Source organism: Mirounga angustirostris, unplaced genomic scaffold (genome assembly GCF_029215605.1).
Source record: "Mirounga angustirostris isolate CCGP_5_RB_7025 unplaced genomic scaffold, mMirAng1.0.hap1 SCAF_5, whole genome shotgun sequence".
Lineage (NCBI taxonomy): Eukaryota > Metazoa > Chordata > Mammalia > Carnivora > Phocidae > Mirounga > Mirounga angustirostris.
The window spans coordinates 7,788,961-8,942,393 of NW_026991713.1; the positions used below are offsets into that span (position 1 = coordinate 7,788,961).

Sequence of the window (1,153,433 nt, forward strand, 5' to 3'; positions counted from 1 at the left end):
TCTGACGTCAGAACCAGGTCCTCACCTGCCAAGTCTCCTCGAGTCTGGCAGGAACAGCGGAGCGGGGCCAGCCCGAGGCAACCGGGGCGGAGACTGCCAAAAATTAGGCAGGGCGTGCCTTCTCCGTTAGGATCCCTCGTTCCATCGCCACCCCACCGTTGCCCCCAAACCGGTGGCAACAATGGGCCAGTGTGGTTGGGTTTCCTGGTCAGGGAACTAAATGTTACAGAACCTGGGCTGGATCGCCCGATGGAAGAATCAAGCAGCACCTCGGAGATCTTGGAGGATAGGGTTTATTTAACGCCGGTGGGCTCAGAGGAGAGTGGTCTCCAAAGGCCTGAGCCCTGAGCACAAAGGGGGAAATTTATACGCTTCTACTTCCGCATACTTGGCACTTTTGGCGCGTGCGCGAAGCAGGGCAGGGAGAAGAACCCAGATTGGTGCGCGCGGAAAGCAGAGCAGGGAGAAGAACCTGGAAGAGCCCCGGAGCAAGGACTAGGACTCTCCCGCTGGCTGGGTCGGCCATTTTAGGACACAGATTTTCCTTATCAATATTACTATTATATCATTTTACAGATGAGGCTCTGCCTAAGACCAAGCAGCTACTAAACAGTAGAGCTGAATTTCAACCCAGGGAGTGTGAGTTCCAGAGGCTGTGACCTTAACCCCCTACACAACATTGCCCCTTAAATGTCAAGGACCAAAACATATAGAATGTAGGTAAAGCAGTGCTCAGAGTGAAATTTATAACTATAAATGCCTATTTAAAAAAAAAGAGATCTCAATCAACAACCTAAACTTCCACCTTAAGAAACTAGGAAAAAAAAAACACACTAAACCCAAAGCAAGAAGCAGGAAGGAAATAATAAAGACTAGAGCGGAAATAAATGAACTATAGAAAAAAAAAAGAAAATCAACAAAACCCAAAGTTGGTTTTTTGAAAAATTCAACAGAAGTCATAAACTTTTAGTTAGACTGACCCAGAAAAAGGAGAGGAGATTAAAATTATAAAAATCAGAAATAAATGAGGGAACATAGCCACAAAACTTAGAGAAATAAAGATTATAAGAGGAGAGTATATAGGGAAATGCTGCTCAAAGGGCACAAGCTTTCAGTTATAAGAGGAATAAACTCTGGGGATCTAATGTATAGCATGGTGACTACAGTTAATAATACCGTGTTATGTACTTGAAATTTGTTAACAGTATAGACTGTAAGTGTCTACATACAAAAAGGGTAACTCTCTGAGTTGATGGATGTGTTAATTACCTGATGGTGATAATCAATTCACAAGGTATACATATGTCAAATCATCATGCTATACACCTTAAATATATACAGTTTTATTTGTTAATTATACCTCAATAAAGCTGAATAAAAAAGGGAAAAAAAGGATATTATGAACAACTTTACTCCAACAAATTAGATAATTTAAATGAAATGGATAAATTCTAGGAAAACGCAAACACTCAAAATGACTCAAGAAGAAACTGAAAATATAAATAGGCCTATAGCCAGTAAAGACATCAAATTAATAATTAGAAACGTCCCACAAAGAAAAGCCCAGTCCCAGATAGCTTCATTGGTGAATTGTACCAAACATTCAAAGAATTATACCAATTGTGGTAGGTTGAATAATGGCTCTCCAAAGATATCCATGTCTTAATCTAAAGAACCTATGAGGGCACCTGGGTGGCTCAGTTGGTTGGGCGACTGCCTTCGGCTCAGGTCATGATCCTGGAGTCCTGGGATCGAGTCCCTCATCAGGCTCCTTGCTCAGCAGGGGGTCTGCTTCTCCCTCTGACCCTCCCCCCTCTCATGCTCTCTCTATCTCATTCTCTCTCTCAAATAAATAAAATCTTAAAAAAAAAAAAAAAAAGGAACACCACATGGGGAAGGAAGCAGAGGGAAGCAGAGCCCAAAAGAGAACCGACTACTCAGATGGCATTGAGGATGGAGGAAAGAGCAATAAGCAGCTTCTAGAAACTGGAATAGGAAAGGAATAGATTTTCTCCTGGAGCATCCAGAAGGAACCAGCCCTGCTACACTTTGATTTTAGCTCTTTAGATTCATTTTGGATTTTCAATTTCCAGAAATGTAAAAGAATAAGTTTGTGTTATTTTAAGCCACTAAGTTTGTAGTAATTTTACAGTAGCAATAGGAAACTCATACACCAGTCTTCCACAAACCCTCCAAGAAACAGAAGAGGAAGGAACACTTCCCAATCATTGTATGAGGCCAGTATTAATCAGATACCAAAACCAAACAAGGGCATCACAAGAAAAGAAAACTACAGAGTAATATCTTTTATGAATTTAGATGCAAAAATCCTGAACAAAATACTGGGAAACTGAATCCAACAATATATAAAAAGGATTATACATCATGATCAAGTGGGATCTATCCCAGGAGTACAAGGTTGGTTTAATGTCTTCTGTAGAAGAAAGTTAACATGTTGAGCTTGAGACTGCCCTCCTTAGAAATGCCTGATTATGAGGTTGACCCTTAGCTGGCATCTGGGAACATGGATTTCAGGACTGGTAAGAGTTGTTCACTGTGACTACACTGTTTGTACAAACAGTGTGGTCTATGCTAAATACCTGCTTTCCTTCTGGAGTCAGAATTTTGGCACATGCTAAGCAGAGGGTGCCTACATGGCCAGCCCCTATTAAAAATCTTGGGCATTGGGGCACCTGGTGGCTCAGGCGATTAAGCATCTGCCTTCAGCTCAGGTCATGATCCCAGGGTCCTGGGATCAAGCCCTACATCGGGCTCCCTGCTCAGCAGGAAGTCTGCTTCTCCTTCTCCCACTCCCTCTGCTTGTGTTCCCTCTCTCACTGTGTCTCCCTCTGTCAAATAAATAAATAAAATCTTTAAAAAATCTTGGGCATTGAAGTTATCGAATGAACTTCCCTGGCAGACAACATTTCACTATGTTGTCATGACTTTTTGGAGGAACTAGGCATTTACTATATTGACTCTATTGGGAGAGTACTCTGGAAGCCTGTGCCTGACCTGATTTCCTCTGGACTTTGCCCCATGCGCTGTTTCCCTTTGCTGATTTTGCTCTGTATCCTTTCACTATAATAAAACTTAGCTGTGAGTATGACTATATGCTGAGTCCTGTGAGTCCTCCTTGTGATTCATCAATCCTGAAGGTGGTCTTGGGGACCCTTAACACACATTCAAAATCACTTAATGTACTATAACACATTAATAGAATAAAAGACAAAAAAAAAACAACAACCCATATCTCAGTAGATTTAGAAGAAAGCATTTGATAAAACGAACAGCCTTTCATGACAAAAATGCTAAACAAACTAAGAATAGAAGGGAACTTCCACACCTGAATAAGGGAATCTATGAAAAACCCCTAGCTAACATCAAACTTAATGGTGAAAGACTGAATGACGTCCCCCTAAGATCAAGAAGAAGACAAAATGTCCGATGTCACCACTTCTCTTTAACCTTGTTTTGGAGGTTCTAGCTAGGGTAATTAGGCAAGAAAAAGAAATAAAATGTATCCAGATTAGAATGAAATAAGTAAAACTATCTCTTTTTACAGATGAGATGATCTTGTACATAGAAAATCCTAAGGAATCTTTGAAAAAACTATTAGAACTAATAAATGAGTTTAACAACGTTGCAGGCTACAAGATCACTATATGAAAAGTAATTGTATTTCCATATGCCAGCAAGGAACATTCCAAAAATGAAATTAAGAAAATAATCCCGGGCACCTGGGTGGCTCAGTTGGTTAAGCATCTGCCTTCAGCTCGGGTCATGAGCCCGGAGTCCCAGGATCGAGCCCCATGTTGGGCTCCCTGCTCAGTGGGGTGTCTGCTTCTCCCTCTCCTGCTGCCCCTCCCCCTGCTTGTGCTCTGTCTCTCTCTATATATATCAAATAAATAAACAAAATCTTAAAAAAAAAAAAAGGAAATGGTGCTAGGACAACTGGATAGGCACATGCAAAATATTGAAGTTGGACCCTTACCTCATACCGTACAGAACAATTAACTCAGAATGGGTCATACACCTAAATGTAAGGGCCAAAACTATAAAAACTCTCAGAAGAAAATACAGGAGTACATCTTCATGACCTCAGGTTAGGAAACAGTTTCTTAGATATGACACTAAGAGCACAAGAATCAAAGAAAAGCATATAAAGTGGACTTCATCAAAAATTTAAAACTTGTGTTCCAAAGGACACTATCAAGAAAGTGAAAAGATATCCCACCAAATGGAAAAAAGAAATTGCATATTTTGTATCCAGAATATACAAAGAACATTTACAGCTCAATAATAAGACAGATAATTTAATTTTAAAATGAGCAAAGGATAGGGCGCCTGGGTGGCTCAGTCGTGAAGCGTCTGCCTTCGGCTCAAGTCATGATCCCAGGGTCCCGGGATCGAGCCCCGCTTCGGGCTCCCTGCTCCGTGGGAAGCCTGCTTCTCCCTCTCCCACTCCCCCTGCTTGTGTTCCTTCTCTCGCTGTGTCTCTCTCTGTCAAATAAATAAAATCTTTAAAAGTAAAATAAAATAAAACGAGCAAAGGATTTGAGTAGATATTTCTCTAAAGAAGATGTACAAATTGACAATGAGCACATGAAAACATTCTCAACATCATTAGCCAATAGGGAAATGCCAATCAAAACCACAATGAGATACCACTTCACACCCACTAGGATGGCTATAATCAGACAAAACAAGTGTTGGTAGGATGTGGAGAAATTGGAACCTTCATGGGCTGATAGTAGAAATGTAAAATGGTGCAGCACTGTGGAAAATAGTGGTTCTTTGAGAAGTTAAACGTAAGAGTTCCTGAGGCACCTGGCTGGCTGTCGGTAGAGGTTGTCACTCTTGATCTCGGGGTTGTGAGTTCAAGCCCCACATTAGATGTAGAGGTAACTTAAAAAAACAAAAATAAAATAAAATATACCCCCAAATTAAAAAAAAATATTTATATATTTAAAAAAAACCCATAGACTTGCCATATGACCCAGCAATTCCACTTCTAGGTATATATTCAAGAGAAATGAAAATATCAGTCCTCACAAAAATTTATACATGCATATTCATAGCAGCATTATTCATAATAGTTAAAAAGTGGAAACAATATGAATGTCCATCAATAGATGAATTGATAGGGGCGCCTGGGTGGCTCAGTGGGTTAAGCGTCCGACTCTTGGTTTCAGCTCAGGTCATGATCTCAGGGTCATGAGATCAAGTCCCTTGTTGGGCTCTGTGCTAGGCGTGGAGCCGGGTTAAGATTTCTTTATCTCCCTCTGACCCTCACCACCCCCCTAAAAAAAATACAGTTGAATGGATAAACACAATGTTGCATACCCACACAGTGGAATATATTTGGCTATTAAAAGGAATGAAGAGAAATAAGTTGTAAGTTATGGAGCTGTGGATGGGGGGCAGTGAGCTTTCACTGGAAAGATGCGTAGAGGGATAAGAGAATTTGGGATGGAGTCCTGAGCCCCTTCCTCATTGGAGGGAGAGGGAGGGGGATTCAGGAAACTAGGCTAAATAGGAACAGCCAATGGGGTAGAAGAAACCCATGTAGTGTGGACCAGCTGAGGCCAAGAGAGGAGAGTGTTTTGAGAAAGGAGGATCAAGCTTGTCAAAGGCAGTGAAGTGGGCAGGAATGTGCAGGCAGACTGTCCCGCACTTTGGCCAGAAAGTCATCAGTGGGCTCTGATGAAGCCTCCCTGAAGCAGCAGGGAGGTGTAGTTAGGTGGAAGGAGTGGGGAAAAGAGCATGGAGTTTGGTGTCCAGCACACCGGGGACAATCTTGGCTCTGCCGCTCATTGCCTAAGTGACCTTAGTAAAGACACGGAGGCTGCTTCCTCCACTCCCAAGTGAGGAGAGTACTGCTGGCCTTTTAGGGTGGATGAGGCGATCGAATATTAGCCTGTGCAAACTGCCTGACGGTGGTGGGCACTTTAGTTGTCAGAAGCTCTGGCTCAGTCTAGAGAGCACAGCACGCAAGTCTTGATCTCAGGGTCATGAGTTCAAGCCCCACGTGGAGCACTGAGTTTACTTAAAAAATCAATCAATAAAATGCTGAATAATAATAATAAATTATCATTTAAAAAGAGAGAGGGGGGGGCGCCTGAGTGGCTCAGTCGTTAAACGTCTGCCTTTGGCTCAGGTCATGATCCCGGGGTCCTGGGATCGAGCCCCGCATCAGGCTTCCTGCTCCACGGGGAGCCTGCTTCTCCCTCTCCCACTCCCCCTGCTTGTGTCCCCTCCCTCGCTGTGTCTCTGTCAAATAAATAAATAAATAAATAAATAAATAAATAAATAAATAAATAAATAAATAAAAAAGAGAGAGAGAAGCTTGAGTTCCAGAGACAGGCATTCAGCTGTGTGATCTCAATCAGTTTCCTTAACCTTTCTGAACCTCGGTTTTCCGGAGGTTCAGGGAAATATTAGAAAAATCAACCTCATTGGCTTGTTGTGAGTTAGGTCAGAACATGCAAGTAAAGCGTTCGGCATGGGGCCTGGGCACAGTCAGGGCTCTAGGAAGAGCTGGAGGTCCCCTTTGGCTCTCAGCCCTTGCCCTGATGGATGCCCGTGTTCGGTGAAAATCAGGTGGCAGCTCGGGGAATGGGGAGCAGCTCCCACAAACCATGTTCCCGCAGGGCTGGGCCAGGACTCCTAAACATCCGCTCGCTTCAGACAGCCCTGAATCAATGAATCAACGGGCCACCAGGAGGGTTCAGACCGAGAGCAGAGCTTTGGGCCTCAGCTGTATCGGGGTGAGTGTGGTTGGGGGCGGGGAGCCTGCAGCCTTCCCTTAGCTTGTACTGGCTCCCAGCCTGGCAACATGATCGCCCCCTTGACCCCGGGAGGGAACAACTGCACCAGGGCCATCCCATGACTGCTATCCCGCACATAAGTCCCGCTTAACCTTGAGCAGCTGCTCCAGCCACCGCAACAGCTGGGCCCCGCTGGTCATAAATCAGTGATGACACCAGACGGCAGCTCCTGGCAGTGGGGGTGGGGTGGGGGAGCTGGCAGGGGCTCAGAGACACACCCCCCTGCCCCCCAAATCCCACCCATTCCATTCAAGTCCAAGGTGGCAGCTTTGTGTCCTTCCAGGCAAACTTTTCTTAAATATCCATAGGCTTTTGGACACTATGCAACGGAAGTGATGTGGACATACAGTCCGAGGCTACAATGTGGAAGCCAAGTTGGAAACTGGGAAGTCTGACGTGAAAGTCACTCATTCACACACGCTGTGGGGGCAGCCAGGAGGGCAGGCCCACTCTCTGGCCCAGGGCTCCGCGTCGCTCATGCCTCCCCCCTCACCGCAAAAGCTGGAGTGCGCAGGAAGCCAGCTAACCAACAGGTTCCACGGAACACAGGGCCAGGGAGCCAGGGACCAGGACACACGCCCCAGGCTATGGGAGTGCAGACACCAGAAGACAGCCTGGATTTTTCCCTTATCTGATGAGAGTGAATTCCAGGCAGTTCATCCACGTGTTTACTTTGCTCCCGTGTGATTTGTCTAGAAACGTCTGAAATGGCATTTTTCCTTTAACATCGTAATGGGCAGCAGAAAGGAAAACAGTATTAATAGTTACTTGCCATGAGATTTGAAATGGCAAAGAATTGGCAGGGGGTGGAAGCAAACAGGGGTGTCAACTAGATTTTGGCAACCTTCCGCAGGGATTCACATCTTGAAAAGACTGGAAAGAAAAGTGCAAATGTGAAAAAGTTGTTGCAGGGTGCTGAGATGATTTGCTTGTAATTGTTCCTTGGCCACACTAACCTATGGGGTCAAGATAATGGTGGCCTTGGGGTGTGGGAGTGGCCGGGGAGGAGTGATGTCCTACCATCCACCAGGGTGCTGGTCGTTACACGGGCATGTTCATTTTATTTGCTAAGCTTTACACTTACGGTTCATGCACTTTTACTTCAGTAAAACATTTACTTTATGTTTGAGCATGATATCTTTTCTTCTGTAAACTATAAAATATTTTCAAAGGTACTCACAGGGCGAAAGGCCCTCTAAGGATTACCTCATCCAACTCCACTGATGAGAAAGGGAGGCTCACAAAGAAACCGATCACTGTGGCCCACCAAGTCAGAGGCATGATCAAAACTGAGACCTCAAAACCTTCCCGCTTCCATCCCACGGACCCAGGTGACTTCTGCAAGCCTGAATTAAGAAACCTTGGGGTGCCTGGGTGGCTCAGTCATTAAGCGTCTGCCTTCGGCTCGGGTCATGATCCCAGGGTCCTGGGATCGAGCCTCACATCAGGCTCCTTGCTCTGCGGGAAGCCTGAGTCTCCCTCTCCCACTCCCCCTGCTTGTGTTCCCTCTCTTGCTGTGTCTCTCTCTGTCAAATAAATAAACAAAATCTTAAAAAAAAAAAGAAAAGAAAGAAAGAAACCTTGTAGAGGGCTATGATTTTTTTCAAAAAGATTTATTTATTTGAGAAAGAGGGAAGAGAGAGAAAGCGAGCAGGGCGAGGGGCAGAGGGAGAGGGAGAGAGAATCCTCAAGCTGACTCCCAGCTGAGTGTGGAGCCCGAGTCGGGGGATCCCAGGACCCGGAGATCATGACCTGAGCCGGAACCTAGAGCTGGATGCTCAGTCAACTAAGCCACCCAGGCGCCCCCAGAGGGCTATAATTTTATTGAGTTCTAAAAGAATAGTGATAACATTCTTGCATCTTTTTAAGTTAAAAAGATGTTATTTATTTAGTTAGTATTTGGTTATGTGTACAAAGCTGCAAAATTCAAGAGGTATAAAAAGGGTTTAAATGGGGGCGCCTGGGTGGCTCAGTTGGTTAGGCGACTGCCTTCGGCTCAGGTCATGATCCTGAGTCCCGGGATCGAGTCCCGCACTGGGCTCCCTGCTCGGCAGGGAGTCTGCTTCTCCCTCTGACCCTCCTCCCTCTCGTGCTCTCTGCCTCTCACTCTCTCTGTCTCAAATAAATAAATAAAATCTTTAAAAAAAAAAAAAAGACACTGTATGTACTATTATGTAATTAGCCATTCTCCAATTGTTAACTTTTGGTTGCTTCTATTGCCTTATAATTTCTGATTAGTAAACCCTTCACATCTATGTTAAAAATTAAATTCTTACATTGAGGGGCGCCTGGGTGGCTCAGTCGGTAGGTGTCTGCCTTCAGCTCAGGTCATGATCCTGGGGTCCTGGGATTGAGCCCCGCGATGGGCTCCCTGCTCGGTGGGGAGTCTGCTTCTCCTTCTCCCTCTGCCCTTCCCCCTGTTCGTGCTCTCTCTCTCTCTCTCTCAAATAAGTAAATAAATAAAAAATAAATTCTTACATTGACATTGTCAATTGCATCTTACTTTAATGTCAAACATCCTTAAAATATTTATAAATATTCAATCATTGTAAGTAGAATGTTTGCCTTCTGAAATAGCAGGTAATGAAATGGCAAAAGTAACTAGTGGTTATAAATGGCACACCCAAACACACAGACCCATGTATGTGCACACACACAGCCTTAGACACACACCATCTACAGCAGCTGCTTCTCCATTTGGTGGAAACTCTCCCCCAAGATTTAAAACTATGGATGGAAAATTATATCACTCTACTTGCTGCAGAAAGATTTCATTTAATACAACTCTATTTGCAAACACTTTAAGAACTAAATCAAGGTACACACATTTTATTTTATTTTATTTTATTTTTTTATTTTATTTTATTTTTTTAAAGATTTTATTTATTTATTTGAGACAGAGAGAATGAGAGAGCAGAGAGCACATGAGAAGGGGGAGGGTCAGAGGGAGAAGCAGGCTCCCTGCCGAGCAGGGAGCCCGAAGCGGGACTCGATCCAGGGACTCCAGCATCATGACCTGAGCCGAAGGCAGTCGCTTAACCAACTGAGCCACCCAGGTGCCCAAGGTACACACATTTTAGTGTGACTTGCTCCTCAATATCAATATTGAAAGGAAGTGCGATTTCCCTTCACTATCATAAAACTGTAATAAAAATAATTACTTTTGGGGCGCCTGGGTGGCTCAGATGGTTGGGTGTCTCCCTTCGGCTCAGGTCATGATGCCAGGGTCCTGGGATCGAGCCCCAAGTCGGACTCCTTGCTCAGCAGGGAGCCTGCTTCTCCCTCTCCTTCTCGGGGCTTGATTCCAGGACCCAGGATCATGACCTGAGCCGAAGGCAGACGCTTAACGACTGAGCCACCCAGGCGCCCCAATAAATAAAATCTTTAAAAAAAAAAAAAAAATTGCTTCTTTTTTTAAATTTTATTATTATTTTTTTAAATAAAATTGCTTCTGTTAAAAAAAATTACTTTTGCCCTATATTGCCTTTAAAAGGGTGGTAGTGAAACAATGGATCTTGGATCACCACATCAAAAACTAATGTGGGGCGCCTGGGTGGCTCAGTTGGTTAGGCGACTGCCTTCGGCTCAGGTCATGGTCCTGGAGACCCTGGATCGAGTCCCGCATCGGGCTCCCTGCCTGGCGGGGAGTCTGCTTCTCCCTCTGACCCTCCCCCCTCTCATGTGCTCTCTCTCTCATTCTCTCAAAAAAAAAAAAAAACAAAAAAACTAATGATGTATTGGGCACCTGGGTGGCTCAGTCGGTTAAGCGACTGCCTTCGGCTCAGGTCATGATCCCAGGGTCCTGGGATCGAGCCCCACATCGGGCTCCCTGCTCGGCGGGAAGCCTGCTTCTCCCTCTCCCACTCCCCCTGCTTGTGTTCCCTCTCTTGCTGTGTCTCTCTCTGTCAAATAAATAAATAAAATCTTTAAAAAAAAAACCCAAAAAACCCCTAATGATGTATTGTATGGTGACTAACATAACATAATAAAGTTAAAAAAAAAAAAGTGTGGTAGTGAACCCGAAGTGGCCATCGTTACACGTGTTTATGTATGTAAAGGCTTGTTTCACAAAAAGGGTTACTTTCTTTTATTTTTCTAAGTAAAATGCTTTTATGTAACGTCAAGTGCAAAAACAGTATAAAATTACACATACAATATGATTGCAATCATATTTAAAAAAATAAAATACCTGGGCGCGTGGGTGGTGCTATCAGTTTAAGCTTCCAACTCTTGATTTTGGCTCAGGTCATGATCTCAGGGTCGTTAGCTTGAGCCCCCCCACTGTTGGGCTCTGCGCTCAGCGGGGAGTCTGCTTAGGATTCTCTCTCCCTCTCCCTCTGAGGCTCCTATTCTGCCCCACCCCCACATGCATGCACCCTCTCTCTCGCTCTCTCTCAAATAAATGAATCTTAAGAAAATATATACCTAATAAAGGGGAAGAAAGTCTCTAAGGAAATACAAAAAAGTTTACAGCCGTGTTACCAAATTTTGCAACATAATATTAGCTTTACAATGAAAACTAAGACATAAAAAAAAAATTTTTTTAGGGAAAGAAATCCTAGCTGCTGCTATAACAATCTGACTTAGGGGCCAGAACATTTGGGGAAGAATTTCTGGGGTCCACCCGTATAGTGGGCTTATCCCAAACTACATAGCAGCACCTCAGTTGATTGCCTTGACCTACTCACAGCCAATGTCAGAATTCAGCCTAGGCAGGATCTTTTTCCCTTGTAATAACACAGAACAGAATTGACATCAGCTGTGGGCAGGGAAGATCTGAAAGAAGCTTCCCATGTTAGAGGTTAATGTTCATCTGCTTCCTGGACAGACATCGAAATTACAGGGACAATGTTACCCAGCACCACACACACAAAAAATCATTGTATTAAGCAGTTGTGATTATAAATGATTCCCCACTTCCATGTTATAGAGCATTTTTTAAAAAGATTATTTATTGGGCGCCTGGGTGGCTCAGTCGTTAAGCGTCTGCCTTCGGCTCAGGTCATGATCTCAGGGTCCTGGGATCGAGCCCCGCATCGGGCTCCCTGCTCCGCGGGAAGCCTGCTTCTCCCTCTCCCACTCCCCCTGCTTGTGTTTCTGCTCTCGCTGTCTCTCTCTCTCTCTCTCAAATAAATAAATAAAATCTTTAAAAAAATAAAAAGATTATTTATTTATTTATCTGAGAGAGAGAACACACAAGCAGGTGGGAAGGTGAAGGAAGGAGAAGGAAGGAGAAGGAGGGAGAGGGAGAAGCAGACCCCCCGCTGAGCAGGGAGCCTGATGAGGGGCTTGATCCCAGCACCCTGGGATCATGACCTGAGCCCAAGGCAGACACTTCACTGACTGAGCCACCCAGGTGCCCCTATAGAGAATTTTTTTATTTAAAAGTGGGCAGGTGAGGAGAGCTGTGGGGGGATGAAGAGTCCCAGAGCGTGAAACGGAAGAGAGCAGAATTCTGAAGAAGAAAACAGGGAACAGACAAACACCCAAAGGGTAAAGATTGTTCTGGTCATTGTGACCCAGCAAGCCCACGAGGGCATACCACTTGATTCTAGCGCAGAAAGTCCCCAACTCTTGCCTGCACCCCTGAAGGGGTCAGCCCAGAACAGACAAAACCCTGCAGTCCCCAATACTCCAGACTGAGGTGCTCTGCCCCTCTGAGCGGGGGCCCATGCAGTCATATGGGTTATCTCTTTGCTGAACTGGTGAATGGATGCTCTCAGCACCCCCAGGTCTTCTTATCAAAGGGAATCACCTAGCTCCTTCCCAGAGAGCCCCTCCTCACCCGGGATTTTGCTTGACTAGATAAATCCGGGAACATGTTGTAGATTGTAGCTTTCCCTCCGTTGTGGCTCTGAGGTTTTAACACTAACAAATTTGGTTGCCAAGGCAACCATGCAGCAGTTTAGTCTCCTGACACCGATCCACCTAGTCTGGCTTAAGTGATAGGAGTTTGAGGTTGTATCTGGTGTTTTGTGAACTCTTACCATGAAATCCCCTCCCCCTTGGGACGCTTGGGTGGCTCAGTTGGTTAAGCGGCTGCCTTCGGCCCGGGTCATGATCCCAGGGTCCTGGGATCAAGTCCCACATCGGGCTCCTTGCTTAGCAGGGAGCCTGCTTCTCCCTCTCTCTCCCTCTGCTTGTGCTCTGTCAAATAAAAAAAAAAAAAAGAAAAAAGAAATCCCCTCCCCCTCAAAAAACCCTCACGGAAATGACCACTCAGTGGCTGTCAAGGGTCATGCTTTCCCTTTCTATGTCTAGTTCTTTCTCTTTTGTCTTCCTCCCTGCTTAGCGGGCAAATGCAGAGACCATCAGAGGGAAGAGTCAGAATTGGAAGGAGGGGCATGGTGTGTCCACGGAGAGGTTCAGCCATGAGCCCAGTGGTGATCTTTCACCCTTGCGTTGCTCTTCACAGCTTGCTTGCTGATGGCTGATCCATTGCCTTTTTCACTGTGCTGAGCTGGGGAAGCTGGGGAATCCCAGAGGAGGCAGGCCTCCAGGGAGCATGGGAGCAGCATGGGATGCTGCTCGGCTGCATTGCTCTAGGTGTCAGGCCATGCCAGCCAGCCAGGCTTCTTCCAACCCCAGCGACAAATGACAGGTCCCTGAGGCCCAAACCCACAGAACCCAGTACCTGCCACACTGTGTTGAAATATTCCATCAGTTGTATGCCTCTCTATACTGGAGGGCTGGTTTTGTTTTCCTAATGCCTCTCTTTCCACTGCGGACCTGACTCCAGCTCATCCCATGGTGGGATGCTCACTCACAGGGCCTTGACCACCACCTACCTGTGGAATTGGGCCCTGTAGTCAAGGTTTGGACAACAATGGTGTCCCATCTCTTGTCCAGAGTGACTGGTCAAATGGACGTGTACCCCAAACAGTTTTTTCCAGTCCATCTTGCTGTAGGGACACTAGGAGGGACAGGGTTCTTCTTTTAGGTTGTGATCTTCAATAGTGGAGGCTGCCTTTCCCACCAGGTAGAGATGGTCTGGCTGTGGCCAGAGGGAATGAGAAAAACATGCAAAGAGGAAGGAAGGACAAGCAGAGTCAAGAAATGGAGAGCCGTGTGCACTCTGTGCCACGTGCCCATGCCTGCAGCCCATACCCACTCTGGGTGTCGCTGTCACCTGGATCAATACATTATCACCTGATTTCTGCACTAGTTCCTGCTTCCAATTCAAGATGAAGCTAGGTATATCTCTTCTAGCTGGGTTCCAGAGTTACCAAGTTTTGGAATTATCAGTTACCAATTATTCTTTGGACAAGCAAAATGACCTAACATCAATGAATAAGTAGATATTACTTAAGAGTATACTCTTAATACTTAAGAGTATGGTTCTCAAGCCAGATTACATGGGTTTGTAAATTTGCCGGCAGTATAAGTTTGGCTGTATTACTTAACTTTCCCTAAGCTTCATTTTTCTTACCTATAAAATGAAGATCATAGACACAATAATACATACGCAGTAAAAAGTCAATAAATGCACATTATTAGTATCCCATGGTTATCATAGTTTCAGCAGACTGTAACAGCATCCAACACCTGCAGTGAACTTTGACTTCGGTAACTATACCATACTATTTTTATATCGTTAATATTATTATACGTATTTATTATTTTTGTTGTTGGCTACTATCATTTGCTACAATTAACATTTTTATTATTTATTTTTTTTGAGAGGGGGAAGGGGCAAAGGGAGAGGGAGAGAGACTCTTAAGCAGGCTCCACACACAGTGTGGAGCCCAACGTGGGGATCGATCTCACGACCCTGAGATCATGACCTGAGCTGAAATCAAGAGTTGGACACTTAGGGGCGCCTGGGTGGCTCGGTCGTTAAGCGTCTGCCTTCGGCTCAGGTCATGATCCCAGGGTCCTGGGATCGAGCCCCGCATCGGGCTCCCTGCTCGGCGGGAAGCCTGCTTCTCCCTCTCCCACTCCCCCTGCTTGTGTTCCCTCTCTCACTGTGTCTTTCTCTGTCAAATAAATAAATAACATCTTAAAAAAAAAAAAAGAGTTGGACGCTTAACCAACTGAGCCACCCAGGTGCCCTACAATTAACATTTTTAAGATTTTACTATTTTTCGGTCTTTTTTTGTTTTTAAGATGTTATTTATTTATTTGACAGAGAGAGACACAGCGAGAGAGGGAACACAAGCAGGGGGAGTGGCAGAGGGAGAAGCAGGCTTCCCGCGGAGCAGGGAGCCCGATGCGGGGCTCGATCCCAGGACCCTGGGATCATGACCTGAGCCGAAGGCAGGCGCCTAACGACTGAGCCACCCAGGCACCCCATTTTTCAGTCTCCTCTACACCCAACATGAGGCCCGAACTCACAACCCCAAGATCAAGAGTCACACGCTCTACCGACTGAGCCAGCTAGATGCCCTTGAAGTTAACATTTTTGAAGGCTCCCCACATGCCAGGCACTGTGCTAAACCCTCTGTGTGGGTGCTGTCCCAGCAGGTGTGTGGTGGCCAGAAGTGTTTCCAAGCCCCTACTCACATGGCTGCCTCCACCATAAAGGAGGGCGCTTCCATCCAAACGCCCACCTTTCTTTCTCTCCCTTCCTTGCTCTCCCTGATGGGAAGAGGAGCTAACCTAAGAGTTAGAGCTTTATTAGGTGGTGTCACTTTAAAATGATCGGCAGGTGCCCATTCCCTCTCTGTTCCCCCCATGATGGGTGAGGGTGAGGGTGTGGGAGATAGCTGGTCTCACTCTCTTGCAGCTTGCCTACCTATACCCGGTGGGACGCCCTCGGGGCCCAGCTGTCTTCATTTCCGGCAGGGAGAGTAGGAAGGCTGGACTGAGGCCCAGGCCTAGGCCAAGTTCTCAGCACAACTAACCAAAAGCCCTGGGTTATAGTTTTGGTATTTTCTGGTTTGCCCAGGTTCATAAGAGTACTCTTAACGTATGCTAAAGTAAACTATGAGGATTCTGGTATATGGGCTTGGCAGATACAGACAAGGGAGACCAAGTGAGAAACAATGATTTAAATAATGGAGGTGATCCCACCCACCATTCATCTGAATCTCCGGCCCAGAGTGTGGGGAGAGAAGACCCAAATCAGCAGGTTCTCTGTTCTACTCAGATCCCATATGCTCCTAGGAGTGTGGGCATCTCCCTACTAGAAGTGACTCTAATGCCTAAGGACGGGGATTTTTCAAAAAAGATTAGCCTTCAGATGTAGCTAATGGCTTCCTCTGGTGTTCCCCAGTGGGTTTCTTTTTAAAACAGGAGGGGACACTGGTTGTCTTGGACTCACTGTGGGACAGGATGATCCCCGACCTGGCACCTTCCCAGGCCATTTGAGGAGCAGTTCAAACCAGGAGCATGAGTACCTGCTGTCCATTTCTGAGGTAGCCCTTTGTGTCTGCCCTGTGGGTCAGAGCCCTGTGGGGAGAAGAGGTGAGGAAGCATTCCAAGGCCCTAGACGCTAAGTTACTTGTGCTCAGAGAGGGTGAAGCATCCTGCCCACTTTTGCACAGCGAAGTGGCAGAGCCCAGATTCAAAGCCAGGTCTGCCTGGAGGCACAGGCCCTGCTCCCAACCTCCTGAGTGCCTCTGTGGCCTGGTTTAGCAGTTTGCTCAATCTTGCTCCACAGAAGCACAAAGCATGGAAGCTGGAGGCAACAGGTAACCACCCAGCACTGCCTGTCACCCAGGAAAGCTCTCCTCTTTCCAGCATCTTCAGTGGCCCGTCAGCTCATCTCTGTTCAGATACCCTGAGGGACGGTGAGCTCATTACCTCCCTCCAGGCCTCCCAACTCATGGTTAGAGATGCCTCCTTCTGCTAAATAGAGCTCTCACTGTAAGGTCCTAACTCTGCCTTCTGTACCCTACCTATCTGTCTGCCAAATCCACATGACCGTGTTCCCCCAGAGGCTTCACTTATGCACACGTATTGTTCTTTTATGCGCCAAACACACAGCACTGTTACTGCCTTCAGAGTGCTCACAGACTAGAGGGGGAGCTGGCTGTGGACACAGAAACCAGGAGGTCAGGGAGGAAAGAAAAGAGCTAGGGAGGCACTGAACCCAGCAGGTGCGCAGCGGGAGCTGCATAGAGACTCCTTCGCCCATGCATCCCTAGCACCAAACGCAGCTCAGGACACACAGCTGGGGGGGGGGGGGTGTTTTTCAGTCTTTTTTTTTTTTAAGATGTTATTTATTTATTTGACAGAGAGAGACACAGCGAGAGAGGGAACACAAGCAGGGGGAGTGGGGGAGGGAGAAGCAGGCTCCCCGTTGAGCAGCCAAGCCAGTGATGCTAGGGAAGTGCTTCCTGGGAAGGTGTTCTCCGGGCTGGGTCTTGGAGGAAAGATCTGGATCAGGCCGGACGAAGACTGAGCTGGAAAACTCCTGGCTTTGTAAAAATTTCGATTTATGGGGCGCCTGGGTGGCTCAGTCGGTTAAGCGACTGCCTTCGGCTCAGGTCATGATCCCAGGGTCCTGGGATCGAGCCCCACATCGGGCTCCCTGCTCGGCGGGAAGCCTGCTTCTCCCTCTCCCACTCCCCCTGCTTGTGTTCCTGCTCTTGCAATCTCTCTCTGTCAAATAAATAAATGGAGTCTTGAAAGTTTAAAAAAAAAAAATCTCGATTTACTTTCCAATACTGAAAAATCGGGAGATTTCACAATAAAAGCTGGCCTGGTGGCCTCTCCTGAAAACATCAAAGATCTCGCAACACAGGGCTGACACATCCTCTGGGTGACCACCTCTTTGTGCTGAGTACCCGTGGCTCCAGACATGAGCCATGGTCTCGTCCAGCCCACTTCTCTCACTCACACTGTCCTGCCCGGTCCCTGCGGATGCTTGTGTAGAAGCTGCCCCATTCAGTTTCCTTGTTACTCTCATTTAGAAAACTTTTAATGCAGTGATTCTCAACGTGAAGGAGGAAGGAAAGATAGCCTCCTAGGGATTTTTCAAACAACACGTGTATCCGGGAAAGACTCCCATTGTCCCTTCTCTCCCCACCCACCGTCAGAAGCCCAGCCTCACCCCTGCCACACCAGCAGGGCTAAGTGTGGTCCTTCTGCCCATGAAGTCTCCCCGATCCAGCAGGAAGATGTGTCGACGCTTACTCTCATCTCACACGACAGCGGTCACGCCCCCTTCTCGCTAATCATCACTAGAGTCTGTCACCTAGCAACATAGCATCCAGAGGGATAGCAACCGCTCACCAGTTCATTCATCCCTCCAGCAGACATTGACTGAGCTGCTCCCACGCCTGGGATAGTCAGGGACTCAAAAAAGATTCATTGCATGAATGAATGAAGATACAGGGATGAATGAGGCCCCAAAGGAGGTCTTACTCTGGGCAGGAGAAAAACAGATTAAAAAAAGAAAAAAAGAGTTGTAATACAAGCTATAATAAACGTGTGTATACATATGTAAATTCCACAGATGAAGCCACAGTCCTGCATAGGGAAGTCAGGGAAACAAGAGGGGATAGTTCAGTTAGGTCTTGAGGAGGAGTGGGAGTTCATTATGACAGGAAGAAGGAACAGGAGAAACCATGTACCAGGGCACAGGAACATCACAGACATCACAGGCAAAGGTCCTGAGGTATGGTACTGCATGTCACATCTGAGGACACAGGGAAGTTCAATATCAACAGAGGGTGGGGCGTCTGGGTGGCTCAGTCATTAGGCGTCTGCCTTCAGCTCAGGTCATGATCCCAGGGTCCTGGGATCGAGCCCCGCATCAGGCTCCCTGCTCCGCGGGAAGCCTGCTTCTCTCTCTCCCACTCCCCCTGCTTGTGTTCCCTCTCTCGCTATGTCTCTCTCTGTCAAATAAATAAATAAAATCTTAAAAAAAAAAAAAATCAACAGAGGGTATACCAAGATTCCCAAAATTCACATCCACAAGTTTCAAGCCTTGTTCATGGCAAGATCAGATAGTTCTTTTGAGACAGAGGTCAGGCATGCATCCCTGCATGGCCTACTCAGGGCACAGGAACTGGACAGCCCTGGTCAGTAGAATGCTTGTAGAATAAAGTCAAAGATAGAACGGAGACAAGAAGGGAAAACAGGAACCATTCATAGGCCATGCACGGCCAAGATGTTGTCTGAGTGGTTCCCAAATACTTTCTCCCTTACTCCCCTCAAGGTTGTTGCATGGCATGATCTGGCCCTGCCTACTATCTCTGTGTTACTCAGTGTTCCTCTCCTGCCTTTCCAGTCTTCTAGTATCTGTTTAATTAATTAAAATCACCAGTTTAGGGATGCCTGGGTGGCTCAGTCGGTTAAGCGGCTGCCTTTGGCCCAGGTCATGATCCCAGGGTCCTGGGATCGAGTCCCACATCGGGCTCCTTGCTCAGCAGGGAACCTGCTTCTCCCTCTCTCTCCCTCTGCTTGTGCTCTCTCTGTCAAATAAATGAAATCTTTAAAAAAAAAAAAATCACCGGTTTGGTTTCTGTTTTCCTGCCTAGAAATGAATAAAGGAATTCATGAACAGAGAAACAGACCAGCATGAGTGAAAAGGAGAGCACACAAAATGAGGACGGAGGGGTAAGCAAGGCCAGATCATGCAGGGCCTGTGGACTGTGTGACAACCTGGAGGAGGGGCCCGGGGGCCTGGAACCTAGACTTCAGCACTGTCAGAACCTCATCAGATCCTCGAAGTACTCGTTCTTGTGCACCCCAAGGCTTCCCAGGGCAAGCACCCAAGACTCTTGGCCCGAAGCACTTTCCCTGATCACAGGGAACATGCCCAGCCTGAATGTGGGCCCTACTCAAGTGCCAGGAAATGAACACTCCCAAGAGCAGTCCTCAAATGGTGGGAAGTGGAAATGAGTGGATAAATACCAAGCTTCCTTACTCCTAGAGTGAAAGAGTCCAGAGGAGAGCTCTGTGCCCCTCCTAAAGGGAGTCTAGAGACAGGGTCCTGTTGCTCAGGTGGTAATGGCGCGTTCACGTATCCATACATCAACCACACCCTGTATGCTAGCTTCCGAACCTCTCCTGTCTCACTTTCCCGTGACTCTACGGGGGCTTCCTGGGATCATTTTCAAAGAAACTATCTGCCCTCAAACCCTTGCCTAAGGATCTGCATTTGATGGAATCTAAAACAAGATGCTACCGGAAGTGGTTCCACGAAGTAAGCTCTCCGAATGGGATTTTGGAACCAGATGGTGTGCCCGCCAGGTATGGACAAGGACACTGTTACTGATGTTACGTGCAGTGGGGAGCACCCCATTACCAGGACTCTAGCTTTGGGTAGACTGGAATGGGGTACAGGTAGAAGATTCGCTGGTGCCTGCGACAACTCTATCACTTGAAAAATAGGAGGGTAGGGGCGCCTGGGTGGCTCAGATGGTTAAGTGTCTGCCTTCGGCTCAGGTCACGATCCCAGGGTCCTGGGATAGAGCCCCACGTCGGGCTCCCTGCTCAGCGGGAAGCCTGCTTCTTCCTCTCCCTCTGCCTCTCCCACTGCTCATGCTCTCTCTCTCTCTCTGTATCTCTGTCTCTCAAATGAATAAATAAAATCTTAAAAAAAAATAGGAGGGTAATGGTTATTATAAGGATTATGAAGCTGGTTGTCTATCTTAATGGCCATTAAAGCCCAGAAGGAAGAAAATAATAGGCTCAAGTCAGTCCACTATCAACTCAAAGCACGATACGAAAACCAGAAATCTGGGCAACCCCCTCGGGTCCCCTCCCTCCTTGGGCGCTTTGTACCACAACTTTGCTATTGCTCAATAAACCTTGCTTTGCTGCCCACCAAAAAAGGAAGGAAGGAAGGAAGGAAGGAAGGAAGGAAGGAAGGAAGGAAGGAAGGAAGGAAGGAAGGAAGGAAGGGAGGAAGGAAGGAAGGAAGGAAGGAAGGAAGGAAGGAAGGAAGCCAGAAATCTCTGTGGTGGTATCAAAAGAGACCCTCAGCTCCTGTAGCCAGAGGACAGACAATGCTGAAAATCAGGCCCAAGATTTTATTTACAAGTGACAGGCTGAATTCACAGCTCTGGCAAGTCTCCTCTGCTAGGGACTGGAGAGGGAGGGAGTGAAACTCTAAGACCTGGATGTGACATTGGAGCATATTCAGCTGAGAATCTTAAATACCCAGATTCACCATGTAGGACAGCAGAACTGGCCCCCTCCCTTTCATGAGGGGAACACAGCCTCCATTCCCTGGACACCTCATAAAGGCCTCACCAGAGACAAGTGTCTTGTATGAGGATACCTGCCCTCTTTGAGATCTGCCCTTTCCTGTCCTCAAGGTTTCTAGACCAAAAACTAGGGTCAAGTCTTACAAAAGAGCTTCAGAACCTGGCTAATCTGTTCCAGCAGGAACAAGGCCATGCCTGGGAATGTGTCCTGAGAGCAATGGATCAGGGAGGGTTGATTATAAGGCTGGAGGGAGAGACTTCATTGATTTGGGAAACTGTCTCACGATTTAGGATTTAGTATTCTAGCAAGGACTCCCGGAACTCCAGTTCTAATAGTCTCCAGAGAGGCCCCTCAAAGCTTGGAAACAAAGACATCCTACAGTAAATTAGGTGGAAATGCTGGACTTGCCTGGGCAGAGTGGAGAGAAGACTCAAAAAGCTGAGGGAGGTTAGCACGTTAGAATGGGTTTATTATGTAAAACCAGAGAACCTGCCAGCTGACCACCATCTCTGGAAGACACTGGCTTCACTAAAGCAGTTTGGAGTAAGAGGTCAGCATTGTTGAAGAACAGTGGTAACCATCCCGTGGGCCTGGGCAGCTACGGACCTGGGCTCCTCAGCGCCAATATGGATGACAGGAGTCTGAGCAGCAGAGGCCAGGTGGTAGCATTTAGTCATCAGAGGCAAGACAGACACAATGACTCTAATGGGGAAGAAAATGGGAACGGCAATCAGATGGCCTCTAGCACAGAGGTCCGTGGTGATGGACGGCTTTGGCAGATGGCTGATGTCAGCCATTAAATTGGAAAATCTACGTTTCTCACCTATTGGGCAGACAGGAACTGGTTCTTACGCCAGAACCCAACAAATGAAGAGGAGGTCGGGGTTCCTCTAGGAAGGACCCTGCAGGGTCACAACAAGCATATACAATAGAGGTTCCCCAGCTTCTCCAAAATGACTTTTAGTCACTTACCAGGATAAATGTTCACTACAGAACAGAGGAATACCCAAATCTTTTGAGGGCTCTTAGAGGTCTGAGTTGACACTGATACAAGGAGACCCAAGTGCCATCACGGCCCTCTTGGTAGAATGGGGGCATTCGGGAGCTGGCGATAAATGGAGTTAATGGTCCTCTAGCCATTTCCAAAATCTTTGAGTGATCAGAGTGGATTTACTTATCGGCCAGCCGAACCCATACATTTATCCCTTGACTTGGAGAGTAAGAACCACCGTGTTTGCAAAGACCAGGCAGAAGTCCCTGAAACAGTCCTTCCTTTGGCCAACACAGCAAATCAGAAGCACTCCTACAGCCTAGGTAGGAATGGAAGAGATTAGGATCATGTTTAATTCACCGGACTAGCCCTTGCAAAAGCCAGACGGATCCTGGGAAATGACAGTGGACTACAAGAACTTGACCAAACGGTAGTTCTAATCGCAGCTGCTGAACGCGACACAGCATTTTTACCGTAATAGAGCAACGCAGCCCCTGGTACTCGGTATGCAGCTATTAATCTGGCAAATGCACTGTTTTCAATGGCGACCGAAAAGCAGATTGCATTCATCTGTGATGAACAGCAGGCCACATTCCCTGTGTTACCCTAGGGCTACGTTAACTCTCCTGCTTTCTATCACAACACAGTCCTAAAGAATCTCGATCACTTCGACACTGACGCTACCCCATACCACCTCTTGAGCTGCTGGTCCGATAGAACAGTAGAATGATCTCTAAAAGACACAGCTGTGGCGGGTAGCTGCCACAGTCTTCTGTATCAGGTCTGGAGGGGCTCACAAGGTGGTGGTGAATATTTATTAATTCCTTCTTGCACTACCCACTCTGTGTCTTTTGCCCTCAGCCAGAACTGCAACAGGTTAGCATTCTTTACCTGGCAGAGTGCCTCAAAACTTCATTTTTAAAGGATCTGAATTCTCAGGGGTCCTGCGTTATCAGGGTTACTTTGATTTTCCATTAATTTTTAATTCTGGACATGCAAGTAATAAGAGGTGCCACGTGGAATCCTCTGGGTTCCAGACATAGTTTTGGTGCATGCATTGTAACCAGGAGTTTGATTTGGCAACTGGGGTGAGTCATCTGGGCTAGCAGAGTAAGCTCTTTCTTCACCAGTTGAGAAACACACAATGTCCAGACTCCAATTCAGTGGAAACCCTAGCTGTGTCCCCTAATGTTAGATATCTTCCCTTGGGAACTAAGACCTCCCATCCAGCTGCAAGTTGTGGGAGGAGGAATGAGAAGGAGATGTAATAATGAGAAGAGCTACTCCTGTTCCAGAACTTTGAACAGCACCATAGATTGATCGCAGGTCCAAAGCATTGTGTAAGACAGACACCATCCTCTCAGGGAGTTTTTCAACTGATGCCAGAATAGAATCTTCAGTAGGGCATTCCGCCATTCTTTCAGGCCAGCTTCTTCAGGGTAGTGGGGTACTCAGTAATATTAGGGAATTCTGGGGGGCCCTGGTTGGCTCAGTGGGTTAAGCATCTGACTCTTGATTTTGGCTCAGGTCATGATCTCAGGGTCGTGGGATTGAGCCCCTCGACAGACTCCGTGCTCATGGGGAGTCTGCTTGTCCCTCTCCCTCTGCTCCCTGCCCCCACTCACCCTTTCTCTCTCTCTCAAATAAATAAATAAATAAATAAATAAATAAATAAATAAAATCTTAAAAAAAAATTTAGTGCATTCTATGCACACCTGCTCACAGCTGCAATTCTTCTGCTAGGAAATTATCCCCTTGATCAGAAGCATTGTTGTGTGGAATACCATGAGCGTGCATAAGGCATTCCAGAAGCCCATGGATGGTGGCGCGGGCAGAAACGCTGCAGACAGGGAAGGCAAACCCTCTCTGGAATGCGTATTTCTTCTAGTGAGGGCAAACTGCTGTCCCCTTCATTATGTAAGGAGTCCAACAGGTGGTTGGTTGGTCCTCTGTACCGGGGCGGGGTGGGGGGGCAGGGAACGTCAGTGTTGGTCTCTGCTGTTGCAAGGTGAAACACTCAGGAATGCCGTAGCCAGGGGCGCCTGGGTGGCTCAGTTGGTTAAGCGACTGCCTTCGGCTCAGGTCATGATGCTGGAGTCCCTGGATCGAGTCCCGCATCGGGCTCCCTGCTCAGCAGGGAGTCTGCTTCTCCCTCTGACCCTCCCCCCTCTCATGTGCTCTCTCTCTCCTCTCATCCTCTCTCTCAAATAAATAAATAAAATCTTAAAAAAAAAAAAGGAATGCTGTAGCCAGGTCAGTTTGAGGAGCGGATGTCCTGGCTATTTGTTTAGTTCATTTCCCCCATCACTGCCACGCAGACCCACTGGAGAAGCAGCAGGGTAGCTGGGGAAAGAGGCTGACTAACATCCACAGAATGTGTCATTTTGGGGACGCCTGGGTGGCTCAGTCGGTTAAGCGGCTGCCTTCGGCCTGGGTCATGACCCCAGTGTCCTGGGATTGAGTCCCACATCGGGCTCCTTGCTCAGCAGGGAGCCTGCTTCTCTCTCTCTCTCCCTCTGCTTATGCTCTCTGTCAAATAAATAAAATCTTTTTTTTTTTTAAGATTTTATTTATTTGCGAGAGAGAGAATGAGAGACAGAGAGCATGAGAGGGGGAGGGCCAGAGGGAGAAGCAGACTCCCCGCCGAGCAGGGAGCCCGATGCAGGACTCGATCCTGGGACTCCAGGATCATGACCTGAGCCGAAGGCAGTCGCTTAACCGACTGAGCCACCCAGGCGCCCAAATAAATAAAATCTTTAAAAAAAAAAAAAAAAGTGTCATTTTGTCCACCTGATTACTGAGAGCCTCCTCTGCAGCAGATGTCCTTTGGAGAGCATTCACATGCTCAGGGACACAGATATGGCCACACAGTGCCCATGCTGAGGAGTGTCCATTCCCACACCCCATCCCCAGATTTCCCGTTACCCATCTTCCAGGCCTATGCTTACAGGAGTCCAATTTCAGGTTATTTCTAAGTCTAGAACATGTAAACAATGAACTATTCTCCAAGTTCTGCCCCTCAGGAGGATTTCTCTTCACCACTGATTGGGGTTGTAATGCTGAGGGGGTGACAGGTGAAAGGCTGGTGGGGAACTTCATACTCGCAGGATCTGGCTGAAGACACCAGAGCAGTCACACAGAGAGACAACCAGACTTGATGTGACACCATGTTCATGGCACCATCATAAGGATGCCATCAGCAAAACCCAGGATATGGGAAATTCTAAAAGACAAATGATTTGGTTTCTTTCCTTTTTTTAAGATTTTATTTATTTATTTGAGAGAGAGCGAGAGCTCGTGGGCATGAGCAGGGAGGAGGGGCAGAGGGAGAGGAAGAAGCAGACTCCCCACTGAGCAGGGAGCCAGACATGGGATTCGATCCCAGGACCCTGAGATCATGACCTGAGCCCAAGGCAGACAGATGCTTAACTGACTGAGCCACCCAGGTGCCCCTGATTTGGTTTCTTTAACAAAATAAAAGGAGGAGGGGGTCAGGGTGGGGATGGGGAATGTTAGAGATTAAAAGAAGCTAAAGAGACATACTCAATAAATGCAATATATGGACTTATTTGGATCCTGATTGTAACAAACCAAGTATAAAAAGAAATCATGTATGGGATAGTCAGGAAAATGTGAACACTTGTGACCACATAGTAAATGATATTAAGGAATTACTGCTAATTATTTTTAGGTGTGATAATTATTCTACAGTTATGTTAAAAACACAAAATCTTAAAAAAAACAACGAAAGTCTTTGACTATTAAAGACTGAATCCGGGCGCCTGGGTGGCTCAGACGGTTGAGCGTCTGCCTTTGGCTCGGGTCATGATCCCAGGGTCCTGGGATCAAGTCCCGCATCGGGCTCCCTGCTCCTTGGGAGCCTGCTTCTCCCTCTGCTTCTCCCTTTCTCTGTCTCTCATGAATAAATAAATAAAATCTTAAAAAAAAAAAAAAAAAGACTGAATCCTTATCTATTAGAGATACATAAGGAAGTCTATGAGTGAACTAGAATGAGTTCTGAGATTTGCTTTAAAATAACTAGGCGGGCGTAGATCAAACAAAATTGGCAGTCGGCTGATAATCACTGGAGCTAGATGATGGGAATGGGCTCATTATATTATTCTTTATACTTTTGTGTAAGCTTTACATTTTCTGTATTTTTAAAAGCTTGCTTGGGGTTTGACTTGTTTTAAGCAGGCTCCACACCCAGCCTGGAGCCCAAGGTGGGGCTTGAACTCACAAGCCTGAAATCGAGACCTGAGCTGAGATCGAGTCAGACACTCAAATCGACTGAGCCACCCAGGCGCCCCTGTTTTTCTTTGAAATGTACCTTGTCCCCATGCCTTCTTCGGCCTCCTATCTCTAGCTTTTCTTCACATCAAAATGTCTTCAAAGATTAACTTATCACTCTCTCCCTCCTGTTCTCTCAAGTCTCTCTTGCGTTGGCTTTCAGCTCTGTCACTCCTTTGAAACTCTTCTCACCAGGTCACCAAGGGCATCCATGTTACTAAATCCCATGGTCAATTTCTTGTCCTCCCCTTCCTTGACCTCTTAGTGGCATTTCACACTGTTGACCCCTCCCTCTTTCACGGAACACTTTCTTCCCTTGACTCCTGAGGGCACACTCTGCTGCTTTCCCTCTAACTTCCCTGGACACTAGCCACACCAAGTCCAGTCCTAGGATTCTGAATACACTACATGCTCTCAACTCCCGGATTTATATCTCTAGTCCTGCTCTCCTCTCTGAGAATTCTCTCGAAACACCTCCATTGTGGCATGACCACTCCAATACCTAAGTGGCAACTCAGAGGTAACATGGCCGAACCCTATTTTGATTTCCCTCCCTCTCCCATATCTGGTCCCCACTGTAGTTAATAAAGGCACCGCCAGCCACCTAGTTGCCCATTCTTGAAGACTCGTTCCCTCAAGCTCCCTGTCCAATCCATCAGCAAAGCTGGTCACTCTGACTTTCCATTAGTGCCCTGCATCACCCCTTTTCTCACCAGCTCGCTTGCTCCTCTTCTCAAGCTCTTGCCTGGTTGACCCGATGTCCCAGAAAGCACCGCTAGGGCTTTCCTCCACCTTTTGTCCTTCCACGCCTCCCACCCACCACCGTGTTTATCTCCATCTCAGCTCCAATCAGCGCCTTTATCTCCCCTCCTTAATGTTTTAATCTACTCAGTTTTTAAAGTTTTCTAAACAAACTAGACTTTTCCTCAAAACCCACTGGGATTGTCAGGGGGTGAGGGGCACAACTGGACACGACTTGATGCTACGGATTCGCTCCACGATGACGGGGCGGGGCTGTGGGCAGTGGGTACGGAGCGAGGGACAGACAGAGCCAGCCTGTCACGAGCTGATACTTGTATTTGGGTGATGAGCACCTGGGGGCTCATTGTACAGTCATGACTTTCGTCTGTGTTGAAAGTTCCCCATAAAAAAATCAAGTAGAGGGCGCCTGGGTGGCTCAGTTGGTTGGGCGGCTGCCTTCGGCTCAGGTCATGATCCTGGAGTCCCGGGATCGAGTCCCACATCGGGCTCCCTGCTCAGCAGGGGGTCTGCTTCTCCCTCTGACCCTCCTCCCTCTCATGCTCTCTGTCTCTCATTCTCTCTCTCGCAAATAAATAAAATCTTTAAAAAAAAAATCAAGTAGAAAACCCGAGGTTACCACCTCCTGTGTACTGCCTTTATGGACAGGAACTCTTGTATGGGGCTCTTGAGGTCAGACCTAGTTCCCGAGATCCGCAACACGGAGTTCAGAGAGGGCTGGCTGCTGGCTGCTGCTGAGCGCCACCCGGGCAGGGGCGGCGGGCCCGCCGACCGGCCTCGCCGCCGCACCTCCCGCACCCGCCCGGCGCCCGGGGCACCCTGGTGCGGGCGGGCTGAGGACGCAGCAGCCCGGCCGGAGCTCCGCCCCCGGCGAGGCCCTGCACGTGCCGCGCGTGGACCCCGGGCGCCTCCCTCCCCCCGCGGGCACGTGACCGCCGCCCCGGGTCGGCGCAGGGCTGCGACCCCCCCACCCCGCGACGGCGAGGGGAGCCGCGAAGGCTGGGGGTCCCCGTCCCGGCAGAGGGCTGGGGCTGGCGGCCGGGCCGCGGGGGTCTCGAGTTTCCCCTCTCACAAAGGTTCGCACGAGAAGCGCCCGAGGGGAGGTGACCGACGCCGCCCCGGGTCCGCCGGCGAGCGCCCCCGCGACCTGGACCGTCGGCCCCCGGGCCGCGAGCGCGGCGGGGCCAGGTGCCCGGGTGTGGCCGCCCGCCGCCGCTGCTCCTCCGCGGAAGCCCCCGGGCGCCGGCGGCCCGGCCGGGGAGGGTCGGGGGCGAGCCGCCGACTGGAGCGCCGCCTCCCCGCGCCCCCATCAACCCCGCGCCGACCCTTTGTGTCTCCGGGGCTGGGGCAAGGAAACCGCTGGGGTTTTGTCTTCCCGTTCGAGTTCCCTTTTCAAGCGCGCCCTCCCGGCGCCTCCGGCCGGACCTCTGCGCGGGCAGACGCCCTCGGAGTGCGGAGACGAGACTTGATCGCTGAAAAACAAACGCGTCCCGACCGGGCTGCGGGAGAGCCCCTGTCCGCGCCGCCTCCGGCAATGGCGCCGGGGCCCCGACTCGGGCCGGTCCCGCTCGGGAGGCAGGTGTGACCGCGGGGGCCTGAGGGCACAGCAAAGGGGGTGGGAGTGTGTGCGTGTGGGTGGGGGGAGCCCGCGGCCCGAGCCGCCTGCATTTCAGAGCTGCGAGCGGGGCCCAGCGAGGGAGGGCGGGGGACGCAGGCAGGGGCCGGGGGGCCGCAGCGAGGAAACCCCGCCAAGTAGAAGGTCGGTGCTGCGACCCGGGCTGGACGGTGGACACATTCGCTCCTTTTAACCACAGAATTGAGGAGCCTAACGCTCCTTTCTCCTCCTCCCACTCGTTATTCGGGCGGGGGCGGGGGGAGTGGTAAAAGGCACAGGGACAGAGGAAGCAGGACACTGCTGTAGGGGCAGGCACAGGATCCATGCGACCTCAGCGAGTCGCTTCTCTGTGCCTTGGATTCCTGGTCTGTGCAATGGGAGCATTTGTGGGACGCCTGGGTGGCTCAGTCAGGACTGCCTTCGGCTCAGGTCATGATACCAGAGTCCTGGGATCCTCCCGCAGAGTCCCGCCTGGGGCTCCCTGCTCTGCGGGGAGTCTGCTTCTCCCTCTCTCTGCCCTTCTTCCCCTCCCCCTGGCTCGTGCTTGTTCGCGCGCTCTCTCGCCCTCTCAAACAAATAAAATCTGGGTGGCTCAGTCCTTAAGCGCCTTAGGCTCAGGTCCTGCTCCGCGGGGAGCCTGCTTCTCCCTCTCCCACTCCCCCTGCTTGTGTTTCCTCTCTCGCTGTGTCTCTCTCTGTCAAAGAAAAAAAGAAAAAAAAAATCTTAATAAAATAGCATTTGTGCTTCGCACCCACCATGCACATCAAGACACCCTCTGCCTCCCTGCTCCTGAAGAAAATGCTGGGCACAAACCTGGCAATCGTGCCATGAAACACTTCCGTTTGGGACAGACCCAGTCGCTCGGGTTTTCTTTCCTTCCTCCCATTAAATATTCTGAGGCTTCTGGCACCAGGCCTGTGCTGGGCGGAGGCTGCATGATGAAGGCAGCAGGCTGGGCCTGGAGAAGCCAATAAAACAGCCACCTCTTTCCCTGGGGCCAGGAAGTGGGCCCTGGAAGATGCCGGAAGCCAGCCTGCCCTCGGCCTTTCTGTGTGTCAGGGCCCAGGAGCCCCAGGTAATGCCTTGCACTTGGAATATTGGCTCCCTGGCCTGTTTTTAGAAAGGCCACATGGCCTGAACACTGTTGGTGTTCCTCCCAAATGATGGTGAGCCTCATTGTAGACTCTGAGAAAGAAGCCAGAGCTTGGCCCCTCAACAGGCTGAAAGATTTTGCATTGTGAAGAGCTCTGAAGGAAACACCTTTTCTCCCCAAGTCTTGTGGTGTTTATTGCGTGATGTCTCTGTCCTTCATTCAGTTTCAGCACTAGGCTCATGATCATGTCCAAGGTCTGTCCCCAGGGTGTTTAGTGGGTGCGTGCTGAGGGAACAGAGGCTATCTTTTGTGCTCCCCACGGTCGTAACAAATTCATAATCCCAGGTACTGTTTACTAAGTGTCCATGCTGTGCCAGGTTCATGCTGTCCTGTAGGAGGGGACACAGACAGCTCATTCAGGTTGTTCAGCCAAACCCAGGCTGCACTCTGGTGTTGGATGGACTCTGGAGGCAATGAGCTTCCCACCATGCCTTGCCATCTTGCACAACTCCCATGGCGGCTGAGTGGCCTGGTATTCTCAGTGCAGGGACCAGAGTCAGCACAGGGGCCTGTCATTCTGGGAGCTTGCAGGGCCATCACCTCAGCCAGGGGCCAGGTCCCACTGATGTTACCCCTAAATGTCCCTCAGATCCAGGTCTCACCATTTGTCCCAGCTCACCACACAGAGCACCATTCCCCTTCCCTCCTCTGCCACCCCCAACTGCCAGTTCTCCCTTTTCAATCCATCCCTACCCTGCATCTTCAGAAAAAGCAAAGTCCATCCTTAAAACCTGCAAAGCTCTGGGCCACATTTTAGCCCATTGCCCAGCCATCCCACTGCAGGCTTTAAGGTGTAGCAAAACCGAAGTCCTCACTTCCCTGCCTTGCCACAGCTGGGCCTTCTACCCGGGGTGCCCCTTGTCCACACCTGCCTCCCCAGGCCGAGCCAAATGGCCCAGGTGCTGCCAGATCAGTCACCTATTTGCTCTCTTGGTTCCTCTGCAAGGGCTGTGAGCTCCTTGAGGACATGTCTCATTACACATGGGCTCCCTAGTGTCCAGCACAGCATATGTTGAGTCGAATGAATGAAAGAATAGAAGAATGAAGGAGCTCCAGTGAGTGTCCAAGATATGCCTTCAGCGAATACTCATCATGTAGTTGCACGCCCGCCGAGCATCAATGGGGAAGGCCAACGGCAGGTGTGGGGGGAAGCTGGGCCGGCAGCACGCCGGTCCAGGAAGCTCTTGGCCTTGCCACAGGGAGCTGCTAAAGCCACAAAGGCAGGCCCACCTTACCCTTCCTCATCTCAGGCCTGCTCTTTTGACTGTCCTAGAAGACCATCCTGCACCTCACTGTGGCTTTGCTGTGTAAAGATGCCTGGGGGTTCCTGTCAAACTTCTGCAGAGCACTTGGGGTGGGGGTAGGGGTGGGGGGCGCTGAGGGATTTCATATTAGCTAAGCATTACCACATACCAGGTTTGTGCTAAAGGCTTTTCATGTAGAATCTCATTTAACCCTCACACTCCCATTTTACTCTTGAGGAAAACGCAGCACAGAGAAGTTCAGTAACTTAAGGACAGAAAGTGTCAGAGCCAGGATTTGAACACAGGTCATCTTCCTCCACTAGGACTCGAAGTGAGGATGAACACGTGGGCCTTTCCTTCACTCAATGGCTTGCAGGGGCCATGGGCCACCTGGTGGCAAACTGGCCTTCCTTCCCTCCTAGTGTGGTTCAGAAGCCAAGTCTGAGGGAACCTGCCTAAGCGACCCTGTTACCATGGCAACAGCCAGGTCGCTGCAACTGCGATTTTGCAGGCAGAGCATCAGTCATACGTGCACACGCATGAGCCTGAGAGATTCGGGCACCTCCAAAGTGGCCACACCTGTTGGGATTCTGGGGCAGGTGGGTGGGACCAGCCAAGGTGGGCTGAGGGGTGAGCCCACCAGTCTTCCCTCCAGACCAGGTTCAAGCCTCTATTACCTTCAGACTGAAGCAACTTCCAAAATGCAAAACGTGCAGAACAATGTGCATCACGGAGCAACTGCTCTTCTACTCAGGAACCTTCAGTGGCTTAAATAATCTGCCCCACTGATGAGTTACTCCTCTAGGACAAATAGAGTGTGGATTGGCCATTGTGTATTTTTTCCTCATTAAAAACAACCCTCAAAAAAAAAAACAAAAAACAAAACCCCCTCAATTCTATCTTTTCAAATCCTCTTTCCCATCTGGGTTCATCTCTCTTCCCCACCCACGCCCACCTCCACTGCCCACCGCTGACCCAGCACAGACCTACCTTAATTCTCACCTTGACCACTGTAATAACTCTCCACTATTTTCTCACTACAAGCATCCATTTGCTCAGCAAGCATTTCTTCAATCTCATGCTCTTAGCTGGAGGCTGTGCTAGGAGCTGGGGACTCTAGGAGCAAAGCGGAGCCTGCCCCTGCCTCCTGGAGCTGGTAGTCCAGCAGGAAATGCAGAGGAACCGAGCCATTGTCAAGTCCAGTACTGCTGAGTGTAAAGATGCGGGAGCTCCAGGGCCCAGAAGGAGGAAGTGAGCTGTGGGAGGAATCAGGTGGGGGGAGGGAGAGAAGAGGCTTGAGGGCTGGGCAGGGCTGGAGCCTGGAGGGCACCTTATACCTGAGCCTGCTGGCAATGAATGCAGGGCCCACTGAGGGCAGCAGAGAAAGGCAAAAAAGTCCCCTAAGTTCTAACCTGGCCACAGCACTCCAGGCTGACGGGGAGATCCCTGTGACCGGATCGCACACTCCATCCCTAGTCTTCTGTGGGAAAAGGAGGACTGGGTGAAGTAGTCGTTAAGCCTTTGAACAATTTTAAACCTTAGAGAAAGGCCAGATTTGCAACACAGAAAGTTTTCTCAGGCTGGAGAAAGGCCACCCCAGGCTTCCCTCCCTTGCTGCTTCTCCCTAATCCATCCTAGAGTAACTGGGGTTACTGTAAATGTTCCCCAGCTCCTCCCCATTAACTTAGAAAGTTGGACTTTATATTTTTTTCAATGTCAATTGGAAGATTAATATACAGCGGAATAGAGCTTTACAAAAGTCACTAAAAACACGGGATAATATAATAGGAGGTAAAGAGAAAAATAAAAATCTGGTCCTTCAGAGGAACAGTACATCCAAGGGAAAATGGGCACACTATATATACCAACCAGAAGCGACCTCTAAAACATAATTGAATAAGAGAAGTTTTGGGGATAGCCTGTGGAGTATGATCCCACATATTAAGAGTTTCATGTTTTTTTCATCTGTAAAATGAAGATTAAAAACTAGTGCAACCTCACAAGGTAGCCATAAGCTTTACATGAGTTTATGCTCCTTAAAGTTTTCAGAATCAGGCCCCTCACATAGTAACAGCTCAGTAACTATTAGGCATTATTACTGTTCTCATGTAAAATTATTTTGGAAACAAATGGAAGTATATACTCCACAATTTTAACAGTGGTCGGTGGCCCAGACATTATAAACAAGTAAACACTCACACAAATGTATAAGTATAAATTATGATAAATGCAAAGAAGAAAAATGGACCCAAAGGACAAACGTGGGAGTCAGCAAGTAAAGGGGAGGCTGCAAATTTGGGGGCCTCCTACCCATGCCATGGTTATTCAGTTCTTAGGATTTAGGGGAAACAGTTATTAAGAAAAAGTTGAAAGGTACCTGGGTGGCTCAATTGGTTATGTGCCTGACTTCAGGTCAGGTCATGATCTCAGGGTCCTGGGATCCACCCTGCATTGAGCCCCAGGAGGGGCTCTGCCCTCGGCAGGGAGTCTGCTGGTCCCCCTTCCTCTGCCCCTCCCCCTACTCGTTTTCTCTCTCTCTCTCAAATAAATAAAAAAATATATTAGAAAAGAAAAGGGCGCCTGGGTGGCTCAGTCCTTACACGTCTGCCTTTGGCTCAGGTCATGGTTCCGGGGTCCTGGGATCGAGCCCCGCGTCGGGCGGGAAGCCTGCTTACCTCTCCCACTCCCCCTGCTTGTGTTCCCGCTCTCGCTGTTTTCTCTCTGTCAAATAAATAAATACAATTTAAAAAGAAAAGAAAAGGGACGCCTGGGTGGCTCAGTCAGTTAAGCGTCTGCCTTTAGCTCAGGTCATGATTTCAGGGTCCTGGGATGGAGCCCCACATCCAGCTCTCCGCTTAGCAGGGAGCCTGCTTCTCCCTCTCCCTCTGCCTGCCACTCCCCCTGCTTGTGCTCTCTCTCTGTCAAATAAATAAATAAAAACCTTAAAAAGAAAAGAAAAGAAAAGAATTAAAATGAAAAAAGAAGAGATAAAAGAAGCTGAAAAACGAGGCATTGTTGAGTGGAGTCCCTGCTTCTTCAGAAAAGAGCAGATGGACGCTCCCCTAGAATTCAAGTCACGTGGTGTCATATCTAGGTTTCAAACCCCTCAGTGGCTCTCTGACCTGGGGATAGAGACCAAATTCCATGCCCTCCAGCAAAAACTGGCTCCACATCCCTCCTCCATGTCTCTGAAGTCTTGTTTTTGATGCCTAGCTTTTCCCACCAAGGGCAGGTACAGGAGTATTCTTCCGCCCGAGAGCTAGTCCTTGGGCCACGCCCCCCTCTTGCTCCGCCCCCTTAGACGTGACCTTTCTGGTACCATTCTCTGTTCCTGCCCCGCACTTACTCTCAGTGGAATTAAATATTCACTCACTTACCCTGTTCACTATCTCCCTGGTGACTCCAGGGGCTGTGTGGTTTGGTTTGCCACTCTCCCATTCCCTCTGAGTGTCTCTTAGCTGAGTGTCCGGGCACACACGAGCCCCTGGACGGACCCTGGCTGGAGTGCTGAGGTGACTCCCTGTCCCGGCCATTCACAATCCCCCTTGAGTGACCTGCTCTGACTCCCCTGCTTCCTAAAAGACTTTCTCTCTCCCTGACATGCCTTCATTCATCCACTAACACCTAAATGACCTTTAGCTCTGGATCTAGAGGCTACCTGTTCTGGGGAGCACCCCCCCCCCCGGCCACCCGTTTGGGTCTTCACATTGGGCCATCATTGTCCCCCTCCCACTGTCACACTCTAGTACCTCTGCATTTCCCAGAGTGTAGATTCCAGTGGAAAGAGACAGAAGATGAAAAAAGAAATAGGAAAAAAATGTATAGTGGTATGAGGGGAAGGAAGGAGCAGTGTGAGGAGACACAGCAGTTTGGGGTAGGGTGGTCGTGGATGTTCTTCTGTGAAGGCTGACCTTCAAGACCTGAAGGAGAAGGACTGGGGAGCACTGGCCATCCTACGGGGGGAGCAGTCCAGGCCAGTGCAAAGACCCTGCCCCAACTGAATGTAGCCGATGTGACTGGAGTCAAGTGAACCAAGGGCAGAGAGAAGAAGGCAGGGAGGGTGGAGGGCTGGCTCAGAGTACGGAGACCCTGAAACCACTGCAAGGCCTTCGCCTTTTACTGAATGAGATGGGGAAACTTCGCAGGGCTGTAGGCTTAAGAGGGGCAGGATCTGACTTAAAGAAACCAGCATTCAGTGTGCCTGTCCTGGCCAGGCTGAGTCCTCAGGACAGAGAGGTGCCAATCAGACACTGAACCAGCCCCCCAAAGCCTCAGGCAGTGGGGTGTTCCCGACAGAATCAGGTTTCCATTGTAGAAAAGTCACTGCCACCAGTTCATGGATGGCCTGGAACACTTTGCCTGATCTGTATAGTGTGTTCTGATCAAGATTTGTTAAATGAAACAAGTTCTACTTCCAATTTCTTCTCCTCTTTCCCCTGCTTGCTTTCCTTTCACCCTGAAACATTTATTCAAAGCCTATTATCCTAACAGCAGTACTGGCTTACAACCCACAGAGTATAATATCCTCAAATGCATACTGCTATAAAGGAATAATTGAATAAATAAATAAATGGGGAGAGAGGAGAGGAAGGGACAGCTCTTCCTTGCAGTAGGAGTCCAGTTAATAAATGCAGAAAGGAATAAGGGAAACAGAAACTCACCATTGGAACACCACAATAATAATCTTTGCAGGCAAGATCCACTGATGGATGTGAAAATTAGTGGGCAAATTTTGAGGAAAAGCAGAATATTTGCATGGTCTGAAATATTTCCCCCAAGATATATTATTTTTATTTTTATTTATTTATTTTAAAAAGATTTTATTTATTTGAGAGAGAGGGAATACAAAAGAAGTGGGAGGAGCAGAGGGAGAAGCAGACTCCATGCTCAGCAGGGATCCTGATGTGGGGCTCGATCCCAGCACCCCGAGATCAGGACCTGAGCTGAAGGCAGACACTTAACCGACTGAGCCACCTAGGTGCACTGAGATTTTTTTTTTTTAAAGATTTTATTTATTTATCTGAGAGAGAATGAGATAGAGAGAGAGAGCATGAGAAGGGGGAGGGTCAGAGGGAGAAGCAGACTCCCTGCTGAGCAAGAAGCCCGATGCGGGACTCGATCCTGGGACTCCAGGATCATGACCTGAGCCGAAGGCAGTCTCTTAACCAACTGAGCCACACAGGCGCCCCGAGATTTTTTTTTTTAAGATGTATTGATTTATTTGAGAGAGAGAGTGTGCAAGTGGGGAGGGGCAGAGGTAGAAGGAGAGAGAAGCAGACTCCCTGCTGAGTGTGGAGCCCTTGATCCCACAACCCTGAGATCATGACCTGAGCTGAAATCAACAGTCGGACCCTCAACCAACTGAGTTACCCAGGCACCCCTGCCCCAAGATATTTGTTAACTACAAAGGGAAAATACTAACTGGACAATGGAGAGAGCGGTGGACTCCATCTTAACCAAGTGATTAACTTAACATCCCAGGAATAAGACGTATCCACACCATATATCCCCTGGAGCCCTGAAAAGAGGGTCGTGCCTGTGTTATTCTTCCCTACAAGGTATAACCTCCATCTAGTCATGAGAAAACGCAAGACAAACCCAAAGTGCAGGACATTCTACAAAACACCTGACCAGTACTCTTCAAGTGTCAAGGTCATGAAAGGTGAGGGAAGATGGAGGAACTGTCACAGATTAGAGGAGAGTAAGGAGACATGACAGGTTTGATGTGGACTGGGTTTTAGAACAGAAAAAAAAAAAAGGCATTAATGGAAAAATGGACATTAATGAAATCTGAATAAAGTCTGTAGTTTAGTTAGTAGTATAGTGCCAATGTTATTTTTGGGGGTTTGATAATTTTACTATGGTTATGTAAGAAGTTAACCTGAGAGGAAGCTGGGTAAGAGGATATATGGAAACTCTGTGCTATTTTTGCAACTTTTCTGTAAGCCTAAAATTATTTCAAAATAAAAAGTAAAAAAAGAAAAAAATTTTAGAAGAAGGCAGGGAGGATGGAGGGCTAGGACACCCCTAGAACCCAGCTTGTGATCTCTAAATACCATTTCCCTCAAAAGGAACCAGGGCTCCGTAGAGAATGGCTGATTGCTGGTCAGAACGCAAGGAGCAGAACACAAGAGGAGTTTGGAACATCGTTGAAACATCATCTGGCAAAGAAGCTGTCGAGACTCACCAGATGTCCAAAGGACCCCAGAGCCAAGTTGAAGAGATTTCCACAGACCAAAGATGGGATGATTTGAACATCAATAAGAATAATAACTGTGGGGCGCCTGAGGGCTCAGTCATTGAGCGTCTGCCTTCAGCTCAGGTTGTGATCCCAGGGTCCTGGGATCAAGCCCCCCCATCGGGCTCCCTGCTCAGCGGGGAGCCTGCTTCTCCCTCTCCCACTCCCCCTGCTTGTGTTCTTTCTCTTGCTATGTATCTCTCTGTCAAATAAATAAAAATCTTTAAAAAAAAAATAAGAATAATAACTGTAACAGACTAAAACACATCAAATATTTAAATCCATGAGTTCATAGTGATACTAAAAATAATAATTTAAAAAAATTAAGTTGTCATCCTTTGTGGGTGCTGAAGATCCAACTCATTATTCTGAAGACCAGTAAATAAAGGGCAAGAATGAAGCATTTATCCTGCCCTTCCTTTATGATTTGTACCTCAGAGGAACCAAATAGGGATGAGCAGAAGTTTCTCTTCATGGAAGTATTCCAGCTAATAGTAGAAGAGAAAATGCCCAAATTGGATGACTTCATCTTGCCACTCCTCATGAATTAAGGGATGTAAGCATTGAACAGCAATGGCCACTTACGTCACACAACGAGACAGCCAGACATGATTTACCTCCTAATGAAATCACACAACACCTCCTATGAATTAGTCTTGCCAGAAAACGCTAATCTGAATTTCATCAAGCTCTAGCTTAGACCATCAATTTATCAGAAATACAAAGGACAGAGAAGCTTGTTGAATTATACCACAGGGAGGCAATCGGCAAAATCCAAAGTGTGGGATGGGGTAGGACAAGTGAGGTGTTTGCAAAGCAAATAAAAGGGCATGGAGGGGAAAGCATGTATAAAAGAGACCTAAGTGACATCTCAACTAACTGCACAGTGCAGTTTTAATTTTTATCCCAATTAAAAAAAAACCACTGTAATATGGAAACATCTCTGCCATTTATGAGGCTACTGGAAATTTGAACACTGCCTGGCCATTTGATAATAGTAAGGAATAATTGTGCATCTTTTTAGTTGCAATGGTATTGTGGTTTTGAATATATATCTATATATATAGTATATATATAGATATATACTATATACTATATATATACTATATATATATATATACTATATATATAGTATATATATAGATATATACTATATACTATATATATACTATATATATATATATACTATATATATATATATATATATACTCTATATATAGTAATACAGTAAAAGGTCTTATTTTGAGAGATACGCATTGAAATGTTTGGAGAAGGAATGGCATGATGTGTGGATTTACTTCCATGGAATATGTCATAGACCTATGGATGGGTGTGGTCAGGGATGATCTGATGGTTATTGGGCTGAAAAAGTTTCATTATCTTATTCTCTTTTTTAGTGTATGTCCAATATCCTACATAATAAAGTCTTTTACAAACATCTGCAATCTACAACTTAGAGATAATAACTATTAATATTTTGTAGTCTACCAGTGTCAGTCTTAAAAAATTGATGTATATGTGCCTATGTATTTTATAAAGTTGGGTCATACAACATACACCTTTTTAGCAACCTATTTCTGTATTACCATACCAATAAATATCCTACTACCAGATAATTTTAAAAAGCCTTTCATTCCTCAGTGCTGCAGATGCAGTGTTAAGCTCAATATCCTATCTCCAAGGCACCTGTGATCTAGGGGAGTGAGCGCCCACCTCTGTGACTCAGTTGGCTCCTCTCGATAATGGGAGTACCCTTTCTAATTTGCAGTGGTACAATTTCAAGGACAGGATATTCACTTTGCTGCCCATGCCTCCTTTCCAAGGGAGGCCTGGCTTTGATTCTAGACAGTACCCTCCACACCTCTGAATGATAGTGTCCCGCACACAGTAGGCACTTAATAATTACAGCAGTGAGTTCCACTTCTGAGCCTGGAGCTTCATTTGATTATCATAACATTACTGTCATTCACATCTTCCTCTGGGCAGAATCCCTGCCTTCCAGGCTGCATAGGGAATTCTCTGAGTCCCAGAGCCCCCAGCTTTTCCCATGGCTACACTGTGGTTTATGGTTGCCTTTTTAGCTTCTCCAGCAGACCCTGAGTTCCTCGGGCCCCCAGCGCCTGGCCGAGGGTCTGGCACAGAGGAAGCTCTCCTAAATGTGTTTCATTTCAGTAAATGAAACATGAGAAAGCCACCCAGAGTGCATGACCAAGAGTGTGTGTGTTTACTCAAACCCCAAGCCAAATTCAAACTCCTTAGTGACGTTTTATAAAATGAAGCACCAAGACAGTTGACAATTAGTTGGCCAAATGGTCTCCCCCTTTCCTTTGGCGGTGGTGGAGGAAGGCTAAAGGGGGTGAGACAGTGGGGCAGCCAGTGGGGGGTGGGCACCGAGTGTGGAGTTATGGGCACGAGAGGAAAGGGAGCAGGAAGATGGGCCCCTTGGCCCCCACCGCTCAGCTGTGTTAGGTGAGTCCTGGGGCTTGAGAAAAGGGAGAGGAAGCCCCAGGAAGGCATCTGGGGCTGGCGTCTTTCCCATTTGGCAATCGTGATTGCTCCAGACGGAGCCCTCCCCCTGCCCACTTCCTCTTAAGATTCCCACCTCGAAGCCTGCGCTCTGGTCTGGTTGGCCCTGGGCCTGTACCCACACCCACGGCCTCCCTCCTTTGGGCTTGTTTACCTGGTGAGGTGCAGGATGCTTGGGGTGTGCACTTTTGGCCTCACTCGGGCTGGGGGGGGTCAGAGGATATAGCATGGGAAGCGGTTTTGTTACTGCTCTAAATGAGGGACATCAATTCAAATGGACTCCTGGGGGTGCCTGGGTGGCATCTGCCTTTGGCTCAGGTCATGGTCCCAGGATCCTGGGATTGAGCCCCGCATCGGGCTCCCTGCTCAGCGGGAAGCCTGCTTCTCCCTCTCCCTCTACCTGCTACTCTGCTTGCTGTGCGCTCTATGTCAAGTAAATAAATAAATCTTAACAAAAAAATAAAAAAAGAAGGTGGCGTTTGAGCCTTTGCTGGAGGGGAGGGAGATAGACGTGCCAGCATCTTAAGCCAGAGTCACCCAGGCCCATGGAGAGCCGGGGTGGAGGGCTGGGGCCTGCAGAGGCTGTAGAGGAGTGAGCAGGGAAATGAAGTCAGGGGTAGGGTGGCCAGATGGCACGGGGCATTGCCGGCCCCGGTGAACTTAGAGTTTACTCGGAGTAAGAGGAGCTCTTGAGTCTTTAGCAGAAGAATGACCGGATCCGACTTGCACAGGAGAAGGATAATGCGCTGCCGGGTTGAGCCTGGACCGAAGGGGCAGGGGAAGGGTGAGAAGAGCAGACAGAAGCCCGGTGCTGGTGTTGGTGGTGAGGGGGAGTCAGATTCTGGGTGTATTTGAAGAGCCAGTTTGGTTTCTCGAGGGGTGGATGTGGAGTGTGAGAGGGAGAGGGAGAGAGGAAGGAGTCCAGGATGCCTGTGGGGTTAGACTCAACAGGCGGGAGGAATCAGTTGTCACCTGATGGTGAAGGCTGCAGGCGAGGCAGGTTTGGGGAGGAGACCAAGGGGTTGGTTTGGGATGTTTTAAGATGTAGAGGTCAGTTAGCTACACAAAGATATTTAACGGGCTGCTGACGTAAATTTGGGAGTTGTTAGTACGACTACAACTATTTTTCCTCTATTCTCACCCTTGATCCTCACACCAGCCAGTGAAGAAGGCAGAGATTATTCTCCAGCATGACAGAATGGCAATCCTACCAAGAGCATATACACTTCCAAATAACTGAAAACAGGTATTCAAACAAATACTTATCCATGAATGTTCATAGCAGCCCTAGTCACCATAGTCAAAGGTGGAAACAACCCAGATGCCCGCCAACAGATGAGTGGATGTATAAAACGTGGGATGCCCATACACTGGAATGTTGTTCAGCCATAAAAAGGAAACCTCCAAAACATATTAAGTGAAAGAAGCCAGTCGCAAAAAGGCCACCTAGTGTATGATTCCCTTCATACAAAATATCCAGAATAGGTAAATTTAAATCAATAGAGACAGAAAGCAGATTAGTGGTTGCCAAGGGTTGGGGGGAGAGGGAAGCAGGGAGTGGTGAGTTAATGGGCACGGGATCTCCTGGGACAGTGATGAAAGTGTTTTGGAACGAGATGTTTCAATGCACAACATTGAAAATACACAAAATGCCACCGAATGACACACTTTATTTATTTATTTACTTACTTATTTACTTATTTATTTAAAGGAGGCTCTGTGCCCGATGCAGGGCTTGAACTCATAACCCTGAGATTGAGAGTAGCATGCTCTAAGGACTGAGCCAGCCAGGCGCCCCCAAAGGATACGCTTTAAAATGGTTAACTGTATGTTATGTGAATCTTACCTCAATAAAACCAACCAACAAACGAAACCCATGAAGCAGCTAATGCCGGGCTCTGTAGCTCCCTGCCCGGTGTGCTGACCCCCATTTCTGTTCTCCACTCGACCTAGCAGTCTTGGTTCCCCCTGGGAGCAGAGGACCCAAGAGAAGCAAAGGGATGTGTCCCCTGCAAGATCAGTTTAGAGCAACTGGATTGCCCAAAGCCCAAACCAGGAAATCTGGTCTGACAAGCATGGGATTCACATCTGAAATCAGCCCTGCCCTGGAAAACCTGCGGCCGGGTGGGGGGTGGGGGTGGGGGTGGGGGGTTGCTGGCATCAGAGGGAACCTGCACTTCCGGGTAGGTCGGGTTAGTTCTGCTCGGGAAGGAAGGAGCAGGGAGCAGCCCAACTTCCATATTTAACCTTTCAGGATCCAAGGCTCCCAGAGCCAGAAGGGACTTTAGAAATCATCTAAGCCGGAAGGGACTAAAAAATCATCCGAGAGGAAATGGAATCTCCAAGCAGATAAATACCTTCTCCCAAGTCACAGAGCCTATAAATGGCCGGACTGGGACAGGGAGGAAGGGACTGGGACATTTATACAGCGCAGACACCAGGTCCAGCAGCCTCCCAGAACTTATCTCAGCCACCTGCCAAGCAGATGTTAATAGCTCCATTTTGCAGAGGAAGTTCAGGGAGGCTCCGTGACCAGGCCGACAGAGGACAGACAGACGTCACACTATTAAGAGGCAGGGCTGGCAGTTGAATATAGGTCTACCTGACTCTTACAACCTGTTGGTCTTGCTAGGCTTTTGTCTGTCTTGTTCACATGGGTATCCCCAATGCCAGGAGAATGAATGAATGGGTCACACCAACCTCTTTCCATTCTTCCCTACCTCCTTCCAGACTTACCCTGTTCAAAGTTAACAGCTCTCTCTGGGGCTCGCTCACACCGTTGCCATGGTAACTGAACTCTCAGAACTTAGAAACAACAGCTCCGGGCAATCCAGGACAAAAGCAGTGAACCCTTCTCTTGCTAAACTAGTTAAGGCTTTTCTGTCCAAGGTGACAAGGATTAACACAAACGAGCAAAGAGGGAGAAGAAGGTATTTCCTAACACACCTTTATTGTTACTGACCATGGTCATTGACCAAGGACCCTTTGTGACCCATCACTGTCACTTTCACAGCAGATCCCTGGTTTAAAAAGTGGTATCTACTGAGGACATCTGCCTTTAAGTGGTAACTAAATTATAACCCTGATCGGGCACCTGGGTGGCTCAGTTGGTTAAGCGACTGCCTTCCGCTCAGGTCATGATCGTGGAGTCCCTGGATCGAGTCCCCGGATCAAGTCCCGCATCGGGCTCCCTGCTCGGCAGGGAGCCTGCTTCTCCCTCTGACCCTCCCCCCTCTCATGTGCTCTCTCTCAAATAAATAAATAAAATCTTAAAAAAAAAATTATAACCCTGATCTACCACTGGTGCTTGGGATTATCGGGAGATAACCACTATTACCTCAACGGGTTGATAGCATTTTAGCCCAAAGCAGGAGACTTGCTAGTTTTGCTAAGTAGTACAACCTATAGCATTTGGACTTTTTGAAGTATTGAAGATAGTTTCTTGGGGCACCTGAGTGGCTCAGTCAGTTAAGCATCCAACTCTTGATCTCAGCAGCTCAGGTCTTAAGCTCAGTTCAAATCCCGCACTGGGCTCCACGCTGGGTGTGGAGCCTACTTAAAAAAAAGAGAGAAAGACAGAAAGGAAGAAAGGAAGAAAGGAAAGAAGGAAGGGAGAAAGGAAGGAAGGAAGGAAAGAAGGAAGGAAGGAACATCTTAAGACAATTCCAAACAAAATAAGAAATGAAAATGAGGAAATAGTTATAGCCCCCGCCCCCCCAAAACCAACCAAACAAAAAAACCTTCAAAGAATTGGTTACTATGCAAATAAATGAGAAAGCCTGAATTAAATGGATGGTTTGCTAGGAAACCATAAATTACCAAAATTGATCCTAGAAGACAATTACATTTGAAACAGACCAAATATCACATACAAAAAATGAAAATGTTATCAGGGAGTGGTTTTCCCACCCACAAAGGAAAAAAGAAAAGCACCAGGATCAAACAAATCCTTGGGTGAATTCAACCAACACTTTAAGGAGCGATGACTAAAAATGCCATTCAAATGCTTCAAGTTCCTAGAAGAAAAAAAAAATCCCTACTTTTATTGAGTCCCTAGTGGCAGGGGCAATTCTATTGTATTCATTCAATTCTCAAGATAATCCTGTGAAGAAGATAAATTATTGTCCCCATTTTAGAGATGAAAAAGCTCAGGCAAAAGGAGTTAAATGGGGCGCCTGGGTGGCTCAGTCGGTTAAGCGTCTGCCTTTGGCTCAGGTCATGATCTCAGGGTCCTGGGATCAAGCCCCACATAGGGCCCCTGCTCAGCAGGGGAACCTGCTTCTCCCTCTCCCTCTGCCTGCCACTCTCCCTGCTTGTGTGTGGGCGAGCTCTCTCTCTCTCTGTCAAATAGGTAAATAAAATCCTAAAAAAAAAAGAGTGAAATCACTTGTCCAGGCTACATAATTGTAAGTGGCAGATCCAAATTTAAACCTGGTTCCAGAATTTACTCTCTTAACCACTATGTCAGGTCAACTCTTCCAAATGCCTTTTATGAATATTACATATCAATACCCCAATCTGTCAAAGATAGTACAAGGGAGGAGCACTATAGACTAGTCTCATTTATGAATATAACAGCAAAAATTGTAAGCCAAATTTTAGCAAATAAAATCTAGCAACACATAAAACATATATATACCACAACTGAGTTTGGGCATACCAAGAATATAGGATGGTTCAAGAATAAGAATATTGTTTTTGTTTTTGTTTAAGATTTTATTTATTTATTTGACAGAGATAGACACAGCGAGAGAGGGAACACAAGCAGGGGGCGTGGGAGAGGGAGAAGCAGGCTTCCTGCCGAGCAGGGAGCCCGATGCGGGGCTCGAACCCAGGACCCCGAGATCATGACCTGAGCCGGAGGCAGACGCTTAACGACTGAGCCACCCAGGCGCCCCAAGAATATTGTTGATATTATTCACTATATTGATAAATCATTTGAGAAAAATTGCATGATTATTACATAATGTTGCAAAGGTATTTGGTAAAAGTCAAAATCCATGCCTAATTTAAAATGAAAACAAAATTTTTAAAGCTTTTATTTTATTTATTTGTTAGAGAGGGAGAGAGCGACAAGCAGGGGTAGCATTATGCTGAGGGAGAACAGGCTCCCTGCCGAGCAGGGAGCCCTAAAATGAAAATTTCTAAACAATGGGAAGGGAAGGATGTGTTCTTAAAATACAATTACACACACCCACCCACACACCCTTAAAGCCAAAAAGCCAATTTGTAAGGATAAAATACTAGAATACTAAAAGCATTTTCATTAAAGTCAGGACAAAACAAAGATACTCACTATATCACTTTTATTTAAAATTGTTCCAGAGGCACTTACCAATATAATAAACAAACGGACAAACAAAACAGAGATATAGTGATTAAAAAAGAGGAGATATTATTTACAGACATTTGATACAATTATATCTTAGAAAATGTAAGAAATTGAACTAAAAATCTGTAGCACAGAAAGAATTCAGTAAGTGTCTAAGCACAAATTTAGTAAGCAAAAATCAATAGGCTTGGGGTGCCTGGCTAGTTGGTGGAGCATACAAGTCTTGATCTTGGAGTTCAAGCCCCACACTGGGTATAGAGATTACTTAAAAATTAAAAAAAAAAAATTAATAGCTTTAGGGAAGGCTGGGTGTCTCAGTCAGTTAAGCATCCAACTCTTGATTTTGGCTCAGGTCATGATCTCATGGTGTGAGATCAAGCCCTGTGTTGGGCTCCTCGCTGGGCATGGAGCCTGCTTAAGATTCTCTCTCCGCCTTTCTCTCTGCTTCTCCTCCCCACTCCTCTCCCTCTCTAAAAATAAAGAAACAAACAAACAAATAAATAATAAATAATCAGTAGCCTTATTATAGATAAAAAGATTAGTTTGAAAATATAATGGAAGATTTACATTTTGACCCAGAAATTCCAGTTCTGGGAATTTATCTTATCAATATGTTTGTATGTTCATTCATTCCTTTAGCAATTATTACTGAGTGCTTATTCATTCTGCATCAGATACTCTTTTTTTTTTTTTAAGATTTTATTTACTTATTCATGAGAGAGAGAGAGAGAGGCAGAGGGAGAAGCAGACTTCCCGCAGAGCGGGGAGCCCGATGCGGGACTCGATCCCAGGACTCCGGAATCATGACCTGAGCCGAAGGCAGACGCTTAACCATCTGAGCCACCCAGGCGCCCCTGCATTAGATACTCTTTTGTATGCCAAGAATACAAAATGAGTAAACAAATTGGACAAAATGAAACCAAAACCAAAACCCTTCCAATCTGGTGGTAGGAAGCAGATAGTAAATGTAATTGTAAAACTAAATGCTATAACATGTTAGAAGGTGATGATTGCTAACAGAAAAAAAGTCGAGCAGAATAGGGAGCTTGGGAGTGCCAGGTGGCCGAGCTGAGCTTCTTGGAGAAGAAAGGAGGTGAGGAGGTGAGCCATGTGAATATGGGGTGGGAGGAAAGGAGCACAAAGTCCCTGGGGTGGAGTGGTGTATGTGCACACAAAATGAATTGTGTCTGTAATAGCAAAAGATGCAAAGGGTAAGTATTCATCTATAGAGGACCAGTCAACACACTAAGGTACATCTACCAGTGGAATGCTATGCAGCTGTACAAAAGAATAAGGAAATATTCTATGAAGTGAGATGGAAAGATCTCCAGGATATATTGTTGAGTGAAAAAAAGGAAGGAGCAGAATAGATTACATGGCATGGTAGCTTTGTGTCAGAAAAGGAGGGAAATCAATATTAGAAAGGTATCAATTCTCGGGGCGCCTGGGTGGCTCAGTTGTTAAGCGTCTGCCTTCAGCTCAGGTCATGATTCCAGGGTCCTGGGATCGAGCCCCGCGTCGGGCTCCCTGCTCCGCGGGAAGCCTGCTTCTCCCTCACCCACTCCCCCTGCTTGTGTTCTCTCTCTCGCTGTCTCTCTCAGTCAAATAAATAAATACAATCTTTAAAAAAAAAAAGATATCAATTCTCTCTCAATTAATTTATAAATTTAATGTGGGCTCCCCAAAAGAAACAGAAAAGCTGGTTTTTAAGAGTTAATAAAATTCTTTTTTTTTTTTTTAAGTAATCTCTATACCCAGTGTTGGGCTTGAACCCACAACCCAGAGGCCAAGAGCCTCACGCTCCACCGACTGAGCCAGCCAGATGCCCCTAAGAAAATTCTTTTTTTTTTTTTAAAGATTTTATTTATTTATTTGACAGGGAGAGAGATAGTGAGAGAGGGAACACAAGCAGGGGGAGTGGGAGAGGGAGAAGCAGGCTTCCCGCGGAGCAGGGAGCCCGATGCGGGGCTTAATCCCAGGACCCTGGGACCATGACCTGAGCCGAAGGCAAACGCTTAACGACTGAGCCACCCAGGCGCCCCATAAATAAATAAATCTTAAAAGAAACTACTGTAAAACTACTGTAATTAAAAATCCTTTTTTGGGGGAACATGAATAGACAGGTCAATAGAATAGGATAGAAAGTCCAGAAACAGACCCCAATACACACAGGAAATAGTAGAGTATAAATAGTTCTGGGAATATTGAGTAGTCATCTGGAAACAAATGCATTTGTATCCTTCCTGCATTACTTACATTAAAATAAACTTCAAACAGTTCAAAGATATATATCTAAAATATGAAATCATAAAAGTATCAGATTAAAAAAAATTTATAATCCTGCAGTGGGGTGGGTTTACTTAAGCATGACTCAAAACTCAGAAGTCATCAACTTTGACCACAGTAAAAATTTTTAAATTTTCCATGGAGAAAATAACAAAATCAAAAGACAATAACAGAACAAGACTATAGGCAGCACATATGCGGACAAATTTCCGCAGCATAAAAAGAAAGCATAAAAGAAAGCCTATAAAAGTGCAAGACCAAAATCCTCTAGAAAAGCAGTCATGGGATGTGAACAAAGAGTTCACAGGAAAGGAAATTAACGTGGCTCTTAAATATATTAAAAGATGTTTAACCTCTTAAATTGGAACCACAGCAAGATACCATTTAGACTCCATGTTTGGCAAAGATAAAAATAGTTCGATAACATATGTGGCTCATGGGGCGCCTGGGTGGCTCAGTCGTTGGGCATCTGCCCTCGGCTCAGGTCATGATCCCGGGGTCCTGGGATGGAGCCCCGCATCGGGCTGCCTGCTCAGCAGGAAGCCTGCTTCTCCCTCCCCCACTCCCCTTGCTTGGGTTCCCTCTCTCCCTGTGTCTCTCTCTGTCAAATAAATAAATAAAATCTTTAAAAAAAACCCTAAAATCTTTTTTAAGAAGTGATTTTTAGGGGCGCCTGGGTGGCTCAGTCGTTAAGCGTCTGCCTTCGGCTCAGGTCATGATCCCAGGGTCCTGGGATCGAGCCCCGCATCGGGCTCCCTTCTTCTCGGGAAGCCTGCTTCTCCCTCCCCCACTCCCCTTGCTTGGGTTCCCTCTCTCCCTGTGTCTCTCTCTGTCAAATAAATAAATAAAATCTTAAAAAAAAAAAAAACCCATATGTGGCTCATAACTCTCTTTAGTGGACAGTACTGGTCGAGATTGAGACAAATTCTCCCTGGAGTTGCTAAGGCACTGGGCTGAGGGCCTGGAGGCCTGGTTCTTCCCTATCTGCCAGGACCACCGCAGCAGGGGCCCGGCCTCAGCCCTTGCCGCGAGGATGCTCAGCCCGCCATACCTCTTATTCTCCGTCACTGCCCCAAAGATCGGCAACTCTGGTCATCTCCCTTTCTCCACACTGCTCTGTCATTCCTATCTTGGTTTACCAAACCCCTGTTCTCCACCCTCCCAAACCTTCTCGCTTGGTCCTTTTGAAAGCTGGTTCTTGGTCAACAGAATCCCCCACTCTTGCTGCTCTTCTAGGGTTTAACTCTGGGGTCTGGCAGGTAAGGAAAATGCATGAAGTGTGAAGGACTCATGGCGGGGTGTAAATGCCCATGTGCCCACTGTGTGTGGTGACGAGTGACAAGCTGGAGAGCCCATGTGTCCTGATCCAGCTTCACGTGCAGAATGTGGACTCGGTCCTGTCAGGTCTTCGGTTGTTTCTCAAGAGAGGCAAGAACCCCTCCCACCCTGCTGGTGGGAACGTGAAATGGCGCAGTAATGTTGAAACCATTGACCGGTCCTCAGAAGGTTAAACCTAGAGTCACCATGTGACCCAGCAATCCACTCCTAGGTATATAAGGGAGAGAATCCCAGACAGTTGACACAACTTGTACGTGAATGTTCACAGCAGCAATGTTCATAATGTCCAACAGTGGACACAACCCGAAAGTCCATCAAGGAATGACTATACGGACACCGTGCGGTATGTCCATCCAATGGAATATGATGCAGCCATAGACTGGAATGAAGTACTGAAACATGCCACAACATGGATGAGCCTTGGGAACATTGTGTTCAGTGAAAGAAGCCAGACACAAAAGGCCATTTATTATATTCCGTTCATATGAAACATTCACAACAGGTAAATCCACACAGAGAGATGATTGATTGGTTGCTGGGGCTCAGGCTGGAGTGGGGAATGATTGCCAGTGCGAACCAGCGTTCTTTGGAGGTTGATAGAAGTGTTCTAGAATTAGGTAACGATGACAGTTGTACAACTTTGCAAATGTACTAGAAGCCAGTGAGTTGTACACATTAAAATGGAGAATTTTATGGTATGGGAATTCTACCTCAGAAAAAAACAAACAGAAAGACACCTGCCATCTGAAGAACCTTCATGAGAAACCTCCTGATAGTTTTCATATTGACTTCATTTTCTGAGCAAGCAAAGCATGGGGGTGGGGGTTTGGCCTGTAGGCCAGCAGTTTGGAGCTTCTGTTTGAACAGAAGTCAGGCTGTTCTGTGAGGTCACCACCTCCCCACCCCCCCGCCGCCCCCCCAGTGTTCCTTTGCCCTCGTTCCTTGCCCCTGGTGCACCTGCCCGAGGCTCCCTCCAGGCCATTATCCTTTAGTGTCTGGTCAAAACCCTGTCTCCTCTGAAGTTCTTGCCTCACCCCTTCACAGCAAGTTTGGGCCCAGACTTGCTTTCTCTTTCCTCTCTTCCCCAGGCCCTCCTTTGTTCTGCTGTCTGGGTGCCCACGTGTGGGGCCATTCAACACATGGCCTGTGTGCTCAGCTCCCAGCCTTCCCTCTCGCCTCATCATTCCACCTTCCTCCTTCCACTGCGCCAAACTGTGGACCTCGTGACCTCACCCCGCGTTGTGACAGCCCAGGAGCCCTTTCTCTCACTGTGGTCCCTCCCCTCCAGCTGTTGGTTCATTGCTGAGCTCACACTTCCTGTTCTTTACCTTAAGATGGTCTTTGGCTCCACTCCTCCTGTCTTCACTTCCTTCCTGCTCCTGCGGGGGTGCCGCAATTCCCCACCCTGACCACCCTCTCGACAACCCCCTGACTTCTCTTGAGCTATCTCTCTGTTGCACCTGCTTGGGAGCCCCAACTCGGGGCAGTCTGATCGTTCTTCCTCTCCCTGGGAACACCGGGGCCCTCAGCTCTGCTGGAGAAAACCATGTCACCGCAGAGTCTAGTGCCTGTTAATTCGTGGATGTCAACTCTAACAAGGCGTCCGAGACTACACACCGGTCGGCTCACCCTGCCCGCTCCAGTCTCCCCAAACCTCCGACCTCCCCTTCTATTACACACAGAAGCTGGAAGCCTTCGGACAGGGACGCTCCCATCGTCCTGCCATCCAGGTGCCCTCCGCTGACTGCACCCACTTATTGCCTCTAAGGGGAAGACATGTCCTTTTTCCATCTGCTATGGGCTGAATGTTTGTATCCCACAAATGTCATAATGTTAAACCCTCATGCCCAATGTGATGGTATTAGGAGGTGAAGTCTTCCGGAGGTGATTAGGTCATGGGGCCAAGCCCTCATGAATGGGATTAGTGTCCTTATATAAGAGGCCCCAGAGGGATCTCTTGTCCTTCCACCATGCGAGGCAGTGTGCAACCTGGACTCCCAGCCTCCAGGACCATGAGAAATACGTGTTTGTTGTTTGCAAATCACCCAGTCTATGGTATGCTGTCATAGCAGCCTGAGCTGACTAAGGCACCGCCTAAGGCCATCCTCCCCACTGTGCGCAGGATCCCAAACCAGATTCCACCTTCGGCTCCTTGATGTTCTCTCCGGCTTCTCTGATGTCTCCCTACTGATTTCTTGCCAAGAACAAACAAGAGTCCTCACGTGTCTACCTCTCTCCCTCCCTCCACCTTGGGTCCTTTTCCAGCAACTAGCCTCTTCTCCTCCTAAGCCAAAGTAGATAACTTGTTGGAAGAGTTATCTACACCGGCTACCTCAGTTTCCTGATACCCCACTTCCTCCCCAAAGCAACCTGGCTTCTGCTCCCAATTCTACTGAAATTTTTCTTGCAGGTCATCACCAATCTCCTAGCTGCCCAATCTAACTGACACTTCTAAGTCATGAGCTTATTTGGCTTCTCTGCAGCCGCTAACCTCCCGTAGACCTGCCCTGTGGCAGGTAGTGTGATAGAGGGGTTTTCGGGAACTCACCGGAGAGACATTTAATCAGCCCTGGGGAAAGTCAGAGTGGGCTCCCTGGAGGAGGTGACACCAGGGCAGAGCCTGAAAGTACACATATAAGTTGGCCGAGCAGAGAAGGGGAGCAAGGGCATTTTAAAAAGTGGGAAGGGGGCACCTGGGTGGCTCAGTTGGTTAAGTGACTGCCTTCAGCTCAGGTCATGATCCCAGGGTCCTGGGATCGAGTCCCGCATCGGGCTCCCTGCTCAGCGGGAAGCCTGCTTCTCCCTCTCCCACTCCCCCTGCTTGTGTTCCCTCTCTCGCTGTGTCTCTCTCTGTCAAATAAATAAATAAAATCTTAAAAAAAAAAAAAAGTGGGAAGAATCCCAGAATCTAGAATCTGCTAGAAGTTTTAACATTCCTGAAGTTGAACTGGGAGACGGGTTATGAAGGACTCTGAAGGTCATGTTAAAGAGTTTGCGGTTTGGGTTTTAATCTGGAGGCAATGGGAATAAGTATGTGACCTAAGGGAGAGGTTGGCAAGCTTTTTATGTAATGGGCAACATAGTAGATGTTTTAGACTGTTGCAACTTTTCACCTCTGCTGATGTAGCAGGAGAGAAGCCATAGATCATACAGAAAAAAACGAGTGTAACTGTGTTCCAATAAAGTTTTATTTATGCACACTGACATTCAAATTTCATATAATTTTTAAAGCAATATATTTTTATTTTATTTAACTAATTTTTTTTTTTTTTTTAGAGAGAGAACACGTGTGCACATGCGTGAGCAGGGTTGGGAGAAGCGGAGGGAAGGGGCAGAGGGAGAGGGAGAGAGAGAATCTTAAGCAGGCTCCACACCCAGTGCAGAGCCTGACCTGGGGCTCAATCTCAGGACCCTGAGATCATGATCTGAGCTGAAATCAAGAGTCAGACACTTAACTGACTGAGCCACCCAAGCCCCCCCTGAATTTCGTATAACTTTTATATGTCATGGAATACCATTCTGCTTTGGAGTTTTTCCCAACCACTTAAAAATGTAAAAACCAGTCTTAGCTCAGGGGTTATAGAAAAACAGGCGGCAGGCTGGCTTCGGCCCACAGGCTGAAGTTTGCCAACCCTGATGGGAAACCAGGAAGTGATGTAATCAGAACTGGGCTTCAGATGATGGATCGGGTGAGGGTGATTCCGCCAGCCAGAGGGACTGGTGAGCAAGCCAGGGCAGCAATCTGGGAGAGAGGACACACACTAGGGAAGTGGCGGTGAGGATGGAGCTAAGCGGGTGGATTCGGGAAACCCTGTGCACAGAGAGGGCTTAGAAGCCTCCCCTACTACACCCCACTTGGGGAAAGAATTAGATAGCATTGGTGTCTTTCCCCAAAAGAGCAAGGCCCTGAAATGCTAGGATATTGGAAGTAGGTATCACCACTGTCTCCACAAAAGGGAATCATCCCAGGCTAGTTCTGGATAGGGGCTTTCCAATACCATGAGCCCCACCCCCTCTCCAGATGTCCAGAGACCCTCCCTGTCCGCGGAGTGCTTACACAGGTCATGCGCTATTGACAAGGTCATTGTTCACATGGAATACTTTCGATGCCCTGAGTGAGGCCTCCAGACAGAAAAACATCGTTAGCTGGGCAGCCAGTGGGTAATGTGCAGGCAGCTGGTCTTGAGAGACCCTCCTCTGAGGGCAAGATGGCACACAGTATTTCCTTGACGCAGGTGAAAAGTGGTGGTGTCTCATGGTTCCAGGAGTTGCTTTAGCTCTCTTGCGGAGGCCAGGCACCCAGGGAGGATTCCAACTCCTTTGGACCACCAAACTCATCCCAACTCTCTTTTTCCATCTGTACTCCCAGATATAACCTCCTCTTCCCAACTCAGGTGAAGCCTAACACTTTGTCTCTTCTCTTTCCAAGCTACTGTTGATGAATAGATACCGTGTCCTCCCCTTTCAGGAGCCCCTCTAGTGTCATCGCCCAGCTTGTGCAAATCAAAAGCTCTAGCTCTCTGCCTCAGCACTTCCCACCGCAGGATGGGTAGACAGCCCTCAGATCTCTTTGCCCCCTGACAACCTTCATCCAGACAAAATGTCTATGTAACCAGTGCAAGAAGGAGCCGGTATTTATGACTGATTACTTCTCTATCTCCGAGAGAGGTGGGAGAAAAAAACATGGATCAGCATTTTGGGTGGGTGTTGGATTTCTGAGCAGTACTGTTCTCATTTTGACTTCATTACACATAGGACCTACTTGATATTCGTGTGATGAAGTCAAAATGAGAACATTCAGCATTGGTTGAGCCACATTCAGCTGCTCAGCAAGGAATGGATTAAAATGATGGACCACAAATCTAATCTAGGAGATGATGACCAGTTAAAAGATGGAGGTCCAGTGGCTCAGGGATCCCAAACGTGAGGAAGAATTGTCATATCAGGAGACTAAAAGGAAGGAGCTAGAAATACAGGTGGAGGTGGAGGTCCAAGACTGGGATGTTAGACATGGAAGTTCTGTAAGCTGTACTATACTTCCTGACGACAGGGTCCAGTGTATGACAAGGACAATAGACGTGAGACTGGGGCAAATTAGGGGATGTTCAGAACCAGATGAAGTTGGGGTTCTCGATGATGAGAGGTGACCTGGGAGATGTGGGTTTTGGGCAGCATGGAGCATGATGGGCTCCCGTCCTTTACATGTTCTTTGGATTCCTTCTCTTCTCTATTGAAACTCATCCCATAGATGATCTAACCCAATCCCACACCTTAGAATACTCTCTGCCAGTGAGTCCCCATTCACTCAAGTCTGTCCCCAGCTTGCAGCTTTGCCTGCAGTGCTCATTCTTCACTATCTTCAGGGCTCTGCTCCAATGCCACTTTCTTAGAGAGGCCCTCCCTGACCCTCCTGCCAAAATAGCTCCTCCCTCCTCTCTGTCCCATATTCTGCTTTATGTTTCTTAATACACATCAATATACTTCATATAAATCAGTAGTATACTTACTTGTTTATTCATTTTTTATTTTTTGAGAGAGAGAGAGAGCATGCGAGGTCGGAGGGGGGGGCAGAAGGAGAGGGAGAGAGAATCCCAAGCAGACTCCATGCCCAGCACAGAGCCCGACGTGGGGCTCGATCTCACAACCCTGAGGTCAAGTGTCAGATGCTCAGCTGACTGAGCCACTAGGCGGCTGAACTGGTGGAGCTTGGTGATAAGTCAGATATAGAGGATGAGGGAGAAGGAAGATCAAAGAAGGTGCCATGCTTCTGGCTGGAGCAGAAATGGACATGGTGCTATTTATGAGGTTGGGAAAGTGTGAAGGGAAGGGAGGGAGGAGGAAGGACAGATGCAGAGCCAGGGAAGCAGGAGGGAAGGAGGGAAACGTGGGGAGTTTTGTGTCACAGACGTCAAGGCAGACACCAAAACCAAAGTGGAAGCACATGTGACGAGCTGAGAGCAAATCTTTGCCACACATATAACAGGTTCATCGTGAAAAAGATCAATGATACTGAAAGAAATAGGGAAATGACACACAGCCCAATAGAAGACTGGGCGGCCAATATGGAAAGGATCCAAATTTCTAGTAAATGTAGGGAGAGAAGTTCAATGTCCCTAGGAATTAAAGGAAGGTAAATGTCATGGGCTGAATTGTGTCCCCCTTCCCCCAAATATCTGGAAATCCTAACCCCCTGTACCTCAGAATGTGACTTATCTGGAAACAGGGTTGTCACAGAGGTGATGAGTTAAGATGAGGTCATACTGGAGTAGGGTGGGCCCATAATCCCATATGACTATCGTCCTCCTTAGAGGAAGAGGGCCATGTAGCACCAGAGACACAGGGAGAATGCCATGTGAGGACACACAATCAGCGATACACCAAAGGTGGACAACCACCACCAGAAGCTAAGAAGAGGCAAGGAAGGATGGTCCCCTACAGGTTTCAGAGGGAAATGGCCCTGCTGGCATCTCCATTTCAGACTTCTAGTCTCCAGAACTGTGAGACAATAAGTTTCTGGGCTTTTTATTTTTGTTTTGAGAGACAGAGAGAGAGCACACATGTGCAAGTAGGGGGGGAAGGGCAGAAGGAGAGGGAGAATCTTCAGCAGGCTCTATGCTCAGTGTGGAGCCCGACCCTGAGACCACGACCTGAGCTGAAATCAAGAGTTGGATGCTTAACCAACTGAGCTACCCGTTTCTGGGTTTTGTAAAGCCAGCCAGTATGTGGTATTTGGTTACAGCGGCCTTAGAAATTGATACAGTAAATTAAAATAACATTGAAATGCCTTTTATTTTTCCCATTAGCTTGGCCAAAAAACCCAAAAAAGATGGTAATACCCAGTGCTGGCAAGGATGTGTGAGAATTCCCACCACAATGACTGGTTGGAGTGGGATTTGGTGACACCTATTTGGAGGGCAATGTAGCCCTCCTTGAAATAAAACCTGAAAATAAAAATGAAATGGTCCGTGACCCAGCAGTTGGCAATTCCTATCGTGGAGAAATGCACGTGTTCACAAAAGAGTTGCATGTACGAATGTTCTTTGTAGTGTTTTGGTAATGGCAAAAAAACTGACAAATGCATCATGTGCCTTGATAGAGAATGGTTCCATAAACTAGCTTGTCTCTTCTCGGGGATGATTCATGGAGTTAATGAAGCTTAAGCTTCATGGCCCCTCACTTGCATCAGCTCCTTTGAACGCCCAGAAGGGTTTCTAGCAATTGCTCTATGTAACTCTGTCTTATTTTTCTTAAAGACGTTCCCTCCAAATGCATCAGCTTCAGGCCCCATCAAACTCGAATCTGCCCCTGTCATAATATATAACATTCGGCCTCAGTTAAAAGAGAAACGAAGCAGGTAACTGGAGAGTGGAGGGTTTCACCAAGTGCAGAGAAGGACTGAAAGCGACAAGTGGGGTTGTCACCTGAAAGTTCCTGGTAACCTCGGTGGGCAGTTCCAGTGGAGTGGTGGGAAGAAATGGCGGGCTGCTGGGAGGGTCGGTGACAAAGTGGCCCATGAGTATGGACAGTCCTTTTAAGACATCTGGCTACAGAGGGAGATGAGTTGCAGGAGGAAGTCTCGGGAGAGACAAAGTTTTAAGAAGGAAGAGGCTTGAGCCACGGTGTCAAGAAAGAAGAACCAGGTAGTGTCCAGCTTTGAGGTAGAATAACAATAGTCCTGAGAATATTCATCCCTTTGGCTGCCCAGCCTCCAAACACTTCCGATTTGGGGCATTATCTCAAGCCCCCAACTCCCATCCCAGAAGCAGAAATGAATCAAACATCACCACCCCCTTCCACCCTCCTGGGCGGCCAGCACGGCCATGGGACCCAGGCTCCGGAGCTGCAGGTGGAGCCGGGGGCCAGCAGTGGGCGGGAGGCACCCCAGACTGCCAGGCCAGTAAGGCGTCCAGGGCCAGTCCTGTGGTTTGCTCTTGGCTGACAAAGGTCCCTCTTGGTTCCAGCTTAAGCTGCTTGCCTAGCCTTCCCACCATTTTGTGCGCCATCCCACGTTCTCCCCATAAACCCTTTCTGGCATGAGCTAGCCAGTTGGCTTCTGCTGTTTGCCACCAGGACCATGACTGGTTAAGCAGCTTTCCCCAGTTCTCAGGGATATTGAAGGGAACGAACAGAATCCTTCTCAATCCCATGCTTCTCTCCCACAATTTTTTTTCTGAAATCTTTGGTGTTTGCTACCACTTGCTCCAACTAGAATTTCATAAAAAGTGATAGTTGAGGGGCGCCTGGGTGGCTCAGTCGTTAAGCAGCTGCCTTCGGCTCAGGTCATGATCCCAGGATCCTGGGATCGAGCCCCGCGTCGGGCTCCCTGCTCCGCGGGAAGCCTGCTTCTCTCTCTCTCCCACTCCCCCTGCCTGTGTTCCCTCTCTCGCTGTGTCTCTCTCTGTCAAATAAAGAAATAAAATCTAAAAAAAAAAAAAAAAAAAAGGGCAAGGAACCTGAATGAACAGTTCATCAAAGATATACAAATAGCCAAGATGCACATGAAAATATGCTCTATGTCATTGGTCATTAGGAAAATATAAATCAAAACTATGAGATACCACTTCACTGCCTAAGACTTTTTTTTTTTATTAAAGGAGAATAATAAGTATTGACAAGGATGTTGCTATAATTGAATTGTGTCCCACCTCCCCAATTCATATGTTGAAGTCCTAGCCCCCAGTGTGACTATTTGGATATAGGCTTTTTAGGAGATAATTGAGGTTAAATGAGGTCACAAGTGTGGGGCCCTAATCCGATAGGATTGGTGTCCTTATACAGAGAAGAAGAGAGATCAGCTCTCTCTCTCTCTCTCTCTCACTTTTTCTCCCCAAGTGCACATACTGAGGAAAGGCCATGTAAGGACATAGCCAGAAATGACTGTCTACAAGCCAGGGAGAGGGCTTTCACCAGAAATTGAATTTGCTAGGGGCACCTGGCTGGCTCAGTTGGAGGAGCATGTGATTCTTGATCTTGGGGTCATGAGTTTGAGCCTCACACTGGGTGTAGAGATTACTTAAAATAAATAAAAAAACTTATAAAAATTTGAATTTGCTAGGACTTTGATCTTGGACTTCCCACCCTCCAGAACCATGAGAAATAAATTTCTGTTATATAAGTTACCCAGTTTGTGGTATTTTGTTATAGCAGCATGAATTTACCATATGATCCCACAATTCCATTTCTAGGTATATACCCAAAGGAATTGAAAGCAAGGTCTCAGGGAGATATTTGTACACATCATGTTCATTGCGGCAGTATTCATGATAGCCAAAATGTGGGGAAAAAACCAAGTATCCATCGACAGATGAATGCACAAACAAAATGTGGTCTATACATACAATGAAATATCATTCAGCCTAAAAAGGAAGGAAATTCTGACACATGCTACAATATGGATAAACCTATAAGACATTGTGCTAAGTAAAGTAGGTCAGACACAAAAGGACAAACATTATATGGTTCCACTTATGTGGGGTCCCTAGAACAGGCAAACTCATGGAGACCGAAAGTAGAACAGAAGTTACCAGGGGCTAGGGAGAGAGAGGAATGGGGAATCATTGCTTAATGGGTACAGAGTTTCTGTTTGGGATGATGAGAAAGTTCTGGAAATAGTTGGTGATAGCTGTACAACATTTTGAATGTACTAAATGCCACTACATTTTACACTTAAAATGGTAAGTCTCATGCTATGTATATATTTTACTACAATTTTTAAAAATTTGTAAAAAATAAATACAAAAAACAACAACAACAACAAAAATGAGAGACTTAAAACTTGGGAAACAGCCCAAATGTCCTTCGACAGGTGAATGAGTAAGCAAATCGTGGTGCATCCATACCATGGAAGGGATAAAATGGAACACACTATTCATACACACGAAAACTCGGATTAATCACAAAGAAGTGATGTTGAGGGAAAGAAGCTAGTCTCAAAAGGTGACATACACTCCATTGTATGACATTCTCAAAAAGACGACACTATAAGGATGGAGAACGAATCAGTGGTCCCTGGGGGATAGAGGTAGGGATGATGGCCCTGCAGGGAGGCCAGGCCTCTGTAAGGGATGGGGTAAGGTAGAATCATCATCACCAAAGACTAAGAGAGGGTGGGCTGAATACTCCGGGTGGGGAAGGGAAGAGGTGGGTGTCAGCTGTGAGACTAGGGAGGAGCACACCAGCTTTGGAGTCAGATGAACCCCAATTCAAATTTTGCCTCAGCCGTCCCTGACGATGAGAACTTACACAGTCACTTAGACTTTCTGAGTCTCAGTTTCCTGATCTGCAACATGGGGCAGTAACAGCACCAACCTCCTAGATTCTATTTTTGTGATGATTGTTTGGTAAAGTTCCCATCCGTGCCTGGCACATCGTTGTATAGTAAGTAATAACAGTAATAAACATTAGCAATAATTACGTTAGACTCAGGAGGCTCTTAGACTCATAGACAAAAAGATTACACAAAAATAATTCCACAGTGAACCACAACTATTCCAGGGATGAGAAAAAATATTCACATCGATACCATCAGTTTAATACTCTTTCGCAGTGGCCCCCCCAATCCTGATCCGACAGTTGGCTTGGTAGGCGTAAACAAAATAAAAGCGAGGGCAGTTGATTTGTTCATTCCTTTGTTTATTTATTCAACCAATGAAAGCACCATGGTAGGTTGTGGAGATTCAGGGGCGAACAGGACAGACTAAGGAGCTCTCCTGGAGCTTCCGAACCAGGAGGGAAGACAGACTGTAAACAAGTAATCACGTAAGTGGCCGAGACAATTTCGATAGCTCTAAGTGCTATGTAGCCAACAAAGTGGGTTGATGTAATAAGAGTGAACTGGGTGGCCATTTCTACAGGGTGGCAGGGAAGTCCTCCCTGGGAAGGTGATAGTTCAAGTGAGTTCTAAGACTTGAAGAAGCCAGCCAGGCAGAGATGTGGCAGGGGAGTCCCAGGCCAAGGCCGTGGGGCAGGGGCTGACTACCTCCTAGGTGGCTGGAACTCTGTGAACACCAAAGGGGATGACAATTTTTTTTTTTTAATCTCTTTTTAATGTTTGACTTAATAGAAGACAGCTGGAATCTCATACTTTCATCTACATTTAATCTGTAACAATATGCTGGTTTTTAAAATTTTTATTTATTTGAGAGAGAAAGAGATAGAATGTGCATGAGCAGGGGGGAGGGGCAGAGGGAGAGGGAGAAGTTGACTTCCTGCTGAGCAGGGAGTCCAACACGGGGCTCAATCCCAGGACCCCAGGATCATGACCCGAGCCGAAGGCAGATGCTTAACTGAGCCACCCAGGCGTCCCAGGAACGATATTCTTAAATGAGGTCAGGAAGGAGGGCAGGGGCCAGGTCACCTGGAGATGAGTAGGCCTGGGTAAGAAGTTTCAATTTTTCCTTAAGTACAGTGGAAAGCCAGGGGCAGGTTCTTGAAAGTTAGATGATGCAAATACTTAAAGTTATCAGGTGAAGATCTCCAAAACTGAGGTTAGCTTTGCCAATGGGCTGTGAATAGTTAAAAATCTATTGGCCAAGGCTGCTGCCTCTGCAGAGAAGCATTGCCTACTTTTGCCTCAGTGAAGCCCCACTTTGGGGTTTCTATGATTAATCCCCTTTAGAAATCAACATATTATTTATTTGGATATATTAATGCCCTCGATCCCTTTACGGTCCATTCTTGGGCCCATTCAGTGGGCCATCTAATTTTCTTTATTTCTCATTTTTTCACAGTATCCTTAGTTATATACCTTTTTCTCCTTATCCCTATTTTATTTTTTTTATAATTTTTAAAAAGATTTTATTTATTTATTTGAGAGAGAGAAAAAGAGCATGAGCAGGGAGAGGAGCAGAGGGAGAGGGAGAATCTCAAGCAGACTCTGTGCTAAGAGTGGAGCCTGATGCAGGGCTTGATCCCATGACCCTGAGATGATGACCAGAGCTGAAATCAAGAGTTGGATGCTTAACCAGCTGAGCCACCCTGGTGCCGCTATTATCCCTATTTTAAAGGTAAGGAACCCAGGCTCAGAGGCTTGTTCAGAGTCACTTCATGTGCTGGTAGCAGAGCCAGGATTTTAACCTAAGTTCATGTGACCTCTCCCTATAGGAGGACACTGGGAATCAAGAAGGCCTCAGGTCAAAATCTGAATAGGAGTGTAAAAATACAGGTAATGCCGGATCCTCAGGAGGACAGGGATATAAGGAAGCAAGAGGTGCTTGGGCACTCGGATAAAACAAGGAGAGAGAGAAAGTCTCCAGAGCCTTCCAGCTTCTGCCATCTTTATTGCAATACACAGTGGGTGGGTAATGAACAGGGTGAGATTGACCAGGTGGTGCAAGCAGCTAAGTATAGTCTCAGATGTCTCCGAGATGAGCTGGGGTGGGAGTGGAGACAAGGAGTCCCACAACTGACTTTGTTCAAAAGCAAAGATCTGATGGAGGAGCAATTCGGCTCCTCGTGTATATAAGAGCACTTATGGAAGTGGTAACTTGTGAGGATAAGGCTTCAACAGGTTGCATCACTCATGTTGGTGAATGGAGCCTTTTGAAAACTAGACAGTTTAGCTGCTTAGGGGGATTGTTTTTTCCCGATTTTAAATGCAAGAGAGAGCGTAACAGGAATAAATGAAAACAGTTAAAAAATGCCCCATCATTTAATCTGCCTAACTGCAATCTCATTTTTGCATGTTGTCTATTTTTATAGATTGCTGCCGTCACGATGCCCGTGATGATTCTATTTCCTCTGGGCACCGTAGAGTTAAATACTTTTCAGTGTTTTTAGTTTTTACAGTTTTGAAAAATAACATTCCACCCTATTGAAGTCCCATCGTCTGATTATTATAACATTTTATTAGTGTTAGTTTGTTTCTATGTCTTTATACCTTTGAGTCAATTGTATTTTCGGGAAGTTCTGAAACTCAGGGCGCCTGGGTGGCCCAGTCATTAAGCGTCTGCCTTCGGCTCAGGTCATGATCCCAGAGTCCTGGGATCGAGCCCTGCATCGGGCTCCCTGCTCTGCGGGGAGCCTGCTTCTCCCTCTCCCACTCCCCCTGCTTGTGTTCCCTCTCTCGCTGTGTCTCTCTCTGTCAAATAAGTAAATAAAATCTTTAAAAAAAAAAAAAAAGGAAGTTCTGAAACTCAGTGAGATCTAACCATAAGTGGGATAAAAAGAGAAATAGTTGGCAGGTGTAACTTTCTTCTTCCACTGTCTTTGCCATGTTCTCCAACAGCTGTGGAAGAATGGAGACCCTTTCTGAAGACTCTGGAGAATATAGTTTAGAAGACCCACAGAACATGAGCTTGTTGAAAAGGCAGAATCTTCAGAGTCTACAGAATTGGGCCCTGGGATTATTCTTTATGATACTTTCTATTATCGGGGCTCCTGATTCTTATAGGTGAGGGGATAAATGAACCCATTTCAATGACCCACGTGATGCTAACGGCCTACACAGTGGGGGAAGAGGGAAGAGAGTGGATTTAAGTGATGTAAAATTGATCTTGGATAGATAGGACATGGCGGCTGCCCAGATATTGGGGATGAGGGTGAAGCTGTCATTAAAGAAGACTCTAAGGTTTCTCACCTGTTTGACTGGATGGCAGATAGAGGCAATCCATTATGAGAAGAGGAGTTTGGCAGAAAATAGAATATTTAATTATCAAGGCATCTGAAAAAAGTTTAGTTCTCCTGTAAGTATAGGATGATAGGTTCAACTTTGGTGTAATGGATACTTTCATGTCTCAGAATCCAAAATGTAGACACAATTAGTTTGAAAAATTGATACTTAAGGCTCCTCTGACTAAAGGGGAAGGAAGGGGACACTTTGGCGAAAGTCACCGTGCTGTTTCAGAATTCATCATAGCTAGAAATATGCCCTCACTGTGGAGGGAGATCTCAAAAAGTTCAGAGAAAAGAGGAAGCCTCCATGCTGGGGGCCTTACGGGGAGGCAGGGGCCCAGTGTGTATTTAGAGGCGCCTGGAGGAGCACCTGCCTTGCAGGGCCAGCTCTGAGGCAAGGGACTAGGGAGCTTGACTGGATGGGGTGGGAGATATTCTTGGAAAGAGCACAGAGGGTCAAGCCAGACCAGCTGAAGCTACTTGTACAAGGCCGGAAGGAGACGCGCAGAACTCTACACACACAGGCTGTGTGAGGTGCTTTGTACCATGGGGTGAAGGCCCAGTTTAGGGGGATGGACAGCGGGCTCAGTGGAGGCAAGAGGCCCCCAAAAGGTGTTCTACGGTAGGTCAAAAATTGATTCAAATAGAAAGGAAAGAAGGGGCATCTAACGAAAATAATGTCCTTACACAGGGAATCGAGTCTTTAGTGAATTCTGATTTGAAAAGAGCCTGATTGGGGTGCTTGGGTGGCTCAGTCCGTTAAGCATCTGACTCTTGATTTCGGCTCAGGTCATGATCTCAGGGTCATGAGATCAAGCCCGGGCTCACAGTGGGCGTGGAGCCTGCTGATGATTCTCCCTCCCTGCCCCTCTCCCACCTCTTCCTCTCCGTCTCTCCCTCTCTAAAAAAAAAAAAAGGAAAGAAAGAAAGAAAAAAGAAAAGAGCCTAATCAAAACATGGGACAAACAAGGAATGGAAAAGATAGACAATTAGAAGAGTGATCTGTTGGCTGAGGAGATGAGTGAAAAATATCAGAGGACAGTATAATGAAATGATAGGTTTTTTTAGGAATGCTTTAAGAGTGAATAAGGAAGGGGCGCCTGGGTGGCTCAGTCGTTAAGCATCTGCCTTTGGCTCAGGTCATGATCCCAGAATCCTGGGATCGAGCCCCTCATTGAGCCCCTCATTGGGCTCCCTGCTCCGCGGAAAGGCTGCTCCTCCCTCTCCCACTCCCCCTCCTTGTGTTCCCTCTCTCACTGTGTCTCTGTCAAATAAATAAATAAACTTTAAAAAAAAGGAGTGAATAAGGAAAAGGTGTGGGCCCACTGGTAGGGACAGGAGGGGATAATAACGAGAGCTGAGAAGAAAATTGCTGGCTGATTTTTCTAGCAGAGGGGACACTGAAAAGATGTTGGAGGGGAGCCTAGCTGGTTCAGTTGGCTAAGTGTCAGACTCTTGGTTTGGGCTCAGGTCATGATCTCAGGGTCGTGGGATAGAGCCCCACTTTGGGCTCCGCGCTCAGTGCAGAGTCAGCTTGTCTGCTTGAGATTCCCTCTGCCCCTCCCCCCTTTCAAATAAATAAATAAATAAAATCTTAAGGGGAAAAAAAAAAGGAAAGCGTGTTGGAGAGTTCACAGCAGCACCAGGAATGATGGGGAATCGGGCTCAGCAAACAGGCAGCCGCTGGGACCCCAGCCAACACTATGCCGCAAAACCAGTTTGGGGAGGTGCTGGCTGTTGAGACTGTTGAACACTGGATGTCATAACCCATTCTGCCACCTGCACTGGGCCCTGGGTGCTGCCGGGCCTGCTGCCCACGGCCGCAGTGGGCGGCAGGGTGAGTGTCTCCGGGGGAGGTTAGGTAACCTCCCTGGTTCCAGCTGCGAGGAGGCTGGAGGAGCCAGGATTAGGCATGTTCAAAGTCTGATGGGAAACGAACTCGGCTTCCTTCAAGATGGGGAATTTGTCAATCAGTGGGAGGGGCATCAGACAAAATTAAAGACTCACCTCAGGTTGCAGCCAAGAGACCAATGACAGTGTGACCAGTCAGAGGGAACGGCAGTTATTTTCGAGAAAAATGCAGAGGCCTGAGCTCCATCCGTGGCAGCGGGAATGGAGGAGAGGGTACAGATTTTAGTGAGAGCACAATGGTAGAGTGAAGAGCATTTCATGATTACATGCAGGGGCGAAGGAGGGGAGAGTATCTAAAATGCCTTTTGAATGCCTGGGCTTCAGGAATTGGATGAGTCGCCATGCTATTAACCAGGCTAGGTCATCCAGGAGGAGGGGGACGTTTGGGAAAATGATAGGTCAGTCATAGTCGACATCCTGAGCTTGCAGCGTCTACAAGACACACAGCCGGGGATAGACAACAGACACATTTGGATACCATTATCTTAAAGCCGGCTAACTATGCAGTAGCGTGCTGGTAACAACAGGCTCTCCAGGGAAAGGAAGCTCTGATTTGCAGCATTTCCCAATTTCTGTGGTGTGAAATACACCCACCTTGGCCAATTTCAAACTACCAAAGTGAGGTTACTGAAAGGGAATTTGGGGACGCTTGAGTGGCTCAGTCGATTAAGCGTCTGCCTTCGGCTCAGGTCATGATCCCAGAGTCCTGGGATCCCTGCTCGGCGGGGAGTCTGCTTCTCGCTCTCCCTCTGCCGTTCCCCTCTGCTTGTGCTCTCTCTGACAAGTAAATAAATAACATCTTAAAAAAAAATAAAAACATTGGGCTCCCTGCTCGGCAGGGAGTCTGCTTCTCCTTCTGACCCTCCCCCCTCTCATGTGCTCTCTCTTTCTCATTCCCTCTCTCAAATAAATAAAATCTTTAAAAAAAAATAAAAAATAAAAAATAAATAAAAAAAATAAAAATAAACAGAAGTGGATTTGGGAAGAGAAGTGCACAATCAGCTCCCAGACGCGACTGGGACTAGGGGTGAGGATGCCGTCTCCCAGACAGAGCGGAACCCTGGGGACAGAATCTTCAGGGTGGACTGAAGAAGAGGAGCCCCTACAAGGCACGGGAGTTGACAGAAGGAAAACCAAGAGAGAATGGGCACTTCAAGATCAAGCCCAGATCCGAGCCCTGTCAAGCTCTCCAGAATGAACTTCCATATTCATTCCTTTTCTCAGCAGTCTCCTACTAGTCCTGTGAGCTCTTTGAGGGAAGAGATTTTGTCTGACTCAGCTGTGTCCTCTAGGTTAGCGTACAGCAGGCACTCAGCAAATAATCTCACTAATATCTCAGGGAAGATTCACGTCCACCAGTTTCATGAGGCACCACAAGAATAACTGGATATATATGTTACAAGATGTTTTTGCTCAATGTTGGAAAAAACTCCCTAGCATGTCTCCAAGTAGACCCATCTTGTGTTGTCTGTCCCACATCCCTCCCATTCTTCTGGGAACTGTTACCCTCCATGCCAACGGAGTTCTCAGGCAGTCACTATGTTCCACAGGAATCTACCGACTAGTCCTGCTATGGGCACCTGACGCAGCTGGGATTTGGGGAATCAGAACTTGGTCCCTCTTGCATAGCACCTGTGGGAGAAGAGGTGGCAGCATCATTTTTCTGCCTTATGAGGCTAGTGAGAGTAGCGGGGAATCCCAGCAGCGTTTCCCTGGTTCCATTCATTCTTCTGTCCAAATGTAACCCTATAGGGCCCTTTCTCTGACTACATGGCCCCATACCCGCCAATAAAAGTCCCTTACCTCAGCAGAAGCTGGATTTCTGCACTCTGCAAGCGACAGTACTAGTACTCAAGCAGAACTCACCAAATACTTAGTCATCTATGTGAAAAGTTGTGTGTTCGCTACCCTAAGTATTCACGCCGTCTGAATGACCACTTGAAACGGGTTTAAATTGGCTATTGTCAAGGGTGGTAGCCCTAAATTAACAGCAACAGCAGCAGCTACCTCCCTTGCTGTATGCCTAGCTGTTAGCGGAGGAAAAAAATCTTTTTAAAAAGATTTATTTATTTCTTTATTTTGGAGAGCATGAGCGTCAGGAGGGGCAGAGGGAGAGGATCTCAAGCACTGCGCTGAGTGTAGAGCCCAGGGTTCGATCTCATGACTCCGAGATCATTACCTGAGTGAAATCAAGAGTTGGACACTTAACAGACTGAGTCACCTAGGTGCCCCAGGAAGGTGGGTTTGATCCAGGTTTATTAAGACTTCAGTTCTTTTTTTTTTTTTAAGATTTTATTTATTTGACAGAGAGAGACACAGCTAGAGAGGGAGCACACGCAGGGGGAGTGGGAGAGGGAGAAGCAGGCTTCCTGCGGAGCAGGGAGCCCGATGCAGGGCTCGATCCCAGGACCCTGGGATCATGACCTGAGCCGAAGGCAGCCGCTTAACGACTGAGCCACGCAGGCATCCCAAGACTTAGAAGTTCTTAATCACTAAGGTAGAGATTCTTAAATTTTCTACTCTCAGGATCCCTTTATGATCTTAAAAACTAAAGACCTCAAAGAATTTTTGTCTTTGTGGGTGAACACCTACAGATACATCTATCTCTCTCTATATACACACATCTATATATATAAAATGGAAATCAAAACCAAGAAATTTAAAAGACTTAAAAAGAACAAAACCCATCATGTTAACACAAATATTTTTATTAAAAGCCACTATTTTTCAAAACAAAAAAATCAGAGAGTGGCACTGTTTTACATTTTTGCAAATCTCTTTTGTATCTAATAGAAGACAGCTGGATCCTCCCGCCTGCTTCTTCATTCAGTGCGTTGCTTTGACTGGAGGATATAAGGAAAAGCTGGCCTCATGCCGCCATGTAGTGGAACAGGAACTTCATGAACCTCCTGAAAGGGTTCCAGGAGCCCCCCAGGAGTCCTCAGACCATAGTTTGAGAACAAATACAGTAAACTAGACTGTTTCTCAGTTAAAGACTGCATCACCACTGAGTTAGTTTTAGAACTGGCAATTCCTTCCATGACCAAGACTTTTTTTTTTTTAAAGTAATCTCTATACCCAACATGAGGCTTGAACTCGTGACCCCAAGATCAAGAGTCGCATGCTCTACCGACCAAGCCAGCCAGGCATCCCCATGGCCAAGACATTTTAAACAAACTGCAAAAGATGGTGGTGGTAGAGGCAACTTGAATTCTTTTTAATTCCATTTTAAGTGACATCAATTTTCAACTTGAGTTCATAAATTCTTCTTTTGCCAGACAAAATTACAGATTAGATTTTTTCACGTTTATTTTTCTAAACTAAGAAGAGAAAGCAACAGGTCACATACATGGTCAAGGTTAACATTCGTACAGTCGTTTTACAGTTTACAAATCTTTGTGTGCACATTTGATGCCATTTAGTTCTTAGGAGCCATTCTATAGGGGAAAGGGGGAGCAGAGAGTCGACTTGCCCAAGACTGCCATCGATGATCAGGCTGTGGACCAGGATTCCTTGTGACCAAGCGATGTGCTCACAGGACAACTCTGCTCTAATGAAGAAACATCTCACTTTTGAAAGGAAACCTTCTAACCTAGGAAGAGGGGACCCTTTATTTACGTTCACTTTTTCACATACACAAGAGACAGCATCTGTTCTAGAATCCAACTGGATTTTATTTGACACAGAATACAATACGGCTGCAGGAACAGCAAACTGAAAAGACAAAGCAGAAAAGACACAGTTCTATCTAATTTATAATTAAGTAACAGGAGGGCAAGTCATTAAATGAATAACAGAACAGTTGAGCTCGATGGAAGAATTCTCTTTCTAGTGCCCATACCTGAAAGACAAAGTAAATTATTTTATTAATTCCTTAGTAATTTCCTCCTGAGACTACAAAACCTGCTAAAACATAGGAGCAGATGTAATGAAAACTTTTAAAAGATGTGAATACAAGTGTACTCCAAGATTGGGCTGACACAAGTCTCTGCCCCTTTTATTTTATCCTGCATAACATTTTACCTACTACCCTCTTCTTAGTGACAGTCTCTCCACGGGCCTCAACTATACCTAGCTGATCCTCCTTCCAGTTACCAGACAGATGTGGGCAGTATTAGGGAGGGAAGGGGAAAAGTCAGAACCGGTGGCTGTGACAGGGAGCTGCTCTGGTGGCGCCAGTCAGTGGCTCAGACACCCTTTGAGCACTCGGCCTCCCCTTCCCACTGCGGCTTATTTTCACTTCAAATCTGCTACTCAGGCAAATATGGAGAATAGTCACTGAACAGCCTTCAATTTCAAAATCTATCACCAGGTCCAATTTCCGCCCTGATTACGTTCAGCACTGCAGAAAGAGAACTGTAGAGAAATGAGGTATGGATTTCAGGTGATTTCTGATTTCCCCAAAAGCCAAAATTTGGCTCTAACAAGATTATATAAAAACAAACAAGGCCGGGAAATTTCTTCCACATATAAACGGACTGCTTGAACAAAAATCCTTCATTATTATCTTACTCAATCTTTTGTCCAGTTCTTTATGGACAGTTAGCCTCTGATTAAAATACTTATAACAGGGCGCCTGGGTGGTTCGGTCGTTAAGTGTCTGCCTTCGGCTCAGGTCATGGTCCCAGGGTCCTGGGATCGAGCCCCGCATTGGGCTCCCTGCTCTGCGGGAAGCCTGCTTCCCCCTCTCCCACTCCGCCTGCTTGTGTTCCCTTTCTCCTGTCTCTCTGTCAAATAAATAAAATCTTTAAAAAAATAAAAATAAATAAAATACCTATAACAAAGTCTAACATATAATAACCAGGGCACTCGAACTCTGGGTCATGGCTTCGATCAGCCTGAAGGACTACTAGATGTTTTAAGCACTTCTCGTATGAAATCTATGTGAATGTTGTCTAGAAAAAAGTTGTCGTGCCAAATTCCACACAGGGTAGAGCTCCAGTGTTTGTTAGTGGACTGGAGGGAAACCCAGTCCATCACATTAAAGGATGCCATCATTTGCTCCTTAGGAATCTGTTTTCACAAAGCACTGCTGAGCATGGCCTTGTGACAAGGCTGCTGGCTGGACACAGTGGTGGTGTCAAAGCCCGACACAAGAAGTCTTCAAACCCCCCACTGCCTCGGCTCAGTCCAGGGAATATTTAATGGGCAACAGGGGGAAGTCTGGGTCCAAAACAGAACTTGGAGCCTGCTCCATGGCAGAGCCAATTACCAATCTCTTGAGAATGTAGAAAAGTGCTTTTGCCCTGATATGTGTGACTTCATGGTTCTACTCAGAACTCGAGCTCCCGAGGATGTTCGGGAAGGACTGTCTCACACGTTTTCGTATCTTACACATAAGGTAGCATACACGTTGCTGAACGAAGGATAACGGTATGAGCTAAACACCGAGTATTTGGCAGGTTTCTTAAAAAATGAACGTGCAGGGGTGCCTGGGTGGCTCAGTCGTTAAGCGTCTGCCTTCAGCTAAGGTCATGGTCCCAGAGTCCTGGGATCGAGCCCCGCATTGGGCTCCCTGCTCCACGGGAAGCCTGCTTCTCCCTCTCCCACTCCCCCTGCTTGTGTTCCCTCTTTCGCTGTGTCTCTCTGTCAAATAAATAAATAAAATCTTAAAAAAAAAAAAAAAAAAGAAGGTGCATTCGATAAGACTTCCAAAAATTCGTTACCAAAATAAATAACCAAGTGTAAAAGCAAAATAACGGTACCAATAAGGGATTTCTAAACATTTAACAAGCTCAAGAACCCCATTTTTTGTTTTTTAAACTTAATGATATCCTATTAATCAAAACTCATATTTCTTTCTTTTTTTTTTTTTTAAGATTTTATTTATTTATTCATGAGAGACAGAGAGAGAGAGAGAGAGAGGCAGAGGGAGAAGCAGGCTCCCAAGGAGCAGGAAGCCCGATGCGGGACTCGATCCCAGAACCCTGAGATCATGACCTGAGCCGAAGGCAGACGCTTAACCATCTGAGCCACCCAGGCGCCCCAAAACTCATATTTATTTCTTTAATTTATTTATTTTTAAGATTTTGTTTATTTGACAGAGACACAGCGAGAAAGGGAACACAAGCAGGGGGAGGTGGAGAGGGAGAAGCAGGCTTCCCGATGAGCAGGGAGCCCGATGCAGGGGCTCGATCCCAGGACCCTGGGATCATGACCTGAGCCGAAGGCAGATGCTTTACGACTGAGGCGCCCCAAAACTCATATTTAAATAAAAATCCCCCTTCTCATAAAAAATTTGATAAAGCAAATGATCAATAATTCAACAGCAACAAAAAAGGGCATTTCACATAAAGAGAGGCATAAAAACATATGAAAAGTAGCCAATCTCACTCAAAATTCAAAAAATGCAACTGAACACTAGTTTTCAACTATCAGAGTAGCTAAGATGGAAAAGTTTGATAATAGAGCCTCAGCAGGAAATGGAGAAAGGGGCATTCTGCTGCATTGTTTAGAGGGAGTGTAAATTACAACATATTCTTGGGAAAGGAAAATCTGACTTTATCAAAAATAAAAATGTACAGTTTTACTCAGAAATTCCTTTTAGGAATTACTGCTACAAATATACCTGCACATATTCACAAAGATTCATGTATAAGGATGGTCAACCCTACACACTATTTTCAAGTGAAAAATTTGAAACCTAAACATCTATCAATAGGGACTGATTAAATAAATTACGGTACATCAACATAAAAAATACTTTGCAACCATCAGAAGGGAGGTAGTCTGATATATATGGGTATGGAAAAACTCCAAAATGTATGAAATGAAAAAGCAAAGTGAATTACTATGTAGGATGCTCATATTTATGTTAAAATTATATACGTATATCCACCCACATACATGAAAGCACATGTGCGGAGATAGGAGGTACTAGGAAGCTGATGGTCACCTCCGGGAGTTAAGATTAGGAGACTAAGGTGGGAAATTAATTTTTCTGGTATGCCCTCTTGACTATCTGAATTTTAAAAAATTTACCATGTCATGTTTTATTTGTGTAATACTAATAATTTAATTCAGATAGCCATAAATACCATATCAGAGTTAATCAGCATGAGATAAACCAATGAAGCAGGATAGGTGGATGTGATTCTAGTCCAAAGCAAAGATACCTGACATTGGTTAGCCCAGGGAGCCTTATTATGGAGGTGATTCTGGAAATACTTAATAGTTTGCAGATTCTCGTATTTTCTACTTTCACAGACCCTGGGAGTTGGGAAACTCCAGGCTGCAAACTTAATGTCGGCCACACCTTTGTGCCTTTTCCTCATAGACGAGTCCTTGTTTAACCAAAAGTTCGTTTGTAGAACAAGGTATGTTCCCTGTCTCCATCTTCTCAGACTGTGCACCCTCCAGCTTGAGGTGACTCAAGGATGGCACGGACCACAGAACCCAGTCTTACAACACCAAAACAGCCAGAGACACCTACTTTTGGAATTCCCACTCTCTGTTGTCCAACGGACACACCTGCCGTGTTTTGAGCCAGCGAGAGATGCAGTGGAAGTGAAAAGCATGCTGGAAGAGAAGACACATTTTATTAAAAATCATTCTGTGCAGGCTCAGCCATCTACTGATAGTATGTCTCAAGGGCAGCGGCCTGGTGACACACGGGGGGCCAGCAAACAACGGGAGACAACAAACAATGAGAGGCAAAAGGTCAACAACTGCTTACACCTTGGTCAGGTACAGGACATTCCCACTGGAACATCTGTTAGAAATGTCGTAACCACTACAAAAAGAAATTATTTGGCAAGGGCGCCTCTCTCCCCTTCTCTAAAGGGAAGATGGAATGTGGCTTCCTGGTCCTTTTCAGCCTGTAAGGGGAGGCTTCTACTTTCCTTGGACACATGCCAGGAGGCCCTTGATCACAGGCAGATTTCAAACTTCCCCATTCTTTGTCCCCAACTGCCCCTCCCCCACCTTGGAGAATGGGAACCCCAGGAGCAGCGACGTCTCCTGCCGCTGCCGCCCACCCAGAGCCAAGATGGGCACGTCCCCAATCTCTCCACACCCAGCTCAGCTCTGTTCAAAAGACCTTCTTTCCAGATTTGTTCAAAGATGTACTGATATTAAAACAGCTCAGTACTTGGTAAGCCTTTAAGGGGTGAGGCACTTTCTCTTAAAAAAAAGAATGAGATAAAAAAAAATTAGGGTAAAAGGAAGCCTTATGATGGACAAACTGCACACAAGCAGCTGAAAGATCATCAAACGACTTATTTCATGATCAAGGCCAGAAATAAAATGGCCAGAGTACCAAGAAAACTGGTTACTGACAGGGAACTAGGAGGTGACTTTCAGATTTGGGCAAAAGGAAAATCTGTGTGAGTTTTTTGGTGTGAGTGAATGACAGGCAGATGTTACTCATAATACCTCACTGGAGCAGAGTATTAAGACAGCAGCAGCAAGTGCTCCCCCTCATCTCATCTGTGATGAGCTGGCTCAGGTGGGGACAGGGGAGAAATGCTGACACCCCAACAGAATGAAAGCTTCTGCAAGCTTGATTTAGTAACAGCCTCGAAATCTGGTCAGCAGGCCCCACCACAACATGCGTGGACCTTCGAGAAGAGTCACTGAGTGGACTGCCATCATGGCCATTGTCTTTTAATAAAGACAAAAGCAGAATTTGGTAATTAAGAGTGGAATCCACAGCTAGTACACTATGGGCGCTCAACAGGACAAATACTCTCCCAGGGCGAGAGCTTTAGGAGATCCCTTTCATGCAACTCGTTGACTTTCATACAACTCACTGTGAAAAAGAAAAAAACAAAACTTCTAGAAAGCAGAAAGCTGAGGCATTTTTTTCTCAGTCACCAGGTAGTAGGGACAGGTTCACCTAGGGGTATTCAAGAGGCCTTTCTCCACCGGCCCCCCCCGCTCCCTGCCCCCATGAGGCACCTTGCAGCAGTACAGGATCCTTATACCCTCAACTACCTCGGAAGATGGAGGGAATGAGGGGCTGCAAATAAGGCTACAGAGCAGGTGACCGCATCGCTGAACCACTCTGGTCCCAACTTTCTTCCTGTTAATAACCTACGGTCTGTTGATGGGTACATTTAGCAGTCTCAAGGTACACTGCCTAGTGCTTTACAGTTCACAGAAGATGCTAACATGTATTACCTAATTGGAGCCTCACAGCAACCCTAGCACGCAATCATGACAGGTAATATTACTTTCATTCTGCAGACAGGAAACTGAAACTCAGACAAATCAAGTGACTCGCCTAATTCATGGAGCCGGTGAGAAGACCCAGAACTAGAAGCCAGCACTGGTCCAAAGGTCTCTGACACACCACGCCAGCTCTTCTCTGTGGCCAGCTCCCCGGGCTAGTCTCGCCTTCGCCAAATTTAAGGGAAGTTCACTTCCTTTTCCTTCCACCAAAAAATAACGTGGCCCTTGGTGTATGCCTGAAATGTCAGGCAGCGCAAAGAGCCCAATATATTTTCTTTCTTTATCCCCATAAACAACAAATCTAATTGGGCCAATACTGGCTACTGTGGAACTGCTCAAAGGGCCTCGGCAGAATGAAGAAGGTGCAGCACATGCTCGGGTAGGGCAGAGCCTCAGCCTGCTGGGCCGAAGTACTGATAGTTACTATCTGCTCAGTAACCAGCCCCCTCCCCCAAAGGTGACACTTATGTCTCCTATGTGGCAGGATAAAATCATTTCATCCTGATTATAGGATGAGGGAACCCAGGCTTGGGGATGTCAAATACCTTGATGTCTGAAGTCACTTAGCAAGTAAGTCAAGGACAGGGAATGGTGGTCTGACTCCAGAGCCCCTTAGGCCTGTGCCATGCTGGGAGCTGTGGATCCTTTTTCCCCTTGGCACAGGACAGGACAATTTTAGCTCATGTGAGTGGGACTATATGGCTATACAGATGACTTTTTAACACATGCTAGAAATAACATATTTGATGTTATCCTTCACAGCTGTCACACCGTGGAAGGCTGTACATTCAGTCCAATGATGCTGGACAAAACATTTCTGGCATGAGCCACGTTAAAAAAAAAAAAAAAAAATTCCTAACCTAGTACATTTGCCACACTTTAAAACACACACACACGGGCCCTTGAACACACAATTTATTCGCCAAACTTAGTTCCACAAGGCATACAACCCTAAAAAAAGATGTTAAGAAGGTAAAGATATCCACCAACGGGAGAATATTCCAAAGACTGCCACAGGCTTTGCAGGCAATTCCCAAAGATGAATCCCCAAAATGTTGCTAACAAAAGTGGGTCCACTTTATGATTAAGACAAAATGGTGCCCCTGCAATAACTAATAATTTTTAACCTATAACAGGTGAATACTACAAAGATTTAAAATCTTTTTTACTATTTGTATACCTTTTGGGAGAAAGGTGGGCTAGGCATTTTTTTTCCTAGTTATTTTCAAGACTGGCAAAGCAGGAAAAGTGGTAATATGTTTACAAGCCATGCTGATAGGGAAAGATGTTTCCTTACGTTACAGACTCCCCATGCAACAGTGCACTCTTCAGAAGTAGCAGACGCCTGGTTAGCTTGACATTCTATGCCTGTGGGAACAAGAGCAACAAGATCACTGGACCTCCTGAGCAACAACCTTTCAATCTATAGCAGCCCTACCTGCATAGTAACACAAGGACAGGATTTGGGCAGAGGCAGGGGTGAGGGTGGTGCAAACCTGGACAAAATCAAGCGGTTCATTAGTCATCATTGTTTTTTAATGAGTGTAAAAAGGGGTGAAGCATAGAAGGCAGACATGTGGCTTAACAGTTTGCTTTGCAACGATTTCCTATCCTTGTTCACAGAGTGATGAAGGAAAAGACACTTTTTAGTTCTGAACATAACCTGACCTGTCCAAATGAAAGGGATTTCTCCTAGTTTGGTCAATTTAGTAAATTCCTAAAGCTACCTTGTAACTCTTACTGTTCCGAGAACTGGCATCTTCTCCCCCTGTTCTTGGCAAATGCTGCCTCTTAGGCCCTTACAACAGGATGGCCTAGTTGGGTAACAAGCTCCAGTCTCTAAAGAGGAACCGGGACAGAAGCAAAATAAAAGAGGGGAAAGAGGCCTGCGGCAAACTGTAGCATATGCTGTGTGAAAGCACCAAAACTCAAATGTCTTTAAAACACTGTCAAACAAAGCAAATCTGTTAGGCCAATGGGTTAGAGATTTGGGGCCCAGCACTTGTTGATGCTTACCACCCCTGAGGTGATTCTGTCTGGTGAACAGAGCACATTATGGCAAATACATCCAAATAACAATTTCACAGAGGGGAGGAGAGAGGAATTTAAATAGAATACAAATCTGACTGAGATCAAGAACTGATGAGTAAAGCTCTACTGGGGATAAATATTCAAGGAACAAGAATTAATAATGTCTAATTTGCTTTCTCTGAAGGTGGTAACTAAATGGAGTCTCCCATTTGAAGAATAAGTTTCAGGAAAGACTAATAGGAGACAATTACCTCAAACTTCCATAGGTGAGAAACGGTAAAACTGTAAGCAAATAGTGCTGAGACTTGAATGGGTCTATTTGGTCTTGGGGGAAATTATATGCCATAAGGGATTTTTTCCATTCTTCAAAAATATGAAAGGCAAGGGGTCTGAAATCACAGAACTTCCTTTTGCTACCAGATTCACACTACAAAGAGAAGGGTTTTCCTTCTGATAGGAATGGACAGTCTAGGGTCTATGCAGTATATTCAAGGATTTACTGGGGCTGTGACTACACTACCATATTCAAAAGTAGAGAAAATAAAATCTGATGTCCTTCAAGTTGGATCCTCTTGATGAGTGCAGTGTATTATGAAATTAGCTAAATAAGAGGCATAATTATTACTAAAATAACTATTTCAAGGTACGTTATCATGTTTAAAATTTTCTAGGTCAAAGTATTTTTAAGGGACTCTGTCTTTCTATGCCAAGTGCAAAGTAGGCTCTCGGTACTTGAATAAGCAAACAAAACCACTTCTCCAGGGTGCCTGGGTGGCTCAGTTGGTTAAGCAACTGCCTTCAGCTCAGGTCATGATCCTGGAGTCCCGGGATCGAGTCCTGCATTGGGCTCCCTGCTCGGCGGGGAGCCTGCTTCTCCCTCTGACCCTATCCCCTCTCATGCTGTTTCTCACTCTCTCTCTCAAATAAATAAATAAATAAAATCTTAAAAAAAAAAAAAAAAAACACTTCTACAAACAGAGACAACGGGGGCCAAATATATATGCATTCTTTACCTGGTAATTCCTAACAAAGAACAGAAATATATAGGAGGAATAGGATTGCAATCTAGAATGCTACATAAGAAAGGATGTGGCAAGGAAAATTACTAAATACGAGTGTAAAATGTTTTCAAACAGAAAATGTTCTTGAGCTTGAAATGTTCTTGAGCTCTTGATCTCAGGAGCACAGGAGTTGAGTCGTTCATTTAAACAGGGAAAGTAACTGTCCACTGTCAACCTACAGCAGCCAAAACAAGCAGCACATACGGGTTCCTGTCATACCCCTGCAAAGGCAGAAGCTTAGTGCATGTGATACATAAAGCTTGGAGACTTTTAAACTTCAATACAAGAGCGTTACCACCAAAGGACTGCTAAGGAAGCAATGGTTTCATCTTGGAAGCAGACAGATTTCACACTTTCAAAACAGGGATAGCCCTGTGGTTTAGGAGGAGGCTAACTTCTCACCGGCAAAGGCTGGGTCTACACTCTTCTGGATGCCCTCTTCCATCTGGAACAAGATTACCTGAGGTAATGGAGAAAACCTAGGAGATTGTGTTTTTCAGCAACTCTTTAGAACAAAGAAATGGGGCAATATACAATAAATACAAAGCTAGAATAGGGCATGTAGTGTCAATTTTGACTCAAAAGAGGATGTCTTCAGACCAAGAAAGCTTTATAGAAGAGTCCAATTTGGGCACAGCCATAATCACTTATTTATTTAGGGCTATGTATATAATTATTCATTTAATGCCAGGCCAGAATTTATTAGAAAATGGCCATTGCTAAATCAAGATTCTAATTTTCAGCTTTAAAAAAGGTCTTTTTACAAGAATCATAATCCATTTATTTATTTATTTTCAAAAAGATTTTATTTATTTATTTGACAGAGAGCGCAAGTAGGCAGAGCGGCAGGCAGAGGGAGAGGGAGAGGGAGAAGCAGACTCCCTCTGAGCAGGGAGCCCGATGCGGGGCTCGATCCCAGGACTCTGGGATCACGACCTGAGTCGAAGGCAAATGCTTAACTGACTGAGCCACCCAGGCGCCCGAATCCATTTATTTTTTTAAAGGAAGGCAAGCCCAGTTATGGCAATCAGACTTCTCTTTAGTGTCTGTGATAAACAAGAGGGTATGTTTCTTAAGGGTAAAAAGCTGGATCTCAGTCACTGTTTTATCCTGGTGCCTAGCAAAATGTCCAGGATGTGCGTATTCATTGAATGAATAAAAGACAAGACTTGAGAACAGACTCTTAATTATAGAGAACAATCTGATGGTTACCAGAGGGGAGGACGGTGAGGGGACAGGTTAAGTAGGTGATGGGGATTGAGTGCACTTGTCATGATGAGCACCGGGTGATGTATGGAAGTGTTAGTCACCATACTGTACACCTGAAACTAATATAACGCTGTCGGTTAACTAACTGGAATTAAAATAAAACCTTAAGAAATAAAAAAAAAAACCTTCTCAATTAAAATTTTAAAAATACATGACTTGAAAATACTTCATAATTTTTTGTTATAAGAGTTCAATATTCTGGGGTGCCTGGCTGGCTCAGTCGGTAGAGCACAGGGCTCTTGATCTCAGGGTTTTGAGTTCAAGCCCCACGTTGGGGCCTACTTAAAAAAAAAAGGGGGTGCCTGGGTGGCTCAGTCATTAAGCATCTGCCTTCGGCTCAGGTCATGACCCAGGGTCCTGGGATCGAGCCCCGCATCGGGCTCCCTGCGTGGCAGGAAGCCTGCTTCTCCCTCTCCCGCTCCCCCTGCTTGTGTTCCCTCTCTCACTATGTCTCCCTCTGTCAAATAAATAAATAAAATCTTAAAAAAAAAAGTTCAATATTCTACTACTTCATCTAACATTTAAAATATATCATAGGGGTGCCTGGGTGGCTCAGTCGGTTAAGCAGCTGCCTTCGGTCCAGGTCATGATCCCAGAGTCCTGGGATCGAGCCCCACGTCAGGCTCCCTGCTGAGCGGGAGCCTGCTTCTCCCTCTCCCTCTACCTGCCGCTCCCCCTGCTTATACTCTCTCTCTAATAAAAAAAATTAAAAAAAAAATAAATAAATAAAAAATAAAATATATCATAGAGTAGGTAGGTGTCTAACTGAAGACCTATATTGATCCCTTAAATGTTCAACTCTAAGACAGAGTATTAATGGCCTTTGTCTGTTGTGGTCCTCCCAAGAAGTACATTCTCTTGCATCGAGAGAGACACAAAATGACTTAAATATAGAAGTGGGGAAGTGGGGGACAGGGTTATTTGGAATCATTAACTATTTACAGAAGAGAGACCCAAGAAAATAAAATTTGTTTTGGGCACAACTCCTTATGAAAATGCACAGCAACAAAATTGGCAAGCATGTAATCAAAGACCCCACCCAAACACATTTAAAACTGTGCATATGTTTTTCTGTGATGGGTTCCTTCTATCTGTATTAAACATCATGGTAGCTGCTGTCTGCTTTGACTGTTGTGTGAAAGGTAAACAGGGTCAAAACTCAAAGAAACCAAGGGCAACAAACTACCAACACATGGTATTTGATTGGTGCTTTCCAAGCTGCAATGATCACAGACTATTCCTCTATTTTGTATTTTTATTATTCATTGAGCAAGTATTTAGTGAGAACCTATTATGTACTGGACACTATGCTAGATGCTGGGAATAGAGCAGTAAATAACATAGACATGATAGAGAACCAACTAAATTAAATACTACAAAGGAAACTATAGGAGGTCTTGGGAATATTTAACAACTGTCACAGCCTGTGTGTATCTAAGTATGGTCAGGGAACACATCTCTGAGCTAGATCAAGGTGAGATCCAAAGACCAACTATGGCTTAACTCTGCATTGCCTAAAAAAGTCACCACTAGCCTCATATGGCTATTGGGCACTTGAAATGTGCCCAGTCTGAATTGAGATGTGCTGTAAGTGTAAAATACACTCCAAAGACTTAGTACCAAAAACAGAATGTAGAATATTTCACTTTAAAATATTATTTACATGTTGAAATGAAATTTTTTGGGATATAGTAGGATAAATAAAATGCAAATCATCTGTATCTTTTTATTTTAATATGGGTACCAGAAAATTTTAAATCACGTATGTATTTGCATTTGTGGCTCATATTTAGATTGGACAGTACTGGGCTAGGCAAAGGTAGTGGAGAGAAGAGGGAGAATATTCCACACCGAGAGAAGAGGATATGTAAGGGACACTAAAAAAGAGCATGGACACTTCAAGAATGGAAAGAAAGCCAAAGAAACTACCAGAGTGAGTGGGAGAGTGGTGCAAGATGAAGCTGGAGAGGCAGGTGAGTGATTTACAAACTAAGTGCCTGTAAATTCAACTCTAGAAAGCTGAAATTTCTTTACCTCATACCTGATCTCCGTAACAAACCATTTTAGTACCTGGATGAAAAAGTCACCTCAACTGTTCCTGGTGTAATCAACATACTTGCCCCTATTACTATAAGGATCCTGAGTCCATCAACAGCTATGATCAAATTCACCATGTGCTGGTTACTATACATGATGGAAGATGTAGGAGATTTAAATGAACTTTCTTTACTGCAATTAGTTGTCTATTTAGATGTTGGCAGTGATGTCCTCTTAACTTTGGGGCTAACATTGCAATTCCTTACTTATTTGGCTTCTTTCTTTATAAATCTTGCCAAGCAAAAACTAGCTTTGGTAGAATATTTTAGCTCAAAGTTTATTTTTTTCCTTTCACTATTTTTGCCTTTGAGTCTGGGTATGAGATGGGAGATATAGAGGAATAATCAACAGTGCCTCTGTGTCCACAACTCATTCTAAATGTGTGCTTGCCATCTTTAGATTGAGTATATTTATTCTGAGAGATGAGTGTGCCTCCAGGATATCATTAAATCTACTCTATTTCAAATATACCAACGGACTAGAGGCAGAAGACACCAAGTGTTCTGACTATGCTTTATATCTCCTTGGGAAGAAGAAATTTGGTCACATCAGGATAGCCACAATCTCTGTAACTTCTCAACTTCCTCCCCTTCTCCTCCAGTTACTTACAAAGATCCATAATGTGGTTCCTGCAGATGGCACAGTTATCAACCACAATATCCCAGGCCCAGAGGGCTACTGCATTCCACTGCAAAGAGAAAAAGGGGGAACAATGCACTCTCCTTGTAACACAGGCACACACACACTCTAGGATTTCATGCTGCACCTGCAGTTATCACCTCTTTGGCCACAAGAGTTTGGGGATATTACATTACTCTTATTTATTTTATCAGAGGGCAACAGCAGGCTACATGTGTGCTCACCCGTTCTTCCAACAGTTGAGTATACGAACACAGATTAATCATCTTTATTCTCTCCTACAGCTTACAATAATTTAGTCAACCATATCAATGTAAGAAAATCAGGAATAATTTTTAAGTGCCTGTTTTAGGTTTAATAAACACAAACTTGAATTTCTGTACAGATTCCCCTGAAGAACTCAATTTCTGCACAGATAAATATCTGCTCTTCAAGGCAGCTTTGAAAGAATGAGTGGGGAGGTGAAAGCTAGGAACAGAATGGACTAAGATGATGATTGGATCATAAAATGGGTAATCATGGGATAAGCTGGATAACTAATTACCCAGTGTCAGTACACAGAGCAAGGTCACCACTTAAATCTTACAAGATTATTTCACAACAAACTCTAGAATTCACTAGAATTTTGGTTAGTTATTATTATCAAATAAATTGATGTTCTCAACTTTCACATGCCCAGACTCATATTTAGTTAAGGTAATTCCAATTAAGAGCTCATCTGAAAGCGGCATTTAAGTAATTCAATCTTCTGGCTTCTGCAATTACAAATATTCCCAAACTCCCTTTTCATCCACTAATTTGGTGCCACTTCCAAAACCTTCATCTCTTTCAAACCCAATTCTCAGTGTCTAGTTCAACTTCTTCAGCACTTTTCACCCGACAGCTTCAACTTGAAGGGAAAAAAAACCCCTATTTCTATTCTTCAATATGGCTGCTGGCTGTTACTGAGCATGCAGTGCCCACAATGAAACACCAAAAAAGCACTAAGACGGGGAATATTGTCAGTGTTTAGCCAGATGTTCCAAGAATAACATTTTCCCTATCCCAGAGTCTTCATTTTGAACAGATTTATTTGAAATTATGTGGGAATCGGCACTTTTCTCCCAAACTGTTGGCAAACCACTGTAAGGCATTTCATGCAAAAAGACACGTTCCACATTTTTGCTTTCCCACTTGCACCAGGTCGTTCGCCACTAGTAGTCAACCCTTCCTAAACGACACAAGGTTTGGGCTCGCGTTTTCTTTTTAACAAATTCCACCATGGGTTTTTTTTTTTTTTTGGACAGAGGGAATCGATTCTGGATATGACCACAGGACTGTGGCGTCTGCGTGACAAACCAACAGACCTCTCAGAAGAGTCAAGAGTTGTTACACTGGAGACACTTCAACTCGGCGGGGACGAGGACTAAGAGAGAGGGCTAAGGGAGGCCTTGATTAGGCGAGGACCGGGCTGGGGTCCCTGGACCCCGGGCTTCGGGAAGAGGCGGGGCAAGGAAATCACCAGCGGGGCTCCTCAGAGGCCTCCAATGCAGTAGGAACTCAGGTCCCGGCTTTCGCCGCACTGCCCCCATCCTCCACCCACCGCATCGCTCCGACTCCCCCTTCCATCCACCCCACCCACTCCTCCCCACCCCTCCACCACTCCAGTGACAGCTCAGGCGCTTGGCTCTCTCAGCCAAGTCGCAACCCCGCGTATCGCAATAAGCGCCTCCGTGATTGGCCCCTCAGACTCCTAGCGAAACCAATACTGCCATTGGCAGTGGGCCCCACTCACGCCGATCAATTCTAAGACCCGCCCCCCAGCTTCCTTTCCTGGTACCCGGCCCCAGGAACGCCCTGAAATGAAGCCCTTTCCTCCGCGCCTCGGTCATCCTCGGGCCTGCCAGCCAGATCCGCGCCTCTCTACCTTCCCTGAGGAAGGCGCTGGCGAGACCCAACCTTTTTCACTTCAAAGCGCTTCTTGCCCGCGCCGCTGTTGGTGCCGCTCGGGGTATCCACATCCATCGCTGCCGCCATTTTGGAAACACAAGGTCCGTCGTCCGGCCACTGCGCCTGCGCACCAGCGCACGCCTCGCTCCCCTCCCGCCCCGGCACCTCCTCCCGTACCCCGCCCCTTGCTGGCGCGGGAAGGGCAGGCGGGGGCGGAGCGCGTGGCCACGCCTCTTAAAGGCGCTGGTACAGGTCCCTCCTTCCCCCTTCCGGCCCCCGCGTCGGCTGTGGAAGAGGCGGTGGCCGGGGCGGGGCCGGGCGGGGCCGGGCGGGGCCGAGCCGACGTGATCGAGCCGGGTGGAAATGCTCGAAAGACTCCCCCTCGCCTGCTCCCGCGGGAAGCCCCCGTCCACGCTCCTTCAGCTGGGGCGGCGGCTGCTTCCTCCGCCTCGGCCGCGACCTGCCGCCCCGGCCCCGCCCCGCCTCCCCCCGCCGCCGCCGCCGCCGCCGACGCACAGCTCCAGTGCCGGCGGGTCTAACGCTGCATTTCCCCGGGGAAGCGGCGAGGGCGGGCGCCCCGCCTCCTGCTGCCGAAACCGGAGACCCCACAATTTCGCGGGTCCCGACCCGCTTCTGAGCCAGGCCCGACGTGCAGCCTCCCTGGGAGAGCCGGGTCCGGGCACCGTTTGGGTCCTGATTCCGATTCGCGAAATGCTCAGGATTCGACGGGGAGACGGGAGCTCCCCCAGTGTCCTCTCCGGGGCCCAACTGTGTAGGCATTTTCCACTCCTGCCTTAACCTGCCCACCTGAAATAAGCGGAGGAGAACTGGGAGCCGGGGAGATGCCATCTCCAGCCCGCCCGAAATACCAGTCCGTGCTAGAATGCCCTTTGGTTAAGGTACACGGCTTCAACTTCACATACTTGAGCACACATTTCCTGTTCCTCAGTTGGTCATCAGACAATGGGGTCCTTTCTCCCTAATTTCCGTCCTCTTTTCGCTCCTTGCTTTGTAGTCACATCTGCAGTCGCTGTACGTCTTAAATTGGTGTGAGGCATTTGGCCCTTGATTCTTACTGGTCGTTCCTTCCTAGCCAAAGCATCTGTACTTTGTCACCCTCCCATTTCTAGATCCGGCCCCCCTTGTGAATCTCTAGCCTTGCAGAGAAATGACTCGACTAGATCACTCTTGAATCTTGTATTGGCTTATTTGAAATCTCGTATTTTCTCTTAAAAGAAAATTGGAGCGTATTGACTCCATTGCCAAACCGGAAGAACTGCGAATTGTTTCCTTATCTTGGTCATAACCAGGAACAACAAATCCATGAAAACACCACCATAGCTTTAACCAGACTTGGAAACAGAAAAATTGTGTGAGACCTTAAAACATTATAGGAACCCTACACAGTTTTTCTTAGCCCAAGTTTTGTTAGAGTAATAATTCCATGTTGAGAATTTCTATCATCTAATTTATTGTGTTCCCAAATGCCCTTACAGGATATTAAAAACCCATGGTAAATTAAGGTATTAAGGGCATATTTATCCTTCATTAAAGAAATTCATTATGTACAAGGTCCTGTTATAAATAGGAGAGACGTGGTGATGAAGGAGTTAAATTCCTTGTAGGGAAATAATACACAAGCAAATACATTGGGGGAAAAAACACCCTCAGGTATGAGTAAATGCTATTAAGACAAAACGAGGGGCACCTGGGTGGCCCAGTTGATTAAGTGTCTGCCTTGGGCTCAGGTCATGATCCTGGGGTCCTGGGATGGAGTCCTGTGTTGGGCCACCTGCTGGGCGGAGAGCCTGCTTCTCCCTCTCCTTCCTGCTCGTGCTGTCTCTCATTATCTCTGTCTCTCTCTCTCAAATAAAACCAAAAAGAAAAAAAAAGACAAAACGAGGTCATGAAATTGAGGGGAGAATTAGGGGATTAGGCAAGGCCTCTATGAGTAGTGACATTGCAGCTGAAGTCCTTCACAAGGGCCTAAAAGATCCTGCATGATCTGTTACCCAGGCATTTAATGTATTTTCTTCCTTTTTGAAAAATGGTATGCATATTTTCTAACAGGTTTTTCATTTACTTATTTATTAGATTTATTTGTGTGTGTGTGTGTGTGTGTCCTCACCAAGAGGGGAGTTTTTGTTGTTTTGTTTATTGGTAACAATGCAGTGCCTGGTACATTGCAGGGCTCAGTATGTGTTGAATAAATTTGAAGCTTATTGAGCAAGGAGAGTGTGGTAAGAGATATCAGACAGACAGGCAGAGGCCAGATCAGAGCAGGTAGGGATTTGCAGATGTTATGGGAAAGTACTAGAGGGTTTAAATTAGGGGAAGGGACTAACTGACAAAATCTTAAAAGTTTTTAAGCTTTGTGAAGAAGGGATTGTAGGGCTATAAGAGAGGAAGCGGCAACAATTTGCAAGTTGTTTGCTTTATATAGAGCTACAGTAGGGAGATGTATGATCTTAGGGGCAGTTGCATTAAGCTATGAAAACCTCATGTACTGATCTCTCCTTTGGAGATTTGCCTTGCTGTGGTGATTGGCCATGACATTCTGTACCCTAGACTCTACTGCATAAACCTAAGAAAACTTTTCATAGATTTCATACAGATTCCTGTCTGTCTTCACAGTTTCACTATTTACAATGCAACAGTTATAATTTTAATTTAGTTCCATTCCTTTCATCCATCTATTCATTCAACAGTTTCTAAAATATCTACAGAACCTGCTGTCTGTCAACTACACCATGCTAATCTAAATAAAAAGGCATCTGATATTTCAAGTATTTACAAAAGGCCCCTTTCATCGTTGCTCTTATGGTATAGTAGCAGAGAGGCAAGTCAGTTATTGATAATTCCAATGAATTTTAGGAAAGGGGAAGTTTGGGGTACTTTCAAACAGAAAGCAGGTCTGTTGCGGGGGTTGCTGGTAGTGGGGAAGTCTTCTTAGAAGAAATGGTTTGCGATTGAAGGATGAGCCAGACAAAAAGCAGCAGATGCGGGGCGCCTGGGTGGCTCAGTTGGTTAAGCAACTGCCTTCGGCTCAGGTCATGATCCTGGAGTCCCTGGATCGAGTCCCCGGATCAAGTCCCGCATCGGGCTCCCTGCTCGGCAGGGAGCCTGCTTCTCCCTCTGACCCTCCCCCCTCTCATGTGCTCTCTGTCTCTCTCTGTCTCAAATAAATAAATAAATAAAATCTTTAAAAAAAAAAAAAAGCAGATGCAGAGGGATGCTGGTAAATGTTTAAAAACCAGCTCTAAAAAAACAAGACAAGAAAGCTCTGATCTGTAGTGTGAACAGCCAGATTGCAAAATTCCTGAAAATTGCTCTTGTAACCTGATGTAAGCTGGCTCTATCACACACACACTGAGTGATATGGAAGAAGGTGGCATTCCAGGTAGAGGGAACAGTGTGCAGAAGGGACTCAAAGCTGGAAAATGCACAATGCATCCATAAAGATGTCTGGAATGACTGGAGTATAAAGAAAGAATGATATAAATGAGTGCAATGATTGTGCAAGAGTCAATTGTTTGCATCTCTTCTCATTTCTGTATTTAGCAGTCATGTTGGTAACTTGAAATTGGCCATAATAGTAGTATTTACACCATGGGAATTGGCAAACACTGCATATCAGGGTTTTCCACTCCCCAACTTGTTTATTAAATATTTACCACTGGTAGGGGGCCAGGTCATGCAGAATTATTCAATGGACACATGCAAAGGGTTTTGGTCCTTATCCTTAGTGATGGGAAGCCACTGAAGGATTTTAACCAGTGACATACATGGTCAGATGTGCACTTTTAAAAAGTGCTAGAACGTGGCCCTAAAGTAAAGAAATTGGATCCCAAAGATTACAGGTGGGGAATTTTTGAAGTATGTCCATATCCAAGTGGAGATCAAAGGAGCCCAACTAAAAGAACCCTGAACTGACAGTGACAACTGTGGATTGAACAGAAGTTCTTTTTAAAAGGGCTATTTTGAAGATTATGATTCTGACTTTAGAAGAACTGTGGTGATTAGCAGTGGATCATGTAAAATTCCTTAAATAAAAATTTACTGGCTTTAAATTAAAAAAAGAAAAGTGTTAGGCAGAGCTTCCACTTCTGGGAAGGTGGAGTAGACATACTTTTCCCTATTCTTCTCTCTTACCACTGAAATCCCTGAACAGGATATATTTTAAAAAATAATAAGACTGAGAGACAGAAGAGGCAGACCAGTTGGGACATTGGGACCTGAGGAATGACATGGTAGTGAGTTCCGTGGGTTTTCTTTTTAATTCCTATGTCCCAGACTTGGAGCTGAGGAAGCTGGTAGCCAGGAATGCCATTGAGTACAGACAGAAAAGGAAGAAATAAATAGAAAAGAAAAAACAACAACAAAAAAGGTTGCTTACTTTAGCAAACAGAGAACTTTAGACAATATCTGCTCTACTCCAAACAACAGACAAAAAATGTGGCCCCACTTGCATCCATGCCAGCAAAGCTGAATGAGGAGCCTAGTCTGTACAGCTTGCAAGTCTTTAACCAGGTGTCCGAACACCCATGCTAGCGTGGGGCAGGCCAATTAAGGAATTGGAACTCTCATCCCTTCTGGTTGATGAGTTCCCCTAACCCTGCTGTGTAAGAGGGGACCATGACAAGGTCTGGACATCCACTCCAACCCAGCAGTAATGAGGCAACCCTTCCTCTCCCTGCTGGGGTAGTGTTGGAGGAGGCTAGTGGAGAGTGAGGACTTTCACCATCACTCAGCATTAATGAGGATGCCCCCCTACAGTGTCGGTGGAGACCATGTAGGGAGTTGGAACACCTACCCTCCACCCCTCGGTGTTAATGGAAACTAAGTGAGGAACCTGGACTTCTACTTCCACACTCCCCTGCTGCAATGATGTAAAAAAAAAGTCAATTAAATTAAATGGAAGGTTTAAATAAAATCCAGAGTCTCGGGCGCCTGGGTGGCTCAGTTGGTTAAGCGACTGCCTTCGGCTCAGGTCATGATCCTGGAGTCCCGGGATCGAGTCCCGCATCGGGCTCCCTGCTCAGTGGGGAGCCTGCTTCTCCCTCTGACCCTCCCCCCTCTCATGTGCTCTATGTCTCTCTCATTCTCTCTGTCTCAAATAAATAAATAAAATCTTTAAAAAAAAAATAAAATCCAGAGTCTCATAACATAATATAAAGATGTCTAGTTTCAGTTGAAAAATCACTCAACTTACCAAGAACTGTGAGATCTCGAAAGTGAATGAAAAGACTATCAAATAGATGCCAACACCAAGATGACAGGGTTGTTAGAATTATCTGACAAAGACTTAAAGCCAACAATGATAAACATTTTTCAGCAAGCAGCTGCACACAAGCTTGAAACAGGTGAGAAAATAGACTTAACAACAACAACAAAATAATAAAAATAAAAGAAGACCCAAATAGAAATTTTAGAACAGAAAAATGTAATAACTGAAATAAATATCTCAGTGGATGTGCTCAACAACAGAATGGAAGTGACAGGGGAAAACAATGACTGAACTGGAAGATAGAACAATAGAAATTACCTAATCTAAACAAGAGAGAGAAAATAGTCTGAAAATCCAAACAAAATAAAACCGAAACAAAGAACCACCACCAACAAAAAAAAAGAGAACAAACAGAAAACAAAACATAAAACAGACTTAATCCTAGACATAGCAATAACTACATTAAAAGTAAATGGTCTAAGAATATCAATTAAGAGTCAGAGGTTGGCAGAGTGGATTTAAAAACACGGCCTAGTATATGCTGTCTATGAGAAGCTCACTTCAAATATGATATAGGCAATGTGCAAGTAAAAGGATGCAAAAAGATATGCAAACATTAATCAAAGGAAAGCAGGCTATATTAATATCAGATAAAATAGACTTTGGAGTAAAGAAAATTACCAGAGAGGAGAATATTATATAATGCTAAAAATGTCAATTCTCCAAGAAGACACAGCAATCCCAAATGTATATACACCAAAAATGATCTTCAAAACAAGTGAAGCAAAAGCCGCTAGACCTGAAAATAGAAATAGACAAATCTATCAGAGTTTGTGCTTTCAACACTTCTCTTGCAACAATGGATAGAACTACTAGACAGAAAATCAGCAAGAATATAGAAGAATTTAACATTGTCAACCAACAGGATCTAATCAACATTTTATTTTTTATTTTTATTTTTTTAAAGATTTTATTTATTTATTTGACACAGAGAGAGAGAGAGAGCATAAGCTGGGGGAGCAGCAGGCAGGCAGAGAGGGAGAAGCAGGCTCTCTGCTGAGCAAGGAGCCTGATGCAGGACTCTATCCCAGGACCCTGGGATCATGACCTGAGCCAAAGGCAGCCACTTAACTGACTGAGCCACCCAGGCGCCCCTCTAATCCACATTTTAGAAACATTCCATCCAGGGGCACCTGGCTGGCTCACTCGGTGGAACATGTGACTCTTGATCTCAGGGTCATGAGTTCAAGCCTCACATTGGGTGTGAACCTACTTAAAAAAATTTTTTTAAATAAATAAAAACATTCCATTCCATAACAGCAGCATATATATTCTTTTAAAAGTGACATGGAACAGGGGATCTCCCCTCTACGTTCTAGATGGGATGATGCTCATTTGTTTAATAAAGCCAGTTAGAACTTCAAATTAAAAAAAAAGTGCCATGGAACATAAACCAAGGTATACCTTACCCTGGGCCATAAAATGGATCTTTAAAATTTTTAAAAAATTTGAAATCCTACAATGTTTTCTCCAACAACAATGAAATCAAACTAGAAGTCAATAACAGAAAGATGATAGGAAAAACAACTAGAAACTAAACAACACATTTTTTCTTTCTTCTTTTTTTTTTTTTAAGATTTTTTATTTATTTATTTGATAGAGAGAATGAGAGAGCAAGAGAATATGAGAAGGGGGAGGGTCAGAGGGAGAAGCAGACTCTCACTGAGCAGGGAGCCCGATGTGGGACTCGATCCCGGGACTCCAGGATCATGACCTGAGCCGAAGGCAGTCGCTTAACCGACTGAGCCACCCAGGTGCCCTAAACAACACATTTTTTAAAAATTTTTTATTTATTTATTTATTATTTTAAAGAGAAAGAGCGTGAATGGAAGGAGAAGCAGAGGGGGAGGGACAAGGCAGGGGGAAAAGTATTTCAAGCAGACCCCCCCACCCCAGCACAAGAGCCTGATGCAGGGCTAGATCTCACCACCCTGAGATCATGACCTGAGCCAAAACCAAGAGTCGGTCACTTAACTGACTGAGCCACCCATGTACCCCTAATCAACACACTTCTCAATAATCTATAGGTGAAAGATGAAGTCTTAAGGGAAATAAAAAATAAGGTTGAAATGAATGAAATAAAAACAACATATCAAAGTCTGTGGGACACTACTAAAACAGTGCTAGAAGAGAAATTTTTAGCACTAAATGTACACATTGGATAAGAGGAAAAGAATGATCTAAGTTCCCACTTCAAGAATGTGGAAGAAAAAGAGCAAAATCAACCCAAAGCAAGCAGAATGAAAGAAATAATAAAGATAAGAATAGAAATTGAAAACAGAAAAACAAAGAAAATCAATGAAACAAAAATGGATTTTTAAAAAAGATTTTATTTATTTATTTGGGAGAGAGAGAGAGCATCAGCCGGGGGGGCGGGGGGGCAGAGGGAGAAGCAGACTCCCCTGCTAAGCAGGGAACCAGACACAGGTCTCGATCTCAGGCCCCTGGGATCATGACCTGAGCCGAAGGCAGACGCTTAACTGACTGAGCCACCCAGGTGCCCCCAAAAATGGATTCTTAAGAAGATCATTAAAACTGACATGCTTCCAGCAAGACTGACAAAGAGAAAAGGGAGAAGATACAAATTACCAATATCAGGAATGAAACAGGTGATATCACTTCCAACCTTGCATATAAAAGGATCATAGGACAATATCACAGACTCTATACACATAAATTCAACAACTTAGACCACTTCCTCAAGAAACACAAATTACCTCAACTCATTCAATGTGAAATAGATAATTTGAATATCCCTATAACTATTAAGGCAAATGAATTTATAATTTTAAAGCTTCCAAAAGAGAAATCCAGGCTCAGATAGTTTCACTGAAGAATTCTACCAAATGGGTAAAGAATTAAAGCCAATTCTACAGTCTTCTCCAGAAAATAGGAGAACACTTTTCAATTCATTTTATGAAGCCAGTTTTATCCTGATAACAAAACCAGACAAAGACAATATAAAAAAAGAAAACTGTGACCAGTATCTCTCATTAATACAGACATAAACATCCTTAACAAAGTATTAGCAAATAGAATCTAGCAATATATAAAAAGAATTATTCACCATGACCAAGTGGGGTTTATTCCAGGGATACAACGCTGGTTCAGTATTTAAAAACCAATCAATGGATTCTGCCATATTAACAGTTTCAAGAAGAAAAATCACACAATCATATCAATAGATACAGGAAAAACATTTGACAAAATTCAACATCTATTCATGTTAAAGACTCTCAGAAAAGTAGGAACAGAGGAGAACTTCCTGAACTTGATAAAAAGCATCTACAAAAAGCCTACAGTCAACATTATACTTAATGGTGAAATACTGAATGCTTTCCCCTTAAAATTGGGAACAGGGCAAGGATGACCTCTCAGCACTCTTACTCAGTATAATACTGGAACTTGTAGCCAGTGCAATAAGGTGAAAAAAAAAAGGAAGTAAAAGGCATACAGATCGGAAACAAAGAAATAAGACCATCCCATTTTTAGATGAGATATAGTTTATTTAGAAAATCTCAAATAATCATTAAAAATAAACAAAAAACCACAACCAAACTCTTAGAACTACTCTGTAAGATCAGCAAGGTCACAGGATACAAGATAAACATACAAAAAGTAATTATTTTATATCTACTAGCTATAAACATGTGGCCATAGAAATTTAGAATTTTATGCTATTTATAATCATCAAAAAAATTAAATAATTAGGTATAAATCTAACAAAACCTGTATAGGACTTGTATGCTTAAAATGACACAACACTGATGAGAGAAGTTTTAAAAAGGTTTTTTTTTTTTAAGTTTTTTAAATAAATGGAGAGACATACCATGTTCATGTATTAGAAAATTCAACATAGTCAAGATGTCAATTTTCATCAAATTGTTATACATTTTAACACAATTCCTGTAAAAATCCTAGCAAGTTTTTTGCAGTTACAGACAAAATTATTCTAAAATTTATATGGAAAGGCAACAGAACTAGAATAGCTAAAACAATTTTGAAAAGGAAAAGTGAAGGGGCGCCTGGGTGGCTCAGTCGTTAAGCGTCTGCCTTCAGTTTAGGTCATGATCCCAGGGTCCTAAGATCAAGCCCCGCATTGGGCTCCCTGCTCAGCTCCCTCTCCCACTCCCCCTGCTTGTGGTCCCCCTCTCACTGTGTCTCTCTATATAAAATAAATAAATAAAATCTTAAAAAAAAAAAGGAAAAGTGAAGTGAGAGCAATCACTTTTCCTGCTTTCGAGACTTATACAGCTACAGTAATCAAGGCTGTATGGTAGTGGTGGAGAAATAGACATATAGATTAATGGACTGAACAGAGAACCTGGGAAAAGATCCACCCAAATAGGGCGCCTGGGTGGCTCAGTTGGTTAAGCGACTGCCTTGGGCTCAGGTCATGATCCCGGAGTCCTGGGATCGAGTCCCACATCGGGTTCCCGGCTCGGCGAAGAGCCTGCTTCTCCCTCTGACCCTATCCCCTCTCATGCTGTTTCTCTCTCTCTCTCAAGTAAATAAATAAATAAAATCTTAAAAAAAAAAAAAAAAAAGATCCACCCAAATATGCCCAACTAAATTTTGACAAGAGTGCAAAAGCAATTCAATGGAGGAAAGAGCATTTTCAATAAATAGTGCTGGAGCAAATGGACGTTCATAAACAAACAAAACCTTTGACCTATTCTCACACTTTATACAAAAATTAACTCAACATGTATCATGAACTTAAATGTAAAACATAAAACCATACAACTTTTAGGGACACCAGGGCTCAGTCAGTTGAGTGTCTGACACTGGGTTTTGGCTCAGGTCATGATCTCATGGGTCCAGCTCTGAGCTCAGTGGGGAGTCTGCTTGAAGATTCTCTCCCTCTGTATATGCTCTCTTGCTCTTAAATGAATGAATCAATCAATAAATCTAAAAAAAAAAAAAAACCACACATACAACTTCTAGAATAAAACATAGGAGAAAATGCTCATGATTTAGGGCCTGAGTTCTTAGATTTGACACCAAAACATGATCCATAAAAGAAAGAATTGATAAATTGGACTTCATCAGAATTAAAAACTTTTGCTTTGTAAAAGATTCTGTTAAGAGGATGAAAAGAGAGGCACCTGGGTGGCTCAGATGGTTAAGCGTCTGCCTTCGGCTCAGGTCATGATCCCAGGGGTCCTGGGATCGAGCCCCGCATCGGACTCCCTGCTTGGCGGGGAACCTGCTTCTCCCTCTCCCTCTACTGTTCCCCCTGCTTGTGCTCTCTCGCTCTCTCTATCAAATAAATAAATAAAATCTTTTAAAAAAAAGTTCTTAAAAAAAGAGGATGAAAAGACAAGCTACAGAGTGGGAAAAAGTATCTGCAAACTATTAAAACTCAACAATTAAGAACCAAACAATCCAATTAGAAAATAGTCAAAAGACACAAGGAGATATTTCATCAAAAAGGATGTACAGACAGCAAATAAGCACATGAAGAGATATTCAACATCTAGATAATGCATTAGATGAATGCAGATTAAATTCACAATGAGAGCACCTGGGTGGCTCAGTTGGTTAAGCGACTGCCTTCGGCTCAGGTCATGATCCTGGAATCCCTCGATGGAGTCTCACATCTGGCTCCCTGCTCAGCGGGGAGTCTGCTTCTCCCTCTGACCCTCTCTCCTCTCATGCTCTCTCTCAATCTCTCTCTCTCTCAAATAAATAAATAAAATCTTAAAAAAAAAATAAATTCACAATGAGTCAAGGTGCCTGGCTGGCTCAGTCAGTGGAGCATGTGACTCTTGATCTTGGGGTTGTGAGTTCAAGCCCCACGTTGGGTATAGAGGTTACTTAAAAACAAAAACAAAAACACCACAATGAGTTATTACAATACACCTATCAGAACGGCTAAAATTAAAAACTGTGACAACACCAAATGCTGGCAAGAATGCAGAGAAACTGGATCACCCATACAGAGCAGGTGGGAATGCAAAATGGTATTGCCACCCTGGAAAACAGTTTGGCAGTTTAAAATGTACACATGAAACTACCATACAACCCAGTGGTTGCATTCCTGGGCACTTATCCAAGAGAAATGAAGACTGCTGTTCACATAAAATCCATGAACAGGTCTTAGCAGCTTTATTTATATTAGGTCCAAACTGAAAACATGCAGATGTCCTCCAACGGGGTGAATGGTTAAATGGTGGTATATCTATACCATTCAGTAATAAAAAGGAACAGACTATCAATATACCCAAGTGGCTGAATTTCCAGATAATTATGCTGAGTGAAAAAAAAACCAATCCCACAAAAGTTACATACTGTATGATTCTATTTATTTAATATTCTTAAAATGACAAAATTATAGAAATGGACAACAGATTAGTGCTTGCCAGGAGTTGAGGAAACGGAGGTGGGAGGGAAGTGGGTGTAGCTATAAAAGGGCAACCCAAGGGATCCTTGTGGTGCTGCAAATGTTGGGTATCTGGACCATATCAATGTCAATATCCTGGTTGTGATATTGTACTACACTTTTGCAGGATGTTAGCATTGGAGAAAACTGAGTTAAGGGTACACAGGATCTCTTTGTGTTACTTCTTACAGCTGCAAGTGGAATTTACAATCATTTCAAAATCATCAGATTGATTAAAAGAAAATGCCAGCACCATTTTAAACTACAGACAGCACTGAACAAGGCAGGTATTATCTCTGCCTTCAAGGAGCTCACGGTCTATCTAATGATGAACTGGGCACATAGCTGCATTTCTCAAGACATACATGGTGTTCACTGTTTTGGACTTTCCAGCATCCCCTGACCTTGTTTTGATAGAAATGTTGCCTCGTGTTCCCCTTTCTCCTCCCTCATCACCCATTCTGTGTGACTAGGACCAGTTGTATAATTTGTAGTGCCCTGTGCAAAATAAAAATGAAGGGGTCTTTGTTAAAAGAAATTATTAAGAATTTCAAGACAGTTGGGGCGCCTGGGTGGCTCAGTCGTTAAGCGTCTGCCTTCGGCTCAGGTCATGATCCCAGGGTCCTGGGATGGAGCCCGCATCGGGCTCCCTGCACAGCGGGAAGCCTGCTTCTCCCTCTCCCACTCCCCCTGCTTGTGTTCCCTCTCTCGCTATCTCTCCCTCTGTCAAATAGATAAATAAAATCTTAAAAAAAAAAAAAAAGGAATTTCAAGACAGTAACAGCAGAGCTTTAACCCACATGCAGGGAGGGCCCTTCTGAGCTCAGAGTCCAGGTCACACTATGATGATGCTGGCCCTACCTGTGATTCTGGTAGGTGCCAGTCAGCATCTCACCTCTCTTGGCAGGAGATGGTCCTGAATTACCCAAGAGTGGTCATTCATAATATCTCATTGCCCCGTTACTTCTATGAGAACTCTTCCAGGGAAGTCCTATTTAATGAAGGTGGGGGGAAAGCTCTCTTTCTCCCCTGGGATGAATTATTTATTGAACAAATATTTATTTATTTATTTTTATTTTTTAAAGATTTTATTTATTAATTTGACAGAGAGAGACACAGTGAGAGAGGGAACATAAGCAGGGGGAGTGGGAGAGGGAGAAGCAGGCCTCCCGCGGAGCAGGGAGCCCGATGCAGGGCTTGATCCCAGGACCCTGGGATCATGACCTGAGCCTAAGGCAGACACTCAACGACTGAGCCACCCAGGCGCCCCATTGAACAAGTATTTATTGAGTATCCACCATGTGCCAGGCTCTGTGCTACATGTTGGAGTTACAACGGTAAGCAAACGTGTATAAGCAGTCGTAGCCCTCATGTAGCTTATATTCTACAGGTAGAGGCAGATGTCAGCAATTAATTACAAACTGGGTTAAGTGCAAAATAAAAGAATAAGTAAAGATGCTGTGAGCAAAAATAATTGGGGTGGCCAGATATATACAATTCCTATTCTATAGATGAAGAAAGTGAAGGTAAGAAAAGGTTAAGTAAATTGATTTAAGATCAGAAAGCTGGTAAATGACCGATGACAGATTCTAGCCCAGGTGTGTCTGACACCCACTACACGGAGCCCGTCTGGATAATTGAAAACTGAAGTACTTACTTGCACAAGGATGGGAAGTCGCATCATGTAGTAGAGTTGTTAAGGGCTCAGGTTCTGAATCCTAACTAAATTCAAATCCTGACTTGGACAAGTTACTTTAACTTCTGTACATCTTGGTTTTCTCATTTGTAAAATGAAGAGTGTTAAGAATTATTGCTGCAGAGATTAAATGAAATAATGCCCATAGACTGCTCAGGTCAGCACATCACACCCAGTAAATGCTCAGTGTTACGTTTACGAATCATAGTCTCATATCCTCTGGGAGCCTATTTTCCACATCTGTAAAATGAAGAGAATGACGTACCTCATGGGGTCATCCTAAGCATAAATGAGCTATTAATGTGAGTGAAAGTTCTATCCAAATATGGCAGTTTTATTATGAAACTCATGGAGTCTCTTCTCTGACCAGTGGTCCTGACTCCCTTCTCAAATGCAGTTCATCCGTTCCTCCCTTGTGCTGCCTCTGTAACTCTATTATGATGTTATACTGCATTATAATGTTTTCCATGCAGTGTCTCGTAGACTAAGGACTCTTTGAGGGCAGGGACTGTGTGTTCCCTCTTCGGTCAAAGCTCAGTGAAGTTGAATGAGTGATGACGAGTATGGGCCCAGCCCCTGGGTGTTTGCCACGTAGGGCACTGGGCTGGAGAACACCTCACCTGGCAGTTCATGCGTCTGCCCAGTCAGCCCTGAGCTGCCCTCACGGATTTCACCCCCAGCAAAATTTCAATCGCAGGCAGGCTTCCTTCTGTTGACTAGCAGTATACATCTGCACTCCCTCTCTCTTTGGACAGTTGTTTGTGTTATTAAAAAAAAAAAAATCTATAGAGTTCTATGTTGACTCTTCCTATGCTGTTCCCTTTCGCACTGAGATGCTTATTTATTTAGCATAATTTTGGTATAAATTATTGCATCTGGTAGTTATGTTGTGCTTATGTGTGTTGCTGTGAGATTCTCAGAGCTAAGATATATCGCAAAGAGAAATGGACACTTCTTCACTGTCTGGAAAAAAGAGGGAGGACTTCAGACCCTCAGTCGACTGCATGTTCTCACTTTCCCTGAGGAGCTGTCTCTTGCATTCGGATCTGGGGTTGCCCACATTGGCTCTTGACTTCTGCTCTGTCCTCACCTTTTGCCTAATTCACGCTGGTCAAGGGCTACACGTGGGTAGTCATCTTTGGGGAAATACCAAGAACATCTGCATAGTCTCCTCTCAAGTCCAGAATCAACATTTTAAAATTAAGAATGAATGTGTCATTCAAAGAGTTTGGGGACAGTTTTTATAAGTAATGTATTGGAAAGTCTGGGAGTAGCTGTCTGGGAATGCAGCTAGACTTTTTATATTAATTCCTATAAAAATAATTCCCCTCTTTGATATAATGTGCAGTTTTCCTGGAGTATAATCTTGACATAAAATGATATCATCCCATAAAAAATTCCAAAGTAAAAAATAAGTGAATTGGGGGTGCCTGGGTGGCTCAGTCGTTAAGCGTCTGCCTTTGGCTCAGGTCATGGTCCTAGGGTCCTGGGATCAAGCCCCATATCAGCTCCCTGCTCAGCAGGAAGCCTGCTTCTCCCTCTCTCACTCCCCCTGCTTGTGTTCCCTCTCTCGCTGTGTCTCTCTCTGTCAAATAAATAAATAAAATCTTTAAAAAAAAAAAAGTGAATTGGGAATTGCTTTCTCTTGAGGATTACATATGTCACTAATCCTCTTCATGTATATTTTTATACATAAATAATTGAAATGACTGAGAAGATGCCTTTTTGGCTGTGTATTATCAGAGAGTGTTTGGTTGTCCATAAGTGATTTAGGTGAATATGGTCAAATTGGTTGCTGAGGACCTGAATTAGATCTAAGATGGATTCTAAATGGTCTCAGAACAAAAAGGGGGGAAGAGACAGAAGGAACTCAATCAAGAGCTTATTTGTAAGTTACCAAGATGGTGACTTAGGAAGACCCTGAACTCACCTCCTCCAGGAACACACCAAATCTATACCTATTTATAGAGAAATTCCTCCTGAAGAAGAACTGAGGGCTGACTGAACAGCTTCTGCCCAGCAAAATAAAGAGAGATCACACTGAGAAGGGCAAGAGAGATAGACACACAGTAACAAAGGGAACCCCCACCCCCAGCACTGAGAACTGCAGTGGGGAGGGCTAGTACAGAGAGACTAGGAGCAGATTCATCTGCCCTGGGTGGGGTTGGGGGGGGAGGGCACAGGAAAAAAACCATGGTTTATTTATTTTTTTATTTTTTTAAAAGATTTTATTTATTTATTTGACAGAAAGAGACACAGGGAGAGAGGGAACACAAGCAGAGGGAGTGGGAGAGGGAGAAGCAGGCTCCCCTCGCGGAGCAGGGAACCCAATGCGGGGCTCCATCCCAGGACTCTGGGATCATGACCTGAGCCGAAGGCAGATGCTTAACGACTGAACCACCTAGGCGCCCCTCTAGTTTCTCTTTTAAACCATGGCTTTTGGGGTGCCTGGGTGGCTCAGTCGTTAAGCATCTGCCTTTGCCTCAGGTCATGATCCCAGAGTCCTGGGATCGAGCCCTGCATCCGGCTCCCTGCTCAGCGGGGAGCCTGCTTCTCCCTCTCCCACTCCCCCTGCTTGTGTTCCCTCTCTCGCTGTGTCTCTCTCTGTCACTTAAATAAAAAAAAAAATCTTAAAAAAAAAAAAAAGAGAAACTAGAATATAAAGGATTCAGCCCTAGAACTGTGCCAAACCCTGGGGAGCTGCTGAAACTCTCCAGGCCGGAGGTGGGGGGTGAGGGGAGCTGGGGAGTGCCATGGTTTACACTCTCCCTGCATCCTGAGACAGGAGCTGGGCTCTGGCTACCACAGCTGGCCTGTGGCCTTAGTGAGCCCAGGACACCCAGAGGCACAGAAAAAAAAAAGTCATGGTTTAAAACAGCAACTAGAGGGCTGTCTGACTGGCTTAGTCGGTAGAGCATGGGGCTCTTGATCTCAGAGTCCTGAGTTCAAGCTCCACCATATTGGGCATGGAGCCTACTTTAAATCAATCAATCAATCAGCAACTAGGATATAAAAGATCCAGCCCAAGAGCCCTACCAACTAGCGGGGGAGCTGCTGGAAGTCTTTCTGGGCCAGAGGGGCTGGCAAGTGCTATGGTTTACATTCTCCTCCACCTTGACATTGTGGATGAGAGCAGGGTCCTGGCACCCTAGCCAGCCTACTGCCTCAGGGAGCCCTGGGCCCCTAGCCCACACCAGCGCCAGACATTCAACCAAGGTGGCCCCAGTTCAGTGCACACCAGGACACCCCTGGTCAGTGCTCACTATAGCTCCAGTCATCTTGCCAAGGTGACAAAGGTGCATAGCACCCTGGAACACTCCAAGCCTGCACCATTTCAGCTCCAGATGACTCGCCTGGGCACTGCTGGAGCAGAGTACCCTGGGACACCCTGGCCCATGCCTGCCTCCATCCCAGCCTCCCTGCTAGGGTGCTCGTGCATGGAGTGTCCTGGGACACTCCAGCTTGCACCCACTTCAGCTGCAGCTGTCCTGCCAGTGTGTCCACAGTGCAGAGAGCCCCAGAACAGCCCCAGCCTGTGCCCACTTTAGCTGTAGCTGTCCTGCCAGTGTGCCCTCTGTGCCCAAAGCCCTGGGACTACCAGGGCCCACACCTATGTCAGCTCTGGCCACCCCACCAGGGCAGCCTCAGCACAGAGTGCCCTGAGACCCCCAGCCCACACCAGCCACAGCTCTAGCCAGCCCTTTAAAGTCACCAGGCACTTAAAGTCTAAACAGAGGTGACCCGGCGCCTGGGTGGCTCAGTCAGTTAAGCATCTGCCTTTGGCTCAGGTCATGATCCCAGGGTCCTGGGATTGAGCCCCACATCGGGCTCCCTGCTCGGCGGTAAGCCTGCTTCTCCCTCTCCCACTCCCCCTGCTTGTGTTCCCTTTCTTGCTGTGTCTCTCTCTGTCTAATAAATAAATAAAATCTTAAAAAAAAAAAAAAAAGTAAACAGAGGATGACCCTACACAAGATAATTCCGTTAAGTTTAGGAGAAGTAGGTGTTCCATGTGCTTCATAAAAACAAACACAGAAAGTCAAGCAAAATGAGGAGACAGAGGAATATGCTCCAAATGAAAAAATAAGACAAAACCTCAGAAAAAGAACTAAATGAAATGGAGATAAACAATCTACCTGATAAAGAGTTCAAAGTAAAAATCATAAAGATGCTCACGAGACTGGAGAGGAGTGGAAGAGCTTAGTGAGAACTTCACGAAGAGATAGAAAATATAAAAAAGAATGCATCAGAGCTGAAGAACACAATAACTGGAATGAAAGTCACACTAGAGGGAATTAACAGTAGATCAGAAAATGCAGAGGAATGGATCAGCAACTTGGAAGACAGGGTGATGGAAAGCATCCAAGCTGAAGAACAAAAAGAAAAAAGAATGAAAAAAGATGAGACTAGGTTAAGGGATATCTTGGGCAACATCAGGCAAATAAATACTCACATTATAGGGGTCCCAGAAGGAGAAGGGAGAGAGAAGGGGGCAGAAAACTTATTTGAAGAAATAACCTGGGGTAGGAAATAGACATTCAGGTTCAGGATGCACAGAGAATTCCAACAAAATGAACCCAAGGAGGTCCACATCACAACACATAATTATAATGCCAAAGATGAAAGATAAAAATGCTGATTCCTCACCTAGAACTATGAACTTAAAAGTTCTGAGAGTAGGCATGAAAATCTGCATTAAATAACAAGCCCTCCATGTGAGCTTATGCTTACTAAAGTTTTAAAGAGCTACTTGATATTAGAATGATAGATTTTACAGTCTTTAAGGTTTCTTAATGCCTATACCAATTTTTAATGAAGTGTGCGTGTGTGTGTGTGTGTGTGTGTGGTGGGGTAGGGAGTGATGGATGGGGTAGGAAGAACACTAAAGCTTGATAGACTTGATAGTTTGGGAATTGATGGTTATGGAAATGAGAATTTTCTTGAGGGTGGTGATCAGATAGGGTGACAGAGAGGAGGTATGTGAACAGGTACTAGTGACAGATGTCTTATTTATGGGTGCCTGATAGCTCTGCTTCACCACATAAGTACCTTTGTGAAATAAACCCTGTTAGGGTGATAGTTTTCAAAAACTATCATGAGAGGGGCACCTGGGTGGTACAGTCGGTAAGCATCAGACTCTTGGTCTTGGCTCTGGTCATGATCTCAGGATTCTGGGCCCAGCCCTGTGTTGGGCTCTGCACTCAGCACGGAGTCTGCTTGAGATTCTCTCTCCCTCACCCTTTGCCCCTCCTGATCATGCTCTCTTAAAAAAAAAACTATTATGAAAAATAAGCTAGACCAACATATAATGTAGAATATGTATTTACATTTGACTGGTTCCTAAAAGATAAAAACTGGTATTTTTAGGAGTATGGTATTCTTTTAAAGCCTAAATAGCTTGTGACTCATTATTTTGGATAATTTTTATCACCATCAGTCACTCTCAAACCAATAGATAACTAACTTAACAAGTTGTAACCACCAGGTGAAACAACTTGAATAAACTAGCAGTTTTTCCAATTTCTTAAATTTCTCATTTTCGGTGCACATTAGTCTCAGAACTTCTCTCTTCAGAAAGAGAAATAGACTTTAAATATAGATGATACAGAGTGAAGGCTTTCTACTCCATTAAAATTTGCCACCAAGGTTAAGCTTATCTATTAAAGAGAATGTTTGTGAGGGGGAAAAAAAAAGATAACAAACATGTGCATCACCCTCAAAAACTTCTTCATGCCCTTTGGGATTCCCTCCCTCTCATCCCTCTTCACCCTCCACTTGGTTCCAGATGACCACGAAAATCTGCTTTGGTCATTGTAGATTAGCTTGCATTTTCCAGGATTTATATAAATAGAATCATACAGTATGTATGTACTCTTGCTTTGGTCTGACTTCTTTCAGGCGGCATAATTATCTTTTTAAAAAAAATTATATATATATATATTTTAAAGATTTTATTTATTTATTTGAGAAAGAGCATGAGTGGGAGAGGGGGGGGGCAGAGGGATAGGGAGAAGCAGACACCACTGAGCAGGGAGCCCGATACGGGGCTTGATCCCAGGACCCTGGGATCATGACCTGAGCTGAAGGCAGATGCTTAACCGACTGAGCCACCCAGGTGCCCAGGCAGCATAATTATCTTGAGATTTACCTGTGCTGTGTGTTCATCAATAGCTCATACACTTTTACCACTGAGTTGCATTCCTTCGTATGGCCATATGTTCACATGTTAGTCCATTCACCTGTCTATGGACATTCTGATGGACTGTTTTCAGTTTTGGGCTATTACAAATAAAGCTGCTATGAATATTCCTGAAAGAAGAAAAAAAAAAAACTTACTTCGTTTTCAGGATGACCTTTTGCAAGTTACCCTTTATAAGGTGTGTTGCATCAATTAGCAACTTGATGTAAAACAATAAAATGGCAGAAAAGCTGTCAATTATTACAAGTTGAATTTTAGTTAGAATGGTATCAAACTTTGTTATCTTCTTCCGTATCAGGAGATCTTCAGATTTATACTCTGGTCTCCCCTGTTTAAAGAAAGAAAAAAAAAAAAGACATGTGGATTTTGTTGGAAGAGGGTTTATACACTGTGTAACTTTATTATTTGTGCACTCATAAAATGACAGAATCCGTTGGCCTTCAGGTATGTTCCTCGCCCTTTCCCTGCTCTGTCTCCTGTCTTGGGTTGGGGGCAAGGCTCACCTGGAAGTCACTGTCAGCTGGATTGTGGTTCAGCCAGTGGGAGGCAGTGGTGGGAGGTGAGGGGAAGAAGGGGGAAGGGGAGGGGTAGAAGGAAGGGGAGGGGAAGGGGAGGAGTAGAAGGGAGGGGAGGGGAAGGAAGCAGAAGGGAGAGGAGGGGTGGGGAGGGGGGAGAGAGGGGGGAGGGAAGGGAGAGAAAGGGTGGAGGGGTAAGGGATGGGGAGAAGGTTGGGGAGGAGGAAGGGAGGGGGAGGGAGAGAAGAGACGGGGAGGAGGAAGGGAAGGGGAAGGGAGAGGAGGGGAAGGGGAGTGGAGGGAGGGGGGAGGGGAGAAGACGGGGAGAAAGTTGCGGGGAGGTGCGGAGGAGGGCAGAGGGGCAGGGGAGGGGCGTCCGCGCATCTCCTTCCTCTTCCTTTGGCGCCCAGCGCGGGCTGTGCCGTCGCCTCCGCCGGCGGACCGGCCGTGGGTGGCGCAGCGGGCGAGCTGGCCGGAGCCCGGGGACGTGAGAGGGGCTGCCCGAGGCCTCGCCGCCGCTGCGGGCGTTGGGGACGCCTCAGGCCCGCGCTCCTGCTCTTGCAGCTCGGGCGAGACCGGTTCCCGATCCTGCACGTTCTGTTCCGAGCGTTTGGAGCGCCTTCTGTTTCCCTGCCGGGCTCCTGACGGACAAACACGCCCCTGGGCTTGCGAGGCTCCGTAGGGTCACGTCTTCCGTCGCCGCGGACGCGCGCGGGGCGGCAGCCACTGGCCCCGTCGCGCGAATCCTCCGACTGACTCCCGACGTGCGGCGACGGGGGGGGACGGGCGAGCGCAGCCTGCGGAGGTCGAGGGAGACGGGGGGGCGCCTCCGTCTGTGCGGAGGGGGCGGGAGCCCGGTCGCGGCCCGGGGTCACGGAGGCGGCGGGGGGCGGGGGTGAAGGAGGGAGCGCGCCGCGCGGTGATGCTTCCCCGGAGAATGGAGGGGAGCACGGTGAGCCAGTTCGGAGGAGGTGAAGGTGCTGACACGGTTTGGGATGCGCTGGGGGAATCAGCTCGCCGCCCGAGAAGCGCCGGCGCCTGGCGCGGGGATCCCCCCTCCTTGGAAACCTGGCCGCCCTCACGGGCTGTGTGGTCCAAGGCAGGTGGCGCCATCTGTAAGGGGCTTGGACGAAGTCACTGACGGCCTTTTCACCTCTAAAATCCCGCTTCCAGGGCGCCTGGGTGGCTCGGTCGGTTAAGCGACTGCCTTCGGCTCGGGTCATGATCCCGGAGTCCCGGGATCGAGTCCCGCATCGGGCTCCCTGCTCGGCGGGGAGTCTGCTTCTCCCTCTGACCCTCCCCCTGCTCATGCTCGCTCTCTCTCTCTCAAATAAATAAATGAAATCTTGTAAATAAATAAAAAATAGGGCGCCTGGGTGGCTCAGTCGGTTAAGCGACTGCCTTCGGCTCAGGTCATGATCCTGGAGTCCCGGGATCGAGTCCCGCGTCGGGCTCCCTGCTCGGCAGGGAGTCTGCTTCTCCCTCTGACCCTCCTCCCTCTCGTGCTCTCTGTCTCTTAATTCTCTCTCTCTCAAATAAATAAATAAAATCTTTAAAAAAAAAAATAATAAAATCCCGCTTCCAGCCACCAGTTCTGGTTCCGAGTAATGGAGCAGCATAAAACATGTTCTACAGGACGGCTTTTAAATGGGAGGAGCTAGCCAGCCTGTCCCCCTTACCTTCCTCTTCTCCACGGAAGAGCCCTGCTCTTTCAACCACTATTTATGACACGCTTCCCTGGTAACTGTCACCTGGGTGTGTGTTTTTAAAAATAGGTACCTCAATACACATGACACCTCACACTAGTCTGATGATGGCACAGACCAAGAGATTACAAACTCCTGTTATTGGGTGATACTGATTTAGCATTTTATTAATTCTTATTTTAATTACTTAGATACTGCTGCTCGTTTCAGCAGCACATATACTAAAATTGGAACGATACAGAGAAGATTGGCATGGCCCCTGCGCAAGGATGACACACAAGTTCGTGGAGCATTTCATTACTTAAATACTCAGTCTGCCTTTAGTTCTCGTCTTCCCCTTGCCCACGTGCTAATGTAGTTCTTTTTCTCGTCAAAATTTCATTGTGCTAAATGTACGGTTTACCATTTTAAACATCTTTAAAATATATACAGTTCAATGACTTTAAGTGTATTCTATCTCCAGAACTTTGTCATCTTCCCGTACCAGATTCTGTCCCCATTAGACAATAACTTCCCATTTCTCCTTCCCCCAAGACCCTGGCAACCATCATTCTGTCTCTATGAATTTGACTACTCTAGGGTACTGCATATAAGTGGAATTAATATAGGTCCTTTTTTTTTTTAAGATTTTATTTTTTTAAAGTAATCTTACACCCAATGTGTTCCACCGACTGAGCCAGCCAGGCGCCACAATATTGGTCCTTTTAAAATCTGGCTTATTTCACTTAGCACAATGTTTTACAGGTTCACTCATATTGTAGCATGTATCAGTTACATTTTTTAAAGGTTGAATAGCATTCCATTGTATGTATATATCACATTTTGTTTATTCATTCATCTACTGACGGACATTTGGGTTGTTTCCATCATTTGGCTATTGTGAATAATGCTATGAACGTGATAACAAATATTGTTTGAGTTCCTGCTTTCAATTCTTTCTTTCTTTCTTTCTTCCTTCCTTCCTTCCTCCCTTCCCCCCTTCCACAGACAGAGACAGGGAGAGAGGGAACAGAAGCAGGGGGAGTGGGAGAGGGAGAAGCAGGCTTCCCGCGGAGCAGGGAGCCGGATGCGGGCTCGATGCGTGGCTCGATCCCAGGACCCTGGGATCATGACCTGAGCCGAAGGCAGACGCTTAACGACTGAGCCACCCAGGCGCCCCTGCTTTCAATTATTTTTAGTACATACTCAGAAGTGGAATTGCTGGAACAAATAGTAACTCTGTTTAATTTTTTGAGGATCCACCATATTCTTACATTTTTGTCAAGAGCATACTCTTTCAGGCTTCTGCAGGTGGACTCTATGCCTGTTGTGTTTTATGCAATGTCAAGTACAATTTACTCTGCATAGTGATCCCTATTGTAAAGTAGAATCATTCACACATAATGTAAAGTCCACTGCCCAGAGTATAATTAGTGCAGGGGTTGGCTATAGTTTATTAGAGATTTATTTTTTATTTTTATTTATTTTAAGTAAACTGTATATCCAATGTGGGGCTCAAACTCACCATTCTGAGATCAAGAGTCACAAGCTCTACTGACTGAGCCAGCCAGGTGCCCCTTTTAGAGACTTTAATCTGTGTACATGTAGATGGCATAGCCAAATACTAAGCAGCAAAATACTGAATAACATTTTCAAGATGATTATTTTATTTCTTTATTTATTAATTAAAGATTTTATTTATTTGACAGAGAGAGACACAGCGAGAGAGGGAACACTAGCAGGGGGAGTGGGAGAGGGGGAAGCAGGCTTCCCGCAGAGCAGGGAGCCCGCTGCGGGTCTCGATCCCAGGACCCTGGGATCATGACTTGAGCTGAAGGCAGATGCTTAACAACTGAGCCACCCAGGCACCCCTCAAGATGATTATTTTAAAAACATTTTTGATGTATCACTGCAGGCTTCCCAGTCTCAACTTTCCTAGGAAAAGAAAGACAGCATTTAGTGACAAGTATCCAGAACAACTAGGCTTTACAAACTGGTGGAAATCTGGATCAATATTTACATAGGGCCACAAATTCTTATGTCCAAGGTAAGCTCCGGGTCAGTATAATTCTAGATTTTACAATTAAATACCCTGAGTGATGTGCCTTGAAATCAGTGTGTGGGGAGATACTGATCCCCACTGTCTTCGGGCTGGCCAGGTGGATGGAACTTGGAGCGGCCAGAGCTCCCTTATCTGTCACTTACCACCAGGAGTCCTGGACTCCCTGAAATATGGCCAAGGAAGGGCACTACCACCTGGTCACCCACTGGCAGCAGCTGCTGAGTGTCTGTTGCTCATCAAAGACAAGGAGCCATGGCGTTGCTGGAGCATCTGGTGTTTCAGGGACCTGAAAGTGATATATATATAATTATATATATCACTTGAGGGGTGCCTGGGGGGCTCAGTCGTTAAGCGTCTGCCTTCAGCTCAGGTCATGATCCCAGGGTCCTGGGATCGAGCCCCACATGGGGCTCCCTGATCCACAGGAAGCCTGCTTCTCTGGACACATCTATCATGACCTGAACTAGCCATGTGTGTCATGGGGCCTGAAGAGTGGTCCAGGGCTCCTGGCAGGTGTAGCTCCAGACAGCCTGGCTTTCTGCTTCACGTATGAGGAATACCTCTGACCTTTGTGGTCAAAGCTAGGGGCAGGGTGACTGTTCTAAAAATGCTGTTCACATTCTGTGTGAATATTCTGTTCTTCATCATCTTGAAATATTTGATGTGATTTTAGTTTGATTAAAAATCCACATCATAAGAAATTTCACATTTGTCAATGAGAGGAGTTAGATTCTTTAAATTTAATTTCAGTCGTAAATTGTTGAGATTTAATCCAAAGACCATAGATTCCCTTTAAGGGTATACAACTCAGGGTTTTTTAGTAGGTTCACAGTTGTGCAGCCGCCACCACCTTCTCTCTGGAATATTTTCATCGCCTAAAAACGAAACTCCGTTAGTAGTCACTCTCCACTTCCTTCCTACCCTCAAGCCCTGGCAACTACTATCTACTTTCTCTCTCCATGGATTTGCCTGTTCTGGACGTTTTATATAAACGGAGTCCTGTATTATGTGTCTTTGAGTCTGGCTGCTTTCATTTAGCACACTTTTTAAGATTCATCTATGTTGGGCGCCTGGGTGGCTCAGTTGGTTAAGCGACTGCCTTCGGCTCAGCTCGTGATCCTGGAGTCCCAGGATCGAGTCCCACATCGGGCTCCCTGCTCGGCGGGGAGTCTGCTTCTCCCTCTGACCCTCTTCCCTCTCGTGCTCTCTGTCTCTCATTTTCTCTCTCAAATTAATAAATAAAATAAAAAAAAAATTCATCTATGTTGCAGCAGGTGTCAGTGCTCCATTCCTTTTTATGGCTGCCTAGTATTTCACATATGAATGTATTACATCTTTTTTATCCATTCATCAGTTGAATCATAAAATTCTAAATGATTATAAAAATGGTTTCAAGTTTTTTGTCACCTATTTGTACAAATAAATTTCTTGCAGAGGGTGATTACGAAGAATGTGAAGATGTTACCGCTGAAAAGTCTGCATCAGGAATTGTGTATAGGGTTTCAGCCTATTATGAAAAAAAAGGTCATGTTCCCACAAGTAGGCTGTCTTTTGACATTCTGAAAATCATTTCTTGGAAGTGTTATACAAATTTAAAAGTTTCTGTAGAACTTAGTACATGTTATTTTTCTTATCACAATTATATAAAGGATATGGAATGAATTTTTTTCTCTAAGTCTTATGTATACATTCCTAAGTCCTCTCAAATTTATTCCATTGTGCCATACAAAAAATATCTTTTTATGTGTGCCAGGATGTGAAGAATGTTGGAAGGCACACCTTAGAGAAAGCCTCAGATTTTACTTAAAGATTTTAATTTTAGGGGCGCTTGGATGGCTCAGCTGAAGTGTCTGCCTTCAGCTCAGGTCATGATCTCGGGGTCCTGGGATGGAGCCCTGTGTCAGGCTCCCTGCTCAGTGGGCAGTCTGCTGCTCCTTCTCCCTCTGCCCCTCCCCTCTGCTTGTGCTCTGTCTCTCAAATAAATAACATCTTAAAAAAAGATTTTAATTTTATTATTTAATTTTTAAAAGATTTAGTTTTTTTTAAAACATTTTATTTATTTGACAGAGAGAGATACAGTGAGAGAGGGAACACAAGCAGGGGGAGTGGGAGAGGGAGAAGCAGGCTTCCCACGGAGCAGGGGGCCCGATGCGGGGCTCGATTCCAGGACCCCGTGATCATGACCTGAGCCGAAGGCAGAAGCTTAATGACTGCGCCACCCAGGTGCCACAAAAGATTTAATTTTTAAGTAATCTCAACACCCAACATGGGGCTCGAACTTATAACCCTGAGATCAAGAGTCACATGCTCTACCAACTGAGCCAGCCAGGTGCCCCAGAAAGCCTGATTTTAACGAGGATTCCTACTAGGAAGAAATGGCCAACACTCATGGCTGTGTATATGGCTCACTGAGAAAGTTCACAAATTTGTAATTTTGCAAAGTGATCCTACTTCCCTACAAAATTCATCCTTCATAAAATGTTCATGGCCGAAGTTCACAGTCTTGAGTGGTACAGGGGCTGTCTGGAGACCTGTGGGTCAGTTTTGTGGAGTCAACCTTCTCCCCCTAGCTTGCTTGCTTGCTTTTTTTAAAGATTTTATTTATTTTATTTATTTATTATTTAGGAGAGAGAACACGAGCGGAGGAAAGGGCAGACGAAGAGGGACAAGCAGACTTCCCGCTCAGCCAGGAGCCCCATGTGGGGCTCAATCCCAGGACTCAGATCATGACCTGAGCCGAAGTCAGACACTTAACCGAAGTAGACAGTTAACCGATTGAGCCATCCAGGTGCCCCTCCCCCTAGCTTTCTTGAGGTGTAATTAACCAAAATGTAAGATACTTAAAATGTATATCATGATGATTTGATATACAGATACATTGTGAAAGGGTGTCCCACCTTCTATTTAATTAACACCTCTATCAACTCACATATTTATCTCCCCCCTGCTTTTTTTTGGTGAGAACATTTAAGTTCTACTCTCTTAGCAAATTTCTATCATACAACAGAGTATTATCAACTATAGTCACCATGTTATACATTAGACCCTTGAGCCAATCTTTTATTTTTTTATTTTTATTTTTATTTTATTTTATTTTTTTTTAAGATTTTATTTATTTATTTATTTATTTGAGAGAGAGAATGAGATAGAGAGAGCATGAGAGGGGGGAGGGTCAGAGGGAGAAGCAGACTCCCTGCTGAGCAGGGAGCCCGATGCGGGACTCGATCCCGGGACTCCAGGATCGTGACCTGAGCCAAAGGCAGTAGCTTAACCAACTGAGCCACCCAGGCGCCCTATTTATATTTTTTTAAAAGATTTTATTTATTTGACAGAGACATAGTGAGAGAGGGAACACAAGCAGGGGGAGTGGGAGAGGGAGAAGCAGGCTTCTCGCTGAGCAGGGAGCCCGATGCGGGGCTCGATCCCAGGACCCTGGGATCATGACCTGAGCCGAAGGCAGATGCTTAACGACTGAGCCACCCAGGTGCCCCTGAGCCAATCTTTTAATGGGCCAGATCTAATTCATTCATTTTTTCCCCCTCTATGACTGATAAGATCATCTTAAGTTTGAATCATGATTTTGTGACAGCAGTTAATACTCTGTATAAAATATACATATATTTTATTTTTTTAAAGATTTCATTTATTTATTTGATAGAGAGAGAGGGAGAGCATAGATGGAGAGTGAGAAGGAGAAGCAGACTCCCCGCTGAGCAGAGAGCCCAATGTAGGACTCGATTCCCAGGACCTTAGATTATGAGCTGACCCCAAGGCAGACGCTTAACCGAATCATCCAGGTGCGCCTAAAATATATATATATATTTTTAATTTTTTATTTTTTTAAAGATTTTATTATTTATTTGACAGAGAGACACAGCGAGAGAGGGAACACAAGCAGGGGGAGTGGGAGAGGGAGAAGCAGTCTCCCCGCAGAGCAGGGAGCCCAATGCTTGGCCCGATCCCAGGACCCTGGGATCATGACCTGAGCCGAAGGCAGACGCTTAACCGAGTCACCCAGGTGCTCCTAAAATATATATTTTTAAAATACATATTTTTAAAGGGCGCCTAGGTGGCTCAGTTGGTTAAGCGGCTGCCTTCGGCTCAGGTCATGCTCCTGGAGTCCCTGACCCTCCTCCCTCTCATGCTCTCTGTCTCTCATATAAATAAATAAATAAATAAATAAATAAATAAATAAATAAATAAATAAATAAATAAATAAATAAATCTTTAAAAAAATAAAATACATATTTTTAAATATTTATTTATTGAAGTAATCTCTACCCCTATGGGGCTCAAATTCACAACCCCGAGACCAAGGGTCACATGGCAGGCGCCCCTCTATAAAAAATATTTTGTAGAACAAAATGTTCTCACATTTAAAGCTATAAAGTCTAGATTTGAAAATAACACACACACACACCACATACTTTTCTATTGTTTTATAGTTTATTTATTTTTAAAATTATAGTAATAAATGCTTTTCCCTTGTTGGGGAATGACATACCTATTTTCAGTGGCTAGAGCCTTAAAAAGTAACAGCATTTTGTCCAAACTGAACTTATATAATTGCACAAAAGTCATACAAAGCATTAATAAATGCTAACAAAGATTGCAGTTCTCTCAGATCCTCATGAAGCATACCCCAGGAGGCCTTGATTTCAGTGGGGATCTGAGCCCCAAGTTCCTCAGTGACACACAGGCAGAAGTAAGAAGAGCAGCCAGGAAGACCCATGTACTTTGTGACAATGGGCTTCTGCTCTAATTAAATGTTAGCATTTAATGATGTATCACCTTCTCATTATATTAGGAACATTAAACACTTCGGCTTAAATTATATTTTCCCAGGATTAAAACTTAATACTATCAGGTTAAGTTTTAGGTTACAGATCCCACCTCGGGAAACTAAAATTTAAAAAAATTAACCACACCATAAAAATCTCTTGCAAGCAGGGTCCTTTATGCTGCCCCCATCCTGGGCCCTCACGTGGTTTCTAACACACATTCACACACAAATGAGCTCTATTATTGCTCATATGCCAGCTGAGGGATGGCGGACGGGGTCTAACTCAAATCCCGATTTTGTCTTATTGGTAGCAGTTAATGGAAACACAGTGTTACAAAGGACTCTGAGGTCACAGCTGGCCTGGCAGGGCAGTCCCTGTGCTGTCCTTGTGATCTCTGACACAGACACAGGAGGAGGCTGCACTCCTGCATCAGATCTGTAATCTTTCTATTATTAAGAAAGCTAAAGAGGATGTTGGTTATGTCAGCTTTGAAAAATATAACACAGTCCAATTTTTCTATTTTAATGAGTTACAATGTCTTCATGGGATTTTCTTAAACTTCATGGGATTAAACTTCATGGGATTTTCTTATTTTATGGATCTTATTCTCAAATTAAGATATAATGTCTATGGTAGGAGTTTTCCCTTTCTGGCCTTACAAAGATAGTGAAAAAATAAGGTGTTTTGAAAGAAGACCCAGAGAGAACTTTCATTCACCATGAGAAGTACCTTCCTGGCTTGGATATTATGGCTGTGGGAAGAGAGGGGTTTCTACTCCAGCAATTGCTACTACTGCATTTCAAATAAAAAACACAATAGTCTGTTTCCTGATTATGAGGAAAAACACAAATTTCTGAGATAAACACACAAAAGTAAGCAGCAGAGGCTATCGAGCTATGCTTCCTTCATTTACATGGCATCATTAATGACCTAACCATCTCTCTCCACCTGAGGGAGAAAAATCCCAGTGTAACATTTGAAGGACTTCTGAAGATTAAGGTTTCCATTAGGAGAGCCTGGTGCATATATAAAGTATTATACTTAGACATGGAGGAAATGCGGGGCTTGTCTGTGGTATGGCTAAGAACGAATGAGATTTCTGCCCTGTGCACCGCTATCTGCTCAACAAATCCTGAATATGTCAGACAGCCCTGAAACACTATGCCATCCATCTCTTGATGGTTCTGATAGTCTGAGGCAACGCTTAGCTACTGAGGTTAATCCGGGACTCAAAGGACAATGTACTTGGCTCGGGGATTAAAAGTCACTAGAAGAATTCTGCCACAGCCATTCTAAGCAGGACTCTTATCTGCAGAACTTGACGAGAATCTAAGCAGAAGTCTGTTTTGTGTCCAGGTGGCTGCTATACATAAAAGCCACCTAGACTTTTAGCTAGAAAGTTGAAGACCACAGAAAATGATTTATAGGAAGAAAAGGAAATCCTTTTCCAGGATTGTAGATGAACTAAGGACACTCAATCCAAGGAAAGGGTTGTTGGGACCACAGGAGCCCAGAGGGTGAGAAGCTAGAGTTATGTATTTATTTTCAGTCTCCTTATTTTAGAAAGTAGCATGGGACTGAGAAGTTGGAGGGAGGTGGGGAGGACAGGCCCAGGGACAAGACTCCAGCTGTGTGGCCACCCATTCCCACAGCTGCTGAGCAAAGCCAGAACACTCAAGGGTGAGTACTGGCAGGACAGCGTGTGTATCACTCTGCTCTATACCATTATCTTTGTCTCCTGATGAAGCTGCTGCTTGTCTGCTTTTGGCTCTGTACCTTGGGTTTTCCTGATAAGATGGGCAAACCTCTAGCACTGCAGGGAGTGTTAATCCCCTAGCTCGTTTCTTTCTTAAAACCCCTCGGATTTATGCTCTAACAAGCAGCATGTTTTGTACATCTTGGGCCCATATCCAGGTTTACAGGAGGCGAGCACAGTAGTTCTATGACAGAAGCTCCTGAATAAACCATCTGCAATAATCTAGCCCCGTTCACTCTGCAAAGTGAGTTCTTGTATGAATGCAGCCAATGCTGTGTTGAGGGGAAATATGACTCCTTACTACTGCCCTTCCAGTGCTAATATCAGAGAAATAAAAGGATCATAGGATGTTTACAGGTACTGGATGAGTTCCATATATTGCACTAGACACACTGTAGAATGATAACAGGAGCATCTCTCTGAAACCTGGGTGCCGTCCCTCTGACGTCAGCAGGGTAAGGAGAGGATCTACCCTTGGCCAGGGCAGCAGCTTCAAGGGTGTACTCTGTGGGTCAGTGCACTAAGAATCTACAAAGAAAGCATGGATACCTGGAAAAGGAATCTTCTTCAGATTGAGAACAGATGGACAGAGGTGTAGATATGTAGCAGATACATATATGCTTTTCTTTCTCTTCCATTTCTTCCTTCATCAAGTGCTAAACACTTTGCAGGCCACAAGCAACCAAATAGCAAGAAAAACTCAAAACTGTTTTGTTTAGGCGGGAGGGGAAGAATGAAGTGGGGGAAATCGGAGGGGTAGACGAACCATGAGAGACTGTGGACTCTGAAAAACAAACTGAGGGTTCTAGAGGGGAGGGGGGGTGGGAGGATGGGTTAGCCTGGTGATGGGTATTGAGGAGGACACATTCTGCATGGAGCACTGGGTGTTATGCACAAACAATGAATCATGGAACACTTCATCTAAAACTAATGATGTAATGTATGGGGATTAACGTAAGAATAAAAAAAAAAAAAACTGTTTTGTTTAGTAGTTAGTGTTGCTAGAATCTGGATTGGAGCTGAATGGTGGGATTGCAGGACCCCAGTGCCCACAAGGGCTCATATGGTTCCAGTAGATATATAGGATCTGGAAGAGATGGATAGGAGTTATGGAAGATATATATGTATTGGCCACCCACAATCACTGACAGGTGGCTTTTAGTATAGGCAGAAACATTGGTGGTTAGCTCAAAATATAAGCATCATGAACAGCTTATGATATTAGGTAGATCTCAGCAAAAGTGTAGAAAGGGAAAAAGTTGGAGAGAAGGAGAATATTTTCTGTATGTTTCATTGTGTTAACTGGAATGCATGGACACATATAATCAAGATTTTTCTGTACATTTAAAAATTAAACCTGCCTTGGTCATTAATTGTACAGAGTTAATGTTACTAAAGTTGTAGTAACATACTGTTCAAAAATTCAATTTTCCAGATTTTTAGCTACTTAAATATCACATACGCAATTTCATACATTCTATACAGTTGCCACACTCCCAAATGGAACATGTGTAGAAACATACACGCAGAGACGCTCAGTCGGCAAACATGCACAGATGCAGACGTATACCGCCTCTAAACCTGAGAGGCACGTGGGCTGCAAAGAGGGTCAAGAGGCCCTGTTGCATATCTGTTCGATGTCATTCATCTCTTTGGGGCAATCTGCAGAAAGGATGAGGGGTAAATCCTGAGTCACCACTACATCATCTTCAATTCGTACACCAAGACCACGAAACTTCTCTGGGGCATCTCTGTCATCCTCTGGAATATAAATGCCTAAAAAGTAGAAAAAAGAATGTGCTGTTCCTAAGTGGCAGTAACTGGATGATTTGGGACAAGCAAGCTAACCTCTCTGTGCTACAACTGATCTGTAAAACTGTGATCCTGAGAGTATCTACCTAGAACTGTGGATATTAAATGGGATAGTACATATACGTAAAAGTGTGTGACATAATGGTCAATAAATGTTGGCTGCTAGAACTATTGCTGTAGTTGTTTTGTATACCAGACTACAGGCTCTATCATGATTCTGTCATATTCTGGTGGTTTAAACAGGCCACTAAAGTTACTTATGAGTACGTCAACATATGCTGGGAACCAGTAGATTATATAAATGCATTCTTTCTCTGCCTAATCATCCCTTGGGAAAAGGGAACTGCTAAAATAGGGATATAAAGCATTTTAAAATATATTGAAAAAAACCCACTTAGCCTGAACAACAAGCTGCAGAGATACTCAAAGAAGCCATAAATGTAACTGATGCATACGATGCAGAATAAGAAATAGGAAGACTTTAAGGAACATTTGGAAAATTCTAAGAGCCCAAGGTACCCTTTCTAATCACAAAGTCAGACAAGAACATGTCTTTTCATATTTAAGAAACTGGAAACGTCCTCCATTATACTCACAGATGCTACCCTGTGATAAAAAGAAAAAGATCAGTGAAGGAATATGTAGCCAAAGCCTAAGGAAGCACCCATGCACCAACCAGATTGGAATGAATAGTACATAAGGCCACAGATAGCAATGCAGGACTGGGTAGTATAACAAAGTCAGGTCCCAGCTATAATTTCTATAATTTAGAGAGGAAAACACTTGAAATCTACAGCTGAAATCCATTTTCGTAACAAAAACAGAGTATTTAAAAATTATTCTTTTAACATCAATCCTTACACTCCACTGTGACCACCACTTCTCTGCTGAATTCTGCCCACTGCCCAGCATCATCAAGCTGGGCAGCCATTAGATCACCACCTTTCTCTGAAGCTCAGGAAAAAGGACTTAGATCCGAAGGAGAGTAATGTGGACAGTTCAGTGCAGTTTGCAGAGTGAAACATGGTGAGTTTGAGTAGCTTTCTGCAGGGAAGCACCTGGGCCTCAGAGGTGTGAGCAGCCCACCACTGCACAGGACACTAGTATAAATTGGCCCTGGCAAAGGCAGGGTATAAAAAAAGATTTATTTCTTAATATCTACTTATAAAAAGTATTCCCCATCTGTTTTTTATTGGAGAAGTCAGATTAAACAAATTGTGTGATGTTAGATAAGAAAGCTCAAGAAAAAAATCTAAAAGTTCCCATCTACACTGAAGAAATCCATTTTCCTGTCTCTCCTAATTTAACTATGTTGGTTCAGGTAAAAATAAACAACATTTACCTTCTATCTGCTACTATTATGTGTCCCAAGGGATCAGAGGCTGCTAGCACCTGCCCTTACCTGGCTCCACCGTGATTACCATACCAGGCTGTAGAGGGAGGGAACGGGGCATGTCTGGAGTGTCATGGACATCCATCCCGAGGTAATGGCCAACATGATGAGGGCAGTATTTTCGAGCAGCCTGGAAAAGGTAATCACCACAGTGTTATTAGCGCAATGACGCCTTAAGGGGAAAGCTAAACATGAGTAAGTCAGTGAGATATGTGTTAATACTTCCCGCACGTTTCTGCCATTTTGCGGTTTAACCTACCCTCGGGCTAATGCTCAAGAGACTTGATAAACTGCTACCTCTTGAATGCAATTCTACTGATGGCCTTTGAACTAATCCACATTTCCTTTCCCATTACTTAATATACTACACACATGCTGACTTGGGTAACCCCAGTAATGTCTACGGCAAATGAAAACCTCTTTTCTTGGGGGAGGGAGGATGATTATGTTAGAACAGTTCTCTTTTCAGTGTTCATAAGTCCTTGTCAGAAAGCCGGCTCTGGAGACCCTGAGGAACTCATGGCAACTTGTGGAGTAGGCACAGAACATCAAATTAACACAGTAATTATTAGGCATTTACCGGGTTGATATTCCTATCCGTTAATTAGATTTGTTGGCTTCAGCAGGAGGAATTTATAATGTCTTTCCTACTGATAAAAGAAAACCTGGCAGCCTAAACTTGGAGATGAGATGCCTTAATGGTCTGTTTGGTGAGGCCACCTGGCATCTTAATTTAAAGGTAAGGTTTTACATTCTAACTGAACATCATTACATTTTGGATGCAGATGAAATTCACTAAAGACATGGCCCTTGGGGATACTGTTCATCTCACCAATGTCACTGAAGCAACAAACACCCTCCCCCACGACTTCTATCTTTTCAAAATCGCCACAAAGGGATTGAGAGTTAACCTCTTCTCCTTTTTTTGTGTCCATTTCCACCCTGTCGGCACCAGACTTCATTTTCTGCAGATTGAGCTACTCATACAGGATGCAACGAACTAGAATGTGCTGCCATCTTCTGGGAGAAGTAAGTACTGACTCCTTTTGTTTTAATCCATGTTCACTCTATATCCCTCTTATAGATGAAGATCACAAAGACCATTTCTAAATCTAATTAGTTTTCCACAGGATAAAAACCCAGCAGCACATCAGGTGTTTTTGAGAGCCGGGGTCAAAAGAGGGGCAGTACCTTGAAGGCATTATTTCCCTTAATGTTCTTCACGATCCCCAACTCCTTTAGCTTCTGTGCGATCAGTGTGAGCATCAAGCTGTAGATGTTCTCCAAGCTTGTCCCAGGGGAGCAGAGGGTCAGACAGTCTCTCTGTATCTCTAGAACAGCTTCATAGAGTTCTGCCTGAGGTGCTGTGAACCTGGGGACAGGAAAACCAAATAACTCACATCTGGAATAATCTGATATTGCAGGAAGTTTGCTTCTAAATTTGATTAGGAAAACTCCAAGGTGCTGATGATGGGGCACTGTTGATTACTACATCAGTACCAGTATATCAGTACTGACAGGACCTTAACTGTGCCCTCAACACTCAACAAGAAGAGCAGTAACTCTTCAAGCTGGGGCAGCAATAGTCTATCTCTCAAATGATCAGCAGCTATACATAAGGTGAGGCTAGCAGACACACTCAACCCAGCCATGAGTGCAATGGGAGGGCCAGATCAAGCTCACCCTTGGTCCATTCCATTTTTTTTTTTTTTACCATAAACAAACAAACAACAAACCAAAACAAAGGCATCCACTTCCTGTAGGTAAAGCAGATGTCATGAGATAAACTAGTAGATACTTTGGCTACTAGTAACATGTAGTTTCTAGGTGTCCTTAGAATAATAATTTCTTTAGCAGTCATGGGGAAAAATGAGAAAATATTAAGCTGGCATAGTATATGATATGGATTTTCTACACTGTTGATGGCCGTGCAAATTAGTATAGCCAATTAAATGAAGGGCCTTAATAATGATACTCATAAAATTTGAGCTTATAATTCTGCTCTAAGATTCCATCCTAAGAAAATACTTGAAATAAAAAAAAGCTGAATATATAAAAACATTCAGTTTTTTTTTTATAATTATGACACACTCTAAATGTCCCCTAATAAGAATGGTTAAAATAACAATATAATTGAATAATGAACACCTTCATATCCATCTCCAGGTTCAGCCATTAGCAACACTGTTATATTTGTGTCATCTATAAATGTACCTATATTCCAACCCACCACAGTATTACTAAAGAGTTAAGTTTTTTTTTCATGTAAATTTTATATATACTGAAGTACAGAAATCTGAGCTTTACAATTTTGACAAATGGATGTACTGATCTCAATAAAGCTGGGAACATTGAGCCCTAAATTTGGTTGCGTCTTTGCCAGTCGAAGCAGCCCTTCTACCCCCCAGCTAAGGAGATTCACTCTATTTTGACTGAGAACCTACAGGAACCTCCCATGAGGTAGCTGCCTTAGCAGATGGTTCTAGACCTATGATCAGATTCTACTCTCAGCAGGCCCTAAAAGGTTAGGTATAAAGTGTGACCCACCAGGAGGTGCACTATAATCCAAACAAACAAAACAAAACAAAACAAAAACCGATGTGATTTTTCCTATTTACACAGACAAAAATCTAGGAATATGTGTGGGAATGTATATGAACACTGCAGGATAATGATGGAAGGAACATAAAGTTGGATAAGGCTGAATGTATTGATATAAGTCCATTAAGCAGAGATTCTGGATTCAGTGTTGCAGCTCCAGGGTCAAATAAGGCTCTAACAGTCTATTTGGTTGGTTGGCTGAAACACACATTAAAAGGTAGCCTACACTAAATGAATTCAAATGCCAGAACTGTCTTGCTATACTAGAGAAGGAATTCCCACATCTGCAACATCTATTTTTTGCTTGAGTTTCTAGCCTGCTGGCCTACCTCACAAAATGCAGACATGCCAGTCCCAACTGCATTCGCAATTCCTTAAAAAGCAATCAACCAACCTACCTACACATATACCCACATACATAATATATCCTAATGGTTCTGTTTCTCTGGAGAACTCTGACTGATCCAGATCCATATTCCCATCATGACACAGAAAGTTTCCTCACTGTTATTCTAATCAGTATTCCCACACCCAGAGGCAAAGGCTGTTCTGATTATTTTATATTTTTATTTTTTTAAAAGATTTATTCGAGGGGCACCTGGGTGGCTCAGTCGTTAAGCGTCTGCCTTCAGCTCAGGTCATGATCCCAGAGTCCTGGGATCGAGCCCCGCATTGGGCTCCCTGCTCGGCAGGAAGCCTGCTTCTCCCTCTCCCACTCCCCCTGCTTGTGTTCCCTCTCTCGCTGTGTCTCTCTCTATCAAATAAATAAAATCTTAAAAAAAAAAAAAGATTTGAGAGAGAGAGAATTGAGAGACAGCATGAGAGGAGTTCTGATTATTTTCACCTTAGTTTTCTATCATATAAATGGAATCATATGTATAAATGGAATCATACAATATATACTCTTTTGTGTTAAGCTTTCTTCACCGAGTACTATGTCTGTATGATCCATCATGGTGTTGGTTCAATCAGTAGTTTGTTGCTTTTTATTGCTAAGTGATATTCTACTGTATGAATAAACCACAACTTGTGTATTCAGTCTCCTGTTGATGGACATTTAGGTTGTTTCCAATTTTGGGCTACTATGAATAAAGCTGTTCTGAGTATTCTTGTACAAGTGTTTTTGTGGACACATTTTCATTTCTCTTTGATCAATACCCAGAAGTGGGTTTGTTAGGCCAAGGAATCAGTGTTTGTTTCTAATAAGAAACTAGCAAATTTTTTCCCAAAGTACTGTAGCATTTTATGTCACCACGAGCAATGTCTGAGAGTTCCAGTTGCACTGCATCATTGTCAACACTTGATATGCTTAGTCTTTCTAAGTTTAGCCATTCTAGTGCATATGCAGAGGCTTAATTTGCATTTGCTCTGTGACTAACAATAAGGACTACCCATAGTTGTTCACATTACATTATCCTTTATTTATTTTTTAAGTAGGTTCCAAGCCTAGCGTGGAGTCCAAGATGGAGCTTGAACTCACAACCCTGAGATCAAGACCTGAGCTGAGATCAAGAGTTGGATGCTTAACCAACTGAGCCACCCAGGCACCCCTACCTTATTATCCTTTTGATCTCTGTAAGACTTATAGTGATATACCCTCTTTCATTCCTGATTATGGTAATTTGTCTTCTCTTTTTTTTATCTTGCAAGGGAGTTTATCAATTTTATTAATCTATTTAGGGAACAACCATTTGGCTTTGTTAATTTTCTCTACTCACTATCTTTTTCCTATTTCATTGATATTTTGGTCTTATCTTGTTTCTTTCCTCCTGCTTACTCTGGTTTTAATTTGCTCATCTTTTTTTTTTTTTTTTTTAAAGATTTTATTTATTTATTTGAGACAGAGAGAATGAGAGAGAGAGAGCACATGAGAGGGGGGAGGGTCAGAGGGAGAAGCAGGCTCCCCGCCGAGCAGGGAGCCCGATGCGGGACTCGATCCAGGGACTCCAGGATCGTGACCTGAGCCGAAAGCAGTCGCTTAACCAACTGAGCCACCCAGGCGCCCAATTTGCTCATCTTTTTAATAGCTTTCTAAGGTGGAAGTTTACATTATTGATTTCAAACCTTTCTTTTAATGTAAGCATTTAAAGCTACATATAAATTTCTGCTGTAGTTCTATGTGACACATTTTGATATATAGTATTTTTATTATCACTGATTTGAAGTACTTTGTGGTTTCTTCCCTTTCCCTTGTGGTTTCTTCTTTGACCCACTGGTTATTTAAAATATATTCACTTGGGTGCCTGGGTGGCTCAGTTGGTTAAAGCGACTGCCTTCGGCTCAGGTCATGATCCTGGAGTCCCTGGGTGGAGTCCCGCATAGGGCTCCCTGCTCAGCGGGGAGTCTGCTTCTCCCTCTGACCCTCCCCCCTCTCATGTGCTCTCTCTCATTCTCTCTCTCTCAAATAAATAAATAAAATCTTTAAAAATAAATAAATAAAATAAAATATATTCACTAATTTCCAAATATTTGGAGATTTAAAAATATCGTATTATTATGACATTCTAATTTAATTCCATTGTAGTCAGAGAACACATTTTATAAGACTTCAGTCTTCTGAAACTCATTAAGACTCATTTTATGGTCCAGCAAATGGTTTTGGTGATGTTCCATAAGTATTTGAAAAGAGTATGTGTTCTGCAGTTGTTGGGAATAGTGTTCTACAAATGTCAATGTAATTAAGGTGGTTAATAATGTCATTCACAGGGGCGCCTGGGTGGCTCTGTCGTTAAGCGTCTGCCTTCGGCTCAGGTCATGATCCCAGGATCCTGGGATCGAGCCCCGCATCGGACTCCCTGCTCAGCGGGAAGCCTGCTTCTCGCTCTCCCACTCCCCCTGCTTGTGTTCCCGCTCTCGCTGTGTCTCTCTGTGTCAAATAAATAAAATCTTTAAAAAAAAAAAAAAACCAATGTCATTCACATCTAAAGTTGATGTCTTTCACCACACTTGGGAAGTTTTGGGCCATTATTTCTTCAAAGGTTTTTTCTGCTCTGTTCTCTGTTCAATTTCTGAGTCTCCAATTAGATGTATGTTAATTTGCTTGAAAATGTCTCAGAAGTCTCTGAGGTTCTCTTCATTCTTCTACAATATATTTCTGTTCTTCAGACATAATTTCTTTTTTTTTTTTAAGATTTTATTTATTTATTTGACAGAGAGAGACACAGCGAGAGAGGGAACACAAGCAGGAGGAGTGGGAGAGAGAGAAGCAGGCTTCCCACGGAGCGGGAGCCTGATGTGGGACTCGATCCCAGGACCCTGGGATCATGACCGGAGCTGAAGGCAGACACTCAACGACCGAGCCACCCAGGTGCCCCCAGACTAGATAATTTCTATTTTTCTTCTAGTTCACTTGCCTTCTGCCTCCAATCTGCTGTAAGGTCCATCTAGTGAATTCTCCATTTCAGTTATTATACTTTTCAACTTTACAGATACAGAAAGCCACACAAATATATACCTTAAGAAATTAGTGTAAGGTTGACTAGTCAGATAAAAGATGGAACTTGGCCAATTATCACAGAAGTCCCTTCTATGTGCTTCATAACTATTACAATTCTCTCAGTATGTACCATTATCCTAACTTTCACAGCTATCATTTCCTTGTGGTTTTTTATATTTACTTATTTATTTTTAAAAGATCTTGGGGCGCCTGGGTGGCTCAGTCGTTGAGCATCTGCCTTCGGCTCAGGTCATGATTCCAGGGTCCTGGGTTCGAGCCCCGCATCGGGCTCCCTGCTCTGCGGGAAGCCTGCTTCTCCCTCTCCTGCTTCTCCCTCTCCCACTCCCCCTGCTTGTGTTCCCTCTCTCACTGTGTCTCTCTCTGTCAAATAAATAAATAAAAATCTTTTTTAAAAAAGCACAAACCTATGTCCAGTAATCAATGTTTAAAAAAAAATAATAAAAGATCTTATTTTTAAGTAATCTCTACAACCAATGTGGGGCTTGAACTCATGACCCCGAGATAAGAATTGGATGCTCTTCTGACTGAGCCAACCAGGTGCCCCACCTTGTGATTTTTTATTTCTATGTACTTGTTTCTCATTTTTATTGATATAATTTGTATATCATAAAATTCACCCATTTTAAAAAGTGTACAGTTCAATGGTTTTATATTTTCACAAATATGCTTATGCAACCATCATCACTATCTAATTCCAGAATATTTTCATGCAACCCTCCTCACTCCCATATCCATTAGCAGTCACTCCCCATTTCTTGTATAAAAAAATGCTTTATAACCCAAATATGCATCCCAGGACAATTTTCTTCCTGCTTATTTTAAACAAATTTGATATGCCTTTTAAGTCTCTTTTAGTCGACAGGTTCCTTTTTCTATCCTTTTTCATTTCCTTGTATGTATTAAAGAATCCAGACTGTTTGACAAACAGGGTTTATCACAGTCTAGATTTTGCTAATTGCATTACGGAATGGAAGTCTGTGTCTCCCCAAAATTCATATGTTGAAGTCCTAACCACTAGTGTGGCTGTATTTAGAGATGAGGCCTCTAAAGGAAGTAACTAAGGTTATATGAGATCATAAGGGTGGGGCCCTGCTCTGATAGAATTAGTGTCCTTATAAGGCACCACAGAGCTTGCTTTCTCTCCCTCTGTCTCTTCGTGTAGAAGAGGTCATGTGAGCACACAGCAAGATGGCAGCTGCTTACAGGCCAAGAGAAGGGGCGCCAGGAGGAAACCTACCTTGCCAGCACCCTGATCTTGAACTTCCCAGCCTTCAGAACTGTTGTTTAAAACACCCAGTCTGTTGTATTTTGTTATGGCAACCTGAGCTGACGAATACACACCCCCTTGGTGTAGTTCAACATATTCCATTGTCTTTCTTATTTCTCACAAATTGGCAGCTGGATCCCAAGAATGAGTCGGACTCAGGTTCAATCCCTTTGGCAAGGCTGGCTATATGTAGTACTTGGCAAAATTATAGGAGGCACATAATATCTGATTGCCTCTTTTTGTGATCTTAGCAGCCACGGATCCTTAAGTGCTTACATCTATACATTAATGGGTGTTGCAAAATGGTAATAATTTTAATTCTATAATTTCCTTTTCATTCATTTCATGGAATATTTTTAAAGAGATATTTCCTCTAATCTATTTGGTTATCTAGTGACAGAGTTTATACATAAAAGGTAGGACGAATACTTGATTCTTTTATTTACCACTTTAAAAAAAACATTTTTTTTTAAGATTTTATTCATCCATTTGTCAGAGAGAAAGCTCAGGGGGAGCGGCAGGCAGAGGGAGAAGCAGGCTCCCCACTGAGCAAGGAAGGAGCCTGATGTGGGACTCGATCTTGGGACCCTGGGATCATGACCTGAGCTGAAGGCAGATGCCCAACCGACTGAGCCATCCAGGCACCCCTATTTACCACTTTTCAAAATAATGAATTGATTCCCATCATCCTCTGAAGATGAACAATTTTTTTAAAATTACTATTATAAGAAAGTTACATTATGAATTCATGAATTTGAGTTTATTTGATGGATTTAAGTTATTACCATTATCAAAGCTCAAAGTTTCCTATCTTTGATCTGTGGGACCTCTTCAAGTTGGTTCCTGAGTCTTTTTGACAGGACGCTACTGGTTTTTGCTCATTTCCTTGCTACCTGGTATTCTTTTTTTTTTTTTTAAAGATTTTATTTGTTTGACAGAGAGAGACACAGTGAGAGAGGGAACACAAGCAGGGGGAGTGGGAGAGGGAGAAGCAGGCTTCCCGCGGAGCAGGGAGCCCGATGCGGGGCTCGATCCCAGGACCCTGGAATCACGACCCGAGCTGAAGGCAGATGCCCAATGACTGAGCCACCCAGCCGCCCCTGCTATCTGGTATTCTAAGATGTTCCAGGCTTCATCTTATAAATTTCCTGATCCAGACCTGGAGTCAGCCAACTCTCCAAGAAGCTCTCATTTATTTTAGGGAAAAATTGTATTTCAAGATCATAATCAGGGCACTGGTGATACTCATTGCTACTAAGTTGGTCATAGTTTCTAGCCTTCTCGGTGGACAGAAAAGGGAAGGGGAAAAATCATATAAAGAAAAAAAAATCGGGGCGCCTGGGTGGCTCAGTCGTTGAGCGTCTGCCTTCGGCTCAGGTCATGATCCCAGGGTCCTGGGATCGAGCCCCGCGTCGGGCTCCCTGCTCCGCGGGAAGCCTGCTTCTCCCTCTCCCACTCCCCCTGCTTGTGTTCCCTCTCTCGCTGCGTCTCTCTCTGTCAAATAAATAAAATCTTAAAAAAAAAAAAAGAAAAAAAATCATTTGAGTTCACACTGATACTTCAATTAAAATTTGAGATGATAGAGCTTTTATGTAACCTCTATATTTCATTTACTTTTTTCCTTCCATACCATGCATCCTGGTTTTCAAGGGCACAAGGAAGAAGAATTAAAATTATCTCTTACTCTTTTGTTTGTATTTATTTATTTATTTTCATTGCTTGTTTATTTAAGTAATCTCAACACCCAGCATGGGCTTGAACTCATGACTCTGAGATCACGAGTTGTATGCTCTTCTGACTGAGCCAGCCAGGTGCCCCTCTTAATTTCAGAATAACAATACAGATATTATAACAAATATAACTGCTGGAAATACTGAGGGTTTTTTTTTTTCATATGCTCCTCCCATTCTCCATTTAAAAAAATGTTGTACTACTCTACATGATCAGAGCATACAGCTATTACTACAACGCTCTCTTCCTCTTAGATTCACTTAGTCTTAGTTCTACAGTGAACTGTTTCTCATGTTCACCAGCAATCCTTATGTCAGTGTCTCTAGTCACTTTGGTCAACTGAAGCTCATGCTCTAGCGCAGTACTGACCAATAAACCTTCCTGTGCTGATGTGTTTTCCTGTGTATCTGTTGTCCAATATGGTACCCACTAGCAACATGTGCTAAATGTGGCCAGTTCAAGTAAAAAACTAGTGTAAATTTGATTTGATATTAATTTAAATGTAAGTAGTCCTATGGGACTGGTGACTAGGTGTCATACTGGATCACATAGCTCTAGCTCTAGCAGATTCCTCATGGGAGGAAGCCTTAAGTTTCTACATAACAATCTGTGCCCTTTACAGCTGAAAGTTGCTTTTGCTGCATATAAAGTCTTTGGCTTACACTTTTGTTCTTTGAGTATCTCTAATATGTTACTCTATTTTCTACTTGTATAAAGCATTGCTTTTGAAAGTCTGATAATCTGATTTCCTTTCCTTTATAAATCACATGTTCTTTTTTTCTGGATCCCAAAGGAATTTTTCTTGTAGGTTCAGAATTTTACTAGAATATGTCTTGGTGTTGCTTTTTCTGGGCTGATATTCTCAGGTACATGATGTGCTCTTTCAAAAGTAGTTTCAAAATTTTTTTCATTTCAGGAAAATTTTATTGAATTATAGTTTTTAGGATATGTTCTGTTTCCATGCTTTCGTTTTCTTCTTCAGAGCTTCCTTTATGTGTATGCTCTAACTTCTTTGCTTATTTTAAATATTTGTCATTTTCCCTGTAATCTTTTTTCTCTTTATTTCATTTTGATTTTTAAATTTTTCTTCCCTTTCATCCTTCCTATTTGTTGTTAAGGCTTTATTGTGCTTCATTGTTAGTGTGTACCTTTCAACCCAGTCTTTTTTCTGGTATGATTTTTTATTTTATTTCTAGTTCTTTCCTGAGTATTGTCACCTTGTTTCTGAAATTTCCAGTTTTGATTTGTGTTGTTCTTTCATGTCTTGAATGATGTGCTTAAAAAATTCTAGCTTGCTTTAACATAGTAGGTCACTGTTTTGATCTCTTTTGTAGCCATGTCTTTCCAGTATGTTTCCATTATCAGTAGGGATGTTGATGTTATATGCTCCTTAATTCCTTTTTTTGCTTTTGATTAACTTTGTATGAGATTAACCAAGACACTTTTTTGTTGCTTATTTTATGTAAAATTAATTTTCCTAAACTTTTAGAATGAGGCAGGCTTTAGTAAAGATTTTTTAACATCACAGAGCTTACTCTCCTATTGTTTTGGTGTAGTGGTAAACAATATGGCAGCTTGCTTTCAATTCCTCTCCCCCTCTCTGATTTGGGTATTTCAATTCCTTCTTCTCTCTTGTCCTTAACTTGCTTACTTTCGATTCTACTTCCAGCAGTTTCTTCTTAGAAGGGAGCATAGCACCCTCAAACTTCCTCAGGCCTCTAGAGTGACAAATCTTTCCCATTTTCAGTTTCTGTTTTCAAATTGGCTCACCATTCTTTCCAGTGAATATCTGTTGGTTATCTGTGAGTTCCTTTGTTCGCAGGTACGTCAGATAGCTTCCTCTACTACCGTTGCCTCCTTCTTTCTTCCACACAGATACTGATACCATCCAGGCCTTGTAGTTGTGCAGTATATTCATAACTGTTTGCATTTTACAGTTTAAGTGATATCCTATCACCCAGTGTTTGGTTTTGTTACTTAGTAGCTCTATTATTATTTGCCAATTTGGAGAGAGCAAAAAACTATGCTTTTGCTACCATCTCCCCAGAATCTCTGGTTATTTCTTACTGAGACTCTCCATTGGTTCACTCATTGTACTTATATATGTTCCTTTAACTCTGTGAACATATCTATAATAGCTGCTTTAAAGTCCTTGTCTACTAACTGAAATCTTAGGGTTATTCAGGATCTGCTTTTATTGACTATTTTTCTTGATTATGGGTCATTTTCTGATTCTTTTCCTGATTCTTCCATGTCTAGTGATTTTTTTTTAACTGAAAACTGGATTACTTTTGTAATCAGAAAATAAAAACTCCAAATTATTTTATTTATTTATTTTTAAAGATTTTATTTTTAAGTAATCTCTACACCTAACATGGGGCCTGAACCCCAAGCTCGAGATCAAGAGTCACATGCTCCACTGACTGAGCCAGCCAGGCACCCCTCAAATTTACTTTTTTAAATGTGAATGTGTGTGTGTTAACTAGGTGTGTCTAGAAGACTGATCCTATGATTTGGTGAATAAAACAGTCTTAGAAAGTAATCAGGAGTTTTGCAAAGGCAATTAACCTGAGCTAGAGGGGACCTGTATATTTTTCAGTCATTTATTCCTAATATACCCATATTCCAACTCATACTCCTAAGAAGCAATGGGATCTGTAAAAGTCCTACCTGCCATTGACAGGCCAGGTACGGGTTATGTCACTCACATAGCAAGAAGACTCACAACCTCCATCCAGCAGCACCATTTCCCCATCCTGCAACAAAAGTATGATATGTCAAAGTAGGTGACCTTATGACTGTCAGTTGTTTTTTCTAATTTAAACTCTTGGTGTCTTTCATTTTATATATATATTTAAAAAGTTAACTTAAAGGAGACTGATCTTCTCTGGTTCCTTCTTATAAGAAACAGCATCTCAATTTTTCAAATGAATTCACATGACTCAAGAAAGTGTCTGTTGCACAGTAATGCATAGGCCCACACTGGAACCACACTGCTTAGGTCTGAATTACTAGGTGTAAATAGCACATCATAAATGGTATCATTATCACCATTATGTTTAAAATTCCTATATAAGTTGGTATCCAGGGCCTTATTCAAATATGATTACCCTTAACCATTTAACTTTAGAATATCATTTCCCCTTTTGCTCCCCATCACAATACATATGGGGAAAGAAAAAAACTTTAGGTTTATCTCTCTCTTATTACTTGTCATATTATATTGAAACTACCTATTTATGTCCTTGAAGACAGGGTACATCTTATTTATGTATAAATAAACACACAACTTGGCATGTAGTAGAATAATGGTTCAATGGGTATATATATTTAATAATGGCGACTTTGACGAATGGATGTGGGTTTTGTTTCTGGCAAAATGACAGAGTACATTTCTTGTTAGAAAACAACTAGATCCTGGATACAGATATATTTTATGAAAGGTTGACATTACATAATGTAAGAGAGGTCTTAAGGACTTTTTCTCTCTTGAAAAAAGATACCCCAGAACTGAAACTAGAGCTGAGAGTAGTGATAAGGTAAGTGGTACAGTATACATATAAAAGGAGATGTTGCCCTGAGGTCCTGCAGCAAAAAGTGGGGATAATGAGCCAGCGATTCTCACATTAATCCAGGATTCCCATAGGGGATACAAGAGTCCCAGGTCATTAGGACCACTTATCTTTTGGCAAAAGCACATTCAAACAAGTTCTGGAGGAAATTTCCCTCAAATTTGGGCTGGCATGATTTCCAAAAAATAACATCAAGTAAATAAATGTGAGCTCACAACCAAAGGTCGTCAAGCACACAAGGTAGGTCATTGTACGTGAGAGTCAGCAGGAACAACATATACCAAATTTAGATCTTCCAGGACTTCAGGTAAGGGAATGACTAGATACAAAATAGCTATCATGAGATGTTTAAAGGGATAAGGAACAGAACCACAAAGATGAATTGAAAATTCAATTGAAAAGAACTATGCTGTGGTCTCACAAGAATTTTTCACAATACACTAAGAGAGTCACAACCTAAATAAGGGAGGAATGGCCATAGTTGGGGATATAAAATTTATAATCTTTTCTCTTTCTTCCTAAAAATCTTGTAGCATAGGGATAATTTGCAGTACTTGTATATTTTCAATTGTTCTTGGAATATCAGTATTCAGTAATAGTAAAAAGACTTTTTTACAACCAAAAAAAAAAAAAAGAAGAAGAAAAGAACTATGCTGATTTGAAAGGAACCAGAAAGAAAGAAAAAACAACTTCTGAAGTCAATCTCTCAGTGGATGGCTGAAGAAGCAGATTAGATAACCAAAGGGAAACTGGCTTCCTGGAAGACAGACATACCCAAGTCCCCTAGAATATGACAGAGAGACAAGGCAAATGTAAACACGAAAGTTAGCTTGCTGGAAACAGAAAAAGGTCTAACACACATCTACCTGAAGTTGCTGAAGGAGTGAACAGAATGTAGGAGAGACGTATCTACACCAGTGTCTGAGAATTTCCTAGAACTGATGAAGACATGAATGCAGATTCGAGAGGGGGAAGGTATCATAACGACTGTATGTAAAAATAAATCTACTCTTAGACACAATAAAACTGAAAAATACCAAAGGAAAAGAAAACTTAAAAAAAAATTATTATTTATTTATTTATTCGGTTTTTAGAGAGAGCACATATATGCGCAAGTGGTGGGGGAAGGGGCAGAGGGAGAGAGAGAATCTTAAGCAGACTCCACATTGAGCACTGAGCCCACGATGGGGCTACATCTCAGGACTCTGAGGTCATGACCTGAGCTTTTCGAAATCAAGAGTTGGATGCCACCCAGGCGCCCTCCCCAAAGGAAAAGAAATCTTAAAGTAGTCAAAGCAAAGAGATTTCCCATAAGGAATGATAATTAATATTTTTGTTTGTTTTTATTTTGTTTTAAAGATTTTTTTTATTTATTTGAGAGTGAGCGGGGCGGGAGAGCCCATGAGCACAAGCACAAGCAGGGGGAGGGGCAGAGGGAGAAGCAGATTCCCCACTGAGTAGGGAGCGTGATGCCAGGCTGGATCCCAGGACTCTGGGATCATGACTTGAGCCGAAGGGAGATGCTTAACTGACTGAGCCACCCAGAAGCCCCTCGTTTGTTTGGTTTTAATCTGCAACACTGAAAGTCAGAAGAAACGGGAATGATATACTAAAGATGATGATTGAAAAGAATCTAGGATAGTTTCCTTGGCATAGCCATCATCAAGAATTGAGAATGAAATAAAGATATTTTGACTAAAGAAAAATAGAAAATTTTATCAGCCACAGACCTTCATCTAAAGGGTTTTCTTCAGGTTGAAGAAAGCTGATCCCCGGAGGGCCATCTAAGATGTAAGAGGGAAAGGTGAACATGCATGTAAATCTAAACAAACTGTCAGAAGGGCTCTGTCTTGGCCTCTTGCTGAGAGTGCCATATAGCTGTGGTTAGAGGCAGAAGCACAGGGCAGCCTGTTCTGACGACATTTCTATCAGATGCCTACTACTGAGTCCACACTAGAGCTCTCCCAGATGCCCCAACGGTACCCTGCATTTCTCACAGCTTGTTGAGGACCTTGCCCACAGACTTCACCAGAAAAAGCCCTTGTAAGCTTTCGGATAACCAAAGCAAGACTATGACCTAGAAGTTCTCAACTTACATCCTCTCGGGCCAATTTATCTAATAATGGGAATACTTTTCTCTCCTTGGATGGCTACACTGGAGCTTATTCTCCAGTTTTTTAAGAACGGGCAATATATTATTTAAGAATAGACACACTGATGGTAAAATTATGAAGAAAAACAACAAAAATGATTAAAACAAAAGATGGTAGGAGACAGAAAGGGGAATGTGCTTGAGCTTGCCCAGGGGACTACTAATGTTCTTCTCATCCTAGATGATAGATATATGGTTATTCATTCAATTGTTTTTAAACAGTACATTATATTTATTGTTTTTAATATATGATACATTTAACAACTTAGGAAAACCTTGGAGAATATAATCAAAGTGAGAAATTTATCCTTAGACACTTAAGAGTAAAAAAAGAAGAAAGGATGAAAATTAATGAGTTTAGCATCTAATTTAAGAAGCCAGAAAAAGAACAAGAGAATAAGCACAAAAAGTAGAAGGGTGAAATTAATAAAGGCAAGGACCCAATGTAATAAAATAATAAACAAAGATAAAATAATATTAATGATGTGAAAAGTTGGGTTTTACAAGAATAATAAAACCCAGTGAATCTCTGGTGAGATTTCTTTTTTTGGCCAAAGTTTTTGAGATTTAATGTATGCACAGTAAATGCACAGATCTTAAGTATACACAGTTAAGTCAGTTTTGTCAAATGCCCTCAGGCCCCTTCCCAGTCAATATCCCCATGAGAAGCAACCAATGATCTGATTTCTATCATCATAGATTAGTTTTGCCCATTTTAGAACTTGATATAGATGGAATCATATAGTTTATAGTTTTTTGTGTCTGGTTTATTCACTCAGCATAATGCTTTGAGATCATTCACTGGTAGTACAGTGGTTTGTTCCATTTTATTTGAAGAATACACCACATGGCAATTTCCTTATCTAATATCCTGGTGATGGACACTTGGTCTATTGGTAGTGAACTTGCTATGAACATTCTTGTACAAGGCAATTTGTGAATCTATGTTTTGATTTTTCTTGAAAAATACCTATAAATAGAATTGCTGGTGCACAGGGTAAATGTATGTTTACTTTTTAAAAAAAGAGAAAAGGCATCAGCTTCAGGCTATCCTTTTCCCTGCAGCCTCTGCTCTGGCGGGAGTACCCTGGCCAAGCTCCAGAAATGTGTGGAGGGGACGGCCATGGGCTTTGGACAGAGGAAGCCCCAGGATGACTTGAAAGTAGGGCATCCTGAAGAGAGAAAATTAGTGGCTGGTGAGCAGTCTGTATGGCATTCTCAGATGCCTTGACCTGAGTGAGAAATCTTCCTCCATCAGGACCTCAGATGTCTGACAGCCCTATGTGACACCAGGATGGGATATTCCTGTAAATATACTGCAGGTCACGTGGCATTCTGCAACACTGACATTTACTGCATGTTGATGATGTGCCGAAATTGGTAAACTCATTCTACATATCTTAATCCTCCCAACAGGCCTACAAGGTACTGTTGTTATTTGCCCAAGGTCACACGGTAGGTCCAGGAACTACCATGGTGTTCAATTAATCTAGCTCCAAAGCTAATGCTTGATTTGGAACTTTTAAGTATGGTGCCCCCAGGTCTTTCCAACTAATTCTAATGACTAATTGCTTGCCTTCTTCAATCAAAAAAAAGAAAGAAAGAAAGAAAAAAGGCAAAAATATATCAAGAATGTAAAAAGGTACATAAATTATAATTATAAAAAATTAAAAGGTAGACGATGCTGAGTAATTTTTTTTTTTTAAAAGATTACTTATTTATTTGGCAGAGAGAGACACAGCGAGAGAGGGAACACAAGCAGGGGGAGTGGGAGAGGGAGAAGCAGGCTTCCCGCCGAGCAGGGAGCCCGATGCGGGGCTCGATCCCAGGGCCCTGGGATCATGACCTGAGCCGAAGGCAGACGCTTAACGACTGAGCCACCCAGGTGCCCTGATGCTGAGTAATTTTTAAAATTTAGACAAAATAGGGGTGCCTGGGTGGCTCAGATGGTTAAGCGTCTGCCTTCGGCTCAGGTCATGATCCCAGGGCCCTGGGATCGAGTCCCACATCGGGCTCCCTGCTCCTTGGGAGCCTGCTTCTCCCTCTGCCTCTCTCTCTCTCTCTCTGTCTCTCATGAATAAATAAATAAAATCTTTAAAAAAATAAATAAATAAAATTTAGACAAAATGGTAGAAAAATATAACCTACCAAACTGTCTCAGGAAAAGTGAAGTATAAATTGATATAATCACTTTGGAAATGTTTGGTATTTTCTACTAAAGTGCAAATATGCATACCTATGGCCCATCAATTCTATTCTTATGTGTCCCTTAGACAAATTTGATAATATGTATACTAGGAATAACATATAAGAATGTTCACAGAACATTGTTTATAATGGTAAAAACTTAGAAACTATATAAATGGCCACCTATGGGTATTTATTTATCACACTAATAAATTAAAACTGAGAAAGCTTTGCAGTATTTGCTGATTTGTTTAAAAATAACAATAATTACATATTAAGATAAATAACATTTTTAATGAAAAGTAACTATTTTTCTAAATAAAAATATGCAGTTAGAAATGTGGCACTGTTACATAGTTTTACAAATCTCTTTGTCTAGCATAACAGAAAACGGAATCTCATATCTACTTCTCCCCCTTCAATCTGGTGTGATATTGCAGGTCATAAAGCTGCTGGGTTACTTCCTTGTACACTTGAGAGAATGAGAGTGGAAAAGACAAATAATGTCTGGGTAGTCTTATAAAAATGTATTTAACCTCACAGACCACACTTTAATTGCTGTTCTATACTACAACAATTAAAATGAACACACTGCCGTGGTATGCAACAACATACTGTTATTTGAAAAAGACACAGACCTAGTATTTCAAATATATAAAGCTCAAACATGACCAAAGCCAAACTATGTTAAACCATATTGTTTATTAGTAGTAAAATAAAATGAAAAGCAAAGAAATGATGACCATCAAAATCAGGAGAGTGGTTATCTCACTAGGGAGAGAAGTTATCATTGGGAAGAACCACATGGTGGAAAAGCTTCTTAGGGGTGGAGGGATAGTAATGTCCTGTTTCAGGCATTCACAATTTTTTTCTGTAAAGGGCTAGATAGTACATATTTTTTACTTTCTGGACCATACTGTCTCTGGTGCAACTACTCAACTCTGCCATTGTGGGAAGAAAGCAGGAACAGCTGTATTCCAATAAAACTTTATTCACAAAACAAAATGGCAGGCTGGATTTGGTGCAGAGAGCTGTAGCTTGCCAATACTTGTTTTATTTGACATGGTAATGGTTACATGGGTGTCCACTTTATAATTATTAAACTGTTCCTTTATGTTTTAAGTACTTTACCAGTAGTTCCATTTTAAAATAAGAAATGTCAAAAAGGAAAAAAAAAGAAACAGAGAACTTTAGTATATTAAAGAAATTGAATCAGTAGTTAAAAAAAGTTTACAAAGGAAAATATCAGGCCCCAAAAGTTCTATAGGTATATTCCGCCCAATTTTCAAAAAAACATTAACTCAAATCATTTCACAATATTAAAAAAAGAAACTACTCATTCTATAAGCGTAGTTTGGACTTGATATGAAAATCAGAAAAAGATAGTATGAGAAAAATAAGCCAATCTCACTCATGAACACAAATCAGAATATCCTAAACAACACATTAGCAAGTTGAAACTAGTAGTGCTAAAGATAAAAAAGATGCTTAATTTCACTGGTAATTAAGGTAACAGAAATTAAGACCACAATGAGATACTGCTTTATACCAATTAGAATAGCAGAAATTAAGAAGTCTGATAACATCAAGGGATAGAGAGGATGTGGTCAATAGAATTACACACCACTGGTAGGAGTATAAACAGATACAAATACTTGGGGAAAAAATTTTGTATTATCTTATCATACTTGTGAATAAAAAAAATTTCCAAAAAACTATATATAGCAGTATAATTTTTAGGTAGTTCACAAACAAGCAGAACTAATTTTTTTCTTTTTACAAGCAGAACTAATTAATATTGTTTGGGGAATCATGTATACATGATACAACTACTTAAAATCAAGGGAAGACAAACAAAAATTTGGGATAACCAGTTAGTTACCTCTGGGAGGGAGGCAACAGGATAGCCAAGCATAAAGACATGTGAGTAGATGCAAAGAACTGGTGATGTTCTAGCTCTTGAGCTGAGTGATCAGTTCATGAGTATTCATTTAAAAAATATGCTGTGTAATTTACATATATGCTAAATTTATTTTTCTGAAATTACTGAAAATTAAAACAGATAATTAAAAGTGGACTTTGGATGCCTGGGTGGCTCAGTTGGTTAAGTGTCTGACTCTTGATCTCAGCTCAGGTCTTGATCTTAGGGTCATGAGTTTAAGTGCTGCACTGGGCTCCATGCTGAGCATCGAGCCTACTTAAAACAAAACAAAAACCCCTTTCCCTACCTTTAAAAAAAAAAAGTGGACTTAATAAAGGCATATACAATTCTCTACTTGTATAGTCACTTAGGGAGAAAATCATAAAAGATACTCCCTCACAGCTAATAAGGTACTATTAAAATCTGTCTGCTCCCAAAATATGCATGGCCCACTGTGGCCCAAGTCCTTTGAGAAGGAGTGTTATTAAAAAATATGAGCAGGGAAAAAAATGAGCAGAGGCTTTAGAGTAGAATTCTCAGCTCTGCCCTAATGAGTTGCCTAATTTTTATTTTCCTCATCTGTTGAACAGGCATGTTAATAATTGCTCCTATCTCACAGTGCTAACGCGAGAATCAAATGAGATAATGTCTGTAAAATCATTTTATAAACAATAAAGTGCTCTAGAAGTGGCACCACAGGAAGTGGCACTGAAGGGTATTTCACGTACCTTGATGAGCTGATTATTCTTCACATAGTGCAAAGTGTTTGACCGATTACCTCCAGCGACCACGGGCGGGTAGGCTAAGATGTCTGCACCCCGGGCCCGGCATTCAAATTCAAACTGAAAAACAACACAGAAGACAGGATTTCCTCAGGGCTGTGCCAGCCCAGGCTCTCTCCAACAAACAGCCCATCCCTCCATTCACGTACTTCTTTTCTGTCATTACTGGAAAACAAGTTATCAAATCTAACCAAACTTCTCATGCTGCAATTCCAGTCCATTTTTTATTCCCCCCACCATCCTGTTATTTGACCCTATTCTTACGTCTGTTCTGTTCCTGAGTGCTCCAAATTTCCTATGATTTTCAAATTAAGTCCAGAAGAGAACACAGAAAACCTACGATCAAGGCTGAGTACAGAGATACAGTCGAGTAAAGTTCCTGTGTTTTATTCTTATTTAGATAAACACTAGAATACAGCTTGCAGTTTTAACAACAGCTCTGAATCACTAAATTTCAACTTTTCAAATAGCTACCAGCCTCAATGTGCTGGAAAAGTGAAAAAGGATGCTAGGCAGATGGTAAATTCTACTAATTTCACTTTGTCCAAGGATGGAGCTGGAGACTGGTGAGCAGCTGCTGCTCTTTCCAGTACTACTCTGATTCTCCTCCTTTACGTTTACTTAAACAGTATTCTCGCTCACATTTGACTAAGTCTTTGCTTCTTCATCTGTTCTGCTTTGCAGTTTTCATTTAACTGTAGCTCTGTGTATTTTAGACACATCTAACAAATTATCAGTGACATTTAAGAACCCAATCCTCTCCACTGATATCCTGGTCACTTACACGAAAGCCCACTGGATGCCATCTGCAAATCAATGGAATTACTTTACTTATTACTATTTTTGCCTCCAAAAAAACCTTTCCAATCTTTTAAAGCTCACCTTAGCATAAAGGAAGCCTTCCTCCATGGGAGCTTTACTGGCAAACATGGTCTCTATGAAAGCCTGTAAACAGAATGGAGGATGAACAGTCTCATTTTAAATACGTTGCTTACTCAAACATTCAAAATACTGGAGCTCAAATGAAAAGCACCCTTCTCCCCAATTTTGCTGACCTGAAGTTGTGACTTTGTGACCTGATAATATAGATTTCTGAAGAGGAAACTATTGCTTTCAGGGCTATTTGACTGATAACAGATTTAGTGGAAGGGTGACTCAACAATCACACTCAGAATATACATTGGTATGCCAGAGTAAGCTACATGGGAACACATTTGTCATTTATGTAACAAAGTAGCCCAGAAATGTATGAAATTATGGATCGAATGGTCCAGTCTACTGTAAGGTTTCCCAACCTTAGCATTGTCGACATTTTGGACTATATACTCTTTTTAGGGTGCCAGCAGCACTTCCCAACTGAGAATCAGATACTGCCAGATATCCCCTAAAGGACAAAACTGGGGCGCCTGGGTGGCTCAGTCGTTTAGTGTCTGCCTTCGGCTCGGGTCATGATCCCAGGGTCCTGGGATCAAGCCCCGCATTGGGCTCCCTGATCGGCAGGAAGCCTGCTTCTCCCTCTCCCACTCCCCCTGCTTGTGTCCCCTCTCTCGCTGTCTCTGTCAAAAAATAAATTTAAAAAATCTTTAAAGGACAAAACTGCCCCAAGTTCAGAATCAATGACCTAGAGAAGAAATACTTTATTTCTCCACGTGTTTCCTTTTTTTAATGAACGTACAATGTTTATAATTCACCACTGTACTTTATTCCAAAAAGATTTTGACTAGTTTACATGAATACACAAAATACAACAAGGTGGCACAAATTCATGGCAGAATTAAAGAGCAAGCCTTAAGCGGAATGGAGCTCAAAAAACTAAGAATGCATACCATAATGACCTTCACGATTACTATGGCAACTATGGATGGGCCACAAAATTTTTTTTTAAAGATTTTATTTATTTATTTATTTATTTGAGAGAGAGAGAGAGAGAGAGAAACAGCATGAGAGGGGAGAGGGTCAGAGGGAGAAGCAGGCTCCCCGCTGAGCCAGGAGCCCGATGTGGGACTCGATCCCAGGACTCCGGGACCATGACCTGAGCTGAAGGCAGTCGCTTAACCAACTGAGCCACCCAGGCGAGGATGGGCCACAAATTTATCTGAGTTTTCTAGTAGCCAGTGTGAAAAGGGAAACTGTCAGTTATATTTCCCATGTCTGTGGGATAAAAACAAATCAGCTGCACAGGGATAGGATTATATGATTCTACCACTAGAAAGGAATTTCTCTCGAGTTAGGTTCTAAGAGTGAAGGCAATATGGGAAGGAATGTTTTTAATAACATTTTTCCAAATATAAGGCAATGACATCATCGTAAAGCCCAACAGAGGGAAAGCAAGCGGGCTGGCCATGAAATAGCTGTGTGGCTTGCCCCTGTTCTCATTCTGATCCTTCCTCAAATGTTTCATCCTCAGAGAGGCCTTTCTGACCACCCTACCTCACTCAGCACTTCTACCACACTTCATTCCCTTCCACTGCTTCCTTTTTCTTTTTCTTCACAGCATTTAATTCCAGCTGACTATACAGCATGTTTGTTTACTGTCTCTCCTCAACTAGAATGTACACTGAGGACACGGACATTGATTTGCATTTCCTTGATGATGGGTGATGATAAGCATCTCTTCATGTGGTATCTAAACCTACTCTGTTGAGGGTTTTCTTTTTTTTTTTTTAACTGGGTGGGTAACTTAAATTTTTTTTTTTTTTTAAGATTTTATTTATTTATTTGACAGAGAGAGACAGCGAGAGAGGGAACACAAGCAGGGGGAGTGGGAGAGGGAGAAGCAGGCTTCCTGCTTGAGCAGAGAGCCCGATGCGGGGCTCAATTCCAGGACCCTGGGATCATGACCTGAGCTGAAGGCAGACGCTCAACGACTGAGCCACCCAGGTGCCCCTGTTGAGGGTTTTATCATGGATCAATGTTGTACTTTGTCAAATGCTTTTTCTGTGTCTACTGAAATGATCCTATGGTTCTTATCCTTTCTTTTTTTTTTTTTTAAAGATTTTATTTATTTATTTGACAGAGAAAGACACAGCGAGAGAGGGAACACAAGCAGGGGAGTGGGGGAGGGAGAAGCAGGCTTCCCACTGAGCAGGGAGCCTGATGGGGGGCTCGATCCTAGGACCCTGGAACCATGACCTGAGCCAAAGGCAGACGCTTAACAACTGAGCCACCCAGGCGCCCCTGGTTCTTATCCTTTCCTTTATTGATGTGATGTACCATGTTGATTGATTGGCAAATATTGACCCACCCTTGCAACCCAGGAAAAAAATCTCACTTGATTGTGGTGAATGATTTTATGTATTGCTGTATTCAGTTTGCTAGTACTTTGTTGAGGATATCTGCATCTATGTTCATCAGAGATCTGGCCTGTGGTTCTCTTTTATTGTGGGGTCTTTATCTGGTTTTGGTTTCAGGGTAATGCTGGCCTCATAAAATGAATTTGGAAGTTTTCCTTCCTTTTCTATTTTCTATTTTTTGAGAAGAACAGGCATTAACTCTTTTTAAATGTCTGGTAGAATTCACCTGTGAAACCGTCTGGCCCTGAACTTTTTGTTGGGAGTTTTTTGAGTACTGATTCAATTTCTTTGCTGGTAATGGGACTGTTCAAATTTTCTATTTCTTCCTGTTTTAGTTTTGGTAAGTTATGTTTCTAAGAATTTATCCATTTCTTCTATTGTCCAACTTGCTGGCAAATAGTTTTTCATAATATTCTCTTACAATTGTTTGTATTTCTGTGGTGTTTGTTATTTTTCCTCTTTCATTTGTGATTTCATATGTCTGGGTCCTTTCTCTTTTTTTCTTGAGGAGTCTGGCTAGGGGTTTATCAATTTTATTGATTTTTTTTCAAAGAACCAGCTCCTGATTTTATTGATCTGTTCTACTGTTTTTTTAGTTTCTATATCATTTGTTTCTGCTCTAATCTTTATTATTTCCTTCTTTCTGCTAGTTTTAGGCTTTGTTTGTTTTTCTAGCTCCTTTAGGAGTAAGGATAGGTTGTTTGAGATTTTTCTTGCTTCTTGAGGTAGGCTTGTATTTTTTTTTTTTTTTAAAGATTTTATTTATTTGACAGAGAGAGAGAGAGACAATGAGAGAGAGAACACAAGCAGGGGGAGTGAGAGAGGGAGAAGCAGGCCTCCTGCCAAGCAGGGAGCCCGATGCGGGGCTCGATCCCAGGACCCTGGGATCATGACCTGAGCCGAAGGCAGACACTTAACAACTGAGCCACCCAGGCACCCCGAGGTAGGCTTGTATTGCTATAAACTTCCCTCTTAGGACTGCTTTTGCTGCATCCCAAAGGTTTTGAAATGTTGTGTTTTCATTTTCATTTGTTTCCATGTACTTTTTTATTTCTTCTTTTATTTCCTGGTTGACCCATTCATTGTTTAGTAGCATGTTATTTAACCTCTGTGTATTCGTGGTCTTTCCAGATTTTTTATGGTTGACTTCTGGTTTCGTAGCATTATGGTCAGAAAATATGCATGGTATAACTTCGCTCTTTTGGAATTTGTTGAGGTTTGTTTTGCAACCTAATATGTGATCTATTCTGGAGAACATTCCATCTGCACTTGAAAAGAGTGTGTATTCTTCTTAGAATGGAATGTTCTTAATATATTTGTTAAATCCATCTGGTCCAGTATGTCATTCAAAGCCATTGTTTCCTTGATTTTCTGTTTAGATGATCTGTCCATTGATGTAAGCGGGGTGTTGAAGTCCCCTACTCTTATTGTATTATTATTGATTAGTTCTTTTATGTTTGTTATTAACTGTTTTATGTATTTGGGTGCTCCCATAAATATTTAAAATTGTTATATCTTCTTGCTGGATTGTCCCCTTCATTATTTTAGTGTCCTTCTTTGTCTCTTGTTATAGTCTTTTTTTTAAAGTCTGTTTTGTCTAAGTATTGCTACTCTAGCTTTCTTTCTTTCTTTTTTAAAGATTTTATTTATTTATTTGAGAAAGAGAGAGAGAGAAGCAGACTCCCAGCTGAGCAGGACTCAATCCCCAGACCCTGGGATCATGACCTAAGCCAAAGGCAGATGCTTAACGACTGAGCCACCCAAGTGCCCCTACTCCAGCTTTCTTTTTACATCCATTTGCATGATAAATATTTCTCCATCCCCTCACTTCCAATATGCAGGTGTCTTTAGGTCTAAAATTAGTCTTTGTAGGGGCACCTGGGTGGCTCAATCATTAGGCATCTGCGTTCGGCTCAGGTCATGGTCCCAGGGTCCTGGGATTGAGCCCTGCATTGGGCTCTCTGCTCAACGGGAAGCCTGCTTCTCCCTCTCCCATTTCCCCCTGCTTGTCTTCCCTCTCTCGCTATATCGCTCTCTGTCAAATAAATAAATAAAATCTTAAAAAAAAAAAATGAGTCTTTGTAGTCTACAGATGGTCTCCCGTAGACTATAGATATAGATGGGTCTTGTTTTTTTACCCATTTTATCATCCTTTGTCTTTTGATTGGAGTGTTTAATTCATTTACATTCAAAGTAATTATTGGTAGATTAATTGCCATTTTATTACTTGTTTTGTAGTTGTTTCTGCCTTGTCTTTCTCTCTTTCATGATTTGCTGGTTTTCCTTAGTGATATATTTGGATTTCTTTCTCTTTATTCTCTGCAATTTATTGGTGGTTATCATGAGGTTTGTATATATGATGGTTGTTTAAGTTTGAACCCATTCTTTACTCCTCTCCTCCGCAAATTTTAGGTATATGGTGTCATATTTGACATCTTTTTATTTTGTGAGTTCCTTGGCTGATTTTTATTTATTTATTTATTTAAGATTTTATTTATTTGACAGATAGAGAGCACAAGTAGGCAGAGTGACAGGCAGAGGGAGAGGGAGAAGCAGGCTCTCTGCTGAGCCGGGAGCTAGACACGGGGCTCAATCCCGGGACCCCAGGATCATGACCTGAGCTGAAAGCAGCTGCTTAACTGACTGAGCCACCCAGGTGCCCCCCTTGGCTGATTTTTAACAGAAATACTCATTTTTACCACTTTTGTGTTTCCTACCTTTATATTGTCATTTTTGGTCTTTCCTTTCCACTCAGAGTCCCCTTTAATATGTCTTGCACGGCTGGTTTAGTGGTCATGAAATCCTTTAGTTTTTGTTTGTCTGGGAAACTCTTTTATCTTTCCTTCTATTCTGAAGATAGCCTCACTGGATAGAATATTCTTGGCTGCAGGTTCTTCCTATTCAGCACTTTGAATATATCATGCCACTCCTTTCTGGCTTGGAAAGCTTTTGCTGAAAAATCTGATAGACTTATGGGGTTCCTTTATATGTAACTATCTTCTTTTGTCTTACTGCTTTTAGTATTTTTTCTTTGTCACTGTATTTTGCCATTTATTTATTATTTAAAAGAGCAATCTCTACACCCAGTGTTGGGCTCTAACTCATGATCCTGAGATCAAGAGCTGCATGCTCTACCAACTGAGCTAGCCAGGTGCCCCTGTATTTTGCCATTTTAATTACAATATGTCTTGGTGTGGATCTACTTTTGTTGGTTTTGTTGGGGGTTTTCTGTGCCTCCTGGATCTGGATAGGTTTCCTCTCCCAGATCAGTGAAGTCTTCAACTATTATTTCTTCAAAAAATTCTCTGTCCCTTTTTCTCTCTCTTCTTCTTCTGGGACTCCTATAATATGTATGTTATTATGTTTGATGGAGTCACTGAGTTCCCTAAGTCTATCCTCATTTTGCATAATTTTTTTCTCCCTTTTGTTTATCTTGATTACCTTCCATTACTCTTCTAGGTCATTAATTTGTTTCTCTGCTTCTGCCAGTCTGCTGTTATTCCATCAAGCATGTTTCTCATTTTGTTTATTGAGCCCTTTATCTCTGCTATGTTATTCCTTATCTCTGTGTTAATGGTCTCACTGTCAAGTCCAGTGAGTAACCTGATGATCATTGCTTTAAATTCTCCATCAGGCACGTTACTTACATCTGTTTTGTTTGTAGCTCTCTGGCCATGGCCTTGTCCTGTTCTTTCATTTGGGTCAAATTCCTCTGTCATTTCATTTTTTTTTTTTTTAAAGATTTTATTTATTTATTTGACAGAGAGATAGCGAGAGCAGGAACACAAGCAGGGGGAGTGGGAGAGCGAGAAGCAGGCTTCCTGCCGAGCAGGGAGCCCGATGTGGGACTCAATCCCAGGACCCTGGGATCATGACCTGAGCCGAAGGCAGACGCTTAACGACTGAGCCACCCAGGCGCCCTGTCATTTCATTTTTGTCTAAGTCTCTGTGCCTGTTTCTGTATGTTAGGAGAGTCAGGTACGTCTTCTCTTCTTGAGGGTATTGCTTTTATGAAGAGGTCCTGTAATGCCCTGCAATGTAGTGTCCCCTGTTCCCCAGGGCTTGGTGCTTTTGGGAGTATCTCCAATGTGTGTACTTGCACCCTGCTGTTGTGTCCTGGCTGCTTTACCCTTCAGGCCAGTTGTCTTCAGGGGCTCTCTGCCTGTTGTAAGCAGTGTCTGGTCCCTGGCCTGAATGTGGTACCTTTCAACTAGGTGTGCTCTGGTTTGCTTGTGAAATGAGATCTGTTACTGATGCCACTGGAACCAAGGCCTTATAAAACTCCCGGGCCAGGAAACATGGTGTTGGCAAGGGTTTGGGCCAGTCTTCTGGGGTAGGGGGCCTAATGAGCTAGGACTGAGGGGAGTGTGAGTGAGAAGGGCAGTTCCACCAGAGCACTGGGGGTGGGGCTTGGTGTAAGCAAGTTAGGTAGCAAGTGCTGACACTGTGCTGATTCTCACAGGTGGCCCTGTGCTTATGCTGAAAGGTGGGAGAGAGAAATGGAGCTTGCCAGTTCCTTTATTCCCAGAGGGATCTCTCCGTGATTGCTGCCTCTCTGGGACATGTTCTGAGATGAGCAACAAGCCCCCGACCCCCAGTGTGTGCCCTTCAGATAGCTCTTTAGATAGCTGTTTCTATGCGGTATGTCCACAGGCTGTTTGCCCTGCCTTTTCTCCAAGAACAGCCCCATTGTCCTCTGAGCTCTCCCAGAGCCAAGCATGCTAACCTTTTGAACTCCAGGCTTTAAGCCCTTCTGGTTGCAAGAACTCACAAAATTTGGGCCCTCCTGCTTTCCAAGCCAATTGCTATGGGGATTGTTTTCCCCATGTGCTCCCTTGTGTGCTAGTTTGTCTCTTGCCCTTCACTGGGACTGTGGCTCCTTCCCCACCACAGCAGCCACAATCCGATTATCTCCCAAGATGTGTCTCTGCACTTCCTACCTTTTCGATGTGGCTTATTCCCTACCTTTAGTTGTAGAGTTTGTCCTGCCAGTTTTCACATCAATTTCTGGGGTACTTAGGATGATTTGATAGTTATCTAGTTGTATTTGTGGGATGAAATGAGCCTAGGGTTCTCCTATTCCACCGACATCTTCCCCTCCTGTGTATTTTGTTTTTAAATTATAGTCATCTTACTGGGTATGAAGTCGTATCCCATTTTGGTTTTGATTTACATTTTCCTAACAGCTAATGATATTAAGTATCTCTTCATGTGCTTATTGGTCATTTGTATATCTTCTTTGGGGAAATGCCCATTTAAGTCCTCTGCCCATTTTTAAAAAAATATTATTTGAGAGAGCGAGAGAGCGAGAGAGGAGCACGACTGGTGGGGAGAGGCAGAAGCAGGCTCCCTTCTCAGCAGGGAGCCCAACTTGGGGCTCAATCCCAGGACCCCGGGATCATGACCTGAGCCGAAGGTAGATGCTTAACTGACTGAGCCACCCAGGCTCCTCCTCTATCCATTTTTAAACTGGGTTGTCTTTTTGTTTTTGAGTTGCAGGAGTCCTTTACATATTCTGGATACTATACCTTTATTGTATAAATGGCTTGCAAATATTTCCTCCTATTCTTTAGGTTGTCTTTTCACTTTTTTGATAGTGTTGTTTGATTGATGCACAGAAGTTTTTAATTTTGATGAAGTCCAATTTAACTGTTTTTCTTGTGTTGCTTATTTTGGTGTCATACCTAAGAATCCACTGCCAAATTCAAGGTCATGAAGATCTACCCCTATGTTTCTGCTAAGAATTTTATAGTTTTAGCTCTTAAGTTTAGGTCTTTGATCCATTTTGAGTGAATTTTTTGTATATGGTGTGAGGTAGGGATCCAACATCATTCTTTTGCATGTGGATATCCAGTTGTTCTAGCATATCTGAATTATTCTTAATTAAATATATAGTTAAAGCATTATTTTGAAAGAAAAAGAATGATTCTGATAAAGAGGATGAAAGTGCTACTATGAGCTTGGGTGACGGCCAAGCCATCCTTGGTTTGAATTGGCACTGGCTTTGAAATCAGTGGTATCAGGAAATAATAAAACCTGAACTTCAGCAGCTAGCAAAATAGATTGGAAGGAAGTTGCAAATCAATGACAGTTCTGTTTAAAAACCCAGTGGTGTTGGGCGCCTGGGTGGCTCAGATGGTTAAGCGTCTGCCTTCAGCTCAGGTCATGATCCCAGGGTCCTGGGATCGAGTCCCGCATCGGGCTTCCCGCTCCTTGGGAGCCTGCTTCTCCCTCTGTTTCTCTCGGTCTCTCATGAATAAATAAATAAAATCTTAAAAAAAAACAAAAAACAAAAAAACCCAGTGGTGTTGTTTGCTCTTTGCTGAAAGCAAGAGGACTCTCCACAAGAGTTTCACCTTTGTGGCCGGCAGGTGGAGCTCCAACCAACGGAACCCAGGCACCTTTAATTTTTGATAAATCAGCTGTGAGACACACTACAACTAATTCAAGTAGGGTAAACTGATGATGGAGGACAAAAGATCATGAAGGGATTATTCAGTGAAGGAAATGAGCCATTTTGCAGATTCAGATACAACAACCTGATGAATTCTTTTTAAAAATGGCTCCTGAGAATTTTAGATCAAGGAACAGTATCTCTGGTTTTAAATACTGCTGAGGGTAGGGAAATGTTAGTGCTCACTGTGGTTCACATGACAATGCCTAGTTTACTAGAATGGATTAAGGGAGGGGTCCAACACAGAAGGACTATTGCCCTGCCTCTCCCTTGTTATATAAATTGTCACTGCGTCCTAAAGCTGCATCAATGCTGTGGATGCAGATACTACTGCACTGCTATCTGATGAAGAGAATGAACACCCTTATGGGATCCTCCTTACTCAGGTTATGACTGACACTGTAATAAAGGATTTCATATATGACTTTGTTGTTGGACCCCAGCAGGATATAAAAAGATAGTTTCAGATCTTTAATCTCAACTTCCTCCTATGGATAATAAAAAGATAATAATGAGTTTAGGACTTCACAGGAGAAATAAAATCCAATAAGAAAGAGGACATGTAAAAGAATAAAATCGGACCCTTGTCTTTTTGTTGTTGAGTTGTAGGAGTTCTTTATATATTCTGGATATTAGATTGTTATCAAATATAGATTTGCAAATATTTCTCTTGTTCATAAGTTATCTTTTTACTCCCTTGATAATGTCTTTTGATGCACAAAAGCTTTTAATTTTGATGAAGTTCAATTTATCTATTTTTTATTGTTGTTGTTACTACTGCTTTTGGTGTCATATCTAAGAATCCATTGCCACATCCAAGGTCATGAAGATTTACCCATATGTTTCTGCTGAGAAACACATACAAAAATTAACTAAAAAAAATGGATCAAAAGACCAAAACATAAGAGCTAAAACTATAGGGCGCCTGGGTGGCTCAGATGGTTAAGCATCTGCCTTCGGCTCGGGTCATGATCCCAGGGTCCTGGGATCGAGTTCCACATCGGGCTCCCGGCTCAGCGGGGAGCCTGCTTCTCCCTCTGACCCTCACCCCTCTCATGCTGTTTCTCTCTCGCTCGCTGTCTAAAAAATAAATAAAATCTTTAAAAAAAAAAAAAAGAGCTAAAACTATAAAACTCTTAGAGGAAAACATAGGGGAAAAGCTTCATGTGCTTGGATTTGGCAATAATTTTTTGATATGACACCAAAAGCATATAGGCAACACAAGAAAAAAACAGATAAATGTTGTATGATTCTAGTAGGCAAGTTCAAAGTAGGTTTGAGGTTACCAGGGGCTGGAGGGAGGGGAAATGGGAGTTATTGTCCAATGGTTACAGAGTTTCTATTTGGGATGATGAAAAAGTTCTGGAAATAGATAATGGTGCTGGTTGTACAACAATGTGAATGTACCTAATGCCACTGAATTGTATACCTAAAAATGGTTAAAATAGTAAGTTTTATGTTATATAAATTTTACAACAAAAAAATAGCAAATGGAAAGAAAATAAGGGAGTAACAATTCAGATCCTTAAACAATTTTTTGTTTTTTTAAGATTTTATTTATTTATTTGACAGAGAGACAGACAGCAAGAGAGGGAATACAAGCAGGGGGAGTGGGAGAGGAAGAAGCAGGCTTCCTGCTGAGCCGGGAGCCCGATGCGGGGCTCGATCCCAGGACCCTGGGATCATGACCTGAGCCGAAGGCAGACGCTTAACAACTGAGCCACCCAAATGCCCAACAAATTCAGTTTTTTATGTTTAATTAAAAATGAAATAAAAAGGCAGAAATTGAAGAGTGCCAAGTTTTGATAATTTTACAGTAAGGCAGAGAACTGGCAACTGCCTGTCTTCAAACTTCTCAGGGTATAAAAATCCCAAGGCAGATATACTCAATTTATCTGAGTTTAGAGGACTTTTAGAAAGAAAAAGATTCTAATGAGCCACTATCATCAGATGTCAAAATACAGGCTTTTAATATAAAGATAATAATGGAAAAAGAAGATTGCTATGCTTCATATCATGCCAGGTCATCTCTGGCAGGGAACTCAAGACATTTTAACAAATGTGTGAGTGAATGGCTGGATGCAGAGAAGAAACTCTTTTAGATCTACTGAATACAGGAACACTATGCAGCACTGCCTAGGACTGCAAATGAACCCCTTAGGGATGACAGAATTAATTCAAGGGAATGTGGGGATGCTACTGTGGAAAGAATAAAAATTAAAGTCTATTTAGAAGTTAGAATGTATAATAAAAAAAAGGATACTGTGATGTCTCCCTGACTGTATAACTGATATGAATATAATGTTTGAATAAAAATTCCTCTGCCTACTGGGTCATAAGAAAAAAGGAATAACTTGGATCCTCTCTTCATCTAGTACTCATTGGACGTGCAACATGGGAGCCTTTAGAATTAACCTAAGCCAATTAAATTAGTAAATCTGAAACATTATTGGATACCTAGAAGGCAATAAGAAATTACTATCCTAAATAAAGAAATGTCAGATATAAGTATATTAGTGTCCATAAACTCACTGAAATAAGCCAGTGTGGCCAATGAGGAAGACTGTTGAATCAGGTCTTAAACAGTAGACTACAAGGGGGCTCAATAAAACCATACCCTGAGGAGCCTCAGCTGCGTCCAGTACAGTCCAGACTATTCAATTCATACAAGCTAAAGGTGACTGGTATTCTCTACTATCTGGCTAATGCAGTTTTCTCATTATTAATCACCAATGAGAGCCTACAACAATTTGCATTCTTGTGGATTGGCTTACAATATACAGTATTACCTCAAAAATATTAAAACTCTTCTGAATATTGTCACAATCTGATGAGGCACGACTGAGATCTAATATAGCAGGACAATACAATATATTGATGGTATTATTTTCTTTTTATTTCCCCTTTATTTAATTTTTTAAAGTAGGCTCCATGCCAAGTGTGGAGCCCAATGTGGGGCTTGAATTCACAACCAGGAGATCAAGACCTGAGCTGAGATCAAAAGTCAGATGCTTAACCGAATGAGCCACCCAGGTGCCTGGGTATTATTATTTTCTTTTTTTTTTTAATTTTTATTTGCAAGAGAGAGAATGAAAGAGAGCACGAGAGGGAGGAGGGGGAAGCAGACTCCCTGCTGAGCAGGGAGCCTGATGCGGGACTCAATCCCGGGACTCCAGGATCATGACCTGAGCCGAAGGCAGTCGTTTAACCAACTGAGCCACCCAGGCGCCCTGGGTATTATTATTTTCATCTGAAACTGCGGATCGAGTTAAAAGCGACTTTACTAAGGTCATAAATCATATGACTGACTGGGGATGACTGATTAACCTTGCTAGAAATCCAGGGCTCCACAGAGACTATGGAATTTTGGGAGATTACATAGGTTGGAGCAATCTGTGACATATCACAAACCACTAGGAATACACTGTTATCAGTCCCTGACCCTCCGATTGAAGAGGTTCAACAACACTACTGCACATATTTGGTTTTTAGAGAAACCATACTTCACTTAGGGATGTTCTTGGCCCCAATTCATAAAGTCACAATGAAAAAGGCCTTATTTGATTAGGGGCCTTAACAAAAAAAGTCTTCTTAGACTGCAGAAGGCTATGACTTAAGCTATTATGTTAGAACCATATGATCCTAACACTGAAATGATATTAGAAAGTGTCAGCCCCTGCACTCATACCAACTGGTTTCCACCAAAAGCCATAATCACTACTCCAAGATGACCTCTGGCTTGGGTGTTAAGACATTATTAGATGTTGCTTTCCACTCTATGTCTTTTGAAAGACAGTTGCTGATTTATTTTGGGGCATTTGCTGAGATCGCCCCAATAACTAAAAGACTTACAAGAGCAAATTAGGACCTGAAATACCTATCATATCATTGCTAGTGTCAGAAGAACATTCCAGTAGGAAGAGCGATGCCCAAAAAAGTTGCATCATGAAATGGAAATGCACTATATAGAGCATGCGACCAGGGGATGGGACAGACTTGTATTTATGAGCCTTTTTTCCTTGGGTCTCTTCTTTCAACCAACTGCCCAAGGATGCCAGGTAATTGGTCTGGTTCACAGATGGCAGTTTCAGAATTGAGAGTAATTCTGTATGGAAAGGAGGTGCTCTGAGTCCAGCAGAAGGTAAAATCCTCATGGAAGAAGGTAATAACAGACTGATCCACTGAGCTGAATTATATGCTGTGTTCTTACCTGTGATAGAACTAGATACAAATAAAAGTCTTGCTATTTGGGTAAATACTGATCCCAGGCTGTTGCCAATTGCCCTGCAATTGGTCTAACAAGTTGGCCATAAATAACTGGATAGTAAAAGATCCCCACATGTGGGGCACTGTTCTTTGGAAATCTCTATGGAAATTCTGAGGGCAAATCAAAGCAGGCCATAATGATGCTTACCAAAGAAACCCAAAGCCAGGGTTTGTAGGTAACTGCAATCAATAAATTGATGGCCTAATTCGTTCTCTTGAAATGGCAATGAAGGTCCATGAAATGAATGGACATGGAGGAACTCAAGCCAGGCAGCAATGTAAAAAACAATGACATAGACCACTGGCCCCCACTGAAGCTCAAAAAAAACTGCTTTGGTTGCCAATGGTACAGTCCCATTTTTCTGTACTTATCCAATCTGTCCCCCTATTATTGGAGATGGACTAACCAGAAAATTCTACTTCAGGGGGAAAGGTGTGGGTTAAAATTAGTGTTGAAAGAAGGAAGAAAGGCCAGATTGTTGCTGAGGGGAAGGGAACCAATAAATGAATGCCACAAAAGGGAAAATCTAACATAATTTTGGTGCCTAAAGAGATGCTTAAAACAAGAGAATAATATTTTCTCTCAGCTTTGATTCAGAAGCCTGTCGGGGCAAAGGACTCTGATGGAGTGTCCTTTCCTGAAGAGCCAAAGAGAGCTGAACAATAGCTAACCTAACAAATACATTTCCCAGAGTGACGTATGTCCTCAAAATGGATGAAGAAATAAATGGGAGCTCTGTCAACAATGCAAATGTTTTTTGATTCTCATTTCACAGGATACATCTATTATAGAGGAGCTGTGCTGGGAAGCAACCTGTGGAAAATGTTTAGCGGGCTGAATCTGAAAAACATTGACTAATAATCTCAAAGAACATTATGTGCCATTAATCATGATGATGGCTTTAAAAAGGTACCAGAGGGGCACGTGGGCGGCTCAGTTGGTTATGCCTCTGCCTTTCGCTCGGGTCATGATCTCAGGGTCCTGAGATCGAGCCCCAAGTGGAGCTTCTTACTCAGCCGGGAGTCTGCTTCTCCCTCTCCCACACCCCCACCCCCATGCTCTCTCTAATAAATAAAATCTTTTTAAAAATATATAGATTTTATTTATTTATTTGACAGAGAGAGAGATAGCGAGAGCAGGAACACAAGCAGGGGGCGTGGGAGAGGGAGAAGCAGGCTTACCGCCGAGCAGGGAGCCTGATGTGTGACTCAATCCCAGGACCCTGGGATCATGACCTGAGCCGAAGGCAGACGCTTAACGACTGAGCCACTCAGGCACCCTAAATAAATAAAATCTTAAAATAAAAACGTACCAGAATATGGTGGTAGAATGTTATCTACTGCATATCCCTTTTGTCAAAATAATATTATGTGTTGGGTGCCTGGGTGGCTCAGTCGTTAAGCGTCTGCCTTCGGCTCAGGTCATGATCCCAGGGTCCTGGGATCAAGTCCCACATTGGGCTCCCTGCTCGGCAGGAAGCCTGCTTCTCGCTCTCCCACTCCCCCTGCTTGTGTTCCTGCTCTCGCTGTCTCTCTCTGTGTCAAATAAATAAATAAAATCTTTAAAAAAAATAATAATAATATTATGTGTAAAAATAGCTATTTGCCCTGTTATTGTGAGTAAATAGGCACAAGAAGGAGGAACAATTGGGACACTTGGATCACGGATAAAGGACAAGCACTAGGTATAACTCGGTGGGTCCACATTCCTGAGAATTCTGAAATCTGGTTATGGGAAGTGCTATGAAACACTCAAACCAAAGTCTATTAGGAGTGACTACTACTCATGTGATCTAAGCCTGGGGGAATTAACATTTTTGAAGTACCAAATGTATTTCCTAATTGTACAAAGGCAGTTAGTACTCAATGACATGTCTGCTGTTGGCCCATTTGAAATAAGAGAGCTTTAGTGGAATTAGGAGCTGCTTAGGAGTATTTGGTCAGGCAGATTTGTTGTTGTTGTTTTTTTTAAAGATTTATTTATTTTGAGAGAGAGAGCGCAGGAGTGCACAGGGCAGGGGGGAAGCGGCAGCAGAAGGAGAGAATCCCTCAAGCAGACTCCCCATGGAGCACAGAGCTTGATCCAACGACCCATGAGATCAGGACCCTAGCTGAAACCAAGAGTCAGATGCTCAAAGGACTGCGCCACCCAGCCATATGTTTTTTATTTATTTATTTATTAATTTAAAGATTTTATTTATTTATTTGAGAGAGAGAATGAGAGAGAGAGAGCATGAGAGGGGGAGGGTCAGAGGGAGAAGCAGACTCCCTGCCAAGCAGAGAGCCCAACGCGGGACTTGATCCCGGGACTCCAGGATCATGACCTGAGCCGAAGGCAGTCGCTTAACCAACTGAGCCACCCAGGCGCCCTGTTTTTGTTTTTTTTTAAAGATTTTATTTATTTATTTGAGAGAGTGAGCGTGAGTGGGGAGAGGGGCAGAGAGAGAGGGAGAAGCAGGCTCTCCACTGAGTAGGGAGCCCGATGCTGGGCTGGATCCCAGGACCCCGGGATCGTGACCTGAGCTGGAGGCAGAGGCTTAACCAACTGAGCCACCCGGGTGCCCTGGCATATTTGTTTTTAATGAGGAAAGACATACTGCTGAAAAAGACCTACTAAGGGGCACTGGGGTGGCTCAGTTGGTTAAGTTAAGCATCCAAGTCTTGATTTCAGCTCAGCTCATGTTATCAGGGTTGTGAGATCACGCCCTAGTACTGGACAGATAATACTGATGTTAATGATCAAATATAGAGTGCTTCCTGTAGTGGATTAATGGGTTCTGCTGCAGGTTTCTTCTTACTGGAAACCAGTATCTGTCAAACTATGTAACTTGGTTATGTTCTCAAGATGTTTTGAATCCTAAAAAAACAGAGATATGGCCTCTGATCTATATTCGTATGAGAAATAATATATTGTATTGTAATATATTGATAGATTGTAGGGGCGTCTGCCTGGCTTAGTCAGCGGAGCCTGCAGCTCTTGGTCTCAGGGTTTTGAGCTCGAGTCCCACGTTGGGTGTAGATATTACTTGAAAAGAAAAGAAAAGAAAAGGTAGATTGTGTTGGAGAGGACAAAATAATTACACCATGATGGGGCATGGTAAGCTGATGGTGGCTCAGTAACCTGAGCATTTGACTTCAGATCAGGTCGTGATCTCGGGGTCCTGGGATTGAGCCCAGCATTTGGCTCTGTTCAGCGGGGGTCTGCTTCTCCCCCTCTCTCTGTCCCCCCATCCAGCTCATGCTCTCTCTCTCAAATAAATAAAGAAAATCTTAAAAAAAAATTACATGAAGATTTTTTTTTGAAAGAGTGTGTGTGTGCATTCACACAAGAGGGGGAGAGAAGGGGCAGAGGACAGAGAGAAAACCTTAAGCGCACCTCAATCTCACGACCCTAAGATCATGACCTGAGCTGAAACGAAGTGTCAGATGCTTAACCGACTAAGCCACCCAGGTGCCCCTATACCAAAATTTTCTGATTTATACTGTAACTACAATGGTATTGCTATATATGGTATAACATAGGAGGCATAAAGAAATTAATATTGTAGATACTAATACTGAAATTAACGATCAAATATAGTGGGAGACGGAATTAAAGCTATCTCAGGACATTATCCCTATGGAGGAGAACTGGTCTGAGAAATATTTAGAGTTGATTAATGATAGATTAATAATTCAGCAGATGTATACCATAAGGAGCAGACACTTACAGATCCAAGAAGCGAAAGAACTGTATAGTTACAAAAACATGGGAAAGTATAAATGGATGTTTAGCTATCTGTTTAAATCCATACCAACCCCACACTGGATACTGTAAAATGTTTGGATTCTGCATGTACATTTTTATTTTCTTATATGATTATGAGATATTGCAAGGCAAGTAAATGATATCACACTAAGGATTACCGTTTTATTAGAAATAAGACTTGACAATGGGTTATGGGGGTGGACTGCTCTGTGTGGGTTAATTCCTGAAATTAGCTTGAGCTGTTTGGCTAAATTCCTGTATGGCACTGACTTTGGTAAAGGCATAGCATGAAACATACTCATTAAAAGTGTTGTGAGGGCAATGAACACATGAAAAGATGCTCAACATCACTAACCATTAGGAAAATGCAAATTAAAACCACAGTCAGAATCTCTTTCATACACTAGAATGGCTATTATCCAAAAACAGAAAACAAGTTGGCCTGGATATGGAAAAATTGGAACCCTTGTCCATTGCCAGTGGGAATGTAAAATGGTACAAGTCCTATGAAAAACAGTATGGTGGTTCCTCACAATATTGAACATAGAATTACCATTTGATCTACTAGTTCTACTTCTGGGTATATATCCAAAAGAAATGAAAGTAGGGGTTTGAAAAGCAGAATGTGCATAGCAGAATTATTCACAATACCTACAGACAGAAACAACCCAAATGTAGATCAAAATAAGAACAGATAAATAAAATGTAGCATATAATAAAATGGCATATTATTCAGCCTTAAAAAGAAGGGAAATTCTGATATATATACCACAGCATGGATAAATCCTGGAGACATTTTGCTTGATGAAATAAGTCAGAAATAGGGGCGCCTGGGTGGCTCAGTTGTTAAGCGTCTGCCTTTGACTCAGGTCATGATCCCAGGGTCCTGGGATCGAGCCCCGCATTGGGCTCCCTGCTCAGCGGGAAGCCTGCTTCTCCCTCTCCCGCTCCCCCTGCTTGTGTTCCCTCTCTCTCTGTCTCTCTCTCTCTCTGTCAAAAAAAAAAAAAAGAGAAGTCAGAAATAAAGTAACAAATATTGTATGACTCCACTTATATGAGGTGCCTAAAAAGTAGTCACATTATAGACTCAGAAAATAAAAATGGTGGTCAGCAGAGGCTAGAGGGAAGGAGAAATGGGAAGTTATTGTCTAACGGGTATACAGTTTCAACATGGGATCATAAAGAAGTTCTGGAGATATGTAGTAGGGGTGGTTGCACAACAGTGGGAATGTATTTAATGCCACTGAACTGTACACTTAAAAATGGCTAACGTTTAAATTTTATGTTATATATATTTCACCACAATTAATGAAAAGTGTTACAAAGAATTTTGGGGCAGTTTGTACCAGGTTCTGAATACTGATAGCAGTGAGACTAATGGTTTATATTTGGTCTCTCTGTGAGCTCTCTGAAGGGCTTTGCTGTTGTACAGCAGGAATAAGCCAATATGACCAAAACCGCAAAAATCTCTAGCTGAGATTCCATTTTGGGTCCCCTGTTTCCAACGTGTTCTGTGTGTCCATCTGTGGTTCCTTATCCACGAGAGGAAAGAGCATCCTGCCCGGCCCTTACTGAGGGAGGACAATGACAGCCTGCACCTGGCTTCTCTGAACCCTTCTGTGAGACAGCCATGGACTGTGACAGGTGTTCTTACTTTAATGCTGTTGCTGTACTATACCCCTTTCCTATAATAAATTACAGCTTTGTAAGCATTGTCATTTTGGGTCCCGAGTCTTCCTTAGCAATTAAACTGTGTTTAACTGCCACTATTGTTGTGGTTATTATTAGGAAAGGAAATACAATGAATGAATTTATGTTGCTCCGAGGAGAAACAACTAAGATCATGGGTGAAAGATACAAGAAGGCAGATTTATCTTGCCTTGTAAGGTATTGAGCAAGTCTCTAGACATGTTCACTAAACATTAAAGTAGAAGGTAGATGCTCATCTACTGTAAGATTACTGCATTGGGTACCTCAAGGTACCCACCGAACCCTAAGAACTTAGATTTTTTAATTTGGAAAAACTTTTTCAATAGGAACCATACCTGTGATGTTAGCTTCCCAGCAGTCTGCATTCGCTCAATTTCTGCAGGAGATTTGATCAGCCGGAGGCGCTGTACCAGCTGCTGGACAGCCCGAACTTTATTCTTGCTCCTGGCTTTGACCTCAGTCAGATGCTGCATGTAGTCTGAGTGAAGCTGTGCGTGAGAGGGCCTCATCCAGTCATACCAGACCATATTTGTCTCATCTTAAAATGAGCAGCAAAAAATAAATAAATAAATAAAAATTAACAAGAAATACCAACTGTTATAATGACTTGAACAAGAGTGAAAACTGTAAAACCCGTGACATATAACTCTCTCAGGACTGAAGCAACTGAAGGGTTATGTATCACTGGAAAGGCTATTCCCTGCAAATGGCAAGATATTCTGACACCGAATATACAGCTTTTCTGCCCCCAAACTTCAGGGTTCCTTATAAAGATGGTAGATGGGACTAAAGCTTTTTCTCCAGCTTTGATTTCATTATTTATTAAAGAACTCCACACCACAACTGAGCTAGAGGCACTGTTGAATAACTAAACATAAGAGGAGTGAAAAAAAATACTCAGATCTTGACCTCCTGGTTAAAAGTATTCTCTTCCTTTCCAATCTCAGTGTTAGTGAAAGGAGGTTCTTATCTCATTTAGGAGCAATTCTTCATGGCTATGGAAACACTCTAGTGGATAATGTGTGCTAACCCATCTGCCATATATTCTCATTAGACAACCACGTTCTCCTTTTAACTCTAGAGACCCAAGGAACTGGTCTCTATGTGCCTGAGATATAAGATGTGAAGGCCCATAATGAAAATGTTCCCACTTACACCATGTCTCCATTCGTCCCTTTCTTTTTTCCTGACGTGGCCTAAGAGCAGCATTCCCAACAACTGAAGTCTGAAGGTTGTACGTTTTATACAAAGTATTTGGGAAAGAAGAGGGGAAAAAATCCTACAAATTTTGATTGGTTATATATTAGTGATACAACCTCCTAAATATTTTCATTTTAAAATAAAAATGGTTTTAAGTATATTATATGTCAAACGCTAATCTTATTTTTAATAGAAATTTAATTGTACTTTTAAAACAGTAAAACCACTTCTACTACCTGTTCTTAGGGTATGAAATCATAGCCCAACTTTTTTTGGTTTTTAAACTTTTAAATAAGTATGATTTCACGAATCTTTTCCTTTGCCTACTACTTTTATCTAGTAAACTACTAACATTAAGAATGGTGAATGAAAAGTACTTTTGAGAAATACATTTGGTGTAAGGCTTTATTTAACAGTACTAGGTTGATGAAATTTACACTGTTGAATAGGACAGCTAGCGACTAATTAAAAAAATAAAAAAGCTAAAAAAAAAAATTCTGACTTTGTGAAGATATAAAAAAGTTCCACTAATTTAGCTAAGTAATTACCTCTGTAATATAGAGAATACTTGCATAAAGCAATGAAAACAATTCAAACATATTAGAACTTGCATATTCAAATGAGTATTTTCTTTCAAAGGAGTCTTTGCAGGAAACAAGTCCAATAAATTCCATGATCACTGGAAACAATTTTGGAATTTTTTTTAGAAACTGACTTCAGAGATGATTTATAAACCATACAAGAAAATCAGACTATAATTTTACAACCATACATATTTTGTCTAAAATTAGTACTTTCCAACTTGATCAGCTATCTTATTTACCAAATTTGGCTCTAAGCGACTTTTGGACACTTCAAAAAATAAAATGCTTCCCAGAGCTGTAGATTTACAAGAATCACTAAAGATAGTTTATAATGTAGTGTAGGTTCTGAAAAGTTCCAGAAAAGGAATCCTAAAACATTATGAGTGATTATAATTTTACCAGAATAAACGTAGAGAAAAACGACCTTTTTGAGGGGCATGGACTCAACTGTGTACTATATGAATCACCTGAGAATCCTGTTTATAGTCAGATTCTGATCTAGTAGGTATGGAGTGGGGGCCTAAGATTTTACATTTTCAATTATCTATTATGTATTTGTAATTCTAATATGTGTCACCAGGTTATTCTGATGCTGGTGATGCACTGATCATCCTTTGAGAATACTGCTTCTTTCTGAAGAGTTGGCAGAAGTAATAAGCAGTGATCAGAGGCCAATAGACTGGTCAGTGATCTGGAAGAATGACCTATGCTCATTCTGCACTTTAAGTCTTGTGGAAAAGATTTATGATCCTTTCATGGTGCTCAAGGAAATGCCGCTATGATAATCATTTTAGAAAATTAAGAACTTTGTCTAAATAGGCAAGGAAGGTCTTAATCCAAAATCTGGCCTGTGATTTGATTTGACTTCTGCTCCCATTTGTTACCTTTCAGTTTTGGTACTAGATGTTGAAATTCTTCCAGTGTATAGGCTTCGTCCACTCCCGTTAAAGCTATTGCTCCATCAGTGCCAGATCGTGGGCCATCCCAAAGTTCTCGACTAGGGTCTCTCCGAGGCACAAAAAGCATGGCCTTATGCGCTGGTAACTGCTTGCCAGGGAGGCTTTGAAGGACCAGAATGCTATCGGGCTCTTGGAATCCACACAGGTACAGGAAATTGTTGTCTTGGTGGAAAGTATAGGGGATATCATTGCTCATGTAGTATGTAGGGTTGGACAGGAGAACCACTGTCTGGTCTGTCCCACTCTGCCCTTCTGTTTCCTTGTGGATCAGAGACATTAGTTTGTGCCTGCGAAGTGCATATTCCACTTGAGATAGTCCTGGCGTCACCTCTCCTAGAAATGACAAATAACAGTGATGCTTTGCATTTACATAGTGCCAAACTACTTTTAAGGTAGCTTAATATTAGATGAAGACACCCAAGATCATTTCTTCAATTTATGCCAAATCTCCTCATAGCACATGGGGAATTAAGGAGATGACCCAGGTTTCAAATTTTCTATTCCACTGCAAAAAGGTTGGAAGAAATGATAGTTAAATGTGTTCCTGCCAGAAAACTGGAATCATGACCCCATAAGAGCTCTTTCATTCTTTTACTCATTCAATCAAATCTTTACTGAACAAATCTTTATTATGTGGAAGGCATTGTTAGGCATATAATTAAGGTTGACCTGAAGTGTCAATATAAAAGGTGAGAAGGATGACATTATCCGTGTATGACTTTCCTGAAAGAATGTAAGCTCCATGAGGACATAGATTTTTGTCTGTTTAATGTTATATTCCCAGAGCCTAGAATAACAACTGGAATGTAGTGGGCATTTGATAAATATTTGTAAAATGATGTATAGTTTTTAACATAATAGAGTTTAAGGCCAAAGAGCTTTCCCCCAATTTCAAGAGTTAAAAATAAATTTTTCCTTCTGAATTTCTAGTTCCAATTTTATTTCCTTTCTAATAGGACTTTTCACTCTCTACTTTGTATTAACAGTAGAGCTGGGTACACATAACTTCCTTGAAGTTTCCCTCCCTGAGGGAAAATCTTTGTATTTTCCAAGTGGGACCATCTTTGTACTTTCCAAAAACTCTTAACAATATTATCTACCTCTTGGGGCTGTCATGAGAAGCAACCTTGATAAAGCATGTGGTTCTTAAGCAATGAAGACTCCCCAAAGAATCTTTAGAAGCTATGGATTCAGGGGCACCTGGGGGGCTCAGGTGGTTAAGCTTCTGACTCTTGATTTTGGCTCAGGACATGATCTCAGGGTTGTGAGATGGAGCCCTAGATGGGGTTCCATGCTCAGCAGGTAGTCTGCTTCTCTCCCTCTCCCTCTGCCCCTCCCCTTGCTTGGGCACGTGCACCCTCTCTCTCAAATAAATAAATCTTAAAAAATAAATAAATAAAAGCTATAGATTCATTGTTTACTAAACTGCACGCAGGCACACACAAACTTTTTTGACATATATTTCAAGAGTTGTCTGATTCACCTAAGCCCACTCACAAACTCTTATTAGGAACCTGTGTTATGAAGTGTTACATATTAGTTCTCAATATTAGTACCCAGCACACTGCCTGGTTGCTAGCCCAGTGGTGACTGGGTGAGTGTTTCCCTTCTTTTTTTTTTTTTTAAAGATTTTATTTATTTATTTGAGAGAGCGAATGAGAGAGAGAGCATGAGAGGGGGGAGGGTCAGAGGGAGAAGCAGACTCCCCGCCGAGCAGGGAGCCCGATGCGGACTCGATCCCGGGACTCCAGGATCATTGACCTGAGCCGAAGGCAGTCGCTTAACCGACTGAGCCACCCAGGCGCCCGAGTGTTTCCCTTCTGTATTGGAAATTATGTGTGCTTTCACTTGAGGTTGCAAAATAAAAGAACTACTAAAACAATCACTCATGAAAGCTGTATCCCTCAGCCGACACCTAGCAATAATAATAGTAAAACACCACCTAATGCTTACTGAATACTTCTTTTTTTTTTTTTTTTTTTTTTTAAGATTTTGTTATTTGACAGAGAGAGAGAGAGCGAGAGAGGGAACACAAGCAGGGGGAGTGGGAGAGGGAGAAGCAGGCTTCCTGCTGAGCGGGGAGCCCAATGCGGGGCTTGATCCCAGGACCCTGGGATCATGACCTGAGCCGAAGGCAGATGCTTAATGACTGAGCCACCCAGGCGCCCCTTACTGAATGCTTCTTATGTGTCTGGTACTATTCTAATTACTTATAGGTATCAGCTCATTTAATCTTTACATTGACTTCGTGATGTGGATTACTATTATTTCCTGTAGTAGCCAGTCTCCACATCCAAGCATGGAAAGATAGCCATGAAATACTGCTGTATGAAAAAATTACAGTACAAGATGGATAATATGATCCCAATTATTAAAATAAAACAAAACACAAAAACAAAGAGCAAAAAAATAATTAGAAAAAAAAACCAAAAACAATGTCTGGGGCACCTGGGTGGCTCAGTTGGTTAACTGTCTGCCGTTGGCTCAGGTCATGATCCTGGGGTCCTGGGATCGAGCCCTGCATCGGGCTCCTTGCTCAGTGAGGAGTCTGCTTCTCCCTCTCCCTCTGCCCCTTCCCCTGCTCATGCATGCATGTTCTCTCTCAAATAAATAAAATCTTTTTTAAAAACGGAAAGAACCCCAAATTTTATAGTGGTAATCTATGGGGATTGAGTTAAGACTGAGATTTTCTTTTTAACATGCTGTATTTATTTAGAGAGAACATGTGCCAGTGGGAGGCAGAGGGCAAAGGGAGAGGGAGACAGAGAATCTTAAGCGGGCTCCACGCCCAGTGCTCGATTTCACATAGAGCTCGATTTCACAACCCTGAGATCATGACCTGAGCTGAAATCAAGTTGGTCACTTAACTGACTGAGCCACCCAGGTGTCCCTTTCTAACATCTTTTTAATATTATTTGAATTTTGTTTCAATGAGTATATACTCTCAAAATTAAAATCCCAAATAAAGAGAAAAAGAGAGCTCATGGGCAGTCCATGTCATACTCATAACCTACAATGGTTCTTTGTTGTCCATTAGATCAAATTCAAACTCTTAAGTAGATTTTAATGCTCTCTACCAGGTGATTCCAATTTATCTGGTCAACTTTTAAAAAACAGCTTGAGATATTATTTACATAGCATACAATCCACCCACTTAAATGTACTATTTAATGGTTTTTGGTATAGTCACAGAATTGTACAAACATTACAAAAATCAACTTTAGAGTATTTCATCACTCCCAAAATAAACCCCTGCCCATTTCCTCCCAATCTGCCCAAGCCCTTGGCAACCACTAATCTATTTTCTGTCTCTATGGATTTGTCTATTGCAGAAATTTCATATAATGAAATCACATAATATATGGTCTTCAGTGATTTGGCCAACTTTTTTTAATCATTTCTCCAATTATTCTGAAATTAATTCCTTCTTATGTCTTACATAGGTCCAATCTGTTCTTTCCCTATTACCCTGCTTACAATGTGTCCCTTTTCCAAAATCTCTTCTCCCTCCACAGCAATTCCATTCCCAAGATTTCAGGCTCAACGCATGTTTGTTTTTAGACTCCTCTTATTCAAAGGGCTTTCCTGATGAGCCCAGGTCACGTTAATTTGTCCCTCTTATTTTTTTTAAGTTAATTGTTTCATTTTCTTACATATACATCCTATAGTTGTGTATAAAGGTAATCACATCATACTGAACTCTTTCAATAAATATTTTCCCCCTTTTCCTTTGCTGTTTGATTCGTCACTTCCCTTTCCTCCTTCTACCCACATGAATACCTCACCCACACTGGTAATCTAGCATGTATCCTTTCCTATTTTTCTCAATAATCATATACTTGCATTTAGGGTTTTTTGGTTACTAGTGTTTTACAAACATGGGATACTACACATTCTTCTGTATCCTGCTTTTCTATCACAGTGACACCTCATAGAAATCCCTCCCACCAAGTCATCTTGCATAGCTTCTATTCATTCCGCTTGATGTCTCCATATATTTCTTGGGGTGATGTATCATAACTTACTGGTCCATTTCTATACTGGTGGGCATGTATATTATTTTCAGCTTTTTGCTGTAATAATAAAGATCTTTGTACTTATCCTGGTACCTTTATGCCTTATGTACTGGTGCTTTCTATGGGATAGTCCCAGGACAGACATTGCTGGGTCAAAGACCTTTGAATTTTCTTAGTACTCATGTTCAGTACATGAAACTCAGTTGTTTATGATTGCCTTGGAAGAGTCTAGTTGTTTTACCTATGTATAGTTTATCTCTCCAGCAAACTCTATAGCTTGCATTTCATTAATAAAATAAATTAACTTTTATTTATGTATAAGAGAAAAAAAAATCCACATTTTTATTGATGAAGTTGGTAAGAAATAAAAGGTAAGTAAGCCAACAGAGTCAGTCCTGGAAGAGCTCACATTGCATTCCCCACCCCCCCACCCCGGGACTGAAGTGGCTAAGAGTCCTCTAGGGTTCTTGGGCAGAATACTGAACTTTGTACCAGAGCCCAGGAAAAGCTTAACTATTTATCTCTGATAATTATTCATGTTAAGTCTGCCACTGTTACCCAACATTGGACATTTCCCAATGTACCCAAGCAGTAAATACCCTCTTATAAAAGCAGAGGCTGGTTGTAACTGGTGGATCATCCAACCTTTCCTTTTTGTCTTCTCTTTTCTCCCTTTCCTGTGCTTTGCTTTGGTTTCCTCACAGCTATAGTCCATGTAATAAAACTAAATTAGAAATCAGTTCATTCTGTGTTTGTTTTTAATTTTGGGAAATAAGAAAATTCACAATTTTAATGACCTTAATATATGTGTTCTCTCCTGTTCTCATTAATAACAAGGCATATACAGAGATATATTGTAAAGAAACTTCTGAAAAAAGATACAACTATTTGGAAATCAAAACAGGATTGGAAAACTATCTTTTACTCCCTTCAAGATACTCCTCTACCTCCTCAATCCAATTTCATACAAATGACTACATGAGAAACATTTAAAACACTGGCTACCTTTTCCTAAACTTACAAATCATCAACGCTATAGAGTGGACCATTAACTAAATGCTTCCAAACTTCTGAAATCTCAAAGTAACAAAGAACTCTTTGGTCATGACAAAAAATTATCCAAGGAAAAAAAGACATCTTTTCTTATCATTTGAAGGAGGAAATAAAAAAGGTGTTATAAAGTAATGAACTTTAACCCTAGAGATAAACCTGGCAGTTGTTATGGCCTTTGATCATAAAACTAACCATTGTAATGGTCAATCTGGCCTGAATTTCTTCCAATAAAACCGTATCTGAATAGACATCCTGGTAACTTTGTCACACTGTAATGTAGTAAGGAACAAAGTTAGTATTTTATCGTGTGGAATCAGTTAAGGATAGAGGGGCTATTCTAACAAGCTTCTTTACCAATCAAATGCCAACATGTCACAATCTGGACTCTGCAAATAGCAAAGTCTCACAATCAATTCTGAGACTCTACAGCTAAGAGGAAGAGCTCTTTTAGGACATTCAGGACTGCTCTTCTCAAGAGAATAAGAAAAATGTTCTTCATATTTAATCAGCCAAGCAGAAAACCCAAGAGGAAAGTTTTACAAAGACTGAAAATGGACAGAAAGATGCAAATCTTTGCTACAATCTAGGTATGTATTTTAATTATTTCCCCAAAATAATTAGATTAGGATTTTAATATGGTCTGATTTTGAACCAGCGTTCTTAAAATCTATTGTGTTTAATACTAGGTAGTTTTTATTGTCTACAAGAAAGTAGTTTATAAATTGATCTATTACTATGTAGCTGGAGAATGGGGGTAAAAAAAGTTAATAAATGTTTCCTTTATAAAGTAAAATACAGACCTCTCTGAAAAAAATGAAATGACCAAATAAACAATTAAAGAAGTACTCTAAATAGATTTTATTTGCATACATTGAGCAAAACAAGCCTGACAGAAACGGTACATACTGTATGATTCCAAGAAGAGGCAAAACAATCCATGTTGATAGAAACTGGAGCAATGGTTAAAGATGGAGAGGGGGTACTGACTGGAGGGGAGAAGACTTTCCGGGGTGATGAAAACGTTCTATATCTTGACTGAGGTGTGCGGGTTATATTGGCATCTACCTTTGTCAAAACTTACTGAATTGCAATTCATGATATGTAAATTTAAGATCCGTGCAATTCATGATATGTAAATTTCATGACATTTAAAAAAGTATACTACTCTCTAAACTTGAAATACCTTTTACACTAAGACTTCCCTCAGGTGAATTTCTTATTAAAAACCTATGACAAAAATAGACTTTTCAGAAGTTCCAGATAGTATTCTTTGGCACAAGTCTTTTGTATTGTTTTGTGGTTAAGTATGGACTCACAGTCAGACTTCCGTTGAGTTGGAATCCTGGCTCAACAACTTACTGAGTGACTTGGGGAGAGCTACCAAACTGCTTTACGACTCAGTTTTCTCATCTGTCAAACGGAGATAGTAATAGCAATTACTTCTCAAAGTTGTCAGGAGGATTAAATAAGTTAAAATACTTAGAACAGTAAGCACTATATAAATAGTAGATACAATTATTACCACCATGAAGAATTACACTTAAAGGGGTACCCTGGGTGGCTCAGTAGTTAAGTGTCTGCCTTTGGCTCAGGTCATGATTCCAGGGTCCCCGGATCGAGCCCCACATTGGGCTCCCTGCTCAGCGGGAAGCCTGCTTCTCCCTCTCCAACTCCCCCTGCTTGTGTTCCCTCTCTCGCTGAGTGTCTTTCTGTCAAATTAATAAATAAAATCTTAAAAAAAAAAAAGAATTATACTTAAAGATGTCATTCTGGTAATCCAAAGCCAGGAAGGACACTGAAAGAGTAAACTTTACATGGACAACCACTATCCCTATCAAAGTAATATTTACATAGAAACTCTGAAAGTCTTTGGCTTTCTCCCACAATAAGGAGTCTCATGTGATTCAGAAGCTTTTTATTATTCAGTTCTTTATAAGATTCCTGATTCTTGTCTAGAGCAGATTCTTGCTAATCTTTACTTCAGAGATTTCTCAATATGAATGAGAAATATGCACAAAGGTTAAAGAGAAATAGAAAAGTCATTTATTTTTAATGTATCAGTATTTAAACCACAGGATGGGGCGACTGGGTGGCTCAGTTGGTTAAGCGACTGCCTTCGGCTCAGGTCATGATCCTGGAGTCCCGGGATCGAGTCCCGCATCGGGCTCCCTGCTCGGCGGGGAGTCTGCTTCTCCCTCTGATCCTCCCCCTCTCATGCTCTCTGTCTCCCATTCTCTCTCTCAGATAAATAAATAAAATCTTTAAAAAAAAAAAAACACAGGAAAATTATTGTATCTCCAATTTTCTTTTCTCCCAGCATTAAAAAAGAGAGAAATACTCCATAATTCTGCACTAGATGGCAGTTTATGGAATTTCTATAAACTAATTATCAGTATAATGGTAACTTGAAATGAGTAATCAACAAACACCATACATATAGGTTATATATATAGGTTTAGTCACCTGTAAATTTATATATGTAACCACTCCAGTCTTTATTCTGCATTAAAATCTATTTCAGAAAATGAAGACAAGAGGAAAATGCACAATCAATACAAATAATGTGGTCATTTAAAAAATTCCATAGGTACAAAGGAAGTGAGAAAAGAAAATATATTACTTTATTAAAAAATAGGTAGGGGCGCCTGGGTGGCTCAGTCAGTTAAGCCTCTGACTCTTGGTTTCAGCTCAGGTCATGATCTCATAGGTTGTGAGATCGAGCACCTGTCCCCCTCGGGCTCTGCGCTCAGTGGGGAGTCTGCTTGAAGATTCTCTCCCTCTGCCCTCCCCCCCCCCAGCTCATATGTGTGCTCTCTCTCAAATAAATAAATCTTTAAAAAAAAAAATACAGGTAGACTTCATGGTGAAATATTTATTAAAAAAATTAGACCCTGAACTTAAATTTAAAATCTCTAGAATGCAAAAAAAAATTTTTTTTAAAGATTTTATTTATTTACTTGACAGAGAGAGAGAAAGATCAAGAACACAAGCAGGGGGAGCAGCAGGCAGAGGGAGAAGCAAACTCCCTGCAGAGCAGGGACCTCGATGTAGGGCTCCATCCCAGGACCCCAGGATCATGACCTGAGATGAAGGCAGAGGCTTAACCAACTGAGTCACCCAGGCATCCCAAAACTTTTTTTTAAAGATTTTATTTCTTTATTTGAGAGAGAAAAAGAGAGAGCGAGGGAACACGAGCAGGGGTAGGGGCAGAGGCAGACGGAGAAGCACACTCCACACCGAGAAGGGAGCCCAACGTGGGGCTCAATCCCAGGACGCTGGGATCACGACCTGAGCTGAAGGCAGATGCTTAACCAATTGAGCCACCCAGGTACCCCTCTAGAATACAAAACATTTTTATACTACTATTCTGCTCATCAGGTGTAACCTATAAAAACTGTTTTGAAATGGCTACATAAATGTAAATTCATCATTCTGTAAACTCTGTGATGGTGGTGATGATAAAGCTATGAATGAGTTTAAGAACTGAGTGTTTGGGGATGAGGATGTAAGAGAGGTATGGGGAAGGCACACTCTGCTTCAAAATGTGACCTGTGGCCAAAGATCTGGTTTTAGGCATCTCATGCACCACCTGAATGAGTACCCATTAGGTAAGTGGTGTTCATCAGAAACACCCAGGGAGCTCTTCAAAACATATGGCCTAAGCCCTATCCTTGAGATTCTGATTCAGTAAGTCTATAGGATCATGGCATGTATGTATATTTTTAAAAAGCTCACCCAGTGGTCTAGGCAGATTCAGACCACCTGGAATTTCTGTCATTTCTTGGACATATATTTTAATCTTTTAAATAGTATAAAAATCTTACCCCACCAAAATAAATCTTGATTTTTTAGATATTGAAGTCAACCATTTTAATAAAACTTAAAAAAAAAAATACACCCCTTGCTCAAGGCAGAACCACAACTAAACTATGACTGAAAGATGGAGACCTAATTGTCTAAGGGAAGAAGATTCAGGAATTATTATCTAGCACCCACTCTAGAACCAACCTTTTCATCACTTTAAATATTATACTTCACAGTAACTGTATAGCCTCAGCCATTATATTTGATGATAAGGGACAAACAGGTAAATGGTAAAAGCATTCCCTCAAATTGTGGGGTCACACAGCTATAATCTGAATACCTCCCAATGAATCTCTTCAATACTGTAGTTGAAAGAAAAACAAGTGGTTCTGGGTATGTCAGACAAGTCATTCTGACAAGCCCAACTCTCTTTCTTAAAGCGCTATAATCTACATCACATATTCCAAAATTAAATGTGCCCAGGAATGTAACAATGTTAGAAATATAAGTTCTTGGAAATAATGCTTCATTAGGCAGTAGTTCTTCCTATTCTCTGGTAAGTTGCAGTGTTTATGTGAGTTGAACACCTTGCTGTTCTGTTAATGACAGCATTACTCCTGTGTCAATGTCCAGGAACTATGTAAGTATCTATCTGCACAGATATTATAAAAAGTAGATTCATGGGGCACCTGGGTGTTTCAGTTGTTAAGCGTCTGCCTTCAGCTTGGGTCGTGATCCCAGGATCCTGGGATCGAGCCCCGCATCAGGCTCCCTGCTTGGTGGAAAGCCTGTTTCTCTCCCATTCCCCCTACTTGTGTTCCTGTTCTCCCTATCTCTCTCTGTCAAATAAATAAATAAAATCTTAAAAAAAAAAAAAAAGTAGATTCACACTGAATAGCTTAGAATGCCACGTGCCTTCCCGCATGGAATCACTTTTTCCTGCTTGGGTGATAAGTGGTGGGCATATTAGTGTGATCAAGGAGGATGAACTGACATTTTCTGTCTCTACAGACACAGTCCTTAGCACCGGGATGGCAATGTTAAAAAGAAGAAATGGGGGGTGCCTTGCTAGCTCAGGCAGTACAGCATGCGACTCTTGACCTTGGGGTTGCGAGTTCAAGCCCTATGTTGGGCCTAGAGATTACTTAAAAATAAATACATACATACTTTAAGGAAATAAATTTTAGAAATCACTAGGACACCTTGGGGGGAGTCAGTCTGATTTTTTATTTCCATCTCAAGCAGTAGTAGCACAGTTAGAATTCCTTTATCTCTGAGCCATTCTGCTCAGTATTTTCCAGGTTACTCTTGCTTCAGGAAACTTGGGTGGATATGGCCAGGAAAAATCGAGAGGAAATAGCTCCCCAGAATTCAGAAAGAGCTGACGCAGTAATTTCATTTCTAAGAATTTATTTTTAGGGAATAACTGATTGGTATACAAAGTATACACATGTGTATACACACATACACACAGACACACATACTTCTATATAAAAAATAAGCCTAGAAAGATACATATACCAAAATCTCAACAGTGGTTTTCTATGAGCAGTGGAATTATGAGTAATTTTTTTTAAAAATATTTTTACTTGTATTCTCTAATATTTCTATAATATATATGGATCTCGTGTAATAGAGAAAAGATTGAGCTATTTCCCAAAAGTTTTAAGTACTTACAAGTACTGGGAAAATAGCTATGCCAAACATGAAACTTTCTGAAGAAAACCAAGTAACAGATGATATAATTTCATACTCCAAACTAACCAACTGACTGCCTCTGTAAAAGAAACTTATTTTTAAAAAAATGACATGCCTTTTATTTTTTTCTCAATAATTTACTCTTTCTCCACTCCATAATCATTTTAACACTTCCATGTCTACCTAGAGAAAGACAATTGATTAATACTTTGGATACTTACATAAGGCAAAAACTGTATACCTGCTTTCTTTAATACTGATGATTCTGTTTTAAAATTCCATCTACTTCTAACCCCTCTTACCCCAATGTCTAAAACCCTATGTCCAGAAGAGTAAAAATTAAGACAGACATCTCTTTCCCCCCCATAGCTGATATGAGCATAATACCTTTATGAATATGTATCATGTATATTTATTTACAAGCATTTTTTATACAGTTATGCACATAACACACATAGAAAACAGTTTAGATAGAGGCTATCATCTTGACAATATGGTTACTAGTTTCAAGGCCTAGAAAATGCAGCTCATCATGTAAAAATATCTCACCACGAGAAATCAATAATTTTCAAAGCTGGTAAAATTCAATGTCAATTCAACTTTTTTTTTTTTTTAATGAGGTTATAGGTAGGTTGATAGGTTAGAGAAATACTTAAATTAATACTAACTGGAATGCTAGTAAGCTTACCTTACAGCTTTGAAAAACTCTGATTTCTTGTGTATTTCAGTGGTGAGCTGCATTTCCTGAGTCTCAGCCGATTTCCCAGCAGGAATTCCAGTCTGATGAAGAATCAGCAAAAGGAAGCCCTCACTGAGAGACATACTGGTATCATTCACTGAGTGGAGATAGTGAAAGAGTAACATATTTCTAAAGGCAATTTAGATTATTAGTCTATATACTTACATAATAAATACAGATTTAACTTCCCATGGCAGAAGCAACAATTAATTTCCCTTGAAAATCTGACTGCTTTTTCTATAAAGCATTTGGTTTTGCCCTATCTACCTGTTTGGAATGGTATTCATTTACCACAGTTCACCCCTTAACTGCTCTTTATCATTGTTATCACCTCTCAAAGTTGTGAAAATCAAATCTGGAAATCTAATGTAATCTACCTAGCAATATTTTTGTTAAATGAAGTGAGCATTTAGTACTCTCAAGAAAAACATGTTTCTTTTTTTTAAGTAGGCTCCATGCCCAACACGGGGCTTGAACTCACAACCCTGACATCATGAGTCTAATGCTCCACTGACTGAGCCAGCTGGGTGCCCCAAGAAAAACATGTTTTCTAAAATGTCTTTAACATAGCAGTTTACAGGGATTCAATCGTTTGACTGACCTAGCAACTATGTCTTAGAAAGTAATGTAACTTTTCTTTTAAAATATCCTGAAATACATACTTTTCATTGATAATTCTGAATTGTAAGGCTTATTGTATTTATTGCTCTAGATAGTGCCATCAACACAGTACCATTAGCCACATGTACCTTTTTAAGTTTAAAATTCAGTTACCTAAAAAAATAAAATAAAATAAAACATTAAGTTCTTCAGTTGTACTAGCAACATTGTAAGTATGCAATAATCACTTGTGGCTGGTGGCTACTGTATTGGGCAGCACAGATCTAGAACACTTACATCATCAAAAAAATTCTATTGGATAGCACAGTTCTAAGTAAAGCATCTAAAGAGAGAGAGAGTTATTATAGTTAAAAGGGCTTACCTGGTCTGAGGAGGTGTGGGTGTGTAAAGGGGCTGGGCTGGCCTAAGTATCGGTTTGGAATTCTCCTCTCTGGGATGGGCTGGAGGGAGTACCTTCGCTGAGAACATGACAAGCATCCTGAAGGAAAAATAAAGTGAAATGGAACAATTATGCAGAAAGTCCTCACAGTATGTATACATTGATCTATCTCCAGCAGACAGATGCTCTAGAAAAATGCAAGTTAGGATCTCCTTCAATATTTTTATGGCCCTTCCTCTGTGCCAGTCAGGGCCTGTGTTGGGCCCTAGGAATACAAAAATGAGATAATTTTTACCCTTAGCAACCTCAGTCTACTGCAGTATAACAGAGGTACATACACATAGAGTATGACTACGGTATGAATAAGGAGCTATGGGAACAGAAGGAAGGCAACAAACAAAAGCAAGGAAGGAGTGAGGGTATTTCACAGAGGTAGTGTGAAGCTGTGTCCTATAATTCAGAAAAAGAGGGGCACCTGGGTGGCTCAGTCGTTGGGCGTCTGCCTTCGGCTCAGGTCATGGTCCCAGGGTCCTGGGATCGAGCCCCGCATCAGGCTCCCTGCTCGGCAGGAAGCCTGCTTCTCCCTCTCCCACTGCCCCTGCTTGTGTTTCCTCTCTTGCTGTCTCTCTCTGTGTCAAATAAATAAGTAAAATCTTTAAAAAAATAAAAATAAAAAATAAAAAAAATAAAATTCAGAAAAAGAGAATTAACATTCTTATTGAGAATATGTGAAGTATGAGAAAATATGCACATGCTATCTCATTTAACCTTGGAAATGTTAGAGCTAGATTAAATCATGTCTGAAAAATGCTTAATCATGGTATACAACAAACACTGTTATTAGCATTCATTCAACAAGATTTAAACATGCGACTGGAACACATGCTAGAAAAAGACATAAGGAGGTCTTTGCTGTGGTCTTTAAAGAATATACAGTCTACTGGAGGTAAAACAAAACGACACTATAACACTACATGGTGAACACCATGGTGGATTCATTCACAAGGTTTTTTTGAGAGCATAGAGACTAATACAATGTTGCGGGATGGGTACAAAGACAAAGATAGGCACACAGTGCTCTGGGGAACACAGAGAAGCACACAAAAGGTGTTGGTGTGGGACTGTAGAAGCAGGGGATGCCTACTCTGAGTAAGAATTACTCAAGTGAAGGGCATCTGGCTGGCTTAGTTGGGAGAGCATGCGACTTGATCTCTGGGTTTTAAGTAAGAGCCCCATGTTGGGTGTAGAGATTACTTAAAGATAAAATCTTTTTTAAAAAATCAGTCAATTGAAAGAGAAATGGGTCTGGAAGGTGTTATGAATGAGATTATGAAAGGGAAGGCATAGAAGGCACTGTGTGTGTGTGGGGGGGGGAAGAGTTTCAGGTCAGTGTTGCTGGAGGAAGATGAAAAGATTAGAAAGGTAAGGATCAGACAGTGAAAGGCTTTGTTTGTATACCAAATTACAGAATTAGGATTTTAACTGCCATCATCATGGCTTTTTTACAAACAAGGAACTGGATTCAAAGAAGTAATTTGTGCCATGTTACACATTACTGGGGAAGCTGGAATTCAAACCTAGGGTTTTTTTGGTTGTTTTTATTTTATTTTATTTTATTTAAAAAAAAAATTTTTTTTTTAATTTTATTTATTCATTAGAGACAGAGAGAGAGAGGCAGAGGGAGAAGCAGGCTCCCAAGGAGCAGAGAGCCCGATGCGGGACTCGATCCCAGGACCCTGAGATCATGACCTGAGCCGAAGGCAGACGTTAAACCATCTGAGCCACCCAGGTGCCCTGGTTGTTTTTATTTTAGATTTTATTTATTTGAGAGAGGGACAGAGTGCGCACCAGCAGTGGGAGGGGCTGAGGAGAAGCAGACTCCCCACTGAGCAGGGAGCCCTATGCGGGGCTTGATCCCAGGACCCGGGGAACATGACCTGAGCTGAAGGCAGATGCTTAACTGACTGAGCCACCCAGGCCCCCCCAAAACCTAGGTTTATTAAACTCCAAAATCTTTGCTCTTATCCCTCCACCCTGTTGCTCAGTAGGTGTTCTCTGTTGATCCCAACAATACAGTCAGTACTATACAATCTCCTCATGAACATACAATCGCTACAACAGGAGGATGTGATGTCTGGATCAAGTTAAAGGTTTTTGTAGGGACTATGTAGTATGAATGAGGTGTATACACTTGGTGAGTTAGGAGTCTTAAATGTTAACTCTGAATTAAATTTACAGAGGATTACTGAAAAAAATTATAGCTTCTTGGATGATTAGAAAGACAAAATGGTAAAGGTTTCTGGGCAGTATGAAAATAGTTAAGTCGAGTCCCACATCAGGCTCCCGGCTCAGCGGGGGATCTGCTTCTCCCTCTGACCCTCTTCCCTCTCGTGCTCTCATTCTCTCTCTCTCTCAAATAAATAAATAAAATCTTAAAGAAAAAAAAAAAGAAAATAGTTAAGAACAGTGAAAAATGAGAAAAAGGAAAAACAAGTATTTCCTGGAATCTAGCTTTAGAAAATGTACAGAATACGTATTAGGAAATATGCCCAGTCTATATACATTGAAAGCTTAACAAAGATGAGGCAAGTGATTTACAGAAATACAGAGGATGGAGGAACTAGCTAGAGGACAACATAGGAACACAATCAACAAAGTCCTAACGTGGGAACACTACAGGACAAACAACTCTGTTTCTTCCACATAAATTTTATGGCAGGTAGGGGTGGTAAGAGATGGAAGGAGGAATCTGTAGATTAAAAAAAAAATCTTGGGCGCCTGGGTGGCTCAGTTGGTTAAGCGACTGCCTTCGGCTCGGGTCATGATCCTGGAGTCCCAGGATAGAGTCCCGCATCGGGCTCCCTGCTCGGCGGGGAGCCTGCTTCTCCCTCTGACCCTCCCCCCTCTCATGTGCTCTCTCTCTCATTCCCTCTGTCTCAAATAAATAAATAAAATCTTTAAAAAAAAAAAATCTTAAAAATTATTATCAATTATGTGAACCTTATATGGATCCAGATTCAAGCAACAAATTGTAAAACAAGTATCCACTCATACTGTTTATTACATTTATGAAAAAATTGGAAATCTGGATAATAATTGCATATTTGATGGTATTTGGGAAGTAATGTTTACTTCTTTAAGGTGTGATAATAGTGTTGTGGTTATGTTATTTTTAAAAATTATTTGTGAGTGGGGGGGCGCATACAAGCAGGGGGAGCTGCAGAGAGGGAGAAACAGGCTCCCCACTGAACAGAAAGCCCCATGTGGGGCTCGATCCCAGGACCCCAGGATCATGACCTGAGCCAAAGGCAGATGCTTAACCGACTGAGCCACCGAGGCGCCCCTGTGGTTATGTTAAAAAGGAAGAACCTTACCTTTTAGAGATATAAACTGAAATATTTACTGATGAAGTGATACAATATGGGATTTGTCTCAAAATAACACAGGAGTGGGGTGGATTGGGGAGAGGATGAAAAGGGTTTTGGATGAAAGACTGGCCATGAGTTGGTAACTGTTGAAGCTGGGTGATGGGTACATGGGAGTCCATTATATATTTTGATATTTGGATATTTTCATAATAAGTAAAAAAAGATGAGTTTAGAGACAAATGAAGGAAATAAGTATGCACTCTGAAAGGCAATCTAAGACAAAGAGTTAAAGCTAGCAATGGTATAGTAGAAAAAAGTGCCAATTCTATGATCTATGTGATCTTGACATGTTACATAATTCCTTTACACTATTTCTTTACCTGTGAAATAATGCAGTTATAGTAGATAGTGGATTTCAACCTTTTAAAACCAAGATCCACAGTAAGAAATATATTTTACATGGTAACCTAGTATACACAGACATATAAATATGATATATATAAAAATTTCACTAGGGGCGCCTGGGTGGCTCAGTCAGCTGAGTGTCTGACTCTTGATTTCAGCTCAGGTCGTGATCTTGGGGTCATGGGATAGAGCCCTGCGTCGAGCTCCATGCTTGGCGCGGAGTCTGTTTGTCCCTCTCCCTCTGTTTCTCCCCGCACTCTCTCTCTCTCTCAAATACATACATAAAATCTTTAAGAAAAATTTCACTAAATATTATTCTTTCTATGACTGATATTTGTCTGCCCTATTCCATTAAAAAGTTTCTCAGTACACTACAATGATTTTATTACTGCAATTTCTTGAATGGTGGCCCCCAAAAGATATGTCCACGTCTTAATCCCCAGAACCTGTTAATTTACTTGGAAAAGGTACCTTTGCAGATGTAATTAAGGATTTTGAAATGAGGAGATCATTCTTTACCACCTGGGTAGGTCCTCAATTCAATGACAAGTGCTCTTATAAGAGAAATGTAGAGAGAGATTTCAGACAGACGAGAAAACAGAAGAGGAGGAAGTAATGGGACCATGGAGGCAGAGATTAGAGTGATGCGGCCACAAGCCAAAGAACACCTACAGCCACCAGAAGCTGAAGAGGTAAAGAACAGATTCTTTCCTAGAGCCTTTGGAAGGAATACAGCCCTGCTGACACCTGATTTCAGAACTCTGGCCTCCAGAGCTATGAGAGAATTCTATTATTTTAAGCCACCATGTTTGTGGTGATTTGTTATGGCAACCTCAGGAAACTAATACCATGACCTACTAAGATTACAACTTGCCACTGGAAAACACTGCACTAAAATGCTCTCTCTGTACTGAGGGAAGCTCTAGTTCGGAGGAGGAGGGAATGTGAGGATGCTCAATAATTTTTAAGAGCATAATGGGATCCTGAGAACAACCCCTGCCTCAACCAAACATCAGATTCCCTACGGTATTACTTGCAAACACCTGCAGAAATGACCTTCCCCAACGCATAGTAGCTTTTGGCCCACTTTGGTTTTTAGTTATTTGATCCTTGATATTTCTGTTTCTTGAAAGTACAGAAGGCACAAGGAGATGATAATGGGTTGGGTTGTCCATGTACAAGACTGTGCTGGTGGAGTGACTGGGCTGGAGTGTTATGAAGAAAAGGAATACAAAAAGAACTATGTGAGCTTTCTTCACCTGTAAGCAAACTTTTTAAAAAAAGATTTTATTTATTTGAGAGAGAGAGGGAGTGCACACACCAGCAGGCGGAGGGGCAGAGGGAGAGGGAGAAGCAGACTCCCCTGCTAAGCAGGGAACCAGACGCAGGTCTCGATCTCAGGCCCCTGGGATCATGATCTGAGCCGAAGGCAGACGCTTAACTGACTGAGCCACCCAGGCACCCCCACAAACTCTTGTCCTAATCAAAGCTCACAGAATATAGCATAAAGCTCCATTTTTCCTTATTACAACAAATAGTAGAGGCACAGTGTATTTAATACTTCCAAATCCCAGCATCATTGATAATAATGATCATGGTAACAGCTAATATTTACTGTTTATTATATTGCAGAAAGTATTCTAAGTACTCTACACGTATTAACTTATTTAATCTTTTTTTTTAAGATTTTATTGATTTATTTGAAAGAGAGAGAATGAGAGAGAGAGAGAGAGAGAGAGCACATGAGAGGGGGGAGGGTCAGAAGGAGAAGCAGACTCCCCGCCGAGCAGGGAGCCCGATGCGGGACTCGATCCCGGGACTCCAGGATCATGACCTGAGCCGAAGGCAGTCGCTTAACCAACTGAGCCACCCAGGCGCCCCAACTTATTTAATCTTTATAGCTGTGTGAAGTAAGTACAATTCTAAATTTTTAACTAATTTTTGAACTGGTAACATGTTCATATGGATCAACATTCAAAAGATATAGAAGAGGGGCGCCTGGGTGGCTCAGTCGTTAAGCGTCTGCCTTCGGCTCAGGTCATGATCTGGGGGTCCTGGGTTCGAGCCCCGCATCGGGCTCCCCGCTCAGCAGGAAGCCTGCTTCTCCCTCTCTAACTCCCCCTGCTTGTGTTCCCTCTCTCGCTGTGTCTCTCTCTGTCAAATAAATAAATAAAATCTTAAAAAAAAAAAAAAAGATATAGAAGAGATTTACAGGGAAAAGCCTTCCTCCCACACCTTTCCCCAAGTTACCCTGTACCCCTTCCTTGAGACAACCACTATTAGCACTTTTTTGTTGAAACCACATCTATTTATTGGTATCCCCTTCTTTAAACAAATAGTACCATGTATGTTTGAGGTAGATGTTACTATAATACTGCCCATTTAAAGATGAGAAAAAAAGATACACAGGAAGGTTAAGAAACTTGCCCAAGATGAAGAATTACTGAGACAGAACTAGGATTTGAACAATCTATTTATAGAGCCCATAACCATTGGACTATATTGTCTACACTATTGTTTGGCAGTAAAATAACTGAATGTAAAAAGTTAACCAATTCTCTCTCTTTTTATGTTTAAATGAACTAATACTAGAAAACCCAATCCTTCTATTTTGGACCACTTCTAGCACAGTAAGCTTAAGTCTAAAAGATGTAAATAAACAATACTTTTACCTACATTTAAGTAAACAGGATTTTTTGCCCAAACGTCACATAATTAGTTGGTAGCAAAACTGGTAATGTTGAGTCCTATTTCTAAAATCCAATTCGATTCAAAGTAGGGCCATTTCCTTAGTATAGACCCTCCTCAATTCACCTGGACTACTATGTCTCCAAACTGGTGTGCCTTTCTTGGATCTTTTATTTATTTATTTATTTATTTGAGAGAGAGAATGAGAAAGAGAGCACATGAGAGGGGGAGGGTCTGAGGGAGAAGCAGACACCCTGCCGAGCAGGGAGCCCCATGTGGGACTCGATCCCGGGACTCCAGGATCATGACCTGAGCCGAAGGCAGTCGCTTAACCAACTGAGCCACCCAGGCGCCCACCTTTCTTGGATCTTGTCCTTCTTCTTTAATTCATCCTCTATAGCTATACTATTTCCAAAGTATCCCTCTAGTCCTTTGCCTCAATGTCCTCAAAGATACTGTCAGCCAACTCAGGTTTAAATTCAGGATCTATCCTTAACTTTCCAGCTTCTCAAACAAACACTGTATATCTAGAATTTTCTATCTTTCAGAATGAACTTTAAACCCTAGCTTAGCACCCTTCATCATCTGGCTCCTATCCATTCCTCTGCCTAATAATCCTCAAAAAAACAATACTGCAGCCACACTTGAAGAGCCCCAGCTAATTAGTCTGTACTGTAACAGTATTTACCTTTGAAAATAGTTTTCTTGTCTAAAATGGCTTTTGCCTGCTTCTGTGAGCTCAAACATCACTTACTCTAGGATGCCTTCTCTTATAATTCCCCATCCTTGCTGATTCTGATGCAAATGCCCCTCCTCAATGCTCTCATGCTTAATTCTGTTTTAATACTTATGACACTGCACATAATTCCTAATTAGTTTGCCAGTCTATTATAAACTTTTGGAAGGCAGGGATTATTTGTTATTTGACTTTATTTCCCAGTGATTAGATTGGGATATATTTTTAAGGTCAAAAGTCAACCAGTCTGCCTTTTGATTAGATGCAGAGTAAAGAAGAAAGAAATTAAGATGATTCTCAGGTTTTTTGGCTTGTCTCAGGTTTTTTGGCTTGAACGATTGGCTTTCAATGATTACACCATTAAATGAAATGGCAAAGACTGAGATACTTATTGGATATTCCAAAAGAGTACAAATAGTCAATCTGAAGTTCAGGGGGTAAAATAACAGGCTAGATATATAAATTAAGATTTCATAAGCACATAGGTGGTATCTAAAGCCGTGGGACTGGATATTACCTACCAAGACTGTGTAGATCAAGTTTAGTTACATTTTAGTGTGAGAATAAAATTTAGGAAGTTAAACAAGTGTCTTAATAGAGGGAAGTGCTCACCCGTGTCAAGTGCTGCTAAATACAAGGAGGCCAAAAGGAAATCTACTGGATTTGGCAACATAGAAGTCACTGGAGACCTGGACAAGAACAGTTTTAGTAGAATATAAAAGATAGAAGCCAAAATGGGTAAAGGTGGTCAAAAGGTACAAACTTCCAGTTATAAAGTTCTGGGGGATGTAATGTACAACATAGTGACCATAGCTAACGAGTCTTCATTGCATATTTGAAAATTGCTAAAAAACGAAGATCTTCAAAGTTCTCATCACAAGAAAAATGGGGTACCTGGCTGGCTCCATCAGTAGAGCATGAGACTCTTGATCTCAGGGTCGTGAGTTCAAGCCCCACGTTTTGGGCACAGAGTTTACTTGAAAAAAAAGTTCTTATCACAAGAAAAAAAAATGTAACTGTGTGAAGTAATGGATGATAACTAAACTTTTTTTGGTAATCATTTTACAATGTATACATATATCAAATCATTATATTGTACACCTTAAACATATATGTCAATTACATCTCCGTTAAGACTGAGTAGTCTTAGAAGCCAGATTGGAGTGTGCCAACAAAATAGGATGGAAGAAAGCAGAAACATCAAGCAGAGACAATAATTTTGAGAAGTTCAATTGCCAAGAGATCAGAGATAATGGCACAGCAGCTAGAACGGGTGAGAAATCAAGGGAGGGAGAATAATTAGAAGCAAATCCTTGTGTAATATCTTAACACTCTATTGAAGTTAGTTTTTCAGTGTTTCTTATATAAATTCCTCGAGAGCGGAATTTTCTGTTTTCTAACTCCTATCTGTATTACGGGTTCTTAATACATATTTGTAGAATGTCTAAAACCTGAACTCTTAAATCCTGGTCCAGGAAGTGCAATATAGAATTTAGAATCAGATAGATTCAAGTTCAAATATCAGATTTTTCACTAATAAGCTAGGTAGCCTTAGACAAATTTATCTTTAAGAACCTCAGGTTTCTTATGGGCACAAAATATTTATTTTCCTGGAATGCTATTAACAATTACACGAGATACTGTGTGTAAGTCACTTGGTATAGTATTTGACCTAAAGATGGTGCTCAAATAATGTTCAATATTATCATTATTATTATTTTCAGTGGCATCATGTGTATGCCATTCATACATACATGTAGACAGGTATACTGTAGAGAACTGAAAACCAATCTGAAGTAGCTCTCTGCCCCAATCACACTACCGTTTTTTGTTTTTTTTTTTGAGGGGGAGCACATATCACATTATTTTGTTTTCTTTTTTATTATTTATATTCCGTTATAATGTAAACCATGAAAATCAGAATTTCTTGTTTAATACTATTAACATCAGTGGTTAAAACTGTCTCACACAAAGTAGGCACTCAATAATTATATACTGAACAAGTAAGCATATAAGTTTCAAAATCTTTAACTACATGTTTTATTTTTTTTTAAAGATTTTATTTATTTATTTATTTGAGAAAGAGAGAATGAGAGAGAGAAAGCACATGAGAGGGGGGAGGGTCAGAGGGAGAAGCAGGCTCCCCGCCGAGCAGGGAGCCCGATGAGGGACTCGATCCCGGGACTCCAGGATTATGACCTGAGCCGAAGGCAGTGGCTTAACCAACTGAGCCACCCAGGTGCCCCTAACTACATGTTTTAAAGTAGTAAACTTGGAAGTGGGTAGACACTGTCATCTCAAATCATTCAATACTGGCATGCAGAAAGCTTGTGTATTATGCTACTTCAGGAAGCCTTCCCTGAAACACCCCAAGTCTGCGCTAGGTGTCTCTCATGATTGCTTAACATCCAGGGCTTCCCCCATCAGTCCTTATTATACTGTAATCGAGTTGTATTTCCTATTGAATTGCCTCTTGTCGCAAATAAACAAAAATGTCATCTACTTGAATACTTTTCCATGTAGTTCACGATTTCATTTTTCAAAACGAGACACCGAACTGGGAAATAAGTTATTAAGGCTCAGTAGCCTAGAGGTCATATTATGCAAGGGGCATGCTGTGGACATCAACAACAGGTCCCACTAGTTTATGAGGCATTGTTTGAAGCTTCCAGGAGAATATAGGAGAAACAGTCCAGAGGATGGTCTGGTATGACTCTAGACTAGCTCTATTTGGAAGGTCTAGTCCCTATCCCAACCCCAGAATGACACCATAATGCAAACCTCTCTGACATAAGCTTGTAACTCTACTTGCCACATAATCAGTGTCCTAATGTCTCCTAGCAGTGTCTAACATTGTCTTCAATGTAAAAATGTGCCTATTTGCGGTTACTGCCTCTACCACCACCGCCAGGAGAGCTTGAGCTGAGAGGAAACTACGGTTCTCACTACTCAGACCCATAAAACCCCTTTTCAACAATCTGTTAAAACATGGTGGATTACTATGAAGTTCTAGGAGTGCAGAGATATGCTTCACCTGAGGATATTAAAAAGGCTTATCATAAAGTGGCACTTAAATGGCACCCTGATAAAAATCCAGAAAATAAAGAAGAAGCTGAGAGAAAATTCAAAGAAGTAGCTGAGGCATATGAGGTATTATCAAATAATGAAAAACGGGACATTTATGATAAATATGGCCAAGAAGGATTAAATGGTAGAGGCAGCAGTCATTTTGATGATTCTTTTGAATATGGCTTCACATTCCGTAAGCCAGATGATGTCTTTAGAGAAATTTTTGGTGAAAGGGACCCATTTTCATTTCATTTCTTTGAAGACTCACTTGAGGACCTTTTAAATAGTCCAAAAAGCTCCCATGGAAGCAGAGGTACAAGATCCTTTTTTGGAACCTCCAGTAAATACCCGGTTTTTGAAAGATTCTCTTCATATGATACAGGATATACACCATATGGTTCACTGGGCCACGAGGGCCTTAATTCATCCTCCTCCCTGGCATTTGATGATAGTGGGATGAACAACTACATATCTGTTACAGCTTTAGGTAAGATTGGTAATAGCAGAAATACAAATACACAGAGAATTACTGAGAATGATCAAGAAAGAGAAGAAGTTGACGATGATGATGAGTTGAAGTCCTTCCTTATAAATGGTTTGGCAGATGAAGAGGGCTTTGCAGAAGAATGCAGTTGGAGAAGAAAGTTATTCAGCAATTATTCACCAAAGTCCTACAGCCCCAAACATGTAACTCAATATACTTTTGTGGATAATGATGAGCAAGATATACCTTGGGTCACCAGCAACTGGAATCCCTCTATTTTCTCAGCAGGATTCAAAGAAGGTGGTAAGAGAAAAAAAAAGAAGCGTAAAGAGGTGCAGAAGAAGTCAACCAAAAGGAATCATTAAATTGACTCTTCAGACACATTATGTTCATATAACAATTGAACATGACTCTTTGTGTGTTTTGGTTAATCAGAGTTCTGTAGATAACATTTGTTTAATACTATACTAAGATTATGTTTTAACACGTTTAGCAGCATTGTGGACATTTGGTCAAAGGTTGTTTGGATTAGGTATGTCAGAAAAAGATGAGTTTGTGGCGACAGTGATGTTAAGAATTTGGAAAACAGCAAATACCATTTTACTTTTTTTTGAGCTAAACATTTACAAATCATAGAGTTTTTCTTTAGCAGAGCTTATGATCTATTTCATTCCTTTTATCTATTTGAAACTACTGTGCAAACTTCTGAAATGTGTATAGCATTAAGAGCTAAAAACTTATTAAGATACACAGGTTTAGACTATATGATTATTCATGAAATGAAATTTTTCCAATAGAGGCAGAGCATTTGACACATAAATACATTATAAATAAAAATTAAAGCATAAAATATTTTAAGTTAAAAATAGCCAGAATTATATTTGCACCCCCATGTTTACAGAACTTATTCACAATAGCCAAGAGGTAGAAGCAACCCAAATACCAATCAATGGATGAATAAACATACATATGGTGAAATATTATCAGCCTTAAAAAGGAAATCCTGTTACATGCTACATGGGTAAACTCTGAAACATTATGATAAATGAAATAAGCCAGTCATAAAGACGAATCCTTATGATTCTACTCACATGAGATAAGAAATTGATAAAAACAAAATAGAATTGTGGTTACCAGGACAAGGGAGGGAGAGGTGTTAATGGGTCTACTTTTAGATTCCAAAATGAAGAAGTTCTAGAAATCTGTTTCACAAAGTATATTTAAAAATGATTAACATGGTAAATTTTATGTTATGTGTATTTTACCACAATTAAAAAAGAAAACTAGACTTATCCTGGATTTCTCAGAGCAATGTGGCTATTTCATGTATGGTATGCCTACAGTGAATCACTCCAGACAGGAAATTTTCTATTTTCTTTTTTACTATATTCTATGTACACAGGATCTACAAAGACATTACTCTAAAACACCAACTTTAGCCAATATAATTTAGGGTTATGATGGAAGAAAAATTAGTTACAGATACATCAGACATTGAGCAAATGGTCTTAGCTAAATGCAGACATTTGCTTATTTTAAATGAATTTAATTTCAACATAATTACTTCTTAGCTTCTTCTAATTATTTTATTTTCAAAATATATTACTTTTCAGCCTATGATTTTTATTCATTCATTCATTCAATGGTATTTTTTGAGTACCTACTATTTGTCAGGTACTTGGGATACAGTAATGAACGAACACCAAAAATCTTAGCTGTCACAGAGCTTACAAACTGGGCAAAGACAATAAACAAATACTAAGTAAAATATAATGTTAGTCATGGGTGCTAAAGAAAACAAAATAAAAGGGGACAGAAGTTTTGGAATACAAGGGTTGAAATTGTAGTTAAGGTAGCCAGAGAAAAATGATGGTTAACATCTGAGTAAAGATGTAAAGAAAGTAAAGGAGTTAACCATGTGGATATGAGGTGAAAGAGTATTCCAGAAGGAACAGCAAGTGAAATGTCTCTAAGGCTAGATGTGTAAGGTGTGTCCGAGGCTCACAGAGGAGTTCATTGTGAACAATTAAGAGAACAAGCAGATGAAGTTAGAAACGTAACAGGAGGTCAGATTATGCAGGGACTGCGAGATCACAGTATGGACTCTGTTATTATAGGTGGGACAGGAAGCCACTGAGGCTCTGAGCAGAAGAGTGTCATAATCTGATAATATTCAAACAGGCCCACTCTGGCTGTTATCGTTTTTTGTTTGTTTGTTTTAAATGATTTATTTTAGTAGGGTGGGCAGAGGGAGAGGGAGTCTCAAGCTGACTCCCTGCCAAGTGAAGAGTCTGACATAGGACTCTATCTCACGACCTTGACATCATGACCTGAGCCAAGATCAAGAATTGGATACTCAACCCACTGAGCCATGCAGGCCCCCCTGGCTGTTGTCATTAAGAAAAGACTCAAAGTAAGCAGGTGTAGAAGCAGGGAAATCAGGCTGCTGCTAGAATCCAGACAAGACACTGTAATAGCTTGGTCCAGAGTGGTAGAAGTAGGGGTGGTGAAGAGTGATCACATTCTGGATATAGTCTAAAGGCAGGGCCAAGCAGAATTTACTGACAGGCTGCATACTGGGTATGATAGGAGTCAAGGTTTTTCGCTTTAGCAACTGAGAGAAGGGATATGCCATTATCTGAAATAGGAATGTAGGTGTTAAGTTTTGGATGTGCTACATTTGAGATTCCTGAATTTATCGACTGAAAAGAATTTCTTGGATTGACTTGCATTCTGCATATTCCTCGCCATTAAATTTTTTTTTTTAGAATAATATGATCAATAGATCGCTAATCTGTTATCTCTTAGAAATGTAATGACTGCACATTTTAATGTGACTAAAAGATGAGAGCAAATAATCTAGCAAAACTAAAACCCAATCACCTTTGGCAAGATACAGTTCAGTGGCATATAGCAATGTAACAAATCTGGAAACCACAAAAGATAGTAACAACTACTCTTTAAATGACTGCTATAGTAAAATGTGAGCTTTTGCTTAATTTTGTTTGATTTTTAGTTGGTCGGTGGAGTCTATAGGAGGGACTGCTAACGATTTGCATTAACTTATTTTCAGGGGGCACCTGGGTAGCTCAGTCAGTTAAGCGTCTGCCTTCGGCTCAGGTCATGATCTCCCGCTCCCTTCTCAGCGGGGAGTGTGCTACTCCGTCTCCCCCTGCTCAAGCTCTCTCTCTCAAATAAATGAATAAAAATCTTAAAAAAAGACCCTGGGATCATGACCTGAGCTGAAGGCAGATGCTTAACCAACTGAGCCACCCAGGTGCCCCAGCTTAGAATATTTTAAATGCTACTTTTATAAAATGTGTTTTAGTAAAGTTTATCTGTCATGTATCTGGGACTACTCAGAGTTGAAAAAAAACCCCAATTTTCCAACAACAAAACCAAAACCCAGTGTCTCTGAAAATTTAAGAATGCAACAACATGCCCTCCAGTCCATTTTTCCACTCTTAACAGATAACTAAAAATTCAGATTTAATCTTACCCAATAGCTTAAAATTATCCAATGCTTTCCCACTGCCTAGAGGAATGGGAACGTACAAGACCTTTAATGAGCCAGCCACCAGCTTTTCTTCTTGTTTTTCTTTTCTTTTCTTTTTTTTTTAATTTTATTTATTTGACAGAGACACAGCAAGAGAGGGAAGACAAGCAGGAGGAGTGTGAGAGGGAGAAGCAGGCTTCTCGTGGAGCAGGGAGCCCGATGAGGGGCTCAATCCTAGGACCCTGCGATCATGACTTGAGCCGAAGGCAGACGCTTAATGACTGAGCCACCCAGGCGCCCCCTAACTTGGTTTTTTAATCACCTCTTCCTACACCTTATGCTTGAGCCCAAATTTTTCCAAAATGTGTTCCAAGGGATACCAGTTCACCACAGAAAAAGGGCCTCATGGTCAAATACAGTTTGCAAATTACTGCCAAATACCTTTTTTTTTGGAGACTTAGAATTAGTCTATTATGGACATGATGAAATGCAGCACTCCCCAAACTTATCTGACCACAGAACCATTTTGGTGTAACACCTACTACATGCCTACAAACATATTTCTAAAAAGCTCCTCCAGGCTTACTGAGGATTGAAAAGCTTTGTTCCATGCCTTTGCATATGCTCCCTTTGGCAGAATGACTCTGTTACTCTAGTCTGCTTGATAAAAGCCTTTTTCAAGTCTCAAATGTCTCCTAATGTTTAAGGGCATGCCCACATTTCCTCTCGGCCTCTCCCTGCTGCCAGGAAACATCTATCACTTTTTCTTTTTCCCCATCACTGTTACTAAATTTAGTATGCTATATTACAATTACTTGCTTCTTTGTCTACCACGATGGTAGAAACCATGCTCCATGCTCACATGTGGTGCTCAATGTTTGTTGAATGAATTAACTGCAAACAGGCTTTTAAAAAATTACTTATTCTTTAGTCAATGTTTTCACTTTAGGATTGCATAACTCTCACAGATGAGAAAGTTTCCTATTGTACTCAATACTCTGTACTACAGAGCCTTTCTAAAGAATGGCAACCAAGAGCACCACAGACATGCAAAGTTCTATTTATGAGCATATCAAGAGAATAAAATTTTCAAACTCTGAAACTTAGTAAAATCCCCAAATGACATTTTTTACAACCCATTACTGCCTTTTTTTTTTTTAAATATTTTATTTATTTATTTGACAGAGAGACACAGCAAGAGGGAACACAAGCAGGGGGAGTGGGAGAGGGAGAAGCAGGCTTCCCGCCGAGCAGGGAGCCCGATGCGGGGCTCGATCCCAGGACCCTGGGATCATGACCTGAGCCGAAGGCAGACGCTTAACGACTGAGCCACCCAGGCGCCCCCATTACTGCCTTTCTTGAGCCCCTATGCCACTTGAGTCAAGACTCTTAGAATCTATTGCTATACTGTCATTTATCTATTGCTTGTCTATCACCCTGACATGACAGTGAGCAACTCCAGGGAAGTGGAGATTCATCCACAGTGACTACTAAAGTTATTGAATGAAGAGAATATTCTTTTTGGCTCAATAAAAAGTTCCAAAAGGACTCTAATAAGCCAGAGTTAAGACCTATTGGTGGTATAACAGAAAAAGCAGTAGACAGCAATTATACAACTAAAACTGCTGACTTGCAACTTGTGATCCTGTGTTGGTTTCAGTTCAGTAAAATGAGGGTAACTGCCCTAACTTATTGGACTTGTGAAGATCCAAGGAGATCATCCATTCAAAACACCAATATATATATCATGGTGTTAATGTTAGGAAATGGTTAAATTTACTTATTGCTTTAAGGCAAAATGAAGCATAACAAATATATTTTTCAAAGATCTTGGCATGTATAATCCAATGTCTAGTGTTAACCTTCCATGGGGCGCCTGGGCGGCTCAGGTCATGATCGCAGGGTCCTGGGATTGAGCCCCATATTGGGCTCCATGCACAGCAGGTAGCATGCTTCTCCATCTCCCTCTGCTGCTCCCCCTGCTTTGCTCTCTCTAATAAATAAAATCTTAAAAAAAACCACACACACACTTTCATTAATAAGGTTTTACACAAAGCCTCAGTTAAAAAAAAAAAGAGTCACAAGCAAAAGATGGTTCCGGCTCTAAATCATAGGTTGTGGCTTCTGTGATTAAGACTACGTATCTAGGGGCGCCTGGGTGGCTCAGTTGGTTAAGCGACTGCCTTCGGCTCAGGTCATGATCCTGGAGTCCCTGGATCGAGTCCCGCATCGGGCTCCCTGCTCGGCAGGGAGCCTGCTTCTCCCTCTGACCCTCCCCCCTCTCATGTGCTCTCTCTCTCATTCTCTCTCCATCAAATAAATAAATAAAATCTTTAAAAAAAAAAAAAAAAAAAGACTACGTATCTATTCATCTACTCCTATGGAGAAGAACTTTCTGCAACTTAACTATTAGAATCAAAGAGCAAATTCTGTGCACTGGACAGTGGTTTTTATTTTTTTAAGGAAAAAAATCTTATAATTACCATCCCACTTTCATTAAAGTAGATCAATGTAAGAAATACACGCCAAGGGGCGCCTGGGTGGCTCAGTCCTTAAGCGTCTGTCTCCGGCTCAAGTCATGATCCCAGGGTCCTGGGATCGAGCCCAGCGTCGGGCTCCCTGCTCCGTGGGAAGCCTGCTTCTCCCTCTCCCACTCTCCCTGCCTGTGTTCCCTCTCTCGCTGTGTCTCTCTCTGTCAAATAAGTAAAATCTTTATAAAAAAAGAAAGAAATACACGCCAAGCATGTGCTCTGGTTCACACATCGTTCACCTACTGGCCAAAACCCCTGAAATATGATTCAATGGCAGATCCGCCCGCAAAGTAGTTGATTCAGCTTTCACTGATCGAGGTTTATGTTCATCAGATTAACTGTTCGCGATAAGTACACCCTATAAGAGCGGTCATTATTCCTGGATTCCTTCATCTTGCCTTTACGAACAAGGCTTTCAGACATTAAAAAGCCCCGGGAGTATTTCCAACCATTCCGAGAGGAACCGCTCAAAGGATTTGTGTTACTAAACATGTTTCTTGTACATGCTGGAGCCAGCTGTCAAGTCAACTCTTTGAAAACACGAAAACGGGATTTTATGGCAACCTAACAGAAACACGAGCTACTTGATTTGAGACACTTCGTTATTTACGCAAGTGAAAACTGACACAACTTCTAGGAGTCCGAGGAACTTTGAAGACAGCCCCTCTGGGAGATGACACACACTTTTCTCTCTGCAGTCATTCCGGCTTCCCAGAATACCTCAACGGTAGGGAGAACACAGGGCCCACCCTTTTCCAGAAGCAGCAGGTAAAGAAGAAAAATCCGAGGAGCGCACAAAGGATTTGGGAGTGGAGGCCCCAGCAGGAGAAGGGTCCGCCGAACCAGAGATCGCCTGAGACCAACTTGGATCCCTCTGGGGCGCCTCAGGTTTCTCAGAGAGCAAGCCCCGGAGGGGACACCGTGGGAGATGAATCTAACCTGAGAGGCAGCGGGCGCTTGCTACGGCGGGAACCAGCTTAGTTGCTGAGAGTAACCAAAGCATGACGGCCTCGCTCACGCGGCAGAACGGAAAAGAGAAAAGCAGCCGGAGAACTGGCCGTCCGCAGAATTGCGTCGCCAGGAAACCAGGCCAAGCGCCCCTCCCCTTCCGGCCAGCGCCGCTCGGCGGGCTTTCCTTCCATCGCGGCGCTGAACGCTGACGTCACGCCCAGAGCTGTGACTGACGTCCTTGCGGGAGCGCCCGTTTGCTGTCCTGCCGTCGTGCTCCACTTAATGCCCCCACGAAGAGAATGTCTGAAACTAAATGATTCCCTGCAGGGGCTGATATTTCCCGTCTCCTTGAAAGCACCATGTGGGGGGATTGATTCAGAGAACTTGCTCGGATTTAGAATACAAGAATGCATGCGTAGAGAGGCAGGCAACAGCGTGAACAGCCACACTTCTAGAAGGTTCTAGGAAGTGCGCAGGGGCAGAGGCGGAGGGAGTAGGCATGAACGGGCGTAGGACCCGGGGTCACGAGACCGTTGGGTAGGAGGAGCCAGCAGCCGGGGAGGTTCTAGTCTGTTCTGCCTCGCGGCAGCCGCCCCCTTCCACACGATCACGCTGAGCTAGTACCCGGGCTTGGAATCGGGCCGCAACCTCAGCCGCGCCTGCCGCCTTTCACCGCCTCTGGACCATGGACCCCCGCAAAGTGAGCGAGCTTCGGGCCTTCGTGAAAATGTGTAAGCAGGATCCGAGCGTTCTGCACACCGAGGAAATGCGCTTCCTGCGGGAGTGGGTGGAGAGGTGAGACCGGGGCCGAGGACCGTTGGGGGTGGGAAGAGGGACGGCCGAAGGGGAAGCTGGGCGGGAGCTGGCGTGGGGCGGACGAGCGCGGAGCTCCGCCACGAGGGCCGCCGAGTCGCCGCCTGTTTGTGGCTCTCCCTGGCCAGGAACCGGAGGCGACTTCGGGGTCTAATGGAGGATTGGGAAGCTTAGATAGTACAGAGGTGGGGAAGGAGGAGGCACAGCTGGGCTCGCTCACCTTGAGGTTGTTAGGGGTGTGTCTTGGGCGAAATGTAAAAGCAGAGATTGCATGGACTTGGGCACTGTAGACGTGGGGGGGTGGGGGCTGCAAGATTTCGCTTTCGCGTGGAGTTGTTCTCTTGGTATCTGGTGTCCTGCTTAGGTCGCAGTGGCATATGGCTCTTTTACGCACTGTCTTTAAAAATAGTGTTTTCGTAACGATAATTTGTTACGTAATGAGTTATAATAAAATGGTAATTATTAGATTACTTTTAAATTTACGGCGATTCTAACTGCGTAGAATTATTTTGGGAATCACTTATTGGTACCTCCGTAATATCGGTGCCATTACACTAAACATTTGAAGAAAAATGATTTTTCAAGGACCAGCATGTTACCATGATCTGTTCTTGTTATCCTTAAATCTAGAGTACTTCGGTACGTGCACAGAATTAATTGAATAGGCATTGTGCCAGATGCTAGGAAACCGTGTAAGTGCAGTTTATTTAGTGATACAGATGAATAAATACAGAAATCTGTTTTGATATTTACTGTCTAATAGAGATTAATATTCTTCATATTGAAGGAGAACTTAAGGGAGAAAGGGAAATCTTCCCCGAGACGGTTTTTAAAAAATCACTTCTGGTGAGGAATTTAAATGACACACAAATCGCACCTCGTGGTGATAATAGCGACAGTGCAAAGCAATGTGACTCTTTAGAGGTACTACCCTAAACATCGATCTATTTTAGTGATACTTTTATAGGGGAAGATGAACCCATAATTATCATACACTTTAAAGAATATTTCTTTCAACAAACTCTTCTAAGGAAGAAACTTGTTAAAATCTACTAACGCTGTATGTAGTGGTAACAATATTTTCCCTCTAAGAAGTTTCTCAGTTTTTCTCCTCCACTAGTTTTCTAGCTATGGTAAGATTTTGCTCATGTTATAAATGTAAAATTCTGAAATCACTTACAGTTATTGCAGTAATTTAAGAATTTGTTGATAATAGTTAACAAGAATACTGTTTTGTAAGGGGAAGACCTACACGATGCTAATTTCAGGACTAGGAGTTTAGGCCTAGATTTTAGTAGTTTTTTTTTTCTCTTGAATAAGTTGATAATCCAAATCCTTCACTTGAGATATTTGTATGTTTTTAATCTCTTGTATTTACTTATGAGAGGAAAGATCCTGCAATTAAATTGTTTATAGAATTCCAGGTAAAGCTGACGTGTATACCACAGGAAGAAGTGGTTGATGCCAAGACTGAACATTATACTGAGTATATACAATGTTTTGTTCCACTGCTGAGAGGAAAAAGCTAAAACAAATCTAAGAATAATGTAACTTGTGTTGGAGTGATTATGGCTACGTAGAGAATTCCAGTTTAATGTCTGGAAAATATTGTCAGACATTATTTCCAGAAAATACTTACGTATCTTTTTTTTTTTTTTTTTTAACGTTTCACATAGGTAATTCTATTTTTTTAGTCGTCCAGCTATATTTTTCTTGTGGCATCCTAAATTTTTGGTTTAAGTATAGGATGAAGCATCTTGGCACATGTAGGGGCCCTGTTCTGAAGTTTTCGTTATCTCTTTATTTTAATCTAAGCTAAAATTTTTGTAGTCTTTGAGGCTTTTGCTTGAAGCGCATCAATTTCTCTCTGCCTTTATGTCAGCCTTCTTAAGTGCAGGATTATAGGAGATTGGGCTGAATGTGGAGACTTGTGGGCCCAGAAATATTCCCAGGCCTAATCCTACCATAAGGGCTCCTCAAGTTGAAAGCATATCAGAGTTCTTCTCTGTTCATACCAGATTAGTCGTAGGTGTCCAGGCTTAGACATTGAAGAACAGTTTATTTAATCTATTTGTGAGAATTTTTACTGTTGTTTATAGTTTAAAATTTTATTTGGTGTTAAGAATTTATTTAACAACCTTTTAAATTGGGCAGAGAGAAATAAAGAATTTTTTTTGGCTCGGTGAGGATCCAGGGAGACAATGATCTTTTCAACAAATAAGTTTTGGGGTATTTTTGTTTTTCTTTAGGAAGAAGCATTTTTTGACACTATTATTTCATTTTATGGTAATTTAAGATCAAAGGGAGTATCTTTGTGTTATAATCTCCAGCACAGTGCACGGCACATGGCTTTTCAGTAAATATTTTAAATGAAGTGAACAGGATGCACGTCTCTTCTCAATGAATTCAGAACATAGCACCCAGTTTTTTGTACAGGTGCTTAATAACTATTGCTCAAAGCAATTTGAGCAATTAAAGAGAATTATGAATGGGGTTTTGGAGATTCCATATGAGGAAGGTCTCTGTACTAGCCCTACTTGGCAACATAAAAGCCTATACTGACAAAGTCCAGTTTGTAGTGTTGGGCAGGGAATTAGCGTGTTTTAAATCTTGGAAGCATTAAATTAAATTTTTGTACCTATAAATTGCTGTTAACCTTCCAGTAGTGAACTAGAATTTGGAAAGTGAGAAACTAAATGTAGCTTACGAATAACCTTCTTGTGTTCCTTCCCTCCCTGTTTTAAAATTTAAAAGAAATTTTGAAACTTGCAGGAAAATTGCAAGTACAGTACATTTTTCCTGAAATGATTTCCAATGTTGTGCCTCAGCACCATTGTGTATTTTCTACAAGGACAGTCTCTTCAATACAACCACCAAATTCAGGAAACTAAGAATGATACATTAATGCTATCTAGTTCTCAGAATTATATGTTGCACTTTATTGTTGAGACTTCTAATCTGTTTTCAAAGGATTTTTCGATCTTTCCTTGACTTTCATGGCCTTGGTAGTTTCACGTATTACCGGCCAGTTATTTTGGATAATTTCCCTCAATATGTGTTTGTCTTATCTTTCCTAAGGATTAGATTTAGCTTAATACATTTTTTTTTTAAAGATTTATTTATTTTAGTGAGAGAGCGAGAGCATGAGCTCTTGCGAGCAAGTGGGGTGAGGGGTAGAGGGAGAGGGAAAGAGAATCTCAAGCAGACTCCAAGCTCAGCGGAGAGCCGGGGGTTTGATCCCACAACCGCGAGATCACGACCTGAGCTGAAATACTGGATGCTTAACCGACTAAGCCACCCAGGCACCCCTACCATAATACATTTCTTGGTAAGACTGTCCCTTCCCAAAGTTTTAACATAAGTTAGACTGTTAGGGCTGTGTCCTGATAGTTGCATTTTGAAACTTAAGAAAAACACAGCTTAAGAAGCCCTGTGTTTTCATTAAAATTTAACTGCAAAGAACTATTGTTTGATTACTTTTTTTTTTAAGATTTTATTTATTTGACAGAAAGAGACACAGTGAGAGAGGGAACACAAGCAGGGGAGTGGGAGAAGGAGAATCAGGCTTCCCGCTGAGCTGGGATCATGATCTGAGCCAAAGACAGACATTTAACGACTGAGCCACCCAGGCACCCCTGATGTTTGATTACTCTTTTGAAAAGTAGTTTTTCTGTAGATTAGAATTTTAAAGAATTTTGTTTATATGCCTGTTTCTTATTAAATCATTTTACTTTGCTGAATTACAAACTAAGAATTAAAATTCTTTTTCATGTGGGAACTATTTTTCTTTATTAAAAGTCCTGAGTAAGTAAAGATTTTTCTGTAACTGTCACATTAAACTGAATGGGGAAAGTGTGCACATTTTTCTTGATTGGTGCTTAACAAGAAATTCCAAACTTTGTCTGTTATTGCATTTGCTGTTTTAGATTTATAGTTTTGCTTCATGTTGGCTTCATTTTGTAAGTGAAAAGGCAAGCCACGGGGTGGGAGAAGATCTTTGCAACACATAAAACTGACAGAAGGCTTGTATGCAGAGTATACAAAGAATACCTACAGATAAGTATTACAGATAATCTAACAGAAAGCTGGATGAGAGTTGAACTTTACACAAAAGGCTATTCAGAGGGCCAATAAATAAATGAGAAGGGACTAAACTACCATGAGATACTACTATACATCTATCAAAATGGCTAAATATTTAAAAGATGGACAATAGCTAAATGTTGGCCGAGGTGTGGACCAACTGGATTTTTAAAAAAATTATTGGAATTCTTATGCACCACTAATACAAGCGTAAATTGGTAAAAGAACCTTGAAGAACCAAATCCATTTCCTATTTGGAAACCAGTATCCATTTAAATCCAACATACACATACTTTGTGTCCAGAAATTCCGTCTACCTGAAAGGAATGTAAACGTGGATATAACTCTGGTTACAAAGAATCAATACCTAAGGGTGTTTTGAAGTAGATTCCTTTGTTTTCTAAGTGAATATCTCTTTTTTACATAAAAGTTAATGCCTTTTTTTTTCTTTTTCTTTTTTTAAGGCAAATTTTAGTTAAGTCCTTGTGACTTCCAGTTTTCACTATCGTGGAGGAGTGCCCTTAATCCATTGAACATTTTAGTCGCTGGACTGCTGCTGCATGGGGCCCATATACTTCAGGGTCTGGCCCAAATGGAGCATATAGCACTAATTCTTCATAGTCTTTTTTACTCCTTATTTTTTAGTTATTTGTTTTTAATTCATGGTATCGTCATGGAATGTTTGGGAAAGGACTTACAAGGCCAAGGGGAAGTATTAATGGGTGGATTGTAGAAGGGATAAGGAGAAAATATATATTGTGAGGGGCATATGAAATATAAACTGAAAGAGTCTTTGTAGGTCCTAGTCAGAGGAAACAAACATTTTGAATTATTATACTATGACTTCATAATTATTTCATAAACTGATTATTTTAATTTAAGTGAGCGCTTACTAAAGTTGAGGTTTTGGATTCAGTATACGTACTGAATTCTAACTTGTACAAATGATTTTGTTATTGCATGTTTTTCTGCCTCTTCCTTTGGGAATGGGCACAAAGAAGCTACATAATTAATGTTTATTAGGCTTATTGAGGCAAGGAAAGGGTTAGATTTTCATTAACCAGTAAAAAAAAATAATTTTAAGCTGAAAAAACCTAATACTGAAGCATTCAAATTAATTGAGTTTACTCTTAAAGGTTTGAGAAAGTAACCATCTAAATATCTTTTTTTTCCAGTGTAAGTAAATGTTGCTTTGCTCAATGAATTTTAATTTTCTAAACAAATATCTTTTTTCTCATCTTCCTCAAGCATGGGGGGTAAAATACCACCTGCTACTCATAAAACTAAATCAGAAGACAATATCAAGGTAAGTTATGAATTTCATGTGTATGTTTAGTGATAAAGTACTGTAAGGTTTTTAAAGTGCTGTCCTCAAATTGCCATTCCTGATTTCCCCAGGATCACTTGGAAATAAGATCTTTGTAAAATTTCTGTTTGGACATAGAGTTTCTGGAATCTCATTTAACACTGAGAATTTGGGGTTGAATGTTCACTGTGTTTGAGAACAAAAGCTTGTGTGTGTTACATGCATGACCTGTGGGTGGTAAGCTCTGTGACTGTGTGCGTTACGTAGTCTTCATCATCATTGCATCTTTAGCACCTAGCACAGCGTTTTATGCATGGTAGGTACTCGATTAAAATTTGCGAAGTAAATGAAAAATAGTCCAAATCAAAGTTTCTCTACCATATCACCTGAGGGTTATTTCAGAGTATGAGTCAGCATATTTGCCCAAAAAAAAGATGCCAAAAGATTAGGAGGAGCTTACCAGTAGCTGAAGTTTAGAGATGGGGGTGGGTGTACCCTTAAGAATGCTTCCTTCAAGAGAAGAGCAGGGTGGAGGGAACAAAAAAAACCTTGGGTGGTTCGTGAGAAAGAAAGCAGAAAAGAGCCCACTACACTCCTTTAAAGTGGGCAGGAGGGGCTGGGTGGCTCAGTCACTAAGCGTCTGCCTTCGCCTCAGGTCATGATCCCAGGGTCCTGGGATCGAGCCCCGCATTGGGTTCCCTGCTCGGCGGGAAGCCTGCTTCTCCCTCTCCCACTCCCCCTGCTTGTGTTCCCTTTCTCACTGTGTCTGTCTCTGTCAATGAAATAAATAAAATCTTTAAAAAAAAAATAAAGTGGGCAGGAAACCAGCCCTAACAATGGACAGAGGTGGGGGTTAATGCCAAGCCAAGCTTCCTAGCTCTCCCAGCACTCATTTTAATTTCATTTTTATTTTAATTTCCGATCCTCCTCCAAAAACCCTTCCCATTCTTTTTTCTTTCCTCTTTTTTCCTTTCTTCCTTTCCTTCTTCCCTTCCTCCCTTCTTCCCTCCCTTCCTTCCTTCAAAAAAAATGCTTCCTTCAGAATTCTTATTTCTCCTATTTTGTGTTTTCATGCCTAAAATATTTTTCCCCAAGTTTACTTCTTTCCTTCCTTTCTTTTTTTAGAGAGAGAACACGAGGGGTGGGGGAACAGAGAGAGAGAGAATCTTAAGCAGACTCCGAGCTGAGCATAGAGCCCTACATGGGGCTGAATCTCCCAACCCTGCAATCATGACCTGAGCCAACCATGCGCTTCTCCCTAAGTTTTCTGGTTAGCGGTCTTAAATTGATAAGAAAATTTACTGTTTTATTTTTTAGAACCTTAAACAAGGTTTATCTATCTGGATATGAAATCAGAAGTTCTATCTTTGAACAAGTGAAGTGAGAGAAGTTAAACAAAAGCCCCCAAAGTAGTTATCTTAGAGGAGTCGTTCGTCAGTTACTAGTTCCTAATAGGATACTTTGATAGGATACCTAGACAGGATATTTTGCTATATGGTAAACATGTATGAAGACAAAATTATATTTAATCTATATCTCTGCTAAAATATTTTTGTAAGAAAACATTCTGATTTGGAATTACATGCTAAAGCATCTGACACCTTGCACATGGTAGGGTCTCAACATATATTTTGTAATGAGGTAGGGTTTTGAACCTAATTTTTAAGAATTACAAAAAGTAGCGACCTAATTCACTGGTTATATAATATATACTAATACAGTTAAATGAATAGATGGGGGTGTGCTGGTTGTGATATATTCTTTATGAAACACAGCATTGTGAAATGGAAAGGTCAAAGTGCAGAATTGTCTTATCTATGCGTTGAGAATATCTAATGGGATATACCAGAAACCACACTGGTTACTTATAGGATGGGAAGGAAATTTGGTTTTCATCATGTGTACCTTGAAATTCTTTGAATTCTCATCATTTATGTATTATAGTTCCATTGTTTCATATTTGAAATTCCAAACTCAAAACCCTTGAAAATGTAAATTTTTTTTAAAATTAATTAATTAATTTATTTGAGAGAGAGAGAATGAGAGACAGAGAGCATGAGAGGGAGGAGGGTCAGAGGGAGAAGCAGACTCCCTGCCAAGCAGGGAGCCCGATGCGGGACTCGATCCCAGGACTCCAGGATCATGACCTGAGCCGAAGGCAGTCGCTTAACCAACTGAGCCACCCAGGCGCCCCGAAAATGTAAAGATTTTTTAGTGTATTTGTTTGGCAGTAAAGCATAATCTGAACAGATGTGAGGCTATTTATAGTTTGTATCCCACTAAGAATGCTCAGACTTTATTTTGCAGAAATAGTATTTGTTGATTATGGAGAGTTGTGGACCACAGTGCCTGTTGAGGGTGCAACATAAGTATGGATTATGCATTTGTATTAGGTTCCTACAATCCAGCATTTTTTAAATTCTAAAACTTGTTTAAAAGGTTTGGAGGAGGGATTTTACCTATTCTTACTTTAAAAAGAGAAATGAAAACAAAACTAAAACAAGTTTACCAAAACAGTGTAAGAAAGGAGGGTATATTAACTGAAATACAATGTATGTGAACAGTTTATATATGTTTTTATAAATTAGTATGTATATTGGGCGTGTTACTAAATACTGAAAGCATTGTTTGCCTTCCCTTTGCTAGGAAGAAAAAACAGATAGTAAGAAGGCGGAGGAAAACATAAAGACAGACGAACCATCAAGTGAGGAAAGTGATCTAGGTGAGGAGATTGTGTAGTTAGTTTGTATTTGATAATCTCATGATGAGATCCTGTGCCGATTTTTACTAAATTGACTAAATCAAGGCTAATAGAAATGTAATGTAGCTGAGCTACATATGAAACTTAAAATTTTCTGGTAGCCACGTTTAAGAAATTTAAAAATTAAACAGATGAAATTAACTTAACATATCTAAACTATCTAAAATACATTTCAATGTGTAATCAATATGGAAAAATTATTAGTGAGATCTTTTCCTTTTATTCATACGAAGTCTTCAAAATCCAGAGTGTATTTTATACTTACAGCACATTTTAATACAGATGTTAGATGTTATATTTTTGTGGAAATATTTGCTGTATATGCAGACTTAATGAAATTTGTAGTTGGGTAACATACCCAAGTTGTTGTAAATATATGTAAAAGTTTTCCAATAACTGAATAAAGTACCAGAAAGTTATTCTGTTACTACTTGCACCCACATTGATTAAACTTGTTCATTTTAGAAGAAATGATACGCCATGAGTTTTGTTTTTTTTGTTTGGGAGTTTTTTTAGGCTGCAAACTGACAAAAATCTTTTCCTAAATTTGAAAGTCCTTTGAGACTATAAATATATATCCCAGTTATTAAATGGGCAGTCTCTTAATTCATAGACTCTGTCTAAAAGCTAAAGAAATGTAATTTTTCGAATTTTGAATCAATTGATCTTTGATACTGTTAGAAAGGACTTCTTGTTTGCGGGCTTAATTGATGATCTTTCATTTTTTGTAAAATACCTTTTTCAGTCTTACTATTTTCCAACAATTTCCATAACTATGATAATGACTTACCATCTTTTCATCCAAAAGCATTTTCTTTTTTGTATATGAATTAAGCTGTTTTATAGTTAGACAAAGGTACAAATTCAGTTCCTAGTAAAAGTTGATGAAAATTTTTTTGTTCGACGACAATTTGAATTTCAGGTAGCTAATTTCAGTTTCATTCTTTTTTTTTTAAGTTTATTTATTTAATCTCCATACCCAATGTGGGTCTTGAACTCACAACCCTGAGATCAAGAGTCACATGCTCTTCTGACTGAGCCAGCCAGCTGCCCCTCATTTTCATTTTTTTTGGCTGTCAGCGTTAAACATTAAATTCACTGTTTGCTAAAAATGTCTCTTAATATTATCTATTATTTTGAAAAGTTTTTTATATTGAACAGTTATTATGTTTTCCTTTACTGTAGCAAATTACAGTTGTCATGAAATTTATGACTCTATCTCTTTCTAGTTTCTTTCTTTGCTGTTTTGGTTATAGTGCTAGCTTTTGATTTAGAGTCTGCCTCAGCATTGTGCTTTATCCTAAAATTTATCTGTAAAAAAAAAAAATTTTTATTACGATTTACATCATCACTCTAACTTGTGCTATCTGCATAAAATATTTTTGAAAACATTACATTGATGTGTAGAATAAAATATTTGAATCATTTTGCTGACACTGACTAAATCAGTGGTGTCTCTGTGTAGTACTAGAAACTGCACTTGCCAACATTCCCACTACAAAACAGTGATAAATATCCTAGATGATGCAACCGTTGAAATATAATCTTTACAAAAGAATAAAGTAGTATTTAATGGGGAAATATTTTACAGTGCATCAGTTTAAATAAATTAACAAAGTAGAATACTTAGGTTATCAGTTGGAGTGGCCATAGTTCATTAGTTTTTAAGAGTCTTATGCAACTAGTGGCTGCTGTATGGGACAGCACAGGTCTTACGGTCATTTTCTTAATTTTGGCAGAAATTGACAATGAAGGTGTGATTGAACCAGATACTGATGCCCCTCAAGAAATGGGAGATGAAAATGTAGAGGTAAGTTCAGTGGCTTATTTTCTGCTTGTTGTAAGGAATGTGAAGGTCCCACCTATTGCAATGATTTTATGACATAATTCTGCCAGGAAAAGACCATACTAAATCTTTCTCTGACTTAAGGTATTTAGGAAAGCAATTTTATTTTACTGCTTAAAATATTTGTGAAAATACCCGTTATTTTCTTTTTTCTTTTTTTTAAAGATTTTATTTCTTTATTTGACAGAGAGAGAGAGACAGTGAGAAAGGGAACACAAGCAGGGGGAATGGGAGAGGGAGAAGCAGGCTTCCCGCGGAGCAGGGAGCCCGATACAGGGCTCCATCCCAGGACCCTGGGATCATGACCTGAGCCGAAGGCAGACGCTTAACAACTGAGCCACCCAGGCACCCTAATACCCGTTATTTTCAATCATACTCTAATTGTTACTTTCTGTTTACCTGCTTTTTCAATTTGTATCTGTTTTGACTACTCTTTGGACTACAGAGTTCACCTAACATTTATATTTAGAAATGAAATTGCTTATTAATGGGATATCTAGTATCCCATTGTTTTCCAAAATGGTTTTGTCACATTGGGTACAGTTTTACCCTTAAGGTAGTAAGAATTGGTTCTTGGGAGAGGGCTTGCAAAAAAACTTAGATATTACAGTGGTTAGTGGTCTTCCAGAGGTTCATAACATATATGCAATGTATCTGTGTGGTATTAAAATGGAATGGGGGAGTATTAAAAAATGTCTCAAATGGCTCTTTGGGGGTGGATAGTGAACAAAGGCTTGAGAAACACTGACAGTGTAGTTGTGGTTTAGAAGCTTGGTCCGTGTCCTCACCAACACTTGATACTATCAGATTTCATCTTTGCCAGGCTTATTGTGTGAAATGGTACGCCCTTCTGGCTTTTAATTTGCGTTTTTCCAATTTCCAATAAAGTTGAGCATATTCTGATGTTTATTGGTCCTTCACAGGTATTTGTGAAGTCCTATTGTGACTTTTCCCATTTTTCTTCTGGGTCGTCTTTTTTCTCACTGATTTATAGTTCATTTTATGTTCTAGAGACTAACAATTTGTCATTTATCTGTACTTCACATATTTTCTGCTAAGTTTGTGGCTTGTCTTCACTTTATGTTGTCTTAATAAACAGTCTTTTAGTACAGTTAAATAGATTATTCTTTTATATATTACGCTTTGTTATTTCAAGGTTATAAGTGCTGTAATAAATCATTTTTTCATTCTGAAAATTTTATGTGTTAACCTTTTCACCTTTAATCTACCTGGCAGCACTATTAAAGAATTCCTTTCCTCACCAATGCCAAAATACACTGTTTCCATATATGTGTGGGTCAGTTCTGGTGTTGTGTTCTCCTTGTCTAATTTTTTTCCATGTGCTTATAACACATTGTCTTACTTGGCTTTATATTAAGTCTTGTTATCTGGTAGGGGGACTCCCAACAATTTAGGAGTATTTTGGCTGCTTTGTTGGCCTTTGTTTTTCCATATAAATTCTAGAATAGTATCAATTCTCTCCGCCCTCAGTTAGAAGTGCATTAAATTTAAAACCAAGTTAGGGAGAGGATACAGCTCACTGTTGTGATTAACTACCCATGAATATACATATCTGTCTAATTTTTAGGTCTTTTCTGATGTTTTTAGATAATTTATTAGCATTTTCTCCATAAAGGTCATGTGCATCTTTAAGAACAAATATAGGTACTTTTTCTCACTGTTTGTGAAAGGAATTTTTAAAAATTATGTATTGATGATGCTGTATCACTTTGACTTGTCTAGGCTTATAACACTGTATTTGTGCTACTTGGGATATATTGGGCATTTTAAATTCTAGGGTTAACTTTCTTTACCTCTGGAACATTTTTCATCTAGTATCTTTCAAATATTTCCTCTTCCCCATTCTCTCTACTGTCATTCTGGAGTCCTGGTTAGATATGTATTAGATTTTTTTCACTATTAAATTCTGTTTCTTCTTATTTTTTTTAAAGATTTTATTTATTTAATTGACAGACAGTGAGAGAGGGAACACAAGCAGGGGGAGTGGGAGAGGGAGAAGCAGGCTCCCCACAGAGCAGAGAGCCCGATGCGGGGTTCCATCCTAGGATCCTGGGATCATGACCTGAGCTGAAGGCAGACACTTAACTGAGTCACCCAGGTGCCCCTTAAATTCTTTTTCTTTGTCACTGCCGAATTTTGTATGCTTTCAGTCATTTGGCTGTTAACGTTTGAATTTGAATGCTTATGTTTTTCATCTTTATGTCTTGGCTTTGATTCATTTTAAAGTATACTTGGTTATTTATAAGTCTCTTTTTCAGAACTTGCCTTTATTCTCTTAAACATATTATAAACTTTGTCGAACTCTTCCTGGTTTTATTCTTTTATTTTTCCTGACTCTTGCTCATTGAGGGAGGTACCTTGTTTACTTGTGGATGGTATGTCTATGTGTGTCTGTGTGTATTTTGACTGCGTGCATGTATATGTGTGTGTGTGTTGGAATTTTGACCATGAGTTCTTTGATATTTCACCTGGAAAAGTTTTTGAGGCCTGAGTAGAAGGTGTATTCCTCCAAAGAGGAAAGTGTTCGCTTACATCGAGACTCTTGAGTTGGAGCTACCAAGTCAAGGACCACTTTAAATCTCAGCTTGGTTTTTTTTGTTGTTTGTGTAACTATACAAGTAATGGGAATTCCACTGGAAAGCCTGGCTTATCATTATGAGTTTACAGGAGAATTTTTTTTTCCTTCTTTTTGCTACTTGGCTATACCTTTCTTTGGGACAGGTTTATTTTTGGTTTGCTATTATGCTTGCAGGTATAGGCATTGGGGATTCCAGATTTATTGGAGGGTGTCGATTAGACAACATGCATTCCCTTCTAGACTTTCTTTCATGTGTCCTGCACTACATTTGAAAACAATTGCGAGGTCACCAGGTTTGACACCTGCTGAAAGGGTGAAAGCAGATGGAGCATTCGGCTCCCATACTGGATTTCAAGTCTTCTTTTAATCTTGTTCTTTGAGGATTTTTCAACATTCTTAGGTCAAAGATGGCTTTTACACTTACTCAGGGCATCATGTGTAACATATTGCCACAAACTGAAGTTGTCTTTTTTTTTTTTTCTCCCAATTTGGCTTTGTTACGATGTCTTACTATCTGGTAAAGTGTGTCTTTGTTGTTTTCTTCTTTTTGTTTTCAAAAGATTTTAAAATTTTTGTTGGAATTACTTCAAATTTATTGAGTAACTTGGGGTTAGGTTGAAGTATTCAAAAAAACTTTCCATGAACATAGTATACATCTTGTGTTCTTTTGTAGAATTTTACTTTTGTTCCCCCTTTGAAAGTCTTTTTTTTTTTGTAAGATTTTATTTATTTATTTGACAGAGACAGCGAGAGAGGGAACACAAGCAGGGGGAGTGGGAGAGGGAGAAGCAGGCTTCCCACCGAGCAGAGAGCCCGACGAGGGGCTCAATCCCAGAACCCTGGGATCATGACCCCAGCCGAAGGCAGATGCTTAACGACTGAGCCACTCAGGCGCGCCCCCGCCCCCCCCCGAAAGTCTTACATGTTCTTAGAATGGTATCTTGTTCTGTCCTATTTTGTAACTGATATTTGCTGATGTGGAGGAACTCTGGATTTTTATGTTGTTTCTGTGTTTCTGAGGACTATTGAATTGTTTTGGTAGCTCTAATAGCCTGTGATGTCTTGAGTTTTCTAGGTAAACTTGAAGACAGCTTGGTATTTCCTTTCAATTCTTAAACGTGTCAAGTCACTTTCTTAATGAATTAGCCAGCACCAGTAATATTTTACACAGTGGTTGGTGATAGAGTAGATCTTTTTGCCTTTTGTTAAACTATCTTAACTTTCTGTTTAGGTGGGATGTTCGCTGTAAGTTTTTGTTACTAATCTTTGTACTGTCAGCATCTTGTACAGTGTTCTGTACAGTATAGGTACTCAGTAGTATGTTTGTTGGAACAAAAGAATGAGACATTTCACTTAAAATTTAAGTCTAACAGGAACTAGCTTTAGTTACATCTTTACGAGGAGATTGAGTTTTAGTATTTGTGAAAAACTAGAAAGGAGTTGGTGGGACAGGAGCAGGAACATCCTGCTAAGATTGGTTGGGATGGAGGGAAATAATGGTCATGTCTAAAGTAAAGGGTAGGGAGTGAAATTTATTGTTTATATTGTTTATATGAAAGATTAAAGCTCATCCTGTGTAATTTCTTACTAATCACTTACCATAGTTATCCTCTTGCTCCCTGGAGACTAGAGAAGAATGAATGAAAATGGGGGTTGTGTCTACCCCATCCCTAAGAAAGCCCAAGCTGCTTCCTTCTCTTTGCTTTCTCTGTTACTTCTAAGTTGACCTACAATTTCCCCCTAGATAACCGAGGAAATGATGGATCAGGCAAATGATAAAAAAGTGGCTGCCATTGATGCCCTAAATGATGGTGAGTGATTTTTTTTTTCCCTCTTTGCTATATTTCTGTGGTAGTCTGAATATTCTCTTTTTCCCTGCAGCAACTGTTAAATAGTGGGAAAGTGGAAGGGAACTTATATTTATTAAGTATCTTAAGCTGGAGAAGAAATCATCTTGTTCTCTACCCACCCATTCCCCCCTTGAAAAAGAGGCTGAAATCACTCAGGTATTAATTACCTTGCCTCAGGGCACGGACACATCCTGATGTGACTGAAAGACTCCTTTCCTGACTAATCCTGGTGTTTGTCCACTGAGGAGAGGCTTTAAGATGTGAATGTTTTTCAAAAAAAGTAGTAGTATTAGAACAGTGGCTCTTAACCTTGTATATAGCAACACCCTTGACAAATGATGGCCGTTGGCATAATGTTCTTGTGTAATCTTTATGTGTTAGACCCTCTTCAAAAGATCCTTTCAAAGTGGGAGAATGCTGGTAATATAGTAAGCATAATATTTAATCAGTTAAAATTTGTGAGAACAAATCATTTCTTAGCTTGGGTAGTATGCAGACCCCTTCATAGCTTCGTGGTAGTGTGTCACACAATGCCATTGTGGGAGAGCTGCTGCTCTCTAATGCTGATATGCATTTGCACTTCATCCATAGACTTAGAAGATGACTAAAGTTCTAGAAAGTTCAGTATTGATTGCTGTTCCAAGTTGGCAAATAATACTTGCTTTCTTTTTTTGTAATCTTACCACCTTCTTAGTTTAGGTCATTATCACATGTTTATGCCATTGCATTGGCCTTAATAGTTTGCCTATCTGAAATGTCTATTTCTTTTATTGCTTTCTATTCACTGCCTCTAGATTATTCGTTCTTAGAACCGCTTTTTATTTTCACACATTCCCTTGCTTGTAACTCTGACTAGCTTTTTGCATACTTTTTGAAGATGTTCATCGTAGCATTAGACCTGCTAGAGTCTGATCCCATGTATTGCCTTCCCAGCCTTGTTCTCTTCTTTTGAATATTAACCTTCCATTACAGCCAGACCTCGCTGTTCTATAATTTTCCTATACTTTTGTGCTCTGCTGCTTCTTTCTAAAGCTCTTCTTTACCTATTCAGCTTTTAATTCATACCCATCAATTGATCCCAGCTACTTCTCTTCCTGGCCATTCCTTTCCCACACTTATCTTTTAATTTTACTACCACCTAAGATTTCTGTTTATCCAGCATTTATTTTGTGGCTACTACCTACCTGACAGTTTTATTATATGTGCATTATTTTATTAAAATCTCATACTACTCCCATTTCACAGGTTAATGAATAATTTGAGGGATCAGAAGGGTTTTGACTTGTGCAGGATCTCACTGTGCCATAATATCAACTAATTGTTTTTGTCACTTATTTTGGCATATTCTTATATTTTTTAAATTTGTTTTGTTTATTGCCTAGCAATTTTTAAGGAAAATGAAGCTGTTGCTGCCATCTAAAAAGTCACGTTCTTGTTTTTTCCACATTTCTTTCTAAGCTGTGTTCATGTATAAATTTAACCCCGTTCTAATTTTATTTTATTAAAGGTTGGTTAACTTACTTGAGAGAGAGACATTTACTGATTAACTTATTTGAGAGAAACAGCACGAGTAGGAGGGGCACAGGGAGAGAGAAGCTCAAGTGAACTCCACGCTGAGCATGGAGCCTGACTCTGGCCTTGATCCTAGGACCCTGAGATCATGAGCTGAACCAAAATCAAGAGTTGACACTTAATTGACTGTGCCACCCAGGCACCCCTAACCTAGTTCTAATTTTAGAATAAGTGCAATTTTATAGTATATCCTAGAGGGATAAAACATTAGTATTCTAAGCCAGGGATTGTAGATTCAGGCCCTACCTGGGGTTGGAGGGGCAGAAATATAATTAAATACTGAACTTTGGAAGCCAAAGTGCCTGGGTTTGAATCCCAGCTCTGGCAGTTACCAGCTAGATAAACGTAGAGAAGTTATTCTTTGTCTCTGCTTCTGTTTCCTCCTCCTTTTTTTAAATGATTTTTTTTAAAAGATTTTTATTATTACTTATTTGAGAGAGAGTGTGTGAGCAGGGGGAGGGGCAGAGAGGGAGAGAGAGAGAGAATCTCAAGCGGACTCCATGCTGAGTGAGGAGCTTGATCTCATGACCCTGAGATCATGAGCTGAGCCAAAACCAAGAGTTGGATGCTTAACTGAATGAGCCACCCAGGCACCCCTGTTTCCTCCTTTGTAAGATAAGGATAATGTACCTACCTAGTATATTGAGTCATGAGGGATAAATGAATAAGTATGTGTAATGTGCCTAGAATAGTATCTGCCATCGTTATTACTAAGGTCCTGGTATTACCAAAATGTCAATAGTCATAATTTAAGTAAGACCTTAGTAAGTATTTTTAGCTGTCACGTTATTAGTAACATTATTATGCTTTTTTCAGTTTAGTATATTTATTTAGAACTCTAGGCAGTGTTTAGATGCTGGATATACAGTGAGAAAAACAAAACAGACCAAGTTCTTTACCTCATGGACCTCATATATTACTGGGGAACAAAACCAAATTCATAATTTAATATTAGGTGGTAATAAGTGCCTGAAGAAAAACAGAGCTGAGTAAAAGAATAGTCAGTGATGGAAGCTCTGTTTTGCAAAGGGTGGTCAGAAAAGCATATGATGAAGTGAAATGTGCAAGCCATGTGAGGGAAGAGCCTTTGAGACAGAGGGAAGAACAAGTACAGAGGCTAACTGGGGGAGCATATGAGATGAATACATATTCAGGGAATAGCAGAAAGGCCTTGTAGCTGGAGTGTGGTGAGTGAAGGGGTAAGAGTGGTAGAATTGAGGTCAGAGAAACTCTTCAGAGTAGGAGATATGTGGTGGGAAGGTGGTGAGAAGGATAGATCACTAAAGATCTGTAGTAGATGTACAAGATCACTTGTAGACCATACTAAGGACTGAAAATTTTGACCTTAAGGATGATGGGAAGCCACTGAGGTGGTGGTGTTGTGGGGTGTTTTTTGTTCTGTTTTTGTATAGGAAAGCTTCATCATGAGATGCATTTACTTTTGAAAAGGATTATTTTTACTATTTTCTGTAGATCAAATTCTAAGGGCAAATAAGGGTATGTTCATTACAGAAGCAGCCAAAACATGAGTTGATGTGCTAGAGATATACTTAAGAAAATGCCTGAAAGGAAAAATAGGGGAGCAGGGAGAGCCAGAGGAGTCTGGAAGTCATTTAGACAGTCATGTAGGTCTTTACCCCCTGTATAGGAAAAGTCTTCAACTATTGGTGTGTTTCTAAAAAGTCAAAACAAGCCGAGTTGCCCGCTAGAGGATTTAACATGTCTCACGATAATGGACCAGTTTTGGTATCCTTGCTGTACTTAGTCATTAACTGGGAGCAGCTTATGAAGTGTAGCCTTGAGCACAGAACGTGGGTTTCCCAGTCAGTTAGGTTCTACCCCAGGAGATCTAGGGTGCATTTTCATGATCCTACAGAAGGAATGCAAGAAATTGAGTCCAGGTGGCTAACAATCATGGCCTGGATTAGGGCAAAGGTTCCCAGACTTTTCTGTTTATAGTGCTTTTACTGTCTTGATTTTTTTTTTTTAACAGAACTTTTAAGCCAAAAGAAAGGCATAAGGGTTTCATTGATAATGTAGTTAGGTCCAAACAATTTAATAAGTGTGTTGTAACAAGTTAGTGATTGGAAAATAATACACACAATTGAAAGAATATATTTAATCTTATTCTTAAATAACCATATTTACTTTCTAATAAGACGTGTATATATGTTGGGCACTAAACAACTTCTCAGATCTTGGCGTCATATTGGACACTGCCGCCCTCGTTTCCTGTTCCACAATCTGTTTTTCTGCAGTTCTTGATTTTTTTTTTATCATAACAACCAGTAGAAACAGTTTTTCAAAGATACCATCAAAAGGAATGTAGTGGTGCAGTGTTGAAGCTGTGAACTGTATCAAGTGAGTAGTTCATGCAGTGCTAACAAACTGTCCTTGGTGTGGAAACGTCAGGACTGGGTTGAGGAGTGGCTAGATTCTTTTTTTTTTTTAATATAGATTGATTTATTTGGGGGGGCGCACGAGGGAGAGGGGGAGAAAGAATCTCAAGCAGATTCCCCGCTGAGCGTGGAGCTCAGCCATGGGGCTCGACCTTACGACCCTGAGATCATGACCTGACCCGAATCAAGAGTCGGATGCTTAACCAACTGAGCCACCCAGGCGCCCCAGGAGTGGTTAGATTCTAGGTATATTTTGAAAGTAGAGAGAAAAGGATTTAGGTTTTAGATTGGGGAGTTGAGAATGACTCCAAGATTTGGGCATTGAGGTAGATCAGGAGTTAGCCAAATTACAGCTTCCTGTTTTTGTAAAAATGTAATGGAACGTAGTTACACCCATTTGTTCATGTGTTGTCTGTGACTTCCCCACTACAGTAGTAGAGTTGAATGGTTATGATTGGTATGGTCTGCAAAGCCTAAAATAATTCTTATGTGGCCCTTTCCAGAAAAGTTTACTGACCTCTAAACTAGATTGAATGGAAGAGCCATTTATTTGGTAATATAAGGATGAGAAATAGATTTTAGAGATGGGATTGGAATTAAGAGTTCAGTTTTGAACATGGTAGGTGTGAACTGCTTATTAGACATCCAAGTGCAATAATTTGTAACATCTGTAGTAGTACTTAATAAGACTCAACATTCTTCTGCATTGTTTTATGAGTTCTGTTAAGGTCCTTTACAGATTTATAGCTGGGTAAATGTATTTTCCAAAGTGAACTGTGACATTTACTTTAAAATTCTGCTTGTCTTGTTGTCCTTCCCCTTCTCCCACCGTGTTTCCTGTGTCCAGGAGTTAGATTTCGTGCAAAGAACTTTTTTTTTTTTTTTTTTAAGATTTTATTTATTTATTTTGACAGAGACACAGCGAGAGAAGGGAACACAAACGGGAGTGGGGGAGGGAGAAGCAGGCTCCCCACTGAGCAGGGAGCCTGATGCGGGGCTCGATCCCAGGACCCTGGGATCATGACCTGAGCTGAAGGCAGACACTTAACAACTGAGCCACCCAGGCGCCCCTTTGCAAAGAACTATTCTAATTGTATAGTATGCTTAATTTGTTCAGTGACTTCACTGAAGGCACTAATACACAAAGAAGCTAACTGTGAGAATAGAATACAATGAATGAATTTAAAATGGGGGTTATGGGCTTCTTATGAATTCTAGTTTTTCTTGAATCTTATACCATTCCTGTGAATTCAAATAGTAATTTTTTTAATCAACCCTGTAAATTTAGTATGAGTATTTTTTCCTTTATAAGTTTAATTTTATCCTTTTAACTTAATGGATAAAAGAGAATCAATGGACTAAAATTGATTATCCTTTACTTTATCCTTTTGTTTTTTCTTAACTAAAAAAATCTTGAGTTCTAAGAATGTGGTATTCTACTGTTAGGGAATTATGTATCCAAAAATTGTCTCTATCTTGAGTGATTTATCGTATAGGTGTGGTAAGACTTGCTTTAAAGAGCCGTTTTTGTTTTTTGGTTTTTTTAAGATTTATTTATTTAGGGAGTGAGTGGGGGGAGGGGCTGAGGGAGAGGGAGAGAGAGGATCTCAGATAGACTCTGCTAAGTGTGGAGCCTGGCGGAGGGCTCGATCTCACAACCCAGAGACCATGACCTGAGCCGAAATCAAGAGTCAGATGCTTAACCGACTGAGCCAACCAGGCGTCCCTGAAGAGCCGTTTTTGTATATTAATTTAGAAATTAGTCTTTTTTTTATTGGACTAAAAGAAGAATGTGGAAGATTAATAGGATAAAGGATCAACAATTTTGTTAATATTTTTTATTTTTTATTCTTTATTTTTCAACTTGTTTTACTTCAGGTGAACTACAGAAAGCCATTGACTTGTTCACAGATGCCATCAAACTGAATCCTCGCTTGGCCATTCTGTATGCCAAGAGAGCCAGGTGAGAACTGTAAACAAAAAAGAATCCCCTAGTGAAGAATTTCTGCTCATTTATTTAAATAGAATTGCTTCTGTGGTGATCCCAAAGGTGTTATTGTTTGAAATGAATACTTTTTAATATCACACTTATTTTTTTAGTGTCTTCATCAAATTACAGAAGCCAAATGCTGCCATTCGAGACTGTGACAGAGCTATTGAAATAAATCCTGATTCAGCTCAGCCTTATAAGTGGCGAGGGAAAGCACACAGGTAAACAATAGAATTTCATTATTTTCAGAACTTCTGAATTTTAAATCTGATGTTTTAATATGCTTTGAAAAAAATGAAATTGCTTAAGGATTTAATTTCAAAGTAATACGTGCTTAATATGAAGAATTGAGAGAGTATAAGGAACAAGTAAGAAAATACAAATAAGAAAATAAAAATTCTTTTTATTCCTTCAAAGAAAACCACTATTTAACAGCTTTTGACTACATATAGCCAAATTTAAGGTAAGGATCAAAATTATTTCTAAAAAGAGCATAACCTTACAAATTTTCTCTTAGTTTTAGATTTATTTTTGTGTAACCTACCATTAAACTAGTATAGTACAGAAGAAGGAATTCTTTATTTTCAAACTACTTGAGTTGCTGCTAAGTCACCTGAAAAATCAGAAAAAGGAGACAATAAAGAGGTGAATATATCTTAGGTTAGTCATCATTCCTGGAAGTCAAACTTAATGTTACAAGTGGGTGTTGGTAACTTGAGGATGAGCTGTCCAATGACACTCACGTGTTACATGGATTGGAAAGGTGTACTCCAAGTACGGGTGGAAATGAAGATGGATATGCTTGGGATAACTGTATTAGGTTACTCAAAAGAAGGAGCTCTAGTGATTATGAAGTCACAAGTCAAAGATAGAGGTGACAGATTAGCATAAGATATACTAATGCTCTGGGGGTCATAAAGCTCATGAGCATTGATGTGTGACCCCAGTAGTCTTTGAGCATTTCTTCTGTTGTTGTTTTTTTAATTAATTAATTAGCCTTCTGGTAAAAGATAGCATGAGCTCATCTTGTGTTTTGATTGTCCCAGACTCAGAATTAACCATTTCTCAAACCAGGGTTCATTTTTGTGAGCATTATATTTACAGAAACTAAAGTTTGACCATTAAATGTGTTCATTGCCTGTGGAATATCATTACTTCTGTCATTTCAATGAACAGAGTTAGAAAAGACATTTTTTATTTTTTTTAAAGATTTTATTGAGAGAGAAAGTGAGCAAGCAGGGGCTGTAGGGCAGAGGGAGAGGGAGAAGCAGACTCCCCGCTGAGCGGGGAGCCTGACGTAGGGCTCCATCTTAGGACCCCAGGATCATGACCTGAGCCAAAGGCAGACCTTAACTGACTGAGCCACCCAGGTGCCTCAGAAAAAAACATTTTTTAAATAATTATTTTAAGGGGAAAAGTTACGGAATCTTGAGCTTATACTGATATTTTCAAAAAATTCAATATTAACATTTTCCCTTTTGTTTTGCATTTTTAACACTATTCTCCTAGACTCAAAATCTTTATGCATTTTTTTTTTTTTAAGATTTTAGTTATAATTTATTTGACAGAGAGAGAGACAGCGAGAGAGGGAAACAAGCAGGGGGAGTGGGAGAGGTAGAAGCAGGCTTCCCGCTGAGCAGGGAGCTTGACGCGATGCTCGATCTCAGGACCCTGTGATCACGACCCAAGCCGAAGGCAGATGCTTAACCAACTGAGCCACCCAGGCTCCCTATCCATAATATATTTACTTGTGTTATTCTGTGATAACATAAAATTGTTTTACAATCCTATCACAATAATATTCTAAGTAAAGTTGAATGTTTTTATGTTTGTTGCGGCTTTTATCCTTAGAATATATCCCACTTAAGATACACAGTCAAAATACTGTTCTAAAAGTTATGTGACTTTTGGGGGTGCCTGGGTGGCTCAGTCAGTTAAACGTCCCAAGTCTTTATTTCTTTTTCTTTTTCTTTTTTTTTAAGATTTTTCTTTATTTGTCAGAGAGAACAGGCTAGGAGAAGCGGCAGGCAGAGGGAGAAGCAGACTCCCCACTGAGCAGGGAGCTCGATGTGGGGCTCAGTCCCAGGACCCTGGGATCATGACCCGAGCTGAAGGCAGACGCTCAACTGACTGAGCCACGCAGGCGTTCCACGTGTTCCCAAGTCTTGATTTTGGCTCGGTCATGATTTCACAGTCGTGGGATTGAGCCCCGTGGAGTCTGCTTGGGATTCTCTCTCTCGCCCTCTGCCCTTCCCCCTGCTCTCCCACGTGCACTCTCTCTCAATAAATAGGTAAGTCTATATATGTATGTATATGTATAGGTTACCTTTTTTTCTATATGCTGTGTGCTCAGTGTGGTAAACAGCGTTTTTTGTCCTTCCTTTTTTTCCTGTTTGTATTCAAGTTTAGGGATTGCTTTATTTCTGTCTTTTCTGGTTTAATTTTCTTCTTTACGTATGTAGAACGTTTGCATGTTTAGAGAGTCAAAACTGAGTTGACACGTATACCCAGAGAAGTCTAATTTCCATTGCTATCCCTTCTACTCCATTCTTACCTTCTTCCACCAACCTTTAGTTTCTGATTTATCGTTTCTCTTCTTTCAATAAAATGTGCACACATGTATTGTTTTCTCTTCCACCTTATAGCATGCTAAGTGTACATTATGTTAATCCTGTTTTTAAGGAGTTGAAATTGTTGAATGAGCTTGAAAATTGTATGTAGTTCTACATAATTTTTAGAAATTTTATATTTTGAATTAAAAAAGTAATTTTTTAAAGTTTTTAAACAGGTTTTAGAAAACACCTTTATAGTTGCCAAGGAGGAAATTAAACTCCCATGTTTTTATAGAGTAGAACGTACTTAATTGAATTGGTTCATGAAAATTTATAGTTCAGATATTTAACTTTAAACCTCTTCTGTAACACTCCCTTTTTTTAATAAGAAAGACACCACCACATTAGTGGGTATGTATAAAAGGCCCCTAAAATGAATTTAATCTGTTTCAGACTTCTGGGCCATTGGGAAGAAGCAGCACATGATCTTGCCCTTGCTTGTAAACTGGATTACGATGAAGATGCTAGCGCAATGCTGAAAGAAGTTCAACCGAGGGTATGTTCAAGTAGGGAGAGGGAATGTCATCACTGTGATGCTCTTTGGCTCTAGTACTTAGCCCCTGGCAGTAATTTACCTGGAAAACAGATACAAAGAAAGAAACGTTTGGATATTCCCATCTGTAATTACTGATGTTGGTGTTCAAGTCAGGAAATGTCAGTAGTTTGTCATGCCTTTATTTCTCATGCTGCATTACAGCAAGCTCTGTTACTTTGTTGTTCGTAAGCCAACAGTAGAGTTGTAACCAGAAAGTTAGAAATGGAAAAGGGGGTATCAAGTTCACAGCAAGGAAAGAAATAGAAAATCTATAAAATGTGACCCGAGGTTGTGCCTGGTCTGTCCTTGTTTATCGTAGGTATATGCAGCCACTGTATAAAGCATGAGGGCCTTGTGGAAGTTAGCAAGTTTCATCCTTTTAAAAATGATAATACTGACTCCAAAAGCCAGAATATTTTTTAAGGTAATTGTTAAAATAATTTTAATGCATTATTTACATGGTAAATTCCTCAGCTTTGTGGGATGTTACGTTACCAAGAATTTATTCCCAAAGGTTATAAGGAAATTTTATTGAATTTAACTTATCTATAGTCAGAGACTTTTTGATTTTTTTCGCTCATAACAGGGCTAACTCCAAGGTTATGGTGAGAGAGTCTAGAACATGAGATTCTTAAAAAATAATGATAAACAAGCTGAAGTAACAATTGAGTATCACTCTCTTACATTTACTCTATTTTCTGAATAATAGATTCCAAATATTTGGCTCAGGCTATGTGCTAGTGCCTGAAACATATATTTTCTCTTAATGTTTATAGCATTCTATAAGACTTAAGTATTTCTCTTCCCCGCCCCCCTCATTTTATGGATGAGAAAACTTCAGTGTGGTTAGGCTGTGGCAAATAACTGGTGTGTGCGTTCCCAATCTCTCCCTTCCCTTGGCCAGTATCAGGCAAGAGTTGTGCAATTTGAAAACTTGTCATCCTTGTACTAGTTACTTTTTTGAAATTTGTAACACTTCTAACTTCACTTCTCAGCCTCTTTCCTTTATTTCACAGTGGACTTGTTAAAGTGTGAGTTATGTAAGGTCTTTTTCTATGAGGTAAATCTGTCATTCAGAACTGTTTGTTGAATTTAACACCTCTCCACACAAAAAAATGATTCTTTAACAAAACTGGTGATTTGGGTTGCCCTTATTCAGCTTTTAAAGAAAACATTTTTTCTGTGGCTTTTTTTCCCCTAGGCCCAGAAAATTGCTGAACATCGGAGAAAGTATGAGCGAAAACGTGAAGAGCGAGAGATCAAAGAAAGAATAGAAAGGGTTAAGAAGGCTCGGGAAGAACATGAGAGAGCCCAGAGGGTAAAGTTTCTGTAGCTAAACCATTAAAGGGAAATAAAGTAGATTAGAGCTTGAGGATATCATTCTAATTCCTGGCTCTTACTTAATGCTGGCCTTGTTCTGTAGGGTAATGATACTGCTTAAAAGAGTTTCTTTCCCTTCATTATCTCCAATTTGTAGGGATTTTTTTTTCTTAAATTCCTAAGCGAGCTTATATATCACCTGTTTATATTCTTGTGTGTGTCCTCCTAAAATTGGGAGGTTGTTTTGGTCAGGTAATTAGAACTTGTCAGTATTACTTGTTTCCTTGTGGATGCTTGCCCTGATTTGTTGTTTTATGATTCCTCTTGTTCGAATAGTGGATTCATAGCTATTTAAAGTAGACTAGCTATTTTTTATTTTTAGTCACAAAGTCATAAAATTTAGAAAGTTATTCATAATTCATCTACAATATTGTTGCTGTTCCTAAGATTTCTCGTTTTTTCCTATATTCGCTTTTTGCATTTTGATGCTATCAGTTTTCGTTTAGTTATTTCCAATATTGTTGAAGTAAAAGGACATAAAGCTATATTATAATTGTATAGCATTACTTCGTAACTTTGTCATTTAATATTAAATATTAATACTTAACAAAATTAATAAAACTATAATTATGTCGAATGAATTTAGTAAGATTTAATAAAGTTAATATTAAATGCTTTTAAAGCATCATGCTTGGTTTTTAGGATTATAGTTACTGTATTCAAAAGTGATTTTTACATTTATATATCCTTGATGACTTTATAACTGGTTATGAGGGAAATTTATTTTCTTTTACTTTCTTTGCTGAATAACCAATTGGTAAACCCCGGTTGTATTTGTTAAGTTATGTAGAGAAAGTATGGAAAAGATGAACTTGGGAAACAGAAGTTATTGGCAGTCTTCGTAATCTAACCATGTGCTTTCATTTTGGAGTTTTAACATCGTTAAGAATTTATACTTTGCGCGGCGCCTGGGTGGCTCGGTTGGGCAACTGCTTTTGCCTCAGGTCATGATCCTGGGATTGAGTCCCATGTTGGGCTCCCAGCTCGGCACGGGGAGCCTGCTTCGCCCTCTGACCCTCTCCCCTCTCATGCTGTTTCTCTCTCTCTCAAATAAATAAAATAAAATAAAATTTATACTTTGCATAAGCATAGACAGACATCAGTACTGTATATTGCTTTCCATGTGTTGTTTTTTTTCCTGCCCCAAGTAGAAGTAAAACACTACTTGACATCATTACCAAAAGTAATGCTCATTGACAACCTAGCTGGAAAATTTTGAAAGGGGATTTGGGGTGTGTGTGTTTTAGTTCAGTATTGCCATTTGAAACTCGTCATTCTCTTAAGTCCTCTGACCTAGCTGATTTTACAGTTTTTTTCATGGTTTTGCATGGGTAGGGTACGGGTGGACAGTAGACTCCCCACCAGCACCACCACTATATGATTTATTTCTTTGTATTAAAGGAAGAAGAAGCCAGACGACAATCAGGAGCTCAGTATGGCTCTTTCCCAGGTATTTTTAAAGAAAATTTAAAACTATTAGGATTGTAAATAATTGGAGAATATTCTGATTTGGGGGCTCAAATATGTCTATTATATTTAGTACTATTAGTCCCTGGAAATATCGAAAAGCCTTTAGAATGTAAGCCTCTAGAAATTTTCATTCTCCTTTAAAAATTGTATGTTAGTAGAAATATAGTATATTATTTTCCTCACACTTTGAGCAATATACTTTTTTATAATAGCTAACATTTAGTGAGGTCTGAGCATTGTACTTTTCTAAGAGACTGTGAATTGATTATGATGTATTTTAAGTGTTTCTAAATTAGAACTTTAAATTGAAACAAATAATGTTAGAGAATGAGAAAATATGACCAAGATGATTTATTAGACTTTTTAATTTTGTAATTCTAAGGGATTGTTAGCTTTCTCTTTAAGGGTAAGGTTAGTTTTCTTTTTTTAACAGTTTTATTATTAGGAAAAAATAAATGCAGAATGTAGCAAAGTTGATTTACAGCCTTATTTTTTAAGAAAAAATTTGAAGATAAAATTATGTCCTGTTACATCCTGTTAGAATGTTTAGATTGCTTTGTGTTTAATAGCCCCCTTGTTCTTTGCATATGCACGTGTGAGTGTGTGTGTGATTTTCATCAGAAGGAAATAGTCTACTATCAGACTACTTGAGAATATGGTTGGTGTCTAAGCAGTTATTTCATTTATTCTTGCAGGTGGCTTTCCTGGGGGAATGCCTGGTAATTTTCCTGGAGGAATGCCTGGAATGGCAGGGGGGATGCCTGGAATGGCAGGAATGCCTGGGCTCAATGAAATTCTTAGTGATCCAGAGGTTCTCGCAGCCATGCAGGTAAGTCTTGGAAGAACAAAGTTGGGCTTTGTATCACTAAGGCATTTCTTTCATTAATTCTTTGTAGAGACAAAGGTTACTTTGTTAGCTATGTTTTACTTATCTGAATTACCAAATAGCTAATGATGCAGTTAGACCATTTTTTTTTCAGAATGAGTAGCTTAAGTTATTAAAAATTGGTTTATAGGAAATACTCTGTAATAGTTTGATTATATCCAGTTGTCCTTTTCTTCTTTTATGTTCCAAGTTTTTATTTAAATTCTAGTTAGTTAACATATAGTGTAATATTAGTTTCAGGAGTAGAATTTTGTGATTCAGTTGTCCTTTTTATCAAAATTGTGTATGCTTTTTTTCATTATCTAGTTAAAGTGACATAATTGGCATTTGACTTTGAAGTGCACGTTAGTAATATTTATACCTCAGGGACTTGTCCAGACCCCATTTAACTTGGCTGTGACAAAATCATCAGTCTAAATAAACACCTAGGATTTCGACTCATAAACTTGTTAAACCACAGAACTCTTTTTTAAATACTAAAAAAACCCCACCACCTTTCTTTGCAGGATCCAGAAGTTATGGTGGCCTTCCAGGATGTGGCCCAGAACCCAGCGAATATGTCAAAATATCAGAGCAATCCAAAGGTTATGAATCTCATCAGTAAATTGTCATCCAAATTTGGAGGTCAAGCATAATAATGCCCTTCTGACAAATAAAGCCCTTGCTGAAGGAAAAGCAACGATCACCTAATGGATGTCGCAATAATACAAACCAGTGTACCTCTGACCTTCTCATGAAGAAAGCTGGGGTGCTGTGAAGAGAATCCCTACCCCTCTGCCCCACATGCAACTGAAACATTCTATAGTGGTTTGCCATTAGGGTAGTCATTCAGATAATGTTTTCCTACTAGGAATTACAAACTTTAAACACTTTTAAACCTTAAAAATATTTAAAAACATATTAAAAGGGTGTGTTAGTCCCTACATTTTTCTTTACTAATCATTTCATTTTTTTTCCTTTGGATTAATTGGGCAAGAAAGATACTTCAGTGTGGAAGATTTATTGCTCAGTTTGAGTGAAATAAAGGTTTATTAGTGGGAGGCAAATATAACATTTAAATAGATGAAGTTTGAGTTGGAGATATGGTTTCTGAGGCATTTTGACTTGTCTTCTTAAATGCTTTATTTTTTAAACACAGTTTATTTGGATAAAACCATTGGGACCACCAGTATTGCAGTAGGACCTGGGTAGGGACCGGAAGTGCTTGGCAGGGCAGCAGCAACCTTACTCCTTTTATATAGTGTGCACCCTTGTGCAGATGCATTTAAATCTTACACTGTGGTGAAGGGATGATTTTTATAATGCTGCAGTAGAATTGGATTACTTAGCTGTGTTCTTGTCTGATATAGAAAATAAATGTTTGCATTATTTCCACATAGGGGAATTAAGGGAATACTTTTCTTTTTATATTTCTGTGTTTAGAGTGACCTTCCTGGTCAGAAAATACCCATCTCTTTGTGTGCTTTCTACTTGTTTTCACTTGCCCCCCCCCCCCTTCTTGGGCTAAAGATAGTCCTTTTTCACTGGCTTCATCACTACTGTATCATTCACAGCATAATTGTGCAAGTATATGTCATGCTGGGTTTAATATGTAATATAGTGATTATGTAAGGTAATACCCATAACAGCTGTAGTTTCTTACTTGGCCAAGCGATTTCATATTTAAATTATAGGTTTCTACTTTGGTGAAATCTTACCATGTCAAAAGATGTTGGAAGGAGGGATTCCCTTTGGTGTTCAGTTTTCTACTTGGGAAATACTGTTGCAGTTGGAGTTTATCTTACATTATTCATCTTCGTAGTTTGGAGAGTATGAGGTTTGAATTCATTGATATACATAGAGGGGAACCAAACTTCTTGATCCAACGTGAATTATAAAATTGATGAGATCCATGGTTCTTCATTTCGGGGTTGATGAGTTGTGCTCCTGTTTAGTTCCTAAATACTGCACCATATCCCCCACCTCTCCTTTTTCTCCCTCCTTCTCCTCCAAGGATAAAGAAATGATAGATTTTCTGTTGTACATTCAACTCTTAACATTAATAATTAAGACTAAGTCCAGGCACTGTAACAGGAATTGCTAGGGTTCTGCCTGTCTTTCAATTTAAAGTGCTGGTGTTTAAAAACAGTTTCAAGGGTAGGGATGAGACCCTCTGTACTTTGCTTATTTTGAAGAATCAGTGGTAGGAGCAGTGAAAAAAATTCCATGGAATACATTTTTGAAGTAGCACATTTCTGAAGTCATAAGTTGATTCAGGTTCTAACCCTTTGCTTACACAAGCAGATAGAAATGCATCTGTTTTATGAGTGAGAAGAGGCTGTATGCTAACTCAGCATGCTTTTTAAACCCTTTAAAAATACTCAGCATATAAACTTGCGTTTGAGCTTGCCAGTGGTTTTTTTTGTTGTTGTTAATGTGTGTTCTCTCTCAGATTTTCTAATGTGTGCTGTGAATAACTCAAGAAGACCAGTTCCTTTTGGGTTCCTTATTTGATTTACTTAATTATATATTAAGTACATTCTAACATTGCAAATATTACCATAAGTGGGTAAAAGTAAAATTGGTCTTCTGAAAATGTGTCCTGTGCTTTTAAGTTCCACAAATACAAAGTACATTCATTTTCATAGAAACTCAGTATCATTTCTAAACCAGAAGTGGTTTTTCTTGTGCTAACAATGATATAAGAAGGAAAAGTAAAGGAGTTTTTTTCTGCTTAAAAATATATAGTTATTTGATTTCTAGCTACATTAAAAATAAAGTATGGTTTCAAACTGGATATTGATCCCCCCACTTTTTTTTCCCCAGCACATGTTCTGTTTCTTTTAGGTCTTTAGCACTCAAGTTATTTCCTGGACATAGTAGTCTTCAGTTTTATAAAGTGCTGTTAACAGTGACTTCTAAGAATACTTAAACTGTTAAACAGAGCTTTACTTTTCTTTCAGGTAGCAGTCCAGAGGTAAGCCATTCTGCCATCCGTTTCTGAGTCCAAAAGTGCTTGCTCTCATGCTCATCTTGTAGCTTGAGGAGAGGGCGCAAGGGAAGCACGTACTGAGATACTGATGCTGATACCTATAGTTAACATTTCATTACTTCTCATAGCCCACTGGTCTTTTTTTTTCTTTTTTCTTTTTTTTTTTTTTTTTTTTTAACTCTTGAGACCATATTTAGCTGCAAGGAGTAGTCCACTGCTGTATGGTCATGTGCCCAGTAAAAGATTACACTACAAAAGAAAGGGAGAAAAGACATACGGTAACAACTAGCAGGCTGCCACTTTAGGAAATACTGGCCTAATGGGATAAGGGAGAAACAAATCGTATTTTAGAGATTTGTAATATCTAACATTAATGCACCCAAGTAGCCACTTAGGTAAGTAGTACTTATTCTGTGCCAAGCACTCTGTAAATCAGTTTGAAAGCATTGACTCCATTCTGATAATGACCATAACGGTAAGCGCTCTTCCCCTTTTATATAGATGAGGAAACTGAAGCACTTAATTGCCCAAGTTAACACCCCTGATTATTTGTAAAGCTGGTATTCTCACTAGGCTTGTTTGGTCTTCCTCTTTTATGTTCTGCTGCCCTCTCTGTACAAGGTTGCTTCTTGCAGAATTGTTCATGACTTCAAGAAATTGGAAACAAAATACATTCGAAGAGGATTGATTAAGGAATATCACACATCATTGGGTGTACTGATGTGCACACCCAGCGGATTAATAGTAAGGGATGTAGCATAATTGAAGTGCTTAGAACACTTGTGACAGGTCCAATAATGAGGACAAGAAAAATCAGTTTTTTAAAATTTTGGTGCAATAATTTTAAAGTTTAGTATTTACAACCTATAGCATACCTGTTAAGAGTGCATAGTTTGGGGAGGAAAATACCCTGAAGTAAATAGGCAACAGATATTAAAATAGCTGTTAAGCTTTTGATAAGAGTAAATTTAAACTATGGCATATCAAATTGGTGGTTTTAAATATCTTGGCAATTCTGTGAGACCTTTAGTGTTGGTAGGAGTATAACAATTTTCTATAAAGTTGTCTATAAGAATTTTGACATTCTTTTTTGGTGGAATCCTAATGTTAAACTTAATTCTAAGTATTAGGAAAAGCCAGGGTAGAAAGGAGGTAAATAGAGCTAGTGTAAAACACATGTATGCGACTCTGAAAATCTTGGTATCTGGCACATAATCAAGAGATCTCTAAGTAGTTCACTCTCCCCCAGATCACTAGGACATTGTCAGGTTGCAGTTAAGTAACCTGACCATAAATCTGCCAGTGTAGAAGCATCATATATGAAATGTTAAGTTCTGGATAGGTTCCTTTTAACTCACTTTGTGTTCGATGGCATGGGTGTAAAAGAACACGCAAAATTTTTTATATACTATTTTATAGAGGGGGACTTGATGCCTCTAACTCAGGGAGCCCTCTTTAAGGAAAATATGTAATTATGAATACTAAAGTAGATGTAAAAGTGAATGGTTAGAACAAAGGAAGCAAAAATTGCAGGTTTTAAAAATTGGAAATCTCTCAAAATCACAACTACAGAGAGTTTTTACTATTTTTTAAGGATTTTAATTGTTACAGCACACAAGCAGGGGGACTGGCAGGCAGAGGGAGAAACGGGCTTCCCTGCTGAGCAAGGAGCCTGATGTGGGGCTCGATCCCAGGATCCTGGGATCATGACCTGAGCCGAAGGCAGACACTTAACGACTGAGCCACCCAGCGCCCCTAAATAAAATCTTAAAAAAAAAACCTGGGGGCACCTGGGTGGCTCAGTTGGTTAAGCATCTGCCTTTGGCTCAGGTCATGATTTCAGGGTCCTGGAACTGAGCCCCGCATCAGGCTCTGCTCAGCAGTCAGTCTGCTTCTCCCTCTCCCTCTGTGATCTCTCTCACTTTAAAAGAAAAAAAAAAGTCTTTTGCTTAAATTGTATAACTGACCTCTGTTTCAGTGCCAGCAAACTATTTTCATTTGATGTTTGGACCTCCGCTTTTCTGTCATGGTCCTAGGGATTGGTGAGAGTATTCCTGGAAGCCATTTCTACAGCAGGTCTAGCAGTAACAACCATACGTATAAGTAGATACCACTAAATCTGGTGTTCCCAACTCACCTTTCATTTAACTTATGGTCACTGTAGCACCACCCTAAATGAAGGGGAATTTAAGTGGAAAGATCTTTTAAGATATTTTACGCAAATTTTGTGAAAAGACCAGGTAAACATTGTTAGGGCCCTCTCTTGAGCAGTAAATATAATGGGCATAATAAAGCACGGAGCCAGGCATGTAGTAAGCACTCAGGGATTATCACAGGTTGTATTTTAAGTGGAAACTGGAAGGGACCTATGGCAATGGCACTCCAGTAGAGTGAAGTTGGGAGTCCTGAGACCTTGTGTCTCACAGTATGATCTAGGCTAGAGGTTGAAAGTGGTTTCTCCAGTTCTTTGTAGTTGGTTCTTCACTTTAGAACATGTGAAGATTTTTTTTTTTAAACAAAGTACGTCCACATAAATTAGCTTTTGTAATCCTTACAGCAGTGGAATTGTATTAACACTGTCACTTAACAAAACCTGGGCGCCTGGGTGGCACAGTAGGTTGGGCGACCAACTTTTAGTGTAGGGTGGTGAGATGGAGCCCCAGCCCCAGGGGGCTCTGTGCTCAGCAGAGTTGGCTTGAGATTCTCCCTCTCCCTCTGCACCTCCCGCTCGTGCTCTCTCTCTCAAATAAGTAAACCTTAAAAGGGGGTGGGGGGGAGAAAAACCAAAGGGGTTAAATTACTTTCCTAGTTGCTAACAAGTATACTGCGGGGTGTGGGACTTCTGTGGGTCCAGTCCCGGGATATGGCTGCATTGGATCACTTTGATCTCAAGTTCCATTTTGTTTTTCTACCACACGCGGGGGTTTTCAAGACGGGAGACACTTGCCCAATCGACGTTTCCTTTCGGATAAAATGTGACTTTAAAAATACTGTCCAGAGAAAATAGGAGTTAACTTGCAAGGAAATAGGAAGATTTGAGTCCCCATCTTGCCGGTTACCAGCCTGTCTTACGGAGGGAAGGTGGCCGTCTAGGCCTTCCCAAACGCCAATGTTAAAGCACAACCCGCCAGGTCCCCGAACTCGAGAGGGTACTCCGGTCAGACCCAGGGGCGGCTACGTGCTTTCTGTCAGGCTATTCCGCGTGGTTGGGCCAGCGCTTCTCTGCCCCGCCCACGCATGCCCCGAGGGCCAATCAGAGCCAAGGGACTTTCCCAGGCCCGCCTTTCTCCTCTTCCAGCCCCTGCGGCCTCTACCTGGGGGACCGGGTGCCGAACGACCCGGAAGTGGTTGTTCTGGAGGAGGCGGGCCTGGGAAGGTGGGGTCTGTGACGCTCACGCCCCGGGCTCTGGCGCTTCTTTCCGCCAGCTGCGACCTGAGGGAAAAGTGTTGCTAGGTCTGTGGGGAGCCGCAGCGATGGCCTCCGTGCTGTCCTACGAAAGCCTGGTGCACGCTGTGGCCGGAGCCGTGGTGAGGCGGGGTCTTCACGCCCGGGGCCACTGCGGGGTGTGGGGCTTCTGTGGGTCCAGTCCCGGGATATGGCTGGGGGATGGGGATGAGAGGGAGACGGTGGGTTGGTATCTGCAGTCGTGACTGTGGGACAGGGAGGAATGAGACGTAGGCGAGAAGGTGCTGGAACAATTTGGGGTGAGGGCCAGCACACCCTTCGCCCCTGTTTTGAGCTCTTAGAAAATATCTGGGATACAGACAGCGACGATCCCACATACCCACAGAGAGCCTGGAAGAAAATAATTGCCGTTTTCTTTGCCTTCCGAAATTTAAAGACCAATCACCTCCCTTAAAGGCCACCACAGACACAAACTTTGTTTCACTGGGCCGGAGGAAAACGTAGGTGAGAAGCTGTGTTACTTAGTCACGCGCTTCCCTATAGCCAATTTTCATACTCTTGCTGCAGACAAGCGGCGGTACTTAGGGTATCTCTGGCCAGTATTGGCAGAAGATACATCTTTTTTTTTTTTTTTTAATCAAGATGAGAGTTGCTGTCTACCACAGGTATGGTTTACTGTGAGGTATGTGCGTGGGTCTTGGGTTAGTGGATGTCTCAGTTCCATTTGACACCACTCCCTTTTCCTGGACATTTTCCACTCTTGGCTTGGGTCACTTCCTCCTCTGGTTGTCCCCTTAACTCTGACTGCCCTTTCTCATACCCTCTCCAGCTGTCAAGATGCACCTTTAGCAGTTGGAATCACTGTGACTTCAGAGGCATATCAGAGTCATCTCCTTTTAGCCAGCAAAACTTCACTGAGAGCTCTTCTGTGCTCGCTAATCAGGGATGAACCCCAACTCTATCATTTGTTAGATAGATGGCCTGTAAAGTCCATTTCCTAACCTATAAAGTAGGAATGTTGAAACCTACTTCACAGACTTGTTTTTAGAGTTAATTGACAAAGTACTTCATGGAAGTGCCTGATTGAGGAGTCTTGGTTCATTTAGTTAAACCAGAACAGCCTTTCGGCCAGTACGAAGGTGGTGAAATGGAAGCTTGCTTGACATGATCTAGGATGGTCATGGGAGCCTATGTGTCTGGAGTGGAGGGAATAAAGAGGCAGAAAGGCTTCAGGGGACCAAACTATATCAGACTTTAATTCTGAGTAGGAAAGAAGGCTAGCTAACTTTTGGAGGTCTTGAGCATCCAGCAACTTGCTGATTTTTACATTTTAAACATGATCACCCTGGCTGCTCTGATGAGCGTAAACTGTAAGGGAGTAAAGGTGGAAGCAGGGAAATTGTCAGGGGGCTGTTAACGTCATCTCAGGCAAGAGATGATGGTGGCTTGGACTAGGATAGTAGTGTGGAGGTGGTTAGAAATGATCATTAACCTGGAATATAGTTATAAGATAGAGTCGCCAGGATTTGATGGTGGGCTGGATATGGGGTATAATAGATTGAGGGTTGGTTGACTCCCCAAGAGTTTTTGGCTTGAGCAACTGGAGACATTTACATTTACTGAGATAATGAAGACTATAACTGAGCAGGTCTGGGAGAGAGATTAGTTTTGGATTAGTTCAGTTTGAAATGCCTAAGAGTAGTCATGAGACTAGGTAAGCGTGGACTGAGAAAAGTCTGGAAGAGTGAGTGAGCATGCCAACATTAAGAGATTTCAGAAGTGAGATAGCACCTGCAAAGGAGACTAAGGAAGGCCTATTGGGTAGGAGGAAAACTAAGAGAATGTGGTGTTCTGAAAGTCGCATGGAGAAGGGTAAAGATCAACTGGGTCAAATAAGGTAAGAAGTGAGAATTAGCCATTGGATTTATTAACTTGTTTCTCAATATGATAAATCCATTGGTTAATTGACAAGTCACATTTTGGTAAATGGTGGAGTGAATAGTTGAAGTGCATCTTAGGAAGAATGGGAAGATGGGAAGTGTTTGTTTTCCTTTCTTTCTATCAATAAATGCCATTCATTCAGCACCTGTAGAGTGCTTTCTATGTGCCATGTAGTGTTCTAGATGCTAGAAATATATTGGAAAACAAAGTCGTTTTATTCATGAAGAGTGCATTCAATGGGGAAGTCAGACAGTAATTGATTAAAAAAACAATTTTAGATAGTATTAAGTGCTATAAAAGAAAAGCGTCTGCAGACTTTTTCTGTAAGAAGGTAGATGGTAAATATTTTAGATTTTGTGTACAGTCTCTGGTGCAGCTACTCAGCACGGCCATGATAGTGTGAAAGTGTGACAATAAGTAAATGAATGAGTGGAGCTGAGTTCCAAAAACATCCTGTTTACAAAACCAGACAGTGGATTGGATTTGGCTCTTTGGCCATAGTTTTCTGAGCCTTACTACAGAGAGTGATTGCAGGTAGAGGTAATATATTTCCATGTAACCTACAAAGACATTTCTATATTTTTCTCTCCTTGTTGCCTATTTTTCTCTTGTTAAATTTTTTTTTTTTTTTTTTTTTTTAAGATTCTGGTTATTTGAGAGAGACAGAGAGAATGAGCGGTGAGGAGGGGCAGAGGGGGGGAAGGAGAGAGAGAGAAGCAGACTCCCTGCTGAGCAGGAAGCCTGGTGTGGGCCAAATCACAGGACCTAGAGATCATGACCTGAGCTGAAGGCAGATGCTTAACCAGCTGAGCCACCTAGGCGCCCTATCTCTTGTTAAAGTTATGCTTGAAATTATGCGCCCTGAATTTGCTATGGTTTTTCTTTCTTCCATAAGCTGTGTTAGATTATCTAATAGGTACGCTTTTTAAGAATTTTTTTTCTCGGGGCGCCTGGGTGGCTCAGTCGTTAAGGGTCTGCTTTTGGCTCAGGTCATGATCTCAGGGTCCTGGGATCGAGCCCTGATCCGGCTCCCTGCTCAGCGGGAAGCCTGCTTCTCCCTCTCTCACTCCCCTTGCTTGTGTTCCTTCTCTCGCTATGTCTCTCTCTGTCAAATAAAGTCTTAAAAAAAAAAAAAGAATTTTTTTTTTCTCATGCTTCCCCTCAGGGCAGTAATGTTCCTAGCACATATCTGAGAAGTTGCACTGTGTTTTTGTTTTTTTTGAACTATTATGCTGAAGAATGTTCTCAAACTTTTTTTTGCAAACCTTTATGTTAAACCATGTAATGTAGGCCTTTCTTCTGGTTGGTACCAAAGGAAAAAAATTTCACCACAAAAATGTCACTACAGTTGATAAGAAAAATGGCATTGCTTTGAATGGTATAGTATTGTCATGGCTCATGTTTAATTAAATGTCCTGAGCACAGTGTTCAACCAAAGCTTTGAGATGATCAAGGAGTCGGCTTAGCATAGTGGTAAGAGTACTTGAGTGCCTGAGTGCCTGACTTGAGCTAGGCAGTCTGGGTGAGAATCCTGGCTCTGCCTCTCAATAGCTGCATGACTTCCGTATAAACTCCAAGCAAGGCTGCCTAGAGTAGTTGTTTCTCCCCAAAGGATTGTTGGATCATTGCTTAAGATGTTGATTTACAACCTTTTTGAGTTGACATGTTTCATGTTTGCTTATTTGCTTCCAAGTTCTACATTTTCACATCAAGTGTGGTATTATGCACATACACACATTTAAAAATTAAAATAAACTGATTTTGAGTGTTTTGTGGCACACCTTGGAGTAACTGCAGATAATCTCAAGTATTTGAAAATTAGAATTGTACTATTTCAGGAGAATGCTGTAGCTCTAATGGGTGATTATTATATGATATAATTAATGGCCTCATTCATAAACATTTCTCAAAATTTTGAGTAAATTAGGTTTATAATTTTATATTTTGAGTTCTCATTAGATTAGTTTTGAAAGGTAGATTCTATTTGTAGAAATGTACATTTGTAATTAAAAGAAATTTTATTAATCTACAATTTGAAAAGTGTAATTGGTTAGAATTGCCTAAGTGGGGTTTAGACACTGAAACAGATTTTGGAATTGTAATGCTAATAATCAGGGAACTTCTTTTCTCTTTATAGTTAATTTTAATTTTGTTTTGTTTTTTAATTGCATAATTTATGTTTAGAGTAGGAGTTTGCTAGGCAAAATGAAACAGGAGGGTAATAAGAGACTTTTGGACACAAAAAGCATGGCCAGAGGTCCTCATATGTAAATCAGCATGTGGAGAACTTCAAGTTAGTTCTGACATAGCTGGTATAAAAGATGAGAGACGAGTAGAAGCCTATGTAGTTGGGGAATCTCATACTATGCAAAGAAGTTTGGGTTAAATTTTATCAGAAACAGTGTTTCTCAGAATTAGTTGTGTCTTCCTCATTGTGTTTTCTCTGTTTATATACAAATAAGCATTTACAAATAAATTTTTTGTTTATATAACTGGTATTATAGAGTTTCATATCCTGGGGTTTTTGGTGTGTTTGTTTCAGAATGTAAAGCATTTCCCCGTGTATATCAATTAGGGTTCTCTGGTTGCAAGCTGGAGAAACAGACTTTGGGTGATTTAACAAAACAAAAGTTTATTGGCAGGCTCTTTGGGAGCTCCCAGGACAGGATCAGTGAGGAGGCTGATGACTTGAAGTAGGAAAGAACCAACATATTCCACTGGAGTTTTTCTCACCTCATATGGCCCGTTTTAGATTCACAGCAAAATTGAGAGTGTTGGGCACCACTAATGGAATCAGTGGATTTTGTCCCTCTACAGGATTCTGCTCAAGATTTAAAGTCATAGGAGAGTCCCTGTTAGATGTGCTCAAGGTTATGTGCCCAGTCCTTGACTGTATCAGGTGGGAATAGTGTCTCTCAAAAGAAGCCTTCCAGAACTCTTCAGCTAGTGTAGTGGAGGGTGGGCACCTCAATTTACCATCCTGCCAAAATTGTACACAGTGGGAAGAAGTAAAGATCAGGCTGCCCTTAGGAAGAGGGAATGATGCCATGTGGCTCAAAACATCAGAAATCCACTATATCATGTCATTAAAAAGATTTCAAAAAGTATTGTTTTTTAATACAAAATATTCTATCATATGAGTATTCCATAATTTATTTATGGACATATACATCATTTCTAACTTTTCTCACCGGTAAACATTTAGTGCAATGTAAATGTTAATGTGGCCTCCCACACTCCGTTATGAAGATCTATGGACTTGCTTAGTTAAGTGATTTCCCTAATGTCATTCATTAGAAACAAAAACCTCGGGGCACCTGGGTGGTTCAGTAGTTAAGCGTCTGCCTTCAGCTTGGCTTAAGTCATGATCCCAGGGTCCTGGGATCAAGCCCCACATCATTGGGCTTCCTGCTCAGTGGGAAGCCTGCTTCTCCCTCTCCCACTCCCCCTGCTTGTGTTCCCTCTCTTCACTGTGTATCTTTGTGTCAAATAAATAAATAAAATCTTTAAAAAAAGAAACAAAAACCTCTATTTCCAGATTCAGTTTAGTTAACTCAGATTTTAATTTGTAAAATGTCTATAACCTCACAGGGTTTTGTGAATATTAATTAAATAATATAAGTAAAACAGCTTTTATGCTATCTGACACATAAAAGGGGCTCAATAAATGGAAGCTATTAATCATTTTGTGCACAATTACATTTTCTAATTTTCTGTGCATCCTAACATGATTTAGTGAATTTGATGTTATATTTAATAATAGTATTTAGTACTTAGAATTCCCTACCTTTTTTTTTAAAGATTTTATTTTTTTAAATAATCTCTACACCAAATGTGGGGCGCGAACTCACAACCCTGAGATCAAGAGTCGCGTACTCTACCGACTGAGCCAGCCAGGCACCCCTAGAATTACCTTACCTCTTAACCCCCTCTCACATCTGTTCACAACTCTGACCACTCAAGTGGTTAAAAGTGTGGGCTCTGAAACCAGACTGCCTGAGCTCCAACTCTGCCATTTACCATCTGTGTGACTTTGGGCATGTTTCTCAACCTCTCTTTGCCTCGGTTTCTTCATCTGTAAAAAGGGGAAAATAGTAATACCCACTTCAAGGTTGTTTCTGAGGCTTTTGGACAAGTATCTTTATTCTCACACAGAGACAGGGAAGTGGAAACAGGGATGTTAAATGACTTCCAGGGTTACCAGTGAGTTGGTTATAGGCACAGAATCCAGGTCTCCCCTCTCTGCTACTCTGTCTTCTCTCTGCTGTGCCTAGGTGCCTTCTCTTCCACGCTTCTTGTCCCATTCCTTTGTGCATTTCAAAACCAAACTCTGAATATCCTTAGATTATCAGAAAACAAGTGACAAATATTAAGTATACGCGTGTATAAACAAACTAGAGGCACTTGGACACTGTTTATTGGGAGTATTTTAAACTACAGTTCTAGCAATTTATATGTTCAGTTCTCTTTGAAAGGGTTTTCCTTTCCACAGCTGATTCATCCAGACCCAGAGTTTAAATCTAGTTGCTCAGATTCCTCATAGAATTAACTTAGGTTGGTGTACATCTGAGGGCATTATGTTACTTTGGTTTAAACATCTCAAAAAGTGGTGATTGGAGTAAGTCTTTGTTGTATTATCTTTACTTCCTAGCCTGCTGTTTTATTTCATTTAGGCTTCTGCTAAATTATGATTGAATTATTATGTAGCTTTTAGTTTTTAAGACTTCATTGCCTCACTACCTCCCATCCAAAATATATCTTTATTTCTTAGTAAACCTTTTTTTTTTAAGACTTAATTTTTTGAGCAGTTTTAGATTCACAGCAAAATTGAGAGGACGGTACAGAGATTTCACTTATACCCCTAGTCCCCACACATGCACATCCCCCACCAGAGTGGTGCATTTGTTACAATTGATGAACCTGCATTGACCTATCATAATCGTCCAAAGTCAATAGTGTATAAATTTTTTTTTTTTAAAGATTTTATTTATTTATTTGACAGAGAGAGACACAGCGAGAGAGGGAACACAAGCAGGGGGAGTGGGAGAGGGAGAAGCAGGCTTCCTGCCGAGCAGGGAGCCCGATGCGGGGCTCGATCCCAGGACCCTGGGATCATGACCTGAGCTGAAGGCAGATGCTTAACGACTGAGCTACCCAGGCGCCCCATCCATAGTGTATATTAGTGTATATTCACTCTTGATTTTGTACGTTGTATGGGTTTGACAATGTATAATGACATGAAACCAGCATGATAGTATCATGTGGAGTACTTTCACTGCCCTAAAAATCCTGTGTGCTCTCCCTGTTTATCCCTCCTGACCTCTTTAATAAACTTTTTTGCTAATGGGATCACTTCATTTCAGTTCTTCTAATCTTAAAGGTTCTTATGCAGTCTTCATTGGGATTATTTTTCTAACTTTACTTGGCTTCTTTATGCTCGAGTCAGAAAAAGGTTAAAGAAAATTGTATTGCCATACATACAATGGTCTATAACTTTATTTTTAAAATAAATATGGTTTAATAGCTGCAAAGAAGTTTTGGAGTAAAACTTAATTATCCATGTCATCTTGGGTCATTTATGTTTTCTTCTGAACCTGAGTTTTCTGAGCTATAAAATGGGGACAGTAACACTTCACTTACTGGGGTCTCCTGGTAACACTTGTGGAGCACCTAGTGCAGTGCCTGGAAAAGTGTAATAAGGCCATAATTTTTTTTTTTTTTAGATATATCCTTGCAAATATAGTATTTGTACTCAGTTTCAGAAATTCAAAAGAACTGAAATTTTTTCTCACCTCATATGGCCACCTCTACCCATTCACTTGTAGCAAATGATCTCACCTTTTATTCTCTAGATAAAATGGGGGCTACTGGGATGAGCTTTCTCACTTTTCCATTTTTTCTGATTACAGAGTCCATTGCAGTTGTACCCATATTTCCTATATTCTGCTGGCCTCAGGAAAAACAGATGCATCTAGTCTCTGCTATCTTTGATTTTGATCCTCCCCCCTCACCCCATCCCCAAATATCTTTTAGGACTTTGTTCCATTAATTTTCACCTCTTTCCTATAGCTTTAACTTTTCTCCAGTGTTTGCTTCTCTTCAGCCCTCAAACATGCTTAGCCCTGTCCTTTCATACCAGTCTGGTCTGGAGACTGCCTTTTTCTTAGCTGCTGCTGGTTCTCCTAAGTTTACTTAAAGGATATTCTCTACCTATTGAATTTGCTTAACTATTGTATCTCTCGGTGTCTAAGTGTGAGAGTTAGCTTGATGGCTTTATCAAGGGAAAGACTTACATTAACTCTGATTAGGTGAATAACATTTTTGAGTATCAATGCCTCGGTAAGTAGCTTTCAATCTTTGGAATTTCACTTGCTCAAGATCTACCGCTGGAAATGTATTTTAGTTATTTTTCTTTCTTCCTTTTTAAAATAACCCTTCTATCTGGTAATGCCATGTATTCCATCAGGAGAAACCATAAACTGATTTCAGTGGTGCTGTGACTCAGCCACCATTTCTAGACTCCTCTCTGGAAATTGACTTTGGAACTGGCATTGCATTTTTTTACTGTGTTTCACCCTTCAGTGGTGAATTAACATTTTGGAAATGGTTGACTTTGGTGACTTGGTTGGTAAGCTAACCGAAACATCATTGTACTTAAAGGCATGATAATCTGCTTCTGTATTTATGCATGTCTTTTAATGAGATACCAGTGTAGAAAGGATCTAAATTCAGATTTCTGGCTTTTTTCCTTCTTTGATTTTGTCATTTTCCTAATTTTCATTTCCAGGGTAAAATGGTAGCTATTTTATGTCTGTTTTGATTTTCTTTAGTTTACTAAATTTTATAAATTTTTCAGAGGCAAGGTATTAAGTTAGAATTTCACTTGTTAAATATCCAGGGAACATAAGTGAGTGGTGTTAGACACTTTGAAGTAATAGATTTGAAATGTGAAGTAATAGAATTTGAAATGTGAACCTGCCCTTATACAATCACCCAGTAAGCCTGGAATCCCAAAGGAATACGCTGTAGAGGTGAATGGAAATGATCTTACTCCTCCCCAGGAATATCAGCTATCTCCAGCCTTGGCACTGAGAAATCACCACTGAGATTATGAAGCCACAAACCCTCTCTTAGATTGTAGCCTGAATTCTCACTACTTGGATCATTTGAAAACCTGAAGTGAATAATTTAACTTGGAATGATTCCAGGTTGGTGGGACCCCAGAATGTCTGGCAGAAATACTTTCCAGAAGTACTTATCTTTAGAAGGTTTAAAAGAATGCCCAAAAATAAAATTCTAAGGGAAATAAGCAGTTCAGTCCAAACTAACTAAACTCACAGAGAAACAAGGCATTGTGAACAAGAACAGTGGCATACGACAGCAACAATCAGAAAATGGAATTTTCAGTTACAATCTTAAAAAGCTATGTAGTATGTATAAGGAAATAAAAGAAAGACTAGAAAATATGTGTGAGGAACAAGAAACTTAAGATTGGCTGAGCATATTTGAAATTTAACCGAATAGAGTATCTAGAAATGAAAAGTAAAATAACTGAAATTTGAAAGTGGATGCATGATAGTCATGGGAATACTGAAAACTTATTTAAACAAAAATCATAGCTCTTAGGAAGATAGGACAAGAAGGCAGAGGGGAATATAACAGAGCTAAATTCTCACCCTCCATAATTTAAAACAAATAATGTCTAAAATTGATAAATCAGAAGATAACAGGATATTTTTTAATTATATAGAGATGGGTAAATATCAAAAGAAACAGCTAAAAGAAGCTATAATAATTGCCTCTGGGAGGAAGGCTGGGTAAAATGGAGAGGAGTGGGCAGGAACTACTGTATTTTGCCATTTAATATTACATGACTTTTTTAAACTATGTGTGCATCTTTTGTTTTGATAAAATAAAAATTTAAAGCTAAAATAATTAGTGCATAGCTGTAAATTAATAATTGAAGCCGAGTGATGGATTCAAATTCAAAACATGTTTTCAATATATTAGACACAACTGAAGATGGAATTAGTGAGCGAAAGGATAGCTGACACCTAATTATCATTTGCAATGATTGTAGTCAGAAAATTGTGTTTTCTTCATTTTGCTGAGAGAAAAGAACATCTTCCTAGAATGCTATACCCAGTGAAAATCTTTAACACATACATGAAATAGAGACATTTTTAGACCATCAAAAACAGTTTGCCACTAGCAAGATCCTCATGAGAAATTCTGAAGGATGTTCTTCATACAGAAAGCAAGTGATGCTAGATGGAAAGTATGAGATGGAAGAAAGGATGAAGAGTAGAAAAAGTGGTAAACATTGCATTTGTCTAAATCTAAATAACTTTAACTATCAAATAATAAATTAACTGTGTTTTGTGGGCATTGAAAAAGAAGCAAAAGAAGTTAAAATTAAAGTAGGTAACAGTAGCATGAAAGTGAGTGGGAGTGAATGGAATTAAATTTCTGTTCGGGAGGAGGATAAACTTACTGAATGTTTTTAGCATTGGTAAGTTAGGAATGTATGTTGTAATTACTAGGTAGTTTGTAAAATTTTATCATGAAATAACAAAATTGAATAAACAGCAGAAGTAAGAAATTAATTAAAAAACAAAACCTCTAGTTGAAGAAAGCGGAAAAGCGCAGAGAAAGCAACATAGAGTATGTATGACACATAGCCCAAAATAAGATGGCAGCTTTAAATCCAAATACATGTTAATGAACTAAATGCTTTGGTTAAAAGAGAATGCATAGATTGTTGTTTTTTTTTTTTAAAGATTTTATTTATTTATTTGAGAGAGAGAGAATGAGAGAGAGCACATGAGACGGGGGAGGGGAAGAGAATGAGAGAGAACACATGAGACAGAGGGAGAAGCAGACTCCCTGCCGAGCAGGGAGCCCGATGTGGGACTCGATCCAGGGACTCCAGGATCATGACCTGAGCCGAAGGCAGTCGCTTAACCAACTGAGCCACCCAGGCGCCCTAGATTGGTTTTTAAAAGGGAGAAATGCTATTTATAAAAGATGTGTCTAAAAGAAAAGGATACAGAAAGTTCAAAAATAAAAATGTGAGAAAAGACCTATCAGACAAATACTAACCAAAATAGAGCTATCAACATTAGACAAAACAGACTTTATAGTAATGGCGTCATAGAGAAAAAAGGCTCAATATGTCAGGAAAATAAAGCAGTTTTAAGTTTGTGTTCATCTAATAACAATCTCAAAAGATTTACTTTTTTATTTTTTATTTAAGATTTTATTTATTTTTTAGAGAGCGAGCGAGAGAGAAACAGCATGAGAGGGGCGAGGGTCAGAGGGAGAAGCAGGCTCCCCGCTGAGCCGGGAGCCCGATGTGGGACTCGATCCCAGGACCCTGGGATCATGACCTGAGCTGAAGGCAGACGCTTAACCATCTGAGCCACCCAGGCGCCCAAGATTTACTTTTTTAAAGATTTTATTTATTTGAGAGAGAGAGAGAGCATGAGAGGGGGGAGGGTCAGAGGGAGAAGCAGACTCCCTGCCGAGTAATTGATAGAACAAGTTGTGAGGGGAGCTATGAAAATAAAGAATTGAATAATATATTTAACAAACTTGACCTAATAGACAGACATATACAGAACATTGTACCAAACAACCACAGAATACACATTCTTTTCAAGCCAAACATGGAAACGTTATCAAAAGTGACCATTTACTTGACTGTACAGCAAAACTTAAATTTTGAAAAAGTTTTCATTCTATGAAACAAAATGAATTCTTTTTTTTTTAAGGAGATCCCTGAGCCAAAGGCAGACGCTTAATGACTGAGCCACCCAGGCGCCCCCACAAAATGAATTCTTAAACCACAGTGCAGGGCGCCTGGGTGGCTCAGTCGTTAAGCGTCTGCCTTCAGCTCAGGTCATGATCCCGGGGTCCTGGGATCGAGCCCCGCGTCGGGCTCCCTGCTCAGCGGGAAGCCTGCTTCTCCCTCTCACACTCCCCCTGCTTGTGTTCCCTCTCTCTCTGTCTCTCTGTCAAATAAATAAATAAAATCTTAAAAGAAAAAAACCACAGTGCAATTAAGTAGCAATCAATAGCAAAAAGGTAATTAAAAAAAAGTGTGTTTGGAAATTAAATACATTTCTGAAACATCTGTGGGTTAATGAAGAAATCATAATGGAAATCAGAAAATATTTAGAATTGAGTGATAGTGAATATTAAAACTTTTAGGTACACTGAAAAATACAAATTATCATTGAAAAAATGAAAAACTTACATGGAAAGATCCCATCTTCATTGATTGGAAGACAATTATTAAGATAGCAATAGTCCCCAAAAGAATCTACAGATTTGGTGCAATCCCTATCAAAATTCCAGTTTGCTTTTTTGCAGAAATTGATAAGCTGATCCTAAAATTCATATGCAAATGAATAACCAGAATAGCCAAAACAATCTTGAAAAAACAAAGTTGACGGATTCATATTTCCCAGTTTCAAAACTTAGTACAGAGCTACATTAATCAAGAGAGTGTGGTACTGGCATAAGGATAGATAGATCAGTGGAATAAAATTGGGAGTCCAACAAATAAATCGTCAATTTTTGTTCAGTTGAGTTTTGGCAAGAATGTTAAGATATATCAATGAGGAAAGAATAGTCCTTTTAATAAATATTGCAAGAACAACTGGATAGCCACATGCAAAAGAATGAAGTTGGACCCCTACTTCACACCATACACAAAAATTAAAATGATCCACAGACCTTATGTAAGAGCTAAAACTACAAAACTCTTAGATGAAAACATAGGTATAAATCTTCATGACCTTGGATTATGCAGTGGTTTCTTAGATATGACACCAAGTAATAAAAAAGAAAAAATATGTAAATTGGATTTCATTCAAATTCAAAACTTTTCATGCTTCAAAGACCCCATCAAGAAAGTGATGACAACAGAATGGGAGGACATATTTATAAATCCTCTATCTGTTAAGGGTCTAGTATCCAGAACATATAAAGATTGCCTACAGCTCAATAATAGGCAAATAACCCAATTAAAAAATATACAAAGGATTTGAATAGCCATTTCTCCAATGAAGATATACAAGTGGCCAATAAATATGCGAAAAGGTGCTTAACAGCATTAATTACCAGGGAAATGCAAATCAAAACCACAATGAGATACCACTTCGCATCCACCAGGGTGACCTTAGTCAAAAGGACAGATAATAACAAGTGTTGCAAGTTTATAGGGAAGTTGGAAACTTCATAATTTGCTGGTGGGAATATAAAACTGTGCAGCCACAGTAGAAAACAGTTTGGTAGTTCCTCAAATTGTTAAACAGTTACCATATGACCCAGCAATTCCACTCCTAGAGAACTGAAAATATATTCATACAAAAATTTGTACACAAATGTTCATAGCAACTCATAAAGCAGAAAAGTGGAAACAACCCAAATCCATCAACTGATGAATGGATAAACAAAATGTGATGTGTCCATACAACAGAATATTACTCAACCATGATACAGAATGGAGTTCTGATTCTACAACATGGATGAGTCTTGAAAGGAGCCAGTCACAAAAGATCATGTATTATTTGATTCCATTTATATGAAATATCAGAATAGGCAAATAGAGACAGAAAATTGATAAGTGGTTGCCAGGATGTGGGAGGAGGTGAGAATGGAGAGTAGCTGCTAATGGGTAGAGGTTTCTTTCTGGGGTAATAAAAATGGAGTTAGATAGTGGTGATGGTTGCACAACTATGAATATATCAAAAACTACTGAGTTGTAAAGAAAAGAACCTGTCAGACACAGGTAAAATACTTAGAAATTAGTAGCCTTTAAATCAAGTTTGGAAAAGAAGAAAGACAACGAGCTATGCATCCATCTCAAGACGTGAGATAAAAGTATCAAAATTAGCCCAAAGAAAGGAAAAGGAAGGTAATAAAACAGAAAAAAATTACTGAAATCTTTTCAGTAATTATTTGTTGAGAGTGAAGATTTGATTATAAAAACAAAACAGTATGTAATCCTATATTTTTGGTAAAATAATGATCCCACCCACCCCTGGATGGTACAATTATTGTTGCCTCAAAGGTGAGGAAATATTCTATATTTCAGTGACTCCCAAATCTACATTTCTATCCCAGAATCTCTGTATCTTCAGACTAGTATCTGGCTACCTGCTGGACATCTTCAAGTAGAAGTCCTCGAGGCACTTAAAATTCAGCTAATTGAAAGCCAAAATCATCTGACCCAGAATTGCTCTTCCTGCAGTGTTTACCTACAGTTATGACCGTACTGTATCCCTGGTTCTTTAAGTCAGAAAGCTGGGTGCCCTGCTTGAAGTTCCTCTTCTTCCTCTCCCCACATCTGTCTAATCAGTCACTAGAATATTCCTTATTATACTTAGCAAAAAAGCCTTTGATTTGATCCCTGCTTACCCCTAAAGACATTCATTCCACTCTTGATTTTGCTGTCTGTATTCTGACAATAACAGCTTTTGAATTTCCAGAATGTTCAGCTCCCTTCCAGATTTACACTTGCTTCCCCTTTCAGCATCCTGTCATATGTTCTTTATGAGTTATCTAGTATCCCTGTCATTAAAAAAACAAGTATCTAATAAATGATTAGCTCTGAGGTGTTACTTATAGGCTACATTTGTTCTTCTTAGAGTTATTCGCTTTTTAAAGAATTTCCTGGAGAGGATAGTGGCCAGCCCAAAGGTAGTTGATGTTTTCAGTTTGCTTATGTCACTCTGGTATAATGCTAGTTGAAAAGGATATTAAGGGCGCCTGGGTGGCTCAGTTGGTTGAGCGACTGCCTTCGGCTCAGGTCATGATCCTGGAGTCCCGGGATCGAGTCCCGCATCGGGCTCCCTGCTCAGCAGGGAGTCTGCTTCTCCCTCTGACCCTCCCCCCTCTCATATGCTCGCTCTCTCTCATTCTCTCTGTCTCAAATAAATAAATAAAATCTTTAAAAAAAAAAAAGAAAGAAAGGGATATTAAGTGAATGTGTAAATAGTTGTTTGTGTTTTTTTAAGATTTTATTTATTTGAGAGAGAGAGAGAGAGCACGAGCAGGGAGGAGAGGGAGAAGTGGGCTCCCCGCTGATCAGGGAGCCCAGCAGGGGGCTTGATCCTAGAACCCTGGGATCATGGCCTGAGCCTAAGGCAGAGGCTTAACCAGCTGAGCCACCCAGGCACCCCAATAATATTTTGTTAACGATGTATGGTTTTCAAACTTAATGGCATGTTTATAACAGCAGTTCTCAAACTTTTTGGTCTCAGGATTTCTTTATACTCTTAAAAATTATCACAGACTCTGAAGAGCTTTTGTTTATGTGGTTATAACTATCAGTATTTAATAGAAATTAAAATTGAGAAATCATTAACAGTTCTTTATTGTTTACAATATTAAACCTGTTACATGTTAACATATGTAACATTTAAAAAAAAATTTCCCCAAAATAATAAGAGTGACATTGTTTTATATTTTTGCAAACCTTTCTCATGTTTGACTTAAGATAGCTGGATCCTTGTATCTGCTTTTGCATCAGTCTGTTACAGTATCACATATCATGTACCCTCTGGAAAACTTCATTACACTGCTGTGAGAAAATGAGAATGAAAAAGGCAAAAGCTGTGATAGTATTCTTACGAAAATAGTTTTTTTAAATTTATTTATTTTTTTTTTAAGATTTTATTTATTTATTTGAGAGAGAGAGAATGAGAGAGAGCGAGTACATGAGAGGGGGGAGGGTCAGAGGGAGAAGCAGACTCCCTGCCGAGCAGGGAGCCTGATGCGGGACTCGATCCCGGGACTCCAGGATCATGACCTGAGCCGAAGGCAGTCGCTTAACCAACTGAGCCACCCAGGCGCCCACGAAAATAGTTTTAATCCTGCAGACCCCTGCAAAGGGTTTGGGGACTTTCAAGGAGACCCACACAATACTTTGAGAATCTCTTCGCTATATGCTCTTGTATTCTGATGTCTTTAAAAAGTATATTTGCTTTTTCCCCACTTCAAAACTAAAACTAACACATGCTTGTTGTTAAAAAAAAAAAAAAAAGGTAATTATATGGAGAGTCATAACAAGGGAAATAGGGCCACCTTTAATTCCTTTCCTCTCCTTGCCTATTCACTGTTAAGGTTTTTGTGTGTGATTTTCCCAGATTTGAGTGTGTGTGTTTTGTACTGTGTACACTTTGTAAGTGGAAGAGAAGAGTCAAGTTAAAACACTGTAACAAGGTTGAGAACAGGTAGAACAGTGAACAGTAGAACTAGGAGTCTGAGAGCTCTGGGTTCTAACTCCACCTCTGCCCCTCAGGCTTTGGTCAGACCTCTTCACTACCCTGGCTCAGACTCCTTAGTTCTCAGGTAAAGGGAGTCCACTGCAAGATAATTTCTTTTTTCTTTCTTTCTTTTTTTTTAAGATTTTATTTATTTATTTGACAGAGAGAGACACAGCAAGAGAGGGAACACAAGCAGCGGGAGTGGGAGAGGGAGAAGCAGGCTTCCCGCTGAGCAGGGAGCCCGATGTGGGGTTCGATCCCAGGACCCTGGGATCATGACCTGAGCCGAAGGCAGACGCTTGACGACTGAGCCACCCAGGCGCTCCTGCAAGATGATTTCTAAAGGCTTTTCTAGCTCCAGGTGCCAGTGCAGTGTAGCAATTAATTCGTTTCCCAAGACCTAATGTTTAAATGCCAGAGGGGGACGGTAGAAAGTTGTGACTAAAAATGTTTGTTTTTGGTGAGACACCAGAAGGTTGTTTCTCTGGAAATGGATTCTTTTAAATTGTAATTAATGTCAGCAGTAGAACTCCCACTCAGATGGTTAGAATTCTGTGGGACTCAAAATAATGGATTTATTTTTATGTCTCCCTGGCACAACAATATTGTACATTGTGGTTATCTTCTCGGTATTTTGTGCCTTCTAATTTTATATAAGTGAACAGACGGTCCTGGAGGAAAAAAAAAACACTGAGTATTTATGAAAGAGGAATTTAATTCAAATTCTAAAAAGTCATGTGCTTCTATAGCTTGGCATAAGACTCGCATATATAATAAATATTTTCCTTCAGGTAACAGCTGCTTATGAAAAGGAAAGCAGTCATCTGTGTGTTTGCTTGGTGAGGAGACAAATATAGCAAGTTCCCAATGTACAGAACAGCTATGTTCCAAATTTATCTTTAGAATTTTGAATACATTTTTTCATGGATATTAAGTTTATTTGTAGGTGCATACGGTCATACATTAACTAACAAGTTTAGGGCTTAGACTATGCCAGGCTGTATGCTGAGTTTCCAGACTAGTACACAAAAAACTATTTGACACATAAACTAGGTCCCATATTAGTACCTTTTTTTATTTTTCAGTAATTTTTAGTACTATATTAGTAAATTCTCTTTAAAGTTTTAATTACGGGCGCCTGCGTGGCTCAGTCACTAAGCGTCTGCCTTCAGCTCCGGTCATGATCCCATGGTCCTGGGATCGAGCCCGTGTCGGGCTCCCTGCTCAGCGGGGAGCCTGCTTCTCCCTCTCCCACTCCGCCTGCTTGTGTTCCCTCTCTCACTGTCTCTCTCTGTGTCAAAAAATAAATAAAATCTTTTTAAAAAAATAAAGAAAATTAAAAAATAAAGTTTTAATTACAACAGTGATTAAGAGTGTGGTCTCTGGAGCCAAGCTGCCAGTGTTCAAATACTAATTCTGCCACTTGCAAAGTGTAACTTTAGTAAAGTTACAAAACCTCTTAGTATCTTTCCTCATGTGTAAAATGGAGAAAATACCAGTACTTACCTCATCAGGTTGTTGTGAGGATTAAATGTTTGGGGTTTTTTTAATTGTGTAATTCACATAACATAAAATTAAACATTTTGAAGCGTATAGTTCAGGGACACCTGGCTGGCTCAATCCAAATGAGTTTGAGCCCCATGTTGGGTGTAGAGCTTACTAAAAAACAAAAACAAGCAAACAAACCCACAAAACTTTAAAGTGTACAGTTCAGCAGTACTTGGTACATTCATAATGTCTCATTCCAAAACATTTTGAGTGGATAAACAAAACGTAGTATATACACACAATCGAATATCACTCAGCCATAAAAAGGAATGAAGTACTGATATATGCTCTAAGGTGGATAAACCTTGAAAGCATTATGCTAAGTGAAAGAAGCCAGAAGCCACACACAAGAGGTCACATTTTGCATGATTGTTTTTATATGAAATTTCAGAATAGATACATCCATAGAGACAGAAAGCAGATTAGTGGTTGTTAGGGCTGAGTGGAGGGAAAGTGGAACGTGCCTGCTTTTCTTTTGAGGTGGTGAAAACATGTTGGAATTTGATAGAGGTTGTGGTTGCACAACATTGTGAATATGTCAAATGTCACCGAATGGTATACTTTTAAATGGTTAATTTATGTTTTGTGAATTCCACTTCAATTTAAAAATAATAATAATAAAGCCACTTGATCACTTAGATTGGCAAAAAAATTCTTAGGCAACCAAAGCCAGAGTCTGCTTAATCCTATGGGTTCCTGCTCTTTCTGGCTCCAGTGCATTTCCCTTACTTTCCTGTGAGCTCAGCTAAGCACTTAAAAGGTGTTTGTTATATATTATTTAGTATTTTATGTAACAGTACTAGGTATTTTGAAGCATGTTGTCTAGGACCCTATATTGCTGGAAATGGAAACCCTCATTTCACCCTTAAATTTTTTTTTTTTTAAGATTTTATTTATTTACGGGGCGCCTAGGTGGCTCAGTCATTAAGTGGCTGCCTTCAGCTCAGGTCATGATCCCAGGGTCCTGGGATCGAGCCCCGCATCGGGCTCCCTGCTCCGCGGGAAGCCTGCTTCTCCCTCTCCCACTCCCCCTGCTTGTGTTCCTGCTCTTGCTATCTCTCTCTCTATCAAATAAATAAAATATTTTAAAAAAATATTTATTTAGAGAGAGAGCAAGAACATGAGCAGGGAGAGGAGTGGACGGGGAGGAAGCAAGAGGGGGACAGAATCTCAAGCGGACTCTACCCTGAATGTGGAGCCTGACAGGGCTCAATCTGAGGACCCTGAAATCATGAAACCTGATCTGACCTGAGCCCAAACCAAGAGTCAGATGCATAACTGACTGAGCCACCCAGGTGCCCCTACACAATACTTCTACATATAAACCTTTAATTTCATTAATAGTGATTGGAATGGGGAGGAGGCAATGCTGGGTTTTAAGTTTACCATCTTGATCCAGTCTTTCCAGTACTAATAAATTTTAAAAAGTTATTTAGTTTTACTGATTTGAACTTTATGCTAGTCCTTGAGGAGGTAATAGACCATCGCACTCTTTGTATTGACTATTCTTTTTACCTTGGCATACTATGTACTTCACTTGAAGATTTCAATGTAGGTAGGCAGTTTTTTCTACCTTAGGAAACTTCGGGTGTATGTTTAAAGGTGGCAAGGAAGAGGGATGGAAATGGCCCATTTGTTTGAAAAAGTAGTTTTCAGATAGGACTTTTCTGCCTGGAGATGCCCTATATATGCAATACCCCACATGGACATGTAGTACAAATGATGGGGAAAAAAATGCCACAGCCTTCATAACCCAATAAGCATTCTCCAGCTTTCCAGTCCCCTTTTTTCTTGGAAATTGCCTGTAACATAAGCAAGGATGTGGAAGCATAGATCTGTAGACTATAAGACTTTGTGGGTCCAGTGTTTCTTGAGACATCAAATATTACCTAGTCCTTAGAAAAGAACATTTATGTTGGAGTTATCAAAAAAGCATAAATAGGGCGCCTGGGTGGCTCAGTTGGTTGAGCGACTGCCTTCGGCTCAGGTCATGATCCTGGAGTCCCGGGATCGAGTCCCACATTGGGCTCCCTGCTCGGCGGGGAGTCTGCTTCTCCCTCTGACCCTCCTCCCTCTCGTGCTCTCTGTCTCTCATTCTCTCTCTCGCAAAATAAAATAAAATCTTTAAAAAAAAAAAAAGCATAAATAACTGAAGGGTTAACTTGAATAAACATTTCATTAAGAATCTATGTTATGCAGGGGCGCCTGGGTGGCTCAGTTGGTTGGGCGACTGCCTTCGGCTCAGGTCATGATCCTGGAGTCCCGGGATCGAGTCCCATATAGGGCTTCTTGCTCAGCAGGGGGTCTGCTTCTCCCTCTGACCCTCCCCCCTCTCATGTGCTCTCTCTCATTCTCTCTCTCAAATAAATAAATAAAATCTTAAAAAAAAAAAGAATCTATGTTATGCAAAGAGACAGTAAATATTCTTGCTGGTAGAGGAGACATAAGCAAGTGCTGTGGGAACACAGAGGAATGAACAACATAGAGGAATGTACCCCGATGGGCAGGGGATGGTAACATTCCATCTGAGTTTTGACGAATACTAATAGGACAACACAGTGTTCTCCCTTGTCAAGCAGGCTGACCTATTTTTTTAAAAAATATTTTATTTATTTATTTGAGAGAAAGAGAGGGAGACAGAGAAACAGCATGAGAGGGGAGAGGGTCAGAGGGAGAAGCAGGCTCCCCGCTGAGCAGAGAGCCCGATGCGGGACTCGATCCCAGGAGTCCGGGATCATGACCTGAGCCGAAGGCAGTTGCTTAACCAACTGAGCCACCCAGGTGCCCCAGGCTGACCTATTTAAATAAATAAGAGACCTGGCAAATGTTTCTTATCTATAAGGTTGACCTAATTTCCAGTTGTTATCATGATTAAAATATTATATGTAACTATTATTAGATTATTAGCCTAAAACTTGATCTTACGCCTGAGAATATACACCAGTAGGTCTCCATCTGGGTTGAGAACCGTAAACCCACTGGAAGATTTCATCCCAAACTAGATGCTTGTGGTTTTTATCTGTCATAGGATTTTTTTAAAAGATTTTATTTATTTATTTATTTATTTATTTATTTATTTATTTATTTATTTATTTAAGAGAGTGGGGAAGCAGGCTCCCCACTGAGCAGGGACCTTGCCCCCACCCCTCAATGTGGGGTTCCATCCCAGGACCCTGGGATCATGACCTGAGCCAAAGGCAGATGCTTAACCAACCGAGCCCCCCAGGCGCCCCTATCTGTCATAGGATTTTATGAATGGAAAGACTAGTGTTGGCTTCCGTCCCCAATATTTTTTGTCATTGTGTTACCCTGGATGAATTTATAGAATATTGAGCCCAGATTGTCCCTATTTTACTTAAAACACAAGCAAACAAAACTATTTCAATGAATAATATGATTTTTACACTTCTTTTACTTTGTGGTAAATATATTGATTAAGCAAAGAGAGTAGAAGTATATACCTGTTTGATTACTGGATATTTTGGTTTGTGGGGTTATCAGAGAGAGCATAGGAGCAGCAACTGACCTATAAAAGGCTAAAACATCCGTTTATCTGCTATCTTTTACATTTGTCCTGGGTTGCAAACCCCTAAGTTTGTCCTCTCCAGGGACCCACTTCATTTTCTTTTTCAGTATGAGAAAAAGATTTCTTCTGGAAAATCAAATACTTCTGTTTAAGTATATAACTATAGAACTTGAGCAATAATAATCCCAATATTGTATATGTCTGTTCACTGAAAATCTGATTTGACCCCTTGTTAATAATAAACTTTTGTTCACTTAAAAGTTGTGGCTTTTTGTTTTTGTGAAACTGTAATTGCTAAAGGCTTTTCAAACTTTTCAGGGAAGTGTGACAGCAATGACAGTATTTTTTCCCTTGGATACAGCTCGACTCCGACTTCAAGGTGAGTACCTTTTGTAGGCATCATATTCTCTTCATTTGGTGTCAGGAAGCAAACATATTTTTCTCATAAGTTCTAAGTTAACATAAGGATATCTGTTTTGTTAGCGATCTACCCTTGTCTGTTTCCACTGACTTTAAATACTGGTCATCATTGCTGTTTCCTAATTAACAGAGAGGCATTCATGGATGAGTTATAGTCTCAGCCACTCTCTGAGAGAACCTGAGTGGGTTTGCATTAATAATTTTGAATCATTACAATTCTTTCTAATAAACAATATAACTTTTTTTTTTTTTTTTTTTTTTTTTTTTAAAGATTTTATTTATTTATTTGAGAGAGAGAATGAGACAGAGAGACATGAGAGGGGGAAGGGTCAGAGGGAGAAGCAGACTCCCTGCCGAGCAGGGAGCCCGACGCGGGACTCGATCCAGGGACTCCAGGATCATGACCTGAGCCGAAGGCAGTCGCCCAACCAACTGAGCCACCCAGGCGCCCCTAAACAATATAACTTTTTAAAAAAGATTTTATTTATTTATTTGACAGAGAGAGAGAAAGATCAAGCACAGCAGGAGGAGAGGCAGAGGGAGAGGGAGAAGCAGACGCCCGATGCAGGGCTGATCCCAGGACTCTGGGATCACGACCCGAGCCCAAGGCAGACACTTAACCGACTGAGCCACTCAGGCTCCCTGATTTTTTTTTTTTTTTAAAGTAATCTCTACATACAATGTGGGGCTTGAATTTACAAACCCGAGATCAAGAGTTGCGTGCTCTACCAACTAAGCCAGCCAGGTGCCCTCACAACATGACTTTTTTAAGGCACAGTGGGGAGAGTTTTTGCTGGGGATAGATCTTCTCAAAAGAGAACAAAGAATAGGAGACACGGTGGAGCCAAACACCCACAGTCACTGCTAAATTGGGCATGTAGTCCTAGTTTGCCTCTTTTGCATTATAGGACTAGGCAACTCTCTATAATTCCTGCCTGTTTTTTCCCCAGTATTTTTCAACTTAAAATTATAAACCTGTGCCAGAACTTCCGTGAAGAGATAAGAATAGATTAGCTTTGAATAAACTAATTCCTATGTTAAAACCCTTCATGGCTATTATTATAAATTAATTTTAGAGTTTTGTGATAGGTTTTTTCATATGACTCAAAACCAAAAATATATAAAACAATGCACAGTACAGTGGAAAATCTTACTCTTATCTGCCCCTTTTCCCCTTTTCTGTCCTCTGTAGATAACATCTTTATTATTCCCTCAAATAGTCTTGCAGGGTTTCATTATGGAATAACAAGCAAATAAGAATATAGAAGTTTTCTCCCATCCTTCCACAAAAAGCATATTTGTCACACTGTTCTGTAGCTTACATTTTTCACTTAACAGCATATTTTGGATGCCTTCCAAATCAGTGCTTTGGGAGCTTCTTCATCCTTCTAGCTGTAGAATTGTTCCATACTGTAGGTGCACCAGAACCTGTTTCCCCTTCCCCTATTGTAGATTCTTGGGTGGTTTCTTCTCTCTCTCTCTCTTTTTTTTTTTTTAATTTTATTTATTACTTGAGAGAGAGACAGAGAGTGTGATCAGGGGGAGGAGCAGAGGGAGAGGGACAAGCGAACTCCACGCTGAGCGTGGATCCCCATGCAGGGCCTGATCCCACCACTCTAAGATCACAACCTGAGCCAAAACCAAGAGCTGGATGACCAACTGACTGAACCACCCAGGCACCCCTCTTCTCTTTTGTAGAATAGACTTGTTCATATGCTGCTTAGTTTCTGTAAGTTCTATGGGATAAATTCCCAGAAGTGAGATTGCTGGATCAAAGGGTAAGCCTGTTTGTAATTTTGATAGCTATGGCCAGATTGCCTTCTGTAGGAGTTTCCTGTTCACCATCCCGAAAACCGTATAGATAACAATTTTAATTCTTAGAAAATTGTTCCATTTCTACATTTTTATGTTTTCAAAATATTCTCCAAATGTGGGTAGGAAATGTGAGGTTAATTGAGGTTTTGTGATTTTCAGTGAGAATGCCAAGAAAAGCAGAGTTCTCATCCTTTTTTTAGTTTTAAGTAAGTTCTAGGCCCAAGGTGGGTCTCAAACTCATGATCTTGAGATCAGGAGTCACGTATTCTACCAACTGAACCAGCCAGGCACCCCAGTTCTCATCCTTTTGAGACCTTTTATTTTTTAGATTAGGAAATAGAGCACAAGCCTAAAACTTTGAAACCTTGAGTTTTAATCCTGGCTCTGCTGCCAACTACATGTGTCCTTCACAGCTTTTGGTCTGGCCTCTCCACTAATAAGGAGATGGTAATTCATTTCCTCTTTACTTTATAAGATGTTAAGATAAAAATGAGAATATGTAACTTTGAAAAAAAAAAACAAAACAAAGCCTTATGAAATATAAGATTCCTGTCACATCTTTTGCTTTGGGAATTAGGTGTTGAATTAAAATGCTTAAAGGTTCATGAATAAGAGATGAGACCCAAGGAATCCTCAGTTGGGAATTTAGCACACAGGAACAAGGAGGATTGGTTGAGTTCTGAGGCAAGTTAGGGAGCTCAAAGAACGGGGTGGGAGATTGCTCAGGTGAGGTAAATGGCATTTCAGTGAAACTTGTTGATGCTAAAGATAATAGTTCTCAAAGGATTTAGTTTAAACGTTTATTCTTTTATCTTACAGTTGATGAGAAAAGAAAGTCCAAAACTACACACATGGTGCTCCTCGAGATCATTAAGGAAGAAGGCCTGTGAGTACCACCTTGCCCATTTTGTTAGACAAAGCAGCCCGTTAGGAGATTGCTGGGCCTCTAGCACACCTGCACTCACTCTCTTTCCATTCTCGTAGACTTACAGTAGTTGTGAGTCTGTAATTGCCCGACTTGTAAGTACATAATTGTTTTCATCTCTTAAAGTTTTGTAGTTGGCCATTTTGATTCTTGATCATAGAGTCTTCCATGAAACCAATGCTTTGTTTTATGTTTTATGGTTTTTTTACAGTGAGCTGAAGAAGCTGTTGTTTAGTTCATTCCTATCAAATGCATTCAGATTATGTGGGGTTTTTTTGACTTTTTATTTGGAAATAATTTCAAGTTCACAAAAAGTTGCAAAACTGAAAGCAGTACAAAGAATATCAGTATATGCTTTACCCAGATTCACCTATTATTAACACTTTTTTCCCATTTATTTTCCCAGTTGTTCTTATGTTCTCTCCCCGCTTTCTCTCTCCTTTCCCCTTCTGTCTTTATTACACACACACCACACAGACTTTTTTCAGAATTATTTAAGAATAACTTATACACCATACATCAAAGCCTTTTACCCCTATGATGTTGACATTTTTAAAGAATATAGCTCCCCTCCCCCCCTTTTTCCCCTCCCCCCCTTTTTAAAATAAAATGTTTCTCATTTTAAGTTTGCCTCATGTTTCTTTATGATTAGACTGAGGCTATGCATTCTTGACCAGAATAATGCATAGGTGATATTTTGTCCTTAGGATATGACATCTGGAGTCACGTATTGTCCCCCTGCCCTTCATTGGTTAATTATGATTTCTCAGATTCAGGTTAGCCACTGAATAATTTTTCCTCTCTCGCAACTATCAGCAGTCTATGAAGAAAAACTTTATTTAGTAGCAGTATAGACTCAGAAATTCCTGGTTTTTCAGTGGTTTACAATTGATTACTATACTATATTATTTTGGTGTTGAAACTGTCACAGGTGGGAGCCCCTTCAGCCTGGTTCCTGTGCCCTAATAACATGCCACCATCACTTCTTTTTTTTTTTTTCACACTTATTATGTCTATATTTACTTCATTTTCGAGTGTTGTTACCCTATAATAAAATGTGAATGATGCTATATTAACTAACAGCCATGAAGAAATTGTCTCTAATTTTACATAGTAATTTGCAGAAGGAAACCAAGGGGAGGAAACTAGTAAAATCAGTCATTGCAAGTGTGTTGTTTCTTTGGCATCATTAATGGTAGGAAAGATTTCTTGGTTTGGACAGCCTTTAGAATGTGAGATATATGTACAGTTTGGAGTATGTCGTAGTGTAGGAGTGAACTTTGAGAATATGTGAATGATGGTCAGCCTTTCCTAGGACTTTGCCCATTTCCACTAGCTTTTGTCCAGCATCTTTACATTGCTTATTGTGTTTTTCCTCTAGCCTGGCACCATATCGAGGGTGGTTTCCAGTTATCTCCAGTCTCTGCTGCTCCAATTTTGTCTATTTCTACACTTTTAATAGTCTCAAAGCAGTCTGGGTCAAAGGTCAGCGTTCTACTACTGGAAAAGATCTAGTAGTTGGATTTGTTGCAGGTAACAAAGTTTTCTGAGTATAAAATTTTTTATATTTTAATATTTATCTTACGGTTCATATATTCCCTAAGAGGTTGTTTTAGCACAAAGTAATGCTACAAAGAATATAATTAATTTTCTGACTTGGCTCTCTGTGTGTATGTGTGTGTTTGGTAAAAACATATAACATATAATTTACCATTTTAACAATTTTTAAGTGTATGCTTTAATAGTAAGTTTATTTACATTATTGTGAAACAGATCTCCAGAACATTTTCATCTTATAAATGTGAAACTCTATAACCATTAGACAGCAACTCCCCCTTACCCCCTTCTCCGACCCCATTCTTTATGTTTCTATAAATCTGACTACTTTAGATGCCTTATATAACTGGAATCATACAGCATTTTTCTTTTTGTGACTGGCTCATTTCATTTAGCATAATGTTCTCAAGGTTCATTCATGTTCTAGGATGTAACAGGGTTTCTATTTTTTTTAAGGCTAAATAATATTTACTTGTATGTATATACCACATTTTGTTTATCCATTCATCTATTGATGGACATTTAGGTTGTTTCTAACTCTTGGATACTGTGAATAGTTGCTGTTATAAACATGGGTTGTGCAAATATCTCTTCAAGTCCCTGCTTTCAGTTCTTTTGGATATATACCCAGAAGTGAGATTGCAGGATCATATGTTAGGGGTTTTTTTGTGTGTGCGTGTGTGTGTTTTGTTTTTTGTCTTTTTTTATTTCATGAGGAACCACCATACTGTTTTCCACAGCAGTTATGCCATTTTATAATCCCACCAGCAGGGGTTTTAAATTCTCCACATCCTTACCAGCTCTTGTTACTTTCTGGGTGTTTTTTGTTTGTTTGTTTTTTGAAAAGGAATTCTATTTATTCACATATAATGTATTACTTGTTTCAGAGGCACAGGTCTGTGATTCATCAGTCTTACACAATTCACAGCTCTTACCATAGCACATGCCCTCCCCAATGTCCATCACCCAGCCACCCCATCCCTCCCACCCCCCCCACCCCCCCCACTCCAGCAACCCTCAGTTTGTTTCCTGAGATTAAGAGTGTCTTACAGTTTGTCTCCCTCTCTGGTTTTGTCTTGTTTCATTTTTCCCTCCCTTCCCTATGATCCTCTGCTTTGTTTCTCAAATTCTGCATATCAGTGAGATCATATGATAATTGTCTTTCTCTGATTGACTTATTTCACTTAGCATAATACCCTGTAGTTCCATCCACGTTGTTGCAATGGCAAGATTTCATTTTTTGATGGCTGCATAATATTCCATTGTATATATATACCACATCTTCTTTATCCATTCATCTGTTAATGGACATCTAGGCTCTTTCCAAAGTTTGGCTATTGTGGACATTGCTGCTATAAACATTGGGGTGCATGTGCCCCTTGGGATCACTACATTTGTATCTTTGGGGTAAATACCCAGTAGTGCAATTGCTGGGTCATAGGGTAGCTCTATTTTCAACTTTTTGAGGAACCGCCTTACTGTTTTCCAGAGGGGCTGTGCCAGCTTGCATTAGGGTTCCTTTCTGGGTGTTTTTGCTTTGATAATAGCCATCCCAATCATAGTGTGAGGTGATATTTCACTGTGGTTTGATTTGCATTCCTCTGATGAGTAGTGATGTTGAGCATCTTTTCATATGCTTTATTGGCCATTTGTATATCATCTTTGGAGAAATGTCTGTTCAAGTCCTTTTCCCATTTTTTAATAGAGTTATTTGATATTTGATTGTTGAGCTGTAGGTATTTTTTATATATTCTGGATATTATTAGCCCCTTATGAGATATATGATTTGCAAGTATGTTCTCCCATTCTCTGTTGCCTTTTACTCTGTTGATTATGTTCTTTGTTGCTCAAAAATTTTAAGTTTGATATTTGTCCCATTTGTCTGTTTTTGCTTTTCTGTCTATGCTTTTGGTGTCACATCCAAGAAGTCATTGCTATGTCTAATGTCATGAAAACATTTTCTGCTTTGTTTTCTTCTAGGAGTTTTATACTTTTAGGTCTTACATTTGGGTCTTTAATCCATTTAGAATAATTTTTTTAATCTTTAATTTAGAATAAATTTTTGTATGTGGTGTAAGATACAGGTCCAACTTCATTCTTTTTTGTGTGTGGATATCCAGTTTTCCTAATACCATTTGATGAGATTGTCCTTTCCCCATTGAGTGGTCCTGATACCCTTGTGGAAGATCATTGACCATATACACAAAAAAGTTTATTTCTGAGCTGACTTGGCTTCTTGTCTTTTTAATCCAGAGAAGATAGTTTTATCCCTGTTTAGCAGTGTTCCAGAATTTATGGAAATTGAAGTCTCTCTCTTTTTTTAAAAAAAGATTTTATTTATTTATTTACAGAGAGAGAGAGCGTGCAATCAGGGGGTGGGGAGGGGCAGAGGGAGAGAGAGAATCTCAAGCAGACTCCATGCTGAGCGGGGAGCCTGACACAGGGCTTGATCTCACGACCTGAGATCATGACCTGAGCCAAAATCAAGAGTCAGACACTTAACCAACCGAGCCACCCAGGTGCCCCAAGTCTCTTTAAAAAGAAAAAGATTACAATACCTTCCCTGCTTGCTTTCCATGATTTTTATTTTACTCTTTTTTTTAATTGAGTAAACTCTACCCCCAACGTGGGGCTCAAACTCATGACCCCAAGATCAAGAGTCACATGCTCTACTGACTGAACCAGTCAGATGCCCCCCATCATTTATTTTTTGACTGAGGTCTACATGAGATGTTTAACATGAATGGGACTGACTACATAATTTGCAAGGTTTAGTACAAAATGAAAATGCAGGACTCCTTGTTCACAATTTATTAGCATTTCAAGACAGTTGGCAATGAGATTAAACCAGGCACAAGTTGGGTTGCACACCCATGAAGCCCACCATGAGTGTGAAAGCAAATATGACAAAGATATTTTAGCACACAGCCCAGTGTAGTTAGTATCATAATGGTTAACGCTTTAGAGGTTCATAGGAAGAAGAGAGATCACTTTTAGCTGGGAGGGATCTGCTTATAGAAAGCCGTGGCTCTTGAACTGGGCAGGATTAGTAACTTCTGTAGATGAGTGGTGACAGTTTTCTGATGGAGAGAATGGTAGGGAATTGAGGAAATACAGGACCATGTTTAGAACAGTGAGCTCTCTAATTTAGTTAGTAAGTGAAGTGAGCACAAGAACATGAGCAATAAGGTTGGAGAAGTAAACAGGAGCCAGATTTTAGAAGACTTTGGATCCTTGTCATCTGAGATTTTAAAAGCTCTAGGGAGCCATTAACCTGATATTATGAATATTTAGTTACTGTCTGTGTCTCCTTAGTGGAATGTGAGCTCCATAAGAGCAAGTATCTTAAATATATGTATGTTTAATATATATATTTATATAATATATATTTATATGTATATTTAAGATAATATGTAGATATATAGATAATATGTAGATAAAAAATATATATGGGTATTTTATATATATGGCTATATATACACACACATACACACAGATACAGAACAGATATATATGTTACAATTAAATGTATTTTTATATGTAGTGTATCTTATATGTAATTATATATAAGATTACATATATACATATATGTGTTAATGCATACATATATATATGTCATACCTCTTCTTTTTTTTTTTTAAAGATTTTATTTATTTATTTGAGAGAGAGAATGAGAGAGAGAGAGAGCGCACATGAGAGGGGGGAGGATCAGAGGGAGTAGCAGACTCCCTGCTGAGTAGGGAGCCCGATGTGGGACTTGATCCCGGGACTCCAGGATCATGACCTGAGCCGAAGGCAGTTGCTCAACCAACTGAGCCACCCAGGCGCCCTATCATACCTCTTCTTAGGGAGTATATATACATGTTTCCTCCTACTACTATGACTATATTCCCAGTAAGAACAATTCCTAACATGTGCTCAATAAATATTTGCTGGGTGAACAAAATATTTGTTCAATTAGTCAGAGTTTTACTAAAGAGATGGAAAGAAAGTAGATAGATTTCCTATTTTTTTTGTGTGTATCCATTTTAGTCTATAACTAAATTAATTTTTTTATTTTTTTATTTTTTTAGATTTTATTTATTTATTAATGAGAGACAGGGAGAGAGAGAGAGAGAGAGAGAGGCAGAAGCGGGCTCCCTGCTAAGCAGGGAGCCCGATGCGGGACTCGATTCCAGGACCCTGGGATCATGACCTGAGCCGAAAGCAGACGCTTAACCATCTGAGCCATCAGGCACCCTAATTTATTTATTTTTAAAGATTTTATCTATCTATTTGAGAGAGAGAGACAGAGCCAGAGAGCACAAGCTTGGGGAATGGCAGGGGGAGAGGAAGAAGCTAAGCAGGGAGCCCAACTCGGAGCGTGATCCCAGGCCCCCAGGATCATGACCTGAGCCAAAGGCAGATGCTTAACTGACTGAGCCACACAGGCACCCCTAAATTAATTGATTTAACTGTTGTACTTTTAGTGTTCTATTTTGTGGAATCACTTTTTGGTATATTTGAAAAATTAGTACTTTGGGAGCCACACAATTGAATAAATGTCCATTTGAAATTTAAATGAGTTAATTGAAAAGTAGTTACCAGTCCAAGAGTATTCATGCCCCACAAGTTTTCCTCTTTACCAGTATGAGGCCACTGATGTGTTTTGGCTTGGTCTCTGAGCTTTTCTTCTGCTTAATACTCTCATTTTGGTCTTAGGTTGATTTAGATCTAATTAACTTTCACCTGTACCAACCTTTTTATTTTATTTTTTTAAAAAGATTTTTATTTACTTGACAGAGACACGGCAAGAGAGGGAACACAAGCAGGGGGAGTGGAGAGGGAGAAGCAGGCTTTCCGCAGAGCAGGGAGCCTGATTTGGGGCTCGATCCCGGGACCCTGGGATCATGACTTGAGCCGAAGGCAGACACTTAACGACTGAGCCACCCAGGCGCCCCCGCCAACCATTTTTTTAATGGAGTTATAATTGACGTATAACATTATATTAGTTTCAGGTGTACAACATAATGATTTGATATTTGTATATATTGCACAATGATAGTTAACATCCATCACCACACAGTTAAATTTTTTTTTCCTTGTGGTGAGAACTTTTTTTTTTTAAGATTTTATTTTTAAGTGATCTCTACCCCCAGTATGGGGCTCGAACCCACAACCCTGGAGATCAAGAGTCACATGCTCCGCCAACTGAACCAGCCAGGCACTCCTGTGGTGAGAACTTTTAAGATCTACTCTCTTAGCAACTTTCAAATACATAGTACAATATTATTAACTATAGTCACCATGCTGTTCATTATATCCCCATGACTTATTTATTTTATAAGTGAAAGTGTGTACGTTTTGACTACCCACCAGGCCAACTTTTACATAGAGTATAACACACAGGATTTTATTCTCTGAGGAAATGAATAAAGATTTGTAAGTAACTCAGGATAGAAATCCAGGAGTCATCATAGCGAGTGCTCTCACCCACCACAATCGTTTGGTCATCAAGAACCATCAGTCTCAGGGATGCCTGACTGGCTCAGTCAGTAGAGCATGTGACATTTAGTCTCGGGGTTGAGTGTTTGAGTCCTATGTTGGGCATAGAGATTACTTAAAATAAAAAAAAGAACCATCATCAGTCTGTCTCCTAAATATCTCTAGAATCCATTCCTTCTTTTCCATATCCATAGCCATTTCTGTTGTTGCCTCTGAAGTCTTCCTTATTTTTTTTTTTTAAGATTTTATTTATTTATGTTGACAGAGAGAGACACAGCGAGAGAGGCAACACAAGCAGGGGGAGTGGGAGAGGGAGAAGCAGGCTCCCCGCTGAGTAGGGAGCCCGATGCGGGGCTCTATCCCAGGCCCCTGAGATCATGACCTGAGCCGAAGGCAGCTGCTTAACGACTGAGCCACCCAGGCGCCCCTGAAGTCTTCCTTACTTACCTACTTTGCATAATCCTGCCTAGCTAACCTTTCTGGAAGAATAGTTTTCTAACAGTGTCATAACTCAAAGAATTCAAGTTTGAGATTTGTTCACTTGGGAAAAAAATCAGAATAGATTCAAGGATATCCTGTACAGAAGGAACCTTCTTTTTTACATAATTGCAACAAATGGCTATCTAGTATTATGTTTAATACCTGAGACCAAGTATTTGTAAAATTTTAATTTTAATATATTTTAGATTACTATAGTTTTATGTATTGACATTTAAAAGTTTATCACTCACTGTCAAGGACTAACTCAATAACTTTCCATGAAACTACTAATTCATGAAATATATGACAAAATCTTTTTAAATTTTATTTATTTATTTATTTTTATTAACATATAATGTATTATTTGTTTCAGGGGTACAGGTCTGTGATTCATCAGTCTTACACAACGCACAGCGCTCACCATAACACATACCCTCCCCAATGTCCATCCCCCAGCCACCCCATCCCTCCACCCACCTCCCCTCTAGCAACCCTCAGTACGAAATCTTTTTTAATTGTTCAAAGCTGTTTATTTGCTGACATCTGACATCCCATTCTCCACCAGGTACACAACACCCTTGTTATTCTTTCTCTCATTGTGCTCTGCTTTTTTCCTTTCTAACTCTTACACATCTATAATCACAGTAGATTCCCCTATACATAACACAGCTAGACTGGTATGGTAGGGCAGTTAGTTTTTAAAAGTCAGTTGACATAGGGAGTATCATAAATAGCCTACTTACCTTGTATTTTATTTTAACTTAAGATGTATAAATATATACTTTTTCATTTTCTTCAATACATGGTGAAGGCTTATTGGTTTACTGATAGGAGTTTTATGCCTTTTCTTGTACATACCCCATACCTATAAAGTTTTGCCTACCATAACAGATTCAAAACTGACATAAGCAGGTTTGAGAAAAGACATATCATTCTCATTCACTTACACTCTGAAGTGTTTTCTGGAGTATGTGAAAGAAAGGTGCAATGGGTCTGTGTCAGTTATGAGCCTCATCTGTTATATGTCTTATCAGAGAGATGGTGGGGAACTGCTGTTCTGAAACCCAAATCTAATAATGTTATTTCCAGCTTCAAACCCCTTGATGTCTGCCACTTGCATGTAGGATAAAGTCATGGTACCTACAGCATAAAAGGCCCCCACCGTATACAGGATAAGAGCCCAACATACAAGATCTGCTGTGATACTGCTTACCTCTAGCTTGATCTCTACTGTTCCCATCCTCTCCTGGAAAACTGTGATTCCTTGAATGTACCAAGCCATTTAATGACTCCATCCTTCTACAGCTACTGTTGTCTGTCTGATACACAGTAACGACCCCACCTGCTGCCCCAAAGGATTATCCAGCTTACAATCAAAATGTGGATTGTATAACAGTTGAGAGACCCTTGGTCAAATGTATTTTATAGTCCTTTATAATTCTGAGATTCTCTGATTATAGGGTCTCTTTTTCTGAAAGTAAGGAATTCTTTGGGAATTACTTTTGTGAGTTTTAAATTTCTCCTCATAACATGTTTTCATATCTTAATACCTATGCATTCTTAGAATTAGAACCACTTTTTCTTTTCCTGCTGTGAGCCTTGTCATGTATTAAAATCACTGTAGAAATGAGTTTCATTGTCTCCAAGGAGAACTAGGAACAGTATAATTGTTATTCAAATTCTGCTTGAAACTTAGAAACTTATTACTTACTGTATTTTCATAGGAAAAAAGCTCATATAGCTTGATACCTTGGGAAGGGATTTGGGAACAGAACCTCACAGAAAATTTAAATGAAGAAGATACTTGCCATTTTATGAAATTGGGATTTTTACCCATAACTGTTTTTGAATGCCAGTGGTGTTATTGTTGACAGTTCATATTCCTTTCCTGCCCTCCAGTCTTAAATCTGGTAAGGCAGGTTTGTTCCTGTTGTGTATCAAGTTGCATTCCTTCATAGGGAGCCAAGTGGTTAGATTTATGACCTTGATCTGCCCTTTTCTTGTATCAGTGGTCATTGCACTTATTTCCCAGAAGTGCATACACAATTAGCATACTTCTTTTTTGTTTTCTCTCCTTAACAGACTCACTGCTAATAAAACTATTTTGTTTTCAAGATTTCAGAAGTAAACAGCTGTGTTCCAATTATTCCTTGAATCAGTGAATAATTTCAGTGTGTGTGTTCAGTTATTGTTCATCTCTTAATTTTGCTTTTGTTTTCTTGTAAATGATTTTTTACAAAGAAAAATGAAAGTGGAATCATTTGCATTGAAAGAAAAACAATTTCTTGTCATTAAGTAGGTAAAATATTAGTATTCCCATCTTAGAAGTGAAGTAACAACCACAGCTTAGAACTGAACAAACTTTCTACATGGGCTTATAAATAAGCAGACAACTTTATCCTTCAGCCATATCCATCAGGCATTAGTGAAGTTGGAATCTCTCATCATGACTGTTTGTAGCTTGTTTTTCTTCCGTGGAATGCTGTCCTTTACTTCAGTAAAGTTTTGGATCCTCAAATATTTTGAGTGTCTTTTCCCAGAACTCATAAAATTATAGTGATTAAAAAATACCTCTCCATCTATTTTGGCTTAGAGGATGAACAAAGTACTTGAACTTGTCAGATAAAAAGCTTCAAAATACAAATGTTTTCACAAGGACTTTATATTCTCTTCTTTAAATGATATAGTGCATTTTTATACTGGAGATTGTCCTAAGAATCCTCTCAGTCTTTCAGCTCAAAACAAAGATATATATGAAAGCAGAATTTTATTTTTTTTTAAATTTTTTTAAAGGACTCTCTCTCTTTTTTTTTTTTTTTTTTTTTTAGATTTTATTTATTTATTAGAGAGAGAGAGATAGGGAGAGCAGGAACACAAGCAGGGGGAGTGGGAGAGGGAGAAGCGGGCTTCCCGCCGAGCAGGGAGCCCGATGTCAGGCTGGATCCCAGGACCCTGGGATCATGACCTGAGCCGAAGGCAGACGCTTAAAAACTGAGCCACTCAGGCGCCCCAAAAGCAGAATTTTAAATGATGGTTAAATCTTAAATCTAGGCTAGATTGCCTCCGATGTGTTTTGTGGGTAATTACCTCTTGAATAGAGCATGAAAGGAATTTTGATTTCTGAAGAGTTTGTTTAATAGACAACACATTTCATTTGTTTAAAAAGGTTTTTACACTTTGCCTATCTACATTATCTACAGAAGCCTGTGATCTCTGTTTCTGAGCTCTCCTGTCTTCATCTGGAAAAAAAAAAAAAATGCAATAGACTGCTCAGTAGTACTTTCTAGTCTCATTTTTCTTGCTGTTGGTTTTTCCGTCAAGTGATGTGTGCATTGCATTCAATAGGAACACATTACAAAGTCTGGGCAAGTAGGCATGTGTTGATATTCTTCTATCTTGACCTCTTGAGCACTGGCACTTTTTTAAAAATGAGACTAGCAAGAATCTCTAGGTAAGGCTTTTTCAGATTATGATCAATGCCTTAAGTGACAATGCATGAGTATAGTGAGTCATAACTAAAGATGACTCCTTGTGTGTTATGTGACTCTAAAAATATAATGAATACAGCTCATAAAATTTTTGATAATGTCTTATTTTGAGGAAAGTGTTCTCATAATGCTCTTAAGAAAGAGATAACAAATTATCTTACTTTAGCAACTCTATACAACAGATGAAAAAATAGGATTTTAATCTCTTGGCTGTTTCATCGAGCTTGTCTTTGGTTGGACTTGTGTTTTCTGAATGGTGTGTTTTGAGAGTCCTTAAATCAAAACATTGTTTCTCCTGTTGTGTGACTTTTAGTAAAAGATTTCTCTTCCTTAGGATTGTGCCTCTTGGTTCTTCAGAGCCTGGCTAGAGCTAGATAGCTTGGAATGTGTGGTTGTTTACTGAGTTTGCTCATTGGTTTATTCAATATTTATTTAACAAATATTTATAGAGTATATACTATGTGTCAGGCACTTTGTTACAATTCTTTCTGGTATTTTTTTTTTAATCATTCCAGGACTGATGAGGAATATTTTAATATCTCAAGATGGTGTTAACTTGGGATCATGTGTTTTCAAAACAGAAGCACCTGGCTCATTGTATTGTTCCACTCTGAGGCAACATTGGGGGACCAACATCCCCATCCTTAAGCTTGTAAGGATCATGATGCTTGCGAAGCTGTTTCAGGTGTTTTGTGATGGTTCATAACTACTGCTTGCTGCCTGCCTCTCCTAATTCCCTAAGTGATGAGGAACTCTTCTGTGAGCCTCTAGTTCCTGGTGAAGCTCTTTCAAATGTCACCACTTTCTCCCACTTGTCACCCATTGTACCAAATCCATGCTCACTTAAAACCATGTAAGCTACTTACGTGAGAGTTGCAAATTATGTGTTTTATTAGATATTGTCATGGACTTAGCATGTGATCAGTAAACCTTATTTAAAACTGTCATTTTAAGAATGTACTTAGAATTAAATCAAAATTGCTACTTTGGATGCTATATAAATTGACAAACAGATCATTTCCTGTTATGTAAGTGTGGAAAGGTACTGCTGCCAGCCATTTTGCTCTCAGCAAGGCTTCTGAATTGCTTCTAACAGTGGTGGCTTGTGTTGTACCCTGTCACAGAGACACCTTCCCTCAGGTCTCCCAGGAGGTCAGTGGCAGAAGCATAAATGAAACATTGGTATGTAGCTCTAACGTAAGACAGCAAAGCTTGCAAGGTTACATTTTGCTTTCCCCTTGTCTCTTCTTTCTTTTTAAAGGAGTGGTGAATGTGTTGCTAACAACTCCACTCTGGGTGGTAAACACCAGACTGAAGCTGCAAGGGGCAAAATTTAGGAATGAAGACATTGTACCAACCAACTACAAAGGTATTATTGGTAAGTGTTTGTTGAGTGAGTTCCTATTTAAGGAGTTTCTTTTCTCTCTGTGTCTGGAATTTATTGCCACGATAATGCTTCATCTCAGATAACCTCAAATCTCCACAGGTAACGGTAAGCCTTTGTTTAGCTCATGTGTCTATGGATTGACAGGGATTTGACTCATCTAGGCTGGGATCAGCCTACACATATTCTTCTCTTGATGATGGCAACAGCACAAGAAGACACATCCAATTGTAAAAGCCCCTGTTCGCATCTTGTTTGCTAATGTCCCCTTGGCCAAACCCAATGTCAGGACGTAGAGAAGTATGCTGTAGTGTTGGTGGGAGGGGTCAATATTTCTAAAGAATAATCTACACTGTTTCTTTTAGTGTTGTCTTTGGATATAGTTATCATTAATATCTGATGACTTTGAGTTTAATAATACTACGTTACCTGGTTCTCCTTTCCCATGTATCCGTCTTTATAATGAAAATAGTGATTTTCTTTTAAGTCATATCCTAAATAATGGATCCCAGGGTACTGTCTGTTGTCCTGGACTTTGCTGTGAAACACGTGGGCTATAAGTTCACAATTCTCTGTAAGACAGAGTTCTCAGTCGTGGTGGTGGTGATTACTTAGGAAAACCTGACGTTCTAATACCAGATTGTCAGGAAGAGTTGCCTGTGATTTAAGTTGGTCTGTCAATAACATGGTGACTGTCCGTGTCTGATGATTATCAAAAAGTAGTTAACTGATGAACTTGCCCCTAGACTATCATTGCAAGAAGGAAATTTTAATAGAACCAGTATGATTTGTGTTCTGGGTACATTTGAACAAAATTCACATTGTGTTCTCCGGTTAGGGGACTGTAATCAAAAGTCCTTGATTTCTTGCTTAGATGCTTTTCACCAGATCATTCGAGATGAAGGAATCTTGGCTTTATGGAATGGCACATTTCCTTCCTTGCTGTTGGTCTTCAATCCTGCCATCCAGTTCATGTTCTACGAAGGTTTAAAAAGGCAGCTTCTAAAGAAAGGAGCGAAGGTAATCCCTGATTCTGAAAGCAGCAAATAATAATCTCTGACACTCTCTTTTTTGGATTGATGCGGTTTGCTGTTTCTTTGCTTTCCAGCTTTCTTCTTTGGATGTGTTCATCATTGGTGCAATATCCAAAGCGATTGCTACCACCGTCACCTATCCTATGCAGACGATACAGTCAATTCTGAGGGTGAGTGCTGGGGTTCTCCCTCCATTTAGTCAAACAACATTCTGAAGTACGTGGTTTCTCTGTTTAAAGCAATGTTAATAAAGCAATAAAGTTGTCAGTTGGTAGGCTATACCACTTTTCCATTTGTTTGATAATTGCTAAGCAGGCTGGCTATCAGCTGGTTTCCTATTTGGTGTGGAACAAAGTTTACATTTGTAATTTCTTAGGTAACATAGTGTCTCAGAAAACCCAAATGTGGGAGGAGGTTCTTTAATGACTTTAGGAATGTATAAGCTTGTTTCCTTCTCATTTAAGTAGACTTGCTTAGGTTAATCATACAAAATCAGAAGTTGATTTGTTTAGTTCATTCAGGAGGAATTAATGATTTAGTTTTTCTGAAGTACTTTCAAATTTCTGGGTTTTTGCATTCAGTTATTTATTCATTCATCAAAATATTTATTAAGCACCCACTCTGTGTGGGGAGTGGGTATACATGGTGGGTAAAAATAATAATCCCTGTCCTGGGGCACCTGGGTGGCTCAGTTGGTTAAGCGACTGCCTTCGGCTCAGGTCATGATCCTGGAGTCCCGGGATCGAGTCCCACGTCGGGCTCCCTGCTCGGCGGGGAGTCTGCTTCTCCCTCTGACCCTCTCATGCTCTATCTCATTCTCTGTCTCAAATAAATTAAAAAATAATAATAATAATAATAATAATAATAATAATCCCTGTCCTCATGGAGGTAACAGGAAAGAATAAAACGGTAAATAAGCAAAATAAATAGTTAATTATAAGTTGAGAAAAGAGCTATCAAGGAGGTGAACTGCATTCTGTGATTTGGTAGAGAGGGGCATGTTACGGATCTTCTTAGACAGGGTGATTAAGGATTGGGCTCCTCTGAGGAGACATATATAAATATCAAGACTTAAAGGAAGATAAGGACCCAACTGTCAAAGAGCATTCTAGGTAGAGGGAACATGATGTGCTAAGAGCTTGGTGATGACTGAGAACTGAACAGAGGCCACTCTGGCTGGAGAGTGGCTCAAGATGAGATTGGAAAAGTAGCAAGGAAGGCTATAGATGAGGATTCTAGATTTTATTCTCACTTGAGTGGGAAGCCTTTGAAGGGCTTTAAACTGGGAGCAATGTGATCTGATTTACAATTCGAGAAGATTCCTGTGGCTGTTGTGTGGCGAATTGGTCCTAGGGTTAAGAGATAAGGGTGGGAGGGCAATCAGGTAGGAGGCCATTTCCATAGTACAGGTGAGAGGTGATGGTGCCCTACACTAAGGTGGTAGCAATGGAGAGGAGAGATAAGACATGGACAGATTCATGATCTACTTTGCAGAAAAAATTCAAAGTATTTATTGATAGATAAAATGGCGGTGATGGTGAAAAGAAAATTTTTTTTAAGATTTTATTTATTTATTTGTCAGAGAGTGAGCGAGCACAAGCAGGGGGAGTGGCAGGCAGAGGGAGAAGCAGGCTCTCCGCTGAGCAGGGAGCCCAACGTGGTGGGGCTCGATCCCCGGGCCCTGGATCATGACCTGAGCTGAATGCAGACACTTAACCCGCTGAACCACCCAGGCGTCCCAAAAATATTTCAGTTCAAAAAATGTATTACCTTCTGTTAAAAGTGTTTCTACTGATGTGCTATTTTTAAATTGGTACTTAATATAAGGGAATTCAGCATCTAAATAAGTGTATTTTGATACTTTTATAATGTAAACATATAATGTGAAGAGCTTAGATTGTAGTGGTTCTAACTGATTAGTTTATAAGAACTTTCTAAAGGACTAGAGGGTAAGCCATACCATCAATATCTAAATCTTCATTGTGGGCATGTTTGTTTTCTGTTGAGGGAGTATTTTCCCCATAATTCTCTGAAGTAAAAATTCATGCTTCGTTGAAAAATATTTATTTATTTATTTTATTTATTTATTTGAGAAGAGAGAGCAGAGAGAATGGCAGAGGGGGAGAGATAGGGAGAGAGACTCTGAAGCAGAACTCTACGCTGAGCACAGAGCCTGACGTGGGGCTCGATCCCATGACCTGAACTGAAACCAAGAGTCGAACACCCAACCAACTGAGCCACCCAGGCGCCCCGAAAAATATTTCTTATTTTCATTTATTTCAGTGAAAAAGAGAAAATTCATGAAATCTGCATACTCGGATATTTTTATTACTGTATACTATAAGACATTACTCCAACATAATTTCCTCCGCAGGTAGAAATTGATCTGTTTTTCTTCTTCCCCAGTTTGGACGTCATAGACTAAACCCAGAAAACAGAACACTGGGGAGTCTTCGGAATGTTCTCTATCTTCTTCACCAACGAGTAAAGTGAGCTCTGTAGATGCCTCACATTCTGTCCTGTCTTTCAGCAGCCATCTCTGCCAGAGTGGCTGGATCTGCTTAACTTGTACTACTGCCTTGGCAGCAGCAGCCTCGAAACCGCTCCTTGCACACTGTGCTCAGACATTTCTCATTTTAGGGCCTTAGTGCAATATGGCAGCATTTGGGGAAGTTACGGAAAAACTCCAGGTCTTCATTCTTTGTGACTTAGAAATATCCAGAACTCCTTTAGAGAGGGAAGCCTGCTATCACCTAATGTAGAGACTGTTCTGCCTTTAGCAGTGCTGCCGTCAGTGGCTTCGCCTGCGACCTCTCTCAGAGATAGAAATAAACAGCTGTTGGAGCGCAGTAGTCATAGTGAGAAAGGGAGGGGGCAGTAGGAAGAGTAACAATAATTATTGTAATGATGACAGCAGTGCTGATGAGTGCTTTGTGCTAGACACTGAGCTCCGTACCTCAAACGGGTAACCTCGCTTAATCCTGACAGTGGCCCTAAGAAGCAGGTCCTTTTATCGTTTCCCTGTATCATTCCATTTAGAGAATCTCAGCAGCCTCAAATCAGTCAGGGGCCTCCTTTGAAGCAAACGCTGCCATAATTTTATAACTGTTCCTAGATATAAGATATTTTGAAAGTAAATAAATTTACTATAAAAACAATATGCTTGGGATAAAAAAAATCAAAGATAAAGAACTGGTATAAAGTTAAAACTAGATGCTCACCATACCAAGTATTGGCAAGAATGTGGAGCAACCAGAACTTTCCTGTGCTGCTGGTGGGAAAATAAAGTGGTCCTACCATTTTGGAAAGTTTGGTATTTTCTTTAAAAGTTAAACATACAACTATCATAGGACCTCACGTTTCCTCTCAAGTTATGTACTCAAGAGAAATGAAATATGTCTGTGCAAAAACTTGTACGCAGATATTAATAGCAGTTTTATTTGTAAGAGTCAAAAACCGGAAACAACACAAATGTCCCATCATTGAGTGAGTAGACACACAGGTTACTATCTATCTACACAGTGGAATACTGCTCATTAGAAAGGACTTACTAATACATACAACCACATGGGTGGATTTCAAAATAATTATGCCATGTGAAAGAAGTCAGACAAAAAAGAATTCATACCATATGATTCCACTTATATAAAATTTAGAAAATGCAAATACGGTATTCCCCCCTCATCCACAGTGTCCCTTCCCATGGTTTCAGGGATCCACAGTCAACCACGGTCTGGAAGCAGATGATCCTCCTTCTCACTTACCGTCAGAAGGTCAATAGGACCTAACGCCAAGTCACAATATCTGCATCATTCACCTCACTGCATCTCAATACATAGATATAAGAGAGAGAGGGAGAGACCACATTCCTGTAACTTTTATTACAGTATATTGTTATTCTATTTTATTATTAGCTATTGTTGTTAATCTCTTACTGTGCCTAATTTGTAAGTTAGACTTTATGATAGGTGTGTGTGTATAGGAAAAAAATAGGGGGTTCAGTACTAACCTCAGTTTCAGGCATCCACGGAGGGTCTTGGAACATCTTCCCTCGGGGATAAGTGGTAGCTATGATAGCCTGCTTCTTTGATCCAGGAGCTGACTTTTATGAAGAAAACCTTTTATTTTTTTTTCAAACCTCTTTTCTTTTAGGCGTTTTGGAATCATGGGACTCTACAAAGGCCTTGAAGCCAAACTGCTACAGACAGTCCTCACTGCTGCGCTCATGTTCCTGGTTTATGAGAAACTGACGGCTGCTACCTTCACAGTTATGGGGCTGAAGAGTGCCCGCAAGCACTGAGACACCTCACACTGCAAAGTGCAGAAAGATGCTCAAGATGGGGGGTTCCTTCTATGTGAAGGGAAGTGATTCTCTTTTTATTCTTGCTGTGTGCACCATGAATTTTACCCTCATTAGCTGGAAAAGCGTCTAAGGGTAAACATGGAATATAGCCAGCTAGACCTGTCCACAACTTAATTTTTATGATGGTTGGTTGTGAATTTTGTGGGGGAGGTTAGTCTAATGGTCGTACAAAAAAAAACCATTATTGAAAACCTGAAGATGGAAGTTTGTGGGTGTTTATTGTTTTTCTTAAGGTGAATGGACTATTGCTCACATGTGTAATCTTTTCCAGTTAAAATCTTCCTTAAATTTACCAGCTGTTCTTTTCCTCTGATTCTGGGGACACATTTAATACCATATAATTCTCCTCGTATACTTTTGTATGTTTTAATCTTGGTATTTTCCTCACTAAAAATATTATGATTGTTCCACAGGCATGACTTGAACTTCTTTCCTCCTGCTTAAGGAAAGGTGTCTCCTTTAGTACATGAGCTATTTATTTTGTGGGAGAAATGAAAATGATTAATCCCAAATGATTCTCTTATAAACTATTTGTGAACATCACTTATTCATTAGTATTTGACATAATTAAAAATATTTATTTTGAATCAGCCCTTTCATTACAAAAGGCTTGAAGTTTTTATGTTCATCCATACAAGCCCCATCAAGTTGAGTCCCAATAAACTGTCAACACAGAAGACATTTTAAAAAGATGCCTTTATTCAGGTACCACATTGGGTTTACAACTAGCTCGTAAAAATCATAGAAAAGCGGGCGCCTGGGTGGCTCAGTTGGTTAAGCGACTGCCTTCGGCTCAGGTCAAGATCCTGGAGTCCCAGGATCGAGTCCCGCATCGGGCTCCCTGCTCGGCAGGGAGTCTGCTTCTCCCTCTGACCCTCCTCCCTCTCACGCTGTCTCTCATTGTCTCTCTCTCAAATAAATAAATAAAATCTTAAAAAAAAAAAATCCTAGAAAAGGGACAAGGAGCAGGTACCCTGTTTAGGCTCTGGAATATTCTCTCCCTTTACAAAGTCCTGGTGGAGGCTATCTCTTTTGAGTATAAACATCTGATTGAGGTTATTTCTATTTGGAAACATTTCTTATAGTCCTACTATTCAAAGTGTATGCATCAGTCAGCAGCATTGACATCACCTGGGAGCTTGTTGGGCACGCGGTCCCAGACCTTCTGAATCATAGTCTGAAATTTAACAAGATCCCCGGGTGATTCATACTCACATTAAAGTCTGAGAGACCTTAGAGCCCCTGACTCAACAGAAGCTATGATTGGTTTCAATTATAGAAACCAAGACAAAGATTTTTCTCAAAGGAAAGTTGGACTAATGGATTAAATAAAAAACCCCTGAGTGCCCCACATCATCCTTTACTTTCGCCTCATAGCACGTTTGAAGGTGGTTGGACTTTTATTATGCAGCTAGGGGTGAATTTAGGCCTCTCAAGCCACCCGAGAAGCAAACTCCGAGAGGACATTTGAGAATAGCCCTTTGGGTTCCTGTGACTTAGTTTTTGTCCCTATAACAAAATGACAGGCTTTTCATTTATAAGTCTAATTCAGTTGGAGTCAGAGAGAGGAACAATGAAGTATCTATGGACTCCAGTATTTAGTTCAATTTTGAAAGTGGAAATTTATTTCTCTTATTTCCTCTCTGGTCCCTGTGGTAATTTAAAAATAGGTGATTATCAAGCTCCTGATAATTGGAAGACGGTTGTGTTGTTCTAGAAAGCAAGATTTAGGAGGGGCTCATAATCTGGGAACTAGACTGAACACTCATCCCCTATTGAAGACAGAGAATTGGCCTCATTACTACCTTCTATTTTACTTTAAGGTTTGTGTGTGTCTGTGGTAAGGCTTGGGTGGGAAGCACAAAACTTACTTTGATTTTTATGCAGGAGAAGAATGATCATAAAAGTGTAATGTGTGTGATTTTGTTGTTTTAATTATGCAGTGCACTTTGGAAACTGAATTTTGAGCTCAGGTTGGTATGTTAGAATAATTTCCAAGTCAAATTATATAGTTAAATGAAGTGTTTATGATGTGAAAATCTATTTGATGCTTCTTTTTTCTGATTTTATGAGCGAACAACTTAATACTGAGGTTTTATGCTCCCTATGAAAGGAAGCTTACAGACTCACTAGTTGAAACTAGGTAATGACTCACCCAGTTTTGTAAAACCTTTGATTAATAATAAGTTATTTGAGAAGACTAAGGAGCCGAAGTGTATACTGCAGAAATGGAAATTTTTATTTTTGATTCCTCATGCAGTTTCTCTAGAATGTGAGGATAAGAGCCTTGGGGTTATATTAGTGTCACTGCAGTAGAAAATTTAATTTCTGTAAGTATTTAATCTGTGTTTTGAAGTGGACACTGATATTTCTACCCTCCTCTATTTTACAATTAAGTTTGAAATGCAGAAACAGGATTGACAGTAAGAACATAAGCAGTGGGAGCTAGAATCTGGGGTTTTATTCCCAGCTCAACCACCGACTGACTAGCACATTACGTCATCTCCTTATGCTTCAGCTTTCTGATGAGTGAAGATAATACTCACTACCCACTTGAGAGGATGTTTAAGAGCTAATGATGTCAACTAAATCCCTTTATGATCGCCAGAGAGGGAAAATCTGAGTGAAACTTTTGACTGTGCCTAGATTTATATAGCAGTTTTTCTTAAAGCTTCAGCACTTTCTTATCTTACAACCCCCATATCTCTGGGAAGGACAAGGAACAGTGTCCCATTTAAGGAACAAGGAAATCGAGACAGAACTATCAATTGACTTGCCTCATTGGAATCAGGACAAGAGTTGAGTTTCCTGCAGTCAAGTGTAAGGATGAAAAGAATGGATTCTGGAATTAGACCTAGGTTCAACTCTGGCCCCACTCCTTACCAGCTGTGAGAACCAAGTGATTACTGAACTTGTATAAAACTCAGTTTCCTCAACTGTGAAATGGAGGTCTTGATAAACCTACCTGTGATTGTGAGGATTAAAGAGATCATATATATAAATTGCTTAGCACAGTGCTTGCCACGTGAGAAGAGCTAGATAAATGTTAGCAATGACTTTTATCATTATGTGATTATTACTGTCGAGGGGGCCGGCTGTTTGAATAGATCACACCAGTGAGTGGAAATCACTCTGGGTTTTGAGCCAGACCTGGCTTCGGATTTTCATTCTGTTGCTTAATAGCATCCTGGCCACAGACAAGTTGCGTGCTCACCTTTCTGAATCTGTGTCTTCATCTGTCCGATGGAAATGATTCCCTCACAAGGCTGTAATACATGTACAGATATCTATATAGAGATATATATATCTTCTTTAATCCTCAGAACAGACTTGCAAGGTAATCCTTTCTATTGGACAGATGGAGAGATATATATGTGCGTCTGGCACAGTACATGAAATATATATATATGCTTAATGCTGGTTTTTTATATTGAGAGATATATAACATTATATTAGTTTTAGGTATACAATATAATGATTCGATATATGTTTATATTGCAAAACAACCACCACAATAAGTCTAGTTAACATCTGTCACCAAAATATCCATCAGATAAATGCTGTTTGAACCAAGAAAATCAGCTAGGTTTTACTTTGGGGCAATCTTTCCTCTTTCCATTGGTTTGAATTTTGGCCATTTCTTTTCTGGGAGCCTTATCGATGTATCTCCTCAAAAGAGAAGTCAAAACCAGTAATTTCATGTTTTGTTCAATATTCAAATTAAGCCCCCCAAATATTGATCTGTTAATCAGTAAAATACAAACTGGTTCAACAGCAGAAAGTCACTGGCTGAGATAGTATTCATCTTGACTCTCTGGAAAAACTAGGAAGAGTGCCTTTGTGGAGCCCAATACCACACATCTAAGGAGAGCCCTTCCTCTGGGCAGCTGAATTACTTACCTGGCAATGTTAAATGTCAGCAGGATACCAAATATATACAAAGGCTCAGTTACAGGATATTTACATATGCAGTAAATACAACTGTGACTTGCAGGGTTTTTACCACCATTGGAGTGAAAGGGCCTTGGGTTATACTGGTAGCCCCTAAAAAAAGCATGTTCAGTGGGACATAATGGACAAGAAAAAAAATTTTCCACGGACTGGGCAAGAGAAGGAAAGAAAGTTACTATTTAAAGACAGAAACTGAGGGGCCCCTGGGTGGCTCAGTCAGTTAAGTGTCTGCCTTCAGCTCAGGTCATGACCCAGGAGTCCTGGGATCAAGCCCTACATCAGGCTCCCTGCTCAGTGGGGACTCTGCTTCTCCCTCTCTCTCTGCTGCTCCCCCTGCTTGTGCTCTCGCTCTCTCTCTCTCTCTCAAATAAATCTTAAAAAAAAAAAAAGAAAGTGAAAAGGAAATTAGAAGATGGAAATGGGAGTAGGAGCTCCCTACTGAACCTAGAGACACTCTACTACTTGAAAGATCATTTCCTGTCCTGAAAGAACTTATATCTAGGGGAAGACATGTCTTGGATTTTGAATTACAGTAGTCCATCTGTATCTCTGTCTTTCCCTAGATATAAGTTTTTTATTTTTAAAAAAATAAAAGATTGTACATGTTTTTAGAATTCTTGCACTCTGGTGTTTTCTTGGTTGTTGATTTTCAGTTTTTCAGATTTCCTTAATTAGTTCACACTTTTTTTTTTAAGATTTTTTATTTGACAGACAGAGACACAGTGAGAGAGCGAACACAAGCAGGGGGAGTGGGAGAGGGAGAAGCAGGCTTCCTGGCGAGCCCAGGACCCTGGGATCATGACCTGAGCCGAAGGCAGACGCTTGATGACTGAGCCACCCAGGCACCCCAGTTCACACTTTATTGAGTATACTTTATTTTGCTAGTCAATTGACTCCTTTATCCTTCATTATTTCTTTGCTTTAATTGGAGTCATCAAAATTATCTACCTTGTGGTACACCAAATTCTTTCATGTGTGCTTTATTCTTGTTTTGCTTTAGTTTCTATAGAACCCATTAGCAGAGTAGATGGCCAGCCAAGTAGGTGATTCCCTATGGAGGAACTTTTATTAAATTGCAGATTCCTATTCTAGGAATAACATTTTATCCATTTATTCAAGAAATATTACCTATCATATCCAAGCACTATGCCAATTGCTGGGATAATCCAGTCTCTGTCTTCATATAGCTCATTGTGCAATATGGGAGACAGACAAAAAACAACTTGGAATTTTTTTTTTTTAAAGATTTTTTATTTATTTGAGAGAGAGAGAATGAGAGAGAGCACATGAGAGGGGGGAGGGTCAGAGGGAGAAGCAGACTCCCTGCCGAGGAGGGAGCCCGATGTGGGACTCGATCCAGGGACTCCAGGATCATGACCTGAGCCGAAGGCAGTCGCTTAACCAACTGAGCCACCCAGGCGCCCAAACAACTTGGAATTTTACCACTGATGAGTTCTGATGAGAAATATAAGTGTTCACAGTTGCTTCGGGAGCGTGGGGAGGCTGGGGCTGACTGTCTTCATCTATGTGATCAGAAGGCAACCTATGAATTAGCAACATACCAAGAAGTAGGTAAAGGACCTTCTTGACAGAAGAAATAAATAGCATTTGCAAAGTAGAAACAGGATGATGCTTTGTACCTTGTACATTGAATTAGATCCAGACACTTCTCAACCTAGATCTTGGAGTTGAACACATATTGGAATTGGGAAGGGGTGGAGCATCTTCAGGTCACTGAGAGCCTGCAACAAGGGAAAAGAAGTGTTCATGACCCTCAATTTTTGACAGTTTTGACTACAGTTACACTTGGATCTAAAGAAGGAAGATACAGTCCTATACTCTATGAATTTAAAATCTAATTTTACACATATTTTGAAAATTAGACATAACACGTATCATTTAGTTCCACCTCTGTGAAGATAGGCCAGCAGGAGCGGTTCAGGCTTACTGAGAACTGCTGTTACCATATAGACTTACACCTTATCTTGATCAATATGGAAATGTTTACTTGGTAAACAGTTTGGAGCCTAGTTGAGGCTAAGATCCTGAATACTTTCTCATGTATTTGTTAGTGTGTTAAAAATTTTAAAAGTAGGGCTCCTGGCTGGCTTAGTTGGTGGAGCAAGCGACTCTTGATCTTGGGATTATGAGTTCTAGTCCCATGTTGGGTGTAGAGATTACTAAAAAAAAAAAAAAATATATATATATATAAAAGCAGTGAAGACTTAAGGGGAATTTAAAAATTGAGGAAGTCTTTTGTTTTTTAATTTGCAAGTAGGTGTGACATTTACAGATTTTTTTCCTAACACATTCATTCTCATTTTATTCTCTATTGTGAGATTTATTTAAATTACTTATTTACTGTATAGATGGGGAAATTGAGACACGGATCTGGCTTAGGTCACATAGCAAAGGATTGGATGTCAGAAATAGGAATTCAGACCTCCTGATATTCTATCCAGCGATCTTTCACTAGCTTGTACTGCTTGGAGATAGCTATTTTCTATTTTGGTTTAAATTTTTTCATTTAGCTTTTGTTTTTTCTTATAAAAATAATACATAGTCATCATAAAAATTTCAGAAAATATAGAAAAGAATGAAGAGAATAAAGTTATATTCCTATATATGTGTGTATACATACCTATATTCCCAATGTCTAGAAATCACTGCTAAAATTTTAGTATATCTATTTTCAGACTTGTTTAAATATGTACATGTATATATATGTACACACAGATACGTTTAAATAGGGGTTTTTTTTTAAGATTTTATTTATTTGAGAGAAAGAGCACACATGAGTAGGGGGAGGAACAGAGGGAGAGGGACAAGCAGACTCCATGCTGAGCACAGAGCCCATTTGGGGCTCAATCCTACAACCCCAAGATCACAACCCAAGCTGAAATCAAGAGTCAGATGCTTAACCGACTGAGCCGCTCAGGTGTCCCTAGATAGGTTTTGGCTTTTTTTAATGAAATCATAGGTATATTGTAGGTAGGGGGTTTTTTAAATAAAATCAAACTGGGGCTCAGTCGTTAAGCATCTGCCTTCGGCTCAGGTCATGATCCCAGAGTCCTGGGATTGAGCCCCACATCGGGCTCCCTGCTTTGCGGGAAGCCTGTTTCTCCCTCTCCCTCTCCCTCTGCTTGTGATCCTGCTCTCACTCTGTCTCTCTGTCAAATATATAAATAAAATCTTTAAAAAAAATAAAAATAAAAAAATAAAATCAAACTGCCTAATTTTGTAAAATTTCATCTCAAATGTAATTTAATGTCAAATATCTGCATCGTAATTTTAGTTCTTCATAGAATTGTACTGTGTGGTTGTATCCTTATTTAGTTAGTCTCCTATTGATGGACTTTTAGATTGTTTCCAATTTTTTGCTATTATAAATAATGTGATAAGATTCTTAATATATGCATCTTTTTGCCCTTTTCTGATTATTTTGTTAAGAAAAATGTTCAGGAATCCGGTTATTGGGTCAAAAGTTATGCCTACTGTGACATTATGTTATTAAATTAAAACTTCACCTATCCCTTTATGTTCATTGTCACTTTGGACTAGGTAAACACTTTATTTCTCCCTTCACCTCTACTTTGCCAAGCTGCAGGAGAAATTCCATTTGGAGTATGACAGGGAAGAAGTGCTATATGCCACGGGGGTGGGCTTTAGATGCTTTTCCTTTTAATTCTTCTGAAATACAGAATTAAATGAGGTGTATCAAAAGTTCTAGAGGAGTTTAGAGCTGAAAATTAGATTTCTTCCAGCAGGTGGCTGAGATCACTTAAATATCACATACTAAAGTACAATAATAAAAGCTACCATTTATTGAGCATCTACTATACACCAGATGCCATAGTAGATGCTTTGCATATATTATCTTATTTAATCCCACAAAGATTCCAAAGCCCATGTACTTTATTTTTATTTTATTTTATTTATTTATTTGTGAGAGAGGGAGAGACAGAGCATAAGTAGGGAGAGGGGCGGAGGGAGAGGGAGAAGCAGACTCCCCACTGAGCAGGGAGCCTGACATGGGGCTCAATCCCAGGACCCTGGGATCATGACCTGAGCTGAAGGCAGATGCTTAACCAGTTGAGCCACCCAGGTGTGCCAAGCCCAAGTACTTTCTATAGTTCTCCCCTTCGACCTTTGTTTCTACGTCTGCATCCTAGTCCCTGTGCCTTTGTTAGATGGCAAATTCCAGAGGGCAGGGACTTGCTGTTCATCATTTTGTGAATTGCCATAAACATGGGGTTACATGGGGAGCCTGGGTGGTTCAGTCGGTTAAGCGTCTACCTTCGGCTCAGGTTATGATCCCAGAGTCCTGGGATCAAGTCCCACATCAGGCTCCCTGCTCGGCGGGAAGCCTGCTTCTCCCTCTCCCACTCCCCCTGCTTGTGTTCCCTCTCTCGCTGTGTCTGTCTCTGTCAAATAAATAAATAAAATCTTTAAAAAAAAAAAAAAACATGGGGTTACATTGGGCTGGGGTCTCTATAGAAATGTTTATGATTATGAAGCTTTTGAAATTTAAAAAAAATCAAGGACGACTTTTCCAAGTTATCTGTGTTGACTTAATGTTTCTAGTTTTTATTTAAATGCTAGTTAGTTAATATATAGGGTAATATTGGTTTCAGGAGTAGAATTTAGTGGTTCATTACTTACATAACATCACCCGGTGCTCGTCTTAACAAGTGCCCTCCTTTATCCACATCACACATTTAGCCCATCCCCCACCCGTCTCCCTCCATCAACCCTCAGTGTGTTCTCTATAGTTAAGAGTCCGTTTGGGTGCCTGCATGGCTCAGTCAGTTAAGCATCTACCTTCAGCTCAGGTTATGATCCCAGAGTCCTGGGATCAAGTCCTGCATCGGGCTCCTGCTCAGCAGGGAGCCTGCTTCTTCCTCTGCCTGCGGCTCCCCCTCCTTGTTCTCTCTCTCTCTCTGACAAATAAATAAATAAATAAAATCTTAAAAAAAAAAAGAATCTGTTTTATGGTTTGCCTCCCTTTTCTCTCCCCCATGTTCATCTGTTTTGTTTCTTAAATTCCCAATATGAGTGAAATCATATGGTATTTGTCTTTCTCTGACTGACTTATTTCACTTAGCATAATACACTCTAGCTCCATCTGCTTTGTTGACTTTTTAATTTATAAATAAGCTCCTATTTGATAGAAAATGGCTGGGCTTTCTTTTCATTTTGCAATTGCAGACACGGAAAAATCTTCAGGCCACCAGAGGGCCTTGCAGTCAACCTCCTATATCATCCTCATTGTAAATCACTGCTGTCAGAGATGCTTAGTGAAATTTGGTCTCAATTAAACCAAAAAAAAAGAACATTCTTAGACCCACTTAGCAATCTAAATAGGAACTGTGGCTTGAACTTGATGGAGCTCTACCTAGAAACACCTTTTTTTTATCTATAAAAGCAAGGGATGGAGTAGGAGGTATTTTGCTGGAATTATATTCTTTTACTTTTTCCTTCCCCCAAGCATAAGCCTACCCTTTTAATTTGTCATCCATAATTTATAGTCTTCTCTTGGCCAGATAATAAAACCAGTAGCTCTCAATATCAATAGAAATCAAAGTCAAGGAAACAAAGGACAGTTTTTGGCCAGTAGCATCCACCGCTTTCTCAGGTATAACCAACTAGAGCTCTCATTGATCTGTGATATTAATTTATTTCACAAACATTTACGGAGTACATTCGTACCAGGCACCTGCTAAGCACTGGCCTACAGATATGATCATCGTCCTTATATATTGCTTTGTAGTTTGTAAAAACAATCTGGCACCGATTGTCTTACTTGGTACTCACTTCATACGTCTGAGATGAATTAGGCAGATGATCTCTCTATTTTCTAAGGGTGGAGACAGGTTCAGAATGGTTAAATGACTCACAGATATACAACCAGTGACAGAGTAGGATGTGAACAGAAAGAGGTCTTCTGACTCCAAATCCCACCGTTTCCCACAGCACCATGCTGTCTTCCTGGAAGAAGTGAGCCTGTTATTCTCCAGGGAGGACTTGAGGGGTATAATATGCCAAAGGACTCAAGGTTGAAAATGGATATGTTTTAGCTACTTGATGGTTTTGATTGTTTAGTAAAATAAGCTACTTAGAAAATAAGTTCAAAAGCCTTCCAGTACTGTTTCTCTTCTTTCCAAAAATGGAAGGGTAGGTTCAGTATGCATGCAGGCAATGGAGGAAAGGGCGGATTTTTTTTTTTTTTTTTTTACTACTTGATTGACATATCTGCTGAAAATTTAACTCTTTCAAGTCTCTGAGTACCCGAATCTTTCCCTGAGGTATGGTTTACGCAGTAGTGCCCATGTTAAAAAAAACAGGGCCATCATTTGAGTATCAAGCTGGGGTAGGGCTGTCCCTCACACAAAGTGCCTTTTATTTCTTTAGTCATTTTTGGAACATAATACCCTGCATAGAGCTCTATCCAGTACCTTCTGCACTAAGTTGTATTTCTCTCTTTACGTACCTACCTCCCTCAATGGATTAAGAGCTCCGAATCCTCATCACCATCCCAGGCTTTATGAGTACTCTGTGACTAACGGTCCAATGAAATTATATATTGAGGGAGATGGGGCATAGTATTGAATTTGGGTTTTTCTAAACCAGAGCACCTAGAGTTGCAATCCCTATGATAATATATATTTTGACCAATAAGTAAGACATAGCTTCCCTAATATTTAAGTACCTTAGCAATTTCACCATATTAAATACAATATGGTACATGCACGCTTACCTTAGTCTGAACTGCATAAAGTGTGGGATGTGTCCAGGCAGAAGGGAGCTGAGAGGTAAATTCATAAGCTTAAGAACAGAAAAAATTCAATGTAATTAAAGCAAGAATGCTGACATTATCCTTTATCACATTATGTTATTTGTTCGTCTAGTGCTCCTGTTCCTGGAGTGCAGGTTTCATTCTTGTGTCTCCAGTATCTAACAGTGAGACTTAATAATGGTGCTTAAGAAGTAGTGTTGCTTATACCAAGGATACTCTGTTAATTGAGAAGTCAACAAATAATTTTTGAGCATCTGCCATGTGCCAGCCACATTGCTAAGCAGCAGGAATATACTGGGAAGAAGACAGATGATGATGTCCCTACTCTTGTGGGACTTCAATTGCAATGGAGAGAGACAGACAATGAGCATATAAACCAGTAAGGTGATTTTTGGTACAGTGCTGTGAAGGGTATAATGCAGGGAGCATACTCACCTAACATACTTTAACAGATATTTTAGTTACCAGTGTCCATGTGAGAGAGAGAGTATTCATACAAAGTGGGCACAATTTTTTGTATATTGATCTCATCCCTTGCCACCTTGCTGAACTTACTTACTAATTCTAACAGTTTTTTAGTGGATTCCTATATACAAGAGTGTGTCATCTGAGCATATAGGACTTTTTAGTTCTTCCTTTCCAATCTGAATGCCTTTTATTTATTTTTCTTGTCTAATTGCTCAGCCAGAACTTCCAGTACAATGTCAAGTAGATATGGTGAAAGCAGACATCCTTGTCTTGTTCCTGATATTGGACAGAAAGCATTCAGCCTTTCACCACTGAGAATGATGTTAGCTGTGGGTTTTTTCTAGATTCCCTATACAATCAGTCCATTTTAGCCATTCTCAGCAACGTGTGATAATATGCTAATACAGTATTTCTATCATCATTTGCAATGCTACTTCTTTATGCACTAAACTGTTTTCATTTATTGCTTTGTTTTGTCTTAACCATTTGTATAGAAATCTTTCTAAAGTGGTAAATATTCCTGGCCACGTCAAGTGTAATAGAATACATATAATACATACATATTACATGTTTATAATAAATATTATATACATATAATATATCATATATTATATAATAAATACGTATAATTCAACTGTTGCTTTAAAACTTGGACATAATTGTGATATATTACCATGCTAGCTAGTAATGTGGGCCTGCCTTTGGGAGATTATTGGATAGTTTGGCCCTTCAAAGAGTCCTTCCAAACTGCTGTACATTTTGAGTATCTGTGTCTGCTTTTTACAATACAGATTGTCCTGTCCCTGGTTGTTAATTGGCATTTTTTCTGACCTTAATATGCCTGCCTCTGAGAACATTCTCTTCTAATAGGTGATATCTAATCTCCTGAGGACCAGGCTGCCAGAGAACCAAAATATTTAGAAGATTTTGTAAAATAAGGGTAAATAAACTGAGGAATAAATTCTCCTGTGAATTAAGTGCATGAACTTTCCAATACCTTGTTTAGTTAAATGCCTTTCATTTCCTAGGTGCTCAGTTCTGTTCTGAATGAATCACTGTTGGGTGTGAGGTATTACTATATCATAAATAAAATTCTTTTTTAGAGGCTTGTAGTAGTTCTCCCCACCTCATCCCCATTCCTAGTCAGTTTTCATGAGTTGAACTCCCCCTATTTCTCTTACTGCTCCAGTATATGAATGTTCATAGCAGCCTTATTCATAATCACCACAAAATCAAAACAACCTAATGTCAAATAAATAATTGTCATATTAATTTGAACAATAGAATATTTTGTAGCAATTAAAGTGAACAAATTAGAGCTATATTCAGCAACATGGGTGAATCACACAATATTGTATAAAAGAGACCAGACATAAAATTTTACTTAATATATGATTACATTTATATAAATCTCAAAAACAGTGTTAGAAGTCAAGAGAGCTGTTACATTTAAGGAGGAAGAAAGGGGCAGTAAGACATGACTAAAATAAGGCAGAAAGGTAGAAAGTAAAAAGGTGAAAATAGATATACCAAGCAAATACTAAACCAATGGAAAGCTGGTTGATGTTAAAGGAAAAAGTATTTTGCAGGTTAGGAAAGGTCATGAGGTAATGGTAAAATGGATAAATCACCAGGAAGAGGTCAAAGTCCTAAACCTAGATGCACCTAATAACATAGACTCTAATGCATAAGATGGTCAGAATTACAAAAAGAAACTGACAGATCCCACAAGCACATGGAGATCTTAACATATCTCCATTCTGAAAATTAGGTAGGCTAAAGACTTTTTGAGCCATATCTGATAATTATTCACCCCCAAATTAGAAAATACATTTTCAAGCACACTTAGAACACTTACAGCAGTTCACTATCACATATTGAGCTGAAACCTGTCTCACTGAGATTTTTATCTTCTGGTCCTAGTTCTGTCCATTGGAACCATAAAGACATGTTACTCTTTCAGAGACAACCCTTCTGATTTTTAAAGACGGCTGCCATGTGTCCAGTGAGTCACATATCTGGTTTGATCAAACAGGGGTGATTGAAGAATGACCACCTCATCCGGGTGGATGGTGGTGCCATTTATTGGAATAGAAAGCATTGGTGAGCCTGGCAGAACAGGCAACAGAGATCTCCCCTTGGATGTCTAGTGGTCTTCTAAAGCTTTACATGTCCAAAATTGGTCTCTATTCTTACATAAAAATCTGCTGTTCTCCCAATGTTCCTTACCTACACGAGCAGCATCACCATTCACTCAACTGTTCAGGCCAAAAATCTTGGAATCATTCTTTCTCCTCCTTGCTCCACTATAACAAATCCTTCCAGAATATATTGCTATCCTACCATTTCTCCCCTTTATCTCTACCACTGAATCCAAGCCTCTATTGCTCTTGTCTAGACCACAACAATAGCTTCTTCTTTCTTTTTCTTCATCCAACAAGAAGCCATAACTTTGTTAGTGATAGAGACAGTACAAATTTCAAACCAAGTTGCAGTTATTCTTTGAAACACCAAAAAAAGTCCTCGTTTTCAGATGGTTACATTACCCGCTGAGCAGAAAGCCTGCTTCTCCCTCTCCCACTCCCCCTGCTTGTGTTCCCTCTCTCACTGTCTCTCTCTCTGTGTCAATTAAGTAAATAAAAACTTAAAAAAAAAAAAAAGGAAGCCTGGGGGAGGGGGCATCTTCTTTTTTTTTTTTTAATTAGAGAGAGAGGGTGCCTATGCATGTGAGCAAGGGGGGAGCATAGGGAGAGGGATCGAATCTCAAGCAGACTCCCCACTGAGTGTGGGGCCTGATCTCACAAGCCTGAGAGCATGACCTGAGCCAAAACCAAGAGTCTGAGTCCCAACTGACTGAGTCACCCAGGCACCCCAAGACCATAAAATAGCTTCTTAACTGATCTCCCTGCTTCTACAGTACCCCCCCCCCCCGCATTTTCTTCTCCATATTGGAACCAGAAAGATCCTTTTATATAAGTTGGATTATCTTATAGAAGTTGGACTCTGTTTTTCCTCTTTCTCTCATCCCTACAGTGACTTCCAACAAACTTAGAATAGAGTGCAGGGTCCTTTGCATGTCCCCCAAGGCCCTTCATGATCTCACCCCTGGCTACCTTTCTAACTTCATTCGTTCACCAGACTCAAGCAACTTACTGACTTGGGGTCTTTGTACTTTCCATTCCTTCTGTCACTTTCTTACATTGTCACTTCACTCAGTACTGCTCAGGTGTCATCTTCAGAGGCCTTTCCTGGCCACTCTGACTCTTGATTTCAGCTCAGGTTGTGATCTCAGGGTCCTAGGATCGAACCCTGTGTTGGGCTCCCTGCTCAGCAGGGTGTCTACTTATCTCCTCCCCTGTCCCTCTCTCTCTGCCCCTCCCCACACACGCATGCTCTCTCTCTCTGAAATAAATAAATAAATCTTTTTAAAAAATAAAATAAAATAGCACCAACTACTTCTTATTCCCTTAGCTTGCTTTATTTTTCTGCATAGCACTTATCACCACTTAATATTGTATCATTTATTTATTTGTTTATCTGGTCATGGTCTATTTCCTCTAGTTTTAGCTTCTTGAGGGCAGGACTTTGTTTAGTTCACCACTGTATCTATAGTGCCCAAAACAGTTCCTGGCTCACAGAAACCACTTTATAGGTGTTTAAGTGACTGGGTATTATTTCACTATTTAAAGCCTGGAGCAAGGTTTCTCAGCAGTGGTACTGTTGACATGTTGGGGAGACTGTCCAGTGCATTGTAGGGTGTTTAGCAGTACCTCTAGCTTCTACATGCTACATGTCAGTAATACCCACCCTTAGTGGCCATCAAACATGTATCCATGTGTTGCCAAATGCCCCTGAAGTGTACAAACCAACCAATTGCGAACCACTGGCCTAGAGCAAGTCAATCTAAACCAGATTCACCTGGAAAGCTTAAAGAAAAAGCAAATCCCAAGATTTATCAGAGGCCAGTAGATTCAGAATCTCATAGGCTTAGGTTGAAGTTGGCTGGTCAACAGGTACAAGGGGCTTGCTGGCTTGATTATCATCTAGTCCCTCCCTGCCTCTCTAAGCATTGCTTCTTTATGTCAACTAACCCTCCAGCTACACCGTGCTACCCGTGACTCCCTTTCTCTGCATGTGTTTTCCTCCCTGGAGCACAGATTGCTCAGTTGCTTACTAAGAGCATTTCCTCTTTATCATTAGCAATAGAACTCTTGTATTGTTGAATCATGACCATGCACCCAGTTAAATAACACATTTTCTGACCTTCCTTACCAATGATAGCACCCTCCCCTCTTCCCCATCCTCCTCTTTCCTCTTCTCCCTTCTCTTTATTGGCAGAAGTTATACATGAATATGTTCTGGATGTACAGGCTTCAAATAATATAAATGTACGCCTTTCACCTGCCTTCCACCCAAAAATAACTCCCAATAGGTTACTATATGACCCAACAATTCCCTTCTATGAATTTAAATCTACTTATTTTCTCCATAGTCATTCAATGGTTTTGACTCTTTGTTTCTTAAATAATGTTCATCTAGCCTTTTTATTGAGGAATTTCAAGGCACATTTAAAAAAAATAATCCCTTTCTAAGGAAAAGAAATCCTAATATTTTAAGTTAGAAGAGACTTCTGGAAGGCACTGCCCTTTTAACTTCAATCAGGACTCGCCTGACGTTGAGTCCTTGTTTCCCAAAGAGTGATAAAAATCTGCTTTTCTCCCCTCGTCCGCGAGTAGCCAGGTCATCTGGATTTTGTCATCTTCGGAGAGAAAGCACCTCACCCTCCTTAGGATAGAGGCACCTGCCGGCTATATATTCAGGTGTGAGGTGTAATTTCTAGTCCAAAATATTTATGAAATAGAGAGCCTTACTGTATTCAAGGCACTCTGGAGACACCGCAGGGTGTGTGAAGCAACACAAAACAATCCCAGCCCCCTAGAAGCTTACAGTCATTGTGGAAGACAACCAGCAACACAAGGTTGTTTACTTTCATGTACTTTAAAATTAGGATCTACAAATCTTCCTGTATTGCCATTTCTTCATGCAGCTGAACTGTAAGCTCCAGGAGAACAGAGACTGTACCTTGTGTTTCGTTGCATGTTCCAACGCAGAAGCTCTCCATTGGATTAAGATGATACTGAGTTGTACAGAAGATAACGTTCCTGAGTTTAAGCTTGTCTCTCCAATGGACAGTTGAGCTTATCTGAAAAAGAGATAGAGCATCAGTTGCCAGAGATTTGATGGGAGGACTTTTGTGCGCTACCAAGGAGGTGTTACTAACAGAACGGAACGGGGCCAGTTGCAGAACATAGATACTTTCTTCCTCTTCCCTTCCCTCTGGCTGCAGCCAAATAGGCAGGAAGGTGACAAGGAATACTTAGATTCAGCTGTGAGCTTCAGAGATGTGCCCTCTTGGTGCCTCTGAAACCACCCTGTCTCAGCATGTGTAACCGAGCAGCAGAAAAGAAGACTGAGTTCTCTGGCTCAGGTGGGGTTGTGGTGACACCTGGCAACACCCCCCAGTGTAGTACCTGTGTGGTCCGCTGAATGACAAGCAGGGATGTGTTCAACCTCCGTATCCCTTTATTATGCTTTCTTCCCAGGCTAGCCCACCATCTAATGCCAAGTTCAAGAACCAATCCTGTCATGGCAACCTGAACTTTGAAACTGTTTCTTTTCTTTTCTTTTTTAAGATTTTATTTATTTATTTGTCAGAGAAAGAGAGAGAGAGCACAAGCAGGGGGAGTGGCAGGCAGAGGGAGAAGCAGGCTCCCTGCTGAGCAAGGAGCCCAATGCGGGACTTGATCCCAGGACCCTGAGATCATGACCTGAGCCAAAGGCAGATGCTTAACCGACTGAGCCACCCAGGTGTCCCTGAAACTGTTTCTAGTCAACACTCCTTACTCCCAGGCGAGTTTTGCCTATATTACTCCCAGTTGTGACATGATTTAAAATTTTACACCTTCATCATACAGGTTTCCTCACTGAAGAAAACTTGGGCCAATTAGATCAATGGATAAAGTAAAAAACAAAAACAAAAAACCACCCAGGCTTCTACCTCCCTCACAAAACAACCGATGTTCATATTTAGTCTATTTCTCATTTGTCTTCGTATCTGTGTGTGTGTGTGTAAAACTAAGATTGAGAATTATATGAGTACAGTTTTAAATCAGAGTGTAATGGGCAGTTTTGCATCCTGTGTTTGCTACTCCACATCAGGTTATTCCTGTTTCCCGTGTTATGACATGGGTCAGTAAGTATAATTTTTAATGGTCCGCTGCATTGTTAATGTAGCCCAGTGAGTGCTGGGGATCTCCACAGCTCACAAATTAGGAACCAGTGACTGGGTGGGGAGAAAACCCAGAAGTTTTCTGTCCAGACTGCTCCCCTCAGGAAGAAGACTCAAATACATCTCAGACTCGGTCTCAAGGTTAAGACCTGGACTGACCCCGGGACGGCTCAGGCTCCAATCTCAGCTCCACTGCAGACTGGCTCTGTGACCTCAGGCAAGCTTCTTCACCTTAGTTTTCCCATCCACAAAGTCAAGATGGTAACAGTTCCTTCGTTCTAGGGCTCTAGGGAGGATTAAATGAGTTAATATATGTAAAGTGCCGAGAACAGGGCCTGGTATATGCTAAGTGTTATGTATTGTTGGCTATTTTTCTTAGCTATGGCCAGAGGTCCTACAGGGAAGTTAGGGGACTGTGATATTTTTGTTTTGTATGCCTCTGCTCTGATTTAACAATTTTTTATGCCTTTAGGCGGTTCTTTATTTTACTCAGGAACAAATGTGTTGCTTCAGTGTGAATATTAGAATTTAATTCAGAAGGAAAGGAAATAGATTCAGGGAAGAAAATCCTTTCACAAACTTAGCTATGATTAATTTTTTCCTTCAAAAATGCCAGAAGACTCGTGGGGGGGTGGGGTGGGAGGGATGGGGTGGCTGGGTGATAGACACTGGGGAGGGTATGTGCTATGGTGAGCGCTGTGAATTGTGCAAGACTGTTGAATCTCAGATCTGTACCTCTGAAACAAATAATGCAATATATGTTAAGAAAAAAAGAAGAAGAAGAAGAAGGTAGCGGGAGGGGAAGAATGAAGCGGGGGAAATTGGAGGGGTAAATGAACCATGAGAGACGATGGACTCTGAAAAACAAACTGAGGGTTCTAGAGGGGAGGGGGGTGGGAGGATGGGTTAGCCTGGTGGTGGGTATTGAGGAGGGCACATTCTGCATGGAGCACTGGGTGTTATGCACAAACAATGAATCATGGAACACTTCATCTAAAACTAATGATGTAATGTATGGGGATTAACATAAGAATAAAAAATAAATAAATAAATAACAAAAAATGCCAGAAGACTGATTCCTCTTGATAAATCCACCACAGAGCTCTGAGACGCCAGTTTGTAAAAGCCTCTCATGTGGCCTCTCTGTGAGTTCTGTGATCACATCCAAGATATTTGCTTCTAGAAAATCATCTCATCGAAGTTGTTTCTCCAAGGATTCAGATAGGAAAGGAAGTTATTTTTTGAATCATCCCTGGATGCAGGAGCAAGCTCGCTGGATGGAGGGTCGGGAGCTTCCTCAGTCCCTGCACTAATCCTCTGGGTGGTGTTGGGCAAACTACATAACATCTTTGAAGCTTGGGTTTAAAGGGACATCTGCTGTGAATGGGAGTGGGTGTTGTACTTAACAGCCCCAGAAGAATGTTACAGGATTACATTAAATTCAATTGCGCAAGAAAGTGTTGTATGGGACACCTGCGTGGCTCAGTTGGTTAAGCATCTGCCTTGGGCTCAGGTCATGATCCCAGAGTCCTGGGATCGAGTTCTACATCGGGCTCCCTGCTCGGTGGGGAGCCTGCTTCTCCTTCTCCCTCTGCCACTCCCCCTGCTTGTGCTCTCTGGCTCTCTCTCTCTGTCAAATAAATAAATAAAATCTTATTTTAAAATTTTGTAGAAATTAAAAGGCATTGTATAGATATGTCATTCTTGTTTATTAGATGGAGTACCATAACTTGCTCTGATTCCCCATCTGAAAGGGTTTTTTTTTTTTTTTATTCCCCCAACGTGTCTTCTGCATGTGCCTTCCAGAAGCATGCCACGTCCAACAGCCGAAGATGTTTCACAATGAACAAATAATTATAGGGTCCAGCGTTTTGTTTCCTCTCAGCTCTCATAATGGACTAGCCTGTTTATTTCCATCTGAGGGAAGCAGACCCATTATTTTTACTGTATCTTGTTCTGTCACGTGCACACCATTGAGTGTCACTTCATTAATTATAAGTTCCAAGAGAAAATATCTCTATTTAGGCGGAGATCTACAGCTCATATGACCAGCATGGCCTTTTTAGGGAGCCTACCGCGTGGTGTGTTGCGCTCCCTAAGAGACAGGCTTGTAGCTATAGTAACTGAATCTCCTCCAGGCCCGTGGCGTGGAGAAGGCAGGGGCAGTGCTGACTGTTGGCTTCTCTCTTCTTCACTGTGGCTCCGAATCCCCTGGGACATTGGTGAGATTATTGAGAGCCGGTTCCCCTGATCCCCAACAGTGTCTTTTGTCCTTTTAAGGCATTAGATGTAAAACTAAAGAAGACAGCACGGAGAGAGCTGCATGTTTTAATACCTTGGTGCCAAAATGATCTATGGCACCGAGCATGGCACCTACACTTTGCAGCCATTGGGATACGTTTATTTATTTGTTCAAAAAACACTTACTGAATGGATGGCTTTCAGATGAGTATGAACACATTTTTTTTAAAAAAATTATTTAAGTTTATCTTTTGGGGATGCCTGGGTGGCTCAGTCAGTTGAGCGTCTGACTCTTGGTCTCAGCTCAGGTCTTGATCTCAGGGTCATGAGTTCAAGTTCCACATTGGGTTCCATGCTGGATGTGGAGACTGCTTTAAAAAAAAAAAGTTTCTTTTTTTTAGTAATCTCTATACCCAACGTGGGGCTCAAACCCACGACCCCAAGATCAAGAGTCACATGCTCTTCCGACTGAGCCAGCCAGGAGCAGCCCCCCCACTTTTTTTTTTTTTTAAGATTTTATTTATTTATTTGACAGAGAGAGACACAGCGAGAGAGGGAACACAAGCAGGGGGAGTGGGAGAGGGAGAAGCAGGCTCCCCGCAGAGCAGGGAGCCCGATGTGGGACTCGACCCGGGACTCCAGGATCATGACCTGAGCCGAAGGCAGTCGCTTAACCGACTGAGCCACCCAGGCGCCCTCCCCCCGACTTTTTTTTAAAGTTTGTTGAGTGTGAACACATTTATAACATCCACCTTTGCAAAAACTGTTTTCAGGTTCTGTTTCTTACTGGTATTATGTTTGCACCAACAGTAGAACATACACTTTGTTTTTCATGGTTAAGAGGGAGTAGCTGTGGTGAACGGTCTCCCTCTCTCTCTTTCTCTCTCTCTCTCTCTCTCTCTGTCTCTCAATCTCGTCCTCTTTGTGGACTGCAAGGACCTGCCAAAAGTCTGGCAGGGGTTAGAAGTGCACCCACTCTATGACCAAATCTGAATTTGAACCCAATGTCCTTTGATCAGCATTTATTAGGTATCCTAACTACATGCCGGGCATATTCCCAGCTAAGTGCTGGGAATACAGAAATAAATGACCTCAGTCTGTGTGCTAGTGATTCAGTGAGGGAGACAGACATGGAGCAAATGACTAAGAAAGGGTTGGTCAGGGATATGCTAGAATGCTGTGGGAACATAGAGCCATGGTGTAGGTGGCCAGGCATGTACTCCACGCCCCTTCTTTCCCACCAGCTGGTGCCCTGCAGGAGATGCCTTTCCAAACCTTTGCCACTTGGATAACGCCTCATCTGACCTTCCGAATTCAGTTCAAAGGTCACCTTCTCTAGAGAACTTTCTTGATATTCTGCCCACCCCCAAACCTGTTGCCTCAGAACCCTCTATTAAATTGTTGGTTTGCAAGACACCTGGGTGGCTCAGTCAGGTAAGCATCTGCCTTTGGCTCAGGTCATGATCTCGGGGTCCTGGGATCGAGCCTTGTGTGGGGCTCTTTGCCTCAGTGGGGAGTCTGCTTCTCCCTCTTCCTCTGTGCTCTCTCTCAAATAAATAAATGAAATCTTTAAAAAAAAAAAAGTTGCTTTGCTTGCCCAGTTCCATATTTTTGACTACATACTATATATTTAGCAATATGCTTTTTTTTTTTTTAAAGATTTTATTTATTTATTTGACAGAGAGAGACACAGCGAGAGAGGGAACACAAGCAGGGGGAGTGGGAGAGGGAGAAGCAGGCTCCCCGCAGAGCAGGGAGCCCGATGCGGGACTTGATCCCAGGACCCCGGGATCATGACCCGAGCCGAAGGCAGTCGCTTAACCGACTGAGCCACCCAGGCGCCCTATATTTAGCAATATGCTTAACACAAAATTAATTTGGCCCTTTTGAGGATTGGCTCATTTGAGCCACAAACCAAACTCACAAGAGAATATTATGTTAACCAGAGAGTCATTTTCCTCATTTCCTGGGAGCATGGGGGATTCAAGGGGGAGAGAAGAGGAGAAGACTACACATTTCCAAGGCCCCTCATCTGGGGTCCTGCGGTCCAATGCACACCTCCGTTCAGTGGCAGGAGCCTGTGGGAGCCTTCTCCCAGCTGGACTGGGAGATCCTGAAGGACAAGGACAGGGTCTTCATGAGGATGGAAAGAAGAGGACAAAGATTCTACCTGAAGGCTGTATTGGTGTAGTGGTTAATCTTACGTCAACGTGGCTAGGCAAGGTTGCCCAGCTGTTTGGTCAAATACCAGTCGAGATGTTGTTGTGAAGATATTTTTCTTAGATGTGTTTAGCATTTCAGTCATTAGACTTTGAATAAAGCAGATGACCCTCATCCAGTCAGTTGAAAGCCTTAAGAGCAGACTGAGGTCCCCAGAAGAGGAAGGAATTCTGCCTCCGGACTGTCTTAGGACTCAAGATGCAACATCAACTCCTGTCAGAATTTCCAGTCTGCCGACCTTACCTGTAGATCTCCAACTTTTTTTTTTTTTTTAAGATTTTATTTATTTATTTGAGAGAGAGAATGAGATAGAGAGAGCGAGAGCCTGAGAGGGGTGAGGGTCAGAGGGAGAAGCAGACTCCCTGCTGAGCAGGGAGCCCGATGTGGGACTCGATCCCGGGACTCCAGGATCATGACCTGAGCCGAAGGCAGTCGCTTAACCAACTGAGCCACCCAGGCGCCCTGTAGATCTCCAACTTGCCAACCCCCATAATTGCATGAACCAATTGCTATTGGTTCTGTTTCTCTGGATTGGTACCACATGGGGATTTATACCACAAGACCACAAGAATTAGTGCTCTTAAAGTTTTGGACTTTTAGTCAAAGCCATCAAATCTTAAATTTTTAGATTTGGAAGTACTCTAAAACGTTATCAAAGTTAAAATTACAGCTTCATGTTAGGGGCTCCTGGCTGGCTCAGTCAGTGGAGCATATGACTCTTGATCTTGGGGTCATGAGTTCAAGCCCCACGTTGGGCCTAGAGTTTGCTTTTAAAAAAAATTACAGGGGTGCCTTGGTGGCTCAGTGGATTAAGCATCCGACTCTGGATTTCGGCTCAGGTCATGATCTCAGCGTCGTGAGATGGAGCCAGCCGCATGTGGGTCTCCACGCTGGGCATGGAGTCTGCTTAAGATTCTCTCTCCTTCTCCCTCTGCCCCTCCCTCTACCCTCCCTTTTTCTCTCTAAATTAATTAGTTAGTTAATTAATTAATTAGTTAATTAAAATTTTTAAAATTGCAGCTTCATTTTATCGAGAAAACTAAGGCTCACAGAGGTCAAGTTTCCTATCCAAGGTACCCAGCAGGAAAGTAATTATAATGGGTGAGGCTGGTACCTGGTCTTCTGACTTATACCACTTTTTATATATCAAAAAAACATCAGTGAGATGATAAAATATATAATGTCTTTACACTGTGCCTTGATTTTATGATGGTGTAAGTAATTACACCATAAGTAATTATCTTTTCAGGATCTGACTTACATGTAAGAGTCACTCTGGTTCAAATATGAAGAATAAATAGAATGTGTGGGGGAATTGTAGGAGCTGGGATATAGGTTAAGAAGCAGGTTCATAGGGGCGACTGGGTGGCTCAGTCGTTAGGCGTCTGCCTTCGGCTCGGGTCATGATCCCAGGGTCCTGGGGTCAAGCCCCGCGTCAGGCTCCCTGCTCGGCGGGAGGCCTGCTTCTCCCTCTCCCACTCCCCCTGCTTGTGTTCCCTCTCTCGCCGTTTCTCTCTCTGTCAAATAAATAAATAAAAATCTTAAAAAAAAAAAGAAGCAGGTTCATAAAAGGAAATCGATTGTAAACTCCATTTGTTACCTGGTGATACCTGCTTAAGGAAATACTAAAACTCCCATAGAGGGTGAGTTTGTTTCCCCAACTAATTCTAAGAGAAGCACCTTCCTACTCCAATTACTAAAACTGGGGAAGGTCTTGAGGTTCCAGATCCCAGTGACCCCTCTGCTGTTTAACACTTGCCTGCCAGGCAGGTTATACACTTAGGCATGGTTGGTGACAGCCTGTGGATTTTAAAGGACACCAGGTAGACGTCTCCTATCAGTTATTCTTGTTACTGTCTGAAAGTCACCCACCGGAACCTGAATCATCTGTGTTAAGTAAGTATCATCCTGTCACAGCACCTACTGTGCACCTGGCCCTATGCTAGTTATTGGGAACAAAGAGATGAATAGATGAGTAAGACATGGTCCTTCACGTCAAGGAGCTCACAATGTATAACAAAGAATTATAGTACCATGTAGTGAGTTCAAGTGTGGAGATATACACGGGATGAGCTCCCAAGCCAGCCTGGGGTGGAAAGTGAAGGTGAGGGAAGGAGACAAAGAATGTTCCCTGAAGAAGGTAACACCTACACTGAGCCTGGAAGAGAGGCAGGAGAAGGCATTAGCCAGGCAAGGTGAAAGGGGGTGGTGCTGGCAGGAGGTATGGTGTAGAGAAAAGCTACAAGCAGTTCTGGGCTGCCCATGTAACAGGGAGGACAGGGAACAGCAGATGAGACTGAATGGAGGACAAGAGCAGGCAGTGGGGAGAGCCACTGAAGGTTTTTTTGTTTATTTATTTATTTATTTATTTATTATTCTTAAATTTTTATTATTTTTAAAAATTTTTAAAAAGATTTTATTTGTTTATTTGTCAGAGAAGAGAGAGAGAGAGCTAGCATGCACAAGCAGGGGGTGTGACAGGCAGAGGGAGAAGCAGGCTTCCTGCTGAGCAAGGAGGGAGGGAGAACCAAGGGATCAGGACCTGAGCCAAAGGCAGACGCTTAACCAACTAAGCCACCCAGGCCTCCCAATTTTATTTTTATTTATTTATTTGTTTGTTTGTTTGTTTGTTTGTTTTAGAGAGGGAGAGAGTGTGTGCACGCTCACGAGTGGGGGGAGGGGCAGAGGGAGAGACTGCGAAAGCCTATTTCTCACTGAGTGCAGAGCCCCAAAGAGCGCAAAGGTGGGGGCTCCATCTCACGACCCATGAGATCATGACCTTAGCCAAAACCAAGAGTCCACACTCAACCAACTGAGCCACCCAGGTACCCCCGTGGAAGGTTTTAAGGAGGAGAGTGGAATGGTCATTTTTAGATAGATGGATCTAGTTGCTAAGGGAGGAGGGATCAAGGGGTTTGAGATTAGAAGCAGGCAACCCAGTTAGAAGGAGCTTCAAGTAGAAATGGAAAGATGAATCTGAGGAATATTTAGAACGCTAAAATGCACAGGACTTAATAACTAACTGGATGTAGGCATCCCTCACCCCCACCCGCACCCCCTGCCCAGGTTACTTTCAAGCAAATCTCAGATCTTCACATCATTTCATCTGCAAATATTTCAGCATATCTATCTAAAAGATAAGGATTTTTTTTAGAAAAATAACCACAATACTATTTTCACCCCTCTCAATGGACAGTCATGCTTTAATATTATCAAGTATCTAGTCAGTGTTCAATTTTCATCAATGTTAGCTCCTAAATTAAAAAAAAAAACAAAACTATTTGAATCAGACTCAATAAGACCCATACACTGATAGGTTGACGTGTCTGACTCTCTCTCTGTTATTTAAGAAACAGGCTCATCAGTCCCATAGCATTTCCCAGGGTACAGATTGTGCTGATCGCACCCTGTGGTGGTACTTGAATGTATTCTTCTGTCCCCTTTATTTGCTGTAAAATGTTACTTGGCTATAGAGGCCTGATCACATTCGGGTTTGATTCTTTTGTCAAGATTAGATGGTGCTATTCTTCTATCCGGCTTGATTATCTCTCTCTTTGTGATGTTAGCAACCATGATGGTAATTGCCTAGACTTACTAATTTGTTCGGCTTTGCAAAATGACCATGCCTCTCTTTAAGAGGCTGTAACACACCATCTATCACTGAAGTACGAATAAGTTTGTCACACCTTCTTCCTGAAGGGGGCAGAGATGGCAACATGACACCTGTGTTGGCCAGGGTTTGAGTTAGGGAGAATGGGGAGAAAGGTGGCAGAGAAACCATCCTTGGCCTCACACACACTTTCCCCCCTGCTAGCTCCTTTTAGGGGCATTCATTTCCTCTTGGGGTGGGAGCACCTGGGATCTGAAAGATCCAGTTTCCCAGGGAGGATTTAAACTAGTGAAAGCGGGCACCTGGGTGGCTCAGTTGGTTGAGCGACTGCCTTCGGCTCAGGTCATGATCCTGGAGTCCCGGGATCGAGTCCCGCATCGGGCTCCCTGCTCAGCAGGGGGTCTGCTTCTCCCTCTGACCCTCCTCCCTCTCATGCTCTCTGTCTCTCATTCTCTCTCTCGCAAATAAATAAAATCTTAAAAAAAAAAAATTTAAACTAGTGAAAGCATTACCTAATAGGATGAGATTAGACCCACTCCTTCAGGGAAGGTGTGTCTTCTAAACCAAAGCAGAACTTTGCTGGAATTAATCACAGCTATTGGAGTGTCGTCTCGGTCAGACTAAACAATGTAAAAAAAAGCAAGCTAGGGTCTAATAAATGACACTGATGAGCTGAGGAAGGACTGTGTGCCTAGAAGTAACTTCTCTACTTGCACTGTAGGAAAAGGACAGCAAAAAGCCAAGGGAGGGGAGATGCCGATCTGTGGTCGCTATAACAGTACATTCTGCCTTGGGGCAGGGATATTCATTCATGCATTTATTCAGCAAACACATACTGATTGCTTACTGGGGACCAAGCCCAAGGAGTTGAAGGTAGGCTCTGCCCTCTCCTTTCCCATTCTGGGGGGGAGACAGAGCAATATACAGATGAATGGAACTCACGAAGCTAAGTGCCTGGTGCAGGGAGCTATAGCCCCCCAAAAGCATGTGATTGTGAGCTCACCCAGCCCTCCGGGTAACTTGACATTGGAAAAGGGACCTGCCAACGTGGGGCCTCCACTGCTACATCCACCTCTCCATTTTTTGCTTTTTAGGTAATTGTGTCTTCTGCAATCCAGGATAATAGAATAAGACAGACACTTGTTTTGGTTCAAACACTCTTAACAGATCCTATGACATCCATTTTGTTGTGCTATAGGCAACAAGGGATGATCTAGTCCAGGCTTGGCCCAGAAAGAAAACTCACACACAAAAATATTTTCTGGGTTTTTTTATTGTGGTAAAATCCGCATAACAACTTGCCATTTTCACCATTTTTAAGTGTACCGTTCAGTGATCCTATGTACATTCATAGTGTCATGGCCTGAAGTAAAGGGGATCCCTATATTAGTTAAAGGGATGAACTGGAAAACCTTTTTTTTTTTTAATTTTATTTATTTATTTGAGAGAGCGAGCACACGCAGGGGGAGCAGCAGAGGGAGAGGGAGAAGCAGAACCCCCCCTCCCGCCCCCCGGAGCAGGGAGCCCAATGCAGGGCTTGATCCCAAGACCCTGGGATCATGACCTGAGCTGAAGGCAGACGCTTAACGACTGAGCCACCCAGGCGCCCCCAAACTGGAAAACCTTTCAAGCTCCTTCTATAGTAATAAGTCTTATAAAACACAACTCCGTGGCGCTGGCAAACCCACCCTCCGCAGGACTGGATGCTGCAGTCACTTCTCTCGCCCGGTGGTACCAGAATGGTTGGCCTGCCTCTGTGAAAGGACAAACGACCAGGGAGCCAGGCTCGGGGAGTCCTGAAGAGAATTTTCTCACTGATACAATGGGGAAAGCAGAAACGAATATACTGAATATCGCCTTTTTTTTTTTTTTTTTTTTACCCAGGACATTTACTGTGCGACTAATCCCTGAAATCCTTAAGATGAACTGCACGTGGATCAGGGAAATCCAAATCAAAACCTCAATGAGATACCACCTCACACCAGTCAGAATGGCTAAAATTAACAAGTCAGGAAACGACAGATGTTGGCGGGAATGCGGAGAAAGGGGAACCCTCCTACACTGTTGGTGGGAATGCAAACTGGTGCAGCCACTCTGGAAAACTGTATGGAGGTTCCTCAAAAAGTTGAAAATAGAGCTACCATATGATCCAGCAATTGCACTACTGGGTATTTACCCCAAAGATACAAAAGTAGGGATCCGAAGGGGTACGTGCACCCTGATGTTTATAGCAGCAATGTCCACAATAGCCAAACTGTGGAAAGAGCCAAGATGTCCATTGACAGATGAATGGATAAAGAAGATGTGGTATATATATACAATGGAATATTATGCAGCCATCAAAAGGAATGAGATCTTGCCATTTGCAACGACGTGGATGGAACTGGAGGGTATTATGCTGAGCGAAATAAGTCAAACAGAGAAAGACATGTATCATATGATCTCACTGATATGAGGAATTCTTAATTGCAGGAAACAAACTGAGGGTTGCTGGAGTGGGGGGTGGGGTGGGAGGGATGGGGGGACTGGGTGATAGACACTGGGGAGGGTATGTGCTCTGGTAAGCGCTGTGAATTGTGCGAGACTGTTGAATCTCAGATCTGTACCTCTGAAACAAATAATGCAATATATGTTAAGAAAAAAAAAGAAGAAGAAGAAGGTAGCGGGAGGGGAAGAATGAAGCGGGGGAAATCGGAGGGGTAGACGAACCATGAGAGACGATGGACTCTGAAAAACAAACAGGGTTCTAGAGGGGAGGGGGGGTGGGAGGATGGGTTAGCCTGGTGATGGGTATTGAGGAGGGCACATTCTGCTGGAGCACTGGGTGTTATGCACAAACAATGAGTCATGGAACACTACATCTAAAACTAATGATGTAATGTATGGGGATTAACATAAGAATAAAAAAAAAAAAAGATGAACTGCACGTGGGGCGCCTGGGTGGCTCAGTCGTTAAGCGTCTGCCTTCGGCTCAGGTCATGATCCCGGGGTCCTGGGGTCGAGCCCCGCATCGGGCTCCCTGCTCCATGGGAAGCCTGCTTCTCCCTCTCCCACTCCCCCTGCTTGTGTTCCCTCTCTCGCTGTCTCTCTCTCTCTCTCAAATAAATAAAATAAAATAATCTTAAAAAAAAAAAAAGATGAACTGCACGCGGCGCGCTGCCGCGCGGAGATGGGAGCTCCTCCCCCACAGAGGCCACGCGCGCATGCGCCGCACACGGCCTTTCGGGCCCCATTTTGGCGCCGGTGGTGCCTCGTCCGTTGGGCTTGGCGCTCCCGCTGTACTTTCTCTTCCGCTCGCCAGGGTCGCCACCTCTGCCACAGGCCGACTCCCGACGGTGGCAGAGCCAGCGCGGCGGCGCAACCTGTGGGTCTTCCTGCCCCGCCGTCCACCCGGCGACGCCTCCTTCGTCCTCTGGCTTCCGCAGCCGAGGCCAGAGAGGCCGGAGACAAGGTGCCGGAGCTCCCTGAGCGTGGCTCTTGGGCGCGGGTCGCCACGACGCCGGGACACTCCCACAGTTCGGGACACGAAGCGACAAGGGGCCGTCAAGCGAAGTGAAAGGTGAGGCGGGGTTTGATTTTTGTGCTGTGGTTCTCGTTTCCTCGCCCAGGAGGGCTGTGTGGTGGTTGTGATTCCCCTTGACATTTGTTTTAATTTTCATTTTCGGTCCTGGTTCTGCCCCTCTGCTCAGTGCGTGACTTTGACCAAGTTAGCCCCTCTTTCTGAACTTCCATTTCCGCGTTTGTAAAATGGAAGAAGCCACACCCACCTGAGAAAGTCGACCGAGGGCCCAGAGCGGACATTTGTTGGTCACCTCCTAACAGTGCCTTGATTTTAAGTTGGGGACTCTCCTGCTGGCAGCCACACATCCTGAGTGGGGGACCCCATGTGTGCCTCCAGGCGCGGCTCCTGGTTGTCTTAGGGCCGCCGACATACCCGCCCCCCAACCCTAGTCACAGGGGTAGGTCTGCTGATGGGCACACCACTTAGGCAGAGCTGATGGGAGGCACGGGAACAGGGGCGGGGGTTTCTGGGAGGGAGAAGCTTCTCTCATCCGTGTGGACTTAAACAGGGAATATGTGACCCCAGAAGCCACTGACAGCCCTGTCAGACGGTAAGGGAAGAGCCTGCCTGAGGACGGAGCCAGTCCTGCACACCTTACCTGAAGCTTGACCTCCCCTGGACCATTCAGCCAAACGAGCCAAGAGATCTGCTTTGTTGTTTCAGCCAGGTTGCGGTGAGTTTTCGATTTCTTACAACACCGTGAAGTCGTCGTTGGCTGTAGTGGGTTAAACAGTGGTCACCAAAACGATATGTTCACATCTTAACCTCTAGAACCTGTGAATGTGGCTTTATTTGGATGAAGGGATCTTTGCAGATGTTACTAAGTTAAAGATCTTGAGGTGAGATCATCCTGGATTATCCAGGTGGGCCCTACACCAGTGACAGGTGTCCTTATAAGAGACACACACAGGGGAGAGACACAGGCCCTGCAGAGGTGGAGACAGAGATTGGAGTTGGGCTGCCACAAGCGAAGGCACGCCGGGAGCCGCCACAAGCTGGGAGAGAGGCAAGGAAGTGTCCTCCCTTAGCGCCACCAGGAGGAGTATGGTCCTGCTGACACCTTGATCTTGGACTCTGGCCTCCAAAACCGTAAGGGAAGAAATGTCCATTGTTTTAAACTTAGTCTCTGGTTATTTGATACACTGATTAGTGTGCATTTAGAAATATTAATGTCCCTTTCTCTATGTACATTTAATGTCTTTCCATGACTTTCCCACTTCCTTTCCTTGAAAGGGCAGAGGCAGTCCAGGCTCAAGTCCAGCCTCAAACCAGGCTGCCTTGGTGACATACCAGCTTGCCCACTCCTAGCTGTGTGACTTTAAGCAAATTACTTAGCCTCTCTGTAAAATGTTTTTAGTAGGACTAAATGAGTGAATACATGCAAGTGCTTACAACAGTGCCTGGCATGTAGTAAACAGTACACGTACATGGTAGTCATAATGGATTCTCCCCTGTTCCTGGGTCATTTCCTTTCTTTGTCAGAATGCTACTTCTTCATGGTAATGAGTCCAGTTGTGTTCCTGACTAGATTTTTTAAATTATTATCACTTGTGATTCATTCACCTCATTATGCTTTTAGGCCATTAAGCTGGGGGAAATATCACTCAAAAAAGTATGAACAAACCAAGTCCAGTGGGATCTCCCTCGATAGCCAAAGTTAATGATTAGGAAAGTCAAAAGTCCACACCATTAGCAAAACAGAAAGACAAAGAGCCTGATTTAACCAATAAGCTGTTCAGTACCATGGCTTATAATTGACTTTTTCTAGGTTTCCCTTTGAAATGCTTATTTCAAAGGGTATAAATAATTTAGTTGATTTTCAGAATAACTGACCTGTCTTTGGAAGGTGTTTCTTTTTTTTTTAAGATTTTATTTATTTATTTATTTGACAGAGAGAGCACAAGCAGGCGGAGGGGCAGGTAGAAGGAGAGGGAGAAGCAGACTCCCCGCTGAGCAGGGAGCCCCACGTGGGGCTAGATCCCAGGACCCCAAGATCACAACCCAAGCCGAAGGCAGACGCTTAACTGACTGAGCCACCCAGGCACCCCTTGGCAGGTGTTTCTGTGCTGCTTTGCTTTGTGGTAGAGGTAGATCCAGGGAGAAGGAAGGGTTACTAGATTTAAGGACCCCATTGACTATGCTACTTTCCACATTTTAAGTAGGCTCTACACACAGCGTGGAGCCCAACACAGGGCTTAAACTCACGACCCTGAGATCAAGACCTGAGCTGAGATCAGGAATTGGATGATTAACCGACTGAGCCACCCAGGTGCCCCCCTACTTTCCAAATTTTAAAGACAACATTTGTTTTTAAAATAATCATTGTTTCCCTTTCTTCAAAGGAATTTAAAAGTAGGCCTTTGCTTAGAAATCACTTAGTTCAGAATGGCACAGCAGCTTTTATGACTGTTTCTAATCCAGACACTGGCAGTTTCCAGAAGTGTTTAATTTACTAGTACAGCTGGATCTCCAGAGTGCTCCTTCCATGTTCCATTAGTAGCTGAAAGTCCCTAACTCTCTGCTCATCTATGGGGCCTGCTCATCTTAACACTGGACTATGTTCTCTTCTTTTCACTGTCCTTCCTTCATATAAATGGGAAAGGAGAGAAGAACAGATACATCTGCTTCCCAAGCAGATTCCTTTGCCATATTTGCAAAATCAAGAGTCTTTCATGGTATACATTGGTATGGCTAGAAGCCTTGATTTATGCAACGTCAGATTTCCTAAAAGAGAGAGACCTCACCTAATACCTTCATGGGCAATTCTTGGAGCAAGTGAGAATAAAATGATTGCTACTGTTGCAGGAAGGAAGGAAGGAAGGAAGGAATAGAGAGAAAGAAAAAGAGAAAGAAAGAAACAGAAGAAGAAAAAAGAGAGGGATAGGGAAAGAAAAAGACTGGTACCATCATTTCAATGCCATATTTGAAAATGAAGACTTCATTGTTTGCACTGTGATACTATGACATCTGGAGGCTCTTATTCAGTATGGTAGGTGAATTACTCATTTTGAAAAAGGTATTTGCATGGCTCTGTGCCTGGGGTAAGTTCTGACTCCTCTCCTTGAGCCGGTCAGGTGGCCACCACTGGGTAAACTCCAAGATACAGCAGTGAGAGGCTTTGAGATGTTTCCTTGCCCTAATCTCACCAGAAGCCTCAGAGCCAGAGGCCAGCCATGCCTTCACCTGGGCTGAGCAGCATCCAGATGGTGGGGTTCAGGGACGGAAGAGGGAAAGGCAAGGGGGAAAAAGAGAATGAAAACACGAGGTGGGAGGAAGAAGGAAAAAATGAACATATCAGATATTAGGGAGAAGGAAGCGCAGCCCTTTACCATATCCCAGCATCATATCTCAGTCGGCACTTTGTGGTTTGGGCGCTGTTCGAGGAACAGAAGGAGTCCAGGATGGCAAGGGAACATTTTCCTAAAAGAATATCATTCTAAAAAAAGGTTTATGGTGGTAGAGAAAAAGCTCCTGTTTAAAATGGTTTTCTCACTATTCTTGGTTTTTCTCTGGGCTGAAAATGGTGTCATGGAACAAGAAACAGTGACTGTTTCTTAAAAGGCTGAATCCTAAAGTGAACACAGATATTTACTGATCTGTAACTTTCTACCTCTCCCTGGCCTGGGGACTGTCTGCTGCTGTGGGGGCAGATGGAAGGCAGGGGGAGTTGTGTTTAGTAGAAACCTAATCATGGTGGCTTTAAGGATGGAGTTATTGTCCTTATACACCAAATCTGGAAGTAGTTGATCCACAAAGAGCATTTGGGCTTCTTGTCTTCTATTTGACCATCCTTAGCATAAGCTTCCCTGCACGTGGTCACAAGATAGCTGCCGAGGCTCCGAGCATTGCCTTCACGTTCCAAGCAGGATGGTGAAGGGCAAAAGGTAAAAGACACAGGTCAACTGAGTTTATTTCTTTTCCCTAAGCTTTTTATCTCATTGTCCAGAACTGAGTCACATGGCCATCCCAAGGAACAAGGTAGCTGCTACCCCAAATAAACTTGGGGTCATTAATAGGAGAAGAGGAGAAAGAATGTGAATAGGCAATTAGCAGTGCCTGTTACACAGGGGTCCTTAACCTAGATAGGCTCCATGGATATCCAGAGAGTATCCATGGAAACATTTGCACAAATGTGTTTATGTGCATTTTTCTGTAAATTCTCAGCTTTTATCTCTCCAAATATCTCCTCTCCTCCATTCTTTTCCATCTTTCCTTTTTGGACTCCAAGTAGACATATACTAGACTTTCACTTTGGGAGGTTACTATTCTCTTTGATATTTCCATCTTGTTGTCTCTGTGTTGTACACTGTGTGATAGCCTCGGGTCCGACTTACTAATTTTCTCTTCAGATTATCTAGGGGCACCTAGGTGGCATAGTCGGTTACGCATTCAGCCCAGGTCATGATCTCAGGGTCGTGGGGTCCAGCCCAGCGTCGGGCTCCGTGCTCAGCAGGGCGTCTGCTTGAGATTCTCCCTCTTCCTCTGCCTGTCCCACTTGTGCTCTCTCTCTCTCTAAAAAGAAATATATCTTTAAAAAAATTATCTATAATCTTCTGCTTAACCCATCCACAAGTGTTTTTATTTTACAAAGTTCTAGTTGGGGAGCCTGGCTGGCTCAGTCAGTAGAACATGTGACTCTTGATCTCAGGGTCATGAGTTCAGGCCCCACGTTGGGCATGGAGCCTACTTAAAAAAAAGTTCTAGTTAGTTCTTTTTTTAAAAATTGCCTTCTTTCTTTTTCAGTAGTCTCTTATTTTCATTCTGTCTCTTTTTAAAAATTTATGTATGGTTATTTTACATTCTGATTCTCATATTCTAGTATCTGACTGCCTGGATTTGAATCCTAGCCCTGCCATTTATTAGGTGTATACCCTTGGTCAGATTATTTAATCTCCCTGTATCATATTATCCTCAACTCTAAAATGGGAATAATAATGGTCCCTATCTCTTATTGTTATGAGAAGTAATGAGTCCATATCAATGTAGCATTTAGAATGATGCCTGGCAGATAGTAAGACTATATACGCTTTAACAATTATTATTATTATACTTTACTTACTTATTTTGTTTATTGCCTGCCTTACCCTCCTAGAATGAAAGTCTTGGAAACAGGGATATTTATCTATTTTGCAACTGCTCTCTCCCCTTTACCTATAACAGTGCCTGGTACAAAGCAAACACTCAGTAATTTGTTGAGCACATGAATGAAAATGCAGAACTCTGTACCAAAATTGGAGAATATGCATTCTTTCAAATACACATGGAACATCCTCAAAAGTTAACTATATACAAGACTGTAAGTCTCAGCAAATTTCAGTGAATCAGTGTTATTCAGACCATATTCTCTGTCCATCATTCAAATAAGTTAGAAGTGAGAGATAAATTTTAAAAACGCATATTTGAAACTTTACACCTCACTCAATAACTCATGGGTCAAAGAGGAAGTCTTAATGGATATTTAAATTATTTAGCATCGAATGATAATGAGTATGCCTCATATTAAAACTTGGGAGATGCCATAGAAGCCATACTTCCAGTCAAACTGATGGCCTTAAATGCTTCTATTCGAAGAGAAGAAAGGATAAAAGTCATGAGATCTATGTCCACCCCAATAAACTCAAGGACAGGAGAAGGAAGGTAATGGTAGAAATAAAAGCAGTAACTAAACCATGGATCTGAGTAGAGGCCTGGATCATCCACCAGAGACCACTGTTTTGTACCATGTGATGGGGGTCCTGGACACTGTGTGTCCGGTCAGAGGCTGCTGCCCTGGGGGCCTGGGGCTCCCTGCGATAAACCAGCAGGCCAGGCTACACTGATTCCTGGCCAAGAGACCCAGTTGCTGCCACCCACCAGGGACTTCTATGCTGCCCCCTGCTTCTTTTCCCACCTGTCTCCAACTGAAAGCCAATGTCACAGATGCTCCTCGTTGGAGCCCTGTTCAGTGGTGAACCATCCCCTTCCTCATCTTTCCCCTGCACATCCTGTTCTCTCCTGGCTCTTCTCCAAGGTCACCACCCCCTGGTAGCCAGCTAGGAAGCTTACTTCTCATTCCCCAACACCTGTCAGACCTAGAGGTCTGGGGATGGGGTTTGCATCCTCCTTCTCCATCACCCTCCATAGCCAGGTCCATGCCTACAACCCTTCCCTTTCTCTCCAGCCCCCCACCCCCTGCTACCTCTGTCCTACCTCAGACCTCATCGTGCTTGTCCTGATTATTGCAAGAGCCTCCTTCCCCATGGCCTCTCTGTCTTCAGTCTGGCTCCTCTTCATTCTCCCCACAGCAAGTCATTACCAGAGCAACCTTTCTAGAAGCACAGATCATGTGGCAACTCTTCATTCTGGATTACATTTCCTTGGAAGTCTCCATTAACTCCCCAGTCAGTTAGGAGCTCTGTCCCTCCTACTCATCTAGCACCCAGAGCAAACCTTGGTCATATCACCTGTCATGTCCCTGGCATATCTATGGACCTTTGCGGCGAGGGACCACACACGTGGGTGTCACTGTTCTGAGTGTCGTCTGTGGACTAGCACCTTGGGCATCACATGGGGGCTCCTTAGGAATACAGAATCTCATGCCTCACCCAGATCTACAGAATCTTAATTTGCATTTATTTATTTATTTATTTAAGATTTTATTTATTTATTTGAGAGAGAGAGAGAATGAGAGACAGAGAGCATGAGAGGGAGGAGGGTCAGAGGGAGAAGCAGACTCCCTGCCGAGCAGGGAGCCCGATGTGGGACTCGATCCCAGGACTCCAGGATCACGACCTAAGCCGAAGGCAGCCGCTTAACCAACTGAGCCACCCAGGCGCCCCTTAATTTGCATTTAGTAAGATCCCAGGTGATTCATTTGCACCTTAAAATTTGAGAAGCACTAATGACTAATGAGAAAAGCTTCTGCAAGGGGAGAGAGCAAAAGAATCTGAAGTTCAATATGGCCTTTTCATTTCCTTTGCTATTTGGTGAGCTTGGGGTGGGGGTGAGGGTAGAGACAGCCTATTAAAATGACCTACACGCATCCTAGACTGAATAAAATCAATGCACACTTTGAGACTCAGATCCAGAAGAGAACTGATTATTCTGGAACCAGCTGACAATGTCAGGTTAATGCCGTGCTGCCCTGAATGAGACAGGCAGATGCCAGGATATGTCAGCAAAAGGACTTGTCATAGCATCAATTAAGAGAAATGCTGAACACTCACCCCTTTGTTGGAGCCCAGCATGAAGGGGAGTGCAGCAGGAGGGTGAGGAGAAAGCAGACAACCCTGTCCTGGCAACAGGAAATTGCCTTAGAAAGATTGATTTGCACGTAGTGCGGAGTCATTGTTAGACAGAAAGGACTATGTGCTGAGCCTTTCTTGCGCGTTCCACTCACCCAGGTTGTCCCACCCAATATATTCTTAGCTCTCCTGCTGCTCATCCTGCAATCACAGGAGTGGCACTTAAATAATGGGCCCTGAAGCCTCACTTCCTGAAAGGCTCCAATAATCTTTCATTGAGACACAGTAGATCTCCAGGGCGGATCTGAACTTTCCTATGTGGAAGCTGCTTGGTGAGGTCTGGGGGAGGGCAGGGGCTGTAACAATTAGCCTTTGGGTAGTCAAGAGAGCCCCGCTGAAGAGAGCATCACCATTTGTTAAAGATCTACCTCCGTGGGGCGCTGCGGTGGCTCAGTCGGTTAAGCATCTGCCTTCAGCTCAGGTCAAGATCTCAGGGTCCTGGGATCGAGCCCCGTGTCAGGCTCCCTGCTCGGCGGGGAGTCTGCTTCTCCCCCTCCCTCTGCTCCTCCCCCGCTCATGTTCTCTCTCTCTCTTGCTCACTCTCAAATAAATAATCTTAAAAAAAAAAAAAAAAAAAAAAGATCAACCTCCATACACCAGGCACCATGGTGGCAAATGGACATACATGACCACAGTCATTCCTCTCTCTGGCCGTATCACCGTGGTATTCTCATTCCTACAGCTGAAGAAGCTGAAGCCAAGCCAAGAGACATTAGCTGACTGGTGGCATCCCACAGATAACAAATGGCGTTGGTATTTGAGTTGGTATTGGTATTAGAGTTGGTATTGTGGGTTGAATTATGACCCTCCCCAAAAAGATACGTTGAAGTCCTAACCCTTGATATTCCAGAATGTGAGCTTATTTGGAAATAGGTTCATTGCAGAGGTAATTAGTTAAAAATGACGTGATAGGGGCTCTTGGGTGGCTCAGTCGGTTAATCATCTGCCCTCGGCTCAGGTCATGATCCCAAGGTCCTGGGATCGAGCCCCGCATTGGGCTCCCCTGCTCAGCGGGGAGTCTGCTTCTCCCTCTCCCACTCCCCCAGTTGTGTTTCCTCTCTCGCTGTCTCTCTGTCAAATAAATAAATAAAATCTTTTAAAAAAATGACGTGATAACTGTAAGAGGGTGGGCTCTAAATCAAATATGACTGGTGTCCTTATGAGAAGAGACACAGGAGGGAAAAGGCAGGTGTGACAGCAGGAGGCAGAGATCAGACTGATGTCGCTACCAACCAAGGAACACCAGCACTGCTGGAAGACATGAGAAGCTAGATGTGGCAAGGAAGCATTCTTCCCTACAGGTCTCAGAGGGAGCATGCGCCTGGTATCAGATACCTTGATTTTGGACTCTAGCCTCCACAACTATGAGGCAATAAAGTTCTGTTGTTTTAAGGCCCTGCTGTGGTTCTTCGTTGCGGTAGCCCTGGGAAGCCAATGCACCTGGGAGCATGGTTTTGCCATTGACATTGCCCCGCAGACAGGATCTCAAGGGAGCCATTTGGGGTGCTCAGATCAATAGCATCCACACATGCCCACTCCAGAGCCTTCCTGAGCACATGTGAGATGGTCATCATGGTGGAGAAGGTCAACTCTGCTTGGAAGGCTTGCTTCCAAGGCGAGCTGACAGCTAAAAAGCAGAAAGCGCCAAAATCCTGCTTGGAGAGACTCTTGAAAGCCCACCATTTTGTAAGAAAGAAAGCAGATGAGAGTGTCATCAGCCCCAGGAGAAGCAGAACCTGAGACTGTGATCCTTGCAAATCCTCTTAAGGGGTTTATTGAGGGAGAGTTCTCAAGAGAAAGAAGATGCTGAGGAAAGCTGAGGTTTCAGGAGAAGACCAGACTCAGCCTGACCCTGTGGGGAGCTTGGAGCATCAGTGCCCCACAGAGGTGGTTCCCCCCCACAAGGCAAGGGGTGTTTTCGCAAAGGAATCCTGGCTCCACGCACTGGCCCGGCTGAGGGTGTTGCGTGTGTGTGCACAGTGTGTGTTCACGTAGTGATGGGAGGAACTGAGGTGGTGGGGGTGGGACAAAGGAACTCACTAGAAGTTAATTAACATCTCTTCTGGAGGAGTGAGGGGCGGCATGGGAGGAAAAGATGCTGTTGGCAGAATTTCTCATTGTTGAATGATCAGTGTTCCAAAAACAACACTGCCTTGACTTCTTCCTCCTCTGAAACTCGTTATTTAAATAGAAGTTTGACTAAAAATCAAAATACCTTTTAAAAAAAGATTTGGATCCATTAAGGAGCGCAGGTTTTCTTAATAAGTCACAAGGACCCAGGGGTGCTTTAAGCACATCCTCGGCTCTCTGAAATGATGGGATGCTCTGCTCCTTTTCCCTCCTTATGCCTCAAAAATAAAACCAAACAAAGCAAGGCCTTCCTTGGTTCTGGCATCAAGGTTAAAGTCGAGGGCTGAAGACGTTCCTCTACTGGAATCCAGCAAAGCAAGGTGCAGTGGGAGAATGGGAGAGGAGAGATGCTCTGTCCATAGCACAGGACAGTCCTTGGGGAGACTGATTGTGGGGACTGTGCAGAATCCCTCTGTGGCGCTCCTCAGGGCTGGCCTGGGGCTCTTTGTCCCCACTTACTCATCAGGTTCTCACCTACTTTATCTGCTGCCTCCATGATCTGGGGAGCCAGCCATTTGCTGTTCTTAATCTCATGGGAAATGGAAGTAAGGATGGGGCTGGCCAGAGGCCAACCATGAAAGGCTGGTACAGTCCCCCAGCTCTCCCTCACGGTGCCACCCGCCCACACATCCCTCCAGATGTCCCTCTGTGCTCTCCCTCTCTGCTAACCCTGCAGAGTTTTGTGCCTTCTCCCTGCTTACCCAACCCCATGCCTTTACCTCCGATCACCTGATTACTTGATTGGTAACCAGCCCGAACTAGGAGTCATGCCCTTCTCCATGCTCACCTGTCTTCCTCACACTTGTTCATACTAAGGTGCACAGGGCTAATAGAAGTCTCGCTCTCCCTCAGGCTGGGGGGGAGGGGGTGTCATTTGTTTACATCCATCAGGGTACTAAGCTGATGCAGCTCCCCGGGGAAGAACTGCAGTCGGGCAGTGAGCAGCAGAGATGGAAAGTGGGAGTAGGGAGGAGCAGGCTTTCCTGGAGTTTAAGACGTACTACATATCGATTACTCATTCATTTCACAATATTTATTGAGCCAGGGCAGTTGGGGGGGGGATGTATAAACAGAGAATCGGCAAATTTTTATGTTCTAAATGGATCTGACAGGAGCTCTCCTATTCTCAATCTACATCAGGCTGGGCCTGAATTAGACCACTCCTGGTGGTGGTGGTGGTGGTGGTGTGTGTGTGTGTGTGTACGTGGGATATGTAGGATATGTGTGTATGTGACGGTGAGAGTGCAGTATGTGTGTGTGAGGCATGTGATGCAGGGTATGTGTGTGTATGTGTGAGATATGTGTGGGATGTGTGTTGTGTGTGTGATATGTGTGATGTATGGGTGGGATGTGTGGTGTCTATGATGTATGTATTATATGCACAGTGTGTGTGGTGTGGGATGCATGTTGTGTTTATATGTGCATGATGTGTGTGTGTGTAAAGGAGAACCTTCCATGGCACTCTGGCTGGCATAGGATATTCAAATTTTGTTTATACCCCAGGTACCCGGTATAGCTCCATCTCTACCTTCCGAAGCAGTAGTTGGGAGAACAGGGACAATAGGGGACACTCAGTCAGTCTCTCGGCACATATTTATTGAATCTCTACCTCAAATCAAAGATGTCCACTCTGCATTAATTTTCATGTATGGCGTTCGGTCGGGGTCCAACGTCATTCTTTTGCATGTGGACACCCAGTTGTCCCAACACCCCATGTTGGAAAGAGTGTTATTTCCCCATTGAATCGTTTTGGCCCCCATGTTGAAAATCATTTGACATATATTCAAAGGTTTATTTTGGGGCTCTCTTTTCTATTCCATCGGTCTATATATTTGTCTTTATGCCAGGATCACATTATCTTGTACGTTTTAAAATCAGGAAGTGTGTGGGGCACCTGGGTGCCTCAGTCATTAAGCATCTGCCTTCGCCTCAGGTCATGATCCGAGATCGAGCCCAGCATCGGGCTCCCCGCTCAGCGGGAAGCCTGCTTCTCCCTCTCCCACTCCCCCTGCTTGTGTTCCTGCTCTCACTATCTCTCTGTCAAATAAATAAAATCTTGTTTAAAAAATTTTTAAAAAATCAAGAAGTGCGAGTCCTCCAGTTTTGTTCTCTTTCGGGATTTTTTTTTTTTTTTTTTTTTTTTTTGGCAGTTCAGGGTCCCTTGAGGTTCCATACGAATTTTAAAATGGATTTTTTTCAATTTTTACAGAAAACGTTGGGATTTTAATAGGGATTGGTTTGAATCTGTAGATCACTCTGGGTGGTATTGACATCTTAATCCATGAACAAAAAGTGGCTTTCCTGGGGCACCTGGGGGGCTCAGTCAGCTAAGCATCTGCCTTCCGCTCAGGTCATGATCTCTGGTCCTGGGATTTCGAGCCCTCTGCGGGGAGCCTGCTTCTTCCCCTCCCCTCCCCCTGCTTGTGAGTTCTCTCTCTCAAATAAATATAATCTTAAAAAAAAAAAAAAGAAGTGGCTTTCCAGGTATGAGTGTCTTCTTTAACATCTCTCAGCAACATTTTGCAGGGTTTTTTAAAATTTTTTTATTTTTTTGCAGGTTTTTTTTTAAAGTTTTTTTTTATTTATGAGAGAGTGCGCATGAGCAGGGGGAGGGGCAGAGAGAGAAGGAGAAGCAGACTCCCCGCTGAGAGGAGGGAGCCTGATTTCAGGTTCGATCCCAGGACCCTGGGATCGTGACCTGAGCCAAAGGCAGATGCTTCACCGACTGAACCACCCATGTGCCCCCCTCTTGAAGGTTTCATCATATAAATTTTTCACCTCCTTGGTTAAAGTATTTTATTCCTTTGTATTCTTTTGATGCTGTTGTAAATTGTCTTAACTTCTTTTTAAGGTTGTTCATTATAGAAACACAGCCAATTTTTGTGTTGATTTTCCATCCTGCAACTTTGCTAAGTGTATTAGTTCTAACAGGATTTTTTTTTTTTTTTTTGGTGGAAAGGGAAAGTTTTTTAATTTTCCAGTTGAAGAGGAAAGCGATGGATCTTAAACAGCAATGTAAATCTTCTACCCACCGGAGTCTCGGCAGGAACACGCTGGGTAAATGACTTTCGTGGAGAACTGAGCTGAAGGATGCCTAGGTTTTCCATTCTCCTGGGTAATCTATATGTTGTCCTTAAGCCTGATCATAAAGGAGGGTCTCTGTATAGAGCCCCTCGTGTGTAGCCACTCTATTTTTTTAAAGATTTTATTTATGTATTTATTTGACAGAGACACAGCGAGAGAGGGAACACAAGCAGGGGGAGTGGGAGAGGGAGAAGCAGGCTTCCCGTCAAGCAGGGAGCCCGGTGTTGGGCTCGATCCTAGGACCTTGGGATCATGACCTGAGCCGAAGGCAGGTGCTTAACGACTGAGCCACCCAGGAGCCCCTCTTGGATTATTTTTGCTTACATGTTTATAATGCATTATTTACTTAGGTTGAACATGCAGTACACTCCTGTGGTACAAAATACAGAAGGTACAAAAGGCTATATAATGAAAGGCAGTCTCTTACTTTTATCACCCTCCACCCGGTTCCCATCCCCAGAATCAGTGGCTTCTTGAGATTCCTCCCACCAGAAATGACCTAGGGTGTATACAAGCATTTAAGTGTAGACACTCTTTTTTTTTTCTTTTCTTTTTTTTTTTCCACTTATAGGCATTATTCTACCACTTGCTTTTTTCCACTTCCCAATATATCTTGGTGATTATTTTGTATGAGTACCTAAATTGCTCCTCTTTCTTTTTCCTTTTTAAAAATTTTATTTATTTGTGTGAGAGAAAGAGAGAGAGAGAGAGCACAAGGAGGCGGAGCAGCAAGCAGAGGGAGAGGGAGAAGCAGGCTCCCTGCTGAACAGAGAGCCAGACGTGGGGCTCGATCCCAGGACCCTAAGATTGTGACCTGAGCTGAAGGCAGACGTCTAACTGACTGAGCCACCCAAGTGCCCCGCTCCTCTTCCTTTTTAATAGCTGTGTAGTATTCCATCACATGTCTGTACCTTAATGTGTTTGATGGACATTGAGGTTGTCTCCAATTTCTGATATTACAGAACAATTATTAGGATTACTCATGAATGGCATTTCAGTGCCATAGTTCATCCTAAGGAACATTCTGAGAAATGGCTGTTACTGTCTCTGTGGTCGAGGTGCCCTTGAGAGCATCCATTGCCTTCTTCGTCTGGGGTCATCTTTAGGTGGACAGTGGAGGAATTCCTCCCAAGTTTCTGTACCAGGATTAAGGTGATGCTTCTGAGTTCTGGGTTTTTTCCGTCTTGTACACTCTGGTTCATGTACTGGATTGTTGGTACCTCTTAGCTTTGGCCGCTAAGGTTCTCAGAACCGAGTGTCTGGGCCTTGTTAGCAACTAACTGTACAGAACTACTCATTATCCATTCGTGGATACTAATCTTACTCCTACTTCCATTATTTTCCCTCCCTTTACTTTCCTTTCACTTCAGTTCCCAAAGCTATTTGTTTTATTCCTTGACATTGCACACATTTTTGCAAACCATCTCAAGTTCTTTATGTAACAAAGTGGTATAAATAAACATAAACCTAAATATATTCATCATACATAAATACGAATTTGGGTCGAGCACCTAGAAGCAGCCTTGACTTCTCTTCAGCCACCCAGGCTAGTGTGGTCTGCAGACCTCCCCTCCCCTCCCCGAGCCTCTGTAGGTAGGGTCCCCCAGCTGTCCTGCTTCGACCAGTTCCCATGGCCCAGGAGCCCTACTCCAGCAGTTACACTAGTCCATCAGAATGCTCCCAGGCCCTGTTGTCTCGGGCAAAGGCTGAAGAGAAAACCTGACTCTCACACTCCATAAACTCTTTCCTGGAGCAGGGAAGGAGGAGAAAATTCCCGGTGGCTGCACCCTGCCTCGCGTCAGGGGCTGCTCTGGGGTCCTGCTACGCAGGCGTTCCTCTTCCCCACGAGTCTCTCAGCTGCCTGCCCACATCACACCACCCACCAGCGTTCTCTTGCCTCAATGTGAGAAAGCAATTTGCATCCAACCAGCAGGATTAAATAAGATAGATGGAGGTAGCCTGCTTTCTCATCTCAGAAACCCCTTTCATCTTGCAAAGGCCTCCGTGCAGATAGAGCGGTTTTGTTTTAATGTGGCCCCTGCAGGCTGAGTTTCAGGTTTGGGGTTGATCGGCCTTAGAGAGGCCGGGTGAGTGACCAGCTTGGGAACACTGCAGTCTATGGAGAAACACGCTTGGGCTCCTCCTGAGTGGTCTCTAGCTCCTGCACAGGACTGCTGTTCTAAGTCAGAGGAAGGGAGGGAGGACCAGGTCTGTTTGCAATACCTGGGGTGGGCATGGGACACCTGAGCAGCGCTATGGGAAATGGGATTCAGGGGTTCAGGACTCAGAGAGACATCCAGGGTGCTGCTCTCCCAGCGCTTCTCTGCTTGGGCCTTTTCCAGAGCTGAGTTTGATCTTTGTAATCATCAGCATCTTTACCTACACAATGGGCTTTTAATATGACTGGGCTCACAGAGTGGTTGAGGATAAGTCATAATAGCTCTTATTACATACCACCCGTCATTGTAAGTGCTTTACATACAAGTAACTCCTTTAGTCCTTATAGCACTCTTGGTTATTATTATCCCCATTTATCAGGGGAGGAAACTGACGCTCTGAGAGCTTAAGTAATTTGCCCAAGTTCACATAGCTCGTGAGTGACAGAGCAGAGATGTGAACCGGGGTAATCTGGCCCCAGAGTCTGTGCCCTTAAGCACTAGGACTCTGAGACTTGTCTGCAAAGGTCCTGGGGCAGTTCCTGGCATGGTGGGGGAATGGTGTCCAAGCCTCTCAGCCAGTTTCCTGGCTGACCTGGGAGGTGAGTTCTAGCAGAGGTGATCTAGGTGATTCTCTGGCAGCCCTACATACCCCTTCCCCAGGTTGGCCGCCCTTCTGGCACATCTGGGGTGTAACTCCATCTATGTACTTAGCACCTTGGGCTTGGGTTAAGATTCTCTGTAGCTCTGTCTTCCCTCTCCTCTGCCAGCAACTCTTCCCTCACATATCCCAGCACTTAACACAGTTCTTGATAGATAATAGGTGTTTAAGGTTTACTTAAAGATTGTTTCTTCTTTGTTTTGCACTGGGCCCCTGAGAGTTCCCTGGGAGGTGACCTTGTCCTCCCGGAGGCCTGGGTCAGAGACGTCCCTTTCTAATCTATCCTTCTGCTTTGTCTGCTCGTGTCTCAAGCAGGCGGTGTCAGGGGCCCTTTAAAAATATCTTTATAATTGTTATTGTTTTGCAGCACAAGAGCAAATTATGCCTTTAAAAAAGGAAGGTGAACATTACAGGAATTTTGAAAATGAAAGTCCTCCCTAGTCTTGCTATTCCAAGTGTGGTTCCCGGCTTGGCCTCACCTGCAGGGTCTCAGACCACTCCCACCCTGACCTGCTGAATCAGATCCTGCATTTAACAGGATCCCACGGACTCAAGCCACCTGGAAGTATGAAGAGCTGGCAGCAACCCTCCTTCGCCCTGACCCCAGCCAAGACAACAAGTGTCACCAGGTTTGTGTGCATGAGAGCCTTTTAAAAAGCACACTCTTCTAACCTCTCAGCAATTATCTGCAATTTTCTAACCTCATCTAAAGCCAAAATGCTCGTCAAAGTCATCCAGCAGGAAGCTAATAAAGACCTCATTATCTAGTCTGTCTGCTTCCACTCCTGCCCCCTCTCCGACCCATTCCCCCACCCCCAGCAACCATGGTGATCTTTTTAAAACATAAATTAGATCATGTCACTCTTTGGCTTAGAATCCCGTGGTGCCTTTCCATTGCCCTAGGAACTGGGAACGCACCCCAGCCTCCTCGCTGCCAGTCCCCCCCACACACACTCTCCTTTCCACCCTCAGTCCTGACACACTGGCCTTCCCTCTCGTCTGGCTCCAGGTCTTTGCAGCCTCTGCTCCTGTGCCCAGGTGCCCTTTCTCCCTCCCCTGGCTGGCTCCTGTTCAAGCTTCAGGTCTCAGCTTACATGTCACCTTCTCAGAGATGTGAGCGGAGATGGGGTAAGCAGCTCCTGCCTGCCAGTACTCTCCGTGATGTCCCCAGCTGTGGTCGGGACAGCCTCCCATAGGAGTGTGAACCCCAGGAGGACAGGGACCGTGCTTGTGCTGGCTCTCCCTCAGACTTCACACAGCGCCGGTAGGTAGGACGTTAACCCTCAATAAACAGCTGTTGACTTGCAGTAGCTTCCTGGAGATCAGGTATATTAACATCATCGCAACTGGATCGCCACTGGTTTACAGGTTTGTTGAAGTCACAGAAATAATAGATGCTAATTATATAGGTTTTAAAACTAGAGGGAGGAAAAAAATGAAAACTAACATCCTTTTTTTCCTCGATTTCCTTCCCACCACAAAAGTAACCACTGGTAACAGTTGGTTTTGTCTCCTTCCCAAATTGCATTGCCCCCCCCCCCCCCCACACACACAAGATTGTGATAACAGTATTGATTCTATTCTGCAACTTGGTTTTCTTTATATTGTGGTAAAATACAGAGGCACCTGGGTGGCTCAGTCCGTGGAGCATCCAACTCTTGATTTTGGCTCAGGTCATGATTTCAGGGTCATGAGATAGAACCCTGAGTTGGGCTCCCCACTCAGCGCCGAGTCTGCTTGAGGTTCTCTCCCTCTCCCCCTCCCCCTGCTCGTGTGCGTGCTCTAAATAAATAAGTAAATAGAATCTTTTTAAAAATATTGTAAAATATGCAAACATGAAATTTACTGTCTTAACTGGGTTTGTTGTTTTTTTTTTTAGATTTTATTTATTTAAGAGAGAGCAAGCATGAGCAGGGTGAGGGTCAGAGGGAGAAGCAGACTCCCCTCTGAGCAGGGAGCTCAGTGCGGGACTCGATCCCAGGACCCCGGGATCATGACCTGAGCCCAAGGCAGACGCTTAACCAACTGAGCCACCCACCTGTCTTAACCATTCTTAAGTTTACGGTTCAGTAGTGCTTATGTATGTGGCTTATAACTGATCTCCAGAACTTTTTCATCTTACAAAACTGAAGCTATACATCTATTTTCTTTTAGATTTTTTTTAAAGATTTTATTTATTTATTGGACAGACACAGCGAGAGAGGGAACACAAGCAGGGGGAGTGGGAGAGGGAGAAGCAGGCCTCCTGAGGATCAGGAAGCCCGATGTGGCGTTCGATCCCAGGACCCTGGGATCATGACCTGAGCCGAAGACAGATGATCAATGACTGAGCCACCCAGGGACCCCTTTTAGATTTTATTTTTAAGTAATCTCTACACCCCGTGTGGGGCTCGAACTCACGACAACGAGATCAAGAGTGGCTCGCTCCACCAACTGAGCCAGCCAGGTACCCCTGAAGCCAGACACCTATTAAAACAATTCCCCATTTCCCCCTCCCCCAGTTTCTGGCAACCGCCACTATTCTACTTTCTGTTTCCTTGAGTTTGAACAACTTGCTTTTTGAACTGAATCTGTCTTCCCATGTGGGCTGGTGGGATCTAGCCCATTACTTCTACAGCTGCCCAGTATTCCACAGGAGCTGCAGCTCATATTTAACCAGCCCCCTCTCAGTGAGATGGAGGTGGTTTCCAATTTTCTGCTATTACAGAAAAGCTACAGTGCCATGGTGAAGTCCCGGGACAGCGAGGTCAGAGAGGATGTACTTCCATTTTGCCAAACTGCTGCCCAAAGAAGTTGTACCAGTTACCCTCCCACCCACAGAAGATGAGAGGGCTGCTCTCCGCTTCTTCCCAGTGTCAACCAAGTAAATCCTATGGTCCCATCCCAGGGACTGGAGGGGCCGGCTTTGGAAGGAGGCTCAGTGGCTCCCTTCCGTGGTGGTTTCCCTGGGGAGAAGCCTGGTGCGTTTGGCTGGTGGCGAGATGGGAATCCAGCTGCTAGAGGTAGACACAGGAGGAAGTCTAATTCAAAAGCCATATCATGAGTGGACTTGGGAAGGAGCTCGTTGCTGTGGCAACCTGATTCCCCTGCTGCCAAAAGCGGGTTTTCTTCTTTCTTCTGCACCTGGCAGGAGCTCCTTTCCTCTCAAGATTTCTTGAGAAAGAAAGAGTTTGACATTCTTTTATTGAGGTTAGTGCACATTTGCAGACTGGGACCACCCTGTCACTGACAAAGTGTGATTCTCCGGTGTCCCCTGGAGGCAAGGAACTGGCTGAGCCCCATTCTCGTGGTGCATGGATGCACCTGGGTCTCTTGCCTCAAACACCGAAGTGAGTGATGGACCCCACCAACCTGCACTGTGTTTACTGATACTCCCCAGGGTGGCAGGTGGGCCGAGCTCCCAAGGAGACTGCTATGTTCCCTTCACAAGAAAAGGTTTTCTAGATTTTGGTGGGGTTTTTTTTAAGTGTGCCAAAGGTCAAGGTCAGGGAAGCCTGCTTGAGCAGGCCTCTTAAACCAGTCCCTGGTTTAAATCACTTTGCTCTGCTTTCTCAGGGCATTTAACTTTGAAAACGCTGATTGGAACAGAGCAGAATTAAACTGTTTTGAACTGTTTCCCCCATATCAGCCTCTGTGCTAGGCACACTGTGAGCATGCCCTCGTCTAATCCTTTAACTCTCAGTAAGGTGGGAATTATTATCCCCATTGTTCTAAGAATGAAATTTGAGGCTCCAGAGCTTAAGTTATTTGCCCAAGATCTCAATGCAGAAATTAGGAATCCGGCCCTACCTGGGTCTCAAGGTCACGTTCCCCACCCCCACCAGTAGATAACTTGAAGCCGGCAAAGAGGTCTGTGGGGACTTGATCCACCAGCTTCACCTGCTCCCCTCACCTGATGGTCCCCACTTCCCTCCCTAATCAGGCAGTGAGCTGTGGTGGGGAAAACATGGGGGTGTGGAGGTTTGAGTCCATACTAGGTTTGAATCCATACTAGCTGTGGATCCTGACCTTGTCTGAACCCCAGCCTCAAAACAGAAATATGGGAAACCGGCCCTCTGGGTTTTGTCTGTCTGTTTTTTATAAGAACACTTAGCGCTGTGGGGAGGATTCAGTGAACCGAGAAGGAAGGATCCCGTGACATGACTCTTCTGTTAAACTCAAAATAGCCCAGATCTGCCCCCAGCGGCTTGGGAGCCATTTCTACTTTCTCTTACACAGTCTCTCCTGTGGGAAGGTGCTTCCCTAGCCTCCAGGGTATATGACAGTATTGATTTGTACCCTTGAATTTGATTTTTCTACATCCTATCCCAGCAGCAACCATCCCTGGAGCCATTCCCAGGAGAATCTTGTCTCACTCATACACACAGTCTCCACCTTCCAGGCCGGCAAGCCACCCTTTCCCCATAAGCACACCACACCCCCTCCAGCAGGCCTCTGAAATGTTGCCCTGGGCGTGCTGTGCTTCCCAGCCTTGGGAGCACGGTCTGGGTGACCGGTGGCCTGGGTAGCAGGGGCACACATTCAAGGAAAAATGCAAAGACAATGTTGCTTTTCTGGTTCCTGTAATTTATCTGATGAGCCCTGCCCCCCCACCCCCACCACTTCGGGAAAGGAGAAAGGAAACCTCATTTGCCAGTGCATGGTGCTACAGTGAACAGAAAAACTTAAGAGAAATGTATTCTGTCACCAAGGCCAGAAAACTGAAATCCAGAAATCCATGTCTCTCTTCTAGCTTCTGGTGTTCCTGGGCTCGCGGACACCTTACTCCAGCCTCTGCCTCAGTCTTCACAGATCTTTCCCTCTGTGTCCCTGTGTCCCTCTCCTTTGCTAAACATCCAAGGACATAGGTCATTGGATTTACAGCCCACCCTACATCAAGAATCTTATCTTGAGACCCTTAACTTAATTACATCTGCAAAGACCGAATTTCCAAATAAGGTCATTTGGAAGTGTTGGGGATGAAGACTTGGTCAGATCTTTTTGGAGGACACTATCCAAACTCATGACACGCCCTTTTCGGTTCTCAACCTTTTTGCAACATTTGACACTCGTGATCACTTTCTCTTGTAAACTGTCTTTTCCATCTTTTCCTGGAGCCAACCCTACTTTCCTGGCTGGTCCTCCACAAGCTCCTCTATGGCTCCTCTTCTTCCCAGCCCTGAAAGGCTAGCATCCCTAAGATTCTGTCCTGTCCTTGAGTCTTTCTCTTTCAGTCTCCCTCAGGCAATCACAGTCATTCCCAGGGTCTTCGACAAGACACAACAGGATCATCCTGGGATGTATGAGTCCATGGTATTGCAGATTTTAGGACTAGAATGGATCTTTGCCTTTACCATCAGGCAATGGGAAAGGAATATTATAGGGTCAGAGGAGCGGCAAAAAGGAACACAATATTTTGAAATTTCCCTGGTATTGGTGTTCGGATGTATTGGATTGGAGAAGGAGATTAGAAAACTGGGGACCTTTGGGAAGTTTCTGCTGTAATCCAAGTATGTAATGAGGAGGGCTTAGATTAGGATGCGACCGAGAGAGAAGGCAGAAGAGAACTTGTGTTCATCTACTGTGTGCCATTTTATATATGTTTCAAGTCTCACAACAACCCTGCAAGGAATATATTCTTACCTCCATTTTAGAGATTAAAAAGCTCAGAGAGGTTAAGTGATTTATTCAGGGTCACACAGCAAGTTAATGGCCATGCTGGGGTATAAATCCATGTGTCTCTGAGTCTAGAAGTTAGATGGAAGGAATGAATCTGTGAAATAATATAAGGCATACTGGGACTTCATGATGGAACAGATATAGCGGATGAAAAAGAACAAAGGACATAATGCCCTGGAGAAAAATCGGGGGTGGGGGGAGGATTCTGGAGAGTGAGTGAGTGGTGATGGTAAGTAGCAGGAGGGTAATAAAAATGTGGCTTCCATCATATTGAGTCTGGGATGATAGAGATGCATGTGGACAGATGGGAATCTTGGACTGGGGGTCAGGAAGGGAGACAGGGATTTAAGGCATCAGTAAAAAGGGGCAAGTAATCAACTGGTTAAGGAGATGGAGATGAGGCCGTGACTGGTGACTTGTGGGAGTGCTTTACCTGCTTTCTCTAAAGGGTGTTCCCTCCCCCATTTCCTTCAGGAAGATAGTTGCTTAATTTCTGATTTCTTCCTCTTAACTCCCATTTCCCAAGGAAGGAAGGAGAGTTGGGGAGGCCACCAGAAATAAGCTCCCCAGAAAAGCTCGTGTTGTGTGCAGCCAGGTGAGGCTAGGCAGAAGCCAGCAGTGAGCTGCAGCCGCTCACCTGGCTCCAGGGGAGAGCACTGTTGCTGCTCTTGGATGACTAGTAGCAGGTGGGGAAGCTGACCTAGGGAGCACCAACCAGTGGGGTGGTGGCAGGGTGGTTTGTGCTCAAGATCCACTTGTCTGACAAGCCAGAGCTTTGCCAAGTGTTGGTGGTAATGGAGCTAGCATTTGGGATTTCAGCCTTTTTTTTTTCCCTAGTAAGATCCAGGAGAGACCAGGATGGAAAGATAGCAGAACCTCTATGAACCAAATTCTCTTGTTTTTCCCTTTTGCAATGAATAGTTTGCCCCCAGACTGCTGTTACAACCACAGTTACAACCGGATTTCTTTCTTGTTACGCACTGTAAAGTAGACCCCAGGAGGACCTGAGAACACAGTATGTATCCAGCTGAGATATCCCATGGGTTCATCACATCAGGGCATCCATCAGCCTTCCCTTCAACTCCTTCCAAATCCCTTTATCCCTCAGAATTCCTTCTAATTCCCTTTATCAGGAAGGCCCCCTCCCCTCCTTAGCCTTTACAGCTTGGTGGGTGAAGTGTCACTTCTTCAGCTCTATCCTTGTCCCATGGCACTTACTCTCTCCCATACCTCTCCGCTGTAGAGTCCCAATTATAATTCTTACATTTATTTGTGGGATTATCTGATTAATGTTTCTTTCTGCACTGGGGCTGGAAGCTCCTCCAGGGCCGGGACCCTGCCCACTTTTCCTTTGCCTATTTGAGTTTCCATGCCCTCCTTTCTTTTGAGACCCTACATGGTGGGGTATCAGTTTTTGTCTTCCTGTCATCTTTCTTTCTACTTAAGGTCATATAAACGCTCTTTTTCTTTTTTTCTCTTAAAAGAAATGTAGGCTCCTGCCTGCACACACTCAGTGGGGTTTCCAATGAAATGGGCCCACTCAGGTGAACATGTGACCTGTGGTAGTCAATAGGAGTGTCCCATTTGCCTAGTTCTCACGCTTGGTTGGGTAGAAATGGGAAGGTCTGTAAAGAGGGGCCCATCAGAGGCTTTTTTCAGTTTTTGAAACAGATGTTGGCGGTCAAGGTGGTAGGGGGTGGTGGGCAGGGAGTTGATGCCTGTGAAGACAATGAAAGCCCACACACCAGCTGGCGGCCATCTTTGCTACCACACTGGGGATATCCCTTGAGAATAAAGTTGGCAGAAAGCAAAAATGAGCAAAGCGATGGAGAGAGAGGGGGATGTGAGGAAGAAAAAAAGGGAGAGTGTGCCTTAATAGCAGAGCTTGAGCCCTTGGATCCTGTCATGACTTAAAGCCTTAGGTGGCCCTGAACTTTTTACTTGAGAGGCCAATACATTCCCCTTTTTTGCTCAAATCAGTTGGAGTTGGAGCTCTATTGTTTACAACCAAAAAATTTTTACCAATTGTCTCAGTCAACTCAAGCTGCTATAACAAAATACTATACACTGACTGACTCAAACAACGGACATTGTTTTCCTGCAGTTCTGGAAGCTAGAAGTCTAAGATAAAAGTGCCACATCCCTGAATGAACCACTGTGGCCAGGGAGATGGGATATGGTGGTTGGGTAAGGCCAGCTGGAGCCCATCCCTGGAGCTGGGGGATGGGGTCAGTCCTTTCTAAACCACAAGGTTAGAAGTTCAGGATATTGGGGAGGGTATGTGTTGTGGTGAGCGCTGGGTGTTGTGTAAGACTGAGGAATCACAGACCTGTACCCCTGAAACAAATAATACATTATATGTTAATTAAAAAAAAAAGTTCAGGATATTATCAGGAGGGTTAACAGAACAGTTATTAAACAAATAGGGATTTATTTTTCTTGCACAACAAGAAGTCTGGAGGATGGTGTTGGTTCAGCAAGTCAGTGATGCCCTCAGGAACCCTTGTTCTTTCTGTCTTTCTGTCCCACCAACCTCAGTGCATTGGTTTGCATTCTTATACTTGTCACCATATGATCCCAAGATAGTGGCTGCAGCTCCAGACAATGCATCTGCATTCAAGGCAGGGAGAAAGGAGGAAGAGCCCAGAAGGTATGAAGCTCATCTGTTTACTTTAAACAGGAAAGCAAGACTTTTCCCAGCAGATGTCTGCTTAGGTGCTGTTGGCCAAAACTGGATCACATGTGTGCCCTTAGCTGCAAGGGATGCTGGGAAAGCAGGAGACGGTGTTGTCCAATGGCCTTAGACTAATCATGATCCATCACCTGGGGATTCTGTTACTGAGGAAGAAGAGGGCATGGATACTGAGGAGAGTCACTGATAATGTTAGGTAAAGCCCTCTAAATACACCCAAACTTTGTCAAGTCTACATATTTGCTCAAGTTTTTTCCACCCACCTGAAACTTGCTCTTCTCCATCTTTGCTTGTCAAAGTCCTATCCGCCCTTCAAAATCTTTTTCAAATGCCCGAACCCCCAGTGAGATGTGAAGACTTCTTCAGCCTCCCCTAGCACCTTCTACCTTTATTCTGGGACTTCGTTCTGTCTGTCCTGTGGATGGTCATATGCATGAGGCAGTATCCCACTGTGGCACAGCCTTAAGGTTAGAACTTTTCACGTATGCCTTTGATAGGTGACCTAACCTCTCCAGGGCTTGAATTTCCTCATCTATAAAATGGGAGTAATAACAGAACCTGCCTCACAGAGTTGCTGTGAGGATTAAATAGGATTATTTATTTGTTAAATATTTCACCAGGGTCTATCCCATAGCTAGCACTGATAACTGCTAGCCATTATTATTACTACTACTACTACTACTACTACTACTACTGTCCTGTTCTCCCTGTTACCTCCCTTGGTCTCCACCGTCCTCACCTTTGCATACTCCGCCACTCTTCTTAATATTGAGATACAATTCACATACCATAAAATGTACCCTTTTGCAGTGTGTAATTCAGTGGTTTTTAGTACATTCACGAGGCTGTGCAATGGCAACCACAAATCTGCTCTCTGTCTCTCTGGATTTGCCAATTCTCGGATACTTCATGTAAATGGAATCATACAACACGTGGTCTTTGTGACGAGCCTCTTTCATTTAGTGTCATGTTTTCAGATTGATCTGTGATGTAGCATGTGTCAGTACTTTATTTTTTTTGTGGCTTCATATTATTCTGTTGCATGGATTTACCACATTTTGTTTATCCAATAATCAGTTAATGGACATTTGGGTTATTTTTACCTTTGGCTATTCTGAAGAATGCTGCTACGAACATCTACGCACAGGTTTTTGTGTAGACATACATTTTTATCTCTCTTGGGTATACACCTAGGAGTGGAATTGCTGGGTCACGCAGTAACTTTGTGTTTAAACTTTTTTTTTTTTTAAAGATTTTATTTATTTATTTTTTGACACAGAGAGACACAGCAAGAGAGGGAACACAAGCAGGGGGAGTGGGAGAGGGAGAACCAGGCTTCCCGCTGAGCAGGGAGCCCGACGCAGTGTTCGATCTAAGGACCCTGGGATCATGACCTGAGCCGAAGGCAGACGCTTAACAACTGAGCCACCCAGGCGCCCTGTGTTTCGAAGAACTGCCACACTGTTTTTCCACAGTGGCTGCACCATTTTACATTCCCACGAGTAGTGTTGGAGGTTCTGATTTCTCCACATCCTCGCCCAAACCTGTTACTGCCAGTCTTACTCTGTCCCAGTGACCGTACATGGTAGATGTTCAACCTGTTGAATTGAAGCTCTCTGGGGCTTTCACTCCTCCAGAGTTCGGTGAGGCTGGCATAGGAGGCATGGTTTATCCACTGGTGGCATTAGCTGTGACTCCGGGGTCTGGGGAAGAACTGCTATTTCTGCCTTCACTCTGTGCTTACTTTGTGTCAGGCCCAGTGCTGGACCCTGGAGTCCATGTTGGAAGGGAGCCCAGAGTCGTCGGAGGCACAGATATGTCGGCAGACTATGGAATTGTGATGTCATGAATACAGTCCTGGAGGGCAGCCCAGGGCACGGTGGTGAGATGACATCAGTTCCCCCATCTGGGAGGGAGGAGGCTGTTCAAGGAGGGCTTCCTGAAAGAGGCACCGCCTGACCTTTGTTTGAAATGTGAAGTAGGAGTTACTTGGGCAAAAAAGGGCAGTGGGGGGATAGTGTTCCCAGGCAGAGATTGGCACAATTAAATTGTGGTGCTAGGAAACACCTGGATTGTGCTGTGGAGGTGGCGGGGTTGGGGGGGAGAGTAAAGTGGAGATTCAGTGGTGAGGGAACAGCAGAGAGCTCTGAGGATGAGAAGTCCAGCTTCCACACAGGAGAAACGGAACATATGGGAGGTCTGCCTCAGTCTCCTCATCTGTAAAATAGAGATAATGATAATATTCTCTACCTTGTAGGGATCTTGTATGGATTTAATGAAACTGAACAAAAAGTTTGTACGGCATTTGAAAGCGTCTCTGACCCATGCTAGATAAATGTTGGTCATAACCGTTAGTCTCTGACAGGAACTTGAGGAGACGTCTTTGTATGTTCCTGTGTGGGGCTCAGAGAGAAATGAATGGACAGGTTGGGGGAGTGGGGTCAAGGCAGCAGGTGTTCACAATAAAGACATAATGTTTCCATTGTCACCATGAGGATGGAGGGGGGAGGTAGAGGGACAGTAGACGTTTTCCAGAAAAGGAAGATGGACTTGGCAGACAAAGCAATAGGTGTCCGCCTCAAGGAAGGAGCGGTTAAGTTATCAATCAACCATTATGTATCAACCTACTGTGTGCAAGGCATTGTGTAAAAATTGCTGGGATGTAAAGAAATATGCCTCCCTAACCAAGTTTACAATTAAGTTGGAGAGACAAGGCGATAATTCAAGTAAATAGCCATCCAAGGGCTCCTGGGTGGCTCAGTTGGTTGAGCAACTGCCTTCAGCTCAGGTCATGATCCTGGAGTCCCGGGATCGAGTCCTGCATCAGGCTCCCTGCTCAGCGGGGAGTCTGCTGCTCCCTCTGACCCTCCCCCCTCTCATGTGCTCTCTCTCTCCTCTCATCCTCTCTCAAATAAATAAATAAAATCTTAAAAAAAAAAAATAGCCATCCAAGTCACATGATAGAGCAAGATTAATCATTTAATAAGTGGCATAGCTAGGAAATTTTATCAGAGTCCAGAGAATGATTAACTCATTGGAGGCTAGTGAGGGCTGGAAAGCCTTCATGGAGAAGCGGGAAACTGAGCTGGAGCAGAAGGGTGGGTAGGATTCAAGTAGGCACAGGGGAGGAGAGGTCAAATCTGATGGAGGAAACCACAGGGCAGGGGCAGTACTTTTAAGTTATTTGCAATCAACCAGAGAAAAAGAGAGCGAGTCTGGAGCATCCTGTGGAGGTTAATGGAGAACAGGACAGGAAAAAGTGATATAATTAACAATGAACATTTATTAAGTGCTAGGCAGAGTGTTAAGTGCTTTTTTGTGTTAGGAGAAAGAAATATTACCGTTTTAAAATTATGCTGCAAGGTAGTACTTATTGCTCCAGGAAAAGGGTCAGATGTATAAATGCTTCCAGGACCTAGACAAAAATGTGACTCAGGCCAAGTGTTAGATGGGATGGGAGGGAGTAGTGGGGATTGTTGCAAACTCGGGAGCACTCACTTCCTCTAAAAGGGGCCATCAGGCAGCCCCAGTGAGCTGTGGTCTTCAGTGACCACCATGATCTTAAATCCAATGGACTGTTTCCTGCCTCACTGACCTGACCTCCTAGGCAGCCCACCACTCCTCCTTAAACTATTCTCTTTTCTTGCTTCTATGATGCCACACTTACTTTCCCTTCTACCTCTCTGGCCGTTCCTTTATAGATTCCTTTGGTGGCTTGTCTATTCCTCCTCTGTTCAACCTCTGCATGGGAAGTTCCCAGGACTGAGGCCGAAGCCTCTTCTTATCTGACTCTGCACTGATTCCCCCTTGGGGCCATCCCATCGATCTGTAGGCCAATGGCCCTCAACTTTATATTTCCAGCCTGGCTCTTCTGAAATCAGTGGGATACTTGAGCATCTCACATATAAACAAAGCCTATATTGGACTTATGATGTCCTCCCATAAATCTGCACCCCCTTCAGGTCCCCCGATTCAATAAATGGAACCCCCATCCCCCAGTTATACATACCATCCTCAATCTCCATCCTCCACAGCCAGCTCATCCCAGGCCCTGTGGCTTCTGCTCCACAAATGTATCTTGCATGTGTCTACCTTTCTCCATTTCCACTGCTACCACCCCAATGCAGGCCATTACCATGGCTCGCCCAAATAACTACTGTAGACAGTCCCTTTGCTTTTATTCTCTACCCCATTCTAATCCATTCTCTACACAGAACCCAGGATGATGACTTTCAGATACAAATGTAAGCATCATCCACATGTTTAAAGCCTTTTGATGGTTTCTCTTAGATTGGGTGTAAAGTCCAAAGTCATTGGGCACCTGGCTGTCTCAGTCAGTGGAGCATGTGACTCTTGATCTCAAGGTCATGAATCCAAGCCCCAAGTTGGGCAAAGAGCCTACAAACAAACAAATTAAAATTAAAAAACAAAGTCATTGGTATGGTTCACAATGCCCTACGTGAGCTGGGCCCGAGGTTATAAAATCAAATGTCTATAGGGTACAGGCGAGTGACTTAAATAAATGAAACTAGCTGAGTCAGGAAAACAATAAGGGCGGGGACTGTGGCAAACTGTAGAGTGCATGCTTATGGAAGAGGATCATCGCTTGAATCCAGCAGATTGTTGGCCTGTGGGAAGGTAGAACCTGTGGCAGGATCTTTTGATATTTCAAGAGAAGCTGGGTCATTCAGATTTTTAAGTAAACCTAGGAATTTAAAAGTTGGCAACTGGTTCGCAAACTTTTATCTTAACGAAAAACAGAAAATCACATCCATGGGTCAGATGCAGCTCCTCAAGCAGCCAGATGTTGACTTGTGCTCCAAGGATCATGGACAGAGAACTCTTCTTAGAAGAATTACTCATGGTTTAGTTTGAGAAGCACGTTATGGGGTTAGGAGGTGGGGCTTGCAAAGATAAAGTGTCTCTTCTTCCCCTTGCTGCAATGAGATAGATTGAGACACAGAGAAATATATTGCTCTGCATAATATAGTAAAAGACTATCTTCTTTGGCCGGAACAGTTTTATGTTTGACATTGGATTGTGGGTTTTCTTTAGACTGGCCAGGGGAGAGGAGATTTGGAGGCCCCAAAAGAAGGAGGAAGAAGGAGATGGGGAAAGGGCTCGGATCCAATGTCCATGGCTCAGAAACAGGGCAGCAGGCCAAGCCTGTGAGGAGCGAGCAGAAGGGCTTCCCCATGACACGGTGTGACAGATGGACTGCAGGAATCCTGAGGTCTGCCAGTCAACTCAGTCCTTTCCAGTGCGGGCCCTCCCCTCCTGGCCTTCCCTGCTTTGACAATCTCTGAGCCCCATTATCACAGGTTTGAGCTAGCCCTGGCTGCCTTGGGGTGAAGCCATCTGCAGAGAGCCAGGCAGTGGTGATCTGAGCCAGAGACAGCTGGGGGCACACAGGAAGGACCTGCCCATAACCACCCACAGAGACATTTGAGGGGGTGCCTGCCTGCCTGAGATATTAAGTTGGTTTATATGGATATTTTAGGTCAAGGCGACCCTGAGAATCCCTCAGGTTGCATATGTGACCTCTCGTTTAATCATCCCGACAGCCCATGGCCCACGTGTTGTTCTCCCCATTTTACAGATGAGGAGAAACAGGCCCAGGAGAGAAAGGCACTTGTCAAGGCCACAGGGCTACTAAGTGCTAGAGCCAGCAAGTCGAGGGATTTACCCGCACCGTTCTTGCAGGGATAGAGGGAGGCACAGTATTTCTGGAGAGAGAGATCTGAAAGGAGGCCACTGGGAGTCGAAATGGCAGGGGGATGAAAACTTGAGTTGCTTTGACGGATTCATGAGTCCGTGCAGACTTTGGGCCTTCTCCAGAGCCTCCTGGACAAGTCGGTTCATGTTGGGCTGGACTAGAAGACCCCTGCTGGCCTCCCAACCCTGTGATTCTATGACATTTGATGGGGATGATGATCTACTTGAGCTTTTATGCTTGATATTGGTGGGGGTCCTGTGAGAGAGACTGAGAAATGCAGACATCCCTACCTGGGCAGCTCACTCAGTGGAGGAGGCAAAAGCACTAAGAGCCCTTTGGCAAGGTGGTAAGGGAGGGGCTTATACAGAGCTCTAGGAATCTAAAAGAGGGAGCAATTAATCCTCAGGGGGAGGCCCATGTCCTCCCAGATGAGAACACAGTAGAGGTGAGCCTTGGGGGGGTATATTAGTCTCCATACATAACAAAGTACCACAAACTGGGTGGCTTAAAACAACAGAATTTTATGGTCTCACAGTTCTGGAGACTGGAGATGTGAAATCAAGGGGTGGGCAGGACCATGCTCTCTCTGAAGATGCCAGGGGTCTGTTGCATGACTCCCTTCCAGCTGCTAGCGGCCTCAGGCATTCCTTGGCTTGTAGATGGAACACTCCAATCTGCCATCTCCCCATGGCGTGCTCTCTGTGTCTTCACATTATCTTCCGTGAGTGTGAGTTTGTTCATGTCCAAATTCCCTTTTTTAATAAGGATACCAGTCATATTGGCTTAGAACCCACACTGATGACCTCATCTGGACTTGGGTAAATCCTTAAAACTCTATTTCCATATAAGGTCCTATTCAGAGGCATTGGGTTTAAGACTTCAACATACCTCCTTTTGTGGGATGCAATTCAACTTATAACAGAGGGCAAGCAAGAATCCCACCTGGGAGAGGAGAAGGGGTTCTTCAGGCCAGGGATGTACAAAGGCAAAGAGGTATGAGGTTCAGGGTGCAATTATTGGGGGGGGGGCGATGAGGCTGGGGCCAATTGGAGGAAAAGCATGTGATTTGAGGTGAGATAATACATTATGTGGACTTTTGAATCAAACATACCTGAAATAGCTCTGTGATCTTGGGCAAATCATTTAGCCTAAGTCACAACTGACCCATCTCTGAAATGGGATAAAGGTCTGTCTACCATAAAATGCTGGTGGGGAGATTAAATAAGTGACTAAACCAATATAGTACTGAACATCATGCTTAGCAAAGAATGACCTTTAAAAAAATAGAAGCTTTTTTTTTTTTTTTAACAAAGGATGTTGCCCTTCTGTGTAGCCTGAGATCACTACTATTCATCACTCATCAAGGAGATAGCTTTGCAGATAATTAAGTGAATGACTTTTCCATCCCATCTCTGACCTAGAAAGTTCTTCTCCTGGTTGTCCTCTGAGATTTAGACATGAAGTTGGGGCACTCAGGGTAGGTTGCCCATCACTGTTCAAACAGAAACCCCACCTCAAAGAGGAATCCCCTCCCCTCCTCCATCACCATGACCCCCCCCCCCCATTTCTACTATCTCAGAATTTAGGTATAATTAGTAAGTCACTGCTAATTGTAAAATTAAGTTTTAGCCTGGTCTCACTAACCATCCTCCAAGATGGGATGCTGCTTGCTTTTTCTGACCACCTCAACTCAAGCTGCTGGATCAGTTTGACTTACTGCAAATCATAGGGCTAGGAGAAGTAAGAGGTTTTGGGGGATTTGTGGCTTTCCATCCAAATGCTCAATGGAAAAAAAAAGCCAAGTATCTCATTGAATAGCAGGGAGAAAAAGCCTAGCTAAAAAAATGGGGTTTTTTCTTAGTAATAAGGCATAAAGAATCAATTATTATTAATTTGAGTTGAGTAAAATATTGCTAATAATAAAAAAAAAAACCAATTTTAAAAATGGGCAAAAGGTTTGAACAGACATTTCTCCAAAGAAGGTATACAAATGGCCAGGGCGCCTGGGTGGCTCAGTCGTTAAGCATCTGCCTTCGGCTCAGGTCATGATCCCAGGGTCCTGGGATCGAGCCCCGCGTCAGGCTCCCTGCTCGGCGGGAAGCCTGCTTCTCCCTCTCCCACTCCCCCTGCTTGTGTTCCCTCTCTCGCTGTATCTCTCTCTTGTCAAATAAATAAATAAAATCTTAAAAAAAAAAAAGATATACAGATGGCCAATAAGCACATGAAAAATATTCAACATCACTTATCATTGAGGAAATGCAATTGAAAACCAAAATAAGACCACTTTACACTCATTAGGATGGCTATTATTGAAGGAAGGAAGGAAGGAAGGAAAGAAGAAAAGAAGGAAAAAAGGAAGGAAAAGAAAAAAAGAAAGGAAGAGAAAACTATTGTTGGGAAGGATGTGGAGAAATTGGAGAACCCCTGTGCATTGCCAGAGGGAAGGTAAAATGGTGCAGCCACTGTGGAAAACAGTATGGCATTCCTCAAAAAGTTAAACACAGGATTGCCATATGATTCAGCAATTTCACTTTTGGCTATAAACACAAAAGAACTGAAAGCAGGATCTCAAACAGATATTTGTATACGCATGTTCCTCGCAGCATTATACACAATAGCCAAACGGTAGAAACAGCCTAAATGTCCACTGACAGATGAATGGATAAACAACAGGTGGTATATACATAAAATGGAATATTACTCAACTTTGAAAAGGAGATTTTGACATATGCTATCACATGGAGAACCTTTAAGGCATTATAATAATTGAAATAAGTGAGACACGGACAAATACTGTATAATTCTACTTATATGAGGTACGTAGAGTAGTCCAAATCATAGAGACAAAAATAGAATGGTGGTTGCCAGGAGCTGTGGGGAAGGAGAATGGGTAGTTGGCTTAATGGATGTAGAGTTTCAGTATGGGAAGACCAAGAAATTCTGGAGATGGGTAGTGGTGATAGTTGCACAATGATATTATTATGCACAATAAATTACTTAATGCCACTGAACTGTACACTTGAAAATAGTTAAAATGGTTATATCTATATATCTTCTGTTGTGTTAAAATACATGTAATTAAAATCTACCATCCTGACTATTTCTAAGTGTATAATTCAATTATGTGTATTTTACCACAATAAAAAACAAAATAAAAACTGATGGGGCACCTGGGTGGCTCAGTCGGTTAAGCATCCGACTCTTGATCTCAGCTCAAGTCTTGATCTCAGGGTCATGAGTTCAAGCCCCAAGTTGGGCTCCACGCTGGGAGTGGAACCTACTTAAAAAAAACAAAACAAAACTGATAATGTAGGAAATAACAAAAATGGCTAGTCCCTTTATTTGGTGTTCTTATAGGTATTTCTTTAGTGAATATCAATATGCAGGAGAGTTTGCCTGCAGTCACTTGCAACTTTGGTTTGCCTAACCTGTGAGGTCTCCCTGCTCTGGATTCCTTTCACTGTTGAGGACTTTAGGGACTTAGTCCTCACAGTTGGAGAGGAAATTTTTTCTGGGGAATAGATGGAAGGAGCAGTGTAGGAAGCACTCACTGGGTTTGGGGAGATGGTGCGATGGGGCCCAAGGAGAGAGACCGTATTTATTAGGTATGGAAAGGGGAAAAGGAGCAAAGAGATCAATTTCGTGCTCTTCACCCACTTCTTGGATTCTCTCTGTACCTCTCAGTGGCCCCCGCAGTTCCCTGAAGTTGGGACTATTCATAGCCCCAGGTTGAATGAGGAGGAAAGGAAAATTCCACTCATTCCTCAGACCTGCGACCAGCCCACCATTCCCACCAGTGATGTCATGATGATGGTCCTGCCAGCAACCCACCTCTTCCCTCTGCACATGCTTGTGCTTATTCTTATCTAGTGGCACCTGCATGGCTGGGCTGGGGAAGGATTTGTTGGCACAGTTCCCCACCCCCGTTCTATTCTCCCTGCCTCCCTTCCTTCTGCATCCCCCCAGGTTCCTCCTGACTTCAGCTCTCCCCCAATCATCTCCCCTCCCTTCTGTTTACATTTCCACCCACTCACTTTCTGTCTCAACCTACTTTGCTTCAATGTCAGTTTTCAACTGGGGTTGAGAGCTGAAGGAAGGAGTGTTGCTGGGCCCTCCTTAGCCCATCACCTGCATTTCCGGGGAGAGGCCACCTGGCCTATTTCATCTCCCAGACTCCTCCTTGCAGGGGAGAGGGGTGGACAGAAGCCTTTCACAGGCAAACCACATGCAGGAAAACCTCCTTTTCTGGAACCAGTGGGTAGGAGTTGCCTCAAGGCTTCCCTAATAATCTTTTTTCTTTTGTTGAATGTGCATCTGAAATAGGTTGGGAACTTACGTGTGGCAGCTAGAGACGCCACTGTTAGGGAAAACTGTCAGCAGCTTGGCTCCCCCACCCCACTACAGAGGTGGAGGGGAACACAAGCCCCAAAATACTACAGCTAATGATTATGATGAAAAGAGCTGTCCAGGGGTGCCTGAGTGGCACAGTCCATTGGGCTACTGACTCTTGGTTTCAGCTCAGGTCGTGATCTCCAGGTCATGGGCTCGAACCCCGAGTCAGGCTCCGCGCTCAGTGCAGAATCTACTTAAGACTCTTTCTCCCTCTCGGGCGCCTGGGTGGCTCAGTCGTTGAGTGTCTGCCTTCGGCTCAGGTCATGATCCCCGGGACCTGGGATCGAGTCCCGCGTCGGGCTCCCTGCTCGGCAGGGAGTCTGCTTCTCCCTCTGACCCTCCCCCTGCTTATGTTCCTGCTCCCGCTCTCTCTCTGTCAAATAAATAAAATCTTTAAAATAAAAAAAAAAGACTCTTTCTCCCTCTTGCTCTGCCCCTCCCACCTCTCTCTCTCAAATAAATAAAATCTTGAAAAAAAAAACAAAAAAAGCTGGTCGGGACCTGAAGTTTGCTAAGCCGGCTATCTGCTGCAACTCTGCAATGAAAAATAATCAGCAAGAAAAGGCTGGGCTGATGCACCTGCTTTACGGATGCCTCTGAACAGGTTGGGAGCTCACGATTTGTTGCCACTGTCTCAACGTCTGCTGAGCGGTTTGCCCTGGACTCCTGGTTCCCCCCGCTCCTCTCCGTGAAGAAGGTTGAGAAGTGGCAGCCTTGGCTGCCGCCCAGCGGCCCATCTGTAATCTTCCTGCTCAACACCAGATCTTGGCAGCAGCAGGAGGCAGGCTCAGGCTGCCCCAGAAGCCAGGAGTGTGACTGGTGTGACTCAGCGGGGGAGGTGGTGGGTGGGATTTGGGGCCTGAGGGGCCAGCACCGATGACAACCAAGTGCTTTTGAGCAGAAGACAGGAAGTTGAGTCCTGAGCACAAGGCCAGCAGCAGAACTGCAATCTAAGGAATCCACAGTAATTCTGTTTGTGGGGCTGAATCCTTCCTGTGGGTTTAGATCCCCTGCTTCTTACTTCCTAAGATGCAGCTTGACCAAGGTCTAGATTCCACAGCCAAGTGATCCCTCTTTCCCTTTTCCGCCACCCACCCCCACCCCCAAGCCCAAGCAATTCTGCAGGAGCATCCAAAGAGATGTGGGTAGAGATTTTCCTTTATTCATTTTTATTTTGGAGAGGAAGGGCTGGAGCGAAAAGATGATGCCAACACACTAGGCATCACAATGACTCTTGCACATGCAGGGCACTGACGGGCACCCACTCTGGATCTGGTGATTAACAAATGTGCCTAATGACGACAATGTCCCCACAGCTGCAAAAGCCCCCTTGCTCCTCCCCATTTTTCTTAATTTCAAGACTTCTACCCATACCCACTCAGGTAGCCTTGTCATTCTCAATAAGTGGATCTCCTACAAATTGGGTTTTTACTCCTGTGGGCTCAGAACCCTGACTCCCCCCCCCCAAAAATAAGCATGCATCCCCTAGAGATACAGGCAGATTGACAGGATGCTGGAACACGGAGAGATGGCATGCTTCATTTCTCATCATCCTCCAGCTTGGGAGAAAGGCTGCCCTCCATCTCGCCAATGAGAGATGGGAAAGAGCGTTGAGGACATACCGCTTTCCCATCTCCCCAGGACCCTGTAGTAGGGCCCCGCCATTCACACCCTGAAGTAGGACCTTCCCAGATTTCAAATAAACCGGCAGTTGAGAAAAAGACATGTGGGAGCTAAGAGATGTAGGGCTCAAGTGAACATTTAAACCAAAATTTTCTTCTTGCCCAGTTTCTGTTCAATCCAAAGGTCTCTTCCTACTCTCCCAAGGGGATTTCTGATGCTTGAAGCCCCCAAATCTGGCTCCCAGCCTCCCCAGCAATTTGTGGACCCTGTGGAGTATTTTTAGTTGCCACAACCCCTCACCACCCAGCCTCCCTGCGTTCTCCCAGAGGGGTCTTTGGTTCTTCTCAGTGTCTCTCCCCACTGGTCTGCTGTACTGTCCTGACTTGGAGGTGCCCGGGGTGGCAGGGGAAGGGTCAGGTGCCCTTGCTTTCTGTCCTCTCCTCGTCAGCTGTGTGGGCATTGCTGACGGTTCGAAGCTGCCCCTGGGCGGCAGGCTTCACCGACAGGACCAGGCGTTTGCGGAATGTCTCGCAGAGCACGATGTACACAAAGGGGTTGAGACAGCTGTTTGCGTAGCCCAAGCTGATGGCTGCGTTGTACAGGTAAACAAAGGTGAGTGTTGGGCGGCTGATGGACAGCTGGGTCAGCTGGAGCACATAGTAGGGAGCCCAGCACACAAAGAAGACCAGGCAGATGGCGATGGCCGTGCGAGTCACCCTCTTTGTCCGCAGCCGGATGCTGCGTTGAGAGGCCGGAGCTACCGAGGACATCATGCGCTGCAGGATCCTCACATACGCGGCTGTGATGACTACGAAGGGCAGGGCAAAGGCCAGGAAGAACTGGTACAGGGTGAACCAGTAAAGGTCAGTGTCTGGGTTGGGCAGGCGGATGCCGCAGCCCACCGTGCCCCCTGGGAAGGGGATAAGCCTAGCGTAGAGCCACACGGGGGTGATGCTGATGAAGGAGAGGGCCCACAGGAGGCAGATCACCAGGGTGGCCACAGAGGGCTTCCGGAACTTGGTGGAGGAGATGGGGTGGACAGTGGCCAGATAGCGGTCAATGGCCATGGCGGTCAGGATGTAGGTGCTGGTGAACTGACTGTTGGCGTCCATGGCCGTGATAAGTGTGCACATGGTCTCCCCAAAGTGCCAGACACCATTGCCCATGAGCTGGTGGATCATGAAGGGCATGCCCAGGAGGAAGAGGAGGTCCACCACCGAGAGGTTGATGATGAAGATGTCGGGGACATTGCTGCACCAGTGCAGTTTGGACTTCTTCACCACCGCGAAGATGACTGTGGAGTTCCCAATGATGCCCAGGAGGCAGATGGTGCCGAACACAGAAGGCATGATGATGTTGATGTAGGAGACACTCCCTGTGCGAGGAGGTGGCCCTGGGGACAAAAGGAGCAAATGTTGACCATTTGACATGGACTCCTCTCCAAGGGCTGACATCCTCCCGGCGTCCTCAGCCTCCAGTGATGATGTGCTTGCCTACCTCTTTATCTTCTTTCCATTTCAGCTCAGGGTTCACCATTCATCTGGAACCCTTTCCTACCATTCTCCCTCCCACACTGTTGCTAATCCTGTCCCCTTGCCCTCCTCCACCAGTTCCCTGGCTAATCCTACCAGATTTCTCCCACACCACCTGTTAGTTGAAGGACCCAGTCCTTTACTTCCTGCATTTTCTCAGAAGGCACAGAATCAAGAACCACAGCTATCTGCAGGGAATTATTCTGTGGGCCCGTAGGCTTTAGCAGGAAACCTCGTCAACATAGCCAGAAGGACATGAAAGTGTGTGTGTGTGTGTGTGTGTGTGTGCACGCATTCGGGTGAGCAAGCGCATGTATGGATGGGTGCATTCATGTGTTTTCTGTTTGCAGCCCTGATCATCTCATTTTAGAAATCGCTAGTTGGAAGCTGTGCACTGATTCCTAGGCATATCTGTGGGCTACTGTCTTGTGAAGGGAGGCTTTTGCCCATCAGGCCCGCAGCCCTCCCTTCTCCTGGGTTCCTATCAGGGAATTCCTTGGTCTGTATCTTCTGAGCCTGGGCTTCCCAAGTGAGCAGAGACTGAAGCTGTGTTGCAGCCTAGCTGCCTGAGAATTTTCTGCACACAAGCCTTTCCTCTTTTTCCTTCACCTCCTTCAGAGCTAGAATTTCGGGGCATTTCAGCTCTGGAAATGTCAGGAAGCTTCATTCACCAGGAAAGTTAATCCCCTCATGGCTCTGTGAGTTAGCCCTTCCCAGGGGTTGGGAAGGATGTTTCAGATCCCATTACTGCAGTTTCAGTAAAAAGACAAGGGGATCCGTGAATGAGTGAGCTTCCAGCTGTCTCCTCACATACCATCCTCTGGCTTCTCTTGCTTGCTTTTCCAGCCTGGAATTTTTTTCTGCAGAGCATTTGGAACTCATGGGTGAGTCTTCCCCTGTCTCCCTCACCCGCGGGCCACTTCTGAACGTGCCCTTGCCCTCTTCTCTGCCCCTGCCCGTGCTGCCCCTGCCTGCCGCGCCCCCTTCTCCCCTTCCCCTCCCGGCAAAGCCGACCGCAGGTCTCAAGCCCAAGAACTGTACTAAAGTTTCCGGAGCAGTTTGGCTCAGAGGTGAAACCTTCCATTTCCCAGCCCCAGCGCAGAGGAGGGAGGACTCCCCTCCAGCACTACTCACCGGCCGCGGTGAGGTTATCGGGGCCATCGGAGGTGTTGCTGGCATTGGGGCCAGTGGGCAGCGGCGAGGCTTCCAGGTCCATCCTGCCGCTGCCCGTCGCCGGCTCGCCCGTCCACCCACGCAGGCTGCGGCAGCGCCGCCCGCCCGTCCCAGAGCACGAGCCCCCCAGTCCGGAAGGGGGTCTTCCTGGCGGTCTGGCAGCGTCTGCCGCCTCCAAGCCCCGCTCCTCTCCCCACTCCCTCCTTCCCCGGCTCCCACTGACATCACCTAGACACATTAACATTCGGAAGCAGATGCACATTAACCTCTTCAGTCCCGAGCAGCAGCTCCCCGCTTCTGACTGCCTGCGGAGCCTCGGGGCCTTGCTCAGGCAACCCCATCAGGGAGGGGGCTTCCTTTCCTTCCCACGTTCTCGTCCGGCCGTGTCTCCTGTGCTTGCAGGAGCTTGCATGTGAGGACCCAGGTCCCTGTGAGGACAAATGAGAGAATTCTCCTTCTCCGGAGGACAGAATGAGCCTGGCCTAGTCCCTAACCCCAGATGAGGGTGGCTGGGCCAAGTGGCAGGGGCCAGAGGGGACTCTTCACAGATCTTAGAGATGGCAAGCTCAGACCTACAGCACCAGGCCACCCTCAGCTCTTTCCCAGTGCCCTGCTGGATTCCAGCCAGCTTCCTGGCTAGACCACCAGCGTCCACCAGAAGCCGCGTTGTTGGCAGCTGAGCTGCTGACCAGCACTCAGAGATGACGCAGGTCACTCTATGCTGGTGATGGCCAGGGTCTTAGGGACCAGCAGGGGACAAACTACCCTCTGCACAGAATTGAGGACCAAGCTTACAGAGATTTTATTTTTCTAAATGCTCTGAGGTCTTCCAGGTTTTACCTGGGACTTCTTGAGACAAATTTCAGAGCATAGCACCCCCCCGCCCCACCCCCCAAAAAAGGTTGTCAACCAGGAACAGCGTTAGAGGGCAAAACCTTAAGTGAATTCTTGGCCAAGGTGTCCGGCCGCCAGCCTCCAGTGTCCTCACAGCCAAGAGCTGCCACCACACCTACTGCCAGACTCCAGAGCAGGGGCTTCAGGGTCACCACAGTCTGATCCCTACATGCTTCTTCAGTCTTACTTATGAATGAGTTTCTTTCTTTTTTTTTTTTAAGATTATTTTATTTTATTTATTTGACAGAGAGAGACATAGCAAGAGCAGGAACACAAGCAGGGGGAGTGGGAGAGGGAGAAGCAGGCTTCCCGCGGAGCAGGGAGCCCGATGTGGGACTCGATCCCAGGACCCTGGGATCATGACCTGAGCCGAAGGCAGACACTTAATGACTGAGCCACCCAGGCGCCCTTATGAATGAGTTTCATCCAACAAATATTTATTGAGTACTTACCACTTGCCAAGCACTGTTCTAGGTTCTGTAGTGAAAAAAAACCAATAGGGGCCCCTGGATGGCTCAGTGGGGTTAAGCGTCTGACTCTTGATCTCAACTCAGTTCTTGATCTCAGGATTGTGAGTTCAAGCCCCACACTGGGCATGGAACCTACTTAAAAATAGTTAAATGAACGGTGGCACCTGGGTGGCTCAGTCGTTGAGCGTCTGCCTTTGGCTCAGGTCATGATCCCAGGGTCCTGGGATCGAGCCCCGCATTGGGCTTCCTGCTCTGCAGGAGGCCTGCTTCTCCCTCTCCCAATCCCCCTGCTTGTGTTCTCTCTCTCGCTGTGTATCTCGCTCTGTCAAATAAATAAAATCTTAAAAAAAAAAAAATAGATAAATGAATAAAAAATAAAGTCCCCAAGTCCCTGTTCTCATGGAGATTACATTCAAGTTGGGGTGAGGTGGGGGGATAGAAAATATACAAAAAATTAAAAAGACAAATTCTGAGGTTGGTGATCAGTGCTATGAGAAACGAAGCAGGGTGAGGGGGCCAGGGAATGCTAGGGGAGGTGGAGGTTGCTATTTTACATAGGAAGGCCTCTCTGGGAAGTGTTTTAAGAAGAGTCCTGAAGGAAGTAAAGAAGCATGCTTGGAAATAGCTGAAAGAAGAACTTTTCAGGTAGTAAGACTAGCCAGTGCAAAGGCCCTGCGGCAGGAGTGTGCTGAGTGTCTTTGAAGAACTATAGTAGAGCAAAGAATGATAATACTGGCTATGGTAGAGCAAAGGAAGATTAGCAGATGACCTCAGAGAGGAAACAATAGGAAGGGCAGATCCTGTTAGGCCTTGTCAGCCATTGTAAGGACTTCGGCTTTTCTTTTAGGTGAAATGGGGTCACCAGAGAGTTTTCTGCTCAGGAGGGACATGAGCAGACATGTTTTAAAAGGATCAGTCTAGGGACACCTGGATGGCACAGTTGGTTGAGCGTCCAACTCTTGGTTTCGGCTCAGGTCATGATCTCAGGGTCACGAGATCAAACCCCTCATTGTGCTCTGCACTCAGTGTGGAGGCTGTTTGAGATTTTCTCTCCCTCTCCCTCCGCCCCTCCCACTCCTGCTTTCTCTAAAATATATAAGTAAATTAAAAAGATAATAAAAGGATCAGTCTGCTGCTGGATAGCAATTGAAAAGTTATTTTAGCTTGGGTTCTCTTGAAAGCAGAGACTGAGAAAAGGACTTATGTGCACATGAGCTTTTCTGAGAGATGACCCAAGAAGCAGGCATGAGGGCGTGGGATAATGAGACGGGAAAGGAGAAAAAGCCAACCTAAGGGTATATTAGTAATGTCACTGCTGCGGGCAGGAGCTTGAGTTTACCAGGATCCTTGAAAAGTGCACAGTTTCCCAGAATTATCGGCCTGAAGTATGGGAAGCAGGAACATTTATCCAGTTACCCTGTCCCCCACTGGTTGAAGGTTGCCCCTGGGGTGTTAACTCTGCACTTTGGGGTGCATGGATAAAGCAGGCTCCTATAGCATCAAGTGTTGATGGGGCAGAGAGCAAAGAGATGTGCAGCTCACACTCGAGGCAAGAAGCAAGTAAATCTTGTGCTGGAACCAAAAGGACTCCGACAGCATTGAAATCCAGGGCAGAAGGCAAACAGGTATGAGGTGTGCACTGGAGGCAAGACGTTATATGCACTGGATCAGCTGAGCTCATATATGACTGTCCACTGCAGTTGGAGGTGAAGTCAGAGGTGACTGGGGGATATGTCATGTGAGTTACCAGAAGCATCCAATATAAAAGGCTTCTGCAATAATCCAGTTGGAAGAGGATGGTGTCCTAGATCAGGAAGGTGGAGGTGGGGGAGAAATGGTGGGCTTCTATATATTATGTAGAGCCCAGAGGATTTGCTGAAGAATTGGATGAGACATGTGTGAGAGAAAGAGGCATTGGGGTGATGCCCAGCTTTGGGGCCCAAACAACTGGAAGAATGCAGCTGTCATTTACTGAGATAAGGAAGTCTGTGAGAAGAGATTTGGAGGAGAAATTAAGAGTTCTGTTTTGGATCCATTATTCAAAATGCTTATTAACATCTGAATGGAAAATTTGGGTGGTAGTCAGATTGGAGTCAGAAGTTCAAGGGAGAGGTCATGCCTGGAGATAATAACGTTAGACTGATGACTCTGGATGAGCTCACCCAGGGAGTGCAGGTGAGTACAGAAGAGTTGTGAGGACTTGGCCGTGGGGCATTCCAAAGCTTACTGGGTGGAGAAAATGAGCATCGTGACCCACTATTTCCTCTTCTTCCACATGGCATGGTCTTCCCACCTTCATCCATCTATCCATCCACCCATCCATCCATCTATCCATCCATCCAACAAATCATTCCACCCAACAAATCATTCTTGAGCTCCTGTTACGTAGCAGGCACTGTCCATACAGTAAGGAAAAACAAACAAGTGCCTGGTATCAATGAGCTTCAACTTAAGTGGGGAGAGGCAGATAATAACGAGCAAGCTAATGAGTAAACAAGATGTCCTTTTCATGGTTGAGATCCAGATGAGTCCAGGTAACTTCATCATGAAGGGATTTAAGTGTTTGTAAAAAGGCATGGCTCCCTTTTTGCCATCCCTTCCACCATCTGCACTAGCAAAATGACTCTGCCTGAGTGGAGGAATTTAAACCATGACCAAGGAGCAAGGGCAGGTTTTTATCTTTCCAGCTTTCCCATGCTGGGGTGGGGGGTGTGTGTGAACACTGAGCCGGTCAATCCACAGTGGCACCTACACAGGCTGATTACTCATTGTGGTGGGTGTCACCAAGGGAATGAATGGGGTGCTGGGAGTGATGGGTTCTTTAGTGACTAGGGTCCTTTAGAGAGGAGAGGTAAGGGTGATTTCTTTGTGGAGGCATTTGGGTGGAATCCTGAGCATCCATTCATCACAAATGATTAACTTAAACCAGTCACAGCAATCTCATTCCCCTTGCCAGTGACCATTTTAGGAATGAGCATGTCTACTGGTTGCCCATGTGCACCTCTTCAAAGCCTCTTGGCCACACTTAGTTTATATTCCAGCCATTGCTTCAGTGACCCACTTTGTATGGTCCCTGACCATCTTCACGTACAGGTAACAGGTACAGGTGTGACTTGAAGGTGCTGAATCTCAGGCCTGCACTGTGTGCCTTTTACCCTCTGTCCTGGATCCTCTGTGTTGCTTTCATAACTTAGAATGTGGGGACCCATGAAAGTGCCTGTGCATGAGCAACCCGGAAGTGTAGGGAGAGGTAACACTCCTTAGGGTGACCCTTTAACCAATGGAGGGGGGGGGGGGTGGAAGCCATAGAAAGATGCTTTTCTCCTTTCCTCCCAGGACGTATGGTCCTGAGACACACTTCCTGTGGCTTCTCAGCAGTCCCATGGGATAGGGCAACTGGTCACTTGTGGTGGTGGCCAACTCGACATCCTTACACGGTGCTCCCTGCTCCCCTGCTGTGCTCCTCTGTCCTCACTTCCGATTCCTAGAATCACACTTACCAGTCAAAACCCAAACTCATACTTTGGCTCTGGCTCTGTTTTCTGGGAACCCAAGGCTAAGGCGTGTGGCCCATTCCTACCAACAGTCAAGGCGAGGAGTGTAGAGGTGGGAGGCACTTGGCGAAGAGTTTCTTCTTCTTACAAAGAGGACACAGGAAGAGAGGATCCACTGTGTCTCCTCTGACCTTTGCTGTGCATGGACATGACACCTGGAGCACTTGCAGCCATTTCTAGAACTTGCAGCCGTTAAAGTATCCTCATTGATTGAATCAATGAGGGTATAGGGAAAATCCAGAACAAACTCACATAGGGAAGTCGAGGAGCATTTAATAAAGGGACTGTTTACCAAGGTTAAGGGAAATGAGAAGGATGGTGGAGGAGTGCCCCAGGGAAGCAGTAGCAGGAAACCATGACCGCCCTTCAGCCCGGAGGCCAAGGGGCAGGGGGCAGTTGTCAGTGAGAGCTGTCTCAAGGGCTGTGGCCTTCAGTTAAGGAGGCCACCGACCCACAGCAACTCGGCAAAGAAGGAGCCAGAGGAAGAAATAACCTGACCTCACTGATCCCTGCCTGTGGATGCCCAGGGTAGGGTGGATAAGGGTGGAGAGTAGCTTTGAAGGGGCAAATAGAAAGTCAGGCCACTGCCCCAGAGAGAGGCATTGGAGCTGAGACAAGGTATTTAATATACATCGTTTTGTTATCAATCCTTGAAACAAGTAGGTATTTAATTCTCCTCCTTGGTTAGCTGAAGAAGTGGAGTTCCACAGGTCAGGTCATTGGGGAGCAGACTCCGGGATGGAGATGGGGTGTCAAATGTTTACTGTGAGATGACCCCTGGGAAGGGAGAAAGGGATGTGCATTGGGAAGGGGAGACAAGATTGTGAGGCAGGCCCGACAAGGGCTTGACAGCCCTATGGGAAGCTCCAGGTACAGCAGTCCCATGTTGGGTAGAAACGGCAGGGCCCTTGTCCAGCACCCTGCCCAGTTGAGTGGCCAGGACCCACTCAAAGAAGAATGTGAACCCCGCTGGAAAGCTGAGGCTGACCCCTAAGGGGCCAAGCACCATCAGCTGAACCACACTCCTCTCATCCCCCTGCTCATTTGGGCTTGGTGCAAGTGAGAGAGTTGAGGCTGATTCCAAAGGCCACAGCTTACCCCAAAGCCAGGTGCTGGGATTCAGAGCTTTCCAGTCAGTATCACCTAAACCCCCAGACAAGGACACGCTGAACAGATTTTTCGACCTACTCTCCTCTCAGCCGTCTGGCTTTGAGCTGTTGCTCAGCCCTGCCCAGGCGTAGTCATGAAGAAGATCAAGTCTACATACAAGAATAAATCCTTCTTTCTCTCATCCACGTGTCCCCACTCACCATGCCTTACCCGGGACACCCCAGGGGTTTGGTGTACCTCCCTGACTCCCCCAGTGCCGATATCCCCTGTCCTGTACTTTTCAGGGCGTGGCTGCCATCTGCATGTTTTGAGGGTTTACTGGGGTCACCCCAGGTCCCCTCACTCCTGCCTTGCCTCTTCCTCTAACCTCTCCACCAAATAGCAGTATTCTTGTTCTCATGTAAATTTCATCACCCTTCTCCACTGTTGAAAACACCTTAGTGGCTCCCAATTGCTTTCAAAATAAAGTTAACCCCCTAACAGAAAGTAATGGACGTGACATTTTGGGGGGTTACCTAGAAGTTGATTGCCAGAAAACCCAGGCCTTGAGAAATGCTTTGGAAGGAGAAGTAGCAGCACCTCTACACAGCTGCTGGTGAGAAAAGTAGCAGGTGAGGTGGGCTTCCTTATTTCAGTGGGGATGCAGACCCTGGGGCTATAGACACCAAGTAGCAGCACTTAATTTCCAGAGGAAAGTGAGCAGGGTTACTATAATGGACAGAGCCAGTGGAGTTATCAGGATGTCTGAACTGCAGAGACTGACATGGCAAAACAATCCTGGAGTCTCTAACACCAAAACATATGAGCAGCTTACCCACTAAGCTTCTATTTGATTTGTGTTTCTGACGAAAACTTCTGGTTCACTAGACAGAAGTCTGACTTCAGTCACTAGGATTGACAGCGCAGTCTCTGACCCAATTCCCTAGCCTGAGTCAGTCACTGACCCAGACCCTTGGAAGGAGTGGAAGCTGGAATGGATATTCCCAGGAAGGGATGTTGCAGTAACATGACAAGTAACATGACAAGTATATGCTGTGGGTCTGCCTCCAGCCTTCCCAGAGGGATCTGAAGCCATCCACCAGTCAGTAGACTGCACACAATGAAAAAATTAATACTCAGACCTTCTGGTGATAACCAGGCTCTGAGCTCATATTAATTCTTGGGGACCCAGAACTCCATTAGGCTCTACTGGCCAGAGTGGAAGTTGAGCTGGGTCAAGTAATAGGTAGAGTTTGACTAGAAAGACTTCACAATAGGCCATGTGGATCTCCCTGCCCTTGATTATATAGCTGGAATAGAATATCTCCATCCATTTGGCAGAATTACGGTATTGGCTCTTGGATTGGCAGAGGATGGGATTTGGTGATGAGAAAAATCAAATGGAAATCCCTCCTTACCAAGTTATAAGCCCCAAAAGCAATAGGTGCACCACTTGGGGAATTGAGGAGATTAATAATATCATCAAGGCCTTTAAAGGTGCAGCGGTGGTGATTTTATCACACTCCCACTTGACTCTCAGTTTGGCCAGTGAAGAAGCAGATGGGCCTTGGAGAATGACAGTGGATTACCATAAACTTAATTACAGGGTGACTCCGATTGCAGCTGCTATTTCAGATGTGGTATCATTGCTGGAGAAAATAAAGACAGTCCTGACACCTGGTGTGCAGTGATTGATCTGGCAAATGCTTTTTCCTCTATTCCAAAAGACAGAAATGATCAGAATCCTGCTTTTATTTGACAGGCTCATCAGTGAACCTTCACCATCCTGCCTCAGGACCTCATTGTCTGTCTCTGTCTCTGTCTCTTTTTTTAAGATTTTACTTTTTTGTTTGTTTGTTTGTTTTTAAAGATTTTATTTATTTATCTGAGAGAGAGATATTGAGAGGAAGCATGAGGAGGGAGGAGAAGGAGAAGCAGGCTGCCCGCTGAGCAGGGAGCCCGATGTGGGGTTCCATCCCAGGACCCTGAGATCATGACCTGAGCAGAAGGCAGAAACTTAACCGACTGAGCCACCCAGGTGCCTCTGCTTGTTGTTGTTGTTGTTGTTTTTAAAGATTTTATTTATTTGAGAGAGAGAGAGAGCACAAATGGGGGGAGGGGCAGAGGGAGAGGGAGAAGCCGACTTCCCGCTGAGTGGGAAACTGGACATGGGGCTCAATCCCAGGACCCTGGGATCATGACCTCAGCCAAAGTCAGATGCTTAACTGAGTGAGTCACCCAGGCGCCCCTAAGATTTTAGTCTTAAGTAATCTCTACACCCAATGTGGGGCTTGAACTTACAACCCCGAGATCAAGAGTCACATGCTCTACTGACTGAGCCAGCCAGGTGCCCCTTCGGTGTCTCTTTTGTCCAATTCTCAGACTTTGAACACTTCATCATTACACAGGACATTATGCTATTCCAATATGTTGATGACACACTGCTCCTGGGGCCTAGAGAGCAGAAAGGATCAGATGCCCCAGGTGATATAAATCCCATGACAAGACAAAGGCCTGACATCTCAGTAAAAGTTTGGGGGTCCGGTGTTCTGAACATGTCATGATTTTCCCTCCAAAGTAAAGAACAGTTTGCCTGACATCCATTACCATAAAAGAGGGGCCCCCAGAGACACACAGTTGGAAAAGGGACAGTGATTCCCCAGAGGGGAGGGAGCAGAGTGGTCCTAGGATCACAAAACCAAGGGGTTGGACCTCTCGGTTGGACCCCTGTTGGACCTGGTGTGCCTCGAGCACAGGGACTGTGATTCTTACTCTAGTGTCAGACACAGTGGCCATGTCAGTCAATGGATTCTGGGTACGCCCCAGGCCTCCCACTCCAGGCTGATGCCCCCCGTTTAGACATTTACATTATACCCTCCACTTTTCCTTCATTGCACTCACCACAATTGTAGTCATACATTTATTTATTTGCATAGTTAATTATTGAAATGTCTTCCACTCACTAGATTATAAATTCCATGAAGGCAGAGCCCAGGTCTGTCTTATTCCTCCCTGTATCTCCTGTGCCTAGTACAATGCCAGGCACATAATAGATTTTCCAAAAATGTTGGATGACTAAATGGCTAATAGAGCAATATATGGGGGAATCCCTGAGAACGGAGGTGGGCAGAGGGGAGGCGAGCACAAGCACTGTTGGCCATGCTCCCCTTCCCCAAGGCCCCATTCAGCCCCAGCGCTTCCTGGCCAACATGGCAGCCAACATGACAAGTAACATGACAAGTATAGGCAGGGCTGCCTCCTGTGAGCAGGCAGCGGGCATCTCTCTGCTGTGAGGTAACCCAGAGGCCATAGTCAGCCTCTTTCTGATTGTGAGAAAGACGAAGGAGATCACCTTCAGGGATAGAGAGATTCATCCTAAGGATCCATGGGAATTGCAAGGAAGCAAGAGAAAGGAGCTGAAGTAAAAATACTTGCATGAAACTCTGACATGTTTACATCATGGATGAACCTTGAAGACATTATCCTAAGCAAAATAACCAGACACAAAGGACAAATAATGTATAATCCCACTTCTGTGAGGTACCCAGGGTAGTCAAATTCATAGAGACAGAAAGTAGAATGGAATTTACCAGGGGCTGGGAGAGTGGAGAATGGGGAGTTGTTATTCAATGGGGACAGAGCTTTAGTTTGGGATAATGAAAAAAATCCTGTAGATGGAGGTGGTGATGGTTGCATAACCATGTAACTGTATTTAATGCCACTGAACGTTTAAAAACAGTTAAAGTAAAATTTACATTGTGTATATTTTACCACAATTAAAAAATATGTTAAACAGTTAAAAGAAAAAAAGGGTGTTACAGGCAGTAAATCGGCTTAAGAGTTTTTATAGGATTTAAAAAGCTTACTATAAATCAGTCTTGTTAAGTTGCAGCTCTGTTGCATATTCAGTTACATATTTTTTCTTTTTTTTAAAGATTAATTTATGTATTTGAGAGACCGAGAGCACAACAAGCTGGAGGGGGCAGAGGAAGAGGGAGAGAGAATCTCAAGCAGATTCCCTGCTGAGCGGGGAACCTGACGCTGGGCTCGATCTCATGACCCCGAGATCACGACCTGAAGCGAAATCAAGAGTCAGACGCTTAATCGACTGTGCCACCCAGGTTCTCCTAAATATTTTTTTTTTTAATAAACCATGGGAAAGCTAAAAACAACACCACTACTTTGGGCCCCAGAGATTCCAAGACATCAGGCCACATGGAGGCCTGGGGGCAGCAATGTAACATCTTTGGAAGAACAGATCTTGTGGGCACCCAGCCCTTGTGCTATCCAAGAGAGAATCTAATTTTTTTTTCTTCTATCAAGTATTAAGACACCAAATCACCTCAGAACACCGGCACTGATCTGAGACGCCTGTGAGCAGGGGCAAGGAAGCTGGCTTCATCTGCCAGTCATTTAAGAGTTGCACAAGTACGTTACAAAGGACTGTTTAAGGCCTACTTTCCTTAAAAAGGGGCTGTGTGATATTTGACATGGGTACCAAGACAATTCAGTGAGGGACAAGGTAGCCTTTTCAATAAATGACACTGGGACAACTGGATATCCACACACACACACAAAATGAAGCTGGACGCCTACCATATACAAAAATTAACTCAAAATGGACCATAGACCTAATAGAAAGAACTGAAACTATAAAGCTCTTAGACGAAAATATAGGGGTAGATCTTCATGACCTTGGGTTAGACAAAGCCTTCTTAGACATGACACCAAAAGCAAAGCAGAAGGAAAAATAGATAAATTAGACTTCACCAGAATTTGAAACTTCAGTGCTTCAAAGGATGTCGTCAAGAATGTGAAAAGGCAAACCACAGAATGGGAGGAAAATTTGCAAATCATCTATCTGATAGGAGAACTGAATTTAGATTATAAGAACTCCTACAACTCGGGGCGCCTGGGGGGCTCAGTCGGTTAAGCGGCTGCCTTCGGCTCAGGTCATGATGCTGGAGTCCCGGGATCGAGTCCCGCATCGGGCTCCCTGCTCGGCGGGGGGTCTGCTTCTCCCTCTGACCCTCCCCCCTCTCATGCTTTCTCTCATGCTCTCTCTCAAATAAATAAATAAAATCTTAAAAAAAAAAAAAAAAGAACTCCTACAACTCAGTAATAAAAAGACAAATAATCCAACTGAAAAATGAGCAGGAATCTGAATATACGTTTCTCCAGATAAACAGTCAATAAGCACATGAAAAGATGCTCAACACCATTAGCCATTAGAGAAATACAAATTAAAACCACAATGAGGAATGTATTTAATGGCACTGATGTGTATACTTACAAATAGTTAAAATGATAAATATTATGTTATATATATATAACCACAATTAAAAAAAACGCAATGAGATACCACTTCACACCCACTAGGATAGTTATAATAGAAATGACAGATAAGGGGTGTCTGGGTGGCTCAGTTAGTTAAGTGACCGACTCTTGGTTTCGGCTCGGATCCTGATCTCAGGGTCATGAGCTTGAGCCCCCACATCAGCTCGGTGCTTGGTGGAGAGTCCGCTTGGGACTCTCTCCCTCTTCCCCTACCCCTTGTGCACGTTCTCTCTCAAATAAAGAAATAGGAAATGAGAGATAATAGTGTTGGCAAGGATGTGGAGAAATTGAAATCCTCATATGTTGTTGGTAGAAATATAAAATAGCACAGGGCGCCTGGGTGGCTCAGTTGGTTAAGCGACTGCCTTCGGCTCAGGTCATGATCCTGGAGTCCCGGGATCGAGCCCCGCATCGGGCTCCCTGCTCGGCAGGGAGCCTGCTTCTCCCTCTGACCCTTCCCCCTCTCATGCTCTCTATCTCATTCTCTCTCTCAAATAAATAAATAAAATCTTAAAAAAAAAAGCCAGACCAACAACTAAAAGTAAATAGCAAGCCCTTCCTGCGAATACCCACAGCTTCTCCTTTCATTCTTTTGTCCAGAGACAGTGGGTTTTCATTTGATTTCACTTAGACCTTAAAAGTCACAGAATAGAGGGGCGCCTGGGTGGCTCAGTTGTTAAGTGTCTGCCTTCGGCTTGGGTCATATTCCCAAGGTCCTGGGATCGAGCCCCGCGTCGGGCTCCCTGCTCGGCAGGGAGTCTGCTTCTCCCTCTGACCCTCCCCCCTCTCATGCTCTCTCTCTCTCTCATTCTCTCTCTCAAATAAATAAATAAAATCTTTAAAAAATAAAAAAATTTAAAAAAATAAAAATAAAATAAATAAAATAGCACAGCCACCTTGGAAAACAGTTCAGCGTTTCTTTAAAATGTTAAACATAGAGTTACCATGTGACCCAGCAATTCCACTCCTGGGTCTATACCCAAGAGAAGTGAAAACATGTTCATACAAAAAGCCGTACTCGAATGTTCATGACAACGTTATTCATAATAGCCAATAACTGGAAACAACTGAAATGTCCATAAACTGATTGGATAAATAAAATGTGGTATATCCCTACAATCGGTTATTTTCAGCCATAAAAAAGAATGAAGTAATGGGGCACCTGGGTGGCTCACTTGGTTAGGGGTCCCACTCTTGATTTCCGCTCAGGTTGTGGTCTCAGGGTTGTGGTCTCAGGGTCGTGAGATAGAGCCCCGCATCAGGCTCCGTGTTCAGTGAGGAGCCTGCTTGTCCTTCTGTCTCCCCCTACTGGCGCACTTGCTCTCCAATAAACAAACAAACAAACAAACAAACAAACAAATAAATAAATAAATAAAATCTTAAAAAAAAAGAATGAAGTACTGATTTATGCTACAACATGAATAAACTTCGAAATTGTTATGCAAAATGAAAGAAGCCAATCAAAAAGACTACACATCTTATGACTGCGTGAAATGCCCAGAATAGGCAAATCTATAGAGATACAAAGTAGATTAGTGATTGCCTAGGGGGAGGAGGAAGATAGGAGTGGGGGGAAAGGAGTGACCATTAATGGGTAGGAGTCCTTTTGTGAAGTGATGAAAATATTCTAAAATTAGTTGTGGTGCTATTTACACCACTGAATATTCTAAAAATTATTGGGGGGCACCTGGCTGGCTCAGCTGGTACAGCATGTGACACTTGATCTCAGGGTCATGAGTTCAGGCCCCACACTGGGCATAGAGCTTACTTTAAAAAATAACTAACTGGGCGGGGCGCCTGGGTGGCTCAGTCGTTAAGCGTCTGCCTTTGGCTCAGGTTATGATCCCGGGGTCCTGGGATCGAGCCCCACATCGGGCTCCCTGCTCAAGGGAAGCCTGCTTCTCCCTCTCCCACTCCCCCTGCTTGTGTTCCTGCTCTCGCTATCTCTCTGTCAAATAAATAAATAAAATCTTTAAAAAAATAAAATAAAATAAATAAATAACTGGGCGCCTGGGTGGCTCAGTCGGTTAAGCGTCAAATAAATAAATAAATAAATAAAAAGGGGAAGCCTGGGTGATTCAGTCAATTAAGCATCCAACTCTTGATCCCTGCTCTGGTCTTGGTCTCGGGGTCGTGAGTTCAGGCCCGTGTTGGGCTCCACGTTGGGCGTGTAGCCTACTAAACAAAAAAAAATTTTTTTAATTTAAAAAACCTAACTACATATTGAACTGTACCCTTGAAAAGGATGTATTTTATGGGATGTGAATTGTATCTCAATAAATCTGTGTTTAAAAGGGTGGGGGTTCGGGTGCAGGAAGCCCTGAGAAATACAGTGCCCTAGTCCTCAGGAAAAGTGTCTGCTCCTTGTCTTCCTCCGTGCCCTGCCTCCCGGGAACCTCATCCGGCCACACCTTGCCAACCATGTAGAGGGGAACCGCGGGCAACCGCGCACGCGCTCTGTGCCCAAAGGGACTTTCTGGACAGGCCTCTGACATGGGAACTGCGGTGTGAAGCTGGGTCACGGCCGGTTCTGCTGACGCCGCTGGAGTCGGTGACTTGGGTGCGTTTTCACTTTGGCTCTGCGGCGGACGTGCTGTGTCATCCAGTAAGTCCCCGACCCGCCCGGTGCCAAATGCTAACTGGGGTAAAATGCGCCTGCCTCGGGATTCTCCTTGCTGGGGGTTGTATCGATATATTTTTTGAGGCAAAAATTAGAGTAATTAACATTAAACAGCTTTTTTTTAAAGATTTTATTTTTTTATTTGACAGAGAGAGAGCGAGAGAGGGAACACAGGCAGGGGGAGGGGCAGAGGCAGAGGCAGGCTTCCCGCGGAGCAGGGAGCCCGATGTGGGGCTCGATCCCAGGACCCTGGGATCATGACCTGAGCCTAAGGCAGACGCTTAATGACTGAGCCACCCAGGCGCCCACCCCCTCCTTTTTTTTTTTTTTTTTTTTTTTTTTTTATAACACGCGTGCCTTCTCTTTGCTAACCCAGTGGAACAGATGTGGAAACAGAGGCTCAGAGAGCTGGGTGACTTTCCCAGGCCTTCCAGCTGGCACAGTGGAGCTGGGCCCCAAGCCTAGGCCCTTTGCGTTTCTGCCTCCAAATTCTCCACTCCTTCCTCCATGGCACTCCCTGGTGATGACACATTCATTCTACTTCCAGAAGGCCGTTGAGAAAACAACTTTGCTTTCATTTGGCCTCAACCCCTTGGAGGTGCTTCCTCCCTGGCCATCCTCCCCACCATCTCGGTCCTGATTTCACGCAACTGAACGGGGCTGGGCTGACGAGCCCGGGCTGACGAGCCCCGTGACAGCGAGGAAGTGTTCGCAGAAAGGACAGAGGTGGGGTGGAATGAGAATCCATTTCTTTTTCTTTTTTTTTTTAAGATTTTATTTATTTATTTGACAGAGAGAGCACAAGTAGGCAGAGCGGCAGGCAGAGGGAGAAGGAAAAGCAGGTGCCTTGCTGAGGAGGGAGCCTGACTCAGGGCCTGATCCCAGGACCCTGAGATCATGAACTGAGCCAAAGGCAGACGCCCAACCGACTGAGCCACCCAGCCGCCCCTAGAATCCATTTCTTTTTAAAAGAACTTTAATCCTTAATCTTTTCTTATGGCCCACAGGACGCTTCATGATCTGGCCTCTGCCCACTTATCAGGCCTCATCTCCCACCACCTCCTATTTCCACTCTATGCCCAGTGTCTTACTCAAGGATCTTAGTGTTTCCAGAAAGCACTGCGTGCTCCTACAACTTTTACACACACTGACCCCTTGGGTCTTTCTCTGGGCACTTCCCTCCCTTCTGCTCCCTACCCTGTCCTCCACCCAACATCCAGCCGGGCACACACTGCAGCAAATGCTGGTGGTGCCCTCCCGGGTCGCTCTTCAGGCTGGTGCACCCACCCCCCAGCTGCTATGAGTGTTGGCTCCAAGGACTCACAGCTACCCCAGCTGTCCCCTTGGGTGGACAATTGCTCTTGGCTGACAGGAGCCTCCTTGCCAAGGAGGTTACGACCGCCATACGCCGGCAGACAAAGCCTGGAGCAGGAAAGGGAAGGGGGCCACTGCACCCCGCAGCTGTGTCCAGAGCCCACCCCCAGCCCTCAGGCCAAGGCTGGAGTGACCTGAGACTCCCCGCTTGGCAGCTCCTCCCTCAAGGATATTTTCCTTCCACAAACTCCTGCCCTCACATCCACTGTAACTAAGGAGTTTCTCATTGTCTCCCAGACTAGACTCTGCACTTCCTGAAGGCAGGGGTAACGTCCCATTTATTTTTGTGTCCACACCACCTGCTGGGGGACCGGGCAGAGAGCAGGTGCTCCGGGTTGAACTCCACCCAGCTTCGGAGAGGTTGTAAATAGCACACCATGAGATTCTGCACTGTCCCTGCCTTCTTGCCTCTCCCTCTCTCCTCATTTCCCCACCCCCGGGGTCCCCTCCTAACCAGCTCTCCCCGCTTGATTCCTCCTGTATCCCCCACGTGACAAAGAGATAGACTCCCCCTGTCCTGCTTCTTGCAACTTGGGTTTAAAACAGAGAGACGGACAGAACTGGAGGGGAGCCTGAACGAAACGGCCGTGCCGGCCACCAGGCCACCCTCCCTGGTGGAAGTGATGGCAGTGAGGGCCGGTGGCAGCTCTGAGCTCACCCGCCGGGGCACTGGGCAGTGAGAAACCCATCGCAGAAAGCACCTACAGCCTCGCTGGGCGGCCTTTTCTGATCGCTGCTCTTGACTTTTCCCTCACGCTTTCTTAACTTCATAAATGCTCTGGGAACCACAGTGTTCCCACTCTTTCTCATTCATTCCCACCCACTCATGGCACCAGCCCACGTCACTGGAGGAACGTCTTGCCTCACAGGCTTATTAACTTTCCAGGCAGCATCCAGCTCACGTAGGAGCTGAGTCAGTGCATGTCAGGCTGGCGCGGGAGGGAGTCTGCGCAAGGCTGATTCAGATGCAGCCGGTGGGTCCTAGCAGAGGCCCTCTCCAGCCACACACAGCAGCCAGAGGGGCAGGCCCCATTGCTCTGGGGAGAGGCTCACCCTGGGCCAGGCACTGGGCTAATGCTCACGGCTAATCTCACCTAATTTCCTGCAGCCCACCTAGAAATCACATCTACTGTTTTGGCTGCCCCATGTCCATTCTCCTTGTTCCTCTCCCTTCTGGAGACCCATCAGCCCCCCGGCTCTCGACGAGGCACCTCAGAGCAGGTGCATAGTAACCGACCTGGTAACCATGCCCATTGTTCCAGGGCTGGGCATGTGACCTGTCAGAGCCAATGAGAGGCATTGAGACTCAGGTCAAAAAGCCTGGGATGGAGGGACAACTGGCTGATTCAGTTCCAGAGCATGGGACTCTTGATCTTGGGGTGGTGAGTTCAAGCCTCAGTTGGATGTAGAGCTTACTTTTTAAAAAATGGGGAAAAAATTCTGGGATGAAGACACTCATTCCTTTTTGCTGAACTCTAAACCAGAGAGGATGTGGGGGTTAGAGCTGCTGGCTCCGGCTTGATACCATGTGAAACCTGAGGCCAAAGCCATGCTTGTAGAAGAGAGAGAAATGGTGAGGAAACTGAGTCCTGATGATCTCCTGGAGTCCTGGATCCAGCCATACCTGAAGCTGGAATAATGGACTTTTGAACTTCTGTGGATCAGTATACCCCTTTGCTCAAGTCAGTCTGGGTTGAGTTTTTTGCCACTTGCCACTAATCAATACTAATATTTATTACCATATCTAACTACTTCTAAGACATACTCCCCCCCCACACACACACATTTTAACATCTCTGATGTTAGGAGTGTATCTTACAATCAGTGGTAACATTCTGATGGAGCCATCATTGTTCGCAAATTTGAGATATTGAGCACAGCTGTTCATAGTGTTTTCACCCCAACTGAGTTAAATGTACTGTTGGTACTGCATGTACTGAATTTAGTGCTGTTTCAGATGTCTTCAGAAAGAATCATGTTGTGATTTAGCATTCAGATGAAAGGGGATTATGTGAAGCAAAAGGCAGGGATATGGGAGCAACAGGGGGTGAAACTGATATTAGTGAAACCTAGTTTTCTCTTTGGAGGAATGACTGCTCTCTTCTTCTTTTTTTTTTTTTTTTTTTAATTTTATTTATTTATTTGAGAGAGAGAATGAGAGAGAGAGAGCATGAGAGGGGGAGGGTCAGAGGGAGAAGCAGACTCCCTGCCCAGCAGGGAGCCCAATGTGGGACTCGATCCCGGGACTCCAGGATCATGACCTGAGCCGAAGGCAGTCGCTTAACCAACTGAGCCACCCAGGTGCCCCGACTGCTCTCTTCTTACAAAGCAACAGCAAGTGCTTTGCAGAACCTGAGACAGGAAGGCAAACCAGGAGCAGACGTTGTGTTACATTTTGTTCCTAAGATATGGGTGAAAAGATTGGCTCAGTCTTTTGCTTTGCATTGCATCAAGCAATGCAACTGAAGGCAGGCGAAGTTGTGAATCTCACCGAAGCAATGAGAGGAATTTCGAAGCAATGAGTTGCTGTGACTGGTTAATGGTTTGTCCCAAGACTATTGGTCAGAGGTGTTGTCATAACGCAGTTGGTGTGTTTTCTTTCTTGGTGCATCTTATAACCACTGGAAGACAGTTTCACTCCCTGGCTGCAAAAGTTCTGTTAAAGTCACTGGCTCGAGGTCACATGCTCATTACCATCAGATTTAGACAACAGCTTTAAGTCTTTATTGTAATTCTCCATATTCTCTGTAGTGTGGGGAAATAGACACAAGGTGAGAAAGAGAAACACCTCTGGCCTGGGGCCTCTGGGAAGGAGGCAACATGTGTTGAGGGGGCCAGGCCCAAGAGTCCAGGTCCTGACTCGCACCAGAGCACAGGGTGGCCCCCAACAGAGCTGGGAGTGAGGGGACACTTGAGAGAGAACTTCTACCCTCTCTTGGTGTCCAAGAAAGCTGAGCCTCATAGCAGGGCTGGGGCCGAAGATTAGGTACAAAAGGAATGTTATGCCTAATTTGCTCATGACAAGATCGAAACTCAGGGACACCCAGTAAATTACCTAAGGTCACCCGGCTAGCATGGCAGGGCCAGGCTTTGAAACCAGGCCTGTCCTTCCGCCAGGTTGCCCTGCCTCTCTCTACTGCGAGTTTCTTGTGAAGTGCCCGTTTTATTACTGCTATCATGAGGTTCATGTTCACCCGTAGGGAGCTGCATCATCAGTGGACTGTAATCACTTAGCCTGACTCTGATCATTGTCTTTGCCGCTGCTGGTTTTTACCACACTCTTCTTTTCTAAGACTTATGGGCCGTGGGGCATTGAGTACCCCTGTCCTTTCAGGCAAGAAAAAAAATAACCAACTTAAGAATGAGTCGGTTGGGGCGCCTGGGTGGCTCAGTGGGTTAAGCATCCGACTCTTTTTTTTTTTTTTTTTTAAGATTTTATTTATTTATTTGACAGAGAGAGAGGGAACACAAGCAGGGAGAGTGGAGAGGGAGAAGCAGGCTTTCTGCAGAGCAGGGAGCCCGATGCGGGGCGCGATCCCAGGATCCCGGGATCATGACCTGAGCCGAAGGCAGTCGCTTAACGACTGAGCCACCCAGGCGCCCCAAGCATCCGACTCTTGATCTCAGCTCCAGTCTTGATCTCAGGGTCATGAGTTCAAGACCCGCAGCATGGAGCCTACTTAAAAAAAAAAGAGTCCATAGGACGGCAGCACATACAGGCCTGTGAAAAATTACTTCAGAGCACTGTTCTAGCGAGCTGGACTTCAGTAGGGAGAGAACCAGTATAGCCTGTTCTGCTCACAGAGAACACAAATAGAACTCCCGCTGAGTGCTGGAGTCCTTATCTCTCCCCACTTCGTGATTTGCCTCCAAATGCTGAGGACTTCAAGCTCCATACAGAGGCGTGAATGCTGGCCTGAAGATCCTGCTTCTGTCTTTCTTCTCCACCTTTTGCTCCTGCTTGTCATTCCTGGGCTTTCTCCCCAAGTTTTCTCTTGCCACCTGACAGCAAGATGCCCCTGGCAGCGCCACACCTGCATCGTCTTCAGAGCTTATGAAGTTAGAGGAGAAGAGAGAGCATCTTTCCCCAGTGACTACAGCAAAAGTCCCAGGGAGCCCTCCACTTGGCCTGCTTGGGTAGTATCTCTATCCCAGGGGGATGGAGTACTTTGGTCAGAGTTTGATTGTGTGGCCTCCTTGCAGGAGGGAGGAGTGCACAGACCCACTGAAATCACACGGACTGAGAAGGATTTCTGAGGAATAGGTGTGGATTATTTTCCAGAAGGTTTACTGGGCTGACAAAATACACCCACCTGACATTATGTGTGCCACCTCCTGGCAACGGGGACACTGGTGATCGATCTGTTTCAGGTAGACGGAAACATGGTCAGTCTCTTTCTTACACACAAGAAAACCTTTCCCTACCCCATCCCACCCCACCTCACCCCACCCAGCGGAGCTCTATTGTGTCTCATTGACCAGGATTGGGTAAGTGCCCCATTCCTAAACCAGCACCTGCCAGGAGACCCGGGACAGGACTGTGATGGGCTTAGAACAAACACCTCAGGGAGGGAATTGAGGGCTGGGAGCCAACCATGAAGGCCACTCTACCCTCCTCCCTGGAGGGAGAACATGTAGATTAAGAGAGTTAAGCATCAATAACCTAAAATGCAAGGAGAAGAGAAATAAAAGTATAAAATTTCTGTATGCTATCAAAGTACATTGCTATCGGCTTAAAATAGGATGTTATAGCTATAAAATATTTATGTAAGCCTCATGGTAACTACAAAAGAAAAACCTGTAGTAGACACATAAAAGATTATTATAAAAGAGTCAAAGCATATTGCCACCCGAAGTCATCAAATCACAAAGGAAGTTAGCAAAAGGGAAAGCAAGGAACAAAGGATCTATGGAACAGTCAGAAATAAGTAATAAAATGGCACTCATAAGTCCACACACTTATCGATAATTACCAGTAATTTAAAAATTGTTATAATTAGGGGCACCTGGGTGGCTCAGTCGTTAAGCGTCTGCCTTCAGCTCAGGTCATGGTCCCAGGGTCCTGGGATCGAGCCCCGCATCGGGCTCCCTGCTCTGCGGGAAGCCTGCTTCTCCCTCTCCCAATCCCTCTGCTTGTGTTCCCTCTCTCGCTGTCTCTGTCAAATAAATAAATAAAATCTTTTAAAAAAAATTGTTAAAATTATAAAAATGCTATAATTCTATAATTATATATTCTACATATAATTCTATAGTTATATAGATTATTATATTTATATAGATATATAGGTATCTATATATTATAGTATATATCATATCTATGTAGATATTATACATATCTAGAATTATAATTCTATAAATATTAAAATCATATTTTTAAATGTAAGTGGATTAAATTCTCCAAAAGACATAGAATGGCTGAACAGATTAAAAAAAAAAAAACAAGATCCAAAATTAATTACAGGAAACCCCTGGTGGAGTGCGGAGGTTTTGGTAGGGGGAGTTCTCAAGCACTACCACTCTGTAGTCAATTGCAGATGGACTTGACCTTGCATGGACTTGACCTTGCATGTAGTTACTACTTTACTATCCCAGCTGGAGAAAGAAACAATTTCCTTGTTCCCGCCTCCCAACACTCCCCCCACACAACAGCTCAGCCAATGAGAAGCCACTACACTTTGAACTCCCAGTTTATTCCAATGGACTTTTGGTTTATAACAGTTCCCAATTTATCTCTTTTCCCCATAAAAAGCATAACCTCTCCTTTTGTTCTCCAGACTTGCCTGGAGTTTTGCCACAGCTTGTTGGTCCCTGATTGCAATTCTCTTTTATTCCCGCCCCCCAAAAATATTTTTTGCTGGTAAAATGTCAGTTTTTATTTTATTTTAAGGTTAACACAATGATATGCTGCAAGAGACTTACTTCAGGTTTAAAGATGCATAGGGTCACCTGGGTAGATCAGTTAAGCATCCAACTCATGATCTCAGGTCTTGATCTCAGGTTGTGAGTTCAAGCCCTGTGTTAGGCCCCATGCTGGGTGTGGAACCTGCTTAAAAAAAAAAAAAGGATGCAAGTAAAGTGAGAGTGAAGAGATGAGAAAAGACATTTCCAAGCAAATGATAACCAGAAGAAAGCAGGGGTAGCTAAATTTATGTCAGACAAAATAGACTTTAAGCTAAAATGATCACAAGAGACAAAGAATGTCAGTATAATAATAAAGGGATCAAATCATCAAGAAGATATAACAGTTGTAAATATTTATGCACCCAACATCAGAGAACCTAAATATATAAAGCAAAGACTAATAGAACAAAAAGAAGAAATAAGCAGCAATACATTAATAGTTGGGGACTTTAATCCCCCCACTCTCAACAATGGATAGACCATCCAGAGAGAGAATCAATAAGGAAACAGCGGATTTGAACAATGCTATGACCAAATGGACCTAACAAAGATACACAGTCATTCTATCCAACAAGAGCAGAATACACATTCTTCTCAAGTACATATGGAACATTTTCTGGGATAGTTCACATATTAGGTCACAAAACAAATCTCAATGAAGTCAAGAAGATAGAAATTTATTAAGCATCTTTTTTTTAAGTAAGCTTTACACCCAATGTGGGGCTTGAACTTAACAACCCCGAGATCAAGAGTCACATGCTCCACTGACTGAGCCAGCCAGGCACCCCCTAAGTATCTTTTTCTGACCGCAGTCGTATGAAACAGGAAATCCGTAACAGGAGGAAAGCTGGAAAATTCACAAATAAAGCAGAAATTAAAATAAAACAGAAATTAAACAGCATGCCCCTGATTTCAAAAAAGAAATCAAAAGAGAAATTAAAAGACCTCTTAAGACTAGGAGAAATGAAAGCACAACATACCACAACTTATGGGATGCAGTAAAAGCAGCCTTAAGAGAGAAGTAAGTGTCTGTGAGGATGTGGAAGAAAGGGGACCCTGGTGCACTGTTGGGAATATAAATTGGTCCAAGCACAATGGAAAACAATATAGAAGTCCCTCAAAAAAAAAAAAAAAATCGACCTACCACCTGTTCCAGCAATCCCACTTCTGGGTATATATTCAAGAGAAATAAAATCACTGTCTCAAAGAAGTCCTTGCACCCGCATGTTTATTGCAGCATTATTTACAATAGCCGAGACAGAGAAACAACCAAAGTGTCTGTCCGCAGATGAATGGATGAAGAAAATGTAGGAAATAAAGAAATGGGATCGTACACAGCGGAATGTTATTCAGCCATAAAAAAGAAGGGAATCCTGGTTTTTGACAACATGGTTGAAACGTGAGGGCATTATGCTGAGGGAAAGAAGTCAGATGGAGAATGACAAATACCATATGCTCTCACTTCCATGTGGAATCTAAAAAAATTTGAACTCATAGAAACAAAGCACATTGGAGGTTTCTGAGGACGGCGGGGGTCGGGGGGAGGTGCAGGGAAGAGATGAAAGTGGTCAAAGGGTATAAACTTCCAGGTATAAGGTGAATAAATTCTGGGGGCGCCTGGCTGGCTCAGGCAGATCAGTGGAGCGTGTGACTCTTGGTATTGGGGTCATGAGTTCAAGCCCCATGTTGGGTGTAGAGCTTACTTAAAAAAAATTTTTTTTAAAGAAATGAATAAATTCTGGGGGTAATATGGTGACTGTAATTAACAATTTGGTATTGTATACTTGAAAATTGCTGAGAGAGTAGATCTTTTTTTTTTTTTTTAAGATTTTATTTATTTGCGAGAGAGAGAATGAGAGACAGAGAGCATGAGAGAGAGGAGGGTCAGAGGGAGAAGCAGACTCCCTGCTGAGCAGGGAGCCCGATGCGGGACTCGATCCCAGGACTCCGGGATCATGACCTGAGCCGAAGGCAGTCGCTTAACCAACTGAGCCACCCAGGCGCCCCGAGAGAGTAGATCTTAAAAGTTCTCATCATCCACCCCCCCACACACAAAAAGGTAACTGTGGGTTGATAGATGGATGTGTTAACTAACCTTACTGTGGTAATCATTTCACAATATATACATATATCCAATCATCACATCGTACAGCATGAACTTACACAGTGTTACATGTCCCTGATATCTTGATAAAGCTAATTTTTATAAAAATAAGATTTAAGGGGCACCTGGGTGGCTCAGTCATTAAGCGTCTGCCTTCGGCTCAGGTCGTGATCTCAGGGTCCTGGGATCAAGGCCCTCGTTGGGCTCTCTCTCGGCAGGAAGCCTGCTTCTCCCTCTCCCACTCCCCCTGCTTGTGTTCTCTCTCTCGCTGTGTCTCTCTCTGTTAAATAAACTTAAAAAAAAAAAAAAAGATTTAAAAGACACACTTTAAAAAATGAACAAGATGAAACTCTAGTGTTTAATATACACATCTGAGTGATAAAACTATAAAGAAAGAGAAGGAAGTGATTTTTATTTAAAGGAAGTGGTTTTGATAAAAGTGAGGCTAGTGGTGCCCTTGGAGGGAGTGAGGGAACTGTGCTTGGAAGAGGGCACATGGAAGGGCCACTGAGGAGCCTGACAAAGCACCATTTCTTGACCCAGAAGGTGGTTTCTCGGGTATTTGTCTTATAATAGTTCATTTTGCTCAATGTTTATTGTGTGTGGTTTTCTGTATCTGCCTTTTATTTTATAATCAAAAAAGGTTACAAAAAAAAAAAAAGTAAACACTGTACATCTGGTCAGGTTACCCACTCTACTTAAAATCCTTCAGTGCCAGGGCGCCTGGGTGGCTCAGTCATTAAGTGTCTGCCTTTGGCTCAGGTCATGATGTCAGGGTCCTGGGATCGAGCCCCGCATCGGGCTCACTGCTCAGCGGGAAGCCTGCTTCTCCCTCTCACACTCACCCTGCTTGTGTTCCCTCTCTCACTGTGTCTCTCTGTCAAATAAATAAAATCTTTAAAAAAAAAAAAAAATCCTTCAGTGCCTCCCCATTGCCCCACAAGGCAAAGTCCAAGTTCTTAATCAAGGCTCACAAGGCTCTGCCAGATCCAGCCTGCCCTGAGTGGAGAGGGGAAGAGAATGCAGAAAACAGGTCATGCTAGCAAAGCAGGGGCTGCCAGAAGTGAGATGGGGCCCAGGGAAGCCAAAGGAGAGGCCGGACACTCAGAAGGCCAGGAGGGAGTTGCATGAAGATTAGCAGCAGGGAAAGGTTCCTCTCTGCCTCCTGGTGCTGTCGTGTCAGTGAGAGAAACAGGGGCAACTTTTTCCAAGGCACAACCACCACTCTGTAACCCTCAGCATTCAGCGTATCCTTCTTAGAATAGCTCTCTGGCTCTATATTTTCCCTGATCTTTCTTTTTTGTCATCTGGTCATATCTTTCCATTATATTGTATTGAGTCGTGTAAGAAGCTTACAGTCCTCTAGAACAAGAGTAGGTAAAAAGTATACATAAATTACCTAATTTTAAAATAATGGCTTTGTTTTTCTCATTAAAAGTAACTCTGGGGGCCCCTGGGTGGCAGAGTCAGTTGAGCGACTGACTCTTGGTTTCTGCTCAGGTCATGGTCTCGGGGTCATGAGATCAAGCCCTGAGTCAGGGAGTCTGCTGGAGTTTCTCTCTCCCTCTACTCCTCCCCCAGACTGCACACATGTTCTCTCTCTCTCAAATACATAAATAGATCTTTAAAAAAATAAAAAACAAAAATGAAAGTAACTCTGCATAGCTATCATATGTGCATTCTTCTCTAGTATACTATACTTCAATGAAAAAATTTTAACACAATCTTACAGTTTATTATAGTAACTTCAGAAACTATAGAACATAAATGCAATTTAAAAATCATTCTTTTTCAAGAGAATAAAGTCTTTAGAACCAAACACAGAAGAACATCTTTATGACCTTGGAATAGGCAGATCTTTCACAAACAGGAAACAAAAATGAAATCATAAGTGAAAACAATTTATTAAATGAATTACATTAAAACTAAGAACCTCTGTTTATCAAAAGACACCATTAAGGGAGTAAAAAGACAACCCACAAGATGGGGTAAGACATCCTCAATACACATATTTGATAAAGGTCTCAAATTCAGAATTTAAAAAGAACTTGTATACATCAATTAATAAAAGATAGAAAACCCAACAGAAAAATGGGCAAGGGACTTGAACAGACACTTAACCAAAGAAGCTCTCCAAATGCCAAATAAACATATGGAAAAACTTTTAAGTTCATTACTCATCAGGAAAATGCAAATAAACTACAACATGATATCCTTCCAACTTGACTGGATAAAATAAGAAAGATAAAAAATATCAAGTTTAGAGGAAGATGTGAAGCAACAGGAACTTTCACTGAATGTAAATAGCTACAATTACTTTAGAAAGCTGGCAGTAGGGACGCCTGGGTGGTTCAGTTAGTTAAGCGTCTGCCTTCGGCTCAGGTCATGATCCCAGGGTCCTGGGATCGAGTCCCGCATCGGGCTCCCTGCTCCGTGGGGAGCCTGCTTCTCCCTCTGCCTCTGTCTCTCTCTCTGTCTCTCATGAATAAATAAATAAAATCTTAAAAAAAAAAAAAAAAAAAGAAAGCTGGCAGTACACAGTAAAGCTGAACATATGCCTCCCCTATGACCCAGCAAATGTACTCCCAACAGAAACGTATGCATGTATGTGAACCAAAAGACATGCATAAGAATATTTATACCAGTACTATGTGTAATAGTCCACACTGAAAACAACCACATCAGTAGAATGGATACGTTTAACATGATAGACTCATACAGTGCAATGAGAACAAGCAAGCTATAATCACACACAAATATATGACCTAATCTTAGAGGATTTTGAACAAAATAAGCCAAACTCCAGATTCTTTTTTTTAAAGATTTTATTTATTTATCTGACAGACAGAGACATAGCAAGAGAGGGAACACAAGCAGAGGGAGTGGGAGAGGGAGAAGCATGCTTCCCGCGGAGCAGGGAGCCTGATGCAGGGCTCGATCCCAGGACCCTGGGATAATGACCTGAGCCGAAGGCAGATGCTTAGACTGAGCCACCCAGGCGCCCCAAGTATTTTATTTTTAATATATGTATTTTTATTTTTAGGTAATCTCTACACCCAATATGGGACTCGAACCCACAACCCTGAGATCAAGAGTCCCACACTCCACCCACTGAGCTAGCCAGGCCCCTCAAATACTTTAGATCCTATCATTCCATTTATAGAAAGAACAAAAATAGGCAAACCAATCTATGCTGTGAGACATCAAGGGGAGGTACCTCAGGGTGCTAGTGGATGGAAGGGGGCATGAGAGGGCCCTTTGGGGTCCTGCTAATGTTCTCTTTTTTGATCTGTGTTCTGTTTGTGAAAATCCTTCAAGTCCTACAGTTATGACATGTGCACTTTTCTGTACACTTCTGAAGTATATATACCTCAGTGACAGAACAAAACCGAAAAATGGATATATTATGAAGTCAAATTCAAAATATGCCTAAACAAGAGCCTTAAAGATGCAGGCCTTCCGGATAGGCTAATAGGGGATGTTCTTCCTTCTATGAAGGTTGTTGGGTGAAACAAACACCATGTCTGGTTCCCCTGGGTGAGGTTTTGAGGTGCCACCGCCACCAGGGAGCTCTGCGATAGGCCGAGGTTTCAGGCTCCCGTGCCCACGCGATTAGGTTCAAGGTGTGGCGAGTGAGGCTCGGGAGGGCAAGCACGGGGTCAGCTCCCGTCTGTTCTATATTTTAAATTTTGGTATTTTGTTCATCAGGGGGTCTGGAGGGCATTCATTTTTATTTTTTGGAAATACTGCATTGAAATATTATCTTATTGAGTTTGGTTTTGGGTCTTCTTAAATTTGTGTCTTCAGAGTCCTTACCCTAGATTATGACAGCGTGACTGGTTTTCATTTAAGAAAAAAGACTGCTAGCTTTTTACATATACCGTTATTTTTTTAAGATCTTATTTATTTATTTGAGAGAGAGAGAGAGCACAAGTAGGGGGGCAGCAGAGAGAGAGGGAGAAGCAGGCTCCCCGCTGAGCAGGAAGTGTGATGTGAGGCTCCATCCCAGGACCCTGAGATCATGACCTGAGCTGAAGGCAGACGCTTAACCGACTGAGTCACCCAGGTGCCCCAAGGCTCTGCTAGTTTTTATTCTAAAAACAAAATCTTTATTTTGTTTTTAGAATAAAACAAGCAAGCACTAAGAACTTGGCATTGGGTTCCACGCTAACCGGTTACCAGCCTCGTGGGTTCTCTAGTCGAGGGAGTAAAGAGGGGTTCCAGCCCTCAAGCACTGGAGGGCGCCAAAGAATGGCTTATAAAGCTGAATTCTTCTATAAGGTCGTCCTCCAGCAAAGACATTGCCCAGCCTGGATTCCTTTTCTCTGACAAAAACCCATCCATTTTGTGATTCCCTGCCTCTCTATAGCTCCAGTCCCAAGTAGGCCCCAAACACATGAGCCAAATTCAATATAAGAATAGGCTTGGATTCTATCTCAAAATACCCAAATAAGATATTTATGTGGACAGCAAGGATCAGAAAGCCAAAGTAAAAATCCTATGGTGGTTTGAGTTCAGCTTTGTGTTTAAACCCTGCCTTGTGTGATGTGGAACAAGGTATCCTGGTGGGATGACAGACCTTCTTGATTTGCCTGGGGCTGTCCTGGTTTTAGTACTAAAAGTCCTGCAGCTCAACTTTTCCATCTCTGCAAACTGGGATGGTTGGTCACCCTCAGTTTTCCTGATCTGTAAAATGGAAAAAATGTCAGTACAACGGGGAGAATTGAATAAGATGATGATCTTATGTGCATATAGGTGCTTATGATGTGCATAATAGGTGCTAAAAAAAAAAATTAGCTTAGTTTTGTTATCAAGTAGTCCTGGAGATGGTTGCAGGCATGGCCTGAGTTCCTATAAAACCATTTAAACAGAGCCTGAACATTTTGATCATCCTGCTCATGCATTTGATTCAAATCCAAAAATATTTGCTGAGTGCTTATTATGTATCAAGAGATTGTTAGCAGTTTAGTGGTTCTGGGCACATTTTTAAAAAAATGATTGACACTTCTCAAGGATGGTATGATCTTTAGAGGACAAAGAGAGACAGAAGTGTTTACAGAATATAGGGGGAAAAAAGTAATCCAAGCCTGCTGCATTTATCCTCATAGGTCCTAATTTCCTCCAGGCTGGAAAACTGTGGTAGTCTCCTAACTTACTTCCCCAACCCCATTTCAGTCTCCTTCCAATCTAATCAGTTGACTACCAGGTAAATCTTAAAATATATTTTGGATCCTTTTTTCAGAAGCCCAGTATCTACCTTGTCTTGGCATTCTTTACTTTTTTACAATAGGGCCTCAACCAACTTTCAAGCCTTATCTCTTGAACAAACCAGACAACTCCCTTGCTTAAACATGTCCCATGTTTTCCTCCCTCCATTCTATTACTCAATGTTCCTTAAGTTGGAATGCCCCACCTCATTGCTTCCTGTCAAACATACACTCCTTCATGTGAATTTACTGGGTTTTCTGCAAGACATGAACTCTCGCTTACTTCATTTTTACTAACTTTATTTATTTAGTTTTTTTTTTTTTTTTTAAGATTTTATTTGACAGAGCACAAGCAGAGGGAGAGAGAGGGAGAAGCAGGCTCCCTGCTGAGCAAGGAGCCCGATGTGGGACTCGATCCCAGGACGCTGGGATCATGACCTGAGCCAAAGGCAGCCGCTTAACTGACTGAGCCACCCAGGCGTCCCTTATTTAGTTATTTTTAAGATTTTATTTCTTAATTTGACAGAGAGACACAGCGAGACAGGGAACACAAGCAGGCGGAGTGGGAGAGGGAGAAGCAGGCTTCCCACCGAGCAGAGAGCCCAATGTGGGGCTTGATCCCAGGATCCTGGGATCATGACCTGAGCCGAAGGCAGACGCCTAACGACTGAGCCACCCAGGCGCCCCTCATTTTTACTAACTTTAGAGCATTGTTCATATTGGTGTTTTTATGAACCCTGTTCTTTTTTTTTTTTAAAGATTTTTTTTATTTATCTGAGACAGAGAGAATGAGAGACAGAGAGCACATGAAAGGGGGGGAGGGTCAGAGGGAGAAGCAGGCTCCCCGCCGAGCAGGGAGCCCGATGCGGGACTCGATCCAGGGACTCCAGGATCATGACCTGAGCCGAAGGCAGTCGCTTAACCAACTGAGCCACCCAGGTGCCCATTTATGAACCCTGTTCTTGATTGTGGGCAAGGATTGTCTATTTCACTTTTTTATATTTCCTCCAGTTCCTTGTGTGTAGCCGACAAATGTTTATGGTATTATACCCAAAATTCTAATATTCTAATATTCTAATTTTGGTATCTGTACCATGGTTCTGCTAGTTTGTAGCTGTGTGGCTGTGTGATATGTGTGTATTTTTTAAGTAGGCTCTATGCCCGGGTGCCTGGTGGCTCAGGTGGTTGACTGTCCACCTTGGGTTGGGTCATGATCTCAGGGTCCTGGGATCGAGCCCCGTGTCTGGCTGCCTGCTCAGTGGGGAGCCTGCTTCTCTCTCTCTCTCTCTGGAGCTCCCCCAGCTTGTGCTCTCTTGCTCTCTCTCTCTCAAATAAATAAATAAAATCTTTAAAAGAAAAAAAAGTAGGCTCTACGCCCAACGTGGGGCTTGAACTCATGACCCAGAGACTGAGTCACATGTTCTACCAACTGAGCCAACCAGGCACCCCTGTGCAGTATTTTCCCAATTAACCTCCTTAAGTTTGTTTCCTTATCAAAAAATGAGGATTGTAAGAGCACCCACCTCAGGGTCACAACAAGGATGAAATAAGACAACGCATATAGGATGCTTAGTGTTGTGCTTGGCACAGCAGAGCTATGGATTGTCAGAGAAAGAAAAGATCCATTTAGGCTGGAGGAATAGTGGAGGCCTTCCTGGGGGATGTGAGCCAAGAGGGATGTGAGTGAAGATTTGATTAGATAAAGCGAAAAGGGAAGACGTTTAGGCAGAGGGGCCAACCTGAATAAAGACTTAAGAAGAAACAGAAATGAGCAGGATGTGCTGTGGATGGGGCTAGTCAAGTCTTGCGAAACACCTTTGGAGAGATTCTCCAGGAAGAGAGAGAAGAGACAAGTAGAGAAAATTTTCTAAGAGTATAAATTAGCAGGTAGGAAGGAGGGGAAAATGTCTCTAGAAGTTTGCTGAAGGTTTCTGTCATTGAGTTTGCCCTTTCAGCAATAGCAACAGAATTAGAAGTGGTAGCCAGTTTGAGGAGTGACAGAGTTGAATCAGCATGTGTTTATAGCAAAGTGCAGCAAAGGATGAAAATGGACAAAATGATGACTAACTGCTCATTATTAGCAGGGTTAAGCTTGAAATCCTGTGTTTGTGGCCAAGAATTAACTATAGAAGTACAAGAAAGGGTGAATTTTGCTTAGTATCAGTTTGTGGGGAAAAAAGCTCTAAAGGAAAAAGGGTAGTAGGAAATGGTTATAAAGTCAATTTGAGGCAAAGGGCCAGGGCAGTCTCTAAATTTGCTGAGACGACATTCTAGTGTGCTCATGGTTGTAGGGAGTCAGATTAAGGAAGGCTAAAGTCTCACTCTACTTTGGTGATCAGATCCCACCTGAGTATTTTAAGTGGTCCCATTTTGGTTGCAGGGAACAGAAACCCAACAGGGAAGAGAACATACTGGTCTACAGAGGAGGCATAAATGGTGCCCCATGTAGATCTCTTTAACAGGCCAGTGCACCCATCCCCCAGCTGCTGTGAGTGTTGGCAGCTAAGGGTTCCCAGATGCCCGAAATTCCAGAGAATTGCCTTCAGCTGAAAGGAGCAGCTTTGGAGACCTTAACTCCTTGATGGCTTACCGCCAGTGCCTGATGATATTTGGGTATACAAAGCTGCCCAGTGTCTCATGGGGTGATCACTCCTTGGTGTGGTTTTATGTTAGAGCTCTCCGTTGTGGATCAGGCCAAGACAAAATCAAGCTGATTCTTGCTTTGCTCTTTCTTTTTCCCTGTCTTGCTCAACTCCCTCCCTTACGGGTTATCCGCCCCCCCCCCCCCCCCCCCCCCCCGCCAATAAATCCCATTCCCAGATCTCCCTTGTGGGCTCTGTTTCTAAAGATCCTGATCAGAGACACCTACAAAAGCAAAAAGCCAGAAAACAGCTGGGGCCAGGTTCTCAGAATCATCACCTGTTGTAACTTTTATCTGTACCTCAGCTCTGATAGTTTGTTTCCCTATTGGTTTTATGTATTCTCGAGCAAGTTCTTTCATGATCCTCCTGGTCAACTCCAGGGGATGAGCCAGATAGTTTAGCCGCCTCCGTGTAAAGGAAACTTTTCCATATGGGTAGTGCCCACAAAGTTCCCAGGACTCCTTCTGATTGGACTGCCTTGAGCCACATGCATTTCCCTAAATCACTCATTGCAAATGGTGGTGGGGGGGGCAGAGGGAGGAGGGAAGCAGTGCTCTGATTGGTCAGGACTGGCAGGGTGCTGCCCCTGGAGAGATGAGTAATGAATCAGCCCCATGGCAGCCATATGGACAGACAGTGGGGAGGACTGGTTCCCTAGAGGAAATGAGGCTCCCCTTACCAGAAGAAAGAGAATGTTTGCTGGAAGGACAAAAATAACACATGTTCCCAATAGATCTTGACAAACTGAAAGATGTCTACATGAAGTCATCAGGATGGAAACCATAATCTGGCAAAATAAAAAAGCAACTTTATCCCTATTGTTTTGGGGATGGGCAGAAGGTATGGAAGGTATATTTGTCATCTTCAAATATTTGGAATGTTGTCATGATGAAGAGGTATTAGACATGTTTCTGTGAAGCTTTAGGAGATAAATAGGACCTAGGCTGGGAGATTAGAGGGATGTAGATTATCCACAAAACATGTATGTGTAAATAAATAAACAAGTAATTTATACATGCATATGGATACAAAATAATTACAATTTAAGTTGTCCAGAGAAGGAACAGGTCTATTTGAGAGGTGGTAAGCTTGCCATGCCTGGGAAGACAGGAATAGGCTTATCACTCTTACCATGACTAATAAAATATGCTTGTGCTTCCTTCTTGCTTTGGCTTTTTCATAAAGGCTGGGTCTAGGTAGACACTATCTGGAATGCCCCACCCCAGTCTTGTCTTGGGGAAATCTGCCCCACCCCAACAATTTCAAACCAGAGTACTTTCTCCTCTGAGGTGCACCTCTGTGTCCTCTTGTTAATCATGACCCTGGGGATATGCTGCCTGGCGTTGTAATCACCTCATCATCTGCCTTAACTCCCCCCAGTTTGGTGAAAGCACCCCCTCAGTGTCTTACTCCAGAAATATTTGCTGAATAAATAATTTTATCTGGTCTTTTGTGGAAGGATTCTTGCCTTGGGGGGTAGGTGTGTGACCAAGAGGACACAAGGATCCTGCTGAAATCTAAGATTCTGTGATGAGCACATGGGCACTGAACTTGAAGCTGACTTACAGATGAATAATTGGGAATACCCAGGGCCCACTTTGGCTTTTGCAGCTATTGGAGGAGAGAAAAGGAAGCATTCTCTCTTGCCCTTCCTCTGACAGTTACACCAATAGGCAGTCATGGGAGAACTCTGGGGGAGATCAGGGGATCGTAGTAAGAATTTACTCTGGAACATATAAAGTGAGTTGCCCCTCTCGGTCTTTGTGCCTTGGCACTGCTCCTCCCCAAACCTGGAAGGATGTCCTAGCTCCTTTCTTCCCCTAGCTACTGTTACTCCTTCCTCCCACCCTGCCCGGCAACACCATCCCCAGGAAAGCACTTCCCCCTGTTTTCCACCCGCCAAGTTGGAGTTATTTCTCCTTTTCTGGACTCCCTCCCATTGCGGGAGGAGGGGGAGCAAATGGCCTGCCTGCACCAAGGCACTTCCCACAGCAGACCTCGCTTTACGGGTTTCTCCTCTCTCTCCCTTTAAGTTTGCTTTCTCCTGTTTGAAGTCTTGCACCAGGTCCATGTGTGGCCTCTGCGCCTAAGGCAGGAGACCCGCGCGAGCACACACACACACACACACACACACCCCTTTGCTACAAGAGTGGATGCCAGAAAGAGTAGGACATCAGCATTTTAGAATTTTACAATTGCAAGAGTCGTCGGGAGTCACCTAGTGAAACCGTCCCTTTTACAAATGCTCTTCCTGGAGTCTCCGGAGAGAAGCTTTTGGGTTCATTCAGCCCCTTCTCTTCTCGAGGCCCCAAGCACTTTGCTATTAATGATCTCAACATTCTAGGCAGGTAGGGAGGGGCAGGTAGGTGTTAGTAGCCTCCCTTTTCCCCTAGGGGAAACTGACTCAGAGAAAGGGGGAGACGGGCCTCGGTGGGGCGGGGGCTGTAACGGGAATTCAGGGCTCCGGGCCAATGTGGAATTTATTGTGCCTCCTTTTGGGAAGCGTGAAAGTGAAGTAATCAATTTACGAGGCCCGGGCGAGGACCCTTTAGCCCCCTTGGAAGATCGGGTTGGGTCAGGAGGATTAATGCAGTTAAGGGCCCGCGGCATTGACCCCTCGGCAACTTGTCGAGGGCCAGTCGGGTCCGCCACCGCCCTTCCCTCGGCAGGGTGACCAATGGGCTTCCGCCTCTTTAAGGCCCCCCCCCAGCGCCCCGCCTCCGGCACGTCGCCGACCTCCTCCCACCTCCTAGCCGCAGCTCCGCCAGTTCCAGACTTCCTTTGACGATGAGGTCATCTTCTCGTTGCTCGTTGGCCGCGCCCGGCCGTCAGTCACAGGAAGTCCCGCCGCCGTCCTCGCCTCCTTCGCACCCCTCCCTTCCCGCCCCCCTTCAGTCCTCCGGGCCCAGCCTCCACAAGGCCTCTGATTGGTCAGTGCCGCCGTCACTCTTCCAGGGGGCAGTGTGGGAGGTGGGAGGCGGGTGTGGTGGGAGGGGCCGCAGCTTCCGTGGCTGAGAGGAGCCGGCGGCGGCCGTGTCTGTGGTGTCTGAGGCGGCGGCAAGAGCGACCGTTCCATCCTCCCCACCCCCTCGGCTCCGCTCGCCACACGCCCTCCGCTTGCGCAGACTTCTCCCCAGCTCCGTGCGCCCTGGCCAGACGTTGAGCCTCGGAAGGGGAGGCGCGCGGTGAGAGCCGGAGGGGGACCGCCGCGGAGCCCGGGCTGGGAGGAGCGCGAGGCGGTGAGTGAGAGTCCGGACAGAGGACCCCTCCCCCACCGCGGCCCCGCCCCGAGCATCCTTTCTCCTCGCGACCCCGCGGCGCGCCCTCAGGGTCGGGCTGCGGGCCGCCGCCGCTCGCCTCGCCTCGCCCGTCCCTTCCCTCCCGGCCGGGGTCGCCCAGCCGGGGCGGGCGGCCCGGGGCGCGGCCGTACACCTGTGAGCCGCCTGGCCTGGCAGCGCCGGTGGGGGGATGCGGGGAGGGGGCGTCCCGCACCCGTTGCGCCCGGGTGTGTTTTGATTGCGGGTACCCGGTATGGGCGCTTTCCCCGGCACAGATTTACCTTGTGCAGACCCTCAGGATCCATGTGCAGTCCTAGGATTCCCAGGCAAGGGAGCCTCACCTGGACTTGCTGATGCCACTGTTTGCATCCCGAATGCCGCCAGGTGTAAGGGCTCTGGCAGGTTGGAAACTTGACAGCCAAGAACTTGATCCTCCAAGAAAGTGTCTGTCAGGATACTTTGATTACACCTCCCACCCTGGCCGGCACCGCAGGAAAGCACTGACACTCTGTAGTAGCTAGGGCTGGAGCTTTCAGGTCAAACTCTCCAACCTGCCGTTCGCTAGCTGTGTCATCTTGGGCTTCAGTTTCCTTCTCAGGAAAATGGGCGTAATACCTACTACACGGGGTCATTGTGAGCTGAGAACGACGGGTAGATCAGTTTGTGTTTAAGCACCAGCCCAACTTGGCTTTGTCAGGATCTCAGTTTTCTCACTAGTATGTGGATAGCATAAATGAAAGGCAGTTTGGTGGACACTTGACTACTTACCAGCTGTACTTGGCATGAGGTATGCGTATAGGGGGATGTGAAAGATGTCACTTAAATGTAATAATGAAATTATACCTAGCTTCATGTGTCTTTACGTACTTTGAAGTCCATAAGAAGTCTGAAATGCCCCCAGGTTGCCAGCTTTTGAGATTTTTTTCAAGATCTTTTCTACTTGAAGCCAAAAGCCTGTAACATACTCATTATTTTCAGTAAAAAGTGAAATTCACGTGTTTTATGTTAGAGGACCCCCCAAAATGCCACAGATTTCACTTAAGCAGTTTTACTGTTGAAAAGCAGCCACTTCCCAGGAGTGAGGTGGTACAGCCAGCTGGCACACAGCCCCGGGACAGTAGGGTGGGGAACCCTTGGCTGAAAATTATTAAATTAAGTTTTGCCTAATGTCATTTGCATTTTCATAGTGAATCAAAGGGCTTTATGATAGCTTCTTAGTGAAATGATTTAATTACTGCTTTTTTCAAAAACACATGCAAAGAAAAACTGACTGTAGTCCGTTCTAGCATTGGCTTCAGTTCTTTGCCAGTAACTGTTAAGAAGAGAACCCTGTTTAGAAAGGCTTTCACAAGTCACATTTCTTTGGTTAAGTTTTTATTTAGAGTAAAATCGTGAGATGGAAGAGTAAGATGTATCCCATAATCCAAAAGTATTTATTGCAGACTTTCCACATCCTTAGTCCTCTACTGAGTGCTATGAGGAAGGGATTCAAAAGAAGTATGAAACAGCATCTCAGCCCATAAAGAGCAAAACCATAAGATTTAGGTCATTCAGTACTAGCTTTGGGTACTACTTAAGTAATGACTTTGTTCATTCATTCATTCATTCATTCAATAAACTTGTTCCTTGCCAAAACGTGCCAAGTGGTTTGTTTTTGTTTTTCTAAAGATTTTATTTGAGAGTGAGAGAGCACAGAAGGAGAGGTAGAGGGAGAAGCAGACTCTCCGCTGAGCAGCCCAACTCGGGGCTCGATCCCAGGACCCTGAGATCATGACCTGAGCCCATGGCAGATGCTTAACTGACTGAGCCATCCAGGTGCCTTGCCAGGTGTTTTTTCTAAAAGCCAAGGTTATCTGGTAAGTGCGATATGGTCCCTGCTCATAGGAGGTCAAGTCTAGTGTGAGGCAGAAAGTGACAGATAATTTTAACACATTGAAATAAACTCCAGAACTGTATGGGAGGGTCAAGGGAGCTTTTCCTTTGCACTTCAGAGAGAAGGTGGCCTTTGAGTTGAATCTTAACTCATTAGATGAAGGAGGAAGATCATTCCAAACAGAAGTAACTGAGCTTGCTGATAGATCTTCTGACCGCAGATAAAAGCCCTAGGAAGGGGGAAGGAAACCGACATTTCTTGATGCCCACTATGTAATAGGCATTAAGCTGGGCTTTTAATGTTACTACTTAATTAGTCCTCTGAGGTAGATTTTACCTCCACTTTAGGACAGGAGAACTGAGGCTCAGCATAGTTAAATAATTTGTCTCAGGTTATACAGTTAGTGACAGAGCCAGGACTTGAATTTCTGACTTAAAAGTATGTATGCTCTTTTCCTTCTAACACTGTAGAAATAAATATAAATGAGGGACGCCTGGGTGGCTCAGTTGGTTGGGCGGCTGCCTTCGGCTCAGGTCATGATCCCAGGGTTCTGGGATCAAGTCCCACATCGGGCTCCTTACTCAGTGGGGAGCCTGCTTCTCCCTCTGCCTGCTGCTTCCCCTGCTTGTGCACTCTCTCTGACAAATAAATCTTTAAAAAAAAAAAAGCAGTTTGGGACATAGTAGATGCTCAGTAAATATTTGTTGAATAAAAGATGAATGTGAATATATACAGTGAATGGTGTGTTTATGTAAATGCTAGGGTTGATAGTTAGAATTGACATAGGAGCATTTTCATCTGAAAAAAAAACTTTGATCAGGAGGTTTATTTCAGAAGGTCTTTGAAAGAAAAGCGGGAGGACATTGACAGATCACGGATGAAGTGGCACAGGCATTTACCATATAGGTAGTTTATAAATGGTTATACTTTGGAAGAAAAGGAACATTGAACAAAGGGAAGGGCCCACTGACACCATTCAAATATAGGCACAGTTTATTAAAGGCCTTAATGAGTTTTGAGAATCAAGGAAACAGTCTCTGCTCTTAAGGAACTTACAGTTTTAGAGACTAGGTGTTAGCTAGTATTGCATAACGTGTTACCCCAAAAGTTAGTGTTTAAGATAACAGTAAACATTTATTATCCCTCACAGTTTCTGTGAGTCAGAAATTTGGGAGCAGCTTGAGCAGTGGTTCAGTCTCAGGGTCTCTCAAGAGATTGCAGAAATATGTCATCTGGAGTTGCAGTCTCTGAAGACAGGCTGGTGGATCCTCTTCTAAGGTGGCTACTCAGATTGTTGACAAGTTGGTGTAGGCTGTTGGTGGGAGGTCTCCATTCTCCATGTGGGCCTCTCCATAGAAGTACTTGAATGCCCTCATGGCATGGCAGCTGGCTTCCCCCAGAGCAAGTAATCCAAGAGACCAAGTTGCATTGTCTTTTACGACCTAGCTTCAGAAGTCACATACCATCATTTCTCCAGTATTCTATTGGTCACGTATTGTGGGAAGGGATTACATAGGGGTGTGAATACTAGGAGGTGAGAATCTTTAGGGGCCATCTTGGAGGCTGGCTACCACAGTGGGTAGCATAGAACAGAAAAAGTGTTAGAAGAAGGTACAAAGTGCTGGGGGAAGGGAGGGAAGGATTCAGAGGAGGGAAAGGTTACCTTTGGGAAAATGAGGGAATTGGGAAAGATTTAATTCTTTTAACAGATATTCACAGGTATTTATTGGGTGCTTACTCTGTGCCCTCAAAATGGTAGGCTAATATGTGGAAGTGAATTGGGGCTGTATGAAATGTTGTAAGTAGCCTAGGCCAGCATTGGTACTAAGGACAAACACTTAATCTCTGTGTGTAAGGTGAGGGTGGAGTAATTTTTCTGATATTAAGGAGAACAGTAACTTGTCAGAGTGATAGAAAGGCAGTTAAAAGCGTAAATACTAGAGCCAGACTTCCTGGGTTGGAATCCTACTTCTACCACATGCTAGCTGTGTGACCTTGGATGTGACTGTGACACTCTTAACCACATCTTGGTAACTCACTATAAAATGGGGATAATAATGGTGGCTACTTTATATTGCTGCTATAAAGATTAAATAAGTTAAAAATATGCCAAGTCCTTGGAACAGGTTCACATGCATTATCATTATCATTCTTCATTTTGGGCAATATCATAGAACTGACCATGGATGAATGAGGTTCCAGTCAGAGATGAATGAATGTGAATGATGTGAGTATTCAGAGGCTTTTAAATGTCAATCATTTAAATGTAATCATTTAAATGTAGTCATTTGCTCCTTCAGCATCAGTTTTTCCAGTTTGACTACTTACGTTTAGATAGTTTTTATTTCATCAATAGAGTGAACCAGTGATTTTATTTAGCTGAACTCCCCAGTTATGACAATACCTCAGGGGGCACAGTTGCCTGTGAAGGGTATCTTGTGTTCTCTTGTCGTCTCTCTAAATTACTGGGCCCTCTATCTGCAGAATGGGTTTAACCAAAAGCAGTTAAAGGTGCATCTTCAGAAGAGCTTAGTGGTGGAACCAGGACCCATAGTAAAAATACCAGAGTGAGCACTTTTGTGACTGAGTCACAAAAGAATCCTCAGAGATTGATTCTTAACACTAAGTCTGTCACTTCTGTGAAGAGGGAAGATCTTTGAACTCCATGTCTCTGCAGGTGTTAGAGCAGGAATTGGGTGCTTTGCCAGGGTGCATTGGGTGGAGCAAATTGCCTAAGTTGCCTTCAGTCCTGCGGTTCAGGGACTCCAGTCCAACTCTTCACTGTTTAGTTGAACAGAGGCACTGAGAAATTCAGTGGTTTGAGGTTCCACAACAGTCTAGTGGCTGAGCCTGGGCCAGTTCTTCACCCTTTGTTTGAGGCTGGCTCACATAGTGGTGATGAAGATCTGCAGAATCTTTGGAAGATTGAGCATTGTGAAAATGTCTTTTCTTCAGATACCATATTTTTACTTTTGTGGTATATCTGATTTGTTTGCTTCCCTAGTCACTTTTATTCAAATGCTTTTAGAAATCATTCCCTGTTTATGAGTCCTGGTAACAATTTGCATAGCTCAATTTGAAATTTGGAATGTATACTCTGTTACTGAATTTGAAGATAGGTGGGCTACTTACAGGTCTTTGACCTCTAAAATTATAAGTGGGAATTATGGGTGATTTTTATTTCTTTTCTTTTCTTTTTTTAAAGATTTTATTTATTTATTTGACAGAGAGAGAGATAGCGAGAGCAGGAACACAAGCAGGGGGAGTGGGAGAGCGATAAGCAGGCTTCCTGCCAAGCAGGAAGCCCGATGTGGGACTCGATCCCAGGACCCTGGGATCATGACCTGTGCTGAAGGCAGACGCTTAACGACTGAGCCACCCACGCGCCCAGTGATTTTTATTTCTTGAAAAACTTTTGTCTGGTATCAAAATTTAACATATAATGGGTGTAACTTGAAAAAAATTATAAACTTCGTAGTATGAGAGAGTAAAATAACTAGTGAAGTAACATGTCAAGTTTAAGGGCATGAGCAGAGCTAGGTACTGACAATTATCAGCTGTGTAACCATAGGCTCACCACTTAACCTTCTTGTGACTAGTTTTTTCTTCTATAAAATGGGGTTAATGATTCTTACAACATGAGGTTGTTATAAGGATCATGGAGTCACAGTCAACTCATTGTTATGCTACCTCATTAATTTTCACACCAGCTCTGTGAAGTAAGTATTAGTTCCATTTTGTAGATGAGGAAAGAAGCTTGGAGAGATTCACTAATTTAGAAAGATTGCAATCAGGGTTTGAACCAAGTTCTCTCTCTCTCTCTTTTTTTTTTAAGTAGGCTCCACGCCCCATGTGGGGCTTGAACTCTCAACCCTGAGATCAAGAGTCACATGCTCCACCAACTGAGCCAGCCAGGTGTCCCCTCAGGTCTGTTTTTGAATTAAAAGATACTGACTCCCAACCATAAGAGACTCTTAATCTCAGGAAACAAACTGAGGGTTGCTGGAGTGGAGGGGGGTTAGAGGGGTGGGGTGGCTGGGTAATGGACATTGGGGAGGGCATGTGCTATGGTGAGCGCTGTGAATTGTGTAAGACTGATGAATCACAGACCTGTACCCCTGAAACAAATAATACATTATATGTTAATTTAAAAAAAAAGATACTGACTCTCTATGATAATGTGTATGAAGTGCCTAACTTTGCCTTCGGTAAATGTTCCTGTTCACTTTTACACAGTTTGTGAAAATGTTAGTATGTTGAGAATTCTTTATGGTAGTAATCAAGGTGTTGTAGCTTTCAAAATATTCTTTGCAGTATTCCTTATATGTATCTTATTGCCATTCCTGAAAGCTGTAGTAGTGATTTCACATCCTAAATTGCTCAATAAATACTAAATAAGGACATACTATAGTGTCCAAATTTTAAACATATTTTGTCAGTGTTTCAGTTATCTTTGTAACTGTAAATGGCATAAGTGATGCCAAAGTCTCCTAATCGTGGTTAATTTGTACATATTTTCACTACCACAAAATTTACAGGAACTTGGAAAGTTGTCCTCTCCTCATATTTTAGGACACACCATATTGCATTTTGGTATGAGAGTGGTGTTACACGATTTCATGGTGAAACTGGCTTTATTGTTGACTTTATATTTTGTTATATGATGGATGTACTTTTTTTTTGGTAAGATTATTTTTATTTATTTCATTAAGTAAGCTCTATACACACCCAAAATGGGGTTTGAAATCATGACCCAGAGATCAAGAGTCATATGTTCTACTGACCGAGCCAGCCAGGTGCCTCTATATGATGGGATGTATTTAAAGTAGTCTTTTTAAATTTGCCTTGTATTGTCTTGCCTTTCAAAACAATTTAGAAATGAAAGGTAAGGACCATTTTCTTTCTTATGTCTGTTACTTGGGATAATCACTTTTTATGGAAAATCACTTGCACGCTTCCATTCAGGAGCTTTTCACTCTTTAAATCTAATATTCCAGGTTAATGCCCTAAGGTGGCATGGAAGGCAAAGATGTGGTGGTATTTTAAATTCTCTGTTTTGTAGATTCAGTAGATCATTTCACATTATGGTTGACATTTCCTTTCTGTTCAGATTTTTTTTTTTTTTGCAAGGGAGGATGGCGGAGACCTGGAATGGTGGGAATAGGAAACCAAGAATACAATGAAGATCATAGATTAGTGATTTGACTTGAAATTAAATAACTTGAAGTTTTCCTTTATGCAGTAGAACATCTTAGGTGGTGTGGCTCATTTGTGTAATATCTGTCATGAATCTTTGTATACATTGAGTAAAATAATTATTTAGTCATTTTCTTAAATCACTCTGTAGCATGATTGACCTTTTTTTTTTTTAACCCCTTTCACTTTTACCTGAAGCTGATTCTGAAGGTGAGCCTGGCAGAAACAATTTGTATGAAAACTGGGCATGACCTGTACAATTTGGACAAGGTATTCATGACATTTTATTTTCAACATGTTTAATAACCTGTTGGGTGCCTAAATAAAACTGAGTTAATTATAGTGTAACCTTTTGTTCTATTTGGAGAGTGTTAAGCGATTTTTGAACACCCTCCAAAATTCACCTTCATCAAGTGAGAGCTTAGAAAGCTCTTTCTAGAGCAAGGATCTTCAAAACTTTACCTGTATGACTCTCTACCTCTTCTGGCCACTTCTTTGTTTTCTTTTGAAAAGACACAGTAGATTTTCCTACTGTTCGGAGATAGTAGTGATGAGTTTGGAGTTGAATGCACCTGTTTTCAATCTGGCTCTACGGCTCACTGGCTTGTGATCTTGAGCAAGGGAATTAATCTTGTCAAACCTCTATTTCCTCATAGTTTAGTTGTGAGAGGTAAATAAGCTACATATAAAGCATTTAGCACATAATAGGCATTCTGTTCATGTTAATTTTCATAACACCCAGAATTTTTTTTTGTAGCAGTAGCTACAATTACAGCTAAATAATTATATAATTATTTATGTTTTTCTTATAAACTTCATGAGGCCAGGGACCATGTCTGTCTCTTCATTGCTATTTTGTCAGCATTTAACATCATGCTTGTCATGGGATATAATAGATGCTCAATAAATCCTGGTTGTGGGCGCCTGGGTGGCTCAGTTGGTTAAGCGACTGCCTTCGGCTCAGGTCATGATCCCGGAGTCCCGGGATCGAGTCCCACATCTGGCTCCCGGCTCAGCGGGGAGCCTGCTTCTCCCTCTGACCCTATCCCCTCTCCTGCTGTTTTTCTCTCTCTGTCAAATAAATAAAAATAAACAAAATCTTAAAAAAAAAAAAAATCCTGGTTGAATGAATGAAAGTCACCCACCCCTTCCTGTTCACCTGTCCTCCGTTGCCTTAAAGGACAGTGTCCTGAACTTAGTTCCTTTGGCCCACTTGAGAATTAATCAACTTTTTACTTGATATTTGGTCCATTAACGACTGGAGCTAGGTAAAGGGAAAGGTAATGAACAGATGAATAACAACCAGAAAGCATAATAATATTCAAAGTAAATTATAATACTATAAAATCCTAGTACTCTGGATTTTCTGTCTGTAATCTGATGTCCAGCCCCAAATTCTACCAAAACAGTTTTCAGTGAGGCCACCACTGACTTGTGTGTTGGTGAGCTAGTGGGTTGTCCCTAGCTTAGTAAAATGGTTAGTCTTATAGTTATTCAGGCAAGAACCTTGGCATCATCTTCTCTTCCTTTCCCATTTCATATCCAATCCATCAGTGAATCCTGCTAGTTCTGTCTGCTAAATATATCTGTATCTGATCACTTCTCACCACCTCCATTGTAATCATCCTTGTCCAAGCCATCAGATTAGTTTCCCATGGCTGGCTACTATAATAAATCACCACAGACTTAGTGGCTTAAAACAGCCTAAATTTATTCTCTTAGAGTTCTGAAGGCCCGTTGTCTGAAATCAGTTTCACTGGGCCAAAATTAGGGTGTCAGCACAGAGCTGCATTCCTTCTGGAGGCTTTAGGGGAGCCATCCTCACCTCTTCCAGTTTCTGGTGGCTGCCAGCATTCCTTGGTTTGTGGCAGTGTCACCTCAATGTGCAAGGGCAGCATCTTCAGATCTCTGTGTACATCTCTTTCACCTCTGTGTTTGTCAAATCTGTCTCCCTTTTATAAAGATAAGTGATTGCATTTAGGGCTCACCCAGATAATTCAGGATAATCTCCCCATATCAAGATACTTAATCACTTCTGCAAAGATTCCCCCCCCCTTGGTTTTTTGTTTTTTTGGCTATTTAAGGTAACATTCACGAATTCCAGCGTCTAGGATGTGGAAAATGTGGGTATGTCTAGGGTGCCATTTTTCAGTCTTACTACGGTCTAACCTTTGGCCCCCAAAGATTCACATTTGTCCCATATGCCAAGTACATTCATCCCATTCCAACATTCCCCAAAATCCTAACCCATTGCAACATCAACTCAAGCTCAGGATCTCATCTACATGTCATCAGCTCAAAAGTGCAAAATCTCATATAAATTCTCCAGATTAGGTATATGTGAGACTCTGGGTATGATCCATCTTGGGGAATAATCCTTTCCATCTGTGGACCTGTGAAACTAGAAAACAAGTTATATGTTCCCAGAATACAGTGGTGGGACAGGTAAAGACTCCTGTTCCAAAAAGGAAAAAATGCAAGGAATAAGTGTGTCACTGGTCCCAAGCAGTTTCAAGATCCAGCAGGGAAAATCTCATTACATTTCAAAGCCTGGGAGTAATCTGGTGTGGCTTTAGACTCCATGCTCTGAGCCCATGGCTGTGGCTTCTGGGCTCAAGGCTCAGCTCTAATTTTCTTCTCTTTTCCTTCCTTCCTTTCTTTCTTTCTTAAATTGAATTATAATTGAAATATAACATTATTAGTTTCAGGTGTACTTTGTAATGATTTGATATTTGTTTATTGCAAAAGGATCACAATAAGTCTGTCACCATACATAAGTATAATTTTTTTCTTTTAAGATTTGCTCTCTTAGCAACTTTCTGATATGCAATACAATATTATTAACTATAGTTGCTATGCTGTACATTACATCCCCATGTCTTATTTATTTTTATAACTGGAAATTTGTACCTTTTGCCGCCCTTCACTTTTTTATGGCTGAATAATTATATATACCACATTTTCTTTATCCGTTCATCCCTTAGTGGATACTTAGGTTGTTTTCATCTCTAGCTGTTGTATATGATGCTGCAGTGAACATGGGGGTGCATTCATCTTTTCAAATTTTCTTTGGATGAGTACCTAGAAATGGTAGATTGTATGGTAGTGCTATTTTTAATTTTTTGAGGAACCTCCTCCATACTGTTTTCCATCCTGGTTGTGTAAATTTACATTCCCACCAATAGTGCAAAAATGTTCCTTTTTCTCCATATCCTCACCAACACTTGTTATTTTTTGTCTTTTTGATAATAGCCATTCTGACAGATGTGAGGTGTCTCATTGTGGTTTTGATTTGCATTTCCCTGATGATGAGTGATGATGAGCATCTTTTCATATACCTATTGCCCATCTGTATGTCTTCTGTGGAAAAAGGTCTGTTGAGATCCTCTGCCCATTTTTTAATCAGATTGTTTTTTTGCTCTTGAGTTGTGGAGTTTTTAAAAAATGTATTTTGGATATTAGCTCCATATCAGATACATGATTTGCAAATATTTTCCCCCAGTCAGTAGGTTGCCTTTTCATTTTCTTGATAGGTTCCTTTGTTGTGCAGAAGCTTTTTAGTTTGATGTAGTTTCACTCATTTATTTTTACTTTTGTTGCCTTTGCATTTGGTGTCTATCCTAACTTTTCTCGAAGGATAGTATGTGTTTGCAACTGAGTAGTTTTATTAGCCTATTTCTTGCCTGTAGAATTTTGGTAGTTCAGTAGCCTTTTATTTCATTCTCTTTCTTTCTCTGTTAGGCCAAGTTGGCAGTGTTTCTGCTGACATAACATTTTCAGAAGCCTTGTGGGTCTCCTTTGTATGTGTTGGGGATTCTTATCATTAGACAAGACGGTCCTCCATAGATATTTCCTGGATATCTCATTTTATTCCTAGCTTCTCTTTAGATGGTTGGTCGAGGAGATCCCCTAGTTATATGTGTAGTATCTTCAGCGCTAGGAAAAGGTTGTCCAGCCACATCCTTGGCTTTCTTTCCACAGCAGTGCTTTTTTAATAATGCATTTCTTTAGTGTTTTATGTGGTCTGGATAAGCTGAGGATTTCCTAAATCATCAGGTCCTGGTTTCTTTTGTTTAACATTTCACCAATCAATTTATCTTTCCTCTTGCATTTTACTGTACACAGCAAGAAGAAACTAGGCTGCACCTTCAACATGTTGCTTGGAAATTGCCTAAGCTAAATATTCAAGTTCATCACTTATAAATTCTGCTTTTCACACAACCATAGGACACAATTCAGCCAAGTTTTATTGCCACTATATAAAAAGGATTGTCCCAGTTTCCAGTAATGTTCCTCATTTCTTTGAGTCCTTACCAGAAGCATCTTTAATGTTCACATTTTCACCAGCATTCTGTTTATGATGACATATGTATTCTCTAAAACAATATAGGCTTTCCCTACTGTGCTTCTTACTTCCTTTTTTTTTTTTTTTTTTTGCTTCTTACTTCCTTCTGAGCTCTCACCAGGAGTGCCTTTAATGTCCATATTTCTACCAACAGTCTGTTGAAGGCAACCTAGGCTTTTCTTTTTTTTTTTTTTTTTTAAGATTTTATTTTTACTTATTTGACAGAGAGAGTTAGCGAGAGCAGGAACACAAGCGGGGGAGTGGGAGAGGGGGAAAGCAGGCTTCCCGCTGAGCAGGGAGCCCGACGCGGGGCTCGATCCCAGCACCCTGGGATCATGACCTGAGCCGAAGGCAGATGCTTAACGACTGAGCCACCCAGGCGCCCCAACCTAGGCTTTTCTATTATGCTTCTCAAAATTCTTCAACCTCTACCCATTACCCAGTTTCAAAGACACTTCCACATTTTTTTGTTTTTTAAAGATGTTTTATTTATTTATTTGACAGAGAGAGACACAGCGAAAGAGGGAACGCAAGCTGGGGGAGTAGGAGAGGGAGAAGCAGGCTCTCCGCGGAGCAGGGAGCCCAATGCTTGGCCCGATCCCAGGACCCTGGGATCATGACCTGAGCCAAAGGCAGACGCCTAACGACTGAGCCACCCAGGCGCCCCGACACTTCCACATTTTTGAATTGTTAAACAGAACACTTCCAGATACCAAAATCTGTATCAGTGTTCATCTGGAGAAGCAGAAGCAGTAGAAGATACACATTAAGAGATTATTGTAAGGATTTATTCCTTACATGATGTAGGGGCTGGCTAAGCAGATATGATATCCATAGGCTAGGCTGTCTTGAGCTGAAGTTGCTATCCACAGGTAGAATTTTTTTTTTTTTTTTTAAGATTTTATTTATTTGAGAGAGAGAATGAGTGAGAGAGAGTGCACATGAGAGATGGGAGGGTCAGAGGGAGAAGCAGACTCCCTGCTGAGCAGGGAGCCCGATGCGGGACTCGATCCCGGGACTCCAGGATCATGACCTGAGCCACCCAGGCGTCCCCACAGGTAGAATTTCTTCCGGGAAACGTCAGTTCTGCTCCAAAGTCTTTTTAACTCATTGAATCAGGCCCACCTAGATTATCTAGGACACTGTCCTTTACTTAAAGTCAACTGATTATGAATATTAATCACATCCACAAAATATCTTTACAGCAACACTTAGTGTTTGAATAACTGGGGACGATAGTGTAATCAAGTGACCCATATAACTGACCATCACATAATCATTATTATTTCTTGCTTGGATTACTGCAGTAGCTTCCTCTGAACTGAATTCCCTGTTTCTGTTCTGATTTTTTGTGATCTGCTCTCCACATAGATTATAGATCTTAGGATCTGTTTTCTAGAGTCAGTTTCATGATCTGCCACTCTCCCCCTTGCTTACTCTGCTACAATCCCACTGGATTCCGTGCTGTTCCTGGGTCATACCAGGTCTTTGTGCTTGCTCTTTTCTCTGCCTGAAGTACTCTTTCCCTAAATCTCCGCATGGTTTACTTCCTCACTTTTTTCAGATCTTTGCTCAGATGTCTCCTTATTAGAGAGACCACCACATATAAAAAAGCCACCTTACTCCTTAATCTGAGGCAGTCCTTATTTCCCTTATCCTACGTCACTTTCTCCACAGGACTTGACGTGTATTTTTTTTTTCTCCTAAGATTTTGGGAGAGAGAAATCACGAGTGGGAGGGAAGGGCAGAGTAAAAGGGAGAGGGACAAGCAGACTCACTGCTGAGCACAGAGCCTGCTGTGGAGCTTGATCCTAGGACCCTGAGATCATGACCTGAGCTGAAGGCAGATGCCCAACCAACTGAGCCACCCAGGTGCCCCAACATGTATTTGGTTTTTGTTTGTCTCCTCCCACTAGATCATAGTCTCTACAGGGGCAAGGATTTTGTTTATTGCTGTATCCTCAACACCAACAATACTTAGCATATTGTAGGTGCTTAATAAATATTTTTGAACAGATTAATGGATGAAGGGACAGCCACTTTCATTCTTATTTTACCTCTCATGTGCTATTTAACATAGTTGATCATCTTTTTAAAAGCCATTTTATATTCTTGGTATGACATTATTCTAGTTTTTCATCTAATACTTTGTTCATTCCTTCTACCTTCCTGCTATACTTTCTGTCTCTTTTGCTAGCTCTTCTTTATGTTGGCCTCTGAGTATGGGACTTTCTCATGACTTAGCTTCAAACCCTCTAATTATCTATCTCTAGGAGATCTCATTTAGTCCCTAGCTTTAAAAACTACTCGTCTGGTAATGATTCCCAAATGTGTATTCCCATAATTTTTTGAACAGAAGTAATTTTGCCACCTCCACCTGGAGGTCTCGTGGACATCTCAGGTTTATATTCTCAGTTGAGTTCTTAGCCTTCTTTTCCGACTGCCGAAGTTGTTCCTGCTCCAGTGTTCCCCATTTCTGTAAATGGCACTTCTGTCCACCTGGTTACACAAGCCAGAAATCTGACAGGTCATCTTTGACATCTGCCTCTCTCTGCTCACATCCATTCCATCATCAATTCTGGTTGGTAATCACTATAGAAATACTGACAAATCTTATTTGTCAACTTCCTATTTCTCCCGAAGTCACTGTAGCTAGTTCAAGTCATGATCTCTCCAAGACCACATCAGTAAATACTTACCTAGTTTTACTGCTTCCGTTCTTTCTGACCCTAACTAATCAATTCTCCACACTGAAGTCAGAGTTTAAAAATGCAAATATAATTATATTATACTCATACCTCTTCCCCTAAGTGTTTCACTGGATATAGGCTCCAAGCAGGTAACTTAAATGAATGGAAATGGGTAGATCAGGGATTTTTAATGAGGAGTGGTAAGACTGTGGCAAATGGGAGAGGACATGCCCTGTCTAAAGAGGGTTGCCACTTTTTGATTCTAGGATATTGTGACATGTGGGAGTGTAGGCCCACGATTGCTGATCTTCTGGGAAGCCAGAAATCTGGATTTTTAAAAATTGTAAATTTTCTCTATTTTACAATATTAGCAACCAATTTAAAATTTAAGTTTCTTGGGGTGCCTGGGTGGTGTAGTCGGTTAAGCATATGTCTCTTGGTTTTGGCTCACGTTGTGATCTCGGGTCATGAGATTGGGCCCTGCATCGTCAGCACAGAGCCCTGCATCATGCTCAGCAGGGCACACCACAGAGCCCTGCATCGTGCTCAGCACAGAGCCTGCTTGAGATTCTCTTTCCCCTCTGCCCCTCCCACTTGTTCTCTCTCTCTTTCTAAAATCGATAAATAAATCTTTAAAAAAGGTTTTTTAGGAACAAATTTAGTTAACTATAAGATCTTTAGACTGAAAATCGCAAAACATTGCTGAGAGAAATTAAAGAAGACTTAAATATGTGGAGATATATCACATTCATGGTTTGAAAGACCCAGTAATGTAAAGTTGTCTGGTCTTCCCAAAACAATCTATAAAGATTCAGTGTGTTCACAATCAAAATCTCAGCAGAATTTTTTGTAGAAATTGACACTCTGAATCTAAAATTCAAATGGAAATGTAGAGGATCTGGAATAACCAAAATAATTTAGAAGTGGAAGAACAAACTTGGAGGAATTAAGTTACCTGATTTCAAGACATTATAAAGCTAGAGTAATCAAGACAGTGTGGTATTAGTGTAAAAATGGATATGTGGAACATTGGAACACAGTAGGGAATGCTGAAATAGACACACGTATGGTCAGTTGATTTTTTAACAAAAGGTTAAACATAATTCAGTAGAGGAAAGGGTAGTCTTTTCAACAAATATTGCTGGAACAATTGGATATTTGTATGTAAAGAAATGAATCTCAGTACCTATCTCACACTATACACACAAATTAATTTGAAAAGGCTCATAGACCTAAACATACAAACTAAAACCATAAAACTTATAGAACAAATTATGAGAAAATGCTTGTGACCTTGGGGTAGGCAAAGATTTTTTAGGAAATAAAAATACTAACTATGGAAGGAAAAATTGGTAAGTCAGACCTATCAAAAGTAAAACCTTCTGTTCTTTAGAAGACACTGTAAGAAAATGAAAAGATAAGCCACAGACTGGGAGGAAATATTTATACACACATACACACATATATGTAATTTCATATATATGTAGATATCTGTAGATACATTTATCAAAGAATTTATATTTAGGATATGTAAAAAAAATTTAAAACTCAAAATATGACAAATGATCCAATTAAAAATGAGCAAAAGATTTGAATAGACATTTCATAGAAGAAAGTATATTTGAATGTCCAAAAGCATGTGAAAAGATGCTCAACATCATTAGTCGTCAGGGAAATACAAATTAAAACTATATGACATGCCATTTCATACCCACTAGAATAGATAAACCCACTAGAACAGATAAACCCACTAGAACAGATAAACCCACTAGAATAGATAAAATTAAAAAATATGGACAATTCCAAGTATTGGTGAGGATGTGAAACAACTGGAATTCATGTATGTTGTTGGTGGGAGTGTGAAATAGTACAACAACTGGTCAGTTTTTTGTAAAGTTAAATACATATTCACCATGCAACCTTGCAGTCCTGCACCTTGGTGTTTATTACCCAAGAGAAATGAAAACATATATTCCCAGAAAGATCATGTGACTGTACATAGTAGTCTGTTTTTTTTTTTTTAAGATTTTATTTATTCATTTGACAGATAGAGAGGGAACACAAGCGGGGGAATGGGAGAGGGAGAAGCAGACTCCCTGCTGAGCAGGGAGCCTGACCCGGGACTCGATCCAAGGACCCTGGGATCATGACCTGAGCTGAAGGCAGACGCCTAACGACTGAGCCACCCAGGCGCCCCTGTACATAGCAGTTTCATTCATAATGGCCCCAAACTGGAAACCACCCAAATACTATGAACAGGTGAATAGGTAGGCAAACTGGATTAAACAGTGAATTACAGATACAGCAATGTGAATGAATCTCAAAAAGTATGTTGAGTGAGAGAAGTGAGAAACACTGATTTATATATTTCTTTTTTTAAATAAATTTTTAAAATATTTATTTATCTATTAGAGCACGAGCAGAAGGAGCAGAGGGAGAGGGAGAGAGAATCCCAAGCAGACTCCATGCTGAGCGTGGAACCCGAAGTGGGGCTTGATCCCATGACCCCGAGATCATGCCCCAGGCAGAAACCAAGAGTCGAATGCTCAACCGACTATGCCTCAGGCGCTCCATATTGGTTTCATTTATTTATTTGTTTGTTTGTTTGTTTGTTTAACATTTTATTTATTTATTTTAAGATTTTATTTATTTTGAGAGAGAGAGAGAATGAGAGAGAACACGTGAGAGGGGATAGGGTCAGAGGGCAAAGCAGACTCCCTGCCGAGCAGGGAGCCCAATGCGGGACTCGATCCAGGGACTCCAGGATCATGACCTGAGCCGAAGGCAGTCGCTTAACCAACTGAGCCACCCAGGCGCCCAACATTTTATTTATTTAGACAGAGAGAGACACAGCGAGAGAGGGAACACAAGCAGGGGGAGTGAGAGAGGGAGAAGCAGGCTTCCCGCCGAGCAGGGAGCCCGATGCAGGGCTCGATCCCAGGACCCTGGGATCATGACCTGAGCCGAAGGCAGACACTAAATGACTGAGCCACCCAGGCACCCCATATATTGGTTTCATTTACATTGAGGTTCTAGAATAGGCAAAACTAATATATAGTAATAGAAATTAGATCAGTGGTTGCTTATGACTGGAGTGGAGTGGGTGGGGGGGAGATTGACTACAAAAAGACATGAGTGATAGGAATGTTTTTTTCTTGATTGGGAGTGGTGATTACACAAGAATGTGCATTTGTCAGAACTCATTGAACTCATTGAACTGTACACTTAAAATGGGTGCATTTTATTGTAAGTAGAGTATACATCAAAGTTGATTTTAAAAAAATACTGTTGGTCAACATTCTGTGGACTAAACACAAGGTGTTTGTATGCCAAATTTGGCTGAGGTCAGCCAGTATCTAACAGCTGATCTATGTACCCCCCAACACATGTGCACAGTACAAAAATGCCTGGCCCATAATAGGTCTTCAGATTTCTGTTGAATGAGTGGGTGGACGAATAATTGCAGCACCATTGTAAGAAAATACCCCATTCTTCATCCTCCTGCGGTTTTTCAGCTTCAGTCATTTTATAGAGTTAATTTGGCTTCTCCTGGCAGTAGTACCTTGAGTACAAATGAGGTTATTCACTCATTCAAATAGTTACTGAGCATCTACCACATGTAAAACCCTGCCTAAATAAAGTAATTGCTAACTCTGAAGAATTACACAAATGTCCCTTGATTATATATGTGAAATTAACATTCAGTTTAAAAAACAAAGGCTGGATAAGCTCTTCTTGCTTAGAATCTGTTTCAGCTACCGTTTCTTTGTCTGGTACATTTACACTGCTATCTGTGGAAAATAGCATGGGCTTAATAATAGACTCTGTTCATTATAACTTTTCAAATGAGAGGAAGGAAAACATTTCAGAATATCATTCTGGTATAGCTATAGAAATGGCAGATTTCTTCCTTTCTGATTTAGAGTCTGTGAGGGATGAGTGACCTAACTTAATTTGGTTGCTAGAACCACATTGTTTCTTGGTCTTCAGTTAGTCTGTCGTTGTATGCTGTCTTCATCAAACTTGATTATGTAGACTTTTACAGGTCACCAAGCAGAATTATTACATGTTTTTTCAATCAGAACTTTAAAAACACTGGTCATAATTCTGTCCTGATAATTATTACGTTCTTGACTGTGATCAGGCTGCCCTGAATTCTCTGAACAGCTTTCTTCCTCCTAATTCTCCGAACTGTGTCCTTGCACATTTTTTTTTTTAATGGTGTTTGGAATTTTTTTTTTTTAAGTTTATTTAAGTAATCTCTGCACCCAGTGTGGACCTCAAACTCACAACCCTGAGATGAAGAGTTGTGTGCTCTTCAACTGAGCCAGCCAGGAGCCCCCCATCTTTGCCCATTTTTTAAAGTTAGCCTCAGGCTTACCTCCTTTACAAAACAACTCTTCTTGATTAATATAATGTCATCTGATCTCGAACTTGTTTTCAGATTTTCCTCTCCCTATAGTGCTCTTTTCCAATTTTTCTTTTTTCATTGTCACATTTCTTTTTTTTAAGACCTTTTCTTCCTGTTAATATCATAGTTCATTGAGGGATAGTATCTGCTCCTAACTGATAACTTTTTTTTCCTCCATGTATCTATTGTAAGAGTTGTACCAAGTGAGTTGAGTAAATAAAGATTGATGGTAAATTCTAGCATGAAGCTGAATAACATGCAGTACAGAGTCTGTAATGGATGAAAGTATAGTACTTTAGATAACCGTGGACCGAGGTCTTTTCTCCTTCATTTTTCCTTGGCACATTCCCCTGAAAAGGAAGCCAGGGAGATTAAGAGTTGCTTCTATCTGATAATAGCCCAGGAACTTAAGAGGAGGCAGTTCCCATAGAAGCAATCTGAGTCCAGTAAGAGAGCTTAATGAACTGCCTTTACCTGTGCAGTAGTCCGAGGATGTCTCTGTGCTGAGACGTCAGAGGGACTGAGAGAAATTTAACAAGAACGTAGGAATGGGGAAAAAAGTGGATATTGGAATTGCATATGTGTGTGATCTTGGTAGTTTATTTTAATTCGAAAGAATCTATTGTCCTCATTGACAGATTTCTCTGATTTCTCTGTCAGAACTGTTTCTTTTTAAGCCCAACCTAGAATTAATATCAAACTAAAGAAGGACATTCGTTTATCTGCCATTCAGAGAGTATCCTGTTTCAAATACCTCTTATCTTCAGTGAGTTCAGAATCTTCTTTAGTCATTTTCACTATCCCAGGATTAAATGTACTTTCATTTTACATTCCTGTCAGCAGTGCACAAAGGTTCCAACTTCTCCACATCCTTACCAATCCTGGTTATTTTGTGTATGGGTGTTTTTTGTTGTTGTTGTTGTTGTTGTTTGATAGTAGACATCATAATGGGTGTGAAGTGGTAGTCTTGTACATGTTTAGTGATTTCATGTATGATGGGTAGCATAGTGTTGTCTTTGTTGATATTATCACATGACTGTTTTTCCCCACACCAATTATCAGTCATGCCTGAACGGCTTATTATTATGATTATTTTTACTTGTTACTATAAACTCCATAATGGCAAGGACCTTGTCCAGTTTCATCACTAGTACCCCTTGGGCTGAGATAATATCTGACATGTTACACTTCCTTAGTATTTGATGAATGAATGAATGAGAGTGAATGAATGGAATGTAGACATAGTGTAATGGTTAAAACCAAAGACTTGGCATCAGACAGACTTGGATTTGAATTCTGATTTTCTCGTGTATAAAATAGGCTTGATAATGCCTTCCTCATAGGATTGTGGTGAGATTAAATGAGATCACACATGTAAAACCCTTAGTATAGCACCTGGCACATTGTTATTATCTGATGAGTGGTAGCTAATATTATTAGAGAGAGGTCAGCTGGCCAGCAGAGCATCAGTGGGCTTGGGGTTTAAAGATCCTCATTCTGTCACTAATAAGTTATATAATATTGGAACAAGTTGTCTAATCTCTCTGGCCTGAGTTTTTTTTCTCTGTAAAATAAGAGCATTACGTTAGATGACCCTTAAGGGCCCTGCCGTAATTTTCATTTGATCCTTACTGTTGTGACTGTATTCACTCCAGCAATCACTACCACTTTATAGTATCTCAACCTTAATTACAGTAGATCGTTAATCCCAGAGTCTGAATCTCAGAAGTGTCTAAATGATAGAATTAACTTAAAATAACTTAAAAAAAAATTTTTTTAGAGGGGGGAAGGGGCAGAGGGAGAGGCAGAGAATCCTAAGCAGGCTCCATGCCCCGTGCAGAGCCCAAAGTGGGACTCGATCTCATGACCCTGCTGTGATCATGACCTGAGCTACAATCAAGAGTCAGACGCTTAACTGACTGAGCCACCCAGGCAACCGTAAAATAATTTTTTTTTTTAAAGATTTTATTTATTTATTTGACAGAGAGAGAGAGAGAGAGAGCGAGAGAGGGAATACAAGCAGGGGGAGAGGGAGAGGGAGAAGCAGGCTTCCCACCAAGCAGAGAGCCCGATGTGGGGCTCAGTCCCAGGACTCTGGGATCATGACCTGAGCCGAAGGCAGCTGCTTAACAACTGAGCCACCAGGCGCCCCTAAAATAATTTTTTTTTAAAGAAAAGATCATTTCATTTCAAAAATTTAATCATTGAAATAGTTGAAAAATAAGTTGCTTTAGTGAAAGAATAGTTGTTTTAGTGAAAGGTGTTTAGTAATGATTTAATATGCCAGGTTGTGTATGACCACTCAGTGGGCATAGAAGTGGAGAAATGCAGATTCTAATGTAGATTGCAAAGGTAGTTTGGTGGTTTTGCTGAGTTGTGTTGTACTCACTTGTTGGAGAGACTTTGAAGATACCTTTCTGTCCGTTTGCTGTGCTGCTGATTGATGGAGGAAATAAAATAATCGGTAAGACTTCCGACTTCTGAGATTTTGCTGGTTGTGTCTCTGCTCTTAGCAAATGTGGGACCAGATAGGCAAACTCTGTCTGGGTTTGAGAGAAAGAACATTTCACCAGTTTGCCCAGCTAGGTAAGATGTTATGGCTCCATCCAGCATAGTTAGTATTATTATTTTTTATACAAATAACTTAGAGCAGAGAGTGAGAAGAAATTAGTTTTTATTAAGTATCTGTTTGCTAGCCACTGTTAGGTGCTTTCATTTATGCTGTCTTTGGTTTTGTTGATAGAATGGTTGTTTTTGTATGTACATGTTACTCATTGTCACCAACCCTAAATCACTTACAGACTTTCCTGGACTTGGGAATGGTCCTTGTGCATGAGTCTCCCTATAGCTTTTGTTAGGGACTCATTGCAGTCACTGCAGCCCTAAGAAAGTATATGCTGCCTTTAAGAAGGAGCTCCTTTGGCTTAATTAAGAGCAAATAACTTGGGGCGCCTGGCTGACTTGGTTGGAAGAGCATGTGACTTTTGATCTCAGGGTTGTGAGTTTGAGCCCCATGTTGGGCGTAGAGATTACTTAAAAATAAAATCTTGGGGTGCCTGGGTGGCTCAATTGTTAAGCGGCTGCCTTTGGCTTAGGTCATGATCTCAGGGTCCTGGGATCCAGCCGCACCGGGCTCCCTGCTCAGTGGGGAGCCTCCTTCTCCCTCTGTCCCTCCTCCTGCTTGTGCTTGCTCTCTTCCTGTCAAATAAATCAATAAATACCTTAAAAAAAAAAGAGATTACTTAAAAATAAAATTGAAAAAAAAATAGCAAATAACTGTGATAGCTTGCCACAAACTCCCGTTCTCTTCAGAGGTGTTTTCTAGTGGTCTGTCTCCAAGTAGGAATCCTACATGCTTTCCCCACTGAAAGATATTACAGTTGATGATAGGCCTCCAAATGAAACACATACACATACGTATATAAACTTATTTTATCTATTAGTACATTGGTCATGTTTCTATAATTTAGATCTTTATTTAAACATTTGTTTAATGGAGAGAGTATGGACCATTGGAAGCCACTTAACATTGGGTGACGTGGTGCTACTGTCGACTTCTCTGGGCCTCTGTCCTCATCAACAAAATGGGGATATACTTACCTTGTAGGGATGTTATCAAGATCGAGTGAAATCATGTGAAGAAATCTTGTGGGTATTCTACAGATGTTGGTACTGGCTCTCACTTCTTCCATTCTGACGTTTAAATAACTGAATAAAATATCTTGGTGCGGGCACCTGGGTGGCTCAGTCGTTAAGCAGCTGCCTTCGGCTCAGGTCATGATCCCAGGGTCCTGGGATCGAGCCCCACATTGGGCTCCCTGCTTGGCGGGAAGCCTGCTTCTCCCTCTTCCTCTCCCCCTGCTTGTGTTCCCTCTCTCGCTGTGTCTCTCTCTGTCAAATAAATAAATAAAATCTTAAAAAAAAAATCTTGGCGCATCACTCAGTTTGTTAGTGCTTTTATTAAGATTGTTAGTCACATGCCCCAGGAAATGACAATGGAATTTATTTTTCTTTCCTTATCAATTGCAAATGCTATTAGCAATGTATTCTTGTTCAGACTTTGGAATGAGAAAACTTTTTTTTTAAAGCAGAATTAAGTGGATTTGCTTCAGGTGGATTTCTAAGATCTAGCAAATTTGGATAGGAAAATTAGAATTGTTTTCATAGTGGAGTTCATCCTACCTGGAACATAGTTGGCAGTGAGAAGAAAGGTTGTGCAATTACATACATTCCTTATCAGATGTTTGGTAAAGCTTATTTTTGCCTGAAACACTGGAGGAAGTCCCTATTCCCTTTCAGTCAAGAAGCTGATTGTGGAATTGGAGATGAGTAAATGAAAATTAATCTGACTCTGGCAATTGGAGAATGAGAAGAATGCTAACCCCCAGGCATCTGGGCTTGTTTCTGTTTTCCAGAGATCTCAGAAGTCATGACCCATTAGTTGTAAGCATTAAAAAAAACCAAAACAAAACAAAAAAAACCCCAAACCTGTAGGTGAAGCTTGGACTGAATAGCAATCTAAAAGATTTTAGGTTGGTATTGGAATTGCAGAGATAATTTCCACTGGCCAAAATTTTGGTGTTTTGGTTTTACTCATCTACAGTTCTTGGTAAAAATTATTATTCTTTTTCAATCCCTTCTCCTCAAAGTGGCAGGAATGATCTTAAAAACATAAGGTGAGGGCACCTGGGTGGCTCAGTTGGTTAAGCGGCTGCCTTTGGCTCGGGTCATGATCCAGGGGTCCTGGGATCGAATCCTTCGTTGGACTCCCTGCTCAGTGGGGAGTCTGCTTCTCTCTCTACCCCTCCCCCTTGCTCGTGATCTCTTTCTCTCACTCTCTCTCTCAGATCTTTTTTTTTTTTTAAGATTTTATTTATTTATTTGAGAGAGAATGAGATAGAGAGAGAGCATGAGAGGGGGGAGAGTCAGAGGGAGAAGCAGACTCCCTGCTGAGCAGGGAGCCCGATGCGGGACTCGATCCCAGGACCCTGGGATCATGACCTGAGCCGAAGGCAGTCGCTTAACCAACTGAGCCACCCAGGCGCCCTCTCTCTCAAATCTTTAAAGCAAAACAAAATAAAACAAAAACAAGCTGAATCACATCACTTCTCTGCCTAGAACCCTTCCCTCCATGGTTTCCTATTGCATTTAGAATGAAATCCAGATTTCTTCCCATGACCTACATTGTATGCCTGCTTTATCTATACTGCTCTCATCACTTTTTTGATATCCCTTTTCCCTTCAGTCAGTTCCATTATCATCAGCTGGTTTTACTTTAGTTCTTTCAACTTTCTTTACCACCGTATCTAAAAAATACTTTCTGCCCACAAAGCCCCTCCTTTGTTTCCTTTTTAACTTAGAGAAATTTATAATTACAGTTGACCCTTGAACAACCGGTGGCTTAGTGGCACTGAGTCCTGTGCAGTTGTAATCCGTATGTAAGTTTTAACTCTCCCCAAACTTAATAGCCTGTTGACCAGAAACCTTACTGATAGCATATAGCCTTACCAGTAACATATACTTTATGTGTGTTTTAACTGCTGTACTTATACAATAAAGTAAACTAGAGAGAAGAAAATGTTATTAAGAAAATCATAAGAGAAAATATGTTTACAGTACTGTATTTATTTAAAAAAGTCTGAACAAGGGACCTGTGCAGTTCAAACCCATATTGTTCAGGGTCCAACTGTAGTTTTCTGTTTGATGGCTTGTTTTTGTCTTCCTATGCTCCAAGATTATAAACCTTATGAGGTTAGAGACCATGTTTTATCCTTTTTATTTAGCACATGCTGACACATGCTGGGTATTTAATAAATATTTGTTGAGTGAATTACTTATTTGATAACTTCTGCTTTATAGAGAAATTCTTTAGTTCATAAAGGAACAGGCATTTACTTGTTGATCTGACAGTCTATAAAATGATAAAGGTCAACATGGGCAAAAAAAATGATTTGGTTGTGTGTGTGTGGTTCTTTTTTTTTTTTTTAAGTAATGTCTACACCCAGCGCAGGGCTTGAACTCACAACACCAAGATCGTGCTCCACTGACTGAGCCAGCCAGGTGCCCCAAATAGTTTGTTTCTTCGGGTTGTATCTTTCAGAATTAACTTAGATGGTGCCTGGGAAGCTTTTCATGATTGGCTAGGGTTGGATTAGGTCTCCCTGTTGTTTGGTCTATGACACCATGTGCTTGCTTGCCTTTTATAACAGTAGACTCCCTACTAGATTCCCTGAGGGAGAGAGAATTTAGTTTATCATTGTATCCTCAGCCCTCAGATTGGTGTCTGGCACATAGTAGTAGTGCTCAGTAAATATTGGTTCAGTGAGAAATAAGTATTAAAATTGAAGTGTTTCTTGGGCGCCTGGGTGGCTCAGATGGTTAAGCGTCTGCCTTCGGCTCAGGTCATGATCCCAGGGTCCTGGGATCGAGTCCCACATCAGGCTCCCTGCTCCTTGGGAGCCTGCTTCTCCCTCTGCCTCTCTCTCTCTCTCTCTGTCTCTCATGAATAAATAAATAAATAAAATCTTAAAAAAAAATAAAATAAATAAAATTGAAGTGTTTCTTAAGAAAAGAACAGTTTTTACACTGGTACGTTATGGAGCTCATTGGTCCCAAGAATTACTTTGTTCTTTGTTTTTCAAGTTAAGTATCATGACATAAGTTTTTATTTTTATTTTATTTTTTAAAGATTTTATTTATTTGACAGAGAGAGACACAGCGAGAGAGGGAACACAAGCAGGGGGAGGGGAGAGGAAGAAACAGGCTTCCGGCAGAGCAGGGAGCCCGATGCGGGGCTCGATCCCAGGACCCTGGGATCATGACCCGAGCCAAAGGCAGACGCTTAACGACTGAGCCGCCCAGGCGCCCCGACATAAATTTTTAAAAGATCTTTATTTTGGAAAATTTCAAACACATATAAAGAGAATAATAAAATGAACCACCACCGTGTCCGTATCACCCAGCTCCAACAGTTATCAACATATGACCATTCTTGGGGCGCCTGGGCGGCTCAGTTGTTAAGCGTCTGCCTTCAGCTCAGGTCATGATCCCAGGGTCCTGGGATCAAGCAAAGCCCCACATCGGGCTCCCTGCTCAGCAAGAAGCCTGCTTTTCTCTCTCCCACTCCCCCTGCTTGTGTTCCCTCTCTTGCTGTGTCTCTGTCAAATAAATAAAATCTTAAAAAACAAAACAACACAGCATGTGACCATTCTTGTTTAACCTTGCTCCCCCTGCCTCCTCAATATTTTAAAACAAATCCCAGACATGATATCATTTCATCTGTAAATACTTCAGAAGGGTATAATCAATTTAAGAACTAGTTAACTCTTGGAAAAACCTGTTAAAAAAATTCCATTTGTCTCCTTGAATCTAATTGTAGATGCCAGCTGGTGAATTTCCATGTGTTAAACCACTCCCAAGGCTTGACTCACTATTGAAAGCATACACTCCATTGTAATTGCTGAGATAGCAGCAGTTTGTTAGAATATGTTATCATGGTTGTTTCTATTTAGGTAGAGAGAGGTTACCAATAAGTAAAGCTCCTATGTCAGAGATAATTTTGGAGATGTATAAAGACAGATGATACTTTCTGACATCGTGCATTACAGGCCTTTGAGATTTTGTCTGGAAAATGAAAATGAAATATGGTTTGTGGATTAATAGGATAAATTCCTGTAGTTCTTTGTGAGTGAATTCCTGAGAGTCACAATTAGCAGTAAAATGAAAAGTAAGAGTGTCAGAAGACTCAGAGCTAGAAAGACTCCTAAGCCTTGGAAGGTTGAGGGTTTAGAACTTGGGCCAGAGGAAAAGTTACATTAGAAGTGGTTATGGTTAGTTTTATTCTAGAAGTTAAAATTGTGGCCTAGACCTCTGTAAATAGCCTAGGTTAAAAGACATTTCCTTTGGGAAGGGAAGAGAGGCACTCTTTTCTTTTAGCAAATATTTTAAAGGATTAAATACTATCTTGTGAAATTTGAAGATTGGCACTGAGTGAATGGTTGGACTAGAACAGTGTTTTCTCATGATCCCAGTTTTTTGTGGATAAGAAATGAAGCAGGGATGGAAAAGATCATAAGCACCTTTAATATTTTCTTTAACCAGTCATGTAAGAGAACAAGACTGATTCTAAGAGGCTGCGAGTCCCAGCCCTGTTAGGGCTGCAGCCTTGCTTCCTCCTTAGCTTCAATCACCACGTGAGTCTTTCGGTAGGAGATGGTGGATTTGGTGATCATCCCAAGTTAATTCTTGGCAATTTATTTTGAAAATCCACTCTTTTACTCCTGCCTTTATACTCCCATAACCGTTAGTTAATTCCTTTATTAAAGTACTTAGTACACAGTGCCTTGAATAGGGATTTTGCCCTAATCTGTGTATCCTTAGCATCTAGCACATGGTCACTTGGAAAATATTTGTTGACACATCATGATCCCTTTCCATCCTTGAGTTGGTATGATTTTGTGATTTCTCCAATGGCCTGGACCAGAAGAATATGGGAATGGTGCTGTTCTGATGTAGGCTCCTCTCTGAATTGTTTTTCTTCCTAAATGGTGTTTGTTCTCAGACTCTTAACCATTTTCTTCTTTTGGGACCTTCCAGAGAACAGAGGGAGAGAAAAATTTGTGTTTAGAATAAGAGGACTATGTCATACTGTAGTTGATATGTTAGGATCACTGGAATCTTCCAATTGCAGTCAGGATGAAGAATTCAGTGTTGATAACAGATGCTAGGAGCTCATTCTCTTTTGTTATTCTTCCTCATTTACTGAGATTTGACCCCATATCTATGACTGTGAGGTGGAGTGGATTTCAGTCTTGATCTTCAAGCTTTAAAGGATGTGGTCAGTCATTGGGAATTAATCAGCACCATACTATTTCTTTTTTCATGTATGTGGTAACTGTTGAAATTAATTTGTTGTAAAACTGTAGAATCTACACTAAATTAAACCTGTGGTTTATTATCTAATACAGGATAGTAAAAGAGAAATGTTAAAAACCATTATTTCATCAACCTGACTATATTTATTTGTTAAAAAGTTGGAAGCTGTCTCAAACTCAACATATACAAAACATTTAAATTCATTTTCCTCCTCTAAGCTTTTTTCCCACCAGCAGCTTTCCCTGTCTTATTTTATGGCACCTCTACTCTTTTTTCTGGTCAAAACTTTGGACCTTATATTTCTCTTATACCCCATATGCAGTCTGCCAGGAAAACTTACAGGACCTGTGTTCAAAATGTATCCAAATCAATGACTTCTCACCGTCACTCTTGCTACCACTGTGGTCTAAGCCACTGTCCTCTCTTGCCCGGATTATTGTAGCATTTCCTAACTGATTTCCCATCTTCGTAACTCTTTCCTTTATTTTCAGCACAGCAGCCTGAATCATTCTCATTATACCTGCGTGAGATCATGTCACTCCTCTGTTCAGGGCGTCACTCCTCTGTTCAGAAGCCCTGCAGTGGCTCTCCATTCCACTCTTGAGGAATTAACCATAAGGCCTTATCTTATCTGGTCTTCTATTAACCTTTCTGACCTTACCTACCGAATCCCCCTTGTTCACTCTGCTGCAGCCACATTCTTGCTGTTCCTTGAACGGGACAGTCCTGCTTCTGCCTTAGGGCCTTTGTATTGGCTGTTCCGAGTGCTCTTCCTCTAGATATCTGAATGGCTAACTCTCATCACTGTCAAATCTTGCTTCGGTCACTTTCTCATGAGGCCTACCCTAATCATCTTACGTAAACATTTAACTCCTTTGCCTCAAACACTTCTGATTCCCTTTATTGTGATCTACCTTTTTTCACCTAAACGTTCATTATATTTTAAGATCTGTATGCTTCCTTTTTTATTCCTTGAGAGTGAGTTTAATGTATTCATTTTATTTATCTATAAGCTCTGCTTAAATGCAGGTAGACTTAGACAAAACTTTGGTTATCTATAGACCTGTCTGTCATTTTCAAGCATCCAAAAGAGTGCTGAACCCAAAACCAAGGAAAAGAAAAGCAAGTGCCTTAGATAGTCAAGAAAGAATTTTTGAGCATTGTTGACAATTCCTGAGAAGACTTGAAGTGCCAAAAGTGCTGGGAGTAGTTGATTCTTCCAGAAGTTGAAGGAGTGTGTTGATGAAACTGGCAGTGTCTGGTTATAAATAGATCAACATTTTTTGAGAAGCATAGGTGAAAGGATATGCAAGGAAAGCAGAGAAAGCAGAGTAGAGTATAGTGGTAGTCATAGTGGACAAGATTTGAAGTGACTAGTGCAGTGAATGAGTGGTAGGCTCTTGAGAACCATGATGGAGAGCCAGAAGATAAGACACATCTTTGGGGAGTGGAGATGGGCTAGTGCCATAGGAACACCTTCAGATAGAAAATGCTTTAAAGCCATAAGCAGAAGGACGCTTTCCTTTGGTACCACTTGACACTTGTTAGGATAGCTATTATCAAAAAAACTATGAGGAGAAACTGGAACTCTTGTGTATCACTGGTGAGATTATGCAATGGTACAGCCACTGTGGAAAGCAATTTTGTGGTTCCTCAAAAAGTTAAACATAAAATTGCCATAGGATCCAGCAATTCTACTCCTAAGTAATGCCCAAAATAATTGAAAGAGGGGACTTAAACAGGTCCTTGTACACTAGTGTTCACAGCAGCATTATTCACAATAGCCAAAAGGTGGAAACAACCTAAATGGCCCTCCACTGATGAATGGATAACGAAATGTGGTAATGTACATACAGTAGAATTTATTTAGCCTTAAAAAGGACATTCTTTTTTTTTTTTTTAAAGATTTTATTTATTTATTTGTCAGAGAGTGAGAGAGAACGTGCACAAGCAGGAGGAGTGGCAGGCAGAGGAGAAGCAGGCTCCCCACTGAGCCTCTCTTGACTCTCTCCTAGGTCCACCCAGTACCAAGACTCTGAGGGGTTACATGGGCTGACCTTTCTGACTCCTCCACTTTCTCCAGGAGGCCTAGTACACTTACTGCTCTTTGGAAGTGGAAGAAAGAGTAAGTAGGGGGATCAGACAGAATGAGATTAAGGTTTTTCTCATAGGTGTTCAGTTCGAGGAGGTAGGAGGTATGTGACCACACCTTGTTAAGGCTGACTGCTTAAAAACTGCAGGTCATTCATTTAATTAGGAATTGTTTTTTCTCTTCCGGTTTTGATCTCAGAATCAAACCTTTGTATTGATTGTCTTTCCTCTTTCCTCCTTTTCCTTTTTTTCCCTTTCATACCATTTTTTAATTACTTTCCTTTTATTCTTTGCATCTTTTTCTCCCCAAATGAGACAGTAGCATTCTTTCAGATGAACTGCTTGTTTGAAAGAAGACCCTGAATTCTGTGCAATTGCTTATTTTTGTGTGTGTGAAGTTTATATTTTAGAAGATGAGGACAATGTCATCTTACTTAGATTGTAAAAATTATTCTCATTTCCTTTGGAATGTAAGGGAAACTTTTAAAAGCTGCGCTTCCAGTAGATTCTCTGTGAGCATGTTTTGAGTCATAAGCCTTGAAAATAACTGTTAGAATTTTTAAATGCCTACATTTTTAAGGAACAGCCTTCCCAAAACTTTAGGGCGCACACATCTAATTTTTAAATTCTTTTCCAAAGTTAGGGAAAGAGTGTAGGTATTTAAATTTTTCTTCTGTTGTTATTTCCAAAACATTTCTGTTTTAATAAAGCAGTATGTTCTGTAGTATGTAGTAGGATAAATACACTGCACTAGTAATCAGATTCTGGCCCAAGTGTTTCTGTTACCAAGTCACTGAACGTCTTCTACTCTGGTTTCTCAACTGAGAATGAAGGGATTGGATGTGTAAACTTCCAAGGTTTAGTTATAAAGTTTTAGTCATTCTAGGTTTTATTGGCATTTCTCTAAAGCCAGTAATATAAAAGATTAGAAGAACTTTGCTTACAATACTGTTCACATAAAAATATAACTCATTTCAATGTAACATAAGACTTGGATTCTAAAGGGGCTTGGTCAGTGGATGACTAAAACAACCTTTTTATAAGATGGTCTTGTGTAGAAATCAGTTTCAAAATACATTCTCTGACAACATTGAACTAAAAATCCTGGATCTCGGGCACCTGGGTGGCTCAGTTGGTTAAGCGACTGCCTTCAGCTCAGGTCATGATCCTGGAGTCCCAGGATCGAGTCCCGCATCGGGCTCCCTGCTCGGCAGGGAGTCTGCTTCTCCCTCTGGCCCTCTCTCATGCTCTCTGTCTCTCATTCTCTCTCTCTCAAAATATATAAAAAAAATCTTTAAAAAAAATAAAAAAAATAAAATAAAATAAAAAAATCTTGGATCTCATTTTGATATTAATAATTGTTAAGTAATTTGTCATTATCTTTTATCTTCTTTCTATTTATTTACTTTTAAAAGATAACTCATCACTCTGTAGGAGTTGGCTTTTTCTGGTATGGCTTCCCTTGAAATACTACTGCTTTAGTCTTTCTCCCCTAAGTGCCTTTTCCTGAGAATAAAGGATTGAGTTCATACCTTTGCATAATGATTTAGAGAGTATTTTAAGCTTGGCATGTTAAAACCTGGCTGACTCCATTAATATGTGGACAAACTAGCACATCAGAGCATTTTTAAAGTTCCAAGCCACAAGTTGTGCTTTAAATGAACATGGGCATGTATAAAATTAATATTTAAGCCTTAAATAGCACATTCAAAATGCCCGTTGCCCTGGGTGACTGATTTTCAGTAAGGCTCTTGCTTGCCCTGCACATTTCTTCCTTTGCTTTAAACAGTGCCAAGAGCAGAGTCAGGAGAGGGTTTATTCCTTTGGCGCTCTGCTACCCTCTGCTTTCAGCAGGCAAAAACGCTGCTGTTTTACTTCTTAAACTCCTACCATATGGAAAGTTTCTATAAATAAATCTTGGATTTATGATTGGACTTCTAAATTTGTAACCTCTACGATCCATGACTAAAGCCAATATAAATACCTATTTAAACATACAGACAGCATACGAAGCTGTGGCACTATTTCAGTGAGTATGGTCTCCAGCCACAATATCTAAATTATCAATTCAGTTAATTTCTTCTGTCTCATTTGGCATGAATGAGGACTTCATTTTGTTGTCAAGCAAAAACTAGTGAGCTTGGTAGTTTTTAGTGAATCCGCTTTGACTTTTTGTACCTGAATTGTTGGCATAATTATGTGGCAGATGTATTCATGAAAATGTAAAAGTGCATTAGATTTTGACAAACTAAATCACTTAAATGTACTAAAGGAACTGACTTTTAGAGGAATCCTTTTATAATTTATTTTGTAAATTTGAGTCAATTGGTATTTCAGTCAACAAGAATATAATGGGCACCTGTTATGTGCCAGACACGGTGTTAGGTCTTGGGGCACATTGAGTTGTATGAAAGATGGTTTCTGTTCAGAAAAGTAAGAGAAAAAGAAAAAGTGAAACCTGGGGACAATAAAATGTTTTATCGCTCTAATGGAAAAATGGACAAATGCCATGTGAGTGTGGTGGGGAGGCAAGTAGATTAACTCTGGGGAATTGGAAGGCTTTAGAAAAATATTTCAATTAGATCTTTAATAATAAAAATTATTTCTAACTGGCTATATTGTACTGAGTGCCTACTGTATACTAAAATTAGTTCATGTTACCTACCCGGAAAAAAGGAAGAGCATTTTATGCAGTAGGAAAACAGTGGAACTATCAAAGACTGTGTATCCCAGAAGTAAGAAGTATGGTACAGCTAATGGGGAAGGGAAGGGAGATCAGTGGCTGGGTGGGATCAGATTATGAAGGACCTCACATACATAGTGCCTGTACCTGCCACCATGTTTTTGTTCTCATTTCCTTGCCTGAAAAGCCTTTCTCCTCTCTTTGCTGATGTACCTATTTTTAAAGGTCCAGCTTTTATGTGAAGCTTTCATCCCCTTTTCTCAAAGTTTATTATTTTTACTGAATGATTGTGCAAAAGAGTGTACCTCGTAAAAGGGCACACCATTTCTTGTAGTCTAGCCTGATCTCCCCAGCTAGTTTATTCTGAAGGACAGAGGATGAATCCTCTTTAGCACCTGGTATAGTGCTCAGCACATTGTGGGAACTCAAGAGACACATAATGAATGGATGAATATGGAACATTTGTAGATATATCAACCATCGAAACAGCCCAGCTACAGTGGTTGAGATCACCTACATTTATTTAAAAGCCATTTCTTAACACCAGTAAGAGCAATTTTCAGAGCTACAGGTCAGTTGTGATTTAGACTTAAAATGACTTAATAAGAATAATTATCTCAGGGTTGTTGAGGATTAAATTAGTACATTTTAAGCACTAAGAACAGTGCCTGGCATATATAATAAGTGCTCAGTGAAGTGTTAGCTATTATTTAACTCTATTTGGGTCTTTTTGCCAGGGACAGAGCTCACCCCCTGTTGTAGGCATGAAGAAGATAGAAAGGAGATAAACAGCTTCATGCCTTTGAAACCAGATGCCCTTTAGGAACTGGAAGCACTGCTTATATTGCATGAACTTTTATTTTTCTGTTTGTGTTTTAGTGATCGAGGGGTATGATTGGCATGGAATTGAATTTCATCTGTCTGTGGGAGTTGTAAACAAGGTAGGTCCCAGGTTTATTTACTTTTTCCTGCTCCTTTCCTAAGCTGTTTTGTTAGTATTTTAAGTTCTGAACTAGAATAGATCAGATTGGATTATTGTTTAGGGAAGCACTCTCATAGCCCCATGATGGTTTGTCATCATTGATTATCTAATGTTGTGGACTATGTCTAGTATCTTGTTAGAATTTATTGAATGCCAAGAAACAGCACAAGCAGTTAAAAATTTTGGTGGTTATAGAACAGAACCATGAATTCACACACATGCTTATACAAACCATGATCCAGTCTTTGGAGGGCAGAAGTTCTTGTATTAGAGCCATTATGTAAACCAACTTGGGGTAATGGCTGACAGGCTAACTAATTCTTCTGGTCACTCTGACACTCAGTAGCTTATGTGAATGGTAGACTAAACCAACAAGGGGCCTGTTTTGACAGTAGCCAGGCCATCATGGCAATTATAAAATTTTGTTACTGATGACAGAATCTGTCTATCTGCAACCACTAGTTTGATTTGACACAGCATGCTTGTGTTCCTGTCTTAAGCTCTGGGCTAAACACAAATATACCAGATACGGCTTGGGTTCCTGTATCTGTCTTGTGTCAGATGCCCACAAAAAGCTATAGATGGCAGCTTCACACAGCTTTGCAAACCTATTTCTGTCAGAACATTTCCTGTCAAAGTAAGGTAGTGCTAGTTCACGTGTAGTTATAGTTTTCTGTGGTCTTAGGTTTGTGGAGATCCCATTGCTCATTGGTGCAGGAAACTTGGATCACTCAGAGAGTGAACTTGATAGCCAAAAAAAAAATAATGACACTACTCCCTACAATCCCCCTAACCAGGAATCTTATAAACTTGTGTATAGGGTTCTGTGGGTTGATGACAGCCTTGGACTCTTGTTGCACCTGCACATAGAACAGCAAAAGTTTTTGAGACAGCTTGTCTCTCAGTCAGAAAGAACAGTAATCATAAATACATTGCTACAAGGAAAAACAGTTGAGTTACCTTTTTTTTTTAAATAAGCTTTATGTCCAATGTCAGGCTTGAACTCGCGACCCTGAGATCAAGAGTTGCATGCTCTACCAACTAAGCCAGCCAGGTCCCCCTTGAGCTACTTTCTGTAGCAAAGGGAACCATGGTCCTTGGAATTGACACTACTGCCTAGGAAGTGAGGTAGGGAGGGTTGATGAAAATTTAACTTCTGCTTGGGGTGCCTGGGTGGCTCAGATGGTTAAGCGTCTGCCTTCGACTCAGGTCATGATCCCAGGATCCTGGGATCGAGCCCTGCCTCTGGCTCCTGGCTTGGCTGGGAGCCTGCTTCTCCCTCTCCTTTGCCTCTCCCCCTGCTCATGCTCTCTCTCTCTCTCTCTGTCTCAAATGAATAAAATCTTGAAAAGAAAAAAAAAAAAGTTTAACTTCTGCAGATGAATCCCCTTCATTATTATTATTATTATTTTTTTTTTTAAAGATTTTATTTATTTATTTGACAGAGAGAGACACAGCGAGAGAGGGAACACAAGCAGGGGGAGTGGGAGAGGGAGAAGCAGGCTCCCTGCTGAGCCGGGAGCCCGATGCGGGGCTCGATCCCAGGACCCTGGGATCGTGACCTGAGCCGAAGGCAGACGCTCAACGACTGAGCCACCCAGGCGCCCCGAATCCCCTTCATTATTATCTAGAGGCCTGAATGTTGGGGTCTGGTCTGGGTGGTCAGTCAGAAAATTCCCTTCTTTCTGTTTTCCTGCTTTTTATTGGGGTAGTAATAAACAGGAACTATTTCATGGAAATACTGTAAGAATTAATGGAAAGGAAAGCAACTAAAATTTACTGAATGCTACTAAGGATTAGGCATGCTACTGTAAATGCTATTAGGCATGCTGTTTTCACACTGTGTTCTTTTATTGAAATATATAAAGTTCATCGATATACTTTTTCAAGTCTGAGTGTATAACATCATGGATATTACTGCTTTGAGCTCTTTTGACCTTTATTGTAGCCATTTAGAGGAAGGAGAATTAGATACTGATACATGTTACTCCATTTATGTCTGCTGGAACCTTCTTTTATGAAGAAAAAAAGAAAATACCTACATGAGTTAGTGGAATTTTTTGTTCTTGTTTTTATCTAGAAAATAAAAACAGACTTGGCTACTAATTTAGCCAAAGGCAGAAAGGAGACTAGCAGGTCTGAAATTAGAGACACCTGCGCTGTTTTGGGAAGTTGAGACTCTTGACCCAGGCTTTGCTGAAGTTGATGCAGGGGAGGTCAGAGTAGGTTAATATTTTCATAGCTCAAAGCAGATGTGAATTGTGGTTGTTTATAGGTGCAGTTTCGCTTGATCTCTGTAGTTGCACACGGGTAAGTAAAATGCAGTGCTGCTGTCTCGGACAGCTTCTGCAAAAGGCCCTCAACCAGTGCAAATTAATCTTCTCCAAAAATAACAAAAACCCCCCTATTTGGATGTTTGCTGGCTGAGGGAATTGACTGTTGTCATCTTGCTGGTAAGAAATTGTCATACATTCTTTTAAGATGATTCTGGATTTGATTTTCTGCTTTTAAATTTCCTCTTGAAATTCTTCTCTGATAGGAGGTACCATCTCTACATCTCAGGCATATGCAATAATGTGGGATCAGAATAAATTGTTACTTCTCTCCTAGGTGATAGGAAATTAAGTTGGAGTATTCCTTCCCCTGATTCCACATTCTCTAAATCTGTTGTCTTTTTACTCTTAAGATGGTAAGCTTTTGTGGTCTAAGCAAGGTTTATAGAGAGTAACCCAGTGACATTTTTATTTTCCTGTCTGTAGAATGAATTATTGTACTTTTTCTCTTTGCTGCTTCCTTTCTTCAGTCAGAGAAATTCTAATAATGAAATTCTCCCTTCTTGCTTCAGCAAACAAATACCACTTTTTAAGAAACAGCTTTATTGGTGTGTAATTTATATACTGCTAAATTTGCCTATTTGAAGTGTATAAGTCAGTGATTTTTAGTAAACTTGTAGAGTTGTGCAACCGTTACTACACTCCAGTGTTACAGTCCCAGCTCCCCCAAAAGATCCCTTGTAAGACTCTTAATCGTAGGAGGGGCGCCTGGGTGGCTCAGTCGTTAAGCGTCTGCCTTCAGCTCAGGTCATGATCCCAGGGTCCTGGGATCGAGCCCGTGTCAGGCTCCCTGCTCAGCGGGGAGCCTGCTTCTCCCTCTCCCACTCCCCCTGCTTGTGTTCCCTCTCTCGCTGTGTCTCTCTCTGTCAAATAAATAAAATCTTAATAAAAATAAAATAAAATTAAATTAAAAAAAAGACTCTTAATCGTAGGAAACAAATTGAGGGTTGCTGGAGGGAAAGGGGATGAGAGGATGGAGTAACTGGGTGATGGACATTAAGGAGGGCACAGGATGTAATGGGTACTGGGTATTATATAAGACTGAGGAATTACTGACCTCTAGCTCTGAAACTAATAATACACTATGTGTTAATTAATTAGATTAAAAAAAGAGATCCCTTGAAACACTACTTTCTAGCTTTATGTCCTCTACAAATTTTGCTAAGTTCTGCATCAGGTTTAATCTTCTTCCTACAAAGCTTTCTCATTGCTTATTCCCCCCCCCCCTTATTTTTATATTAGTTGCTTATTGCAGGTCAAACATTTACCCTTTTGTCACTTTTTTTCCATTTTCTTACCACTTTTTAGAAGTGTAACCTTGAAGAGTGCCTTTAGCTTTTATTTGAAGTGTTCTTTTTTTTCCTTGAAAGACTTTATAATGGTTCAGGTCTTTTTTTTTTTTTAAAGATTATTTGACAGAGAGAGACACAGTGAGAGAGGGAACACAAGCAGGGGGAGTGGGAGAAGGAGAAGCAGGCTTCCTGCGGAGCAGGGAGCCCGATGTGGGGCTCGATCCCAGGACGCTGGGATCATGACCTGAGCCGAAGGCAGATGCTTAACAACTGAGCCACCCAGGCGCCCCGGTTCAGGTCTTTCAATAAAAAGTCTTGTATTGGGGCGCCTTGGTGGTTCATTCAGTTAAGTGTCTGCTTTCGGCTCAGGTTGTGATCTCAGGGTCCTGGGATTGAACCCCACATCGGGCTCCTTGCTCAGCGGGGAGTTTGCTTCTCCCTCTCCACCGCTTGTGCTCTCTCTTGCATGTGCTCTCTCTCTCAATCTTTCAAATAAATCTTAAAAAAAATGTAAAATGCTAGAATATTGCCTGGCATTTATGTATTAAACAACCCAATAGACACTAGCTACTTTTTTGTGTTACTCTTAGGCCTAGAGAGATTAAGTCTAATAGATATGGTTCCTTCTCTCAGGGTTCTGCAGTCTACCTGAAGAAACAAACAAGAATCAATGTCCAGAGAACAGCATGAGAAGTATTATGGTATTATAAGAGCACAGAGAAGGAGTATTTAAATTAAATAAAGGGGGGCACCTGGGTGGCTCAGTTGGTTAAGTGTCTACGTTCGGCTCAGGTCAAGATCCCAGGGTCCTCGGATCTAGCTCCTAGCCCTGCATTGGGCTCCCTGCGGGGAGTCTGCTTCTGCTTCTCCGTCTCCCTCTGCCCCTCTCCCCTGCTTGTGTACTCTCTCTCTCTGTTTCAAATAAATAAATAAAATCTTAAAATTAATCAATTAAAGGTAATAAAGTTTATCATAAATGGGACCAGAGCTGATTTCTAAAGAATAAGTAGTTATTTCCCATTCAAAGTGATAAACCATTGAGACAATGGTAGAAGCATGAAAACCTTAATGGACGAAAGCATGACATCAGTTGAGGTTAAGGGAATAAGAATGAAAAGTGTGGCAGGAAAAACTTAAAGGAAAGTGGGAGCCAGATCATAAATGGCCTGTGTGATAAGCTGAGTTTGGACTTTTCCTGAAAGCTACAAGGAGCCACTGAAAACACAGAAACAGAGATAAGATGTGATGAAATATCAAAAAAAAAAAAGATGTGATTAAATCTCCATGTTTGAAAGATCACTTGGATAGCAAAGTGAAAGGCAAATTAAAGAGGTGACAAGTCCAGTTAGAATTCTACTGAAGTCATACAGAGGGATAAAACTATACAGACTTCAACCCGTAGGTGTATACCTAAGAAATACGAAAACATGCATCCACACAAAAACTTGTACACAAATGGTCATAGCAGCATTATTCAGAAGAGCCAAAGAGTAGAAACAACTCAGATGTCCATTAACTGACTACATGGATTTTTAAAATGTGGTATATCCATACAGTGAAATATTATTCATCCTTAAGAAGGAATGAAGTTCTGACACCTGCTACAACATAGATGAGCTTTGAAAACATGATGCTGAATGAAAGAAGCCACTCACAAAAGGGCACATCTTGTATGATTCCATTTATATGAAAAGTCTAGAACAGGCAAATTCATAGACAGAAAGCTCTAGAGAGAAGCCAGCTGCTATGTCATGACAACACTCAAGCAATCCTATGTAGAAGTACATCTGGTAATGAACTGAGGCCTCCAGCAATAGCCAGTGAGAAATCGTGACCTGCTGCCAGCAACCATGTGAGTAAGCTTAGAAATGGATTCTCCAGCCCCAGTCAAGCCTTCAGATAATGAGAGCCCCAGCAAACATGAGTGCAGCCTCATAGCCAGAATCACTGTTAAGCTGCTCCCATATTCCTGAGCCACAGAAACTATAGGAGATAATGTTTATTACTGTTTTAAGCTGCTGAGTTTTAGAATAGTTTACTATGCTGAAATAGAGAACTAATCCTCCAACAAAACTTTTAAAAGTTCGGGGCGGCTGGCTGACTCAATCAGTAGAGCATTCCACTCTTGATCTCAGGGTTATAAGTTCAAGCCCCACACTGGTTGTAGAGATTACTTAAAATCTTTAAAAAAAAAAACTTTTAAAAGTTCAGGTGTACTAGAATATTCATTTACCTTACTTACCAAGCATCTGAACATTCATGTACAGAGCAGAATTCTCCAATTAACAAATACCTATATATACAAAGAAATAACCAGGTAAATGATTCCCTTTAAAAACAAGTAACAAATAAACAGGAAACCAATAATAATATAAGAGCTTTTTTTTTAATTTTTATTTTTTTAAGATTTTATTAGAGAGCACAAGCTCGGGAGAGAGACCGAAGGAGAGGGAGAAGCAGACTCCCCACTGAGCCAGCTGAGCCACCCAGATGCCTGGCATTTTTACATTTGTTATGTCATCTAATCTTCATAAAAACCCTTTAAATTAGGTACTGTTATTATCTTCCCTTTAAAAATGAAGATATCAAAGCACAGAGAGATTGAGTAGTTTGCTGAAAGGTACACAAATAGCAAATGGTAGAGCTCGGATTTGGTAATGCTCGGATTTGAACTTACACACTCTGAGTCCAGAGTCTGTGTTCTTACTTGTACTGCTATGCTGCTGCCATGGAGTCTGACACATAGATATTTAATAAATATTGATGGGTGAGTGAATACTCACTGTTTCTGCACACAGAACGTTGCTTACTTGGTTCTTGCCAATAGGATGTTTGTCCTTGGGGTTATAAGGACAGGAAGATAGAGGTTTGAGTCACAGTGGTCTGAATCCCTATTCTGCTCCATGACTTCTGTTTCTTGACTCCTTTCTTTTCTTTTCTTTCTTTTACCAAAGAGAATGATTCTTTTTTTTTTTTAGGATTTATTTATTTATTTTAGAGGAGAGGGAGAGCACGAGTGCAGGGCAGAGGGGCAGAGGGAGAGGAAGAGAGAGAGAATCTGAAGCCGACTCCCTGCTGAGCACGGAGCCCAACGCACCATCACTTGAACCTAAAGACTTGGTGAATTGGTAGAGACAGTTTTATTTTATCTCAGTTATTAAAAAAAGATTATTGCTTAAGACAGGAAGTTTTCTGAAGAAATATTTCAGAGCTGTAGTATATACTATGTATTCTTCAAGGAGAATTAGGCCATATTTTCTCATTTGGGAGAGTAAGGTATTTTCCTGAAAATTCAGAAAGTAAGTATACATTGATGGTGCTTAACCCCTAAAATTAGGAGTAGTTGAATCGTTAAAATTGTGTGGTGGTTAAAGAAAATTGGTGTTGTATTTCTTTAGTAATCTGTGTATCTCCATGATTGGTAGAAATAACATAATTTATGCCCGGCATTCCAGTGATACTTGAATATTGCTTGTACTGCTCTTTTTTTTTTCCTCCAAAGACCAAGTAATGTATTTTTTTGGCAGATCAATAAGATTATATTAGGAATGTAATTAAACTTGTTGTAGCTTGTTTCACTTGAGCCTAATGAAGGACTTTGACAAAGATTTTAGGGAAGATAAGTATCCACAGCTTCTAGGCATGGTTTCTCAAGCGTTTTTGGCTATGACTCATAATTAGAGACGTATTTTATATTGGCACCCAATTGTATGCATAAGTATATAGATACCTGAGACAAAAGTTTTATGAAATAATACCCTTACTACATGTGGTACAATCTGATAGTTTTTATTTTATTTAATTGCAAAATGTTGATCTTGGTCTATTAAATTGATTATGTGACCAGTGTATTACAAATTGCAATTTGAAAAATACTGCCTTAGGATATATGTTCTTGAGATTCTAACCCAAGCTTTAAAATATATCCCAATTGTGACTTTTTGTTTTCTTTTTTAAAATTTATTTTATTATAAGAACACTTAAGATGAGATCTGCCCTCTTAATAGATTTTTAAGTGTACAACACAGTAATGTTATCTATATGTACAATGTTATACAGCACATCTCTAGAACTTATTTATCTTGCTTAACTGAAATTTTATACACATTGATTAGCAGCTTCCTCTTTAATCTTCTCCCTAGCCCCTGGCAACCACTATTTTACTCTTTTCTTCTATGAATTTGACAGTTTTTTTTTTTTAAAGTTTATTTATGGGGTGCCTGGGTGGCTCAGTCAGTTAAGCGTCTGCCTTTGGCTCAGGTCATGATCCCAGAGTCCTGGGGATCGAGTCCCGCGTCAGGCTGTCTGCTCTGCAGAGTCTGCTTCTCCGTCTCCCTCTAACCCTACCCCCTCTTGTGCTCTCTCTTTCTTTCACTCTCTTTCTCCAAAAAAAAAAAAAAACTTAAAAAAAGCTATTTTTTTTAGTAACCTCTACACCCAGTGTGGGGCTTGAATTTATGACCCCCAGATCAAGAGGCACATGCTCTTCCAGCTGAGCCAGTCAGGAACCCAAGTTTGACAATTTTAGGTATCTCGTATAAGTGAAACCATGGTATTTGTGGTGGTATTTGTCCTTCTGTGACTGACTGGCTTATTTTCCTTAGCATAAAGTCTTCAAGGTTCATCTGTGTTATTGCATATTACAGGATTTCCTTCTTTTTTAAGGCTGAATAATATTCCATTGTATGTCTATACTTCATTTTTTTGAATCCATTAATCTATTAGGTTGTTTCTACATCTTGCCTATTGTGAAGAGTGCTGCACTGACATAATAGTTCTACTACCTCTTCAAAATCCTGACTTCAGTTATTTTGGAAAAATACCCAGAAGTGGGATTGCTGGATCATATAGAAGTTTTATTTTTTATTTTTTTTGAATAAATTCCATGCTGTTATCATGATGGCTACCATTTTGCATCCCACAGCAGTGTACAAGTGTTCCAGTTTCTCTACATCCTTGTCAACATTTGTTGTTTTTTGTTTTCTTGATAATAGACATCCTTATAGGCATGAGGTGATAACTCATTGTGGTTTTGTGCTATTCTTTGGAGAACTATCTATTCAAGTCCTTTGCCTATTTTTAAATTGAGTTATTAGTTTTTTTGCTATTGAGTTGTAGGAGTTCCTAATATATTTTGGAGACTAACCCCTTATCAGATATGTGGTTTACAGATACTTTATTCTCATTCTGTAGCTTGCCTTTTTCCTCTGCTAATTGTTTCCTTTGCTGTGTAGAAGCTTTTTAGTTTGGTATAGTTCCATTGGTCTGTTTTTGCTTTTGTTACCTGTGCTTTGGTATCCTATCTGTGAAGTCATTGCCATGACAAATGTCATGAAGCTTTCCCCCTATGTTTTCTTCTAGGAGTTTCACAGTTTCAGGTCTTACATTTAAGTCTTTAATCCATTTTGATTTGATTTGATGTATGGTGTAAGATGAGGGTCCAAATTCTTTTTTTTTTTTTAAAGGTGATCTTGTTTTGTTTTAAGATTTTATTTATTTATTTGAGAGAGAGAAAGCATGCCAGTGGGGAGTCCAATGCAGGGCTCTATCCCAGGACCCTGGGATCGCGACCTGAGCGCAAGGTAGACACTTAACCAACTGAGACACCCAGACGTCCCCAGATTCATTCTTTTGCATGTTGATACCTAGTTTTCTTGAAATCAGGAAATGTAATGCCTCCAGCTTTGTTCTTTTTCAAGATTGTTTTGGCTATATGGAGTTTTTTGTTGTTTTATATGGATTTTAGACTTTTTTTTTCTGTTTCTGTGAGAAATACTATTGGGATTTTGATAGAAATTTCGTCGACTCTGTTAATCGCTTTGGGTAGTATGGACATTTTATTTTATTTTATTTTATTTTTTAAAAAGATTTTATTTATTTATTTGACAGAGAGACATAGCGAGAGAGGGAACACAAGCAGGGGGAGTGGGAGAGGAAGAAGCAGGCTTCCTGGCTGAGCAGGGAGCCTGATGCGGGGCTCGATCCCAGGACCCTGGGATCATGACCTGAGCCAAAGGCAGATGCTTAACGACTGAGCCATCCAGGCGCCCCTGGACATTTTAATAATAATAATTCTTCCAGTCCACAAACATGGGATGACTTTCCATTCATTTGTGTCTTTAATTTCTTTCATCAAGGTTTTATAGTTTTCAGCAAATAAGTCTTTTACTTCCTTAAATTTATTCCTTAGTATTTTATTCTTTCTGATGCTGTTGTAAATGGAATTCTTAATAATTTCCTTTTTAGGTAGTTCATTTATTAGTATATGCTGATTTTGTATCCTGCAACTTTACTGAATTCGCTTACTGGTTCTAACAGTATTTTTTGTAGAGTCTTTGGGATTTTCTGTGTATAAGATCATGTTGTGTCTGCAAACAGGGATGATTTTGCTTCTTCCTTTGTGATTTGGATGCCATCCATCTATCTATCTATCTATCTATCTATCTATCTATTTATTATTTTCCTTTGCTGAATTGCTCTGGTTAGGACTTCCAGTATGTTAAGTAGAAGTGGTGAAAGTAGGCATCATTAACTTGTTCTTGATCTTAGTAGAAGAACTTCAGTATTTTACCACAGAGTATGATGGGCTTTTTGTGATGGCATTTATTATGTTGAGGTCATTTCCTTTTATTCTTAGTTTGTTGAGAATTTTTATCATGAAAGAGTGTTGGATTTCATCAGATACGTTTTCTGCATCTATTGCGGTGATCATGTGTTGTTTTTTTTTTTAAAGATTTATTTATTTATTTTTAGAGAAAGAGCCTTTATGTGAACAGGGGGAGGGGCAGAGGGAAAGGGAAAAAGCAGGTTCCCTGCTGACTGGGGAGCCTGACATAGGACTGGATCCCAGGACCCTGGGATTATGACTTGAGCCAAAATCAAGAGTCGGATGCTTTAACTGACTGAGCCACCCAGGCACCCTGAGATGATCATGTGGTTTTTACCCTTCGTTCTGTTAATGTAGTCCATCATATTAAATAGTTTGCATATGTTGAACCATCTTTGCAAAGCAGGGATAACCAAATCTATTTCTGACTGTCTGCTCCACTATTGCCCTTGGCTAAGCCACCCTCACCTCTCTCTTGGACTTCTTCAATAGCATCCTAATTGTACTCCTGATTTCTTCTCATGCTTTGTTCCCATCCAGCTCTGTCCTCCTTTCTGCTGTCTAAATGATGGTTTAGGGGCACCTGGGTGGCTCATTTGTTAAACATCTGCCTTCGGCTCAGGTCATGGTCCCGGGGTCCTGGGATCGAGCCCCGCATCGGGCTCCCTGCTCGGCTGGAAGCCTGCTTCTCCCTCTCCCACTCCTCCTGCTTGTGTTCCTTCCCTTGCTTTGTATCTCTTTGTCAAATAAATAAATAAAATCTTTAAAAAACAATAATAAAAAATAAATGATGGTTTAAAAGGCTCTTGTTTTTTGTTACAAATTTAGCCTATGTGATTAAAAAATTTATCGTTTAATAAAAATTTAAAAATCAAAAGTTAAAGTAGTAATCATTGACTTCAGTTATCTAGAACAAGTTATACCATGGAACTCTCTTGCTCAGTAGTATTGAGGCCTAAACAGAATCTCTCCTCTCTGTTTCATTTGCTATTTGTATAATCCCTCTATATTCGTTCATTGTAATTCCAGTGCATTGCCTGGCCTGTTTTATTGAACTGCTCTTCCTTCCAGATTGGCAAAAATGATAACAGGTCTGGATTTTGTTGTAATTTTTTTTTTTTTTTTTTTTTGGTAAGCCAATATGATGAAAGATTTGGCATTTTAAAAGACTGGGGCTCCTGGCTGGCTCAGTTGGAAGAACATGCAACTCTTGATCTTGGGGTCATGAGTTCCAGCCCCATGTGGGTGTAGAGATTCTTAAATAAATAAAACTTAAGGGAAAAAAAAAACAAACCAAAAGACAAGATAGTGTGCTGAACCAAACAGCCCAGAATCTTCCTCACCTATTTTATTATTTATTTACAGAAAAGAATATGCTAGTGTGGAAATACTGAATTGGAAATCAGGAGGCCAGGGTTCTCCTCTTGCCTTTGCCACTAATTTGCTGACATTGAGGAAATTGCTTATAACTCTTCTGAACTTTTACTTTCTTCATCATCTGAAATCATTGGATACTCTAGGTTTCCTCAAACCCTAAAATTCAGCAATTCTGCCATCTTTTTGACAGGGTTTTGAGACAAAGGAAGTCTTCTTTTTTTGCCATGCTGATTTTCTCCCATCTGTTGTAATATGAATACCTAGAAAAAGGAAAATAAATTTGAATCTGTCATACTCTGTTATTGTGATAAGTAATTCCACAATTGTGATTATAAGAATAGTCTGGGCATATAATAAAGTACTATGCAGATGACAAGTGATTATGTACCACCACGGGGGTGAAAAATGTAGATAAGCAGTCCCTTCCTGTGTACTGCTCTGTGAACTGCTCTGTGGTCACGATTGTATGATCCGCTTTAGAGAGCTTTTGGGGCTGTGCTTTACTATGCTTTCCTTGAGTTGCAAGACTAGTTTCTTGCAGTATTCTCTTTGTATTATGTTTTGTGCCTTGAGTGTGTGTAATTCTACCAGAGGTAGTAAAGCTGAGGAATTCATTGCTTTGAGGGTTGGAAACTTTCCTCTTTCATCCCAAGGCAGTTTTGCAGGAAAATTAAGCACCAGAAAAGATACGGTTACCAACCTTATGGCTGCCTTGTTCCTGAGCCGGGCCCCCTGGTGTCATGGAGGGAGCTGTTGTTTCCTTATTACACATTTTGTTCTTCCCTAGACATTGTAGCTCTTTTTCTGAGATCTGGTGAGCTTTCTTGTGACTATATTTCCTTTCAGGTTATTGGGACCTCTGGTAGACATCTGTTAAAGTCCTGTGAAAATAGGGAAAACAAGGCTCTGCTGTTTTAATCAGGTAGAGTTGTTCAGTGGCCCTTAGACTCCTCAGGCTCTTTTGCAGCACTATTTGTTAAAGGCATTTTTAAAAACTCATTTGGTGGGCGCCTGGGTGGCTCAGTCGTTAAGCGTCTGCCTTTGGCTCAGGTCATGATCCCAGGGTCCTGGGATCGAGTCCCACATCGGGCTCTCTGCTCTGCGGGAAGCCTGCTTCTCCCTCTCCCACTCCCCCTGCTTGTGTTCCTGCTCTCGCTATGTCTCTCTCTGTCAAATAAATAAACAAAATCTTTAAAATAAAATAAAATAAAACTCATTTGGTAAGAGAGGTAGAACATGTGCCCTAAACTGTGATCTGCTTCAGTCCAGTGAGGCACTTGGCATTGCAGTGCATTGTGTTCTAGGGCATTGTTCAGCTCATGCCTTTGTACTCATGGCCCGATTACCATCAGCCCTTTTCAAAAGAAAGAATAGTGATGTGCATACTGTGTGGCTATATAACTAATGAACTGAGTTTTGGGCAAGTATAATTGTAACATCAAAGGAGCTAATGGTATTCATATGTTGTTAGGTAGGTTTTACCCCTGATTTGTGAACAAATTGTGCCTTTTCCTAAGGGAGCCTGAGTTATTGGACTGCCTTCCATAGTAAAGACAGGTGTGCGTGAGTGTGTGTGTGTGTGTGTAACAGTGAAAAGTTTTATTCAGTGGCTAATTGAAGGAAATGACCCAAAGAAGTTTTTTAGACTATGAATGAGAATATATTGATGAATTTCTCTACAGAAAGTAGATGAGTGGTTGCTGGGGCAGGAAGGGGGATAATGGAGAGTGACTACTAACAGATGGAGTTTCTTTTTAGGGTGATGAAAATGTTCTGGAATTAGATAGTGTAGAACTTTGTGAATATACCAAAACCCACTGAATTGTACACTTTAAAAGGTTGAATTAATGGTATGTGATTTATATTTCCCCAAAACTGTTATTTAAAAAAGAAAGGACCAGATTATTTGTCTGGGTAAGATACTTACTTCCTTTGTTGAGTAGAACAATATGAAATTTTTTAAAAAAAGATTCTAATTTTTAAGTAATCTCTACACCTAACATGGGGCTTGAACTTACAACCCCGAGATCAAGAATTGCATGCTCTACCAACTAAACAAGCCAGGGGCCCCAGAACAGTATGAAAATCTGAAATGTGGGATGTCTTTTTTATTTTTATTTTTTAAAGATTATTTATTTATTTGAGAGATAGAGAGGGAGCAGGCAAGTGAGAGAGAGCGAGCACAGGCAGGGGGAGGGGCAGAGGGGAAGGGTTAAGCAGACTCTCCACTGACCAGGTTGCTACACTCAAAAGGAGGCTTGATCCATGACCTGAGCTGAAGGCAGATGCTTAACTGACTGAGCCACCCAGGCGTCCCCAGGATGCCTTTATTAAAGATACTCTATATAATTTTCCTAAAGGCTTATGGCAACTTGAAAATCACAATTAAAGAAAAATTTTTGTTTTGTTGAAAGATTGAATGTGAAGTTTAAAATTCTGTAGTATATGACTTTATGGGTGAACACAAGAAAGGTATAAGTTGTATATTGCATATCTAATAATTTAGAAATAGAAATATTACAAAGAGAAAGCCCATTTATCTAATAAAACTACAAAAATTGGGTCATTCCTAAATAACAAGATACTATTTCAGGCGCCTGGGTGGCTCAGTTGGTTAAGCGACTGCCTTCGGCTCAGGTCATGATCCTGGAGACCCGGGATCGAGTCCCGCATCGGGCTCCCTGCTCGGCAGGGAGTCTGCTTCTCCCTCTGACCCTCCTCCCTCTCATGCTCTCTGTATCTCATTCTCTCTGTCTCAAATAAATAGATAAAATCTTTAAAAAAAAAAAAAAAGATACTATTTCAAACACTTCAATTTGTGCAAATTTCATAAAGTCTAATGGTACCAGTTAAGACAGTGGGGAAGGATGTGTAATTTTTGGCAAGATTTTGTGCGGTATATATACCCTACAGAGGAGCCTTGGATTTTTTTTTAAAGATTTTATTTATTTATTTGAGAGAGAGAGGCAGAGATACCGAGAGAGAGCACAAGTGAGGAGGAGAGGGAGAAGCAGGCTCCCCCCTGAGCAGGGAGCCCGATGTGGGACTCGATCCCAGGACACTGGGATCATGACCTGAGCCAAAGGCAGACATTTAACCAACTGAGCCACCCAGGTTCCCCGTGCCTTGGATTTATACAACAGGAAACATGTACTAGCATTTTTATTTCAGTTATATTTGTAATAGGAAAAATTTGGAAACTATCCAACTGTAGAGGACTGGATAAGCAAGCAGTAGTATTTTAATGCAATTTATTACTATAACACAGAATGGACAAACCAGGTTTGTGTGTGTCTACACAGATAAATCCTGGAACATTACGTTGAAAAAAAAGCAAGTTAAAAAATTTGAATGTGATACCACTTATGAATGTTAAAAACAAAACAGTGCAGTGTTGTCTATGGATCCATATATGTATGCTGCAAAATAATTATTTTTAAAGATATATTTATTTATTTGAGTGAGTGGAAGGGGCTTGAGGGAGAGGGAGAGAGAATTCCAAGTAGACCCAGTGCTGAGCACAGAGCCTGACGTGGGGGCCTGATCACAGGACCCTGAGATTGCGATCTGAGCCGAAACCTGGAGTTGGATGCTCACTGTGCCACCTAGGCGCCCCTGCAAAATTATTTTTAAAAACCCATGGATTAGAAAAAGACACATTAATTTCAGTAGGATTTTTACTTCTGAAAGGGGAGAGAGGACAGTGGAATGAGCAGGGAAAACAACTAACTTGCAATTTTCTGTTTCATAAAAAAAAAAAACTGAAGCAAAAATGGCAGTGTGTTATGATTGTTATATTTGGGTTATCATTTCACTTTTCTGAATTTTAAATTCTTCCATAACTAAAAATGAAAAAAAAAGTGAAAACATCATATGGCATTGGTTTTTATTTATTTATTTATTTATTTTTCAAGATTTTTATTTATTTATTTGAGACAGAGAGAATGAGAGACAGAGAGCATGAGAGGGAGGAGGGTCAGAGGGAGAAGCAGACTCCCTGCCGAGCAGGGAGCCCAATGCGGGACTCGATCCTGGGACTCCAGGATCATGACCTGAGCCGAAGGCAGTCGCTCAACCAACTGAGCTACCCAGGCACCCAGGTTTACTTTTGACACACGATTCATTCATTATAGTCTGTGTGCTATTTAAGTGGATTTACAGATTGCATTACCTAGGGTTTTTTTTGTTGTTTTTTTAAAGATTTTATTTATTTATTTGAGAGAGAGAGCATGAGAGAGGGGAGGGTCAGAGGGAGAAAGCAGACTCCCTGCTAGGCAGGGAGCCCAATGCAGGACTCGATCCTGGGACTCCAGGATCATGACCTGAGCCGAAGGCAGTCGCTTAACCAACTGAGCCACCCAGGCGCCCTGGTATTGGTTTTTAAAAAACCAATCAGCTTATACATTTTTCCTCAGATATTTCGTATTTACTGTCATAGAGATAATTCATCCTGAAGGTCGTGAACATTAGGTTTTGAAGAAGTGCAATGTAAGTGCTGTGGATTATATCATATTTTTATTTTAAAATCCTCACATCCATATTTTTTCTTGAGAAAAATGCTTTATCAGGGCAAGAACACATTATTGTGTTATTGGCATTATTGAGTTCTTATTAAACATACACAGGTTTTTATGTTTTATAGTTAGGACTTGGCTTTTCCTCTGTGCAAGCACATGTGTCTTTTGGTGGGGGTGTGAGAATGTTGTTAGCAGGTGTGTCCTTAGATTCTTTCGCACACTTTGATTCTAAAGAAGGCTGTAGACTAGTATGGTGTTGGCAGGCACTTAAAAATTGTTTGATGACTTAAAAGTTTATTGCTGTTAATATTTCTAATAAGCATTTATTGTTTATAATAAGAAAGTGTAAATTACCATATGGAAGTGTGCTTTTTGAAGAGCTTCTTGGAGTAGAACTTTTTAGAACTGAACAATGGAATGAGGGATGATGATACTTATTTTAGCTACTCATCTTAAACAAATCTTAGATAGCACAAGATATGCATGTCTTTATAAGACTTGGGGATTCCTTAGTATTTATCTTTCAAAGAGCAGACTTGGCTCTGAATATTCTCCCGAATACTATCAGTTTCCTTTCTGTCATTCTTAGAGGAAAGGATGTTACTAGGATCTCTTCTGTTTACTATGGAAAATGTTCCCTTCCTAGTTTCCCTTTTTCCCAAGAAATGATTGAGTTTTTATATTTTAGATTGAGTTTTAGACTTTCCTCTAGAGCAGTGTTGTTTTTTTTTTAACTGAGGTATAATTGGCATTAGTATTACATTAGGTTCAGGTGCACAGCATAATGAGTTGATAATTTGCATATGTTTTAAAATGACCATTACAGTAAATCTAGATAACATCCATGACCATACATAGTTATAGTACTTTTTCTTGTGATGAGAACTTAAGATTTACTCTTAGTAACTTTCAAGTATGTAATACAGTATTATTAGCTGTAGTTACCCATGCTGTACATTACATCCCATGACTTATTTTATAACTGGAAGTTTGTGCTTTTTGACCCCCTTAGCTCATTTGGCCCACCACCCACCTCTGGCAGCCACCAATTTCTTCTCTGTATCTATGAGCTCCTTAAAAAAAAAAAAAATTTTAGATTCTCTCTCTCAATAAATAAATAAAATCTTTAAAAAATAAACTTAAAAATTTTTTTTAGATTCTACCTATAAGTGAGATCATATGATATTTGTCTTTGTCTTATTTCACTTAGCATAATGCTCTCAAGGTCCATCTGTGTTGTTGCAAATGACAAGATTTCATTCTTCTTTATGGCTGAATAATATTTGTGTGTGTGTGTGTGTGTGTATGTATCACATGTTCTTTATTTATCCATTGGTAGACACTTAGGTGTTTCTGTGTCTTGGCTATTGCAGATAATGCTGCACTGAACACGGACATGCATATATCTTTTTGAGTTAGTGTTTTCATTTTCTTTGGATAAATACCCAGAAGTAGAATTGTTGGATCATATGATAGTTCTATTTTTAATTTTTTAAGGACCCTCCATACTGTTTTCCCTAGTGACTGCACCAGTTTACATTTGCACTAACAGTGCCCAAGCATTCCCTCTTCTCCACATCCTTGCCAACACTTGTTTTTTCTTGTCTTTTTGATAATAGCCATCCTAACAGTGTGAAGTTATATCTCATTGTGGTTTTGATGTGCATTTTCCTGATAACTGATAATTGAGCATTTTTTTTTTTTTAATGTACCTGTTGGCCCTCTATATGTCGTCTTTGGAAAAATGTCTATTCAGATTCTCTGCCCATTTTTAAAAAAATACTCATTTGCGAGAGAGAGAGTGGAGTGTGAGCGGGAGGGAGAGGGAATCTGAAGCAGACTCTGCACTGAGTGCAGAGCCTGATGTGGGTCTCGGTCCACAGCAGTGAGATCATGACCTGAGCCGAGACTAAGACCTGAGCCAAAACCAAGAGTTGGACGCTCAACCAACTGCGCCACCCAGGCTCCCCCTCTCTGCCCATTTTTTAGTTCAATTTTTTTTTTGAGCTGATTGAGTTCTTTATATTTTTGGAGATTAACCTCTTGTAAAATACATGATTTGCAATGATTTTTCTCCCTTTCAGTAGGTTGCCTTTTCATTTTATTGATGGTTTCCTTTGTTGTGCAGAAGCTTTTTCACTTGATGTAATTCCACGTGTTTGTTTTTGCTCTTATCGCCTTTGCTTTTGCTGTCAAATCCAAAAAATCATTATCAAGACCAATGTCAAGGAGTTTACCGATATCAAGGAGTTTACTGCTTATGTTTTCTTCTAGGAGTTTTATGGTTTCAGGTCTTAATTCAAGTGTTGATTCCATTTTTTTTTTAAGTTTTTTTTTATTTATTCATTCGAGATACAGAGATAGAATATGAGCAGGGGGAGAAGCAGGGAAGGAGAGAAGCACAGGCCCCCCGCTGAGCAGGGAGCCTGATGCGGGGCTCGATCCCAGGACCCTGGGATCATGACCTCAGCCGAAGGCAAATGCTTAACCATCTGAACCACCCAGGTGCCCCATGTGTTGATTCCATTTTGAGTGAATTTGTATATATGGTGTAAAATAGTGGTCCAATTTCATTCGTTTGCATGTGGCTGTCCAGTTTTCCCAGTACCATTTATTGAAGAGACTTTTCTTTCCTTGCTGTATATTGTTGGCTCCTTTAGAGCAGTGTTTTTGGGCTAGGGTATGTGGGTGGGGGTAAGTGGTGCTATTGAAAAGATCATGAACTCTGAGGAGTTTTTCAGGGCTATAACTTAAAAGAAATGAGTTTTAGGTTGAACAGGGATTTTCTGTCCCTGCTGTTTCCTCTTCTATCTAGCTTTTGAAGGCAAGTCAGAAATGGGTAGTACCCTGGAGATGCTAGAAGTGTTTCCATAAACATGCCATGTTGGGGCCAAGGTGGTATTTTATTTATGTATTTATTTTGCTGCATATAGTCATTATCAACTAAAATGGCTAATGTCTACTATGTACATAACATTCTTTAAAGATGTTCTCTTTCCCACTCCAAATCAGATCCTTCAAGTTGGAAGCATACTCGTGTCAGGAATGTTTAGGCTTCTCAGCTGTAGTCTTCTGTTCTGTTTCATTATGATTTTAATGGTGACAGAAAACAAACTACTTTAGTTGACTGTTACATTGGAGTTTCTTTTTTCCTAGTAGACAATTTTGTATTTTTAAAGATACACTTGACACATTGAAGGTAGGATCTGTTGGTGTGCATGGAAAATTTATGTAATCTCCTCAAACCCCATTTTTGGAATAATTTGAAGTTGAAGTCAAAGCCTGATTTGAGAACATAGTTCTCTTTTTAAAGGAGTAATCTAAGGGATTCTAGATTAATACCATCATTTAGATGGATTGTTGGATTGTTGGGTTCTTGGATTGTTCCACCGAAAGGCAGGGAAAGTAAGTTTATGGTATAGTTGGAAAACTTTTATACCATAAAAGGTTTATCAGAATTCACCCAAAAGTTACTGAGATCCATAACTTATCAAAGAGTACCTTATTTTTTTAAAGATTTTATTTATTTTAGAAAGAGAGAGAGCGTGAATGGGGAGAGGGGCAGAGGGAGAGGAAGAGGGAGAATCCCAAGCAGAATCTGCACTGAGCGTGGAGCCTGATATGGGGCTTGATGCCAGGAGTCAAGATCATGACCTGAGCTGAAATCAAAGAGTCAGATGCTTAACCAACTGAGCTGCCCAGGCGCCCCTTTTTTCTTTTTTTTAAATTACATCTATATGTGTTGCCAGGATGCTATATAAGAATTATACAAAAGAATACCACTGGATTATAACATACTTAAATTAGAAAAAATTGCTTAAAAATAATATTTGTTGAGTTCTTCTTACTCTGTGTCAGCATTGTTATGAGTACTTCTAATGTATTATCTCATCTAATCCTCACTGTAACTGTGAGAGTTATTCTCCCCATGAGAACTAGTAATTAAACTAAGGTCACATAGTCTGGTAAGTAGTAGTGTAGGCATGTAAAACCAGGCTCTTTGACTACAAAGTCCTTATGCTCTTTTTCACCATAGTGGCTTAATAAAGTTACCATAGATTGTTTATATCACCTGGAAAACAATTAATTTTAAAAATTGGACTAATGTTAAAGAGGAATACTTTTTCAGTTTACCGTAAGGTGAATATAATATTTTTGTGAAAAATATCTGATATCTCAAAGTATCTAAATCAAGCATTTAAATTTCGTCTTAGAACTTTGACTTATATAGATCTGTAACTAATTAAATCCTACCAAAATTGGGCGCCTGGGTGGCTCAGATGGTTAGGCGTCTGCCTTCGGCTCAGGTCATGATCCCAGGGTTCTGGGATCGAGTCCTGCATCGGGCTCCCTGCTCCTTGGGAGCCTACTTCTCCCTCTGCTTCTCTCTCTCTCTCTCTGTCTCTCATGAATACATAAATAAAATCTTTAAAAAAAAAATTCTACCAATATTTACTGAGCAACTGAGCATCTTCTATGTACAAGGAACTGTACTAGCTGGTTGGGAACAAGATGGAGAAGGGAACTAACATTTATTGAACACCTGTTATATTTCGGATGGTCTTAGATTACTCTGTCTTCATCTCATTAATCCATACAATAATTCTGCTAGATAGGTATTCTCATTTTATAGCATAGGAAACTTAGGCATAGAGAATTTAAGCTCTCGTAACCCAAATGGCAGTTGTAGAATTTGAACCCAAGTCTGCCTGACAAAAAGACCTATGCTCCTTTTCTGACTCATCTGTACTTCCTTGTGTGTAAATTTAAGATGTGTTCCCTCTTTCTAGGAGTGTATAATCTAGTCCAGGGGTTCACAAAGTGGATTCTGCAGATGGACTGGTGGAAGAAGTCCCTGATTCACTTTTAGAAAGTCACAAATTCAAAATGATTTTTATAATAATAGTAAGATGTTATTACTCATTTTACTATGTTCATATATGCACTGATGATGCAAAAGCAATGGTGGGAAAGATTGCTGCCACCTTAACATGAATTGAGGGAGTGACACCAAACTGCATTCAAGAATCATTGCATTTTTTTTACCGCCATGCACTTGCAGTGTGAGAAAAAAGTAGTTTCACTTACAGGTGTCCTTGATGCATCAGTGAAAACTTTTATTTTATGAAATTTGGACCCTTCAGTGTACATGTTTTTTTAAAAATTGAGATATAAATTATACATACACATAAATCACACATTGTACACTCTTTTTTTTAAGATTTTATTTTTAAGTAATCTCTATACCCAACGTGGGGCTTGAACTCACAGCCCAATAATCAGGAGTCACATGCTTTACCAACTGGGCCAGCCAGGTGCCCTGGTACATTTTTCAAAGCATACAATTCAGTGGTTTTTATCATATTACGAGATTGTGCAGCTGATACTACTATCCAGTTCCAGAACATTTTCTTGTTTTCTTTTTTTTAAATTTTAAGATTTTATTTATTTGAGAGACACAGAGTGAGAGAGAAAGAGAGAGCACGAGCAGGGGAGAGGGGTAGAGAGAGGGAGAAGCAGACTCCCCACTGAGCAGGGAGCCGGATGCGGGACTTGATCCCAGGACCCTGGGATCATGACCTGGGCAGATGTTAACTGACTGAGCCACCCAGGTGCCCTGGTTCCAGAACATTTTCATCACCCCAGAAAGAAACCCCATACTTATTGGCAGTTATTACCCATCTCCCCCCTCCCCCCCGGCCCCAGCACCAGGTAACCACTAATCTACTTTATGTCTCTGTGGATTTTCCTATTCTGCATTATTCCAGATAAGTGAGTACATTCTCTTGAATAAATATTTCTTTATTTGCCATGCCTTTAGGGACATCCAGAGATGTAGTTTTTTCGTTTTTTGTTTGTTTGTTTGTTTTGAGAGAGAGAGTGAGTGCAAGCAGAGTGTGGAGGGTGGGACAGAGGGGGGAGGGAGGGAGTGAATCTTAAGCAGGCTCCATGCTGAGCTCAGAGCCTAACTTGGGGCTCTATATCACAACCCTGAGTTCATGACATGAGCCAAAATCAAGAGTCAGATGCTTAACCTACTGAGCCACCCAAGTGCTCCAAGATTTAGAAATTAAAAAAAAAAAAAGTTTCACCATTTAAGGGTACTGGCTCAGTCAGTGGAGCATGCAACTCTTGATCTTGGGGTTGTAAGTTCGAGCCCCACATTGGGTATAGAGATTACTTAAAAAAAATCTTTAAAAGTTTCACCATTTAAATGGGATAATACAACATGTAGTCTTTTGTGTCTGGCTTCTTTCACTTAGAATAGTGTTTTCAAGGTTCATCTATGTTGTAGCAGCTACTTTATTCATTTAAAAAAACCCAGCTTTGTTGAGATATATAATTCAAGTGCCACACAGGTCACCCATTTTAAATGTACAGTTCAGTGGTTTTTGGTATATTCACAGATATGTACAACCATTACCACTTTAGTACCATTTTAGAACATTTCCATCACCTCAAAAGAAACCTGTACCATTTAGTTACCATGATCTCCCAGTCCTTTCCTTACCTCCCCTTTTCCAAATAAAGAACCACTAATTTACTTTTGATAGATTTCCTTATTCTGCACTTTCATATGAGTGGAATCATATAATATGATTTCATACATTTTCAGTTTCTCCACATCCTTATAATCTTTTTGGTTCTAGCTCTCCTAGTGGGTGTGAAGTGGTATTTCATGGTGGTTTTATTTTGTATTCCCTAATGACTAATGATGTTGAACATCTTTTTATGTTCTTATTGGCTATTTATATACTTACTATGGAGAAGTGTATAATCAAATTGTTTGCCCATTTTTAAATTGGGTTGTCTTTTATTATTGTTATAAGAGTTCTTTATATATTCAGGGTATTAATACCTTATCAGATATATACTTGGTAAAAATTTTCTCCTATTGTAGGTTTTCATTTTCATTTCTTTTTCTTTTTTTTTTTTTTTAAAGATTTTATTTATGTATTTGACAGTGAGAGACACAGCGAGAGAGGGAACACAAGCAGGGGGAGTGGGAGAGGGAGAAGCAGGCCCCCTGCCAAGCAGAGAGCCCGACGGGGGGCTCAATCCCAGGACTCTGGTATCATGACCTGAGCCGAAGGCAGATGGTAACGATTGAGCTGCCCAGGTGCCCCTCATTTTCATTTCTTGATGGTATCACTTGATACACAAAATTTTTAAATTTTGATGGTTCAGTTTATAATAAGTTCTTTTCCTTTGGTTTTGCTTTAGGTATAGTTAAACTGTTGTCTAATTGAAGGTCATGAAGATTTACACCTGTTTTCTTGTAAGAGTTTTTTTTTTTAAGATTTTATTTATTTATTTGAGAGAGAATGAGAGAGAGAGCATGAGAGGGGGGAGGGTCAGAGGGAGAAGCAGACTCCCCGCCGAGCAGGGAGCCCGATGTGGGACTCGATCCCGGGTCTCCAGGATCATGACCTGAGCCGAAGGCAGTCGCCCAACCAACTGAGCCACCCAGGTGCCCCGAGTTTTTTATTTTTAACTCTTAGATTTAAACCTTTGATCCATTTTGAGTTAATGTTTTATATGGTGTGAGATGGGGGTTCAACTTCATTTTTTCCATGTGGATATCTGATTGTCAGCACCATTTGTTGAAAAGATTATTCTTTCTCCTGTTGAATTGTTTGACATGAATTGTTCATCAGTCTGATCTAGTTGGGCTGGAGTAATTTTTTAGGCCAAAGGTTTGTTCTGACCCCAGAAGAGGCTCTTAGCTGTCTCTTTCCCTGGTTCTTACTAGTGAGCTACCTGGCCTGCAGTTTAGCTTGTTGTTTCTGATTAAGAGGAGCTATTTTTTGAGAACTCCTTTAGGCCTGAATTTCTTCACAGTCTGTCTCAAAGTCAGTTCTTCTGTGGAGAGCATTGGAACTTTCTTTTCCTTTTCTTTTTCCTTTTCCTTTCCTTCTAGATTTTATTTATTTATTTATTTATTTATTTATTTATTTATTTATTTATTTATAAATATTTTATTTATTTGACAGAGAGAGCAGAGGCAGGGGGAGCAGGAGAGGGAGAAGCAGGCTTCCCGCTGATGCGGGGCTTGATCCCAGGACCCTGGGATCATGACCTGAGCCAAAGGCAGACACTTAACTGACTGAGCCACCCAGGCGCCCCTAGATTTTATTTTTAAGTAATCTCTACACCCAATATAGGGCTCAGTCTCACAACCTCAAGATCAAGAGTCTACCGACTGAGCCAGCCAGGCACCCCAGGAACTTTCTTTTCTTATGGATTCTCTCTCCCCTGGACAAAACCTCTGAGTTATTAGTCTGGCTCTTGGCCAGGGTGGTAGCTTTTGGTCTTCTTGGCTTGTTTCTTCTGGCATGGAACCTTTGTCTTATGAGCTGGGGAGGATATGATCAAGGCCCCAGTATTCTGTGACTGCTGCATCTTGGATAGAGTCTCTGTTCCATGGATGGAGACTAGGTGGAGGAGGAGCCCATGATCTTCTGGTCCCACTTAGCATGAATTTAGCCTCTTCACCTTGGGTTGTAGGAGATGAGAAATGCTGGTAGCCTGCTTCTTCTGGTTATTGATTGGGAGCTGAGGAGAGAAGGAATGCTTTCTTAGCCACACCTACCTGGAGTGAAGCTTACATGAAGCTGTGGAGTAGATCATGGCTTAAATGCCACAGATGTTCAGTGTTACTGAGTTTTAGTAGACTCTCTTGATTCTACTTCTTTTTTTGCTGTATGATTTTAGGGCCATTTCCAGAGACTTAAATTTTTTTTTTTTTTAAGATTTTATTTATTTGACAGAGAGAGACACAGCGAGAGAGGGAACCCAATCAGGGGGAGTGGGAGAGGGAGAAGCAGGCTTCCTGCTGAGCAGAGAGCCCGATGCAGGGCTCAATCCCAGGACCCTAGGATCATGACCTGAGCCAAAGCCAGATGCCCAACGTCTGCGCCACCCAGGTACCCCTCCAGAGACTTAAATTAAAAAAAAAAAAGTTTTTAGCAGCTTTTCTTGTTTTCCAGGGGGATTGTGTCCAGGGAGTCCCTTATGCTAAGATCCCAGAAGTGGAACTCTATTATTTACATAGTGTAACACTCTGGTTGGGATTAATACCAACTTAATTTCAGTAGTATACAACAACAACTTTGCTCCTGTATAGCTCTGTTCTCCTTCGTTTTGCTGTTATTGACATGGATTATATCTTTATACATTATGTGCTAATCAACCCAGATTTATAATTCTTTATGCAGTTGTCTTTTCAGACAGGGGAAAGAAAAAAATAATTTATATTGTCTTTTCTGTTTATGTAGTTGCCTTTATCAGTGCTCTTTATTTCTTCATGTGTATTTGAGTTACTCTTTAGTGTCTTAAACACTTCTAGTATTTATTGTAAGGTAGGTCTGCAAGCTACAAATTGTCTCAATTTTTTCTTTCTTTTTTTTTTTAAAGATTTTATTTATTTATTTGACAGAGAGAGACACAGCGAGAGAGGGAGCACAAGCAGGGGGAGTGGGAGAGGGAGAAGCAGGCTTTCCACGGAGCAAGGAGCCTGATGCGGGGCTCGATCCCAGGACTCTGGGATCATGACCTGAACCGAAGGCAGACACTTAATGACTGAGCCACCCAGGCGCCCCTCAATTTTGTTTTTCTCAGAACGTCTTCATTTTTCCTTCCATTTTTGAAGGATAGTTTTGCTTGATATAGAATCCTTGATTGACAGGCTGTTTTTGTTTCAAGACTTTAAATATGTCATCCCACTGCCTTCTGGCTTCTCTGGTTTCTGATGAGAAATAGGCTGTTAAATGTATTTAGAATCCTTTGTACATTGATGATTCACTTTTTTCTTGTTGCTTTCAAGATTTCATTCTTGTCTTTCTATAGTTTGATTATGATGTGTCTGTGTGATCTCTTTTAGTTTACCCCACATGGAATTTATTCACCTTTTTGAATGTGTAATGTTTTTCATTAAAGAAGTTTTGAGAAGTTTTCAGCTGTTATTTTTTCAAATGTTATTTTTGCCCTTTCTTTTCCCCTCTTCCTCTGGGACTCCCATTATGCATATGTTGGTATGCTGGGTGGTGTTCCATAGATCTCTGAGGAACACTATCATTTTTCTTCAGTCTTTTCTTGCATTTCCTCAGATTGGGTAACCTCAATTGATTGATTTTCAAGTTCACTGCTGTTGTTTTTTTTAAATATGTGTGCTCAAATCTGCTTGAACCCCTCTAGTGAGTATTTCATTTCAGTTATTCTACTTTTTCAGAATTTCTGTTTGGTTCCTTTTTTCAAAAAAATAATTTCTATATTTTTATTGGTATTCTCTATTTGATGAGACATCATTCCTTTCCTTTAGTTCTTTTAGCGATGGTTTTCTTTAGCTCTTTGAACATATTTGAAATGATTAAGATCTTTGTAATAGTTGTAAATCCAAAGTTTGGGCTCCCTCAGGGATAATTTCTTTTGCTATCATCAGCATGCATTTTTTTTCCAACATGCATTTTCTACCTTATAATCTGAAATGCCACTCAAGCTCCAGCCATATAGTCTCTATTCCAGGTAGCATGAAGGAAAAAGGGCTGCAGACATGCTTACTCCTTTTAGCTATACTTCCTAGAGGTTGTATATGATACTTTTCCTTATAGCCCATTGGCCAGAATGTTATCTTATGATTACTCCTCGTTTCAAGGGAGTCTAGGAATTGTGGGTTGCCTTTTGCCTGAGTTTTTTATTAATAAGAAAGAAAAGAAGAATGGGTTTGGGGATATAATTAGCATTTTATTTTTTTACTGTAGTCTACCCCTTTGGTTGTTCTAATATACATGCCTGCCCTTGTTTATACACACATGACACATTCACCTCATCTGAAGAGAGACTACTCCAGTATTTCAATTAGTTACTGCATTCATCTCAAAGCCCAGGATGTCTGAGTAATGTGCAGTCTTCTGACAAGATAACTATTCCCAAAGCAATTAGTGTACAATAGGTGTAATAGAAATAGAATAATAGCAATAAAAAACTATGCAGAAAAGGAGAGAATTAATAATATATAAAAGTCCATAGCAATTATTAAATGTTACTGTATATGAAATTTGAAGACTTTCTGTCCTGGCAGAGGAATAAATTTCTGAATTAAGCATTGTTTTTAAGCCTGATGACTCTGGTATTTATTTACCTCCATGCCTCACTCATTTCTACCTCACTTTAGCTTAATGGCAATTACAGTGAGACTATCTGAAACAGTGGCTTTTGTGAGAAGGCCACCCTAAGGAACCCCCTCCCCCCACACTTTTGTTTTGGTGATTAGGTTCATAGCCTTTATTTCATCTTTTTTCTTTTTTTTCCCTATCACGTGTATCACCCATTCCCCCCATCCATATGTGGCATTGCTTAATAAAATGGTAAGGGGTGAGCACTCAGAATTGAAGGCTGAAAAGCTACTGATCATTGTTATGCAGTGGCAAAACACCTGGTTAAACCATTGCCTGATTATACTGGAATGCTACTATTTTAAGGGAAACAGTAGGAAAAATTCAGAATGTTGTATGTGTTGTCTGCTTCTAGTAACTTTTACAACAAAATTATACTAGAGAGGTAAAACTCAGACTAGAGCTAATCAGTCAGTAAGCAGAGATATAAAGGAATACATCTTTGTTAATACATCTCTTTCTTGTGGCCTGCAACCTAAGTTGACTAAAAGCTTCTTCCTTCGAAGCCTTATAGAGTAGAAAAAGTGAACCCCTGCACTCCCAAGTGCAGTGGCTGCCAAATGGAAATGAGACTGGAGCTCTGCCATTTAAAAGGCTGTGAACCTACTTGATGATGGTGTATGATTTTTTTTAATGTATTATTGGATTCCATTTGCTAATATTTTGGTGAAGATTTTTGCATCTATATTCATGAGAGGTATTGGCCTGTAGTTCTCCTTTTCTGTGGAGGCTTTATCTGGTTATGGTATCAGGGTGATAACTGGCCTCATGAATTTGGGTGTTTTCCTTCCTCTTCTATTTTTTGGAATAGTTTGAGAACAGGTATTAACTCTTCTTTAAATATTTGGTAGAATATACCTGGGAAGCCATCTGGTCCTGGACTTTCGGTTTTGGGGAGTTTTTGAGTATTGATTCAGTTTCATTGCTGGTAATCGGTCTGTTCACATTTTCTATTTCTTCCTGGTTTAGTTTTGGTAGTTGATAATATTTATAGGAATTTATCCATTTCTTCTAAGTTGTCCAGTTTGTTGGCATATAGGTTTTCATAATAATTCTGTTTTGATGGTTTGTGTTTCTGTGGTGTTGGCTGTTACTTCTCCTCTCTAATTAGTAATTTTCTTTATTTGGGTCCTTTTTTTTTTTTTTTTTTTTGATGAATCTAGCTAGATGTTTATTGATTTTGTTGATCTTTTCAAAGAACTAGCTCCTGGTTTCATTGATCTGTTCTATTGTTTTTTTAGTTTCTATATCAGTTATTTCTGCTCTGATTTTTATTATTTCCTTCCTTTTGCTAGGTTTGGGTTTTGTTTGTTCTTTTTCTAGCTCCTTTAGGTGTAAGGTTAAGTTGTTGATATGAGTTTAGCTCTAGTCTGAGTTTTACCTCTCTGGTATAAATTTTTTTTTTTAAAGCAGTTCTTTTTCTTTCTTTTTTTTTTTTAAGATTTTATTTATTTGGGGCGCCTGGGTGGCTCAGTCGTTAAGCACCTGCCTTCGGCTCAGGTCATGATCCCAGCGTCCTGGGATCGAGCCCCGCATTGGGCTCCCTGCTTGGCGGGAGGCCTGCTTCTCCCTCTTCCACTCCCCCTGCTTGTGTTCCTCTCTCACTGTGTCTCTCTCTGTCAAATAAATAAATAAAATCTTAAAAAAAAAAGAAAGATTTTATTTATTTTTTAGAGAGAGAGAGAGAGCACAAGCAGGGGGAGCCTCAGAGGGAGAGGGAGAAGCAGGCTCCCTGCTGAACAGGGAGCCCAATGTGGGGCTCCATCCCAGGACCCTGGGATCATGATCTGAGCTGAAGGCAGCTGTTTAACCAACTGAGCCACCCAGGTGCCCCATCTCCGGTATAATTTTCTTGAAAGTTACTAGAAGCAGGCAACACAGAGGACATTCTGAATTTTTCCTACTGTTTCCCTTAAAATAGTAGCATCCCAGTATAATCGGGCAATGGTTTAACCAGGTGTTTTGCTTTTGCATAACAATGATCACTAGCTTTTCAGTCTTCAGTTGTGAGTGCTCACCACTTAACTGTTTTATTAAGCAGTGCCACATATGTTACATTGTTTCTTATGAAGCATCTTACTCATAGCACCAAATTCTGTATTAGGATTATATCCAACCATTTGTGACCCCCCAAAAGTAAAATAATAGTGGTTTTAAACATGGTACAAGTTTATTTTTTTTCTTGTAAAAGGGGTCCAGAGGTGGGTAGCCCAGGGCTGGTGCGGTGCTCTATAATGTCAGGGAACCATTTTCTTTCTGTTTTTGTTGCCTTGCCATTCTCAACATGTGGCTTCTTTCTCGTAATCTAACGTGGCTGGTTGCACTCCAGCACCTCATCCATGTTCCAGCCAGCAGGAAGGATGAGGGTCCAGAGAATAATGTACACAGTTTCTTTAAGGACATTTCCTGGAACTCAGACTTAATACTTTTACTATTATTGTCCAGTTTGCTTAAACTCAGTCACATGGCCGAGCTGCAGGAGAGGCTGGGAAATGCAGTCTTTATTCTGGCATGCACTTAGCTAAAGCTCAGGTGTTCTGTTACTGGGAAGAAGGGGAAAGTGGATATTGGGTCACAACCTCCAGTACCTGCCACAATCATCCAGGTGAGATTCTTTTACTTCCTGCTCGTTGGCAGTCTCTGATATTTAAAAACACTCATAATTCTCTTCCCATTGTATTCTTTTTTTCATATGCCATCTAAGATTTCTGAGTTACTGTGTTCAGATGGCTTTCTTCTCTTTGAGATGTAGATCACCAGTGTGCTTTCTTTCTCCTTGATTGATTTAGAACCTTGCTATTTTAAATATGCCACCAACAAGATATTTGAAGGTTTTCATGCTGGTGTGCATTTACCTTTTCTTTTTTTGCTACCCACATTGTGCATGTTACCTGTACAGATGCCTTCAAAATGTGCTGCACTCACTGCTGCTGTTATATGTCTCAGCATTTTATAAATTCTCCAATAATTGCTTTTTCCCTGTAGTTGTAATGTGGAAACTCCTGCAGTGCTTTGAAGAAAACTTTTGTTATTATTTGCTTTGTTTGGGAAATGAATCTCTTTGTGGCTACTCTCTCTCCTTTATTTTAAAGCTTTAAATATAATTGTACTGAAGTTAAAATTGTATTTAGTTATGTTTTGCATTTTACTCCATCGGAAATTCTCAGCACCTTTTTAGAAATAATTGGCTGAGAGTAATATACTTTGAAGCCAGAGGCTATTGGAAGGGAAGATTAATGACCTATGACTTAGGAGCTGTTTTTTTTTTTTTTTAATTTTAAGTTTTTATTTATTTGAGAGAGAGGGAGAGAGAATCTGAAGCCGACTCTGCACTGAGCACAGAGCCCAAGGCGGGGCTCGATCTGGCAGCCTCGAGATCATGACCTGAGCCAAAACCAAGAGCCAGACACACTGAGCCACCCAGGCTCACCTTAAGAGCTGTTTTTATTTAAGTTTTGCTGAGATTCATTATATTTCCAGAGATTTTACCTTGATTGAAATCTTTTAATGACTGTGAGAATCTAAAAATGCATTTTTATTTTTATTTTTTTTAAGTAGGCTCCACACCCATCGTGGAGCCCAGTGCAGGGCTTGAGCTCATGACCCTGAGATAAAGACCTGAGTTGAGATCAAGAGTCGGACACTTAACTGACTAAGCCACCCAGGTGCCCCTAAAAAGTCATTTTTAAACACATTCTCTGCACCATATACCATGAATGTAACGTAATGAGGCAGTGCTTTTATATGGTAATGGATCTAGCCAGAGTAGATTCATTTAATTAATAAGGTTGCTTTTATAATTATTCAGAAAAATAATTGATGGGGCGCCTGGGTGGCTCAGTCATTGGGCGTCTGCCTTCGGCTCAGGTCATGATCCCAGGGTCCTGGGATCGAGCCCCACATCGGGCTCCCTGCTCAGCGGGGAGTCCGCTTCTCCCTCTCCTGCTCCCCCCTGCTTGTGCTCTCTCTCTCGCTGTATCTCTCTCTGTCAAATAAATAAATAAAATCTTAAAAAAAAAAATTGATGAGTATGCTGGTGATATACCTCGGTATTTGAGTTCTAAGCTGCTTTCATAGGTATATGCATTGTCCTAAGGGTCCCTCATTGTGTCACCAGTATGTGCCTAGGAGCTGTAGCCTGGCCTTTTCTGCTTGACCCATGACATGCTAGTCTTAAGTATACATTTTCTCAGAGTGAGGGTTGCTGTGTTTGGATTTTCTTGGTTGCAACAGTTTCTGGATTTTTTTCTTTTCTGTGGCAAGATATTTTAATTCCAGTGTTAAAAAATATTTGGAGGTGCCTGGATGGCTCAGTCGGTGTAGCATCCCACTCTTGGTTTCAGCTCAGGTCATGACCTTAGGGTTGTGAGATCGAGCCCCGTTTTGGGCTCTGCGCCCAGCTCAGGGTCTGCTCTCTCCTCCTCCTTCTTCCCCTCCCCCCACTTGCACGCTCACTCTCGCACTCTCAGTAAACAAATAAATAAATAAAATCTTTTTAAAATATTTGATAAAGAGTTCAGGAAAATATTCATGGCTCCTTTTATAAAGAAGGGAGCATATTGATACATAGGGGGAGAGCGCATTGGGAAACCTAAAGATATGAGGCTCTGGCACTGGAAAATAGGGCTTCTCTTCAAACACTCTATTGTAGTGTGGAAACAAAGCACAATACTGTAAATGTCTTCCCTTTCCCCCAACTGCTGCGTGTCTTCATCCTAGGTGAGGTTTGTCTCAACAAGTTTTTCATTCCAAAGTTAGTATGTTCAGAAATAACTATAGTTGACCCTTGAACAGCACAGATTTGAACTGTGCAAGTCCACTTACATGTGGATTTTTTTTGATAAATACAGTACAGTATTGTAAGTGTATTTTCCTCATTCATAATAATATTTTCTATAACTTATATTATTGTAAGAATACAGTATATAAAATATAGTATATAAAATATGTGTTAATCAACTGCTTATGTTATCAGGAAGGCTTCTGATTAACAGGAGGCTGTTTAATAGTTGAGTTTTTGGAAATTCAAAAGTTTTGCGCGGATTTTCAACTATGTAGGGAATGGCACCCCAATCCCCTGTGTTGTTCAACAGTTAACTGTAGTTTTTTTCATATTATTCATACCTGAACAGGATAACTCAAACCCAGTTGCCTATTTTCAAGTTATGTGACTTCTTAGTGCCTTCATTTCTTCAACTGTAAAAAATGGGATGATAACAGTAAATACATCTTAATTATCATATGATCTCACTGATACATGGAATTTGAGAAACAACACAGGATCATAGAGGAAAGGAGGGAAAAATGAAACAAGACGAAACCAGAGAGGGAGACAAACCATAAGAGACTCTTAATCTCAGGGAACAAACTGAGGGTTGGTGGAGTGGGGGGGTGGGGTGGGAGGGTTGGGGTGGCTGGGTGATGGACATTGGAGAGGGCATGTGCTATGGTGAGCGCTGTGAATTGTGTAAGACTGATGAATCACAGACCTGTACCCCTGAAACAAATAATACATTATATGTTAATAAAAAAAAGTAAGTACGTCTTGGTGTTATAAAAATTGAATATATACACGTGAAGTGTCTCACTTATAGTAAGTGTTCATTAAGTGTTGGCTATTACTTAGTAAGTCTCACCTCAGATATCACCTCCTCAACAAGACCTTTCTTATCCATTTCATCAAAATTAGCCACCCTGCCCCCTCCCTACACATGATACTTAGTTATCTGAAATTATTCTGTTGTATATTATTTACTTTTATTTTTTGTTTCTCCCACTATAATGTTAGCTCCATGAAAGCAGGGATGTTTTCTATCTGTTGCACTCCCAGTGCCTAGAACAGTGCCTGATCAATATATATTTATTGAGTGAGTTAATGGAAGTCTGGTACACCACAGAAGGCCTTCGTAGGTGACCTAAGACTGAAAGGCAGTTTGGGCCGCTCTGTTGAGGGAAGATGTTCTCATGTATACCCAGCACCATTAGATTATGTTCTAGCTACAGATATCTGGCAGGGGCTTGTCAAGAATGGCATAGAGGTCATCAACAGAAAAAGAATTGAGGGATGCCAGGTGGCTCAGTCGGTTGAGTGTCTGACTTTGGCTTAGGTCATGATCTCAGAGTCCTGGGATTAAACCCCAAGTCATGTACAGTGGGGAGTCTGCTTGTCCCTCTGCTTCTCCCCCAGCTCGTGCTCTCTCTCACTCTCTGTCTCTAAAATACATAAATAAAATCTTTAAAAAGAGAAAAAAGAAAAAGTTGAGCCTGGGGATAAAATACATATTCTGTTTGTCTTCTGTTTTTATTTATTTCTGCTGCTTCCAGCTGGTAAGTTCATGTCCCTTCATATAAGCCCTGAGCCTACTTGTGTCTTTAAGTTTGGGGACAGCTGGTTGTCCGTCAGCATTATAAAGTTACAGCTTTATTGAGCTTCTTCTAAAATAGTATGAGTAGAAAGTACTGATACATAATTAGATACTCAGCTGTATATATAATTTTAGTAGTCAGAGGGATGGTCTAAGACCCAAAGTAGGCAATCTGAGACTAGGAATTCCTACATTACCAAGGGTGTCAGGCGTGATAGCAATATGTCGTTTCCTTATATCTGTACCTCTGTCTTTTTCTCTTACTCTCCCTACTTTTTTCCTTATGTTCTCTTCCTATTGTATTCTTTTCTGTTTCTCTCACTGTACCTTCATTTCCATGTTTTCCTTCCCAGGTACCTAATGGAAACTCAAATACGTTTCCATTACAGGTTTCCCCTGCTCTCTGGAAGTAGAGTGTTCCTATGAAACCTTCCTTTCCTTCACCCTCTGCAACCAGACACAAACACATCCTGTCACATGTAAATTCTGTCTCATTCATCCCACATGAATTCAACAAAGATCTGAGTTCCTTCTCTGTACCAGGTGTGTTGTGTGGCAGTTCCCTTCTTTCTACATTTACTACCCAAATTCAGGATCTCAACAGGTTACACTTTGCCTAATGAAGTAGCTTCGGAACTTTTCCCCCAATCTTATGTTCCTTTTTTTCAATCCAGTATTTACCCCACTGCCAGATTAATTCTCTAAAGCAGGTTTGATGATGTAAACTCAGCTTGCTGGTCCAGGTACATCTCCTATAACTTGTACTTGAACTGGACTGCCCTTCTAGAACATAAATCCACACCTTCTCACATCTGTGTTCCTGTTCATGCTGTTCTATCTCCTGGGATAACATAAGCTCCCTGAGGACAGGAACTTTGTTTTATTCACTGTAGTATCTCTACAACCCAGAATAATGCCTGGCATGTAGTAGGTACTCAGTAGAGACTTGTTGAAAGAATAAATGAAAAATAAGTGAAACCTGTCAGTCCTATTCATTTTTTATGGCTATTCTCAAATATTAATATTACCTCTCTCAGGAAGCCTTTTTTGATCTTCTGTATATTTCTATTTAAACATAAATACCTACCTGTGACAAAACTTTCTTCCCTCTTTTTTCTGTATCAGTGCTTTGATTGTATATGTGATGTGGTTGCTGTGAGGATAATATAGTCAGTAAATTAACAAATATTTATTGAGTTCCTATTCTGTGTCAAGTATTATAGTTAGTATATATTATAGTCAAGTTAATAAGACAAGTATTATAGTCAAGTTAAAATACAAAGGAACCAAATTCCTTTGCTCAATAAACTTAGCATCTAGTGGAGGATCAATCCATTATAATCGTAGTAAAAGTAAGCAGTAGTAGTAGCAAACCTGGGATCTTATGGAAGCTGATCTTATGGAAGCTGATCTATAAGAAGGGGATGGATAATAGGGAGATGGGAGTAGGTTGGGGAGGAAGAGAGTTTTGGTGGTCACATGTAGAGAGCAGCATAACAGGTACATATGGTTGGAGCAGAGGGTGCTTAAGAGAAGTGAAGAACTACTCTGAAGGGCCTTGTACTGTTTTAAATGAAGAGGCGGTGTTATACTATTACCATTATCCACTTTGTTGGGAGAAGAGGGAAAACTTAGATGACTGATTCCCTAGAATGACCAGGTGGAGCTGAAAACTTGAAGTGAGCAAAGGCTTCATGGAGCTTCCTGAAAAAAACTACTTGGGAGATAAAACTTTCGTTGCTTGAAATGTCTTCACATACTTGATTGATAGGCTGTATGGCAATTCTCATTTGAAAATAAATTTTTCTTTTCAGAATTTGAAGGCATACTGTACTATCTCACTTTCCAGTGTTGATGTCGTTTACCATATCTCACAGTTTTGTGGGTAAGGAATTTGGGCAGGGCTTAGCTTGGGGATTCTTCTGCTCCACATAGTATTAACTTGGGTCCACATGGTGGCATTCAGCAAATGACTGGGCTTGTCTGGAGGGACCAAGAGTGTAAATGCCTGACACTTTGGTGGGGATGTCTAGAAGGCTAGTCTCAACTGGATCCGTATTCCTTTCAGGATAGTCTTTAGATGGCTTCTTTTTTTTTTTTTAAGATGAGAATTTTTTTTTTTTTTTTAAGATTTTATTTTTAAGTAATCTCTACATCCAGTGTGGGGCTTGAACTCACAACCCTGATTTCAAGAGTTGTGTACTCTGCTGACTGAGCTAGCTGGGCACCCCTAGACTTCTTTTTATGGTCTCTCCAGCAGAGTAGTTAGACTTCTGTCTGGGAACACAGGGCTCCAAGAGACCAAGATAAAAGCTACCAGTTTCTCAAAAATCTATACCTGGAACTGGCATACCATCACTTCACTCTACTCTGTTGGTAGAGGCAGTCAGGCCAGCTCAGATTCGGTGGAGGGGAAATAGACCTTACCTGTCAATGGGACAAGTGTCAGAGAATTTACAGTTACACCACTCTTCCATGTGCCTTCCACTCTTTTTAGGTAAATGTTATATTTTCCTGTTTCTTGTAGTCCTTGGTTTTAGATGATTTCTATGATGAAGAGGTAACAGAAAGGCCGTTTATATGCCATCCCTAGACATCTGACTAGTTTTTAAGACATCTGAAGATAATGGGGGTGATAGTGACAGAGATAAGGGCAAGACTTGATATTTTCCTCACTTCCTCTAGGACCCGGGGCAGTGCCTAGTACATACATAATAAACTCTCAGAAAATTCTTGTTCTTGAATTCCTTTGTGTCAAATTCATCTGTATATATATGTCTGCTTAGACAATAAGTAAGATTTTGGTTTATCTACTATTGAAGATAAATCAAGGAAAATAAGAACCTATCCATCTAAAGGGAAGTTTATTAATTGATTAAAACAGTTTTTATACAGAAATTTTTTTTTCAGGAGAACCATATCATTTGGTTGCATGAAATGAACTCAGTCATGGGTCATAATAAAAACAAAATCCTGCTAGTATATACTTTTTTAGAGTTATGAGCTGTCTGCCTGAGCTCTTCCATTTCTCTAACACATTTTGTGTTGTTGCTTCTAGTTACATATGCCACTCGGCATAAGCAGAAGGCATGTAGCCCAGAAAGGGGGTGGGGTGGAGAAAAGATGGGGCGGAATCAAGCCAGCAAGAGAGTGAAACAGATGGGTTGTGGGAGATGACCCTGCCCCCATGTTGTTTTTGTTCTGGCTGCTACTGATCACATGTGAATCAGCAGCCAAGAAATTGGAGTTGGTGATCCTATGATGAAAAAGAAAGTTTGATCTCAGACTGAGTGGAATTATAAATTTACAACACTAAAAAATGACACAGATTTTTTTCTTTTGGTTCTTTTAATTTACTTTTCCTCTGAGACATTTCAGAAAGTATTTTGTTTGAGATACAACTTTTGTATTTTTCTAAATAATATAATACATATAATCTGAGATAAATATTACACTTTTAGGTTCTTTTTCATGCAGGTTATATAGTAAATAAAATTTTAAGAGTATTTAGTAATTGGTAGAGGAGACATTTAATACATGGTGACTATACCTCCACATTTTTGGATCTTGTCTCCAGATTGTCAGTTTACTAGGACTTTCTTCTGTGGGCTGTTTAAAAATGAGTAGAAAGTAATATATTTGCTAGAAATAAATCTTCCCTATATATGTATTTTATGCTAAATATTCTTTTCTTTTGTCAGTGCTTGATTTTGACTTTTATTTGGCTTATTTTCAAGGTCAAGATTGAGGACACCTTGCTTTTTGTCTTACCAAGTCTTCACTTTGTTCTATGGAATAACCTTATTGTTTTTTTAAAAGATTCTTTTTATTTATTTGACAGAGAGAGACACAGCAAGAGAGGGGACACAAGCAGGGGGAGTGGGAGAGGGAGAAGCAGGCTTCCCGGTGAGCAGGGAGCCCGATGTGGGGCTCGATCCCAGGACCTTGGGGTCATGACCTGAGCTGAAGGCAGACACATAGTGACTGAGCCACCCAGGTGCCCCTGGAATAACCTTATTTTTTAAAAAAAGCATTATAAGCATGTTATCAAGCATACACACATGTAGAGAGAATAATCGTATAATGAGTCTCCATGTACCCAATACTCACCTTCAACAGTTACCAACATTCTGCCACTCTTGTTTCATCTAACCCCCCCACATTCCCTGGCCCATGATTTTATGGAAGAGTTTCGTTGTAATGCAGTTTAATAATGGTATTTTAAAAGGATATATCCTGAAACTTTTGAAATCAGTAATACTTTTTTTTAAGATTTTTTTTTTTTTTTTAAATTTGACAGAGAGAGAGAGAGATAGTGAGAGCAGGAACACAAGCAGGGGGAGTGGGGGAGGGAGAAGCAGGCTTCCCGCTGAGCAGGGAGCCTGATGCAGGGCTCGATCCCAGGACCCTGAGATCATGACCTGAGTCGAAGGCAGACGCTTAAAGACTGAGCCACCCAGGTGCCCCTGAAATCAGTAATTATTGAAAACATTAATAGATACCACCATAGCATGTAATTTACCCAATAAAAGTATGTGGTGAAGTATACATATGAAAAATTTTTTTTTTTTTTAAGATTTTATTTATTTGAGACAGAGAGAATGAGAGAGAGAGCACATGAGAGGGGGGAGGGTCAGAGGCAGAAGCAGGCTCCCTGCCGAGCAGGGAGCCCGATGCGGGACTTGATCCAGGGACTCCAGGATCATGACCTGAGCCGAAGGCAGTAGCTTAACCAACTGAGCCACCCAGGCGCCCTACATATGAAAATTTTAAGTGATCTCCAAGCCCTTAATGATCCCATAAATATGGAACTTAATCAGTTACTAAGCTATTAAACTGCTTTATTCCATTCAGAATTTATTTTTTCAGATTTTCTCAATAAAGAGTTTTTCATTTTTTTTTTTAAGATTTTTATTTATTTGACAGAGAGAGACACAGTGAGAGAGGGAATACAAGCAGGGGGAGTGGCAGAGGGAGAAGCAGGCTTCCCGTGGAGCAGGGAGCCCAATGCGGGGCTCCATCCCAGGACCGTGGGATCATGACCAGAGCTGAAGGCAGACGCTTAATGACTGAGTCAACCAGGCGCCCCAAAGCAGTTTTTCAGATGGCTTTTTTTTATTCCAGACATTGACAGGCACAATCATAACTGCATCACTACAGAATTTGACACTCCTGGGATGCCTGGGTGGCTTAGTCGTTAAGAGTCTGCCTTCAGCTCAGGTCATGTCCCAGGGTCCTGGGATCGAGCCCCACATTGAGCCCCTGCTCTGCGAGAAGTCTGCTTCTCCCTCTCCCACTCCCCCTGCTTGTGTCCCCTCTCTTGCTGTGTCTTTCTCTGTCAAATAAATAAATAAATAAAATCTTAAAAAAAAAATAATTTGACACTCCTTTCTTTAATCTATTAAAAATGTGTGTGTGTTGGGCGCCTGGGTGGCTCAGTCGGTTAAGCGACTGCCTTTGGCTCAGGTCATGATCCTGGAGTCCCTGGATCGAGTCCCACATCGGGCTCCCTGCTCGGCAGGGAGTCTGCTTCTCCCTCTGACCCTCCTCCCTCTCGTGCTCTCTGTCTCTCATTCTCTCTCAAATAAATAAATTAAAAAAAAAAATCTTAAAAAAAATGTGTCTGTGTGTATACATATATATATGTTTTAAAGATTTTATTTATTTGAGAGTGCAAGCAGGAGCAGGGGGGAGGGGCAGAGGGAGTGGGAGAAGCAGAATCCCCACTGAGCAGGGAGCCTGACATGGCAGGGCTCAATCCCAGTACCCCGAGATCATGACCCAAGCCAAAGGCAGACACTTAACTGACTGAGCCACCCAGGCACCCCTAAAAAAGTATTGTTCTAAGAAAATCACTTTTTAAACTTAGTTTTTACCTTCATACCTAGCCCTAGACCTAGGTTGACTTTCTTTTGGGGGCCATTTTCCACACTTCAATTTTTTAAAATATTTTCTGGAAGTACTGATCATATGTGCATTAAGTGCATGCCAGAATTACAGACTCATGCAGTTTAAATTCAAGCTTCATTTTAAAAAGCTTGGTGGGCGCCTGGGTGGCTCAGTTGTTAAGCGTCTGCCTTCAGCTCAGGTCATGATCCCAGGGTCCTGGGATCGAGCCCCGCATCGGGCTCCCTGCTCAGTGGGAAGCCTTCTCCCTCTCCCACTCCCCCTGCTTGTGTTCCCTCTCTCACTGTGTCTCTCTCTGTCAAATAAATAAAATTGTTCAGAAAAAAAAAAAAGCTTGGTATTCTGTGATGGATTTTTATCATCCCTTGAGTAGTAACATGCGTAAATATCGAATCTCTGAATCTCAGCAATAATAATAATATAATTCAAAGTAATAGGAGGAAGGTTGTTCTGAATTAGTGAGACCTAAATTTAAGAATAGATGTTTTATTCTTTCATGCTCAATGAATAATCTGAGTTAGCTTAGTAAATTAGTAAATTACCTTTTTAGGTAAATTTCTCAGTTTTCTAGTGAGAGGTATGAACTCATAATCAGGAGTGATTTCACAACTTTCTTTCCCCAGTTTTACTGAGCTATAACTTACACGCAACACTGTATGAGTTTAAAGTGTTCAGCATAAGGATTTGACTTACATACACTGTGAAATGATTGCAACCATACGTTTGGTTTTAACATCCATCACCTCATATAGATACAAAAACAAAGAAACAGAAGTGTTGTTTTTTTTCATTGTGATGAGAACTTTTAGGATTTAGTCTCTTAACAGCTGTGAGATATACCATACAGCGATGTTAACTGTGGTCATCATGTTGTATATTACATCTCCAGGACTTATTTATCTTTAATGGGAGGTTTGTACCTTTTGACCACCTTCATCCAAATTTCCCCCCACCCCCCACCTTGTAACCATAAATCTAAGTGAGATCATACATTGTCTTCCTCTGTTTGACTTATTTCACTTAGCATAATGTCTTTGAGGTTCGTCCATGTTGTGGCAAATGGCAGGATTTCCTTCCTTCCTTATGGCTGAATGGTATTTTATTGTATATTAACGATTGTTTATACAAAACCTGTTACTGTATGTGAAGCTACTTTTCCTAGGTCTTAGGGCTGGAGTTTTGATACTGTCCTACTTTCCTTTAGGACTCACGAGTTTTTGTTTTTTAAAAAACACACATCTCCATGCCATCATCCATGTGCATGTGTGTGCATGTGTGAGCATGTGCACATATGTATCAGGGTGGGGAAAGGGTCTTGAGGACTGCTGTCCTAAGGAGTTTGGGTCTCAGAGGATCCTTGAATATCATAAAATTGAATCTTTTAGTCTAAAAAGGCTGCTGTTAAGGAAAACAAACATGCTCTTTCAGAGTCCGTGGTAAAGAGTACTGAGCCAAGGGGCGCCTGGGTCGCTCAGTCGTTGAGCGTCTGCCTTCGGCTCAGGTCATGATCCCAAGGTCCTGGGATCGAGCCCTCCATCGGGCTCCCTGCTCAGCAGGAAGCCTGCTTCTCCCTCTCCCACTTGCCCTGCTTGTGTTCGCTCTCTCCCTGTCTCTCTGTCGAATAAATAAATAAAATCTTAAAAAAAAAAGAGTACTGAGCCAGATGGATTAATCATGTGTAACAATTTTTTTCCCCTAGTGCACACAGAGACACAGCTTAAATGGTTAAGTCATAGGCAAGATGGGAAAAAAATTCTTTGAAGATTAGATTCCGGATTTTCTTAGATGTTTGTTGTTTTCTAATTCCTAAAATTGTTCAAGCCCTAAAAAAATCCTTTTCCATTGTTTGCCCATACTGTCTTAGAATATTAAGTTCCTAGTATTGAATCCCTAACTTTTTTTCTTTTGAACTTAGTCTTCTTCCAGCCTTTTTGGAGTAGAGTCCTTTTTTTTTTTTTTTTAAGATTTTATTTATTTATTTGACAGAGAGAGATACAGCAAGAGAGGGAACACAGGCAGGGGGAGCAGGAGAGGGAGAAGCAGGCCTCCCGCCAAGCAGGGAGCCCGATGTGGGGACTCGATCCCAGGACCCTGGGACCATGACCCGAGCCGAAGGCAGACGCCTAACCACTGAGCCACCCAGGCGCCCCAAGAGTCCATCTTAATATCTTTGTTCTTTTTAATGTCAATCCCCCATCTTCCTTGCTCTAACCTGGATCTTTTCCAATCCATTTTATATTTATGAGGTGTATCAGTCAGAACTATGACCATGTTTGGGCACACTGTAGCCTTATATGAAGATATAATGTGATGGTCTTTTTATTTTTAGTTTTTAATGCCTTTCTTCATTTCATGGTGTTTCAGTATTATACTGGTTTCCTCATCTCCAAATTAGATTAAAGTGTTCACTGAAGTCTGCAAGGAACTCCTAGGTACTTTTTCTAGATTAAGAACTATAGCTTTTTTGGGATGCCTGGGTGGCTCAGTTGGTTAATCGTCTGCCTTCGGCTCAGGTCATGATCCCAGGGTCCTGGGATTGAGTCCTGTGTCAGGCTCCTTGCTCAGCGGGGAGCCTGCTTCTCCCTCTCCCTCTGCCGCTCCCCCTGCTTGTGCTCTCTCTCTCTCTGACAAGTAAATAAATAAAATCTTAAAAAAAAAGAACTGTAGCTTTTTCATTATACAAACAATATATATGTGTTCTAGAGAAAATTTGGAAACTAAAGAAAGTAAAAAGAAAGAAAATTGTTCATAATCCAGTCAAAACCCGTTTTGTGTTTTTGGTGTATCTCCTTATTATCTCTTTTTCCTCTGGATAATATTTTTATATATGAGTATGCATTTTCATATCTTATTTTTCTTACACATTAGATTATCATTTTCTATATTTTAAATGCTTTATAAAAGTAATTCTTAACTGCGTAGTAGGATTCAGTGAATGAATAAATTCCTGATTCACTTAACCATGAGTCCATGCTATGTTTGTTTGTTTTCTTTTTTAGGCCATGCTATGGTTTAATGAAAAGATGCTATTGAAAAGATTTTCGTGTTAAAATGTATTCTTTATCATTTTTACCGATCTTGTTCTTATGTTGCCAGGTGTCTTATTTTTAATAACCCATTTCTGGGTATTATGATTAAATATTCATGTAAGTTAAAATAGTTGGGCAAATATCTATCATCAGACATACATCTCTATATTTTTTTATGAAATCTAATGGCTTGGACATTGTTTTTTTTTTTCTTTCAAGTAAGCTATACACTCAGTGTGGGGCTTGAACTCACAACCCCAAGATCAACAGTCGCATGCTTTATCAACTGAGTCATCCAGTCGCCCTGGGAATTGTTTTCTTAAAGAAATTTTCTCCCCTAGATAATGTTGGTACACTATAACACTTTAATACCTTTTGGATACTCATTAAAGTGTTATTTCTCAAGGTACTTCCCCTTGGTAGTTGGAGGATAACATTTATTCCATAACCATTTCTCCTGTCACTATTTCCTTTTATGCCAATATAGGTTGTGTGTGCTGCTTTATTTCAATTGAATGTTGTCCTCCTGAGTGATGTAGTTGAGGACAGTATCAGACTTGAAATCACATGCACTCTGTGAGCATAGTAAATATTAATTACTTAATTTAAAAAAGATTTTATTTTATTTATTTTAGAGAGAGAGAGAGACCAAGAGAGCACAAGCAGGAGGGACAGAAGGAGGGGGAGAGAGAATCTGAAGTAGGCCTCCCCGCTGAGTGCAGAGCCCATTGTGGACCTTGATCTCATGACCCTGAGATCATGACCTGAGCCGAAACCAAGTGTTGGACACTTAACTGACTGTGCCACCCACAGTTTTTTGGGGTAATATTTACCCCAGTAAATATTAAATTAAAAATGATACTTTAGAGAAAATGCTTAAGATTAATGGTAGCTTGCCAGTAATATAATTTAGAATAGTATTCAGCATATGTCCAGTGGAATAGTCTGTCTCTTCACAGTGACATCTAAACTTTTGTCTGCCCTTCCATTTCCAGGTTGCCATCACGAAAGCCAAAGTGGATTTCTCCAGTGTAGTGTGCCTGCCCCCTTCCGTCATTGCTGTGAATGGGCTGGACGGAGGAGGGGCTGGCGAAAATGATGATGAACCAGTGCTGGTGTCCCTGTCTGGGGCCCCCAGCCCCCAGAGCGAAGCTGTTGCCAATGAACTGCAGGAGCTCTCCTTGCAGCCCGAGCTGACCCTAGGCCTCCACCCTGGCAGGAATCCCAATTTGCCTCCACTTAGTGAGCGGAAGAATGGTGAGTACATATGGAATTATTGCATTGACTAATTTGAACCAAGGTCTTCATGTTCTTGTTATAGATGATTACTTTATTTCATGTCTCTTGAAACTTTCTTTAATCTTACTGTTTCTTATGAAATAGAGAGATAGTAAGTTTAGGTGATCATTATAAACCCTATATTTCCTGCCTGGGTTATTACAACTGCTTTCTGATTTGTCTTTCTACTTCTCTGCTTCTCCCTCCCAATCCCTTCCATAAATTCATTAATTCAGCAAATATTTATTGAACATCACTATCATAAACTAAAATTAGGGGTTAAATGATAAATAAGCCTTTTTTATTAGGAAACTTATCCTGTACCTTGTGAGAGTAATCTTTTAGACCTCCCTAGCTTAATACTTTTCAGTGACTGCTTTATAGGATAAAAACAAAAGCCATGTTTTACAAGGCTTGCAGGGTTTGGTCTCTTTCTGTTTCATTAGCTTCTTCTCTTATCATTCCCCATTTCTAGTCTTTGCTTTTTAAATTTTTTTTTTTAACTTTTATTTATTTATTAGAGAGAGGGAGAGAGCACACACCCATATGTGTGAGTAGGGGGAGGGGCAGAGGGAGAGAGAGAGAGAATCTCAAGAAGGCTCCTTGCTGAACACAGAGCCTGACAATTTGGAGCTCGATCTCACGACCCTGAGATCATGACCTGAGCTGAAATTAAGTCAGATGCTTAACTGGCTGAGCCACCCAGGCACCCCTAGTTTTTGCTTTTTATTTTATTTTATTTTTAAAGATTTATTTATTTATTTTGAGAGAGAGAGCAGAGAGGGGTGCCACAGAGGAAGAGGGAGAGTGAGAGAATTTCAAGTAGATTCTGAGCTGAGCATGTGGAGCCCTGGGTGGGCCTCAGTCCCATGACCCTGAGATCATGACTTGAATCAAAACCAAGAGTTGGACACTTAACCAACTTTGCCACCCACGTGCCCCAGTTTTTGCTTTTTAGTACTGTTTACAACCATGCACTCTTGCTTCAAACTTTTGTTAATGAAAAAAAATTGTAATTTGTTATAAAAACTTAAGGGTTCAGAAAAGGTGTAAATAGTAATATAGCAAATACTTATGTACTCACATGCCATCTGGCTAATGTACTGTTCTCCATGGATCTCTATCTGTCCCCAGGGTAACTGCTGCCCTGAATTTGATATTTTATGGCCAAGTAGTTCTGTATTTTTTTTAACATATGAATATATACCTAATAATTATAAAATATTATTTCTCATTTTTTATATCACATATATATTTATTGGAGAGAGAGAATTATATGTATTCTTCTGCAACTTGTGTTTATTGTTCAATATTTATTTTCCTGTGAGTTATTAAAGGTATTCTGTAAGTTCATCTCATCTAATCTATGAATCATTATTTATCAATAGTCCTACTTTTCTGTACTGATCTTTAGTGTCAGCCTTATCTTTCTCAGTGTGCATGAGTTAGTTTTTATGCCCTTTGTTCTGTTTCACTGGTCTCTGTTCATCTCTGTGTTGTACTACATCATCTTAGTTACTATTGCTTAGTGATTAGTCTTGGTGTTTGTTACGATAGTCTTTCCTTGCCTTTTTCTGTCTCCAGAGTTGTCTTGGCTGTTCTTGCCCTTTTTAATTTTCCATTACTTTAGAATCAGCTTGTAGAGTTATACAAAAACAAACAAACCAAAAACCTCATTTTTTCCTCCATTTTATTATGAAAAATTTCAAATATAGAGTTTTACAACGAATACCTTTATGTCCACCTCTTAAATTCTACCACTAACATTTTGTTATACTTACTTTGTAACATGTCTATCTATCCTTCTATCCATCCATTATATTTTTTACATTTCCAAGGAAATTGCAGACACTAGCACACTTTCATTTTACTGACGTATATAACGTTAATATAGAATAACACACAAATTGTAAGTGTCCTGATTGTTGAATTGTCACAGAGCTTATATACCTGTGTTTAATTGCTACTTTGTTAGGAGATATTCCTAGTACCCATAACCACCTCATGTGCTTCGTCCCAATCAGTATTCCTTCTTTTTGCCCAAAGGAAACTATCATCCTGACTTCTAACACCATGAATTAGTTTTATTGGTTTCTAAACTTTATGTAAATGGAATCATGCTGTATGTGTTCTGTTGCTGTCTTGTTTTAAAATTCGTTTGTATTGAATTGTGTGTGGCTCTAGCTTATTTTCATTGCTATATAATTAATCCATTTTATGAATATAGTGGAATTTATTTTACTTTTGGTGGGTATTTGGGTTGTTTTAGTTTGGGGCTATTATGAATTATGAATCAAGAAACATAAAATTCTTGTGTATGTCTTTTGGTGTACTTGTTGGGATTTTGATTTGAAATATATAATTTATAGGTTAATGGGGAGAATACACATTTTACATATTGGGTACTAGTTTTATCTGTCCATTAGTTAGGTTTTTTTTTTTTTTTAAGATTTTATTTATTTATTTGACAGAGAGAGACACAGCGAAAGAGGGAACACAAGCAGGGGGAGTGGGAGAGGGAGCAGCAGGCCCCCCCGTGGAGCAGGGAGCCCGATGCAGGGCTCGATCCCGGACCCTGGTATCATGACCTGAGCCGAAGGCAGACGCTTAACTAAGCCTGAGCCACCCAAGCGCCCCTGTCCATTAGTTAGTTTTCTCTCTCCAGTTAAATAGGTCTTCTTTGATGTCTTTCCACAGAGCTTTACAATTTTCTCCATAAAGGTCATGCAAATATTTTATTTTTTTGCATGTGTCTTTTTTTGGGGGTAGACATTATCAGCGGTATATTTTTATAAAATATTTTCTGACTGTTTGATGCTGGGAATAGAAATACCAAACTTTTTAAAGTTTTTTTTTTTTTTTTTAAGATTTTATTTATTTGACAGAGAGAGACACAGCAAGAGAGGGAACACAATCAGGGGGAATGAGAGAGGGAGAAGCAGGCCTCCCACTGAGCAGGGAGCCCGACATGGGACTCGATCCCAGGACCCTGGGACCATGACCTGAGTCAAAGGCAGACGCTTAACGACTGAGCCACCCAGGTGCCCCGAAATACCAAACTTTTAAAAACTCCCGTGACTTTTCTACATTTATGCCCTCTGTTTGAAGATTTTATTTATTTATTTGAGAGAGAGAATGAGAGACAGAGAGCACGAGAGGGAAGAGGGTCAGAGGGAGAAGCAGACCCCCTGCTGAGCAGGGAGCCCGATGTGGGACTCGATCTCGGGACTCCAGAATCATAACCTGAGCTGAAGGCAATCACTTAACCATCTGAGCCACCCAGGCGCCCTGTGCCTTCTATTTGAGACACCACTCTGTCCCTACTCTTCTTGCCAACTCTTACTTGTCCTTCAGTATTCTGTTCAGGCATCATTCCCTTTGAGAAGCCTATCCTAACTCAGTGTTAGGTGTCTTTTTGATTTGACCAATTACCTTTTATCAGTATACTTCATCACTATATTGTAATTGGAATTCTCCTGTCAGCAGCATGAGTGAGCCTTTGGAAACTGAACTCAGACCCTGTTATGCTTCTCTCACAACCCTCAGTGTCTTCCTGTGAGGGTTATGATGAAATCATAGTTGTTTTTGTTTTTGTTTTTTTTAAAGATTTATTTATTTATTTTAGAGAGAAAGTGAGAGAATGTGCACTCGAGCTGGGGGAGGGGCAGATAGAATCCTTAAACAGACTACCCCGCTGAGTGCAGAGCCTGACACAGGGCTTGATCTCACAACCTTGAGATCATGATCCGAGCTGAAATCAAGAGCCAGATGCTCAACCAACTGAGCCACCCAGGCGCCCCAGTATGATAGTTTTAATGATGTGGGCCTGGTATCCTCTCTGACCTGATTTTTTCTTATCTCTGTCCCTTCGCTTACTCTACTCTGATTTAGCCACACTGACTTTCTTGCTGTTTCTTGAACACATCAAGCATGCTCCTGTCCCAGGGCCTTGGTACTTGCTGTGCCTTTACTGAAGTTCCTGCACAAATGTCATTTCCTCAGGGAAGCCTTCCCTACCTGACTTACCTTAAATAGCACCTCCCATTACTCTCTATCCTCCTTTGTTTTTTTCAAGGACTTATTATTATGGTGTATGTTGTGTGTTTGTATATGTGTGTGTATATGTTTATTGTCTATATTCCCCTGCCTTTGGTAGTTTGTTTCACGAGGCCAGTGGGCAACCAATAAATATTTGTCAAATGAATAGATGAATGGTTTACTTATTTGTTCCATTAGAGGCAAGAACTCTGTTTTTACATCCATAGTGGGAAATGCAATGGAAACTCAAACAGTTTTTATTTGGGGAAATAATGCACACTCAAGCATTTTTTGGTGTTCTTTTCTCATTTCTCATTTTTATTTTTCTTCTCCAAGATGGCAGAGACTTCATATAAGACTTACTTATACGGTAAGGGGAAAGAGTTAGTCCGGAGGGAAAAGCTGAAGACAGAAAAGGGGAAAGGGTAACTGAGGAGATGTGAGGGGATGGGATTTAAAGGTATTGGCTCTGCCTTGGGCAGAGGTAAGGGCTATGATTCCTCTGGGGTAGGAGGAATGGCAGTGAAGGTGATGACAGACGGCAAACAGCAGACCACTAAAATCTTGGGCAGGAAGTGGAGGAAATTGATGCTGACAGCTGTGATGGTCTCAGGGGAGTCAAGAGCAGCTGTTGCAGGAGTGTTGGTGCATCTTCAGCCTTTCTCTGTCAACTCTTTAGCATATAAATCAGTTGAGCTTTTCCCCCACTTTGAACAACTTTCTAACCTTCCTAAGATCCTGAAAGAGCAGGTTATATCATATATCATTATTACATTCCAGAGACTTCACTGTGTTCTGGCTTCTGTTCCTATCTTCCTTCAGAAACTGCCATCACTGAAGTCTTTAGTGTTCTTGTAGATCAAATAGGCACTCTTCATCCTGTTTGACCTCTTTGTAGCATTTGACATGATTGGCCACTCCCTCCGACCTGCAACTTTTCCTCCACTGACATCAGTGACATTACTCTTCTTGGCTTTTTCAAGTCTGCTTTTATAGCCACTCTCTTTTCTGCTCAGACCTTTTGCCAACTTTCTCTACCCACCTCTTAAATTTTGTTACTCCCCATTGTTGAGCTGTAGGGCTCCTTTACTTCTTACTCTGTATTTTTATTTTGAATGATTTCCCCCAGAACTTTGGCTCTAACCACCATCATATGCTGTTGATTGATGCCTGTATTACATCTCCAGGTCAGGTCTCTCCCCCGAGCTGCAGACTCCTGTGCTCAGCTGTCCAGCACCTCCGTAGGATGTGCTGGAGACTCCATATGTTCGGAGTCTAACTCCTCATCCACCTGCAGTTCCTGCTGAATTCTCTGTTGTAGGAATTGGCATCTTCCTCCACCTAGATGTTCAAATAAGGGGTTGTTTTATTTTGTTTTCTTCCTAAATGGAAACTTTAAGAGTTTTGTTTTATAATCAGATAAAATGTAGGAAAAAGAAAGTAAAAATTCCCTTATAGTTAACACAGTTCAGTGATAGCCAGTGGCAGCAGTTAATATATTTTTCTCTCAGTTTTTGTGTGTTCATTTATTTATTCTTACACACATATACTCTGTGTAACTTATTTTCATGTAATTTTATTTCATGAGATTTTCCTATATCATTCAGTGGTCTTAAAAAACATTTTTCCCTCTGCTTCATATTTGAATTGTGTATTGAATTGTGTATCTATAACAGCCAGTCTCCTATTATAAGACCCTTAATTGTTTTAATTTTTTTTCTGTTATAAATAATACTGCAGTAAACATCTTGGTATATAAATCTTGGTGTAAGTAACTGTAGGACAAACTCTCAGAAGTAGTTGGCAGGATATGGACATAAAGTTTTTCCCTTCTTGTTGTGAAAGTAACATGTTTGGGTATGAAGTTTTTACTTTCTTTAAGTCACTGTTTCCAAATTGTCCTGCAGAAAGATGATAGCATGTTAATTTTGGAAGTAATTTTTTTATTCCATCTCCCTTCTACCTGCTTCCTCTTTCTTCCCAGCCACCAGCCACCAACTTTTTTACATTCTGCAGTGTTCCTATCTACTGAATTCATTCTTTTCTTTCCATCTTTACAACTGCTACTTAGTGCAGATTCTTAATAATGCCTTTCTTGGATTACTGCAGCGACGGCCTTATAACTGGTCTTACCTTGTTTCTAATCTTGTCCCTGTGGCCCCTGGGATGATTTTTCTAAATGATAAATGAGGTTCCTGCTCTCCTGGTTGAAATCACTTCGTGGTTCCCCCTTTCCTCCAGGGTAAAGCTTATTATGTTCTTCAGGATGGTAAACCAGGTCCTTCAAAGCCAGCTTCTGCCCCGCCCCTCATCTCTTCCCACTTAACTAAAAGATTTGGGATTTCCCAAAGAGATAGACTTTCACATCTCAGTTTCACTTCGTATCCTGTTTTTTTTTTTTCCCCTTCCCTGAATGACCTTTCTCCTCCTGACATTTCCATCTAGTCAAGAATCGGGAAGGTACCGCTTCCTTCAGGATTCTTCCCCAGACTGCTAGCTTGGGCTAGGGTTTGTTCTTCAGTGTTCTTCCAAACTACCCTGTGTGTAATATCTACTTGTTTGTTATTATATTTGACTAGAGGAGAACCTTTCTGAATGCAGGGATTATGTCTGTTTTATTGTGGTATCGTTGGTACCTAGTCAAAAATTTTCGTGTGCTGATGAATCGGCTAGAGTGCCTGTTAAATGCAGACTCCAGTGTAGATCTGGGAGAGGCCTGAGGTTCCACGTCTCTAACCAGCATGCAGGGGATGCCAGTACTGTTGGTCTGGAGGATGACACTCGGAGTAGCAAAGTCTTAGAATGTGATTAAGTGTTTGATGAATGTTTGTTGAATGTACGAGCAAATGAATAAATGGTGAAACTGAAACTATTAACGCACTGAAACATTGACTTCTTAGATTTAAGCAATTAAGAAAGTGATTGTTGACTCTGTTGCTGGACAGAAGAAAAAAATCCAGTTTAATTCAGGGTTTAGATTATTTGGAAGAAAGACTTCCTGAGTCCATTCCTGTATAGGTGAAATATGTTGTGGAATAATTCTTTTATTCTCTTTATTAGTGATAGAACATTTAGATCACAGGTTTTAACTATTTTTTTAAGTTGACCTCTAAAAATTTGAAATCTTTTTTTAAAAAAGATTTATTTACTTGAGAGAGAGTGAGAGTGCGTGTGAGCGGAGGGAGAGGCAGAGGGGGAGAGAGAGATAGCATCTCCAGCAGACTCCCTGCTGATCTCGGAGCCTGATGTGGGGCTTGATCTCAGTACCCTGAGATCATGAACTGAGCCGAAATCAAGAGTCAGATGCTCAACCAACTGAGCCACTCAGACACCCTAAATTTTAAATTTTCTATATAATCCCAGTGTGTAAAACAACTATTCTGGTTGAATGAAACTTAAATGGAGAAGCCAGACCCCCACTTACTTGGCATCCTTCTTGCCCCTCAGGAAACTCTCGAAAAAGCACAAGTTGAAAACTTCTGATCTGGATCACGTATCTCCTGTAATTTGAGCTGTGTCTGAGACCTCTTCAGTTGCTAGAATGGCTTCCTAACTGACAAGGGTCCCAAATTGATTACTTGTGATCATGCTTAGAAGGGAATATGGATACTTGAAACTGACAAACCTAATGTTGTATACAACATAATTACCATTTTGGCAAGAGAAAAGAAACCCAAGGAAGTGAAATTGTGTTGAACATCAGAAAGGAGATAGTAGGGGGAAAACTGTTAATTAGAATAATACTGAAGGGGAGGAGAGGGGCTTAATAAAGAAATATTCTGTAAGAAGTTTGATGACTACAAAATAACTTATATGATAGAATGTATGGCAGTGACCAGAAATACTAATTGCCTAGCAAAAATCACCATTTATCAAAATCAGATTCTGTTACTATAGGGAGAAAATAGGAAATATTGATCAAGTTTCTTTTTTATTCCATCCAGCAGCCACCAGTTAAATGTCTGGACAGGGGCAATATTCTCAGTGTCTGGTTACAGGGTCTTCTACTTGTGCACCTCAATGGTGCTTCTTCCTGTCAGGAGGGGTAAGAGGCTGTCTGTCCCAGGGAGAAGATCATTATTATATTTTATGCCAGGTCTTCTTTACATGGCTGTTTATAAGAAGGTAAAGATAAGAGCAGAAATGGAAAATCCTTGAGAAGATTGTGAGATTGGAAAGTGTGTAGTTCTAGAGCAGAATAAATTCTAGAGTTAGGAGGTGCTTTTTCATGGATGGTGTACTGTGTATTGGAAGAATGGAGTGAGAAATTTCTTTCTTCTCAGATCGATTTCATTTAGAACCATATCTTATATAAAAATCCAGTGATTTAGCAAGGGATCTTATAGGACAATAGGCAGTGAAGGTTCTGATATCTCTATTTCCTTTTTTTTTTTTTTTTTAAAGATTTTATTTATTTATTTGACAGAGAGAGAGAACAAGTAGGCAGAGAGGCAGGCAGGGGGAAAGGGAGAAGCAGGCTCCCTGCTCGCTGAGCAGGGAGCCCGATGCGGGGCTCGATCCCAGGACCCTGGGATCATGACCTGAGCCGAAGGCAGACGCTTAACCGACTGAGCCACCCAGGCGCCCTGATATCTCTATTTCCTAAACAGGGGAAGAAGTTGGAGCCCTAATGAGAAGAGGTGCCTTTCGTTAACCTAGTCCTTACTAACCTAATTGGAAAAAGTTAGTAGAGAAGTTTCAAAGTATATATATATATTAAAGATTTTATTTATTTGACAGAGAGAGACACAGTGAGAGAGGGAACACAAGTAGGGGGAGTGGGAGAGGGAGAAGCACGCTTCCCGCTGCGCAGGGAGCCCGACGCAGGGCTCCATCCGAGGACCCTGGAATCATGACCTGAGCTGAAGGCAGACGCCTAATGACTGAGCCACCCAGGCACCCCCAAGGTATATTTTTTTAATATTATTCCTCTGCCTTCTTCTAGGCCGAGCATTTACATCTAAAAGATAAAATTGAGTGTGGGTGGCTCAGTCGGTTAAGCATACAGCTTTTGATTTTATCTCACTCAGGTCTTGATCTCAGGGTTGTGAGTTCAAGCCTCATGTTGGAGCCCATTTAAAAAAAAAAGATAAAATTGATCTACCTGTGGATCCTCTCCAGTCTGGGTTTGGAGAAGCCTGGAAGTACCTCTTTAATGATTAACCCCATTGGCTCCAACTAGGAGTTCTGGCATATGTTAAATGAGTTTATCCAATGGGAAATTTAAGTTTTACTTTGCTTCTTCCTTTAATGGCATGGTGCTCTTTGGCTGTCCTTACGTATCCACCTCTTCTTAACATTAATCTGGTATTATTGGTTTTTTAAGTATGAGTTTCAGAACTGTCTGAGTCTGCATAAGGCTTATGTTCAGGAGCCTCTAGGATGGGAGCTGAGATACCTTTTGCTTCTTTTTCTCATTACAAATATATTACATTTCACTTATGTTATAGATTTTGTGGGCAAGCATGGGAATTTTGCCAGAATTCATATTTCAAGGCATCTGTTGAAAAGTGCATTCCATGTTCCATATGATCAAATTACAAATGGACTTTTGGAATATAATCCATTTATAAGTTGAGGACTTGCTTATATCCTAAGAGATGTTCCTCTTGAAGTTCAGGAATCATAGATTTAAGACATAGTGAATAATAATTAGCTGGAATGTGTTACTCAGAAGGCACTGCTGACAAAAGTTAGATAAATTAATGATGACAAGTTCATAAAGGTTTCTAAGAGAAATCTTGTATTTGGGAGATTATATTCTTGACCTTTTATTCTGTCCTTGACTCTTAAAATTTTATTTCAGGACAGTCATTTGTACCTTCCTACAATTCTACTGTTGTTCACTGCCATGACCACTATGGAAATTAGTAGTCAGCAGATATTTATGAAGTGCCTGTAGTAAGTAAGACACTAAGACAGACACTGAAAGGTATAAAGAGGAGTAAGTTTTACCAGTTACCAGTTTTTGCCCTATTCCCTCCTGTTCCTTTAATGAACAAACCAGTAGCTCTTTTATCAGAGCTAATCAATGTGAAATTTCTTTTTTTGCCCCCCCTCCTCATTTTAGGTGCTCCAGATTAAATTTGGGGCTAGTGGTCTGTTTATGGAGGATAATTTCTTTGGGACATGGATAGAGGTTGAATACCGGGCAACCTTTTTGAAAATGGTGAGATTTACCTTTCCTCTGTCCTGTCTTGTCCCCTTCCTAAGCATCCCATGGGCAACTGTCCTGCACTTCTTGTGTTCTGGCCAACGAATCCCTGCTTGAATATTAAAGCTGATGAGAACTCTGTAGGACTTGAATTTTTGTGCTTTAAAGGAGGTCTCAGGGGCGCCTGGGTGGCTCAGTTGGTTAAGCGACTGCCTTTCGCTCAGGTCATGATCCTGGAGTCCCGGGATCGAGTCCCGCATCGGGCTCCCTGCTCAGCAGGGGGTCTGCTTCTCCCTCTGCCCTCTTCCCTCTCGTGCTCTCTGTCTCTCATTCTCTCTCTCTCAAATAAATAAATAAAATCTTTAAAAAAAAAAATAAAAGAGGTCTCATTCTCATTATTGAGAAAGTGCCTTTCTCCAACTCACCAAGGATTGAATAAATAAAGACTTGAAATATCGCCCACAAAAAACTCGCATATATCTTTACTTATAGGAACCTTCATTTCTGAAGCATGATTGAACAGATATGAATATATTTAGAGAAGAGTGGGATAGAACATTTGAAATTATATCTTCTGAGCTGCTTATTAGAGCTTCTTATACTAATCACACACTTTGAAATTAGATTGGTGATACATATTTTACCATTCAAATATTTTTTCTTTTTGGGGGGGGAAAGATAATAATATATATAGAGAAAAGTACATAAATCATAGGACAGTTTACAGAATAACCATAAAGCAAAGAGTTGTGTAACCACTACTCAACAGCCACTCATTGTGAGCCCCAGGGAAGCCTCCTATATGTTCCTCTCTGAACATAACCCCATCTTTTCTTTTTAGGAGTAGCTGCTGTTTTGACTTCTTTTTTTTTTTTTTTAAAGATTTTATTTATTTATTCATGAGAGACAGAGAGAGAGAGAGAGAGAGGCAGAGGGAGAAGCAGGCTCCCAAGGAGCAGGGAGCCTGATGCGGGACTCGATCCCAGGACCCTGGGATCATGACCTGAGCCGAAGGCAGACGCTTAACCATCTGAGCCACCCAGGCGCCCTGCTGTTTTGACTTCTTGAAAATCATTTGTTTTTACCAATTATATAGTTCTTCTTCTTTTTTTTTAAGATTTTATTTGTTTACTTGACAGAGAGACAGCTAGAGAGGGAACACAAGCAGGGGGAGTGGGAGAGGGAGAAGCAGGCTCCCCGCTGAGCAGGAGCCTGATGCAGGGTTTGATCCCAGGACCCTGGGATCATGACCTGGGCCGAAGACAGACGCTTAATGACTGAGCCACCCAGGCGCCCCCGGAACTTTTTTAATTTTTATTTATTTATTTATTTATTTAAGATTTTTAAAATTTATTTAGTTCACAGAGAGAGACACAGTGAGAGAGAGAACACAAGCAGGGGCAGTGGGAGAGGGAGAAGCAGGCTTCCCAATGAGCAGGGAGCCCGATGCGGGGCTCGACCCCAGGACCCTGGGATCATGATCTGAGCCAAAGGCAGACGCTTAATGACTGAGCCACCCAGGCGCTCCCAATTATATAATTCTAAACAATATAGTTTAGTTGAAGTTTATATGAACGGAATTCTGTATTCTTCTTTTGCTTGACATATGTGGTATTCATTTATGTATATAGTTTTAGTTCATCCATTTTCATTACTGTATAGTGGATGCACCTATGGAAGAGTACTCCATAATTTTTAAGAAATCTTCTGCTGATGAACATTTGGGTTGTTCCATTTGTGGGGGAAGAAGAGCAGAGGGGGGAAGAAAGAATCTCAAACAGACTCTACCCTGAGTATGGAGCCAGTGTGGGGCTCATCCCAGGACCCTGAGCCCAAACCAAGAGTCAGATACTTCACCAACTGAGCCACCCAGGTGCCCCTTAATTTTTTTTTCTAAATGGACTCTCATTAATTGAAAATACCCCCCCCCACATTCACTGATCAGCAAAGCTACCTCTTTCATATATCAAGGACTTGCCTCATGTGTGGGTGTGTTTCTGAGCTAACTGTTTCCATTGGTCTGTTTGTTGATGCCTGCACCAGGACCTCATAGTCTTAACTATGATAATTATGTAATAAGCTCTGTTATATGGGAGAAGTAAGTCCTCCCACCTTATTCTTTTTCCAACAGTGTCTTTCTTGGCTTATTCTTTTTCCTTTGCATTTCCATATGAATTATAAAATCACTGTGGGATTTTGATTAAAATTTTTTGCATTAGCTCTAAAACCAATTTGGGGAGAATTAATATCTTCATGATATTATGTGGTATATTTTCCCACTTATTTAGATTTCTATGAGGTCTCCTGATGAGGTTTTATAATTTTTTTGTGTGTTGGTCTTACACATCTTTTGTTAGATTTATTTTTAGAGGTTTTATATATTTTAATGCTATTGTGTTATCCTTGAAACATTTTTATTTTCTCACTGTTGCTGATCCCCAATTTTTTTTTAAAGGAATAACAGTTTGTATTTGTTATCTGCCATGCTGGGTGGGACAGGAAGTAGGCAGGAGAGAATGGCAGTGGAAGGGACATACTAGGTCCTCTTTCATAGGCTTTCCTCTTCCTTTGTGTAAAGCTTAGGAAGTACTCATTTGTTCTCCATAAGTGTGTAGCCCGTGGAAGAAAGGGCAGATCATGTATTCTTTCTTTGTAAGGGTACGCACTGTATCCTTTCAGTCTTTAGTGTTGCCAGGGGGTACTAATTAACTGCTGAGAGAAGTAAAAATTTTGAGTGGGCTGTTTCTGATCTAAATTACAGTATTTTCTTGGGGAAAGGAAAGAGACTTGTTACTTAAGTTCCTCAGGAAGCCTGGTTGTCATGGATTTTCTAGATTAGGTCTCCCAGCTAATGTGAAAATGCCCAAATCATTAAATGATTCTGTTTAAAATGTGATTTAAATAATTTCTCAACCTACTTCATCTCAGCACTTAGAATAATCAATTTCTGGGCGCCTGGGTGGCTCAGATGGTTAAGCGTCTGCCTTCGGCTCAGGTCATGATCCCAGGGTCCTGGGATCGAGTCCCACATTGGGCTCCCTGCTCCTTGGGAGCCTGCTTCTCCCTCTGCCTCTCTCTCTCTCTCTCTCTGTCTCTCATGAATAAATAAATAAAATCCATAAAAAAAAAAAAAGAATAATCAATTTCTCATTCTCAGGTATTCATCAAATATTGTTCTAGGTTCCTGGAGAAAAACAGATACCAGATATAATCTCCCTCTTAAAACAGTGAAACAGAGGGGTGCCTGGGTGGTTTAGTTGGTTAAGTGTCTGACTCTTGGTTTTGGCTCAGGTCATGATCGCAGGGTCCTGAGATGGAACCTGTGTCTGGCTCCACACCCAGGGTGGATTCTCCCTCTCGCTCTGCCCCTCTTGCTGCTCGCGTGCACTCACTCTCTCTCTCGCTCTCTCAAATAAATAAATAAATCTTAAAAACAAAACAAAAACCTGGTGAAACAAACAAAAATGAATGGATCTCATCTCCCAGAGTAAATCGCTGTTAGCGTATGGCTTACTTACCTTGTCTTCTTACAAATGTACATTTTAAATATAACTAAGCTAATATTATGGTTTTTTTTTCATTTAGCATTACAGCTTAATATTTTTCAGATGTCACTGAAATGTTTTTATAATTAGCCTTTATAATGGGTATGTAACATTACATTCTGTGCCATCATTTATTTAATTTTTCCCCTCATTGGACATTTGAATCATTTTTGTTTTTCACACATATACTAGTATTCAGATGAAAATCTTTTATTTATTTATTTTTAAGATTTTATTTATTCATTTGAGACAGAGAGATATGGGGAGAGAGAGAGCATGAGCAAGGGGAGAGGGAATGGGAGAGGGAAAAGCAGACTCCCCACTGGGCAGGGAGCTCGATGTGGGGCTTGGTCCCAGGACCCAGAGACCATCATCTGAGCCACTCAGGCGCCCCAGATGAAAATCTTTAAAGCCTTTTTCTGCATTTTGGATTATTTCCTTAGAAGTGGAAATGTTGTCTTAAATAATTTCACCATTTCAAAGTTGAAAAATTCAGTGTCTGTTGAGCACCATATGTATGTTAAGTATTGGCGAGACAGTAAGGAACAAGATGGATAAAGTTCACATTGTCATGGAATTTATATTTAGTGAAAGAAAGATTAGAGTTACACAAACCAATTCATAGCTAAAAACTTTGGTAAGTGCTTTGGTGGGGGGGAGCCCAAGATATTGTAACAGAATAGCAAATCTCATAGAGATGGTTCTAATTTAGGTGGGGGAAGAGAGGGGGTTGTTTGGGAAAGGCCTCTTTGAGAGATGTTTAAGCTAACAGCCAAAGCACAAGTAGTGGTTGGCCAAACAAAGGAAAGAAGGAATAGCATGTGTTAAGGCTGGGGGAGATGGGGAAGTGGGAGAGGGGACAGGGCACAGGCAAGGATTGTTGGGGAATACTTGGCACAAAACAACTAAAAGAATACCAGTGTGTCACTGGAGAGAGGAGAAGGTGATGTGAAGTGAGTAGGTAGATAGGAGCCAGATCACACAGGCCTTTGTAGGCCTTGTGAAGAATTGAGGTTCTTGAGAAATACCTTGTCCCATTCCATTCCAAGTGGCCTGCCAGTTTATACTTGTGTCAACCCTGCATGAGTGCCTGGCTCACTTACTAACATTGATTATCTCATTTGTGAAAGACTTCATTAATGTGATAAATGTTTTCATTTCAATTTGTATTTCTTTGATTACTAGTGAGGAAGAACCTTTCCCCAAATGTTTGTAGCCAGTGGGTGTTTCATTGTTTTTGACCATTCAGTTCATTTCCTGTCCATTAAAACACTATTTTAAGCATTTTCCCAAAAGTACTGTCGGGAACCGCTTGTTGGGAATTTGTGGAAGAGTTTCTTACATGTCTCTCATTCAGTATATACTCTGGATAAGGGGCTGGATCAGGTCAAGACTGGGTTTCTTTTGGCTTTGTTATTTTATGATTTGTGGGTATACAAGTCTGTGGAGTTAGGAATTCAAAAAGAAACTGACAGGGGTGCCTGGTGGCTCAGTCAGTTAAGCATCTGCCTTTGGCTCAGGTCATGATCTCTGGGTCCTGGGATTGAGCCCCATGGCTGGCTCCTTGCTCAGCGGGGAGCCTGCTTCTCCCTCTGCCACCCTTCGCCGCCCCCCCACCATGCTCTCTCTCTCAAATAAAGAAATAAAATCTTTAAAAAAAAAAAAAAAAAGGAAAAAGAAACTGATAAACTCTGGTCCATTAATTTTCTTAAGAGCCAGCTCACATCATCTTTCCCCTAAGAAGCAATCCAAGTCTCTTGTAACCAGAACTAATTGCTGCCTCTTTCATATTTGTTCAGCAACTTGGTTGTATTCTTATTTGGTACTTCATTTTTTTCATTTTTCTTTTTTAAATTGTTGGTTAGAGATTTTCTATCCTACTTCTTTATAAGGAAGGCCCTGAGGGCAAAGGCAGTGTCAGTCTGGTTCACCCTTGTCTTTGTGCCCCCACTGGCTTAAGGACAATATTTCAGACATACAGTATGAATGACCTGGCTGTTTATATTTATAGCTATCATAGCCCTTAACATTTACTGTTCTTTGCAAAGTTACCTGAAAATACTGCCTTCATGTATCCTGAGGCCAGGGAATAGCATACCTATGGTAATGTGTGATCCTCCCAGCCTTGCAGATCTTGACTCATTCAGTAGTAGATTTTGTTCACAGGAAATGGAAGCTGACCAGGACCTGTAGTGACTTGCCTAGGTGTTGGGTTATGTTATCATTGGGTGTTTTCACTTTGCCCAAAACCAGGTATCTTCTGGGGGAGAGACTTAACTGGTTGGGACCTGTACAATTTCATTATGATGATTAGATTTTTGTAGAGCGGAACCTCAGTAAACCACATGCTCTTGTGAGAATTAAGTCAGATATGGCCATAGGAACAAGATTAGATATTAGTGTACTGAAATCGCACAGAGATCATAAAAGGCATTTATTAAACTTAATGTATATTACTTGTCTATACTACATTCCATCATAGAGATTAATATCAGTTATTGGCGACGTTGACAGCTTTTGATGTTAAAGAATTCTTACTTTGTAGTGAGCTATGCTCTCTTTTTCTGGTTTCTCCTATTCATTCCCTACAATTTGGGCATTTTCATTGTCATTAGCACTTAATATCCCTAACGGCATTACTGTGGTTGTCCTTATTTAACTCTACTTCAATGCTGTGGATAATTTTAGTCTTCCTCATGTAGTTTTCCAGATAATAGCACCTTCAGCATGTGCTTTAATGAAAATTGTAAGACTACCTGCCTTTTCTGGGTAGGTAGGGATTCTTTAGTTGTTATGAACTTTTCCCATAATGTTAGAATTTTCTGCACTAAATAGGACTTTTCATTCCATTTGGCATACATTTATGAATGCTGTCACATGTCAGACACTGTGCTCCATCTGTTAATGCAGAGGCATTAAGCCATGTGGTAAAGAGCAGTAATAGAGGTGGGCACAGGTTCTGGGGGAGCATAAATGAGGGGTATTTAGCATATCCATGGAGAGTGTGAGGAGGGTGGGGAGAGTGCCAGGATCATTGGAAGGCAGCAGTTCAACTAAGTTTTGAAAGATGAATAAGAATTACTTGGTAACAGGGATGGTTTTTAATCAAGGCAAGGCCAGAGAGAAGGAGACAGTTTAGAAGCTATTGCTGAAGTACACACTACCACCTTTGCAATATTCTTGTGAAAAGCTTTGAGCTAAATTGGATCAAGCCTCTGTATTTAACTCATACTAATTTACTGGAAATATAGGTGATGGAGCAGCGTGTTAAAGGACACCATGGGGGGTGTAGTTAGCAAAGCCCAAAATGTGGGAAAACAGCCTGGATTTTTCAACAAATAAACTACAAAAAAAAGAGAAGGGAGGGATTATGGATTAAAAGAGATTAAAAGAGACATCAGTGAAATGCAATATATTGTCCCAGTTGGACTCTAATTTGAATAAATCAACACTAAAAAATTTGAGACAGTTGGAAAAATTTAACCATTGAGTGGATAGTTGATGATATTAAGGGATTTTTAAAATTTTGGGTGGCAATAATATTGTGGTTTTGTTAAAAAAATGTTCTTTTAGATGTACAGAATAAAGATGAAATGAAATTATGGCTAGAATTTGCCTTAGAATGATCCCATGTGGGCTGGGTGCTGTGTGTGGGGAGGGTAGAAGGGCCACAGATTTTGAAGCTAAGTGATGGGGGTACATAAGCAGCTTATTATGCCATTCTTTCTACCTTTGTGTTTGAATGTTTCTTTTTTTTTTTTTTAAAGGTTTTATTTGACAGAGAGACAGCGAGAGAGGGAACACAAGCAGGGGCAGTGGGAGAGTGAGAAGTAGGCTTCCTGCAGAGTAGGGAGCCCGATGTGGGGCTTGATCCCAGGACCCTGGGATCATGACCTGAGCTGAAGGCAGACGCTTAACGACTGAGCCACCCAGGTGCCCCTGTGTTTGAATGTTCCTATGATTTTTTTTTTTTTTTTTAAGATGTTGCTATATTCTGGGCAAGAAATTTGAAGGACCTGAAATAAAGCACTGGCTGTAAGGATGAAAAAAAAGGATAGGTTTGAGGAATAAGTTATGAGACAGTTATACTTCGATGTCTGGGGCTGGAGGGAGGGGTGTCTAAGTTTATGGTTTGGGACCTGAGTACTGTTACCTGAGATAGGGAAAAATGGAAGCAATATATCTTGAGTGGTTGGTGCTGGGTGGTATTGGGTACTTGTTTTGGGACATACTGATATGAGATAGCCAGGTAGAGATGCACAGCAAAGTCAGAGCTAGATGTGGATCAGAATGTGGGTAGTAGTTAACTCCAAGAAAGGATGAGATTGCCCAGGGAGAATATGTAAAACAGGGAAGGGGTGCCCCTGATAGCAGAAAAAGAGAGAGAGCTACTTAGGATTCTGAGAGGAGTGGTCAGTGAGGGAAGAAAGTATGATTTTTAAGAAAATCAAGGAAATAGGAAGTTTTAAGAAAGGTATAGGAACTTTGACAGATCCAGTAGGAAGGTCAAGTAGGATAAGAACTTGTCTAGTTCCTCTTGATTATGAACATTAAAGGCCTTCGGGGAACCTGTGGGGGTGAGGGGAAGCTTTGTGAATACACTATATTGATATTCTATAGTTATCAAGTCCCTTTTGTGTGGATTAATAGAGACTATAGCATATTTGTGTTGATTAGCTAGAGAGTTATGATTAAAAGCAAGAGAACTTTTCTTTAATTGGAAATTAAGATCATTACCCTTCGTTCCCTCGGTGCCATTAACTTGAAAATCATGTTCGCTTGTACAAAGACCTTATCAAAGTTTACTTTAGTTCTCTGTGAAATTTTGCTAATTGACCCAAAGGTAGTGGCACTGAGGCTGTCCTAGGAGTTCAGACTTTTAGAATTGTGAAACCTGTCTTAAAGCCAGTTTCACAGTGAATCTGGTGCTGTGCTGATACTCTTCAAGGTAAATACAAAATCTTAGCAGTAGGCAAAGATTATGTGGCTTATTGTTTACTTTTTTTAAAGATTAATTTTTTTAGATTTCTGTCTTAAAAATTGTCCCCCCCCCCCTTTTTTAAGATTTTATTTATGTATTTGACAGAGACAGCGAGAGAGGGAACACAAGCAGAGGGAGTGGGAGGTGGGGAAGCAGGCTTCCCTCTGAGCAGGGAGCCCGATGCGGGCCTCAATCCCAGGACCTGGGATCATGACCTGAGCCAAAGGCAGACGCTTAACAACTGAGCCACCCAGGCACCCCTGTTTTCCTTTTCTTTAGCTCTTTTTATTCCACATTGCGGAGGAGATAATGGGAGTGGACTTGCCAGGAAAAAGCTAGCCATCAGATGCACTGTGATGTCTTATTGCTCCCACCACCATATGACTGTCGGTATCTCTGTAGGGCTGCAGTATTGACAGTCGTGGCCTTCTGCCACTCTTCTACAGCCAAGAGAGACATTTTGTAGGAAGGACACAGCCCTCTGCCCTTCTTGCCATCCTCTGTGCAGGAATCTTATAATTTGTATTTATTTTCCTGTAAGTACAGAACTGTGAGAACTTGTTTCATTTGAAAAACCCTCACACAGCAAACTGTACAGCCCACATAGGGACAAAGGAATGATTCACCCTTTTAAAGATCCTTTTCCTTAATTTTTTTTAAATTTTAAAAATTTTTTAATTTATTCATTTGAGACACAGAGAGAGAGAGAGAGAGAGTGCATGAACAGGGGGAGAGGCACAGGGAGAGGGAGAAGCAGGCTCCCCGCCCAGCCAGGAGCCGGACAGACGCGGGGCTCGATCCCAGCACCCTGGGATCATGACCTGAGCCGAAGGCAGACGCTTAACCATCTGAGCCACCCAGGTGCCCCTAAAGATGCTTTTCCTTTAGTTGCTAACCTCTGACCAGAGTACCGTGTAGTCTGAGAATTGAAATGTACCCATTTTTCATAAGACAGTTGAGAATTTGGTTGCCGGAAGGGGCCAGTGAGAATGCTTCTGTCTTCCCAGAGCAGCATTTAGCCCACACTGGCTGCCACTCCATTGCCTGTTGAGTCATTCCCACAGTTCTATATAGAGCTTTTCTGGCTTTTCTTTTAAACATGATGTTCTTGGAGTGAGAAAGAAAGGAAGTTTTTCTTTCCTCCACAAAATCTCCCCCACCCCAAATCTGCATTACTTTCCTTTTTCTAATAACAGAATATTGCCCTCAATCATTCTGAGACTGTTTTCTCTTCTGAGGTCTCTTAGTGCTTTCATTTATCATTGGTTTGACTCTGTGAGCGTTTTGGCATTTGCTGGGCTGCGTCTGCAGCAGCAGGCTTTCAAGATACAGGCTGCTACTTAGCCAGAAAGATTGAGGAATTCTAGCTAAACATACCAAACATGGATTTCTAGTTTTCAGCTGTTTAAAAGTCAATCAGATATGCCAACAGGCATCTTATTATCCTTATTATCACGATCAGTTAGTAAAAAGGACCGTAAAGGAAATGAATGAGCTTTTCACTTCAGATAAATGAAATTGCTGTGATTTGAAAGGATTTTGGTTTGTTTTTGTTTTTGCAGTGGAAGGTAAAATGCCCGTGTTTGTTCTTATTCAGAAGAGCCTGCTCTGTGCTAGTGGAAAAAGAATTAAAGTTTCTTTATCAGGAAAGGGTAATTGTTATGTATTTGAACTTTCGTCTTATGTGTTCCATACATCTAGCAAGGTCATAACACATTTTAGAAAAGTCAAATAGCATCAGTAAACTGTCTATTGACAGCCCAAATGTCTCACACAGGAACAAGTTATGGGGCCCTTTTAGGGGACTGGCAGATCTGAAAGACAAATTACAGCTCCGGAATGTATTCAGATGACTTTTTGAAACAAATATTTTAATTGAAGTTGGGGTGGAGAAATAGTTGCACTTCTGTAGTTAAATGTTCAACTTCCTTAGCCTGTTATCTATAAATATCACAGATGAAAAAGCCCGTAGAACTCTTTTGCAGAAAATTAAGTCACCATACATATTCATCTGTATGCATGTGTGTATATGTGCCTGATTCCCATCCTCACCTCCCACTAATACGTCAGTAATTGGGCTGTTTGTTTCAAAAGATTGGGTTGTTTGGATTATGTTTAATCTATTGCTCTAAACTGCATTAGCAGCAACGCCCCTTATACTGAAGGTTTGGAACAAACCTCATCTTCTCTTCCTGAAAAGAGGGGAAAAAAGCAGTTGATCTGTGTTCTGAAGGTCTCTTTCTCTATGTGTCTCCCCTCCCCCCAGAGACGAACAGCAAGGAGGAGGAGCTCACTCACTGTTCTAACCACACTTCATAGGTCTTAACTTGAGCGCCTGTTGGTTTCCTGTCAGCAGTAATTCAACTCTGTGCCATCTTGACTTGCTTGAAGGGTGGATAAATTGGTAACTGCACTGAGGAGGGGAGTGAGTTCTCACAGTCTGAGCATAAGGCACGAGACTGAATTTATGAAAGCTTTGGTAGCCTCTGAAGACAACATCTTCTGTGACTTTGAATTTTTTCATTGTATTTGTGGGCTGCTGTTTCTGAGAAGAATCTGTCATGACTCTACTGGAACCTGAGATGTTAATGATGGCCGTGCAGTCCGGTAATTCCGTATTTCCTGCAGATTCTATTTGCCACAGGTTTCTTTAATAAGGTTGGGTATATCTGTACTAGGTTTGGATAGAGATGGGAGGAAGATAGCTGGGAGTAAACAAATTGTCCAGTGAATGTACTGTATGTTCGGGTTTCTATTGTAAAAAAAAAAAAAATTAGTAGTTTTTTCTAGTTGTAAGCTCTAGTTACTCTAGTTATTCAGACATAGCTTTGTTTTAGATGTTTACTGACTTAAGACTGTTCAGTGAGGGGAAGAAAACATTTCCCTTTAGTTAAGTGTTTTATTATTATCTGTAGCACTGCTTTTAATGTAGGATAATTAAATCGCTTTTGCTGTTTTATACATTATTGTCTTTAATCACTAATCCACACTCTATTACTATGTCTCTTCGTGAAAGCATGTTTAAAAATTTTCCTTCTTTCTCATTTTGTGGTATAACCTTCTGAATCATCTTTTGGTTCTTGGAAATGCTCTTGGTAATACAGAAGATTGAGACTGAGTTTTGAAGATGGGGAAGTTTGAGCAAGAAAGTAGTAAACAGAAAGAATGTAGGATTTTTAAAATTCTGTCTCTAAAAACAGTTTTCTCAACTCAAAAGTGTCTTTTATAACAGTTTAAAATTCCAGTTTGTTTTTAATGGTTTCCTTTACTTTTAGTGTTTTTGAAACTTGTAAGTTAGATATCTAAAAATAGGGAATGTTCTTTCGTTATTTTTAGTTCTGCTAAAATGTAGTCTGTAGTGTTTTCCTGTTTCAGAGCATATCTTGAAAGATTCATACAAGTGGCATTTGCGGACCTCTTCCCCTCCACTGGCTTTCACTCATTAGAATGAGATAGGCTCCTTGGTTTGGGGAGATAACTGTCTCTGGCAGAATTGGTCTTACTGTTCTCCTTGGGGAACACTTAGATAGTATGTTGAAGGAGACAGATATCCATCTGAAGACAGGATCAGATGCCATCAGCTTAAGCTTTATGGACAGGGGGCAAAGAGGAAAGATACTGCTACCATTCTGTTCTGTCTAGTTTTGCAAATAGGACCATGATGAGTCATTTATTAGTTGAGTTCTTCTGTTCATATATGCTATACTTTTTAGGTTGTTGACTGTCATTTTCCTCCCCCAGATCTCTTGAGCTCTGTGTTCTTTTTTTTTTTTTTTTTTTAAGATTTTATTATTTATTTGACAGAGAGAGATGGGGGAAGCAGGCTTCCCTCTGAGCAGGGAGCCCGATGTGGGGCTCGATCCCAGGACCCTGGGATCATGACCCGAGCTGAAGGCAGATGCTTAAGGATTGAGCTACGCAGGTGCCCCTGAGCTCTGTTCTAAACAAGATAGTATTATCTGTTTCCTACCTGTCTTTGATGAAATAGCTCCTAGTTAAACTGATTCAGGGTTTGTTTTGTTTTGTTGCCCTTCTCTGTGTTCTAGTTGTCTGTTACATGTGGGCAAGTGCATATTTTATCTTAGGGAGTATAAATTAGCATTTGAACTCTCTCTCCCTTCTTTGATTGCTTTGTTACTTACAGATTATCTCAGTCCAGTAACTTTTCTTAATAAAGGTTAAAAGATTATTTGCTCTCCCCTGAGGGGGTCTCACTGGTTCCCAGCTGGATAAGGGAAAGGGACTAACTTGTCTTGCCTAAGCGCTATTTTTCCTATGACATATGTTGGGCAGGGCTAGCCACCCATCTGTTGGACCAACTACTTCATAAAACTTTCAAAGGATAATAGTTTGTAAGACAAGTATGGATAAAATTGACAAGGCTGTTGGGTACAGGTAGAATGAAAGGTCTGTAGAGAATAAATAGCATATATGTGTACCTCTGTCTTTTGCTTATATTCATAAAAGAGAAACTGGGTATAGCAAACTGATTTCTCTAGTACATGTGGTTCCTAAATGCTCAAAATTTTTGTAAAGTTGTTACTGTTTTCTTCTGAAGCTGTAGTCAATATGCTGGATTGCAACAATAATATGACAGCTATATTTATGATAAGAAGTGAAAAAGCTCATTATGAAGGCTTGATAAGCTAGAAGTCAGTCATTCTTTCTAAAAAGTCAAGACATTTAGACTATATGAGCCATAGGTTATTCTAGCAATACAGTATTTGGATTTTTATGAATATATACTTTATAGGTGAAACCACTGTTTAATAAGATTTTAAAAATAAACTCTTTTAGACAAGATTGAGGATGCAAAGTCTTTTTTTTTTTTTTTTTCCTTCTTATAGCCATTTTCAGGGACCTTAAGGACTTCAGGGTCTTTAAGGCTCGTACCATGGCATTCATATTGCCAGCGTTTTCTCAGTTTCTGCAGGAACACATTCAGGTAAGCAGATTCATCGGCTGGCTTCAGGATGCAGTCTTTCCCCTATATTAAACATGAGGATACTGACTATTAGAGCAAAGTTCCAGGGTACATTGTGTATTTATTAACAGTTTAAAATTTTTTAAAGATTTTATTTATTTATTTGAGAGAGAATACAGAGGGAGAGGGAGAAGCAGACTCCCCACTGAACAGGGAGCCCAATGCAGAGTTCGATCCCAGGACCCTGAGATCATGTCCCGAGCAGAAGGCAGACACTTAACTGACTGAGCCACCCAGGGGCCCCACCAGTTTTCATTTAGTATCTGGAACTTGGCGATTTTGGTGAGACATACTTGCATATAAAGACTTTCATCTTCCTTAGTGCTGATGGTCTTTTTTTTGTTGTTTTTTAAGATTTTTAATTTTATTTATTTGAGAGAGAACACCCAGAGAGAGAGAGAGTAAGCACAAATGGGGGGCAGAGGCAGAGGGAGAAGCAGGTTCCCCTCCGAGCAGGGAGCCCCATGCGGGCTCGATCCCAGGACCCTGGGATCACAACCCAAGCCGAAGGCAGATGCCTAACCGACTGAGCCACCCAGGCGCCCCTGCTGGTGGTCTCTTACTGACCCCTTGAGATCCAGTTCATATGCTGCCTTTCTGTGAACCCTGTCTGAATAGAGTCAGCCCTTCCTTCTCTCTGTTCCTACAGCACCATCTTTACAATGTAGACAAATTATCATTTTTACCTATCTCTCTAATTAGATTTAGTAATCTAATGCAGTATATCATCTATATATGGGCACATGGTAGATGCTCAGTAAGTTTTTTTTTTTTTTTAAATAAATGAAAAAATTTGGTTTGGCATCCTTCTCCTATTAAATAGGCATAAGCCTTTAAATCAAGATTTTATCAAAAATTTTTGAAATCTGTTTTGCATTAAGAAATGAATCCTCCAGGGGCGCCTGGGTGGCTCAGTCGTTAAGCATCTTGCCTTTGGCTTAGGTCATGATCCCAGGGTCACCTAAGAAATGGAGCACAATATGCACTGAAGTCCTCTTAGTGCCCTTTTTGATTTATCCCTTAGAAAACTGTTTTCTGGGCGCCTGGGTGGCTCAGCCATTTAACGTCTGCCTTCAGCTCAGGTCGTGATCCCAGGGTCCTGGGATCGAGCCCCACATCAGGTTCCTTGCTCGGCAGAGAAGCCTGCTTCTCCCTCTCCCACTCCCCCTGCTTGTGTTCCCTCTCTCACTGTCAAAAAATAAATCAAAATCTTTAAAAAAAAAAAAAAAAGAAAAGAAAACTGTTTTCTTTGTTTTTAGCTGTATCTGCCTTTTGAATCTTTCATATTTTGTACCCACACATGCTATCTATTTAAAAATATTAATAATTGAAAAGCATTCCTCAGTTTACTCCCTTATCACTTCATGTTTATATATTTAATTCTTTTTTTAAAAGATTTTTTTTTAAGAGATTTTGTTTCTTTTTTTTTAAAGATTTTTTATTTATTTATTTGAGAGAGAGAGAATGAGAGAGAGCACATGAGAGGGGGGAGGGTCAGAGGGAGAAGCAGACTCCCTGCCGAGCAGGGAGCCCGATGCGGGACTTGATCCAGGGACTCCAGGATCATGACCTGAGCCGAAGGCAGTCGCTTAACCAACTGAGCCACCCAGGCGCCCCTTTTTAAAAGATTTTATTCATTTATTTGAGAGAGAGAGCAGGAGCGGAGGGTGGAGGGGCAGAGGGAGAGGGACAAGCAGACTCCCTGCTCAGCACGGAGCCTGATATGGGGCTCAAACCCAGGACCCCAAGATCATGACCTGAGCCAAAGTCAGACGCTTAACCAACAGAGCCACCCAGGTGACCCTACTTAATTCTTGCATATTTCTTTAACTTCTAGTTCCCTGATCGTTACAATTTGCCTCTGAACTGTATATTTTATAATAGTTTGGGTTGGAAAGAAGGGAGTAGTAATTCATAAAAACAAGGTTGAAGGAAGATGGTGGACAAATAACTTTTGCCCTTCTTGGTAATAGGTTAACTCCTGTTCACAAGGAAGGGCCCCTTGTTTGGGTTCATGTCACTCAGGGATCTATAGAGCTGCTGAAAAACTTCAGAACTTTCAGCAATACCTACCTTTTTGATCTCCTAATAATCTAAATATTAGTGTGGACTTTTTTTTTTTATTATTTTTATTTTTTTAGTGTGGGCTTTTAAAAAAACACATTTTTTGTTTATATTCAAGGGATTGTAGAGCTTGAGGAAACTTAGGTATTTTCTTGTCCTCTCTTTTATTTAAGATGAGGAAATTGGTCCATTGAGGATAATTTATTTCCTGAAGCCACATAATTAATTAGTGGCAGAGATGGAAGGAGAATTCATTTCCTTACTCCCATGACAGTGCTCTTTGTGCTGTAACATACTTACAAGAAACCATCAGAGACCTCTGATGTATGAGATTGTTTTTAATTTTCCCTGGAGATCTTGGTTTTCCTTGGATTTTTCCATTGCAGGTTTCTATCACTGCTCAGATTGACTCCCATCTTAAGAGGTGGAGATAAAAACCAGTGCCTGAGTGTCTAGCTCCTGCCCCTGAGGAGTGGAGTCAGATACTACAGTCCCCAGTGGTTGTCTCTATCTTGCTTTGCCTTCTCTGGCTTGGTTGATGATCTCATACCTTGACGGTGATCTCAGAAGACAGGTAGACAGACGGCTGTTGTCATCGGTATTCTGGATTACATCTTACTGCCTTTTCTCTGACTCATTGATTTATCTGAGATCCCCTTAGAGTTAGGACCCAGATCAAAGGAATTTGAATTCATCTGTCTGTCTCTATCCTTTTTTCCCCTTTTGTTTCATTTTGTATGAGGCAAGCTGTCAAGACCATGAGCCACGGTTTTAGCTTTATTAAATCAGGGCCAAATGAAGTAAAGATGAGTTTCATACAGTCTTGTTTTTTTTGGAATTTCATTTTTATGATTACCACATGCATTGTTTTTGAAAGGATTTTCTTTATAATAACAAGGAAAAAAATATACTAAAAACCCTTGCTTTGCCATCAACAACAAAAAATAACTTTCTCTGCCTTTCAAGAAGCCCAAGGGCATTATCAGGCTGAATTCATAGTGTCATGGGTCTGGGGCATCCTTAATCTCAATGGCAGTCACATAAATGGGGTGGTGGCTGCAGCAATTGGGTAAGTATAGAGGGCCTAGCAAAGAAGAATACATGGCAATTACATAGTGAAAATAAACTTAGTCGTGAAATCTGTATAGTGTGTTATAATTTTAAAGTGTTTTATGGATATTATTTGATCTTGACAACAACTCTTTGAGGTATCTGTATCTTCTCATTTTACAAAGGAGGAAACTGAGGCTCAGAGAGGCTCCGGGACACACAGTAAGAGATGGAACTGATGTTTACATTCAGGTTTTTTACTTTAAGCACCAGTGACTTATATTTTCCATTTAAAATGAAAGTCAGATCAGCTCCCTTCTCACTTAGAACCTTCTAGTGGTTCTCATTCACAGGAAAAGCCCAATTTCTTGTAGTGCCTACAGAGTCTGCATGACCTGCCCCCAGCTCTGTAACTCTCAGATTGCATCTACTCCTCTTCCCTCACTTGATCTGTCCCAGCCTTACTATTCTCTTTGCTGTCCCTGCATACCTTAGGGAATGCTCCTGTTTCAGGGCTTCTGTACTTGATGATATTCCTTCTAGTTGGGGCACTTTTTACTGGGTAGCCTCATGGCTTGCTCCCTCACTTACTTTAGATCTTTGTTCAAATGTCACTTACTTGGGCCTTCCCTGACCGCCCTTAGGCATATTTGTTCTTGAGACCATGCCTTTCAGCTCTTTTTTTTTTTTTTAAGATTTTTTTTTTTTATTTATTTATTCATGAGAGACCGACAGAGAGAGAGAGAAGCAGGCTCCCAAGGAGCAGGGAGCCCGATGCGGGACTCGATCCCAGGACCCCGGGATCATGACCTGAGCCGAAGGCAGACGCTTAACCATCTGAGCCACCCAGGTGCCCCTTTCAGCTCTTTTGTATAGCATGCATTGTACTAACTAGTGCAGTGGTTTTCAGAGTGGTCTGGGAAACCCCTAGGTGTCCCTGAGACCTTGTCTGTAGGTGCAAGATGAAGGCTTTTTATAGATTTATATTAGTATTTACCGTTTTTACTGTTGTCCTCAAGAGTGTACACTGTAGTTTTCCAGAGCTACATGATGTATGATACCTCAACAGATTGAATGCAGTATATATGAAAATTCAGCTGTCTTTTAGTAAATTATACATTAGAGAGATCTGCAAAAATGGTGAAACAGTAGTACTCTTTTTACTACTTTTTTTTTGTTTTGGAAAATAATTTTTCTTTTTTTTAATTATGTTATGTTAATCACCATACATTACATCATTAGCATTTGATGTAGTGTTCCATGATTCATTGTTTGTGTATAACACCCAGTGCTCCATGCAGTACGTGCCCTCTTTAATACCCATCACTGGGCTAACCCATCCCCCCACCCTGGAAAAGAATATTTTTCGTAGAAGCATGTTAACATGTAGTAGGTTTATTGTTATTTTTTAAAGAAATAATAAATATTTTAGGGGTACCTGGGTGGCTCAGTCAGTTAATCATCTGACTCTTGATTGTGGCTCAGGTCATAATCTCAGGATCCTCCAGCCTTGTGTTGGGCTCTGAGCTCATCGTGGGGTCTGCTTGTCCTCTCCCTCTACTCCTCCCCCACTCTCTCTCTCAAATAAGTAAATCTTTAAAAAATTTTGTAAAGAAGTAATAAATATTTTAGATTTTTTCAGTTTTAATTTATCTGAAATATACTGATGGATATAACCCACATAAAAACTCTTTGAAGTTCTCAATAAAATAAGATGGTAAAGGAATTGTGACATCAGAGTTTGAGAAGAGTAGGTATAGTGTTTAAGAGCATAGACTTTGGAACCCAGGTTTCTTAGCTCTGCCACTAATTAGCTGTGTGACTTTGGACAAATTACTTGCCTCCCTGTGCCTGTTATTTCATCTGTAAAATAGTAATAATAATAATAATAATGATAACAATAATAGTGCCAACCCCAGATAGTTGTTCTAAGTATTAAATGAGTTAATGTATGTAAAATGGTTATAAAGGTTCTGGCACATAGTAAGTGCTTTATGTTTTTTTATGTTGTTATGGTTATTTTTGGCTTTTGTTGTTGGGATTTTGAATACTATTAAATGCAGATAGTTTTTTATTTCTTCCTGTATATTCTCACAACTTGCCACAACTGTTTGACATTTGGCAACTCTTAGAAACTTTTTTAAAAATGTTTCTTCTTTAACTTTGAAAGACTTCTGGGAATTTGTTCTAAGGAAATTATAAAGATATATAATATTTATATATAAGGATGTTTGTAGCAGTATTATTTATAGTAGTAAAAAAACCTAAAACAAACAGAAACAAAAATTTTAACAGTAGGAGATTGGTTAAATAACTTACAGTGCATTCATGTGATTGGAAACTAATGTAGTCATGAGATTATTTAAAAATGTGGGAAAGTGTTTACTATTTATCCATTTAAACCTTAAAAATGGATGTAAGGATATATACTAGAATATTAATAGCTGTCGCTGGGGGGCGCCTGGGTGGCTCAGTTGGTTAAGCGACTGCCTTCGGCTCAGGTCATGATCCCAGGGTCCTGGGATTGAGTCTCGCATCGGGCTCCTTGCTCAGTGGGGAGCCTGCTTCTCCCTCTGACCCTCCTCCCTCTCATGCTCTCTGTCTCTCATTCTCTCTCTCTCAAATAAATAAATAAAAATAAAATCTTTAAAAAAAAAAATAGCTGTCGCTGGGTAATAGGATTTCGTAAGGTAATAGGATTTTTTTTTCTTTAAGTTTTCCTGTATGTCTGTGATTTTCTATCATAAACATACATTTCTATTGTATTCTGATAAAAGCCATATTTAAGTGTGTGTGTGTGTGTGTGTGTATACATGTAGGTACAGTTAGTTATAAGAGGGAGAAAATGGCTGAAAGTGTAGTATCTTGGATTTGGAGCTGAAACTGTTGATTTGGGACTTCTGCAGTCAGAGCACTCCACTGACCAAACAGTGCATGTTAAGGAGGCACTCCATCCCATTAAGCTGTTCGTTCTGACCAGTCTAGTTTGTATAAATTCCTTTTACACTTTTTGTCTTTGTTTCTATTTTGTAAGATTTATGGAAATTTATCTTTGCAGTGTTTGTATCAGGCCATGTTCTTGGCAGAGCTATAGATCCTTCCTGTGCACACTTAACTACTCTCAATTTGCGGAACCTTTCAGAAGTTTTTATAAACCAAAACACACTAAGTTATTTTTTTGTTTTTGATGGGTGAGAATTCTGAATTCTCTTAGGCATAAAATAATGGCATTAGCATAAAATGTTTTAATTAGGGGCGCCTGGGTGGCTCAGTCGGTTAAGCGGCTGCCTTCGGCTCAGGTCATGATCCCAGGGTCCTGGGATCGAGCCCCGCATTGGGCTCCCTGCTCAGCAGAGAGCCTGCTTCTCCCTTTCCCTCTGCCTGCCGCTCTGCCTACTGGTGCTCTCTCTCTGTCAAATAAATAAATAAAAAATTAAAAAAGTTTTAATTATTTGATAGTACATTTTCATTATGTATTTTGTTCTTTGACCCTAGGGTACATGCGACATCCTCTTGACAATATCTGTTCTTTTTCAGAAAAGCAAAACTCATATTGCCTCATGTGTATCTTGTAAACAGGACCTGGAGCCCTTATGTTGAAGAATTAAAATGTTAATTAAATTGACCTTGATTTTATGAACTGGTAATCTTAGTTTACTCTCTTGAGAATCAATTAGATTATATTCCTCAAATCAGTGCTGTAAGACTAATTTATAAAATATTTGGTTGTGTAGAGAGTATTGAAAACTTAAGGTGTTAACATTAATTAGGCTGCCCAAACAGAATCTGTGACCTCAGTTTTCTAACACCTTTTTACTAAAGTGTGTTCCAAGGAACAACAGCATCTGTATCACCTGGGACCTTGTTAGGAATGGACAGTCTCAGGCTCCCCCTCACACAGTCTGAACCTTCATTTGAGCAGGGTCTTTAGGTGCATGTTAAAGTTGAGAAGTATTGTTCCAACAGACATTTTTATTTACTGTTTTTGAGGTGAACAGGGGAAATAAAGATGACTTGCTGGTGTATTTCCTAGATGAGAATGCAGTGGTTGGAAAAATTACATGATGTCTAATTAGTGTGGAAGCGTTGGATAAAATAGGAAACAAAAAGAGAAGAAAACTTGCTCCTAGTACAGTATTCTGCATTTGAGAAATGTTCACGATTTGACATTTTCTTCGCCATTTTTCTCGACTTTTGAGAGAGACCAAATAGAACAACAAACATTCTAGAGACTTTACCTGAAAAGGGATCTTGGAGATGATCCTTCATTTTACAGATGAGCAAATTGGGAGCTAAGAATGTTAAGTGACTTACCTAAGATCACATAGCTTGGAGTCCCCATGTCCTGACTTCAAAGCACTGCTCTTTATGCCTCCTATGCTACCCCTCTGTGTTGCTGAAAGCTATATTGTTGGTTGTTTCTGTTGATGTTGGTTGAAACCATACTGAACAGTTATGAGAATATATCCAATGCACCTCACAGCATCATGGGAACATGGTGGGGGCTTACTCTCTCCTTTCCTTTCTGTGAACTCATGAATAGCTTCAGAAAAAGATGTTACTTGTTGTCTGGAAGTTAAACTGCTTCTTCTCTGAACCAGGGGAGCTTGCTGCACAGGCCTGTGCTCTCTGAAGTGGGAAGGTGTGGGAATCTTCTGCTGAGATGGCAGTGGTTTTGAGTATTTAAAAGTAATGTTATTTTTCTTTATATCTCTCATTTAAATAAAGTTTATAAATCAGGAAAGGAAATCTTTCAACAAAGAATGCTGAAAGAGCTGGCTATCTGTATACCCCCCCCCCAAAAAATTGACCCTTATCTTGTGCCATACACAAAAATTCACTTGAAATGGGTCATACGCCTAAATGTGAAAGCTAAAGGACGCAAAAAGTATGAACTATAAAAGAAAAACTCTTAAATTAGACTTTATCAAGTTTAAATACTTTTTCGTCCACTTTGTACATTGTTGAGAAAATTAAAAGGCTAAAAAGAATGGGAGAAAATGTTTATGTGTGTCTGACAAAGGACTTGTATCTGGAATATATAAAGAACTCTTAGAACTCAAGTAACAAGACAACCCAATTAAAAAAAAAAGGGAAAAGACTCAGACACTTCAAAAAATATGCAAATGGACAATAAGCACATGAAAAGATGCCTACATCATTGGCCATCATTGAAATGCAAATTAAAACCACAATGAGACACCACTACTCATCCATTATAATAATTAAAATTAAAAAGACTGACAATACCAAGTCTTGACAAGGCTACAGAGCAATGGGAATTCATACACTGCTGGTGAAATGTAAAATGGTATAATCACTTTGGAAAACAATTTGGCATTTCTTATGAAGTTAAACGTATTTACCACATGACCCAGCAGACCTACTCCTAAGTCTTTACCCAAGAGAAATGGAAACATATTGACATTTGCACATGAAGGTTGATAGCAGCTTTATTCTTTTTTTTTTTTAATGGCTATAGAAAAACATTTAACGTCAGGAAAGATTTTTTATGATATACTGGGGTGGGGTCAATTAACCTGTTCATTCTCAGATCAACCTCCATCATTCTCTACCCTGTCCCATCTCTCGGGGAACTATATTTTCTTTCTTTTTTTTTTTTTTTATTTATTCTTATGTTAATCCCCATACATTACATCATTAGTTTTAGATGTAGTGTTCCATGATTCACTGTTTGTGCATAACACCCAGTGCTCCATGCACAACGTGCCCTCCTCAATACCCATCACCAGGCTAACCCATCCTCCCACCCCCCTCCCCTCTAGAACCCTCAGTTTGTTTTTCAGAGTCCATCGTCTCTCATGGTTCGTCTACCCCTCCGATTTCCCCCCTTCATTCTTCCCGTCCTGCTACCTTCTTCTTCTTCTTTTTTTTCTTAACATATATTGCATTATTTGTTTCGGAGGTACAGATCTGAGATTCAGTAGTCTTGCACAATTCACAGTGCTTACCAAGACACATACCTTCCCCAGTGTCTATCACCCAGTCACCCCATCCCTCCCACCCCACCCCCCACTCCAGCAACCCTCAGTTTGTTTCCTGTGATTAAGAATTCCTCATATCAGTGAGGTCATATGATACATGTCTTTCTCTGTTTGACTTATTTCGCTCAACATAATACCCTCCAGTTCCATCCACGTCGTTGCAAATGGCAAGATCTCATTCCTTTTGATGACTGCATAATATTCCATTGTATATATATACCACATCTTCTTTATCCATTCATCTGTCGATGGACATCTTGGCTCTTTCCACAGTTTGGCTATTGTGGACATTGCTGCTATAAACATCGGGGTGCACGTACCCTTTTGGATCCCTACTTTTGTATCTTTGGGGTAAATACGCAGTAGGATAGCAGCTTTATTCTTAATGACTCCAAACTGGAAAGAAGATAGATGTCCATCAACAGGTGAATGGATAAGTTGTGGTATATCCATAAAGTGGAAAATTACTAGCAATAAAAATGGACAAACTGATATATTAAAAAACATGGACAAATTTCAAAAACATTCTCAATGTAAAAAGCTAGACTCAATGAGTACATACTGGATTATACCATTTATATAATATTCTTAAAAATCCAGGCTGTAGAATACTATTCAGTAATAATAATAATAATAATAATAATAATAAAGGACCAGCTGTTGATACGTAAAACACCCTAGATGACTCTCCAGAGAGTTATGCTGAGTGGAAAAAACCAATCCCAAAAGGTTATGTACTGTATGATTCCATTTGTATGACATTTTTGAAATGATAAAATTATGGATATGGAAAACAGATTGATGGTTGTCAGGGGCCAAAGACCAGGTGGGGCTGGGAGGAAAGTAGATGTGGTTATAAAAGGTCAGCATGAGGAATCCTTGTAGTGTTGGAAATGTTCTGTATCTTGACTGTATCAATGTCAGTATCCTAGTTGTAATGTTGCAGTATAGTTTTGCAAGATGTTATCATTGGGGGGAACTGGGTAAAGGAAAGATGGGATCTCTCTGTATTATTATTATTATTATTTTTTTAAAGATTTTATTTATTTATTTGAGAGAGAGAATGAGATAGAGAGCATGAGAGGGGGAAGGGTCAGAAGGAGAAGCAGACTCCCTGCTGAGCAGGGAGCCCGATGCGGGACTCGATCCCGGGACTCCAGGATCATGACCTGAGCCGAAGGCAGTTGCTTAACCAACTGAGCCACCCAGGCGCCCTCTCTGTATTATTTTTTATAACTGCATATGAATCCATAATTACCTCAACATAAAAAGTTTACTTGAAAAATGCAGACAGTTTGGCAGCTTTTCAAAAAATTAAACATAGAGTTACCCTGTGACCCAGCACTTCCACTTCTAGATGTATACTCAAGAAAATTGAAAACATTTGTCCACACAAAAACTTGTACACAAATGTTCATAGTGGTGTTAGCCAAATATGGAAACAACACAAGTGTCCATCAATTGATAAATGGATAAACAGAATGTGCTAGATCTTTGCAATGGAATATTACTCAGCCGTGAAAAGGAATGAAGTACAGATAAAGTCTATAAAATGGATGAACCTTGAAAACATTATGCCAAGTGAAAGAAGATAGACACAAAAGGCCACATACTGTAAAATTGCATTTATATGAAGGGTCCAGAGTAGGCAAATCCATAGAGACAGAAAATAGGCCATTGGTTGTTGGGGCCCTACTCCAGAAATTTACTTCAGTAAAAAAATTGTGTAAGAAAAAAATGCAGGTTTTTCTGGAGTGACAGACAGCAGATCAGTTGTTGCCTGGGGCCAGAAGTAGAGAAGTTAACTGCAAAAGGATATGAGAGAACTTTAGGAGATGAAAATGTTGTATGTCTTTATTGTCATAGTAGTTATGCAGGTATATACATTTGTCAAAATGCATTGAACTGCATGCATAACATGGGTGAAGCTTATTATATCTAAACTAAAATTGATTTTTAAAACTTATAAAATTATCTCTAATTGTTGTAAGTTTATAGTGATCTTTAGCGTATCTCTTGTTAATATAAGGCTAACAACTGTTAGAAAAATTAACCCAAGGACTCTGACTTCTGTTGCTTATTTCTCTCACCTTTTTCCATCTAGTCAATTTAGAAAGTGAAATTAGATTGATCAGTTTCAGGGAGACTATGCTCTTTATGCTTTTGAACTAACATGATTCTGTTCCTCTTCTTTTCAAAACTATGAGTGGGTGTAACTGTTCTAATTTTTGTTAAGTTTATGGAACATTCTGTTGGTTTGTACTGCTGTTTTTCTTTAATGTGCCACAGAAGAATGTTCCATTGGGTATAACATATCAGATTGATTGCCTTTCACCTCCACTCTGGGGTACCCAGAGCTAATTTGGGCACCAGGAGATTGGAGTTAAAATCACTCTTAAAGGAAGTAAGCAAAAAGAGAAAAGTTGGTAGCACTGCTAGGTAATGTTCAAAACAAAAACAAGTGTGTGAACTTCTTTGCCATCTACACCATCTCTATCTCCCAGCCCCTGATCTCTTGCTAGGAAATGTGCTATATTACACAAAACCCTTCAAGGGAACAGTTTTGGGAGGTAATTTCTAAGTTAGAAAAACCAGCTTTGTTAGTTGATTTCTGAATTTTCTCCCTGAGATTTCCTTCCCCTGCCCTCCCTCAGTTCTTGAGCCTAACAATAGCTAATCCCTAGAAGAGTGTTTCCTATTGAAAACTCTGCCCTAAGGGTGGACAAATCTTCAGTTATTTCCCTTAAACATAATCAAGATAGCCATATATATATATTTTTTGTTCTAATTCCAGTACAATTAACGTACAGTGTTATATTAGCTTCAGGTGTGTGTACATCATAGTGATTCAACAATTCTATACATTACTCAGTACTCATCACAAAAAGTGTACTCTTCACTCCCTTCACCTGTTTCACCCATCCCTCTGTCAGTCTCCCCTCTGGGAACCTCCAGTTCCCTATATTTAAGAGTCTGTTTTTTTGTCTCTTTTTCCCTTTGTTTTGTTTCTTAGATTCCACATATAAGTGAAATCATACGGTATTTGTCTTTCTCTGACTGACTTATTTCACTCAGCATTATACCCTCTAGATCCATCCATAATGTTGCAAATGGCAAGATTTCATTATTTTTTATAGCTAATATTCCGTTGTATATATGTATACCACATCTTCTTTATCCATTCATCTATCAGTGGACACTTGTGTTGCTTCCATAATTTGGCTATTTTTAAATATGCTGCAACAAAAATAGGGGTACATATATCTTCCTGAATTAGTGTTTTTCTGTTCTTTGGGTAAATACCCAGTAGTGTGATTACTGGATCATAGTGTAATTCTATTTTTAATTTTTTGAGGAACCTCCATACTGTTTTCCACAGTGGCTGCACCAGTTTGTATTCCCACCAACAGTGCGTGAGGGATCCTTTTTCTCCACATCCTCACCAACACTTGTTACTTCTTGTGTTTTGATTTTAACCATTCTGACAGGTGTGAGGCAATATTTCATTGTGGTTTTGATTTGCATTCTCCTGATGATTAGTGATATTGAGCCTCTTTTCATGTGTCTATTGGCCATCTGCATGTCTTCTTTGGAGAAATGTCTATTCATGCTTTCTGCCCATTTTTAATAGGATTATTTGGATGTTGAGTTTTATACGTTTTTTTACATATTTTGGATGCTAACTCCTTCTTGGATGTGTCATTTGCAAATATCTTCTCCCATTCAGTGGGCTGTCTTTTAGTTTTGTTCGTTGTTTCCTTTTCTGTGCAGAAGGTTTTTATTTTGATGTAGTCGTTTATTTTTGCTTTTGTTTCCCTTGCCTTAGGAGACCTATCTAGAAAAATGTTGCTATGGCTGATGTCAGAGAAATTACCGCCTGTGCTCTCTTCGAGGATTTGTATAGTTTCAGGTCTCACATTTAGGTCTTTAATCCATTTTGAGTTTATTTTTGTGTATGGTGTAAGAAAGTGGTCCAGTTTCATTGTTTTGCATGTAGCTATCCAGGTTTCTCAACACCTTTTGTGGAAGAGACAGTCTTATTCCCACTGCATGTTCTTTTTTCCTCAAACCAGCAGCGGCCCAGGGCCCTGTCAATGCTTTATTTGATACCACTCCCATTGCATATTCTTGCCTCCTTTGTCGAAGAGTAATTGACCATATAGTTGTGGATTTATTTCTGAGCTCTGTGTTCTGTTTCATTGATCTATGCATCTATTTTTTGTGCCAGTACCATACTATTTTATATATATATATTTTTTTTTTTCTTAAAGATTTTATTTATTTATTTGACAGAGAGAGCAAGCACAAGCAGGGGGAGCGGCAGGCAGAGGGAGAGGGAGAAGCAGGTTCCGCGCAGAGCAGGGAGCCCAATGTGGGGCTCGATTCCAGACCCCAGGATCATGACCTGAGCCAAAGGCAGACACTTAACTGACTGAGCCACCCAGGCGCCCCCATATTATTTTAGTTACTACAGCTTTGTAGTGTATCTTGAAATCTGAGATTGTGATATCTCCAGTTTTGTTTTTCTTTTTCAAGATTGCTTTGGCTATTCGGGGTCTTTTGTGGTTCCGTATAAATTTTAGGATTATTCTAGATCTGTGAGAAATGTTGTTATTTTGATAAGGATTGCTTTAAATCTGTAGATTGCTTTGGATAGTGTAGACATTTCAATAGTATTTATTTTCCTAATCCATGAGCATGGAATATCTTTCTATTTGTGTCATCTTTAGTTTCTTTCATCAGTATTTTATAATTTTCAGAGTACAGATCTTTCACTTCCTTGGTTAAGTTTATTCCTAGGTATTATTTTTGGTGCACTTGTAAATGAGATTGTTTTCTTAATTTCTCTTTCTGCTACTTCATTATTAGTGTATAGAAATGCAATAGATTTCTGTATATTGATTTTGTATCCTGTGACCTTAACTGAATTCATTTATCAGTTCTAATAGTTTTTTGGTGGAGCCTTTAGGGTTTCTCTATGTAGTATCATGTCATCTGCAAAAGTGAAAGTTTTATTTCTTCCTTAACGAATTTGGATGCCTTTTCTTTTTCTTGTCTGATTGCTGTGAGACAGCCTTATATTTTAAAAACAAACCATTAAAAACTAGTAGAGACCAAACAGGAAAATGCAAAGACAAACAAATCCCAAAACATAAGAGGCATATTTCTAGAGTATGGAATTCTAAGTGGATTTTGTGAGAATTCCAACAAAAATACAAAAATATATTTAAAATAACATAATAGTAGCCAGCACTCAAATAGGATTTACCATGTGCCACAGTGTTCCAGGCTCCTTACATATATTAACTCTTTTAATGTTTGCAACAACTATATAAGATGGATGCTCTTACTGTCCCATTTTACAGATAGTGAAATTGAGGGGCAAAGTGGATAAGGAACATGGTCAGTGCCATACACCTGGTAAGTGGTAGAGCTTAGATTGCACCTAGGTGGTTTGGCTTCAGAAACTATGCTCTTTATCAATCACCACATTATATTGTTTTCTGGGTGAGTTTCAAATCCTTTTATCCTCCAAATGTATATAGTATCTCCTGACAGCCTACCCAACTTGTCTAAGTTTCTTTGTCCTGTTCTTTCAGTACATTGCTTACCTATATTTTTTGCCCCCTTCTCTTCCTGCCTTATTCCTCTCCCCAGAATTCTGTGACATAACCATTAAAAACAACAAAAAACCTTTAACCTCCTTGTCTTTTGTAATATTTGTATTTTTTAAAAAAGATATTTATTTGAGAGAGAGAGCATGGGAAAGTGGGGGGCAGAGGGAGAGAGAGAAGCAGACTACCCGCTGAGCAGGGAGCCAGACATGGGGCTTGATCCCAGGACCCTGAGATCATGACCTGAGCCAAAGGCACACGAGTAACTGACTAAGCCACCCAGGCGCCCCTGTAATACTCATCTTAAATTCTGTTGTCCTAGACTTCCTTTCTGCATAAGGATGACCTTTTCTCTACACTTAACCCTATTTAGAAAGTTTGCATGCTTTTAACAGTGAGTCTTGTACCTGTTCATGAAGATTAGAAAGGATGCTGTTTTGAATTACAGTGTACTAAGATTTCTGACTCTACACCCATGGCCAAAAAACTAGTGTCATATGTTTGAAACTAAGCAAAACCTCTTGAATGTCTTGCCATAAATGTGTATTAGAAATTTTTTCCGATATAGCGAATAGTTTCTGTGGGTAGGAAGTAAATTTAAACCTGTATATCTTTAGAGTAGGAACATTTTCCATGTGAAGGTCCTTGTTGGCTCTGTTAAGAAAAAGGTCCCTTGCCTCCTTCTCCCTTTCCTGCTGAGCTCTGTAGTACACAGCTTTTAGGACTTCTTAAAAGCTGAGTTTTATGTCTACTGAAGTCAGTCCATGAGATGTTTGCGAATAATCTTCCATTAGCTTTATCCTGAAGATCCCCTTGCAGTTAGGCTTTTGGTCAACTGACTCAGTGTTGTTAACTTTATGTTTAATCCCAACTACCATGGCAGTATGAATGTTTTTAGAAAAACTTTGATAAATTTGGGGGAAAATATATTTTTGATGTACTCATAGAATTTTCTAGGTATTACATGAAAGGTGTTTGAGAATCTAGGGTCCCTACTTGCATAGTGATCATATTCTACTTTAGGTAGTTTAGAATAAGAGCTTAGGTAATATCTAGTCCTGCAGTCAACATTTGTACTCTTGGAATAGTAAGTTTCCCAGTATGCATAGTTTTACCTGCTTACCTCCTTAATCGCCCCCCTCCACCACCCTTTTCCTTTTGGCTTCCTGGGTTTTATCTACCTTTCCTTCCTTCCCTCCCTCCTATTTCCCATCTGCTTTATTTATTATCCTATTAGCCACAGGTCTTAGAGAATGCCCTGCCCCCCCTTCCTTTCTTCCACCACCCAGCCTGTTCCCCTCTGATTATTTTCATTCTTTTTCATTCTTTCTTCATGCACTTATACTTTGAGATTAAATGTTTATTTATGGGATTCTTTTGTTTGTTCAGTGTGTATTTCCCTCACTAGATTATAAACTCTATGAAGGCATGTATCTGCCTCTTACTGTTTTTTTTTTTTTTTTTAATTTTTTTTATTTATTGAAGTGATCGTTATACCCCACGTGGGGCTCGAACTCATGACCCCAAGATCAAGCATCGCATGCTCCTCTGACTGAGCCGGCTATTGTTAATTTTGTTTTACTATTTTATATGCAGCATCTGTTTAGCTTGATACATAATAGGTATGAATAAATGTATGTTGATGAATGATATGAACGTGAAATATTGGAGAGACTGGGAAGAAGAAAAACACTCCTGGAACATTCAGTATTTAGGTGCTCCAACCCTATTTCTCATAGAACAAGTACAAACCATCCTGCTAAGGGACGACTCTCTGATTCCTTTATAAAATGTAGAGGGTCATTTTTTTTGTACCAGCTTTCCCTCTCCCTCATTCATTTTGAGAAAAATCATTCTCAATTTTTGAGAAATGTCAAGATATATAAACTAGGGAGAGTATTCGTATCCCTGTCACTAGGTGTACGTCTGCCTGGGGTTGAACCAAAAATTGTTTCCTGTTTCAAGTAAGGAGCTAGTACATATTTGGGAGCACTGTATGTTTCAGCTAATTAGTTAGAGATTTAAATGTTTCCTTTTTAAAGTACTAGTTTTGTCTCAGGCTTTGCAAGATCATCGTGGCATATTTAAGCCAAAGGATTTACCAGTTTTCATTAAAATGGCAGATGTTCATTTTGAAATTTAGTAGCTCAAACCAAGAGTGTTAGTGTCTGTATGCTCTATTCCCTGCCCACTGATATCTTACCTCCTGCATCTCAGAATACTTTTAAGGTGAAGATTGACAATTTTTGGTGAGATATGTGGTACTCCTGAAAACTCTTGGCTTAGTGTCTCTGTTTCAAAAATTGTTTTCATAAGGACGTCAGACAGTTTTAAACTTGGTATGCTGGTAGTGAGATTAAAGTACCACAAACAAACTTTATTTCTTGGAAAACTTCCCTTCTGATTTCTTGCTTTTGTTACTTTAAGCTTTCTAAATTGTCTTTGTTCTTTGGAGGTGCTTAGAATTTTCTTTTCCTCCTAGATTTAGAAATTTAGATTTAGAAAATTTACAGTTTAACAAATGCTCTTGTAAACTATTCATGAAAGGGGCGCCTGGGTGGCTCAGACGGTTAAGCATTTGTCTTCGGCTCATGTCATGATCCCAGGGTCCTGGGATTGAGCCCCACATCGGGCTCCCTGCTCAGCGAGGAGCCTGCTTCTCCCTCTCCCTCTGCTGCTTCCCCTGCTTGTACAATCTCTCTCTCTGTCAAAAATAAAATCTTTAGAAAAAAAAAAACTATTCATGAAAAAGATAGGTCAGTTAAAGTTTACAAATTACTTTTAAGATGCAAATTGCTAAGTGGTGGTGTTACGGGTTTGAGTTTCTTGGCCTTTCAGGATGTCATCCTTTTAGCCCTGTAGCTAAATACCAAGCAGCTACATGTTCAACCATAAAACATTAGCCTCTGCCAACATTACATCAACTTCACAAAACCTCATTGGCTCATTATCCCCTGGGACTAGGACATGGATTTGGCAGCTTGTGAAAGCTGCTTTTTCCAATATCTCCCTTCCTGGCTGTGACATATCCCAAAGGAATGAAGTTGAGAAATAATCATCTTCTTTTGAAAGCTCTCAACCTCTCATTCCCACAGTGGTTCTCATGGTTAGGGATAGAAGATCCCTTCTTCCACTTGAGGACTCCTTGTTGCTGATGATGTATTCTTTAAGTAGTGACCATGGCACCCTGAATGAGCTGTGGAAGGATGATGGCAAGGAGCCTCATATTCCTTGAGGTATGTTTCCGGGTGGTTGTCTACAGTATCCTAGTGCTTTTGTTAAGATCCTCTTGTGTTACTAAAATTAAAGAAGCTGGAAATCTAGGATTGAGAACTATATGTGGTCATCATCTGTGTCAGTTGACACATGGTATAAAGAATTAGTCTATACTAATACATCTCCTTTCAGGAACACTCATAAAATAACTTTTTGAGGGCAACCGTGGATAGTAAAAAGAACTATTGACCTTAAGCAATCCTCTTAGTGTCTTTTAGCCTCATTTTTTAAATCATTAAAATAAAGATGTAGTACCTGCTTTATTTTCCTCAGAAGGTGTCATAAGGATGGAATGAAATAACATGTGAACAATTTCACCAAGATCACCAACTGATTTGCTAGTCACCCTATGCAGTAGGCTCATTTTAGGCCTCCTCTTATCCGACCTTTCTTTACCACTTGACCCTATTTGATGCTTTCTCCTCATTCTATATTCAGGGTTCTTGGTGTGATCTTGGCTAACCTAAGCATAAAATACATTTTGGGGAGAGTATTGTATGGCACACAGCCTTAAGAGAGCTGAATAACAAAGGTCAGAAAATGGGCAGAAATTGAGCGAGGCGGCACATAGAGAAGAACGTGTCATGGGACCAGTCTGCTGAGGACTCTCACTGGCTGTCCTCACCGGACTTCTCTGCTGTTGCTGCTGTCCTGATCTCCCACAAACACTTGGTGCTGTTGGCACTGCCACCGGTAGACACCATGAATAATTTCTGGTTGTATTTTCAACCTTTGTGTCATTCCCCCAGTTTTCAAAGTTCTAGATAGGAGGGTCTGTTTGGCCAGACTTGGGTTGTATTTGTGAGCTAGAGGCCAAGCTGCTGAGAGGGACTGTCTGTTCCTCTTCAGCTTCTGTACTAGGAAGAGGGGCCGGCCTGCCTTCCCCCTATCTTGGAATTTCCCCCAAATAGGAAAGGTATTTAGATCCTGGGCAGCTAAACTATAGATACTGTTCTCTCTTCAGCTTGCTTTCTGCCTTTCTGTGTGCTACTCAGTCTCTTTGCAGTCTTCTCTTCTGCTTGCTGTCCCTTAAATGTGTTTCCCAGGATTAGTCCTTGACCCTTTTTTCTCCTCAATCTGCACATTCTCCCCAGCAATCTCATCCCAATGTGTGGTTTCAGCTACCACTTATTCAGGATGTCTGCATCTATATCTCTAACCCCAACTTACTTCCTGGGCTCTGGGTTCATTTAATCCACTCATTCTTCCTACCTGGACATCTGGGTGACTCACATGCACTTCAGACTTTTTACATATTTAAAGATGATGTCACCATTCCCCAAGATTGCCCCTGCATCTCCTAACTTGGTACCAGTTACCGAAGCAGAAAATTAGGAGTCATTCTCAATTCCTCTTTTCCTATATTCCTCACATCTGTTTGGTCTCTGAGTTCTGTAGATGCTAGTTCTGCTTTGACTTCTCATATTTTGTCTTACTCTCCTTGATCAGACTGTCATTTCTCACTGTGGTTTCAGTAGCCTTCTGATTGGTCTCCCGGCCTATAGTGTGACTCTTCTCTCATCTTTCCTGCCTACAGCTGCCAACATGCTTTTTCTGATATTCACTTTGAATCCTTTTAATCTTCTCAGACTTCTTCCATCTTTCTTTCTTCCTTCCTTCCTTTCCTTTCTTTCTTTTTTTTTTTTTTAAAGTAGGCTCCATGCCCAGTGTGGAGCCCCAATGTAGGGCTTGAACTCATGCTCTGAGATCAAGACCTGAGCTGAAATCAAGAGTCAGACCCTTAGCTGACTGAGCCACCCAGGTGCCCCTTCTTCCATTTTTTATGGGGTAAAATTTTAAACTATTACATTTGTCTCTTTGGCCTCTGACTAATTATTCAGTCATTTCGTATCACTTCCAACTTCAGAGTCTCCAGCAATGCTGAACTGCTTTTAGTTTCCAGAACCTTCTGTGCTCTTTTAATTTTCTATTCCTTTGCATGTAATATTCCCTCTGCCTTGACCATTCCTCTTTCTGCTTGCCAGCCTGCTAATATTCCTCTTTCAAGTCGCAGCAAAGGCTGCTTCTTCTGAGATGCATGTGGTCTTTCATTCCCAGATGGACTTAGGTGCTCCTTCTCCTATGTTCTCCCTGTACTTAGTACAGATCATCAGAGTGATTATTACATCATTATTCCTAGTGGGTCTCATCATTAGAAATAAGTTCCTTGAATGCAGGGGTGATGTCTTAATTCTGTATCCCCAGTTCCTGGCACAAAGCAGGTACAAAATAGTTTTTATTTAAGAACTAAATGAATGAAAGCACTTTAAGAAGTAAAGCACTGTACAAATGTTAACAGTATTTTCATCATTGGCATTTTCTTGTAAGGATTAGACCTTTTTTTTTTTTTTTTTTTTGAAGTAGGCTCCACGCCCAGTGAGGAGCCCAAGGGGCTTGAACTCACAACCCTGAGATCAAGACCTGAACTGAAATCAAGACTTGGTTGCTTAATTAACTGAGCCACCCAGGTGCCCAAGGATTAGACCCTTTTTAACTGTAAAGTTCTGTGATCTATAAGTCAGTTCTGGGGGAAGAGTTCTGATTTTTTCCATTCTTTTATCTCTGCAGGTGGCCAGAGGTCCAAGAGCCCTACCAGCCCCTCAGATGAGCTTGCCTTCTCTATGATCAGCCCTATAGTCCTTTCCCAAGTGTTCTTTTCTTTAGTTTCTCCACCTTGTATCTAATACACATTTGAATCCTATATGACTTCTGTCTTATAGGACTCCATTTCCTTACCCCACACCACCAATTCAGTCACTTTGCTTTAGCTGCTCTAGTTATAAATTATACCATGACCGGAAACATACACAATTATTAATATTCTAGAGATTCTCTAGAGAACCTAGAGGTTTATCTGTCGATCTGGCTGGACTGCTGGCTCTGTGGTTGCCTTTTCTCCCATCCCACAGCTCTCATCTCAGGTCTGGGCTCCTGCCGGGGGCCTTAGCAGAGCAAACAGTATGTAGTTTAACTTAGACTTAATTTTTTCAGGACTTGGCACTGCCTCTTGATTTACTGCACTGGGAAGAATAAGTTCTGATTTTTCTTTTCTTGTTCCTCCCTCTGAGGGAGCCTGCGTCATTGAGAAATGTTTAACCTCATGGCCTTGACTGAGGCTGGAAATTTGCCTGAGGGAACTTGAAGCTAGCAGTGTTTTTACTCAGATTCCCCCTTATGGGGAGGGGGATTTCAGCAGGGCTGGCCAAAAGAGGAAGATGTTGGGAAATTTTTTTTAGTAGCAAAGCTGTTGCCATTAGTTTATTGAAAGTATTTGAAGAGTTTTCTGGAGATAAGCTCAGGCATTTTAAAATCCCTCTGAGAGAAAACTGTAGCTTCTACCAGGTATAAACAAAAATTCAGGCTGAGAAACTTAGCTTTTCAGTTGTGGATATGTTGTTATAAGAAAATTTGACCAGTTGGATGAGAAAGAGAAGCAAACCAGAAAGAATTTTAGGAGTTTAGAAACTCTCACTTAGGGAAAATAGCTGTAGGCAGAGGCAAATCTCTATGGACTGTGGGAAGAAGTTGGCTTTTTATCAATTCTGAATTACCCTAATAGTAGATCATCACAGGGGTTTTCTTTGGCAAATCTCTCTTTCTAATTCTTATTGGTATTGTCACTTTATTCTATTTACAAAAACATTTTGTTAATACAAATAAGATATTTGCCCAGTAAGAGTTAGAATAGTTGATCTTTTGTGCCCAAACAATGATTTCCCTATTAGGAGAAGGTGTGAACCAGCAAATGTTTAGAATATGACTACCTCTGCTTATTTTTATCTTTGTGTCACAGATGAAGAAAAGTTACACAGTTGTTTGCCAGTATGGAATGATAAGCTGAGCAGACTCTGGGCCCTGACAAGAGAAGAACTGTGCAGTTAGACCATTTGCGGCAGCTCTGTGACTTCCTGGAAAATTAGAAACAACTACACAGTACTTGATTCAAATACAGGCATTCCTCCCACCCTGAAAGATAGTTGGACTCTTCCAGCAGGTTGTCTTTCTGTGCAGTGGCTTTACTGTTAGCACGGATGATTGAGGGCTGATAATATGCATGATTAGTGTGAAACTTTAATCAGTAAGTATTTATTAATTATTGATCATATACTTAACACTCTGATAGGTAATCTGGGGGATTCCCAAGAAGTGGAAAGAATGATTCTGAAACTCAGGAAATTTATATGCTTATTGGAGGTACAGGGGTTACAGAGGATTATAAGATCCTAAGAAAAAAGAGATAAATGAGGTCAAGAAAACTTCACAGTGGAGGTGAGATTAGAGCTGGACCTTAGGGGAAAAGTGCAGTTTGGATAGACGAGAGGAGTCAGAGGAGGGAAGGGTGAATCAGATGGTATTCAGATAGGAAGCATATCCTAAGACAGGATCTGGAAACTAGACTAGGCATGGTATGTGAGGAAGAGTAAAGTTTTCACTTGGTTAGAATAGGACGTGTGGGGTAGTTGCAGGAGAAGATTGGGTTGAATAGGTAACAAGGAGCTGGATTATTGAGGACCCTGAATGTTAAGTCAGAGAGTTTGTCCTTCACCAGATAGTGGGGGGTCATTTTAAGCTCTTGAATAATTATTTATCAATCTATTTCTTTCCATAATTACTTTTTAAATTGGCGTTTTTATTGAGATAATTGTTGATTTACAGGCAGTTGTAAGAAATAATAGAGTCATCCCTTGTACACAATATTTTAAGTGCTAAGTTTGTGAAAGTCACTTCAAAGGTCTCATCAATGTATAAAATAACCTGCTTTTCACAAGCATACAGAAAAACAATATGTATATACATCCTTTTTTAATAGGTACATAACAAAATATGAGGCATAAAACATGTGTCATATGAGCAGAGTTCTTAGAGAAACAGTGAGTGACTTTTTTTTTTTTTTTAAAGATTTTATTTATTTATTTGACAGAGAGAGAGACACAGCAAGAGCAGGAACACAAGCAGGGGGAGTGGGAGAGGGAGAAGCAGGCTCCCCGCAGAGCAGGGAGTCCGATGCGGGACTCGATCCCAGGACCCTGGGATCATGACCTGAGCTGAAGGCGTCACTTAACCAGCTGAGCCACCCAGGCGCCCACAGTGAGTGACTTTTGAAAGGTGGTTAGGAAAGGCTTCGTGGTGCTAGTGCCATGTGGAATTATTCTCTCAGCCCCTCATGTGTCCCAGGGTGTGGGCCAGATGCTGGGGATACAGTGCTGAACAAGATAGACATGGTCTGGGTTCTTGTGCAGCCTGAAACTTACTGGTGAAAACAGACAAGTAACTATAATAAAATAGAATGGGGGTTATAGTGAGAAATTCAGAATGCCATGGGAGAACAGGGCAGGGGGATCCAAACAATGCTAGGGAACATCACAGAAAGGCCTTGCAAAGGACGGGATGTTTTAAGCTATGATCTGAAGGATGTTCCAGCAGAGAGATGTGAAGGCCTGGAGGTGTGAAGTGAAATAGTGCATTCGAGGAGCTGAGGGACTTTTGTTAGAGTTGGTATAGAGAGCATAGGATCATGGATGTGAGTGAGGGCTCCGGAGCCTGATTGCCTGGGTTTACATCCTGGCCTTACCAATTACTAATTGCCCTTGGACAGTTACTTCTTTGTGCTTCAGTTTCCCCATCTGAAAATAGACATAACTCCGACCTCAATTTGGGAGTAAATGATTTAGGACATATAATGCCCTTAGATTAGTGCCTGGCACACAGCAGGTGCTCAATACATGTTAGCTCTTACTGCTTCTTCCATGACTACAGCAATTAAATTTGAGAAGATGAGTGGTAAGAACGTAACTTTGAGATTCAAGGGGGCCTTAAAAGCCATGTTAGGAGTTCTGACTTTATCCTAAGAGTGGCGGGAGGTCATTAAAGGGTTTGGAGTAGAGGCGTGGCATTAGATTTGCATTTTAGAAAGATGATTCCGGTTTTGTGTAGAAGATAAATTGAAGGGGGCTAAGAAAGGTGGCAGGGAGACCAAATAAGAGGCAGTTGCGGAAGTCCAGGTAAGAGATGGCAGTCATGAGGAAATGATTAGTTTGAAAAGACATTTGTTCATCCAGTCATTCGACACCTGGTTATTGAATGCTTACTGTGTGCCAGGTGGACTTCTCAATTCTGCACGTAGAGCTCTCGTGGAGTTCTGTTCGTAAGGGAGGTCAGTAACAACAAGCAAATGTATAACATATTATTAGGAATGATGTGTGTTATTAGGAAAAATGAAACAGGAGGGGCGCCTGGCTGGCTCAGTCAGTGGGGCGTGCGACTCTTGATCTCAGGGTAGTAGGTTTGAGCCCCATATTGGGTGTAGAGATTACTTAAAAAAATAAAGTCTTAGGGAGACAAACCATTAGCGACTCTTAAGGAAACAAACTGAGCGTTGCTGGAAGGGAGGTGGGTGGGGGGATGGGGTAACTGGGTGATGGGCATTAAGGAGGGCACTTGAAGTAATGAGCACTGGGTGTTGTATGCAACTGATGAATCACTAAATTCTACCTCTGAAACTAATAGTACAGTATATGTTAATAAAAAATAAATGAAATATTAAAAAGAAAGGGAAGAGACATGGATGGTGAGAGTCTAATAAGGACGGTGGAGGAATGTATATGAGTGAGGAACATACGTACCACAAGGACAGAGGTCTTATTCACCTAGAATTGCTTTGAGCAGTATCTGGCACATAGTGGATGCTCAGTGAATACTCATTGAATGGATAGGTGGTCAGGTAGATGGAATTTAGAATGAATGTACAGATAAATAATTCATTCTTCCAAACAAGCCTGAAATCTAGGAAGGGGAGAGAAAGTTGTGGGGTAAGCTTCCTAACTAGCATCTTTCTTTCTTGTGAAAGGATAAGAGGATAAACTCTGGAGCTACACTATTAGGTTCAGATTTTGGCTTTGCCATCTGTTAGGTCTGTGGCCTTAGGCAAGTTACTTATCTTCTCAGGACCTCAGTTTCTTTATCTGAAATATGGGAACAACAGTAGTACCTACCTCATGGGCTCACTGCAGGGTTTCTCAGCCTGAGCACTGTTGACATTTGGGGTTGTGTTGTCTGGGGCTGTCCCGTGTGTTGTAGGGTATTTAGCAGAATTTCCTGGCTGCTGGCTGTCGGTAGCCATCCTCCAGTTGTAACAAGCAGAAATGTCTCCAGATAATTGCTGTGTGTCCCCTTGGGGGAAAAATTGCCCTGGGTTAAGAACCACTGGGTTTTTGTGAAGGTTGAAGGAGTTGATATGTGTAAAGCACACAGAACAGTAACAGGCACATGTACTATTGTTAACTTTAGCATAGTGGCTTCTAGGAAAGAGTGTTTCTCCTAGTAGCAGCTGAGGACAGTTTCATCTCCCACTTGATTAAGTAAATAAGAGAAGCTTAAAGCACAGTTGCTGGTGGAATGTGAAAAAATGGTTTTGTCTATTCCCAATAAGATTTATTTCTGCACACTGCCACTTTCTATGGATGGAATGCCTTCTGATGTATCTCAATTGGAAGTTTATTTAAGGTGGAGAACATTAGTAATAGTTTTTTCTATACTAACTGGGGTTTGGGGACACATTTTTGTTCCTAAGATTAGAGTATGCTTCTCTTTGGGTGCACGGTAGGTTTCAACAAGGTGCTGATGGAGGCCAACATCTGTTCTAGGCAGAACTCACCAACCAGAATAAGCATGATCAGTATTTATTCTATTTGGCCACTAAAGAATTGAAATAATAGTGTACTCAACAGTGTTTCATGGTTATATTTTATAAAGTAAATTTTTGTTGTGTATCACTTGTGCTTGCTTGGTAGCTAGTGCAGTGTGTTAGCTGTTTGCTGATGGTGCTATTGCTGTGGAAACTGTGAAGGTGGTGATAGATGGGGGGGTCATTAATTTTAGAGACATGGTGTAAAAAATATCAGCTGACAGATGCAGCAATCAGAATGAGATAATTGGATAAATTATTTAAAGTCATGATTCATCACTCCCCATGTAGGGGGTTATTATTTTTAAAATTTAGTTAAGTCTTTGTACCTCAATCTACATGTAAACATAATTGTACATAGATGCATAAATCTGAAATTTTGCATCCTTATTTTTTAAGTGCAGACTTTTTTGCTTAGCATTCCCTCTGTTCTTCAGTATTCCCCCCACACTGGTGAGTCTTTACCCCCAAACCATGTAAACAACTTAGTGTATGTCCTTCCATATTTTTCTCTGCACACACATAATCCTATTACAGATCCATATGCACGTACAAATACACACAGTATTTTTTTCTTTTTTGCTATGACTTGTTTTTAAATGAAATTACATGTTTTGTTTTTTTTTTCCTTTTGTTATTCTCACTCAACAATACTTAATGGGGGGAGGCACCTGGGTGGCTCAGTCAGTTAAGCGGCTGCCTTGGGCTCAGGTCATGATCCCAGGGTCCTGGGATTGAGCCCCACATCGGGCTCCCTGCTCGATGGGCAGCCTTCTTCTCCCTCTCCATTGCTTGTGCTCTCTCTCTCTCTCACATGCGTGCTCTCTCTCTATCTCTCAAATAAATAAAATAAAATAAAATAAACAATACTTAATGGAAATCCTACATCATCTGACATAGCTCAAATTAGTTCTTTTTAATGACTATTAAATTAGTTATGGATATTATATTCATTTTACTTCTTTCCTTTTTTGCCATGATGAAAAACGCTGCAATAAACCTCTCTTTTACATATGTTTTATGTATGTAGTTCTGTGGTGCATATTCTTAGGCATGGAACTGATGAATTAGGGAGAATATGTATTTTCAATTCATTAGCTGCCATAGCCAAATTGTTTTTTAAAAGATTGTGACACTTCACATTTCCACCAGTCATGTTTGAGAGTACCATTTTCCCCACCTCTCTGCTAGATATAGTTGTTATAAACTCTTTTAAATTTTTGACTGATCTAATGGGTGGAAAGTGATAGCTCATTGTTAACTTTAATCTCTCTCCAATCAGGACTTAATTAGGATTCTTAACAAGTTTGCTGAATAAGCCATATGAAAGCCCAGCCTCTTTGGACACTGTAGCCACATCTTGAAATGCTGGAGAGATGTGGATTGTAAGGGATCAGGGGACAAATGCAATAGGTTGTTAACAGTGAAAAGCTGGCATTCAGTTAAGGCATCTATTAATATGAAAATGGTGAATAAAACTGAGTTTTGCCGGGAAATATGTCTTTACATCTGTGCAAAACCTTCTTCCCCAGATTCTTGGCAAATTACCGTGTAGCAGAGATCACTTTCTGGGGAAGTTTATCACAGTGGTAAACAGATCACATTCAGGAAGGGATTATATTTTATGTACCATATTTAACCAGAGAATTGATGCCATAGTGCACTTCAGTGTAGTACAGTTCATATTATGAATAATTTTTCTTAGCCTTATAATTAGTAATAATTCTAACAGTATGATAACTACCCCATATTGACTAAACTCCCCCCCTTAGTAGGTGCTTTAAATAGTTATCTCATTTAACAGCAATCCTTCAAGTTAAGTAAAATTTTACTTTGAGAGAAACTGGCACCTAGTGATAAGTGCTGGAGGTAAGGGTCACACCTTTGACTTCAGAGCACCTGCCTATTAATACCATGCAGTCTCTTGATTAGATACAGTATGGACGAGCTTGGATAAGACTCATGAATAATTTTTAAGCTTTATTTTAACATAAATATAGACCACCACAGTCTAGGCATTATCAGTACCCAGGGACTAATTTGAGTATGATCTTCTTCCACTTCCCTTTCCCTAGAATCTAACAATGAAATAATATTACTAAATGTTTGATAATTGGTGAGCATTGGTTGAAAGATAGTGGACTGGAGGCTGTGGATATTTTATAATGTTTATTGAGTATCAATTGGGTAGAGCCCTATGGTAGGGAGAGCCTTATTTTGTGGCAAAATAAAATAAGAAAAGATACTAATCCTTTTCTTCAAAGAGCTTAGCATTCAGTTGGAGATAGATGTAGTCATGCTATAAAATAAGAGAAAATTTTATGCTGGAAGAATAGCAGGTGGAGTGACCAAAGTTTTTTGAGGTTAATTAGGGAAAGTTTCTTGGAAAAGGTAAGTTTTGAGCCAGGGTTTTAAGATGATGGACATGAACAGGTGGCAGATCTGTGTTTCTTAAAAGATAGTATACTCGGAGTCAGTTCCAAGTTGGAATGTTTCATAATTTTAAAAAGAGTGGAGTGTCCCTTATCACACATCTTGCACTTCTGAATTGAAGATTCTGTTTGACCAAACTCTTTTCTAGGCTTTTCCTTATTTAAATGACTGCTTTGCTATGCTTCCCCTTGTCATTTTGATTGCTTAAATTTGTGGGGATGATGTTTAAATACAAGATCTGGGTTCAGAAAGTAATTTTTGGTTCTGTTACTTTTCATAAAAATATAAGGGTTAAAGATAATTTTAATTGTTCTTCACCATTCACCTAGTTTTATTAATCAGGAAAGTTCCTGTTTCCTAACAGTAAGGCTGATGTATTGATATGTTCAGAAGCATGGCCTGAATTCTGAGCAGATGCAGCATTTATCTTATCTGAGAATTTGAGACCTAAGAAATTTGAGAAATCTAAGTTAATTTTTTAAAATTACAAAGCAAGTGGTGGTTGTTTTTTTAATTTTTAAAATCAGTTTTCAGTTATAAAACAATATATTTGTTTTCTTAAAATAATGAACTTTTACAAAGAAGGCTCATTAGGGGCGCCTGGGTGGCTCAGTCGGTTAAGCGGCTGCCTTCGGCTCAGGTCATGATCCCTGGGTCCTGGGATCGAGCCCATGTCCGGCTCCCTGCTCAGTGGAGAGCCTCCACTTCTTCTGCCTTCTCTCTGTCTCCCTCTCTGCCTGCCTCTCTGCCTACTTGTGCTTTCTCTCTCTGTGTCAAATAAATAAATAAAATCTTTAAAAAAACAAACAAACAAAAAACAAAGAAGGCTCATTATCCCCAGTCCAACTTTGAGTTCTTCACCATCTACATTTAAAGCTATGAAATTATTTTCATCTAAATTTCACTGAATCTATGCGGCCTTAGAGAGTTTATTTTTAAAAAGTATCCTGGGGGACACCTGGGTGGCTTAGTCATTAAGTGTCTGCCTTCGGCTCAAGTCATGATCCCAGGGTCCTGGGATCCAGCCCCGCATCGGGGTCCCTGCTCGGCGGGAAGCCTTTTTCTCCCTCTCCCACTCCCCCTGCTTGTGTTCCCTCTCTCGCTGTGTTGCTCTCTGTAAAATAAATAAATAAATAAAATCTTAAAAAAAAAAAGTATCCTGGGAAATGTTGGTACCTTCTTTGTAGTATAGTCTTGATCAAAAAAATTTGCCGGGGTGGGGAGGCACCTGGGTGGCTCAGTTGGTTGAGCATCTGACTTTTTTTTTTTTTTTTTAAGATACACTTAATTTATTTAAGAGAGAGAGTGTGGTTGAGGGGTGGGGAGGGGCAGAGGGAGAGGGAGAGAGAGAATCTCAAGCAGACTCCCTACTGAGCGTGGAGCCAGACACAATACTTGATCCCAGGACCCTGAGATCATGACCTGAGCTGAAACCAAGAGTCAGACACTTAACTGACTGAGCCACCCAGGTGCCCCGAACATCCAGCTCTTGATGTCAGCTCAAGTCCTAATCTCAGGGTTGTGAGTTCAAGCCCTGCATTGGGCTCCACACTGGGCATGGAGCCTACTTTAAAAAAATTTTTTGTTGTTGTTGAATAGTATCAGAGTCTCAAGTTAAGATGTGTGATGAAGGACACCACTCTTTTTAAAATTATGAAGCAGTCCAAAGGAACTGACTCTCTGAGTACAGTACCTTTTAGGGAGCTCAATAAACCCACTATGTAAAAGGGCCAAAACCTCTTTCAGATTCCCACACTGCAAACACTGTGTAGGTAAGTGGCTCTCCTGTTTGTACTGTTTTCAGATTGGAGCTTCTGTGTATTATGTGAACTATATAGAGCATTGATGTCTGTGAAGCAAAAGGAGTAACCTGGTGAGCAAGTGACTGCTGGGCAGCCTGGATTCTAGGGAGAATGTTTGGATTGGCAGAAAAATGAGCATGTAGTACTCTCGCTTCAGAGGAGATGAGTGAGGGGTGACGGCCTTATGCTAGAGGAGTTCTAGCAGCTTTCAACTTTGAAAGATGTGAGGAATCAAAGACCATGAAGTAATGAGAAAGAACCAGCAGAAACGTAGCTTGACACTATCTGATAGTTTTTCCCCCCTGAACTGTGCACTTCTAATTTTGTTGCTAGTTCATTATGTGGAGAGCTTGTTTGCCTGGCGACACCTGGATTACTGAAAAAAGAGCAAATGGTAGTATGTTCTAGGTCTATCACAAGCAGTTATGGGGAAGCCCTGATGAACAGATCTCATTAGCTCAGCTTTCCTGCACCTAAAAGGAAGAACCTGTCTTTGTGTTTTCTTCAGGCTCTTCTTGCCAGCACACAGTACTGGAGACCTTTAAGCAGAGTGGAATGTAGCCCGGGTGCTTGCGTGGTTCAGAAGCTTCACTAGCTGCCAGCTTCCCTTGTGGACTGATGACAGGAGGGAGAGTGAAGGGGAGTAGCCAGATGTCCTCTGTAGGATTCGGTAGGCAGAAAGATCCTGGGGTTCCCTGGTAGCATGAGAATTCTCTACAGAGACTGATCTTTATAAAGGAGATTACACTAATAAGAGAAAGAGATACAAAAGTATGGTGTTCTTATGCTTATAAGCATAGACTTTACTGCCATGTAAAAAATTGTAGACTTGAAAAATTGTACTTGAAAATCCTGTCCAGGTTCTCCTCTGCTTCTTAAATTCTTCTGTTTGGGCTGAAGTATCACTGCTTGGTTTCATTGTGAAAGAAACTTTATGGGGGGAAGTTTAAATAGGATCATTTTGGCTCTTAAGCTCTAATGTCACAAAGACATTTTCTCTTTGTGTGGTATGTTCTGCTTTTAAAATCTTAAAATGACCACTCTAGTTCTTGAAGTCATTTGTAAGAAATAAACATTTTTAAAAGATGGATAGAGTAATTTTGAGTATGTGTGATTATAGGGAGGCAGCAGTGAAGAAACATTAATTGCTGTGCCTCTTTTTTCCTGAAAGACGTGATTACTAAAAGGTGCAGCCAGTTAGAAAACTCTTCTTCCATGTTGGTTTTTCTGTTTCAAAAAGTCTTCTTGCAGTAAACCATTGGTCTACAGTGTGCTCTGGCACCTCTTCCACATTCGTGTTCAGACTGCTTATCAGTCCTCTGCCTTGTCTCAGTTCTTTTTTTTTTTTTTTTTTTAAAGATTTTATTTATTTATTTGACAGAGAGAGAGATAGCGAGAGCAGTAACACAAGCAGGGGGAGCGGGAGAGGGAGAAGCAGGCTTCCCGCCGAGCAGGGAGCCCGATGTGGGACTCGATCCCAGGACCCTGGGATCATGACCTGAGCCGAAGGCAGACGCCCAACGACTGAGCCACCCAGGCGCCCTTGTCTCAGTTCTTTAAATGACTCAGTGTTAGTCAGAACGAGGAATCCCAGAAGAGATTGTGACTGGCTCCCTATTTTGGGTGATGGTTTTTATTTAATTTCCTAGGTCATGTAATACAGGCAGATATTAACAGTTTGAGAAATCCTTCAGAAATGTTAGTTCCAAGCATGACATCTTTATGAGAAAACAGTTGTGAATTCACTAAAATGTAAATTCAGTAATGTTATAATAGACCTTTATACCTTACTCCCCCTGTTTTCTACCCTGTGAGTATATTTGTGTCTATATAGTGGGAGATCTTGGGATGGAAAATTAAAATTAGTAAAAGGGACCATTTCCAGAACATTTTCTGGATGGCTGACATACTGATTATTGCTTGTTTCATTAAATTCATTCTAAACCATATTAATTTGGTGGTGTTATCCCCATTTTTCAGGTGAGATGAGAGCTCAGTGAGGTTAAGTGACTTACCCCAAAGCCAGACTGGTGGTAGGTAGTAAGAGCAAGAATTTATACAAAGATTTTTCCAGTTCCAAGTCAGAGTTTTCAGCCACTATGTCACATTGCCTCTATCCTGCTTCTGAGAGGTAGAAGGTCTCAGTAGGTCCTGGACAGAAGAAAAAGTGAATCTGGTTCTCTTGCTTTCTGTCTGTGTCTCCCTTTTTCCCCAGCACCTAGCATATGTATAACACACAATAACTTTTTTTTTTTTAAAGATTTTATTTATTTGTCAGAGAGAGCACAAGCAGGGGGAGCGGCAGGCAGAGGGAGAAGCAGGCTCCTTGCTGAACAAGGAGCCCGATGTGGGACTCGATCCCAGAACTCTGGGATCATGACCTGAGCCGAAGGCAGACGCTTAACCGACTGAGCCACCCAGGCATCCCACACAATAACTATTCATGGAATAAACAAGGATGTACAGTTAACCATGGAATATGGAAGTGAACTGGCTTTTTTTTTTTTTTTTAAAGATTTTATTTATTTGACAGAGAGAGACACAGCGAGAGGGGGAACACAAGCAGGGGGAGTGGGAGAGGGAGAAGCAGGCTTCCCGCGGAGCAGGGAGCCCGATGCGGGGCTCGATCCCAGGACCCTGGGACCGTGACCTGAGCCGAAGGCAGACGCTTAACTGACTGAGCCACCCAGGCGCCCCGAACTGGCTTTTTTTGTTTGTAAAATTTTTCTAAGTACATGCTATATTTCTAAGTATAGTAAAGTACATCTTAGACTAATATTTACCAGGTCTTTTCGTTGCATATATAGACATTTGAATAAGAATAAATCATTTACAGTCCCATATGATTCTGGAAATTATCAACAGTCTGAGTACCCGTTTCCCTCTTCCTGACCAACCTCCCCCTGCTGGGGTTGGCCCTCTTTCTTTGTTTCCATACTGCTGTCAAAAATGCCCTTTCTCTGTTTCTTTTCTCTCTATCCTCTGTTCCCCAAGAAGTTGTTATTTTCACACCTTTTGCTTTTGTATGTTCTCTCCCTTTGGTTGCAGGTCCCTTCCCCCTCTTTAGTTTGACTTTTTTTTTTTCTTTTAAACCATCCAGGTCTCAGGTCAGGTGTCTTCTCTAACTCCTCCAAACCCAGCTAGGTCTTCTTTTTGAGTTCCCATCAGAGCACTTATCATGCTGACAGATTGTATGATTGGGTACGAGTCTGACTCTGTTTAGAGCCTGTTGTACGTTCCATGAAGGCAGGGGCTGGGGTGTTTCATCTCTCTGTATCACAGCCTGGCACATGGTAGGCAGACAGTTATGGAAAGAAAAGTGAAACGAAATAAAGGGTACGAAATAAAGGGTGTAGCTTGCCCAGTCCCACCATAAATCTTAGAGAACCATTCCATTTTAGGAATGGAGGACATCCTATCTGCTCTAGTCCCTCTTTTTTAGAGACAAAGGTGACACCTTGAGGTCATAAACTAAGTAATTAGCAGCACAGCTGAAAAACAGAACTCCTGAGTCCCAGCCCAGTGTTCTTTCTTTCATTTTGAAAAAATGTTTTTTTGAGGAAAAAAAATTTTTAAATTTATTACAAGGCAGTAGTTGTTTAATGTAGAATTTTTGGAAGATACAGATAAACAGAAGGGAGAAAAAGAGAAAATACAATCAGCCTATTCCCACACCCAGATGGTAACTACCCTTCCAATCACTTCTGTGCACAGCGACATGTTTATGTATGCATTACATAATCGGGTGATGACAACAGCTTACATTTACTGAATGCAGGATAGACACTGTTCTAAGTGCTTTACATATGTTGACTCATTTATTACAGTAACGCTATGAGGTAAATACTATTATCCCCACTCTACAGATGAGGAAATGGAGGCACAGGCATGTTAAGGATCTCAGGTCACTCAGCTAGTAAGTGGTAGAGCCAGGATTTAAACCCTGGCTGTCTAGCTCCAGAGCCTGTATTCCTAACTGCTATTATTCCATTCTGCCTCTATGCATGGTATTTCGTAATCTGCTTTCTTTTAAAAATTGAGATCAGTTAATAGGCAGTAAGAGTCATCCCTTTTACAGGTATAGTTCAGTGAGTTTTGATAAAAAGTAAACCACCACCATAATCAAGATGTATGGAATATTTCCATCAAGAAGTTCCATTGTGCCTCTTTGTAGACAGTCTCCTCCCCCATTCCCCAGCCTTGGTAACCACTGATTTTATTTCTGCCCTTATAGTTTTGTCTTTTCCTGAATTTCATATAAATTCAGTATTGTAGCCTTTTGCATTTGCCTTCTTTGGCTTAGCATAATGCTTTTGCGGTTCATACATGATGTTGTCTGTAGTAGTAGTTCATGTATTTTATCACCGTGTAGTGTTCTGTCCTATGGCTGTACCACCATTTTTTATTCCATTTACAAGTTGAAGGACATTTCGGTTGTTTCTAGGTTTTGGCAGTTAAAATAAAGCTGCTATGAATATTCATGTACAGCTCCTTATATGGACATATGTTTTCATTTCCCTTTGTTTAAGTATTCAGGGATGGGATTACTGAGTTACATGGTAAATCCAAGTTTAAGTTTATAAGAGACTTCCAAACTATTTTCCCAAATCATCATTTTGTATTCTCCCAGTAATGTCTGAGAGTTTCAATTGCTCCTCATCCTCACCGGCAAATTCTTTATTGATAGCATTTGTATTCTGACATTTGGCCAAATTACCACCTTCACATGGTCTTTCGGGGTAAAAGATGTTGCTTAAATTAAGGATTTCTGATATATTTTTTTCTTTTTCATTTTTCTTTTTCTTTCCATATTACAAATATTTATTGAACATCTTACAGTGCAAGGGGATAGATGATTATGAGCAACTCTTACCTCAAAGCCCACTGGTTGGCCCTATGGGTAGGGGCCATGGCAGATGATGGTCACACAGTTGATTCTTACACTTTGCCTGCCTTCCTCCTAGAACAGATTGTTCCACTAGAGGTTTTTGCTTCCATGCCTCTACGTTTTCTGCCTTGCTCAGCTTTCAAGTGCTGGGGAGCCTTGTGGGGAGAAGAATATGGTGGTGGCACATCTGGCTCTACCTGTGCTGCCAGCCTTACTGACCACCTTAGGTGAAAATGCCAGTGAGTGTTATGATGGCGGCTGTTTCCATAATTAGCTGTGAAGGTTTTTCAGTTTAGTCTGTTGGTATAGCTGTGCCGATTTTCTACCCAGTGATTTGAATGATGGGACTATGACATCTGAGGAGTAGAATCAAATGGTGAGGTAAGTTGAGGTCAATAAGGGTATGAATCTCAGATTTTTGGTGGGCTGCTACTGTTGCAGTATATTGTCTCTAACACTAGCTAGCATCTTAAGAGCCTTTATTTTCTTTCTAAATGAAAAAGTCAAGTATGTACTGAGCTGTATCTTTTTTTAGAATTTTGTCACCAAAATATCTGCAAATTGCTAAGAAGTGTCTATTCACTCATTCATTCATTGAGCACATATGCCAATTAACCATTATGTTTATGGTACCCCTTCTTGATGCTGTGATGTGGCTCATTTCAAAGTAAATTCTTCCTGAGTTTTTCCCTTGGTACTGCCCTTCCTTCCAGTTTGGTATCTTTCATCTGTAAACATTTTAAAAACAAATGTCAAGTGAAATAAAATAGTCCAGTGTTATAGGTCCTTGTTCCACTTTGGTGCAGACTTTGCACAGGAAGGGAGGGGGGCAGAGGAGAGAAGAGGGAACCTGGTCATGTGATACTGCTTGTCTGGCAGAAGCCTTTGGTTCTGAGCAGAGAAACCAACTGTTTACTATTTTGGGTGAATGAGGTTGGTTGGTTGCTACGAGCATTTTCTCTAAGGGAACCCTCTTCTCTTCCAGCTCTACACATTGAAATCATCCCAGTCCTGCTTTTTGGCATTTGGACAGAGGAGGGAGGTGTCTGTGTCAAGGCCCAGTGCTGACAGGAAGAAATGTTTTCCAGGAGACTTACTGATTCTGACCTTCTGCTGTCACTGCTTTTAATGATCCCTAAGTAAACTTGGGATCTAGCTGTTCTTACAACCCTTAGCACTGCAGAAATGAAGTACCCCCTTTAACCTAAAGAGCAGTGCTAATCAGATTTTCAGCAAATAATAAGTGGCCTCTTTAAGGAGTGAGGTAAGGAAGACAGGTTTATTGCAACCCTGGCCTTTGGAGCCTCACGTCTCCCCCAGCATCCTGGAGGAGAAGACCAAGACTCATCAACCCACCTTCAGGATCCTGCCACTCTCGTGGATTGTCCTGGAGCCTGGAAAGGACAGCTACTCAGCAGTGTGCCTGGCCCCTTATCACAGTTTTCGGGAAGGTTGGCATATTTATCCTGTTGGGATTTGCATGCTTTTGTTTCCTCCTTAATTTACTGCACTCTTTTTATCTCCTCCTTATTCCTCTGTAGCCATCCAAGCTTTGACTTTGGGTGGTTTACTCTCTCAGGGTTTTTGTTAAAGCTTGTTGAGCCCTCAGTAGGTAGACAACTGAGCATGGTACCATAGGGTGTACTTCATGACCTGATAGGGACAGTGTTTAGGATGTTTTTCTTGCTCCCTTCCTTCCACCCTTGCACAGCTCATGTACTGAACCTAGATTATGGAAGGAGGAAGAAAAAACTCTATAAGGTGGGATTCTTCCCCTTTATGTGGGTCAAATGCAGTGTTTTATCAATAAAACATACTCTGGCCATAGGTTCTATACAAATAGGGAGCTAGTGATGATGACTTTAGTTTCTTCTCTCTGTTACAGATAATCTCTGAGATCTCATTGCACTAAGATATCATAATTTGGAATAAAATAATACTTGGAAGGCTTTTTACTTATACTGCATGTTAGTTTGGGTTAGGGTGAACAGTTTGGGCTGGCCTTACCAATCTTTTTAGTAATTGTAGAGTTACATTAGAATTATATCCACATGTATGAAGGATAGCAGGAAACCGTTTATTAGGTTAACACCCATGAAGGATTTTTCCTTTGTGAACATCCCTCTTTTGTATTTTGAAACTGCTGGAAAAATACTCTTTGGGAGTAGAATGGACACATTTGAGTTCTGCAAAAAAGTTCGGTAATTCTTTCAGAAGAACTCTGAGTTGTGGAAAAAAAAGGGGGATAGGGACTTCATTCAAATTCTAACAGATATGAATGGAAAAGAATTGTCAACATTTTCTCTCTCCCAGCTTGGAAAACTTTAAATGTTGTCCATTAGCAGAATTTATATACAATCTCCACTATTGATTATGTAATGTAGACATTTCTTTTGAATTCTTAAGATTTCTTTGGGACTTTACTAACATCTGACAGGATGATTTGAGCTTGTGGCATCAGCAGTGAATGAATCCACTGACGAGTTGATGAGTGATTATCAGTGCCCAGTTTGCAAAGAGAAGAGTTTAAAAAACGGATTGAGAGTTGATTTTTTTTTTTTTTTTTAATATCTAGAAGTGTTATAGACTAATGTCAAAGAAACACCACAGTAACATTTCAGGGAAGATTATCTGAAAGGCAGAGAGACAGTATGGCTTAGGACCTAAAGCTTTGGGCTGCTACTGTCGATTTTCTGTAACCAGAGGATTATAGTGTTTCAGATTCCCAGTGTGAACATTAAGAATATCTTTGTTTCAAGTATAGCAGTGTATGGAATAAAGATGCAGACTTGTCATAAGTAGGATCAGAATGGTAATTTTAGACAACTAGCCAAAGCAATTGACTATATGTTTTTCTGATTTTATACTGTACTTGGAAATTTGTATCTAGAATTCTTTATGTCTGTTGGATCTTGAGAGAACTCATATTATGTTTTCTACCAGTACACGTTTTTTTTTTTTTTAAATGATTGTCACTTTATAAACTGCACAGAGGAAATAGATTGTGCATTAGATAATGAAAGTTTATTATAAAGGATGTCCAGTATTACTTCTTTTGGGCTGAAGCAGGTGTTTGAGGGATAAAGATAATTCTTTCTTCAAATACTGAAAACTACCCAGTGGAAGTGACTCTTCGCAGTCTTGTGTTTTATTATTACAGATAAATGCCTGATGATAATCTTTTCCTTCTTTCATAGTTTTCTTAGCTCTGTCTTTTCTTTTTCCTAAGTAAAAAAAAAAAAAAAAGGATTCTAAAAGCTGGCACACATTTTTAAAGAGAATTGTTTAGGACCATAGGAGGCCATGTGTGATACTTTTCCCGTTGTTTTAGTTGACAGTTGGAAATGCCTACAAGGATAGGAACCACACTTTTATTTACCCCTTATGGCATTAGGACCCGTGGTTTTCTTTATTAATAGACTTTGGCAAGGATCAGAACTGCATTTTTTAGAAGAAGCCTTAAAAGATTGATTCTTATGGTTTAATACAACTTTCTGGTACAGCACTGCCCAGGACTGTATCAGCACTGTCCAGTACAATAGCAACTAGCCACGTGTGGCTGTTGAGACTTGAAATGTGGCTGGAGTGACTAAGAAACTGAATTTTTAATTTTAACTTGAAGAGTGTATGTGGCAAGTGGCTACCATATTGGATGGCATAGTTTCAGACCCTTCACAGTCTGACCTTCACCAGCCTTTCCAGCTTCCTTCTACTCCTTTTCACAAACTTAGTTCTCCATCTCAATTGGAACATATTAGTTATGTTCTTAACCTTATAGTATTTCCTACCTCTAGGTCGTGGCTCCTATCTAGTTTTTGGTTTTTGTTCCTATCTAGTGTATGAAGTCATCCAGAAATGGTTTATATGCTGCTGGTCCTCTTTGTAGTCTAGTGAGTTATTCTCTGCAAACTCAAAGCACTTAGAACTCTGTCCTTGATTACAGTAATTTGTTTTACATTTCTTATCTTCTCCATTATATTTATAAATACCTTGAGGGCTTATATAGTTTTTATGGTTGTATGTGTGTGATTGGCTTAACCATTTCTCTTTTCCCCCCCACCTTTAAAGTGCTTATTAGTGAAGTGTGTTTATACTATACAGTAGGTGGTTAATAATGCATTAGCTGAGTTAGTCTGCTGAGGGTACTGTGCTTCCTGGCACTAGAGGGCAGTATCATGCCCATAAGCAAAAATGTGTTCATCGTAAATGACAGATATATTTTGAGTACTCTGTCCTAATTCAGTTTTATTCAGTATCTCATATTAATAATTCTAGCCTTCAGAAGAAACTCAGATCTTTTTAAAAAAATTTATATATATATAAATTATATATTTATAAAATATATATTTTATATATTTATTTGAGAGAGAGAGAGCGCAAGCATGAGCAGGGGGGAGGGGCAGAGGAGAGGCCGACTCTGTCAAGCAGGAAGCAGGGTTAGATCCCAGGACCCTGAGATCATGACCCGAGCGAAGGCAAACACTTAACCAACTGAACCACCCAGGCGCCCCTCAGATCTTTTAATTGTCAATGATATTAATAAATAAGCTTTACCCACAATTTTTTTTTTAAGATTTAAAAAATTTATTTGACAGAGAGACAGTGAGAGAGGGAACACAAGCAGGGGGAGTGGGAGAGGGAGAAGCAGGCTCTCTGCCAAGCAGGGAGCCCGATGTGGGGATCGATCCCAGGACCCCGGGATCATGACCTGAGCTGAAAGCAGACACTTAACGACTGAGCCACCCAGGTGCCCCTCCCCACAATTTTCTTGAATTAGATTCAGAATATGATGCTGGTCCAGGAGATTGGTGAGATTCTTACTGGGAAGAAACTTGGTACATCTGAGAAACACTGGCCAAGGCATTAGGGGTCAGAGATTGATTCCTTGAGGGCTGAAAGCCTTTTTGTGGTAGGCAGCTAGTGTTCCAGCCCTGAGCTGATGATAGTCAAGAACTTGAAGTTCTTGGTTTGATCTTGCCAACTGAGTTTGGCTAAATTGCTCTAAGCTTGGCAAACCAGTTTCTTTCATTGTCTCATGGGTATAATGCCTGCCATCCTAACTCATAGAGTCAAATAAGATCATATGTGTGAAAGTAGCTTTGTAAAGTATTATATATTATTTTTATTAGTTATTTTTATTATATTTATTATTTTTCTTCTCCGTTCCTGCTGTGTCCCTAGTACCAAGGCATGTACATAGTAAGTGATTGATTATAAATATTTATGACATCTTTTTTTATATTTTCTGTAAAGAATGTATTCTGTTAAAGGTTGATGAGAGATATATTAATACAATTGCTCCCACCTAGGCTGCACACACTGAGAAGTGATTATAGTCACAAGTTTGGTTGACACATATCCTGTCCTTTGGTGTTATGCAGCCTTAAAATGAACTGTATGTGAGAGATTTTATCTGTGTATGTGTGTATAAACTAAATATGTATATAAACTCTTTTTTAGTCTCCTCTCTAATGGGTTTATGTTTATAGATCTCCTACCCTTCGTAATATTAACTTAAAATATTCAGAATAAGCCAATTATTGTGTTTTTTTGCAAACCATAGAAAACCATGTCCAAACACAGTTATTTAGCCAAAACTGATGTAGTTTGGAAATATGCATGAGCGTATTTTCCTGTGGATTTGTGAGTTAGAAAAGCAGCCATTCTAGAAGAGGGTAGTGTAGTGGTTGCTTTTGTTGCGAACAAGCATCAGCACAGAGCCTTCTCTAGTAAATCATTAGATGCATCAAATAAAATGTTCAGCTGAAGTTCATGCAATCCCACAGTTACCAAACACTCTTGCCAAAGAGAGTTGCAGTCAAAATATCTGCAATCGAATCATTTCCTGTTCGGGCTTGCAGGTGGGGAACTGTCTGAAACTGCTGTCCTGTGAGATTAGTTATGCAGAAGATGCCTTGGTGGGATAGGCCTTGATATTAAATGACAACCTAGCAAGTGTGAGGATGGAGAGGATACACTGGGATCCTACAACTAACCAGACTAAGGCATAGAGATCAGGATATGCAAGCCCACTCCCATGGAGTGATCTGAGTAAAGCTCCTGTAGGGCATTCAGATATGTGCTGAACACACTCGGGCTGTGGGCCAGGCAGATGGCACATTCCTGTACTGACCTTCGGAGGCCTGGCGGATTACAAAGCTAGCATTGGAGGCGTGGTTGTGTGCTGGCATGAACAGCCCCGACAGCCTGCATTTCATCTAGCATTTGGTCCTTCCCAGTCGAAGGGATGCCTTGTGACTGGGTCGATCCCCGAGTCCACTTAGGGACTAGCCTGTATTTTCGTACCCCTGCCCCTCTTGGAGTTGATTTTTACTGTCAGTGCAGCCCCAGAAGTGACTCACATCCTCTGAGAGATTCCTCCAGACAGGGAATGACCCAGGGTTAGCCTTTGAGATGCCACGATTCCCCTATCTTCCCACCCCCACCTGTCTTCATTGACTCACATTTTTAGGTTTGACTAAGCCTTCCATATGAGCATAGGTGGGGGCTAGGCAAGATAAGCTGCAGTCACCTGTCCCTTCTTTGGCTTCAGTGCATCCCTTTGGCTGTGTAAAGGAAATTTGGGTATGATACACTTCTTAGGCTTCACCTTATCCCCCCCCCTTTCCTGTTGCCCTTTTGATTTTTTTTAATCTGATACTGAGCCTCTCCTCCCCCCACTCACACACCAATGGAGTCTCCTAAGCTATTTCTGTCGGTTTAATGATCCCCAGCTGTTGCTGTAGTTCTGGCTGTTTTCATGCTTTGATGAGGCAGAAGAGCCGGAGAAAGAGGGGTCTTGCTTGTGTATCACATAGAGTGTCAGACAAATGTAATGCATTTTCTCAAAACAACTAGGGTGAGGCTTCTGAAAGAGGGATGTTAATACTGGGATGGTTTGAAAATGCAGGAGGAGGGAAACTACAAGCTAGTATCTGGGACATTTTAAAAATAAGCATTCTGCTGATAGCTGTGGCACCTTTTGCATCCCTCAAAATTATGCTAGAAAAATGTGGTATGTGGTAACTGGGTTAATTGTTTGATTACTCTGCATTCTACTTCCATTTTAGCTTTGGAGCTAGAATGTCCCGTCCACCCATGGTGGGTATTGGAGGAGCCAAACATCTAAATGAAAAGGAAGATTCTGTGATAGGAAAATATGAAAATCATTCCTGAAGTGGCCAGAAAAGGCATTGATTTCAGTTCTGTTTTAACTTAATGTAGGTTTGTTTCGTAAAATTTTGTGCAAAACCTGTAGTAATGAAATGTTCCACTTGCAAATTTGACCACACAAACTTCAGGAAATACAAAGTTGCAGTTCTTCAAACAACATGAACTCCTTTACAGTTATATATACATTTATTTCTGAGATGTCTCCACTAAACCTGGAGAATGGGGAGTAGGAAAATCCTTCAGTAGTTAAATGGGTTACTGTATTTTAATAGACTGGCTTTTCCTTTATGTATTTGATCTTGAGAATTGTAACTCTTGCAACATTTTTAGCTGATAGACTTACAGCTTTCATACTTCATATGCTGCATGAAATTTAACTTTCCCTCTTTTTTGCCTTTTCATCTTCTACAGAAAAGAACAATTTTGCTGTAGCTTTTACCAAAATTAATTTAAAAATATTCCTTTAATTTTTTTGAGACAGATAGATACAATTTTACATCACCTAGGGCTTAAGGGGAGAAATTATTATTTTTTTCCCTTAAGTACCCATAGAGAAATTTACACGTAAATATTTTAAGAACTTCCAGATTTTGTATATGTGTATTTTTAGCACATTTGGCCAAATTTCTCATTTCTAATCACCTCTCTGTTTCCTAATCCTTGCCCTAGAGAAAATTTGCTTTCATTTATTTTTAGTTATTTTTTAAGATTTTGTTTATTTATTTGACAGAGAGTGAGAGAGCACAAGGAGGGGGAGCAGCAGAGGGAGAGGGAGAAGCAGGCTACCCACGAACAGGAGGTCCAGTGCAGGGATCCGTCCCAGGACTCTGGGATCATGACCTGAGCCAAAGGCAGATGCTTAACCAACTACTGATCTCAGGTCAGGTCTCGATCTCAGAGTTGTGAGTTCAGGCTCTGCATTGGGCTCCACACTGCAGCCTCCTTAAAAAAATAAAAAAAGAAAGAAAGGAAGAAATCAGGATTTACCTTTTTATTTTTTTTCTCAAAATGTCTGTTAAATGAGCTGTCATTAATTACTACAAACACTGAAAGTTAATTTCAAAAATAGGATGAAGCTAAATATAAGCCTATAGGGAGCGTTTGAAATACTTTGATAAAAAAAACCAAACACTAACTTTCTAAGTATTTACAGAATTTATATGGGGATATAAACCTCCCTCATTATTTCAGTCCTGAATATTCTACCATGCTATGTCTTTCAGGTCCACATTATTATTAAAGATCTAGAAAGAATAAGTACTCTAGGGCGCCTGGGTGACTCAGTTGGTTAAGCGACTGCCTTCGACTCAGGTCATGATCCCGGAGTTCCGGGATCGAGTCCCACATCGGGCTCCCTGCTCGGCAGGGAGTCTGCTTCTCCCTCTGACCCTACCTCCTCTCATGTGCTCTCTCTCTCTCTCTAATAAATGAATAAATAAAATCTTAAAAAAAAAAAGAATAAGTACTCTAATAAGTTTTTTTTTTTTTTTTAAGATTTTATTTATTTATTTGACAGAGAGAGACACAGCTAGAGAGGGAGCACACGCAGGGGGAGTGGGAGAGGGAGAAGCAGGCTTCCCGCGGAGCAGGGAACCCGATGCGGGGCTCGATCCCAGGACCCCGGGATCATGACCTGAGCCGAAGGCAGACGCTTAACGACTGAGCCACCCAGGCGCCCCTACTCTAATATAGTTTTAAGGGAAAGAATTTTTGTCACTTCTGGCTTGTTGTAGAATAACTACCTTGTTCCAAGTTTTGAATCTGTTCACCTGTCACCTACCCTCAACAAAGTTGGGTGCAGGGGCGCCTGGGTGGCTCAGATGGTTAAGCATCTGCCTTCGGCTCAGGTCATGGTTCCAGGGTTCTGGGATCGAGCCCCGCATCCGGCTCCTTGCTCCGCAGGGAACCTGCTTGTGTTCCCTCTCGCTGTGTCTCTGTCAAATAAATAAAGAAAATCTTAAAAAAAAAAAAAACGTTGGGTGCAAAATGTCAGCAACCAGTAATACCCGCAGAGAATAGCAAATGAGAGTCAAGGCTGCCCACATTTCCTGGGTGAACCTGCAGAACTAATGCAGCAGGGAAAACACTGTTCCTGGTGCCTTTAACTTTGGAAGGGTTTGTTCAGATGGCCCTGCCAGTCTAAAGGAAGCACATTCCCAGTGTATCTCCACCCCATTCAGATGTCTGGTGCAAGTATGTGTTATGCTCAGATCTTGTGTGATGGAGTTCGTATTTGTGCATTGCCTTATGTATGGATCCTCAGGAAAGAGACTGAGGGCATTGAAGTAGCTGGTAGTTTGAGATCTGCCCGCTGCAGTTAAAGGAGAACATTACTTCAAGGGGGAGATGAACAGCTACCCAAAATGAAATGGTGAGCCCCAGATTTTGAGGATATCGGAAAGAGTTTGATTTATTTACTTATTTATTTATGCATAATTATTATTTTTGTTATAACTCTGGCATTAAATGTGATGTAGCAGAAAAAGGAGAGGCTTTGGTTCAGGCCAACCTGTGTTTGAACTCTGGCTCTACCACTTACTAGCTGTGCACACAGTTACTTAACCTCTTTGAACTGCTGTTTCTTCATCTATAAAATGGAGGTAATACATACTTCAAGTAGCTGTTGAGATGAAATGAGTCACTGTAGTGGTACATCCCACCAAGAGTTCAACAGATTAGATTCCTCATCTCTTATAGCTTAGTTTCCTTCTCAAGACAGGCCTCTTCTCACTCAGTGCCTTTGTGCGTGCTCTATTTCTGCTGCCTGGAATTCTTTCTCCAGATCTTTTCATGGTTTTATCATATTATGTAGGTTTCTGTATAAGGGTCATCTGTCTCCTCAGAAGGGGCTTCCTGTGTACTCTGTAAAATTACCACCCCCAGTCACTCTCTGCTCTCTTATTCTGCTGTACTTTTCTTCACATAATGTACTATTAGAAATTATAACATAAATAACTTACTATGTTTCTCCCACTAGAGCATATGCTCTCTGAGGGCAAGGACCTCATCTGTCCATTTTACTGCTGTATCATCTAGAATAGTGCCTAGCATGCAGTACGTGCATAATAAATATCCGTTCAATGAATGAATGAATGAACTCAGAATCTCTCTAATACCAGGGAAAAACCCCTGGCAGAATGCAGGAATGAAGTTGTACCAGGAAGCAGGTGCTCTCTGCTTTTCAGTGTGTATGTTTCCGCATTGAGAGCCAAATGGGAAGTAGGCCTGTGAAGTTCTCTTGTATCCTTCGCCTCCTGTCTCTGGGAGGAGCTCCTTTGAATGACCTTTACATATGGCCACTGTTACCCTGTTAGTCTGTATTCCTTTTGGAATTTTAATATAAGGAGGCTTTTAGATTCTAGAATTCTGAAATGCCCTGTGCTATTCACTGAAATCACCTGGATTTTCCCTATTAGTAAGTAGATAGATCATTTTTTTCCAGCCACATCATGCAGAAAGCACTATTAATAGTGTCATTTTTAAACATGAGGAACTGGTGTGTTTTATGAAGGAAGAGAAACACAACATGTAATAGTGGCTAAGGGCTCTGGCTATAGATCGAAATGGAGCTGGGTGACTTTAGGCAAGTTGCTTAATCTGTCTTACGCTCAATTTCCTCAGCTACAAAATAGTATAATAATAGCACCTTCCACTAGCTTTGTTTTAAGAATTGAGTAAGATGGGGTGCCTGGGTGGCTCAGTCAGTTAAGTGACCTTGATTTCGGCTCAGATCATGATCTCAGCAGTGTGAGATTGAGCTTATTTGATGTTTGTTTTCCCCATGAAAGTGTAAACTCCACAGAAGGCAGCGACTTTGGTCATTGCTGTATTCCCAGTACCTCTCCTTCTGCTTCTCCCTGCTCCCTCTCTTAAAAAAAAAAGGTAATAAGATGGCACATGCGTGTTTTCACTATTTTATTATTTCACAATACAGAGACCTTTTATTGTACATATTTCAGTAGCTTGAGTTAGATATTCATAAGCTTATCCTTTGTAAATACGTGTCAGGGTAGATATATAAGTAACCCAGGTTTGCCACCCCAGGAAGATACCTCATCTCTCTGCCTGAATCTCTGAGAGTATTTAGGTTAAGTAGATAATATTTTATCATTTTTTGGTATTACTTCTGATATCTAAAGCAGATTATTTGAGAGATAATTTAACTCATGTTTATACAATATATACAGAGAAGAGAATTTTATAGGATTGTGAAAGGGTTGAATGATTAAGCATATTGGTAAAACAATCCAATTTGAAATCTCATAGGTGGTTTTTTTGCATGTGTGATTTTATTTTATTTTTTATTTTTTTAAAAGATTTATTTGTTTATTTCAGAGAGAGAGAATGGGCAGTGTGCAAGTGGGGGGAAGAGCAGAAGGAGAGGGGAAGCAGGCTCCCCCCTTAGTGGGGAACCCAAAGTGGGCCTCAGTCTCACAACCCTGAGATCCTTACCTGAGCCCAAGTCAGACACAACCCACTGAGCCATTCAGGCGCTCCATGTATGTGTAATTTTAAACAGAATTAGGGATTTCTCTCTTCAGCATTACATTGTGGTTCATTGTATTTGTTTATGCCACAATCATTTTATATTTTGAATTTATTAGAAGCCCCATTATTATTCTTAATTATTAATTAGTCATTTATAAGAATGAATCCGTAATTTCTTTCCAGTAGATGGTAACATTTCAGTTTGAAAAACCTGACCCTTTAATATATTTTAGTAATTGATTCATAAATCTGAAGGGAGAGTCAAATCCATGGGTTTTTTTTTTTTTTTAAATAAGCTTTATATTTTGGAATAATTTTGGACTTGAAAAAATCACAGGTAGTATAGAGAGTTCCCATATACCCTTCACCCAGTTGCCCTAATGTTAGCTTCTTATATAACTGTGGTACATTTGTCAAAACTAAGAGGTTAACATTGATATACTACTAAGTAAATTCCAAACTTTATTTGGATTTCATATGCTTTCCCACTGATTTTCTTTTTGTGTTCCAAGATCCAATCCAGGATACCTCATTGCATATGATTTTTAGATGGTGAAGCGGTAGGATCCCAGAGAGAATTACCTTTACTTTTCTTACCTCCACCTCCTCCTTTTGTCTTTTTTTTTTTTTTAATATTTATTTATTTGACAGAGAGAGAGACAGCGAGAGAGGGAACACAAGCGAGGGGAGTGGGAGAGGGAGAAGTAGGCTTCCCGCAGAGCAGGGAGCCCGATGCGGGGCTCGATCCCAGGACCCTGAGACCATGACCTGAGCCGAAGGCAGACGCTTAACGACTGAGCCACCCAGGCGCCCCCTGTCCTCCTTTTGTCTTAACTGTGGATCTGAATTTCTGCAGGTCCTTTTTTCTCTGGCAACAGATGAATGACGTTTCTGGGTCCTTTAGCCACTATTTCTGTATTGACAGCTTAGAATTTCAGGAGCATGCCTTGAACATTCATCATATATTTAATTTTATTAATGAATGGGTACTGATCCTTCTGCTTTTCTCTGGGTCTTACCCTTTAGACATACCATACTGAATAGAGTCTGGGAATAGAGGGTGCTTCTTCACTGCCGGAACTGCCTTCCAAAAGGAAACACTTCCCTTACCCTCCCCTCCCTGTCCCCCTTCCTTCCCCCCTTTCTCCCCTCTTTTTCCCTCTTCTCCTATTCCTCCTCTCCAACTGCAGCTCCCTCCTGGTCCCCCCTTCCCCAGAACAACATAGGATATGATTTTAAATAAGGATGTTTTGATATAAGGCCCTTTTATTTTGCAAAATAAAACATGTCATTGAAAGTGTGGTACCAGATCACTACCAGTGTCTATTCCTGTCCTAAAGAAAAGCTAGCTGAGATAAAAGATTTACATTCTAGTGAAAGGTTTGTATTCTGTCGGTTTTACAAAGCATTTTTCACATACTTGTGTTTTTTTGTTTTGTTTTTGTTTTTTAGCTCAAAGTGCAGGAGTTATTTTTACAAATTGTATTATAGTGGGGAAATTGAGGCTAAAGGAAGTTAAGTGACTTGATTAGGTAGCAACAGAGCCAAGACTAGAACTTGTGTCCTCTGATTCTGTCTCTGATGTTCTTTGTTCTTCCCTTAAAGGTCAGTTCTGTAAATGTATTGTATTCACTTAGAACTTACAAAATATTCATATAACCAACCCAATATGAATTGTTTGCCCCAATACCCAGAAATTACAGTTCGGGTGACAGTAAACCCTTTCTGGTTAAGGGTAGGGCTAATTATAGAATACATTGGGGCCTTAAAATGCTCTTGTTTATATTCAAAGCACAAGCCAGAAACACAGTTTTGGTGCACTGTATACTGTGCTAACCCATTCAGGCTGGTTTCCCAAGTTGAAGGAGGAGAATTAATCATGAAAGGGTCTAGAGAAGCTTGGAGTTCAGAAAGCTTGAGGAAATCCTACGTAAAGCGCAGGAGAAGAGAACAGTCCCAGGGATGCTGGAGGACAGAGTAGGGACTGAGACCCAGAACGGAGGGGGTAGGTGATAGGAAGGGATAAGGGAGCACAGATGCCTCACTTCCTTTTTATATCTTTCTGATCTCTATCAGGAGAGACTTGTGGGAAATTACAATAAATAGGGACTTAGAGGAGCGTATTACTTTTTGGGAACAACATCAAAAAATCCCTTGAAACTTTAGTAAAACTGATCATGAGGATAAAAATTTTTAAGGCCCCATTTTTTTTTTTAAAGATTTTATTTATTTATTTGACAGAGACACAGGGAGAGAGGGAACACAAGCAGGGGGGGTGGGGGAGGGAGAAGCAGGCTTCCCGTGGAACAGGGAGCCCGATGCGGGGCTCGATCCCAGGACCCTGGGATCATGACCTGAGCTGAAGGCAGATGCTTAAGGACTGAGCCACCCAGGCGCCCCTTTAAGGCCATTTGTGTGTTCGCTGTTCTTACCCTATGTAGCAAAGATCTTGTTTCTCTGTGACTCCAGTGTTAGGTGCTATCACCTTTGCGTTCTTGTAGCACGTAAAAAATACATATAACTATTTGGATTTTTATTATTTTTAAGACACCAACACTTCTTTTTATTATTTATGCATACATGTATATCACACATAAGACCAAATGACTGAATTTGGCAGGGACCCTTAATATAGTAGGGCATGTGTATTAAAAGTCTAGATTACAGACCATCAGATCTTTCTTGTAGCATCGTAATTACTCATTTTGAGCCTCTCTTTCCCATTAGATGTAAGAATTCCATGGGAATGAGAACCATGTCTTATTCACATACGCAGTACCCAGTACTCTAGTACCAAACCCTGGCTTTGAGAGTACAAAAGATCTCGAATGGATGAACTGAATAATGGGAACAGTCTAACTGCTTAGTTGGTATGTGGTGTCTGAGTATTTCTTTGAAAATACTCTTTACTTTTACAAGTACTTGTGTGATGTTTGTTTTCCCCATGAAAGTGTACGCTCCACAGAAGGCAGCGACTTTGGTCATTGCTGTATCCCCAGTAGCAAGCAACATATCTGGCATGTATAGTAGAGCCTTGTATTTCTTGAGTGAATGCCTAAGGAGAGTTTTGACAAGAAACTAAGGAAGAACTGAAGAGGGCGTGAATGTGAGGTGAGTTGGTGTGCTTACCAACTAGTATATGAACCGTAGGGCAGCTAAGGAAATAAGCATAAAGTGAATAAATGAAACTGTGTGCCTTAACTTACTTACTTTAATATAGTTTACCCTGAGGTCTCTGTTTTTTAAGGCGTTTAGTATCTTAAACAATTGACTATAGATAATAGGAAAGAGGAAATGTGAAAAGTTAGTTATTACAGAGCATATAAAGGAGAAACTATGAATTCCAGGGTCTGACCTCTGTCATATCCTTTATTCTTTTCTTGTGAAACATTAATCATAACTTGTACTTATTTATATGTGATTTGCTGTCTGTTTCCCTGCTGGACTGAAAGCTTTATGGGCGCAGAGACCACAGGTGTATCTACCACCCAGCACAGGGCCCGACACACATTAGTTGTTTAGTAAACATTTATTAGATGAATGAAGAACCATCCCCATCCCAACTCTCAATCTGTATTTGGGTCGTGGTGCTGTAGAGTAACCCGGCAGCAGAACATGTGGGGTAATACCCTCTTCTGGGAGCACTCTTCACCTACTTTTAATCATATATTCTAAGGATGAAAGTAATGAGTACTCGGAGAATAGCCTTTGGTTCTAAGTGATAGGTGATGTGGTTTTATAACTTGGGTGTCACTAATTGATTTTTTAAGGCATATAGGATAAACCGAAATATAAAATTCACTGCTGCAGAGATGAGTATTTGAATTATTAGCATGCTAAGCTTCACCTAAGGCTAAAACCCACCCTGTTCCTTCTCTGATCTTCCCAGTGAAACAGATTTTCTAGTTTGAAGGTAGAGGTAGTGGTGTCTATTGCTGAATTAAATTGTGTTGGCTTGTTTATTGTAGGACTGGCACCTAAAGGTTATTGAGGAGAAAACAATGGATGAGTTACTAGGAGATCAGGCTTTGGAAATGCCCTTGCCGTTAGAATCTTCCTTGAAGAGGTCTTATTGAGCAAAGGATGATGCCAAGGGAGGGTTTTTGTTCTTTTGCTATCATTCCCATACTAATCTCCTTCCTATTCTTTTCTACTTCTCTCATAAATACTTCATCTCCCTATTCTAGAAGCCTTTGTGGAATCAGTAATGGATAAATATGAATAAGGTGAGAATAACATGCCAAGCTGCACATCTCCCTCCCCAGTGAAAACCAGTGGAAGCCACAGAGCTGGGTTTGAGGACACACCACTTATTTTTGGCTTTTCCTTCCAATCCTGATTGATCTGTTTGATGTGTCCATTTCTTCAGCATTACCTCTTGAATGCCATCAGTATACGCCCATGGTCTTTATAGGGCAGAAATATATGAAGTTTACTCCTTTACTTTGATTTCCCAAGAAGCCAGTTATTCAAACAGCAATTGATTGATCACCTTTGTTTGAAACAGGTAGAAACTTGATTAAGTCTGTGGGGAGTGGAGAACCTAGGGTTCCCCACTTTATGGTTTGGTTTCTTCTTATTCCAATCCTTTTTCTGGCAGGCAATTCAGTTGATTCACCATCCATCAGCTTTAAAGACATCTGTTTATCTATATATAGGCTGCTTGCACAGACCCATTTAGAAACAGATGCTATATTAAATTTGTGGAATTCAATAACAGTCAAAGTATAAAGACTTGTGCATGTACACAAATAGGTATTTTTGTTTGTTTTTTTTTTCCCACTTGGGGAGTGGAGAGGAAATCTAAATGGTGATGTATAACGAATAGAGAGATTTTGTCGAATTCCTACTCTTTTGAATCTCCTTGGTCTAGCACCGTCTAGGAGTATAACCATTTGAACTAGTGTCAGGCACTTCTTGGTGAGGGTGGATGTGCATTAAATGTATGGCCTTGAAATGTACTCCTGATTTGGGTACCTTCTTTAGTGAACATAGCACATATGGCTCTTAAGCTTTGTACTGAAAGTGAGTTATTAAATGGTTTCTTCTAAAATGAATAATCCCTCAACTGATAAATTACTGAACACTACATCTGAAACTAATGATGTACTATATGTACTATATGTTGGCTAATTGAATTTAAAAAAATAAAATGAATAATCCCTGAAGTTTGGAGACATAAAGGCATTTTATTTAGAGTGCTTAGAATTAAGAGGAATTAAGATAGACTAAGGAAAGGGGAAATTCATATAAATGTCTATTTCTTTGTAGTTGAAAGTTTTAGAAGAGGGATCCTTGCATCTGTACACAGCCAAACAGATCAATTCTAAAGTAAAATGATACAGAGGCTGACAACTATAATTTGGAGTTTACTGCCTAGGTCTTTTTTCTTGTCCTCCTAATAAACATTGTTCGAGTTAGCAGGAGAGAGTTTGCAGTGTATGAAAGTACATGCCTGCAGTCAGGTTGTGGCAGTACCCAAGATACTACTGATAAAGGGTGAATTCTATTATGTGAATGGGGAACTTGGTCAGATTTAAGATAAGCACGGAGTTTGGAGTTCACTGCTGAGAGGGGACAGGATGGAATTTTCATATAACTGAACTTTAATTTCATTTAGTTTTACAGATGGAAAGATTTGTTAGATAAACTTTCCTCTTTGAGCTAGACCTGTTGAAAAACAAAAGCTAAATCAACCTTTACTGTGTTCTCCATAAAAAAAAACTTGAATCATAGACTTAAATGTTGATTCTCATGGGGCAATAAGTTTTTCAGTCAAGAAGTTTACATAAGGGCGCCTGGGTGGCTCAGTTGGTTAAGCGACTGCCTTCGGCTCAGGTCATGATCCTGGAGTCCCGGGATCGAGTCCCGCATCGGGCTCCCTGCTCGGCAGGGAGTCTGCTTCTCCCTCTGACCCTCTTCCCTCTCGTGCTCTCTGTCTCTCATTCTCTCTCTCTCAAATAAATAAATAAAATCTTTAAAAAAAAAAAAAAAAAAAAAGAAGTTTACATAATATCCTTTATGGCCCTATCTGTAGATGGGTTATTTAGGAGGGCTGCTGATTGGTATTTCAAAATTATTTTTGGATAATGGCCAGAGTTTTCATCAGTTATTATTTCTTTGAAGTGTTCAGACATACTGAATTGTATTTAGATTTCTCTGTTCTCAGAAATTAAATCAATTTCTTATATTTAATCATTTTCTAATAGCTTATACTGGGCTTTAGAAACACTATATATAAGGGCGCCTGGGTGGCTCAGTCGGTTAAGCAACTGCCTTGGGCCCAGGTCCTGGGATTGAGCCCCACGTCGGGCTCTCTGCTCGGCGGGGAGCCTGCTTCTCCCTCTCCTTCTGCCTGTGGCTCCCTCCGCTTGTGCTCTCTCTCTCTCTCTGTCAAATAAATAAATAAAATCTTTAAAAAAAAAAACCCACTATATGTAAAAGATGACAAATATTTTCCTTTTTTTCCCATCTTTCTTTCTTTCCTCCAAGGAGATGTATGGCATAGTATTAAGTGCCCCACACTCTAGAATCACAAAGACCTGGGTATGAATTCTCATGCCAGCACTTTTGAGCTGTGTGACCTAAGGCAAAGTTTTAAAGGTCTGATCCTAAGCTTCCTTATGTGTAAAATGGAGATTATACCATTCTGATAGGGCCCCCTTTTTTTAAGTTAAAAGTAGGTCAGTCACTTAACACTGGGCCTGACACAGTGACACTCAGTGACTCCTAGTTAACTATTTGCATTTTATTGTTATTATTAGTGTTACTGCTAATCTGTGGTTCTAATTTATCTGAAATCAAATTCCTAGATTAGTTTAAATTTATTTTTACTGAAGTATCACTCAAACTCCTTTGACCCTAGCCTGAGCCACATCCCTTTTCTTCAGTCCCTTTGCCTGTCTCACCAGAGAACCAGCCGAGGTGGTCACATTCCATACCTCTCGTCTCAGCAGCATAGGCTCCAGAAGACCCTGAAGCAGTAGAGACGTAAGGAACCCACGTTCTGGGATCAGAATGTTTGGGTTCAAATTCTGTTGCACGTCTTATTAGTGGGATAATCTTAGGCAAATTACTGAATCACTCTGGGCCTTATTTTCTACCTGTAAAATGGGATTAGTAATGCCCCATGTCTTTCCATAGGGGTGTTAGATATATCTGAGTAACTTAGTTAAAACATGAGAGTACATAGAACGGTGTCTGGCATCGAGCACATCTTCTATAAATGTTACCACTAGTGTGGCTATTGTTTTATCCATTTATTCTGCAAGTTTTTGCTTTTAAGTGTTAATTTGTAAAAAAAAAAAAAAAATAGTAATAGTTATAACTTCCTCATAAGATCTCTCAGACTGTATTATCATTTTGAGATACAGTTCAATTCAAGAAACAATTATTAAATGCTTACTGTGTATTGAGTGGTATGTAGGGCATATATTAATAAGATATATTCTCTGCCCTTCGGGAGTTTATAAACTGGTAGGAGAGATGAGCTATATTCAGGGGATAACTGTCGCATAGGGCAAAATACTACTATACTTTTTATAACAGATAAAAGGTAGCTCACAGGAGGTCTAGAGTAATTCTGCATGCTTGGGGGTCAGGAAGGTCAGGATAGGCATTTCCAAGTGAAGTGAATAAACAGTTGGGCCAGTACATGGTACTTGAGGAAGAGTAGTTGGACAGCCTTGCTTGGGGCATTTACAGTGGGAGAAGTACTCCACAAGTAAGGTCATGAGCCAGGGAGCTGTCTGAGCAACATGGCAAAACTGTGGTGCCAGATACTTGTTAAGAGGAGGAGCGGGAGGGAGGTGGAAGAGTTGAAGTTGGCTCAAAAACTTTAGTACTAGTTTGGGGGTGGGGGAGTGCAGGGATTGCAGATCATGATTCCATTTTCTAAAGAGATAAGAAGGATGGAAAGTGGGTTAGGTTTTTGGGAGAAAGACAGGTTCTACTTTGGACCTGCTGAATTTGAGATGTAGTCAGGAGCCTCGTTATGGTTCTGCCATTCTTGGAGGCCTTCTTAAAAACTGCTCTCTGAGTGGAAAACGCAGGTGACCCTAAGATAATATGATTCCTAGTAGGTGCAGGTCTCCCTCAAATGTGACTTGCAGAGACCTTATAATTGAAGACTTATCACATAAGGGGACTTTCCTTGGCTCCTAACCCTCCTTCTCTGAACTTTTTCTCACCCTCTGAATGCAGGCCGTGCCATGGTCGTTCTGCATGTATGCAATGGTAATGCCCTTTACATTTCATTGGCATTTGAAATAGAGATCATTGACTTTTAACTTTAGAAAAATTCCTATTGAGTGTTTCATTAGGTGGTGTTGCCAGAGTCACCCTCCCCTATCCTGGGTGCGCTTTGACTCGTGTCGCTTGGTTGTTTCACCTCAACAGAAAAAAGCTCTAAGTGAACAATAAGAGGAAGACAAGAGTTATATTGATGGTAAATGTTTTCTGGTCTAGAGAAATGCATTGTTTGGTGAAAATAGGTGTAATTTTTAGATACAAAAGACAAGATTTTACAAATAACCAATACTTCCTGATCTATGTGAGCACGGTATCATTCACTGCACTCACGATGGTAAACACATGCTGCCAGGAAGACAGTGTAGAACATCTAGAAAGCTTTTCCTGCTGGGTGTTGGTCCTCATTATATTTCCTTTGAGTTAAGAACTTGTGTTTTTTTAGTCTTAGGAGGAGGATACAGTGTTGTAGGAGGTTTTGAGCAAGAGGCAAGACTTTGGTACTTTGTGGATTGTTATCGCCCTGCAAGACCCTTCGCAACTTCCTCTCGCCGCCCACAGCAGAATACGGAAACCCTGCTGTATCAGGCCACTTCTGCAATTACAGACAGTCACAATTAAAGGGATCCTTCTTTCACACTACACCCTTCTGTTCTGAGACTTTCTTTGTATTTGAAAATGTGTCTTTTGTGGTGGAATGCCCAACTGAGCCTCGGTCTCTTCTCTCTCTTTGCCGCCCTGCAGTGCTGCAGTTGAAGCTCCAGCAGCGCCGGACTCGAGAAGAGCTGGTGAGCCAGGGGATCATGCCGCGTAAGTGCCTCTGTCTCTCTCTCTCTCAGCATTTAATAGAGCTGCGTTTTCAACATAGTGTGTGTGCCTGGTGTGCCATGGGAAGCACCTAACAGCAAACAAGGGCAACAGGTTTCATTTGTCACTCTCTTTCTTGTGCTTTTCCAAGTTCAAGGACTTTCAATCACTAATAGCTAAGATACTGCCCTTATTAAGTTCAGTGAAACAAACAGCATTGGATTGAATGGTGCCATCGAACCATCCTTCGCTTTTGAATTGTACCTTTCAGGGGTTTCTGCTCCCTGTTAACACTCACTTCCCTTTATAGGAGGAGCAAATCTTGAGCTGGGGTATTGTGAGGAAGAACTACTTCTTGCATGTGTTTTGCCTCATGTTCAGGTTCTTGGGAAGAGAAAAAAATCCTTTTTCACCTGGTATTTTGAATCAACTACAGTTTTATTTAGAGTGAGATTCTCAGATACCCTGTGGCTGGCATGGGTGTGAGTGTGCTTGATGGGATTATTGCAGAGCTGGGCTTAGAAGGTGCACAACTATATTACTTGGGGAGAAATGAAACCAATATTGGAATCTGTTAGAAGTAAAAAAATTTGCTTTCAGTACCAACAGCATTACAAACTGAGTGGAAGCTGGAGCCAGCAAGATTTTGCTCTTTTTGACATTCTTTTTAAGGTCATCAGTACAGAGCTTAGGCTCTCCCTCTTCTTTCTTTTCTCTTGTGTGTTATTACTACTTGGACAACCCTATGAAGTTAAAAAAAAAGGTCCTACAACAACTTCTAGCTTCATAGTGAGAGAATTAGTGTTTTTCACCTTAACTCAGTGCTGACCTACTGCCACGGCGTTTTCCTAATCCTAATTCACTTCTTCATTCAGTTTATTTGAGAACTGGTGTGTGTCCTTGATGCGGCAAGAAAAATCCAGCTCCTGCTCTCAGGAGTTTTAGGTTTAAAAGGAGAATAGTGATAGTAAACAAGGAAACAAATAAGGTAATTTCAGAGCATAGTAAGTGTTACAAAGTAAATTAATCAGTTGGTGTGTTAACAAGTAATAGGAATGAGATGGGGTCACTTTGGATAAGATGATCAGGAAAGGCCTCCCTGAGGAGGAAATATTTGAGCTGAGGTCTGAAGGATGAATTGGAGTCAGCCATGCAGAAGCAGGCAAAGGGCCAGGGAGAAGCGAGAACAAGTGTAAGGGCCTAGTGCAGGCAAGAACCTGACGTGTTTGAAAACATCAAGGAAGCAGGTGTGGCTGGGGCCTAGTGAGTGAGGGGAGCCCCGGGACAAGTTAAGATTGGCAGGGTGGGCGGAGCGAGAATGAGGGCCTATCAACTACTCGGAAGAGGTGGATTTTATTTTAGGTACAATGGGAAGCCATTGAGGCCTTTTAATAAGCAAGTGAGGATGGGATTTGATTCATGTCGTGGTGATGGCAGGTCCATTTCTAAGAACTAGAACTGTATAGAAGGTGGAAGAAATCTGAGGTCTGTTTCTATCCTAAGCATCAGCCAGGAACTTAAGTCTCAAATTCAGCTTTTTATTTACTGCCATTAACTTCCAAACCATTTACCCACATTATGCTGCTATCTTCTCTGGCTTTCCAGTGAAGGACTTCCCACCCCCAACCCTAAAGAGTCAGACAGAGCAGGCTGCTTGTGTGGTGGATCAGTGATCTGATCAGGAAGGGCACTATTGTGCTTTACAGATCACTCCAGATCTGCCTCTCTGTAAACCCTTGTGGAGGAACGAGTCACCCAGAGTCTCATCTCCTTGTCCCTTTCACCAAGGACATCATGTGTTTATGTCTACGCTGTGTCCAGGGTAGTTAGTCCTGGAGAGATTAAAGAAATACCAGGCAAAAAAACACACAAGAAATATCAGGCAAGGTACCTGCCCTCAGACATTTAACAATTTGAGTAGCTAAAATTTACCCATATATAAAATAAGGAACAATTCAGCATCCTGTGGGGGTGCTGACTAATTACAGTACTAGTTCTGAGAGCATAACACTGTTTCTCAAGATCCGTGAGATGTTCAGGGTCTAAAAGCCTTGCAGAGAGGATGAGGGCTCTGCATTCCTGTGCCTGTCTTGTACTTGGTACCAGTGGTTACTAGAGTTCACTGCTTAATACGATTGATCGAGTACAGCCTCCCTGCTCAGCATTTCTTGTCATGTTCTGTGTTGTTAAAAGGCAGATGATGCTTCCATTATTGGAGTTATCTGCTTATACATTTCCCTCCAGCCATACTGTGAGCTCCTTGAGAAAGTATCTTACCCAGTGCCAGGCACTGAATGAATGAATCGAGACAGCCACTTGTAAAGTGTGATGTATGTGTGTGTATGTGAATGACAGACAGACAGGGACAGATACAACTCTCTTGTAAACTTGTTGGAATTCTGGACATTGAATTTGGAACAACGCTTCTGTTCTGTCAGGAGCCCAGGTTCTAAAATGTTCTGAATACCTAATTGTATATTCTGCACTGTTCTCTGTATCTGTGAAGTGAGAATAATTGCCCTTCCTGTAGGAATAGAAATTATTTGCTTCTGTGAAAAAACTGCATCTTCCTCCTACCAAGAGCCACCTTCAGCTATGGATACAGTCTTGGTTCTCAGCTTTTCTAGTGTGAAGGAAGTAAGTAGCAATCTCTTAGATTCTGAGAGAGAATGTTGATGCCTGCCAATAGTTTCAGGTGTGAAATTCCCTGTTCACCTACATACCAGGTGATACGCGGAGATAGGGTCCTGAGGTTCTTTTTTTTTTTTTGCCAACCCTGCACCCTGTGAGTAAATTCTTCCTCATCACAGCCCTGCACTCTCTACCCTTATCCTGTTGTAGTCTCCAACACCCTAAGCCCCCCTGACATCCCCACCACCTGCCATTCTCCACCAGCCCCACCTCTCACCCTCTATGCCACAGCTTCCAAAGAAAATCGAGCAGTGTTGGAAGCAGCTTCTAAGTGACCAGCAAGTAGTTGTTGATTGTTGGAGATTTGGAGGCCTGAAAAAGTAACATCTGGTTTGAAGGGTCTGCTTCCATTCCCATCTTGCTGGCCTGAGGAGTTTCTCTAAAGTGCATTTATATGTAAGTTTATTGTACAACTGAGGAAGTAGGGAGGCCCTGGAACTGGGGGAGAGGAGTGATGTAGTCATGGCTGTATTCTGCCTCATCATTTCTGTGTTTATATCCCTTTTATCAAATTCTTCTCATTCCAATCTTATTTATAGCTCTGGGAAGAAAACCCACCCACCTCATCTTCCAGAATACTCCTACACAGTTCCCATGCAGGACTGGCTTTCAGTTCTGACAGCATATCTGTAGGACACCATGTCTTCAGTGGCTCCCTTGCCTTCAGGGTTGTTCATGTTCTGCATATTGTTCAGACTTGAGGTATGGCCTTTCATAAAGTGCAGGAGATTAAAGACTCTCCCAATTCCTACATACCCCTCTCTGCTGCTTGATAAACTGTTCATGGCATCTAAACTATGGGGTATGGAAGTTGGTTTCTGATGTGTTTTTAAACAGGATCATTTCCCAGCATCTGTCGTTCTCCTCATGTAAACATGTGTCTCAAATTTAACAGTATATAAACCCTACCAAATATAGAGTGCCAGATAGCAGAGGATTACATATTCCAGGCCCTGAGTTTTCTTTAATAATGTCTGAAGCTCTGCATATCTTGAGGGAGAGGAAAGATGCCACAGATAGGAAGCTCGTGTTTGAGTCCAAAGATTAAGACCAGAAATGCTGCTGTACCCAGAATGAAGACTCATAGAAGACACGGGTCATGTGCGGTACACTCTGTTCTCAAACAGAGCTTTCCCTACAGCCTTTCTCTTTGACTTTTTAAAGGTGTACTAGGTCATAAGGTTTAGGTGAAAATGAAGAAAAATGTTCTGGCAGTGAGAGCTGCTACAGAGGAATAACCTTTTAGAGGAAAGCATGGAAGTTCTTCTGACCCAGACAAATGAGAAAAACGTCTCCTGTAATCTTTCTGAATATGAAAGAAGAACCTTGTCTGTCTCTTCCTTCTCAGCCTTTTGTTATTCTCTTGTGAATCCTTGAGAAAAGTGTAGAGTTGCATGTTTCTGTGCTACTGTTAACCCTCAGTTCACTGTTTTCCCATGTGCGTGTAGTGGAAACACCTGGGTACCTTGGCAAGCACGTGAAGAAATCATTAGTTTTGTCCGATAGATTCTCTAAGGACCTTGCTCCATTGCTTGAGTGAGCTTGTGTTTTCACTTTAAATGGCATTTCTGTGCACCCAGCTGGTGCCATTGGTGACGTTTAACCACCGAATGGTTAGAAGAATCCAAAGTGTGAGGGCAGCACAGTTCAGAGAGGGCAGCCAGTTGCTGTCAGTCCAGAAGACTCACAAACTCCCTAGCCCCTGAGAGGTGCTCAAACGTGTTGCTATGTGAAACAGTGAACAAATTGGTCGGCTAGTTTTGACTGGCTTGTAGGTATACAAATAGGCCCTGCATATCTCACAATGAAACTGTAAAGAATGGCTTTATGTAATGAATCCCCACCACTCTGTATTTTTAATAAACTTGGCTGTATCTTGACTCCCTAGCCCTTAGTTCTGCAGTTTGACCCTTTGTCGAGTTTCGGCTGTCAGTGTTAGCTAAGTGATGTACGTAGAGATAGCGTGGCCCAGTTGTAGCACTCATAGCTGATTTGTCATTTCACGGGGCCCCAGCGTTAGCTGGAAACCTGTTCATCTGATTATAGCAATCTCTGCACCAAGAAGAAATTTCTTTTAAACTCTGACAAGAGGATATTTAATGGCTTGAAGTGTTAGGATTGATTACTATGATCCCTTATCTTCTGAAGCTAAATTTCTTCTTAATGATATTTTTATTTGTAACTTGAGAATTAGTACTTACATCCTTCTTCACCAAATGTCCAAACTGAGTTTCCATATTCTCTTTCCTTAGTATATATGGATCAAATCCATTTTGGTAAAGCTCTTTTAAAACTGATTTTTGTTTTTATAACCCCTGAGAGGATAAACCAACTTCCTGAAGCCCCAGAATTTCTTGTAATGAGAAAGAGGCTGTAATTTAACTTTGTCCTCTAGTAACTTGGGGATAGCATGGGATCTTTCCCCCAGGTTACTAGAATTCAGAAGAACTAACTACGGGGCCACCTGGCTGGCTCAGTTGGTGGAGTGCACAGCTCTTCTTTTCTGGGTTGTGAGTTTGAGCCCCACGTTGGGTGTAGAGATTACTTAAAAATAAAATCTTTAAAAGCTATAAAAACAAATGGGTGCCTGGATGGTTCAGTTGGTTATTAAGCATCTGACTTTTTTTTAAATTTTATTTTATTTGAGAGAGAGAGAGCATGAGTGAGAGAGAGCGTGAGCGGGGGGAGGGGCAGAGGGAGAGGGAGAAGCAGACTCCCTGCTGAGCAGGGAGCCCGATGCAGGGTTAGATCCCAGGACCCTGGGATCATGACCTGAGCCGAAGGCAGACACTTGACCGACTGAGCCATCTAGGCGCCCCAAGCGTCTGACTCTTGATTTCGGCTCAGGTCATGATCTCAGGGTTTTGAGATTGAGCTCTGCGTCAGGCTCCGCACTGGGTGTGGAGCCTGCTTAAGATTCTCTCTTTCCCTCTCCCTTTGTCCCTGCCCCCCGCCCAAGATAAGATAAAATAAAAATAAAAACAAAAGAACTAGCCATAAGACCAGCCCTGTCCAATAGCACTTTCAGCAGTGATAGAAATATTCTGTAACACTAGCCACTAGCCATATGGGCTGTTTGAGCATTGGAAATGTGGCTAGCTTGAGTGAAGAGCAGAATTTATAATTTAATTTAATCTTAATTAATTAATTTTTTTAAAAGATTTTATTTATCTATTTGACAAAGAGACACAGCAAGAGAGGGAACACAAACAGGGGGAGTGGGAGGAGAAGCAGGCCTCCTGCTGAGCAGGGAGCCCGATGGGGGGCTTGATCCCAGGACCCTGGGATCATGACCTGAGCCGAAGGCAGATGCTTAAGGACTGAGCCATTCAGGTGCCCCTAATTTTAATTAATTTAAATAGTCACATGTGACTGGTGGCTATTGTATTAGTGTTTTAGTTTTAGACCTTATTGTGCCACTTAGGAACAAGGTGACTTTGGCAACTCTGTTAACTTTTCTGAACTCAACTTCTACTTTTATAAGAAGGAAATAATAACCCTTCTTACCTACTCCACAGAGTTAATTTGGAAATAAATGAGGTGATATATGGTTCATGCTTTTGAAACATAGTTGGGGCGCCTGGGTGGCTCATTCAGTTGGTTAAGTGTCTGCCTTCAGCTCAGGTCATGATCCCAAGGTCCTGGGAATAAGCCTGGCATCGGGCTCCCTGCTCAGTGGGGAGTCTGCTTCTCGCCCTTCCTCTCCCTCTGCCCCTCTTCCCCTGCTCATGTTCTCTCTCTCTGTCTCAAATAAATAAAATAAAATCTTTTTTAAAAAAAAATGAGAGGAGCATTAGCTTGGCTCTACCCCCTCCCCCCCACATATATCTCATTAATGTCTCTCAAAACCAGTGTTTCGGAACACGAACTATTTTTTTTTTAATTTTTATTTATTTATTTGACGGAGAGCTGGAGAGCGGCAGAGGGAGAGGGAGAAACAGGCCTCCTGTCGAGCAGGGAGCCCGATGGGGGGCTTGATCCCAGGACGCTGGGATCATGACCTGAGCCGAAGGCAGTCACTTAACCAACTGAGCCACCCAGGTGCCCCCAGGAACTATTTTTCAATAAATAAAATTCTTCTTCCATTTTTCTCCCTACCCACAGATTAAAAAACAGTTGCTGAAAATTGTTAAAAATCAAAGAACCACTGGACAACATGGTGTTCTGTTAAGATTGTTCCTATTTTGGTCATATATTAACAGGACTATCATTTTATTAGCTTACTGTCTACATGGCAGTGGATGTTTCTTCTTTAACCTCTCTTAAACAAAACAAATAAATGTCTGGGTTGGAAATAATGTTTTTTTAAATTTCTGGGCAACTTGCCAAGAGACAGAAATGTTCACCAGTGGGGACACAGTGGTGATTCCAGGGCAGATGAGGGTCTGGTGTGAGGCTGAATTGCCCTTTACTTTTAAAACTTAGATTTAAGATGACAAAATCATAGGCTTCAAGGAAATGTCATTTGTCTTGTTTTAAGTGAAGTGTTTCAGTGTTCAAGACTTATGCCCAAGTGGTTACTTTGTCTAGGTGGGGGCTGGGGTGAGAGCCGATCCTCACCCGGGCTTCCATCATTTCCCATTTGCTCCAGTCCACTTGGGAGTTGCTAGAAGCCCTGTGGTAGTCTCTGTGGCCCGCGTCCCTTTCCAGTAGGAGCCCAGAAAAGGCGTCCCTCAAACCCCGCAGTTTGCCCACTGCCTCTGGTCCAGTCCGTGCCCTCAGGCTCGCGCTTCTTCTAGATACTGACCCTCACAAATGTTCCTGTGATCCATTTGGCTCTTTTAGATACATAGGTATCTTTCCATAAAAGCGCTAGTTGCCTATTTCTTTTTTAAAAGTTGAGATCGAATTGGGGCACCTGGCTGGCACAGTCAGAAGAATGTGACTCTTGATCTCAGGGTTGTGAGTTTGAGCCCCATGTTGGGTGTGGAGATTACTTAAATAAATAAATATTTTAAAAATAAAATTTTAGGGACACCTGGGTGGCTTAGTCGGTTAAGTGTCTGCCTTCGGCTCAGGTCACGATCCCAGGGTCCTGGGATCAAGTCCTGCATTGGGCTCCTTCCTCAACAGGGAGTCTGCTTCTCCCTCTGCCTGCCATTCTCTCTCTTTCTCTGACAAATAAGTAAATAAAATCTTTAAAATAAAATAAAATAGATATATAATTAACATAACAGGCTAGTTTCAGGTGTACAGTATAGCTTTTTAAAAATTTTTTTAAGATGCAGAGAACCCTGCCTAATTGAGATGATGTTTCTTTAGCCCAGAAATGTGACCCTTTCACTGTAGTTGAATACGAAGGTGACATGGCATTTGAGAAATACCATTGTAAAATGTGTGTCCTAGGATTGGGGCTAACCTGGTCCTAGATATGAAGCCCAGAGAAAATTGTGTCAGGCACCTGGCCTCAGGAATCTTCTCTTTTATCTCAGGAGAAGACCAACTGATCGTGTCCGTCCTTGGGTGTTATGTTACATTTCTGATAGATATCACAACCTCTTCCCTGCTATCATAGGGTGTATTCACTCAGTGGTCAGTGACTAGCTTCAGACCTCCTCCTTGGCCAATTGGTAACAAATCCCAAAATAGGACTCTAGAGTGCGTTGTATGTTCATGTTCTGAGCATATTCATTGTTGAATCCAAAGAAGAATCCAATGGGGAGCTCTGTTGAACGGGCCATCAAAAGTAGTCTTCTTGATATGAGTTCTTGATACAATTTAATATCTAAAAAGTACTGTAGTATTCAGTTTTATTTAATAATTCTTGAAGTGGGGGCACCTGGGTGGCTTGGTTTGTTGGGTGTCTGACCCTTGATTTCAGCTCAGGTCACGATCTTGGGGTCGTGGGATTGAGCCCTGTGTCAGTCTCCGTGCTCAAGGCAGAGTCTTCTTGTCCCTCTCCCTATGCTCCTCCCCCTGCTTGCTCTCTCTCTCTTTCAAATAAATTAATAAATAAAATCTTTAAAAATAATAATTCTCGAAGTGCCTGAGATATCCAAGGCCAACTTCTTTTCAAGGTTATAAATGGAGTGAAGGAGTTTATAAAGTCACTTGTGCAGATTTTACCTGCACAATTATAGCCATAAAGAATCACAGACTCAAGGGGGCCCTGATAGTGTCTGATGATGTGATTTAACATTTTCAGCCCAGTGGGATGCGATCTGCAGAAGGGCAAAGGTGATTTGGAGCTTTTATCTACACAGATGACTTAAGCCTATTGATTATGGACTTCAATAAGAGGCAGTAGCTTTTGGGTGTGTGTGTGCTTCACCAGGGAGGATACACTGGGATGATAATTGACTGATCCAGAGCGTTAGGCTAGGCTGTGATGTGAGAGCTAAACAGAAACGTGCCTGGCATAGATGTCAAAGGGAAAATCCGAAGACCAAGTTCACAATCTTTGGCCCCTCATATTTTAACCTTTTGGAATTCAGTGTACCTGCTGATACTCATGCTATATAAGATTTTCCCCAGTCTTAAGTCTCTTTCACTGCCATGGGGTCAAGGTTGTAAGACTCTGGAGCAGCTTGCACTCTGGGAAAGAAAAGATTCAGTATCCCGAGTCTCCACTTTTACATTTATTCTTGGTCGTTGGTTTTCCTGCAGGTTTGGGTGGGGGTGACAACCCAGGTGCCAAAACAGGGTTGGTGGCAAGTCTGAGTACCAAAACAGGATGTTCATGAAGCACGTTTTCTGATTGTTAGTTTGGATTCTTGCTTGCACCAGAGCGTGTGATCCCTTCCCCACACCACCACCCCAGCACGTTCTTCGATTCACATGGACTTAGTTCTGGTTTTTACTGTCATGGCCAGTCCCTGGAACTGTTGACACAACTCTTCAGTTAATGTCTTTGTTGTGGGATATTACCGTAGGCATTTTGGTATGACAGCTAAAAACAGTAAGACAAAAATTGGAAGTCAAGCCCAGTTAGCTGTCAGCATTTGATTCCACATGCATGCCGTTTCCTGCAGGAGGATGGCACAGAAAAAAAGTTAAAACAGTAACAATGCCTCAAGTTTAACAGCCTCCAGCAGCTGGCAAAGCACTTTCACTTTATTAGTGCGAACAGTCATCAGTGCAGTGGTTTGTAGAATTGCCATTTTGTAGATGAGGATACCGAGGCTCAGAGGGGGCCCGTCATACCACCACTGAAAGAAGCAGAGCCAGTCCGGTCTCCTGGCTCAAAAGCCCATGCTAATTCCTGAAGGTCACAGACTAATGGTTCTTAATGATAGGAATTTTATGATGATAGCCTGCTGTACTTTCCCCTGCAGTTTCAATATTGAAAGTTGAAAACAGCATCAGATCAGGACCCATAGTTAGTGAAGTAAAGTGAAAGTTGGTAGTTGGGGGTGAGAGTAACCCCTTCATTTTTGAGCCCCCCCAGTAAAATTGCTTCCAAGTTGCGGCTTCTATCTGCTGGCTGTGAGGTTTGAAGGCCAGGGGCATCTTTCTACTTCTATCATAATAACCCTTCGTTAGGGGCACCTGGGTGGCTCAGTCGGTTGGGCGTCTGCCTTCGGCTCAGGTCACGATCCCAGGGTCCTGGGATCGAGCCCCACATCGGGCTCCCTGCTCAGCGGGAAGCCTGCTTCTCCCTCTCCCACTCCCCCTGCTTGTGATTCTTCTCTCGCTCTGTCTCTCTCTGTTAAATAAATAATAAATAAATAAATAAATAAATAAATAACTTAAAAAAAACCAACCCTTAGTTAGATGAGAGCCTCTTGATTTCTCTTGTGCCCTTGATGCTCCTTAGAAAATCTTACACTGCCCCTTTGCCACACAGTTGCCCAGGCAGGTTCCCAAGATACAGCACAGTTATGGAGATTCATAGATGCTCTGCAGCAGTATAGTATGCCCCAGGTTAAGAGCCCCTGCTCTGCCTGGATACAGAATCGTAAGATTCTGGTTACACCTAAAGGTGGTGTAAACCCTTATACACCAGTGACGCAGCTGACTTCTGCAGTTTCATCACTCAGGTGTGTAAGTGTCCTTCCCCTGATTCCAGCAGTCCTCTGGGCTCCTTGCACTACCTTTCTATAGCCGCCTTCTATTGAGTGTGATCGCCAGGCTCTAGATACAAACAGTAGGGTATGGAATCCATCTCAGCTGAAATAGGCCCTCACCGGGGTGTGAGGGGAATGGCAAAAAGACCTGATCCTTTGATTCTCAAAAATGCACGCTTTGCAACCCAGAGCAGTGAACCTGAAAGGGGCTCAGGAGATTAAACTCTACTAATTTGTGGGCACCTACATAGCTAGCAGAGTTGAAATTTTGAACTAAGCTGTTGAAAAAAGTGATCAAGTCCTTACTAGGTGTACTTTGTGGTGACTTAGCCCCTGGTGGTAGAGTGTGAGCAAATAAAGATCCTTTCTCATCTGCGGTTCCACCTTTCCTCTGTCTTTTGGACTTAGGAAACAATGGGCTTTGAATTTTAGTGGCACCAGAATCCTCAGAGAGCTAAATAAAGAGGAAAAGTCTTGAAGCCCAGGAATCTGCATCCCAGAGAGAGACATGCTAATGCCAATGACTCTCCAGCTGCACTTGGAGGAACACTGGACCAAAGGCTGCTGGTATCTTTTCCCTTTTCATTTTTAGTGGTGGTATAGATCATTGTTACTGTCTTGTCTCAGGAGTTCTGAAATAGAGGATAGCCTGTCTGCGTGATTCAAGAGTTGATGACAAATTTCTAAGACCGTTGAGGCTGCTGCTTATGGAATGGCCAGGTTTGGACAGCTTATGAGCCCGTCTCCAGTGCTGGGGGCTCCGTACCATGTCAGTGGTCCATTTGGCCAAGTTAATGAACTGCCTGGAGTGGTGTGACAGACTTCTGTGCTAGGCTAAGGGATGTGGCAAAAGGCTCCATTAACTTTGGAAGGAGTTTGGTTATATAGTGACTCCTTCTGCTATATTGGCCCCTTCAGAAGAGGACTGGAGGAAAAAGGAATGGGAGAATGTGTGTCCCCTTGACATTTTTTGAGGTTATATCTGAAGTCCTCCCTTCTGTCCCATTGCCAATATTAGAGAAAAGGACAAGGCAGCATCTCTTTCCAGAGGAGTAGCCAGGAGAAGAAAGCAAAATGCGAAAGATGAGATTAAAATCACTGAGGTTTTTGTTTGTGTTTTTTTTTGTTTTGTTTTGTAACTAACACATTTTGGGGGGAAAAAAGATATGTGATCAGAGATTATCTTTTGTGTCCCCCATCTCCATCCCCTCCTCCTACCTCTGTTATGCTGAAATACACACAAATAAAAATTATAGAAAAATCTGAATTATAGTATCATAAGAACCAAAGTCTAGTCTCCATTCTGTAGTTGATTAGGATGTGATCTCAGGCAAGTCAGTTCTCCAGTGTGAATTGTGGAAAATAATAAGTCCCTTGTAATTCCCAACACACTGTACAAACGTCAGGGAGAACATGGAAGCCATTTGCAGCAACTCTGTTTGCGTTACTCATGGGAGCCTTTTTTGTCCATCGCTAGGTTGGTAGACACAATCCTACTTTGTTTCTTCTCCCCATGTCATTTCCTCTAGTACCACTTGAAAACAGAGTAATGCCCGAAGTCCTACAGGGCCCTCTCTCACCTCTCTCTCCGTATCCTGCCACTCCTTGTGCACTCTGCTCTGCCACCCCGGCCTCCTGGATACCCTCTGTCTTTCAGGCAGGTTCCCACCCAGGGCCTTTGCTTTTGCTGCTCTTCTTGCCTGGAAGGCTCTTCCAACAGATGGTTATAGGGTTCACCCCCTTCCTCAGGTGTCTGTTCAGATGGCACACCAGAAAGTCTTTCCTAACCCTCCGGAGAGTGAAATGCTCCTGCCCCCATAGAATGACTCTGTCATTCAACTCCTGCTTTATATTTCTTTGTGGCACGTATCACTTCCTACAGTGTTATATGTTCATTTGTTTTATGTATCATTCTTCGCTAGAGTGTAAACTGCAGGAGAACATGGCTATCCCAGCACCAAAACAGTCTGACATGTAGGCTCTCAGTAAATATTTATTGGGAGAACGAGTAATTAACTGTTAGCACATCTTAACCTCTTAGGGGACATAAACCTCCGGACCCCATTTCTTCACCTCTGATTTCTCCACCTGGTGCATAGTGTGCCCTGGCAGCCCGCTGGCCTGGCTCCAGGACCCCCAGCAGCCACTTCCTAAGTGTCAGTAATCCTCTGGATACTGTGCAAGCCTTACTTTGTCTAACCTGCCCACTGCTGCCGTCTCTCTTCTACCTACTCTCGTTCTTGAGGCTTACTCCTGATATCAGCTCTGCCTAGCCCTCTCCTGCCTCCGAGAGCCGCCTCAGGTTCCTTTGCTGGGCTCTCTTCATCATTAGTGATGAATTGAATCACTTAAATTCTGGGATTCTCTTAAGATTCACCCTGGGAATTATCTTCTGTTTCTACATAACCTGTCACATTATCTTTGGATGACATGATGCGTGCGCACCCACACACACACACACAGACACATGTACACACATGCACACACTTGCACATCTCTTAATAGGATGTCTTATGATCAACTCGTATCACATGGTAACTGAACACAGTCTCCCACCCTGTCCCAAGTTTACTCTTCCTGTATCCCCAGTCTGGGAGTGTTAATGGCACAACCTTTCACCCAGTCATTCCACTTTATTCTTCTAAATGGCCTCTTGATCACTACTACTCGATCTTGCAAAGACGCAGGTCTTACTATTTTGCCATTCCTAGTGTCATAATTGATTTCAGGCAGGGGTCATCAGTAGATGCTAAAACAATGAGGTGAGTGGTGGTTAGGGAACAGATTTTCACATGGCCTCAAAACATTACCCCCACAGATTACTTATTAATTACAAAGGAGGAAGTGCTACTTTTAAGATGGAGACATCTCCTATCACCTTTCAAACTTTTAGCACCGCCAGTGGTTGGGAAACATGGTGTTATGTGTCTTCTAATACTAAGAGTTACACATCACCTGTGTAGTCTCCTTGCCAAAAGTGTTTAACCTAAATCTAATCTTGAGGAAACAGATTCAGAATATAGGACATTCTTTCTGCAAGACAGATGGCTTAGATACTTAGGTCAGTATAACAAAAACCAAAAAAGGCAAGAGGTACTGTTCTAGATTGTGACTGAAGGGACAGCAACCAAATGTAGTGCATGGTTCTCAATTAAATCCTGGATTGAGGGGGGAAATCTAAAAGGTTATAAAAAGACATTCTGAGGGGCAACTGAGGAAATTCAAATATGAACTGTAAATTAGATTGTATTATTGAATCAATGTTAATTTTCTTAGGTGTGATAAAGATATTTTGGTTCTGTAGGAGAATGTCCTTATTCTCAGGAAATGCACACTAAAGAATTTGGGGATGAAATGTCTTGATTGATATCTGCAACTTTCAGATGATTCTATAAACAAAAATTGTGTGTGTGTATATGCGTGCATGTATGTGTGAGAGAAAACAGATATGGCTAAAAGATAACTGGTGGATCGAGGTCAGAGGTATAGGGCTGTTCATTATTCTTTCAGTGTATTTGTAGGTTTGATAGATTCAGAATTAAAAGGGGATGCAGGGAAGGGGGAGCATATGAGTGTAGACATGGGGGGTGAAATGAGTATGTACCAGTTACCAGCTGTGTTTCTGCTCATTTTATTTTTTCATATAAAACATCAAGTTTGGGCGCCTGGGTGGCTCAGTTGGTTAAGTGACTGCCTTCGGCTCAGGTCATGATCCTGGAGTCCCAGGATCGAGTCCCACATCAGGCTCCCTGCTCAGCAGGGAGTCTGCTTCTCCCTCTGACCCTCCTCCCTCTCATGCTCTCTGTCTCTCATTGTCTCTCTCGCAAATAAATAAAATCTTAAAAAAAAAAAAAAAATCAAGTTTGAAGTACCCCCCCCGACCCCCCCATGCAGGTCTGTTTAAGTCACTCCCTTGGCTAATGTGGTGGCTACATATGGATCTCCGGATACAATTCTTAATAGCACTTGAAAAATACCATGCCACTTTCTGCTGGCCCCCTTGGTTTCTGATGAGAAATTTGTTATCATTCAAATTGTTTCCCCTCTGGCTGCTTTTAAGTTTTTTCTTTCATTTTCAAAAGTTTAATTGTGATGTATCCTGGCATGAATTTCTTTGGGTTTATCTTTTTTGGGGTTTGCTCAGCCTTTGAATCTGTAGACTTACGTCTCTTGCTGAATTTGGGAAGTTTTCAGCCATTTATTTAAGAATATTTTCAGCTCACCTTTTTTCTTCTTCATCCAGGGCTTGGATGATACGATGTTGGGGTTTTGTTTTGTTTTTTTTAAGATTCTGTTTAATTATTTGGCAGAGAGAGACACAGCGATAGAGGGAACACAAGCAGGGGGAGTTGGAGAGGGAGAAACAGGCTTCCTGCTGAGCAGGGAGCCTGATGCAGGGCTCGATCCCAGGACCCTGGGATCATGACCTGAGCCAAAGGCAGACGCCCAACGACTGAGCCACCCAGGGGGTGACCGTGTTATCACTGAGCCATGGTGAAAGTCCTGACTCTTCACCATCCCTCCTCTGACATCAGCAGGAAGGGGAGGGGTGTCTTATTTCTCCTAGGTGGGTTATAAGTCCAGGCTTCCTGTTTGGTCTCTACTTATTCCTTGGGTGGGGAGCATATCGTATTTATTACTGGCTGGTGAGAATGAAAGCCCCAGCTTCCTACTTGGCCTTCTTTGACACCTCTGGACAGGGGTATTGGAGAGCTGTATTATAATAGCCTTGCAAGGATGGGGAATCTAGACTCCTGGTGGGGGGGTGAGGCCACTGTTTGTTGTGGTGTCTATCTAGAATAGAATGATTATTGTCTAAAAGTTTTCTGTTTGGCGAGGTTGCCCTTTTTCTGGTCCTTTGGCCAGTGAGAGTAGGTTTTGTTGCGGCTTTTTGGTCTGCCTCCACTGGCATTTCCAGATTGTCGGCTTCTTCAGCTCCAAGTCCAGGATGTATGAGATAAAGAGGAAACCCAGGGAACTCACCAAGGTCCCTAGCCAGTTTGCCTTCTTCTCTTCACCTTTCAGAATGAACTTAGGTTGGTTTGTTTGTTTTACTACTTTTTTTATTAAGTAAACTCTACCCCCAACGTGGGGCTTGAACTCATGACCCCAAGATTAAGAGTTACATGCTCCTTCACTGAGCCAGCCAGGCACCCCTATCTTAACGTTTGTTTTATATATAACATCCAGAATTTTAAGTTGTACTTTGTGGGAGGAATAGAGAACAATAGGTCTGCTCCATCTTCCCAGATGCAGAAGTTCCTGCAGTCGCACATGAAGGGTCTTCATGGGCTGGACTCTGCCTCCCCTCCAACTTCATTGTCCCCACATGACCTCCTCCTTGGTCCCAGCATATCAGACTACTTGTAGCCCCTTGAATTTGTTGTGCTCCTTTGTACCTTCATGCTCTTGCTCTTCCTTAGCCTCAGATGACCTCCCCACTCCCTTTCTTGTCTGTCTGTAGTGTTTCTGTTTTGTTCATTTGGGTTTTCTCTGTGAAATCTACCAGGAGAGTTTTTACACTCTTGAGCTGAATTTTGCCTCTTCTGTCCTATGTAGCACTTTAAATTGCCTCTATAATTGTACTTCCATCTTGTATTGTAATTATGTCTTTTTCTCTAACCAGACCATGAACTGCCTTTGAGGGCTGGGACCCTATTCTGTATATCTTTGTCCTCAACAACTAGCGTAACAGTTACTTAAGAATTGTTTCTTGGACAGATGGATGGATGGATGGCTATATTTCTGATTTCCCACCTGGATTATTAAATCTGTTTATCGCCCCCCACCAAACTCCCAACTTATGTATCCACTCTGTGTATGCCTGCTGCTTCTACAGTGGAAAAAGAAATCCATCAGGCTTGCCTGAAGGAAAGCCTCCTTGGGCTGTGGCACTCCATTGACTCCTGTTAGCTATACTGTGTTCATAGCCTTTGAGTTCCTCTGAGTGTAGACTTGGTGGTGAGCTTCTGGCAAAAGTATCTTATTGAGGATGGGAACCATCATTTTTCTTATGTCAACACCTAATAAAGTGACATTCCGATACAGGCACTTAATAAGTACTCCTTGAGGATAATGAGGAAAGGAGTCCTGATGGCTAATTGCTATCTTTCCTCACTGAGATGCATTTCCAGACTGTCTTGTGGGTCCTAGAAGACTTTGACTTGCCTACATGTTTAAGTAAATCTGGGCTAGTTTAGTGTCCTAATTTAATGCTATAGGTTGGTTTATTAAGGGTCCTTACACTTACTGTCTAGTGCGAGATTAAATCCTGACTGCTCAATCCCTGTGCTCCTGTACTGTAAGCCACAAAGCTCAGTGGATACACTGAGCGTAGCATTGAACTCCTCCTTGGAAGCTGATGGCAGTATATTTTTTTAAAAATTAAAACCATTTTTCTCTTTTTAGTTCACAAGGCCCTCATTTAATTAAGGCAGCAAAAATGTAAGGGGAGAAAGAAAATGGGCACTGGAGAGAGGGAACAGAAGGTGACTATAGCCAGCCAGGGGCGAGACCCACATCTAGAACTGAAACTGTGATTAAGAGCGTCACACCTCTTAGCCACTTCTGTTCATTTGATTTCTGTGAGGAGCTTGGTTATTTTTCCTTTCGGTATGTGCTGCACACTTCCCTTTGTGCACACAAAGCAGTAAAGTGTCCCAGTGGAACCAGCTTCCAGACAGTGGGAGTAAAGGGTCAAGAGCTGCCCTCGCACCCCAAACATGTATATGCTTGCAAGCCATATACACAGCTCTTACGTGTGCATCGGTTTTGGGGGCTTCTCTCTCAAAGACTGCCTTCTAGGAGTTTCTGGGGAAATGAAATTTCTGAGTAACATCCTGGCTCTGTGGCAAAGCCATTAAGACAGTAAGGAGGAGGGAGATGGAGGTCCGAGACGAATGTAGCCCTCCTCATTGGACACACATTTATGGGTTAACTCTGAGTCTTTCCAGGTCTTTCTACAACTAGCAGAGGCCTAAACTTTAAAGACGATTTTCTGCTTTGTTGCAACTGCTTATGAAGCCTAAGGTGATTTTGACTACGCACTGCCGCTCACTCTTCCGAGGAAGCCGGGGGCTTACCTTTACCACCCTGCGTCTCTTTCACTAGCTTCCCCCTCATTGCTGCAATGTGGCTTACAGCACAGCCGGCTGGATGCGCGCGGGAATGCCCTCTCCTCCCCGAGCCCCAGTGCACGGAGTGCCCTGGCTGCCCCAACTCCAGTTTCTCCCCACGGAAGCCCGAGGAGTGCCCTACAGGAATCTTGACAGAAACCTGGAGGAAGAGGGCCGCTGCTCCCTTCTTCTGTTGGAAATAGCTATTGAAGTTGCTGAACCTGCTCTCAGAGAGCAGAGTTAGCAAAGGGGAAAGAGTAGCACAGAGCGAGTGGGCTACTCACGGACTGGGAGAAACCAACACACGTGTCAGAAGGTTGGGACCAGAGAAGAACGGGCAGGCAGAACTAGAGCTGGGCTGGGGCCCGCCACTCGATGAGTGACCTCACAGGTTACTGTGCTGTTAGCTTCATCACGGATAAAATTAGAAGAAGGGTCCTTATGTCGTGGGTTGGTACTAGAGGATTCAGCGTGATTATAATGTTGTTATAAAATCTTGTGGGATTGGTAATTACTGTCTTGAATTCTTTTCTTGGTCCTCATTTCTGGTTCTCTTGCTCGGGCCCTGAGCAGCTGATGAATTCCTCTGGTCTCTCATTACTCCTCCCACTTGTTTCCTAGTACCAGTGCTGGAGGCTGCTCCTTAAGCTCCATGGTGAGCCCCAGGTTTCAGACCGTGGCTTTCTGTGCTTGCGGTCACTTTGAACCCCTCTTCGCACCTGTTGTGCTCAGTGCTGTGGTCAAGCTGACCTTTCCAGTTGCCTGCACTCAGCGCTCCGTTCAGGCAGTACCTGTAATTGAAGCCTCCTTGCTTCCCCACCTGATAGGGTCGTCCTTCTCCACCTTTTGAAGAAGTTAAGAAATCGACCCAGAGGAATGGGAAGAAGTCTGACTTGAGGGTGAGGTAGAGTGAGGTTGCCATCCTAACTCTGTCACTTGCTAGCCTTTCCTATCCTCTGGAGCCTGTCTTTACCTATAAATTGGAGTGTTACCTACCACATGGGATCATTAGGAATATTAAATCAGATAACATGTTTTAAATATCTGGAACAGTGCCTACCACATAAGTAGGCCCTCCATAAATATTAATCTCTCCTTTGCTGTTACTTGAAAATTCCTTTACCAAACAGGAAGTCATATATGCGACAGCCGGTTCTCCTACCTCTTACCCCCTTGGTGCTACATCATCCTTTTTTTTAAAGATTTTTATTTATTTATTCATAAGAGACAGAGAGAGAGGCAGAGGGAGAAGCAGGCTTCCCGCTGAGCAGGGAGCCCGATGCGGGACTTGATCCCAGGAGTCTGGGATCATGACCTGAGCCGAAGGCAGATGCTTAACCATCTGAGCCACGCAGGCGCCCGGTGCTACATCATCCTTAAAATAGGCTCCCCTTCCATCTAGAAATTCTGTGCTTTGTGAGTTGTTTTTCCAGAAATTGGATTTGTGCCTTACCCCTTGGGACAGCCAAGGTAGGTTGTTGAGGCAGCCAACTAGCCGGGGTTCTAGATAGGTATGTGGCTGTGGTGCTGACACTAGCAGGCGTGTGTGGGACTCGAACCCATGGTTCAGTGGCATCACGGCATCTGGTGACAGCAGCGCTTCATGTCCATCTGTGTGTGCTCCACTTGCTTTTAGAGCACTCCAGTTTCATCTGACTCACAGGAGTCCTGAGACGCAGGCCAATTCTCACTCTGCAGAAGAAGAAAATGAGACCCAGAACTTAGTCCCCTGTATCACGCTACTAATGATTGGTAGAACCCAGGAAAACACCACAGGTTTTTTTATTTTGAGCCTTGATTTTTCTGTCTGGGACTTCTGTGAAGTTTTGAACCCAGATGAGAGCCTAAATTCTGGCCATGCAGGTGAAAGTTTAGAAAGTATACAGCTCTGCCACAGAACCCTCTCGCTTTCCTGTCACTAGGGTACACCTTGTGTCCATTTCTTACAGAATATTCATCAATTCATTGAATGAATTATGTGCTGGGCACCGTAGGCCCCGGGATACTGTCAGAAACAAAGGAAAGAGTCCTGTCAACCAATTAGAAAGAATGTCTGATGGTGATGAGTGCTGTACAGAATAAGGCAGAAAGGAAGCTGGGGGTGGTCGGGGAGACACTGAGTTTTCGCTTTGATTCTTTGTATTTACTGTTGCCTCCATGAGAGTGGCCCATCACATCCTATTACCAGATTCTGGCATATCAGGGCTTTTGGAGACTGGTTTTGGAGTTGAACCAGCTTTACCCAGTAGAAGCAGGTGCAGGAGCTGTCTGCTTACCCACTGAATTGCCCAAGACCTCCCCAGATTAGGGCTGGGATAGCCTGGCTAGTGCCCTGGAATGCTCTGGTAGGTGGGGAGGGAGGCTGTGCTGGTTTTTCTTAGAGATTATTTGTTAAATCTAGAGCTCCCCCTGCTGTTAGAAGATGGGGAGGCTCTCAACTGATCTTTTTAAATGATTGTTTTTTATCCTAAGATTTTAGAAATGTTTGTTTTTTAAATAAGGACTGCTGGGACATTTAGATCTTTCTGCTGGGACTGTTGTTGCTGAGGCCCAGCCCCCAGGAGCGGGATAGGGGGAGGAAGCACAAAGGCCCAGGCAGGATAGGGTCATATCTGTGCTCTTGCTACTTTTAGCTTCTCCCCTGCGCTCCTACCACAGCAAGCAGCCTAGCAAAAGTTATCTCCACACACAGTTTCACAGCTGTTCTGAAATTCTAGGGCAGCAGAAGTGAAACTGACCACTGTCTTGTAAATTTCTCTCTTATTGCTGTTGTTCCCTACTTGAAGTGAGTCAGGCCTTTTCCCCCTCTTACCCTCAGGGTGTCCCAACTCATCCTTTGTCTTTATAGCCAAGTGTTTGACACAAAACTCTCTTCATTGTGCCACATTTGAGGAGATTTGGTCCTGGTTTGATCTTGTCTGCTGAGTCGAGAGCTGTGGTCTGCGTAGGGGTAGGCATCAGGATCTGTAGTGAGCCCTTCCTGTCAGCTGCTGGTTGTGTGCACCAGGGTTAACCATACAATTACTGTGAAGGTCTTTTAGTCCTCAGAGATGAAATTCAAGGTAATTTTAGCAGCACTATTGTATTAGCTGAAGTGAAGAAGGAAATGGCATCCAAGCAGACATAGGTCTTTCTGGTGTAAGTGCCCCATTCAGTTTGGTCACTTTGTGATTCCTAATTAGGTTGAAGAAGTAAGGTGGACCTGACATGCTGCTGTACTCCTGTCTGTGTCCCTGTGTCCCTGTCTTCACCAGAATGAGGTGGGGCCCAGTACATATTCCTGGAGGGTTGACTGATTGTGCAGCTAATGGTTTAGTAATAGGTCCAGGATATTTTTTTAAGTTGTATTCCACTTGTGCATTTTATAGAGCCTGAGCTTAAACAGTGACTGTTCTCATTAGAAGTGAAGTAACCAAAACTGTTAATGGGGTAGCTGAACCATAAAGATACGTGCTTACTCAGGTGCCATGTTCTTCTTCACTTCCGCTGATAAGAATTAGTGTTGCTAAAATTAACTTGAATTAAAATGCCTTCTCCACTGTAAATTGTACACATGATGCTTCATAAAACTAATTCTTTTATGATTCTTTTCCCAACAGCTTTGAAAAGTCCAGCTGCATTTCATGAACAGAGAAGGAGCTTGGAGCGGGCCAGGGTAAGGCCTTTCTTCCCTGAGGGCCTCCAGAGCCCATTGCATTGCTGGTGTGTCCCTTCCAGTCTAGTGGAAGGGGCCAGCCCACACCTCAGTTCCAGACACAGAGTGCTGCCGTTTTCTTTTCCGTCCCCACCCCAGCCATCTCACAGCATGATGTGAAATGTGATCAGAATTTCTCCTTTACTGTGTTTATGGGTATATGATGATCAGTCCTCCCTCCTGTTACTTTGGAGACTGCTGGTATATTCCCATCAAATTCCACTTACCCTTCTGTAGATGTTAGGACATGAACACCAGCCATGGAAAAGTTTGCTGAGGGGCTGGTCTTCCACGTCCGTGGCTGCACTACCCACGCCTCTCCAGGAAGGGCATTCCAAGGAGCAGGAAACCTCACTAGTCTCCATGTGCCCTGAGTAGCCAGTGTCCACTCGGGGCGGTGGATGCAGAAGCTGGGCCCCTGGTTTGAGCCCCGGTTCCTGCTACAGCACCTGGCCTGCTGCCTTGTCCCCCCCTTGGTTTCAGTTCCCTCAGGGGCCTCAGGGGGATATTCTACTGCCCAGTGTGGACAGAGATGGGGAAGTCATCAGAACATGCTTCCCCTCCACCCCCTTCACTTTTTTCTTTTACATAAAAGACAAGGAAAGAGAACCTCCCCAGTGGAGGACCATATAGGTCAGGGCTCTGTAAGATCCGCAGCTCTTTCAGAGAGTGAAATATCTACTTCTAAGACTTTCTTACTGTCTTCCTTATTTTTTAAAAATTTCTAAGGAAAATTATGATTAATTCTTAGAGTGAGTGGGAAGAATCAGGTCACCGACGCCGGGAACCAAAGCAGTAACAAACTGCGCCGTCGTAGTTACTGGGAGGAGTGGAGTATACCGGGGTGGGATGGGGGGGATTGTCTGGGCCCCTGACCCAGTTGTAAGATTTGGTGCCCTTACCTGGACTGCTTCTCAAGTACACAAGGAGCTAATTGGAGCTCAGTAGAACCACGGTTACCTACGGAGTACTTCCACATGCGGAGGGATGTCATTCTCTCATTTCGGCTCATTTCAGCTCTTACGAGTTAGGTGCTCTTCATTTCTTAGGTGCAGCTAAGAGAGGTAAACTAACTTGTCAAGCTAGTCAGTGGCAAAGCTGGGATTCAAACCTTGGTCTGTGGACTCCAGGTATTTTCTTAATTAGTACTGCATTCTAGCTCATCCTTGGCCATGGTTCAGAATGTCAGGTAGCTTAGAAAATACGCCTCCCTCTGATGCCCATGAAGACCTGTGGTGTCTGATACCTGTTCTACCATGTCCTACAGCAGCCGTGGCAGTCCCATTGTCCTCTGCAAATGCAGAGCAATAGATCCAGAGCCGTCTCCCGTAGGGCTTCGTGCTCCCCTGGGGAGAGCACAGAGCTCCAAGACAGTAGGCGAGCGCCAGGGCTTTACCTCTCCCAGAGGCAGTGTGCTCTGTGCTCTGCTGTGTTATTTTCTACTTTACGCTAGTCTACCTTGTCCTGTCCTGTCTTGTCCTATCCTTTCCTGGTTTTGACCTACTCATGGTCTTGACCTGTGGTTTGAAAAATTCTGGTGCAGTGGTTAAGAGCACAGACTCTGGAGTCAGACAGACCTGGGGCCACCTGGGCCTTATAGCACAAGCACCAGGCGCTGAGACTGACCAGGGAATGCTTTAGTTCACCTGGAGTCTCAGAAATGAGGGCATTGGACTTGAAGGAGCTACAGCTATGACACCGTATAGCAGAATTAGTAATACATTGGGCAGCCATTCAAAATGAATGGAAAATGCTCATGCGATTATCCAGTGCTACATTTTTTGAACAAGATATAAAATTACATTCACCATGATTACAGCTCTGCAAAATTAGACATCTTTTGCATGGAAGAATGATTAGAAATAAATATCCCAAAATACTAACAGTGGGTGATTAAAATTTTTTGTTATTGTTTACTTTGTAATTTTCTAAATTTTCTTTGATGAACATATATTACTTTTATGATAGTACAAGTAATACATTTTTAAGAAATACATGGATAGTTCAGCCTCAGAGAAACAAGTAGTCTTGACAGATGAGGGGGTGCCCTGAGCAGGTGCATTGGAAGTGGATGCGCCCCTGTCCCCCCAGGCCTCTCCTTGCCTCAGAACCCTGAAGGCTCCAGGCTGGGATGGGGGGCAGCTGGGGGCTACAGAGGTTCCATTCCATAACTTGTATCCTGGATTTGAGATTCTCTTGGTGTGTTTTTTCTATAGACAGAGGACTATCTGAAACGGAAGATTCGTTCCCGGCCGGAGAGATCGGAGCTGGTCAGGATGCATATTTTGGAAGGTGTGTTAGGTTGGAAATGCTTCCTCCCCTTACGCTCGCTGTTTCCACCGTGCATCACCCACATTTCTATGTCCCTCTTTCTTATCACTCCCGTTGCTGTTGACAGTGAGTAAGCCAAGCCTTAACACAGTGGAACAGCAGGGCTGTGGTAGCCGCATGAGTTCTGCGAGTTCCTAGAGCCGCACAGTCACATTCTCGTAGGTTGGTTTGCCCCTTTCTCCTCTGGCCGCCTGGTGGCCCTGGATCTTGTCATCCCTTGGTTTGAAAGCCTTTTCTCCAGAATCTTCTAAAAACTCAGTTCCTTTCTGTGCTCATTCACTCCTTCACTCCCACATCCATTCAGCATCACATGAGCACCTGTGACACCCAAGTAAGTTCATCCTAGGTGTGTCTGCCTGGCCTGGCACACACTTCTGTCCACGTTCTAGTGAAGAAACTATTTTGGCTGCTGAAAGCAGCGTGAATCTATCCATTTTGTTGTTGTTTTTAGTTTTGAGTCAACTTTGAGTTTGGAAGAGAACTTCCTTAGTCTGAGCCCTGCTTTGTATAGAGAGAGACACTGAGACCCAGAGCAGGGACTGAATTGCCTTCGGAACCCAGAAAGCTTGAGGGAGGGCAGGGTGTGCTCCATCATCGGCTGCAGTTTCGGCTCTGTAGCCCCCCGTGCCCAGTGACCGTGGCTGGGTGTGCCCACACTCTGTCTGCAGTCGGGCCCCTTCTTGTGTCCTGTAGAATTTAAAGCTGAGCCTCTCTTCTCTGCCTGGGACACTCTCTACATCCTGATGGCTTCTGCTCCTTCCCCAGAGGGAAGCAGAGCTGCTCTGGAGTTCCCAGGGTAGAGCCAGGTCCATTCCTACATCCTCCTGCACTCCATTCTCTCCCATGGGCAGAGACCTCGGCCGAGCCTTCCCTCCAGGCCAAGCAGCTGAAGCTGAAGAGAGCCAGACTGGCTGATGACCTCAACGAGAAGATTGCACAGAGGCCGGGCCCCATGGAGCTGGTTGAGAAGAACATTCTGCCTGTGGAGTCCAGCTTGAAAGAAGCCATCATTGGTGAGGAGGCCCCAGCCACCCTGTGTGAATGTGCAGGCCGGATGCAGGAGGAAGGGGCTCTGGGCTTCTTGCTGCTTGACTTCCTGCTTTGACTTGGGAAACGTTTAGGTACAGAACGTGAGAGCCCAAGAAACAGGTAGTGTTAGCTTGGGACAGTGCCAGTGGCCTCAGGGATCATGCCGGACTAACTAACAGAGGGGCCTCTGTCCCCTGTCTCCTCTGTATACTCTTTCACTGGGTAGCTAGATGTCAGGATTGGTGTGTATGAACCTATGGAGATGCCAGGAATCAGAAGTCTGTTCCTTACTGTTTCTTTTTATTAGTGAAATCTCTCCTTGAAGCCTGGCACTTTCCACAGATACTTCACTCAACAAATATTGATTGATCTGAGAGGTGTGCCAGGTGCTAGGACACAGCCCCATGAAGCAGAGCAAGCCCCTCGCCCTTATCGAACTCCCACCTAGGAGCAGGTTCAGGCAGGTAAACAGCTAGCGGCCAGACAGAGGCAGCAGCTGTGCTGGACAGAGCCCCAGCTGCTCTGGGCACACAGAGGAGGGTCCCCGTCCCGGCTCTGCCAGGGGGTTGGTTCGAGAGAGGAGACGGCCAAGACCGGGGCTGCGGGATGAGTCGGAGTTGAAGTACATACGGGGAGAGAGGCACTACGAGCTCCAGGGAGGGAGAGCCTCGCAGGGCGAGGAGCAGCCTGGGCGTGGAGCTGGAAGGACGGGGGAGGTGGGCAGAGTCTGGGACATGCCAGGGCCTTGTGTGCCCCGGGCAGGTGTTCGAACCTGATTCCTTTAGATTTTGGTCATTGTTAGTACAGGCATGTCTTCTTGGCTACAGTGGGCCTAAGACCTGGTCCTGCCCCTGGAAGGTTGACATGAGGCTCACCTGCTCCCTCCATCATAAGGAGTTAGATCTTCTGGGCGGGGTACCAGGGGGGGAACCACAGACCCCAGCTCAGGCCGAGTTGGGCCATGAGCCCTGAGTCAGAGGAGACTTTGATTTCCAGAGCCTCTGTGCTGCAGACAGCAGTTCGACAGGGTAGGAGGAGCCCCTTTGCCAGTTGGTGCTGATAGCCCTCTTAGTCCCCCGCTTTGCCCTGGCATTCATCCCACCTCATCTCCATGTTCCCCTACCCCGATCCTCACCGGATTCCACAGCAGCCCCTAATGTCAGGCCTGTGTTTAGGCCCAGGTCAGTTCTGGACTCTCCAGCCACCCAAAATGTGAGAGCATGGTGCCAGGCCCTGTGTGAAGTCGTGCAGTTTACAAAGATGAACAAAATATGATGCTGCCCTCCAAGAATGCAGTACGATCAGAGAAGACTGATGTAGGAACAGGCGATTTCTGAGTCTGGCTCCCGGTCAGATGCCAGCGCTGTGTAGTGAGAAGGCCACGGTCCTGTGACATAGGAGCTGAGTCACCGGCCTCACAGGACAGGCTGCAGGTCCACAGGCAATAATGGATATAAAGGGCCCGGCGGTCTTGGGCATCTCGGGACACGCACAGAAGGGCCGCTGCCGTCAGCAGTCTCGTTCGTTACAGACCAGGGGACAGGCGCTGTAGTGACGACGTGGGGGTAATGGGGTGTCAGGTCAGTGCGAGCCGGGCCAACACAGACTTCTCTCAGAGACGGGCCTGGTGGGGAGGCCTGGAGAAGTATCACAGACAGTAGGACACATGTGGGGTCCACTTTGCCCAACGGAGAAGGTACAGAAGGACATTCCAGGCACAGGGGGCCATGTGGGCAGTGGCCTGGAGGTGTGGCAGAGCACAGCTGGTTTGAGAATGGGGAGGTAGTGTAGTTTGGTAAGCAGGTAATAACCACCAGTGACCTGAGAGAAAGGAGCATTTGCCAGAAAAAGCCAGATCATGTGGGTTGGGAACGACTAGGTGGTAAGGAAGTGTTGACAGCAGATGCAGACCATTTGTTCAAGAAGTGAGTGGAGAAGGAAGAAAGAGGGAGGTGGTGGGCTGCAAAGGAGTTTTAGGCTGGGAGAAATACAGCTTTGTGGCTGAGAGGAAGGGGTCAGAGGAAGAGCTAGGTCCTGGGAGGGGAGAGACTCCGGCCACGTCTGAGGAGGAGAAGGAGGAGGCGAAGCTGGATGTGGAGTGTGGGGAGGGGGCCACGGTGGTCCTGAGCCCTGATAAAGGTGGGGGCGCGACAGGGGCTTTGCAGAGGCTGACCACCCATTGTCTTCCCCACACGCTCCCTATGGCCACTCACAGCACGCCGCTGCCCTCCCCTCCAGGCCACCCACCCCCATTTGATCTCTAAGATTCATGTCAAGACCCCTCCTCCAAGAAGTCTTCCCTGAGCGTCTCCACAGAGTCTGTGTTGCCCTTGAGCAGAGGGGACTGGACCAAAATCAGAGGGCAGGGATCCTGGCCCGCCCTGCTCATTGGGCTTCTCCAGCGTGGCCAGCCCCTGGTTCCCGTTGGACGAGCCAGATTGCCTCCATCCCGGATTCCTCCCATCGCGTGCTGGGTGCCGGGTGGCTGCCATCCCATGGCCTGTCTCCTTGCTGGGAGGAAGAGCTGCTGGGAGAAGTCTAGATGCGTCAGAGGCCTGGAGTACATGGCAGTAATTGAGCTCCATTCCCCCCGTGCACCGTGTGCGCGGCCCCTGCTAGGACAGAGGGGAGGGGGCGTAGGAGCCGGCCCAGCAGTGAGCATCACTGGCTCCCACACCACTGTTCGCACGCGGATGTTCGAGCTCAGGTGTGTCCTTCCCTGGTCCCAGGGGAGGAGAGAGCCTCAGCTCGTGGCCCTGGAGAGGAAGAGTCTGCTGGGAGAGTTCCTAGTTTGTTCTTGTTCCCTATCGGCGGTCTTCTCACCACCGCAGATTTCCCCAGGTGCGCCCCACAGTTCACCTCTGCTGTGACCCCCGCCTCCGTTCCTCCCGTGTGAACAGCAGACCCCGGCAGAACCTCTTCCCCCAGCAGTGCCGAGCGGGTGGTTGGGACATGAAGTTTTTGAAATACCCTATTTGTCTTTCCTTCCTTTTGTGTCCTGGGATTTCCACACTAGGGCCCTGGTGCTCCCACTCCTCCCTCCCAGCCTGGCCGCAGCCAGGACCCTGGCCATGCGGCCGGGCAGGGCACTTTGAGCCAGCTGGGTGGATTTTCTCCTGGTGGCTGCTGCTGCCAGCTCTTGGGTCTCTGGGAGTCGCAGGCCACTAAAAGGAGGTCACCATACGTCCACTCTGAGTAGGTGCACCTTTTCCAGAAGCCCTTAGCCTGTCCCTGCCTTCCAGGGGGTCGAGACAGCCCAGTGAGGAGCCGTGTTCTCAGGCTGTTTGTCCCTTTGAGCCTTCATTGCAGGGGCCACAAGCCTCTGTGGGAAGAGGAGAGTTTTGTGCCACCAGAGGATGGACATGAAGTGCTTTTAACAGCAGGGAAACATCTAGATGAGACAGAGGAGGCTACAGGCTGCAGGGAGGGAGCATGGAACTTGACTCTGAGCTGGACACAGTGTAGAGTCAAAGGCAAGGGAGTGCTTTAACAGCGGAGTAGCTAGCACTCTTCTGCCTTTGTGTCCGGGTCATGATGATGAGCTTTCCTGGAGCTCTTTTGGACCCAGAAGGCAGGTCAGCTGCTGGGCTTTCTCCTGTCTGCCTTGCTGGGCTGGAGGTCGGGGCGCAGGCACCTCTCTCCATTTGTGGGGGCTGGAGGTGGAATCTTACGCCGGCTTTGACTTTCAGTGGGCCAGGTGAACTACCCGAAAGTAGCGGACAGCTCTTCCTTTGATGAGGACAGCAGTGACGCCTTATCCCCTGAGCAGCCTGCCAGCCATGAATCCCAGGGCTCGGTGCCGTCACCCTTGGAAGCCCGAGTCAGTGAGCCACTGCCTAGTGCCACCTCTGTATCCCCCACTCAGGTGAGCTTGTCCCTCCGGATGCTTTCCCCACTCCCCAAGGGCCCCACACTTGCTGGAGCTGTCCAGAGTGAGGTGTCACCTGGGCCAGGGGGGACTGGGAAGCCGAGGGTGTTGCTCTGCGAGGTCCTGAGCCGGCTGCTTGAGCCCCAGAGATGTCGGCAGTGGGCCCCATTTCAGCTGCCTTGGCCAGCCCGCTGCCGAGCTGGGGCTGCCTCCCAGTGGGATCCCTGAGGCCCCCTGGCCAGCCCCTGCATCCACGCAGACCCGCCTGCTTCCCCCTCATTCAGTTAGTGACCTGTTCGCCTGCTCTCTGTGGCTCCGTGTTCCAGTTCCCTCCGCCCTGCCTCCCGGGGGCTGTTCCTTGCACGCAGTGCTGCTGCTGGAGGAGATGCCTGCAGCCCCCTCTGGGCAGGGAAGGGCTGAGATGCACCACCGCCTGATATGGCTGTGTCCCCCGCCTTTCTCAGGTTGTGTCTCAACTCCCATTGGGCCCGGATTCCGGAGAAACACTTTTCCTGGCCGAGCAGCCTCCTCTGCCTCCCAGCCTCACCAACGGAACCACAGCCCCAGTGGCCAAGCCCACTCCGACGCTCATTAAGGTACAGGTCCCCAGCCAACTGCCCTCCCTCCCCTTCCCGGGCCCCTCCGAGCCCTGCTGTGATTTCGTCCCAGTGGAGGGACAGCTGCAGGGAGTGGGGTGCATATCTCTTCCCCCTGGTCAGGGGCCAACAGAGTTCCTCCTCTCTCCATGGGCACTGGCTGTCACACCCACAAGCACCGCTTGCTGAGTGCGGTGGGCCGGGGTCTGGACGGGCTCTTCCTGGCTCTTATTCCACCCTCCCCCATGAAAACACGCTCAGCACAATCCCGTGAGGCAGTCATAGTCTATTCTGTGAGTGAAAAAACTGAGAAGTGAAAGGATGGACTCGAGGTCACACATGGGCCGTTTTGGGCATTTTCTTTTTTTTAAGGGTTTATTTTGAGTAATCTCTACACCCAACATGGAGCTTGAACTTTGAACTCCAAGATCAAGACTGAGCCAGCAGGTGCCCCTGGGCATTTTTTATTCTCCTCTAAGGCCTGATCTAACATGTCTGAGGGGCAGGGCTTACCACCAGCCCCTGAGATGCCCATCTTTGTGTGGGGGACACTGTTTTGGGCGCTGAGGTGAATTACGTGTAGCAGCACCAAGAGCCAGTGCCCGGCGCCCCCCCCCAACCCCCCAGAGCCTCCTGCCTCCAGGGTCTCGGGGACTTAGCCCCCAGCCGACTGCCCACTGGCGCCTCCACACCTGTGGCCCTGCTCCTCCTGGGAGGCTTCCCTTCCTTCTTGCCCCACCTGCTTCTCGGTCTCACTCATCCTTTTGTCTAATCGTCTCCGTCCCGCCCCCCCCAGCCATCCCGGTTCCCCCTCCCTTGCTGGAGCCAAGCCCTCGCTGTGCCTCTGACTGCTGCCTGTGTGCGTGGGGGGCGCTCCCTGGTGCCCTCCTGAGTGGCGCCCCCGCCCCCGCCCCCAGGCCTTCCCTGTTGGCATGATCTCTGCGGGGCCATGAGGCCCTGCTGCTGGCAGGAAAGTTCAAGTTTTGTGGCTTCCCTGTCCCAGAGGAGGTGGTGAGCCACTCCTCCTGGGGTCCCAGTGCCCAGGCCTTCCTTCGTCGGGGCACCTCTCTTGGCCTCTGTGGTGTGTTCCTGGTTGGCCACAGATGTCAGATTGTTTCCCCCCAAAATCCTTCCTCAGATCTGCTCCTCATCACACAACTGGTGCCTTTCTTTGACCACTACACGTCTGAAGGATAGTTTAAATATATCCGTGTACCCTTCCTCTTTTCTGGGTAATGCCTCAGCCTTTGCAGGCTGGCTCCCCAAGCCCCGCGCGCACTGACCACAGGCCTGTGTGGAGGGCAGGCGCTCCGTCAGCCAGCTGTCGTGTTCACGCTTTGCTCCAGGTCACGGTCACGTCTGCATTCCCTGATCTCTCTCTCCCCAGGCTAGAGGCTCTCTTGAGTAAGCGGGGCTGGGCACAACCCGCCCCGGCCAGCCGGGCCCTCCCTCCCAGGCGCGCTTGTGGGCGCTGACGAGGCCACTGCTGGTGGAGGAGCGTGGAACCGGGCGGGGTGGAGGAAGGGGGGGCCCTTCTGAGAAGCCAGCACTGCCCCCTGATGGCGCCCCCCATCTGCTGTGCCCTCAGCAAAGCCAACCCAAGTCTGCCAGTGAGAAGTCACAGCGCAGCAAGAAAGCCAAGGAGCTGAAGCCAAAGGTGAAGAAGCTCAAGTATCACCAGTACATCCCCCCGGACCAAAAGCAGGACAAGGGGGCGCCTCCCATGGACTCCTCCTACGCCAAGATCCTGCAGCAGCAGCAGCTCTTCCTCCAGCTGCAGATCCTCAACCAGCAGCAGCAGCAGCACTATAACTACCAGACCATCCTGCCTGCCCCGCCGAAGTAGGAGCCCGCCGCCGCCCGCCCTGCCCGTCCCGCCCAGAGGCGCCCTGCCCGGCCGATGCCAGGCCTGGCTGGGTGAACCCCAGATCTTTAAGGACCCTTTGGTCTGAGCCCTCCTGCCCCATGCCCATCTCTGCCCCGAGGGCGATGCTGGCCAGGTGCTCATGTCTACCATTTCTTCTCCTCAGGCCCGCAGGCGAGGCCCCGGGGAGCGGTGGGGCCCCCCCGACACGCAGCCTCTCCACGACCAGCAGTGGCTCCAGCTCGGGCGCTCCCGGGCCCAGTGGGCTGGCGCGTCAGAACAGCACCCCGCTGACTGGCAAGCCGGGAGCCCTGCCTGCCAACCTGGATGACATGAAGGTAGGTGGGCGCCCCCTTCCCACTGGAGCCACTGCCGGCCCCACCTCCCGCGGGGGGCTGGCCTAGTGTTCATCTGTAGGGAGAGCGCGAGCCCCACGGCCTTGGAAGGCCGAGCCGAGCTCCAGACTCTGGTCTCCTCCAGCAGAGGCCCCTGGAGCCTGCTGCAAGGTTTGCGTGGCCCTGGTCATCCATGGCATCTGCCTTGTCATCCTAGTCATTACCATTAACTACAGCAGCCAGCGTCTGCCTGGGGCCTCGGGGCCTACCGACCCCTTTATACAATTTCTCTTCCTTGGCCCTTGCTGTGCAGCATGAGGCTTAAGGACGAGCAGGCGGAGGTGTTGAGGGCAGAGAGGCTTGCCTGAGGTCTCAGAGCTGGCTGGTGGTAGAGTCAGGATTCAAACTTGGGGCTGTCCACTTCAACTCCCCAACCTTTTCCACTTTGCTAATGCTGCCACTGAATTTGCTGCATCTGCTTGGGAAAAGAGTGGCCCATGCTTGGGGCACAGACCCTGCTCATGTCCTGGGGTCTTGGAAGGTGGGTCATGTCCGGGGCCTGGTCTGTTTCTTCTGCCCCAATCAGAAGATGAAACAGATCAAATTCTCCCTGGAGAGTTTGTGCTCAGGAGCAGACCGGCCCCTCCTGAGTCAGATCCGACCCCAGCAAGACGCAGCCCTTGTGCGGGTAGCTGGGTACAGACATCAGAGTCCATCAGACCTGGCTTTAACGTCTAGCTCTGCTGCTCATTAGTGGTGATCTTGAAGTTACTTTACTTTTGTGAGCTCAGTTTTCTCATCTGTAAAATCAGTCCAGTTGATTCAATGAAGTATTTAAGTCATTGAACACCAGGGCCCATGCTGGGGCTGGGGACACCTGAGAGCATCTCATGCCCAGACGGGAGGGGAAGAGTATTTTAACCAGGCCTCCTGTGTGGTGAGGATGGCGAAAGGGAGGAGGCCGGGCTCACGGCACACACGTCCCACCCTCCAGGGCTGTGGGAAGGTCAGGGGCTCGTGGATCTGAAGGACCAGTGGGACCCAGATGGTTGAAGCCTAATGAACAAAGATCTCATCCTTCCCACCTCCCCGACTGCCCTCTTACCTAGACCCAGTTCTCTCTGTCGCCCTGCCCCACCCCTGACTCTCGGCCCCCTTGCAGGTGGCAGAGCTGAAGCAGGAGCTAAAGCTGCGGTCACTGCCCGTCTCAGGCACCAAGACAGACCTGATCGAGCGTCTACGTGCATACCAAGAACAAGTCAGCCCTGCCCCAGGAGCCCCCAAGGGCCCTGCTGCCCCCTCCATCCTGCCCAAGGCTGGGGAGGTAGTGGTCGCCTTCCCGGCTGCCCGACTAAGCACGGGGCCTGCCCTGGTGGCAGCAGGCCTGGCCCCAGCTGAGGTGGTGGTGGCCACGGTGACCAGTAACGGAGTGGTGAAATTTGGCAGCACAGGCTCCACACCCCCCGTGTCTCCCACCCCCTCAGAGCGTTCACTGCTCAGCACAGGCGATGAGAACTCCACACCCGGGGACACCTTTGGCGAGATGGTGACATCGCCACTGACCCAGCTCACCCTGCAGGCCTCGCCATTACAGATCCTTGTGAAGGAGGAGGGCCCCCGGGCCGGGTCCTGCTGCCTGAGCCCTGGGGTACGGGCTGAGCTTGAGGGGCGTGACAAGGACCAGATGCTGCAGGAAAAGGACAAGCAAATTGAAGAGCTGACCCGCATGCTGCGCCAGAAACAGCAGCTCGTGGAGTGGCTGAGGTTGCAGCTGGAGCAAGAGAAGCGGGCCCAGCAGCCGGCCCCGGCCCCCCTTGGCACCCCAGTCAAGCAGGAAAACAGCTTCTCCAGCTGCCAGCTGAGCCGGCAGCCCACAGGTTCTGCTCACCCCTTCAGCCCCAGCCTGGCGGCCCCCACTGCCCACCATGCAGACACTCGTCCCCTGGTGCCCCCGGCCGTGGTAGTGAAGCAGGAAGCTGCGCTGCCGGAGCCTGAGCCAGCCCCTGCTCCCCAGCTGCTTCTGGGCCCCCAGGGCCCCAGCCTCATCAAGGGGGTCACGCCTCCCACCCTCATCACTGACTCCACAGGGACCCACCTTGTCCTCACCGTGACCAATAAGAATGCAGACAGCCCCAGCCTGGCCAGCAGGAGCCCCGAGCAGGTACCTGGGTGTGGGGAGGGGCTGGGGCCGCGGGAGAGCGTGAGGAGACTAAGGGTAACAGTCCGTTTACCAGGCACCCCACGGCTGGGCAGATTGTGCTCGCTTCCTTTAAACTTCCACTCAGTCCTCTGAAACGAGGGATGGCCATCCCTATGTCACCGAGGGGAGGTACTAGGACTTGGGAAGATTAAGGGAGCTGCCGAAGACCCCACAGCCCTGAGGGTGGAGCTGTCAGGGACCACCCATCTCTGTACCCCGGGCGGAGGGCCCCCCTGAGCAGCCCGCACCCAGGCCTGCCTCTGCTCCATGGGGGTGGGACAGGCCCCGGTGAGGGTCGGGGAAGCCCCCTACCTGGGAGAGGCCAGCCGTGCCCCCCACCCCCAAGCCGTCATGGGCAGCTGGCTCCCTGCTGGTGCTACCCTCACAGCCCAGACCCTCCAGCCAGCCTGGTCCACAGGTGAGGCTGCGTTAGGCTTTGTGTGGCCTCTCAGCCCTGCAGAGCTCGGGGCTGGAGGAGGGGACGGTGGGCAGTGACAGGAACCGGGCCCCTCAGGATGGGAGACCAGGGTCCCTGAGCAGCCTCCGGCAGAAAGGGAGGAGACAGGGGAATCGCCCAGAGCCCCACCCTCTGCAGGGTCAGAGGTCAGGCAGGGCCTCCCCAGTCTCCTATTCCTTCTTCCCCAATGGCTTCCGTGCAAGCTTCCTAAAAGCCAGTGCAGCAGCAGGTTGTCCTGTGTCCCAGAAGGTAGGTTCCTCCTGCCTTGCCTTCCTGGAATGTGCTGGGCCCCAGGCCTGCTTCCCTCAGGATCCCAGCCACCGGTTCTCTTACCATTCTGTCCAGCCCTTGTCCCAGCCTGGTTCTCCAGCCCCTGGCCCACCAGCCCAGATGGACCTAGAGCACCCATCACAGCCCCTCTTTGGGACCCCTACTTCTCTGCTGAAGAAGGAGCCGCCTGGCTATGAGGAAGCCGTGAGCCAGCAGCCCAGACAGCAGGTGAAGAAGGTAGACCGGGGCCCGGCCAGGGTGGGCGTCTGCCTGGGCTGCTGGGCTGGACTCCCACAGTCCCCCCGACCAAGCCAACTGGAAGATAGGGGCAGAGGAGGCCTTGCAGGGCCGGGGAGGTGGCCAGCGGGGTGGGTGTGGATGGAGGGGGCATTATGGGCAGACTGGCCAGAGCCTGGCCTGACAGAGGAGTGAGCTCTGAGAGCCTGAGCCCAGGCCGGTGGGCTCTGCAGGTCTGGCTGCCAACTCAAGGGTGGAAGGAAGGGGTTCTGCCCTGAGCTAGGCTGGAGGCCTCCTGCTCTAGATTTTCATTTTTTTTCCCCCCTATTTGTCCTACAGGAGAATGGTTCCTCCAGCCAGCAGATGGATGACCTGTTTGACATTCTTATTCAGAGTGGAGGTAAAGCCCAGACTCCTGAGCTGACTCCTCCACCAACCTCCTCCTTGCCCCATAGGTTGTGTTCAGCCCTAGGGTGCTTGATTACTGATTTTTGTTCCGTTATGGAACACTTAAGGGGCTGACGGGCCTTGTAGTTTGGATGTAGCAACAGCTGAGACGTATACCGTCTCCAGGGCTTGGACAAGGACACCGCTCAGGGGTGCAGCCCTCAAGCATTGATTGCTTTACCCAGCACCCACTGCGTGGTGGGCACTGTCGCCGTGGCCTGGGGTGCAGTGATGAACGAAACAGAGATGTTCACCTTTGCATGGTCTAGTGTGAGATGAATGAATAGTAGACAGATTGTATCGTGGGAGGAGCAGATATTACGGAAAGCTGGGGAGGGTCTCAGGTGTGTGGGGGCATTTGAGTTGACCTTGTTGGGCTCCCTGGGGGGCACCTGTGGGGCCAGGTGTGCTCGAGGGGCGGGGTGGGCACAGGAGGGAGAGAAGTCGCGCAGGTCGGGGCAGATCACGAGGCCTCACGGGCGCATGGCGGAAGGGCTCGGACTCTGGGCGAAGTTGAATGGAGGGTTGTTCTAGCTGGAAGGGCAGGAGCTAGGAGGCCGCTGTGGGAGTCCAGGGGGCCCGGGCCAGCCTGTGGCAGGGAGGTGGAGAAGGACCCGAGTCTCGGTGTATTTTGGAGAGCCAGCCGATTTCCTTATGGATTAGGCCTGTGTGTGGCAAGACGATAGGATGACAGCCATGGATGTTACCAAGGGTTCGGCCTGAGTGACCCAGATGCAGCTGCAAGACTGCCAGGGGGAGCCCCAGGGGGTGCACTGGGGATGCGTCCCGTGCAGCCTCAGGCTGTGTCCTGAGACAGCCAAGCAGGGGCGTCACCTGTTGGCATCTAGATGCACATTTGGAGCCATGAGATTGGGTGAGCAGAGAGGAGGATGAGGCATAGTCCAGGGGCACGAGCAGATCATGCTCCGCAGTGGGCAGAGTGGGAGGGTGTCCTCAAGACCGTGAAGTCCTGAAGTCCAGGGCTGTCACTGGGTGGCCAGGGGAGACAGTGACCAAGATCTGGTCACGGGGTTAGCATCGTGGTTGGCCGCTGGTGACCTCAGCCAGGTGCTACAGTGGGACCATGGGCAAGGGCCTGGGGGGTGTAGGAGCCAGCAAGTCCGGATGGCTCTCTGCAGAGGGTTTCCTGCAAAGTGAGCAAGGAGCCAGCCTGTTTGCGTGCTGGTGGCGGAGGTCCCTGAGTGCGGGGGGCGCAGGGCAGGTGAGGGGGGCTCAGCGTCAGGTAGGAGCTGGGGGAGTTCCCTGATGGCAGCAGCCAAGAAGGCAGGGTGCGTGGAAGTTCTCTGAGCGCTTTACTGGTGGCAGTAGGGGGAGGGTTAGCAAGATGGTACAGGTGAAGTGAGCACTCAGCCGGGGAATCGTACACTTTAAAATGGTGACATTTATGGGCACCTGGCTGGTTCAGTCCATGGAACATCTGACTCTTGACCTTGGGGTTGTGAGTTCGAACCCCGTGTAGGGTGTAGGGATCATTTTTTTTTTTAATTTTAAGTAAATAAAATGGTGGATTTTATCTCAAAAAGAAACCCCGCAGAGTGTAAGAGCTGATGTTACCCTCAAGGTCAGATTCTGACCTTAGCAAGGCTCTGCGGATTCTGGAGTCTGGCGTCTGAGGCACATTTCTAAGAAGCACAGGGGGCACTGAGGCTACTGGGCTGGGCGGTGCTCGCAGGCCGTTGGAGAGGCTGGTCTGGAGCCCGGGAGAGGGGCCTGGGCACAGATTTGGGGAGTTCCTGGTGTCCAGACAGGAACCCAAACTGGGAGGGCTCAGGCTTCCTGGAAAAAGAGATGATGCCAGAAGCAGAGAGGGAGCAGGCCAGGCCTTGAGCGCTAGCAGTGAAGGCATGGCAGAGAAAGGGAGCTGGGGGTGCTGTCCGTCTGCCCCCCGAGGAACACAGAACTGGCCAGAGAGGTGGCACAGATGCCCCGGGAAGGCATTTGAATGGGGGTGGGCATCTGGGGAGACCGAGCTTGGTGAGATGGGCAGGCGTGTCAGGCTGGGACGGGAGGAGAGCGGGAGTGCCAGGGAGCAAGCCTGGTTGGTTTCTGCATGTATTTTTTTTTTATTGTGGTGAAATACACATAAAATTTGCCATTCTGGTCATTTTAAAATGTATAAATTCAGTAGCATTAAATACATTCAGTGTTGTGCAGCCATCACCACCATCCGTCTGTAGAATGTTTTCGTCATCCTGGACTGACACTTGGATCCTGGTAGGCAGGAACTCCCTCCCCCAACCCCCGGGGAACCTCTGTTCTACTCTCTGCTCTGAATTTGCCTGCTCTAGGGACCTCATACCAGTGGAATCTTCTAGTACCTGTCCTTTGGTTTCTGGCTTACTTCACATAGCACAGTGCCCTCAAGGTTCATCCGTGTTGTAGCTGGTCATCAGTTTCCTGCCTTTTAATGGCCGCGTGAGATCCCACTGTAGGGACAGAATACCTTGTGCCGATCTGCTCACCCGTGAGGGACACTTGAGCGGACTTAGGCTGTTGTACGTATGGTGCTGTGAGCGCTGGCGTACTTGCATCTGCTGGGATCCCTGCACGTCTTCCACAGCGGCTGCACCGTGTTTGTTCCCACCAGCCGTGCACAAAGGCTCCCATCTCTCTACATCCTCACCAACACTTACTACTAGCCATCCTACTGGGTGTGAGGTGGTGGTCCTTTGTGGGTTTGATTTGCATTTCCCTAAAGACTAATGAGGTTGAGCATCTTCTCTTGTCCTTACGGGTCATTTGCAGATCTTTCATTGGAGAAATGGTGGAGTCCTTTGCCCTTTTTCCCTGTGGGGTTTTGTTGTTAAGTTGGAGCTCTTTAGTCTGGATGTGAACCATCAGATCCAAGGTGTGCGGACATTTCCTCCCACTCTGGGTTGTCTTTGCTCTTGATGGTGTCCTTTGGTGCACAAATTTAAAATTTTTTATACGATCTAGTTAATGTATTTTTATTGTTGCGTTTTTGGTGCAACCAAGAAATCATTACCGAATCCAGTGAAGATTTCCCCATTTTTCCCTAAGAGTTCTGTGGTTTCAGCTCCCCAATTTAGGTCTTTGACCTATTTGGAGTTAACTTTTTGTATGTGGTGTAAAGTAGGGCCAGCCTCAGGTCCTTTTCAGGCCTGGTTCCTGACATCCATTCACTTTGTTGTTTGCCAGAAATTTCAGCAGATTTCAAGGAGCCACCACCTTCCTTACCAGAGAAAGAGAAGCCCCCCTCGATGGCAACTTGCGGGTCACCCCTGGCCACGCCGTCCCCCCCCTCTGCTGAGCTCCCCCAGGTGCCGCCGCCTCCCTCGGGCTCTCCTGTCCTCCCTGGGCGCCTAGAGGACTTCCTGGAGAGCAGCACGGGACTGCCCCTGCTGACGGGCGGGCATGAGGGGCCAGAACCCCTCTCCCTCATCGACGACCTCCACAGCCAGATGCTGAGCAGCTCTGCCATCCTGGACCACCCCCCCTCACCCATGGACACCTCGGAATTGCACTTTGCACCTGAGCCCAGCGGTGTAGGCCTGGACCTGGCTGATGGCCACCTGGACAGCATGGACTGGCTGGAGCTGTCATCGGGCGGCCCCGTGCTCAGCCTGGCCCCGCTCAGCACCACTGCACCCAGCCTCTTCTCCACGGACTTCCTCGACGGTCACGACTTGCAACTCCACTGGGATTCCTGCTTGTAGCTCTCAGGCTGCAGGGACGGGACAGGAGGGGCTGGAAGCCGGGGAGCCTTGGTAACTCCTGGGAGCTCCGCGTGCTCGGCCTGATCCCACCTCCATGTGGTCATGAGTCCTGACAATCACAGGCCCTGCTTGCCCCTCCCTGGGAGGCTGGAGCAGGCCATGCTGCCACCTGGCTCAGGCTCACCAAGGAGAGAAGCCGCCCAGGAGCAGCTTTGGTCTCAGCCTAGAGTTCAGGAGGCCTGGACAGGCCAGGGCCATTCTATTGACCTCCTTTTGTGAGGTCGGAGGTGCAGTCTGGCTGCAGTTTGCTCAGGCAGGCGAGGCCCAGGGCGGATCTCCTTCCTTCTCTCCCCCTCGCCGCGCCCCCCCCCCCCGCTCCTCCCCCCCCCCCCCCCCCCCCCGCGAGGGAAGAAACTAGCTGGGCCTCTACCTCCCTGTTCCCCGTGATGCCAACCCCAGGGTCCCAGGCTTCCTGGGAGAGGAGTCCCTTGCCATTTTAGTGTCTTGGTGTTGTGTAACCCTTTAGTGGCTGGTGGCAAACGGTTTCTGTACAGGTGTATATATCTCTATATCTATATTGCCATACATATGTATACATCGATTTTGGGGGGCTGGGAGGTGGATTTGCGCTCCCTCCCATTCTGTGCACAATGTAGAAGGGCCTGGAGACCACCGCTCCTGGGGTTGGATGCAGCTCACCTCGGCCCCATCACGCGTGTTTGACATGTAGACACCCTGCCACAGCCTGTGCCCTGCTCCGACTAGTGCCACGAGGGCAGAGGTGCTTCCCGGCCACACCCACCCCCCCACATTCCGTCCCGCTGCCTCACTGCAGCCGCGGTGGCCCTGGGACAGGAGGGGTGTCAGCCCTCAAGCTGTGGCCACCTCTTGCCCTGGGGCCCAGCCTCCCTTCTGGCCTGTCACTGTTGTTAACGGGATTAGGGATGGAGTCACCAAACCAGTGCTGGGACAGAGGTCGGGAAGCTGTGTGGACTTTTTAAAATAAAAACTAAAACACTGATTTTGGTCCATTTTTGTTCAGTCCATGGAGGAGGTGGGTGATAGGGCTGGCTCCTAGGCTTTCTAGACCATTCCAGAAAGGACAGAACCTTGGACATACAGCTCTATGGCCCTGGCTGGACAGAAGACGGGAGGTGGTTTCCCAAGGACACAATTTATTGACAAGCCAAAGAGCCTGTGGCCACCCCCTCCCCTTCCTGAGCACAAACGGACAGAACAGAGATGGCGCCCCACCTCCTCACGAGGTTTTGGCTGGTACAAACTCTGAAACTGGGGCCCAGGCTGGGCACTCCCCTAGGCACTGGGAGAAGCCGGCTCAGCCCCACCTTCTGCTCCTGCCGCCCACTGTCCTCTAGTGACATCCTGAGTGTTCCAGGTGGTGTCCCCGTTCACCGTGCCGCCTGGCCAGAGCTCCAGTGTCGCTTTCCCTTGACCCCCCCCGCAGCTTGGAATGGGCCCAGGCCACCTCAGACCCCATCCCCAAGCAGACCCAAGCCTGGCCAGGACTGTGCTGTCCTCTTCTTGCTTGAGGAAGGGGCTGCTCGGTAGCCAGCAGGTTGGGGGGAGGCCTGGCTTGACGGGCCGCTGGAGGAAGAGCATCACCCGTCTATGTCCCAGCTGAAGAGGTGGTGCTTCACGAGCATGTCCTGAACACCCTCCTTCAGTGGCTTCTTCTCCTGCACATGGGAACAGCCTCTGTCACGGGCGGCACAGCGGGGGATGCAGGATCACACGGCAAGGAAGCCCGAGAGGGCAGGGGCCAGAGCGGCTCGTGGCCCGCGTGATGCCGGCACTCGGGGTCCCCACAGGCCCTGCCCGAGCCGCCCACGAGGTGTCTGGGGTGGCCTGCCCCACCCCAGGCCGTCCCCACGGCGGGAAGGCGGGCCGGGCCGCAGGGCCGAGAGCCAAGCCCAACCACGCACCTCTCTCTTCACAGGAAGTTCCCAGTCCTGGGAGAGGCTGAAGGCGAAGCAGCAGAGGACGCTAGAGGTGAGGAAGGGAGCGGTCAGCTCTGCCCGCGCCGACCCCACCCCGGGCCCCTGGGCAGGGGACTCACCGGAGCTCGCACTTGATCTGGACCCAGCCAGGGCTGCGCAGGAAGGACCAGGGCTGGTACCACTTCTCCACAGTAGGCAGGCTGGAGCAGAGCACCTCGAGCCACAGGTGCAGGACCTGCTCGCTGGGGACAGGCGGGGAGGAGTGGGCGCCTCTCCCCCCACACCTTGGCGGGGAGCCGGTGTCTGCACAGCGGCCTAGCTCTGGCTCCTCCCCACTGGGAGGCACTCGGGCCCACTGTCCCCACAGCCCCAGTTCTTCCCTCTCTGTGTCTGAGACTCGGCCACCACCTGCTGCACCCAGGGGCCTTAGCCCTGCTGGTCAGTCCAGGAGGGAAGCCCACGGCCATGTTAGGAGCTGGTCTCCTGGAGGCTGTCCCCTCCGCTGGGTGGCAAATGCAGAAAGCAGACTCACGCTGGCCCGGGTCTGGGCCTCACAGATGCCCAAGCTCCCTTCAAGCCAGTGCCCCCTCGCTAGTTGGTTGTGGTGGCCTCACTCCTGGTGACCCCCCTCACCGGGCACCTTGCTAAAATCTCTGCCTCACAAAACCCGCGAGTGCCTTCCCCAGCCCACAGAACGATGGCCGGGCTTGTACTGGAGGACGGCTTTTGGGAGTCACCCTGCTGCCCTGTCTGTCCAGGCCCCGGGCCCAGAAGGCCCAGCCCACGGGCACCCCGCTGCCCCACAGGGCCACCGCCCAGGCTACCAGCCATCTGACCGGACTGTCGCTGGCCCACGGTGGGCAGATACACTCACTTGAGCCCCACGCAGATGAGGGACCGGAGCTTGACGTCCATTTGTGCGTGTGCGGCGTCGTGGGTCACGTTCACAGACTGCACAGCCTGGGAGGGCCCAGTTGTCAGGGGGCTCCAGCTGCCAACCCAGGACGCCTGCCCCACCCACCACCCCGCTTACCCGGTAGAGCAGCTCCTCCGGGGTCAGGACTTTGCCATCCTCGTCCAACCTGAGGGACGGATCAAAGCTGCCAGTGCTGCCCCAGGAAGCGCGGCTCAGGCTGTGCCCTCCCCCTCCCCCCACGGGGACAGCCAGGGGGACGCGGGGCGCGCTGCTGGAGCCTGTTACCTGTACGTCTTACACAGCACCAGGCGCGAATACACCGAGTCAAAGTCTCGCTCTACCTCCCGGCCCGCTGCCTGGGGGTCAAGGTGAGTGTAAGGGACAACAGGGAAGGGACCGGGTCAAAGCCACAGGGGCCAACTGCGCGCATACTGCCACCCCGTGAGCTCCTGTGTCAGCTCTACGGGGCCCAGAAGCTCAAGGAAAAGGATGGTGGGGGATGTGGGTCCAGCCACTGACTTACCTCCTCGATAAACAACCATGGGTGGCAGGCGCCCCCAAGCAGGGAGGGCTTCTTCAGCCCATGTTCAAACAGGGCCTTGAGAGCTGGGCAGAGGGTCCCTCGAACGAGGTCCGTGACCCCCTCTGACACAGTGTCGTCCCCCGCGATGGAGTACTGATGGTGGGGGACAGAGTCTGAGAGGCGCCAGCCACGCCCTCCCCGTCCCCACAGCCACTGCCACAAGCCAGCAGGTGCCGAGGTCAGGCGGCAGCAGCTCCCAGGGGCAGCCGTGCCTTGTGTCCCCTCTTACCTCTTTACTCCGTTCATCCAGGACTTCCACAAACTTGGCTGGAAACCAGCCTGTGGGAGAAGCAGGGCCCCGTGAGGAGCGGGCGGCCGGCGGCCGCACACCTCCCGCCCGGGAAGGGCGTAAGGGCCGTGTGAGGGCAGGCTCGCTGGCTGAGAAAGCCCAGCTCCTGCAGAGGCCAGAGGGCACGGGGAGGGCGGCCAGGGCTCCCGGGTTCCCTGCCCAGCCCGCCCCTCCTCCGGACGGAGGCCTCACCTCTCAGGCCATTCAGCTCCCCGACCCAGCAGTGCTCGTCCTTCTGAGATATGATCTGCACGGTCGGCCGGCGGAGAAGAGGAGGAAGCAAAGCCTTGGTTGCCCAGGCCCTGTGCCTGCAGCCATGCGGCTGCGCCCTCGGCCGGGCGGGTGGGACTAAAACGGGGACGGGGTGGGACAGCCCAGGGGTGCCTGCTCCCTGCGCCCCACGCACCGTGATGATGTCATTTTTGCGGAAGCCCAGCTCGTCGTCGTCATGTCGCTCGAAGTCCAGCAGGGCCTTGGCCCGGCGCCGGTGGCTGCGTGAGCACGCCACGTAGTTCTCATGGTCCCGCTGGTGGCTCTCCATGCTGTAGTCCGGGCTCAGCTCCTGCCCAACGGGCAGAAAGGCCTGCTCAAGGGGGAGATGCCTCCTCGCCAGGGCTTTGGGGCCTCACAAGGAGGCTGGGGAGCCCAAGCCCCCAAGTTGAGCCCACAACTCACCACACTACAGTTTTTGGGGTCTGTGCACTGGAAATGGCGTGCGACGCGCAGGATGGCTTCCCGGAGGTCAGCTACCAGTTCTGTCTGCTTGATGTTCTTGGCCTTGAGCACCTCCAGGTCGTCCTCCCCTGGGAGCCCCAGAGAACTATGGCAGCCATGGCCCCCCCAGCCCCCAGGAAGCTGAGGGTCCACGCCCAGGTCTGAGGGCAGACTCCCCCTGGTCTACATCCCCACCCCGCCAGCTGGGGCAGGGAGCGCTGTGAGCTGGGACCCCCTGGCAGGGAAGGAGCCACTGAACCCAGCCCGGCACCGGCTGCCACAGCAGTTCTCACCAAAGAGCAGGGAGGTGATGCCAGACTTCCTCCGCTGGGTCCTGCGACGCACGACCTGCAGGCAGGGAGCGGGTCAGTGGCAGCCAGGTGGGGTGCCGGGCGCCCCAGCACTGGAGGAAGCTGAGAGAGCTCCTCCTGGGGCCAGCGTCTCATGCCAACTCATCTGAAATGGCCTCTGTGGCCGGCTCGGAGCATCGGAAATGCGGTCGGTTCAAAGCCGGGTGTGTCCTACACCCACGCGGGGCAGGTCACAGCGGAGGCGCACAGAAGGCCGGGGCAGCGGGTCCTTGCACAGCTGTGGTCTGACCGGGCCGGGGGCCAGGCCGGGGGGCGGGCAGCAGAGCAAGGAAGGGCTGGAGGCTTCCCCGCAGCCTCTCTCACTCTGGGCTTCCTCGGGGACCCCCCACCCTGTGGGTGAGGTGGGGACTCCTCCCTCACGGGCCCACCTGCGAGAGGTTGGTGGTGGCACTGGTCCCCAGGAGCTGGCCCTGGTCGGCAATGAGGTAGGCCAGGTGCTTGCGGCGCTGCGTCTCCACAGCCACATCGGTGAGGGAGCCGGCCAGCCGCATGGCCTCCCCCAGCAGCAGCTCGGCGTCGGCCATCTGCGAAGGTATGTCTGACAGCGTGTTGAAGATGGAGGCCGAGTTCTCGGACTGGATCAGCTCCTCCTCCTGGGCCATGCGAGGCAAGGAGTAGGGCAGGGGGCATCACCGCCAAATGCCAGGCCTGCGAGCGGACCCTGATCACCGTCCTCGGGCACGTGTGACCTCCCTGGATGATCACGCTGAGCACAAGGAGTCCCGGGCCCCAGGGGACCCCACCCCACCGTGGGCCTGTGAGGAGGGGCCGGTGGTCAGGCCGCACGGTGCTGAAGGCGGAACCCCACGGCAGGCCCCCCAGGGGAGGGGCCCCAGGTGGGACAGGGCCCCAGCAGACCTTGAGGCGCAGCATGCCCAGCGTGGTCTGGAACAGCACCAGGGAGCCCTCGTAGAAAAAGAGGTCCCAGAGGCGCAGCAGCAGCTTGATATGCACCACGCTGGCGAAGGCCGTGAGGAACCAGTGCAGCGTGATGAGGGACAGCTCTGCAGATACAGACCGGAGCCTTTGTGGCTGGAGCCAGGGACAGCCAGCATGGCGCAGCCTGAAAGCGGGGGCCTGGGGAGAAGGGGGAGTGTCGCTCCCAAAGAGCAAGCGGCCTCGCCTGCTCCAGGAGGAGGGAGGAGACAGGCCGTCAGGGAACATCAGAGAACAGGAGCACCCCAAGACTGCGTGTGCTGCTGATGGAGGGCTTGGCCCGTCAGGTGAGCTCCTTCCTCCCAACACAGCTGCCCTGTCCCCTGCTGGGTCCGGAGGCCTCAGACCTGCAGTATCTGAGCCAGAGTCACAGGACCCCCGTGACCCCAAAGAAGAGGGTGGGTGCTGGCCCCCTCACCAATGTCATGCTCCTGGAGCAGCTTGTCCAAGCGGGGCAGGTACTGGACGATGAGGTGGCGCAGGACCCGCTGGTCTGTCTGGACGCCCAGCAGAGTGGTGCTGAAGTAGGAGGCAGGGAGCAGGTCCTCGATGATGGCGCACATCATCCAGAAAGCATCCTCCTCCTCTAGGAACAGCAGGAGGCAGGCAGCCACCTGGCCAGGGCAGGGGGACAGGGGGCCTGTACCCAGGTCTCCATGTGAATTAGAAGAGGTACCCCCCCTCTGGGGGTCACCTCATAGACCGCATGCTCTCCTCGGGTGGAACCAACATATTTGGCAGGCCCAGCCCTCTGGGGGGGGGGGTTCCCGCCCCAGCCCCGCCACCCATCCTACTGCCCCTTCTGGGCTGTGCTCACCATGCCTGTGCCCTGGCAGTAGCCGATCTCTGGGTAGAGCCAGGCCAGGGCGCGGAGAACCCTGCGCAGGCGGGGCACCCCGATGCTGCTCACGTTGGCGAAGCAGGCGTTGCTGGGCATGGTGCGGAGCAGGTCCTTCTCAATCTGCCCGCAGCCCACCCCCAACGAGCCCCCGTGAGACGCAGCCTCACGCCGCGAGGCCCACACCACCCTCCATGCTGGTGACACCTGAGGCACCCCTGGGAGGGAAGCTGGGGGTCCCCTGTGTGGGACAAACCCCAGGCAGGCTTTTCACCCAGGAATGAGGATTCCTAATGCTCTGGGTCAAAGTTTACCCTCCTTCCTTCAGGATTAGAGCTCAGCTAGTATGTAGCTGATTCCACCAGATTCACCAGGGGAACTTAGAAAAATAAAATTACAGATCCCTGAGCCTCAAGCCAGAGCTACAGAATTTAGACTCTCTGGAATGAGGCCTGGAAATCTGTATTTAAAATCTCCAGGTAACGTGCCCGCCCAGGTTTGGTGATCTTTTTGACAATTGTCCCTGCTGCCTACAGAGGACCCAGGAAGCGCAGAAACGTGTCTGGGAGTGTAAGGGCTACCACACGGCCGCCTGCTCTCCCAGGCCACCCCTGCCAAGGAGAGACCAAGAGGGGCAGCTTCCTGTAACCCCAGGCAGCTCACTGCCCTCCTGCAGGCCCACACACGGTTTCTGACCAGAAAGTGCTTCCTGCAGGGCCCCCCTCACCTGTTTGGCAGCAATGGTCTCATCATTGGAGCTGTTCTTCACCACCTCTCGGTAGGACAGCTCAGAATTCCTCTTCTTCTGCAGGGCCCCGGAGAGCCGCATCCACAGCTGCAGGAGGGAGCTGCCATGAGCTTTTGGTGGGACACCTGAACCCTCCCCCTCTGCGCGGCGGCCCCTCCCTCGCAGCTTCACCTGTGGCCTCATGCTGTGTGGGATGCCGGCCAGCACCAGGGAGCGAAGCTTCTCCGAGCGGGGCAGAGAGATGGCAATCTTGTCCCAGGTGAGATCCCCCACATCGTGGTTATGGGTGAACTCCAGGTGGGCCTGCCACCGCAGCCTCTGTGGAGGGTCCTCCAACAGAGACACACCTGGCAGCCTGCTGCAGCTGGGGTTGGCACCGTCTGCCAGGAGAGAGCCGGGAGACGCAGTGGTGAGCAGGGGCAGGCCGTGGCCTTTAGGTCCATATCTCACCACTGAAATCCAGAGCCACATCTGCAACAGCTTCCCTGGCTCTAGCCGCACATCCCGCAGACATACCAATGAGCAAACGCAAGCTCTTGAATTTCTGCCCCAAACCTGCCCCTGCCCAGTCCCTCCCAGGTCCACAGACCCACCCCCACTCTCCAGATACTCAGAAGGCCCTCTGGCTCCCCCTCCACTTGTCCCCCACATTCAGCCCCCAGGCAAGCCCTGCTGGCAGATCTCACCGCCCTTCCAACCCCCCCTGTGGCCCTTGACCAAGCCATCAGCTTCCATCGGGGTCACCGTACAGCCTTCTCACTCGCTCGTTTGCACCCCTGCCCCTCAAAGGCATTCACCCAGCAGTAGGAGGGCCCCATCTCAGACACGAGTCAGACCACGTCACTCGGCTCACTCTGACAAGAGGCCTTACAAGGCTCCGTGACCACGTCCTCTCAGCCTGGCTCCTCCGTCCTCATCACCTACTGCTCTCCTCTTGCTCCCCTGGCTCCAGCTATTTCTCACCAAATCCCCCCCCACCTCAGGGCCTCTGCCTGGATTACTCCCTTGCCCCAGCTATGCTCACTGCCTCGCTTCCTCCTAGTCTCCATCCAAATGTCTCCCCTCTGAGAGGCCTTCCCCTTCTGTCACCTCGCACACAATCCACCTCCCCTCTTCTCCACAGCTCCAAATTTTTTCATAGCTCTTCTTGCTCCCGGCTTAAGTTTGTTTGTTCACTGTCTGGTAATTCCAGAAGGCCAAGACCACTTTCAGGTTTGTTCGAGGCACTGGGGATGCAGCAGTGGAGGGCGGACAACCTGCAGACAGCCCCTGAAATGCTGGCGTCAACACCGACAGAGCTCTTGCGACCACCAGGCAACATCAGGGCACATTAGCCTCACACAGATCCTCCTCCTTACTCACACAAAAGCCATGTCCTCAGCCTCACCTTTGCAAAACTTCACCTTTAGTGAATTTACATGCAGATTAAAATGCACAAATTTTAAGTGTACACTTTGGTGAGTATCAGTAAATAAATGTCTAAATGTCATCCGCGATCATCAAGACAGAATATTTTGGGGCACCTGGGTGGCTCAGTTGGTTAAGCGACTGCCTTTGGCTCAGGTCATAATCCTGGAGTCCCAGAATCGAGTCCCACATCAGGCTCCCTGCTCAGCAGGGAGTCTGCTTCTCCCTCTGACCCTCCCCCGTCTCATGTGCTCTCTCTCTCTCATAATCTCTCTCTCTCAAATAAATAAATCTTAAAAAAAAAAAAGGGATAGAGAATATTTCTATTATGCTAGAGAGTTCCCTGTGTTCCTCACAGGCCCAACTTTTTAACTTCCAAGTATCTGCCTGCAAACCAGGGAGCAAGGAAAACTTACATCAGAATTGGAATATGAGTGACCTGAAGAGGACTGGTTTCAGCCCATTAAAATCTTCTAGTCATAGTTACATCCTGGTGACAGGCTGTCCTGGCTTCCGGCAGACAGCTTTCCCGACAGCCCACTTGGAAACCAGCAGGTGTATTTAGAGTAGGAAACAATGGAAATGGCCTAGAGGCCCACTTACAGAAGAGTGGTTATAAAATACTATGATCAGTCCCTTATAAAGGCATATTATGCAGCCACTGAAAAATATGCTTTTAAAGAGGTCTTAACTGACAGAAGAAATGCTCATGGTAAATAATGTTAAGAGACATAAGAGCAATATAAAAATATGTAGATTACATGTTAGTTACGAAAAGTACACACACACGGAGCCAGGAAAAAAAGAAACTGAAATGTCAGCAATTATCTTCAGGTTGTGGGATTATGGATTAATTTATTTTAATCTTTATAGTTTTCTGTATTTTTTTACTTCACTACAATAATAAAATTAACCTAAATTTTAAAAAACTCAGAGGTTTCCATATACTGAGAATTGCCTCTGAGGGTGACACTTTTACGTCAGCGCAGGAGCAGGTGAAGCCCCCAGAGCCCAGGTCATAGTGGCACCACGGAGAGTTGCTGGAGCTGGAGTCCTCCCCACGGACAGCAGCAAGATTACACACCAGGGGCTCCATCTTACCTTCCTTGTCCACGCGGAAGCCAAACTCATCGTAGCAGAACTCTGGTTGTTCCGCTGACTCTTCCTTCTAGAACCAGGATTAGGAGAAGTCAGTTGTGTGGCCGCCAGTCTGGGACCACAGATTCTGGAAGATGCCTCCCACATTGCTGCCTGCTGAAGTTCCACTGGCCTTCAAGACTCAGATCAAAGGCCACCCCTTCCTTGAAGCTTCTGTGGTCATCCCTCAGCCAAAGGGGCCACCACCTTCTTGAACTGGCCCAGCATTTTCCTTGTTCTCCTCAGAGGTCAAAGATAATGAGATCAAGGAAAGAAACAGATTTTATGCATTTCTGTGTCTTCATAATACTGAGCACACAGTGCCGAATACTTTTCCTCCAACCTCATGACTAATTCCCAGAGGATATGGAGCTAAGGTGCCATCTCTGATGGTGGCTTCTGAGCCCACGTGAACACAGTGGGGTGGCTGCAGGAAGTCTAAAGCAGTGGGTTCCCTTGGGCGCCAAAGCCTAGGCACAAAGCTGTACCTGCGTGTACTTGGCCAAGATCTCCTGGGGCCACATGCTCGGAGTCAGGGCTGAGAAGGGGCCACTGGCAGAAGGGATGTGGTTTCCTAAAATCAAGGAGGACCAGGAATAGGAAATTAAGAAAATGCAGAGCGTTCAGGGGCAAAAATCAAGGTGGGACATCCCCACTCCCCCCCAGAAAGGGCCTCAGCAGAAAAGGGACTGCACCATTGAAAGTGGAATGGATGGGGGAGGGGAAGAGACCTAAAAATGAGCAACTTTCTGGAGGAAGGAAAAGAAAAAAAGCAGTATGTTACAAAACAAAACCAAATTCCATCTCTTTGCTTCTTCCCCCATCCAAGTGTGAGGATTTGCAGGCTGGAGGGAGGGATTCACAGAACCTGGAGATCTGAGCCATGAAAAGGTGTGGTAACCCTGGATTCCCGGCAGGAGGACCTCCTCCTTTCTCGCACTCTTTCCTCAAAGGCCTGTCCTGCTTCCACTCCATTGGATGGGAGGGTGAGACCCTCCCCTCTTTCAGACAGCCTCTCACCCAATTCCAGCCCAGGGCCTGCCTCCCACCTGACATTGTGTGGAGAGGCGGGGCAAGTCTTCTGCAAATCCACACTTAGAAGGCTTCCTAGCCTATTATTTTACAGCTGGAAGGCTCCTCAGGCTTCATCTGGTCCAGAAACATCTGCCCTGGTAGGAGAGCGGAGGGGAAAGTCATTATAATGCAGCCCCTCTCCTGGGAGTAGTGTGATTCTGCTGGCCAAGGGACAGTGAGAAGGAAAAGCCACACTTGAAAGAAATGCCTCCTATTCTGAACATTTCGTCTGGGAGAGGATACATGAAACACTCTGAAGAAGCTACAAAACTGATGTTAACAGCTCTGTAAGCCAAGGGGAGTGCCCACTCAGTTCCGTTATTGAAGGAAAGAATCGTACATACAGTCTTCCTGATGCCCTAGGCTCAGGCAAATGCTTCTTTAAAAGGAAAAAAAAACGGCCAAACCTCCGTGAATAGGTTTCCCTGAGCTAGAATCTTTGAGGAACCATTTCGCAGAATACAACTTAGCCTCTGAGTCAATACCTCGAATTCACCTCAACACTGAACTTTTCCCCTTCACCAAACCATCCGCTCTACCACATTCTCCACTAGCCTTATAGCTGGGAAACCAGGAGGTCGAAATCTAATCCAGATCTCTCCTGTTGCCACTGAAATTCCTGCCTCCCTCCTTTTTGTCCTCTCAAAAAATGAGGACTCGGGCGCCTGGGTGGCTCAGTTGGTTAAGCGACTGCCTTCGGCTCAGGTCATGATCCTGGAGTCCCGGGATCGAGTCCTGCATCGGGCTCCCTGCTTGGCAGGGAGTCTGCTTCTTCCTCTGACCTTCCTCCTTCTCATGCTCTCTGTCTCTCAGTCTCTCTCTCGCAAATAAATAAAAAAAAAAAAATTAAAAAAAAAAATGAGGACTCAACAAAAAGACAAAATGGGGAAAAGATCTGCATATACATTTCTCCAAAGAGATATAAATGGCCAATGAGCAGGTAAAAAGATTATTCATCAGGGAAATGCAAATTGAAGCCTCAGTGAGGTACCATTTCACGCCCACTAAGATGGCCATAATCAAAAAGACAGACTGTAAGTGTGGACGAGGACATGGAGAAAGTAGAACCCTTATATTGCTGGTGGTCTGTGAAATATAAAATGGAGAAGCTGCTGTTGAGAACAGTCTGGTAGTTTGTCTAAGAGGTAAACATGGGAGTTCCCATATGACCCAGTAATTCCACTCCTGTAGTTACTCACCCAAGAGGAATGAAAGCATGTCCATCCACCCAGAAACCTATATACAATGTTCATAGCAGCGTTATTCATTATATAGCCAAAAAGGAGAAACAAGCCAACTGATGAGTGGATATACAGAATGTCTGGACCATCCATGCAGTGGAACATTATTCAGCCGTAAACAGGAGCGAAGTACTGATACGTGTGGCTCTATCAATGGACCCTGAGAACATTATGCTCAGTGAAGGAGGCCACTCACAAGAGGGTGAAGACTGTATGATTCCATTTAAGTGAAATGTCCAAAAGAGGCAAATCCATGGGTAGAAAGCAGGCTAGTGGCTGCCAAGGGTTGGGGGAGATGGGACTGCAGAGTGACCACTAAAACAGGGCTTCCATCTGGGGGAGATGAAAAATGTTCTAGAATGGGATGGTAGTGATAGTTGCACAACAGTATGAAATACTAAAACCAGTGAACTGCACACTTCAAATAAAAATGGTGAATTTTATAGCATGTGAATTATGGCTATAATTTAAAAAGGAAAAAACCATCAAATGGGGTGTCCTCTAACTCTCTAACTTCTCATTTCCAACCTGTTCCTAGTAGATCTAGAAAGAATCTGTTATTACCTGAGCTTCAACAGAAATGCAGTTTCTGGAGCAGTTTCCTCAGCTTTTTCTGAATATTAAGCCTTTCATTTCCAACTACGGAATGAAAGGCTTAGACTCCGTGAAAGAAACAAGAGGTAGCAATAAGGCGATGTGGCTGAAATATTTTAGGACAAGCTGCCTTCCAGTTTTTGAAATCATGTTCCTCCAGATCCGGACCTAAAGAGACGTCTTCTCCTGCCATTTTTCAGGGGTTGCTGCTGTTCCAGCCCACAGCAGCGCCTCACCTCCACGCCCTCTGCCACAGAATTCTGGGAGACCAGAGGGTCAGGTGACTGACAAGGAAGCAAAAAAGGAAAATCAAAGGCAGCTTTGGGAAAACATCACCCTATGGACCCTTAACTTGAGCATATGTTCATGGTGGGCATGTGAAAAAAAAATCCCCGTTCTCTTCAAAGACACATTTGCAAATTTGGGGGCAAAAGAGTCATCTTGTAGCTCGTAAGGGCAGCTCAGCTGGTCACCAACCTCCACTCCTGCCTCAGACACAGCCCAACCATGCCATATTTGGCCTAAATGCCCATCAGGGAGGCCTTGCTGCCCAACTGGGAGAGCTGCTCCCTCCTGCTTCCAGACAAGAACCACTGAGAGCCAGATGGCAGGATCCGCTTCCCTAACAGGTCGGCCATCCTAGGCTTGTCCATTCTGAATAAGGATAATAATGAAAACAGAATGTCTTCCTGGCACCTTGGTGGCTCAGTGGTTAAGTGTCTGACTCTTGATTTTGGCTCAGGTCATGATGTCAGGGTCGTGGGATTGAGCCCTGCATGGGGCTCTGTGCTCAGTGGGAAGTCTGCTTGAGGATTCTCTCCCTCTGCCCCTTCCCCTACTTGCACGCATCCATGCGCTCTCCAATAAATAAATCTTAAAAAAACAAAAACAGAATGTCTTCCTTCAGTATAACAGATATGTAGGGCCAGGTTTGAATGAGAATTTCATGCTGGATGGAGCAATACATATGTTTCCACTAAAGGGAATGAACTAGAAGTTTTAAAATCACATCATCATTCAATCCTTATAACACATTTTGAAGTAGATACTTCTATTCATTATACAGAAGAAAATAAGCCTAGAAAAGACGCATGTATAGTTTTCCAAATAGACTCCAACAACGTACCCTCCTACAAAACCATGCTACCTCCCCATCCTGCCTGGTGAACTGATGTCACACGGCCACCAGCTAGATCATCACCAGCGTCCTCATCATTGATGCCACAGAGGTAGTGATTTGGTTGTTTCTTCCGGGGGGACAAAGTGTGAAGGAAGCAGGCGTTGCTGACAGTGGAGGAAATGAGCTGTCTCTGGCAGTGGAGAACTGAGGGGGCCAAGAAGCTTAGCTTCTTAGCTAACCGTTTTAGCTTGCCTCCCACTCATTGCTTCACTCAACGAACATTTACAGAGTGCCACCACAATCCAGGCATGGTTCTAAGGGCTGAGATGCAATAGTGAAAAATCAGAAGTCCCAGGTGTTACATTAGAGAATCAGACAATAAGCATAAAAATAGCTGAGTCAGATCACGGTAACTACAGTACTATAAGAAAAATAAAGAAGGTAAAAAGTACAGAGAGTACAGAAGAGAGGGGTTATGTATAATAAAGTGGTCAGGAAAAGCCCTCTGAAGAGAAGGCGGCATCTGAGCAAAGACCAAAACAGAAGGAAGTGAGCAATCAAGTCATGTGGCTATCTGAGGGAAAAGGGATCCAGGCAGAAGGAATAGCAAGTGCAAAGCCTTTAAGGCAGGAACATACTTGGAAGGCTGGAACAGCAGCAAGGTGGCCAGTGGATTGGGAACCGGGACAGCGAGAGCAAACTCGGGTGGGAGACGCAGCAGGAGTCACGGAGGGCCTGGCCGTTGTGTGCAGACTTTGGATCTTATTCTCAGTGAGGTGGGCATCACAGCAGGGTTCTGAGCAGAGGTGAACCTGAATCTGACTTAGGTTTTAAAAGCTCTCGTGCCGTGCAGAAAAGGCTGCAAGCAGGAGGCTTGCCAGGGACGCCGGTGGGAATGACGCTGGCTTTGCTACAGTGGGACCAGCAAGAAATGGTCAGATTCTGGATATATTTTAAAGAGTCTCTGCAATAATATATCTTTGCCACCATCTCCCACCGACTGCTCTGAGTCTCCACGTTCCCAGGAGGAGCCAGATATGATATTGCTAAGCTGGGCAGGCAGGTTTTTCCTGCCTCTGGTCGCTATGGAAACCTTCCTGAAAGCAGCCATCTGGAAGCCGGTAAAAGCAGCTAAGGAGTTGGCCACGTCACCAGCTGCCCTGCTGTTGTCACAGGGGTACTGGGAGGCAAACTTTTGAAAACCAGGATCAACACAAGCAACTCTGAGGTGCTACAGAAGGAATTTTTTAAATGAAATTTACATGCTTAAAGGTATCTTTTTACTCTATCTCCAGTATATTTCTCCCTTGTCTGCCAATCTTACGATTTCTTTTAAGACAAATTTTGTTCACAAAGCAGACTGTCAGATGTCGCTGTAAATCTGTATGTGTTGGGAAGGGGGGTGCTCGCTCTTGATATAGATCAAGGAGATTTTTTTTTTTTAAAGATTTTATTTATTTATTTGAGACAGAGAGAATGAGAGAGACAGAGAGCACATGAGAGGGGGGAGGGTCAGAGGGAGAAGCAGGCTCCCTGCCAAGCAGGGAGCCCAATGCGGGACTCGATCCCGGGACTCCAGGATCATGACCTGAGCCGAAGGCAGTCGCTTAACCAACTGAGCCACCCAGGCGCCCGATCAAGGAGATTTTATCCTTCATCCACTCTTGACCTACTATTCTAATTTTCTTGACAATACTGCAGGATTGTCACAAGTATTCCAAAAGGGCTGAATCCTAAAGACTGTTTTCTCTGTGAGAAAATGACAGGACACAGAAAACTATTGATAACAACTAACTGGGAGCAAGAAGTACAAAGCCAGGGAAGTCCCAAGAAAGGCTGGAGTAAGATGATAATGGAGCTACTATAAATACTTTAAAAATTAAAATCTTGGGGCATGTGGTTGGCTCTGTCGGTTAAGTGTCCAACTCTTGATCTCAGCTCAGGTCTTGATCTCAGGGTTCTGAGTTCAAGCCCAACTGGCTGGGCATGGAGGCTACTTAAAAAAAAAAAAAAATACAATCTTAAAGACCTAAATATGAAATGTGAAACCATAAAACTCCTAGAAGAAAACATAGGCAGTAATTTCTTTGAAACTGGCCTTAGCAACATTTTTGTAGATAGGTCCTCTGAGGCAAGAGAAACAAAAGCAAAAATAGAACTACTGGGACTATACAAAATAAAAAGCCTCTGCACGAGGTAAGAAACCATCAAAACAAAAACACAACCTACTGAATGGGAGCAGACATCTGCAAATGATATATCCGATAGAGGGTTAGTATCCAAAATATATAAAGAACTTACAGAACTCAACACCAAAAAAACCCAAATAATTTGATTAAGAAATGGGCAGAGGACCTGAAGAGTTTTTCAAAGATGACATACAAATGGCCAACAAACAAAAAGATGCTCCACATCACTCATCATCAGGGAAATGCAAATCAAAACCACAATGAGGTATCACCTTACATCTGTCCGAATGGGCAGAATCAAAAGACAAGAAAAACAAGTGTTGGCGAGGATTTGGAGAAAAATCCTTGTGCAGTGTTGGTATGAATGCAAACTGATACAGTCACCACGGAAAACAGTATGGAAGTTCCTCAAAAAGTTAAAAATAGAAATACTATATGATCCACTAATCACACTACTGGGTATTTATCCATAAAAAACAAAAATCTCATTTGAAAAGATATATGCACCCCGATATTTACATTATTTACAATAGCCAAGATAGGGAAGCAACCCAGCTGTCCACTGATAGATGAATGGATAAAGACAACATGCTGTTCACCCACAGACACACACAAACACAAATGCAATACTACTCAGCCATAAAAAGGATGAGATCTTGCCATTTGTGACAGCATGGATGAACCTAGAGGGTCTTATGCTAAGTGAAACTAGAGAAAGACAAATACAACATGATTTCACTTTTATGTGGACTCCAAAAAATAAAACAAACAAAAAAACGGAAAGCAAAAACAGACCCATAAATACGGAGAACAAATTAATGGTTGCCAGAGGTGAGGAGGGTGAGGGGTGGGCAAAATGGGGGAAGAGCACTGGGAGATACCAGCTTCCAGCTATGGAATGAATAAGTCATGGGAATAAAAAGTACAGCATGAGGAATATAATTAATGGTATTGCAATAGCTTTGTGTGAGGACAGATGGAAGCTACACTTGTGGTGACAGACTTGTCAAATCACTATGTTATACACTTGAAACCAATAGAACATCGTGTGGAACTATACTTCAATTAAAAAAAGCTTCACAACCACTCTTCCCTCTGATGACCCCTTTCTCCCAAGCTCCAGACTAGTATTTCCAGTTATTTCCTATGGTCAACATTATCTTTCTGAAATGCAAACCTGATCCCTGATCTCCTGCTTATTAACTCATGCCCAGAATAAGGGCCATATTCTCTAACAATACAAGGTCCTATATGACCTGGTTCTACCCCTCTCTCATCATCCCCACCTCTACCTTACTCTACAGTGATGCTGGCCTATCCTATCAGCTGCCCAAATGTCTCCATTCTTTAGTCTCTAATGGTCTTCTCCTTATCTGTCAGGTAGACTCTTATTCGTGCTGACTCAAACGAAACACCACCTTGTCATAGAAAGAAGCCTTCTACAGTAGCCTGCCTCCAATATGGCCCCAAATGTTTCTACCTCCTGGTATTCACACCCTTGTGTAGGCCCTCTCCACACTGAGCCACAGCTAACCTCTGTGACCAATTATGGCAGCAGTGACCGTGTGTAACTTTCAAGGACAGGCCATAAATGGCATTGCAGCTTCCACCTTCGTCTCCTGAATCACTTGCTCTGGGGGAAAGTCAGCTGCCATGCTGTAAGGACACTCAAGGAGCCCCACGGAGAGACACCAACTTTGCAAGCCACTTCAGTGAACCACCTCGGAAGTAGATCCCCTAGTCCCTAGCCTTCAGATGACTGCAGGCCCAGCCAACATCCTAACAGCAATGTCATGAGAGACTCTCTTCTCTCATGAGCCAGAATCTCCCTACTGAGATGCTCCTGAATTTCTGACCCATAGAAACTAATAAGAGATAATAAATTATTATTTCTGCCTTAAGCCACTAAGTTTTAGGGTGATTTGTTATGCATCAAAGATAACTAATACACCTTCGTGACTCTTCTCTGCCTTCAGTTGAGGTTCTCTCCCTATGCTCCTATAAAGCCTTCTGAATAAGTCCATCACAGCACTTACCTCATAGCATTTTTATTCCTTTTTCTTTTTTGGCCAACTGACTCCACAAGACTAGACTGCATCTTGTTTCCCTCTGCATCCCTGGCACTCAGAAGTCTCTTAATAAACGTTTATTAGATAAATTAGACAAATGAATGAACATCAGCAAATGAAAAAAAGTAAATGTCACATTTCACACCACGGTAATAATTATTTATCCCATATTCTCCCTTTTTCTGGGTGTCTGGAAAACAGCAACCTCCCTACCACACCGACCCCACAGTTTTTGAGACTGCTTCCTTTACTCACTCTTTCTGACTACACAATTCTGGGAAGCTGTTTACATTTACATGCCTTCTCTCTGAGCCTAGTCGATTGGTTCCGGGTGAACACAGACCTGAACTGGACCAATCATTAACACTCAATAGCCACTGCCAAACATGGTGAGACCAGGCATGAGCACTTTTCCCAAAATGGCCTCATGGAGTCCCTTCTTAGAGGTATTGAATTTGAGACCCAGAGACCCACGGAGGTCAGCCCTTTTGATGATGGAAGCATTCATATATATACAAACACATATGAACATATATATATGTATAATTATATATATTTACATATATATGTATATAAACTATAAACATACATAAAACTGTTTTTTAAAATAGAATACTTGGGATGCGTGACTGGCGTAGTTGTTAGAGCATGTGGCTCTTGATCTTGGGGTCGTGAGTTCAAGCCCCATATTGGGCATGCAGCCTATTTAAAAATAAATAAAATAAAATACTCAGTGCTGGTAAGAACTAGTTTTGTGATAGAAAATTAGTTCACTCATGAATTGCTTATTCTCCTGGAAACTTAAGGAAAAAATGCCATAGAAGCAAAAAGGTATGTGCATGAAAATGTTTACTTCAGCATGAAGTAAATATGAAAATACATGAGGGGTGCCTGGGTGGCTCAGTCGTTAAGCGTCTGCCTTCTGCTCAGGTGATGATCCTGAGGTCCTGGGATCGAGCCCCACATCGGGCTCCCTGCTCCGCGGGAAGCCTGCTTCTCCCTCTCCCACTCCCCCTGCTTGTGTTCCCTCTCTCTCTGTCTCTCTGTCAAAATAAATAAAATCTTAAAAAAAAAAAAATACATAAAAACGGCAAAAACATGAAAATAATTTAAATGTCAAACATAGGGGAATTAATCGAATTTTGGGATAGTGACACAATAAAATGTGAGTCAATCATTTCATATTCCAACTAAGGACTCCCACGCCTGGCCAAGATGGAGTTACAAGGGCTGGGTTTACTTTCCCAACTTGAACAACTACAACAGAAAAATACATAAAACAATGGTTTTCAAACACTAGAAGACAGGCAGCACAGGACAGTGAACCTTGAGAGAGAGAAAATGAATGAGGTGAACCCTATGATCACCCCAGTTCCTACCTGGAGAGAGTCTGCAGGCTGGCCCAGGAGACAAGAGTGGAGAGCTAGAGACGGCCAGAGTAGAACAGAAATAGAGAAGGGAAGCTTGCACAGAGAACTTCAGAAATTTGCAGAGGGTAACCCCAATCTTTATCTGAATACTGGTCAGAGCATGTGTGTGAGGAATATACCCAAGGTTGGGGAAAGAAAAACCTGAAAGGAACATGAGGAATACCTGAAGCTCCCCCCACTGTGTCATCGTAATACATTCCCCCTTTTATATATCATGGAATGCAATTTGCTAAAATTGGGTTAAGAATTTCTGCATCTGGGGCACCTGGGTGGCTCAGTCGTTAAGTGTCTGCCTTCGACTCAGGTCATGATCCCAGGGTCCTGGGATCGAGCCCCGCATCGGGCTCCCTGCTCCGCGGGAAGCCTGTTTCCCCTCTCCCACTCCCCCTGCTTGTGTTCCCTCTCTCGCTGTGTCTCTGTCAAATAAATATAATCTTAAAAAAAAAATTTCTACATCTATGTATGAAGGACATATGTCCAAGTTTTATTTCCTAGTAATGCCTTTTTTTGGTTTTGGTATCAGGACAATGTTTGCTTTACAGAATGGTATTACTTCTTTCTTAAATGTTAAATAAAAATCACCAATGAAGCCTTCTGTGCCTGGAGTTTTCTTTGTGGAAAGGTTTCCAAGTATAATTTATTTAACAGAGTTAAGGCGATTCTGATGGTCTTTTTCTTCTTGAGTGAGCTTTGGTAGTTTGTGCACTTTCAAGGAATTTGTCCATTATCTAAGTTGTTGAATTTATTGCTGAATTTAATGCAAAGTATGCAAAGAACAAAAAAAATCATAGGTAACAAAGATAACTACAGAAATCAGTTAAATGGAAACAAATATAGAGGAAAAACGAATGAAACCAAAATCTGCTCCTTTGAGAAGATCAATAAAATCAATAAACCTCTGACAGAGTGAACCAGAAAAAAAGTGAGAAGACACAGATTATCAAAATCAGGAATGAAAGAGGATATATTCACTACAGATCCTAGAGGCAGTAAAAGGATAATAAAAGAATATTATGAACATTTTATGCCAATAAGTTCCGCAATGCATAAAAAGAACAATACCATCATGACCAAGTGGCATTTATCTTGAGAATGCAAGACTTGTTCAATATTTAAAAATCAATCAATGCAATTAAGCATATCAATAGACTAAAGAAGAAAAAGTATATGACTATCTCAACAGATACAGAAAAAGTATTTGATAAAAGGCAACATTCATTCATGATAAAAACTCTCAACAAACTAGAAAAAGGAAATTTCCTTCACTTAATAAAGGATATCTACAAAAATCTTTTTTTTTTTTTAAGATTTTATTTATTTATTTGAGAGAGAGAGAGAATGAGAGACAGAGAGCATGAGAAGGAGGAAGGTCAGAGGGAGAAGCAGACTCCCTGCTGAGCAGGGAGCCCGATGCGGGACTCGATCCCGGGACTCCAGGATCATGACCTGAGCCAAAGGCAGTCGCTTAACCAACTGAGCCACCCAGGCGTCCCTATCTACAAAAATCTTAACAGTTAACATCTTAATGGTGAAAGGAGTGCCTTTCAAGGGTGGCTTAGTTGGTTAAGAGTCCAACTCTTGATATCTGCTCAGGTCATGATCTCAGAGTTGTGGGATAGAGCCCCGTGTCAGGCTCAGCAGTCGGCATGGAGTCTGCTTGAGATCTTCTCTCTCCCTCTGCCTCTGCCCCTCTCCCTACTTGCACATGCATGCGTGCTCTCTCTCTCTCAATAAATAAAATCTTTTAAAAAAAAATCTTAAGGATGAAAGACTGAATGCTTTGCCCCTAAGACTGGGAACAAGGAAAGGATGCAATATATTTTCAATTAAAATCCCAGAAGGATTTCTGGAGAAACTGACAAGCTGATTCCAAAATTTAAATGAATGAGCAAAAGAATTAGACTACTCAAAATAATTTTGAAAAAGCAGAAAGCTGGAGAACTCACACTACCTGATTTCAATATTTACTATAAAGCTACAGCACAGTGTGGCACTGGCAAAATGACAGATACAGAACAATGGAAGAGAATAAGCAATTCAGAAATAGACCCATACATATTGCCAATTAATGTTATGGGTTGAATTGTGTTCCTAAAAGAAGGTATGTTGATGTCCTAACCCCCAATACTTCAGAGTGTGCCTATTTAGAAATTGGGTCTTTGTAATTTAACCAACTTAAGATGACATTAAGGTGAGCCCTAGTTCAAGGACTACTGTCCTTGTAAAAAAGGGGAAATGTGGACATAGACATACACAGAGGGAAGACAATGAGAAGAGATACAGGGAGAACACCAATGTGAAGCAGAGACAGGAACTACGCTGTAACAAGCCAAGGAAGCTGGAAGAGGCAAAGAAAGATCCTTCCTCTACAGGTTTCAGAGTGAGCAAGGCCCTGATGACACCCTGATTTCAGACTTCTGGCCTCTAAAACTGTGAGATAATATTATTGTCATTCTGAATCACCCGGATTGTGATACTCTTATTATGGCAGCCCTAGAAATGATTACAATTAATTTTCAGCAAAAATATAAAGATAATACAATGGAGGAGGGCGCCTGGGTGGCTCAGATGGTTAAGCGTCTGCCTTCGGCTCAGGTCATGATCCCAGGGTCCTGGGATCAAGTCCCGCATCGGGCTCCCTGCTCCTTGGGAGCCTGCTTCTCCCTCTGCCTCTCTCTCTCGCTCTGTCTCTCATGAATAAATAAATAAAATCTTTAAAAAAAAAAAAAAGGTAATACAATGGAGGAGGGATAGTCTTTTCAACAAATGGTCCTAGAAAAATTGGATAGCCATTTGCAAAAAAAAATTACCCTTAATCCATACCTCACACCACATACAAAAAAATTAACTCAAAATGGATCACAGGCCTAAATGTAAAACCTAACAATAAAACTTCTACTTTTTTTAAAAAGATTTATTTATTTATTTATTTTAGAGACAGAGAGACAGAGAGAGCACAGGGTGGAGGAGCAGACAGGGTCTCAAGCCGACTGCACTGAGCATAGAGCCCAGTGCGGGGCTTGATCTCACCACCACGAGATCATGACCTGAGCTGAAACCAAGAGTCAGATGCTCAACCAACTGTGCCACCCAGTTACCCCTATTTGTTTTTTAAGTAAGCTCTAAGCCCAATGTAGGGCTCAAACTCATGACCCTGAGATGAGGAGTTGCATACTCTATCGACTGAGCCAGCCAGATGCCCTGAACACTAAAACTTCTAGAAGAAAACATAGGAAAAAATGTTTGTGACCTTTGTTAGGCAAAGATTACTTAGATTTTAAACTAAGAGCATGATATATAAATGAAGAAAAAGATAAATTGGACTTTATCAAATCAAAGCCACGGATGGTAAATATTTTCAAATCACATATTTGATAAAGGACTTGTATCCAGAATATTAGGAATTCTCAAAACTAAGTAAGCAAAAACATGGGCGCCTGGGTGGCTCAGTTGGTTAAGCGATTGCCTTCAGCTCAGGTCATGATCCTGGAGTCCCTGGATCGAGTCCCGCATGGGGCTTCCTGCTCGGCGGGGAGTCTGCTTCTCCCTCTGACCCTCCCCTCTCTCATGTGCTCTCTCTCATTCTCTCTCTCTCAAAAAAAAAAAAAAAAATCTTTAAAAAAAAAAAATAAGTAAGCAAAAACAAACAAAAAAAACAATTTAAAAAGGGAGGGGCAAAGATTCAAACAAACATTTTCAGGGGTGCTTGGCTGGCTCTGTAGGAACAGCATGAGACTCTTGATCTCCAGGTTGTGAGTTTGAGCCCCACAATGGGTGTAGAGATCATTTAAATGAATAGATAAAAAGAAACATTTTCAAATTAGATATACAGATGACAAGTGTGCAGAAAAATACTCAACATCATTAGTCACTAGGGAAATGCAAATTAAAACCACAATGAGATATTACCACACACATATTAAATTGTTAAAATAAAAAACCATGGGTGCCTGGGTGGCTCAGTTGGTTAAGCGACTGCCTTCGGCTTAGGTCATGATCCTGGAGTCCCTGGATCGGGTCCCACATCAGGCTCCCTGCTCGGCAGGGAGCCTGCTTCTCCCTCTAACCCTCCCCCCTCTCATGTACTCTCTCTCTCTCTCTCATTCTCGCTCTCTCAAATAAATAAATAAATCTTAAAAAAAAAAAAAACACTACCACAAACAAAACCTAACAATATCAAGTGCTGATGAGGATGCAGAGCAACTAGAACTCTCACACTGCTGGTGGGAATGCAAAATGGTACAGCAATTTTGGAAGAGTTTGGAAGTTTCTTATAAAGCTAAACATAACTTATATAATCCCAAAATCCTACTCCTAGGTATATTTCTTTAAGTGAAATGAAAACTTTAGCTTACCCCAAAAATCTGTGTATAAATGTTTACAGCAGCTTTATCCACAATTGCCAAAATCTGAAAACAACCCAAATGTCCTTTAACTGATAAATAAAGAACTGTGATACATCCATATAATGGATTACTAATCAGTGAAAAAAACAAAAAAAAAACCAAACCCAAAGAAACAAATACTGACACACTCAACAACACAGATGATTTTCAAATGTATTATGCTAAAGAAAAGAAGTCAGATTGAAAAAGATACATACTGCAGGATTCCATCTTTAGGACACCCCGGAAAAAGCAAACTATAGGTACAGAAAACAGACTAGTAGTTTCTACAGGATGGGGGTAGGAGGAAGAGTTAACTACTTAGCTATACAAGGTAATTTTGGGAGCTGAGAGAACTGTTCTATATGTTGATTGTTGGTAATATGTATTTGTCAGAGCTTGCAGAACTGTACACTAAAAGGAGTGAATTTTATCATATGTAAATTATACCTTAATAACATAAAAGAAGAGAAGAAACATTATGCTTAATCAAAGAAACCAGACACAAGAGTATAAAAATTCCAATTGTGGGGACTAAAGAAATATGTATACTATTTATTATCTAACATTAAGTGAAAACATTATAATGCCGCATGCACACCCAGAAATGTGTAAATCCTTCAGTCACGCACTCCCCAAATATTTCTCCAACACATATTATGTGCTAAGGCAGCAATGATTTACAATCTAGAGGGGTAAATCAAACAGAAAACAAACATATGGACAAATGAGAATTCCCAAGTGTGGGAGGTTCTCTGAATAATACAAAAGGCTGATGTGATATAGAATCCAGGGAAGGAATCTCTGAAGTACTATTTGGGTTGATACCTGAAGGGCAGGAAACCAGTCTTGCAAAGATCTGGCAGTGGAGAGTCATGGACAGAAAGAATGACAAATCCAAACGCTCTGCTCTGATGTGGGTAAGACCTTGGAGGAACAGAAAGGAGCAGCACTTGATATGTGAGAGTTCTAGTTGCTCTGCATCCTCATCAGCACTTGATATACACTGCTTCAGTGTAACTGAAACACAATGAACAAGAGGGGCAATGGTAAGAGGAAATGGGAGAGTTAGAAGCACCCAGATCACTAAGGGACTGTAGGTCGCGGTAAAGGATTTAGATTTTAAGGACAATGGGAATCCGCAAGGGCCCCAGATGTGCTGTTGTGTGGCCAATGGCCTGTAGAGAGACAAGCATTGGTGCAGGGAGACAAGTGAGAAAGGGCAAGATCCAGGAAACAGATGATGGTAGTGATGAGAGTGGAGACAGATGAAGAGAAGTGAATGGACTCAGGACAGAAACACAGGAAGAACCAACAAGCCTCGCTACCGGGCGGGATGTGACGAACAAAGAAAGGGAGCAAGCAAAAGTGAGGCCTAGGTTTCTGGTCTGAATCCTGGGATTATGAGGATGCCATTTACTTATACCGAGGAGAGTGGAAAAGAAACAGGTTTGAGAGAAGAAGGGATTACAAGTTGAGGGATAATGTAAATGTTTCTTAGATATCCAACTGGAGACAGTAAGTAGGCAACTGGATATAAAAGTATACATCTCCAGGGAACTATCAGAAATAAAGAGATAAATCTGGGAGTCTTTCATTCATCTATCCAACCAACAAATTTTTTTGAGCAACTACTATGTGCCAGACACTGTTCCATGTGCTAGGGAGTAAACAAGTGCTAGCATGTAAAACAAGACAGACAAAATTCTTGCTTCTCTGAACCTGCAGTTTTCTCATCTGTAAAAGGGGATGACAAATGAGAAAAAGTAAATAAATACTTATCACAATACCTGGCACATAGTATGCGCTTACTAAATGCCAGGTTTTAATATTGGTGACAGAAAACAGACAATAAATAAATAAATGAATAAGGTAATTTCAGAGTAATAATATATGCTATGAAGAAAATAACTCAAACTAATAGGTTTCAGAGTGACACATATAGGGGCAGAAGGGCTACTTTTGAGGGGTGGTCAGAGAAGGCCTGAGGAAATGACATTTCATCTGACACCACAGAGATAAGGAACCAGCTCTGCAGAGACCCAGAAGGGACAGCCCAAGCAGAAGAAATGGCTTGTTCAAGGGTCTTAAAGAACAACAAGAGTTTATTTATTTATTTATTTATTTTTATTTTTTAATTAATTTATTTATTTATTTGACAGAGAGAGAGATAGCGAGAGCAGGAACACAAGCAGGGGGAGTGGGAGAGGGAGAAGCAGGCTTCCTGCCGAGCAAGGAGCCCGATGTGGGACTCGATCCCAGAACCCTGGGATCATGACCTGAGCCGAAGGCAGACGCTTAACGACTGAGCCACCCAGGCGCCCACAACAAGAGTTTATTACACTGGAGAAGTAACAGGCCAGTGTGTCGGAGGCAGAGTGATGAGGGGAACAGAGCAGACAGCACTGGAGAGGCAGGTGGGAACTAGCCTACAGGGGGCCTACTACCCATGGCAAAAATGCTAGATTTTATTTTAATGGGAAGCAACTGGAAAGCTTTGAGCAGGGGTATGACATGGTCTGACTTAGGTTTCAAAGAAATCACATTGGTTGCTTTGTGAAGAATGAACTACAGACGGGTTAAGGATGGAAGCTATTACAGTTATCCAGGTGAGAGACAGTATCTCTGACTAAAGTAGTTGGAAGTGGTGACAAGTAAGTAGATTCTGGATATAATCTGGAGGTGCAGAGGCAGATAACAGAAATAAAGAATAAAGAAAGAAATCAATGATGACTTCTGGGTTTTGTGTAGGTCCTATTAACGAAGATGAGGGAAGACTCAGGGGAGAGCAAGTTTCAGGGTCAGGAATCAAGAGATCTGCTTTGGTCATGCTAAGTCAGGATGTCCATTAGACCTCTAAGTGGAGATGTCAAGTAAACAATTGCATATAGGAATATAAAGTTCACAGAAGTCAGAACTACATCTGGGAATCATTAGGACTAGATGTCATGGCCAAGGAGAGTGCAGAATAGGGAGCCTAGAACCAAATCTTGGAACATTCCAATACTTAGAGGTTAGGCAGGAAAGGGAACAGGAAATAAAATTTGAGGAGTGGCCAGTGTAGTCGAAGGAACACTAGTAGTGTGTAGTGCTGTAGAAATCAAGAGGAGAAGAGAGCATCAGTGCCATGTACCACCTAGAGGTCAAGTGGTATGAGGACAGAGAATGGGTTGCTGGTTCTGCAAGCTGGAGGTTTTTGGTAATCTTGACAAGAGTTTTAAGTTTTAATGGTGAAGGTGAAAGTCCAATTTGAGTGAGTTGTAGAGAGAACAGAAAAGTAGAGTCATCAGCATCAAGATAGTACATGATTTCACCCATTTAAAATACAATACCTACATGTTGAAGGTACTATAAATATGAATATTGCTGGGTTAGGTGGTAGGACTATGGGGCTTATTGGTCTCGATTTTTAATGTTTTCTTTTTTGAAAAAATACAGAGGTATTGCTTAAAAATAATTATATCACCTAAAAACTTGTACCTGAATATTCAAAGCCACATTATTTATAACAACCCAAAGTGGAAATAATCCAAATGTCCATCAATGGATGCATGGATAAACAAAGTGGATATATCCATGTAATGGAATATTACTCAGCCATAAAAAGAAATGAAGTACTGGGGCACCTGGGTGGCTCAGTCGGTTAAGCGGCTGCTTTCGGCTCAGGTCATGATCCCAGGGTCCTGGGACTGAGCCCCACATCGGGCTCCCTGCTCAGTGGAGAGTCTGCTTCTCCCTCTCCCTCTGCCTGCCTCTCTGCCTACTTGTGCTCTCGATCTCTCTGTCAAATAAATAAATAAAATCTTAAAAAAAAAAAAGAAATGAAGTACTGATACAGACTACAACATGAAACTTGAAAACATGCTCAGTGAAAGAATCCAGTCACCAGTCACAAAAGACCATGTACTGTATGTTTCCATTTCTATGAAATGCCCAGTATGGGCAAATCCATAGAGATAGGAAGTAGATTAGTGGTTGCCAGGGGCTGGAGGGAGGGGGAAATGGGGAGTGACTGCTAATGGCTGTGGGTTTTCTTTTGGGGATGATGAAAATATTCTGGAATTAGACAACAGTGATAGTTGCACGTCACAGTGAATATACTAAAAACCTCTGAATTGTTAAGTTTAAAAGGGTGACTTTTAGGGCACCTGGCTGGCTCAGGAGGTGAAGTGACTCTTGGTCTCAGGATTTGAGTTTGAGCCCCATGCTGCATGTAGAAATTACTTAAAAACTAAAATCTTTTGGGGTGCCTGGGTGGCTCAGTCATTAAGCGTCTGCCTTCGGCTCAGGTCATGATCGAGCCCCACATTGGGCTCTCTGCTCGGCAGGAAGCCTGCTTCTCCCTCTCCCACTCCCCCTGCTTGTGTTCCCTCTCTCTGTCAAATAAATAAATAAAATCTTTAAAAAAAAACCCTAAAATCTTTTTTAAGAAGTGATTTTTAGGGGCGCCTGGGTGGCTCAGTTGGTTAAGCGACTGCCTTCGGCTCAGGTCATGATCCTGGAGTCCCGGGATCGAGTCCCGCATTGGGCTCCCTGCTGAGTGGTGAGTCTGCTTCTCCCTCTGACCCTCCCCGCCATGTGCTCTCTCTCATTCTCGCTCTCTCAAATAAATAAAATCTTTTTTTTTTTTTTATATTTTTTTAAAGATTTTTATTTATTTATTCATGAGAGACAGAGAGAGAGAGGCAGAGGGAGAAGCAGGCTCCCAAGAAGCAGAGAGCCCGATGCGGGACTCGATCCCAGGACCCTGGGATCATGACCTGAGCCGAAGGCAGACGCTTAACCATCTGAGCCACCCAGGCGCCCTCAAATAAATAAAATCTTAAAAAAAAAAAAACTATTAAAAAAAATGATTATTATGGTGCATGAATTATATCTTAATTTTAAAAATTACCGTTTCGTATAGTGGAACCCTGAGTACTAAGGAAGTGTCCTCCATGAGCTCTGAGGTCCACAAATGGAGCCTTGAACTTAGAGCAGCTATGCAGCTTCTCTAAATCTTGCCTTCCTTTTCCTCCAACAGAAATACTACTTATTACCTCAAATTACCCATCTATGCAGGGATTTAATGTTTACACAAAACCATAAAAAGCAAAAGTGAAAAAAAGGTGCAAACTATTAGAAATAGCTTATCTATAACTGTGAAAAGGATCCCTTTCTCTCTCATTTGTAACTAACACTTTACTAACACTGCTCAGCATGAATTTGACATCTTAGCATCTTAGCAACCTGCGAAGTTAGGAACTCCCTAAGTTGCTAAAAGGTAAAAATCTGTCATCTTTCAAGTTACTGTAGCAAGTTTCCCCCCAATAATCTAAGTAATCACTGGAAAAACAACTGACAATATTTTAAAAATCAGATTTCCAAGGCACCAGGTTTTTGTTGTTGTTTTGTTGTTTTGAAGGCTAAACCAAATCCCCAGGTGTCTGACTTCACTTGGGGCCGCCTAGCTTTCTATTACATTCAAGTGCAACACTTTCCAAAGGCAAAGCCACTGAAAGCAGTTTAAAGGAAAAAAGATGCTTATAAACCAGGGGACTAGAAAAGTACAGCAATTTGCAGGATAGGCTGTAAAGGAAAAATGCTATTTCCACATCCAAAACTTTTATAGAGATATTTCCCTGTCGCCTGAATTTTCTCCACAGTTCAGGAACCACAACCTGAGCTGGGGTCAGGTGGGACACTGGCTATTAGAGCCAAAGGCTCAGGAACGCTTCTTTCCAACGCCTCTGGGCATTTTGCACAAGATCATTCTTTTCTACTGAGAACACAGTAAGGTGCAAACACAAATGATAAACTGTAGCAGGATAAATTTGAGCTTCAGGTCAGAGGAAAATCTCTGGGGTATAAACACAGTCACTGGGTTTCTCATGGGAAGGGAAGTTCTGCACTCTGAGTTTTGTACGTATGCAACATTAATGGAAATCAAAATTTAAAAAAATTCTGCCACAAGTCTGCCACTTCAATAAATAATTTTCTTCCCTTCTATGTTCTCTTTTGGTTTTTCCCTATATATGCCCTATGTTCTCTTTTGGTATTTCCCTATATATAACATTATAGATTCTAAAATATTTTTCTCTACTGAACACTAAATAATCAGCATTTTCCCCAGTAACCATGCAGTTTTTATAGTGATATAGTCTGTAACTGACTGATCTAGTCACCTGTTGATAAATTTAAGCACCTAGGAGCAATATCTGCATTAAAAACAATGCTGTGAGGAACTCTCCCTTTGAAAAACTTTTAAATGAAATTAATGAATCTGTCTCATTTGGGAGAGGATTTGGATTTTTGAAAATCTGCTTTTTCTAAAGTGTCAGCTTTATAAAAAGAAATCAAAGGATGAGATTAGGTTAATAACAGATTATTGATATTAGAGTTTAATATGGTGCCTTTGAAGCAAGGTAATTAACCCAATGACCCCTACACTTAAAGTTTTACAATATTATAATTATAGCACAGTGAGGAATTACTCTTTTAGTAGTTGGCTCCAGAATGCTTCCCGGAGAGGGGGTTTATCTTCGTTTTGGAAAATACTTTGATAAGCTCCTTAAAGGTGGCCTAAAGGCATAGAAGAAAGAAGAGATCTATCAATTGCCTAGCAAAAGAAATGAATAGAAATTTGGAGGCAGGGGAGAACAGAACTAGAAGTGGCCTGGACCATAAAAAGGAGGGGAAGAGAAGTCCAAAACCAAGGTGAGGAGCTGCATCCTTTGGAACAAAGTGACCTATGAGACATTAACACTCAGTATGCCTGGGGTGGGGAGGTCTGGAGGGTGAGGACCGAATGCCTCTTCAGGAAAGGACAATCCAAAACCCAAATGAAGTTTGTGTTGTTGAAGGGTAAAATCCCTTTGCCATCCCCTGTTTTCGGTAAAGCCTGCCCTACTTGTAAGAGCCTTGAAGGTGGTTTGGGGGAAAACCAAATAAAAGGTCTACAAGTAGTAATAAAAAGTAATAGTTCCTACTGTACAGAGATGTTATAAGGACTAAATAGTTAAATTTGAAAAATCTGGGGGAGGGTGTTGGAATTTTCAAGTAATGTGGGCTTATAGGGCCTGCGTCCATTTTATTAAAATTTCAAGTTAATGGATTTCAGCTGATTATGTAACACAAAAGTTTTATGTATCTCATTTCCTTAGATTTATATATAAAATAACTACCTTTTAAAAATTCAAGCTACATTTCAACAATATCGTGGAGTTTATGGCTCCCTAATTTTACAATGTTGTTCCATTTCCCTTAAATAATCTCAACCCGTGGTTCTCAAACTGTGGAGCGCATCATAATCATCATCTGGAGGACTTTTTAAAACCCAAAAAGCTGATTCTTTTTTTTTTTTTTTTAAGATTTCATTTTATTTATTCATTTGAAAGAGCGCACACAAGCAGGGGGAAAGGCAGAGGGAGAGGAAGAGCAGACTCCCCTCTGAGCTGGGAGCCCGACATGGAGCTCGATCCCAGGACCTGGAGATCATGACGTGAGCTGAAGGCAGATGCTTAACCATCTCAACCACCCACGCACCCTAAGATTTTATTTTTAAGTAATCTCTATACCCAATGTGGGGCTCGAACCTACAACCCCAAGATCAAGAATTGCATGCTCTAATGATTCAGCCAGCCAGGCACCCCTTTTTAAAAGCTGAATTTTTTAATCTGAAGGTCTGAGTAGAATGAGACTGTTCCATTCTTACAAGTTCCCAGGTGATGTTGATGCTGTGGTCCAGGGAACACACTTTTGAGAACCACTGGGCTAAAACTACCCTTTGACCATTCTTTCAAATTCTAGTTCAGATGTGACCTCCTGGAACACCTTCCCCTTCCAACTTCCATGCTCCCTACCTCCCTTCTCTGATAAAACTAGTCATTGTACATGCTCCTGCTGTTATTTCATACTGCACTGTAATTTACGTATGTACATATCTGCCCTATATCTGGTGCCTAGAGCCTGACCCATGGCAGCTGCTGACTGTATGAGGAGGGGATACCATGCTCCTGGAAGATCCCCATGTACAACATGCTCCTTTGTAAGTTCCTGTGCTGGGCTCCTTCTGCTTGTAAGGCCCTCCACTTTACCTGACTTCTCATCCTCCAGGCTCAGCCTGGGCTCTTTCTCCTTGAGGAAGCCTTCTCTGACACACCCCCTGCCTCAGGTTTGTGTCAGGTGCCCCTTCTGTCTATATCATAAAACATATTGAATATACTGTCTATAACCTATTTATCTTAATAATAGCTACCATTCACTACAGGCTCTCCAAGTGCCAGGAACTCTAATAAGCAGAGTTGGATTAAAATTTTTAGAGGTCATGGGGTGCCTGGGTGGCTCAGTTGTTAAGCATCTGCCTTCAGCTCAGGTCATGATCCCGGGGTCCTGGGATCCAGCCCCTCATCGGGCTCCCTGCACAGTGGGGATCCTGCTTCTTCCTCTCCCTCTGCCTGCCGATCCCCTTGCTGGTGCTCCCTCTCTGTCGAATAAATAAATAAAATCTTTAGAGGTCCTTTGTCAAGCCATTCCCACTTCTGGAAATTTATCCTACACTTCAGCAAAGTGACTCCTGTAGAAAGACACTCCCTACAGCATTGTTTGTGATGGCAAAGTATTAGAAAACCTCAATATCCACTGGTGGGGAACTTGAATAAGTTACACAACATCTATATAATGGAAGTGAGCAGCTGTCAAAAAACAATGGGTCAGTTATTTGTGTGCTCATACTGAATGATCTCCAAGGTATACTGCTAAGTGAAAAAAGCAAGGAGCAAAACAGTGAGAAGAGTAAACATTTGTACAAAGAAGTTTTCAGGGGTGCCTGGGTGGCTCAGACGGTTAAGCGTCTGCCTTCGGCTCAGGTCATGATCCTGGGGTCCTGGGATCGAGCCCCGCGTCGGGCTCCCTGCTCCGTGGGAAGCCTGCTTCTCCCTCTGCCACTCCCCCTGCTTGTGTTCCCTCTCTCACTGTGTTTCTCTGTCAAATAAATAAATCTTAAAAAAAAAAAAAAAGTTTTCACATAAAATTTAGAAGGCCGCATATGAGAGTAACTAGGTGACAGAGAGACTTTTTACCTAATACCCCTTTGTACCTTTTGAATGTTGAAGTATTTGAATGCATTACCTATTCAAACAAAGTTAAGCATGAAAAAAAATTTAAAGGCCTTCAGAAAGCCATAGGATGAGGGGCGCCTGGGTGGCTCAGTTGGTTAAGCGACTGCCTTCGGCTCAGGTCATGATCCTGGAGTCCCAGGATCAAGTCCCGCATCGGGCTCCCTGCTCAGCGGGGAGTCTGCTTCTCCCTCTGACCCTCCCCCCTCTCATGCTCTATCTCATTCTTTCAAATAAATAAATAAAATCTTTAAAAAAAAAAAAAAAAGCAAGAAAGAAAGCCATAGGATGAGAAAGATTAGGTGATCCCCTATTTAATCAATATAAAAATAAAAATGAATATGAGGAAGTCCAACAACATTTAGATTTTTTTCAAGATGACTTCTGCTATGTTTCTGTGAAATGTCTAATACCAAGTTCCTTCCATTTCCTCATTGTATTTTGTGTCTCTGCTTTATTAGTACCCTCAGGACATGCCTGGTCTACTAAAGGCCAATCCACAGCAGATGTTCATTAGATCCAGTGACAACACTGTAGTTTTTTTTTTTTTTTAAAGATTTTATTTATTTATTTGACAGAGAGACATAGCGAGAGCAGGAACACAAGCAGGGGGAGTGGGAGAGGGAGAAGCAGGCTTCCCGCAGAGCGGGGAGCCCGATGTGGGACTCGATCCCAGGACCCTGGGATCATGACCTGAGCCAAAGGCAGATGCTTAACGACTGAGCCACCCAGGCGCCCAACACTGTAGTTCTTAACACACGGAGTATGCAAGGGTCGTGACCCTTTGGTTCTCCTCCTGCCTTTCTGGCTGCTCCTCCTGAGTCTCTTTTCCCAGTTCCTCCCCTGCTGGTTCTTAAAATGCCTTAATGTTCTGTTCCGGATCCTCCTCCAGTTCCCTGCATTCTTACTGACTCTCATGGCTTCAATTTATACCTACAGGCAGATGATCCAGTTTCTTTTTTTCTTTTTTTAAGATTTTATTTATTTATTTGACAGAGAAAGACACAGTGAGAGAGGGAACACAAGCAGGGGGAGTGGCAGAGGGAGAAGCAGGCTTCCCACGGAGCAGGGAGCCCGACGTGGGGCTCTATCCCAGGACCCTGGGATCATGACCTGAGCTGAAGGCAGACGCTTCACCGACTGAGCCACCCAGGTGCCCCAGATGATCCAATTTCTATCCCCACAACATATTTCTCTCCAAACTTTAGGCTGACACATCCAACTGCCCACTGGGCCACTCCTCCACATTCCTGGAAATACCATGCTCTCAAATTAAGTCACTGTGAACCCTGCCCTCCTCCAGTGGTCCTTACCTCAGGAGACTGGCATTATAACCTATCTACCACTTTCTCCAGTCAGAATTGGCCTCATGGTTAATGGATTCTCCACCCCTCAACTCTTAAGCCTTTCTGAATGTTTTTTCAAACTTCCCTTTTCTTTCAACCTTTGCTATTTCCCAGTTGGGGCTGTCATCATTTCTCACCATCATGATTTTTACAAGTCTTCCAACTGGGATCTCTGCCTCCAGTCTTGCCCCCTGCACCCCACACCCCATCTATTCTCTATTCTGCAGCCAGAGAAATCCTTTTAAAATGCAACTGATCAGGGGCGCCTGGATGACTCAGTTGGTTGAGCATCTGACTCTTGATTTTGGCTCAGGTAGTGATCTCAGGGTCCTGGGATCTAGCCCTGCCTCAGGCTCCACTCTCAGCAGGGAGTCTGTTGGAAATTCTCTCTCCCTCTCCCTCTCCTCCTGCTTGCATGCTCTTGTTCGCTCCCTCTCTCTATAACATAAATAAATCAATCTTTAAAATGCAACTGCTTGGGGGCGCCTGGGTGGCTCAGTTGGTTAAGCGACTGCCTTCAGCTCAGGTCATGATCCCAGGGTCCTGGGATCGAGTTCCACATCAGGCTCCTGGCTCAGCGGGGAGCCTGCTTCTCCCTCTGACCCTCTCCTCTCTCATGCTGTTTCTCTCTCGCTCGCTCTCTAATAAATAAATAAATAAATAAAATCTTTAAAAAAAATAAAATAAAATAAAATGCAACTGCTTGTTTCCTTCCTTTTAAAAACCTTTTTTCTGGGGCACCTGGGGAGTACAGTTGGTTAAGCATCCAATCCTTGGTTTCGGCTCAGGTCATGATCTCAGGGTCATGAGATTGAGCCCGGCATTGGGCTCAGCACTCAGCACGCAATCTGCTTGAGACTCTCTCTCTCCCTTTGCCCCCCCTCTAAAATAAATAAATCTTTGGGGCACCTGGGTGGCTCAGTTGGTTAAGCGTCTGAGCGTTTGGCAGGTCATGATCCCAGGGTCCTGGGATCAAGCCCCGCATTGGGCTTCCTGCTCAGTGGGGAGCCTGCTTCTCTCTCTGCCCCTCCCTCCTGCTCTGCTCTCTAGCTCTCAAATAAAATTTAAAAAAATAATGAAATAACCAAATCTTTAAAAAATAAATAAATAAAACGTTTTTTCTTCCTCCTGACTTCAAGAAAAAGTCCAAGTTTGTTAATTTGGCATACGAGACCCTGCATGACCTAGTAGTCCCCACTCACCATTCCAGCCTCATTTCTCAACACCTACCTCTCACTCGCCCTCAGCACATGCTCTGTGCTCTAGCCAGAACATGCTTCTCTCAGACCTTGGAACCGTCTGCTTTCTCTCAAAGCATGCTGCTAAATGAAACAAGTACTCGGCAGTATGTAAGGAAAAGTCCTGAAACTTGGGCCCCACCAAACACCATAAGTCCCGAGTCTGGTTCCCCACTCCAGTCACCCAATCATTCTTGTTGAAAACATGTGTATTATTCACTTCACCCTCAGGGCGCCTGGATGCTCAGTTGGTTAAGCCCCTGACTTGTGATTTTAGCTCACGTCATGATCTCATGGGTCCTGAGATCGAGCCCCGTGTCAGACTCTGTGCTCAGCAGGGAGTCCATTTGGGATTCTTTTCTCTCTCGCTTTCCCTTTGCCCCTCCCCCCACTTGCATGCACACTCTCACTCTCAAATAAATCTTTTAAAGAAATTCACTTCACCCTTTATCTCCCTTAGTGCCAAAGACAACTGAAGTGAAAACCCACTATATCATCTACATTTCTCAACTGCCTTCCCTCAAACTGGCATCAGCAGATGAGCAGTGACTCCAGTAATCAGTTCTCACTCCTGCACCCACAGGGACTGCTTTCCCATCCTTGAGTCTATATTTTCTTGGTGACCAGAGAGAGAGGGTGCTTCTTTAGGCATCAGGTGTGACTGTGCAAAGTAGAGCAGGGAAACAGGGACCTCACCCCAGAATCCAGCACAGCAGTTCCAGTTAAAGGGAGCTCTCCTGTGCAGACTTATGACCCATGCTCAGCCACTCTAGGTCTTTCTATAAAATAATTAATCATCCGAGGCAGTCCAGTCACTTCCCCAAGTCCCTTCCAGGAGCATGTGCCTAAGATTTACAGCCTGGCAGGGCCCACATGATGACAGGGAAAGCACAAGCAAGGTGCTGCACGGACCTTCCTTCAGTACCACCACCAGAGGTGGGGGGCAACAAGCCCTTCAGGAGTAAAACAAACAATGGGTAACCAACTGCAACTGCAACTCAGGTAGCTCTGAAAAATAGTGATTCAAGTTTTTGAGGAAATAAAGCTCCTTGAGGGCTGTCAAAAAAGGCCCCTGAGAAATTTATATTTAAAGTGTTATATTAACTTAGGAGCTTATGGCACTTAAAAGGGACAAGACAGATAGTTAACAAAGTCCCTATTCCTCACACAGTTAAACTACAGAGGTCAACAAACTACCTTATCTTTAAGTCATTTATTTGGCCAGCCCATTTAAATAATTACTGGGAATTTCTCATTTGCAGATACAAAAATACCAACATAATAACTCTGTATGTTATACCAAGTATGGTAATCCACTCCTACTTACTCTGTGGCAGTGAGTGGATGCAGGTATTAGAAGGGAGGTAACAGTTAAAGAAGGAATCATGTATTTATTGACCGTTTACCATACTGCTAAGAAACCAGAGAAAACCAGGGCTCAGGGTGAAGCATCTTACCATGTCACACACCGAGTCAGGACTGAGTGCGAAGCTGGCCCTCTATCCCACACTGACCAGCACAGCACAATCTCCAGGGAAGCCCATGAGCTACTTGTGGGTGTGTAAGAACAAAACACCTTGGCTTGGGGTATGGAGCCCCGTGGAGACCAGGTGAAAACGTAACACAAGCAGCTGGATTAAGAAACAATTTTTGCAGACAAATTAAGCAGATAAATCAGGAGAAAACTCCCATATTACAGGAGCAAATGAATTTCTCTAACAGACCTGCACCTGTAGAGATCATCAGCCTCTTCAATACCAGGTACAACGCAAAGGCACTGAGCACAGCCATGAACGACAGAGGCATGAATGACACGGTTAGAAGGATCTTTTGAGTTATGTCCCTCTCGTTTGTTTCCCCCCCCCCCCAAAAAAGAAACTGAGGCCAAAGAGGTCAAAAGACTTATTTAAAGCCATACTGTGAGCAGGTGACACAGCCAGACCAGAAGCTAAGTCTCCTATTTCCACTATTCCAACCTAAAATTGAATCAAAAACTTGGGAAAAACATGGGAACAGGCAAACTGGATCACACTTAGACCAGCATCATTACCAAGAGAAATCCCAAACAGATGTTATGGGAAGTTGTCCTCCTGCTGTTGGAAACCTTGGGGTTAGGCAGACTATAAAGTTTTGTTTGTTTGTTTGTTCATTTTGTGGACCTACCATTAGATAATCTACTGGTTTTGGTTACCTCTTTATATTTCCTACATAATACTGCTGATTTAATCAGGTCCACAGTTAAAACTTCTACATTGTAGGAATTACACTACCATTTTGAACTAACCACTGAAATTCTTGCCTCGTCCAGCCCCAGGTAAGTTCTCACTGCTCATTGCTCTCTTAGCCCATGTTACTCCAGGAAACAAGCTCCATGCCATTTATCTTCACTATTGCTCAGCTGACTTTCATTCTTCTCTAAATGACTTTCTATCATGTTTCCTTCAGTGCTACATTCAAGTTTTTCCCCTATTTCTTCAGCCCCCCCAACTGTTTTCTGCTGCCACTTACTCCCTCCCAGCTGATGACCTGCTTTCCACCTTGATGAAGCTGAGGTCATTTGGCTTAGGTTTCCTCCACTTCCTCCTCCTCCTGTCAAAACTGCCCCATCGGGGCGCCTGGGTGGCTCAGTCATTAAGCGTCTGCCTTCGGCTCAGGTCATGATCCCAGGGTCCTGGGATCGAGCCCCGCATCGGGCTCCCTGCTCCGTGGGAAGCCTGCTTCTCCCTCTCCCACTCCCCCTGCTTGTGTCCCCTCTCTCTGTGTCTGTCTCAAATAATTAAATAAAATCTAAAAAAAAAACCAACCTGCCCCATCTTTTCACAGTTTTCTCTTTCCAACTTCCTCTCAGAGGAAGAAGTAGTCTTCTTTCCTTCGCAGGCTAAGTCCTCCACCCGTAATAAGCTTCCACCACTTCCCAGGCTGCATCTCCAGCTTCCTCTCCGCAGGCTTCAAGTGCAGCGCCCATGCTCAGATCGCCCGCATCCTTAATTACAACAAACCCAAACGAAGCAACTTGGACCCACTCAAACCTATCAGGCTGGCTCCCCTTCCTCGGCCGCCCTGCCACAGTATCAACGGCAGAGTCGAACCCTGCAACCACGCCTCCTCAGTCAACTTGCTCCTTAGGCTTTTTCCGCCTAGCTTCCTCCCTTTGCACCCAGACTTTCTGAAGTCACCAGTGGTTTCCTTGTCACATATGGAATCCTCTTCCTTTGGCTTCATTTCCTTAAACTCCCTGCAGCATTTGACTGCTGACTCACCTGGGTTTCTTGAAACTGTTCTATGACTCTCAGAGCACCGACCTCACTGGTTTTCCTTCTCTACTTAACTGCTTCTTTGCTGACTCCTCTTCTTCCCCCTGACCCCCAAAGAAGACATTCCCCAAATCAGGCTTCTCTTTTTCAATGCACTCCGAATGGAGTCCTACTCGGGAATCCGTTCCTGCTCCTAAGGGGGATTTAGCTGTCATTGCTATACAGATACCCCACAAATCTCCACCTCTAGCCATGGCAACACTCCTGAGATTTCCAACTTCCTGCTGGATGGCTTCAGCTGACTTAATCCATTACACACTCGAAATCTGTTTTTCTCAAATGAATCTATTTTTATTCTATCCCAGATGATTCTTTTTGATTTTCCTATTTCTTCTCTGAAGACTCTCAGATTCTAAGCTTTTAGGAGAATTTCTGGCTCTTACTTTTGTCTTATTTTCACACTGAATCAGTTGCAAAGTCTACTGATTTTATGTTTAAAAGTATCTCTATCTCCACTGCCTTAATTCAGACCCTCACTGACACTTTTCTGGGCTATGGTAAATCTGACAGGTTTCTGAGCTCCAGAATCTCCTTCCATTCATGTTAAATAAACACTGGATTAATCTCTGCTGAAGCACAGCTCTAATTACACGGTTCCCTCATCATCTTCAGCGGCCCCCAATCTACCTTCTGAGTCAGCTCCTATTTTCTCTGCACGTACCCTATGCTTCAGCCACCTGGACCACTCACTGCTATCTCAACATGTCTCCAGATCTTTATTCATATTGTTTCCTGCTTCAAAGGCCACCTCCCATTTCTGAATGTCCTGATTCTATCCATCTTTCAGTGCTCGGCTCAAATGCCACTTCTGTGAAGCTTTCTGTAGTCCTCTGAACATTTACTTGTACCCACCTAACGCCGCATACTTATATTTCTCTCATTTTTAACTAGTTGTGTCTACCTTAACTCTAATAACCTGGAAGCCTCCTTAAAGCCTGAATCCTCTTTAGCATTTAGTACTTAATAGGGATTCAATACATGTTTGCCAAGTGACAGGAATACACCTTCCTTAGTATTTTTGGATTTGGTGAAGAAGCAATGTTCACTTTATATATACATGGTACAGTGGGAGCAAGAAGTCCTAGGTTTGACAACTTGTTCTGCTGTGTGGCCTTTGGATAAAACATTTAATCTCTCATAGCCTCAGTTTCCCTATCAAGTAAATTACAGTATAGTGCCTACAGATTAAAGTACTGAGAAAGTACTTAGAACCCCTAGCACAGTTACACATACTTAGCATAGAGAAAATATTTTCCAAAGATGGGCCACAACAATATAACCTATCCCACATGTTTTTTTTTTTTTTTTTTAAGTAGGCTCTACGCCCAATGTGGGACTTGAACTCATGACTCTGAGATCAAGAGTATCATGCTCTATCAACTGAGCCAGTTTTAAGATTACTTAAAAATAAAATCCTGGGGCACCTGGGTGGCTCAGTTGTTAAGCATCTGCCTTTCAGCTCAGGTCATGATCCCAGGGTCCTGGGATCTAGCCCTGCTTCGGGCTCCCTGTTCGGTAGGAAGCCTGCTTCTCCCTCTCCCACTCCCCCTGTTTGTGTTCCCTCTCTTGCGGTCTCTCTCTGTCAAATAAATAAGTAAAATCTTGAAAAAAAAATCTTTTAAAAATAAAATCTTAAAAAAAAAAAAAGATCAGGGTGCCTGGGTGGCTCAGTCCGTTAAGCGTCTGCCTTTGGCTCAGGTCATGATCCCACAGTCCTGGGATTGAGTCCTGCGACAGGCTCCCTGTTCACTGGGAAGTCTGCTTGTCCCTCTCCCTCTGCCCCTCCCCTCCACTCTCCTTCCACCCCACCCCTCCCTGGCTCATGCTCTCTCTCTCAAATAAATAAATAAAATCTTAAAAAAAAAAAAAAAGATTGTTGTTTTGAGCCACTAAGTTCTGGGGTGACTGTTACAGAGCAACAGATAAACTAAAGAATTGGTAATACCTCCAGCTATTATTAATATAATGCCACTGTAAATTCCAGTCAGTTTCCTCCCACCCTTTACTTTTTCAAACTGACAAGACCTCATCTTTTTACTGTAACCTCACATAGCAGGCATCATTCTTTCATTTAACATAATAAGTGCTTACTCTGGGTCAGACCCCATTTTAAAATGACTCTGGAAGAGAACAGTGAACAAAACAAAATCCCTGCCTTGTGAAGTTTTTAGCCTAGTCAGGTAGAGAGACAGCCAAATGAATCTATAATGTTAAATAACAATTATTAATGTAATTTAATAAATTACAGTAATTTATACATAAGGGCTCTCATGTTTATTACTTGTCCTTCTAGAAACTAAAGGAATCTATATTCTACCAGAAAAGTACAGGGGCGCCTGGGTGGCTCAGTCGTTAAGCGTCTGCCTTCGGCTCAGGTCATGATCCTGGGGTCCTGGGATCGAGTCCCACATCGGGCTCCCTGCTCAGCAGGAAGCCTGCCTCTCCCTCTCCCACTCCCCCTGCTTGTGTTCCTGCTCTAGCTATCTCTCTGTCAAATAAATAAATAAAATCTTAAAAAAAAAAGAAAAGTACAAAGTATTTTGAACCATCTCAGTTTAAAATAAAGGATGGAATAATATTTTCTGTTTTGTTTCCAAAACATTTCTGAACAACACCTCATGCATTTGTTGGTCTTTCTGGCCACAGTGGCCAAGTAAATCTATAAATGCCAGGTCCCTTCATTAGATCTTAATTGCTCATTTTATCAAAGTAATTTGGAATTTTTTTGTTGTATCATTAAGGTTCTGGATTCACCTCTTAAATTTGTATAATTAATAGGGGCGCCTGGGTGGCTCAGTCATTAAGCGTCTGCCTTCGGCTCAGGTCATGATCCAGGGTCCTGGGATTGAGCCCCGCATCGGGCTCCCTGCTACACGGGAAGCCTGCTTCTCCCTCTCCCACTCCCCCTGCTTGTGTTCCCTCTCTCACTGTCTCTCTGTCAAATAAATAAAATCTTTAAAAAAAAAAATTGTTTAATTAATATTTTAGTTTGCACTTTCCAGTTCCTAAATGCAGTATCTTGTTATTGTTAAAATACTTATGCTTTTCCCAATGGTTTATATAGATTAGTAAAAATTTCCTGTAACTTTTCCCCAAGCACTTGGTTCTTCTCAATATGGATGAATATAATGTGCTTGTATTATGTGAATCAATGTGAAAAGAAAATATAATTTACAAAAATAAAAGTTGAAGCAACTTTTAAATATACATACCTCATAAAAATACATTTGCATTCTGCGATATACATTTATTTAAACTCACTTCCAAACTTGACTATCCTGTTTATTTGCCTATAGCATTTTCTACCTATTCTTGAATCTCAAAACAAAAAGAAACCAAACACACCAAAAAAAACCCCACTCACACAAATCCACTAATATATTTTCTGGTTATAAAAGTCATAGATACTCATTGTGGAAAAGTTGGAAAATTCACACTTAACAAATGAATAAAGAAATGAATGCCCAGAGGCACCTGGCTGGCTCAGTTGGAGGAGCATCCGACGCCTGATCTTGGGGTCATGAGTTTGAGCCCCAAGTTGGGTGTAGACATTATAAAAAATAAATAGGGGTGCCTAGGTGGTGCAGTTGGTTGAGTGTCTGACTCTTGGTTTTGGCTCAGGTCATGATTTTGGGGTCATGAGATCGAGCCCCACTTTGGGCTCTGCGCTGAGTGTGGAGTCTGCCTGAGATTCTCTCTTCCTCTCTCTCTGCCCCCCGCCATTTGTGTGATTACTTAATCTCTTTCTCTCTCTCTCCCACTCACACACATACCGCATAAAGAAAATGTTAACAATCACACAAAAATATTTCCATCATCACAGAAAATTCTACTGCACACTGTTTCACTACTATACTGCCTCCCAGGACTGGTTTTTGTAGTGGATACATCTGGTCTCTGTCCATGGGACTACAATTCCATTGACCAGGCAAATATACATACATGAAATGACAAACACAAGGCCAGTTAAAAATAAGAGAATATGGGACGCCTGGGTGGCTCAGTCGTTAAGCGTCTGCCTTCCGCTCAGGTCATGGTCCCAGGGTCCTGGGATCAAGCCCCGCGTTGGGCTCCCTGCTCCGTGGGCAGCCTGCTTCTCCCTCTGCCACTCCCCCTGCTTGTGTTCCCTCTCTCGCTGTGTCTCTCTCTGTCAAATAAATAAAATCTTAAAAAAAAATGAGAATAAACCACAAATATTAATCAAAGTTCAAAGAAATAAAGAGATAACTACAGGTTGATATGGAAAAGCCTTCATAAAGGAGACAGATATTTACTTATTGACTTAATTCATTGAGGGATACGTATACATCGCACTAGGCACTGTAAGGGCCTGACCTAAGCAAGATTTAGAGGCACTACAGTTTGATAAGGAGATTAACTGTCAATCACCACCCTCCCCCCATTTCTGTCATTAATGAGCTGTATGATATTGGGATCTCTAGTCCTTATGAAGGGGATGATCTCATACTTCCAGTCCTAAAGTGCTGTGATCCAAAGAGAAGAAAAAGGCACCAGAGAGTAAGTAAAGCAACTGAAAAAGATCCAAAGTTGACAGAATGAGCTGTGTTCCCAGAACACAGAGTAGACCCAATGGTGATTTTGCGTTGAGGGAACAGTCACTCATTCGACATACATTTACTGAGTGCCTACTACGCGCCAGGGACTGTTCTCAAGTGATAAGGATACAACAGTGCTCAAAACAGATAAAAATCCCTTTTTTTCCCCTAGAATCTGGCATTCTAGAGGGGAAACAAGTAATTCAAAAAATAATTAAGATGCTATATTGTATGCCAGGTGATGATTAGTGCTACTGAGTAAAATGAAACAGGAAAAGGGATAGGCAGTTTCAGGAAGTAGCTATTTTAAATGAGGGGTTCAGGGCCGCCTGGGTGGCTCAGTCAGTTAGGTATCTGCCTTCAGCTCAGGTCAGGATCCCAGAGTCCCCAGATCAAGCCCCACGCTGGGCTCCCTGCTCAGAGGGGAGTCTGCTTCTCCCTTTCCCTCTGCCCCTCCCCCTGCTCCTTCTCCCTCTGTCTCTCTCTCTCTCTCTCTTGCTCTCTCTCAAATAAATAAAATCTTTTAAAAAATTATAAATGAGGGGTTCAGGGAAGGCTCAATGAAATCTGAGCCAAGACCTGAAGAAAGTGAGGGGCTGAGTGAAGCAGAGGTCTGGGGGCAGAGCAAAGAGCAGCAGATAGCTGTAGTGAGGCAGGAACAGAGGAGACCAAGGTGGCAGAGTAGGGAAAGGCAAGAATGATTTGTTCTAGACTGATCTCTAGGTCTGAGTGTGGAGACACAGATTTCAGAATTGAAGGGAACTTTATAGGTCATTTAGTACAACTAACCATTAGATTATTAAACGCATCCTACTCTGCCCAAGTGACCATCTTGTCTTGGCTTGAACTATTTTATTTTTAAATATTTATTTATTTATTTACTTATTCATTTATTTAAAGTAAGCTCTACACCCAATGTGGGGGGCTTAAACTCACCACCCCGAGATCAAAGGTCAGACCATGCTCTACTGACTAAGCCAGCCAGGCACCCTGGCTTGAACAATTTTAGTGTATTTATCTACCTCCACAGACCAAGATAGCCTATCCATCCTTGAACAACCCTGCTTTTAGACTTTAATTAGCACAGAAATCTGTTTTCTAGTAATGTCTACTCTTTATTCTTTTTAGGGACACTCTGTACACTACATGCTTCAGATGTCTGAAGATGAAAACCTTCAAGTCTTCTCTCATATTTCTCTTCTCTTTAGGTTAAAGTTAACTAGTTGTTTTAACTCTTTTCTAAGTGACATGGCCTTATGTCATGTAACAGTAAGTTAGGGAGTCTCAAATGCCAGCCAGAAAAACTGACTTTGGGTAACTTATATTATGTAATATAGGATTTATTGGAGAGATACAACGTAGGGCACAGAACTGAGGAAAAGCTAAAGAATCAGGTCTTTGAGGGGCGCCTGGGTGGCTCAGACATTAAGTGTCTGCCTTCGGCTCAGGTCATGGTCCCAGGGTCCTGGGATCGAGAGCAACATCAGGTTCCCTGCTCAGAGGGAAGCCTGCTTCTCCCTCTCCCACTCCCCCTTCTTGTGTCCCTTCTCTCACTGTGTCTCTCTCTGTCAAATAAATAAATAAAATCCTAAAAAAAAAAAAAAAGAATCAGGTCTTTGGAAACAAACACAAAGCAGCTCTAATATCCACATATTAGGAATTAATCCATGGTTGTGATGAAGGAGGTTTGTCACTGTGTCATTCAACCTAAGATTCAAATTAAAGGAGGAACACGTCTATTTGCCTAACATCTATTGGCCTAACTTGGTCACGTGCCCACCACTTAACTCGGTTAGGGATGGACTGTTTCCTCAAAGCAAAACGGAGTTGCTATTCCCAGAAAAACCTAGACTAGACGCTGAGCCGACCAAAACAACTTATGTACACTAAACTCTCTCAAAATGTGATGCCTCAAATCCAACATAAGAATCAGGTATGGAGGAGGAGCAAAGCCAAGGTATTCCCCCCACACTTGCTGTATGAACCTTGGGCAAGTTACCAAACTCTGCCTCAGTTCCTATCTGTAAGACAGCGATGGTCACAACAACACTTTGTTGTACTTGTGGCAACCAAATAAGAAAATGTATGTGAAAAGCTTTATAAACTCAAAGCTCACTATAGTAGCCAACACTTATTGACCATCTGTCGCATACAGAGATTATTTTAGGTAATCTTCAAAACAACCCTATGAAGTAGACGGTTAGGAGCACAAACTCTGGAGTCTGACTAGCCAGGTTCAAATCCTCACTCCGTCACTTATTTGTGTGACCTTGAACAAGTTACTTAGCATGTCTGTGACTGTTTCCTCACCTTAAGTGGGGGTAATTCTAATAATATACAGTGTGATTGTGAAGACTGAGGTAATATAAGTAAAATTCTTAGACCTATGCCTAGTATATAATAAACACCCAATAAATATTAGTAATACTATGACTGGTGGTAGTAGTAGTAGTAGTAGTAGTAGTAGTACTTATCCCAATTTTACAAATGAGCAAAATGAGGCACTGGTAAGTTATAGCACTTGAATCAAAGTTTATTTATTTATTTTTAAAAGATTTTATTTATTTATTTGACAGAGAGAGAGAGAGCGAGAGCAGGAACACAAGCGGGGAGTGGGAGAGGGAGAAGCAGGCCTCCCGCCAAGCAGGGAGCCCGACGCAGGACTCGATCCCAGGACCCTGGGATCATGACCTGAGCTGAAGGCAGATGCTTAATGACTGAGCCACCCAGGCACACCAAGTTTTCAAAGTTTAAAGTGGTAGAGCAGAATTTGAACTTCATTGTAGGTACTCTTAATTACTATACTCCACAGACTTGAAGTGAAAAAAAAAAAAAAGTGGTATTTGGACTTTAACCCTAAACTCAAGTCACACAAATTAAGGATATTTACAAATGAAACTCAAACATAAGAAGAGGGAAATGAACTGCTTATACATATCTTTAGAATTTTACTAGAAGCCTAACCAGCTATCTAGAAAAGACCAGGAATACTCCTATCATTTTGTTAAGAAAAAGTCTTCTCTTAGCCCAGTTGGAAATCAGGCCCTTCCCAGGGGTAAGCCTTCTGATTAGAGCTTTCAATCTTTTTTTTTTTAAGATTTTATTTTTAAGTTATCTCTATAACCAACATGGGGCCTGAATTTATAACCCCAAGATCAAACGTTGCATGCTCCACCAACTGAGCCAGCCAGGCACCCCTTAATCTCATTTCTAATGTTACTCTTATGGACAAAGTTATTTAATGATTCCAAAGAAGTTAACTTCCCAAAACAATTCACATTAGCAGAGGAAAAAAACACACACAGAATACCTGCATCACACTGAGAAAAAGGAGAAATGTGTTTATAACTGTGAGAGAGGCATAATGTTAGAAGACCCAGTTAACTGTGCCTACCAAAAAAAGTAAATGTCACTCCTCATTTATGAATTAAGACCATCAAGGAACCTAATGTTCAAAAAGAAGGAGAGGTGATTATACGTATACTAGTCAAACAATAGTGTCTTCAAAATCAGTTCATAAGCGGGCGCCTGGGTGGCTCAGTCATTAAGCGTCTGCCTTCGGCTCAGGTCATGATCCCAGGGTCCTGGGATCGAGTCCCGCGTCGGGCTCCCTGCTTGGCGGGAGGCCTGCTTCTCCCTCTCCCACTCCCCCTGCTTGTGTTCCTGCTCTCGCTATCTCTCTGTCAAATAAATAAATAAAATCTTAAAAAAAAAATCAGTTCATAAGCCACACTAAAAGTAAGCTTCATTCAGTCTTATGGTACTGAGAGTACTACCATGTTCTGAATACAACATCCTATGAGGTATTCATTCATCAAATATTTACTGATCACCTACCACTGTTCTAGAAGAGGTGAGGTGGTGAAAAAATAAAGGCCCTACTCTCATAGAGCTTACACTGTAAGCATGTATTTTAAAAAAAGAAATTGAGGCTCAGTTCCCAGCTCTGTTAGACTCTAAAACCTACACTACATATTTTGTTTTTATTTATTTTTATTTTTTTTATTTTTAAAGATTTTATTTATTTATTTGAGAGAGAGAGAATAAGAGAGAGAGAGCATGAGGTGGGGAGGGTCAGAGGGAGAAGCAGACTCCTCACTGAGCAAGGAGCCCGATGCGGGACTCGATCCCGGGACTCCAGGATCATGACCTGAGCCGAAGGCAGTCGCTTAACCAACTGAGCCACCCAGGCGCCCTACACTACATATTTTGACTGTATCATCTCCCACTGGCAAGATACAGCTTCTCCTAAAAATCCACACCTAAACATGCAGTCCTGACAGCCCTGTCTGCAACAATTTAGGGTTCCTCTCTGTTGGCAGTTCAGTGTCACTTTCTCAGTGAAGTGTTCTTCCCCCAACTTCCAACAGCAAAGACTGCTGGGTCAGCAGTTTAACACATCATACTGACAAGAATTAAATTCTTTTTCTCCTTCATTAGTCCCTAAACTCCCTCAGGGCAAGAACCATGTCTCAGCCTCTTTGTTATGTCTAGAAGATGGTACAGCAAATAGCCAATAAGTAGCTGAGTGGAGCTCATGAGAACATTTCGACAAAGTAGAAGGTGGAAGCTAGATTGCAATGAACTAAGGAGTCAAAGAAAGAGAGGGGAATAGTGTTTGCTCTTCAAGAACAAGTCGAGAAAGGAAAAGGAGGGAAATGGAAGTAGTCTGAAGGAGAAATGTGATCACAGGAAAGTTTTTTACTTTTTTAAGAATGAGAAAAATTTGAATATATTTGTTGGTAAGGTAGTGCAGCATAGTAGAAAGAACAGGGATGGCAGAGTCAGATAGGCTTGAATTTGAATTCTGGCCCTGTCACTTACTATGTCTGTAGGCAAATCTGCACTTCAACTTACACATAAAATGAGAATGATAATACCTACACCTCACGGTGACAATGACAGCATGTGGCAAACAGAAGTAATCCAATAAATGGTATCGATGACTATTACTATATGCAGAAGCCCGGACTCTGGTGTTCTAACCCCTCCTACATAGCTTGTGCTTCAATGCAGATTTCCTATCTCAGTCTATATGTAATATGTGATGGCAAAGAAACAGGATCCTTATTTCTTCTGTGTGTACCACCCTCTGTGCTATTCCACTTCTTTGTGACAGTCTGGATGAGCTCATGAATGGCTACTATGGAAAACTACTGATGTCACCAGCTGAGGAAATAGAGACAATGTGGAGAAGCAGCAGATGAAACTGATGTTAAATCATCAAATGTACAAGATTCTGGGCTCCTGCCAAAACTCATTGAGAACTAGGAAGAGAGAAACCGAAAACACACACACACAGAACATTGTTTAACTTCCTAAGCCAACAAGGTGTTCCCAGCATCCACCCCAGGCACAGAAAGATGGCTGTATGATAAAAGAGATGGTTCTCGGGGCGCCTGGGTGGATCAGTCAGTTGAGCGTCCGGCTCTTGGTTTAAGCTCAGGTTGCGATCTTACAATCGTGGGATCAAGCCCCGCATGGGGCTCTGCACTCAGTGCAGAGTCGGCTTCAGATTCCCTCTCTATCAAATAAATAAAATCTTTAAAAAAAGAGAGAGAGGGAGAGAGAGATAGTTCTCTCCTGAGTTCCTTTCTCAGTATTTCACCTTCATGTCAGATTCATTTCTGTGAGGTGCTACTCCAGTACACCAACTTTTCTGTCATCTGGCAAGTTCCCAAATTCACAAGATTAGGTATGCTTTTTTTATATTAAAATAATTTTTGTTCACAGCCTTTTAAAGTTAATGCTCTCATGCTCACATCAGTAGCACATATACTAAAGTTAATGCTCTGATCATGGGTCATGTTCACCTGTTACCATATCTGATCAACAGAAACACCTCACACCCTCCTCCTAACCGAATCACACATCTCCATGCTTAAAAAGGGACACAGGGAAGAGGACTAAAGCCCAGGCTACTGTGACAATTAGTGATGAAAAGGCTACATACAGCTAGGATTATCGGAATACAGGAAAGATACTGACTTCCATTTAGAATCGATTACAAATTAATCATGGAGAACAGAAACGAATATATAAAACAAAGATGATATAATTACTGGTTAGAGTTCAGAGAAAACTGGAACATAAGGAAAAGAAGATGAGGAAGAAAAGTAGGAAATGTATGTGTATCTACAAACTTTTCTTTTTTTTAAAGATTTTATTTATTTGACAGAGAGAGACACAGTGAGAGAGGGAATACAAGCAGGGGGAGTGGCAGAGGGAGAAGCAGGCTCCCCGCTGAGCAGGGAGCCCGACGCGGGGCTCGATCCCAGGACGCTGGGATCATGACCCGAGCGGAAGGCAGACGCTCTACGTACGACTGAGCCACCCAGGCGCCCCATGTATCTACAAACTTAATTACAGGGGCGCCTGGGTGGCTCAGTCGTAAAGCGTCTGCCTTCCGCTCGGGTCATGATCCCAGCGTCCTGGGATCGAGCCCCGCGTCGGGCTCCCTGCTCAGCGGGGAGCCTGCTTCTCCCTCTGCCTCTGCCTGCCTCTCTGCCTACTTGTTCTCTCTCTCTCTCTGTCAAATAAATAAATAAAATCTTTAAAACAAAACAAAACTCAGAAGTCCTTCAACAAAATTAAAAAATTAAAAAAAAACTTAATTACAAACATAATCACTAAAAGCTACAAGTAAGGGCACCTGGGTGGCTCAGCTGATTAAGCGTGTGACTGGGTTTCGGCTCAGGTGGTGATCTTGGGGTCGGGGGATCGAGCCCCAAATGGGGCTCTGTGCTGAGGACGTAGTTTGCTTCAGATTCTCTCCCTCTCCCTCCATCCCTCCCCCGGTCTGCTCCCTCTAAGATAAATAAACAAAACACACACATATATATAAAATAAAAGCTACAAGTAAACAAGTCAAAATTGGAAATTCAGTTTTTGTGAATCAGAGTCTTACCAGGAACTTGAGTTTACCAAGAAAGAAAAAGGGTAAAGAATATTCCAGGACACTTCTTTTTGTTTGTTTGTTTTAAAGATTTTATTTATTTATTTATAGGACAGAGAGAGACACAGCGAGAGAGGGAACACAAGCAGGGGGAGCGGGAGAGGGAGAAGCAGGCTTCCCGCCGAGCAGGGAGCCCGACGTGGGGCTCGATCCCAGGACCCTGAAATCATGACCTGAGCTAAAGGCAGACGCTTAACTGAGCCACCCAGGCGTCCCTTTTCTTTTCTTTTTAAATTGTATTTATTTATTTGACAGAGAGAAAACAGCGAGAGCGGGAACACAAGCAGGGGGAGTGGAGAGGGAGAAGCAAGCCTCCCACCGAGCAGGGAGCCCGATGCGGGGCTCGATCCCAGGACCCCGGGATCATGACCTGAGCCGAAGGCAGACGCTTCACGACTGAGCCACCCAGGCGCCCCCCCAGGACACTTTTAATAACCCACCAAAACCCAAAAAGCCAGCAACCCACCACAAATTTCATGTGCAGCACAAGACTGGAAACCGACAGTCACCCGTCGCAGAAAAGAAACTTTACAACATCTTTTCTTCCTCCATATAAAACCCATCCTGGATCATTAGGTATAACTTTCGGAATTCCAATCCTAACTACTCTGAGTGACCTCGGCTAATAGATGCCTCAGTTTCCCCAATGTTAAAATACACACATTACAGCGAGTCTCGGCCCGAATCCGAGCCTGTGTTCTGACTCCGCACCTGAATCTTCAACGTCAAGTCACGAGTTAAGCCTGAGGAAGAGCCCGCAGCTTAAATGTGCCCGAGGAAAAGAAAAGAAAAGAAAAAGAAAAACAGTCCCCCCTGCCTCCCCCGCCTGAGGTGCGGTTTCTGTAAAACCGCTCGCAGCTGCGGAGGGGGAGGTATGTACTCGGGCTCGAGCCCCCAGGACACGGAGGCTCGGGCGCCGGTGGCCCCCGCTCCCGCTGGTCGCGCGGGAGGCCGCCCCCGCCCCGGGCGGGGACGCGGGGGCTCAGCGACACGCGGGTCCGAGCCCCGCCGCCGCCCCGCACCGCCAGAGCCCGCGCCTGGCGCCCCCGGCCGGCGCCCCCTCCCACGCGGGCACCGCGAGGTCCGGCCCCGCCGCTCTCCCGGCCGCGGGCGGTGCTTCTCCCCTCGCCTGCCCGTCAGTCCGTCCGTCCGTCAATCGGTCGGTCCATGGCCGCCCCCGCGACCCCACCTGAGGGGCAGGTGAGGGCGCCGGGCTCCACAGACCCAGCGAGTCTCCGCCGACCTCTCCCTCCGCACACTCACCTGCCCCGCGCGGGACGTCCAGCTGCCCGGCCGCCGCCAGCCGGCCCCCACCTCAATGCCAAGCCGGGTCGGCTCGCGGCTGCACAGCTCAGACCCAGTCGGCGCTCGGTGGCGCCACCGCGCACGCGCGCCGAGCCGAGCGGGGGAGGGGGGTTGCCGTTGAGGATGCTGGGGGCTGTAGTCCTCCGGGGCCAGTGGACTGCGGCGGCGCTGGGGTCTGCGCGCTCCCGGACCGCACACACGAGGCTCCTTTCCAAGCTGAGACTCGGTCCCCCGGCGGACATGGGGGGTGGGGGAAGGGGGCGCACAGAAGCCCTTCGGAGCTCAGCGATACCCACTGGCCTTCGTCTGCACTGCAGCCCGAGGAGCTCAGGGCAATATGGGCTGCACCAGAGGTTAAGGATGCGGGATAGATGGGACGCCTGGGTGGCTCAGTTGGTTGGGCGTCTGCCTTCGGCTCAGGTCATGATCCCGGGGTCCTGGAATCGAGCCCCGCATCGGGCTCCCTGCTCGGCGGGAAGCCTGCTTCTCCCTCTCCCACTCCCCCTGCTTGTGTTCCCTCTCTCGCTGTGTCTCTCTGTCGAATAAATAAAATCTTTAAGAAAAAAAAAAAAGTATGTGGGATTGATGGGGCAGGACTCTGGAAAAAGAGCGGCCCTTACTTGATGCTCATTTTCTAAATATTTAAGTGCCTTCTTCACAGGTGTACAAAACCAGCCCTAGACCAGCCTGAACCACTCTTACACAAGTCACAGGCCCTGCAAGGAGCCACAAATTGGAACAAACTTGGTTGAGGGCCTGCCGGAGAAATTCACTCTCCAGGCATGTATAATGCAGTGGGTGCAGTCAGAGGCTGCGTTTGGGTCATTCAACCATGCTAACGCTTAGCTCATCCATAAAATGAGAGTGTGAACTTATGGTTGTGAGAACTAGATGCTGTTTGAGAAAATGTTAAAGTACAGTACAAATGAACAGTCCAGGAAGATAGCAGGCCCATCCCCATTTGATATCCAGGTCCTAGTAGATGTCAGATTCTATCCTGAAAAGAATGTGTTGGGGTGCCTGGTGGCTCAGTCTGTAGAGCATGGCACTCAATCTTGGGGTTGAAATTTGATCCCCATGTTGGGTGTAAAGATTACTCTTAAAAAAATAAAATCTTAAAAAAGAAAAAGAAAACGTGCTTACCACCTTTTAGGAAGGTCATCAAAAGCTACAATAGTATTTCAGGAATGTTCTTTTAGAAATTTCTCCCTACCCTGAAGAGATAAATTTAGTTTTAGAGCTGCTTATTAACCTAAGCATGGGTTCCCAATGGTGTTCCAAGGGAGTGATGCCTGGGTCAAGGAATGGAACCATCGTCCACACAGATAGCAAGGCAAACTCAGTTGTGACCTCACTGTATTATGCTCACTTTGCAAAGCAATTTCATGTTATTTAACGTCCCTGTGAAAGCTGGGTGAATTTTATCATTTGAATTTTACAGAGTACACTGGCAAAACTAGTTAAGTGGCAGAGCAGAGATCTGCACCCAGTTTCTGGGGCCAAGTTCACTTTCCTTCTCAAATTCTGCTTTCTTAAACTGAACAACGCCGCCCCCCCCCCCAACCCATTGCCTTAGAGCAATGAATTCCAGCCTTTTAAGTGTGGTAACATCCTTTTCTCTCATCTCACAACTGTTGCAGGAGCTATGTTTCTTAAGTTTATCTTTGTGGGGGAACACAATTTCTTGAGACAGTTGTCATGTCAGTGTCAAAACTCAATGGTTAAGTAATGCTAGCTTCAGCACGGTCCCCTTAGGTTTTTACAATGAACGATTAGCATTTCATCTTTGCAACTTTCCCTACACACTTAATAGGGAATTAAGAACTTGTCAACACTTACTAAATAAAGCTTCTAGCCCTCCCCTGGCATTCCAGTGGAACATTTATCAAAGATCAATACTGGGGCGCCTGGGTGGCTCAATCGTTAAGCAGCTGCCTTCGGCTCAGGTCATGATCCTGGGGTCCTGGGATCGAGCCCTGCATCAGGCTCCCTGATTGGCAGGAAGCCTTCTCCCTCTCCCACTCCCCCTGCTTGTGTTCCCTCTCTCGCTGTGTTTCTCTCTGTCAAATAAATAAATTTAAAAATCTTAAAAAAAAAAAGATCAATACTGGGTAGGCCAGGGGCACCTGGCTGGCTCATTCTGTGGCACATGCGACTCTTATAATCTCAGGGTGGTGAGTTCAAGCCCCACATTGGGTGTAGAGATAATATAAAAAAAAAATACTGGGAAGGTCCAACAGCCACAGGAGATAGAAAACCAGTACTTCCCTTTTAAAAAATGGTAGACTAGCTAACAATTCTATGAAACTTCCTTATTTGTAAGTTCTGTGTGAGAATTCTATATACACATTTCACCTCCATTAGAGAACAAAAGAGAAAGAAAAATGCCACATTCTTAAAAGCTTCCTAGGACGCCACTCAAGGCAAAGCCTTTCTCAATTTGTGCCACAGGAAGGGTGGATGGAGCCAGGCATATTGAAGAAATTCAGCCAAGCACCAAGCTGGTGGGAAGAGCAGCATCTGTATCATGATGAAGGGTGGATTACAAGATGATAAAACCAAGGGAAGCAGAGTGGATTTGTTGAAGTTACATCTCAAGAGCACCTTTTCTCAGTGGTACTTAATGAACTTTGCATGTATTCAGATGTTAAACGGTATATATCCCATTACTGAGGAGCCATTCAGCACTTTGCTCCATAAGCTCCAGGAGGGCAGACTGGCTTGTTCACCGTTGTACTCCCAGTATACAGTAGGGTGCTGAAAAAAAAATGTGTTCATGTATGAAATCGGGGGGCGCCTGGGTGGCTCAGTTGGTTAAGCAGCCGACTCTTGATTTCGGTTCAGGTCATGATCTCGGGGTCCTGGGATCGAGCTCCATATCAGGCTCCACGCTCAGCAAGGAGTCTGCTTAGGACTCTCTCTCCCTCTCCCCCTCCCTCTCAAATAAATAAATCTATTTTTTTTTAATTTTATTTATTTATTCATGAGAGACAGAGAGAGAGGCAGAGGCAGAGGGAGAAGCAGGGTCCCTGCGGAGCAGGGAGCCCGATGCGGGACTCGATCCCAGGACCCTGGGATCATGACCTGAGCTGAAGGCAGACGCTTAACCGACTGAGCCACCCAGGCGTCCCTCAAATAAATAAATCTTAAAAAAAAAAAGTATGACATCTGGATCAGAAACAAGATATCTTATAAATACCTATTTCTTCCAGGTTATCACTAAAGAAATGCTTTTCTAAACATGAAATATGATTTAACCCCTTTCTTGAAAGAAATGAGTAACTTATTTAAGGAACTATGGAATGAATCCCTTTGAGATCTGTTCTTTATGTTTGCATTTCTGCTTTATATATTTTATTTTTTTAAAGATTTTATTTTTAAATTATCTCTACCCCCAACGTGGGGCTCGAACTCACAACCCTGGGATCACAACAATCACTTGCTCCACCGATTGAGCCAGCCAGGCGCCCCTGCTTTATGTATTTTAAGTACACCCGGCCTGTGCTCTACAATCGGCACTATCCTAATTACAACTTTTTAAAGTTTAAAGCGAAACTACTAGTTAAACAATTAGTGTTTAAAGCCGTGGGAGAGGCATAACACTTTCCCATGGTTTTAAACTTCTCAAGACCCTAGAGCCACAGCAACGAAAGGCTAGATCATTTGTGGATGGAAACACTCGGGTCAGTCATGGTCCCCAAATTCTGTCTTGACTTCGTTATGTTCCAGATTAGCTAAATTTGAGCTAAATTTTGTGTCCATTAGACCACACCTCTGATAAAGAACATACCTTGTAAGTAATATATATGAATCCCAGTACTTAAAAATGCTATCATGACGAAATGTAATTTGTTCTATATGGGAATCCTAGAACAAAAAAAGGACATTAGCTAAAAACTAAGGGCTTTATTTGATAATGTACCAATATTGGTTCATTAACTGTGATGACTATACCACACTAATGCAAGACGTTAATAAGGAACATCAAGTGTGGCATATGGGAACTTTGTACTATCTTTGCAATATACAAATATTCTAAAATTTAAATAAAAATTGCATTAAAAACTTGAAAAAAGGGGCGCCTGGGTGGTTCAGTTGGTTAAGTGTCTGCCTTTGCCCCAGGTTATGATCCCAGGGTCCTGGGATCAAGCCCCACGTCGGGCCCCCTGCTCACTGAGGGGGGGTCTGCTTCTCCCTCTGCCCCTCCCTCCACTTGTGCTCTCTAATAAATAAAATCTTAAAAAAAAAACCCTTGAAAAAATACACAAAAGCCAAAAGAAAATAAAAACCACCTTAAACTCATCACCCAAGAAACCACACAGTGTTTCATTATATAACTTTATTATTATTTTACTTTCTCTCTCTCTCTAAGTAAACTCTATGCCAACATGGGGCTTGAACTCATGACCCCAGGATTAAGAGTCCCATGCTCCACCAACTGAACCAGCCAGGTGCACCAACTTCTCCTATTTATTTTTTATGCTGGCTCATTCCCCATTCTTTGGTTGGGGTTTAAGTTCAGAATATACTCTCTGCCATGGCAGGCAAACCAAAACAACAGCATCCTCCTCAAATGTTAGCCTGCTCCCCGACTGGCTGGTGAACTCTCCCCAGCTCAGAAAGGAAAATGACATTTCCTGAGTACCTTCTTCACGTCAGACTCTATGCTACGCAATTTCAGTCAGCTAGTGCTCACATCTATCCAGGATTCACATCACCAATCTGGAGGCACTGTACCTGTGCTTCCACTTAAGGACATGAGACTCTTCTGGTTATCAAATGCCAGGGGAAGAGAGCAGTATGTACCTGGGTACCCGTCTGCGGCTGAACAGAAGGTGGTTACCTCACAGTCTGCCCAGATCCTGATTTCTGGATGATTCAAATCCTGGAGTTCAGATCACTGGTTAACTGAATTCAATCTAATTTTTGAGAAGGCCTGAGTGCTCTCTTCTCAGCCAACCTGCAGTCCACCCAAACGCCCTTAATTAAAATGTTACACGGGGGGGTTGCCTGACTGGCTCAGTCAGTGGAGTATGTCACTCTTCATCTTGCAGTCCTAAGTTTGAGTCCCACGTTGTGTAAAGATTACTTAAAAAAAAATTTTAGGGGGCGCCTGGGTGGCTCAGTTGGTTAAGCGACTGCCTTCGGCTCAGGTCATGATCCTGGAGTCCCGGGATCGAGTCCCGCATCGGGCTCCCTGCTCAGTGGGGAGTCTGCTTCTCCCTCTGACCCTCCCCCCTCTCATGCTCTATGTCTCTCATTCTCTCTCTCTCAAATAAATAAATAAAATCTTTAAAAAAATAAAAAAATTTTAGGGGCACCTGGGTGGCTCAGTCGTTAACCTGGGTGGCTCAGTCGTTAAGCGTCTGCCTTCGGCTCAGGTCATGATCCCAGGGTCCTGGGATCGAGCCCCACATCGGGCTCCCTGCTCAGTGGGAAGCCTGCTTCTCCCTCTCCCACTCCCCTTGCTTGTGTTCCTGCTCTCGCTCTCTCCCTGTCAAATAAATAAAATCTTTAAAAAATAAAAATTAAAAAATTAAAAATAAGTAAAATTTTAATTAAAAAATAAAATCTTTTTAAAAAATGTTAAATGGGAAGGGCACCTGGCTGGCTCAGTTAGTGGAGTATGCAACTCTTGATCTTGGGGTTATGCATTCAAAGCCCCACGTTGGGTGTAGAGATTACTTAAAAAAATTAAAAAAAAATTTTTTTTTAACGTTAAATGGGAAAGTAAGAGCAGATAACAAAATTACCCTTGATAGTATAATTTAAGCATGTTAATATAAAAACAAAAGAGACTAGAAGAGGAAAGAAGACATTATAAACCCACCCAAATAGCCCAGGAAGAAAAACCAGCCAAACCACCAATTACTAGAGATCAGAGGTCTAACAATCACAAGACTGTCATCTTATTTCCTTATTTTCTGTGAGAAAATTCAAGTAAAATCCATGGTATCCAGTATCCCCAGTGTGTCTGGTGTATAACATAAGTTCTCAGATCAGCTGAGTTAATGATCAAATGAGTTAATTCTTTGCACCAGACCCAGCAGTTTCAAACATCCCCTCAAGATTCACACGATAGGGGGGCTGCTGGGGGGCTCAGCTGGTTTAAGTGTCTGCCTTCGGCTCAGGTCATGTTCCTGGGGTCCTGGGATCAAGCAGCTCATTCGGGTTCCCTGCTCAGTGGGGAGCCTGCTTTTTCCTCTCCCTCTGCCCCTCCCCCCCAACTTGTGCTCTCTATCTCAAATAAATAAATAAAAAATCTTTTAAAATATATATATTTTATTTATTTATTTGAGAGAGAGACAGAGAGGATCATGACCTGAGCCAAAGGCAGTTACTTAACCGACTGAGACACCCAGGTGCCCAAAAAAAAAAAAAAAAAAAAAAAGATTCATACGAGAGGAATAATAGACTGTTTCTGAAAGAGTTGAGACCTTCTATGGCTCCATGCTCTCCAAGCTTGCTTGCTACCCCGAACTGCATTTAGAATTTGGTTTCAAGGATTGTCTCCTAGTCTCCTTTCCAATAGGTTGAGCTCTTTACTCCAGACTACCTTTGATTGTGTATGGTTGGAGTCAACTCAGCCTCTCTTCCCTCTCAACATTCCCATTCCTGACAACTAGGTAGTCTGGCTTCTGATTGAGCTGAAGGGAAAGAATGTGGTGGGGTAGAGGGAGAATCACTAACTCATGGCAGCTTCACTGTCTGGGCCCAAACCAGCCTCTCAACAATGGGTATGGGTCTCAATTGTGTCTCTTGGGGGGATGCCTGGGTGGCTCAGTCAGTTAAGCGTCTGCCTTTAGCTCAGGTCATGATCCCAGGGTCTTGGGATCAAGTCCCAAATTGGGCTCCTTACTCCATGGGGAGCCTGCTTCTCTCTCTGCCTGCTGCTCCCCCTGCTTGTGCTGTCAAATAAATAAAATAAAATAAAAATTGTGTCTCTTGAGACAACAGCTACCTAAGTCACTCTTCTCCCTCAAAGTGGTATTTGAAGCGCTGACAAGTTTTCTCTTAAAGGATGAAGTGCCCTAACATTCCTTCGCCACTCCTCATAGGACAAGGTCTCCTTTGGAGGTTGGCTCTCTAGTTTATCTCTGTTCCTCAGACTGGGTGTCCAAAATGGAACATAATGCCATGGGTGTGGAACAGTAAGACTACAGTGGAGTTTAAGCCTAATTTACTTACATTTATCTTAATTTTTTCTTCTTAGTTTTGGCCACATCATTTCAATCTACTTTAGGTTAGATAAAATTTTAGTTATCTTACCAAATACATGTATCAGTTAATTGTCCTAGTTCTGTGTTATCTGCAAATCTGATAAATACACTTTCTTCATTTTCATCTATGCTGAAACAATATGTAGAATTGCACAGGGCTAAGGACAGAGGTCTGTGGACTAACACCAGTGCTCTCCTTCCTAATGATCTTCTTTGGCTACAGCTGGTTCAATCACCTATCAATCTGTGTAACCAGGATTAAAGATTGTCAAATGCCCTGATGAAATCAACAGACCCAATTAGCATTTCTCCGACATACAAGCTTTACCAAAAGATAAAGTGAGTTTGGGTACAACTTGAGCTGAGTAAGCCTGAAAATTTACTGTAGCTCTGACTTTCATTATATATTCTGGCAAAACATAACTGGATACCAAAGGTATCCAACCATACTGAATCAGAGTCCAGTTATTTTGCTAGACACAGATCAAATTTACCAATTTGATCTCATCAAATTATCAGATGAGAGGGCCAGTTTGCTTACTCCCTCACAATCAAGTGAGCATGTGAAACTAGGCTGGCTGGACACCATGCCTGAAAGAACAGAGCAAACTATGAACTACAGGCTGTGTTGCTGTAGAAAACAGAGTCCAACTCAACGTAATTTTTTTCTTTTTCTCTTTTTTAAAGAGAGAGAGAGCAGGGAGAGGTGGGGAGGGGCTGAGGAAGAGGGAGAATCTTAAGGTCCCACACCCAGCACTGAGCCTGATGCCCACGGGGCTCCATCTCACAACCCTGAGATCATGACCTGAGCCAAAATCAAGAGTCAGACGCTTAACCGACTGAGCCACCCAGGCGCCCCAACGTAATTTATTTCTGCATTGTAAACCTTAAGAAATGTGAAAGCACCGTGTAAACAAAAAAGTGCTGTTATCAATTTAAGGTAACAGGTCTTGAGGTAAAAGAAGGCATTAGAATAACATTTTCCAAGACTCGGCAATAAAAGTTAACGAAGCCAACGACTTCTTGTTTAATTCTTTCCAATTCTATAGACGTAATTCTGCTTTCACCTTCATTACACTTTCATATGGTTTCAGCAGGGGATATACCTCCTCTTCTAAGAATCTCTGCACCTGCCAAAGAGGAAAGCAAATGTAAGACAAAGAAAAATATAAAGATGTAAGTTTGATAATGCTTTTTTCAATGTCAGTTTTTATCACCGAGAAATAATTTGATAAAGCTCTTACTCCACCACTGAAATTCTGTTTTTCTCAACTGCCTGTCAGAAATCTGTCCCTAGACCAAGGCAGTTCAACCCACCATGCCCACATGTGCTTCTCCACAAACCAGCCCAGCCTGTTCTTTCCGTTGGTCTCCCCATTGCCCACCCAGTTCTCCAAGCTAAAATCATCACTGCTTCTTCCCTCCTCCTCATTCAACCAGCTGCCAAGTGACTAACTCCCTAAACAGCCCCGAAATCTCTCCCCTCATCTGGATCTACCACCACCTTGGCTCAACAGCCCCGTCATCTACTGCGCGGCCTTCTGCAGCAGCTTCCTTGCTGGTCTTCTACCTGCAGTTTGTCTTCCAACTTGAAATCCTATAACTACTTCTGGCACTTGCTGCTCCAGCAACATTCACACGATTGTAGTTTTTCTCCCATGTTGGACTATGTATTTGCCAACTCTTACTTGTCCCTAAGATTCAGCTCAGATGTCAAGTCTTCCAAGAAGCCTTTCCCGACCTCTCCTATTTTAGGGCTATTCTACTCCTCCTTTGTGATCCCAAAGAATATGCTTCCCGCAATTCCTGCAGGTACTGCTTAGTACTATAATGATCTCTTTATAAGCCTTCACCACTAAGTTCTGAGCCCCAGAATGAAGCACAGTATCCGAATACATACTGAGCATCTAGTCTGCACTCATAAATGTTTTTGAATTAGGTCTTGTGGTCTCCAGAAGGCCAAGAGGGAAAATGACATTTATTGAATACTTACTATGCACCAAGCACTGTGCTAGGCCTTTTAATCCATATAACTACCAGCCTGTGAGATATGTATTCTTATCCTGTCAGCCTTTAAAGCCAGAAGTCAGGAATGAACCTGAATGATCTACCTGAGGGTAAAATCCAATCTTTGTCCATTATACCACATGCTCCAGACCAGAATTCAGAGAAATCCACAGGGGGAAATACTTAAGACAGCTCAAAACAACCAAATCTTCACATTTCAGCCTGCTCCAAATTTTTTTTTTTCAGGCTGCTCTGAATTCTTTCTGACTAGCCTCATTCTCATCATACCTCCTATAAAAGTAGAAACATTAAAGACAGTATTCCAGGTTCTGCAGCCCAGTAGTGTAAAGAGAGGGCATTTCGGGGGCACATGGGTGGCTCAGTTAAGCATCCGACTCTTTATTTGGGCTCAGGTCATGATCTCAGGGTCATGAGATCGAGCCCCGAGTTGGGCTTCACGCTGGGTGCGGAGCCTGCTTAAGACTCTTCCCTCTCCCTCTGCCCCGCCCCAGCCCCCACTCCCACAAGCTCTCTCTCTCAAAAAAAAATTAAAAAATAAAAATTTAAAAATTTAAAAAAAGAGAGCAGTTGGGGAGGCTTACAGAGCTCTGAAGTGTTCTGGTGCTTACCTGTTGGGATGCACGACCTGTAAACGAAGAAGGATCCAGTAGATGGTCCAACTGGGAGTGAATGGGACTGAAGTAGGCATCAGCCTGGATTCGCTCTATGAGGTCATTGTCACCCCCTTCCTGCTTGACCACAGCAGCTGCCTGCTGGGAAAGCACTCTGATTTTCTCATGGCAATCCTGGGAAGACAGTGAAGTGTTGTTGGTTCATTTACGAAGAGGGCATTTTAACATCTTAAGAAGTCATCCAACACCACATCCACGCTGGTACACAAAGCCCTTCAGGGCTGAGGTGGTTCCCCTCGCAGTCTGACTCCAAGATCTTGACCCTCTGACCATATCCTAGGATTAGCCTGAAGTAAATGCCCATCTTGCACTGGCCCCTCCAAAGCCTCACAAACCGTGTGCTCTTGTGTCCTGCCCACCTCCCATCATTTCCTATTGGAAATTCAGACCTAATTCCTTCACTAAGAGTGGACCTTTTCTACAGGTGACTAAGTGATTCACTCGTAACAAGCCAAGTTCACCACGATCACCCTCCAGAGACAAGCCTGTTCTACGGCAGAATATGGTCACTGCTCTGTACCACTACCATGACTGAGGGTGATGACAGAAATGCTTTCATTCTCCTTAAGGGAGGAGAACAGGACTAAAGGTGCACTTTCCACTTATCCAGGAGCATGAGGGGTTAACAAACCTGGCGGTTACCCCCAGCTTTCACCATGGCCATGATGATGTTCTCCGTGGCCATGAAAGGCAGCTCTTGCCGAATGCGCCGCTCAATCACCTAGAAGAATGAATGCAGGATGAAGATGGCGCAAGGTTACAAAATCACACACACAGTAAGAGATCCACTGTGACCCACAAAATGCACACAAGGACATAAACTATCATATTTATGAAGACTGAGAGTAGAATGGATCGTTTTCATCCACACTGTATTTTTCAGTTTTCTTTCTAATCCAAAGTATTATTTTGATTTAAAAAAGGAACACTGATTTAAAGAAACTTTGAAAAGTTGCTTCACTGGAAAGATTTCTAAATTGTTAAAATTTCAGTGCCCAACCTCAAGAGCCAAGGATATAATGGAAATGAACCCATCTGCCTCAGGTACTTAAAAACAGGCAAAGGAAATCATCTGCTCTGAGAGTCACACCAGAGCTGATAAATCATGCCCATAAATAGTGTAAGCCAATTCAAAGTACTTCCTTTTCTCTTTTTTATAAACGTGTCTATGGATTCCAGGGTTAGTTCTCTAGAGCTTACGTCACAACCTTCGGGATGAGCTCTGGTTGGGAAGAACTCCTACTGGACCAGGATGCAGCTCCCCAAACATACTCACTCCAGAGCAGGAAAAGATTACACTCCCCCTTCCACATGCCAACCCCCCTCCCTAATATTTTGTTTTTTAATTGAGGCTTCTTACTTTAGGGTACACCACCAATCCTTCAGAAATGTTCTGCAGTGTATTCAATATCGTATCTGCAGTGAGAAATGCCTCAGCCAAACAGATACGTCTGGAAAACAAACATCCAATTCAGTTATCTCTTTAAACAAGTATCAATTTGAGTGAAATGTAGGGTGTGTCCCCAGAAGCTGCCTCACTGACTTGTCACGTTACATGTACTACTTGACAACTTCCTTTAATCTCATGACTTCAGCTACCCCAGTATCCTGATGACCTTCAAATCTATTACCCCTTGTCCAGGCCACCTGCTTATGTGCCAGATCATATACCCCATTGTAGAGCTTGACCTGGTTGATCCCAAACTGGACTCAGCCACTTTTCCACTGCTTCCTGCTCACATGTCAAACCCACTGTTCTTCTCCCTGTGGCTCCTGTCTCAGTAAATGGCACTAGCACCCCATCACTGATCTTAATTCTCACTGCAGTCCACCACCAAGGCCAGCCAATCTGCCCCTGATTTTATACCCATATCCTTCCTCTGATCACATGGCCACTATGCCAGTGTGGACTTGGGATTTTTAAAAAATTCTCCAAATTGTTACAGGGTGTTTTAGCGGGCACATCTGATTAGGTCACGCCCTGCCGAGAAGTATTCAACGGCTGACTCCTGAATGAGTTCACACATCTTATTTCCATCAATGTCTTTTTTTTTTTTTTTTAAGATTTTATTTATTTATTTGACAGAGAGAGACACAGCGAGAGAGGGAACACAAGCAAGGGGAGTGGGAGAGGGAGAAGCAGGCTTCCCGCTGAGCAGGGAGCCCGATGCGGGGCTCGATCCCAGGACCCTGGGACCATGACCTGAGCTGAAGGCAAACGCGTTAATGACTGAGCCACCCAGGCGCCCTTCCATCAATGTCTTATTCCCTAGATTACACACAAATCCCAGAGAGCTAGCTTTAACTATGTATCCTTTTCAGATCCTAGTACAATACAAGCAAATCATAGTAACGTGAAACTGCTTTTAAAAAGTACAGGATAGGGGTGCCTAGCTGGCTCAGCTGGTTAAGCGTCTGCCTTCGGCTCAGGTCATGATCTCAGGGTCCTGGGATCAAGCCCCGGTCGGGCTCCCTGCTCGGTGGGGAGCCTAATTCTCCCTCTGCCCTGCCCTCTGCTCATGCTCTCTCGCTCTCTCTCAAATAAATAAATAAATACAATCTTAAAACAACAACAACAACAACAAAAAAGCCTATTATTTCTTGAGTCTTAGAGCATCACTTCCTCTGTGAAGCATTCCCTGACTCCTCCACCACTACTCCCCCCATCTTAGCTCCCACAGAGATTATCTTGTACACACTCTGATCCTAACACGCATCACACTGTTTTATGTTCTTGCCTCCCTGCTAGACTCCAGGCTCTGTGGGGACAAGGAGAAAATGCACAGATGCTCAAAACCTCCTTCTGCTTCCAGGCTCCTCTCTGGTCCTCCCCCCCACTTGCTATATGTAGCATCCCCCTTCTACTGACCGATTGGCACTATCATCCAACGTGCGCTCAAACCACTGCACAGACGCCGTCTGCAGCGGGTCCATGATCAGGGTCATCAGGTGACGGGCAAGGCCGCAGCACCGCTCTGAGCGCATAGGGTTCCGCTTGTACGGCATCGCACTGGAGCCTGCCCCGGACAAGGAGGAGAAGCAAAGGCAGAGAGACTTCAGAGGACAGTGAGTGCCCGAGCACGTTGCTGGGTGAGCTATTAACACATGCCCACAGGCCTCCCAGCATCTCTGCGGTGCTCCCACGTCTTCACAGAACACTCACCAATCTGCTGTTTTTCGAAGGGTTCTTCCATCTCCTTGAGGTTTGCCAGGAGTCGTATGTCGGTGCAAATCTGGGGGGAAAGGGCCACAGGCATCATCCCACGCTGCTGGTACACGGGACTCTGGGAGCAGGGGCTAGACTGATGAAGGAGGTGAGCACGTCCTCTCCAAAAGCTCCCAGAGAACATCACTTAGACTTCTCCTGGCTCCTGAAGAGCGGGGATAACAAGTAAGGGAGCATGGAAACACTTGTGTGAAACGTTGCTGAAGACAGCAAGGAAAGACAATGCAAGATGAGCTTTGATGAGAACGCTGGAGCTTGTCCTGTCTTTTAACCACCTTAATTTAAGAAGTGTCACCTACAGACCCCCAGATGGTGAAAATGAAGCTTGACATCTCGAGATAGGACTAAATAAAAGTCTGAGGCCAATTCCATCTGTCTGTGGTGTGCAAAGCTCTCAGCCCGACCCCCACAAACTGCTACCACCGCTCACCTTGTGCACAGATGCTCCCAAGCTAGCCAGCACAGAGAGCACCTCAATATCCACTTTTCGTGTATAGGTTTGTCCGGTGATAATGAAAGCCCTAAAAGTAATAGGAGAGAATCATAAGTGAAAATATTCCAGGGGCACCTGGCTGGCTCAATTGGCGGACCACACAACTCTTGATCTCACGGTTGTTTAAGTTTGAGCCCCACACTGGGTGTAGAGATTACTTAAAAGTAAAATCTGGGGAAGAAAAAAGTGTTTTTTCAAAATGTGACTGTGTCAAACAAATGAGCAAAAACAGACCTTAAGGAAAAGCTTGGTCTCACTGGTATACTGAGTCATACTGAGCCCAGACGACCTCACTGATAATATGCTTCTGAAACAAACTGTTCTTCCACCCTTCTTACTAATACCCAGACCCGAGAAGGAAGTGTGGGCCTGTGGTACCCATGTCTTGCCACAGCCTGATGGAAATGCCTGGAACAAGAAGCCATGGTGAAGCCTTGTGGCCCTCAGTGGAAATGGTCAGATTTAGATGAACCCCCTGGAGGACCTCAACATGGGTGAGACTATTCTAAACATCTCAGAAGTAAACACTTTCTTTTTCCTTATAGACTATAAAAAAATAGAATCTAGACTGTAAGAAAATAAAACCCTGGCCAGAGATAAAAGGAAATGGGTAGAAGAACTAAGGAAGAAAAAGTCAGGGTCAAATCAAGAGGTACACTGAACACAGGCCTTCATCATCACTTAGTAAGGAAGCCAACACTCATTTACCTACCTCTTAAATCCTGCCTTTTCTGTCACCATCTTGTCAAGCTGCTCTACCTTGGAAGAAAAAGACATCCCTGTAGAAATCTAGGTGTGACCAGTACGAGAACATCTCAACATCCTGCCCAGGTTTCAACCCTTGGTACTCCCTCCAGTCCACTCATCCCAAGCTCAATCTCTCCTCCCATCCTGGAGGTCAGCTTTGTCTCTGGTGCTCTCACCACTGAGTTTCCATGTCCCCCGGCTGCTCTCAGAATACCTTCTGGTCATCTCCCTCGAAGAGCTGCAGGAAGCTGGCCTGAGTGCCAGTGGTGCCCTTCACTCCCCGGAAGCGCAGGTCATCTCGGACACGTTTCAAGTTCTGGAGATCCATGCAAAGATCCTGAATCCAAAGACAGCAACGTTTCCCAACTGTGGTCAGCTGAGCAGGCCTGAAAATGACCCAAAAAGGACACACAGAAGTCTCAAACCAAGGACTTACTTCATAAAAGCTTCACTGCTTCTTCGAACAATCACTGCTACCCCTGGAAAGGGTAAGAATTAAAGTAAGAGATAGAGAAACCCGTGTAGACAAAACCAGAGCTAAGAAGTCTGAGCAAATAATAGTTAAGGAAATTCAATGTCATTTATAAATATTCAATGATTATAAAACTAAAGGTCTCCTAACAAAGTTCTTTCTTTATCATCAAGAGGCAATATAAGGGCAGGGACAATGTCTGTTTTGTTTGTCCCCAGACTTTGGCAGTCAAATACACTCATGTAACAAACATTTGCCAAGTATCCAATGTGTTCTTGGTTTTGAAAATACAGCAAACAAAACAGACAAGGTTCCTGACCAATTGAGCTCACACTGTGGTGTAAACAAGTAAACAAAGTAACTATTGATTGTCAGAAATGTGAAAACATAAAATGATGAGGACACTGGAGAATGCTACTCTAGACTGTCAGTAAAGGAAAGCCTCTGAGGAGATCTGATGAGAAGCTAGCTATGCTGTGGAGAAGCCCAAAACAACCGAAGGACTCTATAACAGCTGATGGCTTCGTTCCCCATCCCAAGTCTAAATCGATCTACTGCTGGTCTGTTTCTGAACATAAAATATAATTATGAATACACTGCAATAAAGTTGGAGTTCTAAGAGATGACCTAGCTCATCCCAGATGGATTTTCTCTATCAGGCTAATGACATGAACAGACGGCAACAGGAAGTCATACCATGAGCCACAGTAGGTCCCCCCATTAATCTCATGGTAGTTTTCTAGCTAACTCGCTGACAGATTACTGGGACAAGCAAAGAAATAAATGGATGGCTTTGCATGGATCTGTTCATGGCAGTATTGTACATGACAGCCACAAAGTGGAAACAACCCAAATGTCTATCAACTGAAGAACGGACAAACAAAATCTGGTATATCTACCATTTTGGCTATAAAAAGAAATGAAGCGCTCTACATGCTACAATGTGAACACTGAAAACATTACACTAAGTGAATAAAGGCAGTCATAACAAGATGAATATTGTATGACTCTATTTAAATAAAATGTCCAGAAGAGGCAAATCCATTGACAGAAAATAGATAGTGATTGCCAGGGGACAGTTAAGGGGGGAATAGGGGTGACTGCTACATGGGTATGGGTTTTTTTGAAGGGTGATGGAAATATTCTGAAATTATGTACTGGTGACTGTGTAATTCTGTAAATGTACTAAAAACCACTAATTAGGGATGCCTGAGTGGCTCAGTCAGTTGGGCACCCGACTCTTGATGTCAGCTCAGGTCATGGGATTAAGCCCCGTATCAGGCTCTGTGCTCAGCAGGGAGTCTGCTTGAGATTCTCTCTCCCTCTGCACCTCCCTCAGTTCACGCTAAAATAAATAAATCTTAAAAAAAAAAAATCACCACTCATTGTAGACTTAAAGAGGGTGAATTTTATGGTATGTGAATTATATCTCAATAAAGCTGCTTCCCCTCCCTCCCTTTTTAAAAGATTTATTTATTTGAGAGGAAGGGAGAGAACAGGGAGCCCGATGCAGGGCTGGATACCAGGACCCTGAGATCATGACCTAAGCCACAATCGAGTCAGCTGCTTAATCGATTGAGCCACCCAGGCACCCCTCTTTTTTTTAAGTAGGCTTCACGCTCAACATGGGGCTTGAGCTCACAACCCTGAGACCAAGAGTCGCACGCTCTACTGACCGAACCAGCCAGGTGCCCCAAAGCTGCTTCTTTTTAAATGCAGGAGCTGACCTAAATTGAGGTGATACCTATGCATCATACCATTTTCTGAGTGCCTAACGCCTGCTAACTGTGGCAGCAGATACCCTCATCACCCTATACCCAAAGGAATACTGGGATGCATGCATTCTCTGCGCACTCTCCAATACTCACAGGAGAGGAAGAGGAGTTGCAACTCAGGTAATACTAGGGAGTCAGCAGAAGGCAACATTGGTCATGGCCAACCCCTATAAACTGCACACTGACTCCTCATGAACAATTTTTTTTTTTTTAAAGATTTTATTTATTTATTTAACAGAGAGAGTGAGAGAGCACAAGCAGGGGGAGGGCAGAGGGAGAGGGAGAAGCAGGCTCCCCACTTAGCAGGGAGCCCCATGTGGGGCTCGATCCCGGGGACCCTGGGATCATGACCTGAGCCGAAGGCAGATGCTTAACCATCTGAGCCACCCAGGCGCCCCTCTCATGAACAATTTCTTCAGGTTTCTGCTACCAGTAAATGCAGGCCCTAACTTTGAGGAAGATTAAAGTCAACAGCCTTTCCTAAATTATAGGAGATAATATCCTTATTGCCGGGGCGCCTGGGTGGCTTAGTCGGTTGGGCGTCTGCCTTCGGCTTGGGTCATGATCCCAGGGTCCTGGGATCGAGCCCCGCATCGGGCTCCTGGCTCGGCGGGGAGCCTGCTTCTCCCTCTTCCCCTGCTCCTGCTCTCTCTCTTGCTCTCTCTCTCTCTCTTAAAAAAAAAAAATCCTTGTGGCCATAGCAATACCGCATCAAAATATAAGGCAGATGCTAACACACCACTACTGAAATATCATTAGAAGTTTGCTACTAGCATTCCAAAAATGACATTCTCTGCTTTCAAAAAGGATTTTATTTGATAATCATAAAAATACTTGCACATTTTAAAAATACAAAATATAGGGAAAAGTTTAATTATCCTACTATCCCATAAACAAGAGAAATCAATATTTACATCTTGGTGTAATTTCTTCCAATCTTTGTACAATTTATATGCTGTCCTTATCCCATAACATTAACCTAAGCATATTTCCATGATGTTAGTCTTACAAGCATCATTTTAATGGCTATGTATTATTCCTGCCTATGAATATACTATATACTATACCTTATTTAGTTATTCTCTTATTGTGGACATTTAGATTGTTTCCAGTGCTTACTATAAAACTACTATTTTAGCAAAGATCTTTGTATATAAGGCTATTTGCATAATTTAATTACTTCCTTGGGATAGAGTCTTAAAAATGGAATCACTAAATCAAGGAGCATGAATACTTCCTAAGGCTCTTGATCCATATTTCCCCATGTCCCCCAAATGAACTCTTACTACTATAGCTTTTAAGGTAGGGACAAGGTTCATTCCTCATAAGCATCCCAAGTTATTTGCTTACACTGTGTTTTGAGATTCTTCACCTCCAGGCTTCTATGGAGAAGGGAAACTGAAGAAATGCACACAGACTAGCCCAAGTCCCAAGAAGTAATCATATCACTTACTGAAAATGTGTGAAACCTAAGGTGGGAAGATCGGCTCGTTCCTTAGCAAAGTCAGCAAGCCGAGAGATCACTCTAGCAAGCTGTAAGAAAGACCACGTAGTGAAAAATGAGTTCAGGGTGAGCTCGTTACATAATCAGGAGCTAAACTTTTAGACAATTTAATATAAAATTAGATGTCCAGCCTGTGGAAGGCAGAGGCCTATCTTCATCTTTGTATCCCAAAGTGCCTTGATGAGTTCAGAGCAATCAACGTTTGAAAACTGAGTTGACTACCTAAAGAGTTATGAACTTTTTCCACACAATTTTAAGACCACTTATGTGCTCATGCAGAAAAAAGGACAAAGTCACAAATGTGACCCACCTATTCCAACAACAAGCCACTGGTAACTTCCTTCATTTAAAAGGCTATGTTTTAAAAAGGATTTGCTTAGAGCATTTTAACCCAAAAAGAGACAATTAATTAGTTCTACAGATCAGATATAGGATCATTTGTCTGAATAAAAGATAATCTATTTATAGTCACGTTGCACTGATTTATTCCGAAGTGGTGCCCATCTCCTATCATAGGGAACTCAGGGCTGACAGGAGACTGCTGCCAACTCCTTACCTTTGGCAAAAGCAGGTCAAATGCGTTTCTAAGAATAATCAGGTCCTGCAAAAGAAAATGCAGTGGTCTCACATTAAACAGCTTTGCCCAAACAATCATATTACATAACACTTTTTGGCCATCACAACTGGGCTTCTCAGTCAGCCACCTACCTCACTATGAGCAACCCTCTGTGCAAGCCAGATATCCTAATACAGTTGTTATTTTCAGATTACGGTTTTAAAAGCACACCAACTGGGACGCCTGGGTGGCTCAGTCATTAAGCGTCTGCCTTCGGCTCAGGTCATGATCCCAGAGTCCTGGGATTGAGCCCCACGTTGGGGTCCCTGCTCGGCGGGAGGCCTGCTTCTCCCTTTCCCACTCCCCCAGGGTCCTGGGATCGAGCCCCATGTCGGGCTCCCTGCTCAGCAGGGAGCCTGCTTCTCCCTCTCCCACTCCCCCTGTTTGTGTTTCTGCTCTCGCTATCTCTCTATCAAATAAATAAATAAAATCTTAAAAAAAAAAAAGGCACATCAACCTAGACAGCAGTACTTCTGGGATCTCCGAGGAACAAAACCCTTATGCCCCCAAAGGCCAATGTACATGGTATCTAAAATGACTGGAAAATAGTCATAGGGCAAACTTCCATCCTGAATACTTTGAGGATGTCCAGGTCAACAAGCTCTAGACCTTCCCAAAGAGGAATGCCTGAGTCTCTGAGAAGCTTCCAGGAGGAACATTCCATTAGTTTCCCCTCCTTTGTGCACGTCTATCATTGCTAACAACAACAAAAAAGACATGAACCAGAAAATCAAGGTTTAGGAAATTTGCAGCTGTTCTTGAGGGAAATAGGGGATGTATTTCAGGCAATTCACATGAGACAGTAATTGCTGAGCCCAACTACACACTGGGTACGTGTTAAAAAAAAAAAAAAAAAGTACATTCCATGTGAGGGGATTGTTGTTCTTCCATTATTTGAGTCGCCAATTACACACAGCTGCCTTTAATTATGTACCACTTGAGACTACAAGTATTTGGGGCAACTTAAAAATTAGTGCTTCTTGGGGCGCCTGGGTGGCTCAGCCGTTAAGCGTCTGCCTTCGGCTCAGGTCATGATCCCAGGGTCCTGGGATCGAGCCCCGCATCGGGCTCCTTGCTCCGCAGGAAGCCTGCTTCTCCCTCTCCCACTCCCCCTGCTTGTGTTCCCTCTCTCACTGTGTCTCTCTCTGTCAAATAAATAAATAAAATCTTAAAAAAAAAAAAAAAAATTAGTGCTTCTTTCTGAGTTGGACCCTGGAGATGGAACTTCTGGTCCCCGGGCACAGTGTGATTAAGAGCACAGCTTTGGAGGCATTCCTCCTGGGCCTACATCCTTTCTAGCTGTGTGACATTAGGCAAGTTCTTCAACCTCTCCCGTGTCCTCATGCGTGAGACAGGGATCATAAAGCCAGATCCGAGAGACTCCATACTCTGATTCCATTTATAGGACGTTACCAGAAAAGGCAAAACTACAGAGAAGGAAAGCAGGTCAACGGTTGTTTGCGTGGGGACAGAAGCAAACAGGCACGAGAACTTCTTAGAGTGAGGGATGTGCCATAAAACCGAGTGTAGTGAAGGTTGAACTGTATCAATTAACTAAAACTCACTGAGCTGCACATTTAAGATGGGGAAATTTATGGTATATAAACTACACCTCAAGAAGCTGTTGAAAAATGGAGATAAAAGCACCTCTCTTTTGGTTGTTGTGAATAAATGAAGTACTACATACAAAATGCTCAGAATACTGCCAAGCACCTAGTAAACTCTTAGGAAAATGCGATATTACTTTTTCATGTTGGACGATAAGCTGCTCTGCCTACAATTAAGTGTTTTGTGTAAGAATCACAATGCAATTCTTTTTTTTTTTTTTTTTTTTTTTCAGAAGTTACAGCAATGAGTTATAAAGGACTTTAGAAAGAAAATCCCTCTGGACAATTACCTTGCCACTAAAACACTAAGACCTTGACTTATATCCAACCAACCAATGCATAAACTGTATCTGCCAGTCTTATATTATGGAGGTCATTAGGGGCTTATAGTTTAGATTGGAAGGATAACAAAAGCAGAAGATTCCCAAGTTTAAGATGGCCTTAAAACTAAAGATCTACGGAGTCACTTCCTAAAATTAGACAAAATCACATAAAATTTATAATTCCATTATGAAGACCACGTCCTAAGTGGAAACAAAACAACAGGCTCCTACTGTATTGTCTCCAACATAGCAGGAGGTGGCGCCAAGATGAATTACGGCAGCAGCTTTCGGGCAGCAGTGACCAAACGTGTGCACGTGAGCCATCACATCATGTCGTAACTGCTTCTCTTCCTCAGCTGCCATTTTGAAGTCGATGTTGTCCAGGTTTGATTTCATCTCCTGGATTTGTTCATCTGTGATAGGCAAACCCAATGTCTACAGAACAGGCAAAACAAAATAAAATAACCTCAAGTGTCACGACGACTTGAAGTGACACTGAGAAAAAAACTGGTTCATGTTAGCATTTATGCCCCACCTCCCAATTCTTAAATTAAAATTTGGGGCAGGGCTCTGGGTAGCTCAGCCAACTGAGCCACGCCAGCTCTTGATTTCAGCTCAGGTCATGACCTCAGGGTCTTGGGACTGAGCCTGGCGACAGGATCCCTGCTCAGTGGGGGAGTCTGCTTGTCTCCCTTTGATCCCCACCCCACCCTGGCTTGTACATACTCTAAAATAAATCAATAAATCTTTAGAAAAAAATAAAAATAAAATTTGGGGCAACTAAAAGTATATAGAGAGGAGGGCACGTTTTCTTTTTTAAGATTTTACACATTCATATTTTAAAAAGGATAGCCCACTGATGTCAGAAAAGGAGAGGGGAGTTAAGGGTCTACATTGCAGAGGAAATGTACCTCGAGGTATTGTTTTGTGGCTCAGTCAGTTAAGCAACTGCCTTCAGCTCAGGTCAGGATCCCAGGGTCCTGGGATCAAGCCCCGCATCGGGCTCCCTGCTCAGCAGGGGAATCTGCTTCTCCCCCTCCCCCTCATGCTCTCTCTCTCGCTCACCCTCTTTCAAATAAATAAAACCTTAAAAAAAAAAAAGATTTTATTTATTTATTTTGGGGGGCACGCACGTGCACGGGGAGGGACAGAGGGAGAAGAATCCCAAGCGGAGTGTGCAGAGTGTGAAGCGCCAGGCAGGGCTTGATCCCACTACCCTGAGATCACCACCAAGCTGAAACCAAGAGTCAGATGCCCAACCAACTGAGCCACCCAGACGCCCTGGAGGGCATGATTTTCTTTTTTAAAAAATTATTTATTTATTTTTGAGAGAGAGCACTCAAGCGAGTGTGAGTGGGGGGGCAGAGGGAGAAGCAGACTCCCCGCTGAGCCAGGACGCTGGGATCCTGACCTGAGCTGAAGGCAGACACTTAACTGAGCCACCCAGGCATCTGAGGGTATGATTTTCTTAATGGATAATGTAAATTACATTCTAAGTAAATACCAAAATATACAACAATGTAATTCTGATCTTTGTTCCCTCTACCCTTATATCTCTGCCTGGCTCACACGTTTTGGTCTCTGGGCTCAAATGTCATCTTCTCAAAGAGATCTTTCCTGACTCCAATATGAAACATCCTTCTTATATGTCATTTATCTATCCCTTTAACCTAAGTTTATTTACAGCACTTATCACCACATGACATTTTTACAAATGTGTTAGCCTGTCCCTCCCCCTAGAATGTATACGCCATAAGAGGAGAGTTTGTTGTATTTATTGCTTACCCCTTAGTGCTTGGCCTCTAAGTGCCCAAAGTGTTGGGATCCAGGCCAAAACTTTACATTTGACCCAGATGGAGTTACTTATAGAAATGAAAATTAAGAATGCTGTAAGTGGTTTTGCCAACAAATTATGTACAGCAAACTCAGTAAAACGTTTTTGAAAACCACTGCAGGACATTATTGAGAAAATAAACACATAAACATCTTACATTCATCCATCACTGGAAAAATCGGGCTGTCAAAAAACTGCTTCCAGCCCATAGGCAGCTCAGAACCCTGGGTTCAAGTGCTGAATATACAGATTGGTGAAATTCATTCAAACCTCTCTTTGAAACTCCCAAGCCTTGGCCCTGGGGAGGATCTTGCATCTTAGGCCTGTCTTGCTCAAGACGGTAGCTACTTGCCAGATGTGGCTATTTACATTTAAACTGATTGAAATTAAAATTAAAAATTCAGTTCCTCAGTCACACTAGCCAAATTTCAAGAGCTCAGTAGCCATATGGGCAAGGCTGCGTTGGATTGTTAGACAGTAGAGGGGGTATCTCAGGGCTCCTCCCAAAGCAAAGCAGCAGGGGGCAGTGTGGCCAAACTGCTCCCTACCCCAAGCAATGCATCTTGTTAAAATGCATCCCCGACTCCTGCTTTTCCGCATTCCTCATCATCTCTTATTCAATTTTTTTTCTTAACTACTAAATTATTACGCAGTTTATGCTAATTCTGACACCCTAACAGATAATCCAAAAGCAGATTATACCAAAACTGTATGCATTTCAGACAACGTGCTGACTGGGCAGAGGAAAGAATGCATATTCAGACAACTCTACATTTCAATTCCAGCTAGAAGACGTTTCCTAGCTATGGTGATCCTGCAAAGTCTTTGAATGCCCCTACCCTCATCTATATAATGGAGTATCATACGAAAGAGAAAAGAGTACGTGCCAGTACATGATAAACTACAACACCCTATTAATGTCCTTTTCTACCCATTACTGTTATCTAAGCCAATAGTTTATGAAGTCTTTCTGTGTCTCCATTCCATCATCTGTCAAACATCTGTAAAATAGTACTTACCATAGGGTTGTTTTGAGGGTTAATGAGCCATTAATATGCAAGGTCTTAAGACAGTGCCTGGCACATAGTAGACATGATAAGTGTGTCCACTATTATTATGTCACTTAATTTTCTTGAGCACAGTGATGGGGAGGGGGCAAATCTAGGAAGAGTTTTCTGTTTGGGGAGTTCAGCTGTACCTTGGTCCCAGGCACGTGCTCAGATTGTTTCCAAGTTTACTGATGCCCTTTGAGAGGACACGGCCATCTTGCCTCTTGTGGCATTTTCCTCTGAAACTTTATAGCTCTCTGGATCACCTTCAGTTTCCTTCAACTCCTCTGGGAAGGCCCCTCTGGAGCCATTTCTGAAAGCGTTGACCTAAATAGCTCTCTATGCAGCTCTTATAAAGGACTCCAGAAATCCCATCTAACAATCCCCTACCCTGATTTTCCCTCCCTAGAAAGGAAAACGCAGCCGAGTGGAGCGGAAGTAGTGGCCTAGGAAACATGAGTTTTGTAGTGACAGTCCTGTCACTAACTACATTGAGGCACTGTGGAAAACAAAGTGGCTCAGTGCTCAGGCTCTGCATTGAACCCAGGTTCACACCCAGGTTCTGCTATTAATGGTTACGTGCAAATAATGCGCTTGGCTATCACTGAGGCTTGATCTCTCCCATATAATGTGGGAAAAGCACCACTTAGTTCGCCAAGTCTTTATGGGTTAAACGGGAAAAGATGTGTAAAGAAATCAGAGTCGCACAACAGCACGTAACGAGCGCTCAGTGTCCGTGGTCAGCAGAGTATTCCTGCAGGAATGGCCAAGATAAACCCTTAAAACCACAGCGTGCATTTCTCTCCGCCTCCTCCGCGTCTCTAACCCTCCGTGAGTCAAAACCAGGGAGGCGGGGCGCCTGGGTGGCTCAGTCGTTGGGCGTCTGCCTTCGGCTCAGGTCATGGTCCCAGGGTCCTGGGATCGAGCCCCGCATCGGGCTCCCTGCTTCTCCCTCTCCCGCTCCCCCTGCTTGTGTGCCCTCTCTCGCTGTGTCTCTCTCAGTCAAATAAACACATAAAATTAAAAACAAAAAAAAACCAAGGGAAGCAACAGGTGTCGCCCTCCTGCCCTGACCTTCCTGGGCCACAGCTCCCCAGGAAAGGGATACTCGGCGGAAAACAGCGGGGCAGCCGCCCCAGGGGCCAGGCCCAGGCTCGTCGCCGAGCCCCGCACGTGCTGGGGCGCGCCCGCCTCTCCCCGCCCGGCCCCCATCCCCGCGGCCCGTTACCTGCTCGGCCTCCGCCAGCCACAGCCAGAGCTGCCGCCAGGTCCGGAATTTGCACCTTTCGCTAAACACGAAGCACATCTCCGGGCTGGCGTAGCGGGAGGCAAGCGGCGAGCGGTAGCTGTCGTGCCCGCAGGCCGCCTGCTGCCCGCCGCGGTCGCCTCTCTCGGCCATCCCGAACACGTTGCCCTGCTAAGGGACGCAGGGCCAGCGAGGGCGGGAGCGGAAGGCCGGGGGCGGGACTTCCTCCGCTTGGTCCCGCCCAGGGGTCCCGGAGACGGCGGAGCTCGGAGCCGTCGCGCTCCGGCCGCGGGCTGCTGAGGTGAGGGTTGGCGAGTGTCTTTTCGTGTACAAACAACGTGGCTGGCGTTTCGTAAGTTAGCCGCTCTGTGCGTCAGTGTCCCCATCTGGAAAAGGTACATTAAGACCTGCCCTTAAGATTGCCATGAGCTTAGGGGCGCCTGGGTGGCTCAGTCGTTAAGCGCCTGCCTTCGTTGGGGTCGTGATCCCAGGGTCCTGGGATCGAGTCCCGCATCGGGCTCCCTGCTCGGCGGGAAGCCTGCTCCTCCCTCTCCCGCTCCCCCTGCTTGTGTTCCCTCTCTCGCTGTCTCTCTCTGTCAAATAAATAAATAAAATCTTTTTTTTTTTAAAGATTTTATTTATTTATTTGAGAGAGCGAGAATGAGAGAGAGAGAGCACATGAGAGGGGGGAGGGTCAGAGGGAGAAGCAGGCTCCCCGCCGAGCAGGGAGCCCGATGCGGGACTCGATCCAGGGACTCCAGGATCATGACCTGAGCCGAAGGCAGTCGCGTAACCAACTGAGCCACCCAGGCGCCCAATAAATAAAATCTTAAAAAAAAAAGATTGCCATGAGCTTAGAGTAATAGACTAGGGATGTCTGGGACACTTAGAAAACCCGCTATGTGTTTTGCTATTATTTTTTTGGAAAGATTTCATTTATTTATTTTAGAGAGAAAGAGAGCGCTCGGGCAGGGGGAGGGGCAAGGAGAATCTCGGGGAGGCTCCCCCGGTACCGCGGGCCTGATGAAGAGCTCCATGTGACGACCCTGCGATCATGACCCGACCGGAAATCAAGACAAGAGTCCATGCTCAACCGACTGAGCCACCCAGATGCCCCTGTGTTTGCTATTACTAATTACAGTTGTCGCCCAGCCCAGCTTTACTGCGACTGCCTGTCTCACACCAGCGCAGCTCTGAGGAGCAATGATGTCCAAGGGAGATCGGCATTTGTTGAGTTCCAAGGGAGCCCCTTGCACGAAACTGCAGTGAAAATGGATTTCAGCCAGTGCTGGGACTGAGACTCCCAGAAGCTGAGTGACTTGCTGAGGGTCACCCAGTTAGTAATGGAGCCACCCGACTTCAGAGTCTGCACTCTTAGCCACTACGCTGTGTAGTTCCCAGCACACACCATGCCCTATCCCCTCACGACTTGGTAAAGGCATTTCTGGAACACCTCTTTTCTCACTACCTCCTACTTCAGGCTCAGTCCAAAAAATGTTCCCTAATGATCCCAGTCTTTCCTGTGGTTGGCCAATAATGATAAAACCTCTAACATTTATGGAGGTCTTACTAGGTATCAGGCAGTCGGTTTTTACACGTGATCTCATTTAATCCAGCTGGTTCAGTCACAGTATGAGACTCTTGATCTCACGGTGTTAAGTTCGAGCCCCACACTGGGTATAGAGCTTACTTGAAAATAAAATTTTGAGGACACCTGGTGGATCAGTGGGTTAAGCAAGTGGGACTCTTGGTTTCGGCTGAGGTCATGATCTCAGGGTCCTGAGATCCAGCCTGGTGTCCAATTCTGCGCTCAGTGAGGAGTCTGCTTGATTTTCTCTCTCTCCTTCTTCCTCTGCCCCTCCCCCGGCTTGTGCGTGCGCTCTCTCTCTCTCTAAAATAAATAAATAAAATATTTGGAAAAATAAAATCTAAAAAAAGAATACAATAAATCTCTTGGTGCAATGCACAGAGTAAGTGCTCAGTAAATGCTAGCCATTATTATGATCCCCATTTTGCAGGTGGCAAAACAAAGGCGTGGGCAGGTTGAGCGTCTTGAGAGTGTTCATGTGGAGGAGGGAAGGCTAGGAGTTAACTGCAGGCAGATGGGCTCCAGACACCTGGTTCTCGGCAGCTCCAAATGTACAGTAGCAGGAACTATGCTGCTTTGAAATAACCTATTTCTTTTTTTTTTTTTTTTTAAGATTTTATTTATTTATTTGAAAGAGAGAGAAAGAGCACAAGAGGGGGGAGCGGGAGAGGGAGAAGCAGACTCCCCGCTGAGCAGGGAGCCCGATGCGGGACTCGATCCCGGGACTCCAGGATCATGACCTGAGCTGAAGACAGTCGCTTAACCAACTGAGCCACCCAGGCGCCCAAAATAACCTATTTCTGAGTTCCTCAGTAGGAGGAGACCTCCCAGGGGAATTCCATTTTGAAGTCCCAGCTTGTTTGCTGAGGTGAACTCCCCTTTGCCAGTAACCATGATACTTCAGGGATATTAAAAGTTGCTGATTAGGGGCGTGTGGCTGGCCCAGTCATTATTCGACTCTTGATCTCAGGGTCATGAATTCAAGCCCCACCTTAAGTGTAGAGCTTACTGTAAAAAAAAAAAAAAAAAAAAGTTGCTGATTAGATCTCAAGGCTTCAAGATCTTACTTTTGACAAGTTTCTTTTTCTGTCGCCTTTCCATTTTTGCTTTCATTTATTCATGGATTCACTCAAAACCCTATGGATCACACCTGTGGGATCTCCTAGATGACGAGTGACCTCCTGTCTTCTTATAGGCCTCTCATAACTCTCACCAGAGTTCAGCATTTTGTTTTGTTTTAAGATTTTATTTATTTGACAGAGAGAGACACAGTGAGAGAGGGAACACAAGCAGGGGGAGTGGGAAAGGGAGAAGCAGGCTTCCCGCTGAGCAGGGAGCCCGATGCGGGGCTCAATCCCAGGACCCTGGGATCGTGACCTGTGCCGAAGGCAGACGCTTAACTAACTGAGCCACCCAGGTGTCCCCAGAGTTCAGTGTTTTTGCCTTTCCAACTGATGGCAGACTCAGTGGGGGCAGAGATCATATCATCTCATCATGTCATCATGATCAGAGATCATGACATCTCGGTCACTGTGTCCCTGGCACCTAGCACAGGATCTAACATAGTATAGGTGTTCAGTAAATGTCTGCTAGATGAATGAATGAATGAATGCTGCCCAAAGGAGTCTAGCAGAGAGGGAGAACTAAAGCCCACAGTAGGCAGGATACAAGTTAGAGCCTGACACTACACTTCCTCTTTCCCCACCTCTCACATTTCTTCAATGTCCCCATTCCATGGATCCTTCGTGCCTCCACCTAGACTCCAGAATTAGCAGCCAGAATTGACTGAAGCACTAATTCCAGAATACCTTGGCCATCAGAGAAGCCCATCAGTTAGTTACCTGGGCTCGTCACTCAAGTCTTCTACATCCCTTCTTGAACTGCAGAGGCTCGGTGTTGGGGGTGAGGGCAGACAATTCTGGGAAGATGAAGAATTTACTTCCGGGAGCTTCCCACTCTTTGCGGAGTGTGTCAGAGCTGTCACTGCTTTGATGTGCAGTGATGAGTTTACTATTCTCACTTTCCACTGTGACTGTTGCAAACTCAACTGTCACCTCAGTCTTCCAGCCCTCTCTCCTGCCTCTGCTTCACCCTGCTGTCACTTTTCCCCCTCAACATAGGAGTTTCTGCCTCCAGTCTTCTAGATCTTCATTCAGGAAAGGATCTTGCTCTTTCAATTACTTTATGTCGAATCTTTAATCTCTCTAGTTCTGCCTCCCTTCTTGTGATTAAAAAAAAAAAAAAAGCACAGGTCTCTTCCACTATAGAAACATCTTCACTTGCTCTGTTACCTCCTTAACATGGAAACCTCTCTTTCTGGCTGCGTCTTCACCAACCATTCCTGGCACTGTGTGATTTGCAATTACTTAATCTTTCAGCACCTGGGTCTTCTCACCTGCAGAATGTGGCTGATGATTCCCAGGTGTACAGTGCTGAGCAAAGGCAAGAATAGAAGCTGACTCCCTACCTCACTCACCGTCCAGGACTCCTCCTGTATTGAACAAATGTGCCCCCCTCCCTGCTTTATTCCTTAGCACTGTCATATAACTTCTGCCCTCTGGTTTCCTCCAAACCACACTCACTGATTCCTCAACAAACTTCCTGTAATAAACAAATCAAAAGGCCCTTTCCCATAACATATTCGTTTGTCTATATTTGCATGAAGAACCACTAATATGTAACATTGTATGTCAACTATACTTCAGTATTTTTAAAAAAAAAATAATCACTAATAAAGTCTGTGTACTGGGGGGACATGCAGGCAATGAAATAGGCAGGGAAAGAACTGGGAGCCAGCTTCCTAATGTACGGCTTTATGTCGTTTTCATTTTTGAGTCCAACAATTTTTCTTGTTTCCTATATTAAATCACTCCTCCTGGTTGATTGAAGTGCTTAGCCATTTTGACAAGCCCTCCCCCTTGCTTTGAAAACAAAACTGTACTGAGTCCCCTCCCTTTCTGACTGCTCTTTTGTTGCTAACATTTCCCCTTCTCATTCCTGGAAAAGGAAGCAGTGGGAGTTTCCCCAAGATTTAACCCACCTTTCCTCCCACTGGAAACGGCTTGCACATCTGCAAGGCTTGCCTTCTGAGTCTGCGGGTTCTCCAAAGCTTTAGTTCTCGATCTTCAAAAGCCACCTAGACACTTCCAGCTGGTTGTCACTGTTACCTAAATCAACATCTCTAGATCAGGAGTCTTACATTTTTTTAAAAATTCTTTTATTCTAAGTAGGCTCCACAGTCAACATAGGGCTTGAACTCACAACCCTCAGATCAAGAGTTGCATGCCCTACCGAGCCAGCCAGGCGCCCCCGTCCCTCTTTCTTAAATTCTTGATGTAATGTCCTGTTGCCCATTAGAATCATTCATTCCTCAATGGTGCATACTTTGTGCCAGGCATTGTACTAGGCATTGGGATACAGTGGTCAGCTGATGAGGCTACAGGGTAGAGGACAAAGGCAAGAAGAGAGGGAGGTAAATTTGGAGAAGTAGATGGGAGGCCAGACCAGGAGATCCTTGTTGGAAACAAGATATTTGGGGGTTTTATTCTAAACAATGGAAAATCATTAAAAGGCTTTAATGATGGAGGGTGACTTAATCAGATTTGTGTTTTGAAAATATTCCATCTGTTATGTATGGAATGGATCAGGGGCAGGGAAACTGGGGTGAATGACACACGAGAAGCCAGTTGGACTAATGCCGTGGACTAGATAAGACCTAGGGGTATAGATCTAGCTTGGATAAGAGAAGTAAGAGCAGAGGAATTGAAGAAAGGGAAGAGATTAAGAGGTACACTCAATCCATTTTAGTGATGGATTAATTCTGGGGAGTAAGGGACAGGGTGGAGTCAAGGATGCTCCTGGGTCTCTAGGTTTTATCATTGAATGGATGATAATGCCATATACCATGGGGTGGGAGGCGGGGCTGCAGGCAGGACAGACTTCCGTTCTGGATGTGTTGAGTTTGCAGTGCTGTTAAGATGTCTAGGTGTTTTGAAATGTTGAGTAGACGATTATACATCCAGGTCTGGAGCCCAATGGTAAGGGCTGGAAATATAAATTCAGCAGTCATTAGCACACAGATGGTAATTAAAACCATAGGAGTGTTAGGCTCTGGAGCTGGTGATCAACACAGAAAAGAATTCTGCCTTAGGGCACCTGACTGGCATAGGACTCCTGGGTCGTTGAGTCAAGCCACAAATTGGGTATGGTGCCTACTTAATTTAAAAAGGAAAAAAAAAAGAATTCTGCCTTTTGTGTGGTGCTTACATTCCAGTGAGGGAGATGGATGATGAAGAATAAACAAGATAATTTTAGAAAGTGGTAGGTTCCAGGGCGCCTGGGTGGTTCAGTTGGTTAAGCGTCTGCCTTCAGCTCGGGTCATGATCCCAGGGTCCTGGGATCGAGTCCCGCATCGGGCTCCCTGCTCAGTGGCGAGTCTGCTTCTCCCTCTGCTCCTCTCTCTCCCCCTCCTTGTGCTTGCTCTCTCTCTCTAGTTCAAATAAATAAATAATAAAAAGAAAGCGATAATTTCTTGTTAGAAAATACAGCAGGACAAGAGCATAGAGTAACTTAGGGTGGGGGTGGGGGTGACAGCTATTTTTTTTTTTTTTTTTTAGTTTATTTATTTAGGTAATCTCTCCACCCAATGTGAGGCTCGAACTCATGACCCCGAGATCAAGAGTCGCATGCTCCTCCGATTGAGCCAGCCAGGCACCCCAGTGACAGCTATTTTTGATGGGATAAGCAAGTTAAGACCGCACGTTTGCCCAGAGACCAAACAATGATGCAGGGACAAGAGCATTCCAGGCAGTGGAAAAAGAAGTATGATGCCTTCAGGTGGGCATGAGTTTGGTGTGATTGAGAGAAGGAAAGCTAACAGGGATCGTGTAGGATTGAGATTGAGAATCACAGGGAATGAGACTGAGTATGGGTTTTGCGGACCATGGTGGAATTTGGATTTTTATTTTAAGGAGAAAGCCCTGGAGGGTAGTGACATGAACCAGCAGAGAAATCTGGGGTGGGCGTGAGGGGAGGATGGCAGATGGGGAGGGCCTCCTGCAGTGGTGGCTGGACCTGAGTTGCTTGTGGGAAGATGTGGACCATGTGGGTAAGTATGTTTAACATACAGCTGAAGGGTTTCCTGATGGCTGAATTAGTGGTGTGAAGCAGCTGTGAGTTTGAACCATTAGGTGAACGGTGGTGCCATTTACTGAGATGGTTAAGACCAGGGAAGTAGATTTGAGGAGGAAGGTGGAGGGATTTGACCGTTAGACTTGGAAGTAGACAGTGAGTCAGTTGGACAGGACATTAGAAAGGCCACGGTTGGAGATATAATTTGGGTAGGATGGCAACATGTGTTGTATTTTTAAAAACACAGGACTGGTTGGGGCGCCTGGGTGGCTCAGATGGTTAAGCGTCTGCCTTCGGCTCAGGTCATGATCCCAGGGTCCTGGGATCGAGCCCCACATCGGGCTCCCTGCTCAGCGGGGAGCCTGCTTCTCCCTCTCCCGCTCCCCCTGCTTGTGTTCCCTTTCTCGATGTGTTTCTCTGTCAAACAAAACAAAACAAAACACCCTGGGCTGGTTGATCTCATCTCGGAGGATCAACGTGACTAGAAAGCAAAACTCAGGACTGGGCCTGAGCCCAGGGGCACTCCAAAATTTAAAATTTAGAGCTCAGTCAGAGGAAAAAAGGGATTAAGAAAGGCGGCCAGTGAGGAGGACACCACCTAGGATTTTGGCACAGAGAACAAGGCGGCGCCTGGGGTTGAGCACTGACAAAATCCAACATTTCCTGGCCAAGGCAACAGAGGCTGAGAGAGATGGAAGAGGTAAAGGAACACATTAGAGCATAGAAGGAAATCCAGGGGCTATGGTATCAAGAGGTAAATGGCTGTGTCCACTGACTAGGGAGGCTGTTAGTGACCTTAGGGGAACGACAGAGGCAGAGACCCAGGAAGGGGAGGAGAGAAAATTTCTCCAGAAGAAACATGGGACAGCAGCTGGTGGGGCAGGGGCCAGACAGGGGCCCACAGGAGGGTGTCTACAATAGCATGGACTTGACTGAGCATGCCGACTGGCCAGGGCTCCCAGCCAAACACGTGAAGAAAAAATGGATGATGGAGAGTCAAATGTACCCAAAGGGGCTGGAAGGGAAAGGGTCCCACACACTGAAGGAAGCAGCACTTGAAGGGGGAAGCACCTCTCTCTGATTACACTTTGGAAGCAGGAATTTAGGGGATTTTTCTGACACCTCTCATTTTCTTTCTCTGTGCATTAGGATGCTCGCTGCGTCGCGTCAAGGTCTCATTGCCGGTTGGTTACAGACTGACAGGAGTCCTTATTGGCCCCATCGTGACTTTTTTTCTGAGCCATGCTGCTCTTAGGTACTGGCAGAAAATACAGAGTAGGGTTTCCAAAGTGGGGATTTTGTCACATGGTTGTCAAAACAGGAGCAGCAAGGGAAGGTGTTAGCAACCATGTTGTTGAAATTATGGGCTACCAAACCTAACCTGCATTAGGAAGGAGGAAAGAGAGGGCCGATGGGTTGGAAGAAAGTAAACAGGTCAGTGTCCTGGAGTGGCTGATGAGTTTTAAAACACAGGAGTGAGAACCAGTTGGGAAGACACAAGGGTAAAGTCAAGGATGCTAAAATTCATGATTCTGGAGGGGAGCGATTTGGGGTGACTATGGGAGTGTGTGGCTGGGGTGGTCTGGAGGAAGAAACTTCGTAGAAGCCTGGCTGTTAGGGCGGATTTCCATGTGGACACTTGGGAGTCACCTAAGGTGATGGCAGGGTCCACAGGTGTGAGGAAGGCTAAGTCGGATGCTAAAGTCTTAACCATTACCTTTCATTCTACAACCCCCCCATCCTTAGCCATTGACACATTTCTAAAATACTCCAAATTTAAAATAAAGTCCTTGGTGATACATGTCTTCAGAGTTTCTGCAACGCTCTCTATTCCTCAGAAATAGCACTTGCTTGGAACAGGCCGGCCCTCGAGCTGTTCTCAAGCATCTCGTTCACCTCGTCTCACATTGCCCAGCATTGACGTAGTTTACCACCCAAGAATTGGAAGGTGTATGGCCTACCGCTTTCTACAAGACTCACTTAAGAACATTTTCTCAGAAACCCAGGTGCTTTTCTGCAGAGGGCATTTTGGCACAGTAACTTCTGGATCCTATCTGGATTCCTGTTACGGTTTCACCAGTGATTGAGAGGAGTTTCAATGAAATAAGTGAATGTACATTACATGGCTCACCCAGTCTATAGTAAGCAAGCGATCAGTGTTCCCTATTATTAGCTAATTAAATTCTTCTGAGCCAGTTTCCTCGTGAAATGGGTTCGCTGCCATCTGCTTGGCACAGCATTCTGAGAATGAAGTCAGACAATGGTACCTGGGAATTAGAAAATGTTCATTTCCTTCCGTTCCTCCCCTCTGCCATTCTAGAGGCGCTTCATGGCCACATGTCCAACAAGTCTCTGTTTTAGCAGCTAAGCATATATAAGAGCCTGTTGGGATGGGGGCAACCTCCTCAGCCAGCCGGCAGTGCTCAGAGCAGAGTGGGGCGCAGAGTGCAGGACTTTTGGAAACAGCGGGCTGGCTTCTCGTCAGCCACAGCCTCCGGCGGGCATTCCTCTCCGCTCCCCTGGTTCTCACTCCAAAGGCAAGGAGGGATTAAACAAGACAACAACAAGAGGCAGAAGGAGAATATCAAGTTTCTTTTAGAGACTGGGGACCCCGCACTGGGGGCAGGCAGCGAGGAGCCTGGGCCCACCGCCGCCCCGCCATGCTGACCACCCCAACAGCCAAAACCTCACAGGGCGAGACAGACACAACGGAGGCCCAGTTCAGATGCTGAATTTCGGGGAGCTTCCGTGGGTGGAGCAGGGAGGGAGAGAGAAGAAGAAACAAAACATAAACCAACAACAAACTAAATCGGCAGAATAAAACAGGAAACCACAATCAATGCTTAGCAGCCAAACACATTTATTAGTCTTTTTTCTTTTTTGTTTTTTTTTTTCCAGGAACCCAAAAATATTTTGTAGTTATAATGTAAGCAACTGAGTTGCACATAATACAATCATATCTTTCCAAAATAAAATAAAATAAAAAACTAAACAAAACAAAAATAAGCTGTTTAAAAGCCCAAAAAAACCCTTCAGAAAACTCTTATATATGCATTACATCATCTCTCAGTTTTAATGAAATGACGGCGACTTAGTTCCTCAATACGCAACCTGTCACAATCCAATAAACACCACCCTTTAGTTTTTTTTGTTGGTTTTTTCTTTTTTTTTTAAATCCAGCATGAGAAATACAGTACCTGCTATGGCGAAAAATACACATAAAATGCAACTTTTCAGCTTATTTGTACATTAGTAGAGTTTAACATTTTATTGTTTGTTTTTTTCTTTAAGTGAACCAGTGATTTTAAGTACCACTATACTAAAAAAGTAAAATAGAGAAAAGGGGGGCCCAGCCTGCCATGCAAGTGCACCTCTAAAGTGCCTAGTTTCTGTGTCCATGTAAAACCAGTAATATGAGGAGCAATTTCAACACATGGGAGTTCGATTAAACCTCTATATGTTTAAGGAAACACACACAAAAAAGACAATGCCATATCCTTCCTTTTCTCCCCTCACACTTCCTTGGATCCCATCATCCGCTTCCTCTGTTGCCCGCCAGGAGAGAGAAAAGAAAGCCGCCAAAGTAACATCGTAAAAGCTATTTCAAGTATAAGAAAAACAAAACACTTCTAGGTAACTTGCAGAGAGCGTCACTATGTGCAGCTATGGAGTCAGGTTGGTAGGTTTTGTTTCTGCTGAGTGTTTCAGATGAGAGGATTTTTGCTGTACCTTCCTGTTAACCTGTTTGTGTGCAAAGTTGGAAAGCTGCCTTTTAAAACTCCAGCCTCTTTCTGATGCCTTTCTCTGTGCCTTCTGTTGAAAGGGGCCAAGGAGAGAAGCGAAGGGAGGAGGGGAGCACTTCTCCCTCTTCCCTCCTGTGCCGCCCACCCCTGGACCCCCTCACTTCTCTTGTTCACCATCGGCGACCTAATTAGCTCTCTCTCACTGCAGAGATTCCCATGCTTGTTTCCTGATTTGGTAGGATATATTGTACTATGTAAACACAGCCCCTAGGATTATGGAACCCAAAGCAGCATTTATATCTCCAGCTAAATGGAGAAAGATAAAATAGTCCAGAAACCTCTCCTCAGGTTGCTTTTGTTGTCTCTTTTTGGTTACTCAAAACAGGGATGGGTGGGGTGGGCACAGAATTAAGTTGTAGGCAAATAGCAGAGTTAGGAGTGGGCACAATTGAGCTGTTTTGTCTGCCTTTTTTTCCCCTCCCAGAAGGATTTTTTTTTTTAATAACCTGTTAAAAATGTTCCTGCACCTTAAGTCATACAGAGGTTAAGGCCAAGGGTGCAGAATCTTGTGCACGTGTCTCTGTGAGCACATTCGTGGTGCAGGCACCATTTTTGACGACTTCTGTGAGATCACTGGACACACTTTGGTCACTGGTGTGTGCAAAGGGTGGTGGGGCGGGAGGGTCCCAGGAAAGAAGTGCAGAGATCAGCAAAGCCCTTTGGGAGCATCGTGGATGGATATAAGGGCAGTAAGAACTTACGAACTTATGGGGGACCGGAGGAAGGAGACCGACAGAAAAGGGGCCTCCAAACAAACAACAGAAATAAAATCCAAAGGTGGATAGCGCCTCAAATCAGAAGGTGGGTGGTGAATAGGTGTGCATTTATTCTCAAGCTTCTTTCCCTCGAAGGAAGTCGTCACTATACAAGATTGGTGAGCTCAAACTAAAAAGGGCCTTTAAACAGATACAGGGTTTAGCTTTAAGATGCGGCGGGGGCAGGGGGGGCAGGGGGAGAGGCGTTTGTGAAGAAGCTATTCAAAACGATCTATTCTGACCCTGCCTTGTGGGTCGCCAAATCTAGGAGAGCCGTAGCTGACAGATCCTACAAGCAGCATTCGTTAAACGTTATATCCCTCTACCTAATGTCAGCTTCAAGCTTCACGTAGAAAGGCATTCAGAGGAATATGCCTGAGGGTGCCCACACCTTTCAGGAAGGTTGTTTGCACGTCTCAGATGAATTTCCTTCTAAGTAAGAAATCAATACATTTCTAAAGCATTGTAAAGTGGTAAGTCTATGAATTCTACAGTGCCGAATTGAAATGCCAGGGATGAGTCCCTTTATGAACCACAGAATGCTACTCGGTTACTCAAAAAGTGAGCCTGCGGGTGAAGCAGGAAAGGTCGAGAGCTCAAGGTCTGAGGTTAAAAAACATCCTGCAGTGCCTGGAGGGGATGGATCTTCTGGAAGAGAGAAATTTGGACACTCCTCACCCTGGAACTAGATCTGGAATAGATGGCATCTCTTCGAAACAGGGTTTGGACACGGGTCGGCTGCCACTGTGTGTGGGAGACAGTGGAGAGACCACCACCCCACAAATGCACGTCCACTCCCCTGACCTGTTCTGCTTTCTCTTCTTAAGCATGAAAGAAGATCTGAAACTTCAGATGGCTTAAAAAAAATGGAAAAATATCATATTTCAGGGCTACTTTCACAGCAAAGAAAAAAATTGTAAAAGTTATCCTACTATTTACACATTCATATTTTAAAAAGGATAACCCACTGGTGTCAGAGAAGGAGAGGGGAGTTAAGGGTCTACATCGCAGGGGAAATGTACCTCGAGGTATTGTTTTGTGTTAGACAGCTGAAACGTCAGGATCTTATTTGTTTGTTTGTTTTGTGTTTTGTCTAAAGGCAATCTAACAGATTGGAACCCTGATAAGATTGTGCCTATACACCCTGCACGGGGCACGAGGAGACTGTGATCAAGTCTGTTACTCGTTACAGTACTGTGAACATCAACAACAAAAACTGCTTGCGTGGAAACACTGAATACGGGCAGAACAATCTCTGGCTTATGATACTGTAGGTTGCAGATAATGCCTAGACCAGAGCAACGCAGGTGCCAGGATTCACCACAGGCAAAATCAACAAAGGAACTCTATGAGGACGAGGAGGAGGCTGTAGGCGTTCCCGTGTCCAGCACCTCATTGCTCACTAGCTCTCTAGCGGAACAAATGCAAGGAAGCAGAGAGATTACGTTTGGCTGAGGGGTCGTGGATGAGGAAGAGACTTCTTTTTGCCTGCCAAGCAACAGTCCTCTTCCCCACAGAGCAGGGCAGTTTCCTTATAAATAAGTTCACTTAAAAAGGATTAAGGAAGAAAAAAAGAAAAATTAAAAGGAGCGAGGAGGAGGAGGAGGAGGAGTTCTGGAAATCGACAGAAAGATTAACTTTAAGGTCAGCACGAGTGAGGCATGGTTTCCTGAGCTTGAAAGGGTTCTGAATTCAGGAAAGGATGAGTACTTTTTCCCAGAGAACACTAGGGCCTTTGGGGCCCCCTGTCGCCCTGGGCTAACACTGCACGGCTAGGGCGGAGAATCCTGTAGCACACCAGCTGACAGGAACTGCAGCGCCCCCCTCCCCGGGACTGCAGGGAGGGCTCCAGGTCTCTTTCCACCTCACTGTGCCGACCTGACTGCTTCCGGCTCTCACTCCCCTTCCCCGCCAGGATGTGGGGATACCATGGACACAGAAACCGTAGAACAAGGATGCAAAGCTACTTCCTTCCCCTTTCTGCCCTCCCCACCCCCCCTTTTGCAGAATGCATAGTTACAATTCACGTTACAAAATAAAGAAGCAATGATGACCACATATGGGACCTTTTTTTTCTGAAAAAAGAAAAAATCCAACAACCTCTTCTTAAATTCAGTATCAAAATTCACATTTGCATAATAATACATTTCAAGGCCATTAGAGAGGAATGAGAGAGAAGCACAGAAAGCCGCATCTCTCCTCCCTTTGTCTCCTGAATGAAGCTGAAGGAATCTTGCGGGAGGGATTGTTTTCCTCTTTGGGGAGTTCTGAGGAATTATGGAGATGGCCCTTAGCATTCACTTGCGGTTTCTTTAGAAGATAGGGCATGGGGAGAAGAGGTGGCATCGTTTAAAACAAACACAAAAGCAAATGAAGAGACACTGCAGATTTCTATGCTTAACTATAATAGTTCTGAAGAAATAAAATATGATTTCAGATTTTTCTCTTCTCTTTCTCAAACACTTCCATCTTATTCTCTCAGAAGCTTTTTCCTTGCGTGTAATACCCTGTTCGCATAAACAGCAACATGATGTGAGGAAAGTAACTGCCTTCTTAGGACACAGACTCACAGGGTGGAAATGCGCTGCCCGCCCCCGCACACGGAAGAAGCTAGAAAACGCCTTCTTGACATGCATGAATGTGTCACAAACATCACCATATTTCAGTTCTCCAGTGCTTACAGAAAAACAAAAACTAAAACAGCCACACACACACACACACACACGAAGGAAACTAGGTACTGCAGATAGATCAATTCAACCTGCACTCTTGGATGAACCTGGGTCTCTGTCATTGTGCACCATCATCACCTCATTCTCCCTCCCGAGCCCCAGAATCTCTTCCACACAACTCTACACTGTGCAATATCGATGCTAATGAAAACTCCAGAGCCGCCCCTGGGGACCGCCAGGAGGATCGCTGACTTCCCTAAAGACTACGCTGACCGCCTTGCTGTTTTATCCCCACGGTTAGCTTCTTCCTAGAACAGACGGTCTCTGTACTCACAAAGGCACATTCAGAAATACTACACTTAAGTAACTAATTCCTTGGACAAAATTAAAAGGGGGGGTAGGGGTGGTGTTTTAAACACATTTATTCCAACTTATCCTGAACTTTCTGGCGAGAAGTGTCATGCTGAATGCATCACTTGGTGAGAACCTGTACTACCTTTAAAAGGTATGTTAACTTCTTGAAGGATTCCAAAGGTTTTTGCTTAGTTTTGTATAAAGACCCCCCCGCCTTGTTCATTTTTGGCGAAAACATTTAGGATAGACTCTCTTCCTTTCCATAAAGCTCTGCTGTAAGGCTAGTCCTGCAGGAAGACTGCTCCAGCTCACCTCCTACAACCCAGCCCTCAGAACCATGCACACCTGTCGAGCCCAGGGAGAAGGCATGCCAGATTCTGTGGGAGGTCCCAGAAAGCAGGGGAGAAGGGAAAGAAAAGGACTTCAATTCACATCTCTGCTACAACGATATTGTAAACTATCTTCACAATTTTTCTTTTGCTGTTCCCATTAGCAGTAAAGAGGAATTTCTTTTTGTAAAGACAGTCTCAACGTATTAACCTTGGCTCGAGACGGGCCAGTGGATTGGGAAGCGAGGACTGATAGCGTTGAAAACTGAACTGAGGCACAAAGTGCTTTGGGGAAACACTAATTCTTTTTTATTTAAAACAGAACACTTCTTGCCTTCATCTGACCTTTCCTCTCCCATGGACAAAACAAGCAGTTGTCACAATGAAGACCCCACAATGGGAGTCTGGCAGAGACCCCTTGGTCAGGGTGGTACCAATTTTCCTGGTGTGCAGTTTCTCGTTAAAAACAAACTCAGGTATGTGGCTAACTGCCAAGAACTATTTAAATTCTGTGCGGCAAACACTGGCAGCTTCTGTCATTTTCTTTTTTTTTTTTTTAAGTGGTGGTGGTAGGAGGATACTACAAGAGATTGACAGTTTAAAAACCACTCACGTTAGAATACTTGATAATTCCTTCAGATCTAGTCCAAGTGACCACTCACCTAAGTATAGCAGGAATGCCCGGCCAGTGGGGAGTTGTTCTGTTTCCTGACCAGTGTTCCCTCTGCCATCCTGTAAATGTTCATGGCCTCTTTTCTTTGGCAGTGAAGGCAGTGCGGGGGAAGCATTGTGGGCAGGGCAGGGAGGGTCAGTGTTCTATTTTTATTAAGTTATTACTATGTTCATAGGTTCTTGAAGCTGATCATTATTTTAAATCTAAAGAATGTGATGCCAGTACCCCCTTTGTCAAATTCAAGGTCAAGAAAACACCACCATCATTAATAAGTAGGGACCATCTCTGAAAATACACACACTTTTGGCACTGGCCATAAACCTACAGAGCTTATTACAGGGTACGCACTGACTCTGGAAATACAGAGAACATTCTATGTGGGTTTTTGTTTTTAATAGATTGATGATGTTCTTGACAACATTATGTGTATTTACCTGTTTCTAGACTGTGTGGACACCCTGTACTTGTAGGTAAGAAAGCTAAGAGGGTGTGGTGCAACGGGCAGCAGAGGGTGAGGGCATCCTATTTTCTGAATGGGTTCTGAGGTCTATAGATTGATAATTCACTGGACACACAGGCTGGAATATTTTCAACTGCACCATCACATGCAGCCTCAGCAACACAGTCACAGGAAGGAAAACAATTCAAGAATAAGATTTCTTTTTGCAGTATCACTAAGAAGCGTAATTAATGCATAGGCTTGAAGTGTGACAAAACTTGGCAAAAACTGGAGAAGAAAAAGTTTGATTTTTTTCCCCAACCAGCTAAAAATGCATCTCTACTCCTAGTAAAAGACCTTATAGATAGCTGAAACAAAAGAAAAAACCCCAAATCCAAACAATAACCTACAAAGTGTTATATACTGAATTTGAACTCTGAGGATGGGGTAGAAGGGGACCTTTTCTATATAAAGACTCAATTGTTCCCTAATCTTAGAGATGGCTATTACAGCCAAGTCTGCTGAAAACATTTTGTTTACACTGCAGAGGAAAACAGGCTTGGCTTAAGCATTTTGCTCAGCAGAGACATCTTCATTTTGTTTAAGAGAAGAGTCAACATGGCAAAATATAAAAAAATAAAATTAAAAAGTACACAGCATCTGAGGTCGATATGGAATCTGGCTGTTAACCTTACAAAAACTGCCCCCCCATGGCAAAAATTCAAGTGAATATTTGCAACACGTCGTCAATAGCCCGTGAAATGTTAGTTTCTGCTAGATATATTAATAAAAGCTCTTCCAAATTCTTAGGTAGGAATTTCTTTTCCTCTCTTTTTTCTTTCTTTTCTTTCTTTTTTTTTTTTGCATAATCTCAGATACCGCATTCAACCCACAGGAACTTGGAAGAACCAACTACTAATTTATGCTACATTCACATCAGAAGAGGTGGGAAAGTTCTTAAAAGAGGAGCCATACAATTAGAAAATTAAGCTGCTATAAATAAAACATCGAATGGCAATCAATGGATAATGTTGATTTACTGGGGGACACTGGTGAAAGAATTTGGTTTGGAACCTTAACATGCAGCACTGCTAACTTCTGTGCATGTCGCAAATGGAGAAGATCAAGGCTAGGTATGGAGGGATCAGAGATGCCCTATGGGCCATCCATTTCTTCACAGTGTCTCGGAGATCTGAACTTTGTTTTTTTGTGGGTTTTTTTTTTTTAAACACCTAAAATTAGGTCATGGCACTGGATTTCAACTGCCAGTAGAGGTCTCCAGTCTGATGGAAGACGTCTCTTCCCCATGAGTGCTTTTTCCTTTTGGTTACTCATGTGGTAGACCGAAACCAAGTTTGTGATGTTTGAAAGATGGGCACCTCCAGCCACTAGTAATCAAGTGTTTAAAAAAAAATAAAGGAAACTAGTAAAAATTGGAAAGCTCAAATTTACATGATCGAAATGTTTACAAGATAAATCTACATAATGAGAGGTGACCAGCAAACCTCTGTACACATGCCAGAATGTGGTGGAAGAGAAGCCGCTCCCACCAAATTTTCTAAGTGTTATGGAAGCCACCTAACCTCTCAGCAGACATGGCTCTTGCAAAAGAATACCACAGAAAGAAAAGAGTTTTTCTCTTCCATTATATCCTCACTATATCCTGTTCTTAGGTCACTGCCAACCAATAAAGCAAAGCTTCCAGCAAGTTGACGAAAAAAATGGAGGGGGGGGGGAGTTTGGGGGGGAAGGAGAGGAGACAAAGAAGGACAAGAGCAGAAAAATAGAAACCCCTTTCTACTGGCCCAACACAAACAGACTTTCCAAATCACTGTATGTAGTTGTCAAAGCGACACACCTGGAGAAGTCAGTGCACAGTAACGAGGGCAATAACACAAGGAAGGATCTTGGCATTCCACATTATCAAGACATGAAAGCATATTTAACTTCCTTGATTTCTGTTTATTTATTTTAAATTTAGCCCACTGCCTTTGGGGCCTGTCCAGAACCACTCCAATTTCCTTAATGGGCAAGCGTACTTGTATCTGTGGAGTGGCTGGACCACATGCACATACACACGAGCTCCTCCTGCTTCGGATGTCTGGGTGTATGTACGAAGGCACTAAAGCGGTTTTAGAGAAATTGCAGGCAGCAGCCCCACCCACCCATTACCTGTCGAGCTGGAGTTTCTTTCCCACTGGGAAGCTTAGATGTTTAAAAGAAGCTGTGGTCATGTTTGGGAATTCTGACCCCTGGCCCCAGGAGGGAATACAAAAGGAGAATTCAACATCACGAAAAACTGAAAGGAAATACTCCATATCTCCAGCTGAGGGATGGGGATAATTAAGCAGCAGATCTTCAAAACAGCAATTAAAATGAGCACAACAGTAGCTGGGAGCTAAAAAAGTAAAATCACTTGTTCCTTATTAGATTCTTCTTATTTTCTCCTCCTCCCATAACAAGCGGGGAGGTAAGACAAACATTCTTCATTAATAGAACAGTCCATAGATATTTTCCTCTAGTAATGCCTATATTTAAAATTTGTTCCAAAAATTATTAACCTCTATTTCCTAGCTCTTTACATAGATTCTCAGCAATCCAACCGTACTATTTTACAGATTAGAGTTTACTTTTTTCCTAAGTTGTTCTTTCTATCTTTCTTTCTTTTGTTGCTGGGGTTTGAGGGACAGGGAGAAGGGTTCCCTTAAAAAAAAAAATAACAATCATTAGGGGAGATGTCAGTTCCCTCTTAAATGGAAAGGAACAAAGTGATGGCATTCCCATTTATACAAGCCAAACACTCCCACTAAATGACACACAATTTCAAATAAATCCGTGATAAAGCTCTTAGAAAGCTAATCCTTCTCCCCTATTTTTTAAGATAACGAATTGACCTGTTGCTGCTAAATTGATAATTTTTAAAAAATATTTCTTTCTATGTGTTTTAAAATGTGTGATCCCCAGTATGACAATAATGTTTGGAGACTTTTCTTTTTACATTTTTTTTAAGTAAAAATTGTTTAAACTTTTTGAAGTTTCAGGAACTTGTAAAAGTTTATTAACAGGAAAGAAACAGCCGTCTATCTAGGATAAGATACGGTTAAATAAACCATCTTCAAAAAACTGGCTTCCTACCCTAGAATTCCTGAGAATGCTTGCAAATTTTAAAGCAGGAAAATAAATGTTAAAAACAAAAACAAAAAACACTGTTAAATGCTCCCAGAGTTAGTCTTCATCTAAAATATATATTTATATGTATATATATACGCACTTTTTGGTCTTTTTTTAAGTTTTTAATTTTTTCCCTTTAAGCTTAAGATGGAAGAACATTTGAGCTTCTCATGTTTATTTTTACATATTTCAAATCCCTCATTATGTCTTGTAAACAAGAGGGGCTCTAGCACCCGGCTTTCACCGTAGTATCGTAAGGAACTCAACTAACCCATAGTGCAGGCCAAGGAACCAGCAGGCAGGAGGAGAGGAAGGGGGGGGGGCAGGACACGGCAGTGGACAGGGTCGCCACGGGCTCGTGGGAGCCTCGGGACATGCTCCTGGCCCAGGGCCACTAAGATTTCGCCTTCTGTAGATGGCTGAACACAGCTGCTCTCCACCTGGACATCACCACACACCACAGGGTTTTGCTCCACACACGGAGAGCAGGTGGAGGGGCTGGAAGGAGATGTTTTGTACAAGGGCAGAGGTGGAAGGGGCATGGTGGTGGTGATGAAAACCGGAGAGCAGGAAGAGGGCACAGTTAGTTTTCTACAAGGCATCCAATGGGACTGAACCAACGCTGGAGACTCAAGTTTGACCACCTACCCACAAAGGGTGCATAAAGACTTATATGAGCGAACGCTCACTCGAATTACGCATGTCAATCTCTTTTGAGGCTAGGTTTATAATCAACAGGGTAAGCCAGAGGACTACAGAATTCCCATTCTTTGTCTCATAAAACCATTTAAATGCAAATAATTCAGTTTTGCCTTTTCCTATACACACCCACCCACCCACCTACACACAGACACAAGCTAAAAGTCAAATACATTAGGCATTGTTGTATCCTTCACTGAAGATGCTAAAGAAAGAAAAACTCCCTTGTCCTCACTAGCAGCAAGTTACGGAGGACAGTAGAGGTCTGCTCCCACCAAGGGTTGGAATGGGCAGGTATTTGCTGGTACAGAATGTCGGCACTTTATGTTAAACAGTATAATGCAGACTGGGATGTCCACACAAGTGCTAGCACGTTACCGGCATACGTTCCCCTCCCCCCTCCCCACCCGCCCCGCCAGCCATCTGCTTTGTATAAAGGGGTACCCCTTCGGGTCTGCCAGAACTCTTCACAAAAAGCAGTTTGATACATGTTGATTCCAACATAAGTACATACATGTTGGTGATAACTGTGGATTAAAGTTGCCCCCTAGTCGGCCCAGAGTACTACTACATTGATGCTTTAAAAAAAAAAAAAAAAAGTCTTTAAATACCGAAATAAAAAAAGCAACATTACAAGGAAAAAAAAAAATAAAGAGGTCAAAACCAAAAAAAGGTGCAATACTTAAAAGTCTCTGCTAAGTTATACCTGCCTAAGCAAAACCACATACACAGGAAATACACAACACAGAGAAACAAAAGGAAACGCTTGAAGTACACACTGGTTTAAGAACATTCGTTAAGTAAACGTTTCTGTCAGTGATGGCCTGGTGCTGTAACACGCCACGGCCTGGCACAGGTAACGCTCAGCGAGAGAGGAGCAGAGAGGGAGAAGCTGCAGGTGCTTTCAGGAGGCTGCTCACAACCTGTTTGTTTCCGTTTTCGTAAAACGAAAAAGAGAACCAATGGAAACCTTTAATGCGGCATTACCTGACTTTCTGATGACTCCTCATACCTGATGACACAAGAAAGGGGGAACATGGTTTTTCTGCTTTTGAGACACGGCATTAAGTAAAAAACTCTCTTATATCATCTGTTCCCATTCAGACTAACGGACGAAAAACCTAACAGATATTCAGATGTGCCTGGTGGCCACGTACTTTAAAAAACAGAAATAAATAAACACACAGTTGCTCCAAGAGGTACCTCCTGCTCTCCTACTCTTTTGGACTTGGCAGTGCTCCCACTCTACTGCTAGGTCAAAAGAAAAGCAAGAGAAAACTCACTCAGGCTAATCTGCAAATGGAAAGGAGCTCCCTGCTTAAATCATTAAAAAGCACTCTGTTCATCTTAATGCAGCCCAACGGAGTTGCTTTAGTAAGCAGTGGCTCCCGGTGCCTGTGTGTTCTGATAGTTAAAAAAAAAAGAAATAATAAAATAAAATAAAATAAAAAGCAGATGGCCGGCCAGCCAGCCTGCAGACTGTCAGCAATGCAGCTTTCTGAGATCGAGTGGGGGAGGAGGAGGAGGACACGGGCGCGCACACACACAGAGACAGAGAGAAGGATGCACGCGGATGCGCATGAACACACGTGCACACACATACCAGAACGAGCATGCCTGGGCAGTTACATGTGCCAGAACACACTGGTATTTATCAACCAGCCAATCACAAATTTTTTCTTTCTTTTTTTTTTTTTTTAGGTTTTGTGTTTTTGTTTTTAAAGTGAGGCTCCGTCAAGTCTTCCCCCCGCCACCCCAACAATTCTTTTGAATTCCCCTCCCTCCCAAACGTGGTAGACCTAAGGACGGAAACACACCCAGTGCAAACAAAGTTAAAAAGCTATTTTTTTTTCAGTATATATGTTTCTTAGCAACAACTTCCATATAACATGAAAAAAGTGAAAAACTAGAAACTAATTTTTTTAATTTTTTTGTGTTTAAATTTAAATGGTATGTGTACTTGCTTCACATTGTCTTTCTAGGTTGGCGTTCATGATTCAAGTATTTCAAGAGTGATATGTTCTCTTTTTGGATTCATATTCCAAACGAAAAAACTGAAGTTATAAGGGAGGCAACTATGTGCTCAGACAGTCTGTCAATGACCCACCTTTTTTTTTCCTCTCTCCGTTTTCTTTTTTCCTTTTAAAAATGTATTTATTGCAAGTTGAAAAAAAAAACGAAAAGGTCAAGTTAGTGCTGCTGCTGTTCCAAAAAAGGTCACGAGGTCAGAGTTGAAAGTTCTAAGTTCAGATTGAATCCGACCCTCCTCCCAGAAGGTCACCAGGTAGTAAGGGAGCAGGGCTGCCCATCCTATGGGGGTCTTCCACAGCTGGGACTCCCCACAAGCTAGAAGAATAGTTTGGGGGCCCCCACAGTGAAGCGCCAGCAAGATCGGCCCCGCTGCCGCCGCCCGAGCTGCTCCACTGCCCGAGCCCTGTGGACCCACCGAAAAGATTCAGAGCAGGTCCGACGGGGTCCGACGGGGTCTGGCCGGTCTCCAGCGACTGCCAACCTGCGGCGGGTGCACTGGGGGTTGCTGCAGGTGTAGGCGGCTGAGCCTGTGCCAGAAAGCGGCTAACTTCATCGTCGGTGGCAAACTCAGCCAGGATGGTAGTGTTTCCCAACACACACCTAGGAAAAAGGGGAGGGAAAGAGCTATGGATTTGAGGGAATCCTACAGCATCCACAGGGACTGAGGGTTCTGAGTCCTCGAGAGTCAAAGTGTGCTCCTTTGACCAGCAGCTTCCACATCCCCTGGAAGCTTTTTTGAAGGCAGAATCATGGGCCCCACCCCAGGCCTACGGGATCAAAACCTGCATTTTAACCAGACCAGGTGATCGAGAGGCACTGCTTTAAAGCAATAAGGTATCGCTAAATCTCAAGACATCCAAAGACTCCTAGAGGGTACCATGTATCAGTAATCTTTTGGTATATGGAATTCATATGTGGAGAAAAATGTCACCTCTCTTTGCCCCCATGGGAGGTGAAAGGTCACACCACAAGCATCAAGGTGACCCAGCTTTAGACATCTGGAGGTGCCGCTGCTCTGTGTCAGGACCGGGCTCACTGCCTGAGCCTCACCACTGCTCGCTCGCTGTCTGTGGCTTCTGCCGTGGCATCTGCTGGCTCCCAGTCTGACAGCAGCTAGGAGGGGGGATGGTCAAAGTGTGATCCAGTCCCACCTACTTTAGACAAAATCAGTGCTACGCACCCAGACCACCGTATTTCATCTTCACCAACAAAGAAGCCAAGGTAAGCTGCTAGATTCTATTACAAAAAGTGACAGTGCTTACGCCATTTCACATTCTCCTAAGTACTGGCTTTGTTTCACGGTATTTAAAATTTACTCACTGCTTCACGACTTCATAAATTCTTTGGTTTTGGAATTCTGATGAGTGGCCTATGCGATAGACAATCCACCCTTAGGTAGGTAGAAAAGATCAGTCCCCTCAGTACCAAGCAATTGCTTACTGCCATGATGCTGTTTTTGTGCATGTTCTTGTGCATCTGTCTAATCAAGCAGGTGGCAGACTACTCACGTGTGCATCTTCATGCGTGTTTGTCTCAGTGAGCATAGGATGGGTACTCACATGTGCAGTGCGGTTTGGGCCTTGGCCGCCTCCTGTTTGGTGCTGTATCGGATCAGGGCGGTGCCCTGGGTTAGGTTCAGATGGAATGTCAGCAGTGGGCCATGCTGCATGCAGATGGTTCTCAACGTTGACCCATCAATCTGAGGGGTAATGACATTCATGAGATTAAAACCTGGAGGTGGGGTGTGAAGGAAACGAAAGTGGCCTTTCTATGTCGGAGAAGGAAAAGGACTTCTGATTTGTAAATAACGGTATCAGCACTAAACTCGTCTTGGAGAAAGGAAGGAGGAACTCAAAGCAGGAAAGAGTGCACTGAACAGAGGCCTTAAAGGTAAATTTTAAGATATTCAAAGCACTGGGCTGGGGATCTAATGTGCCCATACTGGAAATAAAAAAGTCTGTAAAAACACAGCTCAAAACAAATCATACAATTCAACCTGCAGTCTCTTTTCCTTAAGAGGTAAACAAGTGAACGTGTGTTGATTTGTCAGAGACTTCAGAAAGCACAAATAAGACGGCACGTGAATAAGAACTTAAGAGAACATGCCAAGTTCTTGGCATCATTACTAATGCAGTATTCTCTACTCCCCCAGTTAATGAGCTCACAGGGGGCGGAAGAGGAAGATACACACAAGACAGCACTGCTAGCCACACCTGATGGTTCACGATCTTGCTGGCTGACCTAGCTCGCGGACCCAGCTGGTGTCCTCTGACTCCCACGCTGGCCACCCCAGGGTGAGACTCTCTGCCTACTTCTCTGTGAACTCTGCTGTCCTCGCCCTCATGTTATCCAGGCGCTCGTGTCCAGTGATTCGAGATAGTTTCTCTCACCCAGGACTTGGGTGGACAAATCTACTTATTCACTCTGATCAATTTATTTGTATCGCGATCTTAACTAGGTTGAGATAGGCTGCTGAGTCCAACACTGGGTTCATTTCTTTGGAAGGGAAACAGATTACTTTCGGAACAGCCTTCAGAAACTGTTACTGGTGGCAGCCTTGCAAACACTGTGTGGTTTCACCATGGAAACCAGCAGATTCACCAGATTTCTTTACAGAAAATGACAAGCAACTATATGAGTGTGGCCTAGAGTACACCACAAGTGACCTTCCAGCACAGATGCCCTCTAAACAAATTTTAGGCAATGAAAGCAAATTTATCCAAGTTCCAAAGATTTGCCCTAAAACCTTCTTCTAAGCTATGATCGAGATTAGTCTATTAGGTAGTTTTGAGCTTTAAAATTAAACAATTCTTTTTAATACAAACACAGCCAACCCCTTGATTCATTTTACACATATATACACATGTACTCACTATTTTCTTTTTTTTTAAGATTTTATTTATTTATTTGACAGAGAGAGACACAGCAAGAGAGGGAACACAAGCAGGGGGAGTGGCAGAGGGAGAAGCAGGCTTCCCGCGGAGCAGGGAGCCCGATGTGGGGCTCGATCCCAGGACCCCGGGATCATGACCTGAGCCGAAGGCAGATGCTAAACGACTGAGCCACCCAGGCGCCCCTGTACTATTTTTTGTAGGATAAAACAGAAGTGAACAGCTGGTTAGGTTCCCCAGGCTCCTTTCAAAACAGCGTATCCATTACTGTCTCTCTCATCCTAACCATATATCCACCACACTGAGGGACAACTTTTAGAATGTTGTCATATTCTGGGGCGCCTGGATGGCTCAGTCAGTTAAGCGTCTGCCTTCAGCTCAGGTCATGATCTCGGGGTCCTGGGATCAAGCTCTGTGTTAGGCTCTCAGTGGGGCATCTGCTTCTCCCTCTCCCTCTGCACTCCCCCCCCCCCACATTTGTGCTCGCTCTCAAATAAATAAAATCTTTAAAAAAATATTCTAATGAGGCATATATAGTTTTGAGTATAGCCATATGAAATCGTCATACTTCAATTATTAGCTAAAAAAACCACCTGGGGCTTTTGGCTGAGTTGATATGGAGATTAAGAGCCAACCCAGACTCTTTCTCATGTTAACTCTATTTATGAAATCGCCTTTCTCCACATGTACCCTGAAATGCAAGCCCTGGGTACACTCCCCACAAACAGATTCACTGGGCAAGTAAATTTAGGAGAAGCTGTATTTCCTCACAGAGGATCATAATACATGTTAGTATATTAAAGGGTCTAAGAAGTCTCATAGTGAAGAAACCTTGTTTCTTCGTTTAATCAAGTATATATTCCAAACCTATTAGGCCAGAGACCTATTAATATCCCATGAGAACACTCTAGAAAATGCTGGCTTACTAAAGTGTGCATGAATCCATTTATGAATTAAATGCTAGACAATTCATTTTATGTGTCAAACGGAGGGAAGCATAATTGACTCCTTTTAACAAGGTGTTGTAAAGGCTGTGCTGTCTAGTCCAAATAAAGGTCATGGGCTCAGTTTCAGTGGGTTCATTTAATCTCATTTGAGTGTTCGACATCGACATCGTACTGCTGCAAGTATGTCAGTTATCCAGCAAACGAGTGGCTTGCGGCAAATGAAACCCATCACTGTAAAAACAGCCCAGAGGGCATGTTCTGAAGACAGCAAATTAGTAATGCCATCTACAAAGAAGAGAATAACAGATGGAAAATTGAAAGCACCCGTGTGGCATTTAAGCTAGGAAACTGACAGATTCCTCCTACTGCCGAGATAGATGGTTAATTATTTCTGAAGCATTACAAATGGCTGATACTGAGCCTTAAGCCTTGTTGGGCCAACACTCCCCATTCAGGAGTAAACTTCGAGCCTTTGGGTGGAGAGACCCACCCCTGCACACTGGGCCTCTCTGTAGCGAGCAGGAAATTAATCTTATCTGCCAACATTCCACACCTGAGTTTCCCTCTCTTAACACAATGAAGTCCTGTCTCAAAAATCACAAGGAAGCATGATTACCTGTGGAGTGAGATTGTGAAGAACCAGCCAGTAACTGGGACGAACTGAACCACCATCACTCCAGGTAGAGGCTGCAGCAACCAGAAAAACAATCAGGAAGAGCAATAAAGAAATTCGGAAAGCCACGAGTGAGAAACAGCTTCACATAGCCCACGTGTTTCTCCTCTCCCGTTATCAGCTGTCTTCTCTTTTCTGCCTCCCTCTGGCCCCCTTCATCCCGTCACTTAATGGCCAGCTCTCTTCTCCTAGACCTTGAACCCTGTGCCCTCTCATCTCACTGCTAAGACATCCTCCTCCTAATGTCCTCCCCCTGCTGGTCACCATTTTTACTCCGTCAGTCCCTTGCGAGTTCTTGGGTTTTCTCTGCCCTGGACGGACCACAGCTTTCCGCTCAAGAGCTTCCCACTCTTTCCTCTACCACACTGCCTCTCTGCGAAGATTTCGTGTCTTTTGGTATTGACGTGAGCTAGAACAACGGTGCTCCTTTGGCGGGCCCTGCTCACCCGAGGCAAGCCGTGAGTCCTGGGCCCCCCACCCCCTGACTGATCGGGGTGCTGTGCTGCTCCAGGGGGACGGTTTGGGGTTGGTCAGACCGGGAGGTGGGCGGGGCAGCGCTGTAGTGTTCCTCGAGGAAATATGGTTTTTCCACATCTTGTTGGAGAGATGAGTGGGGTTGTGTCCTATGGGATCTGGGGACCATGTTGATTTGTAATCAGGGAACTTTGCTGTAAAGAAGAGAATGTTAAAGAAGGGATAAGGTTAGATAGGGCACTTTTGTCAACATACACAAATTTTGTGTATACACACAATATTCTAAAAACAGTTAAGTACACATTTTGAGAGTAGCAGTACAAAGTAACATTGCCCTCTGAGCTTATTAAATGTAAAAATTTCAATGACTATTACTCTGAATTGACAACACATAAACTAAAGATTTAATATGATAACTAATTCTCTACTACTTTCTTAGCCAAACAGAACATGAAAGGGAAGATTAATTCAAGGGAAGTATTCCTAAAATCATTAGTCTTACAGACATAGTAGAATGTGAACCCTAGTAAAACTATTCTATAAATACTCATTGACTGAATGGAAAGTACACTAGAAATTTATACTTTTCTTGATCCAGATTATTAGCTATCAACATTCAGACAAACATTTTTTTAAAAGCGTTTTTAAAGTAATCTCTACACCCAACATGGGGCTGGAACTTACAATCCTGAGATCAAGTCTCATGTTCTACTGAGTGAGCCAGCCAGGCACCCCAACATTCAAACAGATTTTTATTTTTTTTATTTTATTTTTTTTAAAGATTTTATTTATTTATTTGACAGAGAGAGACACAGCGAGAGAGGGAACACAAGTAGGGGGAGTGGGAGAGGGAGAAGCAGGCTTCCCGCGGAGCAGGGAGCCTGATGCGGGGCTCGATCCCAGGACCCTGGGATCATGACCTGAGCCGAAGGCAGACGCTTAACCGACTGAGCCACCCAGGCGCCCCTCAAACAGATTTTTAAAGAACAATCAAAAAATATTTACTAAGGGCTTACTACGCTTTAAGGCACTAAATCAATGCTGTGGGTAATACAAACATTCTCAAGAACTTCAAGTTCACATGGGAAGACAGAACAGATGAATAAGAGAATTGGTAACCCCAGGCATCATCACATATGTTCAATACACAGAGAAGACACTGCTCGGCCATCACTAAAGGCTTTGCAAAGACAGGTCTGGAAGGATTTACATAAATGGATGGGCTCAGAGACAGAGGAAAATATAGACTAATGTCCAATTTGAACTCTATCTGTACCAAATATGTTTTCCCCCAGTTCTGGCTGAACAATATTTCACAGGGGCAGAGGTAGAGAAGGCCAGAAAGGTAGGCTGGGGGCCGATGAGGATGCTACTAGATTGAGCATGTAGTGTTTAAACTTGGCTCTCATCCTGGGTGACAGTAAGTAGAATGGAGCAGAAGAAATGGATGGGAGATGTGGCTGCAGAATGCACCCCCTGGGAGATAGCTAAGACATTTACTGAATGGAAAGACTTAGGAAACACAATGGGGGGGGCTGCAGAAAAGTATACATTCAGTTTAGACACCTCTGAGGTGATCCTTGGGTAATCTATCAGGTGAATGTCCAACTATAGACAAAAAGATAAAACAGTTCAACTGAAGACGTGGGCAGTTACTGGAATGAAAGAGCTGGGTTGAAAAATAAGTTTTTACATGTAAAGGACGAAGTCCCACAAAAGTATAATGTAGGGTGGTGGTTAGAAACATGGATTATGGAGTTGGTGCCTTTACACACTCGCTCAGACCTGAGGCAAATTATATCAGCTCTCTGAGTCTGAGTTTCTTCATCTTCAAAATGGAGAGAAGGCCAGGACCTGCTCCCAGACTTTGGTGAAAGTAAGGTAAGAATTCATGCTGAAGGCTTAGCATGCTGCCTGGTCTCCAGGAGCATTCAATAAATGACAGGTTATTGTGACCCTGTCTATATGACACAGACGTGAAAAGAAAAAGAAGACAATTTGTAAGGCAGTTAACCTACAGTGTCTTAAAGAGTAGCTGAGGATTTGTTCCATTTGCTTTTGCTTGGACACAGAACAGAAGCCTTAATGACTTTAATGGCTTGAGGTCTAACTTTTGCAAGACCAAGGTGCCAATTACAAATAATCTCTCTACCAATCTATGAGGCAGTGTGTGGAGTGAGTGACTTCAAAGGCTCTATTATATCCATTAAGCTTTATTCCCTATTGTCTAAAAAAAAAAAAAAAAAAACCACCACACATACGCATAAGGAATTCAACAAATGTTATTGGTAGAATTAATTAAGGGCCTCTTTTTTTCCCCTTGGCCATCTGCCTGCAGCCTTTGTCTATAAGTGGAAGGATTTGTTTGTAGAAAAGGAAGCCATAATTGGCTACCTTAGGAATAACAACCTGGACTTCCCTGGTTCTCCCATGGCCCATGATTCCTTCGGCAGACTGGTTCAAGAAAAGCACTTGTGGCACAAAGATTTAACCTCTGCCCTCTCAATACCCACAAGGCTCCCTGCAATTATGTCACCATCTGCCCTGTCCTAAAGCTGTATGTCTCACCCTGTCTGTGCCACTGGAAGCTCCTTGAGAACATGGCCAGCGGAAGAGGTGTGCCTCCATTTAGGCTGACCTAGCCATTCAACTTCTGTTGAAGTCCTCCTTAAGAAATAAACGCCCATTTCCTTTATAAAAGGGAACCTGATGGAAAAGTGCTAGCCAAAGGGAAACAAATAGGTCAGACGGTACCTGAAGTGCTATGAACGTTGGTAAAGGAGTTGTCAGAGGCACTGTAGGGCCAGGCACCAGGTGAAGGCAGCGAGGTGTTGAGGGAAGAATTAGACCCTTTGGGAGACAGAGGAAGAACAAGATGAAAATACTGCAGACAGACATCAGTATAACCAGTGAAACCTTAAGTACTGTATTTAGCCTTTGATGGAAGAGTAAAATATACTAAAAAAGTATCCAAAAAACCCCTGAAAAGCTACATACTTGTATGTTTTCTGGTTAAATTATTAGATTATTAGCAGGTACAAATGAAGCCACAAACTGACAGATACAAAAATGCTGGGTATTGAATAAACACAAAGGATGCCTCACTCATTTACCTGTGGTGTTATCCCGCAGAAGTTGGTGGTCAGTATCTACAATGGGAGATGTGGCTGTACCCCCCAGCACACTTCCTGGGGTGACATAGGGGTCAGACTCAGGGTCAATGTTTTGGATACCTTTCCATGGCACTCCTGGTTGGAATTCTGAAACAAGGAGAACAAACATTAGAGGTAGGAGGTTGTTCAAAGAATGATAAAAATCAAGTTAGTTTTTTTTTTTTTTTTAAGTTTTATTTTTAAGTAATCTCTACACCCAATGTGGGGCTCAAACTCACAACCCCGAAATCAAGAGTTGCAACGTTCTTCTGACTGAGCCAGCCAGGCGCCCCTCAAGTTAGTTTTTGATACAAGGCATAGATCTGTGAAAAGTAGAACACTGAATCTATTTCATCTCAGACTTTTATCATAAAATTGAACACCACAACTCAGCCCGAGCAGGCACTACGCCAGCACCTCTGTGTTACCAAGCACGTTGACTTGGTTTCTCTGTGGCTCTGAGCCAGAGCTGTCTGGCGTCTGGTCCTGGTCGCGGCTCTTCCTGCTCCCAGGGAAGATCGGGCCTGAGGGCAGCGAGGGCAGGGGTAGGTAACCTGGTGCCCATGAGAACTGTCCAGGCATCCACAACAAGAACTGGGAGAAAACCAGGGTTGGAGATGAGTGACTTCTCCCATTTATTTCACTGGAAATTGGCTCAGATGCATGAAAGGAAACACAATACAAGTGACCACTATTATGTGGAACACCCAGGGACAAAGAGCAGGAATAAGCTGGCTTATCAATGAGAAAGCCTAGAATACGTGTGTTTACAACTTTTTTTTATTGGTTAATTTAAATTGTATTTAAAGCCATGTGATAGGATTAACAAGCTTTTGTTTTCCTAATCATGATGGAGAGCAATCAATATTATACACAAACAATATGCATTATATGAACCTGCTTTAATGGAAGGAAATTAAACATATTCATATTGCAAATATACCTGTATAGGAAGAGGTTTTAGAAAGACATATACCGATTTTTAATTTTTGCTTAACTAAACCTAAAATTTTTCTACAATGAAAATAGATTACTTACATCAAAATAAAAAGAGAAAAAAGTGAACAGTCTCATTACACCACCACTGCATACCTGGAACCTGACAATAAATACTTGCTTCATGAATAAACAGGCCAATTAAATGGCCATTTCAGAAGATCCCATGTTACAAGGCATCCTGTGCACGGACGAGTGCTAAGTCCGGCTCCCACATCACCTTCCTTGATCTCCAAATTCCATTCCTCTGACTTCCTGCAGCTCGTCTATGCTCTGCAGTATTTATCACAGTTACCTGCCTTGCAGGTGATCTGTGTCCACACCTTATCTTCCTGACTGAACTCAATGGAGCAGAGACCCCATTAATAATGCGAATTTCCTATCTTTCCCAGAGCATAGCACATGCCTTGCTTTTATCAGACAACAGTTACGAAATGAGAAAACAAAATGCATTAGTAACTGGTAAAAGCAATCTGTTCAGAACCCAAAAATAAGAATTAAAAACAAATGATACACCAGAAAAAAAAAAAATTGCCTGGACAATACCTGGAGGCCAACTGGCATTGCTGGATTTACTTCCGATTTTATTTGTTGGTGGAGATTTGGCAGGTAACCAGCTATCACCAGCAGGACCCGTATGGCCACCCAGTGTGTCACTCGGGATGATATCAAACTGGTTGTACGGTGACCCTCCTCGAGTCTTACCAGGGGCCACGATAGCGCCTGAGGAGAGAGAGTGGAAATTAATTCACACCCAGAAAGGATTCCTATGAACAGAACTCGTCAAAGCTCTTACTCGGCAGAAAACAGTATTCTGACGTTTATGCAGTTAAAAAAAAGGTGCTGGAACGAGAGGTCGCCCTGGACAGCCAGTATCTAATTCACAAACAGGATGAGTAGGAACGATCCACTTCACCGTCCTGAACCTCTTGGGTTCTCACTGAGGCACACAGCACTGTTCTCATCCTTGAATCTTCTTTTCAGTCTTAGAATTCCATGGTCTTAAGAAATTAATGAAACTTTCATCAACAACGAATCATACTATTATCCCCAGTTTCCATACCAATGACTCAAGAATGAGAAATAGGAAAAACACTACACAATCTGCAGTGCACAGGAAGTGTTCTCATGACACTCTTGTACTGACGTGCCCCCCCCCCCCAAGTTCTTCAGTGCTGATCAGACCCAGGTTAGCTGGAAGAAGCAATGTAAATAGAGGGAGCCCACTGGAGAGAAACGCATCTGCCATCGCTCTGAATTCCAAAGCCATGAGATGGAATTCCCGCCTACGGTCTCTGCCCGCACAAGATCGACAGGGAACTGGGCAGTCCTGCGACCCGTGGCCCCACACAGGAAGAACAACCAATCCTTTGTAACTGTCTTCCTGACAGCATTTCGGCAGTTCCGTCTGTGCCCCTTTTATGCATTTGCGATGCTACAAGGCAGGAAGAACATTAAAAACTTAAAAGTTCTCTTAACCTAACTAAAAATGATCTTCACTTTCAATAAAAATTGGGGGCCTCTGGGAAATACCACCCTATTTATTTCTCAAATGAATTTTACATGCTGCATTGTGTCACCTGATCTACCCTTAGGATGCTGTTTCTAAACAGATAAAATTATTTCCAGGATGATGTATTAAAATATTTGTGTAAATATTGATTAAAGTAATCTGCTTGGGTTGGCCCAGCAGGAGTATTATCAAATCCACCTCCACGCTCAGCTAAGAAGTCATTTGCATTTCTGGAACTACTGACAGAAATCTGACTCAAGGGCACATTACAGGGAAGTCACAGGAAATGAAGCGCTCAATTACTGTGGGGATTGCTAAGGAAATGGGGAACACAGTATCTATAAGCTCTGAAAAGGCAAGTAGATATTTAAACTTCCAGATATCCTCTCGCATGACACTCTGTATTTATTATCGTGCACCTATCATGTCTTTAGGGACAAGGAGACCTGATGAATTACCAGCCTAAAGAAGCAGGGTAAGTGCCCAAAGCTACAAATGCTGGGCTTGAATTATTCAGTCTAGAGATAGATTTTATAGTTTCAATAAATCATTCTTGATTTTGTGGCATGAAATCTTAGGGAGAGCAGGGAAGAGCTCCATGTGGCCATTTTACTGTCTCTCGGATAGACACATTCAAGAGTGGTTTATAAAGGGACCCTGAAAGTTTTCAGACCCATGGGGCTGAGGTCTGCCAGGAAACTGGCAGGAGGAGCCCAACACCCAGGTGTATATACTTGGATCTCAAGGCTACAGTTGAGTCCAGGTGAATTACTGTCCAATGATATAAACATTGAAACAAAGGTTGAAGGAAGGTTCTAAAACCTTTTATCTGTTTTACAGGGACATAGAGAGGCATTTACAGAGAACAATGGAAATGAAGAGCCCACCATTCACAACCAAAGCCTGTGATGCCCCTCAGCTGTTGTCCTGCAGACACTATAATGCATTAAGAACAAGAAAGCTAAAAAAACAAAACAAAACAAGAAAGCTTTGTGGAAAGTTCAAATCTCATGTACTATTAGTCATCTATCTTTTGGAGACTAAAGTGTTTGAATAATCAACATGGTATATATTTGTTGTGATCTCTTAAACCTCAAAAAAAATGCATTTTGTTCTCTCAGCCAATATATTAGGGTTTCATCCTAATGGGTACTCAAGTTCACTGCTACTGCTCTCAATCCCATTACAGGTGGGCGATTTTGCTCCCCTTAATTACAACTAGCATTTTAAGTTTCTTATAATTTGAAATATACATAACCCCAATCTTCCTCTCTTAGGCAATCACTGGATTTGGAGGAAAAATGAAGAGATTAAGAAAAAGCTAAAGATTTGTGCTTTAAAATAATTTTACAGGATACATCATCAAGGTCCGTGAGGGCCATACACCTCCAACTCGTAAGGCTTTGCTTGCTCTTACCATTTTTGTGCATATTGGCTTCCTGTGTGGCTACAGAGGGCAGTCCCTCCATCATGGAGGTCCACTGTTTAAAGCGAGACTCTGTTCCAGCCTCCTTCCCACCAACCATGCCATAGTCCATGCCACCAGAGCTGAAGCCTAAAACAGAGAAGCACATTTTACATCTTCCTATATATTTCAAGAGATCTGAGGTAGAACCAACCAAATGATAGCTTCATTTGTCATTTAAAGACTAATTCACAAGAAATTTCTTTACTCAGAAGCAGAGATTTTGATTCAAAATGTTCATCCTGGCTCTTGCTTGCTAAAGAAAGTAATGACTCTTGGTGCAGGTGTGAAAATGTGCAGGACTGCCGTAATTGAGAGCATTACAGTGCACAGCGCACCTGTGCCTTCACTTACTCATTTAGCTAACGCTTGTGCTAGCCAGAATGCTGGGGCCAGGAATTCGCCAACTCAGAGAGCCAATCTCCACACATCAAACTGATAATGGTAGAACAACAGCCACAAGGTGTGGTGAGGGTGTCTGGGGCCAGAAAGGCTTTGCAGAAGAAGGGACATTTGATTTAGGGCCGATGGCAGGTATGCAAGTAAGTCAAGGATACCAAGTACAAAGCTCTGATTGATGACCATCTGGTACATTTAGGGAATGAGGAGTTCAGTGTGACTCCAGTGCTTGGTTAACCATGGATGAAGTGAGGCAGAGTGACAGGAGATGGGGGAGAAATGAGGAGTTATGTCCTGTAGGGTTCTTTATGTATCAGGCCAAAGACTTTGGGCCTTTTTTCTCTAAGACAGGAGATAAAGAAGTTTTTTAACAAGTGAGAGAAAGAAATCTAAGTCTGTATTTTAGGGAGCGCCTGGCTGGTTCAGTTGGAAGAGCAAGCAACTCTTAATCTCAAGGTCATGAGTTTGAGCCCCACGTTGGGTGCAGAGATTACTAAAAATAAATAAACTTAAAAAAAAAGTCTGTATTTTAGAAAAAGAACTGGCAGTACAAAAATGGGGTACATGCAGGTCAAGGCAGAATGTAAGAGATTTGAAAGAAATCTTTATGCGATGACGAAGCCTGAATAGGCAATGACAGAGAGCTTCAGAGTTTACTTTGCCATGAGCCCCAGGTAAGCCTCAGGTGTCAGGCTTTTAGCACGAGTGTAGGTGGGTAATGTCTTCGCATTGCACAGGGCTGGACAGGTGAGAATCAGTATGAGAGGCTTGCTGATGGGGGTCTCACAGGTCCCACCATCCACTGTGGGTCAGAATGTACTTAACATAAAAAGTAAAATGAAGCACGAAAATAAACAAATGAACAGAGAGGAAGAACAATGAATAGCCAGAGTAAAAATGAGGATGGACTGCAGTGAGTGTAGAACAGCCATCCCAGGGAGGTGAAGCAGGGGTCCCACAATGTAAAAGCTCAGGCAGCTGCAGGAGTCAAAAGCCCGTCTACTATTACTCGAGAAGATGTGCCACTCCAGCTAGGCCAAGCTCCTCGCTGTACCCACTTGCCTCTCCGACCATCTGGTGGTGCCTCAATGACTCTGAGGTTCCACTTAATCCAAATCCCATGAGGGCCCAGGCCACGTTCTCTCCCTGTGCTTCTGAGTTGTCAGAGACAGTTTTATAAATGCATAATAAATCCATTCCTAACACCTTGACCTATATTTAAAATGTTGCTATTAATATAAAGAACACTGCTCCTTCACACTGTAAGCAACTTTACTAGTCCATGTGATTACTTGGAGGGCGGGGGTGGGGAGTAGAAATTCCTGGAATAAGCTGGAAATATTTCATATTAAATGATTTTTTAAAAAAGAAGAGTTTAAGGTATTTTCTTTTCTCTTATGTAGTTGAAATGAGACTGGAGGATAGCAGGGTTGAAAGGAATAAGGCTTTTCTCTGAAAGAAGCTTTATTTATTATTATTATTTTTAAATTTTATTTATTTATTTGACAGAGAGAGAGAGAGAGAGATCACAAGTAGGCAGAGCAGCAGGCAGAGGGAGAGGGAGAAGCAGGCTCCCTGCTGAGCAGGGAGCCCGATGCGGGGCTCTATCCCAGGACCCTGGGATCATGACATGAGCTGAAGGCAGACGCTTAACTGACTGAGCCACCCAGGCGCCCCCTCTGACAGAAGCTTTAATGGCCTAAGTGGGTTACTCCTTGGGCAAGTAGCACCTCTGCCTTTGACAGAGAAAACCAACCCAAGGTGCCTGGATTCTAGGCTATTCGAAAGCTTGGTTCCAATCATGGAGGAAGAGCTTTTGAGAATAACCTAGGATTCTGGTGAAGATTAGAAAGAATGTGAGGATTAGTAAGAAGATAAAGAATGATTCCTTACACATTTCTTTTTTTTAAAGATTCCATTCATTTATTTGACAGAGAGAGAGATAGCACAAGCAGGGGGAATGGCAGAGGGAGAGGGAGCAGCAGGCTCCCCGCTTAGCAGGGAGCCCAATGCAGGACTCGATCCCAGGACTCTGGGATCATGACCTGAGCTGAAGGCAGACGCTTAACCAACTGAGCCACCCAGGCGCCCCCACATTACTTTAAAGATTCTTTACAGTTGCTCTGAAATGTCTTTAGAACCCACAGTGAATTACAATTATTTAATTTCAGCTGCTTAGAGTCCTTTTGTGACACGTGAAGCGTGGAAAATTAGTAAGAGTTCTACATATCTTAGGATGAGGGGACAGTTTGAGCAGTTCCATCTGAACCTTAAGTGGGCATCTTTCTCGTTAGAAACTTGGGAAATCAAACACCACCAAAGCATGGCAGCATCATAACTAAGTAACAAAGTTTGGTAAGGAAACACCCAGAGGGATGTGAGGAGAACAGGAGATAAAACTGCCTTGAAAGGTTTAACCTCCGAACCCAAACCAGGAGAGGAAGAATCAGTGCAAGGCTGTACGTGGTTCTGTGTCTTTCTTCGATGCCCCGCGGTAACCGGCACGACTCACAACCTCTGCACTATTTGTGAGCTGCCACACCTCGAAGCCCAGCAAAGTACGGACCTTTTTGTCCTTGCTACTTCATCAAAACCACACTTCCTCGGTCCACCAGGCAGCCTCCCTGTAATTCTCCAGCTCACCAAACAGAACTTGAGCTCCAATCAAACAATCCTTCCGTTCAGTTCAGTGCACACTCACGGAAAGCCGCATTAGTGCCAGGCTCTGTGAGGAGCTGAGGGACAAACAGAAATAAGACATGCCCCTTGCTCTCCTAGGAACTCATTTCCCCAGTACATCCCTTTTACCGATCTTATCATTCCTACAAATCCAACCCTTGGCCTCCCTTATCTATCCTGGCCAGAATTACTTTCTTTGCCACGCACGCTGTTTCACCGTCTATTTATTCATCATTACTGCTTGGCTCAGTGTCACCTCCTTGAGGAAACTGGGATTTCCGCTTTCACGCTCTTTGTCTATATTAGTTCTTTCTTCCCTGCTTTTCCTTTTACTATAGATTAAAAAACAAATCAGTGCTTTTATAATGATAAAAATATATTATAAAAGAAACAGATCACCCACAGTTGCCCATTTAACACAAATATTCTTTTTTTAAAGTAATCTCTACCCAACATGCGGCTCAAACTTACAACCCTGAGATCAAGAGTCACATGCTCTACCAACTGAGCCAGCCAGGCGCCACCGAATTTTGATAAATTTTAAACATGAAAAGTGAAATTTTATTGGAAATACATTTTCTTTTTCTTTTTTTAAGTAGGTCCACACTCAGCATGGGGCTTGAACTCACGACCCTGAGATCAAGACCTGAGTCGAGATCAAGAGTCAGATGCCCAACCGAGCCACCCAGGCGCCCTGGGACATTTTCTAATACGACGAGGGACTTTACTTCTCGAATGGTTCAGATACCTATGAATGAGAGATATGAGACGGAGTTCACACTATTCCTATTTTTTAAATTACAATAGAAAAAAAGCACCAAGAAATCTTATATAAGTAATTAGACAGGAAAAGAAGGAGTCTTGTTATAACATCTCCTATTTCTGTGAATTCCCATTTAGGCTATATTCCCTTCCCCTCAGCTCAATAACATAGATGCTAAAACATGTTTACATAGGTCATCATCCCCAGACAATTCAGTTAGGTATATTTTCAATTCTGCTAAAAGCAGAGAATGAGAAACCGTCTGTTTTATAAAAACAATCAGTCAAGGATCAGTTAAGCAGTCATTAAACTCATTCAACTTTTTAATTTTGAGAAAATACACCCAAAGAGGCTTTACTGGGACTTACTAAGAGACTTTTAATTATTCGTGCTCCTCTTTCACCTACAGGTGTCTTTTTTAGTTTAATACTCAGCAGTAGGAAAATTGAAATACTATTCATTTTTTACATCTTTGCTATATAAATTTAACCTCTCTGTATGCATTAAATATATTTTCAGCAAAATCTTATAGCTGTAGTTTATTCAAAACAGGCAGCCAAATCGGATTTACTTTCAATCCCAAAATGTATTTTTCAACTCAAATAAATGTCATAATATTAAGGAATTAAGGACATTTTTAACTGTGAAATAAATTGCAAAGTGCATCTTATAAGGCAGATCGATCTGTAAGTGGTCAGATCACAATTAATATGATAAAGACCTAATAAAATTTATTCATAAGTTACCAAATGGAAATAAATTAGCGAGTCAATATGTTTTTCTCCTTACTTAATTTGGACTGTAGTGCATAGTTAAATGTGTAAGTTACTTTGAAACAAGAGTATGATAAAAAAAAAAACCATGCCATTTCCTCAGTAAATGTATGTATGTATACAGAACTCTGATCCTTCAGCCATCATGGAAAGTTATACCTCCAGTACAATAATCACAAATAACACCACTAATCTAATAAGACACTATGATCAAATTTTTCTATATATTTGATAAATGAGAAGGTATGCTGCTAAAAACAGATTCACAGCTAGCATATAATTTCACTCCCCCCCCCGCCACACCCCTGTAATTCTACTTTTTAAGAAAAGGCAGAAAATATCACAGACGTTGTAAGAACTGTCTCTGGAACAATTACATCATGATGTTAGGTTTTTAACAACCAATTGACTAATGCACACCCAGCCTAAAGAAAAGCACATAAAAGGTCTATTCACAAGTTTTATCTGATAAATTGTGGAAAAAAATGTGTATTTAACAGTGTCTGTGTCACTAACCTATGTTGCTCAAGTTGTTTGAAGATACTTTTCTTTCCACCTAAGACATGCCCCTAGGGGATGAGTACAGAAAAGAGCTAAAAAGAACTGTGCATTTAAACATGTGGAAAAGCCGCCCGGGGCTTCCAGATGTTCACTTTGCTTTGTATGACTAGACTCTACTTTGAGAACCATGAACTCTCTAACAAAAGGGGATGGAAGAAGCAAAGCTGCCCTGCTTTATTCTCATAGACGGCATCTAAATTCACAATAACTGGACACATACCAAAATACCCAAGTTCTTATGACAAGTTTCATCCTTAACAGAAAACATGATTAAGGAGGTGAAGCCTGGAAATACAGAGTTAATGACACCTTCATTAGTCATTATGGGAGGCTTCCCCCTTGCTCAGCACCCGGGATTTCTACACCCAAGATGGGTATGCCCTAGTAAGACAGGAGCTGGTGGAGAGTTTGCTCTTCTTTTATGTCAAGTGGAAGAAAGGTTATTTTGAATTTAAGTCAGTTCTCAGGAAAACTATTCAGGATCAGAATCAAGGCATCCTTGGAAGTCTCTGTTCCTCTCTGCATGTGGACACCCCAGCAGGAAGTGGCACCCCACAGAACTAGAGCAGAGAACAGGGCTATGTGTCCAGGGTCACTTTGTTTCATAGGAGCATGGGTTTCAGGTCTCCCCAACTCTTATTTTTGAGTTTGCACAGAACAGTATCTTCTTTACCAAAATAAAACCTGAATTTTGTCACTCTGCAAAGAAACCCACTGTGGTGTGTGGTACCTTTTTAATTTTTACATTTTATTTTTAAGTCACTGTTGCCTCACTGATTGGATTCTGCTTACAACATGTTCCCCCGTTCTGAAAGAGCTACCATTTGCCTGCCAACAAATTCTTGATGAATGTCAAAGGTATAACCTTACTTGTGCTAATTCTATTTAAATCAAATGAAATATTAATATCAGAAGAATTTTATCAGTTTGCCTCATCAGCTTCATTTTAGTTCTCCATTTTTCCACAAGAAGGAAATTCTATCAGTAGAGCTAAACACCTCAGCTTGTACATTATTTTAACAGATTATAACCTCAGACGCGTGTGGCACTCACAGCATGTACAAATGTTTTAACTGGCTTTTTCTTTTTTTTAAAAGATTTTATTTATTTATTTGACAGAGAGAGCGAGCCAGAGAGCACAAGCAGGGGGAGTGGCAGAGGGAGAAGGAGAAGCAGGCTCCCCACTAAGCAGGGAGCCCGATGCGGGGCTCGATCCCAGGACTCTGGGATCACCTGAGCCGAAGGCAGACGCTTAACCGACTGAGCCGCCCAGGCGCCCTGTTTTAACTGGTTTTTAAAAATTCCCGGTGGCAGAAGAGCAGGTTGCCATTGCCAAATAGTAAAAGTCTCCCCTGGACCCAGAGAAGTCAGAGGCATAGCTCTGCGATTTCCTAATTGTGTGGTCGGCTTTGGAAAACTGCCAAGACGCTAGGATATCAGCTGTAAGACAGGGATGAGAATACTTCTCCCTCTCGTGTGGTTGCTGTGCAAACAGGGGGTCACGTAGGACCCATCTCTACCGGAGGCTCAGCACACGACCGGCGCATTTTTTTTAAAGGTGATCTTCACTACTGGCCACTTACCAGAGCCATATCCAGGTATTGGCGCTTTGGTTTGAAGGTCTGGGAGCCCCACATTCAGAGCGCTGGGTACCATGTTGTCCAGATGGGGCTTGGGCCCGACGGGATGGGAGGGCGAGTGCTTCAAGCCAGGCTGCCTTTGCTGCTGCTGCTGCTGCAGGGCGCTCACCATCCGAGCCAGCTGGAGGCCAGGAGTCCAGAGCCAGGGGGACCCGGAGGGAAGACGGACACTTGGTGAGCCAACGCCCCGAGCCTCCCCGGAGAGACTGCCTGTGGCTGGCGTTTTGCTCTCGCAGGCGCAGCCCTGCAGTCCTCACACAGAGCGCTAGGGGGACCCCCCGTACCTGCTGCTCCTGCTGCTGGCGCACGGCCTGTGAGAGCTTCCTCTGGTTCTGCAGCAACTGCTGCTGCTGCTGCTGCTGCAGGAGAAGCTGACACGCCTACAACACAGGGGGGCACCGGCTCCTAAGTGGACTTACTGAGACCCTCGTGGGTCGTGCGCCCGAGTGCGGCGGCGGAATCAAGCACCTAGGAGGGAAGTACTACCCAGGTCCTGGTCCGCTGGTCACATTTACCTCGAGTGGAGCTGAGACATTAACCCTTAAGCATGCATAAAACGAAGCAAATCGAAGTTAAAGGGGAAAAAAAAGCAAATAACCTGTTTTTTTTTTTTAGCTAAGGGGGAAAATCTGCTACTCACCAACTGAAACTGGGGAATTTGTGGAAGCTGGCTCAGCATGGCAATTTGTTGAGGAGATAACTGGGGCCCCACATTGAAAAGACCTGGATTCAGGCCACTGTTGGGAAACTGCTTGAGCATTGAGGCAGAAACCTAGCAAGAAAAAAAAGATGCATTTTTCAGAACTTACCAAAACGAAACATTTTTTTTTCTGTAAAAAGGTCTTAATAGGTCTAAAGCAAGCATCAATGGTTTTCCTTGAAAAATATTTGTGAAAAATATTAAATGATCAGGAGAAATACACTGAAGTGTTAACAATGGTTATCTCTGAGCGGCGAGATTTTAAGAGCTTTTAGGGGCACCTGCCTGGCTCAATCGGTGGAGCGTGCAAATCCTGATCTTGGGGGTTGTAAGTTCGAGCCCCATGTTGGGAGTAGAGATTACCTAAAGATAAAATCTTTTTAGTTTATTTAAAAACATTTTTTAAAGATTTTATTTATTTATTTGACAAAAAGAGCACAAGCGGGGCGGGGGGTGGCAGGCAGAGGGAGAGGGAGAAACAGATTCCCCACTGAGCAGGGAGCCCAATGTGGGGCTTGATCCCGGGATCATGACCTGAGCAGAAGGCAGATGCTTAAACAACTGAGCCTAGTCGCCCAAGACAAAATCTTTTTTAGAAAAGGAGCTTTTAAATTCTCTTCCTAGGCTTTCTAATTTTTCTGCAATAAAAATTATGAATTTAAAATCAGGAAGACTTCTGCAAGACAAAAAGTTTTAATGACAATATGACTCTTGCCTGAGAAACTGTTACTGGAAATGGAAACAAAATATATCAAACTTCATAAAAATAATAAAGCCTAAAACAAAGTATTTCTGTTGTACAAAAAAGAAAGATCAACTTTCTCAGTAGTAAAGGGGATATTTTGGCCCCACATGCCTGTAAATAAGAGACACTGGAGTTTCAATTCATGACTTCTCATACCAAACACTCGGGAGTCCAAGAGAGGCAGAGCAAAGGAGCCTAAAAGGTCAAATGACTCAACCCATTCCTTCTCCACGGTTTTCAGGAGTGAGCTAGGCTAGGCTGCAGAACCTTCAGGGACAGAGAAAAGACTCCCTCCCACCTTCGGACTGCTGGTCTAAGATGTTTTCACTGAGCTGAAGTGAGTTTCCCTGCACTTTCATTCTCCGAACCCACTGAACCAGCTGGTACCGCGGAGAACAAACGTAATCTTCCATGGGTGGCAGGTCGCACACTGGTCAAGTGTGTAGTGCTGGAGGCAGACTGCGTGGGCTGCCACTTCTAAGGTGTGTGACTCGGGGCAAGCTACTTACTAGCCCTTCTGAGCCTCATTTCCCTAACTTTAGTGATTGAGGATGTTATGTAATCCACATCAAAGGCTTAGAAATGCACTTCATAAACGCTCATGTTATTCCACAGGGACAGCTCTTCAAATGTCTAGAGACAATTACAGTTCTTTGTGTCTCATCTTCAGCCTAAACATGATCAGTTCTTTCACGCATATCTCATCCAATTTCTCAATGCAGAGCCCAGGACAGAAAGCCATTTTCTAGAGTGGTCGAGTACCAAGTAGACCTGGCCATCACTAACCATTCTGTTAAAAGCCAGACTTTTACTAACAATGCCTGAGATCTCCGTTTCTCTGATGAACGCATCCTAACTCCCAACTCACACACTAAGCTTACTTTCAATTAAAATCTACAATATTTTAAAATAGGTTTTGTTCTCCTATGTAATATTTAAGCAGCTGGGTTGAGTTGTATTAACTTACGATTTGACCTTAGGATCTTTATGTGCACAGCACATAGTAGATGCTTGATAAATATCTATTAAATAAATGAATATTATATTTTTATTTATTTATTTATTTATTTATTTATTTATTTATTTATTTATTTATTTTTTAAGATTTTATTTATTTATTTGACAGAGAGAGAGAGAGAGAGCACCAGCAGGCAGAGCTGCAGGCAGAGGGAGAAGGAGAAGCAGGCTCTCCGCTGAGTAGGGAGCCCGATGCGGGGCTCGATCCCAGTACCCCGGGATCATGACCTGAGCCGAAGGCAGCCGCTTAACCAACTTGAGCCACCCAGGCACTCCTATTTTATTTTTTTTAATATTTAATTTTTAAAAAGAGTTAATTTTTGGGGGGGGGAGAGCAAGCAAGAGCAAGGAGGAGGGGGGAAGGAGAGAATTTTTTTTTTAAGACTTAATTTATTTATTTGTCAGAGATCGAGAGAGATAGAAAGAGCACAAGCAGGGGGACCAGCAGGCAGAAGGAGAAGCAGGCTCCCCGCTGAGCAAGGAGCCTGATACGGGACTCTATCCCAGGACCCTGGGATCGTGACCTGAGCTGAAGACAGACTCTTAACCAACTGAGCCACCCAGGTGTCCCGGAGAGAGAGAATCTTAAGCAGCCTCCAAGCCCAGCACAGAGCCTGACTTGGGGCTTGATCTCACAACCCTGAGATCATGACCTGAGACGAAATCAAGAGCTGGGCACTTAAATGACTGAGCCATCCAGGCGCCCCAGATTTAAATTGTTGTTGTTGTTGTTGTTTTAAGATTTTATTTATTTATTTGACAGAGAGAGAGAGTGAGAGAGCATAAGCAGGGGGAGCAGCAGAAGGAGAGGGAGAAGTAGGCTCTCTGCTGAGCAGGGAGCCCAATGTAGGGCTCAATCCCGGGACTCTGGGATCATGACCTGAGCTGAAGGCAGATGCTTAATCGACTGAGCCACTCAAGTGCCTAAAATTTTTTTTCAAGTAATCTCTACACCCATTTTGGGGCTGGAACTCATTACCCTGAGATCAAGAGTTGCATGCTTCACCTAATAAGCCAGCCAGGTACCCCATGAATATTATATGTTAACTTATTAACAGTCATTCCACCAAATTCTTTTTTAACCTATTATTCTACTTAGTCCCAGTTTGTGTTTCCCTATCTGGTCATTGATGGGAATCTTGAACTTGACAGAGCTTGAGGATAATCTAGTAGCATGTCAGTAAAAACTTCTTTCCAACCGAAAGTGATTGGGCTGGGAATAGTCCATCGTTTACTAATCCACACAACTGTTCTAGCATTTAACTTATATTTATACATCTTGTCTAAAACAAAGAGACAGCTTGTCAAATGGCTTGTCAAAATAGATTTCGACAACTGTATCATTCTTATAATCCAAGATTTTTTAACTAATTAATAAAGAAAATCAGTTAAGACTTGTTAGCAAATTTATGATTCATGATTTCTTATCACAGGTGCTCAAAAAGCCGTATTTTTGATATCTAGTCTAGAATCTTGCCTAGAATTGGCACCAAGTTCATCAGTCTAAGCCACTTCCCTTATTGTTTCAAAAATTATTTAAAAAACTTCCCCATTCTCCTCACTTCCTTGTTGGTGCCCACCTTGCTCATAACACTCCAGGCCTCCTGCCCTTTCTTTTTGGCAGCAAACCTATAGGGAGGGTTGCCCCATTCCAGTTACTGCTGGCTAAGTTTGTAATTCAGTATTAGGAAGCTCACATTCTCCAAGATCAGCTTTCTCAGTAGTAAAGGGGATATTTTGACCCCACATGCCTTCATCTTAAAAATTCATGATTTGTGTAAGAAAGAGGAGTTGTCATTATTAAACTCCCCTTGAAGATCCCCAGACTTCCTCAAAGATCACAGAAGGGCTTGGCAATTCTTTTCACAAATTCTTTCTCTGTTGTAGGATTTAATTTGTCTCAACCCTTTTGAACATCTTCGTTCTTTTTTTTTTTTTTTTTTTAAAGATTTTATTTATTCACTTGACACAGAGAGAGCAGAAGCAGGGGGAGTGGCAGGCAGAGGGAGAAGCAGACTCCCCGCTGAGCAGGGAGCCCGATACAGGACTTGATCCCAGGACCCTGGGATCATGACCTGAGCCGAAGGCAGATGCCCAACTGACTGAGCCACCCAGGCGCCCGAACATCTTTGTTCTTAATGGAGAAGACAAAAGCAGTAAAAATTTTATTTTCACTTAATTTAACTTAATTTCTATTTAATCATTTAATGCAAACACAAGTAGTCCAAAGCAGAGATTCTTTTCCCAGTAACTGGAACTGCACCAAACCAAACTCTGAAGGCTCTTTCAATCTGCCTGTTCTTTTGCAAGTCTGTTTATTTTATGTTGCAATTCCACAACACAACTCTTACACATATTCATCCTTGCTTGCTACCCTTACTTTCCATCTTTTGAAAATACCCCCTTAAAATCTGAGTCATCAGAAAGCTTTCATCAGAAGACCCACTGGGTCTTCCCACTGTATCTTTCTTTAGCATAACAGTCAGTTAAATTAATGCTTCTGAGTCACCATCTCTGCCACAGTCTCAAGAATACCTGCCTACCTTTCCTTTGATACTTTCTAGTCTAGAAACATCTAAGTTCAAGTTTCTTGTATGGGGCTCACCAACACATTTTCTTTTTTTTTTTTTTTTAAGATTTTATTTATTTATTTGACAGAGAGAGAGACAGCGAGAGAGGGAACACAAGCAGGGGGAGCGGGAGAGGGAGAAGCAGGCTTCCTGCGGAGCAGGGAGCCCGATGCGGGGGCTCGATCCCAGGACCCTGGGATCATGACCTGAGCTGAAGGCAGACACTTAACGACTGAGCCACCCAGGCGCCCACCAACTCATTTTCTTTCAAGATCTCAGCCACTTTCACTTAACCTACCAATGCTGTCATTTTGGGAAATATTTTGGGTTAAAGTAACAGTCCTCCCAGATGTTTCCTCTCTACTCTCTAAGAGATGCTGAGGGTTGCCAACCAATGAGAACACTTGTTTGATTTTCTACGTTAACAGTTGGAGGCCTAGCAGATGTGAGCTCAGAGTGAGCACACCACTCCTGTGCATGGTGCCTCTGCACCAGTTTTATGGCCGCGACGAGGGACTTGGTATTAAAAAAAAAAAAAAGTAAAAATTTCAATAATAATCTTTAAGTATTGATTACAGGTTGAATGATAATTTAGATCTACTGGATTAAAGAATATATATTAACCTGTTTCTTTCTCTCTTTTTAAATGTGGCCACCAAAACCTTTTATGTTCCATTACGTGGTCTGTGCTATATTTCTATGGGACAGTCCTGCTTCTAGGCCATCAGCATTGTTTCTAATTTCCTTTCCAAAGGGAAAGGACTCTGTGGTTCATGGGAAATCTACTCTGCTTATTTTGTTTTCCAGTCTGCTGGCCTCCGAAATAAATAGCCATTGTCTGAGCCTTCTTTTCTTCCCACTTCTCCGTTCAGTTTTAAAAGCTCTACTGAACAAATCAGCTAGTCTCTTGATTTCTTCTCTTCAGTCTTGAGAACGTATGCCATCCTTTGCCAAGAGCCATGCTTCCCACCCACCTCCAATATTCCTATCCCTTGAAATTAGCTGAAGAAACCACCATTCAAAGTAAAACATGCATATGATCCAGCAGTACCCTAGGAAACAAATTCATCCTAGGAGACAAATATAGGAATATTCATAGCAGCACTGCTCATAATAGCAGAAATCTGGAAACTACCCAAATGTCTACTGGTAGTGGAAGAGATAAATAACCGATGGTATATTCATGTAACAGAATACTATATGAACCACAACTGCCCAAATCAACATGGGGAAATCTTAGAAACACTGTCAAGTGAAAAAAGTCAGAGAAGGCTACATACTGCATGTTTTTGTTACATAAAGTGCAAAAAAAGGGCAAAATGAAACTATACTGTGTAAAGATAGATACGGAAATACTATAAAAAAATGCTTGTTTTATTCTTTAAATTTAATTTGGATGCCAGCATCTTCTATGTGCCATAAATTGACAGTCATAAAGACTAGAAAGGTTACCCTTGAGGACTTCCTGTCTAGCTTTGCCCAACGTTTCGCTTCCCCAGACTACACATGCACTGTCCTTCTCCAATGAATACAAAAGGACCAGAGAGAAGCACCACTAGGCTCCTGGCAAATGGCTATTTATGCCTGGGTTGCAGAGTAATTAAAGTGCAGGTTTGCACATTCCCGTAGCAGGGAGTTAATTACTCTGGCTTAAAAGCCCTTCAATCTCCAGCTGGGCTGGAGAAAAGGAAGATCTAGCTGGAGTCAATATGGCATTTAACGAAGCACTGCAGGTGCAAAATGACAGCAATTTAAAGCAACACAAAAGCCTGGTAGAATATGTTACTTTCTGAATATTTGAGTAACAGGAGGAAAAAGGCAAGGTAGAAACCCAAGACCTGTAACATCTGTAGCAAATCTTAAAGATGAGCTTCAATGTGATATTACTTATCAAAAAAATTAGGTGTTCATGTCTTTTGACCCATAAATTTCATTCTGGGCAACTAAATTTGGAAATAATGTGGGCACAGATTGATGTGTAAGATGGCATACAAGATCTATGAGTGGGGCGCCTGGGTGGCTCAGTCGGTTAAGCATTTGCCTTCAGCTCAGGTCATGATCTTGGGGTCCTGGGATCCAGTTCTGCATCAGGCTCTCTGTTCAGTGGGAAGCCTGCTCTCCCTCTCCCTCTGCCCCTCCCCCCTGCTCCTATGCCTGCTTTCTCTCTCTCTCTCAAACAAACAAACAAGATGTTTTAAAAAAGAGATCTATGGATAAGGGTTTCTCTACTGCATTATTTATAACAGTGAAAAATTAGAAACAATTTAATATCCAGTAATGGGGAAGAGAATGTTTCAGGAAATCAAAGTAAATCTACCTGATGGAACATTATGCCTTCTTCGTTAAGAGTGATCGACAGGAAGACTATGTTGTAACAGGGCAAATACTAGGTATGACCCAAAGTTAACAGAAACAGCAGGATATAGTGACCACGAATGTCATTATGTGAAAAGCATGCCTGTACATGAACGGTCTGAACAGGGGATTTTGTAAAAATAATCCCTGTCACTGCATCTGGGTTGGGGGTTCCTGGAAGAATTTTTTTTTTCCGTTATCCAAACTTTCAGTGTGGTTATTATATTGTCTTAAAAAAGGGGGGGGAGTAGCTCCCGGGTGGCTCAGTCATTAAGCATCTGCCTTTGGCTCAGGTCATGATCCTCGGGCCCTGGGATCGAGCCCCCGCATCGGGCTCCCTGCTCCGCGGGAAGCCTGCTTCTCCCTCTCCCACTCCCCCTGTGTCTCTCTCTGTCAAATAAATAAATCTCAAAAAAAAAAAAAAAAAAAAAAAGAGCTACCCAACTGCTTTTTTAAAATCTGGAAATGTGAGGGAAAAAACGAGGTTTCCATTGTTTAATATTCTGCCCCCATTATGCATCAAATAAACGTTAACCACGTTTTGCTAAATAAACAAATCTCAAAAATGTACAACACAAATACTTTTCTTTTCCACACAGATCAGATGCTTTGGTCATAAAGGGATTGGCAGCCTGAGGTCTCTTAGACTAAGTTAACTACGCTTTCCCTAACAATTCCACTTACTAAATCATTCTGAAATGTATCTTCCCATGACTTGACAGAGATTTACTCAAAATACGTGCCCTGCGCAGCTGTAGATGTTCAGGATCCAGCAGTGAACAGAGCAGACACAGACTCGGCCACTGTGAAGCTCAGCACACACCTGGGGGTGAGGAGAGCAACCGTACTGTACGTAGCCCGGCCTGGGAGAGCCTCTCTGAGAAAGCACCACGGCAGCAGACGTCTGAAGGAAGGACGGATGGAGCCCGGGGGCAACCTTTGAGAACAGCGGTCCAAGCACGCTTGGTGCCCTAGGGCAAGTTGACTGGCGAGGCCAGAACTAACAGGAGGGAGAGTGGTAGGTGTCTGGGGTGGGGAGGTCACCAAGAGCATCAAAGCCCACAGTAAAGAGCTGGCTTTGTATCCTCAGTGAGAGAGGGAGCCACGAGAGGACAAAGCGGTAACATGGTTTACCCTTAACTTTCTGTGATGCTAGAAAAGCTTCCCATCTATTCGTTCGGTAGCCACCAACCAGGTGTGGCGATTTAGGTTTAAATCAATTAAAATTAAAATTTCAGTTCTTCCACCCGACTGGTCACGTTTCAAGTGCTCAGGTGGCTGAGGGCCACCCTGGACTGTGGTTTTAGAGGATCGTCAGAATGCTGGGTGGAGAAGACACCGGAGGCAGGCAGGTGCTGAAGAAAGCAGGGCAGGACCAGTCGGGAGGCCACTTCTGGGAGAGAAACAGTGGTCGCCTGCCATGGGTCATGCTAGCAGAGGTGGTAGGAAATAGGTTCAGAACAGAGTTCTGAGGGGAATTTGTTGATGGAACGTGAGCTGAGAGGACCCCCCAACTAGCTCTGAGATCTGTGGCCTGAGCACCTGCAGGATGGGAGTGCCATTTACTTGGAGGAAGAGGATGTTTTAGAAGGGAGTATGGGATGGAATCACAAGCTCTGTTTTGGACATGTTGACTTGAAGTGCCTGTAAGGCATCCTAATAGAAATGCCCAGAAGTCTATGGAATTGAGAAGATAGATCTGGGCTGAAGACACAGTCTTGCGACTGTCAATATTTAGAGCCATTCACTGGGCAAAATCACCCAGCAGCGGCCGTAGATGGTGAGAAGAGGAAGAGGGTCAAGAAGTCAGACTGGGGCTCTCTGATGGTAAATGTTGGGGAGGTAAGGAGAAGCTCGTAGAGGAGATGGACAAAGAAAGGCAGGTGGAGAACCACTGTACAAGGTGTCCAAAAGCCAAATGAATGAAAAGTTTCAGAAGGGAGGGCGTGACCATCTATGTCAGATGCTGCTGATATGGTAAGAAGAGACTGGAGAACAGACCACGATATTCCACAACACGAAGGTCATCTGTGATCTTCATACTGTCTTAATTCTCACTGCCACCACCTTCCCTGGACTCCTTTGCTCTAGTAAGTCTGCTATTCAAACATGTCCTCTACATTTCTGTCAATGTTATTTTTCTAAAACATAAGTTTTCCTGCATTGCCACTCAGCTGAAAAATCTTGCCCAATACTACAGTATCTACGGCAGCAGCAGCTAAACTTTAGGGTGCAGATAAAAATCACCAGGGGGTGACTAGGCCCTAACTCCCAAGATTCTGTCTCAGTAGATTGGGGGAGTCCTGGGAACTGTATTTTTAAGTAGCAACCCAGATAACAGTTACAAGGGACAAAGTCCAAAGTCCAAACTCCTTAGCAAGGCAAACAAAGCTTTTCCAAAACTGGTGCCGAACTTCCTGACTAGTTTTTTCCTATGCCACTCTAGACAACATCTATATGCTTCAACAAACTCAAACTAATTATTCAAATCACTTGCATTGTCCCAAACATACCATGTTCTTCCAGATATTACTGCTCCTTATCCAAGCTGCTCCTGCTGCTTAGAAGGCAGCTTTAACCCAGCCGTACTCAGCAAACTCTTGACTCATCCCTCAAGACCCAGCTTAAATGTCATTCCTAGTGCGAGGCCTCACCCAGCTCCCAAACTGTGTTAGACATTTCTTTTCTTTTTTTTTTGACAGAGACATATTGAGAGAGGGAACACAAGCAGGGGGAGTGGGAGAGGGAGAAGCAGGCTTCCCACGGAGCAGGGAGCCCAATGCGGGGCTCGATCCCAGGACCCTGGGATCATGACCTGAGCCGAAGGCAGACGCTTAACAACTGAGCCACCCAGGCGCCCCTGTGTTAAGACATTTCTATGTAACATTTATCATGCTGCCTATTTGCTGAGTACTCTGCCATCATCCCCACCAACTCCAGGAGGGTATGATAGGAGACGGCAGTTTCTTCATCTGTGCAAGGCCAACTGCACCACCAGGCACACTGCAGACATCTGATAACCACAGGACTGTGGTCTGACCCCAGGCATGTTGGAGGGTGCTCTGGGAGTTAAGAAGACGCAGTGACTGGAGTGCTGGGGAAGTTGGCAGCAGCTCTGTCTACAGGACAGACTGCCCGGGGGACGACTGGAACTTAGAGAGAGGGGCAAGGAAGGAGAGACACCAAGAGGACCCCCACACCCCCGGTGCAGGACCATGGGAGACGAGAGGGTGGGGCGACGAACATTTTCTCCCCTACTACGATAGTTATGGACTCAGTGTCAAACTCAGAATTTGAAATCTATAGGATATGGTTCCAAATAAATATTTTAAGCCTATGTCTTATATTTCAAAAACGAAACAGCAACAAAACCTGACCCTTTACAACCTGTTGGTTGGACCTAGTAAGTGTCCCACCCCCTTTTATAGGACGGGACAGACTCATGGCTCTTTATCTTGATTCACTGAAGTAACAGTCTACGGAGACTAAGTCACACACTGAATCCTTACATGGGCTCCTCAGCTTTTATATTGCTCCTCAGATCCATTTTCTCACAAAGAGGTATAAGGGACAGTTTGTGGCACAAATCTCTCCCGTGTACCCTGCAAACAACTCACTGCACATCTCCTACCAAGAAACGGACCTAAAAGGTTTCCCGAAAGACTTTACCCCACAACACAGAGCTGCTGCAAGAGTAAGTCTCTGCCACTTCATTCTAAATCCCCCCTCCCAGAGCACCTAGTCAGTATTTCAGAATCCATCTCCTCAAAACTTCTCAGAGTAACCCAGAGCCTGGCTCTTCTCCTGTTTATCTGCAGGTAAATCCTCAAGGGCAACCAACTTCAGAATGTTGACACATCAGGATTTATAAAGTAGTTTCATTTACATGCAATTAAAACAATCAATGCAGTATTAGAAAAATATAGAGACGTCTAAAAGGAATGTAATCATAACGCTTTTCATGCAAAAACATCTTTGTATGTATGATACAATAAAGAAATGAGTTTGACATTTTGTTCTAAAAATTTTGATCTGGGGGCACCTCGGTGGCTCAGTCAGCTAAGCGTCTGATTTTGGCTCAGGTCATGATCCCAGCCTCCTGGGATCAGGCCCCGCATCAGGCTCCCTGTTCAGTGTGGAGCCTGTTTCTCCTCCTGCCCCTCCCCCTGCTTGTGTTTTCTCTCTCTCTTCTCAAATAAATAAAATCTTTATAAATAAGTAAATAAATATCTTGATCTAGATTTTTTACGTTTTAGACATTTAGGTAACTATTATTCCTTTTATGCTCATAAAACCTGTCAGTTGGTGACTGATAACCACCGGGACAGGCTTTATTGATGAATTGTGGAAACATAAAATTGCTTACCTGGGGGGAAATAAACTGGGGAGGCACTTGCGCCCGGAGATTAGGAGAAGAATTCAGTGGCTGCACTGGCGTGTGCATACCTCTCGATTGTGCTGTGCTATTTCCAAACAAACCATGATTGCCACCCTGTAAACGTAACAGCAACAGTAAGGCTTTTTGTTAATGTAAGAAAATGCAAAAAAGAAACAGTTCTGGTTTTCTAACCCTCAGAAGAATCATATCCTGTGTTCCATGGAATCACAGAATTTTATAACTGAAAAGTTCCTGGTCTTGGAATGCCTGGGAAAATTATTCAAATCTAATCATGCACATAGCACCACCACCCCTGCAGTCGGATGCACTCTATAACCAAAAGGGTTAAATTTGGTCAAATGTTAAAAAAATGCACTAATTTTTTTTTTTGTAATTGAAACATATAGGCAATATAATGTTTATTTCAACTACTCTCTCTTTTCTCTTTTTTTAAAAGACTGCATTTACCAAATTTATTCTCAAGTCCAATAATCTGAGCTCCATCTTGAAAGGCACCTGAGTACAAATGCAGGCTTCTTCTGAATAATAGCAAGTGTAGAACACCACTAGGACATAATGTCTCTGAATTGATTAGTTCAATCATAGAATCAGTGCCACCAAATCGTAGCCTAGCTCCATGAGAACCCTACTCCAGATCTGAACACCCTTCCCTGTCTTGCGTCTGCTTGATCCCTTCTTTGCTAGATGAGAAAATCTAAACCAAGAGTGAGATTTAAAAAAAAAGAAAGAAAAGAAAAGAAAAAAGAAAAAAGAAGCAGAAAAGGGAAAAAGTGAAAAACCATTACAGGGACACCAAAAAAAAACCATTACTCACCTTTAACTTCTCATTCCAATGTATGAACATTAGTCTGGTTAAAAATAAGCTTAATTCCCTGATTTCTGGAGGACCAACTCACTGGAGCACTTCTAGACTATTCTAATCAAAGAGCTACAGGAAACTGGGCTAGATGACGGCCCTTCTGTTCTGACTTGTTTCAAGCCGAGAACAGCCCTTCAGCAAAGAACTTGACACTGTTCCCTCTGTCTGAGGACAGCTTCTACACCATCTCCACTTGGCCTCTTCAGGGCCCAGCTCAGAGGTCATCCTCATAAAGGAAGTCTTCCCCAAACCTTCTTCCTCATATCACATTCAAATTAACTGAGCCCACCTCTATGTTCTCAAAACACTTTAAACACTCTTTGATAGCACCCATCAGCAAGTCATATTAATTTTCCATTCTGTCTTTCCACCACCAGCTTAATACTTCCCTCTTTGTATTCCCAGAACTCAATAAAGTCCTAGTCTGTAGGACGCAAACGTCATTATCAACCAATTCCATATACTTGACAACATCCCACTGAATATCTTTAGTGAAGACAGCCGTACCACTGCTTCTACCAAGTATGTGTATTCTGAAGTCACAGAAGATGAGAAGTCACATCTTCTCCCTGGCATAGTGGGGTTTCAGGTAATTTTAAAGAAGAATTCTGTAACAGCACCCGTAAGTTCTAGAACACTGAAGATATTTCAATGGCTTAATGATTCAAAATAGATTAAGGGACTGCTACCGGGAAATTAATGAACTTAAAAGCACTGAAAATAAAAATGGCTATGAACATAAAGTAGAAAAGGCAATCAAAATCTGTGTATATCTCATATAAGAAAATAAAACATCCATCATGAATTTTAAATCTCCCCAAAGACTGTTTAAACATGAAAAGACCTTTAATTCTACAAGCTGTAATGTCTCCACTTCCCCTGTCTTACTAATCAAACTGTCACTCTAAGGTGACATGGTTTGGCTCTAATTTTTCTAAGATCGTGGGAGTTGGTAGCTTACCTACTGATCATTCTCAAGAACACAGGAAACATCTGTGTCACTGAGAATATTCTGCTAAGATCATTCTCACACTTTACTATAAAAGTAATGACCTTGTTATGAGATGCTAATTACTCATGGTTGGGTCCTTGGATGGTGGGGTTTCTGGTAGCTGAAGTTCTTTGCCAGAATCCATGTTTTAAAAAGTCCAAAACTGCTTTAAATTCCAACCTCTCTTTTGGTAAGAAATATCAGAAAGAATCTGCCTTTTTTTTGTTTTTGTAAAATCAGGCCCTATTTGCACATTCCCAGTGGACAGATGCCACCCCCACCCCACTGCCCAGAGGTTTTAGGTTTGCTTTATCAAGTGTCTCTAAAGCCGTATCAAGCCCTGTGATAGGTCTGATATGGGTAATAGTATAGATGAGTCAACAGGAGTCTATCAAAAAACACCTTCTCTCTTTTTAAATATGGAACCCTGGCACTGCTGCTCATTTTCTTGGCTCAGAAGTAGCTATTTCGCAGAGTAATAAGTTTAGTGGCAATCATACATAGTTTTTTTTAAGACTGTATTTAGAAATTAGGAAAACGGTCATCAAATGCTTATATGTATGTTAATGGCGGTCTATCTGGTTATTTCTACAGCTTTACTGTTGAATATAAGGCTTTTATGATGACCTGAGTCTTAGTATTTATTGGTGATGGCTGCCTCAGCTACAGTGTTTAAAATAGAAAGGCATATAAATTAAAAACAAGGTTACCAAGCTGATTGAAATTTGTGACTTGAAAATAAAAGTCTTACATTTTAATTTTTAATTATGAACTATATTAAGCCTGCATGAAAATGGTGTAGAAGAACCACGACCATATTTAGATAAAACGTGTATCCACCGGATTCACAATGGACTTTGTAGCATTCCATTTTTAGGATAAAAAAAAACCAAAGAGGAATGACCTTTTCTTCCAGTGCCAGCTACTTTGGCTGGTCTGTTATACTAAAAATTATATACTAATGGCTCTTGATAAATGTGCAATTCTGTAGGCATGTTTGTATTTATCATTAATCAAGAGTGTGAGGACTATTTTATATTTTCTATACCTCAGTCCAAAAAAAAAGAGCTGCCCCAAACCACTGATATAATTATTTCTTCTTTGTTTATATAAGCTATACATGTCTATGTCCTCTGTGGAAACATTAAGAAAAACAGTGAAATATAAAAAAAGAAAACAAGAAATTACCCATAACTCCCAAACCGGAGATAACCAACTGAACACATGGATATCATATGATCCATTTTTAAAATGTGCTACAGCAATAATTAGAAAGCATATGAAAGACCTGTGTGCAACTGAAGGATTATGGTGTGAGAGGTGTTTTATAATACCTTTTCACTTGTTTGTGAAAGTCAGCATGTGGAAACAGAATGGATACAATTAATAATTAAATGTCCTTCCATGACATCCTGAGGTGAGAGTCACAGTGACAGGTAAATTGGTCACAGAACTGTGGCTAGGAAAATATCATCACTGGGGTCACTATCACAGAGGAATTGTCTCCAAATTCCTGGTTTTCTCCTCGAGAACTACCCTGGAGCTGCTGTGGGGTGACAGAGGCCTGCCGTGCTATGTCAGGCCCGCGGAGGTGAGGGGGCCCCAGAGGCCTGCCCTGCCAGTCTCACTCCTGGTGCATGGCCCCTCCTGGGAGGACTAAGGCCCGCCCCTAGGAAACATCCAGTCTTCCCAAAACTTCATTCTCCCCTATCAAATTACCTCTCTCTGGGTAATTATTGTATTTTACACTTGAAGACACTAGGTTTTAAGATGCTGTAACGCTCGAGTATTTACTACTACTAGTTTTGCTGCTATTTTCTATTTAGAAGTTTTACTAAATTGAAAGGACTTCAAAAATATCACTTGCCATTCAATCCAAGGTTAAGAATGGCAAATTTGTTGCTAAATTAGATGACATAAGGTACCTACATACCCTCCTTAACATTTTCCTAAGCTAGTTCTTAGGACCTTAGCTTAACTTAGAATTTAGTTACCTTCTTAAATGTGAACTTATGACCAAAAATGAGAAGACAAAAGAAACAGATTTAAATAAAATCCATGTTGAGAAAATATGAAGAGAGATGGGTTCTACGGGCTAAGAGATCTAAAGCCTATACTTAGTATCATTCTGTGCATTCAGTAATCAACAAATTTCCCAAGACAGACAAATGATGCAATCAACTGCAGACCAGGGCCAAGGCGAGGCCACAGCCAAGCAGTTGTAAATTTGAGAGGCCTCCTTACTTGTCTAGCAGCGAAGTTTTGGGGGTTGAGCCCTGTGCCGATTGCTCCAAGGCTGACGTTGGGTAGTGTGGAACCAGAGGGAGACAGCTTGTAGCTGGGAGAAGGGGAGAAGGGAGAGCAGGGAGCCTCATCCCCAAGGCACCCATCTTGATTGGAGAAAGGCAAAGTCAGCTGAAAAGTAGTAGGAGTTAGCCAATCACAATGAGTGTTGGTTAGTGAAGCAACAGAATGCAAGAAGGGACAAGAGAGAAACACTAGGAACAAACAGAATTAGAGTGTATTAGCAATAAACGAGGATGGAATTTGGATCTGATAAGAGTCATCACACTTGGCCCAAGAGACACCATCTGTCATCTCAGATACGGATTTTTTCTTATCCTGTAAGTCAGTAACACATTCTGTCCATTGCACTAGGATAAAAATTGCCAGACACTTTATTTTTATGCATCTAATATTGATTACTCTATGTGGCTGCTGAAAGAGAAGCCAGAATAAGCTTCTTGGGAATCTGTTGCTGCCTGGAACAGCATCATCAATAGTGTCAAAAATGTGCCAGATCTAAAACTTTTGGTTTTAATTGCTTTCTGAAGATCCAGGGCTATGGCAAATCAGTATTCTGAATCAAGGAATTATTTCCTCCACCAGGAATGATAAAAATAAAAAGAACTAGGTATAAACAACTTCTTTAAATCAGGTAGTTGAGAATTTGGACAGTACACCACTGTAACTAAAAATAGGTCACTAGGGGAATGGAGAAAGAACAAAGGAACTCTCTTAGAAATAACAAAAGAGAAAGTTCTGGGCCAGCTTGACTAAGCTAGAAGGCAAGGCCTGGGGAGATCCGGATTATTTGCACAAGATCCCAAATTTAATTTCTCATTGTATAGCAGCAGAAAAAAGAATTCAGAATAAATTTGTCTCTAAAATTTCTTCTACATGTTTCGAGTGTGCATTTCCCCTACTGTAAAAAGTCAGACCATTCATTTCCCCCTTCCAAACTTCATAAAATTTCTAAACACTCAGACCTTGTTCACAATACTCACATACTAAAGACAGATGGTTCTAGCTTCTGCCTAATCACCTATTGACATCAACTGTTTTTACATCACCACTTACATGCAGGTGATGTTTGCGTTTTGCTCATTAATTAATTCAGTAATTCTATGCTTCCTCCTGGAACTGATTACCAAAAGAACAAATGGGAACCAAAGTGGTTCGCATCAATTATGGTCTTAAACAAAGGATTCGACTCACCTTCTCGAAATAAGGCCCACTATCTGTGGTTCCCATGTCTTTGGAATTAGGTGGACGGAACCCAGATCGATCCTTCCTCATGATATCATTAAAATCCCCGAGATTCATCGCTCGCTTGTCCACGTCAAATTTTTTATCTGGAAGGCTCCCTGAAAAGGAGCACAGAAGAAGTGAAAATTTCAAGAACCAATGTCTCCCTCATGACGAGGAGTTCTAGCCCTACTCTCTTCCCTGAGGTGTTGGGTGTAGACCACAAGGGATCTCGTTGGTTCAGGCTGCTGGGGACCCTCCCTGGAGCACATGTGGGTCCTTTTGTTCCTTTTTAAAAAACTCCTATCAGTTGTAGCTTGTTTTCAATGGAAGACTGAAAGAGAGACTTAGGGCCAACCTGGTAAAAATCTGACTAAAAAAATATTTCCACTGGTTATTGATATGTTTGATGAATATCACTTGCTCATAAACTCAAATGTGCTCAGGGAGAAAATCTGTCTCTTGCCCTTTTAGCATCTGCTAGATAAATGGGTGGGGCTATGAAACAGTTATTGGGGATAAAAAGGCCTCGTGATTTCCCAGGTACCATGGTTATTCCTCCTTTTCTTCACAGCTCTGGAAATTTGCTGTTATACACTGACATGATCAGTGCCCCTGGAAGCTTACTTTTTTGTTATTCTTAGATTTTAAAATATCATAGATCAAAGGCTATTTCCCTTATGACCCAGGACTGTTTTCCTTTCTTCCTGGTTTGATTCTTTTTAAGTTCCTCAAGGTGAGCAACGGTGTCACGGGGATGACCCCACAGACCAAGGGCTGACATGGCGTCTGCCCCACCTGCAGTGGGGGTGCTCGTCAATAATGCAACACCCCAGCGCAGACGGGACTAGCAACCTGAGGGCAGAGGATGGCAGGGCCACAGACACACTGGGTTCGGCCACACACCACAGTTTTTAACAATCTGAATTAGGTTCCAATATTTAAATATCAGGCTCTCAATGTATGTCTAAATTTCTGGCCCTGCTTGAAAACTGGAAGCTCTGACAAGGCTGAACCTTTACTCTCCAGGGCAACAACCGCTAAGGGCCAAGCAAGGCTGAGTCCTTTATCCTTTACGTGGTACACAGGCCGCCCACAGCTAACCAGTGGCCTCCAACTCCCACCTGCTTACACCTGGCACACCATTCATTTACGTGACTTTCCTGGATCCTGCAGCTGTTTGGAGTTTTCAACCCTTACCTAGCGTCTAGGATGGTCCTTCATGTCTGCTGAGCAGCACCCATCCCAACTCAAACTGAGCAGGGACCCAACATGGCATCATTAACAACAACATACTCCATTCATATTAGTGGAGTGATACACACCTACAGACAAATCCATTTTGCTGCCTGGATTATCTTCAGTTTGACTCTGAAAAAGCAGCAACAGGGAGGGAGGATTAAAGGTTTGAATTCAAAGTCTGGATCAGAGAAAAAAAATGGCATTATTTACATGAGAGCTCTGGCGTCCTACAGGCACTATACAAGATTCTTCCGACGTGAACCTTACACTGGGATGAAGACAAGATCACTTAGGATACGACTAATTTGATTGCTGTTGGGTGTCTATATTCCTAAATTCAATTTTCACACAGAAGTAGCTTCAGTAATTCTATGGACAGGGCAATAGTTAAGTAGCTGCTTAGAGAAATAAAACCCTGCTCAAGTTCCAGTCGGCTCAGGATCAAATTCCACGAGTGTCAGCCAAATGATGACAACTTCTTCTCGTGACTTGTCAAGTCATCAAATCTGGTAATGAGCAGCCAAGTCAAGCTATTTGTCTTTTGGCAACCAGGGACGGGGTGTCCCCACGATGTTCCCAAGAGAGAAGGAAAAAAAAAAGAGGAATCCTACAAGAATTCCTTATATAATTAATTACAAATACTTTCTCTAGTTATTTTGCTCTTGCTGCCGTTTTCAAAACTGTAAGATTAACACTGGTACAGCAGTAGTCAGGGAAAATTATGTAAGTTTTAAGGCCTGGCTCTTTCTTCCTCTAAGCGCCTAAGGAAAAGGATACAAGGACTACAAATTCAAAAGCCGTAAGCTTTAAATATTGGAGTATTTAATTAAGAATAAGTGAATAGAGGATAAATACTGCTTACTCCAAATCAGAAACATTGCTTAACCAGTTTCTAACTCTGTAATGTTGTATTCTATGTGGCAGCGGTCTTAGCATTTGTACTAAAAGTAAAAGCTGGGCTGTATTACACTTGTAAGAAAATGAAACTTACCAGCAATCCCATATTTGAAAACTGTTTGGCAAGAGGATTCATCCATGAATCATTGTTTCCTCCTTTCAGTGAGCACTACAGAAATGAAATATGTAACCTCAGAACCAAATTATTTTCTCTCACTTCATATCTGAGTTGCATTTAAGTACTGATTGAAAATGCAGAACCAACAGTTTACCTTTTTTAACCCACATTTCCCTCTTTAACTATGGTTATTTTGATATTTTATCCGTTAGTCTGAAAGATTAATAAGCTTTAGATCTGTGTTTTCATTCTTATTCTATTCGTCACACTGAATTAGAAGTAACTGGAAAAACATTGGTCAGCTGGGCTGTTTTTTTTTTTAAGATTTTATTTATTTATTTGAGAGAGAGAGAGAGAGAGAGAGCACAAGCAGGGGGAATGGCAGAGGGAAAGGGAGAAGCAGACTCCACACTGAGCAGGGAGTCCAGTGCGGGACTCAATCCCTGGACCCCAGGATCATGACCTGAGCTGAAGGAAGACGCTTAACCGACTGAGCCACCCAGGCACCCAGGTCAGCTGGTGTTTTTACCTTATAAACAGAAGGAAATATCAGATCTTCTAAAATACAATGTTTGCATGCTAGTACTTTTCCTTTTACTATCTCCTTGTAACCCGGTTTGTATTAGAAGAAAAGAAAGAGTTCAATGCTAGTGCCTGTTTGGAAAATAAATAGGCACTAGCCTGTTAAAACAGACTATTTAAGCTGGTCATTAGTCTCTGTGTGGATACAATGAGGACTCATCCACGCACCCTTCATCTGCTTGTTTCACAGTATAAACAACAGGGGTCCCCGTGGGAAAAAGGCCCTAACAGAACACATCTCTGATCCTACTGCAAAGGCAGGCAGGCGCTGAGTTTTTCTTTTTTTTTTTAAGATTTTATTTATTTATTTATTTGAGATAGAGCGAGCATGAGCAAGAACGGGGCAGGGGGAGAGGGAGAAGCAGGCTTTCCGCTGAGTGGAGAGCCCGATGCGGGGCTTGATCCCAGAACCCTGGGATCATGACCTGAGGTGAAGGCAGACGCCTAACCAACTGAGCCACCCAGGCGCCACTGAATTTTTGTTTCTTAAAGGACCTAGTTTCTTCCTGAAACATGACACCCAACATCAGCTCCCCTTTTACTTCTACGGAGAAGGCAGGTAGAACTGTGATGAGGCCTTGGTGGGGACGGGGTGATGGGGCTTTGTGCACTTGTACATTCTACAAATAAAAACTCTGTGTTTTGATGATATTTGTTATGTCAATTTTATTATTCTTTTTTTTTTTTTTTAAAGATTCTATTTATTTATTTGAGAGAGAGAATGAGAGACAGCACAAGAGGGAAGAGGGTCAGAGGGAGAAGCAGACCCCCAGCCGAGCAGGGAGCCCAATGTGGGACTCGATCCCGGGACTCCAGGATCACGACCCGAGCCGAAGGCAGTCGCTTAACCAACTGAGCCACCCAGGCGCCCCAATTTTATTATTCTTGAAAGTGAGTAAGTTCACTAACGTTAAAGGTTTTAAGGTCAAGAAAGCCCTCAATGGAGGGATGGGAGAATTGGTAGTTTTTGTTTAACGCAAACAGTTTCAGTTTTGCAGATGAAAAGAGTTTTGTGGCGAGATGTGGTGATGGCTGAATAACAGCGTGAATGTACTCAATGCTACTGAGCTGTCTGTGCACCTAAAAATGGCTAAAGTGGTAAATCTTACGTTATCTGCCTTTGATCACAATCAGTAAAAAGAAGGCCCTGGATACAAAAGGTCAGAATTGTCAGTCATGGGGCAGAAACACTGAATTCCCACTGAGCTGGATCAATTACATCTTGGGGCCACCCGAGTGGACCAGCACCTTTCCCTCGCTCGATTCCCGTCAATCAGCAGTCTCCCTCGACTGTCTTTTCATTCCGTCTCACTGGGAATTTGTAAATGACAAAAACAAAGCCACAGCAAGCCAGACAACATGAGAGTACAAAGATGCTGAGAAATTTACTGAATAATTACTTCTGTGACTAGGGGGAGGAAACAGAAGTCCTTAGAAGGGAAACTGTAACTGGCTGCTTAAACAGGATGCCTCCAAAAGGAACTACCTGTGTTCTTAGGCTACTGAGTTACCGTATTCAGCACAAAATGAATATCCTACAGCAAAGGGGATGAAGGTACAGCCCCCTTAGCCAACTGAAGACCTTCCAGGAGGGTACTTGGTATTGGAAACCAGGACAATATTCACTGTGAAATGTTTCACAGGGCAGCAAGTCTCCCATGTTGAAATTAAATATATGACTGCCCATTCTTTATTTCCATCAATTTATCTGCAGAAGGGAAAGAACGCCTCTGCTGAGAGAGTGGTTCAGGTTCAAAGACTTGTGCTAGATTGAAACCAAAGTTCTCATCAAATTACGCAGATCAAAGTGGAAACTGAGTTGCTCTAAGACAAGGAAAGTGACAATTTTATTTATTTTATTTATTTATTTTTAAATTAAGAAGGCTCCATGACCAGTGTGGAGCCCAGTGTGGGGCTTAAACTCACAACCCTGAGATCAAGACCTATGCTGAGATCAAGGGTTGGATGCTTAACCAACTGAACCACTCAGGCGCTTCAGAAAGCAACAACTTTAGAACACAACCCGGTATGGGATGTAGATAAATCAGCCGGTTGCTACAGCAAGGTTACGCACTGGCACTTCACTTTGTTGGGAGAATGGTTCTGGGTTTTGGAATTTCCTTAATCGGATAAAAACCAGTCATGCTGATCACCACTGGAGAAGCTATCTTTCTTTGGTTTCTCTTCTATATATCATGGGGACTTACCCTAAGGACTTCCTTGGCTTTAGAATGCAAAAGCATAAAACATTTATAAAGTGTGCCTTGAAAACTTCCAAAGAGTTATTATCATATGGAAACTAAAAGTGGAAAAAAATCTCCTGTCTTTGAAAATTCCACTTTGCTCACAGCAACAGCTCTGTAGTTCGAGGTTTCAAGGTCATGGGGAAGGAAGATGAGGAGTAAAGAGGAAGTAATTATTTGCTCTTGAGAAAGTATTTTCCCCCTTATTTAGGACCTCAGGGACTCCTTCCATTAGAAAATTCTCAGTTCTGCCTTCTAAGAATGAAGAAACAAGCTCAAACATTTCTAAAGTGGGCTACCTTCATTTGCTTCTTTCCTCCTTGTCCCCAGCTTGCTGAGTTGTGGGAGGAAGCACTTCCCTGAGAGCCGGCGGTGTTCCAGACTCCTCCATCATCCTCCTCTTCCCAGCTGGGATGGCGAGTTCCCGTCACTGGACCATCACTCTCCCCCCAGCCATCTTGCATAGATTTGGAATCTTTAAGAAAAGAATGGATCAACCCTATGTAATAGCTGTATATGACAATACCCACAATGATCAGTCCTTATGAATGCAGCATTTTAGGGTATTTGGCATCTTATCTAATCCATCTATATGGTGAGGCAAACATTCTAGCCCCTTCCACATTCGTATTACCCAGACAAAGGGAAGGTGTAAGTACAGCTTTAACTATAGATATAGAAGATCCTGAAGAAGAGAAGACATTTTTTAAACTGTGAAGGTTTTGTGATGGAAGAAGGGTGATTCTAAGGTTGGGAAAGACACGGAAAAATCCTGACAGTACTGCTGAAGTATCTCCTTGTGCCAAAGGTCTGGTTAATGTCTTCCAACAGCCATTTTGGATCTATTTCAAGTTTACAGCGTGGTATTTCCCATGATGATACAACCAATTTTACAGTGAAAATCATGATGAAATCATGGTCTTTATAAAGCTATTTCTCTGAAGTGAAGTAGATTCATAATTTTTAAAATGCAAGTTACAGACACAAGAATGAATTTCTAGGATATAGCTAAGACTGTACTTCATGGGGCGCTGTAAGAGTCATAAATGTCATACAATAAAATTGACAACAGAATTTATTATTCTTGTTCAAATTTTGAGCATACAGTATGACCACATTTTTAAATCAAAAGATAATTCCTTAAGTCTGCAGTATGGCAGAAAAGAGATGTTGGAATACTTTTTAAGAAAACGACAAACAAGTGAAACTTGAAACTGAATTTTTCAACTGAGGAACATCCAATGAGACATTCCATAGCATCGGTTTACAAAGTTTTGCAAATTACTGTGACTAAACATTGCCAGTTGGATCAAGGATAGCTTAGACTTTCAATGATTATGAATAAGTGTGACATGCTTTGTATAAAACACTCAAACGAAGAAATCTTTGTTGGGTTCAAGAAACCTTATGTGTTCCTATGTGGGTGGAAGTATGAGAGGAGAGACAAAGGGACGAGGAAGAAACAGAAGGATAAAGTCACTGAGTAGTAGAGACTGTGTTCCACAGTAAAAGCCAGGAAAGTCTTTTTAAAAACTATACTAACAAAGGGGCAGAAATGCAAAAGAGAGATGGTGAGCAATATTTAAATCACTGGCAAAAAAAGCACCATGTCAACATTTCAATTCTGGCCAGATACTAAACCGAACATAAAAGAAAATCAACAAAATTAACTTCTGACTTCTAGACTGTAAACATGTTAACATATGCACAGCTAAGTCACTGCCATTTGGTACTGATCATTTATCAAAGGTTCACGGTCCTCAGTCTCACTGAAACAACAGTTTAAACATTAGAACACCCCACCAAAATGTCTGGCCCCCAAATTAATGGAGACTCCCTCACAAATAATGCTGTACACTTACTAGGTTTCATGGCATTTGGAGCATTGGAGGGTGCGTTCCCCCAGCCTGTGGTCGATGCTCCTGTGTCATCCATTTCACCCCACCCAGGACTGCTTTCGTTTGGCTCACCCCAAGCTGAAGTACCATTATCTGGAGCAGGTGGTGTGCTTTTGCTCCAGACTGCAAAGAAAGAAAACGGCTCTCTAAGAATGATCTGTTAAAGGAAACATCCTAACATCCAGGGAGCGGATATGGGGTGGGGGTGAAGGTAGGAGGAAGAGGCACTCCTCTATTCTGTTGCCATAAATACGAATGGGTTCCACCCTCATGGAGGCAAATGGCATTGTCACTTTAACTTTTGGCCCAGCAATTCCACTACCAGGGAATTATGCCATAGATATACTTGTAAAGTACATAAAATTACATGTACAACAATGCTCACTGTATCACTGTTGGAGGCCATTTGGAAGCGACCTAAATATCTATCAAAAAGGGACTGGTTAGGCCAGTTGTGTCACCCATGAAATAAATACTGTACACAAAGCAAATAAAAGACAAAAATGTATGTGCTAACATGGAAAGTTTTAAAGTATGATGAAAAAAGCAAGGTGAAGAACAGTGTATATAGTACAATCCCTTCTGTGTAAAAGCTGTAAAGGATATATTTAGCTATAGGTATGAACAAAATTTTTGAATGAGACACAAAACTCTAAGGGGTTACCTGTGGGAAGAGACCCTAGGGGCTAAGATTCTTTTATTTATTATATTTTGCTTTTCTGTACAGTTTGAGGGTTTTTACTATATGGGTAATAATTTTTTTTCACATGTTAGCAGGTTTTATGCTGGACAGGGAATTAATGAGCAATCTTTATTTCCTTCTTCATTCTTTTCAATATTTGAGGGGAAAAAAAAAGAACCAGTTAAAAGCAATCATTTTCTAAGTGGCCATAACTGCATTCACTCAACAGTATGCTTACTTGAGGAGTGGAAAACTAAATATTAATTCTACCTTAAAAACAAAAGCAAAAACTCCACCTGAACAGGGCATCCCCTTAATTTGTTGAATTATATGCTTTATGGGGACATTCAAGTTGACGATGCCAAAGATGGTATTACTAGCACTACTTTTAATTTACCAGGTATGGGGTTTCTATTCAAATAGAGCAAGAAGAAAGTTTAATTCTGGGCAACTGATTATCATGAGAGAACAATTTCTTACATGAAGTACTCCACTTCCAGAGGTGATCATTAAAAGTCATCTGGAAAGTGACTGAGACCCTCCAGATCCCAGCTGTGCCACAGCATTGCCATGGCCCCTTCGAGAACACCACAGAATACTTCCCTTCGCTGGGGAAGGAGAAACACAGAGGATATGTCCACGGGTAGAGACTGAATGGAAATCAGGTCTATTTCTGCTACTATTTTAATTCTTCATTTTTAAATCTGGAGCATAGTTTGTTTAGCAAGACATGTTCTTTGGATTCTACAAGACCAATACAATTACAAAAAAAACCCCCAAAAAACCACAAGCTTCGGGAGACTACCACAGGGATGCCATCTTATTCCTTTTGCCAAGAAAGAACATTAAAATGTACCACCAGCATCTGTTATCGCTATCATTTTATAAAAAGAGAGCTTCTGTTAACAGTAGAGTAGGTTAATGTACAAAGATTTCCAGAACAAAGCCAAGTTGAATAAATGCAGCTTAATAAAAATGCCCTGGTTTAGGATTTTTCTTTATCAAACCCACAAGAAGCAGCCATTGCCTACCTGATGCTGATTTACTGGTCATGGGGGTAGGCAGGTTTGGTTCTCGAGGTGCTGGGCCCCCTTGGGAATTCTTATCCCACAGATTCACATTCTTGTAGTTGTAACTGTTGGGGTCTCCCCACGCCGAAGTGCCATCATCGATGTCCATTTTCCGACTAATTGACTGTGGGGATGGCTCTTCCCAACCGCTGGGTTCCTCATCCTTAGGGGTTACTGGCTGTGGCCCGCTGCTCCAGTTGGAATTGGAAGGTCGTCCGTTGCCTGGAGGTGGTGGGGGTGGGCCTCCCCAGGAACCAGAAGCCTCTGGTTGTGGTGGCGGTGGCTGCTGTGGCTGCTGCTGTTGGTGCTGTTTATTCCAGGAACTGGGCTGTCTGCCGGTCTCAGTCCACGCTGGAGACCTTTTGCAATCTTCCCACCCGCCTTTGGAAGCTAGGCTTGCATTCCCACTGTTCCCCCAAGTTCCAATTTCATTCTGCCCTCCTTCACCCCACCCAGACACAGGTTTACTTGCAGAACTTTCCCAACTGCTGTTTTTCGCTTGATCAACTTCCTCTCCCCAACCATTCTTCCCAGAAGTCCATCCTTGATTGGGCTGGCGTCCCCCTCCCCACCCCTGATCCTTGCTGGAGTTCTCATTCCAAGAGGAAGAAGTCTTTTCATCTGGTCGTGCGCCTCCCCAGTTGGAAGAGTTGTTCTTGTAGTCATTCCAGCCTCCTGTGTTCTTGGGGTCTTTCCACTCTGTAGAGGCTGAGAGCTCCCCCCATCCAGACTTCATTTGATTGCTTTGGCTGGGTGCGTCTCCCCAGCCCCCTGAGTTCTTGGTCTGTGTGGCAGCGCTCTCCCACCCCTCAGTTCCTTTGTCAGATTTCCCCTCAGGCCTTGGCACCTCTTCAATATCCCACACTGTGTCCTGCTTAATTTGAGTTTGGCCCCAGCCAGTGTTTGAGAGCACCCTGGGGTCCAAATCAGTTCGGCTCAAAAGAGTCTGTAAGACAGCCTGACAATCAGGATGTGTGGGCCGGTATGACCGACGGCCAGAATTATGACTGTCACTACTTCCTGCTTTGTGGTTGCTTCCAGTGCTTTGACCTCCAACTTCACTTCCTGTGGAGCTGGAAGATCTTCCCCAACAGGGAGCCTGGGCATTGCCTTGGTTTTCAGGGAGGGGGTGGCCCTTTTGATTGTCCCATGCTCCAGTGCTAGAATTTGGTTGGTTTGGACCACTCCATTCTCCAATTTTCAACTCATCAGACCCAGTCGGCTGTTTCCATTCTCCCTGAGAGACCCCAGATGTCATTTTGTTCCCTTCACCCCATTTGTTGTCATTAGAGTCCTGAGGGCCAAAATTCCAGGACCCACCCGTAGACCTGTTATTGTCCCAAGAGTCATTTTTTGACCCAGATGATTTCTGAACAGAAGCTCCTTTCCAGGAGTCCTCTCTATCCTTTCCATTGTTCCCATTGTTTCCAGAATTGCTTTGTCCAGAGGCTGTGTCAGTTCCAGAAGGCCCCCTAGCTGCACCCCAAGATCCAACACTCCCAGTCTTTCGATCTCCAGTGCTTTGTGAAGGGGCATCAGTGCTCCTGGAGGCGTTCCCCAAGCCCATTCCAAAGGGCATTCCCTTATTCTCCATGGGGTTTGGTGAACTTAAGTTCAAGGAGTTAGTGTTTCCATTTTTTGGTCCATCAGTGTTATGAATTTGAGCCTGTTCTCTGCCAGAGACAACAAAATTAACACCCGCATTTTCCATCTTTGACTGCTGTTCCCTGGATGCCTGACCTACTGTGCTAACCTGTGCACTGGAATTACTAGTATCCGTTTCCAGTGCCCCTTTCCTAGAATTTCCTTCTTGGACCAGCGCTGGCCAGGCAGATGGGTTGCTATTTGGGTTAAAGTTGCTGAAGCCAGAGCCAGGTCCAATTCTATCCTGACCACTCACATTCCTCCAATTTCCTAGTCCATTGTTGCTCTCTGTAGTAGAGTTGGAAGATTGAACAGGTTTAGTCTTAGGGTCAGATTTCCAGACCCCAAGATTACATTCGTTCCCAGAACTTGCAGACTGGCACTGGCTCCCTTTTCCTTTGTTACTAGTGGTGCTTCCTGGCAGAGTGCTCTTCTCAGAGCCAGGGTTCGAGGCACTGTTGCTGTCGGTGGTGCTTTCGGAAGAAGACTCAGTGTCTCTGCTGGCAATACAAGGCCACTCTTCCATGTCAGACCCGTCTACAATCACCTTGTCCCGGATGTGAACTGGGTTGGGGGAGGCTCCCGGGCCCCAAGCGGAACTTGCATAATTTGCAGCAGCAGCACCTCCAAGGGTTGACTCTGGGAAAGAGATGATCTGATCAATCACAGCTACACATGCACGCTCTCCCGACACCTCAAGCTCAAACTGCCCCTAAGAGAGCTCGTCGCGTCTCCCCACAAACTAGTTTCTCTACCCAGTTGCCCTTCTTGGCTAACTGTGCCACACCTGCTCTAGTCATCGCTTCTCTTTCATTCCGCTGGGGTGGCGTACTGCTAAGTGTAAGTCCACGACACTTCTCAAAGCTGTCCGCTTGTCATTCCTATCGACAGAGAAGGGCCTTCTTATGTCTCAAGACAATGCAGTAACATGCTGAACCTGCTTTCTATTTCCAATATACTCTAAACATTCCTGGCTAGAGTAATTGTTCTGAAGCACCCCTTCAGTTAGACCACCGGTGTATGGGAAGTTTCCAACAGTTTCTTCGTGCACAAGGACAAAGCTAAACTCTTTGGCCTGGAGTTTGATCAAGATGCTGCACAACCTGGGACCAACTGACTTTTCTAGTCTTATCTTGCACTACTTTCTACGTGGATGCCACACTCCTCGATAGTCCATGACTTGTGCCTTCTCGCCCTGGCACTATTCCACACTGGCAGCAACTGGCTTCCCTTCCTGGATTCATATACTGAAATTGGTCCATCTTTCTGGGCCTAGTTCAAGTGCCGTTTCTTCTATGAGGGTTTTTGGTTCTGTCTTGTTTTTGTTTTTTTAGTTCATCACCTGAAAATAACCCTTTCCTGTCTGGAGCCATTTTGCTCAGTGCTGTGGTACTGTGTTCACATCTACCTTCCCCCACATTAGCACCGGAGACTCCCCCACAAGCTCCCCCTCTTAGGCAGAGACCCTATCTTGCTAATGTTTGAATTCCTCATAGTGGCCAGTGCGTGGCTGCTCAGTAAGCATCTGATGAATGATGAATGCCCACCCAGCTAGATGCTGGGGCAGACGAGCATGAATCAGTCTGTATGCCCAAGGAACTCAGTCTTATAAATTAGTCTGGCTCAGCACATATTTTGGTGGAATTTGTCATATTTAGTGGGAAGAAAAATGACATGTTTTAACCCAGTAATTTCTTCTGAACTTGTTTTAGTTATTCTAACCAAGCAGCTTTAAATCACTATAAGGTTGAAAAAATATTACATAGAGCCATGTTAATAGGAAAGCAGAGAATCTCCAGCTCTTGAGATTTAGGGGTCTCCTTGGTTTTAAGAATGCAAATGAGAAAGTACTCAGACTGGACTCATGTCTACAACCAGGCTGGCTAGATTTGGCTGCAGAAACACCCGATGTGACCACCCCTCACATACTTCCTTTTGCAACTGCTTATGAGGGGCCCCAAGAAGGAAGGGCCATGAGGCTTTTTCCTGCCTGCTTTGGGCCTGACCTGACGGCCACCACAGAAAAGTCTGCATAAAGCTTGTGTAACCGTGAGGTTTCTTTCCTTCTTTACTCTGCACAAGAGACAGTGATAGAATTTTCTAAGGCAATTCTATGTTCAAACTCAGAACTAGAATAAAGCATGCTCAGTTAACAATAACCAATTCATTGTTCTTGCCAAGGCTTGATGATGTTCAAGCTCTGAATTTTAGTATAGCCTCAAAAAACATTTTAAGAGCTAAGGGGAAATCTGTTAAAAGCTTTAAAAAAAGGGGGGGGGGAGGGGATGTTTGGAGGTTCTTAGCTGTTAGCTGATTTAGTATTCATCTTTAAAAACTCTCAAAACTCGTAGAGCCTTTCTGCTGAAGATTCCTTATATCTACATCCAGTTTTGTTTTGTTTTATTTTTTTAAGTAGGCTCTATACCCAATGTGGGGCTCAAACTTACGACGCCAAGATCAAGAGCTGTATACTCTGCTGACTAAGCCAGCCGGGTGCCCCTACATACAGTTTTTAACAAAGCTCAAAATCCTCTGAAGAAACAATGATTTTAAAAATCTGGTAAGAAACTATAGAATGATATTATTTGATATCCCCCCTCCGACCAAGATTCTACACAGTAATCTAAGAGACGGCTGTCTCTAGACCCGCAGCGTTCTGAGAGCATAAACACAGGCAGGTAAGATTCGGAACAAGCCTGCGCACTAGTCTCACCTCCAACTGCAGCCGAAGCACACGCTGGTGCTGACGGCTGGACCCAGGGAGGCTCGAGGTTATAATGTGCTTGTCTGAGAAGGAGAAAAGGTCCCAAACGGCGATGACCAACAGCAGCCGCATTAGCCTCTCATGCCAAGAGCACATGCTGGATGCTAGCACCCAGTTCCAGAAGAGAGGTGCTGGTACGCGTTTCCTACCGGGATCCTCGCCCTGTCTTCTGAGTGACCCCGAGAGTCTAGCTAATGAAGGGTTTGGTGGCCTCTATACCGGGCAACACAGAAGAAGCGCCCGCTCTCTTCCAAGCTGCCGCGGAATCCACTCCCGACACGGATTCCTCACCTGGTGCAGTCCCACCGTCCCCCTGCAGCAGCGTTCCTGTCACTTGTGCGTTGTTTGAGTTTGCTCCAGGTGCTGTGGAGGGAGGAGGCCCTGCCCCACCCCCGAGGAGCATGCAGGACGGCGGAGGGGGCTGCCCACGTTTTAGTAACACTTTGTGGTCCTGCTGGCAACGGAATCGCGGCGGCACCTCCCGAGGCATGTAGCGGGCGGCGCTTGGCGGTTGTCCGTTCGGCACTGCCACCCTTTTGGCATTGTTGCCACCATTGACTGGTGGCGATGGAGAGCTGCCAATTGGGCTGGCGGCCGTTGGTTGGCTTAAACTTGGTTTCGTCACTTCGGGCACTGAAAGAGAGAGATTGGGAAACAGCCTTTGAAATCAAATACATTTTTCTAAAAGTTGTTTTTAAGAAAGCTTACATGAGACCACTTCCCGTAAGACAACTCTTCTTCCACCCTACTGTGGATGGACGTGGTCCTTCTAAGCTCCCCTGTATCTTCAGTTTCCTAGAGGTATGGCAGAGGTGCGGAGTGATGGTGACGAGGGCTCAAAGACAGCCAGACCACAGAATTCCATTCCATTGATTAAGGGGGAGGGGAAGCAATCACCATCAACTCCCCTATATCCCTGAAGGGCTGTCCAGCAAGTCTGAGGGTACATATGGGCCCCAGGCAAAGCCCTTGGTAAAGAAAGGTTCAAGGCTCTCAACCGGAATGCCCTTGCCCTTTATCCACCTTCTTAAAGACCTACCTCGGAGAAACTTTTCTTGAAGTCCCTGGACTAGGTAGGCAAAGCACCTTCGTTTGTGCTCCTGGAACACACTGTCCATCTTTCTTTACCATGAATTGATCATATTATATTGAAATTCTCATTTACAAGCTCCTCACCCAAGAGTCCCTCAAGGGTAAGGACCCACCTTTCTTTCATCTTTTTTTCTTAGGGCCTGGCACAGAGTAGACCCCCATAGGAAACCTCAGCCCTGGAGAATTACAAAATCAACTAGGTTTTGGTTTTTACAGCTACCTGAACTCAAACACTCTTGCTTCGCACTCTGTGTAAATAATTAGAAACATTATGAACTCTTTTGCTCATGTCAAAAAAATTTTAAGGGTACCTTGTGTATTTATTCCAACTCTTTATTTAAAATAAAAATTTCAGGGGCACCTGGGTGGCTTAGTTGGTTTAGCATCCGACTCTTGATTTCAGCTCAGCTCATGATCTCAGGGTTGTGAGATCAAGTCCCGCACTGGGCATGGAGACTAAGATTAAGATTACTTTCTCTCTCTCTCTCTCTCTCTCTCTCTCTCTCTCTCTCTCTCCCTCTGCTCCTCCTTTCTCTCTCTCCTGCTCTAATAAAGAAAAAAAAAGTAAAATGAAATAAAAATTTCAAATAAAACTAAATAAAAATTTCAAAATGTAGGTATTTTTCCTACTCATTTTAAAGAATTTAATGTTTTACTTTTAAAAATGGCAAATAGGAAGTCTGGAACGTGCCGGATGACCGTAAAGATATACTCTCCAGGACCCTTTGGTTTTCCCCTCAACCCTATAGAGAATGTTCTTCTGCACCTCCTTTGCTTCATCCTACCAAAAGACTGCCACCCTTTCTAAGAAAATCTACCTGGCAAATAGAGGCTGGCAATGTTACAGAAACAACCGTTGAGCCTGATAATTCAGATGATTCTGAGGCCCAAATCCCTGACATCCAGAGGAATGTTTGGGCCAGCTCTGGTGGCAGTACTGCTCTGACTGCTGAAATGATGCTAGGCCAGCATGTTGCTCGTTGAACTGGCTCCTTTATGGAGAGAGAGACATCATCAGAAATCAGGGGGCCCAATCTACTCCCACTGGACATTGATGAGCATTGTGAATAACAAGAACAAAGAGTAGGAGCCTGAAGTCACTTCAAGGCAACCCCTGGTCTAATCTTAGCCAATCATGAGGCAGTCTTGCGTCTCCCAGTAAGGAAGGGAAGTCAGAGGATCCACAACCTCTGAGTAGGATAAACCTATCTCTTGAGAAAATAAGTTGGTCATTGTCTGATATTATCAGTATATAGGCTCTGCATGACCTATAACAGCCGATAGATAAAAATAACTGATAAATGAAGATGAATTATTCAGTGATTCATTTTTTATCTGTGCCCGTAAGATTCCCATAGCAGATGGCATTCCCAATCCCCTTTCCTCTTATTATGAGAATAAACAAGAAGCTGGCAAGGGCTGGGAGGAGTCTTCCCAACTGGTTTTTAGGATGGAGGGAGCTATGCTTCTGTGAGGCTGCCTTGACTCATTTCCCTAAAATAGAGTAAGACATAGTACAAGCATCCTACAGCACTGAGGTCTGAACATCAGTTCTACTAACAGAGGAGAGGGGCATTAAGATAGAGTAGGAATTACTTTTACCCTCTCATTTCTATTCTGCACCTTAATGATTTGTAGGGCAAATCTTTCTAAAAATGAGCTGCTCAAAATGAAGGCATACTTCCTTATTTTCCATAGAAAAGGTCTGTGGCTTAAACATGACCTCTGTATCAAAGGAAAATACAGACATTGTGAAAAATGCTGGGTATCCTATTTTCTGATTTCCTTTCATTGACTTCCAAGAACTAATGACTGAATCTTTTTCCTTTCCCTCTCAGCGTTATTCTCATCTTATAGTTTGAACTTCTAAATTACCTCTATTTCTGAAAATCTTCAATAAAATGTTACTTTTGCAGAATGTAAGTATTTTTTTTTTTTTAGAAATATTTATTTATTGGGGCGCCTGGGTGGCTCAGTCATTAAGCGTCTGCCTTCGGATCAGGTCATGATCCTGGGGTCCTGGGATTGAGCCCCGCATCGGGCTCCCCGCTCCACGGGAAGCCAGCTTCTCCTTCTCCCACTCCCCCTGCTTGTGTTCCCTCTCTCGCTGTGTCTCTGTCAAATAAATAAATGAAATCTTAAAAAAAAAAAGAAAGAAACATTTATTTATTTGTGAGAGAGAGAGAGAGAGCATGCACGAGCTGGGGGGGAGGGGCAGAGGGAGAAGCAGGCTCCCCGCTGAGCAGGGAGCCTGACTCTGGGCTAGATCCCAGGACCATGAGATCATGAACTGAGCCAAAGGCAGATGCTTAATGGACTGAGCCACCCAGGCACCCCTCAGATGAAAGTATTCTTTAAGAAAACCCTGAAACAGGCAGGACCAATACAAACTACTATTTTCTTTAAATATCTTGATAGTACGAACATAAAAAAACAAACTTCTAGAAATGTTTTAAAAGTAGTTAAAATACATAAAAAAGACACTGTTTTCGGCTGAAAAGCTCCTAGTGAGTAATCATCAGTTACAATGCAATACCAAAACTCTCAAAGACTGGGAACACACAGACAGTGGCCACCAAGCACTGAAGAACTCTCAGTACCCTCTAAGCTCTGTCTCCATTTCTTTACCTTCTACTCACTTCTCAAACTCAATGCACCCTGGCTTCTGCCCGGAACATCTCCCTGGAAACCCGTCTCCTCATCCAACAACTAGTGATCTTCATTGCCAGTCTAATGGACACTCGTCGCATCCTTCCTTCTTTGACTTTTCTGCAACTTCTGACACTACTGGCCATTTCCTCCCTGTTTCCGTGAGAGCCGCTGAGACCCACGCTGGCCAGCTCTTCAGCTCTTCCTTTCTCTCTTCCTTTGTGGGTTCTCATACTCTTGGTCAGGGGTCAGCGAACTTTTTCTGTAATGGGCCAGACAGTAAATATTTTAGGCTTTGCTGGCCCTACAGTCTTTGTCATGATGACTCCACTGTTCACATGTAGGCAAAAGCAGCCACATACAATGTATAAACGAATGAGTGTGGCTGTGTTCCATACAACTTCACTCACTGCACTAAAATATAAATTTCATATCATTTTCACCGCCAGAAAATAGTTTTCTTTTATATTTTTTTCTAACCACTGAAAAAATTGTAAACAGACATTCCTAGCTCATGGGCAGTACAAAACCAGGAGGGGAGTCAGATTTGCCCGGAGGGTTATAGCTGGCTACCCCCTAATCAGAGTCGTAAGATGGCAGTTGAATTTGGTCATGAGTTGTGTCTTTTTTATTAAAGATTTTATTTATTTATTTATTTGAGGGAGAGCACGAGCAGGAGGAGTGGCAGAGGGAGAGGGAGAAGCAAATTCCCCACTGGGCAGGGAGCATGATGCGGACTCAATCCCAGGGCCCTGGGATCATGACCCGAGCAGAAGGCAGATGCTTAATTGACTGAGCCGCCCAGGCGCCCATGAGTTGTGTCTTTAAAAAAAAAAAAAAACCTGAACATGAACGTGGGGCCCACACTCTTCCCACATTTAAGTTACTTGAGTACAAGTTCCCCCATGTTCAGATTTTAACATTTATATGCAAGTGTTTCCCAAATCACTACCTCCAACTCAGACCTCTTTCACCCTTCTCTTCAGCCCTCCAACTTGTTCCCCAGCTCCCATTATCTCTTAGATCAAGGAATAGAGTCATCACCCAACCATCTTCTCAAGGAGGGAAACTGGAAGGTATCTCAGACTTCGCTCTTTCCCTGCATATCATTATCCGATCATCATATCCCAATGAACCAAAGCATCTTTCCGATGCCTTCCTTCCTCCACCACCACCACTGTTTCTAACCAGGTTCAAGTCCTCATTACCTCCCACCTGGACTTTTCTATGCCCATCTATCTGAACCATATGTCACTATACCTCACATTCATTCACTCTCCAGAGGTAGCCAGTTCCATCTCTGAACAAATTGCTCCCACCAGTGTTAGAATACACAGGTGTTTCTACAAGGCGTGATGCATACTGTAAGTAGTTTAGTTTGTAAACTACTTACTTGGGTGGGAAAATCCACCTCAAATCTTAATAAATTAGAGTAGACTCAAGGTTATCCCAACCACCAACATGCCTTTACTAAACATGCCTTCTGGGGTAGACTCAGAAGACAGAGTTGTGGCCAATGGACCACAATGGTCTGTCATCCCAGGTATGCTGATGGGAAGGTGCTGTCCCTCAGCTGTGTCCCAGGTGGGGTAAAGGTCATGAACTGCTACTGTGGATGACAGTATCTAAAAATTTCAACTTATTTTGAGCTGGAAGCTTTTCCCCGTTGCTTTGCCTCTCACCATCAGTACTTTTGCTATGAGAATAAGTCTCACTGAACAAAACACCTGACAGACATTTACCAAGAGACTGCTAAGTGTCAGACACCAGAACCCTTCAAATCTTTGAAGACCGTTACCTGAGCTTCCTCAGGTGGTAAGCCTTCCACTGAGGGTTAAGCATCTTCATGTGTTTAACCCTTCTGAAGGCGACACAGGCTCAAACTCATTGACCAATCTGTCCCAAACCCCACAGGCTCCACAGAAGTTGATTTCTGTCTCTACCCAGTGTGGTGCCTATTATAGGAATTGCAAATGCCTTCCTAGATACTGTATTTCTACAAATGGCACTTAAGGTCATGTCAGTCATTTTTTTCCCCAAGACTTTATTTGAGAGGGAGAGAGAGAGAGAGTGCATGCACAAGTCGGGGCAGGGGCAGAGGCAGAGGGAGAATCTCAAGAAGATTCTGCGCTGAACACGGAGCCCAACATGGGACTGGATCTCACGACCCTAAGATCATGACCTGGGTCAAACCAAGAGACAGAGGCTTAATCGACTGAGCCACCCAGACGTCCCAGGTCATGTTAGTTTCTATAAATCAGTCATTTCATACTGATAACTACACCATTAAGCCAACCATGACCCTAACATCTTTTTAACAAGGCAAAATTGCTATGTCCAAACTCCTCCATTGCACAGTCTTTTTAGTCCTGATCTTTTTTTCCTTTTTTCTTTCCTTTCTTTTTTTTAAAGTAGGCTATAGGCCCAGTGTGGAGCCCAATGCAGGGCTTGAAGTCATGACCCTGAGATCCAGACCTGAGCTGAGATCAAGAGTCGGACGCTTTTTTTTTTCTTTTTTAATGTTACCAAGAGACTAGATTTTATTTATTTATTTATTTATTTATTTATTTATTTATTTATTTATTTTTAAAGATTTTATTTATTTATTTGACAGAGAGAGAGACACAGCGAGAGAGGGAACACAAGCAGGGGGAGTGGGAGAGGGAGAAGCAGACTCCCCGCAGAGCAGGGAGCCCGATGCGGGACTCGATCCCAGGACCCTGGGATCATGACCTGAGCCGAAGGCAGTCGCCTAACCAACTGAGCCACCCAGGTGCCCAAGAGACTAGATTTTAATTGTTTCCACCATAAAAAAGAAATGACAGTTAGGTAATGTGATGTGATAGCTAATGTTATTGTGGTAATCATATTGCAATATATGAATGTATCAAATCAAAACACTGTACACCTTAAACTTACACAATTGACACTCATGTCAATTATATCTCAATATAGATAAATTAAAAAAGAAGAAAATTAATTACAAGCAAAAGAAAAAAGAAAAGAAAAACTTTGTCAGCTTTTCCAGATATTTTGCTAATAGGGTTCAGAATTTTTTTTTTTTAAAGATTTAATTTATTTATTTGAGAGAGAGTGAGTGAGGGAGAGAGCATGTGCTGGGGGAGAGGCAGATGGAGAGGGAGAGGTGGACTCCCTGATGAGCAGGGAGCCTGACCTGGGGCTCAATCCCAGGACCCTGGGATCATGACCTGAGCTGAAGGCAGACACTTACCCAACCGAGCCACCCAGGCACCCCTAGGGTTCAAAATCTCTTATCTTTTAAAACTCTCTAAGCAAATATTCCTCTTTTTATCTGGAATTTTTCTCCTTCTCAAAATAACCACCAGAGTTCTCATCAGATAATTCTTCCTTAGTCTTCTATAGACTTATTTGTGATAGGCAACATTTGTCTTCTTAGATGAATAAAACAAATTGAGACATGTCATTACTCCACTACATTTTTTAAAAGAATGAAATCTATTTTTTCTTTTTGATTTTTACACGATAGGCGACTGTTAATATTCTAAGGATAATACTACTTAAAAAATAAAACACTGTCAAAATAATGAAGACAATTTAGAGATCTCTTTCCACAGGATATTGCAGAACAAAAACAAAACAAACAACCAAACAGATTTTTATAAAAGAAGATAGGACGTGAAATGATGAAGATAATCCCAGGGTCTTAAAAAACACAAGGTTGGAGAGGAGGGAAGAGTCGGGACGCTTAACCGACTAGCCACCCAGGCACACCTTTTTTGTCCTGACCTTACCCTTCATCCTGTTATATCTGGTCTATTACATCAATCCCACAGACTCTTTCGATTCTAAGTCCAATATCCAACAAAGTGCAACATCAGCTTCTACCTTAAGTGCTTCATATTGTCTGCTACTGGGCCGCAGGCCCGCCTCTAGGCCATGTCTTCACAGAACCTCCACCTGAAATCTTATCCTATTCTCCAGAATTCTTTTTTTTTTAAATAATGGAAGATAAAGACAGAACATATAAATCAATCTATTTTTTTTCCTGAAATACAGATAAATCTTACTTCAGTCCTCTGTACAACCAGAGACTTGGCACCAAGAGACTTTTTTCTTATAGGGTCTATTGGGAACAGAGAGGCAGAGTTATGGGGAGACTGCCTAAGGAAGGCACCATCTTTGGTAGAGGAACAGGAGCCAGAGACATCAGCTGAGGGAAGAGAAGAAAGGGATTTAGAGTGCCCAGACAGGCTCTTGGGAACAAAGATAAAAATGTGGCCGTAAAGTGGGGCAAAAACCCAGAAAGATCAGGCCCAGTGCTAGGCCCTGTCTTCATATAACCTCTACTTGAAATCCTGCTATATTATCTCCAGAATTCTCATTTTTCCTCTCCCTCTACTTATGGTCTAACCTACTACAGAGATAATTCTTATTTTTACTTCTATTTTCTCCCTGGTTCCACTAAGTAAATTCCTTAGGAGACCTGAAACAGGTTTTCAGCTCACTTTAGGATTATTTTAATTTTTGGCGGGGGTGGAGTTAGGAAGAGTTTGGAAACTGTGGGGCTGTATTCCATTTTATGGTAGGTGAGAGAAAAACCCTAACTGGAAAGAAAATTCAGTAGTAAGTAGAAAAGAAAGTTTGATTTTTAAGATTTTGGCAGAGGGAAAAGGAATGTGTTTCTGAGAACAGACCTAGCACACACACAAAAAAATCTAAGAAAGAATGCCTTAATGGATTTTTGATTTTCCAACAGAAACACCACTTACCATACAGAGCAGCTTGTTTCCACAGCTCAGTTGGTACTTGGCTTCATGAGCATTAGAGTTGTGGCCAGGCCCAGGAACCTAACCACCATGTTTCAACAACCACAGAGCCTGGATTTTCCAGGAAAATGCCAATATTCTCATCTGTTGTCCTGATAAATCATCAGAAAGTCCTATAAACATAAATACTATGTGCCCAAATTCTTTCCTAGATAGTATGTTGGTTTAGAAAATATGGACACTGTACTACTATCAATAACTCTATTTTTATGGTAAAGTGTAACTTCTATTTCAAACATATAATTTATAAAGATACTTCCAAATAAAGCCCATTTTTGGGTTGGTACTGGCTGAAAGTACAAGGGGAGAACACTATTCTAATTAAGATAATTATAACTAATAATGGCTCTTATCAGTTAATTTTATAAATCACTACAAGGTCCCAGACTACATTCTCCCTTGAAATGCATTTTGATTAGAAATATATTGCAGTAGTGTCTAGTCATCTGAGAATCTGTTTTCCAGAACTAAGTTTCCTTAAAAACTAGCACTGTCTTTATTAGTTTTCCATCACTGTATGACATGCTTTGCCCTGGTAGTCCAACAAAAGAAAACAAAACGAAGAAGAAACCAATCATTAGAGAGCCTCCCATCACATCTTGGCCTATCCATTCATCCACCTGGACCTTCCTCCAAGTTATCACAGTCCTAATATGATTCCTTTCATCGGGGCAGTGGTTCTCAACCTGGTGTCACCTACGGAGCTTCTCAAAATACATCTGCTAGGGCTGTGGCCTGAGACCATGAAGGTTTGGGAGGAGGTACATGTTTATGTATTTTGAAAAGTCAGTCTATGCAAATGATTTTAATGCATACCCTAGTTGAGAACCATGTATTTAAATGGGCAAGGATAGGGGCTAGAACACTGGTCTCAAGGAATGAAGTCTACCATTCTGAAGGGGAACTGACCAAAAGTGTGGCCATCACCAGACTGCATAATCAAAATTGCACCAGATTATGCACAAGACTGCATAATCAAAATTAACAGAAGACAGAGAGAGAGATCTGAAAGCATACAGACCATTAGGTTGGGGATGACTTGAAGGACATATGCTTCTGTTTAGAACACATCACTATTTTGTAACAGAGTTAAAATGTATTATTTTTTTGAAAAAGCACATTCCAGGCTCTAGCTCAGAGGACCACGTGACCATCCTAGACATAACACTCCCTTTCAGACACAATACATGTCGTGGATCAAGATGGTTAACAATCCTCTGCAGTTCCCATCTATAAGTTAGGGGCTAAAGTTTTTGTTACTGTTTTGAAAAGGTTCAGTTCAAAATCACGACCCATATACTTTCAAAACAAGGTATTACTTTTTCTAATCTCTTTTGCCTTCTAAAAACTTTAAGGCCAACTAGAAACACTACTACAAGTACTTTTAATTTGTCATTACTGCTCTTCAGTGGCTGCAACCAACTTAATTACTTTGCATCCACTCTCACTAATCAAGTGGATTGGAGGCTGAGTCAGCAAGGGTGTAAAATCTAAACACAGACGGTTCCAAAGACTGAAAAAAGAAAAAAAAAATCTTACCTTTGGTTTTTTGTTCCGTGACCTGAAAAATAAATTAACAGACATAAGGCAATGAGATTTGCTTTCCAGTTCGGTATTAAAAAACTACTGTAATTCTAAGGACTTAAGTAATTCAAGCTATCAGACACGCAGACGTAGTTCAGATCCAGAAAAAAAGCTTGAGAGCTCAGACATCCTTCTATAAAGACAATGGCCGTATGTCCAGTTACAACTTACATGACCACTATTATGGATACTAAAAATTAAAACAAAAAGCATTCCACTCTTACTATATGATGAAGTACCTATACCTGTATGAAGTACCTGTTTGTCATTTGATGCTATGACTAGAGAAAAGCAAAGGATGGAGCCTAGAAACTAAATTAGCCATAGAGACAAAAAGATCACCCTATGAGTATGGACTCAAACACTCAATTTCAAATCTAGAAAGCAAAAGTTCAGGGGCCCATCATCAGAGGTATCAGGCCGTGGCAGAAAGGCAGGATTTAAAACCAAGCCATGCCACTTCCTGGCTGTGTGATCTCAGTTTTCTATTTATCTGTTGAATGGAGATTAGTAATAATAGTATCTCGGTACAAAGGGTTGTTATAAGGATTAAATCAGATTATCCTATGCCAATGCTCAATAAATGTTTGTTGTTTTTAATCAAAGTTCACAAAGAACAGTATGAAATACAGCAATGAGTGAAACGTGTAAATCTGGAACAAATAAAGATTGCTTTGTTGAAAGTATTTCTTTACATAGTAGCTATTACATCTATGGAAGTGATTAACCTAGAAGGTTGGACAGGCTGAATGTAATAACGGGTTTTTAGAGAGTTTGGAAATGATGATTAGGAGCCACATGGAAAACTGCTTCTGCTATTAAGAGAGGAAAATAAAGGAGGGCACCTAATTATACATGCCCTATAATATTAAAAAACCACAAAAGGCCATGCATAAGAAAAACATCCAAAAGGAAATTCTAGAATTACAGAATTCTAATAGACTTATATTATTTTCCTTATTATTATTGAGATCATGCATGATTTTTGACTCCCTTTTCCCAAATGTTAATCTTCTAAAGCATTTTTTTTTTAAATTATTTATTTGACAGAGACACAGTGAGAGAAGGTACACAAACAGGGGGAGTGGGAGAGGAAGAAGAAGCAGGCTTCCCATAGATGCGGGGCTCGATCCCAGGACCCCAGGATCATGACCTGAGCCGAAGGCGGATGCTTAATGACTGAGCCACCCAGGCGCCCCTAAAGCATTTTTAATGGTTCTCTGACTTTGTAATAGAAAAGAAGATGTTTGGTTTTTGTGGCTGATAATCATACCAAGCTACTGCTACGGGTGCTCACGAAAACATGCTCGTCGTCTTTGGAGTGTATGTCCCATAGCTAACCAACCCGCTTTGCGGGGGATTCCAGCACTCTAATGCCCGACACTGAATCTGAATTACATGCCCTAGTTGTATGACCTCCTGGAGTGTTCCTTACATTCCTGCATCAAAAGGCAAGCTAATTCCACTCTGGTGAACTTGTAGGAGACAGTGTTTCAAAATGCCTGTGTTTCCCTGTACTGTTACAGAGCTCAAGTCTACCGAGCAGTTTTTGTAAAACACCATTTAACCAAGAATGAACTGATCTGTATCCATACACCAATTCCTTAAAGCAATTTAAATTTTGTAACATTATAAACATTTCTTACAATGCCATTTTGAAGATCAGCTATACAGGAAGTCAATCAATGCCTTCCCCAGCTGTAAGCGACAAACCCAAATAATGTCAAATGTGTCTTACAATGTGGGTTCTGTTAAAAGAGCTGTCCTCCAGACGGTGAAAAGCTGGATGATCAAAGCATATGTTCTGCCAACACTGAACAATGATCCTTTAGCAGCATCAGCTTAATGAATGTGAATGGAATCCTTCCTTGACACCTTTCTCATGAATGGAAATCTAACACCGTTTACTCAGTGATGGCTCTAGAAAGAGCAAACGGCTCATGAGACAAGCTCAAGTTTAATGTCTGTGTGGAAATAACTTGATTTAGCTTTAAATAAAAGTTCATTCTTCAAGAAAATTACATTGCCAGCACTCATTCTTAGCCACTGATCTATTAAACAGTTTCTGAGTGACTCTTACGTACCAGGCACTGCCCTAACTTCCCAGAAATACAAATATGAGTAAAACCTTGAGAAATTTACAGTCAGTCTAATGGGAAGACATACACAAAGAGATGATTTTAAAGCAATAGGGTAAGCAGCGAGAAGGATGTGGAAGCACCGTAAATGGTGCTGACTGACTGAATGAATGAATGACCGCATAATAGAACCTCTGGCACATTCTCTACAATTCTTTGCATCATAGCACATTTTATGCCTCCTCGTTGAGGCGCTGTCTCTACAATAAGGTTGGAAGCCACTAAGACAATCACATGGTAAGCTTTGTGCTCTTCCTTAAAACTGCTAAATCAGAACTTAATTCTGGAATTACACAACGGTTTGGTATGATACAACAATATCCAAGACCATGTGTTGGCCTGGATCCTGCGTCAGCCAATCTAGAACATTTCTGAACAAAAATGATTGGATTTTATTGTTCATAAGTAACCATTTGAAATTTTATTTATGGTGATTTTCTTCTTTGCCTTAACTTCTGAACCAGTTCTTAATGCAGATGCTAATACACAGGGGAGATTGTCCAGCTGTATAAACGACATTCTCTGCATAAATCTCAAATCTGCTCTTGAATAAACCCACACCATCTTGTATTTTAAATCATTTTTCTATTAGTGGGATCCACAATGAAAGTTTACAGATGCATATTTTATCAATCACTTCCAGATACTGATTATTTTCCAGTTGAGAAACATTATTATTTATGTGAAGAATGAAGACAGACCATTGACTGCCTAAAACAATCACTCGACTTGCTATCTTCTTGTTACCAGCCTTTGCTCAAGTTCACCGGTGTCCTGCCTATTAAACATTCATTCCCACAGACTGCAAAATCCAATTTTTATACCAATTTAGTTGATGAAATGTGAATGCCCTGAAGGAAAGAAAGCCTTCACTGTGATTCATTCTCCGTCACTCCAGTTGGAAGGTCACTATGTGGAGGGGCAATGCCCTGACACCCTCCGGCTGGTGGACCTGCTTATCACAATCTCAATATGTGGAATGGGGCTGTCTCTCCAAAGGCAAGTATGAAAAAAGCCTCTGGGTTGTTATCTGACATCTTTATTCAGACTCTTTACTGACATTTTAGACAATTCTAACAAGCTCAGATTAGAAGCAACACGTTAGAAGCAGGTACCCTGACAGCATGAGGATGCGATGGTAAGCACACCACTATTAACAGAAACAAACACAATTAAAAGCAGACAAAACCTTAATGAACATGTACAGCAGTCTATTATATTATAGTACCAAACAATAACGAGTATTACTTCTAATTAAGTCATGAAGAAAAGATAAAATTATATTTCGTATGTTTAATGTGGCAGGGTCATATGCAATCCAATTCAGAAAATATTTCCAGTATCATTTTTTCTCCTGGCACTCATAAATGATCTATTTCAAAAATTCAGAAAACTGACTTAAGGGAATATACGTTATATCCAATAATGCTGGGAAAACTTGTGGTGTCCCATTATATAACCCTGCACTGGCTTGTGTCTGATTGCCTGCCTTGAGTCTGTTCTAAATCTAGAGTTCCCTCTGAACCTTGTAACAGTTTCTACCTCCCTAAACTTATAACCTGGCACTGTAGCAGGGACCCTCAAGCCTGCCTCACAGCGACGGCCTGCTTCCCAAGTGTGCTAGGCAGTGGTAACAAGAACTGGAGGCAAATCACTTTACCTCCCAAAAAGGCATCAAAACACCCCTGCTGAGCCAGAGCCCAAGTCCGGCAATGCTGAAGAATGGCAAAGTGGGGGAAATAAGATCAGACCAGAGAGGGGGCAGGGGGGCACACACTGAAGGAGAGGGGGCGGGGCCTCTGATCTCTGCTCAGTCAGTGCTGAGGTCAAGCACGTCAATTAAGACTTGCCAGTTGACAGAGGTGAGGCCTGTGTCTTTTTTCTTTTAGCATCTCTTCTTCCCTAAGCAAGTGACTCAAAGCCATGGAATATTATCTCCCCCACAGCTCTAAGCAGATTCTTACAAATGACAGTGCTGTAGAAGGACCAAAAGGAGAACATTGGGGTGAACTTAACAAAAGCCTTGAAAAGTTATTTTATAAGCTGACCTAAGAAAATGGAGATTAATTATGATACAAATAAGAAAATTCAGCAAGAATTTAAGTGCTGGGGACTCTCTTGCCTTTCTCAATATTGTTTACTGCTGTTCTCATTAAATCGGCTGCAGCATTCCTGAATATCTACTTTATGAAAACAAATGTAGGTCTTCAACTTTCTCCCACTTTCAGATCTTAAAACTTTCAAGTAAGCTAAGTAAGCAGCACTACTGAGCTGTCAGGTATCCAACCCAAGGCAGTTACTTATTCTAGATGCTTGGTGGATGTCAAGACAGACTTAAGTGATTAAACCCACCTTCTGAGTGGCTTCTTTTTTCTTTTTATCCTCTTTCTTCCTTTTCTTGTCTTCCATTAACTGTTCTTCCCTTTCTTGCTCCTTCTCTCTGTTAAAGTAATATCACACCAGAAGGTTAACGTCTATATTCACAGTCTATTTGTGTAGCAAATGAAATGCTTGTAGATGGTGTGCAAACATTCCATCTCTGTGACTGAGAAGAACCTGGTATTTTACTTAAACTGAGAGGATGCATAAAACTCACCACATTTAGTTATCCCCATATTTTGGTTTGTTACTCCTTTTACAAAATAGGACCGTTTGGTTTCGAAGAAGCCCATTAAAGTGAGCTTTAAAATATCTTCCTAAAAGAAAAAACACACACACTCAGGAAAAACCCTGATTTGAATATATGACAACATCTGGTTGGCTTCTGGGGATATTCCTGGAATCCATGGATTTATAGAACACTCAGTACCTAGCCTTAAAAACACAAGTAGAAAACACATAAAACATACAGCATTAATAATGTCAAAGAAAAATTTTTTGATAGGCAATATTCCTCACAAATAATACAGAATATATTAATTTAATCATGACACGCAGATATTTATCACAATTTAGGTATCTTCCCATGACATCTCCAGCATGGTTAACATAAAACTCTGTGTTCTATATTTCATATTTTTCTTCTACATTTTTTTTTTTAAAGATTTTGTTTATTTATTTGACAGAGAGAGACACAGTGAGAGAGGGAATACAAGCAGGTGGAATGGGAGAGGGAGAAGCAGGCTTCCCGCGGAGCAGGGAGCCCGATGTGGGGCTCGATCCCAGGACCCTGGGATCATGACCTGAGCTGAAGGCAGACACTTAACAACTGAGCCACCCAGGCGCCCCTCTTCTACATTATTAATACTGTACATTTTACATGTTTTCTACTTGTGTTTTTAAGGCAGGTACCAAGCATCCTATAAATCCATGTATTCCTTACTGAATGAGTTCACAGCTGCATCTTCCTGGAAACCTGAATTAAGACAACCAGGTTTTGCTCTCCTCAGTGAGAGCAAAAATGACACACAATACTAAACATTCTAGTTGAAGAAATGTGCTGAATCTTAAGAAATTAAGATAATGTAATTAATGCCTCACATCTAAAAAGAATGTGATATTTATTCTCATAGATTATGTAACATATTCTAATATATATTCGAATAGAATGTATATAGAAAGCTGCCAACTTTCACTCTCTATGTATCAAACGGGAAAAACCCACTGCTGTTGCTTCAAAGCTCAAGGCAGGAAACCCAGATGCCACACTTTCTGAATTGCAGAGCTAGAAGGAGATTTAGAGATCTAATGCCTAGTTCCCCCAAAGTACTGAACAGATACTTGTGATTTTAGGTGATCAACACACTAAACTCATGGCTTCACGGATACCATCTAGAAAAATGCTAAGTTAAAAGTCAGACACATTAAAGAAAAACATGAAGTAAATGTTTGCTGACGTGGCAAAAGTCACAAAGACAGTTCCTGAAGACTCAAGTCTGGGGAGTGGTAACGATTCAACCTGTACAAAGAACTGAGGATCAACACTGAAGCTGGCTCTCATGACTAGGTAATGCTTTATTTCTAGGAAACGAGAACGAAACAACAAAAAATAGGTGTTCTACCTACATGTCAAGCTTTCTGTGGTTCTACCCATATTCACAAATATTGGCCTTTCTCCTTCTGTGCCTCTGGCATAAATATACAAAAGCCTAATGTGCACAATTCACACCCCAAAGGTAACTTCAATGAAAACTTTACAAATACCATCAAGGAAGAGATTTTACTGTAATTCCCTTAGGTTGAATGCTGGAATTCTTTGGAATCAGATTATGTGTCCCTCAGTCTCAGTGTGATGCTCTTGGTGAAAATCCACCTGCAGTAATTCACTACTTTAAGAACATGGCTTTATGAAAATTGGCAAGATGGATGTTGACCATTTAAGGCAGGCTGGTCAGAGATCCTGTCGTTAGGCTCCCAGAGCCTCTTGCTTCCTCTGGGATTCCTCATGACCCAGTTACTGTAACTCCGTTCCGGTATTTTAAAGTGCAATGGACTACTGAGAAAGAGCAACACAGTCTGAAAATCTGTTTAAATATTCAATGCTTTAAAGAGCAGTGAGTTGCAATTTCTTTCTATAGCTTAAGTTTATTTTAAAAACGCAATGAAAAAAAAAAAAAAAGCAAAGTAAGTCTTTAATGAAACACATTCTTAAAAACAACTAATCTTTTCAAGTATTTTTTCCTATAAACAGGTAATTCAGGGAAAGGGACTGAGATTCATGTTCACTACAAGCAGATTTATTTCCAAAATAAATATTTTTCAAAGCTTTCCAGGAGACAGGCTGTGCTTTCACCCTGATCTTCTACTGCTTATATTGGTAGAATTGACTTTTCTCTTTGGATTTCACTTCCTTAGGAAGAATTTATTTTCCCAAAACAAACCTGACTTAAAAACCTGCCATTTACTTAATAATGAATCAAAAAGTACAAAGTTCATCTTTTTCCTCATTCAGTTGTGCTCTATCCTGGCTGCACATCAGCATCATCGGGGAGCTTTAAAATATCCCCATGCTGAGCCAGAACCCAACAGGGCAAAGAGGGCATCCATGAAGGGAAGGTTACATACAGGGGGACTGATCAATCAATAAATATATTAATGACGATGACAACCAGGTTTCTCACTGTTGAAAAGGTAGTTATCAAAAGGGAAAGGGAAAAAGCTCAAAAGAGTCCTGTGGAGTTGGATCAGAATTAGTTCTTGGCATCAACTCATGGTTTTTAACATATAGAGACAGACATAACAATAAACATAGCTGTGATTTTTGTGAGTCCACACGTGCATATTTTCCTTCATGTATGCAAACACACACACACACACACACACACACACTCAAACACTCACTCACCTAGCTCTATTACTGAAAGGACTTGGGAACAAGCAACACTCAGATAGCAACGAACACACCTAGTACCCAGACTGTGGCTTCTAAATACCATTCTGAAAAAGAACTAGAGTTCTGGGGCGCCTGGGTGGCTCAGTTGGTTAAGCGACTGCCTTCGGCTGCGGTCATGATCCTGGAGTCCCTGGATTGAGTCTCGCATGAGGCTCCCTGCTTGGCAGGGAGTCTGCTTCTCCCTCTGACCCTCCCCACTCTCATGTGCTCTCGTGCTCTCTCTCTCATTCTCTCTGTCACAAATAAATAAACAAAATCTTCAAAAAAAAAACTAGAGTTCTTTTCTAAAAGAGCTAATTTGGGGGGGCACTTGGGTGGCTCAGTGGTTGAACGTCTGCCTTTGGCTTAGGTCATGATCCCAGGGTACTGGGATTGAGTCCCACATCCCGCTCCCTGTTCAGCAGGAGGCCTGCTTCTCCCTCTCCCACTCCCCCTGCTTGTGCTCTCTCTCTTGCTGTGTCTCTCTCTGTCAAATAAATAAAAAAAAATAAAAATAAAAAAATAAAAGAGCTAATTTGGGGCTAGGGCAAAGGAAGTACAAAATGAGTGTGGAATGCTCGTTGCCAAGAAGCAAGGAAATGTTCAACGAACGATGCGGTGTGTCAAATGGTTGCAGAGACCAATTTGAAGGGGTTCCTACAAGTTAAATCTGCGACAGTATGCACATAAAAATAATGATGGTAAGAAATCATAAGCCATCGTATAAAATAGGAAAACATGAGTCCATACAGATAGAAATAAGTAAATGAGTAATTAGAAGTGAAAGAAATGGAATATTCACATAGTTTTAAGGTACCTCCCCATAAAAATAATTATTAATTAGAAAGGAGAAAAGAATAAGTGTATACACACACACACACACACACACACACAAAGAATAAGTACACAGAGGACAAGCCCGGCAGACACCACCTTAATCAAGTAAAACACATGAACATCATCATAATGGGATAAATTGAAATTGTGAGTTGCTTGATTAGATGCTCTGAGAACACAGAATCTCTTCTATGATATTCCTCTCAAATATGTATAACCTGAATATTATCATGAGGAAATGTCAGAGAACCTCAAACTGAGAGGCATTTTACCAAATAATGGGTCTGCAATCTTCAAAAGTTTCAGGATCACTGAACCTCAAGGAAACAGAATGGATTAACAAGACAAAATAACCAAATGCTAAGTGTGATTCTTTTGCTGTAAAGGCCATTACTAGGCTAAGCGTCAAACCCTGTGTAGGGGCTGAAGATTAAATGGTAGCAATGTGGGCGCCTGGGTGGCTCAGTTGGTTAAGCGACTGCCTTCGGCTCAGGTCATGATCCTGGAGTCCCAGGATCGAGTCCCGCATCGGGCTCCCTGCTCAGCAGGGAGTCTGCTTCTTTCTCCCTCTGACCCTCCCCCCTCTCATGTGCTCTCTCTCATTCTCTCTCTCTCAAATAAATAAATAAAATCTTAAAAAAAAAATGGTAGCAATGTATCAGTGGGTTTGTTTGGTTTTTTTTTTTTTTTTTTTTGATAGTTGTATTGTGGTTATATAGGAGAATGTTCTTGATTTTTAGAAATACACTAAAGTACAGGGGAAAGGGATGCAGGTGATGGGACACTAGGACAGCAATTTATTCTTAAGTGATTCAGGAAAAGTGTTGTTGCTGTTTTCATCACACTTGCAACTTTTCTGTAAGTTCAAGATTGTTTCAAAATAAAACAAAATTTAAAAAATCAACAAAACCATTATTGGGGTAAGCACCCCAAATCAACTACATAGGAATCTCTGGGGAGAGAACCACTGCTCTAAGTTCTTGTGTTTAAGCCTACATTTTTTTTTTTAAAGATTTTATTTATTTATTTGAGAGAGAGAATGAGAGACAGAAAGCATGAGAGGGAGGAGGGTCAGAGGGAGAAGCAGACTCCCGCTGAGCAGGGAGCCCGATGCGGGACCTGATCCCGGAACTCCAGGATCATGACCCGAGCCGAAGGCAGTCGCTTAACCAACTGGGCCACCCAGGCGCCCTAAGCCGACATTTTAAAAGGTATTTATACCTCAAAAATCAAAGCTTCAATCCAGCAATCAAATACAAGTGCCAGGTGACTAGTTGGGTCCCACTTAACCATCAACTGCTTCTAAGTCTGAAAGCAGAAGAAATCATTCACATTCTCCCCCATCTCTAACTACACAGCCAGATATAAGTGCAAATACTATAATCTAGAATAAATCTAGAATACTAAAAAGCCAAAACTACTTGTAAGAATGTCTAAGGTTGAAAAAAATACAAGTGTTTTCTTGTTTCTTTTTTTTAATAACCATTAACTGAAAGAAGTAGAAGTAACTATTTTTTGAGAAAGGCAGTACTTGAATAAAGGGGAAAATATCCAATATTCACCTGAGCTGAGGCAGAGTACACTGAAGAGCAATAGTGCTAAGATTCCTAAAAAACCCACCACATTACACATTCAAAGGCTCCAAGTGTCTAAGACCACACAGGGCAAGTTAAGAGCTGTGCCATCTGGACACCTCCCTAGAGCTCACACTCAAAATCATTCACAGTACAGTTCTAACTTCCATATTTTTCCTCATCTGTCTACGTATCTGACAGAAGAACCCTCTTCCATTTTGTGGCCCAATCACACCTTACCCTGTTGTCAAGTATTGGCTCAATATCCATCTACTTCAACTCCAAGTCATAGGAAACGTGCCTTCCTCTGGACATCCCACCCCACTGCCCCGGCTTGTCGTCTGGCCCCCGAGGTGTTGGTGGCTATCTGTCACGGGCAGCATCAGACCCATGAAAGGACTTCTCTGCAGCATGGCGGCTTTGAACAGGGAGGGCTCTGGGAAATAGAGATTGGTTTGAGGCGCATCTGTGTTTCACCTCTCCTCTTCCAGGATGCCCAGGAATGGTTCCATTCTTTTAACAGACATTTACAGGTGCCTAACTCGAGCTGGCACTTTCCTAAGCACTGGGGATAGAGCAGAAATAAAACCAAGCCCCAGCTCTCAGGGGAGGAAGGGCGCTTATATTCCAGTGGGGGAGACAGGCAACAAACAGACAAGATACAACAAAACTCTGTATAAAATACACACTTCAGGTGGCAACAAGTGCCCCCGCCCCCGAGAAGACAGGGTGCGGTAAGCTGATGGAGATGGCAGACAGGGAAGAGAGCATCTTACATGTGATGGTTAGAAGAGGCCTCTCTGATCAGGTGGCCTAAGAATCCCACTGAAGCAAGGGATTACGTGGATATCTGGGAGACAGCATTATGACATGGTGTGTCTGAGGAACAACAAGGAGGCCGGAGCAGAGGGAGAAAGTGGTGGGTGAGGTCAGAGATGTAGCAGGGGCTCTCCTTAGAATGACTGCAGTTTTCAAATTAACTGGGACCTATCTTCTTACAACTGAATAATGACCACCACTTCCAAATCTCTTGTTCTCACCTTTAATCAAAAAGCCCACCTCTCCTCTCAGGTGTCAACATTTCTAGAGCTGCGGCTTCTGGCCTCAGGTGGCTGGCATGCCTCCCTCAAAGCGCCCATCACACTGCAGAAAAGTGAGTATGTTTGCATTCGCTACCTATGAAGTCTCTGAATGCAGGGGAGTTGACCTTACTCTTCTTATGCACCCAGCCAAAAAAAACCCACAAAAAACAAAAAACTAGGGACACATCAGGCCCTCCATGCAAATGTTACCAAAATGCATGATTACAGAGTAAGGGAAATTTTTCTATCTCTCTGAGGAACATGTGTTCCAAAGAAAAGCCACCAAACAACCAATGAAATCATTTCCCATACACTGAGTTACTATTGTGTGCCAGGTACTAGGGGTACAACAGTGGGTGAAAGACAGGCCCTACCCTCAGGAAGCTGACATTCCAGATGGGAGACAAGCACACAATGCCAGGGAATCATTACAAATGCCAGGGAGAAAATAAAGCTGGGAAAGGGGCTATAGAGGACCAAGAGAGAAAGGATGAGTGGGCTACTTTATACAAAATGTTCACCGAAGGCCTGAGGCAGAGACCTAAAGGAAGAAAACTATCTGGAGGGGAGTGACCCACCAGGCAGAGTAAGTAGAAGGGCCCTGAGATGGGAAAGTGCATAGTGTGAGTCTGGGGCTCTATTCATTTTGGGGGGTGGGGGCGAATCCCCCCCCCTCCTCCTTCACCCTCCCCTCACAGCAAACACCTCCACACACCCATCAGAGTCCTCTGAGCTTATATGTAATAGCCCTCACTCACACCAAAAGAACGGGACACCTATTTCGTTAAAGCTTCCCTTCTACCTCACTCATTACTTCTCTTCCTCTCTGTAAGTGCCCGCTTGATGCCAAGCATTGTGCTAGAGGCCGAAATTCAGCAGCAAACAAAATGCAGTGCTGCTTGCCTTCCCAGGCTTCTCAGTTTAACTTCTTCAAATAGCTGTATCTCCCTCCCCTTAAACCCAGACAACATTGTTAGGGTAGGAACCTGTGTTCTTCATGCTCTGCCCTCCATGTTTGGTAAACTTTGGGGTACTCTAAAGTACCAGAACTTTGAGCATGTGAATTCATGGCCTCTGATAATCCAGGTAAGAGACCAACTTCTTTCCACCAACTAGAATCTCCTACCTCATCTTTTTTTCCACAACTAAAATCATGACCAATGGTTCCTGAACTCATGTGCCCAAGCCCATCATGCTTCAAACATCAAGTAGAGGCAGGGTTGACAATTTCATACTTGGAAGCAGTAACCACCAAGATGCTGACTGGAGTGAAAAGATTTTAAGAACCTCAATTCAGATAAACAGCCAGGGCTCATCTTCACAGGAAAATGTCGAAATAAAGAGCATCTTCTTTTTCTTTATGGTCTGGATAACTGCCCATCAAATAGCATCAAAACCTATTCCTGGGATGCCTGGGTGGTTCAGTTGGTTAAATGTCCAACTCTTGGTTTCAGCTCAGGTCATAATCTCGTGGTTGTGGGACTGAGCCCCGGGTCGGGCTCTGATTGGGCACAGAGCCTGCTTAGGACTCTCTCTCCCCCTCCCCCCACCTCAAATAAATAAATCTAAACACACACACACACACACACATATACAAAACACGTATCCCTGATGCTCTGTGGTAAGTGTGGTAGCAGTTTATTACCAACTCCACACAACTGAGGCAGACAGATGGGAACAGATACAACACATCCACCCAACACGTGAAACACGCCAGAAGCAAACCAATACTGTAAAAAAAACCCAACTCTTAATACATCAACAACTTGGATAAGTCTCCAGGGAATTAGGCTAAGTGACAAAAGACAACCCCAAAGGTTACATACTGTATGATTCCATTTACAGGATATTTCTGGAATGACCATGGTTGTCAGGGGCTGCTCGGGGCATGAGGCAGAGTAACACAGGTTTGGTTACACTAGTGATCCTGTGGTAATGGAACTGTTCTGTTACCTTCACAGTGGTGGTGAATACGTGAACCTACATGTGGCAACTAAAGTTACAGACAACTAAACACAATATACACAAATAGGTACAAGTAAAACGGGGGGCTCTCAGTAAGATCGGTGAGTTCGATCACTGTTAATACCTCGGTTGTGATACTGTCGTACAGATCTGCAAGAAACTACTGATCAGGGGAAACCGGATAGAGGGCACATGGAATCTCTTTCTTACAATTGTATGTGAGCCTACAATTATTCAATTAAAATTTTAATTTAAAAAAGCTTCAACATTGACTCATCTGTTTAAAATTTTTTCCAAAGACTTCTATTTTAAACCATTTTTAAGTAGTTCTTTATGAAAGTCATGTAAGAGTCAAAAGGAATTTTAGAAATTATTTAGTCCTGGCATTCCCAGAAATTCATTCCCAAAAATATTCTAGAATTTACAATTCATCTAACATGCTCAAATTGTTATAGTTTATCAATCAAGGTTCCTGGTCTTGAGTACATTAGATACATGATAAATATGATACCACAGGGGTATTTAAAATCTTCCTCTACCACATAAGTCATCATACGATTCTTTTACTGAGAATTTTAGTGATAACGTAGTAATATATGCTATTGTTCGACTCTGTGGTGGATATGTGCAACAGCTCAGTAAACACCAATTCCAAGCTACCTCAGGCCTATTTCCCTCAGAACTAGGGACTGAGATGTGATTTATGTTCTGCCAGTAAGGTATGCCTGTGTTTGACTTTAGAAGGGAACCGACAGGGTACAGGGCACAGATCTCCTCAGGAAGCAGAATCCACACCTGTAATAACAGTTTCCTGAATGTGCAGGAAGAGGAAGATGCCCCCATGGGGCCCTCCCCAGTTCCAACACTGGTTCCCAAGGATCACTGAGCTAGTGTCACCACTGAATAAACCCCTTGGCACCTGTGAGAGTGAATTCTGTGGTCTGCACATTAAGAGCTCTAACACAGATTTGGATGGAGCTTTCCCAAAGCACATCTAATATAGGTGGCTTGTACATTTATTTCCTTAAAAGACAAATGGTTATCTTGGCAATTTATAAAACATTAAGTAAATAACTAGACCCCAAACCATTAACAACCATAACCAATTAAGGATTAATGATACCACATGTGTATCTGGGGTGAAAAAAGTTAACCAAAGAAGTGCCATGAAAAGAGTCAAGCAAAGTGCTCCAAGTATCCATTTAGAGAGTTTTAATAAAAAATGCACACAAAAAGAAAGCATGGTGGAATATATCCATTCAGGCAGAGGAAATTACATCCTAGGGTACTCCAAATATCTGTATTAGATCTATTCTTAACATTTTTTTCATTTGCTAGTTCTGACTGAGAGAATTTAATGGGATGCTAATGTAATTTGCACATAATATTAAATTAGTAGACAAAACCAAACAGCACTGAGGCATAAAAATCATTCTAGCACTGAGTGGCTCATGGGAAGAAAATGGTAACATTAAACCTGGAAAAATTAAGGTAAATGCACTTTTCATTCAGAGGGATGAATGCCTTCAAATGCATCGTGTGACACGCGAATGGCAATTCTTTTGTATCTCAGGAACAAAATTTAACACAGCTCCTTCTACGTATGGGTATATGAAGTTATATAAAGCAATGTTTCTCAAACTTTAATGGGAATCTCATTAAAATGCAGGTTCTTATTTAGTAGGTGTGGGTTGTAAACGACAAATCTCCGTTTCTAACAAGCTGCTGGTCCCTGGACCTGACTTTGAATAGCACAAGTACAATGCACTTGGGTTGTTTCTTTCCAAGAAAATATGGAATTATAGTCATTTCTCCGAGAATAAATATAACCTCACTACTATCAAAAACTTAGGCCTTGTTATTCCCATCTGTGTTTCAGTGCCAAATTACAGCATAATCTTTACAAAGTTATATTAAAATGCAATTAAACAACTCATGGAGTACCAAATATGTACGGAACTCCACTGAAATGACATTGGGAATCACTAGGGCCAAAACCATACATGCAGGGAAAAAAAAAGTCTGGATGAGACCAAATCTAAGGCGTCAGTAGTTAAAGAGTGCCCATCAACTGCATGCAGATTTCAGAGATGTCAAGCACGCAGAGAATGTGAGTTTCGGAATCAGTGAAATACAGAAGGAAGATTTTTGCACGCCTCGGTTCTGACTCTAAGCTCACAAATTTCCCACTTTCTGTACTTTGAGACACATATAAGGAATAGGCTTATTTAGAATTACTCAAACTAAATAAAGATAAAATATTTTAAAGAACTTGTTTTCACTTTCAGAAATTCCACGTGGCAAAAGTTATAACCAATGAGCCTAAGGAATATCTAATTTGAAACCCCTCTTCTTTCACCTTATATATATACTCTTGCTAGGCAACCCAGCAATCTTGAACAAAGGAAACTCCTGGCCTTCTGTTTTTGTTCTTTTAAAGATTTTGTTAGAGCACGTGTGCACGAGTGCGGGAAGGCGAGAGGGAGAAGCAGACTCCCCGCTGAGCGCAGAGCCAGACACGGGGTTCAATCCCAGGAGCCTGAGATCATGACCTGAGCTGAAGTCAGATGCTTCACCGAATGAGCTCCCCAGGCGCTCCCTCTCTCCTGACCTTCTATTCGGTCTTAGTCCAGCTGTGCAACAAGTGCTTTACACTTCTTTGGAAATGGTCTCCTTGCAGCTTCTGCCCACTGGTCCTAAGCCCTTCCTTCCCAGGCTGCACAGAGCAAGTCTTCTAAGCCTTGTAGCCACCCATCATGCATCCCCAAGGCATTCCCAGTTCCTTCCAACACTGCCTGTGTGGTTTGGCTTTCTACCCCCTCACACTGGGGTCATTATCCCCTAAAACATGTTCCAGTTTGTCTACACTCATCCAATTATAGGGCAAGGCAGCATGAGAGCAGGCCTTGCCACTTCCTCGTCCCAGAAAATATACTACTGCCAGTACTGTCAAAGAGCCTGTGTGCCTTCTCGGAAATCACATCTTCCTGAATTACAACCACCTAACACCCCTATTTTTCACAGTACTGCGAAGTCACGCCTCCACAACTGAGTGCGGCATCTTACATGTATTTCTATTAGTGCCCCCTGTGCCAGACTGTCGGCCTAGGCCTGCTGCCCCCTAGTCTTCCCTGCATTGCAGGAAAAGGTCTGGAACTACATTTCTCAGAAGCCCAATCTCCATTTGTTCTAGGTTAGATGGGCTGAAGCGAGGCACACCCATGGGAGATTTGGAAGACAGAAGTCAATATGCTCTGAAAACAGCTGCAAGCAGACACATAGGCAGTAAGAGACCAGACTTTCCTCTTACAGCAGCTTCCAGATGAGTTAAAGCCACAGTGGAGCAGCACACAGCTGAGATCACTGACTTCCTGGGAACCTGGCACTCTAATTTCATCAACAATAACAATGGCCCCCTGCCCTGAATTCCACCCCACCCAGACTTTCTAATGGTTGTGAAAGTCTTTTCATTCCCTATAATTAAAGTGTTTCCTTCTTGGAATATACAGTGGATTCTAGCAAAAAAAGGGGGGGGGGGTGGTATTAGAATTAATAAATGAGTTTAGCAAGGTTTTAGGACACAGGATCTCTATATAAAATTAACTGTATTTCTATATACTAGCAACAATCAGAAATGGAAATTTTAAATCCTATTTAGAGTAGCATCAAAACTTATGAAATACTTAGGGATAAATCTGACAAAAAGTTTGTAATCCCCACACACTGAAAACTATAAAACACTGCTGAGAGAAAAATTTAAAAACTTAAGTAGGTGAAGAGGTGTACCATATTCATGGATTAGAAGACTCTATACTGTTAAGATGTTGATCCTCCCAAAATTAATTTATGGATTTGACACAATCTCTATCAAAATCCCAGAAGGTGTGTGTTTGTTTTTTAAAAGAAATTACAAGCTCCTTTTAAAATTTCATAAGGACCCAGAAGAGCCAACAACTTTTAAAAGAGTGAAGTTGGAGAACTTACACAACCAGACACCCAGACCTGTTAAAAAGATAGAGTAATCGGGGTGCCTGGCTGGCACTGCTGCTGGTGTATGCAACTCTTGATTTCGGGGTTGTAAGTTTGAGCCCCATGCTGGTGTAGAGATTACTTGAAAATAAAATCTAAAAAAAAAAAAAGAAGAATCAAGATGGTGGTGTACTGGCATCAAGCTAAACAAAAAATTCACTAGGATAGGATAGATTCCAAAAATAAATGAACAGAGATATGGAAGAATGATTTTCTTTTTTTAAAAAGATTTTACTTATTTGACAGAGAGAGACAGCAAGAGAAGGAACACAAGCAGCGGGAGTGGGAGAGGGAGAAGGAGGCTTCCTGCTCAGCAGGAGGCCTGATGCAGGGCTCCATCCCAGGACCCTGGGATCATGACCTGAGCCGAAGACAAATGCTTAATGACTGAGCCACCAGGCGCCCCAGAACGAACGATTTTCAAAAAAAAGGTGCAAAAGCAAGTCAGTGGAGATAGGACAGACTTTCTAACAAATTACAGTGGAACAACTGAACATATTAAAAACAACAACAACAGGGCGCCTGGGTGGCTCAGATGGTTGAGCGTCTGCCTTTGGCTCAGGTCATGGTCCCGGAGTCCTGGGATCGAGTCCCTCATTGGGCTCCCCGCTCTGCGGGAAGTCTGCTTCTCCCTCTCATGAATAAGTAAATAAAATCTTAAAAAAAAAATAAAAACAACAACAAATGAACTTCAATCCATATCTTGCATTATATATAAAAATTAACTCAAAATGAGTAATAGACCTAAATATAGAACCCTAAACTAAAAGAAAATGTAGAAAAGAAAATTTTTGTGATGACCCTGGGTTAGGCAAATTATTTCTTAGGTACAGCAACAAAAGTAAAATTCATAAAAGAAAAAATTGATAAATTTCAGTCAAAATTAAGAACTTCTTCCTCTTCAGAAGATGCTGTTAAGAAAATGAAAAGAGCTGGGGCGCCTGGGTGGCTCGGTCATTAAGCATCTGCCTTCGGCTCAGGTCATGTCCCAGGGTCCTGGGATCGAGCCCCACATCGGGCTCCCTGCTCGGCGGGAAGCCTCCTTCTCCCTCTCCCACTCCCCCTGCTGTGTTCCCTCTCTCGCTGTCTCTCTTTCTGTCAAATAAATAAATAAAATCTTAAAAATAAAATAAAATAAAATAAATTCAATCCCTTAAAAAAAAAAAAGAAAAAAAGAAAATGAAAAGAGCTGCCAACTGGGAGAGAATATCTGCAAATCACTCATCTGATAAAGAACTGACATCCATCTATATTCCACATATATAAAGAACTCTCAAAACTCAGTAATAAGAAACAACCCAATTTTGGGCGCCTGGGTGGCTCAGTTGGTTAAGCAACTGCCTTCGGCTCAGGTCATGATCCTGGAGTCCCTGGATCGAGTCCTGCATCGGGCTCCCTGCTCGGCAGGGAGTCTGCTTCTCCCTCTGACCCTCCCGACCCTCCCCCCTCTCATGTGCTCTCTCTCTCTCAAATAAATAAATAAAAATCTTAAAAAAAAAAAAAAAAGAAACAACCCAATTTTTAAAACAGGCAAAAGATCTGAACAGACACTTTACCGAAGAAAATATACAGATAGCAAATAAGCACATGAGAAGATGCTCAACATCATCAGTCATTAAGAAGAAACAAACTAAAGCCACGATGAGATGCTACCACATGCATACTTATTAGAACATCCAAAATTAAAAAGACTGACCTTACCAAGTTTTGGCAACTGGAACTCTCTCATGGTGAGAATGTAAAATGGTACAGTCACTTTGGAAAACAGTTTGGCAGTTTTCTACAATGTTAAACATAAACCTACCATACAACCCAGCCATTCCACACCTGGGTATTTACTCTAGAGAAAAGAAAGCATACATCCAACACAAGGACTTTGTAAATGAATATTTTGTAATAGCTGAAAAGTATAAACCACTCAACGGTGCATCAGCAGGCGAATGGATAAACTATGGTAGAGCATGCCATGAAAGACTATTCAGAATGAACTACTGATACACATGACATGGATAAACCTCAAAATTACAATCAGTGAAAGAAGCCAAACAAGAAGTACTGTATGTTCCATTTGTATAAAATTCTAAAAAAACAAAACAAAAAACAAACCAAAACAAACCAAAAACAAAAACAAAATACAAAAAACCCGAAAACTAATCCACAGTTATCTATAGACACAAAGTAGATCAGTGGTTACTTAGGGGTTGGGGAGAGGCAGAAAAGGATAGCAAGGAGTATTGACAAATAGGCACAAAGGGACTTTGGGGAATAAAGGATACATTCATTAGCTTTTGTATACATAGTTCAAAATTTAATGTATATGGAACACTTCAAATATGAGCAGTTTTATTATATGTCAATTATACCTCAATAAGGGGCTATAATAACAATTAAAAAGAGAGGCACCTGGGTGGCACAGCCAGTTGAGTGTCCAACTTTTGATTTTGGCTCAAGTCATGATCTCGGGGGTCATGGGATGGAGCCCTGCCATCGGGCTCCTGGTCCAACTCCTCGCACCAGGGAGGCTGCTGGAGATTCTCTCTCTCCCTCTCCCTCTGCTCCTCCCCTGCTCCCTCAAATAAATAAGTAAAATCTTTAAAAATTTTTTAAAAAGAAATAAAAAAGAAAAAAAGAAAAGAAAGGGGAGAAAAAAATCTTTCCTGTATGGAATACCTTGAATGGCCTCTGTTTTCCTGACAGAGCCCTGGATGGTATACCAGTCTGAGATCTCTTTAGCAGCTGAAATTTCACTCAGGCTGTACACACTATTCCCTAAAACAGTAAATCTTTAAATTGGGAGCTTCTACATGGATAACATTCCTATGATAGGTATAAAGTTTCATTTTTAAATGCAATGAAACATCCTATAAAAGAAATCTTAGTAAGTCAACGTCTGAATTTTTAGATCTTTACATTTCATCTAACATTCTGAATCACTATAAACTACCAGCATCGAAGTTTCATTCAATTGCTAACACCTGATGGTGTGTTCGTGTTGTAACTGAGTCAAATCTGCTAATTTTTCAGCCATTCTTGTGGTTTTGTTTGCCTTAAACTTAGCTTCTTGAAGCTCAAAGGACTCCTTAGGTTTTAATGTGCTAATTTGGTGAATAAATCTTTATTAACAACATTTTACTCCTGAAAGTACTTTCCCATACACTCCAATTAGTATGCCAAGCTCCTAAAGACAGCCTGAAATTAACAGTCGCTTTACAAAAATCCCACCAGGCGAAGGGGCAACACCATGATGAGGGCTATACCACATACTCTAATATTTATATCCTGGAACCACTAAAAACCAGGTTTAAACCTTAAGGGCCAGACAAACCCACAAACACCAGACAGGCACTCTACCCTTGGCGTTCAACAACAAAGAAAGTGAAAAGAAATGAAGAGTCTAAGCCAGGGCTTTGCAAAGAACTATCCACTACAGAATAGTGATGATAAAGGGTTCCTCAGCAGAAAAGAGGTTTCTCAATCAGAATCCACAGTTGTGAGGCACATGTTTTTCGAACTGACAACTTATTAACAGTATAGTAGGGCTGTGTTCACAAACATTTAGGGGCTTTTGTTTTTATGTTGTTTTTTCCCCTTCTCTGCCTGCCTCCATGCACGGTCCAACACAATTATTACATTGAAAGAATAATAACTGACCTTTGATATCAGTAAGATTGTTAGCAACTCAACCAACATTACAGTAAGTCGACACTCTATTAAAAGGCAGTTTTACAGGAATTAGAGTGTGACATATGACTGCAAGAGTATGTGGTATCCAGACGCATCAAGGACCAACTCAGGGGTTAGAACATCAAAATGCCTGACATGCTCTACATGCGTCCATCCACACCAGGGCCTCATCTTTGAAGATGCTGACATGGAAGCCTCAGTCTGAGGCTCAGATCCCTGTATGCACACTCCCAATGGAGATGGTATAGCAGGTTCTGGAAGGTGCTGGGAGGTTTGTTGCCCACCAAAACAGGGGAAGGGAGTTGGGCAGTGTGTGCCCTCAACTGGGAGCCATTATCCTCAGGCTTTAGACCCTCCTTTCTCACTGACCACGCTACTTGTTCTCTCGCGGTTATACCGTACACACAAGAAACGTGGCTAAATGAAAATCTTTAGAAGCATTCCTCAAATTTAAGGACTAAAAAGAGAATCCAAAAGATAAGACAACTGGCTCTCCTCTGACCATGTCTAGGGCTGATGTACATATGGTATATCGTGTTCACAAGGTTGGAGGGGCATTAGGGGTGTTGTCATAATGCAGGCCCTACAAGGAAGGTGATTGTTACACACATTTCTAGACCTCTGCCTTAAGAAAAAATCAGCATTTTATGTCAGGAATTAAATGGAAGTGATACGGACTTTCCTAAGAGATCACGCAATACTATCTACTGCAAACAGCGAGGGAAACAGGCAGTGCGCAAGCTTCCTGATTCTACGGCATTACTACCATTTTATTAAGTTTGTGCCTGTTACTCTAATTCTGGAAATCCTCTGAGAAAGGGTGCTATTTGTGACACTTATCTTGGTATTGAAAAAATTAGCAGAGAAGGAAATCAACTCTGAATTCAGGATTCCACAGGTGACAGTCGTACCCTACTTCTCAATGCTCTTAATTTGTGCTCTATTTTCAGAATAATAAAAATGGAAAGTCATGTTCTTGGGTGCCAGCAGTTGTCATTTAAATTTAGCAAACTGAAAGATAATAATTGAATTACCTTGAGGAAAATGTATATTTATGAAAGATAAGCATGTTTAATGTTAATAAGTAACCAACTACAGAGTAAAGCTAACTCATGAACTTACATGACCCAATTCTCTAAAATTATACACCAGTGCAAAAATGATTCAAAATTTAAAATACGATTTATAAATAGCCTTTTTTTTTTTTTAAAGATTTATTTATTTATTTGAGAGAGAGAGAGAGTACATGAGAAGGGGGAGGGTTAGAGGGAGAAGCAGGCTCCCCGCCGAGCAGGGAGCCCGATGCGGGACTCGATCCAGGGACTCCAGGATCATGACCTGAGCCGAAGGCAGTCGCTTAACCAACTGAGCCACCCAGGAGCCCCATAAATAGCCTTTTGATAACAACTAACCCAACACTGACCTGTGTTTAACTCTTCAGAATCAAATATAGGATGCCTAATTCCATTTAAGATGATATTCAAGTGTCTGTATACAGTTTTGTACCTAATTTCTACGTAAGTAACCTGAGGGAAATTTTTAGAGAATTATCTATCTACCACCGCAATCTTTAAAAGATAATCTCAGTAACAGCTATGTGTAAATATCAAGGTTTTCTGAGAGAATACTTAAATTTCTCTTAAGGTATCAAGATCTTTCTTTCCCTTGTAGTTAAGAACTATATTTTTCTATATAATCTGAGTCTAGAGATTCTCTGAACTAATGCATGCAGTATTTCTGTACTCCTCCTCTGTGCTTTAAGACCTCCAGTTTGCAACAACTTCTTCAAAGTTCTTTTGACTCCACCTCCCACAATTCCTTATCAAGCACGGTAAATGACAACAAGCGGAGCGCCTTCTAGGAAGGTTGCCTAGTAGAACAAAGCACCGACTAAGTCTGGCAGCTTTAAGATCAACTGTGTGTATCTTGAGTCTCCGACACTAATGGCAGGAACTTGGGCAAATTATCTGGCCTCTACGTCAGTTTTTGGATCTATAAAATGGGGGTGTGCTACCTATCTTAAAGAGCAGCTGTGCCGGTTAGAGAACATGGATGGAAAGCACCTCACAATACCCAGCCCATGGGCTGCTGTCGCTGCCGCTGCTTTTGCACTGCTGTCCTCCTCTTTCTCCTGCACATCAAGCAGCTGCGATGCATGAAGCACCAGAGAAGGGCTATGGGTAATACAAAGACACACATCATTTCTGAGAAGAGGCTCAGGAACCACCATGACTCTCCCTATAAAATTAGATCCATACCTCACACCTTAAATGAAAATAAAGTCCAGATGGAAAAAAGATTTAAATGTAAAGGAAGGAGGGAAAGAAGAAAACAACTAAAGCACTTGAAGAAACTGGCTAATTTTTCTTTTCATAATTAGAGTGAAAAATGACTTTCTTTTTTTTTTTAATTTTATTTTTAAGTAATCTCCATACCCAACGTGGGGCTCAAACTCACAACTCAAGAATCATATGCTCTACCAATCGAACAAGCCAGGCACCCCCAAAGACTTTCTAACTAGGATACATACTCAAAATCCATAAACAATTGCTATATTTGTATAAAATGCAGATTGTAAAAGTAATTGCTGTATCTCTATAAGACAGCTATATAAAAACTATTTTATTTTTTTTTAAAGATTTTATTTATTCATTTGAGAGAGAAAATGAGATAGAGAGAGCATGAGGAGGGGAGGGTCAGAGGGAGAAGCAGACTCCCTGCTGAGCAGGGAGCCTGATGCGGGACTCAATCCTGGGACTCCAGGATCATGACCTGAGCCGAAGGCAGTCACTTAACCAACCGAGCTACCCAGGAGCCCTATATAAAAACTTTAAAACAATTATTATGATAAACCAACCAGTAACAAATCAGTATTTGTTGAGAAAAAGAGGTTAGCAACTTATATCACAAAAAGCTAGGTTCCATAATATATAAAGAGCTTCTACAAATCAATAAGGAAAAGACCAACAATCCAATTGAAAAGTCGGTTAAGGAAATGAACAGTTCACAGAGGAGGAGATAAAAAGTTCTAAACATATGAAAAGATGATCTACTGCATTCCCTACAAGGGAATAGCATATTAAAACTATATGAGATACCACTTTTCACTTACCAAACCGTCAAAGACAAAATTTGGTAAAAACACAGTGCCATTAAAGGGCTCAGGGAAAAAGGCATTCACATATATTGCTGGTGAGAATATAAACTGGTACAATCCCATAGAGAACCATTTGACAGTAACCTATCAAAACTGAAGTGTACAGTTTTTTGGTTTTGTTTTGTTTTTTAGAGAGAGAGAGCGAGAGCAGGAACACAGGCAGGGGGAGTGGGAGAGGGAGAAGCAGGCTTCCCGCTGAGCAGGGAGCCCGATGCAGGACTCGATCCCAGGACAGTGAGACCATGACCTGAGCCGAAGGCAGACGCCCAACGACTGAGCCACGCAGATGCCCCAAAGTGTACATAATTTTTGACCCAGCTATCTTACTTCTAGGAACATATCACAGGAAAATAATTACACACGAGGGAAACTGTTTATGTAAAGGATATTTGTTGCAACATGTTTGTAATGGCAAAAGATTGGAAACAGTCCATCAATTAGGAGATTGGTTAAATAAATTACAGTTTATCCACACAAGCTTATATAATTGCACATATAAAAGGAAGTTTTTTATGTACTAATGAAAATAGATCTTCAAGATACATCATTAAATTTAAAAAGCAAGATGCAAAGACGTGTACTTTATGCTACTGTATGTGTTAAGAAAAAGGGGGGCTTATATGTAATTCTTTGTGTATTAATAGAGACTCCCTGGAAAGAAACATAAAAAATGAATAATACTGCTATGTCTGAGGTGGAAAAGGTGGGTGGTTTTAAGACAATTGTATACTCTTTTTGACCAGATAAATTCAGTTTTAAAAAAAGATAATACAGCAGATGTTATCAACAGGGGAAATGGTAAAGGATATACAAGATTATTTCTTACAACCTTTTTTCTTTTTTCTTTTTTTATTTAAATTCCAGTTAGTTAACATACAGTTTGGTATTAGTTTCAGGCGTACAAGTATTAGTTTCAGGCGTACAACACAGTGACTCAACACTTTCATATCACCTGGTGTTCATCATGACAAGTACCCTCCTTGATCACCATCACTATTTCACCCATCCCCCCACCCCTCTCCCCTCCAATGAACTCAGTTTGTTCTCTATAGTTATAAGTCTCTTTCTTGGTTTGCCTTTTTCCTTTTTTTTTAAAGATTTATTTATTTGAGAGAGAGAGAGAAAAAGCAAGTGAGGCAAGAAGGAGAGGGAGAGAAATCCTCAAGCAGACTCCCTGCTGAGCACAGAGCCCTATAAAGGGCTCTATCCAAGAACCCTGAGATCATGACCTGAGCTGAAACCAAGAGGAGGACGCTTAACTGACTGAGTCACCCAGGTTCCCTTTTTCCCTTTTTTTAGCATGTTATTTTTACAACTGCATGTGAATCTACAATTATTTCAAAATAAAAAGGTTAAGCTTAAAAAAAAAAAAAATACAATAATCGGGGCACCTGGCTGGCTTGGATGGTGGCGCATGCGACTCTTGATCTCAGGGTTGTGAGTTCGAGCCCCACATTAGGTGTGGAGATTACTTAAAAATAAAATCTTTAGGGACGCCTGGGTGGCTCAGTCGTTAAGCGTCTGCCTTCGGCTAAGGTCATGATCCAGGGTCCTGGGATCGAGCCCCACGCTTCTCCTTCTCCCTCTGCCTCTCGCCCTGCTTGTGTGTGCGTGCGCGCTCTCTCTCTCTCTGTCAAATAAGTAAATAAAAAAAATCTTTAAAAAAATAAAATAAAATCTTAAAAAAAAAACCCTGCAATAATCTATTTTATTTGAATAAAAAATATGAAATGGATCTGGAAGTCAAATGTGTGGTCAAGGCAGCGATGCTATCCTGAGTTCAGAAGATCACACTGTTAGGTGTCACCCCAGGAGCTCTGATTCCTCCGTTGAGAACCCTCATTCCCCAGATAACCCCATTCCTCTCTGCTCCTCTGGCTCATGTGCTCCCACACCTGGAATGCAAATCCCTTCTCTTTTGGTTCTAATCAAGGCCTTCAAATAGCCAAGAAATTTCCCCTGGGTCAGCTCCCGATTCCCTCTACACTTTTTTTTTTTTTTTTTAAGATTTTATTTATTTATTTGAGAGAGAGAATGAGAGAGAGAGACAGTTCCTAGAACATGAGAGGGGGGAGGGTCAGAGGGAGAAACAGACTCCCTGCTGAGCAGGGAGGCTGATGCGGCACTCGATCCCGGGACTCCAGGATCATGACCTGAGCCTAAGGCAGTCGCTTAACCAACTGAGCCACCCAGGCACACCCCTCTACACCTCTTTCTTATTGCTGGCACCTCCGTGTTGTGTGTGGTGGCACAAAAGGAACCACATATGAATATGCAGGCTGCCCAGATCAGCCACAGGAGTAGAACAAAATCCTCAGAAACAAGCTACAAATGGACAACTAAGAGGTTTTAGGGACTCTCTAGTTTTACCTCTGCAAGGGGGCTATGAGATGGCGTGAAGAAAGAATATGAGAGGTGGTCAGGGGAGACTCCAAAGAGTAAGAATTTGTTTTCTCCACTTCTCCTGGGGCTGAAAGTGTCTGGATTATTAGATATGAGTCATCCTGCCTCCTGGCTACACCTTAAAATGGGAAAAGAGATGGATGGGCCAGGACACCTTAATTTCAGGACACTAGCCATTGCAATCCTTCCACTAAATCACCCCTTATATGGACTCCATGCTCACCAAGCAACACACAGGACACCTAGAGGAAGGACAATTTTGGGGAGAATATCCATTAGAGCAAGGGGCAGCAGGAAAGTAGACAGGAGGAGTCAATAAACAGGGTAAGAATTTAGCCAAAATCTTCACTTAATTATACTATCTCCATGAGAAAACTAGCAACTAAAACAAATTTGCATTTATGGTGGCTTAGTCAGTTAAGCATCTGCCTTCGGCTCAGGTCATGATCCCAGGGTCCTGGGATCGAGTCCCGCATTGGGCCCTGCTCAGCAAGAAGCCTGCTTCTCCCTCTACCCCTTCCCCTGCTCGTGATCTGTCTTTCGGATAAACAAAATCTTTTAAAAAATAAAAATAAAACAAGTTTGCATTTATAGATTTCCTGAGCACTCAACGGGTATAGGAATATGGCTCCTGAGACCTCGGCTGGACTCTGGAGACCTGACTTAAGAACATAGGTAAGAACCACTGTCAAGTAATTCATACACCTAAAAGAAGGAAACAAGTGCCCTGAACAAAAGGAAACGACATGCTGTGGTGTGTCACAGGGAATGGTGGAAGACTTAGAATCTTCTGGAACACAAGACAGGTGTCAACAGAATAGGGTGGGGGGGGTGCATGAGGTGGGAAGGGCAGGAAACGGGACGCTTTAGAGGGACGCCGCCATCATCGGGAAACCTAAAGCTTCCCAGAAACAGCCAGGCCTTTTTGCTAAAATCATATCTGGTGGGGCTTCTGAGTTAAAATTTACAGTTCGCTTTCCCCTCCATGCCCGCCTTAGCTTTACCCTTTTCATTCATTTTATTTGACATGCTCCGGGCCTTTACCAAATTAGACCAACGAGTCCAGTCTTGAAAAGCTAACAACTGCTCTCCAAACATACCAATTTACCTTTTCCTAAAACAAAGCCTTTAAAAGGGAAGGGAAAGTGAAGAAAGAGAGCATGTTCACAATGCCTGCCAATTCTTTTGGCCAACTTGGGGTTTCCGCAATTAAGCTTTGCACTGTTTTATGTGCATCTTTTGTTTAAAAAAAAAAAAGATGAAAGGAGAAGGGACATGAAACACTGAGCATCACAACTAAGCCTTAAAGGTGCTGTAACCAAAAGGTAAAAAAAATTTCCAGGAAGATGAAATGATTTAAGTGAACACTTGAACAATAAGTTGTGTGCACACATATTCACAAAACTATTCACTGCCTCCAGCAGGGTAGATTCAAAGAGTCTCTCCCTCCCTCTTCTAAGTCACTCTAAAGCTGACAGTGTGATAAAGGCTTCCCAGTAGGTGGGGGTGAGGAGGGAAGGGGGCTCAAACCTCACCCCTCCCTCAAAGGGAGAGAAACCACATCTGAACACATACCTGCCGGCGTACTCTCAATCTTCGCTCCTGGTCATACTCAGGATTCTGACTTCGGCTCCAGGACCCCCGTGGCCTGTCCACAGCTATCAAGACTTTGGGCATCCTTCAACAAGGATTCCTCACTACACATTCCATCACCCCCAAGTAGCCAGTATAGAGACGCAAAGGTTAGGAGGTCAGAGCATTCAAGCTCAGGCATGTTAGATGCCCTACTGAGGCAGCTTCTCAATGCCATCCGTTGTAAGCTGTATCACAATTGGTGCTTATCAAGTTCCTAAGTTTACAGTTGATTTTTTTAAAATAAAAGGTCTCCCTCTGTAATAAAATGTGTTTTTCCCCCTGCATTCACGTTGTGTCCCCCACAGGACATGCCTTCTTCTGGGGACTCAGCATACAGGACAAAAAGACAGAAATGGTGCTTATACTCCAGTAAGGGAAACAACCAGTAAACCAGCAGACCAACAAGTAATATGATTGCAGTTGTGATCAGTACTGTGAAGAAAATTAAGTAGATAGGGTAATGGGACAGGGCAGAGAATGGGCTCTTTTGGAAAAGGAGAAGGAAGGCTTCTTAAGAGGTGACATGTGAGGCCTGAATGGTAAAAAAAAAAAAAAAAAAAAAAAAAAAGCCATGGAGGGTGTGGGGGGAGCGATCTAGGGAGGGGCAAGAACCAGTCTGAAAGGCACAGTGAGAAGGTCTGTGTGGCCACTCTTGACACTCATGTACTCAGCCCAAGTCTGCAGGGTGAATGGCAGAAGAGGAGGGGCTACTGGTGATGGGAAGAGTCCGTGGACAATGCCTGAACAACACAAACCTGCCACCATGTCTGGGGTTCTTCCTGTCCTCCCACCACAAAGCACCTCCAGCCTTCCGTCCACATTCCCAAACCTGGTCCTCTGCTTAGTTATCCCCACCTCCAGAAATGCCCTTCTTGCTCTCACATCCCCTCCTCTCCAGCTGCAGTTTCCCAGTTCAAGTCTCACCTCCTCCTCCCGTTAGATCCAATGGAAGGACTCCTGAGGGCCCAGAGCACTTAGTCATTTTTCTAAGCAAATACTGACTGTCCTACTAAGTGCCAGGCATTATCCTTGCCCTGGGGATATGGAGGTGATCTAGGCACAGGCTCTGCCTTCAAGGGGTTTGGCCTGGTCTTCCAGGGAGAGGAAGTGGTAAACACACACTTTCTACACAGTGGGGTAATTGTAACAATAAAGTTCATTTGACTTTTAATCAGATAACTGCCTCTGACAGCAACTTAACTCTTCTGTGGGTGCAGATGATGCCACCTGCCCAGATCAGCCTGAAAACTCAAGAGCTAGGTAAACCTGTTTCCTGGAAGTCCTAGGAGGTCGAGTTTAAGCCTGTTGTTCCTTAAACGTATCCCAGTTTGGACCATGAGCTTGCCTTACCCATCAGGATTAAGCCTCCACTCCTGAGCCTGGTTCCTAAAGCCTGCTGTTCATGTGGCCTCAACTTACATCCTTGTCTCCTCTACCACACCTCCCTGTACAAACCTTCACTTCCAGTTACCAGAACCCACTGCCACCTCTGACACCTCATGCCTTTTCTCTGGCCCCCTGTGCCACCCACACTTGGTCCAGGAATGGCATTCAACAAATGCTTGTTAAAACAAAGAAATAAAGGGCTGCCCACCCACCTGCACCTGCAGTTAACTCTCTTGCCTGCAAAAGCTTTCCTGGCAGCACCTCCCCTGCTGCTCAGCATTCTATTCTTCACTATCCCTTAGTAATCAATAAGGCGCTATGTAATAGGATTTTTTAAAAGATTTATTTATTTATTTGAGAGAGAGAGAGAGAGACAGGGAGAACATACGAGTGCGGGGAGAGGGAGGGGGAGAGAATCTTCGAGCAGACTTCCCAATGAGCACGATCCCCCGACCCTGAGATCATAACCTGAGCCGAAATCAAGACTGACTGATTTAACTGACTGAGCCACCCAGGCACCAGGCTGCAGTCAGCTTTCTTAAAGCAACAATGATTCGGATGTGTAAGTTCCAAGGACTGGCTTAGAAAGAAATGTAGCCACACTGCATTCTTTCCTGACACTGCCTTCTACACAGCAGGTTCACAGCCCTCACCGGCACTGACATGGGAGGCAGGGTGTCCAGAGCCCTGGGCAGGCCACTCACCGGGCCCTGGATCACACCTCTGAGAGAGGGAACTGGGCTAGATGATGTCAAGTTCCCTTCAGCCCTAACATTTTATGGTGAGTTTGGAGCACCAGTAAAATCCAATTTCAATAAAAGAATAATCTGGAAAATACTATGTGGGACAAGTATAAAGAAACAGGCTCTTTTTATTGTTAACTGCAAAAAGTAGATGCCAATAACGCAGTGACGGAAGACAAGCAGCAGTAAAGAAAATGCTTCCAGTCAGAAGGGATTTCCAGAGTACGCTAATGGACTCCCAGGAAGGACATGTGTGGGGTGTACCCAGCTAAGGCAGAAAGATTCACCCGAGCGGCAAGACAGCTTGAGATGGTCTAGCAGAAAGGCAGGCAAAGACACTGCAGGGAATTAAGAGAAAGTTTTAGAATGTTCATGTTGTAACAAAATCTCCAATTTGGCAACTCAAAGAAAGTGAGAGAACTTCATGTTTATCTTTTAAGGAAGGGGTGGTAATACAGAAACCACAATAGGAATTAAGCTTCAAAGGGGTTTCCACATGCTTTTCATCCAAATATTACAGAAGGGAACAATCTAACATACCATGACTTTCAGTTTAATAAGTGAACCTTGGGGCACCTGGGTGGTGCAGTCGGTCCAGTGTCCGACTCTTGATTTCAGCTCAGGTCATGATCTCAAGCCCCGTGTTGGGCTCCACGCTCAGCGGGGAGTCCGCTTAAGACTCCCTCTCCCTCTCCCTCTGACCCCCACCCCGCTCTCTCTCTCTCAAATAAATCTTAAAAAAAAAAAAGACTCTCTCTCTCAAAAAAAAAAAAAAAAAGTGAATCTTTTCTCATGGTTTGGCTCCTTTGTAAGTATTTTTACTGAAGTGACCTAACTCAAAGCAAGACTCATAGTAACCTAACTCACTTTCTCAAAAATTTTTACCTTGTAATAAAAATCGATTAAGATATCATTAAGATATCAACAAGTGGTCCCTTCCTACACTCAACAAATATTTATTTTACAATATCCCTGTTCATTCAGCAACTATTTACTAAGCATATACAATGTGCCAGGCACTGAGGACACAGCAGTAAGAAAAGAAAGAAGGACAAAACCCAACATGGTCTTAGCCCTGCCTTCGTGAAGCTAGGCGTAGTTGGGGAAAGAGACATTCATTAGAGAGAAACTCATGGAAACGTCCACCAAGGCTGCGGTAGGCGCTGTAAGGGGCACAAAGTACTTTGTGTGCATGCGCTGGGGGTGCAGACCTGTCAGGGAGGGAGAGGGGTGCTCGTGAGGAAGTTATAATTAAACTGAGACTAAAGGAAGGAGGTGCTAAGGACGCAGGAGGTGGGAGAAGGAAGGGCTCTAAGCAGAGGGAAGAGCATTGGCAAAGGGGAAGTGGAGTGGAAGAGGACACGGAGTAGCAGATGAGCCCACCCGGCCGCTGCCCTGCAGGCCCTGTGAACAAGTTTCTTTTTCTACAGAGCACAGGAATCCACTGCTGGGTTTAAGTGGGAATAGGAGAGATCTATTTCAAAAAGGTCACTGGAAGCAGAGAACGGTACACGTGTACAAGCAAAGCCTGGGTACAGTCCATGCACATACTGCTGGGTCTGTTAACTTTACTAGTACAGTCAAGGTCCAGGGAGGAAACAGGACACACATCATTTTAACAGAGAGGTTTTAATATAAAGAATGGTTAACTAGGTATACAATTACTGACTAGTCACTGCAAAATCAAAAAGAAAGAGAGAGAGTGCACACTAATGCCCTGCAGAGACAGCAGCTGCTGGGGAACAAAGGGAGGAAGTTCTGCCATGGACCTCTGAGTAGGGGGCTTTGGTGGGGTGCCCACACCTCGGGGGGTGCAAGAAAGCCGGTCCTGCAAGTATCAGAAAAACTGGGAAATGGACTGAACTGCTGCTATAGGAAGGAAGTGCTGCCGCTGGAGCAAAGCGGTATTATTGCTCAAGTGACCCTCTTGGGAAAAGGAAACAGGAAGAAGCCAGTTCCTTCTTCCTCCTCTGGCCCCGCAGTGGCCCTCGCACACCCCTGTTGACAATGCCTAACAGAGCCAGAAGCGGGTGGTAGAATCCCAGCTTTAACACCACCAAGAGTAGAGAAGGGTGAGCTTGGGGCTGAGAAACAAACACTTAATAACTGACAGACCACAAAAAAAGTGCCTAATACAACTTGTACCAGCCAGTGGTCTTTTCCAACACAGCTGGATGACTCACAGCCCAAAGGTATTAACTCTCGGATACCCGTGATCGTTAAGACACACCAGTATTTTAGGTGCTGCTAAGAAAAACTGCCACCCATTAGATGCACTCAATGCTAAGTCTCCATGAATGGTAAGATGCATCCGTATTTCCAAGATGTTAGAGAGTGAAGAAAAAAATGTGTATCTCAGAATTGACAAAACAGGTAAGTATTCTTTAGCAATATGTCAAATTTAATCAAAACAAATCATTTCTGTAGAAAATTATTACTGAAGAAACCAGATAAAAAGGAAATACTGAAAACCAGGAGCTCTAAGAGGGATTTGCTTTACTCCATTTTTTTGGTTTGTTTTAACTTTTTATTTTGAGATCTAGAGATTCACACACAGAGATCCTGTAATACCATTCACTCAGTTTCTTCCAGGGGCAAGTCTTACATGATTACAGTAGAACATCACAAACAGGAAATTGGCATTGATGTAATCCACCAATCTTACTCGGATTTTACCAGTTTTTATGTACTCATTTGTGTGTGTGTGTATTTAGGTCTCTGCCATTTGTCGTATACGGATTCGTACAACCATCACGCCACAGTCAAGGTACAGAACGGCTCCACCAGGAGAGTCCCCATGCTACCCTACCACAGCCATGGCCATCTCTTTCCCTTACCAGTACCTCCCTGTGTTACTTATTTATTTTTTTTAAGATTTTATTTATTTATTTGACAGAGGGAGAATGAGAGAGCACATGAGACGGGGGAGGGTCAGAGGGAGAAGCAGACTCCCCGCCGAGCAGGGAGCCCAATGCGGGACTCAATCCAGGGACTCCAGGATCATGACCTGAGCCGAAGGCAGTCGCTTAACCAACTGAGCCACTCAGGCGCCCCCTCCCTGTGTTATTTTTAAGGCAAAGAGCTTATATATTACTCTATCACTATTAGTCATATGAATTGAATTTTCTTCCGTATTTAAAGAGCAATTAAAGGGGCGCCTGGGTGGCTCAGTCGTTCAGCGTCTGCCTTCGGCTCCGGTCGTGATCCCAGGGTCCTGGGATCGAGCCCCGCATCGGGCTCCCTGCTTGGCAGGAAGCCTGCTTCCCCCTCTCCCACTCCCCCTGCTTGTGTTCCCTCTCTTGCTATGTCTCTGTCAAATAAATAGAATCTTTAAAAAAAAATAAAGAGCAATTAAAGAATGCGATCTCAGTTGGCTTTAGGTTAGCTATTCCTATACAGTAATGCACTGCCAAGTGGGTAAAGACCTCTCCAGAAAAGGAAATCTCATTTTTCAAGGAAGAGATGGTACCACAACCCCACCATATACTGGTCCTATGATCCCTGCACTCCCAGGTTCTCCCCTTCTCCTCCTGAATCACTGCAACATTGAATGTGAGCTGCTATTATTATCCTTGTGATTGCTATTATTAGCCTGATTATGTCTCTCATGATCCAGTCTTGCCACCCTTTGATACTTTTTTCACAGAGCAGCCAGAGTGACTTTTATAAAAATAAAATCCAAACATGTCTTTGCTTGCTTAAAATCCCTCCAACTTTCCAGACCAAGCCTCATTTCCGGAGCCTGCCATTCGGAGCTCTCTGAGGCCTGGCACCCGTGGCTCTCTAACCTCTCCATCTCCAGAGCAGGAAGCCACTCGCCACCTCCTTCCCCTGTACCAACTCCTCAGACCTTTCAGACTTGGGGTGCTGCCTCCTCAGCAAAACCTCCCTGATGCCCTTCACTGTAGGCTTCGTGTCCCTTCACCATGTGGGCACTCTCTTCTTTATTGTGAAAAATTATTTGTGACATAAAATTCACCATTGTAACTTTTTTTTTTTTTAAAGATTTATTAACTTATTTGACAGAGAGAGAGGGAGAGCGCACAAGCAGGGGGAGCGGGAGAGATGCAGACCCCCCACCGAGCAGGGAGACCCGACGCGGGGCTGGAATCCAGGCCCCTGGGATCACAATCTGAGCCGAAGGCAGATGCATATCCGACTGAGCCACCCAGGCGCCCCCATTGTAACTATTTTTAACCGTACGATTCAGTGGCATTAAGTACTCTATTCAGTTTTAACACAAGTTTATTACTCTAGATGCAGCAGGCACTGAAATATATAACAGTTTTCCATAGAGCAGGAGAAGGAAACTATCAGAAGTTATAAATTAGAAAAGACATGGTCTCATTTAATAGGAAGGGTTAAGCTATTATTTTTTTTTAAAGATTTTATTTATTTATTTGAGAGAGAGAGAATGAGAGAGAGCACATGAGAGGGGGGAGGCTCAGAGGGAGAAGCAGACCCCCTACTGAGCAGGGAGCCCGATATGGGACTCGATCCCGGGACTCCAGGATCATGACCTGAGCCGAAGGCAGTCGCTTAACCGACTGAGCCACCCAGGCGCTCCAGGGTTAAGCTATTATTAACAGTTAAGACCCGTGCTGTCCAGTATGGTGGCCACTAGCCACACGTGGCCATTTACATTGACTAAAATTAAATAAAATGTGAAAATTAGATTCTCAGTCGCACCAGTCACATTTCAAATGTTCAACAGCCACATGTGGCTACAGGACACCACATGGGACAGCACAGATACTGAGTATTTCTATCACTGAAGAAAGTTCTACTGGACAGCACTGCTAAAGACTATTTTTAAAAGAAACGAGAAATACCCAGCTTGTGAAAGGCAAGGCAGATAGGCAGGAGCAAAGCCACAGCCACAAGGGAAGCTGATGCATGCTGGAAGCATGTAGAAACCCAGCACACAGAGACCACAACCTTGGCCTGTGTCCATACCCAAAGGCCATAAAAACCCCAAGCTAATCTGTACCCAAAGGCATGCTTTTAAAAAAATCATAAATGTTGGCAATAAGGACACCAATGAAAGTGCCAACAGCAGTCTGTGCAGAGGCTAAGAATGGAACGGTTAAGATGGGGAAGGGATTAAGAAGCCAACAAGGCCTCTCCAGCAAGGACCATGTTCAGAGTCTTAAAGAACAGATTTCAGGGGCACCTGGGTGGCTCAGTCGTTAAGCGTCTGTCTTCGGCCCAGGTCATGATCCCAGGGTCCTGGGATCGAGCCTCGCATCGGGCTCCCTGCTCTGCAGGAAGCCTGCTTCTCCCTCTCCCACTCCCCCTGCTTGTGTTCCATCTCTCACTGTGTCTCTCTCTGTCAAATAAATAAAATCTTTAAAAATAAATAAATAAATAAAAATAAAGAACAGACTTCATTCAGTTAGGCGGACAAGGTGGGCAGGGCATTCCAGGCAGAATTCAACGTCACAGAGCTAGTAGGTGGGAGAGCAAGATTCAAACACAGGTCTGTCTGTTTCCCAGTGATCTTGACAACTCCACTAGACTGAGGAAACTGCAAAAGCACGACAATCTGACAATCTGAGGCAGTGAGTGGCTGGAGCCTTAAGTACAACGAGGGAAATGACAGGAGATAAGTCTAAGATAAGCAGGGGCTAGAGTACAAGGGCTTTGTCTCTCAGGCTAAATTTGGACTTGAAGCAATCTAGTAAGCCAGGTAATGAAACCACCACATTTCCATTTCAGAAAGCTAGCCTTCCATGTGGAGGAAGGCTACCTGGCAGGAGAAGAGATAGGCAGAAGGACAGGTGAGTCAGGAGGCAGCACACAGTAAGGGAAAGACTTCAGGCTCTGGAGTCAGAGCCCAGCCAGCTCCACCCAGCACACGACCTTGGACACGAGTCTCCCTCCCTGTTTCCTTCATGTGAAAGGGGGTATCTCCCTACACATTTTGTTGGGGGCGAGGGACTGGCCTCTTCTGAGGACAGCTGCCAGAGTTCTCCTGACAACACCCTCTGTGATCCTCTCTGGGACAGAGGGCTGCAAGGACAAGACAGGCCTGGAGTTGCCAGGGCCTCCGGCTGCCCTGCAGGGAGAGCCGGTCAGACTGAAGAAAAGCACAGCCTAGGGATACAGAAAAGGGTGGAGCCCCGGGCTTCCCAGTAACACAGGCCAGTCAGTTCCTCTATTGGTTTAAAGGTTTGCACTGGGTTCAGGTTGCCTGCAAACAGTTTGTGGTCAGGATTACACGGGATACATGTGAAGCACAGAGCCTGCTGTCTTACTCATGTCAGGTACTCAATACAGGGGATGTTCTCAGTACTACTCAAATAGTTCAGGCAAGAGAAAAGCACCTGAACTAAGACAGGCATGATGAGAATAAAGAGAAAAGATGAAATCTCAAAAAGATATCCAGGGAGCAATCATCAAAAAGGCTTAGTGACTGACTAAACAAGAAAAGAGAAAAAGAAATGTGTAAGAAGGTCATTTTCAAAGGAGGTGTTTTTGCCCGCCAGGGGACATCTGCTAATGTGTGGAAACGCATCTGACCGTCATAGGGACAGGGTTAGGGCATCTAGTGGGTGGGGACCAAGAATGCTGCTCAACACTGTACAACGCATGGGGCTGGCCCCTCAAAGTATTATTTGGCCTCAATTGTCAGTTCTGAGGTTTAGAAACTGTGGTCTAGGATGATTTCCAGGTTCCTAGATTAGGGTGACTGGTCAAGACTAGGCCATCAATCAAGAGAGCACACAGGAGGAAGGACAGAATTCCGGGGCTGGAGGAGGCACAAAGGAGAGCCTGAATTCAGGCTGGGATGTGGTAAAACCTGTGTACCCATGGGGCGCCCAGAATGACCTGTTGAGTAAGAGCTTGGAAACATCAGAGGAGAGGTCGAGATGTAACAGGAGTCAGGAGCCTTAAAGTGCCAAGGTGGAAACCCAGGTCCCAGGAGTAATGAGTTTATCCAGGGAGCATGAAGAGAGGATGGCAAAGGACAAAGCCAATGAGGACATAAATCTTAGCAAACCACAGCATTTAAAACTATCACATCTTCCTTTTAATTAATTAAGTTAAGGTCTAGGCAAGATGCGTATGAAAGGGGCGCCTGGGTGGCTCAGATGGTTAAGCGTCTGCCTTCGGCTCAGGTCATGATCCCAGGGTCCTGGGATCGAGTCCCGCGTCGGGCTCCCTGCTCCTTGGGAGCCTGCTTCTCTCTCTGCCTCTCTCTCTCTCTGTCTCTCATGAATAAATAAATAAAATCTTAAAAAAAAAAAAAAGATGCGTATGAAAGAACATTTGTTACCAACAGTATGTTAACAGTTCCCAATCCTCACCTCTATTTACAACTAGAACTACTGCAGCAAAGAGAACACTTAGGGAGTGTGGGACTCATCTACCTGTTTTAACCACTGAAAGGAATGCCTGACAAATGCTAGAAAAAATAATTTTGACCAAAGTGCTAGTAGTTCTCAATAATCTGGAAGCGGAAATGGATCCACAAGCTCCCTTACCAATTTTAAGCAAAGACTGTAGAAGCCACACACCTTCAAAGCTATTTTATAAAGGTCAAACACTGTGTGTTCAACAGACAACATTAATAGGCTTCCTGGAGGTGGGGGTGGGGGGCGGGGAACAGCGCTGGGTGTTGGGTAGGGAGAACGATTATCAGCGCTTGTGTCCTCACAGTATGTCACCGAGCACAGGGCATCTTCATGCCTGTTGTCTCCTCTCACTTGACTGATCTTGCATAGCGAAAACTGTCACACGGATATTGCCATCTCTGTGTTATAGTTGAAGAAACCATTTCAAAGATTTTCTGTGATTTGCCCGTGTTCACATAACTACTTAAATGGCAGAAAAAGATGACATACCCTGTGAAACCTGAGGGGCAGCCAGGAAGGTGGGAGGAATAGATGGTCCCTGCTTTTTATATGAAAATTAGGGTCAGTCCTAGAACAAGAGTGTGGATCAGGGGCTTTAGATGTATTAGTCCTTCAATCCTTTATGCCTTGGGAACTATTATTATTCCCATTTTAAAGGAAGAAATTTGAGTTTCAGAGACTTTAAGTAAATTACAAAGTTTTACACATAGTAAATGACAAAGCTGAGGCTTAAACCTACGTCTGTCTGATGCCCAAGCCCAAGTTCTTAATTTATTCTTTTTCGTTTGCTTAACACTGAATTTTCCCTACTGTTTTGGTAAGATGAGGGTTTGGGCTTTTTTCTCTGGCTAGCCAGATGCCTACACGCCCAAACACAGCTGGAAGAAAGGAAAGTTAGTTTCATTTATTTTCTTCTTACTCTCTATTAAGTACATGATTTGGATAGAAAGGGACCAGAGTAAGCTGTCTTGTAGCTTCTGTGCTGGAGTATTTAGGGGAAAGTGAATGTTCTAAAGGAAGGCTGCGATCAGCTTTGACAAGAATAAACTGGGGCTCTCTTAGCTACTCACATTTTGAAGTTTTATCAACAGGAGATTAGGGACAGCAAAATTTAATGGCTGACGCACTGAAAGAGAACCTAATGTGGGAAAGAAACATTTTTCCATCTGGCTCAATTACTTAGATGCCAAGAAAAAAGAAAACGAAAAGGAGATGGGCATATTGTTGCTTTGCTAAACATGTGAATATGCTTTCAGATGCCACCAAAACCCCCTTCCACCAGCTCTTGGGACACAATGTCACGTCTGCCGCGGCACAAGCTTTCCCAATGCCAAAGTCATGGGACAAACGAAGATGGCTGGGCCTGCCTTTTCCTTCTCCCTGTTTCAAGCATCTCTCATCTACAAAGAATTCAAAACACATGTAAAAATAAGTATTCAGCACTTGAATTACTTTTTGGATGAAGACTTGACATTTCTGTTATTTTTCCACTCTTAAAAACAGTAAAACTTCTGGGGGTAATTTTTTTAAAGTTTTTTTTTTTTTTTTTTTTTTAAGATTTTTATTTGCGAGAGAGACAGAGAGCATGAGAGGGAGGAGGGTCAGAGGGAGAAGCCTGATGTGGGACTCGATCCCGGGACTCCAGGATCATGACCTGAGCCGAAGGCAGTCGTTTAACCAACTGAGCCACCCAGGCGCCCCAATTTTTTAAAGTTTTTATTGTTAAATATTTAGTGCATACAAAAGAACAGCCATGTACCCACCACTCAGTTAAAGCACAGAACATTCCCAGTACCCAGAGAGCCCTGTATCCCTCTATGATCTCAGCCCTTCCTACCCTAGTAGTTAGCCGCCCCTCAACTAAATGCCTGTCATCCCCTTGCTTTACCACACAATGCTTTGTAGCCTGAATAACATACTTTTCATTTTGTATATTTTTATAAACAGATTTTGTACTATTTTATTCTTTTTCTCACTTGATACTATGTTCCTGAAATTAATTTATGTTGTGTTATGGTTCATTCATGTAAATGCTGTACAGAGTTCCATCATTAACGTACCACAAAGTATTTATCCATCCTCCTTTTGATGGACGTTTAGGTTTCCAATTTATACTACACACAGTGTTGTTGCTGTAAACATCCAGGTACTCTCACCTCCTATACAAGCATATATACAACAAGAGTTCTTCAGTGAGGCAAGTTAACTGCAGATAACTCTAGCTGCTGGGCCACCTTTGTGTTTTCCAATTTCACTGCATACTGTTACATTGTTTTCCAAAGTGATTACTACAATTTACTCTCCCACCAGAAGAGTGTAACAATTCCTGTTGCCCCATATCCTCACCAATCCTTGGTACAGTTATTTTCCAATCTTTTAGTTTTTGCTAATTTGAAGAGTACAAAATGGTATCTCCATTGTGGTTTAACTTGCATTTTCTTGATTACTAATTAAGTTGGATTTTCCCCCCTACATTTATTGGCCATTTAGGTTTTTTTCTACCGTGAAATTCATTTCTTTATTTTTCTACTAGGTCTTTTTCTTATCAATTTGTAAGAGTTCTTTATGAATTCTGGATACAAATCATTTCTTGATAATATGTGCTGAAAATATTTTCCCTTAGATACTTTCATTATAGTGTCATTTAATGACTGTAAGTTCTTAATTACAAAAAATATGAATGCAACAACTTTTTTCATTCATGATTTGTGCTTTTGCACTGTGTTTAAACATCCCCATCGCAAGCTCACAAATATTCTCCTATATTTGTTTCTATAAGTATTAAATATTTTCCTATTTATATGAATCCATCTGGTATTTATTTTTGTACATAGTGTGTCTGATTTGATCCTTACACACAGGGGGAAATGATCATGTGAAAATGGAGGCAGAAACTACAGTGTTACAGGGCCAAGCCAAGAAACTCCAAGTATTGCCAGCTAACACCAGAAGCTAGGAAGAGACAAGGAAAGATTCCTCCCTGATGCCTTCTAGAGAGAGCCCCGCTCTGCCAACACCTTGATTTTGGACTCCCAGCCTCCAGAACAGTGAGAGTGTAAATTTCTGATGTTATAAGTCACCCAGTTTGTGACATTTTGTTATGGCAGCCGCCAGAGACTAATACAATCATATGGAGCATCCCAGCACCTCTTGTTGAAAAGCTCATTCTCTCTGCTAATCTGCAGTGTTGATGGTCACCTTTCCCCACGGATTGGCAAGGTCAGTTCTGTCACAGATTCTATATACATGTGGTGGTCTGAGTCTAGGCTTTTCACTCTTGATGCACTGGTCCATCTCTAACCTTGCAGTGCCTTAATTCTCCTGCTTTGTGTTAAGTCATGGGTAGGGTAAGTCCTCTTGTTGTTTCTGTTCTTCTCTCTTCCATATAAATTTTAAAATCAGTTTATCAAGTTTCAGAAAAAATTATTGGGAATTTTATCAGAATTGCTTTGAATTTAAATGCAATCTGAGGAGAAATGACACCTTTAAATTACTGAGACTTCTTACCATGATCATGACAGAACTCTATGCTTATTTAGATCTTATTTTAAAGATTTTATTTATTTATTTGAGAGAGAGAATGAGAGAGAGCATGAGAGGGGGGAGAGTCAGAGGGAGAAGCAGACTCCCTGCCGAGCAGGGAGCCCGATGCGGGACTCGATCCTGGGACTCCAGGATCATGACCTGAGCTGAAGGCAGTCACTTAACCATCTGAGCCACCCAGGCGCCCCTAGATCTTATTTTAATGTCTCCTAATATTTTCTTCCATGGAGGCCTTATTAGGTTTAGTCCCAAAATTCTTTTATTTTCTCTTGCTACTCTACTGATACTTTAAAAAACTATATTCTTAAACAGGGACTCATTTAAATAAAAAGATGAAACACTGATCTTTAGAAACAGTTCCTAATCATATACTCATGCCCAGTAACCTCTTGACTGAGAATCTCATGCAGAATTCAGACATTTTAATAACCATATTAACATCTACTATTTCAGTGCTCATTATGTGTTGGACACTGCCCTAAATATGTAATCCTCAAACCGCTGAGGTAAATTCTGTTAGCCTCATTTTGCAGGTGAGGAAACTGGCTTAAAAAGGTAAGGACCCAACGAGGTAGCTCTGGAAATAAAAACCAGTATTTGGTTCCACAGCATAATTTCTTAAATACCATTGTATTGTCTCCTGAATCGTGGCAGATGAGAGAATAAAATCCACCTTAACCTCAGAATCCAAGAAGAATTATTATTTCCTAATAATCAAAATCCCCTTAGGCTGCCCAAATTCACTTGATGGGTTATCCAAATCAAAATAGCATTGACACTGCATTCTGGGTTTCAAAACTGTTCTGATTAATTTAGAAGAAAATACTCTATAGACGATAAACATTCAACACTTTCACTAATTACATTTAAAAAACAAATAATATAGTAAACCAAGAATGTCACAAAGGCCAGTTATTATTTCTGTTTGTTACAATGGCAATTTTCAGATAATTACTCAATTACTTAAAAAAAATTCTCAATGTTTAAATGTCAATTTTCAAATTAACTGACTCACTTTCAAGATTCAGTAATGGACCTCACTCAGACCCTAAAGCTTCTAGGTTGACGGTTATTACTGCTTCTGTGAGCAAGTCAACATCTGACTTATCTTTGATTTCGGTAATTACCTTACTGTTTTATGTGTAAATTCTTTCTTAATATATTAGTCACAGAATCAGCATATCAGAGTGCCAGTAATCTTTTGACCTCCAGTCAATACTAAAGAATCCTTAGTTTTAATGCATAAAAAAGTGATCTCACCTTATGTTAACAAATAATCCGTGAATGACATCTACTTATTTAATTACATCTGTTTGTGTTCTACAATGCTACAAATATTTATTAAATTTCTTCCAAGCACTTGGGGTACATCACTGAACAAAACAAACAAAACACATTGACAATTTTCCCTATGAGAACAAGCCAACCAATTGGAAAAAACAAAAACAAAAACAAACCACAGGCCCAGCACCCTCCAGGTGTGGTTCAGGAGTGCTTGGGAACAGCTGATCGGCCTATTAAATCGCATGTGTGCTATACACCTGAAATTAACACCATCATCAAAATTAATGTATGCTAGGCAAGTGTCCTTTGCTACATATGCCTGCACACTGTTTTCTTTTTTTTTTTTTTAAGATTTTATTTATTTATTTGACAGAGAGACAGCGAGAGAGGGAACACAAGGAGGGGGAGTGGGAGAGGGAGAAGCAGGCTTCCCGCCTAGCAGGGAGCCCGATGCGGGGCTCGATCCCAGGACCCTGGGATCATGACCTGAGCTGAAGGCAGACGCTAAAACTGAGCCACCCAGGCTCCCCCTGCCCACTGTTTTCAAAATGGACAAACTGAACAGGGCTGTTTGGTAAGATAAAAATGCTTCAGTACTAGAGTCTTCTTAATATCAATAATTTCACTGGATGAGAGAAAATAAAGATTAAAAAGCAATGGCACTGGGCGCCTGGGTGGCTCAGTCGTTAAGCGTCTGCCTTCGGCTCAGGTCGTGATCCCAGGGTCCTGGGATCGAGTCCCACATCGGGCTCCCTGCTCGGCAGGAAGCCTGCTTCTCGCTCTCCCACTCCCCCTGCTTGTGTTCCTGCTCTCACTATCTCTCTCTCTGTCAAATAAATAAATAAAATCTTTAAAAAAAAAAAAGCAATGGCATTTTTCCTACACCCATTTCAGTGAACTGCTGGTATCCCTGCAAAACCCCAGTAATTGGCAACTTATTAAAAATAAAAAAAGCAGCAGCAGTGACAGCACAGAGAACAAAAGCAGGTTGGTGTAAGCATAGCAGAGCTTCAAGATAGCCACAGGCGGCTCTGCAGTTGCTCTGTAGTCAATTACTCTCACAAAAGAGCTTCAGTGAGGCCAGGTAACCCCCAGGTCGGTTACACATGTTATCATTCAGAGATACATCACGCTTATGAATAGTGGTGCAAGCATTAAGATCCAAGTTCCACAAACCGCTTTGCAACACATAACATTTACTCCAGCTAATCACTTGGAGGCTTTTTCTGAATATGATGGAACAGAGGAAGCAGAAGGGCGAGTCACCAGTGGGGAAGATGTACATTGCCTGGGTTCCATCAGTCCCTGGGAACCAAAGTGGCAGCAAGTGATTCTGGAATGACTGGCCCTGGACACCGACCACAGCATTCTCAACCAGAAGGAAAAGAATTCTACCTGTGCTCCTACTTTACCCTAACCGTCTGTGAATAAATAGTACACTCTCAGGTTTCACAGAACTGACCAAAATTTGCATTAAAAGATCCTGTCTCATACCTCCTTCTCATAATTAAACAACCAAGAACCCAAAGAGACTAAGCACAGTACCAGTGGTTTATGAAATACAAAAGACTATTCATATCTTCTAAAAACCTAAAGAGATGTGGCAACATATGAAGACACAGAGTTAGGTATTTTGCTCAAAATTTTGCATTATAATGTTTCTTCTCTTTTCCTTTCCTTCCCTTTCATTTAGGGTAAGGGTGAGAAGTAGAGGGCTAAAGAAGGCAGTGCTATGTGGGTAGAAAGAGGGCAAGAAGGAAAACTGAGGAAGGAAAGGAGAGGGGAGAGAGATACATCATAAGGGGCAACAGAGACAAGACAGGGGTCCAAGTCGAGGCTAGCCACTAGCTTCCCACCCCACAACTAACAGCCCTTCTGGATTCCAGATCACTGCACCCTGCAGAAAGATGGGGCCAGAATTTTCAGCCGTTTCTGGAGGTGCTTCTGAGCTGCACCTGCCATGTGGCAGGAAATGAAAACAAAACATAAAATGGCAGAAGCAGAAGCCTCACCACATGAGAATGTTCTGATGGCTGAACCTAAGGCTATATAAAGAAAGAAGATACCGGATCTCAAAATTTCATCTCCAATACAGAACTTATGGTAACTGTAAAGATTTTCCATAGTGGCACTGATCAAAGTAATCATTAAAGAGTTTATTGGGCTATCTTCCCAATTTTGTCTATTTCATTGCACACTTGTATATTTTTGCATTCTTATGACATACCTGGAAGAGATGAAAGTAGAAGCAAAGAGTATTCTCATGAAGCTGATTTCTGTTATGGAAGGGCAAACGGTGGGACATGAATTGATGGAAAGAGGAAGGTGGGTCATACAGCCAGAAGCAATCCTGATGGGAATCCATTAAGGGGGTGAGGCAGATCCTGGGCAGTGGGGAAAACATGGCAGGTTGTGACATGTGAACTCTTTGTGATGCACTAGAGTGCCCTGACACCTGGCTAGGAAGCACCAGTAGCTCAGAACTAAAAATGTGCTTTGTTTGGATCTATCGGTGAAGTTTGTTAAACAACACTGTCAACACCAATAATTAGTTCTACTACACTTAATCAGACAGGTTGATAATCAGTGGCCAACATTTGTTGAAACCTGCTAGTAAGCTAATGCCAACCTGAAAAACTGAAGCTCATTCAACGGAGACCTTGGCCTCCTCATAGTCTAAGGCAATGGACAAACAGGCCTGATATCCTCCTCATTAAATTCAAAAGTATGCTAAAGCAAAAGGGAAGTGAAAATCTGGGCAAGAAAGGCACGCAAGAAAAGACATCAGGAGTGTGGAGGAAAGACAGGATGGAAGCAAGGTTGACGGGCTATAACTTTTGAGATATGCAGCAGAACCAACTCCCAGATGAATAATCAGAAGGGCAGAGGGCCCTGCACTCAGTCTACTACTGTTCCTATTCCAGCAGGCATTCTACGTATGGGCCCCTTCAATACATGTCTAAGAACTTGAGATCCACATGGGCCAGAGATATGAAGGAAACTTTTTTTTTTAAAGATTTTTTAAATTTATTTGAGAGAGAGAGCACAAGCAGGCGGAGGGGCAGAGGGATAGGGAGAATGAGACTCACTGCTGAGCAGGGAGCCCGACTCGGGGCTCGATCCCAGGACCCCGGGATCATGACCTGAACCGAAGGTAGACGCTTAATCGCTTAACTGACTGGGCCACCCAGGCGCCCCTGGAGGAAACATTTTGGTCTTCACAAAGCTATGAGGGTGATTATCCAACAGTGTGGCTACCTATCCCCAAATTGAGAAACAAGTCATTCGCAACCTTGAAGCAATACATAAGTCAGATTAATCTTTTAAAAAATTATTTTCTCGGGGCGCCTGGGTGGCTCAGTCGTTAAGCGTCTGCCTTCAGCTCAGGTCATGATCCCAGTGTCCTGGGATCGAGCCCCGCATCGGGCTCCCCACTCTGCGGGAAGCCTGCTTCTCCCTCTCCCCCTCCCCCTGCTTTGTTCCCTCTCTCGCTGGTGTCTCTGTCAAATAAATAAAATCTTTATTTTTCTTCTTTTAAAAGATAGACTCCCTTTGCTTCATAGTCCTCAAGCGTATCTCTCATCCTACATGAATTTATACATACTCAAAGGTAGCAATGGTTCATTTACATTCCTTCACTGAGTGCAGGAAAATCACAATCTATTTGCAATTATAATGCCCTAAAAATAAGTTATTTGAGTCTTTCAAATGTGAAAGGTAACAAACAAGTGGAGATATTCTTGTTAAAATTCCTAACAGAAAGTTGGTCATTTGTAAAATACGTCTGCCAGAGGCAAAAAAAAAAAAAAAAGTCATTTGGAGGTTTTGAAAGCCTATTTTGGTTTTTAAAGCAGCATTTGTGCAGGGTATATAGGAATATAAACATCAAATGAAGTGACTTTAGCTAAACTAAAACAAGTATGAATTCTCTGACTTTCAAAATCCACCAGGAAAACTTTTCAAAACCTGGCATACAATATTTTCTTGGCTTATACTACTTGAGACAAAAGTAACTTGACATTTCTTAGTGATTCACATTAAATGATCCTTTCAAACTTGGGCAAAACTCATCTAACTATTCTAAAATCATTTGAACACAGGCTAATTTCCACATAAAAACAATGTTAGGGGTGCCTGAGTGGCTCAGTCGGTTAAGTGTCTGCCTTCGACTCAGGTCATGGGATAGAGCCCCTGCTCAGAGGGGAGCCTGCTTCTCCTTCTCCCTCTGCTGCTCTCCCTGCTTATGCTCGCTCTCTGTCAAATAAATAAATAAAATCTTAAACAAAAACAAAAACAATGTTAGTAAAACAACACTTGAGTAGAGAGAAATCTGGAATTAAGCCAATATTTCATATTCCATGTTGCTCAAGGTCCAGATGCATGTGGCAGAGAACTGCGGACAAGTGTCCCCCACGCTCTATCTGGTTTTTTACATCACTCTAACAAATCCACTAAAAGTGAAACTTCATGGTAGAAAGGTAATCAAAGGTTTTTAAAAGTTTCCAAAGCTAAGTATGCAAAAATATGTTTAAAGCAATTTTAAAACTACAGTATTTATAAAAGTAAAAAACCAATAACCTAAATATTCAGAATAGCTAACGTTTATTGAGTGCTTGCTACATGCCACACATTAAGTGTGGGTACTCTGCATGTTTCATGTCGTTTTCAAAATGAGAATTCTCTTAGATGGGGACTAGTAACATTTCCAATCTGCAGATAAGAAACTGGGGCACAATGAAGTTGAGTAAGATTTCTCAGTTGCCAGAGGGCTGGGATCGGAATTTAGAGCAGAAGTCCCCACCACAACACTGCACTGACTCTCAGGACAGCTTAAAGACAATAGCACCCCTACTATGGTGGGGGGTGAGGGGTGGTGAAGGATTCTGATTGCTGATCATTGTAACTCCTAGGAATGCAGCATGCCTGGAACATCATACTCAATATAATCTACAATATATATTATACAGACACCCCTGTATACATAAATAAAATGCCTAGAAGAATATGCATTAGTTGTTAACAGGGAGCGAACTGAGGGGAGTGGGGAGGAATTTTATATACTTCTCATGATCTGAATGTTAGGCAAGAATATCACTTTCTAAATTCTGAAATGATTTCAAACTTACAGAAAAGTTGCAAATATGGTACAAAGAACATTTTCTCCCAGAACCACTGAGAGTAAGTTGTCAGTCTCATGCTTCATCAACCCAAATACTTTAATATGTTTTTCTTTTAAAAATTCTTCTGGGGGCGCCTGGGTGGCTCAGTCGTTAAGCGTCTGCCTTCGGCTCAGGTCGTGGTCCCAGGGTCCTGGGATCGAGCCCCGCATCGGGCTCCCTGCTCCGCGGGAAGCCTGCTTCTCCCTCTCCCACTCCCCCTGCTTGTGTTCCCTCTCTTGCTCTCTCTCTCTCTGTCAAATAAATAAATAAATAAATAAAATAAAAATCCTTCTGTGTGGGGCAACTGGGTGGCTCAGTCAGTTAAGCATCTGCCTTCAGCTCAGGTCACAATCCCAGGGTCCCGGGATCAAGTTCTGCATCAGGGTCCCTGCTCAGCGGGGAGTCTGCTTCTCCCTCCCTCTCCCCGCTCCCTGTGCTCATGCTCTCTTGCTCTCTCTCTCTCAAATAAATAAATAAAATCTTAAAAAAAAATTCTTCTAGGGGTGCCTGGGTGGCTCTGTCTGTTAAGCGTCTGCCTTTGGCTCACGTCATGATCCCAGGGTCCTGGGATCGAACCCCGCATCGGGCTCCCTGCTCAGCGGGAAGCCTGCTTCTCCCTCTCCCTCTGCCTGCCACTCTGCCTACTTGTGCTCTCTCTCTGTCAAATAAATAAGATCTTTAAAAAAAATTCTTCTGCGTAACTATAACACAACTATCAAAATCAGAAAATTAACACTGATACATTACTCCCATTTCATCTTCAGGCCCCGCTCAAGTTTTGCCACCTGTCCCAGCAGCAGTCTTTACAGCAAAGGGACAGTTAAGAAACATAGGGCATTTAGTTGACTTGTCTCTTTAGTGTCTTTCAGTTTGAAATGGTTCCCCAGTCCTGCTTGGACTTGACACTTTTGAAGATGACTGCAGGCCATTTAATTTGTAGGATGCTCCTCCAATTGGGCATGTCTGATGTTTCTCATGATTAGATTAGGTCGTGTAGCTTGGCACGAGCATCACTGAAGTGAGTCTTCTCACTGCATCCTATCAAGTGACACAATTTCAATTTGTCCCACTCTGGCAAGATTGACTCAGACCACTCGGTTAGGGTGGGGTCTTGCCAGACTTCTCCAGTGTACTCCTTTTCCTCTTTGTATTCAATAGGTATTTTGTGGGAAGGTACTTTGAAATTTAAAGAACCCATTCCTTGAACTCTGAATTTATTTAGAACTCCACACACAGGTTTTATTGCAAAGTAGGTGAAACTGTGTGACAACCCTTAGTTTTCTCTTATTTAACAGGTTTTAATCAATGACTTTGACATCTTAAATTTTGATAATCAAATTATCCCAGATTTGGCCCAATGGGAGCCCCTTCAAACTGGCTTCTGGGTCCTTCTGAATTGTCTCCATCATTCTATGAAAATGTCTTTGCTTTTCTAGGACAAGATATTCCAGGTTCATTTTAAACTTTCCTGCTCTAATCCTATAATCAGCCATTCTTCAAGAAGCTGGGGTTCCTTTTAGTAGAAAATGGTATTTAGAAGCCAAGATCTGGGCATGTGATGTGCTCATTGCTATTGGGATGTTGCTGCTTCCAGGTACTCTTTTCCTCTCTATGGGAAGAGCTAAGAAATGTATGTATATAAATACACACATAAACAGGCACCTGGGTGGCTCAGTCAGTTAAGTGTCTGACTCTTGATTTCGGCTCAGGTCATGATCTCAGGGTTGTGAGATCAAGCCCCTCATCGGGCTCTATGGTCGGTGGGGAATCTGCTTGGGATTCTCTCTCCCACTCCCTCTGCACCCTCCCCATGCTTGCTCTCTCTTTCTAAAAATAAATCTTAAAAAAAAATACAAACACACTCATTTTACATCTATAGTATTTCTATATTTATCAATACTTATTAAAACCCATTAGTTCACACCAACATTCTGATTACAATCTAGTATCACAGGGTTTATTCTAGTTTTCTCCTTTTCACTATCTGACACTCTCTTCTCCAACACTGAGAATTGCTGGCTCCCATTATCCTTAACACACTTATTTGATCAATTCTTCTGTATTTAACCAATCTACCAGTGAGGCTGCCACTCCAGCCCTACGTGGGTACCCTTCTTACCTCTCTTTGGCTCTGATGCAACACACCAGTCCCTCCCTGTGTGTGAAGGCCTTCTCATCCTACTTGGGCTGTGCCCTTGGCCAGGGCACCTACCTTCTCTGTCTATCTATTGGCCTCAGGACTGAATTGTTTAGGAAGGAGAAGAGGAAGGGAAAACTATTTTTTAAAATTAAATGTTAAAAAATATATTTTTAAAAAATACTATCCATTAAAATGGAACTTGTTATAAATCAGACAGCCACGCTGAAGTTCACTTTTGCATCACCTATGAAGAACAGGTTTGTTAAGCAAATTAATAGTGTAAACAAGCTTGTAACCCAGATGTTTAACCTACTTAAGAAAACTAATTGTTTTCAAGCACTTTAAAATCACTGGGCATGTACTTGCCTTTAATTATTATCTAATTACAAATGATTTCTATTTTCTTCATTATGGCTTTGATAACTCCTCTACTTGATTACACTTTAAGAAGTGCTACTTAAACCTGATAAAGTTAAACTGCTTTTTAAAATGTCTCTTTATTAATCAATTTGGCTTTTAAATTAATCATCTGAAATCAGGTTTTTAATCATTCAGTGATTTCTCTTTTTTTAGTTAACCTATCATGCTGCTCAAAAAGAAAATGCCTTTCACTGACTACCCAAGACGACCTCCCAAATCTCCTGCTCTGTGTGCCATCAGTCTTTGCCTCACTGTCCCCTGTTATTTATTATGGATGCAATGCTGAGGACCCCCCAAAAAATCATCAGTTCCCAGCCTCTGAGTCCATACTTAAGACATTCCACTTTACAAAACAGGAATTCACCCAGTTAACAAATTAGTCTGTATTGCATTTCCAAAGGCTTAGGAAGAGAACATGTTCTGGAGTTACAGCACCTCGTTCCTCCACGTCCTTGTTTATGTGGCCTCAGACCAGTTACCAAGCTTTGGGCATGCCATCTTTCTTAAGAGCAAACCATTCTCCACATCAGGTTGTCATGAGGACTAAATAAGGTAATGGGAAGCACTTGCTATATAATAGGCACTTAATGAATATGAGTTCATGACCCCAACCCTCAGCCCACCCGAAGTCTCACAGAAAAAGTATCATTCAGAGCAGCGTTTTCCGATTTGGTCATACAGAACCTTAGAGAGAACCTATAGAAGAACAAGGGTCATGGGCGCCTGAGTGGCTCAGTTGGTTAGGCGACTGCCTTCGGCTCAGGTCATGATCCTGGAGTCCCAGGATCGAGTCCCACATTGGGCTCCCTGCTCAGCGGGGAGTCTGCTTCTCCCTCTGACCCTCCCCTCTCTCATGCTCTCTGTTTCATTCTCTCTCTCAAATAAATAAATAAAAATCTTTAAAAAAAAAAAAAAAAGAAGAAGAACATGGGTCATAACTGCTGCCTTCTTTTTTTTAAGATTTTATTGATTTATTTGAGAGAGAGAGAGAACACGCGTGCGCGCGCACACAACATGAGTTGAGGGAGGGACAAAGGGAGAGGGAGAGACAAACTCCCTGCTGAGCAGGGAGCCAGACAGAGCATGGGGCTCGATCCCAGAACCCTGAGATCATGACTTGAGCAGAAGGCAGATGCTTAACCAACTGAGCCACCCAGGTGCCCCCGTAACTGTCTTAAATTGTGTCTGCCCTTGACCAAAACAAGGGAAACATGAAAAAATACCAGCAAGAGTTCTATGACCTAAAACTGAGCAACCAACTTATACCTTACCCAGGAGAATAGCATCAGTATTCATGGAGGAAAGAACTGAGAAATAAATAGGCTATATTTTCGATTTTGACTTCCAAATAAAGATGCCAACTAGTCCAGAGACCCCAATTGATCCTGGCCTGAGGGTTATCTCTGGTTTTTGCCTAACCATCTCTGTCAAGTACCAGTGACTAAATATTAGGATTTAATATCTGACAAAAGAAGATCATGTTACTAAAAATCCATTAGAGGTAATAAGCAATTTTAAAAACCACAGGTGTTGGGGAGCCTGGGTAGCTCAGTCAGTTAAGCATCTAACTCTTGGTTTCGGCTCAGGTCATCATCTCAGGGTCCTGGGATCCAGCCTTGAGTCAGGCTCCACACTCAGTGGGGAGTCTGCCTGTCCCTCTCCCTCTGCCCCTCCACCTCTGGTGTTCTCTCTCTCTCTCTCTCCCTCAAATAAATAAATAAAATAAAAAATAGGTGTCAATAATGTGATGCACTGTGGGCTAGCCTAGCAGTGTGTTTAAAAAAAAAAACCAAAAAGACAAAGACTAAAAAAAGCTAGTTCCCAGAAGCAAACCAAGGAGAACCACAAAGGTCCCAATACATAAGACATTTCAAACACATGGGCTCAACATAAAACACGAGAATCAGGAGTGATTCTAAAAATTGCCAGCAAATAATGCCACATGATCTATTTCTCTGTATGTTCAATATTTGAAATATCTAAGCTTTTGGCATGTAAAATTATGTGGTTTTGGTGTGTCATTTCTTTTAAAATCATGAAAATTTGTTTACATGGAAGAGATGGCAGATATAAGGGCATTCCTTCCAAACTGCCTCAAGAGCAAAGCCAGATATTAAAAGAACACAAACCCAACGCTGAGGTACCACCAATATACACTGTTGCTTCCACAAGTAATTCCTTCTTCATAGAGAAGGATAAAATGGTCTACATGTTTCATTTGCAAAGCCTCCGTGCTTCCTAACAGCCTCCAAGCAAAGGTCAAAGAGCATCTCCCTTGGATCTGCAAAGGGCCCAGGCTCTGAGCGATAACGTCACAGACCTCAGACACAGGTGGAGGGCTCAGGGCCAGGGACTAAACTTCTCACCTAACAGAAGTCCAACTAGTAACCTAAAACACGAGGGGACTCTCCCCGAGAAGAGAACACAGTCTTGTTTGTCAAACTGGGAACTCTAAGTCCTCATCCCCTGCCAAACCACTGCTGACAATACCGCTATTTCTGCAACAGGCAACATGGCCAGATTCCCCTCCTTTTAAGCACTGCACATCAGCCAAGCTTTTCTTCAGTCTCTGCATCCCTCAATCTGGTCTGGCTCACCTCAGTTTAGTGGGGGGAAGAGTACAGATGCAGATGCTGCAGCTCAGAGAACTCATGGACCGACAGGCATTTAGTCTTCTTTAATTGTGAAATCATCTTTGGTTTCCTACTAAAGGATGTTTGGGCATGAACAAGGCAGGTGGAAAAATCTGAGAGTTCTACATAAAATATACTGTTGCCTAAAATACAGAAACTTATTTTTAAAAAAGGAGGCAACAGTCAACCACACCTTTCCATGCCACCCCAAATAGTTCTCCTAGAAGCAAGGGTGGCCCAGCAACTTCAGGAAGCAAAGCTACATGGCCTGGGAGAAGCTTTCATGCCTGGCTTCCCCTCAAGGCAGTAGAACATAGTGCTCAAGGACACAACTGAAGCAGCCAAGGCTATCTGGGCCACTAGTCCTACCTGTGTAACCCTGGGCAAGATATTCTACCTCTCTGTAGTTAGCTTGAAGAGTCTTCATGAAGATTCAATGAGTGAATATATGTAAGGCACTCAGAACAGTGTGCCTGGCATTCCTTAGAGGAAGCACACAGCAAGTAATTTTATCTTTCCACTTTAAAAAAAAAACAAAACTCTTTTTAAAGTAATCTCTACACTCAATGTGGGGCTCCAACTTACAACCCCGAGATCGAGAATCATGCTCCCAACTGAGCCAGCCAGGCACTCCTCTTTCCCTTCAAATATGGAAGTTCTCACCTCCTCCAATCCAGACCCTCTCTTTCCCTATTCTGCCAGGTCATTTGCTGCACCCTGGTTTTATATTACTCCCAATGGAGCCTGGACTCTCGAACATTCACCAGCATTCACCCTTGGTTATCCCACACTACACCTTTCTAGGCCAGTCCTCACAGCCTCAAATGAACCCTAACCAACTGCATTCTTCACCTTGACTTGCTGGAAAAAACCTGCAAGGCCAAAGATCACTGCAATCACAAATGAAAGATCTTCTCTCTCAGCAAAGCCCTGAAAGCTGGTAGATGTTTCATGGTTTTCTTCCTTTTCTTTGGTGGTGGGGTGGGAAGGCTCTTCCAAATGTTTTATCTCTTTAGGCTCCCCTTTATCTGCTCAGACTTCATCTTCTATTTTACAGAGAGGAGTGACTCCCATTCAGAGGTGAATATCTCTCGAGGGAACTCCCTCAAATAGCCTACCCTCTATTTCCAAATTTACTCTTCCCTCTCCAAGGCTAACCTGTCACATACATGGCAAATCTTTTCCCACACCTCAGTTCTCTTCTTGGACCCTCCCTCCCATGTTCAAATCAACTAACTGTACCAAATGCCTACTCAGTGCCAAATTCAGTCTGTGGATGATAAGGATACAAAGCTCATCTGATACTTTTAATCATTACCTCTCTACCTGCTCCTTCCCCTTAGCCTTCCGAATCATGCTTTAGAATGTAAGCCCTACAAGGGGAGGGATTTTTATCTATTTTGTTCACTGCTTTATCCATAGAGACTAGCAAAGCTATTAAAATACATAAGGCACTCACACTCAAAGGTTTTGTTGAGTTAATCCAAGTCATTCTTGATGCATTTATTCATTCAACAAATGCTCATGGAAAAGCAAAAAACCAAATAATCTGATCAAAAATGGGCAGAGGACCTGAATAGACATTTTTCCAAAGAAGACATACAAATGGCCAACAGACACAGGAAAAGATGCTCAACATAGCTCATCATCAGGGAAATCCAAATCAAAACCACAATGAGGTATCACCTCACATGAATCAGAAAGGCTAGTAACAAAAAGACAAGAAATAACAAGTGCTGGTGAGGATGTGGAGAAAAGGGAACCCCGAGGCACTGCTGGGAATGTAAACTGGTGCAGCCATTGTGGAAAACAGCATGGAGCTTCCTCAAGAATATAAAAATAGAAATACTCTACAATGCAGTAATTCCACTACTGTGTATGTTACCCAAAGAAAACAAAAACACTAATTTGAAAACAAATATATATATATGCACCCCTATGTTTATTACATTATCTACAGTAATGAAGATATGGAAGCAACCTAAGTGTCCATTGACAGATGAATGGATAAAGAAGATATATAAACATGGAATATTACTCAGCTTCTTAAAAAGAATGGGATCTTGGGCACCTGGCTGGCTCAGTCAGTAGAGCATGTGACTCTTGATCTCGGGGTTGTACACGGGTTTTAAGTCTGAGCCCTGTGTTGGGTATAGAGATTACTTAAAAATAAAATCTTAAAAAAAAAGGAATGAGTTCTTGCCATTTGTGACAACATGGATGGATCTAGAGGGTATTATGCTAAGTAAATACCACATGATTTTACTTATATGTAGAATCTAAAAACAAAACAAAAAAACCAGAATCATAAATATAGCAAACAAACTTGTGATTGCCAGGGGAGAGAGGGCTAAGGGGATGGTGAAATAGGTGAAGGGGATTAAGAGGTACAAACTTCCAGTTATAAAATAAGTTAAGTCATGGAGATGTAACGTATCACATGGGGAACATAGTCAATAACATTATAGATGTATAGACAGATGGTAGCTACACATATCATGGTGAGTGTAACATAATGTATAGAACTGTCAAATCATTACGTTGTACACTTAAAACTAACACAACATTGTAGGTCAACTATATTTCAATTAAAAAAAAAAAAGTCCACTGAGCACTTGCTGTGTGGCACAGTGCTGGGTTATAGAAGTGAGCACAACTAGTTTCTGGCCCACAGCTGTTCACTGTATTGACAGAAAAAGACCCCCAAACACATAGGAAGACTCCCCAATGTGACAACAAGGGCAAACAGGATGACAATGTGCTGGGGCTACTGGGCTCAACGGAGCCCTGAACCTGATGCACTGAGCTCCTCCAGGCCAATCTAACTACCCAAATTCGGGGCTTATTTCTATTGACGCCCTGATGACTATCCTTCACTTCCCTAAACTCTTTCTCTTGCAGAAACCTTTTTTCCTGTTTTCATCCCACTCCTCTGACCATATGCTAAGGGAACACTGTCACTGTCATGGCCTAGATGACTATCTCTAGATGTAAACTGATGTCTGGGAAACTCTCGTAAGCTCCAGACCCTTATTTCTACCTGCCCAGCTATATTAAATGTCCAGCAAACACCTAAAATATGTCCAAAGTAAAACCACATCCTCTCAGACCCCATCATCCTCACCCTACTACATACTCAAAATCCCTCCTCTACCCACTGAACACCCATGCCAACTCATGGCATCACTCACCCTCCCAGCCTGGGCCTTACCTACAACTCCTCCCTTTCTGATCATAAACAATGGATTACACTTCAGCAGTGTCTCCAAAATCCAGTCTTTCCAACTTTACTATCACCACCTTAACTTACATTTTCTGATCGCTCCTCTTGCTTTGACCAGCCACAGTCTCTCCCCCCTCCATCACATCCTTAACCTGGAGATCAAGTGAAGCAACGCTGATTTTTTTAACTGCTTTCTACAAGATGAAATCCAAATTTCTTAGAATACTCAAAGGCCAACCAAACCTTGAACTCTCGCCCAGACAGCCTGCCCTTGTGTCCTGCTAGTATCTCACCATCTCCCACCCTTGCCCAGTCCCTAACTCCTTGTCTTTGCTTACACTCTCTCCTCTGCCTAATGTGCTGACAATAAAACTAACGAAAACGGTAGCTAACACGGACTCCAAGCAATATGCTAAACACTTCAAATGTGTTCTCATTTAATCCTCATAACTATTCTTTGAAGTAGGTGCTATCATTACTCCTCATTTTACTGGTGAGAAAAGCTGAGGCATTCAGATAACACTCGCCCAACACTGGGCTGATCTAACCACATGGCCGTCCGGACTTCAGAACCTGAGTTCTTAACCACTACACTAGAGTGGCCCTGATTTACTGACCATCCCTTCCACCAAGTGGTTCCTAATTACCCTTTAAGACACAGCTCAAATGCTCCCTCTTTGGTGGGACTTCCCCAGTGCCCTAGGCCTCTCTTCCCATCCCCCAGGGTCCCCAGGCATCATGCTTTTATCTTTATTACAGGCAGCCTCGCTGGTTGAGTCCCAAAGATAAGTCAGGTTGTTTTTATCTTTGTATTCCCAGCACTATACAGCATCTGACACATAAACACTTAGGTAATAAACTCTTCCAAGTGCACAGAACCTACAACATATCCTGCCCAAACTCAAGTCTACCCTTCATGTTACTGCTCCCGAACACCCTCTACTGCTAACCGCAACCTCTCCCCTTACCCTCACCCACCCCAGGCCTCCTCCATGCTGAAGAGGCAAAGCCCTTGCTGGGGCTGCCACTCCCACAACCAGCTGATAAAGCATTATCACTGCCAAGCAGGGCCGTGAGCTGCTGGCCGTGCACCCCTTGATTACAAAGTGCACCCAAGAAGCACTTTCTCTGGCTGAAGAAAGACAACGGGGACTTTTGATGTGGGACTGCCAGATTTAAGGTCTTGGTCATTTAAAATGCGTAAGTGGGATGGTGGACATAAAAATGTACAGAATAGGACAAAATCTGCCATGGACATTATTCATAACTCATAAAGACCCAACAGGCTGACAAAAATGTACACAAGTAATATTATTTAGTTCTGTGATCTACCGGTCACTTTTACATAATCACCATCATTATGTATTTCATTAAATCAGATAAACTTTGCTAGAGGTTTTGATTACTTTAGATGCTACAACTGCTCAGCACCTAATGGAATTGGCTTGTTTTCTTGAAGTAGAATGGTTACTTGCTTACAGTATGTGCTGAGGGAACAAAGTAATTTTTTAAAAAGTATGAGTCAGTGAAATCATCACCACTGTAGCCAGTAAATAAGAATGAAGGAAGATAGTCCCAGAACTTGAAGTAAGGTTTATTCCTATGAGTGAGGCTAATAAAAACCAAGAAGGACACAGTTAATTGTAACACATGCTAAGTGATGGTCTATAATTAGGATGTGGTTCCCAAATGCTGAACTTTTAGTACCTGTGCTGATCTATATTTCCTATGTAATGGTTTTCATAAAGCTATATTCAACTTAATGAGATGTCTCTTATTCTGAGACCTTCCATTCAACTGTTTGTTAAAATGTTTTTTCTTTGAGGGCGCCTGGGTGGCTCAGTTGGTTAAGCGACTGCCTTCGGCTCAGGTCATGATCCTGGAGTTCCGGGATCGAGTCCCGCATCGGGCTCCCTGCTCGGCGGGGAGTCTGCTTCTCCCTCTCCCGCTCCCCCCTCTTGTGCTCTTTCTCTCTCTCTCAAATAAATAAATAAATCTTAAAAAAAAAAAAAAAAAGTTTTTTCTTTGAAACAATGGTAATAAATGGTGAGTTTTTTAAAAATGCCTTTACCTGGCAAATTTAAAACTGGTAACTCACTTGGCTCCCAGTACTGCTTTTTACAATGTTACAGTTCCCTGGAACCCAAGTCTGGGAACCCACCATGCAAGAGTGTCTGAAGGGACTTGGGCCAAATACAGCCTGTGTGACAAGGACAGAGTTTTAGAAAGGAATAACCAAAACGGAAAGCTAATGATGCATTTCCTTAAACTGTGTCTAAAAAACCCAAAACCAAAAACCTGGTACTTTAAGATTTTATATAAACACATTACTTAGGATTCCAATGCACATTAGCATCTTAAAGACTCTAAGTCCTGTAGTGAGCAAAAACCAGTTTAATTCAGAATTCGGAAAGGAACTTTTTTTTTTTGCAAGCAAACCTATTAGTACCCCAACAAACAGTGGGAAATCCATAACTTATCAAATGTATTAAAGTGTGTGTGAAAACAGAATGTGTTTCCTGTTTTTTAATAGCAGAGATACATCTTTATGAAACCTGAAAAGGGGGCAGGAAAGCACTCTGCCCCCTCCAAAGATGAGTATGGCAGTGTTTTCTGTGAGGCTTTTCCAAGACAGAATATATAATCTGGTAAAAGGGTGTTTTCTACTTAAAGTTCTCTAAAATCTAGAGGAAAATCATATCTCCATTCTTCAATATGGATGGTCAACTCTTTTTTGATCTGAATGGAATGCTCTGGGCATTCTGGTCATCAAAAATATCCATCTCCCACACAGTGAAGTAACAAATTAACATTTTAAAAAATCGCCTATGAATATGGTCGGTGTGATAACTGAGTGGACTGATACATTGATTCTCAAGACCAGCAAAACTGGAATATGATGTCTCATGGTGGTTCCCTAAAACCTCTCCAAATCTCAGTGAGACAACCCTTAGTGGATCATTAAATCAAATTAGTGGGTTGGGATCAGCTTTTTTGGTTTGAGGTTTGTTTGTTTTTTTTAAGATTTATTTATTTATTTGAGAGAGAGAAAGCACAAGCAGAGGGAGGGGCAGAGGGAGAGGGAAAAAATCTCAAGCAGACTCCCCGCTGCTCTATCTCAGGACTCTGGAATCATGACCTGAGCCAAAATCCAGAGTCAGACACTTAACCCACTGCCAACGAGGCACCCCTGGGTTGTTTTTGTTTGTTTGTTTTTAACAAAACAGACTTGAATAGAATATATCAGAATACATTACACATAGTAGCAGAAAGTCAATACTTTTGCTTCTGTGTATACATTCAAGTATGTACAGAGCCTCAATGCAAATGGCGTTTCTTACTGCAGAGCCAAACAAAAAGTCTGAAAGCCACTGTTCGAAGTTACCCAATTATCTATCTAACTTCAGCTTATAAATAGGAACTTCTTGGCATAAAAAGAACAGCAAGTATTTTCTGTAAGCAAAGGAGTAAAAGAAACAATGGCACCGAGAGGTACAGGACGCTGCTCTAGGCTCCCGGGAGGAGGGGGAGGGATCTTTTGCTAGGTCTCTGACTTTATTACAGCAGTCAAGGGCATTACTTAAACCCACCACTATTCTATTCAGTCTGGTTTTTTGTTTGTTTTTAAAGATTTTATTTATTTTATTTGACAGAGAGCGAGAGAGACAGCGAGAGAGGGAATACATGCAGGGGGAGTAGGAGAGAGAGAAGCAGGCCCCCCACGGAGCAGGGAGCCTGATGCAGGGGCTCAATCCCAGGACCCTGGGATCATGACCTGAGCCGAAGGCAGACGCTTAACAACTGAGCCACCCAGGCACCCCTTCAGTCTGGTTTTTACAAAGGCATAAATGGATAACCAAAATGCACTTCTAAAGGAAAACAAAAATGTAAAGGATTAATTTCCATACTGATTAAAAACAAAACAAAACACAGGGCTTCACAGAATAGCTGACATCTCAAACTCTTACAGGGCACTTCACAGAAAAATAAGCTCCCCTATGTCCACTGAAATGAAACTGCAGCAACCAAAAACCACTGCCTACTCTCCAGTGTTAGCAAAGTTTGTTTGGTTCTAACCACAATTCAAGATAATTTCTATCTTTACTGGTTATTACTTAAAAGGTCTAATTAGTAACTACAAAGCAATGAGATGATTTAATAAAAATCTTTCACCTTACTTTTTACAAACCACTCATATTTAGTAAATATTATACTAGCCCAGGATGGCAAGAAATACAAAATGAGTTTAACAGTGTAAGACCAAACAGACTGCATATCACCGAAGTGAGGTACATGCACAAAATAATTAGCCCTTTGGCACTCCTTCCCCCCCTCAAACACCTCCACCTACGCTAGATGGCTGGGACCACTGACTGAAAGCTTCCAAGAACACTCAAGTTCTAATTTCATATCTCCTGCCTGGAGCCACCACCAACCCACTAACTCCAAAATTCAACAAGGCCAAAAAGGGGGCAGGAATACTCCCATCTCTCCAACTGAATCTGCTTTTCAACGTAAGCCTCTGCACCTACCAATTCTGAAATTCGACACAAATTGGCATGTTTAAGAACTTCTACCAATATACCATCCTGTTGACCTTAGCCAAAACAATTTTTTTAATTTGTTTTAAATTTTGGAATCTGTGCAATTCCATAAAAACACAAAGTTCACCTCCTCACATGCAAAGTTAGGATTTGACCCTTCCAATTCTAAAAATTCCACTAGCAGAATCCCACATGTGTTCTAAGAAATACCGGTCCTATGGAATGCGTTGTAATGGTAAGAATGCTTTATGATGCTTTGGCTATTTTCAAAATGTGCATTAACTCTAAGGTAACCCATTTACTTTGCAATAACCCCACGCTGTCCAATATGGTAGCCACACACGGCTAGTGTGCACCTCTAACAAGACTGGTGTGACTGAGAAATGGGATTTTCAACTGTACATTTAGTTCAAGTATTTAAAATTTAAAGTTGATACTCATTTCCATTACTGGAAAACTTTTTGTATGTTTGGAAAAACTTGGGTATGTGGGTGTACTTTTTCAACTGTAAATTTTATGAAATCTAAATACAGATCAAGTTATTTCCAATGAAAATTTCACGTTCAAACTGAAATGTGTTGTAAGTATAAAATATGTACCAGATTTCAAAGACTTAGTATGAAAAAAAAAAGAATGTCAAACATCTAATTTTAAGTATTTAAATATTTAAGTACTTTAAAATTGATTTCATGTTAAATTGATAATATTTTGCACATATTTGGTTAAATAAAGTATACATTGTTAAAATTATTTTCACCTGTTGCTTTTACTTTTTTAATGTAACTCCTGGAAAATGTAAACTAACACATGACTCACATTCCATTTCTTTTTCTTTTTTTAAAGTTTATTTTATTTAAGCAATCTCTATATCCAACATGGGGCTAGATCTCAGGACCCCAAGATCAAGAGCCACATGTTCTACTGGCTGAGGCAGCCAGGTGTCACTCACATTCCATTTCTACTGGATGGTGCTGGAGTAACCTCATGATTCCCAAACCTTTCCCACCGGAACACCTCCCAACACTAGGTTTGGGAACGCTGCCGTCACCATATACTGTTGTTCCTGCTGACCACATCTGAGATTGAGAAGTCCTTCCCTCCTCTTCAGCAACTATTCCAAACTGTCCCACACAATCACCTTCCTTTTATTTATTTATTTATTTTTTAAAGATTTTTTATTTATTTACTTGACAGAGAGAGACATAGCGAGAGCAGGAACACAAGCGGGGGGGTGGGAGAGGGAGAAGCAGGCTTCCCGCTGAGCAGGGAGCCCGATGCGGGACCGATCCCAGGACCCTGGGATCATGACCTGAGCCGAAGGCAGACGCTCAACGACTGAGCTCACCTTCCTTTTAATCCTTTCCCAGGTCCTCTTTCTCTTCCTGTCCCCAAGGACCTATTCTCAGTTCTCTTTTCCATTCTCTACACTTCCATGGTGAGCTCATCCACTCGCTTGGCGTCAGCTATCACGTCTATGTGGATGACTTCCAATCCTTTATCTCCACTTCTGACCTCTTTCTCAAGCTTCAACTTCACACTGCCAGCTGCCTGCTCAACAGCTGCCTCTGGGAGTCCCACTGCCTTCTTAAATTCAGGATGTGTGACCTGGAGTACATCTTCACTCCTGAAGATTCCCACCATTCACCTTGAAGTCCCAAAGTCCCTGGTCCCTCTTCTAGCTACACCACAGCACTCTCAGAGCAGACCCTTTCTTAACAGTCCCTTTTTACCATAACTGGCCTGCCCGACTCTAAATTACCCCCAAGTCCTCTGCCCCATTGCCATTTAGCATTCTCAAAAACCACTTTGAACACACTGCTATCATATTTTCAACAAGTCCCCTCTGCCTGCCATCCAAACTACAAGCAATTCAAACTACTGAGCACGTGTCCCAGCTCCCCTATACAGCTCTGAGCTCCCATCAATTCTCCCTGGACATAACTAATCCTCCAGCGGGACTGGTCTGCACTCTACACAATTCTGACCAACCTTTTAGGCTTAGCTCAAATACATGGTACTCATAAAGCCTTCGATGATCAACCCGACCAAAATTAGTCTTTCTCTTCCCTCAAACTCCTTTGGTATTTCTAATGGCAACCATCATGGTAATGGGAATATGTGGTCTTAACTTCTTTATAAAATAGTGTCCCCTTAACAGCATCCAACAGCACCTTGCACTGCATGTTGCCATCTTTGGACATCTTACCAAAGAAATCAATTTTTTAAAAAGGAAAATGCTGGAGGACTTGGGACTACTGACTATTCTCAAATCTTTATCTCCAGACAGATATCTAATTGCTCCAGACCTTCATCTGGATGTCTCAAAATTCAGTAACTCCAAAACTGAGCTCATAATCTCAAACCCACACCTGTCTCCTAAATGGACCCCTACTCAGCGAATGATACCACCATCCCATCAGTAGCCCAGCCCAGAGACATAGGCATCACCTTTAATTTCCCCATACTCAGCGCTCAGGTCCTGTGAAATCTTCCTAAATGTCTCTGGATTTACCTACTTCTTCCCACCTCTGCTGCCAGTTCAGGCCACCATTACCTGGGATGCCCGCAATACTATTGCTCTTATACTCAACTCTCCAGACATTTCCTACCGTGCAACCAGAGTCATCTTTCAAAAACCCAATCTAAGCAGGTGACATTCCTGCTGATGACCCTTTAATTGTTCTTAAGATCAAGATTTCCAAAGATGGCTTACAGACCTTCTGCATCCAGCCAGTGTTTATCTTTACAGCTTTGCTTTTCATTTCCCAGATCATCTCTTTCTTTATGTACATCACACTCCAACCATGTCCAAACACTCTATATGCACTTCTCCAAGTGCGCCAATGTCCTCTCTTGCCTCAGGGCCCTTGCACAAGCTGGTCCCTCTATTTGGGTTGGATGTCCCTCCCTTGTAATCATCCAACACTCTGAGCACTGGCCAGCCTCCTTGTATTTCTATTCTTTCTAACTTCAGCAATGGTACCAGGAGAAAATCTTCACACTACTCTTATACTAGCACTTACCTCAATAACCAGCATGTAATAGGTACTCAATAATTATTTGCTGAATGAGTAAACATAATAGTTTTCTGAGTTTTGGGGCACCTGGGTGGCTCAGTCGTTGGGCATCTGCCTTCGGCTCAGGTCATGATCCTGGAGTCCTGGGTTTGAGTCCCGTGTCGGGCTCTCTGCTCAGTGGGAAGCCTGCTTCTCTTTCCCACCCCAGTTTGTGTTCCCTCTCTCCATCAAAATAAATAAATAAAATCTTGAAAAAAATAGTTTTCTGAGTTTTTTTAAAAACAAATTCCAGGGGCGCCTGGGTGGCTCAGTCAGTTAAGCGTCTGCCTTCGGCTCAGGTCACGATCTCACGGTCCTGGGATCAAGCCCCACGTCGGGCTCCCTGCTCAGTGGTACGCCTGCTTCTCCCTCTCCCTCTGTAGCTCTCCCTGCTTGGGCTCTCTCTTTCTCTGTCAAATAAATAAATAAAATCTTTAAAAAAAAATTTTTTTTTAAATTCCCAAGTCAATTATTAAAGAGGGCACATTCTGCATGGAGCACTGGGTGTTATACGCAAACAATGAATCATGGAACACTGCATCAAAAACTAATGATGTAATGTATGGTGATTAATAGAACATAATAATAAAAAATAAATAAATAAAATAAATAAAAATTCTCAAGTCAATGAATGAAAGCCATTTCTAGGACATCTATATTTATTTGACAGCATTGTATAAAGTGGCAATTGACCTAAGTTTTTATTTTATCTGTCTGTGGAATCAAAACTATTAATAGTTTCATTAAATAAACAGAATTTACAGGTACAGGCTCAGAATAATCACAATGAAGGAAAAAACACTGTATTTTATGTTCTCCCTTGTCTTGTAAACTTGGGACCAACTCATCTGAAACTGTTGAGAACCTTTTGATGCAAAACACAGAGTGTATGAAAAGCAGCCAAACAAATGTGGATACATCACAGAGGCAGAGCCTGCAGGAAACTGGAGAGCACGAAGAGACGACATCAGACCCTAGGAATGTAGGTAGGGACTTTTTAATAAAAAGAAAAGGCTCAGCACTACTCCTGTCCTTATCCAGGCTGAAGCTCAGTGCAATCGGTGCAAACATTTCATGATCCTGTGAGCCAGGAGAAAGAATGGAGGCATCTGTGGGGCCATAAAAGTCTTTCTGGTTTATTTAACAAAGGGAGATAGAGCAAAGGGGAAGGAAATACTTACTAAGCAAGGCAACTAGGTGTCAGCTCTTACATACATTTCCTTTATGGTTCACAACAGTGTATGATCCCCATTTTACTGATGAAGAAACAGGGACTTACGGTCACATCGCTGGTCCTGTGACCTTATACTCCAGTCTAACTCAAACACATTTTTATTGAACATTCACTCTTGTTAAGCCCAGTTCTAGATCCTGGGGATTGAGCAACAAGCAAAACAAAATCTGCTCTCAGGAAAGCGTATGGTTTTGTGGGGAACGATGCATCATACACAAATAATGTAATTTCAGATAGTGACACAATTAAGGGATATTAAAACGGTAAAAGTGAAGGATGTGGTAGAGTAACTAAGGAGGTAACTTAGGTTGCAAGGTTCGCAGGGATTATTTAAAAGATAATTTTGAGGAGATACTTCTGCATGGCTAAAGAAAATGGAGAATAAAGTGACTATCTTGTCCAACCTTAAATGGAAATCTCTGGCACTACCAGAAGCAAAAATTACCATTCATTTCCTGATTCTCAGCAAAGAGACTATGAGGTGAAAGGAGCTATAGTGTTATCCTAGTCCTAACCCAAAGCGATCGGTTAGATAGTCACCAGATGGAGAATATTTCCACATGAACCAAGGGGCTGTTCAGGGCGATGGGCTGACCAAATTAATTCTTAGATCCCCCAGCACCTACAATAGCACCCAACACATGCCAGGGCATAATAAATGACTGCTGAATGAATATATGAAGGAAGGAAGAAAAGAAAATGTTAAAATGTCACTGTCGTGGGTTAAATCCCTTTTCAGGCCAAGTGGCTTTAATTCACCCCAGTCCACTCCACCACCAGCCTCAACCACAAGAAGAGGGTGAGAGAAGGTGATTGGTGTAAATCCACGAACAATACTGTACTAGGAAACAATTAGCAATATGCTGCCCCCTCCCCAACCAAAGGTGGTCAGAAACCCCATCTTTAAATCCCAAGTTACACTTAATGAAAATCTAATACCCAAATGATGACTAAAAATGAGTAATTATTTAGCTGCTTAAATAAGGGCTCTCCTAATGCAGGTCCTCAGGATACTTCTGTATCAGGTACCTGTTCTAACTACTGCACACACAGCAACACAGCACCAAGTTGTGATGGTCTCTTTATCTGATTATCTTCCCTGCTAGGTTGGTACTTCTTGAGGGCAGGAACAAAGTACATTCATCCATATCGCCTCAGGGCCTTGTCCAGTTTAAACTGAAGAACCATGACTATGCTAAGTTAGAAAAATTAAATTTCTCCAAAACATTTCCGTCATGGGGCATACGGGTAGGGTGAGGCCCACCCACTACTATTGTTATCTGCTGAGCCTTCTCTATAGAACCTGAAGGCCTCATCATCACACATCACTCTTTCAGCTTCTCTTGCACAGGTAAAGAACTGGAAAAGCCTTAGAAGACTCTGCTTCAATTTTTAGAAGTTTATTTTTAAAGGATGGCCCTCGTGGTGAGAAAGAACAAACGGCCATTCAAAGCCGAACAAGAGTTGAGTTTGCCACTAAATATAAGAGATGCCGATGCTTCCTTTCTGGCACCCAGATGGAAGGATAGAAACAGTTTAAAAATAAGATACCACTTCTGATAGATTAGCGCTACCAATTTTTGTGATGTTTCAATAAAATCTTAATAATGAATCTGTGACATTTCTTTCTGAGACAGGGCAGGGTTGTGAATAATGACATTATTATAGTATCACAAGTAGACCCAGCATAAGGAACTATGGATGGCAGCGGGCATCCTAAGTAAGAATTATATTCGTTTTCTCCAGTAAGAAACATCCTCTGCATACGCCGTCTCGTTTTTAAAAACCATAACATCCAAGTTCTAATATCCCTGGGTTCTGCTCTTCCTAACATCAGCCACATCTCTAAAGTTTTTAAAGCTTCGTCTCACACTATCAACAGAAAGAAAACTTCAACAAAAGGCACAAATTAAATACTATCCATCTGCACACTTAATTTACTACTCATTTGTATTTGCTTCCGAATTACCATAGTTTTGGTGTGCCATCAGGATTGGCTCTGCAGGAACTTAGATCCAAAATGGCAGCTGAGCTTCTGAAACTCACCAGAGCCATAACGCTTAACATACGTGAAACCAGGTCTTATTTATCTCACTTTTCAACCTGTCTAGGAGAAAAGAATATTTATAAAAACATTTCAAAGACTCAGATGGCATTCTGTTCACATTCGTTGTATCATTCTCCTTCTTGCGGGAGAACAGGCACCCTGCTTTTGGTTCCTCCGCTCCACAAACTGAATTAACCTGCTATTCCCATGTTTACACAGTCCACAAAAACAAGCTAATGGCAAAACATGGAAAGCTTAGGTTTTTCGCACTCTTCTCCTATAAGGCCAACTTAGGAAATGGGTGTAAAATGAATCATCTAACAAGTAAAGCCCCAAATAAGCGCTTTCATTTTCAGAAAAAACAATAATGAGAGCGTTAATTTTCCTTAGGTCCACCACAAAGCAACACTCCCTATCACTATGGTAATTTCTATGTCTTTTCCTCTAAATTCAAGATGTAAAAAAAATTTTAAAGAGACAAATTTGTTCCAGACTACCTCTTTAATGTTTCCAAAGCCCCTCACACAAAAGCTTAACTTACATCACCAAAAGATGTACATTGAATTTAAACTGTCACTTCTCTACTTATTTCCATTACTAATATAATAACATTAATTTTAGAAAAATAATAAAATACTTGCTCTTTAGAGATGGAGAACTTTAATTATCTTTATGTATTCAAATGCAGAGTCTTTTTGTTAAATTAGCGTGAAAGTCCCTTCATCTACACACAATTGGCCCAAAGAAACAGGCCATTTTCAGCACAAGGGGCCAATCCATTTGAACAGTGAATAAAGCTTTTGAAAGCACTACACACCCTCTTCCAGACTGTCAAATTTTCAAAACGGGCCAGCATTTCTTCCATTTTTTTTTTTTAACACTTGCAGGCCCAGCAAGCATCTTATAATTAGATTAATTAAAAAGGAAACAAAAACACTGCTCCCTTCTGATCAAAATTATTCCATTTATGCTTAATTAGCTTTAATCCAAGTCTACATATTTAATGATGGGGATATGACAATTCCACCCATTTGCATATTTTAAATGCCTTTCTAAACTATACTTTATAACAGATTTAGAAGAACAGTCTCTTTCTCATGCCAGTATGCCAGCATAAATCAGGAGGATACAAATTAGGAAAAAAAAGAAAAAAGAAAAGCAAACAAGGCCTCTCAGAGCCAGGGATGTGCTGAGGGGGTGGGGTAATTTACTCAGGGGTGGGGGCAATTTCCCCGCCACATCACAAACTACGATCCTTTCAGCCCACCAGACGAGAAGCATTACATCACACTCTTACAATGATAGGGGGAGGTGGCTCTGAGAAAGCAAGTTTTCAGCTTTCTTCCCTCCCTGCTCCCAGGCTTTCTAGAATCCTGTACTGGGAGTAATGGAATTTAACTTGAGGGCACCGCACGGTTTCGGGGGTAAAAAACATACACATACATAGAGCTATCTATTTACGTGACCCTAAATAACCACTTCAACAATGGATACATGGCCCAAACAGGCAACCACACACACACACACACACACAGATGCTGAATTTGTGCTGAAAAGCCCAGTTCGTCTGTATAAAATTAAACAAAAATTGTAACCCGTGAGAAATGGAGGAGGCCAGTCTACAGGGAAAAGCTGATAAAGAATTCATTCCTGATGGGGTGAAGAGCTGTTTAGATCTTAAAAACACCATGTTTACAAGATAGTCCTACCGTTTGGTTCAAACCACGATCAAAATAAAAGCGCATCTGGCTGCACATTTGAGAACACACACAGAGACCCAGTGCAAACGAGCGCGCGCAGAGAGGGGTGATCCACACATTGCTTGGGAGGTTTTCAAGCAGGGGAATCTACAAACCCCAAACCTCCTGGTGTTCACTCGCCCCCAGCCTGATGTTTAAAATGTATCAGGTCTTATTTTAGGTTCTACATCTCTCTAGGAAGGATGGCCTAGCTTTAAGGGAGAAAAAAAAAAAAGCTTCCCCGTGGTAGTGCTTGCCCTCCCAGATCCTTTGTCGGCCTTAGCAGCCGAAAGAATGCAAACCCATTTATATTTATGCAAATTTTTGCAGCAGATTTAAGGGGGCAGGGAGAGGTCTGTGTTTCTTAAAAACCTCTTTCTAAATATCAAATCTCCAGTTACTCGTAGTTTCATTTATTTGCAAGACAGAAATGATGATGAAAATCTGTATATAAATTAAAAGTGCAATTAAATCACTTCAAAATTTAAATATTCTACCACGGCTCTTCCATTTCTAAAATGCCGAACCAAAAGTACATCACGGGTCTGATTTACACAGATTCACGAAACGTCTGAAGCCAGTCTCCATGCTAGACAAATGTCCATTTGCAACATCACTAGTGAAAACGGTTAGACAAGATCCATATACATCAATTGGTTAAAAAAAATTGAAAATATTTACCAACCTCATAAAGTGCAGCAGTGCTTAAATCCAGCAAATTGAGGCATACAAGGTAGAAATGGAAATGAAAAAAGGTCCAAAAAATGATTTCTTTTTGTCTATCTGTTTTTTTGTATTTTAAATATTCAGAAACCAGCAGAGACTCTGTCGGCCATTTTGGCTTGAACTAACTCTCTCTCACTAACTCTCCCTCTTGCTCTCTCTCTCCCCCTCTGTCTCTAAAGGAAGCAGCTTTTTGTGACCTTCAAATAGAGGCGGATCATGTGACTTCGGGTAGGTCTGTCAATCAGGAAAGGGGAGGGAGCTGGGGTTGAAACTGCCTTAAAGGGAAAGCAGCCCTTTTCCACTCACTTTCATTTGTGAAAGGCTGTTATCTCATACTCTCCGCCTACACACACTGAATGTGAAAGTGGCAACAGCATAAGGGTAACAGATGAACAAAATATAAAAACCTTTATTGGTTTATAGAAATATGCTCAGTTGCTAACGATTCTTGCAGATCCTGGAGCTTGGCTTGCTTGCTACAGTTATTCTCTAGTTGTTTGGGCAAGCATGGGCTGGCAAACTGCTCTTTAAAAGGGGGCTTAAACAATGCTTTAGCCAAACAAGAGACTAGTTTTTAAAGATTAAGGTGAGGGCGCCTGGGTGGCTCAGTCGGTTAAGCGTCTGCCTTCAGCTCAGGTCGTGATCCCAGGGTCCTGGGATCGAGCCCCGCATGGGGCTCCCTGCTTGGTGGGGAGCCTGCTTCTCCCTCTCCCTCTGCCTACTTGTTCTCTCTCTCTATCTCTCTGTCAAATAAATAAATAAAATCTTTAGGTGAAGGTGAAATACAGGGCACAACTGATCTCTGACAAGCTCCTAAAATGCAAAGGAGAAGACTAAAAGGAAATATACCTAAGTATAAACGGAACCTGGCAATTCAGAGAGGTTAAGTGACTTATCTCAAATCACACAGCTAGACAGAAGCAGCACAGGGACTGGTTTCCCAACTGAAGTCCACATGTATTGTTTTGGGTGTATGTGTGTTTGATACCTCCTCCCCCAACCCCAAACAAAAACCATGCTGCAGCGTGAGCAAGCTGACTACCTCTAGGATAGGCCAGATTCCAGCCATCTTTAATCCCTTCTCCCACCTGAGGAAGTAGCTCTGCAGCTGACAAGAGTAAGCATGAAATTTAAAACCTACCTGCTTTCCCCATCCCTAAGTCCCTTCTTCTGGCTATATGCATTCTCAATTTATACCCACCTAAGAAACCCATGCTGGGTTTGCGTCTCTAGCCCTGGGGCTAACAGGCTGTGCAAGCTTAGGTGGGCAAATCCCTTTACCTCCTCAGGCTCAGTTTTCTGACTGGAATGTAGACTGGACATTACTAGATGGTATCTTTGGTTCCTTTCCTCTCGAAAACTCTGCACTTGGCTTCTTTCTTTTAGCAGTTCTGTTCATCTTATCCTTGCCATCTCAAAAGTCATTACCCCAGGAAGGCCTTCTTAACCCTTCCAGTAGAGACCAGGCCTTCCTATTCAACACTCCCATTAACATCCTTTACTGCTTCTTTATAACATTGATCAGAGCCGCAATTTATTGTTTGCGTAAGAATTTGCCTATTGTTGATCTTCCTCAGTGTGTGTAAGGACAAACACCACATCTTCCTTCACTGCTGTCTGAGGCCCCACATAGTTGGTGAATAAATGAACGAATGAATGACTTGGACTTCTATTCAGAAGTGCTGGACAGGAGGAGATCTGCCACCCAAATATAAAGAATGGAAGTCACATCATTTCCAGAAACTCACCTCCATCTGTTTGTTCTAAGGACTGCTTTGGAAATAAAGTAACTAAAATAGAGCAGGCAAAAGTGCCCTGTGACTCAAAACTCCATCTATCTCTATAAACCAAAACTAGTGGGATCCACAGTGTGAGTCTCCCAAATGAACGAGGCTGACCAAGTGTAATCTGACATGCCATTCAGCAGAGAACCCATGGATTCTGTAAGCCTGGCATTCCTCGAAAAGGAACCTATGAACCCTTCCTAAATCCCACACGTTTGTCATCCTGGCTTCTGGGTCTTCATACAGCCTTCCTCCCTTGCTTTTTCCACTCCGACAGAAGAACAGGAAAGGAACTGTTTCAGGGCAGGCGGAGCCAATGCCTCAATGATCTGGCGGCTTGAATATTTATGGTGTAAAAGGCTTCCACTGTCTTCTCGCAGCCCGGAGTGGAGCAAAAGCCAGGACCCAGACTGACAATTGAGATGTAGGCAAAAGCAGGAAACTCCTTGGATGGAAATTTTGAATATTTAGTCTATTTTTATCCTTCCAATACCTTCCAGATGAGTTATGGAAAGCTTACTTATGTGGAGCATGCTCAACATGTTAAAATGCATGGAGATTGTACAGCTGCCTTGTTTTAATTTGTGATGGACATGGTTTCTTTATAATTTTGCTAAGTCTCCATTCCCCAATGCAGAATATTACTGTATAAATATGTATGTGTGTGTATTACCTTGTAAGTGTTAAACAAGCTGCATGAAAAGCCAGAAAACATAAACACATTTAGAAACAAAACAAAATATTAATTCTATTTTCTAACAATATGATCAATATGTTTTCTTCAACCTCTAGACAGCTTTGTTTTGTGAAATACCTCTAACCTTAAAGCAATTAGTCCACTTGCTTATCTAAAGAAATAGCTGAAATAAACACATTATTTTCACTGTATTTCCAGACATTTTGGGCTTTGTGATATATTTGCTGTACTTTTTCATACTAACCATTAACCAGTGTTTTTAAACTGTGCTATTATAATATGAGGATACAAAGTAACAAAAAAGTTTACTTTTTTTTTTTTGAAGATTTTATTCATTTATTCATGAGAGACAGAGAGAGGCAGAGGGAGAGGCAGGCTCCCTGTAGGGAGCCCGATGGGGGGCCCAATCCCAGGACCCTGGGATCATGACCTGAGCCAAAGGCAGACACTCAACCGACTGAGCCACCCAGGTGCCCCAAAGGCTCACTTTTTTAAACAAATAAACCAGAACTTATACACTCATATGTGTTATCTTTCAAAGTTGGCACCTTGGTGGTAATATACTAAAATATTTTTATTAGGAAACAAGATTAAAAAATAATGAACTGGGGCGCCTGGGTGGCTCAGTTGGTTAAGTGCCTGACTCTTGGTTTCGGCTCAGGTCATGATCTCAGGGTCATGAGATCAAGCGGGAGCCTGCTTAAGATTCTCCCTCTCCCTTTGCCCCTCCCCCTGCGCCCCCCCCCCCCCACCCCGGTCTCTTAAAAACAAAATAGTGATGCCTGGGTGGCTCACTCGGTTAAGTGTCTGCCTTTGGCTTGGGTCATGATCCTGGAGTCCTGGGATCGAATCCTACATCAGGCTCCTTGCTCAAGAGGGAGCCTGCTTCTCCCTCTGCCTGCCACTCCCCCTGCTTGTGTGCTTTCTTTCTCTCACAAATAAATAAAATCTTTAAGAAAGAAAGAAAAGAAAAGAAAGGAAGGAAAAAAGAACTGAACATTTAACTCAACAATCTAGAAAACACGTAACACACTAAAATGAAATTTATAATGATAAAATTTATAATGATAAAAGCATAAACATAAAGCAATAGTCAAAGAAGAGTAGACTGAATCAAACCAACACTTTTTTGCTCTAAAAAATATAGGTAGATAATCCTTCAGAAAATCTGATCAAATTTAAAAAGAGAGAGAGAGAAGTGGTAAATTAACATTAGGGCTCAGAAAGAGGGCATTATAACTACAGATTTGGAGAGTATTTTTCTTTTTAAGATTTATTTATTTTAGGGCGCCTGGGTGGCTCAGTTGGTTAAGTGACTGCCTTCGGCTCAGGTCATGATCCTGGAGTCCCGGGATCGAGTCCCGCATCGGGCTCCCTGCTCGGCGGGGAGTCTGCTTCTCCCTCTGACCCTCCCAACCCTGCCCCCTCTCATGTGCTCTCTCTCTCAGTCTCTCTCTCTCAAATAAATAAATAAAATCTTTAAAAAAAAAAAAAGATTTATTTATTTTAGAGAGAGGAGCATGCGCATGAGCAGGGGGAGGGGCAGAGAGAAGGAGAGAGAGACGCAGACTCCCTGCTGAGTGTGGAGCCTGAAATGGGGCTCAGTCTCACGACCCCAAGATCATGACCTGAGCTGAAATCAAGAGTTGGACGCTTAACCAACTGAGCCACCCAGGTGCCCCAGAGAGTATTTTTTGTAAATTGTAAGAGAATAACACATAACTTCACATCAATAAACTTGAAGATTAAATAAAATGGAGGACAGTCAAGGAAAAGAAAAATGACTAAAATCAACTCAAGAAAAATTATGAAAATAACAATAAAAACTCACAGCAGAAATCTGTAAGATATTCGAAGAAGTAGCCACTAAAACTACATCAGGCACAAATGGTTTTCTGGGTGAATTCTCCCAAACTTCTTCTTTTTTTTTTTTAAAGATTTTTATTTATTTGACAGAGAGAGATACAGCGAGAGAGGGAACACAAGCAGGGGGAGTGGGGGAGGGAGAAGCAGGCTTCCCGCCGAGCCCAATGCGGGACTCGATCCCAGGACCCTGGAATCATGACCTGAGCTGAAGGCAGATGCCCAACGACTGAGCCACCCAGGCGCCCCAATTCTACCAAACTTCTATCAAACAGATAAATTCCATGTCATCCCTACTGTTCCCAAACTTATGGAGACAGAAGGGAAAGCTTCCTAATTTCTTCTATGTGCCTAACATATTCCTGATATCCATCTGGACTGAGACGGTACAAAAAATAAAACTATAGATCAATCTTCACTTGTGAAGACAAATATAAAAATCCTAAGTAAAATATCAACAAATAGAATTCAGCAGTTTTAAGAGAATAGTTCACTATGACCATGGAGGGTTTATACCAACAATGCAAGGATGGTTAAATTACAAAATCTATTAACATAACTTCATTTGTTCAGCAAGTATGTGCTAAATGCTTTCTGTGTGTCTGACTCTATGCTAGTTGAGTTAGTGAGCCATACCAGAAGGGTTCCTGTCCATGTGGAGCCAACAGCCTTATGGGAGAAGGAAATCACCGATAAGGAAATTTAAAGTATTTGATGGCATACAGAATAACTGAGGGAGGCTCACTTTAGATAAGGTGGTTAGGGAATGCTTATCTCAGGCGGGACATTTAAGCTAAGTTGAAAAGCAACCCGCTTGAGTTCAAAAAAAAAAAAGAGAGAGAGAAAAAGAGGGAAGATCAGGAGGCTAGGACAGGTGAGCAGGGGAGAAAGATGTGAGATGAACCTGAGGAGGTAGGAGGGGCCAGATCATACTGGGTCTTGCAGGCCACAGTAAGGATTTTCTTCTAAGAATAGTTCCAGACACTATTTTAAAGAATTCTTTAAAAAATTCTCTAATTCTTCTATAAAGAGAAGAAGAATTTTAAAGCAGGAGACTGAATGGCACTATTTTATCCATTACTCATTTTCCACTTAATGACTAGAGTCTACTAGCTTGTCAGGGGCCTAAGAAAATATTTAGGACCTGAGAAAATATATTTACAAGTCAAAAATACAAAAAGAAAATTATAACCATAAAAATTAATAAATGCTTAAATGTCCTCAAAATATAACAACCCAGGGTTTTCTTTTCCTTTTTCTTTTTAAGAAGGCTCCATGCCCAGCATGGAGCCTAACTCAGGGCCTGATCTCATGACCCTGAGATCAAGACCTGAGCCAGGATCAAGAGTCAGATGCTTAACTGACTGAGCCACCCAGGTGCCCCAAACCCAGGAATTTCATTCACTGTTAAATTTAGGATTTATAAAAATTTTGTTACATTTGAAAACAACTCTCACTTTACAAAAATTCCTAAAAATGCTAACTGTTAAAAATCTCAGGTAATTATAAATTGAATCAGTTATTTGTAGCCAAAACACTTCAGTAGCAAAATTATTAAAATTCTTTAAAAACGTGATAGCAAAAATAAATAAAACCACATGTTTAATATGGGATGTGGGTACCTTTTAATGGATTTCCTATAAAGTGGGGCAAAGTCTCCAAACCCTCCCCAAGTATGTATTTCTAGGACCCATGGAACTCTTACCACCATTTTAGGAGAGACAGGATCAGATTTATGTTTTCAAAAGCTCATTCTGGCTCGTACATGGAGAATACACTATAAAGGACCAAGAGCAGAAGCAGAGAGACAAACTGGAAGGCAACTGTGGCCATCTAGGTGAGGGAGGGACCAGGTGGAGGTGGGAGAGGTGGAGAAAGGTATAAAATATATTTAAAAGGTACAAGTGAGGGGCGCCTGGGTGGCTCAGTTGTTAAGCAGCTGCCTTCGCCTCAGGTCATGATCTCAGGGTCCTGGGATTGAGCCCTGCATCGGGTTCCCTGCTCCGCGGGAAGCCTGCTTCTCCCTCTCCCACTTCCCCTGCTTGTGTTCCCTCTCTTGCTGTGTCTCTCTGTCAAATAAATAAATAAACTCTTTAAAAAAATTTTTTTAAAAATTAAAAAAATAAAAGATACAAGTGATTCTATCATGAGATAAATGGTTGTTGTTACGAATAAAATCTGTGACCATGAAATACAGTAAGGCCAATCAGCTCTTTTAAAAATAGGACTCCAAATTCTGGACTCACCATTCATTCATTCAGTCAAACACCTTTTTGGTTTTTATACAAATTTTAAAGCATCCACCATATATTATATTCTGTACTAAAACCAGGCCCTGGAGTATACAAAGATGATTTTTAACACCCTCAAGGACAGAGGCATAATTAAAATATAGTATGGTAGGGGTGCTTGGATGGATCAGTTGGTTAAGCGTCCGACTCATGATTTTGGCTCAGGTCATGCTCTCAGGGTCGTGAGATGGAGCCCCGCATTGGGCTCCGCACTTGGAGTGAAGCCTGCTTGAGATTCTCTCTTTCCCTCTTCCTCTGCCCTCCCCCCTAAAAAATAGCATGGTATGTGCCATAATTAAAGAACAGAGATATAAGACAGTTATGCCATAGGAATACAAAGAAATAACTGCTGGTAGAGTCAAAAAAGATTTCACAGAGGATATGAGATTTTGAACAGAGTCTAAAGAATGAGTAGGAGTTTGCCATGGACAGAACATGAAAAAGGTAAAGACTTTTCTAAGTTTATCAACTTCCAGTACTATCAAATGTTGGCAACGATGAAGGCCGACAAGAAACAATATAAATGTAAGAACTAAGTTTTTCAGGATTCTTAAACCCAACCAAACGAGAAGGTGGAAACAGTAGCCAAAGCTACACTGGAGTCTCCAACGCAACTAGAATCCCAATATTTGGATTCTAGCTGGAAAACAGAATGTTAGCATTTATACTCTTACTACATTTAGAAATTAAAATGCTAGCAGACCTAATTTTAGGGAACATTAAAAAAATTCTCAAATTCTTTAGAACCAAACCTCAAAAATCGAATTTGCAATTTAGAGGAAGAATTCCTTGATACTCCAGGTTGAGTCTGGTGTGCTTCCTGGCTCCCGGACACACCTCATGGGTAGCACCTTCATGCCCTATTGCTGTTGTCACCCATTTACTTTGTACTTCCCCTTCTAAACTCTGAGACTCTTAATGGCAGGCTATGTGGCTTTTACTTCTGGATCAAGTACATAGAAGGAATTCAATTGATGTTTGCTGGATGAAGGGCCAAACAAATAAGCAAAGGAATAAATTGGATATGTATGTATGTACATATAAATGGATGAACAGTACGAACCGAAGTATTTACAGGGTGCAAAAGAAGTAACACTTAAAAACCTCTAACTGGAAGAAGATAAAACATGTACACAGGATAGTCAACAAGAAAGTGTAAGATAAATTGTTAACTGTATGGTTCTAGCCTAGGAGACATAGGAGTTAGAAAACAGAAGCGCTACAGGCCCGTGGAACTGGACTTCAAAGGAAGCACAGGACCAGAAGGGTCAAAACAGATGCTCAGAGTGAAGCTAAGGAAGCTGAAGCTGCAAGACCCCCCACTTTCATGGGGTCTCCCAAAGCCCTAGGAGGGGTCCTGGCCCAAATGATCTCTCTGCTTTTTTCTGTTGCAATGTGTTTTTTCTTTCTTTTCTTTTCTTTTCTTTATTTATTTTTAAAGATTTTATTTATTTATTTGAGAGAGAGAGAGAGACAGAGAGCACGAGAGGGAAGAGGGCAGAGGGAGAAGCAGACCCCCTGCTGAGCAGGGAGCCCGATGTGGGACTCGATCCCGGGACTCCAGGATCATGACCTGAGCCGAAGGCAGTCGCTTAACCAACTGAGCCACCCAGGCGCCCTCTTTTCTTTTTTTAATTGTGGTAAAATACACCTATCATAAAATTTACCATCTTAGCCAGTTGTACAGTTCAATAGTGTTAAGTATATTCACGTTGTTGTGAAACAGATCTTCAGATCTCTAGAGGTATTTTATCTTGCAAATCTGAAATTCTATGCCCATTAAACAAATTCCCTCTTTCCTTCCCCCGGTCCCTGATAACCACTATTATTTTCTATCTATATAAATTTGACTACTTTAGATACCTCATTTAAGTGGAATCATCCAGTACTTGTCTTTTCGTGACTAGCTTATTTCACTTAACATAATATTCTCAAGGTTCATCCACACTGTAGCATGTGACAGGATTTCCTTCTTTTTCATGGCTAATACTCCACGGTATGTATATACCACCTTTTGTTTATCCATTCATCCACCGATGGACCCTTGGGTTGCTTCTGCCTCCTGGCTACTGTGATGAGTGCTTCTTTGAAGATGTGTATGCAAACAGTTCAATTCTTTTGGATACATACCCAGAAGGGGGATTGCTGGATCATGTGATAGTTCTATTTTTAATTTTTTGAGGAATCTCCATACTGTCTTCCATAGCAGTTATGTCATTTTATAATCCCATCAACAGCATGCAAAGGTTTCAATTTCTCCACATCTTTGCCAACACTTGTTATTTTCTGTTTTTGGTGTTTTTGTTTTGGGTTTTGGTTTTTGGGGGTTTTATTTTGGTTTTGATAGTAGTTATCCTAATGTATGCAAAGTAGTATCTCATTATGGTTTTGATTTGCATTTCTTTGATGATTAGTGATGATGAGTGTCTTTTCATATGCTTACTGGCCATTTATATATTCTTGGAGAAATGTCTATTCAAGCCCTTTGCCCATTTTTTAACCAGGTTATTTGATTTTTTGTTGTTGAGTTGTAGTTCTCTACATATTCTGGATATTAACCCCTTAACAGATACATGACTCGCAAATATTTTCTCCCATCTGTAGGTTGCCTTTTCACTATATGGATTGTGTCTTTTGATGCACAAAATTTTAAAAATTTGATGTAGTCTCATTTGTCTATTTTTGCTATACTTTTGGTGTCACATCCAAGAAATCCCTGCCAAGTCCAATGTCATGAAGCTTTTCTCCTGTGTTTTCTTCAAAGAGTTTTATAGTTTTAGGTTTTAAAGCTTAGGTCTTTAATAATTCATCTTGAGTTAATTTTTGTTTTTGGTATGAGACAAGGGGCCACCCTCATTCTTTTGCAAGGGGGTACCCAGTGTTCCCAACGCTATTTGTTGAAAAGACTCTCTCCTTCATTCCCCACTGAATGGTCTTGGCACCCTTGTCAAAGATCACTTGACCTTACATGGGAGTGTTTATTTCTGGCTTTCTATTCTATTCCAATGGTCTATTTGACTGTCATTATGCCAGTACCACACTGTTTTGATTACTGTAACTTTGTAATAGATTTTGAAATTAGGAAGTGTGACTACTCTTTGTTCTAAATGACCGATTATTTTTATAAAGTGTGCAAAGACAAGGTATTTTCATCACTCTTAACCCATACTGTTAAAACCACAGCCTCTTTCCATCTTAACTTTCCCCCAGCATGATTCCCGCTGTCAGTAGAGTTAGAGTGGCTGCAGGCATTTTAGGAATCTGCAAAAAGAAAGTTAAATTGGTGATATATTCATTTTGAGATTAGTGGAATATATTCATGTGGTTCTCAGTCATGTCTGTATGGTCAAGTTATTGTTAACCATCCTTGTATACAAAGATGTGACTGGGCCAACTTACTCTGTATCATGACAGAAATGTGCAGGACCAGATCATATCATGATGTAAATGTGTCAATTCAAAGAGTATTTCAAAGTAGCCAGTGTACAAGAAAAAAATGAAGCCTTGCAATATAAAGGATACTTGATAGAGATTTTCCCAAAGTTGATAACAATCTTAAAAATTTATATAATTTTACTCATAACAAGTTGTGAGGCTGAAAGGAACTTTGCTAATCTGTCAATTTGAAAAACCATATTCTGATCAACCATGCTATAATACACAATGAATTACTTTTCTATTCTCTCTTTAGAAAATATCACAGAATTGTTATAACATGAAAGGGCAACAACGACTATACAGCCAAAAAACGTAGAGAAAAAAGTTTCACAGTGATGTGTTAAGCAGTGAATACAAATATTATTGCTATTTTTCTGAATTTTGTATTTGTCAACTTCAACGTTGCCATTTTTGTGATTTCTTTCCTCATTGTAAATAAATGTTCACTTCTGTACAACTTGTATTTGAAATTAATGCTCTTAAAGAGCATTCCCACGAAACCTAGATTCACTCCTGGTCAAAAAGAAGGGTCTCTTCGCCTGAACAAAGGCATATAGTGGAGAAGGAAATGAGACGTGCATGGAAGGCCCTATGGAGAGTGTGCATGGAAGGCCTTATGGAGAGCCACTGGATGGCTGCAGAATGATCCTTTAATTAATTAATTAGCTAATTAATTAGTGTTTTTTTTTAACTAAACTCTATGCCCAATATGGGGCTTGAACTCATGACCCCAAGATCAAGAGTCACATGCTCTAACCAACTGAGCCGGCAGGCTCCCCAAGATCCTTAATTTTTTTTTTAAGATTTTATTTATTCATTTGAGACACAGAGATACAGAGAGAGAGAGAGAGAGAGAGCATGAGCAGGGAGAGAAGCAGAGGGAGAGAGAGAAGTAGGATCCCCGCTGAGCCAGGAGCCCGACGCGGGAATCGATCCCAGGACCCCGGGATCTTGATCTGAGCCAAAGGCAGATGCTCAGCCATCTGAGCCACCCAGGCACCCCAAGATCCTTTAAACAATAGAAAAAATATTCATAGGTAGGCTAAAGGCCACTTAATGGAGGCCCCCAGAAGCAAAGAAAAAGTTCAGACTTGGATAGAAAGGCATCTTCTGCTAAACAAACAATAATCAACAACTGGCTTATAGGTAGAAATGCTTAAAGAACAGTGACAAAATCAGGTCTGTTGGAATATATTTAAGAAAGCATTGACTATAAAGTCAAACATGATACGTTATCAATTCCCTTCCCTTCTGCTAATAAAAAATAAAATATTCTAGGGTTAGGATTTTTAATAACTCCACCCCAGATTTTCAAAGTGAGTGTAGAACAGGGATTCTTAGCACTCAGACATCTTCATTCATTCAATATAGTATACTTATTGACATTTTCTTTTTTTTTTTAAGATTTTATTTATTTATTTGACAGAGAGAGGGAATGAGAGAGCACATGAGAAGGGGGAGGGTCAGAGGGAGAAGCAGACTCCCTGACGAGCAGGGAGCCCGATGCGGGACTCAATCCAGGGACTCCAGGATCATGACCTGATCCGAAGGCAGTCGCTTAACCAACTGAGCCACCCAGGCGCCCCTTATTGATATTTTCTATGTGCCATTGGCAGTAACCAAGGTGACAAAGGTCTCTGTCCTTGCACAGCTGGAGATCTAGCAAAAAGCCTTAACCTGCCTGCCATGGTGTGCCTCCTATCACGCTCTTCACCTCTCCTTCAGCCCGAACTTCAAGGCACAGACATTCCCAGCTGAAAGGGAAACCCAGGCCAAGTAAGTGCTCAGGGCAGAGCTTGTCTTCACACCCTCTAGTGATCATAACATTTTGGGGAAATAAACACTAGTTTCTCTTCATGACACCCCTGGAGATTCTTGCAGCTGAACTTGTAGTTCTTTACCTATAATCGCTATTTCAAATATTTCAAAACATTTTATAACTGCATGATAATAATAACATCTCCAAAAAAGAAGCCTTAAAACACCAATTTCAAGGAACCGGACAAATACATCTTGCCTTTCAAGTAACGTTTTTCCATAAAGGCAGTTATTTTGCCCACAAGCAAAATATAAGCTAAATTATTAAGACTATTATAAAATTAACAACAGTTTTCTAAGAGCTGCATGACCTACCCTATTCACTGTTGGTTAAAGTCACCACTCGAACCTGTAAGTAGTAGCAACCCACATTTTCAACTATGAAACACATAGCTCCTGAAGTTACTCTTATTGTAATTAACCCATGGCCAGACATCCAAGAAAAACCTCATGAAATAGAATTCAGAACTTATTATGTATGATTCTGAGACTCTTGGGAAAAAAAAAGATGTTTTCAGAGAATTAATTTTTTTCAGTCACTTCAATGCAAATTACAAAATTTATTAGCAATGGACAGTTTCCCAAAGACCTAATACAAAATGTTTATGGTTATACTAAAATTCCCAGCAGCAAAAATTCCATAAGCAAAACTATCATCTATTGAACCTCTTTGTGGCATTTTCAAAATACCATTAACTTGAAAATAAAACTTATTTCCTTTCTCTTAAAAACAATCTAAGAAGATTATATAGAAATCCAACTATTCTTCTGATGTCCAGCTTACTGCTGTGTAATAATGATTGAGTTTACATAGAGTTCAGTTTGGTACTTCTTAGTAAGTTTATTTCAACATGTACTTATTTTAATGGTTTAAAGAAAAAAAAAACTGGTGAAAACTGATGGTAGAACACAGAAAATGTTAAAATAAAAACACCTCTTTCCTATGGCCAAATACCAAAGTTTGTGTTTTGAAGATAATTATGTATAAGTGACTTGGAAATACTTTTTTTTCCTGTGTGTGTGTGTGTGTATTTAGGAAATACTATAGAGCTGCCCCATTTTTTTAAACAAGCACCCAAAAGAATGGCTGTGAAAGAACTTAATGTTAAATTTGGTGGTTAAATATGAAACAAGAAATATCCTAATAAAAGGAATCCTTAGTGTAGAGACTGAGGAAGAATAAGCTTTTTTTTTTTTTTTTAAGATTTTATTTATTTATTTGACAGAGAGAGAGACAGTGAGAACAGGAACACAAGCAGGGGGGAGTGGGAGAGGGAGAAGCAGGCTTCCCGCCGAGCAGGGAGCCCAATGCGGGGCTCGATTCCAGGGCCCTGGGATCATGACCTGAGCCGAAGGCAGACACTTAACAGTCGACTGAGCCACCCAGGCGCCCCTGGGAAGAATAAACTTTTAAAAGTTGCACTGCAGTGTAAGATGAATCTGAGGAAGATAGAACTGTAAGTTAATGAGTTAGAGTAGGAACAGAAATAAAGATAAGGTAAGGACAAGCTGTTAGAATTAATGAAAGGTCTGCATAATTAATAATTCAGAAAAATTAAAAGGGCATTTTATATCTAGACATTTAAGTTGGGAAGAATGTAATTAGTAAGAAGAGAATTTAATCAAGACATCAGAATTAAGACATTTAAAAGATAACACCTCAAGCACAAAGCCATATTAAACCACACTAGCGTATAAAGAGCAATGTTGATGCCATAAATTACATTCTTCCCTCCAAATCAATATAAAATTATCTTCAACACTTTGATTTCCATATGGGTCTCCCATGCAAGCTCTGAATAGATTCTCCCTTAAAAAAGGGAAATCAAAGATGGCACCCCAAGGGTGTTGAAATACAGGAACTGGTATAATAAATTCTACCAACAATCTTAAAAAGGGGATACTTTCTATGTAACACATTATAAAATGAGATTTTAAAAAATTTTAATATGTATGCTTTATTTAATATAACACATATAAAAGATTATCATTTCAACATAAAATCAATGTAAGTTATTAATTTTACATTTTTGGGGGGTACTAAGTCTTTGAAATCCAGGCTGCATTTTGCATTTAAAGTACATTTAGGGACACCTGGGTGGCTCAGTCGTTAAGCGTCTGTCTTTGGCTCAGGTCATGATCCCAGGGTCCTGGGATCGAGTCCCGCATCGGGCTCCCTGCTAGGCGGGAAGCTTGCTTCTTCCTCTCCCACTCCCCCTGCTTGTGTTCCCTCTCTCACTATGTCTCTCTGTCATATAAATAAATAAAATCTTAAAAAAAAAAAAAGTACATTTAAATTTGGTTGCTAACTTTTTTTTTATTGTGGTAAAAACACATAAAATTAAATTTACCATCTTAACCATTTTTAAGTGTAAAGCTCAGTAGTGTTAAGTACATTCTCATTGTTTTGCAACAGATCTCTAGAACTTTTTAATCTTGTAAAACTGAAACTCTATACCCATTGAACACTGATTCCCTCCTCCCTCCCCAGAGCCCTTGGCAATCTTCACTTTTCCACTTTCTGCTTTTATGATTTTTAACATCAGATACTTCATGTGAGTGGAATCATACAGCATTTGTCCTTTTGTGACTGGCCTATTTTGCTTAGCATAATGCCCTTCACGTTCATCTAGATTATAGCATATGACAGGATTTCCTTATTGTTAAGGCTTCATAATATTCCATTGTGTGTATATACATTTTCTTTATCCACTCATCTGTCCATGGACATTTAGGTTGCTCCACCGCTTGGCTGTTATGAATAACGCTGCAGTGAACATGGGTGTGCAAATATGTCTTTGAGATCCCACTTTAAGAGATCTGTTATTGTTGTTTTGTTTGTTTATTTATTTATTTATTTATTTAAAGATTTTATTTATTTATTTGACAGAGAGAGAGACAGCAAGAGAGGGAACACAAGCAGGCGGAGTGGGAGAGGGAGAAGCAGGCTTCCCGCGGAGCAGGGAGCCCAATGCGGGGCTCGATCCCAGGACCCTGGGATCATGACCTGAGCCGAAGGCAGACGCTTAACAACGGAGCCACCCAGGCGCCCCAATTGTTTTGTTTTTTTTAAAGATTTTATTTATTTATCTCACAGAGACACAGCAAGAGAGGGAACACAAGTAGGGGGAGTGGGAGAAGGAGAAGCAGGCTTCCTGCTGAGCCGGGAGCCCGGGGCTCAATCCCAGGACCCTGGGCAGAAGCTTAACGACTTAGCCACCCAGGCGCCCCGAGAGATTTGTTTTTAATGCTGAATTTTCATAAAATGAACCAAAAGATTCAAGAAAATTCAATTAACAAAGATTTACTAGAAAAATTGAATCACTCTCGTACGTTAAAGGCAAATATCTTTTGAGAATATGAGTCAATTTAAGCATGGAGATTTAAAGCTTAGACTTGTTTGTAAATTTAAAAAAAGAAATTAAAAAGAAACCAAACTCATTAATACAGTTGACCCTTGAATAACACAGGTCTGAACTGTGTAGGTCCACTTAAATGCAGGTTTTTTTCAGTAAGTACAACACAGTGCTGTAAATGTACTTTCTCTTCCTTATGATTTTAAAACATTTTTTCTCTAACTTATTTTATTGTAAGAATATAGCACAGAATATATATAACATACAAAATAGGTGTCAACTGTATATGTTATCAGTAAGGTTTCCAGTTAATAGTAGGCTATTAGTAGTTAAGTTTTTGGGGAGTCAAGAGTTACATGTGGATTTTTGACTGTGGGGGGGGGTCAGTGCCCCTAACTCTTGTTTTGTGCACCCAAACTGGTATTTGGCTGCAAATAATTTACAACATGTAATCTGCCTACAAACATCTAGACCATCACTTGTCTCATAAATAAAACCAAATCAAGAGCCTGTCTTGGGTAGAAACATTTTATATAATATGAGATTTCAATAAGCATAGTCAAATCTATGAGCAACTATCTACTTATGCTGCTTTTTGAAAAGCTGTTATAGTTTTATATTTACCCCTGTGTTGAACACATTATGTGATTAATGCTGTGTGAGTTTAATTAGTAATTATATGGCAATAAACTTAGCTTGTTTGATTTGTCACAGTAGCTCGTAAAGTAAACATCCTCAGAAAAATGATTATATTAGATATACTAATAGTTCATAAACCTCATTAAAAAGCAACAATATTGAAACAATATATATACACAAAGTGTTTAAAGCTATACACTCTATCAAATCTTATTCACACATACATCAGAATTCAGTACATCTAAATATTAACAGTTTAGCACAGATATTTCTCAATGTCAAAAGTCAATTATTTTTTAAGAGGGTTTTCTATATGCATAGCTACCCTAACCTGCCTGTTTATAGAACTTAGTTCCACTGAAATAAACATCATGGAAATAAAATAATTTTTTCAAAGCTTCTAGCACTTATGGTAAAAATGTTAAATGATGAAGCAAGGAAAGTGGCATAGATCAGCTAATAAAAATAATTTTAGTCCTAATCCTTACAAGAATTTGCTCCATGACCTTGACGTTCTATTATCCCTGTGTTCCATCTGCCTCCATAAATGAAATAGGCTGTTCATACAAACTGAGATCAGTGAATGACAGCCTTTTTGATAATCATTTTGGAAAAAAATTTAGATCTCTGCCTCATATCATACACAAAAATGAGTACCAGTTCAATTAAGATGTAAAGGTAAAGGGGCGCCTCAGTGGCTCAGTTGGTTAAGCGTCTGCCTCCTGCTCAGGTCATGATCCCGGGGTCCTAGGATTAAGCCCCGCACTGGGCTCCCTGCTCAGTGGGGAGTCTGCCTCTACCTCTGCCTCTGCCCCAACCCTTCCCCCCGCTCCGCTCATGCACATGCTTTCTCTCTCTGAAATAAATAAATAAAATCTTAAAAACAATTATTTGTAAAGATGTAAAGGTAAAAAATAAAGCAGGAAAACTGAGGTATTTTATTACATTAGGGTAGGGACAACTTCTCTCAGCAAGGACAAAATACAGAAGCTATAAAGGCTGACTGATTTTACCACATAAAAATGTTTTAAGTTTATTAGTATGAAAGATACCCCAATGCTAAAAGATAAAGATAGGGAGAAAATATTTAAAACATCTCAAAACACAAAGGTTAATATTTATATTTTATAAAGGGCTCCTACAAAGCTATCAAAACAAACAATCCAATAGAAAAATGGGAATAATATGCAAATAAGTGATACATAAAACTTAAAAATCTATGGCCAATAAACTAACAAAAGTGATACATAAAACTTAAAAATCTATGGCCAATAAACTAACAAAAAACCCCATCTCATTAGTAGGCAGAAAAGTGCAAATTAAAAACAATAAAATATTAGGGGTGCTTGGCTAGCTCAGTGAGTGAACACACAACTTTTGATGTTGGGGTTGTGAGTTCAAGCCCCACGTTGGGTGCAGAGATTACTTTAATAAAACAACAACAGGGGTGCCTGGGTGGCTCAGTTGGTTAAGCGGCTGCCTTTGGCTCAGGTCATGATCCCAGGGTCCTGAGATCGAGCCCCACATCGGGCTCCCTGCTCGGCAGGAAGCCTGCTTCCCCCTGTCCCTCTGTCTGCCGCTCTGCCTACTTGTGCTCTCTCTCTATCTGTTAAATAAATAAATAAATAAATAATCTTAAATAAATAAATAAGACACAATAAATTATTAGAGTGGCAAAAATTTAAGGATAAATAATTTTATTGTCATCAAAGGTGAGGAGAAATGGGCATTCTCATACACTGTTGATGGAAGGCATCATGGGTATAACTTCTTTAGAAGGCAATTTGCTAGCAGCTACCTCCATGCAAAAACAAACAAACAAACAAACAAACAAAAAACCATCCCATGAAACAAGAGCTTCATCTCTAGAAATTTATTCTACAGAAATACACCTGTGAATAAAGATATAAGAATAAGGATGTTCAATAAAATATTATTTATAATAATCATAGAAGTAGAGACCACCAAAATATCTACTGGAGAAGAATGATTATAGTCCATCCATTCAACAGAATGTCGTGCAGATGTTTAAGAGAATGAAATAGGCTATGAAAGATGCCAAATTAAAAAAGCAAGTGATAGAAGAATTATGCTGGGAAAAAACCCCTCTATTTTTTTTTATTTTTTTATTTTTTTTTATTTTTAAAGATTTTTATTTATTTATTTGAGAGAGAGAGAATGAGAGAGAGCACATGAGAAGGGCTAGGGTCAGAGGGAGAAGCAGGCTCCCCGCGGAGCAGGGAGCCCGATGCGGGACTCGATCCAGGGACTCCAGGATCATGACCTGAGCTGAAGGCAGTCGCCCAACCAACTGAGCCACCCAGTCGCCCAAAAAACCCCTCTATTTAGTTGTTTTAATATATACAGAAAATAGGGGCCTCTGGGTGGCTCAGTCATTAAGCATCTGCCTTCGACTCACATCGTGATCCCAGACTCCTAGGATCGAGCCCCGCATCAGGCTCCCTGCTCCACGGAAAGCCTGCTTCTCCCTCTCCCACTCCCCCTGCTTGTGTTTCCTCTCTCGCTGTGTCTCTCTTTGTCAAATAAATAAATAAGTCTTAAAAAAAAGATATACAGAAAATGGGGTGCCTGGCTGGCTCAGATGGTAGAGTATGCAACTCTTGATCTCAGGGTTTTGAGTTCCAGCCCCACATTGGGTGTGGAGCCTACTTAATTAAAAAAAAATATATGTGTGTGTATATATATATATATATATATATATATATATATATATATATATATAAAATAAAACAAAATATACAGAAAGTGTTTACAAAGATTAGGAGGGGAAGAAGGGTAAAAGAAGAGTCTCATTTTTATTTCTCTATCTATATATACCATTTGAATGTTTTATGATAAGCATGTACAGTTGCCCCTTGAACAACATGGGGGTTGGGGTGCTGACTCCCCCACACAGTTGAAAATCTGCTAATTATTTCTGACTCCCCCAAAGCTTAATATGAATAGCCTACTGTTGATTGGAAACCTTACTGATAACATAGTCAATTAACACCTATTTTGTACGTTATGTGAATTATATGATTATAGTTATATGATTATATGATTATACAGTTTATACAGATCATACAGTTATATGAAGTGTATTCTTACAATAAAGTATGCTAGAGAAAAGAAAATGTTTTATTGATTGATTGATTTTTAAAGATTTCATATATTTATCTGACACAGAGAGAGCAAGAGAGCACAAGCAAGGGGAGCGGCAGATGGAGAGGGAGAAGCAGGCTCCTTGCTGATCAGGGAGCCTGATGTGGGGCTCAATCCCAGGACCTGGGGTTCATGACCTGAGCTGAAGGCAGACACTTAACCAATTGAGCCACCCAGGTGCCCCGAAAATGTTTTATTTTATTTTTTGTTTTGTTTCGAGTTTTTATTTAAATTTTAGTTAGTTAACATATATAGTGTAGGGGCACTTGGGTGGCTCAATAAGTTAAGTTTCCATCTCCTGATCTCAGGGTTGTGAGTTCAAGCCCCGCATTGGGCTCCATGCTGTGTGTGGAGCCTACTTAAAAAAAAACAAAAACAAACAAACAAAAACCAAAGTGTAATATTGGTTTCAAGAGTAGAATTTAGTGAAGAAAATGCTTTAAAATCATAAGAAAAAGAAAGTACATTTACAGCACTGTTCCATATTTGTCTGGCTCAGGCAGAAAAGCATGCAACTCTTGATCTTGGAGTTGTGAGTTCGAGCCCTATGTCGGGTGTAGAGATTACTAAAAATAAATAAACTTAAAAAAATTCCATGTATAAATGGACTTGCTCATTTCAAAACCGTGTAGTTCAAGAGCCAACTGTGTTATTTTTATAATTAAAAAAATTAAAGAATAAGTGGGAATTTCACAAGTCATTTGGCAATGTGTACACTTCTAGGATCTAGAATGTAGTATTCAGTTCCTAGATCCTACTAACCAGATTCAATCATCCTCTGCCAACTGCAGTTCTGAGATAACAAAATCATCATCATCATCATCATCATCATCACCATCATGTTTTTATTTTTGTTGCCTCAACCAAAAGAACACATTGCCTTTGCTCCCCACTCCCACAGAAGAGGTAGACAGGTCTAGGGGAGGAGCGTCTAGTAAGAAGAGTCATTTCTGCTTTACCATTTCAATATATGACAGCAGAGCAGGCTCACGAAGAAAAACAAAACAAAACCAGAAACAAAACAAAACAGGATTCATCTGTGAAAGGCAGTATGAGACTCATGAAAACAAAACAAGTTAAGGACACAACACAAGTCCACGGGGCTGTCTGAAGCTCTCTAAAAGAACACCATTTGTATAACACAAAACTTGTGGGAGAATCTGCCCCAGTGATGCCTTCTGAATACCTAAAGAGGCTGATACTGGGTAGGGGTTACTGGAGCAGGTTTTTAAAGATAAAGACTAGTTTACTTGGGAAATGGATACCCTCTGGAGAACAGAACTTTCATCTGTGCTTTAAAAATAGGCTTAATGTCATTTTCATTGCTTCTCCCAACTCCCTCTTATCCATGAGACTTTGATCTTAACACTGGCATGGTTTTGCTAACCATAGTACTTTTTGGGAACACAGCTCCGAAGGCTGGCAAAGGATTTGTGTTCAGGAGATAGTATAAAACACCTTTATGTCAGAAAGATCCAGGTTCACATCCTAACTCCCATTTCAAGCTGCATTCCCATGGACAAGTTACCTACCACAATCTCTTGAGTAAAACGGTACACTGTCATGAATGGAAATAACACTCACAGCATCTAAGCAAAGTACCTTGTGCACAGAAAACCCTCATCAAATAGGAGCTATAATTTTTATATTACAAGACCTTTGACCAGAGTGTGGGGTTGGGGGAGTGGGCAAGAGGATGGGGAGAAATACCTGAACTGTTTCTGTAATTCCACTGGGACTCAGTGTTTGGCATTCTACTTTGCTAAAGATGAAATGATTCCATGAGCCCATGTAGAATATAAGTACGTTTGACAGAATACAGCAAAGTTAGGATTTATACTGTAAGCTATTTTTAAAACTGCCTGGTTAGCAAATTAAACCAGCTGTGAAAATATCCTGGTTTCCATTCACAACAAATACAAGACAAACATTCTCCTTTAATGAACCTGGCCTTGGGGGAGCACAGCATATTCTGCATAATTCATTCCTAAGGGTTGTGGAGACATCATTTTCCTAAGACAGACCAAAATTAAACTATTTTCTAGGGGAAAAAAAGATGAGAGAGAGGAGTTTCTTTCTACAGATTTTCAGTAAATTCCACGAATTGCTGTCCCATTTAGCTTAGGAGGCTACTGTCTGAATAAAAGAAGTTATGTCAATACTTCAGGTCAGCCTTTACTATGCTTCCTTTAAAAGGGCATATGAAACACCAGTCTTCTCTTCAACACAATTTTTCAAGTTCTATGGCAAAGGGAGGAGAAGAATCTGCTCACGGTCACCAATAAGCTACTCCAAGGACTCCCAATTTCAGATTTAAAACTGATCACTCTTTAAGAAGTCAGGGGAGAGATCTTGAATTATTCAGAATGTTGGCTAAGTTATATTATTTATGACTCCCGTTCCTTTAGGGAAACAAATTGTTATTTAAACAGAAAACAGAAGTATAAATAACTAAATAGAATTTCAAGAAGTACTATTCAAATAAATTCACACTTGGAATGCAGGGAAACAATCTATTCATTTAGTGCATTTCATAAAGACATAGCTAAGAAAAGGATATACCACCTTAAACTTTCTTTGGAAATCAACCAGACTGAATTAGTTCAATTTGGAACATCCTGAGCCTTAAAGCCTTTGCTAAAGTGTAACATAAATTTTGATTAGCCAAGTCTGAAAAACTACAAAGCCAACTTTCTTGCCCCTCCAGTTAGTCTGTCTATAAACAGAAGCAATGCATTAACAGCCACCAAAGCAACTGGTGAGTTCCACAATGTGCCCAACGTATACATCCTCTGCAAACAGGCTCTCAGCATGTTTAACCAAAGTACTTCTGAAGATCTGTAGTAGGACCCTTTTTAAATAAACTGTGACTCACTGTTTGCTTTCTTCACCAGGAGGTGGAGTCTTGCCATGCCCTTCCATTACAAAATCCTCCTGTTCCACCTGCAAAGGCAAGCACCACAGGTCAGCAGTAGTCAGTAACTAAGATGAAACTCACTCAAAGTTCCAGGGCCTGCCCTGTGCAGAACCACATGGCCACTGCACTCTATTGCCTGGTCCAGAAGCCTGGGCCAGTGCCTCTCAATCTCCAGGTTTGCTCAAGGCATCTCTCCTTGAGTGACTAGATTCGTGGAACAGAAAAGGAAACGTGTTGACTTGCAACTCACATACTTGTAACAAAAAATTAACATCTAGAATATAATAAAGAAGTGCTATGAATCAATGAGAAAAAGACAATGTACCAGAAAATTTTACAAAATAGCCAAGTAGGAATTTTACTGAAGAGGATGCACAAATGAAAAGATATTTAATCTCATGTCAACCAGGAAAATGCAAATTAAAACCACAAAGAGATACCATTTCACAACTACCAGGTTAGCTAAAATTAAAAAATTGGGCGATACCAAGTGTTGGCAAGGGTACAGAGTAATAGCAACGCTCATCTACTCCTGGTGGGAAGAAAAATTGGTACAACTACTTTTCAAAAGTTTACCACTATCTGGTACATTTGACTATGTATTTACTGTACAAACTAGTGGTTGCACTTCTAGAGAAACTTTTACACATACATAAAAATATTTTTGTAGCATTATTTTTAACAGAAAAAAAACCAGAACAAACATCCATCAATAGTAAAATAAATAAATATACTACGGTGTTTTCAGACAACAGAATACTATACTATATGAAAATGAATGAACTATAGCTACACATTGCAACCTAGATGAGTTACAAAAACACAATACTGGGTGAAAATGCAAATCACAAAAGAACACACACACAGTATAATTTCATTATATAATGTTCAAATATACACATTCTAAAACTGTATATATGCACGTGTATTTAGACGTGTATGTGCGTACATATAGTTTTTATTTTTATTATTTTTTTAAGATTGTATTTATTTGCAAGAGAGAGAATGAGAGAGAGAGAGAAAGCATGAGACAGGGGAGAGTCAGGGGAGAAGCAGACTCCCCGCTGAGCAGGGAGCCCGACATGGGATTCGATCCTGGGACTCCAGGATCATGACCTGAGCCGAAAGTAGTCGCTCAACCAACTGAGCCTCACATCCCTATATATAGTTTTTAAAAACTATTTTATTATTATTATTTTTTGAAGATTTTATTTATTTATTTGACAGAGAAAGTGAGAGAGCACAAGCAGGGGGAGCAGTAGAAGGAGAGGGAGAAGCAGGCTGCCCTCTGAGCAGGGAACCCGATGCGGGGCTCGATCCCAGGACCCTGGGATCATGACCCGAGCTGAAGGCAGACACTTAACCACCTGAGCCACCCAGACACCCCTAAAAACTATTTTTAAAAATGAATGACATACAAAATTTAGGCTAGTGATTGTCTTAGGCAGGGGCATATGCAGGGTCCTGGGGTATGCCTGTGGTCTACTTCTTGGCCTGTGTAGTAGGTATATGGGTGTTTGCTTTATAATTATTCTTTTAACTATGTATTTCTTTCTTTTATATATGTATGGTTTATTTCTCAATACAAATATCAAAGGGGGAAAAAAAGCATTTTACTATTCCAAGTGGTTTACCCTCCTGGAAGATCAGTGACCGAGACAGAGCTACCTCCATAAATGGAGACTTCCTACCAGGACTATGAAAACTCTCCCAAAAGGTATAACTTAACAAAAATCAAACAGATGTATTCAAGGAAGGAGACAGGACTATTCCCAATTTAGGAAAATAGTTACAGGACCTAATAATCTGGAAGACAGACAACAGTAACATACACACACACCACAATGGAACCAAAGAAAACACAAGGCTTTCCAATTCTGTCTTCTCCAGTCTTCATTTCTCAAGAATGCTAGAGAAGATGGGACAATATTAAGAGGCTAAGTTTCAAAAAGGACAGAAAAGTAAAGAGGTGTTCGTAATTTCCATTAAAGAAACTGGAGGAAGCATACACAAGAATAATTAAAGACTCACACTGGGCATACTGTAAAATTCAAACCAGGTTTTGACTTTATTCTTAGGAACTTCCTGACTCTGCAGCCTATGGGACTTCGCCAAGGAGAGGGAGGATTCTCCCATCCTAAGTTTACACTTAGGATGTAAAAACTCTAGAAGAAAAAAACAGTATTGCAGAGGAAAACTTATGAGGAGCTAGAGATGACCAGGTTGTGTTACAGGAGTGTATACGTATGTTTTTAAAAATTACTGTGTTGTGCATTTTATACACTTAACTATATAAATGTTATGCCTTAATTAGGAAAAGCAGGTGACAAACTGTTTAAATTTGTTAAGCTTCTTGCAAACTCAAGCATCAATCATTCTCTTAAAGACAAGAATGACTATTCTCTCATTTAAATGTATTATAGAAATTTCTTGATCCTTCATCTTTAAAAATTCTCTCCAATTAAAGAGCTCTAAAAAAAAAAAAAGAGCTCTAAATTGTGTACCTTGGCCTCTGCTTAGTAGTTTTTTTTAAAGGCTTATCTGTAATCAATTTCTAATTAAATACAATAATAATGAGAAGGTTGAAGAACCCGCAGCTTTGACAATCTCCTCCGTGTGTGCTCCCAATCTTTAACTCCAGCCCCCGTGTTATTCATACTAGTCTTCTTCACTTGGATGGCCCAGTAAGTTCCAAAATGAAACATCATCGTTGTCCTCAAATTTCTTCTCCTTTATTATATCCCCTATCTCTGCAAATGGTACCATCATTCACTAAGATCCCCAAACAGGAAATCTATACAGGTATTCCCCACTTTCTGAAAGTCTGTGTTATACCACTTCACTTCTACAGAAGACCTACGTTAATACCTAGTTTTGTGAACCACAAAAAAAAAAAAAAAAAAATCTGAAGAGGATTTTCGCTTTTTTACAAAAAGAGGCAAAAAGCAAAGTAGCGTTCAGTGTTGGTTTTGCAGCCAGCCATTATAGAGGCACGTGCACCCTGAGCAGCGAGAGGGGCACCACCAAGCTCCTTCCCTGGGACTACACTCAGCATCTCAGCATCCAGCCGCCAGGGCTTGGAACTTTGTGAGCATCTGTGCTTTATCTTGAGTTATTTTGAGCATCCGTTAGCAAGATGTGTCCTAAAGCATCAGAAAAGTCTAGGAGAGGTTATTCTCTGGGTTTGGGAATGCGCCAAGATTTTTCCATATAAAGAAATGGTCATTGTTTCTTGGTTTTATGCAACATTTGGACTTACAAAACATTTCATAGGAAAGCTCTACTTTCAGATAGCGGGGGAAACCTGTCATCACACAAGAATCTAAGGTTCCCTCCTTAACCCCACATCCTACTAATCACCAAGTATTGTGGCTTTTACCTCTTAAATAGCCCCTCATATCCATCACCCCTTCTTTATTCTCTTTAACTGCCATAGTTAAAAGCCAGCTTCTCTAAATCTCACTACTACAAAGCCTTCTCATTGGTCTTTGTGCTTCTGGGTCCCATCTCATTTTAATACATCCTCCAAACCACTTCCATCAAGTGAGCTTTATAAATGCAAATCTTATTGCATCGTTCTCCTTGAAATTCTTCAGCAGTGCTCCATCACCTACTCTGAGGGATAAAAGTTCAATTCATTTGTCCAAACAATCTTTTCATCTGCCTCTGCCTCACCCACTCTGAACGCCTGGTGGGGCATACAACTCCTTAGTCCCTGTACATTTACATGTACTGTTCGCTCTTGCCTAGAAGCCCTGGCCTTCTGCCCACATACAGTTCAAATTCCTCCTCATTCCTTTAAGTGCCAATTCAAATGCCTTTCCCCAGAAGACACCATCTCCTGCAGCAGGGTTCACAACTTTTCTCAGTCTCCATCACATCAGAAGGCAATAAAAATGGTCCAGAAAGATCACTGCTCCTTATTGCCACTTCCTGTTTTTCTCACGTCCACTTCCAGTCCCTTCCCATCCTTACTTCTTTCTTTTCTACATTTCATGAACACTTTTGGACTTAATTTGATGATCTCCACCACTCCTCCCCCGGATTTCATTTGCAGGAGTTTCAAGATTTTTTTTTTTTTTTTAAAGTAGGCTCCATGCCCAGTGTGGATCTCAATTCGGGGCTTAAACTCAACCCTGAGATCAAGACCTGAGCTGAGATCAAGAGTTGGAAGCTTAACTGACTGAGCCACCCAGGTGCCCCTCAAGATTTTTATACATAAAATTTACACCATGTCTTTACCTTTCTCCCACTACCATTCATTCATTCAACAAACATTTACTCAGCACATATTACACACTAGGTGCTGGGCTGAGATAAAGGTGAAGAAGATAGTCGCTGCCCTCAAAAAGCTTGCAGATTATTGAGAAAGACAAACAAAAACCAGTCAGTTACCAGCATTGTATGGTGACAGATGGTAGCTACACTTGTGGTGAGCATAACTGCATAACCATCATAGCATAAGGTACAGACCTGTAGGATCACCTGAAACTAATGTAACACTGTGTGCTGACTATACCCCAATTGAAAAAAAAAAACAAAACACATGACCATACAGTGGGAGAAAGCAATGCAAGGATACAGGAAGGGCGCTTGACACAGCCTGAAGGAGTCAGACACACTAAACCAACCCTAGGCAGGCGACTTTCCTCCTCCCTAATTCAGCTAGGGAACGGGCAGGACCCACGCTGCTCCACACCAAGGTCCCTCAATTCTGAAATATGACTCAGGCCACACGCTCCTGTTGCACTCCCTCCCTCCGTCTGAACCTGGGAAGAGTTCCTCTAACTTCTAGTTCTGCTGTTTGTCCTCAGTGTCCATTTAGAGGCTTCCCTGACAGGCATATCAGTGATTTTTCTCCTTAGTGCCCTAGATGTGCTCAACACCGACTTGTTTTTAGTACATTTCTGCCCTACCAATCCCTTAACTTTTTCTCCTCTGCTCTGGGAATACAGAGCATAGCTGGAGAAAGTTACAAAACTGGTTCCTTTTCAATCCTACGCCAATTAACTTCCACTCAGTGCTCACATGTCAGCACCTGGCCTGTCTTTCTGGTGAACTTCTACTCAGCCTTCAAAGACTGGTTCAATTGTTGCTTTTTCTAGGAGGCATTTTTGACAACTAGCACTTCCTCCTGGGAACTTCCCAAGGTGCTCCTTCCCACTTACCCTGCAAGGCCCAACCAGCAGCTGTTGTGATCCTTTGTTCACCCATTGCGAGTCTGCTGGTGAGTCTTGGAGAGAAACAATGTAATCTTTGTGCATCCCAGAATCTAACACAACCCTTCTTGTTGGTCATTCATTCAGCATACCTTCTAAATGCCTTCTGTGTGCTAAGCTGGGTTGAAAAACTGAATGAATGTCTGACCTACATCACATTCTTCACTCATTCATTCTGTACCTTCTCCACTCTCCTCCAAGATTCCAAACCCATCCATTAGGCATCCTCCCTAGTCTGGCCTTTCTGAAGATTATCCTGAAAGCCTATCTCACACAATCCCCTTGGTTTCTTCTTGTCTGGATTATGCAGATGAATCTGCATCTTCACCCATTTTCCCCCACTCTACTGCTCTGCCAGGCTCCCCTCACCACTTGTATTCTAAATGCATGACCTACACCATACTACCTCCTCTGGGACCTTACTGTCTAAGGAAATCTTTCTTCCTTTCCAGTAAATCCATCCCCTCGACTGACAAATACTTTATAATCTCTTCTATTCTGAAAAATTATTTTTGGCCTTGTGATACCCTCCAAATATCCTCCTGTTTTTACCCTCCCTTTCACTATCCAAATTATTAAGAGAATAAACTATACTCCGTTACTTCCATGTTCTCATCACTGATCTGGTAAAGCATTGGTTGTTACTGAAGTAACAGATAATATGATTTTATTTTTTTAAAGATTTTATTTATTTGAGGGGGGGAGCATGGGGGAAGGGGCAGAGAGAGAGAGAGAGAAGTAGACTCCCAACTGAGCAAGGAGGCCAACTCAGGGCTTGATCCCAGGACCCTGAGATCATCACCTGAGCAGAAGGCAGACAACCGACAGAGCCACCCAGGCGCCCCTATATGATTTTAAAAGTCAAATAATACCACCAGGCTTATAAACAAAAAATAGCACTCTCCTCTGCTGCCCCCACCCCGGACCTCTCCTTCCCCATTCTCCCAATTTAAGTCACCATATTTGTTCAAATCAATATTCAGCGCTAATAGTGCTGTTACTAAGTGAATAACAGATACAGCTGAATCATACGGAATAGTATAATTAAATTTGCTTTTCTTGTACAATTTTTTGTTTTCCCTGGAACTAACAATTACTACTTTCTCTTCTTATACTTTCTTTCAATTTGGGGGGAGGGGTTAGTATTTATTATGTATTTTTCACTAATTCATCCTCAAACTCTCCAACAGAGCTGTAAATCTCCTCCTAATAAATTCAAACACTTCAGGTAATCTATCAATTTCATTACAGTCTTGGAGACATTCCTCAGGGGTTTTCTCCTGTTCCAGTCTAGATTGTTTGCTCTCTAGGCCACTCAAGAGCTGACACTTTGCCAGGGATGTCTTTTCCCCTTCATCTCTGAAATTCCTGGCTGTCTCTCCTACCTTGGAGCATCTGTTCCCCATATCCTTTGTCTTCCTCTTTTATGGTTTACTCCCTGGTTGAGGTGGAGCATATATTCCAGTGATTTCCTGATAAAAGGTATATGGGAAGTAAATTTTTTGAGATCTTGAATGACTAAAATGTCCTTACTTTATCCATATATATAACTGACTTTTTTTTTTTTACCCACATACATAACCACATACATAATCGAATCAGAAGTTCAAGTTAGCAAACCTTTTTCCCTCCACAATTTTGAAGTGATGCTGCAGTGTCTTCTAGTTCCCAGAGTTGTGATATAGAAATTTCACAGTATTCTAAATCCTAATGTTTTGGATATAACCTGTTTCTTCTCCAGAAACTTTTAGGGTCTTTTATTTCTCCTCTGTGTTCCACAAATGCAAACCCACTACGTTTTTTTTTTTTTTTTTTAATTGAGCTTCTGGGTAGGCACTTGCAATCTAGAAACTCAGGCTCTTCAGGTTTAGGACAGTTTCTCTACTTATTTTGATAATTTTATCCCCTCCAGGAATTCCTTATTCAGTGTTGAATTTTCAGCATTGATCCATAAATTTTCTTCTTTTCTCTCCACTTGTACCTCTCTTTTTCTTTTACTTTCTGGAGATTCTCTCAACTTTACCTTCCAATACTTCTAACTTTTAAAAGAATTTCTGTTATTGTAACTTAATTTTTGAAAGCTCTTTCTTGGTTCTCTGAATACTCTTTTTTATTTTATTTTATTTATTTTTTTTTTTAAAGATTTTTTATTTATTTATTTGAGACAGAGAGAATGAGAGAGACAGAGAGCACATGAGAGGGGGGAGGGTCAGAGGGAGAAGCAGGCTCCCAGCCGAGCAGGGAACCCGATGCGGGACTCGATCCAGGGACTCCAGGATCATGACCTGAGCTGAAGGCAGTTGCTTAACCAACTGAGCCACCCAGGCGCCCTGAATACTCTTTTTTAATAGTCCTGTTCTTATTCCATGATTATAATACCATCTTTTATCTCTGAAAATATTATAGATCTTTTTCTTTGGGTAAATACTTAGTACTTAGCAGTGTATATCAGTTTGCTAGGGATGCCACGACAAAGTACCACAGCGCGTTTGCTTTTGGTAACAGCAACTGATTGTCTCACACAGACCTGGAAGCTAGAAGTGGGACGCGAAGAAGGGCACTGGTTCCTTCAGAGGGCTGTGAGGGAAGGATTTGTTCCAGGCCTCTCCCCTTGGCTTGCAGACGGCAGCCTTCATGTTCACATGGCATTCTCCTTCTGTTTGTGTCTCTATGTGTAAATTTCCCCTTTTTATTTTTTTAAAGATTTTTCCATTTATTTGAGAGAGAGAGAGAGAAATCAAAAGTGGGGGGTAGGGGAAGAGGGAGAGGGAAAAGCAGACTCGCAGCTGAGCAAGGAGCCCAAAGCAGGGCTTGATTTCAGGACCCTGAGATCATGACCTGAGCCCAAGGCAGGAGCCTAACTGACTGAGCCACCCAGGTGCCCCTAAATTTCCCCCTTTAAAAAAGACACTAGTTGGGGCACCTGGGTGGCTTAGTTGGTTAAGTGTCTCCCTTGGGCTCAAGTCATGATCTCAGGGTCCTGGGATTGAACTCCACGTCAGGCTCCCTGCTCAGCTGGGAGTCTGCTTCTCCCTCTCCCTCTGCCCCTCCCCCTGCTTGTGCTCTCTCTCTCTCAAATAAAGAAATAAAATCTTAAAAAAAAAAAAAAGACACTAGTCACACTGTATTACGGCCCACCCTAATGACTTATTTTAATTTGATTACCTCTGCAAAGACCCTAACTCCAAACAAGGGTCACATTCTGAGGTAATGGGGGTTAAGACTTCCAACATATGAATTTGGGGGCAAGGGCTGGACAGGGAAAATTCAGCCTCTAACAGTGGAATAGTTGGATCATATGGTAGCTATATGTTTAACTTTTTTTTTTTTTTAAAGATTTTGTTTATTTATTTGACAGAGAGAGAGACAGCGAGAGAGGGAACACAAGCGGGGGAGTGGGAGAGGGAGAAGCAGGCTTCCCACTGTGCAGGGAGCCCAATGCGGGGCTCAATCCCAGGACCCTGGGATCATGACCTGAGGCGAAGGCAGCTGCTTAACAACTGAGCCACCCAGGCGCCCCTATATGTTTAACTTTTTAAGAAAAAGTCTCTGTTTTCCAAAGTGGCTGCAGCATTTTATCTCCCCACCAGCAGTGTATGTGAGTTCCAGTTCTTTGTATCTCACCAACACTTGGTATGATAAATCTTTTTAACTTTACCCATTCTAATTGTGACTTTAATTACATTGACATTGAACATCTTTTCATGAGCTTTTTGCCATCCATTCTCTGGTAAAGTGTTGTTCAAATTTCTGACCATTCTTTTAAGCAGCTTTAGTTCTCTCTCTTTTTTTTTTTTTTTTTGAGTAAGCTCTATGCCCAATGTGGGGCTTCAACTCATAACCCCAAGATCGAGAGTTGCATGCTCTACCGAGTCAGCCAGGCACCCCTAAGTATCTTTACTGAGATATAATTTACATACCATAAGGCTCACCTGTTGAAAGTATACAATTCAATGGCTTTTAATATATTTACAGAATTGTGCAATTATCACCACAATCCAATTTTAGAACATTTCTATCATCTCAATTTGTACTTACTGCCAGTCGCTCCCCATTTTGCCCTCCCTTCACCCTCCTTTCCAGCCCCAGATAACGGCTAATCTACTTCTGTCTCTACAGATTTGCCTATTCTGAACATTTCATGTATAAATGAAGTCATACAATGTGTGCTGTTTTGTGTCCGTCTGCTTTCCCTGAGCATAATGCTTTCAAGTTTCATCCTTGTTGTAGCATATATCAGTACTTCATTCTCTTTTATTGCTGAATACTATCCAGTTATATGGATATACCATTTTGTTTATCTAAAGCATCAGCTGAGGGACATCTGGATTATTTCCACTTTTTTGCTATTATGAATAATGCTGTTATAAACACTTGTGTACAAATTTCTGTGTGGACACATGCTTTCATTTCCCTTGGGTGAATACCCAGGAGTGGAACTGCTAGGTCATGTGATAACTCTATGTTCAACTTTTTGAAGGAAGGACTACCAAACTGTTGCTCAAAGCAGCTGCACCATTTTCCATGTCCACTAGCAGTGTCCAAGGGTTCAAATTTTTCCACATCCTCGCCCACACTTGTTACTGTCTGTCCCTTTGACAGCAGCCATCCCAGCAGGTATGAAGTGGTATGTCACTGTGGTTTGGGTTTGTAGTTCCCTAATGAGTAATGATGTTGAGTATTTCTTCATGGGCTTACTGGCCACTTGAATATCTTCTTTGGATAAATGTCTTCCAATTCTTTGCTCATTTTTTAAATTGGGTTTTTTGGGGGTTTTTTTCCTATTATAGAGCTTTGAGAGTTTTTAATAGATTCTAGATACAAGTCCTTTTTCAGGTAGATGCTTTTCATGTATTTTCTCCCAGTCTGTGGCTATCTTTTCATTCTCATTAACAGCATCTTTCAAAGAGCAGAAGTTCTTAATTTTGATGTAGTACAATTTATCAATTTTGATTTATTTATTTTAAAAAGATTTTATTTTTTAAGATTTATTTATTTGAGAGAGAGAGAGAGAGCACCAAGGAGCAGCGGGGAGAGAGAGAGAAACTTCAGCAGACCCCATGCTGAGTGTGGAGCCCGACATGGGGCTGGATCCCATGATCCTGAAAGTACGACCTGAGCCAAACAAGAGTTGGATCTTAACTGACTAGGCCACCCAGGGGCCCCACAAATATTTTATTTTTAAGTTATCTCTACACCCAATGTGGGGCTCAAACCTACAACCCTGAGATCAAGAGTCACACACTGTATGACTGAGCCAGTCAGGAGCCCCAGACAATTTATCAATTTTTAAAATTTGTTGGTTGTGCTTTTGCTGTGGTATCTAAGAAATCTTTGCCTAGCCACAGATTTTCTCTTACATCTTCTACTAGAAGCATTATAGTTCTATGCTTTACATTTAGATCTAAGGTCCATTTTCAGTTAATTTTTTTAAAAAGATATTTATTTATTTGACAGAGAGAGACACAGTGAGAGAGGGAACACAAGCAGGGGGAGTGGGAGAGAGAGAAGCAGGCTTCCCGCTGAGCAGGGAGCCTGATGTGGGGCTCGATCCCAGAAACCTGGGATCATGACCTGAGCCAAAGGCAGACGCTTAACGATTGAGCCACCCAGGTGCCCCCATTTCCAGTTAATTTTTATATATGCTATGAGATCTAGATCTATGTTCATTTTTTTTTGCATATGGATATCCAATTGCTCTAACACCATTTGTTGAAAAAATATCCTTCCTCCACTGAATTGCCGCCACAAAATTGCCTTTTTCAAATATCATTTGTCCATATATGTGTGGGTCTATGTCAGAATCTCTCTTCTATTCCACTGGCCTAATTTGTCTTTTTCCCAATACCACAGGGTCTTGATTATTGTAGCTTTATAAAAAGTTCTGAAATCATGTAGTATTGGCACTCCAACTCTGTTCTACTCAAAAGCTGTTTTGATCATTGTTATAAGTTGAATAGTGTCCCCCCAGCCCCACCAAAAAGATGTTGGAGTCTTAACTCCAATACTTCAGAATGTGACCTTATTTAAGATGGGGTCTTTACAGAGGTAATCATAAAGTTATTAGAGCAGGCTCTAATCCAATATGACTGGTGTCCTTTTATAAAAAGGGGGAAATTTGGACACAAAGACAGAAATGCATGCAGGAAGAATGCCATAGGAAGACTGGGTTGTGCTGCAGTAAGGCAAGAAGCTAGAAGCCAGAAGCTAGGAGAGGCCTGGAAAAGACCCTCCCCTGGTCCCTTCACATGGAACAAGGCCCTGCCAACACCCTCATCTTGGACTTCTGGTCTCCAGAACTGTGAGACAATACATTTCTGTTGTTTAAGCCACTCAGTTTGTGGTACTTTGTTAGAGCAGCTCCAGCAAACTAATACAGCTGTTCTATGTCTTGTGCATTTCCATATGGATTTATAAGTCAGCTTTTTCACTTCTACAAGAAAGTCTGCTAAGATTTTGATAGGGATTGAACTGACTCTATAGATCAATTTGGGGAGAAGCAACATCTAAACAATATTGAATCTTCTGACCCATAAACAGGTATATTTCTCCATTTATTTAGGTTGACTTTATTTTCTCTTGGCAATGTTTTGTGGTTTTCAGCATATGTACAATGCTGAATAGAAGGCGGGGGGAACAGCAGATATCTTGTTGTTCTTCATCTTAGAAGTAAATCATTCAGTCTTTCACCATTAAGTTTAACTGTAGGATCTTCATAAAAGCCCTTTATCAGGTCAAATAGTTCCTTTCTATTCCTAGTTTCCTGACAGTTTTTATCAGGAATGGATGTGGCATTTGTCAAATGCTTTGTCTGCATCTGTTGAGTTGATCATATGGTTTTTCTTTTTTAATTTGTTAACGTGATGAATTACATACTGATTAATTTCTGAATGCTCAACCAACCCTGCATTCCCAGGAAAAATCCCACCTGGTCATGTATTATCATATGCTCAAATTTTGTTTAGAATTGTTATACCTACTTCATGAGAGATCCTATTCTGTCATTTTCTTTTCTTGCCAAGTCTTTGGTTTTGATATCAAAGTAATGCTGACCTCACAGAAGGAGTTGGGAAGTATCCCCTTCTCTTCAAGTGAGATTATACTAATTTACATATAACTTGGAACCTTACAATAGTATTCTTCCATCTTCCCCCTCTTAGCCTTTAGGCTGCTGTTAGTGTACATTACATAGATATGAACCCACAACGTGTGTGTAGCTTTTATTCAAACAATCAGTTCTCTTTTAAAGAGATTTAAGTAATAGGTCTTCTGTATCTACCCAAGTCATTTCCATTTCCTGAGCTCTTCATTTCTTTGCATAGATTTGCATTTCCATCTGGCATCCACTTCCTTCTCCCTTCCACATTTCCTATAGTATGGAAGGGTATGCTGATGATGAATTATTTCAGCTTTTGTGTGTCTGAAACAGACTTTATTTAGCCTTCATTCCTGAAAGAAATTTCGCTGATTACAAAATTCAAGGTTAACAATTTTTCTTTCAGTACTTTATAGACCACTGTCTTCTTTGCATTGTTTCCATAGAGAAATCCTTATCTTTGTTCCTCTGTTAACAGTGTCTTTTGTCCTCTGGTTTTAAGATTTTCTCTATCACTGGTTTTGAGTAATTTGATTATGATATGCTTTGGTGTGTTTTCTTCATGTTTCAGGAACATTTAACTTCTTGGATCTCTGGGTTTACAGTTTTTATCAAATTTGGGGCCAATATTTCTTAGATTTTTTTTTTTCTGCTCCCTTCCCTCTTCTTCAGAGACTATAATTACATGTATATTAGGTTCCCTGAAGTTGTCTATAGCACACTGATCATCTTTCCATATTTTGCTCTTTACTCTTTTTTCTCTCTGTGTTTTGTGCTGGATATTTTCTATTAGTATGACTTTAAATTCTCTAATCTTTTATTCTGCAATGTCTAATCTGCCACTAATATCATCCAGTATATTTTTCATCTCAGACATTATAGTTTTCAACTTTAGAAATTTGAGTCTTCTTAAAAAATATCTTTCATTTTTCTACATGATTTTTTGAATATCTGAAATACAGTTGTAATAAGTATTCTGATATTCCTGTCTGCTAATTTTAATCTGTGTCAGTTGTGGGTTGACTTCAATTAATTGATTTTTTTCCCTTCACTATGGTCTGTATTTTCCTGATTTTTACATGTCTGATAATCTTTGCTTAGATACCAGACATTGTGAATTTTACTTTGCTGAGTACTGAATATTCTGGATTCCTTTAAGTATTTTTGAGCTTTGTTCTGGGACACAGTTAGATTACTTTGAACAGTCCGTTCCTTTTGTCTCTTGCTTTTAGGATGTGCTAGGCTGGACCAAAGTAGTGTTTAGTTCAGGGCTAATCATTCCCTACCAATGAGGTGAGGACTCTGTTAGTGCCACTACTGAGGGCTCTACCAATGCTCCATGAATTATGAGGTTTTCCAGGGTGTAGAAAGAGGCAGTATTATGGGCATGGTTTCTTTTAATCCTCTTGAATTGGTGCCCCACCCTGCCCCAGCCATGAATAGTCTCCTCATATACATGTGCCCGAAAGTATTCTGCTGAATACTCAGGATGAACCCTCCACAGATCTCCAGAGTTCACTCTGTGTGTAACTCTTCCCTCTCTAGTATTCTGGCCAGATCTCTAGGTGCCTTAGTCTCTCCAGACCCTCAGCAAGGCTGCCTGACCCTGAAATCATGACCTTCCCTGCACTGCAGCCTGGAAGCTCTCTCAAGCCAATATGCAGGCATAGTCAGAGGACTCACCTTATTTGTTTTCCATTTCTCAGTGATCACTGCCCTTCATTACCTAATGTCCAGTTTAAACTGTTGTTTCAGATATATAGATTATTTTTTCTATTTTTAAGTGATTATTTCCAGTGGGAAGATGAATTCTGTCCCTGATACTCCATCTTTCCCAGTAGCAGAAGTCCCAATAACTTTAAAAAAAATGTGTTATTTTAGGAGCATCTGGTTGGCTCAGTTGGTGGAGCATGCGACTCTTGACCTTAGGGTTATAAGTTCAAGCCCCATGGTGGGTGAGGAGATTACTTAAAAAATAAAATCTTATACAAAATTGTGGTATTTTAACCATTTTTACATGTACAGTTCAGCAGTATTAAGTATGTTCACATTAGCATGCAACCATCACCACCATACATCTCCAGAGTTTTTTCCATCTTCCCAAACTATACTTTCCATTCCCCTCTCCCTTCAGTCCCTGGCAACCACCACACCACTCTCTATTTCTATGACTTTGACCACTCCAGGTCAAATTTTTGTGACTGGCTTATTTCACTAAGCATAATGTCTTCAAGGTTCATGCGCATTGATGTACCTCTTTGTTCATCCATTCATCTGTCAATGGACACTGGGTTGGTTCTATTTCTTGGCCATGTGAATTAAGGCGGCTATGAACATAGGTATGCAAATATCTGATAAAGTTGCTATTTTCAATTATTTCTTCTTCTGTTTTAATTAATTTTTAATTTTAATTCCAGTACAGTTAACATACAGTGTTATATTAGTTTCAGGTATACTGTATAGTGATTTAACAATTCTATACATTACTCAGTGTTCGTCCTGATAGAGAGAGACAGAGAGCACACAAGCAGGGGGAGTGGCAGGCAGAGGGAGAAGCAGGCTCCCCACTGAGCAAGAAGCCTGATGTGGGACTCGATCCCAGGACCCTGGGATCATGACCTGAGCTGAAGGCAGACGTTTAACCGACTGAGCCACCCGGGCATCCCCCTGCTTTCAATTCTTAATGTTTTTTTTATTACTAAGTGGAATATCCTTTGCACTTACTATCCCTATTTCTCTTTGTCCTCTAAGTAACAGTTCATAGTAGCCATCTTTCAAAAAGCCACTTTTTGAAAATCTCCTCTGCCTTATGCTAGACTACACTCTCCATTTCTTTTCTTCTCGCTTACCCAATCTCAAAGCCTTTGAATTATGTCTTTGACTTAGAAACCTTTTCTCTCATATTGTTATCTGAAAGCTTCCTTTACATCATTTAGGCATTAGCTCAAGTGCATCTCTTTGAACAGAACTCAGCTAAAAGAGCTTCATCTCAGGGTTGTCAGTTTGAGCCATGCAATGAGCTCCACGCTGTGCATGGAGCCTACTTAAAAAAAAAGTCCAATTTTTAAACTTAGTACTACTTCATTGAACAAACATACTATAATTTGTTTATTCATTCACCTGTTGATGGACAGTTAAGCTATGTCTGGTTTGGGGCTGTTACAAATAAAGCTACCATGAATGTTCTCACTTAAGTCTTTTTGTGAACCTATGCAGTCATGTGTATTTAGGTATACACCTAGAAGTGGAATGTCTGGGTTATAGGTTAGGCATACGCTTACATTTTTTAAAAGATTTTATTTATTCGTTTATTTTAGAGAGAGAGAGAGAGAGTATGGGGGAGAGAGACAAGTAGATTCCATGCTGAGCGTAGAGCCTGAGGCAGGGCTCCATCCCATGACCTGAGATCACGACCTGAGCCAAAACCAAGAGTTCAACGCTCAACTGACTGAGCAACCCAAGCACCCTGTATATTTAAATTTAAAGATTTATTTATTTATTTATTTAAATTTGAGAGAGAGAGTGTGTGTGCAAGCAGGGGAAGAGAGAATCTTCAAGCAGACTCCCCACTGAGCATGGAGCCCAATGCAGGACTCAATCCTGGGACCCCGAGATCATGACCTGAGCCAAAATCAAGAGTTAGACACTCAACCAACTGAGCCATCCAGATGCTCCTGTTTAACTTTATTAGATATTTGAGAAACAGTTTCTAAAGTAGTTGTATCATTTGATACTCTTCTCTAACAATGTATGAGAGTTCCAGTTGCTCCACATTCTTGCCACACTTGGTATGTTCAGTCTTCCAAACTTTGTTGAGTATATAATAATATCACATTAGTTGTTTTTTTTTTTAAGATTTATTTATTTGAGGTGGGGGAGGGGCAGAGGGAGAGGAATAGTGAGTCCCAAGAAGACTCCATGCTGAGAGCAGAGCCCGACATTGGGCTTGATCTCACGACCCTGAAATCATGACCTGAGCCGAAACCAAGAGTTGGACGCTTAACCAACTGTGCCATCCAAGCACCCCAATATCACATTAGTTTTAATTTGCACTTCCCTTATGAATAATGTTGAAAACCTGTTTTTATGGCCATTTGCGTACCTTATTTTGTGAAATAACTATTTATGTCTTTTGTATTTTTTAGTTGTTTGATCTTTCTGATTTTTAGAAATTCTATATATATTCTAGATATGAGACCTTTATTAGATAAATGTATTATTGCAAGTAGCTTTTCCACATTCTTTTTTTTTTTTTTTTAATTTTATTTATTTATTTGAGAGGGAGAGAGTGAGAGACAGAGAGCACGAGAGGGAAGAGGGCAGAGGGAGAAGCAAACCCCCTGCCGAGCAGGGAGCCCGATGTGGGACTCGATCCCGGGACTCCAGGATCATGACCTGAGCCGAAGGCAGTCGCTTAACCAACTGAGCCACCCAGGCGCCCAGCTTTTCCACATTCTTAATGCTGTCGGCATGTTAGCAGATGTTTAAATTTTTTAAATGAAATTCAACTGAGCAACTGTTCTTTTTTATGGTTCATGCTTTTTGCAATCCTCCTAAGGTCAGAGAGACATCTCTCTCTCTCTCTCTTTTTTTCATAGAGACAGCTCTTATGTTGTTTTCCAAAAGCTTTACAGTTTTAGCCCTCACATTTAGGTCTTTGATCCATCTCAAATTAGGTTTCATGTATGGTGTGTGGCATAGCAATCATGGCTCATGTATTTCCATATGGTTACCTGGTTGCTCCAGCACCATTTATTGAAAGATCTTCCTTTCCATGGGGCTCCTGGGTGGCTCAGTCGGTTAAGTGTCTGCCTTCGGCTCAGGTCATGGTCCCAGGGTCCTGGAATGGAGTCCCACATCGGGCTCCCTGCTCAGTGGGGAGTCTGCTTCTCCCTCTGCCTCTGCCTCTGCCTCTACCCTGCTTGTGCTCTCTCTCACTCTATCTCAAATAAATAAAATCTTTAAAAAAAAGAAAGACCCTTTTTTCCCTCATTGAATTACATAGTCTTTTGAAAAACCCTTTTAAAAATTCTAGGTTTAAAAGAATCAATTGTACAACTTCAGGATGGGCAAGACTGCATACTGGATAATGTGGTTGACTTTGAGACATAGAAGCACTTCCCCCTTAGCAACAGAACCTATAAATTTTAGCTAACACATATGCTAACATCATTTGAAGTTTATTGTGGCCATGTCGTTAAATTCTGGTCAAAGAAATATAAAAGCACAGTTGAATGTGCAACTTTCATGAAGTCTTTCAAGGTAAGTGACAAATTCTCTCTTTTTTGCTAGATGGAATACAAATGTGATGGCTGGGGCTGGAGAGAAAACAGAATTTTCTATTTTTATAAATTAGGGAAATTTTTTAAGATATAGAAAAAAGTACAGAGAATAAAATAACAAACACACCCATGTAACCACCACTCAGATTTAACGTATTTGCTTCATCATATTTGCTTCAGATTTCTCCCTCTTTTTTTTATATTTTTATTATTTTTATTATTATGTTATGTTAATCATCACACATTACATCATTAGTTTTTGATGTAGTGTTCCATGATTCATTGTTTGCGTATAACCCAGTGCTCCATGCAGAACGTGCCCTCTTTAATACCCATCACTGGGCTAACCCATCCTCCCACCCCCCTCCCCTCTAGAACCCTCAGTTTGTTCCTCAGAGTCCATAGTCTCTCATGGTTCGTCTTCCCTCTTTTTTTAAAGAAATAAAAATACAGATACAGTGAAGAGTTGAGGGCCCCTGTGTAGCCAGCCCTTTCCAAGCTCAATCTTTTTCCTCCCTCCCCAGATGCAACCCTACTCTGAAGTTTGTGTATGTCTTACCTTTCAGAGACAACTTTAAGAATTCACTGGTTCGGCCTCCTCTGAGTGCCCTTAGTTCAGCTGTGGTCTGTGCACTACTGGTTTAGGGATCACCTGGGGCACTTGGAAAATACAGAGATCCCAGGTTCCCGACTCTTGAGATCCTGTTTCAGAAAGTCCAGGGCGGGCCTGGTCACCTTCATCTTATTATTACTTTTTTTTTTTCACTTACACTTAAAAAAGCATGCCAGGTACAAATCAAAACCACAATGAGATAGTATTTCATATTCACTAGAATAAAAAATACATACAATAACAAATTGGTGAGGATATGGACAAATTAGAACCCTTATACACTTCTGGTGGGAATATAAAATGGTATACCCATTTGGAAAACAGTTTGGCAGTTCTTCAAAAAATGAAACACAGGGCGCCTAGGTGGCTCAGTCGTTCAGCGTCTGCCTTCGGCTCAGGTCATGATCCCAGGGTCCTGGGATCGAGTCCCGCATCGGGCTCCCTGCTTGGCGGGAAGCCTGCTTCTCCCTCTCCCACTCCCCCTGCTTGTGTTCCTGCTCTCGCTATCTCTCTGTCAAATAAATAAATAAAATCTTTAAAAAAAAAAAAAATGAAACACCAAGTTACCATATGATCTGGCAATTCCACTCCTGGTTATTCACCCAAGAGAAACGAAGGCACAAAACCTTATAAGGAATGTTCACAGCAGCATTATTCATATGCACAAAGCACCCACTCTCCTTGTATGCATTCTTCTACACCAGGCGACCTTTCTAAGGAGTTTCTCTGATATAAGTAAACAGAATTGATTACTCTTCATGTAACTTCTTCAGGATGGAGGACTGAACTTAGCATGGACTTTGGAGTGAGACTTGGAATCCAATGCAATTTATGTTGTTTGCCAGCTATGAAAACAAATGGGAAAAATACCTATCCTGCATAGTTTCTTTCCCAGTCTGCTCTTAAAATACCAAAAGCCATAAGATCTTGTTATAATTTGCTAAATTAGATTCAGTCTCAGATAGAGATATCCTAAACTTAAAGAAGCAAAAGACTTGGGACGCCTGGGTGGCTCAGTCGGTTAATCATCTGACTCTTGATTTCAGCTCAGGTCATGATTTCAGAGTAGTGAGATCAAGCCCCACATTAGGGTCCACGATGGGCTTGAAGCCTGCTTAAAATTCTCTCCCTCCCTATTATGTTGAGTGAAATAAGTCAAACAGAGAAAGACATGTATCATATGATCTCACTGATATGAGGAATTCTTAATTGCAGGAAACAAACTGAGGGTTGCTGGAGTGGGGGGTGGGGTGGGAGGGATGGGGTGACTGGGTGATAGACACTGGGGAGGGTATGTGCTCTGGTAAGCTCTGTGAATTGTGCAAGACTGTTGAATCTCAGATCTGTACCTCTGAAACAAATAATGCAATATATGTTAAGAAAAAAAAAGAAGAAGAAGGTAGCGGGAGGGGAAGAATGAAGCGGGGGAAATCGGAAGGGTAGACGAATCATGAGAGACGATGGACTCTGAAAAACAAGCTGAGGGTTCTAGAGGGGAGGGGGGTGGGAGGATGGGTTAGCCTGGTGGTGGGTATTGAGGAGGGCACATTCTGCATGGAGCACTGGGTGTTATGCACAAACAATGAATCATGGAACACTTCATCTAAAACTAATGATGTAATGTATGGGGATTAACGTAAGAATAAAAAAAAAAATCTAAAAAAAAAAAAAAAAGATTCTCTCCCTCCCTCCCCCTTTATCCCTCCCCCTCCACTGCCCCACCCGACTCACTCTCTTTCTAAAAAAAAAAAAAAAAAGCAAGCAAAAGACTTAGTCTAAATTGTCTCATTTAATTCTTTGATATAAAGCCAATCAACAGATCACTTTATTCTTTGTAGACAAAGACTACATTTATTCATTTATTACTTTGATAACAGTAAAGAGAACATTGTAACTAAAATGTTTGCTTCCTGATTCATTGTTTTTTTATTTATGGTAATTAATAAAGACACATGGGCACTTAAATCCATAGCTATAATTCTTAAACTCTAGAGCTTATTTGTTTTTATTGTTTTATTATAAAATGCTTAACTATATAAAGAAGTACAGAGAATGAGATCACAAATACTCAACTGCTCAGTTCTATGATAATTTTTACTATGCTTGCCAGATTTCACTTAAAAAATAAACATTCCAAGCCTATAGCTGCAGAATCTCTACAACTAGTAAACCAACACCAACTCGTTTAGAGTATCAACCTAAATTATACTAAATGTAAAGTGAGAAATAGCTGTGCAGTTGAAATTAAAAATTCTGATCCATCCTTGGTAAGAAATATAGCGGAAGATCAGCATTGACTGGAGACTGTCCCAGGAGTCTTGGCTGTTGTCTCCTGTTTCATATGTCCTTTCATGGGATCTACTTGCTTGTCTGTGGTCCTTGCCACCTGACTCGGAGAACTCAAGACCTAATGGAAATCAGGCCACAGGCTGGGTTGGGCCAATCAGATTCTCCTTCTTTACAGAGAATTTGAGTGTCGAGATGCAGATATTCTAGTGTGTCCTCTACATTAACACTAGTTGTTATGAGAGTAAATCATAAAGTAAAATGCACATCTCACCTCCATGCTTTAGAAACCTATTGCCTGTTCTTGAACTCCTTAGCCTAAGATAATCTTAGATAATGGTCTCCGTCATTCCCTCCTCTTCAGCTGGAACCCAACACTCTAATCACTATTAAAGATGAGCTCAAATTTTCTCCTTGTCCTCCCTCTGAGAGGTGGAATCTGTTTCTCTTCCCCTTGAATCTGGGGTAGCCCTGGGACTGGCTTTAATTCACCAGAAGATGGGGAAAGGGAAGCTGTTTGACTTCTAAGGCTGCAGCTTCTGCATGCTTGCAGTACTCCCTCTTGGATCCCAGTCGCCATGCTGTGAGAAACATTCCAAGCCATGTACACAGGTCATATGGAGGAGATCCTTGATGCTCAGGTCAACAGCCTCAAGCTGAGCTGCCAGCTGCCAGCCATGTAAGTGAGCCATTTTGGATGTTTCTGGCCAGTTGGGCCTCCAGATGACTGCAGCCCCCCCAGTACCACTCTGGAGCAGAACTGCCCTATAGAGCTCAGTGAATCACTGATCATGAGAGATAATCAAAAGCTGCGGTGGTGATTTTATTTATATATATATATTTTTTTCCTCTATTATTAATATCTTATCTCAGTACCTTTGTCACCATTAATGAACCAATACTGACACATTATTATTAGCTAAAATCCATACTTTATTCAAATTTTCTTAGTTCTTACCTAACATTCTTATTCTATTCCAGGATCTCACCTAGAATATTGTATTACATTTAGTCATGATGTCCCCTTAGACTCCTTTTGGCTGGGACAGTTTCTCAGACGTATCTTGTTTTCTCTTGACAGTTTTGAGGGTAGTCTTGGTCAGGTATTTTGTAGGACATCCCTCTGTCAGGATCTGTCTGATGTTTTTCTCATGATCAGAGTGGGACAACGGGTTTTGGGGAAGAAGACCACTGAGGAAAGGTACCATTTCAGCCCATCACATCAACAGTATGTACTATAAACATGACTTACCTGTCGATGTAGACCATCTGGTTGAGATGCTGTTTGTCAGGTTTCCCCACTATGTGAAGCCACACTTAAGGAATGGGGACTTAGGCTCCACATCCTTCAGGGTGAAGTATCTACATAAATTATTTGGAATTCTTCTGCCCAAGAGATTGTGATAGTGGTTTTAAACCACTAATTTTTGGTGTGGTTTAATACACAGCAAGATATCAGGGCGCCTGGGTGGCTCAGATGGTTAAGCGTCTGCCTTCGGCTCAGGTCATGATCCCAGGGTGCTGGGATCGAGCCCCGCATTGGGCTCCCTGCTTGGTGGGGAGCCTGCTTCTCCCTCTCCCTCTACTGTTCCCCCTGCTTGTGCTCTCTCACTCTCTATCAAATAAATAAATAAATAAAATCTTAAAAAAAAAATACACAGTAAGATATCTGAAATGCACTCAAATCTTTTCACCATCTCCTGTTAGACTTCACCATTTATATATGCGACATATGCTTCATTCTGCTTATAATGCCCTTCCCACCTCCACCCACCCACTCACCAGCCAACCAGTAAAAATGAACAAAAACCCCTTATTTTTCCAACAAAACTCCAGTGTCACCTATCATGAAGCTTATCCAGAAGGAATTCTTTGCTTTGACCTAGCTCCTAATACCACACAGTTAATACCACTATCATTGCCCTTACGGTATGGTTCCCTCCCTCAACTAGACTATAAGTTCCCAACATGCAGAGACCCTGCCTTATGTAACTCTGCACACCCTACCTGGGACCATCAGCACATACCTGGTGTCCCGTAAGTGTTTGTGAATTATGTAATTAACTGAATGACCATAAAGGTGTATTATTTTTTTAATAATACCTCAATTTAAAAGAATAAAAGAGAGAGCATAAATAAACAGCTATAGTCCAAGATGTGTCAGTAAATCTACACTAGAACTGGAGCCTACCTCGTGATGCACAGTTCCACTGTGCAAGAGCTAGACCAGGCACTAAGAAAACTGATCACTGCATTTAGTGAGTCAAAGCCACATATAACAGACAAAATAGTTTCTGTTTTCAGATCAGTGTGACAACATAGGCACATAAATACTAAATAAATTAGATCACACGAGTCTCTTTCTAAGGGAATCAGGCCAACGAAGTCCATATCCTCGCCTTTGGATTTCCTGATATGTCATCAAAGACTTTTTACAGAACATAATTTTCATATTTAACTTCTAAAGTGTGGAACAATGAGACAGATTCATGGGTAACTGTGTTAGTGCTATTCAATTTTCTCTTTTACATACACAGCAGGGAAATTAAATAAGCCCTGAAGTGGTCCTTGGGAAAAATATAAGGAATAGTCACTGTGTCTCCAAAGGATACAAGGGCTTCTGAAGTTTTACATTAATACTAACTCTGTCAACTTGTCTTCCTTCAGTATTTACAATAGCGGCTTTCACTAAAACAGTAGAATGCTCTGCGAGAAAGTGATTAGGTCATACAAAACTGCATTCTAGTGACCAGGGGAAAAAAGCCCTCCCACAGAAAGTACCAGCAGCACTGGCAGCAGCAAAAAGACTCCCCTCAGGAAGGTCCAGGGCAGCAGACTGGGCACTGTCCAGGACACAGTGTGAGATAGCCTTGGAGTGCCCAGGAAGGACTAGGGACAACTTTGAAAGGAGAGAGACATAAAGGTGACACTGAGGGTCCCCATATGACCAGGCAGAGAAAAAGCCCAGGAGAGTCAGGACATGGAGCCAGATATAGAGATATACATAAGCACACAGATAACAATTTATATACAGGGTTTGACAACGGTTAACATTCATTCACGCCTTAGCTTGAAAACCCAGACCTAACAAATTACCGTTTAAAAATTTATAGTAAAAAATGTGTAAAAAATTATTGATAATGTCTCTGTGCAGCAGGAATAAGGGACAGGCTTTTTACCTTACACACTTCTGACTCATTTTAATTTCTTAAAATAAGAATATAGAACTTGCACAATAAAACATTAAAAGATAAAGTGCTACCATCGCACAAACAAAGCATAAAGTTCTCTATGAGTTCAGTAAAATTGGTTTTAAATTGGTCATGGAGCACAAAATGGCTATCAAGAAGAAAAAAAAAATCTTCTCAACCTTAGGTTAGGTTTTAATTTAAATCAGGCTAGTTTCTAAATTCACCTAAAACAAAACACCCACTCTACTCACCCACTACCTGTTTTTAATTTCTACCCAAAGTGTTTGCATCTTTAGTAATTCACTGACCTTGGAACTGCTTTCTTCCGACACTTCTCCCTCATTGGTTTGCATGGGAACAGACTCTGTGCAAAACTCTGCAGAAACACACAAATACTGCCTAAAAGAGGTAAGAGGAGAAAAAAAAGGAATTCAGTGCAAAAATCAGTTTTTCAAAGATTAGATTGAAACTGGATCACCAAGGAGGCAATGACCTTAAGTAATGTGTGGGTGTGTACACATCTTTGGTAAGAAGGGAAGGAGAGAGGTAGGAGGGAATTTTCCCTACCTTAGGGGAGGATAGTTAGGAAAGGTTGAAGACACTGGGGTATTAAACAGTTCTAGATTTCTTTCTTCTTTTTTCTTGATTTTTGGCAGAGGTGACAGTGAAGATCTTCAGCAATTCATACAGTACAAACAGTGACCCGTCAGAAAGGACGCCCACCTATTTAAAGCAGTGGGCCAGCTGTTAGGCTGTAGCAGGTCATGCTGCCCACATATTACAACAGGCTACTGAAACTGGCCGGGTTTCCTGGGTTTATCATTTATGTTCAATATTTGTGGTATATTTTTTAACTGAAATTATGGTACACGCTAATGGTGGATCCTACTTTTTTAAGAGGATTTGCTTAATGAACTAAATATCAATTAATTTATTTTTACATGAGAACAGGCTGTCCTAGGGCAAAACAATAAAAAGTAGTAATTTTTCCTCTAAGAATAAAATGAGTCAAGTTGGGTTAAAATTTTATGAATTAAAATGTACCAAAAGGAAACGACTAATAAAGTGTATGTAACATTCAAATTTTCATTCAGTATGTAATTCCTGAGGAATAATTACTCAAACTGACACAAAACAAATCTCCATCACATTACAGGTAATCAATGTTTTAAAATCTTTCTAATATTTTATTTTATTCTTTTTAAAAGATTTTAAAGAAGCTTCTCCCTCTCCCACTCCCCCTGCTTGCTTGTGTTCCCTCTCACTGTGTCTCTGTCAAATAAATACAAATCTTTAAAAAAAAAATAAAAGGTTCATACCTACAAAATATAAAAGCTAAAAAGATGCTTGCCCCAGGATGTGTGTGTGCAGAGACTCTCTTTATAAATGCAGCAGCCTGGAGATATGGTGTGGAAATCTGTTTCCTCATCTGCTGGGTGGGAGAGGAGTATCAAAATATCTACTGTGCTCACCTAATGAGGTTTTTTGGGAATCATTGTGTATTTATGTGACATGAAACGTAAAATTGGTACAGTGGGAGCTCTGTTAATCAAGCCCCATTCACTCACTCCAGATGAACTGACACTGCCCATTCCCAGTGTGAAACAGATGCTCACCGCAAGGGAAACAGGCTTTCTCTAGCTGGTTTTGCCCCTCATCTGTTTATGACAGTTGTGCAAAAATAAACTTGCTCTTTCTATGAAAATTAAATTGACAGCACTGGAAAAAGTCAGGAAGCTACTCAGAAGGATGTCGTATGCAAACTGCTTCACAAATGTCCTTAAGCTCTCATTCTACTTTACAGAAATAGAGACTGTATTTCATAAATGATGCATTATACGGACAGCGGACAGAGAAAGACCCCCCAATGATTTCTGTGCCATTTCCATTTGAATGTGCTTGGAAAGAGGAACCTCCTTCACCTCTCCCGAGGTCTCCCTCCTGGCTCTTCTCCACAGGTACAGGTTCCACCCCGGAGGATCCTTTCTGAATGGTGAGATCAGAGGGAGAAACAGGGTACGTGAGCTCAGCCATTTTCTCTTCCTTTTGGGAGCCAGCTGTCCCCAGGGAGCATGCACTTTCCTCTGCTCTTGTTCCCCTAAATGCAGGCCCCTCACAATTACCTGGGACTAGGTAAGCCTGTTGAATATTGAGTTCAGTGCTAGGAAGTTCACTTGCCTATAGATGTACGCCAATATAGCTTTATTAGTAACAGAGATGATATTTCGGTCTCTCAAATGCCCTACTCTTTTATTTCTCAGTTGGTATAGAACTCAGCCAAGGGAAAAAGAGTGCTATTTATTGGGTCTCTCAAAGACCCTAATATCTGGTATGTGAAACTAAAGGTTTTTTTTTTTTTTAAGATTATTTATTTATTTATTTGACAGAGAGAGACACAGCGAGAGAGGGAACACAAGCAGGGGGAGTGGGAGAGGGAGAAGCAGGCTCCCCGCAGAGCAGGGAGCCCAATGCGGGGCTTGATCCCAGGACCCTGGGATCATGACCTGAGCTGAAGGCAGTTGCTTAACCAACTGAGCCACCCAGGCGCCCGAAACTAAAGTTTTGATAAATACGCATGAAGGAAAATTTGGGGAGTAAAATGCATGTGGAATTTCTAAGGCTTCTGTTGGGGCAGGACTTTGGGCCTCGGTCTTTTTAACGAGGGAGCAACGTGTTTCAATCTTGTAGAGGTTTTCATGAGGCCACATGCATTTTTACTGTCAGACACCAGCTTTACACTATTGAGGCCGAATTAGAAGTTTATAAACCACAGGCTAAACTGTATTTTGACATTAGTGATGACTGTAGTTATGGTAACTTTGTCTTCAGGTAGTGGCTGTTTCTACAGACAAGGCTGAATACACCAGGCACACAAGCCTTAGCAAAGGCCTGGGGGCTTTGCGGGCGACAGCAAGGAAAGAAGCCGCAGTCTGTGGTGGTGGTGGTACTGAAGGCTCATCTAAATGTCAGCCGTGCAAGTGACCTCAGCACTCATCGGCCACTCTGGCCTAGCAAGCAAATGCCCGCTGTGCTGGCCTCAGCAAAGGGAGCAGGGCATTAGCAGGCTTGGTTGGCTTCAAAGTACAGAAGGCTGCTGCCTGACCTTGAATTATGCAGGCACAGCTCTTCCTAAGCAGGCATGGCTGAGGCAAAGATTAGACTTTAGGGAAAAGAGACTTTCTTCATACTTTTAGATATTAATGAGTAGAACAATTATTTGCTGCACGTAAGCTGCAAGGCAGCTGAATTTCAAACGACACATGCGCTACAAAACCAGTGAAGTTTATGTTTAAATTGTTTGTGCTCAGCTTACACAGGCAATCCAAACAGGAAATGGAAATTAAAGAGATGTCTCACTATCCTCATAGAAGGCAGGGAGGCAGGGAACTTACACAGGAAGGGAAGGAACTTGGTAACTGGGGCTGCCACTACTATAAATCCCTAAATATTGCAAAAAGAAGGTGATACTTCAAGTATTAATCTTTAAAGCAGAAGACAGTGTACATTGGTTGGGTTTTTTTGAGATACGGTAAAGGCCCAGTTCCAAATTTAACCTCCTGCTGGCAGATTTTTCCAAATTGGGTGGAAGTGTCCCAGTCGTGGATTCTGTACACTGGCGTGGGCTAACTGGATATCCTGGAGAGGCTCAGACCAAGAGGACCTCACCCATCCTCCCTCCCTCAGATACCAACGTGGCAAGACTGAGTGCAGCATTCTGAGAACCTACTTTTATCAGAAATTACTGCTCGTGGGCAGGAGGTAGACTTACTTTCTGAATCTGGTGGCTATGGGGACAGTGCTGAAACCATTTTGTTTAGCCTTGGAGTTCATATAATTTATATACTGTTCTGATCTATTTTAGGATCTCCTGAAGGCATAATCTATTTTGCATATCAATTTTGCCCAAGAAAATATCCAAGAGAAGAGTGGGTGGTAGTGGGGGTTTGTCCTCTTGAAAGTGGGAGCAGGACTGTTCTGAGACCCCCTCTGTCCTAGAGGGGAAGGACACACCCGACATGACCTGGATTACACTGGTGCTAGGAGACAATGTGCTAGGAGACGAGCTCTTGTGTGTTAGGGGAGGAAAACTTGCCCACCCTCGATGCTTCCTTCCATGGGAGGCAATATCCCTTTACTACCATTGGCCTTATATTCCTGACATGCTGTCAGGGTGAAGTGACTTGTCCGGTCAGTGAGTTTGGAAGGGGAAACTGGGTTTGCATAGTCCAGCACCCCCCAGGCCCTTTCCTGTGGGGGCACCTATTCTGCTCTGCTCCCTCCTTCTAGAAGGCGAGTCTGTCCCTGATTAGTACTGCTGGGTGAGGAAACCCGTTAAGTTTCAGAGCTGAGTATTAGAAAGCTGACTTGCTTTTAGACACAAGCCCCGTTCTATGTCAACTTTATTAGTAATAAAAGTGAAAGTCTGATCTCCACCTGCTTTACTCCTTCATCCTATATGTCTGTGGTTCAGAACTTGCTCAGGGGAGAGAATGTTTCTTATCAGGTCCCCTTCAATTCCAGGTTATATCTGGAACGTCTCCTCTTCAGAATTAAGTTTTCTACATCGGTCTTATCTTCCCAATTATCCCATTGCCATAATACGAACAGCAGACTTTTACTTTATAAACTTTTCAACTCTATTTCTAGCTACTCCCCATGCACACACTATCCCCCACTTCACACAGGCAGATCTTCTCTCTATTCTCTCCACACAGCTTGCTAATTTAATTTCTTTTTTAAAAAATGTATTTAAATTCAATTTAATTAACATATATTGTATTATTAGTTTCAAATTTAATTTCTATTTATGCAGTTCATACCCAATTTGAAAACCCTTCCCCTCACCACCAATCCACATCTCTATCTTTCTACTATCCAGTCAATTTTTATTTCTAAAAATCTTTCCTGATTAATACCATATAGTCTGCCTACTTACTATATGTCCTATCATACCTATTTTTCTATTTCTCCTTTCTTTAATTTGTCCTCCTTTGTGTGTGTGTGGTTTGGGAACTATTCTTAACAGTTTTTAAGGTGTTTCTTGAAAAAGCCTTGCTGACATTCTTGTGAAGCCACGGCTTAGAGTTGTGTGTAAGGGTCTAAGTGAATTTTACTGCCCTTCCGACAAAATGGAAGGAGAATAAAGTAGGCCATGCAAAAGTATGGGGTTGAGCTAGGGGCTCCACTCGGGAAGTGACAGAGGACCAGTGTATCGGTGCTAAGAGAGTGATGAAAAAGTCAAGGCAAAGTGCACTTATGTGAAAATTCACTGGAGGGGGCGAACAAGGGGTAGTGAAGCTGTCAAAGCTGACGTGACAACACAAGCATTTGATTTCTGCTCTGGCACACGACTTCACCTCAGAGCTGTCACCAGCTCGCCATTATGTGGTTAAGTGACCACTGACCTGCTGTTGCTGCAGCATACACAGAACGGGACTCGACAAACGGAACGACAAATGGGAGTAAAACCGTACATCATACCGCGCCCACGCTCGGTCTTTTCTAAAAGCTGGCAAATATATTGGTACCTTCCAAGCTCTCCAGGGTCTAGCCCTCACCTGTCTCTCCGGTGCCATCAGCCAGACCTCTTTTTCCCTTTGCTCCTGTCATAATGAACTACTTACAGTCTCACAAATGTGCCGGATTATTTCCAGTTTCCATGTTTTTGTTCATACTACTCCTTCTGCCTTTCCCTCCCTGATGCCACCAGAGAACACCCTACTCTCATCATTCAAGACTCAACTTTTACAAAGTATTTCCTGATCCATCTCTAGGATCTCAGAATCTCAGAACTGGCGACTCCTTCCCCAGTGTCCCCGGTGAATCTTGTCTGAATTCTATTATATGATCTGTAACGCTCTACTGGCTTTACTTGCTTATATAGATGCTTCCCTTATGACACCATCAACTCTTTGACAGCAGACACTGTATCTTGTTAATGTCTGTATTCATCGTTTATCTAAAGCTGTATACCCGGCATTTAATAGTCAATAAATTTCTAGGTAGAAATGACCGAATTAATCAACTAAAGTCCTTTTTATTTAAACTGCAATAGATATCAATTCAATAGATACTTCCTGGGTCCCTACCACACACCAGATGGTGCTCGGCCAGAGTACTACAGTAGAACAAGTTTTGGCTTTGAAGGAGCAGAGTCATTCATAATTCTTTGTCAGTTATTAGCTGTGTAATCTTGGGCACTTAACGTTCTAATCTTCATTATTTTCATCCATAAAACTTGTCAGAAGGAGATGTTACAAGGATTAAATGAAATAATATATGCATAGCACTCAGCAAGGTGTCCAGGAGCAGCCAACAGGCACTAAAAAACCAGTTAGTTCCTTTCCAAGAAGTCTCAAAGGGTTTAAAGACTAGTAAAGGAGACAGAGACAAATAACGCTAATGTAAAATACTGAATGCTTTATTATAGTCATAGTAACGGGTGCACCTAGAATACAGATGAGAAAGAAATTCTGCCAAGGTGGCCTGGGAGAGGGGACAACAGGAAAGATACGAGAAAGAGCAGCGGAGAGCTGCATTCTTCTCCCCTCTTCCAAACTCTAAGTGAAGAGAAAAGCATTGACCAAGGCACAAAGCCATGAAAAAGAACTATATATTTGGGAAATAGAAAATGGCCCGGTAGGGCTCACAACAGATAGGGGTGCACTAGAAAAGCAGCCAGAAACATTAATTGGAATTAGGTTCTGTAGGATGTTTGTAGGATGGCGTCTGTAGCAACTGAGAGCCGCGAGAGCTGTTTGAGCAAAGGAGTGACATGAGTAAATACATCATTTTGAAAGCTAGTCCTGGCAGTAATGTGGACGACAGACTGGAGTAACGACAGACTAGAGGCAGAGAAACTAGGAATACGCTCACAGAAAACTGTGGAATTGCTAAATCCTAATAACAAATTCTAGCTTTATAAAAGGATGAGGCACCAAATGTCACTATCAATCATTTGGATTGATGTGCTTTTTAAAGGGACCTACTGAAGTAGAAATGCAAAGAGCTGATGTGATGGCCACTTTAAATACCCTCGTGGAACAACTCGGGAAAGGAGCAATAACGTCAAAATGTACTCTTCTTTTTAAGATGAAGTCTCTCCCATTTCACTGCTAATACACGGTGTATTGAAATTTTAAAAACTTACCTTTGACAGTATCCTGGGGCAACACAAGCCCGTGAAGATGAGTCTAGACTACATTCAGTGCAAAAAACCAAAACCCTGAAAAGAGAGAAAAATCACAGTGAGCTGTGTGCTCATAGTAAGATGCATGGGAAGCGGCAGGGCACAGTTCTGAATCGGGGAGCCTATTACAAATCCAGGCTCTTCCATCTACCAACTATTGACTGTTGGGCCAGTGGCCTAACCTCTCGAGACTTAGCTTCCTCATTCAACATTGAGAACAACAGCACCTTCCTCACAGGGTTCTTGGGAAGTATAAATGGAATATGCATAAAACAGCATCAGGCAGGGCACCAATCACAACATGGTCAATAAAGGTGAGTGGTTATTAAGAATGTGAACTGAGGGGCACCTGGATGGCTCAGTCGGTTGAACGTCTGACTCGATTTTAGCTCAGGTCATGATCTCAGGGTGGTAGGATCCAGCTCAGGTCATGATCTCAGGGTTGGGAGGCTCCACGCTCAGCGCTGAGTCGGCTTGAGATTCTCCCTCTCCCTCCCCATGCTGGAGCTCTCTCTAAATCAATCTTAAAAAATACCCAATGTGAACTGAAATACCTTCTGAAGAAACACTAAAACCTATATTAAACCTGTATTATTGATTTTACCTTATCTGTTCTACCAGAAAAATGCCAAGTTGCCTTTTCAACTTCTCCATTTGACATGAGGATATCTCATAATCACTTCAGATTCAACGCATCCCCAACAGTACGCTTCATCCCCTGCCCAGACCTCATTCTCCTGTCTCCACTGTCTTATCAAGGGCACCATCTTCTGCCCAGTTGCTTGGGTCAGAACCTCTGGTTCATCCAGGATCTCACCCTATCCCAGGCCTCTCACAGCCCCATTAGCAATCCTGTCATTTCTAATCCACAGCATGCAAATTCTTCACTTTCATTGCCATTACCATTCCTTGCTAGTGGAGGCCCCTTAGCTAGTCTCCTGCCCCAATTCTTGCTCCTCCCCAGTCTGTTCCCAAATAATGGCTGGAATGGCCTCTTCAAAATCAAACCGGATCATAGCAAGTTGCTAATAGACGCAGTGAAAATTTTATTTATTTCATGATGGAATGTCTCTCTTTATATATATGAAATACATACTTACATATGTGCACATACAGATATACGAATATATATGAAATGAAAACCACTTAATATTAGACATTTAAAGGTCCCAAGCCAGTCCCTTCAATTTACAATGGCAGAAACAAATGCCAGAAGGAGATCCTGCTCAAGGCTGGACCTCTGTGTGTGTGCAAAAGTGGTCAAAACAATGCTGGACAAGCCCTACAGAAACTCATCTGTGATTAGCGTCCGCACTGCTGTCAGAATGCCTGTCACTATTTGGAAGTTGGGCCCTTAGTTTCACAATCAACTTAATGTGTCTGTCCAAGAAAGCGCATTCCATTCCCCACAGCTGCAGATTATGAGTTATAGCTTTAGTTCTACCTCATGTCTTAGTGTTTGAGGGGGTGCTTGAGGGAATCTTGAAAGCATCTTGCTGCTCTCTTATCTGTCATCACCTCTCCCCTTGCTTATTTTTTAACAGCGTTTGAATAAATAAATCTCAGATGGAATTATACTATGATGAGTATTAGTGATATTTTAATTATTATCCCTATCCTCCTACTATACACACCGTTGTCCCAGCCATCTTCCTTTTTAAAGAGCAAATGTGACCTCTGAGTAGATTGCTGCCAAGTCAATAATTACCCATTACCTTTAGGGTAAAATCCAAGATCTCTCTAGCCCCATCATCACTTCATAGCCTTCTCACGGGGACTGCGCGTGGTTCCCTTGTCCAAAATACATACACTGATATCTGCTGAGGGCCCTTGGCTTAATTCCCGTCTACTCCTCTTGTAAGATCTGCCTCAGGAATTACCTCCTGAAAGTTTTCTGTACCCTCCTTGGCTGCACTAAGTGTCCCTCCTCTGAGATATACCATATAACATTGGTAGCGTCTGAGGGTCTGCTGTCTACACTCAATGGGGGCTTCTTGACAACAAGGGCTCTCTGTGTCTTACATATCTAGAATTTGGTATCCAGCAGGAGTTCAATAAACAAGATGAACTGAATCCTGACATGCTCCCAATAACTCGGTACTTCAGTGTGGAGCCTTCCCCACTTAAATGGCATGAGGGAAAGCTGAAGAAGCTGGCTGGAACTTCCCAGATGGGTCTGGTCATCATGAAGGATGTAAGCTATGTGGTTATGTGTGACCCTCAGCACCTTGGAGAAAGATTCAATTCTTCATTTTTTGTCACCTGCGGATCATCAAGAGAGCAACCCTAACTAATTTTCAGTTCTCTATTCTGATTAGTTTCTGCCCAGGCTAAACATGACTTCTCTAGACTTACCAGTGGTCTAAATTCTGTACCAACTTCAAAAAGTAGCCCATCATTATATAATTTGTTAATAGATAAGCTTGGAAGGACACAATGGCCAGCTCAGTCCTTTGCCTGCTTGGCAGGTGGGCTCAGACGCTTGCCTGTGTTCAGAGAGCGGAAAAGCAGTTGAAGCAGAGGAGGGGCAGGCGAAGGAAAGTGGGCAGTTTCCAGGCACTCTGGAAACCAGTTTTCACAGAACAGCTTCCCTAGTTTCTCTGCAGGGCTGTGAACCTCTGTTATCAGATGCACTTGTACTCAAGATAAACATAACATTTGATTCTAAAATCAACATCTGGAATTATCTAGTTGAAGTTATCCACAGCACTGTTTTCCTTCTAAGGTATGAGCAATGGCAAATTCCTTCAAAGCATCATTTTGAAATGTTCTGTAATCCTACTATCTGATTGTATATAACCACAGCAGTAAACTATTTGAAGCATTCCAGTTTTCTCTGTTCTCTTGCAGAGTAGTAACCAGACTGGGCTTGAGATTCACACGCAGCTGGGAAGGTTTCGTGGGTCTTGGACTAAATCACTACTAGGTCCTGCTAAACTGCAAGGAGACCTCAAGAGCTCCTCCAAGCCCAGTACCTAATCTAACTCATGGGATGTAATCAGACCTACATCTTTCCTAGGGAATATGGCAAGTTGAAAGAAGGACATTTCCAATACATTATATTCACTTTACTATTCTAATATGGCATAGTTTTAATTTTCGAACTTGATTATTCAGCCTGATACTTTTAGGCTTAATTTTAATTCTCATTTTAAAAAATTCAAGTGATACGATAAGGCCCTTGATCACGGTCCCCTCTCCCCCTACCCTCACTCAGGACTCACCACTGTTATCAGTTTAATTTCCAGGCATAATTCTGGGATGCAGACTATTAAGAATATACAGTTCAGGGGCGCCTGGGTGGCTTAGTTGGTTGAGTGTCTGACTCTTGGTTTCAGCTCAGGTCATGATCTTGGGGTCGTGGATCGAGCCCTGCATTGAGCTCCAGATTCCGTAGGGAATCTGCTTGGGATTCTGTCTCTTTTTTCCCCCTCTGCCCCACCCCCCACCTTGCTCATGCACGCGCTCTCTCTCTAAAATAATAAAGTAAATCTTAAAAAAAAAAAAAAAAAAGAGGGATGCCTGGGTGGCTCAGTCAGTTAAGCATCTGCCTTTGGCTCAGGTCATGATCCCAGGGTCCTGGGGTGGAGTCCCCGCATCGGGTTCCTGCTCAGCAGGGAGCCTGCTTCTCCCTCTGCCTGCCACTCCCCCTGCTTGTGCGTTCTCTCTCACAAATAAATAAAATATTAAAAAAAAAAAATACACAGCTCATCCTTGAACAATATGGGTTTGAACTGTGTGGGCTCATTTCTATGCAGATTTTTTTACAGGACAGTTCTATAATTGCATTTTTTTCTTATGATTTTCTTAAGAACATTTTCTTTTCCCTAGCTTACTTTATTGTAAGAATGCAGTATGTAATACATATAAAATGCAAAATATGTGTTAATCGACTGCTTATTTATTGGCAAGGCTTCCAGTCAACAATAGACTATTAGTTAAGTTTTTGGGGAGTCCGAAGTTATACACAGATTTTCGGCTGCACAGGGGGTCAAGGGGGTCAGGCACCCCTAACTCCTGCGTTGCTCGGGGGTCAAGCATCCTGTAAACTTTTAACTGAGTCACAAGTAACACTGAAAGCCCTGACTGCTTACATCATTGGCAACTGGCCTGACTTCAAGCAAGATGTCCGGAAGAGGCATCTTAAGCGAAGCAGCAGATGGGAGGTGGAGCAGAACACCAGCAAGGGAGCCTTTGCAGGAGGTCAGCACAGATGCCAGGAGAATCGGGGCAGACAGGAGGGTACCGCACATCCAGCTCTATAAGCGGGGTGCGCAGCCCAAGTGGGCAAGATGGAACCTATGTAAGTAATACAAATAATAATATCGAAAGCCCAAGCAGCAGAGGTGGAGGTAACTTTGCTACAGGCAGATGGGTTTATTTAGCTTCCAATACACAAGCGTTATGATTGTTCCAAGATCTGGAAATGTTACCTGTGCAGTTTCAGGTCACCTCTACTTAAGTTCAACACTTTGGAAGTTCTATAAAATGTTCCAGTCTGCACATTCCGAAAACCATCTCCATTAATCCTAAAATCTCTTCTAGTTTTTGTGCCCTCCCTCCCCTTTCCTCTTCTAGTCAAGTTTCTTCAAAAAGAAGTTTATATTTGTGGTTACAACGCCCTTACCTCTCATTCACTTATTAATCATTGCAATATGATATCTTTCTCTATCAATCCCATTATCAAATACAATGGCTATTATTCAACTGTTTTGTTTTAACCTCTCTTTCACACTTAAAAATCAGAATGACCTGAAAATCTTGTCATCTGGGTGCTCCTTTCCTATTTTGATATCAAGGATACAGTAGATCCAGGGGCACCTGGCTGGCTCAGTCGATGGAGCACACACGACTCTTGATCCCAGGGTTGTGAGTTTGAGCTCCGTGTTGGGTGTAGAAATTACTTAAAAGTAAAATCTTAAAAAATAAAAATAAAAAAAGATACTGCAGATCCAGTCACTGAGCCAGAGGCACCTTGTTTTAGTTGCCGGTCTTTTAGCTGTGTCTAGGTCCTCCTGTCTCCCTGGGTTTGCAGCCAGCCCAAGGCCTTTGTCAATGCTGTTGATTTTCAGATTCATAAATGAGCAGAGCGGTGCTGGGTGAGGAGCTACTGCCTCTGCACATGGGGGACAGGGAGACATGGGTTGCGGTGAGGGAACCAAACTCAACTCCTGGCCTCAAGGACTGAGTCTAGTTTTGATCCCCAAACTGTCATGGATCATGTCTAGTCCCTTTACCCCACAGAAGGAGCCAAATTCATTACTTGTGCCACCTCTTAGACCATTTCTTTAGACTCTTACTGGAGAATCTTTCTCTGCCTGTCCTTTCATTACTGCTATGTTCCTTGGGAGTTACACCCTTCCCTTTCTCTTATTATACACACACGTCCTTATCTGCCCCCATAGATTCAACTACTATCCATGTCTTGATGACTCCCAAATCTCTCTAATACTGACCGTTCCTACAATCTTCAAAACTTCTATAAACTGCCTAATGTCAACGCACTTTGCCTCATGTTCCACAGGTCCCTAAAATGCAACATATCTAAAACTAAATAGTCTTCCCTCAAACTGTGTTCTTCTCCTTCTGCCTCACTTGGGAATACTATCGTCCCACTCAAATAAAAAATCTGGCACCATCACCAGTATCTTCCTCTCACCAAACTCTGTCAGTTCTAATCCCCAAATATTTCAGGATGTATTTTCTTCTCTATTCCTACTGCCACTGCTTTCTTTAGTTCTGGTAGTTTCTCACTAAATTTATTTCATTTTTTTCCACTGGTTTTCTTACCCTCAAGACCTTCCTACCCCCACTGCCATCAGAATTGCCTTTATAAAGTGCAATCCCACACAGCCCTTTGCTCTGTCCATCTTCAAGATAAAATCCAATTCTCACTACATGGTATATAAAGCCCAGTACCCGTTCACTTCTCTACTTCATCTCACAAATTCACATTGTTTTCAGTTTTCCTTAAACACCACATGGCTTCATGTGCCAGTGACTTTGTATATGCTGTTTCTACTTGGACTGCCTTCCTACTCACAGGGCAAATTTCTTCCCCACCTTCAAGATGCAGGTGTAGGGAAACCTTTTCTATGAAGCCTTTCTTAATGCCACACTCTTGCCACAGGTGGTCTGGATGGGTCCTTCCTCTGAGTTAGCGACTATACTTGGTATATATTTCCACCAGGCTTGTTTATGTTGTACAGACTACTGGGGGCAGCATCTAAATCTTATTTACTACTGTGTCATCAGCATTTAAACAGCGCTAGTGCAAAGGACAGGCCTCTCAGGGCAGAGTGCTACTTGTGTGGGACCCCCAGACTTCCAGAGAGAAGCTGTGAAGGAAACTTTGGGACTCACAGCAGGTCCCTGGCATAAAGATGTTATATTTATTCATGTATCCTGTAAGTCAAGGATGGTTGCCTAAGAAAAACAAACTCAGTCTGAAGCAGGGATGAAGGAAAGGGTATGTGCTCACTTTCAGCTACTTAACCAGTTTGGTCAACTAATGCCTTCTAGCTTAGTCCAGGATGACCTGTCAATTCTCTAACATAAAGGGCTTCAGCAAGTACCTTCTGAAGACCAAAACATAAGCGCAAACCACCTGGAGGTGGGGGTGGGGATCGTAGGGAATGATGACTGCTGGCTACAGGAACAGCAGAGGCAGCTACTGAAACAGCAGAGTCAACTCGGCCAACTTTACTGCTTACTAAGCACCCAGCATGATGCTCACGTTTTCAGAGCAAGGGCCCATGGCCAGATTTTACTGCCATTGTTGGTCACATAAGAATTAAACAAATTAACATGTTCAGCTTTTGTACCCAATTTATTGATGACCCATGATCAAAAACCTTTATCCTTTTTCCATATTGTATGTTCATTTTATGTAGGCTTTTTTTTAATCAAATAGCTATTTCTATTAAAGTTCACAAAATTATAAATGCATATTGGTTCACCCATAAAACCAGTGAGTTAGGGAAATTTTAATATTTATATTGAAGATGGTAACAGTATGAATAACCATTAACCAATAACCACCATTTATGCTGTGCTCAGCAATGTACATCATGGACACCTCAAAAAACTTTCATTTAACAGATGATCCCTGTCCTCAGAGGTCTTACACTATTGAAAAGGAGAAGAAAATCAGCACAGCAAGCAATTCCACAAGAACTAAAAGCACTAAGCTGTGTGGCACAGAAGTTAGGACAGTGTAGAGAAAACAGTGGGCTAGACAATCAGGACAGCCTTCCCAGAGAAACTACGATTCCAACAAAATCAACAGGATTTAAAGCAGTGATTCTCAAATATTTTATAGTCTCAGGATCTCTTTACAATTCTTAAAAATTATTAAGGACCCCAAAGAGCGTTTGTTTATGTGGATTATAAATATCAATATGTACCCATACTAAAAACTAAAGTCATGAAAAATTTAAGATATTTATTCATAAGTATCCCTTTAAAAATATTAATACACTACTACATGTTAACATTTTATTTATTTATTTATTTATTTATTTATTTTTAAGATTTTATTTATTTATTCATGAGAGATAGAGAGAGAGAGAGAGCGGCAGAGGGAGAAGCAGGCTTCCCACGGAGCAGAGAGCCCGATGCAGGACTCGATCCCAGGACCCTGGAATCACGACCTGAGCCGAAGGCAGACGCCCAACCATCTGAGCCACCCAGGCGCCCTACATGTTAACATTTTTATTTTATTTATTTATTTTTTAAGATTTTATTTATTTATTTGACAGAGAAAGACACAGCGAGAGAGGGAACACAAACAGGGAGTGGGAGAGGGAGAAGCAGACTCCCTGCCAAGCAGGGAGCCCGATGCGGGACTCGATCCTGGGACTCCAGGATCATGACCTGAGCCGAAGGCAGTCGCTTAACCAACTGAGCCACCCAGGCGCCCTGACATTTTTAAATTAAAAATAATATTTAGAGGATAAAAAAATTTGAGAAAAGTACCACTTTTACATTTTTGCAAATATCTCCAATGTCTGGCTTATGAGACAGCAGCTGTATCCTCGTATCTGCTTTTGCATTCAGTCTTTTGCAGTATCGTATGTCACGAAGCCTCTGGAAAACTCCACTGTACACTCGTGAGAGAATGAGTTTAAAAGGCATGTACATGTCAGTATTATTAAAATGGTTGTGACCTCATGGACCCCCCGAAAGGGTCTGGATGGGGAGTGGGGAGGATCCATGGTGCACACTTTGAGTAAGTACTAATTTTAAAAGAGAAAGAAAATGGTATAAGGGTATAAGCAGGAAGGAAGTGTGTGGCTCAGGAGCCATAACTTCCACATATGCAATGCTTACTCCTAACATCTTGGCTACAACCAAGCTCACCTCCTCCACTGTGAACCTCAGAGACAGAATCAGGAGGTCCAGGTGGGGTTCTGCCTGACAGAGGGACAAGAAGCTTCTCCCTCACTATCCGGTGTGTGTGTGTGTGTGTGTGTGTTTGCGCGCACGCGAGAGGCTCTACTTCCCCCGGCAACATTCCCTGGAGGCCACGTCAGGTTTTCCTCTCGAGCGCCCACACTGTGCTCTCCTCCTAGAAGCTGTAAATGGCTCATAAGAAACTGCCTTGCCATGGCTTCCTGAGGCTGTGTTTACTAACTGCAAAATCATCTCACTGCTACAGTCTCAAATTCTTCAGACATTTCTTGATCTGGCTTGTCTTAAAAAGCAAATTTAACATCAGCCACGTAGCCAGTTTTTTCCTTGCCAATAATCATGTGAGTTTGCAATTCTGTTCCTGTGCATCTTGTGCACTGTAAAAACAGTTCCTGGAGCATCATATGTCATGGATCTAGTTGCCATAAACTGAAAACATTTTCTTCATATTTTGTGGCACAAACTAAAAGCATTCTGGATGCGGTTTGCATACAGTCCATCTCCGGCCAAAAAAGAGGTTTAAATATATGGACAGACAGAGAAAGCAGGGGGGTGGGGGGGGGGTGGCCATTACCACAGTTAAACTGTTTTATCATCAAAGTCAATGTTTGATAGTATATATATGTTTAAGGTAAAATTTTGCTATGATTATGTTCTAAAATTATCCTGCAGTAGGTACAATTGTTCATTTTATATAGCAAGCTTTAAGTTATCTAAAAGTATTTTATAGCTGAGAGAAGCACACATGAAACAGAAGCTTCTTTTTGATCTCTCAAAAAACAATTATATGAAAACAACCATGAATCTATATAGTTTTTCAGTCTTTATTACCTTTTTTAGTAAACATATTTCTTAAGGCCCCCTTACAGATCAGAATAGATCCTTTTTTAAGTAAAAGTGAAACTAAAACTTTGAAAGATTTCTGCCTCTGGGAATGGCAAACTAGGTAATTCGGACCAACCGTCCTGCTGAGGATAGCCAGAAAATCTGAAGAAAATATAAAAAATATATTGAAGGCAGAGGCATTAGCAAGTTAATTAAGAATTACCAGTCACAAAAATCAATTCCAGGACAACTCTATTACTCAATATGAAAAATAAATAATAAAGCTTTTAGAAGATAATATGGGATAATATTTTCATGACCTAAGGGTAGGGAAGGATTTCTTAAGCAGCTCACAAAAAAGCACCTATTATTAAAAAACAGATGAATTTGACATGGAAACTGAGAATTTTTGTTCATCAAAAGACAGCCTCAAGAAAATGAAAAAGCAGGCTATATAAAACCAACAAAGGGCTCATATTCGAAATAACAAAGAATTCTATCAAGGAGAAAAAAATCAAGATAACTCAATAGGAAAATGGGTAGAAGACCAGATTAGGCACATCACCAAACAAGCAAAAACAAAAAACTACATTATCTAAATGGCCAACAAAGCATATGAAAAGGTGTCTAGCCTCATTAGGAAGTAAGAGAAATACAAAATAAAACCATAATGAAAAATACAAAGGAAAATCATAATGATATACCATTATATACCAGAACGGCTAAAAATTTACTTGTTTATTTTTTTAAAGATTTTATTTTTGGGGCACCTGGGTGGCTCAGTCGTTAAGCGTCTGCCTTCAGCTCAGGTCATGATCCCAAGGTCCTGGGATCGAGCTCCGCATCGGGCTCCCTGCTCCGTGGGAAGCCTGCTTCTCCCTCTCCCACTCCCCCACTGCTTGTGTTCCCTCTCTCGCTATCTCTCACTCTGTCAAATAAATAAATAAAATCTTTAAAAAAAAAGATTTTATTTTTAAGTAATCTCTACACCCAAGATGGGGCTCAAACTCACAACCCTGAGATCAAGAGCCACCCGGCTCCACCAACTGAGCCAGCCAGGCGCCCCATGAATGGCTAAAAGTTTTTAAGTCTGATAATAACAAGTGTTACCAAGGATATGGAACAACAGGACCTCCCTTATACTGATTGTGTGAACTGAGCGGTTATTGTTATATCCACTTTGGAATACAATTCACCATTATTCTTCAATTCCACTCCCAGGTATATATACCCAGCAGAATTCATGCGCATGTGCACCCAAAAGACACTTACAAAAATCTTCAGACCAGCACTATTCATTTTTTTTTTTTAAGATTTTTTCTTTATTTATTCATGAGAGACAGAGAGAGAGAGAGAGGCAGAGGGAGAAGCAGGCTCCCAAGGAGCAGGGAGCCCGATGCGGGACTCGATCCCAGGACTCCGGGATCATGACCCGAGCCGAAGGCAGACGCTTAACCATCTGAGCCACCCAGGTGCCCTGGACCAGCACTATTCATAAGAGCCCTCCACTGGGAACAATCCAAATATCCTCAGTAGTAGAATGGATAAATACCTTCTAGCATATTCATACAATGGAATACCATACAGCAAGAAAAATGAAGGAACAATAGCCACACACAACAACATGGATGAATCGTGCAAACATAATGACCAGATATAAAAGAACATATGGCATGTGACTCTGTGTTCAAAATCAGCCAAAACTATAATGTTTAGAGGTACACAGGTCATAAAAGGAAAAAGAAAGGAAAGGAATCAGGAGAGCAGTTACCTATAGGTGAGAAGGGAGGACTGTGATTGGCAAAGGTCACTATGATGGGGCTATTGCATCCCTGTAATGTCCTACTTCTTGACCTCAGAATGAATTATTATTTAAAAACAAATAATTCACTAGGTTTTACATTTGTATTCTATGCACTTTTCTGGCTGTGTGATATATTTCACAGTATATGAGAATGAATGCAAGCAGAACTAATTCAAAGGGGAAAGTGGTATCTTTTGTATAAATTTAAAAATTAGATCATAGAACCCAAGTTCCTTAGAAGGCATCCCTGCCCATCATTACCAAGCCCTGTCTTCCTCGTCTCATCTCTTGCCACCCACCTTTTGTTTACAAGTAGTCTGCCGCACTCACTCAACCAGGTGCATCCTTTATATTTACTCATGGTATTTCTCTGTCCAGAAAACCATGTTGACACACCCCAATCACCCTTCTGCCAGACTAAGTACAAACTGTCAGTCAAGACACAGCCTGGGTATCATCACCTGTGAGAAACCTTTTTAGGAGACACAGACTCTACAGACACACTGTCTGGTTCAAATTCTAGATCTGCCATTTACTAGTTCTGTGACCTTGGTCAAGTTACCAAACTTTAGTTTTATAGTTTCCACATCTGTAAAACAGGATAAAAATATTATCTGCCTCACTGGGTAGCTTGAGGATAAACAAGTAAATATATGCAAAGTAAGACAGAGTAAGTACAAAGTACTAGATACTATTGTTACCTAATATTAACTAGGTATTAGCTACTATGATTATTATCAATACACTCTGATAACCTCCTGCCTATACCCTGAGGCCCCTCCACATTAGATACTCTTCCTTTGGGCTCCCATGGCTCAGTATTAGTTTATTTTCCTCTATACAGCCCCTTATTCCTTGAGACCAGACTAAATCTTTTACTCCTCAATCCCTAACATCTAGCACAGTGCCTGGCATGTAGTAGATACTCAGTGAGTATCTGTGGAATGAATAAGCCACCAAGACACATATAAAAGTAGTCCTTTGGTGCTGAAAGGTGCCCTACCCTTGTGTATGCCACAACCTGGAAGCATAGTCTTGACAGATTCCTACAGCAATTACCTCAGAATATGGGTGTAGACTCCCCTTGGTAGCAATAAATGAGGGACAAGTAATAATACTTGTCTTATCTACCTCTTGTGAGTCTCAAACGATAATAACTATGAAAATGTATTTTTTAAGTGTGACGCTCTATTATATGAGGTTTTATTGCCTTAATAAAACAACAGGATTATTGCTGAGTTGCAAGTCTGGAAGGGGCTTTAGGGAGTAATAAGGAATTAAAATAATCTAAAACTGCAATCTCATATGGTCTGAGATAAGATCTTTATTTTAAAAATAAACATTAAATATTTATTTTTAATAATAATTTGCATATATTGCAGTAATAATTAAAACATTTTGCAATAAAATTCCCATTTTCTCAATTGGTTATTAATGATTTAGGTAATATCAACACAAACGTTTGCCTATGTGAATGTTCACAGCAGCATCATTCATAATAGCCAAAAAGTGGAAAGAACCCAAATGTCCATCAGCTGGAAAACGGATCCATCCACCCAGTGGAAAACTACTCAGCAGCAAAAAGAACAAGCTACTGATACAAACTACAGTGAGGTGAACCTCGAAAACATGATGCTCAGTGAGAGAAGCCACTCACAAAAGATCTCAGGTTGTATGATTCCACATACATGTAATGTCCAGAAAAGGCAAATCTACAGGGACAGAGAGTAAATTAGTGGTTGCCTGGGGCTGGGAGTGGGAATGACAGACAGCAAATGGGTATGAAGGGTCTCTTTGGGCTGACAGAAATGTTCTAAAATGATGTTGTGGTGATGATTACACAATGGTGTAAATTTACTAAAAATGTTTAAATTGTACACCTAAAATAGGTGAATCTTATGGTGTGTAAATTATACCTCAATAAAGGTGTTTTTTAAAAAAAGAAATGTTCGGCACTCTCGCAGCTAGCTATAATTCTCACATCTTTAAAATATCACCCCCACATGGGACCAAATAACACAAGCATACAGCATAATGAAAAAAGTTAGCTTTTAAAAACAAAAAAATTTTTAAATGTCACGTACTAAATATCTTTAAAAACCCAAAGTGCCACCTCCTTACTTATTTTCCAATCCAGCAGCAACAAAACAATGATCTTGATAAACAGGCTTTCACGTCATTTGTTTATATCACCCCACCTGTACAAACACACATTCTGGCCTCATCTGCATTTATAATTGCAAACAGGAATATTTGGCACAATGCCCCCCACCCCTTATAGCCAAATGGCAAACATAAGAAAAAGGTAAATACAGAAAGCATAGTGTATAGTGAGATAAAAAAAATAATAATAATGTTATACATACGATAAACAGGATTTCTAAATAGAGTTTAAATTAACCCTCAGAAATCGGCAGTTCTTTATACAAATGTACTTCAGATTAAATTCTACAAGAAGTCCTAAAATCCTATCCAAATTATTTTGCTGAACTGGAATTGCTAAATTGGATATTGCTTAAAGTAGGTCACTGGCTGGGGCTTGAAAGTATTTGGTAATGCAGAGAGCTATTTGCAACGTCATTTGTCATAATGAGATTTGACTTAGACAAAGCAGGAGAAACCACACTGGTTGGGTGTCAATTGTCAGTTGTCTTTTATTCAGATAAATCTGATTTTAGATTTATCTCACTGCAGATTCTTGAACAGGGAAATAACAAGATGAAAGAAGTGTTTTTGAAAGAGTAAAGCTGGTGGCAGTGTTTAGAAAGTGCCTCTTTGGCTTCCTGCTCCTTTGTCCCTCATATGTGCTCAGTCTCCAAAGACCATTAACCTTTCTTTTGGAATGTCTTTCAGGTTTATTCCTTTCTCTCCACTTCTACTCACCACTATAATCCTAATTGGTGTCAGGAAGCGGTAAAGGACAAGAAAACTAGGAAAAGCAGTCAAACTAGAGACTGTTAGAATATCTAAGATGGAAGTGAAGGGGACCTGGTGTTGGGCAGTGGTGCTCACAGTGTGGTCCCCAGACCAGCAGCATCAGCATCACCTGGGAACTAGATGCAAATGTCAATTCTCAGGCTTTATCCAGATGTATCAAATCAGAAACTATGGGGGCAGAACCAGCAACCTGTTTTTAATGAGCCCTCCAGGTGATTCTGATGTAGGCTGAAGTCTGATTTTTAGTGGTACAGAAAGAGCAAAAGAGGAAGGAATGGACCAAGATGAGAGAATTTCAGAACCTGCTGAGAACTTCTACCACAATGTCCCTCCAATCTCCAACCCAACCTATCCAAAAAGAACTGTTCTCCAAACTGCTCTTTCAAGTGCTATTCACTTGCTATCACAACCCTCTACACTGCTTACATTCAATCTCCCTTCTACCAGTCCTCATCCAATATATTAATCTGGTTGATTCCACAGTTGGGGCTCTAGGAGGAAATGTACCACATATGGGAAATTATTATTAAAAAAAGGGGGGGTGGACCTTGAAATTGGTGGAGAAAAGATGAGGGGCACTCAGCCCCTCATGGTTAAGTGTCTTGTCTTCAGCTCAGGTCATGATCCTGGGGTCCTGGGATCCTGGGATCGAGCCCCAGTCAGGCTCCCTGCTCAGTAGGGAGTCTGCTCTCCCTCTGCCCCTGCACCTGCTCGCGCTCTCTCGTGTGCAAACTCTCTGTCTCTCTCTCTCTCAAATAAATAAAATCTTAAAAAAAAAGAAAAGATTAATTATTATTCAATAAATGGTTTTGGAGGAACTGACTAGTTGTTGTGGGAATGGAGAGTGGAAAGCCGTATTCCTCACTTTGTGCATCTTACTCCATGCACCAAAATAAAATTCCAGGTAAATCAAACACTTTAATTAAAAATCCAAAAGGAATATGAAAGTAGTAGATGAAATAATTATAAAAATATTTTTATCATCTTCAATAGGAGAAGGTCTTCCTAAAAGCATGATAATTTCACCCAGAAGGCTTAAAAGAAATTTCTAATAAATTTTACTACATGAAAATCTGAAAACTTTTCTAGGACTAAAAAAAGATCATAAAATAAAAAGACATACTAATAAAATATTTGTAATGCACAACAGGTGAAGAGGTCTCTCATATTTTTTTTTTTAAGATTGTATTTATTTATTTGACAGAGAGAGACACAGCGAGAGATGGAACACTAGCAGGGGGAGTGGGAGAGGGAGAAGCACCCTTCCCGACCAGGACCCTGGGATCATGACCTGAGCCAAAGGCAGACGTTTAACGACTGAGCCAACCAGGCGCCCCTCTCTCATATTCTTAAGAAAAAAAATGAACACAGGGCGCCCGTCTGGCTCAGTCAGTGGAGCATACGACTCTTGATCTCGGGGTCATGAGTTCAAGCCCCATGATGGGTATAAAGATTCCTTAAATTAATAAAACTTTAAGAAAAAAAAGAACAAACCTAATTAGATAATTGCACAAAGGAAAAGAAAACACAATTCACAAAAGAAAAATACAAAGGATATAAAAAACATAAATCTAATACTTTTTTTAAAAAGTTGGGTTTTTGTTTTTTGTTTTGTTTTTTTTTTTTTACTTAGCAAATTGGCAAAGATTAAGAAGATTGACAAGGCCAGGTGTGGGGACAGCAGCACTATCACATATTGATGGTAGTATATAAACTGCCTTTCCACAGCATAAAATGACATCTACCAAAATGTAAAATATGCATTTCTTTCATACAGCAATTCCACTTCTAAGAATGAATTCTACCAAAAATACTCATAAGTATACAAATATATTTGTATAAAGATGTTCATTGCTCCTTCTGCTGTACTATTTGCAATCTTGAACTGTAATCCTGAACAACCTTAATGTCTTAATGTCAACCACTTGGAGACTGGTAATAGAAATAAAAGAATATTCTCCAGCCATTACAAAGAAGGAGGCAATGTAACATGGAAGATGTTCACAACATCTTATTAGATTAAATGAAGAGCCATCATAAAACGTATGTATAAGTTTAATTCCTTATTGGTAAATATATATATATATAGCTATAATATATAACATATACAATATAAATTTATATATTTGGGGAGATCAAAAGTTATACATGGTATCTGACTGCATGGAGGATTGGTGCCCCTAACCCTTGTGTTGTTCAAGGGCCAACTGTATACATATAACACAAATATGTTATATACTACATATACTATAGGTGTAGATGTAATGTATACAGTGTATAATATAATACATACATTATAAACCAGCATGAAGGTATAGGGGGCAAAGTCTGGCAAGATACACAACAAACTTTAAAAACAGGCACTTTGAGGACTCAGATGGGGGACTTTTCCATTTTCTACTTCATAAACTTCATAAACATGAATTGTTCTTATAATAAAAAATAAATCTGATGTCAAAGCCTCCCAGCCCATAGCTAATATAGTCCAAACTCCTCAGTCAGATGTCAGGATGGTCCAGCTACGTCACGTGACACCCTTACCCATCACCAGGGTAAACTCCCCTAATGGGGCAGGTTAGGCAGGGTGTCTGTTGTCCCTCCTTCACTATATCCCTGATGAAGTCTGGTGCCACCTCTGATAACCTTTCTTGCCATTATCAAAGCTTTTATTGTGATAGGTACACTGGAATGGTATTCTAATTTGTTCCTTTTAGAACAATGTTGACAGAGCTGCTCAAATTAATAGATTCCTTCAACTGCTTTTGTAGGAAAATAAGTTCGCATGCTAATGTATGGGCTGATCAATACAACCCCACCACTGAAAACCAAAATGTAACATGCTTTTTGGCTAATAAATATTAAGAAATAATGTTTGGGTTTGTTTTTTTTTAAGATTTTTATTTATTTATTTGAGAGACAGAGATAATGACAGAGATAGCAAGAGAGCATGAGCAAGGAGGAGAGGGAGAGGGGCGCCTGGGTGGCTCAGTCATTAAGCGTCTGCCTTTGGCTCAGGTCATAGTCCCAGGGTCCTGGGATCGAGCCCCGCATCGGGCTCCCTGCTCTGCAGGAAGCCTGCTTCTCCCTCTCCCACTCCCCCTGCTTGTGTTCCCTCTCTCGCTGTCTCTCTCTGTCAAATATATAAATAAAATCTTAAAAAAAAAAAAAAAAAAGGAGGAGAGGGAGAAGCAGGCTCCCCATTGAGCAGGGAGCCCTACGCAGGGCTGGATCCCAGGACCCTGGGATCATGACCTGAGCCAAAGGCAGACGCTTAACTGACTGAGCCACCCAGGCACCTCAATGTTTGGTTTTCATAACCATCTGTTGGCATATATCCCCCATCCTGTGTAACACATGGATACGATAGTTATAATTGTTCTGGAGCAGAATACTGAGACAAGATTTCTTAGAAGACACAAGAGGGAGAGTCAGTTTTGTGATCTCTTTGGCTGGGGTGCAATGTGGATGGACCACTGAGTACTCAGACAACACCCTGATCCAGTCCCACTGTCCATCTTGCAAGCCCAACTCACTCCATTGTCAAGGTGTGGTGATGTCATACGACCTATATGCCAGCGCAAGTTTGACTCAGGGTTTGTTAACAGAAAAATCATGTCTTTGCAGGATATCTGGATGCTTCTCAAAAATACAACGCTATAGTTGAGTAACAGAGCCTCTTCTCGGCTCATCCATAGCAACAAGGGTTTCCTAGACTTCCTAGCTGGGTAATATCAGCTTTATTCTAATCCACACCTTCTGGCTGACAATTGTCCTTGCAGACCTCCTGAGAAAGAACTGACCATTTCAGTAGTACCCTGTGTCTAAAGATCTGGAATCTGAAGTCTTATAAAGTTTAGGGCCATGATCAGGGTACTTAGTTGCTGACTATTTATTATGGATACCAACATGTTCAATACAACAGACAGTACTTTCTGAAGTCAGTATGGTAGTCATGTTTGTGTTTCTAAGACAATCAGCTTGATAAAATACAAATACTTGGGGTTAGGGATGAGAGGGGAGCAAAGGAGCTAAAGTACATGGAAGGCCTAGGCTAAAGTCACTAGGTCACTGAGCTGGCAATGGCATGGATAAACCAGTGTAACTGTCAATGACATCTGTCATGAACATGAAGGTTATAGGTTATAGTGCTTGTATAGGTATAGTGCTTGTTTAGATGTCTATCTCCCCTACCAACCAAGGGAAGAATGGGGTACTTTACTCATATTTGCATTCATAGTACTTGGCACAGAGCAGGTACTCTGTAAATGTTTGCTAAATTAATGAAACATATGCTTTAAGAAAATATACAACACACAATAAAGGGACACATGGCAAAAGCTGGTAGTTGCCTACATTTCCTATTGCAATCCAGATTTGGTTTGGTGTAACTCTGTACTCAGATTTCCTAACATTTCTTATGAATAGAGGTGGCCATGTGTCAATGAGATTCACCTCATTAGATGAGGCACATGTTTTGTACTTCACTCTTCCTCCTTCTTTAAGGGGCTGGAGGAGGGTAGGGAAGCAGAGAAGTGAACTCACCACTATCAAGAGAGATACATCTAAGAATGGGTTAGAAGGAATTCGAGACATTACCACCACTGTGGAGTGACTGTAACAGCCCTGGACTACTTACTTTTCAATTTTATGTTGTGTAAGAGAAAATAAATCTCTATTTGGTTCAAGAAAACTTGGATTTTCCATTACATGCAGTCTAATTTATCCCTAATTGATAAAAGGAGTGACAGGAGGAAGAATTATGAGGCTACTGTACTAATCCAAAGAACAACAATTTTATTCTAATAACTGAGTAAGTACAGTCTTCCTTTTCTTTGTGATAATATAATTGTAAATAATTCTAGAGTGTATGAGATCATTAAATGACAGCACTCTAGCTAGCAGCTCAACAGTGATTTGAGATTATCTAACCAAATCAAAATGTGTGGGAAGAGTGGCGATGCTTATAAGGCACTGACACACGCTGCAGTGTTATCAGCACTAAGACCAACTAAAACAGATGAACTCCGAGATCACATGAAATTACCAATAATCTCCTCTCAACTACAAGGAAGTGGTAATTAAAACCCAGAGTGGAAAAGAAAATTGAAAACATTTCAAAAACACCTGCAGAAGAATGCTTCTATTCCAGCTGCATGTTAAACCTCCTTTATCAGATATGTTTTACACTCAACATCTGGCCTTTCCAACCAATTCAATGTTAAAGAATACTTCTTGTTTAAGTAACCACCATGGAGGAAATTTTAATCCCTCTCAAGGGCAGTTCAGTTGTAGTTCACATTCACTTCTAAGAAATCAAAGTAAAATATGTTGTTCTGTCCTCTGTAATTCTTATAAATTAGTACTCAGATCTAGAAACCAGATCAATTTGTATTGGAAAAGGAAGGCATATGCTTAATGTAGCACTAGCTAATGGCAATCAATAAGCTTTTGTTTTTTAAAACAAAAAGTTTTTTAAAGTATCATTATGAACTCTTAACCTTTTCAGTTAATGTTTTTATTGGTATTCTAATTGTCTCATCGTTGGCCAAAGGGAGTCTCTTCATGTGTGTGTGCTCTTGCGTCCTTTTGATGTGACCCTTGTCATGGTCTTTGATGACTTCATTGCTATATGGTATAACAAGAAATTCTATGTTTAACTTGTGTAATTCCTGCTGCAGGCCTGGAACAGCTATCTAAGGAATCCTGCTTTCTTTTAGTGAGAATTGGTATTTCAAGATCAAAATTCGGGCATTAGGATTACATACTGCTAACTGGGTTGATTATTGTTTCTAGGCCTTTTCAGTGTAACATGTTAGGCAGTTTTTTAAAGATATAATCTATCAAGAGTTCACACTAAAATTTCCAATTCGAAATCCAGTTAATCAAGAGAATAAGACAAGCCACAGAATAAGGAAAAAATATTTATAAAAGATTTATCTGATAAAGGACTATTATCCAAAATATACAAAGAACTCTTAAAGCTCAACAATAAGAAAACGAAAATCTCAGTTAAAAAAATGAACAAAAGGGGCACCTGGGTGGCTCAGTCCCATTGAGATCTTGAGATCAAGCCCTGCATTGGGCTCTCTAGGTATAGAGTCTGCTTGGGATTCTCTCTCTCCCTCTGCCTCTGCCCTCCACCCCCTACTCTTTCTCTATCTCCAACAATAAATAAAATCTTAAAAAAAAAAAAAAAAAAAAAGGTGGGGGCACCTGGGTGGCTCAGTCGGTTAGGCCTTCAGCCTGGGTCATGATTTCAGGTCTTGGGATCAAGCCCTGGGTCAGGATCCCTGCTCAGCAGGGAGTCTGCTTCTTCCTCTCCCTCTGCCCCTCCCGCGGCTGTCTCTCTCTCAAAAAAAAAAAAAAAAAAAAAAGACTTGAACGAGACACCTCACCAAAGAAGACATACAGATGGCAAGTAAGTATATGAAAAGATGCTCGACCCTGTATGTCATTAGGGAATCACAAATTAAACAATAAGATACCACTAGTCACCTATTAGAATGGCCCAAAACTAAAACACTGACAATATCAAATGCTGGAGAGGATGTGGAACAACAGGAATGCTCATTCATGGCTGGAAGGAATGTAATATGGAATATCTTCCACTTGGGAAGATGGCTTGTGGTTTCTTACAAAACTAAACACGGTCTTATAATCCAGCAATCACACTCCTTGATATTTACCCAAAGGAACTGTATATCCACAAAAAAACCTGCACACTGATACTTACAGCTGCTTTATTCCTAACTGCCTACACTTGGAAGTAACCAAGATGTCCTTCAGCAGGTGAATGGATAAATGAACTGTGATATGGCCAGACAATGGAATATTATTCAGTGCTAAAAATAAATGAGCTATCAAGCAATGAAAAGACATTAAGGAAACTTAAAGGTATATTACTAGGTCAAAGAAGCCAATCTAAAAAAGCTATGTACTATGTACGATTCCAACTATATGACACCTGCAAAAGGCAAAACTAGAAGGTAGTACAAAGATTAGAGGTCATCAGGGGCTCCTGAAGAGGGAAGGACGAGTGGGGAAACACAGAGGAATTTTAGGGCAATGAAACTATTCTCTATACTACAGTGGTGAATACACATCATTATACATTTGTCAAAACACACAGATTGTACAACACCAAGAGTGAATCCTAATGTAAACCATGGACTCTGTATGATAATGAAATGTCAATGTAGGATCATCAATTAGAACAAATGAACCACTCTGATGCAGGATGCTGGGGCAGCTGGGGAGGGTTGGGCAGGAGGTATATGGGAACACTGTACTTTCTGCTTAATTTTACTGTGAACCTAAAACTGTTCTAAAAAATAGTCTTAAAAAAATCAAGTTAACAGGGTTTTAATTAACCTCTTTTATTTTATATCTGTAACTCCTTTCACCCATGTTGAGATTCTGGGTCTCAACAACACAGGAAATGATAAAATGTCACACAATTACTCACACGTATTATCTGACAATACACACATAGCAATCTCAGACTAAAGAATAATAATACTGACACCATCGCCAATAATATACGGGTTTTGTTGTTGCTGTCATTTTTTGCAGTTTTTTTTTTAATCCTCACAGTAGATACCACTAAGGATATAAAACTCAAATTACTGAGGGGCGCCTGGGTGGCTCAGTCGTTAAGCGTCTGCCTTCGGCTCAGGTCATGATCCCAGGGTCCTGGGATCGAGTCCCACATCGGGCTCCCTGCTCAGCAAGAAGCCTGCTTCTCCCTCTCCCATTCCCCCTGCTTGTGTTACTGCTCTCGCTATCTCTCTCTCTCTCAAATAAATAAATAAAATCTTTAAAAAAAAAAAAAACTCAAATTACTGAGTTTAAAATTTTAGGTTTTTGTTTGTTATTTTCAATTTTTAAAGATTACTTTTTTAAAAAAATTAACTTTGCCTTGGAATCATTTAAATCATTGCATGAAGTCAGATCTACAAATAAGCTATATTCAAAGCAGTCTAGTTCCTATCTCTGTCCCCTCTACCCTATTTCCCTTCCATCATCTCTCATAATCTCTTTTTAAGCTTTTGTGACTTATTCTTCTATTTAAAAATTATAGACTGCAAATACTGACATCAAAATATGCTAGAAACCCTTGCATTCAAAGTAATGGAGGAATGGAGGAGAAAGACCACTGGTTTGTAGTTAGAAGACGTAGTGTCCAGTTACCGTCTCACTACTTATTAGTGGACCTCGGGGAATTATCTAATTTTCAGAATTTCATATCCTTTTCTATATTATGAGGAAAGCAATAAATATCTACCTTATATAGTTGCTACGAGGATCAGATAAGATATCAAAATCTTTTAAAGGTATAATTATATATGAGTACATTTTCTTAGAGTAATGTCTTCTGAAGATTAGCTAAAAATAATTCTGTTTATAATAAAAATCTCTTTTACTCTTAGGTACAAAATAAGCAGGTATAATGTATTCCTTTATAAAGAAAGAACCTTCAAGAAGTAGGGGAGAGAGAAGCTGAAGTCAAAAAGTTCCCGGCAGGTTAAGCTTTCCCCAGGAGAAGGACCAAGGGGTCCTGGGAAGTGGCATGTGGAAATCTGGGCCTTGGCGTCTAGGGCACCAACAGTTAAGTGGTCGTACCTCTGAATCTCTAACGGAAATTGAAGTCGATGGTGCCCTGTAAGACCCAGCCCTGCCGGCATCTGTAGCTTTTCTCCCATCCCCCTGCCTTCCTCTTCTGTCTCCAGTAAACCAGCTTTTCTCAGTTCCTCCAAGGCTTCAAGCTCTTTCCTCCCTCAACACCTTCACACACATTAGTCCCTTTGCCAGAATGATCTTGCTCCAAATAATCATCTGGTCAACTCCAACTTTTCCATCCCATCTTTGCTTAAATGTTACTTTCTCAGAGAGGCCTTCCCTCACCTCCCAGACTAAATCAAATCCCCTAATCATTTACTCTTACAGCTACTTGTATTTTTCCTAAAAGGCATTTATCGGGGTTTGGCATTACATATGCAGTAATGTAACTGTTTGATTGTCTTTTTCCCCAGTAGATAAAACGCTCTGTGGAGGTCAGCATATGTTTTGCTTATTTCTCTACCCCCAGTTCCTAGTACCATGTCTAGTATAGAGCAGGTGCTCCATAGATATTTGAGTGAATGAAAAACTTACACATCATATATAAAACTGTTGAACTAGATCCTGAATACTGGAAAGAGGGAAGGATCAAGTTGTAAAACACGGGAAAAAATCTACATTCCAGAGTCTTCTTATAAGGGGCCATTATTCCATTCCCTCTAACTTGATTTATAATTTAAATATACAAACATTCAAATTGTATAATGTATTTCCCTCTCTATATGTAATAAAGTGAGTTTTAGTGATCAAAATGTCCAGAAACAAGGCTTCCATATGCCTGTCACAAAAGCTACAATTTTTCACATATGATGTAGCATAAGCTGAGGGTACTATGATGAAGGAAAAATTTTCAAAATAAAATAATACCGTCTCCTGGGGCACCTGGGTGGCTCAATCGTTAGCCGACTGAGGTTTTATTTATTTATTTGAGAGAGCCTTTGGCTCGGGTCATGATCCCAGGGTCCTTGGGATCAAGCCCCACATCGGGCTCCCTGCTCTGAGGGGAGCCTGCTTTTCCCTCTCCCACTCCCCCTGCTTGTGTTCCCTCTCTCGCTGTCTCTCTCTCTGTCAAATAAATAAATATTTTTTTAAAAGATTTTTATTTATTTATTTGACAGAGAGAGAGAGACAGACACAGAGAGAGCACAAGCAGGGGGAGCAGCAGAGGGAGAGGGAGAAGCAGGCTCTCCGCTGAGCAGGGAGCCTGATGCGGGGCTCGATCCCAGGACTCTGGGATCATGACCTGAGCCGAAGGCAGCCGCTTAACAACTGAGCCACCCAGGAGCCCCATAAATAAATCTTTAATAAAAAAATAAATAAATAAAAATAAGAATCTTAAAAAAAAAATACAGCCTCCTAAAAATCCAAGAAGACCCATAGGGAGGTGGAATCTAGAAATAAAAGAGACTTAAGAAATGTATCAACCAAATGCTATAATGACAATCTTTAAACACTACCTGGTTTTTATGTAGCCAGAAATATGAAAAACTTATTAGTATTTCTCTTCAGTGGATATAATGAATTAAGTATGGCAGACAGAGGACACACAATTTAAAAGGGAAGTTAAAACGTCATTTAATTTTTTTTCTATCTAAAGCCTTCATTTTCAGGGTGCCTGGGTGGCTCAGTCAGTTAAGCGTCTGCCTTTGGCTCAGATCAAGATCCCGGGGTCCTGGGATCGAGCCCTACATGGGGCTCTCTACTCATCGGGAGTACCATCTCCCTCTGTTCCTCTCTGCCCTGCTTGTGCTCTCTCTCTCTCTCTCAAATAAATAAATAAAACCTTTAAAAAAAATAAAGCCTTCATTTTCCTATTTCCTTGCAAACAAATGAACAAAAACACTTCTCTTATTTTCATACATTAAGAAAAAGAATAAAATTTCTATCTATTAGAACACCTTTTTTGAACTCCATATAGATTCTGATTATCAACTACTAAAAAGTCTGCTGCATATGACCAAGCACCCAAAATTCACATACAGCCTTTCCCACTGAAAGGAACCAGAGCTCCTTGAAGAAACAGCTGCTGCAGGACTGGGACAGAAAATGTACAGGTCTAGACATCTTGCCATATCAAAAAGCAAGGACGGTATAAAAAATCTTCAGAAGTCAACTTGAAGAGGCTCCTCCCACTAGTCAAGAACAGGACAATATGAAGCATCAATTTTAAAAAATCACTGCAATGGACTCATATCTATTAAATACCTTAAAAACACGTAAGTCCATAATGACATGTTTTTTAAAAATACCGTTGTTCTCCTTTGGACCATCGCTGCTAGGAATCATGTTATTATTATCAAAACTGGCAAGAAAAGGGAAAGAATCAAGCATTTAACCTGCCTTTCCTGAATGAACCGTACCTCAGATTGACCACAGAATTGATATGGGAAAGTTTCTCCAGCTAATTAAGAGAGAGAAATGACAAAATTAGAATGCCACCATTTTGCAACATAAATTAACATAGCTAGGCATTGCTCTTCAATACCTGTTAACATCACAGTAATATGAGACAACTGCTCTTATGTGCCTCCTGACAGAAGTAAACACCACTTCTTATGAAGTATTCTTGCCAAACAAAAAGAACCTGAACTAGATCAAGCCTCTAGATTCAATTACCAGTTTACACGAAATACAAGATAGAAGAATATGTTAAACATACCATGGGGATGCAATTAGCAAAATCTAGAAGGTGAGAAACTATACGACAGATGGCCAAGTGTGTTTTTAAGATAACTTAAGAAGAAAAAGAAGAGAGGGGACCCTACAGATAAAAAGAGACTTGGGAAACATACTAACCAAACGGTAAGTTGGTACTTGTTTGGACCCTGATACAAACAAATCAACTTTATAAAATCAGGGGAAATTTGAATATTGATTTTTTTGGTGTGATATTAAAGAGTTATTAAGTTTTTAGATGTAATAACTATATTATGTTTTTTTTAAGAGTCCTTATCTTTTAGAGATACACACCAGAATATTTATGAATGAAGTACGCGTGAGAGGCTGCAGTCATCTAAAGGTCTGTCTAGGGCTGAAGGGTCTCCTTCCACAGGGCTCCCTCCCATGGTGGGTGTTAGCTGGAGGCCTCAGTTCCTCTCCACATGAACCTTCCACAGGCTACGTCAATATCCTCACAGTACAACAGGCTGCCTTCTCATAGTGAGTGGCCTCAGAGAGCAAGGCAGAAGCTGCAACCTAGCACCGGAAATCATGTACCATCGTTGCCTCAATATCCCATTGGTTACACAGGTCAACCTATTCCACACGAGAGAGGATGGCACGAAGGCATGAATAGGAGGAGGTGAGGATCATCAGGGCCATCTTAGAGGCTGCCTACCACATCATGGCACTTAAGCTCCTGACTGTGACTTTCAAAACCCTTCATTATCTGGCTCCTACTGCACTCCAACCTCATTTCATTTTCTTCTTTCTTGGTCCAATAAGCTCCACTTCACAGGCCTCCTTTCTGTTTCTCAAAGGTGAGGGGTCTGTCTGTATCAGCTGCTCCCTCAGCCTGGATTATTTCCTCCACTCACCATCTTACCATTCAGATCTAACCATAATATCACCCCCTCAGAGAGGCCTGTCCTGGCCACCCAGTCTGAAGGAGCTGTCTATCCCTTTTCTGTCTCAGAACCCAATTTTAATTCTTTGTACAACACTTATCACTATCTGATATTTTAGCACATCTGGCTCAGTGTTAAACTGTCCAGCACAATGAGTCATCATACTCAACATAACTTCAACATCCAAACGGGTGATCTAGCCAACCGCGCTGGCCTCTTTGTTCTGTACACTGCTCAGCTCCAAGGACTTTTTCTTCACTCTGCCTCAACCACACACTCCCACTGTCAAACCAAACTCAATCCCTCTTGCATCTAATCCAAACTCAATCCACAGTTTGATCCTTTTAGTTCACTTGCTTGAGTGCCCCATGAAAACAACTTTTCATTTGCCGTGAGACCTTCAATCCCTTGACCCCATCTTCCCTCTCCAGATTCCACTTTTCTTTTTATCTAGCTTAGATTTCATACTTAAAGTTATAATCACTTCCTTCCTAGAACCCTCAACTTTCTTCCAAGGTCTCTTTCTTTCAAACTCCATAATTCCAGAACCCAAGAAACTGCCCTCTCCGTACCAAAAATATTGATGAAAAAGCATTCAACTAGGCAGATTACTTTCCCCATAAATTAAAGGTCACTGAATGGGCACTCAGTTTTAACTAGTAATCCCACTAGATTTCACTGGTAAACTGGCTTTCTAATTCTTCCCCTCCTCAAGAAGGCTCTTACTCATTTTTCCCTCCTCTACAGCCTTCACGCCCCTTTTAGCTAGTGTGCTTGATTCTTCATTAAAAACTACAAAACCCTAAACTAAACCTAGAAATCTGTCATCTTTTCATGAGCAGCTGCAAACCTACCTGAATCTGCACCCATTCTCCCTTCTTTTCCTTGTTTCAACAGAAGTGACCGACCGTCTCCTCTTGAAGAACAATCCCTCCACTTAGGCGCCAATCCCATCCCTTCTTCCCTATTTATAAACTCCAATCTTATACTTATCCCCTCTTTTTCCTCCATCAACCATCACACACTTTTTCCTGAATCATTCCCATCTGTGTATATTTACACTCTAGTATGACCTCTCTTAGGAAACAAACAAAAATTCTCCTTTGACCCCTAGATCCCCCTTTGGGTATTACTCCATTTCTCTACTCCCTTCACAGCCAAATTTTGTTAAAGTGATTTTTTAAAAAATGCTATCTGCACTTTCTTACCTCCTGTGCATGCTTCTATTCAATCCATTCCAATATGATTCTGCCTCCATCACCGCAACATCCATTCTGCCAATCCAATAACTAGTTTATGCCCTCAGCCCACTGGGCCTCCCAGCATTGTTCCCGCCTTCTTTGGAATAATCTCTTGATCTCATTCAACCAGTGATTACTAAACTCCAGCCCCGGCCAGGTACTATTTTAGGCACAGGCTGCGGATATCGGGCTTCTATGACCCCTCACTTTGCTGGTTTCCTTTCTATGTTTTTCACTCCTCTTACCTCTCATCTTCATCCTCCTCTGACCTAGTCTCTAAATGTTAAGTAATTCAGAACTTAATACCAACCAAGCCTCCTTTTCTTTACTCTCTCCTTAAATGACATCATCCATTTCCATGGTTTTAATTATTATCCTTATAGTGAAAACATCTAACTTTTTATCTGTAGCCTGGAACTGTCCTTGGAACTCTGGTTCTCCTGTGTTCAATGACTTAACTGACATTTCCACTTGGACGCCTCAAAGCATCTCAAACTTAATGTAATCAAATTTTAACTCTTGACTTTCCTTTCAAAACATTCTTGCCGTAGTAAATCTCAGAAAATAACACAAGATACAGCTCTCAAGCCATTAATCTGGATTCCTATCTCGCCCTCCTCTATCCCTTCTAATCCACCAGCAAGCTCCGGAGCCTGTCTCAAAAATATATCTCAAATGTGTTCGTTTTTCTCTACTTCTCTTGCTATTATTATCTCTCACCTAAACTCCTGCAATAGCTTTCCAACTGGCCTCTCTGCTCCCATCTTTGTCTCCCTCTGATCCTTCAGATATGCACCTTTAAAAAAACAAAATGAAATCAGCCTATTCCCTGCTTGTAAGTCTTCAACAGCACTGCGCTGTAAGAGGAATAAAATCTGGACTCTTTCTCTTGGTCTTCAAGATCGTTAAGTGATACGGTCTCTGCTTATCTGCCCTCCAATGTCTCTCTGCAATCTTCCTCACTCGAATACAGCCACACTGACCTTTCAGTGTCTTGATATGCTAAGACTCGCTCTCCTGTGGCATGCTCCATGCTACTCCCTCCTTTGAAAACACCCTCCACTCTGGCTGGCTCCTTCTCCATCTCCAGTCTCAGCTTAAATGTCAACTCCCCAGACCATCCATGATGGTCCTTCCTGAAACGCAGCCTTTATTCATTTTCTTCACAGCACATAACATTTTATAATTACTTATTCATTTAATTAAACACGTACTTTGAAAATGTACAAACATAAACAAAAGTACAGCAAACAGTAATGAGCCCACAGATTTTAGTATTTTTGTTTTTTTAACTGCTTCCCTTGCTATACTATAAGCTCCAATGGATAGAGATTGTATCTTTTTCTCTTTTTCATCCTGGGCCTTGCAGAGTGCCTAGTTCACAGAACACATTTTTTTTTGTTTTGAATGAGAGGGAAAGTTGAAGATGACACTAAAGACACCAATGGCACCACCAAGGAAAGCAAAACGAGGAGGGGAGAGTTTTGAGGACAGCTGGTAATTTATTCATCAGTCTACTCCCTGCCAGGCTCTGGGCTAGGTGTTGGGTTTCAGAGATAAATAAGAGAAAGTCTTATACAAAGTCTCGCAGAGACAGATATAATAACAAGTAGTATTTATTCAGGGCCACCCATGTTCTGGATATAAGGCGAAGCATTTCAGATTCATTGTCTTATTTAGTCCTACGACAGCCGCATGAAGAAGGGATTATTATTATCCCATCTTGCACCTAAGGAAATAGGCTTATGTTAAATCATTGGTAACAGGATACGAGCTGGTAAAGTGGTAAAGTAAGGTTTAGAACTTAGGCTATTCAGTCGTAAAGCCAAGTCACTAAATAGCACTGTACTTCCAGATGTGCACTATCCTCTATAGCACTAGGAAAAATGTTCCAACAGAGACATGCACAAGGTGCGATGGGAGGAAGTAGAGAACTTTGAGGAGGAGAAAGGGCTAAAAGCCTCCTTCAGAGGTGACATGAAACAGAGTCTGAAAGTTTAAGCAGGAAACTGCTAGGCAATGCAGTCCGAGGAAACAGTACACACAAAAAAAGTATGCAGGCACTTGAAGGTGCACTGTGTACCTAGGATGCTTCCAAGGATTCCTTTGTTTTATTTTTTACAACTGAGAGTAATGAGTACCATTGTGCTAGGAGCTGTGGACGTGAAACAAAAGATGAAATACTACAAGAAAGTTATGCATAAAGCACTATGAAAGCATAAAGGAGGAAGGTTTCTTGCAGCCTAGAGGGAATCTGGAAAGGCTTCACAGAAGAGGAACTGACACTGGACATTAGGAGAAGAGGGCAGGCAAAGAGAGGGACTTGCACAAGGCATGCTCATTTGATCAGGCAAGGAACACTTGAGGAACTGTGAGAACTGAATATGGCCAGATGTGGAGGGAGAGGACTATGGGTCAGTGGCAAGAGATGAGGCTGGCAGCTAGGCACAGATGTGATCTTCAACATCACTGCTGATTATTACAAGATTAGAAAACAAAAATGCCTCAAAGCCACAGTTATTTAAACAGCATGGTCCTCACACAGGAATATATAACCCAGAAAGAGATCTATGCATTTGAACATTGGGATCTGGTATAGAAAAAAGGTGGCATGTCAGATCAGTAAAGAACAGACATATGATTTAATAAATGCCACGAGGACAACTGGTTATCCACTTGGAAAAAAAAATCAAATTGGACCCCCTCTTTCATATCATGTAAGGAAATAAAATTCATTTAGATTTGGGATTAAATATAAATAACAGAACCATAAAAATCCTTTTATAACAAAATAGTATTTTATGAAACAATATAAATTGTATAAGAATTTTTCAGTTAAAACAAGAGACTTCAAAGGAATTTTGTTCTTTTTGTTTTTAAAGGAATTTTGTTCTAATGGCAGACTAATGTGACTTGCTTACCAACATGACAGTTACCAAGTTCACTTTGTTGGAAAAGAATTTTTTTCCTTTTTTTTTTTTTAAGATTTATTTACTTTAGAGAGAGAGAGAGAGAGCATAAGCAGGAGGGGCAGGAAGAGGGAGAGAGAATCCTAAGCAGACTCCACACTGATTTGGAGCTTGATCCCATGACCCAGAGACCACGACCAGAGCCAAAATCAAGAGTTGGGCGCTTAACCGAATGCCCCACCCAAGCACCCCCTATACCTTTCTGCTAGTCAGAACTACATGGGGGAGCTTTGTAAAACCTCCCAGAAGCAAACCTGAGCTTCTAGGCTAAGGGAAAGGCTTAAACGAGAGAACTTTCTTTAATAGAAGTTTTAACTAAGAAGAAAAAAATACACATTGATTTTCAATAGCAATTAATTGTTGGAAAGGAATTTCCGTGGTCTAACCTCTTGATTGGGTTCAATAAGGCCAAGAATTGAGACTGTTTAATATTTTACTTTGCACTCAAAGACATATATGCTCAGCACAAATTCTGAACAACTAACTACTAGGCAGACTGGGAAGAGCACTTAATTTGGAGGTGGAAGACAGGGGTTCCAGAAATTACCACATAGTGGGCTAGCTGTGGGTGCTAAACTACTCACTTGGCTACTTAACTTCTCTGAAATGCAACCTGATCACCTGTAGACTGAAAATGATGATAATCCTAGACTCCTCTCCCACAGGGAGGCTGCAGTGGGAATTGAATGGGATCATCTTCCTCTATAAACCACTCAATAAATATTTGTGGGATGACTGAATGAATACACCATATACAATAAGTGTTTCACACATCTATAAATATATATGAACACTAAAAAAATCCCACAAACTCTTAGTTATAATAACCACTGGAACTACATGATATAGATTTGTATCTAGATGCCTGTAGTCCACACTCTGTAGGCTTCTAAAATACACATCAGGATGTAAGGAGTCCCAGGGAAAGGCTGTCCTACTCCTTTTACTTTCCGCCTCTCCTCCTTTCCACCCCTTTCCTCACCTTGTCCTTGCCTTCAGGAACAAATAGAAAGCAAAGGGCTGGTTTTCTCTGCATGACTCAAGTCAATGAAAGGGTCTCCTCTTTCCAAATGTCTCAAAGGCCACATTTTATTTTATTTTAAAGTTTATTTATTTATTTATTTATTTAAGTAATCTTTACATCCAACATGGGGGCTCAACTCACGACCCCCAACATCAAGAGTCACACACTCCTCCAACTGAGCCAGACAGGCTCCCCAAAGGCCACATTTTATTTTATTTTATTTTTTAAGATTTTATTTATTTATTTGACAGAGAGAGCACAAGCAGAGTGAGTGGCAGGCAGAGGCAGAAGCAGGCTCCCCGCAGAGCAGGGGGAGCCCGATGCGGGACTCGATCCCAGGACCCTGGGATCATGACCTGAGCCGAAGGCAGTCGCTTAACCAACTGAGCCACCCAGGCACCAGAAGGCCACATTTTAAATATAAAGGTATTTACCTTTCTTCTTGAAACATGGTGGTAAAATTTTACCACCATAAATTCAAAATTTCACTTCTTTGAATAAGCACTTTTTTGGTAAGCAACCTTTAATCTCCCAAGTGGATATGCCCACTATAGACTCTCTACCTCCATAATATTTTGTGGAACACTTACCACAGTCACCCTTTGTTATAAATGTCAGTATATGTCTAAGCTCCTCATGACCTCACAAGTGCCAGTGGACTGTCTTTGAGTGCTTGTGGGGCTGAGCACAATATGATAAATATTCAACAAAAAATTCAGGTTAAAGGGGTGCCTGGGTGGCTCAGTCAGTTAGGCATCCGACTCTTGGTTTTGGCTCAGGACATGATCTCAGGGTCATGAGATCGAGCCCCACATGGGGGCTCTGTGCTCAGTGGGGAGTCTGCTTCTTTCCCTCTCACTCTGCCCCTCCCCATTCTCTTTCTCTCAAATAAATCTTTAAAAAAAAAAAATTCAGTGTATGAATGGATGATGACACACTAGAAATTCAGTATCACCTTAGGAGGTTGAAGCCTGAGTCAAAATCATTGGGATGGCAGAAACTGAGAAAATATATAATTTCACCTCAATTCATGTATATTTTATAAGCATCTACTATATGCCTGATACAGCCCAAGGTGTGCCATGATGAGTAAGACCCAGTCTCTATCCTTTTTTTTAAAGATTTTATTTATTTGAGAGAGAGAGTACACGAGACGGGGTAGGGTCAGAGGGAGAAGCAGACTCCCCACTGAGCAGGGAGTCTGATGCGGGACTTGATCCCAGGACTCCAGAATCATGACCTGAGCCGAAGGCAGTCGCTCAACCAACCGAGCCACCCAGGCGCCTGACCCAGTCTCTATCCCTAAGGAGTTTAGAATCCTATTAACACTCAATCATATTTTTTTTATTAACATATAATGTATTGTTTCAGGGGTACAGGTCTGTGATTTTTTTAATTAACATATAATGTATTGTTTCAGGGGTACAGTCTTACATAATTCAATTCACAGTGCTCACCATAGCATATACCCTCCCCAATGTCCATCACCCAGCCGTCCCATCCCTCCCAGCCCCCTCCACTCCAGCAACCCTCAGTTTGTTTCCTATGATTAAGAGTCTCTTATGGTTTGTCTCCCTCTCTGGTTTCGTCTTCTTTCATTTTTTCCCTTCCTTCCCCTATGATCCTCTGTCTTATTTCTCAAATTCCTCGTATCCGTGAGATCGTATGATAATTGTCTTTCTCTGTCAATCGTATTTTTTATTTTGATATAATTTCAGACTTACAGAAGAGTTACAAAGATAGCATAGAGAGTTCTCATATCACCCTCCCCCAGCTTTCCCTAATATTAACACCTTCCATAACCATGGTACAATCAGTAAAACTAGGAAATTAGTATCACTACAATACATGAACTACAGGCTTTACTCTGACTTTATCACTTTTTGCAAGTTTTGTCCTTTTTGTGTTCCACAACCACTCATTACACTTAGTTGTCACATCTCTGTCTCCTCTAATTACATTTTTAATAACTAATTTTTTCCTGTTTATAGTAACATGTTTTCTGCAAGTGAAAAAAAAAAGGAGGAAGAAAAAATCTCTGATAATCCCCTATGAAAAAATAAGCACTGCTAACATCTATGATTGACTGGTCTTTTTTCCATGTATATATGTATATACACATTTTACTTTCTTAAAACCAGGAATCTAAATATAGTCTTTTGTGTCCTTTTTTCTCTTATTATTTTTAAAACATTTACACGTCTTTAAAAATTTTTATTTTATTTTATTATGTTATGTTAGTCACCATACAATACATCATTAGTTTTTGATGTGATGATCCACGATCCATTGTTTTTGTATAACACCCAGTGCTCCATGCAGTACATGCCCTCCTTAATACCCATCACCAGGCTAACCCATCCCCCCACCCTCCTCCCCTCTAAAACCCTGTTTGTTTCTCAGAGTCCCATAGTCTTTCATGGTTCATCTCTCCCTCCAATTCCCCACCCTTCATTTTTCCCTTCCTTCTCCTAATGTCCTCCATGCTATTCCTTATGTTCCACAAATAAGTGAAACCATATGATAATTGACTTTCTCTGCTTGACTTATTTCACTTGGCATAATCTCCTCCAGTCCCATCCATGTTGATGTAAAAGTTGGGTATTCATCCTTTCTGATGGCTGAGTAATATTCCATTGTATATATGGACCACATCTTCTTTATCCATTCATCTGTTGAAGGGCATCTCGGCTCTTTCCAGAGTTTGGCTATTGCGGACACTGCTGCTATGAACACTGGGTGCATATGGCCCTTCTTTTCACTACATCTGTGTCTTTGGGGTAAATACCCAGGAGTGTAATTGCTGGGTCATAGGGTAGCTCTGTTTTTAATTTTTTGAGGAACCTCCACACTGTTTTCCAAAGTGGCAGTACCAACTTGCATTCCCACCAACAGTGCAAGAGGGTTCCCCTTTCTCCACAACCTCTCCAACATTTGTTTTCTTCCCCTGTCCATTTTTGCCATTCTAACTTGTGTAAGGCAGTATCTCAATGTGGTTTTGATTTGAATTTCCCTGATGGCTAATGATGATGAATATTTTTTCATGTGTCTGTTAGCCATTTGTATGTCTTCTTCAGAGAAGTGTCTTCATGTCTTCTGCCCATTTTTTGACTTATTTGGGTTTTTTTGGGTGTTGAGTTTGAGAAGTTCTTTATAGATCTTGGATACCAGCCCTTTATCTGTAGTGTCATTTGCAAATATCTTCTCCCATTCTGTGGGTTGCCTCTTTGTTTTGTTGACTGTTTCCTTTGCTGTGCAGAAGATTTTTATCTTGATGAAGTCCCAAAAGTTCATTTTTGCTTTTGTTTCACTAGCTTTTGGAGATGTATCTTGAAAGAAGTTGCTGTGGCCAATGTCAAAGAGGTTACTGCCTATGTTCTCCTCTAATTATTTTAAAACATGATTTTAATGGTAGCTTAGATTCCACTGATACAATGAATCATAATTTAACCATTTCCCTATTATTGGATAAGTAAGTTGCTTTCCATTTTATACTACTATAAATAACAGTGCAGTGAATATCCTTGAATATGAAAACACTGTAACATACAATGTGATGGATAAGCACAGAATATTAATGATGCAGTCAGCAGAAACACCTAACCTAGCTTTGAGGAGCAGAAAATCAGAAACACTTGTTGGAGGACACATATCTGAGATGGGTTCTGAAGAATAAATGTATTCCCTCATTCATTAGTATTCAACCAAACAACATTTACTGAGTGCTACTTACACTCAATTATTATACTGGGATCCAGGGATACAAAAGGGACTAAGGCTCTGCAAGGGAAGTTCACTGTCTAATCAGAGAGGCAGACACTTAAATAGAAAAACCACAACAAGATAAATGCTATTATCACAGTGCTGTGTATGAACAAAGTGCTCTGGGAGCACAGAGAATACATTTAAAGAATCAACTGTAAAAGTAAAAGAAGGCGTTATATCAAGGTTGATAATAACATATGAGAGAGATTTTAGTGAAGTATGATTTTAATATGTATCAACAGTATGAAGGAGTTCCTTAAGACAGGTAAATTATTTTTTTTTTAAGATTCTATTTATTTATTTGTCAGAGAGAGAGAGCACAAGCCGGGGGAACGGCAGGCAGAGGGACAAGCAGGCTCCCTGCTGAGCCGGGAGCCCGATGTGTGTCTCCACCCCAGGACGACGGGACCATGACCGGAGCCGAAGGCAGATGCTTAACTGACTGAGCCACCCAGGCGCCCCTAGACAGGTAAATTATTAACAGGGAATGCTAAGCATTCAGATGGAGAGAAGTAATAGTTCTATTATATTCTATACTGGTAAAACTAGGGCTAGAACACCATGTTCATTTCTGAGAACTCTATTTTTTAATCAATTTTATTGAAGTATGTCCACAATGAAATGTACCCACTGAAGTGTACAGTCTGATAAAATTTGATGAATTTATACACCCATTTAACCACTACCACCATCAAGATACAGAACACTTCCAATCAACCCCTAAATTCCTTTGAGCTTCATTTAATCCCCTTCACCCCACATCTAGCCCCAAAGCAACCACTGATTTGCCTCTGTCACTATAGACTTGTATTTTTTAGAGTTTCACATAAATGGAATCATATAGGCTGTACTTTCTTGGCTTCTGGCTTCTTTCAACCCAGCATGGTTTTAGAGTCAGCCGTGTTGGTATGTGTATAAGTAGTCCATTCCTTTCTATTGTCTGTGTTGTATTAATAAGACCATGGATAAACTGAGATAAAGAGAAAAGAGACTAGGCCATGAGGTGAACAGAAGCTAGGTTCTATGAGAAATCATTGAAAAAATCTGGTTAACACTGAAAGGGAGAGCATTTGAAGAACCTTAATGTGGAGAACAGGCTTGACCAAAACTAATGAGTGCCTACAGTGGCAGTCGAGGTATTTAAATGAAGTAACATCGCTGGCAAAGATGCTGCTGAAGGGATTCCAACTTCAGCAAGAGTCTGGACTTGATATACTTAGTGCTTCTTCCAACCCTGAAGGGCTAGGATTCTGTAATTCTCATGAATGAGAAAAACATTATGCCATTACTAACCACTAAAATCTTAGCATGAATTTTTTTTTAAACCAAATTAGCTATTCTGTCAGTCCTAGAGCTAGTATAGCATATAGCTTCAAATGTTTTGGGATGGGGAGGGGGTAAGTCTTTAAAATCAGATCTAAGTCTAAGTAATGCTCCATTCTGCCACTTACTGTGTGTCCAGGACCTAACCTCTCTATGCCAAAGTTTCTTCATTTGAAAACTGACATAATGGTGGATATGCTTATCCCAAACCAAAAGCTGAATAAATCTTGTTGTTAGCAAGACCCTAGAGATTGATAGAGAATATATGAGTTTTGAACAAGTGGAGGCCTAGGAAAGTCCAAGATACTAAGGCACTGTTTAGAACAGGGGTGGTAAACTATGACCCACAGGCCAAATCTGGCCATGGCCTGGTTTTGTGTGGCCATTAGCCAAGGATGGTTTCACATATTTAAAAGGTTGTAAAAGAAAACAAAGAATAATTTGTGACATAGACCTTATGTGACCCAAAAAGCCTAAACTACTAACTATCTGGACCTTTGCAAAAAAAGTTAGCTAAACCCAGGTCTAGAGCAGACAGGGCTCAATGTGGCTGGTAGTGAGTTATATGGCTTTAAGGAGACAAACATAAAGATTGTCCATCTGGTGACAGGAGTACAGAAAGAAGAATTCCTCAAACATCTGTAGCCTTGGGTTTCTTACCTATAAATTGAAGGTAAAAACAGTACCTCTCAACTTCTGCTCAGGCCATGATTAAGCAATTAATACCAGACTTGCCCTCCCATTATAAACAACTAGAAAATTGTGCAAAAAAGGGATGCCTAGGTGGCTCAGTTGGTTAAACGTCTGCCTTCAGCTCAGATCATAATCCCAGGGTCCTGGGATCAAGTCCCACATTGGGCTCTCTCTCTCTCTCTCTCTCTCACACACACACACATAAATAAATAAAATATTTTAAAAAAGATAAGAAAATTGTGCAAAATGTATGAAACAACTGTTTTAGGCATTGAACAACAGCACTGTGATGCCTGAGAGAAGGGAACCAAAGATGAGTCCTGTGAAGGCTCTGGCTCTCTGCTTGGAGGTACTTTCTACACTGTGGCTCTGGGAAAAAGACCATAAGCAGAGCCCAGTGAGCTAAACAGGTTGAGGTGACAGAATTCAGGGTTTAGGGAGCCTGAGAAGGCTGGAATCCGTCAAGGCAGAGTACATATAGAAACAGCTCCAAAATTCTGTGTCAGGGTCTCCTTGAGTCTTTTGCTATACCAACCTGTTGGGTAGAATTCTACAAGGCTAGGCAAAGCCAAACTGTTGGGGGAAAAAAAACAACTAGGCGGCTTGAAACTGAACAATTCCCAGAGTTGATAACCGGATGGGAGACATTTGAGCTCCTATCAGCCAGAGTGGAGACTTCAAGGAATACTCCAGGCATTCAGCAGAGACCCTAGATGGGTCAGGTCTTATTAGAGGGCTAAATGCAGAAGCTTAAAATAAAGGCAATTTTAGATCCACCCTAAGAGTTTAAAAACTAGCCTAGAAAAAAATCAATCTAACCCACAAGTGCTTGCCAAAACAAAACTCAACCCTCTTTAGACAACAAAATCGAGATACCTAATGATGCAACATTCACAACATACAGCATTCAACAAAAAATTACTATATATACAAAGAGGCAGGAAAATGTAACCCACAATTAAAAGAAAAAATATTAGTCAATAGAAAGACTCAAAAATGGTGAAAATTGGGGTGCCTAAGTGGCTCAGTTGGCTAGGTATCTGCCTTCAGCTCGGATAATGATCTCAGGGTCCTGGGATCGAGCCCCGTGCTGGGCTCTCTGCTTGGTGGGGAGTCTGCTTCTCTCTCTCTCTCTCTCTCAAATAAAATCTTTAAAAAAATAAAACAAAATCTTTAAAAAATGGTGAAAATTATAGAATCAGCAGATAATGATTTTAAAACATTATAAAATGTTTAAAATTTAAAGAAAAGCAACAAAATGAGAAAAAAAAGAAAGATATGAAAAACAAACCCAAGTTCTAGAAAAGAAAAACACAGTAACTGAAATGAAAACTTCACTGGCTAAACCTAACAGCACAATAGACACTATAGGAAAGATTTTTATTTTTAAAATAAAAAAAGGCAAAGTCTCAGTGACCTAAAATGTATGTTGTGGGTGGGGGAGGGGATACTTAAGAAATAATGGCTAAAACTTCCCCAAATTTGTTGAAATGTCTAAGCCCACAGATCCAAGAACTCCAAGAAAACCACCCAAGGGACACTGTCATCATCAAATTGCTGAAAACCAGTGAGAGAAGATCTTATAAAGCAGCCAGAGAAAAAAGGCAAGCTAGACACAGGTGAACAGTGTTAAGAAGAACGTCTGACTTTCCATTAGAAGCAATACAAGATAGATAACAATAGAAAAGCATCTTAAAATGCAGAAAAACAGAAACTGTCCATCTAAAATTTGAGAGCCAGCAAAAATACTCTTCAAAAATGAAGGAGAAATTGAGATTTTTCAACAAACAAAATATGAGAGAATTCATTGTCAGCAGATCTTTTCTTTAGCTTTTAGGCTAAAGAAAAAACAATACATATGGGAATTTAGATATAAACAAAGGAATTAATAAGGGCAGCAGAAATGGCAAATATGTGGGTAAATGTAGAAGACTTTTTTCATTAAAAGCAAAAATAGTAACATGAACTATGGGGTTTATTATATATGCAGAAGTAAAAGTTATGACAATAGCCCAAAGACTGAGGAAAATGAAAGTATACTCCATAAAGTTTTTACACTGTAAATAAAACAGCGTATTATTTTAAGGTGATAGTATTAGTTAAAGATGCATATTTTATTTATTTTTTTAATATTTATTTTATTTTATTTATTTGTCGAGAGAGAGAGCACAAGCAGGGGGAACAGCAGGCAGAGGGAGAAGCAGACTCCCTGCTGAGCAAGGAGCCTGATGCAGAACTCGATTCCAGAACCCTTGGATAATGACCTGAGCTAAAGGCAGACACTTAACTGAACTGCCCAGGCATCCCAAAGAGGCATATTTCAAACCCTAGAGTGTAAAAATAAAACAAAGATTTAAAATAGCAAATAGGCCAGGAGAGGAAACAGAATAATAAAAGAGTAAAAAAAAATAAGCTAGGAAAAAAGGAAAGAATAAACATAAAACAGATGAGATAAATAGAAAACAAATAGCAAATTGGCAGACTTAAACCCAACCATATTAAAAATAAATGTAAATGGTTTAAATATTTCAATTAAAAAGCAAAGATGGTAACACTGGATTAAAACAACAACAACAACATACGACCTATCTGCTATTTAAAAGAACCTCATTTAAGAAAAAAAGACATAGGGGCACCTGGGTGGCTCAGTTAAGCGTCTGACTCTTGATCTCAGCTCAGGTCTTGATCTCAGAGTCATGAGTTCAAGCCCCACATTGGACTCCATGCTGGGTATGAAGCTTACTTAAAAAAAAAAAAAAAAAGACATACATAGGTTAAAAATTAAAGGATGAGGGGCACCTGGGTGGCTCAGTTGGTTAAGCATCCGCCTTCGGTCAGGTCATGATTCCAGGGGATCCTGGGATTGAGCCCCACATAGGGCTCCCTGCTCAGCAGGGAGTCTGCTTGTCCCTCTCCGTCTGCCCCTCCCACACCCATCCTCCACCCGCCGCTTGTGTGCTCTCTCTCTCAAATAAATAATAAATAAAATCTTTTTAAAAAATTAAAGGATAGAAAAATATATACCATGCAAACACTAACCAGAAGAAAGCTGGAGTGACCATGTTAAATGGAAACAGACTCACTTAATGTAGACTTCAAGACAAGGAATATTATTACCATGGAGAAAAGGAGGCATTTTATAATTATAAAGGACTCAATTCACCAAGAAGGAGTAACAATCTTAAATGTGTATATACCTAATTACAGAGGTTCAAAATACATGAAGTAAAAATGAACCAAACTGAAAGGGGAAATAGACAAATCCACAATTATAGTTGGAAATGTTAACACTCCTCTCTGAAATTAATAAGTAGAAATAAAATCAGTAAAGACATACATAAGACTTAAATGACACTATCAACCAACTTGACTTAATTGACATTAATAGCACACTATACCCAAGGACAACAGAACACACATTCATTTTTTTTAAAAGATTTTATTTATTTATTTGACAGAGAGAGACAAAGCAAGAGAAGGAACACAAGCAGGGGAGTGGGAGAGGGAGAAGCAGGCTTCCCGCTGAGTAGGGAGTCTGATGTGGGACTCGATCCCAGGATCCCAGGATCATGACCTGAGCCGAAGGCAGATGCTTACCGACTGAGCCACCCAGGCGCCCCCACACATTCCTTTCAGATATACACAGAACAATCATAACAAGTCTCAATAGATCTCAAAATACTGAAACCACATAATATGTGTCCTAGAAACACAAGAGAATTTTTAAGTAGAAATTAGTAACAAAAAATCTGGAAAATCCAGAAATATTTGGACATTAATTAAGAAATAAATTTATATGTAACACATGGTTTAAAGAAGATATTACAAACCAAATTAGAAAATATTTTGAAAATGACATATTAAAATGAGTGAGACAGAGGGAAATTTATAGCATTAAATGCTTCTATTATGAAACAAAAAAGGTTTGGGGTGCCCAGGCGGCATAGTCGATTAAGCAGCCAACTCTTAGTTTCAGCTCAGATCCTGATCTCGGGGTCCTGGGATCCAGCCCGACGTTGGGTTCTGCACTCAGCACAGAGTCTGCTTCAGATTCTCTTTCCCTCTCCCTCTGCCCCTCCCACTTGTGTGTGCATGCTCTCTAAAATAAATAAATAAATACATAGATACATACATACATACTTTAAAAGTGGGGTCACCTGGGTGGCTCAGTCGGTTAAGCGGCTGCCTTTGGGTCAGGTCATGATCCCAGGGTCCTGGAATCCAGCCCCAAGTCAGGCTCCCTGCTCAGTGGTGAGTCTGCGTCTCCCTCTCACTCTGCCCCTCTCCCCGCTTGTGCTCTCTATCTCTCTCTCAATAAACAAAATCTTAAAAGAAAAAAAAAAGGAAACAAGAAAGATTTGAAATCAATGACCTAAGTTTCCAACTCTGAGAAGCCAGAAAAAGAAGAACCAATTAAATCCAAAGCAAATATTATGAAACAATAAAGATAAGACTGGAAATCAACAACAGAAAACAAACAACAATAGAGAAAATCTATGAAACTCAAAGCTGGTTCTTTGAGAAGATCAATAAAATTGATAAACTTATAGCTAAAGAATAAAAGAAAGAAAACATAAATTACCAGTATCAGAAATTAAGGAAAGGACATTCCACTCCAAATCCTATGGGCATTAATATAATAAAAAAATGTTATAAACAGCTTTATGGCAATACACGAGACAACTCTGATGAAATAGGAAAATTCCTTGAAAGATATAAATTACCAAAATTAATACAAGACAAAATGGAAAATCTGAATAGCTTAATGATACACATACAATTTAGAATCTGCATTAGCTACAAAGCATATTTTTAATATATTAACATCTTTTTTGAAATTCATAATAACAAATTTTCACCATCTTTAAATATACTGGTTTCAAATACTCTAAAGTTTCTCCATATTTAAGTCCTTTATTTACTCTTAAATTATTAGCTTGAATATTTCCTATCATAGGAGAATTTATATTACTCTTCTAAGTTCTACCTAACTGCCTAAAATAATCAGCTCTACTTTTAAATTTGATATTTTTTATTCTTCAATTTGCTAATCGGCTTTTTACTACTTGAGATTATTTTCTATGCCTGATTTTATAAGCAAACTTTTGCTTATTATTATATGTTGTCTCATTTAATAGTAGTTTTATTTCTACTACATTTTATAGTCAAGTTTCCTTTCATTAAACTGACATTTTTAAATTCATTAACTTTGTAATGTCAAAGGCCTGTGTTTCCAGCACCTCCAGAATACCACTAAAAGGAAAGAAGCCCTAGATTCTTACATTCCAAAGCTTTGCCATAAAGTCCTTAGAAATCTCTAGCTTTCACAATTCCCAGCCACGACAGAGAAGCTCCTGTTCAATGTAGTGTTGAATCCTAACAAGGCTCCAGGAGGAGAGGACAAACACAGTGTCCCTGACCTTCACTTAAGAACAACAAAAAGTCTACACACACTCTGCAAAAACAAGAAATCTGAAAGCTCTAGGCTGGCAAACAGGCAATCTGGAACACTCATGACTACTTATTTCTACTGTTCCACATATATGGTGCCAGGTACAAGGAATGGGAAAAGAACCCAGACCCTATGTGGGGGGCGGGGCAGCAAGGGTGAGATGGGGTACTGTGGGGGAAGTGCTAGTTAGGGAATCGGGACCAAGCAATTTGAGACTGAATGTCCTTCAGTTGAATACATTTCAGCCAATACTTACTAGGCACACCCTCATTTAAAAAGGTACATCTGACAGCCTCATTATGACTTAGGAAAAGTAGTTCTCAGCTTTTTTTTCTAGCAATCTCTGGACAGTCCCCTGGAATGTCCCAACATTCTCTCTCTACTAAGCCAGTTCTTCACACAGTTAGTATTAGTAGTCAATCAGCATTTGTTGAACTAAAGAATAAAAAATCTGGATTCCATATAAAACAAAAATTTACACTTTCCCCAGGAGGACATTCATGTTAAGATGCATTATGCTCTTATATTTATCCTGACTTTAAAAACATCAGCAATTTCGGGGCGCCTGGGTGTTTCAGTCAGTTAAGCATCTGACTCTTGATTTTGGCTCAGGTCATGATCTCTGGGTTGTGAGACTGAGGCCCAGCATAGAGCCTGCTTAAGATTCTCTCTCCCCTTCTCCCTCTGTGGCGTTCTCTCTCTCTCTCTCCCCCTCTCTAACAAAACAAAACAACAATAGAAAAAAACAAAACGTGTTTAATACGTTAATAAACAATTTCAATAATATTCTTAGGAATAATCACTGGACTACATCTGCATCCCACTGCCCATATGCTTACCTTGAGAACCACTGACTTGGCAAATGAGCTAACACCCCACTTCTTAAAAGTGCTCCTTAAAGGCGCCTGGGTGGCTCAGTTGGTTGGGTGACTGCCTTCGGCTCAGGTCATGATCCTGGAGTCCCTGGATCGAGTTCCGCATCGGGCTCCCTGCTCGGCAGGGAGTCTGCTTCTCCCTCTGGCCCTCCCCCCTCTCATGTGCTCTCTCTCATTCTCTCTCTCTCAAATAAATAAATAAAATCTTTAAAAAAAAAGGCGCTCCTTAAAATTAAGTGTGCACTGTCAAATATTATGTATGATTTTTGACTTAAAAAAATTTTTTTTGCTAAGTAAATCAGTAAGTCATTATTTCTGCTTCTGCATATAGGTCATACTCAGATACTCTCAATTTGGAACAATTAGTACTAAAAAATGTGCTTAATTAACATTTCATAATGATGCAGGTTGAACAAACAGCTCTATTTTTTTTTTTAAGATTTTATTTATTTATTTGAGAGAAAGAGCACAAGCAGGTGGAGGGGCAGAGAGGGACAAGCAGACTCCCTGCTGAGCAGGGATCCTGATATGGGGCTTGATCCCAGGACCCTGAGATCATGAAGGGAGTCCAAGGCAGACACTTAACCAACTGAGCCACACAGGCACCTTGAACAAACAGCTCTAGAAATAAAACTTATACATGCCAGCAAGAAGAGAAAAGGCCATCTCCATAGTTTAATACATAATGAACACAAACTCAGTCCAAGTGAGGTTATAATGCCTAATCGGAATTTCCCAAACTGTCCTCTGGAATGTCTGAACAAAAACAAAATAAAACAAACCAAAAAGGATCCAAACCCCTAGAAAAGCTATAAAACAAGTGGTCAAAAACTGGCTGGGTGAGGAATGCCATACGACAGGAGAAAGCTTCTACTTTTAACTAACACTTTTGTAATGTTGGATTTTTGCGTTACCATAAGCATGGATTTCTTCTAGATTTATTTTTAAAGCTACCACATTAGCTGATAGTAGGAAAGGTCAGTTCAGAGAAAGCTTGCCGCTCCTTACTACATGAGATAGGATATATTTTACATGAAGTACAGCACATTTTATTTTTTATTTATTTATTTTTTAAAAGATTTTATTTATTTATTTGACAGAGACACAGCGACAGAGGGAACACAAGCAGGGGGAGTGGGGGAGGGAGAAGCAGGCTTCCCGCAGAGCAGGGAGCCCGATGCGGGGCTTGATCCCAGGACCCTGGGATCATGACCTGAGCCGAAGGCAGACGCTTAACGACTGAGCCATCCAGGCGCCCCAAAGTACAGCACATTTTAAATCCTTTTTCCTTACTATTTATTACCACAAAGCACTTCTGAAAGGAGAATAGGGAAAGGAACCAGGAGATTCTTAACATAAAGCCAGAGAAGTGTAGAGGTGCCACGTGACCGTGACAGCCACCTAAGGGATCAAGCTTTGTGAAGAGGTGTCCTAATTTCTATTAACTGGCCTGTGGAAAACATTTAATCTCATATCCTGTAGGAGAAAAAAAAGGAAAGCAGGTTTCATTTTCTGAAGGTAACAAAAGTAACCAAATATTAAAGCTAAGAAAGTAAATACTGGTCCGTAATCCCTTAGCCACAATTCCCAAATCCAAAAACTTCTGAAAACCACCAGTTTTCTGTAATTCATCTAGAAGAAAAACTTGATCTGAACTTAACTGGCAGCAATATCTGACCTGAACTAACATGAGACTATTTATAGTCTACCCACTAAAGTAAAAACAGCCATATCTTTGGCTGCCGAAATATTAATGTATTTGACTATGAAGTGCTGCCCCTGACTCTGCAGGGCCATTACGTAATATATGGTAAAAGCATCTTATTAGCTTTCTAAAAATAAAAAAAATTCTGAATTCTAAAATACTGACGGCCCTTACAGTTTCCAATAAAGGACTATGAACCTAAAAATGGCTTTTTATTAAAATGGTCCTGTCAGCCTCCACTGAAATATACAATTTTTCCTGAAAATATTCTTATAATTTGAACTAATTAATTGCTCTTTTCTAAAAACTTACTGCTATTAAAAATATTCTACTTTGAATATCTGTAAACCTATAACTGATTAGAACATTTTGTACATTTATTTATTTGAGAAAGAGAGAGAGCACACAAGCAAAGAGGAGGGAGGTGCAGAGAGAGAGGGAGAGAGAATTTCGGGCAGACTCCCACTGAGCGCGGAACCCAACACAGGCTCCATCTCACGACCTGAGCCAAAACCAAAAATTGGACACTCAACCGACTGTGCCACCCAGGCACCCCAGTTAGAACATTTTATACCACTTCAACATTACTTTAGATCAACCTCTCTCTGAAGGCAGCATTAAAATCAGAAGGGTGGTATCATTCTGGCAGGAGGGTGGTAGCAGAATGGGAGAGACAGTAAGTAAAGTTAAAAAAGCAGACCTCTGTCAATATGCTTTTTCTTTCTATGTTTAAAAAACAAAAACAAACGGCATGAGATTTTTTTAATGTACCAAACAGGAGCACAGATTTTAAAAGTGAACAAGTACCAATTTAAATCAATAAAAGAATCAAAATCAAAATAAAGTCACATAATCCAAGTAGTTATCAAGGAATAGAACACAAAATAAAAGTCAAGTAATAGAATATTTACAAGTAAGGAAAATTATATATTTTTGCCCAGTCATGTATCAGTTCTATTGTAATATATGACTAAATGACAAATGATAACAAAACTTGCAAAACTCAAAGGTCTCTATTATGGAAAGAATACTGTAAAGCCAGATTAAAGCAAGAACTAAGACTTAAGACTACTAAAAACCTATAATTACAATGCAGAGTAATTTAGAAGATTTTACATGAAAAAAAGGGCAGAATCAACATTTTAATAAACATAAATACAGTACTATATTTTAAACCATTGTATCTACATAAAACAAAATTGGCAAAAATTTTTTTAAACTATATACCAATCCTTCCTCCCTCCCCCACTCTCGCACAACTAACAAATGCTAGAAACAATGCAACCAAACAGGAACCTCATTTCACAACTGGCAGACATGAAAGCAGTGAAAACCTCTTTTAATAAATGTGTGAGATACTGAAGAACCCCAAATTATTTCTGTCTAAAGGAAGCTCTCACAAAGTTATACTCAAAACCCCCCCCCAAAAACAAAAACTAAAAACGGAAAAATAACTCAAAACACTCCTTAAAGCAACATTAGTAGCAAAACTGGGCATTGCTATATCCTAGAGAGGAAGGATGAGGCTATCTTTACCACTATTATTTACTAAATCGAGTTTTTACTATCCATCAAATACATACAGCCCTCAGAAATAGTACATATGAGAACATCACTGATATGCAGAATTCTACATTAATTAAAAATTAAAAACTTCAGGGTAAATTAGGATATAAAAAGTCCATGTCATACATAAGAATTTAAATATGAGACTATCAAGGATAAAGAGCAAGCCAAGAGGACACCAAGTAAGTAAGAATAACCAAACTCTCTACTACAAGATTTACTAAAAAAGAACTGTAAAGCTATAAAATCAGTTACCTAAAAATAGGAAATTAAAGAAAGTCAAAGTTGAAAGTCAAAAATCTAAGAATTTAATCCATTAAGAATATTTTTTAAAAGGGGCGCCTGGGTGGCTCAGTTGGTTAAGCGACTGCCTTCGGCTCAGGTCATGATCCTGGAGTCCCGGGATCGAGTCCCGCATCGGGCTCCCTGCTCGGCGGGGAGCCTGCTTCTCCCTCTGACTCTCCTCCCTCTCATGTTCTCTGTCTCTCATTCTCTCTCTCTCAAATAAATAAATAAAATCTTTAAAAAAAAAAAAAAGAATATTTTTTAAAAGCCCTTATTTTCTAATGGGAGTTGGGGGTGGGACTAACAGGACCTTCAGGTGCTAGAAAACAAAGACCGTGGGAAAAGAATTCTTTCTACTCAGACATGAAGGCTGCACATAATGTAGCATATATGCCAGTCTAGTAGGTTTTAAGGATAGTCCTTGGTTAATTACGTAACAGATCCAAATTCAAGGCATCTCTTTGAACTAGGTCATTCACATAATTCCTACCACTTAAGACAGATACAGGTATGTGCTCATGCTACTGGAATTCAGTATCTTACAGGAATAACTTCAAATTTAAATTATGAAAGTATTAATAATGCTATGCAGGTATCAAAACCCAATTTTACATCCTTTATACCATGCAATGTATTTTGACAGGGTGATCTTAGTTTCCTTACAAATTACTTAACTCTTAGTTAACTACAGTTAACTACAAGTTAGTTAACTATTCCGATTTAAGGAGCTTCCACAGTTGAGTACAACATAGTGAGACAATGTTCATAAGTATCCAAAAGTCAGTGAGTTTACAATCAAGTGGGAGAGAGTACCACATAAAAACAATTTAAGAAAGCTTACTAAGAAGTAATTAAGTCCAAGTTGTAAATATAAACGGGTATTAAATATATACCAATCAATATACAGGAACATTCAAAAGGAAATTATTTTTCAAGATAAACACTTCTAAGAAGTTTTATAGGCATTGATCTCAATCAGGTTGTCATCACTGAAAATATTTTGGAACTCCTATTCTGCTTCCAAACCAGTTTACAAACCACACGAGGAAATCTGCCTCCTTACTTTGAACTCATTTTGGACCCCAAATAGTACTGCCCAGACAAATCATTTAACCAGACCTGAAAAATGGTTCTTGGTTGTTCCCCAAAATCAAATCCACCCTGAAAGAGTGAAGATTTTCCCCTACGGAAATTCCAAAGAGTATCTCATACTCTGGAAGCAACTCCTAAATAATTCCTCAGATGTTTAAAAAAAAAAAAAAGGCAGGACACTTCCCCTTTCAGAAAAGATGGAGTAACAGTGGTTAGATGTACCCCTGCAACTAAAAAACGGGATGAAATATATAAACAACAGTTTTCAAAACACTGGACATCATGCAAGGAAGGACAGTGATCCCTAAAAGATGGTAAACAAACAAGGTGAGCCCTGCAATTGCCCTAGCTTGCCGGGGGAAAGATTCCAGGCCACCAAGCAGGGAGGGGAAACCTAAGTGGAAGTCAGAGACCTCCCTTAATTGAGGATTTGCAGCGGAGATTCTGGGAAAGCCAAGGCAGTGAGAGTTTGCAGTGTACAGTACTGAAGAGGAAAGAGCTACACAGAGAAAGAACTCTGGAGAGGGGGGACCCCTCCAGTATTCAGGAGAGCAGTAAAAAAGTAACTAGGGAAAACACAGCTAACATCACACTTAATGGTACAATGCTTTTCCACCAAGTCTGGGGAAAAAGCAAGGAAGCCCAGTCATACTTCTATTCAGCATGGTATTTGAGATCCTAGCCAGCACAATAAGGCAAGAAAGAGAACTTGAAGGTTAGAAAGTAAAATTGACTTTCTTTGTAACTGATATAGTTGTACATGTAAAAACAACAGAACCAACAAAAGTGCCACTAAAAGTGATGAATGAAATGAGCAAAGTTTGTTTGTTCAGTTCATTCAATCATACGGATGAAAACAAACTGTATCCAAGTGAAAGAGGCTTTAATACAGAAAGGCTTCCAGGAAGAAAAGTTTAGAGAAGGCTTTCTGAGAGTAAGAAGCAATATGGTTTGGAAGCCAGAAACTGGGAGAATATTATACATAAGGAATAGCCTTTCATAAAGTATAAGGACAAAAAGGGAGAAAATCATACAGAAAATAGAGAAAAGATTGTATGGGAGAAGGCAAAGATTCAAAAGTAGGGAGAGACAGTTGATGGATGGAAGCAGTAAAGGAGCTGGGTTCCGATGTGGGTGTTTGGATTTCATAGAGTAAGAACGCACAGGTTGATAAAAGAAAATAACATGTAGGAAATGTTTTCTGGGGAGAAACTAGGAACAGAACTGATAGGAAGGTATTTTAATAATCTGGGCATAGCCTGAGGATGACTTAGTATCAGGAAAGGTGGCATGGAAACAAAAAAGGAGAGACTCAAGGTACAAAGCCACAGAGAAAGAGCTAAAGAATATGGCAATATTCCAAGATTCAATGTTTCAGGATTTCAAGATTCAGGAGTTGGGAGGGTGGGCTACCGGTGATGGACCCAATAGGGTCAACAACTTTTAAGGGAGGGGAAGCAGAGGCCCCTCTCCAGAGTGACCTGCCTTAAAAGCACCCTGAATGACAATTCCCAAATCTTCGGGAGGTTAAAGGAAAACAAGAGAAAATGACATTACACATTTTTAAGTACAGTAAATAAAAGTCTAGAGAGCATCCGCTTCCAAAGCAAACACAAAACATCAGTGTTGAGCTGGGGCTCTGGCAGGTTCAGGAAGCGTAGGGCGGTGTCACAATGTGCTGAGGCCGACTCACAAGCTGTGTGTGGGGCACAGGGTCCCCTTTTTAAAGTTTTCAAACCAGCCCTTACTGGCTTGAAATGTGATGTGTTTTGCATTTTCATTCTATTGTTTTGTTTTTGTTATTTCTACAAAGAGCCTTTTCACTAATTCTCTTGGTGTTTTAAAAGTAATGTTTTCCCCTCTGGGTCTGTGTTTCAGGAATGGGAATGTCTCTATACCAATCCAGAGATCCACCTGTGTGGATTAAGTGGAAATCAGTACTGTGTCCTTTTGTTTAAGGGGATTCAGCAACACTGCAAAATAAAAACATCATAAATTTTAAATACTTTGGTATAAAAATATAAAACTTTTATAGTGAAAAGGCTGACAAAAGAGTAGTTAGGAAGAGATTTATTTTAAAATCTGTTGGTACATCTAAGTGCAGAGATGCTATATTCAGAATTTCCACAGAGATATACATCTGGGTAAAAGATCTCCTCATGAAGAGGATACTACTGAGCATGATACACCATCTGCAAGATTTTCACAGCAGGAAAAATACCTAGCTCTTTGGAGGGCCTCAGTTTTCATCTTTTTAATTTGTATCTCCCTCCTCCCACATCAGAACGCAGCAGATGCTTGAAACATTTCTCTTGATACACTGACCTGGGCCTAAGTTAGGGAACCTGATCCACTTCCACTTCTTGAGGTTCTCAGTATTGTTTTTAAAATAAAAACATGCCAGGGTGCCTGGGTGGCTCAGTCGTAAAGCGTCTGCCTTCGGCTCTGCTCGGGTCATAATGCCAGGGTCCTGGGATCGAACCCATCGGGCTCCCTGCTCCACGGGAAGCCTGCTTCTCCCTTTCCCACTCCCCCTGCTTGTGTTCCCTCTCTCGCTGTCTCTCTCTCTCTTTCTGTCAAAATAAATAAAATGTTTAAAAATAAATAAATAAAAATAAATAAATAAAATAAAATAAAGACATGCCAAAACAGCATTATAAAAATTGTGTTATTTCTTTAAGATTTTTTATTTATTTGACAAAGAGAGACATAGCGAGAGGGGGAACACAAGCAGGGGGAGTGGGTGAGGGAGAAGCAGTCTTCCTGCGGAGCAGGGAGCCCGATGCAGGGCTCGATCCCAGGACCCTGGGATCATGACCTGAGCCGAAGGCAGACACTTAACAACTGAGCCACCTAGGCGCCCCATAAATTATGGTATATTTTAAATATATACATTTAATAAATTAACACTTTTAGGAAAAGAATACAATGTAACCTGTCCTATTCACTAGATAAAGGATTAATAAACAGGTTTGTTTGGGGGCGCCTGGGTGGCTCAGATGGTTAAGCGTCTGCCTTCGGCTCAGGTCATGATCCTAGGATCCTGGGATCGAGTCCCGCATTGGGCTCCCTGCTCGGCAGGGAGCCTGCTTCTCCCTCTGCCTCTGCCTCTCTCTCTCTCTGACTCTCATGAATAAATAAATAAAACATTTAAAATAAATAAATAAAAAATAAACAGGTTTGTTTGTCATAAACTATACAGTGTGATCTAGTAACTAGAACAAGTTCAAAGTTATAATCAATATTTTCTTTCCATCCTGTGAATTTATCTCTTAGAATGTCTACACCTATTATGTGTAAACCATTTTGCTGGGTGCCAGAACAGTATAAACTTGTTTTGAGCTCAAGGTACTTCTAGTACCTTTTCTCTTTTTCTTCTCCCTTTCCTCTAGTTGAGGAACTACAAGGAGCTTCTAAGGATTATCACACCCCACCCATGCCCTTGAGAGGAATCTGGTGGCCTTGCCCTATGGATTACCCGCTACCTTCTCCGTTCAAGCAGTTTCAATTCTTCTTTCTCTCCTGGGTCCTTGCTACACACCTTTAAGTAGATCTTGTACCTCACCTTGTCTTCTCAATCTTGCCCTGCTTTCACTGTCTCCTTCCTTTCTTTTCCAAACATCTTTTTAAAAAAGATTTTTTTTTTTTAATTTCAGAGAGAGAGAGAGAGGGAGAGCAGGGTGAGGGGCAGAGGGAGAGGGAGAGAGAATCTCAAGCAGACATCCCACTGAGCACAGAGCCCAACACAGGGCTGGATCCCACGACCCTGAGATTATGATCTGAGCCAAAATCAAGAGTCAGACACTGAACCAACTGCCTTCGGCTCAGGTCATGATCCTGGAGTCCCAGGATCGAGTCCCGCATCGCATCGGGCTCCCTGCTCGGCAGGGAGTCTGCTTCTCCCTCTGACCCTCCCCCCTCATGCTTTATCTCATTCTCTCTCTCTCAAATAAATAAATAAAATCTTTAAAAAAGAAAGAAAGAAAGAAAGAAACTACACTCACTGCTGTCATTCTCCCTACCATCCATTGTCTCTTTCACCCCTTGTAATCTAGGTCCTTAAATGAACGCACAGAATTTGTAGCAACTGACAGTGCAATGGGTCAGTTAGCATCTTCTAAGTGTCACCAGCACTACCAGAGCTTAGTAGTTTTTTTCATTCTGAAAAATATCAAGCTCTGAACATGCAAAGCTGAGAAACACTGGGTAGGCCACACAGTATAGACATCCCACAACCGCAACGGAAAACAACTTAGTGATAATGGAAAGAAAGACGCAAGAGATGGGGTGGGCTGGGTGAAAGGCAACACTTAAGAGTAACAGGGCTGAGAGAGAGGTATGGAAGTGACAAGAAAGCAAAGAACTGATGAACTAAAGAGGAGTAAAATGAAGGAAAATATGCTAGATTTCCAGTCAACAAAGCTTCCTTTTTCAGTTTTGGTTGAGAATCAAATTAAACTAACGCGAGTTCAGGAACCACTTGGAGATTTATAGATATGTAACAACCTTCAAGCTGTAGAAATGCACACATACCCAGAGGCTCTTCTGGGTACTCCTTTTGATCTTATCCCTTTCACTGGTTCAGCATCTGGGCCTCAAGAGATGGATCCACACTCACCTCAGGCAGTAAAGGAAGAAGTCACTTCCTCTACTCTCTGCTCCTACAGATAAGATTAACGAGTCACCACTTTCTAGCTCCACCTGGTATCATTTGCATAGCTATAGGTACAGTGACGAGCACCGTTCTGGTTTATGACTAATCTTCTTTGAATGCTATTGTTTTGTTTTGTTTTTTTTAGAGTATATCTGACACTGATTCAAATATACAGAATCACATCATTATTTCTAAGATCATTTCCAGTACTGAAATGCAGTGTAATCTACGAGTCTGAGTCTGACATGTCAGAGCCTGTGAGTCAGCCTTTGGCCCCGTACCCTCTGTACCCCAGACCAGCTTTATAAAGCATAGAGCCCTGGGCTAACCATCTTCTCTATGTGCTAAATGTACTCCTCTGTGCCTCTGCACAGGCTGTTCCTGCTGCCTGAAGTGCCCTTTTCTTCCATGACTTACTGGGAGTGTTTCCTTCCCTGGAAAGGCTTTCTTGACCTCCCGTTGTATTGGTGACTTTCCTTCCTCCCCACCCCATCCTTTGCAATGTCTATCACAGCTTTGATTACATCAAACGGCACTCATCTGTGTCCAAGTCAGCCTCACCTCCGTGCCTGTGCACTCCTTGGGAGCAAAGATCTCTTCTCATCCCATTCTTGTAGTCCTAGCTTCCTTCTTTCTTTCCTTCTTCTCACCCCATTCTTAAAGTCCTAGCTTCTTTTCTTTCTTTTTTTTTTTTAAGATTTATTTATTTTGATAGAGAAAGAAAGAGAGAATGGGGGCACGCACAAGCAGGGGGCCAGGAAGAGGAAGAAGGAGAGAAGCAGACTCCCTACTGAGTGTGTGTGTGCGCGGGGGGGGGGGGGGGGGGGGGGCCTGCAAGGCTCAATCCCACAACCCTGAGATCATGACCTGAGCAGAAACCAAGAGCTGGATGCCCAATCGACTGAGCCACCCAGGTGCCCCATCTTGTAGTCCTAGCTTCTAAAAGCATTCAGCACATGGTACACACACAAATGTTCAATGAAATCGTAGTCATCCTTGTTCCAAGCATATAAAAAGATTTTATTTATTTTTATTATTTTTTTTAAGATTTTTTTTTAAAGTAATCCCTACACCAATGTGGGACTCAAACTCACCACCCAGAGATCAAGAGTCACATGTTCCAACAACTGAGCCAGCCAGGTGCCCCATAAGATTTTAAAAGGAATAACCATTCTGATCATTTCTACTAATAAGGATTAAAAGGATACTCATTAAACTCTAAAACAAGTAAGATTTTCAGACAAATTAAAAAGTTTGATAACAATATTCTTTCTGTAATCCTCAAATGTTTACAGATTTCAACTAGAAAAAAAAAAAAAAAAAAAAAGAACTTGGAGACCATTTAAAAAGGAAAGCCCCAGGGCGTCTGAGTGGCTCAGTTGCTTAAGCGGCTGCCTTCGGCTCAGGTCATGATCCCAGGGTCCTGGGATTGAGTCCCATGTTGGGTTCCCTGCTCAGTGAGGAGCCTGCTTCTCCCTCTCCCTCTGTCTCCCAGCTTGTGCTCTCACTCTCTGTCAAATAAAGAAATAAAATTAAAAAAAAAAAAAGGAAAGCCCCTCCCTGCCCCACATATTTATTTAAACTGTTAGAATGACTACTTTTTTGTGAATGACTGCTTTTTTCAATTCTATTTTTAGTTCTCTTTCCTAACTTCATTTGAAAAATACTTATGAGGACCTACTATGCGCAACTTACAGTGCTAGATACCGGTTATACAAACGTGAACAAATCAGACAAGGTATTTTTATTCACATAGGTATGTTCTAGCAAAGAAACTGCACAAATTTGGGGCACCTGGGTGGCTCAGTCGTTAAGCGTCTGCCTTCGGCTCAGGTCATGATCCCAGGGTCCTGGGATTGAGCCCCGCATCGGGCTCCCTGCTCAGCGGGGAGCCTGCTTCTCCCTCTCCCGCTCCCCCTGCTTGTGTTCCCTCTCTAGCTGTCTTTCTCTGTCAAATAAATAAATAAAATCTTAAAAAAAAAAAAAAGAAACTACACAAATTAAATCATTATTTAATTACAATTCTGTTAAGTGTTCTGAGTGTTTAAAAGGAGCACATCTAAGGGCGCCTGGCTATCTCAGTTGGTTAAGCATGTGACTCTTGATTTCAGGGTTTTGAGTTTGAGGCACACGCTGGGTGCAGAAGTTACTTAAAAATAAATCTTAAAAAAAAAAAAGGAGCACATCTAATCTGGGGTGGGGATGATTAGGAAGTCACTGAAGAAGTGACATATAAACTGAGCTCAGAGGATTGAAGAGGCATCAACTAAGGTCATCAGGTAGGGGGGCTTCCAGGCTATGGGAACAGGAGGTGCAAGGAAGAGACCTTGAGTGAGGAGGAATATGCATTTCAGGAACCAAAAGAGGGACAGTGTGGTGAGAGTTCAGGCAGCAAAGGGGAGAGTGACAGGAAATGAGGCAGGGTCTTCATTGGGTATTCAGTGAACATGAGAGACCAGTTATTTCTTTTCATGAAGTTTATACTCCAAAAGGGGGATGGCAAGGCTTTTGGGACTCAATAACAGTTTTAAATAGGGGACAAATATGATCAGATTTACAATTGTGTTTTGAGTAAATGTTTTACATTTGAGGTATAACATATACAGAACAGATATATAGTTTTAAAAGAGTATTCTTGTTGCAGATTCAACAATTCTCTGAGGCAGAGAATTCCCTACTTACAAAAGAGAAAACTGAAGTTTTGCAAAGCTAAGTAATTTATTCGGGGTTATTTATTCAAGAAACATTTGAGCGTGTACAATATGGCAGGCACAGTAGAGTGTGTGCTGAGGGATGCAGAGATGAATACAAGAGTCTTGCGCTAAAGAAAAGTACAATCTAGTGAGAGGGACAGACCTAGGAACATGATACAGTGCAGTCCACGCTAGAAAGGAGTAAGATACAATGGAGCAGAGAAAAATTAAATCTTCTTAGGAAGAATTAAGCATTCTGTCTCTGTGTTAAAGGGGCATTTCTTTCATACTATTAGAGTTTTTGAATTCTCATTCATTCCTGTGCTTGGAACATGGTACATACTCAAGCAAATGTCTGCAATACGAACCAACCACGACTTTTAACTCCTACTGCAGTACCTTTCCAAAACCAACTGTGCTCCTAACTCCGGAAGAGTATGTATTAATTCCAAGGAGCTCTTTTGAAGCTCCTTTCTGAGCCAGTTTACAAACCACAGAAGAAAATAAGCCTCATTAAATGAAAGCCAAACCTCATTTCTGACCCAGCCTGTAAACCCATAATAATATCTAAACAGTTATTATTTTTTTAATCTTTATTCAACTTTTTAACCATCACCAATGGGCACTAACAAGCATTTTAAGTAATCTCTGTGCCCCCAACATGGGGCTCAAGGTCGGGACCCCAAGATCAAGAGTCACATGCTCTACACAGTGAGCCAGCCAGGTGCCCTTAAAACAGTTATTTTTTATTTTTAAATATTTTATATTTTAATTAATCTCTATACTCAAAGTGGGGCTTAAACTTACAACCCTGAGATCAAGAGTCAAATGCTCCACTGACTGAGCCAGCCAGGGGCCCCAACAGTTATTTTTTTGTTGATATCTTTTTTTAAAACTCGGGGCTTGAACTCATGACCCTGAGATCAAGACTTGAATGCTTAACCGACTGAGCCACGCAGGCACCCCCCAACAGTTATTTTTTTTTTTTAAAGATTTTATTTATTAACAGTTATTTTTTTAAAGCAAATCTTCATTCAGAAGGAATGCTCCTATGAAGACAATCAATAAAATATTCCATATACTCCTTCATAATCCATGATCTCTGTCCTGAGAGGATTTACATTTTAGTTTCTATTTGGAAAGATAAAATATACAACATAGAATAAAATAAGATACAACGTAGCATTTGTTCACTTATTTAAAATATTTATAGACTGCCCACTACAGGCCAGGACAGGAGCTATAAGGGATGCAAAGATGAGCAGGACAAAAGCCTGCCTTCGAGGAACTGTCTGATGGGGAAAGCCAACAACACACAACTCAGGACAATAAGAGCTGTAATTCAGCAGGTACACGCAGATGAGAACACAGAGGCTACGCACAGTTGCCATCAGTTCTAATTCATTGGGCACTTATTTCCATTGGTCAGTGCCTATTCCTTGTTAAATATCAGTTATTAAAATACTTTAACTTTACCTCAGATAATAATGCAAACTGGTAAATATTGTAAGTAATTACTCTATAGAAAAACAGTTACACACACAAAAATAAAGTTAAAGGATCAGAGGAAATGGTGAGAAGTGAAGTTTAGGGATACCTTGGGATTCCCAAGCAAGGAAGGTTAGCCTATTTGGATGAGGAGCTGGTTGTAGATAAGTGGGACACAGTTATCAAAAGGCTAGTGGCTGGAATTACCTAGGTATAGCTAGGTATAGCTCTCCAACTATGCTGAGGACATGCTTTAGAGCTGTGTTGTCCAACATGGTAGCCACTAGCCACAGGTGGCTACTGAGCACTTGAAAAGTGGTTAGTCTGAATTGAGATGAAGTGAAAAATACACTCCAGGTTTCAAAGACATAACACACACACACACACAAAAGAATGTAAAACATCTCAATAATTTTTTTTTTTTACAGATTACACGATTACATAAAATATTTTGGATATATTAAAGTAAGTAAGATTTTACGAAAATCTATTTCACCCTTTCTACTTTGTAAATGTGGCTACTAGAATATTTACAATTACATATGTGGCTCACATTTGTGGCTTGCATTCTACTTCTATTGGACAGTGCTAGTCCAAAGTGCTTGAAATAACAAGCCAAAGAGTTTAAGCCCTCTAGGCAATGAAACACCACTGAAGGTTTTTAACCTTAAGTGACTGTGGTAGATCTGGGGAGGGGGCAGGAAACATAAACAAGCACTGTTTCAGGAAGATTAGCGCAGGGGCAATCTGTAGGGTCAAGATACTGGAGGCAGTTGTCAATGTCAAAAGGCTGGCAAATGTCAAAGGGTAAGCAGGTTCAGCTGGAAAGTAGACAAGGTCTTTAGAAGCCACAGGCCGGGTGGAGAGAGGAAGAAGAAATCAAGAGCAGGGATTGGTGAGCGAAGAATAACAGCTGCAAGCACTGGCCCCAGCCTGGATAATCAAGGTGCACTACTCAGTGGACCTAGCAAACTCAGCCAGTTTGGGTTGGATCTAGTATGGCTCAGTGGTAAAAGGGCTCCCAGGCAGAGGCACAATTCAGAAGGAGAACAGGATCAGTGTCCTCTTCAGCAATTTCAGATCTATCTCTGTGTGGCAAGACTTCCAGCAGTGAGATCAAGTCCCAGAGAAGGTAGGAGGTGGAAGGCAAGGCTACCAGGAACTACAAGAAAGCAATAAATTATAAAAGCAAAATCCAGACTCACAACACAGCCAACAAATATTTACTGGGAGTTTATTGTACGCCTGATACTTGGCTCGGCTCTGGAGACATGGGGAAACAAAACAGACATGGTCCTGAATCACAAATTGTGGTGAGAGCTATGAAAAAGGAACAGGAGCTCTGAAAGACCTGACTGAGGGTGGATGGGCGGGGGGGGGGGGGGGGGGGGGTCATAAAGGAAAGCATCTCTGAAGAAATGACAATGTAACCTGAACCCTGAAGTCAATGGGTGAAGATTAGGGAGGAAGAAGGAGGAAGAACAGCCCAAGCCAGGAGAGTGGTATGTACAAAAACCTTAAGCCTTCAAAAGGCTTGGGTAATTCAAGGAATTGAAAGGAAGACCGAGTGACTGGGACATCGGAAAGGGGGGTGGGCCATAATAGGGATGAGAGAAGGTTGGAGAGGCAGGCAGAGGCCAGATCTTACCGAGCCTCAAAGGATGAAAAATAAAATCACCAACGGGCCTCAGCGCAATGGGAAGCCACAAGGGGTTCTGACCAGAGAAGTGGTCCAATCGCAATGGCGTTCTAAGTACTCCAGTTACCTATGCTCTGCTCAGACTACTGAATGGGAGCCAGCTCGGCAGCAAAGGGGCAGGAGCCAATATTTGTAGATGAGCAGCAGGATTCCGGGTCTGGGATAAGAGAGTTTATTATAAGGCCCTCCAAGTGTTGCAGGGTTCCAAGCAGGGAGGAGGATGGCATCACCAAAAAGTACAGAAAAATCTGATGGAAGAGCTGGTTTAGGAGGCAAAGTCAAACAAAACTTTAAACATACTGAGTATGAAGGAATAGTGAAGAATTCCAGCAGGTAAATATTGATGTTGTTTTGGAAGTATAGAAGAGAGGTCAGACATGGATATGCAGGTTAGCAGATACAAACGTGACAGATGGTTTTAAGTCCCAAAGTAAATAACATATTCCAAGAGAAGACAGAGAAAAATAAAACAACAACAACAAAAGGAGCCTAGGTCTGACCCTTAGTGTTTGTTTATCTCCAGGATAGAAGCGAGGAGGAAGGTGAATCAAAAGGCATACAGTACGAGGAAGTTTTTTGGGGATGATGGAACCACTCTGTATCCTGATAGTGGTGGTGTTTACATGAATCTATACACGTGTTAACATTCACATACTAAAAGCTAAGGTTACTGTTATTTTTTTAAAGGGGTGGAGGAGGTACTCAAAAGGACTGACTGCTGCAGGGAGACTTAACAGGATAAATCCCGAAAAGATGTTCTGGGGATTTTTAACCATTAGGTAATTGGCAACCTTGGAAAAAGCTTCAGTAAGGTTGGGAACCAGGCTGCAAAGGTTCAAAGAATAACTGGAGCAGTGAAGGAAAACAGTCAGTACAGACTCCTCTTTTAGAACTCTGGCGGTGAAAGGAAGAACAGAACGGCACAGAGCTCAAACAGGTCAGGAGAACTGGGAGATTTAGCAAACTACAGAGCCAACCTTCCACACCACGAGTGGCTCCATTCCAATATTCTTCTAGAACATGGATTTTGCACATGAACTATTCACTTTCTTATTGTCCCATTAAACTAAAACTGCCAAAACAAACCCGAAGTCATTACATTTTTAACTCTGCTCCTTAGTCAGCTAACATTCACTGTGTTCCTACTACGTGCCAAGCACTATACAAAAGTGAGTAACGCCTGGTCCCTGGAAGAGCGCACAGGATTTATCACAATAACAAGGTACTGGAGTAGAGATTTTCACAAAGGGCTCTGAAAAGCCTTGACCTTCTGAATTAAATGCATTTTTATTTATCTTTATAAAAATCAAAAGGGGAAGAAATGAAAACAAAGCTGGGATGTAATGTTGTAAAAATGTCCTTAATTTCTAAAAACTAAGAATGAGGGGCGCCTGGTGCTCAGTCGTTAAGCGTCTGCCTTCGGCTCAGGTCATGATCCCAGGGTCCTGGGATCGAGCCCCACACTGGGCTTCCTGCTCGGTGGGAAGCCTGCTTCTCCCTCCCCCACTCCCCTGCTTGTGTTCCCTCTCTCGCTGTGTCTCTCTCTGTCAAATAAATAAATAAAATCTTTAAAAATAAAAAAAAATAAAAACTAAGGGCGCCTGGGTGGCTCAGTCGGTTAAGGGACTGCCTTCGGCTCAGGTCATGATCCTGGAGTCCCAGGATCCAGTCCCGCATCGGGCTCCCTGCTCAGCTGGGGGTCTGCTTCTCCCTCTGACCCTCCCCCTTCTCATGCTCTATCTCATTCTCTCTCTCAAATAAATAAATAAAATCTTTAAAAAATAAAAATAAAAAAATAAAAACTAAGAATGAGTTTAATTGTAACTTTTTTTTTTTAAAGATTTTATTTATTTGACAGAGAGAGACAGTGAGAGAAGGAACACAAGCAGGGGAAGCAGGAGAGGGAGAAGCAGGTTTCCCATTGAGCAGGGAGCCCGATATGGGGGCTCGATCTCAGGGCCCCCAGGGATCATGACCTGAGCCAAAGACAGACGCTTAACAACTGAGCCACCCAGGCGCCCCTAATATTAACTTCTTAAGTTAGGTATGGGCAGCCTCATAGTCAGTGGCACTTCTCATTTCTTTTCTGGTTTACCTTTCAGTGTCCTTTCTGCCTTTCTTCCTCTGGATAAGTTAAGACGCAAAATGAAATAAGCACAGGCTTTGAAACCAGAGGGACGTTGAGACTAAACCTATCCCTTCAAGTTCCTAGCTGTGTGGCTCTTGGAGGGTCTTTTTCCTAGCCACAAAACACTAATGACATCTACTTGACAGGCTTGAGGTAAGGATTGGGGGGAAAAAAAAACATACGAAGAGGCTGGCATGTTAGAAGAAGGCAGTAAATGTTAGTTAACATTTTTACTACCATTTGAACAAATGGTGTTGTTCTGACTTAAAAAACATTTTTAAATGCTTCTCTGAGTGAAGAAAAAATATTTTTTCAAGGGCATGGCATTTATATGCTACCTTAGAAAAGCAGGTTGGTAACTTCTTCTTCTTAAGTCCTATCAGAAGCTATTCTGCTCAAATAATGATGTTTGGGACAATCACCTAAAAACGTCCAGGAACCAAGAAAACATAAAGGCAGCATTATCATCATCGCTGTGTCCCAAGTGGGGCAAGCCGGGCTGCTTTGTGTTCTAGATCCCTTAGTGTAGGGACCTACTACATTCATATCCCTCCCACTACCTACCTACAGCGATACCGTAGCACGCTGTAGAGGTGCAAGACCGCGTGCTAAAAGTTCTGCTTTTTTTTTTTTTTTTTTAAGATTTTATTTACTTATTTGTCAGAGAGAGAGCACAAGCAGAGGGAGAAGCAGGCTCCCCGCTGAGCAGGGAGCCCGATGCGGGACTCGATCCCGGGACTCCAGGATCATGACCTGAGCCGAAGGCAGTCGTTTAACCAACTGAGCCACCCAGGCGCCCCTAAAAGTTCTGCTTTTAAAGAGGCATTTACATAACACTACCGAAACAATAAATATAGTTTCAAAGCCAAGATCATTGATGCCTCTCCGAATCAACAGGAAGCTATCGTCCACTGAAATTCCCCACAACAATGAAGTATTAAATAGCCTCTATTCTTAAACTTTCACAAAATGCTAAGATGCAAGATTTTCATACACCTTATTTCCGTACACTTAACTCCTGGGGGGTGGGAGGAGAAGGCAACCTATAACGTTTTATTCACTATGGAGAAATATCTCTGGCCAATTTTGTTGCATAATTTTGCTTATATTGTAATACAAACGACCACCTTGAAATTCGTCTTATTCCTCGCACAATTTCTAGCATGATGCTAAAGAGTAATAAAACGGCCAAAAGATACATGAGAAAGCAAGGAACCTTAAAAGCCTGAGACCAGTACACTGTGCCGAAAGAACTGAGGATGGGCCGGTCCCTACTTAAGACACCTAAGCAGCAGCTACGGTTACTGGGTGTCCTCTGCCACTTTAAAAGGGTATTTGGCCCACCGCGAGCTAACAAACGCACTAGTTTGAACCTAAGGGGCGCCAGCTCAGGGGGAGACAGAAAACACTCCTCGCGCCGTTCCGTCCCACTTCCTCGTGGAGAGCCTGAATCGCCTCTCGAAGGTGGCCTCGCCGCAGGGCTCTGAGGTGAGGGGTGCAACCCCTCCACACACACCCCCTCCCGGCCCGGATTAAGCAGGGAACGCGTCCACGCTGTCACGCAGGTCCCGCGCAGACAGGGACCGGGAGGCTCGGAGGCCTGACGCCTCCCTCGCCCCCACGCCAGGCAGGGGGCCCGACGCGTCTCCGCGGGCCCCCGCTCTCCGCCGCGACAGGGAGCGCCTCCCCGCCCCGGAGGCCCCCCAGCGACGGGAAGCGAACCCGACTCGACCAGCCCACCCGGAAGCCCTCCCCCAGCTCACACCTGCTGGCGCGTGACGCCCGGAGCCGCGCGCGCCCGCCCGCCTGCCCCGGCCCTGCCGTTCGGGGCGCCCCTGGCTTGCGCGCGGGACGTCGCCCTCGTCCCTCCCCGCCCCGGGGTCAAACCCACCACACGCCCGCCCCCACGGAGCGCAAGCTCAATGCCGCCGCCCCCGCCGGGACCCGCGCGCGCGCCCGCCCCCCCTCCGGCCCTGTCCCCGCCGCGCGCGCTCACTCGCGAGGACACGCACACGCTGCGCCTCAGCTTGACAGGCCGGCCCGCGCCGCGCGCTCCCGCGGGCGTCCTCGCCCACCGGGCCGCCCAGCTCTGACTGGGCGGTGCGCGGGGGAGGGGAAGGGCGGCAGTGGCCGTCGGTCCTCACTCACCGCCGAGCCGCGCCGGCTCCGAGTGCGCGGCGTTCCGCTGTGAGGCGATGCGCTGCGATGCGCGCGGTCCCCGCTTCTCCGCAGGCTATGGAGGCGACGTAGTAGGGGGACTGAAGGGGCGCGGGGGGTCACTCCCTCCCGCCTCACCTCCCAGAAACACGGGGACCCCAGAAACTAAAAACAAAATAAACAAACTTTCCCCTCCGCCTCCCTCCCCCAAAACCACAACACAAACACTCGGGGGCCCGCCCACTGCCCCACTCCATTGGCCGCAGGGAGGATGCTTCCGGCTCTCACTGGCTGATTTTTGTGCCCATCAAGCTGCGGTTCCGCCCCTCCAATTCCTCGCCGCTGCCGTCGCCCCTCATTGGTCAAGTGCTTCCCGTTTGACGAGCTAGGATTGGCTGAGCTGCCTGCGCCAATCATTCGGGGACACACCCCCTCAGCATCCCAGAGGCCGCTTCCTTGGTCGCGGACCCGGAGAGGTGAAGGGGAAACTAGAGCATGATGGCGGCCGAGCTCGTTTGGCGCAACCATCGTCTTTTTTCTTTTTTTAGCCCATTGGTGACTCGCCCTCGCGCTGTTTCCCCTGAGCTCCTCTCTCCATCCAGTATTGCCTAATAACGGAATCTATACGAGCCGGCTCCTTAATTTATCCCCTTCGAAGTGCTGAGTGTGGGCTGGCTGTGCATCATTGGACTGTCAGAATGTCACTCCCTAGTCAAATCTTCAAGCTATTGGTGGAACGGCCAGAAAACCCGTCCAACAACAAGGACTAGTGCCATTGGTTTGACTCCACAGAGTTCTTTCCTGGGACCTTATTGGGCAAATAGGCGCGTCAGTCGGATCTGGATTCTCTGTGCTACGGGTTAATTGTTTGCTGCGAGTTTGTGGAAGACTATGGTCGTTTGGTCCGTAGTTGACTTTAATAATGACTGTCGTTTATTTTGTGCCTACTTTGTGCCAACTGCTGTTCTGAGTTCTTTACAGGGGTTTTATGGTTAAACCTGTGAGTTTTACATTCTCTAAATTTTACAGATAGAAACGAAGGCTCTAAAGAGATTAGGACACTTGCCCAAGGTCACCCAGATAGAAAGTAATTTGTGAGCCCGGCGTTGGTCCCAGGACTGTCTGACTCCAGAGCCTTCGCTCTTTTTACTGGTGCCTCTCCCTTCGTCCCGAATCTTACCTGCCAGCCAACCCAGCATCTTAAAAATATTTCATTCCGAATGCAGGTTTCCCCATCAGTTTCTGGAGGTGACATTGTGGGAGACTAAAGCAATGGAGAGGCGTCATTGCCGCCACCGCATTCTCCTCGCTGGCACCCGTTCCTCCCCACCCTAAAGTAAACCATTTTGGTGTTTCCTGACCAGAAGCCCATCTACGTCTGTGTTTATTTTCTCAGCTTTATAAATGAACATTTCTACCATCCTTGTGTGCCAAGCCTACCTCCTCAACCCTCACTCATCTATCTCCAGCTCACTCTTTGGAGAGAGACCTCAAGAGCCAGAAATAAGGAGAGGGGAGTCTAAAGAGAGATAAAGAATAAACGCTTTAGAAGTAAATAATTTGTTACATGCAAATGGAACAGCCCTTTGGCTCCTGGGAAGCTTCCGGAGTGGCCCCTGATGCAGTGCGAGACGTGTGCTCCTGGCTCCTCGCCACTAGATTTTTTCTCTATGGCAGCTTTCAGCGAAGTGAATCCAACATTCCAGCCAGGGGAGGGCAGGATGCTTAGGACCCACTGCCAAAGAGCCAGCCCCAGCCTCTGGGACTGAAATGATCTCCAGGAGCACAGCTCTGGACTCCAGCCCACATTCCGTCTCGGGTAATTAACATTTTACCATCCCAAATCCCCATCCCCTGTAGCTTCAGTGGGATCACCGCCCTTGTTTCACTTCCTGATCCAAGCTGTTGTGTAACCTCGTTGGCACTGCTTTAGTAATAAAACAACCACTGTAACGCTGTAATGCTCAACACTTAACAGACTTTCAGCAGAGGAAGACAAGGCATTTCACAAACATCAATTAAGTGGCAGGTATTCCTAGGGCAACTGCCAGCAGAAGGACAGAAGAAAGATCATGAGTCAAATTCTAATAAAGTTCCTAAGAGCCTGGATCCTTATAAGAACATGAACATACTCCATCCTAGCATTCCAATATGGGGATTATGAATCAGAAGATACAATGAATGAGAAATGTTCAGACTTCAAAACCTTCCTTATCTTCATACTGATTCTTTGTAACTCTTTTAACCCATAAACCAGTGCTTGGTTTTACAGTTAATTATTGAACATATTTGTCTGCCCCAACTTAGTGTAAATTCCTTGAAAACAAATGGTTTCTTTTTCATCTTTGTATCCCTTAAATTGTTCTGATTATAAAAGGTCCCCAAACAAATAATTATTCAGTAAATGTTTATTGAGTCTGTCGGCACTTTCCTAATGTACAAGGGCTACACAGAAGATTAAAACACCTCTGCCTTCAGTGACCTCAAGTCTAGTGGGGGTGGCCAAAGGTAAAGATCATCACAGTGCAGGTGGCTTAGAAGGACACGGGAGGAACACAGGACTCAAGCTTGGCAGGACAGGGATGGCTTCCCAGAAGAAGTGACATCCACAAGGAGAACAAAAGGATGAAATGCGTTTAGCTGGCCAAGGGGCTGATGACGTGTGGTGACCTGCAATGTTTGCTCTCTTTGGGCAGGGAGCAAGAGAGGAGTATCCAGGAATGGCCAAAGCCAGTTCTTCTATAATCTTTGTGAGGGCCTTCAGCTCTCTATCTGCTCCACCTCTTTGTACTTTCCCTCCCCAGGAGAAAGCAGGGAGCTGGACCCCCTGTCGTGTTTGCCCATTTGAGAATAGGAAAATATTTTCCAAATAAGATTGTTTTTCCAATAATAAAAGTAACACTGAGTAAAGATTTCAGACAGTATAGAAAGTTTTAAAGTAGAGAATAAAAGCTCTCTCAAATCCCTACTAGAGCCAACTCCTGTTAAAGAGAGTATCTTCCCAGACTCCTCATGAGTAGACCCACATGTAGATTTTTTTCTTCCCACAGATAGTGGGGTGTGATTTAACATGTGCACTCTGAGAGCTCTCATTGCTCAGAACTGCAGCTTTGGGTGGAACCTGTCCTCACTTTCTATACTTATGGGAAGGAGGCCAATAAATCAACCAAATGTTTATTGTGGAGGATGATGGTTTCAGATTCCTGTTGCAGCAAATGACAAATTACCACCTGTTACAGGACTTTGGGGCTTGCTCAGGCTAGTGTAAAGTCAATGAATTGGGGGGAAGGGGGGGTCTGCTGTGCCCACTACCCTAGGGCTTATGGGTTTGCTTTGGTGGTTGTGGTCAATCCATGCCCTGAAAAGGCAGCCCAGGTCAGAGAATAACATGCTAGGGTGCTCTCCTATGCTGTCTTTCTCATTTCTTCTCTGCTTGCTACTTGGGGAAAATATTTTTTGTTTGTTTGTTCCAACTAACCCAGCTTTGAGAGTAAAAAAAACTCGTCAAGCCCTGCACAATTGTATTTAGGCCAAGTGCAGTATGTTCTTGGAGTGCTTTGCTATTCTTAGAGCTCTATATGTAGGGTTCTATACAGTTGGCTTTTTGCTGGAAGGGAAGGCAGATCTGATGAGTGATAGCTGCTTTGGATGGCTACCAAAAGTGCTCTAAGCCATTTCAAGCAACAGGCCTTCCTTTTTTCCCTTGAGAGATTGCTCTGTGATCCCTGAACACATTGCATTGGCCTGGACAAAATCCAGTGCAACGGGAATTTCTGTGAACAGTTCTGCGATGACCCACAAGCTCAGGGTGACATAGCCAGCTGGATCTGCTCCAACTCTGCTTTCTGTGGCACAGAAGAACTCCGTCCACCCTTCGCGCAGGCCTCTCATTGCTATGAGACATTTGGAAGTGTTTCTAAAGCATTCTCCAATTCTTCAATCATATAACCATGGGAAGATCCCTGTAAAGAAACCTAATCCAAAAGATAAGAAGCCTGCTGACAGCTGATACTGCTCACTGGGGCAGTGGGTATGGCCAGGGCCAAGGCCAAGAGCAGTGGGAGAGGGGAACTTTCTAGAGGGTGCTGATTATAGAGGACATGCTTATAAGCATTTATTACATGTCTGGTAGCATGTATTGTGGAACAAAGCCCTTGTGCAAGACATTGTGCCACTTCTAAATCATCTCTCTTCTTATGACCACACTTCCTGAAAAGCTCCCTGTGAGGCAGCAAACACTGGACTCCTCCTGTTTGCTGGCCAACGTTAGACCCGCAGGAGGCTCACGAGAGAACCAGAAGTGGCTGTTCATAATAGCTTCCCTTTCACGAACACTTCCTTGCTGTGTGTCAGACACTACACTGAGGGCTTTCCCCAGACCGCAGCAGCCAATCTTCACAACCTTGGTTATCCCCGTTTTCCAGATAGGGAAACTGAGGCACTGGGGACTGACGAATTTGCCCCAGGTCGCCAGAGGTAATAACCTCACAGCTGAAACCAGACATTCTGACTCCAAAGAGTAAGCTGTCTTCTTCGCTGCTACGGCGCCCCAGACATCTACCTTGAGAACACCACAGTGCATCTGGGGAGACATCGGCCTCCAAAGGAACAGTTGCCCTCATAGCCTTCATCAGCTGAACCCCATGCTCCTTTCTCCTACAGAGTCAGGGAAAGAGTTGTGCCTCTTCCTGGCTAACTTACTGCCTCCGGTGGTCCTTCCTCCACATCCCAGTTGGGAACTGGCTCTCCTCCCACCCCCTTCAAAGCAGCCTCTTTCTTTCTGCCCTTTTTCCCTCTACTTCCTTTTCTCAGCTTCTTGAATAATGACCAGAGGCCATCTCCACTGGTGCCCCCTCCTTTAAACCTGGCTTCTGGCCCTAACGCTCTTCTGACACTCGTTTCTCCAAGCTCATCTCTGACCTCTTGTGGCCAAGATCCAAGAGCCTGTCTCAGTTCTTGTTTCCATGGCTTCATCACTACGTTTTACTCCGAGAATCTTCTCTTGGTTTCCCAAAATAGCCAGCTTCCCTCCTACCTCTACAACTGTTCATGCTCTTTTTCATACCACCTCTTTCTCTAAGCTCCTTCAAAGGAGTCTGTCTGCTCTTCTCTCCTTATGTTGCCTTCTGGGGGCATGGGGTGGGGGCGGGGAGCTGGGTCATTGTCCTGCCTTCACCCCGAAGACTGTGATTTTCATCTCACCATCTCCAGCCTTCATTGGGCAGCCCCCTCACTGTTCACCTTGTGCAAGTCACATGCACTGAGTATCCGTTTCCCTCCCTCTAAAATGAATATATTAAATCAGATTTGCTCTTCTAGACTCTAAAATAATGATAAAACCTGAAGTTTTTAAGCACATACCATGCCCAGGCAGGACCAGCTATATAATTTGTGGCCATGCAAAATGAAAGCATGGGGCTCCTTGTTCCAAAATCATTAAGAATTTCAAGAAGGCAACAGCAGAGCATTAAACCAAAGGTGGGACCCTTCACCTTCTGATTGTGGGGCCCTGTGGGACTGCGGAGCTTGGCTGCCCATGAAGCCAGCCCTAGCGCCAGGCTCTGTTCTCAGGATTTTATATGTATTAGCTTATTCAGTCCACATAACAACCTTAAGAGGTAGAATCTGATGAGGAAACTGGGGCAAACAAAGGTTAAGTAACCTTCCAAGGTCATGTTTTTTTAATTGGTGGAAATGAGAAAAATACCTGTTGGTCCAGGCTGTCATGAGATTCACACAGTGAAGGACGGTTTCCTTACTGGAGGCCGCTCAGGAGGACTTTGGGGGCCCCTCAGCTGGGCCATGCCCATCCCTACCTCAGTGAGTTTGTAGCCCTCTGTGCCCCCCCCTCCTCCTTCTGTACCGAGGTCTACATTTCCTTCACAGCTCAGTTCGAGCCCCCTCTCCTCTCAGGGGCTTCTGGAGCAGAGAAGTCAGGCCCACGTATCTACTCCCTCAGAGTCTCTCAGTATCCTGTGTGGAGTCACTTGCCCATTGCTTACTGTCTTGAGGCTCACTGATAACCAATTCTACAAGGCTAGAGAGAAAACTTCTTTAAATCTCTCTCCACAACCTTATAACAGCTTATAGTAGCCTGTCTCACCCACCAGACTGGGAGGCCTTGAGGGCAAATAATATATTTGAATCTTCACTACATCTTTAATGCTTATAATTCTCTTGAAAGAATCTTTTCTAGGCTCTGGACCTTTCCCTGGAATGCCTTTCCTCATTCTTCCATCTCCCATTCACTCCTCAGGTGTTGGCTTAGAGATCACCTCCTCCTCCAGGAAGCCTTCTCTGACCTCCACCTGTGGGTTAAGTGCCTCCTCTGGGCTTCTGTACCCCCTGTACCTCCCCTCATAATGCTTGCCTCCCTGTGTCCATCTTCCCAACAAGGTTATGAACACCTTGAGGGCAGACACCAGGTCTGTCTTATTACATTGCCTAGGTCACACAAAGTTCTCAATAAGTTTGTTTGAACAAATGAATTAATAAAAGTAAATCTTAAATACATGTTGGTTAAAACTCCAGACTCTTTAATGGCTCTCACCACAGGGCAGGGCCCCTGGTGGATACTCACGTAAACATCAAATGGGTGAAAACCAACAACTCCAGAATTTCTGTAAAGAAGAAGCCTTAGTGGCAGCAATCTGGTTAAAGCAGAGATCTGGGTGGTTCCTCTTGACAGATTAATGACAAAGTAAGGATCCCAGGTGTGACAGTGGGGAGTTGGCATTGGGAGCATGGACGGAAAGCGTGCTGGGCCAGGTGTTGGCAAACAAGGGCTTGCCAACCACATCGAGCCACTGCCTGGTGTTGTATAGCCCACAGGCTAAGAATGATTTTTGCATTTTTTAAATGGTTGGGAAAATGAGGGGCGCCTGGGTGGCTCAGTCAGTTAAGCATCTGCCTTCGGCTCAGGTCATGATCCTGGGGTCCCGGGATCGAGCCCCATGTTGGGCTCCCTGCTCAGCGGAAAGCCTGCTTCTCTCACTGGCTCTCTCTCTCTCAAATAAATAAATAAAAACCTTTAATAAAAAAAATAAATGGTTGGGAAAATGAATAGTATTTTATGACACATGAAATTTACATGAAATCCAGGAGGTCTCATTGGAATACAGCCACGCCTACTCATTTACACGCCATCCGTGGTTGCTTTAGTGTAACAGCATTGACAGATACTACACGTTCCCAAGGCCTAGAACATTTACTATCTGCCCATTTACAGAAAAAGTTTGCCCACCCCTGGGCTCTGCTATCTTACTCTTAGCCCGAGGAAAAGAAACGCGCTCCAGCTAGCCACAAGGTGTCAGCATCTCACCACAGTGTGTTCAGCCGCGCGGGCTCCTCGAAGGAACCACAGCCAGGCATGCGGTTCTGGGCCCCAAGCCCTTGCCCGCCCTTGAGCATCTCCCAGTCCCACTAGGGAGCCAGCCTGGCGGTAGTGGTGGAGAGCAAGGGAGCTTAAAAGCTAGAAGAGGAGCGCATGGGTGGCTCAGTTGGTTAAGCGTCTGCCTTCAGCTCAGGTCATGATCCTGGAGTCCTGGGATCAAGACCCATGTCAGGCTCTCTGCTCAGCAGGGAACCTGCTTGTCCCTCTCCCTTTGCCACCCCCACCCATGCCCTTCTCACTCTTTTTCTCTCTCAAATAAATAGATAAAATCTTAAAAAAAAAAAAAAAGGCTAGAAGAAAGTTAGGGAGGGTCTGGAGCCCGCTTGACGGGTACAGGACTGGCTTGGGAAGTCCAGTAGCTTGGTGCAGGTAGGCAGGCTTTTCTGGTTGTGCTGGGATTTGTTTGGTTGTTTTTTGTTTGTTTTTTTTGTTTGGGTTTAATTTGTATTTTATATGTGAAGGGTTTTCCAAACAAACTAAAATTGTCTATTTTACCCAAAACTATCCATGAATAAAAATTGTGGGACTTTCTCCACAACCAGGTAAGACTGTGGCCCTCTTCTATGCCTGGAACCCACCAGCCCACAGAGCTGAGGTGAGGTGGGGTGTGCACTGGGGAACATGGGGCCCCACCAGGCAAAGCGGCCACAGATGGCATCCCTGGCAGGTTTCCTGCACCCTTCTTTCAAAACCTGGGCCTTGGAACTTCTTCCAGGTGGATGGGCATTTAGCCTCATGTGCCCACTACTCACTGTGAAAGCAGCAAACATATATATAGGGAGGGAGCAAGGAGAGTTCAAGAGAGAATGTCCCAAGAGGGAAATGATAAAGCCCTCACTCTAACACACCAACGGAAGCAACGTTAGCCACTCTGCTGAGCGCTTTACTCCCCACAGCCTCTGGAAAGTGGCACCGAGATTATCCCCGTTTTACACATAAGGAAACCGAAGCTCCAGGTGTGAGGCAGCTTGCCGGGTCATTTAGCTGCTAAGTGGCCGAGTGGGGAATCTAGCCCCACCCTGCCCATCCTGAGGACTATCCTCTGGCCACCCTCTGCCTCAGCTAAGGTCAAAGCAAACGGCCTGCCCCAGCACCACCCTAAAGACACGAGCTCCGCCCAGGGCCTTCCTTCCTTGCTCACCATTCAGCCTCAGGCCTACCTCACAGTAAATATGCATCAAAGGAACAAATGAATGAAGCCTTCCAAACCCTGCGGTGAAGTGCCTTTCCTTGTCCAATCAGCCAACTTCCAAGACCTTCCAGAAAGAGATGAGCCAGGGAGTCCAAGCTGCACTCAGGAAAGAAGAATCATCAGTCATGGTTCTGGGTTCTTAGCATAGGATGGCCCGTGCTTCTCCCTTGCTTGTGCCCAGAGGACCGTGGCCATGGCGGGCACACCACCTGCTCTTGCTTTTTCCTCCTCTCTCCTCCTGACTGCTTATGCTCCTGCTGCTTCTGTGGCAGGTCCTAGCCGGTCTCCTATGTCGTGGACTTCTGTTCCTGGAGCTTTTTCATGGCTGCAGATAATGCCTAACTTCTAGCCACTTTACTGGATGAAAACTGGTCTCCAACCAGCGGTCACTCGGAGAGGCCACGGGCAGTGCTCCAGATGGGTCCAGATAACTAGATTCTAGCCCTTCCCGTGACTTACTGGGTGACTGGACACATTTCCTCACATCAAGGCCCTCACCTCCTCGCCCCATTTTTATGTTAGCAATTCGAAAGGAAGCATGCAAAGTCATCCCGGAGCAGCCAGAGAGGCCTGGAGGCCTGGGCCCACCCAGTCTGGAGCACCTGGGAGAGGGAGACTGCCCACTAAGGACACACGCTGAAAGGAGAAGTCTTCCCTGAGGAAAGGATTCAGTCAGGAAGGACTTTCGGTAACTCAGTTCTTAGGAAATTAAGTAGCAGAGAGCAGAGTCCTGTTTGGCCTCCATGTACGGTCTCAGAAGTTAGGAACAAGACTGAAAGGGTCATGATCAATTCTGGAGCCTCTGACACCACCCACGTTGATTAGCCTGGCTTACTGTCTGTATCAAGTGGCTGTCAAGTTTTCAATCATTTAACAAACGGGCATTAAGTAGATACTGTGGATGCAACAGTGACCCAGATAGATGATGGACAGAATGGGTACCTATCAACCTCTGGGCGGGAACCCCAAGGACAGAATGGGTACCTCTCAGCCTCTGGCCGATCTAGCAATTACGCCTAAGGACACACTCCCATGTGCACCTGCCACCTTCCAGCCTTCTCGAAGGCGCCCATCCTCTCAACCTTGGTCTGGCTCAGCCTGCTAAGCCCGGGGTGCCGGTTTTGCACCAGACCTCCTGCCACTGGAGCAGGACAGATGATTACAGTGACAGCCGCCGGGCCCTCCAGGTGGGGGGAGAACGGCCGTGGCCCACGCCGAATGATAAACTACATCCCCGGTGCACGGCGGGGCTCATCTGCTGCTAAGGGGGCTTTGCCGATGTTGACTCATGACACTCCAGGGAGCAGTTCCAGCCTGGCCTGACTTGAGAAGCGTGGAAGTTTCTCTGCTATCAGCCCTGGCTGCCTTTTGGGGGTGAGGATGTTGTTGGGCACACACAGGTCTGTCCAAGGGTGCTTTCCAAATAGGACTCGACTCAAACTAAAGGAAGGCGAACAGATTGGGAGGAAATGTAACAGGGTGCTCTGTGGAGTAAGGCAGATGTGTGCACATAAACACACCTGTTCCAGGGAGTACAAGGCAGTGAAGAGCTAAGCAAGGTAACTAGAACAAGACGGAAGATGCTATTATGTCAGTCACAGAAAGCAAAATCATTGGCAAATCAGCCACCTCTCTGGGCCAAAGGTTCTGTCAAAGAGAAGGGTTTCACAGGGGCGCGCACGTGAAAGCACCCCCGAGAAGCAGCCCGTGGGCTTTAAAGCTGCACTGAGCTCTTTCTCAGCTGGGGTGACTTCACCCCCTGGGGACATCTGGCAACATCTGGAGACATTTCTGGTCGTCTCATTGGGAGAGGTGTTACTGGCATTAAGTGAGTAGAAGCTGGGGTGCTGCTAAACATCCTACAAGGTGTAGGACAGCATCTCCCCCAACAGAGAATCTGTGGCTCCCAAGTGTCACCACGAGCGTCGAAGGCCAGAAGCCCCGGGCTAAAGGGGCAGGCTGAGATCTGCATTTTACCCAGTGTAGGACCTTGGGAGAGCCGCGTACCTCCTCATCTGAAAAATGGGGACCGTTAAGACCTGAGCTGCTCATCACACAACTTTGTGAGACTCAGTCCCCAAATGTCCAGGAAAGCTTTTTGTAACACTGTGAAGGGCTCCTTCCTGAGCTTTGCTTAGTTTGAAGCCTGCAGGTGATTAAAGCATCTAGCAGTCACGGACAGATAGCAGGCGCTCAATAAATTAAAGAAAATCATCATAGTAAAAACAAAAAAGGCCTATTTCCCCTCTCTGTCCTGTGTCCTCCATATCTCAAGGCCACCTTTTTTTTTTTTTTTTTGCCTATGCATTCTATTAAGTTCTCTAAAGGTAGAGGGCAGGGGCGTCAGCAGAGGCTGTGTCGAAAGCACCCTTGAATGATCAGGGATGAGGACAGAAGACACAGGAGACTGGGAAGTTTTGCCAAATCAAGGGAAGGCCTCGGGCCCCGTGCAGAAGTCCTGTATTTGCTGCTCCTGTGGGACAGGATGCAGGCGGCAGCCGCCCCAGGGTCTCAGCCCTCAGCGGCCTCTGCTCATCGGAGGTCAGCCCACCCAAGGGGCTGTGCAAGTGGTTGGCACTGAGCCTACAGAAGCCGGACCCAGAGTGGGCAACTGGGGGGTGGTGGTGGGGATCGAGGGTGCCGTTTCATCCGTGCGTGCTCCTCTGGGAACCCTTCTGACCTTACCAGCCCTGTGGAAGCTGCTGCGTGGGGACCAAGGGCATGATCCACCCTTGAACTTGCCATCCATCCAAGAATGCCAGATGTACCCTTGAGATTTGGTGAGAGAGAGAATACTTCACGGAGTGGGTGCAAGTGCTGGAACAGAGGGCAGACGTCCAAACACTGAGAAGCCCAGAGGCAGAATGGAGGGGGCTGGAGCCTGGGCAGCCGCTTGAAGCTTAGTACTTCAAGATCCTCAGCAGTCTTTGGACTGCTGTCTTGTCCCAGGCCTCTCAGGGCTGGAGGAGGTCAGGGGCCATCTTGTCCAAACCTCTAGAGGGGATGAGGAGACAGGCCGGAGGGGAGGCGCCCTGCTTTGGCAACCAGCACTCCTCCCACCACATTGCCTCCCCACGGTCTCCCGCCCCCTTGTTGCTATGAACAAAGTGGGAAAACCCCATCTTGGCACCTGGGAAAATGGGCAGAAAGGCAGGCCTGGCTCCAGGTTACAGGGACTTGGCACTTCCGCTCTGGATCCTCCCACATGTTAGGGCTAGGGAGGAACTGGGCCTGCTCTGGGTCAGAAGAGGGCAAGGGGATACAGGAGGCCAGCCTCTCTGGGAGGGAAGGCACAGGAAACCTTTGGGAAGAACACTTAGGAGCTGGTCCCTTCCCTAGGCCTCCTCCATTGTCCCCAGAGGGAGACTCTCCCCACCAAGGGTGACCTCTTTCCCCGACTGTCATTTGCCCACCTGTGTCTCATAGGGTCAAGGTGATGGCCCCGAGCAGCGGGGACACCCTCCATGGCCTGGTTTTCACCTCCCCTTTCCCTCCCCTCCAGAACAAGCACGTGCCACATTGCCAGCACGTCCCAGGAAGTGTTTAATCCTCAGAAAAGCTCAAGGAGGTGGGTCAGGGTCCCACCCTGGGAAGCAGGCTCACCCTTCCTTTCCTCCCCACCGCCAGGGCCAGGCTCTCCCCCCACAGCTGCACCTTATCATCCCACCTCCTGGCTCACCTCCATGCCCCCAGGGCCCTCCCCCAACCCCACACCTGGGCCCCTCCTCCAGGTGCTGCTGGTGCCCCAGGGTTTTTGCAGAAGGAAAGACACACAGACAAGTTTGGTTCAGAAGTAAGAGGCTGGGGGAGGCCGCCTGGTGGTGCTTCCACTGGGCGATGCGGCCCCCTGGCTTCCCTGCGGCTATGATCGCCCAGCCATAGGCTCGCAGAGCCTGCAGTTTGGTAATTTCTCTGTTGTCCATTCAAGAAATCTCTCCTCAGACCCCTGTGGTCACACAAGCGGGGAGGGGGCGGTGTGTGACTTTAGGCTGCTCTCCCTAGCCTGGTGTGGCAATCAGGCCAGGCCCCTTTGGGGAGGCGAAGGCTTCTAGACGCAGCCTGACTTTTGGCAGGAGGCAAAGGCTGGTCTTCGGCTGAAATGCAACTAGAGAAGGCACAAAAATCTTCGCTGGTGAAGGGGGCTGAGGGCCATGGCGGTGGGGGGGGGGGGGGAGGAGGGAGGTGGGAAAGGACACATGCCCTTGTCTGCAGGGCTTAACCTCCCATACCACTTGAACCTCCCTCCCTCGGCCAAGCTCTGTCTGTCTGCCCTGGGCTGCAAATCAAGGCACTTTATTAAAGGGAGGGAGCAGCCCCAGGCAAAGGCACAAAAAGAACCCCCATATGTGTTTGCAACAGCCAAGGAGGTCTGGACGACTGGAGTGGAGACTGCTAAGATGGTGGGGAGGGAGGGGAAGGAGACCTCAGTATGAGGGCTCTCAGAATGGCAGGGTCAGATTCTGCCCCTGGCTGAGGGGAGGCCTGACCCTCATTTCACTCCAGGTCTAGTACAGGAGCCTGCAGGAACCGGGCCAGGAAGGCCGCAGCAGCCGGTGCCCAAGCTGTCCTCGCTGCACCTTCTACCTTGAGTTCAGAGCCTAGGTCAAGACTGGCCCCCTGGCCCAGAGCCCCATCCGTCCTCTTCCCTTATATCCCACCAAACCTCTTGAGAGACCAAAAGCACCAGGAAGCCCAGGGAAGGAGAAGTCAGGGAGCTAGGGTTGCCCTGGAGACCCCATCGCATTAGGCATGAAGACATGGGCTCACCCCATCTGGGGACCTGCAGGGCAAGGCTGGCCCAGTGGAGGGAGGGGGTCCAGCATAAAGGAGAGCAGACATGAGTCAAGCTTCCACTTCATGTAAACAAGAAGGAGTGACCCCTGCCCAGCCAGCGACAGTCTTGTAGGGGCGTGTGGTCGTCTTGAGATGCTGCAGACTCTCACATCTAGGCTTGAGGGTCCCTGAGGCCAGGATAGAGGCTGTCGGGCAGGAAGCAAGTGAGGGTCCGAAGTGCAAACTGGTGCAGGGTTTGACCTGTATTCTCCACAGGACAGAGCTGGGGGCATCCACAGGTCCTACCCACTGCTGACCTACGGCTCAGGAAATCACACAATTGCTGGCCTTGGCAAGACTGGGACTTGTTTTACCTGCAGAGACAAGTGACACAGGCAAGGAAGACGTAAGTGAAGTGCTCAGCGGACTCGCCTCCCATTCCTCTCCTGTGCACTGCCCACACCTCAAATTTGGGGCTGGGGTCACGGTCTCCCTCCCAAGGTGCTGATCTGGAGTCAGTAGGGCCCCCAGGAAAGCAAAAGGAAAGGTTCTCCCTGTCTGGTACTCTCAGAAAGACCGTCACTGTTTGGGATATCAGGGGGTCTGCCACCTCCTGAACTCAGCAGCGTCGCGGCGGGGGCGGGGGCGCGAAGGATCCAGAACCCCAATCTACAACTATAATCGATGACTTGACATCTCGCCAAGAGGTGGTTTACCAGTACCTAATACTGTATGCAGTCTCCCTCACAGCTTACAAAGCACAACCAGTCACTCTCTCAGCTAATCCCCCTGGGTAGCTGCTGCACCTCGAGGTGTCATTAGCCCTGCCCTACAGCTGAGGGCAGCCGGGCCACCAGCTCCCCGAGCCAGTCGACACCAGCACCAGCACCTTGCCTCCCAAATCCAGCCTCAGCTCCTTCCACCGTGCAGGCACCCCGGGAGGGGTCACCAGGGTCAGCAGGCTGATGGAGAGCCAGGCAGCACGGCTCAGACCACAGGCTTAGGGGGGTGGTTTTAAGACAGAGGAGGGAGGACGCACACTTCATTGAGGGGAAAGATGGGGGGAGAGAAAGCTGTTCTTCTCCAGACCAGAGAAGCATGCTTCTCCTCTTCCCAGGTCCCTTCCATCCACTTCTACTTCCTTTCAACCCCAAAGCGGAGGCCAGTGGCTTCTTTGGCTGGATTTCTGCTCCCAGAGCTGCAGAGGGGAGGGGGGGTGGGGGAGCGGAGAGGCAGACACTGACATTTCTGGCCCTCCAGGTGTCAGGCTGCTGGGCCTCTGTCCTCCTGGGCACGGGCTGCCTTTCTCCCGGGTGCAGGCTGCTGAGCTCCTTCCTGCTGGCCCCTCTCCACACCGCAAGGATCACCTCCCTGGCGCCCACACCACCTTCCCGTATCACTCCAGCTGTGACGTTAATTCATGTGGCGGCTGCCTCCTCTCTTGGGCCCTTAGTAAGGGAGACACTGAAGAGGCTCCAGTGGAGCCCCTCCCCTCCCCACCCCCCTCAAGCTCGGCTCGCCACCCCCCTGTCTGGGCAGACTGAACCCGCTCCTCGGGACTTGCCGCAGGTCCAGCTGGGCCTCCTTGGAGGCCAAGCTTGAGAGCGTGTAAGGCTTAGAAAAGGTGGGAGGGGGGCTGGATGACTGTGCCACCCCCTCCCTGAGGGCTCCGAGGGTCAAGGCGCCTGGGTCATCTTCCACGATGGTGCCAGACTGCCTCCGACACAGCTCTGCCGCTTACTTCCGCTGTCCCGCGGTCCCCTCACGGCTACAACGGACACAGCTGTCCCCACTGCCTCTCCTTGGCAGCATCTTTTGTTTGCTTGGCCTACTGAGCAGATGCAGAGTTCCTCCCCGGGCGGGGGGGGGGGGGGCACTTTGGAGGCAGGTAAGCAGATCAATTTCTGCATCCCGAAGAAGGGGAAGGAGTGTAGCTTGCGGGGGGGTGGGGGGGGGTGGGAAGGATGGGCCTGCTTCCCAGGCCTGCGCTCTGCCCTGGCTCCTGCACGCCCCCCATCCCGCCCGGGGAGGCTGGGAGAGGCGGGGTGAGAGTCCAGGTTTGCCAGGCTGTGCCTCCCACTCGTTCCATCCGGCCACGAAAGCCTGCAGAGATTCTTTAGACTCAGGATTCATCTCCATGCCTCTGACGGAGAGATGGTTTGAGGACAAACTCCGTGTGTGCCATCATTTCTTCAGTGCACGCTGACTGAGAGTCTAGCATGTGTAGGTGTTTGGCAGGACTGAGGAGAATCAGACCTGCTCAGGTTCACAGGGAAGAATACACAAATGGCCATTCTGTTCTGTTTTTTTTGTTTTTTACAAAGTGTATGTGACATGGGCAGCCCAAGGGAGATTTGAGGGAAGGCCAAACTTCAAAGGGAGCGAACAGTGAAGTGAGACCCAACGTCGAGGTGGGAGCTGGTGGAGGGGCCTGGGGCGTCAGGGCAAGGCCGCTGATCCGAATGCCACACAAGGACCATGAGCTCTACCTCCCTAGGGGTCTCAGGACTTCATATTCCCCTTTTCTGCAAGGTTCTTCCTCTGGATGTCCACACAGCGTTCTCCCTCTCTTCATTCAAGTCTCTGTTCAAATGCCCCTTTGTCCCTGCATCAGAGAGGACTTCCCGATCACCCTTTATAAAAGGGTCACTGCCCTCCCTGTCCTTCTGTTTCCAGCACGGTATTCACTCCATAAGAGCAGGGGTTTTGCTGGTTTTGTTCGCTCTTGTACCAGGAACTTAGCACAGAGCAAACATTGCATAGATATATATTTGTTGAGTAAAATGGATGACCAGGCAGTGGCAAGCTACTTAAAGGTTCATACCAATACTACCAACAATAGCAGCATCAATAGATCTTGGCTGGGCGATGTACATGCCCTCACTCACCTAGCTGGTGATGAAGCCCTGGCGAGGCCCAAGGGAAACCAGAAAGGCAGAGGGATCATGACATATGCCAATGAGAATAAGGATGCTGGCCTCTTTTCTAGAACCAGGTGGCATCAGTTCCTCGAAGGATGCTCACTCGATTCCCCTCACCTTGCTGTGTGGTTGGGACCCTGACTGATAACAGTGCTTGGCTTTATCAAGTCAGACCTCCAGATACCAGCTGGGGCATGACCCATGATGCTCAGGAGTGACAATGAATTTCGAAACTCTACTCAAGACAGCTCTTGAGTAGACTTATCCTGGAACTGGAGGCCCACAGGTCCCCTAGGGAGCTCTGAACCCTAGAAGCACTTCCCCAACCTTCCATCCCAGACAGGGGCCCAGGTTTCCAAGAGACATTTGAGACCTCCAGCCCCCAGGGATGACACAGGTGAGCCTGAAGTCCCAAATCCAGGAGCCCAGTGGCCACAGAACTAGGAGCCAGACCACACTGCCAGTTAGGGTGGCCCCCCATGCATGAATCAGGGAACCCAGGAGAGTTCTGGAAATGCAACTGTCACTGCAGTCCCCTCAGAGAACTCTGGGAAGAAAAGCATGGGCCCAGGCGACCTCGGAAGGTAGTCTGGGGTATTAATGGCCACTCTCCACTAATGGGACACCAGGGCGAGAGTCCATTGCTAAGAAGCCTCTGGCCCTTCCAAATAGTCTTTAATGATGTAGGAAAGTGGCACTAACCCTAGCCTTCTGGAGATAGCCACAATGCTTTGTGCAGGGCCCGGGGAGGCAAGAGACCATGCTGCCCTATCTCCCTGAGTGACCAGGGACACAGAAGCTTGCCTCTCTGCATATCCTATCTGTGAACGATGTCATCAGGCAGGGTGGTTGTGAGTTCTGTGTGACAGCATTTAGCACGGGTCCACCCAGCACCTGGTCAGGGAATGTCTGTGCCTTTCTTCCTTCCCTGGAGGACATTACCTGGAACCTCCCCCCGCCCCCCAGCCTAGCAGCCCTGTGAGAACAGGGCCTATCCGAGTGTTGTCATAATCCGCTGCCCTGGGGACCCCCTACATGGGAAAACACTCAGGACACTTGTTTAAAAGGCAGATTCCTGAGCCCAGCCCAGCGATACAGACTCCCCACCGTGTTTTAACAAGGCTCTCCAGTGAATGCTGCTCCCTGAGATTGGGATCTCTGCCCCAGAGGGCCTGTCCCAAGCTCCTGGATGGACACAGGTGGCAGGCTTGGGAAAGGTCCTAAGTGCACCCAGTGCAGAAACAAGGTCTCAGTTGAGAGAAAAACCAGAAGGAAAAGGAGCTCAGCTTCCACCAGTAGAGGGGGCAGTGAGCCTTCAAACCACGAGGCAACACTCCCTGCGCCCCCCCCCAACCCTGACAAGACACCCCCCAGCCCATCCCCAGACCTTCGGAAGGGATTTCCAAAGGTTCTCCCGAGGGCCACACTTGGACCTGCAAAAATCTGCATGCGGCTTGACAACTGTATACTTCTTATCAAGCAATCTTACAGGCTGCCAGCACTTAGCTTTTCCATTTCTCTCTTCCACCCACCCTATCCATCAGCCCAGGCTCTCCCTGGACAAGAGGGCAGCAGGGAGAGAGAGGACAGAGTCCGAATCAGGAGCTCAGAGGGACCTCCGAAATCCTCCCTGGCTCAGGAACAGGAAACAGCCCTGGGAGGTGAATGGATGGGTCCAGGGTATGGGGAGCAAAGTGCTGGGAGCTGAGATCCCACATGATGTCTGTTCTGATGATGTCCTGAATGTTCTGTAGGAAAAGGATCCTTTCCCTAGGTGAGGGCTCTAAGGTAGTAAAGTGATTTCCTCCTGGATGACAGTTCCCAGAGTACTGGAATTACTAGTTCCAACCTTGGGGGCCCCATGCAGTCAGGAATGCGACCCTCTGCCACACAGAGTCCTGGTGACTTAGCTTCTGAGACGAGGCACCAGGACAGCCCAGCTGCAGTCCAGCGTTTGGGAAGCTGGAGGCCAAGAAAAGGGCCTGTGGGGAGAGAGGGGTCCTGCTTCTTGCCACTGCCCTTTGAGGGAAGCAAGCGGCAGGAAGAGGAACGGGCTCATTAGCAACCTGACTACGAGGCCCCCCATGAACGGGATGCCCAGCCAGGTGAGCCGAGGCTGTGCTGGATGAGGCCACTCTGTGTTTCTTCTAAAGAATGGAGAAGGAATAGGGTGACCCTGCTAGGCATCCCCGGGGCCTTCCTGACTTTATGTGCCGGTGGGCCGGGCTCTCAGGAGAGGAGCTTCCCCGGGGCGCAGCCCCACGCTCTTGGCTGGCTCCTGGGCACCGTCCGAAAACACTCAGAGGGCAGTGTCAGTGACGGTGACCAGCCCAGTCCTCCAAGCAGGGGAACTCGCTGCTGACTTAGGAAAGGTGGCAGGAAGGGACAAGACAATGGGCCTTTCGTTTCTATGGAAACAGCACCTCAGGGTGAGGGGCTGAAGGGAGCGAGAGCTCCCACTTCACCTACAGTCAGGACTTGGGAAGTGGCCCTTCTTGTGGTTGGGCTCGCCCCTCCCTCGCCCTTCCCTGCCAGGTGTTCACCATGGCAACCCTTCCTCCAAACAAGAGGTGCAAGGTGGCAGAGCAGCTGGTGTTGGGGGCGCCAGGGAGCCCAGCGGGGACAGGAGTGGGGGACAGCACCCCTCTGTGCAGGACACAGAGCCCCACTGGCAGGACACGGGCCCCGGCCTGGGTTTGAGTCCTGACCCCACTACCACTTACTGTGCCCTGGGCCCACCGAATGCACCTCTCTGAGCTTCTAGCAGCCGCCTCTGTGGTTGTTGTAAGGAAAAAGGAAGAGAGAAAGCATCTCCTGAAGGACCGGGCACTTCCCGGCCAAATGGAGGTCCGGCACTGGCAGCCCTGCGTCCCTCACTCACAGGGACTCCCCGGCCTGTCCTGACGTGGAGAAGTGCAGACGGGGCGCGCCAGGTTCTGTGGCCGGCTTGGGGGGGGTCAGCGGCGGGGCGAAGATGGCTGTGATCCGGTCAGAGCTGGGTCCGTGGGGGCCACAACAGACCTGGAAGCACTCAGGCTGCCCAGGCCAAGGCCCCAGCATCACCTCCCTGGCCGGGTGCGAGGCCGGTCTCACTGCTGCCGAGCGCCACGGCCATGGGAGAAACCCCAGCATGGAGACCCCTTCCACCGGGAGGTGCTGCCGCGGGGACAGGCACGGGCAGTGGCCCCGGCTGCCACCACCAGCCTCCAGAAAGTCCTGCTCCAGAGAAAGACACGAAGGCCCAGACCTCCAGGGGATCCCCAAGAGCCAGCCAGAAAGACACGGCCACCAGGAACAATGTCTCCCGAATGTAAGCAGCATGGCAAACACCACTTCTCAAATAAGCACACGGAAGAGCCGAGTCACACTATTTACAACAGAAATGAGGAAAGTGGGTCAGGGCGTTGGTGGGGCACAGGTGAGGGTGGGGTGTGCGTGAGCCGGCTGGATCCTGATGACAGGTGATGTGGCAGGGAACAGGTTTTCTAGAATGAGCCCTAGACTCAGAGGCAGAGGTCAAGCCGGGGTCAGGCCTCTCAGCTGTTCCGTGTCTGTTTCTTCACTGACAAAGGACAAAGTTTCCAAGCCTGGTAGTAGCAACGATAGCTCTCGGACGACCCCATGTCCAGCACTGTTCTGAGCACTATATCCTCAGGGCAGCTTTCTCCCCTTTTATTTCTTTATTTTTAAAGATTTATTTATTTATTAGAGAGAGAAAGAGCGAGCGAGCACGAGGACAGGGGCAGAGGGAGAGGGAGAGAGAATCCTAAGCAGGCTCCACGCCCAGCGCAGAGCCCCCACGCAGGAGCTCAGTCTCGAGACCCTGAGATCATGACCTGAGCTGAAATGGGAGAGTCAGACGCTTCAGCCAACTGAGCCACCCGGGCACCCCGTCCTTCTCCGCTTGGAGAGAAGAGGAAGTGAACTCGGACCTGCCCGAGCAGCAGGGGAACTGGGCAGCATCGGAGCTCAGGGCTCCCGCGCCCTGCGCGCCGGCACGCTGCCTGTCTGCAGAGAGGAGGCAAGGCTCCCGGAGGAGGATGGGGGGCCTGGCGAGCAGGGCGCCGCAGGCGGAGGGCTCACCTGAGATGTCGGCACTGGAGCCCTCTTTGGGCCTCTTCCCCGTCACTAGCCGCACTTCTGCAAAGGTCTCGGTGCAGAGGGAGCCGGTCACGCCGTTGGGCGCCGTGGGACTCTTGGCCCGTCGACTGAAGAGCCTCTTGCTCAAGCGCCTGCCGTCCTTGGCCGCCGTGGCCTCCCCGTTGGCAGCTTCTCCCTTGCCGTTTTGGACGAGCGCCTCTGGGGGTCTGGGCTTCAGGTCCACGCGCAGGTGAGAGAGCACCCTGCCGTCCCTCCGAGTCAGCTCTCCAGAGGGAACGGGCTCCACGGGGGGCAGCACCTGCTCCAGCGTGACCAGGTCATTCAGGAAGCCCTCCAGGCGCCGGGCCGCCTCGCCGCCTCTGCCCCCCTCCTCCTGCTCCTCCGGGTCACGGCCGGCCTCCCGCTGCTGCCGGGCGGCCCGGCGCATCATCTCCCCGGGGGGGTGGCGGCTGCCTGACGCCAGGGCATACTTGGGGTTGATTAGCTTGCGAGCCACGGTGGAGGAGTAGTTGGCGCCGAGCCTCCCGGCGCCCCCTGCCAGGTTCAGCTGCTGGTGCAAGTTCACCTCCTCGGAGATGGCATACAGCTCCCGGAACTCCACATCGAAGGGCTCCACGTTCTGCCCTGTGAGGAGGAGGAGAAGGTTCCTGTCCATGTAGGAGGAGCTCCAGGTGAACCTGGGAACGTGGGGACAGAAAAGCACAACACGTAGGCCCAGCCTGTGGCAGGCCCCTGGCCGTCCCATCTGCACAGCCCGCTGCCCCACCCCAACCTCATCTACCACGGAGGGCAGATGCCTTGCTGCCTGGTGGAAGGGGCCTCCTGGACCCACATGCTCCCTCTTTCCCAGGTCTTGGCCTCAAATGCAGAAAGCAGGCAAGGGCATGGGAAGGCAGGCCTGGATTCCCACCTGGTTTCTACCCTTGGAGGCCTTGTAAAGTGGGGCTCATGGGGCGTCCAGTCACAAAAGTGTTGTGAGGCTCACGTGTGACATCACATGTAAAACATTTAGTCCAGTACGTGGCACAAACACACACTGAATAAGGACAGATGCAGCTGCTGCTATTGGTTTTGCTTTTTGTTTTTTTAAAGATTTTACTTATTTATTTGAGAGAGAGTTCACACAACAAGCACAGGGGAGGGGGAGAGGGAGAAGAAGGCCCCCTGCTCAGCAGGGAGCCCGATGCGGGGCTCGATCCCAGGACCCCGAGATCATGACCCAAGCCAAAGGCACATGCTTACCCGACTGAGCCACCCAGGCGCCCTGCTGCTCTTGTTAATAATGGCTCTTCTCTGAGTCTTTAGAGCACTCGGTGTCTGCAAACCCCCACACTTTAGCCACGTCAGAGGACTCCTGCCACTTACTGATGGCTTCACGGGCCCAGGTCTCTCGCCTCACCTAGATTTCAGTTTACTTGGAGGACAGAGACTGCACAGATAGTCTCTCATGTTCTGGTAACTGACTTCTGAATCGAATTCGGGACACATTTCCTCCACACCACACCCTTACATTTCTTTTTCTTTTTGGCATATGAAAATTTATTATTGTCATGTTTTCGCCATCAAAACTTACGATCTTGGTCTTTCCTTCTTGCCTCTGTATTTGGCAAAAAGAGAGACATTGGCTACTTTGACAACCTTAAAGCGAATTCCAGGAACGTCACTGAGAGCATGACCTTTGCAGCCAAATCCAGCACCAGAACCTCATCATTTTCCTCAGTAAAATTCAAACAACCATCACTGGGTACAAAGGCTGTGACGTTTTTGCCATTCTTAATCAGCTGGATCCTGACACATTTCCTGATGGCAGAATGTGGCTGCTTGGCTTCAACGCTTGCTTTTCTCAGCACAATTCCTTTTGCATGGGAAGCACCTCCAAAAGGGCTGGCGCCCAGGGCTGTGCCCAAAGGGGCTTTCTTGTGCTGTTTATCATGCCACTTCTGATCTCGTCGGCCATGGAGCTTCCTTGGCAGTACGAAAACTACGACCCTTACCCATCCTGCTGGCACCACAGGCCTGAGCAAGAGAGACCGCACCCTCACATTTCTTTCCCAGATCTGGTTAATTCTGCTTCCTGATTATCCCACCCAGTGACTAGCCTCAAAATGCAACCAGCTGCTGTGGACCATGAAAGGCAAGCCATACTTAATGCCCAGGAGGAGTTGACCGTCTTTCTGGAATAATCTAGTAGCCAGAAATTTTGAGGGCAGGGACTGGCCAGGAGGCTCTTCTTTGCCATTAGATCAGATAATACGCCTTAAACCCACGACTATGGGGGCTCCAGTCCAGAGTCTTCCTGACCATGTACATTTGTTACTACAAATATAGGCCTCCGGGGTTCTTCTATGACCTGTCCCGACTCACCTGTAAGATCCAGTGGCTACTTTTTCACCATCTACCATTAGGAACGTTGATGACAGGGTCCCCTTGATCTTCCCCATGGGCATGTAGAAGCCAACACCCGTCACAGAGCGGACACGGATGTTCTGTTGAGAAGAGGAGAAAGGCACTGTCACTCATGAGGCTCTGAGCCAAGTTTTGTTTGGGCAGAGGAGGAACCCTCTTGTCCGTGGAACCTGCCTGTTGGTTCCTGTCTATACTAGACTCCGCTTCCTACAGCCGTAGAGGTGGAACCCCATTTGGAGAGCAAGAGGAAGTTAGCAAATCTTGCTCTGAGCGTAGATGAATCCAGAGTGGTGCCTGCCTGCTCCCAAAGCTCCCCAGAAGAGAAACATAGCCCTAGCTTTGATCCTGACAGTGACTCTGCAGGGTGAACACCCCAGGACTGGGCCACAGCTGCCTTCTTAGCCTCAATAGTCTTGAGTTGAAATTTAAGCTGGGCACGTAATGTAGGGTTATTCATTCACAAGCAAGGTTTTAGACAGAAAGAAAGGTGTTGAGCATGCTCACCTGTGCGCCTGAACTGGGCAGAGGATGGGTCAGAGGCAGCCTCCATCTCATCTCCCGCCCTCCTTCCCCAACCTCCACCCCTACCCCAGTGGTACAACTTACCCGAATACGGAAGTTGGTGAGCTCTAGGCCCTGACACATTTCCAAGAAAAACTTCACGCCTGCCTCATCCAGGATGATATATACTGGGACCTGGCGCTTAAAGGCAGCATCCACAATGTCTTGGAAGATATCGCCATCAGTGAAGAGGTCCATGACCACCGCAATGACCTGGATGGGGAAGGGCACTAGTGAGGCACGTGGTGACTCCATGTCTGTAGTGATACACTGTGGCCCAGAGAGGACCAGTTGGGCCTAGGTAACTGGAGGCCAAGAGTCAAACACCCCATTTGCACCACTCCTGGGCTCTCCACGTCCCTGCCCATCTCTGAGCACTTCTGAGCCCGGAGATGGGCTCTCTGCTCTGAGAAATGCCTGGGGGTCCAGGCTGTGCTCCTTGTACTTCATCCTTGACAAGTCCCCACTACCCCACCCTGGGCATTCTTCAACAGCTCTTCAGAAGCCATACCAGGGAGACCTAGGAGGCTGAGGAAAGTTGGTCCTGGCAGCCCAGGAAAACAAGTAGGCTCAAGAAGATGAGATCGCTGAGAAGCATGGGATGGACTCATTACCACCACCTGCAAATCTGCTCAAACCCTTTTCTCTGCAGGCCTGGGCGCTTTGATCTCCCTAGATCTGTGCAAAGTTCCATACTCCCCTTGGTGCGGTTTCAGATAGAGCTCCAGTTAGCTCAAACTCCCTTGGCTTCCAAGTGGCCGGGTCATCCCACACTACCCTCAAGTTAAGGTCACTGCCTAGGACTCCTGATTTCCAAAAGCCCGTCCTTGAAGATCTGTCCTGGAAGCTGAGGCTTTCTGCAGCCTGAGGCAGATCTGCCTTTCTGACCTTAACTTCCTCCATTTTCCTATGCAAACCTTCCTCTGCTCTAGTGGCAGGGTTTTCTTGCGGGCCCCAAGCATTGTGCATGTGATGCAGAGGAAAGGGAATGCTTTGGGGTCAACAGATCTGGTTATAATGACTTCCTATGCAAGTGACCTTAGGCAAGTCACTTAACCTTGGTGAGCCTCTATTTCCTTATCTGCAAGGTGGGGATACCCTTTACCCTGTACTTTTATTTTGCCATCGAGATTAGATAACATCTGTAAAGCATCAAATACAGTGCCTGGTATGTAGTAAGTCCTAAATAAATGGTAATCACTGTACAGTTGAGGGATTCTGTTAGTTGTTGCCACTGAAAGCCTGAACACTGAAGTCAGACAGACCAGGCCTAGTAGACCAGCTCCACCACTGACTCATCAGTGCCCCAGCTAATAACAGCACCTATCTCAAAGAGATGTTGTGAGGGCTTAGGGAGATAAACCATGAGAGCACTTAGCACAGTGCCTGGCACATGGTAAGCTCAACAGTGGTATCCTCCATCCCCACCACCCTCACACATGTGCTCTACCATCACCCTGCCTCTAAAGACCCGCCCCCCTCAATTCACACAGTATTATTTATGACTGTTCTTGGCTCTTACATTTCATACTCAATCATCCATACGACTTAACATTTACTGAGCCCCATAGGCAGAGGGAGGATCTAAAGACAAACTTTAATCCCTAACTTCAAGGGGTTAATCCTATTGGAATGATAAACCATTTGCACTAAATAAGATAGGAGGCAAAATGAGATAAATGCTTTAAGAGATGTACAGATGACATGTGATGTGAGTTCAAAGTCGGAAGGGGGGTGGGAGGAGGGCCAGCGGGAGGGAGGGAGACTGAATGATTACTTCTGGCCATAGGAGAACTTCTTAAGAAAGGCTTCACCAGGGAAGCTAAGACCTGAAGAATGGGCAGCCTCGGGGACCAGGAGAAATGAACAGGGAGGAAAACCGAGCCGGCAAGTGGGCAGGGCTGCCATGCATGGGTATGCAGGTTGTGCACTGCACATGGGCTCTGGGCTGAGGGGGTGAATGGAAGCTGTGTCTGCCTGAGGAAGGGACAGCTTTTCCTAATCTGCACATAGCATCCACATGGGCTAGCAGAAGCCTATGAGGCAGGCATTTCAGGCAAAGAACACATCATAAACATAAACTGAGGACAGGGACTAACATGCATTGTGTACATTCCATGTGCCCCATGCTGTTCCAGATGCTTTAGGTAAATTTTCTAATTTGATCCTCACAATAAGGAGGACTATTCTCATTTTACAGATGAGGAAGTAAATGCAAAGGGGCTAAATGATGTGTCCAAGGTCATACAGTTAGCATGTAGCGGAGCAGGGATTTGAACTCAAGTCTCTCAGACTCTGTAAGGTATTTTAGAAATTTTAAAGAATCAGCTTTAAAAAGACCAAACAACGGGGCGCCTGGGTGGCTCAGTGGTTAGGCGACTGCCTTCAGCTCAGGTCATGATCCTGGAGTCCCGGGATCTAGTCCCGCATTGGGCTCCCTGCTCGGCAGGGAGTCTGCTTCTCCCTCTGACCTTCCTCCTTCTCATGCTCTCTGTCTCTCATTCTCTCTCTCTCAAATAAATAAATAAAATCTTTAAAAATAAATAAATAAATAAATAATAAAAAATTAAAAAAATAAAAAGACCAAACAAGATAGACAAACTTCTGACAAGGCTGACAAAAACAGGAAATGCAGATAAAGTGCTGAGTAAAAACAGAAATAACCACACACATATTTACTTTTTAAGAAATCGTATTATTTGGGGCGCCTGGGTGGCTCAGCCGTTAAGCGACTGCCTTCAGCTCAGGTCATGATCCCAGGGTCCTGGGATTGAGCCCCGCATCGGGCTCCCTGCTCAGCGGGAAGCCTGCTTCTCCCTCTCCCACTCCCCCTGCTTGTGTTCCCTCTCTCGCTGTGTCTCTCTCTCTCAAATAAATAAATAAAAGAAATCTTTAAAAAACAAATCATATTATTTAAGAAATAGTAAAAATGGCAAAAAGAATATTAGGACTATTTACACATTGATGAATCTGAAAGTGAGAATGACATGGTTAAGTCGTTAAAAGCAAATTAAACATAATCCAGCATAATCCAGTAAGGTTTATCCTGGAAATAGAAGGATGATTCAACATCAGAAAATCTGTCCTTTTAATTTATAACACTTATGGGGTCAAGGTGGGGAAATCATATATTATCTTAATAGGTTTTTAGAAGTATTTGATAACATGGGGTGCCTGGGTGGCCCAGTGGGTTAAGCATCTGCCTTCAGCTCAGGTCATGATCCTAGAGTCCCAGGATGGAGCCCTGCGTCGGGCTACCTGCTCAGCGGCGAGTCTGCTTCTCCCTCTGCCCCTCACCCTGCTCATGCTCTTTCTCTCTCTCAAATAAATAAATAAAATATTTTTTATTTGAGTATTTGAGGGGCGCCTGGGTGGCTCAGTCCTTAAGCGTCTGCCTTCGGCTCAGGTGATGATCCCAGGGTCCTGGGATCGAGCCCTGCATCGGGCTCCCTGCTCAGCGGGAAGCCTGCTTCTCCCTCTCCTACTCCCCCTGCTTATGTTCCCTCTCTTGCTGTCTCTCTATCAAATAAATAAATAAAATCTTTTTTTTAAAAAGTATTTGATAACATGAGATCCCTATTTGTGATTAAAATACTCAAAAAACTAACAATAGAAGGGACCTTCCTTAACTTGATAACGGCTATCTACAAAAAATCCACATGAAACATACTGAACAGAAAAACATTAGATGCATTCCCTTTAAGTCTCAAGAACATCAATAATACTTTTACCACTGCTGTGGTAAAAAAAGTATTGGAGGTGCTGACCAATGCAATATGAAAAAGAGAGAGAAGGATTAGAAGAAACAAAACTACCCATATTTGGAGATGATTTTTTTTTTTTTAAGTAGGCTCCATGCCCAGTGTGGAGCCCAACGTGGGGCTTGAACTCATGACCCTGAGATCAAGACCTGAGCTGAGATCGAGAGTCAGATGCTTAACAACTGAGCCACCCTTGGAGATGATATTATTATAGAAAACCCAGCAAAATGCAGAGGAACATTATTAGAATTAACAGGAGAATTTAGCAAGATTGCCAGATACAAGAAAAACTAACAAAGGCCAATAGCATTCTTTTTTTTTTTTTTTTTAAGATTTTATTTATTTATTCATGAGAGACAGAGAGAGAGAGAGAGAGAGACAGAGGCAGAGGGAGAAGCAGGCTCCCCGCGGAGCAGGGAGCCCGATGCGGGACTCGATCCCAGGACCCTGGGATCATGACCTGAGCCGAAGGCAGACGCTTAACCGACTGAGCCACCCAGGCGTCCCAGGCCAATAGCATTCTTATACTACAGTAGCAATCAACTAAAAAAGGGGGAAGGTGAGAAAAAGTAAGATCAACATTGCAATTTTAAACACACAGGATTTAAGAATACCTTTATGGAGAAATTTAGAAATCTCTATTCAAGGATATTTTAAAATATGTGAATAAATGAAGAGATAAATTATGTTCATGGATAATATGATTCAATATTTGAAAAACTGAATTCTCCCCATATTAATAAAATACAATGCAATTCCAATGAAAGTCAGTAAATTTTTTTGAGGAACTCAAATAATTCTAGAATGCAAGGAAGGATAAAGATCTACAATAGCTAAGTCAATTTTGAAAAAGAAAAGCTGAGGGACGCCTGGGTGGCTCAGATTGTTAAGTGTCTGCCTTCGGCTCAGGTCGTGATTTCTGTTCTGGGATCGAACCCCACATGGGGCTCCCTGCTCAGCAGAGAGTCTGCTTCTCCCTCTCCTTCTGCCTTTCCCCCCTGCTTGTGCTCTGTCTCTATAATGAATAAATAAAATCTTAAAAAAAGAAAAAGAAAAGCTGAAAGGGGTCACTTTTCCTACCAGATAGTGAGATAAACTGCCGAACCATAGTAATAAGCATTGTGGTGCTGAGACAGGAAGGAACTAAAAAACACACTAACGAAACAGAACAGAGACCAGAAACAACTCTGTGCCATAAACATACAGAACTTGAAGTCTGACAGAGGTAGAATCACAACTCAGTGGAGAAAGGATGTTGCTTAGTAGATGTTATTGGGAAATTGGCTTACTATTGAGAGAAAAAGTGTATTCCTGCCTTACACTATATATAAAGGTAGATTTCAGGTAGGCTAAATACCTAAATGTGAAAGATAAAACTAATAAAGGAATTGATAAGATAGGTAAGAGGATTTCTTAAGAGTCTAAAAGCACAAGTCACAAGGCAAGTGAAATTTAAAAAATAATGCATTTGGGGTGCCTGGGTGGCTCAGGTCATGATCCTGGAGTCCCGGGATTGAGCCCCACGTTGGGCTCCCTGCTCAGTGGGGAGTCCGCTTCTCCCTCCACCCTCACCCACTCACGCTCTCTCTCCCTTTCTCTCTCAAATAAATAAAATCCTTAAAAAAAATAATGCATTTGATAAATTAGGGATTTTCTGTTCAAAGGAGGATGCCATTAGATAAAGGCAACTGTTGACAAGGGAAAAGATACCTGCAATGTCTACAACCAAAAGGAATTAATAATATACAAGGGATCCCTGCAAATCACCATGAAAAAGACAGGGAACTAATTAGAAAAATGGGCAAAGGATGTGAATAGGCGATTCTGAGAGGAGATACCTGAATGGCTAATAAGTATAAAAAGAGAAGCAGACCTCATCAGTAATCAGAAAAATTCAAATTAAAGCAAAGAGATAAGATAGAGAGAGATACCGCCTTACAACTATAAGATTCACTACAAGTGAGAAAGCTGGCTAATCCCAAATGCCGGGGAACCACATGCACTACTGGTGGGAGGGAACCCTGGCACAGCTACTCCCTTCAGCAGTGGGCAGAGCGTGGTGGATTTAAGAATGTGCACAACTGGGGCGCCTGGGTGGCTCAGTCGTTCAGCGTCTGCCTTGACGCTTAGGTCATGATCCCAGGGTCCTGGGATCGAGCCCCACATCAGCGGGGAGCCTGCTTCTCCCTCTCCCACTCCCCCTACTTGTGTTCCTTTTCTCGCTGTGTCTCTCTGTCAAATAAATAAAATCTTAAAAAAAAAAAGAATGTGCATAACTCAAGTCAGCAATGCCACTCTGGTCATGCACCCAGGGAACCTCTTGGATCTTTGCAACAGTCTGTTATGGGGCAGGAACAAAGACATTCACTGCAGCTTTCTTCGGCATAGCAAGGAGCTGGCAACGATTTAGATGTCTGTCTCTAGAAGAATGGGTAAGGAAAATGTGAGGAATGTGCATTGCGGAGTGCTTGGTAGCCAGCAGGAGTGTACTGGTTCCAGTGCAGAACCTGGATAGTTCTTTTGAAAATGGAGAGTTTGATATAAAATGTCAGGGAATGAGATCTCTAGCCTAATACCATTTATGTAAATAAAAACACACGACATAAAATAACACTGCATATGTTTTTCAAGGGTACAGACATGTGCAGGGACATATACTGAACACCTTAGGGTGTCTGCCTGTGGAGGGAGAGAGGAATGGAAGAAAATAAAACAGGAGGCACCTTCTGTGGATGGATGATGGCAGTGGTCCATGACCCAAGGGCTGCAGTCAGCTCTGCACTTGAGGTCCAAAACAGACAGACAAACCCAAAGCAGGCGGCCAGAGCAGTTCGGGGTAGTGAGTACAATGGGGTTGGGCTGGGTCATGGAGGGTTTTAACTGGACGCTTCGGGCTCCAATGCATCAGAGCACACCCTCCTCTCCATCTCGCCGGGCTTCTGATACCTTCCCTCCCAAGTGCTGTCTGAGGCCAGAGGCCATTGTTTGCTCATTTCCAAACTCTCTACGGTGTCCAGGTCAGAGTCAACTCTCAGTGTATTGCCGGGGCGTGCTCAACTGGCTTTCAAGGCACTTCTGGATTCACACTCTTGCTTCCCTTTCACAACTGCAAAACCAAGCAGGGAGCTGGCCACCCTCACCCCTACCCAACCCCACCTGGTGGAGGATGTGATGGGAAAACGGATCGAGAGCCGGAGGGAGAGATGAGTCCCGAGGGCCCCGCTTCCAGGAGGCTTGGTCTGCGGCACTCTGGCGAGAGCCAGCCATCTATGTCACTACCAATTAAACAGTGAAATATCTGTAGTAGGAAGACAAATCAATTGCTCTCTGACTCCTACAATCTCGTTGTGGAGGAGAAGTGATAATTACCCTCAGCTTTGGTCTCTGGAGGGCACTGCTTGACATTCAGCTCCGCAGCTTCAGCCCCAGGAAAACCAGCTCCCCTGCTCCCTCCGCCCGTGGTGTTCAATGTGCCACGTGATCCTCCACCCCAAACCCAACTTCGAGACTCCCGGTGCAAACGGGAAATGGGGTTTGAAAAGAAGGACGTCACAGGCTCAGAACCCGGGGAGACAGATTTTGTCAGCAGAGAAAAGTCACCCCCTCCCAGCAGTAGGCTCCCAGTGTCCTTTACCTGGTTACCCACTGATGTGCAGCCCCCGGGGGGAGAGGTTAATTCGAGGCAGCAGGGGTTTTTAGAAGCTGTGGCCCGCATCATGCTGCAATGCTTCTCATCAGGTGTTTGGTTAGCTTAACATCTCCTCCTCTGATATCCTGCCTCGGCGTGGGGGGGGGGGGGCAGCGGGGCAGGGGAGGGTTAGGAAGCCTCAGAACTCCCCTCTATCTGTCATTTACCTTTAATTACACAGCCAGCTTTTCAGATTCTCTGTCTGGATTCCTTAATTGCCATTAGATAGCAAAATGACCAAAGGATTCCCACCTTCCCCCTGCACTCCAAGGCAGCTCTGCTCAAGACTGCTGGGGACCAGCACCCCGGTGTGTTTGGATGACCCAGACTAGACATGGGGTGTGGATCTCACCGGCCTGCCCCACAGGCACTTCCAAAATCAATATCCTCTTGGTCACCCTGGCCAGAAGCCCTAGTCTACTGGCCTCCTCCTACTCCCCCACTAACATCTGATTGGTCGCTGAGCCCAGCGGGTCCTACCTGCTCCGTGCACCTTCTGTGGGTCAATTCCTTCCTACTCCCACTGTATTACTGCTTTCACTCAGGCCCCCTCATTTCTTACTGAACTCCTGCAATAGCTTCCTAACTAGTCTCTCCTAACTAGTCTTCTCCACAGCAGTGATCCCCGCAGACAACAGCCTCATGAACCAGGGGGGTCCCGGGGCCCTCAAGAGAGGTCCAAACTCCTTAGCTTGGCATTTGAAGGGACTTCTGATTGGCCCCTTTCTGCCTCTCCAGCTTCATCTTGGGCCATATCACCTCGGTCCCTTGCATTCAGCCGTGCAGAATGACCTACCATTGCCCTAACACAGGGTTTCTCGACTGTGGCCCTGCTGACATCTGGGGGGGAGTACTTCTTTGCTGTGGGGGGCTGTCCTGTGCAGGCTACTTAGCAGCATGGCAGTAGCATCAGTCCGAGTGGTGACAACCAAAAATGTCTGTAGACACTATTGATAAATGTCTCCTGGGGGCAAAACCGCACCCCCCCCCCCAATCCCTTTGAGAACCTCTACACACATCAGGTGGTTTTCAGTCCTTTTGGTCCTACTCCTTCCATACCCCGGTGAGATTCCTGTGCAGCTTTCAAGCTCAGCCAAGAATTTCCTGAACTCTTCCCTACCCCTACGCAGCAGTACTCGCCGCTCCCTGCTTCCTGCCCACGTCGTATTCCAGGCAAGTGCGAGGTCCTTGACACTGCATTGTGAGTAACAATCTGCTGATCAGCACTGTCCCTCCCTGGGCTGTGGGCTCCTGGATGGCAGGGACCATGTGATTCGTCTCAGTCTCCACCCTCAGGGGACATCTCTACACAAAATCAGTTCCCTGTGTTTGCAGAATGAATGTCTGCATGTTGTATTTGTGGGGTGCAGTTGTAGCTTTGTAGTTATCTTTTATTTCATTAATGACAAGGCACTGAGGTGGAGAAAAAAAATAATACCAAGCAAGATTCCTGGTTAGATCGTCTTGCTGGAAGGCAAGAGTTAAAGCTCTTCCTCAAGGGTTCACAGAAGGGAAAAGAAGTTGGGGCCTTTTCGGACTGCCACCTGAGTGACAGCTCAAAAGTCTGGTCTCTCTGCCTCTGTCCTACGCACCCAAGATCTTAAAGGAGCTGCCAGGCTCACGTGAGGACAGTACTTAACCAACGTACATCAGGCTGGGAGGCCGGGCTGCCGGCAGTATGTACAGCAAGCACCTCGGCGAAGAGCCCATCCTCCCTGCGATGGGATGCAAGGCATGAAGTGGAGCACAGGCTGCATGTCAGCCCCACGAAGCCCCTCGGCTGTGCCTGCATGCAGGCCACCCCTCGGCACTTAGCCCCTGCACTGGAGGGCAGGCCAGGCGCGCGGAACCCCAGAAGCAGGAGGAAACTTCACAGCTGGAGCCCAGCTCCAGGGTTAACTTACTCTGTTGGGCAGAGGTGGGACTAAAGCCTGAGCTTCTGACCGCAGTCTGGAGCTTCCCCAGAACACCCACCTATCACCCCCCCCAGGTGATGGGGACAGGGCAGCTCTGGGCACAGATCTACTCTGGCGAGGCCCCCAGTCTGCTCTGGTCACACAAAACCAGGCTACTCCGGTGGAACAGGACAATACCGCGCTCTCCTTCACGGCTTTGCCCAGCGCCCTGCTGACGTGGAGCGGCGAGCACCGGGGCGGGTGGGGCTGCCCTTGCTGGCAAAGATCCGTGCCCTTCTCGCTCTGCTCCATGGTGGGGAAAAGCAAGAGGCCACAGGCCGAGCCTGTTCATCGCAGGGCTGCTGGCTGACAGTCACCTCTTTCTGGAGAGGAAGGGACGGAAGCCCACTAAGGTACAGCCCTTCAAGGAAAGCCCACCAGTTCCTGCATCCCGCTGATTACATACGTGAGCCTGGGGCCCAACCTTCACCTCCCAGGGCTGTTCCAAGGCTCAGAGGAGGTCATGCTCATGAAATCCCCTGAAAAAGCTGTACAGTTATAGGGGGTCATTAAAGTGACCCCTTAATGGGTGAATGAGGCTAACTCCCCCCACCGGAAGCCCTAAGGTTCCTCGGGGTAGGGAGGGCGGCAGCTGGCCATCTATCTGGCAGCCCAGGCAGTCCGTTTGTCTGGGACCAGAGAGCAGTCCTTCCCTTTCCCATGGAGGGTACTGCTGCGTCAGCCAGCCAGGAGTCTCCCCTTCTCTTGCCAGCGAGGGCTCAAGGTCTACAGGGCAGTGGTTGTCAAACTTCAGTGTATAAAGAATCATCTGGGGTGGGTGGGGGGTGGGGGCGTGCCTGCTGAACTGCAGATTCAAGGGTCCTATCTGCAGAGATTCTGATCCAGCAGGTCCTTAACGAACGCACTTTAGCAACACCCTTCCCCCCAGGTGATCTGAATGCAGGTGGCGGATGGGTCTCACACTTCGAGTCCTGACTGGTGTTTGCACGAGAATACACTCTCTGGAAGCAGGCAGTCTTACTGGTTGTATGGCCTTGAGTGAGTCATTTCATCTCAGGCCCGGTTTCCTCAAAGGAGGAGAGTTGTTCTGGGTTTTAAGCGAGGTAATGCAGGTGGTGCAAGAGCTCAGGGCTTGGCCTGGTGGGAGCCGCGGGTACAGGCTGGTGCTGTCTTCTCAGAGACTGAAAGCAGAACGAGGGGGCCATCACTTTGGAGGAGGGGCGACAGAGAAAGAGAGCCAGGGAGGGGGCGCCAAGCTCCCAGGGAGCCAGCTGCTGGGAGCTGCCCGCAGGCTCAGACATCCAGGTGGAGATGTTTTTCCTTTGTTCAATACCATGCCCAGCAGGCCCAGCCTGGGGTGGTGATTAAAGCCTAGACAACACTACATTTACGGAAAGGTCAGAACTTGAACTAATTGAGGGGAAGGGCAGCTCAATTAAATGAAGAGTCTGCACGATGCACCGTTCCTCGAGCGATGCCCGGGGTCTCTACGTGCCTGCCGAGCAGCCAGAACGCAGGAAGCCCACGGCTTCCGGAGTAGTGGGGACCTCGGCGTGGCCCCAGGAACCCCACCGGCACAGCTCCTAGTGGAGCCCAGCGAGGGGCTGCTGGAGGATGGAGACAGCTCATCTCGGGGGTGGGGGCGCTCGGCGCTCGGGGCACACCGGACTTCCTTCTGTCATCAAAGCGCCCTCTGAATTATCACCGATCCCGCACAGGTAGGGTGTGAACAACTGAATAAGAAAGCTTTCCCTGTCTGCTCCCTGCGAGAGCCAATGGGGGAGGTCTGCACAGCCCCCCGCTCCGGGGAGGACACCCACGGAATACCACCTGGCCCTGCCCCCACCCCCTTCGCAACATCCCACCCTGGGCTCCAGATTCATTCTGCTAAAGCCCCAGTCCAAGCGCCTAGTGCAGTGGGGAAAGCAGACTTCGGAGTCAGGGATCCCACGCTGGCGGGAAGACCTCTGAATTCTGCCTGTAAAGTGAAGCTGCCTCGTGGTTCTGTGAGGAAGCACAGAAATGCGGTGGTTCCTCCACAGAACCGGGTATGGGGCTGCCCCCCGATGGCCAGGCTCTGCCCTTTCTCCTTGACGGTGCCTGGCACACAGGAGGGGCTCAGCGGTAGCTGGATGGGAGACCAGCTCACGCAGTCCCAACTGCTAGGAGTGAGTTGGACAGTTAGGTAGTCAGGGTCAGGGTCCCCAACAAGAAAAGATGGAGTCAGGACAGCTAAGGTAAAACAGCGCTGACATCCTGTTCTGCAGCTTAGACAGGACCCGCCCTCACATTCTGCTTTGCAGCCTTTGCAGAAGTGACTTCTGCAAAACATCCTAAAATAAGACAATTAACCACAAAGCATTTGTCACCATCATGGGCAAGGGGCAGTTAAGACATAAGCCCCTAGATGTCAGCCAAAAAAAAAGACCATCAGCGTGTAGACATGAACCTAATAGGTAGACAGATACGTGACCAAAGCCCTGATTGGCATGACTCAGCACAGCCTGTTTGCTTAAGATAGTTCCGCAAGAGAGCTCATAAAACCCTAAACTTAGAAACTCCAAGGGCAACCCTCTCCGGCCCCCCTCCCTCTCGGGGAGCTCTATACTATCACTCAATAAACTTTGCCTTGCTGCCCACCACTCTTCGTCTGGTCTACCTCTTCATTCTTCAAAGCAGTGTGACCAAGAGCCACGGGCACTAAAGGCAGAGAAATCCTGCAACACAATCATTCTCCTTCTTGGCAGTTGGACCCAGCAACACAACCCTGAACATGTCATTCCCCTGCTCAAACACTCTGGCCCCAGGCTGCCCACAGAATCAAGCCTTTCACCCAACTGAAGACCCTCTATATGTTTCCAACCCACTCTCCCCCCGACAATAAATTCACATCACATGAAATCACTCAATGTTCTCCAAACACACCAGCAGTCCCCCCACCCCAACACACACACCTTGTGTCCTAAGTCATGCTGCCACCACCCTATCCCCGTGGTGACGGGAATGCCCTTTCTCCAGCGTTATTTCATTCTTCCCAGAGGCTGTCCCAGGATCATTCTTTGTCCCCAGCCCTGAGGGCGGTGTGTGCCCTTCCCAGGATGCTTGTCTGCTCAGGCCTGTGTCTGTCCTGAGCCCCGGGGGGCGGGGACAGAGACCTGTCATTCCCTCCTATCCAGAGCCTGATGCGCAGGAAATGTTCTAAGAAGACCTCCGCAGTAGGGGACTTCCCTCGGGATGCTGAGGAAACTGTCTGGACCACAGCCCCGCCCACCAAGAGGGCAGAGCCAAGACCTGTGGAGTCCTGTTCTCCGCCTGGAGGCCAAGTTGCCCCCATCCCACCAGCAGGGCATCTGTGCTTTGTCAGCAGAGGCTTCCCAGCTGTCTATAGCCCTGTTACATTGTTTCAAGCTCACTAATTAGACATCATTAAACACTAGGCTCCGTGATGCGCTAGCAGCCACGGGAGCCCAATTCCGCCCAGCCAGGCTGCTTCCTCTCCCGACTGCTTGGCCTCTGGGCCAGGCTCTGCTCCTGAGCCTGCAGGTCATGTCTCCCTGCTGTGCGGTGCCGGGACTCATTCCCGGTTGATCTGACCCTAGGAGGCTGTCTCCCTCTTGACACCCATACCCCAAACTAGGCTGATGAAGGGGACAACATAAAGGAGACCAGGCTGGCTCTCCAGAGAAAGAGAACAGACTGTACCCATGTGAGCAAGGTCAACTAATTCAGCCGTGAAGAACCATATGTGACCCGCTAGGGAGTAAGCAAAGCAATTCTTTTTAAGATCCGAGGCCAGCTTTTCCGTGCCCCACGGCGGGCTTCTGGGATGACTTCCCTGCACTAAGTTGGTGTTAATTAGTGAAAATTATCTAATGCAAGCTCATTTTAACATTAGCTTAAAGCTAAACATAATTAGGAAGATAAATCAGCTGCCAAAAAAAAAAAAAATCCGATGAAGATACACAGATGATTTTTAGGATCAGCTGCTGGTCTGGGTTACTGGCCTGGCGTTCTGAGCACTAGACAATACATGGGCAGAGCAAGGCAGGACTCAGAAAGTACCTGCTGAGGTATTTCTGGATTGATCCACCAGGGCAAGACAACTGGGGCTGGAAGTTTACCTGGGAGGTTTTAAGAAGCAGAAAGGACAACTTTGTGGTCACTGCCAAGTGATGCTATCTGGGAGAGCTTCCCCAGAGAGGAGAATGCAGGGAGGGGTGCGCTTGGGGAAGGTGGCCCAGAGGGTGTTGGGGTGCAAGGAATAAAGTGAATCTGTGCACTCCCTGGCCTCGGCCTTGTACAGCCCTGCCCTCTGCCCGCCCTTCCACATTGGCTGCTTCAGCTGTCCATTCCTGGGAGGCCTCTGCCAGCCCCATACTCCGTGGGAATCAGACTCTGTTCCATCCAGCTCCACTGGTTACCAGCGGTGTGACCTTGCTCCCTCTGAACCTGTTTCCTCATCTGTAAAATGGAAAGTTGCTGGCTTGCTGTGAAAATTTAATGAAATAAATTTTCATTTAGGACCAGCACTTGCATGTCTGGCATTGGAGTGTTGTTCATGAACAGTCATCGACCTCCTCCCCCAAATGCCCTGTGGTTTCTTTTCTTTTTACCCCCAATAAAATGTGGTCAGGGTCCACATTTTATTCCGCTATATATTTCTCGAACCTGGCACATAATAGGTCCCCAATAACATGCTGAATGAATGAACAAATGTGTGGAAGCTCCAGGCAGTCTGGGAACCCTCAGGGGAAGGGGGGGCGGAGTTAAGAACACTCATAGTCTGTCCTCAGAGACCCACCAAAAAGTAAAGAACCCTGGTCCCTGCCACCGCCCCAAGCATTTGCAGAGTTACTGCTAGAAAAGCGAACAAAAAGAATATCCAGAGCCGGCCACATACCCAGGCAGCACTCCGCAGGGCCCCACAGAATGAGGACCACCATACAAGCTATACCGGGATGAGCTTACAGATTCTTGGAAACTTGGTCCAGAGAGACTAATAATTAGAAAAGCCATAGGCTCCACTCCGGGGCTAAGATTATGGGATCATTAGCAAGTCCACAGACTCCACGGATTTCAGAGAAGCAAAAACAAAACTGGGGAGGGCAGCAGCTGCCCCTAAAGCTGACCGGTCACGCACCTGGGGTGGTGAGGTGTGGTGGGGGAGGGACCTAGCAGGGATCGCTAGAGTGACTCAGGGAGGTGGGGCTTGCTCAGGACAGTGCCAGGAGCGCAGGCAGGCAGGCAGGCAGCCAGGACCCACCCTGGCTCAATTGTTCTCTGCCCTGCTCCCCACCTCCCCCCCGTCCAGATTGGAATACTGCCCGAGAACAGGCTCTGCCTTGTGCACTCTGAGAAAAGGGAGGTGGATCTGGTCACCAGCCAAGGGGAGGCAGCATCCTAGGGGCTGACAATATGGAAGGATTAGGGTTGGCGGCTGGGAATCCCATCAAGGTCTCAGCTTGCCCGTGAGGTCACACGCCCCAGGGCGGCCAGAAAATGGCCATTAAGAGGACAACGTTCGGTCCCTGGAAGCTACCTACACCCAGTTTCCAGATGATACCCACCCCAACGTCTCCAAGTAGAGAGAATCTTCTCACCCATTCGGCACAGATCAGAGCAGCTAGCTGCCGGGTCCTCGTCTGTCTCCAAACTCGTCTGTGAGCTTCCCAGAGCCTGGCTGGCAGCAAATACACTTTGTTTCCGTAAGTTTCAGAGGAAGAGGTGGCCCCAGAAGGCAATCCCCAAGGGTAATGGCATTTGTCGCAGAGGCACACAAGCCTTGAACTCAAACCTGGGTGGAATCCCAGCTAGCCTCTTCCGAGTTCTATGACCTTGTACTTTCCCGAGCCTCTGGGAAAATGCTGAAGATTGGATTAATTAAAGGAAATAGGGTAGCACCCATCTTTCAACAATGTTAGCCCCTCTTCATAGAAATCCCTTTTATCTGCATATGTTACTCATCTTTTTCAAAGTGCTATCTCCTAGTCTTGCTTTAGAGCCTCAGAGCAGACTTGTGAAAGTAAGCAAGAAGGTAAGAATTATCCCCACTTACAGATGCAGAGATGGAGGCCTGGCAAGGTCAAATGATTTGCCCAAGGTCACCAAGTGGGCGAGCAGAGAGACAACCTGAGCAAGAATGAGGACACCCAGGCTCCCGGCTCCCAACTGTGTACACTTCCGTTGGCAGTGGCCTGGTCTCCTGAGACCACAGCCCAACAAACCCGGATCTGCCCCCCACAAAACCAAGAGAAAGTCATGAAGAAATCACCCCTTTATTGAGGCCCATCTTTGATATTTGAATGCCCTGGGAAACAACCATCCTCAGAGTTTCAGGGACCCAAAGTGTCAGATTTCAGAGGAACCAAGCATAGGCCTCCTCCTCCTCCAAAGAGAGAAACACGGTCGGCCCCACTGTACCCCACTGCCCAACTATGAAAGCTTTAGTTCCTGAGGAATATTTCCAGACTGCCCTCAGGCTCTTTGGGCTGGGCCTTGCAGCCAGTCAGGCCCTTCTGGATGATAGCACCAGGGGAACACCCTCGGGGATGCCCAGTTTAGGAACTGGGGCACCTCTGTGCCTTCCTGTCTTGTCTCTGCCCACAGCAGATCCTAGAGAAGACCTTCGGCTGAGGATTCAGAGGCCACCGCCCTGCAGACGGTGGAGCAGGCAGGCAGCCACTCTAACAGCCACCTCCAAATCAAGGCCGACAGGTAAATGCGGTGGTGGTGGTGGGGCAGCAGGCAGCTGGTCCTCTCTCACTCTAAGGAGGAAAAAGGACGTACACCTGCACAGGGCCCCCAGCAATGAGAAGTGACTCCTAACGCCCCTAATTCATCTCCTGGCTGCAGCAGCCCCACTTCCTGGGAGGAAATTCGGCCACACTTCCCTCCCCTGCTCTGAGAGAGGACAGAGAAGGCAGCGGTTACTTTCCAGAACAATTGACATTTGTGGTATCCTTAGCTTTCCCACGTAGTTTCCTCCTTGTTTCTCAAAACCGTCCAGAAATCTAGGTCCCATTTTGCAGGTCAGGAGCCTCACAGAAGGAAGTGCTTTACCCAAAGGAACACAGCTAGTGAGTGGCCAGATCTGGACAGAAACCATGACCTTTCAATTTAAAGGTCTTTCAAGGCCTGTCCTTGACCTTGACATGAAGCTGGGTCTCCACTGCTCAGAAATTCTGGCTCCTGGGATCAGTGATTGAGTATAAAGGAGAGACGCTCAGAAGCCAACAGCCAAAGAGCTCGGGGCTCAGCAGGGGCGCCGCCAGGACAGGCTGGGGCGAGATCCCGGAAGGGCTGGCAAGCGCTCAGTCCCTGGAGCTGCAGCTGCACCATTACGCACCAGCCTCAATGGGACAGAGACTCTGGAACTGCCCTGGGACTGGTCGTTTGGAAGGAGAATGTTCATCTGGTCACTGGACAGATAGTTCGAGGTTACTGTGTGCTAAGCACTTTAGTAGAAAACAGACATATAAAACACACCCCTGCTCTTAAGTAGCCTAATAGTCTTCTAAACCATTGTTAGAATACAGTGTTAGAATACAGTGATGGGATCAAGGTCCCTTTGATCTGAATCAAAGTCCGTGCGGGACGGTTACTGGTGCAGGGAAGAAGGGTTTGGTGGATCAGACTTTTTTTTGTTTTTTGTATCTGCCACATGTCAATATCTCAATGCTCAGCATGGGGCTCGGCACAGAGACCGTGCTCAGTACTATCTGCTGGGTGTCCTTGAATGAGGGGAGCGCTGACTGAGGCTAATAGGGGAAGACAGTGGACTCTCTTCACTGGCAAACACTGCCACCTGCAAGGTGAGTCTCCTGGCATCGTGAGCCAGAGACTCCAAGACTTTGCCATACCCCCTGGGCCCATGTTCCCAGCTGTTCACCCCCATCAACTGCCCAGACCTCTAACCAAGCTGCTAACCTGGCAAACCATGCCTCCTGCTCTGGTGCTTTTCCCCAAATCCTTCTGTCCCCCCCTGCCTCCCCCCCCCCAGTTTACAGCTTTCTTTTCTCTGCTGCCGGACAGTTTGTTACAATGGGGATTAAAGGGGTCCCCTGGGTAATGTGCAGTTCAATGGGGGACTTCTCCAGATACTTGCGTCTCTAGAGGGATGGAGAGGCGGATGGCCAATGGGAGACAGTTTCCAACCATTTATGCAAATCACTGACTGCCTGTGACCGCGGGGGGGGGGGGGGGGCTGCAAAGGAGACTCAGAGGAGTAAGGTGGAGTCTCACTCTTCCAAAACTACCAGTCCCTGAGGATAAAAGTCCCTGGCTCTCCCAAAGCGAGCTGTGTGCCAGGCACACAGGTGAACGAACAAGGAGCCACGTCTGACAGTAAAAAGGTCACTTTAGTTTGCTTTTGAGAGCATGCGTGGTGGTGGGGGGGAGCTGCAGGGAGGGGCAGAGGGAGGGAGAGAATCCTAAGCAGGCTCCACGCCCAGTGGGAAGCCCCACGTGGGGCTCGATCTCATGAGCCTGAGATCACGACCTGAGCTGAAATCAAGAGTCAGACGCTTAACTGACTGAGCTGCTCAGGTTGCCCCCAAAATGGTCATTTTTGAATTGAAAACTTGATAAAGTAACAAGGAAGAGGCAGCGCCTGGCCCGGGCCCTGAAAGAAAGGAGACAAAGCCACAGGCAGGGGAGGGGTAGGGCCAGGCCTGCTACCCACGCTGCTCTGTCCCCCATCAACCAGGCAGGTCTCCACTGCAACAGGAATGAAGAGCTCCTGGTTCATCAAAGCTGCCTAGTCCACCAGTCTCTCTCTTGGGTTGTGTTTGTAATCTTCGTGGGGTCATTGGTGATTCTGACCAGGAACCTGGGGAGGCTGTATAATCTTGTCCTTGGTCTAAAGACAAACCATTTCACCCCTTCGGACCTCAGAGGACTCTGAAGAAATGAAGATAATACTCTGCCTCACATGGTGATTGAGGCTCAAAGGACACGGGGCGGCCTGCGGTAGGCAGTGCAGTGCATTTGGTGTGGGGCCCAGGAGAGCAGGGCCAAGGGTCAGGCTTTGAGGTAGGGAGCCAGTAAGTTTTCTATTCTATAGGCAACCTCTCTAAACCCACACAGGAGCCTCAAAAGCAGAAGCACAAGGGAGCCTGGGTGCAAAGATGGGTGGAGGCTCTGCCCTCCTGCTGCGCTCGGACACGCTCATAGCCAGATCCTCAGTGTCAAAGGGCCTTCCCTAACCTGGTCGGCGTCAATGTCCCTGCAGCCACGCCCTCTGGCAGGCCTTCGCACACTGTATTCTAACACTATTCTAACAATGGTTTAGAAGACTATTAGGCTACTTAAGAGCAGGGTGTGTTTTACATGTCTGTTTTCTACTAAAGTGCTTAGCACGCAGTAACCTCAAACTATCTGTCCAGTGACCAGATGAACATTCTCCTTCCAAACGACCAGCCCATCCAAACTGCAGCTGATGGGTCCTCTCCTTCTGCTCTGTGCGTGAGAACCCAAAGCTTCCCAGTCTACATGTGATCTCACTTCAAGTCGTCCCCCCCCACCCCGCCCCCCGCCGGGCCCTCTGCGGTTACAATGATCTCAGCAGCCCAGGCAGCAGCCCCCTCCCCGGGTCATCTCTGTCAGCGTGAGACAGGCCAGGGACTCACTGCTCGGTCCCCGAAGACACCTTTTCTGCCTGCAGGTGAAGCAACGTCCGTCATTCAGTGACACTGAAATAGGGGGAAAGGCAGCAGGAAAAACCGCGCCCCACAAGTAAACACGGCCAGTCAGTGAGCACAGCCGCAAGGGCCTTCGGCCGTCTGCAGAGGCCCTGCCGATGACCTGACTGCCCACCTCCAGGGCCTTCCTCCCAGGCCACCAGCTCCCACCTCCACACCCGCTGCTGGCTGGTTTCCTCACTGCCCTCTGCCTCCCCCCACCCCCAATCCGATTTTCAAAGTGTCCCCCGAGTTAGGCTCCGCTCTCTGGATCCCTGAGGTTCGAAGCCCCCCCTGGTCTGTGGCAGTGGGTAAGTCCCGGCCACTCCCCTGAGTCTTAGTGTCCTGTTTGTCACTCAGGAATAAAAATGACAGCACCTCATGAGGTTCTACTGAAGATGAAATGAGAAAAAATCTGAAACTCTCTGGGACACCGCTGTCTGTGCGTGTCCTGTTGCCTCCCCACGGCAGTCCCCCTCGTGGCAGCACAGAAACCACCTCACGGCTGCCCGACTCCCCCTGCAGACAAAGCAAACTCCCTCCCTCGGGGTGAAAAGGAAGGGGAAGAACGGCGAAGGCTGCTTGCCAGTTGGACAAGCTGGGGTCAGTCGGACAAGCTGGGGTCAGTCGGGGGCAGGCAGCACTCAGAAGGTGTAGCCTTTACAGCAGAAGCCAGGGATCTGGGTCTTTCCATAACCAACCACATGACTTTGGGCAAGTCCCTTTCCTCCTCTGTCCCTCAGTTTCCTCACCTGTGAAACAGGTCAACCTCTCTGTCCTACCTACTTCAGGGGGGTCTCTGAGAAGAAGGTGCCGTAGAGCCTAGAGCGACAGTGAGTAAGGGTGGGGCCCAGCAGGCCTGGGAGTCCAGTGGGGCAGTGACAGGGTCAGGGGCTGCCTCTGCCAGGGGTGTGCTCACCTGCTTCTGACTCAGTTTTGGGATGCTCGCACCAAGCCCCACACAGTACTCCCCCTAGGAGAGCTCTTTCCTCCTGCCAAAGCTGCTTGCTGTTTTTTTTGTTTTGTAAAAGATTTTATTTATTTATTTTGAGAGAGAAAGAGCAGGTGCATGTGCAAGTGGAGCGGCGGGGGGTGGGGGGGTGGGGGATGGGGGGTGGGGAGGGGCACAGAGGGAGAGGGAGAAGCAGACTCCCTGCTGAGTGTGGAGCCAGATGACTCTGGGGCTCCATCCCAGGACCCTGAGCCGAAGTCAGACGCTTAACCGACTGAGCTACCCAGGCGCCCCCAAAGCTGCTTGCTGTTTTGAAGGAAAAATCTTTTGCTCCTGCTCCCAAGTTTCTTAATGGAGAAATTGCCCATTCCAGTTTCCTTCTCTTTCCCCTTTCAACCGTGCAATTCACCTCCCTCAGGAAGCCCTCCCAGATTAGGCTCAAAAAAATGCTTTTCCTTCCAGCACATGCCCCGGTATTTGAGTTAACTGAGGGCAAAAACCACAGCTTATATCCTTCTATGGCCGGAGCCCGGCACACAGTGGGCACTCAGGAAGTAATGACTAGTTAAATATGTATATACTGGACTCGTTCACAATTGTTAAAGTTTCTGTTGTTAAATATTTAAAGAGCTAAGAACATTGCATGACACAGGAGACTCCTGACATCCCACGGGGGACTAGCAGCCCCAATGGGCAGGGGTCCTGTCTCTCCCTTTTTGTAACAGGGGCACACAACCTGTACCCCAGGTTGTGACCAGGCTAGCTCCATTCAAGGCCCTTGGGTTAGCCCTGCCGTACAACCACCAGGCAGCCACTTACTTGCTCTATGACCTTTGGCAAGTAACTGTTCTGAAACAAAAAAGGCAAATACCCATCTCGCCGAGTTGTCGTGAAAAGCAAAAGAGAAGATGAAAGTAAATTATTAGCACAGTGCCTGGCACATATGAAGTGCTAACAAATCAAGGCTTTTAGTATTGCATCATGAGACCTGACCCCTTATCCCAGCTGCACAGTATCGTCATCCTTGTCTTTTCTCCATCTCTTCTCAAATTTGCCTCTCTCTTTTGCAGAATGCAGTATACAAAGAAAGCTCAGGCAAATAAGGAGGAATTTCTTAGAGAGGCAGGGTGGAAGCATGGACAGTGAAAAGTTAATGCTTCCTCCTGGCAGCCAGTCTAGCCAACAACCTGCATCACCCCTCCCAGGAAGAGGAGCGTCACCACTGGTCTTTCTGGGTTGGTCTTCCCTCCCAGGCCACTTCAGCCTCCAGGGGTAACAGGACTCAACCACATCCACTGAGCTGAATTAGAAGGGTGAGCTCAAGCCACTCCTGTTGTATATTCTGCACCGGGCACTAAAGGCTGCTGGTGCTTCTTAACAAATCTCTGTGTGGGGGAACAAGGTTTGGCAAATAAAAATACAGAATCCTCCATTAAATTTGAACTTCAGCAAACAACAAAGAACATCTTAGTATCAGTATGCCCCATGCAATGTCTGAGGCATACTAATACTAAAAATTATTTGTTGTTTATCTGAAATTCAAATTTAACAGGATGTCCTGTTTTACCTGGAAACCCGACCCAAGGTGCCCCTAGGCAAGGGCACGGAGTAAAGATTAAATTCTTCCCCCTGCCCCACAACCTACTGGTCCACCAGTATTCTAACTAGCCACTCTGGAAACATCTCCTCCTTTCAACCCCCAAGCAGAGAGACACAGTAAGTGAGAGCTTGCCTGACCCCCAACCCCACTTGTTGAGTCCAGTGATGCGCCTTGTCAAAGTGGCCAGCACAGAGCCAGGCACATAGTAGGTGCTCAAAATACGTTTCTTCATTTAATCCAGGCTGCTTGACTTCTAGTACTGGCCCCCAAGGGGGTGTGAATGCTAGTCCCGTCTTGTCCCTGGGGGGCCTCCTAAGAACAGCATGGCTGGGGTAGGGATGGGGAAGTCCCACCACGCAGTTCCTGGGGTTGATTGAAGACCAAATGAGAAAATGGCCTGGGGTAGGTTTTGTAAACCCCTGGGCAGCACATGCGTTATTATCAAGACCTCTGAGGGGCCCATTGTACCACAAAGCCCCACAGCCCCCACTCTGCCCTACAGAGAGGAACCTGACAGGGAAAAAGCAGCACAGAGCGGAGGAAAGCCAGCCCCTCTGGACCCTGTAATAATGACAACTGTCCAGCACCTTGTGATTTGCCAAACACGTCCCCATCCATCCTCTTTAGAGGCCTCACCAGCCCCTCGGCTTAAGGGAGGGTTCTGGGCCCATTTTCCTGAGTGGTCAGGAAGTCCTGCCCCAGGCCCTGCTTCTGAGGTGGGGCCTGGTCCAAGGGGCTGCCCGGCAGTGGGGTGTCCCACCGCTGGGGGGGCGGGGCCTACCTTCTGGGCCTGTTGGATCATCTGCCTGACCACCTGCTTGAGGTGGGGCGCCTTGTCCTCCTTGGGCGGGTGGGTGAAGAGGGTGATGCGGCTCACGCCGCGGTAGACGCCCGTGTCGGTCCAGCCCAGGTCCAGCGGGGGCAGCTCGGTGTCGGAGCGGTCGGGCCAGTAGGCCAGGGACTCGCAGGGCTCGGCCGGGGCCTGCGCCGGGGCTTTCGCCTTGGCCTTGCTCTTGCCCCGGGCTGCGGCGCTGGCGGCGGCGGCGGCGTCCTCGTAGGGGCTCCAGGCGGCGCGGAGGGCCTGTTGCTCCCGGCTGGAGAGGAAGTCCCGCAGCTGCTCCTTCTTGACCAGCTCGCGGTAGGCCCGCTCGCCGCCGCCCAGCAGCGCCTCCAGCGCGGCCCGCCTCCGCTCGCAGTAGTAGAAGGCGGCCTGCGCCTCGGTCACCCTCTCGTTCACGTGCGCCTCGTCCAGGCAGCTCAGCTGCGACTCGGCCATGGCGCCGCGGCCGCCCGTCCCGGCCCCGGCCTCGGCCGCGGCCCCGGTCGCCCCGCCGCACCTGGAGCCGAGGGGCGGGGCGCCTCACCGGGCCGCGAGGTCGGCCAATCGGCGCGGGCCGGGCGCGGGCGCGGCCGTCGGGCGGGGAGGGGCGGGCCGCGCCCTCCGCCTCGGGGGGCGGGGGGGCCTGGAGCCGAGCCCGCGGCCTGGGGTGCGGGGGTAGTTCGCGGCGGGGGGACGCGGCGGGGCCTAGGCCTGCGGGCCTGGGAGCTCCAGGGTGGGCAGGAACTTGCCGGGATGAGGGGGGGGGTCCTGGTTAGACGCACGTGAGGCCTCTGGCCCGCTTCTGCCTCCGGGCCCCGACCCTCCTCCGGTGGCGATCTAACCCTTCCTGCGGCCTGGCAGGGCGGGACACGGAGCAGGCGCGCGTTCATCTTCCCCGCAGTTATGGCCGCGAGCACGCGCTTCGGTCGGGGTGCCTCGGGGGTAGTGGATCTCACCACTCGCCGCGCGGAGGGTCCGGGGGCCCCTGCTGCCAGATGGGATTGTGACGGCTGCGGGGAGGTAGTTGTGTGCAAAGGCGAAATGCTAATAAAACCCTCAGCTGGCGGCCCACATGTCCCAGGTCTGGGATCAGAGGGCTCCAGAAGCTGTCAATGCAGCACCTTCACCACGATAAAAATTTCTTAAAAAAAAAGAAAAAAATCCAGATACAGCAAGGATGTAAGCTGCCGTGGTGGAATTCCCCCCCATTTTAATTTGAACTGACGTGTGTGTGTGTGTGTGTGTGTGTGTGTGTGTGTGTGTGTTTGGGCAAGATAGGCTGCCAGAGGCCTGATTACTGTATTAGTGATTCAAAGTGCATGTTTGAGCTCAAGGAAAGAAGCCGCACACACACACATCACCAGCAGCCGCTGCTCTGCTGTTTCCCATTGGATTAAATACAATCTTCTTAGTCATTAACATACTATTTTGTTCATGCACTGCTGTACAATTTGATTCTCCACATTCAAAATATTTTCAGATCATAGCAACCAAAGGTTCACATTTCTCCCGTTTTATAGCACAGCATCTCAGAGCTGGAAGGAGCATTAGAAACTAGCCAACCCCCTCATTTTACAGCTGAGGAAATTGAGGTCTTGAAACACGTGGTCTAGCCAGGCCTCCCACAGAAGGAGAGGCTCCGCCTGGGGCTGTTAAGTTCTCTGCGTCCCAGTGATCTTTGCCCTTCATCTCAGCCACCTTTGCCCCTTCTCCTTGTGAAATGACAGAAGGTTACTGGGGACCTGATTTTAAACCCCAGGGAATTTGAAGAGGTTGCCTACTATTTCTGGGCCTTCCTTAGACAGTGTGGGGAAAAAAAATGAGGGCTAGATTGTCAAATAGCTGTGACTATTGTGACAGTAGTCAGTCCTGGCACCCAGTGTCAGCTCAAAGATCAGTGGTGGTGGGCAGCGAGATGCCTATCACCTGGGCAACCTTAGGAATGGCAAGGCCTCACTTCCGGCAACATTTTACGCTTAATTTCATCTTTAGACAAATTTCATCTTTAGAATGGAGACTATTTAGTTTGCTTCCTAAGGATTTGGCCCTAATAGACGGGCAGACTATGCCCTGGGGGCATAGAGGAGCTGGGGAGGTGGGGGGATAACACAGGTGTGACGAAAGTGCTCTGATAAAGTCAAGCAGCAGCACCTTGGGAGCAAACATTTACTCAACACCCACTATGTGCCGGGCACGCAGTATGCACTTAGTACATAGTTCTTTAAAACAGAATGAATTAGGGCCAAGAGAAAGGGATGTGCAGGGAGCTGTGGGGACTGTGAGGGAAGAAATAATTAATCTTGTCCAGTGGGACGTGGATAAGAGAGGCTTCACCCAGCAGGAGGGGATTTTGAGTGGAGCCTAAAGGATGAGAAGATTTCAAGGGGAGAGAGGGAGTGAAGACACTCCAGGCAGAGGGAGACGCCGGAGCATCATGCTGGCATCAGGCACACGAGGCTTCAGGTCAAGATCCTTAACCCTCAGAGCCTTAGTGTCCTCATCTGCAAAATGGGATAACAATCCCCATTTCCTAATACCTCCCAGATTGTTGTAGGGATTAAATGAGATCTGGTGTTTGGTTTAATTAGCTTTTGTGTCTGGCTGGTAGAAAGTGGTTTACAACATTCCTTCCAACACATTCCTGTGTTGGTGTAGAAATCACCTGGAGGACTTGTGAAAATGTGGATTCTGATTCAGTAGGTCTGCGGTGAGCCCGAGATTCTGCATTTCTAGCAAGCTCCCAGGTTATGCTGGTAGCGAGGGCCCACAGACTGAACTGTGCCTAGTAAGGATTTCAGAGGCCAGTGAAGAAGAGCGTGAACTTTCGTGTCAGGGAGTCCTGGAATGAATCTCACTTTCTTGGGACAAGCTGTGTGTCCCTGGGAAAGTTACTTCCCTTTTCTGAGCCTTGGTCACATCTTCAGTGAAATATGGGCAATTAAAAGTCCTACCTTACAGGGCTTCGTGAAGTGTCTGGCCTGGCGGAGAAGCCAGTAAAGGGTTGTTAGTGTTGAAGTGTGGGAAGATGGGACTGGAAAGAGGGACGTTGGGGCCACATTGTGGGGACCTTAATTTTAGATCTTATCCTGTAGTCAGAGGGGAGGCACTGAGGGTTATTAAGAGACTGATATGATCATAAAAAAAAATAGCAGTAATTACTATGTGCCAAGCACTGTGCTAAATATTTTAGGGATCCTTCAAATGAATTCATGTAATCCTATTTTAAACATTATTATCCCCATTTTATAGGTAAGAAATCTGAAGCACATGGAGGTTCAGTAGCATACTCTAGGTCACCCAGCTAGTGCGTATGAGAGTCAGGATTTAAACCCGGATCGTCTGACTCCAGAGCTTGCCTACCCACCTGCCTTGCTATATTGTCCCTGTTGAGAATGTTAGGAAGGTGCATTAGTGAGAGACAGTGTTCCCCTTGCTTACTAATTTATTCATTCAACAAACATTTGCCGAATGCCTAGCATGGTGTTCTGGGTTAGAAACCATTCATTCATTTAGAGATCCTTACTGAGCCTACTAAAGCACAAGGCTCTACTCTAGGTGCTGGCGTATAGCTCTGAACCAAACCAAGTCCTTGCTCACGTGGAGCCCGCATTGAAGTGCAGTGATTAAGACGTGGTTTTTGCTCTCAAGAAGCACAAATGTTATGTGACATAACTTGGAATTGGACAGAAGGTTAGAATCAGAGTAGAATATTTTAGTAACAGTTGACACTGGAAAAGATCTCTCCTAGATGTAACTGATAGGAAACACACTGTGGTCTTTTGGGAATATTCCCCTTTAGGTACCAAGGACTGACTTATTCAACTACCATTTTTGAGCAGTTAATGCGTAGTAGATAACATGCTTGCCACTGGGAATAAAGAGGAATCAGACTCAATAGCCTGGTGGCTGCCTTAGTTGCCCAGGAATCAGATGCCCACAGCTGTCTTTACAAAGCAGGGGATAAGTGACGGCATCTGCGTTCTCAGGGAGGTTGCAGGCTGTGGAGTCACTTTAACATACAATTATCCAATTTGCTCTGCCCCTAATCTGGTGAAGTAGACTCTGAAAGGGATTACAGGGAGGGGTTAAAGATGAATAAAGTGAGACTCCAGGGGAGGACCCGTTCCAGGTTATCAGCTGGCAAGTGGAAACGCAGGGGCATCCGTCCACACAGCCTGACCCCCCACCCCCCCGGCCTTCCACCCTCCCACACAGCTAGACACTGTGCATTGTCACTGAGGTTTTTAAAAAGCCTTACCCACAGGGAAATCGATTCCCTTCAGGCACAGGCTCTATCTACTTTGCATCTGGGGACATTCCATGAGGCGGTGACACCCTAGGAGAAAGACTCTGGCCCTACACCAGTCCCTCCAGTCCTGGGTCTGGAGTTTCCCTGAGCGAGGTGGAGTCCTATCGTGCTTGCATTTCCAACTTCGGAGGCCCCTTTGCTCAGGGTGACTGCGCCTTCCAGAGACATCGTGCCATCTCCTCCGGCAGATGCTGCCCCCTCCCACCCGGGTCCTTGGCTCCCGGTCACCTTCCTCTCCCCAGGGCACGCTGCCTGCTGTGTGCGCAGTAAAGATTCGACACCTTGTAGTTAATGCTAATTGCAACTCTGTTCATCTCCAGGCACTGTCTATTTTCCCAGGCTCTCCTGTGTAATTCGAGTCCCAAAATAGCCCACCTCATGATACATCAGCTACATGTCCCAGGGCTGACTTTTTCTCCTCGGTGGGAATTTGTGTCATGAGCGCCTGTTGTAAAACTTTGGGGATCCTTCGTGCCTGCTCCCTATCCCCAGAGAGGATGAGAGAGTAAGAGGAGGTGGATGGGGCTGGCACCATGGGGAGGAGGGTGTAGATTCTAGGACTGAGCTAGATGAGCAAAGTCTTTCTCCTCTGACCACCTCTGCTGGCCCCGAGGAAGGAATACACCCAGATCTCTCCCCCGTGCCACCCCCGCCCCAGCCACAACTTACCGGAAGCTTCATCTTTTTATTCATGAATGGTTTTGGGGCACGGGTTATGTACTAGGCAAGTTCCTGTCCTCCCAGACCTTCCAGACTCGGGGGCTTTGTTGTATCTGCAACCTTGGAAGCATGATGTAGGTTCCCCTCCCCAACCACTCTGCCAACTGCTTCCCTCCCAGCTCCAGAACATTCTCCTCCACTGCAAAGCAGTTCATCAGGCTGCCCACTGGGCCTCTCTACTCGGATGTCCCCCAGGCCCCTCCACTGCAAGGGAGGTCTCAAAAGGAACCCACTCCTACTTCTCTTCTACCCCCACCCCGCCACTGTTCTTTCTGGGTCTCTCTGCTCCAGAATGACACCACCACCTGCCCAGTTGCCCAAGTGGGAAATGTGCACGTGTCTTGACTCTTGTCCCTCCCTCACGGCTACCAGACCAGATGAGGATTCTTCTGTGACATTTCTCATTAGTCCTCTTCACCCCATCCCTGCTGCCACTCCCTCCCAACCCCTCCCCCCCCACTGTTGCAAGAGCCTCCTAACTGGATCTTCTCCCCTCAATCCCTTTTAAAATGCAAAGATACCTTGTAATTTCCCTGCATAAAACTCTTCCGGGGTTCCCTATTCACCCTACACTAAAGCCCGAGCACCTTGCAGCCATTTATGGTCCTATTAGGTTTCTTCTGTCTCCTCTGCCTTCCTTGACACGTGGTGCCTTTGCTTAGGGAGCTCCTGAAGCTAAGATGCTTTTCTCTCCAGTCCGCCAGCCACTCTTCTGAATCCTTTGGTCCTCAGTTTGGTCACTTCCTCCATGGTGTCTCCTGGCCCTCCGGGTCTGGCCGGATGCCCTCCCTTCATGAACTTTACTTCAGACTGACTGGGAATACCTTCTTAAGATTGGACAGGATTTTCTCATTTCCGCTAAAGTAAGAACATAACAATAAGACCCTGGAAGGCAAAAGGCAATTCAACTGAATGAGAGTCTTTCTTTAGCCGTGCAGTTTCACAGTGTGACTGTGTGTGTGTGTGTGAGAGAGAGAGCGAGAGCGAGAGAGAGCATCTGATATGTGTGGTAGGTACATGACACGGTGAACATTTTTTTTTTTACATAAGGTCTACACCCAACGTGGGGCTTGACCCATGACCCTGAGATCAAGAGTCATACGCTCTACAGACTGAGCCAGCCGGGCACCCCATGGTGGACATTTCTGATCGTCTTTAAAGATAAAGAGGGATTTTGGCACCCACACCCTCCTGGGAGGCCCAGACCGAAGGGCAGATGGGGGAGGAGGAACCAGGACCAGGAAGGGGGCACAGTCCAACCAAAGGCCTGCCTACATACGAACAGGCCCAGGGGTCTGGTGCTTCTCCCCACCTAGAGGCTCCTCCTGCGGGTGCGCGGCTGCTGCAGCCACTTGTTGGAGTCAGCCCGTTGTGTGGTCTGGGGGTGCCCCAGGGCAAGAGCTGGTCCCTGGAGAGGTGACGGCGGCAGACCTGCTCGGGTTCCACCCTCTGCCCTGCCGTGCTTCTGGCTCCCTGTCTGCCGACTTCGTACCAGAAGATTCCTGACCATGAAGGAGACGGACCGAGACAACCTGGGGACCCAAACCCGGCTTTAGTGCCTCTCCTCTCTGACTGCCCCGTGACGTGCACGCTGCCAGCCCAGAGGGGCCCCATCCCAAGCTCTGCATGCCCAGAGTCCGAGGACAGCACTCTCGGCTAGCAATTAAGTCTCCAAGGTTAGGAACCAGCGTGGTTTGCCTTTGTGTTTCCCATTGTACATAGCCAGCATCCACTCAACAAATATTTACAGACTGACTTCTGAGCAATATCCTCAGTGAGAACGATCATTCTATCGTATGCTGCTTCCACTGCTCCCCAACCGCCTATGGAACCCTATGCAGTAGGGGATTTAAGAAAAAGATGTAGACCCACTCCCAGCTCCAAAGGGGCTCGGAAAACAAAGGGGTTTCCAAAGCCTTCCTGTCTCCACTGCTGTCTACTCTCCCTTGAAGCTGCTAGGGAGGCAGGAATTCGACATTATTTCAGGTCAACTGAACATATTCTAAAACCTTTAACCATATTGACTTGAGGCTAACAGTATGTTCGGGATCGTAATCCACAAATAATTATTTAATTTCTAGGATAAAAGTTCAGATTCGGTGAATTTCCTAATCATTCCCTCGGCGCCAGGCATACATTGGCTCACTTCATCCTCACATTAAGTATTACATTTGCTCATGATACAACTGATAAAGCTGAGGCTCAGAGAGGTTTAGCAACCTGATCAGGGTCACAGAGCTAAGGAGTCAAACTTAAGTCCACTCGTCATCAGATCTGTGGGACTCAAGGGCCAGATGGGTTATATAACAGAACTGCCTGGTCCAATATGGTTGTTGCTATTTAAATGTAAATTAAGCAAAATTAAAGTAAGAAATTCAGTGGCTCCTGGTTGGCGCAGTCAGTGGAACATGTGACTCTTGATCTCAGGGTCATGGGTTCAAGCCCCATGTTGGGCATGGAGCCTACTTAAAAAAATCTTTAAAAGGGCGCCTGGGTGGCTCAGTTGGTTGGGCGACTGCCTTTGGCTCAGGTCATGATCCTGGAGTCCCTGGATCGAGTCCCGCATCGGGCTTCCTGCTCGGCAGGGAGTCTGCTTCGTCCTCTGACCCTATCCCCTCTCAGGTGTTCTCTTTCTCTCATTCTCTCTCTCTCAAATGAATAAATAAAATCTTTAAAAAAAAATCTTTAAAAAATAAATTAAAAGTAAGAAATTCAGTTCCTCGGTCACACTGATCACATTGGAAGCGCTCAATGACCAGTGGGGCCAAGGGCAATCACACTGGCTAGTGCAGATACAGAACATTTCCACCAGCACAGAAAGTTCACCATCACATGGCACTGTTATAGGAACTCAAATACAGGGACCAGTACTTGAGGGCTGAGAAATTAGGAAGGCTTTTCCCTAGGGAGGTGGACCTCGAGCTGGGCCCAGGACCTAAAACTCAGAGAGGCGGTTGGGGAGCAATGGAAGCAGCAACGACTCCCCGGAGAAAGAGGGAAATCGTGCCCCTCACATTTGCTGCCAGCTCTGGTGAGGACCTGGCACTGAGCGGATGTTGAGCGGGTGAATGAATGAATGAATGAATTGATCAAGGCAAATACAGGCTAAACGAACACATCAGTTTGGATCACGGTGTGTGTGTGTGGGGGGGGAGTGTATTTTTGTCTTGTGGTTGTGTGTACATGTGCACGTGACTACACATATGTGAATATGCACATGCACATGTTTCAGGGGTGGTGGAAGGACAGGGGGAGGGAATGGGCCAGAAACAGAGGTTGCCCCATGAAAGTTCTTGAATCTCTGAATTCCAGGGTGAGTTTGAACTTAGCTCTGTTGGCAGTTGGGAGCCACGGAGGGTGTGTGAGCTGGGAAATGGCAGGATGTCCCTGGCAGAGGGCACGGGATGGGCCGGAGGGAGAGAGAGCCCCTGGTGTGCTCTGACAACATGGAATGTTTGAGAAAGCCGACTGATCCGGTTCTGGGCTTGGGGCGGTGCGCGGAGGAAGGCACAGGAAGGGATGGCGTTCTCTCCCACTTCTTCCTGGCAGCAGCAGAGTTCCTGGAGTGGTGTGCTCTGGTAGGCAGGGCAGGCGGCGGCGTGGGGTGGCTTGAGCAATCTTCAGCCCCAGAGGGCAAAGCGCTCCTAACAAACCTCCTTCCCTTCCCAAGAGCAAGCAGCGCTGGGAACTGGGGTGTGTCTGAAACATTTTTAGACAAATTTTAAAACAGCTGTACCCCAGTGAAGGGACCTGGGCTGGAATTATGTATTTAGTATTTGTTCATCCCTGTCTTTGGGGACGAGGCCGCAGGGCACAGGCCCTTTCTTTGCCCGCCCCCTCCAGGGCGAGGCCAGACGGGCAGTGTCAAGAGATGGTTCCACAGAGGGAGAATTGCTCTCTGAGGGTGGAATCAAGGAGGACTTCGTGAAGGAGGTGGCATTTCCCCCCAGCCTTGCTGGCTGGCAGGGACAAGGACAGAGGGCAATAGAGAGGCACTGCCCAGTCACCAAAGGAGGAATATGCAGGGCAAGGTTCAGGGCAGAGTGGCCCAGAGGTCCTGCCTCCCCCTACCCACCCCGCCCCCCAGCACTGGGAGGCAGCTTGAACCTCAAGCTTTTAGTGAAGAAAGTGCCGCATCTGGATGGGGTGATGTGTAAAGTCGTAGAGAGCCTGGAGGCAGGCAGACCAGCCAGAGGAGTTAATGGCAGCTCCAGGACCAGCCTGCTATCCTCCAGCAAGAATCACTCCTTTATTTGGCCAGCACCCTCAGCAGTTTGTCCTTTGCCGGCCACCATCACAGGGCAGCGGTCGCCGGGAAGAGGGTGGCCGAGGCCCAGGGAGCGGAGCTGTCCCCAAGTTGATTTAGTACCTCAGCAGGTTATCAGTGTGATAGTTGCACAGAGACTTACCCCGAGGAGGGCTGAGTACAGGACAGGGGAGGAGGGGGTGGGGTGGGGTGCAGAAGGCCGTTTCTACCCCAGTGGAAGGGGTAGTGGGGCCGCCCTCCGTTTGCTGGGCCCTCACCAAACAGTTCCTATAACTCTGTTTACTTCTCATGACAACTTAGTGCTACTGTGTCTGGTTGTCTCCATTAGCTCAGAGAGGTCAGGTAACTTGTCCAGGCTCACAGAGTCAGCCGCAGGGTGCTTTCTCCACTTTTTCCACAGTGCCTGCAGGGGAAGTAGGGGATAGCTAGAAAGGAGGGGGCACTGGGGTGCATGATTCAAGGATGGGCTTTCTCTATAGGCCTGGGAGTTTCTAGACCGCCCCACATCACAGCTAGCTGCGGCAAAGCCACTGGCCCTAACACCCCCTACTGGTTTTCACACCCTAGGTACAAGGTGTGAATTCCTCACTCAGCTGCACACTTGGAAGGGGGAAACTCAGCAGTCGAGTAGGGGTGGAGAATGTTCCCTGATATGACTCCAGCACCCGGGGCCACACTCAGACATAACCCTATTTGCCATGTATACGGCGGGGGAAGGATAAGGAGCAGCCAGGACTTAGAACTGGAGGCAAGGTCCGAGGAGGAAGGGGGAAGGCAGATCAGCCATTGGAGGTTGGATGGGTAGGGTCCAGTTTCTCTTTTGGGGCTACAGGGGCCACCGGTGACAATGGGCGCCAAGGGAGTACTGGGGGGGTGAAGCACGGGTGGGGAAGGGAGAAGCAGCCCACAAGATTGGAAGGTTCGGGCAGGTAGACAGGCAGGATGGGCAGCCAGGGCTAGGAGACCCCAGCAGCAGGGATCTGGATTCTGGAAGGGGACTGGCACAGACGAGAAGGGAGGGGAAGAGCTGGGTACTGCATGGGTCCCAGCACCGAGGCCTGGCTAGGGGTCTCACTGCAGGAATGAAGGAAGAGACTGGGGCCAAGGCTCAGATCAAGGGCAGGATCAAGTAGCCAATCCTAGAGGCTGGTGCTGAGCCCCACACGTCAGGAGTTGGCCCCAGTGGGCTGGGTCTGTGCCATGGCTCCAGTGGGGACAGAAGGGCCAGCAGAGCACAGGAAGGGGCAGACCCCTTAGCAAGCCACATACCCTAAGGTAACACACCCCTAAGGGGACTTCCTTAGGAAGTCTAGGTTTGGAAAAGGACCCAAGGAGCCCCGGGGACTCACGAGTATCAATTCCAGAAGCTAAATTTCTGTCAACAGAAGGGAGAATCTCCATGAATTTTATGTGTCCTACTAGAGACACTGGCTGGCTAGTTTCTCTATTTTATTTTAAACACAGCTCAATCCGTTCCTTTCTGCACCCATCTTGAGTCATTCTTACCTAAGAGGAGTCTGAGGATCAGAGTTTATTTAGTATATGCCGTCTGCATGCATCAGCGGTTTAGAGCACTTTATTTTACTGATAAGGAAAATGAGGCCCAGAGGGGTGAAGAGATTTCCCGAAGGTCCAGTGGCCCAGAGAGAGTGAGGACAGAGTCCCGGCTAGGGACCCCCCCACCGCCACCGGGCCAGTGCTTCCTTCCCCCTGTACCCCCACCTCATCTGGACTTGCCATGGTAACCAAGCCTCCTCCAGCGGGGGAAGCAAAGGCTGTGTGGCAGTTACCCTAGCAACTCCCCATAACCAGGTCAGAGCGGGGCGGGGGGGGAAGGGGGGGGAGGCACCACGTGCTGCCCACCCTGGGGAATTCAGTCCCGTTGAAACGGGATTGCCCACGTTAGAACATGGCCACAAATGACCCTGGATAGAGCCATACCTGGAAGGACCTGTGTAGGGGAGTCTCACGCCAGGCTCAGTACTATTGCTGGGACGATGGCACAGATCTGACTGGCTGGGGCCTCTGCCCCCACAGCAGACACAGAGCCTCACTATGTACAGTTCTGGTTTCTGTGCCTAGCATGGAGGCTGTCCCCACCGATATGCTGTCTTTTTTTTTTTTTTTTAAGATTTTATTTATTTATTTGAAAGAGAGAGAATGAGAGAGAGAGAGAGAGCATATGAGAGGGGGGAGGGTCAGAGGGAGAAGCAGACTCCCTGCTGAGCAGGGAGCCCGATGCGGGACTCGATCCAGGGACTCCAGGATCATGACCTGAGCCGAAGGCAGTCGCTCAACCAACTGAGCCACCCGGGCGCCCCCCGATATGCTGTCTTAATATGCATGTGGGAATCCACTGTGGAGGGCGGATGGAAGAGTGTGCGTGCGTGTGTGTGTGTGCGCGTGTGTGTGTGTCCATGCAGGCATTTCAAGTCCGAGGGGAAAGCCAGGGAGCTATGCTGCCTCACACTGCCTTTTTGTTCCTTAACTATCTCAAGGAATGTTTATGGAATGGCCTGGCTCATAAAATTTGTGCATCTTCGTCTAACATTTCCTGTAGATTGGGTCTTGATAGCCACTGCCCACTGTCATCCAACCCAACCACTTCCTCCTTTAGGGCAGGGCTCTGCCTGGGTTCCCAGGTTCTGCCTCCTGTAGGGTCCCATCAACTGGTCTAAGCCAGTCATGGTGGTCTCATTCTCTTAGTCATGGCTCGTTTTGGAATGGCAGGTGATCTAGTCACATCAATGGGATCCGAGGGGATGGCTGCTGTATGACTTCCGGGAAAGGTTTTACTCACAAATTTATGTACTTATTAATTAATTAATTAATTTAAGAGTTAGAGAGAGAGCGCAAGAGTGGGGTGAGGGGCAGAGGGAGAAGCAGTTCCCCACTGAGCAGGGAGCCTGATGTGGGGCTCGATCCTGGGACTTCCGGATCATGACCTGAGCTGAAGGCAGACGCTTCACCCACTGAGCCACCCAGGTGCCCCTATTTATTTATTTTAAAGATTTTTATTTATTTAATTATTTATTTGAGGGAAAGAGAGAGCACAAGTGGAGACCTCAGGCTCACTCACTTTCCACTAGTCTGAGTGGGGTGCTCAGTAGATGCCTGGATAAGGCTTGGTATTAAAAGTAAAAGACCCAAAGGAGACAAGTGTCCCTCTTCCTGAATAAGCCAAAGATATGACTTCTTGGTCCTTTGTCTCCTAGGTTGGAACTGAAATTGGACTTGCAGCTGCAGGACGGGCTTCTTGCAGGTTGAGTAGAGTTTCCTCCCTTCCTTCCTTCTTTCCTTCCTCCCTCCCTTCCTTCCTTCTTTCCTTCCTTCCTTCCTTCCTTCTTTCCTTCCTTCCTTCCTTCTTTCCTTCCTTCCTTCCTTCCTTCCTTCCTTCCTTCCTTCCTTCCTTCCTTCCTTCCTTCCTTCCTTCCTCCCTTCCTTCCTCATTCATTCATTCATGCATCCATGCTGAGATTGGTTCCTCCCTGCTTGTGAGAGCCAATGTGCACACATCTCTTCTCCACTCCCAGTTCACGGATATCATGTTGGTGGCTTGAAATCAGCCGTGGTGGGAGATTTGTTGTTGTTGTTGTGGTTGTTTTAATAGACTTAATAGTTTTTTAGAGCACTTTTAGGTTCACAGCAAAATTGAGCAGAAGACAGGGTTTCCTTATACTCCCTGTCCCCACACATGCACAGCCTCCCCCATTATCAACATCCCCCACCCAAGTGGTACATTTGTTACACTTGGTGAACCCTTATCAACACATCATTATCATGCAAAGCCCATAGTTTACCTCAGGGTTCACTCTTGGTATTGTACACTCTCTGGGTTTTGACAAATGTGTAATGACTTGTGGCCACCATTATAGTATCATGGAGAATGATCTCACTGCTCTAAAAATCTGTGTTCCACCTCTTCTTTTCTCCCTCTCACCTCACCCTTGGCAATTGCTGATCTTTTTACTGTCTCAATAGTTTTGCTGTTTCCAGATTGTCACATAGTTGGAATCATACAGTATGTAGCCTTTACAGATTGGCTTCTTTCACTTAGTGATAGGCATTTAAGGTTTCTACATGTCTTTTCATGGCTTGATAGCTTCTTTCCTTTTTTTTTTTTTTTAAGATTTTATTTATTTATTTGAGGGACAAGAGTGAGCAAGAGAGAGAGCACATGAGCACGAGCAGAGGGAGAGGGAGAAGCAGACTCCCTGCTGAGCAGGGAGCCCGATGCCGGGCTTGATCCCAGGACCCTGGGATCATGACCTGAGCAGAAGGCAGACACTTAACCAACTGAGCCACCCAGGTGCCCTGATAGCTCATTTCTTTTTAGCACTGAAGAATATTCCATTGTTTGGATGGACCACAGCTTATTTATCCATTCACCTACTGAAGGACACCTCGGTTGTTTCCAAGTATTGGCAATTATGAATGGAACAGCCATAAACATTCATGTACAGGTTTTTGCATGGACATAAGTTTTCAGCTCCTTTGGGTAAATACCAAGAAGCATGATTGCTGGATCATATGTTAAGACTATGTTTAGTTTTGTAAGAAACTGCCAAACTGTCTTCCAAAGGGGCTGTACCATTTTGCATTTCCACCAGCAGTGAATGAGAATTCCTGTTACTCCACATCCTTGCCAACATTTGGTGTTGTCAGTGTTTTGGTCCTTGGATTTTCTAAGAGCTGTGTAATGGTATCTCATTGTTTTAATTTGCATTTCCCTAATGACATGTAATGTTGAGCATCTTCTCATGTGCTTACTTGTGATTTTTTATCTTCTTCAGTGAGGTGTCTGTTCAGGCGTTTTGCCCATTTTTCAGTTGGGTTGTTCATTTCCTTATCGTTGGGTTTTAAGAATTCTTTGTTTATTTTGGATAACAGTTCTTTATCAGGTAGGCTTTTTGCAATTATCTTTTCCCCTTCTGTGGTTTGTCTTTTCATTATCTTGATGCACGGTAGGAATATTTACATCACAGAACTGGCAAATGTGACAATTGGGGCTTTCCTTCAGAGGGCAGTTGTTCAACATTTACCAGCACGCCAATGCACACGTGCATCAACCATTTATAGGGTGAACTATTTGTGCGCTCAAAAGTGTTCAGTCCCGTGGGGGAGGCAGACTCAGTGGATCACCGACTGTACTACAGAGTTCTGAATATCGGGATGGAAGCAGAATAAGGATGCAAGAGGAACATGGAGGAGGGACATCTACAGCAGCCATGAAGTTGGGATGGCTTCCCAGTGGAGAACTTGAGCCCTGAGCTAAGTATTTCAAAGTGAGTGGCAGTTGCCTGGATCCCTACTGCCCAATAAGGTAGCCACTTGCCCCATCTCGCTGTTGGAACTCACACTAGCTACATTGCAAGCAGTCAGTGGCCACGAGTGGCTGGAGGCTGCCACATTGGACAGAGCAGATAGAGAACTTTCCCTTCACCATCATAGAATGTGCTATTGGACCACACTGATCTAGACCCAAAAAATGGGGGAAAGGCATTCCAGGCAGAAGGAACCGGATGGAAAGACTCAGCGCTCTGAGACAACATGACTCATTCTGGGGGGGAGATGGGCGTTGTGGCTGAACAAACAGGCAACAGTCAGATCGCAAAATGGCATTACTGCCAAGCGGGGAGTTTAAACTCTAGCCTGAAAGCCAGTGGGAGCCCCTGGAGGCTTTTGAACAGAAGCCTGATGTCATCAGCTTTGCATGTTAATAAGGTCTCTCTGGCAGTCAGTGGGCTGGATCGGAGGGGCCAGCCAGCCCAGAGGCAGGCGGGGAGACCGGTTCTGAGACTGTTGCAGTTGCAGGGGGAGAGACAGGAGAGAGGCCTGAAATGAGATGGTGACCGTGGCACAGATGCAGGGGCAGGAGGGAGACGTGGATGACCCACTGGCTCATTGCATCTGGCCTCTACGAGGTGCTTTGTAAATAGTCGTTGACTTAATGAATGAATTACAGCCGAGCCCAGAGTGTTCAACAGGGTGCACATCCCCCTGGCACCCTGGGTAGTATCTATTGCACAGAGAGGTACAAGAGCATTTCTTTCCAGCGGAAGGAGGAAGGGCAACAGGGAGAGAGAGACAAATAAGAGAGCTGGAGGGGAAGGGACTTCCTCTGTCCTTTGTGATGGCTCCGGTGAGGAGGGAATGAGCTGTGGGAGAACCTTGACCTAGGCAGTGCCTCTCTGGGGCCCAGGGACAGGGGTGACTCAGAACTGAGTACAGGCCATTCTCCACCTCTCCTCTTCCCCAACCCCCTGGCCACATGGACTGCAGGGCAGAGTTGGTTTCCTGAAGGATCGGGGCATTTCATCAACATACAGATGCAACCCACAGCGGGTCGGCAGCATCAGGGAAGTCGCTGTCAGTGGAGGATGCTCGGGGACGATGGAACATGGCCAGAGTAGGAGGCATTAGCCGACTGGTTCTTAAACACACGGGAGATACCAGCCTCACTGCCTTGGACTCTCAAAGTAGCTGGAGATCTTGAGGGCACGCAGCTGAAAGCTACTGTAACTTGGGCATCAATGTTAATATCACCTTGTTTGCACCTATGGGTCCCTAAGGCCTGGGACCTTTGGGTTACAGAATGAATGATAGGTGACATGAGACGGTTTCATTTGCTTATTCATTAAACAAATATTTGTTGAGCCTCTGTGTGCCAAACACATGCTGGGCAGACGATGGTTCACAAAACAGAGATGATCCCTGCCCCAGGGAGCTCACAGTCTAATAGTCCAGCAGACCAGCTTATGCGCTGTTCAGGAAAAGCACCAGGAGCCACCAGGTAGTCCAACGGGAAGGATTCTTTTAGATTAGGGTCAGGAAAGGATAATATGAGAAAGTGACATTTAAACTGAGACCTGAAGATGCATAGGAGTTAGCCAGGCAGAGGGAACAACAGGTATGGAGGCTATGGGAACCAATCTGGAGGCTGAGAGAAGGCCAGTGGGTGGGAGCATGGCAGCAAGGAGGGGAGAGGCACAGAGGAGGCCAGAGAGGGAGGCAGGACCAGACCTCACACGGCCACATGGGGCCTTGGATTCAAATCCAAGTGCGGTGGCTGGCGGGGGAGTGACGTGATCAGGCTGGTGTTGTACAAGGAGCGCCCTGGCATCTGTGTGGAGAATGGACTAGGGACAAGACGGTATGCTGGGAGAAGCGTGTCCAGGCTCGATCGGTCGCCAAGGAAGAGATATGGTGGCACGGTTGTGGTGATGGAGAGACGTGGAGGAACCGGAGAAGTATTTAAAAGAACCAAGACAACATGTTTTTCCCTTGTCCTTGTTTTCGTACATACGGGCTGAAGCGTTAACTTTAGACAAGGCCAACAGCAAGTATTCGCCCAGGCCAATCTGTCCCGCCTGTGGCCTGTTTTGCTCGAGGTTAGTTGATCTAACGGTGCCCCGGTGACATGGGCCATTCCCTCACCTCCGAGCAGGACCACACCTGACTCCAGTGCATTTTATGTTTATAGATTTCCTGAGAAAGCTTTCACAACTTCTGTAACCTCTGCTTATCTTTAAAATAATCACCATTGGGAAACCCCTGTGTGTATTTTATCTGAATCCTTGTCCTAAAGTTTCTTGATTCTTGATGGAGATGGAGGCCCTGAAATTGGTCACCTGGGCCGGCAAGTGTGGATGATGTCATACTGGCGGTTCTGAATCATGTCTCATTTGTGAGCAACAGAGGAAAGTGCCTGAAGATCCCTAGAAAAGGGATCTCATCTGATTTTTGTGGCTCTCTAGCTCCCTGTCAAGTTCTGTGCCCTTGCTACTCAAAGTCTGGTCCGCTGACCGAGGAACATCAGCTCAGAGTGGCGGACACGCAGGACTGAATCAGAATCTGCATTTTAACACGTTCCCCAGGCAATCCATAGGCACTGAATTTTGAGAAGCACTGCCTTCGATCACCCTGAGGCCATCTAAAAGTGGGTGGGCAATGGCAGGTACCAGAGATTTCACATTGCAGCGAGCCTCAGCAAGTGCTTAGGAAAACTGAACCGGTTCAACAGGAACCAACTTTCTCTGGAAGTTCCCTGCCCTCAGGTCATGCAGAGCGGTTTCAGCTGAAGTCAGAGACATTTGTGCTGTTTCCCGGATTGTGTGGATTGTGTGGCTGGGAGGAGCGCTGGGTGGACACGCCCCCGGCGCTGAAACACTGCCTGGTGGAAAGCAGCTCCCCACGTGCTCCTCCAGGCAGCACCAGAGGCCCAGCAAGCCGCTTCCCAACACCCCCAAGTGTGGACAGTTCGGTCCTTCTCCTCTTAGCCTGGTCCCGAAGGGCCCCAGTTCTCCGTGGTTGGTTAGGGTGATTCCTGCGTCCTCCTGAATTGAGCCATGTGATGCACAGGGACAAGGCTGGTTTAGCACCAGACTCCCAGGATGGCCTGGGGTGGAACAGAACAGCCAGCTCCAGGAGTTTCGGAAGCTCTGCGCACACTGTGGGGCAGGCCTCCCCAGACCAGTGAGTGAGCCCCGCTCCCACAGACACGACACGCGGCCTGGCAAAACATGGGCACTTATCACTGCTTTCTTGAGAAGCGTTTCAAGGCACGAAATCCAGGCCAGGACCAAATTATTTCCCTCTCTCTTCACTGGGGCTGGTCCTCCCACATAATCAGACAAATGGATGAGGTTTGTGGGCTGTTTAAAGCATATGGTTTGTAAATACTGTAAAACCAAACATCACTTTTGGCTTTTATTTACTGTAACATGTTCACATTACCTAGCACCAAAATAGCTTTTAGGTCTTCTTTGCCTTGCTTTTCTTTCTCCCTGCTCTTTTGTCTTCATCCTCGTGGTGCCTTCGCCCCTGCCTTCCCCAGCGCTCACGTCTCTGCTCTAATTCCTCCTTCCGCACCTGCTCCGTCCCTCCTTCCCGTGCTTATCTGCTTGCTGACTCCTACTCCCATGTCTTCCTCACCTGCCCCACTTAACGTCTTGCCTCCTCTCCCTCCCTTTGTCCCTCTCACGCTGCTCCTTGATCTTTTGAAATGTCTTTGCCCCCTTTCCCTTTCCGTGCTGTCATTTCTAAAGGCTGCGTGCCAGACCCTCCTCACTCTCGCTCGACTCCCCCCGCCTCTCAGGGCTATTTTCTCTTCCCTCCCAAGACTCACCACAGAGCGCCTTCTTTTTCCCTTCCTCTCTAAAGACAACACAGGGATCACAGAATCATAGAATTCAGAGTCAAAGGGACACAGCCTACATTACACTGACAGTTACTTCTGAGTAGAAACTCTTCTCCTATCACCCTCCATAATGGCTGCCGCCGTCACTCCTTAGAGCAGGAAGGGCTGGGGGAGAAGACAAAGGAACGGGCCCACCTCACCCTCCATGCTCCCTCACCAACATGGGTACCCCACCCTTTCATTTCGGTCTCATTACACACACACACCCTCTTCTCAGGACCCTTGGTGCAGACGTGTTTGCTCCCGGCCTCCACCAAAACACTGAGTTTCCTTCTCTGGTGTCTCTGCTCCCCAGCCTGGCCAGTCCCCACCCACACCCCCAAGGGAAACACAATTCTATTGTGAGGTGGCAGGAGAGAGAGCGGCCCCACATGCAGGTACTGGGTGTGTGTGTTGGGGGGGGTGCTGTCAGCAGTGGCTCAACAGCCAAATCCAACAGGAAGCTCATTGCAAAGCTGGCTCCCACCCAGGGTCATGCTCAGCCAATCAATCAACCCATCAACAATAGCGAATCAACGCTCTTGTGGAGCGGGCTGCTCTCCGTGCCACTGGGCAAGGCATCCTCAAAACATGGGGAAACAAATAGAGACCCAAAGAGACATCCTGTCGCCATAAAATAACGGCTCTAAAATCCAGCTTTCTCAGCCGGGGCTTCTCTAAGCATTTTACAGAGTCTCAGACGTTGCTTTCTTGGTATCCCGGGAAACAGAGGTTACTCCCAAGTAAGCCACTGGAGATTTGTGAAAATCCTTCCGTCTCCCAGTGCTTGGCTCCTCGGGGTCTCCGTTTCTCCAGGTCAGCCTCGGGGAAGAGGACTAGCCGAGGAACACTCACTGGAGGGAGGTGAGGCCAGCCTTGCCCAGGCTTCGGAACACCTGCTGCTCCAGTCCAGTCCCGCCTTCTTGGCCCTTCCTGCTCCCAGCTCAGCCCTGTGGGGAGGCACCTTTATTCTCAACCCAGCAGTGCCCACCCTTGCAGAGCAGGAGGGAAGCTGCCCTGCAAACCCTCAAGGTGAGTAGGGCTTGGAGGTGAGCTCAAACATGCCCCACCGAGTCCAGCCCCACCCTGTGGTTCCTCGTCCAAGCCCGGGGTGCGGCTCTCCGCTGGGCTACTCTTGGTGAACATTCCCCAGGCCAGGAGGAAGCAGGGCCATCTTAGGGACGGGAAGAATTTGCGTTTCATGTCCCTGCCCCTCCCCACCAGCCAGCTTTCCCACTGCCTTCCACACACCGCTGAGGGGAGCAGAAAAACAAGTATGAATATCATTCTCACCTGACTTCCTTTCATATCAACTGAGTAACCAATGAAATCGCCAATAAATTACTATTAGAAAATGCGTGTACACAGAGGCGTAGGCGTGCGTGTGCGCGTACACACATATATCCGTATGCGTGGATAGTTCCCGCTTCTCTTCCTTGCCCCCTCTCCTGCAGGCAGCTTCACACAAAAGCCTCTGACCCCCCGGAAGGGCCTCATCGGATCATGGGCGCCACGTAGTTGGCAGGGAAGAGGCCCAGTCTGTTGTGCAGGCGGCCGGTCCACCAGGACGGGTTGGAGCTGTCCAGGACCTCGACCACCTCTCCACAGCGAAACCCCAGCTCGTCATCCTCGAGGGCCTCGAAGTCGTACAGCGCCCGGGCCCACCGCACTCGCTGTCGGGGGAAGCACAGAAGGGGCCCGCTGAGCCAGGGCCGGGGGGCCTTCGGAGCCGCTGTGGCTCAGGAGGGGTCCTGCTGGCCCCCGCGGCAAGAAGAAGTCCTCGGTGAGCAGCCTGCCCTGGAGGCGGACATCTGGCTCTCCGGAGACCTCCCGAACCCCACTGTGACGGGCAGCAGACCCCACTGCGCAGCCCGGGGCGTGGAGTTAGCAGAACTCAGCCGAGCCGCTCTTGAGACTCAGGACTTTTACCGACAGAGATGTTAGTCTCTGAGGCCCCAGGAGAATCCTTGACAGCTACTCTCCCTGCATCACTAGGTGGTCTTTTCACTCTCTCCAGGGGACAGGATGGCAGCGTGCCCAAACTAACAGCCCTCTGTGGTAGCGCAGCCGAGGCCGATGCGGCGCGAGGAAAAAGGCAACAGATCTCCCTCGGCCAGAGCCAGAGCCAAAAACCATGAGGACAGGGCAAGGCCCAGCGGCCGGACAGAACAACAGACCGGCATCGGCCCTGCCTGGGAACTCCTCCCCCCATGGCTCGCTGGGCTCCCACCACCTCCATTCCGAGCTCTGAGCGGCTTGCCTCTGTCCTGGAGGACCAACCATTTCTCTAAGTGCCCCTCTGGCTGCCTTCATCGAGCCCAGGGAGGGAAAGTTCACGTACCCCGGCCACTTGGAGCTGCACGGGGTCTGTGTGTCTCCGGTGCATGAGGGCCGGGTTCGTGTCGCCGCCCACGCCAATGCCACAGTGCCCATCGTTTATGTCAAGGCTGCCTCCTCGGCGTTCCTGGAAACACACGCAACAGAGGACCTGTCACCACACCACATCCCCGGCAGGCCCCCCGGTGCCTTGCTCAGAGGCCACAGACACAGCCAGTGTTCCAAGAACACGTGCTGCTGCTGATAAACCCCAGGGGTGGGAGAAAGGGGGAAGGGTGGCAAAGGGACCTTCGACTGTGAAGACAATGCCAGATTTCATTCATTCAAAGAATATTTATCAGGCACCTGCCATGTGTCTAGTACTGTCCTAATCACTGGGGACATGTAGCTGGAAAGAAAAGGGCCTTGTCTTCGTGGATCGTCAGTTTAGAGGGGGAACCATACACATTTAAGTGGTAAGCGAGCTGAGAGAAGGTCTAAGTCTGCCAGGGTAATCAGAGAAGTCTTCCTAGAGGAGGTGATACTTGAACTGTAGCTTAGAGGAGGAGAAGGATCAGCCAGGAAAGGGCATTTTAGGCAAAGGAAATAGCATATAAAAAGTCCCCAGGTTATGAGAGAAAACACAATTGACCGTTTGGGTAACTAAAGATAGTGCAGTGTTGCTGGAATGTGTGTTTGCTCAGGGAGTGGGGGAGGTGGAGGGTCGGAGGGGGGTGGGCTTAGGGCGAGGCAGCAGCAGATGAGGCTGGGGAAACAGATACGGGCAGCTCACAAAGGGCTTTGTGTGCCCTACCAAGGAATTTAGGAATGATGTCATCTGGCTGTATTGTCCGTCTCGGTAAGCGGCCCCAAATCCCATCTGGAGCAAGGCAGGAGACAAATAAATAAATAAGCGAGGCTCTGTTGCCGGTGTTAATCCGTTTTTCTTGTGGATCTCCACAGCCAGATGGGTTAAGGGGCATGAATAGATTTGGAAGTGCGCTGACAGGAAAACGAAGCAACGGCTCACTGTGTGTGTGTGTGTGTGTGTGCGTGCGTGCGTGTGTTCAGGCAGGGAGCCAATGAATTCGCAGGGACTTCTGTGCCAAGAGCAGTTCCCATATCATTTTATCATATTGCTGCCAGTTGGGAGGTCCCGGGTCGTCTTCACGAACTCTGCGAGCCGTCACGAGGCCGGGCCTGAGATGCTCCTCCCCATGGTCCCGGGACCACAACAGCCCCCCAAGCCTTTGTTTGCTCTGGTTGCATCTGGCTTTGTGGGGGTTTTCCACGTGCTCAGTGGCCATGGGGACAGGCTGGCCTGAGCCCTGGGCTGAGGAGAGCAGGTCCTCTCCCCTACCTCACGGCGCCCACTCCATTCCTCTGAGGTACCTGATGGAAATGAGGGTGTTGCAGGTAGCGTTGCTGCTGTGCTGGGGGTGCTGGGGGGCACTGCGAGGGAGGGGGCGCCGGGTGGCCCGACAGCTTCCGCGTCATCGAAGGCCGGATTTCTTCTCCCACAGCCCCACTGAGGTGCGGGCCTCCCTGGGGCCTCCGGTCCAGGCTGTTGCCCCGGTGACCCTGGGAGAGAATGATGAAGACGATGCAGATCCACCCTCCTCCCGCATCTCCCGGCCCCCCACCCCCCTGCCCCCCGCTTTCGGGCAGTTTGCCCACCACCTCTCCAAGAGACAGCCGAAGGCCCGTAGGCAGCCTCAAGAGAGCCGATGTCTCGGCCCCTCGTGGTTGCAGGAATGGTCTCCATGTTCTCAGATTCTCCCGGGCTGGGGACTCCGGGTCTCTGGTTCACTTTCCACGGGCTACGCATCGAGTCCCTTCCTAGTGGGCTTGTTTTCCTCTCTGCAATCAAGCTTCAATATTCTATTTTACTGACACAATGCCACCCCTCCTTATCGCCTGTTGCCCCACCGCCGGACATCCTACCCTCCCGATAAGCTCGGCCATTGACTTTGCCTGATTTTGAACTGTCGCTTATAGCCTGGTGATAGAGCCCCAGACCGCAGCCCTCTTGTGGCACCATGGAAACCAGGCCTGCCGCCAGGCACGCTGGGAAGGAGCACGGCCTTTCTGCTTAATGGTACCACGACCGTGTGACTCGAGGTACTTTCTCATTATTTTTATTTCACAAACAAGTTACACAGGGCCTGGGCTTCATACATGCCAGGCGCTGTTCGATGTGCTTTACAAATATGAACTCGTTTAATCCAGTTTAATGCGTTTTGGTTTTTTTTTTAAGATTTTACTTATTTATTTGACAGAGAGAGACAGCGAGAGAGGGAACACAAGCAGGGGGAGTGGGAGAGGGAGAAGCAGGCCCCCCGCCGAGCAGGGAGCCCGATGCGGGGCTCGATCTCAGGAGCCCAGGATCATGACCTGAGCCGAAGGCAGACGCTTAACCGACTGAGCCACCCAGGCGCTCCCCAGTTTAATGCATTTTACGCTACCTCTTTTCTCTCTGCATGCACATCCTGCTAAATTAATACCTCTGTTTCTTGGTTAAAATAATTCACAAAGTCTTAGTTAACCTTTGTTTTTCTTTCTGAACTTTTATGTGCACTTGCTGGGACGCCCTTTTCTCCTAGGACTGTCACTTCTCAGGCTTACAATCAACCAATTCCCTGAAATGGTTTTCTCTACTTCTCCAGAGCACCTGTTGATTTGAAAGCCTCAATGCCTTTTCAAATAACTTGTTCCAGGGATTTCAACTATTTTAACTACTCCAGAGAATGCTTCTTTCTAGAATACCCATCTCTTTCTTTTAACGATGTTGTTTCCTTTGAAAGGTATTTTATACATTGTGTGTGTGTGTGTATGTGTGTGTGAATTTTCTTATGGGAGGCAAGTTAGCATTTCCTTGGTGCCTACTATTGTCCAGACTCTATGGCAAGTGCTATCACCATATTATTTCATTTAATCCTTACAACAGCCCAGGCAGGGAGGTATTATAGTCTCTCCATTCTCCAGATGAGAAATCTGATACTCTGAAAGGTTTCTTAACTTGGACTCTTGGTTTCAGCTCAGGTCATGATCTCGGGGTCGTGGGGTCGAGCCCTGCGTCAGGCTCCGTGCTCAGCTCAGAGTCTGCTTGAGGTTCTTTCTCTCTCCCTCTGCCCCTCCCCCTACTCTTGAGCTCTCTTTCTCTAAAATAAATAAATAAATCTTAAAAAAAAAAGAGCTAGGTTTGTCTGATGCATTTTCTAGTAAAATAATACTCTGTTTTCCACACTGTTCCAAGAGCAAGAATTCCAGGTCCAGTTTTTCCTCCAACAGCCCCAACCTCCCTGTCTGTGACAAGGCTCTACCTGCTACCTTAGTCTTGGACTCTAGGCTGCTCTCCAACATCCCCGCGTGGGGCCCCCTGGCCTTCAGCTTTGGGCAACTCCTGAGCTAGGCTGAAACTGCGATGTACCAAAGCATCCACTGTTAAGAGCTAATGTTTGTGGCATGCTTGTAGCACTACTAGGAGAGACGCCAGGGAAGGGGATACGTTATCTTCTCTAACCTTCACCACCATCTATGAGCTAGGTATCACCATTGCTCCAGTTTTATGGATCAGGAAACAGGATCAGACAACTTTCCCAAATCACATGGCTGGGAAGTGTTAGAAGATGATTTTAACTGAGGTCTGACCTTGGACTTATTCTGTCTTCCAGAATACTCAGGGGACATATCATCAAATGCATTGTCTTGATGGGTCATATAGGACTCATGCTGCCTAAAATCTGCAGACTGGGGCTGATCGGGGCCTGAGGCATACCTGATCCTCTCGGGTTCTATCCCTCAGAAAGATCTGCTTCTGTTTGGAGATGGAAGTCGTCCTGTAGTAGTCCACCAGCTTATTTAGAGACGGAAACTTCTCTGTCCACAGGAAGTAATTACCCTTGTTGTCTCTCATGACCTTGAAGTGCTGAACATCATCCTCATGCCTAGAGATCGGGGCGAATCCAAGTTGTATATTACATGGTGACGATGTCCCCACCCCCCGGGCTGACTGCATCCAGCGATGCTGGAGTTCCACTGGGGCAGGAAAGGGGATGTGAGTGCCTGCCCATCACAGGGCGGGTGGGCTGGCTCAGTCAAACTCTAGGGGGAGATTTGTGAGAGGGACCGCTCAGGACACAGGTGGCATTAGAAGGGATTTTTACATCAGCAGAAGATAATCCGTCTTCCGACACTGGAGCCAACCATTTATAGGAAAAAAATGTCCAAGCGCTTCAGCGACCACCAGGTCAAGGACTTTTTACAAATGTTTGTTTGAAACGTGGCAACCCCTGCGTCCTGTACGATGCCAAGGACTCTGCCAAGACTCAGAGGGGAGAGGTCTTTCACCCATGTTATCTTTCCATTATCAGAAATACTTTGAACCAGCTCTTTTAAGCCCATAAACTAGCTCTGGACAGTAAGAGACCATCTTGAGAAATTTGTCCCACTTGGTTTTCTACTTAATGGAGATCTCTTGGTCTTGGCTTATGTTGTGCATAAATAAGGTTACAAAGTATTTTGAACTTTTGGGGAGAAAAGTGTTATACAGCAATGTAGTGTTTTAATTGGAAAGGACCTCTGAGATTGTTTAGCCTTGTCTCCATGTTACCGATGAGGATGCTGAGGCTCAGATTGGCGGAGGGGCTTGGCCAAGGTCACCGTGAGTGATTGCCAGAGCTGAGGCAAGAACCCTGGCTCTCTGATTCCAGTCCGGTGAATTGAGCCTGTCACACCATGTACACATGCTAGCTTCTTTTAGGTCGGCACCTTTTGACACAAGCTGGAATCACAGTGATGGGAAGTATTTGTATCAGAGATGGAGAAATTGGACTTTACTCATCTGGAAAGGGGAAGCTTGGCCTTTACTAACAGCTCCAGTCTTTCTCCATCACCAAGGCATTCTCTTTTCGATGTCAAGTTTATTCATCAAACAGACATACATTTATATCTAAAAATAAACTAATGATACCAATTGCCTGATCCGACAGAAAGGTCAAGAATTTAAAGAGAGTTGGGGAGTGAAGATACCTCTGAAGGTTAGTGCAGGTTTCTTAAGGATGGATTCAGTGGTCTGTGTTCAGAGGGGATGGGAATTTTGATTGATCTTCAGTCTCATCTTATGTGCTAGGCTGTGCTCATGGCCAGGTGAACCCATACAGGGACCTCTGCTTGACTGCTCTAGGCTAGGAACTGACACTCTGCAATCACTGCATGGTCTTCCCCTTGGTGCTGGCCATTAACAGATGCTTTCTTCACTCTAACAACACATGGTTTAATTCATAGTCATTACTCCTCACATCTGTGTGTGGAGGAGGAAATATTCTTGTGATATAATTATTCATCCACCACCTCTTAGTCAAAGAACTCAGAGTGAGAAACATTAACCCTCTCTCTCTCATAAGCTGAGAGGATGGATGTCAGGCTTGTACCCGGTCCTCTGGGCCCATGGAGAGAGAGAGTGGCTGCACCATTGTCTCAAGTTCTAAGAGGGGAGGAAAAAGGGATAAAACTCAGGGCTCCAGACTCTAAAATCTAGTGTTTCAGACCCTTAACAAATGCTAAGTGATAGAACTACAATTAGCTCTTAATTATCTTTGCATGATAGAAGGCAGATGTATAAATAAATAAAAATGATCTGCTTTGCTCTGGTGAGCGCTGTGAATTGTGTGAGACTGTTGAATCACAGATCTGTACCTCTGAAACAAATAATGCAATATATGTTAAGAAAAAAAAAAGAAGAAGAAGAAGGTAGCGGGAGGGGAAGAATGAAGCGGGGGAAATCGGAGGGGTAGACGAACCATGAGAGACGATGGACTCCGAAAAACAAACAGGGTTCTAGAAGGGAGGGGGGGGTGGGAGGATGGGTTAGCCTGGTGGTGTGTATTGAGGAGGGCACATTCTGCATGGAGCACTGGGTGTTATGCACAAACAATGAATCATGGAACACTTCATCTAAAGCTCATGATGTAATGTATGGGGATTAACATAAGAATAAAAAAAATGATCTGCTTTGGAACATATTAGGCTACATTTCTGCAGAAGATGTAGTAACGATTATGGTAATAATCACAAGAGGCTGCAGCGCCTCAACAGTAGGGAGAGACTGTGGCAGAAGTCAAGGCTGACCGTCTTGGAGAATTCACCTTAGTGGAGGAAATATAAACCATGATTCCTAGCTGAAAAGCCACAGTGCACTTCATGCAAAGCAGAGGCACCAAGAGATGCCCTTCAATGTAACCATTTACCTGGTCCAATCTGTAATCAGGGCCCTTAAAAAAGAGGTTTGACTGTAACATTTATTAATAGAGCAAAATTGCATTAAGACCTGACAAATTTAGAATTCGTGATACATCAGTATTGGCCTGAGCTAAAATTTCCTGTTGCCTAAACTGTGAAAAAAGAAAAGTTTTAGTTAAGGAAAATTAAGATTTTAAGCAAGATTACAAGGGCCATGTTAATGAGACCAAGCTATTCTTGAGCGATTTAGAGGTGCACGTGCATACAAATGGTTGACCCATTATTCATAAGTCCTCCCTACCTAGTCCTTAAAATATCCATTCTTCGGGGCGCCTGGGTGGCTCAGTTGGTTAAGCGACTGCCTTCGGCTCAGGTCGTGATCCTGGAGTCCCGGGATCGAGTCCCGCATCGGGCTCCCTGCTCGGCAGGGAGCCTGCTTCTCCCTCTGACCCTCCCCCCTCTCATGTGCTCTCTGTCTCTCTCATTCTCTCTGTCTCAAATAAATAAATAAAATCTTTAAAAAAAAAAAATAAATAAAATATCCATTCTTCCTAAATAGTGAAGTGGTCTCAGTTCGTTACCTGAGATTGGATTTACGCACTTAAAGCACGGAAGCTAGATGCCTTTCAACGTGTATTGCATAATCCAGACCAACATTTCAGTGAACAAGTTCAATGAACTTGACAGTAGGTTCCACTGCACAGGTTGTCACGTCTCCTCCTGTACGGTTATCAGCATTAATTTGTGCACTTTCACATGTGGTCACCATGCCTGATATGTGACTTGCGATCCCAGATATGCTGACCACATGCAGTGTGCTCAGACTTGGGGTTTCTGAGTGTGGGGCTGTGTCATGTTTATGCCCGGACTGACTCATTTCCTCCCGGGTGCTGCACATTAGCGAGATTTTGCTGCCACCGTCCCTCACCCCAGCCCTCCTCGGCTCAGATCTGTCGCTATGAGTTTGCTGCATTAAAGTGTGCTGAGCTGGCCCTTCTTTTTATGCAACCACCTACAACAATGACTTGGGATTTTAATTTTCCTCTGAGCCTTCTTCAGACATATATCAGTAGTAGAAGGAAAGGTTCAGATTTAAACCCCAAGACAGATGTGGACAATTGGGAATTCTCCCTTCCTTCTCCTGCCCCATTTCCTTGCACAAATACTCACTGAACGCCTGCTGGTTATAAGGCGCTGTTCAAGACACAAAGGTGAAATAGATAAAGATCCTGTCCTTCCAGAAGCACTTGGGCTAGAGGGGGAGGCAGAACATATATGTAATTTGGCCACAAACCAGCGTACTCAGGATTTATATATATATGCATCATGGGAAGGAGATGAATGGCATCCCAGTTGACAAGATGCCTGGGTCCCTTGGCCACCATGTTCCTGAGCAATAGGTCACATTCAAGAGATCACCTCATGGCTTTAGCAGTCTGGGTTGGGAATGGCCAGTACCTGACAGAGATGGAGAAGTCCCCTGGGGAGCTCTGGCTGGCCCGGATGATGAAGAAACCAACCTCCTTGCCCATAAGTAAGTTCTCTGCCTGGTGTCGCGAGAGACCTTCATGAAACCATCTATTGGATGAGATAAAACCAGAGAATCTTGGTGAGATGCCAGAGTGATTGGAAGGAGAAGGGGAGAAGAGATGACCCAAAGGGATGGAGGCTGGGGACTCTGGCCAGCAGAGTGCAGAAAGAGACAGAGGAGGGGCCAGGACCTCTGAAACCAAACATATGCTCTCGGCAGTTTTCAGGCAAGGCAAGTGAGTGTTCCCCTGACGCGCCCCCTTTGTTCCTTCCCTCCAGGAGAAGTCTCTCTCGCGCTAGGAAAACCTGAATCATGGAAATGTGCCACTGCACCAAAATGGGACAGTGTGGGAGTGACTCACTGCGGGAAGCAGCTGCCTGCTGGCAGCTCTGTGAGGGATGTCACCAGGAAAGAACTGCAGGGGACAGATGATGTGCCAGGAGGACAGGAACCCCTTCAGGCGCTGGGGGACCGAAGCCAGGAATCCAGACTGAGAGCTCAGTGGGCCCCCTCAGAGCCCAGGGGCCCTGGTGATCTGGGTGGTATGGAGCCAGGCTAGCAGCTGCCAGAGAGCGGTGTCTACACGGCCAGCTCCCGGGCCCTCCCCCAAATCCAGGAAAATCATCTTTACCGTGGAAAAGAAGGAACGGAGGAGAAACTCCTCTTTCTGGGGACAGTCAGGGTGGCAGTGTTGTGGCAGGTGGCCTGGCATACGTGCAAACGGCCAAGCGCTGCCAAACAGAGGCTACGGCCTCAGGGCAGGAGGCCAGAAACCTCTCAACCACAGAAGAGCGCAAATGAATGTTTGCAATCACTCAGCAGCCCCGACTGGGACAGGTTCCATTCCTCCAAGGCGGCTGCTCAAGCGCTGCCTCTGGAAGGCTAGTGCGTGTGTCCCTTTAAGGGGGAAGTCCCCACAGTCTTGGGAGTCCTTTGTGAGCAATCCCGTGCTCTCTAGAATTTAGGAACCTGACCTCCAGACAGGAGTGGAAGGAGGGATGTCCTTATTCCAGACCTGACACTGCAGGGGAAGCGTGGTTGGGTGGTGAGGGGCTCGAAGCAGAGGGTTTCCGGCCACCAACTCCCTGGACATCATTCCAGAGCATCTGCCGTGCTTGGCCCCAGGGCTGAACAAGCGACCACCACAGCTTGCCTTGTGTAGGGAATGTAATGGGGCTGGGTAAAGGAATGGGGCATGCTCCATGGCAGCCATACCTTGAAGAAAATACTTTGGACGAGGCAGAGAGTGGTTAGGGGATTGTTTGAAAAATACACATTCGTCCTTGAATTGGAGTTTGATACGTGACTTCAAGACTGGCAAAAGTGTCCACACACTACATATTAAACATGCAGGCAGGGTCATTCCAAAGCTACTCATTCGTTCATTCAACCGTTTTTATCAAATATCTACTAAGTGCTGGCCTTCCGCTGGGCACCGGGGATGCGGTGGTAAGCAGAGCAGACAAGAGGGCCTGCCCTCGTGGAGCTTACGTTCTATCATGCAGAGACACTAGAACCCACCAGCCGGCCACGCAGTCCACCACGATCGCCATACAAAGGTTTCAAGGGGCGGGGAGGAGTTAGAGATGAGAAAACAGACAAGTCTCTTTAAGAAGTGCAGTGGTAGCTGGAAGGAGACTTGGGATCAAGAATTTTTGTTTTGTTTTTTTGGTAAGGTGGGAGAAACTGCAGCATCTTTGCTGATGGGAATGACCCAGGAGAGAGAGAGAGAATTGATGTGTGAGAGAGGGAGGAGGAGTTTCTGCTAGAAGCACAGACAATTCTTTCCAAACCAGCTGCAGGAAAGGCATCCTTGTCTGAGTACAGTTGCAGGAGGTGGGTGGATGCAGTGAGTCAGCTGGGGGGCGGGGTAGAGGGGCTTTTCTGTGGCTTCCGTCCTCCCAGGAACCCTGAAAGCAAGGCCCTGAGCCACGAGCGCTGTCGGGGAGGGGCTGGAGGTCTAAGGAGCAAAGGTGTCGGGTGGTCATCTAGAAGATTACAGGGCAGGGCGCCTGGGTGGCTCAGCCAGTTAAGCATCTGTCTTCAGCTCAGGTCATGATCCCGGAGTCCTGGGATCGAGCCCCAGATCAGGCTCCGTGCTCAGCAGGGAGTCTGCTTCTCCCCGCGGGCCCCTGCCCCCATGCTCTCTCTCAAATAAATAAGTAAAACCTTAAAAAAAAAAAATAGAAGATCACAGGGCAGCATGAAGGTTTGAGGTTGGTGGTCATTCTGTTGGTTCAGTGGCCAGTCCTGGTTCCCAGTGAGTGGTGCTCCCGCACTTCACCAGAGTCACCAAGACCGCTAACAGACCTGTGCTCTTTGAGCTAGACTGTGGCTCTCGAAGATTAGATTTCTATCTAACCCTTGTGGTCAATTCTGGAGACAAACGAGACCCAATCTCTATTTTTCTTTTCCTCTTTTTTTTTTTTTTTTAAAGATTTTATTTATTTTTTAGAGAGCGAGCGAGCGAGAAACAGCGTGAGAGGGGAGAGGGTCAGAGGGAGAAGCAGGCTCCCCACTGAGCAGAGAGCCCGATGCGGGACTCGATCCCAGGACCCTGGGATCATGACCTGAGCCGAAGGCAGACGCTTAACCATCTGAGCCACCCAGGCACCCTCTTTTTCCTCTTGATGAAGGGAATTTCCTCTTTTCCCCCCACTGACTGTTCTCAGGGGTATGAGCATGGTTTAGGGAAGGCAGGGAGCTGTTTGGGATCCCTGGTGAGGATGGAAGACGTTGGGAGGTAATGGAGAAGTGCCCTCAAGGAGCAGTTCTTGACGTGCGGTGGCCAATAGCGCCCCTGATAGGATTCGTGGAAACCCTGTGATTGCAATTACAGATGAGTTTAGCTTATAAAACCTAAAATAGGCGATCCATGTGCATGGTATAAAATTTAAAAGGGAATGCAGTGAAATGCAAATCTCCCTCCCACCCTGGCCTTCAGCTGCGTGGTTCCCTCTCCAGAGGCAACCAATTTTGACAGTATCTTGGGTATGCATAGATAATTTTAGTGACTGCTGAAAAAGTAAGGGGAGTGTGTGTGGGTAGGCCCATGTCAGCAGGCTGGAAATACTTACTCAGGAAACTGGATTTCTATAAAATTCTTGGGCACATATCCTTCTTGGCTCCCAAGCTCCGCCTTGAACCACTCCTCTTGGTTACTTAAGATCTACATGGAAGAGAAGGAAGGACAGAGACTGTAGGGAGGACATCAAGAAACAAAAGAGAGGGACCGCAGGGCAAAGAACACCCTTTTGGATTCAGAGGGAAAAAACGCCTAGGGCACCACACAGGTGCTCCAGTGTGGGTGGGCAGCAGTTTTCTCTCTGGAGTTTGGCTTCTTTGACCCCAAGTCTTTTCTGTCCACTGGTGCCACACATGGGACCCCACCATGGCGGGGCCTCCCAGACTCAGCACTCGGGGGATTCTCTGTATATTTTGGAAATTCATATGTCCCAGATCTCAGCTCCTGAAGCTCCTCATTTGAGCAGATGCTGGGAAGGCAAGAGTGGCCACCCCATGATTTCTTCTCTGCCAGGTAACCAGGGACCTTCTAAAATTTTAATTTGTTCCTATTTCTTTAAACAAGCAAATTAAAACTTAAAACATCCAGTGGGGCCAGCTTTGAAAACAGTCACTTTTGTGTTCACACTCCATGTGTTTCACAAACAATTTGGACATAACTCAAGATATTTGGGATGCCTTTTCTAAACTTGATTTTAGTGCCAGATCCCAAGCAAAGCCAGAAGTTCTGTCTCATGACTATATGGTCTTTAGTTGACCATGACCCCAAATGTTATTGCTTCCCTTGATTACTCATATGACTCACCAGACTTGGCTCTATGTGGCTTCTGGTTATTTCAGAAAATGTTTCACTATTAAAAGACAAATGTTTGCCCCCATCCCCCACTGAGAATGTTTCTAAAGTATGTGGCATGGACTTGAACAATAATGGAGATGGCAGAGACAAACGATGAACAGAAGCTTGACGATGTCATTGAGCCCCTGAGTGAACCACACAGGAACCTCCTACTTCTGGACTTTGTGTGAGAAGTAATCAATCTGCATGATTATTTCAGCTGTATTCAAGTTTCTGCTTCTTGCAGCTGACAATGCCTTAATGGATGGAAGTGCTATGCTGCAGGGCAAAGCAGAAGATGAGTAGGAAAGACTGCCTGGAGGAGAGGCCCTGGAGTTGCCCTGGCAACGAAAGAAGTTACCCAGGCAAAGTCTGATGGCGCAGGAACTTCTGGGATGGGAGGAAGTGGGATGCATTCCGGGAACGGAAGGCCTTGGTCCAGCGGGAGTTTAGATTGTGGCCGCAGGGGCAGAGCGAGGGGAAACCAGAGGCACAAGGCCCATGTTGAAAAGTCTGGACTTTTATCTTGAAATGTATGGGGAGCCACTAAAGGCTTCTGAGCAGGGAAGTAACACAGTAAGAATTAGAGCCAAGAAAGAGTTCTGTATCAGAGGGTGAAGACAGATTGGAGGGGAAAAGTCTAGGAAGACAGTGTAGCCATGCTGGCGAGAGGCGAAGGGCTATTTTAGAGGAACCTGGAAGCAAAAGTGTGCAGGATTGCGTGACTGTTCTCTGAACCAAGGGAGAAGGGGATTCTGGGAGGGCTCCGGACTTCGGCCTTGGGGGACTGGGTGGGTGGTGATGTCTTGGCTAAAATAGAAAGTACAGGAGGAAGAGCAGGCCTGAGGAAGAGCTCATGGGCTTCAGATTGCATGTGAGTGAATCCAAGTTGCCCCTGGGACCATCTGAGAAGAAAAGCTCAGTGAGCAGTTGGAGGTGTGTGTCTGGACTCAGCAGAGAAGTGGGAACTGGCATTCGGGATTTGAGAGTCATCCTAAAGCAGGTGGAGTTGAAGTCTGGGTCCCACGGGTTTCTCTCTTCTAGAGACGGGAAGACATGAAGACAGCTGAGTAACTGATATTTTTAATATCAGTTAGAAGAAAGGGGCCAGCACTCCGAGTTTGGAATGAGAAGACCTGGTTTCTAGCTTGGCCCCATCACCAGCTGTATGACCTTCGGCAAGTCAATTAGCCACCTGAAAAATGGGGACAGTAACAACCAGCTAGCCCCTTACAGAGCTGATGTGAGGATCAGATGAGCCCTGGTACCTCGAAGTCCTTCAGAAAGTGTATGCTGTTTTTAAAAATACAATTCTGCAAAATGTGGTATTCTTAGGAGGGAGGACTCCAGCCTTGAACGACATGGTAGGGTTTATAAGTTCTTTAAAGTACTATATGTATATGTTTTGAATTTAATCACTTGTTCTGAAGAAATAAAAGTGTGTCCCATATTTGAGTTCTAGAATTACTGAGGACAGAAAACTTTATAGTTTCTAACATCAAATGTGACTGCTGGTATCACTAAGGACGCGTGGGTATGTGTATGCCGAGGGGGGTGCGGTGGGGCGGGGGGAGCAGAAAATCTAGGTCAGAAAAAGAACTAGGAAACTCAGCCAACAAAGAACACAAGGACATTTCACTCCATGCCTTCGCGCCCCCCTCCCCCAATTTATGGCTTTGGAATTCCTTTCTCCCGTCACATGGGAGTCTGATGGTTTGGGCTGGGTAGCAAATGTCAAGTACAAGGTGAGCAGGGATAAGGTAAAAGAGGCCAATTGGAAATTGGCTCATCACGGTAAGAACCAACTTTGTACTTAGTTCTCTGACCTGAAACCAGCTGTAATTTTAGTAATTGTGGCTCACACCCATCTACCTCCTGTAGAAACTGAAAGATTATCCCTCAATGCCGGCCATTTCTCCCCACCACCTGGTGCTCCGTCTGCCTGAGATCGTGTTCCCAGAGAGGTGAATTTACAGGCTTTTTATGGTGTATAGGAAGGCAAGGTTTTAAAAGAATCTCATTTTCTGCAAAGAAGAGTGTTTGGGGGGAGGTGGTTTCCTCCTGCCGTTGTTGGCCCAGGGCCCCATACTTCCTGTTCTTCTCATCTCTCTGCCTATTCGGTTCCCCCTATCTCTTGTCCCCATCATGAAAACCCAAGCAAGGGGTTCAGCCTGAGCACATGAGGTTTTAGACTTCACTTTACTGTGTCTTAATTCTTATAATGTTGCCTACGAGAAAAGTTTTCTGGGTTACATGGCCTGAGAATAAGTTAGACGTGGGAAGGGGACAAAATGTACAGTTGGGAGAATTTTAAAATTGGATGGAATTATAGCTCTTAGAGGCAGAGCAGAAATCTGAAGTATTGGAGAAGTTAATTGACATAGGATTAACTCTTAGTGCTTTCAGGTCACTGTTTTAGTAGGAAGAAATGGGGTTGAGTTAGACACATTACAGAAGTAGGTAGAAATGGACTGGGTCAAGAGACATTTTTTAAAAAATGACTGGCAAATTTCAGTGGGAAATGTAAGTCCGGTGCTGTGTGTAGCTGCAGGTCTGTTGGGGAGGTGGTGGTTGAGGCACGAACATGAAACATCCGGCTCCTGACATCAAATACTTCTCTCACGGAAGAAGCGGGATCAAGTCATTTGGCCGGAGTTCCCCGTCCACCATCTTGTTCATCGTCCTGTCATCAGCATCTAGTGCGCGCCTGCTGTTTGCACTTAGGTGCTGGGAATATAGACATGAATAAGCTGAGGTCTTGGTCCTGGGGAAGTCACAGTCTGGAGTGGGTGGGTTGGTGGTGAACTAGTCAGACCTTGTTTGTGCCTTCTAGTGAGAAAGTCTGTTTAGTCTTTTAGCACGAAAAGCCTAGGATGAAAGAGCATCCCAGGAGTAGATTACTGGGGCAGTCAAGAGCCAACTTTGAAAGCACTTGCAAGATCTTGGGGCTCATGACCCATCTCTGGAGTGGCGGAGTAGGGTTGCAGTTGTACGTAGAGATGCACAGGCAGGGCACTAAGCACCACGATTCAGACATGCTGTGGGGCTCAGCCAACAGGCCCCTCTCCACTTTCCTTTCCACCGTTAAGCTGCAAGGGACAGAATTTGAAAAGAAGGAGGTTTGTCCTTCTGGTGGAATTCTACATGACCCTGTAGAAATGCAATTTAATAATTCAAGCCATTGGTACCTATTTGGGACCAGGACTTGTGTGGGGCGCTGCTGGGAAGACACAAAGATGAACCAGGCATGGCTCTGCTCTCAGGGAGCTCACAGACCATTGGAGTAATCAACCACTCATTCATTCATCAGATATTAGGGACAGTCAACTCTCTGCTGGTTTGGACACTGAGGCGGACCCGGCAATCAGGATTCCACAGGGTAAGGGCAGTGATGAGAGATGGGTGTATGGGGTGCGCAAGAACACGAAGGCTTGCCTGCTCACCAATAACTGTCATGGGAGGTAAGATCATCAGTGCCTTGAAAGAAGTGTGTGTGTGCAGTGCTGTGGAAGAGCTGAAGAGGGAGTGATTCATCTTGCTGGGCCATCAGGAGTGTAGAGGGAGTGAGGGTTCCGAAGCAGAGGTGGTCAAATATGTGTGTGCAGGAGAAAGGCATTCGGAGTATGGGGAGAGCCTGACACAGCACGGTGTGTATACTGCAGTATGTGTATGTGTGTGCGTGTGTGCGCGTGTGTGTATGGTGTATGTATGTGTGCATGTTCATGGACGAGAGCTTGATGAGCTTAGGTAGTGTGTTGGGATCAGGTGGCTTAAATTTCAATCAATTGGTAATGGGGAACCACTGAATTTTTTTGAGTAAGGAAGTGATCTGACCTGACTTCTTTTCCAGAAAGATCCTCCTGAGACTAGTATATGAAATGATTAAAGGAGTAAGTGAGAGGAGGTGATGAAGTCAGTCAAGAGGCTGTGGCAATGGTCTGAATGGCAGCAGGAATGGGTAATACTGAAATGTGGCAACCATTTATGAAGCATCCACTTTGAGCTGGGACCATTACCTCTAATCCTTTCCAGAACCCTGCAAAATAGATATGGATTCTGGGGTGCCAGGGTGGCTCAGTTGGTTAAGCAACTGCCTTTGGCTCACGTCATGATCCTGGAGTCCCGGGATTGAGTCCCGCATCGGGCTCCCTGCTCAGCGGGGAGTCTCCTTCTCCCTCTGAGCCTCCCCCTCTCATGCTCTCTGTCTCCCATTCTCTCTCTCAGATAAATAAATAAAATCTTTAAAAATTAAAAAAAATAGATATGGATTCTACTTACAGATAAAGACGGAAGCTCAGAGGGGGCAAGTGACTGACCCAAGGACACACACAGCTAGTAAGCTGGGATTCAAACTCAGTTTATCTGGCTCTAAACTCCTGCTCCTTTTTACTGTATCAGACTCCTCTCTCATGAAGAAGGGGATTGCTTAAGAGATCTCAAGAAAGAAAAATAGGACAGAGTACATGTTTAGGAGTGAGGCCGAACTCCATTCAGATCCAGAAGAGGGACAGTTAACAGTGTTAAATTCCACAGGCGCGTTAGTAGGGTCATTATATTCCACATTAAAGAGATCCCTGGTGGGCATACAGGGAGTGTTGGGGGTAAAAGGCAGATTCCAGAAGGTTCCAGTGGAATAAATGGGAAGTGAGGAAGTGGAGACACTGGCACAGAGAACCCCTCCCAGTGTTGGTAGCAAAGGAGAGGAAAGAAATCAGGAGGTAGACTGAGAAGCAGAGTTGAGGAAAGGGTTTTTTTTTTTTCTTTTCCTTTTCTGAGGGATAGGAAACCCTCGAGGCGGATATTAGGTTCTGTTTGCAATGGAAGATAAGGGGTAGAGTTGGCCCCCCGGCCTCTTTGGAGTGAGGACACTCTATAGCGGTTGATAATCACATGGTCACAGTATCCCATAGAGAAGGGAGGGACTGCTCACCATGTGGCAGATCCCTCTGTGACCTTGGTAAGATCCCACAGAAATGAAGGTCACCTTTTCTTGGGTCAGCAGCCCAGGGGACACTTTGACCTTGAGAAGCTCCAGCATCGAAGGCACCCTCTACGCAACTATATTACTAGATCTTTGCAAGGTGACAACAGTTAGAAGGATGAGTCCCGGGGGTGTTCAAGTTCCAAACCAAGTCATCCTACCTGGTCTGTGCTCCATGGACACTTTCTGAGTCCCCCGTCACGGACTGACAAGGTTCTCTCCGCAGCAAGCGTACTTCTCCGTGGTGAGGCCAGCCTCAGTGCTACGGTGCAGTCTGAGAAGGCCCACGTGGGCTGCTGAGGACCAGGGATGGGGATTTCTGAGGGTGCTCTGAGGCCAGGCTGGGGGGGCGGGCCTTAGCATCACAGACTCCCCAAAGGGCCTGTGTAAGGGCCTGTGCTTTTGCTCAAAACAGGGGCTAAGATGCAGGACTTAAGCCTGTAAGTGAGGTGCGTGGAATGTGGGAGTCCGAGGCCTCTTCAGCCCTGCAAGCAGCCACAACCCAAGTGTGGGTGTTAGGCGAGTTCTAAGGTGTCCTCGAGGGGCCGGATGTGCAGGCCTCTGTTGGCCCACGTCCCCTCCAGCTGTCTTTCCCAGGCTGTCTCCACCCGCATCACCTCCGAGCTTGAGGTCAAAGTCCAACTCACCCTCACTGCATTCCCTGACAAAGGAAGTTGCGGCTCATTCCTGCGACCCCATCTCTCAAGGTTCCCTCACGTGTGCTCCCTGAACATTTAGACAAGAATATCTGTAAGAGCCCTTTGGATGGCTTTCCCCCGCCCCCCGCCCTGACCACGAGCATCTCAGGACAAGGGTGGTGGCTTCTTTCCATCACCCAGCCTGGAAACTGGTGCCCGGGAGGGCTCAGAAGGAACCCTTTTGATTGAGGTGAACTTCTCTTTTTGAAAGGAGCTGTGTGTAGTTCTTAAGAAACAAAGGCATGGGTTGGTAGGTGAATTCGGAGACCTGACCAGAGTAACCCAAACTCCCCAGGGCCCCCGAGGGGGCCCCATGTCACCTACTTTCAGAATGTCTCCAGTGTGAAAGCTCAGTTCATCCTCGCCTGAGGCGGTGAAGTCAAACTTGGCGACGGCTTCCATGTCGCGACGGGAAGCTGGAAGAGAAGTAATGTGCTCATTATGCCCTTCTGTCCAGAGGAGAGCTGCGGGCTGCATAGCAGTCTGAGCAGGTGGTAGGCGCCTGGTCCGAGGCCTCCAGGCCTGAGGGGGAGGCCCAGGCCTACAGGGAGGGCTTTCGAATCCTGGGGAATTGTTGCAGGAGGGAGTTGTAGGATGTGCCTCCCTTTCTTCCCTGAATCCCCGCATGCCAGGAGCAGGGAACAGGCCAGCAACCCCTTTCCCATTCCTTTCATCTCCCTCTGCCTGTCTGGCCTGTCACCCTTTCTGGGGGCATCCCTGTTTCTGGTTGATAAGGATGGAAGACTCGCTATCATCTCTAACTTGAGGCCCGAGGGGCTGGAAGACTGTTCTGTAAACATCGTCCTGAGGCTGTCCCTTGGCAGCTATATTTAACCAGGCAGTGTTAATTAGACAGATGCCATTTTCCCTTTTACATCTGAATCATTTAAGAAAATTAGGCAGCATTGGCCAGTGGGGAACTCAGCGTCCTTCCACATGGTTTGAGAGTGGAAAGCGTTCTGGTTCTAGAGGCAGGGGACTAGATTAGTCAGATTCCTTATTTCATTATTAGAGTGTAAGCCAAGTATATTTTTTAAAAATTTCATTCTAATACTTCAGCATCAAGTTAAAATATTATTTCCTGCCCCCCCCCAGGAATACACGAGACCTATATAAAATAAAAAAGTTAGCCTACAAATGAAATATAGTTGGTTTGTTTTTTGTTTTTTGGTTTTTTTTTTAGGAGACACTGAAGCATGTCTGTAAGAAAGAGCAGAGTCCTGGTTTTGTTGGTGACAAGCTGTATGATTTTGTGCAATAACTAAACCTCTTGGGGTCTCAGTTTTCTCGTCTGTAAAGTGAGGATCATAATATTCAACTAATAATAGAGGTGGCTCAGTCAGTTGAGCCCCCGACTCCTGATTTTGGCTCAGATCATAATCTCAGGGTTGTGAGATCAAGCCCCGAGTCAGGCTCCGCACTGGGCATGGAGTTGGCTTAAGATTCTCTCCCTCCCTCTCCCTCTGCCCCTCCCCCTGTGCACACGTGTGCTCTCTCTAAACAAACAAACAAATAAATAATCCTTAAAAAAAGTAATTGTATGGAATGAATTTATCCTCAGCAAAGGTAGCCTGGCCAAAAGCAGCCTGAGTTTTCTTCTGATTTCTCCCATCTTTTATGAACTTTCCTCTCTGAAATTTGATGCTTATTCTCCATGACCCGCAAATCCTTTGGTTTTCTGGTAAGACAGTTTGCTGTTAGGACAGTCTTGGAAGCTGTTGTTTGGCATTTACGTTTATCAGAATTTGGCTAAGTCTGAAACCCTTTAGGCTAGTAACCTCACACCTAATGGCTTTCAGTAACCAATAAACCAGGACCACAATCACACTCTCAGTGGGAATTTCCACCCAAGTGACAAGATTTGGGTAAATGAGGAAGGTGGCTGCTAGTGGGAGGGTGCAGCCCGCAGAGATCAGGGGATTAAAGCCAACTGCCGCAGTGGTAACAGCAAGGGGCTCGGCTCTCTGATTTTACACATTTGCTTAGTCTTCCAAAGGCAATTTGTAGAGGTGATGATTACCCATCCCGAAGGCAGATATTAAGCAAAAAATATTTCAGGAGCCAGAGTAAAATGTCATAGTTAATTGTCTGAGCTTTATCACCAGCCAAAATTTATTTCCAAACAAAAATATAGATATACTTTTTGTACCCTTTATTCAGGATCTGTCTATCTAAGGCGAATTAAAATTGTGACCTAGGATGGCCCACTCGACAGGAAGGAGTATTCTGCCCTCCTTGGTGAGTGCTAAATGCTTTTGCTGATTTGCTTCACCCTGTGGCTTTAACATGAAAGGCCTCCCCTAATTAAGGCCTTGCCTTGAGCTTGCGGGAAGATGTGGTGTCTGCGGGTCACCGTCATGGTATCCACAGCAGATACTGGTCACCTCAGGAGAGCAAGTGTCAGGTGAATGGTCCTGAAAACCAAGATCCCATTTCTATGCAAATTTACCTTAATAAGCAGGATGGAGACAAGGGGAGGGCAAATGCTAAACATATTAGAAAATCACATAAATTAGGGATGAAAAAATATCCAAGGCATGCTCTAGATATGACCTTGAGCTTGGGAAGATCTTTCCTACGTTACGTGTACCTCGGATGCAGCCTGGGTGCTTGGTCCAGGCTGGCCGTGCGTGACTTCGGTGAGAAGGCCGAGGCAGAACAGCATTGCTTCTGAGAAGCGGCTCTCTTCTCTGCCTTCCCCCACGAAGCAGGTGGTATGGCAAAGTCAACTTCACGGGCACATCACCGAACTCCCTAGCTTATAATATTAATCCTGGCTCCAAAAACCCAATTAAATAGGCCCACTCTTCACGAAATCACTTTGAAAAAAAATGTGGGTGCGTCCCATTTCCCATTTCCATTTGTGAAATGAAATCTGCTCAGATGCTGTTTGGTAAGAAGGAGATGTTCAGGGGGGAGTGGGGTATGTTCTATTTTCATTCCAAACCCAGGGCTTTGCAATTTCTCCCCTTGAAGTTACCATTCCCTGCTTCCCTAATAGCAGTGCCAACCCCCAGGGGTCCATCTTCTGTTTGATCATAAAAATGCATGGAAATTTATATCCCATTTTTCTATATCCATTAGTCTTAATTTTGAAAACTTTTAAACCAACACCAGGGAAAAAGAAAACTGAACTAACGTATTTTGTTCAGTATTTATCCATTTGTTATAGTCTGTACCTTCTACTATATATATTATCTTAAAAACATGGTAGCAACAATTACAAGACAAAAGAGAATAGGGGAGGGGCGGGGGGGAGAGTGCAGCCAGTTCAAGAGTTCAAGAACGCAATGGAACCTTCCAGCTGCTCTGTGCAGTTACAGTGCTCCTGACCTCGGGGGGAGATGAAGAGAGAGACATCTCTTTAAAGAACCTCACGGATGGATTCAATGTGCGTTTCCGTCCAGTGATCAGCTTCAGAAATGGCTGAAATGCTGCCTGCTACAGAACGCGAATGACAAGTGACAGTGTCCAGGGGCAGTCAAGCCCCCTCCTGCAGGCTCCCCCACCCACCCCGACCCTGTTGAGGATGCCATTGGTCCAAGAATCCTACCTCGGAACCATGCAGGGCTCCTGCCCTTAATGCTGGCTCTGCTTCTCACCATCCCTCTGCGTCTCTCTCCCTTTGCCCCTTTATGAATTGCGTGCAATATCCATTAGCAGCCCCGTGACACAGATCTGCTGCGGCACTTGGCAGGACCACACAGGACTTCCCCAGGCACGATTTCTCTGCCCCTGCATTTCCATTTAAGCTTCTTTTACCACCAAAAAAAAAAACCCTGAAAAATATTCAGGCTTATATACCAGGAATGTTTGTCTACTTCTAAAATACAGTCACCACATAGACGAAAACAAAAGCCACAAGACAGCTCTTTAAAAGAGCCGCCATGTGAAATCCAGATTAATTGGATGTATTCAGAAACACGTAGTTACCCTCAAAACTCGTACCAGGCGAGAAACTTCTTGAAAGATTTCAGCTCCTCCTAAGTTGGCTATGAATAGCCAAGGTTTCCGTTTTATGCATCTCTTAAAAAGAGCAATTGCATAACACCACAAAGCTGTTGGAAGATTCAGGCTCAGGACCCAAAGAAAGAAGGAGCTGGGTCCTAAATGGAATCGGCAACACCACTTCCTATTTTGCTGGAGAGAACGCTAATTTAAATATTTTGTGACTTTTTGCACCAGTTTATGCTGTAATTCAGTTATTTTTTTTTTAAGAGAGAAACATTGCTCTTTATAAATATTGCTTTAGCATATTTATCAGGACGGTAATGACAAATGTAATTTTTATTAATTTATCTTGTTATGAAATGCAGTGATAGAATACTGAGGAGTTTACATGAAAGGACTTTGACTGCAGCTACCAAGAGAAGCTTGGCTAAAAATGTAAAATTCTCCCAGCAGTTTAACTTCACATAATGTGGAGATTTGGAACCCACAGCCTTTCTATTTGTCAGGCAAAGTCCCTCCGGAGTTAATGAGAAGGCAAAGTGCTTACTCCCCGCTCTGAATTAACAAGGTCAGTTCCATTACTTTTCAGAAATAGGAAACCTTACCAGGAAAAAAAAAAAAAAAGGATTATAGCTAAGCCTCACTGTACAATGGATATGTTCTTGAAAAGTTATTAGGACTAGTGTATTTGTAAGTGGCATCATATTAGCATGCATTATAGAGGCTCATTCTACAAAGGAACCCCATGGTGAATCCCTTTACAAAATGAAAAGGAAAATTTGTTATGCAGATAACTACCTTTTAATTTATCTGTTTTAAAATCTGGGTTTTCCTGCATCTATGAGTCTTAAAACAGAGCACACCTGTGTATATCCTTCTAGCACCTCCCACCGTGGGTTAAATAAATGTTAGTTTCCTCTCTTCTTAACTCCCAGAACACTTTTTAAACACCTCACCTATTGATAGATAACAGTCTACCCTGGAGTATAGAATAGGAGTCATCAAATTTTTTCTGAAAGAAGCAGAGAGTGAATGTTTTGGGCTTTGCGGGCTGTAAACTTACAGATACTCAAGGAGGGCCATAGCCACTCAACTGGGCTGTTGTAGCCAGGAAGGCAGCCTGAGAGAATAGTATTGAATGGGTGTAGCTGGCTTCCAATAAAACTTTATTTATGGACACTGAAATTTGAATTTCACATAATTTTTACATGCCACAAAGTATTCCTGTTCTTCTGATTTTTCTTCCCCAACCCCACTTAAGAATATAAAAACCATCTTAGCTCATGGGCCAAAATACATGATGGGTGGAATTTGGCCATAGTTTGTGGCCGTAGTTTGTGGACTCCTGGTATAGATGCTTCTATCTATATCTTACTTCCCCTAGTAGTTTGTAAACTTCCTGAGGGGGGAGAGCTGTAGCTTAGTGGACTGAGTGTGGGCTTAGGAGTAGATGGGCCTGGATTTAAATCCAAGACGTGCCGTTCCCTTTCCAAGTGTCCTGTTTCTTTATCCATTAGACGGGAGTGACCACATCTACTTCACGGGGGTGCTACGTGTTCACGTGTGTAGAGATGCTCGCACACGGTAGGCTTTCCATAAACGGTAGCAGGGCTTGGTGTTATTTCTTCTTAGATTCCCTACAATATCGAACCAGTGCTTAGTAGGCACTTAGTAAATGCTGAGTGAATGAAAACGTGATAAGCGACCTGCCATCAGTTACAACTGTAATTTATTTCCTCAGGGAAGGCAGAGGACCCATTTACAAGGACGAATTAATTTCCCACTCAAAGGCGCCCTGACTTCTCAGCAAACTCAGCCAGAGATAATATAACACACACCCACACGAAAGCTGATTTATTTAATCCAACAGAGGGCAATGGTGCACCCCAAACCGTCGGTTCCATCCTGTAACTTTTTTTTTTTGCATCTTGAGTACAGGTTTGGCCAATTGTCCTTCTTGTCTCTTGCGTGTTTTAAGGCATGTATATTTTAACATTACAAGGAATCTAAAGCCCATACAATACAGAATGACTTTGCTGGGAAAGAATTGGAAGTCATCAGCTCCTACTCATATTCTGCTGCTTGAATTCCCTGACTCCTGGAAAGATGGTCCCGTTCATCTCAAAGTGATTAGTCCCTCACTCCTGCTTTTGATTCTAGGTTAATGATTTATGTTGAAACCCTTACTGTGTGTTTTTCTTTTTATCTGAACCCTACAGCTGCGGTTGGAGACTTTTTGCTTAGTTTATCACCTTTTCCTGGGCGTTAGACATAGAACAGGATACCGAGAAAGGTCATAGATGGCCCTCCTTGAAAATCTGTAAGTTTAGGATGGACAACTACCTATAATTCACCTGTTGGCTATTGCTTAAATATTCTTCCAGAGATCCAAATCAATCAATTCTGGAAAAAAAGGGAAGAAAAAGGTTGAGCATGGCCAAAGAGATCAAGAGCTGGCCTTTCTTCATTTTGGGCTTTCAAAGGGCAACATTTTTGCTCTATTCTACCAGCAGAATCCCTGCTTACACAATACCTCTTAATCAGCTGGTCATGTTGGAAATGTTAACCTTCTCGCTCGCTGAATGTCTAACACGGCGTACATGTTTCTTTACTGTGCCTGCTCTTGAATTACTTCTAACTCATCCCTGGAGCCTTTAAAATAGAAACCCTCAAATCCTATTCTAGTAAGATCCTCCTTCTGGTTTCTCTGGAGACTTGGATCTGTGGCCACACGTAGAGGGTGAAGTGGCGGTTGAATCATGGCGGCACCAAGCTTGCAGATAGCCATGGACTTGGGAATGGCCATCAGGAGCCTCTGCTTTCAAAGATTTACAACCAGCAGCTCCTACGCTTATCTAGACCTCCCCAGTCAGAGACTCGGACCATTTCTTTTTAGGTTCAGGATCTCAGGGGAATAAACAGCCTTCTCAGAAGGACCTGGAGGTGTTCTCTCCATGGGATATAAACATTTCTGACTTTATTGCAACCAAAGTAAGCAAAGACAAGTGGCATATATATACTCCACCAAACCATTCCTGGCTAGTTGGCTGAGATTTTAGTACCCTCTAAAAGCATCCATTTAAAATGATTTTGCACACATGAGACATTCTTATTTTCCTCTTGTCCTTAAGTGACTCATTGTTTCCCCCTCCAAAGCCCCAGGAAGGCATAAATTCTCTTGGCATTACCGGCAGGGGTGAACATGGGGACCTCGAGGGGCCCTCCGAAGCCTGTCCGAGAATAGCAATTCCTCAGTGGCTGATCTGCTGACGCCAGTCTTGGGGACACAAGGAAATGGCTTAGGAAGAAGCCTTGAGGGTGTGCTCCATTTCCCCTGCAGGTGTCTTTCCCACATCACAATCATCCTCTGGCTGCTTCACTTCTGCAGAAAGCAGCAACAGAGCTGTCTCTGAGGACAGGTAACGAATGGGCAGTGGGTCCCGGAGCAAGAGTTGAGACACAGGCAGGAGAGGTGTACTATTCTCTCCTCCCAGACTGGGAGGGGTCTCAGGCTCAGCCTGTAATCCCCTCGCTGAGGCTGCCTTTATGCACCCTGACCTTGGGACGCTGTCTCTCCCAGTGCACCTCCTGCCGACCCTCTGCCAACCGCTTAGGGTTTCGGTCCACCCTTTGGCCTTGCCTTTGAGATGTCTCCCTATTTTCTAAGTGGGAATCATCTCTTCAGCTAGAAGGCACTTGTTTTTAGTTTTGGAAGCCAAATAAATATATTTCAAAGACGCACAGACAAACTTAACACAACTGGAGAGTCCCTCTATATCCCTTATATCCTTATTTAATCAAATTGCTGTTCTCTAGGTCCCTGCCTGTCACTGTGGATTAGGGAGATCTCACCGGTCTCAAGGATGTTTTCCTCTTTTTTAATTAGTTCCTCTTTTCCTGCTTAAGGTTTTTTGTTTTGGGGAGGGGAGGGAGGGTAAGGAGAAGGGAGTAGAAGAGGGTGGAGACAAATCAGGGGACTGTCCCTGTTCAGGTCCCTTCCCCTCCCCTGCCTTCTAAATTGAGTGATGCCCAAGACAGAGGGTCATTTGCTCTTCCTTCTTCTGGTTACTTATCATCTTACTCTTCTGTAATCAACACCAGTCTGGTATATCAAATGAAACTTTCTTTAAAAAAAAAAAAAAAGTTTTTTTTTTTTTAAGAAATCTCTACACCCAACATGAGGCTCAAACTCATAACCCCGAGATCAAGAGTCATATACTCCACAAACTCAGCCAGCCAGCCAGGCGCCCCTCTTTTTTTTTTTTTCCAAGTTCAAAGCACATCACATAAAATGTCACTTGTCCTCAAACTTTTTGTAAGAAGAATATCCTTTTCTTTCAGTGTAATGTCTATGTTCTATCAAACTCAAGCACCTTCTATTCTTTTCGTCCCCTAACTTGCCGTTCTCTGCAAAGTGAGGTTGCCAGTCACAGTGGAGGTGCATGGACCTGGCTGTCAGAGAGACTTGCTTTCACATCTCAGTTCTGCTGCTCCCTTGCTAGCTGGGAACCCTACCTCCCCTGTGCCTCAGGTTTTGCATCAAGAATTCAGATAATAATGCTCATTCTCAGTGTGGCCAGGGACAGGGTGTGGAACGCCCTGCTCATCCTCGGCATTTGACAGTTCAGTGTCTCTCCAATCATCTCTCCTCTATCTACTCTCCTTTCTCGTAGAGGAAACAGTTTCAAAATACCGTTTTTCAAAAATCCACCAAGCTTATACCCCTTCCCGGGGGGAGAATGCTAACTTCTCTCTACTCCCTATGGAGTCCTGGCTGCAGCGATTTCAGAAGGTAGGACGCAATGTATCGTCATCGAGACAATCCCGTAAGTAGAAAGAAAAGACAGCATGAACCAAAGGGCAGTGGGGAGGTGGAAGGCTGAGAAACCGAAAACTGATCTGGCTTCTAAGCTTTGCCGTCTGTCTGCCTCACCCAAGTCTAGAGACAAGAATCAGCTGAGACTAAGTTCCATGTATTGATATGGTCTATCATGGGCCAAGGACTTCACAGGCACTTTGCAACATGATTATGATTATGATCATTATTACTAGTACAACCATGACCACCACACCCATTTTATACTTGGGAAACAGAGGGGCCCAATTACCATAGGTGTCTGCTCGCCCCTGAGGCTGTGCTCTCTTTCCTTCGCCACACTGCCTTTGCCAGCACCAGCAAAAATGGAAGTCCTGCACTAGCTCAGGATAATGACTAACGAGCTCAGGGCCCCCTGCGCCTCCCTGGGTGGCTGTCCTTCAGCCAAGAAATTGATGGGCACAATTCTCAGATACGCACAAAATTCAAGCCAATTCTTTCTTGGTCTGAGAAAGCAAAGTTTGCAATAAACCCGGCTGACCTCAGACCAAGCAATCATGTGCTTTAAGCCCATTTGCCGAAATGGAAGCAATCTCAGTTAATAAACCTACACGCGGCTGTTCTTCTCCTTGCCTTTCCCTTCTGTTCCTTTCTCTCTCTTTCTGTCTTTCGAGGTCACGGGTTTCTAACCTCTCCCAGCATCAACATTCCTCACAATCTAGTCTGTTTTTGTTCGGAGCTCTTTTTCTTTCTCCTCTAAATGCCAGTGACTTACTGCGAATCTAGTTAGAACAAGTGTACCTCAAATCTTTTTGTTTTTACATCTTCTACACTTTTCTTATTGAAACGACACCATGAAAACATCAAACCAAAACATCAGCGACAGAAATGAAACAGGAAGAGCCCACCCAGCCCCACTCCACTGCCGCCAGACTGAGGTATCACTTGCCATTTTCTTGTGCTATCCTGATTGTTCCCTAAAGCAATGACAATTGTCGACAGAAACACCATGAATCCTGCTGGCGAAATCCAAACAAGAATGAAGCATTAAAGATACACACACCCCAATCAGAAATTATTCAATGAGTCCTACAAGAAGGGCGGGAGGGGGTGGCGGTGGATATGAGTGGAGGCAGGAAGGAGACAGACAGACAGATGGACATTTTACAAATCCCCAGGCTTCTCCCCCCATCCCTTCACTTTCTAATTTCTATTCACATCATGATTTCTCTTTAAATATATCACCAGGATTTTATGGTGCCTTCATGTTCTCTTTTCCTTCTCTTCCCGTCTGTTCACTTCATGTTTGTGTTTATTGATTTGGGCTCTGAAGGCTTGGCTCATTTATCCTATATATATATGTATATATATATATATATATACATATATATATATATATTTGTATATCCATCTTCTTGCCCTGTCATCACCAGGGTTGTAGTATCACTCCCAAACGCGACGAGTCCGCTCAGCACCCTCTCTCTCTTCCTTCACCGTCTGCACCCTGTGCTACCTTAATTCTTATTTGGGCAGAGCACAAAACCAGAGATTAGATGACTCTGTGACCACAACTGCTTCAATCTTCTTGTCACTTTTACTTATATTCCCAAGCCCCCACTTATTATTGGAATGAGGGTCATTTTTTAGTTCACTGGGCTCAGAGCTTGCCAAAGTGGACGCTAACCCATACAACAGTTTTCCTGGCTTCATTCAATAAGTCTATCCCTTGAACATTGGAGGTAATTACATTTTTATATATCAAGTCACCCCATAAAGGTACTAGAAAGCTGCCAATAGAAGGGATGTTATTCCACATTACTTTCATCAGATAAACATTATAATATTCTTATCTTTTTTGGAACTTTAGGTCATAATTTGAGTTCGCTTGAACTGAGGAACATCTGTATTTGCTTTGCTTAATGTAGTCTCTTCCTTTTTAATTGCCAGTCTTGAGCCCCTAAACCTTAGGTTCTCCAAGTTGGAGGTGACCCAGGAAGTTGGCCCCGTATTTCCCTAATTTATTGAGATGATGGAGAATGGTCCTAGGGAAGATGGAACTGGAAGCAACTAAACAGCTTGGTGAGTTGGTTCTGTCGAACCAAGTGTCTCACTATTATTTTCAGTTTGAATTCTGCCCTAAGGAGAAAAAAAAATTGAATGTGTGAAGATGACACACCCAAGTCCCAAATTCTTATTTCTAAGCCTGACTATCCCTGGCTCCTCCACCACCCTCCACATGACAAGGCTCAGACTCCTTGCTCTCCTGGTCATTTCCTTCAGGTGACATCACAGTTTGTCAATGTCCTTCTTAAAATGTGTTACCTAGAAGTCAGCCCATAGAAACAGTCTCAGCTGGGCTCGGTGGAAGGGCACTGTTTAATCACTTCCTCTGCACCATGGAGCTTTAATAACATGTTAGTCTATTGGCCATGCGGGGTTGCACAGCAAGCACTGGGACGAAAGCAACAAATGCTCCCCAGCGCGAAGAGGGGTCACGCCAGACCCCTCTACTTTGCTTCTGCAATTGGCTTTTGGGAGCCAAAATGTGAGGTTCAAAGTTAATCTTTTTGATTTTGATCTTGTTTTGGTCTTCGCGTTGGCCAGTTCTTCTGTCCATCACGATTCATCTGGGCATGAATTTGTATTCCTCTCCTCTGGTTTCTCTCCTGACTCTTTTCTCACAAGCAAGCTTAATGCCTTTTTGGCCTTTATTTCATAATAAATGGGACGTGGGCGTTGGAGTCAGGCAGAGCTGGGCCCAAGTCCTGGCTCCTTCATTCACCAGCTGTGTGATCATAAGCAAACTGGTTATATCTCTGAACTCAAGTTTCTTACTGAATGACTCCCTCCAGGTTGCCATGAACTTATTCATCAGCACTCTCTGAGCATCAACTCCAAATCCACCAGATGAAGCAGTTATCATTCTGCCATGTTTTTCTGCATTTTCTTCTCTAGGGTCTCATGAAAAATGCAACCAAATGCCTTGCTGAGATTAAACTGGGCTGTGCCTGTGCCCTTTCCTTAAATGGCTGTCTAATAACCTTATAGGAAAATAACATAAATCAGAACAGGGTCAGCAACTCTTTCAGGATCATGCTTGGGGAAATGCAATGTGGAAGAAATTCGTCTTTTCACTCACTTGCCCTCTTTTGTGTCTTCTGTTCCCCACTCCTTGTCCACTTTTCCAGTCTGTTGAGTTTCTTTTTATGTCTTTTAAATAGGCTGCTGTCACCTTCTCTCCCGTGCCCCCATTCTCCATCCCCCCATCCCAACTTGCTTGTTGGAGAAAGGACTCCTGTATGTTGAAGCTTTCTGGCACACACTTTCTGAGAGTCATCTTCCCATTTAGAATTTGTCGATGCCATATTGTCATGCTACCCCCCAGATCCACTCACGACTCTCCTATTGCCATTTCAGGCCTTAGCAATCTCTTCCCCATCATATCTCTCTAAATAGACTTCAGAATATCATGCGCACATGCCTTAGGATGGCTTTGCATTATTCTCTAAGCACTCCCTCCGCATCCTCACCTCTGCACTGGTCCTCCTTCTGCTACCTAACTCAGGCTACTATGTACAGTTGCGCAGGTTGTTTACTGTACAAGAGCACATGGCTGAGGCTGCAGTGGGGGCTAAAATTTAACCAGTGCTCTTCTACCAGGTTTTGAGGCCTGATGTGGGGCTGCATCTGCTTAAAGTTAGGGGCACACTTTTCTAACATAAACAAGGGCATCAGGTCTAACTTCAACTGCCCCTTCTAAGCCTCACTCGGGGTCTGTCCTTGTCATATACCCTATGCTCTCATGCTCTCTTACTCTCCTGGGGGACTCAATGTATTTACCCCTTGCTTGGTGCAGCTGCCACGTTCAGTGAGGTGGGCAAGTACGTGGCCTTTTGGAGTCCAGCTACCAGAGTTCAAATCCTGGCTGTACCACTAGCTATCTGGGTGATCCTGAGCAAGTTATTTCATCTCTCTGAGTCTCATTTTTCTCATCTTTAAAACAGGAATAATAATAATAATACCCGCCTTAGCGTTCTTGTGAAGATATCTGAATATTTGAGATATCTGTCTAAAACACTGAGTAGGTGCCTGTCACATCGCAGGCACTCTATGTTTGCTAACTACCGCGACTTTATGCATATTCCACGATAACTACCAATGACCGAGACATGCTGTGGCTCTCAGGAAGAATGAGTGAGAAAGTGTATCCCTCACTAGGTAGGGCTGCTAGATAAAGTACACAATGCCCAGTTCAACTTGAATTTCAGACAAATTTTTGAGCATACGTTTTCTAGCATAAGTATATCCCAAATGTTTACCTTGTCCACAAAAACCTCACAAGGGTAAATGGTGTATTGTTAGGAATGATGGCAAGGAGTCCTTTGACCTTTCCACCCTGTCCTCTCTGCTCTGCTCGCTGCTTTTCATCTCACACAATGCTTGCTTTACAGGGTCTCTGACATAAAAACTGGGGAGTGGGCCAACTTGTGGCAGGAGACTCGCAGTCTTGGAATGAAGCCTTTAGCGGTTCCCGCGAAGGTTATGGTTTGCATGTGGAAGTGAATATGCTCTCATTCATATATGCTGGAAGCCACAAAACGTCATACTTCCCACCTGCTCTGCCTTTCGTGTGTTATTTGCTACTTTCCACGAGGTGTGGGCCAAAAGGCACACTTTTCCTGTTAAGCATTCTGGCATACTACGGGTTTTGATAAGTGGGTTTGATAGATTGGAATTTCTGTTTCTGTAAGTGAATTTTCTTGTAATCTGTATTTGCGGTAAAGCAGGACTCCTCTAAGCCTTCTTACGTATTCAGATGCTTCTCTTGTGATTATTCTGGCATTTCGCATCGTTATTCGCAACTTCACTATCTGCACTCTCATATCTATAACTTGTCAAATTTTTCCATGCTTGGCATTTGCACCACAGTAAAAAAAAAAAAAAAAAAACTCCTGGGCACCGGCCCCAGTGAATTATTAGTAGTCTCATCACATAGTCACCAAGTTGACGTTTACTTATATTACTCGTGTCTCTAGTCCTGATGACAAATAATCCTTGATTCGGCTGCTGATACCTTATCTTTTTTTTTATTTTTAAATATGATTTGTGCTTTTCTAAAAACTTCCCTCTTCCTGGAACCACTGTAGAGGAAGCCACTGAACCCCCAATAGTACCTAATGTGGTTCTCTTCCCTTCACGATCTTTTTTTAAGATTTTATTTATTTATTTGAGAGAGAGAGAGCATGCACAGAGAGAGAGAGAGGGAAAAGCAGGTTCCCCACTGAGCAGGGAGCCCGATGCAGGGCTTGATCCCAGGACCCTGAGATCATGACTTGAGCCAAAGGCAGACCCTTCACTGACTGAGCCACCCAGGTGCCCCGCCCCCACTTTTTAAAAGATTTTGTTTATTTATTTGAGAGAGAGAGCGAGTGAGCGAGCAAGAACGAGCTGGGAGAGAGGGAGAAAGAGAAGCAGGCTCCCTACTGAGCAGGGAGCTGATGTGGGACCCCAAGATCATGACCTGATTGATCCCAGGACCCCAAGATCATGACCTGAGCCTAAGGCAGACCCTTAACCGACTGAGCCACCCAGGCACCCCTCTTTTTTATTCTCTTTCATTTCAAATCCTCCATTACTGACTCCTTGTCCAGATTCTTTTCTCTCCCTACTCTGTCTGCATGGCCAAGCAGTGGTGACTTCTCCTCGGTCTGGTCCACATTTTCTGCTGCTTGACCTCACAGGGCTTTCACTCTCCTTGTCTCTCTCGGGAGTATCTCCTATTGTGCTCCACATGGAGATCCAAAGTGGCTTAGAGAAGCGGTCCTAGACCTCAGTTGGATCCCAGTCTTGAAGGAAAGACAGACAAATTGACCAAACAAATGAGATCTGTGTGGTAACAGAGCTAAACCTCAAGTGGTTGAGGAGCTCAGAGGAGTGGTTCCTAATCTAGCCTGGAATAGGTACAGGTACAGGAGAGGCCAGGGGGAGCTTCCCAAGTGAGATGACAAAGAAACTGAGTCTTGTGGACAAGCTGAGGGCATGTACATCACCAATGGAGGGAATGGTACGTGTAAATAGGAGTTGTGGAGCCCATTTGGTTCATTATAACCACCGTGCATTGGTGGGGGTTGGGCTTGGTGATTTGGGTGGTGGCAAGGTCATGGAGGACCTTGCACAGCATGCCAAGGACATTGGACCTCATGCCGCGGGTGAGGGGGAATTACGGAAAGTGTTGATAACATCTGCATTAGGAAATGTTTAATCTGGAGGCAGTATGAAGGATTGGGGAGCGGGGTAAAACTGGAGACGAAGAAACCACTGCAGTGGTCTTGGCCAGAAACAATGGGGGCCTGAAATATGACAGCAAGAGACCTTGCTTCTTCCCTTGACCTTGGGCTTTTGTCTCGATAGTAAGTGCTTTACATGTTATCTCATTTAACACTTGCAAGATCCTGAGAAGTAAGACCTGTTGTTCTATCCATCTGACATATGAGAGAACTGAGGTGCAAAGAGGTTAGAAAATTGTCTAAGGTCACATGTGTCAAAACGTGTTGGAGCCAGGATTCAAATTCAGCCTGCGGACTTAACTAATACCGTGCCTTGTCTATTACTTCAGCCAACTGTCAATGGCTAAAAGGCAGAGAAAAGTCTAGAGCAGTGCTCTCCAACAGAAATATGCAAGTCACAAATGTGAGCCACACATGTACCTTTAAATATCTCAGTAGCATATTAAAAAATTTTATTTTTAACAATTTATTTTATTTAACATGATATATCCCAAATACTATCATTTCAACATGAAATCAATATAAAATATTACTGAAATATTTTGTATTCTTTTTTCTGAACTAAGTCTGGTGTGCATTTTATAATCATAGTACATCTTGATTTGGACCAACCATATTTGAAGTACTTAATAGAACAAGTGGCTAGCAGCTACCATATTGACCAGCATGGATCTGGAATGGCTCTCATCTTTCTGCTGTGTACAATATGGTAGATGGTGATAACATTTTCAGAGCTAAGGGCGCTATGGAAAGAAAAGATAATTTGGAAGGAGTTTGAAATGCTTGAGAAACATCTAGATAGAGATTCCTAGGCAGGGGTTGGATATATAGGTGTAGATTTCAGCATAGACATCTGAGTAGACATATACTGGAAGTTGGAAGCTATTCTCATATAGATGGTTATTAAAACCCAGGCTTAGAAGGAACTCACATGGGGTGATTATGTACAAGGACTGAGCTCTGGAAACACAAGGAAGGGTTGGATGCCTTGTGTAGGAATTCGTTTGTAGGTATCTCCCCTTAAATGGGAAGGAAGGACAAAGTGAGTGTGAGTGCAGAAGATAAGTTTGTGTAGGTAAAGAGGGTGAAGAGAGACAGGAAGTAGGCCTTCTAACCCGATGTTGGCAGGGGTTCTCTTGGCTCTTCTACATTTTTTTTCTCTTCTACAGAAAAATGAACCCTTTTATAGCTGACTGTTCACAAAATCTATATGCAAAAAATGGGAGGAAGAGGGAAACAAAATGTAAATATTTGTTCAGCCCCAGGAAGCAAAACCAAGATGAGCACCCACTTCTCCCAATTGCCATTCCATATTCTCTCTCTCTCATTAAACTTTCTATTTTGAAATAATTATAGACCCACAGGAAATTGCAGAAATATTCATCCAGAAAGTTCCCTGTCCTCTTCATCTTCTTCCCACGATGGTGACATCGTACATCACCATGGTACAGCAACACCAGGAAACTGACATTGGTACAATACTATTAACTGGACCTTTTTTTTGCTTTTATCATTTCTTAGCAGGAAGTACCCTGAGTGAAAAGAATCAAAATGAGGTAAGATGTAATGTCCAACCAGATCCAGAGCTTTGTGAGTGTTCAAGAGATTTTATCCCTATAACTAAATGACATGCATGAAATACAGCACCTAAATGCCACCTCAATGCTCAGGCCAAAAATATCTTCTTACAGCGATCTGTAACTTGTACTAACATTATGTGGTCAGACCAGACTCTTCACTGTCTGTTTGGCTTCTTGTTATGGAGAATAGCAAAGAACAGAAGAACAGACGGCCCTACTGTCCCCATCAGGATCTATAACGAGGACTGTATGACTCAGAAGAGAAAGGGAGGTGCCCTAACCCAGGTCTCACTGACTACCAAACCTATGCTCAGTTTCTGACAGGGCACTATGTCTTGCTAGATGGCTATTTCGCACACTCATCTACACAGCGGAAAACCAATGGATTAGGAGGGAGTTAGCATTCAGATGAGTGACTCCATCCACCTTTCAAGCTGGGGCAATTCTAGAGGAACCCACAGCACCCAATACGACAGGCTCAATAAATTCGAGGGGTTTAATCGAACCAGCTTACAAAAGAAACAGACCCAAAGGATATAGGCACATTCCTCAAAAGCAGAATCAAACAAAGAAAGAATCAAGACATCTCTGCTTCAAGCAAACAAAAACCAATGAGAGAAAATTAAGCCAACTTGAAGGGAACAGTGCTATCCATCAGCCAGGGTTCGGCCAAGGCAAATAACCCATTTATTAACAGTGAGATTTCCTCTGTATTTTTCCTCTAAGTGGTAATTTGTTAACCAATAAGTATGGAATGACTTTTTTTCTCCCTTGGAGATAAATGAGCTCTGGTTCTCAAAAAAAAATGGTATATCTGGCAAGAAGTAGAAAACAGAAAAATGAAGTGTTTTGTCCATCAAGACCTGAAAATTCAGCAAAATACTCATTTCTGGTAGCTGGGTGAAAGGAATTTGACAATTGGCCTTGATAATTTCTTTTTTTTTAAAGATTTTATTTATTTATTTGAGACAGAGAGAATGAGAGGGAGGGGGGTCAGAGGGAGAAGCAGACTCTCTGCCGAGCAGGGAGCCCGATGCGGGACTCGATCCCGGGACTCCAGGATCATGACCTGAGCCGAAGGCAGTCGCTTAACCAACTGAGCCACCCAGGCGCCCCGGCCTTGATAATTTCTGAGCAGCTGAGGAAGGAACAATTTAGCAGGAACAGGCTGGATAAGGGTGCCAGATGCCTTCAGGCTGAGCGAGCTCTAGAAATTTATTTTGTGTATCTACACCTTCCCTTATATTGTCACGTACCATATCTGTGCTACCAGTAATAAAATAGTTGTGTCCAGTTTGAGAAGACAGACTGAGGGCAATTCGCAGTCGGGAAGACAAACTGTATAGGCTGAAGGGAACAGGACACAAGGCAGGGGGAAGGGGGCTCCTTACTCTGTTGTCACCACGGGGAAGGGTCTCCCACCCCCAGGTGCTGAGGCCCAGCAGCCTTCACAGGATAAGGCTGGAGGAAAACAGCTGAAATCAACTCAGCTCTATCAATGCCGTTATCAAAGAGTCAAGGGTGAGAAAACCAGTCATGTGTTTGATGGACTGGCCCTGCACTGACCAGTTTGAAATTCAGCCCTGAGATCCGTTCTGTCATCGACCTCTCCTGGGACAATGTGGTTCGGCCATTTGTATCGGGCCCAGCCATTTGTTTGGGACTGACTGGATGCAGCCTGCGTTTTCAAATCTGTGCAGATGCTTACACAGACCCCGCTCTCCAGTCAGACAAGAACGCCACCAGATGTGACTAAATGTGCCTCCTTTTTTAGCCGTTTAAATGTGAGAAATCCCTCCCCTATCAGTCCGTCGCAGGAAACTATTTTTATCAGGGTCTTTCAACCCCAGCTCCGAGACACATCACAGATATTCCTGCAAAAGTTCCACAGCTGACAATGAAATAAAGCCCGTGCCAGACAGACTCGAATACTCGGGCAGGCAGCGAGGGCAGTGAGTCCTGCCTGAGATCACTCAGAGCTGCAGGTAAGCTGGGTGGGGGTAGCAGGGCAGACAGGACAGAATTAAAATGTGATCACCGTGGCATCTGGTTTCTCTTCTCTCTTCAGCTTCCACGGAAACAAATGTGAAAAGGGGGAGGAAGACGCAAGGAAAAAAAAAAAATAAGGAGGGGCAAAGGCCCCTTCTGGGTAAAACAATTCTCTTCTTGAATTCTCAACAGTGTAGTCTACCTCAGAGAGCCAGTGACCACTTACTGAGCACCAGGGGGACAGAAATGCTCAGTCTGACCCAGGCGGGAGCCAGGCAAGGGGTGGTACCTTCTGCCTCAATCTCCCTGCTGTCTCCCTTCCCTCTTCCAATCACAATAAATATATTTATACTCACTTGATTATGGCAGCCAGACAATGCTCCCCTAATTGGCAGTGATCAGAGCTCCAGAACTGCTTGGGTGAACCTGCTGTCTCTCTATCAGGCAAAGCAATAAGGGGCCACTAATGCAGTCCCCATGAACAATTTCCGGTGGAATAAAAAAAACCAGTCCCCCGACTCGTGCATGTCAATGATTTTTCCTAACAACTCCTAAGAGCCAACCCTTGAGGAACTCAGACTTACATGAACCTGCCCAGCATAGAATGCTTTTATAAATCTACCCCACCCCCAGCTCTAGGGCATAGAAAAAAAATAAATAAACCATAGCCACTTCCTTCTGCTGGAGGTTCTTTTGTTCTTTTACGTTTTTCTTTTTTTCTCTTACAGGCCTTATGGAGCTAACTGTCATTTTTGGTGCTTGGTTCTTTGTAAATTTCAGGGACATCTGGCACGCAGTTTACTGCATTTGCTATAGCTTTGGTATTTGTAGTTGCGGATGCGATCTCCGCTGCATATGCATGTTAACATTCCACGTGCATAATTTATGCACACATAATTTGGAACTTGAGTGCCTCAGGATATTTTGACATGTAAATGCAACTACCACAGTGCTGATCATAAGTAGTTGCTTAATAAATGTTTATTAAATAAATGAATGCACCAAGAAGGCAAATGTCATTCATTCATTCATCAGACATGTGAATGCCTGGTATGTGCCAGTATGTGGCTTAGAATGTGCTAGATGGGGGTGCCTGGGTGGCTCAGTCGTTAAGCGTCTGCCTTCAGCTCAGGTCATGATCCCAGGGTCCTGGGATCGAGCCCCGCATCGGGCTCCCTGCTCAGCGGGAGGCCTGCTTCTCCCTCTCCGGCTCCCCCTGCTTGTGTTCCCTCTCTTGCTGTCTCTCTGTCAAATAAATAAATAAAATCTTAAAAAAAAAAATAATGTGCTAGATGCTGCGTGTTCAATGATGCACAGCCACAGTCGCTGCCCTCAGGGAGCTCGCAGTTGAAGGGTGGAAGGCAGGCACATAAACAGGCAATAATAAGACATTGTAGAGACACGGGGAGAAGGCCCTGTGCGAGGTAGCATGGAGGGCTAAGGAGGGAGACCTTAGTCTACCTAGGGGAGGGGCTGAGGCCATGATGTGTGTAGAGCGGTCTCCCGAACGTGGTGAGGCCTGAGCTGGGGCTATAAAGTATTCCAAAGGGGGTAGCATAATCGATGGCAGGACACAAGAAACCACAGGGTGTGAGCAGAGATCTAAAAGCCCTGGGGTGTTCAGAAAAGCACTGAGGCTAGGAGTTGACAAAGATGAAGTGGGGGCTGAGGCAGGGGGACTGGCTCTGGCCGGGAGGGCCTGGGGGTGAGTAAAGAAAGGAGCTTCAACTACCTCGGTTAGGACTAAAATTCTTCTGGGTTGTGCCAGAATTTGCATACACACACCAAAAAGCAGAATTTGAACCTGCCCTGGAAGCACAGCCAAGGTGTTGTAAGTCACTGCACCTGTCACTGATGAGCTGTGGGAACCCGAGCGAGGGCTGCCTTCTGCAGGAATAAACTGAGAATGTGGACTCTGTGGGCTCTAGGACTCTTCCCGGCTTCTGGAGGGTAAATTGCCTAGAGTCTCTGAGGTTTGTGTGCAGATCACGCCTGGGCCTGTTCCCTGTGCAAACCGTGGTGCTCTGAAGGCACCAGGCCACTTCCAAGCAGCACACAGCATCTTACGGCGCAGAGATGGGCAGGCATACCGAGTGCAATTCAGCAGAAGCCCTTAAGAAGTCTTCACGAGAATGTGCTGCATGATGGAGATATCCTACTGTCCCAGCCTGGGTCAGGGTCTCATTATCTCAATTCTGAAGAGCCCCCAATGAAATTAATAGCACGGATTGCTGCTTGATTACATTTCTTTAAAGCACTGCTGAGCTTATATCCTTTCTGCTCAAAAACTCTTACTGGGGCATCTTGGTGGCTCAGTTGGGTAAGCAATTGCCTTCGGCTCAGGTCATGATCCCGGGGTCCTGGGATTGAGTCCCACATCGGGCTCCCTGCTCTGTGGGGAGCCTGCTACTCCCTCTCCCTCTGGCTGCCGCTCCCCCTGCTTGTGCTCTCTCTCTCTCTCTGTCAAATAAATAAATAAAATCTTAAAAAAAAAAAAAAACCCTCTTGCTGATTCCTCTTTACTTATAGAATCAAGCACTAAGTTCTTAGAGTGACATTTAAGGCCATCCTCAATCTATCCCCTACCCTATCCCCTGTAACTTCCACCTCAGCCAGGTGGGACCCCGGGCAATGGCATCCATGAAGATTCTTACTGCTCTGCTTTTTCTCCCTCCAGCCCCCCACTAAAGGTCCAGCTCAAATTCAAGACTGTCCCTCCCAGGAACGCTGTCTGGCGACCCCGTGCTCTCCGGCATCCTCTGTGGCACTTAACTGTGTTGTTGAATTTCACTTTGTGGTTTGTGTCTTACCTCCCCAGCTAATTTGTAAGCTCCAGAGGATAGGAACCAAGCCTCACCCCTCTTTGTAGCCTATGGACCTAGCTCAGTATCCTGCTCATGGTAAATAATTGCTGACGATGGGTTTTCCTCCATTGTAGCCTCTAGGAGACCACTGAGTAAAATCCACGGGAAGTAGAATTATTATTGTGTCATCATAGCCCTGTGGCCCAAAGTTCTTTTTCCGTCTTCTTGGAAAATGGGAAGCTTGGAGAGAGTGGTTTGCTGTAACCATTTTGGAGTAAAAAGAACGTGAAACATTTCTCCGACGATTCAGAAACAATATTTTAGAGGCGTTCCTTCAGAGCTTAAAGTTCATCCAGGAATGAGCTATTGCACACATCAGAAGGAGCATATGCACAATCCACCAGGAGGAATAATCACTCTGCTAAATTTAAAGGGGAAAATGATTGAACACTCCAGCTCGAAAGTAGCGATGGTTTATTTAACATCACACGACTGAAGAGGAACATGAGTGACTTACTTAATTTTTGGCCTTCAGTGTTCGGTTTTTATTGTATATGTTCCACTGAGTAGCACACAGGATTTTTCACAGAAGAGGAACTGGCATTAAATCAATAAGGAAAATCACCATTTCCTTACGGATCCAAGAGCATTTAAGGAAGCCGAGCTCTGCCAATACATGTAACTGTGCGGAATCTGTAACTGGGCAGTTAAAACCACCATCTAAGCTGGCAGCTGTGATTTTCCCAGAAGCAGAGCTCCAGGAAGAAAAATAGCTTTTAAACTTCAGTTCCATTTTTGCAAATTGGATCTGTTCATGAAAAACTGTTTTAAGTCCAGGTTTCTTTCTTTCTTTCTTTTTTTTTTTTTCTCATTAGTAAAGGGTATGATTGTTTCTTTTTACCCACATGGAAATTTATTCATTTACTCCACAAATATTTACTGAGTACCTATCATGAGTCAAACACTGTTTTAGAGGCTGGGGATGCAGATTTGAACAAAAGAGGCAAAGTCCCTGACCTCATGGAGATTACCTCCTAGTAGGGGGAGACAGCTAATAAATAAGTAAACAAGTAAGTAGATACATACTATGTCAGGCATCAATATGGAAATAATGCTAACATCTTATTGTACTTGAAAAATTATTTCCTAGAAGATTAAAAATGAAGGGGCACCTCGGTGGCTCAGTCGGTTAGGTGTCTGCCTTCACCTCAGGTCATGATCCCGGGGTCCTGGGATCGAGCCCCGCATCCGGCTCCTTGCTCAGTGGGAAGTCTCCCTCTCCCTCTGCCTGCCGCTCCCTCTGCTTGTGCTCACTCTCTCTGTGTCAAGTAAATAACTAAAATCTTAAAAAAAATGAAGACTCCTCCATGAATATTATTTACCTATATATGTCATATATATGAAGGGGTATTTAAAACAAATAACTAGTAAGGAATACATATATTGCTTTTCACATGTGACATTGACATTCCCTGCTGACTTTCAAAACGATGGGCAGTCTTCTGTCTTTGCATCTTTCCTAGACCCAGGCCCCACTCATAACAGCATCATGGAAGTTTCCCTGGTGATGTGATGTGCAGATTGTTCCTAGGTATTCCTTCTTCCTTGAAGACTCTCCTCCTCTTTCTCTCCAGTCCTTGCCACCTGTTAATATGACTCCAAAGTCACTCTCTCCGTGTAACCTTCCCAGACCCACCAAGTAGAGCTGAGTTCTCCCTCCCTTCTGCCCCAAGTGTATCCTGGCACCTTCTCAAGTCAAGGACAGCATCTCATGGAAGATTTTTGCAATGGTTTGTTTACTTCTATGTCTTCCCTTCCAAGCTGTACACTTCTCCAAGTAGGGAGTGTCTTGTTTGTAATTTTATAACACAGCACAGTGCCTGGCCTGTAGTAGGCCCCCGATAAATACTGGATGAATGAATGAATGACCTATGGTCTCTTCTGTTTTGGCTTATGCTGAGCTATGCAGTTGGGAACAAGGGGACTGTGGCAAAATAGCAGAGGAAAGCCTGCTGACCAATGAGGTAAAGAACTGCAAACAATGAATTTTAAACATTTGAGCTCAGGGACTGCAGATGATAAGGAATTTCAAAATCAAAGTTTCCTAGATGATATTTCTGTGTGTACTAACTCTGGATGGTTGAGAAGTTCAAATAAATGATTAAAGCATGTAAAGCAGAACAATTAAGTAATCTGGATCATCTACTGCAGGAGAGAAACTTGAAGAGGCTTAATAATGGTTCTTTAATGAAAGACTATTCCAAGGACAGCTAAACATCCTCCTTCTGCATGCACACAAAAGAAGAAAAAAAAATGAGATCACAGTGCTACAAAATTTAAGTTAAAAACAAAAAAGAACTCAATTTCAAGTGGGTTACAGGAACTCATTTCAAGTTATTCTTATAAATAACTGGCATGTGTGGAGGGCTTACTCAGAGCCAGGCATTGTTCTACACCTTTCTCCATGTGCTATTTCCCTGGATCCTCAGGACAAACCCATGCAGGTTAATTTCAGTTGTATTACTCCCCTGTTACCAGTGAGAAAGTGGAGGCACCATTACTGATGGTTAAGTAACTCCCAGGGCCGCACAGCTGGAACATGGTGGAGCTGAGATCCCAGCCAGGGCTGTCTGGCCCCTGAGTCCTTGCTCTCATCTACTCTGCTCATGGCTTTACTCGAGGCAGACATAGAAGCCAGACCTTCCTCTCAGGATGGAGACCTGAAGCCTAGCTCAGTTAAGTTCCTGTGGCTCATTTAAATTTGAACAAGAAAATCCTTGAATACGTAAATTGCTCTTCATCGTCAGGGCAACTTGCGTGTGTGTGTGTGTGTGTGTGTGTGTGTTGAGATTAAAAAACCTGTTTTTCTTTTCTTTGTTCTAGTAAGTTGGCCTACCAGCTCTTGTCTTTCTAATGAGATGTTGAATTGTTTTGTTTTGTTTTCGGCAGTCTGCACACACAGTTTATAAGAGCAGACATAAGTCGAGTCAAATTTAGATGTTACGATTTTAGCTCCAGAGTGAAGGAATATACTCTCGGGGCTGAAAAGTCAGCATCTTCTTCCCTGTTATTTTTTTCTAAGGCAACCTTGTTTAGCCCGCCCCGGGGACAGAAGCAGTGGGGTCCTCGTCAGCCCAGAACAGGGGCAGCTGGCTGAGCAGTTCAGACGCCTAGCACCAGGAAGTCGAGGCTCATCTGGTCCTCGGAGGAGAGAGTGATCAAGCCCCGTGCTGCACTTGCCCAGCTGCAGGAGGCCTGGAGGCTGGTTCCGGGGAACCAGGGCAGCCCAGTAGGAGCCCTGTGAAAGGGTGTGAATGAGTCACTACACTTTTCAGGTTGACTGAGATGACTTCTGTTGATTTTCTTCGAATTTAGATCTGTTATCAGTGTTCACACCTGGGGCCTAACGGGAAGATGAGTGAACATTTTCTTGATAGTGCCTGGCCTTTGGCAGGGTTGCGATAAGATTTGGGTTAAGATGTGACTCTGCAAGAATGTGTAGGTCAGCGTGTGTGTCCCAGTGCTGAGGGCCTCAAGGAGGCATGTTTTAGTGTCCTGAGCAGAAGGAGACTCAGAGGCACAATAGTTTCTGACATTATACACAAGTCGGCCTGGGTTGGTACTTAATATTTTAGGGCATCAGCAGACACTGCAAATTTGTCAGACTTTGAGTCCATAGTCTGGGAGAAGCACTTGCTTTTTAACATTGGGCGCCCCACAATGACTAGATAGATTATTGGTGACTTGGTTAAGTGTTTGGGTTCTAGAAGCTCACTTAACCTTTCTGGTCTCAGTTTCCTCATCTTTAAAATGGATAGGACAATGGTACCCACTCTGTTGGGTAGGGTTAAATAGATTAATAAGTGTCAAGTGCTTGGAGCGGTGCCTGATATTTGGGTAGCATGAAATTTGTATTTATATTAATGCATACATCTCATATTTGGCAGGGGACCAACTCCAATGCTTGTGCAAAATAGGGGTGCTTGGTAACTACCTGTTAAATGTTGAAGGAATTAAAAGAATGGATTTAGTGGAATACACTTATGGCAACCTGTTCTGACTTCTCCGTAACCTGTAATTTGGGGGCAGACTAGGGGTTAGATTTAATCTCCTATAGAGAAATATTTCAAAAAAGCAGAGTGTTCTACAATCGAACATCTATCTCTGCAGAAAAGAAGGAAATGGAGATGATGGTTTTGCATGAAGATCACAATGGGAATGGCATGAAAAACTGAGTTTGAGGTATTGAGGGACAGGTAGCAGGGTCCATGACTCTCAATCAAATAAAGAAAAATATTTCGGGGCGCCTGGGTGGCTCAGTCGTTAAGTGTCTGCCTTCGCCTCAGGTCATGATCCCAGGGTCCTGGGATCGAGCCCCGCATTGGGCTCCCTGCTTCGCGGGAAGCCTGCTTCTCCCTCTCCCACTCCCCCTGCTTGTGTTCCCTCTCTCACTGTGTCTTTCTCTGTCAAATAAATAAAATCTTTAAAAAAAAAATCTCATATAATGAGACATTTTAGAGCTGCAAAGTATATGTTAATTTTGAGTTAAAAAAAAAATAAAGAGAAAAAACGAGTCAAATCTCTGACCTATATTTACCCTGTATTGGTTTTCTTTTTCTTTTTTTTTAAAGATTTTATTTATTTTTATTGGAGAGAGAGAGAATGAGAGAGAGGGAGTACATGAGAGGGGGGAGGGTCAGAGGGAGAAGCAGACTCCCTGCTGAGCAGGGAGCCCGATGCGAGACTCGATCCCGGGACTCCAGGATCATGACCTGAGCCGAAGGCAGTCGCTTAACCAACTGAGCCACCCAGGCGCCCCCTGTATTGGTTTTCTAATAGTGACAGTTTCAACTTGAAATGAAAATTTGAGAAAATGGAAAGAAAATGAATAATATAATGTTTTAGGAGCTGGTACAATTTAAGAGTACATTGATACTAGGTTGACTCATATGAAATTGCCACTTCTTTTGGTGAAAAATGGTCAGACACTGTCAATTTCATAAGGTTCAATCTAATATATTTAAGCTAATTAACACTAAATCAAAATACTTATATTACCTTGCCCTTTATTGCCTTTTAATTATGACTGTAGAACTAAATGGGCCAATTATATTTGTCTCAGCCTCTTTTGCGTCTCAGAATTTGCACACAGTAGGTGCTAAACAAATGTTTTCTTAATCGAGTGCTGTTTTCTGTTATTTCCTTTCAAAAATTAGGCCTACATTTCATTCTGCTACCTAATGCCGAGTCTGCCCTTAAAATATAATTAACAAAGTGTTAGCTTCATTTCATGTTTCATGATTTAGATAAATCCTTTCTGTTCCTTGTTTGGGCAGCCCTGAGAAGCTAATTAATACATTATTAACATATTGTAGCGGCAAACGAGACTCTTCTTGTGCACACAAGCCGTGACAAGAATAAATTCAGGTCAGATATAGTTTTGCCTATTTAAGGAAAAATGTTGTGCTAATAATGAGAAATTACTGTTTATATGACATATCTCTGCACATTAAAACACATTATAGACTTATAAAGGAGGCGAATGGCAGAATCAGGCAAGCTTTCTCCCAAAGGTTCCAAGCATTTAGGGCTCAACTGGGGCATCCAAAGTGCCCTGCAATGAACTAGAAATGATAACCTTTGGGACCCCCAGGAATGAAGAGCTTCATTATTATTCATAGAAGATTTCATAATGGTTGGGATTGGTCCAAGAGTTAGGAACACACTAAAATAAACAAGCAGGCAGCCTGAAATGGTTTTCAACTCAGAAAATAAAAGGCTTCTTCTACAGTGGAAGAGATGGGGCATATTCAAGGAGGAGCACGAATAACCTATGAGTTATATTATACCTGCTTGGGCCTCAGTTTCCCCATCTTGGTTCACCACCTCCTGGAGAATATTCATTCTCTATCACATCTGTTGCTCCCAAGGTAAATGGCATCATGCCTTAAAATGAGATGCATTTCTGAGGGGGAAGAGCTAGAGCTCTAAAATGGATTATTTAGGTTTTGGTTGACCTGGAGCTGTGAGAACAGCCACATTGCATAGACAGAGTTCTGAGAAAAGAGTTGCTTTCATTTTTCAAACAGAAGAACCACAATCCTTGCTCTGTTTGGATCCTTAGACAAATCAAATAAACGAGCAAAAGAGGGCTCACGAAATCACCAGTTTTAACTTCTCCCCAGTGCCACAGATTTTTCTTAGAGATTTTTTTTTCTCTGAGTGTGGAGCATGTACAATATTCTGTTCGCTTTGAGCTGTCTAATGAGATCCCAGCCGAAGGGGATGTGCTCCTGCAATAATGTCTTAATGCTAATTATATTTTAGAATGGTTAGGGCAAGAATAGTCCCAAACATACTTGAGGTAATAACTAGTCCTATATCCAGAAGGTTAACAGTTCAATCAAAGAGAGAAAAAAAAAAAAACCGAGCATATCTTAAGAAAGAGTTCAAGTGGTTTTGTACAAGAGCTCTCATTAAGTCTACAAGAACACTTAAAATACTGGTAGAGCTAGGTAATTCTATATTTCCCTTTTTAACTCATCGAATGCCCCCGGTTTCAGGGAGCAGTGCTTGAGAACAAGAAGCATCTGGCAGGTGAAGGGGAGAAAGTCTGTTGTTAAGGAATTGGCTGGAGTTTTAGGTTAGGGGTCTACGCCAAGGCTGCAGTGCAGAGTTTGAGAGGGGAGGGAACGTGGACTGCTGATGAAAAAGCAGAGGTGACGCTAGAGAGTTTGGTATCAGATGAGGGCCCCGGGCCAATCTTCTATTACGGTAACAACATGGCTTTAAACGGTGATGACAATAAATCCCTCGAATAATTGTGCATCAAACCATTATACACAAGATTACAATCTGCTCTCATGAATGCAGTTTCCATAACACTGTCGGAACTTTTCCCCATCTTCCCATTTTTCTATGATTTCTAATGAGGAGCAATTGGAAACTATACCCGTTGCTTTCTGTTTTAAATGACTGACGTTATCTTTTACTGAGAAGGGCATAGTATTTTAATCTATTTTTAAGATATTTATTGAGCACCTATTATGTACTTGGCAACAGTCATATGGCTAATCGTTTTAGAGAGGATTCCTAAAAAAGACTTTCTGCTCTGCCAAAGATAAAGTATTAAAATAACAAAACAGCTCAAGGATTTTTTTTTTTTAATGTGCTAAAAAGTGGTGTTTTTCATCCTCCAAGAGCCCCCCACTCTGTACAAGGAGGTCCTTTCAATAAGTGTGCCATGCAATCTGGCGTTGTGTGAAGTGCAGTCTAAGAAGTAACCATTTCAGGGGGACCATGTTCGGGAGATAAAACACAACTAAGCTGGGAAACTGAAGGATGATTTTTATAATTTAACTTACAGGGAAACTTCAGGGCTGAAAATCAAGTGACAATAAAAGTGACTGAACTCAGTAACCTTTAAATAGGATTTTCAAACGTACAGAAAAGTACAGAGAAGAAGAAGAAAAACCCTGTATGTACCCACCACTCATAGAGTTTTTATGAGTCTTTGTAACTGACCCTGTTCCATGTCAGAGGGGTCCAAAAGTTGCTCAGATAAAAACTTTCTGTGTCTGAGGCCAGCCTCTGGGGATAAAACCTTTTTGGAGGCCATTTTTGGTGCGTGGAATTCTCTTCTATCTTCCGGGCCACTCCACCTTGAGCTGTTACTGGTGGGGGAGGGGAGGGCCGGGCAGATGCTAGCAGGGCTCCTGCCCTTCAGCACCTCACTGTCCATTCGAGGGGATCGATGCCCACATAAATAATTCTAACATAAAGCTGACATGAGTGCTGGGAAGAAAGATTAATTCTGTCTGGGGAGGGGGTAGGTTTGGGGCTAGCCCTTCAAGGTTGGCTTGGACTTAGGAAGGTGGCTATGTGGGCGATGGGGTAGCTTGAGTAAGAGGGAAGGCCTTGTTCCAGAATGTTGAACAGACATGGTTTTTGGAACCAAGTGTATGTTGTCAATGAAATGGGTATGCTCTGGCTGTAAAAAAATGTTGAGGGCCTCTAGCTTATTGATGGAGGGGTCAAAGCCCTAAATTCTCTCATTTCGTTTTCCAACTACCAAGTTGCTATTAAGTCTTACTGAATTTTTATATATCATCCAGCTGCTTTTTAAACCCTAAAATCATGTAATACAGTCATAATTTACCTTTGGAGAGCATGTTACAATTTATAAATGGCTTTTTTTTATACACATTATTACATTTGATCCATAGAACAGCCCTGTGACACCACAGGCTCATCTCTGCATGATATTTCCTTTGAAAGTAACTACTATTTATAGAAACTACTAGCTATAGAAATCAGAAAAATTTCCACTAGCAGCCTTATTGTGTTAGAAGTGCACACCAGGATAAAGTCAGCAATTTGGGAGAAATGAAAGAAAGGGTCCTGAGATAGACAGTGATTGAGAGTCACAGGGGGACGACAGGATTGTGGTTTTGGAAATGAGAGTGATGCAGAAAGTAGAAGATGGAGTGAGCATAGGGTGGTGGTCCACTGCTTGGGGGCGAGGGGGGCGGGAATGGTGGTACTTAGCACAGTACTGAGCACTCAGCAAGCCCATAGTCAATACCTTTTCAGCCATAAGTGGGGTTGGGTATATATCTTGAGCAGTGCCAGCAGCACAATTCAAAAATATAAAATGGTGACTTTTAGAACATGGGTACAGAATAAAATGAATATTTTTTATAACACTGAGGAGTGAGAGAGTGGTTCAATCTGGAGGAAGGGAGGAACGCTCATCTCGTTTGACACATCTACGTTCTCTCTCCTTCTGCAACATCTCCATCTATGGTAACTTTATAAACTGCTTTTCACATACCGAATCGGTGCACTTTTGTAACTACTTTATCGAAGCTAAAACAGCTAGGACACCATGATTGTTGTAATCTAGTTGGAATAAGCCTTACTGACTTTGGATACATCAACATATCCATTTAGCCTGATGCAAATCAGTTTACTTTTCTACTTAGAGACATGATGTGAAATGAAATTAATCCAGTTGCAGCAAAGTGAGTGAATTCAGTTGAATAAATCCCTTTCCGTGGAAAAGAATTTTGTTTGGCAGCTCATTTGAAACAAAATCCACATGGCAGTATAATGCCTTCTCTGGAACTGAGCAAATGTATTTATCCCACTTTTATTTACAGCTAAATTCACATCAGAGCTGTTTCATATGATAGTGTACTCTATTGTCCTTAGGTGAGGGTCACAGTGAAAGCATTTGCAGGACCACCGAAATGTGACAATGGCACTTAGCCTAAGGACTGTCTCTCCACCTCGACTATGAACTTAACAAAGATCAACAACTCCTTCGAGAGAAAAAGGAGAGACTAATAAAAACCAACAAAACCATGTGTATTCTTATAGATTCTCTCTTCTCTGCCCTCCATTGTCAAAAGGGCAGTCAACACACAGTGTATGTTTAATAAATACATTTTGGTGGTGACTATCACAAGCAGGCAGGACCTGGAGAAGATCCAGAGAATATCAAAGGGATGAAGAGGTTGGGGTTGTGCTAATGCAATTGAGATTCTCTACTCCAGGAAGAGGAAGGCTGAGTGTGGCCATTCTGGAGGTAGTTTGGGTTGTTCAACATCACTGAATGTTAGAAAGCACATAGACTCCCTGGTGGGATGAAAGAGAGCCAACTTACATCCCAGGAAGAGGATGTGGGGTTAGGAATGGGGAAGAAGGCTTGACTTAGATGGATTATAAGGCATCAACACAATCTTTAAGCAGTATTTCCCTGGAAATTTTACTTGGAAAAGTAGATAATCTTTCTGAAATGATTTAGGTTTGGTACAGCGGGGAAATGACCCAAGAACCTCATAAGCTCTATTCTAGCTCTGACCCCATGATTTTTCACCAGCCAGGGTCAGGACCTGGTTTGATTCTTGCCTACTTTTCTTTCTCTATAGCTGGAAGCACTTGACCCCTTCCTGTAAGTCAACCATACTGTAGACTCAGCACTAAGCCTTTTCTCGGTTGGGAGGGATTTAAGACATTCACTGTGGCTGAACGCTTGGCTAACTCTACATCAGGTCACCCCCTGCTGCTGCCCTGGCTCAGAGGTGTCCCAGTTCCAGCGAACGGGATTTTGTCTTGCTCTTAAGTCCTTGTTTTACTGGATTTACCTGAAATCCACCTCATACTCCCAGGCTAACACCTGAAAGCCTTTCTTGTTTTCCAGGCCTAACATGATTTTGGGATCATAATCTAGTATCCACTCTACGACTGAAGCTTTGTGTGTCTCCAGCCCATCCCCCCCCCCCCCCCCCCGCCCAGTTCATATCTAGGGTCTAGTCTTTGTCTGTCCTAGATGTCTCCTCTCACCTGTGGCTGGATCCCCCACTCCCTTCCTCCCACATCCCTCCTGTCATCACCCAGGCCACTGCCTATCTGTTCTTTGGTCATATCATGACATGCCACGAGGCTCCACCTGCCTATGGCATTCTATAATGTATAGCTGCACATCTGAATCTTTCTCTACCAACTAAATACCTCGGTAACAAGGTTTCTCAACGTTATTACTATTGACATTTGGGGCTGGTTAAGTCTTTGCTGGGGGGGCCGTCCTGTGCATTGTAGGATCCTTAGCAGCATCGCTGGCCTCCACCCACCAGATGCTAGTAGCACCCCCCACCCCAAATTGTTACTAAAAATGTCTCCAGGCATTGCCAAATGTCCCTGGCGGGGAGGGGATGTCCAATCTCTCCCCATTGAGGGCCCCTGTCCTACAAGAACTCAGAAAGTCAAGAGTATTTTAAAGCTAGTTATATATACTTTGAGAAATAACTGGGTGTATATAAAGTATTTAAATCTGGTAAAATTTTAACTAACAACTCTAAACTCTTAACACCAAGTGGAATTTTAGAATTGTATTACGACACAAGATGGATGCTGAGTAATGTGGGGTGAAAACCTTGCACCCTAGGTTCAGTTCTTTTCATATTTTAGTGTGCATAAGAATTACCAGGGGAGTCTTTTAAAAGTTCGGATTCTAATTCAGTAGGTTTGAGGCAGGGTCGGAGATCCTCATTTATGACAGGTTCTGGGGTGGTATCAGCTGGACTGGTAGTTGAATAGTTGAGTCTCAAGGCCCTAGATCAAAATCACTGGGGAGGGGGAGGGGTGGGGATCTTTGAATCTTGAGGATTACAAGGTCATGAGAGCAACATTAAAATTTGCATCTGAATGACAGATTAGGAAAATGTGGATGCTCCCTGAACCTTTCTATAAGAACAAAACGGTTCACAAGAATGGGTTTTGAAATGTGACATTTCTATTAGCTTAAAGTTATAAAAGTTACACAAGTGAGCTGTCAGTTCTCTGCTTTGGCTGGGAAAGAAAACTTATGAACTGCTAAGCTACTTTGGCAAGACTTTTAGGGGTTTCCAAAGATCTGACAGAAACCTAAACTTCAAGGTCTTTGTAGTCCTTATTTTACTAACGGAAGAGGCTAGGGCTGAGGATGCGGCTGGGGGAGGGGAAGGAGAGAGAAGAATCACTTCAAAAGAGGCCTTGCAATGAAACAGATACACGTGATCATGCTTACTCAAATTACAAATTGTGCACTGAAATTGTACTGACATCACATGATGTTACTCTAACCCCAAATCAGATCACTCAGCTACAGGTTTAAAACAATTGCAAAAATGAATGTTATTTACTATAACATAGTGGTGAGCATAATCAAATCTTCCAAAAGCTGCTGAGAGCCTGAAATAAAATTTCCTCCTCTCACATAATAGTGCCTCTGAGTAACTTTTAGAGTTTGCAGACATCTGACTCATTGTTGCATATCCTTGGGAAGGAAATGGCCATTCACATTTGTTCCTATTTTATAGCCAGAAAGATCGAGGCTCGCTTGTTTGTCTAAAGATGTAGATTTGTCCAGGGTTGCAGAAAATTTATTGATAGGAAGGAGATAATAAAGTCCTGACCCTATGAAGACCTTCCGGAGGGATCCAGTGTGAGACTAGCTGTGCCCTCAGCAGCAAATAAATACTCACCTGCTAGGAGGGAGAACTAATTCACTAGCTTGGAAATATTTTTTTAAGATTTTATTTATTTATTTGACAGAGAGAGAGAAGAACAAGTAGGCAGAGCGGCAGGCAGAGGGAGAGGGAGAAGCAGGCTCCCCCTGAGCAGAGAGCCTGATGTGGGGCTCGATCCCAGGACCCTGGGATTATGACCTGAGTTGAAGGTAGATGCTTAACCAACTGAGCCACCCAGGTGCCCTGCTTGGAAATAGTCTGATAGGTTGTTACCAATATGACTTAGTATGATAGGGATAAATTTCTCTACATTTAAACCTCTGTGCCTAGGGTTTTTTGCTTATTTGTTTTTAAATCAATAGTGTAAGTACAGAATAAGGAAGATCTGGCTTAATGGTAACGCATGGGAACTCATGGGTTTTAGTTGACCACAATTTTGGTATGAGTCAGCCTTGTGATATGAATGCCAAAAAGGCTAATGCAATCTTGGGCCATATTAATAGAAATATAAGGCATAGAGGAAGGGAGGCAACAACTCCGTGGTATTCTGCATTTGTCAGATGGCTCCTGGAGAGCTCTGTCTCATTCTGGGCACCACGGTCCAGGCAGGACCTTAAAATGGAGTCTGTCAGAAATGAGCACTTAAAATGATGGTGGCATGCAAAACCCCATCTTAGGAGAGTAGCTAAAAGAACCAAGGATATTTAAGCTTGAAGAAGAGGAAAGGGACATAACTGGAAGTGAGAGAAGAGCAGACAATCTGGGAAAAGAGCTTGAGGAACAGTTTCCAGTGGCAGAAGTTTAATTTCTGGCTCCTCAAAGAAAAAAAAGTCATGGGAGTCTTCTCAACTCTTTGTCATTTGCAAAATAAACGGATCATCGGTGAAGAAGACCCTATTCCTCCTATGATTTCTGTGCAGGATGCAAATTTGTGGATGCAGTTATGTCTCTTTGTTAAGCTACCTCCCTCCCCTGCAGGGGCACCCCCTCCAGGAAGCCCTCCTTGCTCCACTTGCTCTGTTAATCTCCTTGGCACAAGCTGTGTACTACAGGTTTCATCTGTCCAGTTTCCCTAATAGCTTGTACGTTCCTTAGGGGAAAGGATCCATTTTGGTTTTGTTTTTATTACCCTAAGTGTTCTGAGTACATCTGGGTACCGTGAATTAGGGGTTGAGGGGATGTCTGTTGATGGTAGCCCAAAAATGAATTAAAGTAACCAAACGGGTAATTTTTTATGGCATCTATATGACAGAGCATTATAATGTGCTCTCCTGATGATTATAGCACCTAGTTGACCCTTCACTTTATGAAATAATTTGAGCTGACCCAGTTGGCTGTGTAGTAAATCTTGCTTTTCCCTACATCTTGCATTTAAAAATAAAAACTGTATCCATGCTGGGAAAAAAAAAAAGTTTACTATCTAAGCACTCCATCTGCCTTGTTCCAGGTCTTGGGAATCGCTCTCCAGCTAGGGGATTTTTTTGACTTCACACTTTCTCCTTCTTTGTTTATTTGGGTATTTACAGGGAACCGTGTCAAGTCACAACATCGTACAGTATCTAGTTGATAAAGTGAATCAGTCTACTTAACAATCTTGGTCTAAGAGACAGAAAAACCACAAAATGAGTTTGGCTAAATAAGAAAGCACCATGTTACGAATTTCATAAATGAGACATTGCGTATTTCTATTATATCAAACATATAAAAGTGCTTTTAGGGTAACAAGGCATGTTTCCTCCCAAGGGTCCTGCGTAGCAGGTTAAAGAATAGTACTGTTTCACTCATGGACAGAGGAGGGAATGGAGCCCACTGAGTCATCCACGAGGCTGAGGAAAGAGTACAGAACATAGGAGTTAAGTGTATGCTCTGCATTTCTCATCAGTGGACAGTATTTCTTCCCACAGTCAATGACCTGACACAGGACTGAGCAAATTATACACTTCTCTGTAAGAAGTTGCTATAGCTCCATTGGCCAGCCTGAAGTTCATCTGGAAAATTCACGGAGCAAAAGGGCTGAGAAACCAGGGCCCCCAATTTCATATCTCTGGCTATTAATCACAAATGAAGATCTGTGGCAACCTTCCCGATTATGGAGGTAGCCAGCCTGTCCCTGCCAATAGTCTTTGGCTCAGACTAGTCCAAAGGCCAAGAACAGGGTGGCTCCTGCCATGCAGGGCAGACCTTTGGTTCTGGGGTTCTGTCTGGCAGCTGACATACAGAACAGGAGAATTTTTCTGCCTGTTTTCGCTTCCCGGAGAGACTCAGAATTAAGCTGGAACTACATCATGGATTTTGTGTACTTGGCAGCATATGCTATGGACACTTTTTATAAATCTGAAACAAATGCTAACACAAATTCGTCCTAATTATACTGACCCAAAGATTCTTCAGATAGCTCCCAAAGTGAAGGCTCGGTCATGTCCTCTCTTCTTTTGGGATTTCTGTGCTCAGCGCTTGCAGCCCTTTTACGAGTTTCCCAATTTCCAAGCACATTGCAGGGACATTAAAAGAAATAACTCTTAATAATGAAAAATCAGATGGAAGGTTTAGGTCCTTCAAGAGGAATAACCTTTATAGAAGGATAAGATTTATCAGCTCCAAATAAGTCCATCATCTTTATTTATTTCCATATTATACTCTGAACTACCCAAGAGGGATAATAAATAATCATGGTATGTCTGTCTGATGCAGAGCACAGAGAGCAAAATCACGGTGAGGCAGTCAGCCCCGCAGGAAAATGATGCAACCAGCAGAACGACACACAAGCAGCCCACAAAAGCACTATTATGTTTATAGCTTCTAACAGGATTTGGACATTGCAAAGGAACCCATCACAAACTGGACACCAGCTTTTATGACCTTCAGGGAAGGGTGAAGGGTCTTGTCCTCTATCACAGAAAAGGTCATTTCCTTCTGTTCTCAGACCCAGTGGGATTAAGTAATTTGCAACAGAACTGGCTTCAGAGCACCTACGGTCTAACATCTCACTTGACAGAGAAGGAAACTGAGGCCCAGAGAGGTTACAATGTCTTGTTTAGAGTTATGCAGGGAGTTTCCAGGAGAGCCAAAATTCAGATTTCCAGGAGCTCATCAAGGGTTCCTGCGTCTTCAGAACGCAGTGCCCAGACTAATGTAGCAGAAGGAGCCCAGAGTATCAACTTCACAGCCTTGGTCTTAAGTCTTGGCGGACTTTAGCAAAATGACCTTGAGAAAGTCACGTACATTCTCGAGCTTTGCTTTTCCCACACTGCAACATGAGAGTAAAATATGTGGTGTGTCTACCTCAAAGATCAAATGAGATAATGTGTGATAACTCTTTTGAGGGGTGCCTAGGTGGCTGAGATTGTTAACCATCTGCCTTCAGCTCAGGTCATGATCCCAGGGTCCTGGGATCGACCCCCACGTCTGGCTCCTGGCTCCTGGCTTGGCGGGGAGCCTGCTTCTCCCTCGCCCTCTGCCTCTCCCCTGCTCATGCTCTCTCTCTCTGTATCTCTCTGTTTCAAATGAATAAATAAAATCTTAAAAAAAAAAAACAAAAAACCTCTTTTGAAAGCCTTTATAAGACTCAGGGTGAAATAACTTAAGATAAGGGAAATTTTTCCTGTCGAGGGTATATGAATAGACTCCAGGGGATTCATGGACCGCTGGAAATTTTGGCGTGTGAATGAGCGCTAGCTAGGCACCCTTTTGTTTTTTTATCCCTCCCCGGGGAATTTCTATAGCTTCTATCAGCTTCCTAAACGGGTGGCTGACATTCTCCTCCTACCCCTACCTCACCACTGCCAGTAAGAATCTATGTGCTATGGATATCAACAAATTTATGATCCACTTAAAAGGTTGGTGTATTAAAATACAACGGTTTCTGTGTATTGACTGTATGGTTGAGATTTCCTGCTGGTTTTACTGATTCAATAATCTGTGTTTTTAGAACATAAATCTATTTGGGGGAGGGAAGTTAATCTGACCTCCCATTTTGCTCTATAAAGGATTAAAAATCTACGGCCTATAAAATGACGAATAGAAATTTCAAATTACAAAGCAACCAGGGTGTTTGTTTTCCTACTTGTGTACTTCCCTAGTGATATTTCCTGGTTATCTGAAAGAGATTTTTTTAAAGTCATATTTAACAAGAGAACTATCTCCTTATTATTTACTGAGTTCCTACAGAGTTCTCAGCACTTTGTTTCCAGCGTTTTCCCATAAAGCACTAGACAAAGACACAAATCATAAGCCCTTTGTAGGTTGCCCATTATGCCCGTGGTTGTAGAAGGCTGAGCAGCGTAGAGAAAAACAAATGAAAAAGTATTATTCATGACCAATTGATCAGTTAGGCTGCTTTTCATTAAAAAACATAAAAAAGCAGAACGAATTTAGCAATGACTGTGTTCGAAGTGCCTAAAAACATTATTAATGTTGGATTTTTTTTCTCATTTATTTTTAGTTCTGTTTAGAAAACTACACTTGAGAGCTTTCTGTAACAGCATTTGAGGGAGTGAATAAGACAACGCTGGAAACCTTTTGTAATGCTAATGAAGGGGGTAGGGATGGATACTGGTTTGTAAGGCCTTTTCTGTATACAGTTATATGTTCCTGAAGCAGAGACTGACTTCTGGAATATCTAGGGTATGAGATAACCAACTAAGGAAGTTACCTACTTAGGAGACTTATCCATCGTCCCATAAAGAAATCCAGTGGGGCCTTTTATAAATATGACAATGGCTATACTCCTGCGTTTTAGTGGTAAAATCTTAATACAGTACAGAAATGTGAAAAATGAGAGGGATTTTTTTTTGCCTCTTGACTATATCAAAATATCATCTCCTGCCCCACGGCTCTGAGGACTCGTAATTCCCCTCTTGTAATACTCCTTTGTGTCTGCTCCCTCCCTATTCTTTCATAGTTCTTTATTTTTCAGTTCCTAGTGATCTCTTTTGTTTAAAGTTTCTCATACAGAGCCTTAAGCTACATAAAGGCAGTAAGTGCACTCATCTGTGCTTAATGTAATGCTATCATTCCGATGAACAAAACCTAAAATCTATTTTGGGAGCACCGGTCCCAGATTTTCAATAACTTAGAGTAACTTAAAACCTGGCTGGTGGTGGCACGAGGGTCCTGCTTCCTATTCAGTTCCATTTGTGTCATTTCTCATTTTAAGTGCTAGTCTTCAGAGAGAACGCTCTGGAGTCAGACTGCCCGGGTTCAAATCCGGACTCTACCACCTACGAGTTAAGTGACCTTGTGTAGGTTTCTTAACCTCTCTGTCCCTGTGCTTCCTCACTTGCAAAAGAAGGATAACATAGCCCTTACTTCATTAGGCCCTCATGAAAAGCAAAGGAGTTCATGCCTATAAAGGAATAGACCAGTGCTGGGTAAATAATACTAACAGACACCATTTTAGGGACTTTACATGTATAAATTACAGTTGCCCCTTGAATAAGGTGCAGGTCGGGGCACTGTCCTCCGCCCCTACCTTCCGTTCAGTCAAAAATCTGTGTATGACTTTTGACTCTCCCCAAACTTAACTACTAGTAGACAACTGTTGACCAGAAGCCTTACCAATAACATGAACACTCGATCAACACAAATTTTGCATGTTCTATGTATTATACACTGTCTTCTTACAATGAAGTAAGCTAGAGAGAAGAAAATGTTACTAAGAAAATCATAAGGAAAGGGGCACTTGGATGGCTCAGTTGGTTAAGTGTCTGCCTTCAGCTCAGGTCATGATCCCAGGGTCCTGGGATTGAGCCCTACATTGGGCTCCCTGCTCAGCGTGGAGCCTGCTTCTCCTTCTGCCCCTCCCCCACATTCTCTCTCTCTCTCTCTCTCTCAAATAAAACCTTAAAAAAAAAAAAAGAAAATCATAAGGAAAATATATTTATAGTACTGCACTGTATTTATAGGAAAAAAAATCCGAGTGTAAGCGGATTCGCACAAACAAACCTGTGTTGTTCAAGGGTCAACTCTATTGAGTCTCTAAAACAATAGGGTAAGATAGGTACCATTATTACCCTCATATTGTAGCTTAAGAAACTAAGGCACAGAAAGACTAATTTGTCCCATCTGGCCCAGTAGGAGCTGGAGGATTGGCCTCAAACCCACAGCAAGCACTCGATACATGTTCCTTATTATTGTTGGAGTTATTGCCTGAATTTATACACTCAATAATATCTGCTATTGCTGCTAAAAATGATGAATTTGTATGTCTAATCCTCCTTCAAAGTGTATAAAAAATGTATATGATCCCCAATGGAACAGTCGATTTTGGCAAGGATTATCACCTAAAGCCATTAGGTGACATTGGTTGGGAAGTAAGATACTACCACAGGGTCAAAGCGTCACCCACTCAGAGAACTTGTTAATTGCAAAAGCGGAAAAAGTACCTTTACAATGAGAGCTCCCTGGAGTGAGATCACTACCTCGAGCCATGATCAAACTGAGAGTCACAAATAGAGGGACAACCTGGCATTTTGTACCTCCTGATGAGATGCAATATGGAGCACCTTACAAAAAACGTTCAATTGAAATCTAATCAATGCTTAGGCTGAACTTGGGAGTTTACAGGAAATATAGGGGGTAAAGGACAAGTTAAATGACACCATGAGGCAACAATAAATCTAGAACGTGGGACATCCTACAAGTTAACTGGCCTAACCCTTTAAAAAAATCTAATGATCTAACATAAAGCCCAAATGTAAAAATGTGCTTTTCTTTATAAAAATTAGATCCTACTTTTTTTTTTTAAAGGCATAGACGACTTTGGGGGTCAGGTGGTGACGTTTAGATATGGTCTAAATGTTAGATCATATTAAGGAATTACTGTCTGTCTTCTTAGGTATAATGATGGTGTTGTGGTTCTACAGGAGAATGCCCCTATTCTTAGATGTGTATCCAATTATTTAGGAGTGAAGTATCACTTTTTCTGTAACTTACAAATAGTTCATGAAGAAATACACAAAGATGGAACAAATATGGCAGAAAGATAGCGGTTGGTGAGCCTACCAGGTGAGTATAGAGGTATTGATTGTACTAATATTTCAGCTTTTTTTTCGTTTGGACATTTTCTTCACTTTCTTCATGAATGTCTTACATCTTCTTTGGAGAGCATACGAGATTTTTATTCATGTACTTAGTAATAGATAGATAGATTTTTATTCATATCATATTCATTCATAGTTTCTTTTAGTTCTCTATAATGTTTGTGAATGCATATTTAAAAAGAATTTTTTAAAAATCACTTACTGAATTTTTACTGGCTCAAACTTATTGAAACCTAATAGTAATGTTGAAGAGTGTTTGGTGCTTAATACAGGGCCTGATACATAACAAATGCCCAATAAATGTTTATAAATGCTTATTTGTTAAATTTATTTTGTTCCTGAGAATTTTAAGGTCTCAGCCAAGAAAGAAAGAAAGAAAGAGAGAGAAAGAAAGAAAGGAAAGACGAAGAAAGAAAGAGAGAAAGAAAGGGAAGAAAGGGAAGAAAGAAAAGAAGGAAGAAGGAAGGAAAGAAAGAAAGAAAAGAAGGAAGAAGGAAGGAAGGAAAGAAAGAAAGAAAGAAAGAAAGAAAGAAAGAAAGAAAGAAAGAAAGAAAGAAAGAAAGAAAGAAAGGAAGGAAAGAAAAGGGACACATGAGGCTGTGTTCTTCCTTTGTGGATCAAGATATGCTTTAGCAAGTATTTGAGATGGACAAAATGGTGCCAATCAACTGCATCTTTTGATTCAAATAACTTAGGTCACAAAGATTCTTGACCACATTTTGAATTTGTTTTAGGAGAGCATGAAAATAAAGAATCTGGCCCTAGGACTAATCCAGCAGCAACTGTTACTTATTTAAGAATTCCTGATGGAATCACACTTAATGATACATTTTTGAACAATTGTGGATTTTTCTTGGCCCAGGAAAAGAGGCAAGTCCGGCTCAAGTTTAGGCGTGAGTGCTACAAGGCGTCAACACTCGCAGGCCTTATTCTCCGAGAATCAATAAACTTGTGGGAATTGGGGATCATTTCCCACTTTTCCAGAAGGCAATGGTTCTAAAAGAGATGGCTTCAGGCAGTAAGTGAGATATATTTTGTATAGAAGTGGAAAGAAAATGATCAATATTCAAAGAAATAATTAATAATGATACAATTTTGCATTTTCATGGTGCCTTTTTCCTAAGGCACGTCCTATCTGTGTGAGATCATTTATTCTCATAATATCCCTGTGAAGTAGACAAAGAACAATTGAAATAAAAGAATAAGAGGGATTTTCATCAGGACAAAAGATGTGGAAGATATTCAAAGGATATCGTATTAGCAATAGCGATATTACTCAAATCGAAATTGAGCAAATCGATATTGAGCAAATCGATAGCGTGCCTCCCCTCTGCTTCAGTAAAGTCATTAAAAAATAAATAAAACCTATTACAATTTAGGGAAAATAAGCTTACAGTTTACTCTACAGGAGACACTCCAAGTCCAATCCAAAAAGGTAGTTTTATTCAATGACACAGGCCTTCTCTCTTTACAGAAAAACAAAGTTCTCAAAAAGAGTACAAATCATAATTTTTAAAACTTGAAATTTAAATGCACTTAGATGGTTCTGTATTTACATAGTGCTCTTTATTTAATAGTGGATCCCCTTATAAAGAGGTTTGCCTTAAAATTATATTATGAATATTGTTTTATAAACAATACTGGGTTGTTCAAGCAGAGTCTACTTATACTAAATGTTCTTTCTGAAACCAAAAATAATAAAGAAAAAAAGGGGGACCCCACTAAAGAACTTATCAGTCTATGATAAATGCAGTTGTACAGAACAAAAGATGCTTCAGCCTGAGGTTTCCCACCCTCAGATGACATAACATGAGCACATGCAATCTTTTCCATTGGAATTTTAGATCTAAACATTTCCCTCACTTTATCTGGGGATGAGTATTTTGGGTAATGTGCAGATTAAGTTACATATACCTTATTAACAAGGCCTCATTCCAGGTGTATAAATACAGTATTTTTAAAGTTAGTGAAATCCTTGGTGGGTATACTCAACCCTCATATTCAGGAGTAGTTGGGGGAAAGAGCACAAAGGAGTTGTCTTCAGACTCAATGCCTGAACTGGACACCATCTTAGGGATATGGCACTAATTATTAATAAAGAGACAAAGATAGACAATACTCTCTCAAAACCCATTTCAACAAAAGGTTCTCTTTTTGTAAAGAAATCCAAAGTGGTGTTCTTTGTAAAGGCACCATAAATACTAAGAGAAGTAGAAATGTAAGTAAAAGAACAATCCTGGCCCCACAGTGCCAATGTTCATTCATTGCTGCCCAAACCTTCATCCCCATCCTCAACTGGGTTTCAATGCTGACTATGGAGAGGTGGGATTTCACCTCTGTAATGGGTCTAATGTCTCTCCCTGGGATGGCCCAGAAGCCAATTAGCAGGGAATTTTGTGTGCTGGGCTGGATAAGGAACAAGTTCCTTTGCTGGAAGTCGAATCCCATCACCACAAGCATTGTTAAAGCAAAAGATTTACAGACCTTCGCGGATGGACCAAAATATGAAAAGCAATATTTAGAGAACCCATGGGATTCATTTTCATTAGATTTGACTCATAGAGAACATTCTGCAAAGTATAAAACTGTTCAAGATCTCTAGAGTATATGGCCTGATGTTGTCTAATGACATACCTTTTTGAAGAGAAGAGGTCGAGTCTACGTCTTGGCTTTGACACCGAGTTAATAGTATCTTCTCTTCCAAGAAGGAAGACGAAGTCAAACACCAAAATTACTGCATTTCAGAGTGTAGATCCACCTTGTGCTGTCTTCCAAGGACCTCGCTAAAACAGGGTACGAGTTCACAGATCCATTAATAGTGCCTCCTCCTGCCTTACTTCTTACTCCCTCCTCCAAATTACCCCCAGTCAGCCCTGCAGTCTGTAGGCAAACCACACAGGAACTAGCAGACACAGGGCTTCAGAGAGTTGGGCGTGAGCCTTAGATTATGTGGTTTTGTTTTCTTGCTGCCAGAGTTGAACTAAAACGCAGGAGGTTCTCTGAAACACTTTTGCTTCTTTATGCTTGGTTTCAATTTTAACAATGTCCCCCCTGAACGATTTTGTTCACATAAGAAAACTTTGAATCCTAGAGATGATCCATCAACAGGCTGCCTCTCTGAAGGAAAACTCTCATTTTCTCTTATTACATCCAAGAATCCGGAGAAAAAAATTAGGACTTCTTCGGAGAACTTATTTAATACCACCCTGGGATCACGCACAAAGCTAAGATCCCAGAGAAAATGCTTTCTTAGTACACTCAGCCATAATATTACTCTTAATCCATAACATTACCCTTAACAAAAAACAAAAGAAGAAAAGCTCTGAGCCAGGATGACTTCTAACCCCAGTTTGGCCAGTCAGGCAAGAGCAAGGACTGGTTCTTTAGATCTTGGGGATTTCCCTTTCTCCTGAGTTGGTTAGGCTAAAGGATTTCTGGGATTTAAAGATTTTTCACTGACTTAAGGTTTTTGTCACTGCCAACTTCCTTAGTTCTTACTTCCGAATTTGTGAAAACCCTCCTTCCCCTTTAGGTTTCCATACCAAGTGCAACTTGTGAAGGCCTCTTCCTCTCTTTGCTCTTACTAGAAATGGATTGCCAACGATGCATCTTTTGCACAAAATAAGAGACATTGCTATCTACTAAGTGGCACCAGTCAGAGTTTGGGCCCAAGAGAAAGAGGGAAATGTTGGCTCACAGGATGTTCCCAGCATTAATCCCTTGAAGGCTAAGGAGGGTAGCATATAAGACTCAGTTTGGAGTTCTAAAATTTAAACTCAATTCAACATTATGAGATGATATCTTTTTTTTTTTTTAATCTTTTCACCCCCTTTATACCTAAATCTTGTTCAAAATTTCCTTTTTGGGGGGAGGATTTCTCTTTTTCTCAACACTTTTATTGAAATAGAAAAGAAGAATCTGGTTTGGAATCATCAGAGAATTTTGGTCACAGTAGTAGGTGCTCAATAAATATTTATTGAATGAGTTAAAGGGAGGAATTTGCTACCCCTAACTCCTTAATACAGGATTTTCTTTTTGTTAATGCAGGTTTGTTCAATTTTCTTAAATCCGAGTTGTGTCTGAACAGGGTCCTCACTATTTCCACATGTTATAAAGATAGAATTTTAATGGTAACAGCATGTCCCTGATTTTAAACAATAAACATCTTAATGTGGGCCTCAGTGTTCTTCAGTCTTCATGGTCTAAGGACGTTCTTGGATCCCATAATTATGCCCAGCAGCTTCATAGCCAGATGTCAGACACTGAAGTCCTCTGGCCACACTCCTAATCCCAAGTCAGTGGTATTGAAGTGATTGAACAGTGAGGCCCTGAACTCGCACAGCTGGAGAGTGTGAAGAAAGGAGAAAAGATAGTAGTTCTATAGAAAGTATCATGGGATTTTCAGCTTGCACCCTAATGAGGAAGCTACTTTTCCACAGGGTACTATCCCCCCAGGGAGCAGAATAGAACCCCTCCCCTTACAAGTGTGGGGCAAAACAGGAAAATCTCAAAGAGAAGTTATTTCAGAAGCAGCAAATAATGATCAACAGACGTGTTATAGAGCATACTGACGGGGGAGCGAGGCCACTCTAGTTTATTTCATGGATGCTCTGTAATTGAACAAGTGCAAAGGCAGAACCTAAGAATAAAGACTCTAATGTGAGAATGCCATCATTTCAGTCCTCACAATCATGGGATACTCAGAAAATATCAGCAAAATTGCGAGGATTCAAGGATCTGTGAAATGTGGACTTACTCATAACAGAGAATTTTCTTGAAAACCATACTCATTTACAATTTTTCAGCAATTCCTTTTGAGGGGTCATTGTTTTTTGTTTTTTTTTTTTAAGATTTTATTTATTTATTTGACAGAGAGAGACACAGTGAGAGAGGGAACACAAGCAGGGGGAGTGGGAGAGGGAGAAGCAGGCTTCCCGCCGAGCAGGGAGCCTGATGCGGGGCTCGATCCCAGGACCCCGGGATCATGACCCAAGCCGAAGGCAGACACCCAACGACTGAGTCACCCAGGCGCCCTGAGGGGTCATTGTTAATATCAGAATCTCTTGTACCTAATTATGTTTAATTTACCTTTATAGTAAAATGTGTACTTTTCATTCAATAGTACAGATTCAGACATTCTTGTTTCATTCATTCATTAAATGTTTGAATACCTAGTTTGTGTTAGGCCTGTTCTAAGTGCTGGGAATATAGCAGTGAACAAAACATAGTCCTTGCCCTCCTGGATCTTATCTTCTGGCAGAGAGAGAAATAATTACATATGTCAGATGGTTGTGCTACTACAGAGAATCATAAAATGGGGCAAGAGTTAGAGGAAGTGTAGCCCAGGTGGGGGGTTGTGATTTCATTGGGAGATCAAAGAACATTTGAGCTAAATCCAGAGCCAAGTGAGGCAACCAGCTTGATGGCTCTCTGGGGAGATAGTTTGCAGGTATAGGGACTAGCAAGTACAAAGCTTTATGGTGGGAGCAAGCTTGATGCAATGACTGAGGAGGAGAGGAGTTATGATGGAGGTCAGAGAGGGAGCAGGGGCTGGAACACATAGGGCCTTGTCGGCCATGGCAAGGTCTTTGATTTCATTCTGAGGAAGATGGGAGCAAATGGTAGATTCTGAACATGATCTAATTTGGGTTTTAGGTCTTAGAAGAATAGCTCTGATTGTTGTGTTGAGATTAAATTGTAAGGGAGCAAAAGCAGAAGCAGGGAGACCAGTTAGAAGGCTACTGCAATAGTCCTGGCAAGAGAAGGTGGCACCTTAGGACAGGTGGCGGCAAGTGGAGGTGGTGGGAAGTGACTGAATTCTGAATATATGGGGTAACCATAAAGTCTGGAAACATAAATGTTATTATTTTATCATGAATTAGAATATGGCATCAATAAACCATTTATCACCTACCAACCGCATTGGTGGCCACCCTGCATTAAAGGTGAGCTGATTATATGATGTGAAGTCTGAGAGACAAAGAGGGGCTCCAATGATGACTCCAAGGTTCATGGTCTGAGAAACCAGAAGCAAGAATGTGTCCTTACTCAGACAGGGAACAAGCTTGGAAGATCAGAAGTTTGGTTCGGGGCATATTAAATTTGAGATGTCTATGAGAAATACCAGTGGGGATGTCAAGATAGATATGAGTCTGGAGGTCAGGAGATGTTAGGGCTGGAGATAAAAACTTGAGGGCTGTTGAGAGACAGAGAGAAGGTTATTTAAAGTTATGAAACTGGATAAAGCCAACCAGGGAATGAATATTGATAGAGAACAGACCCCTTCAAAGTCGAGAGGTCAGAGAAATGAGAAGAAACCAGCCAAGGAGATGAGAAGGAGCAATGGTTTCCTGGAAACCAGGCGAAGAAAACTTTGTTCACTTTTATCAAACTCTGAGTTCAGGGGAAAAACACACCAAGTTATTATTGTAAAACCATGTCTGTATTTGGTGAGTGCAACTAAATTATGGTGCCCCCAAATGGAAGAAAGCAGAGAAGAAGAACCTCTCATATAATGTTACTTTAACGAAGTTAATTCCACTAGGTAGGTAACACTTTACAGTTTTGCTGAGCCTTGTCAACAACCTTTCAGATACACCCAAAGATTCCTTCTAAAAGGAGGAAATGAATGGGTTTAAAAAGGAAAAACTGGGATCTCCAATGTTTTCAAAATACAACAGGTAGATTTGTGACTGAGAATGTCAATGGAGGGGTGCCTGGCTGGCTCAGTTGGTGGAGCACGCGGCTCTTGATCTTGGGGTTGTGAGTTTGAGCCTCATGTTGGGTGTAGAGATTACTTAAAAATAAAATCTTAAAAAGAAAAAAAAGAATGTCAGTGGAGCTCAACATCAAGAACCAAAAGTTGGTCCTTAGGGGAGAGGAAAGGGCATAGAATTGGACACTGCAAATTTGGATCAAGTTCTAGCTAAATCGTTTGCTAGTTGAATATTTCTGAGCAATTCATGTGATCTATTTGTTCCTTTAAACTCAGCTCAAGTTCACCTCTTCCAGGAAGACTTCTCTAATTATGTAGATTTAGACAAATCCTCTTTTTACTCCCAAAGCACTTTTATCACAGAAACTTATTATAATTGCTAATTTATTTTTGTGTTTTTAATTAGACTATTACTTCTTTGTATTCCCATAGCTCAGCATAGTGCCTGGCACTTAGCAGGTGCTCAATAATGTAGAATGAATGCATGTTCCCCCAAATCAGCTTCCTCATTTGTAAAATGGAATAGTTATACCTACTTTTCAGAGTTCCTTTGAAATTTACATAAGCTATGACTCAAAAAAAAAATCTTCATAAACTATAACTATATAAACAAAATACTTGTTGTTTGTCCCCCACTCTTTTATAGAATAACACCTTAGCTTGGCATTCAAGGCCCTGAACAATCTGTTTCCCCGCCACCTTTCAAAATTCCCTCTGGCTACTATGCCCATTATTCTGTATGATAGCCAGCTACGCCATATTTCAAACACACCAACTTCTTTCATATCTTCCACAATTTTATATTATAATTACCTAACTACATGTCAGTATTGATCATGATGTCTGTTATAATAATTATGATTGAAGTAGTAGGAGCTAAAAACAAATGTTACTTTCATCTAGGAAGAGTTTTTCTATTGTCTAAGTCTTTTCCCTCCACCCTGGTGGAATATTGACATGTCCACACAGCCAGCCATACGCTTTTAAAACATGGGTTTGATTATATTTTCAATGCCTACCAGATAAAATCACCTAGCAGCACGGACAAGGTCTTTCATGATCTGACTTTCCTCTGCCACTTCCTCTCCCTCTGCTGTTCCACTAATAGCCTTTGAGACAGTCAGAGTAACTACAGTACTTGTAGTTTTACCAGGATAATAGGCTCTCTCAGCTTTCAAGCCTTTACACATGATGTGTCCTTTGCCTCTAATGGCCTCCTCCACTTTGTCTATCCACTGAACCCTGTCGTCCTTTAAGATACAGATGGAAAGTCTTCTCTGAAACCTGCCCTTAAATACTCCTTGGCAGAATTAGATGCTCTCTCCTCTCTTATTACAAGATACATATCTTGTCACAATCTTCTGTGACGGTGCCTGTCAGCTCCACTAACCTGTAAACTCATGCAGCATCGGACTCATGCTTTATCTCCGGGTCCTTACAGCTTGGTGGGGGTGCCTGGCACGTAGGGGGCACTCACTGAAGATCGGTTGAATATTTCAACGATGACCTATCACTGGAGCCCGAGGCCCTCCCTGGAGGCACTCCATCACTGCCCATCACACACCCTACTCTTCTCATCCCGAGCAAACTACCATTACCTTCTTTGTCCTTTGAGGAGATCAGCTGCGGGTGCCGTTTCCAGTCAGTTAAAATACATTAGTAACACAAACTCTAAAATTTTTCTTTGAAAAGAGCATGAGAGCAGCACCACAGCCCCAAGGATTGTTAAATGAAGACATGTGCTTTCATTCCATTTGATATCCGCTACCCCCACGGCCCCCCTTCCCCGGCCCCAAAGCTGGGTCATTTTAAGCCTAACGCCTCGCGTCCCTCTTGCTCGATGCCCTGGGATCAGCGGACACCGGACCTCAGAGAGGCCGGAAGTGAGGGGCCGGAAGTGAGGAAGCGGAAGTGGGGAAGGGCGTGGGCGCTTGGGCCTGGCTGCTGGAGGCGATCGGCCTAGGAACGAGGGGCTTGAATTTGAGCGGGAAAAGGTCCTGACGCTGTGGCTGGACTTTCCCCTCAGGTAGTAGATTCTCGTTTGCGGGTGCAGGAGGGCGTGGAGGGGCCCGCTCGCCGCCTCTTGTCCCAGGCTGGTGCCGTCGCTGACTGGGTGCGGGCGAGAGGGGGCCGAGGTCACTACGGTCCGCATGAGGGAAGGTCCCCATTGTGTGACGCCATCGTGTCACACTCCCTCCTTCTAGAAGCTTCTGTGTGGCCCAGCCTTGTGCTCCAAGTAAACTGCGGGCGTTCCGAGGGGAGTCGGTGGTCGGGCTTATCTGTGTGGCTCTGGGCCTGGCATGGGGACTGCCTTGTACACAGTGGTTGTTCTGAAGAAATGGATGCTTAGGAAACACGCTGTCTACAGGAAGTTGATTCTTTCAGCCTTCGCCCTTCATGTTCCAAATTCTTAAGCATCTCATTTCTTCCTCTCAGCTGTTCTTTCTATGTGGTGATTAGTCCTTATGCTGCAGATGAGGGAACTGAGGCTCAGCGAAGTTGTTGAGCCTTAATTAGGAAATGGCGGAGCAGGACCTCAAGTCCATGCCTTTGGAATCCTAATTAAAGTAATGAGATGAGGTAGGTGAATGCCTCGGTGTGAGCACATTGTGAGCATTCAAAAAAGAGTAGCCCTTTATTCCAGAGAATGGGGACTGTGTCTTGTGCAACTGTTTCTCCATTTGGTAGAATGGAGTCTGCCGTGTAGTGAACTCTAGAGAACTAATAGTTGAATGAATTAATGAACACACAGGAGGGATCCAAAAAGTTGATTTCTCGGCCTCTTGTAGCAATCTTCCCATCCAAATAGTAACACCTCCTAATGCCGTGGTATTCTCCATAATCATTCTCCCACAACAATCTTGGCCAGAGCGCTTATTTTCTCCTGAGTAAACTTAAGTCTATAGGCAGAAACTGTGCAAAGAGGAAAGCTTCTCTCTACCCTAAATGCATCTTTCCAGATGCCTCTCACACTCAGCCTCTTAGGTGTTGCTGTTATTGTCCTAGGTCTTTGGGTAAAGTCCGTTCAGCTCCTCAATTCCTTATTCTCAGTTCTGATAGCCAAAGAATTTTGAAGACCAGTTTTCCCCCCAACTCATTTGGCAGCAAAGCCTGCATTGAAATGAGGCATTTGTTTTTATATATTCCAAATATTTACGAGTTTTTTTTGCAGTCACGTTAATGTGTTTGCTTGTTCAGAGTGGCCCCACACCTTACTGTGGGTATCATGTAACATATGGTATAGGCACTGTGTTACCCTTCAGAAGTCTGAAAAAAAAAAAAAAAAAAAAACAACCCAAAACCTTGAGTTTGAATTCCACAATGTCACTTGATAACTTAAATGATTTCCTGTTATGATTAAGGTAAAGTTGGGGGGAGGAAACAGCCTTTGCCAAAGTATTGTGGAAGTGAGTAAGCCTAAAAAGGAAACCAAGAGACCTTTTCTACCTCATTATGTGTTTATTTTGGAATTATTTAAGGGAGAAAGCTCCTTAATCAAACACTGGTTTTTGGCTCGTGAGGGAGGAGGCCCGCCGGGCGCCACCACCAGCCCCCAAACACTGGTTTTTGAATGTCGGAATCATGTTTTATATTTCTTATGTCATCCACAAAGCAGTACAAATGGTAGATACTCAAGAAATATTGATTGATTGATTGATTTGAAAATAATTACTCCAAACTCTAGAATTTTACTTGACAGTTGCAAGGCTGGAATATGTTTTTAAAATGTCATGTTTATAATCCAAAGCTGTAGAATCAATGCAGGTGTATCCTAAGCAGATTCATTCAGTCATTTGGGCATTCACTGAACACCTGTTTCTTGAGTACCTACTATGTTCTAGGTACTTACTAGGCAACAAGATTATACTGCCTTGTAAATAAGATGGTCATGGTCCTTGCTGTCATGGAGTTTCTGGTCTGGTGGTGAAGAAAGCAAATGACAAATACACAGGTACAGATCATGGTAAGTGCCATGAAGGAAATAAATCGGGGCAGAAAGAGTATGTTGGGAAGATCTAAGTAGCTAGTATGCTCTCTGAAGGCCTCTCAGAGGAGGTGACCCAGATTGGTGACATGGAATATCTTAACTTGCCTCTGTTTCTAAGTATTCTAGGGATTTGGGTAGCCAGACAACCAAGATTCAGGTGTGAAAATTTACTCACGTGGGCACCACTTTTGTTTCAGATGTCACATACTGTAATTACAATCTCAAGTTTCTGATGGTATGAGTAAACAACATTTGTATGTAGTCACATGTCTAAAACACAGAAAACCAACGTATAATTTACAACTAACACCAATCGAACTCCTTGTTAATCTGAAAAGATAACAATAGTAGAATGATGTCTTACATATTCTGTGGTCATGTCACAAAGTACTGTGTATTCGTAAATGGTATTAATTCAGTCATCCAGACTTTGTGCTTCATGGTTTTTCTAATGGTTGGGAATGTATTTAATTTCAGTATGATGTTAAGGACATCCATTTTAAACTACCCTAGTGGATTGAAGCCTATTATTTGATACTTTCCTGGGGTAGAAAATTCATTTAAGAAAACATTTTTAAAATAAAAGATAGAGAATATAGGAAAACCTAAAAATTAGGATTTTGTCTCTCCAAATATAGATAGTTAGCTCACCAAAAAAGAAAAAAAATAGCGTTTTGGTGACTGTTGTTTAATTCCAGCAGGTTATGATCCTAACAGGTTTTTTTTTTCCTAATATTTCCTAATAGACTTGTGAAGAAACAGATCAATATTTATTGCTCTAAGCCAATGTCACAGTGCATCTCTGCATTGCGTGAGCTTGGTAGAAGGGAAAAAAGGACAACAGAAAAGGAAAACCCTCATGATTGAAAATTTTAATGGCTTATTGAAACACATGATAAATCTGGTTTTTGCTGCAGGAATGAGTCAGATAAAAATGCCTGTGTTTGAAATGCAAACGAGAGAAAATCAGAAAATTGTAAAAACACACAACTTCTCTTTTTCTTCCTAGTGTTGATGATAGTCTCTTTCTGAGAAATGTTAATTAAACTGATACATTTTCCATCTTGCTCATTTGAGGATGTGTTGTACTTTTACAAAAAAAAAAAAAAAGGTTAATTACCTCTTCTCTTATTTTTTGAAAAAGAAAGGATAGCTCATTTAGTTTGCTTCTGAAAATTTATGTCTTCCTTAAATACACAGACAGAAATTAATCAAACTTGAGCTAGGAATTGCGAAGGTCAAAGAAGAGAAACAAAACTGAAAACAAGACAAATTTGTTATGGATTTTAATGTCTGTCTTTTTTGTGCGTGCAGTTTCTCTGGTAAAATCTGATTATAGATCGTCAAGGCTTCATTGGGCCTGGATGCTTGTCAGGGCTTGAAATCAATTTAGTGCACTCTCTTGGTGGCCATCAGGGGTGAATCACCAGGGAAATTGCAAACTAACTGACCCACCTTAATTCGAAGCAATGAAAAAGAAGGAAGGAATGGTTTCATATGAACTATGAATTGATCATTCATAAGCATCATTTAAGGTTTGGGGGCTGCAGACCTCCTTTAGGTTTCAGTGTATTTTGTATCAACCTAAATGGGCCTCTCTTTGTGTACACTTGTTTTGGAATGTGACAGATAACATGCTGATTACTCCAGGTTTTAGGGAAATTGTTATCCAGTTTGAATCCTGCTATTGACATTGTTTACTCCTTAAACGCATACTTTTCTAGGGCCCAGTAAAGAAAGTAATTTAACCTTTTCCTTGAACTTACTAACCTTACCAGGACTAAAATACTGGCCAAGGGTACCATGACTTAGATGTGGAGTCTGCTGTGGTGCAACTACTTGTGTTATAGTTGACAACCCTCCCTACTTTCAGATTAACAAGAAAGCAGAACGTATTTAGATCTGATTCTAGTGACTTGTAGTTCTAAGAATACAACCTTCGGGTCACTTGATGACTCCAAGACTCAGATGTTACCATCCTAATTACCTTCAGGACATACTATTTTTATACATGACAACAAATCTTAAGCATGAGATGTCAGAGTACAAGTCCCATTTTCTTCTCCTAACTTGCCCACTGTCCTGTAATGCTTTAAAATTATTTTATTCCTGGCCAAAGAGGTTGAATGTTATTTTCTGCAGAAACTTTTAGGACTAGGAAGACCATCTATATTTATTTAAGTAATATAGGCCAATCCCTTACGAGAGATTTTCCCATACTGATGCTAGGAGAATTTAGATAGTGCCCTCAATTCTGGCTGATGTAAGTGAGGGGCTGAGTTATAAGTAAACCTAGATTTTTCAGACTGACTTGGTCTTCTATAGACATTTCGAAAAGTATTTAACTTACATATATTTTGTGCTTTGCTTTGCAGGAAATTGATGCCTTGTCAAAATGGAGATTAATCATTTGTGTTTGGGAGCAGCAGAACTGGGGATCAGTTGCCTCTCAAGAGTTTTATAAACCAATTATATTAACTCCTATTCCATTGCTCTCATCCCCATCTCACCTTCAAACTTGTCTTACCTATGGCATTCAGGAGGCAAGTGAAAAACTTCGTGAAAAATTACTCAGATGCCGAAATAAAAGTCAGAGAAGCAACTTCTAATGACCCTTGGGGTCCTTCTAGTTCTCTGATGTTAGATATCAGTGACCTGACCTTCAACACAATTTCTCTGTCAGAGATTATGAATATGCTATGGCAGAGACTCAATGATCATGGGAAGAACTGGCGCCATGTGTATAAATCCCTTACGCTAATGGATTATCTCATTAAGAATGGATCAAAGAAAGTTATTCAGCATTGCAAAGAGGGGTTCTGTAACCTTCAAACGCTGAAAGATTTTCAACACATAGATGAAGCTGGAAAAGACCAAGGTAAAAGAAATGCATACAGTGTGCCAATAAAGATTAGAGGTTTGGGAGGGGATCATTTTAAACCAGGAGCTGGGGAAAAGTTCTTCTTAAATGTGTTGGCCATCTTTCTTCTGGGACAGCTATAGTTTCCCTTTGTGTTGACTCTTGAGGGCCTTCAAGAACAATTTTTTCCCCCCAAAAGATGTGTAAAACTAACATACCAAGGTTCCTGATAAAATGATACCTCATAGAAAATGAACAAAGTGAATAAAACAGGAGGCATGGCGGCTTGGTATAATAATGTCACTGTAATTCGTAATTATAATTAGACTGGAATTCAGTCATAAGTGTAAGGAAGTGTTTCCAAAGACTATAGAATCTTCAAAGACTATCTAGACGGAAGTACTTATATGAATACAAGAATTTAGGTCATAAAGTAATCTTGTCGGGGGTGGAGGAGGAGGTGAAGTAGGGGAAGGGTGTGTGGAATACTGAACTGAGATGATTTGGTAGTGTCTGAGATCTACAATGCTAAAAGAATCAGCACTTCCTCCTCGTCTAATGTAAAATTATAATCTGTGCTTAAAGTGAATAGTCTTATGAATCATGAGAAGAGGATAAAATTCAGTGCAGTCTTTGTGTTAAGTATACATTTTTAGAATAGACTTTTTAAAAAGCAGTTTTAGGTTTACAGAAAAATTACACAGAAAGAACAGAGGTCCCACATAACCCTTCTCTATCCACGCGTTGTTTCTCCTATTAACATCTTGCATTAGTGTGGTGCATTTGTTACAGTTGACAAACCAGTGTTAATACATTAAAATCCTTTGTTTCCCTTAAGGCTCACTCTTTGTGTTCTCCAGTTCTGTGGGTTTTGAAAAATGCTTGTCATGTAGGTACCATTCCAGTATCATACAGAATGGTTTCACTGCCTTGAGAATGCTCTGTGCTCCACCTGTTGGTTTTTTCTCCCCTGCCTAGAACCCTTGGCAACCACGGATCTTTTTATTGTCCTTATTGTTTTGCCTTTTCCAGAATGTTGTATAGTTGGAATCATACAATATGAAGCTTTTTCAGACTCGTTTCTTTCCTTGACAGTATGCATTTAAGATTCTCCCATGTCCTTTTATAGCCCCAGAGTGCCTTTCTTTTTTTTCTTCATGTTTTAAAAATCAAATTTATTGTGATACAATTCAACATACCATACAGTTCACCCATTTAAAGTATACGATCCTGTGGCTTTAGGTATATTATTAATTTTTTAAAATTGTGATAAAATGTAAATAACAAAATTTGTCATTTTAAGTGTGTAGTTCAGTGGCATTGATTCCATTCACAGTGTTGCACAACTATCGCCACTGTTTCCAAAACTTTTCATCACCCCAGACAGAAACTCCATAACCATTAAGCAATGACTCTCCTGCTAACCTCTTATCTACTTTATGTCTCTGTACATTTGCCTATTCTGGGTACCTCACATAAGTGGAATCATATAGTATTTGCCCTATTCTGTCTGGCTTATTTCACATACCATAATGTCTTCTAGTTCATGTGTTGTAGGATGTTTCAAAACGTCATTCCTTTTATAGTTGTACAACATTCCATTGTATAAACATACCACATTTTGTTTATCTATTCATCAGTTGGTGGATTCTTGGGTTGTTTTCACCTTTTGGCTATTGTGAATATTGCTGCAATGAATGAAAACATCCAAGTGTCAGTTTGAGTCTCTGCTTTCAATTCCTTTGGGTGTATATTTAAGAGTGAAATTGCTGGATCAAATGGCAATTCTATGTTTGGGTTTTTGAGGGACCAGTAACTTGTTTTCCTTAGCGGCTGCACCATCTTACATTCTTACCAAGGATGTAAGAGGGTTCCTGTTTTTCCACATCCTTGTCAACACTTGTTATTGTCCATCTTTCTGATTATAGCCATTCTACTGAATGTGAAAAGTAGTATCTCATGTGGTTTCAATTCACATTTCCCTAAAGACTAATGATGTTGAGTATCTTTATATGCCCTTGTTGCCCATTTATAGGTCTTTGGAGAAATGTCTGTAGAAATCCTTTGTCCATTTTTAACTGTTTTTTTTTTTTTTTAATTGTTGAGTTTTAAGAGTTTATATATTCTGGATACAAGACCCCTACCAGATGGGTGATTTGTAAATATCTTCTCCCATTCTATAGGGTGTCTTTTTACTTTCTTATTAAATTTTCATGAAGTCCAATTTATCAATTTTTCCTTTGGTGCTTATGCTTTAAGTGTCATATGTAAGAAATCACTGCCTAATCTAAGTTCATGAAGATTCATACCTATGTTTTTTTTTTCTTAAGAGTTTTATAGTTTTAGCTCTTCCATATAGATCTTAGATCCATTTTGAGTTAATTTTTGTGTATGGTGTGAGGTAGAGGTCCAACCTCATTCTTTTGCATGTGGATATCCAGTTGTCCCACGACTACTTGCTGAAAAGACTATTCTTTCCCTCATTGAATTATATTGGCAGCCTTATGAAAATCAGTTGACCATAGATGTAAGGGTTTATTTCTGTACTCCCATTTCTGTGCTACTGATCTCTGTGTCTGTCCTTATGTTCCACACAATTTTGATTACTGTAGCTTTGTAGTAAATTTCAAAATAAAGTTGAGTCCTCCAGCTTTGTCCTTTTTCAATATTGTTGTGGCCTTTCTGGGTCTCATGCATTTCCATATCCAGTTTAGCATTAGCTTGTCAATTTCTGTAAAAAACACAACTAGAATTTTGATTGAGATTGCATTGAATCTGTAGATCAATTTCGAGAATATTGCCATCTTAACAACATCCGTTCCTCCAATCCAAGAACACAAGATGTCTTCCCTTTTATTTAGGGTCTTCTTTCATTTTTTTCATACATGTTTTGTAGTTTTCAGTGCACAAGTCTTAACATTTCTTTTGGTAAATTTATTTGTAAGTATTTTATTCTCTTTGATGCTATTGAAAGTGGAATTGTTTTCTTAATTCCATTTTCAGATTATTCATTGCTAATGTATAGAAATACAACTGATCAAGTTATTTTTGTATATTGGTCTTGTGTCCTACTACTTGCTGAACTCGTTTCTTTTTTTTAAGATTCCTTAGGATTTCCTACATGCAAGATCATGTCATCTGCAAATAGAGATAAGTTTTACTTTTCCTTTCCAATATGGATGTCTTTTATTTCTCTTTTTGCTTAATTTCCCTGTCTAAAACCTCCTGTACAATGTTGAATAGAAGTGGTGAGAGGAGACATTCTTGTCTTGTTCCTGATCTTAAGAAGAAAGCTTTCAGTCTTTCACCATTAGGTATGATGTTAGGTGTAGGTTTTTATAGATGTTTTTTATCATAAGGTTGTTGGAGTTCTATGCCTAGTTTGTTGAGTGTTTTTATGAGGAAAGGCTGTTGACTTTTGTCAAATGCTTTTTCTGCATCTATTGAGATGATTATGTTTCCCCCCTTTATTCTATTAATCTGGTGTATTACATTGATTGATTTCCATATGGGCACCAGCCTTGCATCCCTAGCATAAATCTCACTTGGTCATGATGTATAGCCTCTTTATTTTTGAACTGTTTACTTAAGGTCAGGTTTGAGGTTCAAAGATTTTTATTTTTTTTTTTAGCGAGAGAGAGTGCGCATGCGTGAGAGAGGATGAGCAAGGGGGAGGGGCAGAGGGAGAGGCAGAGAATCTCAAGCAGACTCCACACTGAGGAGCCTGACACAGGGCTTGATATCATGACCCTGAGATCATGACCTGAGCTGAAATCAAGAATCAGTTGCTTAACCGACGGAGCCACCCAGGCGCCCCAGGTTTGAGGTTTAATGATGAAATTGGAGAAAATCTTCGTGGGTTTTGATCATGCTGTGCTTCTTAGTCTAGAAATTGTAAAGGCATCAACCTCCATGAGGATTAAATTTATTATTAAAAATTAAAATAAAATACTAATAAAGATTTTGCATCCCCAAGAATTAGGTTTAAAAAAAAAGGCATAATAGTTTGGATGATAGTGAATGGAATATAATCATTTTTTTACTTTACAGAGCAGCTATTTTATCACTGTACTAAGTACTTTGATGATTTTTAAGTGGAAAGAGAGGATCAGCCCCTGCTCTAAAGAGTTTATGAGCTATTTTGAGAGATAAAATAGATAAGTATGAAATTATAAACAAACAAGCTTATTTATGCATTTATACCTTTTATGTGTACAAAGTATGGTATATTTGGATATGCTTAAACTCACTATCATAACGGTCTTTCAGATTTCCTAACAGTTGAGCTTAGGATCAAAGAAGTAAGTGCAAGTACACTATCTTGGACTTTGTAAATACTCTTGATGATTTGGTAGCACCAAGAGGACAAGAATAATATTACTTATTTCATTTTTATCTTTTATGCATTTATCTTTTTGTGTTTGTTTTCTAATGAGTGTAACATATTAGAATAGTAGCTCTTGGCATAATTTAATTTATACATAAGCAAATGTATATATATATTGGGGGTTGATGCATGCACAAAAATTTGTTACTAATTGGGTATGCGGTCAAAATAATTTGGGAACACTGGCTTTCAGGTTAAAGTCAGGCTCTTTAGCATATTCCCAATTGACCTTTCTACTCTTATTTCCTTAGTCTTCAATCTAATACACTACGTCTAGCATTACTAATGTATTATTTGCTTCCACCTCTCTGTGCTGATGCTTAAGATGTTTCTTCTTCCTTATAATGGTCGTTTCTTGCTATATGTTTGTTGAGTTCCTACTTAGTCATCAAATCCTAGCTCAGAGGTCTTTTCCTCTATATCTCCAACTATCTCTTCTTTTCCTCACTGGGCAGAATTAATTGCTGCAGCACTTCATTAATAATATCAGTGTGTGTTTTTTACAGTATATCCATTTGATGTATATGTGTATGTCATATATGTGTGCATGTGTGTGTATACATGTACATATATATGTACAGATATATTCTTGACTAGATTCTGAATGGTTTATGTCATATGATAATCATCTTTTTACCATCAGGCCTTGGTACATGCTAGACATGGGTAAATTTTTATTGAGTAGAAGTCATAAAAAAAGCAGGAGGCTTGAGGTAAGAAATGTGATCATTGAAAAACTACTCAGTGAGAATGATCTTATTGGATCAGAAGAGAAAAAAAGAGAGTGAAGTTTATACTGAGAAATTAATGAGAGAGAAATTGCAGTGATCCAAGTAATCTATAGCTGGATCCTACCTGAGATACAGGTTATCAAGAAGAGACAAAGAAAAAAAAAAGAAGAAGAAGAGACAAAGAAAAAAGATAAAAGCATAAGAAATTATAGAAAAAAGATCTTTTTTTTGTTTCCTTGATTGATTGGTTTTTACTCTGCCTAGAGTGCTCATCCCCAGATATCTGCACTGCTTTCTCACATACTTCAGCTCTCTGCTGGGAAAGTCATCTTATTAGTGAGGCCCTTTATATCTACCCTATTTATGAAAAATCAGCCTTATCCCTCTCTTTGCACTGATATACCCTAGCCACCTTCTGCTTTATTTTTCTTCATAGTTTTTCTTCTCTGACATAGGGCATATTTTATTTTATTATTTATTTGTTTTCTATCTCTTCCTACTAGAATGTAAGTTTCATGGGGGCAGGGTTATTTTATGTCTGCTTTGTCCATGTTCTATCTCCAACATTACAACAGTGCCTATCACACAGTGCCTGCCCAGTAATTAATAGAAGTATTTTAGTAGTCTCCCCTTATCTGTGGTTTTGATTTCCACAATTTCAGTTACCTGTGGTCCAGAAGCAGATGATCCACCTTCTGACATATTGTTCAGAAGGTTGGTAGGGCCTAGTGCCATATCACAATGCCTGTGCCATTCACTTCATTTCATCTCATCACATAGACATTGCATTATCTCACATCATCACATGAAGAAAGGTGAGTAGAGTACAATAAGATATTTTGAGAGAGAGACCCCATTCTATAATAACTTTTATTACGGTATATTGTTACAATTGTTCTATTTTATTGTTGTTAATCTGTTACTGTGCTTAATTCAGAAATTAAACTTCATTGTAGCTATGCGTGTGTAGGAAAAAAACACATATAAGGTTTGATACTATCCACAGTTTCAGGTATCCACCAGGGGTCTTGGAAAGTATTCCTCACGGCTAAGGGGAGGCAACTGGACTATAGGGGGGAAAGGTTGAGAAAACAATTTGGAAAACTTAGAGAACAGGAGAAACTTGTTTTCAAATAGTTTGTTAGTTAACATTTCAAATAAGGTTCTCAGTATGCTTTTCTTCAACCTCCAGACAGCTTTTCAGATAAAGTAAATTTAAAGCAATGAGTCTAATTATTAAACTGAAAAAATTTACAATAAATACATGATTTTCATTGTGTTTCCAGATCTTGGGGACACTCTATTGTATTATAGTTTTGGATTTTTTTAGGTTGACAATTGAACACATTGCTTTAAATTTAGAGATACTTTACCTGAAACAGTGTTTAGAATCTATAGAAAAACATTGAACATATTAATTTAAAATGTAACCAGCATACTGTTTAAGAATAAGTTTATTCTGTATTCCCCAACTTTTTGGACCCCCTATATTAGCAAACAAGTTTATAGCATTTAACTACATGACAAAGACTCTTCTAAACACTTTGCATGTATTAACTCATTTAATCTTCATAATAACCCTTTGAGACAGGTTGAATATTGGCCCCATTTTACTGATGAGGAAAGTAAGATACAAAGAGGTTGAAGAGCTAGTTCACACAGTTAGTTAGTGGCAGAGCCAAGATTATTAACTAGACGTTTTGACTCTAGAATCCATGTTCTTAATACTGTATTGTTGAATGAATGATTGAATGAATGAATGATGTTATCCCCATCCTGCTCATGCTGTTCTCTCTTCTGCATGCTGTCAACGGAGCACATAGGAAGGACCTGAGAACTGAACTAGTTGTGTTCATTAATCTGGGACAGGAACTGAGAAGTTTATCCTTTTTTTCATCTGTTTCAGAGTTATTTTAGGCCAAAGATGGTACAAGAAATGTATACTTAATACTCTTTACTTGCAGCAATCATGGCTTAAAATACCCTTCACTCAAATCTAACTAATTTTGTGGTCTTGGACAAATAGCTAGATGCAGTTGGCATGGCTGGGCCCGTTTCTTTTATCTCAGTTTTAGGGCCCATTACAAATTAGACTCAAACTCATCAGAAAGGGTGCCATGTTCCTACAGGTGATTCAGGGTCTCCAACTGATAGTCCCGAATCTCTTTGACATTCTCTCCCTTATGTGCACAGCATCTGTCAGAACACATTCATATACATGCCTATATCTCTTGCAAAACTGAATTTCTAAAGGGCAAGAACATTATCCCTAGCACTTACTACATTGCCTGGGAGTAGGATTACTCAATAGATATTAGATGAATGGATGACTAATACCTTAATACTTTTATACTTTTAGTGGATTTATAGCAATTGACTTTCTTTTAGGAATATAAAAAATATAAATGTCAAAGTTGACTCCTTTAACCATAAAATTTCCATCTCTTTACTATAAATTACTTTTTAAAATAGATTTTTAATGTTAACAGTGCTTTATTGAGATATAGTTTATATACTATAAAATGCGCAGATATTAAGTGTACAATTTGATGAATGTTGGTAAGTATAACCAATCACCCATATCAAGATAAAGAACATCTCCATCATCCCAGAAAGTTCCTTTATCCCCCTTTCTAGTCAATTCTCCCTCCTTCCCAGAGGCAACTGCTATTTTAATTTCTTCTGCTGCATAAATTAGTTGTGTTTGTTCTTGAAATTCACACAGATGGAAACATATGTATTCTTTTGCCTCTGGCTCCTTTATCTCCACTAATGAATGATTTTGAGACTCATGTATGTTGTTGCATATATCAGTAGTATCATTCCTATTTATTGGTGAGTCCTATTCCATTATATGAACATCTCACAGTTTGTTTGCCCATCTTCTGTTGATGGGCATTTGGTGTGTGTATAGTTCTTGGCTATATGAATAAAGCTATTATGAACATTCTTATGTAAGTCTTTTTGTGGCCATACATACTCAGTTCTGTTGGGCATACGCTTAGGAGTGGCATTTCTGGGTCATAGAGCAGGTGTATATTCATTCTTCTAAAGTGGTTTTTACCATTTTGTACTTCCACCAGCAGTGTTTGAGAGTTTGGTTGCTCCACATCCTTGTTAGTACTTAAATACTGTTATTCTTTTTTTATTTTACCAATCTGATGGGTATATAGTGTTGTTTCAATCTCAATTTCCCTGAAGAGTTGTTGAGCATCTTTTTGTATGATTTGTGGACATATGAACATCTTTTCCCTATTCAAGTGTTTTGCCTATTATCAATTTTTTTTTGCTTATTTTTGATTTAATTCATAAGGTTTCTTTATACATTTTGGATATGAGTCCTTTGTCAGATACATGGATTACAAGTATTTTCTCCAAGTTTGTGGCTTGTCTTTCACTTTCTAAATGTCTTTTGATGAAATGCAGTGTGTTTTTTCCCTTTATGGCTGAACCCTTTTGTATCTTGTCTGAGAAACTTGCCTACCCCGAGGCCATGAAGGAATTCTCTTATGTTTTCTTCCAGACATCTTACAGTTTTAGCTAGGTCTATGATTGATCTAGAATTAACTTTTGTGTATATTGTGAGGTAGAAGTAAAGTTCATTCTTTTCCATGAGGTATCTAGTTGTTTGAGTTATTAGATTTTAATAATAGAGCATTTTCATGTTTGTTATCTCATTTGAGCCTTACAACATCTTAGAGGAAGGAAAGATATGTGTTATCTCTCTTACAGAGATGAGGAGCTAACGCTCAGATAGATTAAATTATTTAGGTAAGGTTGCACAGCTAATTGATGACTGAACATGATTAAAGCTCATATATCTTAATACTGTTTAGTCCTATTCTATTATTATGCTACACAGCCTCTCCTAATTGAGTTTTTAAAAATATCCTAACAAAGTTTCACTGAACTACTAGAGTGAACTTAATTAAAATTGTCTGAAAAATACCCAGTTGAATGTTTCATACCATCAAATTATTTATTTATACAAATTATGGTATTCTTTTTATAAAACCAATTTAGGTTCTTGGAAATGTGTGCATTATAGATTTATGTACTACTTTATTCTCAATTAGGTAAGTCATGAGATTGCAGTTAATTTTGTTTAAATGGGCCATTTTATATGTACATACACTCATATTTAAATTAAAAGTAGATTTTTTTTTAAAAGGTACAAATTTTCAGGCGCCTGGGTGGCTCAGTCGGTTAAGTGACTGCCTTTGGCTCAGGTCATGATCCCAGGGTCCTGGGATCGAGTCCCACATCGGGCTCCCTGTTCAGTGGGGAGTCTGCTTCTCCCTCTCCCCCCTGCTCCTTCTCTCTCTCTTGCTCACGCTCTCTCTCTCAAATAAAGTAAATAAAATCTGTATTAAAAAAGGTTATGTTAAGCAGTTTTACTAGAAGTAACTTAGTACGCACTGGTGACATTACTGCCATTTTAGTTTTCCACCATCATTATCGGTCATCTAATTTGGGGAATTAGATGCTTCACACTTATATCCATGGCTGATTTTGCACAGCCTACCTCTCTGCCTCCAGGATTGGCCCTACCCATTTGCTCACTGAAGTCTGAATGTCTTAGAGTAGGAAGTAAGCCTTGTAAGCCAGAGTTAAGAGATATAAACCAAAATGTAAAAAGCAAAGACTCTGGAAGATGTGATTCATTTATATATTTATATATTTACATTTACAATATAATATACATTTATATATTTACATATATTTTGAGGAGCAGGAGGTTGTTTTTTGAGTGCAGGTTCTCACAGAAGGGGAGGAAACACTAGGAATTTGGGCCCTGAAAGGGTTTAGAGAAAGAGGGAAAGTGGGCAAGTAGGAGAAAAAGAGAATGATTGGAATTTCCCTTTCAAGGTGACTATAATAAATTAAACAGAGCCAAGATATCTGGAAAGAGTGAGTTCAAGAAAAAGAAAATATTTAAAAGTGTAAAAGAGTTGCTTTAGATTTTGGTTAGCTGTGTTAAGACACTAAAAGCTGAATAACTGAAATCTGAGGGTATTCCTTCTTGTACAGGAGGAACAGAATATGGGGGGGCGGGGGGGTGGTGTGAGGCAGGCAGTTCCCAGGCGTGCGGGGTAGTGGCTAAGCACTGTGGGAAGAATCTAGCTTCCCAGTGCATCAGACTTGATTTTCTCTCTATGGCAGTAGTCGGAATTCTTTAACAGACCCCCCCCCACCCCGATGAATGGTGGTGGGTGGATTCATTAGTGCGAGGTAGATGTGCTCATTTTCAGAGAGGTGGGTTAATTAACACAAGGCCACTGAACAAATGTCATTTCCTGTAACAAACATTCTTATAGTTTTGATGAACAAATGAATTTCCTTTAAACAAACACCCAGGCTTTGGGTCATCATAAGCCTGTTCTGTTATTGTTGAAAGTTACTTAAAAGTTATATTACTGTGAGTTCAAACAAAACCTTTATACCTAAAACAGTTGAGTATTTTGGATCACCTTTTGCTCCTTTGAACAAATATAGTCGTTGGTCATCACAACAGCAAGAAACAAACCATGAATCTATTTAAACTTAAATATGCTAGTCCAGCCAGTCTTCCCACGTTTCTCTTTACATATTGTACACACGTGGACAGCAAAGTACAGTAAACAAACAAGGGAGAATAACCAGTTTAGCACTTTGGTGCTATGTCAACACAATCACTCTCTTCTCGAGGTTCTCATCAAATAAAAAAGCTTACATTTGTATGCTAAATTCAGTCAAAGAAATTAAAGTCTGTATTGTGGTCTTTCTATAGAGCTAGTCTCTACCTTCTAGCTTATTATTACCTTTATGACTTTGGGAAAGTTTTTTACTTCCCCTAAACTTACTTTTCTCATCTGCAAAATGGACTTAGTGAGGACCGGAGATAATGTCTGAAAGTCAGACACCTAGTAAGTCATCAGTCAGTATTGACTAATACTATTAATCCTTGGCGTATTTTTACTTTTATTACTTTTACTTCCTGCAGTGTATGTTCATGTCCAAATAACGCTCAGTGCAACCATTCACTGGAAGGACTTTGCCCTGTTTCCGCAGTTTCCGCTCCTCCGATGCACCTTGCCCACGCATCTGTTGAAGCATGCTGCTGTATGACCCAAGTACCTGTCAGTCTCCTTCACTGGACTGCAGGGTTTAGAGAGCGGAAGTTACTTTACTGGTATCTCTGTTTCTTCACCCGGTTTGGTGGAGATGCCGAATAAATGTTTGCTGACTGAACAGCTGATTAGTGGGTACTGTAGGTCTGAAGGTGGGCTTGGAAACTTTTTAATTTTTTTTTCCATTGGTAGGTTTTAAGAGCTTCTCATTATCCTAAATGTTCTTCTGTTTTTCTACAGTGTTTCTACATATAGGTTTATTTTTATTTGTCCTGTTTAGTCTTTGGAGATCATTTTTGATGTGAGGATTCATGTCTTTTCTGTAAAATTTCCAGCCCCTTTTGCTCTGAATATTGCTTTTTTGTGATTACCATAATTTTCTTCTTTTGAAACTTCTTCTAAGTGAATACTGGGCCTTGCCATCTGTCCTTTATGACTTTTAATTAATCTTTTTAATCTTGTTGCCTCTCTGCGTTGTATTTTGGAAGAATTCCTTAATACTATTCTTCAACTACCAACTATTCTTCGATTATCTCTCCAACTGTTAAATTCTGGAGTTTATCTTGGATGTGGAGGGTTTTTTCTTTTTAATCCCACTGACTATAGTTTTCATTTCTAGGATTTTTAATTGGCTCTTTTCATATCCATCTATTTTTATTTCATTTCTGCCTATTTTTGTTTTGTTTCATAATCTCATATTTCTTGTTGTGGATATGATTCCTATATTAATCTCTCTCAATCGCATTTACTTAAAAATCTTTGTTTAGGGAGCGGCTGGGTGGCTCAGGTGGTTAAGCGTATGACTCTTGATTTCAGCTCAGGTTATGATTTCAGGGTCCTGAGATCAAGCGCCACATCGGGCTCATGCTCCGCGTGGTGCCTGCTTGGGATTTTGTCTCTCCTTCTCCCTCTGCCCCCCCACCCCCCCACCCCCGCTTCATGCATGCATGATCTTTCTCTCTCAAATAAATAAATAAATACACAAATAAATGTATAAATACATAAGAATAAAAATCTTCATTTACAATTTTAAAATCTAACAATATAGAATATTGATTTATAGAAGATCTTACAGAATCCTACAGAACATTGATTTCATTTAGAGTGAAATAGTGTTTTGATTGCTGCTTTTATCAGCCATCTTTCTTAAGCATTAGATTTAAAAAAAAAACTATTTTGGAATGTTAGTTTTCTATCTTGTTTTGACTGGGAGATTCTTCCTCCATCATCTATGTTCACCCTTTTATGTTGGTTTTCAGTTCTTGCCAGCCAGGTCCTTAGAGGCTCCCGTACAGCCCTTACAAAGGCATCTCAGGGCTCATGCCCTGTGATAGAACCAGAGTGTCTTAGATGCAGTCACTGAGGCGGGGATGGCTCGGTTTAAGCCTGCACACCTGTCTTCTGGCTTCCGGACCCACAGCTACAAATATGTGACAGCCCAGGAAGCAATTAGCAGCTGGTTTTTTCCCTTCTTTTTCTTTTCAGCCTTTTCTCACAAACATGGATACCCCCTAACATCAAAGAGTGAGACCAGCTCTGGCTCCCTAACACCTGAGGAGCTGAGCTCCTGGCTGCCAGATCAAGAGCCCAGCAGCCCTGGGGCTTCAGCCCTGCTCATCACCTTTTCATTTCTCATACATTTCTGGTTTGTGGAGGTTTTTATCTTGTTTTTGAGACTGGCAATGTCTATTATTGCTGTGTATTTGGAGCAGAGCAGAGGGGTACTTTGAAGCATGAACTTACTGTGCCAGCTTGACTGAAGGTTTTTTTTTTTTAACTTGAAAATAACACTGTTGGGGATACTTCTCCCCTCCCTCCCTACGCCCACACTCACTCTCACCTTCAGAGACATTGTGGAGGGTAGAGGGTAAAGGAGACTCGAGATAAGTAAATAATTCAGAACTCCACAGGCAAGATATGAGCAGGGCCTGAATTAAGGGAGATAGAGAAGAGAGGATGTGTTAGAAGATACTTAGTTGGTACCATCAGTAGACATGGGGTACTGAGTGTGGGGAGGTGAATGTTCATATTTCGGGCTTAGAATGGAGATAAAATTCATTGAGAAAGGAATAGAAGAAGAAGAAGAAATTTTGATTGGTTAGTGGGTCAGGTATGGAGGGAGGGGTGTTAGATATTTTATGACCACAGTTTCAAGCCTGATACATGTTTTTCTAGAAGTCTGGTGTGTGTCTTTGCTGCTGGCGCATCTCATTGCCCAACATTTTTGAATTTACCGTATTTCCAGATCCCTTTACATGATGCTCATTTGTGCATTTACAGACACTCCTCCCCTGCATTTGGGACATTTTTCCTCAGCATGTTCCTTCATTTATTTAACAGATATTTCTGAAGTAACTCTTAAGCAAACAGGTATAATTCTGGCCTTCATGGATGTTATGCTGTAATGGAGGAAAAAGACACTTATCAAATCAATAAGCAATTACAAGCTGTGGAAGTTCTGTAAGAGACAAGTGCAGGTGCCTGAGTGTGGAAACCAGGCCTGAGCACGTATGTGCAGGCCGAGCTGGGAGGGGCTTGCTCTCTCTCAACAGGAGGCTTCCTGAAGAAGTGAAGTCCAAGCTATTCCCTCTGCCTGGATGTCTGCAGGGCTGGCTTTTTCTTGCTGTTCAAGATGCAGGTGATACGACTTTTCTTCACTGCACCACAACTTGATGTTTAGCACCTCACTGTTCTTTATTTCCTTCAGAGCATTTATTTTTCTGAAATTATCTTGTCTTGGGAATCTCGTCTATTTTTTCCTCACTTGTGCTTCTAGAACAATTCCTGACTCACGTGTTCAAGAAGTGATCAAATGACTGCCTGAGTGAATAAGTGAGTATCTTGGGTATTGGTCTGGCACATAGTTGCTCTGGTGATTTGTATGTCCTTGTCCTTTGTCTGAGTTTGGGATGCCTCTGCAAGTTGGCTTTCTGTTTGTTCATTTTTTTATCCTGTTGACTCTCCCCTCCACTGGGCCTTTCTGATGGGGATTGCTGATGGAGCATACCACCCTCAGGCCAAGGGGATGGGCATGTGACTTTCAAGCTGGGCCAAGCCAAGTCATTCTCCTGGATTTTTCCAATTTGAATGAAGGAAGAGGGAGGCTTCTCAGGTGGCAGAGTGTGAGGCATGAGCTGTCTGTGGCCATGTCCACAGTCAGATGGAGGAAGCCAGTCTGCAGGAGGAGAAAATGAAGGTATTACACAAAGGAAAGAGGGCTGGGAGAGGGAAAAGGAGTCCTGGTAGTTCTCCAGTCTCTGCCTCTTTTGTACTTGAGGCCCAGTTTCACAACCCCTGGTTTTCCCATGGCCAGTTCCATTTGAGTTTCTGTCACTTAAAACCCAAAGATTCCTAATTAAAACAGAATATAGCTTTATTTTTACTTTACCCTTCACCTCAATGACAAGCTTTACGTCTTGATATATCTTTGGGTATTGATCTGTTTCATAGTTTGATTTCTCATTTCAGAGAATCCATGTTTTCTCCCTCCCTTTGCCTGTCTTTCTCCCTCTCCCTCCCACCTTCTTCCCCCCCCCCCTTTTTCTTTCTCTCTTCCAGACACAAAGGGTTACTTCCTACATGTGTTCTATTCCAGTACAAGTCTGCTTTAGTAAGGAGGAGATGCCATCTTGTTAGTACTATTGTTATTATTTAACTCATCCTTGAAGTATGTTTATTGGGTTCTTGGATTTTTTTTTCACTTTCAACTTCGATGCTTTAGAACAGCCAGGTTTCTACTCTCCAGCATCTCGAGGGTGGTGGGGAGGTAGCCAGGGCTGTGCACAACCTGGAGTGAGAAGTAAACCACTGTGGCTTGACCTTCCCCATCTGTCAACCTGCTCCCTCAGGGAGGAGCCCTGATGTTTCAGGGAGAAGTGCTTTGTCATTGTGGCTTTCTGCTTGATGTACCTGCTTGGACCTTTGAGCTTTTGTAGCTGCTTTCAAGTCCCACCAATTCATGCAGACTCCAAGTGAAATAATCCACATCTGTCCCATAATTTCTAGTTCTGACCTTTTGTAATTAGGGTGTTGCAAGAAACTCTTTCAGGCCAGGCAACTTTCTCAGGCAGCTACATTGTAAATTGGTATTCAGTATCTTTCATCCATCTGGTTCCATTTGCACTATGTCAAGGAGAAAATGGAGACTTTTGGTAATTTACTCCTTTATCAATTCATTTACACAGTAAAGATTTATTGAGTATCTCCTATGTGCCAATCATTCTTCCGGACACTGGAGATACTGGGTGAATGAGGTTCTCTGCCCTCATGGAACTTGTAGGTGAGGAAATAAACAGTAAACAAATAAACAAATGTATATAAAAATATTATTATATATTATTATGTATATATACAAATAAATATACACAAAAATATACATTTATATATACACATACACATGTAGGTAAGAGAATAGAGAGTGATGGGAATGGGGCTATTTTAGAGAGGGTGGGCAGAAGGAAGGCTTCTCTGAGGAGGTGACATTTGAGTAGAGACTTGAATGAATTAGGGACCTAACCATGCAGAGTCCCTGGAGGAAGCAACAGCTAGCACACAGCTTGAAGGAGACACAGAGCCTGGTGTGATTACAGAAGAAGGCAGTCAGAGTGGCTAGGGTAGAGGGAGAGAGAGGAAGCAGAAGGAGATGAGTTTTTGTGAAGTTAGAAATGGAAAAACAAGTTTTTCACCCCTTCCCCAAACCAAGCTACGGCAGTTTTCCAGGGAAAAAGTCGTGTCTGGCACGTTGTCCCCAAGGGCTGACAGTCCCAGCAGGCTTCTATCAGGCGACACTGAGTGGTAACCCAAAACACTGCGGGATTTTTTGTTTATGGACTACAAATTAACTCATAGGAAATTGAAGGTATCAAGAATGATACAGTTCACAGCTGTTATAAAAGAAGTTTGGAAGGAGTAAGTGACTAAAAAATGAGATTAAGAGTAGATAAAATAATCTTGGGAAAGACGGCAACTTGAGCAAAGGTCTCTGCCACTGTCCATAGCAGTCCTTAATGAAATGACTGGCAGAGAACAGGTTGGCCTCTTTTGTCTAAATGCACCCTGCATTTAACCATTTCTCATTACTTCCACTGCTAGTAAGTTATAGTTGGATGTATTAACATTTCAATTCATCACGCTTAGAGCCCAAAATGAACATAGTAGTGGATCTTTAGGGACTTTTCATTTCACTTCTGCAAGAAGACTTGGGAAAACATGAGATGTTATAATATGAGTTGGTCTGAAGATGTGGAGAGGGAAGTGGTTTTCCTTCATCATTTTTCATGGGAGGGGATTGAGAATAGTAACAATAATACTATATACTGGAGTGAGTATACTTTTATATCTGTGAATTACACTGAACAGATACGCTTCTACTGGTTTTCACATAGAAAACTCAAGCACAGACAGACCGCCTAACATACCAGAGTCACACAGATGGTTAAGGACAGCATTGTCGTAGGTCTGGTCTTAGACTGTGCTCTGGCACTCTATTAATGGCACCAAGTTGTTTTGATAAGATGTTATGTCAAAGAAAATCTAATTGCCCTCCCTACTCTTGCCCCACCCCAATTGTACTCCTTTAAGGTAGCAGATATTAACATGTGGGGACCCAGCTGGTCGTCTGCCTGCCCATCCATCCATCCATCCATCCACCCACCCATGTACTTCTCTATCAACTTCTCTCTCCTATACATACACAATGATTGATTTTCCTCTGTGCTTTACCAATTTGAATCATACCATGCATATTACTTTAAATCTTTAGCTATATGTCATGGTAATATATCTAGATCTAACTCATTTCTCTTTTATGACTGTATTGTTTGATTTATTGCAGAGTATATATTGCTTTTAAAAGGAAATAGCATATTTAAAGTGAAAACTTTCATGTCAATATGTGATATGATTTCATCATACATTTATTTTCTTCTTAAAGTGTAAGAAACGGAGTACTTACTGACAATTCCAATGAAACTTAGTTTTCCCTGTACATTTGCTACAGATTTTTTTTGCTTTGCTACATTGCTTACATTTTTTTCCCTAATTTTCTTTAGAATAAAAATTAATTGTAACCTCAATGAATATTTTCTTACCTATGCAAATTCAATGTATTTTTCAGGTTATTATATCCGGGAAAAGTCTAAGCAAGTCATAACATTGCTGATGGATGAACAGTTGCTGCATAGAGAGAGGGAAGTAGCATGTCGGACAAGACGGCGCACCTCCTACTCTATGACATTTCCTAAAAGATTACCTGGTACAGCTAACTCACCAACAGCATGTGCTTCTGCCCACACACCAGAAACTCCTGCTTCAGAGAAGAAACGTAAGCTTCTCAAGGTTGCAAGGCTACGTAATAAAAGTACGTATAATGAACACTGTCCTACAGTGTAGTAGGTATCATTTAAGAACAATTAAAAAATATAAAACGTTAGGTTTTAGTACTGAAATATTAATACTGTATGAGTACTCCTATTACTATGTTAGACATTGTACTGTATAAAACAAAGATGAAGAATAATAGTAGAAAATTTTATGACTATTTTCTGAATGCAGTTTATCTGGGTTTCAAATAAAATGGGATTTTTGAGCTTAAATGGTATTAAAGTAGTGACTACTTATTTGGCATCATAATTCATTTTAAGATTTTAATCATAACTGGAATGTGAGACTCAAGGTCTGGGTATCTGTGCATTTTGTGCTGTTTGATCCTACCAATCAAGAAATTAACATTTTCTTAAATGTGCCTCAGAATTCTGAAAGTCTCTAAAACTCCTACAGGACGACAGTGCCTCGTATTTTATAACTCTTTCCTTTGCTTAAAATTTTAAATATGAACTGAACGTTTTTTTAGAAAAGGGATTTTTTTGTAATGTTATAGAAGTCAGTAGGAAAATGCGATTATCTTTTCTACTAAATTTGCTAAAATATAAAAGAATGCCATTGTGCTCTGTCTTCTCCAGTACAAACCCTGTTGATAAGTTTTGTATAAGGAATGGCCAGTTTGAGGAAGCAAAAAACATTAAAGAAATGTGACTTGACTCACTGTTCCTTGAAAGGAACTAAACTTCAGGTGCTGTAAGTGAGGGACACAGCAGGAGTAACATAGAGTTAAAAGTATTTTCAGAGGCTTGTCTCCTAGCTTTATCATGTAACTCTATTAAGCAAGATCCTGAAAGAACTGCAGGTATTCAGTATGAACAAATGTTCCAAATGTCAGTTAAGTATGGAAATTAAGAATGTTAATAGTAATACCAACATGGAGCAATCCTGCTAAAAATCACTGAAGTACTTCTCTGACTCAGTCAGGAGTTCTCAAATGTTCACTCAGTTTGTGCTTGTGTGGACTGGAGAGATGGAAAGACAGTAAAAGACAGCAAATGCCATCTATATGCTTCTAAAAGTAGTGAAACCTCTTTCTTTAGGGTAGCCATTTTATTTTGAAATAAACCAGGAGTGGTAAGAGATCCATTCCGAAATTTTCTCATGGGAGCTTTCAGTTCAAACTAACACAGCTTGTGTTATACGGAGTAAAATCACCAATTATAATTCACCCAGAGTTTCTTCACTCCTTTTGCTACTTCTCTGTTGCCTTTCTTGTTCTCCCTCCACTGCTTTTCTCTCTTCCTTTCTCTTTCATTGTAAACTTATATTTATGGAATTTATTTGAAATCTAGATATCGAGCAGAAATTTGGAGCTATAGCAGTGAGGAAAACATAGTCCCTTTCATCATGGAGCAAATATTCTAGTGACAGAGACGGCTACTAACCACACATAAACAAAATAGATATAAAATATTATGTTAGGAACAAGTTCTATAAATAAAAAGAAAGCAGTATTAGGGGACAGAGAGTGACAAGGATGGCTTTACTTTAGGTCAGGGAGTGAGGGAAAGCCTTTTGGAGGAGGTAGAAATTTAGACAGAGACCCAAATGAAATGAGGGGACAATCCATGTATATCTGGGATGTTCCAGGCAAAGGAAACTCCAGGTGCAAACTGGAGGGAGCTTGGCTTACTTACCTGTAAGCTTAGGAAATGAATCTTTAAATTGCCAAAGAAGTAGCCCAGCCCTGAGCCATTTTTATGATTCATATAAGGAAATCAAGTTTATTGCTTTATAGTCACTGCTTTTTTTTTTTTTAACCCCAAATGATATTTGCTAGCTTTATGACACATCTTATTCACTAAACTGAGCTTGGAATGACTTTTAACTATTTTTAAAAAGTCAGTCTACCTTCAAATGAAGTTTTGCTACAATTTTTTTTTCATATCACTAAACATGTATTGACTACTTACTAAATGCCAGACACTGTTCCAGGACTGGTAACCAAATTGGGTGTATTTCTGCTCTCTTGGAAGTTATATCTGGTGATGGCTTTCAGCCTGTTTAAAAAAAAAAAAGATGTTCAAAAGGAGTTTTGGTGAATGATAGAGTCATCAAAATGAATTTGTAGTAAGAGTACTATTTGAAAGTGAATAGTGAATGTTTGGGTGTAAAAACTTAGTAAATTTGTTAAAAATCTGTTAAATTATTTTAAAACTTCGACTGGAGAGGGAGACAAACCGTAAGAAACTCTTAATCTTAGGAAACAAACTGAGGGTTGCTGGAGTGGTGGGGGGGTGGCAGAGATGGGGGGTTGCTGAGTGATGGACACTGGGGAGGACATGTGCTATGGTGAGCGCTGTGAATTGTGTAAGACTGATGAATCACAGACCTGTACCTCTGAAACAAATAATACATTATATGTTAAAAAAAAGAAGAAGAAGAAGATAGTAGGAAGGGAAAAATGAAGGGAGGGAAATCAGAGGGGGAGACGAACCATGAGAGACTATGGACTCTGAGAAACAAACTAAGGCTTTTAGAAGGAGGGGGATGGGGGGTTGGCTTAGCCCGGTGATGAGTATTAAGGAGGGCACATATTGCATGGAGCACTGAGTGTTATACGCAAACAGTGAACCATAGAACACTACATCAAGAACTAATGATGTAATGTATGGTGACTAACATAACATAATAAAATTTTAAAATATTTTTAAATATTTTTATTTAAATAAAATAAAAACTTCGTTTATCCATCACTATGTATATATACACATATGCATACTAGCTATATAGATGTGTGTGCGTTCAAAAAAGAGTAATTGTATTAAGCTTAGCAATACTAACCGTTTCCATGTAGGCATTGAATCTGAAGCTGTATTTTTTTTTTTTTTTTTTTTTATTTTCAAAGATTTATTTATTTGAGAGAGAGAGCGTGTGCGCACAGAGGGGGAGGGACAGAGGGAAAGAATCTTCAAGCAGACTCCCTGCTGAGCATGGAGCCCAACATGGGGCTAGATCTCACAACCCATGAGATCATGACCTGAGCTGAAACCAAGAGTTGGGTGCTTAGCCGACTAAGCCACCCAGGCACCCCAGAAGCTGTTTTTTTTTTTTTAAGATTTTTTATTTTATTTATTTATTTATTTATTTGACAGAGAGAGACACAGTGAGAGAGGGAACACAAGCAGGGGGAGTGGGAGAGGGAGAAGCAGGTTTCCAGCAGAGCAGGGAGCCTGATGCGGGGCTTGATCCCAGGACCCTGGGATCATGACCTGAGCTGAAGGCAGATGCTTCACAACTGAGCCACCCAGGTGCCCTCGGAAGTTGTATTTTAAAGGAAGAAAGAAAAATGACAATTTGGTGTGTGGGGGGGGTTGCTGAGGGAGATAAGAAAATAAATTGGGGGAGCATTCTTAGTGGGACAGAAGTAGCAAATGAAAACTTGGAGAAAGGTGCATCGATTAGAATTAGGTGTTCCCAGAAGTGATGGTAGAAGAGGCCACAAAAATGTTAACAGCTTAAACATAACAGGATTTTTTTCTCTCTTCTAGAAATAATCCAGAACTAGATATTCTAGGACTGATATGGCTCTTCATGATGTCAGGGACCCAGGGGTCTTTCTGTCTTGTCGTTCCACCAGACTCATCATGTAACTTCCACTTCATGATCCAAGATAGCTGTTTGAGCTCCAGCCATCACATCTGACTTCTAGCCAGTAGGAAGAAGACCTTGAAAATATGAATATTCTAGGGGTACCAGTCGGTTAACTCTCTGCCTTCAGCTCAGGTCATGATCCTGGGATCCTAGGATCGAGCCCTGGGTCGGGCTCCCTGCTCAGTGGAGAGTCTGCTTCTCCCTCTGCCCTTCCCTCTGCTTGTGCTCTCTCTCTCTCAGATAAATAAATAAAGTCAAAAAAAAAATATGAATACTCATTCCCTTTAAAGACACTTATTGAAGTTGCTCATAACATGTTGGCTTGCATATTATTCTTTAGCACTTAGTCACTCGACACTCCTAGCTGCAAGAGAGGCTGAAAAATGTAGGCTTTATCCTGGACAGCCTTGTGCCCTGATTAAAGTTAGAGTATCTATTGTTAAGGAAGGAGAGAATAAATATATGGGAGAATAAATAGTTCCTACTGTAATGGTAAAGAAAACAAGAAACAAATTAATCATGTTAATGCATGGTTGTCAGACTAAATGGAATAGAAAACATAAATTTGAATATGTCGGAAACTGTAGACAGGTCATTGAGAGTTAATAAAGGGCATAATGAGCAGTATTTGGAGATTTCACTTCAGTACCACTAGCAGCTAGGAACTACTGTAGGCCTCGGAGAACAGAAGGGATGTTTAGCTTAGTCACAGAACTTAGCTTTCTTATTACTGAAAACAGCTGTTGGTGGAAGATAATTCTTATTGCTTTGTGTAGAAATGAAGGTGATACGAATTGGAGGGAAGCTCTGTAAGAGACCGTTGTTTCAATCCAGCATCTCGCTCTAGGGTTATTGAAATGAGGGAAAGGTAATGTGTAAAGACAGAATATAGAGAAGAAATGGGGTAAGTAGATGATGTATTGGAGAAGAAAGAGAAATTGAAAACGGCTAACATTTCAGTTAGAGAGGCAAGTGATGATATTACGCAGGTGCATTTCCATCAGGCGGTATTTAAAGACATCTCTAAATTATTTAGTTATATTGAAATGTAAAGTTGAATGCATTGCTAGAAATGTGATTCCCAGGCTTTAGGATCTAGAGCTGAAACAGCTGTGCCTAGCTTCTTTGTGGTAAATTAGCAAGGGAAAATGTACTTTGGAGAAGGTGTTATGCACACATTACTACCTCTACTCCTTTTTTTTTCTATTCCTAAATGTTTTCCCCGAAGTTTTAATTGTGGTAGATGGCTTGGAAAATTTTTGTTTAGGTGATTTTATTGTTTGAAGGAAGAGATGGATTGAATGATAATTGTTGTTTGATGTACATGTACTCTTACTACAAATTCATTTCCATGATGCCTCATTCACCAAAACTTTTTGAACATCTTTATTTATTTATTTGTAAATATTTTATTTATTTATTTGACAGAGAAAGACACAGCAAAAGAGGGAACACAAGCAGGGGGACGGGGAGAGGGAGAAGCAGGCTTCCCTTGAGCAGGGAGCCCGATGTGGGGCCCAATCCCAGGACCCTGGGATGGTGACCTGAGCCGAAGGCAGACGCTAACGACTGAGCCACCCAGGCGCCCCTTGAACATCCTTTCTTAAAAACAGACTGAAAGCTATCACTAGATATAACCTCCAAGAGAGCAGAAATACACAAAAACTACATGTGCACAGTTACAACTTGGCTTCTCTGAGCTGTAAGCATCAGTGTCACACCCTTTCCTTGGAGGTGATAATTGTAAAAACCATCACCAGAGATATTGCTTACAACCAGACCAGCAAAGCATTACCTCTGTTGGTCATCCGATCTTCCATAAAGAGCTCTTTAGTGATATTATTCTTTGCAATGGAACTTTACTTGTATTAGAGAAGGATTACTCTGGTCTAGGTTAAATGTAGTAAAAATCATGTATGTTTCCTGTTGGACCAAAAGTAAAACTTCAAAGTAGTTGTCATGCTTTTATAAGCACAAACACCAGTGTTGATGTTACTTCCTACAGTGAACCTTGTACTAACAGAGTCAATGTGGAGTCACACTTGGTTGCTGTGTCACACAGAGTCTAGATAGCAGGGCTTACGGTACAAATGGCAGTTCCTACTAAAACATCTGCACTGATGAATGTCAAGCAGTGATTTTTTCAACTTAAACAAATGTACAATAAAGAAAATAACAAAATAACAGTAGCTTCAATCTCTATCACCCTAAACCAACCACCGTTAACATCTTAGAATATTCACTTCCAGTCTGGTTCTTTTCCTTCTTTTTTATTTTTATTTTTTTATTTTTAAGTAATCTCTACACTCAGTGGGGGGCCCAAACTCACAACCCCAAGATCAAGAGATCAAGAGTCGCAGGCTTTACCAACTGAGCCAGCCAAGTGCCCCTATTTTCCTTCTTTTATTTTGTTTCAGAAAAAAATTGCTCTATTCTTGTAAAAACAATACAGGCTCAAAAACACTAAAGAATCAATCATTTCCAATCTCATCATTCAGAAATAGCCATAATTCATGTCAGATGAGTGTAAATTCCAGGCATCTTTCTGTGCATATATACATATAGAAAATGGATAACTAGAGAGAACTTATTTTTATAAAAATGGCATTGTACTGGATGCATTTTTTTTTTACTAAAAGATATTTTGGGTCTACTTCTAGTGATAAGACTTACTCGGGGCTCCAAGAAACTCATTTATTGCAGAGTAACCAAAGGCTGTAAATGATGAACCATCACGACATTTCTGGCCTCACTAGGGGCAGGGGAAGTCTTCAAAGATCTTGCCTTCCAAAAATTTGAATTAATTAATTTAATTTAATCAACAAAATAAGAACAGGACATGTGAGCTAGAGTCAGAGTGACTTGGAGCTGGTGCCTGTCGGAGTTGAATTGTTTAGCGGCACTTGTCAATAGTTAAGAAAATGGTTTGGGGCCTGACTTGAGCATTGGGAAGGAAAGCCTGGGTTTGCTGTGCTGAACCCAGACACTCCAGGTGGGGCTGAAGTGATTCAAGGTAGTTTTCTCTGGAAGAAAAAAGGTCAGTTCACAAGTTAGGATTCACAAGTTAGGATTCCCACTAATTAAAGTCAGGCAATGAGCTCGCAATCCATATTACCAACCAGGAAAAAATGAATAGCCCCCAAAGATTGTAGGTAGTAGAAAGGTCAGATACATGATGTAGAATAGATATGCATTTAAATATCTAAATAAATAAAGGGTGTAAGCACAGTGTTGATATGGGGAGGTGATGCATGTGTCAGAGAGGGGTATAAGGAAAATCTCTGTACTTCCCTCTCAATTTTGTTGTAAACCTAAAATTGCTCTGAAAAATAAAGTCTTCAAAAGACATACACACAAGCAAAAGCGTCAAAACTGAATTTATCCTTCTCTAAATTAATCTAGCTATTCAAATGTCAGTTATATCTGTCATCGCCTGGCTCCTTGGGCCAAACCAAACTCTAAAAATTAAAACTGTTTTACTTAAAAAAAAAAGATTATGGGGAACCTGGGTGGCTCAGTTGGTGAAATGTCTGCCTTTGACTCAGGTCATGATTCCGGGGTCCTAGGATCGAGCCCCACATTGGGCTCCCTGCTCAGCGGCGAGTCTGCTTCTCCCTCGGCTTCTCCCTGCTTCTGCTCTCTCTCTCAAATAAATAAATAAATAAAATCTTTTGAAAAATGGATTATTAGGCATGCATATATGAATTTGAAAAATGGACACTTACAGAAATGAGAAAAACCATTGAAATCAAAAATTTAATTTGAAATCAAAAACTTAGTTTAGTGAACTAGAAGATCTGTCCAAAGGAAAAGGAAAACACAAAAGCAGTGTTAAGACATGCAGGACACATCTGCAGGAGAATGACAGTTACCCTGCCAGTGACCTCTCCTCTTCAGCTACAGTGGAGGCCAGATGACAGTGATACAGCATTTTCAAAGTGCTTAGAGAAAATAACAGCCTGTGATTATGTACCCAGCAAAACTGTCATTCGGAGATAAGGGTGAAATATTTCACTTACAGATAAATAAAAACCTGAGAGCTTACCACCAAGAGACCTTCATTAAAGGATATACTTCAAAAAGAAGGAAAATTATTCCAGAAGAATGGTTGGAAATGCAAGAGGGAGTGACTAACAAGTAATAAACGTGTATATAAAATAAACACTTTCTGTGTAAAATAGTAATCTTACTTTTGAGTTTGAAAAACAACTAAAGTAGTGGGTAGCCATGGTATTTAAGTTGAAAGTGAGTCTACAGAATTCAGTGTTCTAAGATCCTTATATTTTTTGAGAGAAGGGTAAGGATATTATTTGACCCTCAACTTTTATTTTATTTTTATTTTTTAAAAAGATTTTATTTGGGCGCCTGGGTGGCTCAGTTGGTTGAGCGACTGCCTTCGGCTCGGGTCATGATCCTGGAGTCCTGGGATCGAGTCCCGCATCGGGCTCCCTGCTCGGCAGGGAGTCTGCTTCTCCCTCTGACCCTCCTCCCTCTCATGCTCTCTGTATCTCATTCTCTCTGTCTCAAATAAATAAATAAAATCTTTAAAAAAAAAATAAAAAAAAAAAAATAAAAAAAAAAAAATAAAAAGATTTTATTTATTTGTAAGAGAGACAGAGAGCACAAGCAGGGGAGTGGCAGGCAGAGGGAGAAGCAGGCTTCTCACTGAGCAAGGAGCCCCATGCTGGACTCGATCCCAGGACCCTGGGATCATGACCTGAGCTAAAGGCAGACGCATAACCCACTGAGCCACCCAGGTGTCCCAACCCTCAACTTTTAAAAGTAAATGTGCATCATAAACTTGAAAGGTGTAACCCCAAAAGAAGAGAAGTAGAGTGCATAAATTCCAAAGTAGTGAAAAAATAGAATGAGAAAATAAAAGTTTATAAAGAGCAAGAAGCATAGGGACGCCTGGGTGCCTCAGTGGATTAAGCATCTGCCTTTGACTCAGGTCATGATCTCAGGGTCCTGGGATCAAGCTCCGCATTAGGCTCCCTGCTCTGCAGGGAAGTTGCTTCTCTCTCCCCCTCTGCCTGCTGCTTCCCCTCCTTGTGTGCTTGTTCTCTCTCTCTCTCTCTCTCAGTCAAATAAATAAATAAAACCTTAAAAAAAAAAGAGCAAGAAGCATAGATAAAGTGGGATGGATGGAAATAAAAAAGGTAAAAATCATAGAAATAAGTCCAAATATATTAATAATCATGATAAATATTAGTGAATTAAACTCATTTTAAGGCAGAGATTATCAGATTGGGGCAAAAGAAGCCCAGATATATACTGTACACATAAGTTCACATAAAGATTAAAAGCAAATGGGTGGAAAAGGATAAACCAGACATATACTAAAGAAAGCTGATGTAGCTATATTAATATCAGATAAAGTAGAATTTAAAGCCAAGAGCATTATTAAGGACAGTGATAACAGGCTTAAATCCCCAGGAAGACATAACATTTCTAAATGTGAGTATACTGAATAAAATAACTTCAAAGTATATAGAGCAAAAAATGGTAGAACTACAGGAAGAAATTGAAACATATCCCATTATAGTAATGATTTTAAAATCTCTCTCTCAATTATTGATAGATCAAGTAAATAAAACATCTTTTTAAAATATGGATTTTATAATTATATTATAAAGAAAGTCTTAACATTTCAAAGAATCTATATTGCACAGACCACTTTTTCTAGCAAAAATGCAATTAAGTTTGAATTTTAAAAATGTAAATTAAAATGTTCAGACACTTAAATGTGGAAGTATTCCATTGAGAATCAGGTAGAAAAAAATGTTCCCATTCTCCTTGCTTCTGTTCAGCTTTGTACTGTCCCTAGCCACCACAATAAAGTAAGAGAAATTAAAAGCAAAAATATAGAAATGGAATAAAATTGTATTTGCAGATGATAGGATCTTCATATAGAAAACTTGAACGGATCTACAGACATATTAGAAATAGAGTTTTAGCAAGATGGCTGGCTATAAGATCAAAATATGTAAATCAAGTTATATATTTATGTATCAGCACCAAACAGTAAACATAATTTTTTAAAAATACCATTTATAATAGTAAAAAATCATTATCTACTTATGGATAAATCTTTGAAAAAAGATGTACAAGACCTGTACACTGAAAATTATAACACTTAACTGAAATATATTAAAGATGGCCTATATAAATAGAATGATATTCATGTTTGTTTATAGAAATACTCAGAAATGTAAATATCAATTCTCTCCAAATTGCACAAATTTGGTGGAGGTTTTCCTCAAGCTTGGTAATATTGACATTTTAAGCCAGATAATTCTTTGTTGTGGGGGCTGTCCTGTAAGTGTAGGATATTTAGCATTATCCCTGGCCTCTACCCACCAGATGCTATTAGTACACATCTGTTCCTGTTGTGAGAACCCAAACTGTCTGCAGACATTGTCAGAGGTTTCCTGAGGTCCAAAATTGCCCCCAGTTGAGAACCACTGATTCAGTGCAATTATAATCAAAATCCAAAAAGGATCTTAAAAATTGAATTTGATGGGCTGAATCCCAAATTTATCTGGAAGAATCAAAAGGTCAAGAATATCCAAAACATTCCTGAAAAAGAATAAGGTGGAAGGCTTGCCTTTCTGGGTGACATGACTAAAGCAAGATTCATCACGACAGTGTGGTATGGATGGAGGGATAGGTGCCTAGGCCAATGGAACAAACTGTAGAGCCCAGCAAACAGACTGTGCAACTAGGTTATCTTAGTGTATATGACAGAAGTGGTGTTCCACATTAGTGGGGAGAGGATGAGTTCCTTCATAAATAATGCTGGGGCAATTATTTATTCATATTGAAAAAAGTGAAATTAGGTCTCTACCTCATATGCACAAAAACAAATTCTAGAGGAATTAAAGACTTAAAGGAGAAAAATAGACGTCAGAATGTTTAGAAGAAAATAAAGGAGAAATCTTGTTTTCGCTGGGATAGGGAAGGATTTCTTTCTTTTTTTTTTTTTAAAGATTTTATTTATTTATTTGAGACAGAGAGAATGAGAGACAAAGAGCAAGAGAGGGAGGAGGGTCAGAGGGAGAAGCAGACTCCCTGCCGAGCAGGGAGCCCGATGCGGGACTCAATCCCGGGACTCCAGGATCATGACCTGAGCCGAAGGCAGTCACTTAACCAACTGAGCCACCCAGGCACCCCAGGATTTCTTAAACATAACTGAAAAAAGTGCCAACTATTAGAAAAGCATTTGTAAGTTTGACTCTTGTGGTAGGGAGAATTCTGAGAAAAAGTCCCGATGATCCTTGTCTTTATGTAATCCCCTCCCCTTTGAGAGGTGGGCATTACCTGTGAATGGGAAGAGTTCTCACTCCCATGATTATGTTACATTATATGTCAAAACAGCCATCAAAAAGAATGAAATCTTGCCATTTGCAACGACGTGGATGGAACTAGAGGGTATTTTGCTAAACAAAATAAGTCAGTCAGAGAAAGACAAGTATCATATGATTTCACTCATGTGGATTTTAAGAAACAAAACAGATGAACATGGGGGGAAGGGAAGGAAAAATAAAATAAGATAAAATCAGAGAGGGAGACAAACCATAAGAGACTCTTAACTATAAGAAACAAACTGAGGGTTGCTGGAGGGGAGGTGGGTGGGGGATGGGGTAACTGGGTGTTGGGTATTAGGAGGGCCCTTGATGTAATGAGCACTGGTGTAATATGGGACTGATGAATCACTAAATTCTGCCTCTGAAACTAATAATACACTATATGTTAATTGATTTATTTTAAATAAATAATAAATATAAAAATAATGGATATCCTTTGTTTACTGGTGTAAAATGCTTACCATTTTGTAGTCATTTTCAATTAAACAAACTTTTTAATGAAGTCACTTAACATTCAAAAAAAAAAAAAGGGAGTATCCAGGTGGGCTTAATCCAATCACACACCCTTTAAAAACAGAGTTTTCGGGGCGCCGGGTGGCTCCGTCGTTAAGCGTCTGCCTTCAGCTCAGGTCATGATCCCAGGGTCCTGGGATCATGCCCCACATCGGGCTCCCTGCTCTGCAGGAAGCCTGCTTCTCCCTCTCCCACTCCCCCTGGTTGTGTTCCCTCTCTCACTGTGTCTCTCTTTGTCAAATAAATAAAATCTTTAAAAAAACAAAACAAAACAAAAACAAAAAACAGAGTTTTCCCCAGCTGGTAGCAGAAGAGGAAGTCACAGATTCCAAGTTGAGAAGGATTTGATGCACCCATACTGGCTTGAAAATGGAGTGATAAGGAACACAAGTGGCTTCTAGAAGCTGAGTGATCCCTGGTTGCCAGCCAGCAAGGAAACGGGAACCTCAGTCCTACAACCACAAGGAAACCAAATTCTGCCAACAACCTGAATGATCTTGGAAGTGGATTGCTCCTCAGAGTCTTCAGAGAAGAGTCCAGCTTGGCTGACACTTTGATTTTGGCCTTGTGAGACCCAAAGCAGAGAACCCGGTCAAGCCTGCCTGGACTGCTGAGCTATAGAATGATGGCATAATAAATGGGCATTGTTTTAAGCCACTAAGTTTGTTGTAATTTTTGGCAGCAATAGAAAACTTCTAAAACTATATTAAATTTAAGAATTGTCTGTCAAAAAGCACCCTATAAAAAGTGAAGAAGACAGTCCCAAACTAGGAGAAAAATTTCTAACATATGTAAGTGACAAAGGATTATCCAGAATATATAAAGAATTTCTGCAAATCAGGGAGAAAAGGACAGCACAATGGAAAAATAGGAAGGAGATATGGAAAGCATTTCCTAAAAAAAGAGGAGGAAACATGTAAGGCCAAGAAACATTTTTTAAAAAATGCTCAACCTTGTATTGTTATATACAGTAGCAACAATTCTAAAATGAAATATATGAAAATACGCAATTTACAATAACTTCCAAAACCATCTAATGCCATATTGTGAGGAACATCCTTCTGTTCCTTGAAGTACATTCTCTTGTACATTTGGAGTCTATTTTTTGCATGCCATCTTCCCCTCTCTCTCTTGCTTCCCCCTCCCTTCCTCCTCCTCTTTTCCTATTTTCCCCCTGGAATGTGTTTAGTTGCCGGGTCTCTTTCCATCTTGCTGATGCTTAGACAGCTCTCACCAGGCAGTGTGTTTTGAAGGCAGTGAAGAGTAAGGGTTAAGCGCTTAGGTCCTGGCACCTTACTGACTGGACTTGAATCCTGATTCAGACTGTGTGGGCTGTGTGCCCTTGGACATGCAAGCCTTTGGTGCCCCAATTTTATCTTCTGTAAATTGGGAATAATATAGTTTCTATTACAGAGTTGTCATAAGTAAAGGAGGTGATACAGGTATAGCACGGTCATATTCGGCAGTTACTGGCTCAGATACACTTAGTGATTTCTTGACTCTTCCCACCATGTCTGAGACCGGTTTGTTTTCTTCACCAAGTTGCAGTTTGTGTTCTGTTTCTTATTTTATTCATTTTTCTGCAGCAGTGAGGAATGGGAGCCTTCATGAGGCCATATGCGATCTCGTTTAGAATACCTGGACGCTGCTCTGTCCTCTGAGCCTTTTGTACAGGATCCTGCTCATCCTGTCTAGCTGGGAAATGTGTCCTGCTGCCCTGGGGCGGGGAGATGCTCTTGAACTTCAGATCATCCACCCAATTCATTGTGAAACTGTAGCTTTCACTTCCGTGAAAGTGTTAGCATCTGTATTTACTCACTCTGGTACACCTCTTTTTTTCCCCTTTACCAATTTCCACCTCTTCTCAGTCATAAGGAGTGAGAAAAGCATTGTCCGCTCAGTTCTCCTTGTTCCAGACATGTGGATGGTGATGAGAAATCTCAGAATCTTATCAACTCATTGCTATCACGTTTGGGGAACAGGGGATGCTTTCTTTGGCCACCAGTCATTTTCCTTTTAAAAATTTTTAGCTGTACCTGTTTCTGTGTTAGATCGCTGTTGTAAATTTTTTTGGGTTAGTTTTGACTTTTTTTAAACTTCTTAAGTTTTAGGCGATGGAAATGTGTGTTTTGCAGGCAGTAAAGATGTGTTGCAGTTTCAATGTACTGTCAGCCTAGGATCCAGCCCCTGCATCCTTAATCCTGCTTGTGTAGTGACACTGTGCTCCTTGTCTCTGTGGCTGAGTGCTTAACACAGTCTGTGCGTTTTCCTGTTCCCTGTTGTTCTTAAGTAAGAACTACTGGCAATGTCTCAAATTCTGTATGCTATCGTTAGCAAAACACAGAAATAAAACTGCCTTAACTCCCTTTTTAAGATTTCCTGCAACAAAAATTTGTCCTTTCTCACTTTTCTTATCTACCGATTTAAAATTTAATTTTTAAAAAACTGCTTAAACATCTCTGCTTTCTTATTCTTTTTCTGTTTTCATTGAAAAAAAAAAAGGCTTTTCTCCACTAATCTCAAAATCCACCTTTCAAAAAAGATTTACAGTACTCACACTCTACCTCCAGTCCCTCTGCAGCATTTCTCCAAAGTGAAGAGGAGCATAGAGGTGGGGTCTAATAGTGAACGTTGTGGTGCCCCCGCAGAACCCCTTCTTCGAGAACAAGGCACTCGTTCCCTCGGCTGCTGGGAGGCTTGGCGTCTGAGGGGTCTCAGCTCAGTCCTTCTCTGGGAATTCCTAACAGGTGAAGAAAGCCTCTTCGCCCAAGGTCCCAGCCCCTTCCTGAGGGAAACAGCATACAGTGAGCTGCAGTTGTGGTTGGGCTGCTCCCTTGCTCCAAGGCAGGACAACCGGGAAGAGCCATCCCAGCTCCCCAGCTCCTGGCAGGATGAGTCACAGCCTCTGCTGCAGCCACATCAGTTTCTCCCATGGCCCAGTCCTGCCTTCCAGGCTCCTCACGGGTCCTGTTACAGAGAGTACTCCCCAGTGAATCTCCCTCATACAAATATGAGCCTTAGGATCTGTTTCCTGGGGAACCCCACCTATGACAATGGTTTTTTTCAAGGTTTAAAATATAGGAGTATCATAATATGTGTATATCCATGAAGAAAGAGAATTATAAAGCAAATGGAGCAAAATGTTAACAATGGGTAAACCTGGATGAAGTTTATGGGAGTTCTGTGTACTATTCTTTTTTTTTTTTTAAAGATTTTATTTATTTATTTGACAGCACGAGAGTACAAGCAGGGGGAGCGGCAGAGGGAGGGGGAGAAGCAGGTTCCCACTGAGCAGGGAGCCCGATATGGGGCTCGATCCCAGGACCCTGGGATCATGACCTGAGCTGAAGGCAGCCGCTTAACCGACTGAGCCACCCAGGCATCCCTGTGTACTATTCTTGCAGCAATATTTCCATAAGTTTGAAATGATTACAAAATGGAAGTTTAAAAAATTAGGACAAATATCTATTACTTGAAGATGTTTTAAGTGCAATTATGCTCCAAGACAGTGAAGTTGTTAAGGTTCCAAACTCATGATTCTGCAAAAGTTAGATATAAAGCTAATCACTATGAGACTTCCATATCTTATCAGTTCATTAGCCCACAGAGTATTTTCTTTGGTGGATGAATTTTCTTTTTTTTTTAAGATTTATTTATTTATTTATTTATTTGACAGAAAGAGACACAGCGAGAGAGGGAACACAGCAGGGGGAGTGGGGGAGGGAGAAGCAGGCTTCCCACGGAGCAGGGAGCCCTATGTGGGGCTCGATCCCAGGACTCTGGGATCGTGACCTGAGCTGAAGGCAGATGCTTAAGGACTGAGCCACCCAGGCACCCCACATTTTCTTTTTAAAGCTGATTTTGTTAAGTAAATGCCTTACACCTGAAAGGACACTGTCAATACATAGCAACAGTATTTATTAGATACTAAATAATAAGTGGAGCAATTTGGGAATTTACTCAATTTGTGTCGCATTTCAATTCCAAAGTGTGCGCTTGCCTTGTTAATGTCTGATGGTTTGAATGTCAGTTTGATATCTCATCTAAGAAATATCACAGGGCCTTCCCGTTTTGCTCTGTGGTATTATCTGAGTTGTACAGGCTCAATGAAATCTACAGCCTCTCTCGATGGTTTCCTCCCAGCACCCCCAGCCTTGGTATCTAACCTCTCATCTTCAAATGACCCAATAGCATCACTGCCTCAGCGTCTTCACTTTTCCCTCTGGGGTTTCACATTTGCACACGAGTCCTCCTGGCTTGTGACTTCACCGTCTCAACTGATAAATAGCTTATGATACCAAAGGGACTTCATTTCCACTAAGAAATGAAACGTGTGCTCTCCCCTTCCATCTGCTTGTGAAAATACCCGAAATAAATCTTGTGTAATCACCTAATTTAATTAAGCACACCCCACTTCCAGTGTTGGGCTGGTACTAAAATAAAAGTCTCAATGAATTTCCATAGATCACCATGCTCTAACTGCCTTCCTTCTTTCCTTCAGAAGATTATTTAATATAGGTTTAGAATAGTTTAGCTATTCTAGCGTAAAATGTGTCTCTAAATAGTCAAGATATGTTTTTCTTTCACAGTTCTTGCTATCCTTCAGTTTTCCTCACACTTTACTTCAAACTTGACTTCCTGCAATTGTTATTAATCTACCTCTATGATGTCTAACTCTAAGTCCATATCACTTCAAGGATAATTTTGATGCTGAATACTCAAAGAGTGATCATAAAGGTAGTTCCTGATGAATCACATGAAAGTACATAGATGATCTAAGCCTCAAACCACTACTGTTTGCCAGTATTCATTAAAAATCTCCAGGCCCCAAAATAAGCTCATTTTAATTACTCATTTTCATGTGACATTAGGAGAAGATGAAAATTTAGAGCCATAATTGCAAAGTTCTTATTCTTTCTTCAGTGTCTTTGGCATATATTATACTCGCTCTTTTTGCCCATGTAGTTCCTTCTACTTGGGATAATTTCTCATTCTACATTCTACATCTCATTCTACATCCTAGCCATCCTTCAAAGCCTTGTTCAAATTTTACTTCCTATTTGAGGCACTTTCTGACTACTCTAGTGCACACCGTTTTTTTCCCTCCTTAGAATGTTTATTCCTAAAGTTAGTTAATTTAAGAAAGTTCGGCATGGTCTTGTTTTCCTCTAATTGTTTCCCATAAGTCTGTGTGTCAATCTTCATCTCCGGAGTCAGGCTATAAACTTTCCGAAGGCGAGGACCACCTCATCTTATACCATTGGTTTTCAAGCTATTTTTCTTGCATAGCCCCTAAAATGATTTTGAAAAATTATATACCTCCTGATGCGTTTTTAAGTTGACATGTGACTGTATCGTAAGTCACTGCAAAGGACATAATTCAAAATATTGACATTAAGGACAAAAGAAAACAAAATGAAACAGTTCCATGAGACTTTTAAGCATATCTAATGGAACCTAAACACTGTGTGAGTGCTACCTGCAGCCATTCATTTGAAAAAACACAGTCTTTAACTGTTGGAAGCTTTACATCATGTAATTTCCTTTTTTCCTTGAAGTCATATTTCTACTCCACATGCCTCAAAGGATTTCATCCTAATAGAAGTATTTTGATGCCTGACAGTCTTCTCTACATCAAACATGTATATAAATTGAAATTATTTTTCTACATTTTCTAGGACCAGAGGCTTTTTTTTTTTTTTTAAAGATTTTATTTATTTATTTGAGAGAGAGCATGAGAAGGAGGAAGGTCAGAGGGAGAAGCAGACTCCCTGCTCAGCAGGGAGTCCAATGCGGGACTCGATCCCAGGACTCCAGGATCATGACCTGAGCCGAAGGCAGTCGCTTAACCAACTGAGCCACCCAGGCGCCCCATGACCAGAGGCTTTTAAGTGGTAAAATATCTTTCTAGATTGATTTATCATTACAATTACTTTTACCACACAATTGATTAAAACCAAAACTACATAAGTGTATTATAAATTTTTATAAACACTTATTAAACATAAAGAATACCATTTTATTGGAAATACATGTTTCTATGAGATACATGGAACTGCTTGTTTACCCACCTATGAATATTACTTATTGCTGGAAATAAGCAGGGTTCAGCATAAATTCTGTTTCTCTTTTACATTTTTATGGATGTAAATGCTGAGAAGGCTTGTTCACATAAAATTATAGGTGGGAATAGGAGGTGTTTTATTATAGCAACGTCAGTCAGTTCTATGAATTCCTTTCAAGTAATACTCCAGAATTATATAGTAATTTATTATAAAAATGGTTTTCATCTCTTGTCAGCTGTTGACTTGATTAGGTCTGTCTTCAGTGTTGTTGAAGCAAAGAATTGGAAAAACCCACTTAGAAAAAGATTTGTTAAACAGTCAGTAGGAGTAATAGACTTTCTCAATTTCTGGGAATAGTATCAAAAAGACCTTTACTAACATTTATCAGATGATTATTAATTATTGCCAGTTACACTTTAACACAATATACTCAGAAAGTGGGAAAAAGAAAAACATTCATTGCGGTATATCTGTCAGTATAATAATTTTTGAGATAATTATTGCTTCTGATGCTTTAAATATGTTTCAGCAACTCTTCAGAACCACAGATTTGGTTCAGTCCATTTTTGGAAAATATTGACTATGTTTACCTAGTTGGCAAAGCCAGCCCTTATTGTCAAAACGGTCTGCCAAATCAGATTTCAACTTTCTTTCAGAAAACCTCTTACTTCGTTCAAATAAACATCACTGTGGTTGCGCTCACATTCCTGAATTCTTTTCCTAGGGGAGATGGCTAAGGCTGGAGCCTTGTCGTAATTCTGTTGCATTGATGAAATAAGCTGCCCTGCCTCCCGTGCTTGTGCTTGTGCTTTCCTTCTGTCCATAAGGGAAGATACACCATAAGATGGGTAGAGGATGGGTCTTTCTTTGTAAAGTGGGAGGAAGTTGATTATGAAAGGGGAAGAGGAAAGAACTAGCCTGATGCTTGCACATAGTCGCATTCTCAGGGAGATCCATTTTTGGAAAGAATATATATGAAAGTGGTACGTCTGGACGTTGATTCCTTTAAAACTATCTATGCCCACCTGGCCCTTGGGAAGTCTTTAAGTATCCCCAGTGGTGTGCAAACACCAGTTTGAAGATTGCTTTCTTACACTTCTTATTTTACCCGATAATATGTTGAGAGATAGTTGGGGCTAATACTTCGTTTACACAGTAATTCAGATAGAAAGAAAGGAGGGGTGCCTGGGTGGCTCAGTCGTTTAAGCATCTGAGTTTTGATTTTGGTTCAGGTCAAGGTCTCCGGGTCCTGAGATCAAGCCCCACGACGGGCTCCACGCTGAGTGTAGAGCCTGCTTGGGATTCTCTCTCTCCCTCTCCCTTTGCCCCTCCCCTACCCAGGAAAAAAAAAGATAGAAAGGAAAATGGCAACTACAAAATCATTAAATTCAGTACAGACATACAAGCAGAAATCTCTATTTTCACTGGCATATTCTTTTATGTTTAAAATTTTTAAAAATTTTGTTTAAAAGTGCTTTCTCATCATACAACCTATACCTCATATATGTAAACACATGAAATTCCCACTGCAGTAATAAAGTTCTTTTAAATATTAATTAGAATAATTCTAGTTGTCATTGCTAGGGATAATTTTCAGACTAATTTTCTACACTGTATTGTGCCTTATTTTAAAAAAGATGTCTCAAATAATAAAGCACACAATAAAATTGTTGATGGGAGAAAAGGCTAGAATCAAAGTTGTAGTAGTTTTAAATGGGCCTGAATTTGTCAATTATTACAAAGAGATATATTAAAATGACTGTCAGCAGATGATGTATATGTTGCAGACAAAATGGATCTTCAGAAGTAATTAACTTAAAAATTGTGAGCTAATGTAAAAACATTGCTATTTTTTGCCAAAGTAAAATCTTAGCTGTATGTTGTTGACAGAAAACGCTTCCAAGGCAGGATTGAAACAAGAGCAGTGCCAAGACACTCAGCTGCCTAGTGGGACTGTGTTGTCCCAGGAAACACTACCAGTCAAGATTAATGCTTGGAAATCCACAGAGGTAAGTCACTTGTTGCAGTTTCCTGTTGGCTGCTGTAACAAATCACCACCAACCCAGTGCCTTAAATCAGCACAGATGTGTTATTTTACAGTTCTGTAAGTTAGAAGTCTGACACAGGTCTCACTGGGCTCACAAGGCATCTGCAGGCTGCATTCCTTTCTGGAGGCCCCGAAGGGAGAATTTGTTTCCTTGTCCTTTCCAGATTCAGCTTCATGTGTTCTAAGAGAAACGGTGCTTGTCTTTGTACTCTGTTTTTGTTGTTTTCTGTTATATACAGTTTTAAATAAGAATAAGGTTAGATTATCAAAGTTTTCCTTTATAGCTGATGCTTTTAAAAACATCTTATTTAAGAAATTCTTTTTATCCTAATATAATAAAGATCTCTTACTTTTTCTTCTAAATGAAATCCTTGTGCCCTCTAGAATTTTACTATATAGTGTAAGATAGGGGTTTTATTGTCTTTGCACCCCTGTGGATAAACAATATTTTATTTATTGAACAGTTATCTTTCTCTCCTCATCTAAAAAAAACCTTTTTGGGGCGCCTGGGTGGCTCAGTCGTTAAGCGTCTGCCTTCGGCTCAGGTCGTGATCCCAGAGTCCTGGGATTGAGTCCCACATCAGGCTCCCTGCTCATCGGGAAGCCTGCTTCTCCCTCTCCCATTCCCCCTGCTTGTGTTCCTGCTCTCGCTGTCTCTCCCTCTGTCAAATAAATAAATAAAATATTAAAAAAATAATTTAAAAAATTAAAAAAACCTTTTTATTGTGAAATAAAATTATAGACTTGGAGGAAGCTGCAGAAATAGTACAGAATCCCACGTACCGAGTACCCAGCACCCCCCTGCTGGCATCTTCTATGACCATAGTACAATATCGAAACAAGGAGATGGCCGTCCATATGTTACTTCTGACTGACCATAGACCTTATTCAGCTTCCAAATTTTCAATTCAGTATTCAGTTTTTTAACCTGCATTTATGTGTATGTGTGTGTGTGTGTGTTTGTCGGGTGGGCGGGGAGCAGTTTCCTATGCAATTTTATTCCAAGTATAGATTCATGTAACCAGCACCAAAATCAAGATACAGAAATGTTATGTCCACATCAAAGAGGTCTATTTTGCTATCCACCCCATCTCTTCCCCACCCCCCAACATCTCATATCCTGATAACCCTAATCTTTTCTCCATCTCTATAGTTTTATTATTTCTAGAATGTTATGTAAATGGACTCAGACAATATGTAACCTTTTGAGATAGTTTTTTTTTTTTTTTTCCCACTCAGCATAATACTCTTGAGATCCATTCAGGTTGTGAAGTTTTCATATCTCTGGGATAAATGTCTAAGGGTGTGATTGCTGGGGTGTGTGGTAAATGCATACTAAATTTGGTAAAAAAAAAAATTGTCAAACTGTTTTCTAGAGTGGCTATAACATTTTACATTTTCACCAGCAGTGTATGAGAGATCCAGTTTCTCTGCATCATCAGCTTTTGCCATTACCGTTTTTATTTTAGCTATTCGAATAAGTTTGTGGTGATATCTCATTGTGGTTTTAATTTGTGTTTCCCAAGTGGCTAATGATGTCGAGCATTTTTTCATGTGCTCGTTTGTACCATCATAACTTCTCTTTGGTGAAATATATGTTCAGATCTTTTGCCCATTTTCTAATTGGACTGTTTGTTTATTACCATTTTTGACATTTTGAGAGTTCTTTATATGTTCTGGATACCATTATGTTTCTATTTGTGCTCTCATCCATGAAGATGTTCATCTTGTTTCTGAGCATGGCCTGTGTCTTTAATTTTCACATTTGTATTTTCTCTGTCATTGCTGTGTGTTTGGGGAAGGATGGTATCCCCAAAGTGTGAACTTATAGAACCATCTTGACTAGAAATCTGTTCTGTTCAAGACTATTTGCAATTATCTCATTCACTCATTTGTTTTTCTGTTTTATGTGTGTTTCTCCTTCTAAGGAAAGCTCCTTGAGAGTAGAGACCATTTTAGTCTTATTCATTACTGAATCTTCATTTGCCAAATATTTGTTAATGAAGAAATGATTGAATAGTAGAAACTCCATATTAACTTCCTTCTCTCCCTTTCTTGTGAAAGACGCTTGTTTGGTCTCCTGCTTGGAGAGCTTTGTTTAGTGTTCCCTGCCACTGTTCCTATGAGAGTGGCTGGAATTATTTATTGACCTTCTGTTCCCAACCCTTTTCCTGAACCCAGTTAGGTATTGGATTTACGTGATTTTCTAGCAGCTCGGAAAAGTACATAAAATTAAAATTTCACTGTTCCTTAATTGCATAGCAGCCCACAGACTGAAAATATGTAGATTATGATGTGGGAAACAAAAGCAGAAGAAAAATTATTAAATTCCTTTTTACTTACAGCCCATTGACAAGTCCTTGAAACAGGCAGAGTGACCTTCCTCCAGGGACTCAGCTGCCTAGATGTTAATACTTTGCCAAGGGCAAAAGTTCAAAAGGTAATCTTAGCCCAACCTCCAGGACCCTGTGAGTCTACTTTAACATATAAAAATTCCTTTGAAAACTTCCTTTACCTCTACCCACGCCCCGCCCCCCCACCTCAGATACATGTTGGCAATCATCCTCCAAGCATATGACCCACCGATATACATCTGAAGGGTCTCATGACTGAGGGTTTACTAAACGATAATAAATGACCTTTCCCAACAATAGTTAACCCCTCAGGATCCCAGAAACCTTGCTTCCAAAATACCTGGGAGGCTTACACTATCCCTAACCCCCTCCCAACTTGAAAGTCTATAATGGGCCACTCCTCATGACCCCCGTGTGGCTCTTTCTGCCCATGGGTCCCATCCCCATGCTTTCATAAAACCACATTTTTGCACCAAAGATGTCTCAAGATTTCTTTTTCTTTTTTTTTTTTAAGATTTTATTTATTTATTTGACAGAGAGGGATACAGCGAGAGAGGGAACACAAGCAGGGGGAGTGAGAGAGGGAGAAGTAGGCTTCCGGCTGAGCAGGGAGCCCGATGCGGGGCTCAATCCCAGGACCCTGGGATCATGACCTGAGCCGAAGGCAGACGCTCAATGACTGAGCCACCCAGGCACCCCTCAAGATTTCCTTCTTGGCTGTTGGATTCAAACCCTAATGTCTTTCCTATATTAGATTATTTTAAAAGATATGACATTAAGTCAAAATGATTTTTAAATTTGAAATCAGTTTTATTTGCTGCTGCTGGTTTATAAGGGGGGAAAATAGACTTGAATAATCTTATATGCTTTGGACCCTAACAAAGGCATAAAATGCCACCCAGCTTTTTTGTATCAGTCTTCAAATTCTCATTATTATTGTTTTTTCTTACTTGGGAGAAACCCACTGTAATTGATTTACATCATTCAGCATCTTATATCAGCAAAAAATGGTATCCTTCTCTCAAAAGAAGTTTAAAGCTGGATTTTCCTTTTTCAGTGCATTACTACTGTATTGTGGCACGATTCCATCATTCTATTGACAAGCACCTCCTCTTATTACCGTCAGGAACAGTTGATGCAGCCCAATATGTCCTCTTCAGAAATCTGCTTTTGTGGCAGAAGACAACACCTACCAAGCTGAAGAGTAAAATCTAATTGTTGTTGCCAAATGTACTACATCTACATTAAAATTCTCATGTTCTTAATAAGAATGAAATAGAAATGATACTGTTGATTGGTTAGGCAGATGAGGGGTGCTTAAAAATATCTTTTAAAAACTTTAAATAGAAACCTCTTTATTCTCTTTCTACAAATGAAAGAATGATCTAAAAGCAGTAAATAAAATTCTTAGCAGAATAGGGCTTTCAAAAGCAGAACAGTGCTTGCCTGTGGTACTTTCAAAATTAAGAAAAGCCTGCAAATGTATGACACTTAGACATGGATATGTTTTCTCTCTGCGTACTGTCCGGAATCTTTATTATTAAATTTGTTAATTAATAAGGTTATATGTAGCTTTTCACCACCTCGAAAGACCTTCCTCTTTTCCTGTTTGAGGAGATTCAACAATAAGTGTTATGATTTTTTTTGGTCACAGTTGTTTCTATAGCAACAGATAGGGATGCTACAAATTGGTTCACACAAAATTAAAGCTGACCGAAGCCTTCAGTCTAGTTGTGAGTTGCTAAATTGCTAGTGATGGAAGAAAAATGTTTATTTCCTACTGCCTCTGTTTATTATTTTGCTAAATGAAGAGTAAACAGTTTTTATCCTCGGGCTTATTAGCATATCATTTATTATATTTGCAAAAATTTGAGCTCATCAAAGCTGTTAGGGAAATGGAAATTATACCTATTCTAATCATGCTAATCCATCATCCCTTTACTTTTTTTCTGCATCATTACTTCATGCTTAAAAGACCTTTTTTATTTTCATGTTTGTATTTTTTTCTTTTTAAGTTGGAAGATAATTACGGGATAAAGTTTAAACAATATGAAAGGGTAAAGAGTGAAAAAACAGAAGTTTCTTCTTACTTCCCTATACATCTTCTTTTCCTTTCCTCAGAGGCATCCATTACTAACTAGGTTCTTAAAGATTTGGGAGGGAAATTTTCTGTGTCCATGCATTTCTTTTACCTAAAGGGTAAAATTCATTATATACTACTCTACAGCACAGCATGCTTTGAACTAAGCAATACATCTTGGACATCTTTTTATGTAAACAATGCAATCATTTAATGTATATTGTCCCAAATCTTTTTTCACTAAACTGTAGATTATGGATACCTTTCTCTATCAGTACGTATAACTGCTGTATTCTTGATGCAGAAAGGACTCTTCATCCATTTTGCCACCCCCTGTTGGTAATCATTTAGGAATATATATTTTTAAGATTTTATTTATTTATTTGAGAGAGAGAGAATGAGAGAGAGAGAGAGCATGAGAGGGGGGAGGGTCAGAGGGAGAAGCAGACTCCCCGCTGATCAGGGAGCCTGATGCGGGACTCCATCCTGGGACTTAGGATCATGACCTGAGCCCAAGGCAGTCGCTTAACCAACTGAGCCACACAGGAGCCCCATTTAGGAATATTTTTGGGTTTTTTAGAATCTTTTTTTTTTTTAAGATTTTTTAATTTATTCATTAGAGACACAGAGATACAGAGAGAAAGAGAGAATATGAGCAGGGGGAGAAGCAGAGGAAGGGGGAGAAGCAGGCCTCCTGCTGAGCAGGGAGCCCAATGCAGGGCTCGATCCCAGGACCCTGGCATCATGACCTGAGCCGAAGGCAGATGTTTAACCATCTGAGCCACCCAGGCATCCCTCTTTTTATGTTTTTATCTATTAAAAGCAATATTGTAATAATGGCTTCTATACGTATTTTATATGATGCTGTCCTGGAAGTGGGATCACCAAAAGGTTATATTTATTTTTCATTTTGAAAAGTCCTCCTAAATTGTTCTCCCCAAACTTGCACCAATTTATATCCACCAAAAGTGTATCCCTCATCTTTGCAAATACTGAGTGTTATCAAATTGTACATTTTTATCAGCCTGAGAGATGGGAGAAGTTTGTTTTACTTTGTTCCATGATAATTATAGGTAAGATTAGAACAACTTTTCGTGCGTTTTTTTGGAATTTGTGTTTCTTTTTTATTATTAACTCTATTCCTGTCCTTTGCTCATTTTTTCTGTTTAGTTTCTCATCTTTTTCTTACCAGTTTCTAAGAGCTATTTGGCTATTAAATGATTAGCCCATTGTCTGCTTCTTTATCTATTCATTTTCAGTTTTTCATTTGATTTTTGACTTTATTTATGGCTTTTTTTTTTTTTTTTGCCTTTGTGAAGGGAAAACACAACTGCTCTTCCTTTGTCTCTTTTTTCCTCTCACACTGTGGTCACACTTCACTTCTGACAGCAGAGATGTGGGCTTTCCACACACCAAGCTATTCTCTGCTACACCAGCTGGATGTCCTGCCATTTAACTCAGTTCTGACACTGTCTACCTGAAGATAGCATCAGATTTCACAGGCTGAGTGCTCAGTCCCCAAAGCTCCCTTTCCCCCACCTCCCATTTCAGATGCCAATTGCAAGTCCCGGGTTGTCTCCTGTACTTCTGACCTAGCACTAGAAATTGGGGTTCCCATCACCCCTTCCTTGGGTTTGATCACTTGCTAGAACAGCTTACAGAACTCATGGAAATATTTACTCACAGTTGCTGGTTTATTATATAATAAAGGATATGAGAAAGGATGCAGATGAATTGCCAGATGACGAAATGCACAGGGCAAGGCCCAAAAGTTTCCCATGTGCAAGAGTTTCTGTCCCCATGGAACTGGGCTATATCACCTTCCTGGCATGTATGTGTATTCACCAACCCAAAAGCTCCTTGAACCCCATATATTTGGGATTTTTATGGTGGCTTCATCACATAGGCATGATTGATCATTTACTCCATCTCCAGTATCTCTCCCCTTCCAGGAGGATGTGGTGTGGGGCTGAAAGTTCCAGGCTTCTAATCATGGCTTGGTCTTTCTGGTGACCAGTCCCCATCCTGAAGCTATCTAGGAGCCCACCAAGAGTCACCTCATGGAACAAAAGACACTCTGATCATCCTGAAAATTCGAACGGATTTCAGAGCTCTGTGTCAGGAATGGGGGTCAAAGACCAAATATTAAAACAAAAGGTGCTCCTAGTGCTCTTATCACTTAGGAAATTACAAGAGTTTAGGAACTCTGTGCCAGGAATCACGGGTGAAACCCAAGTATATATTTATTATAAATCACAATACCACAGCCTTAAAGAAGTCTTCAGTTTTTATTAAAAAGTAATCAAATTTGCCTTTCCATTATGGCTTCTAGATTTTAAGTCATTCTTAGAAAGACTTTCTGTAGTCTAAGATTTTATTAAATAACACCCTGACTTTTTATTTATTTTTTTAAAGATTTATTTATTTATTTTAAAGGGAGAGAGTCCCAAGCGGGCTTGTGCTCGACTCAATCTCACGACCCCGAGGTCAGACCTGAGTTAAAACCAAGAGTCGGATGCTTAACATCAAGAGTCGGACGCTTAACTGTCCCATACACCCCATGCGTACCCCCACCTGCCTTTGCCCCATATGACCTCTCCCACTATTAACAACCACACCAGAGTGGTCATTTGTTATAATCAATGAACCTTAATCAATGTTCATTACCATCCAAAGACCATAGTTTACATTAGGGTTCACTCTTGGTGTTATGTATTCTCTGGGTTTTGACAAATGTATAATGTTATGTATCTACCATTATAGTATCACAGAGAATAATTTCATTGTACTAAAAATCCTCTGTGCTCCATTTATTCATTCCTCTGCCTGCTAACCCCTGGCAACCACTGATCCTTTTACTGTCTCCTTAGTTTTGCCTTTTCCAAAGTCATATGGTTGGAATCATACAGTATGTAGCCTTTTCAAACTGCTTCTTTCATTTAGTAACATACATTTAAGATTCCTCTATGTCTCTTTATGGCTTGATTGTTCATTTCTTTTTAACACTGAATAATATGCCATTGTCTGGATATAAAGATTATTAACCCATTCACCTCCTGAATGACATCTTGATTGCTTCCAACTTTTGGCAATTATAAATAAAGCTACTGTGAACAATTTTGTGTAGGTTGTTCTGTGGACATAAGTTTTCAATTCCTTTGTGTAAATGCCAAGGGGTGCAATTGCTAGGTTGTGTGATAAGCGTGTGTTTAGTTTTGTAAAAAACTACTCTACTTCTTTTATGATTTAATTTAAAATATATATTTAAATGTTATCCATCAAGAATTTATCTGATGAATGGAGAGTGGTAAAGATCCACCTTTTAAATTGTATTTTTACAAATGATAATCCGTTATCTCAATGTCATTTGTTGAGCAATCCATCTTCTCCCCATTGACTTGAATTGTGGTTTCTATTACATAATAAATTCCCATTTATGCTTGGGTCCATTCTTGTATTTTCCATTTGTTTATATTAAAGATGTACCATTTTAAAGATCAGCTATAACATTAAAAATAAAGAAGAAGAGGTTATTCATAAAGGGAAAGAGGGGAATAAGATGGAGAAGAGAAATAGAAGCTAGATTTCTTTGATTATACCATGTTTTTAGATTTGTAATTGGAATCCTGGAAATATTTTTGCATCATTATAAAACAAGATTATACTAAAGAAAGTAATCCTTTAAAATGTAAGATAAAATTAAACAAATGTTCTTTGCATTCAGTTGGTGTTTTTTTCCTAAGATGTTGGTATTTTTGACCCAAGATTTGTGAGTATAATGTGGAATGAATCAAATGAGTAATCATGTAATACTCTTATTTGTATCATCTTTGGTATCCTTGAGAACTGGGATTCTCAGCATGGGGGAAAGGAGATATGAATATAAGATAGAAGAGATTGTCATGACCTAATAGACCTGAATTGGATTGAAAGTATATCAGTATAAACTAATGAGGAATCTTACCTGAAACTTTTGGAAAATAAACTTCTAAATTATTCATAGGTTAAAGGGGAAGTCTCAGAGAAAGTGTTAAAATGTATAGAACTGAATGAGAAGGGAGCACAACATATCAAAATATATAAGACACAGGTAAAATAGTGGTGAGAGGGAAATTTATAGCACTAAATGCTTGTATTAGAAAAGAGAAAAGGTGTAAAATCAATAATCTAAGTTTCTTTAAAAAAACTAAGAAAAGCAAAATAAACCTACATGAAACAGAAGAAAGAAAATAATAAAGAACAGACATTAGTGAAATTGAAAGCAGGAAAACTGTTAACAGAGAAAATGAATGACACAAAAAGCTAATTCTTTGAAAAATATAAAATTGATAAACCTCCAGCAAGACTGACAAAGAGAGAAGACCTAAATCACCAATATCAGGATGAAAGGGGATATTCCTGCAGTTGCTGTAGCTATAAAAGGATAATAAAGAATTACTGCCAACAACTTTATGCTCATAAATTTGACAATTTAGAAGAACTATAGCAATTTCTCAGAAAGCACAAACTACCAAAATTCAAAGAAGATGAAAAAGAACCTGAATAGTTCTATAACCATTTTTTTAAAAGATTTTATTTATTTATTTGACAGAGAGAGACACGGCGAGAGAGGGAACACAAGCAGGGGGAGTGAGAGAGGGAGAAGCAGGCTTCCCGCTGAGCAGGGAGCCCGATGCGGGGCTTGATCCCAGGACCCTGGGATCATGACCTGAGCCGAAGGCAGATGCTTAACGACTGAGCCACCCAGGCGCCCTATAACCATTTTTTAAGTGAATTTGTAATATTAGTCTCCTGAAAAAGAAATTTCTAAGCCCAGATGGTTTTACTGGAGAATTCTATCAAACATTTAAATAAGAATTGACCCTATTTTCACACAAATGTCTTTCAGAAAGTAGGAGGGAATACTTCCCAGTTCATTGTATGAGGCAAGTATTATTCTGCTACCAAACCCAGAAAAAGACAGTACAAAAATATATATATAATATAGACTATTATCTCTCATGAAATTAGGTGCAAAAATCCTCAAAAAAAATTATCCAATTGATTCCAGCAATGTGTTAAAAAAATTACACAGCAGGTCAAAGTGGGATTTAATCCAGGTGTGGTTCAACATTTGAAAGCCAATCAATGCAATTCATCATATCAACAAATTAAAGAAGAAAAATCATAGGATTTTGTCAATTAAGGCAGAAAAACATTTATTAACAAAATTCAACACCCATTTATGATAAAAACTCAGCAACTAGAAATAAGGAATTTCCTTAAATTGATAATCTACACAAAACCTACAATAGCATCTTCTTAACAGTGAATGCTTTCCTTTCAAGATCAGGAACAAGGCCAGGACTTATTCAACATAGCACTGGAAGTTCCAACCACTGCGATAAGAAAAGGTATGTAAAGTGTAGAGGAAAAAATAAAATTGTCCTTATTTACAGATTGTCTGCATAGAAAATCTCAAAGAGAAGACAAAAACAATCCTCAGGTGCCTGGGTGGCTGAGTTGGTTGAGCATCTGACTCTTGGTTTAGGCTCAGGTCATGATCTTGTGGTCATGGGATCAAGCCCCACGTAGGGCTCTGCACTTGGTGCAGGGTCTGCCTCAGATTCTCTATCCCTCTCCCTCTGCTCCTCCCCCTACATGCGTGCACTCTCTCTCAAATAAATAAATAAATCTTCAAAACAACAGCAAAAAAAACCCTCATAGAACCAGGAAGTGAATTCAGCAGGGTTATAGGATAAAAGATCGACGTACATAAATGAGTTGTATTTTTATATACTAATAGTGAACATGTGGAAACTGAAATTAAGACACATGCAATTTACAGTTAATGCTCCAAAATGAAATCCTTAGGTATAATTGTAACAAAACATGTATAGAATCAGTATGCTGAAAATTATAAAATACATAAAATTAATTATAAAATACTGATGAAGGAACCTAAAGACCAGTCAAACATACCATGTTCATGGATTGAAAGACTTGTCATAGTAAAGATGCCCCTAATTACTCTATAAGTTTAATGCAATTCCTATCAAAATTCCAGCAGTTTTTTTGATACAGAGATAATAAGGTTATTATAAAATTTATATGGAAAGGCACCAACCCTAGAATAGCTGAAACCATCTTGAAAAAGAAGAATAAAGTGGAACTAATCACTCTGCCTAATATTAAAGCCTACTGCATAGCTACTGTAATGAAGAGGGTGTGATATTGGAGAGATAGATACTTAGGTCAGTGGAACAGGATAGAGAACCAAGAAATAGACCCACACAAATATAGTCAATTGATTTTTAACAGAGGAACAAAAGGAATTCAATGGAGGAAAGATAACCTTTTCAACAAATGGTATTGGAACAATTGGACATTCATAGGCAAAACCATGCACCTCAATTTAAACCTCATAGAAATTCAGTCCACGTGGATCATGGACTTAAATGTAAAATGTAAAACTATAAAACTTTTTAAAAATACTGGAGAAAAATCTTTGGGCTCTAGGGCTGACCAAAAACATGATCCCTAAAAGAAAAAAAAGTTAGACTTCATCACACAAGGGTATAAACACAAGTTACAGCCTGGGAGAAAATATTTGCAACCTACATATCCAGCAAAGGACTAGTATCTGGAGCATAAAAAAAAAACAAAAAACCTTTCAGGATTCCTGACTGGCTCAGTTGGTAGAGCATGTGAGTCTTAATCTCAGGGTCGTGAGTTTAAACCCCACTTTAGGTGTGGAGCCTATTTTTAAAAAATTTAAAAATTAAAAAAAACCCCTCAAAACCCAACAGTTAAAAACCAAACAATCCAATTAAAAAATGGGCAAATGACAAGAACAGTCACGTCAGCAAAATACAGATGGCAAATAAGCACATGAAAAGATGTTCAACATCATTACCTATTAGGAATATGTAATTTAAACATGTAATGAAATACCAAAATGGCTGAAATAAAAAATAATGACAACACCAGATGCTGGCAGACATGTGGAGAAATTGGATCACTCAAATATTACTACTGGAAATGTAAAATTGTATGGCTACTTTGGAAAACGGTTTGGCAGTGTCTTATAAAACTAACCATGCAACTACCATACAACCCAGCGATTGCATTCTTAGGCATCTATCCCAGTGATAGGAAAATTTATTTTCATACAAAAACCTGTATACAGTGTTCACAGCAACTTTATTTATAATAGCCAAAATCTGGAAACAATCCAGATTTCCTTTGACAGGTTAAACAAACTGTGATACATCTACATCATGGATACTACAGAGCAATAAAAAGGAACAAGTTATTAATACATGAAACAACTTGGGTGAATTTCCAGGAATTATGCCAGGTGAAAGAAGCCAATTCTAAAAGGTTACATCCTGTATGATTCCATTTATATAACATTCTTCAAATGTCAGAATTATAGAAATGGAGAACAGTTTAGTAGTTGTGGGGGGGCAGGCTATGGTAATAAAGTATCAGGAAGGATCTTTATGGTGATGGGAATGTTCTCTATTTTGACTATCAATGTTAATATCCTGGATAATATTGTACTACAATTTTTAAAATGTTACCTTTAGGGAAAACTGGGTAAAGGATACACAGGATCAGTCTGTACTATTTCTTACAACTGAACATGAATCTACAATGATTTTAAAATAAAAGTTGAAAATATAAAAAGTGGCAAATCATTTGGAAAATGGTTTGGCAGTTTCAATGAAGTTAAAAAATTAACCTATCCTATGACCTAGCCATTCTACTCCTGTGTAAATATCCAGGAGTAATGAGTGCATTTGTCCATAAAAAGATTTGTATAAGAATGTTCTTAGTAGCTTTATTCGTAGTAGCTGAAATTTGGAAACAATCCAAATGTCCATATGGAGGAGAATGGATAAACAAATTGTGGTATATTCATACAATGGAATACTTGTTACGAAAAGAAAAGGAACTGATACACACAAAATATGGATGAATCTCACAACCATTAAGCAATGGGAATTGGATACAAAAGAGCACATAGTATATGATTACATTCAGGAAGCTCAAGAACAGGCAAACTCATTGATTATGGTAGAAGGTAGAACACTGTGTACTGGTAACGGGGGCTGGTATCAACTGGAAAGAAACTTGAGGGAACTTTCTGGAGTGACAGAAATGTGGCTACACAGGTATAGATATAATGTTAAAATTTATTGAGATCTATGCATTCTATGTTAATTATATCTTAAACTTTATTTACTGTAGAACAAATCTCTGTTCATTGGGGCAAAAGACATGTCAACTGATCCCACTGTGTAGACTTTATTTGACTCCTCTCTTAGACAAGCTATAGAGAAACCTATTTATGGCACTTAGGAAAAATTGGAAAGATGAGTTTATAATTGATGACATTAGGGAGTTGTGAAGTTTCTAAGTATAAAATAATAATTATTATGTTAAAGAGTTTTTGTCATTTAGAGAGATATACTGAAAAAAGTGATATAGCTGGGATTTGCTTCACAATAAAACAGATGAGGAGTGGGAGGATATAAATGAAACAAGACTGGCCATGCATTGATTTGTTTAACCTGCACGACTGGATTAATTATCATCTATTTTTTAACTCCATGATTTAAAAAAGTTTTAAAATATGAATAAAAGTTACACACAGGTAGCTTTATTATTACCAGTAAAACAGAAAAATTGGCTTCTGAGATAGTGTGCTCTAGGATGCTCAAGGGCTGATAGGGACAGTTAATGCCTCAAACAGAATCTTGCTTGCCTGCACCAGCTGTCTTCATCAAGGAGTGAGGATCTCCAGGGGTAGAAAACCACCCTATACTCAGTGGACACCGAGTGTATAGCTAACTTATATTTGAGTTCTTTCAATTAAATGTGTTTATGTTAGCACATACAGACACATTATATCTCCATAAATTGTCCACCTACTTTAGCAAAATGAAGCACTGGGATCAATTATTTTTTTCAACTTTCATGTGCTCTCCTGTTTTCTCTAAGGACCTGATGTTATTTTATGAGGATGATCCAAAGCCACTTTTGCCGACAATTCCTCCTTCCAATATCTCGTCAACTAAATGGTTATCAGAAGGGCCAGCAGACGTTTGTAACCTCTGGGATGCAGGTAAATTGGTTAAAGAATAGAAAGGTTACTCAGAAACATGAATAAGAAATATTAGGCAGGAATTGCTTTACATCAGATTTTATTTTGTGAAATATGGCAGCAATGGTTTTAATTTAACTTTGATAATGAGGGATGGGACCAGCATGGATGAATTTAACCCACACATGATCCTGTGATCTTATTTTACCATTTGTTTCAGTGGGGTTTCATTCCCTCTATTTTGCTTTTTTTTTCTTTTTCATTGTTTCAAAAATTATTAACTGCAAACCTCGAATCTCTTATGCATGGTTTAAAATGCAGAAAAATAAGAGTTCTTTTTTTCATTTGTACTAACTTCTCTTTGATAAAGAGTTTAAATTAGACATTTTTCATAAGCAAGCATTAGACCAAAATGTGAAAAGCAAGATGTACGGCATCCCACAAATTGGCTAATCACCTCTTGAGTAATTAACATTAGAGAAAGCACAGTATAAAATGACACAACCTGGCCTCCAATAAATTACACTATCCAATTCCAACTGGGCTCTGCTGCTACTCAAGATCTGATTGATTCACAGTGGAGCCACTCCATACTGTCCCTATTCTTCAGAAACTCTCAATTTTTAATACATCCTTCCTCTTACTTTTCTCAAAAAATAGGACTCAGGACCCTCTGCCAAGAGGAGAATGAAACATTATCATTAGTATCTTTCATCCCTTCATTTATCTTTGCTTTTATATTCATCCAAGCATCCTTTCCCTCACTGCAGAGGTGGCTCCTTATGTTGTGTTTCATCTTCTCCCTCATCTTTGGGCCACGTACTGTGATTTTCTCCTTATATAGATCCCCAGTATCCAAAATATAAAAACTGTAGTTGATTAGAATAGATTTATTTTACAGATTCACATTTATATAATTTTCTTATAAACTAGTCATGAGAATGATGATGAAGACATTTCAATAAACACAGAACATGAAGTTGTGGGTTATGGTGATATTTGTAGTACAAGGATGGTATTACTCACATGGATAATTAGTTGTAAGTGGTTACCATTTTTAAGACAGCTTGCTCTGTATTCTTAGAATACACTTGATATAAACTGATCCAGATCCAGAAGCTTGAAAGAAGAATGGTAAGGAAAACATTTTTTGATCTAATGTCCCCTCATATCCCCCCCCCAACCTTTTTGAAATAGACTTCCACTTTTTAAAGCATTTTTAGCTTCACAGTAAAATTGAATGTAAGGTACAGAGATTTTCCCGCATACCCCTGCTCCCAAACAAGCACAACTTCCCCCACTACCACCACCTCACATTTGTTGCGATCAGCAAACCTACATTAACGCTTTATCATCACCCAAGGACCATAGTTTATATTAGGGGTCATTCTTGGTGTTGTGTATTCTTTGGGTTTGGACGAATGTATAAAGACATGTATCCACCACTATAGTATCATACGAGTATTTCACTGCCCTGCAAAACTTCTGTGCTCTGCCTGCCATTCCTCCCTTCCTCCTAACCCCTGGCAACCACTGATATTTTAACTGTCTCCATAGTTTTGCCTTTTCTAGAAAGTCGTATAGTTGGACTCATACAGGATATAGCCTTTTCAGACTGTCTTCTTTTATTCAGCAGCGTGCATTTAAGGCTCCTCCATATCTTTTCATGTCTTGATAGCCCATTTCTTTTTAGTGCTGAATAGGATATGCTAGGGTATTTATCCATCCACCTGCTGAAGAACATCTTCGTTGTGTCTAAGTTTGGGCATTTATAAATAAAGCTGCTGTAAATATCCATGTGCACGTTTTTGTGTGGAAATAAGTTTTTCCTGCCAACATTATAATACAAGTGAGATGGAGTATAAATGAGCCTAAGAGGCAGCGCTTAAGAGGAAAAAAGTCACAAAACATGTCAAGTGAGGGATGATTCCACCATGTTACTTGGTTGGAACTCACAATTGGAGGAGCTTTTCTTATTTTTGAGTCTTCCTTTTCTCCCATCTTTACTTCACACCAATCTCAGAGATATCTTGCTCAAGTGCAGTTCTAAGCATTTCCCTTCCCAGCTTAAAAATTTTCCACAGTTTTCCACTGCCAGTAGGATGTCTAATTTTTTTAGACATATGAGACTGTCATAAGAGACTTTTCATGGCCTGGTCCCAGCCAACCTTTGTGACCTCATCACCCAGTACTAACTATTCACAATGCTCTGCAACATTCTATTACTTGTATAGTTTCTTCTCCTTTGAAAGTCTTTGTTCCAGTTACTTCGGCTGTGCAACACATTGCTCTAAAACTTTGTGGCATAAAATAACCATTTATTCTGCTCATGGATTCTCTGGGTCAGGAATTAGGACAGGGCACAGTGGGGATGACTTATCTCTGCCCCATGACGTATGTTTGGGCCTCAGCCCGAGAACACAAAGGCTGGGGACAGGAATCATCTGAAGGCGTGTTCACTCATGTGTCTGGTAGTTGGTGCCCACTGTCGGTTGGGGGCCTCAGTTTTTCTCCACATGGGCCTCTTCTTGTGGTCTCTCCACATGGGGTAGTTTGGGCTTTCTCACAGCATGGTGGCTGCGTTCCAAGGGTGAGCATCCTGTAAAAGAAAGGACTAGGCATAAGCTGAATAATCTCAGAAAATCATGCTGTGATACTTCCTTCCCATTCAGTTCATCAAAGCAATCACAAAATCTTGCCCACGTTCAAGGGGAGGGAGTGTAGACCCCCACCCTCTTTGGACAAGTGTCAATGTCATATTGAAAGAAAAGCACACAGGATGGTGTGTGTGTTAGTACAGTCATTTTTGGAAAATACAGTCTGCCACAATCCTCCACCAAATTATGGATGCTTGACAAAATCCTATTTAAACAATGAGGCCCAGCTCAAATGTCACTATGCTATAAAATCTCTACATACCAATTTTTCCTTTCACTGTGTTCCCATGGGACTTTGCCTATAACCTTAGATACGAATTTATAGTTGTGTATCATTTTATAAGTTTTATCTATTTTTAATTAGATAAATAATAAGTGAATGTATTCTTATTTTTTAAAATTCAAGCAATATAGAGTCAAAATCCTCCTTGACTGTCCCTTACCCCAACACAGTTCCCTCCCCAGAGTTAACTGTTATTATCAATTTGTTGGTTACTCTCCAGGTCTTTCTCTGTGCATTTATATTTATACCTGTACCTTTAAAAGTATGGAGAACTGACTTTATTTTGATTTAGAATGTTGTTCTGTATTTTTCTGGAACTTTTTAAAGCAATATCACTTGGCGATCCTTCAGTGTATGTCAATATTTAGAGATTTACCACATATTTTTTTAACTCCTACATTGCCTGGATATTATAGTTTATTTCCCTGCTAATAGACAGTTGGTGTTTTATATTTTTCACTATTACAAATGATGCTTCAGTGAATAGCTCTGTGCACATATGTGGGTGTTTCTTTAGGGTGGATTCCTAGAAATGGAATCCCTGGGTCATAATGTATGCCCATTTTCATTTTAGTTAATACTGCCAAATAGCCCCTCAAAATATCAATACCAATTTACATTGGCTTGCAGTTTATAAGAGCACTTATTCACTCATAACCTCACTGGCACTTGATATTTTTCAAGTCTTATATTTTTATCACTTGGAAAAGGTTGCATTGCGTGGTAGGTATAATTTGCATATCTCCATGTATTTCCTCTTCTGTGCATTGCCTGCTTATATCCTTACTCTGTTTTTCTTTTGGATTGTGTGTTGTATTCAATTAAATTAAGTGACTTTGTAACATTTTTATATATGTTGTTAACCTTAAGAATAAAACCTGCCAGTTATTTTACCAGCAAAAGATGGGGTTATTTGGGAATAAAAGAATTGCAATCCAGGATAAACAAGTGGTGGCAAAACATAGGCAAGTCCAAGGAACAAAGGAGAGGTACACTTTCTTAAGGAGAAAAGGGGTAGTTGGGAAGGCTGTTATAAGCTAAAAAGTCCATTGGAGTAAACTGAGAGTTACAAGTGTAGGGGCTTCTCATTGGCTGAGCTGTTGTTGGAGGGGAGGGGGATAAGGAAAGCGTCTCTTCCTCCACCTAAATGGTAGAGTAATGTGCACATGCAAGATCAACTCGGACTCTTCTGTTGCACCTGCAACTGACTGGAGTGGTAGGGTGTGAGAGCTCCCTGGGGAAACCTCCAGACTCGGTTTTAGTGAGGGTTCCCCGTTACTAATTTCCAGTTACTAATCCTTTCTGTTATTTATGTTGCAAATATCATCTTCTAGGCTATGAATTATCTTTCAGATTTCTTTATGGAAGATTTTTGTTTTGTTGTTTTTGTAGAAGTTTTATGTTTTATGTAGTCATATGTATTATTATTTCCCTCCAGAGCTTTTGTTTTTTGTAAATTTATTTTATATTGAAGTATAATTAACATACAGTGTTATGTAAGTTTCAGGTGTACAATATAATGATCCAACAATTCTGTACACTACTCAGTAGTGCTCATCACGATAAGTATAGTCCTTCTGTCACTGGACAACATTATTACAATGTTATTGACTATATTTCCTGTGCTGTACTATTCATCTCAGTGACTTATTTGTTTTATAACTAGAGGTCTGTACCCCTTAATGCCCTTTATCTATTCCATCCCCCTACCCACCTCCCCTCTGGAAGCCACCAGTTAGTTCTCTGTATTTAAGAGTCTGTTTTTTGTTTGTTTGTTTGTCACTGTTTCTTTCTTTGTTCCTTTGTTTCGTTTCTTAGATTCCACGTATGAGTTAAATCATATGGTATTTGTCTTTTTTGGTCTAACTTTCCAAAGAACGCACACAGATGGCCAACAGACACATGAAAAGATGCTCAACATCAGTAATCATCAGGGAAATGCAAATCAAAATCACAATGAGATATCGCTTCACACCTGTCAGATGGCTAGAATAAAAAAGGCAAGAAATAACAAGTGTTGGCAAGGATGTGGAGAAAAAGGAATCCATGTGCACTGTTGGTGGGAATGTAAATTGGCGCAGCCACTGTGGAAAACAATGTGGAGGTTCCTCAAAAAATTAAAAATAGAAATACCATATGATCCAGCAATTCCGCTACTGGTATTTACCCAAAGAGGACAAAAACAGAAATTCAAAAAGACACTTGCACCCCTATGTTTACTGCAGTATTATTTACAATGTCCAAGATATGGAAGCAACCCAAGGGTCCATTAATAAATGAATGGATAAAGAAGATGTGGTATGTGTGTGTACATATATATATATTCATATATATATGAATAATATTCCATTGCATATATATATATACACATATATATATTCCATTGTGTGTATGTGTGTGTATACAGTCATAAAAAAGAAAGAGATCTTGCCATTTGCAACAACATGGATAGACCTACAGGGTATAATGCTAAGTGAAATAAGTAGAAGAAGACAAATACCATATTGTGTGTGTGTGTGTGTTTTGTTTTGTTTTGTTTTAGAGAGAGAGAGAGAGAGCATGTGCACATGCATGCAAGTGGCAGGGCAGGGGAGCAGAGGGACAGGGAGAGACTCCTTGAGCAGACACTCTTCTGAGTGGGAAGCCCAACTCGGGGCTCAATCCCAGGACCCTGAGATCATGACCCAAGCTGAAATCAAGAGTTGGACGCCCAACCAACTGGGCCACCCACGTGGCCCTTTGTGTGTTTTAAAGAAGGCTTCCCCTACACCAAATTCATAGTACATATTCACCCATTTTTTATTTTGTTTTAGTGCTTTAATCCATCTAGATTTAAAGTATTTGTTATTGGTTCTAGATATGATGGGCAGCCAGTTGTCTCAAGAATATTTATTGACTAGTTCATTTTTCTCTACTGTTTTGAAATGACTTTTTAACCTGTACTAAATAGTATCTGTTTAACAACTCTGTTCTGTTCTGTTGATCCATTCTTCTGGTCCTGGTCTGTTTAATTTTTTGTAACTACTATAATAATATGCCACGAATGTATTCTATTTTACTTAACCAATATTACATTAATAGTAACTTAGGTTATTTCCATATTTGTACTATTATAAATAATGATGAAATGACATCTTTCTCCCCTCTCAAATAAAGTAGGTTTTTTATTTATTTCATCATTCTTTATTTATATTATTATTTTATTTTTTCACAATTGGATGCAGATTCTAAGATACATTATTCTGAATTTCTGTTGATAAATTCTGTCCAGTTTACAACTTATCCTGTCGTCAAGTGGTTCTACTTTTCATGTTATAATTTTGGCAACTTCAGCCCAAGGCAAAAATAAAGGAGGAGAGGAGCAAGATGGTGGAGGAGTAGGAGACCTAAATTTCATCTGGTCCCAGGAATTCAGCTAGATAGGGATCAAACCATTCTGAAACCTACGAACTCAACAGGAGATTGAAGAAAAGAATAGCAGCAACTCTCTGAACAGAAAAGCGACCACTTTCTGGAAGGTCTTTTCTGATTTGTTTAGTGTATATTTTTCTGGGGTCGTTGTTACCCTGTTAGCATTTTGTTCTCTTATTCATCTCTTCTCTGGACAAAATGACAAGATGGAAAAAATCACCTCAAAAAAAACCAAAAACAAAACAAAAAAAACAAGAGGCAGTACTGACTGCCAGGGACCTAATCAATATGGACATTAATAAGATGTCAGAGTAGAGTTCAGAATGACGATTTTAAAGATACTAGCTGGGCTTGAAAAAAGCATGGAAGATATTAGAGAAACCGTTTCTGGAGAAATAAAAGAACTAAAATCTAACTAAGTCAAAATAAAAAAGGCTATTAATGAGGTGCAATCAAAAATGGAGGCGGGCACCTGGGTGGCTCAGTTGGTTAAGCGACTGCTTTCAGCTCAGGTCATGATCCTGGAGTCCCGGGATCAAGTCCCGCATCAGGCTGCCTGCTCAGCAGGGAGTGTGCTTCTCCCTCTGACCCTCCTCCCTCTCATGCTCTCTGTCTCTCATTCTCTCTCTCGCAAATAAATAAAATCTTTTTTTAAAAAAATTTAAAAAAAATGGACGCTCTAACTGCTAGGATAAATGAGGCAGTAGAGAGAATAGTGATATAGAAGACCAAATGATGGAAAATAAAGAAGCTGAGAAAAAGAGAGATCAACAACTACTGGATCACGAGGGCAGAATTCGAGAGATAAATGATACCATAAGATGGAACAACATTAGAATAATTGGGATCCCAGAAGAAGAAGAAGAAAGAGAGGGGCAGAAGGTATATCAGAGCAAATTATAGCAGAGAACTTCCCTAATTTGAGGAAGGAAACAGGCATCAAAATCCAGGAGGCACAGAGAACCCCCCTCAAAATCCATAAAAATAGGTCAACACCCCGACATCTAATAGTAAAACTTGCGAGTCTCAGAGACAAAGAGAAAATCCTGAAAGCAGCTCGGGATAAGAGATCTGTAACCTACAATGGTAGAAACATTAGATTGGCAACAGACCTATCCACAGAGACCCGGCAGGCCAGAAAGGACTGGCATGATATATTCAGAGCACTAAATGAGAGAAATATGCAGCCAAGAATACTATATCCAGCTAGGCTGTCATAGCAAATAGAAGGAGAGATAAAAAGCTTCCAGGACAAACAAAAACTAAAGGAATTTGCAAACACGAAACCAGCCCTACCAGAAATATTGAAAGGGGTCCTCTAAGCAAAGAGAGAGCCTAAAAGTAACATAGACCAGAAAGGAACACAGATAATATACAGTAACAGTCACCTTACAGGCAATACAATGGCACCAAATTCATATTTTTCAAAAGTTACCCTGAATGTAAATGGGCTAAATGCTCCAATCAAAAGATACAGGGTATCAGATTGGATAAAAAAACAAGATCCATCGATACGCTGTCTGCAAGAGACTCATTTTAGACCCAAAGACACCCCCCAGATTGAAAGTGAGGGGATGGAAAACCATTTACCATGCTAATGGACACCAAAAGAAAGCTGGGGTGGCAATCCCTATATCAAATTAGATTTTATACCAAGGATTATAATAAGAGATGAGGAAGGACACTATATCATACTTAAAGGGTCTATCCAACAAGAACATCTAACAATTGTAAATATCTATGCCCCTAACATGGGAGCAGCCAATTATATAAGCCAATTAACAACAAAAGCAAGAAACACATCTACAACAATACAATAATAGTGGGGGAATATAGCAGCCCCCTCACTGAAATGGACAGATCACCTAAACAAAAGATCAACAAGGAAATAAAAACTTTAAATGACACACTGGACCAAGTGGACTTCACAGATATATTCAGAACATTCCATCTCAAAGCAACAGAATACACATTCTTCTCTAGTGCCCATGAACATTCTCCAGAATAGATCACATCCTAGGTCACAAATCAGGTCTTAACTGGTACCAAAAGATTGGGATCATTCCCTGAATATTTTCAGACCACAGTGCTTTAAAACTAGAACTCAATCACAAGAGGAAAGTCAGAAAGAACTCAAATACATGGAGGCTAAAGAGCATCCTACTAAAGAATGAATGGGTCGGGCGCCTGGGTGGCTCAGTTGGTTAGGCGACTGCCTTCGGCTCAGGTCATGATCCCATGGTCCTGGGATCAAGTCCCGCATCGGGCTCCCTGCTCTGCGGGGAGCCTGCTTCTCCCTCTCCCACTCCCCCTGCTTGTGTTCCCTCTCTCGCTGTGTCTCTCTCTGTCAAATAAATAAATAAAATCTTTAAAAAAAAAAAAAAAAAAAGAATGAATGGGTCAACCAGGAAATTAAAGAAAATTAAATAAATTCATGGAAATAAATGAAAATGAAAACACAACTGTTCAAAATCTTTGGGATGCAGCAAAGGCAGTCCTAAGAGGAAAGTATATAGCAATACAAGCCTTTCTCAAGAAACAAGAAAGGTCTCAAATACACAACCCAACCCTACACCTAAAGGAGCTAGAGAAAAAACAGCAAATAAAGCCTAAACCCAGCAGGAGAAGAGAAATAATAAAGATCAGAGCAGAAATCAATGAAATAGAAACCAAAAGAACAGTAGAACAGATCAACGAAACTAGGAGCTGGTTCTTTGAAAGAATTAATAAGATTGATAAACCCCTGGCCAGACTTATCAAAAAGAAAAGAGAAATGACCCAAATAAATAAAATCATGAATGAAAGAGGAGAGATCACAACCAACACCAAAGAAATACAAACAATTATAGGAACATATTATGAGCAACTATATGCCAGCAAATTAGATAAACTGGAAGAAATGGATGCATTCCTAGAGATGTATCAACTACCAAAACTGAACCAGGAAGAAATAGAAAACCTGAACAGACCTATAACCACTAAGGAAATTGAAGCAGTAATCAAAAATCTCCCAACAAACAAAAGCCCAGGGCCAGATGGCTTCCCAGGGGAATTCTACCAAACATTTAAAGAAGAATTAATACCTATTCTTCTGAAACTGTTCCAAAAAATAGAAATGGAAGGAAAACTTCCAAACTCGTTTTATGAGGCCACAATTACCTTGATCCCAAAACCAGGCTAAGACCCCATCAAAAAGGAGAATTACGGACCAATATCCTTGATGAATATGGATACAAAAATTCTCACCAAAATACTAGCCAATAGGATCCAACAGTACATTCAAAGGATTATTCACCACGACCAAGTGGGATTTATCCCTGAGCTGCAAGATTGGTTCAACATCTGCAAATCAATCAATGTGATACAATACATTAATAAAAGAAAGAACAAGAACCATATGATCCTCTCAATAGATGCAGAAAAAGCATTTGACAAAGTACAGCATCCTTTCTTGATCAAAACTCTTCAGAGTATAGGGATAGAGGGTACATACCTCAATATCATAAAAGCCATCTATGAAAAACCCACAGCGAATATCATTCTCAATGGGGAAAAACTGAGAGCTTTTCCCCTAAGGTCAGGAACACAGCAGGGATGTCCACTATCACCACTGCTATTCAACATAGTATTAGAAGTCCTAGCCACAGCAGTCAGACAACAAAAAGAAATAAAAGGCATCCGAATCGGCAAAGAAGAAGTCAAACTCTCACTCTTTGCAGTGATATGATACTTTATGTGGAAAACCCAAAAAACTCCACCCCAAAACTGCTAGAACTCATACAGGAATTCAGTAAAGTGGCAGGATATAAAATCAATGCACAGAAGTCAGTGCCATTCCTATACACCAACAACAAGACAGAAGAAAGAGAAATTAAGGAGTCGATCCCATTTATAATTGCACCCAAAACCATAAGATACCTAGGAATAAATCTAACCAAAGAGGCAAAGAATCTGTACTCAGAAAACTATAAAATACTCATGAAAGAAATTGAGGAAGACACAAAGAAATGGAAAAACGTTCCATGCTCATGGATTGGAAGAAAAATATTGTGAAGATGTCAATGCTACCTAGAGCAATCTACACATTTAATGCAATCCCTATCAAAATACCATCAACTTTTTTCAAAGAAATGGAACAAATAATCTTAAAATTTGTATGGAACCAGAAAAGACCCCAAATAGCCAGAGGAATGTTGAAAAAGCAAAGCAAAGCTGGTGGCATCACAGTTCTGGACTTCAAGCTCTATTACAAAGCTGTAATCATCAAGACAGTATGGTACTAGCGCAGAAACAGACACATAGATCAATGGAACAGAATAGAGAGCCCAGAAATGGACCCTCAACTCTATGGTCAACTAATCTTCGACAAAGTAGGAAAGAATGTCCAGTGGAAAAAAGTCAGTCTCTTCAACAAATTGTGTTGGGAAAATTGGACAGCCACATGCAGAAGAATGAAACTGGACCATTTCCTTACACCACACATAAAAATAGACTCAAAATGGTTGAAAGACCTAAATGTGAGACAGGAGTCCATCAAAATCCTAAAGGAGAACACAGGCAGCAACCTCTTAGACCTCAGCTGCAGCAACTTTTTCCTAGAAACATCGCCAAAGGCAAGGGAAGCAAGGGCAAAAATGAACTATTGGGACTTCATCAAGATAAAAAGCTTTTGCACAGCAAAAGAAACAGTCAACAAAACCAAAAGACAGCTGGCAGAATGGGAGAAGATATTTGCAAATGACATATCAGATAAAGGGCTAGTATCCAAAATCTATAAAGAATTTATCAAACTCAATACCCAAAGAACAAATGATCCAATCAAGAAATGGGCAGAAGACATGAACAGACATTTTCCCAAAGAAGACATCCAAATGGCCAACAGACACATGAAAAAGTGCTCAACATCGCTCGGCATCAGGGAAATCCAAATCGAAACCTCAATGAGATTCCACCTCACACCAGTCAGAATGGCTAAAATTAACAAGTCAGGAAACAACAGATGTTGGCGGGGATGTGGAGAAAGGGGAACCTTCCTACACTGTTGGTGGGAATGCAAGCTGGTGCAGCCACTCTGGAAAACAGTATGGAGGTTCCTCAAAAAGTTGAAAATAGAGCTACCATACGACCCAACAGTTTACCCCAAAGATACAAATGTAGGGATCTGAAGGGGTATGTGTACCCGATGTTTATAGCAGCAATGTCCACAATAGCCAAACTATGGAAAGAGCCAAGATGTCCATCGACAGATGAATGGATAAAGAAGATGTGGTGAATATATATACAATGGAATATTATGCAGCCATCAAAAGGAATGAGATCTTGCCATTTGCAACGACGTGGATGGAACTAGAGGGTATTATGCTGAGCGAAATAAGTCCAACAGAGAAAGACATGTATCATATGACCTCACTGATATGAGGAATTCTTAATCTTAGGAAACAAACTGAGGGTTGCTGGAGTGGTGGGGGGTGGGAGGGATGGGGTGGCTGGGTGATAGACATGGGGAGGGTATGTGCTATGGTGAGCGCTGTGAATTGTGTAAGATTGTTGAATCACAGACCTGTATCTCTGAAACAAATAATACATTATATGTTAAGAAAAAAAAAAAGAAGAAGATAGCAGGAAGGGAAAAATGAAGGGGCAGAATTGGAGGGGGAGACGAACCATGAGACACTATGGACTCTGAGAAACAAACAGAGTTCTAGAGGGGAGGGGGTTGGGAGGATGGGTTAGCCCGGTGATGGGTATTAAAGAGGGCATGTACTGAATGGAGCACTGGGTGTTATACGCAAACAATGAATCATGGAACACTACATCAAAAACTAATGATGTAATGTATGGTGATTAACATAACATAATAAAATTAAAATTTTTTTCAAAAAAAAAATAAAGGAGGGAAGTCATTCTGTACAACATCCTCTTCTCCCGTGCCTTCTCCCTCCTTGGGCACACAGTGATCTGCTGTTCACAGGGGCCTGCAGCGTGTGGGAGTACTTACACCCTCACTAGCCCTCCGCCGTAGCTGATCCCATCCCTTTCTCTCACTGCCTGAGTGGCCAATCTTTCGAATTTTGTGCTCATCATTCTTTGCTTTCTTTATAGATTTACTGCTTACGTTTATTCTCTAAACAGTATGTTACTTAGTTTTACAGGCTTTTAAACTTTACCTAAATGGAGTCATTTTGAATTTATTTTTGGTGACTTCCTTTTATCACTCAATAATATGTCCTTGAGATTCATCATTTGTTTTCACAAATGCTGTACAGTATTTCCTGTAGGCATATATTTGAGTGTATTTATCTGCTCCACTATCATCCATACCATGTCCAGGTTTTTTGTATTGTGAACATACTTGTATAAGCCTCCTGCTTCTCATGAATAAGAGTTGCTCTAGGGCATACATTTGGAAGTGAGATTGCTGATGGTTCAGTATAAACATCTTCAAATTTACTAGATAATGCCCAGTTGTTTTCCAAGTTCTAGTTGTCCCATGCCCTCACCCAGCCTTCATATTGTCACTTTTGGAAAAAGAAAAATTGCCAATCTATTGAGTGAGAATTGGTATAACATTTGTTCTAAAATGGTTTTTTTTAATAATTAAATGGAGCATATTTTCATATATGTATGGTTAATTCATGTTTCCTGATCTGTGAAATGTCTGTTCATGTCTTTTGGCCATTTTTCCATTTGGTTGCTTGTCCTTTTCTTAATTGATTTGTAGGAATTCTGTATCTAATCTGAAAGCTAAACATTTCATTTTATAAAGTTTTTCCAGTTTGTGACTTATCTTTTCACTCTGTAAGGAGTCTTTTGAATAATAGAAATTCTCAATTTTAATGAGGTAGAATTTTATTCTTTATGGATTGTACTTTTTGTATCCTGTTATTTTTAAAACTTCTTTCTTGTCTCAAGACCATATAGCCTACTTCTATTGAGGCTAAAATTTTCCTAGTTTTGCTTTCCACAGTTAAAATTTTAATGCCACTAGAATTGGTTTTTATGTGTGGTTGAAACAGGAGTCCTGTTTTACTGCTAAATGGATAACCAGCTGTCCCAGCATCATTAATTGAAAAGTTTGCTTTTTCTCCACTGAGCTGCAATGCTATTTATATTCTAAAGCAAGTTTACCCATATGTATGCATTTGTTTCTGGACTCTATTCTATTCCAAAAGTCATATGACTATCCCAGCACCACCAAATAGTTTTAATTACCCTACCTTTGTAATAATTCTTGGTGACTTTTCCCTCATCAGGAGTGTTTTTGTCTCTTTTTGGTCCTTTGCTTTCCCACATAAAACCTTGTCAAGTTCTTTGAAAAAAAAAATACCTATTAGTTTTGATTGGCACTGCCAATCTGTTACCAGACTGGGTCCTTGGACCCAGCAACGGTAGAAATGAGGCTGAACCCCAAATTTAAAAGCACAGGCAAGGCTTAATTGGGGCAACAGCTGCAGCTGAAGGGAAACAGCCACAACAAAGGAGCCAGAGCTGAACAATAGCCTGGGAAAGTTTTAAAGGACCTGAGACAGACGAGGAGTGACATCTAATCTTGTAGGGGTGGGACAGTACAGAGACTTGAGCGCACAGGCACGGTTGGCAGAACAAACTTCTTCATACGTTGTATGTTTCATTTGCATGTTAAGTCTCCATCTCTGGGTGTGATTTTTAGCATTATAATGGGGGGAAAGCCAGTGAAAAGTCAAATTTGGTGGCCAACGTGTCTTGGACTAGTTTCATCCGGTCTAGGCTTGCTCCCTGGCTGGTGCTTTGCTATTGAAGAAAAGTGGTAACAGCCAGCAGGGAGTGTCCCAGGTACAAAGGGACTTGTCCCTCAGGTCCCCTACTGTCTCAGATCTTTAAATCAATTTGGAGAAGTAACATCTTTATAACATCACATCATTCTCTTCATCTAAGTCTTCTTTAATATATTTTATAGTTTTTTCCACACAAATTTCCTATATCTCTTATCAGATATAGTCCTAGGTGTTTATGTATTTTTGTTGCTACCGTGATATTTTCTAAATTGCATTTTCTAACTGTTGGTGGTGAAAAAGAGTGGAATTAATTTTTGTATATTGATTTTGTAGCCAGCAATCTTGCTTAATTAACTCTCACTAATTTTCCTAAATTTTCTGTAGATTCTTCTGGTTTTTTTATGTTGAAAATCATATCATCTGTGAATGATGGCAAAATTGTTTCTTCATTTATAAACCATAGCCTTTGTATTGTTTTCTTACCACCCCATGTGAAGTAGAACCACTCAGTGTTGAATGAAAGTGTGATCGTGGGCTTCCTATACTTAGTCTGTATCTTAAGAGCATAATTTCAGCATTTTGCCATTAAGACGGGTTTGCTATATATTTTGCAGATCTCCATTCCTAATTCATTAACAGTTTTCTCATGAGTATATGTTGAATTTTCTCCATTTTTAGCATCTATATTAATGGTTACAGGTTTTTCTCCTTTGAGATATTAATTTGTAAAGTAGTTGATTTCCAAATATTAAAACCACCTTGAATTACTGGAATACGCTCAATTTGGCCATGCTATACTATCTTATGGATATGTTGCTGGCTTTGATTTGCTGATGTTTTGTTTACGAGTTTTGCTTCTACATCTAGGAGTGAAGTTAAATGGGATTATCTTTTCTAATATTCTCTTTGTCACATTTTGATACCAAGATTTCGCTAGACTCATAAAAACAGTTGGAAACATTTGCTCTTTTTTGAATATTCCAGTTTGTGTAGAATTGTTTGTAAGATGATGCCAAAATAGATAAGGTCTTCTGTAAGTTCACTCATGCTGACACCTGAAGGGCTGCAGGCAGGATAGGCAAATCTGCACCCAGAATATGTGCGTCCTTATATGGGCAAAGCCCTGCTCTCTTTATAGTGGAGAGGTCCAATATAACCAAGCTGACACCAGGTCACTGGAAAGTGGTACCAGGCTAGGGATGTAGCAGTAACCTCTACTCTTGACAGCTTAGGCATTCAACAGCTGGGTGGCCAGGTCACCTTGGTCAGGAGTTCTTGTCAGGGAGCCTGTGCATAGCCTCCATCCTGGCCACGTGGTCAAAGCCTATTGGACAGCCACTGGCGTGACCAAGGAAAGAGGATGATTGGCGGCCAGTAAACAGAGTGTCTTGCCCACCCGCTTTGTGAGAGCCTCTTCCACGGGGAATGTCCCATGGCGGGCATTTCTATGGGACATGAATATCTTCACATATACATCCCAAGAGGTCCATCCACACATTTCTTTGTTACCAGTCTTGTCACCTCTGCATCATCCCTGGGGTCATCTTCAGCCTACAGAAGACAAGCACGACAAAGCTCTTTGGTGACACTGGTGCCCTGTCACAGTACATTCTGAATGCCTAGGTGAAGCAAGTATCCTCCAGGACAATTAGTATGTGGCTGAGCCTGTTGTACATAATAGATCCCTCCCAGCAGTCCCCTCTTATGGAGTCTTGAAGCTTCCTTTCCAGGGTGCCAGAGAAGTACCTTTTGTTCTGAAGACCATTCTTGAGTCCTGTACACAGTGCTGTCTCACTCTCTGGCGCTCTCTTTCTCTCTCTCTCTCTTTTTTTCCAGTCCTGCTGAAATGTTAAGAGTCTTGGGAGGCTTTGCTGAACATTTGATTAAAAATGACACCCCACCACCACCATTGGCACTCCCTGAGCCTCGTCCCCACTCTGTCTCTTCAGTAGCACTAATCATCATCTGAAGCATGCATCTATTTGATTTAGGAAGAGACTAGTCTGATACGGGAGTTCCCCAGACCGCCCGCAGGTATCATAGTGAATCTGGCTCTGCTCTTTGCCACTTCTAGGTATATATTATGCTTTTCAAGCAGTTGCATACTGTTTTTCTATGTTGCTCATGAATTGGGTGCATTGTACTGGTGCCTTCCGTTTTGAGGGCAGTTGCTGTATGCTTTCACATTCCTCTGAAAGAGTCTTTATATCAATCATCAGAGCATTACAAAGCATGCTTTGAATTACGGAAGTGACTATAGAAATTTGAGAGGTTATCAACATAGCAACTGTGTATTATATGGTTGGTATTAAGAAATCCAATTATGTAATGTATGGTAATTAACATAACATAATGAAGTAAAATTTTTTAAAAAACGAAAAAAAAAAATCCAATTAAAACCTTTTTTAACTTAATTGGTCCCTCTTTTTTACTTCAAAAATATAGGAAAACGTGATTCACACATGAAAAACAGACCTAAAACTATTAAAGGCTTCCATTGAAATGAATGGAGCAAAATCACAATCATTTGCAGTAGAAGTCAATTAAATAATTAAAAGGCTGGCAGGATGTAACTACATTTAAAGTTGTCACCTTTTATTTGTCACACAGCCAAATTTTTTCATCGTTGTGATGATTAAAAGAAATATTAAGAGATACTGATTTTTGAATTATTTATGAATTTTAGGTCAAGAAACCATCCAGCCTAAATCCTTTTCTCCATTACTAACAAGTGTGTGTATTATAAAAGTGTCACATAACCCCTCCAACATTCCAAATTAAGAGAACCAAACTTAATCTAAAGTAAGTTGACAGGTTCTTCATCAAAATGACTGACTCCTCAGATAAATAAGTCCCAAGTGGATTTTATTTGAATGAAACAAATGACTGTATATCTTTTTCTAAAACTGAGTAAATTATTTGTGCTACAAAAATTTTCCGAATACCTACTATGTGCCAGCCATGGTGCTGTTTGATATTCAGTGATATACAAGATCCCAGCCTTTCTGTAGCTCCCAGCCCAGGGATCAAATCTAATCAGACAAGTGAGGTAAGTGTGAGGATAGGGAGAGGACAGGGAAGCCACAGGAGGGCACCTATCCCTGACTTCAGGTGTTAGGAGAGGCTTTCTGGAGAAAATGATGTCCAAACTGGAACCTGAAGGACAGGTAAAATGGCCAACACTTATATTGTGTGTGCTGATTGTATTTTCAAACATTTTAATTCATTTCATCCTCATGCCAATCTTATGAGATAGATGAGGAAAACCCAATGTGTTTAAATAACTTGCCCAAGGTCACAGAGCTAGAAGTGTCAGAGTTAGAATTTAGACCAAAATAATCTGATCCCAGAGCCTACACCAATGTATTTCAAACCTTTAGACTGTGATCAAGTCAGAAATGCCATGACCCAGTACACATGGACTCACACACACCTGCAACAGTAGTTTCACAAAACAATAGTTTTGGCAATGTACTCTGATCTATTCTGTTTTATTCTAGACAGTTTGGTTTTTTTTAAGTAGGCTCCACACCCAGCGTGGAGCCCACTGAGGGCCTGAAACACATGACCCTGAAATCAAGACCTGAGCTGAGATCAAGAGTCAGACGTTTAACTGCCTGAGCCTCCCAGATGGCCCCACAGTTTTACTTTTTAAAAAAATATTGGATGTGGGGCACCTGGGTGGCTCAGTCGTTAAGCGTCTGCCTTCCGCTCAGGTCATGATCCCAGGGTCCTGGGATGGAGCCCCGCATTGGGCTCCCTGCTCCGCGGGAAACCTGCTTCTCCCTCTCCCATTCTCCCTGCTTGTGTTCCCTCTCTCGCTGTGTCTTTCTCTGTCAAATAAATAAATAAATAAAATCTTAAAAAAAAATTGGATGTGACCCACAATTTGATTTCACAACCCACTAATGGGTTTGAAAAACAATTCACTACACTATTTTGCCCACTACGCAGAAGGAACCAGACCAAGTGAGGACAAAAGAAAAGAATATCTTAGGCAGAGTGAACACTGTATAAGAGCCCAGTGGTGTGGGGTAAGAGGAAGCTTTGCAGTTTGAACAACAACAGAAATGTAGCAGGGCTGGAGGATTAAGTGGATGGCAGGAGAGGTACCAGATGGAGCGAGAAAGATAAAGTTGTATCAGTAAAGGTGACCATGCAATTTATTGTTCAAACTAGGACACTTTTTTTTTAAAGGTTTTATTTATTTGAGCGAGAAAGCGTGAGCCGGGGGGAGGGCCGAGAGATACGGAGAAGCAGACTCCCTGCTGAGTGGGGAGCCTGACGCAGGGCTCTATTCCAGGACCTTGACCTGGATCATGACCCAAGCAGAAGGCAGACACTTAACTGACTGAGCCACTCAGGAGCCCCCAGACCAGGACACTTCTGAGGTGAAAGGCAGCATGATGAATAATTACACAGGATCACAGATGTAAAGCTGGAGTCCCTAGGCAAAGTGACATTGCTGTGGTCTGGGTGCTTGTGCCCCGCTCCCCAAATTCATATGCTGAAAACTTAATGCCCGAGGTGATGGTATTAGGAGGTGGGGCCTTTGGGAGGTGATTGGGTCATGAGGATTGAGCCCTCATGAATGGAATTAGTGATTTATAAGAGACCCCACAGAGCTGCCTAGCCCTTTCCAGCATGTCAGGCCACAGTAAGAAGTTGGCAGTCTGCTACTGAGAAGACAGCCTTCACCAGAACCTGACTGTGCTGGTGCCCTGATCTTGGACTTCAACCTCCAGAACTGTGAGAAATAAATTTCTGTTGTTTATAAGCTGCCCAGTCTGTGGTATTTTGTTATTCCAACCCTAACAGACTTAAGACCGACGTGTGTGCCTTGTCTCCTGATGAACGATGCTGAGGGGTGTCAGGTGTGTCTGAATAACAATGGGGAGCCTCTGAAGTGTTTTAAGCAAGGACATGATATAATCTTGCTTTAGGAAGGCGGCTGTGGAGGTAGTGTAAAGAAAAGATTGGAGGAGGCAAGTTAGAAAGAGCAGTCAGGTCAAAATAGAATTAGAGACTTCAGACATTCCTAAAATGCAACTCTAGTCAGGTCACAACTCTGAGAAGCTCCCCTAGGATGAAGTCCTAACACCTTAGCATGGCAGATAAGCTCCTGGTTTTCTCTCCAGCTTTACCTGTCACCTCCCCCCTCCCCTTCACATGTGATGGTCTAGCTATGTGCTGAACTACTTGCCCTAAACGCTGTGTTGTCTCCAGTGCTTTGCATATGTCCTTCCTTGGCTGGGAAGCCCCGCCCCTTGCGTGTGAATTCATGTATGTGAATCCTTAAGATTCAGCTAAGATGTTGTTTCTTCCTGGAAGCCTTTCCTGACACACCAAAGTCAGGGGTTACTACTCTTCCTCTGGATTCTCATGGCACTCTGCATGCTCCAGATCCACTGCCGATTTTCTCTTGTAATTGCCTGGTATTCCTCCCTGCTGTCAAACCAGCTAGACCATGATTTTTTAAATTTAGATATAATTGATGTATAACATTATATTAGTTTCAGGTGTACAGCATAAGGATTCAATATTTGTGTATATTGTGAAATGATCACCACAGTAAGTCTGGTTAATATCCATCACCAGTACATCGTCACAAATTTTTTTCTTGGGCAAAGAATACAATGATGACCCTCAAGATTTACTCTGTTGGCAACTTTAAAATATACAATACAGTGTTATTAACTAACAGCCCCCATGCCATACATTACATCCTCTTGACTGACTTATTTTATAGCTGAGAGTTTGTACTTTTTAATCCCCTTCATCCATCTTGCCCACCCCCTACCCCCTACCTCTGGCAACTGTCAATCTGTTCTCTATATCCATGAGCTTGTTTTGCTTGGTTGGTTGGTTGGCTGGTTGGCTTTGTTTTGTTTTTTAGATTCTACATATAAGTGAGATCATATGGAATTTGTCTTTCCCTGTCTGACTTATTTCACTTAGTGTAATGTACTCAAGTTCCATCCATGTTGCAAATGGCAATATTTCCTTCTTTTTTATGGCTAAATAATCCTGTGTGTGTGTGTGTCCTATTTTCTGTATCCATTCATCCATCAATGGACATTTAGATTAGATTGCTTCCATATCGTAGCTATTGTAAATAATGCTGCAATGAACATGGAGGTGCAGATATCTTTTCGAGTTAGTGTTTTCATTCTCTTCAGTTAAATACCTAGACGTGGAATTGCTGGATCATACAGTATTTCTGTTTTTAATTTTTTGAGAAACCCCCACACTGTTTTCCACAGTGCGATCACCAACTTACATTCCCACGCACAGTGCACAAGATCCCTTTTTCTCCACATCTCCACCAATGCTTGTTATTTCCTATCTTTTGCTTTTGTTGTCTTTGCTTTTAGTGTCAAATTAAAAAAATCCTCACCAAGACTGATGTCACAGAGCTTGCCACCTATGTTCCCTTTAGGAGTGTCATGGCTTCAGGTCTTACCTTGAAATCTTTGAGCCATTTTGAGTTGATTTGTGTGTATGGTGGAAGATAGTGGTCCAGCTTCATTCTTTTGCATGTGGTGGCTGTCCAGTCTTCCCAGCACCATTTCCTGAAAAGACTGTCCTTTCCCCATTGTACATTCTTGGTTGCTTTGTAGTAAATTAGTTGACCATTATATGAGTGGGTTTATTTCTGGGCTCTCTATTCTGTTCCATTGATTTGACTATGATTTCTTTTTGAGAGAAGGTCTGTGTCTTGTTCATCATTTTATTCTCCACCTCTAAACCAGTGTTTAGCACATAGTAAGAATCAACTAAATACTTGTTGGCTAAATAAGTGTCATTTGAAGTGCCCTTAAATTGAAGACAGTCATCCTCATAGTGCTCCTTCTGTATTTTTTACATATACTTTAAAAGTGTCTTCAGAGAAGAGTTATCATAGTTTCATAAAAGAAGAGCAGCATGAGCAGCACATGGGTGTACTCCAAGTTCACCGATGAGGTTCACTACCAGCAGAGTCGGCTTTTGAAATTTTGTAGAATTTTCGTCATCCCTGGTTGGCACTTGATTGTTAAATTAGCCAAAGGAGAGTCTGTTTAAAAGGAGGAAGTGCTCAAAACACATACAATTTGAAATCATGTTCAAGGATATAAAGAGGGAACACCCATGAGCACTGGTGTTGGTCCAGCTATTATTTATTTAGCTTTTCCTTTCATATCACTTCAAGTCTGGTCTGAAACCAGGATCTGTCTCTGGTGTGGCAAGAGCCCAGAGTGTGGGCGTATGGGTGATTTCTCCTCAGTTTCTGGATGGTGTTACTCAAGGTAGTGGGTTATAGAGGGAGGAAAGTCTGGAAGGCAGAGAGAGCTGAGCAGCTCTTTGTGGGGAAGAGGTGGGGAGGCAAGACCAAGGGCTTTCTGGGAGATGGAAGAGCCCTCTCAAAGGCAGAGATGGGTCTTATTCATCCGTGAGTCATCGGCATGATATTTTCAAGCTATGACCTCCAGTGTGCCAAAAGGGGTAGCTATATTTTTCTACAATTCAAGATAATCTTAAATTTCCTGATGACAGAAAAAATAAGCTTATTTTGTTTTCTCAGTCATTTCCCATTTAAACTCAGTCAACTCAGGATTTTCTCCTTCCTCCTCTTGAGGATGGCATCCAAGTTTAGGGACCACCTTAGCATCATGACTTTGGGGATGGGCATCTCTTCATACTGGCTTCTGCTGAGAGGAAACAGCCCACTGTTCTCTAATTGTCTACATCTCTTTCTGCCAGAGTCCACTAGTATCTTAATAGCACTGCGCTGGTATGAAGTTGGGAGACTGTGCCTTCAGCATCCTCTCTGTCCCACTAGTGAGATCCTCTCACTTCTGCCACTCCCTCTCTCCGCTGATTCTGCAGCCTTCAGGCACTGCTGGATGCTCTCCCACACCTCTTGCACATAGTAGGGGCCTCTGAATGACTACCCGAGATGCTCTGTTCCCAGACCTACCTACCCGTGTTACTGTTCGGCTGCTTCCATTCTGTGCCACTGGCATGAGGTAAAGACAGGTGGGGGAATTCTAAATGTCACTCACTTTTCCAGGCTCCACTTGGGGAACAAGCAGAAATCCTCTTCACCCTCAGAATGAAAGCAGCATGAGGGAAAGAATGTTTTTTCTATTCTCTTCCCTGCTGAATGTTCAGGGCCTAGTAGGATGGCTAGCCAACAATAAGTGCTCAAGAAATACTTGGTGGATAGAGGGATGACTGGCCTCTCCCTGGTCTCCCCAACTCCCACGACTGGGCCCTGGACAGGCTCAGGGCACAAGACCTCCTTGCCAGTATCTAACTCTTGCTTCTTCTGTTTGTCTCCTCCCTCAGAGGATCTTTTGTCTGAGGTGGATGCTTAGAGGGGTAGGACAGGGAGACACAGGCAGAAGCAATATTCTCCCCAAACTCCCTCTGTGACAAGTTAATCTGGCTTTTGTTTTTAATCTAAGTCTTCATCTCTGACCCATCAAGACTGTTCTTCTTGGGCAGCAGTAGCTTGTATTTAGGTGACTGTGCTTGGCGAAGGGCCTTGGGGATTCAGTTTGTGGGGAGGGAGACTCTGTTAGTTCTTCATCCATCATCCTTTTACCTTTGTGGTCCCAGTTCCTAGCACAGTGCCTGGCACAGAGTGGGTTCTCAGTTCATCTTTACTGAATGGAATATTGGATGAGTCAGAAATTGGTGAGATATTGAAGAGAAAAGAGTGGAAGTTTGGTGGGGGGTCGTCAGGGTAAAGATGGAATGAGATCTGGAAGGAATGCTCAGTATTGTCGATTCTTTGTTGAAACAGAATTCTACTCAACAAAGCTACATGATTTGTTCATTTTAATACTAATAAGGAGTGTTGCTATAATTCTTACTGATTGTAATGCTAGGTGTTCCCTAGACCCCAACTTAGTAAACTAACTCTAAATTTGAGCCAAAACCCAGAGACTGTCCACCCTTTTATAGCATAAACTGAAAGCTATCAACAACTAGGTATTGGTGGCTAAACAGGGGTAAAATTCTAGAAGGGAAGATTGAGAAATTCGGTTTTAATACAGTAGGTACTTACGAGTTTCTGTCATGTGTCAGGCACTAGTGATAGGCACGAGGGTACGGCCGTGAGCAGGGCGTCCTTCTGTTCTGGTGAAGATAACCAGTAATAAGCAAAATACTACAGATTGTAACGCGTGCTATTAAGGAAACGTACAGGAGCTTCCGAGAGGTGATGGAAGCATGTATGCGTTAGTTAGGGTAGTCAGAGAAAGCCCCTATACGGAGATGGTGTGCTCTGAGATAAGGATGAAGAGGCCTGGAAGGACTATTCCAAGCAGAGGGAACAGCAAGTTCAAAGGCCCAGGGGCAGGAAGAAGAGGTCAGCTTGCTCCTAGAATTGCAAGCAATGGGGGGAAGGTGGTATGAGTGGAATCAGACAAGAGTAGGCAGGAGCCATGTCACACAGGACTGTGCAGTCATAGGGAAGGGTTTCAGACTGAATTGTGAGCACAGTGGAAAGCTCTGAAGCACAGGAATGCTATCATCTGATTTGTATTTACTTAAATATAAACTAGGGGAGAATGCATTATGGGGGGAGACAGAAGCAGAAAAATGAATGAAAAATGTAGGCAGACTGTCCCAAGTGACCATGACTGGGGGCAGGGGCAGTGGCTATGGAGAAAGGTGTATAGAGCGGAGATTCGTTTTGGAGTTCAGCCCTCAGGACTCCTGATGACTGGTGGTTGGAATGAGGACAAGGGTGGAAATGAGGATGAGCCCTAGTGTTCTGCCTTTGGGAAGTAGTGTGTGATGGTGTTACTGAGAAGGGAAAGACAGTGGGGAGAGAACGGGTTTGGGGGATATGTTAAGGGCTGTGGTTTGGAGATGTTATGTTTGAGTTACCTGTGAGATATCCATCTAAATCCCTGTATTCTGGAAAGACTGAATATCAGTACACTAAAGTAACTAAATTGGAACTTAGATGATTGTTTTTCCTACTTCTTGAATCAGTCTCTCTTTCCTTGAGACACTTAATTTTTTAAAAATTCTAACTGTGCTTTCAGGATGCTGGTCATATGTCTGCTCTGCATTTCAGAGGTCTGAGCATTCCATTACTATAAAAACAAAAGGCACCACAAACCTCGAATGTAGGTCATCACCAGACATGCCCAATTCCTTAATACAATTCTGAGAGCAATCTAGCAGTTCATCTCTTTGCCCTTGTTACTGATTTCAGTCCAGCATGCCCAACATGTTCAAACCACAGCTTCACCTTCCCTGAAGTTTGCAGTTTTCACAAAATGTAAATAGTGGTACTTGACTTTTCCTCTGCATATTGCTGTCCTCCATACAACAGAGTATGGATGCTTTAGAGGACTGGGCGAAGTAGACAATGAATGCCCTACTTCCTGATGGGTTGATGAGACTCCTGCAAATGTCCTTTTCCCCTTTTGAAAGATTTTATAGTGTGTGCGTGCATGCACATGTGTGTGCACATTTGTGTGCGTGAGAGAGACAGAGAGAGCTGGTAGCACCACTGCACCACAAAGGTGTTCTGGAAGTGCCTCAGAGTTGGACCGCAGGTGTTTCTTTTATACTTTGGATTAGCATGCAGCGTGGCCTTGAGACAAGATAAGCACAGGGCTACAGCAGTTACAAATCTTGATAGCTTTGTGTGGTTCATGCCAAGGTCAAAGACTTTGAATAAATATAGATCAAAAGGGCGTTTTGCTTCCTTGCAAGTATTTGATTCATTTAATTTAGAAAAGAAAAACCCAGAAAGGAGTACTTAATGCTTTGCTGATGATAGTTACCAGTTCTTTGCTTAACTTGGAAAAACTTAATTATTCAGAAATATTCAATCACTAATTGTGACAGTTCTATGACAATCATATCTTAATTGTCATCTCTATCCCTACTTTGGGGGCTCTTGTCATCTGTCACCTGCACTATTAGGATACCTTTGTCAGTGATCTTTGTGCCTGAGCCTCACTCCTATCAGTCACATAATCTTCACAGAGATCTAACACACAAATCTTCAAAACAGCCTCTAATGGCTTTTCCTTATCTACAGATAAAAACTATACTCCTGACTTCTTACATTTTCAGTAGTGTGGTGGACTAGACGCTATGAAGAGCCTCCTGCCATGGGGGAAAAAAAACCCAACAACCTAGATTCTGGATAAAAGATACCTTTTAATACATTTTTGGGTTCGTGGGAACTAAAGGAAATCTCGAAGGGCAAAATAGAACAAAAACCGTGCTGTGTAAACCTGAGACCTGGAACCTCTTTGGAGCAGGGAGCCGTTGAGTGTGAAGGACTCTAAAGGCAGGCTTCCCTGAAGGCAAACGCTGACATCAGCAGCCCGGAGACGGCATCCCTGAGCCGGCAGCGGGGAAGAAGTGGAGCCTCAGACTTGACCTTCAGTGGAGCACTCAAGGGGGCTGCCCTGGCTTCAGGTGTGTAGTCCCAGCTCTTGACAAAAATACAGATCCTTTCTAGAGGCCCCACTGAGACCCAAGACTCTTACAGATTAACCTCAACCAAACATGATCTCACAATCCGTGATTGCGAGAAACACATGGAATAAGCCTGCATGCCTGAGAGTCTACAAAGATGCACAAAGATTTAGCCTCCAAGGATTTCAGGTATGAACTATTAGCTACACAATATTAGCTGGCTATGAAATGTTTAATGAAAAAAAAAAGGATAGAATCAGTGAGGGACAGATGACTAGATAAATTTGGAAAATAACCAAATAAAACTTTCAGAAAGGAAAAATAAAATTCTTTGAAAGTAAAAACTCAGTGGATGTGGATGGATTCAACACTAGATTTGATAAAACTGAAGTGAGAATTAGTGAATTGGAATGTGTATCCGAAGAAATTCCCCAGAATGCAGCAAAGAGGCCAAGAAGGTAGAAAATATTTTTTAAAAGCTGAAATACAAATGATAGATGAAGTTTAATATGGCCAATTGGAGGCAATATTTGATGAGATAATAGGAGATCATTTTTCTAGAACTATTGAAAGGCATGCATTCAAAGATACAGGGGGCATAATATATACAAACAGGATAAATAACTACAAAAATTTGCAAACTCACATGTTATAATGAATGTCTACAACACCAGAGATAGAGAGAAAGGCAGATTATCCATCAAAGAATAGCATACTTCTCAACAGCAACATTAGAAGCCAAGAAGACAGGGAATATCATCTGCTTTCTCAGGGACGATATCTGCCAAACTAAAGTGGGTAGTCATTTAAGAACAAGAGTGAAATTAAGATATTTTCCAAGAAAAGATGCTCCAAATAAACAAAACTGAGTTTATCACCACAGATGCTCAGTAAAGGAACTCGTAAACATTTATTTCAGGAAGAAGAAAATATTCCAGAAGGAAGGTCTGAAGTGCGAGAAGGAATAGTGAACAAAGAAATTGGTAGGAACACCTGGGTGGCTTGGTCTGTTGAGCACCCAACTCTTGATTTGGGCTCGGATCTTGATCTCAGGGTTGTGAGATCAAGCCCTGCCTGCTTTGGGCTCAGAGTTGGGCGTGGAGTCTGCTTGGGATTCTCTCTTTCCCGCTCCCTCTGCCCCTCACCCCCAAAAAGAAACTGGTAAATATGTACGTCAATCTAAACAAATGTAGTCTTTTAAAAATTAATTATAACATCTAATTTGTGGTATTAGAAAAAGAACTAAAATGCTAGTTTTATGGCGATAACATGCAACTGAGAGAGGGTAAGTTAAGAGTTACAGGTTCTAAAGTCTCTGAATAATAATTCAGGAGTTAGGTTACTCTATTAACTTTAGACTCTGCCAGGCTACATATGTGTATTAGAACATTCAATGGAACTCTCTCTGACTCTCTTTTGCTTCAGGTGCTAATAATAAAATAGATACCTGATATCCAATCCATGTGTGAAGATTTTTTAAAAAATGGATGAAAACCTGCTCTGTAACTCTTCAGCCCCGCCCTCACCACACACACACACACACACACACAGAAAGAGAGAGTTTGGAAGATTTAAGGGGACAGTGTGGTGGCACAGGAAGAATCTGGTGAGGAGACTTCTGGGGAGGACGGCTGTTGCCAGGCTTTGAGGCTGCACCCAAACCGCCTCTGGGGGAGCGGGAACCCTTGCTGCTTACACCCAGCCCCAGTGAGAGAGGCTTTGACATCTGCTCCCCGGAATTGGAGGACCAGTGCCCGACTCATGCCAGAGATCATAGTCAGGATCCGACTCTGGCCTGGCAGAGACACAAGCTGCCCTGTAGCGTTGGAGGTGAGGCCACAAGGGCCTGGCCTGTGCCTCGCTGTCTGCAGTTATCACTCACACAGGGCCTGCAGTGGTCTCCTCGCTTGGGACCTCCCCTCTCCCTGATTCCCCCTTGGCCTTTCTTCACTTAAAAGCCAAAGTGATTTTATTAAAAAGAAGTCATATCATTCCTTTGCTTAAAAACCCTCCAGGGACTTGTCGACTCGCGGAAGAGTAGCTCTGATCTAGCTCCCAGCTTCCTTCCTGACTTCCCCTCTTGTCCCTTCTCCTCCTTGCTCATTCTGCCATGTCCATCTTAGACCCCTGGCTGTTCCGGGGTCGGCCGGGTGCCCTCTTGCCTCTGGGACCTGCAGTGACTCTTCCTTCCGACTGGAACACTGCCCCCCTCTACCTGCCTTTCTCGCCTACCTCCTTCAGCTTTCTGCTCAAGCACCACCTTCACAGTGAGACCTCCCGCCCACCCCCCACTGGCCTGCTCATCCCCTGGCCCTCCCTATGCCCCCAACCACTTCATTGTCCTCCACAGAATTCATCACTGTCTGACGTACTGCGCATGAATCTTTGGTTGTTAACAACGTTTTCCCCTGTAACGCACGTTGTAACTGTGCTCCAGGGCAAAGACTTTGTGATTTTGTTCACGGTTGTATTTTTAGTTCTTAGGAGGGTGTGTGCCACACTGCCTAATAAATATCTTCTGAACGAGAGAGTGTATGAAATGAAGGGGAGCAGAGGGAGGGAGGAGGGACTAATCGAGCTGAAATGACACAGAGACGTCCTGTGACATAGGACTGAAAAATGATCATTGGAATTAGCAGTGAAAAGGTCAGTGGTCCTCAGAGAGGACAGCTTCAGTCGAGGAGGAGGAATGGAAGCCGGATTGTGGTGGTCTGAGGAGGAGAACAGGAAAGAGGGAAGTGAATTCAAAGGGGGAAACATTTGTTTTTCAGTGTGTTTGAGGGAGGGGAACAGGAGACAGAGAGACCCAGAGAAGTATTTAAAATAAAAAAGATGAGGCACCTCTGTGAGCTGAGAGGAGAAAGCTAACAAAAAAAGGAGTTGAAGATTAGGAGAGGAGGTGACTTGGGTGGCGTTTCAGTGACACAGATGGCAGGACAGGCCTGAACAGTCATAGGAAGGGTTTTTTACCCTCAAGACTGAAGGGAAGGGAGCGAGGAGTAGTTGTGAATTGTAGCTCACTTGGCTGGCAGGAAGATGAGAAGCTGAAACAAATCCATTGAAAAGCCTCTCTTTTCTTGAGGAATAGGGAAGATCATCTACTAAAAACGAGAGAGAAAAGGTCTGATTGACAAGGGTGCTTGAGGAGAGCAGTGAAGGTTTGGAATTGTCTTTGAGAGAAATGGGAGAGTAAAGGACAAGCAAAAGGACTCATGGACAGTCCTGAAGACCCATGGGGCTTGGAGACCATGAACTTACAGTTGTGAATTTTCCCCAGGAGCAGTCAGTCACCCGGTGTTACAGGATTTTTTGTCCTCTTAGTGCCCGCAGCTCTTGGTCGCGCCACTTTGAAGAATGAAGGGGTAGACCAGATGAAGAATGGTAGGCAGCGAAGTTTATTGAGCAATAGTACAAAGCTCCCAGAGAGGGAGGGGGGCCCAAGAGGGTTGCCCTTGGAGTTTCTAAAGTTTAGGGCTTTTATGAGCTCTCTTACAGAACTATCTTAAGCAACCAGGCTGTGCTCAGTCATTCCCATCAGGGCTTTGGTCACGTATCTGTCTACCTATTAGGTTTATGTCTACACGCTGATGGTCTTTTTTGGCTGATATCTGGGGGCTTAGGTCTTAACTGCCCCTTGCCTGTGATGGTGACAAATGCTTTGTGGTTAATTGTCTTTTTTTAGGACGTTTTGCAGAAGTCACTTCTGCAAAGGCTGCAAAGCAGAATGTGAGGGCGGGTCCTGTCTAAGCTGCAGAACAGGATGTCAGCGCTGTTTTACCTTAGCTGTCCTGACTCCAAATTTTCTTGTTGGGGACCCTGACCCTGACTACCTAACTGTCCAACTGACTCCTAACACTCGGAGAGGAGAGGAAGAAGGAAGTCAAATGTGTGCCAGGCCCAAGGTGCTAGATGCAAACATTGAAAGTCACGTGGGGATGGTGCAGCAGGGAGGTGGTTGGACCAGACCTGGATGTCCCACATTAGGGAATGGTGGTTAGGGGGCTCCTCGGGGTGTACTGAAGAATTCTCATATTCACTCCACACGAGAGCCAGCATTTGGATGCCTGCTTTTGAGCGGCTGTGGATGTGGCCATATTAGCCAAAGCAGTAGCCACAACCAAGAGATACGTGACTGAAACAGTGGCCAGACGATGAAGAGATAGACACTTGTCTCTTACTCCCCTTACTCTGCTCTGACACTGAATAGAGCTGAGCTCAGAGGAAGGAGCTTTGTCCCTTAAGTAGGTCAAAGTCAACCTCCAGATGAGGGAAGGGAAAGAGGAGTAAAAGCAGGCCAGGGAGGGAGAGCAGCCAGCACAAAAGCCCAGAGGTGTGATAGCACCAGGTGTGTGGGGACTCTTTCTAGTGATTCAGAATGGCTGACGTGTGTTGGGGTGGGTCACTAGAGACCAGAAGGAAGGTTGCACTCTGACTAGACATAGCGTTAGTGTGAAAACACTCCATCCACCCTATTGCCTCAACTCACGTCCAGATTTTCTTTCACTTTGATATCTGTGCTGTATTTTTTAATATTTCTTTGTACCTATCTTCCAGTTCCCAGTTTTATTTTCAACTGGAGTTAATCTGCTGTGTAAGTCACCAATTATTTTTTTAATTTCAGTTACTTATTTTTAAAATTTTTAGAAGTTCTACTTGGATTTTCTACTTGGTTTTGTTTATATAATCTCTTATTCCTTGCTCATATTTTCAAGCTTTTATTTCTTTAAACATATTAAGTATATCAATGATTATTTTATCCTCTGTGTTTTGTAATTGAAATGAATTACCATGTCGGAGGACTTTTCCGGCTTTTGAACTTTCAGGCACAGTGCATAGTACACGGTCCATCCTCAATATATTTGTTGCAAAAATGAATGAATGAAAATATGTGGAAGGTGCTGGAATAAAAAGCAAATGAAACATTAATAGGTAAATTACAGTATAGTGCTGTAAGCCATATTATAAAAATATAAGCAAAGAGCTCTAAGAGCAAGGACTATACACTCACTCTGCCTGGGAAAAAGAAATGGTATGTGTCCTCTTAGGTATTCAGGAAAGTATTTTCCAAAGGGGTGTATATTATATGACATAGGAAGTTGTAATAGGTGAGGGTTTTTTTTTTTTTCTTGGCTTATTGTGGTAAATCAAGCATTCATACTTCATGAGAAATAACACTTCATCTGAATTGACAATTTAAATGATATTCTCAGGTTTGTTGCAGTGTTGCAGACTTAGACATGACTTTTACGCCATATTGAAGTCAAGGGTAATTACTGTCTGTACATCTAATGAGGAAAATGTTTGAGAATGATAGGTCTTCATCTCATCATCATCTTTCTATAGAACATCAGTTCTCTTGGTCTCAAATACTTCCTACTAAGAACATTGGGCCCAAAGGACACATCATGCTTGTGGTCTACATAAACAGGAATTTCCAGCAGGGAAGGGAAAGTACCTGATGCGTGCTGATGCCCATCTGCTTCCAGTCAGGGCCATGGCTGGCTGGGAAAAGTCATTCCCTTGTTCAGACTGCTCCATAATAACTATACCCAGGACCCTGTCGCATTTACTGTGTGCCAGGTACTACTTAAAGCATTTTCTATGTTTAATTCATGTCAGAATTGGAACTCTGACCAATTTATCTTAATTTTTTATTCTCTTGGGGTGCCCCGTAGGGTTTTATTGGCATGCTAAGCCTTGGTCTGATGGTCACAAACACTTGTGCCTTCAGGCACCTGCTCATCTCCTTCATCCTGGAGTATGCTCTGTAAAGCAGGAGACCTTCACATGCCAGAGATTAGTTTCCATTTCAACCCTAACCTAAACAACAGGAAACGTGGCGATAGGTAATGATCACTAGCTTCCCAAGGACATGTTCAGCTTCAGTTTTTATAATGATAATCTATTAAGGGAAATTATCATTTTTATTGTTGGTGGAACCATAACTATGATATAAAATTTAATAATGAGCATTTGGTACCTATTTTATAATCCATTCACTATGATCCATTTTCATGGCCTGGAAGTCTTCAGCTGTCTACTTGAAGAGGTTGTTTTTTGTTTTTTGTTTTAAAGATTTTATTTGTTTATTTGAGAGAGTGAGAGCCAGAGAGCAGGAGTGGGGTGAGAGAGCACAAGCAGGGTGAAGGGCAGAGGGAGAAGTAGACTATCCACTGAGCAGGGAGCCCGATGTGGGGCTCGATCCCAGGACTCTGGGATCATGACTTGAGCCAAAGGCAGACACTTAACCAACTGAGCCACCCAGGCACCCCTTGAAGAGGTTTTTAAAGACCTTTAAATGGGTCCATATCTCTATTTTCTTATGAGAAGTTAAACCATTATCTCAAATTTATACTGAAAGAAGTAGTAAATATACATGCCATATTTCATAGCCATATTTTCCAAAATACTTTCTTTTTTTAAAATTTGGATGCAGTATATTCTGCAGTTAAATGTAACACGGATCAGAGGGAGATTATAGCTGTTCTAACTTACTATGATTATTTGGGGTTTCATACATATACTGTAAGAAAAATATATTAAGATTGTCATGTCAAACATGTTATTCAAGTTTCACATTCAGTATCCATTTTATTTATTTATTTATTTTAAAGATTTTATTTATTTATTTGATATATATTGAGAGAGCACAAGTAGGCAGAGAGGCAGACAGAGGGGCTGGCAGAGGCAGAGGAAGAAGCAGGCTCCCCGCTGAGCAGAGAGCCCGACGTGGGGCTCTATGCCAGGACCCTGGGATCATGACCTGAGCCGAAGGCAGACGCTTCACCAACTGACCCACCCAGGAGCCCCTCAGTATCCATTTTAAATTAGTGGCTTGTCTGTCTACTTTTAACCAGTATATTAATGAGCGATTCAAATCACCCCTCTATATTAATAATTTATAACTGTGGCGTCTTAGCAAAATGGACTTCTTATCGTCAGATCCTATTTCCTTTGATTAACATAATTGCAAAAGTAGAAGCTCCTTCGGTTACACATTTTTAAACTACAGAAAGACATATTTTGGCATCCATCTTTTGTCAGGTTTGCCAGCTCTCTGTTTTGTAGCTGTAATTGGATACAGTGTATCAGACCAACAGAATTGATCACAGCAATAGCTCTGCTGGAATTAACACCCATTATTAGATTCACCATATAATGGAATATAAAATAATATGCGGTGATTACAGTACCTGAAATAAGGCAGCGGAATTATTGGAAAATGAAAAAGAGTTACCAGTATAGAATGTTCCTACTGTAGGCAAAGTCTCTTAACTCCAGAATTAAATCCAATGTTCCCTTTCAAAAATGATTTCATCATCGTCTCCAAATGAGCAAAAACATTTTCAGTACCTTCAACAGCATAGCTCTTCTTTTTTGTCCTTAATCTCAAAGCATGGAGAGGTGTTGGGGTTTTGTTTGTTTGTTTGTTTTGTTTTTTTCCCCTTACTTCAGGCATTTTAGTGATAGTCTGTATTTAAATTTGCAGTTACACAGGAATAAGCTTCTTCCTGAAGATAGCTATCAAGAATAATCAAACCAGCTTTACAATGACTGATGTTTCAAGGTCCTATTTTGCATTAATCAAGTATATTGGCAGGTGGAAAGCACTGTAAAATAAAGAGAACTGGGTACAGTCTCATAATTTAATACTGAGCTTCTCATCCAGGAGTCTGCCAGATAGATACTTGAGAACAAAGCTCTTTGACATTCAGGTTTAAATTGAAAGAAAATGAGAAACCAGATAAAGCAAGCCAACCAAATTAATTCACTCTGTAGTCCTCTCTGTTTTTTAGTGGAATTCAGAGAAATTCTCTCCCAGAGAAAGTTGGGAAGCCCTCATGAAACAATTGTTTTAGTGTTTACAGAGTATACATTTATGTATTTTGTGTTCAACCACATAGAAATAATACTTATTGCTATTCTCCAGCAAATCCCCAGGAGTTCCCATGGGCTTCAGAAAATTTTCCATAAATGCTGTGCATTATTTATATGGATCCAAGAAAACATCTACCCCAAAGCCTTTCCTGGGAGGAGACAAATAGGTACAGATATATGGGCCAATTGTGTACTTAACTTGGTACTCCTCCACATGGCCCTGCATCTTTAAAAGTGGCACCAGGGACAAAAGGAGTGACCCCCAAGGTAAACTTCAGTCACTTCACAGTTAGGAACCACTAGAAGAATTGTCAGTGAAGAAGTACTAGGTACAGCTGATTCTACCACACTTTCAATTTCTTCTTCTATGCCCCTAGTAAAGAGAGCATTGATTTAGAATTCAAGAATCTGAGGTTCTACCCTTCCTGGTCCTGGAAGTCTCAGGTTCTTGTGTATATTGCAAAGGGACTGAATTAGGATGTCCCCCAAGACTTTTTTCTCAACAGTTGAGTTTATTTTGATGACTAGACCATCCATATAATAATTTGTTGAACTAGACCATCCATATAATGATTCATTTATCAAATGACTGTCACATACTCTGCTAGTCACTTATGGGTTGAGCAAGTTGGATACGATGTGTGCCCTGAAGAAGTTTGCAGTCTACTGGAGGTGATACATCTATAAACAAGAAATTATAATTGAGTCATAAACAAATTTGTTTACCGCTGTTACAGAGCTTAGAATAGTGCCTGTCACATCCTTGTACTTAATAAATATTTGTCAAATGTGACTAATATTTTAAATAATGAAATAAGTGAGAAAAATGAATATCCATATTGTATTATGCAAAAACAAAGAAAAGAGAGATTCATTTTAGCTTGGAGGATAAAGATTTCACAAAAGAGGTAGTATTTCAATTGAGTTTAGACAAATGAAACCATTTTTGATAGAGGAGAAGGGTAGGGATGAAGGATATTCTAGGCTGAGGGAGCAGCATGAGCAAAAATACAGAGATATGCAAATGTATGTCTACCTAATGGGCATCACCTTGGAAATTGGAAATCAGATATAAAGAGGGGGAAGAGCATTTCAGGCACAAAAACAGTATGGGTGAAAGCTTGTTAGAAAGAGGAAACATGGTAAATTTGAAGAACTGAAAGAAATTAAGCGTAGTAGGATCAGACTGTTTTAGGAAGAATTGCGCTACAAAATGAGGCAGCAAAGCAGAGGTGTGGTCTGTGGTGTCCCGTCCCCAGTGTCACAAAACTAAGAGACAATAGCTTTATAACCGGCCCAGCCCATCCAGTGGCTACTCAGCATCTATCCACACTCTTCTACATATATTGGAATGTCCAGGCAACAAATACATCTCTCACTGTTTGTCTGAATGAGGATCCTCTCCCCCAAATAATGAGGCACAAAGTCCCCAGCCTTCCAAGGTGCCTCACCCTCCCCTTCCTGAAACTTTCGGGAGTTCTGTGGTAGGAATTGATTTTTTTCACATTGGCTTCCCCTCTCCAGGTGTCTGGGGGTTTACTTCCTTACTCCATCAACTGTTCCTTTTCTAACAATTTGTTGACATCTCTCATCTTGTCTTCTCTCCTGTTGTCCTCTCTTCTCTCCTGTTCTGTTTGGCCTTCTAGGTTTATACCTCTTTGTTCCATTTCTGCCACTTCAGTGGGTTTTGGGGGAGGAAAGCTGATAAATGAATATATCTTGTAGCAGTGCAGTGAATGCCCCACCCCATAGTCTCTGGGCCTGCCTCTGAGGACCACTGCAGTCCCGGCGACTAGTTCCCATGTACCCCGAGAGTGCCCGTGTCTCCCAAGTCCTCTTCCAGAGCTTCCTCTGGAGCGCAGAGACTTGTTCAGCATAAGCGCGGGACAGCCTAGAAGTGACACAGATTTATTACTCATGGGGGCAACACTGAACCAGTGAAGGCAAGAGTCTCCTTCCCATTCCTGAAAGGACAGCTCTGCAGCACCCAGCTGGCTCGAACCTCATTTGCCCACAATAGTCATCTGGCCATTAATACACTTTATTGACTTTATCTCTTTTTTGTTTGACCTTTTGCACTCCTTCACTCGTGCTCTTGGGATCGCTGGCCAGATCAGCTACCTGCATCCAAGTCTGTTTCTCAGAGTCTGCTTTCGGGGTTTTCGGGGGAACCCAATCTGAACATGTTCAATTTACTGTATTATACAAATGTATTCTTTATGTTTACTCAGTTATTGAGAAACTACAATCTCTTAGACATTATGAAACTGAACTGGTAACTTGTATTATTAGTTATTTCTATGTGTTTATCTTACATATACTTTTGTATGTATATACATATGTATATGCAGGTATGTATATATATTCTACCTACCTACCCCTATAAAATCCACAGTTGATCTTATGTTCAATGACAGTAGGAACTGTGACTTGCATTTATGTATGGCTCCAGAGTCTAATACAGTCCAGTGCAAACAGTAGGTGCTCAGCAAGTGTTTCTTGATTGATTATTATTCCTTTCAACGTTCACATACAGTGTACATTATTATACACAAAATCAACATACAACATTTATATTAGATAATTTATAAATTATTAAATTTAACAAATATTTGCATACCTCCTACATGGAAAAGCATGGTGGAGGCTCTAAAGTCAGAATGAAGAAACTTAATATGATGTATTATCGGTTCAATAGAGTATATAATTAGTGAAAAAACTGAATTTACCAAAAAAATGAATTTACAGAAACTAATATTTACTATGCAGAGAAGGGAAGGATTAGGTAGACACGATTGGAAATAGTTTCCAGAAGTAGTTGAGATGCGCCTTGAGAAGTTGGTAGGGTTGAAATAGATAGAGAAGGGAGAGGGTATTCCAGTGTTGGTGTGCAGGGTAAGAAATCGATTGTAGTAAAGCTAAAGAACCATAGGGAATGAAGCTAAAGGGACCCTAATGAACATGGGATATGTGAGTGTGGAAGAGATGGCCTGACTGGAGGTTAGTTTCCTGTTGAGTAGCAATAGAAAATAAGCAATAGAATAATAATAATGGGAAAAGAAGAAATGGGTGAAGATGATCAAAAGGTACAAACTTCCAGTTATAAAATAAGCCCTGGGGATGTAATGTACAACATGGTGACTAAGGTTAACAATGCTGTGTTGTATACTTGAAAGTTGCTAAGGGAGTAGATCTTACAAGTTCTCATCACAAGAAAAAAATATATAACTGTGGTGGATGTTAATGAGACTTACTGTGGTGATCATTTTACAATATACACACATACCACATCACTATGTGGTACACATAATACAATGTTATATGTCAATTGTAGCTCAATTTTTAAAAAAGAAAATAAAAAAGTGAAGTTATTGAAAGTTGGAAGGCAGTAGAGGTTTCTAGATAATGTGTATATAAATGGAAGTCAAGTTGAAGGGTCTTCAGTGGATCCTTTGATGAAGAATTAAGCTGTTGTTCAGGGTCATGCTCTCCAGAAACTGGAAGGATTGGCTGGGAGAGTATTTGCAAGCTATAACTCTGCCACCTTCCACTTTGCATTTAGCAGCTAGCCAAACTCTGTGGTATGGCTGACACCCCCATGTAATACCTCCAGACCATGTAGAGCCAGATGCAAGTGGGTCAGACTTCCTTAACTCAGTAAAGGCCTTAGCAGGTATATTAGTTTTCTAGAGTGACTGTAACCAAAAAGAAAGGAAAAGGAAAAACGAATTTAAAAAAAAAGAAGCAGCAATGGAGGGCCTTTAAAACCCAAGGAATTTAGACTTTGTCACTGAAACAAGAGGGAGTTTTGAAGGATTTGTGAATATTAACTATAAATAAAGTAGTGGTTGGACTTCGGAGGATTTGTTTGACGTGTCACACAGGAAGAGGGGTGGAGCAAGGAGGCGGCGGAGGCCCCCAGCACAGCTTACTCTCTAGACTCTTCAGGCCTCTTCCACCTTCTAGTTAAGTAAACATTTTCCTCTGTCATCTACACCGCATTTAAAATCATTATTTTTGAATCTTGTCATGCTTTCTTCTTTAGATCATACTGTTCTATTCATTAAAAAGATTACAGTTTAGGAATGCCTGGGTGGCTCAGTAGGGTAAGCATCTGCCTTCAGCTCAGGCCATGATCCCAGAGTCCTGGGATCGAGCCCCACATCAGGCTCCCTGCTCATTAAGGAGTCTGCTTCTTCCTCTTCCTCTGCCCCTCCCCCCAGCTTGTTTTCTCTCTCTCTCTCTGTCTCAAATAAATAAAATCTTTTTTTTTTTTTTTAAGATTTTATTTATTTGTTTGAGAGAAAGAGACACAGCGAGAGAGGGAACACAAGCAGGGGGAGTGGGAGAGGTAGAAGCAGGCCCCCCGCGGAGCAGGGAGCCCGATGTGGGACTCGATCCCAGGACTCCGGGATCATGACCTGAGCCGAAGGCAGATGCTTAACTGACTGAGCCACCCAGGCGCCCTCAAATAAATAAAATCTTAAAAAGAAAAAAAGATTACCAGTTTAAAAAACAAAGTCTAGGGACACCTGGGTGGCTCTGTTGGTTAAGCATCTGCCTTTGGCTCAGGTCATGATCCCAGAGTCCTGGGATCGAGCCCCACATTAGGCTCCTTGCTCAGCGGAGCCTGCTTCTCCCTCTGCCTGCCGCTCCTCTGCTTGTGCTCTCTCCCTCTCTGACAAATAAATGAATTTTTTAAAACAAACAAACAAAGTCTAAGCAATTAGAAGACTGCGTTCTGTTCCTCCTGGACAGTTGGGAAAGAGGGGGGCTAGACTTCAGTCTGGTTTGTCTCATTGATTTTTTTTTTTTTTTTTGAGAGGGAGATAGAGAAAGAGAGAGCCGAACCTGAGTGGCTGGGGTGGGGTGGGGGGGGGGCAGAGGGAGAGAGAATCCCAAGCAGACTCCAAGCCCAGCCCAACACAGGGCTCGGATTGCACAACCCTGGGATCAGGACCTGAACCAAAATCAAGAGTCAGACACTTAACCTACTAAGCCACCCAGGCGCCCCGTCTCATTGAATTTTAAGATAACTTTTTCTTTTATAATTCTAAGCTTTTGTACTAAACATCAACATGATGGCTAGGGGCGCCTGGTTGGCTCAGTCACTAGAGCATGCAACTCTTGACCTCGGGGTCATGAGTGGGAGCCCCTTGTTGGGCGTAGAGATTACTTAAAAAAATAATAATAAATAATAAAGTAAAATGATGGCTCTACAGGTGAGTTTATACATCCCAGTTTTGATTTAGATTGAGTGTTCTTATGAGTATTTCCATCAGTAAGTCATTGTCATTCTGAATTATTTTACTTGACATATTGCTAAATTTTAAGATGATTCTGTTGCTGTAGAAAAATGCTTTTCCCCCATTTTTCTCAGATGTAAAATGGAAATCAATGGAGAAATCTTTGACTACGGTTCATTTTTAAGGAATGCTTTTATGTAAATATGGTGATGTACACATGTACTTGGGAATACTGTAAATCTAGCTTTCTACCAGGAATATATTAGTATTTTTAACAGACCCTTTTACCAACTAGATATAACTTGGTCATATGCAAATTAGAGATATTTTGGAAGTTACTTTCATCTACTGATTTGCTGTTTCTTTTAATTATTATTTAGTAAGCTATATTTGATTTAAAAAAAAAACAAAGGCATTACTTTTTCTTTATCCTTGTGCTTCGATTTGTCCTTTTCCTCAACAAGCATTTACTGAGCACATCCTAGGGACCGCGCTGTTAAGGGGCACAAACAAGACTCCTTCTAAGGTCTCTTCAGAGGCCTGTTCTCAGGTAGGGGCCAGACTGGGGAGAAATGATAATCCACAGGGCTCCTAACAGGGTGTGGGGAGGAAAGACAAAGAACAGGATAGGGCAAGGAAAGAAAAGGAAAGGATTGGGGCAGGAGAATGTGAAGCTTGAATTGAGTTTGAAAAGATGAGAAAGCTTGCAGCTGAGAGGGTTGGAAAGAACTGGACTTCCTGACAGAGGCAGTGAGGTCTGATGCTGTGGCCTCCCAGCAGCCCTTTTGCCCAGGCTGGCCTCCAACGGTAGGTGAAAAGGGGAGGGAAGGTTTTTAGAGTCAACGGAGATCTGTTTTTCTTTAATAACTCAGAGCCTGACAGTGATGGTGACGGCCTATAAACATACTTTGCGAGGTGGGTTATGATATGCATTGTGATATGTCAGCCCTTGATAGCAGATTACACAGTTCCTGTATCCTCTTCTCTTCTGGAAGCTTCAAATGATTTCGTCTTCCTTTTGCCCACTCTCACCTCATTATGCCTCTCATTTCATCAACTCTGTCTCTTAAGAGAATTCTCTTTCCTTCCATATCCAACTTCAGGTAAAACTACTTGAGAGCAAGCCCTAGCACTGAGTGTTGATAGCAATTCGCATCTAAAAATTTGGACCAGGTTCATAATTTATAGATTCAATAGATCTTCCTATATCAGACCCACCTTAAATATCTGTTCCTTTCAGTTCTTCCATTTGTAATAAATATTGCTTGTCCATTACATTCCAGGTACTTTGTTATAGTCTATGTACCCTGTGGTGATAGTAATGAATGAAATGGACAAAGATTCCAACCTGATGGAACTTACATTTTGGTAATCATCACAGCGGCTCTGAGAGATTGCTCTCCCACATAGACAAACAGTTTATTAAAATTAGGCTGCTACCTAAGTAGGGTTTTCTTTCATGGGCTTTGCCTAGACACTGGGACAAGAAGACATTTTTTTATTATAGGGGGAATAGACTTTTTTTGTAGCTGGGGGTTCTATAGGGATAGACCAGTATGATGTGGCATATTTTCTCTAGTTTATCTTGTAAAAGATGAATGTTTGAAGGTACTAAAAATATAGTGGCTTCAGAGACAGATTAAGTGGGTGAAGAGAGAAATATTTAAAGACAAGTTATTTGAAGCTTTCCTTGTCTTGTGCTTCAGTGAGGAGAGAGAGAAATAGCCACCAAATGACTAATGCATCAGTAATAGCTGAGGTATACTTTATATAGGCAGAAGAAAAACATAGTAAGAAAGTAGAAACAACTAAATAGAGAATCCTGTTATGGCATTAAAAAATCTGATTTATTAAAATTGCAACGGATTTGGGGGTGCCTGACTGGCTCAGTCAGTGGAGCATGCAGCTCTTGATCTCAGGGTCACGAATTCGAGCCCCACGTGCGGTGCAGAGTTGACTTTAAAAAAGTAAAAATAAAAAATAAATAAAATGGCAACAGACTTGGAATAGAATACTTTCAGCTGTATTTTTTGATCATAGTTTTTATTTGTCATTTTACAGATGCTGTGCCTAGGGGCACAGAAAAGAGCCCATCTCTGCAGACAAATGTGAGTTTGGACAAGAAATCAGACCATACCATTACAAATACTGTAACCGAACGCCCTTTGCAAATGCCTCTAGAAATGCAGTCAGCTGCAAGAACTTTTGAAATGTTGACAGCTTTACCATCATTTTGGTCACCGGATAAAGAAGAGTTTATCAGCCCTAATTTAAGGATGTCAAAGTCCGATTCTACTTTCTATAATCAAGCCTCTGTAGAGACGCTCTATGTCTCTCCCTCATTTAAAACATTTAACCCAGTGAAGGAGATTGTAAGCAATAAGGACTTTCAGAAGCTAACACAATCCAGCATTGCTCAGATGGATGAGGAAAACCTCAAGCCTGTGACCACGTGGGGTGAGTCTACACACACACACACACACACACCCTTCTTTTAAAGCATTCTTCTGTTACTTTTCTGTGCTTTCTGCCTCTGTTTTTGGTTCCCTACTTTCACTCTCCATCCAGTGGTATTAAAATGTCCACACCAGACAGAAGGACGTCTCAGTTGGGAAAGCACCACTTTTATTAAAGTCCTGAGAGGCAGTTCTCCGTTGGGAGCTCCAGGTGCTTGGTGGAAGCACAAGTTCTGAGCAATTCTAATGCCGAACAAATAAGAAAGAATTAGCATTAAATAAGAGCTTCCTGTTAGGCATTTAGGTTACTTATTTAGAGACTGTATAAGAAGAATTAGTTATTATGTATATTGCTGTGTATACACACAATATGTGTGTGTGTGTTTGTGCGCGCGCACGTGCAGCCTTTTTAAAGGGCTGTGTACCGATTGCAAAACAACAGTGGAGAATCTCTTCCTTTTTCTGTCCTATAAAACATTCAAAGGGTCGCAGTATTCTTGAGCCTGGATGGTAAAGGGAATCCAGGTTGTTGGCTGTCAGTTACCAAATCCTACATTGTATAATTATGCTTTCTTCTTTAAAGTCAATTAGTAAAAGAAGGATTTGTTTGTTCGTGCATTTTTCAAAGACTGAGTAGCTTTATTGGTTCTTATGTATAATAATGCTGACGAACTCATATAAATATAAAGTTTTTAATAAAAATATTTTAAACTGCCTCAAACTCAGGTCAAAAGTGCCATATATGTACAAACAATGGAAGCCAACATGTCGAGGCTAAAGAAACTCACCTCCGTGAATGATAGCAGATTCTCCTTGCTGCCCTTCGCAGAACTTGGGGGGGACCGAATAGCCTAAAAATAAACAGAGTCTTAGTTTTGTCACCAAATTAACTCTTCTGCAGAGACTGCTAATGTGGAAGCCACTGAGTACTGGTCGCGGTGAGCATGGTGGTTTCAGTGCATGGTTGTTCCCCTGGGAAATTGTTACTTTGATTTCATTTCTTTCCCAAATACCCCCCAAAAGATCATTGAAAATAGTTTTTGGCCGCTGCCTGTGTACCAAGTACACTTAGTTATAAAAATTAGCTGGAAGCTCCTCTAAAGCCAGTTAGGAAGGAAGACTTGCTTCTATTTATAATGAAGTAGATAGTATTGTTCTAACCCTCCCACCAAAAATACTGGTTAAAGCTGGAAAACTATTAAAAGCTGGTTTGAAGTCCTGTAAAACAACCAAGGTAGAAAACACAGAATGGGTCAAGATCCTTCGGAAAAGGACTGTGATGTTGTGATATAATGAGAAATATATATTTGGTCTTCATCCCTGGCTCCTGGCACAGAGCTCCTAAAACCCTTGGAATTTCCTGAGTGATAGGGGTGAGAAGAGTTACATTTTTGTTATTTGTAATAAGATCCTTCTTCCATATCTGAGTTTATGCTGAGGTAACCCTTGGAGGTTGGGGGCTGGTTGCCAGAGTAACCAATCAGGTGGTTAGAGGTTTGGAACTTTCAGCCCCACCCCTTGACCTCTAGGGTTGTTGAATTAATCACCCATGGCCAGTGATTTGATCAATCATGTCTCTGTAATGGAACCTCCATAAAAAACCTTAGACAGTGGGGTTTAGACAGCTTCCAGGTTGGTGCACACATGAAGTTTCTGGGAGGGTGGCATACCCAGAGAAGGCTTGGAAGCTCTGGGCCCCTTCCCCATACCTTGCCCTATGCATCCTTTCCATTTGGCTGTTCTGCGTTGTATTCTTTATAATAAACCAGTAATAGTAAGTAAAGCACTTTCCTAAGTTCCATGAGCCATTGTAGTGAATTATCAAACCCAAGGAAGGGATCATGGGATCCCTCAATTTATAGCCGGCAGGTCAGAAATACAGGAGGCCTAGACTTTTGATTGGCATCTAAAGTGGAGGGCAGTCCTAAAACTTGAGTCTTGAGATTAAGGGATTGAGCTTTTAATCTCTGGGGTCTGCACTAACTCTGGGTAGTGTCAGAATGGAGTTAAATTATAGGACACCTAGTTGGTGTCACATACAGAGAAAGAGAGAAATCCTTGTGTGTAAAACCCAAACATTTGGTGTCAGAAGTGATGTGAATAAAGTAGGAAACTAGTACTTTTAGTTGGTCCCACATTCACCTCAGTTTTCCCACCGTGGATCATTTGCCTGTTAGCAGAGCAGGATATAGAAACTGAGGGAAAGTCAGAGACCTGGACTCTCCACGGTCTCGCTGAGCTTGGGAGATAGGTTTGGAGTTTAGGGCTTCCCAGGTGGCAGGGACGCCAGGAGTCAATATTCCAGAGGAGAGGAAGTCACAGAGGAGAAAGCCGGAAAGTCTTTGTGTAATTTCCTACTGAAACATCTGCCTCCTGCTGAAGAGGCACACATTCTGGATGTGGTGCCAAGAAACTGCATGAGAAGCAGCTTCGAAGGGGCCAACACGCCACCCATGAGATTCGAATCATCTCATGGTGCTGGGAGACAGAGGTCAGAGTTCAGGATCTGCCATGTTGTAGTGGCTCTGGTAAGGACTCCATGCTCTGAGCCGGGGCCGCTGACAGGCCCCACCCGAAGCACCAGAACTACCGTCTAGGCGGAAGGGCAAACCAGAACGAGACTAGCCCTCACAAATGCTGCAACCCAGCTCCAGCTAGAGCAAAGTCATTGCTTTGTATCCCATCTGTCTTCTAGAAGACAACGAAATCCTTTCTTAAGAGCTCCTGTCATTTTTTGTGCAAAATTTTTGGCATTTAAAATCCAGGAGAGGGCGCCTGGGTGGCTCAGTTGGTTAAGCGACTGCCTTCGGCTCAGGTCATGATCCTGGAGTCCCGGGATCGAGTCCCACATCAGGCTCCCTGCTCAGCAGGGAGTCTGCTTCTCCCTCTCCCGCTCCCCCCTCTTGTGCTCTCTCTCTCTCTCACTCTCTCTCTCAAATAAATAAATAAAATCTTAAAAAATAAAATAAAATAAAATAAAATCCAGGAGAAAAACAGACAGCAGAAACAGACCCACAGATAAGCTAGATACTGATGCTATAAGATAGGTACTTTAAAATAACTGTGATTAATATGATCAAGAGCACAGAGGGAAAGATGGAGAATTTCATCAGAATACTATCATCTGTAAAGAAAGAATGAAATGAGAGTTCCAGAGCTGAAAAATACACTAGCCAACATTAAGACCGGGAGGGCACACTTCAGTCATATGAGGTATCAAAAGAGAGCTTCAGTACTGGCAAAGGAGCTGGACAGTTCTGCGGGAAATCCCAAAAGGGAGGGAAACTCGGAAGGGGTGAGCCCCACCCCACATTCTGTCTATAAACTCTGCCTGAATCCTTGACTGACTGTTAAACTATTCATGGAGGGGAAGACCCCAGTGCATTTGGTGGGGAGGAAAAACTGAGCACTGGAAATGATAAATATGTGGGTAAATATAAACTTGATTTCTATTCTAATTTTTTTTTAAGATTTTATTTATTTATTTATTTATTAAATTTTTTTAAAAAATTTTATTCTTATGTTAATCCCCATACATTACATCATTAGTTTTAGATGAAGTGTTCCATGATTCATTGTTTGTGCACAACACCCAGTGCTCCATGCAGAATGTGCCCTCCTCAATACCCACCACCAGGCTAACCCATCCTCCCACCCCCCTCCCCTCTAGAACCCTCAGTTTGTTTTTCAGAGTCTATCGTCTCTCATGGTTCGTCTACCCCTCCGATTTCCCCCGCTTCATTCTTCCCCTCCCGCTACCTTCTTCTTCTTCTTTTTTTTTTTTTCTTAACATATAATGCATTATTTGTTTCAGAGGTACAGATCTGAGATTCAACAGTCTTGCACCATTCACAGCGCTCTATTCTAATTTTTTAAATGCATATGACTGTTTAAGGCAAAATCTTCATACTGTATTTTGGGTTTTAAAACATGGAGATGGAGTATATATTCCATCATAGCACAGAGAGTGGTGAATTGCAGAGTTGTTAGCGGCTCAGGCTCTGGAGTCACACAGCTGGGGTTCATCATCTCAGCCCAGCCACTGGTTTTGTGACCCGTATGCATCAGTGTCTTCATCTACAGGGCATTTGGGAACAGGCTGGCACTGCCACATACAGCTGCTGGAGGGGTTCCATGAATTCACAAACACAAAACAGATCCGAGTAGGATCTGGTACCAGGCAGGTGCCATAGAAAAGTTTGCTATTACTCCAGTGTCCATATTTTTAGTTCCACTTTTCGAGCTCTAGGCCCCCAGCCCCCTCCTAACCCTCCAGATCCATTCTGGTTATTTCCCAAAAGTACCCAGGAGTTCCTTTCTTATTCTCAGGAACGAGGAGACTCCTATGCTTCCAGAAAGGGCATTCCAGGCTGAGGAAAAATGCACAGTTATGACTGACCAAAGAGAGTCTAGGAGCTCCGATTCATTCTCCACAGAACAGCCAGAAGACTTGAGGACTAAATTCCCCCACTGAAACCCCAGACTTCTCACTGTGTTCCTAGAGATCAGATAGCCTTCCATACCCTGCTCGGCCTAGCTTCTGCCTCTCCCAGCAGCCTGTGTTGTTTCTGTTTTGTCAAGTAAACCAAATTGCTTCGCCACCTTTGTACTGTTGTTCCCTCAGACCAGAACACTTCTGATCCACCCCTTCCTCAGTTCACTCCTACTCATCCTTCAGGGGTCAGCTCAGAGAGCACTTCTGCAAGATTTCCTGACCCCCTCTATTATTTCAAATCCCCCTCCCACTATATGTTGTCTTAGTACCTATAAGTATCCTTCTAGCACGTATGGTCTAATTTTAATTCTATTATATAATTCAGTATAATTATGTATGTATTGAATTGTTTAATGTCTCCCCACCCCTAAGTGGAATGCCCCTTCCTGAGGGAGGGGACCGTGTCTGCTTGTTTACTATTGTATTCCCCAGCACCAGGCACGGTGTCTTGGACATAATAGGTACCCAGTATTTAATAAGTGAATTAAAAGCAGCCTAGTAAAGCAGGGATGGAATGTGTGCATGAACAAATAATGGAAGAAAACACTAGAAAATTATGCCAGAACAGATGATGAGGAGCTGTGTGGGCCAGGTTAAGAAGCTTGGACTTTATTTTGAAGAGAATGCAAGTCACTAAAGGTGTTAAACCGGGTAAGTGGCTTTTCAAATGTGTTTAGAAAAATTACTGTGTCAGGGAATGTGGAGGACTGTCATGGAGGGGGTGAAACTGGAGCAGGGAGCCCGGCAGGGGGGCTGTTGCCTGGAAGGAAATGGGGTGGGAGCTGGGAGACAAGAGCAGGGGAGAGGGAGGGGGGCTAGCCTGAGATGGGGCATGGCCGGGGGCAAGGAGGCTAGAATCCAGAATAGAAAACACCTCATCCTGAGGGCCTGTACGGAAGGAGGGGAAAGGATGTATCAGATGTGAGAGAAGGGTTTTGTGGTTTTTAATAATTAAGATGTGTCGAGCTTTCATGCACTACACATTATATGTCATGGCCTCCATATCTTATTGTCTGAGGTCACCTGCCCAGACCAAGGGGTTTGGAGTGGTGGTAGAAGTCGGTGAAAGGACTGGTACAATTTAGATTTGCCACTCCAGAGAATGGAAGAAGGAGCTGATAAGACACTGATTTGACAAAGGAGCCAGGAGCCGTAATTTGTAGGAATCCTAATTTGCAGGAATCCTAATTTGCAGGAATCCTAATTTGCAGGAATCCTAATTTGCAGGATCCTTTTCTTCAATAGTGCTGAGCCGCCTGGGGGTAGGAATGAAAAAGGTAGATACTTGAATTGAAATAGGATTAGGACAGGAACTTGCAAACCATAGCTTTGGGGCCAAATGAGGCCCCTCCCTATTTTTGTAAATGAAGTTTTACTGGAACAACCACAGTAATTGGTTTACGTGTCATCTTTGTTTGCTTCTGTGCTGCAAAGCGGAGCGTACTTGCAGTAGAGACCCTACGTCCCATAAGGCCTAAAGTAGTTACAATCTGGTTCTTTACAGGAAAGGTCTGCTGACTCCCGGATTAGGAATTAGCAGCAGATAAAGCAGAGAACATGGCAGGGGGTGATGGGGGGAAGAAAGTGGTTCAAGTGATGGATAATGGGATTCTAGACTCGACAAGAGAGGGGAGTCAGGTGGGTATTGATGGAATGAGAGAGAATAAAAGGATTATTGGATCTACTGGCTCAATGAGGCCAAAGTGTAGATGCATTAAACGGAACGAGAGGGCTGGAAGTAATCGAGAAGAAGTCATCTTGGAAAGCAAGATTTCAGAGTAGGGCAGTTCTTGAGTGATGACATGTTCTAGGGAGTGCTCAGAGGAATGGCTGAAGGTGACTCATGGTGGAGGAATTCAGGAAACGATGAGGTGGGTTTGATGGCTAGTCTCCGTGGACGCTGGATGATCGAGGCTAGAAAAGACAGCGTCTATTTTCTGTTTTTCTATTTTATTGTTTTAAGAAGTATTTGTGTATATGAAGGGTCCAGGCCTGGTAGTGTAAACTCTTTGGAGATAAAGAGCTGGGTGAATTTAAAAAGATTTACACACTCACAGTGTAGCAGATTTCAGCTGTCAGGGGGCTCTGTCCAAGGCAGCCACCAAATACAGGTTAATGTTTTCATTCTGATACTTCCACTGAATGACGGATTTGCTGCAGCCACTCCTTTGACCTCTTGATGCTAAATAGCTCTGTTCCTAGAACAGTCCATTCCTTCTCCTCCTCCATTTAAACTTTAAGTTATTTATCTGTAGGTCAAACTATTCCTTTAGGTCATTAGATCGTTTGTCGTGCACACTGAAAAGAAAAAGGGAGCTAATAGATGCACAGAAGCCAAATCACTATATTCATGAGCCACAGTTCGGGTAAGTGTGTTAGACTGTGCTGGACTTTACTTTCTAATTTGGGGAGAGGAAAAAAAATCTATACATTCTCATGCTGGGATAGTGGTGAGCATTCTCACTGGCTCCATCCTTTGTTTATATCTCATTGATTCCATTTTTGTACTCTGGATTTCAGTAGTGGTTGTTCAGTAGAGCTGTTTCTCAGTTCATCTTTGCTAAGGAAAGAAACCAAACATCACACACACACACATACACACACACACACGTCCTTTAACTTTTTGTCTATAAAAGGCTTCAGAGCCAGAATAATGAACATTTCCCAAAAAGAAATGGGGAGAATGGTAGGAAACAGCTCGGCAAACGGTCTTAGCTAACCCTGAGCTCCCCGTCAGGCTGGTTCAGAAGCAGCACGCAGAGTGGAGGGTGAAGGAGTATCATCAGACCCAGCAGGGAAGTCAGAGCGGCACCCCTGCGCTGCCCCCAGACGCAGTCCCGGCAGTTCCTCCAGCCCTTCAGCTCCTGCCTGCCTTCTTGCAGGCAAAAAGACACACTGATTTGATTTTTTTTAATTCAGTGAACCAAATTTATAGTTCATAGGTAAGTGAGAGAAGTCATCATTAATCCAATAATCCAATCATGCCAATAACAATTTAGTGTTAGTGATAGGGGTGTACTCATTAGCATTTCTCTCTAATCCTATGTTATTCCTAAATCTGTTTCTTTCATGTAGCTTATTTATAATAATGACATTAAAGTAAATTTTCAAATATTATGTTTTTAAAAACTGAGATCTAATTCATGTACCAGAAAATGGACCCTACGAAAGCGTACAATTTAGTGGGTTTTAGTATTCCCAGAGGTGTGCAATCACGACTACTAATTCCAGAACATTTTCATCACCCCAAAGAAGTCCTGCATCCATTAGCAGTCACTCCCCATTCCTCCCTACCCCTAGAGCCCCCCCCCCCCACCCCGCAACCAGTAATCTACTTTCTCTTTTTGCCTACTCTGGACATCTCATGTTATGGAATCGTACGATATGTGCCTTTTGTGCCTGGCTTCTTTCGCTTCACACAGTGTTTTCAGAGTTCATCCACGTTGTCGCATGAATCAGTACTTTACTCTTTCTTATGGCTGAGTAATATTCCGCTGTAGAGAGAAACGCATTTTACTGATCCATTCATCAGTTGATGGATATTTGAGTTGTTTCCACTTTTTAGCTATTATGAATAATTTTGCTATGGACATTTATGTAAAATGTTACTTTCTATATCACAGAACAAAATCAAAATATTTTCATTCATGTGTACTCTTAACCTGACAGTCATTATGTATCAGGAAAACTGAGAGGGAGGAATTGGACAAAGAATTAAAAGTTCCTCTGTTGTACAGTGAGCAGTCTGAAGTGTTTAGTTGACCAAGGACCTGCTGCTAACAGAAGAATTTACATTTACAACTACAGCTGAAGAGAGTTTAAAAATATTTCTAGAAATGCACTTGTAATTATATTTTTGCAATGCAGTTCTTCTAAATGCTTTTTAAGTTTAAAGTTACAATGAGATAATTAACTGGTCTGATGTTTTTCATGAGTATAAAAAGTTAGAGCTAACACATCAGCATTTGGAATAATTTTATCAGTGCTATCTTTAAGCAGGTGCAACATTAATTCGCATACATCTATCACACAGGGAGATTTTTAAATGCAGCCATTTCTTGCTGCTTATCTGCTGCATTTCAGCCCTGGTAGATACACTGTATGAGAAGGATGAATGGGTTTTTTTATTTTTTATTGTTATGTTAATTACCACACATTACATCATTAGTTTTTGATGTAGTGTTCCATGATTCATTGTTTGTGCATAACACCCAGTGCTCCATGCAGAATGTGCCCTCTTTAATACCCATCACCAGGCTAACCCATCCCCTTAATCCCCCTCTCCTCTAAAACCCTCAGTTTGTTTCTCGGAGTCCATAGTCTCTCATGGTTCGTCTCCCCCTCCGATTTCCCCCCCTTCATTCTTCCCCTCCTGCTATCTTCTTTTTTTTTCTTAACATATATTGCATTATTGTTTCAGAGGTACAGATCTGTGATTCAACAGTCTTGCACAATTCACAGCGCTCACCATAGCACATACCATCCCCAGTGTCTATCACCCAGCCACCCCATCCCTCCCACCCCACCCCCCACTCCAGCAACCCTCAGTTTGTTTCCTGAGATTAAGAATTCCTCATATCGGGGCGCCTGGGTGGCTCAGTCATTAAGCGTCTGCCTTCGGCTCAGGTCATGATCTCAGGGTCCTGGGATCGAGCCCCACGTCAGGCTCCCTGCTCAGCGGGAGGCCTGCTTCTCCCTCTCCTACTCCCCCTGCTTGTGTTCCCTCTCTCGCTGTGTTTCTCTCTGTCAAATGGATAAATAAATAAAATCTTTTTAAAAAAAAAGAATTCCTCATATCAGTGAGGTCATATGATAAATGTCTTTCTCTGATCGACTTATTTCGCTCAGCATAACACCCCCCAGTTCCATCCACGTCGTTGCAAATGGCAAGATCTCATTCCTTTTGATGGCTGCATAATATTCCATTGTATATCTGCACCACATCTTCTTTATCCATTCATCTGTCGATAGACATCTTGGCTCTTTCCACAGTTTGGCTACTGTGGACATTGCTGCTATAAACATCGGGGTGCACGTACCCTTTCGGATCCCTACATTTGTAGGGATACCCAGTACTGGATACCCAGTAGTGCAATTGCTGGATCGTATGGGAGCTCCATTTTCAACGGAAAGGATGAATGTTCACAAGATAGTCACATACCTCCTGGAGTGAGCGAGCAGGAGCAGGGTAACTAAATGGGCAGGAGAGGCACCCTGACGTGCAGCTCAAAGTGCCTGCTACAGCTGTGGTGTGTTTGGAAACAAAAGTAAATTGGTGTGCAGCAATCAGAGATGAAGTGGCTTTTTATGAGCAAAAGCCTGTGAATGGAAGCTACGAAACTGTAAACAATGATGAGCCAGTTAGTTAGCAGTTGCAGCTACAAAGCAAAAGAAAGGCGGACCGAGAGGAGAAAGCAGTGATTCTCAGACTTTGGCAGCCATCAGAAACACCCGGAGGCTTGCTGAACCTCAGTTTCCTGGACACGACCCCAATTTCTGATTTCGTTTAGAGTGATGGGGCCCAAGAACCTCATTTCTAACAAATTCCCGAGTGCTGCTGCCGCGTGTCGGGGGACCACACTTTGAGAACCACTGGCATCAAGTGAAACCAGGTTAAAGTTAACCAGCTTATCTTAACCACATCACGCCCATGTGACTAACATAACTGTGTTATCCTTTTTCAGTGACCTCTTGGAGAATGTGCTACCCCAAAATGGAGGTACACCAAGAAAGAGAGAGATATGGGATATAGAAAACAGGAGAGCCAACACAGGAGGATGGGGCAGGGACATGTCAGGTGACAGCTGTGACCCAAACATCACACACCCAGACTCAGGACACACATGCGTTGAGGCTCTCACCATTTTCAGGAAAAAGCTGACCTAGATTCTTCTGTGCACTCCTCTTGCCTCGACCATGTGCCGATGAAGTTCCTGTTTTCCTTTCTATGACTTCAGCTTTTTTTTTTTTAATTATTATTTTAAAGTAACAACTCTAGTTAGCTGCGACGACATTGGAACCGTGCGTACCACCTAATACACGCATGAGTGTAAATAGCTATTCCAAGACAAGAAACAGTTCTGTGTCAAGGAAAGTTTGGAAACCACTTGAATAAATTACTGTAGATTTCTCAGAACTTTCAATGTGCTAGTGTTCATTGTTAATCTCTTAAAGAGAGGCACAATATGCATTTTCCCAGTCTTCTCTGACTTGACAATCCTGTTCTCACAAAATGTCTTTTAACATCTTAAGGAACACAATGTTCCTCGGAACACGGGTTGGGAAATAATGATTTAGAGTGAAGTGCAAAAAGAAGAGAGTATGATTTTGCCTGAAATGGAATTAAAATGTTATCAAATTTTTAATTTTACGGAAAACAGGTTTAAAATGCTTTTTATTTTATTTATTGTTTCTTGGTCAAAAAAAATTATATATGTGTACTCAAATGTTCCAGGTCTCAGGTGGTTTGGAGTTCAGTCTCAACTGTATTTGAGCAGTTAGAGAAAGAGATTCGTTTCACAGGTTTTGGGTACTTGTAGTTCGTTGTTCATTTTGCCATAATATTCTTTGTAGAAGAAAAAAAAAAGATGAAGGAATCTAAGTTACAGCTTTCTCACACTGTCTACTTTAAATGCCAACTTTTAAAATGCCACCAGCCAGTAGAATAGGGTGTAATACTTTACTTTTCTGCTCTCTCTGTTAAGTGTAGTGTAAAAATATGTTGGGCACAGTTCAGAGTCAAGGCGAATATTGATACTTCTATGTTAGTTTCATTTCCATGGCGGTATTGGGATATGATACATCTTTAGATTTTCTCCACTTCCTGCTTTGGGTTTATTTAGGCTAATTATGAATATTTAACATATAACATTATAAGTAGTATATTTATGTTGAGACCTTACCCATAGGACTTTACATTGTAAAATTATTTTAGCTATTACTCTCATTTGTATGTTACATAATCTTTCTCTCCCGTTTATACGTTTTAGTTTCAACCACCTCTGAAGGAACATCCTCCTTTTCCACTTTATCTGTGTCAACTCCTGATTCAACCTCTCCAGAGAAGTCTGTTCATCTCTTATACCCGATTTTGGCTGGACCTTCCTTCTGGACTCTGTCCCATCAACAGTCTTCTGCCTCCTTTAAGGATGAAGATAAGACAGCCAGGGCTCATCACCCCTTAGCTCTTAGGGGCCTAGTGTCTTCTGATGAAGAGGAAAATGACAACCTCAATCTCCTGGAACGTCTTCCAGATAACTCTGAGTCTGCCAGGAAGCAGACAAGTCCTGCTTCTGGCAGTAATTGGGCAGAGTTTTCCACCACAAATGTAGACCACTGCACCTCTATGTCCTGTCCGAGTTTTCAGACAACTGAAGGTCTGCCGAAAGAGCCTGAAGGAAACAATTCCATTAAGGTTCTCCTCGGGGAGGTGAAAAATGCCATAGTCAAACTACACGAAGACCTGAGCATGGTGATAAGGGAACTTCATGTCATCAATAGCCATCTGGTGAGCATGAGTGGGAATAGTCTGCAACTAAGCAAATCTTCACCGCTTCCCCAGTCTTCTGAGGGGACCTCAGATCACATCTAATAAGCTCCATAGCCATTTTTGGTAGAACTCCTGTGGTTCCACTTCCCAAAGACTAAGTTAACCTCCTATAGATTCTCATTATTACGGCAAAAATAGGGTGGTGGTTTGATTTTTCCTTGCCAGGGTTATTAACAAATCTCTTTCAAACCGATAAACTCATTTGGTTTATTTTTTAAAGAGAAAAGGTATCACCTTTGATAATATTATCAGACTTAAATATGAACTAATGTTCCTTTGAAACTGAAGAAAATTTCATTCTTCCACGCTTTGGACTTTACCTCCAAATATGTTAAACATCAGTGAAGTTGTGAGAAGACAAACTGCAAATGGCTATTCTAGAGCATTTGGATAAGCAGGCAGTAGGAAGCCCTTCATAGCCTGGGTAGCTGTTTCCTATGGTCTCATGCCAAGTTTCAGATTCCCCAGACCAAGGCCCAGAAATCTTTCCTTTCCTGTGGCTGCCACCGTTGGTTAGGGGTTAAGTTGAGACAAGTAGGACACGGAACAGGAGTTTTTATTGTTAATGTATATTGCAAAGTGAATTCAAATGCATACTTTTTTCTTGTATCTGGAAAATAAATTTGATATTTTTCATCTAATATGTATTTTTTTAATTCATTAAGACAGACTTTCAAGTAGAAATATCTCAATTTTTATATTTATGGGAAAATGATCTAGTTTAGGGGTCATAGACCAGTGCTTCTCAATCCTACTGCACATTAGAATCACCAGAGATGCTTTTATTCCTGATTTACATTAATTTGAAAGGACAGTGCAAGGGCTCCGTGTACCCATCACTCAGTTTCGACAATTACCAACTAAAAGCTAAAATAATTCCTGATTATTTTGAAGAAATACGGGACATTTCAAAAATATTCTAATGCTGGGTGCACTCCCAAGCCAAAACTGATTTTCACCATGCAAACTGGGTTATGAACTAGAGGGAACTGCTAGTGGAACTGTTAGTGGGAAGACTGTGAACTGGGAGGAGGTTTGGCATATTTGAGGAGGGGCAAGGAAGTCACTGTGGCTGGTGTGAAGTGAGGAAAGGGGAGATTAGTAGGAGATTTGAGGTCATGGAGGAAAGAGCAAGGAGTAGTGCCAGATGATACAGGTTTTAGAAGACCATTGTTAGACATTTTGGCCTTTCCTCTATGAAATAAAAATTGTGACAAGGTTTTAGAGTGAAAAATGATCTTAGGGCTCTAAATGATCATGTTGGCTTTGGGGGAGAGATGGATGCAGGGCCATGGGGTGAGGCAGGTAAGGCAATTAGAAGGCTATTGCAGTTATCCAGGTAAGAGCTGATGGTGGATCAAGCCAGGTTAGGCATAGTGTAGGTACATGAGAAGTGATTTGTTTAGGGATTTGCTGATAGGTTGGATAAAATATATGAGAGAGAAGAGTGACCGCCAAACCCAAGGTATTGGATGGAGCAGTTGAAATTCAAGATGAACTTGCCATCAACTGGAATGAGGAAGGTTGCAGATAGGGGAAATGTGGAGGCATTCAGTTTTAGACAGGTTAAAATCTCAGATGTCTATTAACCCAAGTGGAGATACCCAGGAAACAATTGGATGTGAGAGTTGAGTCAGAGAGAGAGATCTAGATTGGAATGGAGGCTGGGGGTTAGTAATTTGTGGTTATTTAAAGCTATGAGACTGGATAAAATTGCCAAAGGAATGAGTGTGACAGTGGAGAGAATCTGAAAGCCTAAGCCCTGAGGCATTCTAACAGAAGAAGATCAAGAAGAAGTTGAGGAATCAATGAATGAGGCTGAGAAGGAGCTACCACTGAAGTAGGAACAAAACAGTAGTGTGTAGTGTTCAGAAGCCCAGGGTGTTTTTCTCTTCTTGGCCCTTTCCTCTTCTATATGCATTTCAGAAGCACCTTTCCAAATTCTTCCCAAATCCTATTAGATTTTTTAAAAAGTTTTTATTTAAATTCCAATTACTTAACATGCAGTGTAATATTAGTTTCAGGTGTACAATATAGTGATTCAAAGCTCTATTTGATTTTGATCAAAGTTGCATTAAATTTATTCTTCAATTTAGGGAATTTTTAAAATAAATTTAATCTTCTAATCTAGGGGCATGGTATATCTGTATGTTTCTATGGGTCTTGTCTTATAAACTTTATATTTAGTCTTCCAATCCATGGGCATGGTATATCTCTATGTTCATTTATGTCTTCTCTTAGTGTTCTTCAGTAAACTCATAATCTCCCCCACAGAGGGCTTCTGTTTCTTTTTTAAAGACTTAATATTCTCATGCTTGATATTTTTGTGCTATTGTAAATGCTACCTTTTTGCTAGTTTTTCAATTTTGGAACATAACAGTTGATAAAAATCTAAATCTCCATCAAGATTCACTAATAGTTAACATGTTACAATGTTTGCTTTATCTCCCTCTCTTGCTAAACATGTTTATATCTTTATTATTTAGACAGGTAAATAGGTACACACATGTGTTGCTGAATCATTTGAAAGGAAGATTCAGATATCCTGACACTTCACCACAGAATACTGCAACATACTTTACTACATGAATCAGGGTGATTATTTTCCAACCTACCTTCAAGTTACTCAGTTCTCTCTTCAGCTGTGTCTAATCTTTGTTAAATCTTCCCATTAAGTTTTTAATTCAGTTATTCCTCTTTCCATTTCTAGAATTCTACTTGGTTCTTTTTAAATATTTTAAAAGATTCTTTTAAAAAAACTTTTCATAGGTCCATGTTTCTTGCAGATATTTTCAAGCATAACTTTACTAGTAAGAATAATAAATAAACTAGAGAGTATCCTTACCAGCAAACTATCAAGAATATATGCATTTAAGGCTATAAATTTCCTTTTACTGCAACCCACAAAATTTAAAATTGAGATATAATTCACATACCATAAAATTTACCCTTTTAAGGTATATAATTCAGTGGTTTTAGTATATTCACAGAGTTGCACAACCATCACTACTATCTAATTCGAGAATTGTTTCATCACCACAAAAATACACCCCATACTCATTAAGAGTCATTCCCCATTTTCCCCTCCTTCAAGCCCCTGGCAACCCCTAATCTTTCTGTTTCCATGAATTTGCCTATTCTGGATATTTCACATAAATGCAATCATCTGTGGGTTTTTTGTGTCTGGTTTCTTTCACTTAGCATAATGTTCTGGAGGTTTAATCATGTTGTAGCACGTATGAGTTCTTCATTCCTTTTTGTCTGAATAATATTGCATTGTATGGCTATACCACATTTTGTTTATTCATCACTTGAGGGACATTTAGGTTGTTTGCATTTCTTCGCTACTATGAATATTTGTGTGAACATATGTTTTCCATTCTCTTGGATATATATCTAGGAGTAGAATTTCTGGGTCATATGGTAACTCTTATGTTTAACTTTTTGAGAAGTTGCCAAACTATTTTCTGAAGTAGCTTCACCATTTTACCACAAGTATTGGTATGTAATATTTTCATTGTCCTTTGGCTCAAAAAATATTCTAATTCCTTCATGAAGAAGTGTAGAAGTATATTTCTTAACTTCCAGCATTTGAACTGTAATAATTCTAACATCTAAAGTTTTTATATTTCTGTTTTTGTTATCTCTTACCCTGCTGATTTGTGCTCATGATGTTCTATTTCCTTGTGTACCTGATTATCTTTGACTATGTGCTAGTCATGACACTTGAAAATATATTTATATGATTAATACAAGAATTTGTTTTGCTTCTGCCAAGTGCCTGGTGCTATTGCAACACCATACTGGTTAGGTAAATGAAGGTCATAGCTTGAGTTTTTCTATAATACCCAGGTTAATCCCAGGCTTAAATTCCTCATAAAGGATGGTTCATTTCTAATTCACTCTCATTGCATAGTCGTTGGGTTCCACTTTGTTGTAAAGAGCATGTCTTATTAGACTTCCCACCTGTGTGAGGTGATTTCTGTTCCTATCACCATCAAAAGGAAAGTTGGAATTTGTTGAACTTAACTAATGCACTTAGGGAAAAGTGGCATCTGTGATCATTTACTTATCAGGTCTCTGGGTTTGTGTTTTGTTTTTGGGGGGTTTTTGTTGTTGTTGTTTTGTTCTTTGTTTTTGAGTACCTATTTCACACAAGACTCTGTTCTGGGCCCTGGGGATTCAGTGGTGAGCAAAACCAGATATTCCTGTCCTCACAGAGAACTGAGTTCTAGAGTTCTGGAGAAATTTGATAGATTAATCAAATTGTTTTTTTAAAAATTGTAAAAGTCTGTGATTCTGGGAAAGGAAATGTAGGATTTGACCTGGTGAGGGGTTCAGGGAAAGCTTATCTAAGGAAGTCACTTGAGCTGAAATACAAATTCTAGGATTATCGAAGTAAATGCCACTAATGACGTGTGGGGCAAGTCGGCTTCTTTATGAAACAACACAGAGCATAAAGTGAGGATGAAATCTTAGGACATCTTCTGTTGGCTTTCTTCATACGTCTGGGAGACCTACAAATGGATTCTTAAGGGATATTAGGATATAGTATCTCCTTTTTTTACTGGCTTTAACATTTCTCAGTTGTACACTGCTAAGAGTTGAGAAGAAACAAAGCTCCAGAGATACAGCACTCCACCCTCTCCTTCCCCCATTACCAAAAGGTGTTGCATCAGATATCTTGAAATTCACTCAGAGAAACCCCACAAATAACTAAGGCAACAAAAGCTGTCCCTTTGAGAATCTACCTTACATGCACATAGTAACTTCAGATTTCTTTTTTTAAGATTTTATTTATTTGACAGAGAGAGCACAAGTAGAGGGAGAGGGAGAAGCAGGCTCCCCGCTGAGCAGGGAGCCCGATGCGGGGCTCGATCCCAGGACCCTGGGATCATGACCTAAGCCCAAGGCAGACGCTTCACTGCCTGAGCCACCCAGGCGTCCCAGTAACTTCAGATTTTAACTAGGTTTTATGTAGCTCGTATATTTTAATTCAACCTTTTTTTAATTAGTATAATTAACAAGCACTTATTTGAGTTTCTATTTAGCCAACTCCATTAAATTAATAGAACAAACTTGGCTTAAATTAAGAATGGGTATATTCTGATTGACTTTGTAATTATCTCAGATTAAAAATACATCATTAAATGCTATTAAGTATTTTATTTGAAACTTGAGGATTTTATTATAAGGCAGTTATGAAAATATTTTACAGTTTACCTATTGTCAAATTACTTATGTGTTCATCCTTTAGATATTTATTAAGTGCTCATTATGAGTAGGCAATTTGCTAGACATTGGGGACACAATGGTGAACAAGATGGGGGCAGTCCTGTCTTCAGAGTTGCCATTTCATGGGCAGAGTGTGATATGTAAGTCCTAAGAGTTTAGGAAGCAGGGGACAGTGTGGGAGGGCCTGGTAAAGAGGAACAACCAGCTCTGATTGAGGGGAGGGTCGGGGAGTGCTTCCTGGAGAAAATGAAGTACAAAGTGAATCCTGAAGGATAAGCAGGAGTTCGTCAAGCAAAGACAGGGAAGAGAGAGAATTTTCTAGGCAGAGAGAACAGCAGGTACAAAAGCTGGGAGCAGGAGGGAGCTAAGTGAGACTGAGGACTGGACAAAGCTGGTAGATCAGAGATTTGAGTGCCTTGGTTTCCCTTCATGCAGAGACACGGTGATGGTTACTTAGTATTATGTAGTATTAACCAACTGAGTAGCAGAAAAGGACTGAATGACAAGGAAATGGATCATATTGAAAATGAAGTGTCCTAGAAATTTGGGGGTTTCCAAAATCTATTCACAAACTGATAAAAATAGACTTTATAGGGTTGGGTTTTTTTGTTTTGTTGTTGTTTTTTGAGACCTTGGTGACTCATCTTCCTCACAAATGGGATGGTTGTGACAGTGGTTTGCTCGGGATGTATAAGGAGCTTCCTCTTTGTGTGCCTGCCTTCTGAAGAGAAGATGAGTCCTGAGCACAGCCTGGTGAGTCAGTTAAATGCTCAGATATGGGGGACTGGTTTTCTCGGTCTCGCTGTACTTTTAATAGAGGGGATTCTGAGATATGATAAAAGGATTTAGATATGTGGAATTGAGAAATTTTTCTTTCTTGCAGAACAAGTAATTTGAGGAGGCCAAGCATATTATTGTTATGCCAGAATATATATACCACCTCTTATCAGCAGGCAGGCTTAGAAAAGAGTAAATTGGCTCTGAAGAAACCCGGTTTTCAAGATGATTTTGTTTGGTAATTTCAAATTCTGTTTTCTCACTGATGGTGCAGAAAGTTCTCAAAGATATGGTAATTATTGCAGAATTATGGCTTCAGGCGTTTGCAGTCATTCACACAGTGAAATTCCATTGTAAAATATCATGATCTATGTGTTCAGATGCGCTGCATTGAAACTTGTCCCCGATACTGTGTACTTTATCATTCCTATAACACAGAACACCAGTAGCAAAATGCAGAAAGTAGACATTCTAGGACTTGCTGATTAATTAAAAACAGGGCGTGAGAGAGCAATGCATCAAGGATGAGCCCCAGAATTCTAGTTTGTTATTATTATTAATAGTAATATAATAACAACAGTAATAATGGTTGACACTTATTGAATGCTAACAATGGTCTAAGAACTTTTTAATTCTCTCAACAACCCTACCAGGAAGGTTCTAGTATTGTCACATTGCATATGAGAAAACAGAGGTTAAGAAAAGGGGTAGGAGGTCTGCAAGGGAGGCTGGGAGGCCTGGCTGCCTGCCTCGGTGGAGCCCCGCGGGGCTGCAGGCGGGTACCAGCGGGCACACATTTCCGTCCTGGCGGCCGTGACAGAGGCCATGGCTCCAGAAGAGGGGCTGTCAAGAAGCCTGAAACCCAAATGTCCTACATTCAAGAGGCAAGGGGCCCCTGCAGAACACACGTGAGCCTCGACCCCCCCATCAAGATCCGCGTGTGTGCCCACAAAGAAACAGGAACCTGCGGAGGCCATGGGACCCCGCGGGGAGGATGGGACAGGGCTGGAGGTGGCCTTCCAGAGCTCCGCTCCTTCCCTGAGCACAGCCGTCCCAGATCCACACCAGCTTACTTGTCTGCTGAGAAGCGCAGCTGAGCGCCTCCCTGCCAACGTGGCTTCTCAATTGTCACCGCTCTTTTGAAGGGGGGACGGTAATGGCAGGCAGCTTAGGAACACAAAGTCTGAAGGTTCTCTCCCCTACCATGTGGGCAGGGATTGGCTGGAAAGCTCACCCTGAGGCCTGTAGTTTTCCTCTTTTAAAGTGTTTTATTTAAGAAGCTGTGCTTCCCAGTTACCTCAGAGGGTTTCCACTGCTCAGTCTGTTCAAATCCCCTTGGCCTTGCGTTTCCTACCATTCACAGTTGGTAAGCCCTTGAACACGTCTCTGTTCACAGTGCTTCCGAGAGCAAGGCAGAGGAGAAATGGGGACCTCAGAGAAGCTGAGTCAGGGCTCAAGGTCACACCGCGCTGAGCCGCAGGGCTGGGACACCTCCCCCAGGTTTCTGATGCCAGACTCATCCTCCCTGGCCAGCCATGCCACCTTCAGCCTCTTTCCTAAAACACAGGGAAGGTTCAGGATTCTAATCAGCTGCCAAAAACTCAGTATGGAGTTTCTGCCCTTAAAATTGTCTTCTATAATTCTTAATCTTATAGATTAGCTTCATTTAAGCCATTAACGTATTTCACCATCTCTAATATATG

The 1,153,433-nt window shown here is 42.8% G+C and overlaps 14 protein-coding genes, 4 long non-coding RNA genes, 2 other non-coding genes and 1 pseudogene across 54 annotated transcripts; 9 read left to right on the top strand and 12 right to left on the bottom strand.

Annotated features, from left to right (window-relative positions):
* Nucleotides 1-67,880: 67,880 nt before the first annotated feature.
* Nucleotides 67,881-82,593, bottom strand: RBX1 (ring-box 1). Of its 3 annotated transcripts, none has more exons than XR_010411306.1 (5): nt 82,434-82,593; nt 80,466-80,544; nt 74,579-74,766; nt 71,660-71,745; nt 67,881-68,068 (listed from the first exon to the last, which is right to left on the bottom strand). XR_010411306.1 is itself a non-coding variant. In XM_045872464.3 (5 exons), the coding sequence occupies exons 1-5, from the start codon at nt 82,509-82,511 to the stop codon at nt 68,056-68,058; spliced, it is 327 nt and encodes a 108-aa protein (XP_045728420.1). In that variant the 5' UTR covers nt 82,512-82,592; the 3' UTR covers nt 67,881-68,055. The 3 variants fall into 3 exon arrangements, 2 of the variants coding, with proteins under 2 accessions (XP_045728420.1, XP_045728419.1); XM_045872464.3 differs by having other exon boundaries at nt 74,696-74,766; nt 82,434-82,592; XM_045872463.3 differs by lacking the exon at nt 74,579-74,766.
* Nucleotides 82,594-82,763: 170 nt separating this feature from the next.
* Nucleotides 82,764-120,324, top strand: LOC135364380 (uncharacterized). The gene is made up of 3 exons (XR_010411307.1): nt 82,764-83,323; nt 116,951-117,024; nt 120,034-120,324. It is a non-coding gene; the product is annotated as an uncharacterized LOC135364380 (long non-coding RNA).
* On the bottom strand, nt 91,377-103,726 carry LOC135364613 (uncharacterized). Its single transcript, XM_064593495.1, has 3 exons — nt 102,492-103,726; nt 102,126-102,316; nt 91,377-93,530 (listed from the first exon to the last, which is right to left on the bottom strand). Exon 1 carries the CDS (start codon nt 103,724-103,726, stop codon nt 102,521-102,523), a length of 1,206 nt encoding a protein of 401 aa, XP_064449565.1. The 3' UTR covers nt 91,377-93,530; nt 102,126-102,316; nt 102,492-102,520.
* Nucleotides 104,407-104,513, top strand: LOC123845068 (U6 spliceosomal RNA). Its single transcript, XR_006790915.1, has one exon. It is a non-coding gene; the product is annotated as a U6 spliceosomal RNA (small nuclear RNA).
* On the bottom strand, nt 110,675-188,060 carry XPNPEP3 (X-prolyl aminopeptidase 3). 4 transcript variants are annotated; one of them, XM_064590568.1, is made up of 12 exons: nt 187,906-188,021; nt 170,665-170,818; nt 170,172-170,288; nt 169,139-169,286; nt 157,805-158,212; nt 155,472-155,674; nt 136,548-136,610; nt 135,612-135,725; nt 127,722-127,807; nt 117,187-117,367; nt 116,005-116,125; nt 110,675-114,566 (listed from the first exon to the last, which is right to left on the bottom strand). In XM_064590568.1, the coding sequence occupies exons 5-12, from the start codon at nt 158,154-158,156 to the stop codon at nt 114,400-114,402; spliced, it is 1,287 nt and encodes a 428-aa protein (XP_064446638.1). In that variant the 5' UTR covers nt 158,157-158,212; nt 169,139-169,286; nt 170,172-170,288; nt 170,665-170,818; nt 187,906-188,021; the 3' UTR covers nt 110,675-114,399. The 4 variants fall into 4 exon arrangements, with proteins under 4 accessions (XP_064446638.1, XP_064446639.1, XP_045728421.1 ...); XM_064590569.1 differs by lacking the exon at nt 170,665-170,818 and having other exon boundaries at nt 187,906-187,929; XM_045872465.3 differs by lacking the exons at nt 169,139-169,286; nt 170,665-170,818 and having other exon boundaries at nt 187,906-188,060.
* Nucleotides 163,377-218,795, top strand: ST13 (ST13 Hsp70 interacting protein). Of its 5 annotated transcripts, none has more exons than XM_045872469.2 (12): nt 163,377-163,535; nt 194,062-194,119; nt 196,766-196,841; nt 198,620-198,690; nt 203,070-203,136; nt 209,025-209,109; nt 209,247-209,357; nt 212,142-212,244; nt 213,485-213,601; nt 215,065-215,113; nt 215,829-215,962; nt 216,526-218,795. In XM_045872469.2, the coding sequence occupies exons 2-12, from the start codon at nt 194,063-194,065 to the stop codon at nt 216,652-216,654; spliced, it is 999 nt and encodes a 332-aa protein (XP_045728425.1). In that variant the 5' UTR covers nt 163,377-163,535; nt 194,062; the 3' UTR covers nt 216,655-218,795. The 5 variants fall into 5 exon arrangements, with proteins under 5 accessions (XP_045728425.1, XP_045728424.1, XP_064446640.1 ...); XM_045872468.3 differs by lacking the exon at nt 163,377-163,535 and adding an exon at nt 188,059-188,712; XM_054506796.2 differs by lacking the exon at nt 163,377-163,535 and adding an exon at nt 188,807-188,915.
* DNAJB7 (DnaJ heat shock protein family (Hsp40) member B7) lies at nt 176,025-182,523 on the top strand. Its single transcript, XM_054506797.2, has one exon. It carries the CDS (start codon nt 180,375-180,377, stop codon nt 181,302-181,304), a length of 930 nt encoding a protein of 309 aa, XP_054362772.1. The 5' UTR covers nt 176,025-180,374; the 3' UTR covers nt 181,305-182,523.
* Nucleotides 218,796-222,331: 3,536 nt separating the features above from the next.
* On the top strand, nt 222,332-271,998 carry SLC25A17 (solute carrier family 25 member 17). The gene is made up of 9 exons (XM_045872471.3): nt 222,332-222,518; nt 244,006-244,066; nt 246,742-246,808; nt 248,229-248,380; nt 259,118-259,234; nt 260,115-260,260; nt 260,349-260,444; nt 262,681-262,763; nt 264,427-271,998. The coding sequence occupies exons 1-9, from the start codon at nt 222,465-222,467 to the stop codon at nt 264,572-264,574; spliced, it is 924 nt and encodes a 307-aa protein (XP_045728427.1). The 5' UTR covers nt 222,332-222,464; the 3' UTR covers nt 264,575-271,998.
* A 37,463-nt stretch (nt 271,999-309,461) lies between these two features.
* On the top strand, nt 309,462-310,391 carry LOC135364315 (uncharacterized). Its single transcript, XR_010411195.1, has 2 exons — nt 309,462-309,717; nt 310,098-310,391. It is a non-coding gene; the product is annotated as an uncharacterized LOC135364315 (long non-coding RNA).
* An 18,308-nt stretch (nt 310,392-328,699) lies between these two features.
* On the bottom strand, nt 328,700-331,942 carry MCHR1 (melanin concentrating hormone receptor 1). The gene is made up of 2 exons (XM_045866827.2): nt 331,836-331,942; nt 328,700-330,562 (listed from the first exon to the last, which is right to left on the bottom strand). Exons 1-2 carry the CDS (start codon nt 331,915-331,917, stop codon nt 329,583-329,585), a joined length of 1,062 nt encoding a protein of 353 aa, XP_045722783.1. The 5' UTR covers nt 331,918-331,942; the 3' UTR covers nt 328,700-329,582.
* A 34,107-nt stretch (nt 331,943-366,049) lies between these two features.
* MRTFA (myocardin related transcription factor A) lies at nt 366,050-562,461 on the top strand. Of its 7 annotated transcripts, XM_064590573.1 has the most exons (15): nt 366,050-366,305; nt 399,387-399,448; nt 443,086-443,347; nt 522,540-522,605; nt 544,014-544,069; nt 546,325-546,400; nt 547,291-547,452; nt 551,158-551,333; nt 551,801-551,932; nt 553,521-553,774; nt 553,963-554,134; nt 555,294-556,292; nt 557,134-557,295; nt 557,635-557,695; nt 560,923-562,461. In XM_064590573.1, the coding sequence occupies exons 4-15, from the start codon at nt 522,599-522,601 to the stop codon at nt 561,438-561,440; spliced, it is 2,775 nt and encodes a 924-aa protein (XP_064446643.1). In that variant the 5' UTR covers nt 366,050-366,305; nt 399,387-399,448; nt 443,086-443,347; nt 522,540-522,598; the 3' UTR covers nt 561,441-562,461. The 7 variants fall into 7 exon arrangements, with proteins under 7 accessions (XP_064446643.1, XP_045728430.1, XP_054362773.1 ...); XM_045872474.3 differs by lacking the exons at nt 366,050-366,305; nt 399,387-399,448; nt 443,086-443,347 and adding an exon at nt 463,271-464,693; XM_054506798.2 differs by lacking the exons at nt 366,050-366,305; nt 399,387-399,448; nt 443,086-443,347 and adding an exon at nt 463,271-464,693 and having other exon boundaries at nt 557,134-557,286.
* Nucleotides 466,926-467,055, bottom strand: LOC123845151 (small nucleolar RNA SNORA33). Its single transcript, XR_006790985.1, has one exon. It is a non-coding gene; the product is annotated as a small nucleolar RNA SNORA33 (small nucleolar RNA).
* Nucleotides 562,462-562,999: 538 nt separating the features above from the next.
* SGSM3 (small G protein signaling modulator 3) lies at nt 563,000-613,358 on the bottom strand. 4 transcript variants are annotated; one of them, XM_064590575.1, is made up of 23 exons: nt 613,207-613,323; nt 586,268-586,459; nt 572,387-572,506; nt 571,826-571,911; nt 571,302-571,368; nt 568,965-569,173; nt 568,773-568,880; nt 568,025-568,168; nt 567,626-567,821; nt 567,130-567,275; nt 566,640-566,864; nt 566,194-566,248; nt 565,862-565,989; nt 565,593-565,769; nt 565,379-565,433; nt 565,127-565,176; nt 564,838-564,990; nt 564,600-564,670; nt 564,432-564,480; nt 564,273-564,358; nt 563,518-563,640; nt 563,384-563,444; nt 563,000-563,137 (listed from the first exon to the last, which is right to left on the bottom strand). In XM_064590575.1, exons 3-23 carry the CDS (start codon nt 572,391-572,393, stop codon nt 563,060-563,062), a joined length of 2,274 nt encoding a protein of 757 aa, XP_064446645.1. In that variant the 5' UTR covers nt 572,394-572,506; nt 586,268-586,459; nt 613,207-613,323; the 3' UTR covers nt 563,000-563,059. The 4 variants fall into 4 exon arrangements, with proteins under 4 accessions (XP_064446645.1, XP_045728434.1, XP_045728433.1 ...); XM_045872478.3 differs by lacking the exon at nt 586,268-586,459 and having other exon boundaries at nt 565,593-565,748; nt 613,207-613,358; XM_045872477.3 differs by lacking the exon at nt 586,268-586,459 and having other exon boundaries at nt 613,207-613,358.
* An 8,107-nt stretch (nt 613,359-621,465) lies between these two features.
* On the bottom strand, nt 621,466-638,273 carry ADSL (adenylosuccinate lyase). 2 transcript variants are annotated; one of them, XM_045872481.3, is made up of 13 exons: nt 638,042-638,268; nt 634,162-634,365; nt 631,941-631,985; nt 631,334-631,413; nt 627,848-628,019; nt 627,599-627,645; nt 626,824-626,914; nt 626,331-626,400; nt 626,037-626,184; nt 624,528-624,618; nt 623,799-623,888; nt 623,105-623,281; nt 621,466-621,598 (listed from the first exon to the last, which is right to left on the bottom strand). In XM_045872481.3, exons 1-13 carry the CDS (start codon nt 638,210-638,212, stop codon nt 621,512-621,514), a joined length of 1,473 nt encoding a protein of 490 aa, XP_045728437.1. In that variant the 5' UTR covers nt 638,213-638,268; the 3' UTR covers nt 621,466-621,511. The 2 variants fall into 2 exon arrangements, with proteins under 2 accessions (XP_045728437.1, XP_064446649.1); XM_064590579.1 differs by lacking the exon at nt 634,162-634,365 and having other exon boundaries at nt 638,042-638,273.
* An 8-nt stretch (nt 638,274-638,281) lies between these two features.
* LOC129045765 (uncharacterized) lies at nt 638,282-650,572 on the top strand. Of its 2 annotated transcripts, none has more exons than XR_010411308.1 (3): nt 638,282-638,360; nt 645,927-646,032; nt 650,435-650,572. It is a non-coding gene; the product is annotated as an uncharacterized LOC129045765 (long non-coding RNA). The 2 variants fall into 2 exon arrangements; XR_010411309.1 differs by having other exon boundaries at nt 638,327-638,454.
* On the bottom strand, nt 647,621-904,539 carry TNRC6B (trinucleotide repeat containing adaptor 6B). Of its 13 annotated transcripts, none has more exons than XM_054506802.2 (26): nt 903,924-904,538; nt 840,922-840,996; nt 835,694-835,757; nt 834,080-834,170; nt 810,043-810,110; nt 723,557-723,644; nt 719,022-719,043; nt 709,225-709,566; nt 704,487-706,808; nt 702,738-702,896; nt 701,175-701,350; nt 698,027-698,101; nt 697,119-697,164; nt 695,764-695,912; nt 690,383-690,508; nt 679,270-679,401; nt 678,914-679,009; nt 678,573-678,750; nt 671,767-671,904; nt 669,383-669,559; nt 667,802-667,948; nt 667,443-667,538; nt 664,661-664,882; nt 664,158-664,228; nt 661,263-661,402; nt 647,621-660,303 (listed from the first exon to the last, which is right to left on the bottom strand). In XM_054506802.2, the coding sequence occupies exons 4-26, from the start codon at nt 834,122-834,124 to the stop codon at nt 659,919-659,921; spliced, it is 5,400 nt and encodes a 1,799-aa protein (XP_054362777.1). In that variant the 5' UTR covers nt 834,125-834,170; nt 835,694-835,757; nt 840,922-840,996; nt 903,924-904,538; the 3' UTR covers nt 647,621-659,918. The 13 variants fall into 13 exon arrangements, with proteins under 13 accessions (XP_054362777.1, XP_064446646.1, XP_054362776.1 ...); XM_064590576.1 differs by lacking the exon at nt 903,924-904,538 and adding an exon at nt 903,788-903,886; XM_054506801.2 differs by lacking the exon at nt 835,694-835,757.
* An 11,596-nt stretch (nt 904,540-916,135) lies between these two features.
* On the bottom strand, nt 916,136-950,242 carry FAM83F (family with sequence similarity 83 member F). The gene is made up of 5 exons (XM_045866838.3): nt 949,655-950,242; nt 927,325-927,492; nt 926,677-926,798; nt 924,295-924,989; nt 916,136-917,664 (listed from the first exon to the last, which is right to left on the bottom strand). The coding sequence occupies exons 1-5, from the start codon at nt 950,147-950,149 to the stop codon at nt 917,615-917,617; spliced, it is 1,530 nt and encodes a 509-aa protein (XP_045722794.2). The 5' UTR covers nt 950,150-950,242; the 3' UTR covers nt 916,136-917,614.
* On the bottom strand, nt 925,882-926,310 carry LOC123837717 (small ribosomal subunit protein uS12-like; annotated as a pseudogene).
* Nucleotides 950,243-967,645: 17,403 nt separating the features above from the next.
* GRAP2 (GRB2 related adaptor protein 2) lies at nt 967,646-1,031,591 on the bottom strand. 3 transcript variants are annotated; one of them, XM_045872485.3, is made up of 9 exons: nt 1,030,905-1,031,591; nt 988,117-988,208; nt 981,332-981,423; nt 978,182-978,301; nt 974,262-974,430; nt 971,876-972,064; nt 971,298-971,363; nt 970,509-970,631; nt 967,646-969,840 (listed from the first exon to the last, which is right to left on the bottom strand). In XM_045872485.3, exons 2-9 carry the CDS (start codon nt 988,192-988,194, stop codon nt 969,661-969,663), a joined length of 1,017 nt encoding a protein of 338 aa, XP_045728441.1. In that variant the 5' UTR covers nt 988,195-988,208; nt 1,030,905-1,031,591; the 3' UTR covers nt 967,646-969,660. The 3 variants fall into 3 exon arrangements, with proteins under 3 accessions (XP_045728441.1, XP_054362786.1, XP_045728442.1); XM_054506811.2 differs by lacking the exon at nt 978,182-978,301; XM_045872486.3 differs by lacking the exon at nt 971,298-971,363.
* A 9,911-nt stretch (nt 1,031,592-1,041,502) lies between these two features.
* ENTHD1 (ENTH domain containing 1) lies at nt 1,041,503-1,145,773 on the top strand. The gene is made up of 6 exons (XM_045872487.2): nt 1,041,503-1,041,851; nt 1,059,177-1,059,419; nt 1,078,872-1,078,990; nt 1,092,451-1,092,574; nt 1,133,280-1,133,675; nt 1,145,159-1,145,773. The coding sequence occupies exons 1-6, from the start codon at nt 1,041,503-1,041,505 to the stop codon at nt 1,145,758-1,145,760; spliced, it is 1,833 nt and encodes a 610-aa protein (XP_045728443.2). The 3' UTR covers nt 1,145,761-1,145,773.
* Nucleotides 1,090,559-1,121,454, bottom strand: LOC123843231 (uncharacterized). The gene is made up of 3 exons (XR_006790545.2): nt 1,121,353-1,121,454; nt 1,115,711-1,115,781; nt 1,090,559-1,095,152 (listed from the first exon to the last, which is right to left on the bottom strand). It is a non-coding gene; the product is annotated as an uncharacterized LOC123843231 (long non-coding RNA).
* Nucleotides 1,145,774-1,153,433: the final 7,660 nt, after the last annotated feature.

Bases quoted from the DNA above. Each gene is read 5' to 3' on its own strand.
- RBX1 (XM_045872463.3), bottom strand. From the start codon at position 82,511: ATGGCGGCAGCGATGGATGTGGATACCCCGAGCGGCACCAACAGCGGC. The intron at 71,746-80,465 runs GTAAGTAACTGG...CTTCTCTTCCAG, and splicing joins GAACCACATTATGGATCTTT to CATGCTTTTCACTTCCACTG. The intron at 68,069-71,659 runs GTAGGTGTCTCT...TTTGTCTTTCAG, and splicing joins AGAGAGTGGGAATTCCAAAA to GTATGGGCACTAGAAAGAGA.
- LOC135364613 (XM_064593495.1), bottom strand. From the start codon at position 103,726: ATGACCCGAGCCGAAGGCAGTCGCTTAACCGACCGAGCCACCCAGGCG.
- DNAJB7 (XM_054506797.2), top strand. From the start codon at position 180,375: ATGGTGGATTACTATGAAGTTCTAGGAGTGCAGAGATATGCTTCACCT.
- XPNPEP3 (XM_045872465.3), bottom strand. From the start codon at position 187,969: ATGCTTTGGTTACTCTCAGCAACTAAGCTGGTTCCCGCCGTAGCAAGC. The intron at 136,611-155,471 runs GTATGGTTCCTA...TTCTGTTTACAG, and splicing joins CTGGGAAGCTAACATCACAG to GCTTTCATAGAGACCATGTT. The intron at 135,726-136,547 runs GTGAGCTTTAAA...GTTGTTTTTCAG, and splicing joins AAGGCTTCCTTTATGCTAAG to TTTGAATTTGAATGCCGGGC.
- ST13 (XM_045872468.3), top strand. From the start codon at position 188,603: ATGGACCCCCGCAAAGTGAGCGAGCTTCGGGCCTTCGTGAAAATGTGT. The intron at 209,358-212,141 runs GTAAACAATAGA...AATCTGTTTCAG, and splicing joins TGGCGAGGGAAAGCACACAG to ACTTCTGGGCCATTGGGAAG. The intron at 215,963-216,525 runs GTAAGTCTTGGA...CTTTCTTTGCAG, and splicing joins AGGTTCTCGCAGCCATGCAG to GATCCAGAAGTTATGGTGGC.
- SLC25A17 (XM_045872471.3), top strand. From the start codon at position 222,465: ATGGCCTCCGTGCTGTCCTACGAAAGCCTGGTGCACGCTGTGGCCGGA. The intron at 259,235-260,114 runs GTAAGTGTTTGT...TTTCTTGCTTAG, and splicing joins CAACTACAAAGGTATTATTG to ATGCTTTTCACCAGATCATT. The intron at 260,445-262,680 runs GTGAGTGCTGGG...CTTCTTCCCCAG, and splicing joins CGATACAGTCAATTCTGAGG to TTTGGACGTCATAGACTAAA.
- MCHR1 (XM_045866827.2), bottom strand. From the start codon at position 331,917: ATGGACCTGGAAGCCTCGCCGCTGCCCACTGGCCCCAATGCCAGCAAC. The intron at 330,563-331,835 runs GTGAGTAGTGCT...TTTTGTCCCCAG, and splicing joins CGATAACCTCACCGCGGCCG to GGCCACCTCCTCGCACAGGG.
- MRTFA (XM_045872474.3), top strand. From the start codon at position 464,648: ATGACTCTACTGGAACCTGAGATGTTAATGATGGCCGTGCAGTCCG. The intron at 547,453-551,157 runs GTGAGGAGGCCC...TTTGACTTTCAG, and splicing joins CTTGAAAGAAGCCATCATTG to TGGGCCAGGTGAACTACCCG. The intron at 557,696-560,922 runs GTAAAGCCCAGA...GTTGTTTGCCAG, and splicing joins CATTCTTATTCAGAGTGGAG to AAATTTCAGCAGATTTCAAG.
- SGSM3 (XM_045872477.3), bottom strand. The intron at 567,822-568,024 runs GTGAGCACAGCC...TGCCCTGGCCAG, and splicing joins ACTGCCAGGGCACAGGCATG to GTGGCTGCCTGCCTCCTGCT. The intron at 565,990-566,193 runs GTGAGAACTGCT...TGGGGCTCCCAG, and splicing joins CATCACCTCCCTGCTCTTTG to GGGAGGACGACCTGGAGGTG.
- ADSL (XM_045872481.3), bottom strand. From the start codon at position 638,212: ATGGCCGAGAGAGGCGACCGCGGCGGGCAGCAGGCGGCCTGCGGGCAC. The intron at 634,366-638,041 runs GTAACGGGCCGC...CCTGTTCTGTAG, and splicing joins GGCTGGCGGAGGCCGAGCAG to ACATTGGGTTTGCCTATCAC. The intron at 624,619-626,036 runs GTCAGTAGAAGG...TTTGTTTTCCAG, and splicing joins TTGGATGATAGTGCCAATCG to ACGTATCTGTTTGGCTGAGG.
- TNRC6B (XM_054506801.2), bottom strand. From the start codon at position 834,124: ATGCAAACCAATGAGGGAGAAGTGTCGGAAGAAAGCAGTTCCAAG. The intron at 697,165-698,026 runs GTAAGTTTCATT...CTGCTTTTTCAG, and splicing joins TTTCAAATATGGGATTGCTG to AGTCAAACTGAAGATAATCC. The intron at 669,560-671,766 runs GTAAGAGCAAGC...CTCTCTCCTCAG, and splicing joins AGCCAATATGCACAAAAATG to GCGCTATCGTGGCCCCTGGT.
- FAM83F (XM_045866838.3), bottom strand. From the start codon at position 950,149: ATGGCCGAGTCGCAGCTGAGCTGCCTGGACGAGGCGCACGTGAACGAG. The intron at 924,990-926,676 runs GTGAGTCGGGAC...CCACGTTCCCAG, and splicing joins GTAGCCACTGGATCTTACAG to GTTCACCTGGAGCTCCTCCT. The intron at 917,665-924,294 runs GTGAGCCCTCCG...TTGTCTCTGCAG, and splicing joins CTCCAGTGCCGACATCTCAG to GTAAAACAAGTCCCAGTCTT.
- GRAP2 (XM_045872485.3), bottom strand. From the start codon at position 988,194: ATGGAAGCCGTCGCCAAGTTTGACTTCACCGCCTCAGGCGAGGATGAA. The intron at 974,431-978,181 runs GTACTGGCCATT...CCCGATCTCTAG, and splicing joins GACTTCTCCATCTCTGTCAG to GCATGAGGATGATGTTCAGC. The intron at 970,632-971,297 runs GTAGGGCACACA...GTGTGTTTCCAG, and splicing joins CATCATTCCTAAATTCCTTG to GAACGCCGAGGAGGCAGCCT.
- ENTHD1 (XM_045872487.2), top strand. From the start codon at position 1,041,503: ATGGCATTCAGGAGGCAAGTGAAAAACTTCGTGAAAAATTACTCAGAT. The intron at 1,059,420-1,078,871 runs GTACGTATAATG...TGTTGTTGACAG, and splicing joins TGCAAGGCTACGTAATAAAA to AAAACGCTTCCAAGGCAGGA. The intron at 1,078,991-1,092,450 runs GTAAGTCACTTG...GTTTTCTCTAAG, and splicing joins ATGCTTGGAAATCCACAGAG to GACCTGATGTTATTTTATGA.